This window comes from Lissotriton helveticus, chromosome 10, assembly GCF_964261635.1.
Source record: "Lissotriton helveticus chromosome 10, aLisHel1.1, whole genome shotgun sequence".
Classification (NCBI taxonomy): domain Eukaryota; kingdom Metazoa; phylum Chordata; class Amphibia; order Caudata; family Salamandridae; genus Lissotriton; species Lissotriton helveticus.
Window position 1 is genome coordinate 988842627 of NC_136071.1, and position 1153433 is coordinate 989996059.

The 1153433-nt window shown below is 44.8% G+C and overlaps 2 protein-coding genes across 2 annotated transcripts; one reads left to right on the top strand and one right to left on the bottom strand.

The window, feature by feature from the left end:
* Nucleotides 1-91749: 91749 nt before the first annotated feature.
* On the top strand, nucleotides 91750-775410 carry LOC144784705 (putative acyl-CoA dehydrogenase 6). The gene is made up of 9 exons (XM_078663658.1): nucleotides 91750-91985; nucleotides 211116-211236; nucleotides 326767-326896; nucleotides 334280-334386; nucleotides 481735-481902; nucleotides 558522-558695; nucleotides 671410-671571; nucleotides 672068-672218; nucleotides 775218-775410. The coding sequence occupies exons 1-9, from the start codon at nucleotides 91764-91766 to the stop codon at nucleotides 775309-775311; spliced, it is 1329 nt and encodes a 442-aa protein (XP_078519784.1). The 5' UTR covers nucleotides 91750-91763; the 3' UTR covers nucleotides 775312-775410.
* A 155457-nt stretch (nucleotides 775411-930867) lies between these two features.
* On the bottom strand, nucleotides 930868-947173 carry BET1 (Bet1 golgi vesicular membrane trafficking protein). Its single transcript, XM_078663659.1, has 3 exons — nucleotides 946940-947173; nucleotides 936735-936791; nucleotides 930868-931034 (listed from the first exon to the last, which is right to left on the bottom strand). The coding sequence occupies exons 1-3, from the start codon at nucleotides 947060-947062 to the stop codon at nucleotides 930879-930881; spliced, it is 336 nt and encodes a 111-aa protein (XP_078519785.1). The 5' UTR covers nucleotides 947063-947173; the 3' UTR covers nucleotides 930868-930878.
* Between the last annotated feature and the right edge of the window lie 206260 nt (nucleotides 947174-1153433).

Here is a 1153433-nt window from a genome sequence, read left to right on the forward strand (position 1 = left end):
TGCACTGTACTAGGGTCTGACAAGTAAATCAAATAACCCAATCATGGTGTCACTAATCAATACATCAATTTAACATAGGGAGCACTTGCACTGTGGCACTGAATAGCAGTGACCCAGTGCCCAAAGCATATAACCAACAAAACATATCAAAAGCAGAGGAGGCAATCAGTAAAAATAGAAGGGAGACTCACGCCAATGATGCCAGGTCTATCAGGTGTCCCCTCCAGCTGAAATGTGGGGAGGGGAACTCCTCTTGGGAGTTCTCTTCACTAAGGCGAAAAAATCTGGACAGACCATCAGCATTGGTGTGTTCTGTACCAGGGCGGTGTTCGCCCGTAAAGTCCATCCCCTATAGGAAAATGGACCACCTCAACAACATTGGGTTCTCACCCCTCATCTGCATTAGCCATCTGAGGGGCATGTGGTGTGCCTGAACCCAGAAGTGAGTCCCAAACAAGTATGGTCTCAACTTCTTCTGTGCCAAGACCACAGCAAATGCCTCACGCTCAATTGCACTCCATCTCTGTTCCAGTGGAAGTAACCTCATACTGATGAAGGCTATAAGTTGGTCTAGGCCCTCTTCATCAATCTGTGATAGAACAGCCCCCACACCATGCTCTGAAGCGTCTGTTTGAACAATGAATTCCTTTGAGAAGTTGGGCACCTTAAGCACAGGTGCTGTGCACATGGCTGTCTTCAGGGCGTCAAACGCCTTCTGACAGGTTTCACTCCAGTTTGCTGTCTTGGGCTGCTTCCTGGAAGTCAGCTCAGTCAAGGGTGCAACAATGTTGCTGTACCCCTTGACAAACCTCCTGTAGTATCCCGTGAGTCCTAAAAAGGCTCTCACCTGTGTCTGAGTCTTTAGGGGTTCCCATGCCAGGATGGTATCAATCTTGGGTTGCAGGGGCGCCACCTGGCCGCTCCCTACCTGGTGCCCCAAGTACACCACGGAACTCTGTCCGTTCTGGCACTTACTCGCCTTGATCATGAGGCCTGCCTTTCGCAGTGCCATCAACACTTACCAGAGGTGGCACAGATGTTCTTCCCAACTGGCGCTGAACACTGCAATGTCATCCAGGTAGGCAGCGCTGAAATCCTCCAGTCCAGCCAACACCTGGTTGACCAACTTCTGAAAGGTGGCAGGGGCATTCTTCATCCCAAAGGGCATAACCCAGAATTGGTAGTGCCCATCTGGTGTGGAGGATGCTGACCTCTCTTTGGCCCCATCAGTCAAGGCAATCTGCCAGTACCCAGACATCAAATCAACTTGCTGAGGTACCATGCAGCCCCTAACTGATAAATGAGCTCATCAGCTCTGGGGACGGGGTGCGAGTCAGACCTGGTGACTGAATTGAGTCCTCGGTAGTCCACACAGAACCGGAGTTCGGGTGTGGCACCCGGCCCAGCAGCCTTTGGGACCACTGGGCTGCCCCAAGGACTGTTAGAGGACTCAATCACCCCCAAAGCAAACGTCTTGTAGACTTCCTCCTTGATGTAGGCTCTGACCTTGTCAGTCACTCTGTAAGCCTTGTGCTTCACAGAAATAGGTGACATCACTCTTGCGCTCCACCACCTCAAATGGTCCAGTCCACCTGTCCTGGAGCGCACAAGGCTCTACAGGGGCCATGACCCCAACTTTCTGTCCATGCTGAAGCTCAATGAGAGCGGCATTCTGATCGTACCACCGCTTCATGTCCTCCTGGCTGGCTTCCAGATTCGCCTGAGCGAGTTGCCTTAATCGCCGAGTCTGGTTCCTGAAGGCTAGCATGTAACTGTATACATCCTGGGGAGGTTTCCTGGGAGATTTCTCCCAGCCTTCCGTGACCAGACTCAAAGGTCCTCTTACCGTCCATACAACAGCTCAAAGGGACTAAACCCTAGGGACTTTTGTGGCACCTCACAGTAAGCAAACAGAAGGCATGGCAAGAGGACGTCCCACTTACGCATCATTGGTTCCAAAAGACCCATGATCATTCCTTTAAGGGTCCGGTTGAATCTCTCAACCAGCCCATTACCTTGTGGGTGGTAAGGAGTGGTGAACTTGTATGTAACACCACACTCCTTCCACAGAGACTTCATATAACTGGAAATGAAGTTTTTACCTCGGTCAGACACCACCTCTTTGGGGAACCCCACACAGGAGAAAATCCCCATCAGTGCACATCCCACCACGGGGCCGTCACTGTCCTGAGTGGGATGGCTTTCGGGTACCGGGTAGCATGGTCCACCAAGACCAGGATAAACCTGTTGCCCATGCTGTCTTAGGGTCCAGTGGCCCCAAAATGCCAATGCCCACCCGTTCAAAGGGGGTACTGACTACAGGGAAAGGTTGGAGGGAAGCCTTGTGCTTCCTTCCACTTTTCCCACTTACCTGGCAAGTTTGAGAAGTCCTACAATGAGTATCTGAACTCTTCCGCATCTGGGGCCAATAAAAGTGGGTGACAAGCCTTTCAAAGGTCTTGTCCTGCCCCAGATGTCCAGCTAAAGGTATGTCATGAGCCAACCCCAGTAGGAAGGCTCTGAAGCGCTAGGATACCACCAGCACACCAGCTGACCCAGGCTCAGCAACCTTAGGCTCGCTGTACAGAAGGTCGTTCTCCCAGTAGAACCAATGCAATCCAGACTGATCACCTGCTGCCTTGTATGTGGCCTGTTGCCTCAAACCCACAGGAGAAGGGCACTTCTGCTCTGTACAAGATTCCTCCCTGGAGGGCCCTCCTTCTTGCTGCCAATGGGTCAGCTCAGGTAGGTCCCCCAATTCTGTAATTTGCTCCCCTGTAGGTTCAAGGGCATCCCCCTCAAGTTCTGCCTCCTCCTGGACTGTGGGGACAATGGGGGCTGGTTTCCCATGCCCCCTACCTTTTCTCTTTAAGGCAGGTTCCTGGGCCATACTTTCAGGCTCCAGGATCTCTTGAACACCCTTGGCTGCCATAGACTGAGTAGTCACACACGCCCACTCAGGCCGACCCAACATCTCTAAATGAGCCTTCTTCTCCAACTTAGCCCAAGGGGAGCTTTCCAAACCATTGCCCAACAGACAATCAACAGGCATGGCTGGCCTTACAGCTACTTGAAGAGTACCAGAGATCCCCCCCACTCAAAGGGAACCTGAGCTACCTTGCAATGGCTCTCTGTGTTGTCAGCGGCAACAACTGGGAAGAATGCATTAGGGAACACCTGCTCTTCAGACACCAAGTGACACTTGACAGCTGTCACACTGGCTCCGGTGTCTCTAAGAGCCTCCACTCTAAGGCCATTGATGGTCACCCACTGCCTGTATTTTTTTGTGTTATCAGGCAGCTGAGTCTTAAGGACCATCTCAAAGTCTCCTAATGAGACAAGGGACATTTCTGCTGGTCCCCACCCACCTTGGGCAGCAATCTCCTTCCCACCCAGGGCTAGACTGGCCATCTGACAGGGTGGTGCATGGGGTGGCACATACTAACCCTTTTGGGGACACTCGGGATCATACCAACCTCTGGGCTGGTCACCCCCACGCACCACGCACACTCCTCGTGAGTGAGCCCAGGCTGCCCCCCGTTCCCGCCAAGTGCCGCCGCCGCTCGCAGCTGGGTCCTGTGACCCTGTGACACCGCTTATGGCGCTCGTGACCCTGTGACACCGCTGTTGGCACTCTTGCCCCGCCTGCGCTGCGTCTGTATTTACGTATCCAGTTGTTTTTCTTCCCCCGTGTGTTCTCTGCTCCCTGTCACTTTACACTCCCCGTGTTGATGTACTTTGTTCCTCTGTAAACTCCGATTGCTTTTTTCCCCCTGTGTAGTTTCTGCTCCCTGTTTATTTTCTGTTTTCCCCGTATTATATTATTGTACCCCTGTGACTTGTCGCCCCCGGCCCCTGCCGCGCTTCCCGCCACTGCCCCCTGCAGCCCCGCCCCTCCCCTTGGCAGCCCTTCCCATTCGCCGCTCCGCTCCCGCCTCCCAGCTGCCCCTCCCTCGCTCCGCCCCCCCCCCACTCTCCACATATGGCAGAGTGGTCAACGCGCAGCGGGCGCGCCCCAAGTGCGCCGAAGGCGCGCCAAAGGTAAGCCCGTCTGCGCCCGTCCACGCCTGGACCGCGCCCAGTGCCAGGACCCCTGGCTCCCGCAGAGACCAGCCCACCCGCCGGATCTACGACGCCACCGAACTCTACGCACTCAACGCCTGCCGAATCCCAGGATGCTTCCGAGCCACCCCGAGACGCACTCACTGACCCTTCTGCTGCCACTCCTGCAAGTTCGCCTGCACCCGGACCTGCACTACTCCAGCACCAACTAAGACCAAGACGCACAACAGCAGCAACCACCTGAAGTGCATCCTGCTCAACACCCGCTCCGTCCACAGACACGCCATCGAGCTCTGGAACCTGCTCGACACCACAGCCCCAGACGTCGCCTTCCTCACGGAAACCTGGATGAACGCCTCCTCAGCGCCCGACATCGCCATCGCCATCCCAGACGGCTACAAGATCATCCGGAGGGACCGCATCAACCAGACTGGAGGAGGCATCGCCATCATCCACAAGAACACCATCCGCGTCACGACCAACACCGACGACACCCTCGCACCCGCTGAGCACCTGCACTTCCAGGTCCACATCAACCCCAAGACCACCCTCAGAGGCACCCTCATCTACAGACCCCCGGGACCACGCACACAATTCAGCGAAGACATCGCCGACTTCATCAGCCCGCACGCCCTCCCCTCCGCTGACTACATCCTCCTCGGGGACCTCAACTTCCACCTGGAGAACAACAACGACTGCAACACCACCACCCTGCTGGACAACCTTGCAAACCTCGGACTCAAGCAGCTGGTGACCACCCCCACCCACTACGCCGGACACACACTCGACCCAGTCTTCTCATCCAGCAAGGACATCGCCTTCAGCCACGCCACCGGACTCCACTGGACGGACCACAGCTGCATACATTTCAACTTCAGAAGGACCACGACCCACCACCACCAGCAACAGGCTGCACGCAGAAGCTGGAACAAGATCACAACCGACCAACTCGCGACCTCCCTGAGCAAGAACCCACCCACCAGCGCAACGAACCCCAGCCAAGCGGCCACCAACCTCACGAAGTGGATCAGCGACTGCGCAGATGACCTCGCCCCCCTGAGGACCCCGCCTAGCAAACCCTGCAGCAAGAGAGCCCCATGGTTCACCGACGAACTCAAGAGCTCCAAAAAGAACTGCCGAGCCCTCGAGAGAGCCTGGCGCAGAGACCCAACACCAGACAACATGACTGCACTCAAGCTCGCCACCCGAAAACACCACCAACTGATCCACGCCACCAAGAAAACTGCATTCAAGGAACGACTAGACAACAACGCACACAACAGCAAGGAACTCTTCAACATCGTTAAAGAGCTCTCCAACCCCAACGCCGGAAACAACGACATCACCCCATCGCAAGACCTCTGCAACTCCCTCGCCACCCACTTCCACAACAAGATCGAGGACATACACAACAGCTTCATCTCTCAACCGACGCACGCCACGACCGAACCACCGCCCCCCACCACCACCCTTCGCGCCTGGACCCCGATCAGCACCGAAGACACCGCCCGCACGATGAACTCCATCCACTCCGGATACCCGACCGACCCTTGCCCCCACCACGTCTTCAACAAGGCCGCCGCTGTCATCGCACCCCACCTGCGGGACATCATCAACACCTCCTTCGACACCGCCACCTTCCCGGAGAGCTGGAAGCACGCCGAACTCAGCGCTCTACTAAAGAAGCCTTCAGCCGACCCCACCGACCTCAAGAACTACCGCCCCATCTCGCTGCTCCCGTTCCCTGCAAAAGTCATCGAGAAGACCGTCAACAAGCAGCTGGCTGCCTTCCTCGAGACGAACGGATCCCTCGACCTCTCGCAGTCCGGCTTCCGGGCCAACCACAGCACCGAGACCACCCTGATCGCAGCCACCGATGACATCCGAGCCCTGCTCGACAACGGAGAAACGGCGGCCCTCATCCTCCTGGACCTCTCCGCGGCCTTCGACACTGTCTGCCACCGCACACTAGTGCAGCGCCTCAGCAACGTCGGAATCCAGGAGAAGGCACTGGAGTGGATCACCTCCTTCCTTGCCGGAAGGACACAGAGAGTCCGCCTCCCCCCGTTCAGATCAGAAGCCACCGAAGTCATCTGCGGCGTCCCTCAAGGCTCCTTGCTCAGTCCGACCCTCTTCAACGTCTACATGAGCCCCCTCGCCAACATCGCACGCCAGCACAACCTCAACATCATCTCCTACGCCGACGACACCCAGCTGATCCTCTCCCTCACCAACGACCCCACCACCGCCAGAGCCAACCTTCACGAAGGGATGAAAGAGGTAGCCGAATGGATGAAGAACAGCCGCCTGAAACTGAACTCGGACAAGACAGAAGTCCTCATCCTGGGATCCTCACCCTCCACCTGGGACGACTCCTGGTGGCCCCCCGCCCTAGGCAGCGCACCCAAACCAACAGACCACGCACGCAACCTGGGCTTCATCCTGGACTCCTCCCTCTCCATGACCAGACAAGTCAACGCCGTCTCCTCGTCGTTCTTCAACATCCTGCGCATGCTACGTAAGATCTTCCGTTGGATCCCCACCGAAACCAGGAAGACGGTCACCCAGGCCCTCGTCACCAGCCGTCTGGACTACGGCAACTCCCTCTATGCTGGAACCACCGCCAAACTCCAGAAAAGACTCCAGCGGATCCAGAACGCCTCAGCACGACTCATCCTGGACATCCCCCGTCACAGCCACATCTCCGGACACCTGAGAGACCTGCACTGGCTCCCGGTCAACAAGAGAATCACCTTCCGTCTCCTCACCCACGCACACAAAGCCCTACACAACCAAGGCCCAGGATACCTCAACAGCCGCCTCAACTTCTACGCTCCCAAACGCCAGCTTCGATCGACCAGCCACGCCCTCGCCGCCGTCCCCCGCATCCGAAGAGCCACCACAGGAGGACGGTCCTTCTCCTACCTTGCCGCCAAGACTTGGAACTCCCTCCCGACCCACCTCCGCCTGACCCAGGACACCTCGCCTTCAGGAAGCAACTCAAGACCTGGATGTTCGAGCAGTAGCGGACCCCCCTCCCCTAGCGCCTTGAGACCCTCCGGGTGAGTAGTGCGCTATATAAATGCCATGATTGATTGATTGATTGATTGATTGACAGTGTCCCACCTGCTTACACAGAAAGCAGGTAGCTGGCCCCCTGTGAACAGGTTTACCTGTAGGGGGCTCTGACTTCTTCTCAGAGGGAGGCTGAGAACCCTTCCCTTGGGAATTACTTTGGGGCCCTTTCTGGAACTCCCTCTGTTAACCCTTGTCCCCCCACTCTTCTGCTGGGGACCCTGCCCACCTTTGGCTGAGTCTGCCACATGAACCTTGTGGACCCTGGTACTGACCCAGCGGTCCGCCTCCTCAGCAAGCTTCCTAGGGTTAGTCAGCTTGCTAACAATGAAGTTCTTGGGGTAGCTCTGGAAAACAATTAGCAGACAAGTGCTCCCTTGCGATCAAATCATAGAGCACTTCAAAAGTATCCGCTTTGCTACCCTTCACCCAACCATTCATAACTCTGCAAAAGAAAGATACATATTCTACCTAAGTGGTTCCCTCCAGCTTCTTACAATTCTTAACCCTCTGTCTATAGAGTTCTGGGATCAAACCATATCTTGTCATCAGTACTTCCTTCATGTGGGCATAAGACATCCTATTCTCACTGGGTAGGTCTAACAAAGTATCCTTCCCCTCACTCACAAAGCGGCGCCACAAACCCACTCCCCAATCCTTCTCAGGGACCCGGTGGGCCAACATTGCTATTTCATAGACTGCAAACCACTGCCCAATATCTTCATGCTTATGGAACTCTTTGATGACATCCTTGGGGATATATACCCTGCCTTCGGAAGGCACAGATGGTGCGCTGTCACCAGAGGAATTGATCTCTAAGCCCTTTGCCTTGATCTATAACTCCTTCAACATCCTCTCATGTTCCATTATCATTCTCTCTCTCTCTAAGAACAATCTGCTATTCTCTACTTCCATCTGACCCTCCATCTTCAGCTTAGCAATCTCCAGCGTGTGTGCCCTATTTATCTCCCTGTCTTCTAGCTCTCTGGGGGACAGGTCTTTGGAAGACATACTACTGCCAGGTGGGGACGGTACCCCTCCCCTGGCTGGAAAAACTAGCCTATCCAGTTGCCCATCTGCATCCCCAGCTGGCTCCAACCCCAACTGTGGGGCATTTCTTGCTTCTACCCAGGCCCTCAGTGCCTTTTAGTTGTCATCCTTTTTAGAAATGCCTGGCGTAGCAACTTTCAATTTCTTGCAGAGATGCTTGAGCTGTTTCAAGGTGTAGGTTTCCAACCTCTCTTCCTCAAAATCTAGATCCATAGATGCAACAGATGCTGGTCTACTCATGGTTGTAAGAATTGGCAGTTCTCAGGAAAAATAACAGTCCAAGGAAAAAGAAAATTCTACCAAAAAGTATGTGGTCACTAGTAGTGTACACCAATTACTGTATATGAGTCACAAATGCAGGTCCAAATCCTCACCGCTGACCACCAATGTTAGAACTGGAAGTCTCTAGTTGGCAATGGTATACACCTTTGTCCAAATAGGGACCCTTGCTTCTGAGTCAGGATAAGGGGATTACACTCCTAGATAACCCCTGCTCACCCCCATGGTACCTTGGCATGAGCAGACAGGCTTATCTCAGAGGCAGTGTGTTAAGCATTTGTGAATACACACAGTAATACAGTGAAAACACTGCAGATGGACACAACACAGGTTTTTATAAAAAAGAGTATTCTTTATATAGACTTAACACAAGACCACAAATGACAAAAATCCACAATAATGTACTCAAAATTGACTTAAAGATGGTAGAAGTTACTTAGTTCAAGTTGGTGATAAACGCGCCACCGTTCTCACAAAAGTACCTGGATGCGTAACACAAAAAAAACAAAAGGCTTGCAACGTTGGAGATGTGTCAGTTCCGGGCTTCGGGGGAGATGATGCGTTGTGCCTCAATGCTTGTGCAGAGTAGGGGATGTGTCGTGATCCTTACCGGAGCGGAGGTGATGCGTAGGATTCTCGTTCTGCAGCCCGGTTGCGATGCGCAAGATGGCGCCTCAATGTGATGCGACAATCCTGATGCGATAAGATGGCGCCCTTGATGCGACGATGCGAAGACGATGCATACACGCCCTGGCAGCCGTGCGACAACTCTGTACTTTGGAGCCGCAACAGGCACTGTGACACGCTTCTCCAATGATGCGATGGCGACCCTCTCAGTGGCGTCATGCTTCCCCAGTGATGCGAACGCAGACAGCTGCAATGAAGACACACTTCTGGGGCGATGCGGCGGCGGCACACTTCTCCAGCAATGTGACGACTACAGCTGCGGCGGTGACACACTTCTTCTTGTTGCATGGCGCATCCAGCTCCCAGCGACACGCAGGCTTCTGCAGATAGAATTCCCAGCAAGGAAATTCAGAGGGGAGCTGGTGATGAAGTCTTTTGTCACCGAGACTTCAGCAGGAGGCAAGCACATGTTCAACTCCTCCCACCCATCTAGATGCAGATCTCTCTATTCAGCACTGTGCTGACTCACCCTGTCTCCTGGAATCCCCCAGCCCCTGTCACTCAAACTCCAGGCAAGGAATACACAACCTAGCAGAGGTAGGCTTGGATAGTTAGGCAAGAAAATACCTATTTTATTCTGGTATTTTCAAATACAGAATGTTAAAACCAATTTTACTAAAATATGTATTTTATCATTCTGAGTTCAGGCATACTAAATTCGAATTTCTACCACGTTCCCTGAGTCAGTTAGGATTATAAGATGTAATAATCAAACTGCCCATTCTGGCCTATGGAGAACAGTAAGCCTTGCAATAGTGAAAAACGAAAATGGCTGTAATTTACTATTGGGACATGCCACACACCCCAGGGCATGTCCTACCTTATCCGTACAATGCACCCTGCCCATGGGCCTACCATAGGGGTGTCTGATATGAAGAAAAGGGAAGGTTTAGGGACTGGCAAGTGGGTGCACTTGCCAAGTCAGCATGGCAGTACTAGACCGCACATAGGCCCTACAATGGCAGGCCTGAGACACATTTTACAAGCTGCTTCTGTGGGTGGCACAATCAGTGCTGCAAGCCCACCAGCAGCATTTGATTTACAAGCCCTGGGCACACATGGTGCACGGAACTAGGGACTGACAAGTAAATCAAATAACCCAATCATGGTGTCACTAATTAATACATCAATTTAACATAGGGAGCACTTGCACTGTGGCACTGAATAGCTAGTTTTGTCGAATTTTGGAAAGGAAAGGTTCAAGGGCTAAATTAAAGAGAAAAGGGGAAAGGGGACAACCCTGACGTACACCTCTGCCGAGATTAAAAAGGGCCGACATAAGACCATTGGCAAAGACAGCAGCTCGAGGATTAGAATATAAAAGGGAAACTAAAAAAAAAAATTGGGACCAAAGCCGAACCATTTAAGGTTATAAAATAGATAGCTAGTTTTGTCGAATTTTGGAAAGGAAAGGTTCAAGGGCTAAATTAAAGAGAAAAGGAGAAAGGGGACAACCCTGACGTACACCTCTGCCGAGATTAAAAAGGGCCGACATAAGACCATTGGCAAAGACAGCAGCTCGAGGATTAGAATATAAAAGGGAAACTAAAAAAAAAAAAATTGGGACCAAAGCCGAACCATTTAAGGTTATAAAATAGATAGCACCATTCCACTCTATCAAATGCCTTTACAGCATCCAAGGTTATGGCTGCTAAAGAGTGAGTAAGAAGAGTCTAGTATTATCCTGTATGACTCGTCCTTTCACAAAGCCAGATTGTTCTTTGCCTAGTACTCGCGGAAGATAGGGATCTAAGCGTAGAGCTAGTGCTTTTGAAAAGATTTTATAATTGATATTGACAAGTGAAATAGGTTGAAAATTCTTGCAATATTGAAGATCCTTCCCCTCCTTGGGGATAAGGCAAATGTGAGCATCTGAAAAAGAACCCCCAGATTTCCCCAGAGAGTGGAAGGAATCAATTAGAAGGTGTATTTTAGGCATTAAGAAAACGGAGAAATGAAGAAAAAATTCAACTGTGAACCCATCAGGTCCAGGTGCTTTGTCTTTTTTGAGATGATGTAATGCATTTAAAAGCTCTGATTGCGTAATTTCGCTTTCTAGATTTGATAGTTCAGCTGTTAGGTGTTGGGGAGGTTGTAAGGTTGAAAGAAAGTGTGAGAGTGTATCCTCCGAGGGATTAGTTTTAGACGAGTACAATTTCTCATAAAAGGCAGCAAATTCATTCAAAATGTCTTTATCTTTAAACTTTAAAACAGAGGTATCGTCATAAATTGAGTCAATATTTAATTTGTTGTGTTTGGTTTTTAAATAGTTGGCTAAAAGTTTGCCTGCTTTATTTCTACCACCATAAAATTTAGCGCTAGATTTTAGAAGGTACAGTGAAGCGTTATCAGTAGATTATTTATTAAATTGCAATTTCGTTTTTATAAGTTCATCAAAAACCTCTTTTGAGTTGGATGCATAAAAAGAATGCTCCAGTCTCTTAATGTCTTGAAATAGCAAATTAGTACGTTTACGGGCAATGTTGCGCTTTTTGGACACATATATTATAATAAAATTCCTTGCTGAGGCTTTAAATACATCCCAAATAACAGAGAACGACAATAACTCCGTGTGATTAATAAGAAAATATTCGTCACAGAAGGTTTTGAAGGCATTGGAAAATGCCGAATCAAGAAGAAGGGCATTATTAAAACGCCATCTTCTTGGAGTGTTGGTTTTGGGCAGGAAATCTAAATCCATGGAAATAGCGGCATGATCTGATAAGAGTATGTGTCCTATGTCAGGAGTTAGGAGCGATTGTGAAATGTTATGCGAAATGAAAAAAATAGTCAAACCGCGATTGAGAGTGGTGAACTGTGAAGTAAAAGGTGTATTCCCTGGTAGTCGGGTTACAGAGCCTCCATGCATCAAGAAGTTTGTGTTGTGTTATCATATGGATGAAAGATTTATGGGTCTTATTGGGGATAAATGAGACTTTAGAATTGCGATCTATAAAGGGATCAGAAACTTGATTACAATCCCCCGCCAATATAAAGTTATCCTCCATGTGAAGAGTAACCTGCTTAGCCAGTGTAACCCAGAATGATGAGTCACCTCCAGTAGGGGCATTGACATTAAAAAAGGGGACTGGAACATCCTTCAACATCAATTTAACATTGAGCCATCGGCCCTCCATATCTGAGTCCTGAGAAATCAATTGGTAACGCAAGGATTTACGACATAACATCATGACTCCATTACGTTTACCATCACCACTGATATAGAAGACTTCGCCCACCCAACCTTTTTGTAACTTGAGAGATTCATTCTCTGTAAGGTGCGTTTCCTGCAAGAAAACTATATCAGCATTAAGTTTAGCTAAATGAGAGAGAACTCTCTGCCTTTTAATTGGAGAGTTCAACCCTCTAACATTCCAAGAGAATAATCTCAGCGGCATAATGAAATAGGGAGAGCAAGACAATAAGGTATAGTGAACAATGATAACATAAGTGAAACAAAACAACTCAGGGAAATATAAAGAAAAGAAAAATAAGAGATGGCATATGTACAATAATCAGGAGATGAAAAAAAAGGAAAGTAGGAAAATGACCCGTTAAGGAGGGGAACTGAAGAAAGCACTTGACAATCAAAAGCAATAGCAAAAACAAAAAAGAATAAAAGATAGGCTATAGAAGTGGAAGAGAAGTGGGAAAGTGAAAATGATGTGAAGAAGTCAAGAATAAAAATTGGGAAATAGCAATAACAAGAGTGCAATGGAGTAGAAAAATGAAAAGTTTGCATGAAAAAGAAATATAAAGAAAAGAAGTAGCAATGACATCTAAAAAGTATAGATAAGAAATACCTGGGGAAGGAAAAAAGAAGGGAATGATGACGAAAGACAGGTAAATATACAATAGAAAAACATACTTACATGGGGAAGAAAACATAAAGAGACGGAGGAGGGGGTGGAACCACATGGGACAGACGGCAGATCCGCGTCAGCTGAACGGAAGCCAGGAAGACAACAAAGAACTTGGATTGGAAACCTGTGAAGAGGTGGGAAAGAAAACAAATTAGGGCAAGAAATCGGAACAAACAAAGACAATAACCATAACAAGCAGAGAATAGAAGTAACAAATAACGAATAAAAGAAGGTACATAACTGCAAGCATAAACAATGCAAACTAAAGAAACCAACTGCTAGGATAATTGGAATCAAGAAGCAGAAATAACAAACAGCATCAAAGTTAAAGTTGCGACTCTAGTTCAACCATGGAACGAAGATGAGGAACCTGAGGTATCTATAGTAGGTGCGTGACATGAGTTAATGAAACTCTGCAAACAAATTGGATCCTCATATGTTGTCGTCTTTTTATTGTAAGTAACCTTGAATAAGCAAGGATGAAAAAGGCAATATCTGGCACCCAGCTGGCGTAGGTCGGCTCTCATGTTGGGGAAGGCTTTACCGCGGGCTGCAGTAGCTTTAGAATAATCTTGGGCAAAAAATAAGGAGGAACCTGACCAAGTGATCTTTGGAGAAGACTTAACTGCCGCCAACACCTTCAGTAAATCCGTGTACTCTAGGAAATACAAAATGACTCCCCTAGGCCTCTGTGATGATGACGCTGGAGAGGATAGATGACCAAGTCTGTGCGCTCGTTAGATGTTCAGAAGCGTTCCTTCCGGCATATGGAGAAGCTTTGGAATAAAGGATTTGAAGAAAGCGAGAGAATCAGATCCCTCAATCCCTTCCATCAGTCCGTAAATACGAAGGTAATTCCGTCTATTACGATTTTCCAAATCTTCAACCTGTTGCTGAAGCACTGAAACTTGTGAACGAAGAGTGGAAACATGAGCACAAGTCTCTTTGAAAGAAGTGATGTTCTGTTCAACTGAGGAGACCCGCGTTTCCAGCTGGGACCAATTGTCTGTCAAAATTTGTAACTTAGCGTTAGTCTCTTCCATGAAGGGTCGAAGGGCCCTAATCTCCTCCAGTATTAAGTCCATAGAGGCCAGCGACGATGACTTAGGGGGTGATGGTGGGTCTTTTTTCAGCCGCTTGGTGTTTGATGTTCCAGAGGGAGCCCGAGAGGACTCCATCATTGCGTCGGAGCTGTGCGAGGAAGAGGTGAGGGAGTCCTCAAGTTTAGAGTATTCAGAAAATTTTTGGGAGTTTTTTATAAAAGTACGCTTTGGTGTTGTAGTGGGAGGAGATGATGACTTTAATCTTCCCATAGAACTTCACTTAGCAACCTCCGTCTCAATAAAACAAGCATTTGCAATGCAATAGGTCTCGCTTTTTTTTAAGAGTTGGAGCTACTGGCTTTGTCATGGAACTGTTTGTTACTTATGAAGATGTTTGCTTTTGTAACAACTTTAAGGGTCCGTAAGTAATGTCTTAAGGACAAGGCAGAAAGTGAGAACTTAATCTTACTGCACAGAAAACTTTGTTTAGAAACCAGGGGCGGTGGGTGACATTTCAAAGTGGTGCGGCGCAAAATGATTTGCATACAGCACCGTTGCGAGCGAGCCCGAACCCCAAAAGCGGGGTTTTGTGGGGTTACCCCCCAAGAAAATTTTGAAAAAAAAGAAGAAAAATCTTGCATTTTCAAGCAAATTTGAGAAAGCAGGAAGGTTAATAAAGCAATTGTGAAAGTGCAGTTATTACATTAATAGATGGCATAACATAGGTAACTGCTTATTCAGTATAACCACAGAATGACCATGCAAGGTTCTACAGCATATTCTAAAGCAGAACAAAACAAGTGGAACAACCCCTCCCTTAAACCATACAAAAGAGGATGAATGAACTAGTCAAATAACAAAAAACAGGGGAGGAATAGGAAACATACATGGGCAAAAACGCGAAATGACAGAGCAAAATTTACAGCGTGATACTGGTTTACATTTTGCATTTTCTTAGTTACATTGAAAATGGTTCCAGCAAGACTTAATGTTTCAGGTTGGTTTTGCTGCCAACTCTATTTTTGTGGAGTTTCTTTTTAAGTTTTGGCTTTTAGCTGGCTGAAGGCAGACCTATTGTTTTCAATACATAAAAGAGTTTGCGCTTTGCTTCTTATTGTATGGCTTTGTTGACTATTTCAGTTGTCTCTGCCTGATTTAATGGCTTTCCTCGTTATTCATGCATTTGTCCTGCCCAGAAACAATACTCACACTGGTTGGGTTGTATCCCTCCACTGCTGAATTTGCTTGAATTCGGGAAAATACTTCTTTTAGTTTTGACACACCACAGGAATGTGTGTGTTCTCTTGCTCTCTCCTCTGTGTGCTGCTTCCCCTTTAGTTTCCCCCACCTCGTCACGTTCATTGTTGCTTCCCTCTACTCGTCCATAGCTTCCTCCGCTCATCCCCATCCCGCTCAACTTATTATAAAATATTTCACCCTTTCCCCATTAGCCCCTAGCCATTTGTTGCCTGGCACACCTTCCCATGCCTTCTAACCCTTTCCCAACACTCCTCTTCCACTTTTTTCAAACCTTTCTGTGCCTCCTGCACTATCTCTGAGTGTTTTTTTTGTTTTTGTTGCCATTTCGAGGTTGCTGTGTGCGGGTGTGCTTACACAACCAGGAGCCGGGGGCACTTAGGAATACTTTGGTAATACTTTAGCATATCCTATTAAAAGCGTACATCCATCCATCCCATTAAAAACCACATCCACTTTGGGAACTGATGCTTGTCACATAAGTCCTTTCAGCCAGTGAGAGATCAGTGGTCGTTCAATACTCAAGAGGCAAACTAAGACAGTAGGCACGACTACCAAGTCAACATTTAGGCCACCAACAAATCACTATGCAATACAACAATTCAGAAAGAGGTAAAGGGCTGCTTGAAAAACCCTTCAGTGGAAAAGTGCCATGCACTTACAATCAGCGACAGCTTAATGCTGTGAAAAATAACTAAACAACTGTTTCAATAGGCTCCTAATTGCAAAACCATGTACTAAGTGGAGCGGTCAATGGTGCTTTGATTAGCCAAGGCGATTTATGTCTGCCCTCCGCTCACACACACAGAAACACACAGTTGCCTTCATACACAGCAAGCATGGTAACTAGAGACATTTCTAAATATTTCAGGTTTGAAACTGCTCAGCAGCTCTATTCAAGCAATGATTTCATTAGGAAGGAATGATTCATGTCACAGCACAGATAACACCACCCCACCTATAAAGCCAGACAGCATGTTGCTATAACATGTATAGGAAGCCAATGTGCCCGTCTCCCCCATGCTTTAATGACCCCGGTCCGCATCCATTGTACTGAACAGTGCCCATATACTCTTACTTTATACCACGCGTCTTTCTGTACCTCTCAATCCCGGCGTGCTTCACCACTCACGCTGTGACCCTCGCCAGCCGACGGACTCACCATATTCCAGGGAGCTCTTCGTCTCCTTCCACTCTGTGCCGCGGCCCTTCAGACTAGCTTTCCTCAGCATCTTAAGGCCGAAGCACGTGACGTCTCGACTCGGCGCTGAATGCAATAAAAAAGAATCTGGAAAAAACGGCTGAGCTGCCTTTTGTGTGCATTCAAAAGAAAAGAAATGTCCAATGTGTTGTCCGTGAACTGGCTAAATCTGAGACGCCGACCCCGGGCCGCCGCGACAGAGCTCTTCCTTGACAGGATGTCCCACCCCCACCACGTGCGGCATCCAATGATGAATGCTGCGCGGTGGACCAGCCAATCCTGGCGCTGCATGCAGCGCCAGGATTGGCTAGGGGGGCACATTTGCTGCTCGCCCTGTCGTCCTTTGTAAACCCGGGCTGTGGCAGGCGAACATGGTCCCGCTGGGGAACTTACAGTGCGGTGAGTGCACATGCTTGGGCAAGTTGCAAACCAATTTGCACTTGCGCAGTACGGTCTGCTGCAGCCTGAGTGTGTGGACTGTCTGTCACTCAAGCTGCAGCAGGCCACCCCCCCTGGCCCCTGCGCAATTCCCGGCGGCTGATTATTGAATGTTGCAACTTGCAATGTATTATGTTTATCATGTACTACAGTCACAGTAATTTTATTTACATAGGATTGCGGCTGGCGGCCGCGATGCCGGTCCATGTGGCTGGTGGGGCTACGCCCCTACGCCCTATTGGACGCACTGCGGCTGTTAGAAACACTGCTGTGTAACTTGCTTCAGGGAGAAAGGAGGGCAGGGGTGGTCATGGTAGGGGGGTCTTTGTAAATGTATTTCTCCCAACAACTGAAGACTATGCTGTTTCCTCCTGAACGCTGGTATTTACTAAAGCGTTTTTTATTTTTATGTGATATTTTCATTTTAAGGCAACAGAAAATTTGGGCAAGCGTTGATTATAAAGTAATTTGGAACCGGGTGCATTTTCTTTTTCTTAGAAATATACAACTTGGCATTTGATTACTGCACACACAATTTTGCTTATTTAGGATTCTTCAGCTTTGGACGAATATTTTTAAACTGTAAAAAAAAAAAAAGTACTGAAGAGAAAGCTCACTGGTTACGGTCCTTAGAGATGGTTAGTCCAGGCCTCTTCTTCTCCCCTGTTATACAATCTAATTTATTGCTTCTAGTATTTTCAACTCTTTTAAGCTTGGTAAGAAAAGAGAAACCACAGTCATAGGGAGCCTGTGGAGGGGCTACTAGGAAACAGTGCCTGGTGTATACATGGAGACTGAGCATGGGAAAAGCACTTGATAATTTGCTACTGCCTCCTGAAAAATTTGCGCAGCCAGATCTTCCATTCCATCCTAGAGTACGCTGTAGTGTGTAAGAAAGGCTTGCATGCAACATTCACCATTTTCAAGTATACTTGGAGACAATGAGACAAAGAATTGCCTGTTATAAAAATAAAAACTTCACCTATGTGACGTCTGGTCTCTGATTTTGTCACACAACATAAAATACCAGAGCCAGCTGCTATGATAGATATATATATATATATATATATATATATATATATATATATATATATATATATATATATATACAAGGAACTTCTGCTGATTAAAATGCCTGCATTTGTGTGCACAGTATCGAGGGGTGACCTCTTGTAGACTATGAAATGCAGAGTGCATCATTAAAACAGTATTTCTCCTGTGGTCCCTTCACAGCTTAGCAGGATTCAAATACTTGTTCTCTGCAGCGCGAAGCTTAAACAGCTTCAAGTGATGAATGAGAAATTTAATTTCCATTCGCACGATGCCATCAGCCTTTGTAATGTATTATTGTTGGTGGCCCAGTGCATTAGGCGCTTGAATCCTAATCGGCGCTGCTGCTCTCAATTTTACTGGGAACAGGGGGCTCAGTTCCAGGGCCCCAGAGCAAGCGTTTGGAGCCAGTGCAGTAGGACATTTATAGATCTCTGGAAATGTAAAAATCGCTTGTGATTGCAGTACAATGCACCAGTAACACATCTTTAATCAGACCCCCCAGGATATAGCGGCATGGATTAGCAAATTTAGCGGCACAAAAATGGAAATTTAGCGGCACAAATATGGAAATTTAGCTGCAATTTTGCAGCATTTTATTTGGCCATTTTTCCTACAACAAACACAGATATCTTCGTTTTTTTAGTTATTTAACAACATGAAGCTATGTATGTATACTAATGTAAGCATTCCTCCATAGAAACACTCTTGATTGTGGGTTTAAGTAATTTCCTTTTCCTACAGCTTGAGGCCCGCATAAGGCTCGAGTGCCCCCTTCTACATGGGCATGCCATCAATATTTATATATAGGTACCCACCCTCACGTGCCCGCGCTCGTCAAACCGGGCGCCTTGGAGTACAGTACTCGAGGTGCTACAAAGCAAAAATACTTTATGGCCGCGACACGTCGCACATCTTTACAGGCAAATATAGCACTTCTCGGAGTCAGACAGAAACGGACTTACCTGTAGTCCCAACCCTGCTGCACCAACCTCTCACTAACCCAATCGCCCTTTCTTTCAACCCTCGGCTCCAGGGGAGAGGGCGGGGCCTCACCCCAGTCACCAGGAGGGTCTCCAGCTGGGTAGTATTTTAAAAAAAGGAGGGAACCAGAGGATCAGAGACTGAATGAAAGGGATGCCATTAATGAAACACTCCCCAGTGGTGGCAGCAATGGTGCCATAGTCGCTAAGGCATGGGGGAAACCTACTTCCTTCAACCCTTCTGTCCTCTGGTTTGGTAGTTAAGAACTGTCACTGATTGAGGTGCAGTAGGCCCCTCATACCTGTGAGCCCCTGGGCACTGCACTATTGATAATGAAATCCGTGCCACTCCCCATCTCAAACTCTAGTAAATCCTTGACTTATTCTTCATGCTAAAATGCTTTGATTGTGAGCGGAACAACCACAACCAAATAAATAGTTTCAAATCCAAAACCAAGGAGGGAGAACTGTGTAGCCTTTATGTTAAAATTCTAAAAGCTGAAAGTTTGTTAACACTGCAGTGCTCAGACTAGAAAACCTGTATGTGTTGCGAGTTTTGCTATGTTCCTAACCTGTATGGATGAACTACGCCTGTAATAGAAACGTCCACAAAAAAGTTTATTTTGGCCAAGTAGACTTCTATTTGCAGAGCTCTTACAGGATACCATTAAGCTCACACCATGAAATTATTAGCAACGCTGAATCTTTTCAGAGCTGAGCTTTTCTCTGTGTCGAAAGAAGGGGCGATGCAGTGAAAAAGGACTCGCACACTAGCCCCGGATGCAAGTGGTAGCATTGTTGTCCCCAACGCTAGCCAAAACTATAATACCAAACAGAGATTTCAGAGAGGCACGTAAATTATTGAATTTACTGACAAAACTGATAGTTTTCACCTAAGCCTAATGATACTTGAATTATTTACTTGCTGCATCTATTTTGAATAAAAATGTGCTCTTCATAAAAGTGCCCTGCTGCACCAACCTCTCACTAGCCCAATCGCCCTTTCTTTCGACCCTCGGCTCCAGGGGAGAGGGCGGGGCCTCACCCCAGTCACTGGGAGGGTCTCCAGCGGGGAGCCAGACGCGGGATGGGCACTTCAAAGCCCGTCGCAGTGAGCTGCTAATGCCCCATTAAGCCCTGAAAGTTATTCTTTCGTGCTTCTGTGTCCTTCCCGCCCGCCCCAATAAACAACGTAAATAGGCGGCTTTTGTAAAAATGCCGCGATTCCTACAAAAGTGCCGATTTCGCGGGCACTTCGGTAAAAATCGCGGGATTTTTACTAAAGTGCCGATTTCGCGGCAAATCGCGAAATCGCGATATCCTGGAGGGTCTGTTTAATGTGAGTCCATCTTGTTGCTGAAGAGAGAATATAAACACGCAGTGTACCCCGATAGATTACATTAACGCCCACGGCCTCCTGTATGCCGTCCTTTGATCCTGCCATGAAGTGACTCTGCAGACATCGGCATGAGGAGAGATTGCATGGAATATGAGCGCGGTGAGTCTGCTCGCTGTAGCGAAGTGGTGACTAGACAAACACTGTGACTCATCGGGAATCTAAGAAAACCCGTAAAACACCTACTAATTGGGCATGAAATATTTGGCGCCGTTGCTTTTGTGATAATGAATAGCAGTGTTTTCCATTTTCGCTGTAGTGTTTTTTCCCAGAAGGAAGTTAATCCCATTCCCATAGTTGCCTCGGCTCTTTAACACCTAAGGCATGCTCCTGCCTCGTTTTAAAAGTTAAGTTGAGTAGTGGGAATATGGCAAGCTTTTGATTTGTAGCATTAAGACAACTATTTCCTCTCCACATATGTCGTTGCGCAAGAACCACTCCACGCCATTAGCTTAGCGTAAAAGGCCATTTATTAGGACAGGTATGACAACCAAATTCAACCTAACCTCCATAACATTTAACAATCCCCTCAACATCATGACTTCCAAACATCATCCATTCACATACTCCAATACTCACTCCCAATTCACACCACGACCTCTTCACGTATACCATTCACTTCCCCTTTCACTTTCATACTCCTCCAGCATCTCCATCCATCGCACTCCCGTCTACCACACCCCCATCCTGCACCTGTAACCCCCTCCCCGGAAGGGTGATTCTGCCCGTAATGGACTCCCCACCCCTCCCAAGTCCTGCCACCCAGGGAATCCCCGGAGGGCGGTTACCTGCCCCACCAATCGTGCACCTTTCGTACTCAATCTCGCCTACACCAGATAGACTCATTCCACAACAGGCTGATGGTATCCCGCATTTCCATTAGATAATAAGCATTTCCCAGGTACGAAAGGTGCACTCCATCGTCCCGAAAGAGAAGGGGCTCCTCCAGCCGAAGACCTACATGAGCAAGCACTTTGATCCCATGGTCAGCACAAAAGAGTCTCATAGCCCTATTTAACTTCCGCCTTGCCCTTTCGATGGCTGCAGGCTTAAGTGCCTCCCTCCAGATCCTTCGAGGTATGAACTCAGTCCAAACAATACAGGCGCCAGCCAGATTGCTCCTCATTTGCCTCCAAGTCCCGCTGCATCAGATGTAACAAAGACACTCCTGACTGCTTTACTAAGTCATTTTCCCCCAGGTGGATAACAATCATGTCCGGGCAGCCCAGCTGAGACACCTTCTTCGTCAGCCACGACAACAAATCGCCCCATCGGATCCCGCTCTTACCCCACCAATGGACCTCATGGTGACTGCCCTGCAGGCCCAGGCTACGACCTGTCTGTCCGCATACTTTGAGGCCCAATGCACAAAGGAGTGTCCAACAATCCAGGTAACCATCTTGGTCCCCGGCCCCCGAACGCAACCTACGAAGAGAAAGAGATTAATACCCAACAAAACAAAATTCTGCCAAACAACCGCAGCAGCCCCGCCTAAACCCCCACGCTGTCTCCCACACCTTTGCGCACATAGCGTTCACAGCAGCGAGACCTCCAACGCCCAATCCTTCGAATCTCCTCCCATGACCATCCCAAACCCGCTGCCGCCGTAGCCGCCCCAATCCGAAATGAGTGAGTGCCAAATCGCGCCGGGTCCCTGCCAACCCTCCGCAAGGCCATGCGCAACACCGCCAACAACTGAAAGGCCGTCAAACGCCTCTGAGAAGCATGCACGAAAATCTCCCCCACTGACCTCTTCACCCGGCCACCAAACCTCATCCATTCACGCACCGGGCACACATCCGCACATCCACTCTCCTTCAGCCACACCCACTTGCCCCGACCAGATTGGTCTGTCTTTGACCGCCCCAACCATATACCCAAACGGGCCCCATCCACCCGCACATCCTCAAACAATCGTCCTGGAGCCCTACGTACTCCCAACAATTCCGACACCCGAAACGCTCCAAAAAACATCCAAACCATGCACAAACGGAACAACGCCACCTCACCACCATCATGACAACAATGCGGTAGCTCCCCCAGCAAACCCACCACCAGTTCGAACGTGATCGCCTCACGATGCAACTCCCCCCTCCCCCCTCCGCTCTCACGCGTCCCAACCTTTCAACATCCGACTCAACAGATCCGCCCTGGCCGGATCAAAACCCAAGTAAACCATGCTGTAAAAAGAGATGCCAGATAGCTTGCCAGCTATTGTAGTCTGCGACAGTCCCCTGTCCATACACTCCAGCACAAAACGCACCACCCCCTGCTCACAGGCACTCTTGGGCATTTTCCACTCATCCCTGCTCCATCCCAAAAAGGTGCCAAACTCAGACCATGGCAACCTGTACGAGCGTCTCGTGGATTCCGCTATAGATTTTTCCACCAAACCCACTACTCTCACTTCCCCCAGGCCCAGATACCCTCCGGCACATTGGTCTTGCAAGCCTCTGCTCCCGGCGCCAGCCTCCTGAAACGCTGCCACTGCGAATAAGATAACGCATCCGCAATTTCATTACTCGCCCCAGGCACATGTTGCGCGCGGAACAGCACATTAAAACACAAGCACAGCAGCATGAAACTTCGTAGCAAGCATAACACTCGCAGGTCCTTCGCTTTTTGATAGTTCACATGGTCCACCACTGACATGTTGTCAACGTGGAACAAAACAGACCTGTTCTGAAACTCAGGCCCCCACACCAGCAACACCACCAACAAGGGGAAAAACTCAAGAAAAGCAATGCTCTTGCCCTGCCGCAGCCAAGGAGCCGGCCACTGTTCCGCACACCAACGCCCGTAACTCCGAAACCTGCTGCACCCGCCGCATCGGAATAAAGCTGTACTTGCCAAACCATCTTGTCCTGTGCAAAATCCAAGGACACACCGTTGAATTCTTCCAAGAACACCAGCCAAACCCGCAAATCCGACCGGACTCCCATCGTGACCCTGACCCTGTGGTGAGGGAGTACCGCCCCCGACATGGCCATGCCGAGGCACCTGCAAAACGTCCTTTCTGCCCTCACCACCCGGCAAGCAAAGTTCAGCAAACCAAGAAGGAGCTGAACAGACCTCAAATCAATCTTGCGGGCACCGAGCACCTGATTCAGAACCACCTGCATCTCTGCCACCTTTTGCACCGGCAACCGCGCCTGCCATGCCACTGAATCCAACTTGATTCCCAAAAACGTCAAACAACAACAAGGACCCGCCGTCTTCTCAGGTGCCAACGGCACCCCAAACTCCTGTGCCAACAACTGGAACTGCCCCAGAGCCACGCCGCACTCTCCCGTCAGACCCTACCCGACAAACAGAAAGTCATCCAGGTAGTGTGACACCAGCCGGTGCCCACTCCTTTCCACGAAGGCCTACAGCAAAAAGGAACTGAAGGTTTCAAACAATGCACATGAAATCGCACAACCCATCGACAGCACCATGTCCACCAAAATGGCCCCATCAAACTGCATGCCCAACAAGGAGAAATCCGACGGGTGAATGGATAGGAGGCGAAAGGCCGACTTGATATCACATTTAGCCAATTACGCCCCCTTCCCACAGGCCCTCACCAAACCAATGGCATCATCCACCGACGCATACAACACCCTGGAATCTTCTTCCGCAATGTAATCATTCACCGAACTCCCCTCCGGCCAAGACAAATGTTGAATCAGTCTGAACTCCCCTTGCTCCTTCTTGGGAACCACCCCCAAAGGCGAGATGATAACGTCCGACATCTGCCACGCATCAAACGGGCCAGCAATCCTGCCTTCCAACACTTCCTTCTGCAATTTGCATGCCACCACCCCCGACAATTCCTTAGCGGAGCGCAAGTTCTCAGCCCAACGCCTCTCCCGAGGACCCTGATAACCAATCCGAAATCCTTCAACAAAACCCCAGTGCAGCTTCAGCGCAGCCTCTCTATCAGGGTACCGAGAGAGCCATGGACCCATGGCCTCTACCTTAACCGGAGTAGGGGCCCTTTGGCCCAGCTTGTCCCCTGCCTTTAGTAATCTTCCACTGCTCAGAGGGAGTGGCAAGTGTAAGGCATTGCGTGACCGGGTGACGTCCCCCACACTTGGAGCACTCGTGTTTAAACTTACAGGGATGTTGCCTGCAGAAACCTTTGTTAAAGTTCCAGCATGCCCCAGTTCATGCCCCCTGACTCCCTGCTCCCCCGAAGTTCTCTGACCACCCGCCCCATACTGGGCGGGATGCGACTGAAACGGCCGATATGCTACAGGGAGACCACTGGCAGTATGTGTAGATGCCGCCGCCTGTGTAGAGGACATCCATTGCACCCAAAGCTCCTGATCAATGTACCCCCACGGCTTGTCCGGATTGACACTAATTCTTGCCCTAAACTCCTCGTCATAGCTCAACCAAGCAAATCCCCCAAAATGCAACTGCGCCTTCCTGATCACATCCATATATTGAAACAATGCTATTGCCCTGTCCGCATGTTTCTCACAATAGATACTCGCATAGATAAAGAACGCCGAAGTCCAATTCTCCGTAGTAACAGGTACCCTTGGCCGCCTGGTCAACTCCCATTCCTCCTCCTTCGAACCCTCCTTCGCTGAATCTCCCTGTGTAACAGTTTGAAAATGTCCACATACTCATGTTTCCAAATCCTGGCCCTTGTCTTCTCTGACAAATGTGACCCCAGTGGCATCGCCAAACCCATATACGGCAATTTTTTCCGCAATTTGTCCACTCCGTCCTCCTTCCCCCCCTGCTCTTCCATCTTGTCTGTCTGCGCACCGGCCGTCACGACCTGCTTCTTACCATCCTTCGGCGCGGGTACCGGTCCCCCCCAAAGGCCCCACATCCCGCACAGAGACCTCCCCCCACACCCACCGACCGGCAGGCCTTCTTGCGCCCCCCTCTAGGACCTTTGTCCCATGCGTCCCACCAGGGTCCCTCACCTGTTAAAGTCGCTGGAGCTCCCCGCTCCATCCTCCGACTGTCCGCCGGCTTTTGACTCCCCTTGGCAGCCCAACCAGCGCCGTCCTGTACCTCCTGGAAAACACCAAATTTGCCTGTTGCCGCTCTGCCCCTCGCCCAACTCTCATCGTCACGCACCTCACCCTCTTCCAACTCCTCATCCTCATTCTCATAATCCAACTGTTCCTAATCCACTTCAACTGCCACAGCTCTCCGCACCTCACTCACCACTCTTTTTGCACCTTTCCCTTTCACTCCCGGCACAAACTCACACTCCAACATCGCTGCTGCCTGCTCCCTTGATGGAGGGCAGGCCGCCGCGGACCCCCCTGCTGCTTCGTCCCAGCGTTTGGAGGCCATTTTGCACCCCGCCGGCCCACCCCTGCCTCTGCCAGCACTCACAGCCGGCCTGTCCCCACCCCCGAGCCGTCTGCGCCCGGAAGGGCCCCAGTGCCACCAGGTTTCTGCGCCGTCAAAGCAGTCCCTGCCCCTTCTACCCAGACCCACTCGCCCTTGGCCCCAGGAGTTCCCCAGCCTCGTCCCCTACTGACACTCGCCCCACGCGCAGGTGCCAGGGCCCCTTTGCCCCCTTGCACCCCACCCGGCTTCGCCTCCCTGGCCGCACATAAGTGCTGCCACGTATGCTCCGACTCCTCGATGATGCAACGTTGGTCGCGAAACCTCTCCTCCTCTGTCATGAGTTCCCACCTCTCATACCATAAACTCTGCCCAGTGTACTCCCCCAGCGACCCTCTCCCCCGCGGGGGTCTGCGAGGTCCCCTTTTGAGAGCTCCCCACCCTGCTGGTGGTGCACCAACTTCAACGGGCCCTTCCCCTTGGACTCCTGTGCCCTCACTATGCCTTTCCTCCCAGTGGAGAGGTCAACTGGCTGCTCAGCTGGCGGGGGCCCCCTTTCATCCCCACACTCCCCCTCCAACAGCAATAGGGTGAACTCATCCCCCGCCTCCACTTCAGAACCACCCTCACCCTCCCCCCCACTGGCCTCACTGCTCTCCTCCAGCTCCTCGTACCCCTTGCCCAGTCCACCAATCACTGACTCCCCATGTGCCGGGCTGCCTATATGCATCACCGGTGGCCCATGGGTCAAGATGTTTGCCCCCCCTCCACAACGTCTAATCCCCCCCCGGGCCCACAGACACCTCAACAAACCGCGCGGGGAGGCTCTGACGCTGCCCTCCGCGCTTAGGGGCCTCATGTTGTTTTTTGCCCCGCTCCCGCCCCGACATACCAGCGCAAGCCAATGGTGGCTCATCTTTGCACGCCGCCACCGCTGCTGCCACCCCTGCAGAAGTGGACCGAGGCGTTCGGGTCATTCCGACCCACACCTGGTCCAAAACTCCGGGCTGGAGGAGGTCAGCCCTCCCTGCCCGCCCCAGCACAAGCAATGCTGCGCGGACAGCCTCCGCGTCGGGCGCTGCCATGACACCGCCTACCAGCGTGCGTTGCTCACTGCGGGCGAAGGTTCGTGTCCTCACTCGCTCCCCTGTTCCCAGGACCGCTCACTGAGGCACCAGCGGTGTCCTGCTCCCAACTTCAAAAAGCGCTAACTATCCCTAACTGCCCCGCTAATCCACACACAAAAAACTAACCTATTCCCTGCGGCACTGGGGACAGGAAGAGGAAGGACTTCCTCCCTGTCCCCTTAAGTAACCTCCCCATCCCACCCCCCCTTAAACCCACCCCCTAGCCTAAATCCCGCCTGCCTGTTTCTGTCTCGTGCGAACACCCCGGGGAAGACTGGTCTGTCGACCTCACTTCCCCCAGGGGCCGCATACTGTGAATAGTCTGCACCGCATCCTCAGCTGCAAAGCCACATCGGCAGTGCATAGTCCGTGGTGGGTGCCCCAGGGGCACCGGAGTGTTTGGCATGGAAAGCGTCTCTCGTGAGTTCCCAGCAAGTAACGTGGAAGTGCAGGGAGCATGTTTATCCTCATGAAGGACTCATGAGCGCTGTAAGGATCCTTTAATTGAACACGCACGCAGATCTTGGTGTTCTTAGGGGGTTATAGCACTACATGCCTACACCCGCAGATAAGCCGCCTGACATGTAATCGAGCAGGAAACAAATAAAAGTCTTTAAAAAGCCCAATCCCCCTTAAAAAGAAGCCTAAAAACGAAATAAATATGCTACCAAAAAATGCCCAACTGCCGTACACATCGAAAAGTCCAAAAAAAGGCTGAATAAGTACAATCAATAGCGCAGAAGGATCAGAGAGGGAGGCAGTACTGACACAATTGTGGCACTAAGAGGAGATGGGAGGGGGAATTATATATTTACGTGTAAGCAGCTTTCACTCCGAAGCTGAACACAAGCAAACTAACAGGCCAGGAAACAAAGAAAAAAAGTAGCCCCCTACAGAACACATCAAGAGCCATTGCCTAATGAAACTGTACTTAGTCCATGCTGCATGGGAGGATCAGAAAGGAATAAGGAGGAACAAAGAGGCCGGGCTGACCACTAGCAAGAAAGGATTTTTAGAGGACACTGAAACAATCAAATCAAAAGCAGGGTGATGGCCTTCAGCCAACATGAGGAATTAGAACAGGTCTCGAATGCTCGACCTAAAAAGGATATCTTGCAACGTAATCTTGCAGGAGACAAAGAAACCAATGAGAGGAGATGCAGTAGAGATGAAGTGAAGGGAAATGTGAGAAAAGTCAAGCGGCCTAAAACGGTTGTCTTTAAAAAGATCAAAACACCACCAAAAGGAGTTAGGCACAGCATATAGTAGAATGCAGCAAAAAAGAAGTATCAGTATAGTCTGAATGCAAAGAAAGGCTCCGTGTGGCTTGTATAGTAACAGTAAATGCCACTTTAACAGGCGAACAGAAATGTCACTAAAGTAGAATGTCCATAAGGAGATAGCGTCTGTGAGCTGAGGAAGAAACAATCTTCTGAGGAGAGAGAGGAACTCCGAAAATGGCTGTGAAGGAGTTTCAGAACCAGTGTTTAAAAGGGAGAGCCTGGTGCTTACATGTAGCGTTATATCGTAGCAGTCATGCTAATGGGGAAAAATTGTGCAAGATAAAAGAAAAAAAAAGACTTGCTAAAGTGTAGAAAGGCGCTCCGACATGAATGCGCCATGAAATGGGGGCGTTGAAGAAATGCACGTCATCGCGCTGAACACACAAAATGGCGGTCGCGGTGCGAGCCGAAACCGCTTCAAACTTACGGCGGTGAAAGGAGAGGGTGCGCTCGCACTCGGGTGGCCGCCGTACGTTTTAATGATGTCCCGGCATCTTCCGACGTCATAATATGCCCTCCGCACAAGGCAGCGAGTGCAGGAAACGGTAGGTCTTCAAGGCGGTCCGCGGAGCTTCAGTCATCCGCCGCCATTACCGCTGGGCACCAAGCCACGCCCCCCTAAGTGCTACATTTAAAAAAACAGTTGCATTGTAGTAGAAGGCGTTCTGAACTAATAATCCAACTCTACATGAAAGCAAAGAAGCATCACTGAAGGTTATAAAGGAACATAAAGGTGCTGCAGCAAAGAAAACTCTTGTTGCTGACTGAAAAAGTGAGTTATCTTTCTTCACTTGGTCACTTGGTACGCTAATAGCCACTATGGTTAAGATAGAGAATGCCATTAGTTTATATAATAGCCTAATCCGTAACACAGTCTTCTGTTTACGTTAACAGTATGAGCACACTTGGCAAAGCAAATGTGGGTTTAAAGACTGGAGACAAAACACTTGCGAAATTCATAGATTTTATTTAACCTGGATCCTTGAGAAATTAGGCCAATTGCATGCAGTTTACACACGAAAATAAAGTATTCACGGTATTGTCTGTTGATATTTTTATTTCACTTGCCAGAAGGCAGGAAATAGTAACTAACTTGTGTCAACATAGGCTGCCGGGGCAGAGGCCTTCACTAGTAGGCAAGCCACTGAGCACGTACACCCTACTATTTATTGTATATCTTAGGGCATCCACAGGTGCATTATTGTTGGATAAATATTCGTCTATATATAAATGTGCATAGTTTTAAAGAATCGTTAGAAGTACAACCGCACTTTTGTCTGCTCACAAAAATTCTGTGGAGCAAATATTTTGTTATCATTCTCATCAGTAGAATTTCCATTGCTCAAATATACTGTTATCCTGTGGATTATGTCCTTCTGGAAATAGCCAAATATCTCCATGCATTCCAAAAATAAATCTGGTCCTTGTTTAATCTGGCCCTTGCATCACCGTAAAATAGTGATGAACTGGAAGGCGACGAACGTCCGTCCACCCAGTCCTGGAAACTCATGCTCCTGGAATTGCCAATGATCGAAGATAAAGTCAATAGGAGGTTGATCTTCAGGATGGAGCGGGACCCATTGACTTCTGGGTGGGACACAATACTTTTGGCTCTGGAGCCAGGCTCTGACCTAAAGCCTTCATAGACGAGGATACAGATCACACAGCCTGCGTGACACAGGACCCAACATGGGCATGACCCCACACCACCACTTCATTAATTTCATGTTCCCCCAGTGGTGGCTCCTCCATTTGAGCGGAGGAGTGTCACACCACACGCCCCAGAGCTGAAAAATAAAATGGTAATAAAGTTTATTTATTAACATTTTATTTTTCAGCAGCTCGTCCTGAAGTGAGTGTCAGGACAGGGCAAGGCCATTGCTGCCGAGTGGCAGCACGGAGCTGTGCACCAATGTTTGAAATGTGCATGTCTTTTTGGTCGGCTGTCTTGCGACGGCCAGACAGACATGCACATTTTAAAACTCCCTAACTCAGCTGCCTTACACAGCTGGTTTAGAGAAAGCTAGGCCTCTAGTGCTCTGGAGAGCGCTGAGTGAGGCCGCTCCCTCCAATCCCGGCGCTTATCTCATGCTAGTGAGAGCAGCGCCAGGATTGGTTAGGGGAACTGGCTGGGTCTTGCGTTAGAGCCTGCCTCAAGGAGAGAAGACCCAAGCAAGGAGGACGTCGTGCAGCAAGCCAGGAAGGTAAAGTAAGTCTTTTTTTTATGCCCTCACCCTCTGTACATGCCATCCACCACTGTGTTCCCCCACACAAAAGGGGTATCCACACAGTGACTAACTTATGAATGCCCAGAGCCTCCCCTTCCCTGGTGGATGGGAAATTGCCTACACACATCACACACACACCCTCGTTGACAGCCGTTTTGGATCTAAGAAGAAAGTTTGGATGTCACGCTGTTGAGAACTGCTGTTGTGTCCCACATGATCTTTATGGGCCGCCTGCAAAAATACATATGTGTTTTCACAATATAATAGAAATTGTTCTCTAGAATCTTTGACAAATGCGTATAACAACCCGGCGATACGGTGAGCTCAAGGTAAGTGGTTTTATTTTTTTTCTTATTTTATTTTCAATATTCCGTTGTCTGTCAACTCCCCCTCATCCCCTGGCCCTGCTTTGCCCCACCTCTCCTACCTACACTGGCTGCGCCTCCTGATAACACTAGAGTTATAGACTAAACATATTAGCAGAAGAGGATGGTTCACCTCTTTCCTACAGAACCTTACCCAACGAATAAAAATCTAAATCTTCCTATCAGACCTAATACCCGTTAACAGGGGTGTCCCCCAAGGATCAGTACTCTCCCCACAACTCTTCAACATCTATATGGAACCCATTGCCGCCATACACAAAAGAACCAACATTCCCTTCCCCCTCTATGCAGACGATACCCAAATCTATCTGGAAACCTCCTCTATTGAAGACATTCAGAAGCCCAACACTGGTTATCGCCCAACCACTTAAAACTAAACCAAGACAAAACGGAAATCCTCTTCATCTCCAACAAGGAGAAGAACCCCCAAATCACTGAATGGCTAAAAACTGTTGACGCTCTAAACTACCACCCCACTCTAGTTGACTCTGTAAAATCTCTGGCAATAACCCTGGATCCTAAATGAGCCATGAGCAAACACATCAAGAACACTGCAAAGTGCGCCTTCATCAACCTTAAACTACTTAACAGAATAAAAGCTTTCATCCCTCCAAACGACCTCAAACAAGCCACTCAATCCCTGGTGTTGTCCAGACTAGACTACGGAAATGCAACCCTCACTGGAGCAGCAAAATTGCACCTATCTCCCCTCAGATCAACTCTAACGCAGCAGTCAGAATGGTCACTGGAGTAAAGAAATATGAACATATTTCGCCTGCACTCAGAGCTAAAATGGCTCCCAATCGAAATGCATGCTAACTTCAGAACTGGTTGCCTCACGCACAAAGCGCTACACACAGGGAAACCCACCTACCTGGCCTCCAAACTCCAGAAGGCCGGTCAGACTAGAAGCCTAGGGAGTACCAACACTCTACTCCTCAGCCCTCCGAAAACTCGCAAACAAAAAATTGCATCAAGATTCTTCGCAGGAAATGCACCCAAAATATGGAACTCCATTCCGGTCCATATCAGAACCAACCCCTTTTACCTAGAATTCAAAAGTCAGCTCAAAGACCTCCTCCTCAACCGATCTCTCCCAAATGGATAGCCTTAGCCTTACCGCTGAAGTCTGTCCACAGTAGCACACAGACACCTTTGATATTAAGACATCTACCTCATTTTCCTCTTGACTACCTCCTCTTTTCCCCCTCTCTGGTCTCATCCCGTCATGAGTCATTGTGCTCTCTACGACAACAGTATATGAAAAAACATGAGTCATTGTACATACTAGTGTGATAACATATCTTACAAGTGACATTATGTTTTTTACAACGGTATTGTTTGAAGCTTCTTGAGTCTTTGTACATACTAAAGTATTAATGTACCCTACAACTGACAATATTGTAAAGCGCTCTGATACCTTCGGGTCTGGCTAGCGCTATATAAAACTCTTAAAATAAATAAAATAAAAATTAGTTTTTAACAATTTGCAAAAGGCAGTCTTACTGCCATGTTTCCGAGTTGAAAAGGCAGGTTATTCCAAATCTCCGCAACACGGACTGAAAAGAAAAATTCTCCTCGTAATCTTTTAAAACTGAAACTACTATCAGCCATTTAACAAACAGAAAATAGGTAGTAGTGTTCCCTAACAGGGAAAAACCGCACATCAAATAAGAACAAATATTGCAAACACTGTAGAAAATTAGCGTGAATAGTAATTAGAATTGCTGTAAGTACAGCGGGGTGTTCAGCTAGCTTTAGACACCCACTACCTAAGGGTGCTAGTCGCACATTAACAAGATAACTTGCATTTTAACATCCAAACGAAAAAGCTAATACAGCACACCATTATTAATTTAAATTGATCCACAATAATGTGTCTGGGACATATATTCATCCCAGTCCAAATCCTAAAGTTTAGAAGACAAGTTTAATGTTGAACAAGGCACTATAGGTAGTCCACGAACACCTTCCATTGAAAAATTATTTTATTGCTTTCAAAGAAATTCCCAGCAAACAATTCAGCCAACATGTGTTTCGTCTATACTCATCTGTACTCAGACTTTCGCAAGGTAGAAAATATCAATGTTATCAGCAAAGGATCCACGCTACGACGGACAACTGCTTAAAACGAATTGAAAGCAACAAAAGATATTCAGCTTGGCGTTCCCAATAGGAGTAACTATGAAGGATTTTCTACTCATTACCGAGATGGAATGTAATTCATGGCTTGCGACATAGAAATCCCCTAACTATAACCACAGATTTTTTTAGGGAAAATATGTAATTAGCAGTGTTGTCCCTCTGTAGAAGTGAATCAGTGGGGTGTCTAGCAAGCATGCCACGTATGATTGCAAAAAATGTAGGGGTGGGCGGACATCTCCGTTCCGCCCACAGAATATGCAGAGATTTGCACTTTCCCCCTTTCGCAAAGAAGGCGGAGAAACGGGGCAAATCTCCGCACACTCGGGGGCGGAACGGATGTTGGCCGCCCGCCTTCCGCCCGCAATATTAAACAACATTAAAGCCTAAAATAAGAATTAAATAACACTTACCTTATCGCGGGGTCATCTTCCTTGTCTAGCTAGCCTTCTTCTTGAAACCTCCATGCGTGGGAGCCTGCGAATGCGCATTCCTGGCGAGGAATGCTCATGCGTAGGCTCCCGCGCCTGCGTAGTTCCAAGAAGAAGGCTGGATGGACAAGGAAGATGACCCCGCAATACGGTAAGTTTTTTAAATCTTATTTTAGGCTTTAATGTTGTTTAATATGTCGGGCGGGCGGGCGGTGGGCGGGCGTCGCGTTGAGGTTCCGTGAATTCTGAACCTGGGCCATAAAGGTTGTGGTTCTGTTACGATTTTGGTAACAGCGAACCGTAAACAGTGAGCTCAGCAAGTATGAGTGTTTTTGTCATGTTACACCGATGGATTCACTGTGTATTTGAAGATTTCGTTCTGAACCTTTGGGTTCCATTTTGTGCATGGCAGCCATTTTGTGGTTGCCCTCACATAGGCCGATGACTTTAGCTGACTCCTGTTTTACCTGAAGTGAACTGACCCTGCCGCCTGAAGCTGACCTTGCCAAACCAGTTTTTTCCCTTTAGCTGATCAAGATAGAGATCAAAGAGCAGGACATTGCTGAGTTTATGGTACATGCACACACCCTTCTATCTTGTTTCTCATCTGTTTCTGTTCCTTCTCTTTATGACCTGTTTACGATATGGGTTGTGGTCTTTTATTATGGGTTTGTTCAGCTTGTGTAAGAAGGAATGTTGGATTTTTTGCATGCTTGCAAAAGCAAGGACTGCCCCTTACTTTTGTGCTGAGTCATGTAACCCTAAAACATATAAAAGGCCTCTGTCCTCTGTATTCCTCAGACTACCTCATTCAGTTGCTACGGCTTCTGTGTGACGTGGCCTCACTTATTAAATTTAATAAAGATGTCTTTTCATATTTTCAGCTTCTGTGCCAAGTTCTCTTTTTATTAGTAAGTATTCCCTGAGAATGAAGATTACAGTTCTTCAAATGGCGCCAACGTGGGGCTCATAAGAGAAGTGGCTTTCTGTGGGAGTGATCTTGTCAGGAGACTGAAATCTACTGAGGAGGACAGAACAGGATTCTACTAAGAAGGTACCCTGTGCACAGGGATTCTGGAGATTCTTTGATTCTGCAGCCCAGTATCTTTCTGATCTTCCTGATTTTGATCCTCCACATGATGTCACTCCTGACTGAGAACCTTTTTGGCGTGAGTATACTAAAAAGACCGTTAGGTCATGTAGAACTTGACAGTTATAATTTGGATAACCTTTTGATTAGTAAAAGTAAGAGTTAAGTATAAGTGGGTCGCTCCCAGTCCTTTGTTCTTTGGTTCTTTGGTTTTGATTGGTTCTTAGTTTTGCTTGGTCCTTAGTTTGGTTCTTAGTTTGTTTGGTCCTTAGTTTTATTTGAAGATTGCAATTTTCAAAAACCGAGGGTCTTGTATATTTACGAGTGTATCGATAGAGATAGCCCCTTGAAGTTTGAAGCTAGATTAGTGAGCTATAAGATGCCTGATCTTAGCAAATTTGGAGCTTTGTGTTGGCCAACTTTGTATACGTTTGGATTAGCCGGCTTCCCCTAAAGGGAATATCTAAATAGGTTTAGATTTAAAAACATATTTCTTCCTTGGTGATTTTGTATCCCCAGGGAATTAAAATATGACATAATACAAAACAAGGATCCTTTGTTCTGCGCAGTTTAATGAACAAAGATATGCAGAACGATTTTGTGTGGTCTTCTGCTAGCCAAAGCTAGTGAATTGAGTGTATTTTCGCTTCTTGGACATACATCAGTCTGTTGGGCAGTTTTTGCAGTCTTTTGAAACACAATTGAGAAGCGTTTCTTGTAAATATGACTTACAACTAGTATTTACAAATGGTTTGGTTTAAGTACAGTCTGTGGGCTGTGCTTGGTTTCTGTCCTGAGTATTGATTTGTGGGTTAAATGTGTGTTTAAAATGTCTATGTGGGTTTCCCATTAGTGCAACTTCTGTAAGTACATAGCGTTGGCGCTATTCATGAAATGCATGGCTAAAAGCGCGCCGTATTGTGTGTGCTCAGTGTTTCACCCCTTTCTGTTTATGTCTGAAATGAACTCAATGTCTGTTCGTGGTTTTGCTTGATGTTTTCAGTCTAATAAGCAACATTTTGTAAGCATATTCTTGGGTCTGTTGCTAAATAAAATTGTCCTTTTTAGAAAGAAAAAAATGGCGCAAACATTTTGTCATGTTTCAAGTTAGGCGTCTGTGCTTGGGCTTATAAATGAATGCGTCTAAAAATGATAGGCAAGGGATGCAGCTTGCTCTTATATGTGGAATTATCAAAAATAATTGGGTTTACATTTTTTTTTTAATTATTAATTATGAAAAATAATTATTAAGAATAAGTGCTACAAAATTCGTTTTTTACTATTCATGAAGCTTAATGCTCATACTATGACATCCTAGCATTAAAATGTAATTTAAGTTGAGCTATACCGCATGATGAGAACATTAGCATATAGAATTTCACTTAGCGCAGGCGTAAAAAACTCATTTTTCTAAACAATTTACATGGGATATGTCTGATTAAAAATCTCTGTAATTTGTAAAAAACATTCTTAGGATGATTAATATGTAACATAATTATAGGATATTTATTTTCAAGTGCCCCTAATATCAAAGTCGAATTTGGGTAAAATAGACCATTTAAAACAGCATTCTTGCCATTTTTAATAGCTTTAAAGTGCTTTATGCTTCAGTAAATGCATACATTTAGGTATAATACAAATTTGCAGGTTGTCCCCATTTGGGTTTACTTTTAAATGGCCCAGTGAAATCCAATTAAGGTTGCTGAAATGAGTACCATTGCAACAAGCATTTGTTCTAAAAACTGGTAAGTGTGTTATTAGGTTCTGTGAATCATTCACAGTAAATGTAGTAGACCTTCTGTCTTTGTCAGCCTCACAATGAGCAGAAGCTGTGGGCTAGGAGAACAGGCTGCTCAAGTTGCGCTAAGATGCTATCTTTGGTTTCCCTGTAAACAATGGAAGGAGGCTGTTATGTTGACATTTGTGACCTTTTAAATTAGGACTTGTCTCTGTGAAATGCAGAATGACCTTGCTAAACAGGCCTCTAAAAGGAAGGGTTTCTGGTTTCTCCACAAAATTAAAGAACTTAATTCCAAAGGGAAAAATATGAAAAAGGTTTCTTTAAAAGTCCCAACACATGCTAAATGCTCTGCAGAAATGATACATTTGTATTTCTGCTCTAAAAAATGATGTCCGCTAGTTGCTTTTATTTTTGACAGAAAATGAGGCATTGCATTAAGTTTTAGACAGAAAATAAGAGGAAGCTCTTTATTCAAATGTTGAAGGCTACATGCCCAAGTGAGAACGAATTGTGGGGCAAGGCTAACATGGAGTGTCAGTGAAAGAATTTTACTTTTGGAAAGTTAAAAGGGCTTCATGTTGCAAGGTGACTGACTAGATGGTAACAGTTAAGTAATGGAAATTTATTTTTGTGTCTGTTAATGTGTATTATGTTTTGTCTTCTGATTAAAAGTTATAATTGATCCTTCAACAGATTCACGACATATTTCTTGATATCAGTACCTTCCGATCCTTCCGGAATATTAAGGATGCGGATGTTCCCCCTGCTGGCATTGTTTTCCAACACTTCCATCCTATCTGACAGGGCCGAGTCCTCCTTCTTAAGGCTATTAATGTCCTCCTCTGCTTTATCTAAATGAAGGGACATAGCAGCCAATGATTCTTCCAGAACCCCCGTCCTAGATGACAACCCATCGATCTTACTATCAAGGGATTCGCAGTAACTCCTAATTTCCAACTGGATAGCAGTGGATTCCTCAAAACCCCTCTTGATATCTTGAGATAGGGTTGTAAACATTGCCAGTAGGGAGGCTGCTGAGATGCTAGCCCTTGGCTCACTCAACAAATTTGAAGATACATCCACGGATGTTGCTGACACTGCGGCTGGGGCCAAGGCAAAGGGTAAAGCAGGCACGATGATCTGCTGCAGTGAGTGGGGTACTTGATCTAATTTTTCAACTTCCGACCCCCCCTGCCCTGGATAACTGGATCCCACAGTGTCAGAAGCCTTGGGGAGACTCCTGCCATCCCGCACTGAATCCTGTGCTAAGTCATGAGTGGTACAAGCATTACCGTCACCCTCTTGCAGCCTAACACTACTAATGGCCTGTTTAGAAGTAGAAAGGTCAACAATACGCGTAGCTACAGGATTAGTAGCTAAATTAGATGCAATTAAGTTCTTTGAAATAGAGGCATCAACCGCCTGCCCGACTGTCAAAGCACCATCTAAGAGCCCATCGACGCCTTCCTCATAGTTCTCAAAGTCTGTAGGTGGTAAAGGTAAAGGTAAAGGTAAACCAGTGTCTAATGAAGTTAAGTCAATAGCTGATAAAGACAGCACACCCTCAAGGGTACCAACTTCTAAGACTGGAGGAACTGATGTAGCTGCCGGGGGCGGAAGCCTGGTGCGTTAAAGTGCTTTGGGTCTGTATATGGGAATTAGCATTTGGGGGGACTAATGGTTCCTGCTCTAGCTCCATCTCCAAAGATATAGTTGTGGGCCCCCCTATAAAGGTAGTCTGACTCTCAGCTAGGTGAAGCACCTGTGGTACCACTTTAAAATAAGCTCGTAAGGATGGTGTAACTTTTGACCCTACATCAGCCGCAGCGGTAGGATTGCGTTTAGTGTTAGGTTTCCCTCTAGCACTTTTAGATTTCACCTCAGTCAATAGGTAAGAAGAAACTCTCTCACCTGAGAGTGGTGATAAATGGGAGCCACTTGCTAATTTTGCAGTCGGGCAGGGATCTCTCAGCCGTGCTTTAGCCAGCACTTTGCCCTTGCCCCTTTTACGACTGCCTCTCCCCTTACCTTTGGGATGCTGGAACTGCTGGGTATACAAACCTTCCCCTTCCGAGGCTGCTGAATCCTCAGAGTTTAAGCAGGACGCATTTCCTTCTTTTACCTTTTTCTCTTCTCCGGTGCTACAGAGCGCCACCACGTCCACGTTAGAGTCTTCACCCCCCTCCACAATGCCTGGAAGATTAGACTCGCAAGACCGAGCCTTCGTGGCAGCAATTGAAGTTTTATGCAGCAAGCTGCGAGCTTTTCTCCCACGCCGCAGCTCCAGGGCGGCCGTCAACCACCGCCAAAGTATTAACCGGGCAGCAGCTACTGTAATCAAAACTTCAGAACACGAAGGGGCACACACAGCTTTAGCAGCGGTAACTGAGGGATCTACAGCAGCCCTCTCTTCCCCAGAACCGGAGCAGGAAACTCCGAGCAAAAAGCCCGTCATAGACAGCATAGACAGACTTCCGCCTGGGTAGGTGAATCAACGCTGGTCGGAGTTTTTTTTTTTTTCAGCGGCAAAAATGCCCAAAAAGAGAAAACACAAGGGCAGTTTAAGCTAACAGTTCATCATACAATTAGCAGTACGATAGCACCAGGGAAACTCCACTCCATAGCGTTATTAAAGGCTCAGGTGAGGTAAACAGGAGCCTAACTCACGGAGCACCACGGCAGCTCAGCCGTCTGCCGCCATGTTCTCCAAAGTTATAATTGATATTTGTTTGCTATGAAAAATGTCTCTCTTTTGTGTGTTGTGTTTTTTCCTTTCCCGCTTCTGCTCACAGATCATCCATGGATTGCTCTGGGGGATCTTAAGGCTGACAAGACACGTGAGTTTGGTTGGTTGAAATGAGATGTGTTTTTTGCGTAACTCCTTTGGAAAGAAATGTCCATGCGTTTTTCATATTTGTGTATTTGGTTCTATCATGAATTGTTCTTGCTGGTTCTGTGTGTCTGAAAGTTGTATTTGACAGCAGATATCCACTAATTGGTGATCTACTGTCAAAAAGGAGGGTAAGGATTTTAAACCTGACACGGTATTATGCGTCACCGATCATTTATATATGCTATTGTTTTACAGCGAGTATATCTGATGGCTTGACGTCCGTTTTGTGCATTTTTTTTTGCATGTTTTATGTTGCTGCTTATGATACTATTACAAGTGTACCTGTGTTGTGAAGGGATATACATGATGATGTGTATCCTGCAAACAGTTGGGAAGATTTGCTTTTACACTAAATTTCACAGAAAGACAGACAACACTTCATCAGTGTATGTCAAATTTGGCTTTAATGGTATTTGAAGGAAAATAAAAAAGATATACAGGAAACAAGGTTTCACCTACAGTCACATTACTGCCCCCTTTCCTGTAAGGAACAGGCAGCCCTAAAATTATGTATCCTGATTGGACGTAAGGATAAATTATTGATTTGTGACTCTTGTACATGGTGACCTAATTTCTATATTACATTAGTCAGTTTTATTCTGCTTCCTAAGTAGTATATGGCTTTGTACCGTAAAGGAAACCAGGTTTCATTTTTCCCTGAAGAAGGAACTGGAACATTAGCTGAGATTACCGTATATGGTGTAGCGGCCAGCGGTAGAGTTAAATTTGTAAACTATTGTGATTTTTTTTGTGTATCATCCATACTCTTGGTATTGTGTCACATGCCTGACTATCACCCAAGCGCATCGTGCCTAGTTATTGGGGATTTTAGCTGTGTCCTAGTCCCATTTCTCTTTTCCGTATTCCTTTCACCAGTCAGCTTTTATTATTATTAGTGTATTGTTCAGGTTCACACTTTCAGATTGCAGTAATGTACCATGGACCCCCATCTTATGTATAATTCCCTTTTGCATAACCAGACTGTTTTCCCTGATAATCTGCATTATGCGATTTTTCTTTTGAGATGTTCTAGATGAGGAATTTAGGAACACCTATATGTAATCATTGAGATAAAATGTGTTTGCCCCAGTAGACGATGCCACTATGTGTGAGGACATCCATTCAGATAGAACTCCCATGTCGCTATCTACCCTTAGATGGTGAAGGATATGCTCTCACACGGAAACCCAATTGAAGAGCCTAGAGGCACTGTTTTGCCTACTGCCTTTGTTTTTGTATTGCCTTTGAGAATGACAGTGTATTTCAACGCAGAATTGTCCCATGGCGTGTGGCCACTCCTTTGAAGATCGCAGGCCACCTGTTTGCAGTCCCCTTGTTATACAATGAACTGTTTAAAGCATCGCACTTGCTTCATCAGAAGGCGTTCAACATCAGAAAAGAAGGAGGAGCTGGTTTTGCCACAGAACCAGAATTTCAGTGCAAAAGAGGGCCTGTCATGTGCTGGTTAACCTCTGACAGTATGCAGTCCCTTGAGCCCCTTGGCCTGAGTTTTGGCCACGCACCCCCCTTTTTCCTTTGATTCAACGGAAGTGCAGTGCACCGGAGGATCCAAGATTGGCAAAAGGCACTCCATTCTGGTGCCCATGAAAGAGCAGCCTGAGCGTCCTCTGACACTGAATGATGAGTGTTGGAGTCTGAGAATGGTCTCGGGTCTGCACGAGATGATTTGTGCCCATGATCAATGAAGATCATGCTATCTGTAGTGTCTGCCGAAGAGGAGAGACACTGGTGCACTGCATTGAGACATTGAGACTTTTAAGTGAGCATTGAGTGTTTGCCAGGAGGGCACTCCAACTGATACTGAGAAGCACCATTTACATGAAAGGCTTGAATGAAGAGGCCCATGCGGAAGAAAACAACAAAAGAAGATTTGATGGACAATAGAAGCCTGCCAGAGAGGCCTTTTGAACGGACTCTGGGCATAGTTGGTTTCACAAGTGGTTTCCGTGCGATTGCATATAATAGGTGTTAAGAGACTAATTTTTGCTGTTTTGCTGGCATTGTTTTAAAGTAGTATTCTGTTTAGTAAAAGCAGAATAAAGTCCATTCTCTGTGGAAGAGTATCCCTTTTCATCTGAGAGCATTAATAAGGATCACCACTGTCTCACCTGAACATATGATAAATTACTGAAATGCATAGGAGCCCTAAAAATGTTACTAGATGATTTTAGGATTTACTTTTTGCTTAGGGTTGTGAAAAATTATGATTTCGTTTGTAATAGTGGTCACTACTTTCTCCTGTTGTCTATATGTTCTTAACAACATGTTTTCTAGTGTTTTTAAACATGACATTGTCTTTTATGGGTGGGATTGTTTTTGCTACCCAATTGACATCTGTACCCACCTCCCAACCTATGTCTCTTCCTACTACTACTTCTTTGCATTCTTTCCATACTTTACCTGAACATGAACTGGTTAGGAGGTCAGAGTTTATTAATAATTCCTTTGTACAGCTTTTGCATCAACACCAGTTAGTAGTGAACATCACTAATTGTTGGGTGTGTGGTCTTATGCCACATACTACAGATAGATGTATTCCCTATTGTGTCCTGCCATATGCAGCCTTTGTGCTACTACGTGTGTAAGGAGACCTGTCCCGAAGAGAGTTGCTAAGTAATAGGATTATGCTCCAGCAACATCTTGATGATCTGATGAATATAGACCTGGATTCAGATTGACGTGAGTTTAGGTTATTGCCTATGTAAGGGCAAAAGGAGGGTCTGAGGTTCCGTGAATTCTGAACCTGGGCCATAAAGGTTGTGGTTCTGTTACGATTTTGGTAACAGCGAACCGTAAACAGTGAGCTCAGCAAGTATGAGTGTTTTTGTCATGTTACACCGATGGATTCACTGTGTATTTGAAGATTTCGTTCTGAACCCTTGGGTTCCATTTTGTGCATGGCAGCCATTTTGTGGTTGCCCTCACATAGGCCGATGACTTTAGCTGACTCCTGTTTGACCTGAAGTGAACTGACCCTGCCGCCTGAAGCTGACCTTGCCAAACCAGTTTTTGCCCTTTAGCTGATCAAGATAGAGATCAAAGAGCAGGACATTGCTGAGTTTATGGTACATGTACACACCCTTCTATCTTGTTTCTCATCTGTTTCTGTTCCTTCTCTTTATGACCTGTTTACGATATGGGTTGTGGTCTTTTATTATGGGTTTGTTCAGCTTGTGTAAGAAGGAATGTTGGATTGTTTGCATGCTTGCAAAAGCTAGGACTGCCCCTTACTTTTGTGCTGAGTCATGTAACCCTAAAACATATAAAAGGCCTCTGTCCTCTGTATTCTTCAGACTACCTCATTCAGTTGCTACGGCTTCTGTGTGACGTGGCCTCACTTATTAAATTTAATAAAGATGTCTTTTCATATTTTCAGCTTCTGTGCCAAGTTCTCTTTTTATTAGTAAGTATTCCCTGAGAATGAAGATTACAGTTCTTCAGCGTAACGGAAATATGCGGAGAGGCACGGAGATTGGTTCAATCTCTGTGCCTCTCCGCGAAAGACCCTTACGTGACTTCCGCCCACCCCTGAAAAAAATTAACAAGAGCGGCCAGACCCTAGTATATCAGTCGCCTTTTGTATCAAGACAAAAACTCACCCCTCGCACGTTCTGTGTAATAAACAGCAATGTAGTAAAATGAATAAAGAATACTGGCAGCAGCCAGACTGTGATACATCAGTAACCTTGTGTATCCAAGAAACATCCACAACAACCGTGCATTATGTATGGTGTGCAGAAATAGGGGGCCGGACCATCACACTTCAAACAGCCAAGTATGTCCATGTACCCTACAACTGACAATGTTGTAAAGTGCTCCGATACCTTTGGGTCAGGCTAGCGCTAAATAAAACTATTAAAATAAATAAAATAAAAATGAGTTTTTAACAATTTGCAAAAGGCAGTCTTACTGTCATGTTTCTGAGAGGAAAAGGGAGGTGATTCCAGATCTCCGCAACACGGCTGAAAAGAAAAATCCTCCTCCTTGTAATCTTTTAAAACAGGAAACTACTATCAGCCATTTAAACAGTTTTCGGATAACATTTTTCATAATGTATATTTTTAATCCAATTCTTACTCTGAAATATGAGCAGCTGCTGAAACTCGGTAATACACAGATTTTCCTCAGCTATAATTTCAGAGAGAACATCTTATTAGCAAAATATCTCACTCGATTTGCTAGTACTGGACTTAAGGCTAGGCCATGGGCCAGTTGGGCTAACACATTATACCGCTCAAAGGTTCTAATTAAATACAATTGTAAGAAAGCACTTACTGGGTATAGACTTTAAGTTGATTCCAAACATTTGAGTGATTACTATATATTCAAATGATTATTTCTATGTTACCTATAGTAAACATTCACGCTACAAAATGAGGAACTCTACATTAGTCATTGTTTACGCATTGGAAGAGACTATTATTTTTAGCCATGACTGCCTAACCCCCACAATATAAAATGTTGCAAAAAATAGATGTCAAGATATCTTACTGTTTTTATGTCGGTCACTCTATAGCATTATAGCCACTTATAGAAGGGTGAAGGTTCTAAATTAAATAGGGAGAGGCAGAAAGATAAACATTGGAATGTTGGAGCAAAAGGTGTGCACCAGACATTATTGAGCCTCAGCCCCTCTGTTACCTTCACTGGAGATACTAATATTCCAATATGCCGATAGAAACATAATAGCAGCTTTGAAAAGAGATATGCCTCATACATTAACGTTCTAAGTAAGAAGCAACCAAAAATAATAGAATCAACTATTTACCCTGGATAAAGACAGGGCTATCTAAAACTATATGGTTTACTATGTACATTTAACAGAAAGAACAATTGAAAAGATCCGCATTTCAATACTAATATGCTACTTGCATATCTGTAGGCATTCTGAAGTAAGACATGCAATACTTTACTAACACTCAAATAAATGACAATGAGTCTAAAATTACAATTAGACCACAGTGGACTTTGGAGTCACAGATCGACAGTCCTCCTAAAAACTCACAGAGATGGGCCTGGCATGTGGAAATTAGTGAACCAATCCAGCGCCTAAAACTCGGAGCATGGTTAAAGGTCAGAAACCAATTGATGAGGTTGGTTTTCTTCGGAGTATCCAGAGTTAGCGAGGAAGTCACTAATCTCTTTAGCTGCTTGGCAGCTAAGGGAGTTCTAGACATGTACTCACACCTCACTGAAATTCTAAGAATGTGTCCAGTCCATCCTAGCATTCACCCTCAGGGGAAACACTGGTGCTCCTCCCTCGGGGCTCCCACATTTGTCCCACTGGAGATGACAGCAGAAGGGCTTTCACTGCCACCCAAAACTTCCCTTGGCAAGATCATGACCTCACTGTGCCATTTTGCTTCCAGCACATCTCTAACCAGGACCTCAATTTGATAAGATCCGCTTGAGGGGGCGGTATCAGGAGGGAAAAGTCACAATGGGGGAAGGTAAGTGTTTCTTCTTTCCCTTAGTGATTCTCATTTCTGCATTCCTGTGCAGCTTTGGCACCTCGATTCCGCAGCAGATGTGCCCCACTGGACCACCAGGGCACTTTTGTAGATGGTGGAAAGGCCAAGTGGCTAAAAGTCACTCATATGATTGATAAACTATTTATTTTTGGTATGTGCCCCCAGGGGCAGATAGGCCATTTTTATAATATACTGACTTGCCCTAGTGGGGGGGAGGTGAAAACCTACTAGACACCAGGGATTTAGTTCATTGTGTGGGGGGAGCTGCCGTGCGGCTGAGGGTCCCTCCAGAGAAAGGGCAACTATTTCATTTGTATTTACACCCTGTAGCCATTGCTGTTTTTTTAGGTCAATTTGCCCCAAAGGGGTGGTGGAAAATCCACTTTAGACTAGAAATTGTTTTGTTTTGGGTGGAACACCCCTGGCTAAGGGTCGCTGTCCCTGTGCTGGCAACAATGTTTCTTTTTGCCCCCGGAGACAATCAGACATTTTTAGGCCTATCTGCCCCAGGGGAGGAGGAAAGCCCACTAGACACCAAGGTTACATTTCTTTGTGTTGGGGAGCGCCCCTGGCTAAGGGTCGCTTCCCCCATGGAGGCACATATTTCTTTTCACTTTAAACCAGCAGCTCCCCCTCTGGGTGCAGACCTGCTGTTTTTTAGGACCATCTGCCCCGAGGGCCAATAGACCACCAGGTTGTACTTCAAGGACATGAAGTGCAGTCTCCAGCATAGGTTTTCTCCATGCTAAAAATGTTGGGCATGGGTTCTAGCATCACCAGATCACCAGACAGGGGTGAATACTGCTAGTAATTCACTAGGTATTGTGTTGTTTATTCTGTTTCTGCAGCTGTTTCTCAGAGCTGAATTTATAATCTGCTTATTTTTGGAATGAGGTAGTTTTGAAGGGGAGCCCAGAACAACATTTTCCAGATTACAACGGGATCAATGTAGATTAGGGGGATCACGTTTGACAAGGGGCAAAGGCTGGAGTCAGGTAATGTGTAATCTAAGCTTAGCCGATCAGAGCTGTACTGTGGTTTTTCAAAAAGTGGAAAGAACCATTTGTAGTTTCCTGGAACATTTTCAACATACTTTTATTTTTTTACAGTTTTATATAGCATGAACTTGACCCGATTCAGATATCAGATTGCTTTACATAGCACCAGTTGCATAACATGAGGACACATTCATTTTTGTTAGGCACCAGGAGATTACGTGATTTTCCCAGAATCACAGGATGTTCAGCACCATTGCCGAGACTCAAACCCAATTCACCAGATTCGAGGTCGACCGCCCTAGCCGTTAGGACAACTCCTCTCCCCATCATGAGAGATAGTTATTTGTCTCTCTTCTCTCTCATTCTCCCTGAAGCTAGGTGTACGAAGCAATTTTTTTTCCGTGGTTTTGTATGTTTGGACTTCACTTTGTTTGGATTGTGCCCAGGGCCGGACTGGCTACAGGGCGTTTTGGCATGCTGCCGAGCTCGGGGCTGATGTCACTGCAGTGGGGGCTAATTTCGTTGATGGGGACCTGCGTCTGCTTTGAAAGTAACAAAGTAAAACAAATTTCGTTCAGCACACGCAGCATAGCTGCCAAGGTTTCTGATTGCTATTTGTGACACTTTCTTAAAATCTGTGTAATTATGAGTGACATTTCAACCACTATGAGTGACACTTTTTCGCAAGCAAAATCAAGCAGTAAAGACGAGGAAAACATAAATATCAGAAATGACACCCATTTGAGCAACAGGAAACTTTAAGAAAATCTTAAACCTGCCGCACATCACCAGAAATCCAAGAGAACTAACCTAGTGCCCTTGTAAACGAATGGTAGTTTTGGGAATATGCGTTGCATCATTGGTACAGTCAAGTACTTTTAACAGGGATATTTAACCCCTCCTCAGTGTGACATTATTGTGGTAGCCTTAATTTAATAATACCTTGTGTCCAGTAGTCACAACACTACACTGGTGCGACTAGGAGGGGAAAAAATAATGCAGCTGCCGATGTCCTTCAGAAGTTAGTGTCTCTGTGTCTGTTACACTCACTGGCTCAGCCGGCTGCATACACTCAGCTTCTTACAGTAGCCAAGTCAGTCTGTCTGTCTCTATTCACGACGCTGGAGGTCAGGAGCTCTCAATGCAGAACGGGTCCCTAGTGTTACTGCTCGGCTAATGTAAGAGGTGAGACCTGGGCCTGCCCTAAACACGACCTGCTCAGCCTCTCCCGGACTCAGAGCACGTGTTGAAGGAGAGCTCTAGTGCTGTCAGGCGACAACAATTATTACTGGGGTCCCAGACTCAGACACAGGCTGAGGGTTGCGGATGTACTGCTATAATGCACTTTCGTCAAGGTCCAGAGTGCCTTTCGAGTTTAACAGCAAATGGTGTCTGTTTAGAGGGGTGTACAACTAAAGTTTGTATTATATTCATTAATGCAAACATACATTTTTTAAATTTGTTACCACTTATTTATGGTAATTTGTACAACACTGTTTGTCTCCATGAGCAGAATGGCTTAAAAACATGTTTTTTAGGTTTCGCCTTGGCCGTAGCAACTGCGTAGCAGTTGCTCTACACACGGCGAAATCTTATGATCCTACAGTGTGGGGCTTTGTCCTGCCTTCTCTTCCATTGGCTAGCTCCATAAACGGAGGCTAGCCATTGGAAGAGATTGGCTGTCAATCACTCTTTCCCGTCAGAACGCGATTCGGGGGCGTTTCCGTGTGTTTTTTTAAGTCCCGCCCCTTGATGCCTGGGCCGCGCTGTGATTGGCTGCCGGCCCGGGACACCCCCGTGACGTCATTCCCCAGGCCACTGTGATTGGCTGCCGGCCGGGACCTGAAATAAAACAGAATGAATTGCCTTTCACAAATTGCCCCGTCACAATGGACAGAAACTGTCGTAATTGCATCTGTTTCTGGTTAATTAGGGGCAGGAGAGGGAAGAGAGGTAGCGCGTCTCCTGTCCCAGGGTTTGAGACCCCACTGAAAGAGACCCGAAGGTGTGCTCTTTGTTCTGTTTCATTGTCACGGACCCGAGTGGTGCCATTTAAATGTGTAATGTTGTCAACAAGGGGCTTTTGTGTGTCGTTGAACCCGCTAATATGAATGGGGGCGAGAAGCAGTTCATTGCCCATTACCTGACGCCTCGTTTTCAAGAGGCTGAGCACCTGGCTGACCCGCGGCATGTCCCGGCCCCGTGAGGGACAAAGGCCTGGGGCCGGCTCCCTTCCTCTCCCCTCCCCTCTGTGTGGCCGCCCGAGGTGCGAGGCCCGGTGATAAGAAGAGCTCACGGCGGTGCCCTTCAGAGAGGGTGTTTACCTGCCAGGAACAGGAAGCCGGGCTGGGCCGCCCCAGTGCCCCGCAGAGCTCGCCCCTGCAGGTGTGCGCGCACATACCTTTTTCAGGCATTTTGGCAGTTTTAGCACCCTGCATAAATGTGAAAAGACGCCTCGCGCCGTCCCGAGGAGATATGAACAGGCTGCTGCTGAACGAGCTTTCGCAGTCTGGGCTCTACCGGAGGAGGCGGGACCGTCCCGACAGCCAGGGACTCAACGGCTTCTCGGAGGACCGGCTGAGGTGAGTGCGCTCCAGGTGACCCGGACGCCATTTTACTGGTCCGGGGCGTCCATTTGTAGAAAGTGCATTCTGGGCGTTGTAGTTTCTTTTACTTCGGCCAAACCTGTGGAGGAAAGGAACATAACTCATATTTGTAAAATGAAAGGCAGAGACTGGAAAAAAAGGTATTGTGTCGTGCTAAGATGGTTCGAGCTGGTGACCTGAGCCATCTCGTGAACCAAAAAGTAGCCCCACGGCAGATGTGAGTAGGGAGTCCACGTCTGGTTTTGTTGCCACTCAGGTGTCTGCAACTCTGCTTTTATAATGGATAAGAGAAGCAGGCAGGTAAAGCCAGGGCTTGGATAATGGTGGTCAGGTGGCTCCATGTCACAGGGTCACCACCATTCCAGCTCTGACGCACGTTTTAATTAAGGAAATTGTGTTTTGGGTACGTTAGTCCTGTCGTTAAGTTTTAGGAGTTGTAAGCTGCTGTGACTGTTATATGGACACCCAGGGCTGAAAATGTTGAACTGCAGCCATCGCAAGCTAACCATGAATGGAAAATGACCCCCTAGATTCGGGTTTCAAGCCGCTACGAGACCGCTTGAGATGGTTGAACTGCTCTCTTTTACGGTACTCGAGGCTGAGGGGGCGTTTTTGACTGTTCTTGGAGCTGTTGATGAGTGCACGTTAATTGTAGAGCTGAGGAACCGGAAACAGAAGGGCTTCACAGCCGGCATCAGCCATAGGCAGGCACCGGCAGGCAGTGAGGGTAACTAACCTCCATCATGAACCCTCTGGAGGAAGAGTCCACCTTTCCTGTGCGCTCTTTGAACCCCCAGCAGTGACTATTTTGCAGTGATTTTTGAGTCCCCCCGTTGATGCAGCTGTAATAATTGCAAATTGCTGCTATGTTACGCTTGGAGAGATGACAACTATTACCATACACACGTGTTGATCCCTGGCGCTGTTAATAGCTGTTATATGATCTACTCATCTTTCATACTTACCTAATCAGCTTTAGAAGGATGACAGGCTGCGTTTCTCCACCGGCATTCAACCCTGCTGTTTTTAAACAGAACTTCCCCGCAGATGCATTAACCAGCTGAGCTGTCTTAACCACTACCAGATACGTGGAACGCATATTTTGCGAGTATGTTGGCTATAATTGTGGGGCACTTGTAACTGCCACCTGGTTTCGGAGGGGTGTGCATGTGTGTCGATCTCTGCGCGGCCTGTTAGATCTTGCTTTTCCTTTTTCCATTGAGGGAATTCTTGGCGATTGAAATGGCTTTCGGCAAAAGAATGCCGCTAAAGCACTTTTGACCTCTACAACAGCCCAGCCAAGAAACACAGTGCTCTCTGAAAAGTTTTCTGTCAGAGGCTTATTGGATCTTGTCAATGCTCCTTAAATCAAGCAAAGACATGCACACGTCAACTTTGTCAGGTAGTACTTACTATCCGACACTCTTTCATCCTCCGTCTCCGAGAGGGCAGCCAGGAATCTGTTGCAAATCTGAGCGCTTTGCAGCCTCTTCAGGTATTCAAAGCGCTTTACAAATTCTAGAGCACACTACTACTGTGGGTTAGCCTTTTTTCTAGGCTTTTATATGGACTTTCTATATGTTGCTTGGGAAAAGGCGAGGTCTGCAGTGATCACGGCGGATTTTGTCTACTCCACCCACCTTTAAAGGTGACTCCTCCCCCCACCCTTAAAGGTGACTCCTCCGGGTCCTGCATAGGGAAGAAGTGCAGCATTGATGCCTAAGAAGGGATCCCGTTTCAGTGTTGACAGCAAGAACAATGCAGTGAGGGGCGATTCCCACCCCCCAGGGGAGGCTAGTTTATTTCTAGCCAGCCTCACTCTGTGCTTTACTCGGCCAAGCACTTTGACGCAGGCGCGGTGCGTCCATTGGGGCGTGGGGGCGTAGCCCCCCCACCCGCAGCCGCCCGCAGCTCCGACGTTTCTAAGTTCACTCCACTCCTTGATTCACTCCACAGTCCGCCCCCACTCCTTGATTGGGCGCTAGCACAGTAGCCGGGCGACTGGTTGGCTGAGCTGCTCTGTCCGTTAGTGCGTCTCCATAGGACAGGGTGAGAGTGTAAGGTGAGTCTTTGCTGCTGGGGACTCATGTGTGCTGCTATTTAAAGACATGTAAAGTGCGTGCGCTGTTGCATGGTTTCCCTAGGACAATGGGCGAGGTTTGGAGGGGTCTGTCGTGGGGCGATGCGAGCAGGGGCCTCACATACCAGGGCAAATATGTCAGGTTGCATTCCAGTGGGGGCATAGTTGGTCTTAGGGGTCTCTTATGGTGCTTTACAGGGGCTCTGCAGGTTAGTCCTTTGGAATTTTGGGGTGGGGTGAGCCGCCAGAGAAGACTTGTGAGCAGAGGCTGGGCCTTATGCAACAACATTGTGGTATCTGTTTGTAAGCCTGTGGGCCAAACTGGACATTATAAGGTTCCTATACAGTTCTGAGCTGTAGAAGGGGCTTGTGGTGAGCGGCGTGGGAACACGCAGCATGACAGTTATGGCTGTTTGCAAATCAGACTATAGCTTTCACCTCATGAGTCTTCCCTGGACCCATATCTGATTTCAACAGGAAAGGATTATCTTGAGAGGTTGAATGTGAGTACTATGAGCTCAGGCAGCGTTCTTGTCATGGCCTTTTCCATTACTCATGGCCAGAGTGTAGCACTGTGGATTTAAGAAAAGAGCTGCGGATTGTCTGTTTTATGGTCTCTAGAGAAGTTATAATCTGGGAGGGGGATAGAGGTGCATGCCTATGCGAGGACGTTGCCTTGGCATGTAGAGTTTTAAAGTGGGCACATCAATGCATGACTGTTTTGATAAGCTGCATTTCTGGAGAGGGGCCTCGTGGAGGCAAAGGGGGCTTCAGGCTGCTTTTTAGGCAAGGAACTGATGAGGGCTTTGAGAATATTGTTGTAGCCCAAAGGGAGGAACAAACTATATAGAGTCTCGTGTAGCATGGCAGTGTTTTCTAACTAAACACAAGGACTGGTAGGGGCTTAAAAGTATTCGGGAGAGGAAATGCATGGTGGGCTGGGTTTGGGATGGTGGTCACTATGCACTACCACATCCACCACCACATCCACCACCACCACATCCACCACCACCACATCCACCACCACCTCCACCACCACCACCTCCACCACCACATCTACCACCACATCTACCACCACATCTACCACCACCACATCCACCACCACACACACCACCACCACATCCACCACCACCACATCCACCACCACCACATCTAGAACAACCAGATCCATGTGTGTGTGTGGCTCTGTGTGTGTGCGTGTGTGGCTCTCTGTGTGGGTGCAAATGCAATAGGTCTTGCATTTGCGAGAGATTAAGCTATTGGCAATGTAAATGACAATGCCATTTATTTATCTGCTTTCAAAACCAACACATAAATAAAAAATGTGTCATTTACAATGCCAATGGCTCTAACTTTTGCAAAGGCGAGACCGTTGCATTGTAAATGCTTGTTAATAAAGACATGCTTGCAAAACATTAACATCTTATGCAGGAAAGCTGGGAATTTTTTTTATTACGAAACACGCTATCATGTGGGAAGAGAACAGCTGCTTCATCATAGCCGGAAAGCGCACTACAACACTGACCTTTGTAAACAGATCTCCAAAAAGCACACTGACACATTCATTTACATTGATGCACAGTGTCGATAAACCTCACTCTAACGGACTTCGAAATACAAAGTTTTCCAAAAACGCACGCCTAAAGCTAAGAAACGACCCATCAACATTCATTTACATAATACCTTTCGGCCGCGCGGCGCCGCACCAACACAAATTACAGTGTGAACGGCTCTCTAGGTTGAATCTCGCTGTCTGTCTACTTTACCGTTGGGTACTGACTGTGACGTCAGTTTAAGTTAGGCTCCACGTGTGTCGGCCAGGGGCGTGTGTCTCTACAACACTTGCATACATTTTAGCACTGCAGTACTCGCAGACCTTGGAGCACCTCTTAGTCTCTGCATGCTGGGAGAAGTGCCTCCATGCTCACAGCTTGCTTTGTCGATCATGCACATTTTAGCAGCACTCAGTGTGGCAGTTGAGGAGGCACTATATAATGCATGACAATGCATTTTAGTGCGGTGGTGCGGACCACCACACTGAAATGCGCTAATGTCACGCCTGATGCGTGATACTTGGCAGGGCTGACGCAGGTCCCCATCAACGAAATCAGCCCCCAGCTTGGCAGCGTGTCAAAACGCCCAGTAGCCAGTCCGGCTCAGATTGTGCCTCAGTAGACTTTGATATGTTGCATTTCTTTTCCTCTGATACCCAGTGCTTTAAATGGGCCGGTACTCACCGGTACTGAGTACCGGCACTTCTAAATTTTCTACCCGTCAGTACCGGCACTTTTCTGTAGTCAGGGAGAGTACCGGTACCCTGATTGATGGCACGGCACGTTCGAGTTCGGTATCTCCTCCTACACAGGACAGATGCCGCTCTACTTCTGGGTCTCACAATTGCACTGAGCCTCCTCTGAAGTAGACTTTTGAGGGGACGCTACTAAAGTCCAGAGGCGCCCATTTGAATTTCCCCACATTGCAGGGGTTTGAGCGGGCTTGGATCACAATGTGATTAACAGTGCAGGGTCTAGGCAGACCCTGCACTGTTAATTAGGAGTTCAACGACCATTCAGGTGCAAGTGCTTTAACCCCTTCCCCTCCTCCACCCGCCCCAGCCCCCTCCTGCATGAAATGGCCTGGGCTGGGGCTGTGGTCAGTAATCTTGTCCTATTTAGGTCATCGCACTGGCCTTACTAAAGCGAGCGGCAGTGCAGCACAATCCTACACCGTCCCCAAAGCCGGTTTTCTTTTCATTTTTGTTTTCTTCAGCGCAGGAGCTGCTTCTCTCTGTGTGCCCCTCCAGCACTAATGGCTGCATTTACATCACAGCGATGGATCCATGGGTGTGAAGGTAGCCCTGCCCAAGGAGCAATGAATGGGAGGGAACGCTGCAGCTTCCCAGGAACGAGCTCCTGTGACAACTGGTAGGGGGTCTGGTTGGGGGGAAAACGAGATGAGCAGTGGGTCTGGTTTTGGGAAAAACTAGGTGAGCATAGAAGGAAGGGGGAGGGGGAATGCACAAAAGTGAGGTGACAGGTGAAGTTAGGATCGACACTTTTTCAGATTAAAAATACCAGATATTTGTTCAGTTCTGAAATCGGGGCTTAGAAATGGCATTTTTACACAAATGTGTGTAAAATTGAAACTCTGCTGTACTTCTTGTTAACGTACATATTTATATACAAGGAAATGTTAACATATCATCCTGTTTGGCTTTCATTTTGTGTAATGAGTTAACCTGTTTTTTTTACTTAAACACATTTCCGTGTTTTAATATGTGCTGCAACTGGTATAGAAGTCATTATATACATCATGTCTTGCCCTTAGCCCTGCCCTTAGCCCCGCCCCTAGCCCCGCTCACTTACCACACCTCTAGCTAATTTTAATGAGTACCTGGACTTATTTTTTCCCATGTAAAGCACTGCTGATACCTTTGTGGATTTCGGTAATGTGCTTATTGGTCATGCTTGCCTCTGTTTTTGGGTTGCCTGTCTCGTTTATTTCCTGCAACCGTGTTCTTTTCAATGAGCAAAAAGCCTTTGCGATACTTGCAGAAAGGATCAAAACGCCGTTGTGGTCTTTTGTCCAGTTCACGCAATAGTTGTTTTGTTGTCCGTGTTGCAACGTGAGTCAGGTGATATGCCACGCCTCGCCGTAATCCGTCAGAGGAAACAGAAGGCATAGAGGAAAACTCTTTGCGTTACTCGTGCTGACGAAACGCTGCAGACCTGAATAATGGCCGTACCACGTGACTCTCCTTGTGCTCACAATACACTTCTCATCAGAACCAAGGCGGCTCCTCGCGCTCACAGCTCACGCGACTCCCTTCCAAATAATGTCAGTTCCCGTAACCGCAAAAACAAACAAGCATTTACAATGCAACGGTTTCGCCTTTGTAAAAGTTAGAGCTATTGGCATTGTAAATGACAAATTTTTTATTTATGTGTTGGTTTTGAAAACCGATAAATAAATGGCATTGTCATTTACAATGCCAATAGCTTAATCTCTCGCAAATGCGAGACCTATTTCGTTTGCACCCACACGCACACAAATAGAAAACAACACACACACAAAGCCACACACACAGAGCCACCCACACACAGAGCCACCCACACATAGAGATAAATGTAACTCTACAAAGCAGAACCACGCTTTTTTGTAGCGCAAAGTTCAGGAAACGACTGTTCAAATTTACATTAACCCAATAATAAGGACCTGCAATTTTAGTGTAGTTCCATTCGGCCTTTTTTTGCTATAGTGGTGAACACAAATTTGTATAAGACTTCCGGTGTGAAATGTCCTTCCCAGTCTCCCCAAATAACGTTGCCACACTTTAACTAATCTGCAAATATGTTTAAATAATGATGAAACTTTAAATTAATTAACCTTAACTGAAGAGTGTAGGTTCAGGCAAACACCATAGCATCAGTCTGGGTTTTCCCAAAGAACCATAGCTGCAGTCACTGTCACCCACTCTGGGAAAGATTGAGAAGTGTAGATAGAAATATACAGATCTTGCTGTAAAATGAACTTTCCAGGGTGTTCTAGTACGTGTAACTCCCTGCCTAAATAAATAGTGCCCGTCCCCGTGGTCCTGGGTCTGCTTTTGCCCTTACACTAAGATCTCCTCAGGCTTTCTCGGAATTGTCTCACAATCTGCCTTTAATGCGCTAGCGGCGCTTTTGTTGTTCACGAGGTGGTTGTTCATTGTTGTTACGTCTTTGCTTTCACCCCGGGCTCGGAATACTGAACCAAGCGTTCCCTTTAACCGCTGCCTCTCGCAGCCCGTGTGGGCTGGTGGTGGCTTTAACTTGCAAATCAGTCAGCCGGTCTCCAGGGAGGAAACAGTGAAACAGGCGGCAGAGGATCACCAAGGAGCGAGAGGGGAGGGCTCAGAGTATGAGGCAGAGGCATAGAGAAGTGATGCCCAAACTCTCAGAGGCTTAACTGGGACAGAGAGTCTAAAGAGCGGACAGGTGAGTGCAGGGACCGGTGCAAACAGAGTGGAGAAACTGATAGAGAAAGAGAGGCGTAAAGAGGCAGAGAGAGCGAAAAGAGACAGGGAAAGAAACAGGCAACTGTTTGAGAAAGAGCGACGGAAACTTCGAGGCTGAGAAAGAGGAAACATAAGATATAGGGAGAGTAAAGATACTTCCACAAATTTATAGTACAGAACGAGAGACAAGGAACACCTAAGAAAGGTGAATGAGACTACGGGAACCATGAGAGGAGACAAACCTAAAAACGAGACTGAAATGCCTCACACCGCGAGTTAGTTAGCACAAGGAAAGACCATCACTATAAAAGTATTAATGTCATCAGTACAGTTCAACAATGTACATTTACACGCTTGTTTTTAAAAGATCCTTAACGAATTCTTAACAGGGTTTTCCCTATATGTACGAGAGAAACCGAAAAGATATCAGATGCCTGTGGGGAGGAGGAAACCTTTTCATGATTTGGTAATTCAGCATAAAGAGTTACGGCCAGCCTCCGATGTTGACTCGCTCCCTGCCCTGTTTGCGAGTTTTTAACCATCAGGCTTGGTAATTCAGGTGCTGAGTATGGGAAGGCAGGCGGGGTCCAGCCTCCAGTAGCCGTTGTGTTGACGAATAAACAATACACTTTGTTTGGTGTGCGGTAAAAGCCGGGGAGCCCGTGGCATCGGATTGCACGGTCGAACGTGCCTCACCTGAGGTATCGCTTCCTGCCCTGCTTTCCACGGGCGCTTTTGAAAGTCCGGCCTTTGTCACCCGAGAAGAGAGCTTCTTGTTTCTGCCGGTAGGAAGGAGAGTGAGAGTGCTCACCTCTGCTCCCCGTCCGACGGCCTCTTTGAAGCCATGGAAAATGCGGTGGGCACAGCGGAAATGCCGAGTCAGTGCACACTCCGAGCCGCAAAAAGACCAGGAAGAACAGCAGTGGATAACTAAAGCTGCCACTCTTTTCTTATCAGGTGAGGGAGGGCGGGCGGGGGGTGTTGGGGTCACCTTAGCGTTTTCTCCTCAGCAAGGGGCCGGACTACGACAACAGATGAGACTGACAAGAGAGAGACAAGCAGCGTGAAGGGGAGACAAAAAAACACGTACATATGCACCAAAGCCGTATGGAGCCAACGATAGCTGGGCACAGAAAGAACGTGCGTGAGGTTTCCACCGGCCGGAGACACGGACAGCGGGGGGTGGGGGGACGGAACGGGCACACGGACAGCGGGAGGGGGGCGGGATAGGTTTAAGAAAAGCGCTTAGCGGCTCCCGCGAGCTGAGGAGCACTTGTTTGTGTTGAAGCAGGGGCTGAAATCACTCTCCACCGGGCGCCATCTTCAAAGAAATGCCCAAACAAACCTAAACAAAAAAAAAAAAACACCGCCCACCACCGTAATGACGTTGTCAAAGGGGCAGGATGAGAAAAAATAGCCGGGAACGCCCACCAATCGCCTCGCTGAAAGACGGACGCCTCTCTCTTCCAATGGCTAGCCTCCATTTATGGAGCTAGCTAATGGAACAGAGAGGTGGGACTTTTGTCCATACTGGTAAACAAAAGTTTTCGCCTTGCGCGAAAGTCTGCTGCGCACCTTTCGGCTAGGCGAAACCTAAAAAGGTACAGTTTATGTTTAATAAACGGCTGTCAGCTACTTTATAGTCTCCAGGCTCAATCTTGCTAAATGTAGCTAAACGCAAATCCTTAAGCACATAAAAAAAGTCACAAATGCACAAAAAACTTAGGTAAAACTGTGCTGTGATAAATTGCTTGCACGCAGGGTACATGGATGAGTGGGTGCTTTCTTCACTTCTCGCCAGTATTGTAAATATACAGGGATATCGGGTGGAGGTTTAAACAACCATTTATTAGCATCTACCGGAGGAGACGTCAAAAGCCATCCAGCCACTTGCCATGACTCCCGAGAACACCCCAACCTCAGAGTTCTGATAATGCACTCACATTCTATATGTGCCTCACCAGTTAAAGGAGAAATTACAACAGCATGCTTTCATATTTGTGAATTGGTTGTAAAATTGAGTTACATTCAGCATAAAGAGTTACGGCCAGCCTCCGATGTTGACTCGCTCCCTGCCCTGTTTGCGAGTTTTTAACCATCAGGCTTGGTAATTCAGGTGCTGAGTATGGGAAGGCAGGCGGGGTCCAGCCTCCAGTAGCCGTTGTGTTGACGAATAAACAATACACTTTGTTTGGTGTGCGGTAAAAGCCGGGGAGCCCGTGGCATCGGATTGCACGGTCGAACGTGCCTCACTTGAGGTATCGCTTCCTGCCCTGCTTTCCACGGGCGCTTTTGAAAGTCCGGCCTTTGTCACCCGAGAAGAGAGCTTCTTGTTTCTGCCGGTAGGAAGGAGAGTGAGAGTGCTCACCTCTGCTCCCCGTCCGGCGGCCTCTTTGAAGCCATGGAAAATGTGGCGGGCACAGCGGAAATGCCGAGTCAGTGCACACTCCGAGCCGCAAAAAGACCAGGAAGAACAGCAGTGGATAACTAAAGCTGCCACTCTTTTCCTATCAGGTGAGGGAGGGCGGGCGGGGGGTGTTGGGGTGACCTTAGCGTTTTCTCCTCAGCAAGGGGCCGGACTACGACAACAGATGAGACTGACAAGAGAGAGACAAGCAGCGTGAAGGGGAGACAAAAAAACACGTACATATGCACCAAAGCCGTATGGAGCCAACGATAGCTGGGCACAGAAAGAACGTGCGTGAGGTTTCCACCGGCCGGAGACACGGACAGCGGGGGGTGGGGGGACGGAACGGGCACATGGACAGCGGGAGGGGGGGCGGGATAGGTTTAAGAAAAGCGCTTAGCGGCTCCCGCGAGCTGAGGAGCACTTGTTTGTGTTGCAGCAGGGGCTGAAATCACTCTCCACCGGGCGCCATCTTCAAAGAAATGCCCAAACAAACCTAAACAAAAAAAAAAAAACACCGCCCACCACCGCAATGACGTTGTCAAAGGGGCAGGATGAGAAAAAATAGCCGGGAACGCCCACCAATCGCCTCGCTGAAAGACGGACGCCTCTCTCTTCCAATGGCTAGCCTCCATTTATGGAGCTAGCTAATGGAACAGAGAGGTGGGACTTTTGTCCATACTGGTAAACAAAAGTTTTCGCCTTGCGCGAAAGTCTGCTGCGCACCTTTCGGCGAGGCGAAACCTAAAAAGGTACAGTTTATGTTTAATAAACGGCTGTCAGCTACTTTATAGTCTCCAGGCTCAATCTTGCTAAATGTAGCTAAACGCAAATCCTTAAGCACATAAAAAAAAGTCACAAATGCACAAAAAACTTAGGTAAAACTGTGCTGTGATAAATTGCTTAGCACGCAGGGTACATGGATGAGTGGGTGCTTTCTTCACTTCTCGCCAGTATTGTAAATATACAGGGATATCGGGTGGAGGTTTAAACAACCATTTATTAGCATCTACCGGAGGAGACGTCAAAAGCCATCCAGCCACTTGCCATGACTCCCGAGAACACCCCAACCTCAGAGTTCTGATAATGCACTCACATTCTATATGTGCCTCACCAGTTAAAGGAGAAATTACAACAGCATGCTTTCATATTTGTGAATTGGTTGTAAAATTGAGTTACATTCAGCATAAAGAGTTACGGCCAGCCTCCGATGTTGACTCGCTCCCTGCCCTGTTTGCGAGTTTTTAACCATCAGGCTTGGTAATTCAGGTGCTGAGTATGGGAAGGCAGGCGGGGTCCGGCCTCCAGTAGCCGTTGTGTTGACGAATAAACAATACACTTTGTTTGGTGTGCGGTAAAAGCCGGGGAGCCCGTGGCATCGGATTGCACGGTCGAACGTGCCTCACTTGAGGTATCGCTTCCTGCCCTGCTTTCAACGGGCGCTTTTGAAAGTCCGGCCTTTGTCACCCGAGAAGAGAGCTTCTTGTTTCTGCCGGTAGGAAGGAGAGTGAGAGTGCTCACCTCTGCTCCCCGTCCGACGGCCTCTTTGAAGCCATGGAAAATGTGGCGGGCACAGCGGAAATGCCGAGTCAGTGCACACTCCGAGCCGCAAAAAGACCAGGAAGAACAGCAGTGGATAACTAAAGCTGCCACTCTTTTCCTATCAGGTGAGGGAGGGCGGGCGGGGGGTGTTGGGGTGTTGGGGTCACCTTAGCGTTTTCTCCTCAGCAAGGGGCCGGACTACGACAACAGATGAGACTGACAAGAGAGAGACAAGCAGAGTGAAGGGGAGACAAAAAAACACGTACATATGCACCAAAGCCGTATGGAGCCAACGATAGCTGGGCACAGAAAGAACGTGCGTGAGGTTTCCACCGGCCGGAGACACGGACAGCGGGGGGTGGGGGGACGGAACGGGCACATGGACAGCGGGAGGGGGGGCGGGATAGGTTTAAGAAAAGCGCTTAGCGGCTCCCGCGAGCTGAGGAGCACTTGTTTGTGTTGCAGCAGGGGCTGAAATCACTCTCCACCGGGCGCCATCTTCAAAGAAATGCCCAAACAAACCTAAAAAAAAAAATAAAACACCGCCCACCACCGCAATGACGTTGTCAAAGGGGCAGGATGAGAAAAAATAGCCGGGAACGCCCACCAATCGCCTCGCTGAAAGACGGACGCCTCTCTCTTCCAATGGCTAGCCTCCATTTATGGAGCTAGCTAATGGACCAGAGAGGCGGGACTTTTGTCCATACTGGTAAACAAAAGTTTTCGCCTTGCGCGAAAGTCTGCTGCGCACCTTTCGGCGAGGCTAAACCTAAAAAGGTACAGTTTATGTTTAATAAACGGCTGTCAGCTACTTTATAGTCTCCAGGCTCAATCTTGCTAAATGTAGCTAAACGCAAATCCTTAAGCACATAAAACAAAGTCACAAATGCACAAAAAACTTAGGTAAAACTGTGCTGCGATAAATTGCTTAGCACGCAGGGTACATGGATGAGTGGGTGCTTTCTTCACTTGTCGCCAGTATTGTAAATATACAGGGATATCGGTTGGAGGTTTAAACAACCATTTATTAGCATCCACCGGAGGAGACGTCAAAAGCCATCCAGCCACTTGCCATGACTCTCGAGAACACCCCAACCTCAGAGTTCTGATAATGCACTCACATTCTATATGTGCCTCACCAGTTAAAGAAGAAATTACAACAGCATGCTTTCATATTTGTGAATTGGTTGTAAAATTAAGTTACATTTGTTTCAGAATCTGTTGGAGCGTGTTTTGTTTTGAAAATTTTTCTTTCTGTTCTGTCCCATCATTTGAATGTCTTTGAGAAATTAAAATTCTTTTCCTTTTTGTTGTAGTGCAAAGCATTTAATTTCCCTGGTGGCGAATACTGCCCTTCGTTTTTGCATTGGTAGATCTGAATGATGTCTGTGTAGTTGCATGTGTTTGGTAAGGAGTTGTTTTTGTAATGTTTACTTCAAATGAATATCATAGATAAATTAGATCAAAGAATGGAGTATTCAACTGCTAGTCAAAATCATACATCTGATACAAGAAAATGACTGCTTATTTGTTTCATTTATAATCCCTCAATGATTATGTTGTTTTTAAAGGATGTTCTCCAGATACCAAGATGTCTTTTGTACAGTTTCAGCAGTCTGTAATAGTCAGCATTGTTGCAGCTATATGTTGTTTTTGAATAACCTTCTTCAGGTACCAAAATGTCTTTTGTACAGTTTCAGAAGTCTGTTATAGGCAGCTTTTTGCAGTGAAGAATTTAGCTGTTCCAAGAATCGGAGCAATTGAGGATGTAGCTAGAATGATCCTCCCAGCCACCGTGCAAAAGAGAAGACATTTTGCAAATGCCCTCTGAATGACATGATACTATGGGTAATCACAATTCCAATGGTATGCAAATAACCATTAATCTTATACTCAGTATCTTTTGAATATTTCATAAAAATATAGGTTTGCTTCATAGACATTTTTCTTTAAATATATTTTGCCATATGAATTGTGTTATGGTCAGTACATACTCAAAAATCATTATAAGCTGCAGTTCATTTGGGGGGCATGGCCAAGTAGGTGGCCAGCGCAGGCACGTTTGACTGAGCTCTGCGCCGAGCCTCATTGCATCCTGCCATAATTCTGTGCCTGGTGACCGGGGAGCCCAGCCCAATGCCATGAGCTTGGACTCGACCCAGATTGATGTTGAGGTGCTGACCTGGCGATTTGGCATCTGCGGGCCGTGTAAGACTGGCGGCAGCTTGCTGCACCTTCGGGCCTTGTGGGTGTGGTGCCAGCTCTGGGCACAGCCTTGCCCTGCGAGCCATGGCCGGCCTAGACGGTATGCTGACGGGCCTGGAGAACTATGGCGGGGGTAAAGGTCATCGCCCCCTGCCTGGAGCCCATGATTCCCCTTGGAAGTGGGGGCCTGAAGCAGAGATGAGAGGCTGCGGACGTGCGGCTGCAGCACAACTAGGGGTTGCCAGCCGTGCCCAGATTTTGCAGCGCCAGAGGGGCCCCTGCTGCAGAGTGATAGGCTCAGGAATGGACACAGATGTACGCCTCCTAACTCAGGGCCCTGATGCTTGACTGGGCCATTTGACAGAGCCACATTTGCTCCACTGACTGTGCCTTCTACATCTGGGAGCAGAACACCCTGTGGTCTGAATGTGGAGGGGGGTCTGGTTTAGCTTTGTACTCTATGCTTCCTCCATAGGCCTATCTGACTTCTCGGGCTGCCCACGGGCAGCACAACCACTTGTAGCGCAAGTGGGTCACTGGAGCCTGGTCATTTCGGACACATATTATTTATTTATTTATTTGTGCATTTTTATATAGCGCGGACTTTACCCGAAGGTGTCAGAGCGCTTCACAATAGGAACAGAACTGATACATGAGAACATTACAAGTGAACCAAATAAAAAGGCAAACGTTACATTAAATGAAGCAAACATGACAATCGTGAGCCAACAAAATACAAGAGGTAGCAAACGGTGCATTACAAAAGTGACAATCGTGAACCAACAAAATAAAAGAGGTAGCAAACGGTGCATTACAGGAGGAAAAAGTGACGTGTGCAAGTTACAAAAGCATAAAAGGTAAACATAAAGGTATAATACTGCAATATATGGAGGGCACTCAAGCACAAGAACAAGCGTTACGTAGGGAATGGTGGCACTTGTGCAGGTATCGAAAATAAACAAATGTAGGAGGTAGAAAACAGTGTGTTACAAGAGAAAGTGACGGGTGCAAGTTACACATGAGTACCAAACACAGGTAGAAAGATAATACTGCACAAAATGGCAGACTCTCAGACCACAAGAACACACTGGGAAGACACTTCTATAGTCATGTAAAGTAGATTTTTCTATAATGGAAGGGCTTCCTTCGGATAATAGAGAGGGCATGAGTTACATTTGGAAGTGTCTTTGAAGGAGGAGAGCTTTGAGGTCAGTTTTGAAGGCCTGGGAGGAGGTGGTGGTCCGGAGCTGCGGTGGAAGGGAGTTCCAGATTCTCACCGCGTTGCCCGAAAAGGATTGTGCCATCGTTCTTTCCTTCTTGAAAGTGGAAGGTTCAAGCAGAAGATTTTCCGCATTACGTGATGGTCTAGAGCCTCCAGAGAGTTTCAGTTTATTCACCAGGTAGCGAGGAGAGGAGGAGTGCAAGGCTTTGTGGGTGATACAAGCAGTCTTGTAGATGGCTCTAGCCTCGATTGGAAGCCAGCAGAGGGTGGATAACATTGGTGTGATGTGGTCGCTTCTTTTGGCCCCATAAATGAAACGAGCTGCTGAATGGAGAACAGATTTAAGGGGGGACAGGTGGGATTTGGGGAGGCTAGTAAGAAGAGAATTGCAGTAATCAAGTCTGGAGAGGACAAGCGATTGCACCAGAGTTATAAGGTCCTGCTCCGGGAAGAAGCGACGGATTCCCCAAAGAAGGCGCAGATGGTAACGAGCAGACTTTGCAATGGAATTGATGTGGGGGGTTAGATTGAGTTTTTTGTCGAGGATGACACCCAGGGATTTTGCGCTGTCGGCAATGATAGGTTTAGTGTTCAGTAGATTCAGCTGATCCATCCAAGATTGCACCAGGGGAGGAGAGATTGAAGAGGAGAAGAGGAGGAATTCGGTTTTGGAGGGGTTCAGAATCAGTTGATGAGTAAACATCCAGTTATGAATGGAGTCGAGAGTAGAGCTTAGGATCGAGAGATCGTGAGTAGAGGCAACCTTGAGGTAGATTTGAGTATCAACAGCATAGAGATGATAGTGGATCCCGGATTTACTTAGGAGATTTCCTAGTGGTTCTAAATAGAGGTTGAACAATGTGGGTGCAAGTATAGAGCCTTGAGGAACACCTTGACCTACCGCCACAGGAGATGAAAGACTGTTCGCTATTTTGATCATTTGTGATCTGTCAGAGAGGAAGGAGGCAAACCATTTAAGTACAGTGCCCTCCATGCCCATTCTCTGTTTAAGAATGTTGAGGAGGGTGTTGTGATTGACAGTGTCAAAGGCTGCAGAAAGGTCAAGGAGAATTAAAAGACAGGACCCCCCCCCCGAGTCGAGGATCCTCAGAGCGTCATCAACCACTTGCAGTAGGGCTGTTTCAGTGCTGCAGTTTTGAATGAAGCCAGACTGGAAATTGTCAAGAAGATCATTGTCCTTGATATGACGAGAGAGTTGTTTTGCTACAATCTTTCTGTAACCTTCGCAAGAAAGCGTAAGTTAGTGATGGGGCGGAAGTTGTTGAGGTCAGACGCATCAGCAGTTGGTTTTTTAAGCAGCGGGGTGACCTGCCCAGTTTTGAAGGAGACAGGAAGGGAGCCTTGATAGAGGGAGAGGTTGACCAGAGTGGACCAGTAGGAGAGGGAAAGGGTATAAAAGTCAATGGCAATGGCACTGGGGATGGGGTCCAGATGATGGTTGGAGGGCTTTGTTTCACGGATGCACTTGAGAAGGGCATCTTCAGATATGGGGTCAAAGTTATGCCAAACGGCTAAGGACTTGCACTCCTCTGGAGGGGTAGGATGAGCGACCTGATCCACAAGAGATTTCACTTTTTCGTCGAAGAATAAAGCGAAATCCGCTGCTCTCTTTGCAGAGTCCTCCAACTTGGAGGAAGGGGGAGAGCGGTCAGGACACTTGATGAGATCGAATAGTTTTTGGGTCTATTTTTGGCTGAGTCAAGGAGGGTTTTGAAGGGTGCCGCCTTCCCAAGGAAGATGTGTTTGTGGTACTTGGATCTTGCGGAGCGAAACGTGGACAAGTTATCGGTGGAGGGCACTTGCCTCCATTGTTTCTCCAGGAACCTTAGCTGCTTCCTTTCTTCATAGAGGGATTTGTTGAACCAAGGTGCTGAGGGGGTGGGCCTTAACCTTTTGCTTTTGAGTGGAGCGATGTTGTGATTTCATCTGCAAGAACTGTGAGACATTGGGAGGTGAGATTGTCAACATCTAGGTTCGGGTCTAGCCTTGGAAGTGATAACAAAGTTGATTCACAGAGGGGACTGACATCAATATTTTTAACATCACGGAACCAGGAGATAGCCCTCTTGGGTTGGCCAAGTGTAATAGCGTGTGATAGTTGAATAGAGAATGGGATGAGGAGGTGGTCAGACCAGTCTACGTGAATAGGGGTAGAGATGGAAAGCATGCCTGCTTTAGAAATAACAAGGTCCAGGATTGAGCCCTTAGAGTGTGTTGTATCTGTGCAGTGTTGGATGAGATCGTTAACAGAGAGGAAGGTGGCCAGGGAGTTTGCGGAAGAGTCTTGGGGTGAGCCCCAGTGGAGATTGAAATCACCTACGAAAGTCTGATTGTCACTTTGCGAGTATTGGTCACTGATGAAGTCAGCGAGTTCCTCCAAAAACGCAGGGCCGCTACGAGGCGGACGGTAAATGACATGGAAACTAAGGGGTGAACGGTGATGCACTTGTAACTCAAAAGAAAGGCATTCAAAGGTGAGGAAGGAGCTGATAGGAGAGGCCTTAAGTTGAAGGGAGTTTCTAAAGATGACTGCAACACCCCCCCCCGTGTTTTCAGTTCTGTCATTCTTAAGTATAGAATAGCCTGTAGGTAATAGGAGATCAAACATAGCATGCGAGGTATCTTTGAACCAGGTCTCTGTGAGGAAGAGCATGTCAATATTGTGGTGGGTGATGGTATCTGAGATTTCAAGTTTGTGTTTTACTGCAGATCTGCAGTTGTGGAGCAGACAACGCAGCTCTGTCAGGACTGTTTTGGTGATGGGGCACTTGGGCTCTGAAGGGTGATCGGGTTGTTGTGTTTATGTGGGGGTGCTCGGGAAGGTTTAGGTGGTTGCTTGGTTCTGACAGAGGAGATGGTTGGAATAGTGTAGATAGTAGGGTTGCTATGGTATGCAGGTTGAGGAAGGGCGGCGTTCAAAGGCTTGTGCGAATTAACAGAGTTTGCTGATGACTGATTGAGCTTGGCTAAATTGAGGTGAGGGGGCGAGGTGCATCTCGTAGGAAGTTGGGACGGAGAGGGGGTGCACGGAAAGGTGGAAATCTTAGAGCTTTGCAGTGAAATTGCATCTGTAAGTTGTGAGATGTAGGTGATAAGGGAACCTAGCTTATTTTCCAGCGAGAGTAATGCAGAGCACGGAAGGTTGGGTGGATCGATGGACACAGGTGGGGGTGGAATTGTTGGTGGAAGGCAGGGAGAGGTGGGGGGATAGGAGGTGAGTAGGGGTGTAAGGTTCAAACGTGGGGAAAGGTGGAGGTTGAGATCGGGAGTTAACAAATCGGAGGTTAAGGGAGAGTTGCCTTTGTTGGTGTTGCAAGGAGAGGAATTAGGGATAACTTTAGGGGGAGAAGGGTGCGGAACACAGCGGAAGGGAAGAAAGAGAGGGGAGGGCTGTGTGGAGTCATGGGAATGAAGGAGGTTTGGGAGGAAAAGAGGTGAGGTAGTTGTGGAGGGCATGTCAGGTAGGCGAGGAGGCAGTGAGGGAACGGGCAGCTGGCAGAGTGGGGGGGGTTGAGAGTAAGGGAAGTTGAGGAAAGGAAGAGGTACTGTTGGACCCGAGGGAGTGAAATGGACAGGGTTACCAGGGGGGAAAAGGGAGTAGCATAGCATTGCTGGAGGAGTGTGAGGGAGGAGAGAGATGCAGTGGGATTGAGGCGAAATCCGGGTGAATAGCGAGGGGAGGGGGAGGTGGACAGGAAGTATGGAAGAAGGGATAAGGGGAGCATAGGGAAAGTTCACTGGGGGAGAAGGTTGGAGGAGAGGTGGAATAAAAAGGGGGGTGACAGGATGGAAAATGGGGGGGGAGAAAAGATTGGTGTACCGGGATGAAGCAGATTGGACGAGGAGCGCATTAGCTAGCGGTGAGGCTGGAGTGAAGTGGGAGGGGGCATATTGTGAGGGGGAGGGATAGGAGAGGAGGTCACAGGGGAGGGGGCGGGAGGAGGGCCGACCTGTGATTCTTGAGAGTGCAGCCAATTGGAGTTTAGGGGGGACAAGGGAGGCGAGAGGGAGTAATGGGTGGAGCTAGAAGAAGAGTCGGGTGAGAACCCGGTCGCAGCGGAGGGGAGTAGAGAGGGGAAGAGGTGGTCAAAGAGCGAGAGACAGGTATCATTGCTTGGATCATGACAGTACCGTTGTTATAGAGTGAGATAGTGAGGTAGCCGTTGAAACGTGTGGAGGGGGAGATTGTTAGCTGTTTCCCATGAGGGATAGAGGAGGAGGAGGTGACTTTAAGGGAATGGTATAAGCTGGTGGACCAAGAGGAGGTGTCGTGAGTGAAGAAAATGAAATCATTTTTTAGCCTCCCAAAACGACTATTGTGATATTGATCAACAAAAAGGGAATCCGGGAAACGTTCAATAGTGTTATGCTTCAATCGTTTTGTTTCAGCTTTAGTCAGGCTGGGAGGATAAATGATTTTGAAGCAATTAGCTCCAACCTTAACTCGAGTGGTGGCCATGATGGGAAGATGTGACGGAGAAGGGTGGGGGGGATAGGAGGAAGGTGTTATTGGGAGGGCGGTGGAGAAGAGAAATAAAAGGGGATATAGGGGGCACATAATCCAGATGTTAAGGTGAGAATAACAGAGCTAATGTGCCGTCCGGGACTAGCAAAGCCTAAGTATGCACAACAGCATCATCATCTTCAGACAATCTGTAGCGGTGCTCAGAACAGGGTGCGGAGAACATACTACATGAAAAGCACTTTCTAGCACCAACATATAAGTACTGGCCTGGCGACCCTACAAACCTTGCAGACTCCCTGGCCAACTGGCCATCTCAGGGGGGGACTGAAATGCCCTGAAACCATAGTGTCAGTGGTGCTGTTACTGCAGCAGGACTCCAACTTAATCAGACCTGTCCCCACGGAAAAGTAACTTAGAAGGTGCAGCTGGCACTAATAGCCGCGCAGCTGAAAAAGGTCTAAGCAATGCAGCTGGAAACTGTTCTACTTGCTGCCTATCAGTAAAAAGGCCTCAACGATGCAGCTGGCACTACTTGCTGCGCAGCTGTAAAAGGCCTAAACGTTGCAGCTGGCACTACTTGCTACGCAGCTGTAAAAGGCCTAAACGGTGCAGCTGGCACTACTTGCTGCGCAGCTGTAAAAGGCCAACAAAGTGCAGCTTGCACTGCTTGTTGTGCAGCTGTAAAAGGCCTAAACGCAGGTATGCGCAGGCCCGCAGGTTAGAACCTCAGTACAGCCGCAACCTGTGAAGCAAGCTTCTGCAACAGTCTACAGCGTTACAGAGAGTGGGGAGATAAAAAGCAGCACTTTCTGCATACGTGCGTTTTTATAGAAGTACACATGTACTTATGGGAGTGGAACCCCGGGCGGAGCTGCATCATTAGGAGTGATCACCCATTGTGGGTCCCCATGAGAGACGGGACGCCAGCAGCAGACCTGAGGAGCTGACTTCCTAGTTAGCTGATCGGCCTGCACGTCAAGGGCTCCCAGGTACGGATGACTTGAGCCCCTTGCTGCAGAGGTGTGCGGCAACATGAGTGAAGGCCTGATGTGAGAGATGCAGTTACACCTGGGGGAGGGTCCTGTCCCGGCCCGCCCCAAGGATTGGACTCTGTGGACTGACATTGTCTGCTCCCTTTTTTCGTGTGGGGGTCTGCCCCCATCCCCGCATCCCCCCCGGGATGTCTCCTTGTTGAGACGTGAGACCCCGGCAATCCTGTGATCACTGGTGTCGGGGTTAATTGGGCACACTTGGAATGCACCCATGTTGGCCCAGTCTGTTGGCGGGTTGGCATTTCTGTGCAGAGCGGGGGGCTCCACCCCCTCTGCCACTCTCAGGATGGTGAAGCCCAAGGGGAGCAGGCCGTTGCCCTCTGGAGAGGGACCAAGCACTGTCACTGAGGGTACAGGGATAATGAGCCAGTTGGAGGTCAAGCTCGGAAAGCTTTAGATTTTACAAGCTATCCTGGGCACTAAGACCATTTTGCAGGTGAAAATATACTCAGTATCTCTAGAAGTGTCCCTGTTGAGAGCGGGCCAGTGAAAGTTGGCCTCTCGTATGGATGACACAGAGTCTGCTCTAACCACCATGCGCCCCTCTCTGAAGGAGGTCCACTCACAGGTGCATCTGCTGAAGGCTGACGTTAATCACCTCTAGCTATGAGTGGAGGAGGCAGAGGATAGGTCCCGCCGCAATAATGTTGGCTTTCTGGGTCTGTTGGAAATCGCAGAGTGGCCAACATAGGAACAGTTTCTTCAACATTGGCTGATGAACTCAGTTTTGGTGGGTAGGGTCCCAAAATTCTTCTCCATTGAGCATGCTCATCAGGGTCCAGGGCACCACCCACAAGCAGGTACTTAATTTTGCTGGCCTGTCGCTCCAAGTGTTCTTGGCACTCTGAGGGTGCAGCAGTGACTGCATACCCAGATTACATGGCAAAGGTACAGTGACATCGCAGCTCGTCTATGGGGATCAAGCATCAACTGAGCCAGATGGGCCTTAAGTACACTCTGCTCTTCCCTGTCCAGTTGCGTGTAGTGGTTTGAGACGCAAGCCATTTCTTTCAGATACCTGAGGAGGTGGGGGTCTGGATCCTTGAGAGAGGGTGCCAGAGTTGGCTGAGGAAGTTCTACCTGGCGGCCGCTCTTAGGTGAGGGGCACAAATAAGCACCACAGTTATAGGCCCAGGCACCACTCCCCTATAGAGCAAGCAGCCCAGGAGAAGGAACAAGTGGTTGCGGATGTCGTGCTGCACAGCCAAAAATCCTATGCTGTCCCATCATCTGAGCGTGGCTGAGTTGTCGAATCTGGCACCAATTGCTGTAAGAAGTCGGTGGACAGGGCGATCTAGGGGTTGGTCCTTACCAGCCTTACAGGCTGATGATTTTATCTGAGCAACAATAGTTTTGTGCAATTATGGGTTGTTGGAGTGCTAAAGGGTGGGGGAGGGATGCCTCCTTGTGGCCGGAGAGGGGTAACTACCGGCAGCGCTGGCTGCTGGGGATACCGGGGAATTTTTTTTCCGGATGGGGCTGGGCTGAGTGGAGTACATAAGGGGCACAGCTATGACCCCCCTTGTTTTCGATTCGAAAAATGTCCAAATGATTTTGGATGTATACTTGATTGGTTACTGTTTCTTCTTTGTAGGTAGATTGTGCAATAGGCATTTAGCCTTGGGGTGGGTGTGCTGGGTTTTCTTTTGGGAGATGTTGATAAGTTGGAGTTCACCAGTTGGCGGGTGGGGCATATTGTGGATTGCAGGGCACATGGATAAGCTTGGTGGGGTGAGCCGCAGGTATTTTTGGCAGGCACACGTACACTTTCATAGATGGGTAATGCTGATGGGACCCATCATATTGCATCATGATGCGGAATGTTTGTGGCATGGCCTCACTAAGGCGGCAACAGTCTGTATACTCTTACCTCGTACACCATTCAGTTCACAATGCTCTCTTGCAGGGGTACCGCCACCCCACACCCACAGCGTCACTCAGACGCCACTTAGTAGCAGGCTGGCACGGGTGCGCCAACGGCAAGCTCGTCTGCGCCCATCCGCGCTCCGTCCATGCTCAGCGCCAGCCAAGCTGTCGTTTTTGGCACTACCCAACAGGAAAGACTTTGCTGTATGCATGATGAACTAATGATCATTGGTAAGCAAACCATTTTAAGGTTGGAAGCTACTAATGAGAACTGTAATGGCAAGACATCTTCAAAGGATAGAATAACCTGTGGTATGCTGAATGCTAGATCTCGCCCTAAACATGCGGAGGAAATTAACATATTGCTTGATACTGGGAAGTTTGATGTATTGTTCATTACAGGAACTTGGTCTACAGGGGACTCTGTCTCTGACCTCGAAAAGGAATGTCAGGATGGGTTTAAAGGGTTCCACAAGCCCCCAGGTGGTAAAAGGGGGGGGGGCTTAGGCATTCTCCATAGAGACAGTTGGGACTTCACTATTTTTCCCATAGATGAAGTAGAAGGGATAGAAATGATATGATTTCAGTTAAAGGCTCAAAAGGAAAACATAGCCACAGGGATTCTCTGTTATAGGCCACCTACCACTGTAAGTTCTTCCCCTCCCTCTTTCTTAGATAATATCTCCAACCTGTGGATCATGCACAATACATTTTTTCTATTGAGAGATTTTAATTTCAGGGCAGAAGAAGGCCTATCGGCAGCATATAAGGGGCTGCTTAGTACCTGCGAAACAATTGGCCTTAAGCAGCAGGTCCACGGCCTCACACATATAGTGGGCCATACCTTGGACCTCATTTTCTCCCCAGAAAACCTGACTTTGGTAGAGGAAATAACCCCCTCTGCTGGACTGATCACTCATTGATTACCTTTTACCTGCAGCTGGTTGAGAGTTGTTCCTCTGCAGAGTCAGTAGCATATGCAGTAGAAGGCAGAGCATGGAATAAGCTCCCTAAAGTTAAATCCAAACCTTTCATCAATAACATATATATCTCTCCAGCAGATTCTGCACAAGTGAATTACAATAGATTTGAAAGGGAAATTTCCAAAACTTTAGATGAAACTATACCCCTGACTACCCTAAGGGATCGGAAAAAGGTGTCAGCTCCTTGGTACAACTCCATGTTGAGAAATGCCAAACTAAAATGTAGGAAACTGGAGAGGAAATGGAGGTGCCTTTATCTTGTCCAATTTAAAAAACGTGTTAAGTGAATACAAAAACAAGTTAAGGAAAGTGAGAGGCAGCTACTATTACAAGCAGATCATTGCAGCCCCTAACAAAGTGAGGAAATATTTTGAAATTCTTACAAAATTTACCAGTCCATCTCGCTGTAAGCAAGAGATCATACCATCACAGATATTATGTGACAATTTGTCGGAATATTTTAACAGTAAGATCAAAACAATTATGGAAGGGACTGACAAATCTACCACAGTTAAACACTCTATTGCACACTCTCACAACCCTGCTCAAAGGGACTGCCTCTCCCGTCAGATCTCTCCCCTTTTCCCCGTGACACTGACTAGACTGGATCCTATCTCTGGCGGGGTTTTTAAAACCTTGTACAGGGCCAAAAAATCAGGATCGCTGCTGGACCCTATGCCACCAAAGCAATGGCTAATATGGGAAGAAGAGCTTGCAGGCCCTCTCCGACAACTTTGTAATCATTCTCTTGAAACCGAGAGGTGCCTGACTATTGGAAGAAAGCCATAGTTAAGCCATAGCTAAAAAAAGCTCTGTCTGACCCCGCCAACCTGGCCAACTTTAGACATATTTCCCTCCTCCCTTTTCCGATAAAGTTTTTAGAGGGCCACATAAGTTTGTTATTGTCGCATTATCTAGAGGACTCCACATGGCCTGAGGAAGTGCAATTTGGTTCCGCCCTGGCCATGGAACTGAGACCTTCCCTATTTGCGCTACTGATGAATTGCAGAGGACTATTGAGAATGGACAATCAGTTGTACTTGTCTTCTTAGATTTATAGGCCGCGTTTGACACAGTGGACCACCACACTCTTCTGTCCAGGCTTATGGCAGTAGGTGTGGGGGGGCCCATGTTAAACTGGCTAAAATTCTACATGTCCAGTCGCTGTCAGGACGTATCTCTCCCCACTTTTCTATCCAAATTTAGAAAGACAACAAATGGTGTCCCCCAGGGCTCTTCCCTTAGTGCTATCTTATTCAATATTTACATCAAACCCCTTATTTCACTTATAAAAACGAACAATATTAAGTTAATTAACTATGCAGATGACAATCAATTAATTCTGAACAATAACCAGGAGGACACCATAGTAACTTCCAAGCATGCATTCTTGACATCTTTGACTGGATGAATGCAAATTCACTCAAGATGAATGGAAATAATACTGAACTCCTCTGATGCTCTTCCAACAAAATTCCGGTATCCTAATAACTTAACTTCTGGCCGCTACCCACGGAAAACCATTGGGCAACCCAGCGGCGGTACGAAATTTAGATGTGATCATTGACAAAGGTTTGTCCCTCGAAAATCAAGTGAACGGACTTACCAGGACCTGTTTCGAACTGATCTGGGCCCTTAGGAAGTTATATCCTCTGCTTGACCTACCAGGCAGATCACTGATTTCCAGAGGTGTAATACTAAATAGGCTGGACCACTGCAATGCACTGTTGCTAGGAGCCCCCAACTACTTGTTAAAAAAGATAGAAGGCATCCAGATAATCACAGCTAAATTAACACTGAACAGACCTCGATATTCATCTGCTAGAGGCCTTGAAGGAGCTCCACTGGCTGCCTATCAAGCAGAGAATAATCTTGAAATTTCTCTGTATTGTCCATAAGGCACTACACAAAAAAGACCAAAACCCCTGCAAAACAAACTAAAACAATATACTCCTGGCAGAAAGCTCTGATCTACTACAGGCAACTATGTCCAAGAACTCAGATTTCAAAAAGTCAGACATGGAGGACGCACCTTTACTGTCAATGCAGCTCGGATATGGAATAAATTACCAGCTCCCTTGCAATCTCATTCTGACCTACTAAAATTCAGGAAAGCACTGAAAACCTGGTTATTTCCTCACTAGCAACTCGCTTTTCAGTTTTTTGATCTGCTGTTTCTTTTCATAGTGGTTTTAGAGCCAGGATATCATGTTTGGTCACAGTGCGCTCTATAAATAACCCTTACAATTACAATTACAGGAGACATACTTGGTGGCTGAGGAGCTGCGCAAAGTGCAGGCACGCTGGAGGTGAAACGTATATGGGTGCACCCTAGTTGCGGTCATCTCATTGACTCTTGTTTTCAGTGTTTTTATCTCCGCCTGTAAGGTGACACCAATTCCTCTGTTTCTTTGACTCAAGTTCTTAAGTTTCCTAGATCCTCTGTCATCAGAGTGACTTCCGTAGACACAGCATCTATCTTCCCTTGCAAGGCAATGTGAATTCCTTGTATTGCAGCCATGATATCCGTTAGGGAGAGTGTCTCCACTGCCTCCGAGTTATGTGCCATAGTTGCCTGCTGGTCCCCCGGCGGTAATTTAGAAGCAGCGTCTTTAGGTAAAATGAGTTTATCTGACTTGATTTGGTGCACAGTTTTCTGCCCCCTCCCACCTGTCATTGTGGAAGTTGATGCCGCCACCACTCATACATAGGACCCACTTAGGTACGAGGGAGAGGGGGGCAATCAACGCCACCAGCCAAGGGAGAACAGAAAGGGCCCAAGTGGCCTGTGGGATTTACACCCTCTACTCCCAAGTCCCAAATAGAATCTGCGGTGCTGCGCCCACAGTGCAGGGTTCCACCTCCAGTGTATGCTCCCACTTTTAGAACAGACCGCTCGATCCTCCTGGTCCTGAGAGCCCTCCTCAATAGCCCCTCACCACCAGGGAGTGCAAAGGCTGAGGCAGTCAATTACAGGCCAAGTTAGGGGGATCTCAGGAGGCATCACCTCACTAATAAGTCTCCATCCACTGCTTCTGCCAAAACTGACCGGGGGAATCACAGCAGTGAAGTGGCCTTTAGGGCCCCAGCAGCACAACATATAATTAACAGCAGTCCACAATGTGTCTCTGCTGCAACGACCGATGAACCAGAATGGAGATCTCCTTTTGCTGGATCCCAGCAACCCCCCGCATCCACAAGAGATTACAGCACACTGAGGTGGCACCGCACCTCCCGGTTGTCACCCAGTGCTCCTCCGACAAGCCTCCTCAGGGGCCGAGGGTGGGGCGCCACACCACCCCTGGTCGCACTGCACAACAGGCCCAGTTAGAGTGATGCTGTCCCAGTGGCCCAATGCGGTCAACTGCGGCAGCCCAAGGAGGCTCCCTCACTCCATTTCAAGCCTCAAAGCTGGCGGGCGAGATCCTCTGTGCACCGATCCGGGCTCCTCACCTTGGCAGAACGCCAAACCACGCCAGGCCTTTAGATCGCGACTCCCTCTCCGGCACTTGGAGCTCAGAGGTCGTCACACGAAGTGCAGGTGAGGCCACCTGCAGCCCATTAGTCGATCCACCACTCCAGAGCCGCATACCTCTCCAGGACGTTGTCAGCCCAGGTGGGTATGCCCCTTCACTCCTCTTATCGATCAGGGTCCAAGGAGGCTACGAGACACCGCTGAGTCGTCCCCACTGACCACCGGACACAGTCAAGCCACTTAATCTCTGTCAGACAGATAATGTTGCAGATATTAGGGGATTAGTGTGGCTGGCCACAGGACCCGCTTTGGAAAGCGGCCATCTTCCCAGCAGTTGGGCACGCCGCCCCAACACTTTGCACTTTGGGGTTTTTCAGACCCAACTCACAATGTAAAAAATGACATGAAGCATTCTGGTGAATAGACAGCCAGGAAGCCCCCAGGCTGAAGATTCAAGACAATTCCACCGAGCGCTCTCTTTATTCCCCCACAGCCACCGGGTTCCGTGAACAGTGAGGAGCCGGTGCAAGCCTACAGCTGGCCCTTTAATGAAACACCTGAGGAGTCAAGACACACCCCTTGGAGGGAGGGCGAGCCCCAGGACGAGAGCGATATCTGCCTGGAGGATGCAGGAGGGAGTGTCCAATACCGGAAGGGAGAAGCCGCTTCCAGTCAAGCCTGTGAAGACGCCGAAGGACCCTTGGCTTATCGAAGGAGCAGGACGGAAGACGCTTGCCTACCGAAGAAGGCCAACATTTGTGAGGAGGAGGACGCAGCACCCTGCCACGGGTTCAGCAGGTGCGTAGCCGCTTGTGTAGACCCAGGTGTGGGGTGGGTGCGCCGACATCGGCGGTAGCTGGGATACATCGCACCACGCCGCGTCCGTGAATTCTTTAGGCCGGTGGGCGTCTATTCCGCTGTTTTTTCCCTGCCCCCCCCCCTCCCCCGATGACGGATTGTCCCATTCCACACTGTTTGCCAATGGTGGTGTATTGTCCCTGACACCTTTCCCCAATTTACGCTAGACCACGAGTATTGCACTAACAGTAGTGCTTGTTTTTCTTTGTTTGAGCTACCAGGAGACGTACACGCCAGGAGCGGACGGAGTCCATTGGGAGCCGAAAATGAAAAATTTAATACAACACATGGTCGAGGGCCAAAAGAAACTCGAGTGGGTAGTGGAAAGACAATTCACCTCGGCCAAGGCAGATCCAACAATGTTCAAAGACCTCATGAAGGGACAGATGGACGCTATATTACGTGTCGGTGAGGAAGCAGCCCATTCTACTACTCACCCGTGAGGATCTCAAGGCGCTGGGGGGAAGGGTGTGCTGCTACTGTTTGAATAGCCAGGTGGTTGAGGTGTTTCCTGAAGGTGAGATGGTCCTGGGTCAGTCGTAGGTGTGCGGGGAGGGAGTTCCATGTTTTGGCTGCCAGGTGGGAGACCGATCTTCCTCCGGTGGTGGTTCTGCGAATCCGTGGGACTGTGGCGAGGGCGAGGCTGGCGGAGCGGAGCTGGCGGGTGGGGGTGTGGAACGAGAGGCAGCTGTTAATGTATTCGGGGCCCATGTCGTGGAGCGCTTTGTGTGCGTGGGTGAGGAGCCTGAACGTGATCCTCTTGTTGACGGGGAGCCAGTAGGCGTTCTGTATGCGTTGAAGTTGTTTCTGAAGTTTGGCAGTTGTTCCGGAGTATAGGGCGTTTCCGTAGTCCAGTCAGCTGGTGACGAGGACCTGGGTAACGGTCTTTCTGGTTTCGGTGGGAATCCACCTGAAGATTTTTCAGAGCATGCGCAGGGTGCTGAAGCAGGCGGATGAGACGGCGTTGACTTGCTTGGCCATTGTGAGGGAGGAAGTTCTTGAGGTCCTTGGGGTCCACTGTGGGTTTCTTCAGAAGGGCGTTGATTTCTGCGTGCTTCCAGCTCTCAGGGAAGGTGGCTGACGTGAAGGAGTTGTTAATGACGTTCCGGAGGTGGGGTGCGATGATGATGTCGGCTTTGTTGAAGATATGGTGGGGGCATGGGTCCGCGGGGGAGCCAGAGCGGATGGTGTTCATGACGTGGGTGGTGTCTTCAGTGCTGATGGGGGTCCAGGCGCTGAGGGTGGTGGTGGGGGTCGTTGGTTCGGTGACTGGAGGCGAGGTCTGGGGTCCGAAGCTGTCGTGTATGTCTGCGATCTTGCGGTGGAAGTACGAGGCGAGGGAGTTGCAGAGGTCTTGTGATGGTGTGATGTCGTTGTTGCTGGCGCTGGGGTTGGAGAGCTCTTTGACGATGCTGAAGAGTTCCTTGCTGTTGTGGGTGTTGCTGTCGAGTTGTTCTTTGAACAATAACCTTTTGGTGGTGCGGCTCAGCTGGTGGTGTTCGCGAGTGGCGTTCTTGAGGGCTGTCATGTTTTCTGTTGTCCGTTCTAGCGTCAGGTTTTTTCGAGGATTCGGCAGGATTTCTTTGATTCTTTGAGGGCGTCTGTGAACCATGAGGTCTTCCTGTTGCCGGTCATGCCTGGGGGGTTCTTCAGTGGGGCGAGGTCGTCGGCGCAGTTGGTTGATCCACTGTGCGAGGTTGTGGGCTGCGTCGTTGGTGTCGGTGGTGTAGGCTGGGGGGTTCTGGGTCAGTGATGAGAGGAGCTGGTCTGTGGTAATTTTGCTCCAGCATCTGCGGGGGGTTTGTTGCGTACAGTGGTGGGATGTGTTCTTTCTGTAGGAGAAGTGGATGCCTCTGTGGTCGGTCCAGTGTAGTACGGTGGAGTGGCTGAAGGAGACGTGGTTGCTGGCGGAGAAGATGGGGTTGAGCGTGTGGCCAGCGAGGTGGGTGGGGGTGTTCACCAGTTGCTTGAGTCCGAGGTTGTCGAGCAGGGTGTTGTTGTTGTTGTTTTTCTCCAGGTGGAAGTTCAGGTCCCATAGGAGGATGTATTATGTTGAGGCTAGGGCATGCGGGATGACGAAATCGGCGTTGGTTTCGTTGACTTGAGTGCGCGGGCCCGGGGGTCTGTAGATGAGCGTTCCTCTAAGGGTGGTCTTGGGGTCGGTGTGGATCTGGGAGTGTAGGTGTTCGGCGGTGGAGAGTGTGTCTTCGGCGTTGGTCGTGATGTTAATGGTGTTCCTGTGGATGATGGCGATTCCTCCTCCGGTTTGGTTGACGCGGTCCTTCTGGGTGATCATGTAGCCGTCCGGGATGGCTATGGCGATGTCGGGGGCCGAGGAGGCGTTCATCCAGGTTTCCGTGAGGAAGGCGACGTCTGGTGTTGTTGTGTTGAGGAGGTCCCAGAGTTCGATGGCGTGCTTGTGGACGGAGCAGGTGTTGAGGAGCATGCACTTGAGGTGGTTGTTGTTGTTGCGAGGTTCCGAGGGTGGGGGGCAGGGCCGGAGGCAGATGAATTTGCAGGCTTGACAGGTGAAGGGTCCGTGGGTGCGTTTCGGGGTGGCTCGATAGCAGGCGGGTGGTCGTCCGGTGTTGAGTGCGTTGAGGGCGGCGCTGTCGTATCTCAATCGGGTGGCATGGCTCCGGCGAGGGCCAGGGGTTCTGGCGCTGGGCGCGGACGGGCGAGATGGGCTTGCCTTAAGCGCGCCAGCGGCGCGCCCGCTGCGCGGCCTCCATATGAGGAGCAGAGGGAGGGAGGAGCAGCTGGGAGGCGGGAGCAGGGCGGCGAGTGGGAGACAGGGGGGCGGGGCCGCAGGGTCGCAGCGGCGGGAAAACGGAGGCAGGGGACACGAGGGAAGGGGGCACAAAGTACAGAAAACCACGGGCAGAAGGAGGAATCCATAACAGGCGACATTACCAGCAGAGCCAGGAGGGCAAACACGGGAAGGGTGCAAAGAAGGACAAGGCAGAGGCCAACAAAGTAAAGCAACACAGTAATACAAGTAATACAATGCAGAGTGCGATGGCACTAGAGACGCAGGTGTGGTGGGCAGAGCCCGGGCGGCAGAGGCAGCGAGATACCGGTCACACAGGGGGCTGTGCGGCGGTGAGGGGAGCGACCTGCCTGGTGACAGTGTCAGTGGTCGCTCTCTCTACCGCTGCGCGGCCTCCTTATGAGGAGCAGAGGGGGGAGGAGCAGCTGGGAGGCGGGAGCGGGGCGGCGAGTGGGAGACAGGGGGGCGGGGTCGCAGCGACAGGAAAACGGAGGCAGGGTACACGACGGAAGGGGGCACAAAGTACAGAAAACCACGGGCAGAAGGAGGAATCAATAACAGGCGAGAGTACCAGCAGAGGCAGGAGGCCAAACACGGGAAGGGTACAGAAGCAAAGATGGACAAGGCAGAGGCCAACAAAGTAAAGCAACACAGTAATACAAGTAATACAATGCAGAGTGCGATGCCACTAGAGACGCAGGTGAGGCGGGCAGAGCCCGGGCGGCAGAGGCAGCGAGATACCGGTCACACAGGGGGCTGTGCGGTGGTGAGGGGAGCGACCTGCCTGGTTACAGGGTCAGAGGTCGCTCACTAAATGCATTCTCACACTGTGGCAGTGAAAATAAAATACAAATGTAAGGAAAAGGCAGAGGGGGACCCAGGGGGTACTGGAATGAGTGCAAAAACAAACAAAGCCTTGTTAACCAATGTATGTTTTTTTTAAAGACCTGTGAAAATCTAAGGTGTTGCAGAGATAAGACTCCAAATACTGCCCAGCCGAGCCCAAAGCAGCTGAAGCTGCAGCAGCCCTGGCGGAGACACACCACAGGAGGGAGAGGGGGTGGCTGAAGCCCTTTTAGCCCTATGGGCATTGCGCGCCTGCATGCAAACTTCCATTTCCCGCAGAACAGATCCAGCAGGTCAGACTTGTCCCAGCATTCATTGCCACAGAATATGTACAGTTAAGGGATGCCTGGTTACTCACCGGTAATATTCATAGCTCTGGGGAGCAGCTAGTCTGCTCCCCAGAGCCCTATACCTAACAGAAATTTTTAGCACTTCCCCCCCAATATGGCGCCACCAATCATGTGAGCATATAGGGGGAAGTGCGTCGCACAACTTCCTGAGAATACCAAAGAAACTCAGAAAACAAAGAAACAATCACCCCACAACAAAAACCCAGGGAGGGACGGAAGGGCTCAGGAAGGGGACGGGAATACCAGGACTCGGAATAATGACTATTACTGGTGAATAACCGGGCATTACCTCCTCGTCCATTCTTCCCGTCTCATTCCTTATCAGTGAGCCCATACTCAAGCACACAGTGATTGCAAGAATAAATACCAGAAATTGAAGCAAAACAGGTCAATTTAATCAAATGAAAGCAGTACAACTTAAACATCATGTACAGCAGACAAAACATGAGAGCCAAAGGCAGCCGAGGCCGCCATCCCCAACTGAAGACGGTCATGAGAAACAAACGTATGGGGAGAGGCCGAAGTGGCAGCATTACAAATGTCACACCAGGAGGCACCCTTGAACATGGCCCATGAGGAGGATACACCCTGGGTAGAACGACTCTGTACCGAAGAAGGGAGAGGACAGTGAGCGGATACATAAGCAGAAACCACAGCACATTCCACTCAACGTGACAAGGTGGACAAGGAAGGACGAAGCCCTTTTCTCAAGTTCCCGTAGGTAACAAAGAATCAACAGTACAAAAGGAACTGGAGTGATCCAAATCGATGCGGAGAGCCCTTAAAACATCCAAAGTATGCAGAACCACCTCCTCAGGGGAGGAGGGGTCCGGAAAAAAGACAGGGAGGACGATATCCTCCTGACAGTGGAAAGTAGACAAAACCTTGGGCAGAAAGAACTGACAAGGACAAAGAATCACCTTGTCCAAGCAGAAACGCAAAAAAGGGGGAGAGGCCATCAAGGCACCAATCTCACCAACCCACCGACCAGAAGAAACAGCCACCAAAAAAACAATCTTAGCAGTAAGGAACTTAAGGTCCACCGAAAGCAAAGGTTCAAATGGGGGCCCAGTCAAGGCCTGCAGAACAAGAGGAAGATCCCAGGCCGGGACAGGAGAGCGAGATACAGGGCACTTGAATAAAACAAGCATTTGCAATGCAATAGGTCTCGCATTTACGCAAGTTTGAGCTATTGACATAGCAAGTGACAATGCCTTTTACTTTTGTTTTCATTTTTAAAATCTAAATAAAATGCATTGTCATTTACTATGCCAACAGCTCAAACTCGTAGAAATGCGAGACCTATTGCATTGCAAATGCTTGTTTAGGTTATTTATGTTGTTGTCGTAAAAAAAAAAAATATATATATATATATATATTTTTGTCACGTTAGGACAGTCTTTGAAGTTTTCCATTTTCTTTTGTTCCTTTTAGGCGTTGACCACTGCCTATGACCCTGCGCAATGTGACACTTCCTTTTGGCCACCAGCATCCGTACTTAGCACAGTCTAATAACGAGCCGTACTGCCTACCACCTGATGGTTAAAAGAAGCACACGTATGTTACGTATAACAACTAGCAAATAATGCAGTTGTTATACGGGTTAGCAGTTGACAGACTTATTGCTCACTTCAGTGGGCAACGCAGTTCATCGAATACCCCCTGGCAGACTCTTTAACGCAGATATCAGTGAGATCAGATGAAATAGCACAATCTTTCAATTTCCAATACGAGAATCGTAGAAAAGTACAGAACACTGAGGTGAATAACGTCCTCTGACGATGCCCATGTGGAAGGGTCCTGGTTTCGAACGCTTTGGCAATTATGCCTCTTTCCCCTGGAGGCATTAACACTTTCATTGCCCTTGCCACACCCCCTTGAGCTGTCAATTACTGGTCCCACCAGCTTACCTGCGTCCATCATTCCCAGCTGTTTGACTGGTCTTCCACCTCCGACTTCTAGAAGACCACTTAGATAACAGGATAGGGCTTCAGCCTATCCAGAAAACCGCATAGTACGTCCAATAATTGACGAATCGAATCATTGGATAAGTGTGCTTCCTGGTAGACAAATCCAATCAGAACACACGTTTGTGTGAAGACAACAAGGAGGCGGTGGGATCAGGTCATTTAAGATCTGTAATACCGGAAGTAGGGCAGACGCACGTATCTGTAACAGCAATTAGCTTGCCTTTGAGTGGAAAGAATGGGTACATTCATCGATCGAGCGAACAGGACCTATTCGTCAGAGCAGAGTGAAATTAGCACAAGCCGCTCTACGCGCAGTCCGTCTCAATTTTGATACTGTACATATTCCGGAAAGCTAGAATCGTTTTTACACACAACACACACGTAACATGTTTAGCACAGAGCGGCGTAACTTTGAATAAGCTTATGCTCAACATACAAGTCACTGGGTTATTCGAATAATTTTGTATTCGATGTTGCTGGAGATGATAAAGGCTATATTTTGCATCATTATGCCGCTATCTACGTATGAGCAGGATGCCATGTTGTACGGAATGTTATAACTACTTCCGGATTAAACAGCTGCAAAGTGAAAAAGCGCCGCCATCTTGATGTACGGAAAACCGAACCTGCTGCTCCCACCCAGCTGTTGTCCCTTTTTAGTGTCTAACCGGTAATCTTGCACAAGCTTCACGGAGATGGGGATCTGTTGCGCGGCCGTCAACTGCTCCAACCGACAGGGGCATGGCATTCGGGGATCTGTCTCGTTTCACAGGTACACATTCTATAAAAACCGATACGCCCTTAAAATTGGACAGCCTAAGCTAGTAACCTCGAGGGAAGTGGGCAAATGTAGCTTGACTAGATACCGGTGGTAGCATGATGGGTAGCATGATGGGCTCTGCAATCATAGACAAGTTCAACACTGACATACACGTATTCTGCAACATCTAAAAGCCAGTGGCCACCATACCTGGCTCTGCAACAAGCAAACAAATTCCCCCGGCCCTCACTTACCTACCTCCGGCCACAGAAACGCTGGAACACGCACACGCAAGTCGGCCTGGAGCGCGCCTCGGCAGAGACGCGGGAGGACAGGAGCGTGACGCGCGTGAACGTGCACGTTGACGTTCCCGCGCGTTCACGGACCTGAGTCGGCTCGTGCCCAGGTTTGGAGCTGCGCGTTCACAGCTCTGACTCCCTTGGCAGGGAGCAAGGCGGCTATAAGTCTCGTTGGCGGCAGCGCTTCGCGCTGCAACGCCAGTGAGACCTAAAAACTCAGCAGAGGCCACCAAAGGGGATGTGGTGGTGAGCCTCAGCAAGGCCTACCAGTGCAAGGGATTCACCCTTCTCTGCACAGAGTCCTCAGACCAATAGGAAGAAGTTCGCACAGAAACTGGAATAGAAAATACAAGATTTATTAAACCTCACGAGGTGGAACTGCATTCACACAACACCCTTCAGTAGTGTATGAAGTAGCACACCGAATGGAAGGAGCTGGGTCCTTTTATACCCACACAGGGGCTCAAATGAAGGCGGTACAAGTACAAAATGCTGTTTTTTAGGTACATATAAGGTCATACAGAAAATGCACAGTCAACAATTACTAATTCTGGTGAACACATCCTGACAGTTACAGACTACAAGCTCAACTGAGCATGTGCGAAGGTCGAAGATGCTAAATATAGTTTGTCTCTAGGCAGATTTCAAGAGCAGTTAACAGAAAGGTAGGACAGACCACATGGCGAGCACATGGTAGCACATGGCAAACAAAATGGCTGACAAATACAAAATGGAATCCACAAAACGGACAAGATAGTCTCTAAATACAGGATGACTTTTGCTAATGCTAACCTAATCGCTGACAAATTACAACAGGGATACAGAAGACACATCAGAACCCTGAAAAGCAAGAATGGCAGCCCATTGCGCACGGAGCGTCGAAACAGCGAGCCCCAGGACAAACCCATCACACAAGAAGCCCAGCACCCATGCAGCCGCACAGGAGGAGGACAGCAAACCCTTCCCAAGGCACCAGGAGGAGAAGTTATTCCAATGACGGTCGTAGGATTTCAAGGTGGAAGTACGTCTAGACAACTGGATACTCTGGGCTACTTCGTCAGAACAACCCTGGATCAACAAATTCAACCTTTCAAGTGCCAGACCCCCAGCCGGAGGCAGCGCAGAGAGGACATCCAGAGAAGAGGAGTCCGCAGAGGGGACGGCCACAGAGGAAACTGCCAATGGGGGCAAACCGACAAGGACAACAGAAGGGGAAACCAAGGCCGCCGGGGCCACTCCGGCACCACCAGAAGAATCTCCGCCCGATCCAACCGAAGTTTCCGGAGGACCTGGGGGATCAAAGCAAAAGGCGGGAAGGCAAACAGAAGACCCAGGGACCAAAGAACAGTGAAGGCGTTGTTCGCCCAGGCAAGCCGAGAAGGAACCAGGCGGCAAAAATGGGGAGGAAGGGCCAACTCCTCCGAGGCAAACAGATCCAGCCAGGGAAGGCCGAACCGGAGGACAATCTGACAGAACAGAAGAGGGGACAGACACATCGCCCCAGAGAAAGGGGACATCCTGCTCAGAGTCCGCAGGCCCATTCTCCGTCCACGGAAGATACACCGCCGTCAGAGACAACAGATTGCGCTTGGCCCAAAGACCAATCATCCTGGAGAGGAGAAACAGAGACGAGCACATGCCCCCTTGGCGACTAACATAAGCTAGGACAACTGGGTTGTCGGTCTGCACCGAGACAGCGCGGACCAGAAGAACAGGAGCAAACCACAGGAGAGACAACCAAACCGCCCTCAACTCCTTCCAGATCGACGGCTGGTGAGACTCGAACAGGGACCACCGACCCTGAGCCTTGGAAGGACCCATGACCGCCCCCCAACCGATGGCACTGGCCTCCGTAGACAAAACAACCACAGCCGGAGGCGGAAGAAGGTCGAAGCCCCAGGAAATAGGCGGAGGGGACAACCACCACTGGAGGGCAGCTTGAATCCCCGGGGTGACAGAATAACAGCCTCGTAGTCCTGAGAGGCAGAATCCCAGTGGGCCAGAACGTGATGCAAAAGGGGATACAAATGCAGCCGGGCCCAAGGGAGGAGATGCAGAGTGGGAACCATCTTCCCGACTCCGCAACCAGAGCCGGGCAGACACCTGAGTTTGGGACAGAACCCAAGAAAGGTGACGGTACAAAGTCAACTGACGCGCCTTGGAAAGGAACACCATCCCCAGATCCATGCGGAACAGAGCCCCCAGGAACTTCAGAGACTGGGTGGGCATGAGGGAGGACTTCCGGTGGTTGATGAGGAACCCAAAGGACCCGAGAAGATGACACACCTGGTCCACATCCGACAGAGCCTGAGAAAATGAAGGAGAAACAATCAACCAATCGTCAAGCTAGGGAAAAACCTGAAGACCTCTGGAATGGAGAATACCCACCAGAGGGGCCAAGAGCTTCGTGAAAACCCACTGCCTATGACCCTGCGCAATGTTACACTTCCTTTTGGCCACCAGCATCCGTACTTAGCACAGTCTAATAACAAGCCGTACTGCCTACCACCTGATGGTTAAAAGAAGCACACGTATGTTATGTATAACAACTAGCAAATAATGCAGTTGTTATACGGGTTAGCAGTTGACAGACTTATTGCTCACTTCAGTGGGCAACGCCGTTCATCGAATACCCCCTGGCAGACTCTTTAACGCAGATATCCGTGAGATCAGATGAAATAGCACAATCTTTCAATTTCCAATACGAGAATCGTAGAAAAGTACAGAACACTGAGGTGAATAACGTCCTCTGACGATGCCCATGTGGAAGGGTCCTGGTTTCGAACGCTTTGGCAATTATGCCTCTTTCCCCTGGAGGCATTAACACTTTCATTGCCCTTGCCACACCCTCTTGAGCTGTCAATTACTGGTCCCACCAGCTTACCTGCGTCCATCATTCCCAGCTGTTTGACTGGTCTTCCACCTCCGACTTCTAGAAGACCACTTAGATAACAGGATAGGGCTTCAGCCTATCCAGAAAGCCGCATAGTACGTCCAATAATTGACGAATCGAATCATTGGATAAGTGTGCTTCCTGGTAGACAAATCCAATCAGAACACACGTTTGTGTGAAGACAACAAGGAGGCGGTGGGGTCAGGTCATTTAAGATCTGTAATACCGGAAGTAGGGCAGACGCACGTATCTGTAACAGCAATTAGCTTGCCTTTGAGTGGAAAGAATGGGTACATTCATCGATCGAGCGAACAGGACCTATTCGTCAGAGCAGAGTGAAATTAGCACAAGCCGCTCTACGCGCAGTCCGTCTCAATTTTGATACTGTACATATTCCGGAAAGCTGGAATCGTTTTTACGCACAACACACACGTAACATGTTTAGCACAGAGCGGCGTAACTTTGAATAAGCTTATGCTCAACATACAAGTCACAGGGTTATTCGAATAATTTTGTATTCGATGTTGCTGGAGATGATAAAGGCTATTTTTTGCATCATTATGCCGCTATCTACGTATGAGCAGGATGCCATGGTGTACGGAATGTTATAACTACTTCCGGATTAAACAGCTGCAAAGTGAAAAAGCGCCGCCATCTTGATGTATGGAAAACCGAACCAGCTGCTCCCACCCAGCTGTTGTCCCTTTTTAGGGTTTCACCGGTAATCTTGCACAAGCTTCACGGAGATGGTGATCTGTTGCGCGGCCGTCAACTGCTCCAACCGACAGGGGCATGGCATTCGGGGATCTGTCTCGTTTCACAGGTACACATTCTATAAAAACCGATACGCCCTTAAAATTGGACAGCCTAAGCTAGTAACCTCGAGGGAAGTGGGCAAATGTAGCTTGACTAGATACCGGTGGTAGCATGATGGGTAGCATGATGGGCTCTGAAATCATAGACAAGTTCAACACTGACATACACGTATTCTGCAACATCTAAAAGCCAGTGGCCACCATACCTGGCTCTGCAACAAGCAAACAAATTCCCCCGGCCCTCACTTACCTACCTCCGGCCACAGAAACGCTGGAACACGCACACGCAAGTCGGCCTGGAGCGCGCCTCGGCAGAGACGCGGGAAGACAGGAGCATGACGCGCGTGAACGTTGACGTTCCCGCGTGTTCACGGACCTGAGTCGGCTCGTGCCCAGGTTTGGAGCTGCTCGTTCACAGCTCTGACTCCCTTGGCAGGGAGCAAGGCGGCTATAAGTCTCGTTGGCGGCAGCGCTTCGCGCTGCAACGCCAGCGAGACCTAAAAACTCAGCAGAAGGTGGGCCACCAAAGGGGATGTGGTGGTGAGCCTCAGCAAGGCCTACCAGTGCAAGGGATTCACCCTTCTCTGCACAGAGTCCTCAGACCAATAGGAAGAAGTTCGCACAGAAACTGGAATAGAAAATACAAGATTTATTAAACCTCATGAGGTGGAACTGCATTCACACAACACCCTTCAGTAGTGTATGAAGTAGCACACCGAATGGAAGGAGCTGGGTCCTTTTATACCCACACAGGGGCTCAAATGAAGGCGGTACAAGTACAAAATGCTGTTTTTTAGGTACATATAAGGTCATACAGAAAATGCACAGTCAACAATTGCTAATTCTGGTGAACACATCCTGACAGTTACAGACTACAAGCTCAACTGAGCATGTGCGAAGGTCGAAGATGCTAAATATAGTTTGTCTCTAGGCAGATTTCAAGAGCAGTTAACAGAAAGGTAGGACAGACCACATGGCGAGCACATGGTAGCACATGGCAAACAAAATGGCTGACAAATACAAAATGGATTCCACAAAACGGACAAGATAGTCTCTAAATACAGGATGACTTTTGCTAATGCTAACCTAATCGCTGCCAAATTACAACAGGGAGACAGAAGACACATCAGAACCCTGAAAAGCAAGAATGGCAGCCCATTGCGCACGGAGCGTCGAAACAGCGAGCCCCAGGACAAACCCATCACACAAGAAGCCCAGCACCCATGCAGCCGCACAGGAGGAGGACAGCAAACCCTTCCCAAGGCACCAGGAGGAGAAGTTATTCCAATGACGGTCGTAGGACTTCAAGGTGGAAGTACGTCTAGACAACTGGATACTCTGGGCTACTTCGTCAGAACATCCCTGGATCAACAAATTCAACCTTTCAAGTGCCAGACCCCCAGCCGGAGGCAGCGCAGAGAGGACATCCAGAGAAGAGGAGTCCGCAGAGGGGACGGCCACAGAGGAAACTGCCAATGGGGGCAAACCGACAAGGACAACAGAAGGGGAAACCAAGGCCGCCGGGGCCACTCCGGCACCACCAGAAGAATCTCCGCCCGATCCAACCGAAGTTTCCGGAGGACCTGGGGGATCAAAGCTAAAGGCGGGAAGGCAAACAGAAGACCCAGGGACCACAGAACAGTGAAGGCGTTGTTCGCCCAGGCAAGCCGAGAAGGAACCAGGCGGCAAAAATGGGGAGGAAGGGCCAACTCCTCCGAGGCAAACAGATCCAGCCAGGGAAGGCCGAACCGGAGGACAATCTGACAGAACAGAAGAGGGGACAGACACATCGCCCCAGAGAAAGGGGACATCCTGCTCAGAGTCCGCAGGCCCATTCTCCGTCCACGGAAGATACACCGCCGTCAGAGACAACAGATTGCGCTTGGCCCAAAGACCAATCATCCTGGAGAGGAGAAACAGAGACAAGCACATGCCCCCTTGGCGACTAACATAAGCTAGGACAACTGGGTTGTCGGTCTGCACCGAGACAGCGCGGCCCAGAAGAACAGGAGCAAACCACAGGAGAGACAACCAAACCGCCGTCAACTCCTTCCAGATCGACGGCTGGTGAGACTCGAACAGGGACCACCGACCCTGAGCCTTGGAAGGACCCATGACAGCCCCCCAACCGATGGCACTGGCCTCCGTAGTCAAAACAACCACAGCCGGAGGCGGAAGAAGGTGAAGCCCCAGGAAATAGGCGGAGGGGACAACCACCACTGGAGGGCAGCTTGAATCCCCGGGGTGACAGAATAACAGCCTCGTAGTCCTGAGAGGCAGAATCCCAGTGGGCCAGAACGTGATGCAAAAGGGGATACAAATGCAGCCGGGCCCAAGGGAGGAGATGCCATCTTCCCGACTCCGCAACCAGAGCCGGGCAGACACCTGAGTTTGGGACAGAACCCAAGAAAGGTGACGGTACAAAGTCAACTGACGCGCCTTGGAAAGGAACACCATCCCCAGATCCATGCGGAACAGAGCCCCCAGGAACTTCAGAGACTGGGTGGGCATGAGGGAGGACTTCCGGTGGTTGATGAGGAACCCAAAGGACCCGAGAAGATGACACACCTGGTCCACATCCGACAGAGCCTGAGAAAATGAAGGAGAAACAATCAACCAATCGTCAAGCTAGGGAAAAACCTGAAGACCTCTGGAATGGAGAATACCGACCAGAGGGGCCAAGAGCTTCGTGAAAACCCTTGGTGCCGAAGAAAGGCCAAAAGGAAGTACCCGGAACAGGAAGTGCCGGGAACCAAGAGCAAATCGGAGATACTTCTGATCCACAGGATGGGTAGGGACGTGCAGGTAAGCATCCATCAGGTCCAGGGACGCCAGGAAGTTCTCAGGAAGCACCAGATGCAGGATGGACATCAAAGTCACCATCTTGAACGTACGTCGGGGGATGAAAAGATTGACCCTCTTGAGAGCCAAGACAGGGCGAAGATCCGATGTATCCTTCTTGGAAACCAGGAAGAGGATTGAATAACAGCCCTCGGCCCACTCCAGAGGAGGAACTTCCACAATAGCCGCCGTCTCCAATAAAAGGCGCACACCTTCCAGCAAAGCCTCCCGTCGTCGAGGATGACGGGGAAGGGAGGGTCACCCGGAAGACCAGGGGGGGAGGAGAAGAGAACTCGATCCGATAACCCTTGGACACAGTCTGCACCGTCCAGGCATCCGGAACCCTCAACCACTGGTACAGGATAAAACTAAGGCGACCCACAACCGGAAAATGCAGACAGTCATTGCGCAGAGGAAAGAGCGGGGACAGCACCACCGGCGGGGGACTTGGTACCTCCAGGGGCCCCCCAGCCACGACTCCTGCCATGAAAGGGCTGTGAAGCACCCCAAGCAGCAGGCCCAAAGGTATGGCGAAAGCCAATCCACGTCCCCAAGAAGGACGGACAGGAGCCACAAGCTTGCGGTTCTCCGCTGACTGCTTGATCATGTCCTCCAGCCGAGGCCCAAACACATTGGACCCCACAAAGGGCAATTTAAGCAGGACCTCCTTCTGAGAAGACTCAGCCTTCCAGGAACACATCCAGATATGACGCCTTGCAGCAATTGAAGCACCGGAAGCAGCCGTAGCGGCACTCAAATTGTCAAATGAAATATAGGACAAGTAGTGCACCTGCAACTCCATGAGGGCCAAAAGAGAGGAGGCATCCTCCCCATCCTGCAAAAGAACAGCCAGGGACTGGTAATCCTTCAGCAGGGACTGGACCATGTAATTGGAATAGGCCGTCGCCCTGACAGAAAAGTTGGAAGTAGCGTAGGAACACTTCACCGCCCCCTCAACACTTTTATCCACAGCGTCGGAAGGAAGGGCCTCATCAGACAGAACCAAACCCTGCGAGGAAAGACCAGCCATCAAATTTTCCACCTTGACGGCCTGCGGAAACTCCACCGCAAACCCCTCCAAAGGATAACGTCTGGACCAATAGCGAGGGAAGGCGGACTTATCAACCTCCTTTCCGTTCATGATCCAGCACCTTGCGCACAGCACCATGCAAGGGGAAGGATTCCAGAGCCGGCTGGTGATAATGGGTAAAGAAGTCATCCTCCAGGGCATCAGATGCAGGAGGCGCGAACCCCAAATTATCACACACATGGGAGAACAAATCGGAGAGCTCCACACCCTGAACAAAAAGCCCCCACTCCTCCTCCGTCAGATCGTCGGCAGGAGGATCAACAGACCCACGAGGCACCTTGGCAGGAGGGCCAGCCGCCTCCCGAGCCCGAAAAGCAGCAGAGAGAGCCTCATTATTAATAAGGCGCAGGGCAGCCAAAGTTGGAACAGCAGAGCCCGAGGCACCCTGGTCCATGGCAGCGAGGAGGCAAAAAGCAACACTAGGCACTCCAACAACCAGCAAAAGGTCGGGGACCAACAGAAAAAAGTTCCCTTTTGAAAGGAACGAAGTCCCGAGGCCCCCGACCTCTCGCGCAACTAACAGAGAGGGCGGAAGTTGCAAGGGAGAGCCCCGCCGCCGGAAATCCCATAATAAGGCGGGAACCCAGGAGGACGCTCCGCGCCGCAAGGAATCACCACAGACCTGTGCCCGCTAAAGCAGTGAGGAAATAGACACAGGCAGCCGCTAGAGCGAGCCGCGTAAACAGTACAATCCCTCACAAAGTAAAAAGCTAAAAAAGCACAGAAGAAGGCAGCCGCTACAGCAGGTCGCCGGAAAAAAAAACACAAAAAGAAAGGAACGATATACTCACCGGACCCATGTCCTGCTAGGCAGAGAGACTGCGAAGGCAGAAAAAAACAAACAGGAAGTTGTGTGACGCACTTCCCCCTATATGCTCGATTGGTGGCGCCATATTGGGGGAAGTGGTAAAAAGTTTTTCTAGGTATAGGGTTCTGGGGAGCAGACTAGCTGCTCGCTGATAAGGAATGGGATGGGAAGACTGGACGAGGAGGTAATGATCTGGGATACTTAGGGCACTAAGGTGAAGGTATAGATGGATGAGTTACTGAATATACGAGTTCTGACACTGTTCTTGCTTAGGTTATATCTACTGAAAGCCCTGCTGCTGCTGTTATTTGGCGACCTGCTGTTTGAGTGTCTTTGGTGTTCCACGTAGTAGCCGTCACCTAGTAGGTCATTGTTATTTTGAGCAGCCTCGCCACATCTTTCATAACTATGATCTCGACAGGCTCCAACTTCTAAGACAAGGTTTGGCCTGCACGCACACTCGGCACTGTGCTTTCCCAGTTTAGATGCTACACCTGTTCAAAGTACAGAGGGCCGCCAGACTTGCCAAGCCGCACGAGGTAAACGGGAAATCACGCCCAGTGACGACAAAGCCCGTGAGGAAATAAACGAGGCCTGGATATTCTCAAGCGCAACTGAACCGGAAAATAATTCTAGCGTCCGCTTTTTCCGCTCTCCAAGCTATTTTCCTCTTCTATTCTCTGCTCCTCCGTGTCTTTATTTTACCCCGTTTTAATTCTCTCATGTTAAGGGCTTAGTTTCTTTTCTTCCGGCTTTTTATGTTAAGATTTCTTGATTTTCCCTTTCCTCTTCCAGGTAGCAACGGGCAAATTTGAAGCGATTTACCAGCCTCGGAGGACAACGTGTGGTTTCAAGAGTTATGCAGCAGGGAATAAAAATCCAAACTGTCCAGCACATTAGAGAGGGACTTTAGCATGGGGCCCTGCCATTGCCTGCTGCAGCCAATGGGGAATAGCAGGCTGGCTGTCAGCCAATCCGCTGCCCCCAGGATGCAAATCAAACAAAATGTTCACAAGTCACGTGGGCAGGAAGTTGTTGGACATACGCATGCGTACAGGACTCGCAAAGTTACAGGCTGCAGAGCGGAATATGAGTTGGAAGCGTTTAGTGGAGTTCGGCGCTGTACCCCCTCGGATGATTTGCTGGCGGCTGCCCCCGCGCAGGCATGTCTCGGGACAAACGTCTGTCTCAGGAAACCGAGCTGTCTCCAGCACAGATCACATCATATACAGCCAAGAGCACAACGTCTTGAGGGAGTCTCTCAGAAAGGTACCATGTTCCGTCGGATTCCTGCACCCATGTGTTTTATTTGGCTTTGGCATTGAGAGTATTGTTTGCTGCTTTAGAGCTGAAAGCCAAACAAGCACACAAAAAGACGTATTGTTGGCCAGGTTGGGCGTCTGTCGGAGTTCGAAGTCTGCCGCCTGCTCCTCCTCCTTCCATGTCGTTTATCAGCTGACCGCTGCACCTGATGTTTGGGCATTCCTGTACACAAGCACTGTGGACTCCTCCCAAGGTCTAGATTGAAAAAAACTCAATATTTCACACACAGTCAGTTATTGGCACAATGGCCACTGGAATTATGCGCAGTTGACTATTATAAGGCAGGAAAAGTCAAAATATGCAGCATATTTTGTCATTTTTACATAGTTTAACAATGTTTGGAGAAGGACAAGGTTTTCCATTCAGTAGTACCAGTTGAGCACCCAAATATAGCTTTAAGCAAGGGAAATTGGCACAGTCCTCCTTTGCAGTGTGTTAGTATTATTTCCTTATTTTGTCATTTTTACATAATTTAACACTGACTGGAAAAGGTTTTTAATTCATTACTACCAGCTGAGTACCCAAATATAGCAATAAGAAAGTGAAAGTGGTCCAGTCATCCTTTGCAAAAGCCTTTCCACTCCACAGCTATACATGTCGCCTCATTTTTAGTAACTTTTGATCAGTTTGATGTAGAATTAAAAAAAAAATGGTGGGAAAAACGGCTGATTATGCAGCGGTTGATGGTTTATGTGGCAACTCCTTCATTGTGTGGAAAACGCTGCAGCCCTATCGCATAATTTCAGCGCCCCTGGTTATTGCATAATACACATGCATGCATACGACATATCAAAAAGTATTTATGGAAATACCTTAATGTTTATTATTTTCAAGGATATATGTCAGCTATTCTAGCCATTGTGAAGCGTATTCTGCTGATTGAAAAATGTGTTCAATGCTATGGGGTACCCCGCTGATGTACTTTGAGTATTCATGGGCGTTAGTTTCATGGATTAAATGGTCACTCATTCAACCTGCCACTTACTAAGATTAATAAAATATTTATTTTTCGCTTTAGAAATGGCCAATGTTGTGTCTTAAGTATGCTGCTGCTCTTATATATTTCTTCATAAAGCACAAACATACAGTTGCGATATTAGTTTGTAACGGCAATCCTTTGTTTCTGCATATGCAGCCATGTACAAAGTAAGAATTATTTAGTTTATGGAAAGTATTTCTTGTTTAACCTGTGTATTTTTTGTGGACCTCCGTGGGAGTTCCATATCAAAATAAACTAAAACTCAACTTGCATATTCACAACAGTAAATCTTCACGTACAAATAACCAGACAAACCACCCTCCTATATTAGCGTGTGCGTGAAATTAGTGTTACTTGCTTTAGTGTATTTATATGCACTTCCTCCAAAATTACATAGGATGTAATACTGACTTTTCGCGCTACATTCTAGTGTAAAATGCATCCTTGCTATCATGTTGGGCGCAAGGACACATTTCACACTAAAAATTAGCACAAAAAACAGAAGTGCTATGCACAACAGCCACTCTTGTTCTCGTCATCTCCATTGTTCCATGCCTCCTGTACTAAAATTATGCAGCGTGCCACATTACATAATGGTGCAATTTGGGGAATTTCGCATAACATGTGTTAACACAAAATTATGTGATTTTACCCCAGCATAAGAGATTTTTCCTGTACCTAATATAACACTTTTAAAAATAGCAACTGTTGTGATGTAAGACAAGTAGCCGAGGAGTATCTTTGAAGATTATGTATTAGTCTTCGTTGCAGGTTGGTAATTATGTACATCAACCCCACCAGAAGCAGCCTGCCTGCTGCTCAGTTCATACTCCAACTCTCACATCTCACCACACAGGTATCCAAACATTTCAATCATCTACATCACACCAACATTCCATTCAGAGCACTCACACTGGCTGAGCAGCTAGGAGCCCACGTAACATTGGAGATGCATTAATACCCAAGCAGGATATAACATATCCTCCCCCTTTTAAAGAAAAACTAAAATTAAGATGCTAAGTAGAAACAACTATTCACAAAAATGTACACATGAAGGAAAATAGTTCAACCAGGGATGCAAGGTAACACAAAACAGATAGGGAGTAACTGAACAGTAAAGAAAGCAAGAGGATGAATAAATAGATACACAAGAAATATCGCCCATCCTCCCCCATTATAAAAACATATTAAAATGTAGAAACCATGTTATCTAAAACATCACAAGAAACTAGCCAGCTGATTAGGAAAAACTCAAATGCACTGAACGATAAACTGATACAAACAAAGACACATGAAAACACAATACATCCCAAAACCGGCCTTAAAATTGTAACAAGAAGCCATGGGTGACATGCACCCCCAGAACTCTATACCTAATGTAAGGGAAACCAGAGAAAAATGTAGACATGGGTGAACTGAACCCCATCCAGAGATCCCTCATGTAAAGAACTGAAATGTAAACAGTGACAATGGGACTAGAACCCACCTTGTCACCCCTCATGTAAGGGGCAATAAATTGCAGAAATGGGTCTATAACCCATAAACGCATCCCTTGTGTAAGGGTTTGTAGTGTGCATCGGAAAAGTGGAACTTGCACCCATTTACACATCCCTCATATAAGGGTCAGTGAAGTAACCTGTAGAAATGGGTCTAGAACCCATTTAACCTTCATGTAAAGGTGTATAATCTATAAGCTGGGAATGGGTGAAAACCACCCATTCAGACCCTAGGACTACCCTAATGTAAGGGTTCCCAGAAAACATGAGAAAATCGGCAAACACCCATGAAACAATCCCATGTATATGTGATATAATATGTAGCCATGTAGCACCAGAAATGATGTATGATGTAAAGATAACAACCTTGCACAAATTATGAAAATGGAGCAGTATACGTGTAGCAAAATGACCAACCAATGAAACGTAGCAACAGCCACTATCTGGTCATTTTGATTGTTGAAGGACTGAAATTCAGACCTTAAATATGTTTTCCATAAATATCGCCTGGAGCACTGTGTTCCTTTAAAAAAAACAAAAAAAAAAAAAGACCAATACGCAGCAGTGAAGTTACCAACACTAACTAATTTATTATTGTCATCAAACTTCTGCTTTGATGCAAATGCAGAATGTGTACTTTTATGAAAGTAGGAGAGTAACAATTGCATTAACACACAGGGCATGAGATTTATGCAAACTTACCGTCGGCAACAACAAATTGTGGATGGGCAAGATGTTACTGAAGGATGTTGAGAAGACTGGTGGATCATCAGTTTACCTTGTCTTTAAGTTGTTAGCAAAAGGTGAAACAGAGGGCTTCTACTCAAGGTAAGTAGGAAGCGCATATTTTCAATGCTAATGAGTAGCTTAGTGTTGCAGAAAAAGTTGTTTGCGAGACACCGCTATTTTGACCGATTTGCCTTTTATTGAACAGACAGCAAATGACCTCTTGGTGAGGATCAAAACATAAACTGTCTCTACCGGTTCTGAAGTTGATACACAATTGTATTTTCAATATGTTAGTATTTCAGAGGGGTAAAACCTTTTGTTTGTAAATGTGACAGTCTGAGCCACCACTGAAAGTCTCACCACAAAACATAAGAGTTATTGTTGGAGCTGCTTAGACTTTGACCTGTTGCAAATGCAGTGTCTCTGACTCCTTATAGGTGCCACATCCTCTTATGGTTCCCCATCCTCTTATGGCAAGAATTTGCTCATTAAGAATCTTCTGGCTTCAACTTTGAAGGCTGTCGTCGAGGAGAGTATACGTACATCCGGAGGAAGAGAGTTCCATATTTGAGGGCCAGCACCAGAAAATGGCTTGTGACACGTCCTCTTTTTGCTGAGGATGATAGGTTTCAGGAGGAAAGTGGAGGCGCTTCTAGATGCCCTCCCCCCACATGATAATTCAAGTTTTTGCACTAGGTACATGGGAGTATTGTAGTGGAGGGCTTTGTGCGCCAGGATTGCAATCTTTAGCTGAATTCGTGCTTCACAGTGTAGCCAGTTGAGAGATTTAAGGACTGGGGATATGTGCTCATTTCGTTTGGAACCTGTAATCAGTCTTGCTGCAGAGTTCAGCGAGGCCCTAAGTGGAGCCAGGGCAAATTTAGGAAGGCCACAGAGAGTTGCACTGCCATTGTCTACCTTGGTAAGACAAGAGCTTGTACAACCTGGTTGAAATCCTTTAGTGGCATGAAGGGTTTGATCATTCTGAGAGTCCTCATCAAGTGGTTTGCTCCCTTACAAATGTTGCTGATATGAGTCTTCATATTCAGGTGTCTGTCCACTGTGACTCCGAGCGATTTAGCTGAGTCTATGATGATCGGAGTACAGTTGAGAGCCGTGAGGTGAGGCATCCAGAGGTCGATCTTGGGGGTGTGGTTCTGCGGGGAGATGAGCAAGAATTCAGTTTTGGAGGCGTTGAGCAGGAAAGGTTCTCCATTAACCAATTTTGAGTCGACATGAGGATAGAATTTAGCGCGATGATGTTATCCGGGGATGGCATTTTCAAATAGAGTTGAGTGTCATCAGCATACATGTGGAAGAGGATGTTCATTGAGTTAAGTAAATTAGTGAGCGGTTCCAAGAAAAGGTTGAAGAGGATAGGTGAAAGGGCAAGTACTGGGAAGGGCTGAGAGAGAGTGTGGTGGACTTGAATCTTTGAGATCTTTTAAAAGGAAGGATGAGAACCAGAGGAGCACCTGATCCGAGAAATCCATTCTGTTTTGTAAGATGGATAGGAGGATGTCATGATTGACTATCGAATGCAGAAGAAAGGTAAAGGAGGATCAGGAGGCAGGATTCGTTTTTATCAAGCATTTTCAGAATGTCATCAAAAATGTGTACCAGGGCCGATTTAGTGCTGTGACCCCTCCGGAAACCTGATTGATGATGGTCTAAAACAGGGTTCTCCAAACCGGTCCTAGAGGGCCGGATCCATGCCAGATTTTAAAATAACTACATGTATCTAAATGGGGATATGCAAAAAATCTGTCATGGATCCGGCCCTCCAGGACCGGTTTGGAGAACCCTGGTCTAAAAGTTGGTAATTCTCAATGTGAGCAGAGAGCTGGGATTGGACACATTTTTCAAGAAGTTTCGCAAGGGTAGAGATGTTGGAGATAGGTCGGAAGTTATTGAGATCCGATTTTTTAGAATAGGTGAGACCTGGGCTGCTTTTAGGCAGTCGGGATCAAGTCTTGAGATAAGGAGGCGTTTACAATCCTGGTCCAGGTGGGGATGAGAGCGCTCTTGATTTCCTTGTAGATGACCGGATGCAGCGGGTTCCCGAAGTGGTTAGACTGGTTGATAGTCTTGTCTTTTTTCCTAAAAGGAGCCCCAAGAGGCATTATTCTTAGCATCGACGATGGTCGGGAAACGCTTCTCAAGGAAGTCTGAGGGCAAGGCAGCTAATGAAGGGGGCAAAAGAGCCTTCTTAGAGGCGAGGTCAATGGAGATCAGTCGTGATTTCTCTGAGAAAAACACATCAAATTCATTGCAAGAGGGTAAGATGACATTCGAATCGGAGAGGCTTGGAGCAGTAACAGATTTCTGTTTGACCAGTTTGAATAGTTTCTTGGGGCGATTTGCCGCTTGGTCTAGTTGTAATCTGAAGTAGTCAACCTTAGCTTTCTTGATCTGTTTGTTGTAAAGGCCTTTGACATCTCTCAGAAGTTTTAGTTGATCAGATGAAGGATTGGAACGCTATGATCTTTCAGCTGCTCTAAGATTGCGACGTTCAGAGTTTAAGTTTTCGTTGTACCATGGTTCGTAAATTTTTGATGAGGTATTTTTAAGCTTGAGTGGGGCAATGTTGTCCAATATCTCGGCGATGCTCGAATTGTAGTGTTCTGTGAGAGATTGAACCTCAACCAGATCAGCTTGGGAGGCAAGGACGGATTTACAATGAGTAGCAAGTTTGTCATGGTTAATTGATCTGAGATCTCTTCAGAATCTTTGATTTACCAGATTGAGCCTTCCTCAATATCCTCTATCTGTTAATATAGAAAAGGATGCTGTGATGGTCCGACCAATCCCAAGGAGTTATGAAATCTAAGGAGATGGTCTGATCCTTGGAGATGATAAGGTCAAGGATTTCCCTTTTCGTGTGTGTTGGTTGGTCACAAAGCTGTGATAAATCGTTATCATGTAGAAATGATTTGAGGCAGGATAACGCTGGGTCATTGTGATTGGACCAGTGCAGGTTGAAATTCCCTAGGAAGATTTGTGATACTGCAGAGTCGACATTGCTCGAGATGATATCCATTAAGTGCTCAATGAAAGGCAGATTATCTCCCGGTGGGTGGTAAAAGGTGTGAAGTTTACAGATTGATAGGTTCTTACTTGAAATGTTGACCGAGATATTCGCAGGAGGAGGGGGAAGAGGACTTCACCTGAGAGATCTAGAGAGTATTCCTATAAATACAGGCTCGAATACCACCCATTTTCAGAATTCTGTCAAGCCTGACTATATCATGAGTGGGAGGTACTAGGTCTAAAATAGGAGTAGAAGCAGGATTTAGCCAAGTTTCTGTGAGGATGATAATATCTAAATCGTTGTGCTGGATGAGGTCAAAGATATCAGAGGTGTGTTTACTAGCCGATCTGAAATTTAATAGTACACACTTGAGACTAGGCAGATTCGGTGGGGGGGAAGTCTGGTTGATGGTCACCCTAGTGAGGTTGTCAGAATTGCTACATCTCAGGTTGCGGCAAGGGTCTCTATTCGGGTTAGGAATGATGGAGTGTATTTGCCTCGTCGGGATCAGGTTAGCATTGGACCTAGGGGAGCAGGAAGAGAGATGGTTTTGAAGATCAGTAGCCACTAAGTCGGGCTTAGGGCTTCTCGTGCGGGGTGGTACATTTGGGGCGGGAATAGATTTCGAGATGGTGGGGGCTAAAAATTGTTCAATGTGATCACCATGACCTGTAGAGACTCTGGGCCAATTAGTACTACTGAGCATGGTGAGAAGATCTTTCGAGAGGGCCTTCACGTCCTGTAGCTCTGCGGAGAGATTTAACAGTTGTAGAGATATATCATCAAGGCGAGCCGCCAGAACTGAGTAAAGGTCGGGGGGAGGAAAAGAGTGCAGGAGAGACTGAGTGTGTCAGCGAGTCATGGAGAAGAACTGTGGGGTCCACTGTGGCGGATGGAGATTCTTGACACAGTGTTTGGTCGGAGAGTACTTGAGGGCCATTCAGAGGTGAGATATTAAATATTGCAGATGGGGGAAGGTCATTGATCGGAGGGTTGGCTTGAAAAGAGACCAAAGAGGAACGTTGCCCAGAAACAGGACTAGCTGGGGGCAGTGTTATAGGGAAGGAAGAAAGGCTATCAACTGAAGAGCGCGGAGATAAAATGGGTTGAAGAATCAACCCCTCACGATAGTCACCCAGATTTGGGCAGACAGTCAATGGGGCGAAAGAGACCACATGATCGTCAGATAGCGGAGGTGGTGAACTGGGAGGATGTCGCCGGTCAACCGAGGGTGATGCGTTTCTAAAGTTGCCAGACAGGGAGGGATTTAGTGAGGGAGAGGGACTCGCAATTACTAATGGTGGGGGGGGGGGGGGCTAGCTAATCCTAACGGAGAGGTGGTGGTTGTGTAGGGGTCAGTGGAGTTACAGTATACCAGTTTCTTAAGGGCGGGGTAGATCATGGACAACTTAGGCAGGTTGTCATTGGAGGCTTGAATAAGAATGATCCCAGTATTGTAGAGGGTGATAGTGGTGGTGGCCTTGAGAAAGGGCGAGGGAGAGGTTGTAAGCTTGAGACCGTGGGGAGTTTTTTTAGATCCTGATATTCGCAGCTTAGAGCAGAGCACTGTGCGCCAGCAGGCCCTTTTCCTAGTATAGAATATAAGGTCGTACACCAGGTATCCCTTGTTAGTATAGAAATAGGGGTCGGAAACTAGAGTTTCAGAGCTAGCCTTGAGGATTCGATGTTTGAATTTGTTTGCAGCGTTCTTGCGAAGGTTGGCTGGGTAGTTGATGAAGGTGTTATTACCATTAGGATCGGGACATATCTCCATTTTAAGCAGGGTACCTTGTGAGGAGGGAGCTCGAATAAGCGAGAAAGAAAGAGGAAGAACGTGACGACTATCCTCGAGTTCTCAAATGAAATAGGTGAAGGAGCGTAAAAGATCACACGTAAGTTGAAGAAGACCTTGCTGAAAGCCAACCAAAGGGACCAAGGGGAAAGTCCAAGAATCTGAGTGGGTTCCAGGGCGTCAGCAAATGGGATTGGCATGACATGAGTCGATTAAAATAAAAGGACAATGTCACAGTAGAAACCACACTATTAACAGGGCAGAAAGGACAACAAAAAATGTATATTTGCTGTCATTTTAAAGTCAGGCACTGCAGGCGAATCACATTGTCTTCACTGTTCCACCATTTTAGGGTCAGGCAAAGTATTGAAACCATAGCTGATCAGTAGACATATAGCACCAATTGGCTGAGATTAGGGCACAGGTGAGAGAGAAATACCTTCAAAAGAAGTTGCTTAAAACCGTGTAGTGCCAAGGCATATGTGCGCCCTTAGAGAGAGCACTCTGGTTATTTGAAGCCAGCCATTTTGTTCCCGGGCCGCCATTTGCCAACAGTTTCAAAACAGAGAGTGGCTTGATGACAAAGAACAACAGGACTGTGACTGCAGACAATTCGCAAAACAAGGTACTCAGCAATGGACCGCGGGCACAGGACTCCGACACTCCTGAGCAATTCACTCAAGATAGCTGATACACGTCCGATCGCTTAGTCCCAACGAACATGGGGTCGAGCTGAGAGAGCAGACGGGACTTCAGAGAGCAAGTTACCTCGTAGCTCAAAGGACACTGACTCACCACCTCAATAAAAACAGAGGGCCCGGGCGGGAGCTGAAAATCACTCACAGAGCTGATGGCAGCAGGCATGCAGAGACTAGTATCCAATCCACAGCAGGATGGTTCCAACAGCGAGGGGCATGGATCACACTCCAAGAGAATCAGCGCCAGCCAGGCTGGACCGCAGGCAAGAACAGCCGATCAGACCAAAGCAGACGCAAACTGCAATAAGTGCGGGCCAGCAGCGACCGCTCACATAGGCTCATCCGAGTGCCGCCTCAAATAACCCCATAGCTCACCAGAAAACAGAGTCCAATACCCCGATCACAGCAGCATGGCTCCATCGGCGAAGGTCATGGAGCTCGCACAGCGTAATCGGCGTCGACCAGGGGGTTCCGCAGGCAGGAAAAGATGATCAGGCCAAAGCAGGAGCAGACTGCACGAATGCGGGCCGGCAGCGATGGTTCATCAAGGGCACTGAAAGTGCAGTATCCAAAAACCCAATAGCCGCAGAGTGACTCCAATAGAGGAGGGCACGTCGCGGTGCTGGAACCCACGTAGTGTACCATGCAAGGAAAGCACAGCACCGAGCATAGAGTCTCCGCCACTATCGCTCCATCCTGCGATAGGTGAGTAAGATCTGAACTTGTTTCGTAATAGCAGCAGTTGGGAAGGTCGTAGGCCAGTTTAAACGAGGATATCTACCATAAAGGCAATCCTCAAACCGGGAGCTCCGACGGGAGAAATATCTTGCTGACACAACTTAAAAACTGCATTTCCTTGATCACGGAATGTTTTCCCTTACGCCAATAGGTCTTTCTTTTGGGGCCTTCTTAGTATTTAGTTATGCAGCACAAAACCTTGGTGCAACATCAACTGTTGCGTGACCAAACACTTATAAGGTCTCAAAGGCGAGACCTATTGGCTATGCCAATTATTGGTGTGGTTGTGTGTGTGTGTGTGTGTGGTTGTGTGTGTAAGTGTGGTTGTATATGTGGCTGTGGTGTGTGTGTGTGTGTGTGGATGTATGTTTGGGTGTGGTTGTATGTTTGGGTGTGGTTGTTTGTGTGGTGGTGGGTGTGGGTGTGGCTGTGGGTGTGTGTGGTTGTGGATTTGGATGTATGTTTGCGTGTGGAGGCTCCCCTCTGACACCCCGGCAGCTTTTACGCATAAATCAAATAAGGGAAAATCTATAATTGATTATGTTATGGCAGATTATGCTTTATTTTCCCAGTTGAAAAATATGAAAGTAATAGAGTCCAATCTTAGTGACCATAATGCGTTGATGCTTTTAGTCTCTGTCAGTCTTCCGAAAGTGGATTCTTGGAGTATGAATACGGATCTGGTGAATTTTGACTTCAATTCAGGGAAATGTTTCTGGAATTTTCACTCCTTTGAAAGTTTGGTGCCCCTTTTGAATCAAACTGTTAAGAGTTTACCTCTCTGGGAAGGGAGAGAGCTGTTGGGATATGCTAACTTTTTAGAATTGGTAATTTCCATAGCGAAAAAGAAACCCTGTGTGAAAAAATCTTCTGCAGTCCCTCATCCACTGCGGGCTATAAATATAGAAATAAATAAAGTAATAAGGGGGCAATATTTATCATTTACCCAAGAAGCCAAGCATAAGTTGTCAATTTTAAAAAGAAGGAGAGTTAGGCTTAAGGCCCGTTTAAAACGCAATAAGGAAGACTCTCTTTGGATACAACTGAGGGAAGCTTCTTATAACGGCCAAGCCAAGACTTTCTGGTCTTTAATCGGCAAGGGTTGTGGGACCAGAGCCAGTGCCACTCCTATTGCCATTGAGGAACAGATTTGGGTCCAATATATCGAGAATTTGTACAGTAACAATAATCCACAATTATTCATGGAGGAATCTAATTATGTTTCACGTGTATTTGATTGTCCGTCGGAAAAGGAAATTGAATTTGCTATTATGAACATGCGTTCCTCTGGTGCGATGGGTCCAGATAAGGTCCCCATCTCTGTATTAAAACAACAGAGTGAACTTTGGAGCAAAATCCTCTTTCCAGTGTTTAAATTTTGCTTCTCTAGTGGAACAGTCCCCCCCTCCTGGAAAGGAAGTATCATTGTTCCTTTATATAAAAAAGGGGCAAGAGATCTTCCCCAAAATTATCGTCAAATCGCTTTGCTTGACGCCATCGGTAAGGTTTTCGCAAAATGTATTCTTACCTTAATGAACCAATGGGTAACTGAGTTTAATATCCTGCCTATTGAACAAACAGGTTTCAGACAAAATCACGGAACTCTAGATAACTTGACGGCACTACATGTTATCACGGAAAAATATGTGAAAGTCCGTGGTGGGCAGGTATATGGCGCTTTTATCGACTTCTCTACCGCTTTTGATAAAGTGGATAGAATACTGCTGTGGAGAAAGTTATTTGATTTAGGTATGCCCCCCTTTCTTATTAAATTAACTCGCGCACTCTACTCAGATACCTGGTGCAGAGTTCTACTGGGAGGTGAACGTGGTTTATCTAAAATAATTTTTACCTCTAATGGGTTAAAGCAAGGTTGCCTTTTGGCTCCTTTGCTGTTTTCCCTTTATACAGTTGATTTACCTGTTGCCCTCTCAGCATGCGCTGGGATTGCCCCGTCTTTGGGTGGAGTTCCAATTGCATGCCTTATGTATGCAGATGATATCTTGATTTTGGATCTTACCCCGAAGGGGTTGAATAATCGCTTGCAAGCGCTTTCTGAATACGCTGAAAACCATTACCTACTGATAAACACGGCAAAAAGCAAAGTGATGTGTTTCTCCGGTAGGAAGAAACCTAAATTCCTTAACTTTCCTTGGGTTGTGGGGGATCAAAAATTGGAAATTGTAAAATCCTACATCTTCCTTGGCAAAATTGTCACAAATAATCTAAGTGACAAAGAACATATAGACAATAACTCCCGGAAGGCTATCTCACAGGGAAAGAGTTTAGTATCCTTGTATAAAGCCACAGGTAGAAGGCATTTTTCTATTCTTTTAGAAGTATTTAGAGCGAAATTTCCAGCCTCCCTGTTATACGGAATAGAGTTAATAGATCTAAAAAAGTGGAGTTTTTTAAACTCCGCAGAAGGGAAAATTCTGCGTAGTTTATTATCTGTTAGTACAGCAAATTCGACTGCTTCCCTGAGACAGGAACTTGGTATACGCAGTAGCTGGGTTCAAGGTCTGGCTAGTATCATACGTTGGGTAGCAGGTATAGCAAAAAGTGAGTCTAACACCTTAAGACATCTTATAAAAAATGAATTGCTGGGAAACTTCAATGACTATTCCTTAATTGTAAAAAACTTCAGATTTGCCGTGGCCCAATTGAAACTGGATAAAGAGACTTTATTTTCTTTATCCTCTTACCAATTAAAAGCCATCTTGAAATCTACCACATGGGAACTGGGGTTTTGTAAGGACAGAGATTCCCGGCTGATAAAAAAAGGTTGTACTCCTATTATTGAGTCCTGTATTTTGCGGAAAGCTCAACCTTATATGTACTGGAACATCTCTCATGGCGTTCGACGCTTAGTGTACTTAATAAGACACAATCTGCTTCCGTTGAAAGTTCTTTGTGCCAGATGGTATGGCCATTCAGCACTTTGTGATCTTTGTCAGATGTATGACCAGGACTTAAATCATGTTATTTTTGTTTGCCCTGCCCTGATGCCTTTCAGGCGTAGATGGTTACGACCAATTTGCCAACAACTCCACATTCTCTCAGCTTCGTCATTTCAGGCGGCCTTGATTAATCCACCTAATGAAATGTTTTGTTTTAAACTGTACGGTTTCTTTAAATGTTTTTTGGACCTGTATTAAGATGTTTACTTTATTTGTTTTTAGTGTTGAAATGACATTTTATGTGCCTCTTGCTTTGTATGTATATTCTGGCTTTTATGTGGACCTCATAAAGAGTTCCTTTATCATAATAAAGAAAACTTGAAACTTGTGTGTGGTTGTGTGTGTGTGGTTGTTTTATTGTGTGTGTGGTCTCGCCTTTGGTACCTTTTAGTGCTTAGCCAAGCAGTTCGTGTGTATATATATATATATATATATATAACGCGCAACAAATCCTTCAGGATTCCCCCTGTCACAGATTGGCAGCACTCTCGGGGGATGGTTTCTCAAGAATATTTATTTGATGAAGGCTAACGCCGAAACGCGTCTTTGTGTGCCGGAGTTTTTCGAATAAATATTCTTGAGAAACCATCCCCCGAGAGTGCTGCCAATCTGTGACAGGAGGAATCCTGAAGGATTTGTTGAGCGTTATATTTGTGACGGGCACACCCCCGTCAAGCAGGCACCCGCTTAGCAGTGCGGAAGGTTGGTGTTGTTGGAGCAGTGATATATATATATATATATATATATATATATATATATATATATATATATATATATATCCAACACACCGCCTCTCCTCTCACGCTCTGGATCCACTCCAGCCAAGAAGGGAAATAACGGACACGGACCAAGTAACGTGCTCCAAGTTATTTAATAGAGGTGCAGGTTCAGTCTCATGACGTTTCGGCTCGCAAGAGCCTTGTTCACATGACAATGTCGTAATGAGTGATGCATCATTATATACTGCCAGTGATTGGATGATAGTCGTCACATGAGAGGGTAGTGTAAAGACATAGTAGACAAAAAGAAATACTTGTAAGTCATACTTGATCAAATACAGACCCATCTTGTTAAAATCTCGGTAAAATACCAAAATGTTGTCTGATTCAAATCAAAATAATAACATGGAACAGATAAAGTCTAAATAATACATATCACATCAAAACATCAGGATGAATGCAATGGGAACCATGTTGTCTAATCTCGGTAAAATACAATATATATATATATATATATATATATATATATATATATATATATATATATATATATATATATATATATATATATATATATCTATCTATCTATCTCGTGGCCAAACGCAGACCAAAGAAAGGCCAGGCTTCCACTCTAATGGATGGTGAATTGTACGTTTATATTATAAAGTTATGAAAAGTGTTGGAGTCACAGAGGCGCTGAAGACAAACGAGTATTGTTTAACTGTAAAGGTTACAAAGCTTGCAAAAAATACTCTGACAGCACAGATAGGTTTCCTGTTTTTCCTACCTCTGTGACTCATTTGTAAATCTTCCTGTAGTAAGAGGACTTAACAAAATTAATTTTTTGTTGCGGCAAATAGTAGAGACCCTCCCTGCACTAGCTAAACAAGAGGTGGAGCGCAGTCCATCGACCTAAGAAGGATCAAATGCTCAGTTAGCCCCCACAGCATTGCAAACCCTGAGCTTTACGTTGCATGCGGAGCCCTGCAGTATGTGCATTAACCTAGTGGTCTGCATTATTGGATTCAGAAGGATTGAAGTCAGAGTGAGACAGTCTTTTAGTCTTTGAGACCGCATCCGTCACGCGAATTCTTTCTCTGATCTCTGCAGCAGGCACTGATAACGGTGATGAAAAATAGTATTTCCCGTTCCTTGATTTATCTCCAAACTGCCCCCAATACCCCACATTCTACCTGCAAACAATTTAGTTAATTTATGGCGCTGCTCCCCTTTGACTTCAGAGACACAAACACGTACTGGCAATGGTCACAATGGTAGAGAGAGATGGGCCAGGCTTAAGCCACTTTGCAGCAGTGAAAAACAAGCCTCCATTGTGAAGGCACTCGATCTTATGACCGCACAAAACACAAGAAAGGCGTGAACTGTATTAATTTCTTCACTTCTTTTGAATGTACATCACTGGTGGCATGAATGCTTGTTTCTCTGATAAGACACTGCTGCCTTCCACTGCTATTAACTAGTCACAACTGCTGTAGGGGGCAATTCAAGGCCAGTAGCCTAAGGGATATGATAAACAAACATTTCCAGAAAACGCAGTACTAAGGATGTACATCTTTCCAAAGTGGGAAAAGGGAACTACTCGTAAAATAAAATATTCGAAACATGAAAAATCCGCTGGTAAACAAGCCCATGTTTTTTAAGTCTCGTGACCTATCAATGCGCGCAAGCGCATTGAGGGAGCGAGAATTCAAGTGCTGAAAACAATCGTGAAACCAAGGGTTTCGTTCGTGCGGTTTTCTTTAAGTTCACGTGAATCACGTGAGCAAACAAGCACGCGCATTCACGGCTGCACAGCACATCAAAGGGCTTCGCCCAGCGTGCGCTCTGCGGCTTCTCCTCCCCTAACACGCTGGCATTCACGGCCGCACAGCACATCAAAGGGCTTCGCCCAGCGTGCGCTCTGCGGCTTCTCCTCCCCTAACACGCTATCTCAGCTCTCCTGCCCCCATCCGGCTTCCCTCCGGCCACTCTCTAATTACCAACAGCCACCCAATCGCCCTACTACAGCAAGAAGGATGCACTGCATTCTACGAGACCTACTGGCAACGCCAGTGCTTGTTTCCATAGTAAGGGTTGGGAGGTAAGCATAGCCGGGAGGTAAGCATAGCCGGTAGGAGTGGGAAAGAAAACCAGCACTGGCGTTGCCAGTAGGTCTCGTAGAATGCAGTGCATCCTTCTTGCTGTAGTAGGGAAATTGGGTGGCTGTTGGTAATTAGAGAGTGGCCGGAGGGAAGCCGGATGGGGGCAGGAGAGCTGAGATAGCGTGTTAGGGGAGGAGAAGCCGCAGAGCGCACGCTGGGCGAAGCCCTTTGATGTGCTGTGCGGCCGTGAATGCCAGCGTGTTAGGGGAGGAGAAGCCGCAGAGCGCACGCTGGGCGAAGCCCTTTGATGTGCTGTGCGGCCGTGAATGCGCGTGCTTGTTTGCTCACGTGATTCACGTGAACTTAAAGAAAACCGCACGAACGAAACCCTTGGTTTCACGACTGTTTTCAGCACTTGAATTCTCGCTCCCTCAATGCGCTTGCGCGCATTGATAGGTCACGAGACCTAAAGATGGGGAAAACGAGCAAATCACACAGTGACTGGTGTATGCTTAATAATCGCACAAACGTCTCATCCAAATGTAAAATTACATAATGGGATGGAGCCGGTCACAGAAAAACATATCCGCCCTTGTGAATCTGCTATCGGAGCCCGGAGTGCAGCAGGGGTTCAATAAATATCTAAAAAACAAAAACTGTTTTCTGTGCAATACTTACGCCAAAGCCACCAGTGATTATACGAGCACTGACGACCGGCAGTCACGGCGCAAAGTAAACATTAAAAACAAGTCTGCAAGAAATTTGTAAGGACCCCAGACCAAACCTGCGCTCATTAGGGCGGAAAGCAAAGGGGCCACTGTGTGGTGCAGGGACTGGCAAAAGAGGATTTTTACTGCAATAAACTGCAGATGGAACATACTTCAAATAATTTATATTCTACGCTGAAAATAACTCCGCTGGGTGAGAACACGGTGCATCTGCGGGTAATCAGAAGATCAAAGGTTCGAATCCCTGCAGGAAAAGCTCAGCCTTTTATCCTTCCAACTTGGACGGAATATGCATACACCGTAAAACACAGCCCAGTTTGTGGTGAGCGCTCTAAACACAGTCCTTTTACTGGTGTTTTTTCCGGGATTTCAAATGGGTGCTTTTAAGTGTAGTAATTGAGCAAACACTTACAGTGCGGTCAGTTTGCGGCGCTTAACAAATGCTTCACGTGACTTCCTCAACGGGTGCGGGCATGCGTTGAACCCCCAAGCGCGGTTGTCACGAGATCCCTTTCTCTCTACAGAAGCGATGTGCCCAGCAAGAGGATTTCCCACAGACCTCGACAAAGTGATGCTGTCGTCAAAGCACATTTCAAAGAGCGGGAGTGATCAACGCGCCAATTCCATAGCTGCCAAGGTTTCAGATTCCTATGTGTGACACTTTCATAATTTTACTGTAATTATGAGTGACATTTCAAAATCTATGAGTGACACTTTGTCGCAAGCAAAATCAAGTGATGAGACTAAACATAAATATCAGGAAATACACCCATTTGAGCAACGAGAAACTCTAGGATCTTAAATTGCTGGAAAGCACCAGAAATAAGGAGTGTGAGGCACACATTACAGCCAACAAGGACACTGTATTAGCCTTGACTATACTACTGATTGTTCAACCCTAATAAAAGTGATCACCAGCACTGCTAGTGGTGTCCGCCCCAGTTGGAGCACACTGCCTGCCGCCCAGGACCACAGCACCAGATCTACTTATACTAGTAGGCTGAGAGTGCTGCAGTCCCAGAGCTACTAATATACACCAGGCTCTTGACTTAAACTAAGTGACGCCGGTCATGCTGAAACTTGACAGGCACCAGTGTGGTCACTTCACACTGGCGCTGTCTGCACTGATTAGAGCTGCCTGGGCCTCCGGTGCTATCTTGGTCCTGGGAGGAGATATCTCTGCCCAATTCATTAGGAATCTATGTGCTGCCCACAGTGTCTCGGGAGATGGTGACGACTTTTTTTTGCCTGGCAGGATGTGTTGGCCTATATGGGGAGTGCATGCAGCATCACTGCCTGCTGCCCAGCCCCGCGGTGACTGATCACGCTGGCGGGCTGCGGGTCACACTCACAAGGTCGTTCTAAGCTGAACGCCGGGCTCTTGGCTATCTCCGCAACGGGCCCTGCGGTGAGTTAATACCAGCGTTAGGAAAGCTGCGCGCTGGTCGTCGAATGATACAAACTTGGCACAAAAACTCCTCACGCGATACAAGTTTTCAAGGCATTACTGTCTGCTTACTGCCATTGATGCAACAGAACGAAATCTGGTTTTACAGATTAATGCATGAGCACTTTCAGTCACATAAAAAAGAAAAGAAGAACATGATTGACAGATAAAGAGACGCTTCTTCAACCCCAACTCCCCTTCAAGAAAACCCAATGATTATCCCACAAAACAAGCCCTCGCGAGTTGAACGCTACTGCCCACTTCCTCCGGACGTGACGCGGCAGTGACTCTACTGGCACATCCGGATCCCAGCCCCCCTGGTGTGCTGTGGCACAGTGATTGACAGCAGTTAACGACTGCTGAGAGAGGGCAGCCTCCCTCCTGTGTGTCAGTACAATGTGTGATGAAAGCCGCGTGCTCGGCAGCCACTATTTGCCGCATTGTTAAATGTTTCCAGGCAAGAACAGGCAGCTGTGAGTGATACATTGCAGCGGCTATCGCTCTCAGCCACTCCACAGAGCTGAGATGATCGTTTTAACTATTTAGGAAATCTCAGCAAGCAAGCAGCATGTCTCTCGGAGCACCAGAGCCCGGGCACAGGCGCCGCTGGTGACGCGCTCTGGCAGGCTGTGCACGATGGCAGCTGTGCACATCACACGCTCTCTTGTGCGCGTGATAGTAAGCTGGTCGCCGGGAAAGTAGCACTTTTCAAAGCAGCTGCTAAATGTATGTACCTTCTGTGGGTAATTTGTTAATGATTTCATAGTTGTATATGATGGATTTTATTTTTGTTGGATGGTTTGACTGTTATTTTCTTGCTTTTATTATTCCTGACTATATTGTGTATTCTAATGTAGCGTTTAGTGTTTTATGTGCATTACTCTTGAAATAAACTATTTGGCTGGGCAGTAGGAATACCACAATCCCAGGGTGCGAGTAGAAGAACTACTGCATTTGCTGGGAGCTGGCAACAATTCTAGTCCGCATTATACAAAGTTTCTGTACAAATACTATGTTGGTGTTTATACAGTATAAATACTTCCACGGTGGCATATTCACAAGATAAAACTGAATTTTACGTTTTCTAATTCATTTAAACGCCGTAGCAACTGTACTACAGCACATATACCTTTAGCAAACTCGAGCGCGAGCAAAAAATAAACCCAGTAACAGGTTCTGTTGTATAAAGTGGTTCCGGTAGCTATTTTTAGGTCGAGCCTAGGCAGCGCATGTGCTGTCTGCTAGACCTGCTGTAATCAATAATATTAATCTATTCCCACCCGCTGCTTACCTTGGGCTCAGTGCAGCGTCCCTCTCTGCTGCCTCCTAACTTGTTCCTGCAGCTGATACCTCACTTCTATTTAAGGGTGAGGAGCACCCGCCAATTACAGTTTCCTTATGCTACCATTCTTTATGTGCTGCTTGGCAGAACTCTTTTTATACATTTCGCTTTCTGACACTCACTGCTTGTTTATTTTGGCTTCTTTCTTCGGCTTTGCTTTGCTCGGTTGTGCCGTTGAAGTGACTTACTTTAAAGCTGAGCATGGCGCCGCGATTTGTTTCAACATAGTTTTTTTAACTTTAAACCGGAGCACTGCGCCCGCTTCAGGGATGTCCGTTTCATGTTTCCTAATTTTCAAAACTTTAAACCGGAGCGCAGCTCCCACTTCAGGGACGCTGTGCTCTATGTTTTAGCATTCTCTTGCCCATTCCTACACTGATAAAGCATGCACTTTGCAGTGACCCCGAGACACAAGCAGGTAACGACTAGAGTGCTCCCGTAGAAGCACGCACTGTATGGATCCCCGGGGCACAAGCAGGCATCCACTCCGGTGGCCTTTTTTAAAATGTATTTTTTGTGTGTGTATGCTGTATAGTAAGCAGCCTGCAACATGAGGGAAAGCTGTGCCTGGCTGCTGGTGCTTAACCATGCTCTGCAACCTTTTAAAAATGTTGCTCTTCTCTTTTGGTAAGTAAAATCAGATGGGGAGCTACTATGCCAAAGTCTTATGGTGCTTGCACGCCCACTTACGGTTGCAACGCCCAGTCCTCTCACATTGGTTCATCCTTCTTCCTCCTTTTTGTTGCCCAAAGCACCTAAACCAGCAAAAACTAATTCCAGCACAGTGTCAAAAATATAAGAGGTAAACGCAAAAAGTCTGGGGAAACCACGCCAAGAATGCCCGATCTAAAACATGTCCCCTCCAGCTGAAAAGTAGGGAGAGCAACCCACCCTCTTGGGAGTTCTCATCACTAAGGCGGAAAAACCTGGACAGACCATCAGCATTGGCGTGTTCTGTACCAGGGCGGTGTTCCACCGTAAAGTCCATTCCCTGTAGGGAGATGGACCATTTCAACAGTTTTGGGTTCTCACCCCTCATTTGCATTAACCATGTGAGGGGCCTGTGGTCTGCCTGAACCCGGAAGTGAGTCCCAAACAAGTAGGGCCTTAGCTTCTTCAGTGCCCAGACCACAGCCAAAGCCTCCCTTTCAATTGCACTCCACCTCTGTTCCCTGGGAAGTAGCCTCCTATTAATGAAAGCTATGGGTTGGTCCAAGCCCTCGTCGTTCACCTGGGAGAGTATTGTTCCCACTCCATGCTCTGAAGCATCTGTCTACACCACAAACTTTAAGGAGAAATGAGGCGCCTCGAGCACGGGTGCCGTGCACATGATAGCTTTCAGGGCATCAAACGCCGTCTGGCAGGCATCGGTCCAGGTCACCTTCTTGGGCTGCTTCCTTGAAGTCAGCTCTGTCAAGGGGCAACATTGGTGCCATACCCTCTGACAAATTCGGTGGTAATACCCGGTGGGGTCCTAAAAAGGCTCTAACCTCTGTCTGGGTCTTGGGGTGACTCCCAAGCCAGAATGGTATCAAGCTTCTCTTGGAGGGACACCACCTGGCCGCTCCCTACCTGGTGTCCCAAGTACACCACAGAACCCTGCCCTATCTGGCACTTACTGGCCTTGATAGTGAGGCCTGCCCTTTGCAGAGCCTTCAACACTTCGCAGATGTGTTGCAAATGTTCTTCCCAACTGGAGCTGAACACAGCAGTGTCATCCAGGTATGCAGCGCTAAATTTCTGAAGCCCGGACAGTACCCGTTGACCAGTCTCTGAAAGGTGGCAGGGGCGTTCTTCAACCCAGAGGGCATGACACGGAACTGGAAGTGCCCCTTTGGCGTTGAAAACGCTGACCTCTCCTTGGCCCCCTCAGTTAAGGCAATCTGCCAGTACCAAGACGTTAAATCAAACGTACTGAGGTACTGGGCAGCGCCCACCGATCGACGAGCTCATCAGCACTGTGGATGGGGTGTGCGTCAGTTTAGGAGACCGAGTTGAGCCCACGGTAGTCCACACAAAACCTGAATTCTGGAGTGGCACAGGGTGCAGCAGCTTTTGGTACGAAGACCACTGGGCTAGCCCAAGGACTGCTGGAGGGCTCAATTACCCCTAGCGCCAACACTTTGGAAACTTCTTCCTTGATGCTGGCCCTGACCTTGTCAGCTACTCTTTAAAATTTCTGTTTCAAAGGTAGACTGTCCCCAGTCTCCACATCATGGATGCACCAATTGGTGACTCCTGGTGTCAGGGAGAACAGGGAGGCAAACTGACCCAACGCATTGCGACAGTCCCTCTGCTGTACTGGGGTCAGTGTGAGAGAGAGGTTTACCCCATCCACTGACCCATCCTTCTCCTTTGCTGACAGGAGGTCAGGAAGAGGGTCACTTTCCTCCTCCATTCCATCATCTGTAGCAAGGAGCATGGTCATATCAGACCTCTCAAAGTGTGGCTTGAGGCGGTTCACATGTAGGACCCTCAAAGGGTTCCTGGGAGACTGCAAGTCGACCATATAGGTTACATCGCTCTTTTACTCCACCACCTCATATGGCCCAGTCCATTTGTCTTGGAGTGTACAAGGCCCCACTGGCACCATCACCCACACCTTCTGCCCAGGTTGAAATTCGACCAGAGTGGCATTCTGGTCATACCATCTTTTTATTTCTTCCTGGCTAGCTTCCAGGTTCGCCTGAGCGAGTTTCCTGAAGCGCGGAGTCTGGTTGCGGAAGGCCAGCGCACAGCGGGGGGGGGGGGTCTTACCAGGGGATTTCTCCCAACCCTCCTTCACCAGACTGAGAGGTCCTCTAACAGGGTGGCCATGCAGGAGGTCAAAGGGACTGAACCCTAAGGACTTCTGAAGCAGCTCCCTGTAGGCAAACAGGCATGATAAGAAGACATCCCAATTCCGTCTCATGGGCTCTGCAAGGCCCATTTATCATGCCTTTCAGGGTTCGGTTGAATCTCTCAACCAACCCATTCCCTTGAGGATGGTAATGAGTGGTAAACTTGTAAGTTACTCTACACTCCTCTCACAAAGACTTCATGTACTTAGAGATGAAGTTGGTGCCCGGGTCGGAGACCACCTCTCTGGGGATCCCCACACGGGAAAAGATCCCCGTCAATGCACTGTAGTGTAGTTCCTATATCCCTGATAGGCTCTGTGCATTGGAATAATATACACTATAGTTTTGATATAGAACGGAGGTCAGTATGTCTCATCGAGTACATTAAACTTAATTACTTGTGTGTGCCAGCTAACTCAGAGGTCACTAGAAACTTTCTTGAATGAACAAGAAGGGATTTGTTTGACAACAGCATAAACATGACAACTTTATTTCCCTTAGTCAGACCAATATCGTCAGAGTCTTGGTAACAATAGATAACCATTTCACTCAGTCAATTGTGCATGCTTTGTTTCTACAGAGTTGCACAGAAATAGAGGGTTTATTGAACAGTCTTATTTCTCATGCAAAAGATATGAACTGCTACAATCGTAAGACAGAATGCGAAGTGTAAAATGTACAGCGTTCGCAGTAAGAAAAAATAATACTGTAATAGCATGTCTTGTAGCTATGACATATATTCATTAAAATACATACATAAATAACACAGGCTAAAATACTCATCTGGTGCTTCTAAAATAATCCTACCCCAGTGTACCTAACCAAAGTGCAGTACGAGGGAAGAAGTAGGTGCTGTCTTAGTCTGGTTTAGTTATGCCAAGAGTTTCTCCAGGTTCTAATCAGCTCTATACCTTAGAATGAGAGAGGTTGGTATCTCTTTCCCTGGACTCGATCTCTAACACCCCGCAAGGGGAGTCCGAAACACTGGAGCTGGATTCTCTGCAAGGAGGATTACAGCGTCTGGTCAGTGCGCCAGTTGGGGACTTGACTTTCTTCGGGACTTGCTGTGGCGAGCCGCGTCGTGCAAGTAGGTAGCCGACCCGCACCGTGCCTTGCCATAGCAAGTAAAGACATATTTATACCTTGAAGGTGTTTAGGAATGCCAGTATTGACGTAAATCATGACGTTCTTACGCCAGACTTTTAACACTTAAGGAGTAGATGTTCATGCATAATAAATTAGTTCTTGGAGAAATCAATATCCAGGCAAGGGGAAGTCTTAGAGGCTTAAGAGTCTGGTTTTCCAAGAACTCATTGTGACGAAGAGAATCGGATGTAGTTGACCATGCCTGTAGTGGTTAGCATGAGCAATCATATAACATCCGGGGTAAAAGGGTCTCAGGGAAGTTTAAAGACTCAATCAGGCTACGTCCCCTCCTAACTATCATGAAATACTGAAAAAACCTGGGAGTCTAGAAAGAACTAAAATGTGTTCTAACAAGTGAAAAAACCCAGTGCCCAGCACTAGGTAGCAAAGGAAGAATCCTTGTAAACTATTAGCAGAGAATCCATCTTTAAATTTTGGGATACACCTACAGTTGCTGGTGACTATGTGCGTTGGCGTATGCACTCTCTGCTAATAGTTTACAAGGATTCTTTCTTTGCTACCTAGTGCTGGGCACTGGTTTTTTCACTTGTTAGAACACATTTTAGTTCTTTCTAGACTCCCAGGTTTTTTCAGTATTTCATGATAGTTAGCAGGGGACGTAGCCTGATTGAGTCTTTAAACTTCCCTGAGACCCTTTTACCCCGGATGTTATATGATTGTTAGAGCAGCTGATGGCTGCGGGTCTATGATTGTGACTATACTAGATAGATAGTCCTGTCTAATTACTGTTTCAGAATTAGCATTGCACACTTTTCTGTTCCTGATAGCTCCTTCACTAAGCCCCACCTTTTTCTTTGAAGGTAGGTGTTACCACATTTAATATGGCAGAACGTCAGGGCCTGTCTTATGATGAGGCCACTCTTCAGAATATACTTGAGAACATGCCGTGCGTATTAGAATCTTTACCGGGTCCTTCCATGAGTACTGTTGATGAATGGACCAAGGTACTTACACTCAAGAAATCCTATTCCCGTACTGCGATACATGGGATAGCTAGGGCCGAGTACTTACGGGCGAGCTGTGCGCCACCGGGCCTAATTGTCACTAATGCCCCACGCTTGTTCCTTACTGACAAGACTTTTCTAATGGATTGGTCCCTGATTGCATGGCGATGCACCAGGGACTGGTTGATTCTTATAATCAGTACCGCAAAAAAGACAGCAGACTCCATTCTGATTGAAATTCAACTCCTGGAAGGGCAAATTAAAGCTACAATCACTCCTGCTTTATATAAAAAACAACATGATGAGTCAGACAAAAACAACCAAGAGTTCCACGATCCAACTCTGCAGTCAAAAATTGACAAGTTCAAGAAGGATCTGGCCAAGTTCCAACTTGAGAGAGTGTAACCTTATACTAGCGATACATACACTCCACCTGCGTTTCGAAAAAATGGGAGATCTTTTGGCTCGAATTACCCAGGGTCCAGCACTGATTCGGTCAGCGATTCTGATCAAGCTGGCCCGTCATCAGTAATGAATAGAGGACAAGGGCGTCCCTACCCCGTGGGGACATCCTGGTAATTTCCAATACCCTTTTCAACCACTAATGGGCCCTTTCACTGGTTACCCTAACTTTAACAATCAACCTTTTTTAGGGTTTGGCCAGCGACGGAACAGAGGCAAACGAAGAAACGCGCAACCGCAGGTTCATTGGGAGGAACCAACAGGTCCATATACAGGGACGCGCAGCCAGACGAGAGGGAACCCCCGGTAGAAGAGACATGCACCGAACCTAGTTTGGTAGTAAACCTTAGCAGCAAAATTCTTTCAACCCTAGAAGAGGTGGTTCTCAATAAAGGTCTAGGATTTGTCATCACTGACAATGGAGATCCTTTCAAACTCCAGGTAGAACTTGCCCAGTTTTTTCGCAAACTGCGCCTACATTACTTTTTCAGAGACAAAGTGAGTGATGAGAACTCTATGACTGTTGGACCTGGCCCTTTTTGGCAGGTTCACCCCGAAACTTTTTGCTTTTTCCTAGCCTGTTTCTAGAACCTGGTGTTGGTGATTTTAGGCCTCTGTGCACTTTTTAACTGTGGTACAGTGTAAAGTGCGTGAGCTCTCTGTGTATGTGTGGTGAGTGAACTGCCCTCCCATAGGAATGAATGGGGAATATGTATGCCCATGGTAGTTCCTGATGTGTGGGGAGTGCAGGGTCGAGTTTGATATGTGCGAACTCGTGAGATTGAATGTTGCGTAATGGTGTATGCGGCATGGTTGTGTCTAGTCTAGAAGTGCCACTTTGAGAAGTTGGCATATTTGTGTAATTTGTGCCTGGCGTGTGATTGGCTGGTGAGCCTGGCCCAGGAGTGCCTGGGCCTGCTTGTGGATTGACTGTCTGGCCTGAGTGTGACAGGGGCTGCAGGGCCCCCAGGAGGTTGTCTGAGTCAGCCCGTGGATGAAAGGCAGCATCTGCTACCAGGGAAGTGGGAGGAGATCGCACCTGATAGTGAATGAGGCTGTGCCTGCCTGCCACAATGCTGGCTCCACCCCCCCGCTGGGCGACTGTCACCTCTGTTCCTGATACTGAAAGGAAGTCCCTATAACCAGTTCTAGCTGGTTCTCACACTGCCTGCACAAAGACTTCAAAAGACTTTTCTCTGGATAAGAAGGGGCTGTGTCCCCTTCCAAAATTTTTCTTGTTTTTGGACTTTAATCTGCCAGGGGCGTGCTGCAGCTTGGGCCCAGGGGAATCCCTGGGCCCTGCCCAGCCCCTGGACACCTGATGGACTTTCCTGGACTCCTGGGGGACCCCTCTGCCTTGCTTGGGATGATGGGGGGGACTTGGCTTTGCCCCCCTGGGAGTCTCTGGGACCTTTGCAGCATGGAGAAGCTGCATTTTCCTGCAGAGAGCGCTTGATTTGTGTTTCTAGCGCCTGGAAGCGCTGTGCTTCCCCCTGAGCGCCTGGGAGCGCTCTGCCTGCTTTCCTAGCTTTGGGAGTGCTTTTTGCTTTATGGGAGCGTTTCCCCGCCCCGCATTTTGCGTGGGGAATTGCAGGTGCCACCCTGCTTTGTGCCCGATATCGCATTATTTTTATTCATTGGTGCCACCTCATTTATGTAATTGCCTAACGGGTGCTCACCCCGTTTCTATTCTTATTTTGCCAACCGAGGGTGCCCACCCCTCGTTTTGCCACTTTTCATCACCACCGCGGCCCTCGCGCCGCGACCAGGAAGTCAGGCACAGTAGTGCCTGATGTGGGGCAGGACTTCCGGTTCCCGGAGGAAGTCCCGGCGGCGGCCGCTGCGGGGCTCCCGTGACCGAGAGGGAGCCCCGAGAGAAGAAGAGCTGAGGTGGCAGAAGGCGCAGGAGGGGCTCCGTTGTGAGAAGTAGAACCCCGCGCTGCCCAGAGGAGCCCTGCGCCGCCTGAGGAGACCCGGTGAGTGGGGCAGAGGAGAAGGGAGGGGCGCCGGGACACATTGTCGGTGTCCGCCCCCCCCCCAGTAGCGCGAGCTCGCGCTTATTGTCCGTAAGAAGCCACGAGGGCTTCAAGGGCGTCCCCGGTTGGCAGTGTGTCGCCGCACCGCTGTAGAGCCACGGAGGCTCAGAGGGGGCATATCTGTTTTCGCTCCCCGTGGGGGCAGAAGAAGCCTAGGGGTGCCGGTTGAGAGGCACAGAGTCTGGGCGGCCCCGATTGGCAGCGGGTCGCCCCAACGTTGTAGAGCCCTGAGAAGGCTCTGAGGGGGCATTTCTTTGTGTAGAGCCCCGAGACTCCCTGCCCACATTATTGTTTCACGAGCCCAGCGAGGCTCAAGGGGGCACAGTTGTTTTCAGAGCCTGTGTGGCTCCAACGTTTGACCAGTGCTTTTAGAGCCTATGTGGCTCCAACGGTTGGGGCACGTGACATGCCCAGAGCCTATGTGGCTCCAGCAGTGGGTGCAGTTTGCGCCTAAGGGTCAGTGAGGGCCCTGTCGCAGTTTTCTGATGATTCCCAGCTGCCCAGCAATTAGTGGGAAGCTGCACCGTTTAGGTCTTGGAGTGTTCCCAGGTGCCCAGCAAGTAGTGGGCACCTGCCACGTTTAGGCCCCTGACATTGAGACACAGGGCGTCCTAGCCCCAACAAGGCCAGTTGGCCTAGGGACTGCCACAAGTGGTGGCTTATGTAGGTTTTGCGCAATTGTGTGGTTTTTCCTTGCACCTCTGAATGTTTTAGGCATCATGTGTCTTTGCGCTATTGAGTTGTTTTTTCTTTCCTGGCACCTCTGAATGTTTTTAATGCATCATGTGTCTTCTTTGTTCTTAACACCGCTGAATGTGTAGGTTTATGCATCATGTGTTTCCCTTTACTACTCCTCTGAATGTATATTTATGCATCATGGGTAATGTGTTCTTTTCTAGACCCCTAAACGCTGTGTGATACTTAGGTGGTTGTCCGTACACCTCTGAATGTTGTATGCTTCATGTGTTTCCCTTTACTACACCGCTGAATGTGTTTTCATGCATCATGTGGAATGTGTTGTGCTTATACCCCTAAATGCTGTGTGATACTTAGGTGGTTGTTCTTTTTAGTACAGGTGGTCCTAGTGAGGTCCTGGTCCCCTGCGTGACATTCTCCTAAGGTGGTTACTGTTGCGTAGGTGGTACTTACCTGTTCCCAGTAGTTACTGGATGTGATCTATAATTGTTACTTTGTGCTACAGTGATTTTATATTCTTTTATTCTAATTTCTGACAGTATTTCTATTTCTAAAAGTGTTGATGCTGACAGTGGCCTATGTGGCCCTGTCCTGTAAATAATCCCTTATGAATGTTGCCCGTGACAGTTGGCACAATGTACATGTGTGATTTCTATCTGATGTGTGTTTACAATACAAAAGTTATTTTAATATAACCTTGTGTGGAGTTCCTTTTGTGGTGTGCCTAGGATGTTGTTGCTGTTGTGCGCTGGCGCAAATGCTTTACTCATTGCCTCCGAGTTTAGCCTCACTGCTCATGCCAAGCTACCAAGGGGGTGAGCAGGGGTTATCTTGGCGTGTGACTCCCTCGCCCTGACTAGAATGGTGGTTTCTGCCTGGCTTTGGCGTCAGCCTTAGCCTACCAGAAATAGCCAGTTCTAACATTGTTGGTCAGCGGTGCGGATTTGGACTTGTGTTTGCGCAGTGCCACAGCGACAACTGGCTACATTACAAAACTCTGCATTTTTTCAGATAGTCACATGTTTGGGATTATTGTTTTTGATTTTGTTTTTCCTCAAGTGTCATTTTCAGATGGTGTTCCTGTGCTTTATGTTTAGTGGCAGATGAGAGAAAATGACAGGGCGGGACGCCAGTAGAGGGGGAGGTTCCCATAGATTAGGAATCCCTTGCTGGGTCCAGTGGCCAATCCTGTTCCTGTCCCTGTGTGGGTAGATGGAAAGAGGGAGTGTGGAGGAGAAATGGCTTGCTTGGGAGGGTGGTTATCCCCTGAGTGTAGTGTGTGTGTCTGGATTCCCCAGTATGGTAGGATCCAGTGGTAGCAGCTTAAATGTGTCCAGTGCGTGAAGTCCCATTCCCAGTTCCCAGAGTATGGTGCCTGGTGCTCAGTAAGAGGGGTACAGGTTGAGTCAGTGGCAGTGAGGAACTGTTTCGCCAGTCTGGAGGGGGAGTTTGTGGATGAGTGGTGTGTTGAACTGGAGGAGTTGGTGAGTTGTTTTTTAAAGGAGCTTGCACAGGAGGTGTACCTCTGGTGGTGTGCAGGAGGTCCTGCAGAGGCACTGGATAAAAAGGTGGATTTCTGGCGGTGTGCTAGATGTCTTGCAGAGACATTAGGGAGTGATTCTAAAAGTAGTGGCTTGTGTATCATCTGATCCTGTGTAGGTGAAGAGGTTCATGTGTAGCCCAGCTAGGTCCCATTAGGATGGTAGGGGTGTAGGGGCTCACGTGCTGTCTCAGTGGAGGCGGAGTGAGTGTGGGACGGTTTGTCCCACGTTGGCCCGAAACCCTATCTCAGGGCCTGGAGGGTTCCCTAAGGGAGCGCCAGGTCAGGGGCCTAGGCTGTACTTACAGGTCATTTGAGAAGGATCTTCCTGTGTCTAGAGGACGGGGAGTGTCTGTAACCAGAACTCCGGCGGTCCTGGTGTTGGGCAGTACCGCTCCTAAGTGGAGGGTGCCGAAGTCCTGGTTCGCTGGGCATTTGACCGTCTAGAGTGCTTGACCATTTGTGGGGTCTCTGGAGGTCGTTCCCCGAGGAGGGGGAGGCCAGGTTCAGGTTCAGCCTGACCTGGAGGGAAGGGCATCTGCAATCAGTGTCCTGACCGGTTTTAGCTTCCATGGGTACCGCTCCAAGGTGGGAGGGTGCAGAACTCTGGAAGGGGGTGCAGAGGGACGGTGTCCTTACTTCTGACCCCGGTGCAACCTGAGGGTTTAGATTTTAGGTTGGGAGATTAGGAAGCTTCCAGGTCAAGAGGAATCTCTACCAAAGTGGATCAGCTGAAGAGACTGAGGGGGCTGCCCTTGCTGTGTGATCTGGGGCCCACCTGCAGTTTGTTGTTTCCACTAAGGTAGAGGAAAGGGTGCTTTGCTGTGTGCTGTGTCCCCTCCACATGCTTGAAGAGGAACTGTGCTGTGTGCTTTGTACCTCAGGAGTGAAATAGTTTCCAGGTGGTAGACCAGTGACGGAGTGAGGTCCTGATCTGGTAGGAGAATTGTGTTCTGGTGAGTGCTTCCCTGTGAGGGTGCGGAAACCCAGAAGTAGAGGTAGGGTGGGGCATTCTTGCCCGTGACCTCTGGTCAGCCTGAGGGTGTGGTCCCTAGGTTGAAGGATCAGTGGTAGTTGTAGCTACCCTGAGAGGGAGAGTGGAGAATGGCTATTGTGTGCCAGGGGTTACTGCCCCCCACTCTGTGATTGGTCAGGACCTGTGACATTTGGATGGCCTAGGGCCTGGTCCTGGCTGTGGATGACTAGAGAGTACCAGTGGGGGTATCCTAGTTGTGCCAGAGAGCTCAGTTTGGAGGAAACCATGTAGGTTCAGAGTGGCGAAAAACTGGAAGGTGTCCCTGCCTTGCGGGCCCGTGTCCGTGTTTTGTCGCCCAAAGCAAGGAAGCCCATCAGTGGAGTGATTGGTCTACCCTGCGTTTTGGCTGGAAGGGGGTTGTGTTGGACCTGGCCCTTTTTGGCAGGTTCACCCCAAAACTTTTTGCTTTTTCCTAGCCTGTTGCTAGAACCTGGTGTTGGTGATTTTACGCCTCTGCGCACTTTTTAACTGTGGTACAGTGTAAAGTGCGTGAGCTCTCTGTGTATGTGTGGTGAGTGAACTGCCCTCCCATAGGAATGAATGGGGAATATGTATGCCCATGGTAGTTCCTGATGTGTGGGGAGTGCAGGGTCGAGTTTGATATGTGCGAACTCGTGAGATTGAATGCTGCGTAATGGTGTATGCGGCATGGTTGTGTCTAGTCTAGAAGTTCCACTTTGAGAAGTTGGCATATTTGTGTAATTTGTGCCTGGCGTGTGATTGGCTGGTGAGCCTGGCCCAGGAGTGCCTGGGCCTGCTTGTGGATTGACTGGCTGGCCTGAGTGTGACAGGGGCTGCAGGGCCCCCAGGAGGTTGTCTGAGTCAGCCCGTGGATGAAAGGCAGCATCTGCTGCCAGGGAAGTGGGAGGAGATCTCACCTGATAGTTAATGAGGCTGTGCCTGCCTGCCACAATGCTGGCTCCACCCCCCGCTGGGTGACTGTCACCTCTGTTCCTGATACTGAAAGGAAGTCCCTATAACCAGTTCTAGCTGGTTCTCACACTGCCTGCACAAAGACTTCAAAGACCTTTCTCTGGATAAGAAGGGGATGTGTCCCCTTCCAAAATTGTTCTTGTTTTTGGACTTGTATCTGCCAGGGGCGTGCTGCTGCTTGGGCCCAGGGGAATCCCTGGGCCCTGCCCAGCCCCTGGACACCTGATGGACTTTTCTGGACTCCTGGGGGACCCCTCTGCCTTTCTTGGGCTGATGGGGGGACTTAGCTTTGCCCCCCCTGGGAATCTCTGGGACCTTTGCAGCATGGAGAAGCTGCATTTTCCTGCAGAGAGCGCTTGATTTGTGTTTCTAGCGCCTGGAAGCGCTGTGCTTCCCCCTGAGTGCCTGGGAGCGCTCTGCCTGCTTTCCTAGCGCTTAGGAGCGCTTTTTGCTTTATGGGAGCGTTTCCCCGCCCCGCATTTTGCGTGGGGAATGGCAGGTGCCACCCTGCTTTGTGCCCGATATCGCATTTTTATTCATGGGTGCCACCCCATTTATGTAATTGCCTAACGGGTGCTCACCCCGTTTCTATTCTTATTTTGCCAACCGAGGGTGCCCACCCCTCGTTTTGCCACTTTTCATCACCGCCGCGGCCCTCGCGCCGCGACCAGGAAGTCAGGCACCGTAGTGCCTGATGTGAGGCGGGACTTCCGGTTCCCGGAGGAAGTCCCGCCTGCTGCCGTGCTCTGATTGGCCAGTCTGGCCGGGAGAGGAAGATGGCGGCGGCCGCTGCGGGGCTCCCGTGACCGAGAGGGAGCCCCGAGAGAAGAAGAGCTGAGGCGGCAGAAGGCGCAGGAGGGGCTCCGTTGTGAGAAGTAGAACCCCGCGCTGCCCAGAGGAGCCCTGCGCCGCCTGAGGAGACCCGGTGAGTGGGGCAGAGGAGAAGGGAGGGGCGCCGGGACACATTGTCGGTGTCCGCCCCCCCCGCCCCCCGCCAGTAGCGCGAGCTCACGCTTATTGTCAGTATGAAGCCACGAGGGCTTCAAGGGCGGCCCCGGTTGGCAGAGTGTCGCCGCACCGTTGTAGAGCCCCGGAGGCTCAGAGGGGGCATATCTGTTTTCGCTCCCCGTGGGAGCAGAAGAAGCCTAGGGGTGCCGGTTGAGAGGCACAGAGTCTGGGCGGCCCCGATTGGCAGCGGGTCGCCCCAACGTTGTAGAGCCCTGAGAAGGCTCTGAGGGGGCATTTCTTTGTGTAGAGCCCCAAGGCTCCCTGCCCACATTATTGTTTCACGAGCCCAGCGAGGCTCAAGGGGGCATAGTTGTTTTCAGACCCTGTGTGGCTCCAACGTTTGACCAGTGTTTTTAGAGCCTATGTGGCTCCAACGGTTGGGGCACGTGACATGCCCAGAGCCTATGTGGCTCCAGCAGTGGGTGCAGTTTGCGCCTAAGGGTCAGTGAGGGCCCTGTCGCAGTTTTCTGATGATTCCCAGCTGCCCAGCAATTAGTGGGCAGCTGCACCGTTTAGGTCTTGGAGTGTTCCCAGGTGCCCAGCAAGTAGTGGGCACCTGCCACGTTTAGGCCCCTGACATTGAGACACAGGGCGTCCTAGCCCCAACAAGGCCAGTTGGCCTAGGGACTGCCACAAGTGGTGGCTTATGTAGGTTTTGCGCAATTGTGTGGTTTTTCCTTGCACCCCTGAATGTTTTAGGCATCATGTGTCTTTGCGCTATTGAGTTGTGTTTTCTTTCCTGGCACCTCTGAATCTTTTTAATGCATCATGTGTCTTCTTTGTTCTTAACACCGCTGAATGTGTAGGTTTATGCATCATGTGTTTCCCTTTACTACTCCTCTGAATGTATATTTATGCATCATGGGTAATGTGTTCTTTTCTAGACTCCTAAACGCTGTGTGATACTTAGGTGGTTGTCCGTACACCTCTGAATGTTTTATGCATCATGTGTTTCCCTTTACTACACCGCTGAATGTGTTTTCATGCATCATGTGTAATGTGTTGTGCTTATACCCCTAAATGCTGTGTGATACTTAGGTGGTTGTTCTTTTTAGTACAGGTGGTCCTAGTGAGGTCCTGGTCCCCTGCGTGACATTCTCCTAAGGTGGTTAGGGTTGCATAGGTGGTACTTACCTGTTCCCAGTAGTTACTGGATGTGATCTATAATTGTTACTTTGTGATACTGTGATTTTATATTCTTTTATTCTAATTTCTGACAGTATTTCTATTTCTAAAAGTGTTGATGCTGACATTGGCCTATGTGGCCCTGTCCTGTAAATCACTTATGAATGTTGCCCGTGCCAGTTGGCACAATGTACATGTGTGGTTTCTATCTGATGTGTGTTTACAATACAAAAGTTATTTTAATATAACCTTGTGTGGAGTTCCTTTTGTGGTGTGCCTAGGATGTTGTTGCTGTTGTGCGCTGGCGCAAATGCTTTACACATTGCCTCCGAGTTTAGCCTCACTGCTCGTGCCAAGCTACCAAGGGGGTGAGCAGGGGTTATCTTGGCGTGTGACTCCCTCGCCCTGACTAGAATGGTGGTTCCTGCCTGGCTTTGGCGTCAGCCTTAGCCTACCAGAAATAGCCAGTTCTAACAATGACTGATAAGAATACGGGACTGAGGATTAAATCTTCCTTTTTCCCTCCAGCACATTGTGTACCACCACAAGTGGCGACCTTTGAAAAGGCCGTTAAGGACGAGGTGGAGAAACTCTGGCACAAGAGAAATGATACCTTCAGAAACCTTTCAAAACTTGAGGAAAAGGCTCTACAAGATCTAGCGAGAGATCCTCTGATTACTATCAAACCCGCTGATAAAGGGGGCTCGATTGTTATCCAGGACACTGATGTGTATAGGAATGAATGCCTGCGACAGCTGAGCAATACCAACTCTTATGTTCCTCTCACGGAGGATCCCACAGACAGATTGACATCTGAAATTGAATACCTGGTCGATGAAGCCCTGAGTGAAGGATGGATCACTAACCAAGAGGCCCAGTTTCTGCAGACACAGAATCCCACTGTACCTTATTTCTCCACTCTACCCAAGGTCCATAAAGTCCAGAGACCACCTCCTGGCAGACCTATAATATCTGGGCAGGGTTCCCTTTTGGAGCCTTTGTCGGCATTTGTGGATTTCTTCCTTAGACCCCTGGTTCAAACAATGCCCACATATCTCAAGGATACTAAGGACGTGTTACGAGTAATCCCAGAGATCGATTTCAATGAAGCAACAGACCACCTTGTTTCATTTGACGTCGAATCTCTCTATACCTCCATCCCTCAGGATGAGACTCTTGACACAATCACATTATCTTAGAGAGTACTGATCTGGACTCCATCACGCCTGTTCCTTTCATCATGGCATTAGCTAGAATTGCCATGAAAGAGAACTTTTTTATGTTTGAGAACACCATCTATTTACAGACATCAGGTACCAGTATGGGGAGCGTTTTCGCACCCAGCCTGGCGAACCTATATGTTCATTCTTTTGAACAAGAGCATGTCCTGACTTCCACCAACTCATTCTTTTCTAACATCCGGTGGTGGAAACGGTACATAGATGATATCCTCGTGATATGGCGGGGGGATCTGAGATCCATTCAGACTTTCCATCAATGGCTGAACTCCCAGAATGAGTTCTTGAAATTCACCGTGGAGAGTAGTAAAGAAAGAATCTCTTTTCTTGACTTATCAATTTAAGTGACCCCGTCGGGTTTACAAACAGAATTGTTTAAGAAATCTATGGCAAGAAATTCTCTGCTTTTGTATGACAGCCAACATCCCAGATCCTTGAAGGATAACTTGCCCTACGGGCAATTCCTTCGGTTTCGGAGGAATTGTCCACATTGGAAACTTTCAATAAACATGCTGAGGGTCTTTCTCAACAATTAAGAGCCAGACATTATCCGAAACGACTAATAAAACGCTCATTATAAAGGGCGACCAATAATCACCGGGATGCCTTATTGGAAGAGGCCCTACCTAAGGCTCCCCTAGAACGTCTCACTTTTGTAAGTACGTTTAACACTAAATCGAATCAGGTGCAACGTATTGTAAGACACCATTGGCGTGTGCTGAATTGTACCAATGATAAAATAGAACCACCTCTGTTTGCCTTCAAAAGGTCGAGCAACCTTCGCGATCGTCTGATACATACCCGCCCCAAGATAAATCAAAGCAGGCTGTAGGCACTTTATGGGACTTGGCGGCAGTGACAGGCCATCATCCATGTGGTAATTGTTCCATGTGTCCACAGACTTCAAAATCCACACAGATAGACATAGGGACGAATCGCCCATGGATTCAGAAGAATTTTTCTAACTGTAACAGCTCGGAAGTCATCTACCTACTAACATGCCCGTGTGCGACGAAAAACATAGGCATGACAATTAGGAAAGTCCGCCCCAGGATGCTGGAGCACAAGAGTTCCTTTAGGTGCAAAAGAAGTGTTTCTAAATTAACTAAACACTTTATAGAACTGAACCATTTTGAGACATATTTCACATGGACTGTACTAGAGAAACCGTTTGTACCCTCACATATCAGGGACGTGACCAGATATCTTTTTGCCAAAGAGCAAAGATGGATCTATAAACTATCTACTGACACTGGTGGGCTTAATGATGATATTCCGTGGACCACGCTTTGAGAATATGACTTATTATCAGTATAAGTGCAAAGCCCATCATCTACCTGTACACGACAAATGTCTATAACTGACCGGGATCTTATCCCCCTGTCAAGACTATATACCTCCATGTTTGGTGACTCTATACCATGATAATTATGCAGTTACCTTTGGGGACTATGTAGGGCGAGCTTAGTTATTGTGAGAGCTTAAGAGTCATGGTGAAAGGCCAGGTCCCTATAGATTTGTGTAGAGTTGGGCGTCTATGCATACCCCTGATCGATTTTCTACACCACCTTAAGGAACAGAATAGGACATCAGCGCAGTATTAGATATCATTTTAGTGCGCTTCTGGACATAATAACATTACATTATTTAGTCCTGATGTCCCGTAGACATAAGCCATAGCACTATACTTGTTTCTCGGCATGTATTTAACACCATATAACACAACATGACAAAGTTACTTGTTGATACCCTTTACTCTCGTGTCTCTTGACTAGAGTGTACCATACCAATCCATTTGATCGCCTTGATCTTCATTATGCGAGCACGGCTACATGCATATGTATACACAAGCAGCACTGTAAAGAGTAGTTCAAGCAATCCTTAACACTCGATGGAGTATTATCAATTTAATTTTCATAGCGGTATATACGAATTGTAAAACTACTGTGGCGTCCCGTATGGCGTCACGTTGTAGTTTGACAGGTCCTGATCGGCATTACGCGAGCACGGCCATATGTATATCTATATACAAACAGCACTGTAAAAATTATTTTTGGCTTTTCTTAACACTCTCCCGAGAATACGCCCGTTGGAGCTCTATCAATTCAACTTTTATAGCTAGACACATGAACTAAAAAACGACTGCGATGCCGTGGATGACGTCATTTTGTAGTTTGACGCCATTCTCTGTCTAAGCCTCGCAACTTTCATAGCTAGACACATGAACTAAAAAACTACTGCGACGCCGTGGATGACGTCATTCTGTAGTTCGAAGGCATTCTCTGTCTAAGTCTCGCAGTCTATCGCGAGAACTCGCTAAAAACAGGGAATCAGGCTGAATAGAAGGAAGGACATCGCCGGTTAGTTAACCTCTCTCTCGAAGTAAGTCTCCTCTTGGAGTTTATTTGGTTCTGACCTGTTTTAAACAGCTAACGCTGGGGTTTTCATTTTGGGCAACGCCCCGATTGGTTAAGGGTTAGTCCCTTATTGTTATAAATCCCTTCCCCTTCCTTTCCCCGTTGCCTCCCCCAGACTCAGATCCAGTTCCGAGGCAACAACGGAGAGGTAAGGAGCAAAATGTCTGTTACTCTTGTTAGACACAAGTGGTATATCTGGAGTGGTTACAATTATTATTGTGAGACTGCCTCTGAGTGAGGGGTGGATGAGTTTTTTTGATAGTGAGCTGTCATGATATATGGAAAGTTTGGCAAAGGAATAGGTAGCAGAGTTCTGTGTACAACTAGGAAGGTCAATCCTCTTGTTGCTGGATCTAGCTCCCTTTTTTCCTTGCCTTTTAGCGCGTGGCCTCCTCTACCCTGCGCATGGTCCAGGTGAGGTGAGGTCCTATCCCCTGTTACTATAGGTGAGTTAAATATAATTTCAAACATTTTCTTTTATGCTGCTATGTCCAACGCACTGATGTTACCATTTATTTTTGTAGGTGAACAACACACCAAGTAACATGGAGGAATAGTTGTGTATATCCTTTATGGTTTTTCCCTTCTCTTTCACTTATAAGTTGTGTTTGTCAATTCAAATGTATTACATTCTGCAGTCGTAAGATTTATTTAGAACAGAGGCCCTGAAGAAAGCCTTAGGAGTTTATTCCCGTTTGGCAGAAACATGTCAGCCCCCCAGCAGCTATTTGTTTGAACTGCTATAATTGCGCTGTTCTTGGTTTTATTCTGAAAGACACTGGCAGCTATTAAAGTTTACTTCGCTGCCTTTTTCTATTCATTTTATTTTCACTCATTTCTTTTTGCACTGCACTAGTTCCCACTTTATGATCAAACATATGGTCTACGAGCAACTTTGGAGGGATATACCTCATGGAGGGTTTGGATTGTGTCTCAATGATCTAGAGACTTACCACCCCTACCATCGGATGACCAAATGATAATATTGATCATTTACAAGACTTTGATGGGAATCTTAAAATTTTGGGATACACCTACAGTTGCTGGTGACTATGTGCGTTGGCGTATGCACTCTCTGCTAATAGTTTACAAGGATTCTTCCTTTGCTACCTAGTGCTGGGCACTGGTTTTTTCACTTGTTAGAACACATTTTAGTTCTAGCATGAGCAATGCCTTCATAAGGGCTGGATTTCTATGCCTAAATAAGGGCTATGTGAATTGTACCTATATGAGGGCATGAATCTGGAAATCTAGATACGGTATCTCAACACACATCAGCATAGCCCACCACAGGGGCTGTGATTGTCCGCAGAGGGACAGCGTCCGGGTACCTGGTGGCATGGTCCACCAGGACCAAGATTAACTTGTTGCCTAAGGCTGTCTTGGGTTCCAGAGGTCCCACATTGTCGATGCCCACCCGCTTGAAAGGGGTGCTCACCACGGTAAAGGGTTGGAGGGGAGCCTTGCACTTCCCTCCACTCTTGCCACTTGCCCGGCAAGTCCTACAATGTGTACCGACATGTGTCTTCATCTGGGGCCAGTAAAAGTGGGTGACAAGCCTTTGGTAGGTCGTGTCATGCCCCAGATGACCCGCGACAGGCAGGTCATGAGCCACACCCAGTGGGAAGGTCCTGAAGCGCTCGGGTACCACCAGCACATGGGCTGCACCGGGCTCAGCGACCTTAGGCTCACTATAGAGTAACCCAACCTCCCAGTAAATGAGAAGATTCTTGGACTCGCCACCTGCTGCCTAGTCTGTGGCCTGTTTCCACATACCAATGAGAGAAGGGCATTGTCTCTGCGCCTTGAGGAACTCTTCCCTGGAGGGACCTCCTTCTTGCTGCCAATGAATCAGCGCAGGCAGGTCTCCCAGTTCAGCTATCTGTTCCCCTGTAGGTTCCAGTGCATCCCCCTCAGGTTCTGCCTCCTCCTGGATCATGGGATTTGTGGAGGCTGGTTTCCCACGCCCCCTGCCCTTCCTGGCAAGTACTTTGGCCACTGTTTCAGGCTCTAGGTTCGCTTGGTTAACCCTACTGGCTGCCATTGACCGAGTGGTCACACTAAACCACTCCGGCAGACCCAACATCTCCAAATGAGCCTGGCGTTCCACCTCCCCTCTTGGGGAACTCTCCAGGTCACTTCCTAGCAAAGTCTACAGGCATGGATGGACTAACAACAACCTTCAAGGAACCTGACACCCCCACCCCCCTTCAAAGGGGACTTGTGCCACTTTGCAGAGGCGCACAGATTTGTCTGCTGCAACTACAGGGTGAAGTGCATTGGGAATTACCTGCTCTTTAGACACCCACTGACATCTCACGGATGTCATGCTGGCTCCCGTGTCTGAGCCTCTGCCCTCCTCCCATTGATGGTCACGCACTGCCTGTATTTTTTTAGTGTTCTCAGGCAGGTAGGTCTCCTGGACCATCTCTGTCTCTAAAAGAGACCAGGGTCATCACTGCTTGCTCCTCCTCCCCACTGGAAACGTATTCCTCTCCCAAAGCTACACTCACTAAACCCAGTGTCTGAGCACCAGTGGGAGCTTGGGATTTCTTGGGGCACCTAGGGGCAATGTGGCCCTTCTCACCACAGTGGTAACACCTGGGGAAACCCTGAGGGTGACACCTGCCCTTAGGGGGCTGCGACGTCTTAGACTGGGGGTGCTGGGACTCCTTTCCCTCTGAACTGTATTGGGGCCCTTTCGAGAATTCCTTTTGATTACCTTTGTCCCACCCACTCTTCAGCTGTGGACCCTGCCCACCTTTGGCTGTGGCACCCACTATCCCCTTGTAGACCCTGGCGCTAGTCCAGCGGTCCGCCTCCTTAGCAAGCTCACTGGGATCAGTTAACTTACTGTCCAAAAGGTGCCGGCGCAGCTCTGGAACACATAGACTTCTCAAGTGCTCCCAACTAATTAGATGGTACAACCCCTCATAATCTGTTACATTGCTGCCCTTCACCCAACCTTCCAGCGCGCGGGTGTACACTCACACATTCAACCCAAGTGTCTGAATCAAGCTTGTTGTAGTTCCTGAACCTCACTCTGTACTGTTCTGGGGTGAGACCATACTTGAGGTGTAAAGCCTCCTTCATCTAGGCAGAAGTCAGGGAACCCTCCTTCTCTAAAGGTGGTTTCCACAGGCCTGCCCCCACCCTACCCCCCCCCCCCCAGTTCTTTTCTGGCACCTCATTCATTCTACAAGCAAGCTCATATGATTCAAACCATGCATAAATATCCTCTCCCGTCTGGAAATTTGGCACTAAATCCTTGGGTGTGTATACCTTACCCCCTTGCACTGGCTGTGCGCTGCCACCATTTGAACTGGACTCCAGCTGCTTGGCCTTAATATCCAGCTCCCTCATGCTCAATTAATCTGACAAAAGCAATTTCTTTTCTTCCAGGGCTAGAGCGTGCTTGCTCTCTTCTGCCCTCTTCTCATTCTTCTAAAGCTATTACTTTTACTCCATGGCCGCTTTTTGGTTCTGTAGTTTTCAAAACTTCTTACTCATGTTCCTTGATCCTCTGGTTCTCTTCCCGGGTGAGACTCCCTGCGGAATGGATGCTGGCAGCTCTGCCGGTTGCTCTTTATTAGATCTGGGGGTCTCTAGTTGGCAGAGGTAGGTGTCGAAGGCCAAGCCCTAGGTTGGATCCAAAGCTATCTTGCAAGGCGAAGCTCCAGGGTCAAATCAGGACCTTTTTCATCAATGGCGATCGATAACGATAAGGGAGTGCCCCAGGGCTCAATTCTGAGCCTGACTCTATTTAATATTTACGTATCACCATTGGCCAAAATAATCAGGGACTTCGGCTTCGACACAGTGTCGTACGCCGACGACACTCAAATCCTCATAACCCTTGGCCCTGACCCATCAGAGACAAGAGTGAGATTCAGGAATTGCATGTTAGAGATAAAGGCCTGGATAACCAATAATTTCCTGATGCTGAATTTAGGCAAATGCGAAATAATGCTTTTCGGCGCTGCTAAATCCATCTGGTCTCACGAGTGGTGGCCACAGGAACTCGGACCTTGCCCATCCCCGAAAAGCACCGTTCGGAATTTGGGCATCACCCTAGACGACAAACTGACCATGGCACCCCACATAGACAAAGTAGTCCACACCTGCATAGGCCTTATGAGAAGCCTAAGGAAAATATTCAAATGGTTACCCCTGCCTTACCGTAAACCACTGATACAAGGCCTAATCACCAGCCGCCTTGATTATGGCAATGCACTTTTGGCAGATGCGAATGAAGGTATACTAACTAAACTGCAGACACTCCAAAATGCAGCAGCTAGACTGACTCTCGACCTGCCCCCACGCACTCCCTCTGCCCCATGCCTGAAGAAACTGCACTGGCTCCCAGTCAGAAAACGCATACGGTTCAAGATCTGCTGCTTAGTGCAGAAATCAATAAATGGACAGGGCCCCAAATATCTAAAAAAACAAACTTCTGGGATACTGCCCGGAAAGAACACTGTGCTCTTCAAACAAAAATCTCCTAAAAATACCAAGAGTTCGAACTGTTAGAAATGGAGATAGGAGCTTCTCGAAGGTTGGCCCTACGGCATGGAACTCCCTGCCTATGGCCTTAAGATCTAACCAGAATCATAAAATCTTCCGGAGAGAACTCAAAACACTACTATTTAAGGCAATGGCGTAATACCCCTTTTTTCTGCATCTCCCAAACCCTCTGTCAGCGCTGTGAGACCGAATGGTGATATGTGGGCTTTACAAAAATAAATACATACATACATACAAATAGGGATCCTTGCTTCTAGTCAGGGTAAGGGGTATACACTCTTTAGATAACCCCTGCTCACCCCCTTGGTAGCTTGGCACGAGCAAACAGGCTTATCAAAGGCAATGTGTAAAGTATTTGTACCAGCACTCACCGTAACACAGTGAAAACACTACAAATAGACTCCACACTAGTTTAGAAAAATAATGTTATTTAATCTAAACTACACAAGACCAAAACGACAAAAATCCAACACACACCGTTCAAGAATATGATTTTCAAAGAGCTGTAGGGTTTGTGTCAAAATAATCCAAAGTTGCGTCACGTTTAGCCAAAAGTACCTTTTAGATGCGACAAAAGTTCCAAATGGAAGCTGCAGCGTTGAAAAACAAGCGATGCGTCACTCCTGAGACCCTGGGGAGGCGATGCGACAGCCCCGCTGGATGCAGCGGGCGTGTTGCGACGAATCCGGTCTGTATGGGGAGGGAGGCGATACTTTGTATGGATTCCTGTGCGCAGGTTTGGCAGGATGCGTCTCGCAAAGGCACGATGCGACGATCTTCGGGACGGCGACGATCTCATGTGCGGCGGTTATGCGCAGCTTCGATCTTCTCCTCTCGCGGCCCCTCGATGCGATGGCTCTGTGAAGTCGTTCACAGCGACGTGATGCGGTCCACAAGCAAGCGGTTTGGCGATTTCACCCAGTGACGACAGGCTCTGCGACGATGTTCGCAGCAACAGGAATCTTCCCGCACCATGCCGATGCGTTCCGCAAGCGAAGGATACGTCTGCTCTTGCAGCGGCAACAGGCGCTGCGACGATTTCTATCTTCGCGGCGGTGGGAATTTCCTCGCACTGTCACAGATGCGCTCCGCAAGCGAGCGATGCGTGGAAATTGCCGATTTTCTTCTTTTCTCCTTGTCCAGCTTCCCAAACAGCAGGCAACAACTTCCAGATGCACCACAATTGGATCAAGCACTCTAGGAAGGGCAGAACCCAAACAGCAGAGTTCAGGGGGAAGCTGGGGGTGAAGATCTTTTGTTCCTAGGACTTCTTAACAGGAGGCCAGCTCTACTCAGGTTCTTGGAGATCTCTTCAAGCAAGGGGACACAGCGCACAGCAAAGTCCTTCCCCTCTCCTTGGCAGCAAAGCAACTGCAGGTCAGTCCACAAGCACACTGCAGGACAGTCCTTCCTCTTCAGTCTTCCAGCTTTCTCCCTGGCAGAGGTTCCTTCTTGAGTGCAGGATGATCTAAAGTTCAGTGGTCCTGTACTCATACCCCCAAAAGTCTGTGTTCCCTTTGTGCAGGAGGGCTCTGAGCCTGGTCCAAACCAGTTCCGGAGCACTCTGTTTACATGACTCTTTCTTTACTTTCACAGTGCAGGGCAGAGACATCAGATGTACCACAGGATGTGGATCCAGCGCTGTGGGGGGCAGGCACAGTCCTATTCAGGTCCCAGGTGCAACTCCTCTCTCCCATCTAGATGCAGATCTCTCACCACTGGGCGGGCTCATTCTGTCTCCTGGAATTCCCCAGCCCTGTCACTCACAAACCAGACAGTCAATTCACAAACAGCCAAAGGCACCCAGAAAGGTCTGACAAAAAAGCAGCCACTTTCTAAAAGTGCCGCTTTCAAACACAGGATTTAAAAAACATCCTTCCTAAAAGATGTCTTAGATGTGTTATTAAATTCTGAGTTCAGGGATACTATACCTCAATTTTCTATCTTGCTCCTATGGGTAGATATGCAGGTAACATACACCGCATTCCCCATTATAGCCTATGGGCAAGATAGCCTTTCAATTGTGAAAAACGAAAATGGCTGCAATTCACTACCAGAGCATGTCGCCCACACTAGTGCATGCTCTACCTTTCACATACGCTGCACCCTGCCCAGGGGGGTACCTTGGGCCTTCCGTAGGGGTGTCTAATGTGTACAGAAAGGGAAGGGTTAGGCCTGGCCAGTGTGGACACTGGTCAGGTCAGCATGGCAGTTAGCAACTGCACACAGGCACTGCAGTGGCAGTCCTGAGACACCATTTTAGGCTACTAATGTGGTTGGCACAATCAGTGCTGCAGGCCCACTAGTAGCATTTGAATCACCAGCCCTGGCACACTCAGTGCACATTACTAGGGACCTACTGGTGAAACAAATATGCCAATCATGGAGAACCAATCACAATAATAATTTAACCAGGGTGCACTTGCACTTTGGCACTGATCAGCAGTGGCAAAGTGCCCAAAGCACCTAAACCAGCAAAAACGAATTCCAGCACAGTGTCAAAAATATAGGAAGTAGAGGCAAAAAGTCAGTGGAAACCACGCCAAGGATGCCAGGCCTAACAGGGTCTCATTGCATTAGAGGGCTTAGAACAATCTGGCATTGATGCTGAAGCTTTCAAATGGCATAGTAACAAATGCGTTTTGTTAAGTGAATTTAACTGAAGGGTAGGGACGCCAATATTAAGTAGTATATTATGGGTAAGGAAGTGAATGCATTTGGTTGTAGAGTACAGTGGAATTAGGTGTCATTATTAATCTGTGTGGCAAAAGGCAAATATTGTTGCAATGCAAACCTACTTGGAGTGAGTGAGTGGGTGTGCAAACTGTTCACTGAGAAATCCCAAAAAATGTCACTTACAGCACCAAGGGAATGCAAATGGTTGGGGCAATAAGGCAAAAGCTAAGAGCAGTACCCACACGTGTGATGAGGGTGGAGTTGAAGGAAATGTTAGACAAGTTGGTAAAAAAAGAAATTATAGAAGATGTGGCGCCCTCTGTGGGTGGCTCCCATAGTGCTAGATACGAAGGCAGATAAGTCTTTGACTATAAGTGGAGTTGAAGGCACTTTGTGGCAAAATTGTAACACACAGTGTGCAAAACATGAATGAACTTGTGGCTTCCTTGTACCTGGTTGAAATATTTTCTATGTTGGATCTACCATTCGTATATCCTTAGATTGTTCTGTTCCCAGAATCTGAACCACTCACAGCCTTCACTCCTCAAGGACTGTTCCATTTTAATACAAATGACATTCAGGTTAGCCTTCAACATATATATATTTATGTGTGTGTGTGTATATATGTGTGTATATATATATATATATATATATATATATATATATATATGTGTGTGTATGTATGTATGTATATATATGTATGTATATATATATATGTATATGTGTGTATATGTATATATATATATATGTATATATATGTATATGTATATATATGTATATGTATATATATATATATGTGTGTATATATATATATATGTATATGTATATATATATATATATATATATATATATGAATTTGTATTGTATTTTTTATATCTCTGACTTGTGCAATTTCCAATAAATCATTTACAGCATCCTAGACGGTCTTTTTCTGCACCTGTATGCGCACTGAAGAAACTGAATGGTTGTGATAAAATATATATATATTTTTTTCTTCTTCAAGGAATAAGCATGAGGAACATATTAAAGTAGTCTGCATGACTGGCTATTTGGACCACACAGTGCCAGGAAGTGGTGGCGTACCAAAATCATTAGTGGAGGTCAACCAGAAGGCCCCTCTGCCAAATATGAAAACAAATGCTCTTGTCCTTTGCAGACAAATGTGATGATTATAACAAATGTCTGAATTGTTATACTGAAAATTTGGAACATTCCAAGAAATTGATAATGTGGACTTTGAATGGTTGGGTGAACAGCAGAAAGTGTTCCACAGGATCCTATATGATATTGATTTTGCTCTCGCATTGAAAACTTTTTGTTTGGGAAAGTTGTGTTGTGACTGTTAATGTGAGTATCTATGTGGGATTAAGGGATGTACTATTCCAAAAGGCGGGGAAGGAAGTGTCTAATGCAGTTTGCCTCGCATACTTTGTCGTAGAAAGAAAATATGCTGTCATAGATAAAGAGTCGCTGGCTAGTGTGCGGGCAGTTGACTTCTTCAGGAATTCTGTTTGGGTTGTCAGTTTGTGCTAAATTTAGATCCGAAGCAACTTGTTGGTGGTTCGTCTCCTGGCAGGGGATAGGGTTCAAGGGCATGTAGAGACCATTTGTGTTCCAGACTGAAGAATACTGTGTACTGACAGAGTATGCTCCCTGGAAGAATTTGTTTGGGGATGAAACGGACTAGTTAGAATTCCACGTAATTCAGGACATTGTATATGAAATAGAGAGTGCAATGACTTCGAGGTAGTGGACACCATAGGAGAGGTAATTTCTGAATAATGTATTGACATTAGTGCAGATATATGGATTTAAAGGGACGGCAGAGATGACATGCTCAAGGATGTGAAGAAGTGGGTCATGCAGGAGTGGCCAGATTTGTAACTCTATTTTCCAAAGACTATTTTATTTATGATGGCTGTAGGCTACTGATAGTTATGGGAAACAGCCTTTACAACGAAGGCTGAACAAGATGCCTTTACAAACAAGTATTTGCAATGCAATAGGTCTCGCATTTACTAGAGTTTGAGGTATTGACATTGTAAATGACAATGCATTTTATTTACTTGAAGCAGAATCCATTTTTGTGGGAAATGAAGCTAAAGAGAAGAGAGGAGAGGATGTGAGGTGTAAAACTGCCCTGGTACAGGAGAGGAAAGGCTAGAGAGGGGTGTTGGACTTGGAGGTGCAGGATGAAGGGCGAGGAGGGACATCGTCTGGGAAATATATGGGGGTGGGTGGGGTAAATACTGTTCGAGAAGAGAAAGGCTGCTCTTTCTGGAAGACATGAGAGGCATAGCTTTCCTGATAGTAGCCTTTCACTTTACAATGTCTAGCTATAGTGTGTAATCAGATATTCTATATAAATATTTCATAATTCCACATACTTACCCAGAATGCCTTGCGCACAGGATGCAAGAGCTCAAAGTCCCAAAGACAGAGGCTGTATGGATGTAGCGCGGTGAATAAACATTATCGCAATACATATCATTTTCGTTGGCTTGGATGAGCCTTTTCCCTAGTGATGCCTTTTTAAGTAACACTGTGTTTAATTTGGGTTTATTGTGCTAATGAAATTAGATCAATTAAAAGTACTGCAGTGAGACGTCTTACAGGGTGGCCTCCCCCGAGACCGTCCCTTTACAGTGAGAACACAGAGAGCTGCAGTGCTGGCATCGTCCATACACACAGGCAAGGAAAAAGTCCAAGCAACCTCAGTGCAGGTGTTCCTTGTGCCTAACTGGTACAGCAAAGACAGCAGCAATTTCACTCCCCAGCAACCCTCGCAGAGCACCAGTAGCAATAGTGCAAGCTTCCTCTGATAGGTGACACTATTTTTTTTATTTAATTTGGTGGGGTTATTTGTCTTGCTGACATATGCTGGTTACCTTATTCCATCTTACTTAGTAATCATATGGATATGGGCTTGTTCCCGTTAGAGTATGACTTGACTTGGACATGAGGATATCTTTTGTTCTGTTTATACAGGATAGTGAAGCACGACTTAAAGTTTGGCAATCTATAGGAGGGAGAGTGGATCATTTTCCTTAGTTGGTGTTGGATACACATAAAATTGGATGTACCTTTACAAAAACTATAAGACTCATCAGTAAGTATCCATTATGCTATGGGTCTGGTTCAATAGTGGATTTTGAAGACTTGATAATTTGGCCTATTTGTATAAATGTTTCATGTTATGTTTTTTTGTCTATTCACGTGTCATTGGTGGTGGTATATGTACAGATTGGGTATTGTATAACTCATTATCAGCCCTGAGTAGGTAGGGGCTTAATGAGTTGGTATATGTGGGATTAATGCAGTACAATAGATATATTTCACAATACCTGAATGTCAAAGCAATGGTAATTAGTAGAGGTCTGGTGGTCCAAACCTTGTACAAAATATTGTAATTTATAGATTTTTTCTGTGTGGGCCTGTTTTTCTTATTGTCCTTATATTTTTCTAGGTTTTATCCTTTCCCCGGGTTGAGCGGCCCTTTTTAAGGCTCTATATCTGGCAGGTCCTGAGGAAGGTGGCATGTCATCATTGTTGTAGCCACCGAAACGCTTCGACCGTAGCCTTGTTAAGATACTGCTATATGCAGTTGCTGGATTGTATTAAACTACAACATCATTCGGTAGCTGAGCTTCCCAGATATATATAATGTTTGTGAAGGCTGGTCTGGGTTGGTGAGATTGTGGTATGAATGATGGTGTGTGAATTCGGTGTCTCTCTCTCTACCTGGGGATGATATATTTTTTCTTGCATATAATGCTTTATGATTCTTACTATTGAAATATGTGTATTTCTATTTGGAATAATTTGTGTATTGTTGCTTAATGTATGTTGTAAAAAATCTTTACCAAAAAAAGAACAAGACGATGAAAACATTTTTGATAAAATAAATGAATTAAAAGAATATATTTTTGCTAATTGATTGTGTTTTTGGTGCTCACACTTTGTAATTGAATTAATGTTATTGTAATAAGATCGTAGGTCGTGAGGGAGACTTTCCTCTTGATGAGCTTCCTTCATATGCATAGAAATAGTATAGCACAAGCAGCAGTAATAAAAACATCTTCGGTACCCACAGATCAAGTATAACACAAGGAGCAGTAGTGCAAGCTTCCTTCGTAGCCACAGATCAAGAATAATGCACGGAGCAGTAGTGCAAGCTTCTTTCATACCCACAGGTCATGTATAATGCAAGGAGCAGTAGTGCAAGCGTCCTTCGTAGCTACAGATCAAGTATATCGCAGGGAGCAGTAGTGCAAGCTTCCTTTGTAGCCACAGATCAAGTATAACGCACGGAGCAGTAGTGCAAGCTTCTTCCATACCCACAGGTCGAATATAACGCAAGGAGCAGTAGTGCAAGCTTCGTCGATACGAAAAGAACCATTACAGCACAAGTGCAAGCTTCACCTGTTCACACAGAACCCCTAATTCACAAACAGGAACAGCCCAAGATTCAATGTACACACAACAACTATAGCACAAGCAGCAAAAATGCAAGGTTCCCCAGCAGCAGTCTAAGCATCTTCTGTATATATATAATCCACATTTGTATAGCGCACAATCACCCGTTAGGGTCTCTAGGCGCTGGGGGGCCGTCGGGAAGAATAAGCAAGCTATTGCCCAGAGTCGCATGGTGCTGGGCTAACCTGCCGCCGGAGCCGGGGATCGAACCCTGATCCCCAGATTCCAGCGTCAGTCGCCCTGGCCGCGGCGCCACACCTCTCCCAGATATATATATATGTATAGAGAGAACCAGTATAGCAAAATGAGCAGCAGTGCAATCTTCCTCTTTACACACAGAACAAGTATAGCACAAGCAGCAGCAGTGCAAGCTTCTCTTGTATATAATAGGAACAGCATAAGCTGGTAGCAGCAAGGCACACATCAAACTCATATAGTGCTGTCAGCAGTGGTATGGTATTACTTACACATAACAAGCATCACAGGCAATACCAGCAAAATCTTTCCTCTGCCACAGAAGATGTAAAACACAAGCAGCAGCCGTGCAAGCTTCAGTCACTCAGAATAAATATAGCATGAACAAAGCAGTGCATGCTTCCTCATATAAACAATGCTATTAGCCATGTAAGCTTCGCTACCCATAGAATAGATGTGGTATTGATTTCAACAGTATATGCCTCTGTCCCAAACTCAATAGTTGTAATGCATCTGCTTAAGTGAAGCTTGACAAAACACTGACATATCCACCTACGATTCCTTATATTAAGTGTACCAATGGTAGGGGGAGTGACCGGGAGCAACCACATGGCGTTTGCTTAAAGTGGAGCTCCATTGCGGCTCAGCAAAACTCCTGAAATTCTCTGGGAGTTGTCTCACTCTGCTGCTCCCTAAGGGGGATAGAATTCCGCAGTGATCTCATGGAGGGGTATAAACTGAAGCAGAGCGCTTCCCGCATCGAGGCACTCTTGCGTGGAGCGAAAGTGGATGTGGCACGAGCCGCTAGCCTGGGAAAAGAGAGAGCGAATGGCGGAAAGAATTCCGCTCAGAGTTCCCTGGCGTCTACCCAAAAGGGTACATGGGGACACACCTGCGGCTGTGGCAAGGCCTGAGTGAACCTGAGGAGTGGAATCCGGCTGACAGTTAGAGTAGATCTCCCGATTGGGAGGAGCAGCTGGAGAAGAGATACGACCGATACAAATTGCCCACCGCCCTGCACGGCACATTTGAGCTGGGGAGGTGAGGACCGCAGGTAGCAGCTAGGTGAGCCGGGGAAGTGGACCCTGGCCCACAGAGACTTCAAAGATGGACTGCGGGGGATCTAAAAAGTGAATTTCGTCTGAGAGCGCTTGATGACACCCGCATCGGGGCTCATCTACAGTGCTGAAGTAAGCAGCCCCAGAAAGGAAGGGCGGCGCCCCGGGAGCTGTTGACCATCATATACGGCGGGGCGCCGCATGTAGAAGTAGTTGTGCAGGGAGGCCCTCGCAGAACGGGCCCGGTCTCTGGTGGCCCCAGGATGACCTACCTCACATACGAGAGCCTAGGATATCAGAGGCGAGATTCAGCCTGCATGTAGTGGCGCAGGTTCGGACCTGCTGACATCGCGCCAGTGCTTCGCGGAGTCTTCTCAGAGGAGTGGCGGGCCTTGGCTGGCTGGGTGCAGGGAAGATATCCGATCCACGTGGACCCCGGACCTGCCTAGAAGATGAGTGGGACTGGAATGGAAGAGCAGACCTGGCCCAGGATACAACTGAGATGGCCCCCCAGATACATGTAACAAGCCCGCGAATGGGGTGCGCGAGATGCTGGAGCTGCTGGTGTGCGCACGAGGTTGCGAGGAGCAGCATATGTTTCCAATTATCGTGCCTGTGTCTGGGCACGATAATTGGAAACCTATGCGGCTGCTGCGCCTAACAGACACCAATAGGCCATGGGCAGAGCCATGTGCCCGCCTTTGGCCAATTGCGTGCTGTCTTTGTAAAAAAGACACAGGCAAAGACCAATAGCGTGGCCCAAAAGGAAAAGCACTCACACGAGCGTCTGCGATTCTTAGATCAGTTTTCAAACCCCCTACAAGTGGTCTCTTGCTGTGCGAGCAGTGCTGCACACTGCAACGCTAGGCACGAGACCTAAAAAGTAGCCTGGGAAGTTCCGTCTTCGACAAATACTCCCTCTGTAACATGCACACTTTGTGAAGCATTGTTTCTAAGTTGTTAACACCACATTTATGCTATATCCCAATGGGAAGGCCTCTGCCCATTTCCTCCACTTCCGTATTTCGGTCTCTTGAGATATGTCTGAGCTCCTTCTAATTACTTCTTGGCCCAGGGTACTTCTGCATCAGTAGGCAGTGTCATATCTCTGGTCCTACAAACGAGGCTTTGTGATCTGGGCGTGCATGGTGGGGTAAGATTTAATAGCTTTGGACTTTCATATGACGGCTGTGTGAGATTCTCATTGTGCTTGCCATTGGGACGCAAACGTGCACATCCAATCCTTGGCCATTCAGCAAAGTGCACAGTGCAATAGTTCCATATTTGCCTGTTGGACTTGGCCCTTCTGGCAGGTTCACCCCTGAACTTTTTACCTTTTAAGGTTACATCATTATAGTGATTTCTAGTCTTTGCGCACTTTAGCACTGTGGCGCAGTGTAAAGTGCGTGTGCTCTCTTGAGTGCGTGTGTGAGAATGGCCTGCCCTCCCATAGGAATGCATGGGGAATGTGTGTGTGTCCATGGTAATTCCTGATGCGTGGGGAGTGCAAGGTCGAGTTTGGTATGTGCGGACTCGTGTGATTAAATGCTGCGCGATGATGTGTGTGGCGTTCATGTGTCTAGTGTGGAAGTGCCACTTCTAAAAGTTGGCATGTCTGTGTAATTTATGTGAATTGGCTGTTTGGCTTGTGATTGGCTGGTGTGCCTGGCTCCAGATCTGCATGTTGATGGCAGGGAGGGGCTGCACCTGGGACCTGAATAGGGCTGGGCTTTCCCTCCACAATGCTAGCTCCGCCCCCTGTGGTGCGACTGATGACCCTAGCCTGTCCTGTGAAAAGGGAGAGGGGCTGAGCAAAACAAAGTGCTCCAGAACAAGCTGCGTCTGGTTTCCCTGCTCCCTAGAGACAAAGGGTTTTTGTGTATAAAATGAGGCTGTGACCTCATGTTCAATGTTCTTGTTTTCCTGACTAGAATCTACCAGGGGCATGCTGCTGCTGGGGCCCAGGGGAAGGCTTGCCTCCCTGGGCCCTGCCCACCCCCTGGATGGCTGATGGACTTCTTGTGGACCCTTGTTCCTGGCCTTGGAAGCCTTGTCCTGTGATGTCCTGCTTGTTGCTGGGACCCTCCTTGCTGTGGGGGTCATTTCTGGGGCCATGTATGATTTCTGGGCCCCCAGCGCCTCATGTGCGCTTTATCCTGGTTGCTGGGCAGAGCGCTGTCGTTTTCCCTGGGGGGGAAGCGCTCCTGCCCTTTTATTGCCGATCGGGTGCCCACCCCGCTTATTACTTTAATTATTGCAGGTGCCCACCCTGCATTATGGCCTTAATTGTTTTATAATCGCGGGTGCCACCCCGCTGCCCATTTTAAATTATAGAGGGAGCCTACCCCTCAGTGATTGAGTTCTGCCGCCGTGGCCCGCCTGGTTTTGGGCGGGGACGGAAGCGGGAGCAAGAATGCGGCCGGGGAGAGAAACAGGCCGAGTGATGGCCGCCCGGGGCTCCCATGAGCTGTGGAGAGCCCCGGGGCCGCCAAGAGACTACCGTCGAATGCTGCGGGGCTCCCATTACCAGGAGGGAGCCCCGGAAAAGGAGTTGACCCGGAGCCTTGCGGCTCCACACTGAGTCCCGGTCCCGAGATGGGGGACCGGGTGAAGAACGGGCAAAGAGGGCGCCTGGTGAAGGCGGGGCTCCCATGAGGAGAGAGAGCCCCGCCGAGCGCTACCGCCCCCCAAAGAGAAGGAGTCCTCGCCAGGAGCCAGCCGTCTGGTGAGTGGGGCCCCGGTGCTACTTTGAAGAGAGGGGGGCATCGGGGCACATCGCCGGTGCCCCCCCTCCCCCCCAGTGGTGCTAACTTGTCTTGGGGGCAGTGTCGGTAAGGATAGAGCAGCCCCGGTTGACAATGAGCCGCTCCCCCGTTGCCCCGCACCATTATTTCCGAGTCCCCAGAGCGGGACTCCAACGATTCCAGTGGCCATTGTCTTCCGAGTCCCCAGAGGGAGGACTCCAACGTGTGGGGCATTTTGTATTTAGAGCCCAAAAGGCTCCACGGGGGCATTTGTTTTGAGCCTGAAAGGCTCCACCTGCACGGGGGCATATTTGTATTTCAGAGCCCACGAGGCTCCCACGATCCCGGGCATTTCTGGTGTTAGAGCAGCCCCGGTTGGCAGCGAGCCGCTCCCCCAGTGGGCACACAGTTATTTCGAGCCCACGAGGCTCCAGGGGGCATCTTGTTTCTCGAGCCAGAGGGCTCCAACGTGGCGCAATTCATTCCCGGGGCTACTGAGAGCCCAGGCCACATTCCTATCCCCAGCTGCCCAGCACTTAGTGGGCAGCTGCTCCGTTTTAGGTCTGTTCCTTTGCGCAATTTGTGATTACCTGCCTAATGTGATTTATGCGCTAATGCTTTGGGTGTTAGGAAATGCACTGTGTGTAGTATGTTTTGCGCACCCTGTGTTCTGGCATATACCTCTGAATGTGTCTTCATGCATCATGTTTAATGCTTCTGGCCTATACCTCGGAAGGCGGTTTTATGCTTAGGAGGTTGTGTTACCTAGTATAGGTTTTACTACTGAGTTCATGGTTCCCTGCGTGATATTTTCCTAAGGTGGTTAGGGTTGCGTAGGTGGTACTTAACTTTTCCCACTGATTACTGGTTGTGTGCTACATTTGTTATTTGGTTCTACAGTTATTATATGTGCTATGTGCTAAGCGTTATTCCTACAAAGTGGTATTTCTACCAAGTGCTAGTTCTAAAAGTGCTTATTCCTGACAGTGGCCCATGTGGCCTTGTCCCATGTACATAATCCCCTGTAAATTCTGCTCGTGCCTATGGCACATTGTAAAGTGTGAGTTTATTGGTCATAATTGTATACAGTATCATAATTCTACATTTTGTTCGTACCATTTGTGCACAGGCAATCTGCACATATGTCAAATATTAAAGGTATGCTTTTATATATGCAAGGACAACAAGAATACGCGAAAGATAATAGAAATGTCTTTATACGTAGCAAGAAAATCTGGATCCTATTAAATGTTTGCCATCTAACTCCACCCCCAAGCCACACACCCTGGTCCGCCCCGCCCCTCCCACAGCCTAACTTCCACTTGTGTGTTTTTTTTTACCTTTAATGCACTGATTTTTGTAGTTTGTTGTGTGCAAACAATCCGTCAAAATACAGATTTTCTGTTGCCTCTTTCGGGATTATTCTGCACAGAATGGAAAAAAATGATCCCAAAAGTGATAAAATAGTACTCTGCAAAGCCTGTGAGGTAAATAAATGGCGATATTAATACTTAAGGTACAGTCCACTAAAGAGAGGGGCAACTAATGAAAATGGCACCTTCTAAACTTAAAAAATTGAAAATTGTGTGCCCTAAACCATACAATGTTGTTCCAGACTCTGGCACTGAATTATTTTCCTGATTGGGGGGATTTCCTCCAAGGGGCGCCCGAGGGCTGCTCATCGCCTTGGTCAGCTCAGCTCCTGCCCAGTCAGCCTCCGGACCCCAGGTGACCAGGCATGGGGGTCGCTCAGGTCGCTTTGCTCTCAGAGAGCCAGACAGGAGATTAGCGTCCAGTGCTGTGGTTGAACAGGCCCGGCCCTGGCCTGCAGATAAGAGTTTGGCTTTCAAGGATTAGATACCTGTGGGAGAGGCGGCCAGCCCAGGGAAGGGGCAGGAATCAGAGGAAGTCACCGAGAACTTTGCTGCGTGACCTGCCAAGGGATGTGAGCTCCAGAAGACGGTGAATAGCGAGCGGCAGTCAGCAGGTTTGAAGTGAAAACAATAGATTTCCTAAGTAATCCATAGGGAGCTGACAGGTGCCTCCCTTAATGAGCTATCCTGTTCAGCTTTGTACTGCCGAAGAAGGCGAGAGTCCGGCTCATCTTTTAAAACCGATTATTTATTTATAACTTTTTCGTTAGTAGAGTAAACATTGTTGAAAGTGTGGGTGTGGTCGGTGTACAAAAAAACTAGTGTAGATGGGTATACACACAACATTTATAAAATGCCCTCAATCGATAACATTAACCGTCACAAAAAAAGTACACGGAATGCACGTAGGACAAGGTGAAGCTGCTCAGTGTGACTTGGTTTAAGGTTTCACTGTACGCTGGTGGTTACCTCTCCAGTTCACTCAGCCAAACAATGTACAGTTCGGTAAATTTCGATTGGACAGCAAATTTATTTGTTTTATCGTCGCTTCTGTAACCGGGTGGAGTCCGAGGAGTCGCCCTTCTTTTGTATGTATGTAAAGCTCTTTCTCTGAATAGCTGCGGATTGTCAGGGGCCTACCAACAAGCACGAGGAGCAGCAGCAAGCCACGCTGAGACTTTTGAAAGTTCTCCAGGGCTGGACAGAGTCCGCCACATTTCATATAAGTATATTTGAAAAGCGAGTAGGTGTAAGGCAGAGTCTGTTACATGACAGACGTGCCTATGTACGCCACTCTGTTCTGTGAGGGTGTCAGGCCGGGTACTATAGAGTGGGTCATTTCAAGGACACAGTTCTCGGAAGTGAGAGGAGCCTCGGGGTATCTAGCAATCCAGTCCCAATACTTAATACGTTCAAAACAAGTGGAGATTGTAATTTCCCTGTATTACTTTGCATTTTTTTCTTTATTGCAAATGCGCTCCAACATCAGAATGTGTTATACGAAAAGGATGCACTCATTAGTTTGTAGTAAGTTATTATGGGCAACTCGAGCCATCACAGCGCCCCAGGGAAATTAAGGGGAATGAAGTTGTTGTGCAGGAGCAATTTGTAAAACAATCTATCTCGGCACATAGACTGTACTTGGGCCCCACATTTCAACGCCCCTAGCTAGCTCTTAAATCTTAAACACAACCTTAGCCGTCTGCAGGAATGAGCAGCGCACGACTCTGCAAGAAACAAAACACAGAGGAGCGGGGGCAAGGGAGCACGGCAGCGAGGCGAACGCGCGCTGCTGTGCGTGCTAGCCACCAGTGGGAATGGGAGGAACAAAGGCGGGGCATGCGCCCGCCTTTGCTCAATAGCATTCCGGTAATTAGTATTAAAAAAAAAAAAGGTAAAGCCAATGGCGGGCAGCGAAAGCCTGCTCACACGCACAAACGTGTGAGCAGCTTTCAGAACCCCAGACAAATTGGCTCTCGCTGTGCGAACAGTGCTGCGCACTGCAACACAGGCACGACCCCTAGAAAGGCATTATAACCACAACGTTTTAACAATGCAAGTTTGTACGAGTTTTTTTACCACGAACATGCCTTTACCATGGATGCCTTTACAACGAATTTCGTTGTAAGAACATGAATGGTAAAAGAATATTTGTAGTAAAAAAAAAAAATCACATGTAAATGTAAGTATTTTGGTAAGTATTAAAGGTAAGTATTGTGTACTTTATGTATATAAAGGGTGTCAAGGGTATTTAAAAAAAATAAAGGGTGGGTATTTGGGTGGCAAGGGCATTTTTAGGGTTTAGGGAGGGTTTGGGTTTTTGGTTGACAAGGGTATGTTTAGAGTGTGGGTTGGGTCTTTGGGTTGGAAGGTTATTTTTAGGATTTATGCTGGATATGAGTAGTTTGGTGGCAGGTGTATTTTTTTAATTTAGGGTGGGTGTGGGTTTCTGGGTAGCAAGGGAATTTTTAGGATGGATATGGGTATTTTGGATAACACGGGTCATTTTAGGGTTTAGAGTAGGTATGGGATTTTGGGAGGCAAAGGGAAATTTCGGGGGTTAGGGTAGGTATGGGTTTTTTGTGTGGGAAGGGAAATCTTAAGGTTTAGGGTGTGTGTGTGTGTGTACTTACCAATAATGTCTTTACCATGCATGTCTTAAACATGAAAATGTAAGTATTTTACAGGTAAGTACAACCCCATATAGGTTTATAGTTCCCTGTAAAACACATACATCTTCGTGGTAAAGGCATATTCATAAAAATTGTTGTTCTAAAAACTTTCATGGTTCAGACTAATTCGTTGTTGAATCGTCATTGTAAAGACTATTCTTTGTTCTGGCAGTTGTTGTTACATCATATATCCGGTAGATCTTAGCGAGACATGGATAGTAAGAATTGCCCACAAGGGGCATCCTTTGTTGTCCTCCATGATAATATTTTTCGGGCATGGATTTTTGGTGGTCAGATTTAGATTCTTTGGCAGGTAGATGGGTGCGAGAGTTCATTGAGTGCAGTAGCAGTAAGAGGATGTTGAAACGTAGATCTGTGCCCCATACTGCTCTGTTTTGGCCTAGTCAACCTTTTTTTTTTTTTTAAACAAAGTTTTATTAGCAATTTTTCCATTTTACATAATTCGACGTACACAATTTCTGAGACAGTTATGATGGTACAGTCTGCGTCATTGATATAGTATTCGTAATATTTATAATAGGACTGTCGTGCAACATAATAGAAAGCTAGTATTGTCGGTACATACCTCCTGCTCATCCCATATATAATTTGCACAAGCATTGACAAATGTACTCATAACAGTACCCAGTTATTCACAACTTCCCAGTCTGGTATGTGCATCTCATCCCAGCATGTCATTGTTTGCTATAATAAACATAACTTCCCCCAACTCGATTCTCCTCCCCCCTCCCTCCAATCCTTTGTCTCCATGAAGTAGTATCTTAGAGCCTCTGGATGCTCATTGCCTGGCAGGCATTCTCATGAACAAACTAACAGTCTGGTGCGAAGTATGGCGCTAACCATCACTAGCCAGTGATTTTCAGTCTTGCTAGCACAAGAAACATGTTCGGGATGGGTTCTGGGACCCACACTCGTTATTGTGAACCACTTTGAGATTCCACAATGTCCACTTCCTGCGTTTTAAGAATTTCTAACTGTGCATCTCACTCTAGTGATATCGGGGTTTTACGTAATCCCTTGGCCTCTTCCTGTTTAGGGCCGCACTTTCTGCACTACCCCACCTAAACATTTCGCTATGCCACATGTGTGAGGGGGTGGTTTCTTGGATTTCCACCGTATGGTGATGGCCCGTATTGCCAGGATTAGCGTCAGGTTCCCAAACCTATATTGTACCTTGTGTTTCGAAGAGGACTTATGAAGGCCTAGGATGCATTCCTCCTTAGTGTTGGTTATGTCCCTTTGTAGGGCTGCAGATACATGTCGTCTGACCGTGTCCCAAAATCCCCCTAGATGTGGACAGAACCACACTATATGAGCTAAATCGGCACCCACTGCCTAGCATCTAGGACAATGGTGCTGTTTGCGGAAACATTTTGTCTAACCTATGAGGGGTAAGGTAGGCCCTATGAAGTACCATGGATTGGATACATTTAAATTTAGCGTTTCTTGTAAGTTTTCTAGGGTGTTCTATAATTTTCTCCCATTCCTTATCTTCTATGACCCACCCTATGTCTTTTGGCCTAGTCAACCTTGGCAAAAAGTGGCGTTTGAAATTTCTTGGCCTTTTAACAAATTACTTTTTATTCCAGGTTTGCTTTAGTAATTATTGTTTATCGTTAAGTGTCCAGCGATTACTTTTGTTACCCTCATCACCCTTGAAGTTTTCATTGAAGTCTTTAAACAAGTTATTGCCAGAGTTTAGTACCCCAGACTGCTTGTGAATGACAGTGGCACCCAGTTTAAATCAACTGGGAAGAAGGAGATTTTGCAAGTGTCTTGCATTAGGCACATTACGTCCACCTTGTATGAGCACTCAAACTGGTGGGCAAGTTGTGAAACTGTTTGATTGCGTGATCAAGGACAAGATTGGGCTTTCTCCAGTGGACTAATTTGGAAGAAATGTATATGGGATGCTGTGGTTGTTCACATCACACCCCAGAGCACCAAAGATAAGTACCCAATTACGTTGCCCAAGTTAGGGATTGTACTTTGAAAATGTGTCCATGGTGGTGTGAGGGAAGTGGGCCATCCTTTAAGAAGCATTGTACCAAATTGTTTAGAGAAGGAAAAAAGGCGTTGAAATCTAGGCATGATTTTGAGAAAAGAGTTGGTCTATCGAATTTCAGAGAGGGCGTGGTGGTTAAATGCTGAGACTGGACTGTTTTTTTAACCTAAGGATGTTCAAAATATGGCAGACCAGTGACAATCATGAAAGTTAACGCTTGCAGTGTTGTGACCCAAGATGGACGAGTGTGGAATGTTAGATGTGTAGTGCAGTGCACGGGTTATCAGAATGCCTACCGTGATGCATATTTTAAGGGTTTTGTGATTAAAAAGGAGTGAGTGCTCTGACTCGGAGTAGCTTTGCTTAGTAGTAGCCGATCCATGGAAGCACCGATGTGGATTGTGTTCAGGGCAGTGGAACGTGTGGGGAAGTGTGGACTTTTTTGCTAGAAGCAAGGTCCAAAACGCTCTCATTGTAATGCAGAGATTTTGCATGCTTGTAGTATTGCTCCATTCCTTTTAAAGTGTATTTTACAGCCATGTTATATTTGACTACTATTCCTATTAAGTTTGTTTAATTAAGAGAAGGGAGTGTTGCATCCACCTATGGTTCCACTTCTATTAACCTTCCTTCTAATCTTATCTTGCTATTCTGTGTTTCTACCAGCTGCTTCATACAACTGTCATTTTAGGGTCTACACTGAAAAATCATTTTGAATGTTTAGTTTCATGCTATCATTTCTCTGCTGCACTGTACAACTGGTAGAAGATTTGACCTTTATTCTCATATCTGCTTTCTTTTTAAAATAGAGCATTTGAAGAACAGATATAAAACAAAGTGTAGTTTTAGACGTACACTGTATATTGAAACTAATGCTCGTGATTAGTATCTTTGTACATCTAAAATGAGCATTGGCAAATTCAACAGGTCTGGTGTTGGCTGCAAGCCTTTTGGCTTTGGCAACGCCTGTTTTGTGTTGTCTTTGTTTTGGCACAAATATTTTTGGGAAAGCTGCAGGGTGCTTGTAAATTTAAAAAAGAAAAAAAAATTACTAAATGTAAAATATTTTTTGTCTCAAAAAGCACACATCGTGGAAATAGTCATCGGTACTGACCAATTTTGTGTAGATTTGCTCCTTCTGAAAGGACAGAATGCTGTCACTCACAGTGAAGTTAGCCAAGTGGGTTGATCCAGTGCTTCCTGCTGTGTGCTGCAATGTGAATGCCAACATAAGAAACTCGTGGAAGAAGAATCTCCTGTGAGCAAATATATTACACATCAAATTAGTGTGTGTATAAATATATGCCTCTTTAAAGCGACATTGTATGCACTTCGTATGAAACAATGACAGGTCAGAAATTATTTATATATGACGGGGCTCAGATCTCAAATAAGAAACTTTAATTACATTTGCTTCATCCTCATGGGGAAGCTTACATCTCAGGCTTACATTTTGACACGCCTAAGCCTATATGAGCTGGCTATATTTTGATTTCATTTTCTTGCTCTGTATTTTAAGACAGTTACTCTGGAGCAAAAATGTATTTGGTTGCTGCACTATGCAGATCTTGATCTGAAGATATTGCCCTACTTTGTTGAGCTGAGCAGAATATTTTTCTTTGACTTCAGTTACCGGGTACTTCTTCCATTGGGGACATGTGGCTCGCATCATTCTGGAAGACGGTTTTCGGCAGATGGGCAGAATTGTTAACTTCCTGAAACTTGGTAATTAAAATCTCAGGGAACGCTCTGAAGTCTGTCCTTTTTTAACTCTGTAATAATTGTAGCTACTATTTAAAAACATTTTTTTTTTGAGTTTTTATTTCCCTTGTAAAGTTTTGCAATTTATTCAATCTGCTCTACGGTCACTAAACATGTTTTTTAGGTTCTGCAATATTATAGACTGCTGCCGAATAATTTTAATGTTTGACTTGTTATATAGATACATATTAACATGTTGTAATGAATGTCATTCACACAATAAAAATATTCAGACTACTTTCCGAGTGATATGCTTGACTCCTTCGGATTTGTTTCTGAGTTACCGCTGGGTATGGAAGCAGTACTTCATTTAAGAAGTTTTGAATGATCTGGATAAGGTTCTAATGGAATCATGCTTTGTCATTTTTTTTTAAGTTCAGAAACATTTTATTGATAGAAATAAGGGTGTCAACTGTCAATACATATTCACGATATTAGATGCATGTCAAGAATTTGCTGCAGTAAAGTTACATGAATCGGACTCAAGAATAAAAATAGAAAGAATAAAACTGTGAAAGTAACTCATGAGAAGCATTGGAATATCAAATATTTTAGGAACATTTGGGGATTCAAGGGGGATGCTTTGTCATGATAATGTAAGTGTTTCAGCTACCGTTACTTAATACGTTGCAGCGAAAGGGGCCTTCATCCTTGTTTTAAGTTTCAGAGTCCGTGCAATTGGGAAATCATTCTCGACTCTGATGGTCCCCTTTAACCCTTACCATGCTTTAATTGCCCCAAGGCCAAGCACTTGGAAGATGTTTATTCATGTATTGATTGTCTTTTCTAGACACTGATGTCTTTGTTCTTTTTTTCAATGGTCTGTTGTTTTTAATTAGTTGACAAACACTGCACTTTACCCCTTCAAGCACTGTCCTTTTAAGTACTAATTACTTTATTTGTTAGCTTAAAAATGGCTCGTAAATAACCACACTTTGTTTCCTTCTCTTTTTTCAAAATGTGTTTGAAGTGTTGTCTCTAAACACACGCTTTTCATCTTCCTCTTGTTCTAATGAGCCCTTCCAGCCATTCATTTATTTTGCATACCAATTATTGCCTTCGCTATCTGTTAAGTAGCACAGAAACCCAAACTTTTGCAGTGAACTTTTATGCATACTCAGTGAGGGGTTATTTCCGTTGCTACTCAAGTTTTCTGAATGCATACATTTATCTCCTAGATTTCAACTTAATTTTTTTCAATAAAAAAACAGTGTAGTTCATACATAAGTATTACATCTGTTGAGTGGTATAATGTTAGCCAGTGTCTCTACTTAACAAAATTAATAATGTTGCAATTGGCACTTTAGAGTTTATTTATTTATTTATTAATGATATTTCTAGAGCGCGAACAATGGCCCATGGGCGTCTCGGCGCTAAGCTATCTGCAGTATTTAACCAAAGAGGAGAGGTCTGAAATTATTGGTTGAAGAGCCAGGTCTTGGGTTGTTTGCGAAATGACCAGAGTGAAGGGCTTGTTTTTATCGAGTGAGGCAAAGTATTCCATAGTTTAGGGGCTGACACCAGGAATCTTCTGTCTCCCCACGAAACAGATTTGGTACGGGGAACCATTCGGTCATTTAAAGTGGAAGAGCGTAATGTTCTGGAGGGACAGTAAGGAGTCAGATTTTGAGTGAGAAAAGCTGGTCCCAAATTGTGCAGAGCCTTATACACAATGCAGAGGGTTTTGAACTTTATCCTGTTTCTAATGGGTAGCCAATGTAGATCTCTGATGGTTTCCGTAGCAGATAGATGTTTGGGAATTCTGCCCAGGAGCCTGGCGGCTGAATTTTGGATAACTTGCATTTTATTTATGACTCTTTCTTGTTCATTTATGAACAAGGCATTGCAGTAGTCCAGAGTGGACAGTACCAGGGAAGTTACCAAGGTTTTGCCAGCTGTATCGGGGAGAAAGGGAAGGATTTTCTTTAGGAGTCTCAGTTTGTGAAAAGCGGAAGAAGTGATTTGATTGGCATGTGGGAGAAAGTTAAGGCGGTCATCGAAAATAACTCCCAAGTTCCTCACCTTGCTGACAGGCTCAGGGGGAGGACCAAGGGACAAGGGCCACCAGAGAAAAGACCATTCCGGGGTCAGGTGTCCGAAGATAACTACTACCGTCTTGTCGGAATTTAGTTTTAGGCAATTGGAGGCCATCCAGTCCCCAATTGCCAACATGCCCAATTTAAAATCCTCGGCTATTTTGTGGCCAATATTTTTAATGGCCAGGACCAACTGAGTGTCGTCTGCATAGGAAGTAAGGCTCATCCCGTGAGCTCGAATGACGTTAGCTAGGTCCGACACATAGATGTTGAAAAGTGTCGGACTTGGGGATGAGCCTTGGGGTACCCCACATGGCAGCGACAGATTGGAGGAGTGGAAGGATCCCAGTGTGACCACCTGAGTCCTGTCAGCCAGAAAGGAGGCCAAAAGTTTCTTGGCAGTTTGTTGAACACCCATGTTTTTGACACGGTCGATCAGAATAGCATGATCGACCGTGTCGAAAGCAGCCGATAAATCTAGCAGTAATAATACTGCTGTACCCCCTACGTCACGGATGAATCTGTCATCCGCGGCTTTAATCAAAGCCGTTTCCGTCCCATGGAATCGGCAGAAACCAAACTGGGACTCGTCGAGTAGATGGTGTTCCTCTATAAAGGCAGACAGTTGTAGATTCAGTGCTTTTTCGGCAATTTTTGCCAGAACTGGGAGGCTAGCAATTGGGCGGTAGCTCTTTAGTTCATCCATGTCGAGATGTGGCTTCTTTAATAACGGTTTGATGAGTTTTCTTGAGAGTGACTGGGTAGATACCTGTTCTGAACATGGAATTACATATTAAAGTAATAGCAGGAAGAAGCACATCAACAGGTAGTAAGACTTTAAAAGGGCAGGGGTCAAGTGCAGAGCCTGATCTAATCTTGGAAATGATGTCCGCTGTCTGGGTACTGGAGATATCTGCAAACTGAGTGAGCATAGGACCAGTGCGGGTAGAGGTAGATGTTATAGAGGGGGTGTTGGTGTTGTTTGAGAAGGCCGAATAAATGTCATTGACCTTACTAAAAAAGAAATTGGCCAAGGCGTCGCAGAGAGATTGGGAGGGAGGTGGGGTCAAGTTGGAAGAATAGCCAGCTAACTGCTTAGTGGTTTCATACAGTGCCTCAGTGGAGTTTTTGGCTAACTCAATCCTGTCGCTAAAGAACTTTCTCTTGGCCTCGCTAATCATGGTTTTATATTTGGCCACCGTTTCCTTATACCGAATTTTGGCTTCTTCAGAGTAGTCCTTTCGCCAGTGCCTCTCCTTGTTCCTGCACTGTTGTTTCTGTGTTCTTAGGACCTCCGTAAACCAGGGAGCCGAGGGGGCAAGTCTGTTACGGGACCGCTGTTTGACAGGGGCCAATGAGGTGGCAGCAGAACCCAACCACTCGTGAAATTGTGTAGTGGCAATATTAGGGTCAGCCGAAAAAGAGGGATTGGAGTTAATCAAGAGCGTTTTCAGGCTGGAACTGTCGATATCGTTCCAAGCCAGAAACGGCTGACGGGGATTAGAGGATGACGTGGGGGCACCAGAGTCCTGAATGGTCAATGAGGCCAGGATTGCATGGTGGTCTGACCAAGTTAGGGGAAGGATTTGAGATCTGTGTAAATCCTCTAAGTTAGAAAAAATGCCGTCCAATATATGGCCTCCGTCATGTGTAGACGAGTTGACCAACAGTGGGAGACCGAAAATTGTCATATCCGCTATAAGGGATGCAGTGTCTTTATCCTCTGTTTTACGAAATGAAAATTGAAGTCATCGAGGACTGTTAGAGAGCTGTCGAGGGCCGACGATTCCAGGATGGACCTAAAGTCAGAAATAAAGCCTGCCCTTGATCCCGGTGGTCGATACAAGAGGATCCCTCTAAAGTTGTAGGAGGGAGTCAACTTGATGGAAAATTGTAGGGCTTCGCAGGAAGGTGACGAAATCATATTAGTTCTGATGGTAAATAATCACGAGCAATGACTGCAATACCGCCGCCTTTCTTACGCTGTCTATCCAGTCTATAGATAGAGAAGCCTTTAGGAACTGCAATCACTAAGTCCGGATCGGATGAGTTGTCCATCCAGGTTTCGGTCATGAATAGAATATCTAGATTTTTATCCTCTATAAGATCAGCTATGTCGTGTCGGTGTTTGCCGAGCGAACTGACATTGGTAAGGGCCATAGAATAAGACTTAAATGATTTGTTATTGGTACTGGAAGAAGAATTAAGGTGGAGGGGTATCGGTGTTTTACAGTGGGGACAGAGTTGGGCGGAGTTTCCAGCAAGGAGCAATGGGTCAAGTATTAGACATGCCTGAGGATGATGGGGACGCAGCTGCAAGAGCTTTATTGATGAATAAGTTACTCGTGGGGCCAAGAGGACGGGACCAGGGGGAGTGGCCCTTGGCACTGTAGTGTAGCTCCTATTTTCCCAATAGGCTCTGCGCATTGGAATAGTACCTACAGCAGTAAAGGCCTAGGCCAGACGTTAACTAGGTCTACTACTGTCGATACTAGACTTAATTTTTGGGTTTGCCAGCTAAGCTCAGAGTTCGCTAGAAACTTTCTCGAATGTTCAAGGAAGGATTAACTCCCCTGATTAGACAAGAAGGGATTTAGTTTCTGACAACCATAGAACATGACAACTTTGCTCTCCCCTAATCAAGAGTCAATCTCGAGAGTCGTGTGAGCACAAGGCAATTATTTTACTCAGTCAGTACGTGCATTCTTAGTCTCATCAGAATGTAGAGAAAAGGAAGAGACGGGCGTGTTCAATAAAAGATGTTATTTATTGATCAGTCTCTTTTCTCGTACAAGAGAAATGGATCGATATTATTGCAATACTTATAGTTAAGTAAAGTGCATACATTAGAAGCAATAGTATAAAATAATACTGTAAAAACATTGATATGGTTTCTGAGCCATATGATGTTTAAAATGATTAAAATATATTTACATACACATATACATTTTGACTAAACGTACTCAACTGGTGTTTCTAAATACGCCTACCCCGTGTACCTGACCTAAGTCTAATGCGTGGGCGGGAATAGAAAGTTACAGTTTAAGTTAAGTTTGTTTTTGCCAAGTGAATAACTAAAGAATTCTCTAGGAGGGGTTATTCAGTTCTGTACCTGGAATTTAGGATGAATGAGGAATGGTATCTCTTTCTCTGCTCTCGATATTCCAGGCTGCCTGCGAGGGCTGCCCAGAAGCGCCGGTGCTGGGTCTCTCGGCTTGAGATAGCAGCGCGTCTCTCAGCGCGTCAGGAAGGCGGGGCTGCTGCCTGCGGGGTCTGCTTCTGCTCTCGGCTTCGGCAAGTATGGCTGCTCCGTCTTGTCACCACGCGTGTGTTTGCATAGGGCAAGGTCGGCAATATTTATACCTTAAAGGTGCCGGGATTGACGTAAGGATGGACATAGGTACGTCAATAAAGATGTCATACGACTTGCTCGTTAGCACATTCTTTACTAAAGTTCTCTGTGAAATCAAAACAATGGCCGCACGGATTATCCAGGTTGTCATAGGTTTGATTTGTTATGAGAACGTCGTATGCCTTATCAGGGGCTGGAGGAATGTCGCTTGTCTAATTAGATCTCAAGCGTTATGACCTAATCAGATAACACGTTCCTGTGCCGTAGTGTGACTGCGTCAGATAACGGTATCTGCATCATGGGGGATTTCTTGCCTCATGGGCTGACTGTTAGTTAACTAGCTAGTAAGTTTAACCAGAATAGGGTCAGGAATAGGGGGATCGAATCAGAACCTATAGAAATACACGACACCCACTCCACGCTAACTATGGTCATATCTACTAATCTATGCATAGTATAACATAGTACAACATACTATAGAGTATAGTGTATACCTTACCACCCCAAAATACATAAATGCATTTCGAAATTTTCAAATATACTGAAAAATTGCAGTCATATATATTGTATGCACTTAAGCTATGAATTAAATGCAAAAGTAAACACGCATTGTTATGCATTATTGCTTGTTGGTATATGAGAAATACACATGAAATGGCTCTTAATATGGCTATACAGAAAAAAAGTCGAAACCATTTCATCACATAAAATCTATTGCGAACATACCAGCGGGCAGCTAAAGTCTATAAAGTCTATAAAGTATCTAAAATAGAAATCTTAGTTCTCTAGGAATAGTCTCTTACTTTAAGCAGAAAATCAGTGTCCCGGGAAAAAATATATAGAAAAATATTTTAGGGGCTTGCTGAAAAAAGTTGCTGTCCGTGAACTGGATTGTAATTGTTCATGTGACTTTATTTTTAAAGTTGAAGGCCGAATTCAGGGAACGCCGTGTGCGAGTTTACTCAAAAGTCTCTATTTCTGTTCCGGAGAGAACATCATATCATTCAGGCTTTCGAAAAAACTGTCAACAGCTTCATGGGAAAGTTCCTCTAAGTCGGAAATAGGGGTAACCATGCATTCATGCGCATGATTGTCTCCATTGACATTCTGATTTGCATTGCTGACAGAAGGTCGTACCTGTTCGATGCTGCTTTCATCTTGAACTTCACTACTCTTCAATCGCAGTGATGAAGATTCCAGGAATGCCGTCATCAGAATTGGCAGCCTTTGAGGGCAGCACAGTGCGTGAACCTTGGTAGGAACCAACAGTGTATCTGCATCCACCGGCGCATCCGATTGTAGTGTCAGACAGGTGTCTAACACGCATTCTTCTCCGCATAGCAGACACCTTAGTACAGGTAAAACACACCTTTGCCACATTGGTCGAAATGATAGAAACCAAGTCATGTTTAGGTCTCTAAGCCGGGATAGTCCCAGGATTTTTGATATCCGGTCCCGGCATCCAATGGCTAGGATCGTATCTTCCATTGTCGTGAGATTTTGATCTGTGACATGGGTTGCCATAACGAAAAATAAGGACTAGGAATAGGATTCCTGCAATTAGTCCCAGGATCAAGGGAAGTCCGCCAAAAATCGAATGGACGAAGTCTGGAAAAATACCCAGTATGGCTTTGAATGGTGTTAATGCCATCGAAAATACTGTCTTAAATACCTTTGAGACCCCAGTGGTATCAGAAATATTTAAGATTTCACTCAGAATTTCCGCGAAATGTACGGGGGAATTAGTTGATAATAATGTATGTATCTCTGCAGTCGTCCTTGCGACTTGTAGATCATACGTTTCTTTAGATGACGTGAGCCTTGTAGGCGTCTGAAGAAGCACTGTTTTCATTCTGCTTAAAGTGTCTATTCGAATAGAAGTAATTTTCAGACCGGGCCATGCCCTTGCCTCCCTGTCTGGAAAGGAGCTGGGAAACAAAGAACGTCCACAGCACTTGACCTTCGCCGTCGTAGTGACGAGATAAGGAGTCCCGGGCATAAGACTACAGCATCTGCGGTCTACAATAAGAATGTAACTCCCATTATAGAGTCTTTGAAAGAATGGTTCTATTTCAGTTGCAGGTGCGCCTTGCTGGTGACATGAAAGGTTGTATGAATTCCCTTCACAGGCTCCGTGCAAACTAATACCGTTACACAGAAGCGTGCCGCTTAGTGACATAGCACAATTGTTGCCACTAAGAAACACTTTCTGTCCTTTGTTACTGACACATGCATGTGAATAGGGCAGGTTCCATGTTGTTTTAAGGTACCCCTTTCCCAATTTCTCGTACATGCCAGCCTGTATATATTTTTGGCAGTATTGAAACCTGAAGGTTGAGATTGGAATATTTATGATTCCGTGGATTATCCATTCACTGACAGGTCGTTCTGACATTGTCAACGGTAATCTTTCTAGTTTTTCAATGCTCAAGATTGTATAATCAGCACCCTTCTGCGCCATACCGATCTGTCTATCAGTAAGGTTAAAGATTTGAAATAGTGACGTTGTGTTGATTAAACGCCAAGGCACATAGCCTGAACGCAGATTTTGTAACGTCCAGCCAAGCTGTACAATAGAACGCAATTGTGACTGACCATGTTGTAATAACAGTAAGTCTTGCGATAATATATCGATTGCTGAAGACACAATGCTGTCCAATGAAAAAATTCTGGAGGACAGAGTCATTAACCCATTGTCCACTACAGAAAGTGATTTTTCCAAATTAATACGGTCAATTTCCCGTATTCTCTCTGCTGTCTCAATTTGAGTAACCTTCCAGGCCTCATTGTATGCTGCATATACAGAGGCTGCTATGAAACGCTTTTGACGCTGTTTGCGTGGTCCCATTATGAAATCACGCAAGTCAGCACCATCAGTAAGTAAAGTTAGGTGTTGCTTAATTTCAGGCAGTGTGGAAGTTTGTAGCCATTGAAGGCATAATTTGCCCACACTGTAGGTTGTTATTATCCCTGGGTGATGTCTTTGAGGATATCTAGGGTCTGGCCTGGTCATTTTGAAACCCTGTGTTTTATTCAGGAATCTATCTTGACAGTTATTTGTATCTGCGGGCCAGATCAACCATTGTTTCCAATCAGGATGTGTTCTGTTTTGGTTAAGTATATGGTTTATGTCTATTTCTTCATCTGTTTCAGAGTTATTGCTAAACATTATTGGCTTTGGAATAGACAGGTTATTTAAATCTTTGATTTTGGCTAAGCCAAGACAGGTGGTTTGTTGAACGGTGTCATTTAAAAATATCATTTGTTCTGGGATCATGCAGGCTCTAAACAAAGCTTCTATACCCTGTACTTGCCATTCTTTTGTACCCCAAACACTTTTCAAATCAACATGTTTGTCCCAATAATCAAATCCAAAAGTATTCATTTTTTCAAAGAAAGAATCTGAATATATCAATTTTGTGTTGGTTATCATGGTTTTCATCCCTGTCTTGTTTGACAATTTGTAATAAAATGTTTCAGCATTAGTTATGTTAAAACCTGAAAAATATGAATATTTGCCATACACGGTTCTAGAGCTCCCTTTTGGAGGTGTAGCACAATGTTCCCATTGATTAAAATTTAAAACATTTCTAGGTTGTGCAGATTTATGCAAGAAATGGTTACCATAATGGTTATAGCAGTACATGCTGTCATAATTTGTAGAACCCTGCAAATAATCATGTTTTGTAAATTTAGCAGACATTACTAAGTCAGACATCATATTGTTTATACTTTCAAAGTCCCAATCATCAGCAAATGAGTTTGGTTTTGCAAAGTCACTCAAGGAGATCTTGATTTGGTGTGGATATTTCAGGATCTCGACCGGACCATAAATTTCATAGTCAGTGTTGTCCCAGGCTACCCCACCAGATATTGGAATTGCTGTGAAGTTGGCTGAAGAAAGTTCTGAAGAAAGTTCTCTTTTCTCGACGTGTGAAGATGTGTGTGGTTTGAGGACCAAGTTGGTGTTCTGACTTGCTGTGTCCATTTTAGCATATTTTCCCTCAATGAAGCGTCCCAAGGTAAATACCATGATGAGCCAAAGTATGAGGATAAATGCACCAAAACCCACCCAAAATTCAATCCATGGAGAAACTAGATATGTTTCTTTCAGTTGTTTCAAAAGTTCCTTCGCTTTGTCTTTAAAGGATTTTGATGATGGCTGTGTCTTTTGTTCGCTGAAGCCTTCAGAGGAATCATCGAAGTTGATGAAGTAACCGGATGCAGTTCTGTCAATTGTTCCAATTGGTTCAGGATTTTTGTTTCTCGCATTTTCACTTGGTACTTCTGTATAGATTGGTGTGTCTCTGCTAAATGTCTTTATTTGGGTTTTCAGAGGTCTAAGTTCTATTGCATTGTTGCATAGTCCTTGTTGTTCTTCTGTAGGCGTTTCGAATGTGATGAGCCTCTTTGATAGGACCTCTGTACTGGTAGCAAACCTTGGTGTTCTGCTACTTATTGGGAGTCCACTTGGCCTACTGTTGGTTATCGGCCACATGTTGTGGTTTTACCAGGTCGATGGATACAACTCGGTTCTCCTTTTTTCCAGCAAGTGGCGGTAGTACAACTGATCTTGTCCCGTTGACAGACAATACAGGAACTGCTTTTCTGTAAGAAGGCCCAAATTCCTTCTTTACCCCGATCTTCTCCCTGACTAGATCCCCGACTTTTGGAATCCAGACAGGTCTTGCTGGGACAGGTGGTGATTCTTCAGTGGTCGTTGGCTGTTCTTTCAACTGTATGTTGCTCAGGTCTTTTCTTGTTTTGTTTAAGTCCTGCAAAATAGCCAAACGGTCTTTGACATCAAAGCTTTTTTCTGTTACCACTGAAGTCTGACTATCAAGGTCAGAGATCAACATCCTAGTTCCGAATAATAATTCGTACGGACTGAATCCCTTCAGAGAATTTCTTGGCAAGTTATTTAGACTACGTTGGACACTTATTAGATGTTTGACCCACCCAGCTCCCGAACCTAATATCCTTTCTATTATAGATTGCTTTCTGTCTTGGTTTTTTCTTTACACCATCCCATACCCTCAGGAAGGAAGTGAGAAGATTCCCGCTGGGCTGTGCTCATTTGGCCATTCTTTCCCCCCCCAGGCTGGATTGCCTGAGAAAAGGAAAAAAAAAAAAAATGGTCGAACGTAGCATGCTCTTAGCGTATATGCCAATTAGACTCGCAAATCTTGTATAACAGTCCGGACGTCAGCCGAGTGCTGTGGATCTACATTATAAGTGGGAACTAGCCTGTATATGTTAATCGCAAGCCATTCTTTTTAGTGGTGATGTTATCTGCCTTGATACGACGAGGTATTAAACTGCTTCTCTCCCCACTGCGATCTCTGTTGCAGTTTGGGCAGTTTTTTACAAACATGGTGTAGTGCAGGCTCATGCCTGGCCACCAGTACCGTGATTGTAATTCTTCCAGAGAATCTTTTAATTTAAGGTGTCTGAGACCCTCGCCCATGTGTGCGTCTGCGATTAACAAGTTTCTCCTGTCCATGTTTGGAATCACTCTATCCCCCACTCCAGGGATTCGAGCAAAAGGAATGGAGTTTGCATCTATGATGTATGTGTAATTGAGTGGATAGTTGATCGGTAACGCCGAGCAGTCGCCTTTTGATGACGTTTTTACTGCCAGCAATGTTTCGCCGTCAATGTATTTTAATGTACGCTTTTTTCGATCTACGGGAGCCGGTTTACTGGCTGCCGCTGCGGCTGTTTCAGCCAATGAATTCCCTACAACGTGAACGCCATCACGCTGATAACTCAGTAAGTGTGTCACTTGAGTCTTTGGTAGTTCTTTTTTCAAAAGAGCTACCTGTTCCCAGAGCAATCTCTGCTTTATTGGTGCATCTGTGTCATCTTTGTAACCGTTCTGAATCCATGTCTGCAAATCCTTGTTATATGCTTTGACGCAGAAATATGAATCTGACACTATAAGTGTCGGGAATTCGCGATCCGCATTATCTAGCGCCATTTTCAAAGCTATTATTTCAGTTTGTAGTTCTGAATTAGTTTCTACTGAGTGTGATTTTGTTAATAGAGGTCTTAGTTTACCTCCGTGCCACACTTCTTTTGTAATCTCACATGTGGGATTGTATGCATGTTCTCCCCCAAACGGAGGGTTGAGCATGTCCGTCTGTATAGATTACACAGGCGTAATGTCGTAGAGGCAGAATGTCGATTGGCAAAGGATACGTTTTTTCATATTTTAGATTTTTTAATTCTTCTAGTTCTGGATCAAAGAAGTAATATACTTTGTCCGTTGTGATTGAATTTACCCATTGTAACCATTCTGGATCCAATGTTGTTGTTGGTAAATTACACGGTGTTGTTAATGCCTCAAAGGCTGATTCTGCTGTTCTGACTGCGATATGTCTACCGTCAGCTATGTCTTTTTCTCTAGCTATTGCGGTTTGAACTGCTTGAACAATTTTTCCTTTGTTGTTGAATCTCTGTTCAGCTTTTGTGTACAAATGTGATTTGAATGCAATTGGTACCTTATCTCCCTCATTAGAGGTTAGGTATGTGAATCCGTATCTCCCTGGGATGACTCGGATCACAAGGTTGCGTGTATTATCACGGGTTTCTAATTTTGTTTTAATTAGCATGTCTGTTTGTAAGGATCTCAAAATTTCTGTGTGTGCTTGAGTCCAACTGGATCTTTTAAAGTCTGGTTTAATTAGATCGTAAAGGGGTTTGACCCTTTCTGCGTAATTTGCAATGTAAGTTCTTCCGAAATTTAGGAAGCCTAGAATTGACTGTAGGTTTTTTAGTGTTTTAGGAGCTTGGATTACGGCACATTTCTCTAGGAAATTGTCTGCCAGGCTTTTGCCTTCACTTGATAACTCATATCCTAAGAATAGGACCGTCAGATGGGCAATTCTGGACTTTTTGAAGTTGAATTTGTAACCCTCTGCAGCGAAACCAAGTATTATGGTGTTCACTCTTTTCAAGTGAGTCTCCAAGTCATCATCTGTTAAGTAAATGTCATCGACATAAGATAATGCTTCATCATCATATTGTTGTAGTAATTCTGTTACTCTCGCTGAGAATACCCCCGGGCTGTTCTTGTACCCCTGGGCTAACCGACAGAATTGTTTTTGAGTGCCATTTACTGAGAAAGCTGTTAAATATCTGCTCTCTGGTGCTATGTTTTGACAAAAGAATCCGTTGGAGATGTCCAAGGTAGTTTTGTATTTTTTGCGCACTATGTTATTCATTAGTGCAGCACTGTGTGAATTTTGCACTGCAAAAGTTTTGCAACATGTGTTAAGGTGTCGGTAATCCAAAACTAGACGATATGAATTGTCTGGTTTGGAGACCGGAAACAAAGGATTGTTCATTTGTGAGGTGCAAGTTTCAATCACCCCTTGGTATTCTAGCTGATCTAGTATTTCATTTACTTGTTTTTTAGCTTCTTGCTTAATTGGGTACTGCCTTTGTGCAGTAGGTTGTGATTTTAACTGGACTTTGTGAGGAGGAGAATCCTCATCCCATCCTACATGATTTTTATATAAAGCAGGTGCTAAGGCCACTGCCCACTTTCTAGCAAGTGTATATTTTTTATGAATCGGTATTTGATTCGAGAAGGCAGGCATAATTACTTCTTCGCCATGAGGGCACTCCCTGACAAACTCCGGTGGCCAGTCTTTTTCAGCTAGAAGGATGTCATAGCCCTTGGATAGGTTATCCCAAAATAGTCCCCTTATTTTCCTAGTCTTATCTCCCTCTATACGTAATGTTATCTCGTATATTTTGTGGGGCTTGCTAACTCTGGTGTCTGCAGTTTCCACTTGAAGGTATTCATTCGTGTCCACTGTCTCCAGATGATTCATAAGGACTTTGCGAGCTATGCTCACCTCTGCTGCGCTGTCTAGCATTGTCTGAGCCCATTCTCCGTTTTTCAGTTGTGTCCTCAGTATTCTCGGCATTGTTAACTACCTTGATACTGGCTACCTTCTTTTTTGGAAATTGTGATTTCTTTTTCAGTTGAGCAGGTTCCTTGTCTTTGGACTTGGCGTGCTCTTCTGATCGTCCTCTTCTTTCCGATTTCTGCGAGGAATTCTGAAAAGATTGAGAGGGACGTGTATCAATGTCTTGATATCTATCAGGTTTTTTAATATTATCCCTATTTCTAAGGTTATATCTATTCCCAGAGGGTTCACTCTGAGGTGACCTTTGTCTCGGGTTTGGAGATTTCTCTCTTCGCCTAGGAGACCTTCCTCTGGACTGGAATTTCTTTTCTTTAGGATTGGATTGTTTATTTCCATCCCAGTTCTTTTTTGGTGAATTACTATTAAAAAATATTTTTTCTGGACTTGTAGTCAGTTGCGGTTTTACTGGTATTCCACCTAGACTATCTCTGCCTAGTTCTTCATAGGATTTTTCTATGATTCTGGCAATTTCAGCTGGTTGGTCTGCTATATCTGTCTCTTTTAACCTCTGGCGGATCGCCACGTTTGCTGCTTCACCTTTTATGTTGGCTAGTAATATAGCCGAGACTTGCTTGAAGTCTTTCAGTAATTTCATACCAAGAGTTAAAGCAGGTTCTGGACCGTATTCATCTTGAATTTGTTTTAGCACATCTGGTATTACCGAAATGGATGGAACACCGTGCGTTTTTGTATAGATGGAAGCAAAGACTGTACCCCAAGTGTCACAGTCCTCAATGTGTGGTGCGATTCCCATTGGGAGACATATAGTCAGAATCCTGTGTTTTTCCAGCGGGGTGGTGTCAGGAAACACCGCCTCTATTTGGGTAATTTTCTGTGCCAACCAGAATGGTATTTGTTCCCGTTTAGCTGGAACTTTACCTAGGCAGGATTGGATGTTCTGTGGTGTAATTTTATTTGTGTTCCCCTGGTGAGGGGTCAGCTGTGGAAGTTTAATCGCTGGCTGAATTGTTGAAGTCCGCATTACATACTGAACTAATTGTCTGTGAATTTTTAGTAGTTGTTTTAGCTGTATTAACAGCTCTGCTGCAGGCATTCTTTCGATGTCTGGATGTGGTGTGTATCCGGCTAGGACCGGCCACGTTGCTCCTGGTCTTCCTAAAGGACCGAGCCTTGTAATGTGATTGTTATGTATTAGGGCGCCATCAAATAAGAGCAAATGCTCTTGGAATTTGAGTGGTACTTCCACCTCCTCGAAAGGAGTGTACTCATTAGGAGGTTCCTCTACTTTGTAATAGTGGAAGTACTTTGTTACAGCATTTGCTGCTGGAAAATGTATCCATGTATAGTATACCTCTGTCTGCCGATATTCGTGTGCCTCGATTACGAATATGACTGTACCACCTCTAGGTGTCAGTCCATTTTCTATAAGTTTTAGAGTTATAGCTCTCCTTTTGGCGACCTGGATGAGTATTATATCCGGGTCTGCATCGAGTGCTGTAGTATCAGCTGCTGCTATTTCAGTAGCTAATCTAATTGCCTCTCTTTCTCCATCACTGTCTCCCATTTTACAGACAGGATGGTATTATGTCTATTTGCAGATCAGGTTTCTTTATGGAAACAGAGATTAGATGCACAATATTTTGGAACTGTTTTATCCTTCAACGTTGACTAGACCAAGAACCATACATAGGAGTTCCCTCCTGCGAGGTTTTGGAGGATATAATAACCTTTCACCCACTCCAGACGTCTTTGGAGTATTTGGGAGAAGGGGTCTGAGTGAGAAAGCACGACTGAGTTACTCTAAATGTCTTACGTTAGTTTTATCGCCCTTTCCAAACACGTTGGGCGCCATGTAGTGTAGCTCCTATTTTCCCAATAGGCTCTGCGCATTGGAATAGTACCTACAGCAGTAAAGGCCTAGGCCAGACGTTAACTAGGTCTACTACTGTCGATACTAGACTTAATTTTTGGGTTTGCCAGCTAAGCTCAGAGTTCGCTAGAAACTTTCTCGAATGTTCAAGGAAGGATTAACTCCCCTGATTAGACAAGAAGGGATTTAGTTTCTGACAACCATAGAACATGACAACTTTGCTCTCCCCTAATCAAGAGTCACTCTCGAGAGTCGTGTGAGCACAAGGCAATTATTTTACTCAGTCAGTACGTGCATTCTTAGTCTCATCAGAATGTAGAGAAAAGGAAGAGACGGGCGTGTTCAATAAAAGATGTTATTTATTGATCAGTCTCTTTTCTCGTACAAGAGAAATGGATCGATATTATTGCAATACTTATAGTTAAGTAAAGTGCATACATTAGAAGCAATAGTATAAAATAATACTGTAAAAACATTGATATGGTTTCTGAGCCATATGATGTTTAAAATGATTAAAATATATTTACATACACATATACATTTTGACTAAACGTACTCAACTGGTGTTTCTAAATACGCCTACCCCGTGTACCTGACCTAAGTCTAATGCGTGGGCGGGAATAGAAAGTTACAGTTTAAGTTAAGTTTGTTTTTGCCAAGTGAATAACTAAAGAATTCTCTAGGAGGGGTTATTCAGTTCTGTACCTGGAATTTAGGATGAATGAGGAATGGTATCTCTTTCTCTGCTCTCGATATTCCAGGCTGCCTGCGAGGGCTGCCCAGAAGCGCCGGTGCTGGGTCTCTCGGCTTGAGATAGCAGCGCGTCTCTCAGCGCGTCAGGAAGGCGGGGCTGCTGCCTGCGGGGTCTGCTTCTGCTCTCGGCTTCGGCAAGTATGGCTGCTCCGTCTTGTCACCACGCGTGTGTTTGCATAGGGCAAGGTCGGCAATATTTATACCTTAAAGGTGCCGGGATTGACGTAAGGATGGACATAGGTACGTCAATAAAGATGTCATACGACTTGCTCGTTAGCACATTCTTTACTAAAGTTCTCTGTGAAATCAAAACAATGGCCGCACGGATTATCCAGGTTGTCATAGGTTTGATTTGTTATGAGAACGTCGTATGCCTTATCAGGGGCTGGAGGAATGTCGCTTGTCTAATTAGATCTCAAGCGTTATGACCTAATCAGATAACACGTTCCTGTGCCGTAGTGTGACTGCGTCAGATAACAGTATCTGCATCATGGGGGATTTCTTGCCTCATGGGCTGACTGTTAGTTAACTAGCTAGTAAGTTTAACCAGAATAGGGTCAGGAATAGGGGGATCGAATCAGAACCTATAGAAATACACGACAGCACGGTCCCGGCGCGGACGGGCGCAGACGGGCTTGCCTTTGGCGCGCCGCCGGCGCGCCCGCTGCGCCCGCCCGCTCGCTGCGCGGACGAGAGGGTCTGTTGTTTTTATCCATGGTTGGGGTGGGTGGGAGGAGGGTGGGAGGAACGATCAGCTAGACCGCCAGCCTTCCCCTGAGCAAGATGGCGGCTAAAGTGGCTCGAATGAGTTGCCAGCGCCTAGTAACAGCGGCGCTGTGCCAGGGCAGGTCGAAAAGCAGCCTCGGGCGACGAAAGTCTCGCACCAAGGTGGGGACTGATATTAAAAATTGCCTGCTAAAATATTTACAGTTTTTAAAAGCGTTATCATTATTTCAATAACGAATGAGCAATCAATATAAAGTTGCACAAGAGAGCGCAGAGATCCCCCGGCTTCCGCCTCAGGGGTGAAATAAGCAAATACCACGGGGAAGTGTGAGCACGCCCTTAAGTATCCTGGGAGGGCGGGAGGAACGATCAGCTAGACCGCCAGCCTTCCCCTGAGCAAGATGGCGGCTAAAGTGGCTCGAATGAGTTGCCAGCGCCTAGTAACGGCGGCGCTGTGCCAGGGCAGGTCTAAAAGCAGCCTCGGGCGACGCAAGTCTCGCACCAAGGTGGGGACTGAGTTGAAAGGTTATAGTGAGATCTCTAGATGAAAATAGTCAATACCCAATCAAGCATCTGAGTGTAATACCACCACTGTCCAATGATATATAATGGTATGTCGGGTGCCAGTGCTAATTTATTTTCTAGGGACCAGAGGCTGCCGGAGTCTATTACAATAAGAAACTGTAACCAGTTGCTGAGGCATAAAAAATTCTAATGAAGGTAGTTTTATGGTGTTCTAAAATAAAATGTGGGTGGCCAAGATGGCGGCGTGAGGGGAGGGACTTTCCAACCACTCCGTCCTCCCCTTGTTATTAGCATTTATGAAGAGCCCCCATCCACCAAGATCTTCGCCTGGTGAAGCTGCTGGGAATGTGCCCGCTTTACTGGAGGTACAAGGAGACCAAGGAGTCCGCGCCGAGGCAGCCCAGTGGAGCGTGCTTCGTGCTCCCAACTTCGCTGTGGCCGACAAAGCATGCACCTTCCCGGGCCTGTGATCTCGCTTTGATGGACCCTAGCTTCCCGGATCCCGAGCTGTGACGTGGAGGGGTGACTACTGAGCCTGCTGAGAAAGCCGGACTGCTCGGACCTGGGACTCGCGGACAGCAGGACCCTCGCAGGCGAGCTGGGAGATTCCGGCTGCATTGGGACTATTCAGGTCCTGTTCTCCCGGACAGGATCCATGCCTCCTGCTGACAGTCTGAGTGGGACGGTCCCTGGAACCGGGGTCTGGCGGCCCCAGCCCTTGATGCTATTGGGGTTGCAATTGAGCGAGGCCTGAAGTGAGAGGTCCGGAGTCCGATTGCTAGACGAAGCCTAACAGGCTGGTTGGGCCGCCTCACTGCACACTGGAGCTGAAAGTGAGCTGCACCACGAATGGCTGGAACCTTTGGCTAAGAGGCTGAACCCCGGGAGGCGGATGGATGGTGTTGCATACCTGAGTGACAATGGGAGGATGGAGGGATCCCTCAGGTAGGTGTGGGTGAGGTCTTTCCCCCCCCGGCCCCCTCCCCTTTTTTTTCTTTTTACTCCTGCAGGACATCACTAGCCTCAGTGCTTCCTTCTATGTCCCTCTTCGATTAATACACCAGGGGACTGCCTGACCGAGGAGACTGCAACATACAACGTCTCAAAAGGGTGTTATTTGGAGGTCAATTACATGTAGCACAATTAGTTGCTGAGAGTTAAATCAAAGAAGGAGAAATCCAGGGAGACATTTATTTTGTGATAAAAATTGTTTTTAGTGAATAAACCTATTTGACATATTATGCTTCATATCATGAATTTTGGAAGTGCGTCCTCTTGCCACTGCCATATAAATAACTATAACCTTGTCTTGATGATGGCCTAATACCTCTACAAGCTGAAATGCCGTCTACTTCTACAGCGGAATTCTTGGAATCCCCCATCAAGGATACCCCACTTGATTTCTGTATTCATTACCATTTACTTTTAGGGTATCCTAAATATGGAATTTTAACTCCACTTGTTTCGTGTTGCGCCTGTCACTACCACTGCACATACTTCCTCATGTGGCACTCGCGCCGTCACAATTGTGCATAGTATCTGGCAGGTTACATGCCATTCAATGTAACGCAGTGATACCTTTCCATATACTTGTACATATGAAGCTTAATATGTCAAATATGTTTATTCACTTCAATTTTTATCACAAAATAAATGGCTCTGCATACATGACTTTGAAACCAAGGAAGCCATCTTTCATAGGTCACAGAACGCTCTGCAACTACAATTTTGAGGTAATTCACTCCAGCTATACCAAGACCTAGCAGCGATTTTCCCCTACAGAAAAAAGATTTTTGTTTGGTCACGTCTCACTTGGGAAAGATTGGCACATCGTAGTCTTGGTGCCATCCCTTTTGCCTCATATTTCACATTGAAGGCAATCCCTTTCAGATACGATCTCTGTCAGTAGCTTTGAAAAAAACGTAAACCTCGACCTTGCAGAGCAGGACTCTCAACGCATGATCGCCTTGCTGGAAGGCACCGGCGCAGGGCGTGCCACAAGTCCACTCCAGAGGGCCACCACCCTGACCCGGACACCATCGCAAAGGAAAGTTCGGCTGTCCTTCATTCCCTGTCTGGAGACGGAATGGATAATTCTGGCACTTTTCTTTGAGAGAACAATGGGTTTTGCTAATATGGTGGATGGCATGTAGCGGGCGGGGGCAGGGGAGGAGGCAAAAACATAACTAGGTGATTTACTCGCCCAATGCAGACTCTCCTACTTTCATGTTTCCAATCTTAATGGACTCCATTTTACTGCACTCCGTTTATTCTTTATTGTTGGACTTTGTTTTGGGGAACTTCCTTCCAACACGCTTTTTCATTTACATGAGGGACTTCTGAGTGTCTGGAAGACGTCCTACGCAACATGTTGGCTTTTGAGATCCCCTTCGCTGCCCTGGCGGATGGTAGGGACCGATCTCCGCAAACTCTTCTTTCGCTTATGCAGGAGATTACATTGGTGAGCCTTAATGTTAGAGGCCTCGATAACCCAATAAAGAGGTCTGCCATCCTCTCCTTGCTTGAAAACAGGAACGTAGATATGTCTTTTACAAGTAACCCACCAGCTCCCTAGTGACGTACAAAGGATGCAAATCAAACGATTCCCACAGCTATACTGGTCTTCAGGAACTGTGAATAAAGGTGGGGGGTGGCCATTTTCTTCTCAAGACTCTGTTTGGGACAGTGCTGGGTGTGGTGGTGGTGATCAAGGGGCGACTCCTGGCTCCTCACTTAAAGATAGTTTCATTTCACTTTACACTAGTGGTAGTCTATGCCCCAAACAAACGCCATGAACCCTTCCCGACTGATTCCTTGGCCAGGGTACTCCAATCCCTGGATTCGGCTGAAATCATAGGGGGTGACTTTAACATCGTGCTGGACGCAGAACTGGACCGCTTTGGCATAAATCCGATCAAACTGGGGCCTTCTCTTCTGAAGGCCTAGCCTGCTTTGCTGTTTGCGTCTTAAGCAACTTGTGGTACGCTCATCACCCTGGGGTAGAGATTACACCTTCTATTCTGCGGCCATAAGACATACACTTGATCATTTACTGGTTTCCCCCTTCTGTTTGCGAACGAGTGGCTGATACTACCATTGAACCTCGAACACTTTCCGATCATACACTAATCACCCTAACCCTGCGCACACCCATCTACCCCTCGCTGCAGCCTGGCTGGCTGCCCCGGGATACTATGCTTCATTCTCCCACAACAGTGAGTGCATTCTGAAAAACCTTTCAAGAATATCTGGCCTTTAGCAACATGTGGCTGACTGCTTTACCATCGGTCTTGAAAGCTCTGAAGCTGGTAGCACGGGAGAATTCATTGCACATGCGGAGGACAAAAATCCCAAGCGACTGGATAAGAGAAGGACTCTTGAAAAGAGCGTTTCGGAATTACAGGCCATTCCCAAACACACTGGTGCACCCCGGATATGAAAGGAATTGGAAAAGGAGCATCTACAACGGAGACTCCTAGATTTGGACATACGCTATGCTATGCCTCAAGCATAAATTATATTTATGGAGAAATCAGGAATTGGGGGGGGGGGGGCGTATGCTGGCACACCGATTGCACATCAAATAACACGCTGGATCAGTAAAGTGGATTTTGACAGAATCTGTGTCAGAAGGGAAGGCTATGGAAAGTATTGCAAGGGCTTTCCAGACGTATTATGCAAAGCTTTATTCTGTCGAGGAAGGCCCTCCGTTGACTATCCAGCCTACCTCAGTGGTTCTGCTCTCATCCCTCTTCCACCAGCAGAAGCTGAGGCTTTAGATAAGCCCATTCGCATGGAAGAAGTGATTTCAGCGTTTTGCCTGATTGAAACCCCTGAAGTTCCCAGGGCTAGATGGGTTCAGTGCAGCATTTTAGAAGACCTTCTTCTCTGAATTGGCACCCTTACTCACCGGACTTTTTCATTCTTTTTCAGATTCGGGCTTCCTCTGGTAGTCTGTCCTGGAGGTGTCCATTACGGTAATTCCTAAGCATTAGAAAGACCTAAAGCAATGTTGATTCTACCAACCTATATCGTTAAAATAGACTCAAAGCTCTTTGTGAGCGTCCTGGCCTATCGCCTTAAACCCCTTATGCCAGAGCTTATTGACCCAGACCAAGCGGGTTTTATTGCCTCTTGTCAATGCGGTGATAACACAAAACACATTTGTCATCTCAAAGAGAAGGCACACCGGTCTAGCACAGAGGCTTTTCTGCTCTCCATTGATTCAGAGAAAGCGTTTGATTGGGTTCACTGGCCTTACCTGTTTGAATCTTTGATGCAATTTGGCATTGATGAGTGTTTTGGACAATGAGGTCAGGGTGTCCGTAGTACTCCCCTCATGGAGGTTAGATTCAACGGACTCCAGTCCAGCGGCTTTTCCATACACTGAGGTACCAGTCAGTGTTGCCTGCTCTCTCCCCCCGCTTCTTTTTGCACTTTACATGGAGCCTGTAGCGCAGAGACTACAGGACAACCCAACGGCATTGGGCATCCCATTTGGTGCTGAAAACTATTTGATCAGTTTGTATGCGGACCATGTCATTTTCCCAGTAATGCAACCCAGGACCACTTTCCAGCTATTACGGAACTGCAGACTTTTGGGACGATCTCAGGCTTTTGAGTGAACATGCAAAAATCCCAAATTTGAAACCTCACAGTGGCACATGAAACTAAACACTCTAAAGATCCAGTTTGATTTCCAATGGGTTACCGAAGGCCTTCCATATCTCGGCCTAGCCTTGGCTCATAGTCTCTCCAAGACTATACGGCAAACTATGTATCTCTGATTGTCCAAACCCGCAAGGATGTGGCGTGGCTCAAGCTGTACTTGGCTCGCATATATGGAGTGCGGCATGACTACCTCGTCAACACAGGGCTGGGAGCCTGTACTCCTCCCCCTTGACATGTCTGACTTTTAAAGTATGAGATACAGTGGCAGTTACTGTAGGTTAGACTACCGTTCCATCGCCCATGACTCTCCTAATTGCTAACCTGGACTTCCTGCTTGGCCTGACACAAAGCAGTTTCTGACGTTGGACAGAAGGAAGCTGTAAACGTATGGGTTGTCTCTTTGATCTAGATGAAATGATTACGTTTGACCAACTCATTACTGACTACCCCCTACTAGAGGCAGACCAGTTCTCATGTTCACAATTGCGCCACTGGGTATTGAGGCCTGATGTAGACACCGGTACATGCCGACCAATTACCCCGTTTGAAAAATGGCTGTTCCTCAAGACGAATGACAAAAGGCCTGTCTCGGAGAGTTATGCTTACTTGACTAAGGTGGGAATACGTCGCAAACCTCCTGGCCAGAAGTGATGGGAGGCTGAAATAGGTAGATACTTTACGGATAAAGAATGGGAATACATTTGTTTTAGAACCCATCACACTGCACACACAGGGGTACACACCGAAACAGCATATAAGATAATCTCTTATTGGTACTGTAGCCAGACCACATCCGGAAGTGGAATGAGAAGTGCTCAGGGGACTGATGGCGAGGATGTGGAAACCCTGGGATTTTGTTTCATCCCATTGTCACTGTCCAAAGCTAACTAGATACTGGGGATCAGATACTAAATGACATTGAAACTGCCTTTAGCACCACCCCCCCTCCCAATTGCCTGCCAATACAGTCTTGGGGCTTCCAAATGCACTGACATTCCCACTGCGCTTGATTTGGGGGAGGCAGATAGCTCTTGCACTCAACGCAGCTCACCGGGTTATACTATCATCCTGGGGCACAGACCAATCACTTGACAAACAAAACAGATCATGGTTGTACCAGCTATGGCTCCTTCTAGACATGGAACGACTGTCTATAGCGGTTACAACCGAAAGCTCCTCCTATGGGAAGCTATGGGCCCCATTTATCTCAATTCTCTCTAAAGAATTCAGAGAGCTCTCATGCCCATCATATCTGCGTATCCTAAGACTGATCCTGGAACCCCAAATGCTCCGAGGAATAAGGGGCAAATTACTCTCCACCAAATACTATGAGAGCTGGAGGTGTATAGGATGTCCAAAAAACCTTGCCAGATAAGTCATTTAGGAACTGGGCTGGTAGTTTGACGTGTCCATTGATTGGTCTGTGTGTTTTTTTAAATAATGGAAGGACCGGGACCTTCTTCAATGTATCCAGAAATGTAGCTGTTTCCAGGGATACCTTAAACCAGTGGTCTCAGTCCTCATCTGATTACGCAATCATTCCCACCATGCCACCAGGAATGTAGGTAATGTGTAAGCTTCCAGTGTTAACTGTCATGCATGTGTCAGCAAGCAGGAGTAGGTCTAGTTTGACAGAAACCAATCATAGGTGGTAGTTGCAGGCAAAGGGAGAAGATCTAGGCCAGAGGTCTTCAATCTGTGGGGCGCGACCCCCAGGGGGGTCGTGGAGTCCTGGGAAGGGGGTCGCAGATTCTGTCAGAGCAGTTTCTTGAAAGGCATGGCCTCGGGCTGATTGAGGGTGCTCACGGCGGAGGCCTAATTCACACCGAGGGGTGAAAAACATCAAAGCCTCATTAACAAGTAAAAGGTCTTTTAAAGACCTGTGAAGTACTCAGGTGTGCCTTTGTGTGTGTCCCTGAAGCTGTTTCAGCCGGCTAACCTACACGAACTGGGGGGTGGGGGGGGCCTGGGGGTCTGTTCCCTGGACCGGAAACAAGCTTCCGAGGACCGGTTTCTGGCATTCCAGCCGTCTTCAGCCTGGCTTGCTTGAATCCAGTGGCAAAGTGAGCAAGGGACTCACGTCTGAGCATACCCTGCCACACTTATGGCGGCCAAAAGCGGTACAAAAGGGAGTGGTATCGGCTTGCTTGAATCCAGTGGCAAAGTGAGCAACTGGATTCAAGATAGCCTGGCTGATGAGGATTATGAATCCGAAACCGGTCCCAGGATGTTTGTTTCCGGTTCATGGAAGAAATGGCTTGGCAGTTCGGGCTGGACTGTTCCCATGAGGCACAGGGCCAGACTGATTTGTATATGGCCATGTCTGAAATGGGGTGGCTGAGTGGGCTAAAGAATGGTGATGGATTAAACCCAGATCAGTTGACTGGGGGTGAGTGTTTGATTTGCTCAAACGCTCCGTCTATCATCCCCTTTTGTATCGCTTTGTTCGCCCTAAGTGTGGCAGGGTATGCTCAGACGTGAGTCCCTTGCTCACTTGGCCACTGGATTCAAGATAGCCTGGCTGATGAGGATTATGAATCCGAAACCGGTCCCAGGATGCTTGTTTCCTGTCCATGGAAGAAATGGCTTGGCAGTTCGGGCTGGACTGTTCCCATGAGGCACAGGGTCAGACTGATTTGCATATGGCCATGTCTGAAATGGGGTGGCTGAGTGAGCTAAAGAATGGTGATGGATTAAACCCAGATCAGTTGACTGGGGGTGAGTGTTTGATTTGCTCAAACGCTCCGTCCATCATCCCCTTTTGTATCCCCTTTTGTATCCCCTTTTGTATCCCCTTTTGTATCCCCTTTTGTATCCCCTTTTGTATCCCCTTTTGTATCCCCTTTTGTATCGCTTTATTCGCCCTAAGTGTGGCAGGGTATGCTCAGACGTGAGTGCCTTGCTCACTTGGCCACTGGATTCAAGATAGCCTGGCTGATGAGGATTATGAATCCGAAACCGGTCCCAGGATGCTTGTTTCCTGTCCATGGAAGAAATGGCTTGGCAGTTTGTGCTTGACTTTTCCCATGAGGCACAGGGCCAGACTGATTTGCATATGGCCATGTCTGAAATGGGGTGGCTGAGTGGGCTAAAGAATGGTGATGGATTAAACCCAGATCAGTTGACTGGGGGTGAGTGTTTGATTTGCCCAAACGCTCCGTCCATCATCCCCTTTTGTATCGCTTAGAAATTTATTACGGCATACTTCTTACCCTTCTATTTCTCGCTTTTAGAAAATACAGTGCTACTTTACATTGAGAGAACTTTTGACACCTTAAAATTGGGAGAAGGAACTTTTCCCTTTCGATACAATAAAATGGACAAAACAACACCTTCTCTCAACCTTCAGTTTTCTGCCCCCTCCCTGAAAAAAAGGTGCTGTTATCAGATTCTTTTTCCATGCACATAAATCCATTGGTCTTTGTGTCGATGAACTTCTCTCTTTTTCATTTTGTTGTAAAATATTAACAGTTTAATTTTCTTCAGGCCCCTTTCAGCTAATCTGTTATCCAATCATGGATGCATGAGGACTTCCATGCTTGCTTTCCCCATCTCATATTCTAGATCCCCCTTCTCTTGTTCTCTAGTGCTCTGCCTGTAACTTATGAGATCTTTGTCTTCTCACTCTCCTTGTCCCACATTTGTTAAGTTGCTCAAGTCGTTTGTTTCCAATTATTCAATAGTGCCAAAATCTGCCACTTCCTCACTTTTGAAACCATTGTGGTTACTCTGTCCCCTTCTCACTTATATACTCATCCTTCCTTATCTCCCAACTTGTGCTTCATCTTTATATTGTATATTTTTTTTACAAAAATATTGCAGCAATTCGACTGACTTTTAAGCTCAATCCTGCTGCTCTCACTTTTCCTTCACATCCCTTTGTTGGGTTCCCTTGCCTTATAACCTTATGTAAGTTAAGGTAATCATCTGTTCTCTATGTATAGTATTTGAGTTTGGTCTTGGATTAACTCTTCATTTAACCAGCCCTCCTTGGTCTTAAACTCCGGAATGTCCTCCATTTTCACAACAAATCCACAGGTTTTTTTCTGTACTTTTATTAGGGACTCTGAGATTATTGCATATTTTTACCATCAATTATGCTACCAATATTTGATATTCATATATTTGTTACATTGTACTTTTGACAATTTTGCCTTAACATCCACGACTGGAAAGGGCTCAAAACCCAACGTGAACACACCACATTTTCACAATGAAAATTTACCCTTTTTCTAGCGAAGTTTGCAGCTGTCATTTTTTTAACCCTAGCTCTGCCGGCACCTAGGGAAACCTAGCAAACCCATATATTTTTGAAAACTAGACACCCAAGGGAATCCAGGATGGGGTGATTTGTCTGCCTGCCACCAGGTTCTGTTACCCAGAATCCCTTGCAAACCTAAAAAATTGTCAAAACCACAGTTCTGTGGTGGAAAGATTTGGAATCTGCATGGATTTACACATTTCTACCCACCCTGCCTCCCCAAAGTCTTACAAGAAAAACGGTACCTCACTTGTGTGGATCGGCCAAGTGCCCGCGACAGGAAATGGCATAAAACGCTACGTGGTCACACCTCAATCTCGCAGTAAAAAATGACCCTTTTGTGGCAAATGCCTAGCAAACCTATATATTTTTAAAAACTGGACACCCAGGGGAATCCAGGATGGGGGGTGACTTGACTGCCTCCCACCAGGTTCTGGTACCCAGAAACCCTTGCTAACCTAAAAAATTGTCAAAAAAACCCCACATTTTCGCAACGTTTCTGTGGTGGAAAGTTCAGGAATCGCCGTGTATCCACAAATTTCCTTCCACCCCATGTTCCCCAAAGTCTTCGGAGAAAAATGGTACCCCACTTGTGTGGGTCGGCCTAGTACCTGCGACAGGAAACGGCGCAAAATGCAACGTGGTCACACCTCAATTTCGCAGTGAAAAATGACCCTTTTTAGCAAAGTGCCTAGCTGTAGTTTTTTAACCCTAGCTCTGCCGGCACCTAGGGAAACCTAGCAAACCCACACATTTCTGGAAAGTTGACACCCGGGGGCTTACAAGGAGGTATGGCTTGCGTGGATCCCCCAACGTTTCCTTATCCAGAGTCCCTTGCAAACCTCAATTGTAGCTGAAAAAAATCACATTTTTCACACATTTACGTGTGGGAAAGTGTGGCATCACCGGGCTCACACCAATTTCCTACCACCCAGCATTCTCCCAGGTCTCCTGATCAAAATGGTGCCTCACTTGTGTGGGAGGCCCAAATACCCGCGACAGGTAAGGGCCCCAAACGTAGTGAGGCGACATCAAAATTGCCTATCTCAAAACCACCTGCTTTTGCAAGGGGGGGTCACCTGGGTTTTTGGCCCAATGCTAGACAGCCAAGGAACTGCACTGACCCCTCTGAAGTTTTTTGCAAACAAGCTCTTTCGGATAACCTTTGCGGTTAGAGCGGATTGTGCCACATGCAACAGTGTTCACTATAAACTATTCCTTAAACAATTGCACAGCAGTGTAGAAGTTAGAAATTAGAAGTACAAATGGTGGCTTCTGTTGAACAGTCTTCTAGCAAGATCCCACACAGTTTTCTCTGAAACTCCAAAAGTGGACGGACAACCAGGGGGCTCAATAGTGGTATCTCTACCAGTGTACACACAAAAATTAAAAACATATCCTGTCCTACTCTCAGACAACATATACAGCTTAATTCCATAGCGTGCCCTCTTGCTAGGGATGTACTGCCTAAAAACTGAACGACCCTTGAACAAAACCAAAGACTCATCAATAGATATTTCTTTCCCTGGAATGTAGATCTCTGAAAATCGATCAACAAAGTGATCGAGAACAGGCCGGATCTTAAAAAGACGGTCACAGTCAGGATGACTACGTGGCAACGCCAAAGAATTATCCACAAAATGCAGCATGCGTAGCAAAAGTAAATACCGATCACGAGTCATAACTGCAGGAAATATGGCTGTTGCCATCAAGGGGCTGGAAGACCAATATGAATCCAGGTTCGGCTTCCTTAGCAAACCCATCAATAAAGTCAAACCCCAAAACTTCTTTAGCTCTTCCAGATTTGTGACAGTCCACCGGGTAGGTCTGGAGTGGGGTCTAAGTTTGTCACTGTTCAGCATACAAATTAGTCTGTTCAACAATTTCACCCAAAAATAAATCATCCATAAATAACTGAAAATACTGTATAGGCAAAAGAAATTCACAATCCACTGTACACCCTGCATCACCGCTAAAGGCAGGCAACACCGGCTGCACCATGTTTGGATCAACCCAGAGTCCAGCACTTACAGTAGGAAGCCTAGCAGCCTCAGCCTGCAATACAGATGTCTCTTCCACCATTGGTGCATCAGTATCCTCCCCTAAAACAGGCACTTCATCTGGACTGAGAGAGCCTTCATCATCCGATGATTCCATGTGGAGAGAAAACTCACTGCCAGAATCTTCCCCTCCCTCCTCTCCCTCATGCACTGTCAGTCTCATAATCCAGCTCAGAGGAAGATTCAGGAAGCATACCAACCACCTTCTGAGCAGTCATTCTACAGCTAGCCATAATTATTACTAATAAAGGTATCTTGTCAAACAAGTCAACAACAACAAACCCTATGTAAAATAAGCCATGAACAAAATTCACCTTTATCAAAAATACCTATACAATCCAAAACAATACCACTCACTTGCCAGAAGCAGCTAAACTCACCACCACGTACTCTGCACAGATCAACAATATCCCACTAAAAAAGAAAGAGAAAAGAAAATGACACATAAGACAAAGCAAAACACATCACAAAGATTTTCTTGCTCAAAACACTAACTAAATATGCTGCCACTAAGAGACCACTTACAAAAAAAATTAATTCCTACATTACAATATTACTCACTTGGAGCAAATACAACACTAATGTTTTACTTGCCAAAAAACTGCAAGTACACAAAGCTGCAGAACAACCACTGTCGAAACCACAAACGGGAATCAAAAGCTTTACACTAGAATAAAAAGGAGAAAAAAATTACAATCACAATGCACCAAACCACCATCCAAGCTAAGGGGTCGATGGGCCCAAGAGTATAAATTAAATATGCACCCCTGTAAAAGGGGAGCAACCCTTGCCCTTGAGGCCACCCCCAAACAACAATTTAAAAAACTCTAGTGCCCATGTGCCTTGGGGGCAGATGGGCCTAAAAACATACTGCTACTCTGCCACCCAAAGAGGGCAAAAATGGTCACAATCATCCTCCCATAAAGGGGGGGTAACCCATGTTCAAGGGGCGGCTCCCCACCATTAAAAAAAAACGTGGAGGGCTACTGGCCCTATAACAAAAAAAAAAATATGCCGAACTGCCCCTCAGGGTGATATCAAAAGGGATGATGGATGGAGCGCTTCAGCAAATCTAACTCTCACCCCCCGTCAACTGAGCTGAATTTAATCCATCATCATTCTTTAGCTCACTCCACCACCCCAGTACATACATGGCCATATGCAAATCAGTCTGACCCGGTACACTTTGATTGCTCTAAGTTGGTAGGATATGCCACTGGACTCAAGCTAGCCTGGCTGATGACTGCTGATTAGCCAGAAACCGGTCCAGGATGGTTGTTTCCGGGCCTGGGAAAACATGGCTTTGCAGGACTGTTCCCATGGCACAGGGCCACACTCATTTGCATATGGCCATGTCAAAACTGGGGTGGTGGAGTAAGCTAAAGCATGCTGATGGAAGAATAATTTAATCTGCCCCCACCCCAGGGGACAGACAAAGCCAAAATGTATGCCTCCTAAAGGGGAGTGACCCTTGCCCAAGGGGCCACTCCCGACTACATTTATTCAGTTGGCCCAGTGGGCCGAATACATCTATTAAAATTTAAATCAGCCCCCCCCGCAGAGGGGCAAACAAAGAAAAAATTATAGGCCCCCAAAAGGGTAGCGACCCTTGCATAAGGGGTCGCTCCCCAAGACTACATTTTATAAAATGGCCCCCATGGGAGTGACCCTTGCCCAAGGGGCCACACCCCAGCACATTGGCCCAATTTAAAAAAAAAAAAAGAAATTCTCTCCCCCCCCCCCCCCCCTCAGGGGGCAGACCAAGCAATTCATATTGCCCCAAAAGGGGAGAGACCCTTGCTTACGGGGTCCCTCCCCAAGACTAAATTTTTAAATATGGGCTCCCTAAAATGGCCCACATGGGAGTCATCCTTGCCCAAGGGGCCACTCCCCTGCACATTGGCACAATAATTTTTTTTTTTTTAATTCTGCCCCCTTCCCCCCCCCCTTCCAGGAGGACAGACAAAGCGATCTAACATTGCCCCCAAAAGGGGAGCGACCCTAGCCTAAGGGGTCGTTCCCCAAGACTAAAGATTTTAATATGCCTCCCTAAAATGACCCCCATGGGAGTGGCCCTTGCCCATGGGGCCACTCCCCAGAACAATGGCCCAGTATGCTGATGTTTTTTTAAATATATATTTAAATTCAGCCCCCCCCCGGGGGGCAGACAACACGATTTCTATTGCCCCACAATGGGGCGCGACCCTTGCCCAAGGTGCCGCTCCCCCAAGAAGCAAACAGTGGCACCAGTAAAAAAAAAAACCCACAAAAAACCCTGGTGTCTAGTGGACATTCCTGCTGCACGATCACACGATCGGACAGCAGGAATGCTCAAAAGAGGCAATGAGGGAAAGGAAAACCCTTTCCTTTTCCCCGATGTTTCTTTCGTTCACATCCCCCTCTCCCCAGCCCCAAAACTTACCTCTTTCTCTACTGACGCACAGGAAGCAAATGGCTTCCCTGCGTGTCGGGAGAGAAAGGAAACCTCCAATGACGTCAGCGCGCCTCGCGGGCTGACTTCATTGGAGGTTTCAATGAGCACAGCGCGACTGTATGCCATGACTGAGCTCGTCATGAGCATACAAGGGGTTAATAATGCATAACATTAATCATTCTTAATGATGCATACAACTCCATTGACAGTCTTAAATGATTCAAGAACGTAGTTATTCAACTCTTCATCTGTATTTAGCGTACGGCCCGATGCATTTCGGGACAAAAGAGTCCCTTCCTCAGGGGCAAACCTAAAACAAATATTCCAAAATTACTCCTGGTATCAGTTAATTGATGGTGGAAAATATTGACTCAACAGCGATAGCTTAACTAACCTATGGTCATGGAAAAAAGTGTGATCGACATTAAATTTCTATACCAGTAGATCAAAGAAGAAGTCCGAAAATCACCGCTAAAGTGCTCTCGTGAAGTACAAGTAAAGAAGATGGATGGGGTCATGTGAGTGGAGAACTAAACTGGAAAGGTACCAGTGATGAAGAACAGATAAATGTGCTCATCTTGAGAAAAGAACACCATGCGGTGAAAATACTGCTGGAAAAAACTCACCATGGCATGAAATACAACAGATCTAATCTAAGGGGTATTGAAGAGTAAAACAGAAACGCTGGGAAAAACAAAATGTATGATGCACAAATGTCAAGAAATATCGAAATATATTGAAATTTATGCTATGCAAACTAAAGTACTTGGTGTTCAGTGAGGTTCACCTTGAGTTCAAATGTGTGTGACGCGTTGCTTAAAGTACTCTGAATCGATGGCTTGTGTAGATGGTCACGTGAACCTCCTAAATGAAGTAAAACATAGTATGAATGCACTCGATACTACACCCGTCTGGGAAACACTAAAAGAAGACTAGGGTCTTACCGGAGAAAGGCTCAGTGTATATATACCATATACTAGGGACTGATAAGGGTACCCCGGTATCCAACCTGGGATGTACCTCAGTACTTACCATAACAATTTATGGGAGGAAGCAGAGAGACTGGGGTCCTGATTAGCAGGATTCCAGTCAGAGTAGTCAGAAACAGCAAAAAGTGGGGCTAACCATTCAGATGGATCCTACCTTCCTACCGTTGCTTGGAAAGGGCTGAAGCCAGATTGAATGCGACCAGTTAAAGGCACGGTTTTCAAGAAAAGAGGACAGTTGCATAGCGATACTTTTCTTCCCTCACCTCCGCCCCACTCCTCCCCCCCCCCACGCCCCCCCCCCCCGAAATATAAGTATATAGCAGCAGCATTGAAATCCGAGCCTGGTAGCAGCATACTCTCATCTCCCTTCCCCCCCCTCTCTCACTCATGCCCTTATATTCATTTGCCGTTTCTGACCCTTTGTTTCCACTTCTTGGCTATATGTTACATGAACTCTCCTCACTCTCCTAGCCTCTTACTCACATATTATGCCCCGCTTACGCCCACTTCTCCGTTCCATGCCCTACTCTTCAATTCTCTGCTGTCCCCAGCCTCTTACCTTTTCAAGTTTGATTCTGCTTCTCTTACACCCACCTCTTTCTTTCTATCTTCTCAATTCTCTTAACCTTCTTTTGCTGGTCCTGCCCCTCTTCTGTCCACCGCTACCCTCGATGCGCCCCAATTATCTTCTCATCTCTCCACCAGCCCTTTACCTCCTCTTGTTTATTATGCCCTCTTACATCCACCTCTGTCCTTCCACTATCGCTCACAGACTTCTACAATCTCACTGCTCATCCCCTGCCACTCCCCTTATCTTTGCTCTCCCAGCCTCTTACCTTCTCTCTCTATTTCAGCACCTTTCCTTCTATCTCTCCCCGCTATACTCTTCTCACATCTCCACAGACTGTTTTTTTTTCTCACTAGTTATGTCCCACTTACACCTAGCTCTTCCCTTCTTGTTGTACTCCTGTAAGGTTGGCAACTGGCCACTGTCCTACCAGCAGGGCCAGTACTTTTAGAAAATGGCAGTAGAAAAATACTGACTAAGCCAAAACGTATATTTTTCCCAGTTTTAATATGAGATTAGAAAGCTAAATACAAGCATATGGATTTTTGAACTATACATCTAATTTATAAATATGATTAAAGCTAACAAAGGCAGAATTGTAAAGAGGATTATGTTGGATTTGATCAAGATAAAACTATTCAGGCCCAAGCTCCATACCAGTCAAGAATTTCAAGACTGAAACAAATGTCTACTATTCCAATTTACAAAACGTAGCAACTCCCTATTTACCCATCATCTGTTTACTTTACATTCAACTGTCGCCTCCATTCCACGCTTTCTTTTCGTTTTCTCAACCAATGGATGAATTGGCCATCATGATGGAAACTCATTCCCTTTCTTTTGATAAGAGTTTTGCAAAGTGCATTTTGGGTTAATTCCTTGATGAGGATGATTTGAGTATCCCTCTTTGCTGTATCTTGCAAATGTAGTAATTAGGCAGAGAAAGGGCCTGCCGGATGAACCAGCTAGAACAAGTATTTGCAAATGCATTAGGTTTAACCTACGTGAGTAATAATAAACGTTATTTTTGTTGTAAGTTGTAGCTTGCTGAGTATATAAGTTACAGAAAGTCTGTTATAGTGTTATGACTTGTTTATGTACAAAAAGGCAATATGTTGTGCTCTTACTAGTGGTATAGTGCGTGTAAGTAATAGCAACATTTTGAAAAATGAAAGCGGGAAATAATAGAATTAATTGATGTAATAGCAATATTATGTGTATAGAGTTCTGACAATTTTTGGGCCTGGTGCTGCTGCACCAATGAAATCATGACCCTTGTGCCTGCAAAGTAACTGCACTTGTGCCTGCTTAATTAGTAGTTGAATACAGCAATATTTGGTGTTAAGGAGTACTGACAACGTTTAGCCCCAGTGCCACTGCACCTGCAGCACCACTGAAATCATGGCCCTAGTGCCTGCTAGATAACTGCACTTGTGACTGCCTGCTTAGTAGTAAAATATAGCAATATTCTGCATTTAGTGGGGTCCCTAAAGATTTTGGCCCTGGTGCCAGTACACCTCCTGCACCATTCAAATAGTGACCCTGTTGCCTGAAAGATAACTGCAATTGTGACTTCCTGTTTCGTAGTAAAATGTAGCAACAATAGGTGTTTAGTTGGGTGCCTGGTGTCACTGCACCTGTTGCACCATTGAAATCCTGACCCTGTTGTCTGCAAGGTAACTGAACTTGTGACTGCTCGTTTAATTTTACATTTTAGCAATAGTCTGGGTTTAGTTGGGTTCCTTGAGCTTTTTGCCCCAGTGACTGCACCATTCAAATCAAGTCCCTTTCAACTGCAAGGTAACCACAATTGGCACTGCCTGTTTAGTTGTAAAATATAGCAATATTAGGTGTTTAGAGGAGTTCTGACAACTTTTGGGCCTGGTGCTACTGCACCTGCTGCACCATTCAAATCGAGGCCCTGTTGTCTGCAGGGTAACTGCACTTGTTGCTGCCTGTTTAGTAGTAAAATATAGCATAGCTCTTGTATAGTAAATTTATTTTTAACGTGCAATGTTTATTACAACATTTAGAATGTGATCATAATGACCTAGGCTAAAGCATCTGCTTTATGCAACTAAGTAATAAAAAGTAAGCATTGCTGCATACTGTTAGAAGCTTTCTGCCTTTTCCGTGAGAAATGATCTTATTTTGACAGTGAATGGGGTGTAAACAGTGATAACCGCTTAAGCAGGAGTATCGTTAACCAGGGGAAGTTAACAAAAAAAGTTCCACACAAAAGCGAATGGACATAGTAATTCAGCACTCGAACTTATAAGCGCCCCCTTTTAACATGTTTTTAATGCAATATATTTCACAAGCACAGCCCAAGCGCCATGCAGGCTTTCAGGAGATATTGTGAGTACCACAGTACATTGGATAGAACTAGCTTACTGGCCTACAGCTCACGTTCTGACCATGGCACCTGGTTGGGAGGTGAGTGGGGCTGAAGCCCTTTCAGCCCAATAATCCTTGCGTGCCGGCTGATAACACCTGGGTACTGCTGGGGATCTCAACATCCTATGAAGGCTCACAAAGCAATGCATTGTTGGCTGCTTCCCTTTGAAGGGAGGCTGTATACAGTATCGCCTGCATCACTCACAAGACCCCTAACACTCCTCCATACCTTGCGTCCAGCGTAAGGCATCCGGCGGGAGTAGACCTTTATGGAATGCTAAATCACTGTTTTTAGAACCCTATACTGGTAAAAAAAAAAAAAAAAGATGATTTATGTTACAATCCTTTGCAGGAAGTACTACCAAAGTATGGGGCTCCTTACCTCCAGCTTAATGCACCACTACCTCAACGACTGTGTTTGAATCCGAACTGAAAGCCCTCATATTTCAAAGCCATTTCAGTTACTTGCTTGGCTCCCACAAACCTCTCTGACTTAACCTTATGTCCCGATCACTCCTCTACGTAAACATTGTGTGATAATCTCATAGCCTTGTCCCTGTTCATATCTTGTACTGTATATTTATTATTGCTGTAACTTTTGATGCTTCTGTAATGTTCTATTTCCTGTGGTAAAGCGCTGCAAAAACTCTGGGGAATGTGTGCGCTATATACAACTGCATAATTAAATAACAAAACTTCACTGCCCTTCTTCTGGCCTGTATCTAAATCATGTAGGTGGCAGTCATTGGGCAACGGCTACTGTGATGGTTGGGGCCCTTCTAGAGTGAAGACATGATTATTAACAACAAATGTAAAAAAAAAAAATTTGAACATTTGACACAATTGAAAATGTTTTACAGTTTACCTTTAATATTCACACTTCAAATGTAAAAAAATATTTGCAAATCTATATATAAATACCAATACCTTGTACACAGATCAATCATTTTTACATTTCGATTAGTAAGCGATTTAGACTACATATGCATTATATGCCTTATGAGTGTCACAAAAGGCTAATGACCAAAAGCCAAGGCCACTAAAATGTGTTAGTGCGGCCGAAACATTTTTTTGCATTATAATTAATTTGATGCATTTGCCACATATTCCATCATTTGCCGATTATACAACAAAAAGTTTCTAGCTCAAACGGTTAAAAAAAAAAAGCAGCGACACTTACTGCTGCACAGCATCAGTCCATTTGCAAAGGCTGAGTGATCACCTTTATGTTGCTTGTTAGTATATTTGTGTGATAAACTGGTACTAATAAAGTGCAACCATACCTAGACCTTTTTAACCAGTGTAACAAGCATTAGCAAAGCCAATAGGCCTCACCTGTGTGACCTATTGGCTTTGCCCAAGGTTTTTAGCCACTCTGCATTGTATCTAACTTGACTTCGATGTCAATGTGAAACAAAGTATGACACCATAACATGAGAGAGGATCATCTAGAACCCATACAATCACAGGCATGGTAAGTTGAGGTGAACAAGCTTACCAACCATTTCAGTTATTGTTCTATGAGCTTGGAAAGCAAAACGCTTGCCCAACCCCAGTTCTCCACGGAACCGATCCAAATAGAAACTCGAGCCCACTTTAAATATAATTTCTCGACATTGCACCCAGGTGAAACAACATCGTGATATAGGCATTCCCTATTTCATGCGTTTTAACCATAAAGGCTGCCAAGTAATGATCAAAATGCAATGGACTCGTTTTCTAAGCCTAATCACACAAACATTCAGGCATGCCAATTTCATTTTTTAGGATATTAAACATGCTTGATTGTATCCTAATGTTAAAACACGTTTTGGTTGCACAGGCCCATGCAACAGCTGCAGAAAGGGGTGCAATGTTATTTCTGCCATTTATCCCCTCTCCCCCCCCCACCCCTCCGTGCCGCATTCCCCCCCCCCTCCCCCCCAATCCCCAGGTTCGAGCCGTAGCCTAACCAGGAGCCATGTGTGGTGATAATCATCTGAAGTGCCCCAAGCGAGCGACTTTCAGTTGTGCCAAACACAGAGATAAAATGGGTGTGCCGACTCAATATCATGCGGAGTATTGTAAGAATGTGCTGTGGCAACAAATGATGGACTGAATGCTGAATAAATCAAGCAGTCACGAAATCTGGTTTAAATCCAACTTACTTGTGCTCAATACGCCACCCCAGTTTGGACCCAGCCACATGCAAATCAGTCTTGACCCTGCTCCTCATGGGAACAGTCCTGCCCAAACTGCCAAGTGTGAGTGTCTGTGTGGGTCTGTAAGTGGGTGTCTGAGTGGATGTATCCGCGACTACGGGTATGTGAGTGGCTGTATGGATATGTGACGGGGTTTGCTATTGGCTATATGAATATGTAAATGTGTGAGTGGTTTTCTAGGTCTCTGACTGGGTTTGTGAGCACCTGTGATGGGGTGTATAAGTGGTTCTCAGTCTCTGAGGGGATGTATCAGTGACTGTATGTATGTGTGAACATTTGTCAGTGGCTGTATAAATGTGTGTGTGTGTGGTTTTCTCGGTCTCAGAGTGGCTGTGTAGGTGTATAAGTGGGAGCACGAGTGTGTGATGGGTGGGTGTGTAAGTAGGTGTGTGGGTCTGGGAGGGGTGTGCTAGTGGTTTTTCTGTATGGGTGTGTGAGTGGCTGTGTGGGTCTCTGGGTGCATGTGTAAGCTGTATGGGTGGCTGAGTTCGTAGGTGAATGTGTGGGTCTGTGAGTACTTCTCTGGGTCTGAGTAGATGTGTGAATGACTGTGTAGGTGTGTGAGTGGTTGTGTGGGGGTGTGTGTGATGGAGTCTGTGAGTGGGTGTATTTTTTTTTAATTGAGCGCTGGATCCGTGAAAGTGTTGCAGATTCACACGGGCCGTGCTGAGCACCGCAGTGGAGCCACAGATCCTAATGCGAAAAATAAGAAAACCCTTCCCATAATTCTTTGTCCTTTTAGGGGTCCCTCACAGACCCCTCAATAAGTTCCAAGTGGTCAAGATATCTCTATCCTGACCCCTTATATCCTATTGTTACTTTATAAACTCCCCACCCATTCCGATTCACAAAATGATGGCCCCAACTTTTCTCTCCAGTAGTGACCAGCCAATCACGGCATTGCTGGTGACGTGTGGTGGATCCACGTTTTAGATATACATTCATTTTATTTCTTTAATAAATACTTAATAGAGTTACACCATATTACAAACAGCACTCTCTGTACGAAGATCTAGCTTTATGCCAAATTTGGTGTAATTGCGTTCCAGCGGTTTGGGCTGTAGTCCTGTCTGAAATCTCTATGGGAAATTTTATGGGGAAAAAGCGTTTGGGGACCCCCCCTTCTTTTCAGCTCCCACTTCACAGATCACTGCAAAATTTTTCAGACAGCAGCTGATATGAGTGGCCAACAAGTTTTGAAACTTTCGTGAAGATTCGTCAGACAGCGCCAAAGTTATTAGCAATACCAACAAGCATTGGAAATGCAATAGGTCTCGGATTTATTTGAGTTAGAACATATGGCATTGTAAATGGCGCCATGTGTTATGTGTATGCATATGGTGTGTAGTGGGATTATGTGGGTTGGATTGGAATTGTAGCAATGGTGGCATGCTGGGCTTTAGATGACTATGCTTAAATGTAAAGTGCGCAATACTGTGATTGCTACAATACTTAATTGTGGATGCGTTAACAATTGATGTGTGTACTGATGGCTGGTGGTGTGTGTGCATGGTGGAAGTGTGCACTGCCAGCTGGTGGTGTGTGTCTGCCTGGTGGAAGCGTGCACTGCCAGCTGGTGGTGTGCGCCTGGTGAAAGCATGCACTGAGGGCTGGTGGTGTGTGTATGCCTGGTGAAAGCGTGCACTGATGGTTGCTGGTGTGTGTGTGTGTGTGCCAGGTGAAAGCGTGCAGTGACGGCTGGTGGTGTGTGTGTGTGCCTGGTGAAAACATGCTCGCCCTGCACACTCTCACACTGCTGGCCCTGGACACCCACATACTGCTCACCCTGGACACTCGCATACTGCTCACCCTGCATACTCACATACTGCTCACCCTGCATACTCACATACTGCTCACCCTGCATACTCACATACTGCTCACCCTGCATACTCACATACTGCTCACCCTGCATACTCACATACTGCTCACCCTGCATATTCACATACTGCTCACCCTTCATACTCACATACTGCTCACCCTTCATACTCACATACTGCTCACCCTGCATACTCACACACTGCTCACCCTGCATACTCAGACTCTGCTTGCCCTGCACACCCACACACTGCTGGCCCTGGACACCCACATACTGATCACCCTGCATACTCACATACTGCTCACCCTGGACACTTGCATACTGCTCACCCTGCATACTCACATAATGCTCACCCTGCATACTCACATACTGCTCACCCTGCATACTCACATACTGCTCACCCTGCATACTCACATACTGCTCACCCTGCATACTCACATACTGCTCACCCTGCACACTCACACACTGCTCACCCTGCATACTCACACTCTGCTCGCCCTGCACACCCACACACTGCTGGCCCTGGACACCCACATACTGATCACCCTGCATACTCACATACTGATCACCCTGCATACTCACATACTGATCACCCTGCATACTCGCATACTGATCACCCTGCATACTGATCACCCTGCATACTCGCATACTGATCACCCTGCATACTCGCATACTGATCACCCTGCATACTCGCATACTGATCACCCTGCATACTCGCATACTGATCACCCTGCATACTCGCATACTGATCACCCTGCATACTCGCATACTGATCACCCTGCATACTCGCATACTGATCACCCTGCATACTCGCATACTGATCACCCTGCATACTCGCATACTGATCACCCTGCATACTCGCATACTGATCACCCTGCATACTCGCATACTGATCACCCTGCATACTCGCATACTGATCACCCTGCATACTCGCATACTGATCACCCTGCATACTCTCATACTGATCACCCTGCATACTCGCATACTGATCACCCTGCATACTCGCATACTGATCACCCTGCATACTCGCATACTGATCACCCTGCATACTCGCATACTGATCACCCTGCATACTCGCATACTGATCACCCTGCATACTCGCATACTGATCACCCTGCATACTCGCATACTGATCACCCTGCATACTCGCATACTGATCACCCTGCATACTCGCATACTGATCACCCTGCATACTCGCATACTGATCACCCTGCATACTCGCATACTGATCACCCTGCATACTCGCATACTGATCACCCTGCATACTCGCATACTGATCACCCTGCATACTCGCATACTGATCACCCTGCATACTCGCATACTGATCACCCTGCATACTCGCATACTGATCACCCTGCATACTCGCATACTGATCACCCTGCATACTCGCATACTGATCACCCTGCATACTCCCATACTGATCACCCTGCATACTCAAACACTGTGCTCACCCTGCATATTCATTAATTGAAGACATATGGCCTCTGGTGCGTGTAACAGACACCAATAGGCCATGGGCGGAGCTACGCGACCGCCCATGGCCTTTTGCGTGTTCTGTTGTACAAGTACACGCACGCAAAGGCCAATGAAAATGGACCTAGGAAATAACACGCACGAGCTGCGTGGAATTTCCAGGTTCATTTTCAAAACCCCAGGAAAAGGACTCTGGCTGCACGACACTGATTGCGCAGTGTACGCTAGGCCCGAGACCTAAAAAAGGATGGTGGTGGCCCATTATGCACGGAGTCATGTCCCTATCATAAAATGGGGACATTACAGTGTTTCTGACTCCTCACTGGGAAGATTGAGGGTGTGTGTCCCCAATATGCTCCTCGTGTGGGCAGAATGCCCACTAGGCACAGGGATAATTGAAAAAAGAAAAAAACCAGAAACAGCATTACAGAAGGTAACTAGCTTGCTCTACTGAAGGATAATTCTAATCACAGATTGCTCACCTTTAAAATAGAAACAAAGCAGTACCTGCCAAAGGTGGAGGTTCTGGGGATTGGATTCAGGCCAAAATGTCCAACAGGACCCAGCGAGAGAAGTGACCCAGTCATCAGACCTGGCTGTAAAGGCAGTTGTGCCTCATTAGCATATGGACCGACTCCTGCATCACAGCCTGGGCGGCCTCCCACAGTCCAGATCAGTATCTAACAGCCACCGCCACAGATCAAGAGCCGTCTCCCTTGGTATCTGAATGGAGTCCGAGAGGCAGGCCTGATTTTAAGTCCACTATGGACCCTCATGTGCCAGCTGGCATTGTGGACAAGGAGGATGCATGAGCTTAAGAGTCCTACAAACCTCAGCGCTGTCCTCACGGGAATCCAGGACTGATCCTGAATCATTGGGAACATATCCTAAATGTCTCTGGCTCACTGTAGCGGAGGAAACTACTTCACAGCCACTATGCCGTAAATTGCCCAATGAATGGAAGTCTTTATACAGGGCACAGGTGGAACTTGAGCTTGTTGATGGTGAACCCTAACAATGCCAGGAGTTCGTCAGTTGACGAGAGGATGGATTAAACCCAGATCTGTGACTGGGGTTGAATGATTTGCCAATGTGCAACATTCCGTCCATCATCTTGTGTGTTTTGCTGTTTGCCCTATGTGGGAAGGGTACGCCCAGACGTGGGACGTGTTCTCACTAAGCCACTGGAGTCGAGCTATCCTGGCTGATGACGGCTGATGGGCAAGAAACCGGTCCTAGGATGCTTGATTCCGGTCCAGGGAAGACATGGCTTGGCAGTTCGGGCTGGACTGTTCCCATGAGGCACAGGGTCAAGACTGATTTGCATATGGCCATGTCTGATCTGGGGTGGCGTGGTGAGCAAAATAACAATGGATTAAACGCAGATCTGTGACTGGGGGTGAATGTTTTGCCAATGTGCAACATTCCGTGCATGATCTTGTGTGTTTTGAGAGTTGGCCTAGAACACACTTCTTTGAGTCGACCTTTAGTGGCCACCCATTGTGACAATGCAGGACGTGTACTCTCACCCGCCGAAGATAGGACACAACAACCACCATCACTTTTGGGGTCACCCAAGGGGTCAAGTTATGGTCTAAGACAAGTACAGCAAATTGAGTGTCCCTGGCCGGCCTTGATCCACATGTAACACTTGTGCAACTGTGGGACAGGTACGAGGAAAACGTGTTGTATAAGGTCAAAGGCGCTAACCAGTCCCCTAGGTCCAGAACAGACAAGATCTGATCCAACCGGAGCATTCCGATTTTGTCATTCTGCAGAAGCATTCAACAAGCGGCGTTCCAAAACATGTCGGAGGCCACATTCATTTCGAGAATGTAGTGTTAATAACACCCCTCTCCTTTCTCAGACTCTGGTACCATTTAATAGCAACCAAGTAAAATATTTATCTCCTGCATCAGGATTGTCAAGTGCTCCTCAACATTTTTCTGGCGCGGGAGAAAGATGTAGTGGGGAGGAAAATGTAGAGGGAGTATAAGAATGAAGAGTAGGGTACAGCCTCGTTGAAGGATCTGAATGACATTTGTCAAGGAGGAAATACTGCAGCCTTCCTCCCACCGGCCTGACATGAGCCGTTGAGAACAAATAAAAGCTGCTTGGTAGTCATTGCAGTTGGAGGTAGAGGAATCATGTGACTATTTACCCTGCTTCCCTGTTTCGTGTCTGCCGGTGTCACGTCTGCGACCCAGAAATAACTGGACAGTGTGCTGCACCACTGGCTGGGAAGGCTGATATAGCCTATAGTCTAGCCCCATGGGATGGCTTCTGAACTGGGGGGAGGGGAGGCCTGGTTCGCTGGGAGACACCAACCCAAAAGAGCATACAGTGCATTGGCTGTCTTTATACCTCTCAAGCACCAAGTCCAGTCCTCTTTCCCGCCCAAAGTTTCTGAACTCCTCGAAGGGCATATCATCAGGGAATCCTGCACATCACCAGAAAATGTGCTCAAAAAACGCCACTGTGCGAACAGCCCTTGCAAGGCCATCAGTATTTTCAAAGCCTGCACGGATGACAGGCGTTGATGCATCCTGTCCATCATATCTTGTCAGAGCCAGAGGAATTCCAAGTTAATCTGAAACTGCCAACTAGATCTCACTGACGTGTCAGGGAGCATGTGTATACGTGCACAGCAGACACACCACCTAGAAAAAATGGCCCACACACTGGCCTGTCAGACCAGTCCATCAGGCACTTTGTGATTGCCCTGTAAGCTACCCCGACACTGACCAGACCATATAGTAAATCATCCCGGATAATGTGGTCCTCGATAACCACTTTATTCCAGTGGCCCTTTAGGTAAACAGGTTTCAAGTTTGTAAAAAAAAAAAAAATGGGTAATGGGCCATAATAAGCAGTCAATCAAATTAATCTAAAACTGGCAAAAGCAGATGATCAAAAGCCCATGCATTGCAAATGGATCTGGTTAAAAACATTTGCAGCTGGTTAGCTAGAATAAAACACAGGATCATAAGCAGGGTTTTGTACAAGCGCTTCACTTGCCTTGGTTACTCTCATACAGTAACTCTGTTCTTCACTCATATTATGATGGGAAATGTATTCGAATTTGGACTTTTTTTTACATTTGACCTGTTTATTTTCATGACTGCGGTTTTTGCAATCTGTACAGTTTACATTGAGTTCGGCTGGGCCTGCCTGCGGTTCTTAGTAGAACTGTGACACATCTGCTTTATGGTGATTTTGCCTTTACAGTCAACTTGATCATCAATTATACACGGTGCCTAGAATGAGCTGCTTTAAAGGGCTGCAGAACTCTGGCATCCTGGCAGAACATACACACTTTATAGAAATTCAGCAAGCTTCAAGAGGCACTAGCATAGTTTTATTTAAAGAGCTTTAGCCCAAAACAAAACTTCAATTAGCATTGAACTGTTTTTTTTTATGTGAAGAAAATGCAAATTAATCCACATATCATATAACAAATTACGGGATCGTGGGTGCAGCGTAAGCAGCTGCAGGGTCTTAAGTGAAGGTTGTACTTTTTCAGATCATTGTTTTCATGTCTCTGGTTGTGCTCTGTAACTTTACGGGTTCTGCTTGAGCCCTCGTGCATACACACATGTCAAAACATGGCCATGCGCTTCACTTTTTAAATAGCTGTTGTCTTGTTTAAAGTGTCTAGCACTGGAATTCAGATAAGAGCAATGTGGGTCAGTCTAGCTGGTGGCACACGCAATACAAATGTTTGCCGTTTACACGAAAAACCTCAAGTTGAGATGCGTGCTTTTGAATTAGCGTGTCTTTTTTTAAATACCATGTCTCCTACCTCTAAACTGGTCCCTCTGTTAAGAAAAAGATATCCGTCTACAGTGTCGTACAAAACAATAGATTAAACCTAATTTATAAGTGCTTCATCAAGTGCAAAAGTGAAGTTAAGTTCCCTTTAGGTTTTCCACATCCCTTTGTACTCTACTGCGGGCTGTGGGCAACTGTGGGTACCTTTGTTATGGCCACAGCAGCTTGTCTGCAAGGTCTGGCCTCTGATGCGGCACTGGCTGCTGTTGGTTCTCGAGTTGTTCGCAAACAAATGGAGCACTAGAGTGTGTCTCTGTTTCAGCCCTGGGGGACTGGTGAGGGCACATTGTGATAGAAGCGTTTGCTTCCTACAAAGCACATGCAGATCTGGGATCACAAGGTCTCCATTGAGGCCAGCACAGTGCGCTGAGCCCACGGCACTTGAGCAGTGCTGTAGCTTCAAAGCAAGGATGTAGATCTTGCAGTGATAGCAAGGGTACTGACATGCTGATAAGAAGTTACACCAAAGGGGATGAAAACAGTACTTGGGCCTTTCGACACTGATGAGAGCAAACACGCGAGGAACAGGATAAAGTATGCAATGGCCAATAGAAATGGAGGAAAAGTATAATAAAAGATTTTTATAAAATATATTAGATTTCACAAGCACAGTCCAAGCGAAACTTAAAAAGGACTGGTCTACTAGATTTCTGGATTTTGAGATTCAGTTGGAAGAGTAGTTAGGGACCATCTACCAGAGATAGTTATGTTATGTTATATTATATTATGTTATGTTATGTTAGCAGAAACTTCTAAAGCGCACGGTCAGCAGGAGGTTTCATGGCCCTGATCTTGGGCAGTGTCAAGACGGAGGCGGATTACGCGTGGGCTTGCTCAAACAGCCAGGTCTTACGCGCCTTTCTAAACCCCAACAGGTTGTCACACATCCGGATCGCTAGTGGTAGGGAATTCCAGAATTTAGGGGCAGGTTAGGAAAACCTACATCCTCCCTGGCGTTTCAGCTTAAAGACAGGGGTAGTCAGAAGCTGAAGATGGGCTGACCGCAAATTGCGGACTGGAGCATGCCTTACAATCATACAGCTGATGAATTTGGGGCTCCTGCTGTCCAAGGCTTTAAAGATTACGCACCCTGTCTTGAAAGCTGCGCGTTGCGCAATAGGTAGCCAGTGAAGTTTGCATAGCAGGGGTCTGGCAGATTACCACCTAGGTTGTTTGTGGATTAGTCTTGCAGCCTATTTCTGTACCATTTGTAGGCGATTGGGTCAGTTCTCTAGTTTAAAGATGGTAGAGTGAATTGTGAACTTTATTCCCTGCTAACAACAATCATTTTGTTTCTTTCAGGACTGGTATGATTGTTTCTTTTGATTGAAACAGAGTCTACCTGCATTGTTTTTCCATCTTTGCAATGTCTCTTTGTACTGGATCAACAATGAAAAACACTACAGTAGTTCACTTGCAATACTACAGAGGCCCTGGTCAGTTCAATACGATTAGACCGCCGAAGCAGAGTAGTGATCTTTCTCAACAGCATGGCAAGAACATTTGTTTTAGTTATCAGTGCGAAATGTTGAATAAACTAAAGGTCTGAGCAGATTTTTTTTTCTTTTTTAATCTTGCTCAGACTGGGTCGCCGAAGTGCCTACTTCCAGGTGATGAAGTGGCTGTCATGAGAGGTGTTTCAATCTGCAAGGTTTTTTCTTTTTTGACACATTCAAGGAGAGAACTCTTTACTCTAAAAATAAACTCAGCTGGTAATGTTATGGCACACTTCATTGTGGTTACGAACACAAATATGAAGCATATATGTGAAACTGTCGGTAGATTTGGAGTTCAGCTTTGCTAATGGTCTTATCTGTAGGTTTAGGAAAATATGTGAGGTCTATGAGGGGCTCTGCATAAGATGGATTAAAAAAAAGCAATTCTGATTTGATAATTAGTCCGTCAAATAGTGGAGAGCTTTTCCAGTGACTGTAAAGTAGTGTTAGTGTTAGTGATGGTAAATGGGATCAGCCTCAAAAGGAGCATCACATTTTCTTCTTCTGTGTTGTTTGACAAGCACTCAATCTCCTCTTGGAAAGGTGACATTTTTACGTTACATCTGTCTGCATATATTTTCATCTTCTGTTTGTGAACAAAGTCTGTAGCATGAATATCTTCCTCATTCTTTGATCTAAAGTTAGTCCACTGGGGTAGCTCGGTCATCAGGGCTCTTCCAAACATAAGAGTTGCAGGCTTTTACCCTGTCGTTGAGTGAGGGGTTGAATGGTAAGCTTGAAGTGTAGTGTTTAAAACAACTTTGTGGCCAAGTTTTTCCAGTGCAGCACACTGAACAGCTTTCTCTAAAGTACTCATGAACTGTTCTACCAGACCTAGGCCTGGAGTGCTTTTTTGATGCTTTATATCAAGGTGATTTAGAAAATCTGTGAAATTTCGACTATTAAAAGATGGGCAGCTGTCAGATTGTAAGATTTTAGGTACACCCCATATCTCCAAGATGCCATCGAACTTTTTAATCCTTTTCATGAGAGTGGATTAAAGTTCTTCTACCAATGGAAAATGTGAGTATACGTCAACAATAACTAAAGATTATGTCCATTCTCATGAGGACAAATAAATCCATAGCAATTTTCTCCTAAGCATGGTGTGGCAATGCTTACATGTTCAAATGATGTTCAATAACTTGAGACGAAAGGTGGTTGCATATGTGACAAGTTTTCAACTCTTTTTCACCCTTTCGTCGAGAAACGGAAACAAGACTCGATCACGGAGAGCTCTCTTATTGGCAACTATTCCTCAATGTCCCTCATGAGCAACGCCAATTAGTTGTTGGAGACTATCGGGAATAACAATTTGTGTACCTCGCAGAATGAGGCCTCGAGTCACAAAGTTCAACTCTCACATTCTTGAACTTCCCATACTCACTGGCATTATTGAGGTTTAGAGTACTGGTTCTACGACTGATATACAATAATGTCTTTCAACTTTAACATGTCACTAACTTGGTTTGTGACAGTGACAACTTGTTGTAAAGACATGGTAGCTGGTGTGCTCGATTTCACAGTAAAATTGATGTAAGTCTCTGCAGTCTTAGATCGGGTACCAGGGCTTTGTAATGGCACTCCTGAAAAATAATCCACAGGATTCTGATCTTTCCCTGGGTGATGACGAATCGTATAGTTGTATTCTTGTAACATCAAACCCCAATGTTTAATTCTAGGAGGCATTTTGGCTTTGAATTGCCAAATATCTTCAACAATGCCTGATGATCAGTCACTACTGTGATGAGCTTTCCGTACAAAAACACATGGAAATAGTCACAAGCCCAGTCCATTGCCAAACTTTCAGGCTGCGAGTAAGCCTGTTCCTTTTGTGACCAGCTTTTACTGGCATATGCCACGATATGTCTCCGGACATTAGGCTGTCCATTGTGCTGTGCAAGGATTACACCTAACCCGAGTCCACTACAACCTCTGTGTCAAGTTTGGGATCGAAGTAGGCGATTTCAGTGGCACTCGCAATAGCTTGTTTGATACTTTGAAAGATCTTCTCACATTCTTGTGACCAAGGAAAAGACACATTCTTTTTCATTAGTTCTCGCAACGGTGCACTGACCGTAGCAAAGTCTTGCATGTATCTAGAACAGTAGCTGGCCATTACAAGAAATTGTCGTAACAGAGAAACATATTGTGGGGGAATTGAAGTAGACAATGCTTGTACTTTAGCTGGATCGGGTTTCATACCCCATCAGAAAAGACATGTGTTAGAACTGGGGGTCTCTAGTTGGCAGGGGTAGGTACCACTGTCCAAATAGGGACCCTTGCTTCTAGTCAGGGCAAGGAGATAACCCTCTGAGATAACCCCTGCTCACCCTCTAGGTAGCTTGGCACGAGCAGTCTAGGCTAACCAGAGGCAATGTGTAACGTATTTGTACCAACACTCACAGTAACACAGTGAAAACACCACAAACTGACTCCACAACAGTTTAGAAAAATAAAGGTATTTTAATCTAAACTACACAAGACCAAAACAACAAAAATCCAACATACACAGTTTAAGAATATGGTTTCAAAAAGAGTTCTTAAGGTTGCGTTAAAATTCTTTAGGTTGCGATAGAATTCTGTACGTTGCGATAGAATTCTCTACAGATGCGTGAAAGTTCACAGTTGCGTCATGTTTACTCACAGTACCTTTTAGTTGCAACAAAGTTCCAAACGCAGAAGCTGGTGCGGTGGAAAACAAGCGATGCGTTGCTACTGAGACCCTGGGGAGGCGATGCGACAACCCCGCTGCAGCAGCGGGCGTGTTGCGATGAATCCGGTCTGTATGGGGAGGAAGGCCACTTGTATGGATTCCGGTGCGTAGGTTCCGTAGGAAGTCTGTTCTCGCAAAGGCACGATGCGACGATCTCGTAGGGGCTGCGACGATCTCCGTGGCGACGATGCGCGGGCCAGCGGGGATCCTCTCTCTCGCAGCTCCTCGGTGCGATGGTTCTGCGACGATGCTCGCAGCGACGTGATGCGGTCCGCAAGCAAGCGGTGCGGCGATCTCACCCAGCGACGGCAGGCTCTGCGACGACACTCGCAGCGATGTTCGATTTTCCCGCACCGGTCTGTTGCGTCCCGCAAACGAAGGATGCGACGTCTCTGGCAGCGGCATCAGGTGCTGCAACGATCTCGACCTCCGTAGCGGCGGGAAACTTCTCGCACTGTCGGGGATGCGCTCCGCAAGCGAGCGAGGCGACACTTTTCAGTTTCAAAAGTCTCTCAAGCTTAGTTTCAAGCTTCCCAGCCCAGGTACAACTTCCAGAGGCCCCACAACTGGATCAAGCACTCTAGGAAGGACAGAACTCTCTCAGCAGAGTTCAGGGAAGCTGGGGGTGAAGTCCTTTTGTTCCTGGGACTTCAAAACAGGGAGCCAGCTCTACTCAGGCCCTTGGAGATTCCTTCAAGACAGGGAACACAGCTCAGCAGCAAAGTCCTTCCCCTCTCCTTGGCAGCAAAGCAACCGGTCAGTCCAGCAGAGCAACAGCAGGACAGTCTTCCTTCTTCAGTTCAACTTTCTCCTTGGCAGAGGTTCCTTCTTGATTCCAGGATGATCTAATTTTCTGTTGTCAGGGGTCCTGTACTTATACCCCTAAAGTCTTTGTTCTCTTGGTGCATGTGGGCCCTGAGCCCGGTCTGAACCAAATCTGGGTGGGTCCTGAGTACTTTGTTTTGCTGGCTGCATCTTTCCTTTCAGAGTGAGGGGCAGGGTCCTCAGCCGCCCAGCAGGAGGTGGAGCCAGCATTGTGGAAGGCAGGCACAGCCCTATTCAGGCCCAGGTGCTTACTCCTCCCACCACTCCAGTTGCAATTGCAGTCATTCAGACTAGTGCTGACTCATCCAGCCTCTTGGGGAATCCCCCAGCCCCTGTCACTCTCAAACCAGACAGTCAATACACAAACAGGCCCAGGCACACACAAGGGTCAGACGAGAGAACAGCAACTTTCTAAAAGTGCTGTTCTCAAACACAGGATTTAAAAACAACCTTTCCTAAAAGATGTGTTATTAAATTCTGAGTTCAGGGATACTAGATACTTATGTCCTATCCTGTTCCTATGGGAAGAAATGCTGTTAACCACTGTAGCCAGCATCCCCCATGTTAACCTATGGAGCAAGATAGCCTTACAGTAGTGAAAAACGAAAATGGCTGCCATTCACTACCAGAGCATGTTACCTGCACTAGTACATGCTCTACCTTTTGTATACACTGCACCCTGCCCAGGGGTGTACCTTGGGCCTTCCATAGGGGTGACTGATGTGCACAAAAAGGGAAGGGTTAGGCCTGGTCAGTGGGGACACTGACCAGGAGGACATGGCAGTTCTAAACTGCACACAGGCACTGCAGTGTCAGGCCTGAGACATCATTTTAGGGCTACTCCTGTGGGTGGCACAATCAGTGCTGCAGGCCCACTAGTAGCATTTGTCATCACCAGCCCTGGCACACCCAGTGCACTTTACTAGGGACTTCATGGTGATACAAATGTGCCAAACATGTATATTCAATCAGAATAACAATTTACACAGGGAGCACTTACACTCTGGCACTGATCAGCAGTGGCAGAGTGTCCAAAGCATCTAAACCAGCAAAAACGAAATCCAGCACAGCATCAAAAATACAGGAGGTAGAGGCAAAAAGATAGGAGAAACCACGCCAAAGATGCCAGGTCTAACAACATGGCCAAAGAATTTCAAGCTTTTCTTGTGGAATTCACATTTGTCAGCATTTAGTGTTAAACCTGTATCATTTAGCAGCCAACATACTTGCATGAGAGCTTAGTCATGCTCTTTCTGTGTGGCTCTGAAAAACAATGTCATCCACTATAGTTAAATGCATTTATTGCAGACTGTATAATAATTCAAAAGATGTCTTGGAAACGTTTGGCAGCACAGGATATACCAAATTTCATTAGCTTATAGTGAAACAAACTAATATGTGTAAAAAAGGTTGTAACATACCTGGATTTTTCTTTCAAGCTCCAATCGGTGATTTATTTAATTTAGGTTGAGCCAAGACAAATTACAGTTCAGGATGTCTGTCTCGCTCAGTTGCCTTGTTGGCCTGACATGTCAAAGCTTATGCGTACAGCTCCTTCACTGGATCTATTGTAATTAGCAAAACCCATAGTGTCAGATCAGTGGAGCGTACAATAATGTTATGTTTGAGCAACAAATGAAGTTCTTTTTTGACAGCCTCTTTGTAACTGAAACACAACTAGTCTGTGTCTTTGAGCAAAAGGATGAACATCCTTATGTATGTGCAAGTTTACTTTCAATGTGTTGAGTTTTCCTAACACAGGAAATAATGAGGGAAATCGACTTCGTTTTATGATGAACATTCATATTATAGTTCACTGGTATCAGTCCCATATCAGGACCTGGGTTGAAACTTGGCAAATAGCACTTGAAGCTATTCCTTGAAGTACATGAATAGGTGCTTCTACCACAGTTTTCATGTTTCGACGTGGCTACAAATATACCTGGACTCTTTAAGGGCGTTGAGGCAGCCCACGTGTATACTTTAGTCTTTGACTTCATAAGTTGGGGTAACGGAAAAAAATCTTGATACTTTTCCCCAGGTGTATATATATCGATCAACATCCATTTATCTTTAGAGTGATCTTCGGACAGTGTTTAAATGTTTGTGATGCTTTTTCATGGCGACTTTTCTTCACTTTGGATTTTTCCTCATATTTGACTAGTCTCACATATGCATGCCTTTTTGAAGTAAATCTCAACATTGAACAATGGTCATTGTCACTTTCACTGGAAACTGATACTGAGGAAATCTGTCGATGATTTAGACAAGTCAAACTTGTTTGGTGTCTGCCTCATGTGTTGTGACCGCTTGGACTTGTGGGAGCACGTCTAACTCCTGAAGTAGCGTTCTGTTGGCCATTTTGTCTTTAGGCTGTGGCATACTTACTTTTTTCATTGCCTTGCAAGTAGTCATGAAATGGTGTGCTTTACCACAGCCAATGCATATCTGTCCAATGGCAGGGCATTTACCTTTGTGTGGAAATGGCAGTCCACATCTTTAAGACGTCTTCTTTTTTTGTGAAGACATCGCCTTGTGTCCCTTGGCTTTGTACTTTGGCTTCCGGCCTCCATGTTAGTTGCTTATCAGCACGCACTACGGCGCGGGCAGCCTTGATGACTTGTTCTAGGCTCAGAAGTTCTTTCACCATTCAACATCTAAAGGAATCTGACAGACATCCTTCAATTACTCTGAGGCGGGTAGCGTCCTCATCACTAAATTAATTAATCTTAGTGTTTCACCAGAACGTTCAGTCTCTCATCAGTCATTGATGGTTTCACCTGGTCTCTGGCGTTCTTGGCTGAATATATACCTTTCATAATCCACAATTGGCATTGGATTAAGTATGACATTTAAGCCCGTTTTGATTTGATCGAACTTCACTTCACCGTCTTGTGGTTTCTTTGTCATGGCTTTCACTCCATCTTTCATATTCTTCAAATATGCTATAATCTTTTAATTATGTTTTTCATCTATTGCATCTATGAAATCTTCAATTCTCTATCCATGCAGTCCATCTATTGCCAAACTCATCTCTTCAACCCTTACGTCACAGGACTACGTTGGAGTGTGAGAATCAAAATGGGTTCCAGCAATATGATTGAAACATTAATACAAGAGTGTCTGCATTTTTCATGGCTCCGTGCTTCTGGCATTGAAAGTTGTGAATGGAAACAGACATCCATGTGCTGGAGTGGTGCCTATGTAGGCACCATGCACGTCACTTCCGGCGTTGACTGTGCCGAGGCGGAGCCGTTCAGCACCACCCAAGTGTGCAGGGGTACTGCTTAATAATTACCAGATCCAGTCTGATGCCTGTGGATTTTTTTTAAGGTAAGGAATCTGTGACTAGATAGTCACCTTCCATAAGGTTTTATCTGGTAGTAAGTTACTTGTTCATTATTACTTTCATAACTTTAGTGCATAAAATATTAGTCTGAAATATTCAAAAATATTCCAGATTCAAATTATCTGTTAAAATGTCAGCTCTTAGATAATGGACATTCTTCACTGTTGTTTGTCGGCACATCATCCATAGCGCCACTATACCCCAGGGTAACCGCTGTGCTCTACTAATCCAATTCCCATAACATAACATTACTTGTATTTCACATTTTTAGGTCTTGTTAAGCAGCGCTTGCGCAGTCTATACGAAAGATGCTCTGGTCAGGATGTAGGCATTAAGCAACACCCATCTTTCTAATTGACTCCTTTAACTGTCCTTTGTAAATGGCTGCTTTTCATTGGGTAATATAGTCACTAGTACTGCCTTTTTTCTTTTGTAACCTCCCATGAGGACTGCCCCTCTTACATGTGATGTTACTACTCATGTTATTTATTACTGTCTGAGCACTCTTTCCTTTAGGGTCAGGAACTCCCTACTACCCATGCTTTCTCACTCTCCTCCTAATTATAAACAGCTGCTCTTGATATTTGCTAATTCTTGCTTCCCCTCCTTGGCTACAGCTCCACTCCCTCACCCCTCCCTGCGTGCCTGCCCCAAGCTCCTCTCTGAGGTCTATTTTTTAGGTCTCGCGCTGAGCCAGCGCATGCACTGCTCCGAGACATTTAGTATCTGGGTTTTCAAAGTGCTGCCTGGTGGCCTAGCACTTGCGTTCACGCAAGCGTGAAAGGGCGCAGCCGCCATCTGCCTACCTTCCAGCGCGATCACTAACTTTTTCGGGCTCATTAAGCCTTGCATGCCTCAATGAGCTTTCACTTTTGTGCTAGTCACTTTCATGTTCCACTACTTTCATGCTTGTGTTCATTTTCCTCTACTTTTGTGCTTGTCACTTTCATTTTCCTCTTGTATCCCAGTGGATTGTAGTGATGTGTTCCTGTTTTGTTTACTTCACGCGCAACGTTTATGTCCCGTTTCATCATTCTTCACCGCCGCCAAGCTCTCTTGTTAACTTTGAGCCCCGTGGTGGTGTTTGTGTTCGTTTACTTTGATTCAATGTATTTTATTAATTAACAATAAATACAAGGGAGAGCCGATTCAAAGAACTCCGCTCACGGCCTCCACTTGACTGCATAATAAGGCTCAATTTACAGAGCCTCAGAGCAGATGACCCAAGTGCAAGAAGCAGGAGCACGCCATACATTCTTATTAAGGGCAGCAGTGGTATTTCTGAGCTTCCCTCTGAGGTCGGGGAGGCACAGACAGGGATGTGCAGACGGAATTGTGCAGTCTTGCTCTCCTGTTACCCACATTATCACATGACCTGATGATGTTAACCAATTCAGCAGATATTGGTGTTCCTTTTACCCGCTGGAGTTGCCGAGGCGCTGCTCTTTTTCCATTCTCTCTAACTTTCACTTCTGCAGTACTATGCCACTCACTTGCAGCGCTACGGTTCCCCTTCTTGTCCCTTGAGTCTAGTCTCTGATCCTCGCTGCAGTAGGGTAGTGTCTGTCTTTTAGAGACGCCTGCCCTAGCTCACTATTGCGGTGGACGACCCTGCCTACTGCTGCAGGGCGGTGCTTGCCCCCTCCTGCAGCAGTTTCACGTGTTTCCTAATTTACCGTCTCTTTCTAGTCTCCCATCTGCTGCTTTCGATATCCTTCTCTCCTGCATTCCGCCAGCACCCTCTGACCCAATATTTCCTTCTCTATCCCGACGTCTGCTCTGTTCGCACCCCTTTGACTCTCACTACACACATGGGCAGTGCACATACGGGGTGTAACGTGCTAGTTAAAGGCAGGGGTCCTCGGCTTTCCCCTTTCATTGCTCTGAGGCTTGGGCTGTGAATACCGATGCAAGCAACACGGTTTGTCAGTGAGGGGTAAAAAGTAACGGAGGGTGGGGGGAAAGTGCATTTAGAGGTGATCACTGGAAGCCTTCATTCCATGGAGGTCCGGGCTATGAGGGAGAATACGAAATCACATATAGATCATCTCCGCATCCCTCAACTCGTGATTTACTTCAGTGTACGCCACTAGGAGATTAAGCTCATTGTCAAGCCTATCAGTTTCCGCTACACCTTTTTTAACGATACCAGCTTGTGACTAATAAATAGATTTTTGCTTTCACAAAGCCAGGTATCATTTTAGATTCACTTTTCTAAACACCCCTGAGCCTACCTACACTCACTCCAACTCACATAGCACTCACAAATATTTAAGGTGCTCCAGCGTAGTCGCTAGTCGTAGCACGCCCCGTCCCGCAGCGGAACGGGAAGACCCCGATGATGAAGCATGACACCAAGGGCTCTTTTGGTGTTTGAGGGGTATTTTAACAAACACTGTGTATGCCAACAATATCTGGACTCACAGTTAACTACTTGAGGTTGGACCTTTTTGATTATCTGAACCATTTACTGGAGGAGGGTGCGTCCACCTTGGTGCTGATCAGCACCATCTCTTCAATCCCTAATTTTGATTTTTGTTGGTTACTTCAGTGTACACCTTGCCATCTCTCTGTATTGCTGCCCATCACACCAGGCAAGTGGTTTTAACTGTCAGCAAAATACATTAATTTAAGTGCTGTGACAGTGTTCTGTGTCGTACCTAATTCTCAATTCACTTAAAACAGCTCAATAAATCAAGCCACGAGCTTCACTGATCAATGTGTGACCTGCTCGTTACAGTAATATAAGCCACCATAATTGAGTGACTAATTAACATTGGACCTTCGACTAAAGTTTAAAGCCGCCACGCTCTGACCTCCTGAGCGGGTGCTTATCCCACGGAGCTAGCACAAGTATTTTGTCTTTGCCTCCAGAAAACAAACACTTGCTGGTCTTTCCTCGTATCGTATTTCCTTTCTTGAACGTTGCATCATTTCATTTTCAGTCCAACATGAATCTGCCAGCTCCCTGTGAAGAGCTACAAGCAGGAACTGATGTGACCTTGCAACCCGTTTAGTAAAACATTGACCTGTACAGCTGCAAACTCCAAAGGTCCAACTTCTTACATGTTTGAGGGTTCCTTGAACTTCGAATCAACTCAGAATTTGGGCAAGCAAAGATTTCACATGGGCTGCTGCGTCACGGTTACCACCTCTGTGTAGATATTAAAAGCGAATTGTGTCCGTTTAATAGTTCTGGTAGCCTTTATGCATGTCTGGTGGCAGTGATTATATTTCGAAGTAACAAAAAAGGTCGTGGAGTGAGGCAAGCTGGTAAGTAAGCTCTTCCCCTGGAAATTATGAAGTGTCCGCTTTTGTGTCTAGACGCTGCCAGTCACAGTGGCTGGTGGCGGCAAAGGTGGGGTTGGAGTGTTCTTGGATAATCATATATTCATATGATTATCATTATAAAAATGGTTGCCTATCGTTTAGTGGGTTTTTTCCGGACTTATGCCACCATTTACCTCTTTTTCCATCTAATACTACGTTTCTCGTTCCAATACACACGCAAAATACAACACTCAGAAGTAACCTTGGAATACCAAGGAACTAAAAAGGGAGAGGCTGATTGTGGGAAAGACAGAAAGTGGTCCAAGTCAATGGGATGTCTGGAGCACCTCGGCATTTGTACTGGCCGCCTGAAAGCAGTGAGGCATACCATATGGATCTGAAGCTGGTTCTAGTCCAAGTTCAGGGAGCCAATGGATGTTATGGAATGTCATATCGTAGTATACTTTCATGGCTGTTTATAACTTTTAAATGCACATGTATTGTGAATAACCAATTGCTGTCAAGCGCCTCGTGAGAAGTGTCCTATCCTGAGTGCAGTACAGGGCACCATCAACCATGTTGTTTCGAGCCTGCAAGGCCACCTGAAGCCCATACTTAGCCCCCACTTCCAAAGTATTTTGGCTGCAAGTATTGCAGCCCCATGCTTGTGCTGAGGCCAGGCTTTACCGCGCTCTGTTACTGCACTTCCTGTTGCCAAGTCCCATTCCTGCAACCTGGTGCCTGTCTCAAAACCAGTCACATCGCAGGGTCAGACATGTCAGCTACATGCCTTTTATTTCTCAAGCGATGGGCTGAGAAAAATCTTCTTCCTTGAGTTGTGGTAGACTCATACACAACTGGCAATCTCTGCATAACTTATGCAGCACTAAGTCCCTCACACCAGTGTAGAGCACAACTGGATCTCAGACTCTGCTGGTGCATGGCAGATTTTGAGTGCTCGAGGTAGTCTACCTCTATCTGCAACACAAGTTCAATGGCATAGACATTGTCTCAAGTTCTAGGATTATAGTCCTTATTTCGTCAAAGGAAGAAAGCTGAGTATTCTGCCTCTGGACTTCACCTTCCTCTACACCACTTTGCAGACCGGAGTGGGATTGAACTCCTTAGGCCTCTACCCCACTATTAAATTCAACTGCTGCCCACCAGTAATCGTGGCCTGGTCATGAGGGCAGAAGCCACAATTGTCAAAGGAGTACCACCTTGGCATGACCCCCTATTGCCCAAGAGAGCCTGTCACTCTGTTGCTGAATAACGTACTAGAGTGATTAAGAGCGGAGCCAGGAGCCTTGTGAGACAGGCCTGCTGCACTAGCAAACAAACCCCAGCTTTCTGAGCAATACACCGCACTATGGACATTGGACACTACGCTGTCAGCTCTATTATGTACTCTTCTACCTTGCTCCACTGGCCACCAAGGGGAGATATTGCGTTTTATAATAGCTAGTGATTAATCGAAGCATGCCAGCAGCTTCTCTGTCCTAGAGTGATTAACTATATCCAGCACATAAGGATGCTTAGTAACCCTTTCTAGTGATAACAACACTATCCATTTACGTGATAACCCAGCAGCTTCACTTGGCCAATAATCTTAACATACTTGCTTAACCTTTTCATTAGGCAACAGCATCATGGGGACGAAGTCCACCTTCATAAATCACTGATGCACCTCTTGCTTATGTCGATAACTGTGAGTAGGTGCACCTAGTGTCACCAATAGCACTTCTTACTGTTTCAAAGCCCAAAGTGCCAAGGCTAATCAGAAATATGCCACAAAGCATACCGGAGCAAAAATACATTGTCATATGAATGCACAGAAACTAGATACCATAGATGATCAGCGAATTGCATTTTAAATGAAAATGCCTTATTACAACTCACATTTTAAATGGCCAGTATGAGACCATCCTATCATTTCTTCTGGGCCCTATCTACATTAATGGCGAAGATGAATTCAAAGGAAGTACTTTGAAGGGATACACCCACAGCATGATCACGTGTTTATATGCAGAAGTATCAAAATCGCATCACAGATGGGCACTAATCTAAAGTCTAAAGAGAAGGAAATATCCCCATAAATATCAGCTGAAAAAATGTTAATGGTCGGGTGATGGGTTTAGAATTAAGACAGGAAGAAATGGCGCTCAAGCAGGTATGCAAAGGAGTACAAGATGTGAACAATAAATATGGTGCTGCCAGGTCAGGGGAAAACAAACCCAAACAAAGAAATTCGCTCCCTGGTGTGGCGGGCAAGACAGACCCAATTCTCGCCCGCCACACCAGGGAGCTAGGGTCTCCCCACCACTCTGACGTACACGTCCGCCCATTGTGTTTTCTGATGACCCCGAAAACACTGGGGAAGAGTGACACTCCACCTTCTCCTTCTGAAGTTACAGTTGCGGAACCCGTTCAAATACCCGGATGGAATTATTACCGGTACTGCGATTATCGCACTAGAGATTGTTTTTTCTACAGCCCTGAAGAGTCACAAGTTTATTACTTTGTGACTAAACACTTGTAGGCTGTTTTTTTCTTTCTGTATTCAACCTAAGAAAATTGATATAAAAAAATATTCATAAAAATACTCCTGATGTCGACCATAATGATTTCTGCACATAAAGCACTTTGAATAGTGGTTTTGACACTATAACCAATACTCCAAACTTGTGCACAGGACTTGGTTCTAATAAGCTGAAAACATTTTTTTATTTTATTTACAGTGGTAATTATATGATGTTAACTAACCTCCAGAGGAAATTAAAATAATGCACTAGTTAATGATGTATGATTGGTATTGAGAAATATCAGCATTTAGAAAAACCATTATAGCTTTATCATCAGCAGAGTAGTCCTACAAGTGGCAGCTTGGGAGGGGATTTGGGCCATTAAGGGACTGATTCATCCTTTTACCTACTTACTGCTCCAAAAGAAGCAATGTCTGGCAAACACTCATTGATTTCTGAATAATAAGTGTTAAAACGTTAAGATAACCATGTTGCTCCTGCTTACATTTCACATGCTTTACTTAATCTTGCATTCTCTATGAGTGTTTTTTCCAGGATGTTACCTTTTTTTTCTTTTAATCAGGCCGCATATTACTCTTGCCTGCCTCATATCCTAATTCCCATTTTCTGGTTCTCCAGCTCCGCCAGGTTCTACAAATGGCAATAGCACTATGCAAATATGATCAATTCACTGCAAGTAAAAAAACAAAAGTAAAAAGCATTGTCATTTTCTATGCCAAGAGCTCTAACTTTCATAGATGCGAGACTGATTGCATTGAACATGCTTGTTTAATTTAGGCACTGATATGATATTTCTGGGTATTGTGAGTTTCATACCCAGAGATCTCAGGTTTCCGATTTAATGTATGAGAAGGTCATCCGTGCAGTTATTTTCTTTTCATTCTGGTACGTTTATCTCTGAACGTATAAGGAAATAAAATGGACTAGGAGTAAAAGAAGGTCTAGTAAAAACATAGATTGGATAAGCTACACGTTCTTGGAACTGTGAGCTTTTCATTTTTCCTGTTTTATCTCACCCTTAGCCCATGTTTGTTACTAGAAACAAGCGTTTCGAATTCCCCAGAACATTTTGGCTCAGTAAAAGGCGTGATGTGCATCAGTCAATGTATGACCACTACTGTAGACAATAACGCAGATAACCTGGTGCACAATTATGCATAGGGAAATTTCTAAATAGAATGTTGGTCTCCCAATCTGAAGATAAACCGTTTTATTAAAGACACATTTATTTTTCTCATTTTACCAAAAGTATGTTTTAATATCATGGAGTAACATTTTAATGTTTAACTTTTTGTTTTCAATCAGATTATTGACAAGGAAATTAACCCTTTCGTTGAAGCATGGGAAGAACAGGGACAGTTCCCAGCACACTCTTTATTCAAAATCCTTGGCAAGGCTGGTTTCCTTGGAGTCAGCAAGCCAACAGGTAGGAAAACCTTCATTCTTAATGTGTTTAACCAATTACTTAACACTGCATTTGAACACAAATCGATCTGTCTTTGGGAAGCTAGTTTATGGGGTTCATAGTGTGTGAGGATACTGATTTTGGACAGATAAGAATGACTAGTTAAGTTTACATGCCTGAGTTTATGCTGCTTTAAATCTGAGTTAAAGATTTTATAAACAAAAAACTTAACTAATTTGACGCAAACAATCATTTATGGCATCTGTCTAAAGCTATTTGCAAAACCATCTGCAAACCTCTTAAGTTAACACAAAATAAAATAATTCTTTGGCCCGTAGAATCCTCTGGGCATTTGAAAATATCCCTTTAAGCCCCATGTATATAGCTGATTATGCTTGCGTGAAATAAGCACACCTACATAAGAAAATGAGTTATTAATTACGAAGGATGTGGGTTATTCGCAAGCAATGAGTCCACAACCTTTCCTCAGCTGAGAATCAGGTACCCAGTTTTACAACTTGACTCTCTCAGGGGAGTGAGGAAGAGCAGTCTATGGCTGATTCTGGGATGTGGTGTGGGCTAGTATCGCAGTCTATAGGCATGCAACAACACCCAAAAAATCATTGTCCAGTATGTGCTGTTACTTATAACAAGGAAAAAGTATTTTATTTGACACACACTAGTAAATACTTCTTTTGCACCCTTGCACAACCGTCTCCCTCGGGCACATTAACATCGAGACAGCTTTCTGGTGGCTATAACATTTGCCTGGAGGGTCAATTAGCTTCAGGCCTGATCATCCAAGTCTGCATACCCAAACATTTACCCAAACAAGCTTGTACTGCAAATTAGATCTTCCTTTCTGCCGAAAATAATCACTCCCTTTCATGTAGACCAGTCCATCACCCTGCCTACTTTTTACGCTGTGCCTCATCCCTCTAAAGAAGATTAGCGACAACACTGTCTGGACTCAAAAAGAACATTGTTGTTGTATCTTGACTGCACAAAAGAGTTCCGGGTGGACAACCAACTCTTCGTTGTTTGTCTGAGTGAAGAAAGCAAATGCAGTGCAGAAACTGGCTATCTTCCGATAGATTTTGCTCTGCATTAAAACCTGCTACTCACTGGCCAAGTAGAAACCCCCTGAGGGTTTGCGTGCTCATTCCACCAGAGCCAAGGCTGCGACATCTGCATTATCACAAGGAGTCCCAGTCTTGGATATCTGTGAGTGAGCAACATGGGCTTCCTTGCACATGTTCACAAAACACTACTGCCTAGAAAGGTTTGTCGGGATGGGCACTTGGCCCATTTGGCCCTGTTGGATTTTTGGGTGTAAAATTGTTTCGCAGACACACAGTCAGGGAGGTACTGCTTGCGTATCTATTCTAAGGTAAGGAATCTGTGTCTAGAAGTTTGTCAGATGGACAAGTTACTTACCTTTGATGAGACTTTATCGAGCTGCAGATTCCATGTTAACCCACCCATCCCCCTTGCACTGCGAACGGATTTCTAGATACAGGGATTTCCCCTTTCTGTGCCTTAGTTTTCCACACCTGTTGACAGTGCTCTTCATGGCTCCGCCCTCCTGGCGTAGAAAGCGTGAATAGTAACTGAAGTCAGCGTGCTGGGATGGCACCTATATAGTTACTACATACGTCCCATTCGACGCGGACCACGCCACGCAGAGCCTATGGACGCCACTTTCCGGCATGTAGTAGTACTGCTCACTAAAAATCTCCTGGATCCAGTCTGATGCTTGGGGATAATTCTAAGGTAAGGAATCTGTGGCTAGTTAATATGAATAAGATAAGGTGTTCGTGAAGGTAAGTAACTTGTCCTTTAAGAGGGGATGGAAAGTTCCAGAAAGTAGACACTTCTTTCCAGACCTGTATTGACACATCACTCCACCCCATCCCAACCCTCCTGCACCACATCTTAGGACATTTTTCAAATGGTGGCTTGAAGTGGTCTGTTGAAAGTCCTCACAGAAAGCCTATAACCATGCCCATAACTGCCTGGTCCCGTTCCTCAAAAACATCAAATCCTGTGGTTGGCCCCAGAGGTCCGTTTGCCCTCCGTGGCTTGACTTTGCATGAGCCCTCACAGGCCTGGTGCAGTGAGACTCCTCAGCACATTCCAGTTTTACCCTCAGTCCTGCCTGTACCAGTGCCAGGCCTAATCCTAATGTCATCAGTGATGTCACTGACCGTGTCATGAATGATATAATATATGGCGTCATCAGCAGTGCATTGTGGGCGTGCGAGTTCCAGTTAGCTCATCTAACTTTAGCAGCCGAATTTCTCTGCTTTTTTACGAGTGAAATGTCCAACTAACTGTAACACCCCTGACACCTGTAGTTTTTTCCGTGAATTTCTGAGGTTTTTTTTAAATGCTAGTTTCTAACCATAACGTCCCTGAAACCTATAGTTTTTTTTCAGTGGATTTCTAAGGTTTTTTAAATGCTAATTTCTAACTATAACGTCCCTGAAACCTATCATTTCCAAGGTTTTTTTAAGGGCACTCTTCCTTTCTCCACCACTATGCAAACTCGCCTCTTGGTGTGTTCTAAGTTGGGGAATTAAGTTCCCTTGAATACTGAGGGTCCCTGGGGGCCAAATAGCCCACCAGGTACCTCCAGTAAGCCCCACACAGCTGGATTGCTGAGTGGTACGAGGCCATGCCCCCTTTTTACACCGCTCTGCAAACGGGCCTCCTGGGGCACTGCTACTTGGGGGATGAAGTCCACTTCAGTCCTGAGGTCCTCAGGACACAAGGGAACTTCATCACTCCACCAGCAGTGCGCCAAGAGGTGCGTTTGCAGAGTGGTGTAAAAAGGGGCGTGGCCTCGTACCACCTCTCAGCAATCCCACTGTGTGGGGCTTACTGGAGGTTCCTGGTGGCCTAGTTGGCACCCAGGGACCCTCACTAGCAACAGGGAATTAATCCCCCAACGCACCAGGAGGCATGTTTGTAGAGTCATGCAGGGAGGGGGTGGGGCCTCCGGAGAATTGCCAGTTTCTTTTTTTTTTTTTTAAGTAATTTTTTTATTTTATGGAAGGTGGGGCGAGTAACCTTAACTTTGTCTTGACATTCCTCATGTGTATGCCTTTCAAGCATATGCGTAACTGCTCGCTGTGTCTTTCTTGTGATTGTCAGCTCATTGTGTGAGTGAACTGTAGATGCTTTCAGTGTATCTGCCCTACACCAACTTTTTTCCTGACAAAATGGAGGAATTTGACGGTTTTGTTGCACGACTCTTTTCCACACTTGGTAATCAATCACTTTACCAGTGTTCTTTGATCCCCCTTGAACAAGAACGAGAGGCTTCATTGCTTTGAACTCAAAGGGGCCTTAAGGTTTACACAGATCATACCAAGGACCATTTAGTTACCGATGATTTTTTTTTGGGGGGTGGTGTTTTCCAGTACAAATTAAGACCTGCAGAAGACCCTTTTGAGTTCTCTGCATTAAGATCTACTCTCACTGGCCAAAAAGCATCCCCCAAACACCTCGAAGAGTCACGGCACTACAGACAAGGCCACTACCACTGAGCTGGAGCAATGGGTGCCTGTGCTTGATATCTGCCAGACTGCGATGTGGGCATTGGTGCATTTGTCTGTAAAGCCAAATCCTGCTGGAAGGATGCTTTGCCCGTACAGTTCTGCAGAACTTTTGTCTGAGCCCACTCCATAGACCCTCCACCATTGGGAGGTATTGGTCTGATATCAATGCGAAGGTGATGAATCTGGTTAGAAGTAGCCATCAGAAGAACAAGTTACTTATCTTTAGTAAAGCTCTTTCTGCTGGATACTCTACCGGCAGCACTACCCTCCCATCTGCCCATTTTGTGCAGAGTCCTCTTAGTTCCAAGTTAGTATTTAGCACAGTGATACCCACAATTGTTCACGCTTCACATCTGAGTGTGCTGGAAAGGAAAAGGCAAGAAACGGACATCAGAGTATGGGTGCCACACACATGTGGCTCCCTTGAGTCCCTTCTGAGGCGGTATGGAGTCAATGTGGAGGTGAACCCTTCCATCTCCCGGTGCGCAGAACACTGCTACATATTTGCCAGTATCCATTCTGCTGCTTGGGTGTTATTGTAAGATGAGGAATCTGCGGTTACATAGAGTATCCCCTAGAAAGAGTGTTTTACACCTACTAAAATCTTTGAGGTTACTAGGGTCATGAACAGATATGGTTTTACCTTGTGAGTGATTACAGAAAAAATATAGGGATGAACAACACAATCTTTTCTTTCTCAGTTTTACAAAGTATCTTGAGGTTAAAAATTCTTTCTTGCCATCACTATGAAAGTTACATTCTGAAATACCTAAAAGGTTATACAGACAAGAAATGAAGTTCTTCAAATTCAAATCTTCGATCACTATGCTGGTTTCCATCTTCCTTGAATGACTGCTATCACCCCCACTGCACGGATGTGCTACGGTCTAGTACTTAGCCAGCCCATAGAGTGTCCGCCACAGACTTTTCATCACCGTGGGAGAGAGTATGTAGATAATGATCACTTTAATTTGTAGCAGCAACTTTTTTTTTTATACAATGAATATTCTGCCTCGCAGTGTTATTTTTTTTTACTGATGTTTTTATTTTTTACTTTACCATCTTCCAGCCTCTTTAGTTTGCTTGACAGGTCTGGACCATCGACACAACACTTTTTCCATTGCAACTTGTTATGTATACCCTGCAGCGTTTTGTTAGTGGTGCCCATTTGATACAGTATTTTATTCAACGAGGGATTGGTTAAGATTCAGTTGGAGAAAGATTTAGTTTATATACTTTTGGACTTGGCCTCGCTAGGATTAGCACAATCTTTAGATGGGGGATACTTTCTGGAGAAATTGAGAGCAGCCAATGTCCTCTCCTTCCCAATGATGAAGAATTATACTATTATCAGTGTAATAGAAACAGGGTAGGCAGGAAAGAATATGAGATATGTTGGAAGAGGCAGCCTCATATTAAACCTGAACATCACATCAGTTCTAAGTGACTTTCCTTAATACATTTTTATATATAACATTGTATGAAAATGACAGTAGAGCTCACACTTCATATGAATGTAATACTTCAGTCACAAAACAGCAGAAATGCCGATCCACAAAGTAACATTAGACAGAAATGCTTCAAAAACTCCTACCATGTAGAACTTGGAGAAAGGCTGCTCAACAGCAAGTGCAGTTGTAAATATGCGCCCTGTAAGTATCTACCTTACCAAAGCGAAATGAGTCCCAGCAGCAATCTTCCAAGGACTCTAAGCAACACCGCCCAGAAGCTGTTAAATTGTAATGCCTTGAACAGGCATCGACAGTTGTGTTTCTCTGATATGTGTACATGATCGAGAGAGAACATTTGAGAATTATTAGAATGAAAATCCTCATGTTAATTACAGCTTTTAAAGGATTCTGAATGCTCAAAATGTTCATACTATTTAAATGCGACGAGGAGTGAGTGGTAAGCTTAAAGAATAAAAACATAAGTTTTACATAGCGCTTCAAACCACACTTGTGTTTATAATCCTTGTAAACAGCACGTTGCTGTTCCAAGTGTAAAGGTCCTTCTTTCATGACCTTGGCAGGATTATGAAAGTTTGAATCCCAGCAGTGCTGACGCAAAGTCCTCACCTGAAGACCAGGGCACGTTTCACCGACGCGCATTCCACTCACGGTCCATTCGACCAGCTGTGCTCGGCGTTTTTCAGCCTATGAAATTGATCGTTGCATGTGTTGATGGAGCGAGATAGAGAATAACTTTTTATTCCAACTCGTGAAGTTATACTTCCATAAAATAATCCTATTAATGATTTGTGATGTATTTGTACTAAATCAACTTAGATTAAACTTTTACACGTGGGAAAACTAACACATGTGCTCATAAATGTGCAAATCTGTTGCATCTTTTTGTTCGTGAAAAATAATAAATTAATTTTGTCGTTCTGTCATGTCATAACTAACTGCAGCTGAATTTAAAAAGTGGCATGTGCTTATTTTGCTTTCCTTGTCTATGTGATGTCATTCTACTCTCTAAAGGTGCATAAAGAATTTTGTGGAAAAATGAAGACTGGTAGATATAAAATGCTGCTTTATTTGTTTGCTTTGTGCTAGGTAATATTATACTAACGGGTGGGTTAAATAATTAGCAAACAAAGGGTGGAAACAGAATGAATAATATTTCTTTCATTAATTATTTTCTTGTGTTTGTTTTATACATTAGAAATTAAGTTGACTGCTTTGGGCCTAGTTCACTCGAGTTTACTAAAAAGATGAATTTAATTTCTGCACGAAGCCTGAGATGTCCTTTCTAAAGTTTTCCATCGAAGTAACATTTGTTGAACTGCGATGAGGCTCTGACATTATTCTGGTCGGACGTGGCCAAGGCCAGGAACCGGCAGGAAGAACATTTGAAAACTTGGCATCCGAGGAAGTGAAATGAAACTAGTGAAAAACTATGGCAAAATTGTTGCAAGCAAAGGAAGCCTCGGATCACGTACAGTAGAGACAATGGAGTCTAAGAAAGTGACGGAACTGATGTTTTGAAATTATGGGGTGACATGTCACTTGTCACTCATGAGCCAATGGGACATCGACTTTTGCGGAAAGTTTTACTTTTACTTAGATTAGCTTAGCGCAGAAAGGTATAAAGATCCATGCCCCGTGGATGGGTCATGCTGTTGCTTTCTAACCTTTGGATGAGGGTGTCGTGCTGTCGGACTTTGCTTGGAGCACGTAAGAAACCCAAAAGACTTTACTTTATTTCCATTTATTTAGCTTATTTAGGGACTTGGGTTCTAGAAAATGCTTAACTTATAATTCTTTGCAAATAATCTGAATTCTATATGATGCTTACAAATATGCTTATGACAATTCTAATAAAATGTTTAAATAAAACTATATTCTTATAATTCAAATAAATAGCTAATAAAATCTTACTTTTGAAAACAAGCTGGTCTTGTCATTTCGGGAGTGCAGGTTATCATTAGTTAGATGCCATCGCCAATGGTGGCCAATTAAATAGTTAGGATTTGTTTAAGTAGTGTTGTTTATTTACCGCATATATATATAAATGTATATAAGTTGTATATTAGTTTAATTAGGCCACATGATTCAGTTGGTCAAAATATGTCAGGTTTTGTTAATGGGTCCGTGTTTTTAAGTAGTGATTTTTAGAGTGTGTGGTGAAGTTAGGTAGCGTAATTTATGACATATTTCCTATAGGCCGCTGGATCAATTCTTCTGGTAGCAGATTTTGATGGTTACTAAGATAATCAATGTATTATGGTATGAAAATAGGATCAATGTTTAAAACATGTTGAGTTTGTTTCTCGTGCTATATGTGAGTTGTACCGGTACAGATAGTGTGATGAGAAGGTAGTCACACAGTACATTTGATCTGTTTCAGTGTAGTGTATCGCCGTGTATCACTAGTGTTGTGGCCGTGCAACACATGTTAGGGCTAGGTGTGAATGTTGTATAGTGAGGATTATCTAAGAAATTTAAACAGCATGAGTATAGGGACAATGTGCCCGTTCTAAAACTCACTGTGATAAGAGTAATAGTATATATTCGAGCTTGAATGAAGGATAGGATAATGTCGGTACAGGATTATCTATAAACAGGTGAAAGTCCTGTACGGATAACGTCGTTTATTTTATTAACGGTGCATGATATCTATAAACAGGTGAGAGCCCTGTACGGATTTCATGTGTGTTTGATTTTAGGGTCTTTCCGTTTGAAAGTGCGTGAATGTTTTGTAATTGTGTTTGTGTCGAACTTTCGAATTAAGTCACTTAATTGTGCATTCTAGAGGGAAAACGAGTTCATTAATTACTTGCTTGAAGGGTAGAGTAAGAGTTGCTCTACTGGCAATTGAAAATTATTCTATGAGAATAGGGCTGACTATTCCAAGCTGAGAATACTTGTATGAATGTAATTCTATCACTTATTAGAGAAACAGACAGATGAGTCTTTCTTGTCGTTGTTAAAATTTAATTTTCACCGAAAAAGCGTTCCTAAAATGGCGCTGTGAAAAGATTTTGTGAAGGAGGGGTGAGCGCTGGGAGTGAGACGCTAGAAACCGCAGCTGCTGTGTACGTCACAGAGCCGCGCTGTGATTGGGTGACATACGTTACGAGCTGTGTTCTGATTGGCTCTTGAATCTCAGACGAGCTAATAGCTGATTGGCTCTTCAGTAAAATTCATATTCTGTTGGGTGAGCAAAATAGTGACGTAGCTCAATCCTAATTGGCTTGTTGGTGTGTTTCGTGCACAGATTGGCTGACTTTGCGGAACATCCCGGAAATATTTTACGAACAATTTTATTAATTAAATTTGACTTTTAAAAATGAGTTATCATTTTAAACATGTTGAGAAAAAGCCTACGTTATTTCAGAAACTTAAAAATTTTATTTCACCGGACAAGAAAATAGAAACGCGAGGTGGTAAATTACTTCATAAATATAAAACACCTGCAGCGTATATGGAAGGTGAATATGGTTATCATACTGTTTTGTGGTTTGATATTTGGAAACACTACACAAAAGATGATGGTGTTTTAACTTGGCCGGACGATGGTTCTTTTAATGTAAAGGTTTTAAGAAATTTAAGAGAAAAGATGAATGCTCTTGTACCAAAGCCGAGACCTACTCAATTTGAAGCTTTAGTTGAATGGGAGGATGAAATGTTTCATCTACAAAGAGAAGCGAGTGGTATTAAAAGACCTCCTAAAATACCAAGCTATAGAAGAGAAACTCATGAAGATAGAATGCGAATGTGGAGACAGGGAAGCATGAGCGATGGACTTTATTTAATTAGAGAAATGGTTTTAGGATCTCCTAGTGAAAAAAGAACTGAAAAGAAAAATAATGCTCTATTAGAAAGTGAGACTGAAGATGCAGTTTTAGAAGAAATTTTCACTTCTAATAAAAGAAATGAGCCTTTGAGACCTCCGCAATCATGGTCTACTCCGATGATTTCTACAGAAACTACACCGAGTGCACCTCCGATTAGTGAATCTTCTAAATTATATCCAAATAATTCTGAATCTTTTGAAACCCCAGAGAAATTAGGACAAATGCTGATGTCTGTATTGGAGGTAAACATTTTTCGCTAATTCCAAGAGAAAGGGAAGCTCCAAAAAACTATATGAGGGAAGTTAAAAATGAAGAAGTTGAAAATTCTTCTGAATATTTCCGATCAAAAGAAGAATTAATTCGACAAATGACAAAAAGCATGGAAGCTGTGACAGTTCCAGTAACGATTGGTCCTGTTCAGCCTGTTTTTGAACGAAATGAAATTAACAAAACAGGTTTAACTATTTCTCTAAATGCTGAAATTCAAAGGGTTGCTGAAAAACTTTACTCAGATATATCTGAAGTTAATTCGGGAAAAACAAGAATGCCTGAACTGACTTTTAATGAAGGTTCTTTTTCCAAAACACCGATGGGTGCAGAATCTGATGCTGAATCTTCTGATGCTAGAAAACAAAATTCTAAACTTGATGTTGCAAAATTAAAAGCTAATCTGGAGGAATTAATTATTGGTACAATTGGTCCTGACAGTTTAAAATGTTATCGTGATGATGAACTCCTGTTCATCTGCAAGAGTATTCAGTGGAAAACAAAAAATAAATACGATCAATTGGAAGAACTGGCAGCAGAACTTGAAATTGATTTGAACAGGCAAAAGAATTTTGGAAAACATTATAGATTAGATTTTTCAGAAAAGGATATTGAACACTTGAATTCTATGGGAAGAATAATGCATATAAAAGAATTGTTTACATCAAAAAATTGGGAGAGTTGAGTAAGTGGAGAGTTAAATGGACAAGAAACAAGGAAGATGAGAAATTAGAAAAATTGTCAAAACAGTTTCCAATGAGAGAGATTGCAGGTGGAGGGTATGTCCATGTCCCTTGGTCAAGACAAGACATTCTGTTGTTTACAAATGACTTTCCTAGATTAAGAGAGAAACCTGTCGAGTGGTATCGTCAGGTAGACAGATTTATAAAAGTCTCAAAAGTTCTGTGGATTGATCTGGATGGATTCTTTGACATTGTTGTTCCATCAGATCTTTGGACAGAATGTAAAATTTCTATAAGTTGGCCAAAAGAGGAACCTGAACGAATTAAAGAAACAGGTGCTCCAGCTCCAATAGTAATGGATTTTTATGAAAGAGTGATTTTATGGTTAAAACAAAAAATTCCACCAAAAGAGGTTGATTGGGTCAAAATAGATAGAACTAATCAAGAACCGAAAGAATCAGTTCATTCATTTTATGAGAGGTTACAGTTAGTTTTTAAACAATACAGTGGCTATGAGAAGCTGGATGAAAAGGATATGAGTCATTTCATCTATAGATTTGTTTATGGTCTCAGACCAGAGGTTGGAGAAATGATCAGAAATAACATTGTAGGTTGGCAATCACTTTCAGTTGATGACATTTTAAGAAAAGCTAAATACTGCAGTGATGAGTTAGAAGTGAAACAGAAAAAGCTTAAGGAGAAAGCAATGTGGGCTCAAGTGAAAGTGGTCGAGCAACAAATTGCTAGTCTTGGAAATAAAAATACTAATTTTGTTCAAACTCAAAATTCAAATCAGGGTCAAGGAAAATTTAAATGTAATATTAACAGAAAATGTAATCCTAAAGTTGAAGAATTAAAACAGAAATTACCTTGTTTTAATTGTGGAGAAATTGGACATTGGAGAGACGAGTGTAAGAAACCACCTAGAAATTTAAAGAGTCCATTGTTAAATCCACAGATGCAGAGTGATGTTGATCTGCAGCGACCGCTACAGTCGCAACAAAATCTAAATGATTTGAGTCTTCAGCGACAGCTGCAAAACCAATTGAATCACCAGCAAAATCAAATACCGTAACCTCCTTTCCCTAATTGTGGGGGAAGCCAAAAATATAATCCAAATGTGGGATTTCAAGGAGATGATCAGGTAATAAGAAACCATAGGCAAATTGTGCAAAATGCTTCTGGACAGTTTTTGTTAACTGAACAACAAGAAAGTGATTCTGATGATTATTTCTGACGGTGCCCGAGAGAGGGGGAAGAGTGTGTTATTGGAGCCACTCTTGAGGTTGACCAGTCCGGTCCATTTGTAAATGGGAAAGTTAATGATGTAGACATCACTTTCTTAGTGGACACTGGTGCTACCCGTTCTACTGTTAGATCAGTGGAAATTGAAAACCTACCTCTCTCTGGGGAAACCATCCAAGTAGTCGGTGTAAGTAATCAGCAAATCAGAACGGATCTAACTGATCCAGTACCAGTTGAAATTGGAAATTTCAAAGACAAACACAGATTTGTGGTTTGTAACAGCAGTCCTGTGAATTTGTTGGGGAGGGATATATTGTGCAAAATGAATTGCAGAATATCTTGTTCTCCTGAGGGAGTTGAGCTACAAACAATGGAGGAAGATGGTTTGTATCGAATGACTATGATGTTGGTAGAAACAGAAGAATCAAAATTGTTTCCTGCTTTTGAAAAAGATAATTTACCAGAAGAGCTTAAAGAAACAGTAAAAGCTGAAATTTGGGATTTGACTGGAAATGAGATGGGTCTGGTGAAACATGTCGATCCAGTCAAAATATCTTTAAAGCAGGGAATAGAATTTCCAAATATCCCTCAGTATAAGATGAAAGCAGAGACAGTTGAAGGAGTTATTCCTGTGATTGAAAAATTCATTAAACAAGGTGTTTTAAAAGAAATTGAGAGTAGTCCTTGTAATTCACCGATTATGGGAATCAAGAAATCAAATGGAACATATAGGATTGTTCAGGATTTGAGGAAAATTAATCAGATTGTTATTCCATGCTGTCCTGTGGTTCCAAATCCTGCAGTTATTTTGTACCAGATTCCACATGATGCAGAATGGTATACTGTTATTGATCTCTGCAATGCGTTCTTTACTGTACCATTACATCCTGAGAGTCAAGAAATTTTCGCTTTCAGATTCCAGAGTAGGACCCTCGCATGGTGTAGAATTCCTCAAGGGTATACAGAGAGTCCTTCTATCTTTAATGAGCTGTTAAAAAGATCTTTGGAAAATCTAGATTTACCTGGCAGATCAACGTTGGTGCAGTATATTGACGATTTGTTGATAGCTGCTAAAACGAGAGAAAATTGTGTGACAGACACAATTATACTGTTAAATCATCTAGCAGATGAGGGACACAAGGTGTCTCCAGCTAAGTTGCAGTTTTGTAAATAGGAGGTAAAATATCTGGGTCACAGAATTGCAAAGGGAAAGAGACAAGTGACAGTTGAGAGAATTAAAATGATTCAAGCAATGCAACCTCCAAGAACACAAAGACAAGTCAGAATGTTTCTGGGAATGGTTGGTTACTGTCGACAATGGATAAGTGGATTTTCTGTAATTGCGAAACCGCTACAGAGATTGACAAAATCGGATGTAAAAGACCCAATTGTTTTAAATGAAGCTGAATTTGAGTCTTTTGAAAATCTAAAAAGAAGCTTGTGTGAAGCTCCAGCTTTAGGCATGCCAAATTATGAAAAAGGATTTGAATTATATTGCAGTGAGAGAGAGGGATGTGCTTTGTCTGTGTTAATACAAAGACATGGGAATTTAAAGAAGCCCATTGCATATTTCTCTGCAGTTCTTGATCCAGTTGCTAAAGCTTTACCAGGTTGTTTAAAAGCAGTTGCTGCGACAAGTATCCGTCTTGAACAAAGTGAAGGAATCATAATGGGATTTCCTGTGAAAGTTTTCGTTCCTCATTCAGTTGAAATATTACTGACAAGAGGTAAAGCTCAGCATTTAACTAGCAGTAGGTTGACTAAATATGAGAAAATTATTCTGGGAGCAGATAATGTTTCTATTGCAAGATGCGTGAATCTTGATCCTTCCACATTGTTACCTGATTCTGAAATTATTGACGAAAATGATGTGGAACATGAGTGCTTGGATGTTATGGAATATTGCACCAAGCCTAGGCAGGACATTAAAGATGTTCCTTTGCCTGAATCAGATTTTGTTTACTTTGTAGATGGTTCTTGTTTGAGGTCAGAAGGAGGTATTTTAAAAGCAGCCTATTCAGTTTGTACAGTTGCTGATGTTGAAGAAGCATCATGTCTTGAAGGAATTCGTTCAGCACAGGTGGCTGAATTAATTGCTTTCATTCGTGCCTGCGAAATTTCAAACGATTTGAGAGTTACCATAATAACTGACAGCCAGTATGGGTACGGAGTTGTGCATGATTATGGACAGCTTTGGTCTCAGAGGGGCTATTTAACTTCAGCAGGGTCCCCAATTAAAAATGCAGTGTTTATTAAAAGATTAATTGACGCAATACAGTTACCTAAAGAAATTGCTGTAGTTAAGTGTGCAGCACATACTAAAGGTGTAGATTTTATCTCTAAAGGCAATGCTTATGCAGACGAAACTGCAAAGTATTGTGCCAAAAATTGTCGTGCATACAATCTGGGAAAAAAGCAAAGAATGTGATTCAAATTCATTGATGCTAACATCAGTAGTGGAAACATGGCAGGAAATCAGGGATTTGCAAAATGAAGCAGATGATGAGGAAAAAGATTCGTGGTTAAGAGCAGAATGTAGACCACGTGATGAGGATGGAGTATGGACTTATAAAGATGGCAGAGTAGTTTTACCAAATTGTTTGATTGCTGACATGGCCAGATTATATCATGGTCCTGGCCATATTGGAAGAGATTCCATGATCAGACTTTTTAAAGAAACTTGGTTTAATACCAAATTTAGAACTATTGCTGAATCTTTTTGTCAGAGGTGTTTATCTTGCCAGCAAATGAACCCAAACAGAAAGTCAATAGTGGGTACAGGAATTATAGGTCGAGAAGGTGGTCCTTTCACCAGATTGCAAATGGATTTCATTGAGATGCCCTTACACAACTGTTTGAAATATGTTCTTGTGATTGTTTGTTTATTTTCAAGATGGGTAGAAGCTTTTCCTACTCGACATTGTGATTCAATTACAGTTGCAAAACTGTTACTTAGAGAAATCATTCCAAGTTACGGTTTTCCTGTCACTATTGAAAGTGATGGAGGGAGCCATTTTGATAACAAACTTATGAAGTTAATTTGTGAAGCATTAAATATTGAGCAGAAAATATACTGTGCATACAGACCAGAGGCATCTGGAGTTGTTGAGCAAATTAATGGAACAATTAAGAACAGGATTGGAAAAATGTGTCTAGATACAGGTGTAAAGTGGACTGATGCTCTTCCACTAGTTCTAATGTCATTAAGGAGTACACCTGATAAGAAGACAGGTCTGAGTCCTCATGAGATTTTAATGGGCAGGGTCATGAGGCAAGCTTTTGTTCCAGTTGGCAAATTGTTGAGCATTAATGACAGTGCTATTTTGGAATATTGCAAGAGACTGTCTGACGTAGTGACTTCTGTGTCTAATCAGGTGGGAACTGAAGCACAATCTGATGAAAAAGTACAGACTCATGATTTGAAACCTGGAGATTGGGTCAGGACAAAAGTTCATCGAAGAAGAAATTGTTTGGTCCCTAGGTGGCAGAAGCCTAGGCAGATAATTCTAGTCACTACAAATGCAGTAAAATGTAAAGGATTGAAGAGGTGGATACATCCAAGCCACACTATTCCAATTCCTACTCCTGAAAACTCTGATGAAGAGAGTGTTTCTACAGATGATTCTGATTCCGAAATAGAAGGTGAAAGAAATCCAGATTCTGAAGATCGACAGAGAGGTCGACATCTGGAAGATCTGCAAGTGAATAAAGACTTGAATAAAGAAGATTTGGGAATCATCGAAATAGACTCTGAAAGTGATGAAGATCTGATTAAAAGAAATTCAGCAGAAGAGTCTGTCAAGAAAGTGAATGGAGTAGAGACTATTGAAAAATTTGAAGAAAGAGAAGCTGAATCAATTGAAATTTCTGACCAGGAGAATATTGAAAAGCAGAGGATAAGCTCTGGAAGAAGGAACAAGAAACCAGAAACTGGGAAGTTGAAGGTAATTGAAGAGGAAGGAGAACGAATTACCAAGTACCAGTGATGGAAGACAGAGTATAGTTCCTAACGGAGTGAAACTGCCGAGTAGAAAAGGTCCTGTGTCAAGAATCGAAATTTCTGACAGTGATTCTGGAGAAAGTGATGTGAATGATGAAGATGGAAAAGTAAAGAAAAGATCTTGGAAGTCAGAAACAAATGTTTCAGAACCGAAAAGAAAGATCTTGAAAAAAGGTGATTTGTGGCCAAGCTGAAGTGGAAAATTGAGAGTCAGGCTAATTAAAAATTCTAAGGAGCAAGTGGATGAAATCACTAGTCAAAAGGAGCCTGAAAAGAAAGCTGAGAAAGGGAGGAAAATAGAAGTAGTTTCTAGAAAAACTAAAAGAGTTGTGAAGCCAAATCAGAAATATAGGTCTCCTGAATGGACTTATCTGATAATTCCTCCTGTTATTGAGATTAATAGTAGCAGCCAGGAAGATGAAATTGAAGAAATTAGTGACAATGATTGAAGTACTGATTTATTAAATTGGGTTTTTTTTCTTTTTATTATTTGGCAAAAGGCCGAAGAAATTTTGTTAGGTGACACAAGGTCGAAGAAAACTTGTTTAGCTGTGTAATTGTTTGTGACATAAGGTTGAAGATACATTGTTAGGGCTAAGTTTAAAAAAAAAAAAAAAAAAAATATTTAAAAGGGGGGTGTACAATTTAGAAAATTAATATTTTAAAATAATTTTGTTTTTTATCTTCTAAAAAAAAAAAAAAATGCCTTACGTTATGGAACGGAGTACTTCAAAGTGTTCTATATTCAAGAGATGTTGTAAGATGACTCTGGTATGTGTGCTCGTGTTAATTCTGCTCTGGTTAGTACTAGCTGTTATTCCTTTTGAAATCAACAAAAATTTACACAAGGTCAATATGACAAGCAAAGCTTCAATTAGTCAAAACAAACATAGTGCAACAAGCAAAGTTATTGATCACAAACCTGAAATTCATCAGGACAAATCTATTAGTGATTTTTCAAGCAATACATTTGCAAGGCTTTTAGGAGAATATGTAAAAGTAATGGATGCTAAAGATTGCTATGTTTGTGTAAAATTACCTGCTTCTGTTTCTGAGGGAGTAACATATAATATGCTTCCTCTTACATATGGTATAACATGTAGTGTGTTAGCTAGTTTGTTCTATCAAACTGGACGTTTAGAATACTATTATTCAAATTTTGACGAAATTTTTGCGAATTTAAAAAATTGAGTGTTTTGAATAAACATAAGAATGCTAAACAGATGAGGGAATTTTTCTTAGTAACTAACGAACTCACTTATGAGTATGCTTACAAGAATAATCTAACCTGTAAACTAAGTACTGAAGGCAAGAATTTCCTGAACCTTGTTGAGGAGAGAAGAGCAATTTATAAAAGAAACGAATTAGTTAAGCAGACTAAATCTAGGTTCTGGCAAAAAGAAGATGAGAAGCTTAATGGTAAAACTTTTGATAATGTTGCAATTCACATAGATAAACCAGTTAGTGGTAAGCTTTGTATTAGAAGAGATAATACACTTTTTGATAATTATTTTGTGGGTGCTAGTAATTGTGAAGACACTTATCAGATTATGGGTGGTTGGGGATTCAAAGGTGGCAAGGATCCAATTTTTCCTGGAATTTATTTTATTTGTGGTGACAAAGCTTATTATAATCTCCCAGACCACTGGTATGGGACTTGTTTTGTTGGAATTGTTTTTCCAAAAATATTTCATGTTGACAGAAATTCAGAAGGATTGTTCAAAATTAATAATCATGTAAATAGATATAGAAGAGAAAGTTTCACAGAAATTTTAGGAGATATTTTTGAAGCAGTGATACCCATAGTGGGTATAACATTGAATGCAGGGAAAATTAGAAAATTATCTACAATTGTTGATAGATTGTCCACTGATACAGCAGATGGTTTCCAATTAGTGAATGTTGAAGTTATTGCAATTAGAACTATAGAGATGCAAGATCGCCTTGCTTTGGATATACTACTAGCAAAAGAGGGAGGAGTTTGTGGCATTCTACATGTACAACATTGTTGTACCTACATACCAGACGAAAGTAAGAATATTGATATGTACATTAAGAATATTACAGAAATACATTCAGAGATAGTTCCATTAGAAGAGGATGATTTCTCAGAGCGACTTTCAAAAAGGTTTCAAGCTATAAAAACATGGTTTCAAGAAATAGGTGGTTCAGTTCTTGGCAAGATTTTAACACCTTTGATTGTGATAATATTTATAATAGTTCTATCGAAAATTGGTTGTTTATTACACAAGAGAAAGAAACAAATGAAGGAAAAGAAGAGAATTTATAAAATAAAAAAGGAAGAAGAAAATGAAATAGAATTACAAGAATTACATAGGGCTCGTTATGATAATTGCAGAGATTTTGCAGAAACAAATTTTTAGAATACTAATCCAAGTGAATTTGAATCATTTTCTATTTTAGTTAAAATTTTCTAAATTTTGGGTGTGGTGTGGTGATTTGTTAATCACCAGATGAGGGAGTTGATGGAGCGAGATAGAGAATAACTTTTTATTCCAACTCGTGAAGTTATACTTCCATAAAATAAAATAATCCTATTAATGATTTGTGATGTATTTGTACTAAATCAACTTAGATTAAACTTTTACACGTGGGAAAACTAACACATGTGCTCATAAATGTGCAAATCTGTTGCATCTTTTTGTTCGTGAAAAATAATATATTAATTTTGTCCTGTCATGTCATAACTAACTGCAGCTGAATTTAAAAAGTGGCATGTGCTTATTTTGCTTTCCTTGTCTATGTGATGTCATTCTACTCTCTAAAGGTGCATAAAGAATTTTGTGGAAAAATGAAGACTGGTAGATATAAAATGCTGCTTTATTTGTTTGCTTTGTGCTAGGTAATATTATACTAACGGGTGGGTTAAATAATTAGCAAACAAAGGGTGGAAACAGAATGAATAATATTTCTTTCATTAATTATTTTCTTGTGTTTGTTTATACATTAGAGAAATTAAATTGACTGCTTTGGGCCTAGTTCACTCGAGTTTACTAAAAAGATGAATTTAATTTCTGCACGAAGCCTGAGATGTCCTTTCTAAAGTTTTCCATCGAAGTAACATTTGTTGAACTGCGATGAGGCTCTGACATTATTCTGGTCGGACGTGGCCAAGGCCAGGAACCGGCAGAAAGAACATTTGAAAACTTGGCATCCGAGGAAGTGAAATGAAACTAGTGAAAAACTATGGCAAAATTGTTGCAAGCAAAGGAAGCCTCGGATCACGTACAGTAGAGACAATGGAGTCTAAGAAAGTGACGGAACTGATGTTTTGAAATTATGGGGTGACATGTCACTTGTCACTCATGAGCCAATGGGACATCGACTTTTGCGGAAAGTTTTACTTTTACTTAGATTAGCTTAGCGCAGAAAGGTATAAAGATCCATGCCCCGTGGATGGGTCATGCTGTTGCTTTCTAACCTTTGGATGAGGGTGTCGTGCTGTCGGACTTTGCTTGGAGCACGTAAGAAACCCAAAAGACTTTACTTTATTTCCATTTATTTAGCTTATTTAGGGACTTAGGTTCTAGAAAATGCTAAACTTATAATTCTTTGCAAATAATCTGAATTCTTTATGATGCTTACAAATATGCTTATGACAATTCTAATAAAATGTTTAAATAAAACTATATTCTTATAATTCAAATAAATAGCTAATAAAATCTTACTTTTGAAAACAAGCTGGTCTTGTCATTTCGGGAGTGCAGGTTATCATTAGTTAGATGCCATCGCCAATGGTGGCCAATTAAATAGTTAGGATTTGTTTAAGTAATGTTGTTTATTTACCGCGGATATATATAAATGTATATAAGTTGTATATTAGTTTAATTAGGCCACATGATTCAGTTGGTCAAAATATGTCAGGTTTTGTTAATGGGTCCATGTTTTTAAGTAGTGATTTTTAGAGTGTGTGGTGAAGTTAGGTAGCGTAGTTTATGACATATTTCCTATAGGCCGCTGGATCAGTGTAATACAAACGGCTTTCACCCATGAATGGGAGTCCGCTACAGTGTGTAGCCGCAGCAGAAATCTCTTAACGCGTGCCATTAAACGTAACAAAACAGCCAAGTACAGCCGCCCGTATTCTAAAGGGTTACTTATAAATCTTCAGTTCCTGTATCCTGAAAAGGACCTCAGCGGGAGGAAGGACTGTTCCTTTCAAGGCAGGACAAAATCACAAAAAAATCGTTGTTTGAGTAGTGTTTGACGGATGGAAAGTCAGCTGATAACCAATGAAAAAATATTTGTTTTGCCACGCACGCCCCAGGCCTGCTGAAAGAACACTGCAGGACTACATGCTGGCGGTCTTATTGTAACTTTAATGGAAGCAAGCATTTTTCTTGCTTTGCTGCCCCCCCCCGCCACACAAAACCAGTTTTGGCTTCTGCCTTAAGCCGTTGGCACCGGAAGTGATATTACAAGAGGGCCACCTCTTCTGATCTCTTATAGCTGCAATGGTGCAAAATGAAGTTTTTATTTATTTTAATTTAATTCCATTTCCACTCGCAAGAGTCATTTTTATTAGGTCTTGCTAGATCCCAGCGCATGTGCTGGACTAGCGAGACATTTAGTAAGCTGCTTTTGGAAGTGCTTCCAAAGCAGCGACCAGCTTACCCTCACGCGCACAAGCACGCGTGCGATGTGCACAGCACTTTTTTTAGTCGCGTGCGCACAGCTTGCGTTTTATTTTTATTATTACTTCATTTCGCGGTCCGGCTGCGCGGCCAATGCTTGTCAAAATGCAGGAATGCAACAAACAACTGAGGACACCAGAAGAGCAAAGAAAGAGACACAGCCCCACCATCAGCAGTGCACTCTTGGTAATTCTCATCAGGACGGTGACATGGTTTCCTGTGTCATTTCATCTTCTTTTCAGGTGAAGTTCACCCTATCAGGCCTGTCTTGCTTTGTCCTGATGCTACTCCCAAGGCACAGGTTTTTGCCTTCTCTGCTCCGTTCTTCGCATACTCTGAATGAATAGCAGATGTTATTCATTTGTGGCATTGCATTCTTCAGCTTCCTTAATGCTTTTCTTTTCAATCACTATGAGCGGTGATGGGAAGTGGCATGAAAAGGCTCCATTCTATTACCGACGAATACATCTGGCAGTGCTTCCATTGTGAGTGAGTCTGTCGGGCAGGCTTCAATTTTGCGTTGGCTGCTACCAACGACTGTTTTTTTTCTGTTTTCTGTCTTCTGATAAGTACCTCCATGGCTCTGAGTGACTGACAATGAGTAGCAGCGGCCTTCAAAACAGAAACTTTCACTTCGGTTTTTAACTGGATTTAATTCAAAGCAATTTATCGCATCACTTTTAATTTCTATTATTTCCAATCCCTTCCACTTTCTAGCCCGTTGTATTATTAATGACATTATCTGTCTTTGTGCATTCACTGGCAACATGAGCTCCTTCACGCCAGACCTCTACTTAGTGTTCCTGTTTTCTTGTAGACGGAGGTCAAAGAAATGTGTATGTAGGTATACGTGTCTACCTAAAAAGCAAATTATTTCTATTTATTTAATTACATCCACATTATCATATTACGTCACTACAGTATTTGTTATAAATAATGAAGTAACTTTTAATATCCCTCTATAACATTACAATACATATCTCGCCCCTGAAGTAATTCCTAAAGTCATAAAAAACACGTTGCAATTTAGTACATTCACATGCTTCCTTCTGATGTCTGTATATCTGAACAGAAAAGTCAGATGACTCATTCAAAGAGAGACCTCGCCTAGGAGTTAGATGACTATACCAACTACTTAGCATCATCATTTGGGCCCAACTTAAATGAACAAAACCACAGTATAAGAAACGCAGCACTGGACAAAGCATATATTTCAGTCATTCATGTATTTCATCCATTCATATACAATAACGGTGTGAGAAACTTGAATATAATGAGATGATGCAGGGCTCCCATGATGATCATATTTACAAGACATAACACAAAAAGGCACTCTACAGTCCTCAATGGTTATATAATTGCTTTTGACCAAAGAAACACAGGGAAGTTCCAGCAAATCCACAATACCTTGTTGCTAGTTGCAAATGTCAACCAATTGGGGGAGGGGGGTTTGTCGAAGTTTCAACCCCAAATTATTTAAGAGGTCTCCTCAGGACATAGTCATCTGACTACCACACTTCCACATTTAACAAAGAGCAGAAAAAACCTAAGTATAATAGCACTGGGACACATTTCGTACGTTTTGCACTGTGACACATTTTGCTAACAACAAGTAGTTAGCACCACCTCTCAGGTTACTCACCACCTTCATGTGGGTGTTGATAATAACTGTCTGTCTCCATTAATTAGGCACACTCAAAACATCTTGAATTACTTTTTAAAGGTTCATGCACTCCACCCCTTTATTATGCACCTGTGGTAACCAGTGGTCTGAGAAATTGTGTGCACTTTTCTCCAATTCACAAGGCTCCAAAATAAGTGATCATGCTCCCAATGCATCAATTATTCACCTGATAGTGTGAACAGTCTCACCTACAAGTGTCTCCTGTGAGCCAAGTAGTTATCTGCACAGTGAACACTTCGTGTTAGTGCCACCACGATTCATCAAATATGTAGCCAATTACTGCTAATTACTAGTGCTACTACTAGTAAGTGAGTAGTCAACACGCGCATCCATCCTATATCATCCTTGGTTCCTGTCCCAAGAGTAGCCAGTGATGTGTATATATCAGATGTCTGGCCTTTTCTTTCAAAGTCCTTGCCATATAATGCGACGAACCATATGCTAAGGTCATTCACCAGGCATAGGTTTTCTATTATGTCTTCTACCCTCTTACGCCCTTTGCTCTTAAATTGAAAGATGAGCTATACTGTCCATAGAATCTGTGGCCAAAGCAAAACTAAATGAGTAAACATTTCCTTACTGCTCCGCTTGCATGGACTCTTAGCAAGATTATAATTATTGTAATTGCCATTCGCTGCTCCTATTTAAAACCACTAGGAACTGGTTCTAAGCACTTCACATTAATATGATGGCAAAAATCACAATATGGTTCCATCAGTTCGAATCTCCAGGCACCTCTTTGCTTCTAGCTCTTTACTATTGGATGGCGTGCAATAACAAAATTGAGGACACCGGCAAGTAGTATAATTAATTTCTTAGAATTTTAAAATTAAATTTATGTCTCTTCCTTTGCTGGTGTTAGGATGTAAAGATTAGTTTGCCTTTATACTATGTTGTGTTCCTTAGTCCATTTTTGATCTTACATCTGTAAACACTCAAGAACAGTCGAAGAGATGTTTGCAAATGGCTTCTTTAAATTATGGATAGCTTAGGTTAAGTGACAGTAAGGAGTTAGTAGGAGTATGATTGCGATGGGGGTGGGATGAATCAAGTCATTAAAACACAGTCAGGTTTTGGATATGTGTCCAAGTTAGTTTACCCAAATTTGGTTGATGGGCCCAACTAAAAAACAGGACATGTACTGGATTGGCTCTTTGTCAAAAATGCTTGTGTAATGACTCTAAAGTCACCAGTTTAGATTGGAAAGGTGACTGTAGGGTCACTTGAAGTCTACCAATCATTCATAACAAAAACAAAACAGATGTTTCTCATACCAGATGGTAACTGGCCTTAATTCTAGTTGGAAAAATTAGCTCCGTGCCACAGCAGAAAATAAGCCTTTTAAGAGCATTTTATGACATTTAGCAAAATTATATGCTGAGTTTAACTATGTCAGTGCTACAGAGGTAAAGAGAGATACCAGGGGAAAGTATAGACAACAGGTTGTGAAACAAAAAGGCAAGTCACCTGTCACTGTCAATTGAGAAGTCTAATTATTCACAAAAGAATCATGTAACATCCTGAGCCAAGGAGAAAAGCAAATAAGTACCTTTGTGTAAGCTGCACCGTGGCTTCAATCAAGGCTTGCATTACAATCCAAGAGGATCAGAAAACAAAATAATGAAAAATCTAGTTTAAAATTGTCTCAAGCCAAGTATCAAACCCAAGCTTTGGTTAATACTGGGGGGAAAAGAGGATGCTCTAATAGGTTTAGAAAAACATTGAATTGCTGACTTTGGAAGCTAGGGTTAAAGTAAGACCTGGGCAATATATAAATTATCCCAAAGTAATTAATGTACTTTCAGGAATTTTGCACTAGGCTCGTTATGTGAAATTCCTGAAATTACTCCATGCTCCATATTCATGCCGCGTTTGGCACTCTGAGTGGACACGTAGTTGGCCTGTGAAAGCATTGCTTGAAGGGCCGGACTGGGAACCGAAACCTGCACTGGCAAAGAGCTCAGCTGGCCCAGGGGTGTGTGGGGGTGGGGGGGGTCCTAATGGAAAGTTTTGTGGCTCTTATCTTGCTAGAGTCTGATAGCAAGGAAACACGGCCCCCGTAACATAAGCATTGGCATAGCCAATAGGTCTCGCCTTCGTGCTTAGCCATGCAACAGTTGATGTTGTTGCACTAAGAATATTGTGCTGCATAACTAAATACTTATAAGGTCCCAAAAGCGAGACCTATTGGCTATGCCAATGCTAGTTTACTATGCGTGCTTGCTAGGCTTCTGTAATGAATCTATAGATGGAATCCTTTCTGCTCCTTTCTCTAACTTTGTTTCAGCGTTGGAGCAAAATAGGATAACTAAAGTAAGAAACGAGCGCAGAAAAAGTTACAATAAAAAGAACATTGAACGAATTTTTGAATTGGGAAACGCTGCACAATTTAAGACCCTATTAGAAAGGTACAACATTTTTATTTTCGAAATGTCTCATTTGAAAGTTGGACTAACATTTAAGAACTTTATTGATATGTACATGGAAGTACACCGTCTTGGCATGAGACTTTTTGAAATAGTTTCAAACTTAATATGTTAGCTGATACAAGAACTATATCTTTTTTATTATGTTTGGCTCCGAAAACACACTTCTCTTTACGGTGACCTTAAGATGATCAGTTGTGTATATATACGTGCAGTAGATGGCACAGCATATTACTAATTGTTGCATAATACATTTTAGGTCATATTTTAAGCCTTGCAACAGCCTGCATGGATTAGTTCAGTTCAGTTCAGTTAGCTTTATTCGATTTTAAGTTTAAGTTTTGGAATTTGTATAGCGCACTACTCACCCAGAGGGTCTCAAGGCGCTTGAGGGATGGTGGGAGCATTATTTATCGAATAGCCAGGTTTTTAGCTGCTTTCTGAAGGAGGGGTGGTTTTGAGTAAGGCGAATGTGAGTGGGGAGAGAATTCCAGGTTTTGGCCGCTAAATAGGAGAAGGATCTTCCTCCCATGGTGGATCTGTGGATGCGCGGAATTGCAGCGAGGGCTTGACTGGAAGATCTTAATTGGCGGGTGGGTTTGTAGAAGGACAGTCGTGTGTTGAGGCATTCGGGTCCTAGGTCGTAGAGGGCCTTGTGTGCGTGGGTGAGGAGGCGGAACGTTATTCTCTTATTGACGGGGAGCCAGTGGAGTTCCTTCAGGTGACCGGAAATGTGAGCTTGACGGGGGATGTCCAGTATGAGTCTGGCTGAGGCGTTTTGGATGCGTTGGAGTTTTTTCTGAAGTTTGGCTGTGGTTCTGGCATAGAGGGTATTTCCATTATCCAGTCGGCTGGTGACCAGTTAGTGGGTGACTGTCTTTCTTGTTTCGGTGGGGATCCAACGGAAGATTTTTTTGAGCATGCGTAGGATGTTGAAGCATGAAGATGAGACTGCATTGACTTGTCTGGTCATTGAGAGGGAGGAGTCTAGGATGAAGCCCAGGTTACGTGCGTGATCTGTGGGTATGGGTGCTGTACCCAGGGCCGGTGGCCACCATGAGTCGTCCCAGGCAGAGGGGGAAGATCCTAAGATGAGGACTTCCGTTTTGTCGGAGTTTAGTTTTAAACGGCTGTTCTTCATCCATTCGGCTACTTCTTTCATTCCTTCGTGTAGATTGGTTTTGGCGGTGTTTGGGTCTTTGGTGAGGGAGAGGATCAGCTGGGTGTCGTCTGCGTAGGAGATGATGTTGAGGTTGTGTTGTCGCGCGATGGATGCGAGGGGGCTCATGTAAACGTTGAAGAGGGTGGGACTGAGAGATGATCCTTGTGGTACGCCGCAGATGACTTCGGTGGCCTTTGATTTGAATGGGGGGAGGCGGACTCTCTGGGTTCTTCCGGCGAGGAACGAGATGATCCAGTCCAAAGCTTTTCCTTGCATTCCGACGTTGCTGAGGCGTTGTATGAGGGTGCTATGACAGACTGTGTCGAAGGCGGCGGAGAGGTCAAGTAGGATAAGGGCAGCTGTTTCTCCGTGGTCCAGTAGCGTTCGGATGGCATCTGTAGCTGCGATGAGGGCGGTTTCGGTGCTGTGTTTGGCTCGGAAGCCGGACTGTGAGGAGTCGAGGGAAATGTTGGATTCGAGGAAGGCAGCGAGCTGATTATTGACAGCTTTCTCAATGACTTTGGCGGGGAATGGGAGGAGTGAGATGGGGCGATAGTTCTTAAGTTCAGAGGGGTCTGCTGTGGGTTTCTTCAGAAGGGCGCTGAGTTTGGCATGTTTCCAGCTTTCCGGTAAGGTACCGGAGTTGAAGGAACAGTTGATGACATCGCGGAGATGGGGTGCGATGATGGAGTCTGCTTTGTTGAAGATGTGGTGGGGACATGGGTCGTTTGGGGAACCTGAGTGGGTGGAGTTCATCAGGCGGATGGTGTCTTCAGTAGTGATTGGGTTCCAGGCGCAAAGGTTGTGAGAGTGTTGTTTTGGTTCGGATGTGGGTGGAGTGGACTATTCTTCGGACAGGTTTTCAAAGCTGTTATGTATGTCGGCGATTTTGTTGTGGAAGAAAGAGGATAGAGAGTCGCATAGGTCTTGGGAGGGAGTAATGTCGTTGGTGCCGGCGGTGGGGTTGGTAAATTCTTTGACGATGTTGAATAGTTTCTTGCTGTTGTGGGCGTTGTTGTCGAGTCGATCCTTGAATGCTGATTTCTTGGTGGATCGGATCAATTGGTGGTGTTTGCGGGTGGAGTCCTTGAAGGTGGTCAGGTTGTCAGTGGTTGGGTTTTTTCTCCAGGCTTTCTCGAGGGTACGACAGAGCTTCTTGGATTTTTTAAGGTCCTCGTTGAACCATGGGGCCTTTTTGCTACCTTGTTTGATTTGGTGGTTTTTCGAGGGTGCTAGTTCGTCAGCGCTGTGGGTGATCCATTGTGTGAGTTTTGTGGCGGCTTGGTTTGGGTTCGATGAAATGGCAGGAGGGTTTTGGTTAAGCGATGTGGTGAGTTGGTCGGTGGTTATTTTATTCCAGTTTCTTCGAAGGAATAGGTTGTGGGGGGTTGTGGGTCGTGGTCTTTTTGTAGCTGAAGTGGACGCAGCTGTGGTCTGTCCAATGAAGAGTTAAGGTGTGATCGAAGGAGATGTATTTGCTGGAGGTGAAGATAGGGTCGAGCGTGTGTCCGGCTAAGTGGGTCGGGGAGTCAACAAGTTGTTTGAGTCCGAGATTGGCCAGGTTGTCCAGAAGGGTGGTGGTGTTGCTGTCATTTTTTTTTTCCAGGTGGAAGTTGAGGTCTCCCAGTAGGATGTAGTTCTCGGAAGTGAGGGCATGTGGGCTGACGAAGTCAGTGATGTCTTCGTTGAATTGTGTGCGGGTTCCTGGTGGTCTGTAGATGAGGGTGCCTCTCAGTGTGGTCCTGGGGTCTGTGTGGATCTGGAAGTGAAGGTGTTTGGCGCCGCGAGGTTGTCGTCGGAGCTGGTCGTGATTCGGATGGTGTTCTTGTGGACGATGGCTATGCCTCCTCCTGTTTGGACGGTGCGGTCTTTTCGGATGATCTTGTAATTGTCCGGGATGGCTATGGCGATGTCGGGTGCTGATGAGGCGTTCATCCATGTTTCAGTAAGGAAGGCGACGTCCGGCGATGTAGTGTCGAGTAGATCCCAGAGTTCAGTGGCGTGTCTGTGCACCGAGCGGGTGTTCAGCAGGATGTATTTCAGGTGGTTAGAGTCGGAGCTGTGTTTGGGGGAAGTGGGTTTGGTGTGGGTTCTGATGCAGTCGAATTTGCAGGAGTGGCAGGTGAAGGGTCCATGGGTGTGTCCTGGGGCGGCTTGGTAGCAGTTTGGTGGGCGGCCGGGGTTAAGGGTTGAGAGGGTTGCAGCGTCGTATGTTATGCGGGCGGAGTGGTTTTTGCGGGGGTCTGGCGCTGGGCGCGGTCCAGGCGCGGCCGGGCGTAGACGGGCTTACCTTTGGCGCACCTTCGGCGCGACCGCTGCGCGTGAACGCTGCACGCAGGTGTATCTGTCATATGTGGATAGTGGAAGGGGAGGGGCGAGGGGGGATCAGCTGGGAGGCGGGAGCGGGGCAGAGACCCGGGCAGAGGGGCACACAACAACAACAACAACAAAACAAAATGGCAGGCAGCCTAAAACGAAATAGTGAGCCAATGCGAAGCAAATGGCAGTGGCACCGGTATAGTCAGGCGCACCTTCAAATCTACAGGCAGGCAAATGAAGTTGTACTAACAGCGCACTTTGACAATCTAGCCACACGATGGCTGAATGAATAAAAAAATAAAACAGGCAGTCAAGGCAGTCTAGCGCTACGATGTTACCATGAATTAAATGAAAGGCAATTAAGGCAGTCTGGCGCTACGATATCACTGTGAATCAAATGAAAGACAATTAAGGCAGTCTAGCGCAACAATATGACTATGAATCAAATGAGAGGCAATTAAGGCAGTCTAGCGCTACTGTGTCCAGCAAATCAAATGAGCAGATTAATACAGCAAGAGCCGCAGCAATGCGCTACGATACCAGGCTGCAAGACAGGCAGGGCGGGGAGCAGCGTGGGGAGCGACCGCGTCTGCAGGATACAGGACGGTCACAGCGCTAATGCGTGAGAGCGGGCCTAATAGTATCAGTGGGAGGGGGATCAGCTGGGAGGCGGGAGAGGGCGGAGACCCGGGCAGGGAGGCACGCAACAACAACAACAACAAAACAAAATGGCAGGCAGCCTAAAACGAAATAGTGAGCCAATGCGAAGCAAATGGCAGTGGCACCGGTATAGTCAGGCGCACCTTCAAATCTACAGGCAGGCAAATGAAGTTGTACTAACAGCGCACTTTGACAATCTAGCCACACGATGTCTGAATGAATAAAAAAATAAAACAGGCAGTCAAGGCAGTCTAGCGCTACGATGTTACCATGAATGAAATGAAAGGCAATTAAGGCAGTCTAGTGCTACTGTGTCCAGCAAATCAAATGAGCAGATTAATACAGCAAGAGCCGCAGCGATGCGCTACGATACCAGGCTGCAAGGCAGGCAGGGCGGGGAGCAGCGTGGGGAGCGACCGCGTCTGCAGGATGATTTTCACAATATAAAAAATCATAAAAGCAGGTGCATACAAAAATACATCTATACAATACAACAATAATAAATAACATTTAGATTAAGAAAGGTATCAAATCATTACAATAAATCTATCGAATATTTAGCTAATCAAGTAAATTCCATAGCCTTAAAACACTTTTTAAAAACTCTGTCATAGTCATTATACATACAGTGTTCCCCAACTGCTGCAAACTGAGGTACGCTGGCCTACATTGCAGCCATGCACCACATCTCAAATATTGTTTAATCCATCTACAACGTTCCTTTTTATACAGTTTGCAAAACAAAACCAAGTGGAAAGTTGTTTGAGATGACATGTTATCACATGGACATAAGGCAAGGGTTCTGTTCCAATCATTTTTAACTGGGAACGTCACTAGTCGGTGGAATAGGTTAAACCTAAATCTGGTCAGGATAAAGCGTTCAAACCCCAAAGTCACAAGGTTTAAATACGGTTGTATTTTATGGGTAGTCAGTGACAGTTGATGTTCAGTCACCGTTTTTTGGGCGACCTCCCCTACACACCTTATCAGGCCAAAGTGCTCCATGCATAGTTTTTTCAAGACTTTTTTGGGGATTTCCCCAATTAACTCAGGGTTGCTATACCACTCAGACCTTTGTAGGTCGGTTAAGACCTTCCTGACATACTCAAGCCATTTAATGCGTTTTACATTATCCAGGCCCATAACATCTCTGATTATACCCCGATTTAGGCCAAGTTCTTGTGTCGCCCATACTCTGTGCCACAACAAGATTGGTTGGATTCTAATCAAATCAGTTATATGGTCCATACCTAGTTCAGTGTGGCAATTATAGACAGATATGCCCTTAGGGAGGGCAAGGAGGTATCTGAAAAAATTATTTTCTGCAATTTGCAGTGATGTTACATCCTGGTACCCCCAAATCCCTGCACCGTACATCGCAATACTTCTGCATTTTGCCACATAGATACTAAGCATAGTTGCCGGGTGTTTTTTACCTAATTTGATTGAAAAAGTTATCAAGGCCGCAATTGATCGCTTGAAGGATAGAGTCCTATTCTTCACCTCAGGACCCCAGGTACCTGATCCATCAATTACAACCCCCAAATATGGGAATGTTTTAGTATGTTCTACTTGGAGGCCTGCCACTTTTAGATGTTTACACCTGGCACGACCTTTGCCACAACACATCACAAAAGACTTCTTGGCGTTAACTCAAAGACCTCTAGCCTCCATGAATTCTACATACTTTGATAGGGCCCTTTGTGCGCCCACCTTCGTTCTGGCCATTAATACCGCGCCATCCGCATAGAGAAGGGAAACAATCTGCCTATTACCATACCTCGGGGAATCGATGTTACTGGCCCCCAATTCCTTCTCTAAACTGTTCGTATATAATGAGAAATGGAATGGGGCCAGCATGCAGCCTTGTCTCACCCCCTTCTCTATGAGGAAAGACCCCGTACATTCCCCCCTAGCCCATGCCTTACTTAGCTGTTGCACTTGAGTAGAATTGTCTCAGAAAGAGTACTATAGCAGGGTCGACATTCATCTCCTCTAATGTTTCCCATAGTTTTGAGTGCACCACGCAATCAAAGGCAGAGGAGAGGTCACAAATATTGCATACAAGCAACCATCTTTGGCCCTGGTGTACTTCCCTTGTAACATTACAAAGTTTAACACCTGCTCCACCGTACCCATCCCTTCCCGAAACCCATATTGTACAGGACTTAAAATATCATGTTCCTCAGCCCACGTTTGTATTTTGTTCAAGACCACTCTCCCTGCAATTTTCATTAATGAATCTAGGAGAGATATAGGTCTATAATTGGACGGGCTCTCCGTGTCCCCCTTTTTGTATATGGGAATTATCACTGATTCCGACCATGTCTTAATAAAACCTTTGGCACAACAAGCACCTAAGACCCGTGTGCACAGTGGGGCCCATAGATCAATATTCATCTTATAGAGATCACTCGGGATCCCATCTGGTCCTGGGGCTTTGTTATTCTGAGTAGACTTTATAGCTATTTGTACTTCTTTAAGGGTAAACTCAATCGGGATAGGGAGAAAGTCACTCTCTATTAGCGGTTCCTCTCGAGTGCTTCTATAGACATCAGAGAAAAAGTCTATCCAGGACTTTTCGTCTATGGCTATTTCTATCCTGGCCACCTCTTTATTATTAAGAAAAGGTGTGTTGAATACCTGCCAGAATAGTTTTGGATCTTTACTCTGTGCGGCCTTCAGTAGGTCCTGCCATGCTTTATCTTTAATTATTTTCTTCCGTTGGCGCCTAGCTAAATTATAGGCCTTCCTATGTACCCTTACTGCCTCATAATCCCTAGGTTTATTATTTAAGGCTAACTTAAGGGCAGTATGCGCTTTGGTGCAATGAGAGTCAAACCAGCCCTTAATTTTATTGCTTTTGCTGGGACGAGTCCTGGTTAGCACCCCCTGGATAATATTAGTGATATAGCTGAAAGCCTCCAAGATTTCACCATTTGAGGACTTCTCCTCTAAGCATACCATAATGGATGGTAGGGCGTTTTCCACTATTACCTTAAAAGTTTTTATTGGATCTACCGTACTCCATTTCAACGCGATACCATTTTGACGTGCTACTACAAGGTCTTGCGTCCAAGCCAGGGACTCAATAGTGGAAGTATTATTACTTCCTGGGGCGCTAATAAACATTTTTAATGGTAAATGGTCGCTCAGTCCGATGGTAGGGATCTCATACTTAACCACCCGGTTGGCGAACCTATTAGGCATTATGATAAACTCAATGACAGAATAAAGCCCCCTTTCTAAGAAGGTAGAGGTAAACTCCACCTTAGGGGAGCATAACCTGTTAGCAAAGCCAAGATCGAAATTTGCCATAATACTATTTATTATTTCCCCTTTCTCATTTTGTTGGAAATGACTCCTTCCCGCAGTTTCCCCCTCCCCATATTCCTGGAACCCACATGTTTCACGATCGCATAAATTTAAGTTAAAATCACTTACCCAGATCCATATTATGGGGCCGATTAGGATGGCGGACGGACTTGCGTCCGTCCGCCACCCCTGAGTAGGAGGGACCGTCCGCATGGGCAGCGGCGGTCCCTCCATGGCAATTAGGATGTGACCGCCAGGGTGGCGGTCACATCCTCTATTTTTAACATTGCGGCGGGTGCAGCTTCAAGCTGCACCCGCCGCAATGTTAAAAATGCATGTGTTGCATTTACATGCACAAAGCGGCAGGCACCGCACGGTGCCTGCTGCTTTGTGTACGCAAATGCAGGGGGGTACCATAGGTACCCCCCATGTGCACCCCCACCCCCCATTCACCCAGGGGGCCCGCAACGGGCCCCCAAAGTGAATGTCCGTATGCTTTTCCATGGCGGAAAAGCCGCCGTGGAAAAGCATATTTGCACCAACATCATAATATGGCGGACGGTGTCTCATAGACACCGCCTGCCATGTTATAGCTTTTCCGCCGCGGTCGGAAGCCGACCGCGGCGGAAAAGCGGCGGACGGAATTCCAGACCCACCAGCCATCCTAATTTGGCGGTGGGTCTTTGGAGTCTCCGCCGCGGTTTTTCCGCATCCTCCAGGCCGGCGGACACTTCCGCCGGCCCGGAGGATGCGGAAAAACCGCCATCCTAATCGGCCCCTAAATCTTTCCCTTTCACATTTTTTATGCCCCTTATCTCCTCTGTCAGCTTTGCTAATACTTCCACAAAATCGGAGTTCTTAATATTATTGTAGAAGTTAACCACAATCAACGCAGCAAAGGGATTTAGGGAGATAGTGACCAATTGAAAATAATGTGAACTCATTCTTCCAGGGGTGATACTAGCATTCAAAAGGTTAGAAACGTAGACACATAGCCCCCCCTTATGCCTGCCGTGGCTGGAGCGGACCGCTGGGATATGGAAGGTCTTAAATCCATTTAGATGTTTTTCAGTTAATACCCAGGTTTCCTGTACGCATAAAATATCAATATTATTAACAAACTCCCCCCATGCAGTTTCATGTACTTTATTTGCCAGCCCGCAAACATTCCACGACACAACACTTACTTGTCGGCCGGATGTCGTAGTACATTTATGTTTAGATGAAATTTTATCTTTATTTATTTTACACTGCATCTTATCTAGAGATATCAATCCTCCTTGCTGCAATATTGTTCGACTTATCCTCTAAAGTTTCAATTTCCTTTGCTAAAATATAATTTCCTAAGCTTTCATTAATCATGGTCCCAGATATTTTGTCCCTGATTATATTTACTTTAATTTTAGAGAACAACTGTTTGCAACCATACGGGGTGCGTGGTCCTCTGATTCGCTGAATATATTTGCCTCATCTTAGTGTATCCCCATCCCTGTCTTTCTACGGGTTGTGGTGACCTATTATACCGCCATTCATTCCCTCTTATAGGTCTCATAGGTCCCGATCTATTTAGATCCCTATAAAAGTATTGTAATGGCAGGATCTCAATACCTTGGGATCGTGTCACTCCTTTAAACATGACCTCACTCAGTATCCTCCTCACTGGTTCTGGTTTGTTAAAGTTTATCACAATGCAATCCCCTGTTTTATTTTTCCTTGTCCTGCCTAGCCATGCTACTCTCCTAACCATGCTACTCTCCTAACCATTATAATGTTATGCCATACCTTATGACCCTCCTGTGTATTAGACGCTATCCAATGTGCCACCTTATTTTTGAGCTGGGTGTAATTTTCGCTGGATCACTTGTTTAATTCAGGGACATTTCCCAGTACTAGTACCAGTGGTGACGCTTCTGGTGGCAAATTAATGGTAGGTAAAGAAACCCTATCGTCCACATGTTTTGGTCTAAGGCCAGCGACATTACTTATGTTCGGTACCAATGGTTGTGGGGTCTCTGGGCTTACCTCCAAGATATTACCTCCTGTTTGGGCACAGTTCTTATCTGCTGTACTCTTAGGGTATAGCTTCCCGTTAGTGACTGCAGGTTTAGGCTTTTGGGTCGCATTTTGTGATGAAATTTCAACTGCAATTTTGTCCTGCTGTTTCGGTGGTTCGCTATTTCTCACTGTGGGTGTTAAGGTAGTCAGTTTGTGTGCATTATCCAGGATTGTTTCGCTTAAGGCGTCCAATTTTGCATCAATGCCCCTTAGTCTTTCGATTAGGGGAAGTATAAAAGACCTCAGTAGATTGATCACATTACTAATGGACATCTCAAACTCGTTACTTGATCTTTGTTCCCTGGATTGGAACTGGTCATCCTGTTTATCGGGTATTAACAGACTAGTTAATTGTTTGTTGGATTTAGTAGGGGTAATTTTAGTCCCAACAACAGGTGAAGAGGTAGACATACCTGAATATTTCGACATTTTTGGTTTCCTACCCCCATTTCCTCCCCTACCCCTCTTTCTTTTCCCCACCTGTTTATCACACCTGGATATCCCTGTTTGTAAATCAGCTGCCTGGACACTCTTTCTAGCCAGAATAGGGTGGAAATCCTCAGAAGATATACTATTACATGAGGATTTACTCGGAGATGATATATCCTCACCCCATTCTATTGAATTATCCCTATTCTCCTGTCCTTCCTGGATGCTTATAATGGGCTGAACTAGTATTTTGGGCTCGACATGCTCAGGGCTAACAGCATTTTTCAGTGCTCCCAGTGATGAACGTTTGGCTTCCAATAGTTCTAGAGATAGGCGTGTTTCAGTTAGAGCGATCTCTCTCTCAACAACCCCAGCTGCTCTTATGAAGATATCATCCAAAGTCTCGGTTAGGCCTTCCCCCGTTGTGCTTGACCCACATTTCCCCTTCACTCCAGTATTTCGTACCATTGTCCCTCACAATTTCAATCTTACGTCCACAATAGCAGCCTTTGACGCGCCAAAATGTCTCACCCGTATTAAGGAATGCAAGGGGGGTGACCCAGCCCAGTCTTGTCCGGCCGTAGACGGCCCGCCCTTTGCCCGGGCTTCGCCCGGCTCGTCCCGCGCAGCGGTAGTCTAACCCGGATATAAAGGGGTTATTACAGCCTGGGGGTGGGGCTTACAGGGGGCACGGACCAGATGACTGCGGTCGGGGCAGGGACTCCTGGGAGAGTGAGTCCCTGCTATACAGCGCTCCACCCCTGCAACACTGCTAGCTCTCAGTCTCTCTCCCTCTGCTGATGGGGCACTTGCAGGCAGGCCCTCCACAAAACCTGGATCACGAAGCGGCATCTGCGTAGCGGGTGCGTCGAGGTGCGATGTAAGCTCCAGGCAAGGCAGAACAAGGAGCAAGGTAAAGGTCCCAGCACGGTTTCCGCTCCCACTCTCAAATTGGCCAAAGGTTTCCCATGGATTAATAAAACAAGTGTTTGCTTTTCTGAGAACCTGCTAGTGATCTGGCCATAGCACCTCCCATCTGTTCGCTGATAAGTTAGATAGTCTGTGCTTTGTATTTAAAAAATATAATGAATAAGCCCTCCCTCCCTCCAGTAATGTCATGGTAATTTTTTTTTTTTTTTTATTTATTTTATTTCCACATTTGGATCAAGTAGACAATATCAGTAATAATCATACAATTAATGCAAATAATACTTTTACAAATTTGTTAATATTTATACAAGATGAGAGGATGCGCTAATCACGTCTCTAAATAATCTTTAATCGCCCCCCCATATTAACATACAAAGTCTTCGCTTCCTGATCCCCTTTAACGCATACAAGCTCCATTCCATTTCATATAAATTGTATAGCTTAGCTCTCCAAAATTCAAATGATGGCGACTCAGATTGTAACCATTCTGTAGCAATGCATAAGCGTGCTGCGGTCATTGCAATAAACAAAAAATATTTGTGCTTATATAAAACAGTATCCTTTCCCACTTTGTCCCCCACCCAATAGCAAAAGTGCAGGGGAAATTTTTATCGAGGTATGAATAACCATTGTGATAAAAGTTTCTATGCTGCTAAAAAAGTGTACTAGCTTAGAACAGCTAAAAAAGATATGTATAATATCAGCATCTTCCCCACCACAGCGAAAACATTTTCCATCATATTGAGGGCCCCAGGTAGCCATCCGTATATAAAACACTGTTTTATATACTTGCGCTTTTAAATTGGCTGAAAGGCATAAATCTTTAGCCATCAGTAGGGTATCTTCAATTTCAAGTGTTGGTTCCCCTAATTGATTCTGCCAGTACACATTGTATTTATGCATATCATCAGGTCTTTACTCCATCATAATCTGATATATAGTACTTATTTTTTTCCCAAGACGGATTGCCTCCACTAGCTTATTAGGGGCAGGTCTAATATGTTTTCTTAAACAAAAATCGCGAATTTGGAGATATTTAAAAAAAGAAGATTGAGGTAACTTATATTTAGCAGCTAACCTTTCATAAGTACAGAAAATCCCATTCATTTCAAATAGATCCCCAATTCTAAAAATCCCTTTATATGACCATTCCCTGGCAACTCTATCGCAGAATACAGAAGAAAGCAATTTATCCGCATCAAAAGGAGTATAAAATGTGATTTTCCAAAATTTAATTAGTCTAGATACCTTTCTCCACACTTTAAAGGCCGAGTCCAATACTTTGAAGCGAGTGTGCTTAAAATAATTTCCCTCCAATTCCTTCATTGAGCACCCCTTTGCATGCTCCCAAAATAACAAATAAAATATAGAAGGAGCTTCTGCTAGTTCTTCAATTTTGTTAGTCATGGTAAATTCTTAATGAATGGTGTTACCACCGTTGAACATACTTGCAAAACAAAATGCTAGAAGCACTTGGGTGGCCAGGCTTCTTGTGTTCACAAGCATTGGCAAAGCAGCAAAGGCTGACGGCAGAAGAAACACGGAGGGTTCAGAAATACACAAGGGAGAAAGCTGAAAAACACGCACTTTGGTAGGGGCTTAAAATACTAAGAATGAAGAGGCGCCTAAAAAAATGAGAAGTGGAAGTACACAAAAATGCACTCATGCTCCAGGGGAGGGACAAACAAACACACAGAGGATGTAAACCTACGCCAGCTCACCTAAAAGAAGCAAGCAAACGAGTGTCTATGATGCCAAGTAATGGTAATGGAGCCCACTGTGGGGGAAAATAAACATGTCTTGAAAGAGACGGTGCATGTGCTTTTTTAGCTGAGACCTACAAATCAGCAAGGTTGACCTTTTTACGAGAATAGAACGATGCTTATTTGATTGGGAAATGTGCGGCATTTAAACTTTATTGCTAATAAACAGCATGTTTAATATTTTCAGTAATGCACAATGGCGTCGTGTAAACGGTACCAGCGCCTGATTTATTTTACTCGCTTGTTCTGGTATCCGAAGTGAACGTGCCCAAAGATTTCAGTGTGGATGAAGTCTGCTGCTAATTGTATTCCCTGCAATCGGGCACTGAAGTAGTTAATTCTTGACAAATTATGAACGGCGCTTCATTATTTAGTTCACTGAAATGTTAAACCTGGATTGCTTGACAAATCCAATTAGCGGTTATCGACCTGCTGTCTCATGCTTGCAAAATGCTGACTGAGCAAGACAAATGCGCAGGATCTTTAAAGGGCAGAGGAGATTTCAGCGACCGGAGGTTGTAGGTGAAGTTCTGCAAGCCACAGTTTGTGCCAAAACAAATGGCCAAATAGAGAACTCATCAACACTCATTGTTCAGTCATGTTGAGAATCCAGAGACTGTTTGTGTAACTTAACTTTCCCCTTCCACCTTCAGCCATGTAAGAATTGTACGACCTGCCACATTAATCACTCTCGATATGGGAGTGACGTTTGAAAAAGTTGTGAAACGGTTGCCTGCAGTTGATGATCACTTTCAAAGATGGAATTAGGATTTAATGTTGGCATTTCAACATAACAGATGTATTTTGTTTAAATGTTTGCAAAAGTAGCTACATTTTAAAACGTGCACTTTTATTTTACTGTTATTTTCTGTTTTATGCTTTGAAAATGGAGGATCGGGAGTCCTGGTCGTTATTTATCAACAACTGATTCCCCGTACAGCTTGACGGCTTACCCCTTTCTGTGTCTGCGGGGTGGGGTCAGCTAAAAACCTTAATTGTTAAATAAACTGGCTTTGCATCCGTTTAGCCTTCCTTGTGTACAGTCTAAATGTTCCTAGTGAAGACATTTCATATTTAGTTTGTTGGTTGTACAACACGCTAAGCATGTTGAAACACGAAAGCGGTACACTATTGGTGGCCGCAACTGTGATGTAACATTGGATTCCTGGATGGGCTTTAAGATTATGCTCAAGGCCATTTCAAAGCATTCGTGCATGGCAAGGACTATAGATGTACTGAAAGTTTGGGCAGTGTGGCAGAGGGTGTCAACTGCTTAGTGGTGCACCCAAGCCAGTGCTTTTCCCCCAGGTATGGCTTGGTAGGTAAGCATGGGTGGATGGAAGTGAATGTCGAGGGAGGGAGGGAGGGAGGGAGAGATGGAAGGATGGAGGGATGGAAGGATGGAGGGATGGAAGGATGGAGGGATGGAAGGATGGAAGGATGGATGGGGTGATGGATGGATGGATGGATGGATGTGGAGATGGATGGATGGATGTGGAGATGGATGGATGTGGAGATGGATGGATGTGGAGATGGATGGATGTGGATGGATGGATGGATGGATGGATGGATGGATGGATGGATGGATGGATGGATGGATGGATGGATGGATGGATGGATGGATGGATGGATGGATGGATGTGGATGGATGGATGTGGATGGATGGATGTGGATGGATGGATGGATGGATGGATGGATGTGGATGGATGGATGTGGATGGATGGATGTGGATGGATGGATGTGGATGGATGGATGGATGTGGATGGATGGATGTGGATGGATGGATGTGGATGGATGGATGTGGATGGATGGATGTGGATGGATGGATGTGGATGGATGGATGTGGATGGATGGATGTGGATGGATGGATGGATGGATGGGGATGGATGGATATGGATGGATGGATGGATGGATGGATGGATGGATGGGGATGGATGGATGGATGGATGGGGATGGATGTGGATGGATGGATGTGGATGGATGGATGTGGATGGATGGATGGATGGATGGATGTGGATGGATGTGGATGGATGTGGATGGATGGATGTGGATGGATGGATGTGGATGGATGGATGGATGGATGGATGGATGGATGGATGGATGGATGGATATGGATGGATATGGATGGATGGATGGATGGATGGATATGGATATGGATGGATATGGATATGGATGGATATGGATGGATGGATATGTGGATGGATGGATGGATATGTGGATGGATGGATGGATGTGGATGGATGTGGATGTGGATGGATGGATGGATGGATGGATGGATGGATGGATGTGGATGGATGGATGGATGGATGGATGTGGATGGATGGATGGATGGATGGATGGATGTGGATGGATGGATGGATGTGGATGGATGGATGGATGGATGGATGGATGGATGGATGGATGGATGGATGGATGGATGGATGTGGATGGATGGATGTGGATGGATGGATGTGGATGGATGGATGTGGATGGATGGATGGATGGATGGATGTGGATGGATGGATGGATGTGGATGGATGGATGGATGGATGGATGGATGTGGATGGATGGATGGATGTGGATGGATGGATGGATGGATGGATGGATGGATGGATGGATGGATGGATGGATGGATGGATGTGGATGGATGGATGTGGATGGATGGATGTGGATGGATGGATGTGGATGGATGGATGGATGGATGTGGATGGATGGATGGATGGATGGATGTGGATGGATGGATGGATGGATGGATGTGGATGGATGGATGGATGGATGTGGATGGATGGATGTGGATGGATGGATGTGGATGGATGGATGTGGATGGATGGATGTGGATGGATGTGGATGGATGTGGATGGATGTGGATGGATGTGGATGGATGATGGATGGATGGATGTGGATGGATGTGGATGGATGGATGGATGTGGATGGATGGATGTGGATGGATGTGGATGGATGTGGATGGATGTGGATGGATGTGGATGGATGGATGGATGGATGGATGGATGTGGATGGATGGATGTGGATGGATGGATGTGGATGGATGGATGTGGATGGATGGATGTGGATGGATGGATGGATGGATGGATGGATGGATGTGGATGGATGTGGATGGATGGATGGATGGATGTGGATGGATGGATGTGGATGGATGGATGTGGATGGATGTGGATGGATGTGGATGGATGTGGATGGATGTGGATGGATGTGGATGGATGTGGATGGATGTGGATGGATGTGGATGGATGGATGTGGATGGATGTGGATGGATGTGGATGGATGTGGATGGATATGGATGTGGATGGATGTGGATGGATGTGGATGGATGGATGTGGATGGATGTGGATGGATGGATGGATGGATGGATGTGGATGGATGTGGATGGATGGATGGATGTGGATGGATGTGGATGGATGGATGGATGTGGATGGATGGATGGATGGATGGATGTGGATGGATGGATGGATGGATGGATATGGATGGATGTGGATGGATGGATGTGGATGGATGGATGTGGATGGATGGATGTGGATGGATGGATGTGGATGGATGGATGTGGATGGATGGATGTGGATGGATGTGGATGGATGGATGGATGTGGATGGATGGATGGATGTGGATGGATGGATGTGGATGGATGGATGTGGATGGATGGATGTGGATGGATGTGGATGGATGATGGATGGATGGATGGATGGATGGATGGATGGATGTGGATGGATGATGGATGGATGGATGTGGATGGATGTGGATGGATGGATGGATGGATGGATGGATGTGGATGGATGGATGTGGATGGATGGATGGATGGATGTGGATGGAGGGATGGATGGATGTGGATGGATGGATGGATGGATGGATGGATGGATGTGGATGGATGGATGGATGGATGGATGGATGGATGGATGGATGTGGATGGAGGGATGGATGGATGTGGATGGAGGGATGGATGGATGTGGATGGATGTGGATGGAGGGATGGATGGATGGATGTGGATGGATGTGGGTGGAGGGATGGATGGATGGATGTGGATGGATGTGGGTGGATGGATATGGGTGGGCGGGTTTGGGTGGATGGATAGAGTGGCTGGATATGGGTGGGTGGATGGATGGATGGATGGATGTGGGTGGGTGGATGGATGGATGGATGGGATGGGTGGATGGAAGGTAATGGGTGGATTGAAGGCAATGGGTGGATGAATGGATGGATGGGTGCGTGGATAAGTGGGTGGGTGTATGAATGAGGTGGGTGGGTGGATGGGGATGGGTATGGATGGACGGGTGTGGGTGGATGGGTATGGATGGGGGATGGATGGGTGGATGGATGGGTGTGGGTGGGTATGGGGGATGGATAGGAGTGGATGGATGGATATGAGTGGATGGATGGATATGAGTGGATGGATACGGGTGGGTGGGTAGATGAGTGGGTAGATGGATGGATATGAGTGGGTGGGTGTGGGCGGATGGATGGATATTAGTGGGTGGATGGATGGATATGAGTAGGTGGATGGATGGATATGAGTGGATGGATGGATGGATGTGGGTGGATGGAAGGATGAATGTGGGTGGATGGAAGGATGAATGTGGGTGGATGGAAGGATGAATGTGGGTGGGTGGATGGATGTGGGTGGATGGATGGATGTGGGTGGATGGATGGATGTGGGTGGATGGATGTGGGTGGATGGATGGATGGATGGATGTGGGTGGATGGATGTGGGTGGATGGATGTGGGTGGATGGATGAATGGGTATAGTTGAATGGGTATGGGTGGATGGATGAATGGGTATGGGTGGGTGGATGGATGAATCGGTATGGGTGGATGGATGGATGGATGAATGGGTATGGGTGGATGGATGAAAGGGTATGGGTGGATGGATGAATGGGTATGGGTGGATGGATGGGTATGGGTGGATGGATGGGTATGGGTGGATGGATGGGTATGGGTGGATGGATGGGTATGGGTGGATGGATGGGTATGGGTGGATGGATGGGTATGGGTGGATGGATGGGTATGGGTGGATGGATGGGTATGGGTGGATGGATGGGTATGGGTAGGTGGATGGGTATGGGTAGGTGGATGGGTATGCCTGCCTGGATGGATGGATGAGTATGGGTGGATGAGTGGATGGATGGATGGATGTATGGATGGATGAGTGGATGGGTGTATGGATGGATAGATAGATGGATAGATGGTATGGGTGGGGGATGGATGGGGATGTATATGGATGGACGGGTGTGGATGGATGGGGATGGATGGATGGATGGATGGGTGAATAGATGGGTGTGGGTGGATCTATCGGTAATGAAGGGATTTTTAGACTTGTGAAAGAAAGGGCGGACAGGTGGATGTTGCGATGGACTAATGGATGTGCGGGTAGACATGTGGGCTGGACCTATTACAAGTTGCTTTGTGATGGTGAAGTTAGTTAGATCCCATCTTAAAACAGCCATGATGCTCATATCCCTGAGGTAGAACTTTATTACTTTAGAGAAAGTGTGCATGGCTGCAATGAGGGAGGATCAAAGCAAACAGCCAAAATATCATAAAAAGAGGTGAATTTGCATTTCATAGATGTTGGCCATTGAAATAAACCCCATCTACAAACTGGATGCCTAAATATACCAATTACTATTCTGTTTCTCAGGCATTGGAAGATAAGCATGAGTCATCCCAGTCAAGGTACTGCCAGTTAACCACCAAGCAAACACACCTACACACACGTCCATAAGCAAACCCCTACACTAACACCCCTACACACACACACGCACTGTTTCTATATGTCTTCCTGGTGTGACTGCGGAGTGGCATTTCTTGTGTGATGTATCATAAGCTCTGTGGCGAGTCTCCTGTTTCAATCATGGGTTGATCCGTGATCATCACCAATATAATGGTAGCTGGAAGAGTCGCTAGTGACAATACCATTTGAGCAAACACTAGGAGCTGTACCTTTCCCATTTGGAACTAGTTTATTGGCTTTCATGTCAGTCAACTGGTTACATTTGCCTGTTATGACGTTGAATAACGTTTGAAGGTGTAGGCATAGGCTGAGCGCCTCTTCCTGGCAAAAGGTATTGTAGCCTGGTGTTTTGTAAATAACTGACACCACTATGAACAAGCATTATTTGACCAACAAACCACTATTGTGTCAAATGGGGTGCTCCTGATGACCGGAATCTCTGTGCAGGTTATAGTTCTGTGATACATTCTTGATTCTTTTTTGGTAAGTACAATGAATGTTTGGAGATCAAGCCTCATTCCGTTCTCCTTTTCCCTGAGATTAAGGAACCTTTTGGAACTATTGGCCTTGCCGATGTAATCCACTTTGGCCAAAAAGAGAAAAAGGCACTGCTGTCTGACTTGCATTTTCACTTAAATGCGAGACCTGTTGCTTTTGATAATGTTTTTAGAAAGGCTGTCAATTAAATGTGTTAATGAAAGGATGCATGCGCCTCCACAGTATAGTATTTTTATTGGCAATATATAATTGGAACAATAAACAACCACATTAAGAATAGTATGTGCAAAAATACAGTGTTTTTCCTAAGCTCTGCATTGCCGGCTACTTCCACTCACTTATTACAGGGCTTTCGCGCAGCCACTGTCTTACAACTCTGACAGGGTTTTCTTTTGCATATCTGACATGACGAATTTCTCTTACAGGATAGATTTGTGTACACCATTCCTCACTTGACAGGTAAAACTGCACAGATGGCAATAACTGAGCATCCTCCCTCATACGAAAAACATGCGACAGTGGCAGCAGTAATGCAAGCCTCTATTGGGCACAAAACAAACGCACAAAAGGAAGAAGTAAAACATGCTTCTCATACAGAAGTGTAAAAAAAACAGCTCAGAAAGCCTTCATCACAAAATATGTAGAGCATGGGAAGCAGCCTTTCCACAATTGTTTGTGCAAAACATACAATATGGGTGGCAGCTGTAAAGCCTCATTTCAAACAAAAGTGGGGAAGCATGGGTAGCAGCTGGCCGAAGCTTCCATGCGTAGTCGGTATATTTGCATTGCGTGTTATGCCTTCAGCAAGTCCAGGCTTTTTTTATGATAATCCACGCAGTTTCAAGATTTAACATTCACTGAGGGGGTGGATCAGCTGCTATTCAGAGAAGCTGACAATCGAGACAGCTGGGATAAAACTTGCAGTCTCATAGAACACTCATGGAAGAACACAAGGAGCCAATCACAAGGTTATTAAATAGGCTATGCTCCACAGGAGGGACAAAGACATGCTACAATAAATTGAGTCAGTGAATAGAAAGCAGGGCGCTGTCAGTAACCAAGCCAATGGTAAGTAATAGATGGAATGCCTTCCTGTTATATTTGGGAGTCTCTAGTTGGAACAGGTAGGTACGTGTGACAAATAGGGACCCTCTCCTCTAGTCAGGATTTATTTATTTTATTTTGAAAGTTTTATATAGCGCGAACAAGATCTTTGCAGATATCAGAGCGCTTTACATAGAAAGGGGGAGCATGAGGGAACATAGTCAAACAGGTAAGTCAGTAATGCTAATAGTACAAATACGTGGGAGCATAGAAAATCACGTAAGTCATTAATACAGTTAAAACAAATAAGCAAAGGGGTCGAACAAGTAGTACAGATCGGTGCAGAGTCTTAAAAGAGTTCAAAATAGTACTTCAAGTGTATTTAGCCACGAGGATAGCTTACATCTTTCTTAAACAGTGTAGTGGAGGAGATAAGCCTCGTTTCAGGGGGGAGTGAGTTCCAGATCCTGGGTGCCATTCCTGAGAAGGAGCGTTTATAAGTTTTTTCCTTCCGGAATCTTCGAGGCTTCAGCAGAAGATTGTTTGTGCCTCTGGTGTTTCTAGAGCCGCCAGAAATTGTCAACTTCTGAGTGAGATTGCTTGGTGCGCTCATGTGGACAGCCTTGTGCGTCATGCAGGCGATTTTCAGATGTATTCTGGCTTCGAAAGGCAGCCAGTTCAGGTATTTTAAGTCAGGGGAGATATGTGAGTGTTTTTTTGACCCCGTGATGAGTCTCGCTGCAGCGTTTAGAGAAGCTCTTAGGGGTGCGGTAGTAGTTAGGGGGAGTCCGCCGAGGGCGATGCTGCCATATTCTATTCGAGGGATGACTAGTGCTTGTACTGCAGTTTGGAAGTCATTGGCAGGGAGGAAGGGTTTAAGTTTCCTCAGGGTATTGATTTGGTAGTTCGCTCCCTTAGTTGCCTTGCTGATATGTTGCTGCATGTTGAGATTGGTGTCAAGTGTAATGCCTAAGGATTTTGCTGAGTCTACGATGGTGGGTTGGACATTGAGTGCAGTTAGGTGTTTAAGCCAGATTTGTGTGGTAGAGATCTTAGCGGGAGGTGAGATAAGAAGGAACTCTGTTTTCAGAGCATTGAGTTTGAGATGATTATCGGCAAGCCAGGATTGGGTGCTTCTGATCGTTGAGTTCAGGAGCAAAATGTCTTTGGGGGATTGTAATTTGAGATATAGTTGGGTATCATCGGCGTACATGTGAAAGTGTACATTGGACGCTTGTAACAAGGTGGTGAGAGGTTCCATAACTAGGTTGAACAAAGTTGGGGATAGGCAGGATCCTTGGGGGACACCTAACGATACAGGTATTGGCGAAGACATCAGGTTGTTGCTCTTGAATTTCTGCGACATGTTGTGCAGAAAGGAAGTGAACCACTTGAGGACAGTCCCAGAAAGACCCATTCTTGTGTTTAATAGTTCGAGTAAATTCTCATGTTTAACGGTGTCGAATGCTGAAGAGAGATCAAGAAGGATGAGGAGGCAGGTATCGTTTTGATCTAGGATTTGAAGGGCGTCGTCAATTATGTGGGTCATAGCAGTTTCTGTACTGTGTCCTGCTCGGAAGCCTGATTGATGAGGATTGAGGAGACCAAACTGATCAATGTGTTTAGTCAGTTGTAGTTGTGCGCATTTTTCCAACAATTTGGCGAGAGTGGGGATATTGGTAATGGGACGGTAGTTGTTTAAATCAGAGGGGTCGGCTGTAGGTTTCTTTAGTAAAGGTGTGACTTGTCCAACTTTGAGGGAGTCAGGGATGGTTCCTTGTTGAAGTGAGCTGTTGATAATTTTAGTCCAGAGTGGGAGGAGCAAAGGGATAAAGTCTTTTACAGCGTTAGCAGGAAGGGGGTCCGTGAGGTGATTGGATGGTTTCACGGTGCTGAGCAGTTTGCCAATTTCTTCTTCAGAGTAGGTGACAAAGGATGACCATGTGGCATTGTTTTTTGGTTCAGTGGGTGCTATGCAATGAGGTTTGGAGTAGAGGCTTGCGTCAATGATGAGATCGCTCTTTATGTTGTCAGTTTTTTGGATAAAGAAAGCGGAGAAGTCTTCACAGGAGGGGGCCTCGTGCAAATCTTCTCAGAGATTCTTGGTAAATATGTGTTCGATGCCTGGGAGGGAGTGGGTTGAGTTTCCTTAAACCATGCTGAGTATGCAGGTGCAGTGCATGAACTCCTGTGTGAGTGAGTCATGCTGCCTGGGGCTCACTCACTCCACACTTGTAAATTGCGCCTGCACTGGACTTTTTCTCATTTGCAAAGTTCGGCAAATGCGCACAGCCAGGCAGCCCCACACCCCCGGGAATGACTGCTTCCTAAAACCAGAATGGAAACAACATTCAGAGCAATGAAAACAAGTTCATTTGATGCAATGAACTTTAAAAAACCATGTCCAGCTACTGTAGATCTGGCAACTTAAACAAAACAGCAACAAAAAACAAACACGCATTGGCATAGCCAATAGGTCTCGCCTTTTGGACCCTACAATTATTCAGTCATGCAGCAGAATATCCTTGGTGCAACAACACCAACTGTTGCATGGCTTAACACTTATAAGGTCCCAAATGCGAGACCTATTGGCTATGCCAATGCTTGTTATAATGGCAATCCTTCCAGCCACTGATAATGGTAGTGATAACCAATGCTCTATATTACGTCCCTATTGTTCCATAACCGGGCCATAGTTGAGTTGTAGAATGCGATCCTTTGGATTACACTCCTAAAATAACCCCTGCTCGCCCCCTTGGTAGCTTGTCACGAGCAGAAGAGCTCAACTTCAGAGGCGTTTTAAGTTAAGCAGTTTTGACCACATACAGTAACCCAGTGACAACACTACAAATGGACACCACTCAGGTTTATATCAACGATAAGTAGACTTTATATAGAGTTACCACAAGACCCATAAACAACAAAAATACACACTATGATTACTTTAAGATGGTAGATTTAAGCTTAGTTCAGTTCTTAAATGCGACACTCTGCGTCAATGTACCTTAGGTTGCGTTGCGCTTCCACAACAAGCAATGTCGAAGCGATGGGAAATGCGGCAAAGTTCAGATACAAAGAAATAAAGACGTGAAGATGTTCCAGATGCGGCACACTTTTCGGGGATGCGAGAAGTTCTCGATTCGATGCGTGGACTGTAGCGGCGACACCCTTACGATGAGACGACAACAGCTCCAGCGGCGACGCTCTTCTCCCACAATGTGTGAAGCTTCCGCTCGATGCGACAACTACAGCGGCGACATCAAAGATGCGACGGCAGCAGCTCCGATGGTGGCGCGCTTCTCGGGGATGCGAGGTGCTCTTGGTTAATGCGGTGCAATGCGACAGTTCCAGCGGCGACACCCTCCTTCGAAGTTGCAACGGCAGGCACAGCGACGGCGACACGCTCCGACCTTGTTGCGAGATACTTCTCCTGATGCGGTGCAGTGCGACAACTACAGCGGCGACATCCTCCTTCGGAGTTGCGACGGCAGCAGCAGCGACGGCGACACGCTTCCTCTTCGTTGCGGCACGCTTCTCTCCGATGCGGTGCAGTGCGACCGTTCCAGCAGCGACACCCTTCTTTGAAGTTGCGACGGCAAGCACAGCGACAGCGACACGCTTCTTCTCGTTGAGTCACGCTTCCAGCTCCTTGCGACACACAGTTCCTCAGAAGGCCCAAAACAGCAGCAGGCACTTTCAAATAACTCTGGGGAGCTGGGGGGTGAAGTCTGTTGTCTCTGAGACTTCAGCAGGAGACGAGCTCTTTTCCAAGCCCTTGGAGATCCTTCACAAGTTGAAAGCAAAGTACACAAAGTTCCTTTCTCCTTCCTTTGGCAGTAAGGCAACCACTGCAGGCCAATCCCCCAAGCAGCACTTCAGCTTGGGAATAGTCTCTCCTCAGTTTCTTCAGGTTCCTCTCCTCAGTAAAGGTTTCTTCTTGTAGTCCAAAGTGATATAATTTCATGGGATCAGGGTCCCAAAATTTATACCCCAAAATCCTTTGTTCTCTGAGGGGAGAGGGGCCTTTGCCCAGTCCAAACCAGTTCTGAAGCACTCTATTTAACAGACTTCTCCTTTCCTTTTACAGTGCAGGGCAGGCACATCAGACGCCCCACAGGAGGTGGAGCCAGCATTGTGGAAGGCAAGTTCAGTCCTGGAGCACTTTGTTGACAGGACTCCTTCTCTTCTTTCAGTGTGCAGGGCAGAGACATCAGCCGCTCCCCAGGGGTAGGAGCCAGCATTGTGGAAGGCAGGCACAGCCCTATTCAAGGTTCAGGTGCAACTCTTCCCTCCCATCTAGATGCAGATCTCTCTGTTCACCACTGGGTGACTCAGCCTGTCTCTTGGAATTCCCCAGCCCTGTCGCTCACAAAACCAGACATAGGAATACACAACCTAGCAGAGGCAGGTTTGAATGGTTAGACAAGCAAATACCTACTTTCTAAAAGTGGTATTTGCAAACACAGAATATTAAAACCAACTTTATTATCCAGGCATACTAAACTCGAATTTCTACCATGTTCTCTGAGACAGTTAAGATTATAAAATGTAATAACTAACAGCCCATTCTGGCCTATGGAGAACAGGTAGCCTTGCAATAGTGAAAAACGAAAATGGGTGTAATTCACTATTAGGATATGCCACACACACACCAGGGCTTGTCCTACCTTATCCTTACAATGCACCCTGCCATTGGGCCTACCATAGGGGTGACTGATATGAAGAAAAGGGAAGGTTTAGGGACTGGGAAGTGGGTGCACTTTCCCAGTCAGCATGACAGTACCAGACTGCACGCAGGCTCTGCAATGGCAGACCTTAGACACATTTTACAAGGCTGCTTCTGTAGGTGGCACAACCAGTGCTGCAGCCCCACCAGCAGCATTTAGATTTACATGCCCTGGGCACACTCGGTGCACTAGACTAGGGGCTGACAAGTAAACCAAATAGCCAAACATGGAACCACTGATTAATACATCAATTCACAATAGGGAGTACTTGCACTGTGGCATTGAATAGCAGTGGCACAGTGCCCAAAGCATCTAATAGCAATAGGTCTCTGGTATGATAGCTTTTGATCTTAAAAGCTACCCTGTCAAAGATGGTGGTGCGGTATGTTTGCAGATTTATGACGTTATGACTCTGGACTTCCAGATGAGTTGGATTTAACAAATCCAGAAAGCAGAAGCAAATATAATTCTGGTCAGTGCATCGATGATGTTGGAAAAGGAGGCTGTCGGCAGGTAAAAGTGAATAGGCAAGTGGTACCACTTATGGAGAGAACATGTAGCGAGGAATGACAGCAGAATTACTATGGCGGAAAATCAAAAGGGGGAAGAGAGAGTGCTTGAACCCATGTGGAGATGTTGGAATATGCAGGGCCACAATGAAAATGGGTGAAGGGAAAGGGGAGCTGACGGAAGTCCAAAGAAAATAAGATTGTCTTCACGATAAGAAAGAAGGGGTTGCCTGTCAGTAAGTTCTAGGAGAATAATAAGAAACCAGATAGGTTTCTTCTTGTCTAGCTCAAGTTCTTCATTGTTTGACTCAGTTCTTGGTTTTGTCAGGACTAACGTTCAGCTATTTTGAAAATCTGATTTTCTGACTTTGTTCTGCTTGCACTGATTTTCCCCAATAAAAATAACAGTACAGTAAAATAAAACCTCACAGAATGTACTTATTAAAAAGAATCGTAGGCTAAAAGAATACATATATTAGCAAGGCTGTATTACTTACATTTGTTCTCAGATGCATTCCGATCGTAAGGGGCTTACTACTGTTTGATTCGCTTTACCTGCACACAGATTGAAATTATCTAGTATCAAAATTGTCAGGTTCGTGGTTTGCAAATGTAGTGCTTCCTCTACATTCACAAATGAAGCGCTGTTGTGCAATAGACCACTATTACATCAGATGAGGTATTGTGGTTTGTGGAGCAATGCTTGCAAATGCATTAAAAAGATGTTTACGTTTCAGATTTCGCGGTATTTAGACATCTGACTCTACTACTGACTTGGGATACTCCGTCTGCTCTGTTTCTATAGGTGAACAAAGCGATACAAAAGGGGATGATGGACGGAGCGTTTGAGCAAATCAAACACTCACCCCCAGTCAACTGATCTGGGTTTAATCCATCACCATTCTTTAGCCCACTCAGCCACCCCATTTCAGACATGGCTATATGCAAATCAGTCTGACCCTGTGCCTCATGGGAACAGTCCAGCCCGAACCGCCAAGCCATGTCTTCCATGGACCGGAAACAAGCATCCTGGGACCGGTTTCGGATTCCTAATCCTCATCAGCCAGGCTATCTTGAATCCAGTGGCCAAGTGAGCAAGGGACTCACGTCTGAGCATCCACTTTTGTATCGCTCTGTTTCTATAGGTGACCTTTCTGCTTCGTTGGAGTCTTATTGCCATTCCGACAAGGTGGTATTTATGATAATTATTATTGTTATGAATTTCAGGGTTATCTGTAGCCTGAAATGGCGTGAATTAGCCCCACATTTTCAATTATGGCCTTTCACCTCTCAGGGGCTATTTGTGTGTTTTAGGTGAATCCAATAGATAACTCCTTTGGTTTGCAGTGGGGATGTAATGCTGTGGATGGCCTGCACAGTAGAGTGCATGTTTTTGAGAGGCTAGCTTACAAAATATTACTTCAAAAACATATCGAGAACACTTGCCCGATGTGTTCTAATATAGTGATACTACTGCTCTGGCATTAACTGGGACTGGGATGACATTTGGTTAATGCGACAAATGAGGACACCTTTGGTAATGGGAACTAATTTACCCCCTCGAAGGATTGAATGCTGCATGTGACCTGCAGATCTTTCCCGATGTATGCAGTGAAAGCTTAACCTGCTGAGCCATAATGCTGCTTTTTAGTTCTCGCCTGAGCAAGTACGCATGCGCTGCAGGCGAGGCTTCTAGTAAGGGCTTTTCAATTCTCACCAGACGCTCGTGCGTGTGCTTTTTTTCCCAACACACCTATTGGCCTTTGCGTGCATCTTTCTACGAAAGACAGCTCGCAATTGGCCAAAGGCGGGTGCATGGCCCGCCTTCTCTCTGCCTTGGCCTAGTCACCACTCCCAGGCTTGTTTATCTTTAATCACAGCCAGACCTGCTCTGCCTCTTGCTTTTTCTTTCACCCTCCGCATACAGCCTCACCCTTGGCTACACACTGGCGGTGTGCGCAGTCATGAGAGGGAGTGCTTTGTTTTGGTGTGACAGGCGCTGTGCCGTCTCACTGATAATGGTTCCTCTCCAAGGGGCTGATTTGTTTGGCATGGATAGACGGTCACAAAGAGCACATCACTTGTGCTTCTTCCGGCTTCAGCAGGGGTCCTCCTAGGCCAGTATACCTATTTGAAATGCTTCTAAAATTAATCACACTGCTGTTCCACAAATTTAAATTGCCTTCCTTCCATCCAATAGCTGTCATTGAAAAATATGCCCCTTTGAAGAGAGATAGCTTCATCTCCCCTACAGTTTTTGTCAAAATGTCGAGCGTCCATGTTTGAGTCGAAAAGCCCATGTCAGACCTTTGCAATGCTTTTGGCATGCATAGATCTGAAATGTACAGTTGCCATTGCAGAAACTCGCTAGTCATTGGTCCCCAGCGTCGCCGCATGGACAGGCTCTGTACATTGCTGGATAAACGCATACAGCAAACAAGAAACACTGGCCCCCTGGACTTTCACTGAGTCAAATGGAGTACCGGTTCCGTATTTTGTTTTGTGGTGTTTTTTCCTTTCACTGACTGCATTTTCTTTTGTAGAAATCTTTATAGTGCCTTTGACCTAAAATCAAAAAAATGTCAGTGGACACGCATTAATGAAACGTAGGACTGGTTAGTTGGAATACCATTGGAACAGGTGAAAAAAGGCATTGTCTGAATTATCTGTTATTTTTCAAAAGCCTTTAGACGTTTATCGTGCCAATGTAGGCTCCTGTGACGTCATTGCTCGTCTACAATAAGAGCATAGTGGGAAATTATGTATTTTGTACAGTTTAGGACAAAACAATGATAGATACTATTTACTATTAATTGCTGAATTGTGCTTGGGGACAATATATCTTCTTTCAATGATAGATATCGTTGGCTAGTTAGTGGACTGTGCCTTTCTCGCACTCCTTCCTACTTGCTAAGCATCCATCACTCCTAAACACTGCCAGAGAGATGAACATCGCCAAAAGATGTGCTTCAAATCGGATGTAGTTTCTTTCTACGCAAGATAACAAAGCTGACAACTCAACACACAGATCCCTCTAGAGGCCCCCACTGCTGCCACCCGGGCTACAGAAGGAATCTATGCTAATTTTCAAGCGAATCAAATGCGAAAATCAATTGCAGGCAGATTGTTAGAGAAAAATTGTCTTCACTCCGTATTCCCTTCAACAGCAGAGGTTTTCCCTTAATTTGCTGTGTTGCTTCGCACTATCTTACTGATGAGTTTCTTCATGGGTGTGTTAATTACTTTCTCAGCTGATGCGGTCGGATTATTGTTCTGTTGAAGTCAAATGTATATACTTGCAGGACTGGCTTTAGGGTGGTGCAACCTGTACGGCCGCGCTGGGCGCTGACCTGGAGGGGAGAGGGGCAGGGCACTGACCTCAGGGGGCTCTGTGTTTAGCAATAATTTTCGATTTAATAGCACTTGCTGCAGAGTTCCTTTTGCATCCAGCTTTCAGGCAGCAATAAAAATGTCAAGATAGCTCTTGTGATTAGTGTTCCTGCTAGAGAGAGAGAGAGAGAGAGAGAGAGAGAGAGAGGTCAGAGTTTTGTCTAGGGGCAGCTTTGACTCACCACACAGTAGCACAGATGGTTAATGTACCTGCTGCAAATAACAGATCTGTGTTTCATGTGAATAAGTGCTTCACATTAGTGAAGTCAGCCTTTACCAGCTCTTTAAAATAAATGAAATGTTATGTGAGAGAGGGGCTATGGAGAGATGAGGGGCACTTTTGCGGGTGGTAGTGAGGGAATCTGAGGAAGATGTCATGGGGTGGAGGGGCGTGAGTGCCAAAACAGATTGTCACACCAGAAGCCAGCAGCTCTACGGTATGCCCTGTTTACAAGTGTATATGATGCCTCCGGTTAGCCATGCGCTATAAAAGAGTTATTTTCATTTCATTTCATTTCAATTACCTTCCAGCTCGTGGTGCCCAGCTCCGCACACCTGCCCTGCATGTTCTGCGGTTCAGTTTGCCCATTGCTCCATCCATTAGAATATTTTGCAATTGTTTTTTGAAACTGTTTTTTCCTGTCCTTTTTGCTGATCTTCTCTTGGTGTGTGAGGAGTTCTCAAACCACTGCTGCTAACTTACCTTTCCTGTTCATATTGCCTTAAGTTTTCCTTCAGTTCTTTCTTGTGATCTCTTGTACAAGGAAGGAGATCACTAGGTACTCTTCTGAGGATCCCTTAGGTTCAGGAGCCCTTTTTAGCATGCTGCAGACTTCTGTACAGCCCAGCTTAAAGACATAGGCAAAGTCAATATCTCTGGCTAAACACTTATAAGGTCCCAAAGGCGAGACCTAGTGGCTATGCCAATGCTTGTTTAACTTGTCTTCTGGACCTCGATGAGGTTGTACTATTTTGTTTTCACTGCACTCAATTCTGAACAAATCGATTTTCTTGATCTTAATCTACCCATATTTCCTAACTCTTCCAATGTATGTTATCGGAAAACGGGTTCATAAACGATTTTAAATAATCAGTAGTGACCATTCTTAACTTGACCTCCAAGCTTGGAACTTGAAAATCTGAGTTGAATTTAAAGGAACATGACACTGCTGACTCGTGAATAGAAAAGACCACTGCCGATGTTCACATTTGTAACCTTGATGGGCTTGTAATATGCAACAAAGCAAGCTGGAATCAAGGTCAAACTGTGTTGGAGGGAAAAGGTTTTTTAAATAAAATTACTCATGAAACAGTTTTGATAAGAGTCCGCCGTTAAGGTGCTACTTTAGTACTCTACCGTTAACAGAAACTCCAGCAGGTTAGTGGTTCGTTGGCATGTCGGCACACAGTGATATTTTCTCTTTATATAATAGGAAACATCTGGTCCAGTGGAAATGTTCAACCTTCCAAAGCCTTGCTTCCTGTAAAAACAGGCTGCAGAATTTTTTAACAATGACTTTTGTAGACACTGTATGGATATGGGTTGTTGGACTGCATTCAAAGAATGTTATTTCCTTAAAGTGATTGATGCTTATGGTTAGTTTACATTTTCTTGATGCCAAATTGCATCACCTCTGAATAAAAAAAATCCTTCATATTTGCTTGGGTCTGTCGTTTTGGTAATCTTTAAAATATTCTCACTGAGGGCGCAATTATCGCACCCATCTACGCATAAAAGTTGAATGACGTTTCACCAGTGACTTGCTTTGCAGAGTTAAATGAACCTTTTGTATTCTAATAAAGGATGCAAAGTTATTTATTCCGCACACAATTTTACCAGTAGGATCTTCATTATGAGTGTCTGGTTAATATTCCCCAGTAACAGGAGGGCCGGATTTACAGGGGTATTCAAGTGGGAACCTGACAGTCTCCTTTAAAATATGGAATTACTAGAGGAATCTGTTATTCCACTTCAAATTCCCAAAGTATTCTTCATTTCTATGATTTTCCCATGGAGCAGCTGAAATCTTTGTGTAAATATAAGCAGATCTGCGGTTTTCCCACTGGTCTGATAATCCCAATGTAATTTAAAGGCCCATTGAAATTAAGAGAACACTTTTAATGAGCGCTGAAATGTCACAAAATGTCCTTTAAGGGGCGAAAAGCAAGAGTTCACGCATGGAGTTACCCTGAAAAGTAGACAGACTCCACCAGAAATACTCAAGTTGTGGCTTGTCACAAACATTTTCACCATGTCCTTTCATATAGACGGCCAGAGACTTGGGTCACTTCAGTTATGCCATTTAACATGTCATAAGGTAAATAATATGTGATCTCATAAGTTGTGCATGATGGGGGCGCAAGTTATAGTTAGGTCAGTAAAGTATAGCTGAATATCGTTTAAAAAAAACATTTGTTTTCATATTCTTTACAGCACCCAACTATAAATTCACTTTAACCTTTTTTCACTGTGAAGCAGTTTTTAGGTCTCGCCTAGGGATGCAGCACGAATGTGTTGCCATCGCTTTGCGAGGCATGCAGTATACACTATAGTGTGGAAGCTCCGCCCACTCTCTGGCCCATCTTTTTCATTGGCTTAGGTCGTAAATGCTGCCTTCTGATTGATTTTGGGCATTGTTAGTCCCTCCTCCTGAGGAGCATAACGTCATTTGTATCCTTCCACAGCTATGCCCCCTCGCCATCAGTACTCTAGCCTAGGGAGAGAGGTGCCCAGGAGCAACATTGCACCTTTGCCAAGGCTTGTTATTTTCTGCGAACCGTGCGCGCATTCACTTTCATTGTCGTTTCACAATGGCGGCCGCTAGCACTCTGCCTGTCTCTGAGCTCTCGCATAGCCCAGCCCGTAACATCAATGAACCCACTTTATTTTCACTTCCGCCTGCCTGCAATGATGTTGCTGTGGTCAGACAAATATTCAGAGGGACTGAAAATTGCAGTGAGTGGCTCAGCTTTGACGTTATTGCTGCTATATCAAGTCGGTGCGAGATAAGTTATTACCTACGTGCGGCGCTGACTGTAGGTATAACGCCTCCGTGAGGACCCCCGACCTGTAGACAGTGACAGTGCACGCGAGGGCAGTAGCTCGAGCCCGTGGACCTGGGCTCTGCTCACTATCGGTACCATACATGCGAGTCCCACGCAGGTTAACACCGGTCTGTATTCGTTTCTGCTGCGCACACACGTTCAGAACCTGTCACATAGGGCGAGGAGCACAGACTGCTGCTCACTCTTGCTTTCGAAAGACGCTCATCAAAGCAACACTTATCGGAGAGATACATGAGAAACAGACTCTGTTCTTGCCACACTGCCTTGCAGGCAGCATAGACACGGTAGGCTGAGCTCTAATATCCGGTGTGCGGTGCTAAACTCTGGTGTGTGGGCAGCTCGCACGCACACTGCAGACTGCTACACGTGAAACACTGCTGCCTCCGTGAGTGCAGCATGTTAAGTGACAAGAGAGGGCGCCATGGGGGACTGTTATGTATCACAGAGGAGAAGAAATTGAGAAGCTCCATGGCTAGGAATCAGTTCTGGAGTATTTGGCTGGAACTAGTGATGTCAGGGACAGTTTAGGACACTCGGCCGTTGCAAACTAGCCAGGCTTATTGCTTTAGAGGGGATACCGGGGTTCTGGAAAAACGGTGCCTGGACTCCGATCTCTCCACCAGTGTCCGTTAAGGAAACTGTCACTCACCTTTTCCTATAATATAGTTATGTACTCATTTACTCCAAAGCTAAGAGCTGGAATGGAGCCAGCTCTTTCTTCACCTCTGCCCCACCGCCAGTTTTCAGTCCTGACTCGTCATGTGCCGGACTGCTCTCTTTGATCAGCCTTGGGCTGTCACCAGACATGGCGGAGCCACTGAAAGCTTCGAGCAAGAGGCCTGGCCCCACTCGAGTCCTCTTGGAAACAAGTCTGAAATGAGTCGAACTTTCACATGGCTTCTGTCTGCCGCACACGCTCTAACCTCATGCACAACGAATTAAAACAAAGCAATGGCTTTTTATTTATTTTTTTCAAAAAATGGTGGGGAGAGGGGGCGTAATATACCCATCTGGTGGCTGAATTGCACAATGTGAAACCGGAAAACTTAGTGAAAATCCCGGATTTACCACTCTGTGTAATCTTAGGCAAATATTGTATTTCACCAGCTTTCTTTTTCTTCACAATAACATATAGCAGCACTTTCAAATACATGAATTCAGGGCGTATTGTGTTTTTGATTTACTAAACTATAGTGTGGCTCCATGCATAGGTCCTATAAGGTACACATGCCAATTGACAAGTTAATTAGTGGCATTGTTCTCAGGGTAGGGTACTTTAATGTTTCTAAGTTCATGTGTCAAAATCATCACTCTCACTTTTAACAAATGCCTTTGGATGCAGTGATATAATGAAAAGCCCAACGTCACCAATGACCATAATTCGAGACTAGGTGGCACGAGTTTGTATAGTGCCACGCAGCCCAAGCATAAGAAGATCAGTACAGGAGACAAAGAAACTACTCTGGCCTTGCAAGTGAGAAGACAGGAAATATGTAATTTGAAATACTTTATTCTGTTACCCCCAGCCAACAGCACCAGGGTGCCCAGAACCACCAAAGCTTGGTAGATAACGCAGCAACGTAAGATCAGTGAAATAAATATGGACTAGAAATGCCTTTTTCAATGTTTTGTTGACTTCTTTTTCGAGTTTATAGACTCCTGGTGCGCAAGAAATGTCCCAACGCCAGTCCGGGTTTATTCCTTGTGACCCGTGTCACAAGCTGATGTCTGTGACAGATCCGCACCTCGTGTGTCTTTGGTGTCTGGAGCGCGACCACGACCCAGAGTCGCGCTCCGACTGCCGGGCCATGAATCCAGAGTCTTGGTGGGAGCGGTCCCAAAATTTATTGGTGCCCTGGCTGTTTGCTCTGCATCATTCCTGGTCTCTTTCGATGGGAAGGTCTCGAGGCCATTCTCGGAGACCCCACACCTCATCTCACTCCAAGCCTTCGAGGTCTTCTGGTAAATCGAAGAAGCAGCACCGTCACTCTTTGCCTTACTCTTGTCTGTCGACTGATGCGATGCTGGACTCGGAGCGTCGTCACTCTAATGCTCCGTCTCCGGTGCCTACTTCAGGGACGACTCCGCACCTCCCCCTGTTTCTGAGAGCCGGAGCGTTGCATACTAAACTCCGCAAGTTCTACAAGGCCCTCAACCTCGTCTTTGGGCAGCCCGACTCTGCCGGCGCTCTTTCAGGCCCCTTGGAGCCAGTCGGGGCCCTGGCCTTAGATTCCGGTGGCTCCGGAGGGCCCTCAGGGGTCCAGGCCTGAATCCGGATCGATGCCGGTTGATCTCACTCGACCTTCCCCGGTGCCGATCACAAAGATGATGCCCCTGGCACTGTCCGTGTCTCCGGCCCCATCTGACGCCTGATCCGATGCTGAAGAGTACTTTTGTACACATGTTCATACCTGGTGTTCCCTACTGCCCAGAAGGTGGTGATGAGGACTGGGAGAAGTTGCTGGAACCTTTGGCAGACCAGCTGGAAGAACCGTACTGGGGAGGACCTGGGTGACGCCAGTGGTCTGAACACTTCTCCAGACCTTGGCAGGATTTCTCCCCCTACCGTGGCTACGCAGGAGGAATTGTCCTACGCTGTGGTGGTGCAAAGGTTGGTTGAGGTCTTAAGCCTTGAGCTCCCTTAAGTATCAGTCAGGACTAACCTCCTGACAGAGGTGATTCGGCCTGCGGCATCCTCCTCTGAACCCCTTCTGCCCTTAAACAAAGTCCTCACTGACCTCCTCCTGGGCACCTGGTCCAAGCCCAGCACAGGAGCCCCTGTGGAAAGGATGATTGACCGATGCCATCATCCGTCCCCGGGAGACCCAGTTTTCCTCACCCAGCATCCTTCCCCCGAGAGCTTGGTGATCCAAGACTCTTTTTCAAAGGGCACATTCCCTTTAGCTCCTCCAGATAGAGAATCCAAGAAGCTGGATCACATGGGGAAGCGCATGTTCTCTTCAACCTCGGCTGGCATGTCTCATGGGGGTGGGGAACGGTCGCACGCAGGGGGTTTAATGTAATAATAAAAAAATAGACTTACCTTTCAGCCCGCTGGGTCCCGTGTCTTCTCAGCTCCTACTCCTGCCGGAACAGGAAGCAGGCAGTCAGGCTCCCTCCCCTGACAGTCCAGCCAGGGGCTTGCGGGGAGGCCATGTTCTGGATGCAATAGAGAAGATCAGAGTGTGCATGACTGATTTGGGTGGCCCAATAGGGCCGACCAAACAGTCATTGCGCCCTCGGCGCAAACTGTTCCTTTCTGCCCTTCCAGGATTGAGTCAGTGGCCCATTTTCTGTTCGAATGCCCTGCTTATAAAGCGCCTCGAAACAGATGGTTAAAACCATTGTGTAAAGAGTTGGGTACCAGACACTACAGTGTGGCTCTGCGAATTTTAAAATCTGACACGCGGCCCCTGCTTGTTTGTGGTATAGCGAAGTTTTTAAGCTGGGCATGGTTAATTAGGTCAAAAAGGCTTTTGTACATTGTTTAATCTAGGTCATTTTGTCTGACCGTTTTAGATAATTTATTGCCGCCATTTTAATTGTATCTTATTTTTTTTCTGCTTATATGTATTGTATGGCTAGGCTTTTATTTTTATTATTATTCCAATATGTATGCACTGCTTTTTAAGATATTTTGCATATCGAAATAAAGCCAATTTGACTGACTGACAGTCATTGCGCCCTCAGGAGTGGGCACACCACTCCCCCCCCCCCGCCTGCTCGCAGAGCAGCCTTGCCCACCCACCCTCCCGCAAAACAAACATAAAATGGTAATACCTGAAAATGATTACCATTTTATGTATCTGGTTCTCGCACTGTGGGAAAGCAGTACGGCCACGCTCCTCCGCCCTGGTGGGGGAGCCGCACTTGGTTCTCTTCCATCAGCTTTGCTCTGCTGTCCGTGAATACCGCCTGCCTCTTGGGCCGATACTCCCACACCATATGGGATACGGTTGCACAGGTGCTGGCTTGGAGGCCTGTGCCATTCTCTCCCATGCAATGGCAGATGGGAGAGACGCAGCTAAATTCACAATCAGATGTGGGCTGGATACCACAGACTCACTGGGCAGAACAATTGCCATGTCGGTAGCCCTTCGATGCTACATCTGGTTGAGGACATCTGGCTTTTCGGGGGATGTCCAGTCAACCTTGCTGCACATGCCCTTTGATGGCCATCAAAGCAGACTCAGTGCTGGAGCGCTTTAACAATTCTTGGGCTATGGCCAGATCTTTGGGCTTCATGACTACTCCGGTCTGCTTTTCGCCCCTTTTGTGGCTACGGAAGAGGCACCCGACTACGGAAGGGGCGCCCAGCCACGTCCGGCCCAGCCTAGCCACCGGTTCACGCAATCTGCCCAGCCTCTGCTTGGCCACAGATGTGGGACCTTGCGGGTCTGGGAGCCAGCGGGCAGGCTGATCCACCCTACCCCCCCACCCCACTGCAGAGTCCAAACCCTCCTAGTCTGACATTTCAGGCCATCAACAGCCAGTGGGCGGCTGGATTAGCCATCACCTCCCCCACTGGCAATCCATCACGTCAGACAGGTGGGTTTTGCAAATAGTCCAAGGAGCTACTCCCTCCCCTTCGAGGCTACCCCTCCCTCCATGCCACCATCCTTCGATCGCATGTCGGAGGATCATTTGGCTCTTCTCTGCCAGAAAGTCGCTGCTCTCCTGGCCAAGGGAGCTATAGAGAGGGTCCATGTGCCAGAAGTAGGGTGTGGGTGCTATTCCTGCTACTTTCTGGTGCCAAAGAAGGACAAAGTCCTGCGTCCTATTGTAGACCTCCGGGCCCTCAACTGCTTTTTCCGTAAGGAGAAGATCAAAATGATCGGGTCCTGTCTGCCCTCGACCCTGGAGACTGGATGGTGGCACTGGACTTGCAGGACGTCTTTTTTCCTTATTCCCGTTCTGCCAGCCTCCAGATGCTACATGCGGTTCACGGTAGGCCACAAGCATTTTCAGTTCAGCGTGCTCCCCTTTGGCCTTACCAGTGCCCCTTGGGTGTTCACAAAAGTGATGGCGGTGGTTGCAGCTCATCTGCGCAGATTAGGGGTTCCAGTCTTCCCCTATCTCTTCGACTAGCTGTTGAAGCCAGGCTCGTCCCAGGCTGTTGTCTCCCACCTCCAGACTACAGCGGACCGCCTGCACTGTCTAGGATTCACTATCCACAAGCTGACGTCACACCAGACTCCCTCTTAGATGCTCCCTTTCATTGGAGCTGTTCTGGACACTTTCAGGCCTATCCTCCTGAGCAGCAGATATTCGGGCTATGATACCGATTGGTGGAAATGGCCCTTTATGCAGGGTTATCCCCAAACTTTTTGCTTCTTCCTCCTTTATTTTTCCTGACCTGTGTTTGTTGGCAATAGGACTCTGGGCACTTTACCACTGCTGATCAGTGCTAAAGTGCATATGCTCTCTGTGTAAATTTTTGTTGTGATTGGTTATCCATGATTGGCATATTCGTATTTCCAAGAAATCCCTAGTAAAGTGCACTGAGTGTGCCAGGGCTGGTCATTCAAATGCTAATAGTGGGCCTGCAGCACTGATTGTGCCACCCACATGAGTAGCCCTAAAATGGTGTCTCAGGCCTGCCACCGCAGTGCCTGTGATCAGTTGCACTGGTCAGGCCTAACCCTGCCCTTTCTGTCCACATTGGACACCCCTATAGAAGGCTCTAGGTACCCCCCTGGGCAGGGTGCAGTGTATATGAAAGGTAGAACATGTACTGGTGTGTGAGACATGCTCTAGTAGTGAATTACAGCCATTTTCGTTTTTCACTATTGAGAGGGCGATCTTGCCCATAGGCTTTAATGGGGAATGCTGAGTATAATGTTTACCTGCATATCTTGAGCACAACCTCTGAGAAACGGAATTCGTCTCTGTATTGAATGTATATTATATCAAAATAAGGTTTGAACCAAAGTTGCATCAAGTTCATTCATGTTTAATTCACATGATTTCAGTGTAGTTCATTGCATGGTTTCATTCCAATGCTCTATACTTCAAATCCACTTTAGTGTATGCATAACATCATCATTTCCCAATGCATTTCGGACACAACGGTCCTTCATCAGGGGAATCCTGAAAAACAATAATCCAATCTAAGTATGGTCCACCGAGGTCAAATCAAAACATATAAATACATGCAAGTACATCCATTGATAAGTTAACTAGAAAATAGTAGAACGTTAAAGAAAAGCCAAGATGTGTGATCCTCAAATACATGTGCTCCTGTTAATACATGAATGCCTTAATGACTTGCAAATTATCCGACAGATCTAACGAACCCAGTGCCATTATAAAAAACGCTCTAACAAATCACCGATGTTCAGCCAAATTAAAGCCCTGTGCGCAGTGTTACCAAAATTAATGCCCAAGATCTATTGCAATCATACAAGCCTCGTGAGTATGAAAACTTACGGAAAGAGTGGAGCAAGAACCCGCGTCTCACTCGTGTGCCCTTCGCCGGTGAGTACAAACAGTGTGTTGCGTGAAAGCGGAAGTGTATCAAGTGAAACCAAAAACATAACAAGCATTGGCATAGCCAATAGGTCTCGCTTTTGGGACCTTATAAGTATTTAGTTATGCAGCACAATATCCTTGGTGTAACAACATCAACTGTTGCATGGCTAAACACTTATAAGGTCCCAAAGGCGAGACCTATTGACTATGCCAATGCTTGTTTACAATTTCCTTCTATCGCTGCAAATAACAGAACTCACTCCTGAGGGAGAGCCAACTCTCTGACTCTGAACCAATGCACAAGGAACAGTCGCACAACCAATTGTTTATTTCAACAATCACTACAAGAAGCCTTCAATCCAATTCTAAAAAAAACACGAAAGACCCAAAACGGAAGCAAATGCCGACATACGGAATCTGTGTGCTAAAAAACAACGCCATGCGTAGAAAATAATACACAACACTACTCAAGGATTAAAGAAAAAATGTAATCCACACCAACACTAATTCTGACAACTCGAATAATAATAACTAAATGTGTGATACGGGTTATAGTAGTGAATAGTGAAGTAAATGCAGAAAAAATAAAGTCTACACTTAAAGCATAAAAACAATACCATGAAAACAACTTAATTCGCGTTACATATGCCACTTAAACTGAGCTGCTATTAACGTACTCCAAATTTTATGCACCGCAGAAACATGAAAGGCTGAGTCGGCACTAAGGGGCTCCAGCATGTCAACTGCATGTCGTAGGTAGATCGGTCGTCAGAGCTTTAACCCTCTGAGCTATCTACTAGTAAAACACAAAAGGCTGGCACGCAATCCAGGCTGCAACTTCACATTACTGTTAACTCGTGAAAGTGATGTTTGAAGACAGGTGTTACACGAAAGAAAGAGAAACTATTTACAGAGTAAACAAACGGGCCTGGACGTGGCATTACAGGTGTAGGAGACGTTAAATCCTTGAACGTCCAGCGCTAGCGCGCCGAGCAGATATAACCGAGGACCGGAGGCCGAGGCTGCCTGGGATAGATCCCTCATTGTTCCATCCGAGAGGGCGGGGAGTGGGACAGGTGGGAAGAGGAAGCGTGGCTTTCCTGAATCTGAGGAGGCGGGCTCTGCCAATCACTCCGGGCGATGAACATGCCCCAACGGCAGGAAGGAGAGCCGAGGACATGGCAGAGCTGGGCGCTGCTGCTGTGGCCTTTGGGCCCGGTCTGCACCCACTCTCCCAAGTCTGGCAGCTGCGGGCATTACTGTATCTGCGGAAGAGATGTGCAACCGGCTGCACCCCGGTACCTGCAGAGTGCGAGGAACATGCAAACATCGGGTTCTACTATCTCCATTCTCTAGTGCACACTGTGGAGATACAAGGTAATCGGGAAGATACAGATGAGTTCAAAGTGAATTTGCCATGCACTGAGAAGTAAGAGATAAATGAGACACAGCTCCATAAAAAAATCGGACACTCAAAAGACAAATGTCTATTAAGCGATAGGAAGATCATATGGAGACTCATATGTTTAAAGACAGGTTAAAAAAAGAGGCAAGGCGAGGGTGTCAACTTTCAGAGCAGAGACATAAATAAGGAAGTGAACTGGTCGTTCATAAAGCAGGCGAGGAGGCACTGGAGCAATTAATGGTCATAGGAAGCAAATCATTATTATTAGTGGTAATATTATTGCCAGCAGGCAAGATAATTCAGTAAGTTAAACGCCCACCATTGACATTTAAAATGAATGGAAAATAGTGTTATCTACAGGTCACAAGCTTAAATCGGGTAAGGTCAATTGAGCCTTCCATCCTTCTGAGTTCGGTAAATGGACTACTGTTACTTTGGATAACGGTAACACCTGTTGTTGTTGATTCTCGGATTGGCAGACGAGTGGCAGGGACGCTACATAAAATTATTACATTAACATTACTGTTTACAGTTCTGCCCTACGGAAATGCACAGGCATGTATTCGTTTTCCATTAATGAACGTGAACATGCGTCGCTCCGAAGAATCGGAACATGAGTCACTTTCTTCTGCAGCTGCTGGGCCTCCCCGAGCATACGAATGATACGCAGGACAGCCGTGACAAGTAACCATTTGTTTTTCCCAGCCTGTAAACACGCCACTCGTACCCAACTCAATGTGACACCACCACCTGCGCAGAGAAAGGCAGCCCCAATACAACCCAAGGACCCCACATACGGCATCTCTTACCCTGCATCAGCTGTGCTTGTGACCTCTTATCCACAACAATAACAGAGCACTCGAAACAGGCCTGGGCGGGGCGTGCAGGGGATTGTAGTTCTAGCACCGCGTCTGGAATAACGAGAAGTCAAAAGAAGACTACATTAACCGTGGGGTGCAGTAAAAAGAGGGCGGGATCTAGAGTTGATGAGAACATAGAGCGCTGGGGACGCACCGTGCAGTTAAAATGATGGCGGACCAGAGAGGGAACATATCTTCAAGGAGTTCTGCCTCCTGATTGGCTGTTCAAATAAACACTGAATAGAAACCTGTGGTGCGCGCGCACCACAGAGGAGCCGACGCGGGAATTGAAACCAGTGGTGCGCATGCACCGAAGACGCCGAGACAAGGTAGGGGATGTGTGTGTAAGGGGGGGGTTCTCTGTGTATGTGTGTGCGTGCGTGTGTGTATGCGGGGGGTTCTGTATGTATGTGTGTGTGTATGCGTGGGGGGGGGGGGGCTGTATGTGTGTTGTGCATGTGTTGTGAAGAGCCTGCCGGAATCGGAGCGCGTGTTGACGCGCGCGACCTGATCCCGGCAGGCTGCTGCTGCGTGCGCGTGACAGTCTGTTGTCCTCTCTGGCTCCCTTTGAGTCCTTGAAAGCCGGAATGATAACAATAGTCTCGCTCTGCGACAGCAGGCCTTTGGCCTGCAATCGCAGGGCGAGACCTAAAAAGCGGACTACCCAAGTGGCGGCCATCTTGTAAAGGTGTCGAAAATAAGTGTAACAGAGCCTGAAAAGTTAATGAAACATATAGTGTGTCGATATTGTAAAGAACCAATCCTAAAACATAAAGTGGCAATTATATCCATGATGTGAAAGTGCCTTAGGCATAAAACAACATGTGATAGTTCTTTACTAGAATTAATGAAATCAATATGTCAGAAAATATCATTATCCACAAGGTGCTCTACAGATAACATGTAAATTCCATCCGGTCATTGAGACCGGACGGTTTCATGGATTGAAGAAATTTTATCCAGTGATTTTCACGCTGCAATAGAAAGTCATTATTGTCTCTGCCATCCCGTTTAATGACCACTTCCACAGCAGCGAACCTGAGTTGACTGATGTTATGTCTGCTGTCTTTAAAGTGCACAGCGAGGTTAGATTTTAAGTTCACAGTTCTTATGTTGCTCTTATGTTCATTAATTCTCAGTTTCAGTTTTCGAGAGGTCTTTCCAGTATATACCAGTCCACAGGGACATTTGATGATATATATCACATTCTCAGTGTCGCATGTTGCGTTTAGTCTCAATTTAATGTCGGTACCCTTCAGGGGATGCTTGATCACAGGACCTTTGATCATGTTGTTGCAGTTTTTGCAGTTTAAACAAGGTTGATTGCCTTTGTACGTAGTATCAGGAGGACAGCACGTTGATACGTTACCATCGGGCCCAACGTATTCCTAGGGGTCTCCGTATCCCGCTAAAGCCACTACTGTGCAGGAACAGTTCGAAATTTGTGGAAAGATGGTACGCCATCTTAAATAAATGCTCTTTAGATTTAATTTTATTGATTGTTGATGAACTATCACGAGCTCTGGAAGAACTGAATAAAGAAATACAGCAATGTAAACAGGAACTAACGGACATGCTATCCACAGAGGAATGGTCCAAAATATTGGAGGACATTACTATTCAAATGGACAAGCATACAAGAGAGATAAACGAACGCAAAATACGGAAGTACCGCAGGGATACTATAGACTACAAATTGGGGGAAGTGTATTCCTGGGCTGAGGTCTATGCCAGGAGACGGCAGAACAAACCTCAAAGAGACCATACTAATACCACAACAGAGACCTCATCCTCGGAGGAAGAATCACGTGGTGAACAAAGACGGGCAAACGCACAAAAACCTTCAACCAGTGCAGAATCTTCTACCCTCTCTGCGGTTCCTTTTTTAGAGGAAGGACCAGGAGAAAGAGACGACCCAGGAGGAGCCAGGCAAAAAGAAAAGGAAAAAGAGACAGAAAGGGACATGAGGAGTACAACATTGAACAAGAGGGTAGAGAAATCAAAGAAGAAGATAACCTAGTGATAAATATTTCCTCATACACCCTATCTCAACAAGAAACTATGGTATTACAAAAAGGCACTTCATTTATCCCTACCAGTCATACCAACGAATTGGAATAGGATGTCAGTCTATTTAAATTTATGCGCAACCTGCGTTTGAGACACTTTTTTGAGAATGTTTTGCCCCCACAAGACAGTGATCAAATTGATCAACTTAGAGGATTAAGAGGGAGGAGCACATTCATGGCACCTGTCAGTCACAAATCCTTTGACATCTTTGAAAATTTGGTTAAAAGTGATATCAGTGGCATCAATTACACCAGAAAGAAGAAACATTTGAATTTGACCAATAAGGAATATTCTATATTAAACAATCTGGCAAGGAAAGAAGAGATTACCTATCAAACTGCTGACAAGGGGGGCGCTTTAGTCCTCATGGATACAACGTTTTACAGGGAACGAGTTCAAGAACATCTTTCAGACACCAACACCTACAGTCTCATACATTTCAACCCCACTAATCAATACAATGAAGTATTGACGAATATACTGTCAATGGCTGAGGAAAATGGGACCATAAACCATAAAACAAAAAAATTTCTGACTACCATCAACCCACGCGTTCCAAGCATGTATATGCTCCCGAAAGTTCACAAAAGTCTAACTCTACCTCCATTCAGACCGATTGTTTCAACTCGTGGCAGCATACATGAAAACACTGGCAAATTCATTGACAGATATTTACAGCCGTTAATCCAACAGTCTTGTACATATGTAAGAGACACTACAGATTTTTTACAAAAGGTCAACGAAATCAAATTTGAGGAAGACGAAAGCATCTGGCTTTGTTCCGTAGATGTTAAATCACTTTATACCAGCATCCCCCATGACCTGGGAATGGAAGCAGTAGAAAACATCTTACTACACTCTGACCTTACCAATGATTTCCAAATTTTTATTATGCAGCTGATGCATTTCACCTTGTACCAGAGTTATTTTTCCTGGGATGATCAACTTTATGCACAGTTGTCCGGGACATCTATGGGCAATTGTGCAGCGCCTGTCTATGCCAATGCATTCATGCAATATTTCGAAAAAAACCATATCTTGAACCAGACTCCATGGATCATGCATGCCAAGATGTTCCTGAGATACATAGACGATATTTTTGTTTTATGGCAAGGAGACCATGAGTCTTTAACAATGGCACTAACAAATCTCAACAACATCAATGATCGTATTCAATTTACCTATGAAATTGATCAACAAACCATCACATTCTTGGATGTCAGATTAACAAGAGCCGGCGATCATCTAGAAACTAATCTGTACAGAAAAAGAACAGATAAGAATAACATCCTTCATTATAGTTCTTATCACCAGAGACCATTGAAGAATCATCTTCCTTTCTCACAACTCCTCCGTGTCAAACGGATTGTATCCGACAATTCTGAATATGAAATACAAGCAGATAACATGTTAGAACGCTTTGAAAAAAGAGGGTATCCCAAAATCATCTTGACCAAAGCCAAAGAACGATGTGACAGTTTAAAACGACAGGATGCATTAGCAACCAAACAAAAGAGCAATGCTAAAAGACCTGTGGTCGTATCCAAATATTCAGAGGCATCAAGGGCATACAAGACTTCAATACTGAAACATTGGCCAATTATCAGCAGAGAACAGGATTTCAATGGTATCTTTCGTGAACAACCATTATTCGCATACAAAAGAGGCAATAATCTTAAGGAAATCATCAAAAAACCCAAATATCCTCCTGATACTACGTACAAAGGCAATCAACCTTGTTTAAACTGCAAAAACTGCAACAACATGATCAAAGGTCCTGTGATCAAGCATCCCCTGAAGGGTACCGACATTAAATTGAGACTAAACGCAACATGCGACACTGAGAATGTGATATATATCATCAAATGTCCCTGTGGACTGGTATATACTGGAAAGACCTCTCGAAAACTGAAACTGAGAATTAATGAACATAAGAGCAACATAAGAACTGTGAACTTAAAATCTAACCTCGCTGTGCACTTTAAAGACAGCAGACATAACATCAGTCAACTCAGGTTCGCTGCTGTGGAAGTGGTCATTAAACGGGATGGCAGAGACAATAATGACTTTCTATTGCAGCGTGAAAATCACTGGATAAAATTTCTTCAATCCATGAAACCGTCCGGTCTCAATGACCGGATGGAATTTACATGTTATCTGTAGAGCACCTTGTGGATAATGATATTTTCTGACATATTGATTTCATTAATTCTAGTAAAGAACTATCACATGTTGTTTTATGCCTAAGGCACTTTCACATCATGGATATAATTGCCACTTTATGTTTTAGGATTGGTTCTTTACAATATCGACACACTATATGTTTCATTAACTTTTCAGGCTCTGTTACACTTATTTTCGACACCTTTACAAGATGGCCGCCACTTGGGTAGTCCGCTTTTTATGTTTTTGGTTTCACTTGATACACTTCCGCTTTCACGCAACACACTGTTTGTACTCACCGGCGAAGGGCACACGAGTGAGACGCGGGTTCTTGCTCCACTCTTTCCGTAAGTTTTCATACTCACGAGGCTTGTATGATTGCAATAGATCTTGGGCATTAATTTTGGTAACACTGCGCACAGGGCTTTAATTTGGCTGAACATCGGTGATTTGTTAGAGCGTTTTTTATAATGGCACTGGGTTCGTTAGATCTGTCGGATAATTTGCAAGTCATTAAGGCATTCATGTATTAACAGGAGCACATGTATTTGAGGATCACACATCTTGGCTTTTCTTTAACGTTCTACTATTTTCTAGTTAACTTATCAATGGATGTACTTGCATGTATTTATATGTTTTGATTTGACCTCGGTGGACCATACTTAGATTGGATTATTGTTTTTCAGGATTCCCCTGATGAAGGACCGTTGTGTCCGAAATGCATTGGGAAATGATGATGTTATGCATACACTAAAGTGGATTTGAAGTATAGAGCATTGGAATGAAACCATGCAATGAACTACACTGAAATCATGTGAATTAAACATGAATGAACTTGATGCAACTTTGGTTCAAACCTTATTTTGATATAATATACATTCAATACAGAGACGAATTCCGTTTCTCAGAGGTTGTGCTCAAGGAGTTGGCACTTACCCTAAGTGCCACTGACCACGTATTGATTACAACACCTTCTCGTCAGGGGGTGATATCTTTGAGGCACACCACAGGTTATCCAACAAAGAGGAGTGCGTGACCCACACCGCAATTACCTGCATATCTTCCCATAGGAGCAAGAGAGAAAATTAAAGTCTGGTATCCCTGAACTCAGAATTTAATAACACATCTTTTAGGAAGGATGTTTTTTAAATCCTGTGTTTGAGAACAGCACTTTTAGAAAGTGGCTGTTCTCTTGTCTAACCTTTCTGTGTACCTTGGCCTGTTTGTGAATTGACTGTCTGATTTGTGAGTGACAGGGGCTGGGGAGCCCCCAGGAGGGTGGATGAGTCAGCCCTAGGCTGAATGACGGCATCTGCATCTTGAGTGGTGGGAAGGGATATCACCTGGGCCTGAATAGGGCTGTGCCTGCCTTCCACAATGCTGGTCCACCTCCTGCTGGGGGGCGGCTGACGACCCTGCCCCTCCCTCCCTCTGAAAGGAGAGGAGAAGACAGAAAAACAAAGTGCTCAGAAACTGACTTGAACTGGTTCTGACCAAGCCAAGGCCTCTCTGCCTCTAGAGAACAAAGGAAAAACGGGTATAAAAAGGGCTACCCAGACTACAGAAAATTAGATCATCCTGGAATCAAGAAGGAACCTCGGTCAAGGAGAAAGCTGGAAGACTGAAGAGGAAGGACTGTCCTGCTGTGTGTTTGTGGGCTGACCTGCAGTTGCTTTGCTGCCAAGGAGAGGGGAAGAACTTTGCTGTTGCTGTGCCCCCTTGCTTGAAGAGATTTCCAAGGGCCTGAGGAGAGCTGGCCTCCTGTTAAGAAGTCCCAGGAACAAAAGGACTTCACCCCCAGCTTCCCCCTGAACGCTGCTGTATGAGTTCTGCCCTTCCTAGAGTGCTTGATCCAGTTGTGGTGCCTCTGGAACTTGTGCCTGCTGTTTGGGAAGCTAGACGAGGACAAACTAAGACCATCTGCAAATGTTCACGCATCGCTCACTTGCAGAGCGCATCCACGAAAGTGCGAGGAAATTCCCGCCGAGCGAAGATCGAGATCGCCGCAGCGCCTGTTGCCGACGCATCCTTCGCTTACGGTGCGGTACGATTACTGTTGCTGCGAACATCGTCGCAGAGCCTGTCGTCGCTGGGTAAGATCACCGCACCGCTTGCTTGCGGACCGCATCACGTCGCTGCAAACATCGTAGCAGAGTCATCGCATCGAGGGGCCGCAAGAGGAGAAGATCGACGCTGCGCATCTCCGCCGCACCCGAGATCATCGCCGTCCCGAAGATCGTCGCATCGTGACTTTGCGAGACGCTTCCTACCGAACCTTCGCACCAGAATCCATACAAGATATCGCCTCCCTCCCCATACAGACCGGATTCGTCGCAACACGCCCGCTGCGTCCAGCAGTGCTGTCTCATCGCCTCCCCAGGGTCTCAGGAGCGACGCATCGCTTGTTTTTCAACACTGCAGCTTCCATTTGGAACTTTTGTCGCATCTAAAGGTACTTTTGGCTAAACGTGACGCAACTGTGGATTATTTTGACACAAACCCTAGAACTCTTTTAAAATCATATTCTTGAAGTGTGTATGTTGGATTTTTGTCGTTTTGGTCTTGTGTAGTTTAGATAAAGATACTTTATTTTTCTAAACTGTTGTGGAGTCCATTTGTGGTGTTTTCACTGTGTTACTGTGAGTGTTGGTACAAATACTTTACACATTGCCTTTGATAAGCCTGTCTGCTTCTGCCAAGCTACCAAGGGGGTGAGCAGAGGTTATCTAAAGAGTGTATCCCTCTTACCCGGACTAGAAGCAAGGGTCCCTATTTGGACATTGGTACCTACCTCTGCCAACTAGAGGCCCCCAGTTCTGGATTTCGGTGAGCAGGACCCTGAGGCTGATGGGCCTCCTGGCCTCCTGCATCCTGCTGGTGGATCAGGCCAGATGGCATATGCTGGCTCTGTAGTGGGACCTGACGTTCCAGTGTGCGCAGCATCAGGGGAATCTTTCCAACTGGGCCCAGATCGTGGAGGGAACTGCACAACAATTGCCTTGATGGCTAACAAACCAAGCATGGGTCAGAGACAGATCCCTCCCCCTTCCCCAACCAGATCTAACAGTGATGAAATATGCGTCACTCATGATATAGGGCAGCTATCTGGGAGAGGCGGAGATCAGAGGCGTCTAGTCCCTGGCAGAGTCCAGGCTCCATGTCAACCTGTTGGAGCTCCGGGCGATCCGCTCTGCACAGAAAGCATTCCTTCCCTTTCTCAAAGGGAAAGTGGTGCAGATGTTCACCGACCACACCACCGCCTTGTGGTACTGCAACAAACTGGGCGGGGTGGGGTTGTGGACCCTGTGTCAAGAGGCTCTTTGCCTCTGGACATGGCTGTAACATCAGGCTTGACCCTGGTGGTTCAACACCTGTCGGGTTCTCTGAAAACCAGGGCGGACAAAGTCAGTCGTCAGTGCCTGGTAGATAACGAATGGCGTCTTCACTCTGAGGTATGCAAGGTCTCTTTCAGCGGTGGGGAATGTGCAATGTCAGCAGTTCTGTGCGTTGGAGTTTCCAAGCCTGCACTCGCTCAGCGATGCTTTTCGTTGGGAGTGGAGTTGCGGCCTCCTGTACGCCTTTCCGTCTGTACAACTTCTGCCCAGAGTGCTGAAGAAGATCAAGTGCGACCTGGCCCAAGTTATACTTGTGGCTCCAGACTGGACACAAAGACTATTGTACCCTGAGCTCCTGTGCATGGCCATCAATCCTCCAATCAGACTGTCCCTCCGGGAGGATGTTCTGTTGCAACCGCAGGGGAGGGATCTTCACCCAAACCTGTCGAGCCTCCACCTCCTTGCATGGGCATTGAGTGGGGACAGTTGACTGCTTTTGACCTTCTATCCGAAGTCTGTAATGCCATCTTGGCAGCCAGGCCTCCCTCCGCTAAAAACTGTGCATGCCTGCAGATGGAACAAGTTTGTGGCATGGTGCACAACAAAGGCTGTGGATCCCCTATCTGCCCCTCTTTTAGAGGTTCTTTTGTATATACTTTCTTTGGCCCAGCAGGGCTCTGCTGTGGGCCCCTTAAAGGTTATCTTACGGCTATCTCTGCTTTCCTTCGGTTGCCAGATTAACTCTCTTTATTCAAGTCCCTTATTGTAAATAGATTATTTAAGGGTATTACTCATCTCTTTCCTCCATCTCCTTTCATAATGCCCCAGTGTGACTTGAATCTTGTTCTAAACTATCTTATGTGTGCCTCCTTGGAGCCTCTTCACAACTGTCCTCTCAGGCTCCTCACTCTGAAAACTGCCTTCCTTGTTGCCATCATCTCTGCTCGCAGGGTGAGTGAGCTTCAGGCTCGATCTTCCAAGCCCCATTTCTTCTCTGTGCATCCGAACAAAGTGGTGCTTAGGACGAGGCCCTCGTTTCTTCCTAAAGTGATTACACCATTTTACATAGGACAAACGATCACTTTGCCCACCTTTTTCCCACCTTTTTCCCACCTTTGCACCCTTCCAAGGAGGAGGAGGAGGAGGAGGAGAGACTCCACCGTCTGGACCCTAAACTTGCGCTGTCCTTCTACCTTGACCACACAAAAGATTTCCGGGTGGATGATCAACTCTTTGTTGGCCATGTAGGTGCCAAGAAAGGTTGGACTGTTCAAAAGCGTACCATCTCTCGGTGGGTTGTCCTTTGTATTAAAGTCTGTTACGCTTTAGCGAAAAAGGAACCTCCACTGGGGCTGCGTGCTAATTCCACTAGGGCTACGGCAGCAACCACTGCATTGACACGTGGAGCCTCACTTCTTGACATCTGCCAGGTGGCCACGTGGGGATCCTTGCACATGTTCACCAGACATTACTGCCTGGTCAGCCAAGTCCGAAGGGAAGGCTGTTTTGCCCTTTCGGTCCTTCAGGACTTCTCGGTGTGAATTTAGTTCATAGACCCTCTACTGGGGATGGTATTGCTAGGGTATCTATGCTAAGGTAAGGAATTTCCAACTGTCTCTTTCAGATGAAAAAGTTACTTACCTTCAGTAACGATGTATCTGTAAGAGACATAGGTAACGCCCCACCCATCCCTCCCGCTCTGCGAACTGACTTCTAGGGACAGGGCCCTAGTTGTGGCGCACCAGTGGTCAGTTTCTTTCATACCGCTGCGCTTCTGGCGTGGAAAGTAGTGTCAGAACTGACGTCCGCGTAGTCACTGTGACTACATCCCGGCGACCACAACGCCAACGACGGATGCAGACCCGACCGTCGCTACCTACTAACGTGCATTGCTACTACGAAGGAAAAATTCACTGTATCCAGTCTGATGCCTGGGGGTAATTCTAAGGTAAGGAATCTATAACCAACCTAGGTCTCTTACAGATACATCGTTACTGAAGGTTAAGTAACTTGTTCTTTGCAGTTGAATAGCTAAAATGCTTAAAAAAACAGCATAACAGGTTTGGAGACATTTAAGAAAGTGACACCCCTCCACAACCCACTCCCTCCAAACGTTTAGGAAATCACTCAAAAACGGCAAGCTCAGTTAATACAATTGGAACTTCTGTTTATTTCAGACAAAACTGCCCACCTTGTAGGGTCAATGATTTAAAAAAAAAAAAAAAAATCTTGTAACAAAACTGCGATCCTTTAGACACTTTTAGACCAGAAGAAAATAATGTACTGATCAAAGAAACTTCCAACAAATTTTGCAGTGGCAATTGCAGTCCTTATATGTTGGGCTGCGTAGCTCGGTCATTTAGCAAATAGGCCTACAAAACACGTATATTTTCCTTACTGTGTGTGGGTCTTAGGGAAAGCTTTCATATTTGTGCTAATCATGAACGGTTGCCTCTTCAACATAGTCTGCTTTACTCCTGCAACCCTGTTTGTTAGAGTATGGTTACATACCACTTTAACTGTCTGGTGTGAGTGCTAATGGGATAAGTACAGGGCCTTGGCATGTTGCAGATGTTTCCACGTACCACTGACTTTACATTATGTTGTTGGTGTTATGGATGGATAATGTACAGTCGTTTTCTGCTTTACAATTTCAAGGGACTGGAATAATTAATGGCAGTGCACTGTGCCTACTTACTGTGTGTAATGCAGATACACATTTCTTTTCAATTAATGTGACACCTTATGCAGTGCAAGACGGAATACATTTGTTGACCCCTTTACACCCGATTTCATCACTCCCAGAGCTGGACTGCTAATCTTAAGTAAGCTAAACGGCATACTATTTAAGAAAGAAGTGAGGTCAGTCTAAAGATACAGTGCAATGCAGATTGCATTTTCTAGTAGTAGTAGTAGTAGTAGTAGAAGTTTTAGTTCCTATTTGGATAATGGCAGCTTGCTAGATCTTGATGCATAACATGCCACAACGATATTCTGTACTGGACAACATGCATTGATCAGCTGTATTTCACAGAATAGTGTTTCTTAGTTTGAAGGAACTACAATACAAATAAATTACAACAAACATTTGTTAGGAGAGTTGAATGGGTTGGTTTGTTGCTGAGGCTCCCAGTCTCATTGGAATAATTGGGCTGTTATAACATCTGCAAAATACTGCAGCAGTGCGTCCGTCCTGGAAACGCTTGTCCATTTAATTCATTAAATATGTATGCACACTTGTACACCAAAGCCGATGTGTAATAGGGCACAAAGAAACGGCACTCGTCTTAATAATACATTTATAGCTGAGGAAAGGCTTCACGTCATCGTTTAAAGGCTATTCGGGTTTTCTACAATGTAAATTGCATAATCACTTGTGCCATTGCGCATATAGATTGTTTCTAGGAATGTTGGCCTTTTACCCTCACTTCCGTCTGCTTGTGGCACAGGCCAAATGCAGTTGCAGTCTCCTGTGTATTTATCGCAGTTTTGCATTCCTATAGGTGTTTAATCATTAAACATGTTAGCACATAATTCCACTGCTTTATACCACGAAAAATACCCTCAGGAATGTATGCTGACAAAGTCACAACAATTTGCTTTTTAGCATCAGACTTTCAATGCATGTATTTAATAAACTCGTTTTCAGCGAGCGACCTTATTTCAATTTTCATCACTTCCTGCTTCTTCTTTAAGCATCTTGCTTTCAGGCTATTCGTTGATTTTCAGTGCTAGTCTCAAAAGTATGGTGAACTCCGGCACATGCATTTTCTCCTCTTTTCTTTTAAATTTAGCTGTTCAGATATCCATGACTTTGTCAAAGCACCCAAACTCTTCTTAAGTATTTTTGTAAAGGGTTTTCTTAAGTTTACACTTAGTAACTGATAAAAGCCACGATAAAAAACGAATAGCAAAACAAATGTAACCATACAATTGAGTGCGAATTTTGTGTATTTTGTTCTATAATGAGGTTGAACAAGAAAAAACAATATTTGATTTTCGTTGGCTTCAGCTCTGGTAGAGTGGTATGCCCACATGTGATTAGAAATACCCACACTTGCATTTTAGCTTTATTTTTCCCAATACAGCTAAATAATCCTGTACTCAAATCTGAAGTCATTTGAGCCAGAATACTTTAAATTGCTCTTCCATTAAAACCGCTGCTACGTTAGAAGACCCAGGGTCTTAAACAGTTTTAGAACAAGCCTAACTCAGAGCCAGCAAGCTCTTAAAATGTACAATCAATTACGAGCACCAAAAGATGACTTGGTGTTCCCCTTTAGGAATCCTCTTACTCAGTCCCATTGTGCTCCTTTAAAGTCCAAACAGCTTAAATGCTTGAAATGCCTTAAAAGAGGCCTAGCAAGAGGTTACTAGGGGTTGGACGGCAGAAGATGGTTGTTATATTTTATAAAGAAGGCAGTAGAGGTTATGTCCTTGAAAACTCATGTTAATGAACAAAGATAACTATACCTTTATAGTGTCAGCATGTGGATGCATTAGTTACAGCCATTAAAGTGAAAAGCAGGGGGGCGTGGCCAAGACTGCAATGTGATCGGACGTGCCACGGGCGAGCTCTGTCGCCCCGTTGCCTGCATAAGCCTTTAACAGCGACATTTGGGGGCCACCGAACGGAGTACCTGCACAGCTGCTGGCGCCTGGAGCGCGGGACAGTCACTGGCGAAACGGACCCGGCGAGGGAGACCGGAGAGCACAGGCCGGAGGGCTCGGAAGTTTTGCCGCCGCCGGGCCCGCCCGCCATCTTGGTCCTGTGACGGGGGACCGGCGCCTGGGTGACTGCGCCTCAGCGGATGCCCTAACCCCTGGCAGCGGCTGGGGATCGCGGACTGTGCTGTCCCACCCCGCGGAGTGCCCTCCGGTTACCGGGCTTGAGCCCATGCATGCCTGGGAGCCGACCTGCAGTCTCCTCGCGCTCCGGCAGCACATGAGGCCAAGATGGCGCCGCCCCGTAGCTGAAGACTAGCCTGACGCCGAGGGCTGGACTGGACCCCCCAGGCCAGCGGGAGGCCCCTGCGGGACTGCGGGGAGGAGAGGAGCGTCCGGCCACCACCTTCACCCGTCCCTGAGGTGAGGGTCCCTGGGGTGAGCTGCAGCGGAGGGCCGGAGCCGGCTGGCCTTGCCTGACCCTAAGATGGCGGCGGTTCCCGAGGCCCGCGGTGACCTGCAGCGCTGCATCTAGCGCCTCCAACCCAGTGCTCGAGACGCCCCTCTGGCCCATCCTGCGCGAGGAGGGGAGCCCTTCGGACCTGCCCTGGCGACCCGACTGGGGGTGACGGGGGACTGCTGCCCGGCGCTGCTGGACTGCGGCGGGGGCCACTGCTCACGCCGCCTGCCGACTTGAGGCTCCTGAGTACACAACATCTGATAACTCATTAAAGGAGGTACAAATACCTTACTGTGAGGCTCCTGGACTGGGCACTGCTTGGCATCCTGACCCCTCCGGCCGCTGCGACCACAGACATCTGTGCCCCCCGGGGCTGGCCCGACCGGGCTGGAGCGAGGGACCAGGGCTGCGACATACCAGTGAGTACCCCCGCGCTGACTGTGGGCCCCGGGGTGATCAGAGCTACTCCCCGAAGGCGACGCCATTCCCCGAGGGACGGAAGGAGTGACACCCGGAGCCCGAGGGGGGGGCTGACCTGTGAGGCGTGCTGGTGGCGACAAGGGGACCCGGGCCTGCACCCTGTCTTGCGGACAGAGCGAGCTTGCACACCGGGGAGTGCTTGGGTGGGGAGTGAAGGTCTGGTGGCGCTCTGCACTATCTCCACACCCCGGCGACGCTATCGAGGAACCGCGCCCACGACGAGGGACACTGCGCTCCGGGTGGACGATGACCCGAGGCAGAGGAGGGGGCAAGGCGGACCCGGCGACGGCGTCTAAGGGCACGTCGGTGGTGGCCATGTGGGGCAAAGCGGGGGCGTCGGCCCCAAACGAAGACACGCCGCCACCTGTCACCGACTCTCCCCCGGTGACCCAGGCCTTCATGTCCTCCTTCATGGCAGACTTAAAATCCGAGATAGGATCCCTGCGGGCGGAGGTGCACACCTGCGTCAAGGAAATGCGCAAAGACGTCACAGAACTGGGAGACAGGGTCGATGGACTTGAAAAAATTGTCGACACACGCACTGAAGATGTCGAGCAGTTGTGGCAGAGGGTGGCGGCCCTAGAGGAGCAAAACATCGAGCTCCAGGTCAAGCAGGAGGACCTTGAGAATAGGGGGCGCCGCAACAACCTCCGAATCCGTGGCGTACCACTCGGAAAGGAAGGGACTGACATCATGGCCTACACTGCTCAGCTCCTGCACGAGGTGCGAGGCGGAGAGGGGGCCTCCCTGCCAATTCTGGACCGCGCACATCGAGTCTTTAGCGCGGGAGGCAGGACGGGCCTTCTCCCAGATATAATTACCCGAGTACACTATTTCACGGAGAAGGAGGCTATAATGAAAGCGGCAAGGGACAAACAGGACCTGCAATTCGGAGGGCATAAGATCCAAATCTACCAAGATCTGGCACCTAACACGCTACATAGAAGGAGGGTCTTCCGTCCTGTGACAGAAAAACTACGGGCTCTCGACATCCCCTATCAGTGGGGGCACCACTTCGCCCTGATCTTTCGCTGGGGTGACAAGCGCAGGGCACTCCGCTCCTACAATGAGGCGGCGCAACTGATTGGGCTCTCGGAATCCCCCGAACATAGTCCACCTCACCCCAAGCGACAGGAGAGACCCCCGGCTCGACCGGATTGGACCACAGTGACCCGGCGTCGCCGGACGACCCCGAAGGACGACCTCTCCACATCCCAGGCCAAGCAAGACATCATTGACCACATTCGCTCCCTTGAGAGCGACCGCGAGGAGCACCCCGCGAAACCTCATACACCGTGACCCCTGATGGGCCAGTCTCCACGTCTAGATGACCACCGATCGCCGAGGGAACTGCCACTGCAATCACCTGTGCGGGAATGGGGACTTCTGCGTCTGCACGCTCACTGATGGACATTCTGGCACCACCTGCATTCCTGCGGCTTGCGCGTACTCCCACACCCCGGCGACAAGGGGGAAGCGCATGCTTGGCCCTACACCCTGCCGAATCTCTACAGGGGGTCAACTGAACAATAGAGGTGGCTCGGAGGGGCTGTCGAGGCCATGGCCAGCGGTTGGGCCCCTTGGGGTGATCGAGAGGATACGCCCTGGCGGACCTTTGCTGCAGGACTTTGCCTCCGTCACTGGATCCAGGTACTCCTGTAAAAGTTATTCAACCTTCCCCGTTTTTGAGATACATTAGACTCACTTCCCCTGAACCCGCCCTGAGGCAACGGGGCAGACGGGCTCCGTGGCTACCGGGACCTTCATTTTCAACAGAACCCCCCCCCCCCCCCACTCTGTCCCGTAGGAAGTGACATTCCTGAGATCATCCAAACCTTCGGGTAGAGGATGTCCGGAACATGGGACATTGTGCTAGGGCCCTGTTGGCCCGTCGTGATTCCTATCTCTCTCTGTTCTCTTTGTTTTCCCACTCTGCCTACTTATCCTACTTTTCTCCTGAACTGTCCCTATGCTGTCCCCTCTTCTGCCCTCGGGTGGGGTGGCAGTCCCGAGACCCTTGCAGATGCATATCTGGAGCTGCAGCAGTGGTGGCGGAGGGGGGTGATTCTTCCCACCCATGCGGGGTGGAGGGTGCTGGGTGATAAGGCGGCAGTATCCCCCCTAGTGTTATGGCGGTGAATGTACCCAGGCCCCTAAAGATCCTATCGCTCAATGTCAAGGGGCTGAACTCCCCCAACAAAAGGAACCAGGTATGGCGCTACCTTCTCCATCACTCCCCAGACATTATATTTCTGCAGGAGACGCATCTCCTACGGGGGGACACTAAGCGCATGGCACACCCTAGATACCCCACACAGTTCTGGGCATCGGCTGACACCAAGACGGCAGGGGTGGCGATCCTGTGTAGAGCGGGCTGTAGGCAGGGGCCCACCAAACCATACAAGAGCAGTGATGGGCGCTTCATCCGGGCTGCGGTGCAGTTGGGGGGGTTACAATACACCCTGGGTAATGTATACGCACCCAACCAGTCGCAGGACAAATATCTCCAGTCACTCCTGAGGGCCCACTTCAAGTCTGACGAACCGCGTACAATCCTGGGTGGCGACTTTAACCTAGTGTGGGACCCTGATATAGATCGCGGGGAAAACGCGGGTGGCGGCGCGGGAGCGATGTCCTCTGCGCTCAGGTCACAGTTCGCGGACTTGGGACTGGTCGACGCGTGGCGCTACCACAACCCGGGGGTCCGAGACTATACTTTTTACTCCCACTCACACCGGACATACTCGCGCATTGACTACATTTTCACCTCCCTAGACCTTGCTCGGGACACGCTGCAAGCTGCCATTTCGGATATCTCGCTGTCGGACCACGCACATGTGGAGCTTACGTTGCAGGACCCCCTGGCGTGCGGCCCTCGGGAGCGACGCTGGACTCTCCCACCGGGTGTCCTCCGAGATCCGGACGATGTGAATAGCATCCGCGAAGCCATAGACTCGTACTTCACCGTCAATGATCTGCCTGAGACACCCCTCCCGGTAGTATGGGACGCCTTTAAGGCCACCATACGGGGGCACATCACGTCCCTAGCGATCGCAAGACGACGGGAGACCCACAAGCTGGAGTCTCAGCTTAAGGGCGAAATCAAGCAGGCGGAGACACGGGACAGGACTAGATCTTCCCTAGCGTCCAGAAGGGAGCTAGCTAACCTCAGGGGACAATTGCGTCTCCTACGCACTAACAAGGCAGAGTACTCCTTATTAGCGTTGAAACAAAAATATTATGAGGGCGGAGACAAGGTAGGGCATATGTTGGCCAGACGGCTGAGAGCGAGAACAGCCAGAGCCCATATCGCTAAACTCCACTGTCAGGATGGCTCCACGGCCGTCACGGAGAAGACAAAACAGGACGCCTTCGTGGCTTACTACACCTCACTGTACGCGGGGGCACCCACATCGCAGGAGGCGCGAGCGGCGGTCCTTGACGATTACGAGGGGACTCCGTTACCGCCGGCTTGTGCTGCGGAACTGGAGGAGCCCATATTGGAAGAGGAGATTTCGGCGGCCATTAAGAAACTCCCCATCGGGAAAACCCCAGGCCCGGATGGCCTCCCGCTGATCTTTTATCAAGTGTTCCTAACCCAGCTCCGTCCCTATCTGCTCAGGCTTTACCACTCCTTCTCTGACACGTCCGGCCCGTCCTCCGACATGGGAATGGCGGAGATTGCGTTGATCCCGAAACCCGGAAAAGATCCTGCGCTCTGTGCTTCCTACAGACCTATCGCCCTCTTAAATAAGGATCTGAAGATCTATACCAAGATCCTGGCCAAGCGATTAGACCCCTACATGCCGGGGCTTGTGGACCCGGACCAGGTGGGTTTCATTAGGGACCGACAAGGGGCGGACAATGTACGCCGACTGGCACACCTGGTGGGCAAGACACGACACTGGGACATTCCGGCTTGCCTTCTCTCGCTTGACGCGGAGAAGGCCTTCGACCGGGTGGACTGGATCTTCTTGAGAGCGGTGCTCCGGAGGCTCGGTCTAGGTCCTAGAATGATAACTAGCATTATGGCCCCGTACCTTGGGCCGCAAGCCAGGGTCAGAGTGAACGGCCAACTAACACTGCCGCTGCAGATACATAGGGGCACGAGGCAGGGATGCCCGCTCTCGCTGCTCTTGTTCGCCCTCGCGGTGGAACCACTGGCGGCACTGATACGACGCGACCACAGAATACATGGAATAGCCCACGGGAGGAGGGACAACAAAGTGGCGCTATTTGCCGACGACTTGATCCTCACTCTCACACACCCCAGTGAATCCTTGCCTGCGCTTCACGAGGTACTGTGTTTATATGAACAGGCATCGGGCCTCAAAATAAACCACGACAAGTCCTGGGCGCTCAACCTCACTATACCCGCTGATGAGCTTCAACCGCTGAAGGCGGCGGTGCCCTACCAATGGGCGGAGGGCCAAATTAAATACCTGGGCCTCACGCTGACCCCCTATCTGGACTCCTGGTCTTCGGTAAACTGGACGGAGTGTCGTAAAGCGGTTCTGGAGGACCTCCGGAGGTGGAGGCCTCTGATGATTTCCTGGCTGGGGCGCCTAAACGCGGTCAAAATGTCGATTCTGCCAAAAATTTTGTACGTTTTTCAGTGTCTGCCCACCCCGATTCCGCTTCACTGCATCCGGAGCCTCCAGCGAGAGATCACTTCCTTCATCTGGGGCGGGAAACGCCCCCGGTTCTCGCAGAAAATCCTTATGGAACCGAGGGACAGGGGCGGCCTGGCATGCCCCAACTTGGTTCACTACTACTGGGCAGCACACCTGCGCTTCGTAGTAGAGTGGGGTGCTCGTGCAAGTGACAAGCACTGGTTCCACATGGACCGGGCGGTCACGGGACGCACTATATGGGACCTGCCGTGGCTTCCGCGGGTGGCGCGCTCCAGGAGCGCCTACATAGCAGTCCCTACAAAAACGGTCCTGGATATATGGGACAAGATTGCCGTGCCCAGGGGTCTCACAACGTTCCCATCCCCGCACACTCCGATAGTGGGTCACTCGCAATTCCCTCCGGCCCACAAAACACGTGCGTTTGAAGAGTGGACGCAGGGAGAATGCAGAGTCATTGGGGACCTTTTCCTCGGGGGGCCTGCCCAAGACCTGGGAGGACTGCAGGGAAGAGTTCAGACTCCCCCCGTCAGCTGGTTTTCAGCACACCCAGCTACGTCATTGGACCGCGGGTGATGAAGTATATCAGGCGGCCACCAGGGCTTTCACACCCTTCGAAAAGCTGGCGCGCTCTCTCGGGGGGCTGAAGAGACTAATCTCGCAAATATACCACATACTGCAGCACCCTAAGTCAACCCCCGCACACCAGTATCAGAAGCAATGGCAACTGACGGCGGGAGCGGACATCGAGCCCTCCCAGTGGAGCAGGCTGTGGTGCGATATCCCCAAAATCTACCGCAGCGTCCCGCAGCAGGAAAATGCCTATAAATTGCTCACCCAGTGGTACTACACTCCTCTGCGCCTTAGCAAAATGTTCCCTAAAACCTCGCCGATGTGCTGGAGATGTAGCTCTGCGACTGGTGACTTTGTGCATATATGGTGGGCGTGTCCAACCTTGACAATCTTTTGGAAGGAGGTACTTAGCCATATCAGAGGGGTGCTGGGGTTCCCCATACCTGAAGAAGTGTCCACAATACTACTCGGCATTTTCCCTAGCACACTCAAGGCACTTACCCGCAGCGACTGGGTACTTGCACTCCACATGCTAGGTGCGGCTAAGCAGCTCATAGCCCTGAATTGGAAACGCACTGAAGCGCCGCCCATAGCATCCTGGTTTGTACGCCTTTGGCAGGTACTCGCGCTGGAACTGCTCACGGCTAGGCTACAGCTGAGAGACACACGCTTTACAGCAGTTTGGAAACCCCTAGTGCGATACCTCTGTTCGATACAACATGCACGACACATGCCCCCTAGACTCCGCACGCTACGCCTCTTTGAGGACGCCATTGCACCTGCGGACCCTGCCAGGCTGTGTCCTTGAGTGTTAGACACACTACGATGTCCCGCGCTGCAGAGCAAGCCCCCCCCACCTTGCCCCCAGACACGCCACCCACAGCCACTATCCCTTCCCCTCTCTCTACTCTCTGACCTCAGATTCTCTTGCTCCCTATACTTTCTTTCCTCCTACTTGCCGCTCTGGCCTTCGTCTCGCTCGGAGACAGATGTGCCCTGTTGGGCTGTTTACTACGGTTGGGCTCGTTTCCCGCTATATACCTCCTATGACTAGTGGGCGTATGCCCGCGTGTGAAGAGCCTCTGTCTACTCCTCCATAAGCCTCGCGGCCGGCTCTCCTGAGAGAGTTGTAGGCACGGCGCTGTGTTAAGGCTTTGAGCCGGCTCCAGTTGCTCCGCAAGCATAAGAACTATTGCAAACGCGGCCGGCCTCTACAAGAGGTTGTAGGCTTAACGCTGTGTTTCAGATAAATAAATGTGGCCTGTATGGGCCTGAACATAAAGTGAAAAGCATGGACTACCTTTTGTAACGAAGAGTATGGGACTCTGCTGACATGGAGTGTTATTGCGACAGAAGGTAGGTCGTATTGTGGACATGGATGTGTGTCTGTCACGAATGGAAAGGCAGTAATAAGGCTTGTAGGATTGGAGCTGCGGTAATGAAAAATGAAAACCCAACACGGATCAGACCATGTGAGTACCTTTATATAAGCCAACTTCTCAATAAAAAAACTCCCAAGTTTTTTTGACTGCTAGAATGTGCAGTGACTTGGATTGTGCACTGTGCACTGCAAAGGTACTAATATAATGTTGCAAACCATTTGCCCCCTTTTTTTTGAGAACACTAAGTTGATTGCTGTGATTCTCTTAATAATTGAAGCCCCACCTCTTCGCATTTCCATATCGCATGAAGAATACCCTGGTAGGCACCTCCTCAAATCTAGCAATAAACCCTCCTGGTCCATTTTCCAGACATTTGACGAAAATTACATCCTAAAACTAATGACTTCTATAAAATAATTCAACCACTTCAATTACCATATTCCTTCCAAACTCCTTAATCAAGCAATCAATCAAAGGCTTGTAAAGAGTGACTACTCACCCGTAAGGGTCTCAAGGCGCTACAGGGGCAGGGGTTGCTGATGGAGCTGAAAGTCAATTGAGGTGCTGTGGTTCAGTTGAAGAGCCAGATCATGAGGTCCTTCCTGAATTGAGGCAGTGACGGTGATTGCCTGAGGTGGAGATGCAGGGTGTTCCAGGTCTTCGCTGCGAGGTAGGAGAAGGATCTTCCAACGGCTGTGGTCTTGCTGATACATGGGACAGTAGCCAGAGCCAGTTGGGCGGAGCGGAGGTCTCTGGTGGGTACGTGGAATGCGAGGCAGTGGTGGAGGTACGCAGGTCCTGGGTCGTGTAGGGCTTTGTAGGCATGTGTGCAAAGCTTGAAGGTGATTCTTTTGTTGACTTGGAGCCAGTGGAGTTCTCTTAGGGGGCTGTTGATGTGGTGTGGCTGGGAATGTTGAGGATGAGCCTGGCGTAGGCGTTCTGGATGTTCTGCAGTTTCTTGGGGAGTTTCTGGGTGATGCCGGCATATAGTGCATTGCCGTAGTCAATTCTGTTGCTGACAAGTCCCTGACTCAGTTGGGATCCGTTTGAAGATCTTTGGAAGCAGGCGTAACGTGTGGAATCAGGATGAAGAGAGGGCATTGACCTGGATTGTCCAGGATGATGCTGAGGTTATGTGCATGGTCGGTGAGTGTGGTGGAGGTTCCAAGTGCTGCTGGCCACCAGGAGTCATCCCAGGCGGGGAATGTGGAGCCCATGATGAGGACTTCGGTCTTCTTTGAGTTGATCTTGAGGCAGCTGTTCCTCCAGGGGTGACAGCCTTCATTCATCCTGTCGTGAAACTTGTTGTTGGTGACTGTTGGTTTCTGTTGGTTTATTGGTGAGAAAGTGAATCAGCTGGGTGTATTCAGCGTAGGAAACTATGTTCAGTCCGTGGTTACCGACGATGGCTGCGTTCGTGCACCTGTATTTGTTGAAAAGTGTGGGGCTCAGGGAGGAGCCTTGAGGTACTCCGCAGCTGATCGGTGAGGGTTCTGAGAGGAACGCAGGTTGTCTACTACTAGTCTATGAACCTATACCCCTTCTGCTTCCTTTATGGACCAGGATTATCAACACCTCTAATACACAAAGATCCATGCTGGACTGACTAAAATGTGGCCAAGTCACCCCTATCTTAAAAAGCCTAACTTCGACCTTTCCGATCCCAACAACTCAGGTTCAATCTCCAGCATCCCAACCCTAGCCAAGCTCTTGGGAAATGGAGTCCACTAGCAACTCTGCTATCACATTACCCAATTCCAGCTCCTTGACCAATACTAATCTAGCTTCAGACTGGGTCACAGTGCTGAAACTGCCATGGTTCACATCTCACCACAGGAGAGCCATCAGGGGTCAGGTCACTGGAAGGAAAGCCTTTTGGTTTTAGGCAGGAAAGCAATTATTGTGTAAAAGTGAAAATTCTAAAATAGTAATAGAAAATCAGAGTTTACGACCAAGTTGGATTTAAAACTTGCATTAAAATGAAGGCTTGAATCATTAGTTTATCTAGTCCTAAACTAAATTTAGCATTTAACCCTGGGAGAGCCAGCCTTGCTGCAGTGAAAATAAAGTTTGGAGGCTTTTCACAGTCCGAGCAAGTAAAATTTTGAATATACATGGCCTATTTTTAACTGCCAGTCACCATGCCCTATAGGGGTCACCTGTAAGTATTAAGTATGAAGGTTTTAGGCTTTTATTATGCCAGGTCGAAACAGCAGTTTTAAAACTACACACCCAAGCTGCAGTGACAGGCTTGGGGACCTATTGTACAGGGCTACTACAGTGGGTGGCACAATGAGAGCTGCAGCTCATTAGTAGTATTTTATTTACTGGCCCTGGGTAACGGAGTACTATATACTATGGACTTGCAAGTAAATTAAATGTGCCAATTAGGTGTATGCCAGTTTTGCCATATTTGAAGAGGAGAGGACAAGCACTTTACTTCTAGTTCGCAGAGGTAAAGTGCACAGAGTTGTAAAGCCAACAATAGGATTCAGTAAAAAGCCTAAAAATTAGGGGTGACACTGCAGAAAGGACACATTTCCAACGCAGGGTATTTTATTTTACTTATTGTATTTAGAACGTTTTTTATAGTGCAAAAATTACCACCGAGAGTATCAGAACACTTTACAGATTAGGCCACACGAAGGGTACAAGCAAACAAAACAGAATAAACAAAGCCAAAAATTCACAGGCAGCTGGGCTGCAAATCACCAGTTATGTCCCCGGAATCAAATGGAGAAGCCAGACTGAGGCAAAAATGTCTTCATCAGGAGTCCTTTGACTTCTTTTTTGAAGAGGACCATGAAAGGGTACACCTTGACTTCGGGGGGGGAAGGGAGTTCCAGATCCTCGGAGCCATACCTGAGAAGGCTCGATTGTAAGTCTTTTTTTTTTCTTGAATTTTTGTGGTTCGAGCAATCGGGTGCTTGCGCTTCTGGAGATTCTCGAACCACATGAGCGCTCCAGTTTCTGTGCAAGGTACAGCGGGGTCTTGAAGTGGATGACTTTGTGTGCCATGCATGCAATTTTTAATTGTATCAGAGCTTCATATGAAAGCCATTTCAGGGCCAGCAAGTCCGGAGAAATATGGTTGAATTCTTTTGTGCCAGTTATGAGCCTAGCAGCAGAATCAAGGGCAACCTTAACAGTCTTATCTCTGGGCAAGCCGCAGAGCGTTGCACTACCATAGTCCAACTTTGAGATCACTAATGCTTGCACTTCAACCTTTAGGTCATGAGCAGGTAGAGGGGGGTTGAGTTTTCTTAGGATACTGAGTTGGAAGTTCGCTCCTTTGGTGAGGGAACTGATGTGCTTCTGCATGTTAAGACAGTTGTCTAATATAATACCCAGAGAGGATGCTGAATCCACAAGGTGAGGTCTACAGTTAGGAGCAGTGAGCTGATTCAACCATTGTTCCAAGACCAGAGATTGTTTGTGGAGTGAGATTAGGAGACATTCAGTTTTTAGAGCATTATGCTTCAGGTGGTTATGTGTCAGCCAGCTTTGTTTCCAGCAGAACTGAGTTGACGGATTGAATGTACTCGGGGGAGGCGATCTTCAGGTATTGTTGGGTTTCGTTTGCATACATGTGATAATGAATGCTGGATCATTTCAGAATTTTTGTCAGAGGCCTCATGAGCAGGTTAAAGAACCTGGGAGAAAGTGCTGAACCTTGGGGAACCCCCAGAGTAAGGCTGGTGATGAAAATCTAAATATACATTGTATATAAAGGCAGTCCGTGACCTACTACCAACAGTTTGTAAAACATAAGTCATTTCAACTCTATCATTGAGCTTCCTTAGTTGAATGCTATCCTGGTTTTTCATCCAGATCTACTTTTGTAATAGTATTTTTTTTTAAATTATGCTCCTTACTTGTTTGTGTAATTTCCAGTATTTGACATTTTAATTTGCTAATGATGCATTTAATTTCCAGTAATCTCCCTGCTCCTATTCCCAGCGAAGGTACTGGAAAATATCATCAACTCGTGACACACCTGGAGCAGAACCAGCTACTCAACGCCTCCCACTCCTGCTTCCACATCAATCACATTATTTACAACAAGGGGTGGTGAGGGACAGAGTCTCTGAATTATGCAGAATACTCTCACCCAGTCAAGAGATCAGCGCTAGATCCAACACCGTTTTTTAGCTCATTGCACCATCCCAGTTTCAGAACCTGGCTGTATGCAAATTAGTCTGTTCCTGTCCCAGTGCATGATGGGAACAGGGCAAACCAAACTACAAAAGCCAATTCTTACACTGGGAAGGAAACAAGCTTCCGGGGACCGGTTTCTGGCATTACAGCCGTCTTCGGCCCGGCTTGCTTGAATCCTGATGGTGCAATGAGCAAGGGACTCATGTCTGAGTATACCCTTCCACGCTTAGGGTGGACAAAATTATTTACAACAAGGGGTGGTGAGGGACAGAGTCTCTGAATTAAGCAGAATACTCTCACCCAGTCAAGAGATCAGGGCTAGATCCAACACCGTTTTTTAGCTCATTGCACCATCCCAGTTTCAGAACCTGGCTGTATGCAAATTAGTCTGTTCCTGTCCCAGTGCATGATGGGAACAGGGCAAACCAAACTACAAAAGCCAATTCTTACACTGGGAAGGCAACAAGCTTCCGGGGACCGGTTTCTGGCATTACAGCCGTCTTCGGCCCGGCTTGCTTGAATCCTGATGGTGCAATGAGCAAGGGACTCATGTCTGAGTATACCCTTCCACGCTTAGGGTGGACAAAATTATTTACAACAAGGGGTGGTGAGGGACAGAGTCTCTGAATTAAGCAGAATACTCTCACCCAGTCAAGAGATCAGGGCTAGATCCAACACCGTTTTTTAGCTCATTGCACCATCCCAGTTTCAGAACCTGGCTGTATGCAAATTAGTCTGTTCCTGTCCCAGTGCATGATGGGAACAGGGCAAACCAAACTACAAAAGCCAATTCTTACACTGGGAAGGAAACAAGCTTCCGGGGACCGGTTTCTGGCATTACAGCCGTCTTCGGCCCGGCTTGCTTGAATCCTGATGGTGCAATGAGCTCGGGACTCATGTCTGAGTATACCCTTCCACGCTTAGGGTGGACAAAATTATTTACAACAAGGGGTGGTGAGGGACAGAGTCTCTGAATTAAGCAGAATACTCTCACCCAGTCAAGAGATCAGGGCTAGATCCAACACCGTTTTTTAGCTCATTGCACCATCCCAGTTTCAGAACCTGGCTGTATGCAAATTAGTCTGTTCCTGTCCCAGTGCATGATGGGAACAGGGCAAACCAAACTACAAAAGCCAATTCTTACACTTGGAAGGAAACAAGCTTCCGGGGACCGGTTTCTGGCATTACAGCCGTCTTCGGCCCGGCTTGCTTGAATCCTGATGGTGCAATGAGCAAGGGACTCATGTCTGAGTATACCCTTCCATGCTTAGGGTGGACAAAATTATTTACAACAAGGGGTGGTGAGGGACAGAGAAATGCCAGAAACCGGTCCCCGGAAGCTTGTTTCCTTCCCAGTGTAAGAATTGGCTTTTGTAGTCTGGTTTGCCCTGTTCCCATGATGCACTGGGCCAGGGACAGACTAATTTGCATACAGCCAGGTTCTGAAACTGGGATGGTGCAATGAGCTAAAAAACGGTGTTGGATCTAGCCCTGATCTCTTGACTGGGTGAGAGTATTCTGCTTAATTCAGAGACTCTGTCCATCACCACCCCTTGTTGTAAATATCCACATCAATCACAGCACCAAAACAGCCCTGATGGCAGCCACCAATGACATCCAAACCCTTCTCGACTAAGTAGAAACATCAGGTTTGATCCTCTTCGACCTCTCAACACCGTATCCCACCACACACTGATCGAAAGACTCCACCCATCGGCATCCAATGGGTTGTGCTCAAATAGATCACTCCTTCCTTATCAGAGGAACCCAAAGGATGCACCTCCCGCCTTTCACTTATGAACCCAATGAGATCATCTGCAGTGTCCCCCAGTGCTCATCCCTCAGCCCCGTTCTCTTCAACTCATATCTGACCCCGCTGGACAACATAGTCAGATCCCATGGTCTCAATATAATTTCCTACGCAGATGACACCCAGCTTGTAATCTCACTCACCGACAGCCCCACCACCACTAGAACCAACTTCCACAGATGCATGGCAAACGTTGCAGACTGGATGAAGAACTGCCTGCTGCTGAACACATACGCGACGGAAGTCCCGATCTTTGGTAACAACAGCAACACATGGAATGGCTCCTGGTGACCATCAGACCTAGGACCCGTACCCACTCCCTCCAACTATGCCAGAAACTTCAGAATCATCATTGTTACAAGCTCATCATAAAATTACAGATCAAAGCAGTCTCCGCCACCTGCTTCCTCACTCTGCGCATGCTACGTAAGATCTTCAGGTGGCTACCCCTACATGAGATGCACTGTACCACAAGCCCTCATCACCATACGACTGGATTATGGCAATGCCCTCTACGTAGGAATCGCCGCGCATCTCCTACAGTGACTTCAGACCGTACAGAATGCCACAGCCAGCCTCATCCTCTGCCTTCCCCAATGAACCCATATCACACCCCACCTAAGGCAACTCCACTGGATTCCCGTATAGGGGATATGCCTATCCAAGTTGCTGACCCACGCACACATGGTTCTACCAACCAAGGACCCACCTACATTAACCACTACCTGAACTTCCACCAACTGTCAGATTACGCTCTGCCTCCCTTTCACTTGCCCATACTCCCCTCATCTACCAAAGCAGAAGTGGAGGACACTCCTTTTCCACATCGCAGCAAAGATCTGGAAAGCCTCCCTACACACCTCTGGACTATCCCCTCACTTCTGGAATTCCGAATGGCCCTTAAGACCTGGCTGTTGGAATAAGCCTCCGGACCTGCAAGTGCCTGAATACCCTGTCTGTTGATTAGCTGCGGTTTATACATCCTGATTGATTGATTAAATGTATTTCAACAGTATTGCAACAGTGGATTATTAGTTCTGATATTACTTTTGTGTTCTGGCCCTCTTAATTTTATTGAAGTGCCATTTTTCCTACATATAAATGCCTGCATGGCCACTTTATCCAATTAGTAGTTTCACAAGTGGCGTATTCCTTTTATTTATGTTCCTCTGTCTGGCTGAGTGAATTATTCTCCACACTGTTGCAGTGATCCAGATTCACTCACGGATGTGTGCTCTTTGGTTGACATTTGTTCAATGTATTTACCGTGGTTTCTTTTTTTGTTTTGTTTAACTATTTCTTCAAAATGTCTTGACTGATGGTATGAAAACAGTGGTGTTCTGTTACAAATTTCTTGAAATTCAGCTCTACTTGCAACAAGTTTCAATGTTCATGCAAAATGTGTCCTATATTTCTTTTTCATATTCTTAGATTTCTTTGTAATTGTTGCCTTCTGTTGTTAACCTCTTTAACCTCAGTATCCGGGAGTATTGAAGATGTTTGAGGAAAACTCTGATAGTGTAACAAATTGCGCTTTTCTGTGTATTTTTGATGTGCACCGGCAGTGAATACGATGTTAATTTGTAGGAGTACATACAGAAAGGAAATCTTGCTATACTATGGCTGAATTTAATGTGGTAATGTTTACCATTTAATTCCATGATTTTCTTCAGTTGTGTTTTTTCATTTCCCTGTTAGAAGATTATTGTTGTCAATTACACCTAATGTATATGATTAATCCATTTTCCCACCAGCTGTCTCTTAATATTACTTCTGACTACCTCTGTATAGTGTTCTTAAGGTTCAGTATAGAGGTCTAGATGTCCTTTAATCTATTCAGATGCATACATTGGAAATGAAGTCCTTCAGTACCTTGGTTGTGAAGTTAGCCTGAAGTCACATAATTTCATAAATAGCTCTTTGTGAGTAGATCAAAGAGAGGAACTCTGCATGCATATGGTAACAACAATCTATCAATAGTTTAGATGCCGGCAAAGGGCATCTGAGAAGGGCGAAAAGTCTATTTTGCAGCTTTCTTCAGTTCTTTGTAGTTCTTTGCAGCAGGAAAACCTCCAAGGGGCCAGCACTGGATGTGGCACCACAAGGCAGGTCACAGCTCCTAGCAGTGGAGCTCAAGGATGCTGCAGATTACATCTTTTTGTCCCCAAGACATCTGAACAGGAAGCAAGCTCTACTTCAAGCTCTTGGAGAATCTTCTTAAGCAGGATACCACAGCAAGGCAAAAGTCCAGTCCTTTTCACTGCCCACAAACAGAAGCAGCAACTGCAGGCCAGCCCAAAAAAAGAAACACACAACAGAGGGGCAGTACTACGCCTGGCAGCTTTTTATCTCTTCTTGGCAGAGTTCTCTTAATCTTGAAGTACTCTAAAAGTCTGGGATTTTAGGTCTCATACTTATACCTCTTTTTAGGTTTCGCTTGTGAAATCTATTGTTTTTAATATAAACTTAAAAGGGACTTGCATCCCGCCTCCTCTGTTTCCTGCCTTTTCATTGGTTCCTGTGCTGGCCTTCATTTCTATTGACTCTAGCATATTTTCCTACATTTACCAATGCTTGTTCCTGGTCTACTTCTCTTTTCAGTTTCCCATAGCCGAAATGCTGTTAACATCCGCCTTGGTGGAACAATTGTTTCGTAACGTTTTGCCTCTTTCTTCTTGCGTGATACTTTAACTTAAATTAGCAGATTTATATTGTGCACTTTATCACCCAGAGAGATTGTCATTTGCACTGAATCACAGGAATCCCCAGCTCTCGAGTCAGCAGCTCTGGCTGCTGCACCACGTCCTCTCCACTCCCGTTACGCTTGTCCTGCAATGTTGTGTTCCTTTTGAAGCAAACTGCCACCACCTCCTAGTCACTGGTCGGTGGGTGTTCCCTGCGGGGGCAGAGAAGACAGCCTTCTTTCTGTTTTGTTGCAAAGGTTACTCCAGACATTTATTGACATTTTGGAAAGGCAACTTAACACTTCACATCGGCTGAGAAATTAGTTTAATGAAAAGTATGCTTTCCTTCTAGAAATACAGTGGGTTGGGTTTCTGAAAATGATTTCAATAAAATCTTTACGATCCACTTTCGAATCTTTCTCAGTGTGTTCGTCTTTATCGGTTACCCAGCTTTCATATAAGGTATGTCAAGCAGAGGTCTGAGTGTGTGGCATGCAGAAAACCAGTTAACAATAGTCACTCTTGGGTACATAAAGGTGTGATCCCCGGGGCCGTACCAATTTCACAAAATGGGCCTGTGACCTATTTCAGTTGATTTCCTACTCCTCCTTTATACCGCCTCATTTGCCTTTGAGGCTTTTCTCTTCATGTTTTGTGGAGTAGGAGAGTGTAGGTGAAACCTAATGCATCTTCAATTCTTTTTCCCATTGAAGTCTTTTAAGAAAGTTTATCTTGCTAAGACCAGTTCTGTCCTCCCTGGTCCAGCCACACTACAGGGGGTGGTGTCAGCATTGTGAAAGGCAGCCACAGCTTATTGCGGTGTTAGTGACAACTCCTCCCACCACTCTAGCCCAGGATGACTCACCGGCATATGAAGGACACAGCTCCACTCCCTTTGAGTTAGTGCCTACAGTGAATGCACAAAAAGTCCCTGTCAGCCTAAACTAGACATTGATTCCACAGGCAGGCAGAGGCACAGGATGGTTAAATAAGAAAATGCCCACTTTCTAATAGTGGCATTTTCAAAAACACAATTTAAAAAAGACCTTTACTAAAAGATGTTATTAAATTCTGAGCTCAGAGAGCAGAAACTCAAAATCTGTAGCTGTTGCCAATTGAAAGTTACATTTGTAAAATGTTACAAGGCAGTTCCAATGATAGCCTATTTGAGAACTAGTCCTGTCATTGGTAAATAATGAAATACACAGTATTTCACTATCGGGACATATAAAACGCACCAGTAGATGTCCTACCATTCACATACGCTGCACCCTGCCATTGGAGTACCTTGGGCCTACCTTAGGGGTGCCTTACATGTATGAAAAGGGAAGGTTAGGGTCTGGCAAGTGGGTGCCCTTTCCAGGTTTACATGGCAGTTGAAATCTGCTCGTGTAGACACTGCAGTGGTATGTCTGAGACGCATTTGAAAGGCTACTTGTGTGGGTGGCACAATCAGTGATACAGGTCCACTAGTAGCATTTGATTTACAGGCCTTGTGCACACACAGTACACTTTACTAGGGACTTACCATTAAATAAGATATGCCAATTATGAAGAACCAATCAGAATTACAATTCACACAGGGAGCACTTGCACTTTGACACTGATCAACAGTGGCAAAGTGCCCAGGGTACCTAATCCAGCAAAACCGAAATCCAGCACACAGTCATAAATGCAGGAGGCAGAGACAAAAAGACGGGGGAAACCACGCCAAGGGTGCCAGGTCTAGCAATGACTGTGTGACATGTATACCTCACTCCTCATTAACCACCTTCTTTCCTTAGGTGACCGACAAGCATATGTAGCCTTTGTGGCCTAACTTTAGTGCACTGCATTTTTCTGCAAGTGGCTGACAACCATGCATGGACTCTGTGCTGTGACCTTTGTGCACAGTTTGGTCATAACCTTAGGTCACTCAACAGCTGCAACAGTTTACTTGTGCATTGCATTGAAAGTTACATTTGTTGGAATCAGTCAATATGTGGTCAATGAATGTCATGTTATGTGCAGGCCAGACAGTGGCAATATCAGTAAATGCAGTGTGAATGTATTCCACAGCTTGTACCTGCATAATGCTTATCTCTGCAATGTAAATGTATACCGTAATTTGTGTCCTCACAGCAGCGCAGACATCCGCAATAATGATACCAATGTATGCCATGATCCATGCTCATATGATATTGTTGTGAATAAGACAATGACAATGTATGTTCAGACCTGAGCAAACATAACCTCGTTAATGACAGTAGGAACGGTATCCATATACAAAATGACAACTGTGTGCATAATGTTGATAATGTCGATAAAAATTATCGCAGTGTCTTCTATATTATTTTTAGGAGTTCTGACAAATTCGCATCATTGCTGTCGGAGTCACCAATGGTCACCTCTCAGACAACCCAGAGTCAGAGATATGGGTCAGGCAGGTCCTGTGACCCATGCCCACGCCTGTCGAGTAACCGGTCTCTGGTGGGGTACCTTAAAAACCAAAGACAAACACTCACACAGGGAAAATCCTGATTAATTCCACAGACAGATAAAACACGTCAAGATAATTGGCCCCAATAAACTAGATACCACATCTAGATGGACACACGCAACCAATCAGGACATGTCCGGGACACACCACACGTAATGATCATGCGCTCCTCAAGTCTGACAGCTGGACACACACACACACACACACACTAAACTGGCGCACTCTAGCTCTCCCCAAGGTCAAGAGCCAGTTGCCCACATTTGTTCATGTTCAACTAAAATGCTTTTTGGGAATGTAGAAAATGGTTTTATTGTACCTCATAAGCTGTATAAATCGACGGCCAAAACCTTGTACATCGAGAGATTTTAAGCAGACGCATTCTGTTGGGGGTTTTCTGGCCACATTGCTTAATTAAACCACCTTGTTCCCCCTTTGCCAAATGCCTCTTGTCTTTACATTTATTTAAGGTAAATTCCTGTCCTAGCACCATATTAATCCTTTATATATATATATATATATATATATATATATATATATATATATATATATATATATATATATATATATCTTTTGATCCTTATTGAGATCATACATTGAAGGAGCAATATAGCAGTTTTCCAGTTTTTTTTTTTTATATAAAAAAGGATCATGCATGACATATACTCTTTCATTTGTGCGGAATTGTAGGTTAGCCCTGCTTCCACCCAATTTGAATCTTCTATCATCTGTGAAGAATTAAGTGCATCAATATACACATACTATCACCAAAGACTAATGTACACTCAAATGTAAAATGAAAAACCTTGCATTTGAACTCCTAACAAGCAAATTACAGATAGAGGTATATAGAATATGCTCAGCCAGGGATTGTGTTAAGCATGAGATCCTTGCCTTCAGCAGGTTGCACACACTGAGTATTTTTATGTTAGAAACACTATTCAGCCAGATTTGTGCAGTCACTGGTGTGCAGCTCTAAGCCGGCATGCTTCAAAGTAGGGCTTGTGTGCCTGAATTGCAGCTTCACCAGTGACTAAGGTGCCTGCACCCAGCATCACATCTTCACCAGCACTCAGTGGATGATTATATTGGGAATAGTGGCTGCAAGAGAAGCCATTAGGTTAGTTAGGGAAGCAGCACCAGATAAAAAAGAAGGGGATGTTGACCTTGGAAAGGACTGAATGGAAATGGCAGTAATTTCCACAAAGTCGAAGCTAGTACTGTACGCACTGTTTTGAAAGATTGCTTGAGTGATTGGACACATCAGTTTGGGGCATTCCCATCATTATTTGTGTATGTCATTGTAAATTAAGTGCTTTTAAAGCCATAATGAGGTGCTCATGGTAGCTGAGGAACACTGAATTAGAGCTTTTATGAATAAAGTGTCTTTAAATGATTTAAAACCCTTTTAAAGATGAATGCCACTAAGTGACAAGTGTATGGGCACATTAACAGACTTGGGTGACAATGGAGAATGTCCCCATTATACGCTGACAACTTAGTTCTTTCCCTTTTTAGGTCGAGCCTGGGCAGCACATGTGTTGCTGTGAGCCATGCTGTATTTAGGTATAGAATACAAGCTCCGCCCATTTCCAGCCCATCTTTTCAATTGGCTCCTGTTACTGTCCTTGCGAATTTGTTGCATTTCATTTATAAATAGGCTTATTAGACCCTCGTTGGTACCGCTTGTCTGCATTTGTAACCTCCCATAATGACTGGATTTTTGCTTGTGACGTTACATGGTCTGCTTTATAAGTCTGTGAGCACTATTTTCATTAATGATGTACCCAAGACGTTGCAGCAGATCGCAAGCAGTAGCGTGCGGTCCGCTTTAACTATAGTGGCCACGCTGATATACATTTTTTATTTACGGCACGGTCTACTTTGACTTTAGCGGCCGCACTGACTACTACTGCCTTTGCCCCCCACCTCCCCTCCACCAGCCACCCATCAGTCAAGGTCTGGTGTTGCGACTATTGCTGCTGCCTTTCCCCCTCTACGGCCATATCCTTGAGCACTGCTTTGCTCTTTGCCACCAGTACAGCTGTCGGGCGGTGGTAGGAGAGTTGTTTGTGACTTGCGTAACATTGCAGTCACAATCTGTGGGGGCTTTGCTCTTCCCTCTGCTTCCCCGCAGCGTGGGCTGTGTCAAGAGGCTTGGTTGGCATCTCTGGGTGCACTTCCGCTGTGTCCATGAGTGCGCGTGATCTCGGACAGTGGGGGGGGGCAAGGGGTTCGAGTTGGGCTCTCGTGGCTTGCTATTGTGCGGAATGAGCTCTACTGTTAAGCCCACTGTACAAGTTAACCATTACCTCTCCTCTCCCTAAAGTGCCCAGAATGCCTCACGCTTAGGCAGGATTACTTCAAAAGTAAAGAAAGAGAAAAAAGGGTTTTTTCTTTTTCTTTACTTTTGAAGCAATCGTGGCACCCGCGATTTTGCTTAAAATGTGTAAAGCTAAAGCACGAGTGGCAAGACATTGCAAATGCCTGGTTCCAGTTGAGTCCTAGCTGGTCAGCGGTGTTGAATGTCACAGAAAGCCCATCGGTGTAATCACACCATGCAGTCAGTCTTGGTCATTCATTATTGAAAAAAGACAGTCTCCTTTTTTGCTTCAAAAGCTGCCGAAGAGCTAGGCTTAGAGACAGGAGCTTACTTACTGCAGGTCCTTTTGTACAACTGCTATGCTAATTTATTGGGTGTGATTACAATAATAATCATTTACATCACAAACCTAACAAGGTTTATTGGAACTGAATTTGTTTATTTCTACTCCCTAACTCAATACCACAGATGTGATCAATTATAGGAGAAGGAGATATTGAGTTGAAACATGCAAAGATTTATATTTAGGTATAAGTGGAACCATGCATTGTATGTCATCACAAGGAAACATTTTTACTAGGGAGACTATAATCCAACCACTTTTCCTGCTGGTCAGTATTTTTGAGGAGCAAGAGTTGGCATGGATCACCACAGTAAAACTGCAGCAGCCAGCAAAGTATTGACAGTCCATCCCATCCAATTCAATCCCATGGAGGTTCTTTCCTGGTTGTTCTCCCCTTCTGAGGTTGGACACTCCATGGCAGAGAATCATTTTCAGCCTTTCTACAAGGAGATTCTAGATCAGGAGTTACCCCTTATATTGAATGGCAGGTTTTGCCTGCTTACTGTCATAAATTATCTTTCTTGGATGCTCTGAGTGCAAAGTTGAAGGTTTGGTTGACTATCATACAGTCCCAGTTTGGCAACCACTCACTTTAATGCAGCTTCTGCCACCTGCGGTGCAGCTCACTAAGCCAAAGCACCAGTTCCTCTGTCCCAAAAGATATTGCCTGTCTGGGTCCAGCTACAAATCCGGTTACTCAGTCTGGGTTGTCAGAGATGGACTTGGAATGCAATTTTGTGTTTTCTCTCTTATGCTGTACATATCATTTTTGTAATGCTATTTATGCTGATATACCAAACACAGACTAATGTAGTTGTGTTAAAGATTGCAGCGATCTGTTAGCATGAGCTGAACGCCTTTTTGTACTTGGCAGCCATCTTAGTTAGCCATGTGCTTGCCATGTGCTTTCTCCCTCTTCCAGAGCCTTGCACATGCTCAGAGGGCCTTAGCTAGTAGAATGCACCTGCTCTTATGTTATAACTGTCAGGCTATTCTTGCTGATGTAAGGAGAAAAATCTCTCCTCCCACTTCGTTGAGCAAGCAAATCTGGTATACCCATATTAGTCCTTTTGCATGCAGGTACATGCCAGGACCTCCCCTTGGTTTTATGCTGTCTAATGTAACCTAAGCATATATAAGGTCCCTGTTTTCTGTACTCTTTAGAATGCCTCCTACAGTTGCCTGAGGGTACTGTGTGATGCGGTCTCCCTCATCTGAGGTCAATAAATATGTTTTCTTTATATTACAGCTTTGGTGCCAATCTCTTCTTTGTTGGTTTAAAAGAACCAGGTGTATCAGTGAACCCCTTAGGAGCTTTATATTTCTACAGTTGCATATAGGACATCTGAAAGATGTATTTTTTTCTCTAATGTAAGAAGTTAAAGAAATACTTGGAAGGTTACATTGTGTAGCAAAATATTTAATTTTACACCTACACCAGATAAATTCTAGAAAAGTTATTCAAAGTTCATTCTGAAATCAATACTTTGATAATTTTAGTTTAAAGGTAACTTGAAAAAAACATGTACTTGAGGCTTCATGAAGCAGAACCTTCTTGAAACCAGTCCTGCTACTCATCCTGCTACTCATCACGTCCTGGCCTGTATTATACATCCTTGTCTGAGAGCGTCTATAGCCCAGACTCTGGAGACAATGGTCTGCCTCAGAGACAAAGAAGAATGGTAGGTGTTAACTACTGGCCACTTGGCAGGGATTAGACATCTGGGAGGTTTGCTGGGTATCTAGCAAAACAAAGAACACCCTTACCGTTCTTCTTTTCCATAAGAAATACCAGATAGGGCTACACCTAGTCATCCCCTGGACCCTGCCAACTAGCCTCACTCCAGTGACAGTGGGTAAAGGAACATATGTGGACCATGTCAGCTAGAAAGAGATCTCTTCCAAATATGGGCGTGGCTAGAGAGCGGAAGTGAAGCCTGCCTATCAGTTGAAGATTTCTGTCATTTCAAAAAAGGGCCACCTAGGTAATGTTACAATAAGATGAAGAGAATCTGCTGCATCAGGAGGAGGGGCATATGGTGGGACAGACGTGACTGAGTAAGGACAATGCTCCAGTTCATCACTGTTGCACAGTATAAGACTAACAAATCACCACCATCTTCTAGGATAATTTCTGGACCTGGGAAGACTACAACTGAAGAAAAAAGTCCTGCTGAAAGAAAGAAGACTCCTGACTCTTGTTGGAAGAAGAGGCATCGCTCAAGTACCCCTGACTCCTGCTGACACAGAGGGACTGTTATGTCGATCTGTATGGTGCAGCTTATCACCCGTGAGCAGATCTAGGTCCTGGAGCACTAGCAGGATGAGCTCCTAGTTGAACAGCCAGCTCTTCAGTTTCTTGAAGAAGTTGACAAGTGAAGGAGCTGGTCGATTTGTTGAGAAAGTTCTTTACAGTTCTTGGTGGAGATGAAGAAAGTGCATCCTCCTGACTTCTGTAGATGCGGGGGGCCCCTGCGAGGGTGAGAGATGTTATTTTTAGCTGTCTGGATAGCTGGTAGAGTTTAAGTCGATCGTTGAGTTATACTGGTCTGTTGTTGGGGAGGGCTTTGTAGGCGTAGATGAGTAGTTTGAATCACCTATGTTTCTGGATGGGTAGCAAGTGTATTTCAGTGAGGTAAGGAGTGTTGTGAGCACTACTGAGGACATCTCTGATGAGTCTGGCAACAGTGTTTTAGATGGTCTGGAGTCTTTGCGTGAGCAGTTGGAGATGTTGATGTAGAGTGTGTTTCCATAGGCAAGTCTTCTGATTGCGAGTGCCTGGGTGGACATGCTTCTTGTGTGAGTGGGGAACCAGTTGATCATCTTGCATAGCATTCTGTGGATGAGGCAGCAGGATGCAGTGATAGCGTTAAGTTGTTTATTCATCGTGAGTTTGTCTAGTGTGATGCCAAGGTTCCTGACATTGTCTGTGGGAGTGTGTGTGGGACATAGTTCGGATGGACTCCATAAGAAGTCCCATGGAGAGCTCTTGTTTCTGAATAGCAGGATCTCTGTTTTGTCTAAGGTGTAAATTTCTCTCTCCTCAAGTTGGACCATGTTGGTAATGCAGGAGGTGAAGTTTGTTGTTTTGGTGGTGGTGTTTTGTCTCTTGAGAAAAAGATGAGTTGTGGAAATTCTCTCCAAGTGTGAAGTAATTGGCCTCTTGTTTGCCTGCTTTCATGGACACAAAACAGGATAACTCCAGGAGTAGCCCATTGATCACAGAGGCTAGACCCTGCCGGAGAACTGTCTGGAGAAAGACCCTGGGGCATAGTAGTCTGCCCTGAGAAGGTAAGGGCTAAACGACTGACAGGAAGGAACTTTGTCAACAGCTGAAGAAAAGCAAGACTTGACATTTTTTCCCACTCTGAAGGTAAAATCTTTGACTGAATGACACACTTGGTATGTCTGACCTCCACTCCATTGCGGATGGACTAAAATCGTGCCCAGGTCCCGGTAAACCACACATAGTTTTTTTTTTCCAATAGCTCCTTACATTTTTCAAGGCACTCTTTCACTTGCACTTTAAAAATTAATATTACCCATTCCCTTACCCAGTTTTAATCATCTTTGTGCTCATCAAATGTTGTCTATTTTTCTAAATTGATTTTTAAATTTAATTATGTTTTTTCCCTGACTTTAATTTTTTTAATATTGCTTTTACTTAGCACACCCTTCTCTGGGGAATAAAAACTGTCCTAGCTATTGTTACAGAAAGTTTCAATTCTGTTAAGAAGACGGAGGTGAAGATTATGCTGTACCTTTGTCTCTTTATTTAAAGCAGCCATATCAAAATAGGTAAACAGGACTTCATTTCCCATGAACTATTGGGGAAAAAGTCAAACAAAACAGCTCATATAATCCATAGCTGTAGGAAGATGGCTCTGTATATACTATACCAAAGTAAGTTATAGTGTACACAGAGTGCAGGGGATCCCCAGAGGTATAGCAGAGGCTAAATTAGATGTTCAGTAACAGCTCTCTTTTTGGTAGTGTGGTCGGGCGTAGGCTTATCAGAAGGGTGTGTTAAGCATTTATTGTATTCACTCAATCAAGGCTGATGGGGCACACTCAGAATCCAGCCATATTACGTAAGTATAAGTAGGTATATTCATATTTTATTTTATTGAACCAAGCAGGACTTTACACAGCCAGATAGGAAATACTTTCAAATGCAAGGCTGTACACAGAAATGCAATTGTGGATTCTATTGGTATTGTTTACAGGTTTGTATTACTTTTTAAACAGTTCAAAATACAGTAAGATTACGTTTGATTACTCTTGGATTACTTTTCATTTATTTTGAGTACAGGAGGTGATATGGCGATATATCATACACTAGAGTTTGTCATTTACAGGTAAGTACGCCAATCCTTAAGGTAATAGGTCAACACAGACAATTTTTAGGAACAAAAACCCATAATATTGGTTCCTGTGGGGAAAGAGTTTTAACAATTTACCAGTAAGTAAATGACTTTGAAGTATTATTTTTGGGGGTTAGGGTCAAGTTTCCCATAGGTCCAGTTAGGCACTCAAATTGCATCACCAGTGGACCTTGGGCGGCCAGTGCAGAGTGTAGGGGCCCAATGTTAGCCAACGGAGGCCAGGCACTGCTTACGAGCAGGCCATTCGGTTGTAAGAGCAAGGCTACTGGGGTTAGGATCAGCACTGCACCGGCCAACAATCAGCACAGGAGCTGCACCACCAATGGCATGGGGGCCGCCGGATGCAGAGTGCCAAGGAGACGTTGGGAGCCATATGGATTTTAATAGAGATCTTTGGTTTGGAAAAGATACCACAGGTTTGGTCAGGGAGGCTTCCTGAAGGCGACCACCGGCTGGAGAGGTAAGTTGGGTTCTTGGGGGATGCCTAGACACCGTCGGTTGGGCCACTCAAGGCCGTGGGGCTTTAGGTGCAGGGGTGTCTTTTGGCGTCTGGTCTTCTTACCTGCTCCTTCTGCGATCACCCTTCATTTTGAGGCTGCAGGCATCTGCTAAAAGCTTGAGTCGTCGAGGTCGGGGATCACCAGGTAGACCCCCTCGAGGTGTTGGGCCACTCGAACTTGGGCCGTGTGCATCGGGTGCAGAACCATGGAGTCGCCTGGATCTGAATCCTGTTCTTGGAGTGTTTGTTAAGAAAATCCGGTGCTCATGGGAGACAGTCTTATAGATGAGTGCAGGGCAGGTCCTTTAGGCTCTGGGGGATGCTGGACACGCCGGGGTTTCCGCTGTATTCGGGACAGGCTGGTAGGGCTGAGGCCAGAGCAATTGGTGTCCTCTTCTTCCTCGGTCAGCATCGCTCTTCAGTCCTTCTTCTTTCTTCCTTGAATCTGAGAAGGCAAGGTTTAGGGTCGCCCCTAAATACTGAATTTAGTGGCATTTACAGGAGTGTGTATATCGGGTCCAATGGGCCCCTTCCTTGGGGTGGGTACACCCCCATTATGCCGCCCGCCAGAGCCTCTAATTGGCTAGGTCCCCTCATCTTCAAGATGGGGGGACTGAGGTATGTGCTTCACCTTCACCTGAGGGGTGGGGTGGGCAAAGGTGGGCACACCTCTCTTCCTAACTCTGTTTTCCCGTTGATTCTCATGCCCATGGTGTGGGCCAGAACCGGTGGGAGCCAGTTGCTAGGGGCAGCAAAAGGCAGAGACCGCTTACAAAGGTGGCAGGCCTTTGAAGCTTCCCATTCGTGCACCCAGCCCATCCTGGGAGAGGAGGCAAGACACCTCTGCCCAGGATGGGCTTTGTTTCTGAACCCAGAGAGCGGAGGTTCTCTACCCAGGGGTCGAGATACCTGTCTGACGGTGGCGGGCAGCCATTCAGGAACCACACCAGGGCTGGTAGTTTTTCTGAGGGCATCTCTAAGATGCCCTCTGTGTGTATTTTACATTAAATCCCACCCTGGCATCGGTGTTGGGTTAATGGGCTGAGAAATTTGCTACCGAACTTCCCAGATTTCAGTAAAGCCATTATGGAGCTATGAAGTTTGTAATGACTAACTCCCACACCATATACGCTTCATGGCTTTTACTGCACTTGCAATGTCTAAGAATGGATTTCAACACTGTAAGGTACAGTGCTCATGCAACTGTGCCCTCACCTGGGGGCTAGTGCACCCTGCTAGAAGGCTGACTAGGCCGTAGGCAGTGAGTTGCAGGCTTGGTGCACAGGGATGTGTCATGTTGACTCTTCGCTTTTCTCTGCACCAAAACATGCAAGCCTGCAATGGCAGTGTGTGCGTTAGGGTGCAGCATCCCTAAGGGTGGCACAATAGGTGCTACAGCCTTAGAGGCCTTCCCCAGCCAGTGTGCCCTTGGTACCCATGGTACCTTTTACAAGGGGCTTACATGTGGCCAGAGATGCACCAATTGTGGGTACAAAGGTACAGTTTTGGGACCGAACACAGGACCTGGGAACCTGATTGGCATGGACCCAGGGCACATCAAGTCAAAATGCATCATATGTCAGGCCCAAAGTCGGGGGTAACCATGCAAAACGGGCACTTTGCTACAATAGCCCAGAATCCTCTGACTAGTCCCTTGTCTCCTTTTTCTTCCTACGAGAGGAGCAGACTAGCGTCATCAATTAATCTTGTTTAGATGAGTCTGATCCTAAAGAAACATGCAAAAATACCTGTTAGGCATTCTGTATATGTATTAATAAGTCAATTAGACAATGCCAAGTCAGAGGACATAGAATTCTCAAATCAAACCATATAAACAGAGAAATCTGCACCATACAATAACATAACATAACACTTTAGATTTCAAAGTATACCCACCCATAAGGAGGAAACTCTGTATTCGGTCGGAAAAACATTTGCGAAAGCACTGGGTGGGTTAATCGTCTTCTGTGTCGTTGATAGAATTGAAACATTCCGTTACAATAGTTTGGACATTTTTCATTCTATGTAAGGACCCGAGGCGAGGATTATGTTAGTTTAAAGCTTAACCACCACCAACGATGCAATGCTGGGGACTGTTTTAAAGTAAAACCTTTTAGGTTTAAATCTGTTTTTGTTACAGCTTCACCCCAGCACAACAATAAACTTGCAATCATGGGAGGTTCAACCCCCCCTAAAATCACCAGCATAGAGTGTAACTTTGCAACAATAATACCCACCCTCCCAATATCCCTCCCCCTTCCTTCCCGCGTACCACTAACAATGTGAATAAACAGAGAAGAGAATCCCAGGGCAGTGTCACTCAAGGAGGACCCTCCACATCTTCAGTGGATGCGGGTCTGTGAATCGTAATAACCGTAAGTAGCGGGGGAATGTCAGTTCCCTAAATTCTTTCGACAGCAGGGCTATAAATGGTTGCCAGAGAGTTCTGTACGTGTTGCCCTGGGTGGAGAGAGTAAGGGTGAGCTTCTCCATTCCCAGAACGAAGTAGAGGCGCTGAAGCCACCCTAGGTGTGTCAGTGGTTCCCCCGAGCACTTTAATGGTTTAGTGTGCAGCCCCAAGGGCTATGCTCATCTGACACCCCCTGCGTGATCTGAGTGGATAAGTAAGAGCGTTTGGAAGTCCTAGTACTGTGTAGGATGGGAACCTGAGGAGCTGGGTGCAGAAGTGGGTGTCAATATCCAAGATGACAGAATCCTAGAACGGGGTTACCTTTGGGCCGTCCCTGAGGATGTGAGTGAGGGTGCCCTTTGCCTGTATTGCCGCCAACAGAACTCGCTACGAGTCTGGTTACCCTTGTGGAGCCCAACTGGTTGTTAAAAACCAGTGGGTGGCAATCTTCACTGCCGTTTCAGTGCTAGATACATTATAAGCAGTGTCTCCGGTGGGGGGAGCCAGCTCCTTTCCCTACTCATCCGGGGCCACTTGCTGGCCCAGAAAAAGTGATGTACAACATGCCCGTTAGAGGCAGGGCCTGAAAGAGGAAGGGTATCTTGGAAAGGATGGCCATCTTCAGGGCTGCAATGCGGCCCAATATAGGCAACGGGAAATGCTGCCAGCGGTCCAGCTCGACCCGTGCTCGCGATGTTAGCTCCCGTTTGTTGTGGGTGTTTGTTTTTTCTGGGGTCAAGGCCGGCTGTACTCCCAAATATGGGATGGAGTCCTTGCCCAGTGTAGCAGGTAGGTCTGCTTTAAAGAGGTCAGTGCAGCAGGTGGGACTGGGATATTGAGGGCTTGTGAATTGTGGAGGTTCTTACAGAACCCTATCGCCTCCCCGAACTCCCCCAGCTCCTCTAATAAATGGGGTAGAGTCCCTCGGGGATGCTCTAGCATTACCAAGACATCATCTACATATAAACTGATCACATGTTCTTCCCTGCTCCATATATAGCGCATAGAGGAGGGGCAACTCTGCTGTGTGCCCCAGCGTATCGGAAAATGCTTAGAGCCCCGCCCGTCCACTGCACAGAGGCGACCGAAGTCCTGTAGTTGCTGAGGACCCAAGAGCGGAATTGCTCCCCTATGCCAAAGTGAGTCAGTGTCGCCTCCAAGTAGGGGCAAGTGAATGTGGTCGAATGCCTTCTTAGCATCGACTGACAGCAGCATATTTGTGCCCTTCATGGAAATGGCTTTATGGATGACGTGGAGGAGTTGCTTGGTTTATCAGCTCACTGTCTCAGCGTGATAAAGCACGCCTGATCGTGGGCTACAAGGCCCTGTATGAAGGGGTTGAGACGAGCTGCCAGAATCCCTGTAAATAATTTCGGTGCCACATTCAAAAGCGAAATGGGGTGAAATTTACGCATAATCATAAACATTTTATGGTCTTGATGACAACAATGGTCGTCTCCTGCATCGAGGGAGGAAGGGTGGCTGCATTCAAGATGGTGTTGAAGAGCCTCGTGATGACAGGGGCTTGTTGAGGGCAGAAGGCTTTATAAAAGCTTGATGAGAAGCTGTCATTGCCCGAGGACTTAGGAGGTTTCTGTCTAGGAGGTTACCTCTTCTATGCAGATCGGACTGTAGCTGCCTGGGCATCAGTCAGTCGGGTTGTAGTCACGGTGCCCAGGTAGTGAGTCCGATTCCAGGGGGAAGGTACTGCTCCAAATATAGAGTTGCGTAGAAGTCCCTGAAGCTGGGATGCTATCGGAGCGTCCCCTTCAATCAGCTCCCCTCCTCCGGACAGGAGAGGGTCTACTCTGCTAGACTGTGTCTGGGCTTGTAGTTTGCTGGCCAGGAGCCTCACGCATTTGTTCCTGTTCACATAGAAGGAATGTTTGTCACAGGAGGGAATACTCGGCCCTGTCTAGGTCCAAGCCTGCCAGCTGCTTCTTGGCGACTTCCAGCTAACGCCAGATCCTCTGCCCCTCTGTGCAGTGATGGATATGTTCAGTTTGCGTACTTGTCCCTGGAGTTATATCCTCTTGGCCCTTCACATCTTGTTCTCTGCCACAGGGAGCGCTATCAACTCCCCCCTGATGACTTGCTTCAGGCGTCCCAAAAAAGTGACATGGGAGAGTTGTTAAGGTTAAGATAATCATTGATAGATCTTTTGATCTGCCTCACTACCTCTTGCCTCTAAAGCAGCGTCTCTCTAAGTCCCATTGCTGGTGTAGGTCCCTCAGTAGGGGTGTGTGTAGCGCGATAAGGAGCACTGAATGGTCAGAAAGGGATCTTGGTTTGATCTCCACTGACTGGGGAGCCACCCTAGTTCATAGAACCCCAAGCAAGCAGTAATCCAAACGGGCACAAGATGTGTGGGCGTATGAGTATAAAGTTTAGTCGCGGGTATGGGGATGTAGTACCCTCTGCAAGTCTGACAGACCCATCTCTGGCAACTAGGCTAAGCCCTCTTTGAGAATGCACATGCACCTCCCTCCCTGTGGGCTGAGCGTTCCATATCATTATTTAGCACCTAGTTAAAGTCGCCCCCAATTAAAACTAATCAGTCCTGTGAGGTGAAGATGTCTTCTATGGCTGCCGGATTAAGTGTTCCTTACCTCGTTAGGGGCATAAAGGGAGAGTAAGGTGAGTGTCTGGGTGGCCAGACATATTCTATATACCAGTAGGCGTCCCTTGAGTTCCAACAGTTTAGTGCCAATCTACCCTTGAAACCTGAAACCAAGAGAGCCACCCCTGTCGCCTTTCGGGCCATCGAGGAAAAATATTGGTGCAGGAGTGCCCTGGATTTTAACCCATGCCAGTCCTCTGCAAGCAGGTAGGTCTTCTGGAGGAGACAGATGTCTGCCCCGGGACACTTCAGATACGAGGGGACGGCTTGCCTACTGACAGGGTTACTCAGTTTCTTCACATTCAGGGAGATCCCTTTCAAGGAGTCTCCTATCAAGTAAAACCTATTAAAGGTAGAATCTGAAGACCAATTTTGAGAATACCTTCCAAGCTAGCTCTCAGAGCAAATGCTTTTCAGAGCAAATGCTTTTGAGGCCATGTCCCCCTAGCCAAATGTGCACCAAACACCTTTATATCAATGCCAGCTTCCTGCATGACCCACCTAACCCATAGGCCAATAGTGGGAGAAGAGACTGCCTTGTGCAGCTTCTTAAGGGCAATCAGAAGTTGACGCTCTCCATGGGGACAGATGTCTGCCGTCATTGCCTCATATGCTTTAATACACTGGACTACACATAATTTGGGGGAATCTGCAAAGAAGGGTAGGAAATATGTGAATGATATTTTGTCCTCCTTGAAATATGGAAGTGACCCCCTCAGGTGTAAATTCTCTACCTGTTAGATCCAGGGCTCAAACATCTGAAATCCATCTACGGGATACCAAACATAGTAAGGTAGCCAATTGGGCAGACATCTCCTTCCTGGATAGTTAGTTGTTGGATTGCCAGGAGAGAAAAAGATTTAGGACCTTGTTGACATCCTACAGGGGAGAATACCTGGGCTCTTGAGGAAGAAACGGTCAAATACCCCTAAGAAGTTAGCAGACAAGAGGGTGCTCCCCCAAGGATGGCCACCAATGGTTTGAATGACCTGTCGAAATCGCCGATCTGAAGGTATTGATTGACCTGTACGATTGACCTGTAAGCCATACCATCTGAGGCCAAAGAAGTGAGTAGTTCATTATATGGACAGCATCTGTCCTCAAGGAATCAAAGTGTCTCTGGCAACACCAGCCCATCCATCGAGACCAAGCTGATCTATAGAGTTTAATTGTGCTGTCGGTCCAGATTTTGCAGAGTAGGGATGCAGCCTGTTGCGAAAGTCCTGAAAGTTTCCTGTGTTCCCTGTAATTCTCCATGTCATGAGTTGTGGAGATCCATCTAGGACTAGACGATGAGGGCTCCCCTCTGGATCTCGAAGGAGATCCATAAACCGGGGTAGGCGGAGAGAGATGCATGATCACTGCGAATGATGGAAATGCATACCCCATCTCTGTTGGCCAGTACCAAATAAAAGCATCAGTCGCTGCCGAGTTGGAGTCTTGGCTTCCACTGAAGTATTTTTGGGACTAATGGTCCAGGCAATATGCGAAAAGGTCCACTGAGAATGGATGCGCTCGGCCTGTAATGTCTGGAAGACCAGCAGGTGTTGCTTCCAAACGCTCACATCCTGTGGATTGAGGGTCTGCTGCTTGGTTGTACTTCCCCGGGAGATGTTCCGCCTTCACTGACATGTGGTTCTCGAGATGATATGGTCCCAGAAGTTTCTGACCTTGACCTAAAAGGGTTTGGATCCCATACCCTCCAAGTAATTGATGTACCGCACAGGAAGCAGAATTGCACCTTGGCCCAACATTTCACTGTGAATGAGCCCGCCATCAATTTGAGACAGTTGATGAGGAGGAAATTTTTGAGTGTTGATCATTTTCTGCCTGTGTAGAATTCCCCACACCTTTTGCCCCATCCTCTATCACCGGCATTGGATTCTATTACTATATCTGGGAGAGAACGGAATATCATGCCCCCATTCCATGCTTCCATATGGGAGAGCCACCATTGTAACTCCTCTCGAGACTTTTCTGACATCCAAACTATCTGGGAGTATGTGAGTCCCCACTGAATGTGGAAGGCTGTTAGACATTGCAGTGCCTGATAATGGAAAGGCCCTGGGAATATGGCCGTTATTGAGGAAAACAGAAGGCCCACTATCCTATCTATTTGCCATAGGGAGGTGGACGGCATGGCCGCCATCTGACGCAACTCGTGCCTGATCTTATTTACCTTCCTAGAAAGGACAATGCAATGATGTCGACCTGGACACTTATGCAAGACTGAAACGGGCCTTTATCAACCATGCTCAGCCTCTGGGGCCTAACCCCTTACCTGTAGCCATGTCTGTATCCTCAGGCAGCCAACCCGCTGATGCAGAGCCTTTTTTTCCCCTCCCCGGCACCCCTGGATGGGGTGGACTCCCCCTCTTTGCTCAGATGCAGTGCACCACATGGATAGCAGTCCACAGCGAATTTGGCCTACCCTTAAGATGCCCGACTTCGATGCTCCTTCAGGGAACACGTCCCATGCAAATCCCTCTGACATGCTCGACCCCTAAGAGCTGTTGCACCCCCGTTCAATGAAATGATCCCCGGCCGATAAGGTAGCCACATATGCGCCTGGGAGGCTTCGCTTTTCCATAGGGGTCTGCGGCAGAAAATCATAGATGACGTCGCAATCTGTCTACATGAACTTTTTGACTGCTTTTCTATATTTTTTGAAGCCTTCAAAAAGTCAAGTTGTGAAGAAACATTATAGCTATTTCCGAAAAAAGAATCTTTAACAGTGGAATGTACAGAAGAACCCCAGATCTCTTAATTTGTCAATAAAATGTACATTTATTGAATCAAAATCCTTACTGCTTGGACCTTGTACTATCATTTGATACTGAGTGCTTTGGTTTTCTTCTATATAAACATATATTTTGGCATGGCTACTGCAAATAAAAGTGAAGAAAGTGCAGCATTGTCCTCGCCTCCAGCCCTGCCATAGAATTGTTTGCTGTGTGTGCCAAATTTATAGGGTTTCAGCAGAGATTCTGTTTTGGCCTATCCGGATTGTGCTTCTGTAGTTGGTAGTCACTGCCTCTCAAATTAATGACCCAGTTTCCGACTGTAGTTGCCATTTTTAGTGAACATTTCAAAGTTGTAATGACACAACCATGTGAAATTGTGTCAGGATATTTATTGTCTGATTAATGATTTTCGATATACTATAGAAAGCAGTGTGTTAGTGTCACATAGCATATCTGTGAAGAAAACAAGGAGTGGATTTTGACCTATGGGTTTTCTTGTTCTTTACCATAAAACAAATATATGTTTTGCTAAGTAAGTCTCTTCAAGTTATTCCTTATAACAAACGTTAGTTTGGAATTCTGAAGACGAACTTAAGTACCTAAAAAGGTTTTATTTACATTAGGATAAATGGGTCAAAAGCCTAGAGACATAACTTGGTGAAAGGCATGAAGGTTTTGTTTTCTTAGAACAATGACCAGCACAACTGTGATCTTGTTGATTGTTAATCTGATTTGTAAATGAAATGGTTTTCATTGTTACGAAGACAGCGACACTGTTTAATATTAAATTATAAATGTTAATTAGTCTTTGATAGCGCGGTACTAAGGTTCGTTTTATTTTGACCTTACTGTTTCACCTAAATAGTCAGAAAACAGATATTCACATTTCCACAGTCACTTCAATGCTCCTACTAAGACCAGTGGGACTACATTTCTATTGCACTTGTTTTTTTATTATTATTTATTTTTACCATACAGGAGGCATGTCATGACAGTAGCTGTCCAAAGACTCCGCACAGGCTTTCTTAAATCCCTCATCAATAAACACTAATGCGGCATAGATAACTCAAGGCACATCTTGTGCCTTGGGTAATCACGCATAATACCACCGTATACGCTAAAAAATAAATGACTGATTCTCTTGAATTAATAAGGCAGCATTTTTTACATGTTTACATCATTGAGAGTGTGACAAGACATTAATTCATTTGCGTAGATTTATCTCCTTCAAAGTGTCTACTTATCTTTTCCAAACTTTGTAAGTTCTGGTAGATAAAAAAAGGATAAAAAGAACTCCAGTATCAGCTAAGTACGAGGACAAAGCGCGCCGAGAGGAGCGAAGGCATATATATATGTTGAGGTTTGTAGCTGTCTGCGGTGTTGTGAGCGGGATGTGTATTAAGTTTGCTAGTCTATGTCAGCAAATGCAAAAGTGTTTGAAACTTTGGCGATTGTTCATTTTTTTTTTAGAACAGGGAGTGCGGGCACTGGTGATAGAGGGTTGGGTAAGAGGTAGTGTTTATTTTGAGGAAGCAGTAGTTGCATCATTATTTTGTCAGGAGCAGAATCGATACTGTAGATATTTTTTCTCCAAGTAGTTGATTCAGCAGCAAAGAGATATGTACTTATTTTCAGAAAGCATAGTTGGCTAATTAGAAACGTTACTCCTAGTTTTACAAGAAAGAATGGCCAGTTCATTAGTATAGGTAATGAAGAGCATTTTCAGATAGCAGTGTTTGACACATTAACATAGTTGAGTCAGTTTACTTTCATAAGGCAATACTTTCCACAATATCATAGTAAACTATTATTATTATTTTAAATCTTCTTTTTATTAAACTTAAGCGCAATCCATCAGTACAGATACTAAATAGTAGACAAAACCATTTTGGGCATACATAAAAGTGGTATTTATATGTTTGTCAACACATTGTTTCGCACCATGGTTACATTACTTAGACCCACCCAGTGGCCCACCGCCCCGATCACACCCTCCCTCCTTTACCTCAAGCCTGATATGCTTCCCAAGAACTCCAAATCTTTTCCCATTTCTTGGGGGCACCCCCTGCTTTCATATATTGTTTTCTCTGCCTGGCAGCACTAGTCTAGATCCTGTTCCCAGTCAGTCAGCCTTAGTGCTCTTTTCGACCCCCATAGTCTTGCAATATTTCTTTTAGCAATCACAGCTGGCAGTAATAGCCAGGTTTTGGTGTGCGAGGGCCATCTGTCCTCCCCTGAAACCACAACCAAGCAAATGCCACCTTGGATCGAGTTGTACCTGCCCTCCCAGTACCTCGGACATTACTCCAGTTACTCCAGACCAATATTGTTGAATTGTCGGGCATGCCCAGATAATGTGAAAAAAACGTGCCCATCTCTACACACCCTCTGACACACAGACCCGTCTTGCATCTACCCAGCTTGTGTTGGAGCGTCCTGGGAGTGCAGGACTCTGATCTGAATTAGCCTGGACCTAGCTCGTATTTGGCTCCTCCCTAAGACATTGGATCAGTAAACTATTATTTTATTTTCATGAAGTCGTACTCATCTCGAGTAGCACAGTTAGCTCTGCAGAACTTCTATAGGCTATACATTTCATCACAACATACCCCAGGAGGTTTTCTGACCAGGTTCTTCATTATATGAGCACAGATAGCACTCAGAATAGATTAATCTTTAAAACATACTGATAGTCAGCACCCACTTAAGCCATGCGAATTGAGAAAGCATCACACTAATGTGTTGTGGCATTCTAATGACAAATCTACAGCTTACAGGCTTCGGGATATCCTTGAATGTCTGGCATCATATTGCGTTGGCCATGCCAATCCTGGAGTCACCTTTGTCCTGAACATTGTATTGTACCGTATTGTAATTACCTTTCAACAGTTCTTAGTATGCCAGGTAGGATGCTACTTCAGAACGAATATATGATTATACCACGATTTCAATTACCACGCATGGCTTTACCACGCGAATTTTACATCGCAAGTGGCTTTACCACGCTGGTATTTACAACGTAGGATTTTACTACGCCTAGAAACGTCTTACCTGCACGTCTTTCTCTACGAGCCCTTACTTCCATCCTCCATTGAAACAAGCGTCAAAACACGTATACCAAAATAAAAAAGGACTGGTTTTTTGACGTACACAGCACGTCTTTGGGGGAGGCTCTTTCCTTTTTCTTTTAAATTTATGTTCGTTTTTTTTTTTAAAGTAACCTGCATGTTATTTTTTGGGGGGGAGACCCCCCCCAGCCCCCCTCCGAGCCCCCCCCCCTCTGCCCCCCAAGCCCACGCAGAACGACTTGAAGGAATACCACGTCTCCCCCCAGCCCGTGGTAAAGACGTCGTGGAAGGCACCCTGCGTGGAAGGCACCCTGCGTGGTAAGTGTCACGTGGTAAACGTTAGTAGTGGTAATGCCTTCGTGGTAAATGATGTTTCCCCTTCAGAACACAAGGGTATTAATCTAGTAAATGTTAACCATTCAGATTAATCTTGTACTCTCAGGAAAGTATTGCATGCATCTAATTCATTAGAGATATCATTATTATTGGGAGTTTATACAAAAAAGAATACATGATAAATGGAGGGGGTTATATATTGTTTGATTGCAAAAAGAATAGGTATACAGAAGTAGAGTTTGACATTTGAGGTGAGGTATGGCCTGAATTATAATAGATCATAAGGCAGATAGACATGCAACAGAGCAACCTGCACTCTAGGAGAGTAAGGCATGAAGGGTATGTAGATAAGGAGCGGGTTATGCAATAGATAGGGAGAGACAGAGTAATTACTAGATTTCATTCAAGCGTAGTTGTCGTGGTGGGTTATAAGAATGTAGTGGGAGCGGCTTTTTAAGAGTGCCTGCACTCTGAGGTTGTATAAACTGTAGAAAGAAAGGTTGATATCATGGGAACAGGTGCTATATGTTATCGCATCTTTGGTTTTGTTTGGTTGGCGAGTTTATCTTTTGATAGGTTACATACATAAGGAAGATGCTATCCATAAATTTACCCTTGTACTTGGGTCTTTTTAATGTATGCGGTATATCCTGATAGGCGGATATTAAGGTTTGTCGAGTGAGATTTGGAGAAGAGGTCCATTTCTGTAATTCTCCTCTTTCTTTCTGTTTTGTATTTGTGTGAAACTTGTGGTGTTGGTAGGGAGATCTGAATCTCCCCTGATATTCGTACGGTAGTTGTTTGAAAAGGGATTGTGCTTCTTTGGACCGCTGTTGATCTTGGAGGGTCCCCCAGGGCATCTGTCTGTGACAGTGACAAGACTCGTTTTTGTGAACAAGACCATTTAAGTCTATGATAGCGAACACTGTTTTTTTTTGTTTAACTTTCTTTTATTGGGATTTTTGAATTTCATGTTACTTTGGCATACATTTTGTGGTAATGCATATATGAGAAAAACAAACAAGAACACATCTTGATGATAGCGAACACTGATAATAACCAGGTTTTAACCGTCCTTCTGAACCCCAAATGACTCATTTGCTCGAATTTTGTTAAGATAGGGAATTCCATAGTTTGATAGCTTGAACAGAGAAGGTATTGTCACAAGTAGTTTTTTTCCTGTGGCATATTTTGGTTTTCTCATCTTGCTCTTAGCCTCTTTCCTAACAACAATTTTTTTTCTGATTTTTTTCCTTTTTTGCTGTCCACATTTGTGAGTCTTACTAGTCTTAAATCACTATTAAAAAAATATATATACAATTAGTTGTTTTCGGAGATATGGTTGCCATAAAACATAAAATGTTGCATCACACGTGCAACTCCATAATATTAAGCTCAGATAAACCACAATCATTGTTGGTTCAATGATTGCTACACTTCGTACACAAATCTTGGGGCCTGATGTACTAAAGTCTTTTGCTTTCTCACACCTTGTGATTTTCAAAATCACTGGTTTTGTGTCCACAAAGTTACATTTTAATATATGCTGAGCACATTTGTTATTTGAAAAAAGGTATTCTGAATCTTAGAATGTTTTTTGTGGCTTATTCCGAATTGCCAATAGGGCGGGGCAGGAAAGAGCGCCAAATAGAGATGTGGCAATGGCAACCACACGGCCTATTTTAAAATCGAATGTTCAGTGCTCCTATTATGCAACCAGAATGCCATCTTTCCACGTTTTCTGCAGTCCCCTGTTGCAGGAGATTCATTTTACATTTTTTTTCATTAGAGTACGGTGGAATGGGCTTGGACTTTACCTACTCCATAGCAGTGGCAGAGGAACTGGGAAATATTCGCTGTGGAGGTGTGCCCATGGCTATTGGAGTCCAGTCTGATATGGCAACACCCGCTCTTGCAAGGTAATTCTTTTATACTCCTTTTGCTTCTTTTACCTATTTGATACACATTTACTCTATTCCTTGAAAATTTCACCATACCCAAAATGATAAAGTATCTGTTAGTCACTGAAATTTGATCAATTTGGCTCTTTTAACAGTAAATCTGGAACTATTTGGACTTCAGTTTTTTCTATCTTTGAGGATTATTTTGGCTATCGGAGTGAGGCAGGGGTGTGGAATTGAATAAAATATCTACTTGTCCATGTGGCAGGTTGCTACATAAATCCACTTGTCCTTTTTGTGCCATGTAATTCGGTGGCAAATTATGGCAGCAATCTCATTATATAAGAGCTCTGAAATAGCTTCTCTGAATATGCCATGGCTCATACCATTGTAGGGGTTGAATACTAACAATTCCCTTATGCTGACATGTTTCTGCAGATCTACATACTGGGGCTGAAGAAAATAGTAAACAACATTTCCAGAATTGGAATGCCCTTTTGAGTTTGTGCAAACCTACTAACTTGCATGTTTTAAGGGTTTTCACCAACTCTTCTCTAAACTTAGAGAACCATACTGAGAAAGGATGGCAGATATAAAACTTCTTCCATGGTTGGAAAAAAATGTTTGGAGGGAAACTGAACTTGCAAACACTCACATTTTTGCATGAGCAAATCTACACCAGCATATTTACACATGCTAAGACGCAGTTCCCAAATATTTTCAAGGAGTACTATTTCTTGGCCTACTTATGAAAAGTCTTGTGAACTCAACGAAAGCTGTATATCTGCACTTAATACAAGGACATGGGTACACTTTTGAGACTTTACTTAATAATTGGGCCCCTAATTAGGTGTGGCGATAACCATGACCTTTTGTGTTTAATAAAGTTCTTTCTCTCTCAATCGGCTAGCTTCACTGTATGTGACAGCATTCTGTTCTTTCACAAGGAGCCTATCAATACACAGTTGTTTTGTTCAGTGCTAGGAACTACTGTGGCAATGTGTGATTTTTGAGACCAAAACAATTTTTGCTTTTGCCCATGTTTGTTGTAATAGTCCGGGCCCGGAATCCCACACCAATAAGGTTTTACAAAAACCATGCCAAAACAAGTTGCGCATTGACAAAACCAAAAGGCGGACCAACAATTTCTGAGCTACTGGCTTCACCAATGCTTGTTTATTTTTGTTTCCCATAATCTTATTAAAACTGGTTACACTGATTTTCCATTATTAATATTTTTGGGAAATACTAGCATCCATCATCACATTTTACTAAATGATTCTGTTAAGAAATGTTACCTAAAGGTTTAAAGAATCATCAATCTTGTTTTCAAGCTTCTGCAAATATTTGCATCTAATCAGAGAGCATTCTGGGAGCATTACACATTGCCTTGTATTGCTAAACATTTAAAACTTATGTACACATTTTTATACTGGAACCACTGTTAGTAGTACAGTCTGAGTTTATAACATTTACATAGAGCACTCACCCTAATAATAAAGGCTTTGCATTAATGAAACATAAATACAAGTTTGAATAGCATTACCACATTGACACAAATATTATCTTAACTGCAGGCAGTGCCTTGCCCTGATACATAATGTAGTTTAATATCCAATGGGGTTAACCCAGTATCCCTATGAACCTGGGCAGTTAATTATTCGAGACTGATGCTAGATATCTTCCTGCTCGGCGTGGCTCCTAGTCAGTTTTGCAAAACTGACTAGGAGCCACGCCGAGTGGAAATAGTATCGACTTCATTTCGAATCGGATAACCCGGAACTAGCATCAGTCTCGAACAATTGTTGCAGGGATCCGTCTGGGTAGATTTACAACACCCTTATCAAGCTAGGAGAGAGGATTGGCTTTTAACGCTTGTGAGCCATTTTGTAGAACAATCGTCAGGGGCACAAGTAACTGCTACACTGATAGATTTACACAGTTCAACCTCCACCTTAAACCCGGCTGGGTTTGTAAGAAGGCTGTCCCCCATCCCACGCAGTCCTGAAGAAGACCCGCTTTGACGCCCCATGTGCGCTTCCAGAGGGCCGAAACGTCGTCGAATTAGATAGTGGATCTGCTGCATCAAAATTCTGTATTCAGTACTGACAATTGCAGTGTACAGTTGTATATTTGAAATAGCATAGGCCACGTTAAACCTTTTTGGTGTCCCCCTTGTAAATAATGCGTATATACTTTGTATGTCACCCTTGCGCCGTAAGCACTGAGCACTATAAGTCACCACTTGCACTGTTTGTTCACTTCTGTACAGCCTATTTTGCAATTGATATATGTTGGATGTATTTATGAATGACTACAATTTTCCCATGTTGCAAAATTCTTTATTTAGATATAAAAACATATCTTTAAAAGATTCTTCCAGCACATTAATACAATCTTACAGCTTAAAAGAGATTAAAAATTAGAAAAATAAAAGCAGAATAAAACGTGACTTTCTTATCAGTGCTTACTGCAACATTTCGATTTAGAAATAGCACTCCCGGACAATGCAGATGGGGTTAGATGCACATTATGCTACACGGTAGTCTAATTTTTCTAGAAGCCTGTAGGCATGTAGAACGAATTTGGCCAATTTTATGTTTAAGTCAGTGTTCTCTAAGGACAGAGCAGCGGTAATGGCGTGTCTGCATTCCCATACTTTTATAAGAAACCAACTTAGTAAATATTCTGCATCAAGGTGCATAAATCTGAATGACAGCATCATCCTAGCTATTACCTATAGCCCTTCTGATTGGATTGGTCATGGATTTTCACAACGATACATCCCCACACTCCTATGCAAATTACTAAAAGGTTTCTATCTGTGAATATACGAAGAGGCAATGCAGGCATGATGACTAATGTGTGTGTGTGTATGTATATATATATATATATATATATATATATATATATATATATATATATATATATATATAATGTCTACTAGCAACTACAAAAGTAATATATCCATATAAAACAATTACATATATATATATAGGATTTCACACTAGAAGAACTACTGCTGGTGGTAAATTATGCTGCCACAAAGGTTACTACTTTACCAAATGGTAACATCAATTTGATTGGGGTTGTATATTACTGCCGGTGGCATGGCCTAAACCGACCTGTTAAATACTTCTGGTCGAAATACAGATAAGAGTCAAATTTACCAACAGCAGAACTGTCATTCTGTCATTCTCAAGTTAATGGTTTCTAAGATTGGTATCTGGTTTAACTCTCAAGATGGATGCTGGAAATTTTGCATTCCTAAATATAGTGGAACTACCTCTATTGTAACTTAATTCCCCATTATTAATTACCGATAGAGAGACTGCTTTTATGCTCCAAGTAACAACACTACTAGTCTAATGAAGTGAGGGGAAATTGCCGCTCAAGTCAGTGACAGAATTGGCATCATCCTGTTGCCAGAATAAGTTCTAGTCTGATGCTGGCGGCAGATATGTAGTTTCTCAAATGATCTTTCCTTCAAAGAACAAATCCCAGCTAAAGGTGGATGGACACTTCACATATTCAACTCACAACATAAAGTTTAATACTTAAGTAAGGGATTACTAAAACAAAATGTGTTTAAAAAGATATCCTATTTTGATTTTATTGCCAAGACTGCATGGATGAAACACCTCACATCAAGTTCGACTAACACAAACCTGCCACTAAGCTGTGATGAATTATGAGAATTCTGCATGAAAAGACTAGTCGGAAACTAATTATGAATGGAAAATAATGCCATAATATTATTTTGCTTGGAACTTGGACATAACAAGTGACAGAATCCTAAAAAGTATGTCTTTAAATGTACTAGTTCAATAAACACTGAGAACAAGCCATTATAAAGACTACTGGTTTGTTTGCCCGGAAGAGCTTTGAAGTACATAATGAAACATATTGACTGTGAATAATAATTTAGTCTGTAATATTGAATGAAGAATAAACAAAGGGGGGGGCGTGGCCACGGCGGAGAGCGGAATGGCCGCTCTTTGGTGAAGCTCCTCCAGGCGGGCTCCCGGCGGAGAAGAACACGGCATGATCCGCCCACCTATCCTGCTGCAACTTACCTGCGGAGCCTCCTGATGCCGCCTGGTACCTTTGGAGCCTTACACCCTCGTCGGGAGCGATCTCGGCGGTGAGTGGGGCGAAGGGGAAACGAGGCCTCCGGACCTCGGCGCCATCTTCCCCTCGGGGCCGGTACTCTGGGTCTCGTGATCTCTGCTGCATCCGCGGGGCCTCCTGCCGAGCTCCCCTACCTCCGTGCCCTCTCCCCGGTTGGGGCGCCTGCTTCCTGTCGCGCTCCGGAGCCCTGGGCCTGTGAGCGCGCTGTGACCGGGGCCTCGATTGGTGGCCTGGTGCGGGGGTTCTTTGGGCGGCCGGCGGGAGCGCTTGACTGGGGGCGGTGGGACTCGGGGCTCAAGGCGGCCGTGATTACCGGCGGCGCCCGCCGGTAGCTTCCGGCGATCCTGCCCCACTCGCGCCTGGCGGAACGGCTGTCCCCCCCCCCCCCCCCCTTCCTCCTGACCTCACTTCAGGAGAGGGTCGCTCCCTGCCCTGCAGGCCGCTGAGTTTGACATGCGACGCCGCTGATTCCTGACTTTCGCTGCAATCCTCCTGCTCCCTGCACGCTGCTGTTGACTGCTGCCAGGCTCCACGGCGCCATCTTTGAGGACAGACCCTCTGTAGCCCTCACTTGCCGCTCTCAACCATTACACTCTCCTCTGGGGCTCACCGAGGCTCGAACCTGCCACCCTCCTGTTACCGCCTGCCCTGTGTGTTGGCACTGCAGTCGATTTCTGCTACCACCTCATCTCCCTCTCGGTCTTGAAGATGGTGAAGAAAGACCCAAACCAACGGAAGCTCACTTTTGACAAGACCCCTCTTCCCGACACAGACCCCCCGCCGGGACCGGCCTCTGGGGCCGCTGGCACAGCGGAGGCGGGGGACGCGACAGCGATGATGGCCGCCATGATGGGAGAGATGCGCGCTGGATTCAAGGCACTGGACAATCGCTTTGACGCACTGGACCAGCGACTTTCAGACATGAACACTGCAGTACAGGCCCATGACCGTAGGCTTGATTTGGCGGAGTCCAGAATTTCGGACATTGAGGATGGGGCTGCGAAGTCTCTGAAGCGGCTGGAGAGGGTCGAAACCATCCTTAAAAACGTGGCCATCAAAAATGAGGACTTGGAAGCGCGTAGCCGGCACAATAATATTCGCATCTTGGGCGTTGCGGAGACGACTGCTACTGGCCGGTTTGACACTTTTGTGGAACACCTACTCATAGAGCTCTTTGGAAAGGACACCTTCACTGCTGGCTTTGTCATTGAGCGAGCCCACAGATCCCTGGGGCCCAGGCCCCGCACAGGTGTTCCACCCAGGCCCATAATAGCTCGCATCATGAACTTTCGCGATCGTGACGCCGCACTCCGCGCTGCACGTGAGGCGGGAGACGTGCAGTGGCAGGGCAGCAAGTTGTCTTTTTTCCCGGATCACACGCTCATGGTGCAGGAGGCACGTCGCAAGTACACTAGCGTCAAGTCTGCTCTCCGTAACCTTGGCCTAAAGTACGCCATGCTCTATCCAGCGAGATTGAAGGTGGAGGCAGACGGCAGATTCCGCATTTTTGACTCCCCGGCTGAGTTTTGTTTCGTGCAAATCCATTCAGCCGTTCGATTATTATTTATTTATTTTTTTTTGCCCCGAGGGGCCCTTTTAAAACCTCCACATCAAACCTAGGGGGTCAGGGAGGATCTACTATGCCCCCTTATGGTCATTTGCCCCTTCGCTTTGGCCTTCTCTCGATCCTACCGAGAGACAAGATGGCGGCCGCTACGGACTGTTTGGAATGTTTACAGACGCCGGAGAACCAATCAGCTTCGCTTCACAAAGCTCCGTAACGCGAAAAGTACGCGAACTGGAGCGCTGCCCGGTCCGCTGTTACAGATATATATCTTTTTTTGAACGTTAATTTCTCAAAATCCACTGGAGTACATATATTGAGACCTAGCAAAGGCACATCGGGCTACCAGTCCCTACAATTTTGCCAAGTTTCGTGCAAATCCATTCAGCCGTTCGGGCTAAAAGTGAGGCCAACCGCCCTATGGAAAACTCAATGTTAAAAACACGTTTTGGGACCCCCCTTTTTTCTCGGCCCCCCCTTGACGAACCCCCCCCCAAATTTTCAGGGGCTGCTCAGAAACAAAATGTTCCATTTTCCTGACAATTTCAGCCAATTCCGTCCACAAACGCCAAAGTTATTAGACATAGAATTTTCAAAAATCCCATAGAGAAAAAATCCTAACTATATATACCTACTGGCGACCGCCAGTAGGTAATATTGTGTCGAAACGCGTAGCGTTATTTGGGAATAAATAATAATTCTCAGCAAACCTGCCTCTGAGTGCGTATTTGCTGTAACAGCACTTTGGAATTGTATATATATATATATATATATATATATATATATATATATATTGGATTGCAGGCTATAAACTGTGGTTGGGCTTATCACTATGAGGCCTGATTGCAAATTATGTTTTATTCTGCAGTTTTTAAACTTGTATTTATTTTTATGATTTTATATATTCCTTCTTGTGTAATTGTGGTCAAACCAAGACCTTACACTTTGAAAGATCTTTTTTATCCCTGGCTTTTTTTTACATTTATCGATTCATTTTAATATATTTGTTACTGCTCATCGTTTTACACAATGTATTAGTACATGAATTATGCTGTATTTTTAGCAGTAATTAATTTACCCAAGTCTATTTTCACTTTTTATCATTCATTTAGTCTATTTTTTACAGCCGATTGTGCACATTGTCATGTTTTTTAGGGGCATCCGTCATGCGGAGAGTCATGTGATCAAGATCGCGAGTAGCGATCGAAATGCGTCGTGGCTGGCTCTATGCCTGGAACACTTGTGTGTTTTATTTTGGACAATAAATCAGTGCTTTGAGAACTTACACTCTGGAGTTTGCTGCATGTCTTTGTGTGCTGTTGTCCGTACCTGGACAGTCCCGTCGCAGGCATTGACTGGCCAGGACTTTGTTGATATATATATATATTTAGTGTATTGATCTAAAATGCTATCTAGTTATTATATATAGAATATTTCTGATAGGAATTCTTTGTTTTCTCCTATTATTTCTCACCACCATATTTGTCACAATCTACTTTTTCTGTATGCTCCCTTGTTGTACTACTTTCATATTATCAAGAATCGATACCTGTCCTCTATGGTTTTGGTTCAGTTTGTCAAGTATTTCTACTGTTCAAAGTAACTCTCATGGTTATCTCTGCAGCATTTTCATACCATCTTGGTTATACTGCACTACCAATGAATACATTACAAACTACATGATTGTTATTTTTTTTTTATTTCAGGTTTGGCTCTGATGAATTGAAACGCCAATTTCTTGCTCCTACTATCGCTGGAGATGTGGTAGCTTGTTTGGGCGTCAGTGAAGCTGACGCAGGTTCTGATGTTTCAAGTAAGTGAACGGTCTGGTTTCCATTGATTAGAAATCCTCTGGACCTCGGGTTATAATCTTTACCTTTAAAAAGGTTGATTCAAAATAATGCAATGTAAAAGTAAGTCACTGTACAACATTTATTCTAATTTGAATGTTGGTTACTTGTACAGAACACCAATGAACAATAACATGGTATTTCTATTGCGCAAACCTAGTCAAAAGACAGCAGAGTGCTATGCTGGGGTTGAATACCAGCATTAAGTCAATAAGTTATAATAGGAGAGATAGATGGGTTGTGGTCTGTTACTGCATTGTGGTGTAGTGTTCTTTAAAGTCTTTCCTAAATTGGAGCAGCATTGGGGGAAGGGGGTGGTTCCTGATGGTGATCTATGACAAGTGGGACGGAGGCGCCAAATTTTGATTTGCTCAGGGCACTATGTGAACATTGAATTGCTCTGATACTATCACTCAAAACCAACTTGTACCTCAGCAGTGGCGGCTCCTCCACTAAGGCAGAGGAGCGTTGCATTACTGCTTGTCAGCAGTGGAAGGAAAAATAAAATGATTATACCTGAAACATATTATTTTATTATAGCAGGCGCCGCATCTTTGCCAGGCGGGGCAAGGGAGGAGTGGTTTGCACTCCCTAAAGTGCATATGAATGTTTGGTCAGCCCTCTAGGGCCAGCCAGACATTCATGCGCACTTACCGTGTTCTCTATCTAGGCTGCAATACAGCCTGGGTGGAGAACATACCTAGGCTCCCTATCCTCATCTGAGTGCCGTGGTTTGGCGCTCAGATCAATCACAGCGCTGCAATGCAACATTGTGATTGGCTATGGAGAGCTTCAGCCTGGGTGCTTCTGGTGCCCATTCCGGCCAGCAGAGGGGAGACATGGCGAAGGAGGTAAGTTGAATCTAATTTTTTTCTTGTTTTTAATTTACACCTCCTCCCCCCCAACCCCCTCCACTGACTCTCCACCACCGATCTGTTCCGGCCACCACTGTACCCCAGAACCAAATAAATGTATACATGATGCTTTTGCGTTAAAGCCTACTCGATTCATTTAGCCACCAATCAAAAACATTTCTTCTAGTCCGCTATACGGGAGGCAATCCAGCAGCCTGTCTTCAGGCAGCCTTTGAAGTGTTGGGTGAGTGTCCTGCCAGTCAACCACGGCAACCTCGCATGCATGTATTCGGCCAAATGGCCAAGTCATTAAAAAAAAATCTTGTGCTCTATACTTAGCTGTTGCCAAAGATATTGCTGCTATGCTGCAAAGTGAAAGAGATATATTAAGTTGCAAATACATCCAATCTCTGCTCTGAGCCTAGCGTTCAAAATGATCTTTAACCAAACACTTTGTTATTTTGGGCCCTTCAGTACCAGAGGTCAATGGAAAGTACAAATGCGTTTATGGGACTTTTTAATTTCTATTGTTTATAAGGTGTGCAACACCAGCACATTTCTTTTATGTGATTGTAGGAACAGGGCCTCTATATAACAACACAAATGGAGTGGAATTGAAAGATTAACCAAGTAAGATAAAGAAAACTGAGATACATTATTTTAAAAATAATGCTTTTACTTAATTTCAGGTAGTGATCTAGTGTGTTAAGGAAGTGCGTTCCAACATTATCGTTCTATAACTGAAAACCTCTGATGCTACTTGCATATAAATTAAAATGTTGCATTCTGAATGAGGAGCTGGTTGTTAGATGTCTGCCAACAATTAGGGTTGGGGACCTCAATTGTTACAGTGTGTGCCTATCTGATGCAGGCATTTAAAGGTCAGTCAGGGTAAGGTAATAGTCACTCTTTGCTAGAGGAACCCAACAAAACTGATGGGTGACCTGGAACATGTGACTCAAGCTATTTATCGTCAGTCTCTTCCTCGTCTCAGCCTTTTCGTACTTATTTTAGTCATTTGAGTTTAATGATGGACGTTGTGCAGAAACAGCACGAATAAAATAGTTTATCGTTATCTATTGAACCACCATCCCTGTTGGTGGCCTTGTCAGTGAACAAAAACATTTTTTTGCTATTGTTTAAGGCAATAAAATGACGCTTCCACTACTGATTAATGTGGGCACCAAAGCCTAACATCCCAAATAATTGCTATGTTTCAGAACATTTCTGCATATAATATAATGCATTCAAATAGCAAAAAAAATGTGGGAAATATCAGACTACCTATCAAGCTGTTTTTGTACCACGCCTGCGAGAATGCGGCACATCTCAGGGTAATACACTTAGTGACGGTTTCTTATTTGTGTTTAGTACAATTACAAGCTGTCAGCAGATGCATTTGCACCAACATATGCTACCTGCGTGCCTAATGGATACTATATACATCTCATGCACGTACAATGTTCCGTTTTATCGACTTGCAGAACACTCCTGCCATGACAAAAGTGCTAAACCCCAACAGTATATCTACATGTACAACTATCTAAATGCGAATCCAACCTTTTAATATGTAACTATTGTATTGGAAATGTATGGCCCCATATGGGAGTTTTTGGTTTCTCTGGAACATCCCCATGATGATTAGGGGGTCCTGTTTCGCTGGATTTCTCAGGAATCAAACAGACTATTTCTTGGAAATTCATCATGTTTACAGGTATATTATCACTTCATGACTTCAACTGCTGTAATTCGAGCCAACATTCTAAAACAATGCAGAAACCTTGCACCTAAGATGTGTCATTCTGGAAGTTGCCCATTCTTCCTCATGACATCTCATCATTCCGTATTTCTCCACAACAGTGTAAACGCCAAATAAAATCTGATCCTTGACTATAAGGTGTAGGGGTTTAGGGAATTCATCAATGTCAAATTTCTAGCAGCTACTTTCCTTCAAGTTATTTTTCACTAAGTAATCCAATGATTTCCTCAATATTATTGATCGGCTAGAATTGGATGTTGATGATGATCATCGCTGTTCTCTTATTATTGAAGGTACAGTTTAGTGACCTCTCACAAGTGGAATCTTGATCATTTTTCCTACTGATATTGCTTGTTGTGTGAAGTCTTAGCAGAAGGAAGCTCTGTAGTTGAGTTTTGGTTGACCATGAAAGATCCCATCTAGAAACGTTTGAAATCAACTTTTCTCTGAGCAGCTATTTCCAGATTTAGATTACTGATGGCTGTGCAACAAGAATACATCAAATTGACTCTTAAACCTTAAGTCACACACGTTCATCCAGGTGATTATATCTTCAGCAGTCTTGTGATACTTACGAAAAATAATAATCTGAGAATCTGAGCTGCAAATGTGAGATTCACATAGGACTGAAACTGTAATCCTTTACACTTGAAAATTAGCACCGTTGATTAATATGTTTATAAAAGTGATTAGAGGAGGGACCCCCACAATCAACATGTAAATATGAAGTTTAATTTCCTAGTTTAATACATTACTTTATTTCAATACGTTTACTTGGCCACGTTTGCCAATGTTGATTTGCGATTGACACATTTACACTTGTTTTTAGTAACTTACCTACAAGTAACACATCGCCAACATAACCTATTTCTGTTACGTACACACTCGCAACATGGTTGGAAAATTTCTACCATTTTTACTTTTTACCAGCAGTAAGTAATCTAGATTTTAGTATGCAAATGCCCAAGAATGCCAAATCTTGTTTCTAAACCGGTTTCAGCAACAGAGATCTTTTCATCACAGCCCCGCATACACAAAAGAAGCATTTTTACAATGGGTGTCCAGTTACGTTGACGTGGTAGTGGCATCTAGAATATCCGGGGTCATTGTCACATTAATTTGATGCAAATGCACAAGTGCATCAAAAGTGAAACCTTTTAGTGCTTGGGGTCTAGAAATCAGGTGTAGTAGTCTGAGAGATGATCACTTCAGTGTACTGAATCTGAACATTCAAATATCTTGTAAATAGATTTTATGAAACCTTATATTCTCAACTCAAGGCGGAATACTGGAAATTAAGAGTGTGTTCCAGGGGAGTTGAGATAGGGGCTTAGAGACTTCAAGACAATAAGAAGGTTGGTATAATGTTAATCCTCACAAACAAAATAAATGTATACATAAATGGACTGTACGAAATGGTGTTATTAGTTTGGGAGGGAGCACCCCTTCTACCTCAATAAATCCACTTAGGTTAGGTTGAAGCACAGTTCTCAGATAATCTCTTTCCAACTCCCGGTAGTTACAGCATAAGCAGCAAGTAGTCTACAGAAAAGTGTGTGCTCAGGTGAAGCATTCCTAAGAGTTCCTCAGTAAAGAACACAACACAATAAAAATACCAAAGTGATTTAGGAACATTTTGAAAATATTGGGAGCAATTTCAGGCCGACTAATGTGGAGCAGAGGTTGAATGCACCAAGCAAGTTGTCCAAGTCAGAGGTTTTACCTTCAGTCTTAGTTTCCAACTGTTGGGAAAGCTTCTTCTGGTCAGTCTCTCAGTCCCTAGCTCCTCAGGCTTCTGGGCACCAGGTCTCTCTTCAGCCAGGCCTCCTGCAGAGTCCAGTCCTCTTTAGACATCTGATCCCTCTCGGAGTCAGGGATCAGTCAGGTTTTTGTATCCCTGATGTAGGTAAACAAAAGATCAACTATTTGTTACAGTTCCGGTCCATGGGTTCCAGCAGGATTCAGGTGTCCTTGAGACCTTGCGGGAGCCCTTGTCTTCCAGCAAAAGTTAGGATCTTTCTACCAGCAGGTCGGCCGTCTTCAGATGGAGTCTCTCCAGGTCCAGAAATGTTTTGAGCAGTGGTGGCTGAGGTGCCAGATTTATCCCGTGCACGATCTAGTGACTGAAGAATATCAACCACCCAATCCTATTTTCTCACCATACGCCCCCCCCCACCTTCTTTTGAGAAAGTCTTTTTCTTTCTATCATGTTGACCAGGATCCCCATTTTCAGCATGGCATCACCCAGCTGCCACCAGCCAGGACAGCTTTCAGCTTCTTGGCCACTCCCCTACCCGACATTATGAAAACAGTTTCTCCTTCCGAATGATGCTGGAGCATGAAGCCTAGCCCTCCCTGGCATCTCCAGCCAAAAAAGGTAGTGCAAAAGTTGCACTATGGTCTGTCAACTGTTCCGTCCATTCCCTGCTAAATGATTAACAGTAAACATATATTGTCCTGCCTTGGATCCAGAGTTAAGCTGTTCTCATCTGTTGCAAAGTTGGAAACTCTTCCAGCCAAGGATGTGTATTCCTCTTCTGGTGGTGGGAAGAGTGGCAGAACTGGTTTTAAGGCAGTTCATGCTTAGACAGCTTCAAGTGCATTTTTGCAAAGTTACTTTTCTGCTTGTTATCAGAAATCTGTATATGTAGGGAGAAGCTTAGCAAGATCTAATATGTAGTCTGTCCTATTTATTTAAATGAGCAGCCTGGCCAGTGGGGTTGGGGTGCACAATTTAGGGTTGATTTATTAATATATAGAAATAGGCTGTTCCTACATGACCAGGCATTTCTCCCCACTAAGTGTCACTGAATTGCCTTTAAACCATAGCCCAGCCAGAGCACAATGGTGTTCCTGGCAGACATATATTTTTGTCAAAATGTGGGTGGTTCGAGTACACCCTGCAGCCCTCTTATGACAAATATCTTTGCATGCCACAAGTACACTTAAGGCATCATGTACAATGGGCTTATTGGGAACTCAAATAGGGAATTCCAATATACAGCACATGTTTAGAGGGAAAACACAGACACGTTACTACTGTTTGGAAGTGGTAATGTGCTTAGAGTCCTAACACCTGCAAAAATAAGTCTCAGAAAAAAGGAGGAACGTTTTGGTGATAATGCAGAAGATGTGGATTTGCTACTGGGGTAAGATGTAGATTGTACATGTTAAAAAAGGTAAATACCAGTTAAGCACATAGGCAACCAAAAAGAAACAAAGACACTAAAGAGAAACAAAGATACTTTCGGAAAGTGTCCTGCCACTGCATTGTAAAATACAAAGACAGAAAGTCCTTTCCCAGTGTGCACCATACTATGCTGTAAGAGGATGCTCGATCTTCCCACAACCTAGGGTGAAGTGGTTCTTGATGTACTAGTAAATAAAAGGTGTTCACTCTAGTTCACTTGTGGTGACACTTCTATGAATAGTCTTTAGTTTCCCTTCAGACAAATCCATTCACCTCTCCAGCTCCCTGTCTGATTGGCATGTGACCTATTTCGTCAATGAGATGGATTGGTGCTGTCAACACCGCTGGCAGGATAGACTATGCATGAGCACATTTCCTTGATTGTGTCAAAACATAATTTTGTTTCTTTTTTGTCTATTTCTTAGAATGAGAAAAGTGGTGGGGGATGTGTGGAGGTTTAACTGGGGGAGCTATAAGACCTGCTGCTGTAGGTGTGTTCAGTCCCGTCAAGATCTGGGTGCACCCAGGCAGTGGTCTAGACCGGCCACAGTCTGTGCATTTTCCCTATGATATGAGGCTCAGAGTGACTACACTTTTGAAGGCATGCCGGACTCGGGAGAGCCAGAAAGCAGGGCTCGAGCTAATAGTGATTAGGAATGTGATCCCATGTCCACTCACTTGCATATTCCCAAAGGTGGTGTGGAAGCTGATTATTGAAAACCCACTAGTGCAGGGTCCACCGTAGTCCACAGGTTCTTAACAAGTAAGGAGGAATCAACACTGGAGAGAAGTACAAACCAAGGTTCATTTATTAGCATTCATGAATGGGGGCTCATTCGACAAGCACCATAGAGATACTCTAGGAGGAAGCACACCGAACAATGGTTACATGGGTTTTTATAGCAAAAGATCGCAAACAAGGGACACCCAAAGGTAAATAGAGCTTTGGGAAGAACACACAAATGAGGTAACAGTAAGACTCGAAAGCCTTGGTGTCTTGTGCAATTGTCGCGTCCTAAGGCTGCACAACAAGATATGCTATCTGAGTAAACTTTACTTGAGGCTTTACCATTGTCTGAAAAACCCTAAGCAGACACCAGCTGTTCTTTTACGCTGACTGCATGTATCCACAGCCTACAATGGCCCAATCTTGATTCTTTACTCATGTTTATACAGATGCAGTGTCAAGGATAGAGCCGGGGTGGAAGTAGGGCAGGGGTGAAACATGGATGAGGCATAGCTTAATCAAAGAACGAGAGAATCAGCTTTCACATTTTAACAGTCCTTCCTTTTCAGCCTATGCTGAATCCATTTTAAAAGTACATATATTAATCTCGTAAATCGATGTTCGTAAATTTCAGTTTGCATCATCATTTCTCGATTCATGAACATTAATTGGGGGAGGTTTAATATTATTACAAGTAGCTATACAAGCTGTACATACCGTAGGGGCACATTGAATGCAACAGCAGCATGTGAGAAAGATGATTCCTATGGTTGCTATTCCCATTAACAATTTCCAGCCCCAAATAGAAATGATTCCCCATAACCACTCAGACCAAGTCCGTTTTCCTTGGTCTTGGTGTATTTCCGCAGCTATTTTATGCAATTTGGAAATGGCGTCATAAACCGATGGAGCATGGTCAGGTATAAATACGCAACAGCTACTACCGATAATGCAACATGCTCCACCACGATCAGCTAGTATCACGTCTATTAAAATTCTATTTTGTAATGTTAAAATTCTGTAATATTTCCAAGATCCATTGCTGTTTGATTAGTTGCTGCTTCTACCACTCGGGTCAGGCGTCTAATCTTTCTACTATTTAAAGCTGCACCAACAAAGAAAAAGAATCCCAGGTTAAAATCAACGTATTGCTGTATCAGTTTGATCCACTTCATCATTATTTATAGTTCTTTTAAATTTATTCAGGGAAATGTCATTAAATAGTTTTTGGTCTCTGTGATAAGATGCAGATGCTAAGAACACAGGAGGAAGCAAAAAGGACACGTAACATATTCTGGACCATCCAACTGGTAGATGATGATAACCTTTGCTTCCACAAATGAAGTAAGTGTTATGGGAAGATAGAAAACTACTGTTTGTTCCAGTGATATTCAATACTGTAGTACAGTCACTTTTTTCCCACAGGAATACTACCAATACTGTTCACACAAAGATCTGCTCAGGCTCTAGTTACAGCGATAACCGGAGGTCCATTACCTTTGGCTGTTCGAGTGTTAGGAAAAACGTATATTGTAGAGGAATTTCCTCTGCAATACTCCTCCAAAACCAATAACAAACCTTATTTAGCTGGGCATTGAGTCTTCCTACATCAGCTAGAGTAATATTACTAATTTCAGAGGCCCACAAAAGTGTGAACCAGGCTCCACAAGAGCCATTATGTGAAAATGGAAGGGGAATGAGAGGTGTTCCCATCTTCTGATGGGCTGGCAACATTCCACATACCCAGCAGTTGGTAGTATTCGTAGCATTATTTATTTATTTTGAAAGATTTATATAGCGCGAACAAGATCTTTGCAGATATCAGAGTGCTTTACAAGTACAAGGGGGTGATAGAGTAGTAATTGAGGTAATTAAGGTACAAGGTGCATAGTTACATAGGTAGTACAAAATACAAGGGGTAGGTCACAGGTGAGGTAGTGTCGGTCCAATGACCATAGTCAAACAGTTGCGCCAATAGTATCACAGTACAAAAATAAGGAGCATATACTTGTTTAAGCGTGCTTAAAATGCTTTTGGAGATAGCATGAAGGAATAGTTGAGGTAGGTGTGTGCAGGGTGTATAGTCACACAGGTGCATCAGTAGTACGAGAGTAGGGTTAAGGTGGTGTAGGTAGAGTGTGCAAAGTCAAACCGGTGCGTCAAACAATATAAAATATACAAAGTGGGAACGTATACAATCAAGTAAGTCGATAATACAAGTAATACAAATAGACCAAGGGGTCAGGCAGGTAGTACAGAGCGGAATCATGAGAAATACAGAATAATAGATCATGTGTATTTAGCCATGAGGATCGCTTTTACTTCTTTCTTAAAAAGTTTGTTGGAGGAGATGAGCCGGGTTTCACTAGGGAGTGAGTTCCAGATCCTGGGTGCCATTCCTGAAAAGGAGCGTTTATAGGTTTTTTTCCTTCCGAAATCTTCGATGCTTCAGCAAAAGATTGTTTGAGCTTCTAGTATTTCTAGAGCCCCCAGACATTGTCAGCTTTTGAGTGAGGTAGGCGGGTGAATTCATGTGTACAGCCTTGTGCGTCAAGCAGGCGATTTTCAGATGTATTCTGGCTTCAAAAGGTAGCCAGTTCAGAGTTTTAAAGTCAGGGGAAATATGCGAGTGTTTTTTTGAGCCAGTGATGAGTCTCGCTGCAGTGTTAAGAGACGCTCTTAGGGGTGCCGTTGTAGTTGGGGGGAGCCTGCAAAGTGCGGTGCTACCATATTCTATGTGCGGGATGACTAAAGATTGTACTGCAGTTTGGAAGTCTTTGGCAGGAAGGAAGGGTTTAAGTTTTCTCAAGGTATTGATTTGGAAGTTCGCTCCTTTGGTTGCCTTGCTGATGTGCTGCTGCATGTTGAGATTGGCGTCAAGTGTTATGCCTAAAGATTTTGCTGAGTCTACTATGGTAGGTTGTACATTTAGAGCTGTTAAGTGCTTAAGCCATGTTTGAGCCGTAGAAATTTTTCCGGGAGGTGAGATCAGGAGGAACTCAGTTTTCAGCGCATTGAGTTTGAGGTGATTCTCGGCAAGCCAGGATTGGGTGTTTCTGATCGTGGTGTTCAGAAGCATGATGTCCTTAGGAGTTTGTATTTTGAGATAAAGTTGGGTGTCGTCGGCATACATGTGAAAGTGAACATTGGATGTTTGTAGCAAAGTAGTGAGAGGTTCCATAACTAGGTTGAACAGTGTTGGGGAGAGGGAGGAACCTTGAGGGACGCCTAGCGGTACAGGTACCGGAGAGGACATCAGGTTGTTGCTTTTGAATCTTTGTGAGCGGTTGTGTAGAAAGGAGGTGAACCACTTGAGAACAGTCCCAGATATGCCCATTCTTGTGTTTAATAGATCGATTAGGTTCTCATGTTTAACTGTGTCGAATGCTGAGGAAAGATCAAGAAGGATGAGGAGGCAGGTATTGTTTTGGTCTAGCATTTGGAGGGCGTCGTCAACTATGTGAGTCATGGCCGTTTCGGTACTGTGCCCTGCTCGGAAGCCTGATTGATGCGCGTTGAGGAGATCAAACTTATCTATGTGTTTAGTCAGTTGTAGCTGTACACATTTTTCCAACAGTTTAGCGAGAGTGGGAATATTTGTAATAGGGCGGTAATTGTTTAGATCAGAGGGATCTGCTGTTGGTTTTTTCAGTAGAGGTGTGACTTGTCCGACTTTGAGGGCGTTAGGGATGGATCCTTGTTGAAGAGAGCTATTGATAATCTTAGTCCAGAGTGGGAGGAGAAAACGGGTAAAGTCCTTAACAGCGTTAGCAGGAAGGGGGTCAGTGAGGTGATTGGATGGTTTCAGCGTGCTGAGCAATCTGCCAATTTCTTCTTCAGAGTAGGTGCCAAAGGAAGACCATGTAGCATTGTTCTTTGGTTCAGGTGCTGCTGTGTGTTGGGGGTTGGAGTAAAGGATTGCGTCATTAAGGAGATCGCTTCTTATGTTGTCGGTTTTTTGGTTAAAGAAAGCAGAGAAGTCTTCACATGAAGGTGAAATGCTCAAGGTGCTGAGTGTCTGGGGTTGTTCTTTGGATTGTGTCCTGATTAGCTCAAACAATTTTTTTGGGCGGTTTTTTGCTTGGGCGAGCTGGAGGCTGAAGAAATCTCTTTTTGAGCGTTTTATTTTCCTGAAGTAGGCGTTTCTCTGTTTCTTCAGGGTTTTTAGGTGCAGTGCAGAGGGGGCAGACCTCCAGGTGCGCTCTGCCATTCGCATGGCCCGTCTATCATCATTGAGGCTCCCGTCATACCATGGGTTGGAGATCTTGGACGAAACTCTTTTCAATTGCAGGGGTGCAGCCTCATTGATTATTGTGGACATAGCATTGAGATAGTGGTCAGTCAGGAGATGAACGTCCGTGGCGCCGGGAGGGGGAAGTAGGAGGTTGCAGCTGTTAGGCGGTAAGGAGTTTGGGTTGAGTTTCTTCATGTCTCTTTTCCAAACTTTGGGCTTAGAGGCTTGAATTGGGTTAAGTTTAATTTTTTCATTGATAAGGAAGGAGACAATATGATGATCTGACCAGTCGCAAGGTTGGATTGACTCAAGTTGAATAGCGTCCTCTTTGGAGATGATGAGGTCTAGGATAGAACCTTTCTCATGGGTCGGGCTATTGCAAATTTGGGTGAGATCAAGGGCGTTGAGGAAGCTTTTGAGGCTATTTACCACTGTGTCACTGCTGTCATTCCAATGGAGATTGTAGTCGCCAAGGAAAATTTGGGTGTTTTGCCGTCCTGAGTTGGTTGAAATTGTGTCCATGAGTTGTTGGGAGAAGGAGAGCTTGTCCCCAGGTGGGTGGTATATGATGTGTAGTGAACATACCGGTTTGCTTTCACTGATGATATCAAGGCAGAGGTATTCACAGGAAGTAAGAGAGGGGGCGGACGCTTTAATAACTGAGATGTTGCTTCTATAGATACAATTAATTCCACCGCCTGTCTTTTTGATCCTGTCAAGTCTAATGATACAGTAGTTGGGTGGGACTAGGATATCCATGATAGGTGTAGACAAATCAGATAACCATGTTTCAGTCAGAATGGTTAGATCCGGTTCCAGAGAAGTGATGAGATCGGCGACCTCCGCGGAATGTCTTTGGGCCGATCTGTAATTGAGTAGTATGCATTTGAGGCTAGGGGTGTAGAGGGAGGAGGAAGGTTCTATAGTAAGGGGTACATTTGTGAGGTTGTTGGGGACGGCGCCTCTGTTGTTATCCTTTTGGTGTCTGAGGGGGTTAGAGATAATCGTTGGGATGGGCAGATAGTTGGTGGCTAGGCGATTATGGGGAGCCGGGACGTAGGAGTGGAGAAGATTATGAGTATGATGTAACATTTGTATGAAAGTGGTATTGAGGTTTGACATTCGATGCTCCTTTTCATGATAGGGAAGAGTGAAGTAACAATGTTCCGTGGGGACAGAAGTAGTAGGGGGCAATAAGGTTCGAGCCGGAATCACTTTCTCCATTGTCCAAAAAAGTGCTGCCAATATTATCAATAATATGATAAGTCACCATACACCGAGTCTTGTCATTGCTTCGCAACTTGGATCCCAATTTTTGCATTTCTCCTTCTTGGTATCGATACAACCACAGGTCGGAGAGAGACCCAGGTACCACTGAACACGTATCACAACCCACTCTGAACCTAGTTTAGCCGATTCTATGATCCTACTGTATCACAGCCGAACCGTTCCACTAATTGGACCAGATCCTCCGGTATCTCTATCTGCTCCTTCCCTTCCTTGGTTCTAAGTCGTACCTTGTTGCTGAAGGCACAGTTTGATCAGGAAACAAAGTATCTTCATTCAGAGGAGCAACACTTTTCTGAGTTTGTAGGATGTCTTTCAGATCATTTCTGCCTTATGGTTGGAGAACAGTTGCTGGGATTTGTTTACAGTGTGCAGCGTTGATCCAATTGTGTCTGTTGGTGACACGGACAGCTGTTCGGGTTGCCAGCAATACTTGCTTGGCGTTCTTCCAACAAGGTTCCAGATTCTTAAAGCATTGAAAATTCATTATCAGGACAAATTCACTGGGTTGGAGAATTGTCTCTGATTTGTCTGGTATAGCTTCATGCACCTGCTGGTAAATCAGAGACAACTTTTCAGTCACATTTTTCAGTTAATCACTCAAAATAGGGTACTGTATTTCCTTTATCATATCTGGCCTTGGGGCCCCCATACATTCATAGGCCTGCCAAAAACTATTTCGTAGGGAGAAAGTCCAATCTTACTATGTGGGATGGAACGAACAGATAACAACGCTAGGGGCAAAGTATCTGGCCAATTAAGGCCCGTTGTTGCCTGTATCTTCGCTAGTTTCAACTTCAATGTGGCATTCTACCCCTCTACTAGACCCGCTGCCTGGGGCTAATTAGCAGCATGAAACTTTTGTGTTACCCCTAAACCCTTCATTAGGTACTCTATTATCTGGCCAGTAAAGTGAGGGCCATTGTCACTCCATAGGACTCCACAAACCCCAAAACGGGGGAAGAACTCCTTTAACAGAATTTTAGCTGTTGTCAAGGCTGTGTTGTCTTTGGTTGGATAAGCTTCTACCCACTGACAAAAGGAACAAACCACTACTAATACATACTTCAAACTATTACAGCGCTCTAACTGAATATAATCCATTTGAAGTGCTTCGAAAGGAGCCTGGGGTGGAGAAAATCCACCGTAAAGGTTGTTACTCCCTTCCCGGGATTGTGCCGTAGACATATCATGCAATGTTTAACCAAATGCTCAGCTGTTTTCCAAATGTGCTGATTATCCCAAACCTGTTCTAGATGGGAGATAGTGTTTTTGGCACTAACAAGAGCAGGTCCATGATCCATGGTTACAAAGGGCAGTAAATAAGCATAAGGCAACTTCCATTTCACTATATATTTGGACCTCCAACATCCCTCATCATCCAATTCTCCTTCCTTTTTCCATTCTGCCTTTTATTGTTCCGTAGCTAATTTCTGTATTTCTTGGATCTCTGTATACATATTTTCCCATCTTTCAGCTTGGGATCGTAATACATACATCCTACTTGCAGTATTTCTTGCGACTTCATCTGTGAAGGCATTTCCTTGTCCCACTTTGTCTGTGATTCTCTTGTGGGCGCTACATTTGATAATGGCTACACTCTTTGGCAATGTCAAGGCTGTAAGAAGACTATTTACCAATTCACTGTGCTGTGTTTTTGAACCATGGGAGGTTAGGAATCCCCTTTCCTTCCAAAGTTTGCCAAAATGGTGTGCCACTCCAAATGCATACTGACTGTGTAAATGTTCACTGATAATCCTTCACTAAGTTCACAGGTCCTTGAAAGTGCAAAGAGTTGAGCTTGGGCAGATTTTTGCAGAATACGGACTGTTTATACCACAGTTTGTAATGTGGTTATGGCATAGGATGCAGAGGTGGTGATGTCTGGTAATTTCAAGCAGGAACCATCCACCCATAATTCCCCCTCAGGATCTAACAAAGGTGTATCTTTAAGATCTATTCTTCCCTTAGTTTGTGCTTCTGTCAGAAAAATACAGTTATGTTATGTTATTTATTGTCTTTTATAGCGCACGGCTACTCAAAAAGAGTGTCCCGGCGCTTTTATTAAACCTGTAGCAGAGTAACACAACGCAGTGATAAAAAACAGATCAGCGGAAACAAAGAAACAGGAAAAGCAGCCTAGAGGGCAAAGAGGCAAGTTTTAAGGCCCTTCCTTAAGGTAAGCAGATTAGTGGCACCACGTAAAGCCAGAGGCAAAGTATTCCACAACTGTGGCGCTAGCAGCCCAAAGGAGCGGCCTCCAATACGAGCCCTTTTTACTCGCGGGACCACCGCAAGAAACAGAGATTCAGATCTTAGGGATCGAACCGGATGGTAAAAGGCAAGTCTTCTTTGGAGATACTTTGCTCCCACAGCATGAAGAGCCTTGTAGGCCAAGGTCAAGGCCTTGAAAGCTATCCGCTTCCGGATAGGCAGCCCATGGAGTGACTGCAGAAGGCCAGCAGCACTGGCTCGCCTATTCAGGCCGTAAATGGCCCTCGCGGCTGTTGTGCAAATCATGAGTTTGTTCAGCTGGCAAAGGTAACAATGTAGCTGGGTTCAATGTCTAACATCTCTTGAGTGTGATATGAGGTGCCAAGAGCAAAAGTTGATATCCTATGAGTCTAGCGCTAGTCAGGTGTTGTGACTTGGTCTGATTAAGGAATGCATCTACGGAATGTGGTACCATAACCATAAGCTTGTTACTCAACACTATCCCCTCAGATTGTCGTTTAAAGATGGTTGTGGCGGCAACTGCTCTAAGACAGCCTGGAAGTCCTCTGGCCTCTGGGTCTCAAACAGCTGAAAAATAAGCACATGGACGAGGATTACTACCATATGGTTCTGTCAAAACTGACAATTCACATCCTTCTCTCTCGTGTACATATAATATGAAAGGCTTAGCATAGTCTGGAGTGCCTAACACTGGAGCAGAACAAAGGGATGCACAAAGCTGCTGATATGCTTGTTGACATTCAGATGTCCATGGTAGAGGAAAGGGAGTGTCTTTAGTAGCAAGGGACAAAAAAGTTTTGATGATAAGTGAAAAGTTGGGGATCCACTGTCTGCAGTAGGAAGTAATACCAATAAGTGCCCTGGCATCTTTTTGAGTACTTGGAATGGGAATTTTTAGGATGGTTTGAATCCTGTCTTTAGTCGGTGCGGCCTTCCTTAGACAAGAGGTGACCCAAATAAGTGACCTTGGACTGACAATATTGCAACTTATTCCTAGAGACTTTATGTCCCTTAACAGCAAGATGATGCAATAGGAAAAGAGTGGCCTCTTTACAATGCTCAACTCTGTCTGCTGCCAGCATAATATATTTTGAAAAGCAGGGGACCCCTACGCGAAAATAGATTTGCTATAGGTAGGGCAAAAGCAGTTTTGAAAAAGGAATTATAGCAAACAATATTTGAAAAAATGCCAAGACCTCTCATGCACATACTCGTGTGTATAGCTACGACATTCACACATTCTTATATATCTATGATCACAAAGAGATGTATATATTTTTTGTTTTTTAAGAATATTTTATTTTTATTTTATAACAATAGTTGTCTGAGTATTTTTAGTGTCCTATATAGGCTCTTTGGATAGATAATTTCAGTATAAAAATTAATATTATATTTGATCAAGGTATACACAATTACAAAAAACTTGAAAAATATAGAAACACATATCACATAAACCAACAAAGACAAATCGGTCAGTAGTCTATTATAGTGGGCAAAAGCGGTGAGTATTGGCACTACGCGCGTTTCGGCATTCTGCCTTCATCAGGTGACCGTCATTCACGTGTATACTGTACAGGACAACAAAAACTTATATTTGATAATGCGATATCGCTATGTGGATAGTAGAAAGATTCGTTTGGAGATCCTCATAGAATAATGCGTCGTTTTAAAAGGTGGTTGTACTGGGAATATAAAATTATGGGACCCAGTCTGTGGTCCAGATGCTTATTCCAATGTATTTTATTACCCCTTTCTGTATTCTCTTTCCCAGACGACCTATGCTCAGAGGTCCCTGAGTTGGAACATTATCTTATCTTAGATGTACTGAAAATCTTGAAAACGTCATGATTGGGAGACCGGCAAATCTAGTTTGTTGTTTCTTCTGTTTCTTATTAGAGATGAAAAAGGATAGTTTCGCCGTATTTTAGATAGAGGATGACGTGCATCACTTAATTATGATGAATTCCCCGTGCTTCGTATTGCCGGGTAGTAAGCTTTGGCCAGATCTCCCCTCGACGTGCCGGTGGTTCAAGCACATGGACGAGGATTACTACCATATGGTTCTGTCAAAAATGACAATTCACATCCTTCTCTCTCGTGTACATATAATATGAAAGGCTTAGCATAGTCTGGAGTGCCTAACACTGGAGCAGAACAAAGGGATGCACAAAGCTGCTGATATGCTTGTTGACATTCAGATGTCCATGGTAGAGGAAAGGGAGTGTCTTTAGTAGCAAGGGACAAAAAAGTTTTGATGATAAGTGAAAAGTTGGGGATCCACTGTCTGCAGTAGGAAGTAATACCAATAAGTGCCCTGGCATCTTTTTGAGTACTTGGAATGGGAATTTTTAGGATGGTTTGAATCCTGTCTTTAGTCGGTGCGGCCTTCCTTAGACAAGAGGTGACCCAAATAAGTGACCTTGGACTGACAATATTGCAACTTATTCCTAGAGACTTTATGTCCCTTAACAGCAAGATGATGCAATAGGAAAAGAGTGGCCTCTTTACAATGCTCAACTCTGTCTGCTGCCAGCATAATGTCATTGACATATTGCACAAGTGTAACTCCCGGTGGCAAAAGAAGTTCGTCCAACTGTCGTTTAAGTGCCTGACTGTAAATGCTAGGACTTTCTGTATTACCTTGTGGAGCTCTACAAAATCTAAATGAGCGACCCCTTAATGAGAATCCAAACCAATATCTACTATCCTCATGTATAGGAATAGAGAAAAAAGCGTTCTTGAGGTTGATAACAGAAAATACAGTGGCTGTAGGTGGGATTAATGTCAACAAGGTTGTAATATCAGAGACGATAAGATATTGAGGAATCACGATTTTGTTTACTTCTCTTAAATCGATCACAAATCGGTAAATCTTGTCCCCTGTTCCATCACCCCGTTTTAGGATGGGGAGAATGGAGCTATTGCATACATTAGAGGAAACTGAATCAACAACTCCTGTACGTATCATGTCGTCAATGATCGATATTAGCGCATCCTCACCTTCTTTCGATATCTTATATTGCGGGACACTTGGTAAGGAAGCACCCTCCCGAACCTGTACGTGTAATGGGGAAATGTCCATTCTTCCCACATCTGTGTCAGCAGTAGCCCAAACACATGGAGGAACAAAATCAAGATCCAAACATAAAGAGAAATTATATTGTTTAGGCAATGTCTTTTTCCCAAATAGTACACGTACTCCAGACGGGGAACAATGTATAGTAGCATGGAAATATTTCAAGAGATCAAGTCCCATCGAATTACCAGGAGCTTGTGGGGGAAGTAAAAAGGGGGCTTAAGCAATACAATTCTCAACTTACAAAGGCAATTTTTGGGACACATGGCTAGGAGTTGGTGTTCCATCAAACCCTATCGATGTAATTACTTGGCCAGACAAGGGTGTCCCAGGGACCAGTTTTTGAGATATCACACTGCATCTCGCCCATGTATCCACTAAAAACTTCTGATCCTGCCCAAGTATGGTGGCTGTTATATAGGGTGCTGACTAGTCTAAAGGTATCTCAAGTCGTCGTCCTTGTCCTACGCTGTCCTAGGCAAAGTGCGTTCCCACAGTTTCCTCTGATTCCCAATCCTCCATAGAATATTGAATATTTTGTTGATCAAAATAATTTTCTGACCTATTTTTCTCTGGAGCTTGAGCTTGTTGTAGCTGCTGTCGAGGAACTATAATCCCCCCAGCTACCATTCACTTGTCCCCTTCCTCTCCCACCAGCAGCTAAAACAGGACATTCGCAACACCAATGTCCTTTCTCCTTCCGCATTGATCCGGCCCTAATGGAGTTGGTATATGCGCTAGCCCTACTTGAGGTGTTTGTCTGAAATTCTGACCATAGGTTTGACCTCGACCTTGGGGTCCATAGGCCTGGACCATCATTACCTTAGTTTTCAATTCTTTTAGTTTTCCTTCTTGCTCAGTGGTCACCTGATTCTGATAATACTGAGCCATATCCAATATAGCTTTTGGAGTTACCAAAGCCCAGGTACTCTCAGAATGTTTTAAGAAGCGAACTGATACCTCAGGAAGTACGTTTCCCACAAATTGAGATACAAATAAATGCACACCTGTAGGTGTAGAAGTATCTTGAAAACTAAAATCGTGGAACACTTTCTCAAAGCGAGTACAGAAAACAGGGACGGCCTCTCCCTGTTTTTGTTTACAAGCTGTGAGAAGTGCCCAATCTATTTTCCTTGCCGGAAACATTGTTTTTATATCAGTAAGTATGTTACCAAGAAGATCGAGGGGTCGAGACAGATGCAGAAAGTACGGGATCATCAGTCATTTCAGTTGCAATGGCCTGGGATGGGGGCGCAGTGGCCTGGGATAGAGGGGGCTAGGGGTGTACCGGTACTGGTTGGAAAATCGGGAGCTGGACAACCGTGGGCAAAGGAGGTGGAACTGGAGGTACAGGGGAAGGACATTTGGTGGTCCAGGGGGAAGAGGTGTTAAAGGTACATATGGGGTGGGGTCGTTCAATCTATAATCCATCAATATCTGAATCCACATCTTGGTGGATTTGTGCTGTTACTGTCGGTCTGACTATATATTCTTTAGATATTGGCAATCTATGTTCTTATTCTAATCATTCCTTCTTCTCCTGAACTTCCTTATCCTTCTGTTAGTCTGCCTTCCTTTCTTATTTCCTTTGTACTTTCTCTGCCTTGAGCTGCCGCTCCTTTACTTCTTTCCTCCACATACGCAAACTGTCAAACATAGCTGGCCTAACTTTCTTTAAAAACAATTGTTTCTCTAAATACTCGAGTTTGTGAGGGTCCATTGTTCCCTCTAATGGCCATTGCAACTGGGGATCCACTTTTGTATATTTGTTCCACAATGCATTGTACATGATAGGACAAATAACATATTTAATGTACATCTCAAAATTCAGCATACCTTCTGATGGCGCCGGCTGACTTGCTTCCAAAATGCTCTGCTTATCGCAGCAGCAGCAACAATACTTCCAAAGTGTGCTAAATACAGCATGGTATTTACGATATAAAAAATTTATAAACAGAGAGAAATGAAAAAATATTCTCACATTACCTGTTGTCAATGTTAATCAGTATTAAATAGCAAGTTCCAAAGTATGTTCAAAACAAATTCCAAACAAAATTCCAAACAAATTCCAAGTAACTAAAAGAACCGGTTCAATACAAATCTACCTTATTCATAGTCTTCAACTCCCACCTGTCGATCCTCCCTGATTCAAAAGAATGACCGTCCGAGGGCCCCAGTCAAGGTTAGCAGCCGCCAGGAAGATCAGAGTTGGAGAGCTGAAAAATCACCTTGGACACAAGAACTAGTCTCTTCAGGTGGTGCGCTCCTCAGTGAAGTTCGTCTTACCGACACTATCTCCTTCCCCGGTCTGACTGCAAGCCTTTGATGGGGCCCCACGTTTGGCACCAATTTGTGGAAGCCTATTATTGAAAACCCACTGGTGCAGGGTCACCCTTAGTCCATGGGTTCTTAACAAGTAAGGAGGAATTGACACTGGAGTGAAGTGCAAACCAAGGGTCATTTATTAGCATTCATGAATGGGGGATCATCCGACAAACACCATAGAGATACTCTAGGAGGAAGCACACCGAACGATGATTACATGGCTGTTTATAGCAAATGATCACAAACAAGGGACGCCCAGAGGTAAATTGAGCTTTGGGAAGAAGAACACAAATGAGGTAACGGTAAGAAACGACAGCCTTGGTGTCTTGGGCAGGGGTAAAAATGTATGAGGCATAGCTTAATCAAAAAAGTAGAGAATCAGATTTTACATTTTAACAGTGGCTATGCTAAATGTTTGATTTTTGCTCTTTGTGCTTCTGGAATCTAAGAGCATTGTTTATTTTGTTTCTTGATGATTTTCTCCCTTTTTCTTTCTGTATGTGCTCTGAAGTTATTGAACGGTGACACCTAATGGAAAATAAAATCTGTGTGTAGAGTTTGTTGCTATATGTCCTAATGTCAAGGCAGCAGTGAGGCTGTTGCCCTTAGAATATAGTTTTTCTGTTCTTAATTCTCTTATCATTTAGTGCCTTAGTATACTTGTTTGATTAGAACAGGCCTAGTCTGAAGCGGGCTCCTGGCTCATTACTTGGAATGTCTGCAATGATTTGGACAGCCCTCCACAGATAAGAGAGGGTGCATCGTCTGGGTACAGGACTATCTGCATAGTACAGAATTTTTAAACATTGGTGGGGAAGTGGCTTTCTGTGAGTGGCTTTTTTACTACTGGAGTACAGGAGTTATCTAAAGGTAATATAGCCTCTTCAGCGGAAGAAGATGACACCCTTCTTGTGTCACTTAAGAATGACGCCTACCTTTTTTTGGTTTGCAAAAGTGTGAATGTAGGACATGAGATTTTTTTTCTTGATGACAGGCAGTGTAAGTTTAGGGATTTCAGTGATGCCAATGATGTTGGTGGTATGATGACCTTGCTGTTAATTTTGTCAAGAGGTTGTTTCCTTGTTTTGGTGGCACAACTGTGTTTGCTGAAACTAAGGTGAGCTCGCTGGAATCCATATAGAAAAAGGCTACTGTACGTAAAAACATTAGAGACCACAGGGTTCTGAATCAACCTGACCTAAAGTCACATCACAATATATATTGTAGGACAGTGGTTCTTTGACTTTTGACTTCTCTGTACCCGCACTTAATCCTTACTGGAGTCAGGAGACCACCACTGAGTCACTATTTGAAACAGAGGACCCCAGCCTAAGCAATTTCTATGATTTGAATTACAAAACAATACACAAATATGGAAACCAGCATTCATCAATGAAATATAAATGTTTCAATATTTTATTTAATCACCTTCAAATTAAAAATATATATATATTTTAATAGGAGCCCTTCTAAATTTGATGGAGCCACATATCATCCATGTATTGCTTTCTGTTTTATATATTTGCAACACTGCCATAAATCAATCTGATGATACCAGCTTAGTTTTAGCATTCATTTTTAATTCCTTTACATTTACAGAATGTTTTAAAATTTCAATTTTACTTTTTGCTTCACTATTTATGTACACTTTATTAGTCTGTTAATATTATTGAATTTACTAAGAAGTCTTGGACCACAGATTAAGAACCTCTGTTGTAGGGCATCACTGTTGGAGAGACTGCGTACATATTGTTTGTTGGAGGGATGTGCAGTGCCTTGTGGTAGTTAGCAGATAGAGTTGCGTAGATGGTAATCCATGAAATGGGCATAGTTTCATAAAAAATGGAGCATAAATGGAACTTTCACCATTAGGAAGTAAGTAAGAATTTATTGTTTTTGAGTAAGTAAAGCCATTACTAAATTGCATTCTAATAAAACATTTTAGTCAATTGACTTTTTTAACAGAGCACTGTTAAAATTGATATATATTAAAACATATGTGAATTATTTGAAAGTGCAAAGTGTCCTTAATTCATTTCAATCAAAGCCTCTGGAGTCTATACATAGGTTACAGTACAGCTGGTCTTTGCTTAGATGCTGCTAGAAGCAGGAACTTAACAAGCTTCCCGTTTAAATGTGGGTCCATTGGGTTAAAGCATGCAAGTACTGCTGGTCTCCGGGTACGTATACCTCGTTTCTTTCCTTGTTTAGCTTAGTGCAGGAGCATATTATATGTTCAATATCCTTGTTTTCCAGCTCTGCATAGCCGGCATAAGTTCCCATAGTTCTTTCTCAGCCATGGTGTAAGATGAGGTAGGGCTAGCAGGATTCCTAACCTGTATTTTAAAAAAAGCTTCTTTAGACTACCCCAGTTCAGAGTATACCTGTGACCCAAATGATTTGTAGCTGCACAGTCACCCATGCATGGCTCCTGTGTACAAAGATGGCTTTGTCTTCTGTGCGAGAAAGTTTCTTAATAACCTTATTTATGATGTGCCTAAAGTGCAAGTGCGTTGTTGGAATTTCCCATAGGTCGTCTAGTCCAGTAATGGCCAGTGATTCCTCCAGGTGTGCTTTGGCCGGCGAGGTTGATGTGCTGCACTGTTCCTGCCAGGGCGGGTGGTTCAGTGTATTCCTTGCGGAGTTCTTAATTTTGTGCCAGTACTTGATATGCGAACCTCGCTTTGCGAGGAATTGCTTTGTTAGACCAAATTTGTGCCGAATCTGTGCTGGTGAGGTGTAAGGCAGGAGATTTAGGATTACAGTTTTAAGTGACTAAGAAAATAGATTCACTCATCTGCAATTGAGAGTTGTTTCTTCTTATGAATTCAATTGAAATACCACTCTTGTAAAGATGACTGTTCTCTGTGCTCCTAAGCCCTGCTTGAGGTGTTTTCCACCCGCTACTGACCCTTTTTTTGTGTGTTTGGGACACCTTGCTCTTAAGCGTTTATCATTTTTTTTTTCTTAAAACTGAATTGGTGTACTTTTTCCCCACATCTTGGCGACTCGATAAATGGGAAAATAAAGTGCTGGGCAAGAAAGTGTATTTTTTTCTTTAAATGGCATTACCATCTTCAATGAACAAGCAGAGCTTTAAAAAGAAATCCCATCTTTTATCCCGGTTTTTGCATTTTCTTTTAATCATAGTTGATTTTTCCTATTTTTGTAGTATCAGCCTACTTTCAGTTTGTAGTGGAAATTGATCTTAAACCATTGGTGAACCCAGATAACTATACATTTCTGCAAACTAGACAAAACTCCAAATACAGCAAGGGGACATTAGTGTAAATTGAATAGGGTGTCCAAAACTGTTTTTGAAATATAAATAAAGCAAATAAGTAGAAAGAAATAGCAACTGATGACTTGGTTTTCAACTTATAGTTATTTTACAGTTATGTTGAACAACACGAAACTAGCAATGTTTCTTTTATTTTATAAATTAATATTTTAGAAACCAATATCTCAACATTCCTCTAAGTGGAATTCAAGATAGAGCAGCCCTGAAACCATAGTTTTCAACAGTGATCAATCTGTTTTCTATCACACAAAAAAGCCAAAGCTGCCAATTCGATGAGACTGATGGAGGATAATGTGATCAACGTATTGTTGGCAAACCTTTAATCTATGTACTTGTTTACTTATGTACTTATTTGAATTTATGGAGTGTTTTCATCTAAAATGCTCATATAAAGAAAGACAATTATGTTACTAATGCATTGTTAGTCATTATAAATCCGAACTATGCAGCAAAAAAGCAACAAAGCCGGATAAATGTTAGTTTTTATCATTGGGAAGGCCAATCCAGGTAGATAGTACTTAAGATGATTTTCTGAATACAGACAATGGAGATGCTATACTAAGAAAAGTGATTGACTCATTCCAAAGCCTAAGACCAATTCAAGAGTGAGCACAGGGTAGGCATAGACAGGTGAAAAGACCTAGAGCACTTGAGTGTAGGTTACCTGCTGGTTAATAAGAAGTGAGGAAGTCAGAGATAGTTTGGTACTAGAGTCTTTTTGAAAATAGTGAATAGGTTATTAAATTAAAATGGATAGTTCGATCCCTGTGTAAACAACACAGATAACACTTCATATGAGCTCAGTTGTTGATACGAAAGATGTGAGCAGAAGAGTAAAGAAAATATTGGAGTGAAAGAAGAGAATTTTGTGAAAAACTAAAACAACAATTATAAACCAGGTATGATAATGCAAGTGATTGATTTAGACGCTTCCTTGCAGGGAATGAAAGCAGCGAGCACTTCAGGTCGACATGTTGAGGTTGTGTAACTAAAATGGACTTGTGTGAGACACAGGGAAATTTGTTTTTAAAACAAAAAAGTAATAACAGAGTTGCATCCTCAAGTAAATGTAATAAGAGAACATGGAATGCTGCAAAGAGGAGAAATAAGTTATTCACATGCAGGGAAAACTATCTCTAGTTGGAGGGGTGAAACTGTAACATTGGGAAGCCACCCTAGAATCAACAGCATACAAACAAGTAGAAAGGGCGAATATAAATTGTATACAACCAAAAATTGAATTAAATGTGGGTATCAGCAAAAAAATGTGCATGCAATAACAAAATAAAAGAAGAAAACAGGAGAATGTAAACAGTGAAAAAAAATGGCTGAGCAATAAAACCCAAAAACCTCCATATATGTGTTCTATACTTCTTGGCTCTTTTCTGATGCTCCTAATATCTCTTCTAAATCCCATCACAATAAACATGGATGCCAGTTTGCACAATAAAGGAGAATCAGTGCTCCCCTTTGGTGCCTTTGAATAATTGTATTGGCTTTCATACAGTGGCATTGGTAAAATTCTATGCCATTGGCCTATTGATAAGTTTGGCTAAGCTTCACATTACCAAGGTTCCATCCCCCGTGAACCTCATGCAGATGTTTCCTTTGGATTTCATCAAATGCCTACTTTGCGGCAAGGCTCTGTAAAATATTTCACCTATTTCTAGATATTGCTGGCTTATCCAATTAGTAGGTGGTGGAAGGTATTTTAACCTTGCATTGTCTTAATAAAGCTGTTCCTTTGAAACTATAGATTTGATTCAATTCTTATGATGTATATATTCATATCTTTCTGGTTCTGGCACATTGTGTTTACCTTTCATTTTGGATCAGCACAGTATGTGAATTATTTATACATTGAGGGGAAAAATCTGTTGTATTGTTTAACATACTTTTTTCAAAGATCTTTCAATCGTAATTAACTTACAGAAGCAATTTTGATTACTGTAATCTCTTTATCCAATTCATGATGGAGATTTCCAATGAGCCCAGGAATGCAGATCCTTAGATGACTCTGGTTCTTTCTACAGTTGTTTGAAGAAATGAACACATTCATCGCTGAGCATTCTTTTTTGTCCGATTTCCATTCCATTGGCAATTACCATGAATACTTTTCTTGTGTCTACTTTCAACAGATGGAGTATGAATGGTGCAAATTATGCTTTTTGATTGGAATATAAATCTAGTTTGTAACTTTCTAGGAAGCTGCAGAGAATTTGCGAGTTTTATGAGAATCTTCAACTACACTGGCGTCTGTTATTCTTATAAGGGATTAAACTCCTTTGTTTTAGTTTTCTGTAGTACTTTAATGTGCAATTGAAAGCATTCCGCTAAGGACTTTGAAGGTTCACCATGATAGCACATCTTTTATACTATTTTTCAGGAAGTTGGTTATTCTTCCACTTATTGTTTTTTTTAATATAATTTAGCTTTAACGGGTGAAATCTTCCTGGCAGGTTTTTTGTTTCATCAGACTTTTGGAAGAAACCTATTTTGATTGGAAAGGGGTCTGTCCTGTATTTTGTTTGTTTGAATTAAGCAAGGCACTGCTATCAGCTAATTGTTTTCAGAGAACAGTATTGTGTATTTACTGTTGACTTACATGTCCCCATAGTGTTGACTAGATCTTATCCAGCTCTTGTCCTACACGTACCCAGACAGTGCCGCCCTTTGTGACTGGTATCAGATGTAAAGAAAGCAGCAGCTAGCCAATTGATACTTGTTAAATTTGGGGGTCTCTGGTTGGCACAGGTAGGTACTTGTGACAAATAGGGACCCTTCCTTCTAGTCAGGATAAGGGGATTACACTCCGAAAATAACCCCTGCTCACCCCCTTGGTAGCTTGGCACGAGCAGACAGGCTGATCTCAGAGGCAGTGTGTAAAGCATTTGTGACCACAAACAGTAACCCAGTGACAACACTATAAATGGACACCACACAAGGTTTTATATAAAAAATAAGTATACTTTATATAGTTACCACAAGACCATAAATGACAAAAATACACAATACTGTTACTTTAAGATGGTAGATTTTGCTTAGTTAAGTTTAGTTCTTAAGATGCAACACTTTGTGTCAATGTACCTTAGGTTGTGTTGCGCTTCCACGACAAGTAATGTCGCAGCGAGGGAAATGCGGCAAAGTAAAAGTACAAAGAAATAAAGACGTGAAGATCTTCCAGATGCGGCATGCTTCTCCGGGGATGCGAGCAGTTCTCGGTTCGATGCGTGGACTGCAGCGGCGACACCCTTGTTCAGAAGTGCGACTGCTTCAGCTGCGACGCTCTTCTCCCACGATGCGTGAAGCTTCCACGCAATGCGACATCCTTGTTCAGAAATGCGACGGCAGCAACTCCAACGGCGGCGCGTTTCTCGGGGATGTGAGGCGCTTTCCTCGATGCGGTGCAATGCGACAGTTCCAGTGGCGACACCCTTGTTCAGAAGTGTGACGGCAGGCCCAGCGACGGCGACGCGCTTCTATCACGTTGCGAGACTCTTCTCTCTATGCGGTGCAGCGCGACAACTCCAGCGGCGACACCCTTGTTCAGAAGTGCGACGGCAGGCAGGAGCGACACGCTTCCTCTTCGTTGCGGCACACTTCTCTCGATGCGGTGCAGTGCGACAACTCCAGCGGCAACACCCTTGTTCAGATGTGCGACGGCAGCTGCGGCGACACACTTTGATTTTGTTGCATCGTGCTTCCAGATCCTTGTGACACGCAGTTCCTCAGAAGGCCCAAAACAGCAGCAGGCACTTTCACAAGAACTCTGGGGAGCTGGGGGGGGGGGGGGGGGTGAAGTCTCTTGTCCCTGAGACTTAAGCAGGAGGCAAGCTCTTTTCCAAGCCCTTGGAGATCCTTCACAAGTTGAAAGCAAAGTACGCAAAGTTCCTTTCTCCTTCCTTTGGCAGTAAGGCAACCACTACAGGCCAACCCCTCAAGCAGCACTTCAGCTTGGGAATAGTCTCTCCTCAGTTTCTTCAGGTTCCTCGCCTCAGTAAAGGTTTCTTCTTGTAGTCCAAAGTGATCTAATTTTATGGGATCAGGGTCCCAATATTTATACCCCAAAATCCTTTGTTCTCTTAGGGGAGAGGGGCCTTTGCCCAGTCCAAACCAGTTCTGCAGCACTCTGTTTATCAGACTTCTCCTTTCCTTTCACAGTGCAGGGCAAGAAACATCAGACGCCCCACAGGAGGTGGAGGCAGCATTGTGGAAGGCAAGTACAGTCCTGGAGCACTTTGTTGACAAGACTCCTTCTCTTCTTTCAGTGTGCAGGGCAGAGACAACAGCCGCTCCCCAGGAGGTGGAGCCAGCATTGCGGAAGGCAGGCACAGCCCTATTCAAGGTTCAGGTGCAACTCGTCCCTCCCATCTAGATGCAGATCTCTCTATTCACCACTGGGCTGACTCATCCTGCCTCTTGGAATCCTCCAGCCCTGTCACTCACAAAACCAGACAAAGGAACACACAACCTAGCAGAAGCAGGCTTGAAAGGTTAGACAAGCAAATACCTACTTTCTAAAAGTGGTATTTGCAAACACAGAATGTTAAAACCAACTTTACTAAAATATGTATTTTTCATCATTCTGAATTCAGGCATACTAAACTCGAATTTCTACCATGTTCTCTGAGACAGTTAGGATTATAAACATGTAATAATCTAACAGCCCATTCTGGCCCTTGGAGAACAGGTAGTCTTGCAATAGTGAATTACATCCATTTTTGTTTTTCACTATTAGGACATGCCACACACATCAGGGCTTGTCCTACCTTATACTTACAATACACCCTGCCCTTGGGTCTACCATAGGGGTGACTGATATGAAGAAAGGGGAAGGTTTAGGGACTGGCAAGTGGGTGCACTTGCCCAGTCAGTGTGACAGTACCAGACTGCACACAGGCTCTGCAATGGCAGACCGTAGACACATTTTACAAGGCTGCTTCTGTGGGTGGCACAACCAGTGCTGCAAGCCCACCAGCAGCATTTGGATTTACAGACCCTGGGCACAGTCAGTGCACTAGACTAGGGTCTGACAAGTAAACCAAATAGCCAAACATGGAACCACTGATTAATACATCAATTTACAACAGGGAGCACTTGCACTGTGGCCCCGAATAACCGTGGCACAGTGCCCAAAGCATCTAATACCAGCAAAAAACACATGAGGCAACAGCAAAAATGGAAGGGAGACCCACGCCAATGGTGCCAGGTCTAACAATACTGAATAGCAGTTTTCATTTTAATCTCCCAATGTGACATTTTCAATCCAACCATGATTATCTTTAGCAACTTTTTGAAGCTCTTCATCTACTCCTTAAGCTCCCTCTGTGGAACATAGCTTTAAATATTAACATCTACTTAAAAATGTAACATACTTACATTGTATGTAACTTTTCCGTAAGAGATTTAGTATAGAGAACAAATATACTGATCCCCTCGAATCTAGCGACAAACCAGTTGTCGCTCTCTAGACCATATACGTCTCTCTTAAGTATCTGTGATTCAGAGAGGTGAATATTTGTTTTTTGTTTTTAAGAAAAGTTTACACATTTTGTTTTCTCAAAGTTTCACTGGTTAGGCCCGGTCTTTTCCAAAATGTGATTCTGAACACTTAACCCATCTTATAGTACATGTATCTCGCTATTATTAATGCTTGTGCTAGATAAATAATATAGCCCAGGTCGGAGTCTATTGCCTTGAAGGGTTGAATTATGAGAACAGTCAAATTAAATACCACAGGTAGCTTACACTTGCACAATCCTTTGAGAGTGTTATTCAAATGGAAGGTAAGACTTATGTGAGCTTTGAATTAAATGAGCTGTGACACAGGTAAAGGATGAAACGTGAGGAAATGTACATGACCTAAATGCTAGAAGGAACCAATAAATGCAGTTTCTGAATTAGCAATTTGATCAATATTACTTCATTTCTGTACTTACGGAGCTCAAATGCACTGTTTTGGAATTCATGATACGTCCTAACGTTGTAGACTGCACAATTTCCCCAGATTAGTCAAGAAAAGGCTCTCTGTAATATTTTGGACCTTCAAACTGTGAATGCCTTTCGTACTAGGAGAAATTAAAAATGCTTGTGCACCTAGCGATTGTAGGATGCATATTTTCGTATACTTATCCTTTCATCCTCAAAACCACCCTTCTCAAAAAGGATAGCAGTGGTTGCAGCCCATCTTCCGAAGTTGGGGATATCAGTCTTCCACTACCTTGACAACTAGCTGTTGAAGGTGAGCTTGCCACAGTCTGTTGTAGACCACCTCCAGGCACTTACGAACTTCCTAACATTGCTTGGTTTTAACTATCAACGATTAGAAGTCGCAACTGACTCCTTCACTGAGACTGTGTTGTCCGGGCATTCCCTCTGCCATGACGAGTTCAGGACATTCAGGCTATAATGCTGATGTTTCAGCCTCGGACATGGATAATGGTGAGGGCAGCTATGAGACTTCTCTGCCTCTTAGCCTCCTGCATTCTCCTGGTTAGCTATGCCAGGTGGGATATGCTGGTCCTGAACTAAGGTCTAAAGTTCCCGTGGGCATAGTATCATTAAAATATGATTGGTGTGTAGTAAAGACGCACTACACATAAGTAAATTCCAACACGTTTATTGGGTTCCATAAACACAGGTGCTCCCAGCTTGACGGCTTTGTCTCACTCCAACATTCTATCGCTGCCTTCAGGTGACAGCACGGGCCATACCAAGGGTGAGGGAAGCGGAGGTGGAGATGGAGGGGTGGGTGCAACCATGGGACAAGTTACAACACATCATCCTCCCTAGGGAGACCACAGAGGGGTGAGTGAGCGGGGTGGAGAACCGAAGGGAAGGAATGGGCCAAGAGGAGAGGACGTGAGACCAGTGAGGAATGGAAATGGAGAGAGAGAGAGAGAAAGAAAGAAAGAGTTGGGGTAGAACGGGTGAGAGAAGCATGGGGTGAAAGGAACAAAAGTGAAAGGTATAAAAAACCATAACATTGAGTCTTGCGCAGAAGACTCCATCCTAGGTCTAGGCCTAGATTAACCTGAACCAAGTTCACATGAGCCCCCTATCTGGGTGACAGCAGGTGCCTTTACCTCATGCTATACTGCCTGTGCCAGGACGGGGTGGTTCTTTTCCTGTGACTTTCCCTTATCTGCACCCTTTCCTGCCATCTGTCCCCTGACTCTGCAATCCCATCACCTTTCTGATCTCTCTTAATGGCAACGGGGACTACTTGGTCTTGACTCCACATTTTCCCGTCCTCCATGATTAACACATTGCTCTTTACTTCTTTTATTTTCCCTGGGGCGTAGAATCTGTCCTCTCTTTTCCCCATTCTGTCCGGCTTTCTGATGTACACCATCTGTCCTTCCTGGAGGTTCTTCTCCTTTGCACCCCACTTTCTGTCGTACCAATCTTTGTATTTGCTTTGCTTGTCTTCAATTCTCCTTCTCATAACCTCCTGATCCACCTCTAGATGACCCCCTTTCCCCATCCAAAACGGGGACAGCTTTGATCCAGCCTTTCTTCCTCTCATCAGCTCGAACAATGTGTGCCTCGTAATGGAGTTGGGGGTGGTATGATAGGCCCACAGAGTTTTCATTATGGCGTCCTCCACGTTTTTCCCCGACTTGTTGGCAAGATTGATACATTCCTTCAACAAGCGGTTTGCCCTTTACCCTTTGTAGTTCGCCTTAGAACAATACAACGGAGTGCAGATATGAGTTATCGAGCAGTCTTTTAGAAACTCTTTCATTTCATCAGAGATTAGTTGGACCCCATTGTCTGTTATCAACGTTGAGGGAATACCCTCTTTAGTGAACACTTCTCTGAGGAATCGTATCAATGACTTTGTGTTGATATTGACTACAACCTTGTGAGTTATCCAGTTTGAGTAATAGTCAATCATTACCAAAAGGTACCAATCTTGTGAGCCCCTTCCATGAATGGGTCCCGTAATGTCGAAGCCCAGTTTTTTCCAAGGTGCCATAGGTACTTCCACTGGAATCAAAGGAGAATGCTTAGATACTTTCGATTTGTCGCTTTTGCTACAGGCGTAACAATCTCCTACCTTCTCCTCCATCTCTCGATCCATCTCTGGGAACCAGTAGTCTGCTCTTAACCTTGACTTGCATAGGCTCCTGCCCAAATGACGTTCATGGGCCAAGGTGATCACCTGCTGCCTCATTCCCTCTGGTGGAACAAGTTTTCCAGACTTCATGATGAAATTCGCATCCACCGAGAGGTCATCTTTTACATTCCAATACGGTTGAATTTCAGTACTCAGCTCCTTGCACTTCTGGGGCCACCCTGACACTATGTACTTCTTTACCTTCTTCAATGTCTCATCCTTATCCATTTGCTTTTCCCATTCTTCTTTTGCCACTGCTGCTACACTTATTTCCAAAATGGTGTCCTCCACCTTTTCTTCCTCAGCATCACAGCAGATGGGAGACCTTGAAAGAAAATCCGCTACTCTGTTTTGTTGTCCCGGTATGTATATAGCTCTGAAACTATATCCTTGCAGGCCCAACACCCACTTTGCTATGCGCTGGGTCATTTCCTCCATGTTTTTCTTGGTGAACAAAGGCACCAGCGGCTTGTGGTCCGTATGCACCTCGAATTGTACACCCCATACGTAGAACTTGAAATGTTTGATTGCCCAATAAACAGCTAGAGCCTCCTTCTCCACCGTGGAATAGTTTGCTTCCGGAGAGGTGAGGGTTCTGGAAGCGAAAGCCACCACCTTTAACTGCTTCTCCCCTCGTTGACATAAGGTTGCGCCAATTCCACGGTTACTTGCATCTGTAGTAATTACTATGTCTCTTTCAGGATCAAATTTTCCTATGAAGAGTGCCTGTATGATTGCATTTTTTATATCTCTGAACGCCGTCTCTTGTTTTTCTCCCCAGTTGAAAATGCTGTCTTTCTTTACCAATTCCCTCAAAGAATAGGATCTGGTGGCAAAATCCTTAATGAATTTCGCCATGTACTCCGCCAAACCCTGAAACGACACCACCTCCTCTCTGCTTGTTGGTGTTGAAGCATCTCTAACGGCGTTGACCAGGTCACATTTAGGTTTGATACCTTCTTCTGAAATTGTGTGGCCCAAGTAATCCACTGAGCTCCCCCCAACTTTCACTTGCTCACTCTGGTGGTGAACCCTACCTCCTTCAATCTCCTTAGCACTCCTTTTATGTTCTCACTGTGTTCCTCTTCATTTGAGCCATAAATCAGGATGTCATCCTGGAAGCACATTGTTTTTCTGCAGTCTTTGAGAATGTGCTGCATTACACGTTGGAAGGCAGCAGCCGCAGACGCCAACCCAAAAGGCATCCGGAGAAATTTGAAGTTTCCAAAAGGAGTTGTGAATGCTGTCAGAGACTGTGACTCCGGATGTAGCTCTATCTGATAGTAGGCCGAGGACAAGTCCAACACACTAAATAATCTGGCCCCTTGTATAGTGCACAACATCTCTCCGATTCTCGGGAGGGGGTATAGGTCTATCTGAATGTTTGCATTCAGGTCTCTCAGGTCTACACACAGCCTAACGTTCTTTCCTCCATCCTTGGTCGTGATAACAACCGGAGCCAACCATGCTGAAGTCTCTATCTCCTTGATAACCCCTTGGCTGACCAGTTTGTCCAACTCATTTTTCAATGGCTCCTTCATACGCAGAGGAATGGAGCGCGTTTATGTACTACCGGTACTGCTCATTCCTTAAGCGTAATTTTGTGCATATAGTTCTTTAACACACCAAGTTTTTCATTAAATACCTCCTTAAATTCTTGGGTCAGGTTTTCAGCAATACTGGGTGGTTCCACTAAAAGCACTTGCTCTCTGTTGTTGGGATCTATCTTAATCCCTAGTTCCTTCTGATGCTTCCACCCCAGGAGGTTAGAACCCCTCGTGGTGACATACACTTTCCCCACCGTGTGCCTATCCTTAAAGGTTATCCTCATTTTAGCCATACCCTCTAATGGTATTCGTTCCTTGTAGTAGCCTACTGGATTTATGTCAGCCTTCTCTAGTTCCACCCAATGTTTAGCAAACTTTTCTATAAACACCCTTTTGTCTATTAGCGTATAAGGGGAGCAAGAATCCGCAAAAACTTCAACTCTCTCTCCATCCAAGGTAATTTCACATTTGGGATATTCATTACATTCATTTCCTTCATCATCTCCCACCTGAAATATAAAGGTTTTCTCTCCCCCATCCTCAATTTCAACATTTTCCACCATGTGTACTTTAGGATTGAAATTCTTGCATACTTTTGAAAAATGCCCCCTTTTGTTGCATTTCCTACATAACACATCTCTTGCAGGACATTTCCAGTTGTTTGCCAGGTGATTGGGACTACCACATTTGTAACATATTAACCCTTGAGGATTGCTGCGCTGACTGCTGCTTGCCTTCTCCCCCACTTTACAAACGGTCTCCCCTTCTTGGGCCCCTTTGCTCTCATTTTTCTCTCTTGTTGCCCCATCATGTATTTTCATCTCCTTCATGCACAAGGCAGTGTGCTCTAAACCTTTAGCTATACTCAGAGCCTCCTCTAGGTCAGTATTCCTTGTAAGGAGTTCCTCCTGTATCCTTGGGTCATTAGTGCACCTAACAATCTGGTCTCTTATCATTGAGTCAGTCAAAGCCCCAAATTCACACGTGGCAGATAGGCCCCTCAAGACAGCCACGTAGTTAGTGACCCTTTCATCTTTCTTCTGCGCCCTTTTGTAAAATTTGTGCCTCTCCATTACCACATTCAGTTTAATTTTAAAATGTTCCTCCAATTTCATTAACGTATACTCATACACATTGGTCCCTTCTACCTCTTCTTGTTCATCATCTACCTGCCTGCCAGTAATGTCCTCAAACACTTTCCGTCCATGAATGCCTAAATTATGCAGTAAAATATGTTGCTTCCTCACGTTGTTGTAATTACCTCCCCCAATTGCTATGAGGTAGGACTTGAATATACCTTCCCATCTTTTCCATGGAATATCCGGCTCACCAAGATCATTTAAAAAGGGTGGAGGCTGGCTCATTCCTGCCCCTGCCATGGCCATAAACTGGGATTCCCTCTAGACTGCTCTGGTAACAATCCCTAAATGCTTCTCCAGTGGCAGGGCGAGTTATAAGCTATATTAAACTTTCCTATTTAATTTTCCCTTCCTGAGAAATGTGACATAAATGTACCTGTATATTTTTTTTTTTCAACAGTAAAGCGGAATTAACTTTCTTTTAATCACTTTTCAACTAACATTTCATTAATAGAACTAAGGCTGGAGAGACTAATGGAGTCCTCTTTCTTTTTCCTTAGATTTCCCTTAGTCAATTACTCTGGGCGGGAGCTTCCTGTGGAGAGCGTCGACGCTTAGTCAGGAACTCTCTGACTTCGTTGACTTCCACACGCGAGTCCGACGCCTCACACGCCGTGCACACCAGTCCGCCGAAACGAAGAAAGGAACAAAGCAAATTCTTCTCTCAGTTCACGCTCGACGACAAGAACGAAGCAGTGTCACCAGAAAACCAACGCCGAGTCGCGTTCACCAGGCACTTCACACGAACGCTCCCTCGCTCCTCGTCAGCATTCAAATCGGCTCCCCTGCTCCCCGAAATCTGCTGCAAACTCAAGTGTGGAGCACGCCTCAGGAGTTACCGATGAGAAGAAACTCCAAAACAGCTCACCACAAGTCGCCAGGCACCTCGGGTCTTCTCCCCCACACAGCGCCAGCTCACCTTCCACAAAGCGGCACAACACGCTGATTGCTGCCCCGAAGGAGGTCACTGCGATAAGCTGCTCCCACTTCACCCCCGTAGATACAGCAGGGAGTTGGCCAGCAGGGAGGGTGAGTCAATAGATAATTGTTTTTTCCTCCGTCCAAGCACCAACAACTCCAGGAGAGATGCACCACGCTGACCCTGGCTCAGCTCCTTGTCCAACGTCGCCAAAAGTGTAGTAAAGACGCACTACACATAAGTAAATTCCAACACGTTTATTGGGTTCCATAAACACAGGTGCTCCCAGCTTGACGGCTTTGTCTCACTCCAACATTCTATCGCTGCCTTCAGGTGACAGCACGGGCCATACCAAGGGTGAGGGAAGTGGAGGGGGAGATGGAGGGGTGGGTCCAACCATGGGACAAGTTACAACAGGGTGCTATCCAGATTTCGGAGGTGATGGCTGAAAATCTGCATGGTGGCTGCTAGAGTGAAATCACTCCAGTTGCAAGCCTCTTCCCTTCCTCTCCCAGAGCTAACAGTGATGAGGGTCTTGGGTTGCTTGTGTTCCAGGTCAGGCAAGGCAGGGGGTGCAGGGAAAAAGGAAATAATTATTTTTTAAAATGATTTCTGGTGTGCACTTAAGAGACACCTATGGCACGCAAGGGGTGCAGGAGAAAATGAAATAATCTTTAAAAACGTATTGCTGGTGTGTGCTTGTGGGTCATGAGTGGAATAATCCTTAAAAAAACTATCTCTGGTGTGCACTTAGGTGACACCTATGGCACGCATGGGGTGCATATGAAAATGGGATAAGCTTAAATGTTCTGCTGGGATGTGCCAATGAGACAACTATGGCAGGCAGGTGCACCCCCACACACACCGCACCCCCCCCACACACAGGAAACACAAGGAACACACACAATACCTCCCACACACACCGCACACACACACTGCACCCCACCACCCCCACACACACTGCACACACACTACACAAACACTCACCCCCTACACACACCACCCCCCAGACACACCACCCCCAGACACACCACCCCCAGACAACACACCACCCGCCCACACACCACCCACAAGCACACACCACCACCACCACACACACCACCCCCTACGCACACCACCACTCACACCACTCCACACACCACCACTCCACACACCACCCTCCTGCACACACCACTCCCCCGCACACACCACTCCCCCGCACACACCACCACCCCCGCACACACCACCACCCCCGCAGTCACCACCACCCCCGCACACACCACCACCCCCGCACACACCACCACCCCCCCGCACACACCACCACTCCCCCGCACACACCACCACTCCCCAACACACACCACCACTCCCCCACACACACCACCACTCTCCCACACACACCACTACTCTCCCCACACACACCACTACTCTCCCCACACACACCACCACTCTCCCCACACACACCACCACTCTCCCCACACACACCACCACTCTCCCCACACACACCACCACTCTCCCCACACACACCACCACTCTCCCCACACACACCACCACTCTCCCCACACACACCACCACTCTCCCCACACACTCCACCACTCTCCCCACACACACCACCACTCTCCCCACACACACCACCACTCTCCCCACACACACCACCACTCTCCCCACACACACCACCACTCTCCCCACACACACCACCACTCTCCCACACACAGCACCACTACTCTCCCACACACAGCACCACTCTCCCACATCCCCACACACACCACCACACCCCCCACACACACCACCACCCCCCACACACACCACACACACACCACCACTCTCCAAACACACACCACCACTCCCCCAGACACACCACCACTCCCCCAGACACACCACCACTCCCCCAGACACACCACCTCTCCACACACACTACCACCACCCACACACCACCATCACCCACACACACCCTCATGCACACACAAACCCCCACACACACCACCACTACACACTACCCACACACACACAACCACCCCACCACACACACACACACACACACACACACACACACACAACCACCCCACCACACACACACACACACACACACACACACACACACACACACACCCCACCCCTGTGGCCAGCAAAGTAAGGAGACATGGGAAAAAAATAAGTAATCTACCATTAATTCAGGAATACCAAAAATTAAGTCAACTTTAAAAGTTCCCCAACCTTGCCGAGTCAGCAAACATTACCCAGCCAAAATGCACTTTAACACTGCAGAAAAAAGTAAAATACAAAAATGACATATTGCGTTTAATCCTAGGCCATCCGTAAATCAATAAAACAAAAAAGAGATATTGCACAGGAATATTTTTTTAATATGCACCCAATGCCTAGTGCTGGCTGGCAGTGGTCCGTGGGATTAGTAGGCCCCTGACAGAAAATAAGCGAAATGGTGCAACATTAAAAAAATAAGGCACAAGAAAACGGAGAAAAAGTACTTTAAATCTAGGCCCCAGCCCTCCAAAAAATTTGAAAATATTTCCCCTTAGAAAAAAAGTGGATGCAAAGGATGCCCCTAATGCAAATCCAGGCCACCCAAGATCAATTTTAAAAACAAAAGAAAAAGGTAAAAAAAATACTGGTGCATGCCCTCCATCAAACAGACTTATGCAAAATACTTTAACTTACTTGATTTCTCACAGAGAAAAATTCTTAAGATCTAATAGTATATGGAGCAAGGGTTGCAGATAGAGAGTGATCCTTTATACTCCAAATGAAAATTCACCGAAGCATGGATAATGCAACACAAAAAGATGATGGAGAAAATGCTAAACATTGTCAAACATTCACCCCCAGTCGTAGATCTCTGTTTAGTCCATTCTTATTTTGCTAGCCACGCTATTCCAGTTTAGACCCAGCCATATGCAAAGCAGTCTTGAACTTGCTCCCAATGGGACAAATCCAAACTGCCAGGCCAGGTCCTCCCAGGACCGGAAAACAAGCATCCTGAGACCGGAATGAAAAATTCTCTCCGTGCCTAGCTGCTTGAATGGGAAAATTGTAGAAACATCATATTTGGTCAGTGAGGTCCTGTTTTATCCCACCCTCCCTGGCTAGTGTTAATTATACAAACTGTGCTGGATTTGTGGCTCTGCATTTTTTCCCCATAGAGCTGTTTGAGATAATTGCATTATGACAGAATAGTGGTTTTCAAGACTGGTAATGGTCACTGGTTGCAACTGGTCGATTAAGGAAGAGCAAGCGGCGAGGTCCTTATGATGCACTGCAATATGTTGTTATGATGTGCCTCTAGAAAATATTTTTTAGCACTACCAAAAGAGCCCTTCTGAAAATTGACCGGCTCCTTGAGATAGTGATCTCCAAATCGAACATGATCTTCCTATGGAATACCCCTAAAATTAGATTCCAAGGCACACCAGTCTTTTGGCCACACTGGGCCTCTAAGGGCATTCATTTCTTGAAAGATCTTGGGTCTCCACAATCCCCACTATCTTTTAAGGGGTATACACTCAAAATATCGAGTTTTTAATATCGATTAACATTAATATCGAATTAAAAATATAGAATGGACACAATATCGAATGGACAGAATATGGACTACAAAAATATCGAATAGAATAGCAGTATTATCTAATTCAAAATATAGAATGGACAAAATATCGAATTGACAGAATATAGACAACAAAAATATCGAATGGACAGAATAGACAACAAAAATATAGAATGGACAGAATATAGACAACAAAAATATCGAATTTGAGGTAAGTTAATTTCAATTTTTTAATAATATCCAATTTGTTATAGTGATTTGTTATGTTAGTATATGTGTGAAAAGTGTATATTTATTTTAGAATTTATTTTAATTAATTAATTTTATGGTATTTAATTTTTGTGTAATATAATTCAGTAGCGGGTTGTGGGTTTATAGGGGAATAGGGTGGGAAGTAATTTAATTAGCACTAATTAATTATTTTTATTTATTGGTATTTATTTTGAATTAATTGTTAATTAATTGTTAATTGGTAATAATTAAAATATAATTGGTGCCTAATTTTAATTGATTGATTAATTGATAATTATGTTAATGTTATCAATTTATTTTCTGTAGCGGGTTGTGGGTTTATAGGAGAATAGGGTGGGAAGTAATGTAATTATAATTAATTACATTTTTTAATTTATTTATTGGTATTTATTTTGAATTAATTATTTAAAGTTTTAATTGGTAATTAATTAAAATATAATTGGTAATTAATTTTAAGTAATTGATTAATTGATAATTGTTAATTTTATTAATGTATTTTCTGTTGTGGGTTGTGTTTATAGGGGAATAAGGTGGGAAGTAATTTAATTGTAATTAATTAAATATTTCAATTTATTTATTGGTTTTTTGTTCTAATTTTTAATTGTTATAATAATTAATTGTTAATTGGTAAATAATTTGTATTAATAGGTAATAATTTTTAATTAATTTGTATTTTTATTTTTAATTGATTAATTATTATATTATATACAATTGTTAATTACTTTTAATTAATTTGTAATTGGTATTAATATTTAATTTATTTTTATTTATATATGAAGTATTTACTTTCCCTACTGTTGCACTCTCTGGAGTGGGAATAGTAAGTTTTACCCCTACGCTATCCAACACTTTCCCTACAGTTGCACTCTCTGGAGTTGGAATAGTAATTTTTACCCTCCCGCTATCCAATGCTTTCCCTACAGTTGCACTCTCTGGAGTGGGAATAGTAATTTTTACACCTACACTATCCAACGCTTTCCCTACTGTTGCACTCTCTGGAGTGGGAATAGTAATTTTTACCCCTATGCTATCCAACGCTTTCCCTACTGTTGCACTCTCTGGAGTGGGAATAGTAATTTTTACCCCTACGCTATCCAACGCTTTCCTTACAGTTGCACTCACTGTAGTGGTAATAGTAAATGTTACCCTTTCCGCTATCCTACCGTAAAGATATTGTAATTTTTGTATTAATATTACGTATATATATATATATATATATATATATATATATATATATATATATATATGTATGTATTAACAAATCAATTTGTATGTTTTTTACTTACATTAATTATTTATTATTTTTAAGGTTATTTAAGTATTTTAAGGATGTTTAAGTCAATTATATATATTAGTTCATTAATTTTTAATTAATTTAAAGCATTTTTAAAAATGTGATATTTTGACTAACTATATTTTTTAAATCGATATTTTTGATTCGATATTTTTGTACTTACCGGTTTGGAGATAAGAGGTCGATATTTTGGTATTCTATATTTTTTCCTCGATATTTTTGTAAATCGATATTCTTCACATCGATATTGTTTCAGTGATCCCTTTTAAGGAACTAGGAATTTATTTCAACCTACTGGAATTAGACCTATAGAACTTCCTCACGCTTAAAGCCCGACTAGCCTAAATTAATCTCTCACCCTGTGAGCCCTCTCTTCCCAAAGCCATCCTGACCTTCAAGAAGTCTGGCCACCAAGCCTTCACGTTCTATCACCTCTTAAAACCGAAATCATATAACCTGTCATCAAGTGTACAGGCAAAATGGGACCCTCTGAGTCTGTCACAATGGAGTCCTGGTTCATTATATGGAACTTAGTGGTATCATACAAAATCTCCCCCTCGCAGATGAAATTATGGCTATTGCACAGGACTTTCTAGTATCCGGCCTGATTCCACAAGCTCTCCCTCAGGGATAACCCATCTTGCTGGAATTTTAACAAATCGCCTGGTGAACACCCACCTCCTTTCCCCCTTCATAGTTACTGCAGTGCAGTATCTCCGTTTTGGGATGCTGTATTCAGTTTCATAAACTTCCTTTGTGGGGTCCGGCTAGAAACAAATTTCCTATCCCTGATAAAAGAATTACTCAACCGAAAAATCAATTCCCGTAGGGATAGCCTAGCCTCTTGATTAACATCCTAACCACTGCCTATAAAACAGTCCTGCCAAATGAAAAAACACAGCAGCCACCTCTTTTCGCTCTTGGTTAAAATGGGTCTACTTTCTGAGAGGTGCGGACAGCGCTTCCCTCCAAAGCTCCCCATGCATAGTGCGTAACACCTCTGTCTGTAAATCCCTTGACAACTTCTTTGCTACCACCAAATCCTGTGAAGCCCTAATGTAGGAGTCATTCGTTCTACACACTGATGCTCACAGTCTCATGTCAGTAATTACCCAGAAAAAGCTACTCGATACTGGCTGACACGACTCTCTGATCTCTGCTCCATCTACCTGACCTGTAATATAATGTATTTTGCAATATATATATATCTCTAACCATGTACTTTTTACTCTAACTGAGCTGCTCTTCTCTATATATCTTATCTCGCTCACCCACCTACTGGTTCTTATTTTTCTTTACTTTATTATTGTCTCACTGCTTCATTATCTGTATATTTATAGAGTGCTGTGTGTTATACAGTCCTCATTTGAACTGCCAGCCCGACTCCTCTATATCAGTCCTTGGCTCTTAAATATGTCATTTTTATATTGTTTTGCTGCCCTTTCCTCCCTTGCTTATTTGTTTTTGAAACTGTTCATTAAACACTGAAATTAAAAAGAATGTAAGACTTTCGAATTCCTTTTGCTGTCCGACACATAACAGACTTTAAATCAAAGTAGGACTGTCAGGTTGTTCTATTTGTTATTGAACAACCTTTGTTTGGTTAAAAAGAGGATCATTTAATTAAAACTGTTTCTGGGCTCTAGTATGATGCATACATCGTTGTGTATTAAAGAGCATCTAAGTGTTACTGTAAACAGGGAGTTTTGCATTTTAATTGAAAACTGGAGAATAAAATGGAGATTGCTTCCGTTAATATGTACTAAGTATCCCACTAAATTGCCTTAAAATGAAAATTAAATTACCTGTTTTATTTCTAACCGTTATGCAAAGGTACATTCATTAACTACTTTAGGTTCCATTTTATAAAACAAAGGGCATCATTACGAGGTCTCTATTAACTCCGTGCAGAGAAACCGGAGCTAGAAGTGTATCTGCCTGTAATAACGGAGATTCCAAGTTTAGCGTTCCCATTTCCTAATTTGAGCAAATGGGCGTGGAGGCACGCCGAATTGCTGTGCATAAGTACAGAGGGGACTCGAGTGGGTGCAACGTGGCAACTCGTAGCACCCCCAATGAAAATGCATTGAATAAGCTGAACATCTGGAAAAGGGCTTTCCCACATGATCCAATGTAAATGGAAGAACCCTCCACTTGACCTGTATGTCTCACCTATTACATTTCATTAACATTATCTATGGTCTAGCAGGAAGCAATATTCCTTTCCTGCTTTGATATCAAAAAAAGAAAAACTTTATGTTCATAACTTCAAGGCTTCCTAATAATCTGAACACATATTTCACCACAAAATGACATATCATACAGTAGTGTGGCAGATGCCTAATTCAGTACACTTCTAAAATATAATGCAGAGCATAATATTTTATAGTTAATCAAACAAAGTGAATAAATGACCCCTTTACCTCTCACTACACTCATTCAGACATTGATACCTTCAGACTCGTACTTAACATCATATAAAAAAAAGTTGTGATTCCGGTTTTGTAACATTATCCAAAATCGTTTAATGCATATTGCTTTTGATATCTTATTTCTGCACTTTTGGCTAACGTCCATTTGGTCTTAATAAACTATTGATTCTTGTTTCGGTGACTCCTTTATTTTTGCTGCCACCTTCTTCAGCATCAAAATTCTATGATCTCCACATCAAAGCTGGGGGATTGAGGCCATGTAATTCACCTGAAACCATAGCTACTGGGAGACCATAGATCAGCAGCTATAGAAATATTTTTACAGATTAAGGTGTCTCACAATCATGAAACTGTACTTCTTAAACCCTTTGTAAGTGCCATACAATAAAGTGTCTGATAGGGAATAGCCAAAAAGGTCCACACCCAATAAGATGCTTTATTGCTCACTGAGGCAAATTATTTCTTCTTTTCAGGGGAATGCCACACATCAAGTCCACCTATGTGTAATGGAACCATCTCTGTGTTCCACATGCTCCTATAATAGTCAGGTTATATGGCATAGGGACTGAAGGACTGGGGTAAGGGAAACCCATGCAATACCCTTTCCTCAATGAATCCAACTAGAACATCACCTTGAGAGGTTAACAGTGGGCAAAAGTCTTGTTTGAGTAATACAATATTTTAATGTTTAAATAATATAATTCTCACTAAAAGTACACATCCCTGATCCCTTAAAACTCCTGGTCACCGCCTAAATGCTACTTATCCCTGAACTAAAAAAACAAAAAAGCTTACTACCGTTTAAAGCTACCCATCTCTAAACCCTGAAGACTCCTTACCACTGCAAAAAATGGAAAATCACTTTTACCTGAACCCTACATACCCATACTCCCTAAATACTACCCAACTCTAAACCCTAAACAACCTTTACTACCCCTAAAAATGACCCACTCATGAACCATAAAATCTCCTTGAAACTCCTAAGAACTACCTGATCTTTAACCCTAAAAACTCCTTGCCTGCTACATTTTGTTTTCTTTTTTGACAAATGACATAAAAAAATATATTTAACTATATATGTATTGTAATCATTATTAGTTTATATTTTCTAAAGTACAATATTATATTACTATAGTTTTAATTTAATCAATTTTCTAGAATGTTATTTATTTCAAACATACAATTTCTTTAGCTCATACATTAGGACTGAAACCTAGTCATCAGCAAACCTACATACAAACACCCATCAAGCAAACCACTACACACATACCGCCAGCCAACAGCCACACACAAAAACCCCTACACACATACTACCTGCACATTTGAGTCGTTGATGCTATCAACTGTCACTCCTACCATGCCCATCTGCCTTCTCCCTACATCTACACAGGATCCCTATGAAAAGACACCTCACAGAAGTTTTGACTATCTTTTCATGTCTTACTGGGAGTCCTAATACTGTGCAGATTCTGGGTGCACCTTTACTAATGTCTCTTTGTCAGCCTATTTAGGCTCAGTTAAACTGGTCGTATATGCCCCCCTCATTGCCCTGACTGTAGAAAATCCAACTCCTTCCAGTGTGTGGCAGTAAGTTGAGGTTTAAGAAGATGCCTTGCTTGACCCATATATGAGACTGGGTACGTAACTACATTTGAAAACTGTGGCAGACTATGCTAAGTTCCCTAAAGATTACGTCCAGAAAGACTAAGGGCTTAAAGGGTTGGCAGGCAGGGCACTCCTTCAAAACATGGCACGTTTGTCCATCATTATGTGCAGTGCATTGACTGTAATGCATTTATAATACAGAAAACAGAGTATCCACCCTGTCCTGACAAAGGATTATGGTAGGAAACAAACCACAAGTATGGCCTATGGGATTAGTGGTGGATGCTGTGTTCTGTGTCTCACTCCTGGCTTGACCATCTTCCCTCTACCTACATGAGAAAACTATGGAAACATGACAAGGCTAAGGTTTGACTACCTCTTCATGCCTTCTCATTCAAAATCCTGACTTATATTGTGTGCTTGTAATTTGAATCTTTATTAACACTTGTTTGTGATGGCCTTCTTATTTATTTATTTATAAAGTTTGCTAAGAAATCGTCCATACTCTTTTAGCGCACTCACTGCGCTAAATCCAACTTCTCCTAGTGAGTGGAAGTAAGTTGGGGGTGTCTATTGATGCATTTGCTCACATATTCCTCAGACAGTGGGAGCATAACTACATTCGAAACTGGGGTAAACATGCTGGGGCAGATTCTCTTAAGCTCTCTATAGAGTACTTCTAGAAAGGGGGTAAGCAGCCATAAGGAAGACCAATGTGCATCTGTTTCCTGGAGTCAGTAAAGACACCGTGGCTAAAATCTAATTTAGCAAAAAAAAGTCTTGGATTACGGTACTTCTTTCGATATTTCATTAAACAATTTGAAAAATAGCACAACTTTTTAAGTCATGGGCCAGGGGAGGTATGTTTCCATGTTCATCCTTTTGGGTCAGATGATAACTCATAATCTGTCTGCTCCACTTCGGTCAATTTCCCAGAATGCTTGTTAGGTATATAGTACAGCAAGTTGGAATACATAATCTAGTCTGAGACTAGCACTGGAGACGCTAATACCTACTCTGTTGCCTCTTTCCTAGCCACGTGCAAACTCTGCATCATCTAAATTGACGAATCTTTTGCTTTGTTGCAGCAGTGCAATCACAAAGTGCTGATACTGCAGCTTTGCATTGTTCTCCACCTCAGATGAAGTAGAGGATACAGCTTCTACAGCAGTAAGACTTTCTATAACAGCAAACTGAAAGTCAAGGAAAGATATTGGTCATCCCGTAGTCGTCTGCCAATAGACAATATATGCATTGTATGTCATCCGCTGGATTCGGTGGGTAGCATAATTCTTATACCATGTGCGGGTTTTAGGAATCAGATTATATGGTTTAAGTGACTGGTCATTTTTGTCTACTTCCCCCACGTACGTGTTGTAATCAACTGTTGAGGTGTGCTTATACACTACTGCCATCTCATCCCAAACCATGACCAGAGAGTTGCTCTTCGTAAAGTGTAGAAGTTATAACTTTTAATAAGGAGTGATTGTGCAAGCTCCCATCAATCTTTTCACTAATACCCAACATTGAATGTCAAACTGCAGAATTTACTGTGGAGTCTTTCCCTGTATATACTCTTAAGCTCTATACATAACTAGTGGATCTATCATACAACATGTACATCTTGATACCGTAATGAGCTCTTTGGCGTTGTATATTCTGCCTGAACAGCAGCTGTCCTGTATATGAGATCAACTACTCGGCAAGTGCTATAATCTTCCCAGGAGTGTAAACCTCGGGTAACTTGGCAAACAAATGCTCCATGACAGATTACATTTTGTCACGTTTTTATGGTGTGAATGAGCCTGGAGCAGTGATCCCGAATCATCACTGAAATACAGCATATGCTGCAATAGCATAAACTTTTCTCTGCTTATGACTGGTGCAAAGCTGCTTGTTGCCCAGACTGTTCGAGTAAACTAATAGGAATGTACGGTAGGTCTGTGCACTCTTCTCATGCTGAAGGTAAGGCGCAGAAAGGTAAAGTTGGAGTCCACTTTTTTGTCCCAGACAGAGGCCCCAGAGTTCCAGCATGCTCCCCCAAAAACAATTAGACAAGCAAATTAGTTTGGACTACGATTTCTTCAAGGAAGTTCTCATCTAGAAAAAGATGGATGAAATCCGTATTCAGAATATTTGCAGAATTAGCTCTACATCAATCACCTGCAGTGAATGTTGGTAATTTGTGGTGGACATAAATTGGGGGTTCTCAAATTGAACACTCTCACTGTGCTCAGAGTGGTACCTACCTACTGTCCCTCACCTGTGCAGATTGTGCTTGGGAAGGGATATCAGAACTGCCAGGGGCATGTTCCTCTGAATCATTGGAACACAAGCCCTCTGATGGAACTCTGACTTAAAAAATCACTTCCAGATTTAGCTCCAACGTCCTTTCTCTCAGTTGCTGTCTCAATATCAGAACCTGCCTCAAAGCTCTCGTCCAATATTTAAGTAAGGACCTGGGCAGCAGTCATGCACTTAGACACCATATCTGGTTACCTGTCCAAAACCTTCCTTCTCAAATACTATGACCTAGGTAGAATGTGTGATCTGTGCTGATAGTGTGAATGTAATACTCTACATGTGAGATTGTAGTACTGACAATTGGGCCAGAAAAAGGACTTATCTGTCTCCATGATGTGATACAAAGTAGTTCTCCCTAGAAGCTAAAAGAGGAAAATCTTTCAATTTGCCAAACACACAAAAAAGACCTTATTTTGAAATTTTTGTTCCTCACACAGAAAGGAGCTAATTTGTGGGAGCAAGGGTACCTTGTGAAATAGCAGAATGTGGGTGATTCGCAATACCTTTAGCCATGTGCACGACATGCCCCAGTGCTTCCACCCACCAATGCATATAGCAATCGGTTAACCCAATTCAACTATTGATCAATTAGTCTGCCATTCACATTTTACTTCCACATACAACAGCATACGTCATGGGGCACTGAGTAAGACTAATTCAGCTGTTGATTTATTATTAAGCCATTCACATTTTGCATTCGCCCACCACTGCATAGGGCAATGTGTCCGCCAACTTCAGTCATTCTTTATATTACCATTCACATTTTGCTTCCAGTCACCACCGCATACATCGGGGCAAAAGATGAGCTTACTTCAACCGCGGTTCTGCTACTGTACCCTTCACATTTTGCCCCGATCTGTCACAGCTCCCTTTACATTGCTGTTCTGGGTTGCCATAAATGTCCCCTGGGTAGCAGCAGTAGGAAGAAAAAAAAGAAAAAAGAACTACCAAATTTTCACTTTCCTCTGGGGGCTGATCTGAAAACTGCTCAAATTTCTACAGCACTACGTAGCATGCACTATCTTCCAGGTCTGTCCGCATACAATTTATGGTTTGTATTGGTCCCCCAAAAATTTGCGTTCTGCTCCGTAGGATTGATCCTTACTTAGGCGGACGGAGCGTTTGCCCGTTCAGTGTTTCACTTGACCCGTGGGCCTACGGGATATCGGTTGCCTGCCGGATATCCCATTACAGAGCACTGACGTGCCGTAACGAAGGCTGGTTGCCTAATGAGGCCTTTCCCCTGCCTATAACTGGGAGGTACGTTATGCCATTACGATTCCTTGCACGAGTTGTGGACATTCTTTCCATTTTAGTAGTCCCACAACGGAGTTTTTATGTTATGTTTTACATTTTACAGTGATGCATTAAAAGATCCTGGGCCCTAAATCCCCATAGGTCACCGAGTTATGGAAGTAATTGTGCTTTGTGTTTTCTCAGACAACTACTAGTGGCCTTTTGCTGTTGTTGTCCTTGATGCAACGTAAGCCTGTTTAGCCTCTTATGTGATTTAAGGCATAGCGCAAGCCACAACTCAGTGTAGATTAAGCATTTGTACATAGACCATTAAGTTTCTTCCAAATCTGATTTTTGAATCCTCTTTTGACCCCAGACACCGTCACGCGGCAAATGACTACTGGGTGACAACACTAAACTCACCATTCGGCTGAATGGTTGAAGGTTTTTGTAAGTCTTGCTCCTTGTTTTTAATCAAGTAGCTCACGTTCAATGATAAATAACCACTCAATTGGTTGTATTTCTTTTCCTCTGTAGTTCGCGAATTAATATCGCTGAGACGGATCACGACGTACTGCGTGGTTGCCTCATATTCCAACGTCTAGAGCTTAGCTGAGCCTTGACTCCATGGTAATAACTATAATTAATGTATCACTGTCTAATAAGATGGATGCAATTTATTTTCGCCACTTAGAATTCTGACTCCCTCCCTTGTTTTAACTTTTCAGATAGGATTGCCCCTTTTCCTCCTCTTTCCCGCTCACGTCCTGATGAAGACCCTGCCTAATGATTTAACGTAGCCTACAGATAGGGGTCGAAACGTCGACGGCTTTTTTCTTTAAGACTTCCGGCACATGCCCCCAATATTTCTTATCGCACTATGTGACCGTTGAATGTCATTAGCTAACAGTTTATCAATTAATGCCTTGATCTTTGGCCTATGCATTTGAATTGTAAAAATTCTGTTTGAGTATTTGTACATATCACATGATTCTTTGACTGTGCCTATTCTTTTTGACATTACACTCCTCTGAGCACCACCCCTCCCTTTCCTTTCCTTTCCCTGTTTGGGGCTATTTATTATATATGAACTAATCACGTAGAGTTTAATACCTGGTGTTGAAAAATAAAATACAATACCTGTGAATTTCTTTGTATTCTTGGTTGTTAGTTTTAAATAGTGTCTGTGTGTGTAGTACACAACACGCTTCCCTTGCGGGGACCCTTCCCTTATATGTACCTGCTCCTTAGCTCGGCTCAGAGAAGCATTTTGTCACAACATAATGAGTTTTTAGCGCTGTATACATTCTTATGCATTGGATTTGACTGGATCACTTTTAAGGAAAGAATGATCAAGCCATGAACTTCATTATATATAATATATATATATGAAGATTTCTAGCGGTTTGTTAACATTGACCGTACCCTGTGCTGTCCTCAAGTCAGAAGTAAGTTATTGGTCTTATAATTAGAAACAAGTTATTTATCAAGCATAGGGTTCATCCGCAGAAAAAGCTGTTGCTTGTGTGTCGTTCCGATGAAATCTGTTGTCAGTATTTCTGGGATTTTTGTGTCTATTTCGGTTTACCTACATTTCAATATCACTTCTTCCTCAACAATGTCCAATTGGAAATGTCATCATTTCACAAGTCTTTCTGTTTGAAATATTAGTACCATGCAACATAACAAAGGTAATATTTCTTTAAGTCCAAGTATTTAGGTTGAACCAAAATTATTCCACTATGTTGCAGTATAATGTAGCATTGCTAAGTGATAATATTCACTGGTGACATATTTTGAACTCGATTGGGCATCTGTGATCCAATTCACAATAATAATTTGTATTTATTCGTTCTGATAGAGCTTAAAAGAAGGTTAATTTTCACTCTATCATAGCTAGGCTGGTTGTTGTTCTTGAGTTCCCTGATATTAAAACAAGCGTTTCCAGTAGCAACCTCAAATCATGCAGTCTTCCATACCTTAAACGAAGTAATGTCCCCCTAAGCAGAATGAGTAAGGAGACTCAATTTCCGAAAAACTTGATGCATAACCAGTGAGATTGTAAAAGGGTCCTCACTTACGAGATTTTCATAGGATGCTTCATCATTGAACCCTCACCCTAAGAATCATAGTGCATTAGTGTGGACTCAACCAGGGATCTGGGAGCTCTTTAATATTGTAGGAATGAAGGAAGATACAATTATATAGGATGTAGCCATGTATACATTATTTAATAATGGTAATACTGATAAGATTTTTTTTTTTAAAGAGTTATGCAGTAGTACCATTATGGTCGTCTGAGGGGTAATAATGGTCTCTGCCCCCTAACATGAACTACAGGTTACGGCCATTGTTAACCTCTTCGGTGCTTGTGACGAAACCAGTTCATCATGAGTCACGGTGGAGCTGTGCTCATGACGATCTGGTCTCGTCATAACGACTGCGCTCCACCCACTCGCGATTAATTCCCTGCCTGTGCAGGAGAATTAATCAGTTGGCGGGGTTGCGTCATGACCACAGCTCCACCGTGACTCATGACGAGCTGGTCTCGTCACGAGCACCTCGGCGCCGCGCTCCACCCCTGCCCCACTGCCCCGAGGGGGAATTACCCCCGCAGGGAAAGGTTAAGTTCCCGGACGGTCATGCAGCATTGTCAGGACCAAGTTATCCCTAGAGAATATAGGCGGGATCCGCAAATGATTCCCTTTATTGTGGGTGGTTGTTCAGAGGGTCACAAAAAAATGCACACTCTCATGCAAACCTACGATTGCGGAAGGACATATTGGTCATCTGTATCAATAGGGTAGAAGAACACACAATTTATAGAAAATGATCATTGCGTGTAGGTGAAAAAATACACAGGTGAAACACTGCAAATGTGTGGTGACTGCACAAGTTAATGAATGTGATAGTCATAAAATAAAACACTTATTCTAAGCTGGCACTCTTTTCCGACTCATACCAGCTTGTGATATGTACTAGGCCTATAGGGCCTAATGGCTCTGAAATCACCCTCTGTTAACATGTTAAAATGGACCGAGGATCCATTATAATCAATATTTTGAGCTTTTAGCATTCCAGCTGTCTGGGATGAGGTGAGAAGACAAAGGTTTCTGCTGTGCCTATTTTGTCTGGAGTTACGGTCAGTAGCTGTCACCTATATTATCATCCACCCTTAGAGTGTGGCCACTGGTTTCCCTTTTAAAACGCTCACAAGACTTCAGTGTACACCTGAACCTATGGGGTTATGTCGCTTGGCGTGTGACACCACACAACCTGATCAATGGCTGTGGGAGCCTGAATGTGTACAATCGTCAGCTACTTTCAGAAAAGACTTAAATTGGAAACTGTTCAAGTTGGGAACAATATTGAACATTGTGATAGGTACAACAATGGACATGAGTCTATGTATAGTCAATGCTTAACTAGGAGTACATTGACTAATATTACATCTATAAAAGGGTTCGGGGCCAATGTTTGATGATGCATTTTGTTAAGAATGACTTTCATGGAATAGTATCCACTGGGAATTGTATTGAATCTCAAAATGAGGTAAAATATAAAATGCATTTTAAAATAAGGGGTTCACAAAGGCACTAATAAGGAGGTTTAATTTTCTAATGTTATGGTCTGGGGAGGAAAGAGGAGAAAAGTATGGGTTTCTGGATGTTCCTATAAGTAAATATTTTACTATTTGTGAGTTCTAACCAAGGATTGTCATATTTCTTTTTATAACCAACTTTATTGAAAGTTTTGCAACAACCAATGGCATAGCATGGTACAGTGACTGATTTACATAAAGCACGGCATAGTAACCAACACCAAAATTAGGTAACACCACTTCATCATATGGATATGCCATAATAGTCCCACCATTTCCCCCAGTTCTTGAGATGCATCTGCGGGCAACCACGAGACTCAAAAATCAGCTTCTCCTAGTGCACACACCAGCCCACTCCTGCAAGCCAACCTCAAAATGTTGGTGCCTGTTTTTGCTTCCAGAATCGGGCCATATCCCGCTGAACAACCAAACATGCCATCCCTAGGAAGGCGCGCTTCACCCTCGGTCCCCCCTTCACCTCCATCAGCCCTAGTAGTCCAAGACGGTGCGTCGGTTCCAGCATGAATGACTAAGGAATGATAAATCACTGATGGGGCCCCTCTGCCCAACGTCCCCAAGAAGATTCTCGCCTCTAGCGAACTATATTCCGGGAGAGCTTCTCCTGGAAGCTTCTGAGTCAGCAGGGCGTAACGCAACTGAAGATACCAGAAGAACTGCGAATTAGATAGTGAGTAGTCAGCTTTTAGGTCCTGAAACGTCACAATGGCTCCTCCTCTTAAAACATCTCCCAGGTACGTGATCCCAATGCGATCCTAAGGCAAGAAACCCTCTAATATCAACAGCCAACCAAGCCATGTCCCATTCCACAGGGGGCTCATCACAGTCAGACGGTGATGCCAACCTGTGAGACAAAGAGCTGCCCTTCAGCAGCTAAGGGAAACTGTTGAGCAGGGAGGCAACACATTTGGTATTTGTGCCCCATAAAGAATGTCAAGCACCCCATCTAAGCCCAATGAGCATATTTCCAGCCGATATGCCGGATCCCCCCACCCCCATGAACCAACCATTAATCGGCACCATGTGTTATGTGAGATATTACATGTCCGATAAGCCCAGGCCACCATCGAAGGGAGATTTATGCAGCAAATGGGAGGCCACCATGTTCCGATCCCCAGCCCATACAAAGCCCATACACCTACAGATAACGTTGGAAACATGACATTTTAAACAGGTCTGTGCGCCTCATGGGATTCAGTGGCAGCTTGGCCCATTAGCTAAGGTCCTGCTCCAGCCGATGTACAGGGATCCGCCTTGAGTCCTACCCTGTTTAACCTGTATCTTCGTGCCTTGGCAGACGTAATTGAACACCAGGGTGTGAGGATTGTGTTGTATACTGACTACTCTTGGCTGATCAGCACCTTGGCACAAAATGACGGCAGTGCAGCAGTGAACTTCAAATCATGTTTGGTAGATCTTGTGGCATGGATGGATACTAGTTGCATGAAATGAAATGCGGACAAGACCGAGGTCCTGGTGATCGGGAAACAGCCCTCAATTTGGTCCTCTGCAGAGTGGGCGAGTGAACTGGGCCCCACCCCGATCCCTAAACCGAAAGTAAAAAATCTGGGCATCCTTTTTGATTCTCAGTTATCTTTTGAGAGCCAGATCAAGGCCACAACTGCCACCTGTCTTGGAGTGTTAAAGTTGCTAAGGAAGATTCTAGGACTCCTACCAGACTCGACAAGAAAGACGGTAATTCAGACGCTTTTAATGTCCTGGCTTGATTATTGTAAAATGCTCTGGGGGTCTCAAATGGCAGGCTGGGAATGCTTCAGATAGTACAGAATTCAGCAGCCTGAATGCTGTTGAAAATTCCTAAACGGCTGGCCATTAACCCGGGTCTTGCAGAACAACACTGGCTCCCCATTAAGCACAGTCTTTTAAAGCACTCAGTTTTATGTATAGGATACTGAATCATAGGGGTCCAAATTATCTGTATCCTCTGATTCAAGCCTATACCCACTCTAGACATCTTGGGTCTTGTGAAGCGCCTTTGACCGCAATCCCTAGAGGGCACAATGTGCCGGGGGGCAGGTCCTTTGGATTTCTGGCAGCTTAACTCTGGAACTCAGTGCCATTGGATCCGAGACTTGAACCCTTAGAACAAAGTTTCCACAAACATCTCAAGACCTTGCTGTTTAGGCAAAGTAAGTAGAACTGCCTGGTTCTTCAGACGACACCTACTCTACCTGACTGCGGACTGGTACTTCTTCTATAGAGGAGGTACACTCTTTGGAGTAACCAGGTGCTTTATAAATCCTTTAACATTAACATGTACCAGATGAGATAAAGCCCGACCCAGCCGCCCAGGCAACACTTTTGCATAAATCTTAATGTCAGTGTTGATCAAATAGATCGGTCGATAAGTGGAAAACATTGGTCTCTCAGGAGGCCTTCCTTGGGCAAGACAACAATTGTGGCACAGTCTAATTCTGGCAGAAAGGACCCTTGCCGCATGGCGGCCATATAGAGATTCAAGAGGTGGGGACATGGGATCTCACAAAAGCTCTTGTAATATTCAATAGGATACCCATTTGGGCCTGCCCTCTTCCTGGCCTGCAGCCCTAATATCGCAGCACTCACCTCCTCAAGCGTCAAAGCTTGGTCCAGCTCCTGGACCAAGGCACTGGGTATAGTCAGCAGTGGTATGGTATCTAGGAGGCAGTTGGGTGACCAGCCAGTAGAGTAGCTTATCAGCCTTGTCCCCAGCGGCATAAACCTTCTGGGCGTAGACTCTCCAACACTGCCATGCTTACTGCAAGGAAACCTGCCACAGTTTTGTTGCATGGGCAGTGGCCATGAGATGATGAGAATGCTCGGTTTCACTGCAGCGAAGTGTTGCTTCAATGCGCAGTATCCTAGTCTGAAGGTCGGTTAGGAATGACAAGCGCAGCGCCTTTGCCTTCCAAATATAACATTTAAAGCGGCCTCTTATGGATGGCTTGCTAGTCGCCCGACGACACTGAGTAAACATTCAACTCGAAGAACTGGTATAATTCCTTCTTGATAAAGGTCTTGCTTCAGGACTCGGGCTCTGTAAATACCATGCATTGAATCTCTAAGTCGGTCACAAGACAATAGTTTGTGATCCCCATGACCACAACGGGGCGGGGTCTGAAATGCTGCACAGAAGTGTATGCACTGATTGTACGAAGAGGCGATCCTCAGCCGGTAAGCACTTCAGGTCTATACAGGATTTTCCAGCCTGCGCAGCAGACTGATAGGTGTAAGCCCTCTGGGTATGATGCCAAGAGCGCCAGCCGTTACATAGGCCCATTGAGTCAGCCCAAGAGGTCAAGCAAGCCGTACTGGAGCGCCTAGTTGGGTACGGGGCAGAGGAGACGTCCAGGACCTGGTCCAGAATCGCATTAAAGTCCTCCCCGATCACCATAACGACCTGTGGGAGAGACAAAATGAAGGTTCTCATCAACTGCAGAGAAGGCTGCCGTAGAGGTGTCCGGATATAACAGGAGATAAAGTTGTAGTGCTGTGCTTCCAACCGACTCTCAATGCTCACATAGCCTGTGCATCGGTATTGTGTGCCGTAACAGCTAAAGAGAATGATTTGTGTAGCAATATGGCGACTCCTCTAGAGCCACATGTAAAACCGGAATGATACACCCTGTCATAACCAAACAGGCCTAAGAAAAGGCAGTTTGTTCTTAAGGGATGAGTCTCCTGCAGGAGAACAACCGCTGACCTGTGGCACTTAATGTATCTTAAAACCCCAAGCTGCTTAATGCAATCGAGGAGGTTGTTCACATTCCAGGAGAGTACTGTTCATGTAAGGACGACCATGACCTGAGTTGAGTAGCCCAGCCCAACCCTCTCCCAGTAGGTTTGGGCAGAGAGTGCCTGGGACCCTTGGTGCCGTATTGATGTGCACTAGCCGTTGTTATGCACCATGGTGCCGCTGTAAACCTAGAAAAACAAAACACCAACAAAACAGGACATTCACAGACGTAAACTAGGCTCAAGAGCCTAAATGAACTGCCCACCCCCTAACATCCCCCCTTCCCACACTTCACCCCAGGAAGCATCTGTTGCCCTAACTAACAATCCCCAACCATTAACTAATGTAGGAACAGTAACCACTGTGGCCCATAGGTGCCCATAAAGCAGGACCAACGCCTTACAGTTCAATAGATCGCAATGAAAGGATTTGCACCTAGTGAGATAATGCCCAAAAGAATTGGCGGGGGATGTGCGAGCCAAGGGCCCTCACAGGAGGAGGTAGAGAACCAAACACACCCCATCCCCACAGCACACAGTCCTAGCCCACTCCCCCCCTCCATCGAAAACCGCATTGAAGTCTGAGTAAAAGCATTCTGTTCAGGGCAGACCGTGAGTTGAGATGATGAGTCTAGATTCATCCCAGCAGGTTGGAAGACCAGTGGAGTTTCAGAGAGGTTCTCGTCATCCCTCAATGAAGCCAGATTCATGGCAGGGGCAAAGCACTCCTCATCAACCCCACACTCTGTCTGAGGCCGCCGAGAGTGGGATTGCTCCGCCGCTGGTAAGAAAGAGAACCAGAGCACTCCTTCGTAGGACCCAGGTGGGTGCACTCGTGTAGGGCCCCCGGCAGCAACCATCCCTCGGTCACCCATTCCTATGCATGGTCTGGCGCGTCAAAGAAAAAACTACAAGACTGAAAAAAGATCTTGAGGCGGGCAGGGAATACCAGCTTATAGCACAGATGTAAAGCTCGAAGCTTCAAGCTTTACTTGGGTTAAGAGTGCAGTTGATGCTGCACTGGCTTTGTGTAGTCTGGGAATAGAAGGATCTGTGCATTGTCAAACCGTAGGTCATGGTGGTTACAGGCCTTTTGTAGTATTCTGTTGCGATCTGTGAAATTCAGCAGCCGCAGGATTACCAGCCTCGTAGAATCCCCAGTCGGGGGTTTTGGCACCAAGGGGCAGTGGGTCCGTTAGATGACAGAAAAGGGTGATAGCCTGTTGTCCGGGCGGCCATGCTCTAAACCAGTCCTCGAGCACCATGGCTAGATCCCATTGTTCTCCCGAATCTGGCAGGCCAATGAGTCGAATGTTATTACACCGAGATCGGCGTCTTCTGCCCGCTCCATCAGGGAGGACACCGAGGCGGATAGTCCTGACATCTGGCTTTTGAGAGACAAGATCTCATCCTCTGTTGTGGAGACCCATCGCTTAACCTATGTGGTTCTGTCTACCGGGTTGCGCAGATTTTGGCGCATCAAGGAGAGGTCAACTTGCAAGCCATCTACCTTAGATTCTGTGGCGTCCCGAGAGTCCTGTATGGCCTTGAGGATTACAGCCAAATCCACCACCCCTTGCCACCCTGAGCCCTGTATCTGAACAGGCGGACTCTCTTCCTGCTCGTGGGCGGCGGTAGGTGGGATCGTATACCGGTCCATCTTCATTGGGGGGGGGGGGGTGACGGTTTGTGGTGGTACCATCCTTCTGTGAATAAAAACAAGAAGGAGGTACCCTTTTGCAACTGGAAAAGTGAGGGGGTGTATAATGAAGAGCTCCCTTTCCCTGCGTGTTCCTTTTGTTCCTTTTCAATCTGATTGAAAAGGAACACGCTGCAGGACGGTCCACACCAGGGATTTCTCTACCAATTGAAGGCTCCCAGACCAGGAGAGACAATTTATAAGAGGGAGAGTGAATAAATACCTTGTCCATCTTTTAAAGAAGAATTTGAGGTCAAAAAGACCAGAAGGAAAAGATTGTTTACAGACCCGTCCTGCGCCCAAGTCTTATCTTAAGTGGAAAGGTATTGACTCAATAAGATTGAAACTGACACATTGGATTATATGAGACTCTGAAGCCCATTGATAAAGGCAGGAGAATTCAGTTATCCAGTTTTTCTTCTAATTTATATGAACGAAGAACCCAAGCGAATATTCAAGAACCCAATTGAAGCAGTTTCTACACCCAGTCTAATAAGATGTTTTAATTTGAAAGTATAGTCCTGAAGAAGGTGACTATCTTCTTCTGAACACCGAAATGCCGCGTCGACTGAACTTTTTTAACAATTTTGTATTTTATTGTAATTGATTTATTTTTATTATATGAAAATTGACATGTTTGTAGTGATGTGTTATGTGAAATGAATTCATGCTTTTATAAATAAAATAGATAACGAATAGACTCTAAATGTCCGGGTTTTTCCTGTTTTAATTGTTATTAATGTTGTTTTGAAATGCAGAACAAATTCCTTTTTAATTACCTACTTTAGACCGACTAAATAAAAAATAGAATGGTAAATATCTCACATTAAGAACTGTAAGAGGCACTTAGCCTCATTTTGTACAAAAGCAGGGAAAGGGAGCTCTTTAATTTTTGTGGGACCATTCTTCTACCCATCATCCAAGCCAGGGGCCCGAGGTGCAAGACAGGATCAGCCAAGAGCGGGAGCCGATCAGTAGGTACAGCAGGAATCAGTAAGGGTGTGGCCCTCCGGCAACGGGGCTCCAAAAGGCAAAGCAGCAGATGGCAGAAGCACCGGAGACGGAAGGCTAGAGTATACACTTGTATAAGCTTCTAAAGATGCTATCAAGACTTAAGCCATTGCGTTTAGCGCCATCCATGGCATACGTAGGTGATTTTACTTTGGAATATACTGTTGGGTGTTATATCTTTGATAAATACAGATCTTAGGAGATTGTAAATTTTGTTAGTGTTTATTCTGGATGGGGACATTCTTTGCAATCTCCGGATGTGTGACATAATGAGACACTATTTCTCCCACCTACATATGCCATGTGAGGTGCTATACGCAATGACTTAAGTCTTGATAACATCTTTAGAAGCTTATACAAGTGTATACTCCAGTGCTGTGACTTGTACCATCAGGTGGTTGTTTCTTAGGCTTGTTAGGTTGCAATATTACTGACCTAGTCGTGACTGTTATAATTATTCCTTACATAAGGATTGGGAGGCTAAGATGGGGTCTGTGGATAAATATTGTGCCCGCTTGGACTTTTTACCAGCAAGCTTAGACATCGCAAGATGGTGCCAGTTGTCCTTATGTTACATGTCTGGCGCATATGGCAACTACTTCTTATCTGTTCCCACAAGACAACCTTGTAGCCATTGTGGTGCTTACGTGATATATATTTGCCAATGTGCCTGTTTGGATATATAAATCGGCAGGGTCTATTTGCTAGTGCCGATAAAGACCGCTGCCGGCAACTACTCTGCTTTTTGTTAACCCACCTTTGGGTTCATTTAAAGATGGCGCCTCTGGACCAAATGGAATAGGGATTTTCAGTGTCTGGTTGTGACGTCACCACACTAGGATGCCACGCGGCCGCAGTGGTTCAAATGGCGCCCAGACTACACTACTGCCGGGCGTACCTGCCACTCTTGAGAAGGAGATTTTCCAGGCAAGTGCTGGGGGTTTGGTCACTGCGCCGCATTTCTACTAGAACGTAACCAGACTGATGTATGTATTACTACGCCCAGTACCCCTCGCTGGTATAATGGGGCTTATCAATCTAGTTCACAAGTAGCGTGCTAGGTGTTAGCAACCCTTTCGGTCTACATAGTGGAAATATGCATGTGAGTGGGGGTTTTGTTATCACAGAGTTTTGTTTTTGTTATTAATGCACAGTGTGATTATGATTTTTGGTTTTACCCTGGGGATGTGGAATGCAACACGCAACCAGCAGTTATATGGTATTTCATTTCTGCCTAATATGGACCATCTTGGCAAAGAGTCTCCATGTTGTACAGAGCTTTCAACCATGTTAGGTATTCACTGCCTCAATTGGGATATTCCAACTTCATGTTACCTCTGTATTTTTGTTTACCTTATTGACTGACACAGGATTACTACTATATTTTTCTGCATTCCTTACTAACTTCAACATGGGACTACCTTATTACATAGCTCCTCCCGTGTTGGTCCCCTTGCTCGTTGCAAGCCTTTTTGACTAAGGTTCGTTAGGGGAGCATATTCACATGGGAGATGATTGTTTACAAACTGCGCTTTCTGGTCTGAACTATGTGATTATGATTGGATCATGCGATATCTTTCAGATCGTCGTGGCTGGATTTGGTATATTTGAACCGTTATTAAGGGGCTGCTTTTTGTAGTAATTTGGAATTTTATTGTGAACACACTAGAAATCTTGGATTATTTCACCTCGCATATATAGGAGAGATTATTTGTTTATATCCTTTGCCTTGTGTCTGCAGGCCTCACTTTTGTACCCCTGCTCTTCCTCCTACCTTTCTTAGTTTAATTAATTTTTGATTAATTTTTGTCTGCCTTATGATTCTTTCCCAGTATCTTCTTTTCACTCTTCAATTTGATCGACTTTTGCAATTTGAAAATAGAATGTATTGCACTCCACTTTTAATGATATATGTATGTTTCTAGGTATATATGTTTGTCATTGTATTTTTATTGTGGGCTATTGTACAATGTGATGTTTTGTGGATATACATCTAGTAATATGTCTTGGGTTATATGTTTTTATTTGTTAGTATGATACAAGAATATTACCTTTGATTAATATGATGTTTGTAATATGTGTATGTATGTATTTAATTTTTATGTTTAACTGTTGTACATGTATGTGTTGTCTTATGTCAATTGTTTCAACCCTGATGAAGTTCCTTTGATAGGAACGAAACGCGTTGGCTGATGCCTAATCGCTTGTTTTACAAAGAAGAATAAATGAAACTTAAAGGACTTACTTAAAAGATTGTGACTTCTTTCCCGGTGCACCTTCCATGATCTAAAACCTCCTATAAGAAATGTACAGGATCTGCGCATTTAGACAACATACCATACACTGTGGGATTGGTGTTGGACTGATTCAGGATCTGGAGTGTCTTCATGCAGGAACCTCAGCGTCTCTGGTCAGTGTGTCGGCCGGAAGTCTCCGTCTCCTTTGCCTATCTTAGCAAGATGTGATGAATATATACCCTTAAGTCTCCCCAGGGGTTCTACCATGCTGTTTTACTGTGTCGGCCTAAGGATGACGTCGGGCATGAACTTTATAAATAGATATTATACAGGAGATGGTAGTCCTGCTGTGCTTCCAACAATCATCATGCATAATGTATGAGATTTCGAACTAGGGAAAACCTGCGTTCTGAATGCAGTGTCGTATCTAGGTAAAAGGCCAGTCACTGTAAACCGTGACAAGTGTAATGTAGGGAAGAATATAGGGAAAAGTTAATGAAATTACTGAGGCCTATATTATGGTACTTATATGCAATATAACCTACCCACTGCCAATCGGGGAGGGGGGACGGTCGCCAGCCCCTCTGCGGTCACTGGGCCTCCTCTTGCTGTCATCAACATAGCCGTTGTGGCCGCTGCCTCACCACCCGCCTGGGCAGCCCAGAACAGCCAGGGCACCGCGCCTCCTGCTCCCCAACAATCCGGGCGACTTCTAGATGCAGGTCTCCCACAGGGGCACTGCAGCCCCTTGAGCCATCTTCTGGATGTTGGGGATTAGTGATCCTCAGCTCCACTCCTCCTCCAGTAGTCCTGCTTCTGGTTGTGCCTGCGCTGCAGCCCTGCATTGGGGCAGCCTCCATCACTCCACAACTGTCTCCTGGCCACCAACAGAGCCAGGAGTGAACTGAGGGGAACTGCCTGAACCCCACAGAGCTCCTGCACCGTAAGGCTCAGAAGGGATGCCACTGTCAGGCAGGATGACTAAGGATTCCTTACGGGTGCCATGGAGCTCCACTAGAGCACAACCGCCATCTTGGCCACTCAGGCCACTCCCTAGGATTGTCATTATTTAAGCCACTTTTGTCTCTCTGAAGTCTGTACACCCATCTCTGTTCTTTTTCAAAAAGAGGTCTTTTCTTTTGAGGTGGTGCCATTGATTTGTTTTAACACCACAAGTTACCTCATTTACAGCATGGCCTGCATATATAAAGTGGTGTATCATTTCATTTATCTTCTTGCTCTTGTGTTAACTAATACTGCTCTTCATCTTCCTACTTGTCATCCCAATGTATCTCCATCTGCATGGCCATGTTATCATATATTTTACCTGCACAGAGTTGCAAGTTGTTTGTCGCCTAAGAAACCAAGTAAAGTTGGGCCCAAAACTAATCTTTTTTGTAACACTGGTAAGATGGCTGTTACAAGATCCACAGGAGAAGAAGACCGACACTGGTGGCAGATCCTGCAATGCATGTGGAATGAATCTTTTGGTCTTCTGTGTACCAGAATTTTTTTTATATTTATGTGTCTCTTATAGGAGAACATTGGGTTTTCATAGTTCAGATTGCCCGAATTCGAAATACACAAGTTCTTGTTGGATGTCTTACTGACTTGGTTTGATACCGTCTATTTATGTTGAGACGCAAATCAATGTATCTGGTTCTGAATTTGGATGTGTGGTCAGTAGTATTTTCCTGTTATTCCTGGGCCTTTTCATCAGGATATTTTTTAGAACAAGTTTTTTACTTAGTTGATCTGCTTGTATTTTGAGATCAGATACCATACCAAATATCCTGCCTAGGCCGCAAAATTGGCCGATTGGTAGGTTTCCTCTAAGATATCATAGATGGAAACTGTTAATTCTTAGTAAGCTGTTTCGGTCTTTAGGTTTGTGAAAAGTATCCGTGGTTTGATGCGCATTGTCATGGAAGGCTTTAACGTCCAAGAATATCAAATTGTGGTCACTGATGGTGTACGTGAAGATAAGGTATGGATTCTGTGTATTAATGCAAGTCATGAAATCTTTTCCTTCACAGATTGTGCTAAGCCATATGATAGACATAATCTGTGTACTCTCTTCCATGTATGTTTCTGTATTTTGAGTTGATTGCTAATATTGGACACGTTTTTGCTCAAAATTGTGAATGCACAATCCGCCTAGATACAGAGCAAAAGTGCTCCCGATCATTGTTCCATGCACCTAGAGACATAGGGTGCCATCCAACTCAAAGGCAATTTCTGTGAGTGCTAGCCTAGCACACACTATGATGAAATGGCGTTCTGTCATAAAATGTTGTGATGTCATATTCACAGTGTTGTTTATAAGAATCTCCTCTAGGACTGCCAATGTTTCTTTTTGTTGCATTCTGTTATATGGAACAGTTATGTCTGTCCCAATAACAGAGTTATCAAATGGATTTAATTTAAAGATCACTGAGTGTACAGCTAACTCTGACATGTCAGTGCTTCTAGCAGACCTTGCTTTTTTAGACTTTAAGATCGACGGCCTGACACTCACAGCTGGTCACACACTAGATATTATTTTTACCAACTCGCCCAGTATTTCGTTGGAATCCCCCCGGCCGCTAACTTGGTTTGACCACGCATTAATTGACTTCCATATAGGGAGCTCGTTGGGAATTTGCCGCCACCGCAGAGAGTCACTCTTACCTTGATCTTACCTGCTGGGGCACCGTTGTTGCAGGAGCCGCCACTGCCGAGAGTCATCGGGCCATTTTCGTGAGGACGGACGCCAGAGGGGAGGCAAACTACACCTCCCAGCGTCCCCAGCGACGTGCACGCCGCTGACACCAGCAAACAGCGCTAGAAGGCACCCAAAAGGACGGTTGGGCTCCTGCGGCACGGGAGCTCGTTGGGAATTTGCCGCCACCTCCGAGAGTCACTCTTACCTTGATCTTACCTGCTGGGGCACCGTTGTTGCAGGAGCCGCCAACGCCGAGAGTCATCGGGCCCATTTTCGTGAGGACGGACGCCGGAGGGCAGGTAAACTACACCTCCCAGCGTCCCCTGAGGCGTGCACGCCGCTGACGCCAGCAGACAGCGCCAGAGGCGCCCAAAAGGACGGTCGGCTCCCACGGCGCGGGACAAGCACGGGCGCTGCCTGGGCAAAGCCCAGGCCCGTCCTGCGCCCGTCAGAAGCCGGGAGAGGCTGGGCTGGGCCACCCCCCTAACCTCTTTGGTGTTTGGAACTCTCCCATGAACACCCGAGCATTGGCCCCACCGCCTGGACATTCATTGTCATACATCTGATGAGGTGAGGTGAGGACATCTTCATTGTGCCCCGCTGTGACTGTTTATAACTTAAAAGTCTTATCACAGTAGGGGAAGAGTAAAAATTAGCATCGTGGACATTTATCCCATGGGGAAACACAGAGAAGTGGAGTAGAAGCCCTATAGTGCTTCTTAGACTTTGGACTCTGCGGTCTGGGTGGATGGACATTGAGTTATCTGGGGTCATTTGTGATCTGTTTATTTAGTAAGATGAGTAGGAGAAAGGCGCGGGATTCCATGGCGGGGGGAGTGCAAAAGGGACATTGGACGCATTTCTAGTGAGGGCGGAGTCAGTGTTGGTGCACAAGATCCAATTGACAGAGAAGACTCTCACTTGACTCATTCGCACTACAGAAGAGGTCATCTATGGAGGCCATAGCATTGGCCAGGTCACCTAAAGCACACAACCCAGTAGTTAAATATACTGTAAATGGCGATCATATTGTCATTAGCCCAGATGTCGCGGTAATAGACCCACAAGGGACAGGATCGTTAATTCAGACAACTGAGGTATTACAGGAGGCGTTGTGCACAATAACACCAACAGGAGAGGAGTGCGAGGGGGGTTGTGACCCACAAATGGTTTCATCTTGCGAGCCAGGCCGGACGGAGGGAAGTCCCGTCTGGGCTGCAACTTCAATTAGAAATGGAAACACTTTAAGAGAAGGTGGGGAGGTGTTCACTCGATCAAAAAGGGCACGATTAGATAAAAGTGAGACTGGTCGGGTCACTACCCCATTAGTGGACCCACTGGCAAAAACCAAGCGAAATCAAGGGGTGGGGAGCCAAAATGAGAATATTGAATCCAAGAGGAAAGGAGCTCTAATCCAGGGCAGGGCTACAACCATAGAAGGGCAACTGGAGAATTTTCAGTGCACAAAAAGCAGAAAGGCAGGTAATGTGGGGGGGGGCAGAAATGTGGACCAGGCTGGAAACAATGTTGAGTACCCATCTTGGGCCCCTACATGAGAAAATCACCCTAATGGAAGAGAAAGTGACCCTGTTGCTTGCACAGATTAGTAACCACATCAATGTTGTAATGGCACACACAGCAGATAGTTTCGGGCTTTCAGAGTTTTCTGCCCTTCAAGCGGCCGCTTTGCACCCAGAGAGACACAGCGATACAACACATGGTGGTGAACAACAGCAGCGAATAACGGAGCTTGTTAACAAAGATTTACCGGTAGGGTCCAGGGTGGGAAACGTCCCAAGCATAAGACGCGATATGCGAGATACTAGCCGCACAAGAGAGGGAACTGTGGATCAGAATTTGAAATCATTGGGGGGCTTGGAAAATAGAGGGGACCTAGCAGAAAAAGCATCAGCAAGACAGGATAGTCGGTCTGTACAAGACGATTGGGTTAGAGGCTCCATGGCTTTGCCGGTTATAGATCTTTTACCGGCAGCTTGCCCTTACACACTAGTTTTGATAGGGGTTCCCGCGTTTGTTGGAACTAAAGAGGAAACTCCACAAATGTTAATCAATAAGTCTGCCCATTGGCTGAATAGGAACCTGCAATTTAATATCGCCAATCACAGGCACATTCTAATGGCGAGACGGGTGTCCTGGATTGGCTGCACTAGGAAGTGCTTTCCAGGAAACACAGTGATTTTAAACTTCAGGTTCCCTGGACTGGTACAAGATCTCCTCACACAGGGCAAGGGGCTCTTTCGAGCAGAGGACGACTCGACTATCAAGATGTTACCATTGGGGTTCTTTTACAGAGATAGGAAGGGAATAAATTCAAGTGACAACCAGAGGATTGCTCAGACAGGTTATGCCTGAGGGGCTACCCCGGTTCACTTATCTAATCGTTATGGCCTGCTCACAAAAGTCCCCGCCTTAGATGAGATCGATTGACGCAAAAAGAGTAGATTACCCGAGGAGGAGGGAGCTTTGTATGCTGCACCCCTGAATTTAGGCGGGCTAGGGATACTACGACCACAGGCCGGGGGGCCTATGCTACAGATCACCAATGGAGATTCTCGGGGATTCACTAGGAAGGGGAACACTACAGCAAATAGTATCTCCCCTAGGCTCGCAACCTGGCCAATAGCAGAACGCCCAGACGTTCATAGTTATGGCTCCATTGAGATTATCTCATGGAATATAGCTGGGCTTTCATCCAAAATATGTAACCCGGAGTGGTTACTTTATATAAAGTGCTTCCAGGTCATCTGCCTCCAGGAAACATGGGAGACGGACAGTAGCTCATCCGGCCTGGAGGGTTACAAAATGTATTTTGTCCCGGCGTTTAAGGGAACTGTAAGTAGAGCAAAGCGAGGTTTAATCACATATGTGGATTTAAGCCTTAGGGGGAGGTGGGATGACCTAGGATGGGAATTTGTGCAGGGGTCAGACTGTGCATGAGGGGTCTTAAGCTAATTTTTATAGATTTTTATAATGCTGTATTATTGGGACAGTTGTTAATAAGATTGAAGGAATTGGAGAGTAGGGTAAGCGGGATATATGAGCAGGGGGGCCAGGTACCCCAGTTGGCATTATTAGGTGATTTTAATTGTCACATATGCCCAAACGTGGAACCTAGAACAGGGGATTGGTCTTCATGGCCATTGGAAGAGGGACCGCATTTAGAGCACACAACGGAGAGAAAGGAATTAAATAAGTTCTTAAGGATCCTTTGCCCTCACAAATACCATGGACCTGATCAAAATAGGGAAGAATGGCCTGGTTCATCCAACTTTCAAAGGAAGAGGCTGTGCCTCTTTTATTGATTATATCTTTGTTTCTACTACGCTAAAGACCAGGATTCTGGGTTTGAGATACAGTCAAATATATTTAATGACCACAACCCTGTGGTTATTTCACTCAGGGACCCAAACTTATCTAAGCCCCCTCCCTGTATGGGGAAGAGCGGTGTTTTATCAGCCACTGACCAAGGCAGGAGACTCAGATGGTCTCAGGAAGATGGCGACGCCCTCTATAGAGCTTTACTGGCGGACATGCAACAATGTGTGTGGAAATGTCTAAACCCACTGGTGGATGGGGCCAAGTTGGTTACAGCATATCAAGACGTCACTAAGTACATTGACAGTTTACTCAGGACCAAATCCAATAGGATGAGAAAAGAGGAACCTAGGTGGTTCGATCATGATTGCTCTAGGGCTGCAAAAGAATTGAAGCGGGCCCTAAAAATAGTCCCTAGGGAAAAGAGCAGGGTGTCCACTTGTCGGGCACTCTATAAGCAGGCAGTTAAACGCCGTGAAATCTCTCTGCAATACCAGGCTTGGGAGAATATGAGGAAAGCGGTAGAGTCAAAGAACATGACTGCCTTTTGGAGGGTTATTAATGACCCTTGTTTTGAAGAGGCTAATAACCCGAAGATAACAATTCACATCCGGCCAGAATCCTGGCATGCGCATTTTAGTGGGCTATTCAATTATGGTATGATAGAGGAACATATAGTGGGTGAGGAAGGGGGCGGGAATGTTGGACATAGAAAATTCTCCCTGGGTGAAATACAGGCAGGCATAGAGGGGCTGACGAGGAACAAAGCTCCTGGGCTTGACCGGGTTCCCCCTGATCTTTTCCTGAGTGAGGTACAGTCATGGGCACCAATCCTGACCAGAGTTATCAATGCTGCTTTAGAATCAGGCATGCCTGCGTCCTGGTCTACAGCCATCATTGTACCCGTATTCAAAAAGGGAGACCGGGATAGCCCATTTTGTTATCGTCCCATCTCCCTAATTGGTGTCTCAGTGAAAGTTTTAGGTAGGGCAATGCTAAATCGTTAACTAGAATGGGCGGAAGAAAACCACATACTTACTGATACCCAGTATGGGTTTAGATCAGGACGTTCAACGGCCGACCAATGCCTCAATTTATATCTATTGACAGCCAAGTACACCGTGGCCAGCCAGGAGACGGTGTACTTGGCTTTCATGGATTTGACAGCGGCTTTTGACCGCCTGAACCGAAAGAACCTATGGGCAAATATGGGGGCTCTTGGCGTGGACCCTGTCTTAGTGCATATTTTAAGAGCTATGCATAGGGATACCGCTGCACGGGTCAGATACAATGAGGAGGGGAGACTGACTGACCATTTTTTATGCACAAGGGGGGTAAGGCAGGGATGTATATTGGCCCCGTTCTTATATACACTTTACATAAATGGTCTAGAGCGGGCGCTGGTTGCTTTGGTTGGGGGTGGATTCGCCAAGGATTGGAACCAGGGGTCCCCCGTCCTGCTTTACGCAGACGATGCGGTTCTTCTTGCACTGACCCCCTGAGGCTTACAATGCCTCATAGATAGATGGCTTTGTTCGGTTCATGGAGAGTCTTGATTTGGCTGCTAATCTGTCTAAATTGTATATTATGGAGGCAGGAAAGACGCCAAAAAGGAAATACCAATATATGATTGGCGAACACTCCCTGGAAAAAGTGCGGACATTTTCTTACTTGGGGATTTTATTTGAGAACCGCCTTAATTTTTAACCCCTTTTAGATGAGAAATGTCGGTCCTAAGTGAGTTGTACCGGCGCCATCATGAATTTTGCACGCAGGGTGGGTCGCTGGTCACCGGAACAAATTTTAACATTGTATAATTCAAAGTGCTGTGCCAAAATACTTTATGGTAGTGAGGTTCGGAGTTTTATTAACTCACAAAGTGTCCAAACCAAAGAGAACAAATACCTAAGACAAGTGCTGAGAGTTCCGCAAAGTACATCGTCATTTGTCATCCATGAAGAATTGGGTGTAACCTATGTGAGAGATAGGTTAGAATTAAAACCCATCAAGTGTTGGATTAAGATTTGGACCAACCTCGAAGCAGCATTAACTAAGGAGATTATAAGGGATTGTTTGGCACGAGACCAGGGAAGGGATATCCCATGGTTGAAGTATGTGAGGGATTCCCTGTCAGCCCTGGGGTGTGCAGACTTTTTTATTAATCCAACAAAATTATTACCGCGGGATAAGGCCTATGTTACTTCGGTAATTCACAAAACCGGAGGGAGGGTAGTGAATTAAATAAACCCTCTGTAAGAGCGCACATCTTGACCAGATCTTGCCTGGGCATGGAACAGTATCTGTCTTTAGTACATAATGCTCAAGACAGATTTTTAATGACACGCTTCAGGCCAGACCTATTACATCACAGTCTAGCGGTGCCGGCAGGCTATACCAAGTCCACAGAGTTGAAGGGTCCATGCGGCTGGGACCTACGGTCTCTGCAGGATACCCTTCACTTTGTGCTACTGTGCCCCTACTACGAGAATCCCAGGAAGCTTTTTTTTAAAAGCATTTTAAAAAAGGGGTGTTTTAAGCAGGCCAAGGTGGCTTTACTGTTCCTGAAACTGTCTTCAGAGGTGTTAACACTTTTTTCTACTATTAATTTCCTACGGTCGGCATTGCGTTCAAGAAATACTAGAGGAGAGGAGTGATTACACTAATTTTATTACCGTTAGGGCAACAGCCCTTTAAATAAATGGTGTGGGCAAGGGCACCTTTTAAAGAAATGTAAATGAATTAAGCCAACCTGTCAGAAAAATGAAATTTTGCAAGAGTCTAAAAATTTTATCTAATGATGCCAATTCCTTTTTATGGATTGTGTGGTATATGTATTTTTAGCTGAGATTGGTTTTATTGTGTGATTTATACTACTCAATGTTTTTTTTAATTGGTACTTTTATGGTATTGTATTGATGCCGAATAAAGTGTATATGATGATGATGACCATATCCAGGGCCCCATGGTGTACGATGCACCCCGCCCTGCTTCTCACTGTGCTGGTAGACTGTGGCTTACAATCTCCCCAGACTTATTTCAAGCTGCTTTTCATGCACCTTGGAATGCAGAACCTAATAACATAGAGGAAGGTTTAGCCCATTCTAACTCCGCTGTTAAATTTGCCATTGATCATCTTGCGCCTCTGCAACCACTCCCCAGTTCGGCTAGGCACCCGCAGACAGCTTGGTTTTCCCCTGAGCTCCGTGCCGAAAAAGGACAGTGTAAAAATCTGGAGAGACTGTGGCGCCGAACCCATGATGAGATTGATAAAGACAGATTTAAGACCGCCTTCTCCCATTACCATAAAAATATAAAGGCTACACGGAAAGCCTTTATCGCGTTACAGTTGGCTCGGGGGGGAAGCACCTAAAGCCCTATTCCAGATCCTCAAGTCCTTTACCAACCCCAAGGCCTGTGACCCTTCCCAAGTCCTCTGCAATGACATTGCTCAGTACTTTACACAAAAAATTTAGCTTATTTACAATAAGACTACTTCTGCAGGGAGCCAGCAGCAGGATGCTACGTTTTATACCCAACCCACATCAGCAACGACACAGTTGTTGGAGAGTTTTCCCCTCTGACCTGCGAAGATGTGGAATCATTACTACAGACGGTTACATCTGGCTCTCTCCTTGACATTATCCCGGCCAAAATGTCTTCTTCTCTATCTAAACAACTGTCCTCGCCCATGGGTATGCTTTTCAATCTCTCTATGTAATGGAAGGCGGTACAGGTCATCACTATTCGTCAGAATACTAAGGTCCCTATGGAAGACCTTTCTAATCTCCGACCCATCTCTTTACTACCTCCCCTGAGCAGATTACTGGAAAAGCACATGAATAAACATCTGTCTGACCATGTAGAATCTACTGGTAGTCCTCTCAATCTGGTTTCAGGCCCAAATATAGCACAGAGTCGGCCCTGGTGGATGTCACAGATAATATCAGGATGACCTTAGATAGTGGCCAATCCACGATTCTTGTGCTGTTGGACCTCTCTGCCGCATTTAACACGGTCTCTCTCCAGATCCTGATCAGGAGATTGGACGAAATTGGACTCAGAGGACCAGCCCTTCAGTGGATGATAAGCTTCCTTTATTCCCGCTCTCAGACTTTTAATTTGGGTACATTTCGGTCAAAGACAATGGATTGACCAAGGGACTACCTCAGGGCTCATGTCTGAGCCCTACCTTGTTCAACATATATGTTGATCCCATGGCTAACCTCCTTAGGACTTGTGACTTTACTCCCATTTCATACGCTGACAACACTCAGCTCCTCTTCTCATTTAATAAATCTACTTTCTTTATTCAGTCTACTTTCTATTCTGGAATGCAATCTCCAATTGGATGAGTAGTAATTTTCTTCAATTCAACGTAGGGAAGACCGAGATTATGCGCTTTGGAAAGGCACCTTTGTTGTGGAGACCAGGTTGGTGGCCGGAAGACCTTGGTGTTCCTGCTGCTCCCAAGACCCTTGTTAAGAATCTGGGCATCCGCCTAGATCAGGCACTGACAATGAAGGAGCATGCAGATTATACTGCTGGCTCCTGCTTCCATGTGCTGGGTCTACTAATGCGAATTTTCCTTTTCTCCCAGAATCCACACGTAAAACCCATATCCAGACAATGGTATTAAGCTGCTAAGACTACTGCATCACTCTCCTGGTCTCAGCCAATGAGTCCTCGTTATGCAGACTGCAAGTGGTTCAGAACACCGCTGCGTGCCTTGTCTTGAATGCCGCCCCCTAAAACTGCCTCCCTTCCTCTCCTCCAATAGCTTAATTGGCTTCCGGTGCGTAAGCGGATTAAGTTTAAAACCTGCTGCACCGTTCACAAGGCCTTGTATAACAATGGCGCCTCCTATCTCGCAGAGAACTTCAATCACTTTGTCCCTTCCAGGACTCTTCACTCTGGAACCAAATCTCTCTCCTGGTACCCCGAGCGGGGCAATCAAGGTTGGGCGGGAAAGCTTTTTCCTACCTTACTCCCCTTTATTGGAACCAGCTCCCCATCCATCTGAGACAATGTTCTGATTATCTCCAATTCAGAAAGCTTCTCAAGACCGATCTGTTCTAAAATTGTTCCGTCATCCTTTCCGTAGTAGTGCCACAGTGCAAAGATACCCCTTCGGGGATGATTCAGGCGCTTTACAAAACCATTAAATAAATAGGTGTTTGTTTTTGTCAATTTGAGGGAGGATATAGAAGTAAATGAACCTTGGTTGAGATGCCCTCAAAAAAGCCCCTTCATTGTTGGTGAACCAACCGCATGCTTAGGCTTCTTCAATGGTGTGTTCAATTCCTTTTGCCAAGGATTCCGTGGGGTCGTCCGTCAGGCGTGAGTGATTAGTATTATTGGAGCTGTTGAAAGCACTCCGCATCATAGTCCTGTTTGTTCATGGGCTTTATCACTGTGTCTTTCTTCAACTGCAGTTCTTATTGTGCCCTCCATTAATTCTGATTTAGATTGTGAAAGATCTTTGAAGGTTTTGTATTGATCATTTCAACTTCTTTCTTAACTGCTGGTTCTCATGGGGGTTAGAGTATATAGGGGATAGGAAGGTATGTTGATATCCTATTTCTTATGGTGGGATTTTGCAATAAACTCTTTGAGTTTCATCTTATGAAAGAACATGGTCCATTCACATCCGAGTCTGAAAATGTCAAGATTGGGTATGGGTACAAAACTGAGTCCTTTATTTAGCACTTCCCGGTGGGACTTTGTGACAGTGGTCGGATGAATTCACTACTGGCTCTTGTTCAGGGGCTGAATTCGGTATGTTATGTCTTGGAGTCTGGTCATGCTCCTTGACAGCTTCTGTCGTGGGATCTCTTCCCACTGGATGGGTGCACATTTTTTCACTCTGCCTCTATTTGTGCCCCAACCTTGTCCTAAAAAGGAGGACCTGTAGGAATCCCAATTGTTGGGGTGAAAGTGGCCCAGATTAGAAATGATGGAGGTGTTATTTGTGATGGACAAAAACGGGGGAGCTGTATAACTCATAGGACCTGAATATGGTTTACAAGCTGTTATAAATCTCCTTCTACCTTTTTGTTGGTTGTCATCTGCTGCTCCAACCATAGGAGTCAGAAGAACATTTATCTTTTTGATTTGATACCCTTGTCTGATCTTCCCACATTATCCTCATTCTTCGTGTAATAATCTTGTGCAAAGGACGGATACGCCGCCATTGTGTGAGCAATTCCTTCAGTTCTGTTAGTCGGTTGTTCATTTCTCCAGCTCTTTATTTAATTGTGATAATAATGGATGTCCTTTGCTGGTTTTCACTGGTTTTGATTTTAATGGTCATAGCACCTAACCGCTTTAAGCTGTTTTTATGAGTCAGTCTCTTGTGCAGTGCCAGGCTATATGGAGCAATCTTTTCGAAAGGTTGTGTCAGTCAGTCAGTCAGTCAAAATACTTTATTGCGATAACTTAATATCATATAAAGACAATGGCAAAATACAGATTGTTTAAAATACATATACAAACAGTACATAATGTCATCTAGGAAGTTCCTTTGATCAGTGTCATTTATGAAAATCCATTGGGCCTGCATTTGCCCGTTGGCTATACATGGGTTCACAATGAAAGAAAGTTATCCTAATCTGGGTGCATTTTAATTCCATTATGGAGACCCATTTGTTTACTTTTGCCAACATTTGAGGCATATTGAGGTCACTAAGCAGGAGTGGACACAAAATTATTGGATTCACTTCTTTGTCTGTATTTGATAAACCTCTTATGTAGAAAAATCACTGTTATCCTAATAGCACTAGATAAGATCGAGGATGTTTCCAATATTATCAATAACAAAGGTCCCCACAGCTGTGCTCTGTCAATCCCTACTTCATTTAAGAAGGGGAGGAGGAGACGATATTGTGGAGCCTTACCATCCCCCTGTTGCAGTCATAAGTTAAACAAGGTACAATTCCCAGCAGTGCCAACTTTTTACATTTTGATCAGTATACCTCATTCATGTTTTTTCCTTCATCTTTGTCTGCAGAGTAGGTGTTTACTATCACATTAACGGAAATATGCAGTTAACCCATTTTTACAGTGTTTTACGTCTATTTTTTCACATACATGCAATGAAAATGTTCTACAAATTAATTTTGTGGTCTTCTACCCTGCTGCTACAGATAACCAATGTGTACTTCTGCCATTGTAAGTTTTCCCAAGTGTGTGCTTGGGTTTTTGTGAATCTCTTAAAAACTAACCACAACAAAGGGAATCATTAGTGGATTCCACCTCCTATTGTTTAGGGAGATATTGATCCTGAGGAAGGCCTTATACCCCATTCATGCAATTAGCAATGGCCATATCATGTAGGGGAGGTAATGTCCATTATTACCCTCAGACGTCCATATTAGTACTACTACTAACTGACCATCATTAAATAATGTAAACATGGTTACATCCTAGATACTTTTAAATTCTGTCATCCATTCAATAGCAAAGAGTCCATATTGAAGGATTCAAAATTAATTCTAACAGGCTATACTTACCAATAGCCCATATGCATTTACTCTGTAATAATAAATCAGTCGGCAATGGAGAAAGTTCAATTGTTTATTCAGCAAATACAAGCCCTGACAGGGGAGCCTCAGTCTACACGACCCTCGAAGGTGCGCAGAGGAGACTGATTACATGTTCGAAATACAAAGCATATATACGTTTCATGCGTTCAAGATGACACCCTACACGGAATCATACAACTTGTCTGAATGCCAAGAGGAATACCCATATAAGGCACAATTGATTGCTAGTGGCCTAGACCTAAGCTATTCCGGGGGCAGGTCGGCAAGGTGCCTCCCGTCTATCTATAGCCCGGGGAGTACAGGAACGGGACCTACTAGAATGTGCGCATCCCACAAGAAAGGCAGAGGTGACCTTGGGTTTCCTTGAGCTACCGTCTAACAACTATAGTAAGCGGCCTGACTGTCGTCATAGTTTCGAGCAGCAAACGTGATCACGTGATTTCAGGGAAGCGATGCGAGCACATAGGGAAACAAAACAAAATGGTTCTGGTTATATCAATAGGAACAAGCGAGTCAAAAGTGAATCACCAATTACTTCAAAGTTCATAGTGTATTCTAACTATGCGGTTATATAATCACAAGGTTACATTGGATATATTAGGCCAATAATGCATGGTATCGAAAATTCGATCCCAACAGACGGCCCTTTTGGCCTACTATAGCCAATACAAATGTATTCTACAAAAACCCCTTCATCGATCTGCATGAGATCCGACACTTCCTTCTGGATCATTTGCTTCTCGACCTTTACTTGTCGAGAAAAATTCACTGCGGATGTTATTCTGGTTGCGCAATATGAACAGCAGGCCGGGCCACACTGGAGACACAAGCAACATGTAAATATCACTCCAAAAGCACCGGCCAGCACTATGAATATTTTCCAACCCCAGGTTGCTAAAAGACCCCAGAACCAACTACTAAGGGACCAGGTACCATTATCCACATGGGCTTCACTAGCTAATCGATGTAGTTTCTGTATAGCAAGATGAATGGTAGGGGCTGAATCTGGAATAAACATGCAGCAAGAGCTGTCGATCACACGACAGGCTCCTCCCCTATCTGCGAGGATGACGTCAAGAACCATTCGGTTCTGGAGCGAAACAAGCCTCGTCGCTGCAAGCTCTACAGTGATATTAGTTAAAATCCCAGTAGTGGTCTGGACCACGTTTTCAACTATTCGAGACAGATGTCGTATGCTGCGGCTATTAAATATGGGTCCCCAGAAGGGGAGAAGACCCTTACCAAAATCTTCGAATTGTTGTAAGGAAGTATCTGTTTGATCTGTACTATCAGTGTCATAGCTTCTACCGTTTCTGCTGACCCCTGCCTCTTTCTGGACCAACTGATGAGTTTGATGATAATCGGGTGGAGCAATATACACAGGAGGGTAGAGAAATGAGAGATAGCAACTTCCGGCCCATCCCCGGGGAAGCCATGTATATGCATTCTCACCACAGACGAAATAAACATCTGGTGGGGTGATCATAGATGGGGTACTATATATCTGTAAAGTGTAAGTATAATTACATCTGCTTTTCCCAACCTTAATATGACCCCGTCCCTGTATGCAAAAGGGAGAGGTAGTATTAATGATGGGAATCGGCAAGGCCTTGTCATTCGTAACATTTCTTTCCTTAAAATGCTGGAAATAAGTAGTGTCGTTAAGAGTTCAAAATCCTGCATTTCCTCCATTAGCCATGTAACATTCGTATAATCTGTATACACGTTCATGCAAGCATTAGGGTCTAAAGAACCCTCTCCCCCATTTCCTGCTGCATCAAATCCTTGATGTTTTTCTATTTATTTCAAAATAGCTTCATAATCCTTTTCAGTATAAATTTTTGGTTTGGCTACATAATGTGAATACATTAAAGATAACAACTTGGAACCAGGCTTCACAACTAGCTAAATATGACATCAGCAATGAGATAAACAGTTCATGCTGGTGCATGACTGAAGGAAGTAACCCACATACCCAACAGTTCATCTTGTTCGTGGTGCTGTGTGTCTGGTGCAACATTTCAATAAAAGCATTTTTCATATATGTTTCTCTGTCTGGCCTTGTGAGGGGGCAAAGAATAGAAGAGATGTTCTTCTGGGGCAACAGTAGCTCCTAACAGCTTCTGTACTGGGTGTTGAAATTCTAAATATACGAATACACACATCATAATTATTGCAATGATAACAACGAAAGCAACGAATGCCACCTTCACTCTGGTGGGCCATCTGGAAAATAATTGCATATTATCCACATATCGGCGAGGGGCTAGTGGCCGTTCATCCTCCATCGCAAATCGAGCAAAAGGAAACATACTCTCTATAAGTCCAATTCTAACTTGGTCCCTCTCTATAAGTCCAAGAACTATCTTTGTATCCACAAAGCACGCACGCCACCAGAGGGGATCTTCTTGTGTCCGCTCTAGAGCCTCACAGGCAGGCTACCATCATCCTTCAAGTGAGAAGAACAAACGATCTCCTTTGTCTGGGAAAACAACCGCAGCCCCCAACTCAATCTTTCTTTCTGAACAGAGCTGCTTAACACAGTGTTCCAAGCTCTCAACGAGTTCAGTCCAGTGCCTCGCTCAGTACCCTAGTATACCTATCTGATATTTTTCAAATAAAGTATTTCCCTATTTCTTCCACGAAAAACTGGGGTACCGCGTTGTTTTCGGGGCCGCAAGTCGTAGTTACAGCGAACAGGTCGCTCCTGGACAGAAAACAACTCAGTTGCAGGGGCATCAGATACATTTGATCCCTGTGATATACCAGAAACAACGGCCTCCGCTATTTGAGCCACCGCCTTGTCACCGGAGGGCAACGCTTCACTTGGCTGCCACTCCTCTCGGGCTTCAGAAAAAGGCACAAAGCTCTGTGGCGACTCTCCTTCCTTGCTAGGAATTCCTTCACGGTTTTGTAAATCAAAGGGTAAAGGAAGCGGAAGGCGCTTCAAATGACTCGCATGGATCCAGTGTTTACGTCCATGCACCTTTACTGCCGTTCTTGTAGCAAGTATGATCTGGTAGGGGTCAGACCATTTCGGTTCCAAACTCGATTTCTGTTGGTAGTTCCTCACCAGGACCCACTGGCCTGGTTCCAACCGATGTCCTGGACCCTCTGGTAGCGGCCGCAATGTCTTGGATACCGGTTGATGAATAGAACGCAGATCTTTAGTCAATGCATACAAGTAGTCTGTCATCAAAGGATAATCAATATCTCTAAAAGATCTGGGTCTAGGGACTTCCCACACATTGGTGGGGCGGCCAAAGACAACTTCATAGGGAGATAAACCTGTTCTTGTGTGCGCGGTGGTTCTCAAAGACAGTAAGGCTAAAGGGAGGGCATCGGACCATTTCAATCCTGTACTAGCACAGATCTTGGCCATTTTTAACTTCAATATGCCATTGTATTTTTCGCCCAGGCCCGCTGACTGAGGATGTCTGGCTGCATGAACTTTTGCCTGATTTGGAGTCCATCACAAACACTCTGAACTAGGGAGGCATTAAAGTGTGAGCCATTATCAGACCAGATAATTCGGGGCAAACAAAAGCGGGGAAAATTATTCTTTAATCAAAGCTTTAGCAGTGGCAACTGCAGTGGCTTCCTTAGTGGGGTAGGCTTCAACCCATTTACTGAACGCACAAACCACCACTAGCACATATTTCAAATTATTCACTCTCTCCATTTGTATGTAATCAATCTGAAGAACTTCGAAGGGCAGGGATGGCTGTGCAAAATTTCCACTCAGGACCGCCTCTCTGCCCCCTGAATTATAACATAAACATACTGCACAATATTTAACCACATGTACTGCGGTTTTGGGAATATTTGGGTTATTCCAAACTGGGTCCAACACTGCACAGATACCTTTTGCCCCTATGTGTGCTGGACCATGGGCCATGGTCACTACAGCATATACCAATGCATTAGGGAGTAACCAACGCTGTTTCTCAGTTCGATCTATCCAACATTCATTTTTGTCCAACTGTCCCACTTCTTGTTCCCATTTCTGTGCCTCATCTATGGTAGCTTCCTTCTGTAATTCTTTTACGCTCTCAATGGTATTATCGAACACAGATGTCTCCCCCACCCACCGGGCTGAAGCACTAGGGAACATGGGGGTCATCTTAGTTTGCGCTGTTTCTTTAGCTACTGAGTCAGCGTAAGCATTTCCCTTTCCCGTGGAATCAATGATTTGCTGATGAGCACTGCATTTAATAATGGCAACTATATCTGGCAGTGTCAAAGCATGCAATAAACGATCAATTAGAGGACCGTGTTGAATTTTCTGACCATGCGTGGTAAAGAAACCCCTTTCCCTCCACAGCCTCCCAAAACTATGGGCAACGCCGAAGGCGTACTGGCTGTCTGTGTAAATATTTACTCTCAGGCCTTTACTGATTTCTCATGCTCGTAACAAAGCTATTAGTTCAGCTGCCTGGGCTGAGTGATGTGAAATCCTGGCGGTTTCCACCACCGTTTTTAAGGTCGTAATAACATATGCAGCGGTGGCAGTACCATCTGGCAATTTAAAACAAGAACCATCAACATACAACTCTCCTTGGGGCTCTGGTAAAGGGGTGTCGGTAAGATCTACACGCCCTTTTGTTTCTTCTTCAGTTCTAAATATACAATCATGGATATCATCCGTTTTATCATTGGAAGGGAGAGGCAATAATGTTGCTGGATTCAATGTAGCACATCTTTTGATTGTAATGTGGGGTACAAACAATGTTATTTCATATCCTGTCAAGCGAGCACTCGTAAGGTACTGGGTCTTAGTTCTATTTAACAGAATATCTACTGCATGTAGTACCAATACTGTAAGTTCCGTATTCAAAACGATACCTTCCGGATGGCCACCGCTACCGCCGCTGTGGCCCTCAGACAACCGGGAAGGGCTTGAGCTACCATGTCTAACACTGATGAAAAGAAGGCACAGGGTCTCTGCTTCCCACCAAAATCCTGTGTTAATACTGAAAGGGAACAACCGTCCACCTCGTGCACATAAAGTGAAAAAGGCTTCCGGTAGTCCGGGGTACCTAAAACAGGTACAGAACACAAAGCAGATTTCAAAGAGTCAAAGGCTTCTTGACATTCATCCGTCCAGGGTAGGGGTTCATGCACATCTTTAATAGTCAGATACAACAAGGGTTTAGAGAGAAGTGAATAGTTAGGAATCCATTGGCGACAGTAAGAGGTTATGCCAAGAAAAGCACGGACATCACGTTGAGTACGAGGTACAGACATATTAGTAATTACAGATATTCGTTCTGGTGTTAGTTGTCTCCCCGCTTTCGATAGTAAGTGGCCAAGGTAGGTCACTTCCTGTCGACAATATTGAAATTTATAGAGGGAGACTTTATTTCCGTTATCAGCCAAATGATGTAACAATTTCACTGTTGTCTCCTTGCAACCTTCCTCTGTATCAGAGGCCACTAAAATGTCATCCACATATTGGATGACTGTATTGCCCGCAGGTAAAATTAATTCATCCAGAACTGCCTTCAGAGCCTGGCTACAGATACTAGGACTTTCGGTATAGCCTTGGGGTGCACGCGTAAATCTAAAGCTTCGACCTCCTAATGAGAATCCGAAGATATGTCTGCTATCAGGGTGAATTGGAATACTAAAGAAGGCATTCTTCAAATCTATCACAGAAAAATATTGGGCCGTAGGGGGAATCATTGTAAGAATTGCTGTAATGTCTGGCACCACGGGGTATTGAGGGACCACTATCTTATTGACCGCTCGAAGGTCAATCACAAAACGATAGGCAGTTCTATAATCAGGGGTATCATCAATTGGGGTCTTTTTCAAAATCGGCAAAATGGGACTGTTACAAATATTAGCAGCTGTTTCTTCCACCACTCCCTTGTCAATGAGGTCACGAATGATATGTAACAGGCCCTGTTCACCTTCTGGTGAAATCTTGTACTGGGGAATGCGTGGCATCTGTGCATTTGGTTTCAGGGTTATTGACCCAGGAGCTATTCTTAACAGACCGACATCAGTGTCTCCTGTTGCCCACAATGTCCGAGGAATGGTAGAGAATTCAGGAGGTAAAGTCTCATGTTTAGCAAAGTATTGGGCTTCTGTCACAGATGGTTTCTGCATTGTCAGAAAAACACCATCCGGAGAACAATAAATGCGAGCATGTAATCTTTTTAGAATGTTTAATCCTAAAAGGTTTTCACCACAATTAGAAGTCAGAAGGAAGGGGGTGTGCATAGATGTGGGACCTATGGTAAAAGGCAGAGGTTTGGAAACGGGGCTCACTACCGGTATTCCAGAAAATCCCACTGATACATTATTTTGGCCAGACAGAGCTGCCCCTGGGACCAGTGTACGAGCGACTGAGCTACTCATCACCCCAGTATCGACTAAATACTTTCCCGATGTACCCAACAGTTCTCCTTGTACATAAGGTCCCTCTTGGTCAACCGGTACTGTAATATGGCCCCTGCTCTGTCCATGGCTGTCTCATGCATAATTCCGTTCATCGTATCGGCCATCCTGATAAGTCTCATTATAGTATTGTCTGTTCTGAGGGTCATCGAAAAAAAAATTCCGAGAACCCTCATGCTGTGACTCCTCTCTTCTCATGCTACTCCGATCTTCTCATGCTACTCCAATCTATGTTCCCTCGGCCTCTTCCACGTCCTCTACTAGATCCATTCCTTGTCAATAACGGAGGACAATCTACACTCCAATGGCCTTCCTCCCTGCAATAAGAACATTGATTTATTCCGATATTCGGTGGGCCTCCCCTTCCTCTTCCTCTTCCCTTGGCCTCTCTGAAATGAGCCTCGCACTCCTCGTCCTGAATTATTTCCTCTACTGACTTGCTGCAGTAGCACCCTAGTTTTTAGATCCTTAGTCTTTTTCTCTGATTTCTCCTTACTTTCATTTTCTCGATGTTCATAGTATTGAGCCATACTAAGAATAACAGAGGGTGCAGCCGTAGTCCATGTACTTTCTGCTGATTGAAGACGAGTCATAACCTCAGGAAGCAAATTTGTGACATCTATTTACAAATAACCGAATTCCACCCTCCGTAGAGAGGTCCTGTCCACTGAAATCTATGAACACCTTCTCGAACCTTGTAAAGAAATCGGACACACTTTCGTCCATTTTCTGTTTACACGCAGTCAATTTATCCCAATCTACCTTCCTTGGAGGAAGAAGAGTCTGCATATATGTAACAATTTTTTCTGGTACTGCTAATATTTCATCCCGGGGTTTCTCACCCGGCTTCCGTTCCTTATCCCAATCTTTCAACTGATTCCACGTTCCTCCCAGCTCAGGAATGTGGTCCGTATCATGTATCCACCGGAATCAGGAGACCAAACAACAGCTCAATATCAGCTATGGTCATAATGGCCGAATTGGCGGCTTCCGTCAATTCTTTATAATAGGCTGTAGGATATTTACGGGGATCAGGGAGCTGGGCTTTTAACGTAAGGACCTCACTTCGTTTCCAAGGGGTGTAAACCCATTGTTTCTGAAGTCTGGCGTCCTCCCATGCTCTAGTAATATTGCCAGCATTATCCTTTATTTCAGGTAATTCTGGAAAGAAAAGAGGATGCACCTCTCTCATGGGGTGTTGCGCTCCCCATTCAGCACTCTTTCTGTGCATCCTTTCCCTATAATGCAAAAGGATGTTTACATTCTGATAGACTTCCTCGATTTGGAGATGGAATTTATGAGCATGATCCCTGATATCACGCAGTATCTGAGGAGGTAAGCCTTCCTCAAAACACTGTTCCCATAGTGAGATCAATCGGATTGCCATGCTTTCTAGAGCCAGTTGTTGTGCAACGGGTTCAAAATCCTTCATAGTACTCCAAATATCTTCCAAAGTATAAATAGGATTCCGCATCCACTGGGACACCTGAATTATAATAGCTCTCCTTTCCTCCTGTCCCAACAGCGACCGAGTAAAAGCTCGTTGATCACTCGAGCCAGACATCGGTCGCTTGGGCGTGGCCCCAGGGCCAACTATATTTCGGAGGTCTAAAGTGGTCTGAGTTGGAGGGGAAAGGAATACAGGGTGCAAGGGAGAAGGGACAGCCGCGTCCGGCTGAAGGGATATTAAGGGTGAGGTAGTTGGTCGAAGAGAAGGAGGGGAAACCGGAATATCGGATCCCGATCTACCAACGGGGGCCGTGGCGATCATTCCTGATGGTGGTCGGGGGGGCCGAAACGGCACCCGTTCGATCAACTCGTACCACAGGCACGGCCGGATACAAGCCTTGCGGAGCATAAGGGGGAGGTGGCTGGGTTTCCAGCAATTCCTCTAATTCATCTCCTATCTCTGGTCTAGCCACATAGCTTTTATCGGTTTCCAACCGAAACTGCCTATCCATCCATTCAATATTCTTTTCCACCTTTTCCTTATCATATGCTATGGCTTTCTGTGTGATCGTTTGACCCGACTTCATCTTTCCCAGCTTCTCTTCCCTGATTAGTCGTCTTTTTGCCTCCTTCAACCATAAGTTCAAGGAATCAAACATTGACTGATGACTTTTCTTCATAATCAATTTATTTTGTATATAATTGATCTTTTTCTCATCAAAAGACCCCGTGAGAGGCCACTGTAAATCCGAATTATCCTTTGTGTATTTGTTCCAAAGGGTATTAAACAGAATTGGCTGTAAACCATGTTTGGTATACATATCAAAACTGGGGCTGCCTTCGGGAGGAGCAGGCTGTCTTTCTTCCAGCCGTGTACCTCTCTGACAACAACACCCAAAACATATTTTGCTAAAACACGACATTATAAGAATACTTGCGCGTAACTTCAGTCACAAAATTTGAACACACACGCATACTTGGACGCGTCCTCTACATCATCCCCTCATACACTTCTTCATTCAATGATCTCAATAAAGTGCTGTAAAACAGTACAAGGCCAACCTTTCCGAACCTAGTCTATGCAAATGACGTCTTCAAATACGAACAGAGCCCGTCGACTCCTGTTCGGGGAATCGATTCAAAAGAATTCCAGACCAACAAAGTTTCACCAAAGGGAACAGTCGTTAGACTGTTCTGAGAGCATCTGATAGGCGAACCACAAACTCTCTCACAGGCCATCCCATGGTCCTGTTCTGGTTGGGCCGGGCATCTGGGCACGCAGCTCCAGAACCCTAGCTTACCCAGTTGCTCCCAGGGCTTTCCCGGAGAGAATTCGGCCGAGCGAGCAACGCAGTACTACTCCGCTAAGGCATCAGATGTATTCTCAATTATTCACCAAACAAGTCCGTGGGGCCTCTACTCGTGCAGCCCCTTCGCCGCAACGATCGATCCCCAGATTCCCTCGTGGTCCGGCTTCACCGGCCACCTTCAAACAAAAACAGTTAACTGTTATCCAAAAAGAAACACTTCTTCTAAGTGATTCTTATCCAATTCAATTTCAAATATCACTCACCTGGTGCACTCAGGTCGATTGCGAATTCTCCACTGCCGACACCTAGACAGACCGACACAGTCTGTTCTTCTCTCGGGTTAGGCCCGTAGGACTCCGGCGTAGGGTCTTCAAAAGCTGGGAGGGAGACTGGGCTCAAGAGTGGAACAAGCTTGTTTTCGTACCGCAAACGGGTGTCTCAAATCAGGATCCTCTTTCCGTCCACCCACTCGGCCAGAACTCCTCCCTGTCCCAACACCCCTGTTTACAGGAAGGGACGACCCTATCGCGGAGTCCCGGCGGAGTCGCCAACTGAAGGATTCAAAATTAATTCTAACAGGCTATACTTACCAATAGCCCATATGCATTTACTCTGTAATAATAAATCAGTCGGCAGTGGAGAAAGTTCAATCGTTTATTCAGCAAATACAAGCCCTGACAGGGGAGCCTCAGTCTACATGACCCTCGAAGGTGTGCAGAGGAGACTGATTACATGTTCGAAATATAAAGCATATATACGTTTCATGCGTTCAAGATGACACCCTACAAGGAAAGATACAACTTGTCTGAATGCCAAGAGGAATACCCATATAAGGCACAATTGATTGCTAGTGGCCTAGGCCTAAGCTATTCCGGGGGCAGGTCGGCAAGGTGCCTCCCGTCTATCTATAGCCCGGGGAGTACAGGAACGGGCTCTACTAGAATGTGCGCATCCCACAAGAAAGGCAGATGTGACCTTGGGTTTCCTTGGGCTACCGGCTAACAATTGTAGTAAGCGGCTTGACTGTCGTCATAGTTTCGAGCGGCAAACGTGATCACGTGATTTCAGGGAAGCGATGCGAGCACATAGGGAAACGAAACAAAATGGTTCTGGTTATATCAATAGGAACAAGCGAGTCAAAAGTGAATCAACAATTACTTCAAAGTTCATAGTGTATTCTAACTATGCGGTTATATAATCACAAGGTTACATTGGATATATTAGGCCAATAATGCATGGTATCGAAAATTCGATCCCAACAATATCCCTGGTTGAGCCAACCCTAATACAAAGATGTTGGACTTGGCCCTTTCTTCAGTGTCATCCCCAGACATTTTGCATTCTCTCCTCCACTTTTTGTTGCTGAATTAGTTTGTGTTTGAATTTGGACTATGTGCACTTTAACACTGATAACCAGTGCTAAAGTGCTCTCGCCTTAAAACATGGTAGAATTGGCTTATACAAAATTGGCATATTTAATTTACTTTTAAGTCCTTAGTAAGGTGGCACTACATGTGCCCAGTGCGGTCTGCAGCACCGATTGTGCCACCCACTTAAGTAGACTTTTAAACATCCCCAGGCCAGCCATTGCAGGCTATATGTGAAGTTTGTAAACTGCCATTTTGACCTATCAAAGTGCACCTTTTGCCAGGCCCAACCCGTTGTTTTTAATACATACAAATCACTACTTTGGTAGGCTCTGTACAGCCTATTGGGCAGGGTGCAGTCTATTTAAAATGTTGAACATGTACTTCAAAGTTTTATATGTCCTGTTGGTGAAAACGCTTGTTTTTCACTACTGCAAGGCCTACCTTTCCCGTAGGATAACATTGGAATTACCTTATTACATTTTGTAAGTGTCATTTTCAAATGGGAATAGGTAATCCCTTCATGTTTAGTGTCTCTGGAATCACCAATCACCAGTTAAAAACTTACAGTAAATAAATACTTGACCTCAGACACCACTACTTGGTACACTTTTGAACCTATGAATACTCTTCAAGGAAGGAGGACTGCTGTGCTACAACAAGGACTGCCACTTTGCTGGACTGCTCTTCTGAAGGAACTGCTGTGCTGACCTGCTGCCCGCTTGCCTGGGGATAGAGAACTGGACTTGCAGCTTCATCTGCAACCTAGTACCCCAGAGTGACTCCAAGGGCTACTCTGGTACCCTCCTGAACTGAGCCTCAGTGACACAAAAGGCTACCCAACATCTTAATCCAACCCTTGGATCCAGCTGCAGTGAGTTCCTGACCCCCAAATGATGCCTATTAGGTCCTGGACCCCTGCTGTGGCTCACTGGTACTGAAATCAAGCTTTTGGGCTTTTCGCAACCGCGGGCCCGTTCGCACCAATACCTTGTCGCTTGCACTGCTAATCAGTGTGAAGCTCCGTCAGCCTGGCTCTTTCCGCTGCAGCAGCGACCGCTCGCAGGGACAGGCACTGCAAAGCTCCAGCAATAACCGCACGCTGCCCCAGATACCTCTTTGCACTGCGCTTACAGACTCCCACAACGGTCTCCCTGCTCCTTGTGCCCCTCTGCAATGCAAACAGAACTCTTGGCGCAAACTTTAGAAGGTAAAATTTCAGCGGTTCTGTCCTGGGACTGTATCTGACCAGCATTCAATCTTGGTCGGCTTGAACATTTGACTTTGGCCTGTCCCAGTGAGACCAGATAGCGGCATTTGGCGATTCATGCCTTTAAGCAGTATGTTACACTTTATTCTCTGAGAATTCATAACTCTGGTTCTAATGATTTGATTTTTGACATTTTGTCCTGTTTTATTTATTAAATTCGGCTCTATTCTAACCTGGTGTGGGATCTTTTTGTGTAGTGTTTTCACTGTATTACTTTTAAAGTGTTGCACAAATACTCTACACATTGCCTCTTAAACCTGAATGCTCTGTGCCAAGATCCTGGGGGGTGCCTTACCCAGACAAGGATTGTAGTTGCTGCTTGACCAGGACTCCCAACCCAGTCAACCAGTAACCCACTTTCTTACAACAGTCATTCTTAGGGTGAGGGTCCATTGATGAACCATGCTATGAAGTTTCTTGGGTGAGGACCCTTTTACAACCTCACTGGATATGCATGCAGACTTTACGAAATGGTCACTTGCCTCATTCTGCTTAGGGGGACCTTACCTTGTTTCACTTATGACTGAGAATGGGAGGTGGTAAGGTTCCTCAGAATTGTCGTCTCCCCTCCTCTGACGAAGTATATCTTTCATACCTTGCAAAACACTTATGCGCTGCTTCCTACAAAGTTTAAAACTGTCCCAATTTACTAACTAATATAGGGAACATTTTTTAGCAGTCTTATTCACTAATGAGAGCCACTTTTATTTTGGTGCCAGGTCTATTTTCTGCCTCAGGCCGACCCTCGAAATAAAACACTTACCCTCCTCCAACCGCATTAGCAGGCGTCGTTTTAAAATAGCGGAACTGACGAGGAACTAAACAGAAAGTTATTCACTATAAAGGGGCGTAATAAGAAACTTAGTTGGGAATAAAGGGCAACGACCTTTATCAACGTTCTGGGGACTATGATTTTGTAAGGCAGGCCATGCATCAACAAATGTCAGTTTCTTGAGAAAATAAAATTAGGTTTCTGTTGAAGCACAAATGTTCCAGTACATGGTTTTATTTCGAAGATGAGAAAGTACTCCCTGCTGGGAATTCCCTTCCGGTGATGCATTGCATATCATACCTTGTCTCATTCTTGCAAAAGATCCGTAGTTGCGTGACTGACTGATACGTTACTAAAGAGTGGTTTTGGCTGTAAAGAGGACTATAACTCGAATTCCTCTGCCCTATTGCCACATCTGTTATGAAGGCGTGCTGATTGTTTAATCAGTAATGTTTCGTTTAGCTTTAAGATGTGGTAACATTTCGTTTAGCTTTAAGAAGTGAAAGTGCATTTTCTTTGAGCGTGATGGCTCCTTTTCTCAATAATGTAAATTAAAAGCTCTTTTAAGGGCAGGTGTTGATCTCCCAAGGGTTTGTTACTGCTCAACTGGATCTTGACAACAAATTATCATGCAAGCTGTAAAGCACATTAGGCTTTACAGTGAAAACGAGACACATTTTACAATGAAACCATGAAAGCTTATTGAAGTTTAAAATCATTACAGAAGGCAAAATAAATTGTCAAAATCAATACATTTGTCAAATCAAGAGATGGCACGAAACTTTGATTACACATTCATCAATAATCAAACAAAACCAGGTCTAGTTACGTTCTAGTAAATATATCAGTCATGTATCAGAGTTTCGACCGATGGAGTCCTGCCTCCTGAAAGTCCAGGAGAATGAGCCAAACACCCCCCAAGAGGCTTATTTTTTAATATGTTTTACAATGGAAGGCATGCATTCAGTACAGTAGTGCAAGAGTCACACTGTTTGAACCAATCACATTGGAGAACGAACAATACATTTTCTGAGCTCACCGTCTCAACATTATTTCCCAGATTTTCAGAATAGTTTCCATCCCTGGTGCCTTACAGACACCTAAGTTGTTAATACTCATGTTGTTAATATACAGTGACAAGTTCTCTTGAAGAATGACACTGTGGTTCCAATTAGCACGACCTGTAAAATATTCCCTCCCAGCAACAGCGTGCTACAGGACTAAATGAAGAAACATTCTGTACCTGGGAGAGTGACAACACTTCCCAAAATATTGTTTACAAAGTTGCGTGTGCATTAATCGTCTGCGTCGAGAGGGTGAGCACAAATTGAAAAGATGGCTGGCAGCAGTTCCAGCCAAGGCATACTTTTATAGCTTTTCCTTAGCAATTTCCTTAACATAATGTCGGTTTCTATTACATGTTAATCATGTGTTAATTAATTTCTATTGTGCATCTAATTAAAACTGTTTAAATCTGAAGCATACAGCTGCTATTTAAGAGGAGAGGATTTTGAATATCTAGTTGTACTTTTTATGTGAAAAATAGGCCGTGACTTGGCAGACTTTTATTGCAGTTCCAGGTCTCATCACACACTTTCCACAACAAATTACATAAATAGATAACTGAGTATATACTAAACCCAGACAAAATATTGAGTTCACTGCCTAAGAAAGGGAATATTCCACCCATCACTGGAAAAATTAAAAGGACTGCATGATGTTGGGATTTTGTTTCATGGGTCATTCCGTGCCCAAAAACGTGTTGTGTGGAGCTTCCATTTGAACAGATTGCTATCAAGACCGCACAGGTTTACAACAAATGATTACCACACTTTCATATCTCCTGGGCTCTGGGCAAGCATACTTATTAATAACACCCTGAGCCCTGGTGTTACCTGCAAATCTACAGCTCATTGCTAATATACCCACTTAACATAGACATAATATCACACGCACTACTTACCTCACATCTACACAGACTGAATCAGGCTCAATTCTGCTGTTGAAATGGGAGAACCATTTGGAAAAGTCTTGGCACTTTTGATACTTTGACAACATTTGGGACTGGCTAGACCGCGGGACAAAGGCCATTGAAACAGACAATCTGTTGGGAGGTAGGCCTCTGGGCTACAAGCATAAACCTCATTCCCCCTCAGCCTCTCCCCATGCCATACCCCTCATAGAGAGGTCATCGAAATAGGTGGACTGGCAGATATGGAATCGGCAAAACTTCCCAGTAGCTTACAAATCTTAAACATAAATGAACGAAAAACAATTCCTCCACTCCGTCAGTTAATGCAGCATGCCTTAATGACAGACCTCAGAAACTGTTAAAAATGACCATCTCAAAGTAATAGCTCATCTCTTTTTAGACTCAAAGAACAAGGGAGGGAGAAATAGGTTAGGGATGCTGTGGACACGGCCTCCTTAGGAAATTATGGAAAAACAAAGAAAGTCCACCCTTCATTGCTACCAATGCTCCCAAGAAAAAATTGATTTCTTCAGGGAAAATGATACGTTTTCTGAAAATAACCCTCACCCACCAATAAGTCCTTAGGTGGCATGCTTCATCATCGGGTTCTTCTCACCCTGCTGCAGGACGGGACGTACTACGACCAAAGGAGACGTGGGAGCACGTTTCGTGAGATGATACTATGTGATATTGTGAGAGTGGAAGGGTAAAAAAGAGTAGTGAGACAAAAAAATATCTGGCTACATGGAACCGACACTTTATTAATTCCTATAGCTGGTATCGTTAAAATGGGAATTGGAGAATTATGCGCTATGAGTGAATTTCTCCCTGGTCTACATGTTTAAAGCCTTCCCCTAGGCTTTTCTTCAGGGCCAGCATAGATGATCCCTCTAACCACTCTTGGTTATCCTAATAGGTGTCCCTGTATAATTTCCAGGTATAATGTGCCTTTAGGCATGCATAAATTCAATACCCAATCGGTGGACTTTTCTATGCAATATGCTTGTAGCCTAAATAAAACCCCATGAGCTCTTCACGAGAGGGGAGAGGCGCTTGTAGTCAAACATTTGTCAAAGCTGCTCTTTCACCCATGACCTGCCTACCCGTGGCTTCGATGAACCTTCTGTGAAAAAATTGGGCACCATGTTGAGGGAGAGGAAGAGAGGGACGAGAGTCAATGCAGGTGGAGAGGCCCTAGGATACCTATGGTCGCAGATGATTGGAAATAAAACGGAAATTAGAGGGAAAGAGATGGGGGGCAGACTGTGGGCAGCTCAAGGACAGTAAAGGGCCCAGGGGGTGCAAGGTACTATGAGACCTTGATGCAGTCGCACAACCTCACGAACTAACAGGGGGAGGGGAGGGAAGGAGGGGTTTGGGGGTTGTGCTGAGCCAATCGGGCACATCTAAGCTGCCTAGGACCGCACAAGAAGTAGGGGTATGTGTGGTAAAGGTACAAGGGTTGCGTATGTTATGGTGTGAGAGGGAGTCAGCGTACTACCTCACACCATGGAATATCATCGTTGAGTCCTGTGAGGTGTGTGGATAGGCGGGATACCCAACGTTGTTCTCTGCAGAAGAGAGCTTGCTGGGTAATATTGGGGTGGGATTCAAATATTGTCCATTGTAGGTAGTCAGGTGTGTGGTTCATCTCAACATAGTTTAGAACATTCTCGATGAGGACCTGCCGCAACTTATGTTGCTACGGTATTCTGTTGTTCTTATCTTGGCATCTCTGGTCGTCATACCCACGTACCTTTTCTGACAAGGGCATGTGATCATGTAAACAAAGTTGCGGGTATTGCAGTTAGTGTGGCTTTTTTGGGTCCATGTGTCAGAAGGGCCCAGTTTGATCTCTTTGGAAGGACGAGTTTGCAGGCACTCACTGCATGACCCGCAAGGGTAGTGGCCTGTGATCGGTGGGAGCCCCCCGAGGAGCTGTTGGTGTGGTGTATGTTTAGGGGGTGGTCTGGTGTGTATGATTATGTCTATGATGCATGCGGTGCGTTTGAACGAGAAACGTGGGGTAGCAGGTATCAGTTCTCCAGTATGGAGTATGGGCCAATGCTTCTTGATGATCTTTTTAATCAGGTTGGACTGGAGGGTGAAAGATGCGGTGTAAGTGATCGCGTCACATGGAGCCCGCTCATGGTGTTCAAGGAGGCCTTCCGTGTTGTTATTTTGTGCTGTCTTGTAGGCTCCCTGCACCACAGCCTGGGGATAGTGTCTGGCCACTAAGTCTGTGCTCGGGGCTGAGGAGTCCTTACTTAGGGCACAGAATCTCTTAGTCCACCTTCTGACCGGCCCCTTTAGAGTAGAGGAGGATTCCCCGGTCCTGATGAAATTCCATTGATCCTACTGGATATCTTGGGCATGAAACATGTCGACCATTTGACCATTTCCACCATTCTCAGATCACTTTGAGCTGTAGCAGGTTTAATTTTCCTCGCCAGCCACAACTTTTATAGTCTGTTGTTTTTAACAATAGCATCGGTATCCAACAAATAAAGTTATTTTTGGACACCCATAGCTATTTCTAGATGCACCATTTTCTCTCACTCCTACTCATCTTACACACGCCCCCGCCCCCCTGCATTTTGGGCTCCATGGCGGCAAACTGAGAAGACCTCTGGCAAAGAGACCCCCAGCTGGGTACGTTGGGCATTGCAGCACCGGCCCAACGAGGAGCTGCCCTATGATGAAGCATGACACCTCTTGGGGTGTGTAAGGCCCCCTGCTCCTTATAGGAGCTATCCCACTTCGTCTTGCAATAATCCAATCTTGAGGATATCAGCACAGATACCACCTTTTTCCTTAAATTCGTAGGTACAACGGGATTCGTAGGTATAACGGGAAGAATCTTGCTTAACATTTTTAGGCTAAAAAAGCAAGCTGAGGTGACCGAATTGGTTTGCCCTTCAAACGGCAACTTAGTATCAAATTTCATTTTGGGCACTGGTTTGGGTAAAGGACCAAGTTGTGCCGGCCACCAGCTATCTGTCCAAATGGAGGGATTGTTTCCTAACACCAAAACCTCAGTCTTGGATGAATTCAGCTCCAAGCAGCAATCTTGTCATTCAATTGGCTATATGACTCATACAGTCGTGAAAGCTAATGGTTGTAGAGCTGGATGGACTGCTCACAGAGACAATAATCTGTGTATCGTTTGCGTAAGACAAAAGAGCAAAACCATAGCTTTTTACTACTACGGCAAGAGGTGTGACATAAAGATTGAAAAGTGTTGGGCTCATGGATGAACTGTGAGGAACTCTGCAATGCAGCGAAAAGGAAGGTGAAACATAGTTCCCCAACGCAACCTCCTGAGACTGCTCAGACCGGAAGGAGCAAAGCAGGGAGAGCGCCGGACCAACAGCAGCTCATGATTGATTGCTGGTAGTTCCAAAAGGATCAGGGCAGCGCACCCCTCATCGTCTAAAGTCTGCCTGAGATCCTCAGTTGCTGCAATAAGGGCCAGTTCTGTGCTATGGTAAGCACGAAATCCAAATTGGGAGGAATCCAGAATATCTTTATCATTGATGAAGGAGGACAGTTTGATATTCATGGCTTTCTCGTTCATTTTTGCAGGAAAAGGGAGTCTCGATATAGGTCTATAATTGAGAGGCTCCTTAGCATCCAGATTAGATTTCTTTAGTAGCGGAAGTTTAGAGGCTTTCTTCCGCTCCATTTCATTTTATTATAAAATGCAACATTTTAAGAGTATCCTCTCACTTATTGACTTGAAAACTCTCAGTTGAGGCCACATTAGTCTTGCAGCATGGTTATGGGGGTGCTTTCCCTACCAAATCCACCCCCCTTTTTCAACTGCCAGGTGTCTCTAAACACTAGGAAGCAAGACTACATCACCCCTGCTCTTACCTACATCCAGTGATGGTACCTAGTTGAGGCCCACTGTTTCAAGGTACAGAACTTTGAATATCCAAACTCCCAACTATTGGTTCCCCGAGATGTCTATATCTGGAAACCTTATACTCTTGTTTTGCTGCAGACATTGCCATATTTGTCACTTAGTCTTGAAGGTGCTCTATATTTTCTATTAAGCTATATGCCTTTCTCGATCTAGTTTACTTACTGCACTTGTACATCTCATTTTCTTTTTTTTAGTTTACATTTGTATTTATAAATTATATGCCGATGCATGTTTCTATTGATAAAGTCTTGCATAGCTGATCTTCTATCAAGTGGTCAGAATTACTACAAATATGTTGTCTACATGTCCTTAACTATTCACATATAATCCACAGTTTTATTTTGAATGTAATGAGGAGTACTATTCTATTTTGAAATCTGACAGACAATTTACCTATTATCTTTTTTTGATTAAATGCTGTGGTAATCGATACATTCATAAAAATTCATCTTTAATAGATATTAAGTTTAAAGTGTAACGGAGGACACCACTCTCAAAATTGAATACATATGTGTATGATCTAAGACATCTTAGCCCTACTGCCATCACTTTAGTCTTCCCTTTGTGAAATAGCTGTCTTCACCATGCGTTTAAAACTATTGTAAATTTAGCAGTTTGGTCTTTAGTCTTCATATGTTATGACAATAGTATTTCCAGCCCCACACACCCTAAAATGTCTAATTTCAAAGTATGCCTTTTCCCATGTACCTAATTCGATCTGCATCTTATGGTCCAACTTTTGAATAGTTTGGCATCCATCCTGTTCATGTCTGAGATGTTTTTGAATAACTGGAAATATGTGTCCCTATATTTTTAGTACTAAACATTAGCAATGGCAAAGCCAATAGGTCTGGCTTGTTATCGCGAATGCATGCCACACCTGTTGCCTTTGGTAATGCTCAGCAGCAGAGAGACACAAGGATTCTCTGGAAAAAATGTGCAGGTAAGTGGTCAATATATGTACGAATGAAGGAGCAATGTACTAATGTGTTAAGTCGTTTATGCATATTTTATAGATTCGTGTGCATTTCTATCACCTGCCAGACATCCTGGTTTGCTTTACATCACATTCTTTGATTTTCTTGTGATTGTAAATAGAGTATGAGCCATATGACCGTATTCTACATATTCATATATGGACCCAGTGACTCATGCCTTTACAAATGTGTGCATAGACCTTTAAACTTTTTTGTCGCCCTTAATGATTCCGAATATGTTGGTGACATAAGAATCAATGCAGTGTCTTATGAACTACTCGATAAGCTGTAATAACTAATTTTTTAATAATAGTTGTACCTGTTCCCTTGAGTCACATCTTGCTCCTTAACAAAGACTATTTTTAGAAAATGTTATAGCTTTCCTCTCTCTAATTCCCACAGGTTCAAAAGAGGCCTCTCCCATTTCTTCCACTAAAAGAATATAATCCATCATGCATTTTTACCCTCACACATAATTTAATTTTTTTGCCAAACTGCCTCATGGCGAGAGAGAGCCCAGCTCGGACTCGTACTTAGCTACTTTTTATTACAAGGTAACAACACACAAATAATATATATGCCTGTTAGCTCCGGGATAGACGAATCCCCGACTGTGCCTGGATGTACATGGGTTTAAGACGATCATGAAGGGGTGAGGAGAAACGGGATGTAAGAGGGCATGATGACTGCAGGGAGGGAAGAAGTTACCACAGCTGGGTTGGGTAGATGACTGCAGTGAGTAGTGAAAGAATGGTCTAGGAAGGAGATTAAAATGTGTCTGTGGTTGCACGTGGATTTGTTATAGACAAGGTACCAGGGGGCTCTTATCTGGATATAATACAAGCTAATAAACTGAGGTAAAAGAGTGTGCAACAGGCACGTTTTAGTGCCTGTTGCACACTCATTTACCTCAGTTTGGCTGGAACGTCAGAAATGGATGTACAAAAACAAGTTGCACACCGGCTATGCAAAAGAGTGAAAGCTAAGCTGAAAGGATCAAACGGAGCATGGGTGTTGTAAACTAATGTCCCCTTACCATTTGAAATGGTTCACTCCTTGAGGGGCAAAAAAGGAATCAGGAATCACTGTCTCGAGATAAGTATAAATATTCTATTACAAATCTATTTAGTCGTACAATGTAAAACTATTGTGGCTTTTAGTTGGTTGCTTTATGCTGTAATGCATGACAAATGATTTTAAATGGTATTTTAATACTCCGTTCACAATAGAGACAAATGTATTAAAACTAAAATATATTAAAAAGCAATTTAGCTTCGCTTAATCACGGCGAAAGCATTTGCAGTTAAGATTTTCTAAAGCAGTATAATGTCTTTGGCAACCCGTTCTGCCATAACTCTGCCAAAATAATTATCTTCCAGCTTCTCGAAGTGTTATTGCTGATATATTACGTTTGAATTCTCAGTACATTATTAGTTTGAATGTGCAAGTCTTGTATAAACATTAGATAGCATTGTTTTCGCAAAGATATGCGGTTGCCCCTATACCCCAACTGCCTTCTGCAAAGCCGTAACGTTCGCTCTAGAGTTACCCACCTGGTCGTCCCCCTCCATCAACTTCAAGTAATGCTGTTTTTTCAATTCTTTTATTCCCTAAAGTTCTCTTATTTCAGCCATTGTCGCACACAGGTACCACGTAACCCCCAAAAATACAAAGAATGGCCTAAAGCCAGGCTGCCCATTGGTCCGATTACTTTTTTCTCTCTACCTCTGTGATTTACCAGTCCAATTTGCAAATGTACGTAATTTCCCTCCAAATGTAGCATGTTGTTACTGCACCAGGTCACAGCGCAATTCGGAAGTTTGAAACGAGTACAAAGGAACGAATATCAATCATTTTTAGATACCATCACTAATCTAACATTAGCACACTCTAGAACGATCATTCTGGGAAAATGGGAATTTGAGCGACCATTTGAGAGATTTGAATCACACCTGCGTGAATCTTAGCCTTCAAAAATTGGTTAAACACTCCACCCATCAGGGAGGACACACTCTTGACTTGTTGTTCGCCAGTCCACTCGAAACTGAAGTATTAAATATAATACCACAAAATTGAACGGATCATTATCTAATTCATTTTAATATTGTGCTATCTTGTCCAGTGGATAAATCTAAATGCACAGCGACCTACCGGAGAGGAAGGGAGTGGGCGAAATTAGGAAAGAATAGTGCCCATCCAACCCTCCCTAAAGTAAATCTTTTTGCCCCTTCCGCCACACTAGAGGAGGATTATAACACTTACTATAAATATATAACTGACGCTTTGGATCAGTTAATTCCGGTAAAAAAGCTAAAAAATAGAAACAAAATCACAGCACCCTCTTATAACGATGAACTGACACAGCTACGCCTAATATGCAAGAAGGCAGAGAGGAAATGAAGGAAGTACCTAGAGCTGGATAATCAAGAACTGAGATTAGCACAGATTAAATATAAGACGCTTATTCTGGAGTGCAGGCCTAACTTTTACGCTAACTCTATTTCACAAGCATCTAATGCTACTAAAGCACTCTTAAAGATCGTTAGGGACCTTTCTGCTCCAACTTGCTTGAGTAATAAAGTGGTGGCTTCGCAGAAATTGTGCGATGAGATTGTCTTCCATTTAACTGACAAAGTGGCTAAAATTGTTGGTGCTTTCCAAACCAACGATCGCGTTGACCATGACAATTCTACACAGGCGGCGGAAGAGGATCTGGGGCAGCTAACCACTCTGGATAGCTTTCAGATTTTTACCGACCTCTCTTTTAACATCCTGGCCATACTGTGTCCTCAGGCTCTCCCCTTGACTCCTTGCCCCATAAAGTCTGGAAGACCTTCGGCCAAATTACCTTTCCCTGGCTGCAGCAGATATGTAATCAGTCCCTAGAAGGAATGTATCGTTCCGGAGGGAAGGAAGCAGGTGTTGGTGACACCCCTGATTAAGAAGCCCTCTTTGGATCCGACAATTCCAGCAAGTTTCAGACCGATTTCTCTCCTTCCTTTTCCAATTAAAATCTTGGAAAAGGCTGTAAGCAAGATCTTATCTTGTTTTTTGGAGGATAATCAACTACTGGATAAGGACCAATTTGGGTTCCGGCCGGGTCACGGGACTGAGTCAGCTTTAGCCACCATGCTGGACAACCTACGTATGCGTGCCGACAACGGGAATGTCACTGTTTTAGTGCTTCTCGATATGTCAGCCGCATTCGACACGGTGAGCCACTCAATCCTAGTGGAAAGACTGGAGAAGATTGGTGTGAAGGGACGGGCTCTGCAGTGGTTGCGGTCCTATCTGGCAGGGAGACAGAGGTTGGTAACTTTGGCATCGTCCTCATCCTGCAAATCCCCGGTAGCCTATGGGGTACCGCGGGGCTCTGCAATCAGCCCTATTCGCTTCAATATCTATTTGCAGCCTTTGTTTCCCATCATTAAATCGTTTGGAGTTGACCTGGTCAACTATGTGGACGATACGCAACTGGCGTTCTCCATGGAAGGCAAACATGCAGTTTCCATGGATACGTTTCAGGAGTGTATGCGTCATGCCAACAGGATGGCTACGGAGAAACTACTTGCAGTTTAATGGGGGAAAACTGAGGTGCTGTACTGTTCTTCTGCGAAGTTGCTTACACACATACCTCTGGAGTTTAGGCTCACCCCTGAGGAGGATCCTTTGGTTCCTGTCAGCACGGTGCGTGATCTGGGGGTTCTGATAGATGAGAATCTCGAAATGGAATCGCAGGCAAACAAGACAGTGTGTGCTTCGCTCTGATGCGTATGCTGCGTCAGATACTTCCAATACTACCTAAGGACTCGCTCTCCCTTGTAGTGAGAAGCACATTGCTAAGCAGACTGGACCACTGCAACTCCCTGTATTTGGGGGCTCCACAGTATATCTTTCATTAGTTGCAGAGAGTCCAGTCGGCAGCAGCAAAATTGGTTCTAAATGGGCAACGCAGATCCTTCACTACTCTTGCTCTGAGAGACCTCCATTGGATGCCTATCAAGGAAAGGGCTCACTTTAAATCACTCTGTCTGGTGCACAGAGCGGTACACGATCTGGACCAAGTCCCATTACAGGAAAAGTTTACCTGGTACCTCCCTAAGAGGCAGCTCCGCTCCTCCAGCGCAAGTCTGCTGGCAATTTCTAGATTCAAGCGTTCTGGGGTGGGGGGGAGGGCTTTTAGCGTGGCTGCTGCTCATCTTTGGAATGAGCTACCTCAAAGTATTAGGCAAATCAACTCTAATTGAGTACAGAAAGAGCCTGAAAACGTGGCTCTTCCCCGAGGAGTGATCCCTCCTCCTTCAGTTTCTCTGGACCCTCAGCATGACGGTTGCTTCTTCTAGTCTGAGCGCCAGGATACCTGTAGGGTGGCAGTTTGCGCTATATAAGAACTTTTTACATTACATCACATTACTTAAAATTAACATCTCAAAGACTAAAATAATGCCTTTCACAGGCAGAAAACAGCCACACATTCAGTTGGCATATTGGCGGGACACCATTGGAAATGGTAACATTTTATACCTATTTAGATAATGTTCAGCCAAAATCTCGATAGCAAACTCCATTATACACATTTAGGCAAAAAGGGCATGGGGAACGCAGCTGTCTTAAATTGATTTTATAAGTCCTCGGACTAAAGATATTTTAAACTACTATTAGAAATATGTACTGCAAATATCCCTCTAACCCTCATTTATGCTCTAGAATATACACCTATAAGGCAATGGTCATTTTTGGACCTCTATGAAGGGAAGATTCTCCGCAAATTGGCCTCAGTATGCAGATCAGTCCATTTTCAGGCACTGTAACTTGAATTTGACCTTACAAGTTCATTTTCCTCTGCAATGTCAAATATAGTGTACTGGGGTTATAGCCTATGTCACGCAACAGAAGGCACACTCCGAGACATCGTTTGGCAGGAAACCCTTTTAATACTGGAAAAAGACAACACTGCCTATGAAAATGTAAAATTAGTCTTAATCTGGAATGTAAAGTGCAATATCTATCCTCCTGGATGCCTGCTCAAAGTAAGGTCTTTATTAAACTCTATCCAGAGATTGTCACTTAGGCAACATTAATGTATGAAGTAAAAACTACGTTAACCCTTGCTGATTGCTTGGGAGGATACCTACTTTTTATTTTTTAAACTTCATTTTTCAGTTTCAATAAACAGACAGCAGCAGTATATTTACAACATATTGGAGTACAGGTTTAGTACACGCTCCAACAACTTCTTATGATAGAAATCTTACAAGCATTCCATTTGCAGGAGGCACGATAACATACATTCTCATGTATCCACTACTTTATGCATTTGATCTTTCTCTAGTGAAAGGCAACACCTCAAACGCACCGTCCTATTAGGAGGATACCTACTTCTATAAGTATCTATTGTTCGATTTTGATCATGGAGCTAGGTGGTTTATTTAGTTATTTAGGTTAGGGGTACTTCCACTAAAAGCCTATAAGTGCATCTGGTACAATTTGTCTGGATTGTGTGATATATGCCAGTGAGGGATCCAGGCCCTAAGATATCTACTCAGTATTTGTCCTGCAGTCTCCGCTGCCCACCACTGATCTATAATTCGGTTATATTTTAAGTTCAGTATAACAAGTGCAGAAGAAATGTTACATTTTATAAGGTCTCCTCCAAATGAATTTGTGTGTTATAATGGTTTCATTTAAAAAAAATCTTCTGAATTTTTTAAAAATAATATATGTATTTGTATAATTAGTTTTAGAGTATGATTCCGGAAATGTCATCTTATATTGTAGATCTCTGCTTGGGTCATAATCGATAAAACCTTTTGACTAGGGGTACCATGTATGTCTACTAGTTAACTGAACAGCAAGTTCTGCTCTAATTGTTGACTAGCAGCACTTTGTTAAAACTCTTATGCAATGTATGATCTAAGTATCCATGCGGAATGGTTTTGTCAGGACTTCAGTGTTGTGTGAGTTAGCAATGACAGAACCCTTTTGAGTCCTGCTGGACTTCTTAGTACTGTGATGTAAATTTTAAAGCATAGTGAAGTGTTTAGCTCATGCTTACACGCGAACGAATAAAGACACGTTATACCAAGCTCTGTGTGTGTTGTAGTTATTGGTGGGTATACAGGCTGGGAAGGATGCTACAACTGGCGACAAGGATGGGATAAGTAAATTGAAGATTGGCAGTGCTCTCCCAGTGAGTTTGTCATGGTCCAGTAAACTGCTTGTGCGTGCCACATGTGCCTCAGTCGAAGTGCAGAATCAACGTTTGGCTATGTGAAGTCAAAGCGCAACTCCAGTGTGAAGTATTTGAAGATAACGAAGCCTTCAATGAGAAGTCTGCACATCGCTGGCCAAGAACCTACTGGAAAGGCCTTAAAAAGAGTTAGCATGCTACTATGCAAACTAAAGCTATACATCATGGGGAGCAATAACGTTAAAGGCAAATACAAACAGGGTTTGAAAGAGCAACAAATAGTGACAGCAAATTGCAATATAACGCTACGATCAGAAGCGCTGCGAGGCAGAAATAAACCAGATGTCATACAGTACAAAGAGACGCCTAAAAGCAAAGTAATTCAAAGACATCTGATTAGCAGAACCAGTTAAAGATAGTCATCATACCACAGCATTGGGTGAAGTGGCCTAGGAAGCAGTGCCAGGGTATGTGCTTATCCATATACAAAGCGGCACACCACCAAAGCTGCCGGGTGGCAGCTCAGAACAACTACAAAGGTCTCCAGGTCCTTTGGGACCAAGAGAGAGGTCAAGGTTCCACAGACTTTCCAAAGTGTCCCAGGGGCCAGAAGGGCCTTAGAGATGGCATGGATGAAGCAGGTCCTAGCGGACAGCAGATGGTGTGGGAAAGAAATCCACTCTGTCAGCCAATCCAATAAATGGTTACAATGCCGCCGCCTTCTTAAACCACCACCATTCGAATCCGGCAAAAAGGAAAATATTGGCGACAGATGGACTGCTTGGATAGACATTTGATATCATTGATGTGCTAGAATGACCAAATAACAAGAAGATTATCAAATACCTTAAGAATCTTGATGGTGAAGGTGTAAAAAGTCCTATAGAAAATGCCAGGAGCGGATACAATTAAATACTGTCAAATCAAAGAAGCCTTGAATCTCCTGTTTAATCCAATGCCAAATATAAATAACGAAAGGTACATTTTCAGTCAAGAATGACAAAAAGTTGATGAAATCATCACCATATTAGTTGTCTATATACGCTCATCAAACACTAAGTTCAATTAATTTAATGATTGATGAGGAAGCTATACAGTTCGCAGTTATGGGCGGATGGCTGTCTGATCCATTTCGACAATGAATGTGAAGAGAAAAAAGTAGTCTGGAGCGAGTTCTCGTGGATGCCCGAGCTGAAAACTGTCCTGATCGACAAGCTGCTGACATGGAGGCTGAAGGTGCCCAAAGTGGGTGTCTCATGAACATGAAAATAATGCAAAAGCACAACACAGAAGGACACATAGTGATTTCTCCACTGAAAAAGTTGTGTTCAGGTGTCGTTGTTAGTTCTCACACAAGGGTAAATTTCCCACCACTGGACCGGTTTGTATAGGCTGTGGGAAGAACCATTTCATTACAGTTTGCAAGGCGAAGAACAAAGTATGTGCGTCATGGCATGAAGACAAAACGGTTGCCCAAAAGTTACAGAAGCGACCCCATACGCACGCCCACAAGGCCAAACAACACGACCAGCTGAGGCCAATCAGCACCAAACTAAGTCGATCGTCATCTAACTCATGATCAAAAAGTTCTTTAGTATCAATGTCGTGTCATTGTGAAATATCAATGTTTACCTCAGAAAAATGTGCACATGTTGTGTTGGCCGAATTGTGAAGAAAACTACAGGTCAAAGAAAGGTCAACATAAAAAATTACCAAAGTCATTCAAACATTGTCTGAAGATTACACTAAAAGTAAACGGTTGCTCAATACCTTTGATTGACAGTGGTGCGTTGATAAACATCAGGCTTGAGGAGAAATACACTGAACTATCGCCACTGCCCTGACTTAAGCCATTGAAAACTAAAGTGCTTGCATGGGCTTCCTCAACACCATTAAAAAGTCAGGGTTAAATTGTTGCAACTATAACGCACAAGAAAATAAAAGTATAAGAACCCATTTATATACTTCAAGGTAGGGCGTCAAGTGCCTGTTTACTCAGCTTTAGCACAGCTTCTGATATGGGACTGATATCAGTGAACTATAACATGAATGCTCATCACTAAATAGTGAGGTAGTTCCCTTTGTTGTTTCATGGGCTAGAAAAAGACAAGACTATGAAAGTACAATTGCACATAAATGAGGATGTCCGTCCCGTTTCTCAGAGACACAGAAGAATTGCATTACATTTACAGAAAGCACTTGAAAAAGAACTCTAATCATTACTTAAAAATGATATCATTGAGCAATCCACTTGCCCACCGCCATGGGTTTCTACCATAGTGGTAGTACCCAAAAAGGGCAGTGAATGACCTCTGTGTTGACATACGTCAAGCGAACAAGGCAATTCAAAGAGAACGACATCTAGGTCCACACATCGCTAACATGATAAAACAATTGAATGGTGCGAAGGTCTTCTCTCTTTTTGATTTGAATGAAGAATATCATCAGTTGCAACCCGAGCTGAATTGCAGATTCATTACAACCTTTTCTATACATATTGTTCTTTTTCAATATAAAAGACTACGTTTCGGTGTGTCATCAGCTGCAGAGCTTTTTCAAGATGTCATTTAATGTATTATACAGCCTGTCATGAATGCTTTCACTTATTGTGATGACATATTGGCTTTCAGAGCTACACAGAAAGAGCACGATAAAGCTCTTATGAAAGTGTCGTTTACATGTTGATGCAGGTTTTACTTTGAATGCTGAGAAATGTGAGTTCCATAAGACAAAGCTAAAATTCTTGCCCATATCTGTTCTAATGGGTCATTGAAACCCAAAGCAGCTAAAGTGTAAGCTTTGTCAACTGCCAGTCCCCCACAAGATGTTTCCATGTTACGTTCATTCCTTGGCATGGCCAGCTGCTGTTCTAGATACATACAAGACTTGGCCACCGTAAGTACTCCATTTAGACACATGACCAAAAAGAATGTTTCATTTCATTGGTCACATGAATGCAAGCAAAGCTTTAAGAAAATCAAACAAGCTGTTGAAAATGCTACTGAAATGGCATACTTTGATCCAAAGCTTCATACTGAGGTTGTTGTTGATGCTAGCCCAGTCTGGTTAGGCGCAATCCTTGAACAGCACAGTGGACATCCAAATGCTTGAATACCTATTGTGGCATATGCAAGCATATGTTTGTCCCAAACTGAACTTGCTTTTTCACAACCTGAGAAAGAAAGTTTCGCAGTGGTGTAGACTTGTGAACGTTTCCACGTATTCTTACATGGATAGCCTTTTACATTATAACAGACTAGCAGCCCGTCCCGACGTTGTCCGGGTATGAAATGGAATGTGTGTAATGTGTGTATTTGGCAAGGGCAATTTATTTAAAAATCTCGCGGTAGACAACATTTTTTGTTTCATTAGAATAGGGACGGAGAAGGCCCAGCTGCAGCCCTGGTTGATGTTAGCAGGCGCGTGTAATTGGTGGGGTGATCCGCCGCCTGAGCTACAGCCCTAGTTGATGTTAGCAGGCGCGTGCAATGTCGTTGAATAAGAGAGTTATCAGCCGCGGGTAAATCCGTTTAATGAGAGAGTTGAATGACAGCGAGTAGGAGAGGCTGCAGTAATTGTCCCCGCAGACACGCTCATTTGCATGCTCCCCCGCTTGAGGCCCAGATGCTGGCCTGTTTGATGTTAGCAGGCACGTGTTCCCCCGCTTGAGGCCCAGCTGCAGCCCTGGTTGATGTTAGCAGGCGCGTGTAATTAGTGTACTGATCCGCCGCCTGAGCCCGGCTAGAGCCCTGGTTGACGGTAGCAGGCAAGTGTAATTTCGTTGAATGAGAGAGTTCAGTAACAGCGCGCAGGAGAGGCTGCAGTAACGTTACTTACCAGGCCTCCAGGTGAACGCGTTTGTTACGGCCACAGCAGAGGATCTTCTGATTAATGTACGACCCACATGGATGAAGGGCGGAACGTAGCACACGCCCCCAGCGTTTCTCACACCCCCAGAGTGCCCCTTGATGCGGCGCAATTGCGTTCACATGGCATGAAGGCCGGACACATGCCCCCAGCGTTTCACACGCCCCCAGCGTGCCACTTGAGGCTGCGCAGCAACGTAATTGGCGCTTGTATGTACGACTCACGTTGCATGAAGGGCGGACACACGCCCCCAGCGTTTGTCACGCCCCCAGCATTTGTCACGCCCCCAGCACACGCCCACAGCCCACGATGTGATGGCTGTACCACATGCCCCCAGCGTTAGTCACGCCCACAGCACAACGCAGACACGCCCACAAGGGACTACTTTGCTGGCACGGTTCTTTTACCTTTTAAATGTATGGAGGAGTTGGCCTAACGGCTAAGGCGCTCGACCTCGGACCTGGGGATCTGGGTTCGAGTCTTGGTAGCGACGCCAAACATCCTGTGATTCTGGGCAAATCACTTAATCTCCCCGTGCCTAACAAAAATGAATGTGTGTCCTCATGTAACGTAACTGGTGCTATGTAAAGCGCTCTGATACCTGACTCAGTGCGGGTCAAATTCGCGCTATATAAAACTCTGCAAAAAAAAAATATATATATATATGGTGGCCGTCTGCATAGCCTATGTCCTTCTGCTGCAACTGCCCTTTCCAACACTGTATTGGGTGTTGTGATTGGTGCTGTGGTTACTGAGATTACCCGCCTCAAAGGTTCAGGCTCTCTCTTTATAATATTAGTATGGCTCATCAAGCATTATTGATTATCTTTGGCAACCCAAAGACAAAGATACCTCCTTGCATTGAACGTTGGGGTTTACGATTACAAGAATACAACTATACAATCGTGCACTGTCCAGGGAAAGATCAATACCCTGCAGACTAATACTTAAGAGTGCCTCTGCAGTGCCCTTGTACCCTTTCTAATAAAGCTGAACCCTACATAAATTTCATTGTGAAATCGAGCACAACAGCTGCCATTTTGTTGGAACAAATTTGCACTGCCTCTAGTCAAGCTAGTGACATGTTAAAACTAAATGACATTATTACACATCAGTCTTGGTACCAGCCCCCCCAACCTCTTACCATTGACAGTGAATACCTGAAGTTTAAAATGTCAAAGATGAACTGTACGTTACTCAAGAAGGCATTACCCAGACAGGTTCGACAATTGTTCTTCCGGAGATTCCACAACACCAGATAATTAAAGCGGCCAATGAAGGATATTGTGGCATCATTGCCACAAAACAAGCTCTCTGAGACCGAGTCTTGTTTCCTCATCTCGATGAGAGAGTTGAAAGAGGATTGAAGGCCTGTGTCTATGTAACTACTTATCATCGAAAACCACTCAACACACCTTAAGCATGTCAGAGTTGCCAAAGCATATATGGGAAAGAATTGCCTTTGACTTGTTTGTTCCTCTTGACAATGAACATCACCTGATGGTGATTGTTGATGAATAATCCCATTTTCCATTGATGGAAGATCTCTCATTGATCACTCAAGGAATAGTCATCGAGCGATTAGATGGCATCTTTGCAACATGGGATGTTCCTGTGATATTAAAATCTAAAAGCCCACCTTCAAACACTCGAGAATATAGACACTTTTTCAGTCCTCTTAATGTGAAGCATCAGAAGAGTGCACTCCGTTGTCAACAGGCCACTGGCCTGGTCAAACGTTTCAAGAGTACTCTTTAGAAAGCGGTTCAGAGTGCTGTATTTCAAAAGATCAACCTTAAAACTGTCTGGAATTCTACTCTTACGGTTTACCGTTTAACCCTTCGCTCAACCACAGGTGAAAACCCTGCAGTCTTGATGTTGGGGAGAGCCATGACGACCAAGTTACCTCAATGGACCAACAGAAGGTCAAGCACCTAGAAAGACACCTGTATAAAAGACTTGTATTGTAAAAGGAAAATGGAGGACTATGCTAACAAGCGCTGATAAGCAAGACGTTACTTTCACTATAAGAGATAGAGGGCTTGTCTGTCAGTCTAGAAAACAAAAAACTGAGGCTCCATTGGATGCTGAGCCATTTCATGTTGTGACCAGCAAAGGACACATGGTGACTGCCCAGTGTCCCAAGTCCATTATATGAGTTGCCTTGCATTTCCGACATGTGACTCTTTGCTGGTCTGGTCAGGCACTGATGCCAATGTTGAGACTGGATCTGAAAGGAAAATTGAAAACCCCGGACTGCTGTTGCTCCTACATCGCCAACACAGATCACCAACACTATTACTGCCTGTCCCCAGTTTCTGAAGACATTATAGGGACATGCAATCAGGGCACAGCGAAGACTAATCTAAGAGCTATGACTGTATATGTATTTATAATTTGTTTTTCTAGACCGGTAGCCATTGCACGAGAGTCGTCCACCATCGAGGAACGTTCTGTATTTTTGAGCGAAATCTCCAATGAGTTCCCTTTTCTAGTGGGAGGGGACCTCAATTCACATTTTGAGCCCTTACGAGGCCTTCTCGATGGACCCTCCCTGAAGGAGGATGCAAGATGGCTGGTACCCGCGACGGAGGCCCCCCCCCCCCGCCTAGAGCTTGGACCCCCCTAGCTCTTCAGATCACAGCTCTTTCTTTAAAACATGGCCTTAGGGCGTGTAATGGGCGTATCCGATCGGACATCCCAAGCAAGCACACTTTTAACAAGCTGGGGAAGGAATCAAGACTGGATTACGTCCTAGTCCAACTGTCATCTTGGTCATGCATTATTGACTTCAGGGTGATAGATAGACTAGACAGTGACCATAACGCCCTTGAACTGGATTACGACCTCCCTTGTAAGGTGGGCAAAGGGCTGAGGCAGTCAAAGCCCAAGTCAGGGCTCCTCCTCGAGAATAACAGAAGGAGAGTCAGATGGGAAAAACTGCCCACAAGTCGAGAAAGCTTCCCAGGCTTTATGCCAGAATTGTTCCAGTATTGGAAAAAGTTAATATACTTAGGGAGAAACCTAGCAACAAAAAAACTCGAAACCAGTTATGGCTGACACATGAGGAGCTAATAGTAACAATGGATCTAGATCTTTTCGCTAAGGGCACTGGCAGAGGTGGTGGAACACATCACAAGACCTGGTATAACGCCACATGCCGGGTTGCCAAAAGAGAACTCCTACTCGCCATTAAGGTGGGGAAAAGTAGAGAGGAGATACAGGCCAGAAGACGGGCATACAAGAAATTGCTCGCTAACGCTAAGATCGAATGGGATCAACACCACTGGGAGGAACTCGCTGGTGCACTTGCTACCAGGGATTTGCGTAAATTTTGGCGGGTAGTCAATACTGGATCAGATGAGCTTCCGTCGGCCATAGAACCAAATATTGCCCCGAGTGTATGGCAAGAACATTATCAGTCCCTATATGCAGCAGAGGAGGAGGATCCGAGTTCCAACCCCCGTATTTTAAATAATGAGGCAGAGTGTGAGCCCTTTACAGAAAAAGAAGTACGGGCAGCTATTGCAGGGCTGTGAACAGGCAAAGCCCCGGGGTTGGATGGGCTCCCGGGTGACTTATTCAAACAAGAGCCAGGAGTGTGGGCACCCTACCTTTTGATAATTTTCAATGCTGTCCTCAAGGGCATGGAGATTCCCGGTACTTGGCTGGGCGCAGAGGTGGTCCCCATATTCAAAAAGGGCTCGGCTCTGCTCCCAGCCAACTACCGACCAATTAGTCTCATTGACGTGTCACAGAAGCTTTTTGGTAGACTAATATTAGATCGGCTACAGAACTGGCTCGAGGAAACGGCTACCCTGAGCCCATACCAGGCGGGATTTAGAAGGGGGTGTCCACAACCGACCAGATATTCCGCTTAAATCTCATTTATTGGAGGACTGCACGGATCGAGGGCGGCACCTTGTACACGGTTTTCGTGGACTTGCGTGCCGCTTTCGATTTGGTGCCAAGATGAAATGAAATGAAAAATTATATTTGTATAGCGCCGGAACTACCCGGAGGCCTCGCAGCGCAGATCTAAGCTGTGGAGTGTATTGGCTGAGTTAGGTGTTCCTCGAGACATCCTTTCCATCCTGATAAAATTACATCAGAACAATTTTGCTCGTGTCAGATGTGGGAGGAGTGGTAACTTAACGGAAAGATTCCCCGTTCGCAGAGGGGTGAGACAGGGTTGTGTGCTCGCACCGACCCTGTTCTGTGAACGGGGTAATCGCTCACCCGACCAGGATCGCCAATATTGACGCTCCTAAACTGAACGGCAGCAGGGTGCCCGCTATAATGTTTGCGGACGACACCCTGCTGCTGTCCAAATCCCCTATGGGAATACAGCGGGTCCTGGACGGGTTTCTTGAATTCTGCACCGAAAGGGGTCTAGAGATCAATCCACAGAAAACCAAATTTATGATCCTAAACCCCACACCTTCTAAACGCCCCAATCCCTTGCTAGGTTCTGTGCAGCTTGAGAGGGTCTTCACATTTGAGTATTTGGGGGTAACCCTAAACCAAAACATGACGTGGGGAGCACACCGGACTAAAGCCAATATGAAATTAGCCCAGATAGCGGGTGGCATTTCCAGGATTGCGAGTAAATCACCTTATCGACCACTTGGCCCTGCCATCCAAATATACAAATCCCAGGCGCGGGGTGCAGTCACCTACGGGGGGAGCTGTGGGGGCACATTTCATCTCAGAACCTGATGATAACAGAAAACAAATTTATCAGGCAGATGGTAGCTCTCCCTTCTAGCACCCCGCTCCTGCCCCTGAGACTGGACCTAGGTTTGAGGCCAATAGCAGAAGAACTCGGCCTCAAACCATTAACTTTTTGGCGAAGACTCTGGAGTAGCCAAGATCTGATTACCTACAGATCTGAGCTACAGGAATTTATGTCCCTACCAAACGCCACCAACGTGCCCTGGTTAAGTTATATAAAGAGAACCTGTGAGAGCCTGGGACTACCCGAATTATGGACTGACCCGGAAGGAGCAAGTCGTAGGATCCCACGAAAAGTGTTGTCCAAAGTTTATTATGACTATATGCTTTTTCTTGCCCTGGACACCACCCGTGATGGATCCCTAACAAATCTTTTCATCAAAAACAAAGACTCTTATAACCTGGAATGCGTATTGGATGGCATGACTCCTGCTTTAACAAGGAAGTTATTTTTACAGTGGAGGTATGGGTCACTTCCTCTCAGGTCATTCACTAAATCATGGTCCCGCAGTTCTTCTACAGAAGAATGCCTAGCTTGCGCCTATCACAAGGAGAACGATCTGCATGTGGTTTTTTTTCTGTGAAGTCTATCGGAACATTAGAAAATATTGGCTTGTCCCCCTCCTTAAAAACTTGGGATTTAGACGGTTTTCTCCTGCGTACAGACTTTTAAAGACTGAATTATCTCCGCCGATTGTTTTTGCCATGGCAAAATACCTAACAGCAATGTGGCGCGTTCGCACTCGCCTGTTGCAGGGGGATGGAGATACTTGATAACTATTTACTTTACTGTTGGCTAGAACTATGTTAGAAATTAATCTTTTTTAATAATAATGTAACCTTTTAGATTAATGTTGCAGTGTTACTTCAATCTTTTTTAACTGGATTATTAATTTTTGTATATCTTTTATGATCGTGTAGATCGAAATAAAGATTGATGAATGGCATTTGTTTTTCATTTCTAATTTTACATAGTTAGATGTAATGGCTTTTAAGATAGCAATGAGGGAACCCTTGTGGCTCCTCATGGACGCTATAGAAGTGTGACCCAAGTGTTGGAGCATAGTGAAGGAAATGCAGGTTTAAAATGTTGAGTTCATGGTCACACGCAGACAAATAATGATGTCAAATACCAAGCTCTCTGTGTGGGGTAGTCATTGGTGGGTGCCCATGCTGGGGAGAACGCCACAAGGACCAGTTCTATTTATTTTGGGGCTCAGGGCAGAAAAGGAATAATTCTAATTAGCAAATGAGATGACGTCACGGAAAGTCACATAAATTGACTGTTAGTCCTCTGGCATAAGTGAAGTGACTTTGCAAGAAGCAAATTCCCTGGTTCTGTTAACATTACAATAGGTAGAATTGAAAATGATAACCCTTCTAAAATAAGTATATATTAAAACTCTTATTTCAAAATACATTACATTAGTCATTCTGGATTAAAGTGGCCCTGGTTTCTCCTAAACTGATATAATTACTCCAATGTTTACTAAACATTCAGATGAGTGCATGATCAAAATTCCAAGATGAATTGTTTCAGATAATCTTGGATAATACAAAGGAAATAAGTAAACACTCAAAGCCTCACTCAGTTCTCATTAAAGTTAAGCAATTGGATCTACTGAGATAAAACATTGCTGTAACTTGTACCTTTTTTATTTGAAAGTGTCATAAAGGACAGATCCGACTTAGGAGACGGATAACCAAAGGCAGTGCAAACAAAGCATTATTTCTGTTAGTGGCATCTAATTGCAGATTCCTCACCTTGTGAATTTGCCCCAGGTGCCTGACTGGGTACCGAAATTTGAATAGCAATGTCCTTGCATGTCGACAGCTGGAGTTGTGCAGCTCAGCGTCTTTTCCGGATGTGACGTTGGGGAAACTATAAGAACACCTACGCACGCTGATGCCATTTTCTTTCTTTCTGCAACTTCCGATGGGGATCCGGAGCTAGCAGTCCTGTCTCTTGACGGAACGTTCCCTCAGGAAAACCAGGTTTATTCCACAAGAACTCCTTGTAGTGTGCAGGGATCAAACCGTGTTGTGATTGCCAACAACAGATGTCTGTGACAGACATATACAGCGCTACGCATGACACAGTCATGTTCGTGTTGTGCCAAAATAAACTACAAAGGCTGATGCGAACTACACAAACACTTCTGCTCAACCTTGTTTCTCCTCAGCAGACTGTCCTGGCCGACGAAATGTATTGTCGTTGCAATTCTCTTCAGTACCCCAACGGGTCCATCTGGTGTGCCCTCTGGCCCCAAGGATTCAAGGTGGCTACCTGACAGATGCTAGTCAGGTGATCCTTCTCTACATCAACCATGCCACTCGAACACTACCTTCGAGCATGGCAAGCGGGCTCCAGCTGTGGCGCAACAGCCTATGCTATCCCCGGTGCTGAGACAGATACCTCATGCTAGACCCTTGACATCACTGACACCAGATCAGGATCCGATCATTCTATCGGGTTCAGAAGCTGCACCCTCCACGATTCCCCCAACCTGTACTTTTTTGCCTTCTTGGATGAGGATCAGCAGTGTTATGAGAAGGATGCTGAAGGGGAGACATTTTATGATGAGGGCAATGTGTTCAAGAACCTACAAGATGCCTTTGGATTAGATGCCTCCTCTAACATTATGAGCATTTAAAAACCTTCCTCCTATGCAACAGTATTTAACCTACGGATGCAAGCAGTAAGGACCAATTTCTGAAAGGGGTTTTTAACCCAGCAGTTACCAATCAGGAACCTCGGCTTCCTTTCAATGAGGTCTGTTAGCTGTAAGGGTTGTCACCTGGGCAAAACCGGGATCTTGCCAACCAGTTAACAGACAGGTTGCAAGATGGCACAGACCTGCTCCTAGGGACCCAGACTTCCTCACTTAACATCTCATCCCAGAGAGCTTGGTGGTTGAGGCATCATCTTTCCACCAAAAACCCCCAACTCTTTCCTCACAACTCCACTTGACTGTGAATCCAAACACGGAGAATTTTGCATAACATGTTTTTTCAAGTGCAGTTCTTGCCCTGCAATCCTTCCTGGGACGGTATTCGCACAGTGGCAGATGCTTTACTGGCTGCCCTTGAGGAGGTCAGACTCACCTTGAAATGACTGATCTATGATGGCCAAGAAGCAGCAAAATATAAGATTCTTTCTACCCTGGACTCAACCGACTGCCTGGGTATGGCAGTCTGTACCAGCGTGATGCTTAATTGCCATTCCTGGTTTCGCTACATGGGCTTTCCTTCGGACGTTCAACAGTCCATAATGGACATGCTGTTCGATGGCTCATAACGTTGTGAGGCAAAGGCGGATTCCACCCTCGAGAAAGTTAGAGAGGACAGCCGCAGCTTGCTTATTGGGCCAGCTTTGTCAACTTGGCAGTTACCTAACAACGCCCCCTATGAGACTTCAACAGAGAACCTATGCAGTGGCATTATGGGCCTCTGCAACAACGTGGTTCCCAGCCCTTTCGAGGGCAAGACGGGGAGATGGCACACAACATTCAGGCTTACAGGGACAATGATCTATCAAGACCGCTTCTCCTGCAGCCACGGCAGCAAAACAAGTGTGATTTGCCCTTGTTGGCACACAATCACCCAGCAGGAATTCAGGCCACCTTTCACCTTTCTGGATGGAGAAGCTTAATGTCAGATTAATGGGTGCTCTAGATCGTGGATTGCTGCTATGCCCTACCCTTTCTGTCCTATCCACTGGATATGCCTCCTTCACTGCGTTACCTCTTGGATGACCACTTGTCCATACTTCACGAAAAAGTTCAAACTCTCTTGGCCAAGAAAGCAACAGAGACGGTAATGGCATAAGAGAACGGGACTGGCTCTTATTGCATCTACTTTCTGGTGCCGAAAAAGGACGAGGGCCTTCGTCCCATCCTATGTATTTGCCCTCTGACCTCTTCCTCCCTAAGGACAAGTTTAAAAGGCTCACCGCTACCCAAGTTCTGTCTTCCCTGTGCCCAGGAGAATGGATGTTGGCGTTGGACTTCCAGGACACCTATTTCCACAAACCTATCTTTAACCCCAGAGGTGTTACCTGCGGTTACACTTAGACCAAAAGCACTTTCAGGTAATTCCTTTTTGACCCTACTAGTATATCTCAGGTGTACACAAAGGTGATAACTGAAGGCTGAATGCAGGCTCGACTCAAACTGTCAACCACCTCCAAAGGACAGCCAGCATGTTAACATTATTGGGTTTCTCCATAATTGTCCTACAATCTCATCCGACTCCTTGATAGCGGCACCCCTTAATTGGAGCCATCTTGGATACAGTGCTTTTTAAAGCTATCCCTCCCCCCTCAGCTGGGTCAGAATATTCGGGCTATGATCCCTATGTTTCAACCCTTGACCAGGGTCTCAGTGAGAGCGACTCAGAGTTTTTTGGGTCTCTTGAACTTCTGCATCCTGCTTGTGGACCGTGCCAGGTGGCACATGCGGGCCTTGCAGTGGGATCGAAAGTGGGCTCAATATCAAGGCGACTTATAGGACAATATCTGGGTGTTAAAGAAGACAGCAAAATCTGAAGTGGTGGCTGCTCGATTGCAGTTATAGCAGCTGCAAACCCCTCTCCTTACTCTCCCAGAGCTATCATTTGAGACAGAGACATCGTTGTTGTGTTATAGAGTCCATCTGGTTTCCAGTGGAGGCTTGCCTCCACATTAACTTGCTCGAGTTGCTAAAGATTCGCTTGGCACTAAAGACATTTCTTCTCACTATTAAGTGGGTTCGGGTGCAGGTTCTAGCAAAAAAACACAACTGCCTTGTAGTATTGCAACAGACGGGACATTGTAGGGTTGTGGATCCTGTGCTATGAGGCTCTGTGTTGGCTAGACACACAGGACATCCTCTGATCGCCTAACACCTGGCAGTATTTCTGTACTCCAGAGCAGATGAACTCAGCCGCTGTGCCTAGCAGATCAAGAATGGCAGTTACACCCGAAGTTGCACAGGACATCATCCAATATTGTTGGGAAGAACCCTGGAATGATCCAATCAACCCTGCAGAGAACGTTCATTGTCCAAACTTTTTCACTTTGCCGTACCCAAGGCAGTTCTCCCTGGGAGATACCTTCAGTCTGCTTTGAGGATCAGGACACCTGTATGCTTTTCAGTCCTTCCCTCTCCTGCTCAGAGTGCTGGAAAAGATAGAAAAGAATGGGTCATAGTCATTCTAGTGGCTCTGAACTAGGCAAGTAGAATGTAGTACCTGAAGCTTCTAGCCATGGGCATTTGTTCTCCAATCCAGTTGCCCCTTAGTAAGAATCTTCTGTTGCACCAGCATTTCGGGTTTCTGCAACCAAGTTTGCACAACCTACACCTTCATGCGTGGAGATTGAGCGGCAACAGTTGATGGCTTTTTATCTTCATCCTGAAGTAGTTGGTGTTATTCTGGCAGCCTTAACACCCTTACAATAAGTCAGTATATTCAGGACGCTGAGAGAAATTTGTTGATTGATGTTTTCCCAGTTATGTTCCACACTGGCAAGCAGGTTTGTCATACATCCTTCTGTTTTGTTTTTCATTAGCCCAGCAAGACTTTGCTGTGGCCACTGTTAAAAATTATTTGTCTGCCCTTTTGGCCTTCTTACAGTTAGACAGTTAGAGAATCCCCTTCCTCTTTAAGTCACCTGCTAAGATGTTTTTTGTAAGAGGGACTGACCCACATGCTGCCACTAACACCTTTTATAAGGCCTCAGTGGGACCTTATTTTCATGCTTATGTGATGTGCCTTTTGAACCTGTGCTTAACTGCCCCTTATGCCTCTTTATTATCAAGATGATCTTTGTCACAGTCTCATCCGATAGGTGAGTGAGGGAGCTCTAGGTATATGTCCAACAGCCATACACTTGGTTCGTTCCGGACAAACTAGCCGTCCCGACTAAACAGGCTTTTCTGAGAAAGGTGGTTACAGATTTTAACATGTGGCAATTCATTACTCTACCTCATCTTCTAAAGAGGAAAATGACTTCTCAAGTATTAGATCTTTCATAGATTCACATGCTTGAGTCTTCTCCATCATCATAGTGGGAGTCCCACTGTAACTAATACCAAAGCAATGCAAGTAGATAGGTCTTTAAAAACCCTATTGAAATCAATAGACATTGTTTACCTATTGACATTGTTTTAAAATATTTAAACTTCAGCCAATCAGAGCAGAAACCCAGAAGCACTCTTCCCAGCAGAGCCACCATACATCCAATTTCTTCAGTGGCTAGAGGTGACGATGTGGGAGCGTAGCGAGACCTACTGCATGATGAAGGTAACATCAAGAGCTACACTTCCTGAGCCCATTTTGCATAGTCTGGAAACGTCCTGGGTAATTCAATGGATAGTGAGGAAGCGTGATCGACAACTACATGGCACGTTTTTGGGTGTAGTTGTGCCATTCGTCGAGGGAGCATTAACCGCATTTGTGCGGCAGGAATTCCAGCCCTGTGCTGGACATTCCAATCGCGGGCGTGGTCGTGACGGAACCATTCCGTCGTCAGCACAGCCTGGGTTGGGTAAAAAGAGTACCAGTTATGCTTATGAAGCGACTCGCACAAAACAGCAAGATAAACAGTGTACTAGGTGTGGAAGTAGTTTTCATGCGGCCTCAGGTTGGCTGCCAGTCTAGCGGCAGCTAGTGTTCGGGGGGGGGGGGGCTCCTTCGCGAGAGGGGGGAGGGGTTGGAGGGCTGGGGGGGTTGGGAGGGGTTGGTTGGGGGAGCAGTACACTATGGGAAAAGCAACTCAGACAGCGAAATTATGGTTTCACTTCAAAAACATTTTATTACACACTTCAGCCTTGCGGAATGACAAGATTTATTTGATCTTTTTTTTTTAAATGGCGCGCATAAAATGTCTTGCATGGAATGTTGCAGGTTTAAACAGCAGAAATAAGAGAAGACTTGTCCGGGAAGAATTAGACCTCCATGACCCAAATTTTGTTCTTCTGTCTGAGACACACATAGCCTACAAAGACAGGAAGTTACTTGGTCAATTGGGCTATGATGTGATTATTTATTCCACTTTTAATGCTTCAATAAGAGGGGTCACTATCCTAAAAGATAAACGCTTTAAGATTGAGATATGCAGAACCGCTTGTGATAAGAATGGCAGATGGGCTTTAGCGCAAAATGCAAACTGGTTCTCTGTGTGGTTTATGGTTCAAACTCCGATGAGCCATTTATTTTCAATCAATTAAATTTGGAATTACTACAGTGGGAAGGGGAATTAGTCATCATGGGTGATTTTAACTGTATAATGAACTATCAGATTGACACTACTAAGCACAACTCATTCCAACGAATGCGGAGAACCCGTGCCGCCATATTAGAGCTTGGCCACATTCATAACATCAAGGATGCTTGGCGCAGTGCTTTTCCCAATGTTCCCGGTTATACATATTATTCCGCTCCCCATAGGCTTTGTACACGGATTGATATGGTTTGGACAACAGATAATCTGCTGAAAGACAGTACTATAGAACTATGTCCACGAATAAATTCTGACCACAACCCCATCTTATTCTCTTGCGATATTAAAGAGAAACGTGCAGCGCCTCGAGCATTTTCCTTCCCCAGGCATTTATGTTCAAATACTTTATTTATCTGCCAACTTAAACTCCACATTCTAGACTTCATTGAGCTTAATATTAATTCTTGTCTCATCGTGTGGGACGCCTGTAAGGCTAGTATTCGTGGGTTCACGCAGAAGTTTCTATATCAACAAAACACTGAGCGCCGAAGGAGAGACAAAATAATGGTTAACGATATTATGAATGTAGAACTTCAACTAGCCGATGCGATCCGCTCGTGCCCCGAAAATGTGATTACATTAGGGCTACAATTAGGGTGTTTGAAGGCAAGACTTAAAACGATTTTCTGGGAAAAGAGCTGTTTAAAACTACATAAAACATGTCTCACGCAGTATGAAAGCGGAGACAAGGTAGGGAAACTGCTGGCCTATAAAATAGCGGACGAAAAGGCTAGCACTCGGATAAAATACATTAGCGGGCCTAACAATACAATATGTGACCAACCATCTCAAATTCTAGAGCAATTCTCGCTGTTTTATGAAAAGCTGTACACACCAGAAGTATGTCCCACCTCGGCAGCTATTCAAAAATATCTGGATTATGTAGGAACATTTGAACCCCTTGAATTGGAACACCTGTCTAATAATATTAGCCAACAGGAGATCAGACTAGCGATCTCCTCTTTACCATCCGGAAAAGCCTCTGGTGAAGACACAATACCAATTGAGATTTACAAATTATGCTCGGACGAATTGACTCCCTTACTCCAACAAGTTAGCAATTACATCGGGACCACGGGAAAGCACCCTGCTCCTGGAATAGGGTTAATCTTGTGGGGTTTTTTAAAAAAGGGAAACCACCTGATAATTGCGGCTCTTACCGCCCTATTTCATTAGTTAATGCTGACGCTAAAATATTTGCTAAGGTACTGGCCACTCGGCTGGCCCAGTATATACCAAAAATTGTCAGCCCGCATCAACACGTTTTTTAATGGGCAGAGATACTACGGCACATATTAACATGACAATAACTGCCTTTGATATTGCAGACAAGGAATCCACCCCCCTCGACATGATTTTGCTGGACGCAGAAAAAGCTTTTGACAGAGTGGGGTGGGGATATCTTTGGACATTCCAATCGCGGGCGTGGTCGTGACGGAACTATTCGGTCATCAGCACAGCCTGGGTTGGGTAAAAAGAGTACCAGTTATGCTTATGAAGCGACTCGCACAAAACAGCAAGATAAACAGTGTACTAGATGTGGAAGTAGTTTTCATGCGGCAGATTTCAAGAATGGTTATTTCATTGGGAAGGAGTGTAGACTATGTGGGTGGAGGGGGCACTTTGCACGCATGTACAAAGCAGGCAAAAAAGGCAAGGTGGCGGCTATGGTGGGTAGAAGGTATGAGGATGAGGACGATAACGATTCAGTTGTTGAGTTTTCTTTGTGGATGAAGAATGAAGGAGGTTTAGGCCCAAGGCGTCTTTTGTAATAGGAGCTCAGGGTGGATTCAGGATCGTTGTATACCATTGTGCCCAAAAGTATGTTTCTTGCTCAATGGCCAAAAGTTAGTTTGTTGTCTAAGGACATGATCCTCTGGAGAGTGCCATGGTCAGAAAGTAGACTTGGTGGGTTACTTGGTCAAGGACATTCGTTTTCAAAAATGCATTGTGAGGGGAAAGATTTATGTGGATGAGTGTCCCCTACCCTCTTGATTTAGGCCTGGCAACACCTATATGACTTGGGTATAATTATTAACCCCTGAGCACCCAATCAGGTAATGGTAATCGATGAGGTAACTGTAGAGGAGAAAGTGGAGGGTGTAAACAAAGTATTTTCAGAAAATATTGGTGAGCTGAAGAATTATGTTTACAAGATGATGGTTTAACAACAAGCTGTGCCAGTACAGTACAAGGTAGGCAAGTTCCTTTCATTGTCAAACAAATGCTGACGGAGATGGTAGGCCAAGGAATTATTGAACCTATAGAAACTTCCAGTTGGGTTTCTCTGGTGGTCATCACAAGCAAATTGGATGGAAGTTTTCGGTTTTGTGTAGACTTGCGTACTCTTAATCAAAAGATTGTGGTGGACAATTATTCTCTCCACAATATTGGTGAGTTAGTTTTGTCATTAAAAGGGTCAAGGTTTTTTTCGAAACTGGATTTGAAGAGCACGAACCATCAGGTCAATCTACACCAGGAGTCCTAATATATTACAGCATTTTTATTATCACAGAGGGGCTTTTTCAACGGGATGCCATTTGGTCTCTCATCGCCAGCTAGCGTTTTTCAGAGGATGATGGGTCAAGTCTTGAAGGATGTAGAGGGAGTGGTATATTTTCAAGATGCTATATTGGTGTATGCGGGAACTTTCGAAAGCCATAACATGGTGCTGAAGAGAATTTTGGACAAGATTGCGGAGGCTTGTTGATGTTCAGAAAAGATCAAATAAGTTTTGTGTTGAAGAGGTGGAAGTATTTAGGACACATATTGTCAGTCTCTGGAGTCAGACCAAAAAGGGATGTGTTGGAGGCCATAAGGAAAGCTCCTGTACCAAAGGAACAAGGACCAGTTGAGATCCTTTCTGGGTCTGGTCGAATATGCAAAATTCATTAAGAACTTTACTGAAAAGACTGAGCACATAAAAAAAATTGTTGAGGAAGAGGTCCAAGTTTATGTGGTCTGATGAGCAACAAGGTGCGTTTGAGGGTTTCAAGCGTGAAATCTGTTAAAACCAAAGTATTAACTCCTTTTGACACGAAGCTCATGTCCATATGGAGAAGGCTAGCATGGTGGGTGTGGGGGCTGTTTCTTCACAGGTGCATAAAGATGGTGAACGTACACTAGCTTTTGCTTCCCACTCATTGACTGATACAGAGAGGAATTATTCAGCCATAGAGAGGGAGACATTTGCTGCTGTGAGGGCAGCTGAATATTTCAAAAGGTACTTGTGGGGATTCTGTCTGATACTACGCACCAACCCCAAACCTTTGTTGAGAATATTGTTGCCTGGTGGCGCTGGGAAAAGGTCAGCGATATTAGCCCGGTTGGCAGCCCGTGTGCAAGAATTTCAGTACAAGTTAGAATACATACCTGGGTGGAGGAATACACAAGCTGACAGTTTGTCGAGATTGCCGTTACCTTGGCAGGGACTGGACAGGGTGAGTGTGGAAGCATATAGCAATGAGGGGGCTGTGGCGAGGGTAAAAGATTTGGTCAAGGTTAGTTGAGGAGCCATTGGGAGAGAGCAATGGTGTCAGAGTATAAAGGAGCATAATATGTTAAAAGGTTGTGAAAATGATTTTGAGGGGTTTTACATGAGAAACTGCTGTATCCCTGGCGGTTCGACCATTCGTGAAGATCATGGATGAGTTATCAGTGTTGGAGGGGAATCTTATTTCATGGGGTGACAAATTTGTCCCTCCACAAAATTTCAGGGTTGAGCTCTTAAAGGTTGGCTCAGGAGGGTCATTTAGGCAGATTCTTACCAGGAAGAGATTACAAGCAAACTTTTGGTGGCCAGAGATGGATTAGAAAGTTGCAGAATGGGTGGTTCAGTGTGTGGATTGTAAGGAAGGAGAAAAGAGAATAAAGGTGGGCAGTCAATCAGTGATGAGGGTATAGTGGATCCTGGTGAGCCATGGCATACGGTTTGTTTAGACTTTAAGTAGTTGGTAGCGAAATGTAAGCGCCAATTTGCAACCAGAAATACCATTAGAGTGTTGGATGATGTTTTCCTGGAAGAAGGTTACCCTGTTAAACTTATTACTGATATTGGAGCACAGTTGATGTCGGGTGAGATGCAAGTTATTTAGAGGGCTGTTGAATGGTTCATGCCCGTACGTCGTTATATAATCCTCAGGCCAATGGAATTGTTGAGAGGGCCAACCGAATGGTTAAAGGAGTGATTGATTCAGGTGGCTTGTGAGAGAAGTGGTTATGTCATGAGGAAATGCTTGCCACCTGGCATGGACAGGGATGTTCGCTTATGCCTTCTTGCTTTTTCCGCTTATTCCCAAGATCATCTGGAAAATGGAACTGTAACAGTGCTCATCCTCTGGTTTCTTGTAGGGATAATGTTCTTGCGACTGGTATTTTTTAGGTCTCGGCCTGATCCAGCGCATGCACTTATCTCGGCAGAGATATTTAGAAGCCGCTTTTGGAAGTGCTTCCAAAGTGGCGATCAGCTCAACCTCACGCGCACAAGCACGCGCGCGACGTGCACAGCACTTTTTTTTGTCACGCGCATGCGCACAACTCGCGTTAAAAAAAAAATTATTTATTTTATTTTGCGGGCGCAACTCTCTTGAATTTCGTACGTTTTATCCAAACTGCCAGCTTTCCTTACCCTGCATGCCCTGCGTGCGTTTTTCTCATACTTGTTTTCACTTACACTACCCTTTCACGATTTCTCAGCCCCTCGGCCATTCCTTCAGCAAAATACGAGAGCACTGCCATAGTTTCCTTCTCTCTGGTACCTTCACTTTGCTAACGTTTGGATTTCAAATACGGTGCTTGCAGCATGTTGACCTTCGGCACTCCCTCCTGTTGCTTGTACATGCATTTCATGCTGCTTAATTGTACGCGCTTTTGTCTCTTGTTATTTAGATGCGCCCGTTATGCATTCTAGGCGGAAGGCTTCTCTCCCCTACTACTAAACCACCCCTTATCTGTCGACGATTAGTGCCGCTTCGTATACCAGCAGCCTGAGACTCCATCTTATGGGTAAAGCTGCATTACATTTCCAGCACCCTAACCCCCCCCCCACCCCCCCCCCCCGTCCTTCCTTTCTTTTCAGTTCCCCAGGGAATACATATATACCGAGACCCGACGCCCAATAGATGATTCTTCGACTCACATTCCGATGTAGTAATTATCTGAAGAACATTGAATTATTTTCAGTCGAGACCCGTTTCCTTTTCGGTCACCCTCACCTGCCCCCTAAAACGGCCCTCGGTGAATTGAATTGTGTGTAGGTATATGAAATGGAATCATGCTCATTCTTTTATTCAGTGTAGGTAGCAGATTAACCCCTCCCATGCTGGTGACGGAACCGCTCCGTCACCAGCCACGGACGCGCTGTGCTGATGACGTAGCAGTTCCGTCACGGCCCGCTCGGCGCGCTGGACGTTCTGTTGAGCGGGCGGGGCCGTGACGGAACCGCTCTGTCATCAGCACAGCGCACCCGAGGCTCGTGATGGAGCGGTTCCATCACGAGCATGGGAGCGCTGCGTGGCCCCCCTATCCCTCTAGCGCTGCGGCGGAATTGCCACCGCAGCGAAGGGGTTAAAGATATAATCGAATTGGTTAATGTTATTGCACATATGTAAATATTATTTATGTTTACATTTGTGGAAATGTAAGTTTATTATATTATTTCTTCTTTTCGTTTCCCGTGAAGCACTGTCTTTTTTCATTTTAATACAAAAATACACAAATTGTGCAATATGGTGTAAAGGGCTGGCGTAGACTAGACTGTGTCAGAAACCTGCACGACGGGTTGGTTGCGAAATGTGAACGCACAATCTTGTATTGGAGTTTAAAGGTCTTTGTGGAAGTATCTGTGTGGCTTCTCTACAGAGGCGACATAGTGACCCTGTCAGTTTAAAAGAGAGAGACCCACGCATTCCTCTATTGCGTCTTTGAACTGCCGACCGATATTATCTGCATTTTTCTCGCCGTGTTTGGCGCACACGTTGTTCATATTTGCACAGATTCATTTGCTCAAGCACTTTCAGTGGCTGTCATAAAATGTTTCCTTTACGGTATGTGAGCTATGGCACCAGGTTGTTCATTTTAAATTATTCAGGAATTTGTTATAACAAGCTGCATTTGCTGCCTGCAAGTTGCTGATCAGGTAACTTAGCCTTTTAACGACCGTGGCATACTTTGATAATTCACAGTAAACCACACCAGTATGAGCTGTGCTCCTTCGTCTTCTCGGTAAGGCCGCTTTTCCATGATTGAACACAAACAGGGGCCCTGGCCAACTTTTGATCTGCTCCTAAGCCTATTCTGACTGGGGTCCCACAGGGCTCGGTTCAGAGTCTTACTCTCTTTAATCTGTGTATGGCACCCTCTGCGTACCTATAGAGTTCTTCTGACGACACTCAGTGGGTTGTTAGACTGAACAGCAATCCAAAACCGACTGCACTGAATCTCAATCACTGCCTGTAAGGAGAATCAATGTGGATGAGTTTTAACTCACTGCTCTTTAAAAACAGTAAACCTGAAATTGAGGTTTTTGGTCCAGTCAGCCTCTTGTCGAAGGACTGGTAGCCGAAGATGATAAGGAAATAACCCTCCCCTGTAAAGCAGACACCAAATCTAGGAGTGATTGTGGCCTTTGATCTGTATTTTGTGAAACATATTAAAACCGTGTGCTCCTCGGGGTTCTGTCTTTCGAGCATAATTAGAAAAATTCTCACTTTCCTTCCTACTACGGCTACAAAAGTTACGATTCGAACCCTTGTCCTCATCAGGAAGAACTGCTGGTGGTATTGCTGAAATATCCTTTATGTAAAATTAAGATGCTTCAATATTATGCAGTCAGAATGATCTTGTGCTTGAAGAAATCTTTCCCAATTTCCAATAAGCTACATTGGCTCTCTGTCCAGAAAAAGATGTTTGTTTAAAGCTCTTTGCCAATGCCACTAATACAATCGTGGGCAGGATTCTTACGTGGGCTCATTATTCTCTTGGTAAAAGCCTCCTTGCACACTCTGATCCCAGTCTGCTTCTCTGGTAAAGACCTCGAAGTAACAAAAAAATCATAATTGGGATGTACTCTCAAACACTGGTTATGACTAAAGCCTCAATGCATTACTGCCACTCTTATGAGCTCAAGGTAACCGGATCTTATTTAAACTACAATTAAAGATCTTCAGCATCCTGCTGCTTCTACACACGGAGCCCACTTTTGATGATAATCTTGAACTAGAAGTGCTGTCATTTGCAGAGTTGAAGATTTTATGGATTGCAATTATCAGCCTTGAAAAGGAAGCGGTTCAAGCAAACAGTAAACACCTTCAGTGAGGCGCACACTGAGTGCAAGTCTTGTAGTCAAAGGATTACAAATTTTCAAGGAAACCCCATGATAATATGGGGCAGATCGTCGCAACATGGGAAAACGTCCCTTTTTGGAAAATCGTAACTGGCTGTTTGCAAAAAACCCAGGACTGGAAAAAAAAGTAGCAAGTGTAACAAGGGGGTTCTCAGCTCAAACTTGACTGCACTTTTAATTTTGCCCGTTTGAGGCACTTTGTGTGTTTGGGTTTTAGGCACTATTTGCAGTACATCTATGCAGCGTAGGGGGCTTATGTCACTTTTGAATAATATGGGTACTGTAGAACAACCGCTTTGTTTGCATGCAGCAGTACCCTTATAACCAGGAGTCTGTGACATTTTGACGGGGGAGAGTTTGCCACATTGTGAAAGAGTTTTGTGGCTTTTTCAGGGTCTTTACCTCTTGTGCTGGTTGCTTGCACCAGCTTGAGTGCTTTTCATCCAGTTTGCCGATGATATTGTTCTTTTAAGCGGAACCCCAATTGGACTGCAAAGGCTGATAAATGCGCTATATCTCTATTTGAATGAAGAACATCTAGAATTAAATAGAGAAAAGACAAAAGTAATACGTCTTATAGAGCGAAAGCCCATTAAATTTAGCTGGACATTTAACCATCTAGCCATTGGGGTACAGCCACAATATCGGTATTTGGGGGTGACCATAGCCAACGACAACTCAAAAAAAGATCACTCTGCAGTGTTAAAAGCTAAATCCCAGACGCTAATTTTCGGTTATAGGCGACTCCTTCAAAAACTGGGCGATCCAAACTACACATCTTTTAAAAGTAATGGCCGCTCAGATTTTACCTACATTATCGTATGGTCTTGTTACATGGCTTGGAGGGGAGGCCGGTTTATTAAACACTTTACAAACTAAAATCTATAAAGTTGTATTTAAAGTACCGAAATGTGCCTCGCCAGCCCAGGTGCGATTAGAATTTGGCCTTCAAAATCAAATTTTTAGGTCCAAGTCAAGGTTTGTTAAATTCTGCCACAAACTCCGTGCTGCTGTACCAGGCTCATTAAACCACCTGTGTTGGCAGGAAATCAATCTTGACTCCACCCAGCCCTGGGCCACTCATCTGCAGACTTGCCTTTCAGACCTTGGATTGCTCGAAGCTTGGTGTAAAAAAAGCGATCAGGTTACTTTCTGCAAAATTGCAAATTCAAATGCCAAAATAAAGTCACTATTGGAAGACAAACAAACATTGACCCATCGACGTCATGCCTGGACAGTCATTTCTTCCTATTCACGTCAACAACCCCAGGCTTACTTGGCAACACATTTTAGTCAACACCTAAAAAAGATTCTTATTGATTTCCATATGGGCCTTCACGAGTCCAAGGATCTAAGACCCTCTTGGAAACCCCATGATGCTTGCCCAAAATGCAGACTCTGTGGTTACCAGAACAAATCTTTAATCCATTTGTTTTGTGTGTGCCCGGCCCTCATGGTGGCTAGAAGAAAATTTTTGCGGGATATCCTAATCAAACTGAACATAAGAACATGTCGCCAAGCGGTCATAATCTGGCTGGGAGGTTCATCGCCAATTCTGACTTGCAGGGGTCTCAAATTTATGATAGAGACTGGGAAGCAGCTGCAGCTCTGTGTATGATCCTTTAAAACATTGCCTGAGGCTCACTCTTTATGTAGTATCCCCCATGCTCATTCCATAAACCTCTACGCAGTCAGTGGGGGGGTCTGACGTACAGTTTAAGTTTTAATTGTTTTTAACTTTGATATCAACCGTTGCTTCGATTTTTAATGCAAATTGTATTGCGGACATCCGCTAATTGTACTTTTTCTAATTGTAAGGATTTTTATTAATTCAACAATAAAATATTCTGATTCTGATTCTGAGTGCTTTTATCGTTTTGAATGTAGTTGCAGACTTTTGCTTCAGAATAAACCAATTTGCGTTTGTCTGCACCACCTGTTGCATAAATGACCACCCTGTCTAAAATCTGTCTACAGCACCTGCCCGACAGATAACATGTGCTATTAGTAGCTGGCTTTCAGTCACAAACCACTACGAGCCTTCTTCGTTGTATTCTGGTACTTGTAGTTAAATTTAATAAGGCAAAAATAAAACCACAAGTAACAGAGCGCGAAATATCACGAGCAAGAGAGACAGTGTTGGCAGAACTCTTATATCTAGACAAGTTGTAATAGCTGCGAGCACTGTGCGCAGTTTTGCTAGCATGAGAAGCATGATGGGCTGAGTGGGTCCGCGCATGAGACAAAGAAACTGCCGGCAGGCCCCCACAGCAGGTGCTTAACCCTCGGAGATATCTAAGGAGCTGGATTCTTCTTACACCTTGCAACATCCTATCGCACAAAGACTGGTATAGAGATTTAATGGTTGTTACTTGCTCGTCTAATCTTTCTGCCACTCTATTGCATTTTGAGCATCATAAGAGGACGTTAGTTGTTAATTTTTACAATTATTTTAACAAACACAATTCTGGCGTTATTGACTCGTAGAGATCTTTTCTGCTGGCTTTTAAGTGTGCCACCAATGTTTACTTTTCTATCATTCTCATGGCTGATTTTAATATGCAATTCTGTGAGAAAGATCCTTAACTTTATGACACACCTCGGATTTATGACACACCTCGGAATTCTATGACTGATAGTAGGCTGCATTTTTTAACCACCTCTCCAAGGTGGGACTCGTGTACGTTTTATTAAATACATTTCATTTATATTTTTCATTAAATGGTGGCTAAATATGTCAATAATTTATTGGAAGGGGTCGTCCATTAATTACTAATTACATTTTATTTCTGCCCACTTTGTTCATTTGTTCAGTAATTTAAAGTAAGGACTAGTGTTTTTACTGACCATAAATCTCTGACCCTTCACCATAATGCCTCTTCTGTGCTTAAAGGCTTCTGTGTTTGTTGCACAAGTAAGGCCACACACATTCCACCTCCTGACAATAGCCTGGCTGCTGCTTATTACTTGCGGTTCTTATGTCCTAAATCTTCTGTAACTGCTTGCAAACTCATATGCTGCAGTAAGGGTCCTAAACTGTTCCACTTGCAAGCCTGTCACTCCTCTTATGCTGCCAGTAGGAACTTGTGTCCCAAACACATGTTGCTGATGTCCCCTCCTCTAACAGCCAACAACAAGAAGCCCATTCCCAACACAAGTGTGAGTCAGAGAGCACTGCTAGGCCCTTGTTGTACTGATCTCATCTTTATACAGCTAATGGAGCTCCCTCTCATTAACAGGAGATGCAATCTCATCTGGACAGTCTCTCCCCACATCTCCACCACATGTGAGTATGCAACCCAACACAATACATAATCCAACCACCCACCCACTTCCAGGGCATTAAGTAGATATCTTCCGGTGTAGTAGCCGGAGTGGGTTTATTTGATGGTTAGTGTGTCGACTATTTTGGGGCGGATTATTATCTTTTAACCAATCTCAGGGTTTATGGAAAGTGAAGTCACCGAAAGCTCTCATATTGCCCCACTCAATTTAGATCAAAACCTTTCTATTGCTTTCACAGTCTGAAGCAAACTAGAGGGAGTAACCATCTCACAACAGACTGCATGACCGAGTGTGTAGTAATTATATGCTCTTTAAACCCTGGTGGCACAGCAACCAGGATAATATACTGCATGACGAAACACTGAAAAGGTCCCAAAGGCGAGACCTATTGGCTATGCCAATGCTTGTTGCATTTGGGATGCATCATCCCAAATGCAAAAATCGCAATGTGAGTACCAAATAGGTACTCGCAAATTGCACATGCAATTTCAAGGGAGCCAAAAGGACAACCTGTTGCACCCCTGAAATTGCCATGTGACAACATGTTGCACACACACATGCCCCAAGGGCATATGTGTCTGTAACATGTAACTTTGAAAAATGCACTTTAGTGGATTTTTCAAAGTATTCGCAAATTACTGTTCAGTTTCATTTTACGGTAATTTGCGACCCCTAATTGCGAAATCTCTATTTCAATTTGATTTATGCATTGCATTTAAGGAATCGCAATTTGCGATTCCTTACATGCAATCGCAATTGAAGTAATCGCAATTTTTACGATTACTTTCATTGTGATTTTTGCATTTGGGATGATGCATCCCAAATGCAAAAATACCGGTCGCAAAGGGGCAGATTCACGACTGGTTTTTGCCTTCATGCATCTGGCCCCAAGTCTTTTTGTTGTGTAAAGATCAGGCCTGAAGTGGTGGAGGCAACCAACGAGATTCACGTTCACTGTAACAAATCAGTTCTTCCCTGTGACTCGTCGCTGTTAAATGACCAATAGAAAAATATCTGCGACTATGTATTGAATGTCATTTCTAGGTGACGAACACCCTACCCTGCACACACTTACTCGATCTTATTCATAACTTGGACTGGCATAAACTCTACAGTGAGCTCAATACATATTCCAAGGAAACGTGGCATCCATTTATGTCGTCTAATCTTTCCCACTACCAGTCTAGAGAACATTTCTTCAGGTGGTGTTTAAGGGCATTGCATATACACTCAACCGGAAGATCAACATTTGGGCCTTTTGGGAATCAAATCTATTGTACTTCAGTTGTTGGCCTCGCAGTGGTTGCACTCAATCACAATGTGATTTTTTTTTTGGCTACAGTATTTTATTAATGTGACATAAGATGTGTATTTATAAAGCACAATTTCACCGAATAACAGATGTCTATTGCTGTTCATCTTGTTTGCTCTCAATCAGTTGTCCTTAAACGATGGAAGGCTGAGTGGGATTTGAGCCTGTGAACATGAGGGAAAGCACTGATTCCTAGAGTGGATGCTTTTGCCCACTGAGCCACTGGACCCTCTTTAATAAGATGTACTGCTAGTAGTCATGTGGTACCGTTCTGGAAAATGTGTCCTTGTGGTCTGTGTACCTTCAAATTAAAAAAGCTGGATTTAGAAGACTGATACAGTCTATCTTTATATTAGGGTCAATTATAAAAAATAAAGGGCTGCCTTTCAATGAGCGGCAAAAGGTATTCATATTTTCTGTATTATAATTATAGCATTGTTTACAAGCTTGTATAGTATTTTTTCTGATCTATTAGTTACATTTATGTGGAAACCTTCTACTTTTCTTTACAAGATGTAATGATGTTAACTTATATACCCTTATTCTGGCAAGACTATGGAACTAATTTGTCTTTTCCTTAAATGTACAGATAGTTGCATGCAGTATATTTAATGGAGGTTCTTTGGCAGAAAAAGTTTTAAAATAGTTCCACCAAGAGTGCATGTTAGTATGTGTGCTGGATGGTCTACTAAAGTGTGATGTATGGCTTCCACTGGAAGTCTCTGTCGAAACTCGAAAAAACTCCAAGATAGCACATGAGCTGCAGACAGCAGAGCTTGGAAACACAGGCTAGTAATTGCCTCTTTGTGTTTCTCAGCACTTCTGTCCGCAAAGAAAATATACGAAGTCAGAGAATTTTCAAGTTATTGTATATGTTAAAGATGTGACACCAACAAAAATCAACAGTGAGTCTACACACACTAACAAAGTACCCAGAAACCCAAATCTAAGGAAAAGGTTATCAAAAACGAGTTCCCATCAGTCCACCATCGAGACCGCCCTTCATCATCTGGGATCTCTTTAGACACATATGACTATTGCTGTTAAAGGTGAAAAAACCTGCACTGGCTGATAACAAACCATGTACCAGGAAAAACCACAGCAAATATGTAGGATGTGAGAAAAGGCGTGTCTGGTGGAGTACTGAATAGCAGTGCAGAGAAAAAGTGTATGTGAAAAGAATAAGAAAAGGGGTTCTAAAATTAGGTCGTGTTCAGGGACAACAATTTTAATAAACACCGTCACACGCCTAAATCAATAAAAACAGTGCAATTAAGTGGCGTAAGATGGATGCACCGCACTATCCGTCGGTACACCGGTCGTCCCTCTAAGCTCAATCTTGGGGAGGACTCCTCCCCAAGATTGAGCTTAGAGGGACGACCGGTGTACCGACGGATAGTGCGGTGCATCCATCTACCTGAGCTCGTGCCAGGTGAGGTGGGGCTTTTCCTTCTCATCGAGTGGGATGGGAAGATGATTATACAGTAACCTACACTATTCAGGTGATATGGTTTATTTATTTTTTTGATCCTTTGATCTTATTTAGCAGTTGCACCATGGTCCTGAGGAAGCAGCAGGAGATCTCGAGACTCTATTAGACTGCAGAAACATGTCGACCTTATACATCTACTAAGTGGTTATTTGTTACGCCACTTAATTGCACTGTTTTTATTGATTTAGGCGTGTGACGGTGTTTATTAAAATTGTTGTCCCTGAACATGACCTAATTTTAGAACCCCTTTTCTTATTCTTTTCACATACACTTTTTCTCTGCACTGCTATTCAGTACTCCACCAGACACGCCTTTTCTCACATCCTACATATTTGCTGTGGTTTTTCCTGGTACATGGTTTGTTATCAGCCAGTGCAGGTTTTTTCACCTTTAACAGCAATAGTCATATGTGTCTAAAGAGATCCCAGATGATGAAGGGCGGTCTCGATGGTGGACTGATGGGAACTCGTTTTTGATAACCTTTTCCTTAGATTTGGGTTTCTGGGTACTTTGTTAGTGTGTGTAGACTCACTGTTGATTTTTGTTGGTGTCAATTCTGTTCAGGGGATTCAACAGGTAGAGTCTATAATATACCCCTGGGACCTTCCTTCTGTGATTAGTATGTTAAAGATGTGCAAATAAATGCTCCCCCCCCGCACCATGGCAGCGCAGAAAACTTGATCAAGAACCAGCCCTAGATGTTTCATTTTTATATATATTTAATTGGGAGGAAACAGTTGATACTGAGATTGGATGGAGAGTGTCTGGATACCAGGTGTAGATTTCTATTTATTGGGGTGGGGGTTGGGAATCAGTGGGGGAATAGTGTGGGCGGTAGGATGATGGATAGAGTGGTCAGGATGCCTGGTAAGGGTTTATTTTTTGTACAGGATTGGGTGGGAGGATTCCTTGTTCTGTATGACTTCTCCATTACATGCACACCTGAGTAGGGTAAGAAGTGGAGGGCTGGATCATACAACGTAATATTACAGTTAGTTAACGAAGAATAGCAGATGTTTTTCACCTAAAGGTTCTGAGTGACATAGACAACTCAAGCATCAGTCTCATTGTCTATCTGATGTCACTCACAACCCTTTGGTGAAAAACATTAGTTATTCATAGTTACCCATTTATAGTTATATATATATATATATATATATATATATATATATATATATATATATATATGTTCAAATCGGGTAAATAATCTTCAGGATGCCTGATTGTTCTTACTTTCATGTACAAGAAATACAAAGGTTTTTACAGATTGATTTGCAACAACGTTTGAAGGATGTAAGTCATTAGCACGCATGCTTTACCACACATTCCTTTACCACGCATAACTTATTGAATCGGTTAGTTGTGTTTCCCATGTGTTCCAACTATACTTCATATTGTCTGTATGATTTATTGCAACACACTCTCTTGTACCAAAGGGCTGAAGTATGAAGCCGTATGTTTCCTAATGGGCGATATGACTGTACTTGGATATTCAATCAATCAATCATTTGTAAAGCGCACTACATACCCGCGAGCGTCTCAAGGCGCTGGGGAAGGGGGGCCGCCACTGATCGAACAGCCAGGTCTTAAGTATCCTCCTGAAGGGCAGCCGGTCTTGGGTCTGTCGTAGGCTCAGTGGAAGGGTGTTCCATGTCTTGGCGGCGAGGTGGGAGAAGGATCTCCCACCTGTGGTGGTTGTTCGGATGTGCGGGACGGTGGCGAGTAAAAGGTCGGCGGAGTGTAGCTGGCGGTTGGGGATGTAGAAGGAGAGCCTACTGTTGAGGTAGGCTGAGCCAGTCTTGTGGAGTGCCTTGTGTGCGTGCGTGAGGAGCTTGAAGGATATCCTCTTGTTGACAGGGAGCCAGTGCAGGTTTCTCAGGTGGGGGGTGATGTGGCTGTGGCGTGGTACGTCGAGGATCAGTCGTGCCGAGGCGTTTTGGATGCGTTGTAGTAGTTTGATGAGCTTGGTCGGGGCTCCCGCGTAGAGGACGTTTCCGTAGTCTAGTCTGCTGCTGACGAGGGCGTGGGTGACTGTCTTTCTTGTATCTGTCGGGATCCATCTGTAGATCTTGCGGAGGGTGTTGAAGCAGGAGGAGGAGACGGCGTTGACTTTCTTGGTCATTGAGAGCTTTGAGTCGAGGATGATTCCCAGGTTGCGTGCGTGGTCGGTGGGTGTCGGGGCTGCCCCCAGTGCCGTCGGCCACCAGGAGTCATCCCAGGCTGAAGGGTTGGAGCCGAGGATGAGGACCTCTGTCTTTTCCGAGTTCAGCTTCAGACGACCAGTCTTCATCCAGTCGGCGACGGCCTTCATTCCTTCGTGGAGGTTGACTTTGGCTGTGATGGGGTCCTTGGTGAGGGAGAGGATCAGCTGAGTGTCGTCGGCGTAGGAGATTATGTTGAGGTTGTGCTGTCTGGCTACGAGTGCCAGCGGGGCCATGTAAATGTTGAATAGCGTCGGGCTGAGGGAGGATCCCTGGGGTACGCACCACCTGATCTCTGAGGCTTTGGAACGGAATGGGGGAGGCGGACGCTGTGGGTTCTGCCGGAGAGGAAGGAGGTGGTCCAATCCAGAGCCTTGTCTAGGATCCCTGCGGCATGGAGACGTGCGCGTAGTGTGCGGTGGCAGACAGTGTCGAAGGCGGCAGAGAGGTCTAGGAGGTTGAGTACTGCGGTCTCGCCGTTGTCCGGTAAGTTCCTGATGTCGGTGGCGGCAATGAGGGCAGTCTCGGTGCTGTGGTTGCTGCGGCTCGTGACTGAGAAGGGTCCAGGATTCTGTTTTCTTCGAGGTATCGCGCTAGCTGTCTGTTGACGGTTTTCTCGATGACCTTGGCTGGGAAGGGGAGCAGAGAGATGGGCCGGAAGTTCTTGAGGTCTCTTGGGTCTGCCTTAGGTTTTTTGAGTAGGGCGTTAATCTTGGCGTGTTTCCAGATATCTGGGAAGGGCGCGGTCTCGAGGGAGAGATTGATGACGTTGCGCAGGTGGGGTGCAATGGTGCTGCTTGCTCTGTTGAAGACATGGTGCGGGAATGGGTCCGAAGGAGAGCCGGAGTGGATCGAGCGCATGGTCTTGATGGTGTCATCGATGCTCATGCTGGCCCAGGCTAGTAGGGGGTTGTGGTCGATGTTGTACGGAGGGTCTGTTGTGTTGCTGTCTGTTGGGGCTGTCTGGGTGTTGCAGCTGTTGTGAATGTATGCTATCTTGTGGTGGAAGAAGGTAGCGAGGGAGTCGCACAGGGCTTGCGACGGCGGGATGTCGTAGGTGTTGGAACTGGGGTTGGAGAGTTCCTTCACGATGTTGAAGAGCTCCTTGCTATTGTGTGCGTTGTTGTCGAGGCGGTCTTTGAAGGAGGCCCTCTTGGCCGCCATGATGAAGGGGTGGTGGTTGCGGATGGTGTCCTTGTGTGCTGCGTGGCTGTCCGGAGATTGTTCACTGTGCCATTTCTTCTCTAGTTTCCAGCAGGCTTGCTTGGAGGCTAAGAGTTCTTGGGTGAACCAGCTGGCCCTCTTGCTGGTGTCTCTGTGGGGGGGGTTTCTTCAGCGGGGCGAGGGTGTTGGCGCAGTCCTCCATCCAGCGTCTGAGGCTGTGGGCAGCATCGACTGTGTTGGAGGGTTCGGTGGGTGGGTTGAGAGCGAGGTTTGCGTGTAGTTGGTCTTCGGTGATTTTGCTCCAGCAGCAGCGGGGGATCTGTTGGGTGCGGTGGTGGGTTTCTGGAAGGCGAAGTGGATGCAGCGGTGGTCGGTCCAGAGGAGTTCAGAGGTGTGGCTGATGGAGACGTACGGGCTTGAGGAGAAGACTGGGTCGAGCGTGTGGCCGGCAGAATGGGTGGGCGTTGTGACAAGTTGCTTCAGTCCGAGGTTGGCGAGGTTATCGATCAGGGTTGTTGAGTTGTTGTTGTTCTCAAGGTGAAAGTTCAGGTCTCCAAGGAGGATGTAGTCGGTGGAGGTCAGGGCGTGTGTGCTGATCAAGTCGGCGATGGAGTCGCTGAACTGGGTGCGGGGTCTGCGGGGTTGATAGACAAGGGTGCCTCTGAAAGTGGAATTAGGGTCTGTGTAAATCTGTAAATGCGTGTGTTCGGCGGTGGCGAGCGCGTCGTCGGTGCTAGTCGAGATCATGATGCTGTTCTTGTGGACGATGGCGATTCCTCCTCCGACTCCGTTGGTGCGGTCTCTGCGGGTGATCTTGTAGCCGTCAGGGATGGCTATGGCGATGTCTCGTGCGGAGGACTCGTTAAACCAGGTCTCTGTCAGGAAGGCGACGTCTGGGGATGTTGTTTGTGTGAGCAGGTCCCAGAGCTCGACGGCATGCTTGCATGCGGAGCGGGTGTTCAGCAGTATGCATCGGAGGTGGTTGGGGTCTTTCTTGGCGGGTGGTTCGTCGGCTCTGAGGCTGGTGTAGCTGCAGTTCCGGCAGGTGAAGGGGCCGTGTGTGCGTTTCGGGGCGGCCTTGAAGCAGGTGTGGCTCCGTCCGGAGTTGAGAGCGTGCAGAGTGCTGGCGTCGTAGTTGCGGCGGTCGTCGTGGCGGGTGCGGGGCCAGGGGGTTTTATTTATATTCGATACTAATGACATTAAAGGTATTGTGGGCTATTACTCCAATGTTTTCCCCATAATTGTTCATCTAAATAATTCCTACTGCATTGAAATAGTGTTTTATAAAGTCAGCAGGGTTCATTCAGACAGACAATTTAAACTTCATACATGACATAGATTGTTCTTCTAAAGATCCAGAGTCATCATAAAATTATTTTACCACATTATCGTCTAATTCATAGATATTACATTAATCTGTTAGTGACTACTGAGTTCCTCTTCAGTATTTAATCCTTTCAGATGTTTCGTCACTAGTGAGAAGATGTGTTTATATTTTAGCTGTCTGTCTGGTGGGTCTGTCTCCTCCTCCTCCTACACCCTGGATTTACAGTGCCAATGCCTAAATAAACCATTCGTTTTGCATTGCTCTGATGTTGGAATACAAATTGTATATGACTGAATTAGTGAAGTCTTTGATAGTGACCGCCTTTTGTGATGTAATATTCTGCCTTTTACTGCAGATATGGGGCTTCCCACATATCTTAATGTACATGGGCATTCCATGGCATATACTATGTAATTTGTTTTGCAATTCATGTATGATTTAACAGAATGGTTTGTCTTTGGTAGGGCACCTTATATTCCTTTACTGTTGTGCAGTTATTGCAAGCTTTACATTTATTACAGGTAAAAATCCATTCGCTCTGTGTAACCAGTTTATTCCCGTATTGACGTAGAAGTTAATCTGCACCAGGTTGTCTCTTAAGGAACATGATCTTTTGACTGTTAAACTTGACCTGCTCCCCGCAACCATTACATCATCATCATCTCATGCCCCGGGTCAGCGGTCTAGTTGTTGGACCCCGCTTCACCACGGTCACACATAAAAGCGCCGGAAGATGCGGTAGCCAGAGGGGTCTTGCCTTCGTAACTACCGAGCTGAAGGCCACTTCCTGCTTTTATCGTTTTAAAAACCATTTTAACTACTGCTGCTATGTGTTTAACAGTGAAACTGTCATTTTACTGCCACGTGTTTTACATTGGATTTGCCACCTTGCACAGAGGTGAGCTGTGTTAAAGCTCAGGGGAGGGGCTCTAGTGCGCATGCGCTGGGTCAGCGCTCTAGTTGTTTGACCACGCTGCACCACGGACGTACATAAAAAATGCCTGAAGACACGCCCGCACAGCGGACGTGCACAGCAGGCGTGCCAAAGGCAAGTTCGTCTGTCCGCGACCAGGCCCTGGGGCCATCACCCCTGCCTCTCCACCCCCAGATCACGTCTGCTACACCATTGCAGAGCTAAAATAGTTAAATAGAACCTCAGAGCTTATATGTGCCCATTCCATCTCACTTGAGTCTCAGGACAGGTACCTACACTGCCAGTATTGACTCTCCCTACTTGCTTCCACATTATCCCCTGCGGAGAAACCTTTCAAACTATACTTGCTCAATTGTAGATCCTTGCCAAAACACACAACGGAAATCTCAATGTTACCAAAAGATTCAGAACCTGTCAGGTCCTCAAATCCTCAGATGTACGATGCTCTAGGGGGTCCACCTCCTGATAGCTCTACGGTCTGATTATTTCCACAGACTCCACAGAGTGATCAGGTGAAGGAAGGAAGGGATCAGCAGGGAAGGAGATCTGAAACGAGAAGCACACAACAATAAATACACCTAGCTGTGAACTCTACTATGACAGTCAACCATATGCTATAAATAGTAATGGGTCCCCTTCCCAAATACCTCTAACGAAAAATAACGTATAATTTCTGAAATGCCACTGCCTCTACTTTGATCTACAGATAGAAGAATGATATTACTATATACATGTTAGCATTGCCAAGTATGAGGTCAGTATATCATTTATAAACATCACATACCTAGAGACGCTTAGTGGCATGGAACGGGATTTGGAGCTGTCATCTTAGGAGCGCAACAAGCCCCTGCTATAAAAGATAATAAGCAAACAGTGGCACAATTATCCTTGGTCTGATAATGGATACAATACTTAGATAGAATCAAGCAGTCTATACCAATATGGGAGAGGTGTGGCGCCGCGGCCAGGGCGACTGACGCTGGAATCTGGGGATCAGGGTTCGATCCCCGGCTCCGGCGGCAGGTTAGCCCAGCACCATGTGACTCTGGGCAATAGCTTGCTTAATCTTCCCGACGGCCCCCAGCGCCTAGAGACCCTTACGGGTGATTGTGCGCTTTACAAATGTGGATTATTATTATATTCATTTATAGATAATGTCTCTCATATCGGAATCAGCAAATTAGTAATTTGCCTTCATAAAGATGAACTACAAACAAAAAGGTACCAAAGCTATTAGGATGACATCCAAGTTCCACGGGAAAACCAGAGTGTTTTTTCATAGTTATATCTCCAATGTCCTGGCTGTATTACCATCATACAGGCCATGGAACAATGACTCAACCACAGCAGAACAAATGATAAAGTCGATGCAGCTGCGCGGCCGCACAACTGCTACTACTAGCAAGTCCCCTCTGTATTTGAGGGTTATAAAAAATGTATCTGAAAGGTCTTAGCAACCCAGCAAGAGCCAAGCCTGGCTCATCCAACGGGGTTACAACGCCCAAATCCTCACTGTGAATACAAGGCACGCTAATCCTAGAGCTTGCAGGAAACAGAACGCCTGATAAAGTAATCCTTAGCGATTGCAGGAAAAAGAACACCAGGGAAAGCAACCCCGCATGAACCAAAAACCAGGCTCTTCCAACGGGCCCGTTCACAGTTTGCTTACGCTGGGTAACGGAGCGAAGCACAAAGGAAATACTCGATACAAGCAAGGGAAAGTGGTGCTAGAGCACCCCAACCAGATTATTGATGCTGTCTCCACCACAGAGTTTGATTCAGGAATTAACGGCACCAGTCTGCAAAACACTGAAGCACTTAACCCGGCTTCCAGCGTGCGTCACGACGTCATCAACAGCACGTCCCCCGTGGTATCATGGGATGTGCAGTTCCGTACCTAATGCTTCTGGCTACATGGAGCTGCTCTTCTCGTCCTGCGGCACCTGGAGTGCGCCGTGACAGTTCATCCCTCTCTTGAAGAACACTGACAGAGACAAGGTTTTGTGGGGAACCTCTTGTGAAAGAGAGTTGTGTACCGGTGAGCATGAACACTAGATGCTGGTTCCTACGAATTTTCCGCATTATCATAACCCTTCCATGCGACCAAGTACCACATCCTACCCCTGTAAATCTTGGAGTCCACAATGCCTCTCACTTCATGTTCCAATTCATTGTTTATCAAAACAGGTTCAAGTCCCTTCTTGGCCGAGGCATAAGAGGGTTTAATGAGCGACACATGAAAAGCAGGGTTTATGCGCAAGGAGGATGGCAATGCCAATTTGACCACTACTGGATTCACCAGCTTAACTACCCTGTAGGGACCTATGTATTTGGGGTTAAACATGCTGTAACGCTTAAACCTGATATGTCTAGTAGACAACCAGACATAATCATCTTTTTTATATACCGGACCAGGGCGTCTATGCTTGTCCGAATATGCTTTGTATCTGCGCTTTGCCGCTCCTAGCTCTTTCTGCACACCCCTCAATGCTTTCTGTATGTTGGATATCCTCTCTTGTACCTCGGGCACCTGTGCAGTGTGTGACTGCAGTAACAGGGGGGTAAACGTAGGGTGGAAACCATAAGTGCAATAAAAGTGGGAACACCTGGTGGAACTGTGTACTGCACTGTTATAAGCTACCTCAGCCAACCATAACTTATCCATCCAAGCCTCTGTGGTGACGTCTACATAGCATCTAAGGTACTGTTTAAGGGTTTGGTTTACCCTTTCGGTCTGTCCGTCAGTTTGAGGGTGGTAACTGGTTGAAGTATTGGAAACTATACCCAAGGCCGAACACCACACCGTCCAAAAGTTTGCAGTGAATTGAGAATCACAGTCTGAGACAATGTTTCTAGGTAATCTGTGTAACCTTACTATGTGTGTCAGCATTAAATGTGCTAACATACTAACTGATGGGATTTGGTTGCAAGCGATGAAATGAGCCAATTTAGTGAGGTAGTCTACAACCACCATTATGATGGTATGCCCCTTGTCAGCAGGCATCCCTACCACCAAATCCACAGAGATGATAGCCCAGGGTTGTTCAGGTGTAGGGAGGGGGCGTAAGAGCTGTGCTTGTCTTGCATGCACAGCTTTCATTTGGCTGCAGGTTGCACATTCTTTTATCCATGCAGAGACGCCAGATTTTAAGGTAGGCCACCAAAACTGCCGTAAGATTCTTTCTGCAGTTTTTTCTAGACCATTGTGTCCTGCACAGGGTAAAGAATGACACCATTTAAAGGCACGTTTGCGTAGACACAAAATAGGTAACAATACTGTTTTCCTCGCATGGGAAATCCCTTAGTAATCTTCCAATCCTTGTTTTTTCTTAATCATTCATGCCACCTAACCGTGCGAATGTTTTTCGCCACACTCCTGAGAAATGCTTCTGTGAAGGTAACCCCGATCAGATTCTGTGGATTTATGATGGCTTGTTTAACGCCTGCTACCGGCGTTATGGAAGATGTTTGACGGGTTAAGGCATCTGCTTTCTTGTTGTCTTACCCAGGTCTGTAGGTTACCAGAAAATTGAACCCAGCAAAAAACAACATCCATCGCAACTGTCATGGGGTAAGATTAAGATGTCTTGCTGCTGTCATAAATTGGAGGTTGCGATGGTCCATGTACACGGTCACGATGTGTCTGGCCCCTTTCAAGAGATGTCTCCAATCCATGAATGCTTCTTTGATGGCAAGCAGTTCTTTCCCCGCAATCGTATAAGTTTCCTGGACATGTACGCCACCGGGTGGAGTTGACCAGTATCATTGTGACATTGAGAGAGCACCGCTCCTACTGCCATGTCAGAGGCATCTGCTTCCACTATGTGTGGTCAGTCTGGGTCTGCCTGCAACAGGACAGGAGCCGATACAAATGCATGTTTCAAAGCCTCAAACCCCTCTTGGGCCTTCTCCGTCCACTGGAAGATCGTCTTAATTCATAGTAAACGAGTGAGGGGGCAGCTAAATCTGAGAAGTGATTGATAAACCGACGATAAAAGTTGGCAAATCCTAAAAAACTCTGGATGTCGCGGACGTTCAAAGGTTGAGGCCAATCTTTTACGGCGGTTAGCTTCCGATCAGACATTTCTTGTCCCACAGGTGTCAGCATCACTCCCAGGAATTCAAAAGAAGTTACCCCGAACTCACATTTGCTGATCTTTCAGTACAACCTGTGCTCCTGTAAGGTCCTCAAGATGGTCTTTACATGTTGTGAGTGTTTCCCTACTCTGGATTAATAGATCAAAATATCATCTATGTATACCACCACGAATTTGTCCAGGTACTCCTGCAGAACGTCACTAAGGATAAATTCGAATGCTGCAGGAGCATTGCACAAACCGAAGGGCATTAACATGTATTCATACAACCCAGAACGCGTTTTAAACGCCGTCTTCCATTCGTCTACGCTTCGCATGCGTACTACGTGATACACCCCTTTTAAATCCAAACGTGTGTATATCACTGCCTCTTTGACCTGCTCCAACAATAAGTTGATAAGGGGCAACGGGTATCTGTTCTTGATGGTGATGCTGTTTAACGATCTATAATACACACAAGCACGGAGCTCCCCATTAGCCTTCGGGATAAAAAACAAAGGAGATGCCGCGGGTGACTTGGAGTCCCGTATGAATCCTAGTTCCAGGTACTTATCCAAGTACTCTCGGAGATGTGCTGTTTCAGGTTCCATAAGCGCATACACTCTACCAGCTGGAACGATGGCCGCAGGTTCTAGGTCAATCTGGCAATCGTATGGCCGATGCAGGGGAAGGATTTCTGCCTTTCTTTCATTGAATACTTCGGCATATTCCTGATACTCCTCAGGGAACATTACATCATGTTCCACTGCCGTGGGGATGTGATGACACATAGCCAAGGCTGCCGCTTAACTGGTTTGGTGTTGGATACAATGCGTTCTGCAGTATTCCGAGGAAAACAGAAGCGTTTCGCCTCCCAATCTACTTGGGGGTTGTGAGTTCTCAGCCACGGTAATCCGAGTATCGTTCTATACTGGGGTGCCTGTATGATGTTAAAGGACAGCTGTTCTAAATGGTCAGTTCCAATCAACATTCTTATTTCCCTTGTATGGAAACGGATGGGACCAGAATCCAAAAGGTATATATAAAGGAGATGCCGTTCATGGCCTTTGCCTTAGTGAGAATGGATTTGAATGTTGTCAAAGGACGCGTAGCCCCCTCCCGAACTCGTGGTGTGAGGGCCCAGTGTAATAGCTGATTGTAGTGGTATCTCTCTGAATTCTGTATATTATACTCCCTTTTGCAGCTATCAAAAGTGAGGGGATCAAAATTATGAAAAAAGTGTGTTAGGGCCAAGCATCCCCCCTCCCGCCAAGCATCGAATGGGCCTGACTGTAGTCCCAGCGAGAATGCAGGATTGAAATGCAGGGGAGTAAAGGGGAGGGAAAGGAGGTCCATCTCTCGTCGCCTGACACAGAATCCCAGACTTTAAGTGTTGTGCGTGTAGGAGAATTTAGGCATTTTTAGGACTATCGCACTTGGGGCGCCATATCAAGGCCCATATGGTTCGACCGGTCACACTCCGATCCATGTGCAGCCAATGTTTATCGGACTCATATTTTGTCCATTCTGTAAGCACACGTAGTTGGGCAGCCTTATAATACTAGTAAATATCTGGGAGTCCCACTCCACCCTCCTCTCTAGGATGACGGAGTATCGTGTAAGAGAAGCGTGCCCGTCTTCCCTGCCATATAAAATCCAAGATCATAGTCTTGACACGTTGAAAGAATTCCCTCTCCATTTCGATAGGTACCGCCTGAAATAGGTAAAGGAGTTTAGGAAGGAGGGTCATTTTTATGGCATGGATACGACCCAACCACGATAAGAAGAGGGGTTTCCATTTGTTGAGCTCTGCTTGGATACGCCACAGTATAGGAGGGAAATTGGCAGCGTAGAGACCCCCCACTTTGGGTGTAATCTGGACGCCTAGATACTGAATGGAAGAAGTGGTCCACTGGAGAGGTGTGAGGGGCTGGAGAGCCTGCATCACTGCTGGCGAGAGTGTGAGGTTGAGAATAAAGGATTTACCCATGTTTACTTTGAAGCCTGCTACATCTTCGAATTTTGCCAATTCGGTTTGTAAAGATGGGAGCGATGTCGCCGGATCAGCAAGAGATAGTAAAATGTCGTCAGCAAATAGGGAAATTTTATGTTGTTCCCCGTGAAAGGAATCCCCTGAATTATAGGGTTTGCTCTAATGGCCGCAGCTAGGGGCTCAATGCTAAGGGCAAAAAGTAGGGGGGAAAGGGGGCATCCCTGTCTGGTACCTCTAGAGTGGAGAAATGAGGTGGATTGTGTACCATTGACCAGAACTCTGGATCGAGGCTGAAGATAGTTAGCCCGGATCATAGTGAGGAACCTGGGAGCGAGCCGAAAGCTGACATGGTATGGAACAGGAACCGTTAATCCACCCTGTCGAAAGCCTTCTCTGCGCCAAGCCCCACGAGGACCGCGGGAATCCGGTATCTATTGGCCTTCTCGACAAGGTGGACATTGTGGCGTGTGTTGTCGTGAGTTTGGTGCCCTTTAATGAAGCTGGATTGATCCGGATGTATAAGATCGGGCATCAGATCATTTAATCGTTTAGCTATGATGGATGAATACAGCTTTGCGTCAGGGTTGAGGAGGGCGATAGGTCTGTAGGAGGGGCAAGTCTCAGGATCTTTTCCCGGTTTGGGAATAACAGTAATTACTGCTTCCGATAATGAGTCAGGAGCAGAACCTCCTCCGCCATCCTATTGAAGAGAAGCGTAAGGTGAGGGATGATATCTGGGGCAAAGATCTTATAAAATAGGGCTGTAAACCCATCTGGGCCAGGAGCTTTGAGATTTGAGTGCTTTAATCGCCAAGGTAACATCTTCACATGTGATAGGTGCCGTTAGGAGTTCATCCACTCCGGGGAGACCTGTGGAAGCTGAAGGGATTGTAAATATGCACGTTGGGCTTCAGGATCTAAAAAATCGCCAGAGTATAAGGCTTTATGAAAGGACCCAAAAAGTTCCGCTTTTGTCCCGTCGCAATGGGTAAGATCGCCCTGTGGACCCCGGATTCCCCCAATATATTCCCGTACTCGTTTATCCTTGAGTTGCCGAGTGAGGTGTTTGCTAATCTTATTGCCCTGGCAGTAAGACACTTGACGCAATTTCAAAAGTGTAAGTTCTGCCCTATTATTGTAGATGGCTTGAAGTTTACCCCTCAATGCTGTGAGATTGCGAAGGGTCTGCCTTGTGGGGTATAGTTTGAGTTTGTTCCACTGAAGCCAATTCCGACTCTAGCGTTTCCCTTTCCTTGGCACATTGTAAATTTAATGCGGAGTTAAGGGAGATGCACTTCCCCTGGAAGACCGCTTTAAAAGCGTCCCAGGTGATAAAGTCCGACGTGCCGTCGGGGTTATTGGTATCAAAGGATTCGGTGATGGCCCCCCCTTAGTTTAGTACAGGTGTCCCTATCACGGCCAAGAGCAGCTGGGAAGTACCACCTGGGAGACGTAGAGTTGTTGACCCTCAAGACAAGGATATGGCTAGGAGGCTGTAGTCAGAAATGGAGAGAGGGAATATTTTGGCTTCTTGAAGATCGCCCAATAGGGATTGGCTTATAAAAATGTAATCTAGTCGTGAGTAAGTTGGGTGCACATGGGAATAGAATGTGAAGTCACAGGAGGTGGGGTAGAGAGTGCGCCAAGCGTCTAAAAGACCCATATCGTGGAGTCGTGCTGCGTGCCTGTTGAGAAGGAACTGGTGCTCGCGCGTTGTGAATGGGTGCAGTCCAAGTCCTTACACCAAGTTAAATTAAAGTCTCCCATGAGAATTAGTTGCCCTTCTGTAAAATCCAGTAACTTCCCCAGAAGGGTGTGTAAGAAAGCTGTCTGGCCTGTGTTGGGGGCATATACTGCTACAAAAGTACTAAGTATTCCCCGCAGCTGACCTTTAACCATAACCCATCGCCCATCCCTGCCCTGTCGCACATCCAGGTGTTGAAATTTGGTGGATGAGTGGAACAATAATGCAACCCCCCTGTGTTTCGTTAAGGCGGAAGACCTGTAAATCAATGGGTACTGTTTGTGGCGCAGCCTTGTGTCCTCAGATCTAACGAGGTGGGTTTCTTGAAGGGCTACTACATCAAGATGGTGATCCGTAATGTATTTCTAGATCTTCTGGCGCTTCTGAGGGGAGTTAAGACCCTTGACATTCCATGTACCTATGGTAATTGTCATCATGTTAGTGGGGAAAGGTAACATTTCAATAGGAGCCTAACCAAACCCACTAAACCCTCCGTAGGCCCGGGATCCAGAAGGTACATCCCGCCATCTGCAAATGCAACGATAAGATGTTGTCGACCACAGTAAGCCTAATTTACAGAACCTTAAAAAACCACCACCATGACCCACCCAACCCCTCCCCCCCTTCCCCCAACAAAAGTAAAAACCAGAATCCGAACCATTGTAGAAATAACATGAAACACATCATGAACATCCCACTAGGGGTGGTATGAGCCCCTCAGGAGAGTGGGGGGGCCGAAGGACCGAGGTCTCCGTCCGCGCCCACTCTGGAGCAGAGCCTAGGGAATGCACAGCCAAACATCTGAAAAGCATCAGTTTCACATTACTAAGGGTGGCCCCCAATTAAGAGGAGCCTAGTCGTGTGCCCCCGGGCTGAGACTAACTGACTGCTACATAAACGGGGTACCTGGAATAAACCTATTGGACCCAGCAAAATGCTGCCCCTCCAGCGTGAGCAGAACCAACCACAATGTCCTGTCATCGGTGGGAAAGCGGAGGTGGGGCAGTCAAGTCGAGGTAGCTGATGAGTTCCAGGAGGCCTAAACATTGGGTACGGGCAGGAGTCCTCTCCCTCACAAACCATACCAGACAGCCGTTCAGAACCGCAGCCCAGAGCCAAAAAGGATGTGGATGTAGAGCCCATGGGTTGGAGGGCAACATCAGTCCTGTGGGAGGCGTGTAGACTTCATCTACGTCCCCTGCGAGGGCCTTCCGACCAGGCCTATGCAGGAGATGACATCTTACCATTGCCATTGGGCTCGTCCTGTCCAGAAACACTGTCTGCATTGGAGAGACCAAGGAGGGTCAGGCCCTCTTGTAACTCAGATATGTAGCGCTGCCGATTACGAAGCTCAATCCAAAAGGGAAGGTCCACCGGTACTTATTCTTATTGTCTCTTAGTTTGGTGGTAATGGGTCAAAATTGCTGCCTCCTCGCTAGGGTGGCCGGTGACAGGTCTTGGTAGATCGTACAAGAATGGTTTTGAAAGGAGATGGAATCTTTCAACCTGACAAACCTAAGGACTGCCTCCTTCACCTTAAAAGAATGGAATTTTGCCAGTATATCTCGAGGTCTTCTCTTGTCACCATGCTTGAGAGCCCCCACTCTATGTACTCGTTCAAGTTTTATCTTGAGGGTTTGAGGGCTCAGGATTTCTGCGAAAAGACCCTCCAGGGAGGACCCCAGGTCCTGCCCCCCCCCCGCTCCTTCCTCCAGGTCCTTGACGCGTATGTTGTCTCTACGGGCCCTATTTTCAAGGTCCTCTGTCTTGAGCTGCGACTGGAGTACCTGGTCCCGGAGTGATCGCACTTCTTCCAGTTCCGACGTGAGTTTGTCTTGGTCTTGAGAGTGCGCCTCTAAGTCCACCACCCGGGTGCCCACCGAGTTGACATCCCGCTGGAGGGAGGTTAGCTCTTTGTTCAGGTCGGCCCGCAGCTGCTCAATAGAAGATTTATTGTCTTGTCCCAAGTCTTTGCGCAGCTCAGATTTGAAGTCCTTAAACATGGCTAGGAGGTCAGCCTTCGAGAGAGCCATGGCGGTCACTGCGTCGTCCGCATGTAGCGATGGACGCTTGTCCGAGGCCGGGAAGAAGTCAGAGACCTTGGTGGTTGTTCTAGCCGTCTCCTTCTTGGGCGGCATACGGGCTGTCCCTAGGAGGTCCGCCTTGGCTGCGGTTGCGGCGATCTCCAGCTACACAAAGTAGGTAAGGAGGCCGGGCCGTGGTTGTGAGGACAGGAGCGAAGGTCCCAGACGAGCCGCAGGGGGGGGCACATGCGAGGTGGCGGCAAGTAATCAGGAACTCGGATGCTTGTTCCATGGGCCGTGAGAAGGCCATGCAGGTGAGTGTATCCACTAACCCCCCCGTAAGCGTGGTGGTGAGCTGTCCGAGTCTTACCAGGAAGCGTTCTCAGAAGCGAGTGCCTGATCTAGCACGGGGCAGAGAGGAGCATGATGCGCAGGACGTCTACCAAATTCAGGGTGAATGCTGCAGCACAGGACCCACCAGATGATGCAGAGGGTCAGCAGCTTGCAAGGTGATCAGGCAGAGTCAGTGGTACCGGTGTTCTGCAGGCGCCGCGATCTTAGAGCCAAGCAGTCGGACCACGTGGCAGCGCCGGCGGGTGAATTCTTCAAAAAATTACGGAGGCTGCAGAGGGATGATCGCGCTGCCCCTCCCGGGACAATCCAAACACCGCCAGAGCCCGGGAGTTCGCAGAGTAGTCGGCGGGAATCAGCGGCGCCAATGTCACAGTGGGGGCCGCCATCTTAGGGTCAGGTGTCGGCCCCCAAGCTGTCATTGCTGAGTGCACGGCTCGTCAAAGAGCAGGGAGCGCTTCCGAACATTAGCGCTGAAGACCGGCTCACCTTGGGTGCGGGAGAAGATGAGGGGAAACCCAGGGCCCAGGAGTGTTGCCCTCCACTGCTCCGGTGCTCAGGATCGATCAGTGGCCGCCATTTTAGCCCGCGGCCCGAGAGCCTCACAAAGCCGGAATGAGGACACTCCTGCGAGTTGAAAGGCAGGTGAGCGCCACCAGAACGCGCGCTACATGTTCCGCTGTGGAATGTTATAAGTTCAGCCCCCTGGGAACCGGCACTATGAGCTCCTGAAGTGCACGCGGACTGGAAGCCGAGACGGGTCACAACCGTTCGGCCATCTTGCCCGGCCACGCCTCTCCATAGTTATGTTTTTGATTCCTTATAGATGTGTCATTTGTGTTCCTATATGCAACATGATTGTGGTTTTTATGATATTGCTTTACTGTTTACTGACTTTAAATGGAAAAATATAGTACGCTTTATCGTCTGTTTGTGTGATAAACTATTGTTTTCATCATAGATATTAAGACGACAGCAGTTAAAAAAGGTGATGACTATGTTATTAATGGTGGGAAAATGTGGATTACTAATGGCTGCCAAGCGGACTGGATGTACCTCCTGGCAAATACAAGTGATGGACCTCCATAGAGGAACAAATCACTCATCTGCTTACCAATGAATCTATCAGTAATTCAGTTGACACCATCAAAATGTATAATTTGTTGCATCTCCAGCTTCCAAAGTTCCTTTTGTTATTTTTTATTTCTTGACATTCACATTTTTTGTCTGGTAGCCGTGTGCGTTGTTTAGCTAGTATTTTTCCTTGAGTATTTGAATATAGTAATCTCTTGTGTCCTCTTAGTCAATTATTTTTCTTGTCTTTGGGCAGTAGGGTAGTCCCAGTTTCAATGTTCCTCTTCTCAGGTGTCAGAGGGTGGTTTGCAAAACACGCACACGTTCTCCCTCTACTTTCAAAGTTTCGTAGTGATCAGTCGTGCAGCGGCCAAGAAAGAGTGGAGGCCCCAAGATGCGATTTCTCCATGCATTTTCTATAGGGAGTTTTAGAAACTTCTACAGCAAAGTGGCTGGACGGATTCTCAGCACATTTAGCAGAAAGCAAGGACTTTACCCAGAAAGTGAGTTTTTTTTTTTTAATACAGTGTTCAGTGGTTTTTGAGGAAAAATTAAGGTGCAAACTTCTTAGATACGGGACAGTTGGGTTTGGAAGTCTCTTGCAGGAGTCACATATACACACCACTTCAAATATTAGAGTGATCTGATAAGCTGTGTGGGCTTTTTTCTCTTCGACTGCCTCATTCCGCAGAACCTCGAGTTCTGATTGGCAAACTCCAGCATGAAGAGAGGTTGCGGTAGCCATTAGAGGACATGGGAGCTCTGTCCCAGTATCCTGAATATTGGAAAAAAGTATAAAGGTACAGGTTAGGGATAACCTGATTCCCTGGATCTTGTTGGAGGGAAGAGGGACCAGGCTAACTTAATTTTATTTTTTTGCTGGTGAAGCGATCCTTCTGCATTATTGGAGGAGCAAGTGTGGCTCAGTGTGCCCCCGAGAGAGTCTTGTGCGACCAAGAGGGATGCACTGGCTCCCAGGAGAGCCTTGCAGGATTGGAAAACAATAGAAAAGAGGTGTGGGTGTCTATGGTGGGATGGCCTCGCATGCTTGTGGATCCTCACACCATGCGCAGCAGGGGGGTGACTGCCCCTTGGGAGGTTCGGTAGAGGCTGTGCAGCCAACCCCACAGTGTGCACGGCTGAAGACCATGTGCATGAGGTTGACGTAGTTGCATATGGTAATACAATTGCACTTTGATTAAAAAAAAGAAAATAGAAACCACTGGAGGAAAACAAAAGTTAAAGTGATAAAGTTAGTTATGCCATTAGCATCTTAATTTACATTTTTTTTAAACTTAGAAATTCACTTACAAAACCAAAGGTTAAAGTAACGTTAGAGTTAGGTGGAAATATCAGTTTAAATGTAACATTTTAAACTCCGAAAACCTCCGAAATTCACCAGGTATAGTTTACTGATGTAATTATAACTCACGCCCTCGCCCTGCACTTCTTCTGACATCACATATTGCATCACTCATGACATGTACTATATCATTGATAACATCACTGATGACACCTTGCATGGTATCATTGATGACATCACTGAGCAGACATTTGCTTTACCAATGCTTGTTAAGATCCTACTTTGGAAAATATATTTTTCACAATCACCTGGTCGTTCCAAGATAATAGACCAATATCCTCCTGGGTATACAGGATTTTATTTTTCTTGCTACTTCATTGACGCTATCTTTGATTACAAATGGGAAGTCCTGTGCTGTTTTAATCCTGTCAAATTGGAAGAATATATTGCATAGTATAGACTTGGGAGGTAATATTTTAGGCGCATCATAGATTCCAACATTATTTTTAGGGATATTGCCCATACTCTGCTTATTCATTGAAACACTGTGATTAGGTAATTTAAAATATTTTTGCACTGATACTTAATGTGGTGCACTTCGCATTGAATTGCGGATGTTATTTTTTCATCCTCACTTTTCGCATGTTTGGGTAGTACAGTTTGCTCTCACATGGGGTGAAAAAAGATAAAAACTTGTAGATTTCCCTGGAAACCTTAATGAAGGAGATGACTGCACGTTTTGTGATTTTGTAGCGATCTAGTACCATAGTTATGTTTTTGATTCCTTATGTATGTTTGTCATTTGTGTTCCTATATGCAACATGATTGTGGTTTTTATGATATTGTTTTACTGTTTACTGACGTTAAATGGAAAAATGTAGTACGCTTTATGGTCTCTATATTTGTGTGATAAACTATTGTTTTCATCATAGATATTAAGACGACAGCAGTTAAAAAAGGTGACGACTATGTTATTAATGGTGGGAAAATGTGGATTACTAATGGCTGCCAAGCGGACTGGATGTGCCTCCTGGCAAATACAAGTGATGGGCCTCCACATAAGAACAAATCACTCATCTGCTTACCAATGAATCTATCAGGTAAAATATTTAGATGACTTAAAATATGTGTCTGATACTTTTCTTTATTCATATTATGCAATGAAAACTGACTTGTGTTTACTTTCATTGACCCATAATAGTCCTTGACCAATCTTTGCCAAGAAACAAATGCTCCTCAATGTAAGTGCCTGTCTTTGGAAAACAATATGTATTGCATTAATGCTTGAATGGAGGATCCATAACCCCTAACCGCCTGTGGCCTCTTTAGATTAGTTACTACACATTTAGGATGTATTTGGAAATGGACGAGACAGCAAGAGAGCTTGGTGGGGGGGAGTTCTCGTATGTCTGCGGCTGCGTTGCATATTTAGATGGCCAAAGTTTGGGTTCTCAGTGGTAGAAAAAGGAGGATTAAAAAGAATGAGGAGCAGGTAAGACTGTTATTAGAAAGTTGGAGTAAAGAGTCTTTCAAACCCTTTGTAGGCTCCCTTTTTGCTCATGGTAGCACCTTCAGCAGCAGATTCCCTGGAAGGTGATTTAGCTTTCAGAGGCATTTGCAAACACCTCTGTCTTCTCTGTATATAAGCACACATGAGGAAACGTGAACCTCATGTTCACAGGCAAAACTGAAGTGCCGAACCTATTAATTACAATGCACCCTGACCTATGGGCTACCTAGGGCTTAGCTAAGGGGTGACTTATATGTAACAAAACGGGAGTTTAAGGCTTGGCACATGAGTTATTTTGCCAAGTCAAATTAGCAGTTTAAAACTGCATTAAGGCTGCAGAGGCAGAGCTACGACATATTTTAAGGGGCGACTTACCTGGGTGGCACAATAAGTGCTGCAGGCACACTAGTAGCACTTAATTTACAGAACCTGGGGATATGGTATACCACTTTATTAGGGACTTACAAGTAAATTAAATATGCTAATCAGATGTAAGCCAATTTAACCATGTTTTAGGGAGTGAGCACAAGCACTGGCTAGCACTGGTTAAGTGTGCCGGATCCTAAAACAAATTCAGCAAAAAAAGTAGGGTGAAAGACAAAATGTTTTGGAATGACCTGCAGAGTGGGACAAGTTCAACAAAAATGGTATTTGTAGCCTTTCCATTTGGTATGTAGGGGGAGCCGTGCACAGCGCGTTACTGTAGTCAAGCCACAATTTGACGAGCCCAGTCTATACCGTGGCATGGTGCGCCTGGGTGATCATGAATGGCAAAGTTATTTTATCGCTTTATCTGATGGATGGTGCTTTCTACTAACAGTTCTAGTTTGTTGCTTAGCCAGCGGTAGCCATCCTATACGATTGTTGGGTTTTTTCCTTTAGTTTTGATGGGGTCTGTTTCTCCAAAGATGTTTTCCCCCTGTACATAGATTTATGTTGTCTCCGTAAGAGCAGAAACGATATGTGTAGCGAAGACCCATGATGGGTGTGATGTATATTTTGTAAATCAGAGGGAATTAATAGGAACCTTGTGCTACTTAAATGGGACAGGCCCGAAAGTGTCCATCTTTACCCAACCACAAGCATTAAAGTGATAACATTATGTTCGAGGCATGTGAGCTGCTGAATTCATATCTTGTGCATAGATCGCCCCCTAGTGTTGGGTCCGGATGATTGCACATTGTTGTCCTGGAAGAGTCTTCGAAGTATCACGAGATAGGTGGCTCCTCCCCCTGACTACAGTGCGCATGGGCATCCTCTCCATCCTCAGATTGTTTTTTTCCACCATTGGGTTCGGAAACTTTTCTACAAGGCCAAAAGGCCTTCAGGGTCGTCGGTATTGTTATTTTGGTCTGTGCCGAGTTCTTGTTCCAGTTCTTTTCAAGCAGGACGTCGATGAGAGCCGCGTGGCCTTTTCGACACCAGAGGCCCGATCGTCGATGGAAAGGAGCCCGTTCAAACGATGCCCCCTTTGTAACTCAAAATACCCGCACATCGATGTGCACCCGGTGTGCAACAAGTGCTTATCACCCGACCACAATGAGGACAACTGTCTAGCTTGTGCTCGATTCCGGTCAAAGAAGACGCTCAGGCTCCGACGTGCAGCGAGACAAACAATGACGAAGCCAGCGCCCGACCCGGTGAATATCTTCGATGAAGACGACTATGAGGTCGTCGAGACTGAGGATCCAGACCAGCCGTCGGATCCGGGTTCGGAGCACGACTCCAACTATTATGAAGACGACGAAGAACACGTCGATGAGGAACACGTTGACGAGGTAAGGGACGACGCGTCCCCCATTGGAGCCGTCGATGAAGACTCGAGCGATGAACCAGGCCCAGCAGTGGGTACTGGGCCCGAAAAAGACACTATAAAACTTCCAAAGGCTCAGGTCGAGGCATCGCAAAAAGGCCTCAGCCAAGATCATGACAAACATTCTATAGCCCCGCGTCTCGGCCCGGCCAAGAACATATCACACGAGCCATCGGTCGCACTACTGAAAGCGAAACCGAAAGCCACCGAGTCGAAACCAAAACTGCTGAAAACAGTCTTCGGATCGAAGAGTTCGAACACGTCGGAGTCGACGAAGAAAACAAGTGTTGACGGCCCGCGGGGTCGAACATAAAGGGTGTTGAGCCGAAGATTGGTGCAATAAAGTCCATCGCTAAAGCCAAGCACGTCGAACCGACGAGGTCGACGTCGACGGACAGCGACACAAACAAGGGACTACAGGCTCGAAAGGTTCTCGATCCGAAGCACCGAGTCGACAGACCACAGCTCGTCAAAGCCCTCGAGCCAAACCACAAAGGCGCCTCAAAGGAGCACGTCGAATCGAGGCAAAAGAGCGTACCTCCGACGCCACAAGCACTGAAGTCTGCGCAAGTTCAGAGGCAAAACGACGGGGCAAAGTCGGTCGGTCCTATATCGACGCCGGCACCGAAAAAGGTCAGTCTGTCTAAAGACGCTATGCCACCAATAAAATTCGGGCTGCCCCCAACTGCACGCCCTAAGACGATCGATCCGAAAACTGGGGTCGAAACACCCAAAACGGTGTCACTTGGAAAAAGGAGTCATCCTCTGGAAGAGGACGTTCTGTACCAGGAGCCCTCCTATAATAATCAGTCGAAGCTACTTATCAACTCCGAAACCGGCAGACTTACTGTTCATCAAAGAAAGATCAGGTCGGAAAATCCTATGGAATCATATAAAATTCCACTCAAAAAGAAAAGGGATTCTTCTACATCACCTTTCCTTTTCGAGGCTGTAGGGTACCATGGCCAGGACACTTCTGCATACTCGCCCACACGCTCTAATGAGGATATAGGGTATGACTATGATGAGCAATATTCTTGCCCTGCGGAAAATGATCAGGATGACCAGACTCAAGCCTGGACAGACCCTAATGACCAGGGGGAGTCACTAACTATTCCTGATACTCCTTCTTATCCTGTCAAAACTTCGCCAACAGAAGATACAGCAGCGTTTAACGCATTAATAGAAAGGGCAGCTCAAAATCACGATGTGGACATGCATGCTGACCCAATTGAAGAGGACTTCTTGTTTGACACTTTCTCCACTTCAGAGAAATCAGTTAAAACATTGCCAATGTTAAAAGGTGTCCTTAAACACGCAGGAGACATTTTCAAGGAAACCACAAGAGCAAGGGTTGTTAACCCCAGAATTGAAAGAAAATACAGACCGGCGCCTGTGGACCCTACATACATTAAGGGACAGCTGCCGTTGGACTCGTTGGTGGTATCCAATGCTCGTAAACGTGCCAACTCACAAACTACTGGTGATGCTCCTCCTCCAGACAAGGAGTCTAAAGTATTAGAGGCTTCTGGGAAAAGGGTAGCTGCTCAAGCAGCTAATATCTGGAGAATTTCCAACACACAGGCCCTATTAGCCAGACACGATAGGGCGCATTATGACACATTAGAGCAACTGCTACAACATTTGCCTGATGCCTACAAGGAGGGAGCAGAAACACTGATATAAGAAGCGAAACTAAAATCCAACACATCCATTAAATTTGCGCTGGACGCAGCAGACACCGCAGCCAGGGCCATCAACACAAGTGTCATGCTCAGAAGGCATGCTTGGTTGCGCATCTCTGGGTTCAAACCTGAGATTCAAACAACATTATTAAATCAGCCTGTGAACTCAGATTTTTTTATTTGGTCCTGATGTGGACACAATCTTAGAGAAGATTAAAAAAGACACTGAGACAGCCAAATCTATGGGTGCCTTGCAGTCACAACAATTCAGAGGAGGCTCCTTTCGTCGCTCCAATAACAGAGGAGCTACTAAAGGCCAGGCTTCCCAGCAGACTCAATACAATAAAGGGAGCACGCAAACCACCTATAATAAAACGAGCAGAGGTGAATACCGTGGCAACAGCAGTAAAGGCAGAGGACGAGGGAATAACAACACCAGATCCTCCGCAAATAATAAACAGTGACGCCTGGTCACTGCCCCCGGACCATGTAACACCGGTTGGGGGCAGGTTACAACAGTTCCTGCCAGTCTGGGAAAGCATTACCACAGACAGGTGGGTGAGACAACTTATTCAGTACGGCTATTGTCTAGAGCTAACCTCCACTCCACCCAACATATCCCCAAGACACCGTCCTATGTCCGCAGAGCACATACACTTATTTCAGCAAGAAGTCCTCAGCATGCTGCAAAAAGGGGCTATAGAACTCGTCCCTATACAGCAACAGGGTACAGGGGTGTACTCGCTGTACTTCTTAATCCCCAAAAAGGACGGCTCTCTCAGGCCAATACTGGACCTCAGGCCCCTAAACCAATACATCTTGTCAGAACACTTTCACATGCTCACTTTACTGCAAGTTCTACCATTACTCAGTCAGTGAGACTTCCTCGCAACACTAGACCTAAAGGATGCGTATTTCCACATACCAATACATCCAGCACACAGGAAGTATCTCAGGTTTACCATCCAAAATCAGCACTACCAGTTCAAAGTACTGCCTTTCGGGGTGACAACAGCCTCCAGGGTGTTTACCAAGTGCCTAGCGACAGTGGCGGCGCACCTACGAAGAAACCATATTCACGTCTACCCCTATCTGGACGACTGGCTCATCCAAGCAAAGTCAGCCCAGCAATGTGCCAGCCACATGTCCCGTACTATTCACCTCCTACACAGCCTCGGATTCTCATTAAATTACCCAAAGTCTCATCTTCAGCCCGCCCACGTACAACAGTACCTGGGGGCAACAATAGACACTCTGGCGGCAAAGGCGCAGCCAAACTCAGCAAGAATCAACAGCATTCTACTACTGATTCAGAAATTCAAACCCCAACACTGGCTCACAGCAAGGGTGTTTATGCATCTTCATAGTCCCTCACGCGAGACTACACATGCGTCCGCTTCAGGAGTGCTTAGCACGGCAGTGGAACCAGGCTCAGGGACAATTAACAGACCTAGTGTTGGTGACAGGTCACGCATACAGCTCTCTGCATTAGTGGAACCCACAAAACCTGTGCAGGGGACGACCGTTCCAAGAGCCTGTACCACAAATAGTGCTAACAACGGACGCATCTCTCCTAGGATGGGGAGCGCATGTCCTCCATTACACAGTGCAGGGACTATGGACGACACAGCAAAAAAGGATGCACATCAACCTGCTGGAACTGATGGCAATCTTTATGGCAATGAAGGCGTTCAAGGTACATTTGTGCAACAAAGTCGTGTTAATCCGGACGGACAACATGACTGCCATGTACTACATACAAAAGCAGGGAGGGACACAATCTCCACAGTTGTCCCATCTAGCGCAAAGCATGTGGAAGTGGGCCATTCAGAGGAACATCTTCCTCATGGCAAACACCTCCCAGGCAAGGACAACCAGATGGCGGATCTGCTCAGCAGACACAGCCACCAAATGCACGAGTGGGAGATACATCCCTCAGTGCTGCAACCGTACTTCCAGCGGTGGGGTCACCCAGAAATAGACCTGTTCGCCACAAGGGAAAACGCAAAATGCCAAAGCTTCGCCGCCAGGTTTCCACATCCGCAGTCTCAGGGCAATGCGATATGGATGAACTGGGCGCGGCAACCATGGTACACCACGTTCCTAGAACTTTCCGTGGTTCCTCATCAAAGGCTGCGATTAACATCCAGTCTTTTAACGCAGAGCCATGGCGACATTCAGCACCCAGATCCGCAACAGTTGAACCTTGCGATCTGGCTCCTGAAGTCATAGTTTGGTTACCTGAACTTGCCTCCTGACTGTATGAATATTATCAAAGAGGCAAGAAGACCTACAACCAGAGCATGCTATGCGGCGAAGTGGAAACGATTTGTCATCTATTGTAACAATAATGACATAAATCCGCTAGATGCATCTACTCACAACATCATATGTTACCTGTTACATTTACACAGATGCAATCTGGCTTACAGTTCCATACGTATACATTTAGCTGCGGTGGCAGCTTATCTTCAGAACAGGCAGCACCTTTCACTCTTCAGGGTACCCGCTATTAAAGCTTTCCTAGAGGGACTCAAACAAATCATTCCTCCAAGACACCCACCTTCACCTGTCTGGAACCTAAACGTGGTTCTAACCAGACTAATGGGACCTCCTTTTGAACCTCTACACTCCTGTGAGGTACAATTCCTAAGGTGGAAAGTGGCTTTTCTAGTGGCGATTACATCACTTCGAAGACTTAGTGAGCTGCAAGCCCTAACTATTCAGGAGCTATTCATACAAATTCTCGCAAATAGAGTAGTACTGCGAACAAACCCTAAATTTATGCCAAAGGTGGTATCCCAGTTTCACATCAATCCAGCTATAGAACTGCCAGTATTCTTCCCAAATCCAGAATCCGTGGCAGAAAGGGCTCTACATACCCTAGACGTTAAAAGAGCTCTCCTGTACTGTATAGACAGAACAAAACTTTTCAGAAAGACTAAGCAACTGTTTGTTTCCTTTTCACCACAGCACAAAGGCAACCCCATTTCCAAATCAGGTATAGCCAGATGGATTGTTAAGTGCATACAAATTTGTTATCAAAAAGCTAAACGCACATTAACAGTTCCCCCAAGAGCGCATTCAACACGCAAGTTAGGGGCATCCATGGCTTTCCTAGGAAACATTCCTCTAGAAGACATATGTAAGGCAGCCACATGGACTACCATACATACATTTACCAAACACTACTGCGTAGATGTACACTCCAAACCGCAGGCAGCTGTAGGGCAGGCTGTACTCAAGACTCTTTTTCAGACTGCTGCAGCTGGCACGGGCAACCGCCGCTAGGGGGAGACATTCTATGCACAAGATATGAATTCAGCAGCCCACATGCCTCGAACGGAATATGCTACTTACCAGTATGCATCTGTTCTTGGCATGTAGGGCTGCTGATGTTCATATCACCCTTCCACCTCCCCAGTGCCTGTCGCAACTGTAGCACTCAGGATGAATCTCTAGCATGGACATCACTTACTGTATCATACTCCATCCCTGCCACCATGGCAAAAAGCAATCTGAGGATGGAGAGGATGCCCATGCGCACTGTAGTCCTGGGGAGGAGCCACCTATCTCGTGATACTTCCAAGACAACAATATGCAATCATCTGGGCCCAACACTAGGCGGCGATCTATGCACAAGATATGAATATCAGCAGCCCTACATGCCAAGAACAGATGCATACTGGTAAGTAGCATATTCCCTTCTCCCTTCCTATAAGATTCCAGCTGGAGTACCAAAAAGCTAGCAACAAGAGCTCTGATAGTGTGAAATATTTGTAGTGCCTAAAATAAAAAACAAATCTTAAGTTAAATAGTTTACAAATGCACACTGAGCCACTGTTCAAGCTACTTATGAATATGAGGTTCACATTTTTCCTCGTGTGCTTATATGCAGAGAAGACAGAGGTGTTTGCAAATCCCTCTGAAAGCTAAAGCACCTTCCAGGGACTCTGCTGTTAAAGGTGCTGCCATGAGCAAAAAGGGAGCCTACAAAGGTTTTGAAAGAAAGCGGCACACAAAGGGAGTTAACCCTCCCCCTTGTTCAAGGTATGTACAGCTTGCTTAATAATACAATACCATTTCTTGATGCCTGCTATACATGTACGCAGATGAGCGGCCATCTTGAAACTGGAAAAGGGAAGGCTGTAGAACATAGCAGGTCCACATAGGAAGTAACACAAAGAGGAAGTGGGTGGCGTTAAAGTGAAGAGGTAAGCAGTACAAGGATGAGAGATCAGGAATACACATGCACCCCCATTGAATGCTTAAAGGCAAGCAAGAAAGTAGTTCTCTGAATCCAAACAGCGCCAGCAGTATAAGGTTACAAGTCAGCCAGTCAGAACACGGAGACCTAAATGCTCCTGGGAGGGACAAAGAAAAGGGAAGAAAGCCACTGAATCAAGAAGAGACAACTGTGATAGAAAACACAGCCACCCAACCATGCGTAAAGGGCTGCCCCAAAACGCACTCTGTTTATATTGGAAACAAGAGGTCTGACCAACAGACCTCTAAAGCTGTAGCAGAAACCGAAACATCGGAGCACAATATGTATTGTGTTCATTAGAATATATTAGAGTTAATATTTATTTGTATTTGTAGTAATTATTCGTTAAGGAGTTTGGTGTGTAGGAGCCTATGTAAACTGAGAGGCATATCATGCTCTAGGCCAGTATGTGCTGTCCTAATGCTTTGACCTTCTGTTGCATGTTGATACTCTTACACCCCTTGCTTTGGTTTGTCTTTACTAGTGTTGGGATGAAAGAATCTAGCTTTAAGTACACATTGCAGATCTCGCTATATCTCTGCCCTGTCGAGTTTGACAACAGTACTTGTAGTAAGGATTGTGGAGACTTCCTGGGCAGCAGGAACTAAATAAATGCAAATTTTGCATCTTATTGACCTTTCATTTTTATTTTCCATTTGTGTTTGTTAACTTGATAAAGTGAAACTAAATTCAGTGAGTGGTGTATAGCACAAGACACCTTAGTGCGTAGTCTTCGGAGCCAAATGTATTGGGGGCACTGTACTCTTTCTTCTCTGTTATACTCATATTCAGAGCATCCATTTCCCAGAAGCACAACTAAGCAGTAGCCATATTAACTCTATCCAGGTATCAAATTACCCCACGGACAGTAGGTGACCGGGGTTAAGAGTCATTTCAGTCTCGTTCTCCCATCTCTTTAAGGAGAAGAATGTAAAAGTAAATAAAGTGACTTACACAACGAGACCAATACTACTCTGAAAGAGCCAGCATTAGTTTGGTCGTTCATATTGAGATGTCAAGGAAAGCATGCTTCTGAATTTACTTTGATGATGTGTATAGGTCTGCTCTACGTCTATTTAATGTATAGTACTTTACTCCCATTTAATATGTTATGTAGACTTGTGGATAGCTGCAAAAAGTTAAGAATAAAACATTAACACCTAAACCTTTCTAGTTGGTGCATGAGGAATTATGCCTCGATTTAGACTTGTATAGTTAGGCCTTGCTGCCATAGACTAAGTTTGTTTGAACACATTCAAAAGTTTCCATAATAGGATTGTTTTTCTTCTGATTCACTTTAACTTCATACACTATCCCTTTACCTGAGCCTATTAGCATACTGATTATTTCAAACTCAGGTCAGAACTTCATGGGAAATTACAGATATTAGAAGATGAAATTACTGTCTAGTGTTTTATCTACTATACATATAAACAATAATTGTGTACTTTGTCTTCCGGGAGTTAATATTTGCAGGCAGTTCAACTTTTTCTCAAATAGACCTCTGTTATTTTAATTTGTTTTCTTTTTGTGTAATTATGTTGACTTATGCACTTGAATTCTTCCAAGAAAGTGCCCAACTGTGAGGTTTGAGAGCGTGTTTTGAATACTATTTTTAAAGGAGCAACCGGGTTAATGCCTTTTCGCTGCTAAAAGAAAATTGGAAACCGTATTATGCACTGTGAGGAAATATGATATACAGTAGATAATGTGTGAAGAGTTCATTCGTGCTGTGTAGGTGTATTTAAGATTATTTACTTAAATGTCTAATGATCCTATAGTCTTATAGAAGAAAACAGCAATAATCACAGAGAACCGGATTCATAAAGGTTTTTGAAAATCAAAGTGGACCTTCGGGTGCATGCAGGCTCGTAGTCAGGAGCAGTGGCAGCTGGTGACATTTGAAAGTGGTGAGCCATAAACGTTGGGTATGATTTTTATATAGCAAGCGATGTGAACAAGTTCTATGGACAACCCTGGGGTTTAGGGGGAGTCCCTTTCCTGAGAAAGAAATGAAAAAAGATTTGCAAACGGTGCATTTTAAAGCAAATTAATGTAGTGGTAAAGCAAAGCTTGAAATATTAAACATATTAAAAACTGCCCCATATCTTCTTGCATTAATTTGTCCGACAGTTACTGTAGTGTTTGAATTGTTATGCATTACCACTTTAGCCCTTTAAAATATATGCTTGCCAAGTGTCTTGCACTCCATGCAGCATTAACTTTGGAAAAATATGCTCTACCAGACTTTGAGAAGCACCCACAAATGCTAGCTGTAACCAGTCATATAGAAATATGTGCAGGCAGGTCTTTAAGTGAGATGAAAAAAGTTGGTGCTCTCTATAAAGGAACATGCCGAATACATTTCTGTGAGTCCCATAGTGTGCCATCAGACCAGTGTTTTGGTTTCTCTCTGAGATGTAATTTTATCCAGATAAATGGCACAGAAACTGACATATGCCTAAATCCTGTCAGTATTTATTTATTTATTTGAAAGTTTTATAGAGCGCGAACAAGACCCTTGCAGGTATCAGAGCGCTTTACAGTAGAGAAGTGTATAGGCATACAAACAATAAAAATAAGCAGGAACGTAAGTATAGCATCAAAAGCAAGGGACAAATCAAACATTTAAGGATAATCAGGACCAAAAGGGTGGAAGCAGAGAACAATCAATGGTTAGAAGGGAAAGTCAGGTAAGGTGCAACACCGTACCGATTGGGTTTGATGGATGATGAAAATACATTCAAGGTAAAAACGACAAAAATAAGTGGAGCAAAGCTGTACATGTAAGATCCAAGCATTAAATGGGTAGGAAAGAAGAATGGATGGATGATGATAATACATTGATGGTAAAAACAACAACAATACGTGGAGCAAGGCTGTACATGTAAGATCCACAGTTATGTGAGGCAATGTTTATGTGAATTTAGCCATAAGGATGCTTTTTACTTCCAGTTTGAAGGAAGAGGAGGAGAGGGGTTCAGTCTTATTTCTGGTGGTAAGGCATTCCAGATCCTAGGTGCAATTCCTGAGAAGGAGCGATTATAGGTTTTTTCTTTTTGAATTTTTGTGGTTTCAGAAGGAGGTTGTCCGCACGTCTTGTTGATCTTGAACCTCCAGATATTGTGAGTTTTTGTTTGAGATAGCTGGGCGCATTGTGATGTAGAGCCCTGTGCGTCATGCACGCTATTTTCAGGTGGATTCTGGCTTCAAATGGTAATTTAAAGATTTTAGATCCGATGAGATGTGGGCCCTTTTTTTTGAGCCAGTGATTAGTCTTGCTGCCGCGTTGGTAGAGGCTCTTAGAGGAGCTGTAGTGGCCTTGGAGAGACCGCATAAAGAGACGCTTCCATAGTCCAGCCGAGGTAAAACTAGAGCCTTAACCGCTAGCTTGAAGTTATTGGGAGGTAGGAAGGGCTTCAGCTTCCTTAGAGTATTGATCTGAAAGTTTGCTCCCCTCGTTGCATTGCTAATATGCTTCTGCATGTTGAGGTTACTATCCAAAGTTATACCGAGTGATTTCGCTGAGTCCCCGAGGGTTGGTTGAACTTCAAGTGCTGTGAGGTGTTTTATCAAATTGTGCATAGTGGGGACTTTGGTGGGTGGGGCAATAAGGAGGAATTCAGTTTTTAAGGCATTCAGTTTGAGGTGATTCATTGCCAATTTGGTGGTCTTAAGAGTATTGTTGAGTAAATCAATGTCGTCCAAGGTGTTGATTTTGAGGTAGAGTTGAGTGTCGTCTGCATACATGTGGAATTGCACGTTGGATGTTTGTAGCAGATCGGTGAGTGGTTCCATGAAGAGGTTGAAGAGTGTGGGGGATAACGAGGAGCCTTGTGGGACACCTAGCGTAACAGGAACTGGTTTGGACAGTGTGTTGTTGACCTTGAATTTTTGAGTCCGGTTATGCAGAAAATAAGTAAACCAGAGCACTGGTCCTGAGAGACCCATTCTGAGTTTCAACAGATCTGTCAGGTGAACGTGTTTGACCGTGTCGAACGCTGAGGAGAGGTCTAATAGGATGAGGAGACATGCTTCGTTCTGATTGAGAAGTTGTAGTGCATCATCTATGATGTGTGTCATGGCTGATTCCGTTCTGTGATTTGCCCGGAAGCCGGATTGGTGTTTATTTAGGAGGTTGAAGTGGTCGATATGTTTTGTCAGTTGGTGATAACACATTTTTCCAGAAGTTTGGCCAGGGTGGGAATATTGGAGATTGGGCGGTAGTTGTTAAGGTCCGTAGGGTCAGCTGTGGGTTTCTTAAGGATGGGAGACACTTGTCCTACCTTTAATGCGTCTGGGATGCATCCTTGTTGAAGTGAGCTGTTGATGATCTTGGTCCATATGGGTAGTATCAAAGGTGTAAGATCTTTGACCGCATTTGCGGGGAGAGTGTCCGTGAGGTGAGTGGAAGGCTTCTGGGCACTGAAAAAAATTTCTATAGCTTCCTCAGTGTAGGAGTAAAAGTAAAACCATGTTGCGTTGTTTTTCAAGGTAAGCTTTGATGGGATTTGTTGAGAAGCGATAGGGGGTATGGGGGGATTTGGTGAGGGGGCCAGAGTGAGAGATTAAGTCCTTGAGGAGATCTTTCTTGATGATCTGTCTTTAGGTTAAAGTGGTTAGAAAAGTCATCACATGATGGTTGTGGGAGAGTTAATTCAAGTGGCCTTTGCGGTTGGTCTTTAGATTGCGTTTAGGTCAATTCAAAAAGTTTTTTGGGGCGATTTTTTGCCTGGTCAAGTTGTTGGCTAAAGAAGACTGCTTTGGTGCGTTTGACCTTATGAAAGTAAGCATTTCTCTTTCTTTTTAGCGTCAGGAGGAGATTGGCGGATGGTACTGATCTCCAGTTGCGTGCGACAGTTCTGAGAGAGCGTCTGTCCTCGTTAAGGTACCCGTTGAATCAGGGTTTAGAGTCTTTCGTGGAGACTCTCTTTAGTTGCAGGGGGGCCAATTAGTTAATTATCGAGGTCATGGAGTTTAGGTAGTGGTTGGTGAGGTCCGTTACGTTGGAAGTTCCAGCGGGGGGTAGAAGTAGCTTCTTGCTAGAGGCAGGTAAAGAGTTTGTGTTTAACTTTTTCCAGTCCCTTTTCCATACCGTAGGTTTTGTAACTTGTGCAGATGTCAGCTTGATTGTTTCATTGATTAAGAAGGTGATGATGTGATGGTCAGACCAGTCACAAGGGAGGATAGATTCCAGTTGGGTGGCCTCAGTCTTGGCAATTATTAAATCCAAGATTGCGCCCTTATTTTGAGTTGAACTGTTGCACAGTTGGATGAGGTCTAAGGCGTAGAGGAAGTTTTTAAGGCTGTTGACTACCGTGTCGTTCCAGTGGAGGTTAAAGTCACCCAGGAAAATGTGTGTTACTTGGACCGGTGAGTGATGTGATCAGGTCCATGAAGTGTTCTGTGAAAAGGAGGATTTCGCCAGGTGGGTGATAGATGATGTGGAGCGAGCGGACAGGTTTACCATTGTTGTTGATGTCGAGACTGATGTATTCACAAGAAGGGAGTAGCGCTGGTATGGCTCTGTTAATGGTAATGTTGCTGCGTTGTATGCACGCAATGCCACCTCCAATCTTGCCTCCCAGCCTGTAGAGTCTGATGATGTCATAGTTAGGGGGAACCAAAATGTCGATAAGTGGCGAGAAAGAGTCTGTAAGCCATTGTTTAGTGAGTATGATGAGGTCACGGTTAGTAGAGATAATGAGGTCGGCTATGTCAGTGGCGTGTTTCGATGCCGATCTACAATTCAAGAGTGAGCATTTAAGATGTGGGGAGACGGTGGAGGAGGTGGGTTCCTGGATGAGTGGGTCTTTACAGAGATTATTGATGATGATTCCTCTGTTGTGAGACGAGGGCCTGTGAGGCTTAGCGAGGATAGAGGGTATGGGCATGTGTGTAGGAGGAACAGAGGTAGTAGAGGACGGTTCGTAGGAGAGCAGGAGAGAAAGGAGATCGTTCTCGGAGAGATGTTTGTTGGTACGCATAGGGCGGGAGGGTAAGTTAAGTGAGGGTACTGAAATCCACCTGGGAGCAATGTGTTTTGTGCGGAGGGAGTGTGTGGGGGACTTGTTAGGAGCGTTGGATCTTGGGAGCCATGGATGATACGATAGCATGGTATTAAGAGCGTGAAGGTCTTCTTTGATTAGATGAAGTGTGGACATGATCTCATCCAGTTTAGTGTCTGCTGGGGTTGAGGAGGGGTGGGGAGGTGCGCTAAATGTGTGTGCAAGGGGTGTCAGTTTGTTAGATGAATGTGGTAGTATCGGGGTGCGTGCATTCGATTGTGCGTATGTGTGTGTGTGTGTGGTAGAAGAAGTGATGTAGATGGTTGGATAGAGGGTATACCATTTCGCTGGGCATGAGTGGGAGCAGAAGAGGGAGGCAAATGTTGTTTAGAGGTTGAGCTGGTGTTAAGGAAGTCGAGGGATGGACCGGGTTGTGCAGGGGACTGGGTTGTGGTAGGCTGGATGGCGTGAGTATTGTACATAAAAGGTGAGATATTGTGAGTGGAGGAAGGAGGGTGAGGAGTGATGGTTCCCGTAGTGGGTTCCGTTGTTAATTTGGGTACCTGATTAGATTGGGATCAGTAGGAGGGGGATAGGTTGAATTGTATGGAAAAAGCTTTTGTATCGCTGTTAGCTGTATAGGGGTGGCGGAAGAATCAGAGGAGTCAGAAGGAGGAGGGATAGGGTGGAAAGGGGGTGGTGAGCTATGGTCCGGCCTATAGTGGTATCCGTGGGAGTGTGAGGAGCAAGAGTGGTCTCAGCCATGATGGGTAGGGGGAGCGTGCGCTGTATCAGTGTGGTGCTGCTAGTTGTATAGGTGGGGGTGCACGTCCGGGGGCCAGGTGTAACAGTTGGAGATGGATCAGGAGCCAGAAATGACCGGGAGGGAGGGGGAGGAGGGTGGGAAAGGGCTGTATCATACCTAGTACTGTTGGAGCGTTTGTAGGTGGGTGGTGGAAACATTTGCAGTTTGTAGAAATCTTTGGCCTTGTCACTGGGTGTTATCTGTTTAAGATAAATGAGTAACAACCATGGTTTCTTATAAATAATTAACATCGGAAATGTTTAAATTCTGAAATAGTTAATCTGTGAATTAAATAGCATTGAGGCCTGTGGGAGGAGTATTGCCGTTAATTATGTGTGCCTTGTGTTAGATATGTATCCTCTTTTTCATTGCATATCTTGTTCATCTGCACATTTTCAACCCCCTCTCTTTCCTCTTCAGCATCCTCTTTTCACTCTTCCCCAATGCCCATCCTCACATCTGTCACTTCACCGCCCCCAACATGCACTGCACTCCCTCAAATTTAGGCACTATAATTTCTCTTACTTATGGCTTGCAAATATTTTGACATCACTCTATCCCCTTCACACACTTATCCACAGAATATTAGTTGCAAATGGAAAACAGTGTTATATGTGCTCTGCAGAGAGGCCAACCCATTGCCAGGCACTTAGTTTGGCTTTAGCCTTAGCGCTCAATCAAAGCCCCTCATAAACACTTGGCATGACTTAAGCTTCAAATTATGCACAGAGCAAAATACAGATAAACAACAACATTATAAAATAGCTAACTCACGGGGAATGCAAAATTAAGAAAAGCATGAAAAATAGGAGAGGAACTGAATTGCTGACATGCCTTCCCTTGACGTTTTTAACATTTATTGTTTCCAAGTCAATCCATATTTTTAGCATCTGTGTTAACTTGGGGGCATGTACAGTTTTAATACCATACATCAAAGAACTGGCCACTGTAAGCACATCTTCCACAGTAAGCACATATCTCTCACTTTGAGCCTGACTCAGATATTTGGATCCATTTCTCAAGAGAACAAGAGGGAACCCTGCTCTTTATTTGGATCCATTTCACAAGGGAGTAAATGCCGCAGCTCCACTTCTAAAGGAGCTAGCAGTGTGCAGTGCTGGCCTGGGGTGTCACAGTGGGGGAGGTTAGAGTAATGAGGGGTCTCGGCACAATATACAGAACACAGCATTAGCTTGCAAACACCATTACCAAGAACAAGGCACCGGATCAGAAATGCTTGCATCCCCTCTCACATATGACAAAATGGTGGGATCTATGTCTTTGAATGACTGAGGTCTGAAATCACGCAGGGATGAAGTCTCCTACGCCTAAAACCGTGATGCCTATTGCGTCACTGGCCTACAGTGTGCATAAAACCGGAGACCCCAATGGCGATGAAGGGCTTTAAAACAGAAAGCCCTGCGTTGTGCGTCACATTGTTGATTTACTGCCTGTCTTCCGTCTCCTGCTTCAGAGCAAGGCGGGGCAGGCCGCCTGAAACAGACACTGCACTTCTTCTTGGAGAAAGTGCAGAAAATATATCGAGGATTTGACCCGTGCCGACCGGATCCAGAGCCAGTTGACCCTAATTCTTTGGGGTACGAGATGTTGACTTTTTTACCTGATCTGTCTGCTGAGGCTTTTGACAAACTTAGCCTTAGCGTTAAATCAGGCTCTCCCCTGGATCCGCTAAAGCCAGCTCTTATTAGTACGCTTTCCCCACTGTGTCGAGCACCGATTCTTACTTTAATTACCATGTCGCTGTCCACTGGAACGGTCCCTTCTGCGTGGAAGCTGGCGGTAGTTACCCCTATCTTGAAAAAGGCAAATTCTGATCCCCTATTGCCTGAGAACTACCGCCCCATATCTCTTCTGCCATGGACTGCCAAAGTCACCGAAGCCCATGTTAATTCAATCTTATCTGCTCACCTGGCCCGCAACCAGATATTGGACTCCAGCCAAAATGGCTTCCGGCCAGGACACAGTACCGAGACCGCCTTGCTCTATATTATCGAGCATCTACGCCTGGTACTTGACTCCGGACGTACGGCAGCGCTCCTGCTATTAGATCTGAGCGCTGCTTTCGATACTGTGTCCCACCATGCACTGATCCAACGCCTAGAGGGAGCTGGAGTAGCAGGCACCGCTCTTCAGTGGTTTCGATCTTTCCTTTCAGATCGAACCTTTAAAGTGGCAATACCACCCTGCCAATCTACCATCCATCCCCTGGGCCTGGGGGTCCCACAGGGCTCCTCGTTGAGCCCTACCTTGTTCAACCTATATGTGAAACCGCTAGCTGCAGTCGTCAAACAGTGGGGTTTGACGATGACCTCATATGCTGACGATACGCAGCTGGCGGTGACACTAAGTGGAGACCCTGAAGTGGAGGCCCCCAGATTCCGAGCCGGACTTGTGGCAGTAGCGAGTTGGCTTCGTACCAACTGCTTACAGTTGAATGCCACCAAAACTGAAGTGCTGGTCTTGGGGAAACATGCTGAGTTATGAGGAGACCAGTGGTGGCCTCCAGAGCTGGGCATCACTCCTATCCCAGCCTTAGAAGTGAAAAATCTAGGAATTTGGCTGGACCCCGCGCTCACCTTCATAGGCCACACGAAGAAGGTTGCAGCCACCTGTTATGGTATCTTGCGTGGCATAAGGCCAGTCCTGAAATACTTCGATCCTCCCACTCGGCAGCTCGTGGTCCAAGCTTCAGTTTTATCCCGGCTGGACTACGGAAGTGCGCTGATGCTAGGGGTGAATCAAGCTGAGGCATCCAGACTTCAAAGGGTACAAAATGCCGCGGCGCGAGCCATTGTTGGTCTTCCCAGACACTGTTCCGCCTCGGGCACCATCTCGGCCCTACATTGGCTACCGGTCAGGCAGAGGATCAAGTTTAAAGCGCTCTGTCTGGCCTTTAAAATCATGAAACTTTCGTCGCCGCCGGCTCTGACTAACTTGCTTATTCCCTACATCCCTTTGAGATCCTTAAGATCAGAGGCTCTTCATCTGGCAGTTTGCCCTCGCTTTAAACTTTGCCGAATGGGTGGCCGCTCTTACCGGGTGCTGCCTGCGGAGCTGTGGAATTCGCTCCCGGTGCACATCCGAGCTTTGAATGATCTGCTCACCTTCAGGCGTGCCATCAAAACTTTCTTGTTTTCTGCTTCTGAGTAGTTGTCCCTTTTTTTCTTTCCTATTCCTTTTCTGTGTTATGTTATAGTACCTGGCTAAAGCGCCAGGACGCCCCTTTGCTGGGGCAGCTGCGCGCTATAAAAATAATATTAACATAACATTCTTGGGAGTTTATTCAGAGCGCTATATAAGCCTATAAATAAATAAATAAATAACATAACAAACCATACTTAAATGCATTAATTTATTTAGAGATGCGATCGTATCTCTAAATAAATCGATCTATTTTATATATTTCAATGTAAATGTGTAGGAATATTCAGAAGTTCGCAGCCCCACAGCCCTTATGGAGAAACCACCCCTGGCCAGGAGTGTATATTTTGGGGGTTCTGGCTCCCAGTAATGACAAGACAAAAAAGAAGGCATCCTGTGGGTGGATTCAATCACTTATGTTTGTGGAGAAAATGGAGCAATAAGTATAAGCCTTAAAGCATATTATGAATTATTGGTGTTACACTCCTTAAATAAATAGGGGGCCTCATTTACAAGAGGCCCGCGTCACCAGAGCATCAATTTTAATGACGCTGTGGTTGCGCTAGCTTTTCAATCATATGTACGAGGTCACGCAAAGCCACCCTTTATGGCTTCTCATGGCCTTGTAGAGATGTGCCTACATCACCTTCCACCTCTATGCAAACGACACCCAGATCTATCTGGAAACCTCCTCCTTTGAAGATATTCAGAGACTAAATAACACTCTCAAAGAAGTCCAACATTGGCTGTCCAGAAACCACCTGAAACTCAACCAAGACAAAACCGAAATCCTCCTCATCCCCAACAAAGAAGAAAACCCCCAAATCATGGAATGGCTTAAAGCAATCGATGCTCAACGATAATCTCACTCCGGCCAACTCCATAAAATCATTAGGAATCACCCTAAACCCCAAACTTGACATGGCCAGACACATCAAGAACTCTGCGAAGAGGGCCTTCCTCAATCTGAAGAATCTCAACAAAATAAAACCCTTCATCCCGCCCAAAGACCTCAAACAAACCACCCTATCCACGGCGATATCTAGACTCGACTATGGAAATGCTTTCCATACCGGTACAGCAAAATCCTACCTAGCCCCCCCTCAAAACAACTGTAAATGCAGCAGCCAGAATGGTCACTGAAGTCAGGAAATTTGAGCACATTGCACCCGCACTCAAAGAACTAAAATGGCTCCCAGTAGAGATGCATGCCTGCTTCAAAACGGCCTCCCTCACGCACAAAGCCCTCCAAACAGGGAAACTTGAATACCTGGCCTCCAAACTCAAAAAGGCCGGCCAGACAAGGAACCTCAGGAGCTCCAACTCGCTACTGCTCATCCCTATGAAAACACGCAAACAAAAAACCGCTGCACGATCCTTCTCTGGAAACGCACCCAAAATCCGGAACTCCATCCCAGCAGACATTAGAACGTTATCCTTTGTAAAATTTAAAAAAACTCCTAAAAGACCTCTTCCTGAACAGTTAACTATGCCTTCCTGAACAGTTAACCATTACTTAAGGGTACATGCTGACATTCCGCAGCACCATGGCACTTTTTCACCAAAATCTACCTCCTCCAAGCGCCCCAAAGCCCCTCCCTGCTCCCCCACCCTGAAAATGGTTTCCGCCCAAGACAACGTGCGCTCTGCGAGGCTCTCAGGACTGCCATGCCTCCATGTTGCACCCCACGCCGGGACTTCCGAACCAACATTTATACCTATGCCTTATTTTGGGATTCCTGCATTATAACTGTTGTAGAGAGCTCCGATACCCTCGGGTCTGGCCAGCGCTATATAAAACTCCTTAATAAATAATGAGTAAATAATAAATGTGCGTTGCCTCGCACTGCATCAGGAAGGCATGCCATGGGTGTTGCAGTGGACGATCCCATGCAGCGCCCTTGGATTTAGACAAATTCCCAGATTTACAACAAAGCTTAAATCTGAGAGTGCTCAAAATCAATGCACTTCCCCAGAGGTTGTGTAACCAAGAGATGTTTTTTTATTTTTCCTTGTTTTTTCTCTTTTAATGTATGCTGCACTTTGCAGCACTCGTAGAAAGAGGAAAACGCCTCCAGTGATTGTTTTTGTGCAGGAAAGTGCCCCTGTATCTCATAGATATGGCACATTTCTACCTTTTTCTTTTGACGCAGGGAGGTGCAGCAAAATGACTCGCTGCTCTGCCCTATGTCAAAATCTTTTAAATGAGGCCCAGAGTACCTTATGAAGTAGAGTTGATCAGTGATTGAAATTATAGGTGTGTGGAGTTGGCTCACTTGCTGGTTTTTTTTAGACCAGTGGTAGGTTTCTTGTATTTCTTATTTTAAGCAATTCTCACTATAGCTGCCCTATTCGGATGGGTATTTCTGCAGCAGTAAATCCTCATTGGCTCAGGGCCTAAGCTTCGCCTTTGGCAAAAGTCTGGGAAACTCCTTCTACATTGGAGAAGAGTGAAGTTTGGCATACTACATGTCAGTTTAAAAAAAAAAGAGTACTTTGCAATAAGACCAACAGGATATCCATCACGTTTGTGACAGAGTACCCATCCACCAAGCCCAAATTAGGGTATTTGTCTATTACGCGCACCAAACGCGTAATAGACACCAATAGGCCGTGGGCGAGGCAATGCGCCCGTCTTTGGCCAATAGCGTGCAGTCTTTCATTAAAACACGCACAAGCTTGTGCGATTCCTAGGTCAGCTCAGATTCCCTGTTTTTCCCTTACAAAATGTCTTGCGCTGCGCAAGGACTGCTGCGCAGTGCAACGCTAGGCGCAAGACCTAAAAATGGGCAGGATGTGCACATCATTGTGTCTTCTACCTGACAGAGTTCATGTGTTTCTTCTTCAACTCATTTAGCTGACCGTGTACATTTTAGACCTCACAGAGTTTCTTTAGCTCGTATAACTTTGTGTGTATATTCATTTGCTATAGGTGCAGTTAAGGGGAGTAATGTATACTTCCGAAATCACCTCCTCTTTCTCAAGTGCTAGTGTTCTGTATTTGTATATTTTTGGTCACTCACATACATAGCTCTCTATGTATATATTTTCAGTCCGAGTTTGTGTGTCTGTCTATGCATCCACACCCCGTGTGTGGTGTCCCTGGCCGACATTTTTATATTTTACGCTTCACAGTTCATATATTCTACAGCAGATCTCGCCCATAAACCCAGACCTGCCTGTCCCTCTATCCACGCTTCAAGTGGGAAGCCTCATATTACTGCTGCTATCCCTGTCTCAAAGCACCAGCCTGACACATTTTCTTATGGAGTAGCCTGGTAATACCGTTACAGGAAATTACTTTTCATATCATTCACTTAGGAACAGAACATTCTTTGGATATGGGATTAATTAATTCTGTGTTGCTCACTTCCACGCTTCTCCATTGTGTTGAGATAATCTGATTACTTTTTAATGTGTAGGCGTTCACCCCTGGATAAACTCTTAGGTCCAGGATTTTGCATCAGAGGATTGCATTCTGCGTTATGTTTAAAGACGTACTTACCGCAGCAAGTTATTGATACCACAGACTTTGAGTTGGAAGGATGCACAGCTGTACATAGGTTATGGCGAATCGCAGTACCTGAGCTTAAAATCACTGATTTATCAAGATCTGAAAACAAAATAGTCTTTTTAAAGGAGCCAGCCAATGGTTGATGTCACAATATGTGACATCATCAAACAGAAAGTTCTAAAATGCTTATTGTTGGCGACTGTTAGTTTTCAGGATCGGGCAGGGATAACGGATCCTGTTATCAATAGAGGACCCCTCTCAAAATTGGATTTGTCTTCTTTTTGCAGCGAGTTTTTAATTTGAATGTCTGAAAATGAAGTGTCGCTGCTCTGAAAATGGATTTATGTTACTGTCTTTTCAGAAAAGATCATTAATTTATAGTGTGTCCCCAGGTGAGCCGTAATTAAGGCAATGCCCTTCACTTGTCTGATATAAGCATTCTGGCTATATTTGGTTTACACTTGAAATCGAGGTTGTTATGTATGTGTTTCTCAGTATAGGATGTTTTTCAACTGTTCAAAAAGTAGCATTTGACATAACGACAGAAAAGAGCAGAAAGTGACTACGAACCTACACCAACATCACGAGGGTGCCAAGATAGTTCAGTTGGTTTAGTAGCACTGAGTTGTGGGTAACCTACAGAACAAGTATTCCATCCCCAGTGTGGCCGACTCATCAACACTGAAGTACACATAGCACTGATTTTTCAAAGGCCGAGACTCTGTGCTATATAAATAGTCAGTATTGCCGTTCACTGACAACGGTGCTGCTTTCCTAATGACGCCATCCACAACGGAGTAATGCATCTGAAAGGTGCTAGCCAGCCGTGCCTCACCCTGCATGCACTGCTGAAGGGAACACTACAGTCACAGTGCATACTCGCCTGTTTCTGCTGTCTCTTAATCTGGACTCTGGCCCAGCATAGGTGGACAGAATCCGCTTTGAAAACATGTTTCTTAAGACTGTCCCTTCCACTTCAAAAGCAACATAGGATGTGAGCTGGCCCTGTACAGAAGGATGGTGGGTCCTGCACCTACCGGGCATGGAGGCTAGAATATCAAATGCACTTGCAAGGGAGAAACCTTATAAACAGCTAATATTGAAAACGTTTGCACAGGCTATCAATGTGCCAAATTGCCGTGAAGGGGTTCAGATTAGTTTAGTTTTTTTAAATTACCTGTGCAGGACAATAAATACCAAGAAGCAAATGGAAGGGGAAAAAAAAGACGTCAGCGGTTCTTTTATTTTGTTGCTTCCGTGTGAAATGGATCCAAAAAATAAGAAGCTCGCGAGTGGCGCGCGCGGCCACAGCGAGCCATGTGGTTTCACTTATCGCGCCCATGTCTGGGCACGATAATTGAAACCAATGTGATGGCCTATTGGTGTCTATTACGCGCACCAAGCGCGCAATAGACCCCAATAGGCCGTGGGCGGAGCAATGCTTTCGCCTTTGACCAATAGCGTGCTGTCTTTCATTAAAGGACGCATGCTAAGGCCAATGGGGTAGCTGAAAAGGAAACACACGCACAAGCGTGTGCGATTTCTAGGTCAGCTTGATTTCCCCGTTTTTCACCTACTAAAGGTCTCGAGACCAGCGCATGCACTGCTGCTCAGTGCAACGCAGGTCGCGAGGCCTAAAAAGGCTGGCCTGTTCCTCAGAGGCCCCCCTTAGCTACGCCCCTGAGAGCATGTGCTTCCATTTATGAATGTAAGCTGAAGTTTTGTATGAAATGTGATTTTGCACATGTAAACGTTTCTTTTTCTCATGTAGTATTACAACAGCATGGTGTGATCTGCATTAAATGAGGAAATATGCTCCAGTGGGTGGGTCGAGAACCATTACAGGGTAGAGATCCTTAGCGGAGGAGGTAGACAGTCACAAGGCAACAGGTTTGAGGGTATTTTCAAACTTCAGACATATCCCAGTTCTGGATTTGATCAGAGGTGTATATCTGTTAGGGGTTTTATTGAATCCTAACAGAAGTGTTGAGGTAAATGCCTCCCTTCTCCGTAGTGGCATTTACTGTGTGTAGAATTACCACCCAGAATATCGAAGAATAATCAAACCGTGTTTGTTAAGCGCAACTAATCACCTGAAAGGGTCTCAAGGAGTTCACCGCCACCGCGTCATAGTTGTGCCAAAACGGAACATCGAATGGAAGAAAGGGAAAGTCTCTAGTTAGACGGGGGACAACCTAGCGGCGCTATACCTACCCAGAACCTGGAGGAAGAATGCACAGATAAAGACAATTCGGAACTACTTGTACAGGAATACAATACAGTAGGCAATTAGAATAACTTATATGATAACCTGGGATATAGACGCAGACTGAAATTATATAGAAATATTTAATCTCGATGTCAAGTACTAGCCTTCTTGTACCACACCATTGTACATATTTTTAGGATATATACCTTATAGACGTATACCTAACCTACCTCATATCAGTGTGAAACGTTTACTATATAGCTCTATACTTAACTACCTCATTCACTATATGGTTATTTTATGCGAGTTGTATCTATCTCTAACCTACCTCATGTATATGTATTGTTATTGTTATTGTTAATGGGATTTTATAGCGCGCCTAATCACCTACAGGCCTCTAAGCGCCAGGAAAGATGGTAGTAACAATAACTTAGCAAGATGGGAGCTGGATTATACTGTGCTCATGCTTTTTCTGAACAAGAGTGTTTTTAGGTTCTTCCTGAATCGTAGTAAGTTCCCTTCCCGACGCAGTGCCTCCGGCAGCCTGTTCCATAACTGAGGGACTAGCACTGAGAAGGCTCTCCCTCCCTTGGTCACTAGCCTGTAGCGGGGGCAGACCAGTAGTTGGGAGTCTGAGGATCGAAGTGTTCTCGTGGGGCAATAAAGTTGCAGACGATCTTTGATGTAAGTTGGGGCTTTCCCATAGATTGCCCTATGGGCCGTGCATAAGTTCTTAAATTCCACTCTTTCTTTGATGGGGAGCCAGTGCAAGCTTTGTAGTAGGGGAGTAGCTTTAGATCTCCTCTGTAATCTGAAAATCAACCGGGCAGCGTCATTCATTATGACCTGGAGTCTACTGGTCAGAGTTTTCGGTAGGCCAAGGTACAGGGCATTCCCGTAATCAATTCTGGAGATGATGGTGGCCGTTACTATTGATCGCATCATGGATTGTGAGAGGACAGGGATTAACTTCCGCAGTTGCCTAATGATGTTCGTGCAGCTTCCCACAACCACAGAGATCTGAGGGGCCATTGACAGATCGTCATCCAGTTTGATCCCCAAGCTCTTTACAGACGAGCTTGGTTTTGGAGCCGGGCCCAACTCTGTAGGCCAATAGAGATCACCCCAAGGTGAGGCAGTAGATGGAATCACTAGTACCTCGGTCTTGTCAGGGTTGATTTTTAACAGATTATCTGTCATCCATTGCACTGTGAACCGCAAGATGTTCTGAGTTTGGAGTTGCGCGGCCGTGGTGTCATCGACACTTAGCAGCAGTTGCGTGTCGTCCGCGTAGTTATAGACTTTACAGCCCATAGTGGCCAGAGAAGCAATCAATGGTTGCAGGTAGAGGTTAAATAGAAGCGGGGACAGGGCGGACCCCTGTGGCACCCCGCACTCTAAGATCCCCACCTCAGATGTTTCGTCCCCCAGTTGTATCTTTTGGGTCCTTCCTGTAAGGAATGATTGCAACCATTGAAAGGCCTGGCCCTTAATCCCAAAGTCCCTCAGTCTGTCCAAAAGCAAGGCATGGCTGACAGTATCGAACGCCGCTGATAGGTCCAGCAAAATCAGGGCGCTCGGTTTCTTGCAGTCAGCCATGCCTCTTAGCTCATCCAACACCGATAGCATCACCAACTCGGTACTGTGATGAGCACGAAAACCTGCCTGTCGCTCGTGGAGTAGATGGTGAGTTTCCAAATAGAGGGACAGGGACTTTAGTATATGCTGCTCAAGAACTTTAGAAAGGAAGGGCAACTGGGAAATAGGTCTGTAGTTCTTTAACACCGCCGGATCAGATCCAGGCTTTTTTAATAAAGGTCTTACACGCGCCTCCTTCAGTTCAGCCGGTAAGTACCCCGTATCTAAAGATCTATTGAGGAGGGAGATGATACGCTCCTCCAGCAAGGGGCGCGCCACACGGAAGATCTCAGGTGGGCACGGGTCAGCTGGGGAACCAGATTTGATTTTCCTCATCAGTTGTTCTAGGATCAATGCATCCATCTCTGGGAATATTTCAAGGGAGCAGTCGGTCACGATCTCAGATGCTGATGTTATAGCAGTCCCTGATCCCACCCCACTCTTTATCTCCTGGATGATGAGCTTCACCTTCTCTAAAAAGTAGGCCTGAAAGGTGTTGCAATCCATAGGAGCCCTAGAATTGTCGGTTTTTTTGCTCAACTCTGCCAATATTTTAAAGGTCTCTTTCTGAATATTCGCTGCCTGACTTAGGCGGGACTCGAAGTGGTCCGCTTTAGCTTGGGTCATCAAGTTTTTATATTGTTGAAGGGAAGCTTTATAGCATTTCTTGTCAGAGTCCTGTTTGGTTTTCCTCCATACTCTTTCTAGAGCTCTGAGCTTTCTTTTTGTTTCCCTTAAGGCTGGCGTAAACCAAGGAGCTCCTTTACCGGATCGCTTTATTTGCTGTAGTCTCACCGGCGCTATTTGATCAATGGCCCGGGTCATGCTCCCGGTAAGATCAGAGTATTCACAATCCAAGCTGCATTCCAGATCAGTGGCCTGGGATATTGCCGGGAGCGCTTTAGTCAGGGATGCTAGATCAACCTCGGCCCATTTCCGGGTTTTCCTGATACCAGGCGGACAGCTGGTGATACAGCCTTTAATGCGGGCCTCACAGGATATCAGGTGGTGGTCAGACCAGACGCAAGGGGCTACGTCTATAAGGGTTAGACTGGCATCTGTGGTCCACACGAGGTCAAGAGTGTGACCTTTTTCGTGTGTGGGAACATCTACAATTTGTTTAAAACCCACCGCAGACATTAAAGTGTCCAGCTGGCGTGTGGGTAAGTCCCAGTTGGGTTTATCCCAATGTAAATTGAAATCTCCAGTTACCAGGATTTTCATATATCTGGAACATAAATCGGATATAATAGGGCAGAATAGATCATTGAAGAGTGGAGTTGAATTGGGCGGACGGTAGACTGACAGGATCACCCAGCACACATCGTGCACAGTGACCTTTACCCCAATCACATCCGTCAGATCAATTGTCTCAGATAGTAACTTTTCAACTAACAGGGTCTTCCTATAGAAGATAGCTACCCCGCCTCCCCGGGCGCCACCTGGGCGGTTGTGCCACATCACATCATATCCGCTTGGGAGAGCAGCGATTATATCCGGCATTGAGTTCTCGCCCGTCCAGGTCTCTGAAAGAGTCAGGATATCGATGTCACTATCCTGAAGCATACTGTAGATCTCTAAGTGATGGCAATGGAGCGAGCGAGTATTAAGGCTCCCTATCTTTAATGTAGGAAACCGAACCGGCGGGGGCATGGCCTTATCGGGATGCAGTATAGCGTGTTTCTTAAGCGTCAACAGGACTGCCTGATCTACAAGCTGCTCACCTCTATTAAGGGTGTATAGTTCCTCCCTGGAGTAGAGAAGCCGTTGGCCAGGAGTCCCCGCCCCCGGGCGGGCGCAGACGGGCTGGACTCTGGCGTGACTCCGGCGGTGCTCCGGCAAGCCCGCCGCGCGTGCCCGCTGCGCGTCAGCATGGCTGCATTATATACCGGTCTAGCGTCCTTGTGACGACTAGACCGCTCCAATCCCCAGCCCCCACCCAAGATGTCCGCTGCTTCTGATGGTACACAAGAGCCCTGGAGGTATCTGTGAAGCGCTCTGATACCCAAAGGTCACGTTTGCGCTATATAAAACTCCCTAAATAAATAAATAAGACGCTGTTGGAAGCGTTGGGAGGGGTTCACAGCTCCTGGATGTTCATGGTGATGCGTCAAAGAGCCAGGTCTTGAGGTCCTTCATGAATTTGGAGAGTGTTGGTGTCTGTAGGAGGTGGAGAGGAAGGGTGTTCCATGCCTTGGCCGCGAGTAAGGAGAAGGAGCGACCTCCTGCTCTGGTCTTCTTGATGCGTTGCACCGTTGCTGGGGAGAGCTGGGCTGAGCTGGATCTTTGGGGTGCGTGGAACGAGAGGCAGTGGTTCATGTAGGCGGTCCGATTTGTGAAGAGCGTTGTGGGTGAGAAACTTGAAGGCGACTTTCTACCAGTAGCCAGTGTAGTGTCCGCAGGTGCAGGGTGATAGTGCTTTGCCGTAGTCCAGTCTGCTGCTGATGAGGGTGCGGGTGGCGGTTTTCCTATGTTTGAGGGAAGTCCAGTTGAAGGTCTTTCGTAGGAGACGGAGGGTGTGGTAAAAGGAGGAGGTGACAGCGTTGATTTGGCGGTCCATTTTGAGTTCGTAGTCCAGGATGATTCGAGGTTGCTTGCGTGTTCGTGGGGGAGGGTGTGTTCACGAGGGCGGGGGCCACCAGGTGCTGTTCCAGGTGTCGGGGTGTGGGCCCATGATGAGTACTTCGGTTTTGTCCGTGTTGAGTTGTGGGCAGCTGTTCTTCATCCACCTGGCGACTGCTTCCATTCCTTCCTGAAAATTGTGTCTGGGGATGTTGGATTTGTTGGATAGGGAGAGGATGAGTTGGGTGTCGTCTGTGTACGATACGATAATGAGTCTGTGGGATCCGACGATGGTTGCGAGCGGGTCCATGTAGACGTTGAACAGGGTGGGGCTGATGGAGGATCTTTGGGGGGACTCCCAGGTGGTCGGTGTGGGATCCGAGAGGAAGTGTGGAAAATGACCCTCTGCATTCTGCCGTGGAGGAATGAGCAGTTCCAGTCGAGGACCTTGTTTCGGATTCCTGCGTCATGGAGTCTGTGGGCTAGGGTGTGGTGTGAGACTTTCAAAGGCTGCAGAGAGGTCCAGGAGGATGAGGGCCAAAGTCTCTCCTCTATCGAGGAGGGAGCGGATGTCCCTTGTTGTGGCGAGAAGGGTGGTTTCAGTACTGTGGTTCTTCCTGAGGCCTGATTGGGAGGAGTAGAGTATGTTGTTTTCTTATTTATCTATGAAGGAGGCAAGCTGACTGTTGACAGCTTTTTCATTTACTTTTACCGGGTACAGGAGTAAGGAGATTGGTCTGAAGTTCTGGAGGTCGGTGGGGTCTGCCGAGGGTTTTTTAAGGAGAGGGTTGATCTTGGTGTGCTTTTTAGTCATCGGGGCAGGAGGCGGTCTCAAAGGAGCAGTTGATGATTAGTCAAAGCTCAGGGGCGATGTCTCTGTGGCTGATGTGATGGGGGTCATAGTCTTTAGAGTGTCTTCAATGGTGAGGGCGGTCCAGCTGTCAATTGTCGGCTGCATGGTGTAGGTAACAGTGGGTGTAGGTTATGCATGTAGTTTGTCATTGTCGAATTTGGCATAGATGGTCTGGATTTTGTGATGGAAGAAGTCCCGGGGGTCTGTTGCAGAGGTCCTGGGCGGGTGGGATGTCGATTGTCATACTGCTGGGTTGGGCGAACTCTTTGGTGACGCCGAAGAGTTCCTTGCTGTTGTGTGCATAGGTGAATATTCTGTCCTGGAGTGTTTTCCTCCTTGAGTATCTGATGAGCTTGTGGTGGGCGGCAGTGGCTGTTTTGAAGTTGTGTAGGTCTACTGTGATTTTGGAGTTTCTCAATAACTTTTCGAGGCATCTGCAGGTTTTTCTGGATTCTCGGAGTTCCGTGGAGAGCCAGCTGACTCTCTTGGCATGTAGGTTGGAAGTTTTCTTGAGGGGGGAGATGGTTTTGTCACAGTTGAGGATCCAGTTGTGAAGGGTACGGGCGGATGTGGTTGGGTCATCGTCCGAGGTGGTGGGAGTGGAGCTGCTGAGGGGGACAGTGAGCTGGTCCTCAGTGATTTTATTCCAATTCCTGCGCTTGAGTGGATGTTTGAGGGTGATGTCTGTTTTGAAGGTAAAATGGACGCAGCAATGGTCTGTCCATGGGAGTTCGGAGGTGTGGCTGAAGGTGAGGGAGTTTCCTGCTGTGAAGATGGGGTCGAGGGTGTGTACTACAGAGTGAGAGGATTCTGGTGTGATCTTTTTGAGTCCGATGTTGAGGAGGTTGTCCAAGAGGGAGGTGGGGTTGGGGTCTTGGAGGTTGTTGAGGTGGAAGTTGTGGTCTTTCAGCCAGGTGTAGACAATGGAGGTGATGGCTTGCAGGGTGCTGATGTTGGAGATTGAGTCGTAGAAAGGTGCAGGGGGTCTGCAGATGAGGGTACCTCGATGGGTGGTGGTTGGGTTGGTTTGTATTTTGAAGTGGAGGTATTCCATCAGGTCTGTGCACCCGTCGGTGTAGATGCTCAGTCGGAGGTTAGACTTGTGAGCGATGGCGTTGCCTCCTTCGGGCGGTTGGGTCATTCCTTCTGGGTGATATTGTAGCCTTCTGTGATATCGCGATGTCAGGTCCTGAGGCGGCATTTGTCCATGTTTCGGTAAGGAAGGTGACATCAGGGTGGTGCTGTCAAGGAGGTCCCAGACATACGGGGTGTGTATGTGGAGGGAGTAGACATTGAGGAGGATGCATTACAGGGTTTGGGGTGCGATGGAATTATTGCTGGAGGGTGGAGGTGGGTTCTATGTCTCTGCGAAGGAGGAGTGTCAGCAGTGTCGGCAGGTGGAGGTGTCAATAGGTGAGGAGAGCTTGAAGTTGTTGTTCTTGTCAGTGCTGAGTTCATAGAGAGCTGAGGGGCTGTAGCGCTGGCAGGTCGGAGGACCAGGGTCCCTGATGCTGGTCGCGGTCAGATCGTGGACGGACGTAGACTGGCTTGCAGCTGCCATTAAGTAAGGGTCGAGGGAGGGCAGAACAGCTGGGAGGTGGGAATGGGAGTAAACGGGAGGGGGAGGAGCCACCGGGATAGCAGCAGGGGTAAAAAAACTGCAAAAAAAGGAAAAATTAAGAGGCTAAAAAAGAAAGGGAGATAAGACAGGTACAGGAAACAGGCAAAACCGAGGAAAAATAAAGGGAAACAGGCAAACCGAGGATGCAGGCTAAAAAGAAGAGACAGAAGCTGAGCCAGGCACAGGGGCCTCGAACAGCGGTCAGTGGCAGGGCTAGGGGCAGAGGCACTCAGGGTGGAGCTGCGGCCTGGGAGGGTCTTGCTCCCTTAATATTGTTTGAAGCAAACACAATGAGGTAATGGAAGGAGCGCTGAAACTTTTCAGACATTCACCCTCAGTCACAGATCTGGGTTGAATCCATCATTCTTTAGCTCACTTCGCCACCCCAGTTCAGACTCCACGATATGCAAATCATTTGTGACCCTGCCTCATGGGAACAGTCCAGACCAAACAGCCAAGCCAGGTCTTCCCTGGACTGGTAACAAGCATCCTGGGACCGATTTCGGGGTCAACCAGGCTAGCTTGAATGAGCCCCTGATTTAAAGACCACATAAAAGCATCTCTTGGCTTCAATGATTGCTGGTAAATGTGTGGACCTCGATGAGTTACCTTCTGGTGAAATAATAAATTGGTGAATGCTGCAGTTTATTAAACTGTGTAGTAATTCATTCTTGGACCCACTGTCCATATTACTTCAAGTATTTTAAAATTGAATCGTCAGTCTTAAGTCATTTAATTGCTTGGATCTGTGTTAGTCAAAGATTTCTTTTTTAAACACAGGTGCTCCATGAGAAGAAAATTCAGCCCTATGATGTGAGAGACCGGTTTGGACGAAGTGCTGGAAAATGTTGAGAAATTTGAGATACTTGTGTTAGATGCTGATAGATCATACCAGGAGCAGTGATATGTTAAAACTGCTTCAAGGAAGATCAAATGTGGCCATATAGCATGGAAATAGGTGCTTCTGATGGATACTTCCAACAGCAGATTTCTCACCTTTAGAATATCACCAGACTGGATCTAGAAGGTTTTTCAGCGTAGTCTTTACATGCCGCTAGGTGACATGTTGCAGTACCATGTGAACTGAGCTCTGCCCCAGAAGTTTTGACCGAAGCCTATATAGGCACCACTCAGACAAATTGACAACAGTTCCTTTCATTCTGCGCCTTCCTAAGTGGATCCAAAGCTAGCTTCTCTTTTTTCTTGTCACTTGATTAACCCTTTTTCCTCTCAAACGACATTATCCAGAATGCAAGGGTGTGAGAAATTGGATTATTGTTTGGGGTGGGTGACAGCCTGCCTTCTTAAAAAAGGAATTATGATTCTTGTAGGGGGTCACTAAATTAACCTGAGTTCAACCCCCTGGTAGCTATGGCACAGAGAAGACTAGCTTAACGTAGGGTAATGTATAGAGTGTTTATGCACTATGTGTGTAATTAACATACTTATGATGGCTACTTCTACTTGTAGAGTCCTATTTTTTTTTTTTTATATATCTCTGGCGTCTGCCAATCTTGAGAATTTTCAATAGCTCTCCTCGTCGGTAGGTGATGCGGACTCCACTTCGTCACCAAAAGTGATGCAATTGTGTTGTAATTGGAGCCATAAAGTATGCCTTTTTCGTGCACTGAAGTAGGTTCCCTTTTTTCGACTCCATTCAACTTGATCCTGGAGCTCAGTTCTCCTCAGATTCTTTATGGGTTGATGGAATTTTGGTCAACATTTTTTTTTTTATAGTACAGGAAGTCCCCAAGCATTCAGGGTTTAAACCTTGCAGGGACTGTGATATACAGATACCATCACAAACCCTAACAACATGTCTCTGGTGCTGGACCACAACACCAAGCCCTGCAGCTCCTGCTAGAGCATGTACCCCTTGTCTATCAATGAGCAGGAGACTACACTGTCTATGAACGGGGCTCGGGATAAACATCAGACCAAGACTGAGTTCAGACATAAGTTGATGATCCCGGACAAAGTCACTGCCCTCATCTAAGCCCTCCAATCAAAAACATAAGAAGCAACTCTACAACTCCAAGCAACACCATTCATCCAAAAGTAAGTCTTAGGGACACTCCCCCGCTACACAGGCCTCTTTGTCCAAACCACAGCTTATGGAATTACCCACTAAGGATCCTACAGCTGTGGCTCCCTTGGACTCTGCACCAATCCTGTACCCGCTTCCACTTTCAGGGCCATCACCAAGGCTCCAGACTGTTCAGCTATACCCGGAATTACTTCCCCCAGGAATGAATCATGCACTCTTCCTCAATGACATGTTTGTCTTCCATAGGACCATGGTCCTTCAGGTCCTATTGGTGGATCCTTTCAGGACACTGCCAACTCCATATCCCGAGGCACCCTTTGCCCCATCCCTTCCTTTGCTGCCTATGATGCTGACCCCTAATCCGACACCACCACTCGCCATACCGGCGAGCTGTTCAACTTCTGCGCAAGACCAGCCTTCACCGCTCAGACTATCAGCACGACAGTCAATGTCACCGGCGCTACAACCTTCTCCACCTAATTTATTACCCCTGTTGGAATTTCCTCCTCCTAGGTCAAGGCGAAAGGTTCAAAGGCAGCTAAAGGAAGGACACCCCTTCTTTGGTTTCTTACACCCATGCCAAGATCCCTTCCCAGACACAAATGACTGTGATTGGCAGTCAGAGCCTATGAACACTTCTCCTGGTTCGGAGCGCCACTCCTCAACGATGTTACCTCCTCCACTTGTCAGCTTGTACTATGTCGTAGTAAAGAAAGAAACTGGCTGACAGAGGTCTTGCCTTCCTCTGTCAATGCAGAGGAGGCTCGGTTGCCCTTCCATGAGACCTTGAACGAACTCATCCTGCTGATGTGGCAGAAGCCAGTGTCGTTTAATGCTGTGAACAGAAGGTATAGAAAAGAGCAAGGGGACCCAGCCTTTTTATCTTCACATCCCCCACTGGAGAGTCTTGCGGTACAAGTGTCCTCTTCCGCCAAGCTTTTTCCTATCACTCCCTTGGACAGAATTAAAAAAGGTTTTGCCAAGAACTTATTTTTGACTGCGAGCATAACATTGAAGTCCCTACACACCACTAGCTTCATGGGTTGTGATATACATGCTCTCCAAGACAAGGCCCAGTTGGTGGTACCTTACCTACTGGAACACCTCCAGCTCCATTTCACATAGCTGGTAAAAGATGCAAGGCAGGTACAAACCAGGTTATTAATTTCACTTCCTCTCCATGCTTGCTTTAGGAACTCTGAGGTTCTCCCAGGATGTTCAAGTTAACCATCTGTATCTTTCTTTCGATGGAGCATGTCTCTTCAGGGAAGGCAGCCTCTGCTCTCAAGATATTCAAAGAAGGCACAGTGACGGCTCGATCACTCTACCTACCAACAAATCAGAGGGACGATTTCTAGTTTAAGAAATTTGAAGGCTACTCGCTAGGTTTCCCCTTTTGTGGAAGACAAAAACCCCAAAGCTCTCAATACCAACAATAGGCCAATTCACTCTACAAACAATACCAGGGTCATGGCAAGATAGAAGGTTGCGCGCTCTCCTTCTCCTCAGCCACTGCAGGGAAGCAGCCTAGTTCCCCGTTGTTAGAACATACGGCACCAGTTGGTGAACTGGTACCGACACTTTCCACTACACTATGCATTTTATCCTATACCTTTGATTCCTTAAGTTCCAGGAAAATTTGCCTTGGCCAGGCCGAAATCATTCTGATAGCCCCATATTGGCTGAGAAAGATGTGGTATGCATGTGTCCTTGTGCAACCCCCCCCCCCCCCCCCCCCCCCAGTCTCCCTTACAAGTTTGATATCCCCTGGTTGGGGTAGGTATAGCACCCCATCCTTCATACCTAGAGATTGAGTGGGGTAACCTGAATGCCTTCTTTTTAACTCCTGAAGTGGTGGATGTTTTCATATGTGCCCACAAACACACCAGAAACCCTACTCTGAAATATGAGATAGGTTTGCGAACTGGTGTGTGTACAGCTCAGCATATCATCTTCAAGCCCACTTAACTGATATCATACGTTTTGCCCTGTCATTAGCTTGACAAGTGTGCACAGTGACCACAGTTAAGTTATCCGCTTTGTTGGCCATTCTGTCACTCTCAGATCAACCCTACTGCTTCAAGTCTCCAACTGTTTTGAGGTTTTTGCGTTTTACCTTCTCCATTCATAATGCCACAATGGGGCTCAATTCTGGTTCTCATGTTTTTAATATATTCCCCAATCAAACCCTTACCTAGGTGCCAGTTATGATTGCATGCATTCAAAACAATTTTTCCAGTTGTCTACTTGTCTGCAAGACGCATCAGTGATTTGCATGCACTGAGTGTGAAGCCTCCCCTCACAAGTGCCTTTCTTGGCTAGTCGGTTCTTAGAACCAGGGCTGCTCTCCTGCTTAATGTGGGTACACCCTCTCTTCTAGGTCACCATTTGGCCCTCCCAGCAGAGGAGACAGATACGACTCTAAGATAGCAGTTTAGTTTCACAGTGAAAGAACCAAAGACTTCTGAGTTGATACTCAACTGTTCATCGGTTATGTAGGCAAGATAAAAGATAAGGCAGTCCACAAGAGGATGCTATCAAGATGGATCATCTGTTGTATCAAAATGAACTATTCCTCGGTCCACAAGAAGCTACAGGAAGGCATCAGGGCTCATTCCAATAGGGGGAGGTCTTCTACCTCTATCTTAGGAAGTGGAGTACTGTTGTGTCCTGTGTTTGAGTATGAGGCTTCTAGTGGTCCTCGGCAGACTCCTTACAAATATTACATATCCTGGTATGTGTGGTTAATAATAATTTCTAATACAAGTAAAGGAGGCCCCCTACTGTTTAAGGTCTGGGACCAGGGGGAGTACTTGAAAGAAATGTAACAATGTCCCTACAAGAGTCACGGAGTGATCTCTGCTGAACCTGAAAGCCCTGTTTTTAGAGAATACCAATCTCACAATTATTGTTACCTACACTATTTCACATAACCATTGAGGTTTCAAGAGGATAAAAACACAGTCACATATGATGTAGTACTTAAATTAACAACCAGCAGTGTACACAGTATACATAAAAAAGCACAGTAAATAAAGGATAATAAAAGGAAAAAGGAGATAGTTTGTGCAAGGTAGTGCAAATATATATTTATTTAGTAATGTTATCGTCTTTTGTTTTAACTGGCAAAATCAATACTTATTATGAATACATTCAATAACAAAAACAATGATTAAAATGTTCGTCAGAACAGGGGTCGACGCAGCGTTTCGTTAGGATTCTCAATAAAAAACCTTCTTCAGGACCAGTTCTAAGAAGAAACAGACAATTACTATTTTATATGTACACAATGTGTTTTTCTGCACAAACTCACTCCAGACTACTCTCTATAAAAATAGTTACAATATACATCTATCTTGAAAACTCGCTTGATATCTCTTTAAACATGTCCTAGTTCTTGCCACAAATCAAACATCATGATTTTAGTACGTTACGGTATTGGTATTATCAAAAAAACACAATTTAAGGGCACACTTAAATAAAGATCAAAGTTTTATAACTCTCGTTGCTTGTGGGGGTCGTCTCTATACTAGATATACAGAACCACATGACTGATTACCTGAGGTATATTTAATTCCTCGGACTTGGATCAGTCTAGAAGCCCATTAGATGATCAGAGAAATATATTCGGTCTACGAGCGTTATGTGCTCATTATTCTGAAATGAAAGGTTTACTTATATTAAAAGGTGTTTAGTATTAACACCTGAAGGCCTTCAAAATTAATAAATGAAGTACGCTAAAATAAATACCTTCACATAGTGTAACTCGGGTTCAAGCTTGTATGATAGGAGCCACCAATATCCTTATATATGTTTGATGTATTTTAGCTGTGAAGAGAGCAAAAAGTGAATGGAATTTATAACCTGTTCTCTCTAGAGGGTGTAAATGGGGCTGTCTCATATTGTCACTTACCCAATTTTAATCAATGGCAAAACCGGTGTAGCCGCAGCTTTATTAATTAGCTATTCTTGTTGACAACGTCGTTTTGGGGGTTGACCTCCCGCTGTAAGGGATAGAATAAGAATTTCAGGTCGCGTCGCGATCTCTCTATATCCGCACTTGGTTACAGGGCATCAAAGCGGAATATAATATGTATGCCCTTATCACTAATGCAACTGTTACTGCTATGAATAACATGCATATGGCACTGATGTACTCCATCAAGATTATCTAACAATTCCATCGTTAGAATTTATACTGGTTAAGGAAAGTTACTAGATTATCGCGTTATCTATGGCCAGCTCGGGATTTAAATTACCGCTCCCGGAATATACACGTTTTGCTATTCAAGTGGAGCGGGTCGTCAGCAATTCTAGGAAAGTGTCTTACCTTATCATACAGGGTCGGCCTCCCTGCTCCTATCGATACAGCGTTCCTGGGGTTCTTTTGTCATCAAATATTTTGAAGCATACTGCTAGGTCTCTTATATACAAGCCGAAGTCTAATTGGGTATTAAGAGCTGTATCCCTATTGGATCATGCCGGGTCACGTGATCTGATGTTTTTAGAAAAAGAACTTTGAGTCCCGTAATTGACAGCGCGTTATTGCTGTCAGTGCTGATGTTACGTTATATTATCTTACTCTTAACTGATCGGACTCAAGGCATGATGCCCAGACACGCAGGTTTATTCCTACGTCCATGAGACAAAAGGAGTCGATTTTTGCAGCAGTATCAGAAAGACACAGCTTCACACAGTCCGGTAACGTGGAGCCGCGTTGCGTGTAAATTTGACATTTCAGAGCTGACTATAATAACAATCATCTCGTGTTTCGTGACGCTATCTAAAATGTTATAAATCCTGCCTCAGTTTAAAACAAGGTGATATTACGTGATGACAGTGTCATGTTCAATGATGCTACCTATTTTAAACTATACGTTCCCAGTCTTCTCTCGTATTGAGGCCTGACCGGACGCTGTTGAATGTGGACATATAGTATTGTTCACGTCTTTTTCTTTTTTGTGTCAAGTCACCACCCTGGCATTGATGGTGACTGTTTCTAAGCAACACCATCGCAGGTCTTTTACGTCATGTTTTGCTGCTTTCCAATGATCCGTCAATGGAGCCCCTCTTTTTTCTGTGCGTAAAGCAGATTTGTGTTCGTTGATCCTGATTCGGATCTCTCTTGACGTTTCGCCAATATAGATCAGATCACACAGACACTTAATGAGGTACACTACGTTTTTGGTCCGGCAGTTCATGAATTTATTGGGTCTAACTACAGCATCCTTTATTCTAATGGTATTACCACGGATGATGTCATTACAATTACCGCATGCTGAACAAGGGAAAGTCCCAGTCGGTAGCGGGGCATTATCTATGCATGGCTGGTTATTGGTTTGCACTTCTCTATATGTATGTACAAGGCTATTGCGAATCGTGCGATTTCTCCGAAAGGAGAAAATGGGTTTGGGTAGTCTATTTTGTTGCTTGTCGATTATCAGGTGCCAGTTTCTATTTATTATATTTTTAAGTTTATTGTTCACCGAATTGAAATTGGTCACGAAGATGATTGGTTGCGAGATACTATCCTTTTTGTCTTTAGGAGTAAGCAAACTATCTCTATTATAGTACTTCGCACGTTTATATGCATGCCGTACTAACCTCTTAGGATAACCTCGCTCAATGAGTTTTAATTTTAAAACCTCCGCATGCTTCTCGAAATCTTGAGGTATCGTACAGTTTCTTTTCAATCTCAGAAACTGTCCGAAGGGAATGTTATTGACCTGACTAGGAGGATGGTTACTCTCATACCAGAGCATCGTATTCCTGTCAGTAGGTTTTGTATAGAGCTCTACATTGAGGTGGCCATTTGTGTGTTTAATAATTAGATCTAGGAACTCGCAGCATTGTGTGTCTATGTGTGTCTATGTGAGAGGTAAATTTCAAATTGTCGTCACCTAGATTTAACCACATTAAGTGTCCGTGTGATCTGATCTATATTGGCGAAACATCAAGAGAGATCAGGATCAACGAACACAAATCTGCTTTACGCACAGAAAAAATAGGGGCACCATTGACGGATCATTGGAAAAGCAGCAAAACATGACGTAAAAGACCTGCGATGGTGTTGCTTAGAAACAGTTACCATCAATGCCAGAGGTGGTGACTTGACACAAAAAAGAAAAAGATGTGAACAATACTATATGTCCACAGCGTCCGGTCAGGCCTCAATACGAGAGAAGACTGGGAACGTATAGTTTAAAATAGGTAGCATCATTGAACATGACACTGTCATCACGTAATATCACCTTGTTTTAAACTGAGGCAGGATTTATAAAATTTTAGATAGCGTCACGAAACACGAGATGATTGTTATTATAGTCAGCTCTGAAATGTCAAATTTACAAGCAACGCGGCTCCACGTTACCGGATCGTGTGAAGCTGTGTCTTTCTGACAATGCTGCAAAAATCGACTCCTTTTGTCTCATGGACGTAGGAATAAACCTACGTGTCTGGGCATCATGCCTTGAGTCCGATCAGTTAAGAGTAACATAATATAACGTAACATCAGCACTGACAGCAATAACGCGCTGTCAATTACGGGACTCAATAAAGTTCTTTTTCTAAAAACATCAGATCACGTGACCCGGCATGATCCAATAGGGATACAGCTCTTAATACCCAATTAGACTTCGGCTTGTATATAAGAGACCTAGCAGTATGCTTCCCAATATTTGATGACAAAAGAACCCCAGGAACGCTGTATCGATAGGAGCAGGGAGGCCGACCCTGTATGATAAGGTAAGACACTTTCCTAGAATTGCTGACGACCCGCTCCACTTGAATAGCAAAACGTGTATATTCCGGGAGCGGTAATTTAAATCCCGAGCTGGCCATAAATAACGCGATAATCTAGTAACTTTCCTTAACCAGTATAAATTCTAACAATGGAATTGTTAGATAATCTTGATGGAGTACATCAGTGCCATATGCATGTTATTCATAGCAGTAACAGTTGCATTAGTGATAAGGGCATACATATTATATACCGCTTTGATGCCCTGTAACCAAGTGCGGATATAGAGAGATCGCGACGCGACCTGAAATTCTTATTCTATCCCTTACAGCGGGAGGTCAACCCCCAAAACGACGCTGTCAACAAGAGTAGCTAATTAATAAAGCTGTGGCTACACCGGTTTTGCCATTGATTAAAATTGGGTAAGTGACAATATGAGACAGCCCCATTTACACCCTCTAGAGAGAACAGGTTATAAATTCCATTCACTTTTTGCTCTCTTCACAGCTAAAATACATCAATCATATATAAGGATATTGGTGGCTCCTATCATACGAGCTTGAACCCGAGTTAAACTATGTGAAGGTATTAATTTTAGCGTACTTCATTTATTAATTTTGAAGGCCTTCAGGTGTTAATACTAAACACCTTTTAATATAAGTAAACCTTTCATTTCAGATTAATGAGCACATAACGCTCGTAAACCAAATATATTTCTCTGATCTAATGGGCTTCTAGACTGATCCAAGTCCGAGGAATTAAATATACCTCAGGTAATCAGTCATGTGGTTCTGTATATCTAGTATAGAGACGACCCCCACAAGCAACGAGAGTTATAAAACTTTGATCTTTATTTAAGTGTGCCCTTAAATTGTGTTTTTTTGATAATACCAATACCGTAACGTACTAAAATCATGATGTTTGATTTGTGGCAAGAACAATACATGTTTAAAGAGATATTGAGCGAGTTTTCAAGATAGATGTATATTGTAACTATTTTTATAGAGAGTAGTCTGGAGTGAGTTTGTGCAGAAAAACACATTGTGTACATATAAAATAGTAATTGTCTGTTTCTTCTTAGAACTGGTCCTGAAGAAGGTTTTTTATTGAGAATCCTAACCGAAACGCAGCGTCGACCCCTGTTCTGACGAACATTTTAATCATTGTTTTTTATGTTTTTTATAATTGTTATTGAATGTATTCATAATAAGTATTGATTTTGCCAGTTAAAACAAAAGACGATAACATTGCTAAATAAATATATATTTGCACTACCTTGCACAAACTATCTCCTTTTTCCTTTTATTATCCTTTATTTACTGTGCTTTTTTATGTATACTGTGTACACTGCTGGTTGTTAATTTAAGTACTACATCATATGTGACTGTGTTTTTATCCTCTTGAAACCTCAATGGTTATGTGAAATAGTGTAGGTAACAATAATTGTGAGATTGGTATTATCTAAAAACAGGGCTTTCAGGTTCAGCAGAGATCACTCCGTGACTCTTGTAGGGACATTGTTACATTTTTTTCAAGTACTCCCCCTGGTCCCAGACCTTAAACAGTAGGGGGCCTCCTTTACTTTTATTTGATTTGTACCCAGCTTGTTAGCTGAGGAGGTTTTTTCCACGCAATTGTGCATACATCTATTGATAGCCCAATAGACAGCGTCTCTGTTCCATTATTTTTAGGGCCATGGAGGGCATTAAAACACTAAGTTATACAGAAGATCAATTTAATAGAATCATAAATGGTCCCTCCGTCAAAAACATCTCAACTGTTCGCCTGGACAAATCAGATGAAGAACAGTGACGGACTCTGTGGAACCTTAAGAAGAAGGTTGTCAGAGCCGAATTACATGCTGAATTCTTGGTTGAATATTGTAAAAATGGGATAATACCCAAAGGTCTGCAAATCATAAATGAGCCGGGAATTTTTATTAATAACAGGAAGTTTATTTGGAATTGGACATTAGTGGCAAACCGATGTAGCCGTTACTGGATACTCCTAATTATTGAGACAGCCCATGAGGTTCTAGTGATTGAACGAAAAGAAATAGAAGACTTAGAAGCTCAACTCAATAGTAATACAGCACTTCTGGAAGCTAAACAAAAACTAGAAGAAATAGAAAAGGATATCACAGGTTATACTGAATATTTAATAAATAAAAAAAGCAATAAACTTCGTAAAGACATAGTGAATTATAACCCAGAATATGTGTATCCATATCTGCAGAAAGATTTTTATGATAGACCTAAGGAGAACTATCCCCAGCGGAAACAATGGCACAACCAACCTCGGAACTTTCCTAAGAAAAAAGTAAGGTTCTTTGATACCTCTTATACCAGCTCTGACTCGGATGGGGAACAACACAATGAGAGTAGAAATCCAAAAGAGAGAGAAACAGCAACAAGTTCTAATCAAGAGGGGCTCTCTTTTTTGGAACAGCGCCAATAAAATTTTGGACCCCCGAGAGGAAAAGGGAGGGGTCGAGGGAATTACAATGCTACACCCCAATTCCTTCGACGTCCTCACACAAGGAGTCAGAAACACTGGGACTAAATAGCCCTAAGAAAGTACCAATCATTAATCTCTCTCAACATACACTTGCTAAACCTGAAATCACACTCTTAGAAAAAGGTTTAGGGTTTGCAATGTCCTCAAATATAGATAGATATTCATTAGAAAGAGACCTTCAAAGCTTCTTTAGGAAGATCCGATTAGCTAACTTTTTCGAAGGCAAAGAGAGGCAGGAGAGACAGAACAAGTCTGGCCTTAAGAAAAAATCCTCCTGGACCCCCAACATCAACACTGTTTCTAAAGACATAGAAGCTTTTGAACGTAGCGTAGACAGGAGTGTGGACAACCTATTAAAACACAAACACTGGACTAATCATAATTTATCCAAGGATGAGGTGACCGCGCTACGGACATTACAAAAAAATGCTGAGTTAACAATCAAACCGGCAGACAAAGGGGGCGGGGTTGTCGTCATGGACACCCCTGATTATAACAACAGGATGCAATGTCTGTTACAAAATCAAGACCATTACAGATCAGCGCACGTAAATGAATGGGCAGCTCTCAAAACCCATATAGACACCCTCTTGAAACATGCCAAAGATGACGAAGTCATCTGTGAAGAAGAATATCTCTTTCTCAATAACCAGAATCCTACCATTCCTGCTCTATATGGGCTTCCTAAAGTCCACAAGGACATTGGTAATCCCCCAATGAGGCCTATTGGGTCAAGCATTGGCTCATTGACTGAACCACTTAGTAAGTATGCCGATGTCTTCCTGCAACCTATAGTAGTCACCCAAAAGGCGTATATTAAAGACACCGCAGCAATCATTCACAAATTAGAAGGCCTTGAATTTAATCCAGACACCCAGATACGAGTTACACTAGATATTGAGGCGTTGTACACTAATATACCGCAAAATGCCACAATAGAAATGATCAAATCCATTATCAATATGGAAGACCGAGATCACACTGCTCATGAACAATTTATTATTGATTGTGTCACTGTAGTGCTAAAGAACAATCTGTTCCTCTTCAACAAGGAGTTATATAGGCAGACCAAAGGCACCAGCATGGGGGCTACCTGTGCTCCGAGCCTGGCATGCCTTTATGTAGCACAATTTGAGGAACAACATATATACAACCCTATATCACCTTTTTTTGAGAACATCTCGATGTGGTCGCGTTACATCGATGATGTTTTTTTTATTTGGAGCGGCCCCAGTGATACACTCAGGGAGTTCATCGCCTGGTTAAATCTAGGTGACGACAATTTGAAATTTACCTCTCACATAGACACACAATGCTGCGAGTTCCTAGATCTAATTATTAAACACACAAATGGCAACCTCAATGTAGAGCTCTATACAAAACCTACTGACAGGAATACGATGCTCCGGTATGAGAGTAACCATCCTCCTAGTCAGGTCAATAACATTCCCTTCGGACAGTTTCTGAGATTGAAAAGAAACTGTACGATACCTCAAGATTTCGAGAAGCATGCGGAGGTTTTAAAATTAAAACTCATTGAGCGAGGTTATCCTAAGAGGTTAGTACGGCATGCTTATAAACGTGCGAAGTACTATAATAGAGAAAGTTTGCTTACGCCTAAAGACAAAAAGGATAGTATCTCGCAACCAATCATCTTCCTGACCAATTTCAATTCGGTGAGCAATAAACTTAAAAATATAATAAATAGAAACTGGCCCCTGATAATCGACAAGCAACAAAATAGACTACCCAAACCCATGTTCTCCTTTCGGAGAAATCGCACAATTCGCAATAGCCTTGTACATACCTATAGAGAAGTGCAAACCAATAACCAGCCATGCATAGATAATGCCCCGCTACCGACTGGGACTTTCCCTTGTTCAGCATGCGGTAATTGTAATGACATCATCCGTGGTAATACCATTAGAATAAAGGATGCTGTAGTTAGACCCAATAAATTCATGAACTGCCGGACCAAAAAGTAGTGTACCTCATTTAGTGTCCGTGTGATCTGATCTATATTGGCGAAACGTCAAGAGAGGTCCGAATCAGGATCAACGAACACAAATCTGCTTTACGCACAGAAAAAAGAGGGGCACCATTGACGGATCATTGGAAAGCAGCAAAACATGACGTAAAAGACCTGCAATGGTGTTGCTTAGAAACAGTTACCATCAATGCCAGAGGTGGTGACTTGACACAAAAAAGAAAAAGATGTGAACAATACTATATGTCCACATTCAACAGCGTCCGGTCAGGCCTCAATACGAGAGAAGACTGGGAACGTATAGTTTAAAATAGGTAGCATCATTGAACATGACACTGTCATCACGTAATATCACCTTGTTTTAAACTGAGGCAGGATTTATAAAATTTTAGATAGCGTCACGAAACACGAGATGATTGTTATTATAGTCAGCTCTGAAATGTCAAATTTACACGCAACACGGCTCCACGTTACCGGATCGTGTGAAGCTGTGTCTTTCTGACACTGCTGCAAAAATCGACTCCTTTTGTCTCATGGACGTAGGAATAAACCTACGTGTCTGGGCATCATGCCTTGAGTCCGATAGAGTAAGATAATATAACGTAACATCAGCACTGACAGCAATAACGCGCTGTCAATTACGGGACTCAAAGTTCTTTTTCTAAAAACATCAGATCACGTGACCCGGCATGATCCAATAGGGATACAGCTCTTAATACCCAATTAGACTTCGGCTTGTATATAAGAGACCTAGCAGTATGCTTCCCAATATTTGATGACAAAAGAACCCCAGGAACGCTGTATCGATAGGAGCAGGGAGGCCGACCCTGTATGATAAGGTAAGACACTTTCCTAGAATTGCTGACGACCCGCTCCACTTGAATAGCAAAACGTGTTTATTCCGGGAGCGGTAATTTAAATCTCGAGCTGGCCATAGATAACGCGATAATCTAGTAACTTTCCTTAACCAGTATAAATTCTAACGATGGAATTGTTAGATAATCTTGATGGAGTACATCAGTGCCATATGCATGTTATTCATAGCAGTAACAGTTGCATTAGTGATAAGGGCATACATATTATATACCGCTTTGATGCCCTGTAACCAAGTGCGGATATAGAGAGATCGCGACGCGACCTGAAATTCTTATTCTATCCCTTACAGCGGGAGGTCAACCCCCAAAACGACGCTGTCAACAAGAGTAGCTAATTAATAAAGCTGTGGCTACACCGGTTTTGCCATTGATTAAAATTGGGTAAGTGACAATATGAGACAGCCCCATTTACACCCTCTAGAGAGAACAGGTTATAAATTCCATTCACTTTTTGCTCTCTTCACAGCTAAAATACATCAATCATATATAAGGATATTGGTGGCTCCTATCATACAAGCTTGAACCCGAGTTAAACTATGTGAAGGTATTTATTTTAGCGTACTTCATTTATTAATTTTGAAGGCCTTCAGGTGTTAATACTAAACACCTTTTAATATAAGTAAACCTTTCATTTCAGATTAACGAGCACATAACGCTCGTAGACCGAATATATTTCTCTGATCATCTAATGGGCTTCTAGACTGATCCAAGTCCGAGGAATTAAATATACCTCAGGTAATCAGTCATGTCGTTCTGTATATCTAGTATAGAGACGACCCCCACAAGCAACGAGAGCTATAAAACTTTGATCTTTATTTAAGTGTGCCCTTAAATTGTGTTTTTTTGATAATACCAATACCGTAACCTACTAAAATCATGATGTTTGATTTGTGGCAAGAACTAGGACATGTTTAAAAAGATATCGAGCGAGTTTTCAAGATAAATGTATATTGTAACTATTTTTATAGAGAGTAGTCTGGAGTGAGTTTTTGCAGAAAAACACATTGTGTACATATAAAATAGTAATTGTCTGTTTCTTCTTAGAACTGGTCCTGAAGAAGGTTTTTTATTGAGAATCCTAACCGAAACGCTGCGTCGACCCCTGTTCTGACGAACATTTTAATCATTGTTTTTTTATGTTTTTTATAATTGTTATTGAATGTATTCATAATAAGTATTGATTTTGCCAGTTAAAACAAAAGACGATAACATTGCTAAATAAATATATATTTCCACTACCTTGCACAAACTATCTCCTTTTTCCTTTTATTATCCTTAATTTACTGTGCTTTTTTATGTATACTGTGTACACTGCTGGTTGTTAATTTAAGTACTACATCATATGTGACTGTGTTTTTATCCTCTTGAAACCTCAATGGTTATGTGAAATAGTGTAGGTAACAATAATTGTGAGATTGGTATTATCTAAAAACAGGGCTTTCAGGTTCAGCAGAGATCACTCCGTGACTCTTGTAGGGACATTGTTACATTTTTTTCTAATAATAATTTCTGACACAGTACGTTCAGTTAAGGGTTGTGTGCTGAAAAATAAATACGTGCAATCCAGAGCTCTGTGTGTGACATTGTCTGTTACATGCTCCCAGGCTGGGGAAGACGCTACAACTGGCGATGAGATAGGGTATATGCGCCCCATCAACAATATGAGACTGCTCTCCCTGACAGTTTGCCGTGGTCTAGCAAACTGCTAGTGCGTGCCATGTGCTCCTCAAACAGCAGTATACGGTTGGTGTATATGAAATGAAAGCGTAACTCCAGCTTTTGAGAGGCCCTCGAAGAAGATGAATGCCCTATGAAGGAGTACAGTCCGTAAGCTTGCTGAAAGCCTAGCGGTTAGGCGGAAAAGAGAGATACTGTGCCACAATATAACAGTCAGCACTTATACAAAGCAGAAATGCTAAAGAAACTGACAGCCAGGTATGAAGAAGTGCTAAAGGCAGCGACAGCCAGGTTCAAGAAAGTGCTAGAGGTAGAGACAATCAGGTGCCAAGAAACGCGAAAGGCCGTGTCAACCTGGTACGAGAAAGCACTAAAGGCAGTGACAACCCGGTATATTAAGTACAAACGTACTTATCCACATGAGCTACAGTAGTGCCACACAACTTCAAATAGGGTGTGACGACCCAGCCCAGTTGAACCGCTGATGCGTGCAAAGTGGCAAGTACCATCCAATACACCGAAAGGCCTTTGCAATCGTGAAATGTTTCAATGGCTGCCAAAAAGAAAGCCAAATATCGCACAGCCACGTTCCTGAAGCCACCACCTCCATTCGATACAGCAAAAAAGCAGAATATTGGCGTAAGATAAACTTCCTCGATTGAAACGTTCAATGAATTCATAGATGTTATAGTAGAAGCAGATAATAAAAAGATCATCAGATACTTAAAGAACCTGGCAGATGGCGGAGTTAGAGGTGATAAAGAAGATGTCACAAGCTGATGTAGTATCATGCAATCAAATCAAGAACTATGAAAGGTACACTTCCAGCCAAGTCTGAAAAGTATCGCCTCTTGAAGCCACAAAGCTTATTTGGACAAAGTCCTAAATTCATCCTCTAAGTGAATGGTGCAGTCACCAGGCACATGCACACTGCCACTACAGCCTGCATGTCTTGATGCAGACAAAACTAGTCGACATGGCACACAACCCTGTGTGCCATGCCCAAAGACTCTGCATGAGAAGTAGGTAAGACACCCTTCTGACAGGCCTTAGCCCTAAGGCAGGGTGCACTATAGCACCTGTGGGGGCATATCTGCAGGAGCAGGTATATCCCTGCAATATCCTTGTTGATTCCTGGATATTTTGTAAGTGACCAGGGAAGCCATACTAAGTACATGGGCTGGACACTTGTCGTTAAGAATTCTCCAGCTCCATGATGGCTTCATTGAAATATGAGATGTTTCATAACAAGCATCTCTGCTTAGTAAACCTGCATTGATTCCAATGTCATATTTATAAAAATAAATAAAGTGCACCCAGAGGAGCCCTTAGAGAGGTCCCCTGAAGCCTACCAATCCTTAGTGCGTTCACCGACTGGTCTGAGCCAGCCTGCTCCTACCAGACAGTTGTCTGACCTCATTGGGAGATCACAAATGTGGGGGGACACGCACAACCGGGTGCTCCTATAAGGTTCATGTTGTAAAGGTGTCGCGTGCAACTGGGGCTTCACTTTCTGTTCCAAAAAGTGTTGTCAAAAGGATGCAGCCTCTAGATAGGGGTTGTCCCCCAGTGCACAGCGAAAAAGAGAAAAGTATAACACGTTTGAATCCAAGTTCAAAAAATATAAGTCCATAAACTGATGTTTTAATGACCACTTATTCTCAATGATCATTCCATACTGCAATTCAGCATTTTTCAAGAGGAATCAGATATACATCTCATGATTTCCATTTAAAGTTCATCAACAATCCCAATGCATTTCGGGCACGAGATCTGCCCTTCGTCAGGGGACATCCTAGAAAGGAAGAAATAATGTAGGTGGTCTTAATGGGGAGATGCGTCGCAAAGTCTCCAACATTGTAAATAAAGTCATGCATCCGATCAATAACTAAACAAGGAGTGTGAAACAAACAAAATCGCAAAAGGTTTCAGGGAAAGATGACAATCGAAGACGTAGATTAAAGTGCAAGCACGGTGCTGTCAGATAGAAAAAAACATGGTGAAGAGTGATGAAATTGTTCAGGGTGATCAATGGAGAGTGCCAACAAAGTAACGGTGAACATGCTGTCACCTCTCAAAGTCAAACGAGACCCTGAGCGTCCAAAGTCGGTAAATCAACTAAATAAATGTGTGCAGTCCGGTGAAAATCCCGAATGGCTGTGGTGTGATATCAAGAAAACGGGAACGCGTGTGGCATGCATGTGAAAGCTGGTAAAGACTCGTAATGGCTCATGTAGTTCGTAGTGTATCAACAACAGTGGTCACTGAAAATTCAAAAGAGTTCAGCGAGGTTACAAACGGAAGCTGTCGAAATAACAATAAATACGTGCAGTGTAACGAACGTCCTCGCAAAGAGGTACTTACAAAAATATGAAGTTGGTGTCACGAGAAACGTGTTCCTGAAGGTTGCGAATGCTGGGGAGTGAGAGTGAGTGAGTGCAGTCGCCGTGCCGGTTAACCGCACTTAATATGTTATGTTATGTTATTTATGAATTTCTATAGCGCACGGCTACTCCGATGGAGTGTCCCAGCGCTTTTTATTGGCAGCTCGTAAGCGTACAAACATAACCCAGTAGAATAAAAGGAAAAATCAGGAGATCCAAGGAGGGAGCATACTAGAGGGCAAAGAGCCAAATTTTAAGGCCCTTCCTAAAGGCCAGCAAATTAGAGATGCTGCGTAGAGTCAGTGGCAAGGCATTCCAAAGCTGCGATACCTTCAGCTTAAAGGAGCGACCCCCTATGCGGGCCCTTTTTACTCGAGGGACCACCGCAAGGAAGAGAGATTCAGATCGCAGGGATCGGGCCAGGCGATAGAAGGTAAGCGTCCGTTGCAAATATTTCGCGCCGAGGCGTAAAGAGCCTTATGAGCCAGTGTCAACACCTTGAAAACTATCCGCTTCCGGATAGGCAGCCAATGAAGCGACTGCAAAAGGCTGGACACTCTGGCTCGCCTATGAAGGCCGAAAATAGCCAGAGCAGCCGAGTTCTGCACCACCTGAAGGCGCTGTAAAAGATACTCCGGTAGGCCCAGATATAGGACGTTGGAATAATCCAATCTGGAGCAAATTAGGCCTGCACGGTGATCCTCCTATGCTCTTCTGAAAGCAAATGAAGAAACTTCCTGAGCATCTTGAGGAGGCCAAAACATGTTCCCGTAAGACCGAGGATCTGAGATTTCATCGTCAGACCATTGTCGATCTTGATTCCCAGATTTTTTGCCTGCTGGGAGGAATGTGCAGGAGGAAACATTAATTGGCCACCATGCCTGCCAATCAGGGTCAGAAGTAAGGCCGAAGAAGAGTACCTCGGACTTGCCTGAGTTACATTTGAGGCTGTTCAGCTGGAACCATTTGAAAACAGCCCCAAGGCACTCACGAATACTCTCTCCGTCAAAATCCTCTCCTTTCCCACACGTAAAGAGGAGCTGGGTATCGTCGGCATAGGATACGATCTGGGCCCCCAGAGACTCCGCCAGTGCCGCCAATGGAGTCATAAAGATGTTAAAGAGAGTCGGGCTCAGCACAGAGCCCTGCGGAACTCCGACTCCCAAAGGCGGCATCACGGCAGAGCTTGGCGAGGCCCAGACCGTTTGTCGACGGCCCGCTAAGAAAGATCTAAACCAGCTGAGCACCGCCCCCCTCAGACCGATCTCATGAAGTCTGACGAGGAGACCCTCGTGGGGGACGGTGTCAAAGGCCGCTGACAGATCAAGCATGACAAGCATAGCTTTGCCTCCAGAATCCAGTACCTCCTTAATGGCTTCAGACACCTCCAAAAGCGCCGTCTCGGTGCTTAGATTGGGGTGGAAGCCCGATTGAGTGGGATGAAGCAGATCGTTGGTCTCTAGAAAGCCAGAGAGCACGGTATGCACGTGCTTCTCCACGATTTTGGCCAGCGCAGGCAGTAGAAAAATAGGCCTATAATTGGCCAACGCCTCCGGGTCTAGGCCAGGCTTCTTGAGGAGGGGGGTCACCATCGCCTGCTTCCAGGCCAACGGAACCACCCCCTCACACAAAGAGAGATTCAGGAGTGGATTAGCCAAAGGATTTACAACCGCCGCCATTTTCGCCAAAAATTTGGCAGGGCATGGGTCCAGAGGCGACCCAGATTTAAGATTAGACATAAGTGCCAATGACGATGCAGCTGAAATAGGCGGGAAAACGGCCAAGATAGACTCCAAGGGAGCCGATGGAACTGGCCCATCCACGAAGCTGGGGCACGCTTCAACCATCCTTGAGGGGAAGGAGTCCTGAATCAACTTTATCTTAGCCGTGAAAAAGTTGGCCAGAGCAGAAACCCACGACTCGGTGGGCGCGGCCTGGGTTAAATTAGACCGAGGGGTCGTAAACTCCCTCACAATGGTGAAGATCTCCTTGCAGGAATTGGAGGCAGCCTCTATCCTCCTGGCAAAATAACCCTTTTTCTCAAGGAGGATATCACGATGGTATGTTTTAATCGTGGACCTATAAGCAAGCTTAGCCGCCGGATCGTAATGTGAGCGCCACGCCCTCTCAGCCACCTTGCACTGCCGGCGAGAAGCTGACAGTGCTTCCGTAAACCAAGGGGCAGAAACCCGCTTCGATGTTGCTCGGGGTGTCCTCACAGGGGCTAGATCATTTTAGCCTGTCCGTCAGCCACACCTGCAGAGACTCTAGGTCCCGATCCAAGTCGCCCGAAAGGGGGCAAGGATGATCAAGAGAAGCCTGAGCTAGCATCTCTGGGGTCACCCGATAGAATGCCCTCGATCCTAATAAAGTTCAAAAGTGACGAGTTAGTAAACTAAAGCTAAAGAGAGGACTACCGTGTGTTTGAAAGTGGACGCCAACTTGGAAAAGGGTGTGACGTGGGAGGAACAACAGAAAGTTGGACTCACAACGGTGACTAAAAGGATAAGGTTGGAAGATAAAAGTGCGAAAAAACATAATACAGATAGGAATACATTGGATCACACATAATCAGAAATATAAACAAATGAAAGGCATAAACAATCATCAATAAAGGCCAAAACAATTGTTTTCAAGTATAGAATGGACAAGGAAGAGTAATCAAAGATAACATAGAAATTCCATTCTGTCATTTAGCCCATTAGGCTGCATCGTCCAGAGATACCGAATCCAGTGGTTCTCTCTCTGTAATAGTCTGTTTTTTTGTTAACCCCTTCTGTCTGTTTGATTATCTCCAAAACAAGGAATTTCAATTGCGATATGTTGTGTCTTTGTTGCGTGAAATGAGCGGCCACAGTAGATTTCAGGTTCTTGGTACCGATGTTACTCTTATGTTCTAATATGCGGGTGCGAATTTTCCGTTCAGTGTGGCCCACATAGCATAATCCACAAGGACATTTGAGCATGTAAATGACGTTCGGGGTGTTACATGTGGCATTCACCTTTCATTTTATTTTTGTCCCTTTCATAGGGTGGTGAATGAAGTTGCCGGGTATCGAGTTGTGACAATTGTAGCATGGTATCAGGCCTTTGTATTCAATGCATTGTGTATCGGCCACGGCTTTATTCAATAAATCCTTCAAGTTGGGTCCCCTGGTGTATGCGAAAATCTGTTTATTCTCGAATAGACCCCTGAAGTCAGGTTCTCTGCTCAAGAGTGTCCAATGTTTCAGTATGATGTTCCGAAACCTTGTGCTCGTTGTGGAATATTTAGAAACAACCACCATTCGATTTTTGATTCATTTTCTTTTGACTGACAATAAGTCTTGTCTGCTGAATGTCTCACATCTGGTTTTAGCGGATTCTAATATCTCTCGAGGATATCCACGGTTACTGAATCTGGTGATCATTTTGTCAATCTGTTGGTCACACTCGAGGGGTGATGATACAATGTGTTTTACCCTGAGTAGTTGTGAGAATGGTAGATTGTTTTTTAGGCCCGGTCTATGAAAACTGCTGTAGTGTAAAATGCTGTTGCGATCAGTTTCTTTGCGAAACGGATTAGTATAAATTTTATCATCAATCAGGTCAATTTGTCATCCAAAAAGTTGATTTGCCGTTGATTGAATTCCCATGTAAATTGTATGTGTGCGTTTATGTCATTCAGTTGATATAAAAAGTGTTCAAGTGTGCTTGCGGTTCCAGACCACAAAATGAAAATGTCATCAATAAATCAGAGGAAAATCCACCCATGTTCCAACGAAGCCTGTGTGTTAACGATGTGTCGTTCTTCAAAATATCGCATGAACAAATTCGCATAAGCTGGAGCTGGCACAGTTGCCCATGGAAGTGCCATTTAATTGTAGATACCAATTATCGTTCCATTTAAAATAGCTGTGATAGAGCGAAAACATTAGCAGTTCCATTATGAATACTTGTAATTTTGGTTCAATGGTGGAGTCCAACAGCGCTTGCTCAATTGCTTCTATACCTAGGCTGTGGGGAATTGACGTGTATAGTGATTTGACGTCCACTATACAGAGCCATAGTTCCTCTTCTGGACAAATTTGGATGGAGTTGATCTTAGTTAAAAAATCTGTAGTGTCTCGGATGTAAGATTTGGTATTAATCACTAGAGGTTGTAGATGTTTGTCTATGAACTTCCCAGATGCTTCATGGATACTGCCTTTGGTCGAGACTATAGGCCTGAATTGTGGTTTCTGTATGTTCTTATGTATTTTGGGCCGCATATGTAATGATGGTGACCTCGGGTTATCCTGAATCAAATAACGTTTGACTCTTTCAGTGATGGTGCCCATCTCTAGTGCTTGCTGGATTATGTTCAAAAGCATGGTAGCAAATTCCTGAGTAGGATTGTAGTTGAGTTGAGCGTAAGTATTGGAATCGGAAACGTGAATCATCACTTGTTCACAATAGTATTTACTGTCCATAATAACTAAAGCACCACCTTTATCAGCGTTCTGACAGGTTATGGACGGATTTTTGGCTAGGCTGCTCAGTATGCTTCTGTCTTTAGCTGTAAGGTTGCAATGTTTCGAAGTCTGTTGAAATTTCAGTGAAGTGATTTCTTGTTTGATGAGGTTTTCAAAAGTGTCAATTATTTTGTGGCTCACAGGTGCCAGAAAATTGCTGTGTGGTCGTAATCCTTGGAGGATGTCGTCTTCTTGGGTAGTGGTCTGCACCAAGTCTCCAAAATAATGTCTTAATCTGATGTTTCTCACCAATTTGAAGAGACTTACTTCTAGATCTAGAGTATTAGTCGTGGTGGTGGGTACAAAGGTTTGTCCCTTCTGAAGGGTTTTTATCTCATGTTGTGATAATTTATGTGAGGAGATATTAATGACCAGATTGTTAAAATCCATTATTTTCTCCTGCTGCCCTTCTTGTTCTTGATTTCCGTGGGGACTTTCGGTGCATCTTCGGTTTTTGCTCCACCTGGGTCGTCCTGCGCGCTTAGGCCTTCCTCTAAACAATGAAGCGAGGTCACGGTGGTTGATGATGATGTTGCGGTGGTTTGTGATCATGATTCTCCTTCGGATGAAGAAGTGTCAGTTGCAGAATACGGGTTATAAAGGGCGGTTCTGGCATCGGCAGGCATATACTTCAGCCCACGTATATACCTCCCCGAGCTTATAGTCAATGGTATCACGCTTAAATTTGCGAATCTTCCGGTCTTGTATGTCCTGTGTGTATTTGTTTAGTTGTATGGTGATGTCTTCCAAGGTATTGGTGAAATCCTAGGACAACACAGACCTAACGGTGGTCCCTACTTCTTGGCAGCACCTAACAGACAATAACCCCATATTTATTTGCTCCCCTAAACATCAGATAAGGGGTTGTGTGCACACTGAATGGCACCCACCGAAATCGTGCCTCTTCCCTAGGGAATTCAATTGAACTTTTACAACAACACAGGTGCACCACAATATAATTAACAATATCAATTCTACAATGAGACTCGTGCGATGATATTTCTTGATTTTCAGATCTTTATTTCATGCGTGTAAATAGAACACCATACAGCCAACGGGTTTCGTCCCACGCATGGGACTTCTTAAGGGCTGTTAAACCAAAACCAAACATAAACAATATATAAGAAAAAACTCCTTTGATTTAGCAAATATATACATTTACAAAAACAAACAGTGCAACTTCTACAAAAGTTAAAGTTATATCTGTCATTAAAAGGACTGAGTAATAATGTAAATATTGACTCAGTCAACTTAAAGTTTCTAAGAAACACAGTTCCATACAAAGATAGGAATTTTAAGACAGACAGCTTAAAATCAAGGATTGAACAGGTGTAACATACATAATCTTTCCAATCTTACAAATTCATAAAGGTATATCAGTGCAAACGGTTTCTTTGAATACAGACGGTGATGGAACTAATATTTGCTAGAATTCGGCATATGAGATTAAGGGTGAGTATTCGAGAGCAGGACCAGAGAGCAATGGCAGGAGAGCACGAGGCCAGGAACACCCACAGAACAGTCAGAACTGAATACATTTCAGCTTAAGTAGAGCTACTAGATGGGTAAGAAAAGCGGAGTGCCAAAATCTGGCTCCCACGAGAGAGAGAAGGGGGGGAGATGTTGGGTGGGAGGGGGACAGGGGGGCGGGGAAGGGGGGAAAGAGGGTGGGAAGGAAGGGGGGGTGTAGAAGACTACCCGGGAAAAGTACACGGGGACCATGCATGCATTCATAGGTCATGAGGAGCTTTAGATTCTAGGGATATATATCTTGAGTTATATATGGCAACTTCAAGTATTGGTGAGTGCTAAGCAGACCTCAAAGTAATGAGCATTCAAGAACTGAATTGTGACTGAGCTGGTTTTTCTCTAATACATGAAAGAAGACCAGAAATAAAGGGTAAGTTAAGGAATGTTTATCAGTAACCATATAATATATAGAAGTGCCTATCGACCCCAAGGACATGAAGAGGGTTGAGGCTAAGCATATCTACGTTTGGTATCTTTGTGAAGCTCAACCAATGCGTAGTTCTTTAATCTTTGAAAGATTACATGAGTATTCAAGTATTGTGTTATGGCTGAGCTGGGTTTTCTCTGAAACATAGAGGAAACACAGAAATAATCGATAGAATAGAGAATGTTTGTCAATATCCGAAACAAAAAAATATAGAAATGCGTGTCGACCCTAAGGATATAAAGAGGGATGAAGATAAGCATATCTACCTTTAATATCTTTGAGGCTCAACCAATGCGTAGTACTTCAATCTTTAAAGTGCATAATAACGATGTCTAGGGCCAACAGCAGGGTGGACTTCAATGTCTAAGAACATCTGAAAGAATAAAAGCTCAAGATGTAAGAGTATCTCATACTAACACTTCAATAAATCTACTTGGTCCTCATCAACCCCCCCATTTCAAGGCTCAAGGGAGGGATAAGTAACCACAGGGAGATATGCCCCTCTAGGTACTTATATGGGATGCCTGATGAGAATAATATAAGCAAGCAACTTAAGTTGAAATAACACATTTCAGGTCTAGAAATAAGTCACTTGTAGCCCCCAGGGCCTATCAATGCAAGTGGGGGGTGCTTGGAGAGTTGAGAGAAAAGTCCTTATCTCTGACATCACAATCAAGCCATCGCCATATTGAATGATCTATTAAATCCCAAGCAGACCATGAGACTATCAATCTGTCCATATACGCCTAGGGTTTCACCAAAATGCATAGGCGATTTTACAAATTTAACCAGAATTGTAATTTATTGAAGGCTTACCCATCCATATTTCAAGCAGCCCAGAAGCACTAGTTCTGTCCAGAATCAGGATATGTACAAATGAGGAAGCGAGTTGCAGGTCTGTAGGAAGGTGAGAAATATATGACCCTCTAGGTACTTATGTGGGGTGCATGATAAGAATAATATAAGCAAGCAACTTAAGTTGAAATAACAAATTTCAGGTCTAGAAATAAGTCACTTGTAGCCCCCAGGGCCTATCAATGCAAGTGGGGGGTGCTTGGAGCAATAACCTAAGCGCAAGGTGTTAAGGCTAAGTTCTAGTCCCCATTATGTTGAGGGAGAAGTATTTAGAGAAGGGGTAAGTTGAAGTGGTCCCATGAGTGGTTAAATTCAACTCTCTAGCCACTAAAGAATAAAAGTAAGAGACCATTAAGCAGCTTACCTGTCTTGATAGGACAGTCCTGTGAAGAATCATAGGGAGCCCCCAGTGCTAACCTCTGGCAGCCCGTGTTCATATCTACAATTCGGACTCCTTGTATACTAATTAAGATTGGGCCAGATGTAAAACACCTGAGTGCCCCTTCGTAGAACCGAGGCTCGAACACGTCACGTGATGAAAAGGTCAAAACCCGGCGGCCATCTTATAACAGGTTTTTAAGACCGTAAATCGGAAGGAGAGTGGCCAAGACGGTAAAGTGCCCCCAATTCGAGTGCCCCATAATATCTCCCTAATGTTTGTAGACTTAAATTAAACATATGGGGGGGATGAAAAAGTAAAAAGTTCACACGTTCGATCATGAAATCAAAGTCCATAATTTGTGTGCATAATACACTTTTAATCCAGCTGCCGACATATCCTGGATGCCCAAAAATATTCTTGGACTTCATACTTGTAAAACCGAACATGTGAAAGCAAGAAATCTATGGTATCAACGTGCAATATGCATGGACACCTAGTGTCACGTGCTAACAAAATGTATGGGGGGGCGGCCATTTTAAAGTGGTTAAACTGGACCTATGTGGACTGACTTATGAAAAGACTAGACATAGCAGTAAGAGAACCTGACACTTGATATGCTGCCTATTATGTGTAATAGTCCATATACGGAAAAAGCGCTCAAAGATATCCCCGCCCGAAGGCATATTTACACTTATGCGAAAGACGCCTTATATCACGTGCTATCAATATGCAAAGGCGGCGGCCATTTTAAAGTGGTTAGAGCAGACCTATGTAAATGGACTTGTGTAAAATAGACCTAGCAGTAAGGGAACCGGATACTTGACATGCTGCATAATGTGTGCTAGTCCATGTACAAGTGAAGCGCTCAAAGGTACCACCCCCGATGGCATTCTTGCACTTCAGATTGGTTAATACAGACCATGGAGAGGCAAACACTATGTGGTAACACCGGCCGACAAGCGGGCACACTTTGTGTCTCGTGCTAAAAATATGCAAAGGTAGCCGCCATTCTACAGTGGTGATTTGTGGACCTATATAATATGAGTTATGATTAATATAGACCTAGAAGTAAACGAAGCTAGGCCCTACCATATACTTTACCCAAGAAATGTTAATGGGTCAAAGTATAATAGTCACTTAGCATACTACAACCTATATATAAAGTCAATGGGAAAGAGAAAACGCAAAACGCTCTAGGATATCACCGGCTGGAGGTCAGGAAGCCCTATGTCACTTAATAATGGGCTTGATTGCGACGGCCAACTTGAAGTATGCTAACAAGCACCTCATGTTTTAAGGGTACCAGTGAAAAGGCAGATCATACAAGGCTATGGTTACCTTCAAGTGTATGAACCATAATGGGAAGGATAGAGGAGGGATACGATAATGAGAAAGATAGAATGGAGTCAGGAGAAATTAGTGGGAAAAATATGGACAGCATAAACTAACATTCATGAACATATAGTGCACTTCTTCGAGTATTTGCAACAGTCTGTTATCATTTAATTGGTTACAATTCTTGTTTTTTGTCTTTGCAAGTCAAGAACCTGATATATATATTTTGGGGTTATTGAACAGATATCCATAAGACAAGTAACTTTAAGTATGACAAGTCTGCACGTCCAATGCAGATGGTAACCATGTGGTAGTGGGAGTGCTTTCCAGCCAAAAAAATCTGTGGGCTAGTCCCCATACCTCCATGCAAGCTTAGTTCCAGGACCATTCATACAGACTAGACCAGTCTGAGCAGGCTGTGGATGATACAGAGTAGTTATTCAAGGAAATAATGTAATTTGTCTTCCGTGTTATAACCTAGTTCAATAGTACGTAGTCTGCATATCCAGCCTGCCTCCCTTTGTCTTAGGTCCAGCTCCCTGTTTCCACCTCTAGGGTGAGCTGGCTCATGATCAATGCCGAAGAACCAGAAATCCTCTTCAGTTCTATGGTTCTCCTGCATCTGGTACGTCAATGGGTATCCAAGGTCCCCATTGCGTCTTGCTCGGACATGTTCCTGTAAGCGCACTTTCAGGGCTCTTTTAGTACTTTCCCCGTAAATCTTGTTACATGCGCAGCCCAAAACATATGTTACATATTTGGTGTTACAATTAAATAGATAATCAATTTTGTATTTCTTTTTGCTGTTAAAACAGGAATCTTTTGTTCTGTTTCTGCCCAATTTGCACATGTTGCAGTCATTGCATGTATAGAATCCTTTTATAGTTGTTGTTAGCCAACTAGATTGTCTGAGAGACACCACATAGCTGGGGCATAAGATATTTCTAAGATTTTTGCCCCTTCTATAGCATACTTTAGGTTTGGCTGTTACTGTGCCTTGTAGGCTAGGTATATCTGAGAGCAGGTGCCAATGCTTTCTCAAAATATTGTAAACTTTACTGCTTCGATCAGTGAACTGAGTACTGAAGCCTAATGATCTGTTTGTAGGGTCATGTGTTACAGTGGGAGCTAATGTATTTTTTCTTTTTACTTGCATCACCTTTTTTTAGCTTTTGTTAGTGTGGTAATGGGATATCCTCTTTCGAGGAAGCGCCTTTCTGTTTCCTTGATATTCGCTTGGAAAACCTCCTCTGTGCTACAGTTGCGGCGCATACGAACCATCTCCCCATAGGGGATGTTGTCAAAAACATGTTGAGGGTGGGAGCTGTCGTAGTGGAGTGTGCTGTTACATGAAGTAGCCTTTCGGTGTGTACAAGTATGGATGCTGTTATCCTGAATGAAGAACGTGACATCTAGGAAGTTGTTCGATTGTTGATTATGCTCGATTGTAAATCGAACCTTATATGGATTATCATTCAGGAAGTCAAATTATGCCATCAAGTCTGGGGCAGGTCCATCCCAAATCATGATTATATCGTCGATGTACCTGCCCCAGAATATCACACGATCCATCCATTTGGCCGCATGGCGTCCCCAGGCATGCTCCCGCTCAAACCAGCCCATGAATAGGCCGGCATAAGCGGGAGCCCATTGCTGTTCCCTGCGTTTGGTGGTACCACTTGGAGTCATGGAGAAAGAAATTTTTGGACAGTATTAACTCCGTCATTACCAATAGAACACCATTGTGTAATAGGTGGTCAGCTGTCCTTTTGTCCCCCAAAAATTCCAGTGCCCTTATACCAAATTCCTTTTTAATACAAGTGTAAAGGCTGACCACGTCCAAGGTAACAAAGATTAGAGTGTCAGACCAAGTGAAGCCTTCAAACTTTTCCAAAATATCTTTAGTGTCTCTTATGTAGGCAGGGAGGTTTTGCACCATAGGTTGTATAAAGGTGTCTACATATTCACACAGTTTTTCAGTAGGTGAGTTGATCCCCGAGATAATAGGGCGGCCAGGTGGAAATTGGCCGCCCTTATGGATCTTTGGTAGAATGTAAATGCAAGGGAAGGAAGGAGTTGAAACCGTGAGATATCTACATTCTTCCTCACTAAGGAGACCAACCTCCCTCCATTCTACTAGTGGCATATTGATGTGTTTGGCCAATGCCTCAGTCGGATTGCCTGATAATCTTATATAACAGGAAAAGTCCGACAACTGCCGATTGTTTTCACCCATGTAATCATTTCTATCCATCAGGACAACATTCCCACCTTTGTCTGCCTCACGGATGACAATCGAGACATCAGATTGTAGGTTTTTAAGGGCTTCGGCTTCTTTGATAGAAAGGTTATATTTGCGGGAGCCTGATCGTATGGGGCTCTCTAGCAATTGATGAAATCCATGTGTAACCTTTTCCTTGAAAATATCTATGTTTGGATGGGTACCGGTGGGGATAAATTTAGATTTTGGTTTTAGGCCACTTTCAACTGTTACATTTTCCACAATATTCAATTCATCTCTAACACATTCAATATTAACAGACGTTTCCAGTTCCACTGTCATCATTGCTTGAATTGTATTTATTTCATGCACAGTATGTTCAATAGAAAGGTTTACATTCTTAGAATTTACATAGCCAGGAGGAATACGTGAGAAATGGTCCTTGAGTTTTAACACTCTTGTGAATTTCATTAGATCAACAAATAAATCCACATCCCCTCCCAATTGATTAGGGCAAAAACCTAGTCCCTTGCAAAGGACCTATATCATCATTCTTCAGGATTCTCTTGGATAGATTGACTACCATGGGCATTTCTAGTCTCCCCCCTCCTCTGATCTTATTATAGTTGTTGATTCCCTGTCTTCTTGGATCTCGTCTGTCTGCCCACTGGTTCTAGAGTCGGTTTTTTGTTGTTGTTTCTGTTTGCGTTCCTGCCATTTCCGCCCTCCCCTTCTGGTTTTTTATGTTCTTTGTGTGTCAAATGAGCCCCTAATCTTAGTCTCTCCATTTCTAATAAAAAATTGTTTGGCCTTGTTTCTGTTTCAGGCATGCCCATGGGCTCGACTGAGGAGATGGAGCTGGCAGCTGATGATATTGAGGTTATACTACTAGCTGTACTCAGTTCTAATATTTCTTCCCGCTGTCTTTTACCCTCTCATGGGATTTTCACATTTCAAACTTATTTGAAAAAGTGTATATCCTACCATCCCTGTAGTCTTTATCATCCCTTTTGATTTTTTCAGCTTTTTATCTCTTAGATAGATTTGGTGATTTTCCAAGACCCCATCTAGAATGGCATAGTTCTTTTTTACTGTGTCCTTAAGCTCAGAGAGTGCTATTTCTTTTTCTAATTCATCTATTTCTTGTTGGGCCTTGGCACCCTTTTTTCAGCGTTTTTAATCAGGATGCGCATCATAATGAAGGAAGCATTTCGAAGATTGCTCTCCCAATCCTCTAATTGCTCTTTGTCCACATCTTCAAATGTTTTTATCTCATGTTGTGATAATTCATGTGAGGAGATATTAATGACCAGATTGTTAAAATCCATTATTTTCTCCTGCTGCCCTTCTTGTTCTTGATTTCCGTGGGGACTTTCGATGCATCTGCGGTATTTGCTCTGCCTGGGTCGTCCTGCGGGCTTAGGTCTTCCTCTAAACAATGAAGCGAGGTCAAGGTGGTTGATGATGATTTTGCAGTGGCTCCTTCTGACTGCTTGGTGGTTTATGATTGTGATTCTCCTTCGGATGAAGAAGTGTCAGTTGCAGAATACGGGTTATAAAGGGCGGTTCTGGCGTCGGCGGGCATATACTTCAGCCCACGTATATACCTCCCAGATGGTATCCCGCTTAAATTTGCGAATCTTCTGGTCTTGTATTTCCTGTGTGTATTTGTTTAGTTGTATGGTGATGTCTTCCAAGGTCTTGGTGAAATCCATTGCTTCCATGGTGTTGGTCAATTCAGTTTTGATAATGTTGATCTCTATGGTTAATTCTTCCAGGGCTTTCGACAGTTCCTCTATTATTAATAGGATAAGATCAAGAGAGCATTTGTTGAGAATGGCGTACCATTTCTCAACAAAGCGGGAGTTGTTCTTACAGAGTAAGGGTTTTAGAGGGACTCTGAGGCCCCTCGGTATCCGTTGCGCACGATGGTATCTAATGAGCATGCTTGCATGTAATCTTGTATCAACTGAATGACATAGACGCATGCATACAATTTACATGGGAATTCAATCAACGGCAAATCAACTTTTTGGATGTCCAAATTCACCTCACTGATGGTAACATTTCTACTAATCTGTTTCGCAAAGAAACTGATCGCAACAGCATTTTACACTACAGCAGTTTTCATAGACCGGGCCTAAAAAACAATCTACCATTCTCACAACTACTCAGGGTAAAACGCATTGTATCATCACCCCTCGAGTGTGACCAACAGATTGACGAAATGATAACTAGATTCAGTAACCGCGGATATCCGCGAGAGATATTAGAATCAGCTAAAACCAGATGTGAGACATTCAGCAGACAAGACTTATTGTCAGTCAAAAGAAAAGAAATCAAAAACTGAATGGTGGTTGTTTCTAAATATTCCACAACGAGCACTAGGTTTCGGAACATCATACTGAAACATTGGACACTCTTGAGCAGAGAACCTGACTTCAGGAGTCTATTCGAGAATAAACCGATTTTCGCATACACCAGGGGACCCAACTTGAAGGATTTATTGAATAAACCCGTGACTGATACACAATACATAGAATACAAAGGCCTGATACCATGCTACAATTGTAGCAATTGTCACAACTCGATACACGGCAACTTCATTCACCACCCTATGAAAGGGACAAAAATTAAATTAAATTAAAGGTGGACGCCACATGTAACACCCCGAACGTCATTTACATGCTCAAATGTCCTTGTGGATTATGCTATGTGGGCCACGCTGAACGGAAAATTTGCACCCGCATATTAGGACATAAGAGTAACATCCGTACCAAGAATCTGAAATCTACTGTGGCCGCACATTTCACGCAACAAAGACAGAACATATCGCAATTGAAATTCCTTGTTTTGGAGATAATCAAACAGACAGAAGGGGTTAACCATTGGATTCGGTATCTCTGCACGATGCAGCCTAATGGGCTAAATGACAGAATGGAATTTCTATGTTATCTTTGATCACTCTTCCTTGTCCATTCTATACTAGAAAACAATCATTTTGGCCTTTATTGATGATTGTTTATGCCTTTCATTTGTTTATATTTATGATTATGTATGATCCAATGTATTCCTATCTGTATTATGTTTTTTCGCACTTTTATCTTCCAACCTTATCCTTTTAGTCACCGTTGTGAGTCCAACTTTCTGTTGTTCCTCCCACGTTACACCCTTTTCCAAGATGGTGTCCACTTTCAAACACACGGTAGTCCTCTCTTTAGGTTTAGTTTACTAACTCGTCACTTTTGAACTTTATTAAGTGCGATTAACCGGCACGGTGACTGCACTCACTCACTCACTCACTCTCACTCCCCAGCATTCGCAACCTTCAGGAACACGTTTCTCGTGAAACCAACTTCATATTTTTGTAAGTACCTCTTTGCGAGGACGTTCGTTACACTGCACGTATTTATTGTTATTCTGACAGCTTCCGTTTGTAACCTCGCTGAACTCTTTTGAATTTTCAGTGATCACTGTTGTTGGTACGCTACGAACTACGTGAGCCATTACGAGTCTTCACCAGCTTTCACATGCATGCCACACGTGTTCCCGTTTTCTTGATATCACTCGCATAGCCATTCGGGATTTTCACCGGACTGCACACATTTACTTAGTTGATTTACCGACTTTGGACGCTCAGGGTCTCGTTTGACTTTGAGAGGTGACAGCATGTTCACCGTTACTTTGTTGGCACTCTCCATTGATCACCCTGTATAATTTCATCACTCTTCACCATGTTTTTTTTCTATCTGACGGCACCGTGCTTGCACTCTAATCTACGTCTTCGATTGTCATCTTTCCCTGAAACCTTTTGCGATTTTGTTTGTTTCACACTTCTTGTTTAGTTATTGATCGGATGCATGACTTTATTTACAATGTTGGAGACTTTGCGAGGCATCTCCCCATTAATACCACCTACATTATTTCTTCCTTTCTAGGATGTCCCCTGACGAAGGGCAGATCTCGTGCCCGAAATGAATTGGGATTGTTTATGAACTTTAAATGAAAATCATGAGATGTATATCTGATTCCTCTTGAAAAATGCTGAATTGCGTTATGGAATGATCATTGAGAATAAGTGGTCATTAAAACATCAGGGTTAGGTCTATGTCCCCCTCACACAGGAGGTGGGCCTCACCCCAGGTAAGGGTCCCATTGTCCACTACCTGTCATTCCTTTGTAACACCCGTGAATCTATAATTTAGGTGGCATCCCTAGACCCAGACATCAGTCTCTGATGATCCAGACACTAGAGTTGCACCAGTAGAGTAGACTGCAGACACCAAGAGACTTTGCCCCAGCCCTACTGGCCTGTCTGCAGCCCTCAACAATCCTGCGTCAGAAAACGACCTGTCCTGCATCCCAGCAACCTCCAAATCCTTGAGACGACTGGCTGCCTTCGGCAAAGATCAAGACTCCAGAGAACAGCGGACCTGTCCACCAAGCAACCATCTTCCATGTAAAGGCTGTGACCTGACAAACCGCAAAGCCTGCCTCCGGTTCCAACTGTGCACCCAATGCCTCTGGCCTTCGACATTGCCTGCAGCCTCTGCACGGAGATTCCCCCACCCCAAACACGACCTCCACCCGTCTTTGCTGGGCCTCAATATAGAGGACCAAAGGTGTCCCTACGTCCCGGAGCATCACAGCTTACCTGTCCAGCTGTTAGTTTCCTTTGACCGACCTCCTGGCCAGAGCCTGCAGCCTGTTTCCGATTTTGGCTGTATCCATTGCTTTGATGCTTTGTTGACACCCAGCCGCCCTGTGCCGCTGGTGGTGGTGGTGTGTTGATGCTGCTTTGGGCCCCATCCAGTGCTTGCTTCAATTCCTGGAGACTGATCCACCCAAGCCACTGCTACTTACCTGTCTGCAGCCACTGACCAATTGCCCCAATCCCCATTGATTTGCATGGTGCACCCAACCATGAATTTGCACCCTGCACCAGGCCACCCTTGCCACCTAGTGGTGCACTGTTGGTGCTGAACTGAACTTGCCCAATACTGACCTTCACTGTGTCCAATTTTGAAACTGAAACGTATTTCTATTTGAAAAACATATTTGCTGATCATGAAGTTCTGTGGTTTTACAAAATAAATATAACCAAGTTCCTTTTTTTTTTTTTATTGGGCTTGGATTTATTCATTGAATGTGTGCCTCATTTATTACCACAGTGTGTACAACAAATGCTTAACACTACCCTCGATTAAGCTTAAATGTTTGCCCACACTACCACAAAAAAAACATTCGTATTATCTACTTTAGTCTCTGTAAATCTTTTGGGGAGCCACTGGACTGCCTGCACACTATACCTCTTTTTAGTGTAGTATATAGATAGCCAGCTTCCTATAGTGACCAAAATTTGACATTGTTTCACGGACTTGAGAACCTTAAGACAATGAAGGTCCAGCTTCACATTAAAGGGGTTACAAAAAAGTAACATGAAAAAGCAATCACACACGTATGCCATCTTCTTACTGATGCAAGTGTGAATTTCACAAAAATAGACTTAAATTCTTTGGCCATATCTTCTATGAAAAGGAAATGACACCTTACCCAGATAAGGTACAAGCATTGTCATCTACTTGCCCTTCAGTAGATGTGAGCCTGCTGAGATCCTTCATAGGCATGGCAAGCTACTGCTCTAGGTACATTCGTGATTTGGCCAATGTGAGTGCCCCCTGTGAGAACTCACAAAGCAAGGTGTTCCATTCAAATGATCTGAATGTGATCAAAATTTCAAGAAAATTAAATGTGCAATTGAAAATGCAACTGACATGGCTTACTTTGATTTGAAATTGCATGCAGAAATTGTGATGGATGCAAGCCCGGTGGGGCTGGGAGTGAACATTGTCCAACACAATGGACAGTCCGATGCTCAGAGACACATTGTGGCCTATGCTAGCAATGCTAGCATAGGCCACATGCTAGCATGAGAACCAGAGAAAGAAAGCTTAGCTTTAGTGTGGGTGTGAGAACACTTCCATGTGTTCCTATATGGAAAACATTTCACCCTTGTCACAGATCATCAGGTATTGCTCACCAGCTTCAGACAGCCATGGCGCCCCCTGGGATTGAGAGGTGGGGGTTGCATCTGCAGGAGTATGATAACACTATCGTTCACAAACCGGAGAAAAATCAAAAGGCCGCAGACTGCTTTTCACGAGTGCCTTGCAAGGGTGGTTTAGTGTGCTGTACCGGAAGGCATAAACCTCAAGTCTGCTTTATGCTCAGCCCTTCGTGCCTACCTTTCCAATCCTCATTCCACGACCGGAAAAGTCCTGCCACCTTGCTGTACGGGGGAGCTCTTGAAATGAAGATAGCACAAAGTACCACCAGCCTATTAATAGACCCTGAGATTAGTGTCAGTGACACCTCTAGCTAATGCAAATCGAATGCTTAGGCCAAGAAGCAATGACGCACTCGAACCAAGGTTTTCGAGAAAAGAGATAGAGTTCTTGTCAAGCAAAAGTGGACAAGCAAGATGGATGCTCCGTTTGAAGCTGAACCCCTAAGCGTTGTGGTGAGCAAATGACATATGGTAAATGCCCAATGACCTGGAAAATCTATAACCAGAAACTCATCACACTTTAAGCTTTTTCAGCAGTGTTAGTCCGCTCCAGACCTCCTGAATGAGTCAAAACCATGAGAGTGCCCAAGTCAAGCATACAACTCTTCTCCAGAGAAGCCAGATGAAATTTCCCCTGTTCTTTCTTGTACAACTAGATCTGAAAGACTCGTGCGAGCACCTCGATGACTCATCAAGGAGTTAGAATGTTTATATGTATATAAAAGGGAAAGAAACCATGTCCTATGTTTGTGTATGAGCCCTCTAGTGGTCCTCAGCAGACTCGTTACAAATATTATAAAATCTGGTGGGTGTGACTGGGTGTGGTCAATAAAGTTTGTGTTGCAGTGCGTTTAGTTTACGGTTGCATGCTGAAGAATAAAGATGTCCAATCAAAGCTCCGTGTGTGACGTTGTTTGTTACATGCTCCCCGGGATGGGGAGGAAGCTTACAAGTACCAGAAACCTGCAAGGCGGAAACTTAGGATTCCCTGCACACTTCTGCAAAGCATTACTGCTTGGATTTGGAAGTATGAAGAAAAAGTCACTTCACACTTTCACTCCTCCAGGGTTTCCTAATCTAACTAGCCATGCACCCACCTCCTTTTCGGGTACTGCTTGAGGATCCTATCCTAAAGGGGAGGCATCTGCAGGTAAAAGAATTCATCAGGAGAAAAAAGTCTTACCTTCGGTAACTATTTCTCACTGGCACACCTTACTTAATGTTAATGGCTAGATACTAAGTAAAGTCCTTTAATAAGGTCTCATTTCTGCAAATTATAATGCACCTAATCTGCTGATGACTTTCTCATCTTGTTTGCTTTGGAGGCTCTTAAAAAATGGACAGGATACTGAACTCAGTACGCTGGCAGGCTTCTTATGGCTCTAGTGATATCACAGTGACTTAGCTTTTTGGTGCCATTGAACTCGCACTACACACAGTAAGCCTGTATAAGGAGGGTGCTCCTCTATAGGTCTAGAGTCTGCGACATGTACCCACACCATAAATTAGAATTAACGGGTAGGCTCGCTTCTTGCATTATAGGAGAGGATTGGGACCTTCAGGAAACTCTTGTGCTTGTTATGGATAAGGCAGATTTCACATAAAGGAGGCCACATTGAGTCATTCTTTTTGCAATAATTTTTCCCACCATTGGCATAAGCCAAAAATCACTGGAATGGTAGGGCAGGTCAGTACCCAGAAGTTAATGGTGCCCCTTGGGGCTCAGATTAGCAACATGGGGTGGTCTCCAAGAATTTTTTCAAGAGCGGGGCGCAAGAAAAGGTTGGGTTTACTTTGTGTACCAGTTTTGGGATGATGTCTTTGTGTTGGAGGTCGGTGTGCTGTAGTGGCAGTGTCAGGTAGTGCATACTAGAGGGAGGAGAGACTAAGCATCAGTCTGCCCCAACCAAATAGGACATCATGTTATACTCACAACCGCATACTAGGAGGACAATGAGATATCCAGTTTCTCAAAAAATATTTGTGTTGGACACATCTTTGTTGAAAAAAGTATTATGTGGATATCCATTTTAGACACTTATCTTTGACATCGATACAAATGATCACATGAAAATGTAATTGTACATGTTGGAAGGTCATGTCACTCATTTCATTGTTTAGTCAGTGTCATTATGTTTTGTAATAAATGTGAATACACGCTGTGGACAGACCACATGTCCACAAGAAGGAACACTTATTGTCTGCAATGCTTTGTGCGTTGATCAGCTCAATCTTTATTAGTATGTCTTGATTTAAATGTATGCCATGCAAGTTTGCAGATATAGATATCTGAGCACGTAAAAGAAATTGTTCAAATAATAACTAACACTGGTTGGTAAGAGCAGGCATAGAATAATCATGCAGCCGACGTAACTCTAACAAATTCATGGTATGTGGGGGGGTCGCACTTCGTATACTGACTTTTAGAAAGCTGGCATTTTCTTGCCCTAACTATTTGGTGCCTGCGACGTGTCCTAGATCACATGACTGTGACTAGAGTGGCAGATGGCCTTTGTGTATTTCTGAGACAAAGGGTAACTAGATGTTAGCAGGATGGGCCTCCTGCCGGGATGGAAGGGGAGTGGAGCTGTTCCCTGCCCCACTTAAATTCCAAATGGCCTGCCTCCTGCTCACTCACAAAGAAACCGGACACCAGACTTTTATCACCCCAGACCTTTTGGTGCCTGGGCAATGGAGAGAGGAACATTCCAGAACCAAGTGTGTGTGGGGTAAGGAGGGGTTCATCTAAACATTTCTCCCACTTCAAAAGCTAGCACAATGTATAAATATTGGGTCCTAAGACCACCTCTTCAATTCAATCCTGGACAGAAGGACGCCCAGAATGCCTACTTGTACTTCAGAGGACTTCCCTGCTGCTTGGAGCTCTCTGAGGGTAGCGCTGCTGCTTGAGACCTGGCTTTCTGCTTGATCCCAGGACTACCAGAGTGACTCCAAGGGCTAGTTAACTGGCCTCCTGTCCTGAGCTGCAAGAACCCACAAAACTCCAATACTTTTGAAGCAGCACCTAGACCATTCCTAAAGGGAGTCTTGCCCTCTTAGTGGATTCCTGCCAGTCCTGGACCATTGGAAGTGGCGTTAAAAATGCCCAAACAGCCAAAAACAGAAACATTGAAAAATCTTTACCTAAAAGTGGCCCCGAAATGACAGGAGACTCTCTTGTCAATCCTCTCAAGGTACATCACTGGTCAGCCTGACTAAGCTGTAGATCCCATTGGATTCCTCTCTGCAATAGCAATTCCTGTTTAGCGGCCCCTCTTCGGAAGAGGCCTTATGGAGCCCTCGTCTGCTACAGCCTGCAGGTACGTCCCGTTGGGGATTTTGGACTTCTAAAAATGCGTTGAAGTCCAAACAGAAATGCTCACAGCAACTTCATCCTGCGCTGTCTGATGACGAGACCTCTGCCTCGGGCACAGCCAGCTGCCTCACCCCACTGAACTTTACTTTCTCAGACATTTTTCCTCTAAGACCGAAAGTGAGCTGAGACGGGGCCCAATCCACTGATTGTCTGAAATACGCTCCATCGCAGTCGGCCATAACTTTTATGTTTTGCCCAGCCTTGCACGACTAGATGTCTGCCGTTAGCGCTTTGATCTTTCAAGTGCTATTTTACACTAAAATCTTTTAAAATTCATGACTCTGATTCTGCTGGTTAGGTTTAATTAGTTTTGGTGTAATTTTACTTATTAACATGTTTTCTATTTTTCTAAAGTGGTCTGGGATTTTCCTTGTGTTGTGTTTTGACGTTATTACTTTTCGAGTGCTGCATAAATACTTTACACATTGCCTCTAAGTTAAGCTCGACTGCTTTTGTGCAAAGCTACCAGAAGGTTAAACACAGGTTAATTTAGTGACTTTTGTGGTTTACCTTGATAGGGATTATGGTTGTTGCTTGAGAGGAGCATTCCCCCCTCCCCTCAATAAAAAAAAATGTATTTCCTACAGTTGGTTTTGGGGGATTACCTGAGAGTGGGAAAGTGGGAATTTCGTGCCTAGGGAAGTCCTCTTGCCAGTGGGATGCTTTTGGTGCCTTCTCCCTCAAGATGTTTACCTTCTGACTTAGTCTCTTTCTCGGATCTTGAATCCACCAGCAGGGCCTGACTTGCGGACTGTTTCCGAAGAGGGTTGCACAAGCCCAAATACCTTCTCCGCAAGGTCTCACTAAAACAGATTTGTTGATGTAGAGAACAGAGTTCTGGGTTTTCCTTTTTAGGATTTGCCCTTGGGTAGGAGCACCACTGGCCCGGCCCCTCCAAAGGACTACAGGAGGTCTCAATTACCCCGAGGGACAACTTTTTGGAAACTTGTTCCTGAATGTTGGCTTTTACTCTGTCTTTTTGACAGGTAAACTGTCACCAGTGTCAATGTTATGGACTCACCACTAGGTCTCACTGCAGGTGTATGTGAGAACAGTCCAGTAAATTGGCCCAACAATTCTCTCTGCTGCTTGGCCAGTGCACGGGAGAGCACTACTCTTAACTGAACCATCCTTGGTATTGTGGGATGGATCATCTGGAAGAGGTTCACTCTCCTCTCTCTTCCATCAGTGACCATTAGCATGATCATGTTGGCCCAGTTTAAGTGGGATTTTAAAAGGCTCACATGGACCACCCTGTGGGAATGTCTAGGGGGTACCAAGGTCCACCGCGTAAGTGACTTCCCACATCTTCTTGAGCACAATGTGGGGCCTAGTTTATTTATCCCTGAAGGGCTCTGGGAGCCAAGTGCTCTACAACCCACACTTTTGGCCTGGCTGGTATTTCACCAAGGTTGCCTGTTCTTAATACCAGTACTTGATCACCTCCTGACTGTCCTACAGGTTTTTGTTAGTTTTCTTCACATACGGAGCCATGTGGAAGTCCAATATATAGTAAACAATGTCCAGTTTTTTTTTTTTTTAGAGCTTTCTCCCATCCTTCTTTTACTAGACGTAGGGGATCACTGACATGGTGCCCATACAAAGGCTCAATGAGGCGAAGCTCCCTTTTGTGGGTCCTCCCTATAGGCAGATAAAATGGATAAATAGTAGGACATCTCACTTCCTACGGAGTTTCTCAGACAACCACACAATCATGCCTTTTAGAGTCTTGTTGAATCTCTCTGCAAGCCCTTTGGTTTGGGGACAGTAAGAGGTGGCAAACTCATAAGTCACCCCACACTCGTCCCCATGACGCTTGTCCCTGTACCTGACATTTCCTTCTTGAGGACCCCTATTCTGGTAAAGTTATCAAGCAGGGCCCTGATCAATACGGAAGCAGTCACTGTCATTAAAGGTATGGCAACAGGGTACCTAGTGGCATGGTCCACTACCACCAAGATTAGTCTGTCCTCTGAGGCTGATTTAGGGTCTATTGCCCCAACAGTGTCACCCCCCCCCCCACCCTCTCAAAAGGTGTCCCCAACACAGGTAGTGATATCAAGGGAGCCTTGTGTAGCTTGGCTGTCTTTCCCATGGCTTGACAGGTGGTACAGGGGTGATTTTACCCCTTATCCTTTTCAGACATGTTGGGTCAGTAGAAGTGCTTGAGCGAATTATACCGGGTTTTGTTCTGCACCAAAACTCATCTTAGGTCATATCATGGACTAGGTACAAGAGGAATCCTTTGTAATGCCTTTGGACTACCAGTCATCTCGTTGCCCCAAGTTTTGCGTTCCTAGCTTTACTGTATAGGACACGCTCCTACCAGTGGATTCCATTGGTATCCTAATCTTGGACTTCATTCTGGCGCCATAGTCTTTCAAGAGTTGGGCACTACCTTTGAGCTTGGCAGAATGTCTTCCTGAAGGATCTTCCTGCTCCATGTAACTCAGTTCTGACAGGTCTCTTGCAACAGGATCACCTTGGGGTTCAGATTTCTTTCTGGCTGTGGGAACTTTTGGGGATGGTTTCCGGCGCTCTTGGCCTTCCTCTTGGGTATGGAACGCTGGTCATTGTTCCACAATCCAGGCTCTCTTGACTTTCCTGATGGGCTGTTTGGGCCCTTGTGGTTAGTCACATATAGCTACATGGCTCCTTTCCACCTCCACCCAAGCAAATATTTCTAAGTAGTTTTCCAAAGGCTAGTCCACTGGTAAGGCAGAGCTTACAGCCATCTTTTTTGGGACAGTAACCCCTCCTACTCCAAGGTGACATTGGTCTGGGATGAAATTTTACCTTGGTCAGTGGTGTCTACCTTATGAGGAACCTCCTGTATGAATTGCTCTGGGGACAGCAGCCATTCCACATGGTTAGTCTGGGTCCTGCATTGCTTAGAGCCTCTACCATGGTCCTGTTGATGGTTTGCCATTACCTGTATGTTACCATGCTGGGTCCAACTCCTGGTTTCCCCCGGGCAAACGTATTCCTAACACTTGCAATCACTTAGTGTTATGTATCATTTTAGGACCCTATTGTAAGTTTCCCGATTCATGCCCTTATATAGGTATAAATCACCATATCCGTATATAGGCATAGAAATCATAACCATATTTAAGCATAGCTCATGCAGTCTAAATATGGCAGGGCTACTTCCACTATTTCCAAAAATCCACAACGATTTCTTGGAAAACTCAGCAGCCGGGGACTTCCCCTTGCTTGAATTTTGATTTGTCCAAGAACTCATGGAGTTTTCAAAGAACTGAGACTCTTTGATGACGTTATTATGTCCAACTGTACGTCAAAGTCTGCACCTTCAAGGTATAAATATGCCCACCCTCGCCCAAGCAAACACACTGTGGTTTGTAGCAGTTCGACTATCTACTTGCCCGACGCGCCCTGCTACAGCAAGTGCCGAAGGAAGCTGACCCTCCAGCAGACGCACTGAGAGAGAGACGCTGTCTTTTCTCCTGCCGAGAAATCCAGCTCCAGTGTTTCCAAGCTACCCTTGCGGGTTGTTGGGAAATCGAACCCCGAGACTGACCTCCATTCCAAAGAAAGGTACAGGCTTATTAGACCCTTAATGAAATCTTGAGCAGATTCTTGGCAAAAGAATACTACCTTTATGCCACACCTCACTTACTTCTTCCCTCGTACTAAGCTTAGGTTAGGGGCACCGGGGTAGGCGAATTTTAGAAGCACCATTTGAGTACTTTTCGCCTCTGTTACTCATGTATGTATTTACATATGGTTTAGAAACCATACAATACTCTTACAGTATTATTTTATTCTACTATTTATACTGTACGCATTATATTTTACAGTTTTACTATTGTAGCAGTTCATTTTTTATGCTTGAGAAAGAAGACTGTTCAATAAATCCTTTTATTAAAAACGCCCGTCTTTCTATTTTCTCTGCACCTCTAGTGAAACGAAGCATGCACGATTGACTGAGTGAAATATCTATCTATTGTTTCCACGACACTGAAGATACGTTTTATCTTGGGGAAACAAAGTTGTCAAGTTTACGCAGTTGTCAGAGACTAATCCCTTCTTGTGAATTCGAGAAAGTTTCTAGTGACCTCTGAGCTAGCTGGCACACACAATTAAGTCTAGTATATTCGTTAAAGACCTAGTAACCTCAGTCCTACGTCTAATCTATAGGATATATTATTCCAATGCGCAGACGCTATTGGGAATATAGTAAGTACACTACATTAGTACTGCACACTTGCGGATGCTTCTTGGCACAGACAGTCTCCCTTCTTCTGTTCTGGCTTGTGCGGTTTCTTCCCCTTATACTAACCCCACTTAGATTTGAGAAAGGCATAGGACTCACCCTTCTGATTAGATGTTTGGGTCATTGTGAAAACTTGGATCATCACCACCTGGGACTTTCTAGGCTGTTTAGGATCAGTCAGCCTGGAATCCATTAAGTGTTGGAATGTTATAACTCTGAATTACAGTTACTGAAGATATGCTGCTTCATGATAAGATTGTGTAGCCGATCGTAAGTAGTGACTATATTGCCTTTCACCCAGTTCTCCAGTACTTTTACTTAGACATCTACAATATCAACCCAGGATTGTTGTGAATATTTGTGTCCACTGAACTTCTTCCAGTACTCCTCAGGTATAAGCCAACCTTCTGCTTAAGGGCATCCTTCATGTGACTGTGTGAATAGGCTACTCTCTGTTCTATAGTCAGGAGTGTACTTGTCCCCAGTGCAGGTACTACATTCCATAGTAAGGCCATCCAATGCTGTTGGCTACCCTGTGATTTTTTTCAATGCTCTTTTCGTATGAGGCAAACGATTTATCACTGTCATCGCCCACCACAAAGCTAGGCGTATAACCCTTGGGCAAGCAAAGGGTGTGCGACCCCTGCCACTCCCATTCCTCCGCCAGTCAATGATAGGAGGAGATGGTATCTTTCAAATAGCCTTACCTCACAAATCTGCCAACAATCTCCAAGCCTTTCTCCATTGTTTGTTTGAATGTTGCGTGTGTGTGTATCGATGTATGTGCATGTGTGCTGTGGAAGGGTGCGTGTCCGTGCTTTTGATCGGTGGGTACATGTACGTGCGCATGTTAATGGATGGGGTGTGTGTGTGCTCGTGGATGGGTGGCTGCGAGTATGTGTGTGCACTTGTAATTGGGTGGGTGAGTGTGCACGTGTGCCCACCCCACTGCTAATCCATATTAATCTTATTTTATTTTTCACAACTTGAAAAAGAAAGCTTAGTGTGAGTTTGTGAGCATTTTTTGTGTTCTTAAATGAAAAGCATTTCACATTTGTCACCGACCCCCAAGCAAGCATTGCTAATCATTTTCATCACTCCTAAACCAAGATGCCCCCTCGCATTGAGAGGTGGAGGTTGTGTTTGCAGAAGTATGATTAAACGATAGTGCATCGTCCAGGAATACCTCCCAAGTGTACCTAAACAGTATCCTGGCCCTACTTCCAAAGCTGCTGATGGTTATGTTAACTTCATTTTGAAAATCCAGTACCGCTGCTACTAGATCAGTGGAACAAATCATTGCTGCCATGAGCACTGACAGAGATTTTCTAAAATGTAGAGATATTATAGCAGATCATGTTGTGGCGAAAACATACTCTACCACTAACTGAAATTCGAAAATGTGCAGGACGAACTTTCAGTTACTCCACATATCTTATGAGGGTTGAGAATTGTCCTACCCAAAGGTCTGAGACAAGTTATTGAACTGGCTCATGAGGGACATTGTGGAGTTGTTGCTACTAAACAAGCTCTATTGGACCGAGTATGGTTCCCTCGTCTTAATGAAAGGGTTAAAAAGAGTTAAGGGCATGCCATTTGTTAAACTGCTCATCATTCAAAACAACCCCACATCCGTTAAACATGTCTGATTTTCCAAAGCATGCATGAGAAAACATTGGAATTGATTTATTTGGACCCCTTGACATTGGACATCTACTAGTAATTGTTGATGAATATTCCTGTTTTCGTCTTGTGAAAGATGTCAAATACTCATGACTCAGTGAGACTATTAAGTATTTTTACAACATGGGGTGTTCCTTTGATTTTTAAATCTGACAACGGTCCACCTTTCAATTGTCAAAAATGTAAAGATGTTCTCACTCATCTAAATGTTAAGCATCAGAAAAGCACACTTCTCTGGCCACAGGCGAATGGTGTTGTCGATAGATTTATGAGCACCCTCAAGAAAGAATGTTCAGCGCGCTGCACTGGAAAAGCTTGAACTCAAATCAGTTCTTTAGTCTACTCTTCATGCATACAGGTTAACGCCCCATTTTACTACAGGTGAAAGCCCTGCCACCTTAATATTTGGGAGAGATATAGGAATATAGGAACCAAATTGCCACAATGGACCACTGAGAGATCTATTGATTGATGAACTCTGCACCTCTGATTCTTCTCACAAATGCAAAATGAAGACCTATGCAGTCAGACATGACTGTGCTTGGAGCACTGTGTTCAAAAGAGGAGATCAGGTTATTGTCAGGCGGAAACGGAAAGGCAAGTTTGATGCTCCTTTTGAAGCTGACCCTCTGAGGGTTGTGACTAGTAAACTACACATGGCGACTGTTCACTGTCCTGGAAAGTCCATTACACAAGATTCTTCACTTTTCAAGCACCTGCCTTAACATTCACCAGCTCCAGATTCCAGAATTCAGACTTGTCCACCTGAGAATCCAGAGAGCCTAACGACTACCAATGTCTCTGTCAGCCGTGCCAGTCATGGACACTTCTCCGGTATCTCCGCAGCCTCATGTGACCAATTCTGGGTGATTGTTTCGAGCAACATAATGCCTCAGGAATCTTTTGCTTCCCGACGGACTGAACAGTGATATACAGTGGAACAGTGGAATTCATGATGTAGAATATTCAGTTAACGGTTACATACTAAGGAATAGTTACTTGTAATACCAATTTCCGTGTGTGGAGTAATCATTTGCCTGTACTTCGACTGGGGAGGAAGCTACAGGTGGAATTCTTATTAACATGTTGTGGTGAAAAAAAATCTCATTGTGGGCGTAAACATGCAAAAAAGTGACACCCCTTAAACGGTGCAGTTAAAAAGACGCCATTTTAAAATGTGCTTATTCTTCGTTGTTTGGCAACTGTTTAATTACAAATGTGATGCTTTTTCTTACCATAGGTGTTCACATTGCTAAGAAAATAGACAAGATGGGAATGAAATCATCAGACACTGCTCAGATCTTTTTTGACAACGTCAGGGTTCCCTGCAAGTACATTATTGGGGAAGAGGGCATGGGCTTCACTTACCAGATGTTGCAATTCCAAGAGGAGCGCATGTGGGGAGCTGCTGGTGGTAAGTCACTGACTTGTTATTACTTTGCTCAAAGAACCACTTGCATTTCCTACTATAAACACTGATTCACTGTCAACTTTTCCGTGAATGAGTGTTTTTTTAAAATTAAATTAATAGGCAAAGTTCATATGAATGTAGAGTAGAAAATAACTCAGTGATACTAACATTACCTAACAACACTAAAGCAACAGGGGTATAGGGCAAAGAATGACTGCACTTTATCCAATATTTTGTGGTCTAATTGTTTTCAAAGAATTCTGGGTGCCAAGAACCTGAAGTCACATACCCCTAGACTCCCAAGGGCAATGCCCAAAAAGCTTTACAATAAAACACAATGGTTCAGCACTCCCACATAGTACACAATAACAATGATAATCAAAAATAATGATTTAAGAGATCAGTTCAGTAGGACTTAAAGCTTTCTTTTTCTTTTATTCAAAATCTTCATACAAGGCGTAGCCAACGCGTTTCGTCCAGAGGACTTCTTCAGGGCGAAAGATATGGAGATTATGTCAGATGTGTTTCAGGGATATAATATTCAGAACTTCCAGTATGCGTGACAATAATAGCCTTATTTTAAATAGAGCAGGTCAATCCTTCAATTAGACTATTCTTCTTTATTGACAGTCAGGAAGGATAGTTTAGAATCAGCTCAACCCCGGTAACGGCTTCGAGTTTGTAGATGCCATAAGGATTGGTTGCGTATATTGGCACCATTCTAAACTATCCTTCCTGACTGTCAATAAAGAAGAATACTTTAATCGAAGGATTGACCTGCTCTATTTAAAATAAGGCTATTATTGTCACGCATACTGGAAGTTCCGAATATTATATCCCTGAAACACATCTGACATAATCTCCATATCTTTCGCCCTGAAGAAGTCCTCTGGACGAAACGCGTTGGCTACGCTTTGTATGAAGATATTGAATAAAAGAAAAAGAAAACTTTAAGTCCTACTGAACTGATCTCTTAAATCATACTAACATTACCTGCATTAACGAACTTCGGGAATGACTTTTAGGCGAATTGTTATTATGCGTGGAAATAAGAGTGCAATGTGGAAAGAAAGGCAAAGCATGACATTACACGTACAATCAATCCTACATGCATGTCACCATTTATCTGTTAATAAATATGCTGATTCATTTGTGTTATAAGAAAAAAGGTAAATTAGATGGTATATGAAAGATTACAAGAATGATGTGGTTCAAGATGCTCAGTACCCCCCCCTGGGTGCTTTCAATAGCCTAATTAACCAATTCTGGCTGCTGTGCTCATGATGTTTACATTTCTGTGCTCATTCTCACTTTGTTAGCTACTATGTAATTGAATAACTGCCATGTAGCCTTTTTGGCATGTTGCAGCCACCCATGCGTATAGGAGACCAGCACACACACTTCACAAATCCCTACTGGCTTGTATAGTGGTATCACTTGTTCAAGCACTTCAGTAGCTGATCAGATTGGTTGCAGTACAGTTCTCTAGTGTTTCATTATAGGTAGGGCGCACCGTCCCTTTTTGTGGAGCACTTTAACAGTATACAACTGGTTCAAACCGGGAGAGTGCCTCCCTATTGCAGATAAGGCGCTGCCCCTAGGGCAGACACCAGCTTGCTCCTGTGTGAGTAAATTAGAGAAGGGGGGAGTGGCAGTTGGAAGCAGCCACTCTATCTTTGATAGTGCAGGCTACACCTGGCCTGCACTTTAAAGTGACTGCACCCACCTATAGGGTGATGATTGTATCAGGAAAATGGATGGGACTCGACAACAGGTGACTTGTAGGTATCACTACTTTTAGTTAGAAAATGTTTGGTGAGGATCCAGTAGTGTTGAACTGCCACGCGTCGGGTTCTCTTCCTTGTCTCTTTCCCTGTGCTTCCTGACTTCTCCTCGGTTTATAATGGCTTAGTATACCCTCAGGGATAAAAAGACAAAGGCCTTAGTACTGAGTCTAACATCTACTAGTTTTAGGGAGGATATTGAAACAGCGGTCTCGAACCTCAATAAGCGCATCACTCTTGCGCTGGACCAGACCGCCCCACTCTGTCGAACATCTGCATCCGGCCGTAAAGAAAGATCTGCCCCATGGTTTAGTGGAGAGCTGAGGCAAACAAAGGCGGAATGCAGGCGAGCCGAAAGAGTGTGGAGGGTCTCATATGATACCCAGGCGAGGGAACTGTTCCTAGTAAAAAGGCGGCAGCATCATAGGCTGATTAAAAAATCCAAGGCAGCCTTCTATGCAGGACAAATTTTAGGGGCAAAAAACTCGGCCAAAGAACTTTTTAGTATCTATAAGTCTTTGACTACTCTTGACTCATCGGCAGACCCAGAGAGTTGTTCGCCCGAAATGTGCGATCGAATCGCCGAATATTTTTCCACCAAAGTCGAGAAAATGTATTCGACTTTTCCTAATCCTCCCCCTGTAGGGGTTGAGTTTGTGGCAACAACGGAGGGCATGGAGACAGAGGGGTCCCTCACGAACTTTAACACCCCCTCTCCTGAAGAGCTAGTCAGGGTATGTCTCTCTGTCAAATCGGGCTCTCCCTTGGACCCGGTGTCCCCTAATCGTTTGGGGGACAGCCTGGAAGTGTTGGAGCCTTACATAAGGCATGTCCTGGATACCTCCTTCAAATCGGGTATGTTACCTGAAGGGTGGAAACAGGCTGTGGTACTCCCTCTCCGGAAGAAATCCCACATTGGTTTTGAGGTGTTGGAAAATCTGAGGCCCATTTCTCTCCTGCCTTTTCTGTCCAAAGTGGCGGAAAAGGTGGTTAACACCCAAATCGTGAAACATGTGGAGGAGATGGGATTGCTGCATGCCACACAGTTTGGCTTTAGACCACGCCATTCTACTGAGTCCGACCTTCTCATGGCAACGGAACATCTGAGACAGGGCGTAGATAAGGGGCAAACGATGGCCTTGATCCTATTAGACCTCAGCGCGGCGTTCGACACTGTAGCACATACCACCTTGCTACAGTGTCTGAACAGAGGTGGTATCACCAATACCGCGCTGAGGTGGATCCAGGCCTTCCTAACGGGAAGAAGCTTTCAAGTGAGGCAAGGCGACTGCTATTCAAGGGGGTTACCGTTGGGCCAGGGCGTGCCTCAGGGCTCGTCCCTGAGTCCTACCCTTTTTAATTTATATGTAGCGCCGGTGGCCTCCATTGTGGAGAACTATGGTCTCCAATTGGTATCATATGCCGATGATACGCAGCTGGTCATCTCCCTATCGCACGCACCCTGTCTTGCTGCAGATGGCTTCCGGTCGTGCATGAAAGAACTTGCCGACTGGATGGCTATCAACTGTTTAAAACTCAATGGCAACAAGACAGAGGTGCTAGTGGTAGGGAGAACCCAGTCTGCCTGGTCATCGGCATGGTGGCCACCCTGTTTAGGACCAACCCCCACCCCTTGCCTGGAGGCAAAAAATCTAGGGGTGTGGTTTGATGCAGGTCTTACTTTCGGGCCCCAGATCAACAGTGTGGTAGGCGTATGTTTTGGGGTACTGAAAAGACTGAGGAAAGTCCTGGACTTATTGCCGATGGAAGCGCGCCAAGCCCTGGTACATGCTTTGGTAACCGCCAGGATGGATTATGGGAATTTGCTTTACTTGGGGGTGCCAGATAAGAGCATGGCTCGCCTCCAAGTGCTGCAAAATGCGGCAGCTCGTCTCATCCTCAGGCTGCCCAAAAGGGCGCCTTCGAAGGCGGCACTGCAGAAGCTGCATTGGCTTCCGGTGAGGCGCAGAGTTGAATATAAAGCCCTCTGCACGTGTCACCGTATCCTGTATGATAGGGCTCCTCGACCACTTAGGAAACTGGTTGAAGCTTATATACCCGCTCGAGCGCTCAGATCTGCCGATGGGGGTCTGCTTAGGGTCCCCAGGGTGAAGAAAGCGCGCATGGGAGGCAGATCTTTCAGGTGTCTAGCGGCAAACTACTGGAATAAACTCCCAGTGGACTTGCATCTGGAACCTGAAGAAGCGAGGTTTCGAGCGAAACTAAAAACCCACCTCTATACGAAGTAAATGACTAGTAAGTTACTCTGCTCCCTGTTGTTCTGCCTCTCTCACTTTCAGCGCGTGGACACGCCGGTGTGCGTAACGCAGCGCTTTACAAATGTCCCAATAATAATAATAATAATAATAATAATAATTAGGTCCCAACACCACACCGTAGTTTGCCAATTTTTTCTCTCAGATCAAAAGCAGTCTTTACTGCCACAAGCGTGTAAGCACCCAGTGAATTATGTTTCAGACAGTAGCATTACCCATATGGTGAAAACCCATATAGAAATACTGCAATATCCTGTGAGGCCCCATTTCTCTGTGAGGTATTTGTCAATACTGTAAGCCAAACACCAGCTCCTGTGCTGCAACCCACCTGTTACAGCCCCAGAGCCCTTTGTCTGTACTTGCCTGAGGCCATGTCTCTGGTCCAGAGCCGCCGCTGCTTCCTTGTTCAGAACACCTCTCCCCAGGGAAGCTGAATGTTGTTCTACAGTGAGCAGTCCACATCTTCCTCCTTCTGTGGTTTTGCCGGCATCTCCTGGCCAAGCCATATGGGTGTCTCCTTCGGCTGCCTCCGCCTCCCTCCACGCCCGAGAAAATTCCTGCCCGGTCCTGCCGTGGTCCTTCAGGGCCTTCTTCCCCCTTTCGTCGACTGCCTTATCCTCCATGCACCACACTCTTGATCTGTGGAACTCTAGCTCATCTCCTTTGCCCGGTTCTTCACTCCCATGACTGCTGTTTCTACACCTTTTAGCCGGATTGGTGCATATGGTGTCAGCCACTAGAATGCTGACCTAACACATCACGTTACCCACAGGGTCCTGGCTGCCTTGTGTCTCACTTGGTTTCGCAGGAATCTCATTACAGGTTCATAGGATCCTCTCACCCAACCCCCCGCAGGGATAGCACTGACTGTGGGCCGCCTCTCCATGCACAGTCAGTGCACGTCCTGTCCCTCTTTACTTCTGTGCCCGGTTCTGTGCTTGTGTCTATAATAGAGTGAGGGTGCAGATGCAGTGATTCTGTTATTTGCTTGGGGCTGTGCCCTCATTTGCTCATGCTATGTGTGTGCTAGTGCTATCTGTATTACAGAAGGGCCTGTGAAAGCGTCTGCAGCCCCCTTCTGTAAAAGTCAAATTCCCCTGGGAATGCAGAAAAAAGGGTACACACACCTGTTGAATTCCTGGGGTATTTTTTTTAGTAATACAACAGCTCATAGGTTACAATATGCTTTGAGTTTTGCCATCTGTTGTGGGCTAAGCACAGGCAGAAAAGCCAGATTAGGTAGCAGCATATGGGAACCCACAACAGTGCACGATGCATCTGTCTTCGAAATGAGTAGGAAAACTGGCAATCGAGTCTAACCTTGCATTTGCAGCAGGTAGTACCTACACCACTGAGAGAATGGCTTTAAAGTTTCCCCATTATATTTTACTTTTACCATCCAGTGACGTATTTCCATGTATATTTAAATGCCAGTTTGATGAGAAGCGAGAAATGACTGCACAAATCTTTAATTCCTCATCCGATTCCCATGGTAATTCTTCATTACCCTATTTTCACAAAGAAATGCCAGTTGTTTAGGGTAGCCAAAACCTCAACGTGACAGTAGAGAGATCAATGGTGTTCCACAGAGCTCAGTATTCCTTAATTGCTGTTAACTGGCCACAACAGAATTAAAAGTCCACTTCTACAGTGGCTTAAATGCCATGTCCACGTGAAATGCAAATGGGAATGGAAGCCATATTTTATTGCAAAGCAGGGCTTTATTTGGGAATGCATAGTTCTTCGAAAATTACATTTTGAAGGAAATTTCCCCATTTTAGAGTCGCACACCACATCAACTTGAATCGCCTTTCTCTTTCTAGCAAGGTATGCTGGGTGAGATGTAACACTCATTAGATGTGGAGCAGGGAGTACCTGTCACTGCAACAACAGCAGGCATTGGCAAAGCCAGCCAGTCTTGCTGTTTCTTTGCCAATGCAGACCTATCTAGTATGCCTATGATTTTTAGGTCTAGCCTAGCAGCAACGCGCATGTGCTGCTCACTCTGCAAGGCATGCTGTAATAGAGTAAGCAGTGGAAGCCCCGCCCACTCGCCACCATATTTTTAATTGTCTGGTGTCATTGTCCTTCTTAAAAGCTGAATTCCGATTCATTAAGAGGCTTGTTAGCCCCTCCTGGGTACCGCCTAATCTCTATTTACCTCCCATCACTACTTGACCTTTTACTTGGCTCGTTACAGGGTCTTTGTTATTTAGTGGGTGAGCACTTTTTTCTTTAATGGTCTATCCCTTTTCCGACGTGGTCCGCTTTCACTTTAGTTGCCACGCTGCTTTATTTAATTAATTTGCAGCGCGGCCGCATCAGTTCATTGAAGCACAGGCAAACAAGTATTTGCAATGCAACCGGTCTGGTCTCACATTTATGCTAGTTTGAGCTATTGGCATTGTAAATGACAATACCTTTTATTTATGTTTTCGTTTTTGAAACATAAATCAAACGCATTGCCAATTACAATGCCAATAGATTCATAACTTTGCTTTATGTGCTAGCTGTCTGCCAAATTTGAGGAATCTTTATAAAACAGTGCAAAAATTATTAGCAGTAGAAAAACCCTTTGACCTCCGGTGTTGAACTTTGCCTTAGACCGGGCCAGGCACCCAGAGGCTACTGTGTCTAGCTAAAGAACTTGTATCCCCAGGACAGGTGCTACACTTGGAGCCTGGTTGTGAAAGGGCAGTAACCATACGTCAGTTCCCAGCACCTGCTGCACACAGATAAAGCCCATGAACTGCTTTTTTGGGTGCAGTGATAGCTGGATGCTGACCCTCCACCCACTGAAGGTTGCACAGAGCTTATCTGATAAGAGACTTCTAGCGACAGATTCCTTCCCTTAGAATATTCCTTAGGAGACAACCTGGATACAGAATATTTTCGAGCAGTACTGCTGCGCACTAGAAGTTCTCTAGGTGTCGTACATGCCAGAAGTGGCATGTGCAGTGCCCATTTAGGCACCATCCCTGTGCACTGACATCAGTTCTTTTCTTTGCCAGTCACCATGGATCCAAAGAGAGCAACCTCCAGTCACTTTTTGACTGGCCTTTTTTAGACATTTTGTCAAAGCTCCTTTTGAGGCCTCGTATTCCGGTATGTCCCTCAAGAAACCAGTGGGGTTTAAGCCTTGTGGCTCCTGTTAGACAAATGTCTGTGACGGACCCCATCTGGTATGTCTCTGGTGCTTTGAGATGACCCAGGACTCCCAAGAATTGTGAAGACTGCTACACCATGAATCAAAGTGCTGAGGGAGTGCTACTTTAAGCTCCTCCTCGCCCAACTACAACTCTCCAGGTACCAGTCACGCAGAAGTTCCCAGGCCCATTTTCTGTCTCATTGCAGGCCCTTTCGCAGAGTTGTTCCAGGCACATCTGCGGAGTCGTTCCAAGCGCTTGTCTTAGCGTTGAATGTCATCCGGTAAGTTCCACAAGAAATCAAAGCAGTCGAAGTGCTATTTAACGTAATCGCTCCAGTCCAAGTCATTGGACACCGTGTGGGAACTGTCATTCTAGGCCCTCTCTCACATGGAATCTGCCTCTGTTTGGCATCGCACCAACTCAAGTATTGTGGAGCCAGAGCAACCTCCACCCAACCCTGAGTTTTATGAGGTCATGCACCTAATGTTTGGGTGGGCTGATCCCTCTGGAGCACATTTGAGCCCCTTGGGTTCAGCAGGTGCCTCCATTGGCTTCTCTCCGGTGGGGTCCACCCTCTGCACCAATTAGGCCCCTTGGAGCTGAAGCTGGATTTAGAATGTATCTGAACCCATTCCAGTTAAGTCGTTCCTGGCACCGCCTACACCTAGGGGCGGCCCAACCTCATCATTATACCTGACCCAATATGGACCCGGTACAGCGTCGCCCAACTTGGGCACTGGCTGGAACTAGACCACCCATATTGGAACCTCCTTTCTTTGCCAAGCCTGGTGAGGAGTATGATGGGTCTGAGAGATCCCTAGGGCTGCAGTCCCCTTGAAGAGGCAGACAACAACTGGTATGAGGAACTGGCAGATGCCAGTGGTCTGGACACATCACAAAAAACTGGCTTGATTTCTCCTCCTAGTGTGGCTATGGAGGAAGGGCTCTCTTTTGCTGTGAAGGTGCGCCGGGTGGCTGAAGTCTTCACCGTCACCTGCCCTTGGTGGCAGTCAAAACACATTTTTTAATAGAGGTGCTTAAGGCGGGGGTCATTCCCTGAAACCCCCTTCTCTCCTTAAATGAAGCCCTCACTGATGTCCTGCTCAGGGCCTGGTCTAAGCCCTGCATAGTGACCCCTGTGCACGGGACCGTAGCCGCCTCCATTGCCCTGCTCCCAGGTACCCAGCTTTCCCCACGCAGGCCTCCATGTGTAAGGTTAACACTTCCCCTACCACTCCACCGGATTGGGAATCCAAGAGTCTGGACACCTTTGGCAAGAGGATGTTCTCTCATTCCAGCATAACTCTGCGATCAGCAAACTCTGTGTGCCTTTTGGGCAGGTACACCCACACAGTTTGTGATTTGGCTGTGCAAGTGCTGCCTGTGGTCTTATAGGAAGCCCAAGCCATACAGTAACAGGCTATTTTAGATGGTAGAGATGCGCAAAGTTCATTATTTGCTATGGTCTAGACACGACCCACTCCCGAGGAAGAATGATTGTCATCAGTGTCACTCCGACACCACTCCTGGTTCTGATCCACTGACTTCGGGGAATGTCCAGGCATCCCTTATTGACATGCCCTTCAAAGGTACTCCCCTCTATGGCGATAAATAAGGTTAGGCCCTTGAGCACTTTAAGGGCAGCTAGGCTTCTGCCAGGTCCTTGGGCCATCCATGGCACCCTTGCTAACCCCATTCTGCCTTTTAACCCTTCTGTGGCTACAGTAGGGGCTACCAGCCACATCCATTCCCACCCAACCACCAGGGCCATCATGCTCCCCAGTCCTTTCGTGATCATGGTTCCCACAAATCCTGTGGGACAACCAGCCATTAGGTGAGTGGATACATTAGATCATTTAGCGAATTGCTGCATACCCATTTCAATCTCTCCCTGCTACAACAGCAAATGCAGGCTCTTTTGCCCAAAGAAGCCATTTAGAGGGTGGTGGCATCAGCAATATATTGTGATAGCTATTCCATCTACTTTCTAGTGCCCAAAAAGGATGGAGGCGTCCACCATATTCTTTCTTGACCTGTGTTTTCTCAACTTCTTCCTGAAGAAGTTATTTAAGATGCTCACGTTGATTCAGGTTCTTGCTGCCCTTGACCTTGGAGACGGGATCGTAATGCTAGACTTGCAGGACACCTAATTTCATATCCCCAACCTGCTTTGCCCACGGGTGTTGCCTCCAGTTCATAGTGGGCTAAGAGCATTATCAGTTTGCTTTATTCTTCTTTGGCCTTACCAGCACCTCCCTGATGTTAACCAGAGTGATGTCGGTGGTTGCAGCACACCAGGGGAGATTGGGGATCCCAGTCTTCCCCACTTCGACAACTGGCTGTTGAAGATGGGCTTGCCCCAGGTAGTTGTCTTCCACCTCCAGGTTATGGTATCTCCAACATGTGCTGGAGTTTAATAGTAATGTGCCAATGTCACACCTGACTCACTCTCAGGCACTCTCCTTCATTTGAGCTGTCCTTGATATAGTGACATTTTGGGTCTATCCTCCAGAAGGGCCAGTCCAGGATGTTTGGTCTATAAAGGACTCCCGGATTTTGTTGAGACTGACTTTGACATGGCCCCCTGCATCCTGCTGGTGGCACATGTGTGTTGGCCTCTGCAGTAGAACTGCAGTAGAACTTGAAGTTCCAGTGGGCATAGTATCAGACCGTATCAGTGGGCACAGTATTTGACCTGGGGCAGATAATTGAGGGAACTGCAAGAGAACTGCAGTGGTGGATGATGAACCAAAATTGGGTCAGCGGCAGACCCCTCTGAGAGTGATCCGACTGGTACTGAAGCCTTTCTTCCTTGTATCAAGGGTAAGCTGGTTCCGGTGTTCATGGACAACACCATCACCACAAAACTTTTCTCTTTCCTTCAGTTTAGCTCTGGTGGCTGTCTGTCGGCGTTATTTAGGTGTTGTGTTTGTTCTGCCTCATGGATGCTGAAAGTACCGGGACGCCCCTTTGCTGGGACAGCTACGTGCTATACAAGCCCCGATAACATAACAACATACTGCAACAAACCGGGTAGGGTGGGGTCGTGGACCCTGAGTCAAGATGCCTTGCGTCTCTAGAGATGGCTGAAGTGTCAGGGCATTTCCCTTGTGGTTCAACATCTGGTGGACTCGCTGAACGCCAGAGCGTGCAAACTCAACCATTGATGCCTACTGGAATACAAAAAAGTGATCAATGGAATGGTTCAATTAATCTCAGCTACTTCCAGTTACTTGGAACACATCCCAGTCCATCATTATTTTGTACACCCATGTCACCTCAGTTTGGACCGAGCACTATGCAAATCAGTCTTGACTCTGCTCCAATCGGTCCAGCCCGAACTGCCAAACCAGTTTTCCTTGAACCAGAACACAAGCAACCTTGGACCGTTTTTGTCTTAGTTATGGGCTCATCAGCTGGTTACAACTGGGTTACAGTGGTAGTGTGCGCAGGACCCACGTCTGAGCATACGCATCCCAATTAGGGGGGCACAGTAAAGTATACAAAAAAGTGATAGATGGAATGCTTGAATTTATCTCAGTCACTGGTAATCAGTCAGGCTGCATACCAATCCATTGAGATTTTGCGCACCATGTCACCTCAGTTTGGATCCAGCTATATTATATGCAAATCAGTCTTGGCCCTGCTCCAATCAGAACAGTCTAGACCGAGTAGCCAAGCCAGGTTCTTCCTTAACCAAAACAGAAGCAGGCTAAAATATTACAAATTACGGCTCCATCTGGTGGTGGTGCAATACCTTTTTAGAGCTATGGGAGACCCTTAGTTATATCTGTTTGCCTCGGCTAAGAATGTGCAGTGTCAGCATCTCTGTCCCTGGAGTTTGGAGACTGCATACTCCTGCCATTGGGACGAATTTGTGGCTTGGTGTGCCTTCAAATATGTTGACTGCCCCCCCAACCCCTTACTGCGCCCTTGTCTCAAGTTTTATAATTTGTTCGCTCACTGGCCCAGCAATGCTTTGCTCTGGGCACTGTTATTGGTCACCTTTTATTCTTATCTGCTTTCTTATGATTGCCAGACCAAGCATCTCTGTTCATGTCACCTGTTATGACTCTTTTTCTGAAAGGACTATCAACACCGGTTCCCTCCAAAACCCTTTGTCATGGTCCAATGGAACATGAATCTGGTTCTCACCCTTCTAATGTGTGCGCCCTGCGAGTGCGTACACAATTACCCTGTTTGTTTATTAATCACTAAAATGTCTTTCTGGTGGTCTTTACATCTGCCAGGAGGGTTACTGAAATACAAGCACTTTCTGTGCACCCTCCTTACATAGCATTCTACCCAGATAAACTGTTGTTGAGAGCAGGTTCCTTTTCCCCAGAAAGTGGTGACACCTTTTCATGTAGGCCAGAACATTACACTGCCTACCCTCTTTGCTCCGCCTCAACTTTCCAAAGAAGAGAAGAGACTCCAAACAGAGACTTGTCATTCTTCATTGATCATACCAGAGAGTCCTGGGTGGACGATCAACTCTTCATTGGCTATCTTTGGGCAACAAAAGGCAAGGCCGTGCAGAAACAGACCAACTCACGATGGATGGTGCTCTGTGTTAAAATCTGCTACGCACTGGCCAAAAAGTAACTCCTTGACAGTTTGCACTCTTAATCCACCAGAGCCAAGGCAGTGACCACTGTGTTGGCTTGTAGAGTCCCTGCCCTGGACATCTGTCAGGCTGCAACATGGGCGTCTGCACACTTTTACTAAGCACTACTGCCTGGCCAGTCCGGTCCTTTGTGATGTGCCCTTTGTTTGCTCTGTCCTACAGGACTTTTTGTTATAAAATCTTTTTGCAGACCCACCTCCAAGGCGGTATTGCTTGGGCACCTATGCTCAGGTAAAGCCTTATCTGGTAAAGACTTTATCTAGCTGCAGATTCTTTACTGGCCTGCCCATCCTCCCCGCAAACAGATGTATCCTTATAGGGCAACCCTTATTAGGTAGTCAATGTCTGCACACTGGTATATCAGCAAACGTTGTGGCTCTGTGCTTTTGGCCTGCAAAGGTTTTGAAAAGTAATTGATGTCAACACACTGGGATGGCTCCTATAAAGGCACCGCGTACAACACTTCCAGCGCAGACACCGCTGCGGACCTGGACTGCACCACCGACCGTTGCGCAGATGTACTGCTCGAAATTTTCAGGATCCAGTCTGACACCTTGGGAACTGTGTAAGGTAAGGAATCTGCGGCTAGATAGCCCCTAACACATAAGGCGTTTGCTTGGGAGAGATTGGGTTGGGTGTTACATAGATGATTAAAAAAAAAAAGTCCAACATTTTAATAAATGAGAGTTATGGTTAACTACTCAACAGGTAAAACCATGCATAGACCTTAACCCCCCCCCCCAAAAAAAACTTTAGACGAAGGGATGTTACTAAAAAATGTAAATCTAAAAACGCCTTTCATTCTCCAGTTTATGGATAGTGACGCAACGGTAACTCTATCAGTGCACTTCTCTTGACCTTACCCATGACTTCACAGACTGGTAGTTTGTAGATAAAAATTGAAAAAATTTCCCTTCTGCGGAGTGTTTAATGGCAAGAATATATGATTATTGAGGAGTCTTTCTATAAATATCAGAACTGGTCATGCAATTTAGAAGGGAACATAAGACCCAACTTCAGAAAACATCTCTTCACAGGAGAAACCAACCACTGCCAGCTTATCTGCCTCTTACTGAGTGCTCATGAATTGTTGTTCTGAGCTCCATTGCTCTCTAGCTATGTTTGGGCTTTACATACATACATAAACTCAAAGGTTAGATCCGTGCAGGTAACGTCTTTAAATAGTTTTTGTGGGAATGGGACCAGTTCTCTTCTATGACGTGATTGCATCATGGGATCTGTCAAGCAGTGAATAGTGATTGATCTTGTAACTGTATTAGGGTAATAACATCCAATTGTACCCGTGCACTGTACATTGTACAGTTTAATTAAACCTGGTATAACGTGTTTCTTTGCCTCATTAAAAAAAAAAATTGGCACGACCTGAGTATTTTTTATCTGTACTTTTCCTCTTGCTGTACTTAAATTTTGAGATGTAGGCATCACAGCTTTTGCAAGTTGCTTGTCGAACGCGCAGTGGGTATAGGTTTGCATATGAAGATGGTGTCGCAGTGAGATACCTGCTTGTGCCTGTTGTATGTGTGCCTGTTGGCCTGCAGAGGCCTGCTGCAGGAGGGAAGTTCAGTATAATGCACGCACTGGTAAAAATCCAATCCCCACAGCAGTCCTCGTATAGCACATACGAGAGAAAAGCTCACGCTTACGTTAGTTTCAGGGGCGTAACACAGGCCCACTAGGGTGATCAACTGGCATTGGTGCAAATTCAGGACAGTGAATGTAAAAATTCAGGACAAAGGGTCAAAATTCAGGACACAAATTCAGGACAGGAGGTCAAAATTCAGGACAAAACTTCACGACAATAGGTAAGTTTTACAGACACATCAGAGGTCGCGCAATAGTATATAAGTAAGCCCAGCCATTTCCAAACATATTCAACCATTTGTAAACATATCCATCATGTATCCTTCCATCTATCATTTCACTCATCCATCCCTTCATCCATCCATCCTTTCACTCATCCTCCATTATCCATTCATCCATCCACCCTTTCACCCTATCCATCTGTACACTTATCCATCCACTCTTCATCCCATCCATCCATTCACTCATCCATCCAGCCATTTACCCTTTCACCAATCCAGCCATCCTTTCACTTACTAATCCTTCCACCCATCCACTCTTTTAGTCATCCATCCATCCTCCCTTTCGCTCTCCATCGACCCTTTCACTTAGCCATCCTTCCTTCCATCCATCCATCCAACCACCCACCCATCCATCCATCTACTCATCCACTCATGAATCCATTCATTGACCCTATCACTCATCCATCTATCATTTCACTCCTTCACACATCTATTCATCCTTTTGTCCATCTACCCTCCCTTTCACTCACTCATCCATCCTTATATCCACCCTTTCACTCATACGTCCATTCATTCACCCTTGCACTTATCAATCCATCCATCATTTCACTCATCCACCCACCCATCATCCACCCATCCATCCATCCACCTACCCACTCATCCATCCTTTCACCCACCCTCCAATCCACTCATCCATCCTTTTACCCACCCACCATCCACCCACCCACTCATCATCCATCCATCGATCCACCCACCCATCATCCATCCATCCTTCCCCTCATCATCCATCCTTCCTTCCCCTCATCATCCATCCTTCCTTCCCCTCATCATCCATCCTTCCTTCCCCTCATCATCCATCCTTCCTTCCCCTCATCATCCATCCTTCCCCTCATCATCCATCCTTCCTTCCCCTCATCATCCATCCTTTCCCTCATCATCCATCCATCCTTTCACCCATCCCCTCATCATCCATCCATTCCCTCATCATCCATCCATCCATCCCCTCATCATCCATCCATCCTTTCACCCATCCATCCATCCATCCATCCCCTCATCCATCATTCCCCTCATCCATCCATCCTTCCCCTCATCCATCCTTCCCCTCATCCATCCTTCCCCTCATCCATCCATCCTTCCCCTCGTCCATCCATCCTCCCCCTCGTCCATCCATCCATCCTCCCCCTCATCCATCCATCCTCCCCCTCATCCATCCTTCCCCTCATCCATCCATCCTTCCCCTCATCCATCCATCCTTCCCCTCATCCATCCATCCCCTCATCCATCCATCCATCCCCTCATCCATCCATCCCCTCATCATCCATCCATCTATCTATCTATCCTTCCCCTCATCATCCATCCATCCATCCATTAATTCTTTCACCCACCCATCCCCTCATCATCCTTCCCCTCATCATCCTTCCCCTCATCCATCCTTCCCCTCATCCATCCTTCCCCTCATCCATCCTTCCCCTCATTCATCCTTCCCCTCATTCATCCTTCCCCTCATTCATCCTTCCCCTCATTCATCCTTCCCCTCATTCATCCTTCCCCTCATTCATCCTTCCCCTCATTCATCCTTCCCCTCATTCATCCTTCCATCCATTCATTCATCCATCCATCCATCCTTCCATCCATTCATTCATCCATCCATCCATCCTTCCCCTCATCCATCCATGCATCCTTCCCCTCATCCATCCATCCATCCATCCACTCACTCATCCATCCACCCATCCTTCCCCTCATCCACCCATCCTTCCCCTCATCCATCCATCCTTCCCCTCATCCATCCATCCTTCCCCTCATCCATCCATCCTTCCCCTCATCCATCCATCCTTCCCCTCATCCATCCATCCTTCCCCTCATCCATCCATCCATCCTTCCCCTCATCCATCCATCCATCCTTCCCCTCACCCATCCATCCCCTCACCCATCCATCCCCTCATCCATCCATCCCCTCATCCATCCATCCCCTCATCCATCATCCAGGTACCCTTCCACCCATACATCCAGCTATTTACATTTTCTCTCATCCATCCTTCCCCTCACTCAGCAATCCATCCATCCATCCATCCTCTCTCATTATCCATTTATTCAATCTGTCATTCATCCATTCACCCTTTCACTAATTCATCCAGCCATTCACCCATCCCTTCACTTACTCACTCGCCCACCTTTTCATATTAATTTTGAGCTGAGCCCTTTTGAGAAGAGCTTGCTGCAGGAGCCGTTCCAGGACTGGGACAGAAGCCACCCAGGGCGGAGACAGGATCCACCACAAGGGGGGAATGGGGGGGGGGACAAGAGTCATCACAGGCGGGGGGTGGACTGGAGCCAACACATGGGGGACAGGAGCCATCACTGAGGGGAGAGCAGGAGCCATCACAGGAGAAGGAACAGGATCCACCAGGGTGGGCACAGGGGTGGGCATGCAGTATTCTAGTATCATCTTGGGCTCCTCGCCCCCTCCTGCACAAGACAACGAGAAGACAGGGTCTCTGTCCAAAATGCCACCCCCCACTGTGATGTACAGTACTTACAGGAGATACTCCCAGAGAACTGATTTAACTGATTGTCCTCCACACTTTCTTAATCAGTGTGGGTGCGATTGTGCCATTTCTTTATTTTATTACATTATAGACTGCATGTTTGAAGAACCAAGGTTTGCTTACAATTTAGTGACAGTATTTAAGCTCTGTGACCAGAGTAATCAGGGCCGATTCTAGGATGTTTGGGGCCCTGGGTAGAAATGGAATGTGTGAGCCCCCCTCTAAATTGCAGAGACCGACGCATTCAGGGCTGTCTGCATCTGAATAGATGCCCCTGCTCCTGAAACTGCAGCCCCTCCCTCTCCGTCACCTTCGAAGCACCTCTTAACAGCTCATCAAGGGCTGGAGGTGTGAGGGTTGCCATCCCGCTGTGCCTCTCCAATGCTGCGGGGTATCTGAGGAGCTTTGGTACAGCATCGTAGTCCAGAAGGGAGGTGCAAGCTGTGCTGGCGTTAGGGTGGTGGGACCTATGCCCGGTTAAAATTACGGACAAATGGCGTCCGTTAAAGAATCCTTCACGGACAACGGACAGACGGCCGAAATTACGGACTGTCCGTGAAATTTACGGACGGTTGGTCACCCTAAGGCCCACGCAGCCCCCGCGTTGCGGGGGGGCCGTCGCGCTCCATGGGCCCCCGGCCCTCACTTACTTCATCATGAATTGGCAGTGAATGGTGCGCAGTAGGGTGACCAGAATTTTAAAGCAAAAAACAGGGACATTTCACAAAAATAGAAGGACTACAATTTTACTTCAAGCAATGAGAGCGCTCCTCAGCAGATAATTACAGAACAGGCAGTAAGAACCTAATTAAAATGCAATGTTTAAACCCAGTAGCTTGCCTGTTAATTAAATTGCTTTCTTGAAACAACTGCTAACTATCCCTGCTTTGTAAAATATAGAAAACACCTCCCACCGTTTTTAGTCGACCCTCTCTAAAAACAGGGACATGAGCTACATTTCTTGAAATCTGCTGGGACAGCTGGTTAAAAACAGGGACCGTCCTGGGAAAACGGGGACACCTGGTCACCCTATGCGCAGTGCGCACAGCACCTTTAATAAATAACTGCACACGAGAGCCACAGCGGGCCCCAGCCGGGGCCCCTAAGGCTCTTAATAAATGGTGCCCGGCCGGGGCCCCTGAAGCTCTTTATAGTAAATGGTGGGTGGGTGCGCGCAGTTGCTTACGCCTCGCGTGTGCGCATTCTTTAGGGTGGGGCAGGGCTGTTGACCAATCATGCCCTGATCTGAATATGTCCTCACAATCATGCGCATTGAGCACGCTCAATTAAAAGTGCGCGGAGGCATCCCAAGAAGACCGAGCCAAGCAGCCCTGTCAAAGTCTTTCACCGGCACCCATAATTTAAATTAATTTATTAGCTCCCCGGCCCCTGCCTGGCTAACCTTTCCCTGCCCTGCTGCCTGCACGTGCCTAACTGAAGAAGCTGCAGCCTAGTCCCAGTCCCAGCCCCAGCTCGCAGGTGAGTCAGAGTCTGCGCTGCGTCCGAGGCCGAGCCTAGAAGCAGGAGTGTCGGACTGAATCTCGGTGGGTGGCGGGGGCTGTTAATACCCCCTGAGACTGTCCTTGTGAGCTGGTGGCTCGAGAATTGCGGTACAGAATATGTCAAGAAGCAACTGAAGTCATATTTCCTGCACCCAAAAGAATGTTGCAGCAGTTATATTAGTGTCTGAGCGTACACGGGTGCAACAGCAATTTCATTTCACACCCTGGAACAACACTACATCACAATCCGGAGAGGAGAGACATAGGTAAGATAAATGAATTCTCTTGACAGTCTCAAAATGTTGCATAAGGAAACGACAAGGAGAAACAGCAGTCCGCAGACAGGGCAGCTGCCTATCGCAGTAGTTGTGAAGAGTGGCTATCATAAAGAGGGGGACTCGGGTATGCCAGGTAGGCAATGAGTCTATGGAGATAAGAAAGTTAAAAGTGCCGCATGTTCAATCACTTCTTTGCTATGGCACCAGGGTGTAGCCTTGGGTGGCATTGTAGTCTCGGTACTCCACTGCAAATTCACACTGCAGGTACCGGCTGTCACACACGCAGAATGTCTGGGTCTATTGTAGGTCCAGATGTTAAACAATGACACAGTGCATTGTTGTGATGATCAACTGATGCCAAAGAGCCAATAACAAAACAATGATCCCCTAGGATCGATTTGCTAAACACATGGTTGCATGCTAATTCAGAATATTTCATATTTAGATTCTGAGAATTCAGGGTCAAATATTCCATGCCTTAATACGGTGATTCATTATGAACGTTTTATTACATATGTATGCCTTAACACGCACTGACATGTTACATGGCCAAATTTCAATGTAATTTTTAAGTAAATCTAAAGCACCCATTAACCTTAACATGTCTACGAGGTTGCATGCCTCTCTGTGGCTTAGATGCCATTGTATTCAGTGTTGTGCACTTGCACATTGCATTGTGTAGTGAAGTCAGTGAAGTCAGTGTTTTCTTTGTTTCGCTGTTTTTTTCCAAGGTTTGTGTGCTTTTCTTCGAGTGATACGATCCTGTATCCTGCTCATTAGTTTCTTTGCAGTAACAAGTTTCGATCGCATGTTCAAGTTTCTATTGACATGTATTGAATGACAATGTTTATAAATGTGTCAGAAATATATTAATTTTAGCAATAAATGCTCGAATTGAATTTTTTGTGGATGATCTGGTCTGTTGAAATTACAACTTTCCCTTACTATGTGCATACATATTGGCTATATTTACATTGAACGTATGTTAGACTTGTGGGCTCCCCCGAAGAGCTATGTTTAATTTTTCACATGTCCCTATATTCTGGATGCATAACAGCATCTTTTACAAGGCATATGTACTCCTTGTTATTAAAACGCTGACACTGAGGGGAGAGGCCTGATTGACAGGTGCAGAATGCACCTCACAGCATCCCCTGCTCATAAACCTGCCATACGTGTTTTTTTCTTATTCGCAGATGGAATCAACTGCATATAGAGTCACCCACTGATAAAATATGAGCACATGTGCAAATCGAAACAGAATGTATGTATTCAAACTGATGATTAGGCTTGCAAAAACACAGAACGGCGACTGGCTGGGTGCTTAAAGGATGTGTATATTCCCATTTTTGTGAGGGTGTTAGATGTGTATGAAACGGTCCATGCATGTCTTACAAACACCAGGCACTACACTCAGGAGGAGATAGACAGACAGAATAGCTGGGCAGTTTGGGAAGAATCGAGTCATATGGTGGAGGCACACTCTGCTTTGGAACAAGGGAGACTGCTTTATGTACCTCAAGAACATCACAAAACCCCTATAAAGATAAAGTGTATGCCAGTGCATTGCACTGAGCACTCTGCTAAACCTGGGCCACTGAAATTATGCGATCTTGTGGCTGCTGCATTTTCTGTATAGTTATGCATTTGCCACATTTGCAACACAATCCACCATCTACTGCATAATCCACAGAGTTTAACTGAAAAGGTTTGGTTCTATCTCAAACGGGTCAAAAGTTGCTAAAAATGCAGCAACCCGTGTTGCAGCGCAGGGGAAGGCCTTTCACAAAGTTTGACTGGTCATCTTTCTGTTGCTGAATGCTGTATTTGAGTGTCAGCACACAGTAGTAGCAGGCCCCAGTGTTGCGGGCCTCTGAATGAGAGACTGACTGAGAGGGCGCATGAAGTCTTATTATTCCAGGTGTTAAAAGTGTCGCAGATGGGACCAGGGTCCAGGCCATGGCAAACAGCTTTTTATCCAAGATAAATGTTCATTCTGGAACTAGTAGTTTTGAGTTTAGCTTTTAAACCTGAACAGAAATCCTTGTTTGCACCGTGCTTTTGGATAAAAGGCCAGGAATGACTGACGGTGTCACATGTGGCATCACTTTTCACTTCATCACTTTTTGTCACATACGCTTGCTCTGCTACTGCGGTGTTCTACCTGTTTGGGTGAGAGATCCTTGCACCGCTGCTGTCACTAAAGTACCTCTCTGATGAAGGTGACTGTCAATGCTTGGAGCTTCCCAGGGTGTACCACTCTAGTGAGGGATATATCCAGAACTCATGTTTCCTGGGATGTATCTCTTTCTAGGGGGAGACCTCTACAGCTGCTGCACATATTTTTCATGTTTAGTGTGTGAGAAGCTTTCTCATCTGCTTCCCATGCTGGACCTATCTTGCTAGAGAAGCTTGCACTGATGCTCACAGTAACTCACTGACGTGATAGCAATTTGAATGCTGATGTCCATGCTGTACCTTTTCTGTGCAAGGAAAGTTTGCAGTGCTGTTGCTCGTGATGTGCCTCTTCTTTGTGTGAAGGAAGCTTGCACAGAAGTTTCCTCTGCTATGCCTATTTTGCATCAGGAACGCTATCATTACATTGCTGTGCTATTTCTCTTTTGTGTGAAGAAAACTTAAACCGGTACTGCTTGTGCATAACCTGTATGAGGACATTTTTCTCTCCTTTGCAATGCTGCCGCCTGCATAGTACCCGCTGTGGGTGTGTGAATGAAGATTACACTGCACAAGTGTAAAATATGGAAATAAAGAGGTTAAGGAGTAAGGGAAGCTGTAGTTGAGTGAGCTGAAAGGAAAATTCTGAGTAATAAAAGACAGAAACAAGAAGTAAGTAGGTGCATGGGAATGAGGGAGGTATCTGTGAAGGAAACAAGTGTGATAGAGGTTTGGAAATAAACAAAAGGGTAAAGATGAAGATAGTTTGGAAACAGGTTGCAGAAGCAAGAAGATCCGAGACAGTGCTGACAGTAGCATTGAGAGGTGATAGTGAGACGATGAGAATAAAGTGGAAAGTAAGAGATGACCTGAAGAGAGATAGTGGGCAAAGGTAAAATCAAATGTAAGAGGGAGGGGTGGTATAGATATGGGAGAATGTGATGTGTGCAAGTTGAAGGTAAATATGAGGAGGGAGAGGAAAATGAGCTCAGAAAAAGCAGGAGAGATAGGGGTGAGTGTGAAACGTTAGAGGTATAGTTTAGAGAATAAGAGAATCAGAGTTGAAGGTAAGCAGCAAATTGGAAGAGATAGAGTGTACTAATGAGAGACAGAGGTGCAAAGAAACCCAGGAGAAATTGAGCAGAGGGAGAAATTGTCAGAACATGTACTGTAAGTGTGAGGGATCATGACAGCAGCATGAGAATGAGGAAAATAATATTGTGTTTGAAGAGGAAACTCCAAACAATTTATGAAACCGGAGGAAAGAAGTGAAATTAAGAGAGCTGGGAAAGAGAAGAGAACCGGAAGCATGGAGTAGGGTAACTGGGAATGCTAGGGATAAGAACGACAAAGGTAAATGACATCAGTGCTAGTGGGAGGGAGGCCTAAATATGCTGGAAAAGGGTAAAAGTGCTTGAAGAATAAGAGATCAGGTGAACTGTTCAAAGCAGAAATGGTTATCAAAGAAGGAGGGCTAAAGATGAGTGGCTGACAGGAAAAGATTGATCAAGAAATGTGAGACATTAAAATGACCGGTAACCTGGTCCATTTGTGCACTGCAAATGGAATTTTCAGTAGCACAAAGGCACCACTTTTGCTCACTACTATCTTTGAAATGCTCTTAGCCCTATGACTGTGCCCTGGAATCCCTTCATGTCACCAAGCATGTCCCCTTTTTCACCTATAGCTTAATTTTGTAAATCAATAACACCAAAAACAGATTTTATATACCCTAATGTCTCCCTGACTACAGAACTTGTTGATTTCCTTTAAGCCATTTGTATCAGTGAAAACCCTTCTGCTAGCTTTGTGGTAGGTTATGAGGGTCAGGTGCTTTAAACCAGCGGGTGGTAGAGTGATCGAATAAGGGGGCCCCCTTGCAGTACATTGCAGGGGGGCCCCCTAAGGTTTCGTTACGCCACTGGTTAGTTTGATGATCTGAGCGGCAGCCATTGCAAAGAGTATGACTGTGCAGTCATTGTTGGCCTTATACAAGTCTGGCTTTGCAGTACATTTGGAGAAGATATTTTAGGAATGAGGATCCATCTAGATAATGCTTACAGCACTGACAGGGTCTGTGTGTCACGTCACAGTGAATATGCTGCACCTCCGTGGCTTCGGACTTACGTGAGTTTCTCACCTTTATCCTCAGTGGTCTTTATTGCGAGGCCAAAATACAATGGACATTTTTCTTGCACTAAAAGCTGAAAAAGGAGTCTTTGCTCTGGCTTCAGTTCCCTTTGTTGAACAATGCTCGCTTTAATCTGTTATTTCAGAAGCGGTTGGGCTTCTGTTGGATCAATATTATTATTTTGGTAGAACACTTAATCTTTTTTTGTAGCACGACCTCTGTACTACTTACTACTGTCCTGAATGATGTAATAACCGCACACATTTTTCCTTGATAAAATAAAGAAAATCAGATGCGAGTTAAACACAACCGACCTGTCTGCTTCACTCCAGTGTCTGTGACACAATGTGAAAAATAGTATTACCCCGTTGTTTGTTGTTCAAGTTGGAAATTTACTGATGTGACGAATGGCGATTCTCCAAATGAAATGCAAAGAGAATCAAGATTTTATTAAAGGCACAGAGGCTAACATTATGCGTGTAACCTTTAATGCCACTCTTCTGCAGCACCTTTAAAGAACATTCAACATAAACAATCTAGACTTAATCTAAAAAGTGCCCTCCTATGAATCTTTGACTTCTACTTAGCTGGGCTCTACTCATTCTCTGGCTATCCTAAATGCATTGCCCTTTCGCAGCTAGACGACTGTGCGCCCTTGGCAATTTCATAATAACGCATCCAATACTGATCCGATTAGCTGTCGATGCATCTCCATTGACTAAAATACGCATACGGTACTCCACGCCCGTAGACCTCTAATAAGTGATCTTAAAGTTTTGTTATTGTTTATTGACCTGCCTTCTCCAGATTCACTCATGGTAGAAGGGCAATTCCCTGCCCTTCAGTGGAACTAAAACGCATATTCTTAAGCTTGTTCCTTAAGTTACTGATATTGTTATATCTATCTATCTATCTATCTATCTATTAATCTATCTATCTATCTATCTATCTATCTATCTATCTATCTATCTATCCATGTTGATCAGTGTCACCAAATAAAGAAGATATTACCTGCACTTAATCTGTGTCCGTGTCCCGCTATTCAGCCAGCTGCTGTAGGGAAATTGATGAACTGTGTGTGTGTATATATATATATATATATATATATATATATATATATATATATATATATATATATATATATATATATATATATATATATATATATATATATAGTTTACCAGTCCAAACACGCTCCAATTAAGGAAGGCACTGACACCGTGAATTTCTTCTCAAGTAAGATTTATTCCATATGTTGCTGCTCAGACGCGTTTCGGAGGAAGCCTCCGCCTTGCTCTATCTATCTATATATATATCTATATATATATATATATATATATATATATCCTACTGGCTGTCGCCAGTAGGTAGTTATAGTTAGGATCGTTTTCCATAGGAAATCCGCAACATTCTATTGGGAATAACTTTGGTGCCGAATGAGGGATCTGCCTGTTATTTTCCTTTACTTTGCCGCGCTCCGCTCCTTCCCTGAAAGTTTCGGGGGGATCCGTCAAGCGGGGGCCGAGATAAAAGGGGGTCCCAAAACGTGTTTTCCCCATGTTAATTTCCATAGGGCGGTTGGACTCACTTTTAGCCCGAACGGCTGAATGGATTTCCACCAAACTTGGCAAAATTGTAGGGACTGGTACCCCGATGTGCCTTTGCTATGTCTCAAGATATATGCTCCAGTGGTTTTTACGAAAATTAACTTTGAAAAAATATATATTGGGCTATATATATGTTAGAGCCCAAATGTAGCCCAATGTAGCCCAAAGATGGCCACCACAGACAAAAAAAACAAATGTAGCCCAAATATCAGCCAGATGTAGCCCAACTATAGCCCAATGACAGAATGTCCCAGAGTGTTCTAAAGAACAACTAGAGCGCTAACAGTCTTACTTATGACAAAAGTATGGCACACCTGAAGTCATCTTGATTGGAATAAAGTGTTCACTTAAAATATTTGATTTGCAAAGGAACAAAATGAGGGGGTTCATTTTGCCATAGAAATTATGATTAGTGCTGAAGAAAGAAAAATTAGGGCACATTTTGAGTGACTTCTCAAATCCTCTTATATTTCATTAAAAAAATTCTGATATGCAGTCTCCCAAGATGGCCACCAGAGACAAAAGAGCCCAAATGTAGCCCAAATATCAGCCAGATGTAGCCCAACTATAGCCCAATGACAGAACGTCCCAGAGTGTTCTAAAGAACAACTAGAACACTAACAGTCTTACTTATGACAAAAGTATGGCACACCTGAAGTCATCTTGATTGGAATAAAGTGGTAACACTTAATACATTTAATTTGAAAAGGAACAAGATGAGGGGTTTCATTTTGCCATAGAAATTTTATATATATATATATATATATATATATATATATATATATATATATATATATATATATATATTCACTGAAAAAACCATAGGTTATAGACCATATATAGTTAGGAATTAGCATTTAGAAAACCTTATTTCACTCACACAAAACCATTGAAATTCCATATATAGTTAGTTGCACTAACTATATATCGCGCACCCGCAATCCACTGCTGATGATGTCACATATTACATCATTCATGACATGGTCAGTGACATCACTGATGACATCACTGATGACATCTCAAATGACATCACTGATGATATCTCTTTTGACATCAATGGTCACATCAATGATGATATCATTAATGTGACAATACAATGCATCTCCTCAACTTTAATATAACCTCTGTTACACCCAGTGTTAAATACAGAGTATAATTTTTGAAACCATTGACACACCAATACTAGTTACTACATACGCATTCACTGATTCCTACGTCTACACACACATTCACTCATTCACCCATACAATCATTCATACATACAATCACTCATCTTTACAACACTATCATATGCACTCATACACCTATACAGACACTCACACTCTGCCACTCATCCATGGAGTTACTCACACACCTAGTCAGTCCTGTAAAGAATCAATCACACTTCCATTTTCTAATCTACACAGTTAAACATAGAGTACCTTACATTTTCAAACATATACTAACACATACTTACTCTCTTATAGAATCACTGATACAAGTACACATTGATCTGCACAGAGTCACACACCTCCCAGCCAGCCATACACACACTCAGTCTCCCATACAAATACTTGTGCAACCAATCAATAACCCATATAGCTACTTATATAGCTACTGATCAACACATGCAGCAGCTTGCACAACAACAGACATACTGATGCACACTTTCAGACAGTTTAGTCACTAACCCGTGCATTTAGTAAGACGCATTTAATCACTCACTCATACAGTCAATCACGCACCTACTAAAACCTTCATTCAGACACTTATACATCCACTCATTCTTCAATATGTAAAACATATTTAAACTTTACAGAAACACATAATCACTGGATGTTGTCATCAGTGATGTCATCAGTGATGTCACTGACCATGTCATGAATGATGTAATATGTGACATCATCAGCAGTGGATTGCGGGTGCGCGATATATAGTTAGTGCAACTAACTATATATGGAATTTCAATGGTTTTGTGTGAGTGAAATAAGGTTTTCTAAATGCTAATTCCTAACTATATATGGTCTATAACCTATGGTTTTTTCAGTGAATTTTCAAGGTTTTGTAAATGCTAATTCCTAACTATATATGGTCTATAACCTATGGTTTTTTCTGTGAATTTCATTGTTTTTTTAACAGCTAATATCTGTAGCTGTAAAATGTATTCTTCTTTAAATCCAAAAATATATTTTATATGTTTATGAATAATTTTTTTTTAAAATATTTTTTTTTCTTCGTTCCCGCTTCGCGAATCGGGAAGCTTCCCGTTAGCTGACCTTGATGCCGCGAAATAGACCGCGAGCCGGTAAACGTTTCTTTACCGCAAGTGCCGCGTTAGAAAACAACATCGTGACGCCTCCCGTCCGCATGACGTTCCACGTTGTCGCGTGATACGTCATATGACGTGCTACGTTAGCGAACTGGTACGCGAAGCGAGTGCCAAAGCGCAGGTTTCTGGAAGCAAACCGGGAGGCCCTGCAAAGCGCTTAACGTAAACACAGCAAGTCATGTGACTTGGTAATAACACTTTTCATTGGTTCATTTCACTTTTGGTTTCCTAATGATGTAAGACTAGGTCATATAATCTAAAATGAACACTTTTGATTGGTTGAGAACTCTTGTTTTTCCCAAATGATGAAAATCCCTCCTTCTTTCCTCACTCTGACTTTCATCATTGTGAGAGAAAGACCCTTTGTGATCACTGAGCAATGGCTTCTTTAGTAGCTTCAGCTGGTGCTTCCCCACCACCTCCACCACATCCAAGGAAGAGTGGACCACCTGCTCAAGTTGTAATTCAACAAGAAGAAGAAGAAGAGGAACAGGAGGACGAGCACGAAGAGAGGCAGTTTTTGCCTGAGCAGCCCAAGACGTCTCACCGGAAAGAAAACTTCATTTGGCAATTTTTTAAAATTCCCAAAGGTCAGAAAAAAGTAAATGCAAGATACGTAACTTGCCTTATATGTCAAGATAGACTGTCCAGAGGGACCGACAAAAAATACAGTTTCGGAAACTACACAATGCATCGCCATATGACTAGGTGGCATCCTAACAACTACAGTGCTGCACAGTTTCGGAACGACCTAGATAATCTCCCTATTATGGCCAGAAGATCTGTTGTACCGGAAGTAACGGGACCAGAGGGCAGGGAGATGGTGCCAAATATACAAATGAGATTTGGTGAAGTAAAACACACCTGCGTATTTTGCGATGGATTCATTTCCTACGGAGAAAGAAGCATCACTCTGATCAACAGAGCTATTGACTATCATATGCAAGTTTGTCCGAAACGCCCAAAATAATAAATACTTCTTTTTTTTGTTTTGTTGCTCCTGTTGAGCCCTTTACAATGAATCGTTTTCATTGCCCCCTCCAAGAAAAACCCAAAAAAATATAAAACTGTTCCGAAAAATTCAAAAACATTAAAAAAATGTTCAGAAAAATAAAAAAAAAAGTTCTTTTCAGAACTACCTCCCCGTTATTAAAAAATTGGTACAATATTTGGAACTGTGCCAACCTCTATTTCTCTTAGTTCGCTTCCTAGTTCGCTCGCTGGTACGCGAACTGGAAGCGAACCAAAAACAGTAAGTATAAGGGAAGGAAACACACACTTATGTTAAAAGAAAGACAGCTATAGGGGAGTAAACTAGAGATACTATTACCCATAATCCACTACTGATGATGTCACATATTACATCATTCATGACATGCTCAGTGACATCATCAGCAGAGGATTGCGGGTTTTTTGGCAACATGCCTTATCCACGGTTTAATAACGCTGCCTTTTGCTTTATATAAGTTTTCAAATTGTATGAAATATATACCAATAGGTCTTTATGAACCTTTAGGTAGTGCTTTTGTTCATGAGGTCTGGTCGCTTCCATACACATACAGATGTTTCAAAGATGATCAAGAAGTTTATCTGAATGGAGAGGAATGCACTGAGACGCCAGATCATTCACTAATGTGTAGGCACATACAGTTACACGATTCATGCAACAAACACCGACCAAATATGGCTTGCGTGTTGCAAGGCACGCCAGTTCCTGCTATCATCCCCACGTTCAAGTTGTTGGAAAATGGTAGTTATTTGATGCTCAATAATGAAGATTGTTCTGAGTTAATTAAAAGTATTCCTTTTATCGTAACAGTAAGTGAACGGGTTATTTGCTGCAGAAATGTTCTATTTCCTCCCACACATGAACATAGGGAGTTTTCAATCTGGCCACAAATACCAACCTTGGGACACGTTTCAACGGCATGACAAGAATAAGAGCTCTTTTGTCTCAGAGAGAGGTGGCCTTGAGTTCGGCCCGTGAAACTTTCGTACTTCACATAGCGAACACCCGTACACAGGTTTGCCTTTCAATTTCAGCAACATGTTTCCGACTATCTTTAACGCATCCTCCACAAAATCCCTGGCACACTTTTTTAAAGTTGTTACCAGTGGTCTCGTGACTTCATTTGAGAAAATCTTTGGAGTCATCCCTGCTCCCTTTCATTCCATTTTCTCCACTCTGGTTCGTGGATTGCATTTTTACTTGCATTACCAGCGGACGCTCTTGTGCTTTTTTACATTTTTAAATATGGATGTCCCTCCTATGCAACCTCCGACCCTGCAGCTGCTGACACTGTTCCGCAATCGCATGCTAGAATATTATGGCACAATGCCGTTGGCGATATTAAGCACGGCATATGGATTATCTTTTCGGTTCTCCTACTTCACCTGTGTCCAGCCTGTATTTCACTGCCTGACCTGTGATTTCGATTGGGCCATTGATTTGTGTCTCTGCGGACCGGTTTCTCCTGACGTCGACTTTAATCAGCTGATGACTCCTATCATTACTCACGAGTTGATTTGTCCTGGCGAAAGGATTATGGCTGTGGCATTGATGCATGGACTACTTGGTCCCTGGAATTTACTGGCGGCAGCACAGTCTTTCTTGGAACACAGCTTTCTTGAAAACCCACCGAGCTGTCCTCTGATGGTGATAGAGGATCCGGTGCTGGGAGAGCACGTATGTTCTTTTCCGCTTTTAAATTGGATGGCTGAACTGTTTTCGGATGAAGACGGTGACTTCCTGTTGGAGGCTGTTGCAGCTTATTTTGCATACACAGTTATGTCATAGACCTTTTTCATGTTTCATATGCTGAGTACTAGCATTTCATTGACAATTCATTGACTTAATTGTCAAGTTTTTATTATTTACCTTGCCTATTGGCTTAAGACTCGATAAAGTACTTGGCTGTTTTATTTTTCTTTAGCATTGAATTTTCCTAGTTTTTAATGCTTTACCTTGCGGACCGTCCACATATAAACTTGCAATCTGCTCTCATGAGATGGCACTTCTATTATCTTATTCAGTTCGTTTCCGGATCATGAGGAGGTGTCATCTAGGTCCTGGATATCTTTACACCGTGTTAAGTTAGCATGGGCTCATTACCGGTTTAAACGCCATTTTTCCTTTTTTGCAACTTCTGCACACGACATTTAGTTGTTGCTTTAGCTTTCCACCTAGTAGTTCATCGTGGTTTACATGAGAATAATATGTTATTGGTCTACTATCTGCTTTACTTGTTAAACTATATCTGTACAGCGAGTGCTAAAGTTTCAAGAACAACACGATACAGAATTGTTATGAGGTCTGATCTCCACGACTTCATACTCATAACATAAGTGCAACTTCTGCCAATTCTGGGCATGAGGCGGGTTTTATATTGCTTTGCCGAACACACATACACAACAGTTGATGCGGTTCACATGAAGAGAGAGCTGGTGTATGCTGATGTGATTCCTTCAAATCTAAGACACTAAAGTATGGGCACGCCCTAAACCAACACAAAGAGACCTTCTTAGCAAATAATATAATATGTGTATTAGGGAGGGTGAGATATAAGCAGCCGCGGGCCGTGGAGGGAGTTACGGTGAGGCAGGGAGGCGGGGAGGGGGAGAAGCAGGGTGGAGCCCTCTCTACCTTGCCCCTCCCCCTCCCCGCCTCCCTGCCCCACCGTAACTCCCTCCACGGCCCGCGGCTGCTTATAAGTGTTGCTAACTCTTATTCATTTACAGCATGTTAACATACTGTCACCATTCGCTTTTTATGTACTAGTAACTATGCTGGTAATTTTGCTACTGATAATATGTGTACTTGTATTCTCCACCCTGCTTCTCCCCCTCCCCGCCTCCCTGCCTCACCGTAACTCCCTCCACGGCCCGCGGCTGCTTATAAGTGTTGCTAACTCTTATTCATTTACAGCATGTTAACATACTATCACCATTCACTTTTTATGTACTAGTAACTATGCTGGTAATTTTGCTACTGATAATATGTGTACTTTTATTATCTAAGGTACTACGCCTGAGAAGACGGCATTAGTAAATAAACATTTCAAATACACATGTGTTCTTCTTAACTCCATGTTCTGGTTTCTAAGAAATATATAACGACCGACTGTTCATGAGTTCCACGTATCCTGAGGTACTATAAGTTCATATTATGGATTGTCTAAACATTGAGAGTTTGTTATATCCAATGTGACACTGTACCTAGCTTGCTAAATAGTTTTTGATTACTAACGTGAGTTTTGGGACACCCTAATTCGCCGAGGTTCCAATCCTCTGTCCACAGTTCTGTGTGAGAACAGAAACCCTGCGACAGGGGCACCCCCGACCCTTGCTGGAGCTTCATCACACTTGCGATACAACTCCAGCAATGCGCCACCTTTACGGCACAGATACATCACGCATCTGTGCTGTTTTTGCCCCGTGATGCGCCGCATTGTAAATGCAGCACACCATAGGTGACGGAACAGCGGCACAGAATGACTAACACATCCCTGGTGATGCGCCAGTCATCATAAATCTATCCCTATGCTTCTTATCTTGTTAGAGATGAACCGCCATATGTATCATCAAAGTTATTTGCATTTCCTAAATAGCGAACTTTAAGGAATAAATAGCGATTCTTTACCATTCCTAGTTTGCGATGAGCTATTTGCTAATTAGCCGAATGTAGCCCAATGAAGCCCAATGTAGCCCAATGTAGCCCAAAGATGGCCGCCAGACACACAAAAAAACAAATGTAGCCCAAATATCAGCCAGATGTAGCCCAACTATAGCCCAGTGACAGAATGACCAATCAGCTTCGCAAACCTCCGTTACGCGAAGCGGAGCGCTGTTACAGATATATATCTTTTTTTGAACGTTAATTTCTCAAAATCCACTGGAGCACATATATTAAGACCTAGCAAAGGCACATCGGGCTACCAGTCCCTAATATTTTGCCAAGTTTCGTGCAAATCCATTCAGCCGTTCAATTATTATTTTTTATTATTTTTTTTTGCCCCGCGGGGCCCTTTTAAAACCTCCACATCAAACCTAGGGGGTCAGCGAGGATCTACTATGCCCCCTTATAGTTATTTCCCCCTTTGTTTTGACCTCCTCTTGTCTCTCGATCCTACCGAGAGACAAGATGGCGGCCGCTACGGACTGTTTGGAATGTTGACAGACGCCGGAGAACCAATCAGCTTCGCTTCACAAAGCTCCGTTGCGCGAAAAGTCCGCGAACCAGAGCGCTAACCGGTCCGCTGTTACAGATATATATCTTTTTTTAAACGTTAATTTCTCAAAATCCACTGGAGCACATATATTGAGACCTACAAAAGGCACATCGGGCTACCAGTCCCTACAATTTTGCCAAGTTTCGTGCAAATCCATTCAGCCGTTCGGGCTAAAAGTGAGGCCAACCGCCCTATGGAAAACTCAATGTTAAAAACACGTTTTGGGACCCCCCTTTTTTCTCGGCCCCCACTGGACGAACCCCCCCCCAATTTTCAGGGGCTGCTCAGAAACAAAATGTGGCATTTTCCTGAAAATTTCAGCCAATTCCGTCCACAAACGCCAAAGTTATTAGACATAGAATTTTCAAAAAACCCATAGAGAAAAAATCCTAACTATATATACCTACTGGCGACCGCCAGTAGGTAATATATATATATATTACCTACTGGCGACCGCCAGTAGGTAATATATATTTCGTAAATCCAGGAATATTTGTACGCAAAATAAGTTCCTGGGGCCGGTGATCACTGTCAGCTTTGTCTCCCATACTAAATGAAAGAATTTCTTTGAAGAGAGTTAGGGACACAAAGATGTAATCCAGCGTTGAATTTTTTGTTAGGGAATGATGAGTAAATGCAGGGGTGTATCGCCTGCGATTCTTCCATTTGCTGCACGCAGCATAAGATGTTCAAGATTCTCTATAAGAAGCTGACCAATTATGGAGCGAGCTGCCGCTAAATTACTTCACTGATGCGGTATGTTCCATAACTGGTTGTGTAAAGAGACTTTCTCTGCTTTTGATGAGCCAAGTAGATGTAAATTAAAGTCTCCTGTCAGTAACATGTCCGATGTATTGATTTCGCTCAAACAAGACTCTACGAAGTTGACCAATTGCTTTGCGTCATCAGATTTCCTCTTAGGATGTATGTATGTATTTATTATTATTATCTCTTTGTGCCTATTCCATAATGGCCATTTTACGGATGAGATTTTAATAGCGATCGTTTCCAGTGTTAGAGCAACTTGATGGACTGAATTTGTACAGATGTTGCTTACGTAAGTCACCAGACCTCCCTGCAGATGACCGAATCTTGCTCTTCCATGAGTTGGGGCAAAGAACCGTAAATATCCTTGTAGGTGTGGTGGATCCGTCAACCATGTCTCCTGGATAGCAATGATGTGGAATGACTTTAGATAATTCATGGTTGCGCAATCTGGCAACTTGCTGTTTAACTCATTGATATTCCAGAAGCATATCCGTAATAAATTTAGTTCACCTTCTAAGAGATTATGCCTGCTGTCCTGTCATTTACTTATTTCATGCTTGGAGACTACCACTCTCATGGGCCATCCTGAGTCTTCGTAGCGGGGGTCTCGATAGGAATGATTCTGATGATGGCTCCCGTTGTCCTGAGATTGCCTCAAGTTGACCGGTGAGGGACCCCTTACCCCTCTCAATATTGATTTAGAGGTGTTTGGTCGTTCAGGCACCCGACAATCCCCTTGGCTTTGTAGTAAAGGTACTGGATAACCAGAAGAGGTGAAGGGTTTTAGTTCTATGCCCCAGTTTTCAAATATCGATGTTTCCAGTAAATATTTTTGGGCAATGAGTTCCGACCCCCATGTTGTCCGTGTGGACTCATCCCTACTTAGGCCTCCATGATTGAAAAACTCAACTGAGTCCAAATCTTTTGAGTTTACTTCCCTTAGTGAGGGTATATGTGAAAATAAGCTAAGAATATTACCGCGATTTAATTTGTCATGGGCCCCTCTAAATCTGTATACTGGGGCAAATTCTATTGTTTTCACATTCCTGATGGAATTCTTTACTAGATTATCACTTTGTGGTCTGTTAATGCACTCATGGGTGTTTGTGCTTAATTTAAGTGACTTTACAATAGTTTCTGGCCTGCTCTGGGTATCTGGTGATGTATTTATGGCAGCCCCAACCCAGAGCTGCCTCGTAGATTCCGCGCAGGCGGACTCGGTTCGTAAAATCCTGTGTTTAGGTTCTATATGTTCATCTCCTCCAATATCGGGAGCAGAGATCGGCAGATAGGTTGACGTCCTTCCCATTTGCTGGTCAGGGTGGTTTCCAGAGATGGTAATTATGGAAACTTTGTTATCTTTAACTGTACTTCCTGTAAATGATCGGTGGAGAATAAGACCCTGTGCAATAGAATCTTTTGTTTTCGTTTCATGTGGCAATGATTGATGTTCAGCTTCTTCCCTGGGTAAATCGCAATCCTTAGGAGTTCGGGTTCTTCCTATTTCCCCTGATGGATTTTGTTGTGGGCAGCCCGCTAGAGCCGGCTCTTGTTTAAAGTTTAAGACCAACCCTGCCCAGTGCTTGCTGAACTCAGATGTATATTGCCCTTCTCCTCTAGGGGTTCCACATTTGTGTGGGGTTCCACAAATCTCACAATCTCACAATTTGTCTATAACTGCTGGTATGCGCCTCGTTGATTATATTCAAGTTGATTATATTCATCTTAGCAGCTGTTCTGTGGAATTCCCTCCCTACCTCACTCAGGAAATGTGACAGTCTTTTGGTCTTCAGAAAATCCCTAAAAATGTGGTTATTCAAACAGGCCTATGATTAGGGACTATCTCAGGACCTCAGACACTAGCGCCATGAAACCCATGGGTGTACGTGCGCTCTACAAATAATAATATAACATAACATCCTAATTACACAGTCCAAGTGGGCGTTACCCAGCTTCACGACATCCCAATCGCTGTTATTTAGCCCCAGTGGGCATTACCATTATGTCCAATTGTGTAAACGATGTAGATCAGCTCAAAAAGTGAATAAAACAAAGTGCACTACCTAAAGTCTAATCTAATAACAAAACAACAAAGTAATATATAAAACACAGTTTAAAAGCGGAAATGTCAGGACAGATACAGGTTAATTACTAATAATTCATGTCTTCTGAGTTACAGATGTGTATACAGGTCTTCCTCCTTATTAAGGCCCATAGGTGCCTTAGTGTTAAGTTCCACAATATATCTTGATTCTAGCTTTCTTAAACTTTTCTGTCTATCCCCCCTCTTACGTTAGAGGCAATCGCATCAATGACAAAGTACGTGAGGCCAGTTACATCACTACCATGAAATGTTGCGAAGTGGCGAGCCACAGGGTAGGCTCTGTCTACATGTTTAATGGCCCTCAAATGTTGAAGCACTCTCTTCAACATCGGAAGAATTGTGCTGCCCACATACTGTAATTTGCACAGCCAACACAATACGTACACCGCAAACTCTGTTTTGCAATCATACTGCCTTTTGATGTTTTTCACAATTTGCAAGCAACCGGTCATATATTTGGTGGTATTCTTACCATGTTGGCATGCCTTGCTTTTCGAACATTTAATAAACCCATTCTTACGTTGTAACCATGATTTTTTTGTGGGTTGATCAAGGGATCTAGACGCCATATTACTCACCAACATTTGCTTGAGTGATTTAACTCTGCGGAAGGTTACCATCGGTTTCTTGGATACCATTTTACCCAACACTGGATCATTTTTAATCAGGTGCCAGTGTTTCATTAAAATACTTGGAACCTGATTGCTTGTTATATGTGGTTACCATTCTGCACTCGCTTGAACCCTGTGCATTATTCTGCACTCGTTTGCTCGTTTCTGATGGTGAAAATAGAATCTCCTCTCATTTTTTGTCTAACTTTGTGCAACGCACTTTGGATACATTCCTCCCCATATCCTCTTGTTTTAAAATGAGAGCACACGTTCTGTAATTCTATCTCACTTGTGGCAGCGGAGCGATACACAGCGGCATACGGCGCGGAGGCTGCGGAGCTGTGCTGAACCGCTGCCACACCGCTTCCACAAACCGCAAGTGGCAAGCCAACGCCAGGCGCTAAGAAGCGCTAAGAAGAAAAGGAAAGAGACTCGCGGGCGGGAACGGCGGTTTGGCGGACTGGCTGAGCCGTGTCGCTGCTGTGTGCTGTGTGGCAAGAAAAGGAAGGAGACTAACTGGTGGGAACTGCGGGAGCGGCGGTGCGGCGGACTGCGCTGAGCCGCGTCGCTGCCGAGCCACGGGTCAAAGAGGAGAAATGTGCGGTAGAGCGGCAGGTATTTAGATCTGCGACAAAAGTTAACGCTAAGGAACCAAGGAAATAGGGTGAAAGGAGTAAGGAAAGGGGGTCTTGCTCCAACTAACCAGTCCTGCCCCAACACCAGTCCTGAAATCCACGGTTTTGGTGGCTGGTGAGGCGGATGAATTGAGGTGCCGCAGCGTCAGGTGTTGCTTGCTGCCTGTCGAAGTGAAAGTCTTTTCCTTGCCTTATGGGTCTGAACCAGCACTGTGAGGAACTTGCCTGCCATCACGGAGGGGACCGGGAGCTAGCGCGAGTGAGACGCGCACAAAACATCCCCAGGCCTTTATCTCCCAGGAGTCACCCTGAGCCCACATCTGCCGCGGGGCTTGAGCACCACCCCCCTGTTGACGGTATATATTGTGTGTCATCACCCGCTGCGCGGGAGCGCCCCGGGAGAAGCCCGGGCCAAGGGTGGGCCCGTCCTAGCCCGAAGCAGGCCGGGCTGGGCCACCCCATTTCCATCTGCGACCTGGACTCTAGCATAATACTTTACTTCCTTCATTGCCCTATTTAAATGCTTGCGTCTACTTTGTGACATTTGATTTAGACACGTAGTTAACCCTAGATTGTATTGAAAGTTTCTGCTAGCTGAAAACGGGGTTAAAATGTCACGAAAAGGGGGGGAACGTTACTGGTACCCTGGACCAGTTCATAACCAGGGCCAGATCTGCGCTGGAAAAAGAAATCGCCATTGCTGAGCATAGTCTTTCTTCGGAACCTCTTTTTAATAAACGTTCTTCCTTGGGCCTCATAGCAACAGCCACCTCCCCAATGATACATGGGAGTCAAACATCGAATGCCGGGACCAGCGGGGTAATTTAAACAGATCGTTCAATCGAGGTGTCTCCAAACTTAAATATCATCAGGGAGAATAGCAATACTGACTCAAGCCTGGATTTAGTCCTAGATATTACATCCAATGAGTCACTAATGCTTCTTCCAACAAAACCCAAAGCAAATGCAAAATTAGTGGTAACAGCCCAAGGGCAGGGCTCTGTAAATAAAAGGAAACGCGGTGGGACCAGACAGAGGGGAAGATGCCCAAAAACCGCAAAAATAGATAAAACCCCCAAAATACCCAAAAATGGTCTCAAACAGCCAGAAGATCCTTTACCCTCGATCCACACACCGACTAGTACCCCCTCACTTAATGATTTAACAGTAGAAAAACCTGTTCCCCCTTTATTATTTTCCTTATAAAATGAGGGGCTCATAGACAAAGTCGAACTCCTCATGAAATTCCTAATGGCCCCACTTTTTGAAAGGGTAAAGCGGATTTGTGAAAAGATCGATAACTTAGAGCAAGTAACGATATCTAGCTCTAATACCCTAAGGCAACTTGCGGATGGTTTACAAAACAAGGCCCTGGAACCCCAAACGCGTCCCAGAGCCCAAAATAGGGTTTCCAATAATATAACCCAATCACTAACTGCTCCCAGACCCATAGCTGTCCAACGAACGAATCACACTGAGAAGACTGGTAGGATACCTCTGAGGGACTCGAGGGAGGCTGAAGGCGAGGATGTGCAAATAAGTGAGGGTGGTTCGCTTAAGGCCACAGAACATGTAGGACAGGAGAATAAAAACATCTATCTAGGCAGAGACTTACCCATAGCTCCCAAAGCAAAGAGGATATTCCCTCACATTGACCTACCTCCACAATCAGCTCCATACACTGTTGTGTTAGCTGGTGTCCCGGAGCTAGGTCAAGAAAAATCAGAAACCTACCCCGAGCTAAGAAACAAAGTTGCCTACTGGCTAAATAACAACAGGCCACTTCCGTTAAACGTCAGTGGGGAAATCTTATTTGCAGGAGATTAAGCTGGGTGGGTCACAGAAGAAAAGAACTCCCGGGGGACTGCATTGTCATCAATTTTAGGGACAGACGGGTGGTCCACCATATACGTAACTGGCCCATTCACTTTGTTGAAAGTTGAATTCACACTAAAGACTTGAGTTTTTTCTATCCCCAATGCCCCCCCCCCCCCCCACCATCAACAGCTGTGTCATAGGGGTGTATTGAATATGGAACTGCTGGAGGGGACTAGACCTAGATATAACATTCCGACTTTCAACTACTTCGACAAGCTCTCTGACTGACTGACTTGAGTCTGCGGGCTCAATTACAAATGCAAAGTCTAATACCTATGCCCCTACCGAACATCTAGTCAACTTGGAGCAAGGCTTCACTCACAGTGAAGAGGCTTTGCCCACTATGACCCAGTCTTGTCACCATGAAGAAAGTATGGGCCTAGACTCTGAAAATGTAATCAACCAGGAATAACCCTCCCTGAAAATATTATATTGGAACGTTGCTGGCTTGCGCGCTAAGGTGGTGAATGACATCTGGCTTGATTTTGTCAATCATTTCAGTATTTTGTGCCTGCAAGAAACATGGGCGACATCTGAAATACATATAGAGGGTTATAAAACGTACCTTTCCCCCGCCCGACCATCACCCTCTGGTAGAGCAAAAGGTGGACTGACCATCTTTGTGTCCAACACTTTGCAGATCACGAAAATAATTCCCATTAAAATGGAAATAAATTTCCAAATACTCATTCTACACCAGAGTAAAACTAACGCTCTTCTAATGGTGAATTACTACAATAATCTTCCCACAGACGATTTAATAAAAACCATAAAAGACATATCTTTCATCCTCCATGATCTATTAAACAAAGCCACTAAGGAAGTGGTAATAATCTGGGGAGGGGATTTCAATCAAATCCTATGTAAACATAGTGTAAATACACTTTGTGGCGTCGTGGATGAACACGACAATCCAGTAACCCATTTCCCTCACACTAGTTGGGGACTGCTTGAACAAAACTTCTTGTGGATTAGACCTTGCCCTCGTAAACGATATGGTTAATCCACCGTACCTCTAATGGCAGAGGAAGGCTAAGTATAACTGATTTTATTTTTATGTCCTCCAAATGCGGATCCCAAATATTGAACTGTAAGACCCACGACATCACCATTAGTGACCATTATCCCAATAGTTTCACATTAAACATTCCACAGAAATGTCCCAGATATGATATCATGAGGATTCTTGGTCAAAACAACCTGATACTAGATAAAACAAATGGTTACTCACTCAAGTGGGAAAAAGTGGACCCGTTGGATGTCACTGTGAGATTGGTCAGAAATTCAAGATCAATGATCGACAAATGTCTCGATCCTGCTACCACCAATGAGGGGGTTATGTCTAATTTTGCAACACTATTAAAATCAATAAAGGAAATTCTATCTGTTAAACTGAAAACTAGTAAGTTCAGATCTAACGGATGGTTTTATAGTACTTGCACAAATGCCTATCAGAATCTGAAAGTTGCCTTACACAAAAAGGATAGAGACTCAAAGGAAATTGTCACTCTCTGGAAGACTTATAACCAGGCCTTAAAATGTAGAAGGAGAACTTGAAAAAGGATCTCTGGGATCAATTGCACAAGTCTTGTACCCTGAGGGGTAGCGCCTCCTTCTGGAAGGTTGTTAAGTCGCCATTCCTATCAGATTCAAAGGCTAACCCCAGTCTTGACGTTGCGATTGATGAGCATCTGTGGGTGGAATATTTTGAGCGGATATTCGCCCTCCCACTAATCGCAACGCAAACTACCCCAGTTTTGACTATCTCCAGCCCAAAGTTGAATCCCTTCCCGTTAGCCATACATATATCACATGAGGAGGTCGAGCTCGCAATGTTGGCTAGCAGGAATGGAAAGGCACCAGGCCCAGACGGGGTTCCAATTGATCTTTTTAAATTTATAATGGACCTTTTGTCCCCAATTTTAACTAGGGTTCTTCAAGCATCATGTGCCTTGGGGCTTGTTGACTCTTGGTCCCAATCAATTCTTGTCCCCATTTTTAAAAAAGGGGACCGCCAATTACCCTCGTGTTACCGGCCTATTTCACTGCTGGACTCGCTCGGGAAAGTGACTGGTTGTGTTATCCTAGAGCGCCTTCAGCAGTGGGCGTCCGACAATAAAGTTTTATCCGATCTGCAATTTGGGTTCCGAGATGGTCTGGGTACCACAGAGCAAGCCCTTAATTTGTCTCTTTTAATTGGCAAATACGTAAATGCGAAAGGGGGGGGCTCTATATATGGCGTATGTCGATCTTTCGGCAGCTTTCGACTGCGTCAGCCACACTAAGCTGTGGGCTATATTAGCGGACATGGGAGTAGAGGAGTCCCTCGTAATTTTCCTACGCGAGCTATACTCAGACGCTACAGCTAGAGTCAGGTATGGCGTGGGAGGGGAACTAACAAAATCATTCAGAGTAGAGACGGGAGTAAGGCAGGGCTGCGTCCTGGCCCCGTTTCTATTCAACCTCTACACAAACGGCCTGTGTTAGAAGCGGCTGTCTCTAGTTGGCAGAGGTATACACTTCTGACAAATAGGGACACACCTTTTTTAGTCAGGGCAAGGGGATCACACACTTAGATAACCCCTGCTCACCCCCTTGGTAGCTTGGCAAAGCAGACAGGCTTATATCAGAGGCAGTGCGTTAAGCATTTATGACCACATACAGTAATAAAGTGAATACACTACAAATGGACACGACACCGTAGTATTATAAAAATAAGGATTTTTATATAAGGCTTAGCACAAGACCAAATAACGACAAAAATATACCACAATCTTAATAAATACTCTTGGAAGGAAAAATAATAGTTCAAGCGTAGTTTCTTCTTAGCACAAAGTCTTTAGTATCAAAAGCAACTCTTCTCCTTTAAAACACAGTTCTTGGCAACAATATAACCCACACGGGAGTCACACGACGTCGAGGCAAAGTTAGTCCAAAGGTTCGGCGTCGACCGCGAGGAGCGCTACGTCGAGCCCGGAGTCGCACAGACCCCCACAACACAGTACCTTGGAAAAGTGAAGCACTCGATGATCAGCGGCGTCGAGATGACCGAAGTCAGGCGGGAGCAGCGCTCACGAGATGAAGCAGGATACGGCGTCGTCGATGTTGCAAGAGTAAGCAGCGCTCACGGCGTCGAGAGGGCTCGAAGTCGATGCGATCAGCAGCGGTGCAGACACGAGGTCACTTGGAGCTGGAGCCGAACTCACTACTCACTGGCGTTGTTGCTGGCGTCGATCGGGCCCGGCGGCCGGCGTCGAGGAAGCGGGACACTGGAGCCGTTACTCACGATGTCGAGCTGGATTCGGCGGCGTCCGTCGGCGTCGAGATTGCTGGATTCTTTCAGAGGGGCTGTATTCACAAGTTCCAGCAAACAGCACTTTAAGCAGATGAAGTCCTTTAGCCCTGTGACTTCAACAGGAGACTGGCACTCTTCCAGCCCTTGGAGATTTTCTTAGCAAAGATTGAGAGTACACACACAGTTTCTCTCTCCTGGTTCCTTGGCAAAAATAAAGAAGCAATGCAGGATTCCCCCAACAAACAGCACTCTGGCAGAAGGGGTAGGCAGTCCTTAGATCAGCAGGCTTCTTGTCCTTGGTTCAGGTTTCCTTGTCAGAAGTGATCTAAATTCTTGGTTCAGGGGTCCTTCTCTTATACCCCTTTTTGGCTTTGATCCCTTTGTCCATGCAGGGGAATTTCCCCCCATCTTGGGTTTGTTGTGGGTGTTGCCAGGCCGAAGCACCTGGCCTATTCAATGTGCAGGGCAGAGTCTTCAGCCGCCCAGCAGGAGCGGAGCCAGCATTGTCACTGGCAGGGGCAGGGCCATCAAGTGCCCGGCAGGAGGTGGGCCAGGAAAGTCCCAGGCAGGCACAGAGTCATCAGCCGCCCGGCAGGGGGGCGGAGCCAGCATTGTCTCAGGCAGGGCAGGCTATCAGGAGCTACTCTTCCCCTACTCTCAATGCAAATGCCCCACTCATCCCACACTGACTCATTCAGACCTCTGGAGCCACCCAGCTCCTGCCACACGCACACCAGAACCAGCAGAGACCGGTAGACAGTTAGACAAGAAAATAGCTACTTTCTAAAAGTGCTATTTTCAAACACAGAGTCCAAAAACCATCCACACAAACGGATGCGTTATTAAACCCTGAGTTCAGGGATACCAAACTCCACATTGCACCATGCTCCCCGAGCCCGCTAGGATTATAGCATTAATAATCCTGGCAGCCCATTCTAACTTATGGAGAGCAGGTTACCTTACAATAGTGAAAAACGAATATGGCTGTAATTCACTATTAGGACATGCCAACCTTGTCAGGCTTGTCCTACCTTATGCTTACAATGCACCCTGCCCTTGGGCCTACCATAGGAGTGACTAACATGAAGTTAAGGGAAGGTTTAGGGACTGGCAAGTAGGTGTACTTGCACAGTCTGCGTGACAGTACCAGACTGCACGTGGTCTAGCAATGGTAGACCTTCAGACATACTTTTACTAGGCCGCTCTTGTGGGTGGCACAACACGTGCTGCAGGCCCACTAGCAGCATTTGTATTTACAAGCCCTGGCACTCCTGGTGCACTCTACTAGGGACTGACAGTAAACCAAATAAGCCAAACATGGAATTCAATCAATACAGCAATTTCACATAGGGAGCACTTGCACTGTGGCACTGATCAGCCGTGGCACAGTGCCCAAAGCAATATACCAGCAAAAACATCGTAACAGAGGAGGCAAACAGAAAAAATGGAGGAGAGACCATGCCAATGATGCCAGGTCTAACACGTGTCCCCTCCAGCTGAAATGTGGGGAGAACTACCCTTACCCTAGGGAGTCCTCATCACTAAGGCGGAAAAATCTGGACAGACCATCAGCATTGGCGTGATGTGTGCCAGGGCGGTGTTCCACCGTGAAGTCCATCCCCTGTAGGGAAATGGACCACCTCAACAGCTTTGGATTCTCACCCCATATCTGCATCAACCATCTGAGGGGCCTGTGGTCTGTCTGAACCCGGAAGTGAGTCCCAAACAGGTAGGGTCTTAGCTTCTTCAGCGCCCAGACCACAGCAAATGCTTCTCTCTCTATCGCACTCCACCTCTGTTCCCTGGGAAGTAACCTCCTACTGATGAAGGCTACAGGTAAGTCTCGGCCCTCTTCATTCACCTGAGCTAGAACAGCCCCCACGCCATGCTCTGAAGCGTCCATCTGGACAACAAATTCTTTAGAAAAGTCGGGTGCCTGGAGTATGGGTGCTGTGCACATTGCAGTTTTCAGGGTGTCAAAGGCCGTCTGACAGGCGTCAGTCCAGATCACAAGTCGTGGCTGCTTCCTGGAAGTCAGCGAAGTCAAGGGGTGCACAATGTTACCATAATCCTTGACGAACCTCCTGTAATAACCCGTGAGACCCAAGAAGGCTCTCACCTGAGTCTGGGTTTTGGGCGGTGCCCATGCCAGGATGGTATCAATCTTGGGTTGCAGGGGGGCCACCTTGCCGCTCCCTACTTGGTGCCCCAAGTACACCACTGAACCCTGCCCAATCTGGCACTTACTGGCTTTGATTGTGAGGCCTGCTCTGCGCAGGGCCAACAACACTTCCTGGAGGTGGTGCAAGTGTTCCTCCCAGCTGGCGCTGAACACTGCGATGTCGTCCAGGTAGGCGGCACTGAAATCCTCCAGTCCAGCCAAGACCTGGTTGACCAACCTCTGGAAGGTGGCTGGGGCATTCTTCATCCCAAAGGGCATAACCCGGAACTGGTAGTGCCCATCTGGTGTGGAGAATGCTGACCTCTCTTTTGCCCCATCAGTCAAGGCGATCTGCCAGTACCCAGACGTTAAATCAAACGTACTAAGGTACCGGGCAGCCCCTAACCGATCTATGAGCTCATCAGCTCTGGGGATGGGGTGCGCGTCAGTCTTGGTGACTGAATTGAGTCCTTGGTAATCTACACAGAACCGAAGTTCCGGTGAAGCACCAGGCGCTGCAGCCTTTGGGACCAAGACCACTGGGCTGGCCCAAGGACTGCTAGAGGACTCAACCACCCCTAAGGCAAACATTTTGGAGACCTCCTCCTTGATGTATGCTCTGACCTTGTCAGTCACTCTGTACGCCTTGTGCTTCACAGGAGTGCTGTCCCCGGTGTCCACATCATGGACACACCACTGAGTGACACCAGGAATCAAGGAAAACAGATCAGGGAATTGTCCCAACAATTGGCGACAATCCTGCTGCTGCTCAGGGGTCAGTGTGTCAGAGAGGACAACACCATCCACTGACCCATCTTGCTCTTTTGCATACAGGAGGTCAGGAAGAGGCTCACTCTCCTCCTCCATTCCAGCATCTGTAGCTAGGAGCATGCCCACTTCGGACCTTTCTAAGTGGGGCTTTAAACGGTTGACATGCAGGACCCGCAAGGGGTTCCTGGGAGATTCCAAGTCCACCATGTAGGTGACATCGCTCTTTTTCTCCACAACCTTAAATGGTCCAGTCCACCTGTCCTTGAGCGCACAAGGTTCCACAGGGGACATAACCCAAACTTTCTGTCCAGGCTGAAGCTCTACCAGAGTGGCCTTCTGGTCGTACCACCGCTTCATCTCCTCCTGGCTGGCCTCCAGATTTGCCTGAGCAAGATCTCTGAAGCGCCTGGTCTGGTTCCTAAAGGCCAGCATGTAACTGTATACATCCTGGGGAGGTTTCCTGGGAGATTGCTCCCAGCCTTCTTTGACCAGACTCAAAGGTCCTCTTACCGGGTGTCCATACAAAAGCTCAAAGGGGCTGAACCCTAGAGACTTCTGCGGCACCTCACGGTAAGCAAACAGGCATGGCAAGAGGACGTCCCATTTACGCCTCATTGGTTCTTCAAGACCCATAATCATGCCTTTAAGAGTACGGTTGAATCTTTGAACCAACCCATTACCTTGAGGGTGGTAAGGAGTGGTGAACTTGTAAGTTACCCCACACTCCTTCCACAAAGACTTCATATAGTTGGAAATGAAGTTGGTGCCCCGGTCTGACACCCCCTCTCTGGGGAACCCCATTCGGGAAAAAACACCCATCAGTGCCCGTCCCACCACGGGGGCCGTCACTGTTCTGAGAGGGATGGCTTCCGGGTACCGTGTGGCATGGTCCACCAAGACCAGGATGAACCTGTTGCCCAGGGCTGTCTTGGGGTCCAGGGGCCCAACAATGTCAATCCCCACCCGGTCAAAGGGGGTACTGACCACGGGAAAAGGTTGGAGAGGAGCCTTCTGCTTCCGCCCGCTTTTCCCACTTGCCTGGCAAGTTTGACAGGTCTTGCAATGGATATCTGTATCCCTTCTCATCTGAGGCCAATAAAAATGGGTGACAAGCCTGTCATAGGTCTTGTCCTGCCCCAGATGTCCAGCTAAAGGAACGTCATGAGCCAAACCCAGTAGGAAGGCTCTGAAGCGCTGGGGTACCACCAGCACACGGGCTGACCCAGGCTCAGCAGCCTTAGGCTCGCTATACAGGAGGTCGTTCTCCCAGTAAACAAAATGTGACCCTGACTGATCACCTGAGGTTTGGGCTGAGGCCTGCTGCCTCATACCCACAAGAGAAGGGCACACTTTCTGTTCTGCACAGAATTCCTCCCTGGAGGGACCACCATCCTGCTGCCAATGGGTCAGCTCGGGCAGGTCTCCTAGTTCAGCCACTTGTTCACCTGTGGGTTCCAGGGCATGCCCCTCAAGGCCTGCCTCCTCCTGGACCACGGGAACTACGGGGGACGGTTTCCCGCGCCCCCTGCCTCTTCTCTTCACAGCTGGGTCCTGGGCCATACTTTCAGGCTCCAGAACCCCATCAACACCCTTACTTGCTGTCATGGATCGAGTGGTTGCACACACCCACTCTGGCACACCCAACATTTTCAAATGTGTCTCCCTCGGGGGCGTGGCTTGGCGCCGACAGTGATGGCCGCTTGATCCCGCGGCTCCGCCGACCCTATCCCCTTGCCTTGCTACAGCCGACCATTATCCGTTGTCCCACGGATCTCTTGGTGTTCGCGGGCTCCCCTGCCTGCGCGGCGCACAGCGGTCCGGCTCCGGCCCCTCTACGACCTCCGGTTGCCGAGATACGCTGCCTCCCGGAGCGGTCCGAGGGAAGGCCCTGAAGGTGCGAGTCTCGCGGCCGGCGTGCCGCACAACTTTAGTCCCCGGCTTGGGGCCTGGACTTGGGCCGATCGCGGCAGATGTAGCCCGGCCTCCGCCCCACGGAGTGTGCTGGGAAAGGGCCGTGCGGACCGGAGACCCTGGCCTGGAGCTGGTGTGGGCGCGCCGGCGACTGCTGTGGATGGCGGCTGCTTCTTGACAAGTCTGAGAGCGCCCATCGCTGCAGACGCGAGGTCTGGCCTGTGGAGGGTGCATTGGCCGAGGGCTCGCGTGGGGGCACCGGCGGACGTTTGGACACAGTGGCGCAGGAATCTGGTTGGGGACGGTGACCCCCTGGAGTGCCTGAAAGGTGAGGCGTGACCATCCGAGCCTGAGGCGGTGCTCAGGCCTCGTGGTGCCTGGGTGATTGCCCGGTTACTTCTGCTGCCTGCTCGCCTGGGCCTACGACCTCGCTCGGCGGGAGGGTGTTGCCCTGGGATCTGGGCTGGGCCGGTCGCCTCACACTGCCCGACCCTGGGAGCACTCTCTCGGGCACTGCGCTACGCCCTACATCCTGGCGCCTCTTCTGTCTACGCCGGCCTAGGTGAACACCGACTTGCCCCCTCGAATCGGACTTCACCATGAGACCTAAGCAGGGCCAGGCCTCGCAAGCGAACAGTCTTGACAAATATACGGTGCAGAGGGGTGCGCCGCGTGCGGAGCCGCCCGCGAACGGCCAGCAAGCTCCGCAAGAACCTTCTCTAGCTAGTATCATGACGGCGATTCAGGGACTGGGCACCACCCTTGAAACTAAAATCGACAAGATGGCCATAGAGGTTAATCTCCTCCGGACGGATCTCAACAAAACGTCGGAACAGGCCAGGGCCAACGAAACCGACATAGTGGAACTGCGGGCATCCACCAAACGTCTTGAGAAAAGGGTGGACGACCTGGTCCATCAACATCGCCAGATGGCGCTACGGCTGGACGATCAGGAAGGGAGGGCCAGACGGAGTAACATACGCCTCGTTGGCGTTCCGGAGGATCTTGAGGGGCCCAGCGTGGAGCTGTTCGTGGAGGAACTCATTCTTCACCACCTCAAACCAAAGCGTCTGTCCACCATCTTTACAGTCGAACGCGCGCACCGGGCGCCCATCCCAAAACCTAAACCGGGGGCGCCACCACGGACAATTATAGCAAAAATATTGAATTACAGAGACAGGGACGCCGTCCTTCAGGCAGCCAGACAATCTGGGGATCTGCTATATGAGAACGCTGTGATACGTTTCTTTCCAGATTTCACCCTCCAGGTTCAGCGTGAACGGAGGTCTTTTTCGGGCGTGAAAGCGGCACTCCGAGAGAGGGGTCTCAGGTACATGATGTTCTTCCCTGCGAAGCTCAAGGTCCTCCGAGGAGGAAAGTCCTTCTTCTTCACGTCGCCGGCGGAGGTGCAGGACTGGCTTGACAGGGAGGTGGCCTCGTCTGGAGAGGGAGCGGAGGCCCAGAACTGGAGAGACACGCAAACTGCATCTCCGGGCTCCGCGACCGGGAGATCTGATCGAGAGGACCGAAGTCAACGCGCCTGGAGGTCCCGCTCAGCGAGTCCGAACTGAAGGTCGAGAGAAAGGATGCATGAGGACGGCTTCCGAGAACTCGAGGAATTGATAAGTGTCCCTGTATTGTATGATTCTGTTGCCCTACCTATTAGACTTTGCTTGCTTATAGGGGTTCGTTATTAATGGGACATCACTCTTGACTGTGGACGCCACACTTCTGGGACACAGGACTTCGGTATTGTTGGCGGGGGGAGGGGGTGGCGGGGGGGGGTGACGGGGCCTGCACACGCTTCCCGTGACAGGTCCTCCTCAAAAGGGGGTGGATTGTTCACTGTTGTAGTTCCTCTTCGGAGGGGTTTTGGGGCGAAAGGCACTCTGCTAATTGGGGATGTGGGTAGTTTTGAACCCGCGGAGCAGGGCGGCAGGGAGGGGGGGGAGTTGGGGGGATGAGTGGAGAGGGGCGGGGGGGCTTGGGACAGTTGGGTGCCAGAGGGATGCACTCAAGCTGTACTGATCAGAAATCGTATTGACACGGAATGTTGGGGGGGGCGGCTGGGGATGTTGGGGATGTTTTACAGTCATGTGTAGTCAGCAATGTCAGGTTGGTTCTCAGCGCCAGTATGCAGAATAGCTTCATGTCACACAGCAATGGTTATGGCTAGCAAATGGGAGAAGAGCCTCAGGGTTTTGAGCTGGAACGTGAACGGGTTGGGGGACAAATTGAAGCGCACCATAGTCCTACGATTTATAAAGCGGCACCAGCCAGACGCAGTCCTGCTGCAGGAAACACACCTTATGGGGAACACTTGCCAGGCCCTCAATAGGTGGGGATACACCCTTGCAGCTCACTCCGGCTTCACTTCCGGATCCAGGGGCGTTGGGGTCCTGCTGCGCCGCGCACTACCCTTCCACATAGATCACACAGAATCGGACCCGCAGGGTCGCTTTGCAGTGGTGTCCGGTAGGTGGGAAGGCTACCGCCTCAACCTACTCTCCATATACATCCCCCCTGGCTTGCAGACTCAAGCGTACACTGATTTGGGTACCTTACTTCTCTCCCTCCCTGAGGGTCAACTGGTAATGGGAGGGGACTACAACGCGGTGGTGTCAGGGACCCTAGATAGACAACCCCCACGGGTCACACCACAGGGGCAAAAGTGGCTGACTGACTTCCTGGACGCCTTTGGGCTCACGGACGTATGGCGACTAATGCACCCCGCTGACACTCACTTCACCTTTTTTTCTGGCCCGCACAAATCATTCTCCCGCCTCGATTATATCCTCACAGTGCTGCACCATGATATGGTGATACGAGAAGCTGTACACCTTCCACGCGGCATATCTGACCACTCGCCGGTTAGTACCCACATAACGTTCGGGACTAGACGTGAGGGATGCATTGCACCAATCAGCGCCTGGCATTTGAAAAATGAGGAGCTTAGTGCAAAGTTATCTAAGTCAATAGCCAACTACTTTGAGGATAACGTGGGATCGGTTGACTCCCCTGTAACCCTGTGGGAGGCCTTCAAAACCGTGATCAGGGGGGAGGCGTTGTCGGCCATAGCGGGTGGGAGAAGGGATAGAGAACGGCAGGTTGCGACAGTGGAGGCGGATCTGGCAGAGTTGGAGAGGGAGGCGCGAGAGGAGGGGGCGGTTAATGTACAGCATCGCTTACAGATGAAGACTCAGGAGTACAGAGATTTAGTCACGCAGGAGGCCAGGACGGCGGCCATGCACACGATGGGAAGGATATATGACCAGGGAGACAAAGCTGGGAAACTTATAGCGTGGCTCGGGAAAAAACAACAGGCCAGTAGAGTGGTGCCGGAAATACGAACGTCTGCGGGGATAGTAGTGACTGAACCCTGGGAGATAGTGGCAGAATTCGCCAGGCACTATACACAAGTATACAGCCGTGAGTCTGACCGGCCGGAGGAGGACTCGGTGGCCCTCCTGGCGGATATCAGACTGCCTTGTCTGTCGGAGGAAGACCGGACTGCCCTTGAGAGCCCGCTCGAAGCCTCTGAGCTTCAACGCGCTATAGCTGACCTCCGCCCGGGGAAGGCCATGGGACCTAACGGCCTCCCAATAGAGCTCTACAAGCTTAAACCCGATGCCCTTGGCACGCACCTAAAACGCATGTTCGATGTAAGTAGGGAGGCAGGGAAGCTGCCCAGAGACCAACGCATAGCAACTATAGTGGCGATACCAAAGGAGGGTAGACCTCAAGACATCTGCACCTCGTACAGGCCAATTTCGTTGCTCAACGCGGAGCCAAAGATTCTGGCTAAAACACTGGCCAATCGACTCCAGCCGGTCCTCTCTGCACTGGTCCACCCGGACCAGTCTGGTTTCATGCCCCGCCGCAACACCGCACTAAACATCAGGCGCCTCAACGGCGTACTCGGGCAGCGGCATAGGCTGCGGGAGGATGCAGTGGTGCTCTCCCTTGATGCCACTATGGCGTTTGACACCCTTGAGTGGCCATATATGATCGCGGTACTTCGTAAATTGGGCTTTGGGCCTAATTTTATATCCTGGATCCGTCTCCTCTACGCCGAACCGCTGGCCCAAGTGGTAGTCAATGGTAAGGCGTCTGAGGTCTTTACTCTGGGGAGGGGAACAAGACAGGGTTGCCCTCTCTCTCCCCTCCTGTTCGCGCTTTCCCTGGAGCCGCTAGCGGCCTGGATACGGCAAGACGTCTACCTTAAAGGGATAGCGTGGACGGAGGGTTGGGAGGACAAGATCTCCCTATACGCCGACGATATCCTCCTCTACCTCACTCGACCGAATAGATCTATAGTGGCGGCACTTGACATCTTTGCGAGCTTCGGGCGGAACTCTGGGTTCCGGATAAATTGGAGCAAATCCCACCTCTACGTGCTCCGAGGGGACCCTCCAAGGCTCCCCGCCACCTGTCCTATTACAGTGACGGCGGACGGATTTAGATACCTGGGAGTCTTCGTCTCCACGGACAAGACTCTACTATACGAAAAGAACCTTCTACCGCCTCTGCAGAGATTCCAGCGGGATGTTGGGTCCTGGCGACAACTCCCGCTCTCATTGTTGGGCAGGGCAGCCCTCTTTAAAATGATGGCTCTGCCCAGATTTCTCTATGCAGTACAAAACTACCCGGATCTAATACCAAACTCGTACTTTGCTGCGATCGAAGCGGCGCAACGTGACCTCCTATGGGCGGGGGTGCCCAGGATAGCACTGCGCAAACTAACGTTGGGATGGTATGACGGTGGAATAGCCCTCCCCGACATCCACAAATACTACTGGGCTGCCCACCTCTCAGCCATAAACCATGGTACATATGGTGATGGGAATGACCCCGGGTACGGGATGGACAGATGGCTACTTCCTGGGGGAAACTATGAAATCGCGCTCTATTCTAGGCCAGGTAAACACCACCTCACGGGTCCGACCAAACACTCGGTGCAAGTATGGCATGCTGCGCAGCGGAAAATGGGATGGTCCGGTGTCCTGACTATGTTCACCCCACTCTGGGCGTCAGAAAAACTGTGTAACTTGGGACACACTAAGGGGTTCCGTAACTGGGACCTGATAGGGATCTCGCCGATTGGGGACATGTGGGGGCCCAAAGGGATCCACACATTCGCACACATGCAAGACACGTATGCCTTGGCCCCCACAGAACACTTTAGATACTTACAAGTGAGACATTCCCTGCAAACCAACATCCAGCCGGACACCACACCGCCGCAGGCCTCACCACTTGAGGACAGACTACTTGATGGGTATATCCCAGATCACGCCATCTCTCTAACCTATAAAAAACTAATCAACAACCCCCCCGACATGCTCCTCTCCCTAAAAGAGAAATGGGTTGCAGATGGGCTTGAGATGGACGAGGAGGAGTGGACTTGAGCTCTTGCCTCCCCTAGGGAAGTGGCGATATCGGCCAGATTGCGTTTGATACAATTAAAAATTGTGCATAGAGTATATATTTCCTGCACTAGGCTGCAAGCTATGGGGAGGGGAGGGGAAGGTCTTTGCAGAAGAGGATGTGGCGGGCAAGGCACCTTCTTCCACATACTGTGGGATTGTCCGAAGGTACAAAGACACTGGAGGAGGGTGGTGCAATGTATGGGGGAGGTATGGGAGACGGAGATCCGTTTGGAGGCCAAGAGATGTCTCCTGAACATTTGGGAACCCACTGACCTGCCTTCTAAGGGGAAGATATGGGTGACACTTGGGCAGATTGTGGCAAAAAGGAACATCGCCAGGCTTTGGGGGGCCCCTGAGCCACCGAAATTTGTGGACTGGCAAAGCGACATGGACTGGTGTATGCTGCAGGAAAAAACTGTGTATATAGCGAGAGGTTGCCCCCGCAAATGGGGAGAGGTCTGGTCTGGCTGGAACGTTTTTAGAGGCAACCTCTGTGAACCACCCCTTGTATCGCGGCCTGGCTCAGAAGACCTGGACTAAATTGTTGGTCTATTGTTGTGAATGCGGAACTGTCTTGAACTGCTTCAAATTGTATTTCTGCTGGGGTAACGGACATGAGCTGACTGTAATTGATTGCTATGTTTGATTTCTTTCCTGAATAATAAAAAGAATTAAAAAAAAAAAATGTGTCTCCCTCTCCACCTTAGCCCAAGGGGAGTCTTCTAAATCATTGCCCAGGAGACAATCAACAGGCATGGCGGGCCTTACAGCAACTTGAAGAGTACCTGAAACTCCCCCCCATTCAAAGGAAACTTGAGCTACCTCACACTCTCTCTGGGAGTTGTCAGCAGCTATCACAGGGTAGAATGCGTGGGGAACAACCTGCTCTCTGGACACCAAGTGACACTTGACAGCTGTCACACTTGCTCCGGTGTCTCTGAGAGCTTCCACTCTATGGCCATTAATGGTCACCCACTGCCTATATTTCTTAGTGTAACTAGGCAGAGGGGGTGGAGGGACCAATTCCATGTCTCCTAGAGAGACCAGGGACATCTCTGCGGGACCCTCCCCACCATGGGCAACCATCTCCTCCCCTCCCAGGGCTACACTCGCCAACTGACGGGGGGCGGCACGGGGTGGTGCGCTAGAGTTCTTCAAGGGACAATGGGGATCATAAAACCGGTGTCCCACCTGCTTGCAAGCGAAGCAGGTCATTGGGCCCCTACGAACAGGTTTACCTGTCGGGGCCTCTGATTTCTTATCTGGGGGAGGCTGGGAACCCTTCCCTTGGTTCCCTTGGGGATTACTTTGGGACCCTTTCTGGAACTCCCTCTGTTTACCCTTGTCCCCCCACTCTTCTGCTGGGGACCCTGCCCACCTTTGGCTGAGTCTCCCACTGGACCCTTGTGGACCCTGGTACTGACCCAGCGGTCCGCCTCCTCAGCAAGTTTTCTAGGGTTAGATATCTTGCTATCAATAAGGTGCTGGCGCAGCTCTGGAAAACAGTTAGTAGACAAGTGCTCCCAAGCAAACAAATCATAAAGAGCATCATAACTTTCCACTTTGCTGCCCTTTACCCAACCATCCATGGCTCTGCAAAAATATGATACATATTCCACCCACGTTGTACCAGGCAATTTCTTACATTCTCTAAAGGCCTGTCTGTACTTTTCTGGGGTTAGGCCATACCTTAACATTAAAGCATCTTTCATATGAGTATAAGACATCCTATCCTCAACAGGCATGTCTAACAGGGTATCTCTTCCCTCATTCACAAAGCGACCCCACAACCCCGCTCCCCAATCCTTCTCAGGGGCCCGGTGGGCCAACAATGCTAACTCATATGCTTTAAACCATTGACCAATATCTTCATTCTTCTGAAAATCTTTGATCACATCTTTGGGAAAATAAAACCTACTTTCTGCAGGCACAGATGGGATGCTGCCACCAGAGGGATTCAATTCTAACTCTTTAGCTTTGAGCTCCAACTCCCTCATCCTGGTATCACGCTCAAAAGCTAACTTCTCTCTTTCAAACTCTAACCTTTTGATCTCCATATCAGCTTCTCTCCTGCCTCTTGCATTCTCTATTTCCAACTGCCCATTTATCTTAAGTGTTGCCATTTCCATGTTGTAAGCTCGCTCTTTCTCCCTTTCTTCTCTTTCTTCAGGAGAGAGACCCTTGGAGGAAACACTGCTGCCAGGAGAGGACACATGACCATTCACTGGTACTTCCTCTTCCCCTGGCGGTACCACCACCGCATCAGAGGGATCTCTGGCCTCTAACCAGGCCTCCAATGCTTTGAGATAATTTTCTTTAACTTTGAGGCCTGTTGTAGGAACTTTAAATTGCTTACAAAAGGATTTCAGATCCTGTAACTTGTAATCCTTTATCTTGCTCCTATCAAACTCCTCCACAACAGCAACAGGGGCAGTGACTCCGGCATCACTCATGGTCAAAACTGGCAGTTTCAAAAATCAAGTTCCAGGAAAGCGGAGAACAAAAATAGAATATCCAACCAAGTAGATTGTGAATGCGCTATGGTCTGCTTTCACTATGTAGCGTACACTAATCACTGCACATGGGTCATAAATGCAAAGTTCAAATCCTCACCGCTGACCCACCAATGTTAGAAGCGGCTGTCTCTAGTTGGCAGAGGTATACACTTCTGACAAATAGGGACACACCTTTTCTAGTCAGGGCAAGGGGATCACACACTTAGATAACCCCTGCTCACCCCCTTGGTAGCTTGGCAAAGCAGACAGGCTTATCTCAGAGGCAGTGCGTTAAGCATTTATGACCACATACAGTAATAAAGTGAATACACTACAAATGGACACGACACCGTAGTATTATAAAAATAAGGATTTTTATATAAGGCTTAGCACAAGACCAAATAACGACAAAAATATACCACAATCTTAATAAATACTCTTGGAAGGAAAAATAATAGTTCAAGCGTAGTTTCTTCTTAGCACAAAGTCTTTAGTATCAAAAGCAACTCTTCTCCTTTAAAACACAGTTCTTGGCAACAATGTAACCCACACGGGAGTCACACGACGTCGAGGCAAAGTTAGTCCAAAGGTTCGGCGTCGACCGCGAGGAGCGCTACACTGACTCATTCAGACCTCTGGAGCCACCCAGCTCCTGTCACACGCACACCAGAACCAGCAGAGACCGGTAGACAGTGAGACAAGAAAATAGCTACTTTCTAAAAGTGCTATTTTCAAACACAGAGTCCAAAAACCATCCACACAAACGGATGCGTTATTAAACCCTGAGTTCAGGGATACCAAACTCGACATTGCGCCATGCTCCCCGAGCCCGCTAGGATTATAGCATTAATAATCCTGGCAGCCCATTCTAACTTATGGAGAGCAGGTTACCTTACAATAGTGAAAAACGAATATGGCTGTAATTCACTATTAGAACATGCCAACCTTGTCAGGCTTGTCCTACCTTATGCTTACAATGCACCCTGCCCTTGGGCCTACCATAGGGGTGACTAACATGAAGTTAAGGGAAGGTTTAGGGACTGGCAAGTAGGTGTACTTGCACAGTCTGCGTGACAGTACCAGACTGCACGTGGTCTAGCAATGGTAGACCTTCAGACATACTTTTACTAGGCCGCTCTTGTGGGTGGCACAACACGTGCTGCAGGCCCACTAGCAGCATTTGTATTTACAAGCCCTGGCACTCCTGGTGCACTCTACTAGGGACTGACAGTAAACCAAATAAGCCAAACATGGAATTCAATAAATACAGCAATTTCACATAGGGAGCACTTGCACTGTGGCACTGATCAGCCGTGGCACAGTGCCCAAAGCAATATACCAGCAAAAACATCGTAACAGAGGAGGCAAACAGAAAAAATGGAGGAGAGACTCATGCCAATGATGCCAGGTCTAACAGCCTGGAACAAGCAATGGTTACAGGGTGCCAGGACCTCCCCACCATTAACAAACTCCCAATACCGATGTTACTCTATGCGGATGACGCCATGATCCTAGCCCGTACCTCTCGCAAGATACTGTACCTTTATGGCCAACCTGGACTTGAAGATTAATATTAAAAAAACTTTCGTTATGTCCGCTGGTTCTAAGATTAAAAACATAAAGGCAATTTACATTGATAAGCAAAAACTCGAGAGCACTACTACTTATCCGTACTTGGGTATTGTTTTTGATCATAAATCCACCTGGAAGTACGCTATTGAGTCTAGGAAGCTGTCCTTTATGAGGGCGACAGTTGCTTTAGTCAGTTTTGCAAATAAATCGAGTAGACGGCCTACGGCCGAGCTTATAGAGATCTACAGGGCAAAATGCTTAGCTACTGTAATTTACGGGGCTGGCGTGTGGGGATATGGAAAGATTGAAGCGGTCCAAAGAGTAGAAAACAGTTTTGTAAGATTTCTACTCGCAGTCCCGCGGGGCACATATACATGTGCATGCCATTTGGAAGTGGGCCTGTCCTATTTAACAGATATAATCAAAATCCAACCCCTTCTTTTATGGCACCGCATTTGATCTAGTAGTGAAACTACTCTCTGTCAAAGGTTCATACAGGATTGCATCTCCTTAGACAATGCCCATAAGATTGGATGGATCGCATATATTAGGAAATTCTTCAATGACATGGGCATGCTACAATACTATCACTCCCCCGCTTCAATTGCTGTTTTGCAGAGAAAACTGTTCAAAAAAGCTTGTTTATCAAAGATTCTTATTAACTAGGTTCAGGCTAGATATTTTTCATCACTTGGTCAGTTTTCCTACAACCAATAACTGGGCAAAGTTCTTACAACCCTGTCCCTGGGATGATACCTCCCCTCAATCAACGATTCATACAATATTGTTTTGTAAATTCTACTATGAATCAAGGAGACGCTGGCTCACACCGATTTTAAAAATCATGGGCCTAAGAAAATGTCGTCCCGCCTTTCTCGCTCTGCAATTTTTGGACGCAGAGTGTTTCGCTAAATCGATAGCAAAATTCCTGAGCTTAGTCGTTAGGCATAGACAAGACTTGGATTGACATGGGGTGCTTATATTTATCACGACCTGTTTTTACTGTTAAAGCTTGATATGATTTTATTCGATTTTATTAGTATTTAACATGTTGCAGCGATGTGTAATTGCTGATTTTAAAATCAACATAATTTTTTCACCTAGGCACCACGCACTTTATATACAGCCGTGTTGAAGTGTTGTTCTCCGGAGCCTTAACCAAAAAACTACTTTAATTACTTTTTTCCTGCTATTAAGAGAATTGCCGAAATTGCATGACGCCACAATGAACTTGTTATCCTTACGACACTTTACCCTGAAGATCACATTTTTAACCTGTGTTTTTATGTATTTGCTAGTATACTATGCTTTTATGGCTGTTTGATACAAACGAATAAAGTTTAATTGAACTGAACACTTGTGGCAGTTTCACAGCAATTTCTTACTGTTAAACACTCCCCATAGGGGATGCTTCTAATCAAATTGGTGGGGAGGAAACTTGTTGCGTGAAGCAACGTATTCCCTCCTGTAGGTTTACGATACATTTTAGTATGCAATTTCCCATTCTTCACATACACAGTAAGATCCAAAAAAATCACTTCACTGTTACTGACAGTACAAGTGAATTTTAAATTAAGATCATTCGTCTGCAGTTTTTTAACACAATTAGTGACTGCTGTCTCAGTCCCGCTCCACACGATGAACAAGTCCTCTATAAACCTGCTCCAATGGAGGATGTTGTTGTGCCCCTCCTCCTGGTACTGCTTCCGGACCACCTGCTCCTCCCACCAGCCCATATGCAAATTAGCATAGCTGGAGGCAAAGCAGGTGTCCATCGCAGTACCACAGTTGGAACTATTCCAACTGATGGAATTGTTTGTTATTGAAAAGAAAAAAAATATTTTTCAAGCAACTTTCCACCATTGTACATAAGATTTGTGTATGCTACCATAGGGAGATTGTTCTTGTTCCCAAATAATGCTTTACAGCGTTAAGCCCATCCTCATGCCTAATGCTCGTACAGAGCGTGGTTACATCAGTGGTCATGAGGAACATGTCATCTTCCCAAGGTAGATCATAGATACCTTTCAGGAAGTCCCCGTGTCTTGGATAAATGAGAGTAGTAACTTCACTATCAGATTTAAGAATGAATCCATGAATCTAGTGGTATTTTCTAAAGCACTCCCAATGCTGAAATAATTGGCCTCCCTGGCGGATTATTTAAATCTGTATGGATCTCTCGGTAGTAGGTAAAAAGCTGGTGTCACAGGATTTTTGATCTCTAAATACCGAAGTTCATCATGTGATATCAAATTTTGGTCATACCAATACTGTAATTTGGTATTGAACAAATGATTGCTGGTTGTCATCACCTCAGGTGGGACCCTAACATAGTTGCTCCTATTGTTTAGTTGTTTATATGCTTCATCCAGATATTTCTGTCTGCCCCATAAAACTATGTTCCCACCTTTATCAGCATTCTGAACAATACAATCACTGTTGGACGGCAAATTCTTAATAAGATCCATGCAGTCCTTTTGTTGCTGTGACCATTTTTTATATTTACACCCAGTGCATTTTTCTAGGTTCTTAAGATCATCACCGATTCATTAAAGATGTCTACTGAATCTTTTACAGTATTGTGGGTGAATCTAGAGCGCGGTCTAAAACTAGTCGAAACAAAATTGCAACACCATGTTCTGATGCGGCTTCCTCAACAATATGTTCTGCGTCTTGTGAATCCCAAGTTTGATCATCCTCTTGTTCAATGCCAATTTGACCCAGTTCCAACATTAAGTCCATATCTTGAACCTGTAGATTTCTCAGGTTTGCCTGTATCACAGTTCCCTTTTGTGTAGATGGCACTTTATACCTTCCAGGATTTAACGCAAAATGTTTTTTTAGTTTCAACATTCTGGTGTATTTAAATGTATCATTTCTATGTCAGGACAGGAGGCGAGGATTATGCCTTCTTTCTTCACTTTATTGACATAGCAGCAAGAAGGATAACACAAAACTACATTTCCCATGATCCAATGGGAAAGGGTAGTCAAAACAAAACAGTGTTCTTAACCAATCAAACCCAAGAACAGTGTCCAATCACTGTCGTCCAGCAGCTCTATAGCCTCTTGCCAGTGTCCTTTCCTCCTCTTTAGTGCCCTTCAGTTTTTCTCTGCTGTGTACTTTGTCTGGTTATTGTTTCATGCTTTGCTTTAATGCTATAATGCTTTGTTGGTAATGTGGGTGCTTGCTGCGCTTTATTGAAGTGAGTTTCTGCTCGTATGTATGGTGATCAGCGGGGTTGTGCGCGCAACAAGTATCGGGCAGTCGTTCCCTCAGGGCCGGCTGCCTTTGTTGTCAGGCTTTCTGTGCGCGTTACTCGCGGTCCGTTTTGGTCTTTTGTGCGAGGGCAGACGCATTTGTCTGTGAGAGCGCCGCCTCGCTGGGTATTGGTTTAGCGCCTCCCGGCGCTTGTCTTGTTAGGTTTTCTCCTTCGCCGTGGAGACGGTTTCCCCGTCTCTACACAACGTACTGCTGGCGTTGCTGTGACGACCTCCCGCCGTGGGGCGTCGCCTTTGAAGTCGCGTTGCGCCGCCCAAGCCTCTATGGAAACAGGCTCACGGCGCGCGCGACTACTGACAGGAGCTCGTCCGAGGACAACGCCTGATTTGGTCCGTAGCCGGCAGCGTCTATATTTTCAGCGCTGCTGAGTATCTTTTTGACACGCATGGTTCTCTGGGCGCCCCCTTTGAGCACCGAGTCTGTACTCCGCCACAGAACGCCTCTTGGAGGTCTTGTACCGGCCCTCTGTCCACATACAAAGGGAACTTCCCAGACCAGTTTGTTCCCTGTGGGGACACAGTGTGCATTGGATTCTGGTTGGCCAGCAGTGGTCCTCTTGGGGCTAGAACCCCGCAAATTGCGGTATCCAACCGCCCAAACTTAGCACTGACACCCAGAGGCATATATTGATATATATATATATATATATATATATATATATATATATATATATATATATATATATATATATATATATATATATATTCTCTCCCTAGAACAGGGGGCATTTTGAAAGTCTGCTACAGGTTTTCTATTGTCCACATTTATGATGGAGTATTACGATGATGAGTACCAGGTGGAGCAAGACCCCTTGGCAGACATGCCCTGGGGGGACTCCTTTTATGAGGCGGTTGACACCTCTATGTATAAGGCAGAAGATTTGGCTATTTCGCCCCTTGAGAATAGGTTCTCACACCAGATTGAACAGGCATTTGAACGCCTTGAGCGTAGGGTGGCGGCCCCTTCCCAAGCGCCATCCACTTCCACCCAAGATCCCGGGTCTTCCCCTCCTGCCAAACGTCCTAGAGAACCGGGTGTGGATGTGGATGCCTTTTGAACGTTTAAAGAAAGCGTTCTTGGATAGTCAACCTTCCGGTTCTGCTGCAGTTCCTCAACCTCCTACTCCGGCACTCCCTCCGGCTCAGCCCAATCTCTCGAGAGATCCTGATCCCGCTTCCAGACCGGCCAGGACATGGCTCCCATCCCGCATGCCCAAAGACGCTCAGACTGCCACGCCACCATCTGATATGCTAGACCCCAACGAAATTGTTATTCCCCGATCCTCTGAATGGTTCGAATCGGAAAAGGTGGCCTCACATGTCGCAGAGCACATACGCCGCCCTCTCGAAAAAGAGGCCTTCAATTGCCTTCGAGCGGAGTGTCCCCGTCCCTCCTTGGAGGGAAAGGTGGCTCTCACTCCCGACATTGACCCTCGGATTTCAACATTTCTACAGAAATTCATACGAGACCCTAAAAAGGGAATAGATAGATCCAGGAGGGCGTGCCAGGATAAGCTCCTGGACGCCCTCGGGCCGGCCACCAAGATTTTAGACATGGCCGAAGAGGCCAAGGCTTCTGGCTCACTTATCTCCCCTGAGACCTTATCTGGTTTGGCGCAACGAGTAATAATCTTTCTAGGTAACACTAACTGCACCCTCTCCAATGAGCGCCGCCGGTCCCTCCTGATAAAGATCGATCCGAAACTAGGAGACCTAGCAGATTCGGAGGCCGGCACCGTCGCTCAAGGTGGATTGTTTGGGTAGCCATTCATAAAAGAATTAGGTACATTTGTAAATACATTTACTTCCCTAGACAGGGCCCAATCTACCATTAAAAAAGTATTCCCTCGTGTTTTTTGGGGGGGGGCGGTCGAGGCAGGGGCCGCTCGACCGATCGTCAGAATCAGCAGACCAACCAAAGAGGCTCCGGAACCTACCAGGACCATCCAAGTTTGACAATTTTTACCCCACGCGTGGTCGAAGTGGAAAAGGCAGAGGCTTCAGAACAGGAGCATCTAACCCTAACTCTGGTGAGTGTTCTCCCTTCTTCCCCTCAAGGTACCGGGGGCGGTTGGCAAGTTGTTACCTGGCCTGGTTGGCCATTACCCGGGATGTGTGGGTTCTACAAACTGTGAGGGGTTTCCATATAGAGTTTGTCCGGCCCCCGTGCAAAAGATGGCACCACGTCCTATTCACTTTTCCGCCCAAGATGCGTCCCTGGTGGACGAGGAAGTTTCCTCTGTCCTCCAGAAGGGAGACATTCTTCCCGCGTTGCGACACCCACAGGGGTTTCTCAGCAATATCTTCTTGGTCGACAAGACCGATGGCGGCAAGAGACCGGTGATCAACCTAAGCCAATTCAACGAATGGTTGGTATACCGCCATTTCAAAACGGAGGGCATTCACCTCCTGCGGGACGTTCTTCGCCCCTCGGATTGGATGGTCCGCTTGGACCTCAGAAACGCTTACCTGGTGATTCCGATCTTTCCGCCCCACCGCCGTTTCCTCCAGTTCCTTTGGCGGCAACAGATTTTCGAGTTCACGGCTCTCCCTTTTGGTCTTTCTTAAGCGCCCTGGTGCTTCACCAAGGTGCTCAAGTCAGCGGTGGAATTCTTGAGAGCTCGGGGGGTCAGGATGATTGTTCATCTAGACGACATTCTTCTGATTTCCTCTTGCCTCTGTCAATTGTTGGAACAGCTTCAGATGGCTGTGTCCCTCCTTCAGGAGCTGGGCTTTGTGATCAACAAGAAGAAATCGTTGTTACTCCCAACCGAATCGATTACATTCTTGGGGTTCGTCATCTACTCTGTGTCCTCCACTCTCAACCTCCCAACCAGGAAAGTGACAAAAATTTGTCACGAGATGCGGCGCGTCCTGGCCAAGCAACAGGTTTCCCTGCGGCAGTTGGCGCGGGTGGTTGGCCTTCTGTCGGCCTCAATTCAGGCCATCTTCCCGGGCCCTCTGCACTACAGGGCCCTCCAACGCCGCAAGGCTTTCTTTCTCCGGAAAGGTTACCCTTACTCGCACAAGGTGGACTTATCTGCAGAGGCCAAGGCAGAAATCCTGTGGTGGTTGGAACATATAGAGGCCTGGAACGGCAAGGCGATCTATGGGTCGGCTGCCAGACCTTGTCATAGTGTCAGACGCCAGCAGGCTTGGTTGGGGCGCCCGCTGCGGCGGCCTCTCTACAGGAGGATTGTGGTCTCCCGAAGAACAGAAATTACATATAAACTGTTTGGAACTTGTAGCGGGTTCCTTCGTTGTTCGGTGTTGGACGAAAGATTCGGTGCAGTCTTGCGTCCTTTTAAAAATGGACAACGTATCAGCAGTCCGTTACATAAATCACCAGGTTGACTGCTATTTCAGACCTCGCAGCGAGCTTCTGGCAGTATTGCCTGGACAGTCAGGTCTCGGTGACGCCGGAGTATCTGCCAGGTCGGGACAATTTGACGTCTGATTATCATTCCCGTCATTTCAGGGACTCCAGTCTGTGGAAACTGGACCAGGAGGTCTTTGCGGCCCTCCACGACATGTGGGGACCTTGCACGATCGACCTCTTTGCCTCTAGGCTGGATCATCAGCTCCCGAGGTTTTGCAGTTTTCCTCTCCTCCTAGTCCTTAATAGAATTGAAACTTTCCGTTACGTTAGCTAGGACATTTTTCATTCTTGTAGACACATAATCAAATTCAGCAGGAGGACAATATGATAGTCCTAATTGTAGGCCCTATTCTTCATTGTCTGATAACGGAATTGATGTCAGATTGATAACTGCTGTTGGAATCTCAGACCTTATTGACCCATTGGCTTTTTCTTGTTCTTCCCATTTCCAGTGCCATTATTTGGCCCCTTTGTGACTCTGTTTCCTCTGCCTCTTCCCCTTCCGGTTCCTGCATAATTTTTTATTGTTCTCGGACGGAGGTTGAACCTCCTTTCCTCCTGTAAAAAAAACAAATTCATCCAGGACTGTGGGTATTTGGTTTCCTGTGAGGCTACTGGAACCTTCATCTGCAGAAGTTTCAACCTCAGAGCTTTGCACACCACTGAGGCCTGATTGCGCCTCCCCTGTTCTCATCGCGGGGTTCATTTTTTGTCTGTGCACATTTTCTTGGCGAATGTATACATTTGTCCTCTTTCATAGTCGCCTTTATCCCTCATACATTTTTCCGCTTTCCTCTCTTTAATTGAGACTTCCAGTTTGCGTAGGCGCTCCATCATGTCTTTCATGAATTTAGTTATCAGTTCTTGATCTGCCTCTTTATTCAACATCTCCGTTATCTGACCAATTTCTTCCATTATTTCCACTCTATCAATATCTGCATATTTGATCAAAATTGCAAGCATTCTGCGTGAGGACTCTTGGTTGTTGTCAGCCCATTCAAGAGGAGCGTTGTGGTTTGTTAGCGGACCGAGCTTAAAGTTACACCAAATTTGGTAGAAAAGTATATGTTGGATCAGAAAGCGGCCTTTTTGTAAATTGGCGTAAATCTGCTCAGTTGGTTTCGAAATATTAAGGAAAATCCCAATTTGTATGTCTAGGGATGTGGAACCGAAAGTCCGCATTCTCAAATCTGATTTTCTGCCAACACTTCAAACCAGAAAGTTAGTGGCCATGTTGGGACTACCAACAAAAAAATGCAAAAAAATAAATAAAGAAAAGAGAAGGGTTCACGGTAGGAATACTCTGACCTCCTAGGCCTCTTGAGAAGGGGGAGCGGAAGGATCCCAGACCAGGGCAAAATAAAGTTTTACAAAGTTGTCGCGAGCCCCGACTAATAGAAAACAAATGGAGGGGCCTCACGGAACCGATCACCTCCCCGGGGCAAAATGTAGCTTTAAAATAGGAAGGGGACTGAGCGGCGCCCCTCCTAGATCGTTCTCGTTCCTGGGAACTGCCCCATTGCTGAAACAGGCCCTACTGAGTGGAAGGCCCCTTATAGCCAATAATGGCCCTGGGGGCTGCCACCCCCCAGAAGCTAACTCCTGCTGTGTCCCGGGAGCCCAGCCCCGGGACATAACTGTTTGCTGTGGCTTGGCGGGAGCTTTAACTAACTCTTCCCGCCAAGCCACAACAAACACTCTGCTTCCAGCAAGCAAGAGTGGAGAAGTGATCTCCCCTGCTGAAAGAGGAGCATTCTTCTGTTTTCTTGCCTGATGTCAAGCAAGCAGGGAAACCGACTAATTGCTTTCAGGCTCGGAGAGCTGCATGTTTAGCAGCTCCTTGTGTCTGAAAGCAATGCTGGATCCCGCTGTTTGCGGGGAGGCGGCAGGGACCTTGAGGCTCCCCCGCAGTCCCAATGCAAACTGGGTGACTGGGTGACCTGGGGGAAATCAAAACTAATGGCTAGGCACTGGTCGATTGGGTCACCTGGGCCAAAATCGGTCCGGGGAGGAGGGCCCCTTCCTCCCCTAATTTAAAAAAAACACCGGCCCGGAGGGAAGTTGCTGGATGCCTGACCTCTTTCCCAATAACTATGCAAAGGGGCCTTCTGGCGCACAACTTGTTAGGGGATGACCTCCCCATCGCTGGTGCAGATCCGTTAGGACCAACAACCCCTCCTGTTACCTCCAGTAAGTCCCACACAGTGGTATGGCTGAGAGATGATCCTAGGTCCACCACCTTTCTCCACCAATATGCACATGCTCCTCCTGGTGCATTGCTGTTTGGGTGATTAAGTCCCCTTAGATGCTGCGGGTCCTTGGGGGCCAACAACCCCTCCTGTAAGTCCCTCACAGTGGGATTGCTGAGACCTTGTGGGAGACCCACCCCTTTTTCCACCACTGTGCAAACGTACCTCCTGGTGCACTACTGGTTGAGGAATGAAGTCCCCTCGTCTCCTGAGTGTCCTTGTGGGCCAACAGCTCCTCCTGTTACCTTCAGTAAGTCCAACACAGCGGGATTGCAGAGTGGTCAGCAGATGCGCTCCCCCCCCTCCTTTCTCTTCTACTCGGCAAACATGCCTCCTGGCATGCTACTGGTTGGGGAATAGAGTCTCGTTGGATGCTGAGGGTCCTTGGGGGCCAAGAAGCCCTCCTGTTACCAGCAGTAAGTCCCACATAGCTGGATTGCTGATAGCTGGTCGGAAGCCCCGTCCCCTTTCTCCACCACTCTAACGCGCCTAGTAAATAAGAAACACCTAAATGCACAGAAAAAACAAAGGTTACAGGGACGTTATAGTTGGGCTCGGATTTCACTCGTACAAAACCATAGAAATTCAGCAGTCATAGTTGTGTGAGCTAACTATAACTTATGTCCCTTCAATGCACTGCTTTTTACCTCACATGTTATATCACTCATGACATGTTTAGTGACATCACTGATGTCATCACAAATGACATCACTGACGACCTCATCCACAGAACCAAAAGGAACAAATGGTGGACGGAATGCTGAACAATGCAAACATTCATCCCCATTCACAAAGATCTTTTTTTTTTTTTTTGCATTGTTCTTTTGCTCACCACGCCACCCCAGTTTGGACCCAGCCATATGCAAATCAGTCTTCGCCCTACTCCTCATGGGGACAGTTCAGCCTGAACTGCTAAGCCATGTCCTGCCTGGACCGGAAACCAGCATCCTGGGACTGGTTGTGGGGCATCACCGCTCATTAGCCAGGCAAGCTTGAATCCAGTGGTGCAGTGAGCACGGGACTCACGTCTAGGCATACCCTTCCCACTTATGGCGACAAAAGCAAAAGGAAACAAGCATTTGCAATGCAATAGGTCTCGTATTAGGAAATTTTGAGCTATTGGTATTGTAAATTACACATTTTTTATTTTTGTGTTGGTTTTGAAAATAGCGAAATTAATAGCTTTGTCATTTACAATGCCAGAAGTTATAACGTTTGCAAATGTGACACCTGTAGCATTTGTAATGCAATATGTGTTGTATTTACGTGACTTAGATGTATTGATATTACAAATAACAATGGCTTTTAATTTTTTTAAATAATTAATACTTAAAAGTTATTGTAATTTATAATGGCAATAGCTTAAATTTTTATAAATAACTTTTGTAAAGATTATGTTCAGTGTATTTTATTGTGACGAAAATCCAAGAACAGAAGTGAAATATTAACATCTTTTTGTGACATTTGTAATAAAGCTTGAAACATTGAGAGGACATATTTGAACCAGTTGTTGTTGAATGGTTGCACAGATTGATGCTGTGGTGGCGCTGAGTGATGTTGTGGTGGTGACGAGTGATAATGTGGCGTTCAGTGATGCTGTGGTAGCGCATCGTGATGTTGTGGTGCCCCTGAGTGTTGATGCTGTGGTGGGGCTGAGTGATGCTGTGGTGATGCAATAGATTGACGTAGTGAGTGCGATAGATAGATAGAGTGAGGACGATAGAGTGAGGACGATAGAGTGAGGGCGATAGAGTGAGGGCGATAGAGTGAGGGCGATAGATAGACAGATGGAGTAAGGGCGATCGATAGATAGACAGATAGATAGAGTGAGGGCGATCGATAGATAGCTAGAGTGAGTGCGATAGATAGAGTGAGGGCGATAGAGTGAGGGCGATAGATAGACAGATAGAGTGAGGGCGAGCGATAGACAGATAGAGTGAGGGCGAGCGATAGACAGAGTGAGGGCGAGCGATAGACAGAGTGAGGGCGATAGAGTGAGGGCGATAGAGTGAGGGCGATAGAGTGAGGGCGATAGAGTGAGGGCGATAGAGTGAGGGCGATAGAGTGAGGGCGATAGAGTGAGGGCGATAGAGTGAGGGCGATAGAGTGAGGGCGATAGAGTGAGGGCGATAGAGTGAGGGCGATAGAGTGAGGGCGATAGAGTGAGGGCGATAGAGTGAGGGCGATAGAGTGAGGGCGATAGAGTGAGGGCGATAGAGTGAGGGCGATAGAGTGAGGGCGATAGAGTGAGGGCGATAGAGTGAGGGCGATAGAGTGAGGGCGATAGAGTGAGGGCGATAGAGTGAGGGCGATAGAGTGAGGGCGATAGAGTGAGGGCGATAGAGTGAGGGCGATAGAGTGAGGGCGATAGAGTGAGGGCGATAGAGTGAGGGCGATAGAGTGAGGGCGATAGAGTGAGGGCGATAGAGTGAGGGCGATAGAGTGAGGGCGATAGAGTGAGGGCGATAGAGTGAGGGCGATAGATAGAGGGCGATAGATAGATTGAGTATGGGCGATATATAGATAGAAAGATAGAGTGAGGAGGTAGATAGATAGTTGATAGAGTGAGGGCAATAGATAGATAGAGTGAGGGCAATAGATAGATAGAGTGAGGGCGATAGAGTGGGGGCGATAGAGTGGGGGCGATAGAGTGGGGGCGATAGAGTGGGGGCGATAGAGTGGGGGCGATAGAGTGGGGGCGATAGAGTGGGGGCGATAGAGTGGGGGCGATAGAGTGGGGGCGATAGAGTGGGGGCGATAGAGTGAGGGCGATAGAGTGAGGGCGATAGATAGAGGGCGATAGATAGATTGAGTATGGGCGATATATAGATAGAAAGATAGAGTGAGGAGGTAGATAGATAGTTGATAGAGTGAGGGCAATAGATAGATAGAGTGAGGGCAATAGATAGATAGAGTGAGGGCAATAGATAGATAGAGTGGGGGCGATAGAGTGGGGGCGATAGAGTGGGGGGCGATAGAGTGGGGGCGATAGAGTGGGGGGCGATAGAGTGGGGGCGATAGAGTGGGGGCGATAGAGTGGGGGCGATAGAGTGGGGGCGATAGAGAGAGTGGGGGCGATAGAGAGAGAGATAGAGGGCGACAGTAAACATCCCGTATTCAAGGAATTTAATGTGTGCAATTTTAATTTTGATTCAACGTTTCAATGCGTCCCCTCGAGCACCTGTGTTATGCTACTAATATAAATGAATTCGCAGATGTTAATCACTGTAACCAAACAAAAGGAGGCGGACATGTGGCCTCTACCTTCAAAGGCACTAAACCTGAGTACAGATCTTAGTTCCTGCACATAGGCAAAGCGTCTTATCTGACAGTTTTGCGCTTTCTGAGCGGGCGGGCATAGTGAGTGCTGAGAAGCCGGACTACCAGTGTGCTCATTGTTTTAAAAAATAATTTTTCTGAGAACAAATTTTTTTATTGAGAGATTGCACAGATAAAGCAGCCCCTTGCACACCGAGGTCAACTGCACAATAAAATGGCTCATTTCAAATCGGCAATCTACACAGTCTTTTAAACTCAGATGTTACAGCAAATTGAACACACCCCTTCCTCCCCAGCCTTCCCCCCGAACCCTTTCCCAACACCCCCCCCGGATCCCGCCCAGCCCAAGTGCACGACAGCAAGCTCCAGATTCTCCAATTATAACTACAAACCAGTAGCGTGTGTGTACCTCCGCCTCAGTATCTCTTATCACAACTCCTGATCCATCTCCCGTTCCACTGGGGATTCCAACCAAAGACCCCGATATTCCGCCCACCTCTTCCATATCTTGTAATGCTTTCGCGGACACCCACGGGCCACAAATATCGGCTGTTCCAGCCCCATACAGCAGTCAAGGCCCTTCTTCCACACCAAAACTGAGGGAGGGCGGGGGTCCTTCCATGCCTGTGCTATGTCCCTTTTGGCGAGGGTAAGACCCAACAGCAGTAGATGTCTCTTATAAATGTTACCCCCCACCCCTTCTAAGACGTGCAGTAGCCCAAGTTGTGGTGTACGAGGGAGTTCCCATCCCAATACCTCAGCCAGACAGTTCCTCACTCCCGTCCAGAATCTAATCAGCGAGCTACAGCTCCACACCGTATGGATCATCGTCCCCACCTCCACCCCGCACCTGAGACAATCCGGTGATGCTATGAGGCCAGCCCGCCACAGTCTTTCTTTTGTGAAATAGACCCTAGGCATGTATTTAAATTGAATCAGTCGCAGCCTTATTGCTATGGCTGTGCCCCTCGGGGCCTCCAGCGCCTCTCTCCAATCCTCCTCCTCCAGTGCCCGCACATCTCGCTCCCAGGACTCCCGAAGTTTCTGAAGAGGCGGCGAGCAATGTATGACTAATGTGTGGTATATGCGGGATATCTTTTTTTCTCCTATATCTCCCATAAAGACCTTGGCCTCCAGTGGGTAATGAATCTAGATCCGCGATACTCGGCGAGATGGCATGGCGGAACTGCAGATACCGAAAAAACTGGGAGTTAGGCATACCATACTCCCCTCGCAGATCATGAAAGGATTTGAGCGTCGTACCGGACATCACATCTCCTAGGGACGAGATGCCTATGGCATCCCAACCTCCAAACCCTTGGAGGGACGCAAGAGCTGGTAAACGGCCGTTGCTCCACAGTGGGGTCTCTCGCGTCAGTCTGCCCACCAACCCATACGGCGCAGAGCCTGCCTCAAGACCTGAAACACCACCTGGGTCCTCTCCGCAACCGTGCCGCATAGAGGATTGTGTGCAGCGTGTTGGAGCCCATGAGATGTCTCTCCAGGGCATATGCCGGATCTCCCCTATCTCCATACCACCATTCATGGAGGACTAACAGATGGGGAGGCCTGATAGTAAGACAGTACGTCAGAAGTCACCAATCCCCAATCGTAGGTGGACAAACATCAGGTGTGCAGCGCTACCCGCACCATCCTCCCAGCCCACAAATACCGCCCTAGCGTAGAATCCACTTGGCGGAACCACTGAGGCAAAACCGGGTATGGATGGTTTTGCAGTTGATAAAGAAGGCGGGGAGAGCAACCATTTTGAAGATGGCTGACTGGCCATATATGGTGAGGGGCATCCGGGACCACGTCTTCATCTCCGAGCGGACCCTATCCCAAACCGGCAGCATGTTACGCTCCCAGGACAACTCAGGACTCGCGGAGATAAACACCCTTAAGTACTTGATACCTCCCTCAGCCATTTGCAGCCTGGAAGCCCAATCCCCGACACCTGGACCATGCCCCAGGACCCACAAAGTAGATTTACGCGGATTTAAATATAGACCCGATGTTTCGCCAAAGATCTGCATGATTTCTAATAGGTGCGGTCCCGATCTGTCCAGTCGTGTGAGAAAGAACAAGACCTCATCGGCATATAGGGCGATTTTGTCCGTCAGACCCCGACCCCAATTGAAGCCGTGTAGCTGTGCATCGATTTGCACCCAAGCCGCCAGCGGCTCCATTGCCAGGGCAAATAGGTATGGGGAGAGGGGGCACCCCTGACGCGTACCACGCGCAATGGAAAACTTAGAAGATATCGCCCCTGCTACCCTAACCGACGCCGTCAGATCCGTGTATAAGAGTATCAGGTAAGACAAAAAGTGGGGCCCCAGGTTAAGTCGGGGCAGCAACGCAAATAGATAAGTCCAGCTCAGGGAGTCGAAGGCTCTGTCTATGTCTACAAGAAGAAGTGCCGCCTGAACTCCAGTATTCTGAATAGCCGCCACAGCTACATGCGCCCTACGTATATTATGTCTAGTGGCCCTACCCGGCATAAATCCGGCCTGGTCTGGATGTACAAGCTCCATGATATGGGGCAGGAGACGGTTAGCCAATGCTTTGGCTAGGATTTTAGCCTCAATGTTTAATAGCGATATAGGGCGGTACGACTCGTGTCGTTCCGGGGGTCTGCCAGGTTTCTGAAAGACCACAATCTCCGCATGCCGCCGGGAGCGTGCCCTTCTCCCTCGCCTCCTGTGCTCATTGTTTTGACTGCCTCCTTACCGTTTTTCTTCTATCCAGCTATGAAGTGCAGGCACCTCAGCAAGTTAACTACACCACATGTTTCTGCGTGCAACAAGAAGTATCTGGGGTCTGATTCCAGTCGGGGCGAGTTAGACGTTTATCCTTTTTTGACCAACAAAGTCAGTTTGAAATGGACAGTAAAATAAATAAAACACACTGCACGCCTTCTGCTGTGGGCTCAGAGACGAGAATGGACAGGGAAGGAAGCCCCGCCAGAAGAGCGGTTATGTCTGATGCTTGTGGATGTCTGATGCCTGATGTTTGTGGATGGCTGACGCTTGTGGATGGCGGACGCTTGTGGATGGCGGACGCTTGTGGATGGCGGACGCTTGTGGATGGCGGACGCTTGTGGATGGCTGACGCTTGTGGATGGCTGACGCTTGTGGATGGCGGACGCTTGTGGATGGCTGACGCTTGTGGATGGCTGACGCTTGTGGATGGCTGACGCTTGTGGATGGCTGACGCTTGTGCATGCCAGACCCTTTTTGGATGCCTGACGCTTGTGCATGCCAGACCCTTTTTGGATGCCTGACGCTTATGGATGGCTGATGGGTGATGCTTGTGGATGCCTGATGCTTGTGGATGTCTGATGCGTGATGCTTGTGGATGCCTGATGCTTGTGGATGCCTGATGCTTGTGGATGCCTGATGCTTGTGGATGCCTGATGCTTGTGGATGCCTGATGCTTGTGGATGCCTGATGCTTGTGGATGTCTGATGCTTGTGGATGTCTGATGCTTGTGGATGTTTGACGCTTGTGGATGCCTGACGCTTGTGGATGCCTGACGCTTGTGGATGCCTGACGCTTGTGGGTGCCTGACGCTTGTGGGTGCCTGACGCTTGTGGGTGCCTGACGCTTGTGGGTGCCTGACGCTTGTGGGTGCCTGACGCTTGTGGGTGCCTGACGCTTGTGGGTGCCTGACGCTTGTGGGTGCCTGACGCTTGTGGGTGCCTGACGCTTGTGGGTGCCTGACGCTTGTGGGTGCCTGACGCTTGGTGGCCTGACGCTTGTGGATGCCTGACGCTTGTGGATGCCTGACGCTTGTGGATGCCTGACGCTTGTGGATGCCTGACGCTTGTGGATGCCTGACGCTTGTGGATGCCTGACGCTTGTGGATGCCTGACGCTTGTGGATGCCTGACGCTTGTGGATGCCTGACGCTTGTGGATGCCTGACACTTGTGGATGCCTGACACTTGTGGATGCCTGACACTTGTGGATGTCTGACACTTGTGGATGTCTGACGTTTGTGAATGCTTGTGCATGCCTGGCGCTTGAGGATGCCTGATGCCTTTGGATGTCTGATGCGTGTGGATGCCTGACGTTTGTGGATGCCTGACGTTTGTGGATGCCTGACGTTTGTGGATGTCTGATGCCTGACGTTTGTGGATGTCTGATGCCTGATGTTTGTGGATGTCTGATGCCTGACGCTTGTGGGTGCCTGACGCTTGTGGATGCCTGACGCTTGTGGATGCCTGACGCTTGTGGATGCCTGACGCTTGTGGATGCCTGACGCTTGTGGATGCCTGACGCTTGTGGATGCCTGACGCTTGTGGATGCCTGACGCTTGTGGATGCCTGACGCTTGTGGATGCCTGACGCTTGTGGATGCCTGACGCTTGTGGATGCCTGACGCTTGTGGATGCCTGACACTTGTGGATGCCTGACACTTGTGGATGCCTGACACTTGTGGATGCCTGACACTTGTGGATGTCTGACACTTGTGGATGTCTGACGTTTGTGAATGCTTGTGCATGCCTGGCGCTTGAGGATGCCTGATGCCTTTGGATGTCTGATGCGTGTGGATGCCTGACGTTTGTGGATGCCTGACGTTTGTGGATGCCTGACGTTTGTGGATGTCTGATGCCTGACGTTTGTGGATGTCTGATGCCTGACGCTTGTGGATGCCTACCTTGTGGATGTACGCTTGTGGATGTCTGACGCTTGTGGATGTCTGACGCTTGTGGATGCCTGACGCTTGTGGATGCCTGACGCTTGTGGATGCCTGACGCTTGTGGATGCCTGACGCTTGTGGATGCCTGACGCTTGTGGATGGCTGACGCTTGTGGATGGCTGACGCTTGTGGATGGCTGACGCTTGTGGATGGCTGACGCTTGTGGATGGCTGACGCTTGTGGATGCCTGGCGCTTGTGGATGCCCGACGCTTGTGGATGCCCGACGCTTGTGGATGCCCGACGCTTGTGGATGTCTGATGCTTGTGGATGTCTGATGTTTGTGGATGTCTGATGTTTGTGGATGTCTGATGTTTGTGGATGTCTGATGCTTGTGGATGTCTGATGCTTGTGGATGTCTGATGCTTGTGGATGTCTGATGCTTGTGGATGCCTGATGCTTGTGGGTGCTTGTGGATGTCTGATGCTTGTGGATGCCTGACGCTTGGGATGCCTGACGCTTGTGGATGCCTGACGCTTGTGGATGCCTGACGCTTGTGGGTGCCTGACGCTTGTGGGTGCCTGACGCTTGTGGGTGCCTGACGCTTGTGGGTGCCTGACGCTTGTGGGTGCCTGACGCTTGTGGGTGCCTGACGCTTGTGGGTGCCTGACGCTTGTGGGTGCCTGACGCTTGTGGGTGCCTGACGCTTGTGGATGGCTGACGCTTGTGGATGGCTGACGCTTGTGGATGGCTGACGCTTGTGGATGGCTGACGCTTGTGCATGCCAGACCCTTTTTGGATGCCTGACGCTTGTGCATGCCAGACCCTTTTTGGATGCCTGACGCTTATGGATGGCTGATGGGTGATGCTTGTGGATGCCTGATGCTTGTGGATGTCTGATGCGTGATGCTTGTGGATGCCTGATGCTTGTGGATGCCTGATGCTTGTGGATGCCTGATGCTTGTGGATGCCTGATGCTTGTGGATGCCTGATGCTTGTGGATGCCTGATGCTTGTGGATGCCTGATGCTTGTGGATGTCTGATGCTTGTGGATGTCTGACGCTTGTGGATGCCTGACGCTTGTGGATGCCTGACGCTTGTGGATGCCTGACGCTTATGGATGCCTGACGCTTGTGGATGCCTGACGCTTGTGGATGCCTGACGCTTGTGGATGCCTGACGCTTGTGGATGCCTGGCGCTTGTGGATGCCCAAAGCTTGTGGATGCCCGATGCTTGTGGATGTCTGATGCTTGTGGATGTCTGATGTTTGTGGATGTCTGATGTTTGTGGATGTCTGATGTTTGTGGATGTCTGATGCTTGTGGATGTCTGATGCTTGTGGATGTCTGATGCTTGTGGATGTCTGATGCTTGTGGATGCCTGATGCTTGTGGGTGCTTGTGGATGTCTGATGCTTGTGGATGCCTGACGCTTGTGGATGCCTGACGCTTGTGGATGCCTGACGCTTGTGGATGCCTGACGCTTGTGGATGCCTGACGCTTGTGGGTGCCTGACGCTTGTGGGTGCCTGACGCTTATGGGTGCCTGACGCTTGTGGGTGCCTGACGCTTGTGGGTGCCTGACGCTTGTGGGTGCCTGACGCTTGTGGGTGCCTGACGCTTGTGGGTGCCTGACGCTTGTGGGTGCCTGACGCTTGTGGGTGCCTGACGCTTGTGGGTGCCTGACGCTTGTGGGTGCCTGACGCTTGTGGGTGCCTGACGCTTGTGGGTGCCTGACGCTTGTGGGTGCCTGACGCTTGTGGGTGCCCGACGCTTGTGGGTGCCCGACGCTTGTGGATGTCTGATGCCTGATGCTTGTGGATGTCTGATGCTTGTGGATGTCTGATGCTTGTGGATGTCTGATGCTTGTGGATGCCTGATGCTTGTGGATGCCTGATGCTTGTGGATGCCTAGCTTGATTCCAGTGGTGTGGAGTGCCTGGGACTCACGTCTGAGCATCCCCAGTACACTTAGAGCGGTAATTGCAAACACAACAATGATGGACAGAATGTGGATCAATGTCACACATTCACCCCAGTCCAAAGATCTGGGCCCAAATCCATCGTTTTTCCACTCCACACCACCCTGGGTTAGACAATGGCGATATGCAATTCAGCGCTGACCCTGTGCCCCATGGGAACAGTCCAGTCCGAACTACAAAAGCCATGTCCTTCCCAGAACGGAAACAAGCATCCGAGGACCGGCCCGGTTTCGAGGTAACACCTCTCATCAGCCCGGCTAGCTTGATTCCAGTGGTGTGTAGTGCCTGGGACTCACGTCTGAGCATCCCCAGTACACTTAGAGCGGTAATTGCAAACACAACAATGATGGACAGAATGTGGATCAATGTCACACATTCACCCCAGTCCAAAGATCTGGGCCCAAATCCATCGTTTTTCCACTCCACACCACCCTGGGTTAGACAATGACGATATGCAAATCAGCGCTGCCCCTTGCCCCATGGGAACAGTCCAGTCCGAACTACAAAAGCCATGTCCTTCCCAGAACGGAAGCAAGCATCCGAGGACCGGCCCGGTTTCGAGGTAACACCTCATCAGCCCGGCTAGCTTGATTCCAGTGGTGTGGAGTGCCTGGGACTCACGTCTGAGCATCCCCAGTACACTTAGAGCGGTAATTGCAAACACAACAATGATGGACAGAATGTGGATCAATGTCACACATTCACCCCAGTCCAAAGATCTGGGCCCAAATCCATCGTTCTTCCACTCCACACCACCCTGGGTTAGACAATGGCGATATGCAAATCAGCGCTGACCCTGTGCCCCATGGGAACAGTCCAGTCCGAACTACAAAAGCCATGTCCTTCCCAGAACGGAAACAAGCATCCGAGGACCGGCCCGGTTTCGAGGTAACACCTCTCATCAGCCCGGCTAGCTTGATTCCAGTGGAGTGGAGTGCCTGGGACTCGCGTCTGAGCATCCCCAGTACACTTAGAGCGGTAATTGCAAACACAACAATGATGGACAGAATGTGGATCAATGTCACACATTCACCCCAGTCCAAAGATCTGGGCCCAAATCCATCGTTTTTCCACTCCACACCACCCTGGGTTAGACAATGGCGATATGCAAATCAGCGCTGACCCTGTGCCCCATGGGAACAGTCCAGTCCGAACTACAAAAGCCATGTCCTTCCCAGAACGGAAACAAGCATCCGAGGACCGGCCCGGTTTCGAGGTAACACCTCTCATCAGCCCGGCTAGCTTGATTCCAGTGGTGTGGAGTGCCTGGGACTCACGTCTGAGCATCCCCAGTACACTTAGAGCGGTAATTGCAAACACAACAATGATGGACAGAATGTGGATCAATGTCACACATTCACCCCAGTCCAAAGATCTGGGCCCAAATCCATCGTTTTTCCACTCCACACCACCCTGGGTTAGACAATGGCGATATGCAAATCAGCGCTGACCCTGTGCCCCATGGGAACAGTCCAGTCCGAACTACAAAAGCCATGTCCTTCCCAGAACGGAAACAAGCATCCGAGGACCGGCCCGGTTTTGAGGTAACACCTCTCATCAGCCCGGCTAGCTTGATTCCAGTGGTGTGGAGTGCCTGGGACTCACGTCTGAGCATCCCCAGTACACTTAGAGCGGTAATTGCAAACACAACAATGATGGACAGATCTTTTGACTGGGGTGAATGTGTGACATTGATCCACATTCTGTCCATCATTGTTGTGTTTGCAGTTACCGCTCTAAGTGTACTGGGGATGCTCAGACGTGAGTCCCAGACACTCCACACCATTGGAAGCAAGCTAGCCGGGCTGATGAGAGGTGTTACCTCGAAACCGGGCCGGTCCTCGGATGCTTGTTTCCGTTCTGGGAAGGACATGGCTTTTGTAGTTCAGACTGGACTGTTCCCATGGGGCACAGGGTCAGCGCTGATTTGCATATCGCCATTGTCTAACCCAGGGTGGTGTGGAGTGGAAAAACGATGGATTTGGGCCCAGATCTTTTGACTGGGGTGAATGTGTGACATTGATCCACATTCTGTCCAACATTGTTGTGTTTGCAGTTACCGCTCTAAGTGTACTGGGGATGCTCAGACGTGATTCCCAGACACTCCACACCACTGGAAGCAAGCTAGCCGGGCTGATGAGAGGTGTTACCTCGAAACCGGGCCGGTCCTCGGATGCTTGTTTCCGTTCTGGGAAGGACATGGCTTTTGTAGTTCGGACTGGACTGTTCCCATGGGGCACAGGGTCAGCGCTGATTTGCATATCGCCATTGTCTAACCCAGGGTGGTGTGGAGTGGAAAAACGATGGATTTGGGCCCAGATCTTTTGACTGGGGTGAATGTGTGACATTGATCCACATTCTGTCCATCATTGTTGTGTTTGCAGTTACCGCTCTAAGTGTACTGGGGATGCTCAGACGTGAGTCCCAGACACTCCACACCACTGGAAGCAAGCTAGCCGGGCTGATGAGAGGTGTTACCTCGAAACCGGGCCGGTCCTCGGATGCTTGTTTCCGTTCTGGGAAGGACATGGCTTTTGTAGTTCGGACTGGACTGTTCCCATGGGGCACAGGGTCAGCGCTGATTTGCATATCGCCATTGTCTAACCCAGGGTGGTGTGGAGTGGAAAAACGATGGATTTGGGCCCAGATCTTTTGACTGGGGTGAATGTGTGACATTGATCCACATTCTGTCCATCATTGTTGTGTTTGCAGTTACTGCTTAGTAACATAGCATGAAAGACCGTGTCGAACGCGGCCGACATGTCGAGCAGCACTAAAAACGCTGCTCGTCCCATGCCGACCCGCGAACGCAGATCGTCCAGAACGGTCACCAGCGCAGACTCCGTGCCATGCGCCGGCCTGAAGCCGAATTGGGCCACGTCCAGGCAGGCATTGGTTTCAAGAAAGCTGGAAAGAGCCCTTGTGACCAATTTCTCCAGAATCTTTACAGGGAAAGGCAACAGCGAGATAGGTCGATAATTCGCCGGGCACAGGGGGTCCAAAGAGGCCTTCTTAATCAAAGGAGAAACCACTGCCAGCTTCCAGCAGTCTGGAACCATAGCCGTAGTAAGGGACTGGCAACAGATGGAGTAAAGGGGGAAAAACAATTCCTCCTGACATAACTTCCAGAACCTATGGGGTAACGGATCCAAAGGGGACCCCGAAGACACGCTGTTCGCCAACAGACAAAAGTCTTCATAGGAAGGGGGAGGGAAGCAGTTCAGCTGAGACTGTGCCAGTTCCTCCTCGGAGCCATCAAGAACGGCCGTCCGAACGGATCCTGGGACAGATGACATACCAGACTGACACGAGACCGAGAGGCCGTTCAGGATATTCGTGATTTTATCTTCAAAGGCGGTAGCCAGGGAGTCGCAAAGCACCTGAGAGGCTGGGATGGTATTCATGGCACAGACAGGATTAGAGAGATTATTGACAATCTTAAACAAGGTCTGAGATTTGTTCACTGCCTGGGCCAGTGTGACCTCCAGATACTTAGCTTTAGCACACTCAATCTGTGCCTTGTAGTCTAAAAGAGACTTTTTAAAGGCCAGTTTGTCCAGTTCAAGGTAGTGCTTTCTCCAGTCTCTCTCTGCCTGTTTGCAGCATAATTTCTGTTGAAGAAGGTCACTAGAGAACCAGGGAGTAGCCCTCTTAGGTCTATCCTTCGTCTTTCGTAACGGAGCCACCTTGTCCAGGGACTCCAGAATCTGCTAACAAAGGGCTGAGTAGCTTTCCTCCGCGTTCTTTCCCAGAGAAAAACCCCTCGGAATTAGAGAGGGAAGGCTGGGACTCTTCAAGAGCCTCGACCACTGCCTACTAAACTTGGTGTTACCAGGACCGCTACTACTCAAAGAGCCATCTGGCAAGCAAATAGAGAAGTGAATGAGAGCGTGGTCGGTCCAGCATTGCGTCACAATCTCCCTGATCGAGACCAGCGAGTCTTCTGCGAAGACCAGATCTAAGATGTGGCCTTTCCGATGTGTTTGGGAGAGTACCAGCTGTGTGAGATAAATATTACTACATGCCTGGCACAGCTCTCTAAAGGCAGTGTCTGAGGGGCCATTATGCCAAAGGTTGAAGTCACCCAGGACTAAAAACCTTGCATGAGAGTTGAACAGGTCATAAATAAGACCAATTAGTTCCTGGGAGCCAAGCAAGGCACTACCAGGAGGCCTGTAGCAAAGTAGGCCCGCAACCAATACTCCACTCTGACCCTTTAAAGAAAAACCCAGTAGTTCAAAACCTTGAATCGCGTTGACCTCGAGCAGAGAGAGGGCGAGTGATTCCCTAAAGATGAACCCAACTCCACCTCCTCTCCCGCTTGCCCGCAGATTATGCCTGATCATAAAGCCCGGGGGACAAGCCCAACCGAGTTCGACACCACTGTCCGCCCTCGTCCAGGTCTCAGTTAAAAAGAGCACATCCAGATTCTGAGAGTCAATAAGAAGGGCAATCTCGGCATGGTGTTTACAGAGGGAGCGGACATTAAGCAATCCGCAGGAAAGAACCACTGATGAGACGGTATTACAGCCAAGTCGACTGCCCATACTAGGACAATGGCCCAGCTGACATAGCTCGTCCCTGAAATAAACCAGGCGAGTAGAGGCAGCGTGGCTAGCGCTGGTAGCATCCAGAGCGCGAACGGGCGCAAACGCGGGAGTCCGGCGAGGAAAGCCTCTGGACCCGCAACAAAGATGGCGCCTGTTAATCGGCCCCGTCCAAAAGAACACCAACCCAAGATGGCGGCCAAACGCCACAAAGCGCTACCAACTAGCCCAGCAATCGGCCTAGGTCCCGCAAAGTGCGGGTGAGTCAACGATTACAATGCGGGCAAGAACTAAGCCTAAATATTAACCCTAAATTGTCCCAAGGCTTAAAGAAGCGCCTGCGTGCTGTGTGACAGCGCGATTGTGCCCAGTGCAGAGTGAAGGTTAAAAAGGTTAAAAGACTAGCAGCTAGACAATTACTGTCAGGATAAGCATGCGCGCGAGTAAGTATTGGATGCCTGACGCTTGTGTATGCCTGACGCTTGTGGATGCCGGATGCCTTTGGATGCCTGACGCTTGTGGATGCCTGACGCTTGTGGATGCCTGACGCTTGTGGATGCCTGACGCTTGTGGATGGCTGACGCTTGTGCATTGCAGACCCTTTGTTGATGCCTGACGCTTGTGTATGTCTGATGCTTGTGGATGCCTAGTCCTTGGACACTACTATGCTGTGTTCCAGTAGCCCATGTTTAGTGAACTCTGTCATTATGCCACCTTTTACCCTTCCTTTAGCTGAAAATAATGCAAAATCTTTGAAAGCTCGAAATTCATTAAGTTGTAAAGGTTTCCTGCAAACAAATTAAATTGCAAAAGCTAAGAAGTGAGACATCTACCACCTTTGCCTCTGCTTCCCAGCAATGTTCCACAAGAGCAATTTCTACCACAGTAGTTTTAGGTCTGTAAACCGCAGTACAAGTACAAGTGCTGATCCTGGAACCTTACTCTTAGGGTAGTCTTTTCACTGTTCAGTTTGTCAATAAAATACAGTGCAGATAATGTTACTGCCAAATATGGCGCAATTGGTTTTACGGTCATCTTAGACTACTGCCGAGCACAGGCTAGGGGGTACAGGAGAGTAAAATGAATTGCCCAAACGTGGGACGTCAGTTAATTTAATGATCCAGAAAAATACAATGAACTTGTTAAAGCTGCAGAATATATTAAGTGTTCAGCAAAAAATGCCTCATCCCAGGCCCAATCAGAAAGGCAGACACTGCTAACAAGGACTGGCAAAGACAATAGGTCTGCCTGTTTTAATTTACGCATATGTTTTGGTTATGTGATACGTCTAGATACAACAGACCGCTCAAAGGAGAAATACAATGAACTTGTTAAAGCTGCAGAATATCTTAAGTGTTCAGCAAAATTGCCTCATCCCAGGCCCAATCAGAAAGGCAGACACTGCTAACAAGGACTGGCAAAGACAATAGGTCTGCCTGTTTTAATTTACGCATATGTTTTAGTTATGTGATATGTCTAGATATAACAGACAGCTCAAAGCAGCATTCAAATACAGCGCAAGTGGCACGTTTGATGCACAAGATTTTAGTTAACAGGTTTAAAGCTAGGCCCCAAATTACATGGCAGCAGCCTGTGGTGTGAAAGACAAATGTTGGGGTGAGGAGGAGAGAGGGGAGAGAGAGTGCACTGCAGCGGAAGAGGCTGAAGGTGGGAGGGCGGGGGAGATAGCGAAAGGGTGAGAGAAGAGGCATTGCACAGAGGGGGGCAGGGGAGAGCATTCCTTTGAAGTGTGAAGCTCTCTGCATTGCTGTGGCGACAAACGGCAAGCGCGTGCATGGGCACATGCACTCGGCGTAATCCGCCTGATTCAGCTTTCCTGTTTCACCTCTATATGTCTCGACATCTGCAATGCCAGAGGCATTGGCAGAGGTCGAGACCTAAAAATGATGGATGGAATGCTGAACAATACAAACATTTACCCCCAGTCCCAAAGATCGAGGTTTAATCCCCTGTTCTTTTGCTCCCCACCCCAACCTAGTTTAGATGACAATCAGATGTGAGGCAACTCGAATATAAATCACAAATAACTGTTTATGAAAGAACACATTCGACAAAATAGGGGAGCACAAAAAGAACATACATAGAACGTGTATCAAAAAACATACAATGTATTATTTAATTTCTAATCTTTGTTAAGAAGTGTAATGAAGACATTGAAAGCATTGTTGTACCAAGACGTTCAACATGAAACCTAATGATTTACTACACTCATTTGTTACTTTCGTATCTTAATTCATTCACACAAACACACCCACCGCTAAGACAAGGTACATCTAATATATACATCAGTGGTTTTGTCATAGATGACGAAGGATGATCTGATAATAAGAAGACAGTAAAATTAAAGAATTTAATTTATAGTCAGTCTTCATGTGGCTTTCAATCAATGTCTCTACGTGCATTTCGGCACTGTGCCTTACTTATTTATTTATTTTTAAAATTTATAAAGCGCATCATATGCCCTTGGGTGTCTTGGCGCTAGAGACTCGTAGCTCAATTTCAGTTTTAATCATGGAATATAGTAAGGGGGAGGTAAAACGTATTGGTCAAACAACCAAGTCTTTACCAGTTTTCTAAATTGTAACAATCCACTCCTTAATTGCCAACATGCCTTCCTGAAACCGAGCTGCAACCTCTTCTCCATCTTTATTGATGGCTAGCACCAGCTGCGTATCGTCAGCGTAAGTGGTTAGACTCATCCGGTAGATCTTGATAACCCTAGCTAAGTCCGACACATAAATGTTGAAAAGTGTCGGACTTAGGGATGAGCCTTGCGGTACTCCACATGGCAGCGCTAGGTCGGCCGATCTAAAAGGCCCCAAAGTAACTGCCTGTGTTCTCGCTGCCAAAAAGGAAATAAGCAAGGCTCTAGCCGTAGAATGGATACCCAGCTCACCGACACGGTCAATCAAGATGGAATGATTGACCGTGTCGAAAGCCGCGGACAGATCTAACATAACCAGCACCGCTGTACCACCCTGATCTCTAATGGCCCTGATATCATCAGCTGCCTTGATGAGCGCCGTCTCGGTTCCATGCATCTTCCGAAAACCAAACTGTGACTCATCGAGCAAATCATTCTGTTCGATGTATTCTGAAAGCTGAACATTCATTACTTTTTCAACCACTTTGGCTAAGAACGGCAAGCTAGCAATTGGCCTGTAATTCTTTAGTAACTCTTTATCCAAGCCTGGTTTCTTTAGAAGACGTTTTAGTAGCGTGTTCTTTAATCTATCAGGAAAAACACCTGATATGAACATCGCATTACAGATTTGCATGGTAAAATCACTTATCAAGTCAATTATAGGGGGAAAAATTTTGGGAGGACAAGGATCTAGGGCCGAGCCAGATTTAATTGACCTAATAATATCTGTTATTTGATCCTTCTTTACCTCCTTAAATTGGGTGAATGAACACTCAGTTTGTTTGTCAGATAAAATGGAGACCAAATCAACTGGTTTATTAATAATGACAAAGTCGGCATAAATGTCATTCACTTTTGAAAAGAAGAAATTTGCCAAGGCGTTGCAAAAAGCCTTAGAGGGTGGTGGTGCCAGATCATGTGAAATACCAGCTAATGACTTCACCACCTCAAACAGTTGTCTGCTGGAGTTTTTTGCGCTTTCAATTTGTTCCTCATAGAAGTTCTTTTTGGCCTCAAAAATCATTTTTTTATAGACAGCTAATGTCTGTTTATATATCATTTTACTTTCACTGTCGTAGGCTCTTCGCCATGTTCTCTCATGACTCCTGCAGATCTGTTTTTGCCTTCTTAGTGTTTCCGTTAACCAAGGTGCTGAAGGCGTCTTTCTGTTTTTAGAGAATGTTTTTAGTGGGACAGCTATCTCTAGCGCTGAACTTAACCAATCTGAAAATTGTTGCACAGCTACATTAGAGTCTCCCGAGATGGCCGGCCAGGTGTCAGTTAAGGCGGTTCTTAATATAACCGTATCAATATGCTTCCAAACTCTAAAAGGTTCTTGCGTTGGGAGGTATTGGTTGGATTTATTGGTCTGGCTAATACTGATGCTACTCATGATGGCAAAATGATCGGACCAGATAAGGGGCAGTATTTCCTTTAGTGTTATCTCGTGTATATTAGTAAAAATGCCATCCAGTGTGTGACCTGCCTCGTGTGGGTGCTATCACCAACTGGGTTAAGCCTAGGGTAGCAAAATCAGCCATAAGAGATAAGGTTTCAGAGTCATTAAAATTTTCCAAATGGAAATTTAGATCCCCCAAGACCATAAAGGTATCTTCGATTGCCAGAGGTTCCATAAGAGACAGGAAAGAGGACAAAAATTTGGCGCGTGCCCCTGGAGGTCTGTATATAAGTACTCCTTTCAGGTTGTATGAAGGAGTAAGCTTAATGGAGAAATGCAATGCTTCGCATGTTTTAGAGGATAAGGACAAAGTTCTAACTGAAAAATTGCTCCGGGTGATAATAGCCAAGCCCCCACCTCTTTTCCCCTGTCTATCTTGTCGATATACAGAAAAACCTTTAGGAACGGCCACCACTAGATCTGGGCCAGATGTATCATCCATCCAGGTTTCTGTAATAAAGAGCACATCTATTTTCTTATCCTGAATCAAATCGGTAATTTCCTGTCTATGTCTTCCCAAAGAGCGCGCGTTTATAAGTGAGAAAATAATATCGTTACGCTTGTTTTTATGTAATTGAGGTGATGTGGCTTTCTGATCAACAAGCGGTAAATAGTTTTTACAAATAGGGCAAGAGGTACTCACTCCGTCGATGTTATTCGGGTCATATTGGGAGCATCAGGAAGCCATCTGATAATAACCAACTTAAGTACCTGTAGTAGTGATCCAGCGGGCTATAGAAAATATATCATAAACTACGCTACCCAATTTCATAACCTATAAACAAATTTCTAAACTATACATGGACCCATTTATGAACCTGATATATTTTGGGCCTACTGAATCAGGTGGTCAGAATAAATCTATATACACATTATCTACACACTATATACATATTTATACATTTGCAAAAAGAATATTGTCATTAGAATAAAACTCAACCATTTAAACGACCACCATAGGCGACGTGATCTAGCTAATGATAACCTATACTTCTAAATAATCAAGACCAGCTTGTTTGTCAAAAGTAAGATTTTATTTTCTAGATTATTGGTATATAAGTTTTATAAATGAAATTTATTTGCAATAAAGCAAGCATGATGGTAAGAAATAAGAAAAATACAATTTAAGCAATTGAATTAACTTCAAAGAATTATATAAAGTTTAGCATTTCTAAAACATATTTTCCTAACTGAGCTAAATAGACAGAAATTAAAGTAAAGATCTTTGAGGATTCTTACGTGCTCCACGCAAAGTCCAGCAGCACATCACCCTCATCGGAAAGTCAGAAAGCAGCAGCCAGCCCAACCCTAAGGGCATGACTTTTTATACCTTTCTACGCTAACTAAACTAGCAAAGGAAAGTTTTCAGAAATACTCGACGTCCCATTGGCTGAAAGTGACAAGTGACATGTCACCCGATTCTTAAAAAGTTCCACAAAATCATGTCTTACAAAGACCATTGTCTCTTCCACGTGAAGCCAGAGGCTTCCTGCGATTGCAACTTTGTTTTAAGTCATCCTCGCAGCTTCCATAGTCTTACGGTGCAACTTCCGCGGATGCCAAGTTAAGGACTGACAAAAAGTTCACTTTCGACCTTGGCCATGTCCGACAGAATGATGTCAGCTCATCAGTTTTTGCTTTGTGAATGCAGCTTCAGTAAACGTTTTAATTCAGAATGGGCGTCTCGTGACTTTCTGCAGAAATATGGATTAGCTCTTTTTGTGCGGCTCAAATAGTTAGGCCTCAAAAGCAGGCAACTTATGATTTCTAGTATAAAACAAACACAAGAAAAGTATTAATGTAAGAAATAAAGTATATTCTGTATCCACCCCATGGTTTACTAAATAATTAACCCACCCGATTAATCAAAATGTTACCTAGCCATAGCAAACAAATAAAGCAGCGTTTATATTTACCAGTCTCCGTTTTCAATGAGACTCATATGCACCTAGAATAGTAGAAATGACATTACACAGACAAGAAAAAGCAAAACAAGCACATGCTTATTTTAAATATGCAGCAGTTAGTAATGACAAAAACGAAAACAATAAATTATTTTATTATTTTGCACGAACAAAAAGATGCAACATTTATGCACGTTTATGAGCACACATGTTAGTCCCCCCACGTGTAAAGTTTAATCTAGGTTGTATTAGCACAACATATCACACATCATTAATAATTTTATTCATGTTATGGAAATGTGACTTTGCGAGTTTAAACAAAATTTTGTTTTCTATCTCGCTCCATCAACTCCCTCATCTGGTGATTAACAAATCACCACACCAGCACTCAAAAATTTGGTAAATTTAATTTATAAGAAATCGATTCAAATTCATTGTATTAGTAAACCTAAAAGTCTGTTTCAGCATAATCTTTACAATTAACATGACGCTCTCTATGTAACTCCTGCAACTCAATCTCCCTTTCCTCTTCTTTTCTGAGTTTATAAATTCTCTTCTTTTCTCTCAAATGCTTCTTTCTTTTATGCAACAAACAACCTACTTTAGTCAAAATAAAAATGAATATAATTATAATCAAAGGTGCCAGAATCTTGCCAAGAATTGAACTTCCGATATTATGAAACCAGTTTTTAATTGCTTGAAACCTATTTGAAAGTTTCCCAGTAAAATCTTCTTCTTCTAAAGGAATTATTTCAGAATGCATTTGTGTAATATTCTTAATATACATTTCAATATTTTTACTTTCATCCGGTATATATGTACAGCAATGTTGGACATGTAAAATGCCACAGACTCCTCCCTCTTTTGCTAGGAGTATGTCTAAAGCAAGACGGTCTTGAATTACCATGGATCTAATTGCAATAACTTCAACATTCACTAATTGAAACCCATCAGCAGTGTCAGTTGATAATCTATCAACTATAGTGGACAATTTTCTGATTCTCCCTGCATTTAGGGTTATACCAACAAAAGGTATTACAGCTTGGAAAATATCTCCCAGAACTTCAGTAAAAGTTTCTCTTTTAGCTCTATTTACATAATTATGAATTTTAAATAATCCTTCTGAATCTCTGTCAACATGAAACACTTTAGGAAAAACAATTCCCACATAACAAGTTCCATACCAATGGTCTGGAAGGTTGTAGTAGGCTTTGTCACCACAAACAAAATAAATTCCAGGAAAGATAGGATCTTTTCCACCTTTAAATCCCCAACCTCCCATAATCTGATAAGTATCTTCACAGTTGCTTGCACCTACAAAATAATTATCAAAAAGTGTGTTATCTCTTCTAATGCAAAGCTTTCCACTAACAGGTTTGTCTATGTGAATTGCAATATTTTCAAGCATTTTGCCATTTAGTTTCTCATCCTCTTTTTGCCAGAATGATGACTTAGTCTGCTTGACTAATTCATTTCTCTTATAAATTGCTCTTCTCTCCTCAACCATATTCAGAAATTTCTTCCCTTCAGCACTTAATTTACATGTTAGATTATTCTTGTAAGCATACTCATAAGTGAGTTCATTAGTAACAAGGAAATATTCTCTCAATTGTTTAGCTTTCTTATGCTTATTTAAAGCATTATCAATCTTGATATTAGCAAAAATCTCATCATAATTTGAATAGTAATATTCTAAACGACCAGTTTGATAAAATAAACTAGTTAATACACTACATGTAACAGCATAAGTGAGAGGAAGCATATTATATGTTACTCCCTCAGAAACAGAAGCAGGTAACTTAACGCACACATAACAATCCTTTGCATCCATTACCTTTACATATTCACTCAAAAGCTTTGTGAATGTATTGCTTGAAAAATCACCTATTGATTTATCTTGATGAATGTTAGGTTGATGATCAATTACTTTAGCAGATGCACTATGTTTAGTTTGGCTAACTAGAGCTTTGCTTGTTAAGTTAACTTTGTGTAATTCTCTATTCATTTCTAAAGGTATAATCACAGCTAGTATCAACCAGAGCAGAACTAAAATGAGCAGACACACCAGAGTCATCTTACAGCATCTTTTAAAAACAGAGCATTTTGAAGTGCTCTCCTTAATGTAAGGCATTTTTAGGTTAGTTTTAGCCTCAAAAATAAAATTAAAAATAAAAATAAATTTTAAAATTTATATACACCCCTTTTAAAATATTTTTCTTTTTATAACCCTAAACAAGATTTCTTCGACCTTATGTCATACATAAGTTTTTCTTCTACTAGACAGTTTTTCTTCGACCTTGTGTCAACTAACAGGATTTCTTCAGCCTTATGCCAATTTAATAATTTTGTACTTCAATCATTGTCACTAATTTCTTGGATTTCGTTTTCTTCTTCACTACTATCATATATGTCAATAACGGGTGGAATTACTAAGTAAGTCCACTCAGGAGACTTGTATTTCTGGTTTGGTCTAATTATTCTCTTCCCTTTTCTTGATATCACTTCTATTTTCCTTCCAACTCCAACCTCTTTTCCAGGACTCTTTTGACTACTGATTTCTTCAACTTGTTCTATTGGCTTTTTAATCAATCTGACTCTCAATCTTCCACCAGGCCAGTAGTCTGCTTTTCTCACGTACTTTTTCTTTGGTTCAGAATTATTCGATTCAGATTTCCAAGTCCTTTTCTTTCTGCTTTCACTTCCACCTTCCACGTCACTTTCCTCAGTTTCGTAGTCTGAAATTTCAATTGACTCAGGAACTTCTCTATACGGCAATTTCACTCCTTCAGGAACTTCACTTTGTCTTCCATCACTGGTACTCGGTAATTCGTTCTCCTCCTCTTCCTCAATTACCTCTAGCTTCCCAGATTTCGGATTTTTGTTCCTTACTTCAGAGCTTGTTCTCTGCCTTTCGATACTCTCCTGGTCTGAAACTTCTTTTGGTTCAGCTTCTTTGTCTTCAATATAGACAACCGAATCCTCAGTTATCTTTCCTTTTAACAGATTCTCTTCACCTTCAGAATCTATTTCAATTATTTCTAAGTCTTTTCTTGTCAGATTTCCATTCACCGGCACAGTTTCCAGATGTCGACTTTCTTGTCGATCTTCAGAATCTGGAATTACTTCACCTTCTGTTCTGTCTTCTGCTTCAGAATCAGAGTCATCTGTGGTATCACTTTCAACATCAGAATTCTCAGGAGTTGGTATTGGAATAGTATGACTTGGATGAATCCAACGCTTCAATCCTCTGCACTTTACAGCATTAGTAGTGATCAAGATTACCTGCCTAGGCTTCTGCCATCTAGGAGATAGACAATTCCTCCTCCGATGTACTTTCGTTCTGACCCAGTCTCCAGGTCTCAGATCATGTGTCAAAACTTTGTCATTTGATTGTGCTTCAGTTCCCACCTGATTAGATACAGAAGTTACCATATCAGATAACCTTTTACAGTAATCCAAAATTGCACTGTCATTTATGCTCAACAGTTTACCTACAGGTACAAAAGCTTGCCTCATAACTCTTCCCATCAAAATTTCATGAGGACTCAAACCTGTCTTTTTATCTGGTGTACTTCTTATTGACATCAAAACAAGTGGAAGAGCATCAGTCCACTTAACTCCTGTCTCTAGACACATTTTTCCAATTCTGTTTTTAATAGTTCCATTTATTTGTTCAACTACACCTGATGCCTCTGGTCTGTATGCACAGTGTATTTTCTGCTCAATACTCATAGCTTCGCAAATTAACTTCAACAGTTTATTATCAAAATGGCTTCCTCCATCACTCTCAATAGTGACTGGAAAACCGTACCTTGGGATGATTTCTCTGAGCATTAGTTTTGCTACTGTAATTGAATCACAATGTCTTGTAGGAAAAGCCTCTACCCACCTTGAGAACAAGCATACAATTACAAGTACATATTTCAAACAGTTGTGTAAGGGCATTTCAATGAAATCTATTTGTAACCTGGTAAAGGGACCACCCTCTCGACCAATTATTCCTGTCCCCACCACTGATTTTCTGTTTGGATTCATTTGTTGGCATGACAAACACCTTTGACAAAAAGATTCTGCAATGGTTCTGAATTTGGTATTGAACCATGTTTCTCTAAAAAGTCTGACCATGGAATCTCTTCCTAAATGTGCAGGACCATGATATAATCTGGCCATGTCAGAAATCATGCAATTTGGTAAAACTACTCTCCCATCTTTGTAAACCCACACTCCATCTTCATCACGTTGTCTACAATCTGATCTTAACCACTGGTCTTTTTCTTCATCATCTGCTTCGTTTTGTAAATCTCTAATCTCATTCCATGTTTCTACAATAGTTGTTAGCATTAATGAATTTGAATCAGTTTCTGTACTTCTATTCCGATTGTAAGAATAATTTTTCCTTGCGCAGTACTTTGCTGTTTCATCTGCGAAGGCATTTCCTTTGGAAATATAATCAGTCCCTCTAGTGTGTGCTGCACACTTGACTATGGCAATTTCTTTTGGCAATTGTATTGCTTCAATTAATCTTCTAATGAAAACTGCATTTTTAATTGGTGACCCTGTTGATGTCATGTATCCTCTCTGTGACCAGAGTTGTCCATAATCATGCACAACTCCGTATCCATACTGACTATCAGTAATGATGGTAACTCTTATATCTTTTGATATTTCACATGCACGAATTAAAGCAATCAATTCAGCCACTTGTGCTGAACGAACTCCTTCAAGACATGATGCCTCTTCAACATCTTCGACTGTACAAACTGAGTATGAAGCTTTCAAGACACCACCTTCGGATCTTAAGCATGAGCCATCTACAAAGTAGACAAAATCCGATTCAGGCAAAGGTCTGTCTTTGATGTCTTTTCTTGGTTTTGTGCAGAATTCCATGACATCTAAACATTCATGTTCCGTCTCGATGTCATCAACAATTTCAGAATCAGGCAGTAATGTAGAAGGATTCAGATTCAAACATCTTGAAATCGAAACATTATCTGCTCCTAGTATGATTTTCTCATACTTTGTCAATCTGCTACTTGTTAAATGTTGAGTCTTACCTCTTGTCAGTAATATTTCAACTGAATGAGGCACAAAAACTTTTACAGGAAATCCCATAATGATTCCTTCACTTTGTTCAAGACTGATACTTGTAGCTGCAACTGCTTTTAAACAACCTGGTAATGCTTTTGCAATTGGATCAAGAACTGCAGAAAAATATGCAATAGGTTTCTTTAGGTTTCCATGTCTCTGAATTAACACAGATAATGCACATCCTTCTCTCTCACTGCAATACAGTTCAAAATCTTTCTCATAATTTGGCATACCCAAAGCAGGAGCTTGGCATAAGCTCTTTTTCAAGTTTTCAAAAGATTCCATCTCAACATCATTGAGAATAATTGGATCTTTTACATCTGATTTGGTCAGTCTTTGTAGTGGTTTCGCAATTACTGAAAATCCACTTATCCATTGTCGACAGTAACCTACCATTCCCAGGAACATTCTGACCTGTCTTTGTGTTCTTGGCGGTAACATTGCTTGAATCATTTTTATTCTCTCTATTGTTACTTGTCTTTTTCCTTTTGCAATTCTGTGACCAAGATATTTTACTTCTTGTTTGCAAAACTGTAGTTTTGCTGGGGACACTTTATGTCCTTCTTCTGCAAGGCGATTTAACAGAATCATTGTGTCTGTTACACAATTTTCTCTTGTCTTAGCAGCTATTAACAAATCATCAATATACTGCACCAACGTAGACCTACCTGGTAAGTCTAAATCTTCTAATGATCTTTTTAACAGTTCGTTAAAGATTGAAGGACTCTCTGTATAGCCCTGAGGGATTCTTGTCCATCCAAGGGTCTTACCTTGGAATCTGAAAGCAAAGATTTCATAACTGTCTGGGTGTAGAGGAACAGTAAAGAATGCATTGCAAAGGTCAATGACTGTGTACCATTCAGCATCATATGGAATCTGAAATAGAATTACTGCTGGATTTGGAACCACAGGACAACATGGAATAACAATTTGATTAACCTTTCTCAAATCTTGTACGATCCTAAATGTTCCGTTAGCCTTTTTAACTCCCATAATTGGTGAATTACAAGAGCTACTCTTCATTTCTTTCAATACACCTTGCTTGATTAATTTTTCAATTACAGGTGTAATACCTTCAATTGTCTCAGTTTTCATTTTATACTGTGGAGTGTTTGGAAATTCTATTCCCTGCTTCAATGCAATTTTAACAGGATCTACGTTTTTCATCAGACCCATCTCATTCCCAGTAAAATCCCATATTTCAGATTTCACTGTTTCTTTTAGCTCTTCAGGTAAATCTTTTTCTTCAAATGCAGGAAACAATTTTGTTTCTTCTGCTTCCATCATCATCATTGTCATTCTGTACAAACCATCTTCCTCCATTGTTTGTAATTCAACTCCTTCAGGAGAACAATATATTCTGCAATTCATTTTACATAGGATGTCTCTGCCTAATAGATTTACTGGACTACTATTACAAACCACAAATCTGTGTTTGTCTCTGTAATTTCCAATTTCAACTGGTACTGGATCAGTTAAATCTGTTTTAATTTGCTGATTACTTACTCCGACAACTTGGATGGTATCCCCAGAGAGAGGTAGGTTTTCAATTTCCACTGATCTAACAGTAGAACGGGTAGCACCAGTGTCCACTAGAAAAGTGATGTCTACATCATTAACTTTCCCGTTTACATAAGGACCAGACTGGTCAACCTCAAGAGTGGCTCCAACAACACACTCTTCCTCCTCTCTCGGGCACCGTCAGCAATAATCATCAGAATCACTGTCTTGGCTTTCTGTCAATAAAAACTGTTGTGAAGCATTTTGCATTTGAACCCTTTGCTGCTTTTGCTGTTTTTGTGGTTTTATTACCTGTTCACATCCCTGAAATCCCACTTTTGGATTATATTTTTGAACTCCCCCACAATTCGGAAAAGGTGGTTGTGGCAACTGGTCCTGACGATTATTCACCTGTTGTTGTTGCTGTTGTTGTAATTGTCGCTGAATATTAAATTCATTTAACCCCTGTTGCATCTGTAGCTGTTGCTGCACGTTAACACCATTCTGCATCTGTGGATTCAATAAGGGATTCTTTAAGTTTCTAGGAGGATGAGGACACTCGTCCCTCCAATGTCCAATTTCGCCACAATTAAAACAAGGTAATCTTTGTTTCAGCTCTTCTATCTTTGGGCTAAATTTCTTTTGGAAATTATTACCTTTAAACTTTCCTTGTATCTGGTTCGTATTTCCAGTTTGAACAAAATTAGTGTTCTTGTTTCCCATGCTGGCAATCTGTTGCTCAGCCACTTTTACCTGAGCCCACATGGCTTTCTCCTTCAGCTTCTTCTGTTTTACTTCTAATTCATCGCTACAATATTTTGCCTTTCTCAGAATATCATCAATAGATAGTGCTTGCCATCCGACAATACTAGTTCTGATCATTTCTCCAATTTCAGGCTTTAGTCCATAAACAAATCTATAGATAAAATGACTCATGTCTTTCTCATCTAATTTTTCATAACCACTGTATTGTTTAAAGATTAACAGTAGCCTTTCATAAAAAGAATGAACTGATTCTTTTGTTTCCTGCTCTGTTCTTTCTATTTTAACCCAATCAACTTCTTTGGGTGGAATTTTGTTTTTCATCCAAACAATTACTTTCTCATAAAAATCCATTACAAGTGGATTTGGGGCACCTGTTTCTTTGATTCGTTCAGGTTCTGTTTTTGGCCAACTAATAGATATTTTACATTCTGTCCAAAGATCAGATGGAACAACAATGTCAAAAAATCCATCCAAATCAATCCACAGAACTTTTGACACTTTGATAAATCTATCGACTTGCCTGTACCACTCAACAGGTTTCTCTCTTAATTTTGGAAAGTCATTTGTGAATAACAGAATGTCTTGTCTCGACCATGGGACATGAACATATCCTCCACCTGCTACTTCTCTCATTGGAAATTGTTTTGACAATTTTTCTAATCTTTCATCTTCCTTCCTTTTAGTCCATTTCACTCTCCATTTGTTCAGTTCTCCTAGCTTTTTGATATAGACAATCAAATCTTTAATGTGAACTATTCTTCCCATTGAGTTCAAACTCTCAATGTCACTTTCTGAAAAATCTAATCTGTAATGTTTTGCAAAATTCTTTTGTTTACTCACATCGATTTCAAGTTCGGCAGCTAGATCCTCTAATTGATCATATTTATTTTTCGTTTTCCATTGAATACTTTTGCAAATGAATAATAGTTCATCATCCCGATAGTAATTTAAACTATCTGGGCCAATTGTTCCAATTATTAATTCTTCAATATTTGCTTTTAATTTGGCCACATCAAGCTTTGGTGTAGTTACCCTGACTTCAGGACTTCCTACATCTGACATAGCACCCATTGGTGTTTTTGGAGATAAATCCTCATTAAAGGTTAAATCAGGCATTCTCGATCTAGAAGTGTTTAATTCAGTCAAATCTGAATAAAATTTTTCAGCAGGCTTTTGAATTTCTGTATTTAAAGGAATAGTTAATCCAGTTTTGTTTGTATTTCTTTGATCAAATACAGGCTGAACAGGACCTATTGTTACTGGAACTGTGACAGCTTCCATGCCTTTTGTCATTCTTTTGATTAATTCTTCTTTAGACCTTAAGTATTCATTATAATCATCATCCTCAACATTTCTTGTTTCTCTTGTATAATCTTTTGGAGGTTCCCTTGCTCTTGGAGTCATTGAAAAATGTCTACCCTCATTTCGAGCATTCTCAAATTCTGGTCTTCTAGGAGTTTCAGTGATTTCACAATTATTTGGATAAAGTTTAGGAGCTTCATTAATTGGAGGTGCACTCGGTGAAGTTTCAGTAGAAACCACCGGAGTAGACCATGATCTAGGAGGTCTCAAAGGCTGATTAGGCTGTTTATTTCTAGCAGTTGTATATATTTCTTCCATAATTGCATCCTCAGATTCACTTTCCATAGATTTTCCTGTAGGAGAACCCATTACCATTTCATGAATTAAATACAATCCTTCACTCATGTTTCCCTGTCTCCACATTCGTAATCTATCTTCATGAGTTTCTCTTTTCCATGATGGATTTTTAGAAGGTCTTTTAATTCCACTAGCTTCTCTTTGTAACTGATACATCTCATCTTCCCACTCAACTAAAGCTTCAAATTGAGTTGGTCTCGGTTTTGGAACAAGAGCATTCATTTTCTCTCGTAAGTTTCTTAAAACTCTTACATTAAATGAACCATCATCAGGCCAAGCCAAAACACCATCGTTTTTAGTATAACGTTTCCAACTGTCGAACCATAAGACAGTATGATATCCGTATTCACCTTCCATGTACGCTGCAGGTGTTTTATACTTATGAAGTAGTTTACCACCTCGCGTTTCGATTTTCTTGTCAGGTGAAAATAAATTCTTAAATTTCTGAAATAATGTTGTCTTTTTCTCAACATGTTTAAAATGATAACTCATTTTTAAAAGTTAAATTTAATTCACAAAATCGTTCGTAAAATATTTCCGGGATGTTCCGCAAACAACCAATCCGTGCGCGAAACACACCAACAAGCCAATGGCAGTTGAGCTGCGTCACTTTTCAGCTCGACCAATAATTTTGGAGATTTTCCTAAAGACCAATCAGCTCACAGGCCGTCAGAGACTCAGGAGCCAATCAGAATACAGCTTGTGACGTAGGTCACCCAATCCCAGCGCGGCTCTGTGACGTACACAGCAGCTGCGGTTTCTCGCTTCTCACTCCTGGCGCTTACCCCTCCTTCACAAAATCTTTTCACAGCGCCATTTTAAGAACACTTTTCAGTGTAAATTAATTCTTAACAATGACTTATAAAGACAACATCTGTTCGTTTCACTATTTAGGATAGTTTACATACATTCAAGTATCCACACTTCGGAATAGACGGCGCTATTCACACTAAGGATAATATTCAATTGTTAGTAGAGTAACCTTACCCCACCCTTCTAACACGTATAATTATGAACTCGCTTTGCTCTGAACCCACCGCGAAGTGAAAGTTCTAAGAGTTCCACTTGAACATAAAATACAACTCAAACTCGCACTTTTACACGGAAAATTCCCTAAATCCAAACACACACGAAATCCGTACAGGACTCTCACCTGTTTATAGAAATCATGCACCGTTAGCAAAATAACGACGTTATCCGTACAGGGCTCTCACCTGTTTATAGATATGAAACATGTACCCGTACAGGACTCTAACCTGTTTATAGATAATCATGCACCGACGTTAAATTTTACCCTTCACTCAAGCTCGGATATAACTAATACTCTCATCACAGTGAGTTTTATGGAAGGCGCTTTGTCCCTATTCTCATGCTGCTTTGATTTCTTAGAAAATCCTCACTATACAAGAATCAGACCTAGCCCTAAAACTGTGCTGCTCGGCGACAACACTATGGTACACGGCGATACCTCTTGTGATACTCGGCGATATCACTACAAACGAACAGATGGCTTGCGTGACTAATTTCTCGCCACACAATCTATACCGGTATAGCTTACAGATAGGCACGAAAAACGAACTTAACAAGTGTTAAAACATTAATCCTATTTGCATACCATGACGCAATCCTTAGCAACCAACATGTTACCTTGGTTACTCCTTAGCAACCATCAATTTCTGCTACCAGATAATTGATCCAGCGGGCTATAGAAAATATATCATAAACTACGCTACCCAATTTCATAACCTATAAACAAATTTCTAAACTATACATGGACCCATTTATGAACCTGATATATTTTGGGCCTACTGAATCAGGTGGTCAGAATAAATCTATATACACATTATCTACACACTATATACATATTTATACATTTGCAAAAAGAATATTGTCATTAGAATAAAACTCAACCATTTAAACGACCACCATAGGCGACGTGATCTAGCTAATGGTAACCTATACTTCTAAATAATCAAGACCAGCTTGTTTGTCAAAAGTAAGATTTTATTTTCTAGATTATTGGTATATAAGTTTTATAAATGAAATTTATTTGCAATAAAGCAAGCATGATGGTAAGAAATAAGAAAAATACAATTTAAGCAATTGAATTAACTTCAAAGAATTATATAAAGTTTAGCATTTCTAAAACATATTTTCCTAACTGAGCTAAATAGACAGAAATTAAAGTAAAGATCTTTGAGGATTCTTACGTGCTCCACGCAAAGTCCAGCAGCACATCACCCTCATCGGAAAGTCAGAAAGCAGCAGCCAGCCCAACCCTAAGGGCATGACTTTTTATACCTTTCTACGCTAACTAAACTAGCAAAGGAAAGTTTTCAGAAATACTCGACGTCCCATTGGCTGAAAGTGACAAGTGACATGTCACCCGATTCTTAAAAAGTTCCACAAAATCATGTCTTACAAAGACCATTGTCTCTTCCACGTGAAGCCAGAGGCTTCCTGCGATTGCAACTTTGTTTTAAGTCATCCTCGCAGCTTCCATAGTCTTACGGTGCAACTTCCGCGGATGCCAAGTTAAGGACTGACAAAAAGTTCACTTTCGACCTTGGCCATGTCCGACAGAATGATGTCAGCTCATCAGTTTTTGCTTTGTGAATGCAGCTTCAGTAAACGTTTTAATTCAGAATGGGCGTCTCGTGACTTTCTGCAGAAATATGGATTAGCTCTTTTTGTGCGGCTCAAATAGTTAGGCCTCAAAAGCAGGCAACTTATGATTTCTAGTATAAAACAAACACAAGAAAAGTATTAATGTAAGAAATAAAGTATATTCTGTATCCACCCCATGGTTTACTAAATAATTAACCCACCCGATTAATCAAAATGTTACCTAGCCATAGCAAACAAATAAAGCAGCGTTTATATTTACCAGTCTCCGTTTTCAATGAGACTCATATGCACCTAGAATAGTAGAAATGACATTACACAGACAAGAAAAAGCAAAACAAGCACATGCTTATTTTAAATATGCAGCAGTTAGTAATGACAAAAACGAAAACAATAAATTATTTTATTATTTTGCACGAACAAAAAGATGCAACATTTATGCACGTTTATGAGCACACATGTTAGTCCCCCCACGTGTAAAGTTTAATCTAGGTTGTATTAGCACAACATATCACACATCATTAATAATTTTATTCATGTTATGGAAATGTGACTTTGCGAGTTTAAACAAAATTTTGTTTTCTATCTCGCTCCATCAGTAGGACACTATTTTGATTTTGAAAGTAATGCACAATGCTGATACCAAATGTTAGGATGTGCTTCACGTGGAAGGAATAGACTGGAGGTATTGGAAGAATTTCAGAAATGCCTCCCAAATGAGTCCAGCTGTGAGGAAACCTTGAAATCTTCAACTAATGCCCACAACACTAGAGTATGATTCTGCTTCAGTACACAGAATACGGGTGCTTGAATAAATAGCTGCAATTACGAAGAACGGACAGGCAACTGAATATAAATATGTGGCCAGAACATATGCCTGCTAGAATCGAAGATAATGCGACATACTGAGGGTCTGGCAATGTCGCATTTAAGAAGGGTAAAATGCGGAGCGGACTGCAGGGCACCAGTTCAATGACAGCAATCAATAAGGGGCCTTCTCATTATGGAATAGAATGGCACCTGCAACTCAAGGGATCACGTTGCCTGCAGTTTGGTTGTCCTATGTGTATGCTGGATGGATACGGCATGGCGTCCATTATGGCAGTCCGTTGGACAAAGTTCTTAATCGTCAATTCAGGCTTCTCTATAGTTGTGCATCACACATAATTAAGTGGTCGCATGCTGATTCACTTGTGACTTTGAGGGCAATGTCAGCCACATGAAGGCTACATTGTCAGGCAACAGGTAGTCAACCATGTTCATGTCACAGGGTCCTGTACTGACTTAGAGATGCTAGTAGGCAACCTCAAGACACACAGGTGGCTGTCTCATAGTGCCAGTCAAAATAATTGAGTCACAGATTCTCGGTGACTCAGGATTTAACATGTCCAGCCTACCTTTATTGTACGAAAGCACCAGCTTACTTAGCAGAACCTTGACCACATCACTTTTCCTGCAAAATCTGGTCAATGTTTAACAGTTCTTCAAAGATGCACCCTGAAGTGTACATTGGCATCACCTGAAAGACAAATTAAAGCTTCAGGAGCAGAATCATCTTTGATAAGGATATCTCACTGATCAATGGCAATGGGGAATTCACTCCAGGCATCCATTTATTTTGAGGGGTTCTGTGCAAATCAGCATTTGTCGTAAAGTTCTCCCTCTTCAGAGCTCCTCTAGATTCATTGATTACAAAATGGTCCATTGGACGCCGTATTGGGCAGTCCTGCTAATAGTCGTTGGTCACAGAGAGGCAATACAGTGAGCACTGACTTCTCTCATGTAACATAAAAGAGCATCTCAAATTTCTCAATGAACTCAGTTGTCACTGAAAATGATATAGCCAGTTTTCTGTAAGTAAATCAACACATTATCAACGTACTGCTAGCTGAATTGTGGGACCCCATAAAATATTATGTGAATGTATTATGGGCCTAGCAATACCAACGGGTCTGCCACCAGTTCCTATTTCAATCAAGTGAGGGAGCAGCCAATGCAAATATTCAACATATATTTCACAGTGGAAATAATCGTGTTGATCTCAGCTCGGGCCACCGAGGAAGAAGATTATTGGGGGACCTGTTTGAGAGTTAAAATTCCCAAACCATACTGTCTAATGCCAGTAATGTACATCTACAGTCAGTATATCAAATGCCTTTTATATATCCAGGCTCATAATGGTTCAGGGCGGATGTTAGTGGGTACATGTAACCAAGGAAATAACCTCCTGAGATTGGCCATTGTACTCCCTCTCTTTATTAAACCTGATTCGTCATGGTTGACAAGTCTATTCAACTATGGATTCATGAGACAGGAGACCCTTTACCAAGATCTTTGCATCAGCATTAAGTGAAAGGGTTTATACTAACCATATACTTAGAACTCTTCTCTGGCTTGTACAGAAGTACTGTTATTGCCTAGTGCATTGTATCCGGAAAAATGTCAGACATTAACACTTCACAAAATCAGCAATAGTTTGGGAGCATACTACATGGTGTAGTCTGCATAAAATTCTGCCAGGAGACTGTTGGAAATGAGATCCCCGGCTGGCCAGGGCTTTCGCCAAAGTCAGTCAGAGACCACCACTCCCAAGTCAGGGCAAGGGAGTTACACGCCAAGATAACCCCTGCTCACCCTCTAGGTAACGTGGCGCGAGCAGCAAGGCTAAACTTGGAGGCGATGTAAGTTAAGTATTTGCGCATGCACCCCAGGAACAACACCCAAAGGCCCACCACAAAGGAAACTCCACACAAGGTTATATAAAAATAGCCTTTGTATTACACCAAAACACATTAGATAAAACACACACTTTACAATGTGCCAGAGGCACGGGCAGAATTTACAAGGGATTATTTACAAGACAGGGCCACCTGGACCACTGTCAGGAATAGCACTTTCTGGACGTAGACTACAATACTTATAGGCCTAGAACTTAGAACATAGCCTATCAGACAGTACCTTCCGTCCTGGTTGCACGGGATAATGCGAGTGATCTCCTCAGTAAACTTGAGCGGGCGGCCCAGCGAAGCGGCGCGGCTCGAGGCTTGAGCGGGCGGCCGGCAAGGTACAAGCGTTTCTCTGGGGCGACCAATGTGTGCGGCTCAGAAGAGGAGGGGAAGGCAGGATGCGGGCGACCCAGCGAAGTGGCGCGGCTCAGGGGAGAGCGGCGCTGCTCGAGGCTTGGACGGGCTGCCGGCACGAGCTGCCGAGGGGAACGAGCGAGGCACACTTCAGCGAGGCCCCAGGGGCCCAGGGAGATCAGACAAGTCCCAGCAATTTGGCAGGGAAGGCACCATAGAGTCCACTGGTCCTGGGACTCTGGTCAGGGGGCAAGCTTAGTATCAAGCCCTTGGGATCACTTATAACAGAAGATCACTGTAACACAAAATAGGACATAAAGCACACAACCAGTACCCACTGGTAACTGGTAAGTACCCCCTACGCAATCCTAACCACCCTAGGAACAGGTCACGCAGGGAACCAGGACCTTACTAGCACCACCTGCACTAGCAAGAACAACCACCTCAGTATCACAATACAAGTAGGGGCATAGACCTGGGGACAAAACACATGATGCAGAACCTACATTCAGCGGTGTAAGGAACACATGACGCATCAGCACACGTTCAGCGGTGTAAGGAACAGGGCACACAATGTATCAACAACACATTCAGAGGTGCAGCAAAGAGCACTTTGCAGAAATCACAGTAACATGAACTTACATCAAAGTCCAGGGTCCAGGTTGCGCCACTGCGCCAAGACCTAAACGTAGCAGCTGCCCACAAAGTGCTGGGCAGCTGAGGGACAGAACAGGGGGCCTAAACGCTGCAGCTGGCACTAAGTGCTGCGCAGCTGGGGAAAGGCCAGGGATGAAGGAGTGCGCCTCACTCCTAAAGTCCAGAGTACATGTCCCTAAAAGAGAGAGACCTAAACGGTGCAGCTGCCCACTAATTGCTGGGCAGCTGAAAACAGAATTGCGACAGGGCTCTTACTAGCCCTCTGGAACCCAAAGCTGCGCAAACTGGGAGCCCTCTAGGCTCTCAAACTAAGCAATGCCCCTGAGCCTCTCTGGGCTCGAGCAAATGTGGTGCCAACGTTGGGGTCCCCCCTCCGGGGACTCGAAATCAATAAAATGCCCTCTAGAGCCTCTGTGGCTCTGCAAAACATCTGTGGCGCCTTCTTGAGCCTCTCTGGGCTCGGAAACAAATACGGGCGGTGAGCCTCTCAGCACTCGAGCCTCTGTGGGCTCATGAAGCAAGGAAAGGCCCCCAGCGAGCCCTCTAGGCTCGAAGAACAACTACTGGGGGCCGTGGGAGCGGCCCTCTGTCAAGCGGGGCCGCTCAGCGTTGCGGGGGAATCCTTTGCGCCCTCTCACCACCCCCCCGGGGCAGCTCTACTCACTGGCTGCTCTCCGGAGGCGGCGGGGGACACAGTCTCCTTGCAGCAGTCTGCCGGGGCTCTCCCTTGCTCAAGGGAGCCTCGGCGGGTGTCAGCAGGGCAGCGGGCGGGGCTCTCTCACCTCATGAGAGCCCCGCTTTCTCGACACAAGGGTCTTCACCCGGTCCCCCATCTCGGGACCGGGACTCAGCTCCAGGCTCAGTCTCCCTGACGGCGCTGGCCAATCCCAGCGCGGCAGCGGGCGGGACTTCCTCCGGGAAACCGGAAGTCCCGCCCCGCGTCAGGCACTGTAGTGCCTGACTTCCTGTTTGGCGGCGCTCAGGCCGCGGCGGTGAATCTCGGGGGCATTTCAGAGGGGTGGCACCCTCGAGATACAACGCAAACAGCGGGGTGAGCACCCGCTAGGGCTCCGACAAGCGGGGTGGCACCCGTGAATGACCATAATGAAAATCGGGCACCATGCAGGGTAGGCTCCTGCGAATCTCGGCTCACGAGCCAATTAAGATACAGCGCTCCCCAGGTGCTGTGGGCATAAAAAGCGCTCTCAAGCGTTAGGGGTCAAGGGACAGCGCTCCCAGCGCTATCAGCAGGATAAAAGCGCTCCCCAGCGCTAGGAAAGAAATACAGCGCTTCCAGGCGCTAGTAAGCAGGATAAAGCGCTCCCCAGCGCTAGAGCAACAGAAAGCAACAAAGTCCTTCAGCAATTCAGCATCCCAGCAGTCCAGGGGCTGGGCAGGGCTCAGGGAGGCAAGCCTTCCCCTGAGCCCAAGCAGCAGCACGCCCCTGGCAAGATTCAAGTTGAGAACAAGAACATTTTCCAAGAGGTCACAGCCTCTTTTTATACAGACAAATCCTTTGTCTAAGGGTGCAGGGTGGGGGAGAAACCAGTCGCAGCTGGTTCTGGAGCACTCTTGATGGCCCAACCACCCATTTCATTCACTGGGGAGGCTAGGGTCATCAGTCACACCACAGGGGGGCAGAGCCAGCATTGTGTGGGGAAAACCCAGCCCATCCAGGACACAGGTACACTCCTCCCACACATCACTCATGCTAATCTCATACTCACCACCGGGCAGACCCATCCAGACTTTCTGGAGCCTGGCATGCCAGCCAGCTCCAGCCAATCACGCTCCAGCACCCTCTCTGCACACACACATCAATGTCCAGAAGTAGCACTTCCCTTCTAGACACACAAATGCTCCATACACCATCTCGCAGCATTCACTCTCACGAGTTCACACATACTAAACTCGAGCCTGCACTCCCCACGCATCAGGAACTACCAGGGACACATACATTCCCCATGCATTCCTATGGGAGGGCAGCCCTATCTCACACACGCACTCCAAGTGCGCACGCACTTTACACTGCGCCACAGTGTCAAAGTGCGCAAAGACCAGAAATCACTATAATTTCAAGGCAAAAAGTTCAGGGGTGAACCTGCCAAACGGGCCAAGTCCAACACAACCCCCTTCCAGCCAAAACGCAGGGTAGACCAATCACCACTGTGATGGACTTCCCTGCTTGGGGCGATAGAACACGGACGCGGGCCCGCACTGCAGGGACACCCTCCTGTTCTACGCCACGTTGATCCATAAGACAAGCACATCCTTAAAAAAAACAGGCCCAACTAGGCTACCCCACTGGTACTCCTTAGTTGTCCACGGCTTGGACCAGGCCCTAGGCCACCCAGATACCACTGGTCCTTGCCAATCCACAGAGTGGGGGGTGGTAACCCCTGGCCTACAATAGCCATTCTCCACTTCCTTTCTCAGTGTAGTTCCAAACTACCATCGATCCTTCAACCTAGGGTCCGCACCCTCAGGCTGACCAGAGGTCACGGGCACGATTGCCCCACCCTACCTCTACTTCTGAAGCACCCTCCAGAACACAACTCTCCCACCAGTTTAGGACCTGACTTCCTCAGCAGCAGTGACCACAGTCAGACCAGCACAAGAACGGTGTAGTAAGGCGTTGCACTTTGCGGGTTGCCAGATGCGGCGCAGGCGGCGGCTCGCGGACCGCGTCGAGACGGGGACGGTGAGCGGCATAGGCTGCGCGGCCGAAGGCAGACGCGGCTCAGTGCGGTGCCTACAGGACACCAGGCTGGTCATGACAGAGTCACAGCTCCCTTAACTGGTTTACCACCTGGGATTCAAATTCACCGGATGCACAGGGGTCAGACTCCATCTGACCCCCTTCCAGAGTTCTGCACCCTCCCACTGTAGAACAGGGTCCCTCCACTTAAGGTAGGCCCCACCTGCTCTCAGGGTAGTACCACAACACCGCCAAGAACCCTAAAGATCCCTGCTAGGCCTGTACCACCCCTTCTGGGAAACACAGGGTCTCTTCACTTAAGATGAGCCCCACCTGTGTTCACAGGGGTACCCCTAGAAGACAAACCGGCCAGGACACTGGCTACAGTCGCCCTGCCGTCCAGGACAGGCAACACCTGACCCTGGCTCCCCAACCAAGGGACGTACCTCTTTGGTCAGATGCCTGGCGCACCAGGACTTCCTTGAGGGTGACACAACTAATGTGTCGTGTACAAGTCTGCCTGACACTCAGGACAGAAGTGGCATCACCATGGTCACTCCCTGGCGACACAACCCTTCTGGTTGGCCCCTGACCCACTGGTTCTTCCACTGGGGAACTTATCCCCCTCGCACCCCTCCATCTGGACTTCTGCACCCTCCCAAATGGAGCGGTACGGCCAGACACCAGAGCTACTGGAACCCTGGTTACAGAGGTTCCACGTTCTCCAGATACTCTGGAAGATCCTCCTCAAATGACCTATTGGTACAGCCTAGGCCCCGACCTGATGTTCCCTTCAGAAACATTCCAGGCCCTGACACTGGGTTTCGGGCACCTGGAGACATGCAGTCCCACCCACTCCTTCTCCTCTTGAGACAGGACGTGAGCCCCTACACCGAGACCTAGCTGGGCTACACTGAACCTCTTCCACCACGCTGGGCTGGAAGACACCTCAGACACTCCTTTTGGAATCACTCCATCCCCTATGCCTCTCTCCTCCCAGAACATTACCAACTCCAAAATTCTGTCTCTCAACAGACCACAGAAATCAAAAAGCAGGCTCCACTATCTGCAGACGTTCTTGGGAAAAGTTCAACACACAGGACTTGGGTATCTGAGCAAAACAAGAGTACACAAGCATTCAGCAAGCTCCCCATCCAGAGAACTCACAAACACGTCCAGTGCCACACATCATTCATCCACACACACCCCTCCCCAGACTGGTAAGGCAGTTTCTACCACCCCTGACTTCTCAACCTGACCACACTTGACACAGGTACCATTACTCCAGGACAGGGACGGGGGACACATGCACTGGACACACTTATGCTGCCACCACTGGATCCCACCCTTCTGGTGAATCCAGAAAACACACTGCACTTAGGGGGATGATCTATCCTCCCGAGCTAGGGACACCTAACTCAAAGTGCACAAGAAACACATTTCCACAGAAATGACATTTTCAGCAAACTTCAACAATAATCCCCAAAATGTTTTTATCTAAAACGCAGAGTTTTGTGGTGCAGCCAGCTTCTACTGTGGTACAACGCAAACACAAATCCTTATCCCACCGCTTGCCGCCAATGTTGGAAATGGGATCCCCGGCTGGCCAGGGCTTTCGCCAAAGTCAGTCAGAGACCACCACTCCCAAGTCAGGGCAAGGGAGTTACACGCCAAGATAACCCCTGCTCACCCTCTAGGTAACGTGGCGCGAGCAGCAAGGCTAAACTTGGAGGCGATGTAAGTTAAGTATTTGCGCATGCACCCCAGCAACAACACCCAAAGGCCCACCACAAAGGAAACTCCACACAAGGTTATATAAAAATAGCCTTTGTATTACACCAAAACACATTAGATAAAACACACACTTTACAATGTGCCAGAGGCACGGGCAGAATTTACAAGGGATTATTTACAAGACAGGGCCACCTGGACCACTGTCAGGAATAGCACTTTCTGGACGTAGAATACAATACTTATAGGCCTAGAACTTAGAACATAGCCTATCAGACAGTTCCTTCCGTCCTGGTTGCACGGGATAATGCGAGTGATCTCCTCAGTAAACTTGAGCGGGCGGCCCAGCGAAGCGGCGCGGCTCAGGGGAGAGCGGCGCGGCTCGAGGCTTGAGCGGGCGGCCGGCAAGGTACAAGCGTTTCTCTGGGGTGACCAATGTGTGCGGCTCAGAAGAGGAGGGGAAGGCAGGATGCGGGCGACCCAGCGAAGCGGCGCGGCTCAGGGCAGAGCGTCGCTGCTCGAGGCTTGGACGGACTGCCGGCACGAGCTGCCGAGGGGAACGAGCGAGGCACACTTCAGCGAGGGCCCAGGGAGATCAGACAAGTCCCAGCAATTTGGCAGGGAAGGCACCATAGAGTCCACTGGTCCTGGGACTCTGGTCAGGGGGCAAGCTTAGTATCAAGCCCTTGGGATCACTTATAACAGAAGATCACTGTAACACAAAATAGGACATAAAGCACACAACCAGTACCCACTGGTAACTGGTAAGTACCCCCTACGCAATCCTAACCACCCTAGGAACAGGTCACGCAGGGAACCAGGACCTTACTAGCACCACCTGCACTAGCAAGAACAACCACCTCAGTATCACAATACAAGTAGGGGCATAGACCTGGGGACAAAACACATGATGCAGAACCTACATTCAGCGGTGTAAGGAACACATGACGCATCAACACACGTTCAGCGGTGTAAGGAACAGGGCACACAATGTATCAACAACACATTCAGAGGTGCAGCAAAGAGCACTTTGCAGAAATCACAGTAACATGAACTTACATCAAAGTCCAGGGTCCAGGTTGCGCCACTGCGCCAAGACCTAAACATAGCAGCTGCCCACAAAGTGCTGGGCAGCTGAGGGACAGAACAGGGGGCCTAAACGCTGCAGCTGGCACTAAGTGCTGCGCAGCTGGGGAAAGGCCAGGGATGAAGGAGTGCGCCTCACTCCTAAAGTCCAGAGTACATGTCCCTAAAAGAGAGAGACCTAAACGGTGCAGCTACCCACTAATTGCTGGGCAGCTGAAAACAGAATTGCGACAGGGCTCTTACTAGCCCTCTGGAACCCAAAGCTGCGCAAACTGGGAGCCCTCTAGGCTCTCAAACTAAGCAATGCCCCTGAGCCTCTCTGGGCTCGAGCAAATGTGGTGCCAACGTTGGGGTCCCCCCTCCGGGGACTCAAAATCAATAAAATGCCCTCTAGAGCCTCTGTGGCTCTGCAAAACATCTGTGGCGCCTTCTTGAGCCTCTCTGGGCTCGGAAACAAATACGGGCGGTGAGCCTCTCAGCACTCGAGCCTCTGTGGGCTCATGAAGCAAGGAAATGCCCCCAGCGAGCCCTCTAGGCTCGAAGAACAACTACTGGGGGCCGTGGGAGCGGCCCTCTGTCAAGCGGGGCCGCTCAGCGTTGCGGGGGAATCCTTCGCGCCCTCTCACCACCCCCCCGGGGCAGCTCTACTCACCGGCTGCTCTCCGGAGGCGGCGGGGGACACAGTCTCCTTGCAGCAGTCTGCCGGGGCTCTCCCTTGCTCAAGGGAGCCTCGGCGGGTGTCAGCAGGGCAGCGGGCGGGGCTCTCTCACCTCATGAGAGCCCCGCTTTCTCGACACAAGGGTCTTCACCCGGTCCCTCATCTCGGGACCGGGACTCAGCTCCAGGCTCAGTCTCCCTGACGGCGCTGGCCAATCCCAGCGCGGCGGCGGGCGGGACTTCCTCCGGGAAACCGGAAGTCCCGCCCCGCGTCAGGCACTGTAGTGCCTGACTTCCTGTTTGGCGGCGCTCGGGCCGCGGCGGTGAATCTCAGGGGCATTTCAGAGGGGTGGCACCCTCGAGATACAACGCAAACAGCGGGGTGAGCACCCGCTAGGGCTCCGACAAGCGGGGTGGCACCCGTGAATGACCATAATGAAAATCGGGCACCATGCAGGGTAGGCTCCTGCGAATCTCGGCTCACGAGCCAATTAAGATACAGCGCTCCCCAGGCGCTGTGGGCATAAAAAGCGCTCTCAAGCGCTAGGGGTCAAGGGACAGCGCTCCCTGCGCTATCAGCAGGATAAAAGCGCTCCCAAGCGCTAGGAAAGAAATACAGCGCTTCCAGGCGCTAGTAAGCAGGATAAAGCGCTCCCCAGCGCTAGAGCAACAGAAAGCAACAAAGTACTTCAGCAATTCAGCATCTCAGCAGTCCAGGGGCTGGGCAGGGCTCAGGGAGGCAAGCCTTCCCCTGAGCCCAAGCAGCAGCACGCCCCTGGCAAGATTCAAGTTGAGAACAAGAACATTTTCCAAGAGGTCACAGCCTCTTTTTATACAGACAAATCCTTTGTCTAAGGGTGCAGGGTGGGGGAGAACCCAGTCGCAGCTGGTTCTGGAGCACTCTTGATGGCCCAACCACCCATTTCATTCACTGGGGAGGCTAGGGTCATCAGTCACACCACAGGGGGGCAGAGCCAGCATTGTGTGGGGAATACCCAGCCCATCCAGGACACAGGTACACTCCTCCCACACATCACTCATGCTAATCTCACACTCACCACCGGGCAGACCCATCCAGACTTTCTGGAGCCTGGCATGCCAGCCAGCTCCAGCCAATCACGCTCCAGCACCCTCTCTGCACACACACATCAATGTCCAGAAGTAGCACTTACCTTCTAGACACATACATGCCCCATACACCATCTCGCAGCATTCACTCTCACGAGTTCACACATACTAAACTCGAGCCTGCACTCCCCACGCATCAGGAACTACCAGGGACACATACATTCCCCATGCATTCCTATGGGAGGCCAGGCCTATCTCACACACGCACTCCAAGTGCGCACGCACTTTACACTGCGCCACAGTGTCAAAGTGCGCAAAGACCAGAAATCACTATAATTTCAAGGCAAAAAGTTCAGGGGTGAACCTGCCAAACGGGCCAAGTCCAACAGAGACCATCTGCACTGAGAAATTTCACACTACCCATTGACATAACGGCTATCACAACATGTGCCTGGATCAGTGGAGCTTCAAGCTTTTGTCTGTCCTCTTTATTGGGGTCCAAGATCCTCTGTAGACAATTTAAATTGTAACATTTCTTTCCAGTCCTGTTTCTGGCTTTGCAGGTTTAACTTCCTAATCAAACTGAAAAAGTGACACATTTATTAATTCAGTGGTGTTGCTGTATATCTCACAAGATCAGCACTCAGCCACCCAGTGAAATTACTTCATCATAAAATAAAACACCAAGTGAATCTGGAAACCCGTTCACAGTATAGATTTACAACTTGTGCATGAAGGAAGTGCATGCTGTCTTTTGTGTTGTTGGGGATGGTAGGTAGGTATTCTCATTTGTGCCAGTAAGCCAGAGCCCTGCCCCCTCCTAGACCTCTCTTCCATGACCCTCATTGCATCATGCAATACAAATGTTTAAAAGACTGGCAGGTCTGTATTGTTATAGCTTTCTTCAGCTTGGCCGCCAGCCTTGTGTTCAACAAGTAGAGCTGAAACTTTGGAGTGTGTTCACTTTTTTGAAAGTGAGTTTTAAAAGGTTAAGCAGTGTTACCTTTTCGTAGCTCCTGTCAAAAAGCATTACTTTATAAACATGTTGACCTAGGTGTACATGGGTTTATCCGGGTACTTCACAGCTGTTGCCTCACTTGAACAACGAGTAATAACTGTGCTAATAATGAATGGTAGTGGTCTCTGTTCTAAGGGGCACCAACAACAGAAACCTTACACCACCACAGTGTGGTGTTCTAGTGCCTTACTCATCACTTTGGTGGCCCAGAGTTTGGAGCCAAGATGGGGTTTATAAGTCATTTGGCTGGTCCAAAACCATATCTCCTATGATTACAGTAGGAAATTATCATATTTTGCTCAGTGTACCCCCACACCCCTAAGAGGTTTGTGTTGCCTGTTTTTTCTGGCTGTAGAACTCTGTGCACTTTACCCCTGCTTACCAATGGTTAAGTGTCTGTGCTCCCTCTTTTAACATGATGACATTAGAATACCTATAGTTGGCATATTTAACTTACCTATACGTCCCTAGTATATGGTACAAAGTGTACCCAGGGCCTGTAAGTTAAATGCCACTATTGGACTGAAGCACCCATTGTGCCATCCACTACAGTGACAGAAGAAACATGAATGCAGGCCTACCATTTGTAGCCTGGCTATTAAAGTTTTAAACTGCAAATATAACCTTTTCAACGTAATCAGTTTTGAAAGGTCAAAACTTTCCTTTTAGACCAAAGGCCACCTTTATTCTGCTACAAGCTATACATTTCTGAGATAATTAAATTACATTGGTCAGTTCTGTCATCTCTCTGTCCTTGTCCCAAAGGTTGATTAATCTAGGTGACTTTCTCCAATTGTGGCAAACCTTTCTCTGAAACAGGAGCTCTTCGGCTACTCTGGTTAGACCACAGTTACAAGTCTGCTGCTTTTGTAGCTTTCGACATATGAAGAGATCCTTCCCTTACTCGCTGAAGCTCACAAGCTGTCCCTGTCCTAAACCCAGACACTTCACTCAAGATAGTGTCTGAGACCAGCTTCGGTGAAATTCAGTATACCTTACATTCCTCGCCTAAGCAGGTACACGTGTCAGATGCTGCTAGTCTGCTTGCATTGCAGTACAGCAAAAGCCCTCGATGTGGGAGCTCTTTGTGACTGTGAAAACCCGGTCCTTAATCGAAACTGCCACACAGTGGTTCAGTGAAAAACTGCCAAATGAAAGAGAACCAACCAGAACCTAGAGTGTCTCTAAGGCTGAAATACAAAGGACCTGCTGTGTGATCGACACTCAAGGCTCCTGAAGACCCTAAGAGATCAGCCTGCCAACGTTGGTGAAAAAACTTGTTTTTACAGTGGTTATATCATATGTAACATTATATTATAATAATGCTCATAGCATGGGATTGCTGTGATTTAAAAACAAATATTCTGGGAATAACTGATATGTCATTAGTTTGATTCACCAGAAGCCTGTCTTCGGTTGCTGACACTGCTCTAAATGAAGTAGCTTCCTTCCATAACGTTGGGTCAAAAAATACGATGCAGAGCCTTATCTGTTCTGCTCCTTTGGCAGTCATCTTGAATAGTTTGCAAGACTCGGCAGTGTCTTTTTTTTTTATATATATTTGCCTCCACCCTGCTATATTTAATCCAATTGCTTCTTCTAGATTATATAAACATCTGTGCCACATAAATCCTTCTCCATCTGAGCAAGATATCTTGGAAAATGTCCTCCACTCGCAAACTTACCTCATGAGGTATATGCCTTAATTCAGGTACACAAGGTTAATGTTAACAGATGACTCAATGTTACCAGGGACACATATCTAGGATTTTCTCTTATAGATCAATGTTTTCAGGTACGTTAGTTCAGTTGGATCAACTGAAGTGAACCATGACTGCAATCCAGCACAAAACACATTGGTGTGTTCGAGGAAGAGATTTTTTTTTTTTTTTTAAGTTTTGTATAGCGCGGACATGACCCCTGAGGTTATCAAATCGCTTTACGTGGGTATAGGTAGACAAAGGAGAATAGGTAGGAAAGAGAAATCATGGAAACAGTCGATATACAACCTGGGCAAGCAGAGATTGGTCGGGAATGGAAGCAGGAGGGTGATAGCGAAAAAGGAGGGCAATATACATAAAGAACCAATCAGACAAAAAGTTAAAATAAACAATCACTTAGAAGCAATATGAGCCCAACAGCAAGTTCAGTTCAGTGCATAGTTCATTAGAGCAGTTTGTTCAAAAGTGGCTTTTTGACTTCCCTTTTGAAGGCAAGAGTAGAGGGAATTAGTCCTGTATCCACTGGGAGGGAGTTCCAGATACTCGGTGCGATGCCAGAGAATGAACGTTTGTGAGTTTTAAGCTTCTTAAATGTCTTGGGCTTGAGCAGCAGAGTGCCGGTACTCCTTGTGGATCTGGAGCCACCCGAAAGTTCCAGTTTGTTTGTCGGGTAGATATGGGTGTTGAAGTGTAATGCTCTATGGGTCATACAAGCGATCTTAAGTTGTATCCTAGCTTCAAAGGGAAGCCAATTGAGCGATGTGAGCTGTGATTGATCTTCTTAGAGCCCGTGATAAGTCTAGTGGTAGCATTTAGAGATGCTCTGATAGGTGCTAAACTGAGTTTAGGCAGACTGCAAAGAGTTGCATTGCCGTATTCTAGTGCTTGCACTGCCGATTTAAAGTCATCCTGGGGAAGGTAGGGTTTGAGTTTCCTTAGGATGCAGCATTGAAAGTTCGCTCCTTTGGTTGATGATCTGATGTGATCTTGCATGTTTTAGTTTTTATCTAGCACAACTTCCAGTGATTTATTGGAGTCAACGATGTGCTTAGTGCAGTTGAGGGCGGTGAGGTTACCGAGAAATTTAAAAACAGTGGGGGTTAGCTTAGTGGGTGAAATGAGGAGGAATTCAGTCTTGAGGGCGTTTAATTTGAGATGGTTGGAGGTAAGCCAGTTAAGGGTTTTGAGAATGGTTCCATGAGAGATTTGATTTCATCAGGGGAGGAGATTTTCTTGTAGAGTTGGGTGTCGTCCGCATACATGTGATATTGGATGTTGGAGTCTTTAAGGATTACAGTCAGTGGTTCAAGGAAGAGGTTGAAGAGAGTGGGGGAGAGGGAGGAGCCTTGGTGAACACCCAGAGTGCAGTGACCCGGGTTGGAGAGAGACTGGTTGGATTTGACCCTTTGTGTTCGGTTGTTGAGGAAAGAGGCAAACCATTTAAGGACCGTGCCAGAGAGCCCCATTCTGCGTTCCAAAAGGAAGAGTAGATGGTCATGTTTGACAGTGTCAAAAGCCGATGATAGGATTAAAAAACAGGTTTTATTTTGGTCAAGTGATGTGAGAGCATCGTCCACAATGTGAGTGATGGTCGTTTCAGTGCTGTGCCCAGTGCCGAAACCCGATTAGAATTGGTCAAGAAGCTGGAATTGCTCAATGTGTTTGCGTAGTTGTTCGTGAACGCATTTCTCCAGAAGTTTCGCTAGGGTCGGTATGTTTGTGATTGCGCGGTAGTTGTTCAGGTCAGTAGGGTCAGTGAAGGGTATTTTTTTTAGAAACGGGAGCACTAGGCCTGCCTTTAGGCAGATCTGGATCTCACCTTGTAGAAGTGAGGCGTTAATGATTTTCGACCAGAGAGGTGCTAGTGAGCCTATCATTTCTTTAAAGAAGTTAGCGTGGAGCGGGTCATTGAAGTGATTTGAGAATTTAAGGGTAGAGAGAATGTTGAGGATGGTACTGTCATTGAGGGGAGTGAAATGACACCTAGAGGCATTGTTTTTGAGTAGAGACCCAGAGGCGAGGGCAATGGTGTGGAGACCGCGGGATCAGGAGAGGGAGAGAGGGTGAGTGCAGCAGACCTAAGGTCTGATTCGATTTTATTCATCTTTACGAGGAAGAATTCAGCCACCGCATCAGTTTGGTTGCGGGAGAGTGGTGTGCTGAGATTGGGTGGAGGTGTTGTTGGCTTGTGATTTAATGAGCTCAAAAAAAGACGTTTGGATTTACGAGGCTTTGGTGACATGGAGTCATCTGTTAACATTAAACTCCATGTGTCCTTGGCGGTTGAATGTGAACAAGTCTAAGGCTGACTTCATCTCCCCTCTCCACAAGAAATGCCTCTGGCTCTCTCATGGAAAGGAATAGTACCCAGTGGAATTACTACGAATTAAGATCATTGAAGCATTTTCAACCATGTTTTTGGCTGTTTTTTTCCTCAAAGATGGTCAGTCAAAAGCCAGCCTTATAAGATGCACAGAATATGTGGTTCCCAAATTCTGACTCCTCAATCAAAGACAGACCTTATAAAGCCAGTATCTTGCGTTCCTAAAAGTGCATAAAGGCCTCCAGGTGCGACAGAACATTCTATTTTCTCTGAGAAAATAATTGCAAATCTGTCACTCACACAACATCACAAACAAATGAGTTAAGGCTGGAGACCAGCCCCTTCCAGCAGTAGATCATTAAAGTTCAATCCTCTGGCCTCATACCTCCTCCTTGCCAACCTGTTCTTCGTGTTTATCCCTAATGGTGTTTTCATGCTTTGAGTTTTGGGCAAGTTCTAGACTTGATGAAACGTATAAATTAATTAAACATTTCAAGTTATGAATTTCTCGATGTTCATCCGTATCTTTGAACATAAAAAGTGAATGTGGGATTTGACATCATGCTGTGCGTTCTCAACAGTGCTTTGGCTCTTTTAGTTCTGAAGCCGATGGAAACTGTGATTGAGGAAACCATTGAATACACTCGGCAGAGAAAAGTCTACAACAAACCTGTGCTGCACAATCAAGTAGTGCATTTTCGCTTAGCAGAATTGCAGACAGAGGTGGAACTTCTGCGCTCTCTGGTCTATCGTGCTGTTGGTAAGTACACTCCATCCTTTATAGCTCTTTCTAGAACCTGCTGTGTGCCTTGTGGAGTTCTCCAGGCAATCGGAATGGCTAGAAAGTGGGCACCTGCTGGGAATACCTGTATAGTTTGCACTCTAGCCTAGCCTGAAGAAATCCCTTCTGACATTCCTCTCCCTTCTCTGTTATTTTCACTAACCGATTGACAGTGCTGAAGAGGCCGCCTTCACCTGGCTCTTGCGAAGGATGTCACAACATACACCCGTGTGAGACAGGGAAGTGCAGAAGAGTGGGCACTGTATTGCTTTGTGCTTCTATGGCCTCCGGCAGAAGCAGCCAAGTCCAGTCTTAAGTGTTCTGATCTAGTAGAATGTGCAGTGGTAAAACAGCCATCGAAATGGCCAGGCTGTGTGGGGTTAAATAAATCCTATTACAAATGATGCACTTTAATACCAGTCGTTGTCAATGTTATAATTATTGAATTAATCAAAATCCGTGTTTTATTTCTTAGATTTGTATGCTAAAGGCAACGATGTGACAAAACTTGCTTCAATGGCCAAGTTAAAAGCTGGTCGACTAGCGCGCGAGCTAGCAGACAGCTGCCTTCAGTTCTGGGGAGGAATGGGCTTTTCCAATGAGGTGCTTGTGAGTCGCTTTTACAGGTGAGCCTATTAAATTATTATATTCACCATGGTATTTTGAGTTCCAGTAGATAGGATGTTTGTGGGTGTAATTAATAGCTGGCATTTTGCAAGTCTAAATGCAACTTTAGGTTGACTAGTTTATTGGCTAACTTGTATTCATGATGGTTACTTGTAACCATAGATATTTCACCTTTAGAATATTCCCAGGCTAAAGACGGATCTGGATTTTTATTTTTCAAAAGTGCTCCCTGTATTCCAGTTTGTGGCACCATATGGCTCTCCTCGGTGGATGACTTTATACTGTATTTGGAAGTTGAACCAGGGCTGCATACAAGCACTACCCCCCACCCCGGCATGCTAATGTCAGTACCTTTTTTGTGTCCCCTTCAATGTGGAGTGGAGCTCTAGTCTCAATTTGGTCTTTTTTCCGGCAACTCTGAATTTCTTTTCAGTGCCAGTGTGCCACAGACGATGCCTCTCTGCGAACAAGAGGATGCAAGTGGTGTTGTGACTGCTGAAAATTGATGTTGATCACAGATCCGCACTCTGGTCACGACTTGTACACCCTCTTGCATCTGAAGGCGGTTAGGTAGCAGGAGTCAAAGCTTTGCATAACGTAACATGGGGACGAGTGGCACTTGAAATAAATGTCCACTGCAAGTTGTGTGCCGTTCTCAATGATCGTCATGACATTAGTCCTGGGAGGAGTCCTGTTCCCGCTCAAAGTTTTCCAGTAAGTCAAAGTAAAAAATGTGCCATAAATGCAAAAAAGCCAAATGGGACTTGTCCCCGTCCTACCACTCAGACTAGGTAAGAAGTTGCTAGGGTCGTCGCTTAAAGGGCCTAATGTCTTCTGACTCTGAGCTGATCCCACATTTAGTCCTTGCGTTCTCAAATTCCAGTGCCGTTGTCATTCACGCAGACACTACTGGCCTTTGTGGAGGCCATACTGCAATTTTTCCAGAAGCAGCATCCTCCCTTTGGTTTACTTTTTTCAGAGTTTTATTCAGCGCAAACTTGACCCGAAGGTATCCGTTATCAGAACGCTTTACATGAGCGCCAGTTGTGTTGCACAAGGACACATTCATTTTTGCTAGGCACGGGGAGATTAACTGATTTGCACAGAATCACAGGATGTTGAGCGTCATTGCCGAGACTCAAGCATGGTTCCCCAGATTTGACATCGACCGCCCTAGCCATTAGGACACATCTTCTCACTTTGGACCCCATGGAGCCGAACAGGCCCCCAGTTGGACCTTCGCCTGCAGTCCTTCTTTTGATGCTCACTGCCCCTTTGGAATCTGTTACTGGGCATATCAAAACCTGTCCAGGCTTCTGTGCGGCCCTGCGATCCACACCAGTTCCTTTCATTTCAGCGATGAATCCACTCGCAACACCGGTTTTTGACCCTGAGCTTGATATGTGCTTGTGCCATGCCTGTGACATAACCTTAAGCCTTGTCCTCAGCCCCAGTATCATCAAATAGTAGGAGTAGGAGTAGGAGCCAAAGAGGCCCTCTTTGGCTCCTACTCCGATGCTGTCTAGAGCACACTCACAATACAGGATGGAAAAGAGGTGGATAATTATGCCCCCCTCCCCCCCCAACCAATGAAAGGTTGTTTTTAGGCTTAAAAAATGCCAACGGAGTAGATATCTCACTGGAGACAAAGCTGAAGTGCATCTTTGACTGTGGTAGTGCAAAGAACAGTAAAAGTGGTAGATTGGCAATTGCCTACTCTGTAACCCAAAGCCAGTTTATTGACTGAAATTTGCAACCACATTTAACTTCATCTGAGCCATCAATATGCAATAAGGCCCTAATGGACACTGTCATGGCCACTTGGTTTAGGCAGTTTTCATCTCCTCTGGTCAGCTAACCTGTGGGTAATACAGCCCAAATCAGCTTCTGGTAATCCTGATTTTTTGATGAAACGTCCAACACCTGATAGTTTTGTGGTGTTGATGTTCACATGTAAAATCAATCCAAATGCTTTTCATTTGAACACACCCACCACCCCCAAGATAGGGAGTTGAATTATACAGTGTCTTTGGGCAAAAACATGTTTCCCTCATCTAGCCTGGCTTTACACTGTATGATCACAGTGTGTTTCTGGGCAGGTACACCCAGGCCTTATCGGATACATCCAGCAAGATTTTGCCAGCTGTTCTTCAAGCGGCAAGATACATTATTTCCTCCCTGGCTTAAGAGCCATCCCCTCAAACAGATGTGTTGTATAGCTCCTATATATCCATATTTCGTGTTAAGTTAGCATAGGTACATTTCAGATTTAAACGCCATTTTTCCTTTCTTGCAACTTCTGCACACGACCCTTAATTGTTGACTTAGCTTTCAACCTAGTAGTTTGCCGTGGTGAATGTGAGAATAATATGTTATTGCTCTGATATCTGCTTTGTTTAATAAAACATGTCTGCACGGAGAGTGCTGAAGTTTCAGGAGCAACACGATATGGAATTGTTATGAGGTCTGATCTCCACGCCTTCATAGTCATAACACAAGTGCAGCCTTTGCCAACTTGGGCTTGAGGCGGGATTGATATTGCTTTGCACGAGAATTGTTAACACACTTGATGCGGTGCACATGCAGAGAGAGCTGGTGTATGCTGATGTGATTCCTTCATGCTAGGACACTAAGGTATGGGCCCGCCCTAAAACAACCCAAAGAGACCTTCTTAGATAATAATATAATATATGTGTTAGGGAGGGTGAGATATAAGTGTTGTTAACTCTTATTCATTACAGCATGTTAACATGCTGTCACCATTCGCTTTTTATGTCTTAGTAACTATGCTGATAATTTTGCTACTGATAATAAGTATACTTGTATTATCAAAGATACTGCGCCTGAGAAGACGGCATTAGTAAATAAACATTTCAAATGCACATGTGTCTTCTTTACTCCATGTTCTGGTTTGTAATGATAATATAACGAAAGAGTGTTCATGAGTCCCACGTACCCTGAGGTACTGTAAGTTCATGTTCTGGTTTGTCTAAACATTGGGTGTTTGATATGTCCAATGAGACACTGTAGCTAGCTCGGTAAGGGGTGAGTTGGTTGCTAAGGTAAGTTTTGGGACATCCTAATTTGCCGAGGTTCCACTCCTCTGTGCACAGTTCTGTGTGAGTACAGAAACCCTGCAACATGGCGCCCAACGGTTTCGGTGGTCTTATATCATGACACTCGAGTAGTTTATCATTCATGCCTTAACCCCTTCACATCCGTTTCCGGAAAACGGGGTGTTGGTGAAACCTACCTATTTTTTGAAATAGGTCTTTATTCAAGCTTGATTCTTCCTTAAACGGTTTCTTTGAATTACTACCCAGTTGTGCTACAAAGTATTCTTTGTGTTTTCTTGTTTCCAATTCTGTGATGGCGGCAGCGGTGGCTATTGCGCAGCATAGTCGCGTAGCGATACGCAACCATCTTCAGACGTACCAGGTCCCAGTAGATGGGATGGCTGTGATTTTCGTGGTGAGTGCGGATCCGGCGTTTCCTTACGAGTTGTTTTACTCTTGGGTTACGTTTCCGGCTGTGGACGCTAATTCTGGTTTGTACCACTCCTACACCGCCTCGGATGTCCCGGCTGAATATACGCCATACAGGGCATTGGAAATACCTATTGATCATTGGCAGCATCGAGTTTGGTTTGATGGCGCCCTCCCCCACTCTTTGTCCCGTGCGAGGTTAGGTCCACTCTCAATTCCAGGTACTAATTGGCCTGCGTTGGGTGGCTTTACCCCGCACCCGAATCACGGGGCTTGTACCCTGGCAGAAATTCGCCGGCTACATGTAGTTTCCATTTCCGTGATTCGTGCATTAGTGCAATACATCGGTCGACATCTTCCTGGTGGTCCCCAGGGGGGTGCGGCCGCTCCCTTGGAACGAGGCGGAATGCGTCTCAATCCAGTGATGGTAAATTCGGTTTTTGGTGCGCGTCCTGTTGACAACGATGACTTCCCATTCTGGCTAGCAGAGAAGTTTGATCAACTGGAAGCGGTTTTTCCGAATTCCACTCCTGCTGATAAACATAGAATGTTGACGATTACTCTCCCGAAGGATATTACTCCTGAACTTGCTGACTGTGACAGCTGGGGAAAAACATTTGCGGCAGTTTATACAAGGTGCTTCGGCACCCCGTCTATGACTGCCCTGCCTGAAATCGTTCGACGTGTTCAGAATGATCACGGTCCAGAGGCAGCGGTTGAATTGGGTATGCGCCTGTGTGGTTCTTTTGAGATTGTAAGTGATCTCATTCTCTCCAATGTTAAAGGAGATGCAGTTAACTTTCAGGTGGCGAATGCTTTGGCTGCTCTGCCCGATGCCGACAAACCCCGCCAGTTAGCAAAGATTGTGGTGGCCGCTTATAAAACGATTGGCCGCACGAGTAGAGGTCTGAAATATTTTCCAGTGAAGGAGAAAAAACAACCACAGGGGCAGTCTGCAGTGACAGATGCCCAGCCAAAGTCCAAGAAACAAAATTGGCCTAAAAAACAGACACAGGGGAAGCAGACAATGCAGACTCAGGGTTCTTTTCCTGCAATAGAAGCTCCTGCGCCATCCGAAAAAGTTTATGATTTGCGCGACCGCGCGATGATTAAATCACCTGATCGTTTTCAGGTTTCTGATCAACGCTCTCCTCGTTCCTTTCAGGACGCATCGGCACAGAAAACCGGTGGAGGAGGAGGGGGTGGACGTGGACGTGGTGGCCAACAAGGACGTGGTCAGTCCCGCCAGACGGACGGCGCAGTGAAGCAGGAGGATTCTACGCCTAGGCGTCCGCAGTTTGCGAAAAAGAAAGTCGCAGCCTTAACAGCGCATCGATATGCCACAGATAGTGAGAACGCGGCTTCGGAATCTGACGTGGGCTCTGACCTTGCTGGACAGCGCGGCGGAGATAACAATAGTCAGAGAGGCGCTGCGTCCACTACTGAGGGTGACAGCGACTGATGTCTACGTTGTGATAGAAACAGCGGATACGAGACTTGCTCCCCCTGAAAGACTATATGAAATCGTCTTGTTAATTGAAGGTGACATACAGCGTACCGTTAAAGGTGTATTTTGGGAGAATCTGTCTTCCACATATGATATTTTACTTTCGGAGGCTGACTGGCCCCCACCTTTTGTGCTCGCGGCGCCGCGAGGGGAGGAGGTAATCCTACCCAGTTTCGCGAACACTGTCTCGAAAGAGCATGCGCAGCATTTTGCAGAAGAGTGGGCTCGGGCTCTCGCGCCGGCTCTGTACCGTAACCAATGTGGTTGGGATAAATTGTCGCCTTGCCACGAAATTCCGTTGCGGTCTCAGCCGCAGCCTCAACCTCAATATCCCATTCGACGTGAAGCAAAATCTTCCGTCGCAGTAATCCTTGAACAATTGGAATATCAGGGAGTTATTGAAACGTGTGTGTCACCGATGAATAATCCCCTTTTTACTGTGAATAAACCTGACGGATCATATCGTTTGGTTTTGGATTACCGGCATTTGAACTCGCATTGCCGTAACTGTGCAGTACAGAATACCCACGGCTCTGCCCTAGTGGATAGTCTCGTGCGTAAGCGTTTCAAGACAACGCTTGACATATCCAATGGTTTTTATGCCCACAGATTGGACAGCTTTAGCTCCCAATGGACCAGTTTTACAAGCGCTGGAGTCCAAAAGCAATTCCGGCGTCTTCCAATGGGCTACAAGAATAGTCCTGGTGTATTTACCGCTCGAATTGTCTCTATTCTGGAGGCACTCGACCCTGATGCTTTTTCGTATGTGGATGATATATATCTCACAGACGACGATATTTGGGAGCATCTGTGTCGTGTGAATTCTCTTGTTTGCAACTTCGCAGACATGGGTTACAAATTCAACTTTGCAAAATCGCACATTGCTGAACATACAGTGTTGTTTTTGGGCTATGAGCTCAACAATGAAGGTAGAGGTTTGGCTCCTCACTTCTTGGAGAAGTGCGCACAATTGCGCGCACCAACAACACTGAAGAAATTACAATCCTTACTGGGCTTTTTGAATTTCGGCAGAACTTACATTCCGGAATATGCCCAACGTGTCAAGCCTCTGTATGCTTTGATACAACCAACTTTCTCAAAATCATGCTGGCTGCCTGAGCATTCAGCCATTTTGCAATCCTTGCAGGCTGATCTGCTCGCTTCTAAATATTTACTGACTCGTGATAACCACACCAACCTGGTAATAAGAATAATTCCTGGGACGGTGGGTTTCACCTACCTCACTTTTAATGAAGGTGACACAGTACCTATTGCTTACAAGTCACACTTGTACACCTCGGCTGAGATGCGGTTTCCCACCATAGAAAAGGTTTTAACTGCTGTACAGATGGCAATTCTAAAAGAACGTGCTCTGTCACAGGGGAAACGCATGCTAGTGGTAACACCCTGTCCTCATTTGGAGGCAGTCACGAAAGCCAGTGTACCAAATTCAAAGGCTTTGCACCCTCGGTGGATTCAGTGGGCTGCGTCATTGTCCTCCGCAGATGTCATGTTTATTTTTGACGCCTCCTTACGGTCACAGGAGTACTTGCAGTATGAATTCGTTCATCCTGCTCCTCTAGCGATGCGACCTTTGGAGGACTTCCATTGCATCATTTACACTGATGGGTCGGCGCAGGTTGCGCATGGCTCTAAACATGCCTACGTTTCCGCATGCGCCATTGTGGTCGGTGCTATGTTGAATGACGAGTTCATTTCCAGGGAGGTACACACGTTGCCCCTGGGCGATTGCACTGCACAATTAGCACTGATTTGTCCATGCCTGACCTGCAAGCTCGTTTAGCCACGGAATCCAGATTTTCATTTGACTCTGCTTCCCTTGCCTCGAAAAAACCCTCTAAAATTGCAGTATATGCCAGCCTGTTTAAAAAACATTTTTTGATACCTCCTTGGATATACATTTGGCTGGTCCTTTTTTCAGTTTACCTTTTTATGTCAATTGGTTTTGTGTTTTATTTTTTTCGGATTATGAATGGACACTATGTCGAGGAGAGAACTTGCATTACTCATTTAAATGGAACTTTGGCCCCACTTTCCTCTTCACATTCTACACACAGATTTAAAAGAGACTTGCCTTTGGTTAACATCACAGCATGGCCTGTTCTGGATGGAATCGCGTGGGATGCAGTTCGTTTTCAGATTCATGGCCCAACGGAAGTCGTTAATGTTCCTAATGTACTAAGAGTTAATATGGGGGATGTGGTGAAACAAAACATTCGTTCTGATGATTGGGATGTTAATGCTGTGGAAAGTTTGTTTTCTGATTTGAAATATTATGCTGCTTTTGATGCTGAGGATTTATATTTAGAATCTGCTAATTATGGTGAATTGTTCTGTTACCAACATTATGGCAATCACTTCTTACACAAGACATCTTCCCGTAGGGATGCGGTTAATTTTACTCAGTGGGAACATTGCCCAGCACCAAAACAAGGGAGTTCAGAAACGTTTCTTAAAAAGTATACTTATTTCACTGACTTTAATCAGTCCAATCCCGAGTCATTTTATTTTAAATTTAACAAACAGCCACTGTCCAAGGTTCGACTTACAAATACAAAATTGTTGTATTCAAAGGCCTTCCTGGATAAATTAGTTGCTGGAGGGTATGAGTTATGGAAGGATACCATAGACCTTAAATCAGTTTGGGGCTCAAGGGCCTGGCAGGTACAAGGCACTGAGGCTTTGCACCGTGCATGTCTCATCCCAAATCATATGTGGTTTTTAAATGAAACCATTTCCCAGACCACGTGCTTTGGATTGGCTACATCTAAAAGGTTAAACACCCCGTCTTTCCCGGAGTTGGAGGAATATGAGAATTGGAGTAATTTTACTAAATTGTCCATTAGAGAAATACAAGCTCTGCTTCTGAATTCCTCCTTTAACATTTCCAGTATGAATCCCAAGGGTTGGCTGCTTTGGCACCGTAGTGCTGATGCTTGCCAAAAAAGATTTTTAAATATAACTGACGGTTTTAAGACTGTTAGATCTGATCCCCGTTTTGATTTGAGTCATACTGTCACCTCTTACTCTGTTGGCAAGTTGTGTCAAGCTTGGCTGAAACATTCAACTTTACCTGCGGTTAAGTATCACCTTTCCAAACTGAATGCAGACGTGGATTTGAATGATTTCATTAAGGGCCCAGCTAGTGGCAGGTCGAAACGCTGGTTATATGGTGTTTACAATGAAATTTGGAAACTCTCACAAATTGAGGCTGCTTCACGCCTTAGGGCTATTGATCAGGCAAATCTTGAGAAAGTTCTTGCAGTTGTTGACAATAGCATTAACGTGCTTTCCTCAAGAATTTACACATTGGATAATATTGTGTCGTCTGTTGTTGATATTGTACATGATGAAGTATCTGTATTATACCATGGTCAAAATCAATTACGTTCAATCATGCAGTTTGCGTGGACACTTCAGACTCTGAAAATGGGTAAAGTTCCCTGGGGATACATGAACGTTTCTTCTTTATTTGCACCGTTTAATTTGACAGACAAACAACGCTTGCTTTCAATGCGTGATGCTTCCTTTTCCATGCTACATATTGAAAGGTTGGAATCTTTACCTTTTTCTGTGGCAGAATCCACCGCTGCTACGTGGCTTATCCACGGTTCAATAACACTGCCTTTTGCTTTATATAAGTTTTCAAATTGTATGAAATATGTGCCAATAGGTCGTTTTGAACCCTTAGGTAGCGGTTTTCTTCATGAGGTCTGGTCACTCCCATACACATACAGATGTTTCAAGGATGACCAAGAGGTTTATCTAACAGGGGATGAGTGCACTGAGACGCCAGATCATTCTTTAATGTGCAGACACATACAGTTACACGGTTCATGTAATAAGGACCGCCCGAATATGGCTTGCGTTTTACAGGGCACGCCAGTTCCTGCTATCATCCCCACGTTTAAGTTGTTAGAGAATGGTAGTTATTTAATGCTCAATAATGAAAACTGTTGTGGTTTAATTAAAGGTATAGCTTTCATAGTAACAGTTAGTGAGCGAGTTATTTGCTGCAGAAATGTTCTTTATCCTCCCACACGTGAACATAGGGAGTCTTCCATTTGGCCACAGATACCGACCTTGGGAGCAGAATTCAGCGGCATGGCTAGAATAAGAGCTCTATTGTCCCAGAAAGAGGTGGCCTTGAGCTCGGCCCGTGAAACTTTCGTGCTTCACATTGCTAACACCCGCACGGAGGTTCAGGCTCTTTTAAACACTGATTTGCCCTTGCATTTCGGAGCCATGGTCCGTTCTATCTTTAACGCATCCTCCACAACGGGCCTAGCACATTTTTTTAAAGTTGTTAGCGGTGGTCTCGTGACTTCCTTTGAGAAGATTTTTGGAGTCATCCCTGCTTTCTTCCATTCTATTTTTTCTTCCTTATTTGGAGGGTTCCCGTTTTTACTTGCTTTAGCGGCAGGCGCATTGGTGGTTTTCGGCCTTTTTAAATATGGATGCCCTTCCTGTGCAAGACCACGCACAGCTACTACTGACGCGGTTTCGCAACCGCATGCTTGATTATTATGGCACACTGCCGTTGGCGACTCTAAGCACGGCGTTTGGATTATCTTTTCGGTTCTCCTATTTCACCTGTGTCCAGCCTGTATTTCGCTGCCTGACCTGTGATTTCCTTTGGGCCATTGATTTGTGTCTCTGCGGACCAGCATCTTCTGACGTCGATTTTGATCAACTGATGAGTCCTATCATTGCTCACGAGTTGGTTTGTTCTGACGAAAGGATTATGGCCTTGGCGGTGGCACATGGACTAATGGGTCCCTGGGATGTGTTGTCGGCAGCGCGAAATTTCTTGGAACAAAGTTTTCTTGAAAACCCACCGAGCTGTCCTCTGATGGTTATAGAGGATCCGGTGCTGGAAGATCACGTATGTTCCTTTCATCTTTTAAACTGGATGGCTGAACTGTTTTCGGATGAGGACAGTGACTTCCTCCTTGAGGCTGTTGCAGCTTACTTTTCATATACGGTCTTATCATAGACACTGCCTCAGATTGGCATGCTGATTGATAGCATTTCCTTGATTTTATTGACTTTTGGTCAAGACATTTTATTTTTGCTTGCCTATTGGCTTGAGCCACATTATATTTGTGGGCTATTTTTTAGCATTAGTTTTTATAATTGAATTTTTATTCATGCTCGTTTTTAAATGGATTCTGCTCTCATGTGATGGCACTTCTGTTACCTTATTTAGTCCGTTCTCGGATCATGGGGGGGTGTTGTATAGCTCCTATATATCCATATTTCGTGTTAAGTTAGCATAGGTACATTTCAGATTTAAACGCCATTTTTCCTTTCTTGCAACTTCTGCACACGACCCTTAATTGTTGACTTAGCTTTCAACCTAGTAGTTTGCCGTGGTGAATGTGAGAATAATATGTTATTGCTCTGATATCTGCTTTGTTTAATAAAACATGTCTGCACGGAGAGTGCTGAAGTTTCAGGAGCAACACGATATGGAATTGTTATGAGGTCTGATCTCCACGCCTTCATAGTCATAACACAAGTGCAGCCTTTGCCAACTTGGGCTTGAGGCGGGATTGATATTGCTTTGCACGAGAATTGTTAACACACTTGATGCGGTGCACATGCAGAGAGAGCTGGTGTATGCTGATGTGATTCCTTCATGCTAGGACACTAAGGTATGGGCCCGCCCTAAAACAACCCAAAGAGACCTTCTTAGATAATAATATAATATATGTGTTAGGGAGGGTGAGATATAAGTGTTGTTAACTCTTATTCATTACAGCATGTTAACATGCTGTCACCATTCGCTTTTTATGTCTTAGTAACTATGCTGATAATTTTGCTACTGATAATAAGTATACTTGTATTATCAAAGATACTGCGCCTGAGAAGACGGCATTAGTAAATAAACATTTCAAATGCACATGTGTCTTCTTTACTCCATGTTCTGGTTTGTAATGATAATATAACGAAAGAGTGTTCATGAGTCCCACGTACCCTGAGGTACTGTAAGTTCATGTTCTGGTTTGTCTAAACATTGGGTGTTTGATATGTCCAATGAGACACTGTAGCTAGCTCGGTAAGGGGTGAGTTGGTTGCTAAGGTAAGTTTTGGGACATCCTAATTTGCCGAGGTTCCACTCCTCTGTGCACAGTTCTGTGTGAGTACAGAAACCCTGCAACAGATGGGTATAACAAATTGTTCAAAAGGGATACGGCCTGTGTTTCATTTTGGTCCCAATTCCTTTTCCTCAAACCCAGAGCAATATTTAGCAGGCCATGCTCCTGTCTTTTGATCTCCTGCTGGCCAAAGGTGCTATAGAGTGGGTGCCAGGCTTGAAAACTGGTGACAGATGCTATTTGTGCTACTTCTTTGTCCATATGAAGGACGGAACCCTCAGGTCTTTACTGGACCTAAAGGTATTGAGTGCATTTCTGAAGGAAAAATTCAAAATGCTCAATCTGGCCCTTATATTCTCTTCTGTGGATCCCGGGGACTGAATGGCGTACATATTTTCATATACCCAGCCTGCAGACTCTCAGGTGTTACCTTTTTTTTAACAGTAGGGTCAGAATATTTTCAGTTTGTTGTGTTGCCTTCATAAATTATGGTGGTGGTCAGGAATGCATGTATTTCTGTAACTCGATGATTTGTTGCTGAAGGCAGGCTTGCCGCAGTCAGTCTTGGGCACCCCCGGACAAAAATGGGCTCTGAATCTCTCTGGGGTTTTCAATTGGTGAATGGAAGTCACACCTAAGCCCTGCACAGAGGATTCCCTTCATAGGGGCTATCATAGACACAGTGGCGTTTAATGCCTTTCCACCACTGCAGCAAGATCGGTACATTCAAGAAATGATTTCTATGTTTTGGGCTCATTCCTCGGTCTTGCTGAGGCTCCTTAGGCTCCTGGCATTGTGCATCCTCCTCATCTCGAACCTCAGATGACGTGTGTGGACTACCAACAAAAATTACAGTGCCAGCACCAAGGTTGTGTCTCCTGCGCTGTCTAGATCTCACAAGGGATGGACCTCATGTTGTGGCGGACAAGCTCTAGCGTGACCTGCGAAGACCACTGTTCCTCCTCCTTATCACCCCAAGACATCACAGTTGCCACAGACATGTTGGGCAGTCCTCTGGGGAATGTGGATATCAGAGGCCGCGATCTACAGCAGACAGCCAGCACCACATCAGTGTTTTGGATCTTTGGGTGATCCATTTTGTACCAGCTATCAAGGAGTAGACTGGTACACATCCTAACAGCCAACTCAACTGCCAGGATGGAATCCTGTGTCAGGAGGCTTAACATCGCTGGAGGTGGCTGGTCCTGCAGAATATTTGTTTGGTAGTCAACAACATAGCGGAGTCCCTCAACACCAAAGTAGAAGAGTTGAGCAGATGTCAGCAAGTGGACTACAAGTGGCATCTCCATCCTGAGGTGACATAGGGCATCTTCAGTCTGTGGTCTGTGCTCAGTTCAGATCTGTTTGCCATCCTTATCAAACACAGCGCCAAAAATTCTGCTCATAGGAGTTTCCTCCAAAAAGGTAATTGAGAAACACGAGTTTCACCTGTACACGTTTCCTCTATTGCCTATCCTTGAGTTCTGAGGAAAGGCAGGGCAGATTAGGCCTGAGTCATCTTAATAGCCTCAGACTGGGCCAGGATAGAGTGGTATCCAGACCTCAATAGCATGAGCACTAACATGCCGATCTGGCTACTTCATCAGGAGGGCAGTTTGTCTCACCAAAAGGGCAGAGTCCTACACCTGAATCTCCACAACTTACACCTCTGTGCATGGAGATTGAGCTGAGGCATCTAATTATTTTGACTTGCCACACCTGAAGTCGAAGAGGTCTTTCTTGTAGCAAGATGCCTATCCATAGTGTCCATCTATACCAGGTACTAAGAAAGGTTTATGGCCTGCTGTGTGGTACATCAGCTCGACCCTTTGAGGGTCGAACTCTCCGATGTATTGTTTGCCATTTTGTTGACCCAGCACAGCCTTATATTGGGCACAGTAAAGGGACGCTTGTCTTCGCTTTTGACATTTATGCTTGCCTGACCAACCCATTTTATTTAGATCACTGGTTGTGTTTTTTTGTCAAGAACTCATTGTCAAGACAGTCTTTCTTCTCACCATCACTTCGGTGTGCAGAGTGAACAAAATACAGGAACTGTGCCCGCAGACTTCGGCTGCCTTCCCACTTCCATGTTAGTTAATCGACAACCTTGCTGCCATTTTTAACTCTCCCATAACCCTCAAAAGTGGCTCCACTCGCTTGTTCCTAAGAGAGGTTTGAGTTTGTACATTGACCGTACAAGACCACAATGTAGATAATCAGCTCTTTGTGGGGTTCACTAGGACGAAAAATGACATGGCGTTGCAAAAGGGGACTCTACCCATGTGGGTAGTATTCTACCTTAAAATCTGCTGTGCGCTGGTGAAGGGACCCCCAGAAGGCCTGTGGGCTCATTCAGACAGGGCCTAGGCCACTGCGTCGGCATTGGTGAAGGGATGTATTGGTTCTGGATGTCTGTCAGGCAGCTACGTGGGCATCAGTGCACACGTTAACAAATCACTAATGCCTTAATAGCCTGGTCTGTCTGTAGGGCTATTTTTTCTACTTGGTCTTACAAAATTTCCTAACCTAAGTCGTCTCCTCACACCCTATACGTTCAAGAAATACTGCTTTGGTATCTTTTATTAAGATGAGAAATCTGCGGTTAGAAGTATGCACCAAAAGAAATAGTTTCTTACCTTTTGGAAACACTCGTCTCACCTTTCCTTCTGTGAAGTGGACACCTGTATATCATATCAAGGTCCCAAGTTGGATTTTGGCACACTGTCACTGACAGTTTGTTTGAGGTGCTCCTCATCTGATGGCACCAAAGGAGAAAGATTAAGAAGCTGAAATCATTGTGCAGAGGTGATAATTTTATGTGGCTTCAATCCATCATAACTAGGGCGGCTTGAAGTCCTGATGGAGCCATATGCTGCCACCTATTGGCACATGTGAGCATTGCTAAAATAAAATCTCTGGATCCAGTCTGGCATATGGGAATAGTCAAAAGGCATGGACATTACAGTTAGAGTTCTCACCAGAAAGAGTGTTACTCAAGGTAAGTAACTTGTTTTACTTGATCAAGGGAGCACAAGATTTTATTTCCGGGTTATGATTAGTAACTTGTTTTGCAGTTTCTGCCACAAAAAAGTAGAGTTTGTAAGCCTGTAAATCCTCCTGTATGTTGTACAATGTGTTTCTCTCACACACCCAAACTTGTGTATGGCAATGGAGCCAACCTCTAAAGGAAAGGACAAGAAATTTGAAATCCGTGTAGTCAATAAAAGTTTGAGAGTACTTCCAACCCCAAACACTGCAACTTGCCTAGTGCCTCTCTTTGTTCAATGACTCACAAAATATTACTCAGTGTTTTATTAATGGAAGGAGGTTTCATACATATGCGGCTGTGCACACTGTTCAAATTCTTTATTAATAACAAATTGCACTCTTGATATTGAAGGTTCTTGCAAAAACTGTCTTGCAGGCTACAAAGGGGAAAGCATTAAACCCAATGTAAGTGAAGCCAAAAAATCAGATTCTGTTGTGACAATGTTATCCTTCACTCACTATAGTCAGATGTACACATGTACGCTGTAGTACTTCCTATTTAGGACTACTTTGGATTCTTTCCTCCAAAGTGGATTTTTCTGGTGTCAGATTTCACCTCACCTTATAATTGCCCTGTTGGTGAGGTGAGAGGTCCTCATAAAGAAGTAGCTAGATCGTAGTGTAAATGCTCATGCTCTTGAGGTCTGGGTACCATATTATCTTGTCCCAGTCCGAGGCTGTTAGAATGACTTGGGCCTAATCTGTCCTGCCTTTACTCAGAACTCAAAGGCAGGCAGTGGTGGGAATGCATACATGAGAAACTTGCCGCATCGCAAGTGGAATGTGTTTTTGAATGACTTTTTGGAGGAAACTCCAATGTGCAGACGTTTTGACACTGCATGTGCGTAATTCAGAAACAGAATGAAGAACACTATAGTAGAATCACATTTCGCAGATTGGATTGAAGTATGCATATTCAGAATGGAAACAGCAGGTAAAGGCACATGGACAGATGCCCATGTGTACAGACCGTCGGGGCCAAAGCAAGATTTCCTTAACAAACTGACAGAAAACATTACCCCACATATCTTGGCAGCAGACAACTTCCTATTGGTTGGGGACCTTAACTATCATGCCGAATTAACATCCGATCCTGACAAAACGTGTCTAATGACGGACCTAAAGGCACTAGGTCTTTAGCAAAAGGTGATAGGACCCACACACACTGCAGGGCACACCCTAGACCTTATGTTCACTAATGAATCAAACATTATGGTAAATTCGCCCTCCCCACTGGTTTGGTGAGACCACTGTGCTGGACTGTTCCCATGAGGCACAGGGTCAAGACTGATTTGCATATGGCCAGGTCTAAACTGGGGGGGGGCATGGTGAGAGAAAGAATGATGGGTTTAACCCATATCTCTTGACTGGGGATGAATGTTTTGATTTGTTCTGCATTCCGTCCAGCAATTATCTGTCTTTTGCTTAATACATTTTACATACAGTAAAAAATCCCCCTAGAAGGTCAGGTCACAGTCCAAAAACCAAGTAGGACTTGTAGAAAAATCAACTTAGCCTCATTTGCCTCACATTTCTGTGTCCCTCCCCCCAAACACACTCACCAAGGGGTTATAATAGTCTGGACTCCTCCTTGGATGCCTTTGAAAAGTAAATTTCATAAACTTTGGACAGAATAGCTCAGGTCTCAAAAGTCAATAATAAAACAAAAGTACAAGAGTAAGATTGCCCCTTGGTTCACAGATTCCCTAAAAATAGCAAAGGCAGCATGCAGGAAAATAGAGCGTAAATTTAGTTCTGTATTAGGTGATCTCTGTGATAGTCATAATCTGTGAATAGTTCCGCCCATGTGCGGGGACCCCGGAGCAATCAAAATAATCTCTTAAGTTGTCTTCTTCTGCAGTCCTGCATAGACAGTTAAGAGAAAATGAAAGACAAATAATGCAGCCTGACATTAACAAGGCTACATTGGCCAACACTTCATCTTGGAGTGAAAAAGGATAGCCAAATAATATTATAAATTTACACATAGAGAAACTCCCCTTCACCAAAATCCTTTGTAATGATAGAGAGGAAGGGTTGGACAGACAAGCCTCATAGGCTGCCATTATGTGTCTGGAAAAGGGACCCTCCAGAGACCCTCGGTATCCCATGATGCACAGCCAAAGGCAAGTTACTTTCAGTTTTTTTTCCGGCTCCTGCTAGCAGGACCCTGGAGCATTGAGCTCTACCTTTATTGGTATAACTTCAATTTTTTTAGCTTTTTTGTGATATTTGGTGTTTCACTCGACGTCTGGGGCCTTTCTCTTCCTTTTGCTGTCCTTTTTGGGCAGCTAAACCACTCCTTTCTTGTCAAAATGCCAGCTGTATTTGACAAGTGCCCGGAGTGTGGTAGGAAGAAGGCCAAGTCAGACCCTCACAGAGTATGTATACTCTGTCTTCCATCTACACATGTACCTGACTCCTGTGAAATTTGCCATTCTTTCTCCAGGAGGACCCTGCGTGACAGGGAGAAGATTTGTCTTCAAGGCCTGGAGCAGAGAAGACATCAGGATGCAGGTGGGACCTCTGGGCATGGAGGAACTCTTTCTTCGTCCTCTTCCTGTGTATCGGCCTCTGGGGGACTCCCCAGTCAAGAGAAGGCCCAGAAACGGTCCCGGTCGACGTCGATGGCTATGACTTCGGCATCGAGAGGTATTACTACGATATGCTCCCCGTCGACTCAGGGCTCTGGGTCGAAGCGACGTCGACGTTCAGCGTTGAGGAAAAGGACGTCGAGACCTTGGACGAGGTAGACGTCGAGGACTTCACAGACGACGTCGACACACCATCGTCGTCGTGCTGAGTTCTGGAGACATCGGCGCTCGCCATCGAGGCGACACCGCCGTTCGTCGTCAACGTCGATACGAAGGTCGGCATCTTGGAGAAGGTCGGCATCTTGGAGAAGGTCAGCGTCTAGGAGAAGATCCGCGTCTAGGGGAAGGTCAGCGTCTAGGGGAAGGTCAGCGTCTAGGGGAAGGTCAGCGTCTAGGGGAAGGTCAGCGTCTAGGGGAAGGTCGGCGTCTAGGAGAAGGTCGACGTCTCAGAAGGAGTCCACGTCGTGGCGAAAGCCCACGTCAAAGAGAAAGTCACGCCCAGAACAGTGTCTAGTGGAAGTTCATCCTCTGTGGTTAGCGTTTCCAAATAAGAGACCCCGGTCGCGGTGGCGCCGACGCTCTTCATTGTGAATTTGACCTCCAGAGCACCCTCCTCTAGGCCTGCTCATAAGAAGAGGAGAGTAATTCGGTCTCTGGATTCGGAATACTCCAGGACCTACTCACCCTCACGGCCTAGGACACCTACACCTCCTCCTCTTCCTCAACATCCTCCACCGCTTCCACAGCCGAGGCCTTTGATTCCGGCTCAGCCGCCACCTCTTTCGCAACCGCCTGTGCCAGTGGTTCCGGCGGGGCCCAGAAGACCGAGGTCCCGATCCTGGGTGAGACACCGCTCTTGCAGTGGGCGCAGATCTTCGACCAGATCATGACATCGTCGTCGTAGAGAGAGGTCGCAGTCCAGGTATACAAGGGACACTGACTCTTCTAGTGACAGGAGGTAATCACCTACATTGTTGGACTCTCCGCCTACGAGAGTTTCGCCAGTTGATGACATGTTACGTTTCAGGACGTGCTGTTGAGGGATGCAGCGAAACTGGCGATAGCACTGACGGTGCCTACCCCTTCCACCTCTGTGTTCTTCGAAACACTGCAACGGAAGCACCTCTCTCCGTTGCTGCCAGGTTTGGAGGAACCGGCCATGGAGCTGTTCCTGACGCCTGCCTCGGTGAGGTCTGCTCCATCCCGACTTCAGAAGAAGTACAGGCCTCCAGATTCAGATCCTGCATTCCTGAGAACGGATCCTGCCCCGGATTCGGTCATTGTGACAGCGGCCAAGGAGTAACATTCTACTGCCCCTTCGTCCATGGTCCCTCCGGACAAGGAGAGCCGTAAAATGGATTCAGCGGGAAGGAAGGTCTGCAGTACAGCAGCCACTTCCATGAAAGCAGCAAGTTCAACTGCGCGTTTGGGTCGATATGACCGTTCGTTATGAGAGTCTCTCCAACAGTTCATTGAACTCCTCCCAAGGGACAGAATGAAGATTTTCAAGAGATCTTGAATGAAGGCATGATGGTTTCCAATCAAATCATCAGCGCGGCTGCAGACACCTCTCTCCTGGCTGCTCATGGGTACTGTCACGGGGTGAATTTGAGACACCATTCCTGGTTGCGACTTACCTCCCTGAAACCGGAGGTGCAACAGCGGATTGCCAACTTGCTCTTTTCGGGTTCCACTCTCTTCGGGACCCATGCGGATGAGGAAATGGCCTGCATGAAGGCGGAAGTAGAAACGCTGAAGGCTGTGGGCTTGGAGAAGCCAAAGGAACAGCGGAAGTCTTTCTGTCTCTACCAACGGCGCTACTCCTCCCAGCGATTCCAGCACGGGCAGTCCTTCCAGAAGCTTCAGAGGGGCAGAGGCAACCAGCAGTCCACATCGGGGAATAAGGGCGCGGCTGGTTCTAATCCCTGAGGGGTTACTTCCCCCTCTTCTGTTACCCTCTCCGGTGGGGGGAAGCATTCAGAATTACCTGGCTAAGTGGAGAAAAATTACTCAGGACAAGTGGGTGCTGAATATTATTTGCGATGGATACAGTCTACGTTTTCTGAGCCCTCCTCCAGCTATCCCACCGGTTCGCTCACAATACCTGCTGCGCGAACTTCAAGTGGAGGCTGATACCTTGTTACGAAAAAGGGCGATAGAAAACATCCCTCTGTCTCAAAGGGGAAAGGGTCTATACTCAAGGTTCTTTCCCGTGCGCAAAAAGGACAAAAACAAGTTCAGGCCCATTCTGGATTTGCGACAAGCAAACAAATGGATTCACAGGGAGAAATTTTGCATGCTGTCCTAGCACCAGATTTATCCTCGGCTGCATCGAGGAGACTGGCTTGGCGCAATAGATCTGCGGATGCGCACTTCCATGTGCCCATTGCACAGAAACATCGGAAGTTCCTGCGCTTCCTAGTCAGTACCAACCACTATCAGTACACCTTACTTCCGTTTGGTCTGAAGTCTGCACCCATGACGTTTTCGAAGTGCATGGCAGTGGTGGCAGCGCACCTGGGAAGAAGAAGGTGTCTGTCTACCCGTACCTGGATGACTGGTTGATCAAAGCCTACACCTTCCAGGAAGCGTAGTTGCATTTCAACAGGACTGCTGTTCTGTTGAACCAACTGGGTCTGCACATCAACATGTCCAAGTCTGTCCTGACTCCTGTTCAGTGTCTGCAGTACTTGGGAGCCTCCATCGATACTCTCGGAGCAAGCGTGTGTCCTGCGGAGGAGCGACGCTTCTCGATCATTCGGAAGGCTCAGACTCCCTTGTCCGTTCCATCAACAACAGTGAGACACTGTCTTCTCTCCGGGGCTCGATGTCTTCTTGCATCGTCCTCACACCACAAGCGCGCCTCCACATGAGACAGCTGCAGGAATGTCTGGAGGATCAAGGGGACCAGAAACAAGGGAGCTGACAGGACAGGAACAGACTGTCTCAGCACGTTCGGCAGTCCCTGAAGTGGTGGTGTTCAGCAGAGAATCTCCTCAAGGACATTCCAATACAGACCATTGTGACGGATGCTTCTCTCCAGGCCTGGGGAGCGCATTCAGACCATCTACAGATCCAAGGAACGTGGTCCGATGCAGAGTCCACGTATCACATCAATTGTCTGGAACTCTGAGCTGTTCATTTGGCGCTGAAAGCCTTTCATCCGTCCTTCCGGACCAGCTCCCTGCTTGTACAAACGGACAACACAACCACAATGTATTACCTCAACAAGCAGGAAGCACAAGCAATCCGGCACTGGCTGCTAGCCAGGGGTATAACAGCTACCCATCTACCATGTGTGCAGAATGCTCAGGCAGATGCACGCAGCAGGCTCGTTCAGGAAAACCACAAGTGGGTCTTAAACAACGAGGTGCTAGGAAATATCTTCGCAAGATGGTGCACTCCAGAAATAGATCTGTTCGCCACCGCCGACAACAGCAAATGCCGGGACTTCGCCTCCAGGTTTTACCAACCGGGGACTCTGGGGAATGCACTCGGGATCAACTGGTCGAACAGCTTTCTGTACGCTTTTCCGCCCATTCCCCTGATTCCAGCAGTGCTAATCAAGCTGTCTAAATCCAGAGCGGGGATGATCCTCATTGCTCCAGAGTGGCCTCGACAGTGGTGGTTCACAGACCTGCTCCACCGGTCTCTCCAACCCCATTTGCAGCTTCCATGTCGGCCGGACTGTGGTGATCTGGCTGGATTGCATCACCACTCATGTCATCTGAATCTAGAATGTGTAATGTTTTGCCTGCTTGTGACATTCTATGTGATACAGTTACTTGGGACCTGCAACAGCTGTGACCAATAAACTAATCTCTTGAAGTATCATCTTTTGGTGTTAATTATACTTCTACAAGTTGGCGACGATTTGGTCACAGAGAAGAATCCACGCAAAGAGAATACTTGTTGATGCAAGAAAGAATTTTCTCCCAGGTCTGAGTGTCATGCCAAACAAGCCGGGATGGTATCACCAGGGCTTGTTTGGCATGACACTCAGACCTGAGAGAAAAGTCCAAGTATCTTTGGTGACTGACGAACTCGAAAATGGAGATAACAGTGAAACATGAGAACAGTGATACAATTAGTAAATAGGGTACTGATAGTAAATGGTTCAAGAAATTTCCAAAGGTTTTTGAGGACAAACTTGGTAAGATAAAGGGATTTAAGCATAAAATAAAAGTACATGATAGGATGACTCCAATCAAACACAAGTTAAGAAATGTACCTTTCAGTGTACGTAAAGATTTAGGAGATATTCTTAAAAAAATGTGTGATAATGGAGTAATAGAACCAATTGAATCGTTATTATGGTTAAGTTCATTGGTTATCGCAAGAAAAAAATGGCAAGTTGAGAATATGCATTGACTTTAGGAGCTTAAACAAAGTAATTTGGGTTGATTCACACCCATTACCTAGAATTGATGACATCATCAGCACATTCTCAGGCTCTTGTATTTTCTCAAAAATCGACCTAGCATCAGCTTACCATCAAGTTGTGCTTGAGGAATCTTCAAGACATCTCACGGCATTTGTGTCTCCAATGGATTCTTATCAATTTAAAAGGATGCCTTTTGGGCTGTCATCAGCGGCATCTGTATTTCAACGTGTATTAGAAAATGTTTTGGAAGGAATTGACGGGGTGGTAACCTATCAGGATGATATTTTGGTTGCAGGAGAAAATGAATTGATTCATGACAAACATATGCTTATGGTTCTAGAAAGATTACAAAAATATGGTGGTGTTGCAAATCGAGAAAAATGTGAATTTGCAAAAGATTCTATAGAATATTTGGGACACGTGATATCTAAACAAGGTGTGGAACCTAGACCAGGTTTGATTGACGCTATATCTAAAGCCCCCACGCCAAAAACAAAAGAAAATGTGGGTTCATTTTTAGGACTTTGTGAGTTTTACTCTAAGTTCCTAAAACAAATTTCAGCAAAAACAGCAACACTAAGAGAATTGTTAAAGAAAAACAAAATATTTGTGTGGGGTGAAAATTGTCAAAAAGAGTTTGATAGGTTAAAAAGTGACATTGTGTCTGCTGGGGTTCTTGCACCGTTTGATCCATCTCAGGAATGTATTATTACGGTAGACGCAAGCAATGATGGTCTTGGTGCCACTATTACCCAGTTGAAAGGGGGAAAAGAAGTGACTATTGGTTTTGCCTCGAGATCTTTAAAACCTAATGAAAAAATATTTTCAGTAATTGAAAAGGAACTTTTGAGTTGCTGCTGGGCGGTGGAGAGATTTAAGTGTTTCATCTGGGGGCGGAAGTTCGTGCTTAAAACAGACCATAAACCTTTGGTGAGTATTTTAAGTGGTGTCAACATAAAAGATCACACCCCAAGAATTGCAAGGTTGAGCTCGAAGTTGTTACAATACAATTTCACCATAGAATACATCCCTGGTGGTAGGAATATAAGGGCCGATTATTTGTCACGTTCACCTATAAATCACGCAGATTATCGAGATAATAATGATGACTATGACGAAGACTGCTTGATTGCGAGTATCGATTTGTGTCACGATACCACTTTCAGTGAAAAGGAGTGGTTTTCTGAATCTCTAAAAGACATTGAATTGGAAAGTGTGAGGGAGTATGTCATGTCGGGGTGGCCAAAAGAAAGGACGCTCCCACAAAACTTACAACCTTATTTCAAGGTTGCAGATGAATTGTCCATTCAAGATAAAGGGATGTTAGTACGTGGAGATAAGTTTATCCCTCCAGTCTCATTAAGAGATAAGATTATTATGTATGGGCATGAGGGACATTTAGGTCAAACCATAACTAAGAGGAAGATAAGAGATAATTATTGGTGGCCCAAAATGGACTCTGATATCATTGCCAGTGTCCGTAGTTGTGTTGTTTGTGCAACAAGTGATAAAAGTTTAAAAACAGAAGCAGTTCCACTACAACCTGTGGATCTGCCAAGCACGATTTGGTCAAAATTAGCAATAGATTTCACTGGCCCATTTAGTACACTTCCTAGGAAATTGAAGTTCGCCATAGTAGTGGTTGATTATTATAGCAAATGGTGGGAGGTGAAGTTTGTAGAGGAACCCAATACCCTCAATGTAATTACCTTTTTGAAAAATGTATTTATTAGAGAAGGTTTTCCCAAAGAAATCATTTCGAACAATGGTGTCCAATTTGTTTCTAAAGAAATGCAAGATTTTTTAGATAATAATGCTATCAAACATAGATGTGTGGCACTATATCATCCACAGGCCAATGGCCTGGTAGAAAAAATGAATCGCACATTAGTAGAATGCATTCAATGGGGAATCCAGAACAGGTTTGATATTTGTAGAGCTGTAGAAGAAATGTTGTGGGTCCCACAGATGCACCCCTAATGTTGTCTCTGGCATTTCTCCATTTGAGATCTTACGAGGACGCCCACCTGCCTCAAGACTGTCCTGCTTGGCTGAGAGAATTTCAAAATAAAAATGATCACATGATAAATATAGATAGGGTTGTGAGACCTAAAGTTAAAGAATATCAAGAGAAAATGAAAACTCATTATGATGCCACCCATAGGGTGAAACATATACAAGAAAAATTTAAGGTGGGTGACTGGGTCCGCATTAAGGATCCTAATCACGTTTTGAAAGGATTGTCAAAGTTCAAACCTCCAGTTAGGGTTGAGCTAGTGACAAAAAAAGCAGTAAGAACTAGCAGGAATGAATGGTGGAACAAGGGAAGAGTCGTCAAAGTGAATAATAATGATGATATTTCTCAGGATCATGATGTTCCATCCGATGATCAGGATCATGACGTTTCATCCCATGATTTAAATGTTTCATCTAAGACCTCTTTCCTTTCTGTTCCTCCAACTGTTGTCTCTCCTGATATTCAAGTTATCGAACAGATGTCTAATTCCTATCCTTTATCTGTACGTAGAACTGGTAGGAGGAATATTGTCAAACCCACGAGGTTTTATGATTGATGTTTTATGTACTTGGTTATTTACATGATTTAGTATTTCTTTCATTAATTATTTTATCATTAATCATTTTCTTTACTATTATTGTGTTTTATCCCATTATTTATTTGTAAAGAAGGGAGATGTTGTGGTGATCTGGCTGGATTGCATCACCACTCATGTCATTCGAATCTAGAATGTGTAATGTTTTGCCTGCTTGTGATATTCTATGTCATACAGTTACTTGGGACCTGCAACAGCTGTGACCAATAAACTAATCTCTTGAAGTATCATATTTTGGTGTTAATTATACTTCTACACGGACCTTCTAACGAAGTTCGGGGGGCAGATGGTGCACCCCAACCTCTCATTGTTGAGTTTGGTGGCATGGCACTTGAGCCTGCCTGACAACTGTATGGAAATACTCAAGGAGGCTAAGAGACCATCCACCAGGACCTCCTATGCCTACAAGTGGAAGAGGTTCTGCATTTGGTGCACGTCCAGGAATGCTGACCCTACCTCCTACAAGGAGAATGTCATCCTTCCTTACCTAATGCATTTAGCAAAATTTGGCCTTAATTTCCATTCTATTAATGTTCACCTCGCAGCATTAACTGCGTATAGGAAATGCCCTTCACAAACATCCTTTTTCCAGATACCTGTATTTAAAGATTTTTTGGAGGGTTGGAAGAAGGTGTTTCCCTCAGTTAGGCGTCCTTCGCCTTCGTGGGAGCTGAATGTGGTGCTGTCAAGGTTGATGAAGGAGCCTTTTGAGCCTCTTCATAAGGCTTCTCTACAGCATTTATCCTGGAAGGCGGCTTTCCTTGTGGCTATAACATCGGCTCGCAGGGTGAGTAAGATTCAGGATCTGTGTTGTCAGGAGCCCTATACTGTATTTCATGCTTCCAAGGTTGTCATGAGGACTCGCCCTAAGTTTCTCCCTAAAGTGATATCTGATTTCCATGTCAACCAGACGATCACGTTACCTACGTTTTTTCAACTTCCTTCCTCTCCGGCGGAGAAGTCCCTTCATTCACTTGATGTGAAACGGGTGCTGAAATTCTACTTAGATAAGACCAAAGACATTCGTAGGTCAGATCAGTTGTTTGTTAATTACGGTTCAGTCAGGACTGGTCTTGCCACCTCCAAACAGTCCATATCTAGGTGGATTGTGTCCTGTATACTACTATGTTACCAGAAAGCTAACAAGACTCTAGGGGATAAGCCTAAGGCAAATTCAACTAGAGGCAAATCGGCTACAGTGGCTTTGCTACGTAACGTTCCCATTGCAGACATCTGTAGGGCGGCTACGTGGAAGTCTGTCCACACCTTTGCTAAACATTACTACCTGGATTCTGTTGCCAGGACAGATACGCAAGTTGGGCAGGCTTCGCTGAGGAATTTATTTGCTCAGTAATGATTTTTCTTCTAGTTTTCTTCTACCGCTGGGTTTGGTTGTTAGGGATGGGCTTGCCATTCTATTCACTGATTATGACTATACACAGAGATCCCCTACTACAGAAGGAGTAGTTTCTTACCTGTAACTCCAGTTCTGTAGTAGGGGTATCTCTGTGATAGTCATAAGCAACCCACCCTCCTCCCCGTTGGAAGAAATGTTTATCCTGGATGCTACAGGCCTGGCTTTAAGAGACCTACAAAAAGATCTGAAAGTAACTTGCCTTTGGCTGTGCATCATGGGATACCGAGGGTCTCTGGAGGGTTCCTTAAAGGCATGGTATCCCTTTTCCAGACACATAATGGCAGCCTATGAGGCTTGTCTGTCCAACCCTTCCTCTCTATCATGACAAAGGATTTTTGTGAAGGGGAGTTTCTCTATGTGTGAAGCTCTGTAAAATGTGTACATTTATAATGTTCGTTGGCTATCCTTTTTCATTTCAGGATGAAGTGCTGGCCAATGTAACCTTGTTAATGTCAGGCTGCGTTATTTGTCTTTCATTTTCTCTTAAGTGTCTATGCAGGACTGCAGAAGAAGACAACTTAAGAGACTATTTTGATTGCTCCGGGGTCCTCGCACATGGGCAGGACTATTCACAGATTATGACTTATCACAGAAATACCCCTACTACAGAACTGGAGTTACATGTCGAAAACAAATGATGACAAACTATCCTACAAAAGTGCTCACAGACAATATCTAGATGACAATGTGAGCTTTCCTAGCGTACTTAATGTTAACAGAATTGACAAAGCAGCCCATTCACATAAGGAACTATATAGAATCCTAAAGGAAATCACTAATCCCAAATCCTGTGAGGCATCAATTCCAGCATCACAGGACTTGGTAGAAAAGCGGGCTATCTTTTTCGAGGATAAAATAATTAAAATCTACAACACCTTTAATAAGTATATTGCAGACGAATTGAAGGTGGAGCGCAGAAGGACCGAAACTGCCCAAACAGTATTATTGAAGGAGTTTACCATGATAACTCAATAAGATGTCAGTATCATAGTAAACAGGGTGAGATCAGGGTCTCCCTATATTATGTCCACCCTGGTCCTCGCATTTGTACAGTCTTACCGACCTACTCAGTATATCACTAAATATGGAAGTAGTTCCAGCAAAATAGAAATCAGCAAGGGTCAAACCTATTCTTAAAAAACCTAGGCAGACCTTAATGAATTAGGACATTTTAGACCAATCTCCTTACTCCCTTATTTTGGGAAGGTCATGGAAACATTGGTGAATATACAACTTACAAAAAGTAAAAAGCAAATCTTCCTTTGGTTGCTGCAAAATTAACACCACTCGTATTCAGTCACCCAATACACAAATATCACCACCCGTCACACTTTGTGGGATTATACTGTAGGCCCAAACAGTAAATCAAAAATACGTAAGTAGTAGAAAATGTACAGAATTTATTGAATTTAAAGTTGTTGTTTTTTAAAACAGAAAGGAAATTTCTTCCTACTAGCATAAAAAAGTTAAAAAAACACAAGGAATTACAAGAAAAACATTTCATATACATTGTAATATTATCATATTATCATAATAACAGAAACCAATAAATAAAGTGTATTATTGATGTTAACACAAAAAAAGAGAGAACAGTACACTTTGCCATTAAAAAACACATTTGTGTTAAACAGTATATTGACTGAAGCCCGAAACTTAGACACTTGTCTTGGTATCTAAAGTTTCAGCCAACTACACGAATTGTGTGACAGATGCGTCGACGCGTTTCAATGGTGTTGTCCAACTTTATAACATCTTTATGAACACATTAATAAAACTCTAGTGGTTATACATTTGGTTGATCCTATTTGTAATCCTGTCCACTTGTACACTATTGCTTATCTAGCGGGGAGGCAGATACGCTCCTGATAGGTACACTCGTCTGGTTTCTTCTATCCAGATGACACGGTTTATTAGCCTATATCATAAGCGGTGGGTCCAAAGCTTACAATAACACATCTTCAAGAATGCCACGGTATCAGTTGGCAATTAAAAAATCGTTTTCTACTGCTCTGAAGGAATATGCTTGATATTGAATATGGGTTAACGCTGATTGCGATTGTTCAAATATCCATAGATAGCTTGTTGCACTATTACATATATGCCCTTCATCAATTGGGCCTGCAACCGGACTGTGAAGTTCCTTCTCGCGCTTCCTATGTTCTTCAATACCGGACCAATCAATCAATTGGTCCGATATTGGTTGCAGAAGCAGGTTGGATTCAGACATTTAGAAGCTCAATGAGAGGTGAAAGGGTTTAGCATGCATAAAACAGCACGTCTTGACAGTAGCAACACACTCCACAAGGCGTTTGGAAGGCTGGGTGGGTAGGGGTCCAGATTTGTGGTGAAGATTAAGGGACTTAAGGCAGTGCTGTTGTGGGTGCTGTGGGGGAAACGACCTAGCAACCCAGTTATGTAAAAGGGTACTTCTGTGGATCGTCCGTTTGTGAAAGAACCTCACCCAATGAATCTCTTGGAACATTTGTGCACAAACCACTCACAGGCACACCAAAGCAAGTGCACAGCCAATCTGACAACAGCATGCACTGTTACTCACCAGTATCATTACACGTATACTGTGTACAGCAACACCAGGCTAAGCTACTGTGATCTGGCTCTCATCCAACCTAAATTTGCAACATGGGACTTAGTCTCTACTCACTCCACATTTATTAATGGAGGTGGCGTACCTCTACTACTGTACCTCTGTGGGTAGCTATCCAAAGAGGGATTTCACGTGAAATTAAAAAACAAGAGGCAAATTTGGGGTTTCTATATTGCAACTTGATGTTCTAAGGTAGAAACTCTCCATAATAGATATCTGACAATCAGACCTTTTATGTTATAGATGTTTCCTACATATCAACACCCCCTGTAAAGAAAAAACGACGTAGTTATACGTGCTAGGGCACATCTTTATTCAAGTGTATTGACCTCCTTTTGGACCATCTCCATAGTAAATGGGCTGAATGAGGGAACGTAGGATTAACACGTAAAACAATATTGAAACCCATTGCAGTCTTAGGAAACAAGAAGCAATAATCTCTTTTGGGCATGGTTTTGATGTATATATTTTTTTTATTAGCTCGTTAGTGAAGAGCTTATATTCTTGGAATGGGATGATTGTGTTTTTTTTGTCAATTGTTTTTCTTTTGTTTGTGCTGGTGAGCACTAGGTTACGAAGTGTATCACCATGCAAAGCCACAAGAAAGATTATTCTGCACTGGGCACTATACAAGTTCAGACGTTCACATTAACAGTGGTGCTAGCGTAAAGAAAAAGTGCTGTTACAAATGTAATGCAGTATAGTATCTTTATTTATTTATTTTTAAAGGTGCTAGTGCACAGATTTCCATTTTTACTGAGTTGCACACATAGATAACGTAGAGAAAAGTATATGTTTTCCATGTCTATATTCATTTCTGAAAACCTAAACTATAGAAAGCACGTCTCCGCTTTGACTAATTCTCCTTGCTGTTAGTCATGAGTGCCAGGCCAATAGCTATCTAACTTGATAGCATAGGGAATTATAACATATTTGTTAGTAGTGTTTAAATAGCTGCACATTTTTTAACATGCTTCTATGCAAACATTTTCATAAAAGTATATTACTGCATGTAATTTTAGCTCTGAGAATCTGCAGTTATCCAGACCAAGTTCAATATATCTGGAAAATACTTGCAAAAAAAAATGTTTTATAAAGCAAAATTATATGAGGATAAGGAGGAGTGAAGCGCATAAATAAATAGGGCTAAATGCAATACTGTAAAAACTAACCCTAGTTTTAATTGGTGTAGTGATGTCATGGGGGCTGCATGCCACACAGGCTGCTTCAGGGCACTGAGAGGCAATTAGGGAAGGTATATAGGAGGAGACTGACAATATTAACATTAATAAGACAACTCTTCTTTGGACACTGAATATATAATGAAGATGCATTCTACGGTGTCTTCCTTACTTCAAAATTCATATTGTATTCCTCAGTGTACACAGAAAAAATGATCTATATAGGGTCTTCATTTCAACATAATTCCACAGCACACCATGCCACATATTACCCCTACGCAACTCCACACCACACAATATCACAAACCACAACATCTCACACCACACAAATCCACAACAAACAATTCCAACACAACCTATCTTTACATCACACTTCAACAAACCCTGCCATCTCTCCCCCACACTACCCACTCTCATCTTGCAATTCCACCGCACCCTCTCATCCTCCCCTCACACTCCCTATTTCCTCTCTGTACTGCCTGCCCACGCATGCTACCTTCCTGTACCTCCTCGCACAGTGCACTGCTCCACCTCTCATCTTCCCCCGTACGGGTGGCCCTCCCACTCTTCCCTCTCTCTCATGCACTTTTCCTTTGTTTTATATTGGCTCACTTCAGTTCTTCAAAACCAGTTCCTTTATCTTGCCCTTTCAAGATTTCCTTACCTCAAACCCACGCTCTCCTCCTCTTCTTATGGTGTCTTCTGTGTATGTCTGTGGCCTGCCCTCCCATTCTTTCTCTCACTTTTTCTGCTCCTCTTTCTGGAGTTCATTCCCCACTTTGTGCAAGAACTACCTATCCCTCTCTATCTTCCTTTCTATTTATTCTGTACAGCTCTCACCCCTATTTATTAAGCATGCCACATAATTCCACTATACAATTACACTCCATATCACACAGTTCCACCCACAGAATTCCTCAACTAACAATTCCAATTCAACCCACATAATTCCATTTCAAACCACATACAATCCACTTCACTCCATACCAAAACACATGGGTAAAAGACATTGATATTTACAGCACCAATAGCTCTAACTCTCTCAAATGGGAGACCGATTGCATTGCAAATGCTTGTTTTTTTACCCTTCCAAATGTCCATGAACTCGGTTAAGCTCTAATCTGTTGCTTAAACACTAACACGACACCCATATAAAATACTGTTACTTAGACTTTTTTTGCACTGTAAAATCTTGCCAGGCACATATATCAGAAACATTTTAAGGGAACGAATGTCAAATAGGATATGGCTTTTCAGTTTAGGAAAAGCATTTGTAATATTTCTCATTAGTTGAGCTCGCACCATTTCTCAATGCAATCATTACTGCTCATGGACCTTTACTTCCTTATGCAGTCTAATCCAACGACCTTACTTTCCCTGTTACACTGTCCTGGTAACCGTTTACGTCACGTGATACTTGAAGCAAGTGCGTGTTTTTCAGTAACACAGCGGCCTGTTTGGACATTCCCGCAGGGAGGAAGATTTTGCAGCGTAAGCCCTTTCACGGTCTCCAGGCAACGACCATCGCTCGTCACAGGCATCTCTGCATCTGGCCTCCTTTGCCAGGCGTGATTAAATTCATTCTTAACATGTTTTCCTATTACGGCTTTTACGATGTTCAATTTGCAAATAGATGTCCAACTTTCATAATGTATAGGCTGTTCCAAAAAGATGTATTCTGCAGATGGGATGTACTTTGCGGGTACTGAAACCTAATACTCCCAGAACTGGTGATTTGCTTTTAGGAAAAAACGTTTACTGTTCAGCATTGCCCTGTCCTCTTTTTCTTGTTTTGTGTGTTTTGTCCATGTATGCCTGTGCTCCGGAGAAGTACCGCCCGTGGTTTGCCAAGAAAGTTTCTTAAGCAGCTGATGCGTTTTTCACAAGCAGCAACCAGATCTTTGCTAGCTCCCATTATCTGCATTAAAGAAGTTGTTTCTGTCAGACTCACTCCTGGCTGTGGCATGGGCATTGTCAGTGTAAGTTCACTCACCCGGTGTGCTTCCTGCCTAGCTTTTGCAGACTGCAATGGAAGCCATCCCACCAGTCGGAAAGAAAAAGTAAAATGTTTGTCATGTTCCATTGTCTCATCTCAGTGAAATGTAACTCAAAGGATGAAGACATTCCTCAAGTTCAAATGTGTTTCATTTTAAGATGTATTGGTGTAATGTGGTGGTGAGATGTAATTGAATTCAACTCGGCATGCTTTGACTACATTTTACTGATTAAATATCACACCTTTCTGGTAATTAGCGAGCAGTCAGCATTGTAAACCACTTCCACTGGTGAAGAAAACGCACAAGTATTCAATAACAGCTGGAAACGTATTCTTATTAGACATCTGAAGTATTTATAAGAGCCTTGCATCTAGCGGGTGTGTTGTTTTCGGGCAGGACGGTGTTCCACTATAGCTCCGCGACACTGGCCTTTCCACTTGGAGACATGGTGCTACAGCTTGAGGAATTTCCTTTGGATCAGTGTAGTCCTGAAATGCACTCCTGTACGTTAAGTGTGAGCGGTGTATTTATTGAAGTTCAACATGTACATCTTCTAGGATACATCAGGGCCCAAGGGAACCCATCAATTGACTTTACATTCAAATACAAGCTCACAAATTCCACAGTACAACGAACACACAACCAATCATATGACTGGAACCTATACATCCTAGTAGTGCATCATGCACGCACAGAAAGTAAAGACCGGGAGAGCCCGCAGGATGACAACATGCAGAATGCCACAATCCGTTTGATAGCAAAATTCATGCGCTTCCGTTTAGCTCCTGATGTTTTATTTTATAATTATCTGCCAAAGATAGGTCTCCTCGTGTGCAATTTTTTTACCGCGATCGAACAAAGTGCATAATTGTATCAGATCTGCATAGACCGAATTCACACTTATCAGTTCTGTTTACCTGCTTGTTCCAAACTGTGATAAATGAAAGAACTTGGAGAGTTCCTAGTCTGAATTTTTTGTACATGTATCTTTTAAATTTTCAAGGGACGCCTTTTATGCGAGAAATTGTTTTATTAATCTGAACTGTCTGAGCTGGACCCTCCTTTCATTGAGTCGCGCCTTCTCATGAATGCACGGCATTGGGTCTTTATTACCGTCCTATTTCCAGATGTTAAGCTCTCAGGGTGGGTCCATATCTCCTGGCAGTATATGTATTTTAGCAACATCTGAACAAATGAACAGATTCATAGGCGTATTCCTGGGTAAATCATGCAAAGCTTTCAAATGGACTGAAAGGGCTGGTTTCGATCAAAGGCGTGATGGAGGGCGATATGATCCTCTATTTTATGACAAGGTTAAGTAGACGTTGGAAGAAATTATTTTCAGTCATTTGAATCGTTGATGTACTATTATAATCCAAAATCTCGGCTCTATAAAAGCAATCAGATTTGGCTTTTTTTTAGAAGCAGTAATCGCAGGGCTGATAGATTCGTCTCTGTATTTGTTAGAAAAGTGTATATCGGCTCTGACATGTTGGCTTAAAGTAATATTGCTTTGGAGAGCTGATCCGTGCAGTTGAGCTTTGCATCAAGACATAGCCTCAGGTAATCAAACATGTACCCACTCAATATCTTTGTGGTCGATTTTAAAACATGCTTCTAGTTTGGACTTTTGCTTGAGAATAAGAAATGTTGTCTTTTAGGTGTTAATTGCCGAGTGCTTTTTATGTTCGCAGAATAACTCTAAGCCTTGTAGGAGATGATGCGTAGCAATTACAGTACAAACCAGTAATATTGCATCATCTGCAAATAAAAGAATAGGAATTGGTTCCCCTCCTAATTTCAGAACGTCTAGGTTTAATGCAGAGAGGGTAATACACACATTGTTTAGGTGCAAGTTAAACAACGTGGTTACCAAAATGCATCCTTGTATTGATTCCAAAGGCCTGTGTACATTTATCTTTGGAGCTGTAGTTCATCCTAGCTGAGTTGTTGCTTTGTAATTTGACCAGAATATTCAAAAGTTTGTCCTGGATGACCTGTTACTTAGGATTGTTCATAAGGTTGGTCTTTCCACGCATTGAAAATCCGTTTTTAAATCAATAAAGACCCTATTCAAAGATAATATTTCTTAACACATACTTGCAGTAGATTAAGTACAGTTGCATAACTCGATCAATGGTACTTTGCTCCTTTTAAAAGTCTACATGAAGATGCGTAATGAAGTACCCTTCACCCGTCCATGTTTCCAGCCCTGACAACATTATATTCCCAAAGATTTTACCTACTACATTTAAAAGGGAAATTGGACGGTGATTAGTCTGATCCTCTCTAGGCCCTTTCTTATGGATGGGAACTATAAAAGGGGTGCTCCATGAAGCGGGTAAATTCTTGTGTAGTCAGATAGAGTTAAATACTGATGTCAGGACAAATACTTTGGCGGGTACTTTACCAGGGCTGGGAGCTTTCATTGTGTTTTTGACTCGGAATCGCCTCCTAGACCTTTTGCTTATCAAGCTTATGGTGCCCAGGCTCTGAGAGACTTTCCTGGCTGTAGGCAATAGATGACGATTGATCTACACTTAAATATCTCTGGAGCCATTTTGTCGAAAATGGCAATTAAATCAGACTATCGAAGGCTTGTGTTAGTATGGGGCTGGTACAGTGTGTAGAAATGATAGATCCATGCCTCCATGTATGAATCCAAGTTGTTGGGAGGGCTCCAACAACCCCTATCTTACCAACTTCCAGAATTATTTTAGTGTTATTCTCTGAAACAGGCCTGGAGTGCATCTCAAGCTTTAAATAGATGTTGGCCTTTCATGAATTTGATCAACGTTTATAGTTCTTTTTTTAGTTTCATGTAGCAGAATTTGCCATGTGGGATCATGTCTGTTTTTCATTGCGCTAGCAAGGGCACTCTCGTACTGATGGCATTCTTTGTCAAAACATTTCAACATAAGTTATTACGAGCATTATTTGGATCATGCCATGAATGGGCTGTTTCAGCCAGAATGTGCTTGAATTGACAAATCTTTGCAACTCCTTGGGAACCTGTACTGCTGGCTATAGAACAAATAAGGTAGTCTCGCTTTCTAAGTGCAAGTGTACTTGCAAGTATTTGCAGCATGAATCTCCAAGAACTTTTTTTCCTATTAGGATTAAGGATAACATTGCATGATGGACATAGTCTACCGCTTTGCCGAACACTCAAACCTGCTAATGGCATGGATAATGAAAGTTGCTTCCACTGACATTTTGGAAACCAGAGGCTAGGTCTCGTTCGTTCGTTATATTTTTATTTGGCATATATAGCCATAAAAAGAAAGAACTACAATACATACTATTAAAATCTGCTTTGTACAAGCCCTATAACGTTAAAAAGTATAAAACACAATAAAATCCAGATAAAATTGAACAAAGAATCTCATGCAAACCGTAGGTGGTACCTAATTCCTCATCGGCGAGGGGATCACTTATATTGGGTATAAGTTTGTGCATCCGCCATAGGAAACAGGGTCCCGGAATATCCCCTATCATAGGTAACGTCACGTTTCAACCCCACTCCTTATAAATTATATAACCAGGTCCTTCAGTGACTCCTGTATGGCAATTAAAAATCTTCCCATTGCACCGGTTACATTTACAAATCTCATATTTATCAACAAGCTAAGCGCTTGATCCCTACTAAAGATTTCATAAACAATAAAAAGGGGTTTCAAAAATGTTTTCCGTTCGTCTAAGAACCACAAGCAGTCCAACAAAATATGTGGGCCATTGCATTTTACTTGCAATCCACATGTACACAGACCTTGCTCATTCGTCATTGCAGATTTTATCATCCGATCCGTGTTGCATGGGTTTAGGCCCACTCTAAATCTCAAGATTGTATTTCTAAGTTTTGGATTGGGCATGGCCTCGATATAGGGGAATGTTTGGTCATTGGTCCACCCGTTTATCAAAAACAAGGAGGACGATTTGCTCCTCAAATAACCCAAATCTTCTTCTCGGGTCTTCAAGTTAATGATAGCACGCAATGCCGACTTAGGGATCTGCTGCCCCGACCTCCATTGGTCTGAATCTAAGCTTAGTGTGACACACAACTTATCTAGCCTGGTTCTAGCTTGGGACGCCAATTTAGTTCACTAGCCTCTATTTCTTTTTTGCAGAGTTTTGCTATTTTGGCAGGCCCCTCCCCATTCATTCTCTGCCAAAAATTCAATACTGCTTGCATCCCCCAGAAGTTCCAGGATGTAAGGTGACATTCCACTCGTACAGCCTGGATCATTGTTGCCGCGGGGAGTGCTAGCAGCTGTTTGACACATTTACCCTCTTCTAAGTTCCAATCCAATTTACCTCCCATATAGAACACCTCTACACCATATTGGAACTGCGGGCGTGCCAATGCATTAAAAGCCAATAAAATTGGCTGCAGAGAAGGACCTCCATATTTTTGCTTAAATTGTTTAAGGCCCCATACAGAAGCAAGCGCCTTTGTTTTGAGTGCCTGTATGTGATCCTTCCAATTTAACTTATTGTCGAACCACATGCCCAAATATTTATATCTATCCACTTCTTCCACTCTAACCTCTCCCAATTTCCAATACAGGGAGGACTTTTTTTTCCCAGTACCATTATTTTGTTTTTTTCTAAGTTACCCGTGAGGCATTTTTTTAGGCAATATTCGTGAAAAGTATCCAGTTTTTTTTTTTTGCAAGCCCCGCTCTGTCATGTCCATTATCACCAAGTCATCTGCATATAACAGACAAGATATATGAGATCTGCCCATCTTAGGGCTTACCCCACCTGCTCTACTCAATATGTTGGGTAGATCTGATAAAAATAAGGAAAATAACAGTGGGGCTAGGACACAGCCCTGCTGCAAACCATTCATTGTTTGGATTTTGTTAGATAGTGTTCCCTGGGTGTCCAAGATGACCCTAGCCCAATTAATTGAGTGCATTTCCTGTATTAGAGCTAGTACTGCCTTGTTGATTCCGAGCTCTGTTAACATTCTCCACAGTAGGCTACGATCCACTGAATCGAAAGCAGCTCGGAAATCTACAAAGCAACAAAACAGGTTACCTCGCACCTCAATTGCCTCTTTGCCATTGCCCAAAGACCAAAACAATGGTCAATGGTTGAATGGCCCTCCTGGAACCCACCCTGCTCTATTGGTATTAGGTTATACTGCTCTGCCCAGGATTTCACTACACCTAGTAGTATTTTAGGAAAAACTTTTTCCCCACATCCAGCAAGCTTATTAGGTGGTAGTTCTGGGGTAGTGTTGCATCCTCTTTTTTTTATAAATTGGCCTCACAATCGCCCCCTTCCAACTTTCTGGAAAAAACCCCGAAGTTATAATATGTTGAAAGGTCGTATTTAGAAACCTTGCCCACCAATCTGTACTATTTTTTAAAATAATTGCAGGTAGGTTATCTGGCCCAGCTGCTTTAGTTAGTTTTAAGGACTGGATAGTTTATTTTCTATTTTGAATGGAGAAGTTCAACCCTTGCAGTTCTAACTCCTCGTACCTTATTTCCAGGGTCTTCTCCCTATTTGAATCATTATACAGTTTACTCAAATGGCTGGTCCAGTCATCTTCACCCACTAAACACCGCATTTCCTCCTGTATGCGTCCCTCTTTTACCAGGCGCCAGAATGATCTTATATTATTTGTGTTAATCACATCTAACATTGTATTCCATTTTTTGGCAATATATTCTAATTTACTGTCCCTCAACTTATTTTTGTATTCCTGTTTTGCCCCTCGAAGGCTCTCTAGCGTTCCTTTATCTGGCCTTTTCCTTAACGGTCTTTCCCATTTTTGTACCCTCAACTTTAGCTTCCTACACTCGTTATTGAACCACCCATTTGTTCTTGCAATCTTCTTAAAGACTGTCCCTGCCTTTATCTGTATCCTTAGGCAGTTTACGATCTGCTCTATTGTGTGCTCGTACTTGGTTAAAATTGTATCGTCTTGCACTGCTTCCCCCACAGCCTTATAATCAATCATTACATTATTAACCAATTCCAGGCTGTCCTCTGTTATGTGTGTAGTTATACCTCTTAGGTATTCAATCTGTAGAGGAATCACTTTCTCTCTTCCCAACTCTTGTTCCATCTTTATTATTAACTGTAAAGGCCAGTGGTCACTACCTTCGTACTGCAGTACTTCAAATCGTTCTATTTCCTTGAAGTACTATGCATTGATAAAAGCGTAATTGTTAGACCTGGCACCTTGGCGAGAGTCTCCCTTCCACTTCTTGCTGATATGCCTCAGATGTTTTGCTGATTCGATGTTCAGGGCACTGCGCCACGGCCAATCCGTGCCGCAGTGCAAGTGCTCCCAATGTAAAGTGTATATGTAATTGATTTCCACGATTGGCTTATTTGGTTTACTATCAGTCCCCAGTAACGTGCACGAGGAGTGCCGGGGCTTGTAGATACAAACGCTGCTACTGGGCCTGCAGCGCTGGTTGCACCACCCACAGAAGCGGCCTCGTAAGATGTCTCGGTTCCGCCATTGCAGACCCTGCGTACAGTCTCGTACGGTCACGCTGACTGCGCAAGTGCCCACACTTGCCAGTCCCTAAACCTTCCCTAACCTTCATATCAGTCACCCCTATGGTAGGCCTACGGGCAGGGTGCATTGTAAGCGTAAGGTAGGACAAGCCTAGTGTGTGGCTTGTCCTAGTAGTGAATTACCGCCCTTTTCGTTCTTCACTATTGAAGGGCTACCTGTTCTCTTAGGCCAAGGTGAGCTGCCGGAATTATTACACGCTATAGTCCCGGCAGGCTCAGGGAACACGGTAGCACAATCTAGTTTAGTATGCCTGAACTCAGAATAATAAAATACTTCCTTTAGCGAGGTTTATTTTAATATCCTGTGTTTGCAAATGCTACTTTTAGAAAGTTAGCATTTGCTGTCCTAACTGTTTGAGCCCGCCTCTGCCAGGATGTGTATCTGCTGTCTGGGTTTGTGTGAGTGACAGGGCTGGGAGATTCCCGGGGACAGGCAGGGTTACCAGGTGGTGAATAGGATGCTTATTCCAGGATGGGTGGGCGGAGTAGTCCTTGACTCTGAATAGGGTTGTGCTCCACCACCACAATGCTGGCTCCACCTCCTGCGGAGCGTCTGATGTCCCTGCCCTCCACCCTGAAAGAAGACGGCAGCTTCCTGTAAACAAAGTACTCCAAAACTGGGTTGAACTAGGCTCGGGCCCCGTGGCCTGCAAAGACAAAAGAAACGCAGTATAAATATAGGAGCTCCGCTCCTTACAAATCAGATCCAGTTTTGACCACGACGAACCTCTGCCTGACTAGAAGGACCAAGAGAAGCTGAAGGAAGGAAACCGGTCGCTGCCCTGAAGGACTGGCCTGCAGTGGTGCCTTGCTGAGAACGGAGAGGAAAAGACTAGATAGGACTTTGTAGACTTGTGCCTAAGACGATCTCCAAGGGGTTGATTGGGAGCTTGTCCCCTGAACGGAACCCCAGGACCATTGGGTTCTATTCTGCTTGTGCCCGTCTGCTGTTGGGCCTTAGTTCTTATTCCCTCGCCGGAGTTGTGACTCGGGTGCCTTCGCCCCTCCCAAGGTCGTGACAGCTCGGAGCCTGGTCGCCCCGCTCATCCCTGAGTCGCTCTTCGCTTCAGTGCCGGGCCGCCCGCTCTCCTGTCTCCTCACCTGCTAACGGAGTGCATTGTGCGCCTCTCATCTTCTCCAGCCGGAATCTGCACGGAGCGCATTCCATAGCCTCGGACGGTCCGTATGTCGTAATGTACCCGACTGCCTCGCTTTGCCCTCCTGCATACTAAGGCTCGTGCCGCACCTCAAGAAAGGCCTCCCCGTACAGTGGTACCGGGAGCCTGGTGCTGCACCTGTCTGCCCGAGAACGCGACGCCCCTCACAGATCCACGAGTACGACCTGGCGTGCTAAGAAGTAGTACGCCCCACAGGCCTGAACTGCGCCTCGCCCCGTGAGCTGCCTCGACCCCGGATCGCCACAACCCTCCACAGTCCTGCTCACCCACCTCGCATCTCGAGGGGGGCCCGAGCCGGAGAGATCCTCTGGAGAACCGTTGGCCTCGTCCCGGCTCCGCCCTCACAGAGTAGCCGCGCCTGAAACGCCTCGGACTTCCACAAGCAAGGTACACTTGAACTCCGGCTCGAGTTCATATCGGATCCAGGGTCCGCAACGTTCTGTTTTCCCTGTCATCGTACCTTGCTGAACAACGAACATTTAAAGACTAATTGCCTATTTAAATCTGGTGGCCACAAATCGCTAAACGTTATATGGTCTTGTGTTAATCCTGCATATGAATATACCTTTTATATAAAGTCTACGTATTTTTGATACAACCTTACGGCTGGTGTCCATTTGTGGTGGGTCAGTGGGTTTACTGTGCGTGATCATAAATGCTTAACTATCGCCCTGAGGATTAGCCTTGTCTGCTCGCGCCACACTACCTTGAGGGTGAGCAGGGGTTATTCGAAGGAGTAGTTCCCTTGCCCTGTTTAGAGGAGAGGGTCCCTGTTTGTCACAAGTTCATACCTGTGCCAACCAGAGATCCCCGATTCTAACAGTAATCAATTGGACAGTTCTCATTTCCTATACGGAAAGTCTTCCTTGCAGGGCGGTCGGTATTATACCGTCCATTAACACTGAATAGACCTATGGATCCTAGAAATGTTACTAAATGTTTGTCTCGTACGGAATTACCTACGCCATCGAACCTTGCTGCAGGTATTTGCGCGGTAGTTAAAGATCTTTAAAGACTTTATCCCCATGGGAGGGAACTAATTTATGATTGAAATCACCTAAGATCATTATCAGATGTGCTGCTTTTGTTGTGCCAATTGCCTCTAGATCCTTCTCTAACAGATCCAGTTGATTTTGATAGTCTATTAATGCGCCTGGCTGAATATATACATTGATCACGACTATTAGTTCCCTTCTTTGCATACCCCTATACAATTCTACCTGGCAGGCTAATAGCCACCTACATTTCACTTTTAAATTGGCTATTTTATTTGCCCTTTTTGATGATACCAACGTTATCAACCCCCCTGAGGGTCGCCCTAGATTAATTCGTACTGCCTCTTTAGTGAGCATAAAAAATCCATCAATGGGTTTGGGTATTTCACACAGCCAGGACTCTTGAAGACACAAAATATCATAACCACCCAGCATTTCTCTTAAGGTTTCTTGGGTTAGCTGCCTTCTATACCCCCCTATATTCCATGAAAGTGACCGTAGGCTATGTGAAAACCCCAATTCCTAATCCAGCTCACTCAACCCTTCGTCCATACTATTCCCCCAACTTATTGCAGATTAACACAAAAGATCAAATCGATTTCTCAGGGCGGGTCCCTGTGTGCTATGCTAGGTCTCATTACAATATGATGTAATCAATTATATTTTCTCGGTTCTCTGCTCTAATGGTGATGTATGCTAGAGTGTCAGAAAGCATCCAACCATTTAGGGGGCATATTGTAGCTAAAATTAGTAAAATGCTCAAAAGGTTTCGCTTGCCTGGTCAGCCAGAATAGTTTGGTGGTGAGATGCCCCAAGTCCGTCCTTCTTCCAAAACGGTCCACTCAAGACGCATCTGATGCAGTTTAGTATTTAGGTCTCCTCAAATGCTTATCATGTTGGTGCATATATTGTTTTCGTTATGCTCCCTTAGAGACCTGGAGGTTTAGTGATCTCTTTTAAAATCATGCCTTATGTTGCCAAGAAGTCTCTTGAAAGTGCTAAACACTGATAAGGTTTCCTATGCTGTGCCAGGTGGGAGATATACATTCACTATGTCCACAGTCCCATTAACTTAGTTACCTTTAAATGTGTGATATTGTTGCTTATTGTGGAATAGGAATTGCCAGTGTGTCCTGGAAACAGCAGATGTCTTGTTTTAGTATGATATGAGACCAGTCCTTGTCCTCCAGCTTTTCACCAGGCAGGTCGCTCCCCTCACCGCCACACAGCCCCCTGTGTGACCTGATCCCCCTTGTGCTGCTGCCACTCGTGTTGGTTGTCAACTGCCCGCATTGTTCTGTAATTGTACCACAGTGCTCTCTCGATTTTTCTCTTCCTACTTACAGCCTTGTGCCCCCTTGTGTTGCCACTCGTTTTTGGTTTGTGTGCCTACTGCCTGCTTTTGCTGTAACTGTTTTACTGTGCCCCTCTCTGTATTTCTCTTCTGGTTTTTTTCCACCCTTGTGCCTCTTTTTCTCGTGCCTCCATTTTTTCCCTTGTGTCCCCTTGCCTTCTGTGACCCCCGCTTGCTCCCCCCTTCAGGATTCCCGCCGCTGCGTCCCCTGCGGCCCCACCCCCCTGCAAGCCCATTCGCCACCCTGCTCCCAGCTGCTCCTCCCTCCCACATCCCCTCATATGGAGCCCGCGCAGCGGTAGAGAGAGTGACCCTTGACCCTTTCACCAGGCAGATCGCTCCCCTCACCGTCACGCAGCCCCCTGTGTGACCTGAGCCCCCTTGTGCTGCTGCCACTCGTTTTGGTTGTGTCTACTGCCCGTATTGTTCTGTAATTGTACCACAGTGCGCCCTCGATTTTTCTCTTCCTGCTTCCAGCCTTGTGTCCCCTTGCCCCCTTTTGTTGCTGCCACTCGTTTTTGGGTTTTGTGCCTACTGCCTGCTTTTGCTGTAACTGTTTTACTGTGCCCCTCTCTGTATTTCTCTTCTTGTTTATTTCCACCCTTGTGCCTCTTTTTCTCGTGCCTCCATTTTTTCCCTTGTGTCCCCTTGCCTTCTGTGACCCCCGCTTGCTGCCCCCTTCAGGATTCCCACCGCTGCATCCCCTGCGGCCCCACCCCCCCTGCAAGCCCATTCGCGACCCCGCTCCCAACTGCTCCTCCCTGCCACATCCCCTCATATGGAGGCCGCGCAGCGGTAGAGAGAGTGACCCTTGACCCTTTCACCAGGCAGGTCGCTCCCCTCACCGCCACGCAGCCCCCTGTGTGACCATAGCCCCCTTGTGCTGTTGCCACTCGTTTTGGTTGTGTCTACTGCTCGCATTGTTCTGTAATTGTACCACAGTGCGCCCTCGATTTTTCTCTTCCTACTTCCAGCCTTGTGTCCCCTTGCCCCCTTTTGTTGCTGCCACTCGTTTTTGGGTTTTGTGCCTACTGCCTGCTTTTGCTCTAGCTGTTTTACTGTGCCCCCTCTGTCTTTCTCTCCCTGTTTTTTTCCACCCTTGTGCCCCTTTTTTTGTGCCTCCAGTTTTTCCCTTGTGTCCCCTTGCCTTCTGTGACCCCTGCCGCTCCCCACTTCAGGATTCCCATACTGCGTCCCCTGCGGCCCCGCCCCCCTGCAAGCCCATTCGCCACCCGCTCCCCCCTCCCAGCTGCTCCTCACTCCTACATCCCCTCATATGGAGGCATCCCCTCATATGGAGGCCGCGCAGCAGATGCGCGCCAAAGGCAAGCCCGACTGCGCCTGGACCGCGCCCAGTACCAGGATCCCTGGCCCCCGCGCGAACGACACGACGCCCGCCTCCACTACAACTCCAGCACCCTTCGCGAACTCCACACCGGACGATCACGCACATGCTGCCTGGCCACCCCGAAGTGCACCCAAGGACCCTTCTTCTGCCGGAACTGCAGCTTCAACAGCATCCGGCCCACCAAGCCACCCACTGAGGAACCCAACTTTCTCAGATGCATTCTGCTCAACACCCGCTCCGCCCGCAAACACGCTGTCGAACTCTGGGAACTACTCGACACCAACACCCCAGACGTCGCCTTCCTGATGGAGTCCTGGCTGACCCCCTCCTCGACACCGCCATAGCCATCCCGGAATGCTTCAAGATCACCCACAAGGACCGCACCAACAGAGCAGGAGGATACACTAAATACGATGGTACTATATAAAAAAATATAAAGCGTGACAAATTTAGTACAGTTTACAATGTATAGGAAACGGGTGTTAAATCCTCCCCAAACACCTACTACCTCAAGGTGCTATAGGCACAAATCAATGTGCATATCAAAAGTAGAATTGACTAGAATCAGAGTAAACAAACAACCATCACTCATCACAGAGTGAAATTGAGATAAGTGGTAGAAATAAAGTGAAAAGAAGTGAGGAAGACGAAAAAGGGGAATGAAAATATATATTAAAAAAAACGACCCACCATAAGCACTGGTGGTAAATATCCAAATGTCAGCTTGAAAGAAATGGTCATGAATCTATCCATGCGTGAACCAAATTCAAAAGTCGCTGTGGATTCCCAACATAATTTCTAGGGAACACATGGGTATAGTAGATATTAGCACATATATAGGCTATGTGAAGAAATGACAACAGACAGAATTTAACAGTCTGGATAATCACAAGGAAGGCAAAAAAGGGCGATACATTTTTTTTGTATATATATATGTGAAATCCTCTTATAACGATATTGGCACATGACGTATCCATTATTTTTCCATCTGTCACTATTCCTGGAAACCACTCACAATTAGGGAAAAACAAGCCCTCATTATAACTGAGGGTTGTGGGACAGGTACACAGAATCTTTTGTGATAATGATGTGAAAACTCAGTGTAACACAGCATATATATAGCAATAGCACCATTACCCTCCTCAAGAAAACAATCTCGTTCAATACCACCAATACTACGTTAAGATAAATAGCGGCAACGTGTACTCGCCTAGATATAAACAATTTTTATGTAAATACTATCCCCACACGGTCCCAGTGTAGGACAATCAGAATATCAAAGTGTTTACGCACGGCATCAGCCCAATTAAGTCATATCAGCTGGCCTAAAGAAAACATCCAGGAGATATCGAGGACAAAGAGGCAGTGGGCATGTTAAGACAACCTGTCAAAGTACTCACCAAAGGTTAACTGTAAAAGCCTCTGTTGGGTGAGAAATTGTAAAGTAGTCTTTTATATATGGCAATTGGAAATGTCTAAAAACATAAAGTGAACGAAGAGCATATTATCCCTGCTCCTATAAGAGTAGAGACCTGGGAACAATGAGAAAAAGAGGATATAAGGAAATTGTGGGCGCCATAGTACATCACATGGGTACTTTTTCACAACCAGAATGGACATAAGAGCCAAAAGTCCTTACACTCACCTCTGACCCGAGTAAGCTATGTAATGTCACCAGGTGCTGACAGTTGAATATGTAATGAGTGGCAAGGTCGCTAGGTATTCAGCATATAGTAAAAGCATCTAGGATAACACAACCGTAATACGTTGCAACCTAGAAAGAAACCAGAAAGGGAAAACAGTAAGTCAATGTCACAATGGAGGGGAGTAAACGTAAGGTCTAAACCTCTGAAAACGTGTCCCTATCAACCTCCCACTCTTTCCCCTTTGCCTTACACAGCGAGAGTGGCTTACCTGGACAATCGAAGATCGTGGCAGCAGAGCGCTCCGTCACCTCCATATGCGAGGGAGAAGCGTGTATGGCCAGTCTATTAAATAGACCGATCGTCACGGTCTCCATGACGGGTCATGTGACCCTGAAGCACCGTACCAACAGCGAAAGCGAAAAGGGACTGCACTGAGATGCAGTGAAGCCTACACAAAGTAGCGGCCATCTTTGCATGACGTCAGTAAAAAAGGGCCCAAGAGACATAATACAGGGAAACATTTTGGAAACGGAAGAAGAAAAACCATATATTAGATAGCTAGTAGAAACACATTCAGTTCGCGATCTGCGTTGAGTCCCTTATCTACTGCTCTTAATTTATTGAGCCATTTTGTTTCCAGTTTCCTTAGAGCTGTCCTTCTAACCACCTCCATCCCCCCCCCCCCCCGCGGGGGGTTAGCTTCAATCTGAGCAATGCCATGAAATTTGTTTGACAGTATTTCAGAATCGGCATGTGCCATATTGTAGTGTATCGCTAGGGGATAGTTTTCATTTTGATAGCGAAAAGCCCTGATATGCTCTTGTATTCTCTCCTTCAATGGTATTATAGTACTACCAATATATATCTGATCACATTGACATATTATACAGTAGACCAGTGGTTCCCAAACTTTTGACTCCTGAGGACACCCATTGAGTCACCACTGGAAGCCGGGGACCCCCAAGCAATTTGTATGAGTTAAATTTTAAACATTAAAACAGTAATTCGAAAAAAATACACACGTGTGCACACAAAACAAATACTCAAAGTGCTAAGAATTTTGGGGCCAGATGGACGACCGTTTCATTTAGCGCCTCGCAATTGCGACACATTGCGAGTGGCAAATTGCGAGTCGCTAAATGAAATATACAACAGTGTGTTTAACACTGTTTGGGATTCCCAATTGGGTCGCCAATTGCGAGGTTCATTAATATTAATGAGCCTCTTGCAATTTGCGAGTCCATTGGGAATGCCAGCCCTCCCAGCGATGGTGGCCTGCTGGGCTCTGCAGGCCACCATGTCTTGGACTGCTTTTAAATAAAGCAGTTAAAAAAAAAAAAATACAGCCTGTTTACTATGCATTTAAAAAAAAAAGAAAATGAAACGTTTTCGTTTCATTTTCTAAGGGCAGGCAGAGGTCCCTGGGACCACTGCCTGCCCTTAAAAAATGTTTTGCATGCATTTGCAAAGGGGAATGGGTCCCCTGAGGACCCCTTCCCATTTGCGAATGCATTACCATCTACTTGAAGTAGGTGGTAATTGTGACTGTTTTGCGACCGCAAAACATTTGTACATGGTTTTGAGACTCGCTATTTGGAAATAGCAAGTTGCAAAACCTATTTAGAGAGTCTCAAACAAATTGCGACTCGCTAAATAGGCTATGTACATGGCCCAATAGGTTTTTTCATGCGCAAACGGGTTCGCAAACCCGTTCGCGCATATAAAAACAGATCGTACATCTGGCCCTTAGTATTTTATATTGAAGTAATAGCCCCTCTGTCACATGTATTTCATTTGTTTTATAGCATCTCTCATACCTTTGTAGGATGTCAGAGCACTTTACATCACACACATATAGAGACATTGAATCATACATGTAAATCAGTGTGTATATAAAATGTTTAAAGAGTGCTTGGTCTGGAAAAGTACAAACTCAGGATTCAGAACATAACACAGTGGCTAGCATTGACTTTAACATTAAAAATGTATTTCCAACCAAGTATATCTTTTTAGCAGCATCAGGATAATGAATAACTGGGACAAAATATAAGTTACTAAATGGTACCATGCAGTTTGCAAGCAGCTCTTTGATGACAGTTTATAGGTCCCTCTGCTAGATTACGATTGTCACTTATGAAGTGCACAATAACAAAAGAAACTCTGTGACAAAAGCAGTAACCACGAACCTAGGCACATAAAAAACTGCTTTTTAAGATGCATGTTACACATTCTTTACCAGTAGGCACATTAACCCTCTGTGCTACATTAGTTAAATCAAAGCTGCCACTGAACAAAACTCTCCTGCTCTCCAGCAGGTACATTAATCACTGGCATTCTCTTGACACTTTTAATGTTGCTGGAAAGCTGCTAATTATACTACCAATGTTTCTGTGTTTTTAAAACTGCTGCCTACGGACCCCCTGGGAATGTATCACGGACCCCTGGGGGTCCGCGGACCACTGTTTGGGAAACACTGCAGTAGACCGTATATTTCGTGTTACAGTTAATAAATTGTTCTATGCGGTGAGTTTGCTTGGTGTTGTAACAGAATGTTTTCTTTTTGTCACAACACATGGTACGTTTATAAAAACCCTTTGGTTTGCTAGGAAGCCATGTATTACTGATACTATTTATAGAATCATTTCTTATCACAGAGGGACCCAAAATATTTCTAAGAGATCTACCCCTTTTGTACACGATTCTAGATTTCTTAGCTACATATGTATTCAAGTCATGGTCAAGCTTGAGAAGCTTCCAATGTTTATTTAGGGTTCTAAAGATTTGGTTGCTATGTGAGTTATACTGAGTAATGAATGCAATTTTCTCTCCATTATTTCTCTTCCTCTTGTTAAGCTTGCGTTTAAGAACCTCTGTTTTTGTTATCCTGTCAATCCGGTTGTGTGCTTGATCCAGTAAGGAGCAGGAGGAGGAATTGCCATCGTCCACAGAAACACTCTCAAAATCTCGACAGACGCCGACGACACCCTCAGCACCGCAGAACACCTGCACTTTCAGATCCACACCGACCCCAACACCACCCTCAGAGGCACCCTCATCTGGCAGCAGTTCAGCGATTCCATCGCCGACTTTATCAGCACACACGCCCTCGCCTCCACGAACTACATCCTCCTCGGGGACCTGAACTTCCACCTCGAGAAGAACAACGACCCCAACACCTCCACCCTGATCGACAACCTCGGAAACTTCGGACTCAGGCAACTCGTCACAACCCCCACCCCACTCCGCCGGTAACACGCTCGATCCCATCTTCTCAGCAAGCACCCACATCTTCTTCAACCACACCAACTAACTCCACTGGACCGACCACTGCTGCATCCACTTCAACTTCCAGTAAACCCACCACACACCACCGCACCCAGCAGATGCCTCGCCGAAGCTGGAGCAAGGTCACCAAGGGACAGTTAACCACCGCCCTTGCCGACAGCCCACCTGCAGACCCGACCGACGCCGCAAACTGCAGCCTAAGACTATGGATCGACAACTGCGACAACACCCTCGCCCCGCTCAAGAAAGCCCCCAACACCCACATCAGCAAGAGAGCCAGCTGGTTCACCGATGGCCTCCCTGCTGAAAACTAGAAAAAAACTGGACCCGCGAAAGAACACCGGAAAGCTCCACAGCCCACAGGAACGCCACCCGCTGATACCACCACATCATCACATCCGCCAAAAGGACCACATTCAAAGACCGCCTAGAGAACAACGCACACAACAGCAAAGAGCTCTTCAGTATCGTGAAGGAACTCTCCAACCCCAGCTTCAACAGCAACGACATCCCACAGTCACAAGACCTGTGCGACTCACTGGCCACCTTCTTCTATCGCAAGATCACAGACATCCATGAAAGCTTTGACGTTGTCACCACCCCGGCAACTGGCGACTACCCCGCTCCCACGACCACCACCCGCAACAACCGCCTGCTCGCCTGGACCAACATCGACGACGACACCATCCAGATCATGAACACAATCCACTCAGGATCCCCGGAAGACCCCTGCCCACACCACATCTTCAACAAAGCCAGCAGCACCAACGCCCCCCACCTCTGGAAAACCATCAACATCTCCTTCGAGACAGCGACCTTCCCGGAGAGCTGGAAGCACGCAGAGATCAATGCCTTACTCAAGAAACCCAAGGCAGACCCCAAGGACCTCAAAAACTTCCGACCCATCGTCCTGCTCCCGTTCCCGGCAAAGGTCATCGAAAAGGCCGTCAACATACAACTGACCAGCTTCCTCAAAGAGGAAAAACATCCTGGAACCGTCCCAGTCCGGGTTCCGCAGCAACCACAGCACCGAAACTGCCCTCATCGCCGCCACCGACGACATCAGGACCCTGCTCGACAACGGAGAAACCGCGGCCCTCATCCTCCTGGACCTATCAGCCGCCTTCGACACGGTCTGCCACCGCACACTAAGAGCACGCATCCACGGCGCTGGAATCCAAGAAAAGGCACTGGACTGAACCACCAACGCCTTCCACTCTGGCAGAACTCAGAGTGTCCGCCTCCCCCCCTTCCGCTCCGAAGCCACCAAAATCATCTGCGACGTACCCCATGGCTCATCCTTCAACCCCACGTTGTTCAATGTTTAAATGGCTCTGCTCGCCCACGTCACCCGTCGGCACGACCTCAACATCATCACCTATGCCGACAAAACTCAGCTGATCATCTCCCTTACCAACGACCCCCTCACCTCCAAAACCAACCTCCACTAAGGAATGAAGGCCGCCGCCGACTGAATGAGAAACGGCCGACTGAAGCTGAACTCAGACAAGACAGAGGTCCTCATCCTCGGTCCCACCCCCTCGGCTTGGTACGACTCCTGGTGGCCGACAGCACTAGGAGCACCTCCTACACCCACCAACCACGCATGCAACCTAGGGGTCATCCTCGACTCAACCCTCTCCATGACGAAACCGGTCAAAGCCGTCTCCTCCTCCTGCTTCAATACCCTCCGCATTATTCGCAGGATCTTCAAGTGGATCTCCACTGAAACTAGAAGGTCGGTCACCCAGGCCCTCGTCAGCAGCAGACTGGACTACGGCAACTCACTCTACGCAGGAGCCCCGGCCAAACTCTTGAAACGACTCCCAACACATCCAGAACGCCTCCGCATGCCTAATCATCGACATCCCCAGCCACAGCCACATTGCACCCCACCTGAGAGACCTGCACTGGCTCCCTATCAACAAGAGGATAACCTTCAAGCTCCTCACCCACGCACACAAGGCACTCCACGACACCGGGCCAGCATACCTCAACAGCCGACTGAGCCTCTACACCCCCACCCGCCAGCTCCGCTCCGCAGACCGCGCACCTCGCCACCATCCCCGTATCCGAAGAGCGACTGCCGGTGGCAGATCTTTCTCCCACCTCGCCGCCAAGACGTGGAAAACCCTCCCCTATCAGCCTTTGCAGACCGAAGATCTCCTAACCTTCAGGAAACTCCTCAAGACCTGGCTCTTCGAACAGCAGCAGCGCTCCTCCCCACCCCCTAGTGCCTTGAGACCCTCATGGGTATGTAGTGCGCTGTACAAATGCTATGATTGATTGATTATTGAAGCCTGTGATATTCCAACATAGATTTCAGAGATTTTTCTCTTTGAATTTGGAAGAGTCTTTGAGGGAGTGGCTAAATACTAGGGGTTACATCTAAAGAGCCCCTGGTTAGATGGTGAGCGCTGCCATGTCTGTGGTTGAAGCCATTTACTGTTACATGCCTGTGGAGGGAGAAGGACTTTTGCTTTGATTTCATACTACTTGTAAATTGAAATCTGATATTATAAAGTGTTTTTTGGTTTTGTTTGGGAGCTCCATTGAAGGGCCTCATGCAGCTTTCAGGGCCATTTTAAGGTGCAACATGGGCTTGCCATGATTTGTGATCTGTTGCTTCAGTGTGATAGTGGGTAAGGCTTCAGTCTGGCTTCCATCACCACTCTGCTCCATGCTGCTAGGTTGTTAGTGAAGCCCAATGTTAGACCTGGCATCATTGGCGTAAGTCTACCTTGTATTTTTGATGGATTGCCTCCTCTGTTTTGATATGTTTTTGCTGGTTATATGGTTTGGGCACTGTGCCACTGCTATTCAGTGCCACAGTGCAAGTGCTCCCTATGTTAAATTGATGTACTAATTGGTGATTCCATGATTGGGTTATTTGACTTACCTGTCAGCCCCTAGTAATGTGCACCATGTGTGCCCAGGGCTTGTAAATCAAATGCTGCTGGTGGGCTTGCAGCACTGGTTGTGCCACCCACAGAAGCAGTTTATAAAGTGTGTCTCAGGCCTGCCATTGCAAGGCCTGTGTGCAGTCTAGTACTATCATGTCTACTGGGCAAGTGCACCCACTTGCCAGTCCCTAAATATTCCCGTTGCTTCATGTTAGACACCCTATGGTAGGCCCAAGGGCAGGGTGCATTATAAGTTTAAGGTAGGACATGCTTTGGTGTGTGTAGCATGTCCTAATAGGGAATTAAAGCCATTTGGTTTTTCACTATTGCAAGGCTGTTCTCCATAGGCTAGAATGGGCAGTTAGATTGTTACTTTCGTATAATCCTAACTGACTCAGGGAACATGGTAGAAATCCAAATTTAGTATGCCTGAACTCAGAATAATAACATACATCTTTTAGTAAAGTGGGTTTTAATGTTCTGTGTTTGAAAATACCACTTTTAGAAAGTAGGTATTTTCTTGCCTAACTGTCCAGGCCTGTCTCTGCTAGGTTGTGTATTCCTTGTCTGGGTTTGTGAGTGACAGGGCTGGGGGTTTCAGTAGACAGGCTGGGGCAGCCCAGTGGTGAATCGAGAAATCTGCATCTAGATGGGAGGGAGAAGTTGCACCTGGGACCTGAATAGGGCTGGGCCTTCTCTCTACAATTCTGGCTCCACCTCCTGTGGCTTGTCTGATGTCTCTGCCCTCCAGTGTGAAAGGAGAGAAGGAATCTTGTCAACAAAGTGCTCCAAAGCTGTGCCTTCCCTCCCCTGTGCTGGCTCCACCTCCTGTGGGGCGGCTGATATCTCTGCCCTGCACAGTACAAGGAAGAAGAGAGTCATATAAACAAAGTGCTCAGGAACTGGTTTGGACTAGGCAGAGGCCTCTCTGCCTTCAGAGAACAAAGGATTTTGGGGTATAAATATTGGGACCCTGATCCCAAGAAATTAGATCACTTCTGGAACAAGAAACCTTTTGTCAAGGAGAAGAACCAAGGAAGCTGCAGGATTTTTACTGCCCCCCTGCCAATGTGCTGTTTGCTGGGTTGGCCTGCAGTGTTTGCTTCATTGCATAGGAAAGGAGAAGGAACTTTTTAAGGACTTTCGTTATCTACAGAATATTCTCCAAGGGCTTGAACGGTGCTTGCCTCCTGCTGAAGTCTAAGGGACAAATGACTTAATCTCCAGCTCCCTCTGTGAATTTCCTTGCTGAGAATTCTGACTCCAGACATTTGCGTGTCGCTGGGAGCTGGAAGCGCGACACATCGAGAGGAAGCGTGTTGCCGCCGCAGCTGAAATCGTCGCATCGCCGTAGAAGCAAGCCTTCGCCGCATCTCCCTGGAAGCGTGTGATCATCGAAGCTGCCTGCTGTCGCATCACCGGAGAAGCATGACGCCATCGAGAGAGTTGCCATTGCATCACCAGAGAAGTGTGTTGCAGGGCCCGTCGCGGCTCCAAAGTACAGAGTCGTTGCAAGGCTGCCAGGGCATCTACGCATAGTCATCGCATCGCAACCGGATCATCGCATCGCATCAAGGCACCATCTTGCGCACCACAACGGGCTCGCAGGCCGAGAATCTACGCATCACCTCCACACCGGTAAGGGTTACGACGCATCTCCTACTCTGCGCAAGCATTGAGGCACGATGCATCATTTTCCCCCGGATCACGGAACCAACGCATCTCCCCTTTTGCGAGCCTTTTGTTTACTTTGCGTTATGCATCCAGGTACTTTGTTGAGAACTTAGTCGCATTTATCATCAACTTGAACTAAGTAACTTTTACCATCTTTAAGTAAATCTTAAGTATCGTATTGTGGATTTTTGTCGTTTGTGGTCTTGTGTTAAGTCTATATAAAGAATACTTATTTTTATAAAATCTGTGTTGTCCATCTGTAGTGTTTTCACTGTATTACTGTGTATATTCACAAATGCTTAACACACTGCTTCTGAGATAAGCCTGTCTGCTCGTGCCAAGCTACCAAGGGGGATGACCAGGGGTTATTTAGGAGTGTAATCCCCTTATCCTGACTTAGAAGTAAGGGTTCCTATTTGGAAAAAGGTGAATACCATTGCCAACTAGAGACCCCCAGATCTAACACCCAACAGTTGGAGTATGAGTTGCTTATGCTGCCAGGAGGTTAGTGTAGCTTCTTCCCTGTGTGGCGGGGTTGAAGGCATGAAGCTTACACAGTATATAGATAACTTGAACATGTAAGATGGAGACCGAGAAGTTTCCTAATTATTTTGAGTAAGTTACCTCTATTTAGGTCGTCATGACTGCCTCTATATTGGCACATGTGTGTACAGAACAGTGTGAATTCCTCAGGCTCTGGGATCAGACAATGTTGCAGAAAATTAGCAAACCAGCTTCCCCTATCAGTCATTAAGGCAGATTCTTTAGTCGGGTGCTCAGTATTTTTGTGTTGTCCGATCATATCAATTGATTGGTAAAATTCAGAGAGCTGCATTGGTCTTTGTTTAGTTTTGGACTCATTGAAAATTGCAGGAAGAGCTTTGTTCCAGGGATTTCCTAGGTGTGGAGATGAGTCATGCTAGTTGCTTGGAGAATATTTACCTGGGGGTATAGTGACTTTGTCAATACAAGGTGCTGAGTAACATGACTTCCAAGTATCCGCTGGCTGGTGTTGTTCATGACTCTTTGGGGACAATTGGTTTCTCATTTGAATCGGGATACACTCTGGATCAAAGTGGATACTTTGTTTTATTCAGTATAATTACTCTGCAGTAATAATGGTGGAGATGCTGTTCTTTCTTTGTTTCCTGATTATATCCACAAATACCTGTCTTGATGTAAGTAGATTTGATGACTGATCATTAGAGTAATAATCTGATTGCATGCTAGACAAAATAGTATTTGCTTTGCTCATGGCAGTGGGATTTGTAGTAGAAAGCCTTCTAGGGCTGTTTGGTAATCTTTTCTTGTGTGTGTAAAGGATATACATTTTGTTAAACCTCACAGCAGCATTGTCATTAATGATGGTATTATTTCTGTGACATTTTAACTGAATCAGACTCACCTTGATACTAGCCTCATGTTCTTCATGATAATAAATAATTGGTTGGTGCTGACAATGGTATCAGTAAGCCAACTCTGGTCCCCTTCAATTTGTACTGATGGACCTTGCGAGTCAATTGGCTAAATAGTACTCCCAACCATGGCCCTGTCACTGAAAAACTGCTGTACTTACATTTTTGTTTTCTTTTTATGTTTCCAATGTATCATAGTACGTCTCAAAAATTCATTTTTGGCTCTGCCTTTTCCTGGTAAGTGCTTTGTATTAAGGTAAGTGAGGCTTCACATCTCTTCTCAGTTACACAGCCTACTAGGTGGGCTATGAGTCTACTAGGTCCACCATCCAACAGTGCACCTGGCTCCAAGTTGAGCAGCCCATTCAATTTTATTTGATTTTTGCAATTAGCAGTTATTGTTTTTATAACATTTGGAATTTCATTTAATGTTTCTAGGATGGTTGTTCAGGCGCACTTTTTAGAACTAGAGTAGGCTTTTAAGTTGGCTTTTAAGTTGGCTTTTACTGCTGCTTTGATGGCGTGCATCCTGGTGTCAATGCTACTAAGGTCGGCTGATTCATGCGAGTCTACGGTTTGATCATCCAATTTTGCTGACTGACTGTTGTTTCAAAAGTTATGCATATGTCTTCGTAATTGCAGGTATTTGTTGTGCCAGTGCTGTTTCAAACGCCTTTGATGGATTTCTGAGAGAACGTTTCTCTAGGAACAAGTTTCTGCAGATGGAACTAGTCACCAAGATGTCTTTGGGATCTTATGACTATCTGCAATGGTTATAAGTCTTCTTGACAGGTGACGTCAGGCTTCCTGAATTAGGAGGAGGAAGAACTAGGCCAGCAGGGGTGTTTGTGGAAAAAATTATTTTTAATAAGATTAACAGTGCTATGAGTGATTTAAATTGGCTAATAAGAGGGCATGAAAGTGACAGGTTTTTTTTGGTTATTTGATAAGCTGTATGGATTGTTGCGCTTTTGTTAACATTTGTTATTATATCACTTGAAAAGTTTAATAGGCTGCAGCTTTGAGGTGGGATTGTCACTTTAAAAAAGATAAACCTATGTTTCTTTTTGGTCTCTGAAGACGTTTTTCGGGAATTACTAGGACATAGTGAAGTTGAAAAAGGGCTTCCTCTTGAATGACTAGCCTCAGACAATTTGTCAATGGGGGAGTTCTAAGACACTATGCAGGTACAAAGCCTCCTAATTAGGGTTGATTAGACAAGTTGCTATGTTGTGGTTTATGCTGTTTTTTGTTGTTGTTGCAGTTTTAGCTTTTATGGCATATATTGGCCCGGTCTTTGATTTACCTCTTGCCCTGGTGTCCCTTATATTTGTGCAAGGCTTAGACCTTCTGGTCTTAACTTATTCAAGGGATAACTAAAAGACAAATCGAAAGAAAACTGTTGGTGATGGACAATTAAGCGAGGGGTGGCTGGGTGGTATAAATGAAACAATTGCGTCAAAGAGGAAGCTAAAACATTCCCCTTCCTTCAATAATTGATGAAAGCAGTGGAGTAAATCATGAAATGTATTGTTATGAAGGAGGACGAGCAGCAGCACAGCAGCAACTGCCACTTTGATTCTCCTCACTACATTCTAATCTTCTTCTCCTTTTCATTGCTGGGTGGTTACATAATGAATACTGAAATACAACACACACAGCTTCCTATATAAACTCTTAACATACATTATTTACAAATGTAGTTCCATTTTCAAATTCCAGTAAAAATGCAATGTATATTAACCTACTGATAATGCTTATTGACAAATGGATGAACTTGTACTTGTGAAGTTTCAAATAACTGAATGCAACATTTAACAAACCACCACCACAATAAAGATCTCTTTGAGCCTTTTATATACAGCCACTACATTTCAGTGGTGATTTATATGACGATTAATTCTGCGTAGAGGTAACTGATCAGTAATCCTTTCCTCTCTTCTCCTTTCTGTTTTTTTTTATTCAGTCTTTCCACAACTTGCTGCATTTCTCAAATTTAATTCCCTACCATCTTCCAGTATGACAGAATATTTTTTCACTCCTTGAACCCATTTTAGCTCAGACCATTTAGACTCTCCTCCTTTAACCTCTTTGAACTGTCTCACTCATACAAAATCACTCAACATCAAATTCACCACACCCGATACATTGTCTTCTTCACCAAATCCATATTTCTTCTGTTTATCATGCAATTTTCCTTACATAACTATCATCCGCTTTCCGTTCCCTTCCTCTATTCATTCACGCTGGCACTGCAATTGCATACGGATTCCGAACTTTTAAATACACCATTTTCTTGATCTCTTCCTTCCAATACAGTCTGGTATTGCACTGAAAGTTGAGTATTCTCTCCCAGCCTCATGTTCAATATCTCAACAAGACTATTTTCATGTGGATGATAAACAGATTTTCTTTTATGACACACGTCACATTGCTCCATTTGTCGACCATTATCTGTTATCAACTCCTCTGGATATCTCTGGATATATCCGGAGAAGTGTGGCTCACTGGTTAGAGGAGGCAGACCTGGAAGCAGAGGTCAGCCCGGGACCAGGGTTCAATTCCCGGCTCGGCGGGGTCTTGAGTCCTAAAATGTCCATGGACTCGACAATTCTCGCTCCGGTGCCTACTCGATTCACGGGTTCACACTCTGCGACTCTGGGCAATAGCTTGCTTAATCTCCACAACGGCCCCTCGCGGCGGGATGCCTGGCTTTCACCTTGCGGATACCCTGCCGGGGTTATCTCACAGGGGAATACCAGGACGGGTTCCCTAAGCAAGCGCTTAGAAACCGCTTGGTGATTTGCGCTATATAAATTCCTGTACATTTACATTTACATTTACATCTCTCTTTTCTAAAGACTTCTCTTAACAAAATTAATTCTCTGCATTCTTTTTACTTCATTAACAAAAGCATTCTCCAGCCACATGGAATAATCCATTAATGCAATACATATTTTTTATTTGAACCTAACACTTCATAAAGCCCATACACATCGAGTCTTAGTTTCTGCCAGGCTTGTTCAGGAAAATGCATCGTTGTAACAGGAGTTTCTTTCACAATGTGATTTATCACTGCACGCACAGGCTACATATCCTCTGACATACCTTTCTACCTCCCGATTTAACCCTGGCCACCAAAAGTCTAGCTGTACCTTGCATTTCATGGAAGACATCCTCCCTCCATGACCCTCATGTACAGCAGATAGTACTTTTGCCAGTAAACCAGACGGTACCAACAATCTATCTCCTCTCCTTAGAATCTCATTCATGTATGAAATCTCTGACCAAACATATTTATAATTAGATATTGTGCAGATTTTGTTAAAATCTGTAGTCCACAGGTCTGACAATCCTCATTTCTTTTTAGTTCAGATTTACATTCTTGCTCTGATATTGCTTTCAAATTGTCTTGTTCTACATCTTGAATCAACCAATCATCCTCAATTTCTCCTTCATCATATTGCAATGGTAAACGTGATAGACAGTCAGCATTTAGTATTCTTACACCAGGAGCATATTCCATGGTAAATGTGTATCCTTGCAGCCTGGGCAACCACTTAGCAATGTGAGATGTGGTCTTTCCTGGATCTTTTTGTAAATAAATTAAAGGTTTATGATCAGTCCCTAATTCAAATTCAGTGTCCTAAATTAAAGGTTTATGATCAGTCCCTAATTCAAATTCAGTGTCCCACTCTAAATTTCTAAAACGAACCCGTTGCTTTTCTCGATGGTGGAATAATTCATATCAGTACTCTTTAATATCCTAAAAGCAAACGTAAACACAATCACTCTGCCATTGCCGCCTTTAATCTGCATGAGTTCAGCACCCAGCCCATGCATGCTCGTATCCGTCACAGTAAGTGAGCTATCTGTAATATCAAGCAGTTTTAACTCTACAGCATTAATCATACATACATTGATTTTCTTAAAAGCTTTCTGGCGTTCTTGTGACCATTCATACATTTGACCTTTTTTAATCAGATACCTCATAGGTTATACTCTATCTGTGAAAGGGTCTACAAATTTAGCATTGTATTCTGCCAATCCCAATAACTGTTGGAGTTGGTCTTTTTCCTTGGGGCATGGAGCATTTTCTATGGCTTCCATTAACTTCAATTTGGATTTAATACCCTGGCCTAAGTTTATGCCCTTAGTATTCCACATATTGTAAAGAAAGCGTGCACTTTTTTAACTCCAAAGTAAAACCATTTTATTCCAGTATTTCAAGTTCATTCCTTAATATCTCATTATGTTTGTTAATTTCCCAAACCAAGCCATCATCTTGAAAAAAAAACTTGTTTTAACTCCCCCAAGACTACCTCCTGGAAAACAGCTGTTGCGGAGGCGAACCCAAAAGGGATCCTAATAAGACTAACCCCTTTCCCTAGTAGCAAACAATGTCAAATGTCTGGAACTAGAGTGTAATAAGATCTGGTGGCACTCACTAAATACATCTATAGTAGAACAATATTGACCCTTAGTTACACCAGATAGTAACTATTCAATATTCGGCAAGGGTTGGTGATCCACCCAAATATTGTTTAGATCTCTCAAATAAACACACAGCCTTATCTTTCCACTGGGATTGCGCACTATGACTAAAGGACTCAACAATTCTGATGACTTTATGGGTCCTATTATGTAATGCAGTGGGAACACTCTGCACCATGTGTACTATTGGTTTAGCATCTTTGTTCATAACTATTTTATGGACAAATATTTCCAAACATCTGAGCTTTTGCCCACTTAACCTAGGAAATTCTTGAACTCCATTTGATGTACCCACTTCTGCCGTCACCAAAACTTGTTCCTTCTTATTGGGATCTAATATCGTACCTAATGCACTCTGTTCTCTCCATCCCAACAGTTTCCCCCCTTTTTCTACAACAAGCACTTTGGGTAATATACTCCTGTTCATAAAAGATATCTTGGTCTAAAAATAGCCTGTACTAGGTAATTTACAGCCACAGTAACCTTCTGGTTAAATATGGGTCTCACTTAAATTCTCACTACAAAAACTCACTCATGTTTCCTTGTCAATGCATGTGTGAGGTGAGCATGAAACTGCCTTCATCCAAACATTCTTGTCATATATATTCTCTTGACGTTTAGGAGGACGATATGGCTCATCGTTACCATTATCTCCTTTTTTATTGTGTTAAAAACTTCACACACCATCAGTGCTTCACTATCAACTTCAGTATCTACACTGTCAACCGTACCTCTTCCTTTCCCATCATCATGATATAATGTATTTACAGAATTTCTGATTTTCCACTCTCACTAATGCAGACCCTTGCCAAGTGTCCACATTTTTGACACTTAAAAAACTTTTATGTGAGGACAATTACTCTATGGCGCTATATCCTTTACACTTCCAAACTCATAACATACGTTCTTGTACTTATTATCGAAAGACTTTGTTCTTTTCCCTTGCTTGAATTTTCACACCTACTCCATTGTAATTTTACAAATGCTCACATGCATTTGAATCTTCCATATAACATGTCTCCTCTATACCTTTGGCTGCTATATTAGCTTTTCCTAAGGAAGATTCTTTGATTCCTAGCAATTTCTCTTGGGTTTTCAAATTATTTGTCCAATTAATCACAAATAATTTTCTCTTGTAAATCTTTCAATTTACATGTGGCAGCTAAATTGAGAAACACTAGCACATATTGATTCACAGAATGATGTTTGTGCTCTGGAGCCAAATGTATATCTTTCCACACTGCACTTACCTTTCTCCCAAAGTTTTCCTCTTAACGCGTTCTTTGCACACACGGACTCCTCATCAGACTCTTGCTCCATATCAGAATTGTCTTCTTCTCATTCACAGCTAATGACAGGCAGTGTTTTTGCCCTCCACACCTAAACTGTTCAGCATAGCTAATGGCACTATAAGGTAATCTGAACTAGTCAGGAATGCAAGTGGTGCTGGAACAGACTTCATGTTTAACTACAAAATCTTGAATGTGGTTACGAAATGTCAAATTCTTCTTTTAATGTAACTTCTCATAGGCATAAACGGTGTACCATACACACATGAAAACAATGCAAAATGTCAAAACAAACAAATAAAAAATGTAGTCACCATTGTCATGCTGTTTCTCAAGCTTCTAGATTAACAATTAGCATCTCTTCCATTGACCATGCAAAATTCCCTATCCAAAATATTTCAACATCTCTACACAATCCAGTCAGTCTGGTGTAGCCAATACAAGATGGCAGCCGGCGAAATGTTGGTGAGCCCAAACCAAAATGGCGTATTAGAAAGGGTATGTTTGAAAAACAAATACAGTCCACTTATTTTCACAAAGGCACCCACTCTACAGCAGAAATCCAATTATCTTTGAGGAAGGAGCAGAAGAGACCAAACTCTCCTAGGTGTGCATGTGTTTGGACATGCACCGGCCTCATAAGTTTCATTGAGACCAGGAAATTAATTTCCCAAATTGTGCCATGTTAGTAACACGGGCGCTGTGGAAAACACGTCGCAATCCCTAAGCGAGCCTTCTCCTGATGTGGCCATGGTGACCTTCACAATCAGGGTGCTCACACTAGGCACTGCGACACCCTGTTACTGCAGTTCCTTACTTCCTTATGTGCTGCAACAGGCCGGATCCCCATAGAAAGTTTGCGAAGGATCCAACTGCTCGGATCCTGTAACCTGATCAGCACAACAAATTTCAATATAATTCATGGCTAGTGATGTGCCGAAATCAAAACCGAGCACTCGCCACCACCTGCCAGCAGATAATCTTCCTTCTTCCCAAACTTCAGTCCACAAAACAATGTCCAATTTCATCAGCTGCCTCACAGTTTGGGTGTCCACCTGTAATCGGCGGATTGGGCTGGTCCTAGTAATTGTTGATGAATGCCATCCTCATAGCCATTAAAACATTCCTCTTCCTTCAATAAATGATGAAAGGAATATATTAAATGAAGTAATCTTTTGATATAAAGGAACACGACCTGCCAAGGGTCAGCACAGTGGCAACTGATTGATTATTCTCAATCAATCCCTTTCTTTTATGAAAAATCTTAAGTCCGGTTCAACCTCAGACCCTTGTCCGGCTAAAGTTTTGTCGTACATAGCGGAAGTGATTAATCTTGCTGTCAATTCAATTCTAAACACCATATTGTGGGAGGGCCTTATGCCTCAAATTTTGGAAAAACGCCAAAATACTTCCTCTTTTTAAAAAACCTACGGCAGACGCTGAGGTGATTAGTAATTATAGGCCCATCTCCCTCTTGCCCTTTTTCTCCAAGGTATTGGAGAAATATGTGAATGATGTCATTATGAATTTTGCAGAGGCCAATAATCTTTCACCCCAGTCAATCGGGCTTTAGAGCCAACTTCAGCACTGAAACTGCCCTGCTGGAGGTTGCTGAGATGATAAAGCCACGTTAGATAGAGGCAGGAGCGCGGTTCTGGTGCTACTCGACCTTTCCGCGGCCTTCGATACCGTCCCTCACAAGTGACTTTTGCAAAGACGTGAGGAGGGTGGGTTTGGAGGCTCGGTATTGAAATGGTTGACATCCTTTCTCAGTAACCGCTCCCAAACAGTCTGGGCACCACCTTTTTCAGCAGACATTCCGCCTTTGAATGTGGGGTCCCGCAGGGATCAACTCTCAGTACCACACTGTTTAATTTGTACATGGCCTCTCTTGCCCTTCTCGCCGAGAAGCATGGCACTACAATAGTGTCATACGCGGACGACACTCAATTGTTGTTCTCGTGCGAGAAGGGTTCTGATTTTGATGGGACCTGTATAAAGAACTGCCTCTCTGAGATCTTCTCGTGGTTTAAATGTAATCAATTAAAATGTAACTCTGATAAATCAGAGATCATTTTTTTGGGCTCCCATCCACATAAAGCCTGGCACACCTGGTGGCCACAAGACATGTCCCCCCCCCCCCCCCCCCCCATTGTCTGAGGTCACTATTGTCAAAAATCTGGGGGTCAAATTGGATTCTGCACTCTCTATGAAGGTGCAAGTCCAATCAGTGGCAGGTTCATGCTTTGGGACTTTGAAAATGCTGAAAAACTTCCTCCCACTTTTACCAGTCTCTCACCGTAAAACAGTTGTCCAGGCCTTATTGATATTGAGACTGGATTATGTCAATTCGTTATATTTAGGACTCCCTGAGCATTTACTGGGTCGTTTGTAGATCATTCAGAATATGGCAGCCAGGGCCATTTTTCTAACTAGGCCCAGAACACATACCTTTCATCTCTTGTCCTCACTTCACTGGCTTCCAGTGCAAAAAAGAATTTATTTCAAAACCTTAGTTCTGGTTTTCAAGACTTTCCATGGGATCTGGGCCCCATATCTAAGGGAAAGATTTCAGCCTTATATGCCTCGGCGCTCTTTAAGATCTTCTACCCAGTGCCTGATCTTGACTCCAAGGATCAGGCTCTCACGGATAGGAGAAAGATCTTTCCAGGTAGGAGCATCCCGACTCTGGAATAACCTCCCTCCCTTGCTGCAACAGATCCCGGACCTTCTGACTTTTAGGCGGAATCTGAAGACGTGGCTTTTCCAGCAATAGGATTTTCTTGCACTGTGATTCGGGGTATTTGTTTGTTAGTTGTTATGGTGGTCTCTTCATAGCGCCGGGGCACTCTTTGGAGTAGCCGTGCGCTCTACAAATTCCAGATAACATAACATAACATAACAGCCGCTTAGATTCTCCTCACCATATTCTAATCACATTTTACATTCCATTGCTTGCTGTTCACATCATGAATGCTGAAGTACAAAACATACTTGGTTCAGTTGAAAGGCAGAAAGCTGTAACCTCTGGTACACCAGCAAAGGACCATCAGTATTAGACAGCCTGAGTTTGAGGCCTACTTTAAGCCGTAGACGTAAATTGGAAACACCACTGGAGCACTTTACGGTGTCTTCAGTGACTTTAGATTTATTTTTGGTTCCTAGTACAACTGTGCCTTTTTATTTTCTTGCTCAGGGAGTCGCTGACAAATCGCTAGCCTTGGGTCTCAAGGTGCACTAATGCTGCCATAGTGGGCGACGTGCCGCCTCACCTCCCATTTTCACCCCCAAGCTCCACCCACCCCTCCAGGCCGGGAAATGCAGAGGAGGAGTCTCCCAGTAAAAGCCTGGTGACTTTTCAAACCTGCTCTCTCTTTCTGTTTCCACTCTGTCTGCTTCATCTACTTTTGTCGACTTCAAACTCAGGGTCAAGACTGATTTGAATATGGCTGGGTTTAAACTGGGGTTGGGTGGTGAGCAAAAGAACGATGTATCGAACACAGATCCTTGTAATGGGGTTAATGTTTGCATTGTTAAGCATTCCGTCCATTAATTGTTCCTTTTGCAGTTTGCTACTTCAAACTCAGCTAAGCATCCAGCAGTAGTCGGCCTAAACCTTTCAAGTATTTAGAAAACAAAAGCTCCGCAACATTAAAACACATTGGGTCTTATTAAGTGACCTGCTCTATATGAGGAGGTAATAACACATCCCATAAGCATAGCTTCAGTGTCATATTTACCAAATGTAGTCTTACCTACCCATTTCGATTTCTATACCTCAAAATGAGGTATAACATGATAATAGCACATTATGCCCTGTGCCAAGCTGCACATCTCAGTATATTGATCTATTGCCCCCTGCAAATTCTGCCTCGCTTTACCTGATCATTTTACCTGACAAAATTTGAGCTGGGAAAAATGTGCAATATATTCTCACCAGTTGCAATCCTGATCAAAAGGGAAGTTTCTGAACAATAATGCACACTTAACATTTTAGTCAAGTATTTGTTACTGTTCGCACCAAATGCAGTATAGGACCTTGTACAAATCTCCCCAGTGCTCCCCCAGTAAAATGACATCCCTCACTATGGTCATTTGCTTATGGATTTTCAAAACTCTGTCTTTAGTGAGTTGACTCCAACAAGGTGATGGATGGATTGTTTGAATTAATCTCAACCCTTGGCAATCGCGCAGGCAGCTTTCTAGCCAATTTCTTTGCCCACCATGCCACTCTAAGTAAAGGCCCGCCTTTATGCAAATCTGTGTCAACCATGCTTCTTATAGGAGCATTTCCCACCCGAACTGCCAGATGTGGTCTCTCCAGAAGGGACCACAAGCAAACCCAGACAGGTGTGGCCCTACTTAGTGCTAGTCAGTAGGTTGTAACTTGAGTCCAGCGGTACAGTGAGCACAAGACCCACGTCTGCACATACACGTCGCAGTGCAACAAAAACAAGGTGATGGATGCAATGCTGAATTATTCTGAGCCACTGGGCTCAAGCTGCACTTTAGTGGCAAGCCCCAACTAAGGTGAAACCGGTCTTTGGTTGCTTGTGCTCCAGTTCAGGCTAGACTGTTCCTGTTGGAGCAGGATCAAGGCTGATTTGCATATGGCTAGCTAATCTGAGGTAGTATTATCAGGAAAAAAACGGATGACTGGGGATGCAGCCCTGACTAATTGCCAGTGGCTGAGATTAATTCAAGCATTCCACCAGTGACTCTTCTGTGTACTTCAGTGCAATACCATAAGTGTGACGGGTATGCTGATATATGGGACCCCTGCTCACTTTATCACTGGAACCAAGCTTCACCCAACTGACGATCCCTTAACTAGGACAAAACCTGTGTTGGGTTACCTGTGTATTTGTTCAGAGAGGACCTGGCTTAGCGGTTCTGGCTGGAATGCTCTTATTGGAGAAAAAGAAAAGCTGATTTGCATATAGCTTGTACTAATCTGAGGTGGCATTGTAGGTAAAAAACGATTATGGCTGTAATGCAGCTCCAATAAATTTCCAGTGGCTGAGATTAATCCTAGCATCTCACCCATTACGTTTTTATATACTTTAATGAGTCGAAATAACTTGCCAGCACCCCACCTTCAAAATAATTCATGCACCTTAAGCTGGAACAACCGTACTTTGGAGAGATATGTAGGTGGGATTTATGATTTTTTGTGATGTTATTCAGAGTGGCAGTATTGAAATGGGTATTGAGGTTAGCACTTGTGGACCCGTGCTAACATCAGCTTTTGGATAAAAGTCACCATAAAGTAGGAAACTAATGACAGGATAATACAATTACCAAGTTTTACTCTTTTATGAAAGATCAGCAGCGATTGTCCCTGTAAGTATTGCGTTATTTCGAATCTTCCCTTTCTGTGTAGGAGGACTTTCTTGGAGGAAGGACTCTAGACTAAGTGTAAAACGAGTGCAGTCAAGGGGACTCTACAATGTTACTTGACGCCTGTAAAGTATGTTTCAGAGATTGTGGGAAAAACTATTTGCAGACTTTCATTTTGCTGCATTTACCAAGAAAAATGAAATGCATTGTTTTAAAATGTTTAACCAACAGTTGAAGCTAAATATTCAGCATATTCATACCAGTTATTGAAAGACCCTTAAACCCTTGTGCAATTGACTGAACTCCAAATCCTGCAGAACACGGTGGCTAGATTGGTTCTGAACCTTCCGCCTAGATCCTCGTCTGCCCCCTGTCTGAGATCTTTACATTGGCTTTCTGTTAGACAGAGAGTCCAGTTTAAGACCCTCTGTCCGACTCATAAAAACATGTACGGAAAAGGCCCTTGTTATTGGTCCAAAAAACTACGATGGTATCAGCCTGGCAGGTGGCTCAGATCAAGAAATGAGTCCCTCCTAACGCCCCTCAGAATTCGCACGGCAAGATGTGGAGAAAGGTCCTTTTCCCATCTTGCCCCTGTGTTCTGGAATAAACTCCCTCTTAACCTACGCACTATTTCAGATCATAACTGTTTTAAAAAAAATTGAGCCATGAGACTTCAGAGTGATATCTGCGCCATATAAATGTACTTGATTTGATTGCAACGTTTATTTCACACGATTTCATTCACATAGAAGCCACTGTTTTTCAAGTGTGATGCTGTTGTAGAACAGCAAAACACAGGGCAGCCTAAGGAAGACTGACATTTCTGAATTTTGCTCTAGGAAAAAAAAACTCCTGCTGTTACAGTTGAAACGTTCTGCCATTAACCAGCAATTTTTTTCGTATCCAAGTCCTGTCTGTAAATTATATCTACGTGTAAAGAAAAAGCGACTTCAGAACAGCAAACCACAGTTTTGGGAATGTAATCACCATCAGATCAGGTGTATTAGCCAGGAACTATTTTATAAACACTGCACCTCGCACTGAAGCAAAATAATTGTTAAGGGATTGTAAAAGTGCAGAAGCAGATGCCGGTGTTAATGATGTTTCCTATCTGGAAACATCAAACCTTTAGAAACGGAATAGAGCATAATAAAGACAAGCTGTTCAATGACTTGTACAATACAATTCTTTTACATCAGCACAGATTTCGAAGACTATGGGCTGGATCACATGTACTTGACTGGTGATATTTGTTATGTGGACTTGTATGGCGCAGATTATCACCCATGTGGGTATCCGGGCATTGGAGCAGGAGCTTGGGCCTAGCTGGGCACATGCTTGAACAGCCAGGGCTTCTGCTTTTTGCAGAAGTTCAGAAGTGGTGTGACAGTTCTAATGTGTTGAGGCAGTTTGTTCCAATTTTTGGAGTCTATGAATGAGAAGGTGTGCCCTCCTGCCTTGCTTCTGCAAATACGACAGATTCGTGCGAGGTGGAGTGTCGTTGGTGTGGAGGGTTTATAGAGTTGGAGTCGGCCGTTGAGATAAGTTGGTCCTGTGTTGTGGAGTGCTCTATAGGAGTGGATGACCAGCTTGAATTTGCAGGGTTTCTGGATAGGTTGTCAGTGTAGTTTAGTGACGTAATGAGTGATATGGGCGCTTCTGGGGGCGTCTAGGATGAGTGTGGCAGCCATGTTTTTGGATGGTCTGATTTCTTCGTGTGAGTTGGTTGAAGATGCTGAAAGAGTGCGTTGCCATAGTGGAGTCTGCTGGTCATGAACCCATGGGTGACTGCATCTCTTGGAGATGTGGCAGCAGGATTCAGTCATGGCGTTAACCTATTTGATCATCGCAAGTGTGTCATCAAGGATGATGCAGAGGTTTCTGGCATGATCTGTGGAGATGGAAGTGGGACCCGGTTGGGTGGTTATCAAGAGGAGTCCCAGAAGGAGCTCTTATTTCATGTCCTTGGTAGTAAGATAATTCATTGCTTGCTGCAAATGTCTCTTACCAAAGTAGGCTGTAAACAGGATTCTGGAGGTGGCACTTTTTAAAAAGAACGTTTGCTCATGTTTGTTGTGTGGTATTTATCTGTGGTGATGATGCGTTCTGTTCTTTGTGCTGCTTTGTTTAACTGTTGAATGTTTTCAATGTGATGTTGTACTGCAATTTGTGTTTGCATTCTGCTTTGTTGTGAACCTTTAGTTTTAATTGTGTTACGTTTGCTTTTTCTGTGTTATGTGCTGTTGGCTTTGGGTAAGTAAACCAGCGTCACTGCATTTCCAGTCAAAAGCACCACATGCTCTGTGAGAAACAACCATTTACCCCTATCCAAGGTGGTAAAATAGTGCTGCTTTAACTCTACAACTACACCAGTCAAGCAAGAACTGTGACAGAGTCTTAAATTTACTCTCCCTGTGGCAGCTTTATGTGATACAGCCCATGATCTCCTCGATGTGCTGTGTCTCAGCAGCAATATAATGACAAATAGTAGTTAAAAAAAAAAAGGTTGGCAGCATCACACACCCGAGACTGGCATAAAGTGTAGGATATTAACCTGCAATGTTTTAACTTTTGTATTGCCTTTATACTGCAATTGATAAACATTTTGGAAGTGATCAGGTAAGAGAAAGGTGATTAAGGAATGTGTAGGAGGCACATTCAAAGCTTCCAAGTTTTCTCATTGCCTGTGTGTCACACTTTGACTAACACTCAGTGGTTGGAGAAGTAATTGTGATTATATCACCAGACAGATTTCATATATTTACCTCTCGTTTAGAAAGTGCCTTAAAACATCCCCAACGCTTATTAGGTGCACAAACTATTTCCATGTTCCAACAGAGTAGCACTCTAAACGTTTATGGTGTAATAACAAATGTAATCCAATTATTATCTTATAATGCAAAAAGTTAGGAATGAAATGCCGCAAACCTGGGCAGTTTGTAAGCATTTCAGGCCTGAGTGGCAACCAGAGGAGGGTGAGGAGGAATGGGAGGGGTTTGTGGACCCTTTGGCTGACCACCTTGAAGAGCCGGACTGGCAAGAGGAACTGGGTGATGCCAGTTGTTTGGATACCTCCCCAGACCTTGGCATGCTCTCCCTCCCTTCCGTGGCTATGGAGGAGGGTGCTTCATACCCAGTGCTGTTGCGTAGGGCAGCTGAGGCCTTGGGCCTGGAGATTCCTACGGTGGCAGTCAAGACTAACCTTCTGACAGAGGGGCATCAGCCAGCAGCGGCCTCTTCGGAGCCCCTTATGCCTTTTAATGAAGCCCTCACCGACGTCCTTCTGGGCACTTGGTCCAAGCCCATCAGAGGGGCTCCTGTGGCCAGGATGATTGCCTGATGCCATCTCCCGGCCCAGGCGACCCATTTTCCCTCTCCCAACACCCGACCCCCTAGAGCTTGGTGGTCGAATCCTCGTCATCTAAGGGCGCATTCCCTACTGCTCCCCCAGATAGGGAATCCAAGGTGTTGGACCACCTTGGGAAGAAGATGTTTCCTTCTGCCAGCTTAGCGCTGCTGTTGGTGAACACCACATGCCACTTGGGCCATTATACCCATACTGTGTGGGATACGGTTGCCCAAGTGCTGCCACAGTACCCGGAGGAGGCCCAGGCAGTTCTCACCCGCGCAGTTGCAGAAGGTTGAGACGCAGCTAAGTTCACCATCAGATGTGGCATGGACACCGCCGACTCTCTGGGCAGAACAGTTTCCACATCAGTAGCCTAGTTTCTCTGGGGATGTCCAATCCAACTTACTGGACTTGCCCTATGATGGTCGTCGCCTTTTCGGTGACAAGGCGACGAGCTTTCTACGAAACACTTCATGGCATCTTTGGGCAGCCCGACTCCGCCAGCGTGCCTTTGGGCTGCGGACTCGGTTGGGAGCCCTGGGCCTATGATGCCGGCAGCTTCAGCCACAGTTCCAGAGGGCACCCGAATAACCAGGCCTGGATCCGGATGGTATCTTCCCTGGCGCCGATTCTAGTGGCGAAGCCCCCGGCGCTATATGTGACCCCCAACTGACGCCGACCGCACCCTCATCCCCGACTTGGACACGGCGTCGGACTGGTATCGATCGACATCTATACCGGCACTAGCAATCTTCCGTAGTGTGGTGGAGTATCCTCCCATTGTTGGGAATGTCACCTCAATAGGTGTGCCGCGGTTCTATTTGACACCTGTAGCATGGTGTTCATTCCGTTGAGGAACTTGGTTGATTCACCTACCCTCCACGCCGGCACCAAAATTGTTCCAAAACATTTTGGGTGGCGCACAAGTGTGGTGTATTTACTATGGGTACTGTATCGATCCCCCTATTTCTGACCCTTGTCTGGTTAATAATTAACTAGCAGCCATTCAACTGCACAGAAACCCGTTATCTGATTAGCCACACAACGGCACAGAAGCCCGTTATCTGATTAGGTCATAGCGCATGCCATCTCATTAGGCAAGCACTATTTCTCCAGCCCCCTAATAGGCATACGGTGTTCTCAAAACAAATCAACCCTACCACGACCTGGGAAATCCCCACAGCCATTGTTTTGATTTAGCCGAGAACTTCAGTAAAGAATGTGCGAACGACCAGTTCGTATGACATCCTTATTGACGTATTTATGTCCATCCTTACGTCAATCCCGGCACCTTTCAGGTATAAATAATACCGACATTGCCTTAAGCAAACACACGAGGTGGTGACAAGATTGGAGCAGCGAGACTTGCCGAGGAGCCCAGCTGACAGCGAAGCCCACAGACGCTGCCCCTCCTTTCTGACGCGCTGAGAGAGAGACGCTGCCTTTTCTCCTGCCGAGAAATCCAGCTCCGGTGCTTCCAAGCAGCCCTCGCAGGCAGCTGGAATATCAAGACCTGAGATAGAGATACCAGCCCTCCAGCCTTCTAAATCCCAGGTACTGAACTGAATAACCCTTTGTAGAGAATTCTTGAAGCAGACTCTTGGCAAAGCAAACTTAACTTAAACTGATACTTATCTACTCCCGCCCACGTATTAGGCTTAGGTCAGGTACATTGGGGTAGGCGTAGTTAGAAGCACCAGTTGAGTACGATTAGTCAATGTATATATGTATGTATCTATTTTATCCATTTTAAGTATCATATGGCTAAGAAACCATATCAATGCTTTTACAGTATTATTTTATAATTCTGTTATTACTGTATGCACTTTACTTAACTATAAGTATTGCAATAATAGCGATTCATTTCTCTTGTATGAGAAAAGAGACTGATCAATAAATAACATCTTTTTATTGAACACGCCCGTCTCTTCCTTTTCTCTATAATCTGGTGAAACTAAGAATGCACTGAACTGACTGAGTAAAATAAGTTGTCTTTTGTTTTCACACAACTCTAGAGATACACTCTTGATTAGGGGAGAGCAAAGTTGTCATGTTCTATGGTTGTCAGAAACTACATCCCTTGTCTATCCAGGGAGGTTAAACTCCTCCTTGTCTATTCGAGAAAGTTTCTAGTGAACTCTGAGCTAGCTGGCACACACATAACTTTAAGTCTAATATCGACAGTAGAAGACCTAGTTAACCTCTGTCCTACGTCTATACTATTGAAGATATTATTCCAATGCGCAGAGCCTATTGGGATAATAGGAACTACACTACATGGCGCCCAACTGTTTGGATAGGCGATAAATCTAACGTAAGACATTAGAGTAACTCAGTCGTGCTTTTTCACACAGACCCCTTTTTTCCCATAATACTCCAAAGACGTCTGGAGTGGGTGAAAGGTTATATCCGCCAAACTTAGTAGGAGGAGACTCCTATGTATGGTTCTTGGTTTAATCAACGTTGAAGGATACACTGTTCCAAAATATTGTGCATCTAATCTTTGTTTCCATAGAAACCTGATCTGCAAATAAACAAAATAACTTTCTTGACAGTAGAATGTCAGAAGCTGAAGAAGAAAGGGAGACAGCTAGAATAGCAGCTCAACTCCTAGCGGCTGACAATAGTCTCCTACAGCAAGACCCGGATGCAATACTCATCCCGGTCAACATAAGGAAATCTATAACTTTAAAACTTATAGAAAATGGGCTGACACCGAGAGGTGGTACAGTCATATTCGTAATTGAGGCACACGAATATCGGCAGACAGAGGTATTCTATTCATGGATAAACGTTCCAGCAACAAACGCTGTAACAAAGGACTTCCACTATTACAAAATAGAGGAACCTCCTAATGAGTACACTCCTTTCAAGGAGGTGGAAATACCACTCAAATACCAAGAGCACCTGCTCTGGTTTAATGGCGCCCTAAAACATAATAATCACATCACCAGGCTCGGTCCACTAGGTAGACCAGGAGCAAAGTGGCCGGTCCTAGCCGGATACACACCACATCCAGACATTGAAGAAATGTCTGCACCAGATCTTTTAGCACAGCTAAAACAACTAATTAAAATACACAGACAATTAGTCCAATATGTAATGCGGACTTCAACAGTCCAACCAGCTATTAAAGTTCCACAGCTGATCCCTCACCAGGGGAACACAAATAAAATTACACCACAGAACATACAGTCCTGTCTAGGTAAAGTACCCGCAAAACGGGAACAAATTCCATTCTGGTTAGCACAAAAAATCACTCAAATAGAGGCGGTATTTCCAGATACCACCCCGGTTGAGAAACACAGGATTCTGACTATCTGTCTTCCAATGGGAATCGCACCACATGTGGAGGACTGTGACACTTGGGGTACAGTCTTTGCTTCCATTTACACAAAAACACATGGTGTTCCATCCATGTCAGTAATACCAGATGTGCTAAAACAAATTCAAGATGAATACGGTCCAGAACCTGCTTTAACTCTTGGTATGAAATTACTAAAAGACTTCAAGCAGGTCTCGGCAATATTATTAGCCAATATAAAAGGAGAAGCAGCAAATGTGGCGATCCGCCAGAGGTTGAAAGAGACAGATATAGCAGACCAACCATTTGAAATTGCCAGAATCATAGAAAAATCCTATGAAGAACTAGGAAGAGATAGTTTGGGTGGAAAACCGGTGAAACCCCAACTCATTGAAAAACCTGAAAAAATATTTATTAAAAATAATCTAAACACTCAAAAAAAGAGCTGGGATGGAAATAAACAATCCACTCCTAAAGAAAAAAGATTCCAGTCCAGAGGAAGGTCTCCTCGGCGGAGAGAAAGATCTCCGGACCAAGGACACAAGTCTCCCCAAGGGGAGCCCTCTGAGAAAAAATACAACCTTAGAAATAGGGATAATCTGAAGAAACCTGATAGATATCAAGATATTGATACACGTCCCTCTCAATCTTTTCAGACTTCCTCGCAGAAATCGGAAAGAAGAGGACGATCAGAGCACAGGGAAGAGCACGTCAAGTCGAAAGACAAGGAACCTGCTCATCAAAATAAAAAATTACAGTTTCCAAAAAAGAAGGTAGCCAGTATTAAAGTAATCAACCATGCCGAGAATACGGAGGACACAGCTGAAAAACGGAGAATGGGCTCAGACAATGCTAGACAGCGCAGCAGAAGTGAGCATAGCTCGCAAGATCCTTATGAATCATCTGGAGACAGTGGACACGAATGAATACATTCAGGTGGAAACTGCAGATACCAGAGTTAGCAAACCTCATAAAATATATGAAATAACATTGCGTATAGAAGGGGATAAGACTAGGAAAATAAGGGGTCTGTTTTGGGATAATCTCTCCAAGGGCTATGATATCCTTCTAGCTGAAAGAGACTGGCCACCAGAGTTTGTCAGGGAGTGCCCTCATGGCGAAGAAATAATTATGCCTGCCTTCTCAAATCATATTCCAATTCATAAAAAATATACACTTGCAAGAAAGTGGGCAGTAGCCCAAGCTCCTGCATTATATAAAAACCATGTGGGATGGGATGAGGACTCTCCTCCTCACAAAATCCAGTTAAAATCACAACCTACTGCACAGAGGCAGTACCCAATTAAGCAAGAAGCTAGGAAACGGGTAAAAGAGATCCTAGATCAACTTGAATACCAGGGGGTGATTGAAACCTGCACCTCACAAATGAATAATCCTTTGTTTCCTGTCTCCAAACCAGACAATTCATATCGTCTTGTTTTGGACTACAGACACCTTAACTCATGTTGCAAAACCTTTGCAGTACAAAACTCGCATAGTGCTGCACTAATGAATAACATAGTGCGCAAAAAATACAAAACAACATTAGACATCTCTAATGGATTCTTCTGTCAAAATATAGCACCAGAGAGCAGATATTTGACCGCGTTCTCAATAAATGGCACGCAAAAAATTTTCTGTCGTTTGCCCCAGTGGTTTAAAAACATCCCAGGATTATTCTCAGCAAGAGTAACAGAGTTACTACAAATATATGATGATGAGGCATTATCTTATGTCGATGACATCTATCTAACAGATGATGACTTGGATACTCACTTGAAGAGAGTGAACATCATAATACTTGGGTTCGCAGCAGAGGGTTACAAATTCAACTTTAAAAAGTCAAGAATTGCCCATCTAACTGTCCTGTTTTTAGGATATGAACTATCAAGTGAAGGCAAAAGCCTGGCTGACAATTTCCTAGAGAAATGTGCTGTAATGCAAGAACCTAGAACACTAAAAAAAACTTACAATAAATTCTAGGTTTCCTAAATTTCGGAAGAACTTACATTATAAATTATGCAGAGAGAGTTAAACCTCTCTATGATCTTATAAAACCAGATTTTAAAAGAATCAATTGGACTCAAAAACACACAGAAATTTTGAGATCTTTACAAACAGATATGTTAGTTAAAACAAAACTACAAACACGTGACAACACACGCAACCTTGTGATTCGAGTCATCCCAGGAAGATGCGGATTCACATACCTGACCTCTAATGAGGGAGAGAAGGTACCAATAGCATACAAATCACACTTGTACACAAAAGCTGAAATGAAATTTAGCCCAACGGAAAAAATTCTAACCGCGGTACAGACTGCTGTAGCAAAAGAACGAGCCCTAGCACAAGGTAAACGAATAATCATCGTGACACCGATACAAGCCCTGGAGGCGGTAACAAAGGCAAGCATTCCGAATGCTAAAGCACTCCATCCAAGATGGATACAATGGGCTAATTCCCTTGCTGCAACAGACGTGGCATACGAATTTGATCCCAACTTAAAAACACAAGAGTTTCTCCAATATGAATTCGAATGTCCTCCGCCGACCGAAATTCTGCCTCTAGAACATTACGGCTGTATAATATATACAGACGGATCAGCACAACCCGCAGTGGGGGGTAAGCAAGCTTACAGTGCTGTGTGCGCGATTGTTAAAGGTCGCTGGCACGAAGGTAAATTTAAACCAGTGGTCACTAAAACGCAATCTCTAGGAGACTGTACAGCTCAAAGAGCAGAACTACTGGCATTCAAGATGGCGCTTGAAAATACCGATCGAGAATTCCCCACACTCATAGTGTGCGATTCATATTACTGCGTCCAATCTTACAATGAATACTTGCAGATCTGGGTTCAGAATGGTTTTAAAGACGCAAAAGGTAACACAATCAAGCATAAAATGCTTTGGGAACAAGTAGTTCTTTTGCAAAAGGAACTACAAAAGACTCAAATGATACATACACTGAGTCATCAACGTGATGGCGTTCACGTTGAAGGGAATTCATTGGCTGATGAGGCCGCGAAGGCAGCTGTGCAAACGGCTTCCTTAGCTGCCATCACTCGGTCAAAAACAAAAATAGACAGCGAAATATTACAGGCTGTCAGTGCTACAGTAAAAGATGCGATAGAAACACTCCCGAAAGGCTTTCCAGTAAAGTACTCATACATAACTGATGCAAATAATGTTCCGTTTGCTCGAATCCCTGGAGTGGGGGATAGGGCAATTCCAAACATGGAACATAGGTTAGGACTCATCATAGCGGCACACGAAGGGCTTGCTTCTGTACATACTGGCGTTTCAGCCACAGTATCATTATTAAAACAGAGATACTGGTGGCCACAAATGAGACGACAAACAAGGAACTATGTTCTAGAATGTGAAATATGTCAAAGAATGAAAGTATCAACAGTGAAACGACCAGCACAGACGCCCCTTCTAATCTCAGATAAACCATTAGCCTGTGTTTACCTGGACCACTGTGGTCCCTTACAAAGGGATGGTAACTATAAATATATCTTGGTCGCAGTGGATTCATGCACGAAATTCATATGATGTGGCCCCAGCGATCGGCTGACGCCAGAACTGTTATAAAAGATTTGCGAGTCTTTATCGGCACATACGCAATTGGCATGCTACATTCTGACCAAGGTCCTGCTTTTAGCTCTCGGGCTTATAAGGAGGCCATGACCAGCATGGGCATTGCATTGCGGTACTCTTGTCCATTTCATCCCGAGGGAAACGGAATCGTAGAAAGAAAAAAACGTGACATAAAGCAATCTATAACAGCAAAGGTATTAGGTTCAGGAGCTGGGTGGGTCAAACATTTAATAAGTGTCCAACGTAGTCTAAATAACCTGCCAAGAAATTCTCTGAAAGGACTCAGTCCGTACGAACTATTGTTTGGGACTAGAATGTTAATCCAGGACTTAGATAGTCAGACTTCAGTGGTTAAAGAAAAATGCTTTGATATCAAAGATCGCTTGGCTATTTTACAGGACTTAAATGAAACAAGAAAAGACCTGAACAACATAAAGTTGAAACAGCAGCCAACAACCACTGAAGAAAAACCACCTGTCCCAACAAGGCCTGTCTGGATTCCAAAAGTCGGGGATCTGGTCAGAGAGAAGATCGCGGTAAAGAAGGAATTTGGGCCTTCTTACAGAAAAGCAGTTCCTGTCTTGTCTGTCAACGGGACAAGATCAGTAGTGCTACCGCCCCTTGCTGGTAAAAAGGAGAACCGAGTCATATCCATCGACCTGGTTAAACCACAATCATGTGGCCGATAACAAATAGTAGGCCAAGTGGACTCCCAAGAAGTAGCAGAACACCAAAGTTTGCTACATCCACAGAGGTTCAAACTGAAAGACTGATCACATTTGGAAAATCGACAGTGAAACAACAAGGACTATGCAACAAAGCAATGGAACTTGAACCTCTTAACACCCAAATCAAAGCTTTTCATCAAGAAACAACAACCTACGATGATGTAACTACAGAGTTTTCTAATGAAACAAAGCAAAAGCAAAAAGTAATCCAGAAGCATTTGGAACAATTGACAGAACAGCATCCGGCTACTTCATCAACTTCGATGATTCTTCAGAAGGACAAAGCGAACCAGAAGTACAGCCATCAACAAAAACTTTTAAAGACAAAGCAAAGGAACTTTTTCATCAACTAAAGAGAACCTATCTGACTTCTCCATGGATTGAACTTTGGGTGACATTAGGTGCTTTTATCCTCATACTTTGGCTCATCATGGTACTATGCTTGGGACATTTCATTGAGGGAAAATATGCTACAATGGACACAGCAAGCCAGAAAATCAACTTGGTCCTTAAACCACACACATCTTCACACGTCAAGAAAAGAGAACTTTCTTCAGTGAACTTCACAGCCAATCCTATACCAGGCGGTGTAGCATGGGACAATACTGATTATGAAATCTATGGCCCGGTTGAAATCCTGAAGTATCCACACCAATTTAAGATCTCGTTAAGTGACTTTGTAAAACCTAGCACATTTGCTGATGATTGGGACTTTGAAAGTATTAATGATATGATGTCTGACCTAGTAATGTCTGCTAAATTTACAGAACATGATTATTTGCAGAGTTCGTCTAATTATGATCAAATGTTCTGCTATAACCACTATGGTAACCATTATCTCCATAAATCTGCACAACCTAGAAATGTTTTAAATTATAACCAATGGGAACATTGTGCTACTCCTCCAAAGGGTAGTTCTAAAACAATTTATGATAAATATTCATACTTTTCAGGGTTTAACACAAGTAATGCAGAAACATTTTATTTCAAATTGTCTAATAAGACAGGTATGAAGACCATGCTTACAAACACAAAATTGATATATTCAGATTCATTTTTTGAACAAATGAATACATTTGGTTTTGATTTCTGGAACAATAACATTGAAACAAAAACAGTTTGGGGTACAAAAGATTGGCAGGTACAAGGTATAGAATCATTGTTCAGAGCCTGCATGATCCCAGAACAAATTATATTTTTGAATGACACTATTCAACAAACTACCTGTCTTGGCTTAGCCAAAATCAAAGACTTAAACAAACCGTCTATTCCAAAGCCAACAACGAACAGTAATAGCTCTATAGATGTTGAGATAGACGTGAACCATATTTTAAACCAAAACAGAACACATCCTGATTGGAAACAATGGTTGATCTGGCCCACAGACACTAATAACTGTCGAGACAGATTCCTGAACAAAATACAGGGGTTCAAATTGACCAGGCCAGACCCTAGATATTCCCAAAGACAACATCCAGGGATAGTAACTACTTACAGTGTGGGCAAGCTCTGCCTTCAATGGCTACAAACATCCACACTGGCAGAAATTAAGCAACACCTAACTTTACTTCAAGAGGGTGCTGACTTGCGTGATTTCATTATGGGACCACGCAAACAGCGTCAAAAACGTTTCATAGCGGCCTCTATATATGCAGCTTACAATGAAGTTTGGAAAGTAACTCAAATTGAGACAGCAGAAAAAATACGGGAAATTGACCGTATTAATTTGAAAAAATCACTTTCTGTTGTGGACAATGGGTTAATGACTCTGTCCTCCAGAATATATTCACTGGACAGTATTGTGTCTTCAGCAATCGATATAATATCGCAAGACTTACTGATGTTACAACACGGTCAGTCCCAATTGCGTTCTATTGTAAAAATTGATACTTTAAGCAGAATGAAGACAGTGCTCCTACAGACGCCAACCGTGTTAACGTCATCAAAAGAAATGTATGATCTCCAAGTTGCAAGGACAACTGCTGAGATTCATTCACTGTTATCAACCAATTCCCCCATACATTTCGCAGAAATACTGAGCGAAATCTTTAACATTTCTGATACAAGTGGTATCGCGAGTGTATTTAAGACAGTGTTTTCGGGAGCCTTAACCCCATTCAAAGCCATCCTGGGTATTTTTCCTGATTTTGTCCATTCCATCTTTGGCGGACTTCCTCTCCTTTTGGGACTAGTGGCAGGAATCCTATTTTTGATCCTGTTACTTCGCTATGGCAAACCACGTCACAGACAAGACACCAGCGACAATGGAAGAAACAATCCGAGCTATTGGCTACCGGGACCGCATAACTAAAGTCCTTGGACTAGCACTGCTACGAGATTTAAACATGACTTGGTTTCTTTCATTCAGACCGATGTGGCAAAGTTGTGTTATGCCTGTATTAAGGTGCTTGCTATGCGGCGAAGAATGCGTGTTGGACACCTGTCTGACACTACAATCGGATGTGCCAATGGACGCAGAGACTCTGTTGGGTCCGGTAACGGCTCATGCATTGTACTGTCCCCAGCGGCTACCAATCCTGATGACGGCATTCGTGGAGACTTCACCACTACGATTGAAGAGTAGTGAAGTACAAGATGAAAGCAGCATCAATCGGGTATAACCTTCTGTCAGCTATGCTGATTGAAACATCAATGAAGGCAATCATGCTCATGAATGCATGGTAACAACTTTTTCCGAGTTAGTGGAACTTTCGCAAGAAGCTGTTGATAGTTTTTTCGACAGTCTCAATAATATGATGTTTTCACCAGAGCAGAAAGAATGACTTTGAGCAAACTAGCACACGGCGTTCCCTACACCCTGAATGTGGCCTTCAACTTTGAAAATAAAGCAATAAGAAATTTTCTCATCAGTTTTTACAGAGAGCGAGACATTTTTTTTCCCCTTCCATTCCAAAAATATTTGATTTTTTTGGGACACTTATCTTCTGCTTAAAGTAAGACTATGCTTAGAGAACAACATTTCTATATTTAGCTACTCTAGAGACATTAGCTACCCTCTAGCATGTTGTGATGAGATGGTCTCGACCTTTTTTTTTGTATTAAGAGCCATTTCATGTGTAATTTCATACTGCTTTAAAAATGTGCATATTGGATTTAGCAATATTATACTGCTTGACGTGCATATAGTAACTATATTTGCATTTCCAATTTTCTGAATGCATTTGATTGTATTTTGGGGTGGTTCGGTATACACATGCACTACTAGTATGTTTACTATGCCTAGACTTGTAAATATGGACATAGATTACGTGGAGTGGGTGTGGTGTATTTACTATGGGTACTGTATCGATCCTCCTATTTCTGACCCTTGTCTGGTTAATAATTAACTAGCAGCCATTCAACTGCACAGAAACCCGTTATCTGATTAGCCACACAACGGCACAGAAGCCCGTTATCTGATTAGGTCATAGCGCATGCCATCTCATTAGGCAAGCACTATTTCTCCAGCCCCCTAATAGGCATACGGTGTTCTCAAAACAAATCAACCCTACCACGACCTGGGAAATCCCCACAGCCATTGTTTTGATTTAGCCGAGAACTTCAGTAAAGAATGTGCGAACGACCAGTTCGTATGACATCCTTATTGACGTATTTATGTCCATCCTTACGTCAATCCCGGCACCTTTCAGGTATAAATAATACCGACATTGCCTTAAGCAAACACACAAGGTGGTGACAAGATTGGAGCAGCGAGACTTACCTGACAGCGAAGCCCACAGACGCTGCCCCTCCTTTCTGACGCGCTGAGAGAGAGAGAGACGCTGCCTTTTCTCCTGCCGAGAAATCCAGCTCCGGTGCTTCCAAGCAGCCCTCGCAGGCAGCTGGAATATCAAGACCTGAGATAGAGATACCAGCCCTCCAGCCTTCTAAATCCCAGGTACTGAACTGAATAACCCTTTGTAGAGAATTCTTGAAGCAGACTCTTGGCAAAGCAAACTTAACTTAAACTGCTACTTATCTACTCCCGCCCACGTATTAGGCTTAGGTCAGGTACATTGGGGTAGGCGTAGTTAGAAGCACCAGTTGAGTACGATTAGTCAATGTATATATGTATGTATCTATTTTATCCATTTTAAGTATCATATGGCTAAGAAACCATATCAATGCTTTTACAGTATTATTTTATAATTCTGTTATTACTGTATGCACTTTACTTAACTATAAGTATTGCAATAATAGCGATTCATTTCTCTTGTATGAGAAAAGAGACTGATCAATAAATAACATCTTTTTATTGAACACGCCCGTCTCTTCCTTTTCTCTACAATCTGGTGAAACTAAGAATGCACTGAACTGACTGAGTAAAATAAGTTGTCTTTTGTTTTCACACGTCTCTAGAGATACACTCTTGATTAGGGGAGAGCAAAGTTGTCATGTTCTATGGTTGTCAGAAACTACATCCCTTGTCTATCCAGGGAGGTTAAACTCCTCCTTGTCTATTCGAGAAAGTTTCTAGTGAACTCTGAGCTAGCTGGCACACACATAACTTTAAGTCTAATATCGACAGTAGAAGACCTAGTTAACCTCTGTCCTACGTCTATACTATTGAAGATATTATTCCAATGCGCAGAGCCTATTGGGATGATAGGAACTACACTACACAAGGATCTGTGGCTCCATTGCAGTGCTCAGCACCGTCCCCATGTGAGTCCACAGCAGATCTGCGGGTCCAGACCCCAATTTTAAAAAAAAACACTCCGACCACTCACACACCCACTCACCCATTCACACATACAGTCACTCACACATCTGCCTAGAGAACCACTCACACCCACTCACAGACCCATACAGCCACGTACACACTCACTTACAGACCCACAGAGCCACTTACCCATTCATACACCTACTGCACACAACCACTCACACACTCACTCAAACACATTATAGTTAGGAAATAGCATTAAAAAAACGTAGGTTACATGGGAGTCATAGTTATGAAATAGAATTTTAAAAACCTTATAAACTCGCTGAAAAGACCACAGGTTACAGTGACATTATAGTTAGGTTCAGATATTAGACACACAACTATAGAAATTCCGCAGTTATAGCTATCTTAGTTAACTATAACTCGCACCCTCGCCATGCACTGCTAATTGCCCCCCATATTACATCAGTCATGACATCATTGATAATATCACTGCAACATTTGTTGTGAAATTATTGATGAGAAAGCAGTGCATGGCGCGAGTTATAGTTTCTTGAGATAGGAGGAGTGTGGCTCAATGGTTAGAGCTGCAGACCCTGATGCAGAGTTCTGGCCCGGGACCAGGGTTCAATTCCCGCCTCGGCGGGTCTTGGGCTCAATTTCCTCAGACCTGACAATTCTCGCCTCGGTGCCTATTCTAATCACGGGCCCCACGCTGCAACTCTGGGCAATAGCTAGCTTAACCTCCACACCGGCCCCAACAGCGCTAGGATGCCTGGCTTCACCCTGGGGGTGCCCAGGAGTGGACACTTCACAGGGAAAGCCAGGAAGGGTTCCACAGCGGTATGAGTAATAGCGCCAGGAAACCGCTTGGTGGCAGTGCGCTCTACAAATACCTTGACATTTACATTTACATTTACATTTACAACTATAAATGCTGAATTTCTAGTGTTTTACGTTTGTAAAATCTGAGCCTAACCATAACATCCCTGTAACCTTTGATTTTTTTCAGTGAATTTCTAAGGTGTTTTTCATACTATTTCCTAACTATATCGTCCCTGTAACCATTAGGATTCTCAGTGAAGATATTTGTATATATTTATTTATATTCCTGATTGTGGGCCCTGCCCAGAGTCATACTTACCAGGAGTCATAGTGATACTGGGAATCCTCTGTCTCGGAGAGGCCCTTTCACTCAGAGCTTACCTGTAAATGAGGGTTCACAGACTCCATAGGTTCTGTCTGCTCTAGAGCAGACAGAACAAACAGGAAGTATAAGGGGTTTCGCCTTTCTTATTACCATATTGGTGGAAGGTTCAGCGAAGTAGAGAGGTGGTGTCTCTTCAATTTTTATTAGGACAGCAAGGTCACCAGTTGCCTGGGTGGAGGTTAGACACCTCATATAGTAAATAGTAATATGAGAAAATGGGTTGAAGAGGTAATGGTGTGAGTGTGTGTTTTCCATTGTTAAAGAAAACAGGAGTAATTTAAATTCACAAGTAAAGCTGTCTAGGAGCCAATCATGGCTACCCTGAAACTAGGATGAAGAGAAATTAGAAGGTGCGGGGAGGGTTGGGCTCTGCCCGAGTTGGGTCTATAGGAGAAAAAAAAAACGAACCCCCTTAGCATGGCAATTTCCTTATTCCCCGTACCTTTTAACAAACTACTGGGGAAGAGAAGGATGGGTCAGGCTTCAGAGGAGCATCTTTAAATGAATAACACGCACTATCTTAAAATACCCAGACAGTGAAAAAAAAATTCTATCACTCATGTACAATGCCAGCACAATCATCCCCAGGGCTAGTGAGGGAGCCGCCATGGACAACACAGCACCTCATGCAAACCTGGATGCCAAAGGGATACGCAATAGAACTATAGTATGCGAAGTAGTATAAGTAAAACTAGTCTAGTCAGATACAGATCAACAATATGAAACAGTAGGCTGCAGTACAGTGTCCTCAAGCTGTTATGAATAACCTTTCATACGTTTTCCACTAGGTGTGCCTCCTTTTCAGTTTTCGTGGGAGGAAAGGAGATGGTGCCTTGGCTGGGTCGGTAAATGCAGTGCAAAGCATTAGAAAGTACTGAAGCAGAAAAAAGTTATCTGGTAGAGACTTCTAGCAGCAGATTCCTTACCTCAGAATATTCCCCAGGTGTTAAATTGGATCTGGACATTTTTCATGAGCAGTACTCCTGCATGCCGCTAGGTGGCATAGTTAGGCTCTGCGCTGGGAGTTGCCTTCCCAGTGCCTGTATAGGCGCCACCCAGGTGAGCTGACATCAGTTCTTTTCTTTCAACGCCAACCAGCACAGATCTACGAAGAGCTACCCCAGAGTCACTTTTTTACTTGGTATTTTCAATGTCTTGTTGAAGTCTTTTTTGAGGTATTCCTCCTGGTATGGCAAGGATGTCATAGAAGAATGCTGGCTTCAAGCCATGTGGGGCCTGTCACCAACAGATGTCAGTGACTGACATCTGTTGGGACTGACCCCCCACCTTGTAAGCTTTTGGTGCCTTGAGCGGGACTATAGCCCGAAGGCCTGCCCCGACTTCTGCATCATACAATCCCTCAAGCTTATGGTAGCTTGACGTGCACCGCTGCGGCATTCATGATTCCGGTCGAGGGAATGGTCCCAGGAGTGGTAGTGGGGCCCAAGGTCATGGTCTCATTCGAAGTCGTCAAGCTATTCGGATAAGTCAAGGTCCCACAAAAACAAGTCAAAGCGTGCTTTGACTTCTCCTCATCCGTTGGCCGACAATATGATGGAGAGTTACCACTCAAAACCTGGCTCTGCGGTTGAGCCAGTGCCTGACTCTGCTATGCGCCTCTCTCAGCTTTTGGGAGCCAAAGTAATCCCCGTTCAATTGCGAGAATTTTATGAGGTCATGCACCTCTTTTTTTGGCAGCTAATTCCCTCTCGCATGCCTTCGGCCCTGCAGGTTCAGGAGGGGTCCATACTGGATCCACACCAGCAGCTCCGGTGCCAGTTGGGCCCCTAGGATTCATGGATGGATCAGGGCCGGACATGCCACTTCTACCTTCCCTAATTCTGATAACTATCCCGAGGCAGACGCTCCCAGCTCCATCCCAATTCTCAAACACTGAGCTGGATGGGTACCGTCCGATGCTGCCTGTGGCGCTGACTGAAGCCATGTCTTCCGGGCCAGATCCTGAAGCCCATTCCTATGGGCTAGTACTCGGGAAGGATTGGGAGGAGTTGCTAGACTCTGAAGAATACCAGCCTTATGATGAACAACTGGACTGGGTTGAGGATCTGGGTGAATCTAGTGGAATGGATACTTCTCTAGATACTAACATGCATTCTCCCCCCTACTATGGCAACAGAGAAGGGAGCTTCCTTCGCCGTGGTGTCCAGGAGTGCAGCTAAAGTCCTTGACATCAGCTTGCCATCGGTGGCAGTCAAGAGTAATGCTTTGACTGAAGTGTTTCATCCAAGAGTGTCCCCTTCAAAACCAATTCTCTCTTTCACTGAGGCCTGATCACCTTTTTTGGGACTTGGTCCAAGCCCAACATAGGGGCTCCTGCGAACAGGAGGATTGCTCACCGCCCATCCTACCCAGGAGAGCTTGGTGGTCCAAGCCTCCACTTCCCACTTAAATCCGGATGCATTGCCTACTGCTCCCCGGGAGAGGGAATCCAAGAGGCTGGACAATCCTGGAAAGATGTTTTTTCCACCAGCCTGACATTGCGGTCTGTGAACACCATGTGTCTTTTGGGCCGCTATTCCCATGTGCTATGGGATACAGTTGCTGGGGAGCTGCCAATGGTCCCGGAGGAGACCCTGGTCCTGCTCTTGCATGCTAATGCAGTTTGGAGAGAAACAGCGAAGTTCACCATCTATTGTGGCCTTGACACCGCTGACTCACTTGGCAGAGCAGTTTCATCAACAGTGGCACTGGGACACCACACCTGGTTGGGAACGACTGGCTTTTCTGGTCCTTGCTCGTGTTCATGCACTTTGATGGCTCCAGTTTCGACGAGGCAGATTCGGCGCTGGAGTGCTCCAAGGACAACAGGGCTACGGCCGGGTCCTTGGGCCTTTCTATGGCCCCTCATCACCCTCAATCAGGCTTTCACTCCTTTCATGGCCACGGAAGGGCCGTGCAACCACATCCTTACCTGCCCAGCCACAATAGCATGCAAGCTCTGCAGGCTGTGCGTGGCCACAGTTCACTGTGAAGCATTTTTAGTTATCTGTGTTCCCTTTTGGCCTCACCAGCGGTTGCAACTCATCTGCAGAGATCAGGGATGCTAGTTTTTCCCTATATCGACAACTTGCTGTTGAAGGTGGACTCAACCCAGGGTGCCTTCCACTTCCGGACTACAGTGGACCTCTTGCATTCGCTGGGTTTCACTATCAACGTGCTGAAGTCGCACCTGACTCCCTATCAGCCACTGTTTCATTAGAGCTGTTTTGGAAACTGTGTTTTCAAGCCTGTCCTCCTAGACAGCGAGTCCAGGATATTCGGACTATAATACCAATGTTTAATCCTGGATTTCGGTGAGACCGACTGTGAGGCTTCTAAGCCTCATGACCTCCTGCATCTTGCTTGTGACACATGCCTGTTGGCATATGCAGGCTCTGCAGTAGGACCTGAAGTTCCAGTGGGTGCAGCATCAGGGGAGTCTTTCCAACATGGTCCAGCTCAGGGGGCGAGCAGAACCGTCTCATCCGAGCCGCTTTATTTGAGGCGGTGCTGACCCGGAGCCAGGGGCCACTGACCGGGGCGGCCGAGCACCGACATCCTTAGGAGAAATATCCAGCAGGACCCCCCAGAGGCCTCTCCAGTACCCGGCACCAGTCTGTTCATTCTTCCCACTCATCTCCATAGTGTGTCTGCTCGGGTTCTGCCCCCGGCCCCTCCCGGATGCTGACAGCCCCCTGCAGGTTAGAAGAAACCAGAAATGCTTGAACCAAGGGAGCTTTTGAAAGTGTCAAAGGTGACTTATGAACAGCAAGCAGAAAACAAGCCTTGAATGTATGAAATGACCATCAATAATGAAGCAAATGCTGTAAATCTTCAATAATAGCAGAAATAATGAGCTACAGTATTCAGGAAAACATCAGCGCAGTCGGTGACAAAGGAACCTGCACACAAACTGACAGATCCCGGATGAAGCATCAAGGGCACTTCAGTGATTTTAAGAGTCTGAGCTGTGCACCTCCATGCCACAAGACGAAGAAATGACCTTAGGAAAATTAAGGCAACAACAATAACAAATCACCTCCTACGATGGTTCAGGGTGGTGACAGCGCCTTGAACATTGTTTATGTGGCGAGCAGATTGCGAAGGACTCTCCTCTGCTTTTGACCCTTGCTGTACTCTTTTACAATTTTTTTAACTACTGTGCTGTGCATTTACCTTCATTTTATTGCATCGTTTTGTATCCGCTCTTTGCTTGCACTGACGCCTTCTGCCCCGTTCCACCGCGGCTTCTCTGTGCCGTTTGTTGTGGAGGGCAGGGTCGGGCGCCATCTTCCCTGAGTCCCGGTTCCCTGCGTGACCGTAGGCAGCGGTCTAGTCTGGGGAGGGGCTTGGGCTATAAATAGATTTCAAGTTCGGGGGTTGGTGCGTTAGTTCAGGGTGGTGGCAGCGCCTTGAACATTGTTTATGTCGCGAGCAGATTGCGAGGGACTCTCCTCTGCTTTTTACCCTTGCTGTACTCTTTTAGAATTTTTTAAACTCTGATTTATTACTGGGCTGTGCATTTACCTTCATTTTATTGCATCGTTTTGTATCCGCTCTTTGCGTGCACTGACGCCTTCTGACCCGTTCCACCGCGGCTTCTCTGTGCCGTTTGTTGTGGAGGGAAGGGTCGGGCGCCATCTTCCCTGAGTCCCGGTTCCCCGCGTGACCGTAGGCAGCGGTCTAGTCGGGGGAGGGGCTTGGGCTATAAATAGCAATGCTCCCTCGGACGCGCAGCGGTCGTGCGCAGCGGGCGCGCCATCTGTGCGCCGAAGGAGCGCCAAAGGAGGGCCTGTCTGTGCCCGGACGTGCCTAGTGCAAGACTCCCTGCCCCTCCGTCCCGGGTGCACCAGCCCACTAGAATAAGGTATTCGCGCAAGGATCTTATAGCGCTCAATGCCCCAAGCTGTGGAGTTGGAAATCCTTGGGGGGTCGCTGATAGCGTTTCTCGAGCATGCCCTGTGTGCAATTTTCGCTTCCATCCCACGCTCAGCTGTTTCGGTAGAGTAAGTACTGACTCTGCGCAGATAAGAGCGGGGCTAATTAATGCTAGGCCTTTGGTTAAGCACGCCGCCGATGTTTTTGAGATTTTGGCGGAGAACCAGCTGGACCTTTTTTTATTACTGAGACTTGGCTCAATGATACTTGCGCCCCAGTGGTGGAGCTAGCTATCCCCAGGGGTTTTAAGATCACGAGGACGGACCGCCCGCTGGGCAGAGGGGGCGGGGTTGCCGTGATATATAGGGATAAATGGGTCTTTTCCTGTGAACCCCAGGGAGATCAGGGGGACGCGGAGATGCTCCATTTTTCTCTTTTGCTTAACCCGCACTTTACTTTGGGAGGCCCATTGGTGTACCGGCCTCCGGGATATGTCGGGCATTTTATTGAGACCTTGGAGGAGGTCATTGTACCGCGGGCCCTGAGATTTTCGAAGTTTCTTCTCTTAGGGGACTTCAACATCCATGTTGATGTTTTAGACTCCATAGGGACTAGACGCCTAGGTGAGGCCTTGACCTTAGCTCAACTCACACAACGGGTTGAATCTTCAACCCATGTGGGTGGTCACTGTTTAGACTTGGTATGTTCCAATTTTGATATTATAATGGCCTACCCTGAGAGGGTGACGTGGTCGGACCATGAGTTGATTAGGTTCTCCTGGTCTTTGGAAAAATCCATAGGGGCGCCCTTTCATCCACCCATCCCCAGAGGATTAACTTAGTCACTTTGGCTGACTCCTTATCCCGAGACCGTCCTTTCTTGGCCTCAGAGGTAGGTGAGGCTGTTAACACTTTTAACACATGGGTGGAACAGGGGTCAGCAGCCTCTGTTAACCAGGACTGCATCCGCAGGATGCGTTTTTCTCCCTCGAAACCATGGTTTTCCCACACCCTACAGGAACTAAAATTAGGTTGTAAGAAGCTCGAACGGGTGTGGAGGCAAGCGTATCTGCCTGAGGCGAAGGTTGCTCTGCGAGCTGCCCAGAAGGACTACTATGCTGCGATTAGTACAGCAAAGAGTCGCTATTATACAGGGAGGATTGAAAAGGCGAACAACAACAGCAAAGAAATTTTTTCCATCGTCCAGAGCTTTCTTTCTTCATGTGCTGTGCAACCTTTGTTGCCGTCATCTGACCAATGGTGTGAAGAGCTCTCCTCTTTTTTAATAGAGAAAATTGCTAAGATTCAGGAGGATTTGCGTGTTGTCAGTGATAGCCATAAGACTTCACCAGCACTTCCTTCCCTACCTGTGTCTAAACCTGCTGATCAGTTCGCCGTCTTCTCTCCCTCTGCTGAGTCTGATATCCTTGCAGTACTCGAGTCCCTGAAGTCGGGGTCTCCTGTGGATCCGTGTCCAGCGAGGGTGCTTGGGGGGGTAGCTGCTACAGTATGTAGAGAGGTCACCCAGATTGTGAACCTCTCTTTTTCTTCTGCGACCGTCCCGACATGCTGGAAGCAGGCTAAACTCTTGCCGCTTCTCAAAAAGGCCAGGTTGGATCCTGCTGCTCTATCCAGCTACCGGCCTATATCTTTGTTGCCTGCACTGGCTAAAGTCTGCGAACAAATTGCATTTCGCCAATTGGACCATTTTGTTGAGTCATCTCAGGCACTGCACCCCGCTTAATCAGGGTTCCGGGCTGCCTATAGCACCGAAACTGCTCTGGTGGAGATGTCCGAGGCGATTCGGGAGTGCCTGGATGAAGGTGGCAGAGCGGTTCTGATTTTACAAGACCTCTCTGCCGCCTTCGATACGGTGCCCCATGGGCTTCTCCTCACCAGATTGGCTGAGATTGGCATTGCCGGCTCTGCTCTTGACTGGATGACGTCATTCTTGAATAACAGGACGCAACAGGTCTGGATGCCACCGTATGCCTCTTTGCCTAGGAAACTCATCACTGGAGTCCTGCAGGGGTCTACTCTCAGCCCCTTGCTTTTTAATGTTTATCTGACTCCCCTGATTTACGTGGCGGAACATTTGGGGGCAAAAATAATGGCCTACGCCGATGATACCCAACTTCTGTTCACTTGGCCAGGGGACAACTTGGATACCTCGGCGGTTCAGCATTGCCTTTCATCAGTTTTTCGCTGGTTAGCACTTGCACAGCTTAAATGCAATGAAGATAAGTCCGAGGTCCTTTTTTATGGATCTTTCCCTGACAACTGAGACCTTCTTTGGCCACCGGACCTGCCTTGCCCCAAATCTATGGGGGGCCCAGCTAAGAACCTGGGGGTCTGGTTTGACAGTGACCTGAAGTTTGAAGACCATATCAAAAGACTCACTGGGGTCTGTTTTGGCACGCTAAAAGCCTTACGTAGATTCTTTCCTCTTCTCCCGAAAAAGGCCAAAGAGTCTGTTGCGTGCCTTCATTCTCTCTAGGCTCGATTACGCAAATGCTCTGTTCAGTGGCTTACCATCCTACCTGATTCAACGGCTGCAGGTGATTCAGAACGCGGTTGCGAGACTCCTGTTCAATGTGCCCAGGAGAGTCAGCGTCCGCCCCCACCTGCATAGCCTCCACTGGCTTCCGGTGGCTCAGTGGATCATGTTCAAAGCACTGGTTCTCTCTTTCCGAGCTATCCATCAGCTCGGGCCCTTGTACTTGAGGAAACGGTTCTCTCTCAATGTCCCCAATCGCTGCCTGCGATCTGCCAATCAGTGCAGGATGGTTATGCCCAGATTTAAGTTCTCCAGGTTGGGGGGCCAGTCCATCTCTGTGAGGGCTGCCAGAGCCTGGAATGCACTCCCGCTCCACCTCCGTGCAGCCCAGACTATCACCGGCTTTAAGAAAGGGTTAAAAACGTATCTGTTTAATATGGTCATGTAACTGCCTCTCTTCCTTCCCCGCTACCTCTCTTCCTTCCCCGCTGTCCGCCCCACTCTCTCTGCCGCGCCAGGATACTAGTCAGTAACAGAGCGCGTTATAAAACCTTTTATAACATAACATAACATAACGGAGGGAACTGTAAAGGACCTGCCGTGGTGGTTTACGTGATTGGGTCAGGTGCAGATCCCTCTCTCTTCCCCAACCCTATTTGACAGTAGTAAAAGATGCATCGCTCCTGGAATGAGGTGGCCATCTGTGAGAGGTGGAAATCAGAGGACTCTGATCTCCAGCGGAAAATGGACTCCACATGAACCTGTTCAGGCTCCTAGCGATCCGATTGGCAATGAAGGCCTTCCTACCTTCCATCCAGGGAAGGCTAGTGTAGTTGTTCATGGATAATACCTCCTCCATGTGGTACTGCAACAAGGAGGGTAAGGTGGGGTCGTGGAACCTTTATCAAGAGGAATTCTATTTCTGGACATGGCTGGAACAGCAAGGCATATCCCTAGTGGGTCAGCATCTGGCAGGCTCTCTGAACACCAGATCGTATGAACTCAGCCAAAGGTGCCCAGCAGACCATGAATAGCATCTCTTTCAGCAGTCTTAAGCTGTTGAACATGGCAATCGGTCCTCCGATAAGGCTTCCCCTTCGAGTGGATCTTCTGTTGCAGCATCAGGGAAAGGGTTCTCCATCTTAACCTGTCAGTGCTCCACCTTCTTGCATGGACATTGAGGAGTGATAGTTAATAGCATTCGACCTTCCCCCGAAGCCTGTAATGTTATCTTGGCAGCCAGGCGTCCCTCTACCAAGACGCTTTACTCCTACTGTTGGGCTAAATTTATGGCATGGTTTTTAGAAAGACAGTTTATTCCTCGTTCTGCCCCCCTTTGTCAGGTCCTCGTGTTTGTTCTTTCCCTTGCCCTTCAGGGCCCTGCTCTGGGCACTGTTAAGGGATACCTATCGGCAATTTGATTTTCCTTGGTTGCCTGATAAACTTTCCCAATCCCCTGATGTGCATAGGTTTTTGAAAGGTTTGCATCCTATATTTCCTCCCACTCTTTTCATTATGCCCAGTGGGATCTCAATCTTGTCCTTACCTTCCTTATGTACGCACCCTTTGATCCTCTGCACAATTTTCCACTCAGGCTCCTTACCATCAAGTTGGCCTTTCTTGTGGCAATCGCATCTGCCCGGAGGGTCTGTGAGCTTCAGGTCTTGTCATCCAAACCTCCTTATCTTAACATCATAACATCTACCCAGACAAACTGGTGCTTTGTACAAGAGCTTCCTTTCTTCCAAAAGTAGTCACTCCATTTCACTTAAGTCATGCTATCAGTCTGCCTACTTTTTAGGCTCTGCCTCATCCCTCTAAGGAAGAGGAGGAACTTCCCTTCTAGACCCAAAAAGAGATTTATCGCTCTACCTTGACCGCATGAAAGAGTTATGGGTGGACAACCAACTCTTCGTAGGGTATGTTGGAGCGAAGAAAGGACGGGCCGTGCAAAAGTGGACCATCTGCAGATGGATCGTTTTATGCATCAAAATCTGCTCTTCAGTGGTCAAAATGCAACCCCCTGAGGGTTTTCCATGTTCACTTCACCAGAGAGGGAGTTCCGGTCCTGGATATCTGCCAGGCAGCCACGTGAGCCTCATTGCACATGTTCACCAAACATTACTGTGTGGACAGTCGGGTCTGTAGAGAGTGGCTTTTTGCCCATTAGGTCCTGCAATCAATTAATCAATCGGGCATTTGTTGAGCGCATCTACTCACCCGTAAGGGTCTCAAGGCGCTAGGGGCAGGTAGTTGCAGACTCCAGTCCATCAAGGAGGGGGTCTGTCGAAGTGCCAGGTTTTGAGGTTTCTTGCCTAGATGGGGAGCGGTGTTGTCTGTCTGAGGTGGAGCGGAAGGTCATTCCAGACTTTGGCCGCGAGGAAGATGAAGGGGCGGCCTCCCGATCCGGTCTTTCTGGTGCGGGGGACCATGGCATAGGAGGGCTGGGCTGATCGTAGGGTCCTATGGGGTGTGTGGAATTTGAGTCAGCTGTTCAGGTATGCTCGTCCAGTGTCGTGGAGGGCCTTGTGTGCGTGGGTGGGTATCTTGAAGGTGATTATAGCCTCGATGGGGAGCCAATGGAGTGTGCGCAGGTGCTGCGAGATGTGGCAGTGTTTTGGCAGGTTGAGTACCAGTCTTGCGGCGGCCTTCTGGATGTTCTGTGGCTTGCGGGTGAGGTTTTTGTTTATTCCGGCGCAGAGTGCGTTGCCGTAGTCTAGTCTGCTGGTGACCAGGGCGTGAGTGCCGGTCTTTCTGTGTTCGAGGGGGATCCATTTGAAGGTCTTACGAAGGAGGCAGAGAGTGGGGAAGCAGGAAGACGAGACGGAGTTGATCTGGAGGTCCATTTTGAACTCTGAGTCCAGGATGATTCCCAGGTTGCGTGCGTATTCTGTGGGTGTTGGCGGGTTTCCAAGGACAGGGGGCCACTAGGTGTCTCTCCAGGCATCGGGGTTTGGGCCCATGATGAATAAATCAGTTTTGTTGGTGTTTTGTTGTAGGCAGCTGTTTTTCATCCATTTGGCGACGGCTTCCATACTGTCTCGAAAGTTGTGTCTGGCGGTGTTGGGTTCGTTGGATAGGGAGAGGAGGAGTTTGGTGTCGTCTGCGTATGACACAATGTTGAGCCCGTTGGTTCTGACGATGGGGGCGAGTGGAGCTATGTAGACGTTGAACAGCGTCGGGCTGAGTGAGGAGCCCTGGGGGACTCTACAGGTGGTAGATGTATGGTCCGAGAGGAAAGTGGGAGTCTGACCCGCTGCGTTCTACTGGAGAGGAAGTTGCAGATCCAGTCGAGGGCCTTGTCCTGGATTCCTGCATTGTGGAGTCTACGTATTAGGGTGCTGTGAGAGACTATGTCGAACGCCGCTGAGAGGTCGAGGAAATTGAGGGCTACTGTTCTCCTTTGTCCAGTAGGGCGCAGATGGCATCTGTTGCGGCAAGGAGGGTGGTTTCCGTACTGTGGTTTTTTCTAAATCTCGAGGATGTTGTGCTCTTTGATGAATGTGGCGAGTTGACTGTTGATAGCTTTCCTCGATAACTTTCACTGGGAACGGGAGCAGGGAGATGGGTCTGTAGTTTTTGAGGTCGGTGGGGTCTGCCGAGGGTGTCTTCAGGAGGGGGTTGACCTCAGCGTGTTTCCAGTAGTCGGGGAACGAGGCAGTCGCCAGGGAGCGGTTGATGGTGTGGCAGAGCATGGGTGCGATGGTGTCAGCTGCACTGTTGAAGATATGGTGGGGGCAGGGGTCCGTTGGGGCCCCTGAGTGGATTGACTTCATTGTCTTCAGTGTGTCTTCGGTGGGAGGGCTGTCCAGGTGTCAATCGCTGGTTTCCGGATGTCGGAGGTAGTTGGTGAGGGTTCAGTGTGTGCGTTGTCTACGTCAAAGTTGTCGTAGATGCTCTTGATTTTGTGTGGAAGAAGGTGCTGAGTTTGTCGCAGAGGTCTTGTGAGGGAGGGCTGTCAATAGACTCGCTGGTGGGCTGGGTGAACTCCTTGATGTTAAAGAGTTCTTTGCTGTTGTGCGCGTGTGTGGAGATTCTGTCTTCAATCTCTTTTTTCCTCGTTCCTCTGATGAGTTGGAGGTGGGCGTTGGTGGCGGCTCTGAAGTTGTTGTGGGCTTCTGTGGATTTGGTGTTCCTCCAGGTCTTTTTGAGGCAGTGGCAAGTGCGTCTGGACTCTTGAAGTATGGTGGTAAACCATCTGGCTTTCTTGGCGCGGGTATTGTTGTTTTTCTTGAGGGGGGCTATGGTGTTGGCGCTGTCCAAGATCCATCAATGCAGGGTTCGGGCTGCGGTGTTGGGGTCGTTGTTTTCCGCGATTGTTGGGGTGGAATAGTTGAGTGAGGAGGTCAGCTAGTAGTCAGTTATTTTGTCCAGTTTCTTCGTTGGAGCAAGTGCTGGTGTCTGCGGATGGTGGGTGTTCTGACGGTGAAGTGGACGCAACAATGGTCAGTCCATGGGAGTTCGGTGGTGTGACTCAAGGTGATGGAGTTTCCTGTAGTGAAGAGGGGGTCTAGGGTGTGTCCTGCTGAGTGCGTGGGCTCGGTCACGATCTGGCGGAGTCCAATGTTGTGGAGGTTGTCCAGGAGGGATGTGGTGTTGGGGTCCAATTGGTTGTGGAGTTGGAAGTTGAGGTGTCCCAGCAGGGTGTATTTGATGGATGCGATAGCCTGCTGGGAGATGATGTCCGTGATGGAGTTGGCGAAGGGTCCGCGGGGTCCATGGGGTCGGTAGATGTGGGTTCCTCGGAGGGTGGCGGTGGGGCCAGGTATCTTGAAATGAAGGTGTTCCATCAGGTCTGTGAGCTAGTTGGGGAGTGTGCTCAGGCGGAGGGTGGATTTCTGGACGATGGTGATTCCCCATCCCGGGCAGGTGGGGCGCTCCTTCTTGAAGATCTTGTATCCTTGGGGGATGGCGATGTCCGGTCCCGAGGTGGTGTTGGTCCAGGTTTCGGAGTCTGCAAGACTCCCTGTGGGAAATTGGTCTGCAGAACCACCTCCGGGGAGGTAGTGCTTGGGTATTTATTCTAATGTAAGGAATCCTCATCTTGAAGCCTCTATCAGATGAACAAGATACTTATCTTTGGTAACACCTTATCTAGTAGAGACTCTTATCTAGCCGCAGATTCCTTACTGACCCGCCCATCCTCCCTTCTCTGCGAACGAATTTCTAGGGACTCGATACTTCCCTTCAAGGCCCTAGTTTTCCACGTCCGTGGTCAGTACTTCGTGGCTGCGTGCTTCTGGTAGGAAAGTCGCAAAAAGTAACTGACTTAAGCGTGCCTGTGTGGGGCCTATATTGGCACCGCGAACATCCCTTCTGGGGCAGACGATACCAATGACGCTACACGGAGCAGAACGATGCAACATACCGGCGTGCAGAGGTCCTGCTCCTGAAAAATGTCCAGATCCAGTCTAACGACAATAAAATATTCTAAGTTCAGGAATCTGCTACTAGATAGTCTCTACCAGATAAGGCATTACTGAAGGTAAGTAACTTGTTTTTTCAACATAAAGATTGGTTGTAGTAGTTTCCATGGGCAGCTCATGTACTTTGAAAGCAGTAGAGAATAATTCTTGCCACAACCTTGAGAGAACAAACCACGGGGGCTGAGGGGGTTTCTTCTCATCATCTTCTTGAGTTGAATACAAGACAGATGAGGATTTTGGAGCGTGGTGGGGCGCACTCCTGTAAAGAAGTGCAACCGGCGAACCAGACTGTTGCAAGGTTTGTATGAAGATGTAGGAGCAGGGCCGGACTGGCCATAGCGGGCACCGGGCAATTGCGCTGGGCGCCGCACGGGTGGGGGCTGGTTTTGGGGCCCCTGGGGGCCGTTTTTGTTACAGGGCCGTTTTTGTAGCATAGCTGCAAAATAGGACCTGTACCAAAGTCGGCCGAAAACCGGCCCCGGCAAAGAGCTCCGCGGCACCTCCAGCTCCCCCCACCCCCTGGGTAGGAGATATGGAGTACTACCCTATGAGCACTTAGATAAATGGGCATTTTAGTGTACATCATCCACATACTTTTGCTAAGAAGCAATATTTAATTGCAATATTCCTATCCCTTCATGGTGTGTCAGCTAAGGCTGACTCTCCTGCAGACTGTTGCATAATGCTCAACTTAGTCATTTGGAGAAAATGATGGCAAAATAATGGAATTTTAAGAAACATTTCCCTACGAAAATTATGCAAAGACTTTTGTGATTCACATAGTTCAAAAAATGCAAACACAATATTGATCATATTGCCCCCAAACACAGCTTGTCTGTTTATGAAAGTATAGATATTTTGTTATCCAATGTGGTTCCTGCACATAAAAGCTTTTCATTTTCAAGAAGAAAAAAAATTTTCGTGTCCCGAAATACCCCATTTAAGTTTTTAGTAAATACATGTTTGCGGTTCAGTATCATGTTACCATTTTCATCAAGTAATCATTTGGTCTACAGTCGCACATGAATCGATTCTGCTTGGCATTAATTTGTGTTGCCATCTCACACCACGGATGGGGTAAATACAGCAACATTTACCACTATTGTGCTAGAGTCAGAACCATACCAAGTGTGAAAAAGCAAGTCATTACTACCATTTTGCCTGGGTTAGCATTATACCAGGGGTGGGGGCACAGATACGTTATTGGTGCCAGGAAATACCACCATTTGTCCTGAGCTAGTGATGTACCAGGGTGGTCAGTTAGCATGAATTCTCACTATGAGCCAAGCATTACCTCGATGGCATGGCGTGGAATACTAGGGGTGGCACATTTATAGAATAGAAGCTCTCAGTATGCCAAGAATTATCACCAATGTGACAAGCCCAGAATCTTGCTAGTGGTGGGCATCATCACCACCATGGATGTCCACACCATGCCATGGATTACTGCCAATATGCCAGAGCCAGAACTTAATGTAGCTTTTGTTCCACAGTTTTTGATCTCCCAGGACCAGCACTTTATTCAAGTAACTAGTCAATACATGAAGAACCGTCCCACTGGTGTCTGGAATTCATCCCTAACCTTCTGGGAGGTCTTGTGTTTACACAGTCATACAAATTTCCTATCAACAGGACTCCAAACCTGACATTTCAGCCACTTTTTAAAATTCTGGTTGCCCTTACAGGAGGGTACTTTACAAGTAGGGAACAGCGTTAACAACTCTGTATAAACTTCTTTCTTAATGGCATTGGCTGTGGCCAACACAAAGTGCAGTGGAGGAATACAACCAGTGGAATAAAACCTGTGCAATGAAACACTGCCATCTGCTACTACTTTGATCAGTTATTACCAAACAGAAGACCTACCCGGGAGCTGTCCTCAGACAACAATTGAGTAATAGTTCTTTTACTGGATCGATTAGCTCCAGACCAGAAAGCCAAAGGCTTCTCTGATCCAGATGATTCAGTAACTTAGTTGGAGCCACTCTCCTTCTACATGCAACTCAGACATACCCCCTATAGTAGATTTGTCTGATGCCTGAAGAAAGACTTCCACTTTATGATCAGGAATAGTATCAGAACTACTAACACTTTGGTTAAGAGTACTCTTTCCATTACAACGACCAAGAGATTCCTCCAGAAACCCACAGAGCTTCATAGTGTCACCATTGCCCTGCTGAGATCATCCATTTTCACTTGGTCATAATTCCATTACCCACTTGTCTATCCATATACCGGTATGTGTAAGGATTGGAGGGATCAATTGATTATTCGTGCGCCCTGACAAGTGGATGAAGTTGAAACAAGCGTGACTTGACACTCCCAAGTCTTGAAACCGACCCAAATCTCAAAACCAACCCAAATCTCAGCACTTGGAAGGAATCGGACAGACATCTTCCTATAATTTTACTGTTGCAAAGTTTAATAAACCTGGATCAATATCTTTCCGCTGCTGCTGGATAACTTTATTTCGCTCAAATAGACCATAAAAGTGTGCATAAAATCAAGACATTTCAATGAAGGTTAAAACAATAAATTACGTATACAGTAAAACCTTATGGTTAAAAATAGATTAAACCAAACGTTATCAACGGTACAGTATAATAAATATATAGACAATTATAAAAAACTCCTCCTTCTATGCCACATACTCAACAAGTATCGTGATACAGCAAAGACAATGGGAGGATGTGTATCAAAACGAAGGACCCTACAGGCATGGGCACATTGAGTAAAACCAAGGTTCCTAAAAAGTGGGATCAGCCAACGCTTCCTTATCTCCTGATAGGCAGTGCAGAAAAACAGTACATGGGGAGTATCTTCTCGCTTGTAATTACAAGCTGGGCAAACAATGGTCTCGTTATTGGCCCATTTACCTGTGAAAACCCTAAGTGGGAGGCTGCCGAACCTTAGCTGTATATAGAGTTTCCTTGCAAGAGCGGGATAGATTAAATCCAAGAGGTTCTCTAAACTCGGTTCTAACTTCACTTGAAGGAACTCCAATGTCAGTCTGCCCAAAGATGGACACCTCTGTAAAGATGCAGAGTTATAATTTCTAACATAACCCAGCAATTTAGCCTTCGATATCTTCTGGCAGCTATCTGCAGGATTCCCCCACAACTCGGGTAAACCAATTTGTTCGCTTAGTGCCCTCACATGTGCAAGCCAATGGAAATTCCTAGTTTTTAAAGTAGCCCATACCTCAGTAAACTCCGCTTTATAGGATATTAGTTCAGGGACGGACCACAGCCTCTTCCAATACATTAGTGGCCGAGCAGCTGCTGCCTCCTCTATCGGTTCTAGCCCCAAATCCATACGCAACGGAGTTAATGGTGTACTGATTGGTAGGTCGTATAGGTTCCTCATGAAACTATGTTCTGCTCTCACAAGGTTCGGTATTCGTTTATGGCCCCAGAGTTCTGCACCATACGTAGAGGCTGCTCTAGCCTGAAGTTTGTAAATTTCTACGACTGGCGCAGCGGGCTTGAAGACCTAAGTCTTGTGGACTTTCCCGATTCCCCCCACCACCTGGGAGAGCCTGAGGGCCGCCTTTGCTGTCTGAACCCCCCAGTCAAAGTTTTCCGTCAAGGTAATGCCCAAGTAATCGAAGGTCTTAACTCTTTCTAGGCGTATACCATTTAGCAGAGGGTTCGGGCGGGTTTTCTTCGGGGGGTTAAAAATCATATACTTGGCCTTGTCCAAGTTGATCTCTAACCCACGCAGTTTACAAAAAACAGCTAAGCCTTCCAAGGTAAGCTGAATCCCCGTTGATGTTTTAGATAACAGCAGAGTGTCATCTGCAAACATCAACGCAGGGACACGCCCAGTCACCAGCCCAGGGGCATCATTATCTTTCACCTGCAAGAGATGGTCAACTAGGCCATTCAGGTAAAGGCAAAATAGAGTTGGGGCCAGTACACACCCCTGACGTTCCCCTTTCTTCACAGGGAAGCGATCCGACAGTTCTCCATATCGTCCACACCTAACTTGCGCATAATTATTGGTATGGAGTCTAATCAAGATGTCTAACAGTTCAGGCGAAAGACCCATACCCAGCAATACAGCCCACAGTTTTTCTCTCGGGACTAGATCAAATGTGGCCCGCAGGTCCACGAATATGATATAGAGGCTGCCACCCTCCACACATATCGTTTTCCAGAATAATACCTGGAGCCTACAAATGTGTTCGATTGTTGAAACGCCCGTCCGGAACCCAGCTTGGAATATAGACAGAGTCCCATTTACCTCTATCCACCCCTGGATTCTATCTAAAATGATCCTGCCCATCAGCTTTTTAGTGGGGTCTATCAGGCTGATGGGGCGATAGTTAGACGGGGTTAATGGACAGCCTTTTTTGTAAATTGGGACAATTTCCGCTCCAAGCCATGTATCCGGCGGGGGGCTACCCTTGAGTATTGCATTAAATAGCACAACCAAATATGGTGCCCAAATTTTGGGTTGTGTGCGAAATAGATCACCGGGGAGCTTATCCAGACCGGCGGCCTTGTTTGGTAGGAGTTTAACTATAGCTGTCTCAACCTCCACAAGTGAGATATCTTCAGCCCCACCCGTGTGGTGGGCACTGGAAAGGGGCCCCACCAAGGATTGCTTGTTTAGTGATCTTAAAATAGGGGGCTGGGGAGTTTCAGCTGCGACAACCGTCGTCTGCACCAACAGGTCCTCCAAATTTTGTTCATTGGAGTTCCCATTGGTGGCGTGCGGTGGTGACTGTGCGTCCATGTCGGTGTATAAGGCCCCAAAGTGGGCTTCCCATGCTGCCGGTGCAATATTCGCTATAGTTGGGACTCTACCCCCAAAGTTCACAATAGACCAAAATGATTTAGAATCTTTGATCAAGAGGGCTACTCTTAGATCCTCCCACCTATTCTCCTCCCAGTTCTTCTTCTCAAGGTTAACTACCTGTTTGTACCTATACTGGCACTGCTTGATGCCAGCCCTGTCCTCATTTTTTATAGCAGCTAAGATGCCACTTTTAGCCTTCCGGCAGGATGTGTCATACCAAGGGTGCTTTTAGAGGGGGTGTCGGGGCACATTGCCGGTGCCCGCCCCCTCCTGCCAACGAGATATTTGTTCAGAGCCCACGTGGGGCTCGAGGTACTATATCTGTTCTACGAGCCCCGAGAGGCTCCTAAGTGCCGCATCTGTCTCGAGCCCTGAGAGGCTCCACCGTTAAGGGGGCATATTTGTTTACAGGCCCCTGCTACACAGCTGCCCAGCACTTTGTGGGCAGCTGCCACGTTTAGGCCCCTGACATTGGGACACAGGGCGTCCTAGCCCCAACAAGGCCGGTTGGCCTAGGGACTGCCACTGGTGGTGGCTTATGTAGTTTTGCAAAAACAAGAAAAGAGAGGTCAGATCAAACACTTGATCAATCTAAGCGTAATCTCTACAGACCACAATTCAAGGAGTCAACACAAGATTATCACATCCGATTTGGGTGATAAAGAAAGCCCTCACACACTGACCTAGTCAGTGTCATGCTTCATCATCGGGCCCCACCGAAAGAGGCCGAATGCCTCTTCGGTGTGCTACGACGCCAGAAAGACTGCAGAGCTGGTTTTGTGTGTGGAGGGCGTGCTCTTGTTTACAGTGAAATATTAAAAGTGCCTAAAAAAAGGGTATCAAAACCAAATTTTAATAAATGATCCCTGAGGCACAAAGTAAAGAGTATTACGTGTCTGTATTTACATGCCAAGGTTCAAGATTGGTAAAATACAGAATATACTCAGTTTCTTTTAGTCAACATGTTTCAGCCATAAGGGTGGTATATTACCGTGGCATTCTTCAGGACTATACCCCGGCGGTATGGGCTCTCTAATCACCCACCCTGACCTGGGGACGTGAAAGTGAAAATAAAGAGTGAAAAAAGTGCATAAAAATGATGGAAGAGTAAAATACTCGAATCCAAAAAAATACTCCGTAAATTTGGAGTGTCACTGCACCTGAAAAGTGAAAAACAAAGACAAACAGAAGACAAACATGAACATTGTTAATATGAGCCTTCCTGAGTAGTCATAGTGCTCCATGATGTGTGGCTCAAGTGGTGTTCCCAAAGTAAACATAGATTTTATGCACCATCCAAATAGCCCCTAGAGGATGATAGCAAATAGCTCTGGGAAGTGATGTGCTAGAGGTGTACTATTTACAAGACAAACGATTAAGAATGGGGGATTAAAAACGCGAATGCGTGTACTCCTTATGAAGGGATCAATGGACCTAAAGGTCTGTGCCCCTCAAGTTGGTAATAGAAGGTATAACTCTCACTTTCAAAAGGGGCGCTACTAGCACCATGGGTCTCGGGAGGGGGTCGGAGCGACCTGGCACATCCTAAAAATAGAGAAATGGTACAATTGCAAAAGCCTGTACACGAGCAGATACTTAGCTCTATTGGCAGAAGGAGCAGCGATCTTGGTTTCGTAGTTTTGCGCAATTGTGTGGTTTTTCCTGCGACTCTGAATGTTTTTAGGCATCATGTGTTTTTGCGCTATTGAGTTGTGTTCTGGCACCTCTGAATGTTTTTAGGCATCATGTGTCTTCCTTGTTCTTACACCTCTGAATGTTTTGGGCATCATGTGTTTCCTTTCCTTACACCTCTGAATGTGTTTTTATGCATCATGTGTTTTCCTTCCCTACACCTCTGAATGTTGTGATGCATCATGTGTAATGTGTTCTTGCTTATACCCATAAAGGTATTTTATTCTTAGGTGGTTGTGTTTTGCCTAGTAGAGTTATACTAGAGAGGTTATGTGTCCATGCGTGATCTAGGCCTATGGTTATTAGTATTGCGTAGTGTGTACCTACCTTTACCAGTAGTTACTGGTTGTGACCTATAATTGTTCTTTTGTGCTACACTTATTCTAAGTTCTAAAAGTGCTATTTCTAAAAGTGTTGATTCTGACAGTGGCCCATGTGGCCCTGTCCTGTACATAATCCCTTGTGAATATTGCCCGTGCCAGTTGGCACAATGTATATTGTGTGATTACTATCTGATGTGTTTTGACAATACAGAAGTTATTCTTATTATAACCTTGTGTGGAGTTCCTTTTGTGGTGTGCCTAGGATGATGTTGCTGTTGTGTGCTGGCGCAAATGCTGTACACATTGCCTCCGGGATAAGCCTGTCTGCTCGTGCCAAGCTACCAAGGGGGTGAGCAGGGGTTATCTTGGCGTGTGATTCCCTTGCCCTGACTAGAATGGTGGTTTCTGCCTGGCTTTGGCGTCAGCCTTAGCCTACCAGAAATCCCAGTTCTAACAGGGGTTGTAAGTTCCGAATTTGACAATTAAATCAGCATTCCAAAATAACACTCCAAAATAGATTTGTTTGAAAATGTTATCCAAAAATTCACTCTGTTCAGCAGAACATTTGGTTTAATATAAACACCGGTTTGAGAGTTTGAGATTGAAATAAATAAGTTTGTTGGGAGTAAAACCCTTATCCAGGCCCTAGCTCACACACTGACCAACCCAGAACTATTCTTTTATATTTTTCAAACTTTTGTCTTTTAAGAATTTAGGGGCCAATGTACTAACATACTGGTCACAAATATATACTAATCAGTCACATCGTAAAGTGTCCATTTGCAGGGGGTCACAGAACAACCTGCCTAATGTAGATTTATTGGGCCCATTTTCTCACTGGTATGCTTTTCATTCCTACAAAAGTTAATAAACTGTCATGGCCTGGCACTTTCAATAGAAGGCAACATGTAAGCTGGGATGGCAATTGTCCTTTTTATAATGTGATAAATATGATTTCTGCTATGACAATGTGTAAAGTGTCATTTCAATAGTAGCTTACATACTGAGTGTAGGTAGAGACAGGCTTGGCAATGGCCCTTCACATACTGGAGCAACGTCAAACTTGCAAGGTCTTAGCACGAAGGGAATTGATTGCATGCAGTGTGCTTGAACACGGAGATCACGACTGAACGCACTTTAAAGTACTAGGGAAGATGGTTGGGAGTTTTATGGAAAATAATATTATTTAACATATGTCGTACATTTAAGATTCATTTAAAAATGTTAAATATGTAGTAAATGTTTTTTTTTCTTCTTTGACAATGAGCCTGTCTTCGCTGCAAAACACCTTGTACTCCGCAAGTAGAGATTGCAGCATCATTTGATTTAATCAATATAGACCTGTTTTCAAAGGCAAACAAAAAAAGGTGTACAATTGTTTCCATTGAATTACTTCCGTATTACGAGTTCATACATATGGCCCAATGAGGTTATCACAAAGGGTCTCTCTTGTGCACTCAACGAAATTTGCAAATTGTTGGTCTCCTCTAAAACTGAATGTGTAAATTGTATGCAACCAAATATTTCACTCTAGAGCAAATATTTTTCCGGGGAGAAATCTCGTATTCTGTGCTCCCATTAAATGTGGGTGGGTGTCTGATTCTTGAAACACACTGCTTTTGATAGGAGCAAATATGAGTCTCTTCAATGTAGGAAACTAGCTGCCAAGGGTATTTCACAATCTAGAAAATTAACCAGTGTGTTAAATTACTTTAAATTGCAAGACCCACCGAGCAGTACCCAGAAACCTGCCTCTAAGCCTACATTTGTAATTGAAAATCAACTATATTGGCAGTTCGGCAACCGTAAATGCACTTTGCGATTATAACGTTCCACCACTGCCGGTCCTCGAAATCTGTTGGGCCTCAGTGGCACCCAGGATTTGTTATGGTACTCTCTACATTATTTTCAAAAAATCATATGGTTCTGGACCTGTGAACTAGACCCCCTGTCTGGATCTAAAAAACCCTTGTATGTACTTGTCTGAGTGCTTTTGAAATAAATGAATATTGTGAGAACAAAAAGAAAATTAAGTGCTGTTGTCATATCATTTTATATTTCTGTTCTCAATGTTTCTTTTTTCTTCTTTTTCGTTCCTGCAGAGACCTAAGATTACTATCGATAGGAGCTGGAGCAGATGAAGTTATGCTTTCGATTATTTGCAAATATATGGAAACCCTTCCGAGCAGAAAATAATGATGTTTTGAAGTCGATGTGAAAATGTGTCCTGTAAGGATAGCCTGTTAAAATACAAATCATGTTAATAAAAACAAAAAAAGATAAAAAAGAAACAAACAATAATGTCTATTTTATATTACAAAGACAGAAAATATGTTAATATTAAAATATTAGAAGACTTGTATGCGCCATATTAGCACAGTAATTAAAGAACAGAAAAGCAGACAATTTGTAGGAAGAGTATATTCTTTCAGTTTCTATCCAACCAGCGCCGATATAGTTGCTAATCATTGTAATAAGCAATCCAGCTCAAGAAAAAGCAGTGAAGTCACGGGCAACATATTTATGTATTTTTAACGCAGTTATAACTGTAATACCATAGATGTGGCCTTGCAAAGGAACATTTCTGCATGTGAAATATTATTGACATCAAGAATGTTCATGCCTTCCCAACAACAGTAGTCAGTCGCTCATTAATATCAGTAAGTACTTCATTTACAGAAAAAGCATAGTTTGAATGCTATGTGGTTGGTAATAGCCTACCAAAATAGTGTGTTATAACAATATTTCCTCAAAGGTATCCCAGACATGTACACTAAATAAAAGCTTAGTTTGGAACCTGAGGAAAACCTCTGACTTCTTACATGGCATGAAGGCAGTAGATAGATATCATACACGAGTGAGAAATTCCTCCTAGATTTAGAGATCGGAATATTTAACTGGAAGAGTATGCTTTAAAGTAAAAGATAACACAAGGAGATGATGGGCGGAGTAAGCATTATGTTGCACAGGAAGTGCAGTGTATTTTTTCAGCAGGCCTCAACATAAGGTACAAATGGACACACAAATTGCATTTTAAAAAGCCATGGTATAGACGCAGGGCAACCACAATATTAAGTAACCAAGGCAAAAAAGTTGGACTATGGGCTTCAATTAGAATTTGGATGGAACGAAATCCTCCAATTTCTGGATAAAACTCTAAATATGAAGTAGATTAAACCGGTTAAATGTATTGCTTTCTCTATGAAGGAGAATATTCAGCCACTGGATTCTAATCTCAGTTCAGTGTTTCTTCCAGAAATTAGAGGATGTTTAATCTGTACTCTCAATGAAGCCCTGTGTCACAGCAGTAGGCTGTATGATGAGCCTACTTTTACTTAACTACTGTCAAATGCAATGTTTGATATTTTAGAGCAAAAAGATACAAAAAAATGTAAGAATTAACTCTGGCTATCGGACCAAAAATACATCATCCATTTTGACCTAGCAAAGAACAAATTAGCCTCACACAAGACATTTCATTAAGAACGAGAGGATGAAAAACGCTGTTGAATGACCTTCTTGAATGCCCAAAAAAAGGAAAACTCCTCTCAGTAGCCACGGTGCCGCCCTGTACTTTTTAGGAAACTTAAAGGGTGTTGAGTGTCTTAAATTGGGTGGAGAAAACAAGAAATGGTATAAAGCCTCCTTTGTAATCTTGAAGCTCTTGATTTTAAATTAAGGCTGATGCGTAGGTTCCCTTCCACCTCGTCATCAGGTTGGAGGAAGAGCTAGTTAAGAGTAGAAATCCATCAGAAACTATGGCTACAAAGGATTAAAAAATTAGGGTAAAAAATGGTAGAAACTGGGCGATTAACACAAGCTAAGGAAATGAAACCATTGCAAAATATCCATCAGTTTTAAATTCCTCGTTGTATTTGAATTAAACAGGAGCTGGCATCTCAGGAAAAACCTTTTTCCATCTTGGATTGGGAATGTTGGATATGATTTCCTGTAGAGACCACCATCTCGGAAAGGGGATATTATAATGCTTGTCCATGCTTTCGTCCTGGAACCCATGGCTTTAGTTAGGAAAGCGAACACGCCCAAATTTGACATACTTCGTCCAGTGTTTTTTACTGTGCTGCCGCTCTTCCACCTGATGCTTCTCACTGCTAGTGGAACATGACCCCCTACATGATCCTGAGCTCAGAAACACTCTTGTAGTCTGTGTAAATGGAGCACCCACGTATGTGCTGAGCACACCACCAAACTCCTGCATGTTCTGTAATTTCTGAGAAGCTCTTCTCTCTTACAGACTTAACTGTCATTCCTCTCGCCATTCTCGGTACAAATGTAACAGTATGCTCTACTCCTGAAACTTTGAGGTTACCAGGATATAGCTGAAAGAAATTACATATTAACAAAGGAGAATGCTCCAAAGAATCGTCTTCCCAAGAAATCCCACTAAGAGGATGACCTTTCAAATGATTCAGAAATTAAAGACTACCTCTAAAAATTTGAGAATCATGAACTTCTTCTTTGAGAAAATTCCTGTTGGCATTGTACCATAGTTGGCAGACTGTTAAATGGAAATCTCTGATAACATTCTAGAATATATGACTTCATCTGATATGAAAGAATTGATCTTTAAAGAACAAGGCAGTCTCAGTCAAAATATCACAAGATTGATCTTTTGAGTAATAAGTGTAACCCTCGCAGTGACTGAACAGGTAGTAAATGAGAACACAGACCAGAATTGTTACTAGGAGCAAATATAGATAATTTATCAGCATGTCCCTTCGTCCTGATTTTGAAATGTTGCAAACTTTGCTAAACAATTTGTTCTTCTCCAACTGATCCAATGTATCTGATCCTTTATTGTTTTCGGCTGTAGCTAAGACAATGAACTTTAAAATGACAAATATACACATTAACTCCCAGCTTCCCATGCACCTAATTTTGTTTTACCTCAGTGTTGGCATTTTTGAAAGAGGTAGCCCATTTTTCCTATTGTTTTGTGCTCTCAACCTACTTCCAGTTTGTGGTACAAAACAGTGTAAAACCAAGGGGAGATCCAGGAAAGATATACATTTCTGAAAAGTAGGCAACATTCCTAATTCAACAAGGGGTTATATGTGTAGATCCTTCAATGTTTTCCCAAAGAAACGAACTATTGGAATACATAAATATTGAAAACTAGTAGGGAAAAACAGCCATTTGTGACAATGTTTTCAACTGTAATTTGTCCCAATGGCCGATTTACAAAAGGAACGTAGCATTACGTTTGCTAGATCTTTTTTGTAGTGGGGATGTCTATAGTTCGTAGGTTCTCCAATATCCTGAGGTACCCGAGTCAAAAACTGAGCTGCACCGTACAATACTTTCCATTGTGTACTGAGTATAGACCATTTCATATGGTGAAGTATGTAGAGTGAAAAATAGATATCAAGGTAACCTATGTAATTTTGCCATGGCACAGGATATGGAGATTAGAAGCAGTGGTTATTTGTACATATCTGAATTTGTGGGTACCCATACGAGCATATGATGTAAAGAGTATTTTCATCACGTCTAATGCCTTACATGCTGGCTTAATTTTGGAAGGCACATATGCAGTTGGTAATAATAAATATCCTACTATTCTATGCTCTCACATATCTTCTGATACAAAATGGTACCTCACTTGTGCGGGTAGGCCGAGTACCCTTGACAAGAAATGGTCCAATAAGCAACATGGATCCTTCACCTTTTCCCACTCAAAACTGACCCTTTTTTTGCAAAGTGGGTAGCTGTGGGTTTTGGGCCCTAGCTCAGCGAAACTACTTTTTTTTAAAACACTGTACATGTAAGAAAATCCAGGATGGGGTGACTTGCGTGGCTCTTACAAGGTTGTTTTACCCAGAATTCCGTGCAAACCTCAAACTTTCACAAAAAAAATGTTTTCCTCATATTTCTGTGATGGAAAGTTCTGGAATCTGTGAAGAGCAAGCTACAAACTTCCTTCCACCCAGCTAGTCTTCTGATAAAAATGGTACCTCACTTGTGTGGCTAGCCTTAGTGCCTGCAACAGGAAAGTAGTATAAGAAAAAAGTGGGAAGCCCAATATACCCTTGGAGGCTTGGGTGACCAGTAAATAGCCAGTGAAGGTGCCTACAAGGGATTTTCTAAAGCACACATAGTTTAAGCACTTGCTATACAAATAATGATGACAAGCTTTATGCAGTTGCTTGCCTGGTTATTTTGCAACATCAATTTAAAGTAATTTATACATGAACTAATCCGTTAGAAAGCGATCTTACAAGGGTTTAAATGTGTTTAAAGAATTGAGTTTGTCATAGAAAATATTTCAAAGGGTACAAAATACTAATACAAATTTCTACATGAAACTGCACACATAAAGTGAGGTTTCCAATTCTTAAAATGTTACAAACACCTCTAGTCACTAGTGTGGACACCTCTTTACAAAAATATAACAGGAAAATGTGACTGGCTCCACAGACCACAGATACTTACCTGGGGTGTCCTGCCCTTTTTGCTGGGACAGAAAAGCAGACGGTAGGGGGGTTTATGAACATTTACACCTGTGTAAGATCTCTTTCTAACTGATTAGTTCAAGTATAAATAAGTTTAAATTGATTTTGCAAAATAACTTCATGCAAGTAACTGCATAAAGCTTGTCATCATTATTTGTATATCAAGTGCTTAAACTATGTGTGTTTCAGAAAATCCCTTGTAGGCACCTTCACCCAATATATGCAACAGGAAAGGGCCTAAAATACAATGTGGAGCTATCAACCTTTCCTGTCACAAAAATGATCTGATTTGTAATTGGGGGGGTACCAGCATTTTTTTGGGCCAGGGATAGACCGTCACCCAGAGAAACCTGTCCAACCCAGAAATTTCTGAAAACTCAAAAATGCCTTGTATCTGAAGCAATGCATCTTCTCTGTTGAGTGATGCATCTCCGAGCAGAACCAATGCATCTCCTCGGCTGATCAACACATCCCTAAGCAGAACAGATGAATTGCAGCTGCTGCATGGATTGGACCAGTCGCACATGACTTGCATCTCTGCCTCTTGGAATTAATGCATCACCTGCTGAACAACCCCTGTGCAACGGTATTCCCAGCTCAAGCTACTTGTATCCCTCGTCTACAGCTGATCTGATGATCCTGGAACTCCGCATCACAGCTTTACCGCTCATCGGAACCAACGCATCACCTCTGCTGCACCTCACATGCTCAACACCGGACTTCACATCTAAAGCCCCGCTGACAGGATCCCCAACGTCTACCTAACAAGACCTCACATTGCAGCCTCAGCGCATCTCAGAACCAACTCATTGCATCAGCTACACAACGCATCTTCAACGTGGATCAACGCAATGCTCCCCAACCAGTCTATAAGGTACGCTGTTCAGCGGGCCTGACTGGGTCCCTGTATCTGGCTGCGCTCTGTCACGGACGGCCTGAACTTGTGACTTTGTCCCGGTTCAGCGTGACCAGATAACCTGTGTGGTTTTTGCCGCTATGTTCTCTGTAAACTTTCAAATTCAACAACTCCAGTTCTACTTATTGGATTTGTGTTGTTTTGATCTTACTTTATTTAATAAAATCAGAGATATTTTTCTGGAACTGGTGTGGAATAGTTTTATGTGGTGTTGTCACTGCATTACTGTACCATACTTCACACAATGCCTCTAAGTTAAGTCTGCTGCTCTGTGCGAAGCTACCAGAGGGTGAGCACAGGTTACTTTCAGGTTTGCTTATACCTTATCCTGACAAGGATTCTGATTTTTGTTTCTTGACCAGTGCTTTTTAGTTTTCCAAATCGTGTCTATTTGATCTGAAACAACACCTGCAATTATGCGATTTGAACTGGCTAACATGGAGCTCTACACTGTAGCCCAGCTCAAGGACTTCTGTAAGGAGTTTGGGCTTCCTGCCACGAACACCACTAGGAAGGTGGAGTTGCAAATGGCGATCGGCCTGGACAGAATCACAATAAATACTGTGTGAGACCACAGGAGAGGATTAAGAGGAACCACCTGCAGCAGAAGGGCAAGATTTGACCCCTAGAATGGAACTCCCTTCCAGGGCATTAAGCAGCATCTCCTTTCATGACCTGTCTCCAGAAGAGCTGGTGGAAAAGGAGGCAGCATAGGCAATTCAAGCTGTAAATATCTATATTGAAAATGAAGGAGAAAAAGGCCAAAAAAACCTGGCTCATGAACGGAGTCTGAAAGAACTTGTCAAGCCAGGCAGGCAGATTTCAGCAGTGATGGTGGCAGCATACCTGCAGTGTCTGAGGAAGACAAGAGTTCTCATTCCCATGGATTTGGTGCCCACTTATGTTGTGGAAGATGACAGACAAATGTTTTTCTGCCTAAGAGGTAGCCCTTAGGGTCCACAAAGGGTGGTCTGTGCAAACACATGCCTACTATGGGGCAGGACACACCTCTAACACAAGATGTTGGAGACCAAACCAAGTACACTCCAATGAAAACCATTTTAATTGCAAAGTTTGGGCTGACCCCTGAAAAGTACTGTCAAAGGCTCAGGGGCAGTCAGAAGCTCCCCAACCAGGCCTGGGTAGATTGTGTGGATTACGCCAGCAAGGCACTGAATGGTTGGGAGTGGGGCAGCAGAATGTATGATTACAATGGTTTTTTCAATCTGTTTATGAAAGAGCACATGCTCCATTTTTGTTTTGCAGAGTTGCGCCAGCACCTAGTTGACAGTAAATGGACTGACCCCGGGAAGCTTGCTGAGGAGGCGTAGCTTTAAGCTAGCATCAGAGGTCCAAAAAGGTATTGAGGAGGGGAGGGGGGCGAGACTCCCATTAAGGGGATCAGGGTTCCAACCTGAACAATGAGAGGGGGAAGTAAAACTTAAAAACGAGGAGTTCTCTAAAGGCCCCCCGAAATAATTTTCAAATGAGTAATGGTAACCAGTCCAATCCTAAGAAGAAAGGGTTCTTTGATAAGACAGTGAGATTTGAACCCCAATGTACTGAGTGCTGCAAGTATGGAACTTCCAAGGGTGACTCCAAATGCGCAGTCTCCCACCAATGGGTAGACACCTGTGATGGCGAGTGTAGGGCTCAGGGAGGAGATGGTCCCAGTTAACTTTGGGGAACAGATAAAGGTATACCTAGTAACCTGGGGGATAAAGAAATGGTGCCTAAAGCCCATACGCCTACCAATACTTCAATTCACAGGCAGTGGGCCACCATCAATGGGCAACAGGTGGAGGCTCTGAGAGACACAGGAGCCAGCATGAATACTGTACAGTGTCAGCTTATGTCCTCGGAGCAGATTCTCCCCAACACCTTCCACCAAGTCATAGTCGCCGACAATCATGAGAGCTTTCTACCAGGGATCTGGTTTCCTTTGAGTGTGGGGAGGTCTTAGGCTCTCTGAAAGTAGTTATGAGCCCTGCCATATCTGTAGATTGTCTGTTAAGCAATGACCTGGAGCAAGCTATCTGCATAAACTCGCTCTTTGGCTGCCCAAGAAGGGAGTCCTGGGTGTCCGAAGCCTGGAACAATGGCCCAGACAGCTGCCAAGAAAGAGAGGGACTAAGGGCTTGCAAAACCAAATTCCTGAAGTTCCCATGGTCGAGATTGATGGACCAACTGAAGAGGGGCATCCAAGCCAACCGGGTAAGACATTGTCACTCTGGGTGATCTGCCTGAGCTTGCTGGTTGGCAAGTTGAGTGTGGGCCCACCAGGCAGGAATTCTGCAGGGGTCAGAGCGTTCCCCACTCTAGAGGGCTTGAGGGGCAAACTGAAGCCCAGGCAGCAGGTGACACCTTTGGGTATTGCTTGATCTATTAGGAGAATGATCTCCTATATAGTGAGTCTCAGGCTCCCAGTTTTACAGGACCTTCCTACTGGGTTTGGTTCATGACATACTTCTGGCAGGTCATTTAGGGCAAGATAAGACATTTGCCAGGCTTGTTGTCAACTTTTATTGTCCCCGGATGAAGACTGTCTTAGATGCATTCTGTGGGTCCTGTCCTACCTACCAGGCCAGTGGCAAGTCACGGAAAAAGCCTAAGCTTCCCTGATCCCAGTACCTGTTGCTGGCATTCCCCTTGAAAGGGAAGGCATCAACATCATTGGACCCTTGGACCTCAAGATGGTCTTAGGCATCATGTTTGTCCTGGTGTTGGTGGTCCATGCCAACCAGAGCCCATCCCTCTGAGGTTAATGATTGTACCTGTGGTGGCCAGAGCTCTGATTGGGATTTTAACCCATGTGGGTTCCTCGATGAGTTAGTGTCTGACCAAGGCACCAACTTCATGTCAGCATATATAAAGTCCATGTGGGATCAGTGTGGGGTAACCTACAAGTTCAACACACCCTATCACCCCCAAACCAATGGTCTTGTGGAGAGATTCAACAAGACCTTGAAATACATGATAATGGGCCTACCTGAGACATAAGTGGAACGTCCTCCTTCCATGTCTTCTCCTTGCCTATAGTGAGTTGCCACAGAAAGGAGTTGGCTTTAGCCCTTTTGAACTCCTCTATTGCCACCCTGTTAGGGTACCTCTGAGCTGTAAGAGGGAGGGGTGTGAGCAAGCTCCCAGGATGTGATCAGTTCCATTCTGGCCCTCCGCAACCAGATGCACAGCTCTTGAAAGAAGGCAAAAAGCAACCTTGAGGCTAGCCGAGGTTATGAATTTCTGGTACCACCAGAAGGCTACTCTGTTGGAGATTCAGCCTAGCCAGAAAGTATGGGCCATGGAGCCTGTTGAGCCCAGAGCTCGCAGAATCACTGGACAGGCCTATTTGAGGTGAAAGAACAAAACGGGGAGTTCAACTGCCTGGTGGAACTCCAGACCCATAGAAACTCCTTAAGGGTGCTACACATAAATCCCCTCAGGCCTCACTTTGAGAGGTCCTAAGTGAGCATGCTCCTTGTGACAGATAAGGGAGTGGAAGAGGAGAATGAGCCTCTCCCTGGCCTCCTATCTTACCAGAAACACAATGGGTCAGTGGAAGTTGTCAACCTCTCTTCCACCTTGACCCCAGTGTAACTGTTACCAGATATTGGGGCAGTGTGCCTCTCTGTTCTCCCCCACCTGGAATCACACACAAGTGCATCCATGACATGGACACTGGAGACAGCCTACCTATGAATAAGGTTTTTTACAGATTGTCAGACAAGCTGAGGGCCAGTATCAAGAAGGCTGGTGTTAGGGGTGATAGAGCCCTCCAACAGTCCCTGTACCAGCCCACTGGTGCCAAAGCCATCTCCACTGGGCGTCCCTCCAGAAAATGAGGTAATTTTTGATCTGCAACAACCACCAGTGAGTCTTTGCTCTTGAAATGTTTATGTTCTCAAGGCTTTTTGGGGATCCAGGGGCCATTTCATTCCTGCAAGGATTTGACATTTTGATGTTTCAAGAAACATGGAGGGAACAGAGTTCAACGATTATTGGCTATCAGGAGATCCCTATTGAAGCTACATGTTTTCACCTAAAGGTCAGGCAAAATGTTGGTTAGACATTTATATATCAACAGAAATTGATGTTGAATTAAAATCGCTCTATGGACCTAGCATGGCTGCAGTGTATAAAATTGCAATGTTTACCTCCGCTACTCTTATTTAAGTCACATGAGGAAGAGGCTGGTTAATAAGAGAACTCCATTAACCATCTTAATAGTTAGATCACTTTTTTCTCATTATCCTAACGCTAACATCTATATTTCTGGTGATTTTAATATACAAATTAACGTTGCCAGTTCAATAACAACCACAATGCACTTCAAGTCCACCAGCTCCCTAGTTCAAGCTGCTATGATCAGGTTCAAAGATTTGGATTCTTGTTGCTTAGTAAATGTCCTTTTAACACCTGCTTCATGGTTTCAACATTTAGGTCTTTTTGGCATAGTTCTGTAACAGATCACACTATTTTTTCAAAGGGCTTTTTAACACGTCCTTGGATTTTCCATAATACCAAGAATTGAAAGTGATCATAAGACACAGGTTTTATCTTTGAATATTTTCTTCTGTGGTAAGCTAAAATCGAACCTCCTACTCCTCCAAGCTGTTTTTTTATACAACTTAAAACATTTGATCTGGCGATCTAACACCCAAGACGAGAACGTTCATTAATAAGAGTTAGATGTTCTCATTCTGCTGAAAAAACATCCATAGTGGTTAAGTGTAATAGCATCATACATTGCTTAGTTTCAAAGTTTGTGTCAGAGAAAAAAAAGGCTAACCTTGTTAAATCTACTATGAAGTGGTACACGCCAACCATGTATCAACATAGGAAGGCTCTGAATAGTGTGACCAGGTCATTTTTTGCCATAAGATTTTGTGTTCCTCAATCAAATGCTAAACAGCTTAACAATCTCCTTTAAGCAAGATCCATGGAACACAAGGAATAACAATTTTCAGGAGCTATGGACCTATTTCTGCAAGTAAGCTCAAAAATAGCGGGGACTTTTGGTGCATCATTAATGATATTGAAAATTATGGAAAAAGGGCCCATGGTGCTAAAATTACGGAGGCCATTTGGGTTGATTATATATCTGACCTGTATGGCTCACGATCAGTAGTTGCTATTGAACCAAGGGCATCGAGGAGATAATTGATGATAAATTCAGAGGCTAGCCCCATGAAAATCATCACAGCCCGATCACGGTATACGGAAGGTTCCCTACACTGTCTTGCTCTACAATGGAGTTGCTAAAAAAAGAAGAAACATTAGCACTCCTCAAACTTATTAGGATTAAGGGGCGCCATGTCCAAACAACCTGCCATCTTTATTGCAGACCCTGAATGTGGTCATTTGGGGGAATTCCCCTTTAGAATGAAGTCATTTTGACTGAGTCTGTTCCAGAGTCATGGCAAGGATGCATTATGCAACCTATCTATAGGATCACCCACACATTTTCACTTAATTTTTCTAACCGACGCGGAAGCAAAAGTTTTTACCTCTCGCCTATTAGAGCTGGAAGCTTGGGCAATGGCAGCACCGCTTATCCCATTGAATCAGACTAGATTTTGTAAGGGTCTGCTGACCTCTGCAAATCTGCTTGCCCTGCCGTTTAATTGATTTAAAGGCAGCTCTTAACACCATTCCCTTGGGTTTTGCTCTGGCAAAAGTTAGCCTCATGGGGTGCCCCAACGAAACTTCTGGACGGCATGATACGACTTTATATGAACACTTGGGTCCAGGTCAACTAGGGGGATGGAACATCTCCCAACCGGAGATTTGAAACATCAAATGGTACAAAACAGTGGTGCATTCTCGCCCAATTTATTTAATCTCATTATGGCAGATCACAACCCAAATTTGCCCAAAAAAACAAAATTCTTACCCATTACAATATCTTCAATATGCCGAGGACGCTGTTTTACTTAGCTGAACACTTATAGGTCTGCACCATTTAATCAACTCTTTTGATGGATATATATTAGGCAACCATCTTGAGCTTAACATTAAAAAAACAAAGTGCATGTCAATTGGAGCATCTCCATTTAAACCATGGTCCTGGTATTCAAGAGGGAAACTAATTGAAACAGTTTTAGGCTATAAGTACCCCAACATTTTATTTGACAAACTCTCATCCAGAAGCCATTTTGACTTACTCAGAGCTAAAGCGGTTATTAACATATTTGCCTTTAAGACTCTTTGTAATGAATTGGCATGTCCATCTTGTGAATATAATGTCAGCAAAATTAATTCCAGCTTTAACATATGGTTCATTTATTTTTCAAGGAAAAGATGGCAAACTATTAGATCGGTTACAGGTCAAGGCTGTAAAATCTGTTTTTAGTATTCTGATGAATATTGGCCAGACTGAAATTCAATTCCTTCAAAACAGGCCTTAGCGCCAAGCAGCTTCTCTGAAATATTTGTATCCCTTGGCTTCTTCGGAACCTGGCTCTTTTGCCAACATGTGCTGGTAGACAATCAACTCTGCCCATACCGGCCCAGGGCTGGTTTACATTACGGATCCCCTCCAATTCTTTGGCCTGCAGGTTCAGTGGCCTGTTCATATGACTGCAGCATGCTTCAAGCCCTCCCTGAATCAATCAACATTTCTTTTGCTCCATTTGGACAAAGGAGTCACTTCAACTAAAAGGCATGCTTGGTAAATAATTACCTCTCATAAAACTGGCCATTTCGTCTTACCTGACCACACATTTCTCACCACGTATATACGAGATTCATTCCTGAAGTTCAGACTTGCTGCTTATCCAACTAAAGATGGGACTCCAAAATGGTTACACGATTGGCCAAATAATAAATGCAGGCTTTGTGGCAACGCGGAGGAAACGTGATTACATTTAATACATATTTGTCCAAGATTATTAAACTGCCTCCAAAATTTGCTACGGTCTTTATTTTTAAAAGCTCGGGTAGGAGTGTGCCGTCAAGCCCTTATTTTATGTTTATCAGGCAATTCTACTCCATTTATTTGTGGATTTGTTACGTTTTTGTCTGAGGACGAAAAATAACTTTCAATTTAATTGAGATTATTGCTGTTTGGTGATAGCTGATTAACTGAACCAGTTATCTTCTCGGCTCTTTAAGACACTATTTCTTCTGAGCTTCGAATAGGGAAAATCATCCAGCAGTTTGCATTTTAGCATGTTTGCATATGTTTTGTGAATGTTTTTCCCATGCCTTGCTGTTAAGTAATGCTTGACTATAATTTTAGTTGACGTAGAGTTTTGGACTTATGAAATTATTTGGCTATATGTATTGCAGCAAATTGGTACAATTTATTAACTGGTTTTAACTCTGTTGCTCAGTAATGCCTAGATCAATTGCTTATTTATGGCACTTTGCACATTCATGACTTCAATCTGTACATTTTATCCTCAATGTCGAAACTTTGGAAAAATGTATTTTGCATTTCAACACTGTTTAGAGTAATGATGTTTATATGTGTGAATTAGTTTTGTTTCCTGGTTGATCAAGTCAAACTAATTTTGTCGGGCTTTTGAGTTACTTAAGTATTGAATAGGAAAACTATTTGACAGTATGCACTTTAGCTCTTATGGGTCCAGATGCATCAAAGGGTTTTGCCCATTCTGTGCCAATGGGAAAATGTGTTCATGCATATGGCCCATGATTTGTTTATGTTCTTGTCACTCCTCTTGGCACCCAGGGTTAGAAATCTTCTCCAAAGTTCCAGTGCTTGGGCCCCATGTATGTGCCTCAGGGACTCTCCAAGCAGAAAGGCTCCCGACTCTGAGGGCCAAGGAAATCAAAGAGCACAAGAACCTGCTTGAGGCCAGGCTCAAGAGAGACCTGGTTGCTATATGCCTGCCCTCAGGAGAGGAGCTAGGAGCTGAATGTTCAGAAAGAACTCTTCCAATAGTTGTAAAAACAAGTAGGTCATTTGTCCCACCTCCAGCGGACTGGAACAAGATTCTGAGGATTGCCCAGGCACGTCATACCCAAAGTGGGCAGGGAAATGTCATGCTCTTGGACCAGTAGAGGGTTGAGCATTGCTACAGGAACCAGCCGGGCAGGAGGGGGGTCTCTTGCAGACCAAGGAAGGGAGATTATTGCTTTTATATGCAGCCGAGTCCTTAGCTTGCTGGAGGCAGCAGGAGCATCTCTTCACACCAGTTGTACAGTGGCTCTGGCAGCAGAAGGAGGTGACTCAGGTCTGGGGCATCGTCTCCCATCCATAGCAGTCCTCTTGGCTTTCCTGGGTTGCGGCGGTGATGGCCTAAAAGACAGGCCAATTACTTATAGGTCATTTGTAGACATCCCCTATTTCATGCTAGCATGTTCTTTTCTCCTTTCAGATCTAAGATGGCAACTGGATAATGCTTCCTTTTATCTTTGGTCCAATGCAATATGGAGGAAACTAAACTCTTCCTGTGTGATGTCACCTCCTGTCCTTCTGCTCCATAAGGCAGATTCCTGCATTGCATCACAACGCTTTAGAAATCCAGTATTCAAAATGTTCTTTGTCTCAAAATGAATTTCTCACTCATTTTTTCACTCTTTATGCTTGACCTTAGTGTGCATCTTTAGTGCTACTCTTGTTATATAGTTCTGCAAGTACCAGTACCTCTCTTGCACTAGCCTCCAGAAAATTACAATGTTCCTGGTCTTCGATGGACATCATCGTTTATCTTGGAGGTTTTTCTGCATGTGGACTTTATCCTCCATTCGGGGCAACTTCTCTCAGATGCATAGTTTCCACGTGTTTACTAATATGAGGAGCGCCGTTGCTCCTGTAGGGCTTTACCTTATCCTTTCAGTAAAGGTATGTGACCTCGTGGAGACTTGCTTGGCTACAGCTTCCAACTTTGCCACGCTGGAAGATTTTGAGACGCAAAAAGAAACTAAGGCAAAACTTTACTGTAGGGCGAGGATGAAAATCTATGAGACCCGCGTAGTGACCTCAGCTGCTACAAATTCCAGCTTTATCCCACTATGAGCTTTTGGGGCCCAAATAAATGGCTTAAATGGGAGCTGGACAATGGCATATCTGACCTTAGAGGGACCCTCGCTGGCTTCAGCCTTGAACCTTGCCCCGCTGTAAGAATTTTACCTCCATTTCAGAGAGTAAGTGTCAAGATAATATATTTTACTAGGACAACTTGCTTAATGTATCCATGCTCAGCCCTATTTCAGTCAGCCAGAAGCTGCACATATATACCGGTCAACGGCAGACTGTTTTTATGCAATGGTGCTTTACTTTTATATCAGATCTTTGATTCCCCTTATCCCATTTCAATGAACTTGGTGTTTATTTGCTCAGTACTCTTTTCTCTTAAATTAGATTGGGAATTCATTGTGGTGGTGTTTTCTTTGACGTTGCTTGTAATGCTTACTCTTAACATGCACCTCTGTGGGAATTGCCTGCTGCTTATGCATTAGCTAATAGGGGTTGAGCAGAGGTTCTCTCTGAACTGTGTTTTGGTTTACCCAAATTGTACTTATTTTGGTAGACAATCACCTCCTCCCAAATTAATAACACAATATCTGACACCCTTTTAGCTTGACTACTATTCTTGCTTTGTAGATTCACACTAAATTTCGATGATCGTTTCAAATGTCCCATGGTTCTCTAGCTGGCTAAAAGTTCCCCTTCTAGAACTGAGTAGTTTTCCTCAGATTCTGAAAAAACTTGAGAAAAATAAAAGACTGGGGTTCTATTCCACCCTCATCATCATCTTTTGTAACAACAGTGATCAAACTGCTCCTGCTGAAGGCTTTCTCCACACTTAACTTTCTTAAGGTGTCAGGATGATAACATTGGAGCTTGATTAAACCTTGTAGAAGAAGCCTTTTCTGCTTAGTCCTCCCAATGAAAAGCTCTCTTCATGTTTTTCTTCTTTAACACTTGAGTTATCACCACAAAGTTCTTAATACATTTTTAGATCCCATTATTTTTTCAGCCTTTTTAACATTCGTAGGTGAAGGCCAGCCGAAAATAGCTGCAGCCTTCAATGGAAATAAAAGAAGTATTTAATCAAAATCCAAGATATTCATCTTCTTCCTTCTTGAACTTGCACTTCTCAGGTTGATGATGTTTCTGACTAATTCACATCAAATAAATAAAGATGCCAGGAGGATCTCACTACCCAAATAGAATTACACAATACTCAAAATGTCCAAGTGGGGTGTGAAAGGCCATTTTTCCAATCTTTGCCGTCCTTTATTCGTAACAAATGGTAATCTGCTTGTTCATCAAGTTTTGCAAAAACTTGTGCTCCAATAACTAATTCCAAAATATCCTTTAAAAGAGATAAAGGATACCTTTCCTTGATCGTGACTGATCTGATGGTAAAGGCAATTGTATTAAAGGTGTATGAGTGGTAATGACACAAGCGTTACAGTGACTGCGCGGATAAGTGATATGCGTAGCAAACACTGCATGGTAGAGGCTGTTTCCTGTTATGATGGATTGGAGTGCTGTCCATCACGGTCCATCTTTATAAAATAAGGTCTGCTGCTGTGCAGCTAAAGTAAGAGGCTCTGGGCTAGTTGCACATGAACATGTGCACACTTGTGGGCTGAATGTGTGGGACTACTGACTAACTCACCCTGGTATCTGTGCACAGGTAACCTGTCGCAAAGGGACTCTTAATGGATTGGTGCTGATCTTGACAGGCCTTAAATTATATGAGTGGGTAATGATAGTGTGAGTATGAATATCTGTGGTGGTTCAATGAAGTATGTAGAGTGCCTTACTGTATTATTCATTCGATGTTAAATCTGCACTAAAATACAGTTTTGCCAATGCCTAACATCTTGGTGCCTCAATATTATGATAACTGAGGAACCCAAATGCCGATCTGGCATTAATTTCCTCATATCTGCACTCAGTCTAGCACTTCAAGATTCCTCTGTTTTCGATCACAGCCCCTAATGAGATTGCAGCCTGTGAATCAATCTGCTGGGCTAAATTCATTACTCTGCTGGCCAGCCAGGGAACCAAAGCCCCCCCCCCCCCCATATGCCAATGGCCATTTGCCAGTAGTTAGGCCTACTACATGGAGTGGAAAAGATGGAAAACAGAATTGAGTGAGCTAATTACTTATCACTCTGTACCTGGCATGGGTAGGATCAACCCCACAAAAAGAAAGGAGGGCAACCAGACCTATGGTACCAGTCACAGAAGGGGCTGCCCTATGAACTATTGGAGGGAAGGCACCAGGCAGCTCTGGTAGTTGAGTGCAGGGATTAGGCTCTCAGAGAAAGTCTTACAACAGACCACTTGGCGTAGCCATTTTGGAAAGTCCCACAATGCTGTGTAGGAAGGTTAGGTCAAGGGTGGAGTGATTGGACAGAGCTGTCAAATGTTTGCAACTTTCCGCCTCCCACTTAAAAACTCCTGCTCAAGGAGTGACTTTTAAGAACAGTCTGGGCCTAAAGGAATGTGGTTCTGAAGTAATGCCCACCTGGAGGAAAAATGATATCCGACTCCCCCACACACACTTCAAATATGGCCATAAGGACTTCTGATTCCATTTGGCAAACAAGGGCTAGGATTTGTTTCTCCTGGGCCAGTGGCTCTGGCCCCTATATCCTCTATGGAGACAGTAGATAGATTGAGCTGGTGGGGAGGGGGGCCTTGGGGCCCCAGAGGGTCCCCTGGTCTATCTTCTGAGGGACTGGTCCTGCAGGTGTGTGAAGGAAAATGGCCCCGTCCCCTAGTGACGCATGAGCCTTGCAAGTGGCATGGAAGCTGTAGGACCTGGGGAGTGCTCAGTGTCTAATTTGTTGAAGACTATGGGCCGGTGCGCAAAGCTTCACCCAGAAGCTTGCAGCCAGGTGCTGTGAAAACCAAAATTGCGTTGTCATACACCTCATGCCAATTTAATTGAATACCAGGCAATTCCTGCCCCCTTATCTCACTCCTGCAGGATCCTGCTTTCTCCCTTTTTGACTGTTTTTCCGGCCTTCTTTTTCTTTCTTCTTTGTGCGTTTTTCTCTTTTTTCTCTCAGAGCTGGCCACCAGGAGCAAAACACACTTTACACCCACAAAAAGGGCCCAATAGGCCCTGAGAAAACAGAAGAAGGGCAGTCCACCTGAGGGTAGATTTTGGCATGGCTGGGGCACAAGGAGCATCCCCCTTTCGGATTAGCATGAACTGAACCAGTGAGGACCAAGGGCCCTGGTTTTGTTGCAGGAGTGAATGGAGTGGAGGGGCATGCTGGGTTGATGTCTCCGGGAACCCCATTGAATTAGGGATATTTATTTTTATTCATTTATTTATTTAATGCGATTTTATATAGCGCGAACATTACCTGAAGGTGCAGAGCGCTTTACAAAATAACTAGTTGCGTTACATAAGGACTTTGGATTACATGAGTTACATAAGAGATACAAACAGAAAAAAATTGCAAATGTACAAGTTGTAAAGTCACTCAAGGAAGAGATACATACAGAAAAAATGGCAAATGTACAAGTTATAAACTCTAAATCCACATAGGAATAGTAGTAAGTACAAAGGTCTACTACATATACTAGTGGTTAGAGTTATATATAGAAATAGTAAGTTCACTCAGGATTACATTTTAACAGCAATTAGACTTGGACAATTATATATTACATATTTACAGAGTCCTAGTCCAGTCATGGCCCATTGATGGCGTAGAGAACTTCTGTGGAGACAAAAAAAATAGAAAAAGTTTGAGAAAGTAAGTCAAAACAGTCCGGAGGTGGTTAAGAAAGGTGTGAATGGTCAATCTGGTGAAAAAGGGCGCTGACCTGTGACAAGGATCTGTAAGATGGTGAACGAGAACAAAGACCCCAAAAACAAGATGGCGGGAATGCTGGTAGAACAACAAAACCGAGTAAACAACCAGCAATGAAAAACCTACCCCAAAAGCGGAGCTGAATGGGGAAGGCGGCAGTCGATTCGGGAGGGAGGAAATGTTAGAGGGTGGCAGATCGCTCTCGGGGTCCTACCAGTCTGGGGAAGTTGGCACTGGGATTAGGACAGCTGTCCTGGAAAAGGAAGACAGTGGCTGAGTCTGGAGGGTGAGCAACTCGGAGAAAAGAAAAGCGGGCTCAATGGAGCAGCACAGCAGCGTTGTGCAGTGGTCCATCACTGCTTTCAAATCGATTCCACACTCCTGTGCAGCAGGGCGCTAAGAGACTGTGTCCCAGGTCTGGAAGAGTCAGGTGGCAGCCAGAGGAGAGGGGGAACCTTCGCCACATCCCCATCGGCCAACCGGGAAGAAAGAGGTTCCATCAACCCTGGTGTCACCCCAGTGCTGCAGGGGGAAGAAAGAGACACCGCAGAGACACGAGGAGAGCCGTGTCCGAAGTCCCCTATAGCCGATCCAGTAGCTCCACCGGGCATCGGTGACCTGTTCGCTCTGGCAATGCTTATTTGCATGGGCGTGACCTGTTGGCTTTGCCACTGCTGGAACGGAGTACTGTTTTGGATGCCCCTCCCATCCAGTGTTTATGTCTGAGGAAGCAGGATCAGGCAGAAGAATGCACAGTTCCTCCTCCCACCCACGCTGCTTAGGGCAGGCAGGAGGAGCGAGAAATGAAGGCTACTCCTGCTATACCAGAGTAGTGCCATGTGCTAGCAGGGGCCATGGGTATTGCATGGCTTTACTGTGGCACCCAATAAGGCTGCATTTAGAAGATGAAAAAGCTTTTTTTGTAGCACAAGACTGCTCAACAGGAAAGGAATAGTCTGGGGTGGTTGGGGGGGGGGAGGGGGGAGGGCCCCATAAGCCTCTAGGGCACTCGTAAAATTGGCATATCTTTCTCTTTCGTGTCCCAGAAATGGCAGGGGCACCATCCAAAAGCTAAAGTGGGATTTGTGGACTGCCTGTAGGCCAACTAACCCCTGCCCCGTCCCAGGGAGCCTTTTATACATTTCTCATGATTCATGACTTGGGGATGCTTTTTCCTCAGTGTTAAATACTTCTGGAACATGGTCTTTGGCCGTAAGGCTCTGGAGTGTGGGGACAGTGTTGATGGGCCCTAAAGCAGCTTGGCAACATGTATAAAAGTAAAAGAAGGAATCCTGCACATAGATTTTAGAAAACTGAAATGCTTTATTGACAATGGCACAGTTTACAGTGAATCACGGACATATTTTAATTGAGTTAATTGGAAAGCTTTATTAACAATCGTAAACTTAACAGTGAGTCATTATAGGCCCAAATGAATGTCAATGTAAGATGGTAGTATCCATAGTGATTTTAATGGTGCTGCATTGTTTTATTGTGACATTTTTGCTAGTATTAATGTGGTGACACACTGACAAAGCCAGTAGGCGACCCTCTTGATAAATACACCCATTACATTGTGTCTGGTACGTGTGGGAGCTATTGTAGTTTTAAGGTTTATGGCTTGCTAGGGGTGTTAATGTTTAGGAGGGTGTCGCTATTGGTATTTCCACCAGCCGTTGTGTATATATTTGCAAGTGACTGGACAGTGATCTATTGGCCAGTGTTTATGTACCTTTGGGCTCGGGTACTAGCTGACACCACACACCCTTAGCAGGCCTTGGTATGCTGTGCTAACCCTGAGAGAGTGAAGTGCTACAAGAGGTACTTGCCTGCCATTAAGCGGAAGGTTGATGACTTATTACTTAAAAAGGATCCACAACCTTACCAACTAATTACCCACTTTCTTAAACACCTTTACACTTTCATGTCCTAACTCACCGCTTTATACTTCAGATTTTTTCTTACCTTCCCCCTACATCAGAACCTTTTTCCAACCTTACAGGGAGTGCAATTCCACCAACACACATCCAACAATTAACCTCAGCCCTGCCCAGCTATCCATAGTGCATGCTAATCAACGCAAGATCCCTAAGCAAACGTTTAAATCATAGCTATGACCTACTAGTGGAAATGAAACTTAAAACCTTTTTCAGCATTGAGACTTGGCTTAACAAAGATGTGCATTTTATGCTACAAGAAACAATAGCTGACCGATATTTGACCATCCTAAGAAATTGGCCTCATTTGAAGATTGGTGGGGAACTTGCACTAGTCCACAAAAATCCTGTTTTCATCGGACAACAAGACCTTCACTGTCTCAGAATGAAAATGAATCCTAGTTGGCTGATCTACTTTTGCAATATGTGCGGCCTCATTCCTTAACCGTCGACCTCCTCCACACTACCAACTTTCAGTTTTCACCCATCATCAGTTTAGTCAATGTTCCCTAGGGCTCAACTGTCATACATATATTCTTCAGTTGTTTACATAGCCCCCTTCCTGAAACTGAATTCTTTTTTTTTGTTTTTTTTGTTAAAGAAATTTTTATTAATCATTTTTGAAAAAGAAAACAATACATATGTCATAATCTTGGGAAAAAATACAGATTAACAAGGAGCATATAACATATGTAATAAGGGAGAAGTAAACATAGAGAAGGAGAAAGGAAACAGGAATAGGGAGAAACAGAGGGAAGAGAAAGGATAGAAGAACAAAGAAAAGAAAGAAGAAAAGGAAAAGAAAGAGAAAAAGAAAAGATTGTACAAGTGGGAAAAATACAAAGGAATCAACTAGGAGAGTTGGAAGAAAGATATGTAGTAAAGGGGAGCCATAGGAATCAGATTTGATTTTTAGGGGAACAGAAGAGGATGAAGCAATAGCGATCCTGTGTTCATCACAAATAAAGTTCCACCATGTATGAACAGAAAGCTTAGAATTAACCTTCCAACACGATAAAATAACTTTAAAGGCAAGAGCAATAAACAGGTCCAACAATATAGCAGAAGAAGATACACTATCAATATCAGTTGATAAAGAACCTAGAAAAACATTCAATAGTGATAATGAGGCGGAACAGCAAAACATTGGCATGCAAATATTCCAAACATCAGTCCAAAAGCACTCATATAACTGATGTTTAAGCGTACGTATTTCTTTAGAGCATGACCAACATAATGGAGAGGAAGATTGGGAAAACTTATGGATACTAACAGGGGTAATAATAACTCTATGATAATTGAAAAATAAAGATTGAGTAATACGAGCAGCAATAGATACTTTAAACAGTTTGGACCATAAACGTTCCCACAACGAGACGGGAAGGGAAACATCGAGGTCAGTTTCCCAAGCAGTCTCTATATTTGATTTAGGGCGATCCTTAACATTTGACAACAAGATTGTATAAACAAGAGCAGCCTTAGGCTGTTGAGTAGAAAATAAAGGATAGAGTGGAGTGGTAGGAGAGAAGGAGGGAAATACATCAGGTAATGAGAGAGAAGATAAGTGTGTTTGAATGGCTGATGGTACATCCATCAAGAAACGAAGAAGGCAAGTGAAATAAGTTTTGCAGTACATGAAAAGGAATGATTGAGTTATGATCAAAAAACTGATGGACAAACAAAATATCCTTTTCTTTCCAGTATTTGAAGTAAAACGATTTGCCTTTGTATTTAAGAAATTTATTGTACCACACAACAGAGGATAAAAAACATTGTAGAGGGGAAAGGTTGGAGGAGAAAACATTGTGTAACAGTGTTTGGGAGTATCTTAAAATAGGGTATTTAGTCAAAAAAGAACAATTTGACATAAAGACAGTATGTTGGAATGAAAAATCATTTAAGAGGGAGCATTCAAGGAGAACCCATTTAGGCACAGGATTATCTGTAAAATCATAGGCTAATGAAAAGGATTGATTGATCAAGAAGGCGAAGTGGTATGTTTTAAAGTTGGGGAAACTAACACCACCTTCATTTTTAGGATGAATCAGTTTATGTAAGGCTATTCGAGGGTGTTTGTCATTCCATAAGAATTTAGTACAAATAGAGTTTATGTGGGAAAAATATGAATTAGGAATTTTAAAAGGGAGCATAGAGACAGTGTAAAGTACATGGGGAGTAATCATCATTTTAATCGTATCTAATCTACCCCACCAAGAAAGAAATAAGGGGGACCAAATTTGAAGGAGGGATTGGATTTTTTTTAAGAAGGAGTCAAAAGTAAATTTAAGGGTATCAGCTAAGGACGACGAGAACCATATACCAAGGTATTTAATTTTGGAAGGACACCACGCAAATTCAGTATTACTAAACATGTATTGATAACAAACCGAATTTAGGGGCAGAACTTCCGTTTTGGATAGATTGATCTTATATCCCGATATAGAGGAATACAGCCGAACCTCATCCAAAAAGTGTGGAAGGGAAGAGGTAGGGTCAGCCATGTATACCAGTAGATCATCCGTATAAGCAGACAATTTAGTTTCAGTAGATGAGAGTTTAAAGCCAGCAATCCTAGGATTGGAATGAATCCGTTCTAAAAAAGGTTCAAGACATAGAATAAATAATAAAGGGGAAAGAGGGCATCCTTGTCGCGTGCCTCTAGATAAAGAAAAGAACTTGGAGAATTGATTATTAACAAAAATACTGGCCCAGGGAGAAGAGTAAAGGAGTTTAACCAAGGAGAGAAAAGAGGGACCAAATCCAAACCAATGTAGGGTGCGGAACATGAACTGCCAATTAATGCGGTCAAAAGCTTTTTCAGCATCTAAGGACAAAGCTGCCATCGGGACTTTGAGATTTTTACTATGTGCAATAACATTGGAAAACATGCGAGCATTATCAGCAGCAAGTCTACCTTTCACAAAACCCACTTGGTCCGTTTTAATTAGACGGGGAATAATGGAATCAAGATGCGAAGCCAGAATTTTAGCAAAAACTTTGCAGTCATAATTAATTAATGATATGGGGGGAAGTTTTTACAATGCGAATGATCTTTGTCTGGTTTGGGAATTATGATAATAAGCGCATCCAAAAAGGATCCAGAAGCCTTAGCATCTGAAATAAAGGAATTAAACAGTTGTAGAAGTTTTGGCGCAAAAAAGGTATGAAAAGAAGACTAAAATTCAACAGGTAGCCCATCAGGGCCAGGTGCCTTTGATTTTTTAAGGGAATTAATGGCCCGAGTGACTTCCTGGAGAGTAATGTCCTTCTCCAATTGAGCAAAATCATCTGCAAGGGAAGGGGGTGAGGGAAGGCGTCAAAAAAGGATGTTAAGTTTACATCAGAGGGGTGCGTGTCATCAGTGTACAAGGACTGGTAGTAATTATGAAACACTTCAGCAATGTCTTCATCAGACGAGACTAGTTTATTAATAGAGTCGTTAAAAATGGGGCCTACAATTTTACGTTCTGATTTGATTTTTAAATAATTTGCCAACATTTTCCCCGCTTTATTCTGACCACCATGGAATTTGGATTTGATATTAAGAAGGGTGTTACAAGCTTCATTAGTGATTGTTTAGGTCCGTTTTAGCTAAGATTAATTCCTGAAGGGCAGAGGTGGACTTAGAGGAAAAATAAGAGTGTTCAAGCCGTTTAATTTTCTGAAGTTGGTCTTCATATTTCCTTCTGTTGAGTTTCTTTTTCTTAGAGACATAAGATATAGTAAAGGCTCTAAAAGCAGCCTTAAAAGCATCCCAATTATTAGGAATGGAGGTGTCAGAAGGGTTATTAAAGGAGAAAAATTCAATTAAAAAAAAATCAATTTCTTTCATGAAAACAGTATCAGACAATAGAAAGGAATTAAATTTCCAACGACTAAATTTAGAGGAAATGAAGGAGAGGTCAAGGGTAGAATAAACAGGAGCATGATCAGAAATAAATATGGAGCCAATTACAGATTTTTGAATGGATGGGAGTAAAGATTTACTAATCAAAATGTAATCAATCCTCGAGCGGGTGTGGTGAACATTAGAAAAAAAAGTATATTCTAACAAATCAGGATTACACATTTTCAGGGAATCATATAAAGGGCGAGAGGCAATGGCAGAATGAAAACTCCTATGAGATTTGTGAGGTTGAAATTTACTAGAGGATAATCTATGTGAAAAAGGATCTAACCATTGGTTAAAATCACCAGCAATTATAAAATCTGGACAGTCAATGGATGAAATTAGGACTTTGATATCTTACAAAAATGTGGTATCAGGACGAACTGGGCCGTATATATTTAGCAATACCAGTGTCTTATTCTGAATGACAACCTTAGCCAATGCCCATCGTCCTTCATCGTCATTCTGAGAGGAAATAATTTGAACATTTAAAGCTTTATGAAATAAAAATAGCAAACCCTCCCTTTTTACTAACAGCAGGGGAAAACACAAACTGGCCCACCCAGTGCCTTTTCAACTTAATAGATTCAACATTAGAACAATGCGTTTCTTGAAGAAAAACAACCTATGAATTAAGTTTAGATAGGTGAGACAATACCTTTTGACATTTGACCGGGTGACCAAGACCTCGTACGTTCCACGAGACAAAGTTACACATGGTGGTAGGTAGGGAGGACGGGCGACACATGGAGTAGACACACTTCAAGGAGATAACTACAATATTGGATACAGCAAACAAATAAGTTACGAGAGGAGAGAACTCCCAACACACTCATAATACTTAAGTATAATGCGCCTAGAATCATATAAAATAACAACATGAAGGACGAATACAGAAGGAGAAACCGTTCGGGAATAGAATAACACGAAAGAAAGGAAAACAAGCAAGAAAGTCAGAAGGAGAAAGAGAAAAAGATAGAAAAGGTAGAATGGATACCAGGAAAGAAAAAAAATAAGAGTAGACAGATCAAGGCATAAAAGCCTGATCGGAGAGGAGGAGAATAACAACATTCCCAGAATAGGAACAGAAAGTGAGGGAAAGAGTCGAACCACAAAAAGACATTGCTGAGCAAAAAAACATGACCCAAAGATAGCTACATGAAAAAGACAACAAAGAGAAGAAGAGTATAGGGGGGAAGATAGAGAGAGATAAAAGAGAGAAAAGAACAAGAAGCAGAAAGTGAACAGATCAAGGCATGAGAGCCAGGTCTGAGAAGAAGGGAAAAACCGAAACACCAGGAGCGTGGGGAAATCGAAGAGGCGGCGGCCCCCAGCGAGCTCCGCAGATAAGAAAATAAAATCAGGACCTTAATTTAGAAAAAAGAGAACTGCAAGAAGAAAGCACAGAGGAGAAATACACAGCGGCAAAGTCAGAACATTCCAGACCAGAAGGGCAAGTGAACAGAGATAAAAACATCAAACATTAGTATCCATGCTAGAGGGAGTGACACTCTGCAAAAACGAATGAAGTTTCTGAGGATCATCAAATGAACGAGTGCGACCATTATGGGTGATTTTACAGAAACAGGGATGGAGAATGCCATATTGTATATTCAACTGTCTCATTTGAGGCCGGAGATTCAAAAATTCTTTACGTCGAGCATTGGTTGCATTGGAAAGATCCTGAGATATAAAAATATTGTGACCAGACCAAGCCAAACGACGTTTGAGTTTAGCAGCCTTCAACACAGTCATCAGTTCTGTAAATTCAAGAAAAAGCATAATGATACCACGAGGCTTAGAAGCATTAGGATGCAGGCGACCTAAGCGATGTGCTCTTTGAATATTAAGAGGTTGCGACGTAGGAGAGAGATCTAGGAGATCCTTTAGGAATTTCTGCAGGAAGGACACCACCTCAGGACCCTCAATATTTTCTGGAAGACCATAAAGGCGTAGGTTGTTCCTACGATTGCGATTTTCAAGGTCCTCGATGTGAAGCTTAGGCCTATGTATCTCTTGTTCCAGAAGAGGGATCTTGGAAGCAGCGTCTTGCACATCACTGACACAACAACTTTGCCTTCCATAACACCTAACTTTTCTTCAATTTGAGTGAGCTTAGAGTTAGTAGCAGACATAAACAGTTGTAGTCCACGAACCTCCTCTAAAATGGATTCTAGCACCGGATTCGAAGATGAAAAAGGAGAAGGTGGGTCATTTTTAGGCCTCTTTACCTTAGCTCCAGTTGAAGAGTGCTTTGGGTTACCCGACTCATGAGCCATGCTGAAAAGCGTGGACGTAAAGACCAAAAAGAACAGGCAATATACTTAATATGAAAACACAACGCACCAAAGCACTGAGACCAGAAATAAAAATAAACACCAGCAGTCAAAAAATGTATAAAGCAACAGTGTCGCTCAAAATTGAAATAGGAAAGAGGAATAATATCCTTGGCATCCCCAGAAGAATTTAAGCAGGAGTAGGCAGACAGTCATTCATAGGGCTGAGCAGTAGATTCAATTGTCTAATAGCCAAAGGTTATTTGTGCAAAGAAACATATCCTCCAAGGTAGCTGGGGCCAATATGCAGGAAGAAAAACTCCATAAGCACAAAGGGGTAGAGCATTATATATGAGGGAGCCAGCAACATATTAGAGAGCATCAAATGTGGGCATTCGCGGCAAAAATACAAAATGGCGGCCGGAATCACCTCATCTCGAGTAAATCATTGGTGACTGAGTGAGAAACAGCCCGCCAGTAAAGCCAGTCACTTGTGCGCTTCCATCACATATTAATGGTGTAAAAACAGGCTCAATGCGTGATTCGCGAGAGAGCCATTTATGTACATTGAGGGCTTTTGTAGTAAGAAGAGGACGCGGGCACGGCGGCACAAAATGGCGGCCGCCCGTGTCCAAGATCGGCGAAAGTTACCGGCAGTGAAAAGCAGGGAAATGAAGACAGCAGGCATCAGCCGTTCATAGCGCCGTAATCCGGCAAAATTCCGATGTCCAAACAGCAATTTAAATCCTCCAGAGTGCAGGCTGAGGTCCTCAATCGTCCTCATTAGCTCGCAACTTCATGGAGCTCAAAGCGGAGACGCCATCCTACGACGGCGTGCAAGCCACGCCCCCGAAACTGAATTCTTTTAATCTCACCTGCTACAACTACACTGATGACACTCGAATAATCTCAGAACAGATACAACCCTCAAAGGTCAAAACCTCAAGTTTAGCGAATGCCGATTGGCTGTGGAACAATGGATGGTAGAGAATCATCTCAAACTGAAATCCTTAAAAACAGAAATATGTGTGAATTGTGGCAAGACCATAACTCCAGATACAACTGACCCCAGGATATAGGGAAGACAATTAGCACTGAATTAGACAACCTCCCTTCAATTGCAAGCCAGAAAAGTGACATCAGATTCATGTTAAACAATGAGAATCCTATGGCAAGTTTACAGATACCCTGGCCTGATGAATAGCACTAGCCCCAGAGATGCCTATATTGTATCAGGACGGGAGTATGCAAATAGACTTTACATTGATCTCAAAATTAATTTTTAAACAATGGAGAACACTGTAGCTAGGCAAGCCGTAATCCTAACCAGTTATATACATTTTACTCCTGCCCTCATAGCACGCCTCCAGCTTCCTGTGACCAGAAGAATATCATTTTATGCCCTCTGCTTTGCACATCAGGCAATCCATAGGCTGGGACCTACCTTTTTACAAACAAAATTTAAATTTCCCAACCAAAGAAATAATCTAAGAACAAGATAACCCTACTGCTGATATTACTTACTTATCATAAATCCTACATTGGAGGTACTTTCTTTGCAATATAGACCTGCAAACTATGGAACAAACTGCCAAATAACATCCGATTTATCAGCAATAATTTACAATTCAGAATAGCCATGAAGTTCTGGTTTTCTGATGACCTTTGGAGTACACTTCAGGCATCACACACATCACCAATATGAAATAATAATAGATGACACCATTACAAACACTTTCTTTCATCCATGCACCCCAGAATGACAAGCATTCTTTGTGATGGCAAAGGTGGCAAAATACCTGACTCTTGGAAGTGTGCAGAAGTGGTACCAATCTACAAGAAGGGAGACAAAGGAGACCCAACACAATTTAAGCTTATCAGTTTGATTGAAATTTCCCAGAAGCTATTTTGCCGACAGCTGCTAGTGAGGATCCAAACATGGATGGGGGAGGAATAGGACTCGTCCCCACCTCAGGCAGAGGAGCAATGTTGACCAATTTTTTTGTTTTTTTTATTAATATTGTGGAACTATGTGGTCATGCAGAAAAAGCATATATATGTAATGTCCGTAGACCTATGTGCAGCTTTCGATCTTGTCCTCAGGGAAAAATGTGGGTAGCACTCAAAGAGATGGGGATGCCGAGCAATTTACTGCAAATCCTAATGTGGCTCCATAGTATCAACTATGCCCAAGTGAGATGGGGAAGGAATGATGAGCTAACGGAGCGTATTAGTGTAAACAGAGGAGTTCACCAAGGATGTGTACTAGCTCTTCCTCTGTTTACCCTGTACATTAATGGGTTGATCAAGACAGTGTCTGTCATTGGAATTCACCGGAACTTGCAGATCATATAGTGCCAGCTCTGCTATTTGCAGATGATACCCTATTGGCAACAAAGACTCCTTTGGGGCTCCAAAATGTACTTAACCGATTTACATCTACATTTAAATGATATGGCCTAAATGCATGACTTTCAACCCACACAAGACATTTAGAGGCAGGGTAAAGTCAGGGGAAGCACACGTGGAACAATGTAATAATTTTGATTATCTAGGAGTCAGAACACCAAACATGCTCATGTTGGTATCTCAGTTAACCAAAAGCCAGCTGACTTTACCACATGCAGGCTCCACTATACTTAAAAGGTTAAAGAAACCCAAGCTGTAAGTCAGTTACTCCGGCCTTAGAAATCTATTGTGCAAGAGTGCATGGGGCTATGGAGCAGAGATCAGGGGTCTAAGCCATACAAAGTGTCTTGAGAAAGTGGAAATAATGTTATGAGATCAGTACTTGCACTGCCTATGCAACTAGATCTCGGCCTAAAGAACATAGTGCACGTGGCAGCTTTTAAACCATTGGTCTACTGGTTAAGGGTTTGGACCAGAGATTCACCTCTTCCTTTGAGACAATCATTCAGTAAAGTAAGAATGCTAGACGCAATGGGGCGAATAACTTGGTTCACGCATATCAAAACATGCTCATTTAGGCTAAGTATGCCTGAGTACTGGGCCAATCCTGAGCGAATTAAGAAATACTCTACCGTGTTTAAAACCGAGGTTTTGGAATTCTATTAATGAAAAATAGTTGTGCAATACTAATGCTGGTGTGTTAACAATGAGGTTTTTAGATTTTAAGGATAACATGCTGTTTCAACCATCCCTGAATCCTATAGAAATTCCACAAGCCAAAACTATCTTTTTAGAATTGAGGTACGGAATTTGGCTGTAAACAATTTTTGTAGCAGATGGAGTGGTTGTCCTATTGAAGCAACTTGCCCTTCTTGTGAGGCCAGTGTTGAAACACAGAAACATTTTATTTTCTTCTGCCCTCCTTATTCTACACTTAGGAAGGCATGGATAATACCGATCGGTCGCAATTTATCTATGCCACACATGAAGGAAGCGGTTGGGATACTAAAATGTGATAACACGGAAGGGCTAGTTGTTACACTGTCTAGATATTTACTGTATAAGCTTGGCGACTAAGATGCATTACAAATAAACATTATACCAGAACTAGATTATAATTTTAGTATGTTTCCCAATCACACTTTTTAAATTATGTTTTTACTTGAATTTTAAACTATGAATGTTATGACCTAGATGTTCTATATTTATTCAATCTGGGTAGTCCAAGAAATGTAGTAATTAAAGCACTTTTTAGTTTTTGCCTCAATTCGCCAGAGTACTATTTTTAATGATATTGGTATCAAATTGTGCTGCACTTTCAAATATGATAAGGCTGGCACTTTAATGCACCAGCACTTACTAGATTCCGCCCATATTGCCTCTATTTGCTATGAGATTGTTGCTATTTTAATGCACAAGCACTTTAAATATTCTGCCTCCATTGCCAGTTTACTGTACCAATCTCCGCTAAGTACTTACACCTGTAGCGACACTGGTTCTAACGTGTTCTCAAGCAAATCCCAAATTAAGCAAATGTGTACAGGGTTGGGATGTCTGCACGGCACTGTTACCGGTTATTGAATTAGCTGGTTTCCTGTATTTTGTACAATGGTGAAACATATGCTCGAACCGAGATGAACTGTGATATGTTCGACTGGGAGGTGAATGCAATGTGCCTATGATTTTATTGTTTTAAATACATATGTATGCTTTTATGGTTTCTTTTGAAACCAAATAAAGCATTGGCCACCATTAACCCCTAATCTGTAGGGTGCTATTGCTGAGTAAACTGAAATAATCTGTTTGATATACACGCACACTGCCTCAAGCCAGGGAGTGCTTGTCAATAAACATAATCTCCCGTCACAAATACTGCAGAGGCCACTGTTCTATGCTAATTGAATAGTACATCAATCATCCCCATGCCAGTTTGTCTCCTGCCAAGCAAGAGCACATCTGCTTGCTGGAATAGCGCTCTTCTCGTTCTAGGAGCATGGATGCATTCATTTCACGGTCATCTCCACAATGTGCCAGTTTAACCCCAAATAGCAGCTAAATAAATCTAAGCATTTACGATGGCAGCATCTCTATCCAAGACACCTGTATAGGAACAGTGGTCTCTACATTAGAATAAGAAGACATGCGATAACCGCAATGTCGACATTAACACAGATTGGATATAAAATATAGTCGACTCTCACTGCCTTGATAACAGCTCTTTACCCCACGACACACTGGCACAGAACACATTGGACAGATACGCTACAGAGCTAGCCTTCAAAATATTCAATAACACTTGCAACCAGCATAGCTCCATTTGCCAGCAATGGGCATATTTGTCCACCCACAAGAGCCATAAGCAATTTGTAAAGGTCTCCAGACTTTACCCTCGAGCACCAAAATCGTAACTTGCAGCTCAATGAATTTGAAATAGTCACCTAACCAATACAATAATCGGAGCTCAAGCTGAATCAGACTCTGGGTCTGCGACGGTGACATCAGAGCCAGGAGTAAAGATGCTAGACAATTAAAACTGGTATAGGGTCATGTAAATAGAATGTGAAAAAACAAGAATGTGATGGATGGTAGTACTTGATTTAATCTCAACCATTCATAATTATTCGGGCCACATTCCATTCCATTAATTTTGCCATTGCAGACACAAATCTGCCATGTGGAAATCAGACTTGACCCTTGCCCAATAACAAAACCTCAGCCCGAACAGAGATGTTGGGTCTATTCCAAGCACACCTCGTCTCAAATCATTTAATTTATAAGTCCACCAATTCTGTACTCTTCACTGAACTGAACCCTAAGTAAAGGGGACATGCAAACAGACTCCTTTAAAAGCTACATTACATATGATCTAATGTTAAAAATTGAGGAAACAATGGCACTCTGGCTAATTAGGCCTAGTTGGTGCCATCATCAAGAATCACTCAAATGCAGGCATAGACATTGAGAGAACTTAGAAGTAGATAAGGGTCCACCACTGCCTGGACAAGTTATACAAGATCTAGGCAAATATTTAGCTACATGTTTAATCAGTAATAGAGTCCTAGCTGCCACCGCTTGGAGCCTTAGGTCGCAGTTCAGTTCTGAATTACCACTTTGTGAACTTTGCTTAATCATGGCATTCCTCAAAAGCTAACCTGCACTATCCTGTTCATACCCATGTACTTGAATAGTGATATGCTTCCCCCCTGTGATCTTCTCACAGTGCACACTTCCAAACATCAGGACTGCCAAGGGACAATGTTCATGTGAACTCTTGCCCTGACCAACTCTCCTTTCCCTTACTTGGATCATTATTGACATTGTTTCTCTGTGTAATAATGAAAAATGTACATAAACACATCAACCCATAATGTTGTGTTCGTTTTATGCATCGTGCGCTTTTTGCAGGTTAGTGATACCTATATACCGAACCTTACTGTCCTTACCTTTTACTTCAAACTCTCCTATCACTTTTTGCCATGTCTCCATCCTTGTCCTGTTTTTGCTTCTATTCCACTGGTATCACTATAATCGCAGATTTCTACATTTAAAATATTCCTAGGTGCCAGACTCGATCTGGAGAATTTTGCAGCAGTGCTCTTATGCGCCGTAGGTAGCACCATGGGACTTTGTGGTGACTCTGTGCTGCCTCAGAGGTGACAGAGCAGGCCTTATTTTCTTTCTGTACACACCCTACGATGCATATCTGGAGCTCCTCCCCCAACTCATTTTTCCAGTGACTCCAAATAGCGTGCCCTGGATGATTGCTCCTAAAAAAACAAAAGGATTCAGGCTGTGTCGCGATTGCATGTAGCAGATCTGAGGCACAGATCTGCATGTAGCAGATCTGAGGCACAGATCTGCATGATGCATTTCTTTGGTGCTTGGACTCCTGTCAATACTCAAAATTGTGCAATAAATGTGCCTTCATGCACTCATCGGCAATGCGGGAGGTGAAACTACATTGCCGAGGAGGCCGCAGTTGCAATATAAAAGGCCTGCTCTGAGTTGTGGGGTCACTCGTGAAATAATTCAAGAAGCTGGTCCCACATCAAGTCCTGTTTTCGCTCAAAGCCTTCTGACAAATAGGTGTTGCACCAGATCCAAACCTGGTTTACATACAGTCTTAAAAAGCTGTGGCAGGCTTGTCATAAACTGGAACGGAAATGGCAACTGTATTGCAACCCTACTGATAAAATAAGTCACAGAGTTCTTATACATTAATAAAAAACAATCTATTGTCTCTGCTTTAGAGTTGTCAAAGATCTGTCTCAGCCTTCTATCTCTGGCCTAACTGGCCCTTTGCAAGATTTTTGCAATAGTGTTACTATCTACTTCGGAGACAAATTCTTTAAGATCTACTTTGAATTACCCCCACCGGTTGAACTCTGTTTTTTGATGCAATCATTGGCCATTTCTACTGAGTCCTCTATGCTTTCTGTTTCTCTCCTATTTCCGAGCAAAACACCAAGAAGCTTCTCTTGAGCCTTAAATCACGAAAACGTTATAGGATGTATTCAATCATACCGTTGAGCCAGGGATTTTTTTCCTTAACCTTGGAAGGAAGCTACTGTAATTCCTCTTAAATAAAGCCCAATGTTGACCCTGATGATATGGAAAACATTTGTCCTATCTCAATTCTGCCTACTCCAGACAAAATCTTGGTGAAATTCCTTAATCAGGAATTAGGGAAGCTCATCGATACATACAACATTCTTGACCCCTCACAGAACGGCTTCAGAAGTTGCCATAGTACAGAAATAGCACTGGTGGCTGCCACGGCTACCATCAGGTGCTATGTGGATTAAGGTGGGGCAGCTGTCCTGGTGCTGCTGGATCTTTCAGCAGCCCTTGACAGTCTCACCCGTGCGCCCAGTGCAGTGTCTTCTTCAGGCAGGTGTAAGTGGGAAAGCCCTCAATCTCTGTCATTCCTTCTTCACCAACAGGGTGCAGGTTGTCAGCTGTGGTAGCTTTAAAGCCAAGGCTTTTAATCGTACTTGCGGAGTCCCTCAGGGGTCCTCCTTGAGCCCCACTCTTTTCAATCTGTATTCGCCCTTTTCGCTGAATTGTAACGCTCCTGCAGTTTTCCAGCACTTTCATATGCTGACAATACTCAGATTATCGTATCCATCACTGACAACTGGTCCTCAGTTGCTAAAAGTTATTTTTTGCATGACCAAGATTAACATCTGGATGAAAGAAATTTTTCTTAAGATGAATATTGAAAAAAAATCAGTTGCAGGTGTTTGATGCACAATAATCCATTTGGTCTTGCAGATGGTAGCTGGAGGAATGTTCCCTTCTACCCACTCCTGTCAAAGTGGCTAAAAATCTTGCTTTGGGTATTCTTTGATACCGTCCGTTGTACCATGAATACCTGCTTCTACATAATTAGGACTCTTAGGAAAATATTTCCATTTATTCCTGCTGAACAAAGTCATTCGGTGGCCATTGCTTTAGTCTCCTACTGACATGGTCATTGCAATGCGTTTTATTTGAATATTAACGCCTCTTCATTGAATATGTTGCAAGTGGTGTAAAATGCGTCTATACGCCTTATTCTTAACACCCTTAAACAAGTGTCTGTCAGCGACATTATTGGAGCGCTGCATTTGCTAATGATTAGGAAGCACATTGTCTCTAGCGCTATTTGCCTAGTCTCTCTAGCCCTCCATCACAATGGGTTAAAACATCTTTCGGCCCTCTTCAACTGGTACATTCAAGGCAGGCCAATCAGAACTTTGTCAGCTAGGAAAGTCGCCATTCCCAGGTTTCGGAAAGTTAGATTGGGTGGCCGGTCCATTTTTGGGTCTGCTGCTAAGTTATGGAATTCTTTACCCGCCCAAATTGCTAGACTTGACTCATTTGCCTTGTTTAGGAAATATTTGAAAACCAAATGTGCTCTATAACTTCAATTTTCATTTCATAGGCTGAAGTAAAAAATGCACCATAAGCACAAGAAAGCTAAGCAGGTAGCACCACTTCAAATTAGGCATTAAGGCACAAGGGTTGTAATTGAAAGATCATACCTCAAAAGCATCTTCTGTTCCCAGAGTGTCTACGAATTTGTTGGGCCATTGTTGACTCGGCAGCAAATAGCAGCCTTCAAGGATGCCATGTTACAGCTCTTTCAGATGCTTCGGTCTTCCTCTGGAGTGCATTTAGGTTCCACAGAGATGCAAGGGTCTCCAGGTGGACTTTCTCAGGCAGGCTCTCACTTGACGCTGACCTTCGGTCTCATTCCCCAGTCCCATACTGAAGCCGGTTCAAACTTCCACCTCAGCCTCTGGGGCCACACCAGTTCCTTCCATGCAAGGGCTGCTACAGACTCCACCAGCATTAGCCCCAGAACCAACTCTGATGCCATCTCCGACAGTGACAATCATCATCTTACTCCAGTCTTATCTTTCCAGCACACTATGCCTTCTGGGCAGATACCCAGAAGACCTTGGAGCCTCAATGGGTCAAATGATACTTGATGCCCAGGATGCAGTGAAGTATGTTTGGCATGTTTGTGTGCACAACACAGAATGTGTTTGTAGAGCTATAGGAACCAGTGTACTGCTTAGACAGCACACCTTGATAAGGTCAACTGGGTTTTTTGGAGATGTCCAAGTGACCTTGATGTACTTAAAAAAGATCTGGAGCACACCTCCAAGTGAAGCCCATGGGTAAAGTATCAAGAATTACGATTACGTTGGGTTAGGAAGCATATATTTTTTTATAACCTAGTGTTTTGATTTTATAAAAGCCAACAAGAAAACAATACCAGCTGTTCGTACATTTGGCCATCTGCAGTTAACAGTGGGGTCGGAAAACTTCCAATTTGCTGGGTTACCCTTTAGCCTAACCTCAGCACCTTGGGTTTTCATGAAAGTGATGCACGTGGTCACTGCCCACCTTTGGGGCTTGGGGATTCATTTGTTCTCGTACATTAACAACTGCTTCTCATGGCGGGCTCACCACAGTCAGTCACAGACCACCTTCATGAAACTGCTAGGCTCTTGATCACCTTTGGTGTTTCCCACAGTGCTTTATTTGTTACAAGTAAGTGCCAGGGTCCTGCTTAGTAGGCCACTGCAGCCTGCAACATCCATTGCCACGGCCAGCACTGCAAGTGACAGTACCAACACAAGTACTAACCTCTGCACTCCTACAAGTTTGAAAATTCAGACTATTCCAGGCCACCCACAGCTATAATAATGGTATGAACTGAAGGTATTATCAATTTTAATGTATATTGACTTATTAAACACTGTGTTGTGCTCATCTCGAAATTAAACAGACAGTGAAACCATTTTGTGGACCGTCACTAGAGCCGGGCACCAAAAACCACAGCTCAAATTAAGTACTGTTTTTCCATGACGGAGTCAATGTCTCTCCTGAGCACTGCACAATGGATTTACTTCATTGGGGCTATCGTGGACACAGTGGTGTTCAAGGCCTTTCCATTGTCGCAGCAAGACAGAGACCTTCAGGATATGATCCAGATATTTGTTGTCAGTCCTGGGTATCAGTGAGGACTGTTCTGAGGATTCTTGGACTTCTAGCCTCATGCAGCCTATTCACCCCGAACACCAGATGGCTTATGCGGGCCCTACAGTGGAACCTCAGATTTCAGTGGGCCCAACATTGCTGCCTCACTAACTCCATCCAGATCTTGCAGGAGACAACCTGGGATCTTTTGTGGCAACGGGCAAATGACAACCTGCGCCTGGCCATTCTCCCAGCCCAAACTTCAGGTTTGTTATGTATGCATCAATGCTGAGTTTGGGGGTGGTCACCTTGGGTAGGTGGAGATCCGAGGTCACTGGCATACAGTGGAGAGCTGGCCCCACATGAGTCTTCTGGAGCTTCGAACAATCTGCCTCGCTCTGCAAGTCTTGCTGCCATCCATCGGGGTAGGCTGGTCAAGGTCCTCCTGGATAATAAAACAGCCATGTGGTATTGCAGCAAGCAGGGCAGGTTGGGCTCCTGGATCCTGGATCCCAAGCAAATAGGCAGTAGGTTTGTCTCTGGAGGGGGTTAACTATCCAAACGTCTTTCTGATAGCCAACCATTCTGCAGGATTTCTGAATGCCAGTGCACACAAGCTGAGCAGTCTTTGCTGCAGGATCTCCACCAAGAGGTTTTAGGGGTATCTTCGATCAGTGGAGCATTCCATGGTTAGATCTGTTCACCACTGTAGAAAGCGCACTTGTTCAAACTACTGTACTAGAGTTGCCTTCAGGAAAGTCACTGGAGGACGTATTACAACGGCAAAGGGAAACGGGTTTTCTGTTTGCCTCTTTGAGTGCTCCACGTCTGAGGGCACAGGAGGAAAAAGATTAAGAAACTGATGTCAGTGTGCACGGGTGGCACTTATATGTGACTCCACTCCATCACTTCTGTGATGGTTCAGTCGTTGTGAAGCTACCCTTCCCCACCTATCAGAGAGTAGGGGCATTGCTGGCAATTTTGTCGGTTCTAGTCTGGCACATGGGAATATTCTAAAAGTAAGGAAGCTACATTTAGATACAGTATCCTCCTGAAAGAGTTTTACCGATGTTAAATAATTTGTTTGATTTAGCTTTGGCTTTTTTGCCCCTCCTTTATCTTCTTTCCTTCCTGGGGTGCCCTATATATCACAGATCCCCGGGTCCTCAACTCTCCAGTTATTATTTGATTTTGTTTCCTTCCATCATACCTTTGTCGTCCTTTTCTCGGTATGTATCCATTGTTTTGCTTCAAACAGATCTATTATGTGCCATTCTCCTCCCTTGTCAGGGCTCTCTCCTCCTTGCCATCCCCATCCTTTACCTTCCCAATTCCAACCTGCACCCTTAGTACTCACACTGTAGCGACTCCTCTCGCCTGGAATCTCGAACACTCTGTGAGCTTATCTCTCCTAGAGACACTTCTACCCCCTGTATATGGCCAAAGTTGATTGGCCACTTTTTTCTTGTTTCTCAAGCCATGCTTTCTCCCTTCCCTTCTCTCCTAAATTTGCACCATTCAGATCTCTCTTAATGCACCATGGGGCACTAGAGGTTCTCAGCCATCCCTCATGCCACCTTTCCTGGCCCCCCTCCTCCAGAATCTCCATCCCTGCTCAAGCTGGTCTCCCTCAATTCCAATACTGCAGCGTCATGAAATGTTTGTATGAGATTTTGGATGAATTGTGTCTTAATTATAAAGTCTCCTAGGCATAAAGAACTCTTAAGAAGCACGAATACGCTTTATACATTAAGTTATCAATGATTATGATTGGACACAATACATGACTGCTCTTTGTATTGTGGTTCTGAAAATCTGGACCCTGTTGTCATCCCGATATCGAGGTCCAATACCCGTGTCACAAAATATCAACGTACCATGACGAATTTGGTGTCAGCGAACCGATAATGATTAGGGCATCATTCCCATGCATTTGCGTCATAATCGAGGGTCGCCAACACCCCCAAATCGTAGTTTCCGTCCCAACCCCTTAGACTCCATTTTGTGAACGGCATCCATCTTACGTCTTGCCCTCATGATAAGTCAATTAAAGGTCGAGCTTGATCTAAAAGGACACGTCCACCTTCCCTGACTCCCCCCTGACCTGTCCCAACTGACTCCATCGCCTTTATTCAAACCTGTCTGGGCAGCCCCTCGCCCAGTGGCCAAATGCGATAGCATCGATACATAACATTCCTCAAACCATTCACTACATACAAACCATGCTTTCTACAAACACCCACCTGTCCTGTTCCCGGTTTATGGCCAGTTTTATGACTAGGAGGTGCCTTCCTTTATTGGGGCTTCACCGATATCTGATGGGAGTTCCGGGCTTGGCTAAGTAATCTATCACGCATTGGACATCTAAAATACGGGCTTGCCTACATGACTTCGCTCTTTTGTATTATTGTAGAAATATGTGTATAGCCATATCATAAACTCAAGAATTCTCGCTCGCAGCTATTATTTCTGTATATAAGGAGAAGGCTGGTTCTGTAAAAACGAACAGTCTCCTGAGAACACATGACCCGTGTTTGTCGTGCTTCTAGGACACCTGTTACTTGGTAGCTATCAATAAAACTCGATCTCTGACTCGACTAGAAGACTCCGTGTTTCTGTGGTCCGGAACAGGGAGAACTCAGAGGTCTTCGGGTGTTATCCCCTGGCACCAAACGGGTTCTTAAAAACCCGTTACCTCAGTATGACTTCTTTAAAGGGACTACACAAAGACACTTTAATTATTGGGCTGAGAGAGGCTCTGAAGGTATGGATGGTTTTATCGATATACAGAGACATGGTGATCAATAATGAAATTAAGTGTTCTTAGGATATGAATGAAATACTGATTTATGATATTTTATGCAATTTCAATGGTTTAATATGGTATGTTATTTCTAACACAATACTTTTAATGTACGTATGTAATAGCTCTGTTTTATGAGATCTGTTGTTTTGATTGGAATCATTTTTATTAATTGGACAATAAAGAATTGTATTTTTTTCACTCTAAAAGTCTCATTGTTTAAACATGGTTGAAAACACGTTTGGATTTCAAAATTTAGCAGTGACTATTTACCCTAGTGTATTATTATACAGATTCCTTCAATAGGTTGGTGACACACACGTGGTTGAAGTCGAGTCTGACGATATTGCTTCAAAAAAAAAAGAAAAAATGTGATTGTCCTCAAATATGGAGTTGGAACAATGGCTGTCCACTCCAGGTGCTAAGCCGGTGTTTGAAAAAAGACCTAGCATGAAAACTCATTTGAACTGTCCACGTATGTGGTGAGATCTCATCTGCCTTTTTTGCGTCGTCAGATTAATCAAAAACTTGCGAGAATCCATTGTAAAACTGCGAAATGGTTCAAAGTGGAAAAAGGTGTTATAAACAGGAAATTAAGAAGATTACTATGGCCCCCAATGGAGCAGTTTGCAAAGATATAGATGTGTGAGACAAACAAAGGCTGATTAATAGATGGCAAAGAAGATTCCTTGCCTTGTGCCTATGTCGCAGAATTGCTCAGACTAGGGTGACCAACTGGCATGGGTGCAAATTCAGGACGGTCAGTGTAAAAATTCAATAAAAAATTCAGGACAGAAGGTAAAAATTCAGGCCAAACATTTGGGACTAAACATACGTTTTACAGACATATCAGAGGAGGTCGCACAATAGTATATAAGTAAAAAGATAACTAAAATAAATACAAGTCAAAATAAGTTTATATAAGGTTGAGGCAATCGTGCACTTCACAGTTTTTAAGTATGCGCGCAGCTTTGCAAAGTGACATCAGGCCCTTTCTGCAATCAAGAATTGTGCAGGAAAATGCACACCAATGCTGTCACTGTAATAGGGCCCATTGTCATTCTTGTGATAATCATCTGCAGCCTCAGAATGACAATGGCCAATCCACAGTCTTTGTAAGGTCCGGGAGGGTCTGCTGAAGGCAGCCTCAGTCTAAGATAAAAAGATAAGTGCGAGAGGCCCAAGTGGAAACTTTTAAACTCATGGGGCCTCTTGCAGGGGAACAGCATACCTTCCTGAAATTCCCCAATTTTATTTTAGTATGATTTCTGTAAGGTGTCCATAATTTGGGGACCCAAAATTACGGACGCCTTACAGAATCAGAATCAGAATATCTTTATTATTTAAGTTAATTAGAACCATAACAATTTCATAATACAAATATAAGGTCAATATAAAACATTTAAATGAATGATATGAAAAAAGCATGAACCCACTGATAAATTAAACATTATCTTAGTAAACAACAGCAATGTCTTTCTCATTATGTCAATTTAACATTTGTCAGTCGTTGGTCAGTCGTGCCGAGTCCTTTAATTATTGCCCCTCTATATGTTCGAATACCCCTGTCATTAAATGCCTTTTTCAGTAATCGCATACGTTGCATATGGTTGGTCACCCTAGCTCAGACACGTTTTATGTATATGCAGGCTGAAAAGAGGAAGTATTTACTCAGGTACTGACTGGGAAAGGAATTTGCAGTCTTACAGGGAAGCAACTGTGCAGTCCTTGGGTGGTGAGGATTTGCAGCAAACGGCACAGTTGCAGAGTTCTTGGAACAGTTAATAAAGCGACCATATACGTTTATAATTAACTGTATTAATGAACATTAATAATCTGGAACTGTGATGATTAATGGCGGCATTGGCTCATGTTGATAGTGGTAATATACTTATGTTTTATATTATTGTATCTTTTTTCGTGCAGGGCCGGCATTCCCATACCTTAATTACATTTTGTGCATTACTGACTGATATTTTAATCATGTTTTATTAATTATACAGTATTTCCGACTTACCTACAGGGGTTTGAGCATGTACATGGAGGAATATTATTGTGCCTCGAAACACAAGCCTTTACCCTGATGCAATATTGGTGTGCTCTGAACAAAAGTGCTAATTTATGAGAAAGTCATGCAGTGCAGAGCAGCAATCACCTTGCTGCATGACAGGTAAAGGCAGGTGCGACCGGCTTAGGTATGAGCGGTGGGGCGGAAGTCGACAGACGCCGAGATAGGTAAAATAAAATAAAAAAATAAATAAAACCATTTACCTTGCGCTTGCTTGGTTTTATTTATTTAGTTTGATTGTACCTATCCTGTCGTCTGTTGCCTTCCCTCCCCACCACTCTTACGTGTACCGGCCGCACCTGGGTTAAGGGAAGGAATGCGCCGTATTTAGAGCAGAACTGCACATTTCCGTCCTTTCTGCAAGGGTGCCTGTGTTGCATACTTGATTGTTTTTGTGCTGGAAGGTGCACCTTTGCTCTGCTCACTGCGCACTCACAGATGTACACTGCTTCTCTTGCCTACACTCACTCAAGCATACCACTCACCCTGCATTCACAAAGGCACATCACTCACCCAGTGAAGTCACACAACTCACTCCTCACTCATTAAGTTATTCACATCTCAGATCATGCAAACCAGTGTCAATTTCAAAGAATATCGCCCCTCGTTATAGACATCCAGAGCATGCACACTTATACTCATTCTAGCATTTCCCCCCTCATTATATGCTTCCTGGGCAGCACCATGCACACTAGTCCTCAGATTCCAGAAACCTCACCTCGTGATTTAGCCCTACAGCATGCACAGCAGTCTAAAATTTTCAGAATATCGTACGTTGGTAAACACCGCCAGAGCTTGTACAAATTGCGATCATTCTAGAATTCATTCTAGAATGTCCCTCATTCTACATTTCCAGGGAAGCACCATGCATACTGGTCTTCAGTATCAATCAATCAATCAGGGTATTATAAGCGTGCTACTCACCAGTGAGGGTCTCATGGCGCTGGGGGTGGAGGGAGAAGAGCCAGGTCTTGAGGGCCTCCTTGAAAATGTGCAGGGTGGGGGGCTCATCTGATGTTGGTTGGTTGCGCGTTCCAGGTCTTGGCTGCGATGTAGGAGAAGGTTCTTCCACTCGTTCTTGCTCTGCGAATGCGTGGGGGCTCATTGAGGGCGGCAGATCGGAAGTTCCTTTTGGGTACACGAAGGAGATTCTTTCATGGAGGTATTGGGGTCTGGTGTTTTGGAGGCATTTGTAGGTGTGGGTGAGTAACTTGAATGTTACTCTTTTCTCAACGGGAAGCCAGTGGAGGTTACACAGGTATTGGGAGATGTGCTCATGTTGAGGGATGCCGAGGACAAGTCTGGCTGCAGTGTTCTGTATGGTTTGGAGATGGCAGAGTAGAGACTTGTTGATCACGGCGTAAAGGGCGTTTCAGTAGTCCAGTCTGCTGGTTACGAGTGATGGTCTTCCTTGATTTGGTGGGGATCCATTTGAAGGTCTTTCTGAGGATGCAGAGGGTGTTTAAGCAGGTGGAGGTGACGGCGTTGACTTGTCGGGTCATCGAGAGTTAGGAGTCGAGTACAAAGCTGAGGTTTCAGGTGTGGACCCTGGGGGTGGGGGGCTGCTGAGTGCGGTGGTCTACCAGGAGTTGTCCCATGCAGAGGGGGAGGGTCCGATGACGAGGAGTTCTGTCTTCTCCGAGTTGAGCTTCAGGCAGCTGCTGCTCATCCAGGATGCAACGTCTTTCATTCCTTCATGGAAGTTTGGTCTGGTGAGGAAGAGGATGAGCTGTGTGTTGTTGGTGTAGGATACTATGCTGAATATGTGTTGTCTGACGATAGCGGAGAGGGGGGCCATATAGATGTTGAAGCATGTGGGGCTGAGCAACGATCCTTGGGGTACTCCGCAGTTGATTTCCGTGGGTTTGGAGAGGCCACTCAACAGCATAAACACTGATCTTTCGTTTGTAATATCTCACCACATGACACTGATCAACTTTACAACATGCAATCTGGTCCTCAGTTTGCAATATCTCATGCGATGACTCTGACTCTACAGCATGCACTCCGGCCCGCGGTTCCAATATCTCCATGCGTGATGCTGATACAACTGCACAGCATTCACAAAGCACACGTTTAAAAAAAATATTTGCCAGCATATTATTTTTCCAATTTATAACTGTGCCATGCAAGCTTGTTTCATGGTATCTTTTTGCTATTTCCGGCGTTGGGCTTTCACGTTATTGATGTTTTGTTTTCATTTTTCAAGAGATTCTCTGAATCAAAGTTGCACTGACGGCAAAGATATGTCAGCCTTTTTTTTACTATTATGTCAGCCTCTATTAATCAGGGTGGTTAGATTTCAAAAGATGCTCAACAAACTTGTTTCCGTTTATTACATCGCACTTCACTTACAACCGTCATAGTATTTAATCGAACATTTTACTGAGGTAAGCCCAACAGAGTGCAGGAACATCCGGAGTAACAGCTTACAATGACCACGGGATGTTTGTCTATCTTTTTATGTTGCTGCATTTAGTGGTCTGCTGTCATCCTACTATTTGAACACTTCAGCAAGCCTCTCATAATAGCATCACAAAGCGCGGATACACCAGTTTCCCTCTCCGAGTCACAGCTAAAATATATCATCACGCCCTATGTTTATCCTCACATCTTGGTTTACTCAGTGTGGAACTGATATTATACTTTAACCAGTGGCAGCGTCCTCATTAAATCCTCACTAATCACAGGAATACAAGTTCCATACCCGAGGTAGTAATAGAAATTTTAAATGCGCTAATTTCTTACCTTTGCTAGAATTCTATTCAACTGGTGTTAGCTGCAGAGGATAGAGTCAAGATCCAAGGAAGAACAGGAAGCAAATGCCTCCAGCAATGATTAGGAAGTGATATGCGAAAAACCCGCCTTCTATTCTCATAGGCTCAGAGTATCAAGGGTCAGCCAGTCAGGGGAAGAGGCAGGATCCTAGAATGATGTTCTTAACTACGTAACTGATGTTGGCGAGCTGAGTACTCAACTGAAGACCTGGAAAATCTGCTACTTTAGGCAGCGCTTGATTGCCCTTACCTATGCCTCACAGACTCACACTGCGCATGCAGGATTTGGGCGATACTGAAGTCATCCACCTCACATGCGTAGCATGTTTGTAAACGGCTGTGAGGCACTGCTCATTCTAGACTGGACAGTATATGTGCCCCTGACTAGTCTTTCAAGCACTTCCGCCTTCCTCCAAGATTGGTGGGGCTTTGCCCCTTACTCCCTCATGCAGGAACTCCCCCTGGTTACACCTCCCATGGGAAGGTGTAAGATTTGGGCGTATTCCCAGGTTTAGATGTTCTTGAAAATCTGGGAATGCATCCAAAACCATAGCAGTTGCATGGGAAACCCACACAATGCCCACTGAACGCCTTCCCAGAGCAGACTAACTCAACGCAGCAATTTGCGTTTTGCGTTGCATTACTCCAGGTTTTTAGAGCCATGCAAAGTGGCTTTGGGTGGATTCAAAAATCTGACTTAGAGGTTCGCGATATGCATATACCACGTTGTGTGGTAAAGGCACAATGCAAGCCTCTCATAAATATGCCCCCAAGTCTTCAAAGTCCCCTCACATTATTGTATACGTTTCCTTTCGAGATTTGGAAACCGCCTGAATGCACAGCATATATATTGTTAATAAAAAGCCTGACTTAATGGATAACATCCAAAGATAGGCAAGGGTTAAAAGTGCACGTACTATACCAACAACGCTGTCTGTTGTTTATCTGGACCTTGTAAACAGGAAATGGTTAACCATTAAAAGAGACAATATTTGTTGGAAATGTGATCAGAGCAATACAAATTAAATTGACCTCTGGCAAACCTGCCCTTTGAGAGAACCTTGTGTTATAAAGTAGACAGGAACCAAAGTTGAGGCAAGGTGTTTATTCATAAGTGGCACAGCAACAGATGGAGACAGCTACAGAGCAGGAAGACACAGGCAACTGACTATGATGCCTTGCGGCTCCCTAGAGTTCCAAATGGAACAGTAAGCATGCAAATCAAAACGTGGCAATTTAAAGATACAGAGTTAAATAAACAAGTCAATGAAGAATGTAACACATCTCCCTTCATAAAGAAAACTAATGTGAATATATACAAATTTAAAATACAAAGAAAAACTGAGGAAAGAAGATGGTTATAATATAGTAAGGGGAAATGCATTACGAAACAAAATCAGCAAATTTCCTTGGCACAGATTTTGGTCGGGAAAAAGACTTAAGCCTAGATGCAATAGATTCCGTAGATTTTTGTTGTGGATCAGGAAACTTAGTGTTATGAACATCAGGACACTTAGCAACACGTTTGATGTTCCACAACTTACCATCTTGTGTGATGACACTGTTAGTGAAAACTTTAACCAGTTTCATAGGTTTACCAAATTTAACTGAGCATTTGGTAAGGAAACCTGGCCTCTTAATTCTAACCCAATCACCTACAGACAAATTAGAATTTTTAGTATTCCACTTACAATCATACCACGCTTTTGATTTAGCTTGTTTATTTTCAACTTTATGAGCAACATCCTTAATAAGAACCTTAGAAAAAGAGTTATTAGAACATTTTTCCCTAATCCACCAAGGACAAATATTAGAAGCAGGATCACGCCCTTTAAGAAGACGAAAAGGACTAACCTCAGTAGTTGAGTGTGGTGTTATTCGATAAAGCCAAAGTTTTTCCCTCAAGAGATTTTTCCAATCAGATCCTGACTTGACAACATCAGATATGAACCCCTTCAAAACCCTGTTGAAACGCTCAACTAAACTATTTTCATGGGGTTCATAAACAGAAACAGGATGATGTATAATGTTCTGTCGTTTGAGGAACTCCTCCATTGCTAAAGAAGTCAACTGAACCCCATTGTCAGTGACAAGAGTCGAAGGACAACCTTCTCTTGAAAAGACTTCCTTAAAAAATTCAATTACATTATTGGTTGAAGCAGAAGAAACAAATTTGACTTCAGGCCATTTAGAGTGGTAATCAATGAGAACAAAAGCATAACGAGAATCATTGGGTAGACACATAAATGGACCTGATATATCGAATGCTATTTTTTTCCAGGGATCAGTGGGCCAGGGTGTACTCTTCAACGGAGGAATATTAACTTTTAACATCTTCTCACTACCCATACAAACCACACACTCTCTTACCTTGCGATCGACCATGCGATCTAAACCTGGCCACCAAAAATAATTCCTTATTAAACGTTTCATCGCAGACATACCCGGATGCGTTTTGTGAGCAAGTTCTAAAATAACACTTTGCATGGCAAATGGTTTCCTGACTTGAACACAAAATTATTTTCTAATTCCAATTCATCATATACTTTAAACATAGGCATGAAATCTTCTGTTAAGTTTTTCTTGTCAGGCCAACTATCCAAAATATATTTTTTTATAGTCTGTAAAGAAAGATCTTGATTATCTGCCAGAGTCCAAGATTCCTTAGAAATATCTTCAAACGTACCAAACAAAACATCTTGTAAACATGTGACAACATCAGTGTCATCAGAAATATTATTGGAAGAGATTTGGCAAGGAAGGCGAGACATGAAATCAGCAACCACATTTTTTTTTCCAGGAACAAATTCGGGTGTGAAACAATACTCCTGTAATCTAGAAGTCAATCTGGCAATACGTGCAGTTGAATTCCAGCCACCTCCTGGAGAAAGAATGTTGACCAGCGGTTTGTGATCTGTTTTCAAAACAAATTTTCTGCCCCAAATATAGTTCCTGAAATGTTCAATCGCCCAAACACAGGCCAACAGCTCCTTTTCTATCACAGCATATATGCGTTCACTTTCATTTAAAGTTTGTGATGCAAAGCAGACATTCCATTCTTCTTTGCCAGATCTCTGAGACAAAACTGAACCAATGTCATACATGCTTGCATCCACAGTAATAATGCATATCTTATTTAAACAAAAAGGTTTAAGTGTGGGAGCATGTAAAATCTCTGATTTAATATTTTCAAAAGCATACTGCTGTTCATTTCCCCATTCAAAAACATTACCTTGTCTGAGAAGTTTCCTAAGTGGTTCCATTTTTGCTGCAAAATTGTTAACAAATTTACTATAATACTCGCACATACCTGCGAAACAAAGCAACTGTTCTTTGTTGCAGGGAGGGAGAGCATTGCTAATACCTTCTACATTGGATTTTTTTGATACTACCCCATTTCCAGATAATGTGTGACCAAGATACTCAACGGAGTCTTGAAAAAGTTTACACTTACTTGACTTTAAAGTCAAACCACTTTTCCTCAATTTCTCACAAACACAACGCAAATGTACAAAATGTTCCTCAGTGGTAGTAGAATAAATCAGAATATCATCCTGAAAACACTTTACGAAATGGTCTACGTCACTAAAAATGTTAAACATAACCCTTTGAAGAACAGAGGCTGCAGATGCCAACCCGAATGGCATTCTTGTATATTGATACAGCCCTTGAGGAGTGATAAATGCCATAAGACACTTAGAATCATCAGTTAGGGGAATTTTGTGATAGGCAGATCTTAAGTCGAGGGTGGAGAAAACTTTAGCTCCCTTCAACATAGAGACAACTTCATTTATGTTGGGAAGAGGATGACAATCCACAATAATTGTGGCATTTAAAGCCCTGAGGTCGACACACATCCTCAAACTTTTATCGGGTTTCCTCACCAAAACAGTGGGAGAAACCCACTCTGCCGAATCAATGGGTTCAATGATCCCTTCTAAAACTAACTCATTCAAATTAAGTTCTTCTCTAACATTAATTGATACCCCCTTAACCTCTGTTTGACAGGAGAAACACCCAATTTAAGTTTTATTTGGTGTGAAAAATTTTGTATCATTCCCAACCTATCATAAAAAACATCCTCAAATTCCGATTTTACGATATCAGTATTTTTTTCAGATACAATTGAAGAAATATTATCAAAAACAAGTGTTTGATCTAACGATACTGGATCTTTTTCCCGGGGATTAAGTGTAATCCCAAATTTCCACTGATCTTTCCAACCTACGACATTTACACCCTTGACAGCCACATATAGTTTTACCTTAACACACCTAGATCTGAAGGTGAGATCAACAAGAAAGAAAACCATCATGTCAATTCTTGAACCATTAAAACTCAAAGGATAAACATCAGGCGGTAAAATATTATTCAAATCCAAACCTAAACGCTCATCAAAGTAGTCCTTAGTAATTATAGTCCACGGGGAACCTGAATCCGCCATGAGATCAATTTTAAGTCCCAACACAAACATCTCACATATGGGATTTTTAATAGACTCATCTTCAAAAGAACCATTAAGGCTAGAAACATCTTCAGAAAGATAAACAACAAATCCTTTTTTCTCCTCAGTACAAGAAGACCCACTAGCAAAAGAGCATTTGCATATTTTGGGTGTATCTTCAGAAACATAAGCTATCTTGTTCCTGGTATTTTGAACAAACTTTCTGACATCTCTACATACAGTAGAAAAATGTCCTAATCTTCCACATTTCCTGCATTCTTTGTTAATGGCAGGACACCCAGCATACGAAGCAACATGTCCCCTACTACCACGCTTATAACATGTAATATTTTTGTCAAATCTTTTTAATTGCCCTGAATTATTAAATCTGGAATAATTTTGCAAAGAATGTGAATTTTCAGCAGCTTGACCATCTGTTTGCTTAACCAAACAAACTTCATCAACCGAGTCAGATTTATGCTCACTATGTTTTTTAACAGTTAACATCCATTTTTCAGATTGTTCTAACGATTTAGCTATAGCAATGGCTTCTGATAATTTTGGATCCCCCAACTCCCACAACCGTTCCTGCGTTTTCTTATTCTTAACATGAACAATAATTTGGTCTCTCAACATTTCATCACACATACTACCAAAATTGCAATGTATGGATAATGACCTTAAAGCAGTAATGAAATCATCAAATGATTCTAAATCATGTTGTGCACGTGTTATGTTATGTTATGTTATTAAAAATTTATAAAGCGCGCATACGCCCGAAGGCTTCTTGGCGCTGGAAAGAAAAATAAAAAACATAACACGGGGTGAGTCTGCAAGGATCTTTATTTCAAGTAAGCCTGTGTGAAGAGATGAGTCTTGAAAGCCTTCCTAAAGGCAAGGAGGTCCTTACTCTGTCTAAGGGCTAGTGGCAAAGAATTCCATAGGGTAGCTGCTAAGAAGTGGAAGCTGCTGCCGCCTTGTCGTTTTTTCTTGAAGCGAGGTACTTCAAGTAGGTCTTTGTAGGCTGATCTCAGGTTACGTGAGGGAAAATATCTTCCAATCAGCTGCCTAATGAATAGAGGTCCCTTGCCTTGCAAAGCCTTAAAGATGATGCACCCGGCTTTAAATTCGGCTCTTTGAGCCACTGGTAGCCAGTGCAGGGACTCTAGGCCTGATTTAATAGATTCCCATTTGGGTACGTTGTAGATCAGCCTGGCGGCCTGATTCTGCAAGTACTGCAATCTTCTAAGTTGTCCTACAGGAAAGCCAAGGTATAGGCTGTTTGAGAAGTCGATATGGGAGAGGACTAGGGCAATGACCACCTGGATTAAGGCGGAAGGAGTAAGGAAATGGGCAATCTTCCTAATTTTCCTCAACTGGAAAAATCCAGATGAAACCACGGTTCCAATTTGGGATTTTAGGGAGAGGTCCTCGTTGATGGTTATCCCCAGACTCTTTACAGTCAAAGATTTCTTAGGGGGAAGGCCCATATCGGCAGGCCAAAAATTAGGGCTCCAACTGATTTCGCTCTTGCCGGGCAGGATCAGCTCAGTTTTCCCTGGGTTTAATTTAAGATGATTTGAGGACATCCAACTCTGAATTAAGGTCATAGTGGCTTGGAAGTCCTCCACAGCATTTGGGGAATTAAGAACGAAAACTAGCTGCAAGTCATCTGCATAATTGTATACAGTGACTTTATGCTTTCTCAGGGCAAAAAGAAGGGGCCGCAAGTACAGATTGAACAATAGGGGAGATAACGAAGAGCCTTGGGGCACCCCGCAGAAAGACTTGACCTTGGGAGCAGAAAAAGAGCCTAAACGGACAGACTGAGTACGTTCAGAAATGAACGATTTCAACCAGGCTAGGGCAGAGTCTCTAAGGCCCGCCTGTTCGACACGGTTGACCAGGATAGAATAGTCAACCGTGTCGAATGCGGCGGACAAGTCAAGAAGTACCAGGGCTTGGTGAAGATTTTTGTCAGCGTTGGACCTCAAGGTGTTCTGAACGGCCAATATTACTGCCTCAGTGGAGTGACCAGGCCGAAATCCTGCTTGGTTGGGTTGGAGATAGTCCGATTCCTCCACGAAATTAGAGAGACAGTTGGTGACATGCGCCTCCAACATTTTGGATAGAAAGGGCAGCAAGGATATGGGCCGGTAATTCGTGAGGTCCAGCGGGTCAATACCAGGTTTCTTGGTGAGGGGGATCAGTAAGGCCTGCTTGAAGCTACTAGGCACTATCCCTGAAGTGAGAGAGGCATTGAGCAGGGGTATCATGCTGTTGGGCATGGCTCGACCGATTTCTTTCATGATTTGGGGGGGGCAGGCATCCATAGGCGAGCCTGATTTGACTCTAGACAATAATTCCAAGAAAGTTTTCAGATCAATGAGGGGGAAGGAATGTAAAGTTGAGGGATTAGAATAGATGTCGTCCACTGGGGCGCAAGCTGGAAGTGTAAAGATGTTCTGCTTAATCAGTAAAATCTTATCGCGGAAAAAGTCATTCAGGGAATCGCATAACGCTTGTGTGGGAACTACCGGAGGGGAAGTTCTATCGTTATTGCAAAGGTCGTTTACTATCCTGAAGATTTCTTTTGACTTATTAGTGGAGTTAAGAATTTTGGATGAGTAATAGGTAGTTTTATGGTTTAGTAGAGATTTTTGGTATGTCTTCCTAGCTAAGCAGTATGCAGCCCTGGCTATGGGGCAGTACTGGGAGCGCCATGTTCTTTCCTTTTGCCTCACTTCCAATTTCAGTTGTTTTAGCTCAAGTGCAAACCATTTATGTGCGTCCGGGCTCCTAGAGCTGCGGAGACGCGTGGGAGGAGCATAGATGTTAGTCCCTGCAGTAAGCCATTCATTGAACCGAGCATCGGCCTCCTCCACGTTAGTGCTGTCAAGGGGAAGGGAGTCACCCAGAAAGTTGAGAAAGGCAGGCAAGTCCATAGAAGTCCATTTCCTAGTGGTTTTGCTGGTTTGTAACTTGAAATGGGTAGACTGGTCTAACTGGAAGGAGAAACTTATGCTGTGGTGATCAGACCAACAGCAGGGTTTTATGTCTATTGAGGATAGTGGCAAGTTCAGAGACCAGATTTGGTCAAGACTGTGGCCCTTTTGGTGAGTCTCAGTGTGGATGTGTTGTGTCAGGTTGAGATCACAGAAAAGTTCACTCATCTCTGCAGCTTGGGGATCCAGTAATGTATTGTCAAACCAAAAGTTTAAATCCCCAACCAAAAGTAGTTTAGGGTGATTTGTGACCAACGGTGCCAGTAGCTGAGCTAGAGTGGAAGGAAACATGGCCATGGTTTGGGGAGGGCGGTATAATAGCACCAATACAAGTGAGCCATTGGGAGTATCTATTTTGGCGACTATGTTTTCAGTGTTAGGTAGAGACAGGGATGGGAGCTGTCTAAGTTGGAATTTCTTATTGACGATTATAGCTGCTCCTCCCCCGATTTTTCCACCTGAGCGTAGTGCTGATAGGATATAGTAATCTGCAGATAGGGCAGCTAAAATATCCGGTAATGAGTCCGGGGTGAGCCAGGTCTCTGTCAATAGCAGCATGTCAGGTTGTTTATCCATAAGTAGCAGAAAAATATCTGACTGATGTTTAATCATGGAGCGGGTGTTAAGGTATATACACCTGAACATGTAGGTGGAGCTGGGAGTGGTCGTGAGCATAGAATACTCAGGAGCAGGAGCGTTAGTAAGGGTGGCAGGATTGCCTATGCCCAAGTAAGATATACGTTTCGCCGCGTTGTAGGGAACAGGTGGACACATCGTGGTAGTTGGGCGCAGCGCTAATAGTTCAGCAGATGTATAAGTGTGATAACATACAGAGTCCTTAGCCCCTAGTCCCGGACGCTCGCGGACGAGCGCAGACGAGCTTGCCTTAAGCGCGCCTTCGGCGCGCAATCGGCGCGCCCGCTGCGCTCGTCCGCTGCGCTTCCTTGGGAGGCACATACTTATAGGTTGATGAGTAGATCGACGGTGGGCGTGGCCTCCGATGGGGGCGTGGCCTGTCGATCAGCCGAGGCTCTGTCAGCGTTTGACACGCCGGTTTCTGGACTGCGGAGGGGCCGCTTGCAGTGAGAGAAGCTTGGGTGTGTAAGTGGAATTTTAAAAGCACAAAAGAATCACAAATCCAATTTTAAAATAGACAGTGCGCTCTCCCGGCTTCGCCTCAGGAGCAGCGTTTGTAGGTGGAGAGGCTGGTGAGTAGCGTCACGTGTATAAAACTTGTACCTATTTAAAGCAATATTTGAAACAGGTTTGAATCTTTTCTCTATTCAAAGTAGCGCTTCCTTATACACATTTGAACCTTCACCCTCACCTACTGCAGGTGGAATGGGTGGCAAAGCTCTCAAAACCATTTGCCCCTCTGAACCTAAGCAATGCAACAAGATACTTTTCTTCCTCTCCACCCCCATACGTTCCCCATCGATGGCCTTCATGTAATTGAAGAATTCCTCCTTCCATCGTGTCCAAGGAATTGGAGGATCACCTTTATTTTGTAGAAATTTTTCTGGTGGATCGAATTGCATTTTCCAAAGATGGTAAAAATAAAAAAAAATAAAAAAATGTGTTCAAGAATACAAATAAACCCTAAAAGAAACTGTGGTTGGAATCCTTTGTTGTTAAAACAATAAAGAAAACAAGTAAATAAATAAATAAAACTTTCACAAATGTAAACAAGTCTTCCAAAAGTATGTATATTGTGCCACAAAGAATATCGATGTTCTTCCAAAGTAATATTGCCAGTTACTTTCCAAATGTATATAAACTGTGCCAAAATAAATACAATTCTCCTCCAACAAGCAGATGGCACTTACTTCAGTGTTCCGTTGCTCAAATTTAAAATAAATATCACTTCAATCCTTTAGAAACTCATCTTTTACGGTATAGTCACTTTATTAGACCAGCAATCATGCATTTGCGATCGGTACCGTAACCATGGAAACCGAAGCTAACCAAAATGGCCGTCGCGTAACATAAACGCAATGATGTAATGCACGTTCCTCCCTTCTGCCTTCACTTTTGCTTCGCGTCTAATGCGTAATGATGCAATGCGCATTCCTCCCCTCTGCCTTCACTCCTGCTTCGCGTCACTGCAGTCATCGGGATGCAGCTTGTTCATGCTCCAAATACAGAACGTCGACGGCACTTCTCCCGTTTGAGCAGCCGGTAACTAAAAGTTGAATATAAACAAAGTCTTGATCCTGTACAAATGTTTAAAAATGCGGCACTCACTGTTGGTTAGGATTAATTTTCCGGGAACTTCAATGCAGAAGGTAAACAAAGGTCATCCTTTCGATTTTACAGTCCGTTTTCGTCCTTTTCCTTTATCAAAAGATCCGATTTCCAAAATATATTAAAAATTAAAATATTAATCCCACACCTGTGCCGCTTAACTGGTTCTTCTCCCTCGTCGCCAAATTTTGTTATAAAGTAGACAGGAACCAAAGTTGAGGCAAGGTGTTTATTCATAAGCGGCACAGCAACAGATGGAGACAGCTACAAAGCAGGAAGACACAGGCAACTGACTATGATGCCTTACAGCTCCCTAGAGTTCCAAATAGAACAGTAAGCATACAAATCAAAACATGGCAATTTAAAGATACAGAGTTAAATAAACAAGTCAATGAAGAATGTAACACCTTGGCAGGAAGAACTTAGAATACACTTCAGTCTAGGCTCTTCCTGGTACTAAATATGAATACTACACAGTTGTACATCTTTAACAAAGGATTGTTAAAGGCTTATCCTAAAAAAGTGGATTTGAGAAATGTCTGCATTAGCAGGCTGCGATTAAGTCCCTTTCACTAATCTGAAGAAAAAAGAATGCTTTAAAGCAGAGGATGACAAGAATAGGGCACAACGAGCGAATGTCTGCAGCTGCTAGGGAATTGCAGATGCACTTATCTGACTTAACTTACAATTGTACTCACTATTCTATACCGGTTGGGATGCCCCTGAGCGCCGTCCTTTATCTGTCCCTTCCTCTGCAGTGCTCCTTGTAAATATCTACTAACAATACAGGGGATTCTGCAATCCCTGCATTTAAAAGCAGTGTTTAATATCGTTATAATCGGCGACTCTGAGCACCTAGTCGCCTTCACTGGGCATAATTTAAGCAGCTGTTCCAAGCAAGGAAAACCAAACATTGTTTTTCTTTCTTCTGCTTTGTGTTTTTTTAACTCTACCGTACCAAGTAGTAAGTAGGTATTTATGGCAACATGTTTATTTTTTGCACTGAAATGAAAGAAATGTTAGACTATTTCTGCATGTTTCTGCTGCACCTGTTTTTAAACAGACTTCTATTCAACTGCTTCTAACATATTTTTTCCAACAACTAGCTAAGAATGGCTTCTTTGTGTTTCATTTTCCACTAGTGATTCTATTTTTATTTTTCATATATGCAAACATGCTCTGTCTATCATATGAAAGACCTATATGCACCAAGGATTTCAGTAGCTTGTGGGGATGATGATGGTGTGACCGGTAAACGGTCTAAATATCGAATCCAAAATATCGAGTCACCTAAATATCGAGTCCAAAATATAGAATGGACAAAATATCGACTGGACAGAATATAGACATCCAAAATATCGTTTTGAAGGTAAGTACTTTAATATCGAATTTAAAAATATAGACAGTCAAAATATCGAAGTACATAATATAGTTAATTAAAAATATCGACTTTTTAATATCTAATTTTTTTAAGTGTTTTATATGTTAGTTTATGTGTGAAAAGTGTATATTTATTTGTAATTTATTGTAAGTAATTAATTTTATGTTATTTAATTTTTGCGTAATTTAATTCTGTAGCGGGTTGTGGGTTTATAGGGGAATAGGGTGGGAAGTAATTTAATTATAATTAAATAAATATGTTAATTAATTAATTGGTATTTATTTTGAATTAATTGTTAATTAATTTTTAATTGATAAATAATTATTTGTTAATTGATAATTCATTTTTATTAATTGTTTAATTGACAATTATGTGAATAATATTATTTTATTTTCTGTAGCGGGTTGTGGCTTTATAGGGGAATAGGGTGGGAAGTAATTTAATTATAATTAATTAAATATGTTAATTCATTAATTGGTATTTATTTTGAATATATTGTCAATTAATTGTTAATTGGTAATTAATTAATTGTTAATTGTTAATTAATTTTTATTAATTGATAGATAATTATGTGAATAATATCATTTTATTTTTAGTAGCGGGTTGTGTGTTTGTAGGGGAATAGGGTGGGAAGTAATTTAATTATAATTAATTAAAAATGTTAATTAATTAATTGGTATTTATTTTGAATAAATTGTCAATTATTTTGGAATTGGTAATTAATTAATTGTTAATTGATAATTAATTTTTATTAATTGATTAATTGATAATTATGTGAATAATATTATTTTATTTTTAGTAGCGGGTTGTGTGTTTATAGGGTGGGAAGTAATTTAATATAATTAATTAAACATGTTAATTAAAATTGGTATTTAAAATAAATTGTTAATTAATTTTTAATTGGTAATTAATTAATTCCTAATTGGTAACTAAATTTTATTAATTGATTAATTTATAATTATGTGATTTATATAATTTTTTTTTAACTAGAGTGGGGATATTAAAATGTACTCCTATGCTATCCAACGCTTTCCCTACTGTTGCACTCTCTGGAGTGGGAATAGTAATTTTTACCCTTAGGCTATCCAATGCTTTCCCTACTGTTGCACTCTCTGGAGTGGGAATAGTAATTTTTACCCCTACGCTATCCAACGCTTTCCCTACTGTTGCACTCTCTGGAGTGGGAATAGTAATTTTTACCCCTACGCTATCCAACGCTTTCCCTACTGTTGCACTCTCTGGAGTGGGAATAGTAATTTTTACCCCTACGCTACCCAACGCTTTTCCTACTGTTGCACTCTCTGGAGTGGGAATAGTAATTTTTACCCCTACTCTATCCAACGCTTTCCCTACTGTTGCACTTACTGGAGTGGGAATAGTAATTTGTACCCCTACGATATCCAACGCCTTTCCTACTGTTGCACTCTCTGGAGTGGGAATAGTAATTTTTACCCCTACACTTTCCAACGCTTTCCCTACTGTTGCACTCGCTGGAGTGGGAACAGTAATTTTTACCCCTATGCTATCCAATGCTTTCCCTACTGTTGCACTCACTGGAGTTAGAATAGTAATTTTTACCCCTACGCTATCCAACGCTTTCCCTACTGTTGCACTCGCTGGAGTGGGAATAGTAATTTTTACCCCTACGATATCCAACGCCTTTCCTACTGTTGCACTCTCTGGAGTGGGAATAGTAATTTTTACCCCTACACTTTCCAACGCTTTCCCTACTGCTGCACTCTCTGGAGTTGGAATAGTAATTTTAGCCCCTACGCTATCCAACGCTTTCCCTACTGTTGCACTTCCAGGAGTGGGAATAGTAATTTTTACCCCTACGCTATCCTACGGTAATAATATTGTGTATTTTTTATTAATATTATGTGTATGTATATATATATATGTTTTACCAGATATGATTGTATTTATTTTTTTTATAAGTCGAATTAATTATTTAATAATTTTAAGGTAATTTAAGTATTTTTAAGTATATTTTAGCTATTTATTTTCATTATTTTTTTAATTAACATTATTTTTTACAAATTCGATATTTTTACAATGTATATATATATAAACAATATTTTGGATTCGATATTTTAGTACTTACCTGTTTGTAGATAGGAATTCGATATTTTGTCCCTCGATATTTTGGCCTCGATATTTTGGGTAGTCTATATTGTGTCCGTCGATATTTAGTCAGTGATCCTTGGGTTATCTACCCTTGCCTGTTGTCCCTAAATTATAAAACAATCCACTGCCTACTTATCCCCAATTCCAGCTTGGTCACTTTAATATTAATGATTGTAGTATGCACTTTATTCGATAAACTTTTATCATAAAAGTATACACATCCTTTACAGTATAAAAAGAACCACCAATCCATACTTACATACAACTATACATAAAATTACATAAATATTACTTTAAAATAGTATATACAGTAAAAACAGAAGTACATGTCACATAAAAACAGCGTACCATAAATCCATATAAAATCATCTATAGGGGGGTATGCTTTATCCTTGGCAAGCGAGTCTGCCAGGCACTGCCCAGGAATTTTGCTACCCCACAGACCATAACTAGGGAAGACGTATCAGTGGTAAAAACCCACAAGGCCATCTTATGACACCTAAGGCCCAGCTCCTTACATATTGGCTTTATCCATGTCTTTCTTGCGCCCCTGTATGCCGGACATGCAAAAAGGAGATGAGCCACAGACTCCTTAGGGGCTGCGCACCCAGGGCAAGGTTTTACTGGAGAACTTTACTTTTTCCACCCCGAAGTAATTTCGTTCACCGGGAGGGTCTCAAACCTTAGTTTTAAATAGAGTGATCTATCCAGGGTTTTTTGTATAAAGTCAAGGAATGGTTCGAGTTTCCTTACGGGTTTGAACTCAAGGAACCGCTCCGTAAGGATACCCCCTGTGCCTCTACACATGTCCTCCTCCTGTACCCAATCCCAATATAGTTTCCTCATTACTTGCCTTGGGGGTGGTGTTTGGCTAGCCCATATTTCATTCAAACCTAATTTTGAAACCAGCTGTCTAAGGTTACTCAGCCACTTAATCTTGTTGCCCAAGTTGAGTGAGATTAATTCATCCAGCACATCCGCATAGTTTAAAAGTTCTGGGGTCCTTCTAAGACGTACCCCGAAGAGTAGCGGGCGCAGACAAACTATGTCTTTCAATGAACGCCTACCCATGTCTTGTCGTAATGGTTTTACCGGCGTAGAGATGGGGAGTGACACCAGTTCTCTCAGGAACTTATTTTCTGATCTCACTAAGTTGGTTGTGTTCTCGAACCCCCATAACTCGGATCCATAGACTGCCGAGAGCAGTGCTTGACCTTCATACACAGCGAGAGCCGTGGCTACAGGTTTGCTCATTGACTCTCACTGTTCCCGTAGGGTCGCTCCTGAAACTCGTTTGTGATTTAAAAGCATTTTGGCCGGATGTATGACATTACTTTTACCACGCATGCCTTTACAACGCGGTATTTACAACGAATACCTTTTCAACGCATAGTGCTTTGGGGCGCTGGATAGTGAATAGTTTAATTTACTATTCCAACTCCAGTCCCCGTGGATAGTAGGGAAGGTGTTGGATAGTAAATCAAATCTATTCCCTATTCTAGAGCGCCCCCCAGCGCAATGCGTTGTAATGGTTTGCGTTGTAAAAGTTGCGTCATAAAGGCACTGCATGGTAAAAGTTGCGTTGTAAAGGATGTTTCCCATTTTGGCCATATGGTCCTTCCAATTCGTCCGACTACTAACCCTTACCCCCAAATAGTCGAATGAGTCTACCAACTCCAATGGGGTACCATTAAGGGAGACATTATTCTTAAATATTTTTGAAGGCGAGATGGCCATAAGCTTTGTCTTAGTAGTGTTGATTGTAAGACCCCTATCCTCACAGAACGAGCTAAAGCTATCCAACAGCTTTTGAAGGCCAGAGGGGGTTTTAGAAATCAGGAGGGTGTCATCCGCAAAGAGCAGGGTAGGTGTTTTTTCCCCCGCCAGGGATGGGGCGTCGGCTGCTTTGATGTTCTCAGTGGCCGCGCGGCTCACTGAGAACATCAAAGCGACCGCGAAAGGGCTCCCAAAGGCTGCAGGCTGACAAATGGTGCACGCGCCCGGCGCACATGCACTGTACCCGATCCGCCTGCAGTCTTTGGGAGCATTTTTAAAAGCCCCTTACTTAATTCTCCTGAGAAAATGTAGAAGGTGGCCATCTCCAGGGGTGTTCATTCTCATAGATAAGGATTGTGATAAGGAAAAAAGAGGTAATGAAGGTTTTTCCTGCAGGCCTCAAACATGATGGCGCCACAAGTCACATTAAATTACATCTGGGTAGATGTTGCAAATATACCATATGTATATTTAATACTAATAAATGTTTATTGAAAATTTCACTTTTCATATTCATTTAAATATTATGTTATAATGTTTTATAAAGCTCTACCTGTTAACCGATAAAGGTTTCCTGGTGCTACAACTTTTGGTAGTATTTTGCTCACTTCGTACTGGGCTTTTCAAATACAGTGGTTTCAAAAGCCTTTCTGTTGGTTAGATATGACTGTATCCCCTTCACGAAGAAGATTGTTCCAAGCTTTAGTGGCAAGATAACTGAAAGAGCAGACTCCAAAACTGGCAGGTTTGAAGTGAGGAATACTCTAGTTATTGTTGGATGCAGGCTGAACATAGCAAGTCAGGATATTGTTTTACAGAAGATTTCAGGTCCATAACAGTTGTAGATGGGAGCAAGCTTTATTGAGTGCGGCACAGTACTATTCCAGCCAGTAATGACAGCCTAAGCATTACATACACACGCTCCACATTCTAAATTCCAGAACTTTAAAGGAAAACTTGTCTAAGCATTAATAACACATAATAAAATGTTAATGAGATATAACCGTGCACTCTATTCTGGTGAAACAATGGGCATCATGTGTTCTCAGTTGCCTGATAAACCAAGCCTAGCACTTGAAACTGAATTGTTTTATCCACCGGGGGCCAAAGAACTGCCTTCCAGTGGGAGGAGACATGCGCCTGTTTTGGTAACCTGAAAATCGTCCATACTGCTGAATTCTGTTTTACTTGCAACCTCTTAATCTTGGTCTTGTTGAATCCCAAGTAGATACTGCTCCAAAAATATATCCTTGGTAGTATAATATCCTATACTGCCATCTTCCTCCCTGTGGAAGAAAGAAAAGGGGCATTTTTCTTCAACAGCCTAAAATGAAACCGTAAAATGGATATTGCCTTGTTTATTTAATTTTAAAATGAAAGTTTATTCATCAAGGTAAACCTCCAGGTCATGGATCACTGTTTTTGGGATGAGATGTGGGTCCAAATTTAATGGCCAGCATGTGTGTGACCGAATTTGTTTGTCTGGTTCCAAGACCCTAACCACCGTTTTGTCTGAGTTGAGATTAAGTGTTTTCTCTCTTATCAATTTGGCTGTCTCCTGAATGCACATTTTGATGTTGGGTAGATTGGAGTGGAGTGGGTTGAGTGGCTTGACATGTCGTACGTGTCTTAGAGTGAAGTGTCATACATGGAGTGGCATGGCGTAGAGTGGAAGGGCATAGGGTAGAGTTAAAGTGTTGTAAAGTAAAATGGAGTGGCGTAGTGTGGAGTATGCATGGTGTGGTAGCTCACTGCCATTACAGACAACACAATTCCAGTTGAAATGGCCATTATGTTTTCACAGACATACAGTTTGTGGAAACGTCATCACCTCGTGTATTGATGTATTTTGATCATATTAAAATATTTGTTTCCACCACCCTTCACAATTACAAAAATTGTGCTTCATTTCTACTTTCCTAATTCTGATGTATACTGAAATATCAGCAGTTCATTTTGTTGGGTGCTAGAAAAGATACAGTCCTACAGCCTGTCTTCTCACATGGGTACTCTGCAGGATGGATTGTCACATAAATTCTCTCACTTTGAAATCAGCAAAGGAAAAGTCAACACCAAGCTCCCTCACAATAAACAGCCTGACAGTTGACCGCCGTCTTTGAATGCACAGCAAATATGACAAGATAAAAAAATGGCTTAAAGGCCTGTTTACAGAAAACGAGTAATCAGAATTATACAGTAAATAAGGGATGCTTATGGGAGGGAGGAACCCATGAAAGCCTAAAACAAATTAAGCGAGCAAATTGAAAGCAAGTACATTTGAGTTACAAACCAAAAAGCCAATAGTAATCAAAGAGCGAAATGCTTTCCATGGGAAGCTTTCAGAATCCCCACAAGAAGTCGTAAGGAAAACTGGCAGCTGCGCTGTCTGGTAGTCTTCAATCTAAAAAAGGCTCAGCCTCACTTGCCACGAAGAGGGACACCCAATTCCTACTGAATGTCCAGAAATCTATATTATATTTGTTGGTTGAAAGTCTAGCATTACATAAGGTAATGGCAGCACTCCATTTGCCAAGTGCTCCTCCAGTTGTGGAGACAACCACTTCGATGTAAAACCATCAGCTGTGAGAAACAGTGAACCCTATATATGGTAGATTTCCAATTCCAATGTGGTAGAGGATCTACCTTACATTTGCAGATATGACATCAGCCAGCATCCTGTAACATGGGTCCTAGGTTTGCTCAATGCTGCATGAGCATTCTTGGCACTTAAGCCCTCATTTAATAATTCTGGTAAATGTCGGATTATGATATTGCAACGTAGCAATCCATAACATGAAAACTAAAGATCAATTAAAAAATAGTAATTGAGTAAGGATAGAAAAGAAACATCTACCTATTAACAATGTGCAAATTTCACATATATCTCAAATGAAACAGACTTTATTCATGTACAGGCAAAAATATTTTTCAGAAACATTGGTATGTGAAACAGCACAAACTGCATTTATGAAAAAAGATGTCAATGCAAAAACTATTATGTGGGTATGACAGAAAGACCTGTAAACCTAAGATTAAATGAACACCGATCCAACATCTGTCTGAATAACTAAATATCATCAGTCACTAGAAACTTAGTAGAAGGAAATAACTTTCATCGAATTTGAGTCATTTTCCTACAAATTTATGCTACCACCTTTGAGGGGTATGTAATTTACGAAATAGCATGCAATGAGCTCATTTGAGATGTTTCAAAATCTTGTAATTGATTGGCCCACCAGGCCTTCATGGAGATCAGAATCTTATATGCTTTGCATGATTTTTTACATTTCAGATAGTTCAAACATGATTTTAATTGAACAGACTGTATTTGCCAGGAAGATTATAGTTCTCAAATAATAAGCTTTGTTTTTATGGAAATCACAGGTACAATATTTTTTTATGCTATATTTCTTTACAAGATCTGCAATATGATCCCTCAAGTATATGTCTTTATACTTTAATTTTCATAAAAGTGACTGTCAGGGATAGCAAATTACAACTAGGCAGTGTGTACGGGGTAGGTGACAACCTTAAGCCAGACCCATTCTAGTGAGATCGCATGTGCTTTCCTTAGTTCTGTTGACACACAGAGGAATGCCTTACAAGTTATAGAAGACAGGATAATTTTGCATCAAAGAACTACTTTAATTTGGTAAAATGGTTTATCTGTAGTCACAATAAATATAGGACATAATGAGTCTGTTACGTCATTATATGTGTGGTGCTGTTACATCACTTACATTTGGAAGAGACACCAAAAGAAATTCAGATTTATTTGGTAGGTGTGTTTTCTTTCATAGTAAAGAGGACACAACTTAACTAGATGTTAGGAGAATGGAGTTTGATTGTCTCCCCATGAATAGTTCAGTGATTGTAGTATCAGAGGAAAAATAATAAGTCCAGATTATGGTTGTTTTTCTCAAACATGAACATTAATGTTTTTGTTTTACTTTTATATTTAGGGGAGGGCGGTAAACTGTGCTCCACCAGCAGAGTTCGCAGAGTTTTGTCCACTTCTCTTGGAGAACGGAGCTGGGAAAAACTCCACCGACCCCCGTGTGGTGGAGTTTTTCTGGCACGTGGCTCACTAACGTTATGTTGGCAAGTGCAAGCGAGAAAAAGAGCGCTATATTGCCTCCCGGCGAGAATCATCAATGCGCACATTCGCAGCAGGTCTGAAGCAAAAAAAGCTACCATGGTGCACACAGTCTTCAAAGTTTTGTAGAAAATGTTATGCTGTGACGATTCTGTCTAATAACTCAAGCTTACCATACTTAGGGCCTGATGTAGGTAGCCAAATACCGGTCGGTAACGGCCGAATTCGGCCGTTACCGACTGGTATTTGGCTTTTGAGATTTAGGTGGGTCGGTATTTACAGAATCGGTATGTTTACCGATTCGGTAAATTTACCACTTCGGTATTTTACCGAATCGGTAAATATACCGATTCTGTAAATCCATATGTAGGTGGCACAGTTTGCAGTGCCACAAGCCCTTAGGAATTCTTATTTTACCACCCAATCCTATTGGGTGGTAAAATACCGAATTCCAGTGTACATGCACATCTGTGCATGTACACCTATGCCATGTGACACACAGACATGCCCTTAGTGCATGTATGTGTGCCACATGGCACACAAGCCTGCAATTGGGGTGCTACAGGGTGTCAAAGTGACACCCCGTTCCCCCTGCCAGGATTCAAGGCCCAAGGCCCATAGGAATCAATGTGAAATACCGATTCGGTATTTACGGAATCGGTAAATACCGACTGTTACAGAATCGGTAAATGAAAAATAAGATTTACCTACATATGCCTCCTTCCTATTTACCTACTCTTAAATACCGAATCGGTATGATTCGGTATTTCAGAGTCGGTAAATAGGAATTACCTACATCTGGCCCTTAGACCCATTAGCTGATCACAGGCTGTACAAAATTAGGTAGAAATGTAATACGGTAGCTACTCGTCACTATGTAAACAATTAAAAAAAACTAACATACTCGGTGATGTCATCAATGTTGTAATCTGAGATGTCATCAGTGAATTCATAAATGATGTCATGATTGGCGTAATATGTGAGGTTCTAAGCAGTGCATGGCAGGGGTGTAAGATATAGTTAGTATGCTAACTATAACTGGTGAGTTTCTATGTTCTGTCCTGTTCACCTAACTATAACATTGCTTTAACCTTTTGTTTTTCCAGTGAATATATGTATATATATATATATATTGGTGGGAGAAAATGGTAGCTTGGAGAGAAGGAAATGACCAATACGCAGCCAGAGTGATTCTCTGGCTGCGTTTTATAGACGATCTTTTCATAATTTGGAACGGATCAAATAAAGAATTCCTGGAGTACTTGAAAATCCTAAATGAGAATGAAGAAGGATTAAAATTCACTCATAACATCAGCACGAGTGAAATAATATTCCTGGACACTAAAATCTATGTTGAAAATGGTCAATTGGAGACAACAGTCCACAGAAAAACAACTGCTACGAACAGTGTGTTGCATGGCCAAAGCTTTCATCCGGCAACTTTAAAAAGGAATATACCTTATGGTGAATTCATAAGGATGAGGAGAAATTGTTCTAATCAAGAAGAAATAAACAAAAAATTCAAAGAAACTGCTATCAGATTCAGGCAAAGAGGATATAAACAGCATGACATTGACCAAGGTGAGAGAAGAGCAAGAGAAAAAAGTAGACTTGAAACATTGATTCCAAAAAAAGAAAAAGAAAAAGAATCAGATGAGACAACCAGGGAACCAATCAGAATGATTTTGACCTATACCAAAGAAAGTCACAAAATACGCAAAGTATTACAAAAGTACTGGCATGTTTTAGAAAAGGATCCAGATATAGGGAAGGAGATTGGGAAGTTCCCACAGTTAACATTCAGGAAAGCTCCATCTTTATCTGATAAATTGGGCAACAGCCATTTTGAAAGAATGAAGAAATCAAGAAATTGTCTAGAGGGAAGACGAAATGGCTTTACTAAATGCAGCCAATGCAAGGCCTGTCAAGTGGGACGCAATCTTACCAAATTAAAGGATCCAAATGGAAAGATCTTCAGAATAGAAAGTACAATCACCTGTAAAACAACTCATGTGGTTTATCTGTTGCAATACTTTTGTGGCCAAAGGTATATTGGAAGTACCATTTGCCCTCTCCATAAAAGGATACTAGAACATATCCGAGCCATAGAGAATCGTGACCAAAGTTATGCAATGGCAAAACACATGTTGACCCATGAAAAAGACAAAAAGACTTGGAAAGACATTACATATAGTGGTTTGGTAACAGTGCCAATAAAGGAGAGAGGGGGAAATAGACTGATGACCCTACGGCGCATGGAATCAAGGTTAATCATTCGTTTCAAAACCAAGATCCCTGGGGGTCTCAATGGAGACGAGGAACTTTATGTGCACCTTTAAGAGGCTAAAGACTGGCGATTGATATATATATAAAAAAATACTTAACATTGAAGAGTGCGAATAGTGTGTGAGAATCACAGGGCACTGAGTCCCAAAATACGAGTGAGAACAAAATGCTTAAAAGTGATCATAAATTCACCGCAAATAATATTGTTTGTAAATATCATACAAGCCGCATAAAATGGGTGGGCACTAAGTCCCTATCTATTACTAACAAATAGTAGTAGTAAATAGCGGTAATTGCTGAGCTGCAGGCAATATGGTGTTTAAACAAATCGCATTTGTATGTTTCACTGTGAACATTCCCCAAACTATCGCACACGAAAAATAGTATTTCGATGTGAAAATCAATGCCAGCAATGCGTGACATTTATGATTGAATGTAGGCAAGCGAAGTACGTCATTGTTTTGTGGAAAATGTATAAAAAGTTATAAGTAACTACAAGTACCACAATGCCTCATAACAGGGCAAATGTGAATTACTAGTATAAAAGCAAAAACAGACAAAGGACTAATGTTTGTAACCGTGATCAAGCAGCGGATGCTGTGAAACGCGTTGGTAAAGCTGTTGCTGTAATGGCATAGTAATAAACCTGCAAGAAACTATATTCCTGGTGGAGTGCGAGTAATCATTCTTTTGGTGAGAAATTGACGAGCAGGGAAAGCCCGTCCCTGGAACTCGCACCGGCTGTTAAATGGTGTGCCTTCAGTAGCGGAGCAACTTGGTGAATAAAATATATATATATATAAATACAAATACCCACATTTCCATAGGAAAAGCATTTTTTCGTTTGCTTATAACTTTGGCTGCGTTTGATGAATCTTCACACAACCTTCCAACAAAAAAAAAGGTCTCATCCACCCCAGTTTCTTCTTGGAAAGTTTCAGTGTGATTCGTCATGTTGGGGCTGAGAAAAAGGTGTTTTCCTCATTCCTTTTACAATAATAAATTTAGATACAGATAAAGCTAAAAATGCTGAACGGAATTACACCAAATTTGGCAGAAAGGTAAATCTTGGTCCAGAAAGTGTGCTTTTAATCATTTGTTGTAATTCCATCCAATAGTTTTTTGAGAAATTAATGCTCAAAAACGTTGTGTATTTCACACCGCTGAGGATCTGTGGGGCAGACAGAAATCTGAATGGTTACTACCATATCAAAAAAGATGTGGCGGCAGCCATGTTAGGATTTGGAACCCAGCCTACATTCCTCAAACAAAGTATAGAAAACATATAAAGGAGCAGATTACCAATACCCTGCCCTCTAGGCCTGCTGGGGGAGCAGCCAAAGACCCATCCTCCTCTCCCCCTCTCCCACCAGCCAGCCCTGATGCCAATTTTAAAGAACATTTTTACCATGAATTTGCAGTAGCTCAGTGAATCTGCGGTAACAATAAAAAAAACTGTTTGAGCATGCCTCCCTCTCCAAGCCTCCTTCAGACCACGGGGTTCCTTTCCCTGGGCATATGTATAATTAAAGGGGATGGGGTGCATGCCTCCCTCCCTGAGCCTTCTTCAGGCCCTGAGAACCCCATCCCCCAGGGTTGCATTACAAACTGAGGAGATGGGGACCCACTATGTCCCTGGGGACGACATCCCCCAAGGACGGCTCTGTTGCCATGTCTCTGGGATCCTAACTCCTGGGATACAGTAGTTTCCCTGTCCATGAGATTTGGCCAGGGAAGCGTAATATTGTTTTAACCGGCGAGAGGACAAAAGTTTCTTCCTGCCCTTGTGGGCAGGGAAACTTAGAATTGCCCCCACCTGGCGGGAGCAAAAGAGAAGCTGCTCCTGCCAGTTGGGAGCAAAGTCCACTTCTCCACACTCAGGATGGGTGCTGGCAGGGTAGATGGCAGGGCTGCGGCGACCTTGGGCCTCCCACCTCAGGCCCCATCCTTAACAATGCAGAGTAGCAGTCTGTGTACCAGGGTTTGGTGATGCTGAGAACCTGTACCTAAGCCAGCCCTGGGGTCCCCAAGGCCTTTTTAGGCTCTGAGAGGAGGCCGCTCACCCACCTCCACTCAATTTGTTTACAGCCCGGCCCTTTTTAGGCATAGGGAGGAGGGTCGAGTAGGGTTGCGGTCCCCAGAACCTTTTAGAGGCTTGGGAAGGGGAGGCCATGCATGCCCCTCCTCCCAGGGCCGATCAGGCCGTAGCGGTATCGGGCATTTGCCTGGGAGGCTGGAGGAGTGTGGGCCGGTTTTGGAGCGGTGGGGGCCGGTTTGGTTACTGGGGACCAGTTTTGCAGCAATGCTGCAATATTGGCCCCCCAGTAACAAAAGCAGCAGTGGTGCAGGCGGTATTGTTATGTAGCAGTGCTTCATGTTTTCCAAACCCCCGGGGGTGGCTCCCGGTCCACCAAAATTGCCTGGGCTACCTTGGATTTCCAGTTCGGCCCTGCCCTCCCCCAACATATGCACGGCCCCCAGGCTCTGGTCCATCCCTGGGGAGATGTCATTGAATCGATCCGGAGCCTGTGCTTTTTTAAAAGAAAAATGTTAGTGGACCCAAGCAGGGTCCTTCTGGGACCACCCTAACAGGCCTAGGGTCAGGGAATCCCTACCCTACACCCTTATGCTTTGTTTTAAAAACAAAATGTTTTTCTTAGGACTCAGACTGTGTCTCAAGTTGTTACAATGCTGGTGATGTGGTGGCAGCCAATCAGAACTCTTGAGATCTGTTGGGTCTGCAGATCAGTGTAGGCTGTAGCTGTTCCCATGAAAAACGTAATGGGGAATATATGTTTTGGGACCCTCGCGATCTTGTGCGCGAGATCTGATTGGGACCAACACTTCAAACCAAAAAGTGTTGGCAGCCATCTTGTTGAACTGAGTCATGAGAAAAAAAGAGTAAAAAAACAAGAAAAGGGGGCTGGTAGAAACATCCTGACCCCTAGGGCCCAAAAAGCATTTTTTTTTCTGCTGGATCCGCGAATCCCACCAAAACATTTTCAAAATTGAAAGGCGGTCTCCTGCGCTTCGTTTAATGAGGCCCACTGGGGGAAATTTGAATTAATAATGCGGGGTCTGCCACCTCCCCGGGGATATATACATATTAGAATGTGTGGGGGGGCTCCAGCCCCCCATGCAGCCCCAGGGACCGCTACCTCCCAGGGCTACTATATTAAAATGTGGGGGGCCGTGCACCCTGCGGCTGCCCCGGGACCTCCACCTCCCTAGGGCTACATTAGAATATAATGCATGGGAGGCTCTAGCCCCCCCCATTCAGCCCCAGGGACCGCCACCTCCCCAGGGCTAATGTACTGAAATGCAGGGGGTCCACATGCCCCCCTGCAGCCTCTGAAACCGTCAACTCCCCAGGGCACAAATTAAGTAAAGACGGGGGTCTGTGCGGCCCCAGGGACCACTACCTCCCTGGGGCTACAGAGTAGATGGGAGGGGCATCTCGTAAAACCCCTCCAGGAACCCTACATGGCCCTGGGGACCGCCACCCCCCAGGGCCGGCTCCAGCAATGTCCTGGGGTGCCCACCAGACATTTGAGATGTCATCAGTAATGTCACTGAACATGTCATGAGTGATGTAATATGTGAAGTCATAAGCAGTGCATTGCGGGGGCGCAAGTTAAAGTTAACTCGGGTAACTATAACAGCTTGAATTTTTCCAGCTTTGTATGAGTGAATTGTCAGCCAAACTATAACGTTCCTGTAACCTTTGTTTTTCTTGGTGAATTTCTAAGATTTTTTAAATCCTATTTGATAACTATGACGTCCCTATAACCTTTGTTTTTTTCAGTGAATATATAGTTTTATGTAGGTATACCTTAGGGTTTTGATTATCCCAAATATTAAACACTTTATGATTAAAATGAAAGCCATTGGTGAAAGACATCTTAAAGCACGCATGCTTTTCAAATAACTGAGAGAACAGTAAATAGGTACACATGTAGAATTTTCTCACAGTATAAAGGCTTTGCAGGAAGGCACTTCGTTCTCATGCTCTGCTGACCCCTGCTGTTCAATTTAAACCCTGAAGGACAATAAATTCACTGCCTTGGAAAATAAATCCCCGAACTTCCATCTTAATTATAACGCTTCACAAAACAAAGCTACAGTACGTGTTTTGCTCTAAATGTAGATAATTCCACACGAGGCAAAACTTAAAAGTACATAGTTCTTTCAATGTGAGAATATTAAATTTAACTGGCAAATCGGTAAATTAATGCCTCTCCACTACCAAGGAGCTCTCTCTCTTCTTTCTTAAAAGTGAAGGCTCCAGACGCGCAACACCCATTTCTGTTCCGTTGTTAAATCCGCTGGAAAAATCTGAGTTTTCAGAATGTGAGCCATTAATTTATCTCCAGAGTCCAGTTTCGCTTTAGTTTTCGAAATGTTTATACTCTCTTGCCAGGATTTCAGGGGAAAGTGCATGGGATTAGCAATTGATCAATCCCGACTAATAGAGGGTACATTTAGGATAAAATCACTATGAAGCCAAATACTATTTGTCGAAAACCAATTGGCCTCATTTACAAGACAAAATAGCAGATCTGCAATTGCCTTTCATCCTTTTAGATGTGGGAGGCACAGGGGGTTGTAAAACTTAAAATATTCCAGCGAAACTACTAGAAACTGCACCCAAAAAAGCCCTCTTCCACCGGTGACCTCCAGCTGTATGGTAGTGTAGCATCCTGCTACAATAACCACAGACACTATTACTTCTTAATACTGGAGCTTTATTATCGCACATCCAGCCTGTCTCCTGTCCCTACTCTAACTGCCTCTCCCTCGTCGGTCCCCTCCTCTTCCTGTCCGCCCCCTAAGCTCCACCCACAACCACTAGCCTGCTAACTTCACAACATCTCCCCCCTTTGTAACAAAACAAATAAACACACTGACTTCTTAGTCCATTTCTTCAATAAGTCTTTTGGGTGGACGTATGTCACGATGAGGTCGTGGTGATCTGGTTCTCGGATTAGTGTCACTCCGTGTCTCATTGATTGGACCAGTGTTCTCACAACTGACTGACGGTGGTTCTTCCGAACCGGGAGTGTCCATTTCACTCGGTGAGTTCCCTGTGGTATCGCGTGGCAATTTCTTGAAGTGCGAGATATTTCTCGTGATTCGTCTCTGCTCTGATTCTGCAGTCAACATAGTTCCTTTCCTTTTCGTGACCAGCAACGGTTCATCCTTGAACAGGCAGTCGGTCTTTTTCTGCTGTTCTTGCTTGACAAGCACCCGGTCTCCTTCATGTAACGAGAGTGACCTCGCTCTTCTCCTGTGATCTGCATATAACTTCATTTTGTCTTTTCTGCGCTGCTCTGTCTTCATCATTTCTTGATGATCTTGAGTGGGTGACAACGATGGTCGTAAGGCACCTTCCCACGTTGGAATACGATTCCTCATGGAACGTCCCAGCATGAGTGTTGCCGGGCATTGCCCCGTGGTTGCGTGAGGGGTTGTCCGGTAAGCTCGGAGGACCTCATTGAGGGCAACTTGTAGATCCTTTCCTTCCGCTGTCGCATGTTGAAAAGTCTTTTTGAGCGTGGCCATGAATCTCTCAATTGTTCCATTAGCCTGTGGCCAGAGGGGTGTAATCTTACGATGATGGAAATCTAGGTGTTTTGCAAATGCTGCAAAGTCTTTTCCATTGAATGGGGGTCCGTTGTCCGTCTTTACCTTTGAGGGAACGCCCCAAAGCCGCAAAGACTTCATCCAGTACCCTGAGAGTACTTGCGGCATTTGTAGACGGCACAAAGCGTGCCATGGGGTATCGAGAGTGTTCATCAATGATGGCCAGCACGTACTTGCCCGATGCCAGGGGTCCATAGAAATCAATAGCAATTTCTTGCCACACTCCAGGTGGTAGGGGGGTCATGTTCAGTGGTGCTGGAGGGTCACTTTTGCTCGTAAGCTGACAAAGATGACAGTCCTTCAAGGTAGCTTCTACCATTTGGTCGAGATACGGAAACTACACTCGCTCTCTTAATGCGCGTTTGGTTGACACAATACCCCGATGTCCTTCATGGGCAAGGGCAACCACTCCTTGTCTTAGTTGAGTGGGAATCACGATTCTCTGGTCTCGCAGTATTATGCCATCAGTGGTGGCTGACAGCTCACTGCACACATGCCGGAAGGCCTGCATTTCTTGTTTAAGGATAGGATCAGTCTCTTCATCCTGAGAATCATGCCTCCACCTGTTGTGTCGAATCCTGCGCAGGACCTTCTGCAGGATAACATCTTGTGCTGTGCTTTCTCGGATGGTGTCCATTGGGATAGCGGGAGGAAGAGCTTGATCAGTCACGAAATGTATGTACTCTTCCGCAATGGACGACTTAGAGACTGACGATGTAGCTGGGTGTCTGGACATATAGTCAGCCGGGTTTTCTGACTTCCCCGGCTTGTGGATGATGGTGAACGTGTACTCCTGTAGCCTTAGGCCCCACCTTTCAATTCTTGGGGGCATCTTGGATCGTGGGTTTCCGTAAATGGTGACAAGAGCTTGGTGATCTGTGATTAAAGTGAAGTGTTTTCCGTATATGAAGACATGAAAATGTTCACAGGCCCACACTACGGCAAGACTTTCTTTTTCGGGCTGCGAGTATGCCCGCTCCGGGTCGGTCAAGCTACGACTCGCATATGCAATGATTCGACGTGGATCTGAGTCGTTGTCATATTGTGCCAAGATGGCACCAAGCCCGACAGGGCTGGCATCCACAGTTATTTCAGTCTTTCTCTGTGGGTTGAAATATGACAGGTGATCCGCAGATGCTACCGCCTTCTTGATCTCCTAGAATGATTTCTCACATTGGGGAGTCCACTCAAACGGCTGGCCTTGTTTGGTCAATAGGCGAAGGGGATTGTTGAGGAGTCCTGCGAGACTCTTCTGACGTTTCCTCTCGAGCTGCGAACTCCCAACTCCCTCAAGGATCAACCAAACCAATCAGGACCTTGACTCTGACTGAATTGACTTTTCCCTCAGGGAAAGGGGAAGTGGACAGAGAGACTCACAACAAATTATACAAGATTAAATCTTCGGTTGAGTCTCTCTTTAGGAAGTGCTCCAGGCCAAGGATCTTCTGTTAGGAATGTTCAGCGCTGCCTTTGCGTTAAACTGCAGTGCAATATTAACAACAATTACTAACTGTCAACTTCTCAATCAACCTTAAATAAGAACTAAACATTGAGCTTACTGACCATTTGACCGTCTGACCCTTGTTCGCACTTCTACTGAAATCTTAACTTTGGTTCTGGATCTTGACACCTTCAAGTAAACATGACATGTCAAAAAATGAACTTGCACTTTACTAAGAAGACAGGCTAAAGGGTTAATTAGGTTAGTTCTAAATTGAACGCAAAACTTCATGCAGGGCCATACCTGAGTCTTTACATATATCTTCTGTTAGAAGGTCCTGCAGTAGGAAGACAGGAAATAGCAGAGCAGCCTCTCTAAATTCACTTTACTATCTAAGATAACATTTCCTGATCAACCTTGTACATATGTTACTTTCCTTCCTTCATACTGTAATTGAGTCTACATTACACTGAAATGCTCTCATAGATTTGAATTGACTATTTTACAATGTTGTCTCTACCAAGGCTTGTTTAATTCCACTGTCGAGCACTTTAGTTAGTTCAAGATTGGCTCACTTTTTATGCAGACATAAGTGTCCTTCAAGTCCTTGCCTTTTGAGTCTCTCAGCACAGCAAGCGCTAAGCCATCTAATCAATTCACAGTTCACTATTCAAAAAGCCTTGCCTTTGACAAGGCTTGTTTTCTCAGTAACCAGCTCTACTCTGTGCGCTTAGATTCTCAAGCGTTTCAAGCGTTTCACAGTTAATTGTCCTTGCCTTTTGAGTCTCTCAGCACAGCAAGCGCTAAGCTATCTAATCAATTCACAGTTCACTATTCAAAAGCCTTGCCCTTGACAAAGCTTGTTTTCTCAGTAACCAGCTCTACTCTGTGCGCTTAGATTCTCAAGCGTTCAAGCTTTTCACAGTTAATTGTCCTTGCCACTTCAAATCACCAGTAACTTGTTCGTGGCAAATTCAAATGAAATTAAAACTTCTTACTGTCCTTTTTTCATCTCAGGCGGCAGCGCGATGACAGGAGACTCGAACCGGCAGCCTGCAGAGGAGAGCGGATAAACAAACCCTCCGGCTGCTTCGGGGAAATGCCGGAGTACATCCGCGTCGTCTTCAGGGCATAAATCTGTCACACTGACAGTCAGGATACACATGGAACAGTTTTTGAAGGAAAGGGAAATACGGGGCTAAGAAGAATCTAACTGGATATTTTAGATCAGGAGGTTAAGGAATTCACACGCGAGGGCAGAAGCTGTCGACAGGGACAACGAGAGACGAAGCATTTGACAGTTGGCTGAAGCTAGTATTTATAGCTTCAGCCACGAGACCTGCGCGAGGCTCTTACTCAATGACACCTAGCGCGAGGGAGCCCCGAGCCTGTCTCTCAGAGCGCACAATCTATGTAACTGCACAGATCACAAACAAGCATTGCTAAAAGCAATTGCTAACGATTATGTTTCTAAACAGAATTCTAATTAAACTTAACATTCAAATAATACTTTAAATGAAATCACAAACCAAAATAAACCCTTTTGATTATCAATATTTACACTGAATCAATTCTGGGCCAGAATCTATTTAAGACGACCTGTAATACCCCTAACAGGGATGGCTGATCGTTGCGTAGTCCCTGATATAGCGGGCGCAATAACTGGCCATTCCAAGAAATGACCTGAGCTCACTGACGTCCTGGGGACTCTTGGTGTTGTTCAGAGTCCCAATCTTGTCGGGGTCAGGTTTCATGCCAGCGCCTGAGAAGATATGACCAAATAATTTCAGTGTGTCCTGATGAAATTCGCACTTCTCTTTGTTAAGAGTCAGGCTTGCTTCTAGTAGTGCGTGGCAGACACGATTGAGTGCGATATCATGCTCTCGTAGATCAGAACCATAGACAAGGATGTCATCACTATAGTTGAATGTGTTGGGAATGTTCTGAATGACCTGCCGAATGGCTTCTTGGAATATTTCGGCTGCTGAGGAAACCCCAAAACTGAGTCTCTTATATCTGAACAACCCCAGATGGGTTGCGAACGTGGTGATGTAGCTTGACTTTGCCTCTAGTTCCAACTGGTGGTAACCCTTATTTAAGTCCAACTTGGAAAATATCTTTGCCCCGTTTAGAGCCGAGATCATATCACTCAGGTGTGGCCCCGGATGTTGTTCTCTTTCGATTGCAGTGTTGGGCAGGCGCATGTCCACACAGAGTCTGACTTTGTTGGCCGTGCCCTTTTTGGGAACGATAACTACTGGGGACACCCACGGTGTTGGACCCTCAGTGCGCTCGATGATATCAGCAGCTAGCAAGTCCTGGAGTTCTTTCTCCACAGCTGTTTGGAGATGAAATGGTACCCGTCGAGGGTGTTGAGCGACGGGTCTTATTTGTTCATTAATATGCAATCGTACTTGGCAGTCTTTTAGCTTGCCTAGTCCTTGAAATAGTCTGGGTAACTGGCGGGTCACATCTTGATTTCCGCTGACCTTGAAAAGGATTTCCACTAGGTGAAGACGTTCAGCTGTCGGAAGGCTCAGTAGACAGTCCGCTTCTGGGCCTTTAATGACATGGATGACCGCTGGGATGGTTGTGTCCTCATGTTGGAGGGTCGTCGAGAACTTCCCAAGGCAAGGAAGTGGCTTCTTAGCCATCCATGTGAAGACTCTGACTGGTGCAAAGGTCAGCGGAGGACGCGGCCTCATCCTTTCATATTCGGTGACTGGAATATAGTTCAAGGATGCACCTGAGTCTAGTACAAATTTTGTATCATGATTGCCAACTTTGATGTCCAGCCGGGGATATGTCTTAAGCTGATCTGGATCTGCGGCTAAGTTCAGATATTCAATGGTATATGTTGAGTCTCTGGATGACGGCCTAGATTCCTGGGATGGTGACCTCCGTTCCCACCTGGACCGACGTGACTCTCGGCTGGAATGTGACGACCCAGAAGACTGTTCAGTTTGTTCTTGGACAGCTCGTGCATGGTGTCTTCGGGTGCCGGATCGGGACGTTCTCGGGGTACCTCTTCGTGAGTCAGGCTGAGCTGTCTTTGTGGCACCACTTCGTCTCTCCTTATTGTATTCCCCACACATTACTTCAAAATGATTCGTTCGACCACACTTCCGACATCTTTGACCCATGGCAGGGCAGCTGTCTACATGGGGGTAATCATACCCACAACAGTAACATTTCCTCACGTTCTCTGATCTCCTTTCCTTCTTCCACGGCTCCCGCCGCTGATGTCTTGATCGCTCTCGACGTGATGACGGGCGTGACCTCCAGTGTCTGTCTCTCGAGCACCTTCGATTCTCATTCTTGGCGTGCACGCGTCGCACTTGTTCGCGACTTCCTTTGTGTCCCGTTTCGATGTCGGCTGCGTACTCTTCTGCTTGATCAAATATTCGTGTCATCTCCTCTATATCGTCGAGGCTATGTTCCTTTCTCAATAATCGTCTCCTCAAATGGTCGGAGTGACACCCATCAATTATTTGTGACTTAATTGCAGCATCTGTTGAGAAATTATCAAATGCACAATGCTTGGCTAGTCTCCTCAGGCGCATCATGAAAGCGTTCATTGGTTCCTCCTTCCCTTGACGAGCCGAGTGGAATGTATGACGTTCATAGTCGACGTTCTTTTTGTGAAGAAATATTTTGTTTAGTGCGTCACGCACTTTGTCATAGGTGTCCGCCTCTGCGGCAGGAAGGTCTTTGATTATTTTGACTATCTCCCGCCCCGCCAAGTTGCGCAGGGCAATCAACTTCTTTTTATCTTCGACCACTTCTGATCCTTCGATGTAATCTTCAAATTCTTCGAACCATTCTTGCCATTTGGGACCCATGGTTCCCCCAGTGGACACTTTGAGGGGTTCGGGCGCTCGCAGGTGCGACCCACCTGGACCTTGGGCTTGACATCAGCCAGTGGCGGTGGATTTCTATCATCGTCGGACATCTTTGCAGTTCTTGTTTATTTTCGGGTATCAATGCTTGTTTGTTTGCCAGTGCTTGTTCGTTTTCAGGTACCAATGCTTGTTTCTTTGCCAATGCTTGATTATTTTCGGGTACCAATGCTTGTTTATTTGCCAATGCTTGTTTATTTCCGGATACCAATGCTTGTTTCTTTGCCAATGCTTGTTTATTTCCTGGCGCCAATGCTTGTTTCCTTGCCATTGCTTGTTTCTTTCCCCAGTGCCTGACTTCAAAATGGCCGCTCTTTGAAAGCTAAGGGGTCTGTCCTGACGAGCGCCTGACTCCAAGATGGCCGCCGTCACTGAAGTCATACGAGGCTTCCTCTCTGGATTCAATCACTCCAGACTCACCGGCCAGCAGCTTCAGGGCAGCACAGGGGCAGCACGCTCCAGGAATCACTCTTCCTTGACCACCACAGCAACCAGGTGAGGTTGGGGTGGGCTCCCGCCTTGCTCTGCACGTTCCCGCACTTTTCGCGGCGGCCTGCCAATTTGCACGCATCAAGCGTGAGGTTTTCACCGTCGGCGGGGTTTCAGGCCCAGACCTCCCGGCGCTCAGTCGCTCTTGCTGGACGGTCTTTGCGGACGTCGTCCTCGACACTGGGGCACTTCTCCCTCAATCTGGGGGTGCGCAGCAGGGTCGGAGTAGGCTCCCGATCTCTGCACTGCCAAAACTCACGCTTCTGGCGGGGTCGCGTGTCGGCGCGCTCTGCTTCTTCCTGTTCGAGTCGTTCAGCGCTCGAATTCACAGCCCCTCTCAGCTCCCTCACAGTCCTCAAGGGGGGGCAGGGTTACCTGCTGCTGGCTTCTTCTCCTGGGGCAGCAGCAGCTCGCAATGCTCTGCAGCGTTTTCCTTTCTGCGCCGCCGGGGACAGGGTGTCTCAGTCTGGTTCTGCAGGCAGTGGGCTTGGTCATCCCACCCTCGTCGCCAGTTGTAGCATCCTGCTACAATAACCACAGACACTATTACTTCTTAATACTGGAGCTTTATTATCGCACATCCAGCCTGTCTCCTGTCCCTACTCTAACTGCCTCTCCCTCGTCGGTCCCCTCCTCTTCCTGTCCACCCCCTAAGCTCCACCCACAACCACTAGCCTGCTAACTTCACAACAGGTAGTTTATTTGTAAATATGCACCAACGCTAAATGTGAATTATTTTAAGGTTTTTATAGCGAGAACTGGCCTGAGGACATTAGAGCAAATTGCATCAGCATCAGAATGTGCGAAATATCTTAAAATAAATTTTTAAAAAATCGAAAAAGGAGCTTACAGCCCGCCCAATACTTACTTTTTGAGTCCAACGTCGCTCTAATGTACATGCTTCTGATTGGTCAGCATGTCTTCCTGCTCTGCTTTTCCTGTCCATGCTGTGGCGTTTGGCCCAAACACAGATTCAGGTCAATGGCTAATGGCTAGTGTCCTTCCAATGGCTATGCACTCTGAAGTTAATTTTTAAAAAAAAAATGTTTAATTGAGCACTACAAGCCATCTTCTCTCCACACTGGCGTGTTGACCCCATTGTTGTTTTGAACAAATGCCCCCCCCCCTTAACCCACCATGTCCCACTCTCTCTGTTGCTTTACCCATCCTCCTGCTTCAACCACCTCTCGTGCTCTCACTCGTGTCCCCAAGGTATTGGAGTGTTTTTATATGAGCACCACCATTTACATTTTTGCTATTACGCACAGGAGAATTGAGTGAATTGCCGGGGATCACAACATGTTGAGCTGATGCCGAACTCAAACCAGCTTCCCCAGTTCCAAGGAGGAGGCATAAATGAGAAATACCCAAAAATGAAGAGGGTCAACTTTCTTAAATAACATTTCCATGTGTATTATGTCCGTTCACGTCCCATATTCATGACAGTGACTGCACATGAGAACACCCTATTCCAAAAATGTTTCATGTCTACTTACCGCTCAGGCCTGCAATAAAGCTTCCACTTTTAGAACGGTACACCGCACTTGTGTGAGGATTAAGTTATTTGCTCAGGATCACAGGATATTTCACTTTTGATTGATTAACCACGCTTGTGAGGCTTCAGTGATTTACCCAGCCATTGCAAAGACTCAAATGTGCTTCCACCCAGTTCCAAGGAGGCGGCAGAAATGAAAACCACCCAAGAATGAAGGAGGTCAGCTTTCTTCTAATAACTTTTCCATGTGTATTATGTCTGTTCCCGTCTCACATGCATAACTCTCACCACACCTGCAAACACTCTATAACACCCCATACTAATGTTTATTTGTCGCTCAAGCCTGCAATATAGCTTCCACTTTAAGATTGGTTCATTGCGCTGGTTTCAGGATTAAGTGATTTGCCAAGGATCACAGGAAGTTGCACTTTTAGATTGGTTCACAGCACTCATGTGAGGATTGTGCTCCACCAGCAGAGTTCGCAGAGTTTTGTCCACTTCTCTTGGAGAAAGGAGCTGGGAAAAACTCCACCAACCGCCATGTGATGGAGTTTTTCTGGCACGTGGCTCAACAACGGTACTTGTCTGAGCATTAAGTGATTTTTCCAGGATCACAGGATGGTGCACTTTTAAATCGAATCACTGCGCTTGTATGAAGATTAAGGGATTTGCCCAGGATCACAAGTTTTTGAGCTGACACCGAGACTCGAACCCACTGCCCAGTTCTAACGAGGAAGCACAAATGAAACCACCCAAAAGTGAAATGGGTTCAGCTCTCTTTCAATAACTTTTCCTTGTGTATTTCCGTTCCTGTCCCACACGCCTAATGCTCACCACACCTGCAAATACTCTATTCCACCCATTATTCATATTTACTTGTTGCTCAGACCTGCAATAAAGCTTTCATTTTTAGATTAGTTCACCACACCTTGCCACATTTATATTTCAGCATTAAAGTACTTGCTGTTTTTTACCAGCCCAATCCACGGTTTGTACTCGTGTTCAGGCAACAGTCCATAAAGAAATCCTATATCCAAACTCTTCTCAAAATTAGCCATGGCAGTTCGTATATGTAAATGTTTACACAATAACAGCTAAGCCATCAGCACAAGCGGACAGTGTGCATATGTTTAAAGTATGTATGTAGCTTAGTCCCTGCTCCCAAGCAGCAGCACGTTTTTGTTTGCAGGCAACACTCACCTCTTTGCTTCAGTCACCTCCCGCGCCCTCGCATGTGTCCCGGAAGGATTCGGAGTGCTTTCCATGAGCACCATTTACATTAGACAATTTCATTTTTTTTCTTTGATTACACACAGGGACATTAAGTGATTTGCTCAGGATCACAGGATGTTGAGCTGACGCTGAAACTTAAACCTAGGGCCATATTATCAAGAAAGGGCGATACATTATCGCCGCTTTTATCGGCAGGAAACTGCCGCTAAAGCGGCGATAATGGGCTTGATAATATGCCCTTGTGAATTCCCATAGAAGCCCATGTTCTGGTGTTAACATAGGCTAAAACTTTGATGGCAAAAATCTGATACTGGTTGGACATATAAGTCACATAATATGGAGCCACTTTGGCGCTATCAAGCCCCTGTCCATATATTTTTTGGGTCTCACACACACACACACACACACACACACACATCCTTCATATAGCCCAATGACCATAATTTGGGCTTTTTATGGTGAATAAGGAATCCTTTCAGGATACTGCTTTGGGCATAGGCTCTATTCCTTCATCTAGGCTGGCAGTGAATCCTTCTATATCTTGGAATCTGTTTAGATAATGGAAGAGATCCATATTGGAAGAGTATGCATCCTCCACATTATAGGCCTGTTTGATGCCTGAAGTGGAAATATTATGCAGGAGGTGGTTAATGCACTTGGTGGAAAGATCTGAGTCCATGCTAATCAAAGGTTCAACTCACCATGAAATTGCCTTGAGGGTCAATGTGCTTGTTGAAAAGACCAACATGCAACAGATTTGTTTTTATGGAGATAGCTCAGATGGCTATGTTTTTTGTTTCAGAGATCCCTGCATTACAGTTAAAATCCTTGTCATAAAGTTTAGTAAGTTATGACCAAGCATCTAGGAGCTGTATTCAAAGGGCAAGATATACATTTGGAATCTTACAGTTTTCCTCCTCAATCTTTTATTATTTTAAGGTTGCTATAAAAGAGGGTGTGGGAGAGAGCCAGACATTGGCTCTATGAGAGACCACCACTTACCTGAAGTAGATCCGCCGAACCTACCACCAAAGTCCCAAAGAGTGTCCCGGACTTGGAGAGGGGACGAAATAGGTAACGTATTCCCATCCTTTCCCATGCAGTAGGAAGGAGTCCCTCCAGGAGAGAACCATTCAGAGTGCTAGCAAGGAGGAGAAGGCGGCCTCGCTCTGGAACAGGAAGCTTCGGAGCTCGAAGTCGAGAGGTGGAGCCAAGGAGCACCAGAGGACGCTGAGTAAGAAGATTTTCTCGGGGCACGCCGGCGAGCACAGGAGACGAGCAGGAAAGCGACCCCGGAATCGAAGAGTCGTCGTCTGAAGAGTGGAGCAAGGACTGGTGGGTCCCTCCCAGGAGGAGCGTGCCAGTTGCCGCAACTCCAGAGAGTTGCAGCAAGGGTGGTGAGTGACCAGAATTCTTTTTTTTTAAAAAGCTGGAAGGAAGAGTACAGAAGGGGGCAAGTCGGGTAAGAAACCCTGAGCAGATTAGGAGCTCACACAACCCTCCCCCACTTCCTTATGTCGCCCGACTGAAACGGGCAGGGAGACACAAAGAAAAGAACAAACGGACAAAGCAGCACCAATAAAGCATACAATGGACAGAGTGGCACAAATAACGTATAAACTGGCAGAGTGTTACAAATAAAGCACAAATGGGCAGAGTTACGTGTAAAGCACACAAGCGGGCACCTTAAGACTTGATGCCTAGTGTAAGCCGACTCCCTCACTGGGCCTGGTCATAGCAGCAAACTCTCGGATCCCACAGAGGGTGGAAAGAAGGACCATAGAGAAGGATCCTAGAGAACCCAACAAAATTTTACTAAGAAAACTGTTTTTTCCCATGTTTTTTATATTCCTTTGGGTTTTATTTGGACCTGTGTATGGAGTTACCCACTGCTACTTTTGCTGCCTACTTATCATCATCACGGTGCGAGTGAGTGGGAGTTGAAGACCACAAGACTATTCTCCTTTGACCCTACCCACCTATCACTTATCCCTCCAGAGAGTGTGCATTTCACTCATGACACCTTTGGGTGTGGTGAAGGGCCCTTTCATAAGCTTAAACAACCCCAAGGCACTCTGTGTCCTTCTGTCTTCTTCTCCCGACCCTCCTGGGGTTCCCCGCCTGGAAACCTGTAAAAGAGAAGAAGGAAAGAGTGAACGGGATGAAACCTTCGGGACTCAAGAGAAAAGGAAACATCACACAGTACCTGTATTACCTCGGTTCAGTGAATAAAACGCACAATTGTGGAACATATAAAGCCTCCTAGCTTCTATTCTCGCCCATCTCTCCCACAGAGGGTTATCTTGGGTAGTAATAAAAACTTGTTAGTAAAGGCTGTGTAAATGGTTATTAGTGTCATAACTATTGGACAGATACTTCTGACTTTCTGACGATGCATACAGATTTCTTGCAAACAAAGCTTGGAGAGGTCGAAAATCTAGCCCCACCCATTGCAATGCCCTCAGCCCCACCCTTATGCCTGGCCCAGACTGCACCCCAGTTCACCGCTCTTTTTGGTGAACACCTACACTTATTTGTTTTCCATTTGAAGCACCGACTACAGCGTATTTGTAACACAACTCAACAGTACAACCCAGAGAAAACTATAGAACAGCTGAGCATGGTAAACTCTCTCAAAAGCTTGTACAGATGAAAATGAGCTGATTTCGTCTCTACAGTTAATTGAGTATCAAAACATCAGGAATAGTAAAAAAAAAAAACCCTCAGACCAAACTTTGCTATCTAATTAGCAAGGGGGATCATAAAAGTGTTAAATAAGAAGTGGAAGAATTCATAACACTGGTACCCTCCACAGGGGATAATCTTAGGATCAGATATAAATTCAACCAACTGAACACAATATACTCTACGAGTAAAAAATAAAATAGTGGATCCTATCCAGTGCCCTGTCTCTCACACTCAGTTCTTGATTTAACCTCTCACGCACAGCCCATGGTCCATGATATTAATGCCACTGATGGATCCAAGAGGAATAAAAACACTGAGTGGTTGTTGTCCTGTATTTGCAAAATTTGCTCTCTGATGGAGTGAACTGTAGGGACTGGGGTTTGAGGTTTGGGCCGTGGTTGTCTGCCAAGAATTTGCACCATGGTGAGGCTTCACAGAGACTGGTGAGGATTGATGTTTTTTTTTTTTCGATCCTGGTATTAGGAGTAAAATAAACATGCACTGTGATTTTTCTGCAATTACTGGAACAGATGGAGAAAATGCTGGTCTGAAGGGCTGGTATTAATCTTCTCTTGAACTAACTTGTCTGGTTTTGGTGTCCATCCACTGCAACATTAATTCCAGTGGTGGGGTGCTGAGTCTTGTTATAGTTGAGCTTTAGTGTCTTACAAATTCTGCAGTAGTTTGACATGTGCCTGGAAATACAATTCCATCCACCTGGGGACTTAAGAACATATACTTTAATTCAAAACAGGATAGAATATTGTGTGCATTTCTTTAGTACAGTTCGCAGTAGGTTATTCCTTTTTTTTATTTTTTTTTTATTTTATTTTCTGGCAGAGGTAATACATACAAGGATATAACAAAAATAAGAGATCCAACAAAATTCTTTACAAAGAACAACCATTGTGCATTTTAGATCCAATTATCAATTGGTAACCATAACTTCCGACCAAAAGTTTTCTTTTTTAGTCCTTTCAATTTATAAACTGCTTTATCCATTCTATAAACATTTAGCAGCTTTCCCAGCCATAACTCAAAGGTTGGTGGATCTGCATCCAGCCATCTAGAAGTAATACAGGCTCGATAAATAGACATTCCCATAAACAAAAAATGTTCTTGATCTATAATTAAATTCCGAGAGGGAAAATAAACACCAAAGATAATAATAGTAGGATGGAGCGTAATCCGTACATGTAACAAATTAGATAGAAACTTTTCAATCTTCTCAATATATACAGCAAGTTTAGAGCAACTATAAAACATGTGAATTGCATCAGCTGCTAAATTTCCACAACGACTGCAGTTAATACCTTTTAGAGCTTTCCATTTTACCAGTTTTGCAGGTGTGTAATAGAGATCTAGGGTAGACATAAAATGTTGACTCTTAAGAGAGCTATTAATTAGTGTCTTATTGCTCATCTCAAACACTTTTACCAGATCAATCCCTGTAATACAGAGCTTTCTCTCCCATTTCAGAGTGTGATGATCAAGATCATTCTGCCTCCTATTATTCATTAACTGGTAAATAGTACCAATACGACTGTTCTTCCTAGAGCTTTCTAGAATATCGACAGTTTCCATGGTATCGGTTAGTAAAACATTTTTTTTTTCCAGGAAGCTACGAATCTGTAGGTATTTAAAGAAATCGTTCCTAGATAAACCAAATGTCTCTTGTAGTTTAGAAAAGGACATAAAGGACCCATTTTGGTACAATTGACCAAGTAAATAAATCTGTCTCATGTGCCATCGGTAAATTACCATATCTTGGAATATTACGGGTAATAATTTATTATCAGTCAGAGGTGTGTAATAATTCAGTTTTGGGATTATACGTAAAACTTTATTCATTTGCCTCCAGATTAAACATGCAGCAAGAATCACCTTGAACTTTGTTTTTTTATAATAACTGGGTTCAATGACTTTCAGCAGGCATTGTCGCGCATGAGTACTCAAGAGCATTTCGAAAATAGAAGGTGAAATGGCTGGGTCTGATACATAATCATAAAAAAGCAAAACTCGAAAAGTTTTCAGAGCTATAGCCCAGTAATACAATTTAAAATTCGGAAGCCCCAAACCGGCACACTCTAATGGAAGGGTACACCATTTTAAAGATCTTCTAGCACGGTGGTACCCCCACAAAAACCTAGACACCATTCTATCTATTCTATTAAAGAGAGACATTGAAAAAAATAGGGGAATAGTACGAAAAAAATACAAAAATTTTGGAAAAATCATCATCTTAATAACATTAGTTCGACCATATAATGACAGGTGCAAATTATTGAATCTTTCTAACGTTCTGTTGGTAGATATGAGTAAGGGGTCTAAGTTTAATGAAACAATATCCTCAACCTTGGAAGATAAAATAACACCAAGATATGAACCAGTAGTATTTAGTGGGATGTCAGTAGGTTTACCCGCTTCCGAATGTATGATCTGGGTTTTTGTGATGTTTAACTTATAACCAGAGACCTTCCCGAACTCATTGGCCAGATTAATTATTGTGGGTAGTGCAGAGGAGACATCAGAAGTGACAATTGCAACGTCATCCGCGTACGCTAGAACTTTATGGTCAACTTCAAAAAGACGAACTGGTGGAATATTAGGTTCCAAAATAAGTCTGCTCAAATAAGGTTCTAAGTATAATGCAAATAAAAGCGGGGAGCAAGGGCACCCTTGTCTAGTCCCTCTCGTGATTGGAAAAGATCTCGAATAGTCAGTTCCTAATCTTATTATACCCTTAGGGCTAGAATAAAGTGAGCGCACCGCCTGAGTAAATTGTGGGGGGAACCCCTTCCCTTCTAGCACAGTCCAAAGGAATCCCCAGTCTACTCTATCAAACGCTTTTTCAGCATCGAGTAAGATCACCCCGACTGGGGATTCCTTTGCCTGTGCCCAATCTAAAAGTGTAATAACACGTTTAACGTGATCGGTAGTATCTCTACTTCTAATAAAACCGTGTTGGATATTAGACACTAAACCGGACATTACTTGGTTAAGTCTATTAGCAAGAATTTTAGAATATATCTTGCTGTCTGCCGTAATAAGAGATATGGGTCGATATGAGCCTAATTCTTTTGAGTCCTTGTTCTTCTTTAAAAACACCACTATAATAGCGGTGGACCAGGAGTCAGGTGGTTTCCCTTGAAATGCTGAATTAAAGATCTTTACAAATTCCGATTTCAGCATATGTCTGAATGTCCGATAAAATTCAAGGGGTATCTGATCAAATCCCATGGCTTTACCTGCCGCAAGACTCAGAATGGCTTGCTCAATCTCATCCCAGCTTATTGGGCGTCCAAATAAATCAGTCTCTCCATGCCCCAATAATAATTGGTTAGTACTGTGAAAATAATGTAATGGATTCAGAGTCTTATCTACTTCATTGTTAAAGTCATTATACAATATTTTATAAAACTCCAGGAATGACTCTAAAATTCCTTCCCTACATTCATGATAGTCACCATTCATGTCATTGACACCCTGAATTTCATTAATGGAAGATTTCTGACGGAGACGTTGTGCTAGAATTTTACCGGTGCGCTCACTATACTCATAGCGTTCGGTTTTGTATTGCTTAAAATCTAATGCTACTTTATCAGCAATATGGGTCCGTAGACCAGAACGTTCAATTACTAAACGTAATTGTGTATCTTCTATACCTATGTTATTTTTGCATGCCGTCGCAAGATCCATCTCGGTTAGCCTAATCTTATTTAACCTCTCCTTAAATTCTGTTTGTATTTTTTTCCTCTTAAAATTTGCGAAACTAATTGTCTCTCCACGTACGATTGATTTAAAAGCGTCCCATACCACTGGTGGGGAGGCCGTATCGTTATTTATTAAAAAATAATCATTAATAATAGTCGCCATAAATTGCAAATAATCTTCATCACATAACAAATTTCTCTGAAATGACCAAGATCTACTTGAGTTCTGGCATTCTGTAGAGACCTCGATCTCAGCTATGATGGGATTATGGTCTGAAATGACTTGGGGTAGAATTTCGACACTAATTTTCTCCAAAAACTGCGAGGACGTAAAAAAATAATCTAATCGGGCAAACTTTCGATGCGGACTAGAGTAGAAAGTATATCCAGGATCTTTAGAAAACATTTTATACCACACATCCGTTAGTCCATTATTCAAAACCAACTCCCTAAGGGCGCTGTAAGTTCTAGGTTTATAACCCATATATCTCCTTCCTGATTTAATATTCCAGTCAGCCGGCAAATGAATATTTAGATCCCCGCATATTATAATGGGTTGCGTCCACATAGCTAGTTCTTCATTAATCGTATTAAATACTTCCGCATCATCTAAGTTTGGCCCATACAAGCAACATAAAGTGAATTTGGACCCACCAATAATTAACTCAGCAAGTCCCCATCTACCCCATTTATCAGCTAAAGTTTTCAAACACTTCCCAACACCCTTTCGCATACATATAGCAATACCTCTTTTTATACCCATCTGCTTAGAAACAAGTAACACGTCCAATCCCAGCCTATCCAAAAGTGAACGCTTATCCCATGCAATATGAGTTTCCTGTATACATAATATGTCAATAAACAGTGCCTGAATCATAGAACGAAACATTCCAATCTTTTTAAAGTCATTAAGACCATTGATATTAATTGTACATATTTTCACCTTTTTCACTTTTTTCTCCATATTAAATTGATGATTAAGAAAAAAAGTGAGGGAGGCAAGATGGCTGCCGTGAGGAAGGCTGTGTGAGCAGCTCGTTCCCTGGCTCCAGGCGTCCGGGAGAAAAGGAGAGAGGATAGATCCATTTTTTTACGAGGAAAAGCCTGTGATGAATGCGCTTCTGTGACACAGTTGGTTTGAACTGCTTTGCCACACATGGTCACTTACCCGTTATATCGGCGTTTCTTCTACTGCTGGACGCCGCAAGACGGGGACCGCCTGAGGCGTTGACCGCTTCCGGCTGATTTACCCGTGTGTACGCTGTACAAAACAGGTTCCTACTGCGGCGCGGAGAAAAGTACTGCGGAGAAAGTGTTCCTGTCTGTCAACGTACTGCCGTGCTGAACTCGATACAAAGTATCCCTCTGAATGTTGCTGAACTTTTCCGAGCTAAGTCGGCGGTCTCCGCTGTGGCGTGCTACACTCTGTCTGTTCTGGGCGCAGAGCAGCGTCTTTCCCGGTAGAGGCGGAGGCGGAGGCGGCACACGAAAGGGGAAAAAAAAAGACACCGCTACCCCCCTCTGTCAGTACCCGTAGCAACAGGAGAGACGGCGAAGATCGAACGCAGAGAAGAGCGGAACTGTGCGGCGAGGGATTCGTGATGGCTGAGGCTTCAGAGGCTGCATCCCCAACCCCTGCTAACACTACAACAAAACAGGGTAAGAACACTAGCAGGCCCCCTGTCAAACATAATGAGGCCGTAAGTGTTAAGGATTCCACATTACAAACTTTGCCTGCCTTATTTGAGAAGCAAGTTGCCAGGAAAAAAATAACAACTGATGTTAACGCGCAAAGCATAGCTGTGATGGAATTGCCGCCTGAACAAACCACTATTGCAGATGAAATGGATAATAATCCGTTAAATAATCCTCCAAATCTGTTGCTGACTAATCCTCTAAAGAAGGGTATTATGGGAGTTGTAGTCTCTGGGGGTGCTGGTATCAGTCGCTCCTGTTCTCTTCCCACGCTATCAGCATCAGTATTAGTAGAAAATGACCAACAGAAAACAACGGGAGACCCCATACAGCATACTAATCAGGAAACTTCCGAAAAGTTCTTTTCTTTGTCGGAACTTTCTTCGGATGAGGCGACAGGAGTTCACAAAGACTGGGCCGAGATCAGCTGTGAGAGCTTATCTTCAGATGGCGAATTCAGTATGAGCCCGGACGCTAATACAGCTACTACCATAAAAAAAAAACTCTGGAAAAAGCGGTCATTACGTGTGGGGAGTAAAGAAGTTGTCTCTAATTCACCTAGAGGGGGTAATATTTTACCATCTAACTCTGTATCTGCTCCCACCTCTGACGTCACTGATACTGTGGGAACTAACCTTAATTCCGCTTCTGGCTCGGCTATAGTACAGGACAGTAGTGAAGGCTGTGAGGAAATTACTCTGAAAATGATCTTTGACACTATGATGAGCCACAGGGCTGAAAGCAAGGCCGAAAATTTACGTACACAGGTGACCTGTGCTAAGGTTAAAAATTCAGTTCGCCGTGCAATCAAGATGTGTTCAGAGACCACAGATAGAGTTGTCGAAGCTGAGACCAGAATTGCAGTTTTGGAAGAAGAAAGTATGGCACAGAGACAGGAAGTCGGCGACTTTACAGCCCTGAAAGAGGATCTGTCCGATAAGATTGCCAATTTGGAGAATCAGGCCCGTAGAAGTAATCTACGTTTTTTGGGAATTCCCGAAAATAAAGAAGGATCTGATCCACGGAGGTTCATTATCAATCTACTGAAGGAGGCCTTTCCTGATATGGTAGACTGGGATTGGACACGGGAGGTACAACGCGCACACAGGTTCCCCTTCACTGTGCGGAGTCCACGACAAGGTCAAGCAAATTATCCTAGGGCTATTCTGGTCTCATTCAATAACTTTCTTGCCCGTGAAGCCATTTATGTGTCTGCGAGACCAGACAAGAAAGCAGATGGTCTCGGCTGTCAGTTCTTCGTACGACCGGACTATTGTCAAGCCACAGTGGCCCAACGGTGGAGGCTGAGACAACTGATTCCTGATTTTCAAAAGAAAGAGGTTGCCGTTTTTCTTCAAGGCCCAGCAAAGCTAAAGACTGTATACAAGGGCACAGTTAAATATTTCATTTCAGCGGTCAAAGCCAAAGAATACTTGGACTCTATCTGAATGATAACCAGATGCTAAGGACTCTTGGAACATAAGGCTATTATTTTGTAGGACTATAAGGGCTATAACGGCTGTTAGTTTAAGTATTCCTGTCGAAGTCTCAATCTTCTCTTTCTTTTAAGTAGGACTGACAAGCTTCTTTTTTTCTCTTTTCGTTTTCCTCTAATCCTCTTCTCTCTTTTTCTAATAGTTTTTCTCTCATCCCTTTTTTCCTGTATGGACGCTATGGCCCAGGGACACGGCACCCATACGTTTTAGGAACTGGTAGTTCCTATGCCTCCTATAACGGGGAGGGTGGGGGGAGGGGTTCTGGGGCAATGGGTGGGGGTGGGAAGGGGTAAGGGTCGGTGGTGGGGGTGTAAGGCAGAGGTATTCGTTGCAAGGATGTTCAATTGGAATTTAAGTTGGAATTTAAGTGGTAGTAGTGAGGGTTATACATTGTTGATGTTCGCAGTAGGTTATTCCTTACTTGTGTGTTAGATAAGTTAGAATACTATATTCATATGCTAAATAAATTGGCAATCAAGCCTTACTTAAATGTGATATTTGCCCTGTTTATTATGTTATTACTCTGGAGTTAGATAATGATTTAAGATTTAGAGCTGGACTCCCACTGAAGAGACATTGGAGTTTTCTGATGTACCAGAGATGGGTGTGTTTGGAAAAAAATGACCAGTCCCTTCCTCCTTGGGACCGGCTGCCACTCCTACAGGGCTGCTTCCAAGCTGGGTACAGTTAGCCCAGGAAAATAAAAACTATTTGCCAGTCTCCCTTTACACTTCACTAATAATGAGGAGGCCTCACCATGGTACTTTCAAGTTAATGAAGCTCCTGTATCCTTCCCACTCCCTTTCCTGAACTGAAAGTCACATACCTCAAACCGAGGGTTTCTTGCTAAAAGATCTAAGTCATTATTTCTGCTCTGGGAGCTGTTTTCACATCTCATAAATGGGAAGGGCGGTCAGGGGTCAGCTGCCGGCAGACTAATACTAATTAGCATTACTGGAGTTCCTTTTCCTAAATGTTTATTATGAATCTGAATTCCACAGTGAATTTGATTTTAATGAATATTAACATAGTGGTTTAATCATTCTTGTAGCTTTTTCCCAAATGCCACAATGCAGTAATAGTATTGTATTCTGAACTTTTCTGACAGGCACATATATAGCCCTTCATAGTGAAAATAGCTATGGGGTGGGGGTAAATTTAGGTACATTTGTACACTCATTTCTTGCATGTACTACTTTAAAATACTATACTATAGGGGTGGATTATTTCATATTTAAAAGTAGGGTTCATTTCGGTTCATTTTTTTTTACAGATTCACCAACTAGTTTAAGCACTGAAGCAGTCAGGCTACACAGGTTTCAAGGTGAGACTAGTGCTTTTTGCTGGTTCATGCTCCTGCCTCTGTGCTCTCTCACCCTCCTCAGCCTGACGATTGGCAGTAGTATCGACATTGGATGCGGTGGCTGTAACTGCTGCTGCTGTAACTGTTGGGCACCAAAAATGGATACGCCCCGTCAATGCCCCGACTTTTCAATGACGGGAGTAAAGGGGGTTTGAAGCCAATGCAATTTATTTTTGACGACTCCTGAGGAAGTAAAGCAATGAAGGGAAATGCTGTGAAGCACCCTTGCAACACAAGTTTTGGAGAGTATCTCCTTCTCAACAAGGGACAAACTACCCCCAACCCCTGATATGTCAGACCATCTCTTACCATTCTTCCCATTCAGGGCCTCCCCAAGGTGCAGTGAACTGATACTATTTGTTATCAACAATAGCAAAAGGCTCTGCCTGGGGAACTTCTAGTGATGAGCATTAAGAAGAATAGGGGTGCCCTTGAGGGGAAATTGAAATGATAGCATCTGCATAGTCGGTAGACAAAAGGGTCCCTACATTCTGGGAAAAGTAAATGGACACTATATTAAGTTTCTCATAGACACTGGTGTCACTAACTTCACAGTATCAATTCGCACTGCTTCCCACATACCTCTCTTGGGATGGAAAGTTCTCCTGTGGGTATTTTAAATGTACTCTTCTCAAATCCTATAAATCAGCCAGTAATGCTTAGTATTGCCCTAATACAGAAAAGCACGGTTTTGTGGTTTCTAACAAAAGTGTGCTTACTTTATTGGGCTTTGATTTATTGAAAAAACTGATGCTGTCATAAAATGTACACTAGGCAGTGTTTTCTTTAGGATATTAAAGGGTACTCATCACTGCAATTCAAATGTGTGCATCTTATACCAAAATGTATTCTGACATTTGAGTTAATGTGTGCAATAATTTTAACAGTTGATATTTGGGTTCTGAACAAATGTGATGTGGGAAGAATGTTGATTGTCAAGTATAATCATGTTGTTTTGAACAACAATGCTGTGCTGCCACCTGTTAAACAGTATTATATTTCAAGGGAAGGGGAGATAGGATAACCGGCAATAATATCAGCACTGGTGAAAGAGGGCGTCCTGGTAGAAATAAAGGGTAGAGTATGTAATTTGGCAATCCTCCCGGTGTGTAAACAAAGTAAGGGCCCTACTAAACCGGATGATGGCATCTGGTGCAATATCTACAGGAGGATAACAAGATAGTATAACCCAGGTTCTCAGTAGGACCAAACCCCAAAACCATTCTCCAAATCCCTACATCCAGATGGTCAACATTTTTTCTCCTTTATTTTACAAGGCTGTTTCTTTTTGTATTTAACAACAAGGGGTGGTGATGGACAGAGTTTCTGAATTAAGCAGAATACTCTCACCCAGTCAAGAGATCAGGGCTAGATCCAACACCGTTTATTAGCTCACTGCACCATCCCAGTTCAGAACCTGGCTATATGCAACTTAGTCTGTTCCTGTCCCAGTGCATGATGGGAACAGGGCAAACCAAACTACCAAGCCAATTATTACACTGGGAAGGAAACAAGCTTCCGGGGACCGGTTTCTGGCATTTCAGCCGTCGTCGGCCCAGCTTGCTTGAATCCTGATGGTGCAATGAGCAAGGGACTCACATCTGAGTATACCCTTCCACGCTTAGGGTGGACAAAATATTTAACAACAAGGGGTGGTGATGGACAGAGTTTCTGAATTAAGCAGAATACTCTCACCCAGTCAAGAGATCAGGGCTAGATCCAACACCGTTTTTTAGCTCACTGCACCATCCCAGTTCAGAACCTGGCTATATGCAAATTAGTCTGTTCCTGTCCCAGTGCATGATGGGAACAGGGCAAACCAAACTACCAAGCCAATTCTTACACTGGGAAGAAAACAAGCTTCCGGGGACCGGTTTCTGGCATTTCAGCCGTCGTCGGCCCAGCTTGCTTGAATCCTGATGGTGCAATGAGCAAGGGACTCACATCTGAGTATACCCTTCCACGCTTAGGGTGGACAAAATATTTAACAACAAGGGGTGGTGATGGACAGAGTTTCTGAATTAAGCAGAATACTCTCACCCAGTCAAGAGATCAGGGCTAGATCCAACACCGTTTTTTAGCTCACTGCACCATCCCAGTTCAGAACCTGGCTATATGCAAATTAGTCTGTTCCTGTCCCAGTGCATGATGGGAACAGGGCAAACCAAACTACCAAGCCAATTCTTACACTGGGAAGGAAACAAGCTTCCGGGGACCGGTTTCTGGCATTTCAGCCGTCGTCGGCCCGGCTTGCTTGAATCCTGATGGTGCAATGAGCAAGGGACTCACATCTGAGTATACCCTTCCACGCTTAGGGTGGACAAAATATTTAACAAGGGGTGGTGATGGACAGAGTTTCTGAATAAAGCAGAATACTCTCACCCAGTCAAGAGATCAGGGCTAGATCCAACACCGTTTTTTAGCTCACTGCACCATCCCAGTTCAGAACCTGGCTATATGCAAATTAGTCTGTTCCTGTCCCAGTGCATGATGGGAACAGGGCAAACCAAACTACCAAGCCAATTCTTACACTGGAAAGGAAACAAGCTTCCGGGGACCGGTTTCTGGCATTTCAGCCGTCGTCGGCCCGGCTTGCTTGAATCCTGATGGTGCAATGAGCAAGGGACTCACATCTGAGTATACCCTTCCACGCTTAGGGTGGACAAAATATTTAACAACAAGGGGTGGTGATGGACAGAGTTTCTGAATTAAGCAGAATACTCTCACCCAGTCAAGAGATCAGGGCTAGATCCAACACCGTTTTTTAGCTCACTGCGCCATCCCAGTTCAGAACCTGGCTATATGCAAATTAGTCTGTTCCTGTCCCAGTGCATGATGGGAACAGGGCAAACCAAACTACCAAGCCAATTCTTACACTGGGAAGGAAACAAGCTTCCGGGGACCGGTTTCTGGTATTTCAGCCGTCGTCGGCCCGGCTTGCTTGAATCCTGATGGTGCAATGAGCAAGGGACTCACATCTGAGTATACCCTTCCACGCTTAGGGTGGACAAAATATTTAACAACAAGGGTGGTGATGGACAGAGTTTCTGAATTAAGCAGAATACTCTCACCCAGTCAAGAGATCAGGGCTAGATCCAACACCGTTTTTTAGCTCACTGCACCATCCCAGTTCAGAACCTGGCTATATGCAAATTAGTCTGTTCCTGTCCCAGTGCATGATGGGAACAGGGCAAACCAAACTACCAAGCCAATTCTTACACTGGGAAGGAAACAAGCTTCCGGGGACCGGTTTCTGGCATTTCAGCCGTCGTCGGCCCGGCTTGCTTGAATCCTGATGGTGCAATGAGCAAGGGACTCACATCTGAGTATACCCTTCCACGCTTAGGGTGGACAAAGTATTTAACAACAAGGGGTGGTGATGGACAGAGTTTCTTTTTGTAGACATGAACTCCTCCGGGGTAAACATAATCTCCCTCTATATATTCACAAATACTAAAGGCAGATATTGATCAACATATGGTGGAACTAGTTGTATCACTGATACAATTTGTAGATCATAGCAGCTGACATGAAGGAAAAGTGCACAAGGCACCATAAATTTGGTTAATTTTTTTGCATCACAGAGACACATGGCATCACCTAAGAAATTGCAATTTTGGAGACAACCGGTGTCCTATTCAGGTCAGCTGATTTCTGAAGGAGAGATAATATCACCTGAACAAATTTGTGCTATTTTGCAACATTCTACTCCCATGACACAACATGCAATATATTAATTTCTGGGAATGTAAGAGCATTGCAGACAGTGGATTCCAAATGTCTTGCTCATTTCCAAACCTTTGCAAGATTTGACACATAAGCATGCTACCAAGCCTTTCCCCTGAATGGAGATACACCAGGATAGTTTTCAAACCATTAAGAAAGCTCTTTGTGAGGCTCAAGCACTAGGAATTCCAGATTACACTAAAGATTTTCACCTATTTACATATTAGCAAAAAGAATGCGCTCTTGCAGTACTTACCCAGATACATGGAGGTCTTAAAAAACTCAGTGCATATCTGTCTGCCATACTACAACACATAGCAAGGAAACTCCCTAAATGCCTGAAAGCAGCAGTATCGGTAGAAGAGAGTTAAAGCCTGGTTCTAAGGAATACATTAAATTATATTTTCCCCTTTCAGTTGATGCACTGTTAAAACTTGTAGACCACATCTTTCCAATGCCAGATTGAATAGGTATGTACTGACCCTACTGTCAACTGAAAATAGTACTTTATTTTGTCAGAAAAAGCCTATACCGAAAGAGATGCAGACTTATGGTAGATGGGTCATATTTTGGATTGCCAACAGGAGAAACTAGAGTGGCTTATGCTATAACTACAATGCAAATTGTAGTGGAAAATGAGACAAATATCACAATTGTTAGGGCAGGCAGCTGAAATAATAGCCCTCACACAAGCATGTGAATTGATTGCAGATTTGACAGTGAATATCTACACTGATAGCCAGTATGCCCTTGGAGTTGTGCACGATTGTGGTAGACTATGGATAGAAAGATTATTTTTGACTACTAGCGGTGCTAGAATAAAACATGGCACCTTGATCATTGGCTTTGGACAAGGGTTTAGTGATTATTAAATGTGCAGCCCATCAGAAAGTAACAGATGATGTTAGTAAGGAACATTATTTTGCTGATCAAACTGCAAAAAGCGACTGCTTAAGAAAAACAAATACTATGTATGTAGCTCAGTCTGAACAAATGTCAGAGAGATCATGTAATGTTGACATAGATTTTCATATGTTGCAACAGAGTGCAACTGAAGAAGAAAAGATTGAATGGCAGAAGGAGAGAAACAATATTGATGGGATCTAGGTGGGACTGAATGGAATGATCAAGTTGCTCAATGCTTTGATATATAATTTAGCCCTTACCATTCATGGACCTGCACATTTGGGATGGGATGCCATGCACAGGTATTTTTCCCAATTCAGGTACACTAACAACTTTCGAAAGATGCAGAGACTGTGTCTGAATACAAGTATCATTGCAATTTATCACACCTGATAAATAACGTGACCCTGGGCTATGTTATTTATTGGGTGCAATAAATAAGACCTACTTTGAGTTTCTTGGGGTTAACATGCAGATTTTGGTGTTTATAACACCATTAGCTGCATGATACGGTAATTACTGTATGTTTTCACCAAGTCAAACTTTCAGAAAGTTAACAAATGTTAGGTTATTTAACGCATCCAATAAATAATAAATGCGTTAAATAACAATTAGGATGTAATTCTGACCCTTGTGCAAACAGGGGTTTACGCAGGGGTCGTAAAATAAAGACCCACTCATAATATAGGCCTTATATGTCAGATTTGCATCACTTGTGGACTATTCAATAGCAGTATGGGCACACTTATATCATTGTGACATTTTACAACCCTTAGGTGACTTTCGAACATTTGCAGATGGACTTTGTGGAGTTTCCCCCTGACGATTAAGTGTAGGTCTGCACTGGTAGTTTCTGTATGTTCTCTGGATGGTTAGAGGCTTATGCTACAAAGAAGACAGATGCCCAAACAGTGGCTAAATGTTTGTTGAAGGAGTTTATCCCAAGATTTGGGGTCTCATGAATGATATTATTAGATAATGGATCACTTTGTGAATAAGATGGTAGAGTGAAAATGTAGGGATCTGGTTGTCAAACTGAAATTTCACTGTGTGTACCATTTACAGGCAGCAGGTGATGTAGAAAAGAGAAACAGCATTCTTAAAGTGAAGAGTGCAAAAATATGTGTAGAGCCTGAACTGAATTGGGTAGGTGTATTGCTTATAGTACTTCTAAGTCTGAACAGTACTCTGAATGCCATCACTAAACTGAGCCCTCATGAAATGATGACTGGCATATTGATGGTGATATGGGGGGGGGCACCCCAAGGAAGACCTACTGCTCACATTGATGATGCAACAATGAGAAACTATTGCACTGCCTTGAGTAAAAGAGTGAGGGCCTCATTTACTATATTTTGACACACAGCAGCGCAGTAAGCCTTCCTGCTGTGCTGCAGTGCATCAAAATAAAAAGGTAGGAATGTGCTGTATCTACATTATATAGCCCATTCCTGTCCTCCTGCTCTGTGCCTGCACAAAAATAGCAGACATGCACCAACACAGAAACCCTTGCCCTAAGGGCAAGGATGTCTGTGTTGCAGGGATGATTATTTATGTGCAGGAAGAGACACCTTCCTGCACATAAACAATCATTAAAGGCGATTTACTCCTTCTATGAGTGCTGCAGAATGCAGGACACATAGAAAGAGTCACCAAACGAGTAGAAATAAAAGTATTTCTCCTTGTTGCCCCACTCCTATGCCAGCCCTGGGGAGCCGTAGGATTCGGATGCATTCCCAGGTTTAAGACACTTTGTTAATGTGGGAATGTGTCAGGTTCTATGGATGTTGCGTGGGAACACCCACAGCAACACCCGTGAAATGTCTTTCATTCAGAGTAATGCAAATGGGCCCTTATTTACACAAGGCCATGAAAAGTCACACAGGGTGACTTTAAATGGCCTTGGAAGCATGGGAATGCACACTGCGCCACCAGTGCGTCTAAAAAAGTGATGCACCAGTGGCGCAATGGGCTTGTAAATGAGACGCAGCACGTTTTGTGCAAATCAGGTATTGGACGCTCTGTCTGTATCATCTACAGTTGTGGCACATGATCTGCAACCTGGAGAATCGGTATACACTAATAACTTCAAACGAGGAAATTTCCTCCAGCAGCAGTGGAGGGCCCCCCACATGGGTACTTACAGCTATCAAATGCTATGGACATAAAAACTAGATTCATCCACGCCCTGTGAAAAGAGCACTTGCACTGACATGTCAAGAACATACAAAGCATGTGCTAATATTGCAAGCAGTGCATACCGATAAACCTCAATATAATTTGTGACCTAGACAGTCTTCTGGGCTCAACCAATGTTGTTGACAAGCCAAAATCGAGCTCAGAGTGCATTAAGTACTGCTAACCTCTGAGGCACCTAGATACACTGAAGATGTGGCTCCGGAAGAATGGATTTCTTTCCATTATACCTTTTATCATCATTCCTGTGCATGGCAATGCAACTTCGTGAGAACACAGGAACGACTGTTTGAAAAGGGCATTGCTTCGTATGCAGTTTATTCTACAGTGGCACTAGACAGCTTACCCCACATCTGTTGTTGATGTAATACACCTCCTAATTTCCATCAAGCAACCAGACACATTGGGTTGGCCTATGATGGACCAGGTATATTCAATGGACTCACACCAGGATAGGATATCCTGGTCGTAACAAAAATATATTTTGTTAAATTATGTATTTTGACCAAGAAAATGTAACTTCGACAGGATTCTCTGATAAGCAAATAATAGTTGCTAAAGAAAATGGTTACTATCCTGTCTGTTGTGACATATACAAATCTAACAATACTCATTTGAGATTGAATGGCTCTTGCCACTGGAAGGAGAAACACATAGTAGGTGATGTTCAAAGGTATAGTACAGTAATGTATGAGAGGCCAATGTATGCTCATCTGGCATTCTTTTCCTCATGAATTGGACCCATTCAAAATGTTATAATGGAACAGGGAACATAGCTTAATGTATGGTCCTACTGTTGGGAGTCCCGTTTACAGATCTGAAACCTAGAGTGTGCTGGGCTAGAACATTGAAAAGAGAATTCTGCGATGGGGTAACAGACCTGGAAAAAGACAACGGCCAACCTGAAGCCACAGTGAACTTGACTCTTTGTGCTACAGCGACGACCAGCGATGTAACTCTTTGCGGTACAGCGATGACAGACCATGCCATCTGGATTGCTCTCCCCACTACAGCAATAACAATCTACAACACTCTCCCTGCTCCTCGTGGAATTCTCCCCCCAAGAGTTTAACTCTTCATGCCAGACTGAGAAGATAACATTTTCAGCTGGACTAACCTGGTCACTGTATTTGGCCCGCAATAGATTGCGGTTGACCTGTGCTTGTGACTTTCTCCCGGTCCAGCATGACCAGATGACTGACATTGGCACTTTGTGTTTTTAGGCGCTATATACTCCAAAAATGTTTAGGTTAAGTACTTTATTCCAAGCTGCCAGAAGGTTAAGCACAGGTTAATTTAGTGACTTTTGTGGTTCACCCTGACAACGACATTGGTTGTTTCCTGAGTGGAGGTTCCACAGCCCACAACCAATATTCCAATTTCTTACAAACATATACAGTTACAGAAATATTGATGGGAACTGTTTCTCCTCAGAACCTTGTGTACTGTAGAGCCTAGGGAGCTACTTTACTGCTGTAAAGACACTTTCTCCACTAAACCGTGTTTGTTTTGTACAAAGGGCTTTGGCAACTCTTTTGGACCAGAGATGAAAGGATTGTTGTTAGACATGGCATACTTAGTGTGGTTTCCCCCTGTCTTTTTGTCTTCAAACCTCCTGTTTTGTTGACTTTGTTTTGATAGCCTTGACTGTGCACACTTGACCACTGCTAATCAGTCCTAGAGTGCTTGTGCGCTCTCCTTAAAACATGGTAGAATTGGCTTATACTCAATGGGCATATTCAATTTATTTGTAAGTCCCCAATTAAATGGTACTACTTGTGCCCAGGGCCAGTAAATTAAATGCTACTAGTGGCCCTGCAACACTGATTGTTCCACCCACTTAAGTAGCCTTTTAAACATGCCTCAGGTCTGCAATTGCAACCTGTGTGCCCAGTTTTAAACTGTCATTTCGACCTGGTAAAGTAATCTTTTGTCAGAAGTAATCCCCTTGGGAACCGTTTAAACTATTGAATCAGACAAACCACATTCAAACCATATGGTTATATTCACACTCAAGCATCCACAATGTGAACCAAGGAAACAAATCAGTCCAAAATCATTAAAAACACACAATACATTATAGTACTAAAATTAAAAATACATTTATAAAAAAGTGGGGCAAAAAACAGCATGGAAAAATAATTCCAAGTCAGGAAACAACATGGTAATTCGACAAATAGACAATGTTTTTCGCAAACCAAATTTTTTTTTGCTATATAGTAGAAAAGCAAATTTGTGCCTAGGTCTGATATCCGTGATAGTCCCCGAACAACTAGAGCATCAACGCGTTTCATTGGGTCCAACAAAAATAGCTCCTCACCTTCTTTAGGAAAGAAAACTTCTTTCCACTCCGAATATAAAATTTCTTGTGAATTCAATTCAACAAATATTGTCAAATAAATGTCCTCACTCTTAACTTAAGATCTCACGAAGGACCCAGAGTGTAAAGCCAACGATGTACTCTTCCACGTACATAAAAGTCACCCCTAAGGTGGGCCCTGGACAGCCCAGAGGGCAGGGTGCAATGCATTGGACATCTACTTTTAAGTTTTACATGCACGGTTAGTGAAAAAACTCTTCGATTCATTTTTCATTACTGCAAGGTCTACCTCTCCCATAGGATAACATTGAAGCTACCTTACCATATTTAATATGCTGTAACTTCCAAATGAGAACATGTAACCAGTTCATGTTTTGTGTCTTTGGAATTGTAATAAAAAATTAGTTCTTATGTTAGTCAGATTTTAAATTACAATTTAAAAAATACCACGTTTAGAAAGTTGGCATTTTCCTGCCTCAGCCTGTTAGTGCCTACAGACTGTCTCTGGGTCACAAGACTGGGTGCAGCTGGGCTTTTGTATTCCTGCTAGACAGTCACACACAATAGAGAGCGAAGGTGTGCCTGTATAGGCCATCACTGACAGGATGGGAGGTTGGAGTTGGGCACAGCACTTCGTACTCTTGAATAGGCTGTGTCCTGCCTCCACACAAAGGGCTGCATACATCCTGGAGCTAGGGGAGGCAGGAAACCTGACATTTCAAATAGAAACCTCTAGAAGCTTTTCCCACTTCAAAGGAGGTACTTGGAATAAGAGGCGCTAGGGGGCGCACAGCGGAATGGCTGCCTGAACTGCAGCTCCGCCGGGCGATCCCGAATGATGTGATCCATTGGCGCCAGGCCCTACCGACCCACGCTGCGCGACCATGTACTGGTGTGGGAGGGTGTGGAGCAGCGTCGGACCTGCGCAACAAAGGATTTTGCCCCCGCTGTGCTGACAAATACCGAGAACATTGCAGCGAGCGTCGGACTGCCTGACAATATGGCCGCCGCTTAGAGACAGAAACGCTATGGGCGAAAGCGTTAACAACAGCGGACTATCCAGGCATCCAAGAGAACGTCGCCGGAGGTGAGCGCATGCGGCCAGGACCTACTGAGCTGAATTGCGCTGTCCCTGTCCCCAGCATTTGCCGGCGGTGCTTGACGGTGCTCCGACTGGATGCCTGACAAGATGGCGGCGACCGTTGCTGGAAAGGCGGGCTCGGCAGTCTAACTTCGGCGGTCAGACGCTCGGCTTGCTGGACTCACAGCCGGGGGACACTCAGGTCATAAGACATATCACGGACGGTCTGCTACCAACTACACTGACCGGCGGGAGAGAGCGCGCCCACGTGACGGGCGGTTCACGAGGTGAATTCTTCCATGCGGGGCTGATTGGAAAAGGATGCCCCCCCCAAGCCAAGAGCGAGCCCATCCACCACACTTCGAGGCAAAGCTGGGGTGACCAGTCCACGCCCATGTACCTACCCCCTACACGCTGGTGGGAGTCAACGGCGAGTGGCCCTCTTTGAAGCGGACTAGCCCCTCGAGCAGCTGCAGGCCACCACTAACGAGGAAAAACGGCGGCGACGGCCAGGGTAACAAGGGCGTCTGGACCCACGGTTCGGAAGGTGCATTCACCTTCGACCGCAATGGGCAAACCTGATAGACAGCAACCGAAACTTACCTTCGACAACCGAAAAGCGACTAAACCTACAGACGACATGGCGGAGGCCGGAGGATCTTCAGACTCACCGCCAACTACCAACATGGAGAAGATTTTACTGGCGATTCAATCGAATCTGCAGGACATAAATGGTAAGCTGGACAATCTGACGTGCAGGATGGATGGCATGGCTGCCCGCCAAGAAAAACATGGCGAACGGTTGGACGAGGCCGAAACGAGGATATCAGCAGTTGAGGATGAAGCGCGAACATCCACCACTAAATGCGCGGGCATGGAACGCATTCTGGAGGTCATAAAGGCGAAGGAGGAGGATTTGGAAGCGCGCTCGAGGCGCAACAACGTGCGTATCGCAGGCCTGCCGGAATCGACCAACACGGGGCGCATGGAGCAATACATAGAAGGTCTGTGTAGGGATATTTTTGGAGCGGAGGCCCTGTCGCAGATCTTCATTGTGGAACGAGCCCATAGGTCGTTGGGGCCCAAGCCACCACCCGGCGCTAAGCCCAGACCGATTGTGGCGAGGATCTTAAACTACCGTGACAGGGACGCGATCCTCCGGCTGGCAAGGGAGAAGGGCACAATCAATCATCAAGGAAACACGCTGGAGTTTTATCCTGATCACACAGTCGCCGTACAGCAAGCACGTAAGGAGTACACCGCAGTGAAGGCTAAACTACGTGAGTCAAACGTTGCATATTCTATGTTATATCCTGCGCGACTTCGAGTGGTGTGGAAGGAACAGACGATCGTTCTGGCGACACCAAAAGCAGCTCTTGAATTTGTCAAGAGGATACAGCGTGAGGCGAGGTCCGAATCCCGGAACGATCAGAACAGAGACTCGGACTGATGCAGCCGGTAATGTCCATCGTCGAACAATGGTAAGACTAACTGCGCGAATGTGTGCAAAGGCCGGGTGCGGAATCGTCCTCGGCTGGATTGAGCAGGCCTGGCTGTCATGAGTCTATTGAAGGTGAGATGGTGGTGTTGCATTTGACATTGTCCAGCGACAGGGTGGTGATCGGCAGAGGGGCAGTGAATATAACGCAATACTGTATTGCACTGTTTGGAGGCAGTTGGCTGAACACTGATACTGCGCTTCCCCGCTGGATAACTGGCTACGAGGCCGATTGAAACTGACAATAATGCCGCCACTGTTAAGCCGGATCAGGGCCGGTACTATGTAGTATGCTCGCAGATGCTTTAGACTGCAGTGGGACAGCGAAGGTGGTGGTAAACCATTGAACACTAAGACGCGTTTCACGTTGCAGGGTATGGACAAATGTAGATGCATAGCCTCTGCGAGTTGGGGATTGCCGTACTATATGTGACCAGACCATGGCGATGTGGGGGGGGTGTTGTACGTTGGCGTTACTGGGTCTCATCCCTTCCACTGGCGTCTGTTCTTTGCACAGAATGGCTGCATCTCGTTAATGTCAGCTCCACTACCTGCATCTGGGTGTGGGGTGTGGGTGGGTCGGGGGGCCAATGGTTTAATGGACACATACATTGCGACTATTTCAATTCTTATTAGTATCGCCCGCGCCTGTACACCGGGTGTAGAGGTGTGCCACTGGCGGTCCTCCACGAGGGTACCACCCGACACCAGTTTTGTTATGAGCACCAAGTTGTTGTTTAAATGGTTGAGGGGAATGTGCTCTGAAGGGGTATGGCTTCGGCAGGTTGGGGATGCTGGAGTGGGCGGGACGAGGGAGGGGGGGGTGTTTGACTGTTTAAGAAGACCGAGAGTATCACGCATGTACACATTATTTGGATTTACACTGAGAAGTGTTGTGAATGCAACTTACGATCGCTTTGATGGGTGGGGCCGGGATCCGGGTGTGTTATTGGGGAGTGCAGGTATGAGTGGTAATGTCTCATTTGAGGACCACAGGTTCTAGAAGTAAAGGCTGTAACGGTTTGAACGTTCTTACTTGGAATGTGCGCGGACTCTCGCGCCCTCAGAAAATCAGACAGGTATTTGCTAGCCTCACTAGATGGAATATTGATATAGCTTTCCTGCAAGAATCACATCTAGCGCCGAACACTCACGCTACATTGGGGGCGAGGTGGGCAAGTTCATCCTACAGAGCCTCATACTCATCTTACTCAAGGGGGGTGATAATATTGATCAAGAAAGGGGTCGACTTTGAGGAGAAGCAAGTACTACAGGACCCCACTGGCAGATATGTGCTGGTGACGGGTACACTGCGTGGCCAACACATAACACTCCTTAATGTGTACGGCCCAAATATTGACGCACCGGAATTCTACCGTGAAGTTTGGGGTCACTTACAGACACATGCTTGCACGCACATATTATGCGGGGGGGACTGGAATGTGACACTACAGGATGGTCTGGACCGCTCTTTACAATCAGTGGAACAGCACAAACAGTCGAGGCAAATGGTGGGCCACATGTTGGAGGACTTGGCGCTAGCGGATATCTGGAGACTGCACCACACGGACGACCCAGGCGCTACACACATCACCGCATCTCACAATAGTTGGTCCAGACTGGACTATTGGTTGGGCTCTAAGGACGTAGCTCTGTGGGCGAGTAAGGTGCAGGTGTTACCACGCACATTGTCAGACCACAACCCGGTGCTGTTGCAGCTGGAAATCCCACATTACACACCCCCCCCCTTTCAATGGCGATTCAACTCCCAAGCCCTCACAGACCCAATATATGTTGACGCAGTGACTACGGCAATCAAAGACTACTTTGCTAATAATGCTCAAACTACTGATGACCCATGTCTCCTCTGGGAAGCCTTTAAGGCCACGTTGAGAGGCTTCTGCATCAGCACTACCATAGGAGTACTCAAAGACATCAGGGGCCAAATTCGCCGCTGCGAACGTCACATGAGAGACCTAGAACTGCAGTACGAAAAAACACAGGACGTATTGCTATTACCCAAGCTGCGCGACTTACACACCGAACATGCTGACTTCCTAGCGTCAGAACTTAAATACCTAGATCGCAAACATGTAGCCAGGGCTTTTGGCGAAGGGGGCAGACCGGGAAGTGTGCTAGCGCGTAAAATTTGTGAGGGGAGAGGACAAACGGCGATACTCCGCGTCAAATCGAGGGATGGCATGCTCCGAACACATTCAACAGACATAGTGAACTGTTTTGTGGACTCCTATAGTGCACTGTACCAATCTCAACCCACAGCTACGACAGAGGAAACGTACGACTATCTACATGATGTGGCAATTGGCTGGCTGTCGGACGCCCAAAGGGAATATCTAGCTCGGCCAATCACAGTAGAGGAAGTCACTGAGGTGATTGCCTCGCTCCCCAATGGAAAGGCGCCAGGTCCCGACGGGTACACGTCCGAATTCTATAAAAAATTTGTGGATATAATTGCCCCATACTTGGTGGATATGTATGGTGCTTCCTTTGACAATGGGTTACTCCCTCCCACGTTACGAGAGGCAATGGTGATAGCACTTCTCAAACCATCTAAAGATCCTGAAAACTGCGATTCCTACAGGCCCCTATCCCTCATAAACGTGGACTCGAAAGTACTAGCGAAACTACTAGCTGTTAGGTTAACCCCTCTGATGACACGACTGGTGCTACCGGACCAGGCGGGATTTGTTCCCACTAGATCCACCTCACACAATACCAGATCCCTGTTTGCTCTAGCGCACTACCTGAAGCCCTCGGTTAGGGCGGTGGCGGTAATGCTCGACGCTGCAAAAGCGTTCGATTCCATTGAATGGCGCTATATGCTGCTGGTCCTCAACAGAATGGGCTTCCCAAAACGATTTGTCCAATGGATCTCCTTATTGTATACTAAGCCGAGTGCGAGGGTCCGAATCAATGGCTATGTATCAGATCCTTTCGATATTGGACGAGGAACGAGGCAGGGCTGCCCCCTGTCGCCTCTGCTCTTCGCTTTGGCGTTAGAACCACTAGCGTGCATAGTGCGTCAAAATTACAAGGAATCGGCTTTGCAATTTGTGTCCAGGCCGCTGCATATATCGCTATACGCAGACGATATGCTGCTGTACGTACGAGACCCGGTAGTACATCTGAACCCGCTACTTCGGGAGTACATCCGATTTGGGGGCCACTCGGGGTTAGCGATTAATTGGTCCAAGTCCTCACTCATTCCTCTCACTGACGCCACCGATTCATTTGAAGTGGACTATCCACTAGAATGGCAGCGAGACCCGATCCGCTACCTGGGGATCATGTTCCACAGGGACCCTGACGAAGTCATGCGCGCGAACTACGGTGTGGCACTCTCCAGACTGGAAGACAAGGTCCGTCGCTGGATCCACCTACCATTATCTATAGCTGATCGAATAGCGATCGTCAAAATGAACATTTTGCCCAAGCTATTATATCTCTTTAATAACGTACCTATTACACCTCCACAAGAGATCTTCCGGCGCATAAAGTCCTTGGTTCTAACATTGATATGGGCGGGTAAACAAGCCCGTATTGATCTACAGACACTAACACTCCCGATTGCGCAGGGCGGATTCGGGGTGCCTGATTTTCTACTATATTATCTCTGTGCTCAGGCGCAGTACGCAGCTTATTGGTACCACGAGGTCCCCTATATCACTCACGTGGCCATTGAGGAGGGGGATGCCCATCCTGTCCCCCTAGCTGCGATTTTGTCGCACAAAAGACCGCCGCTTCACATGAAAGATATCAATACTGTAGACACGACAATCAAAGCATGGCACAAACTAGGGCAATTGGCTCACAAAACTCCTTTATATGCATCGGACATGCCGCTACGGAACCACCAGGCTTTATCAGTCACTAACGAAAAAGTGGGGATGTCTCTGCTGCACAGAGTTGGGATCGACAAATTGGGTGATGTGTTTCGAGACGGCAAGTTCGTGGACCTTGACGACTTGGCTTATATCCAAAACCAAACCCCCATGTTTAGATTTACATACTACAGACTGACGAGGGCATTACGAGAACACTACCCATCATTCCCAGCAGAGCCAGAAACCCTTGCCCCTTTGCAAATGCTGATCACTACAAAGGACCTCTCTCACTTGGTGTCCCGGCTGTACACTGCTGCACAATCCGAAATAGCGGGACACACACTCAAGGCTAAGGGAAGATGGGATGAGCTTTTAGATAATCCACTTACAGACACAGAATGGTACAGCTCATGCGCGCTAACGCAGATACTGACACCAAATGGAAATCTGCGGATTATTCATTTCAAATTCTTGCACCAGGCTTACTACACTCCAGTGAAAATGCGTAAATTTGGGCTGCAAGAGGGGGACAGATGTAAGCGTTGTAATAGGGAAGGAGCAGACTTTGCACACCTGGCATGGAAGTGTGCGGAGGTGGCTGATTACTGGGCGGAGGTCACTGCCGCACTCACGATTATGTTGGAGGATGAGGTGGAGTGCACTCCGCAGATTTGTCTACTAGGTATTTTGCCCCAATTCAGGGCGCTGAAACGGAAATTTTGTGCTGTCGCCTTGCTGTTAGCCAAAAGGCAGGTGGCGCAATGTTGGCACAGCCGCAGGGTACCAACCACGAAAGTATGGCTGCATGACATGTCCATATGTCGAGATAAACTCCTAACGTATGAGGAGGAATTACCAGCACAATCAAGACCCAAAGACATATGGGGTTTTTTGACAGACTATCTGAATTCCTTGCAGGACACTGAGGAAGACTAGCTGATACACGGGCTGAGCTGGAATGAATGTTGTCTGGGTTGAGAGTTGGAGACGTCTGTGGGCTACAACAGAGATACCAAGACGCGATCGCACTCATTGTATAGGGTGTATATGAGGGTACAGTAAGGTCTTAAGTTGGGGAATGTTGTCTTTTACTGTTTATCACATGCAAAATGTAAGACTCATATTGAAAGTTTGCTATGAGACCTACGTGGAACATGCGTGGGGGATACACTGAAGATACAAACACAGTTTTTTTCAGGACTAACATATGATGTACTGAACACACAACGTGAAGTGGCGGGCCGGCCTCCGGGTTGTAGGCTCATGCTGTGTCAATTGCATTGTGTGAATAAAGGTCTTACACAAAAAAAAAAAAAAAAAAAAAAAAAAAAAAAGGAGGTACTTGGAATAAATACCTAACCTCAGACACCAACTCTTCAGTTCACTTCTGGACCTGTGGAGACTCTGCCGGGAAAAAGGACTGCTTTGCTGCTGAATGGACTGCGACTTTACTAGACTGCTGCCTTGATGGATCGCTGCCCTGCTGTCTGAGTTTTGGAGGTACGCCTGAACGAGGACTCCAAGGGCTAGTCTGCAGGCCACCTGTTTAGATCCCCAGGAAATCAACAGGCTCCAAACTACCTGACCCAGCATCCAGATCCAGCTGAAGTCATCTCCTGATCCACAAGTGGTGCACCTCATGTCCTGAATCCTTGGTGTGGCCTCAGTGGAGCTGCATTGAAGTTTGAGGGCTCTTTGTGACCGTGAACCAGCCCGTAGGTCCAAAACCTTGTCATTTGCACTGCGTGCCAACATGAAGTTCCATCAACCCGACTCAGTGCTACAGCATTGAGCACTCACAAGGAGCGCCACCGCAAAGCTCCAGCCTGACTGGCTGCAATGCCAGGCCTGCTCTTCGTGCTACATTGACTACCGTCTGGGATGCTTCCCTGCTTCTTGTAGCTCCCTCCACTGAGAACGTAACTCTTCATGCTGGACTGAGAAGGTAGCTTTTCAGCAGGACGCATCTGGTCTATGTATTTGACCTGCACTCAATTGCGATCTGCTTGAACTTGGGACTTTCGCCCTGTTTGCATCACCAGAGCGGATTGGCTGTGTAGTCTATGCAAGTCCCATTTAGTGCTAGGTGATGCAGAGAGGGGTATGCAGGACAGTAATATACACTGTAATTAAGGGTATTGTTGCCAAATAGCAACTGAGCACAACGGTGCTTTTGGGGAATATATAATAAACACTTGCTTTAGCACTTTTATCTACAGTGTGCCTCTGTTTCTGAAAGGTTAAGATACATTGGAATCTTGACAGCTTGAATTAGCTTAAAATGGGCAATAAATGTAAAGTTGGGCTGAACGGGGATCCTAAAATCTGCCTTTACTGGAGCCCAAAAAAGTCCTTAAGATGTCACTTATTTCTTCACGTTAGTCTGCGGCTTTATTCATTAACACCACCCTGTCTAAAGGTCTGTGATAGCACACGCTGTCGGTGCAGGGGCAGTATGTGTTGAACTGCTCCATATTCTGAATACTTCATTCAATGAAGCTCACAACACTTCCCAGAAATATTGTTTCCATGTCAGGTTTCTGCATTGTTTGTTCAAACATACCTTTTAAATTGGTCTACGAGACCAAAACTAAGATACAAAGTTTTTGCCTGATGTTGGGTTATTTCGAGTGGCTTATGAGAGTGGTTCCCAACTATCCCCATCCTTCTGCTGGTATAGCTCCAGTGTACTATTTTAAATTGGTGTATTTATGGTTCATGCTGCGCCAAAAATAAAACCTTTTTGTTTTACCATTTAAATACAGCTACAGCATAGGTGCTGATATCTCAAAACATGTGTATGCGTTGTCTGTGGAATGCAAATGCAAATACGCACTGGCAAAGCCAATAGGTCGGCTTTTGTCTTTTAAAGGCAAGACATATTGGCTTTATCAATGCTTATTTTTGGTTTGAGTACAGTGTTCTAAGATCCTCCAACAAGGAAATATGTTTCTTCACTTGCGAATCAAAAAAAAAGTAAGACACCGCAAAAACTCTTTATTGGATTATACATTTTAAAAGTACAAATAGAAGTAGCTTCAATTGATTAAAGTAGTAATATAGACAGGAGAAGGTGTCAATTCAAATTACAGAATGGGCAGTTAACTTTACAATAAAATATTCATAACCAGGTCACTTCTAGATTACTTCAGAAAACTTGTACCCAGTTAGAATTCATAAAAAAATAATACCAGAACAACACCTTAAAACCTAAGAAAAACACAAGCTAACAAAAAAAAAACAATTGGCAGGCACATGCAGCGGTTGTATATGCTGTAGAAGAAAATCAGATTGGATCAAGTTATTTTATCATAGTCGGAAGGTTTTTCACTTATAGGTAAGGAACATGAAATATTCATGTAAAAACAAAAAGGTCCAATTTTCAAAAACACTGATATGCACACGTTCAACTTGCTTGTCAGACGGCTTGACGTAGGTAGGAGTATAAGTTTGTGGTTTGTATTCACAGAATGTGAATTTATGCCCATAAATACAGATATGCCACAGGTAGGAGTACGGGTTCTTACAGGGTATCTGCCCTGATTAGTGTTTGCATATTCACAAACCTATGAGTTTAGGGCATGCAGAAATGTTTTCTTGGCCCATTCCCACTCTGGCTTTTTCCAGAGATCTACTCATATCAAGGGAAAGAATGAATCCAGGATGGTAATCAGCCAAACACCCATGAATATGGCAGGGGTTTACGCCAAGGGGTTTCTACACAGTCAAAATATTTTTCTCATGGAGAAACCAGAAAATAAAAGACAGACAGTACATGCAGACGTGTGAAAAAAAAAGTGAAAAGAATTTTTGGGGAAAACTGCTTCCCAGTAGACATCCAAAAACATTCCCAAAGTTTCATTCAAACGTAAGGAAAAAATTTGCAGGCTTTTGACAATTTTTGAGAGTTAACTCCAAAGAATGCTAATCATTTACAATTATCTTGTAAGAATTAACCAAAGTAAGAGTATATGTAGTCGAAATTGCAGACTAGGGCCAGATGTAGGTCGCCAATTACCGGTCGGTAACGGCCGATTTGGTAATTGGTTTTTGAGATGTAGGGGGCCCGAATTTTACCGAATCAGTAAATTTACTGATTCTGTAAATTTATCGATTCGGTAAAATACCGAATCGGTATATGTACCGATTCGGTAAATCCAGATGTAGCTGGCACCTCAAAGAGTGCCACAGGCCCTTTAGGAGTCGGTATTTACCACCCAATCCTATTGGGTGGTAAAATACCGAATTCCAGTGTACATGCACATCTGTGCATGTACACCTATGCCATGTGACACACAGACATGCCCTTAGGGCATGTCTGTGTGCCACATGGCACACAAGCCTGCAATTGGGGGGCTACAGGGTGTCAAAGTGACACCCTGTTCCCCTTGCCAGGATTCGGTATTTACTGATTCGGTAAATACCGAATCGGTATTTCCGTTTGATTCCTATGGGTTTCAAGGCCCATAGGAATCAATGGGAAATACCGATTCGGTATTTACCGAACCGGTAAATACCGAATCTTACCGAATCGGTAATTGCAAAAGAAAAATTACCTACATCTGCCTACTTCCAATTTACCGGTATGATTCGGTATTTAAGAGTAGGTAAATCGGAATTACCTACATCTGGCCCTCAAATTGTACTTGCTCAAAACGTACGTTCTTTGCCCTTCCCACAAAGATCCTTGTATTGTTTAATCAGAAAATCAAAAATAAATGGAAAATGGGATTGACTTCTAAAAAAGGCAAATTTGACAATCATACATTTGAACTGAGAAACAGTATTTTCCTGGGAGTAACATTTCCAAGGCATTGTCATTTTAAATACATCGGGTAAGTAAGTTTGAAATTAAAATATATTTTTTTTGGGGGGGGAACAGATCTAGTCCCATTATCATGTATGTCATCTCAGGTAAACCCAGAATATTAGAGAAAGCATTTTGAACCAATAAGATAAAAAACCAGACCTTGCAGCGCCTGACACTTTACATGAAATAGTAACACTCACAAATATAGCCAGTCTTAAGTCCAGCACGTTTTGGTGCTCTAGCAACCAAAGGTGAAAATGTAGCATGAACGAATGCAATATTGGCTAGGACAACTTATTTAGCACAATGTAGACAAAGAAAACAAATCATGGTCAGAAATAGCAATATTAGAACTTTGCAAAAAAGATGAAATTGTACGTCTCTCAGAAAATACAAATCCATACTAGAAATATGGAAAGTAATTAAGAAAAATGACGAGAAGCAATCTGGGATGAAGAAAACAGATGGTACATGTCACAAGCGATAAATACACACCACAAAGAAGACAAGTGGAAGAGTCAAGGTACATTCCTCTGTCAGAAGATAGGGAATTCCTAAACATAATATAGTTTTGTTGCCATGAATGAACGTATCAATAGTGGTGTCATGCTACAAGTTTCCAAGGAAGGAAACGAGTGTCCAACACAAATTAACTGAAATGGTTCCCTGCAATGAAGCAAAAATAATGATTTAGCAGTAATGAGATCGGTTAACCACTACGTTTAATGTCAGGAAAAGAGAAGACCCTCAGTTCTGTCAAATATTCTGCATGTAATTTACAAGTGACGGGACATTCTGAAAGTAGCAGTAAATCTAATTTCTAAAGACCAGGTCCAGACAATACGAAAACGTTCAATGGAAAAGTCCCATGGGAAACACTTCATAATAAGGTTAGCACTACAAAGCTGAGAGATATTGACATAACAAAAGCATTACAAATTTAATTTAATCCACAGATAATTTATAGTATCAAGATGGAGAAAACTGCAGCCAAGATTTAGAACAAATAATGTATAAATGAAAGCCAGAACTCGATTTCCAAGTGAAAAATAGAACACAAAAATCAGAGAAAATGTTTTGCAAAAGCAAGAAACAGTCAGCCAAATATGTAACCTGATGAAAAGGGAAAACAATGAAGTCTGGTGTTCAGGTAAAGTCACAATAGAAGTTTATACAACTATATCAATGTAACGAAGAAAATTAAACAAACATGTTAGAATATTCTGATGTGTAGCTGAATTCAATTACTACCTTCTTTTTTTTTTTCTTTCTTTTTTTTTGTCAAGTTTAGAGAGACTACCATGAGCACCAGAGTGGAAGGTGTATTGCGGCTGTCCCGGATGCAGTAGCCTCCAGCAATCTACCAGTCCCAGCGTCTCCAGAAACCCACTCAGCCAAGACTGTGATCCCGTAAGGTCCCTGGGGGGGTAGCGGTCCTCCCTGCCAGAGACGACAGAATTGAAATCTCCACCCATCACCAGAACGCCATCTGGAAGTCCCAGAACTACTCTCCCCAAATCAGCAAAAGTCGTAGTCTGCAGACCAGGAGGGACGTATACAGAAAGCAGTGAAACAGTCTTCCCCTCCCACCTACCAGTGAGAGCGGCATAGCGCCCCCCTGTCATCGAGGATTATGTCATCTACCTCAAGGGGGAGGGCGTTCTTAACTAGAATACCCACCCCTCTAGAACCAGTAGTGAATCCGGAGTGTGCAGCAAGACGATATCCTCGCCGATTCATAGCATGGCATGTGTTTCCGATCAGATGTGTCTCTTGCAGTAACACTACACCAGGGGAGAGGCGTCTCAGTAGTTGCAACACTACCCCATGTTTTATCCTATCCCCCAACCCGTTAACATTCCAACACAGTATCTTCAACCCCCTACCCCCATCCCAGAAGAGAATGCAGAACCGCCCCCACAGCCAACACAAAACCCAGATCCATAAGTAAAATAATACGTTGCCTTGAGAAAAAATAAAACATACCCAAACACAACCCCCGCCCCCGATAAACACCCGATGTAACACCCCCACCCTGCACCCCTGCGTTAGACTCAAAAGCCACCCCAACTTGCAGTGTGCCTGTCACCCTAACATTAACTAGTCTACAAAAAGAAACCGGGAGGAGAGAGTCCCATTCTCCCCGCCACCCCTGGGTCTCCCACCATAAGTGACGTAAATGTATAAGTCATCGAACCACAGCAGCAAGTTATGTACAATGTCCGGAAACTAGGAACCACTGCTCATTCTTGCTCCAACGGGCCACCTTCGGCTCCTCCAGAATGTTCCGAGCGATCACGCTGCGTAGGCAATGTGTCAAGCCAGTCACTCACTCTCTCAGGGCGGTCAAAGAAAAACGTCCAATCCTCGTATTCAACACGTAGCCGAGTTGGGAAGAGCATCGCGTATTTCATACCCATGTCCCTCAGTCGTCGCTTCACCTCCTCAAATTCCATCCTTTGCTTCTGAACGAACTGGGTGAAGTCTGGGTAGAAGCTCACAGTAGTGTTTTCGAACTTCGTGGGGCCGCCCACCCGCGACGCCTGCAGGATAGCGTCTCTTTCCCTGAACTTGAAAATTCTGGCAATAATAGGCCGTGGAGGGGCACCCTGCTTCGGCTTCCCACTCGGCACTCGATGTGCACGTTCCACCGCAAAAAAGTTGCTCAGGCCTTTGGGGGCGAGATGATTTAGGATGAGGTCCTCCACAATGAGGTCTGCAGTTGGTTCTTCCGATTTTTCCGGGACCCCAATAATACGTATATTATTACGTCTGGCCCGACTTTCAAAATCCTCCAGCCGACGAGCAAAGAGATCATTGGAGGATCGTAGATTGCGAATCTCCGTCTGTAAATCGGACACATCCGTCGTAAGGCTGGAGGTCTTCAAATCTAGGGATTTGACCTTTTCGTTAGTCTTTGATAAGTCCACCCTGATCAAATTGACGTCGATTGCCACAGTGTCAAGCTTGAGGGCCAGAGCCTCGTATTGCTGGCCAATGGAGGTCTTCATACTGGCAATGGCGCCCATGACGTCTTGTAGAGTCAAATCATCCGACTCGGCTGAGCCGTCACCTGCCTCCACCAGAGTCTTACTCGCACCACCGGGGGACCCTTTAGGATGGGTATAGCGATTCATAACATTCGATTGAATAGTACCCCCCCCCCAGTGAATGATCTTGGTCTTTCGCCTCTTGCCATCGGGTTTGCCCGCCATAGTGGGTGTTGCGCCCCAGAGGGCCCTTTGAGACCTGGTAAAAATGGCTCCACACGATGCACCCAACGAGATTTCCAAAAGCGAATTTCAGCAGGATATCACCACGACCATAAACACTCTGCCGTTGGCATACAATAAAGTTGTGGGGCCCGGCTGCACCCCGGGGCTAGAGCGGTCCTGAGATAGGAGGAGGCTGAGGGACCAAAAACGAAACCGAAAGTCAACTCCAAGGTGGTGAACAGAGCCCCACAGGCCGTTGTTGTTCAACTACTGCCTGGGCACCATAATGACTCGAGCCCGGGGTAGCTCCATGGAGTGGGCCACAAAAGTTCAGATTATCGTAGTTGCGGTTCCCGGAGTCCAAATCGATTTCTGAAAGCAGCTATTATATCAGCTGGGTTGCGTCTTCAATAACCCGTCTTCGTAATCAGGATAAAGTTCAGGATAGATGCGGGAGGTGGCAAGGGTCCCGGGAGCCCTGTGCTCACGCGGCCATCTCGGATGCGCGCGAAGCTCCTCCTCTTCAACTACTACCTTCTTAACTACATGTTCAAATACAAAATGACCCACACTAGGCTAGTAAGTGCGCAATAAAAATGTCAGAAACTAAAACTGGCGAGAAAGTAATGTTTCAATGTATTTTACAAAATGACAACTCGACCCACTTTCACCTCATAAATTTTGAATCAAAGGAATGTAAGGCATTGAAGTGGCAGTTTGTTGAGAAATGGTGTAAAGTCTTTAAAGCATTCAAACATACAAAGCACTTTGTCCAAACAAGATACACCACAGGAAACAAGAACTATTAAAGAGTTCTAGGGACTAAATAATGACATATTTAGCACAATTTCCAAAACATGTAAAGAAAACGACATTGGAAATTACAGTCCACCAAGAAGGATGTCATAAGTGCTTTAAACAGGGCCAACTAATAAACAAGAAACAAATATGTTTGTGAAAGACAGGGTATATCAGGATTCAGAAACCTGTCGAAAAAGACAGGTAATGCCTATAAAACGTATAACTGCAGAAATCAGGGAAAACTGGATTGGTGCATGGATTACAGCAATAGACTTTGCTAAATGCAAAGTATTGCACCTAGACATAAATTCAAGATAAAAAATACAACATAGCCAATGGAGGATATCTTTTTACAGTCCAGCAATAGCTTCTTGTACGTGATACCAGTATGAATTAAAAGCAACCAAAGTAAGCACACAATACGAGTCAATATCAAAAGAAAAGTGCAGCATTATGTCGTGGGGAGTACACCTAAGTAAATAATAATTTGCCACATTAGTATATTGGTAAAACATTCTTTAGAATAGTGTGTCAATCAATCAAATATAACTTTATTTGATTGTTAGAAAGCAATCATAAAAGTATACATAAAAACAGTTCATTAAAATCTTTGGCGTACAAAAAATTCATCAATTGCAGGGGATTCAAAGTCCATAATATCATAAATTTTAAAGTGCATTTAGATAATCATATTTTTCCTACTGCGCATCACATATTTCAAATATAATGTTGTTGCGACACACAGATGATTATCAAGACATTGAATATTAAGCACGACCACACGACATTGACGGTGACCCATTTCTCTCAAGAATGGTAGTAAAACATTACGTCTTATCACATCATAGAATTTACAAAAGAGAGAAACATGAATAGTACTCTGAGGTGAGATGTCATCCCAGGTAAATCGTGCATCCAGTTATTTGCTGAGGGAAACTAACCAATCTATGGAAGGTACCAGATCTAAAGCGAGACAAAAATCTTTCGTAATTATCTAGCACATAGATTAAATAGGGCTGAATATGAAAAGTCGTTAATATCATTTGATGTTGCAGAACAGAGGGTTTTAAGACCTCAGTTGCGACTCTTAGAGAATGCAGGAAAGCTAAACCCTCCTTCTTCAAGTCTTTATGCGAGATAGCTGAGATATTAGTAGGGTTTATAAAATAATCCACTTTTCCAATGTCTTATAAAAAATTACGGACATAGCTCAGCCACGGTATCCTCATGGCTCCCTCTAATTTTAGGATATCTGTCAAAATATCTCTATTAAGCTGTGTTGCTTCTTGTGTCCACAGCCTGTGCCATAATAGTACAGGCTCCAGCTTAATTAGATCAGATATGAAAGCAAGACCCAATTCTGCATGACAATTGTAATTAGGGGTGCTCTTGGAAACCGCAAGGATAAACTTCAAGAAGGAATTTTCCACCACCTGGATAGGTGTGGGGTCAGCAGAACCCCCATACCCCGCTGCCATAAGTAGCACCAGCCACACATTTAGCTTTATAGATCTTAATTAGCTCCACAGGTGGTCTGGTGCCTAATTTCGGCCTAAGAGCGGCCGTCGATTGAATCATCGCAAGTTTTTTAGCTGACACAGCCTGCGACCACGACTCACTCTGAGTGAAGAGTATCCCAAGATAGGAAAACTGCTTGGTAGATTCAAGCTTCTGTCCTGCTATAAATATGGCCCTCTTAGATTTACAGTGCCTGCCGCAATACATAGTAAAAGTTTTAGTTGTATTAACTTTTAAACCCAGCTTATTCATGAAGGGGAAAAAGCTATCTACCACACGCTGTAATCCCACTTGAGTACGTAACATAAGAACAGCGTCGTCAGCGTACAAAAGCGCTGGGATTGGGTGGCCGGCTAAGTATGGAGGATCTAAACTATTATTGCACAGAGCTTTATCCTATCCATTTATGTACAAGTTAAAAAGGAAAGGGGCCAGGACACAGCCCTGTCTGACCCCACTCCTGATTGGAATTTTGTCGGTGCGTTCCTCCTTTAGGCCAAAGCGAACGCGGGCTGAAGCGTCGCTATAAAAGCGTTTAAGATAATAAATAATATTTTCTACAACCCCAAGTTGTCCCAGTAAGATCCATAGTTTGGAATGGATCACGCAGTCAAATGCGTCCGAGAGGTCAACGAAGGCCAAGAACAGGTTACCCTTCTTGGCCCTAGTGTACTTTCCGACCAGCATTAGTAGGTCTAGACCCTGTTCCACTGTCCCTAAACCAGAGCGGAAGCCATACTGGAGATCAGATAAAATGAAATTTTCTTCTGCCCACACCAAAAGCCGGGCCAGAATTATTCGACCCGCTATTTTGGTAAAGGAATCTAAGAGGGAAATGGGCCTGTAACAACCCGGATCTTGTCTGTCCCCCTTTTTGTAGATAGGAACTATTACAGATTCCACCCAAGTGGGCAGAAAGTCTGCAACACAGCTGGCGTTAAGCACCTGGACCAGAAGAGGGCCCCACAAAGAAGGGGTAGTCTTAAAAATATCTATGGGGACACTATCTGGGCCTTACACACAGGGCTTTTTCAACTTCCTCCAGGGTAAAACACACATTTCTAGAGGTGAGATATTCAGAGGGAGATATCACAGATCCCACTTGTCCCTCACCCTCATACACTCTAGAAAAGTGCCTAATCCAATCAGATTCAGGAATTGCTATTTCCAATTTCGGACCAGCCTCTTCCCTAAGAAAGGTAGTTCTAATGAGTTTCCAGAAGCCCACACTATCATTCCTAGTAGAAGCAAGATGCAGAGCTTCCCAGGCTTCGGTTCTCAGCATATTCTTCCTATCTTTGATTGCTATTTTATATTCCTTCCTAAGTCTACCAACCTCCCTGACACACCTAGGTTTCTTATGCAATTCCTTCTTTAGGAGAGCGTAAGCCCTAGCACACTTAGAATCGAACCAACCTCCCTCCTGCTTATGGTTTTTAAATTGTCTCACAAGGGAGGTCTTAATTTCATTCGAAATTATCGAGAAGGAAGCAAGAAGCATTTCAGGGGGAGAATCTACCCTTAAGCAAGTCATTATTTCATGTAGGTATTTACCAACCAGTAATTTAATGATTTCTGCCTGATTCACCATGGCCCATTTTAACGTGTATCAATTAACGCTACCAATAGCTAGATTCACGTCCACGCTGTCCCTTTCTTTATGATTAATCAGAGTGGACGTTGTTGGAAGCTGGATGGCTACACAGAGCAGAAAGTGGTCACTTAATGCAATGTCAGAGACATTAAAGGAGTCGATTTTACCACTGCATTTATTAGAAACAATAGCACAATCGATGGTTGTAATGCAACCCCTTCCATTAAAGGTTGAGGATGGGACAGATGGCAAGGAACAAAATTCATTTGCAAAGCCTAAGTCAAATTTAGCTAACAAGCTATTAAATTGTTCCCCTAAGGAGGAGTGATTAAAATGTAAATGGCCCAGACCGACTTCCTGTATCATACCACACCTATTATCCTTCACCATACTACACAGAGTGCAATTAAAATCCCCAAACAAGAGTATCATCAATTTATGTCTGTAGATATTTTCCTGTAAAAACAGTGCTTTAGTCAGTTTACTTAAAACAATAGGCACATCACCAGAAGGAATATTGTTATATAGGTTAACTAGAGCAATTGGAGTATCAAAAGCCAGGACAAGTACTACAAATTGAAAATAAATGTCTGTAATAGGCTCAATTACTCTTACAAGGTCCAATTTGTTAGACAAATAGATACTCAGACCACCCTTTGCTCTTCCATGTAAAACGGCGACAGCTGGAGTGTGAAAGGTCCTAAAACCATTTAAATGGACCGGATCAAGACTCCAGGTTTCTTGAAAACAGAGCATATCTTGTGTCTGAATGAAATCCCACCAGATTGGATTAACGATTTTAGATCTAATACCGGCAATATTCCAAGAGGAAATTTTACACACCAATGGGACTAACGGGGGGATAACCGAGACAGCAGAGGCGGAACCAGTTGGTAGAGAAGAGACCGTGTGGTCACCTCCCACCTCTGATCCCCCGTCTATAGTCACGGCACCCCCTGTATGTCCAAAAGTCCCAGACATGGTCGGGACTATACTGAACACTTTCCCCCCATTTGCCCTTATATTTTCCCTGTTACCAGAATAGGGGATAGGGTCAACTTCTACATCTAGAGGAATGAGGGTAATGGTATCTACCTGTAGTCAGTCGGTGTGTTCTAAGCCACTAAGAGTGTCAAACGGATTAAATGTTGGGACGCCATATCTACTACCCAATATTCCATCAAGGTTTAAAGGTGGACAGGGGGGAGCCAAACACCTAGTTGGTCGGGGTGGACAGTAAAAATAACCGAGGGGAAGAATGTTAAAGTCTGGGTCAAGTATCCCAGTACAACCTCTCCAGATTAGAGTACGTACCAAATGTGGTGACTGGAATGAAAGAATTACACAGTCACCCCTCAGTGTTTTATCTGAGGTGCCCAACCAGCTCACTCTTCTGGCCATCTTAAATTCTGAGAACAAGTAGTTTTTAAGCCCAAACTTGATGGATAGAAAGTGAAGAGATGTATTCCTTAAAGTGGACCAATGTTCAAAGGCATTAGGGGGTGATGGAGGAACATTTGCTAACACCACAGTATATGGTGTCGCTTCTGGGGGCAAATTTAGAATAGGTAAGCTTATGATTGCAGTTGTCTCAACTTTCTCCTCAGCTCTTCGAGTTTGATTAGATGGTACATTGAAGATTGCTGGGGTTGAGACAGATAACCCAGGAGTATTAGTTCCAGTATCCCCCCTTGGTTTTTTATGCTCTAATCGTCCATTAACCTTGGCATTTTTGGTTTGATCTAAAATGTGGGTTACTGGGACCGGTAAAATAGTATTGGGATTTACATTCGAGCAAATAACAGTAGGTTGGGGTAGTATAGAAATTGATTTATCCTGGGATGGCTTCTGATTCATATCAAGCTGTCCCTCAATGTTGGTCAACCTTGTTTCAATATTCCTAACCTTTAAGCAAATTGGTTCTAAAAGCGTTGTTAAAAGGGTCTCCATTCTTTCCCAGAAGGAGTCCTCTGCTATAGGGACCCTAGCACTAGTTGATGGAAATACAATTTCTGGCTGGTTATTCACCTTATTTCCTCTTTTCCCATTAGGCTTTTCAACAACCTTTCTTTGTTTGTTGCTAGTGTTCCCTTTACCATTTTTTACAGCTTGACCTTCCTTAATGATGTGCTTTGATTTACGTCTTGCCTTCTGCCCTCTAGTCCTGACATACGGACTGTCACGGTTATCGGTTAAAATAGAGACAGAAATTGGGCTTGCCACATCCCACCATTTCTGGAGAATCCTCATTCAAAGGAAGAGGATCGAGAATTACATCACTAGTGAATATTGTGGGGGTCACAGATAGCCTTGTTAAAGAGGGCAAGGGTTCAGTGGAAGCAGGGGCCACCCCAAGAGATATCTCATTAGTTGGTAAAGTGGGATGTACCCGAGGTAAAGCAACAAAAGATGGGGCTAACATCGAATCCTGAGAGTTAGTAGTAAACATCGAAATGTTTGTAACAGGTAAGGTAGGAAGGGTACCAGCTGGGAGTGAAAAACACCTTTCTGTGCTTTCTTTTTTTAAATTTTTTTTTTTATTGTAAGACATTTATTATAGAACAAAAGTCACAAGATTACACTGCGTCACGCCAACAACCCGGAGGCAGGCCGCTATGGAGTGTACACATCGCCAATTGTAATAAAAAAGTCAGTTGTAACGTAACTTCGCGGACCTCAGAGCCCCCCGAAAGATGTACAGTACAGTAATGAGTCATTTGTGAGCAATGCAACCTTAGCTCGGAAAACGGTCTTACTTTTATCAGTGCAGAAGACAGATAACCAAGGCATAAGGTAATGTGGCTGTCCCGGGGCGACCAGCAGACCCCAGCGTGTGGAACAGCCTATGAAAAAGATGCATCTAGCAACACTGTTTTGCGCCCGACCCTCCCCAACAAACAGAAAAGAAACGTAAACAACCTAACATTGGTGCAATTACAAAAGAATCAACCACGCAGCGTCCCACACATTCACGGGGCTGCGTGCTCCTGCGCTTGGTGATTATCAGTGGATTGTAATCTGTGGCTGAGGTGGAGGTGTGACAGGAATTGCGCTTCCTTTGTGAAGATGGAGGGGGGGGAAGAGAAGGGGGGGGAATATAATGTCGGAGCAGGGCAATCCGCTGGGTCCCGTGGTCTCAGGGAAGGCAGACGGGATAGGGCACGCAGCGTGTGTTAAGTCAAAAGGGACGGCAGGGTTAGTGCTCTCTATTGCAGGGCGGGCCAGCTTTGGAGCATAACAACAGAGCCACCGTAGCTCGATCCCACGCTCAAATCATTCAGCCCATATCATCCGAAACACTCACATCAGATGATCCTCCAGAGGCGACCGAACACTCACGCTCCCTGGTCCATTGTAGAAATGGCTCCCAGATGTCATTCGGTCTAGAGGCAGTGGGCATAGTTTCCCAGTAGTGTGTTAGTTGTGTATGCCCATAAGCGACATCACCTAGCCATTTTGTGAACAATGGAAGTGCTTTCCTGCCCCAATGTAGTGAAATCTGTCGTTTTGCATATAGGAGGAGGAGTGCATGCAATTTCCTGTCACAAGGTTCAGTGTTTTTTACATAGCCCAACAAGCCTAGAAGTGGTGAAGGTGTGTTAGTTCTGTGCAAGATTTGGTTGATAGCTGTGAATACATCCGCCCAGTATTCGTTCAGTTTGGGGCAGCTCCATGCCACGTGTATGAAGGACGCATCCTCCCTCCCGCACTTCCAGCAGGACGTATCTGTGCGGATGCCCATGCGGTGTAGCAGCATCGGTGTGCGGTAGTATCGATGTAAGAATTTGAAGTGTATGAGCCGAAGTCGATAGTTTGGGGATAGTGCCGTCAATTGTTTACAGCAGAACTCCCACATTTCGTCGGTGAACGTGACTTCCAGGTCAGCAGCCCAAGCCATCTTGGCTGTGGCTACAGTGACTGGGGCCTGTTCCTGCATGTTGTTGTACAGTCTCGATACTAGCTTTTTGGGAGAAGGTCTCGAAAGCAGGTCTTGGAGGGCATCCAGAGTTCGCGGCTCTTCCGGGAACTGGGCCCCCATCTGTTTGCAAGATTCCCTAAGGGAGTGGTACAGCAGCGCGTCTGCAAAAGATTCAGACTGGTCGTCATCTCTTGCGCACAGCTCCACAAAGGTGCCGTCTGGATATAAATCGGCAAAGGTTTGTAGCCTCTTCCCGCGGAGCACGAGGACGTCACCTCTCGCAGTTAAACAGGGTAATATCGGGTTTCCCCGTAGGGGGATAGCAGGCGCGTAAAGTAAGGGGAGTCCTGCTCTCCTTTGTAGTTCTCGCCAGGTCCAGCGTACCATCTCCACGGTGTCGACCTCTCCGGAAGGGCGTGAGACTTTCCCGTATAGTGCCACTCGCAGAGGCAATGGGGCAACTGCGGCCAGCTCCACCGCCACGTGCGGCTGGTAGGGAGTGGGGAAGGCCCAGAAATGTAGAAATTGTGCCTGCGCACATAAAGAGTACAGCCGCATGTCTGGAGCCCCAAGGCCCCCTTGCCGAAGCGGGAGTGTAAGTAGGTCCCAGGAGATCCTCGCCTGTCCTCCAGCCCAAACCAGTTTCAACAACAGAGAGCGAACGCGCTCGTGAAAGTGTGATGTCATGGGCAGAGGAATGTTCACAAACAGATACAAGAATTTGGGGTGGACCACCATTTTCGCCAATGCTATTCTTGCAACCAGGGATAAAGGCAGTTTATTCCAAACCTCAACCTTCCCTTCCAGCCAGTCTACCGCTCTCCCAAAGTTAAGTGACCATAGCTCCTGCACATCTCGACTGACCCATATCCCCAGATATTTAACAGCCTCAGTCTCCCAACGCAGAGGATAGTCTGTATCCGGCCGACTAGTCTTATCCGTCAGAGGGAAGGCCACAGACTTAGACCAGTTTATGGATACGCCCGCCAGGCCCTCAAATCTAACGAATTCACGGAGCAACGGGTTCATGTTGTCTTTGGGGTTGACGATGTACAGAGTCACATCGTCGGCATATAATGAGATCAATAAGCTTCGGGAGCTGAACCCGATGCCTCTCGCGGTGTGGTGTTGACGTATCCTAGCCGCAAGCGGCTCCATTGCGATGGCAAATAGGAGGGGGGACAGTGGGCACCCCTGTCTGGTTCCTCTAGTGATATCGAACGGTCTAGAGACAAGGCCGTTTACCCTCACTCTTGCTCTGGGTCCAGTGTATAATAGTTTTATCAGAGTTATGAAATTACGACTGAACCCCATTCTGCCCAAAATTTTAAATAAATACGGCCATTCCAAAGAGTCAAACGCTTTAGTAGCGTCTAGGAACACCACTGCTGCCTGCACAGATGGATGTAAGTAATGAAGTATCGAGAAAAGAGTTCTGAGGTTGTGCGACGTGGCCCGACCTGGGATGAATCCAGACTGGTCAGGTAGTGCAATGATCGGCAACATCGGTTGTAGTTTGTCCGCAAGTATTTTAGCATAAATTTTAGCATCCACATTAATTAGGGACAGGGGCCTATAGGAGTCCAGGAGCATCTCATCTTTGTCAGGCTTCAAGAGCGTAATTATCAAGGCTTCGCGCATGGAATCTGGTAGGGAGTCTAATTCAAGGGCCTCCACGAACACTGAGTGTAGTTTCGGCGCCAGCTCATCTGCGCAAGTCTTGTAAAAGGACGTTGTCAGGCCGTCAGGCCCAGGGGCCCTATTAGCAGACATGCTTTTGATTACCTGGACAATGTCCTGGACAGTAACAGGTAGGTCCATGTATTGCCTGTGGTTGTCATTAAACCAAACTAGGGCAATAGAGTCCAGAAAGCTGTCTAAAGAGGCCGGGACAGTGGGTTGTTTAGAGGTGTACAGGGACGCATAGAAGTCAGTAAAAGCGCGTAACACAGCTTCTTGGCCAACGGCTAAAGATCCTTCCTTGTCATAAATGGTGTGGATATGGTGTGATTGTGTGCGGGGAGCTATCAACCTGGCAAGTGTCCTGCTGGGCCTATCCCCCTCTCCGTACCTGCGGGCCTCAGCCTGTCTCCCCAGAAACCGCACCTCGCGTTCCGCCTCCTCCTGAAAGGCAAGCAGTTTAGTTTTTATGTCGCCAGCAGTCGCTAAGGTCGGGTCAAGGCTAAAGGCCGCATCCAGACCTCTCAGCTCCCCCTCTAGTTTGGCTAGTGTGTCACGAATCGTTCGCAGCACTCCCGCCTGTCTCGCTATGCACTGGCCCCTGATTACCGCCTTGAAGGCATCCCATACAATGGCCTCTGATGTAACGGAGCCCGCATTTTCAGCAAAGTATTTAATTATGTCATCTCTTATCTCCTCAACAAACACTGGGTCCGTGAGTGCGTGTGGGGGCAGTCGCCAAGTGAATGCCCTGTTAATAGTGTCGGGTAGGCGCAGCTCAAGCACACATGGGGCGTGGTCTGATAGTGATCTAGCTTGTATTTCGACTTTTGTCACCCATGTTGCAACTTCAGGAGACACCAACCAAAAGTCCAATCTGGACCAAGCAGCTTTATGACATGTGTAACAGGTTCCTATTCTCGCATTCGGATGTCGAACTCTCCACACATCAGACAACAACCCCTCACCCATCACATCAAGGACGGCATGGCGCGCTCTGGCATGCGTTGGTCTACCTACACCCCGTCTGTCCATGTCATCATCCAACACAACATTAAAATCACCTCCAATCACAACCGACGGACAGTCAAGTAGCGCAATCTGCGCCCAAACCTCTCTAAAGAAGTCGGGGTCATCGATATTTGGACCATAAATGGCAGCCAGCACTATTGGTCGCCCCTGTAGGGAGCCATGTAAGATCACGTATCTACCATCCACATCCTGCGCGTGTGCATGTTCCCGCCAGTCCAGCCCCCTGCGCACAAGTATAGCCACCCCTCTTGCATAATTAGAGTAAATGGCTGAATATACGTTCGACCACCTGGAATGTTTCAACCTGGGTGAAGGAGTTGTATTAATATGAGTCTCTTGCAGGTAGCAAATGTCCACGTTATGTCTGGCAAGCGTGCCATGCATCAGTCGGGCTTTTTTGTAGTCCCCAAGGCCTCTGATGTTCCAGGTCCATAGCTTAATCTCCCCCATGTCTGAGGTATTGTAGAGGTAGGATCGTCCCCATCCCTCCCCGCCCTCCAGTGCCCCAGGGTTCTCCACATCTCGCTTCCACTAATCTCGCGCACAAAAATGACATCTTAGTAAAAGGTACAGTGCACCGTATCTGAACAAAAAAGAACAAGTCAATAAACTTCCCCCAATTCCCTCCACCCTCAGCAACCTCCCTATTAGGTCGTGATATACCCCATAGTAAGGCACGCAAGGCGTGACGTAAAACCAACATAGAAAACAATGGGAGGCACCCCATGGGGCGTGGTGTGCCCAGCGATCACCCCCGTGTGAACGGGGTGGCTACAATTAGGTATAAGGTTCCATGGACTCTGCGGGCCTCCCGCCCCAGGGCCCTTCGGGTGCATCATGTCTAATATTCACTTAGGCATTAGGGCACCATTAATCCCAGCTACGTGTCCAGGGATGTGTCATGTTCTAACCCCACTCTGTCCCAGGTGTGGTGTAACAGCAGTGATCATAAGGAGTCTTCGTGTATTCACGTAGGACAGGAGGGGGCAAACCTATAATATCTCAAATAATACCACATCAGATCATTTAGTCATTGTCACTTAGCTGGTCCGCAGTGTCCTCGTGCCTGGGCGACCTCCTTCTGGCCCCCGCACCGCCGATGTGCTTGGTGAACTTTAGTGCTGATTTCGCATCAGTGAAAAAGTGCGTAGAGTTGTCATGGAGTACTTTTAATTTTGCTGGGTATAGGAGGGAGTACGGTACTCCAGCCTGCAGTAACAGCTTCTTTGCCGGTAAGAATTCTTTGCGGGCCGCTTGCACCAGGGGGGTAAAGTCTGGATAAAAGGAAATGTTTCCTTTATGGATGATTTTGCCTTTTTCTCTCGCCAGTCGTAATATCAAGTCTCTGTCCTGGTAATTGAGCAACTTAGCGAGGATAGGACAAGGTGTAGCCCCTGGCGGCGGTTTCTTCCCCAGCGATCTGTGTGCTCTTTCGACCGTGAATACTGAGGATAAGTGTGGATCGAATAGTTCATGTAGTAGGCCTGTCACATACGTCTCCATCTTGTCGATGTTTGTCGTCTCCGGAATTCCCGTGATGCGTATATTGGATCTACGGGAGCACGCCTCCAAATCATCGGACTTGGCTCGCAGAACGCCTAGTTCTCGTTCCAGCGATGTGATATGCTGCTTGGCCTGCTGTTGGAATTCACAGCATTCGGTTTGCCTGTTCTCTAAGCAGTCCAGCCGAGTTTCATGTACGTCAACTTTGGTTTTCACAGATTCAAGTTGCGCAGCCATGGCGTCCAGCTTGGTATCAATACTTTTTAGGCTGGATCTCACCTCCATAATGAGTGCTCCAAAGTCTATATCCGTTGGTGTCCCTTGCGACGTCGCCATGTCATCTTCCGCTTCTGTAGCCGTGTTCTTCGGAGGACGTTTATTATCAAAGCTGATTTTGGGCTGCCGGGCTTCGTTTTTCCCCATCGCGGCGGTGAGAGCACCTCAACAGGCGGCACGGAGTAGCAGTGGCCCCCCGCAGGGTTTATGTATGCCGACCGGTGGAGCATTAGTGCCGCACAGGCATGCCCGGGGATCTCTGGACGTGTAATCTGCGTTCCCAGGGTACAGCGGCGTTTCAGTACAGTGTTCGCGCCAACAGCAATTCCGGCCTATCGCAAGTCACAAAATGGCGGGCTCTTTATGTATTTCACTGTAGCGGCGCGGCGCGGCGCGGCGCCTAGCAAGGCAGCAGAATAGGGGGCCGGTGTATAATGTTAGGGCTCCAGTCCTCAGGTGTCACAGCAGTGCATGTATTACAAAAGATTCGTTAATTAAGGGCATCAGCACCTCTCAGGCCGAGCGGTGTGGGCGGGGGGTTGGCAGCAGGTCCCCCACCACACTTACCGCTGCTCTCCGTATCTCGTTCGCTTTGTCCGGTGTCTGTAGAGGCGCAGGGTCAGGCTCCGATCCGGTTGCAGCAGCCCCGGTTACCATGCGCCAGCTCCGCAGCAATGGCGGGTCTCACCCCCGCGTCCCCGACAGAGCAGGGGATCCGGCTGCCCTCCGCGCGTCGCCTGTCTGCAGTGATCAGGGCCGCTCTCGGGGCTCAGCAGGGGTGCATCTAGGATCGTTTTCAGCGTCGGCGCCGCCGCCAGCAATATTGCACGTCTCCGGTTGCCGGACCCCCAGAGGCCTTCAAAGCCGCGGGCTGTGGTGCTTCTCGTCGCCCAGGGCACAGCACTTCCGCTCAGGAGCCGCGCGGGCTATCGGGGCACCGGTTCCGCAAATGGTGCTAGTTTCCCAGCCACAGTAGCTGCGCGCCCCAAACTTCCGTGCAGGGATCCTTCAGATGTCCGCTGCCAAACCCTGAGGTATCAGGGCCTCGCAAGTGCCAGGATCAGGATAATAACAGGATTACAAATCGTAGCCGGCGGAGCTCACTCACAGAGCGGCCATTTCGCAGCTCGGCTAGCCACGCCCCCCCCACCTTTCTGTGCTTTCGATAGCAGAGGCAACCACCCCATAGTCTTCTGTAGCATTCTGTCGATAGCTGTCAGACTAGGTAGAGGTGGATTAGAAACTACCCTTTGTTTTGCTATTGGGGCAGGTTGAATAGGGATATTCTTCCCCATTATTTAGCACGGAGTGTGAATAAAATATAGATAAAATAGTAAATGTATAAATATCCAAGACAAGATATCAGTATAACCATATGCCAGAAAAATTAACACTTTAAAAAACAAGTAAAAAGAGCACTTAAAACGAGCTCTTGATAAAACACAAATTAAACCCCAGTAGAGTGATTGCTTTTTAAACTAAAATGACACTATTTACTGCCATACAACGTAAAAAATATTAAGAACCTGTAGACAAAGTCAAAGAGGGGTGGCCCAGCCCAGCCTCTTACGGCCCCGGACGGACACAGACGGTCCCGCCCTTGTCCCGGGCTACTCCCGGCGAGTCCCGCGCGCGTCCTCGCTGGACGAGGGACCAGGCGGGGCTTTATGCGCCTCCTAGCGCGCACTGATGGTCTTCGCGCCCCGTGGAATCCTGGGGGTTGTAGGTAGGAGCGGCCTGACCGCGGAGCCAAGCCCGGCCGGTCAGTATCCTCGATAGTCCCCGGTAAACGAAACAGCAAGGGGCAGGAGAGGCGCAGCCAAGCCCGGCCATGGGGAGAACAAGGAAAGTTTCTGCCTTTCATAGCCACCCACGACGATTAAACAGCAACAGGGGACTCGGCCCCAGGCGGGGCTTTATGCGCCTCCTGGCGCGCACTGATGGTCTTCGTGCCCCGTGGAATCCTGGGGGTTGTAGGCAGGAGCGGCCTGACCGGCGGAGCCAAGCCCGGCCGGTCAGTATCCTCGAAAGTCCAGGGTAAAAGAAACAGCAAGGGGCAGGGGAGGCGGAGCCAAGCCTGGCCACGGGGAGAACAAGGAATGTTTCTGGCTTTCACAGCCACCCACGACGATTCAACGGCAAACAGCGTGTCAAACTCTCTTGCCTATGCTATTTGAAAATATATAGTATGGTGACAAAATTAAATAAGGATTGTTGGTCTCTGCATATGTAGAAGACCAGAGGTACTTTTTATAGGCTAAAGTGGGAGCTCTATAAATGAGTAAATACATTGCATTATTAGTCGTTCCTTAAGGTAAGGCTAGTCATCAATGTGGCTCCTCCCAGTTACACATTTCAATGCGGGTGAAGAAGCCCATGAAAACCTACGACTTTCTCATCAATTTTTCATGACGTACATGAAGTCTATTTCAGCAACATTAATGCTATAAGCATAAGCGTGTTTAAACTAACAGCTTCATATGAGGAACTATTTTTAAATGTCAATGTATTATTTAAATGCAACGTGAGGTCTTGCTAAGTGGTACAACAAAGAATGTCAGTTTACGGTTAAATATAATAAAGTGAGTTGGCTGTATTTTTGTTCGGCAAATCCTCATTTTACATAGCTTGTTAGCTAAATGTAAGTGTGAATATTCTTAAAATATTTTTAAAAAGCACAATAGACTTGTATACACGTTAGTGTTTTCTAATCATAAGTAATATAGGCGTTTGTCTTGCTCTATATTTGCAAGATTTTGTAACAACTTTTCAAGGATCTGCTGTGTAGGACGTTCAAAAGCGGTAATAACTTATTTGTACAAATGCGACGTATCAAGCAAAACTTCGTGATAATTTGTCATCTGTCTATTTCTAGTGTGAGCTTCATATTAAATCTAATATGTATGACGTATGAAAATTGATCATGTCTGGCTTATGAATAGCCTCCCCTATACAATTCACACTATAGTTTAAACAACAGTTTGGTGGATATATACCTGAAATCAGTTTGTAGTGATGATGCTTTTTTCTTACCACTCTGTACTTGGATGTGATCACTGACCCATCACACAAGGTCCTGGTTACCTACGGGTATTCTTCAATACTTCGAGTCTCGGCTTCCTTGTCATAGTACTTACCCGTAATGTTAAGTTTGACCTCGAATCAGGATACTCACACAATTACCCTGGTCACCATTAAGTAATCAGGGCAGCCATCTGGTCTATCTGCCATGTCCCACTGCTTACCTGTGAGATCAAACCAAATAGCATGAACCTCACAAAAGGACATACACCACTACTGCTCTTCCTAGAGCTATGCCCATGCTGCTGCCAGAATTGCTACAGAAGCAAAGTCAGACCACAGTAAATTCTTTATAAACTACCTTTACCGTCTCTCCCTCGGTGAAGGGCGGCTTCAAAATCGCCCCAAAATCACCACAAAACAACCCACAATGGCTCACCCTACCACTCAAGAGGCAAACTACAACTTACATATAGATAATGTACTACAAGATAAATAAATAAATACACTAATTCTCAAAATTCCATAAGGGAAAACATTGAAGCAGGCCTTTATATACTTCCAAGACTATGGAGCCCTAGCCCTGAACCCATCTGGGTAAATCTGAATCTATGGGTTATTTACAAAAGGCTAATAGCACACCCAGGATTACACGTTAAGAGAAAGCAAGGCACAACCAGTGGTTCAAGATTATCACAGAAATGTTACCTCGTTTGCTCAAAGGACCAAACGTCATAAAGACCACCGCAGAGGAGCAAAAAGCAGAACTGTGTTCCAAATGAGTAAAGCCACGTGGACATCCAAACAGTATAACAAATATTAATCAGCAGAAACAGGATTGGGTCCGAGCACATGCAGCACCAAGTCATGGGAACGATGGAGCACAGAGAAAAGCTTGAGATGAAAAGAAGCCCCCGGTTGCAAGTTCCCTTTTATGGGGCAAAAAAGCTGGCATCGCTCATGACAGAAGAGAGCTCCCAATTCCTCAACCTGCCTGGCTGAGGTGACCGCAACAAAGTCTGCAAAACCAAGCCGTCACCAGCCGTCTGGACTACGGGAACACCCTCTACGCAGGAACCACAGCCAAACTCCAGAAAAGACTCCAGCGCATTCCGAACGCCTCAGCACGACTCATCCTGGACATCCCTCGCCGCAGCCACATCTCTGCCCACCTGAAAGACCTGCACTGGCTCCCCGTCAACAAGAGGATCACGTTCAGACTCCTCACCCACGCACACAAAGTTCTCCACGACATGGGCCCAAAGTACCTCAACAGCCGCCTCTCTTTCTACACACCCACCCGCCAGCTCCGATCCGCCAGCCTCGCCCTCGCCTCCGTCCCACGAATCCGGAAGTCCACCGTCGGAGGAAGATCCTTCTCCTACCTGGCAGCCATGACATGGAACTCCCTCCCCACTCACCTACGGCTGACCCTGGATCACCTCTCCTTCAGGAAACAACTCAAGACCTGGCTATTCGAGCAATAGCGTTCTCCCCCTGCCCCCCCCCCCCCCCCCCCCTCAGCGCCTTGAGACACTCACGGGTGAGTAGCGCGCTATACAAATTTTGTGATTTGATTTGATTTGAAGGACAAATCGCTCAGTGGAACTGGAGAGTATACCAACTGCCTGCAATTAAAAACACTACTCAAATGGCAAGGACTATGTAAACACAAATTAGTCTTTGAATAAAGAAGAATCAAATTGCCTTTCACTTAACCTAGAGAGGGGTAATGGCTAGCTAGACCGACTAAAAACCTGTCCTTTGAAAAATTCCACAGTGGATCACAATTCCATGGAAGCAATGTAGGTGCTGAAGCCTGATCCACTCGATCTCCAAACCTGGAGTCGAAGATGTAGAATGGTCTGAATATGGAGACGAGACAGGCGAACACACGAGGGGCACATTGGTAAAACACAACGGAGGGTGATGCCAGTTTGAGGAGAAACAAATATCAAGTTGCCAAGACACACCTGAGCCGCCAGAACTAGATCGGCCTACTCCAAGTAAAGTTCATAAATACTCGAGACAGAAATGGAATGAATGGAAATGTGTAGACAAGCACCCTTGGCTAAGGAAGAGAGGGTATCCACACCAATGCCTGGCCACAAGGAGATAATATGCAGAAAAGAGGAAGGGCATCCCTTGGTGAAGCAAGCAGGTCCATCAGAGAGTTTCTCCTGCTTGGCACAAATTAGAAATATTTTGCTGAAGATGGATATGGACTAAAGGCTGATGACATAAGTGGTCGGAAAGTCTATTCTCCATCCCAGGAGCCAACTGATCCAGAGACACCTAATCTTCAACCACCCTACAGTAGTTAGTGTACGCCATGAAAAACTGGTTGTTTATCCTCACAAGCACTACCTGCAGAGAGAAAAACTGAAGGTACCATACGACTGAACTCCACTCCGCAGAGTCCCTGAAGGGGACCATCATACCAAGCCCTCCCCATGACCGACATCTGACATCAGCACTAAAGGGCCCAGGGGAAAAAAAAAAGACACCCACTCAACAGATGGTCCTTGTGCAACCAACAAGTGAGGGACTCCCAAAGAGCGTCTGCAGTCTTTAGACCTGTAGTCCTGTGCAGCTGGAGATCCTTCCATCTGGAAATCATTTTCCAGGGACTTCAGACAGAAGCAGGCCACAGGAACAACATGAGTTGTAGTGGTTAGGAAGTTCTGAAGGCACAAACTGTCTCTCTCAGACACCTGGCCATTCTGACACAAAGGGGTCAGATGAGAGGAACTGAATAACCCAGTTCTTGGGCAGAACACAATAGCCAAATATGTACAGGGATCCAACTAATGTCAAATACTATAAAAGGACAAGATGGGAATTTGTGAAGTGGACCAGGAAACTATGATGCTGCAGCACTGGCACAACAAACCACCTTCCTTGTGAGCCTTGGAAAAAGAGACAGCATTTAATAAATCACCTGAATAAGAAAACACCTGTGAAACGCAAAAGGGATGCGACAGGAACCAACACTTCAGCAAAAACATGGGCCAGCACCTCTGTAGCAAAGACTGGTAGTAAAATTACCCAATGGCAAATCCTAGGAAACCTTGATAACTGGAATGAGAAGGCAGGTCAAATTAAGCAACTCTCAAATCCAGGACCACCGGGAATTCCCCAAGATGTTTTAAGAGCGGGATGAACTGCAAGATCCTCATCTTGAATGGTTGATGAAACATTTAGTTGCAGGATTTGACACCCAAACTTGCCCGAAAATCTCAGCTGAGTTTGCCTGCCAAAAACAAGATGCAATACATGTCCTACTTCTTCTTGCCCAGCAGGACCAAGAGGAAAGCACCAGAATCAAACAAAAACAGAATACCTATCACAAGCATTTTTTGCTGCTACGAAAAAGCATCCATGGAGAGGTCAGCAGAAAACAGTATCAAAGTCACATTTTGAATTCCAGACAGTACCCTAACTCCACCACTTGCAGAGCCTACTGTTATGTTATGTTAATATCTATTTCTAGAGCGCACGTACACCCGTAGGTTTCATGGCGCTATTCATATGAAACACTAGACACAGTTCTAAGCGTAAGCCTGTTGGTAAAGCCACGATTTTAAAGACTTTCGAAATGCCAGGAGATCATTGCTCGGTCTGATAGATGGCGGCAGGGAATTCCAGAAAGCGGCGGCCAGATAGTAAAAGCAGCTGCCACCCTAGCGTTTCTTCTTAAATAGGGGGACAGTTGCAAGGGCTAAATATGTAGAGCGTAGATTGCGCTGTGGCCTGTACTTAGTGATCAGCTTCCTGACAAATATGGGGCCATTATCATGTAGTGCCCTAAAGGTAGTACATCCTGCTTTAAAGGCGATTCGCTGGGCCACTGGCAGCCAGTGGAGTTTTCCCAGCCCTGCCCTAGCTGATTGCCACCTGGGCTGTTTCCAGATGAGCCTTGCCGCCTGGTTTTGGACCATCTGAAGACGTTTTAAGAGGCCAGTTGGAAGGCCCAAATAACGACTGTTTGAGAAATCTAGGCGGGAGAGTACAAGGGCTATCACTACTTAAATAAGTGCTGAGTGTATTAGTAGGTGGGCTATTTTCCTAATCTTTTTAAGTTGGAAAAACTGGAGGAAACCACCGTTCCTACCTGTCCTTTAAGAGATAGATCTGCATTAAGTGTGATCCCTAGACTTTTGACCGAGTGGAACTTTGTGGGAGGAGCTCCCATATCGGCTGGCCAAAAGTGCCGACCCCAGCTCAATTCTCTTTCCCTGGGCAAGATTAATTCCGTCTTGCCCGGGTTAAGTTTAAGATGATTAAGGGTCATCCATCTCTGTATATGTGACATGACGGCCAGACATTTGGCGGATGAGTCTGGGGTATTTAAAGGAATAATTAACTGAAGATCATCCGCGTAATTGAAAATGGTAATGTTATAGTCCTTTAAAGAGTGTATCAATGGGCAGAGATATAGATTAAATAATAATGGAGAAAGTGACGAACCTTGTGGCACCCCACAGGTAGATGACATCCTGGGGGCTGTGAAAGTCCCTAATCTCACTGACTGTGTGCGATTTGTAATGAAAGAAGCAATCCAGTTCAGAGCGGGGCCCCTGAGGCCGGCCTGTTCGACACGGTTAATCAGAATGTTATAGTCAACCGTGTCGAACGCGGCCGACAAATCAAGGAGCACCAGGGCCTGGTGGACGCCCTTATCTGCATTAGATCTTAATGTGTCCTGGACAGCCAAAATAACAGTTTCTGTTGAGTGAGATGGTCGAAATCCTGCTTGATTTGGTGCTAAATATTCGGAGTTTTCGATAAAATTGGACATACATCTAGATACATGAGCCTCAAGGAGTTTAGAAAAAAAAGGAAGAAGGGAAATGGGCCTATAATTGGCTGGGTCCAGGGGGTCTGCTCCAGGTTTTTTCAATAGTGGGATCACCGTGGCATTTTTAAATTTTTCGGGGACCTTGCCTTGTAAGAGTGATTCATTTAAAAGGGAAAGGATTCCCGAAGGGATGGCTGAACACACCTCTTTTAGAATATGAGGTGGGCAGTTATCATTGGGCGAGCCAGATTTGACGCGAAAAAGAAGTTCTGAAAAGGTTTTAGCGTCAATAGGTAAGAATGTGTCTAAAGTAGGTGGGTTGTGATAGATATCTTCAATGGGATCCCAGCAGGATAAGCTTTGAATACTCTTTTTTTATAGTGACAATTTTGTCTATAAAAAATCGTTTAGTGAGTTGCAGAGCTCCTGCGTGGGGGCCAGGGAGAGGGCAGTTCTTTCGCTGTTACACATGTCATTCACTATATTGAAAATGTCTTTGGATTTATTTTGGGAATTTAACATTTTTCCGGAGAAATAATCAGTTTTGCTTTTAAAATAGTCTTTTGATAATTTCTGCGAGCAACAATATATTCATCCGTATCTTGAGGCTTATATTTTGCTCTCCATTTTCTTTCTTTCTGGGGCACCTCGAGTTTCAAGTTCTTAAGATTTGAGGTGAACCACTTATGGGCGTCCATATTGCTTGCACGAGTAAATTTTACTAGGGGCACGTGAGTGTCAGTAGCCTTTAGGAGTCACTGTGAGATCCCCTCCTCCATAAGATCTACATCCTTACAAGGTGCTGGCAATGTAGATGCCAGTGTATTTATGAAGGCTGGTGCGTTACTAGCTTTCCATTTCCTGGTTACTCCACCCACCAGGGGCGGTGGTTTGGTGTACCCACTAATTGTTATTGTAAACTGAATTAAACAGTGGTCAGACCAGATGCAGGGTGTAATTGAAAGTGATGAAAGTGAGAGATTGTGGGACCAAATTTTGTCCAAACTATGACCTCTTACATGGGTGGGGGAATGTATGTGCTGAGTCAAATTAATATTTGAGAGTAGTTCTGAAAGTTCCATTGCCTGGGGATCACCAGTGGGTTTATCAACCCAGTAATTTAGATCACCGACCAACAGTATTTTCGGATAATTAGTCACAAGAGAGGCTATCTCTTCTGCCAGAGATATGGGAAAAGTAGTCATGGTTTGAGGGGGTCAGTAAAGCAGGGCGAGTACTAACGCCCCACTAACTGTGTCGATTTTAATGACTATATTCTCCGTATTGTTCAACTTCAGAGACGGGAGTAACACAAATTTGTAGTCTTTATTGATAATGGCTGCTACCCCCCCCCCCCCCCCCCCCCCGGCCCCTTTTTGCCCATAGGACAATTCTCAGCTAAGATGTAATACTCAGATGGAAGTGCCGCAAGAATGTCTGGTAGTGAGTCTTGGGTAAGCCAAGTCTCTGTGATCAGAAGAATATCAGGTTTTTTGGTGGTAAGCAATAGAAATATATCCGTTTGGTGCTTAACCATAGATCTGGTGTTAAGATATAAGCACCGAAGTTTTAGTTGGGAATCAATCAGAGACGGAATATTGCTATGTTTAATATTTGAATGAGGTAGTGTATCCTGAGAGATGCCACAAGTTGCGGTACGTCTCAGTATATGAGGGGCAAGAGGAGGGCAAAGGTGGGAAGGAGGTCTAAGAAAAAGTAGCTTACCAGCCGAATATGTGTATTTTTGGCCATAATCCAGGGCCCCAGGTCCCAGTCGGGCGCAGACGGGTGCAGACGGGCTTGCCTTAGGCGCGCCCTCTGCGCTCGTCCGCTGCGCGTAGGCATCAGAGTTTATGTACGTATGAGGCTGGTCGACCACTAGAGCGCCACCCTGCCACAATGGCCGCCCTGCGCGGCTCCACCAGGAAGTTAGTGCCTCCCTCCACACAAACAGCACGGGATTGCTGCTGTGGACCGGGGAGAGCAGTCTGATCAAAATACACGCAAGCTCAAAGTATGCAGGTAATTCCAGAAAGGTATTTTAAAAGTTAGCATTTAACATTCAGCAATTTAAAAAGTCACAAGTTGTTTTAAGATCGTGGGGCTAGCGCGAGGAGTTGTGCTTTGTCCAATATTGACTCTCGCCAACAACCCAGAGTGGGACAACCTGCCCCTCCCTACCCCCCGAAAGCACCAAGGGCCCAAGAGGTTTCTCCACATAGTCATGTTTTGGGGTGGGGAGGATGGGTGAAAGGAAGCTGCAGACTGGAATCTGTCATAGGAAAAGGGCTCTGGGAGCCACTAAAAGCCCCATGACAGGGCGCCCTAAACTGCTGAAATAGTGGATAGTGCAGAACAGTGGGGAGGGCCCTGCCAAAAAAGCAACAGCCTCTTACGATCTTCCATAGATCTTTTGATCAAAGTCTCAAACAGAGACCCAAAAACACATCACACCAAGACAAGAAAGGTGGAGGAGCAAGATGCACCGGACTGAGTCAAATTTCAAGGTATTCAGCTAAAGGTGGTGGTGGCACCTAGAGAATGTAGCCACCCGGGTAACTAAAGTGGCACACAGTACATCAAGGGTCACATCTGACAATCTGACAACAATTTAACTTTCCTACTTTAAAGTTAAGAGGGGAACTGGGACTTAAGAATTCTGCAGACCCCTCAAAAAACCTGACACAGGCCCCCTACAAGCACTACAAAATAAATAACAGAATAAGAAACTTTAAAGGCAACATGAAAGAGGGAACCTTGGAATCAATCCCCTTCAATTGCTATATTTTTTGCCAAAACGGAAACTCAAGCCTAATATCCCACAACTTTTTCCCAAGTTCTTAACACCAACATGAACAGACTGTGAAGCAGGTGCAGAATAACAGAGGATCAACAAAAAAAGTAATCCAACAACCGCAGGAGGCAGCAACCCCATGAATCTCAGGTTACAGAGAAACGTGTTGCATAAGGGCTACTAATTCAGAGCACTGCACATATCTATCCATGGGCGCATCCTCTCACTATCCAGACTAAGATGGCGTTTAAGAGCATAAACCATTGTCCCATCAATAACAACCTGAAGCTTGCCCACAGCCAAAAAAGATGGAAAGAGCAGGCACATCAACATCGTCCACCGGCTCAACATATCTAGCCTGTGAGAAGTAGATTGTTAGTTGGGGTGGATGATGGGGACAACGGAACAAAGCATAAACCTATATCTTATTATTAGTAAATATATTCTCTCTAAAGTTGGTCACCTTCCCCTATACTTTGTAGATTTAACAAATGCTTTTAATTTGGTTAACCACGGAAAATTATGGGAGATGCTGGATAAAATGTGTTCCCCAGAGAGTTCATCATTTACCGGTGGCAAAAGGCAAATAGATACACGTTTGTCTGCCTGGTGTGTTATGGGATAAGAGGTGAGTGTACAACACATTTTAGGGTCACAAGGGGTTTTCAACAAAGTTGTCCCCTTTTGCTTTCCCTTTACATTATTGGGGATCATGAGTCACTGCAGAAGTTGAACGCTGATGTTCCTTTTGACTGGGTGTGAGTGTTTGATTGGTTCAGATGCTCCGTCCATCACCACCCCCTTTTGTACCGCGATGTTCCTAAGGTTGGCAAGTGACTAACCCCCAGTTCTACTGCACGGAGCTGATGCAGTTCTGTTGTCTCAAACCACAAAAGGCCTTTAATGCCCAATAGAAAACTTCTCTGTTTACATTGAAGAAGATTTTAAGTTAAATTTTAAGAAAACAAAATACAATTACTTGCGGGAAAGGGAAATCTAAAAAACAGAACTCATTGTATTAAGAGGGAGCCAATAGCCGAAACCCACCCCTTCATGTATCTGGGCATACCATTTTTATCTAGTGGACATTGGGGTCAGCAGTAAGAAATTAGTCAATTTAAATTTCTATGCTCAATTGAGGTCATTTTTAGTTTTCGACCAAAATGGGAAACAAGCCAATTTGAGTAATACTGACAAGCCAACAAGATGGCAGCTGAATAGGAGCTCTTCCCTAGAGCTCCAGGTTGGGGATTACCTTAATCGGTAGATATCCCCTCGATCATCAGTCATCAGACCTCATGTAACAATTAATTACTGCATTCGACATTCAACACATCGAAACTGAGTTTTTTACGCCACTTACTTGCTGCTGAATCGCTCTTCAAGGATTAATTAAGCCTCTACTCGTCTGCCCCGATGCTCTCGGTAGGATTGTGCCCACCAGGATGGACTACACTTGTCCGTTTGCTGGTCTCGACAGAAAGGCTCTCCCGCGACGGACGTGCCCTGCTTGCATGATCCACGCCACCGATCTGCAACAGATGCCAATGTGCCCTCCTTCCGCACATCCCTAAGCCACAGTTTGAGAGGGCCACAGTTGGGACAGTGACATGAGGAGAGACGGCCCCAGTGGGCACGGAGCTGATTCGCCCTCCACGGATTCTTCCTATCTTGCCCGATTCTCGCCATCGAGACAAGTCGGACTCCCTTGAGGCTAAGACCCACTGCCTTCTTGGCACTCGTCGTGGATCGGGGGACTGGATATCGGGTGTGCCCTCCCGCCACTCATCATCACTAGGCCACGATTGTTATCACCAACTGGGCTGTTCTCTTGACCCCGATGGTCATCTGAGCCCATTCACCAGAGTATCGTCCCGATGCGACTTTGGCAGGGCGGCCCTGCTTCCCGGTTTGACTGCTTCGAGCTAGGCCCGCTGGTGAGCAGTGATAGTCTTGCGCTCATTGCATCCCTGCTGGTTTTTGCGGCCCCAGGGATGGCTGCAGCCAACATCTGCTTCCACCCCTGTCCGTTGTCCTGTGTCTTGGATTGCATCGGCTCCCCCACCTGGTCGCTGACCCCCTTGCCCACCACGTTGCTGCTGCCGACAATCTCCATGCGATTGAGGACTGCTTCCTGACCTCCCACTGCGCATCAGCTACCACGTTTGGTATGTGCCTTCTGTCTTGCTTTGGCTCTTGGCCCCTCTCCCACCGACCACGAGAAGGACTTGGATGCTACTATATCCATCAACAACAATCGGACTATGCTACTTCAGGGCACCGATTGCAGCCTGGCCATCTTTGATGACAGATTCGCCTTCATAAAAAAAAATTAAGAATAATAATTTTAAAAAAAAATCATTTCTGGACCAAAGTGACACCCCTATTCACTGTAGTATTGCCCTTCCCTAACTCCGACTCAAAACCACCTTAATCCCTCTCTAGTGTGCCACAACCACCTGATGATTGCCCCACAAACCTCGAACACTCACAGGGCCCTAGCTCCGCCAAACTTAGGCACCTCAGACTTACCCACCGTGCCCGACCACCCAGACCTGATCAACTCCTGGCCCGTAATGCTGGAGCAATTGTTATCCCTAGCTCCGACCACCTCTCTTACCCCTCCCCCACTTGCTCTCTCCTACACAATTCCCTCTCCCCACAGCTGGTTCACCAACTCTCCACCAAGAAAACAGTTCCCCCTAACCTCCCTTCTAGCGCCTACTCACCTTGCTCTCCCGTACATCAGAGACGGAATTCTTCCCCTGCGTCCCCCTGCCTTGAACTCGCCTACGACCACCCGAATGAACAACCCTACACCTCCCCTCCCCTCTACATTCGGATCCTGCTGTTAAGCTCAAGGAAATAAACCAGGGACTTCTAATTCTCAAAACTGTCATTCAAAATCTCATTGACACCACCGCAGAGCTGTCCCTTGATCACTCTTCCAACAAGACCTCGCAGCAGATCCTGCATATGATCCAACACCCCCATAATCTTCCACCTCCTTCTACTATGTCACTGAGTGTCCCTGGGCTGAAAACCACAGACCAGAACTGGAATACCACTCCCTACACTAACGCCCCATCTAGACCCGCCAGATCCAAAAATTAATTATCAGAACCAGATATTCTCTCCCCTTACAACACCCCTCATACGTCCATCCAGAACTTCACTAACCACCCCTTTAAATGTCCCTGGATCGACCTATCATTTCACAGAAGCTATCCAAAGCATCACATCTAACCCACATTGAGCTCCCAGACTCAACGCCAATGCCTTAAACATTAATAACCTCGTGCAGATCCCCATTACGCAGCCCTCGCTCAAAGACTACAAATCACACCTGAAATGCATGTTACTCAACTGTAGATCAGCGGTGAAACATGCCACGGACCTTGCAGACCTCATCCTTGTTCAGGAACTTGACCTCCTTACCCTCACCGAAACTTGGCTCACCAACTCCTCAGGCCCCATCCTTGACACGTTAGTCTCTCCCAGCCACAACATTATCATACTCAATCGAGTTAAGAAAATGGAAGGTGGCATAGTCTGTATCTACCACAATTGTCTCTCAGCAAAAAAGTCCCCTTCCGCTAATCTCTTTTCCTGTGAATATTTATACATAGACATCACTAGCGAACATAGGCCCAGATGTAGGTAATAGCACATTACCGAATGGTAAATACCGAATTTTACCGATTCGGTATTTACAATTCGGTAATTGCTATGTAGCTAAATAATTCGGTAAAAATACCGAATCGGTAATATTCGGTAATTACCGATTCGGTATTTGCCATTGATTCCTATGGGCCTTGAAGCCCATAGGATTCAATAGCAAATACCGATTCGGTAAAATTACCGAATTTACAAGGGGGACAGGGTGTCACTTTGACACCCTGTTGCACCCCTGTTTCTGGCTTGTGTGCCATGTGACACACATACATGCCCTTAGGGGATGTCTGTGTGCCACATGGCACAGGCGTACATGCACAGATGTGCTTGTACACTGGAATTCGTTATTTACCATGGAATAGTATTCCATGGTAAATAACGATTCGGTAAGGGCCTGTGGCACTGATTACAGTGCCACCTACATCTTGATTTACAGATTCGGTATATTTACCGTTTCGGTATTTTACCGATTCTGTAAATAAAATGCCCCCTACATGCCAATTCCCAAATACCGGTCGGTAACGGCCGAAATCGGCCGTTACCGACCGGTAATTGGCGACCTACATCTGGGCCATAGACCCTTATGCAGCCTGCACATCTTCTACCACCCCCCAAGAGACCTCTATCTAATTGAATAAACTATGGAAACCATCTCTTCCAACCTGGGCCGACACTGCCCCCAGATCTTCCTTGGTGACTTCAATCTCCATCAGAATGACCCACCTGATCAGGTGGTTAACATTCTCAAAAACGTCCTAACTGACCTCTGCGTGACTCAATTCTGTGACAGTCCCACGCACATCTTAGGCTCAACCCTTGATCTAATCATTTCCAATCCCAACTCCATTCATCTCAAATCTATTTTCCCTTGTGACTGGTCGGACCATCACTAATACTTGTAAGTTGAAACTCCAAAAGAACAGAACCACTAAAACAATAACAGTGGAAAAGATCGCTCCATAATACAAACGTAGTGAGCTCATATCTCGCTACAATCTCTCCTTACCGCCGCCTACAAAAATGGCCGACATTCACGACCTCACTGAGCACTATAACAAAGCCATGTTGTCTGCCCTGAATGCAACTGCCCACTTCAACTAAAAAGAAAACCAATCAAAGACTCTAAACCATGGTTCAATGCCTAAATGCTGACAGACGCAGCCTGAGATTAGCAGAAAGCGCCTGGAGAGCCACTCCATCCACTGGTCTACTAAAAACTATAAGACTAAAGGAAGTAGATACAACAAACTCATCAGAACGGCGAAAGCAACCTTCTTCAAATCCCAACTTGACAAAGCCAAAAATTGCCTGAAACGGCTATATGAGCTGATTAAGTTACAATCCAATAACACTTCTATCCAATCTCTGCACATCTCCTGCCCTAGTGAACATGAAAATATCCTCCCCTGAAGATATTAAGTCACTCAATGGAACCCTGCTCAAAACCCTAAATTGGCTAACCTCCAACCACCTCAAACTAAACACCATTAAAACAGAATTCCTCCCCATGTCACCCACTAGGCAAACCCCCGCTGTTGTGAAATATCTAAGTAACCTCACCGCTCTCAACTGCACACCACACATTGATTCCACGAAACTACAGGGTGTTGTGCTAGATAAGAATCTAAACATGCAAGATCACATCAGAGCATATACCAGAGGAGCGAACTTCCAACTGAGCATCCTAAGAAAACTCAAACCTTCCCTTCCCCAAGATGACTTCAAATCGGTGGTGCAAGCATTAGTCATCTCTAGACTAGAAAACGGCAGTGCTACTCTATGCAGACTTCCAAAACTCAGCTTAGCCCCCCTCAGAGCATCCTGAATGCTGCGACTAGACTCATCACTGGTTCCAAGAAAGCCAACCACATCTCGCCGGACCTGAAATAGCTCAACTGGCTTCCATTTGAGGCAAGGATCCATTTAAAATTGCTTGTATGACCCATAAAGCACTACACTTCAATACTCCTCTCTACCTGACAAATAAGCTTGAACTATAGGGTGGCACCCGGCCCTCAAGGAGCACCAGCACACTGCTGCTTAAGCCGAAAAAAAACCTGAAAACCTACAATCGTACATTCTCTGGCATTTCCTGTGGAAACAAGAGTGAATCCCTCAACATTTGCTTTCAAAAGGGAAGTTAATGCTCTACTAATGAACACTGCGCTGAATTAGAAGCTTTTCTCCTCTTGTCTCCTATCTTGTTTAGCTGTTTTAGCTACTACCTGACATTTGTTACAGCCCAATGTAACCCCTGTTATGTCATTTTTGTTCCTGATGTATATTACCATACTTTTCTCCCGCAGATATCTTCCTAGGTCTTCCACAATCCGTATGGAGAGTGCTCCGATACCCGCTTGGGTCAGGTTCGAGCTATATAAAACTTTAAATAAATAAGTAAGTAATGTAAGAGCAAGTGCTTAACTGGTGCTTGTTATGGCGCTGCACTGTGGGGAACTGAACTTTACTTCGGACTCAAGAGAATGGTTTTATGCAAAGACTACTGCCCGTTTCAATTTCAACTCCATCCTACATTGTACACAAAGAGCTTGTGGTTCCCTATATTGAGCACGGCATTAGTGTGAGCCCAGTTATCGCATGGTATATGGAGCAAAACTGTAACTAAATTAACCAAAGAAAAAAAATTCCATGGTTGGTATTGGTCAATAGTCTCTTATAGGAGCTTGATGAGAACATTGATATTAGTGATCCTACTAATGTCCTGTGTTATAGCAAAAAAAATATAAGTGAAGACAGGTTTTATAGAAGCCAGAGAGTCTGTAAGAGAAGATTGTGAATGTTTGAAGACTACTATAAAGATTTACTGTGACGGGCCAACTGAGCAAGGAACTCAAAAGGTATCTGTTGCTGGTACCAAATCTACAACATTGATTTTATTTTTCCAGATTACGAATGGGTACGCTGCACCTTATGGTAGCCTTGCCGGATATGGGTAAATGGTATCAAAAGTTACCAAAAATGCCAGTGTAAGGGCAAATCGCACCAGTCAACCTTACATTTTATACTGTCATTTTCATAGGGATATTTGGAAGCAAATTTTATGTCCCTTTTTTTATTATGAGGAAATATATTTTCATAAAGACGCATTTAATTTTATCTGTGGTATTGAAAATGAGGAATTGTGTCATGCTGTGGCTGCTTATGTCCAATTAGCTATTAAAAGGAGGAATGGCAATTCACATCTCGAGTCCCTAGCTTATAAAATGGATTAAAACTTATACGGCTGGGGTAACTCCTATGACTCAAAGTATGTGTTGGATCCCTTCTTATTAGATTTATGTTAAGCACTTTTGCACATTAGATTTTATAATTTGCAATTGGTTATAAGTGGCTCAGAAGCAAAATAAAATGCAAGATGATTTTCTGCTGAAATCCATAGAAATTGTTCCTTCCTACATAGCGTCTGTGAAACGCAGCCTAGGGGAATGTATTTCAATGTACTGTTATGTGATATTACTGCATATATTTTGTAAATCACTTTCACGAATTTTGCTAAAAAAAAACGATTTTTGAATTTGACCTGAAGCTTGCCTGCAGCCAAGGAAATAAAAGAGCAGGCACACCAACATCATTCACCAGCACCTCAACACATCTCCACTGTGAGAGAGTGGATTTTTAGGTGGGGTGGATAGTAGTCCACCACAAGTTACAATGTCACTATGCTTGTTAAGTCCAGTAAGGGTTTCAATAATTTAAACCAGAACTCAATCTCTTGTAGCTAACGCACAGAGCAGGCAGGCTTAACTTGGGGAAATAGTGATGCATTTAGTGCTACCAAAACAGTTAAAAGTAAAAAAGAACAAAAATAATAAAAGTCTCACTCCAAATTATAACAATGGAGAATAACGTATTGAACACAATGACATCAAAACAACAACAAATCCACTAGGTGTAACCGGAGCTATACATTTTCAAAATTTTAAATAAAAATGTTGCCAAAAAAGCATCAAGCACCAACCAAGGTCATATGGGTGCGATTGACCGGTAACTATGAGTGAGCGGAGGGTGACTGCGATGGAGCCCAGGTCAGATACAGAAACCCCATGTGTCCCAGTCAGAGGATTTATTTTCTGACCGGGTCCAATTTAGAGTTTCAGTAGGAGATCATCCCGATAGCCAAACAGAGAAATGACTGTCTGAGGTTTTACCATGCGTCTGCCCACCATATTTAGATTGGGCTAACAAATGTCAAGTTTTCACTGTCTGTCACTGCAAGGTAAAAGGGTGGGGTGGGGGTCATTGCTTTTTCTATTTTCATAAGCAAATTCCAGTTAAGGATTTTGTTTTTGTAAATAAAATAAAAGTTGAACATTTGACGACCAGCTCCGTAATGTTGATGGAGTTGTCCATTAAACATTCAATGCATTTCCAAGAAACGTTGTGATGGAGCTTCCTGCAAATGAAAGGTGTCTGCTGGGCCAGGGCACTTTTCTAAACTTAGCAGCTGGAGTACCCTCGCTGAAATGAATGTACCATAGCAATGGTGCATACTCCCACCGCCAAACTCGAAATCGGGACCGTAGTCTTTAAAACGGAAGTCAAAAATTCTCAGCAAGGCAAAGAAGAAGGCTGTGCCTGAGAAGACGTTTCCTATATCTAAAAGCAATATGGGGTTGGCGGTTTGGTATTGCGATTTGTATGTGGTTCCCCTGTTCAGCAACCCTTGTTTGTGATTCCAGGGCCACTAAGTAACACTTGTGTGTCCATTTCAGGCCTTGCTTAGCCAACAGCTAAAGGAACGGAGGGGCAAGATAATAGACCCTCCTCTCTCCCACATCGGGCCACAATAGGCTTCCCACAGTTGTGGCCTGGCTTCAATTCGGTAATTTTAGGGGAAGACAATTTTCCAAGTACACTGACCGGATCATTTTTGCATTGTAAGGAAAATAAAGTTGGAAGCAGAAATTCAGGTCCTTGTTGAAGGGCGCACAGATAACAAAAATGTATGTCCAGCAGTGGTACTTATACGCAGCTCTGCTCAGTCACTTTCGATGTACTAGAAAAGCCCTAGGAAGGCATCATAGAGCGATATTGTACCGTCTACCAGTGTGCGGGAGCACTGAGGAAAACATAACCAGATCCAGTCTGACGCCTAGGAAGATGTTAAAGGTGAGGAGTATATAGTTAAAAGTAATCCTATACTTTCCCCAGCACCAAATATGGACCACCATGGTGTTGATATTCAACTATTTTCCTAGCATGGCACAGAGGATGCTGTTTTGGTCTGTACGAGTAATCCTACTCTCTCATTGAGATTCAGCTGCTGCTATTGGGGAGATTATCACAAAGTGTAGCACCTCATGAGTTCTTACTGAGAACCCGGATTGGACACCCACGCCTTGGCGGGATCACCTATCTTGAATAATTAGAGACAGAAGAGACAATGTTGGAGATATACCTGCAAATAGTACTTTGAGGCGCGTTACTGTGATGGATGGATGGATGGATGGAGGTCTCTTATTGTAATGATTGTGAGAAGTTGGCCTGGTATATGATGTTCACTATTCTAGTGAGCACCTTGCACCAGTCCAAACAACCCTTATGGTGATGGTTGTAAAGTCAACCTTATAGACCAGCTATCCTAGTGGTAGCATGGACAAAGCAGTCTTAGGCTAAAACTTCAGAGAGCATGTGAAGCCAGCTGTTTTACCATATGTAACTCCTTGAATACCAAATGAAAGGACACCACACAGGTTATATATAAAATATATATGTATTTATTAACAACACAACCCCTCTGAACTCTTTATGAGGTCAGAGGCTAAAGCACATAACAAGTTACTCAATTATCATACAATAAGTTGCACAAAATACAGTCGAGCCCTAGGGGCGCTGAAGACCATATACTAAAATAGTGGTATAAGAACCACATCACGAGTAGGCCTAGGGCATAGGGAATCGCTGGGGCTACACGGAGCTAACAACAGTTAGGAAGCAGGAGGCCCACGGGATGCGTGTGCAGTGTCTAAACACACACGCGAGTTACCATAGGGGTACAATGGGAACGTAAGAGTCAGAAACTAGTTGATTTAGGACACTTCCGGATGAACTATGAGAAAGCTACTAAAAACAAGGACACTTGGATAGTCAATACCCACAGGAGCACCAGAGTACTCACGTTACCTCACCCACAGGAGCCGGGTGCATAGGTGTCAAGATGTGTCGGGTTTCGTCACTGAATCCAATGGAGACCTGTAAAAAGATGCTGCAGGCGACCTGGAGAGAAGTGTCCGTTGGATCCATGGGTGGATCAAGGTTGAAGAGTACATGAAAGCAGAGGGGACAGAGTCTGGGTCACTAGCCAGTGACCGGGAAGGAACCAGGCAGGAACTAGGCGATGTCAGGTATAGTAAGGTAAAGATGCAAAGCTTGTCTCTGCAGCCACGTGGACCAGGAGGCGTCGACGACGACCAGGAGCTGGAGGCAGACAGTCCCACGAAGGCTCTCGCTGTCGGTGGTGTCGGCTTCCGGATTGGAGTCAACGGGCCTTGGCAAATGCAACCCACGCAGGAATCAAAGATGGGCTTCTGTTCAGACCAGCAAGGTCTGGGAGGCTTCTCCTTTTCGGGGAAGCAGGGGCCAACCTGGAGCAACCAGGCAGGCGGTTCAAATTCAAAGGTTCGTCGTCACAGAGGCCACTAGCCAACGGGCAAGTGACCGGATAGACGCGTCGAGCACACAAGTACTAGCAGGCCCCATGCGGCACTCGGTGAGTGTGGGGGGCTGTGCGTCGGTGCAAAAGGTGCTCGGGGCGGGGGCTTCTCAATCCCCAATGCACAACTTCGAGGGTGCCTCATAAGCTGCACAAGTAGCAGGTTTTTCAAGATGTCCAGTCCCACGTCTCTCGTCGCCTCCATGGGTCTCAGCTTTGCTGTGGCTGTGGATCGGGCTCAAGGAAGTCTGTAAGTCCAGTTCTTGTCAGGCTCTGTGCTCGGGCTCTGGCGGGAGCGTCGACAAAGCAAACCGCAGATAGCTGGATGGTGCCTGTTTGCACAGGGTGGTCACTCCTTGACCACAAGGGAGATTCTTCAGTCGTCTTCTGTGAAGTAGATCGTCGAAGGTCCAGAGTTTCGATTCAAGTTTCAGTTCAGGATTAATCTAAAGTCTCTAGACTCAGCTCCTACATTTATACCAATTAAAGGGGCTGGATTACCTATCTTTCATCTTTATTTCGGCCAATTTGACCATCAAAGATATACAGTAAGACACAAAAAAATGCAGTCTAAAACCATCAAGGGTATGCAGTAAAACACATAATTCGATAGTAAACCTTTCCACCATAAAAGATAGGTACCTCTTAAGTAAAAGGCCATACATTAAAATTCATATTCTTGTAGTTAGGTGGTCAACTGCGACTTTAAAATACGGGTGCGAGTATGCCAGACATTTGTAAGGAATTTGGCTAGTGCAAACACAGTTGGTCCCGAAACATCAGTTTTTAAAATTCTATACATCGGGAAATATTCCCTACAACCAGAGTTTCTAATAAGGGGTAAAAGCCAATATTTCCTAGCGGCCTTGTAAGTTGGACAAAACAAGACCACGTGTAGGTCGCTTTCCTCAGCACAGGTACATGCCGGGCATTGCTTGGTAGAGGGCGGTGTAGACCAGGAGCTGGTATATGACCGCAGAGGCAATGTGCCATATCTCCATTGGAGAAATAGCTTCCTGGCCAACACGGGAGTCATCCCATCCAGGACCCTCTCCAGCCTGTAAGAATCCTTGCATTGTGTAAATACAGATGTTAATGACCCCTCGCGCTGGCAATCTAAGACCATAGCCAGTTTCTGTTCATAATAAGCATTGGCCAGGACTCTTCGTGGGATCCTAAGTGACGCATTAGCTGGATCGGACCATAGATCTGGGAACCCCATTCTCACACAGGACTTTTCTATATATTTTATCCAGGGAATCTGTAGGGCTTTGGGGTGGGTTAGAAACTCCCTCAGTTCAGCCCTGTAGGGAAAAAGTTACTCACTGCTCCATAACCTTCGCCAGAAGGCTATGGGTCTGAGGCCCAATTCGTCTGCTATGGGTCTCAGGCCCAAGTCCATCCCCAAAGGGAGGAGCGGTGTACTAGACGGGAGTGCAACTATCTGTCTAATAAATTTGTTCTCAGTTATAGACAAATTGTGGGCAGGTGTATGACCCCACAATTCCGCCCCATATGTGGTGGCACCCCTAGCCTGTGCCTTGTAGATCTGGATGACCGGCCCCAGTGGTCGATATGTTGAACTATTCATCATCCGTAGGATGCCACCTGTGGTCTGCACTAATTTGAGGTTAGCCCTAGTCTGGTGTGGGCCCCAGGACATGGTTTCATTCAGCGTTACACCCAGATATTCAAAGGTGGAGACTCTCTCTAAACGTGATGATCCTAGCAAGGGGTTCGGGCGTGATCTTTGGGTTGGGTTCAAGACCATGAACTTAGTTTTTATAGCATTGATCTCTAACCCCCTTTCTGTGCAGAAAACCACAAAAGAATCAAGGATCCTCTGTATCCCCATGGGGGTTTTGGACAGCAGCAGGGTATCATCTGCACACATAATTGCAGGTACCCTGCTGCCGTTCAGTTTGGGAGCATCGGTGTATTCAATGCCATTGAGATGGGCGATTAGCCCGTTGACAAAGAGGCAGAACAGGGTTGGTGCCAGTACACAACCCTGCCTCACCCCTCTGTCAACGGGGAATCTGTCCGTTAATTCCCCAAACTTCCCACACCTAACCCGGGCATAGTTGTTTTGATGCAGTCTCTCTAAAATTACCAGAATGTCCGGGGGACCCCCATCTCGGCCAGAACACTCCAGAGTTTCCCTCTAGGTACCAGGTCGAAGGCGGCCCGCAAGTCCACAAAAATAGTGTACAAGCTGCCGCCTTCGAATATCGCCGTCCTCCAATAAATAATGTTCAAATGAAAAACCTGGTCCACTGTGGACACTCCCTTCCTGAAGCCCGCCTGGTATGGACTAAGGGCGTCGGTTTCCTCTGCCCAGTCCTGGAGGCGATTCAACAGTATCCTACCAAAAAGCTTCTGGGGCACGTCAATTAGGCTGATTGGTCTGTAGTTGGCTGGGAGCAGAGGTGAGCCCTTCTTGAATATAGGAACCACCTCTGCCCCCAGCCAAGTACTCGGGATTTCCATGCCATGCAGGACTGCATTAAATACAGTAACAAGGTAGGGGGCCCACAAATCGGGCTCCTGCTTGAACAGGTCCCCGGGGAGACTGTCCAATCCTGGCGCCTTTCCCGAAGCCAGCCCTGCAATTGCTGCCTTGACCTCCCCTACTGTGATCAAGTCCCCGCCATACTCAGCCAGTCCATTACCTTTTGCAATCGTGGTTTCTCCCAGCTCTGGACTATAAAGTGACTGGAAATGTGCCTGCCACACCCCTGCCGCAATATTTGGCTCTATAGCCGAGTGGAGGCTCCCCGACCCCCCACTTACTACTCGCCAAAACGTTCGGTAGTCTAGTTGCGAGGGAGCTAGTAAGCTCCTCCCATTGGCCCTCCTCCCATTCAGTTTTAGCATGGGCAACTAACTTTTTATATGCCCGTCTGTTTTCACGTAGCTTCTCTCCGCCTATTCCCTCCTTGATGCTTCTGAGGAGTTCTCCCTTTGCCTTCCTGCAGGCCGGATTATACCAAGAGAGTTTGTGTTGTTGCCCCCTCCTAAAATTCTGTACCTTACTAAAGAGCTCACATGCCGCTCCCTTTGTAAGGTCCTCATGGGCCTGATATAATTTGTTATGGGAATCTATGTTGCCCAAATCATTAGCTAAATCTCCCACTTTTTCCAAAATTGGAATTAATCCTGCGTATAGCCTCGGGAGTTTCACTTGGCTCGAGACTAATTTTTCCCACCTGATTCTTCTCCTGTTATTAGCCAGTAGAAGTTCAGGTTTGTTCTCCTCCTTAGATGTAATAGGGGCTTCCATACCAGGGTGGATAAAATCTAGTTCTCTGGCATTGTGGTCACTATCTAGTCTTTCGGTAACCCTGAAGTCCAGAATAGATGACCAATTCGCTAGCTGTACAAGGGCGTAGTCCAAGCGGGACTCTCTTCCCACTCTATTATACGTGGGTTTGCTTGGTATATCAGACTTAATACGCCCATTGCAAGTTCTGATTCCATGCTTTAAGGTTAGGGCAGTAATCTGGAGTGCTATGGGTGTCCAGGCCTTCGGGGAAGGTGCTACTACAGAGGGTACAGACCACCTAAGCTCTTCTTCCATGGAAGATCCCTCTAGAAGACCAGCCAGTGGCTCAAAATGTGAATTTAGATCCCCTCCAACTAATGTAATTTAATTGTGGGTTTATATAGCGCTAGGAATCGACTCCCGGAGGAGTATCTCCACGCTTCGACCGCTGGGGAACCCGTCCTGGCTCACCCTGAGAGATGGTCCCTGATGGGTATCTCTAAGGTGCGACCAAGCATCCCCGGCGGTCTGGGGGGGCCGTTGTGAAGATGAGGCAAGCTGATGCCCAGAGTTGCCGAGTGTGGTTTCTGACTAGAGTAGGCACCGAGGCGAGAATTATCGAGTCCGCTGACCCTGGTCCACGACCCTGCCGCGTCGGGAATCGAACCCTGGTCCCGGGCCGTTCTCTGCTTACGGGTCTGCCGCCTCTAACCAGTGAGCCACACTTCTCCTGCATAGGGGGTGCCCCTTGGGATTTCACATAAATAAGCTGAAAGCTCATCTATGGTGGGAGATTCTCTCGAAACTCCAACTGGCCTAAAGTAGATGTTTATCAAGGCAAGTTTCGCTAGATTTGGCCAAGCCAATAGGACCACTAAAATGTCATCCGATGGCACCTGTACGCGTGAAGCCTGGCACCCAAGGTGGGATGCCACCCAAGTTGTAAGTCCACCTGAGGGGCGGCCCTTACCCTCCCACCTGGCCGGGATAGCAAATGACAGGTAGCCCTGCTGAATATATTCTTCCCTTGCCCAGGTCTCCTGGAACATACAAACATCCCCAGTCTCGATATAGGTGACCCAGTCTTGTGTTTCCAGCTTATTAGCTAGGCCGGCCACATTCCACCAGATTAGCCTCAGGTGCGCCGGAGCAACAGTGGAGGGGGTTACAATAGTGGAAATAAGAGGAGAACTGCTACCAGATGTAACACCAGGACCATTGTCAAGAGTAGATGGATTTGGATCAGATGGTTCACAGAAACCGTTATCAGAATTCACAGGGTTTAAATCAGGGGCTGAAGACAGTCAGTCAACCCCATCCAATCCATTAAGACAAGTAAATCGATTATAGTCATAGAAGGGTGTCTCCGGAGGTCGATAAACCGGACGTGCAGCATACCCCAGATGTCTAGATCTCCGTTCAACCCTCGACCAATTGCCTTGTGATAGATCATGAAGCATACAGGTGGGAGGAAAGAAAAAAGACACTGGCAAAGTCTGTATGGTAGAATCAGGAGATCTGTTTGACCCAGCACTTATGTGTAATACTGTCCTAGGATCTCGGAAGGAAACCATGATACAATCCCCTATTATTGATTTTCTAGTATTCCCCAGCCAAGGTACCCTTCTCACCATGATAATTTCGTTGTTCAGATGGGCCGTGAGGGGTCTGTTCCAGTTCAACCATTTGATGATTCTTGTTTTGAGTGAGTGAAAGTTCTCACCTTCACCCACTTCAAGAGGGGAGCGCCCGCCAAAACCACCATAAGGCTATTAGCCTCGGGCGGCAAGTCGGGCCTCTGTGGTCTGGGAGCAGGCTTCTCAGGGAATAGGGGGACAATACTATCATTAGGTATATCCCCAGGGGTTATGCCAGGGGGAACTAGGCCTACTGATTGTAGAGATGGAATATTAGATTTACTACATGGTAATGGGGCTAGGTTGGCCATGAGTGGCTGCGGGGGGGGCATCAGCTGTTACCGTAGAAGGTCCCGCATTAATTAGAAGGTTTTGGGTGTTAAGGGAATTTTTAGTTGGAGGATTCGAATCAAGGGGTCTGCTCTGTTTATTAGCCGAGGTTTTCAGGCTGCTTATAGTTGCCTCCAAGATAGTGAGTCTGATCTCTACTTTCTTCAGGCTCTCGCTAATAGGCAGAAGCAGTGATCTAAGTAGAAATTCTATATTCCCCATAAAAGTAACAGGGGATGATATATTAGATGGATTATCCCCTTGGACGCTAACAGAGTCAGCGATATTAGTTTTAATACCCTTAACCGGAGTAGCATTATGCACATTCAGTATTAACTGATCAGAAGTAGGAGGGGGCTTGGGTGCTTTTCCGAAGTCGGAATGGGGGATTTTGGACTTGCCCTGCCCTCCCCTCATCTTCCTTCTACGCTTATTTGGTGGTGGGCCATGCACCTCTGCCAGAACTATTTGCTTTGGCTTGGCTTTCCTTGTTTTAACTACAGGGGGCGTTTGAGAGACTAAATCAACAGCCATAATGCTGGGACTGGGGGGGGGATGGCATCAGAGGTCTGCTCCGTGGATAAGCAAAGGTTGGAAATACTATCCTGCAGTAGTAGAGGGACGCCATCTTGGGATAGTAGATCCTGGCTAACGTTAAAGGAGCCTCCCTCTTGGGAGATAGGATAAGGGATGATATCACTAAAAGGCCTATTTTTCATATTCTCAATAGAGCGGCGGCGCTCCGCCCTACGCTTCTCCAAAGAGGTTTCCTTATCCCCGTCACCCTGCGCCCGAGTAAAGTAATTATCCAAAGTTCCATTTTTACCTCCTCCCACCTTCGCTGGTGTTCCCTTCAGAGACGGTGATGGCATGTCCAAAACCTGTGTCAAGGTCCATACGGAATCAAAGGAATACAGACAAAAGAGAGTGGGCCCAGCCCTGCCCCCTACGGCCCCGGACGGCCACAGACGGCCACAGACGGCCACAGACGGCCACAGACGGCCACAGACGGCCACAGACGGCCACAGACGGCCACAGACGGCCACAGACGGCCACAGACGGCCACAGACGGCCACAGACGGCCACAGACGGCCACAGACGGCCACAGACGGCCACAGACGGCCACAGACGGCCACAGACGGTCCCGCCCTTGTCCCGGACGCTCCCGCGCAGTGGGGCTAAACCATTAAACTTATATGATCTAAATGAGGGGGAGGAGCCTGCAGGGAGAGCTGCCCAGGTGTAAGCAGTGAGGGCGGGCGCTCCTGGGACTCGTAGTCCTGCGCCTCCGCCTGCTCGCAGCCCTGCAAGAACGAAAGTCAATCAGCCCCTCTTGTTACAAGTAGGATTTCAGTAGCTGCCCTCACGACGCGGGACCCGCGAAGCGGGTACCGCTAGTTGCTGGTGAAAAACGGAGGGCAAGGGAGTCAATTCTGCTGCCGCCGAGAAGCTGCTGCCAAACAAACAAACCGCGAGGTAATTAAAGGGGCTGGATTACCTGCTAGGTCCTTCCTATGGGTGGGACCAGGGAAGGGGGTGGTTACACTCCTTTCCCTTTGTCCAGTTTGGCGCCAGAGCTGTGGCTGGAGTGCCCCAGCAACTGGTTTCAACCGGACTATGCATGGAGCACATTGTGTGCCCCAGGCAGTGTTTCATTTCATTCAGCCCTCCCTGCCCCAATACACTAAGGCCTGTCTGGGGTGGGGCTAGCACCTCCCAAGGCAGGAAATCTATTGTCCAAGCCTCCCTTGCTGGAAGGACTCCAGCAGCAGGAGGTCAGACTTGTGTCTGTAGCAGCAGCATCCATTTTGTGATGCTGAGGCTCTGGTTAACTTTAACCGGGATTAACAGGAACAACATGTCTTCTCCCTCTAGAAGGGTGGAATGCTAACCCAGTCGCCAGAACTGGCGAGGGGGGTAGTATTCCAAAGCGTAGGATGCCTTACACGACATGTTTCGATAAAGCCAAACCAAAGTTAGCAATAACCGCGAGGATTATAATGCACTTAAGCGTATATGGTATGGCTATATCATAGAACAGCTATAAGGACATGGTTCCGAAAGCTGCAGACAGGCTCAGTTCATGCTAGATCCTCATCTCACATAAAATCAAGCACTCTGCCTTCAGGATTGTTAAGGCCTGCCATAGGAGTGACTTATAGGTATCTATGGGTCTAATATATAATGGTAGGTATGGGAATACTATACCTAAGCAAGGGGTGATTACACGACCTTGCCCCAGCTGAGTGATCAGCCAGTTGTGTCAATTTGGATGGCCTGCCAGGGGTGGCATAAGATATGCTGCAGCCCCTGGTAGGCCTTGGATACACCTATGCCCTGTGTACCTATGGTACGCTATACAGGAGCTCACAAAGGTGACCCATTTCCCAATTGGTTATGTACCTAAAGTACATGGTATGAATTTAGAGAGAGAACAGCTGGGCTGTGGGTCTGGTTAGCAGGCCCACAGCCACATTAAAGTCGAAAACCAGTAAAGCAAAATGCAAAAAATGGGGTGACCATAGGAAAGCAGACCCTACTCTCCTACAATGATTGGTCCAGGTATGTGGAGCGATATATACTTTTCTTCACTGTGTTTCTGTAGTCAATATTCTGGCTACAATATATGTGTACTAAATTATTAAAAACTCGATATCCAGGTAGTACGCCTCTTCTAAAGCTATACATCAGCCTGATTTTCAAGAAATGTACGTATAAAATCCGTGCACACCACTTATCAGGAAAAAAATGTGTAGCCCTTTCCATCTAAACCTATGTATCCATGAAATAGGGACTCTGAAACAGGAGGGTAATCTGTTGGTGCATGTGGGACTGTCTTCAAATAAATGAGATGTAGACTTTCCTGGTCATAAAATATATATTTTTAAAACTTTAAAAGATCAGGAGAAAATATTTGATACCAAACTACTGTTTATGGGTCAATATATGAAAACTTAGACTTCTTGAAATGGATACATGGGTCAAAGTCACATGCTGCAGAACGCAGAGTACCTAGCGAATCATAAGTACCAACCTTTAACAGAGGGACCAAGACTTTAAAAATTAAGAACATTCAAATATATTATATAGTGCAACTTTTATATCATAAAAATCACAGACGATGGAATGTAGATCTAAAATTAGTGGTTTTGTTGAGGTTAGCAGCACACCATTATTTTTAACACTCCAAAAATTCTGCAAAATCGACGAGTGTTAGCCCGGTTATGTGAAAGATGCTTCTGTAATACGTTAAAATTCAATTTTAAACATATATTTTTACAATTTAAATGTTATGAAATTATGTTTAAAGATGTTAAACGTATCAAAATAGCAACAAAAACAAAGATCTCATACTTTCATCACCTTAATTTAATAATCCAGTAAATTATAAAAAAGACAAACAACACAAACAGCAACATATAGCACAGCAGCTTTGATTGGCTTCCTCTGGATAGTATTTTGAGCCTCCCCATTGTTGCACCCAGCAAGCCACCTGTACTGTCAAAGTCCGAATCCTATTAAAAAGGATATATATGAACAAGCATTAGATTAGGATTAGATCAAAAACAGGAACTAGGACAGTAAGCATTATTTAAAGACAGTAGGATTATTTTTGCTCAAACGCTGCCTTATTTAACCTCGTCTGAACAAACTGAATTAAAACAGAAAACTATACATGCAATTTATTAAGTTTCCTTTTGCTGGAAGAGTTTTACTTGCTGTGAATAGATTTAATGGATACACAATTAAATGGTCAGGAGTGGATCCAAGACACTTTTAACGTGCTGTGAATCCTATTTTGCAGTCTACCTCGATGATACAACTGATATTTTTAACTCTTTTCATAAAATATCACTGGCAATGAAGAACTTCTGAGCAGAACATAAAAAGCCCCCCCCCCCCCCCCCATCATCATGACAAGCTGATTTGATGCCAACTGCACCAAAGCCCATGCAGTCTTAAAACGTGCCCAACGTAAGTCAGTTAGAGACCAGGCTGAAATTAAAATGGCAAGAACGGCGTATAAAATTTTGCTAAGAGACCGCAAGGAGGCTATAAGAACTGAAGCATTGCGGGCCCTCCAATTAGCGTCCGAATTAAAAGATACAAAAAGGTTTCTGGAAGGCCGTGAATGCCCTGTTCCTGGCTCCTAAAAATAAACCCACTATTGAGATAAGCATCGGTGAGGACCAATCGGTGACTCACTTTCCTAAGGTATATAATGATAGTGTTAATGAAAATCATCGTCATGACTTGAGTCCAGCCTGTGAATTATCTTCCCATCGATATCAATTTTACTGTGGAGGAAGTTATACTTGCTTTTGATACAAGCATGGGAGGCAAAGCCCCTGGCCCTGACAGTATACCAGTGGACCTATACAAATCCAATCCAATCCTCTCATCTGGGGCCCACTGCTAACGTCGGTTTTAAAGGTTTGCTGTAAGCAAGGATTTATCCCAACTTGGGCAGAATCTATACTTGTTCCTATCTTTAAAAAAGGAGACCGTAACGACCCGGCTTGCTATAGACCAATTTCACTTCTGGATTAATTTGTGGAAGTGATTGGGCAAATTATTTTATACAGATTGCAGACGTGGGCCGAGGATACGGGTGTAATTACTGAATTGCAGTATGGATTCCGTCAAGGACTAGGTACTGTGGAACAAGGCCTAAATCTAAACTTGATTTGGGGAAAATACATACAAGCCAAATCAGGAAATCTTTTGTGTTTTGTCGCCCTGAGCTTGGCTTTTGATTGGGTTAGTCACCACAAACTTTGGAGCATCTTACAATCCCTGGTTGTGGAAACGCAACTTATTAACTTTTTAAGATACTTGTACCAAGATGCACAGGCGAGTGTCGGCTATGGAAGTGCAGGCGAGTGTAGTTTTAAATTCCGTCAGGAAGTGGGTAAAGCAGGGGTGTGTGTTAGCTCCCTTCCTTTAAAAGCTGTACATAAACGGTCTAGGCGCAACACTGTCCAGGGAATGTCAGGACTTACCTTGCATTGGCAATTGCCCAATTGGAGCATTACTGTATGCAGTTTTATTATCCCGCTCACAAATAGGACTGCAAAGAGCTGTATTGAGCTTTGTAACCTATATGTCTAGCTTAGATCTTAACGTAAACATCACCAAAACAATTGTTATAACATGTTGTAAATCTAGTGCAAAGTGCCGGGATATATGTTTATGAACAACAAAAAACTTGATTACGCCAGTTATTTTTCATATCTGGGAATTGTCTTTGAAAAAAGGGGCTTGTGGGTAAATGCCATTACGTCGAGAAAATTGTCATTTGCTACAGCCATGGGAGCACTGGTGAACTTTGCAAGAAAACTAGAAAAGCAGCCTATTGGCGAACTGTTAAAAATTGACAACGTTAAATGTATTACAACAGCCAGGTACGGAGCCGGAATTTGGGGCCCTGCAAATGTAGAGCCGCTGCAGTTAGTTGAGAATGAGTTTTTAAGATACCTATTAGCAGTTCGAGTAGCACGGCCACATATATTTGCCATGCGGAATTGGGAATGCCATACCTATCTGACTTAATTAAAATAGAGCTGGTTTTATTTTGGCACAAGATATGGGTGAGTACGACCACCTGCCTCAATCGTGATGTGTTAACAATTGTTTTAAACTGCAGTGGGTGTCCCGCATCCCATGGCTCAACTACGTTAAAAACTTTGTGACTGAGCTGGGGTGTCCAGAATATTTTTCCAACCCGTTTAGCATCACTACAATCCCAAGGAAAGTTTTAAAGACTGCTTGTATGAACTTCTTGGAGACTAGCAGACTTTCCCATAACATTATTAAACCATCTGTTAGAGAGAATGAAATGTTACTGATACAATCGGGGACACAACCATATCTACTAAATGTGATGGGGAGTTATGACAAAACGTTATTGACCCGCTTGAGTCTAGGCAACTTTTCTAGAATGATCACATTCCCAAACATGAATGATTGTCACGTTCTTTAGGCCCCTGCCCATGCGATGACACATCCACCCAGTCCACCATTCACATTATGTTTTTCTGTAAAGTTGATATATTATTACAGAAAGGGTGATCTTACCTATTTTAAAAGAGTTAGGTTTGAGACAATGCCGCCCGCCTTTTTTAAATTGCAACTTTTAGATGATGACATTTTTGATTGGTTAACCAAATACATGAAAGGGGTGGTTAGAAGCAGAAAAACAATGTAACGCTTCAATATTTTTTACTGGGATGTATACACTTTTGTGTGCTACTCGATGCGTATGATATAATGTTGCAGCTTTTTAACCAATATGTATGTTATTTTGAATGATTTGCTAATGCACACAAGATATGATGCATATTTTTTATGTACTATGCTTTTATGATTTAATAATTGAAATTGAATAAAAGCTTATTTTGATTTGATCTAAAACTAGGTCTGGCTACACAGGGCTCTCAAAGAGGCAGGATGGTGCACATGGTACACCCCAGCTTATAGCAAAACCAAATTTTCAAATGTTGTGGCATCTCCGCAAACTAATAACTGCCCCATCAGTAAACATTTCGACCCTTGACTGTGGCTCCTATATATACACCCATGCATCAAAATTAAATTAATAGGTCATCATATACAAGCAAATATTTCACAGTCTGCTCAGTTATCATTTCAACATTTTTAACAAGCATTTGCAATGCAATAGGTCTCGCATTAGTAAAGTGTGAGCTATTGGTATTGTAAATGACACATTTTTTTAATATGTGTTGGCTTTGAAAATATATAAATTAATAGAATCGTTATTCACAAAGCCAATAGCTTACACTTTCCTAATGCGAGTCCTATTGGCTATGGCAATGCTCGTTGGTGGTGTCCCCGAGTGATGTGGTGGTGTCCCCGAGTGATTGAGGGTGGAGATGGAGTCAGAGGGCGGAGTCGGAGTTGGAGTCCGGAGTCGGAGGGCGGAGTTGGAGTCGGAGGGCGGAGTTGGAGTCGGAGGGCGGAGTTGGAGTGCGGAGTCCGGAGATGGAGTCGGAGGGCGGAGATGGAGTCGGAGGGCGGAGATGGAGTCGGAGGGCGGAGATGGAGTCGGAGGGCGGAGATGGAGTCGGAGGGCGGAGATGGAGTCGGAGGGCGGAGATGGAGTCGGAGGGCGGAGATGGAGTCGGAGGGCGGAGATGGAGTCGGAGGGCGGAGATGGAGTCGGAGGGCGGAGATGGAGTCGGAGGGCGGAGATGGAGTCGGAGGGTGGAGATGGAGTCGGAGGGCGGAGTCGGAGTTGGAGTCGGAGGGTGGAGTGTTTCCATCAAAATGCAACTACCAGGATGTGCGCATTTGACATTGGTCTGCTTCTGTGGAGTATTTAGTTGCAGTGGGGCAGTTTGCTTCTATTACAGCAGACTTACTTAGCAGCCCGCCCCCCCCCCCCCCGAGCGCCATCGTGAGAGAGGGGGCTGTGATTTGAGAATGTCAGCTGGGTTAAAGAACGCACTGCACATAGCTTGCATTTTTGTGTGAAATGAATTGAACACCGACTTTCTGTACTTGCGTATCGGACCTGCTTAACTTGGCCTTTTTAGAAGTTTTAGTTACCTGGCTATTGTTCTGGGCAAGGTAGGGCTTCCCCAACAAAAAGCATCTGCGGGCTTGCAGAGAGGCAGCTCGGAACTAGTATGAGGACGCCATGCTACAGTTTTGGAGCTCGGAGGCAGTAAGCAGAAAACGGAAGAAAGGAAGTGGACAGAAACGGAGGCAAAATTCACGGCAGAACTGTTGACAAACAGGCTCACTCCGTGTGTGCTGAGAGTTCAGCGTCTCACAACACAGCATTTGTGTCGGGGCCTATCTAATAAGTGAAACGCTGTGTTTATGTAGGAGGGTGGTGGCCGGGCGAAAGCAGCAACGGTGGAAAGCAACCAGGGAAATGCTGCTATTGTGTGGGAGGGCAATATTAAACAAGGAAGCGAGAGAGGAAACAGGGAGCTAGGAAGACATTTTAGGGAGGGAAGTGGGCAGGGTGGACAGAGGAGGTGGGTGGGGAAGGACAGGGCAGAGGAAGGGGTGAGGTGAAGCTCAGCTAAGGATGTGACAGAGTGTGAAGGAAAGAGATGTAGCACGTAAGAACATCTGATGGGAAAAGCGGGGGAGCGGCAGCCTCTGAAGTCTGATGCGAGGCACAGGCAAATGCTGATGGGGGGGGGAGCGGCAGCCTTTGAAGTCTGATGCGAGGCACAGACAAATGGTGGGTTGTGACGTGGCTGGTTTGTGCACGCGCATAGATCAAATGAACTGTGGCTAATCCGCCGTTTTTTCTGTGTTGTGAAGGGATGCACACCAATTTTAAACCCATCTTATTCTTTCATCAAATTTATCCTCCTTCGGCATGATTGCGTGCAGATCGGAATTTTGAGGCTTGCCCTGCTGCCACTCGTTAAGAAACATAAGGAGAGGGACTATACAGCCCCTATGCCAAATGCACAGCTCTGTGCCGCTTTTTAGCGTGCACAAAAATTCACACTTCTTTATCAATTCTTTTAAGTTTTTCAACGATTTCTTTACTCATTATTTTGAACTTGAATTCATTATTTTGTAGTCTTCAATCCACAACTCGGGCTCAGGTGCCAATTGTCAACTTTCTTACATTCATACTGTGCCCATCCAGGCCTCTAAGAAGAATGCGATTGAAGCAAGAAGTCCTTCACAAGCAGTCATTTATTTTTCATCTAAAAAATCCAATGCATTTCGGGCCTCAATGTGCCCTTCGTTTTGGCAGATTTTTTGGTCCACTTCCTAGAAATCTCGACAAACAAGCATTGCTAAAGCAATGTTTTAGGTCGAGACCTAAAAAAGACTGTCACGCCACTTTTGAGGTTCAAATGAGTCATAATCAGTATCAACCAAAAGGATAAGTTCTCTACTTAGACCCACGAGAAAATGCCAGTCATGTTTGCATCACATTTGATACAATCGCCTAGTTAAGACACAACCTTGAATACAGTTGTCAGTAGAGAAAGCTTAATATGTTTCTAAATAATGTTTTCATCATCATTCAAACTATCATCTGATATGAATGACCGGCCTTTGTAACTTAAATATTGTTAAACCAAGTATTTGGATACACTCTAGTTCTAAAAAAAGAGAAGCTGGTTGCGCCGCGTTTCTATGTTCAATATAGTTCTCTATTGGGTGGAGTGCCGGCATGCTTCTTTAGAACGCTGCATTGAAAACAAGTGCCTTACCATTTCAGACAACATTTTATTTTGATTTTTAACTTCTGTTCCCATGTCAATAGAAATCTGTAAAAAAAAAAATAGATATTACAATTTTAGTTTCAGATCATTTAAGTGCCACTTTCATATGAAGTGTCGGATAACAGAATTGCGCATAGAGGGCAGTTTAACAAATAAAATATGAAGGAGATTTTGAAGCACGTCTTATTAAGCATTATAGTTCTCAGTTGTGGGAGGTCACAACTTTAAACCCAAACATATGGCTGCTAACTCAAAGTAAGGGTGTATGTTGAGCGGGATGGTTAATTAATAGCACATGTGCAATATGGATTTTAACATCAACTCTCCCCTGTCCCAGACATGCAACCACTGTCCCAGTGTGCTTCATATTCCTGTCCCAATCTTACACTCCGCTCATGAAGTCTTACTTCAACAGTAATTAAGATTGAGTAGATAAATTAATTTTTGCACTCCACGAGATACTAAGTTACACTGATCAAATCAAAAAGGTACATGGGTTGAGGCAATGATCCCTTGCTACTAGGTTTACAGTTGCAAAAGAGATAAGCTTGCGAATAGACTTTTCAATAAATGCCAATGAAACAGAAGCATTTGGGAGTCTTGCCAGCTTTTTGTATATCGTTATATTATCAATGTGCTCATCAACAAGCAAAAAATGCTGCTTGGCATATGGTGATAAATATACATCTGTAGCACATTATCAAAGGGGGTAGTGCAATGTGTACATACAGTATTACTTAGGTCCTTGAAATGGCATAATACGTTCCCGCACCTAAAGCTTACAATATATAGGGACATGATTAATGACTTCTGGATAATTTTAGCAGGCACTAACATCCATCCATTTTGGAGTATCAAACTTGCAAGCAGTGGTTCAAAATTCCTTACTTTTTCATGTTTTGAGGTATCAGATAATTACACAATGGGCTACAAATATCCTGGGGTCTTACGGCGGTATGTTTAAACAATGTTTCTACTTTGGTCCCACCATGCAATAAACCATATCCTGTAGCTCTCCTACTTTGTTTGGAAGAGGGCCATACAACCAACCCAAAGTCGTTCTCCTTTAGTGCCTAACAAAACAATAACTTTAGTGAAACTCTACAGACATGGAAAGTTTGGAAAACTGCAAAGTACTTTCAGTTGCTCTTTACCATGCTGCCCCAGCCTGGATTATGAGAGCTAGTCTACCGAACACACGACGTCACAAGACAGAAAACCATTTGGTTTTAAGGGGAACAGTTTAGGTGGCATGGCTGGAGGCTCCCATTGAGCTTTCAGTGTTGTTAAAAATGTAACAGTGACTCATTTTACATTAAATTAATTAAGGTGTTTCCTAGAAACACAAGGAAACGAAAACTAACATGAAACAACTAAAACAAATCCACAATCAGAACTCACCCATGTTCTTAAGTGCCTCGACTAATGCTAGCAATCCTCTTTATCTTGCTGCTTTCAGACAGTTAAGTACGGATTACAGTTTGTTTCCCCCTTATTTGAACAGGTATGTTATTTAATGACCAGTTATGTTCATTATGGTGCACCTTTTATTTCTGCATTATTGTCTTTAGGAGATGAAACAGTCCTACATTGTGCCGCCTTACTTCCTCCTCTTTTGCATCTCTCTCATTTTTTGAGCAATCTGGCGATCTGGTAGCAGCATCTGTAAGGTATCTCCATTACGCCTACTCATGGGTAGATTTGCATGCGCAGTTCTCCCTCTGGATAACAACTTCAGATATTGGCTTGCACTTCTTCTCCTTTCTGCTGCCAGGTAGGTCTCTACTTTAGAGCCATAGTGTCACGAATGCCATTTCACAACGGGCCTCTTAAGATATTTCTAACACATTGATTGAATGATGATTACTTCGGGCCCATCCTCTCCATTTTCCTATACAAAAAAAGTTCAATAACTTTATCAAAACAGATTAAAATTAGCAAACGAACATTCTGAAGCAACTGTGTTCCTACCACCTGCTAGCACCCATATTTTACATGAAGCATTCAACGAGGACAGCTACACTCTGCTCTTAATAATACAGTGGCTTCCCTGGTGCAGAAAGAAGTGTTATAGTATAAGAAATATGGCTAAAGAAACACAGGAACTCAGATAAATTCAGTGCAACAGACAATTCGTCCATTCTGATTTCTTGAACCTGGTATAGGCGTCGAACCACTACAGAATGAGGGGAGTTGTTGGAATCAAAACAACCCCTTCACTATTTGGTAGATAAATAGATAATAAAGAGACCAAGTCTCGCTGAAGATGGTATTGGTACAGACAAATATTCTGTTGCTGGAATAAAGACTGCTACTACTCTCTAAGATTCAAAAGATGAAACAGCCCTTCATGGTTTCATCTTCCCAAGAGAAAAACACCAGCTTCTAGAACTGCCACAGTAAACTTCATAAACCAATTTTGAGCCTCCATTAATTTAACATCCAAACTCTAGAGAACGGGTCCTTAACGGAAATGCTTCTGTTTATGTGAGGAGGCACATATGGTCTCCTTTAGATAAACAGGTAAGAAATACAATGAAGACACTATCCTCACCTGTCAATCCTAATAATAAAGCTGCCACACTAACCAGTAATCTAATTTTTGTGGGGCTAAATTTGGCAAGAACCCTAAAAAGACTACTGCCAAGACAAACTAATCAAAGTCATATGTTCCCTTAGTAAGATCTGTAATCTGATTGAAGAGGTAAAGATGACTAAATTGCCTAACACAATGCACAATTTCTTTTACTGGGGAATGCCACTTCCACTATTTTACAAAACTAAGATCTGGTTATGTGAGGCACGCACTTCAGCCCAAAGACAGCTACTCGGAGATTAATTAACCAAATGTCTTAATAGTGAATAAGCTTACCATCCACTGATAGAGTATACTCAGCCCTAGAAGTGTTCATGTTTTAAATGTGTCATAGTTGTCAAAAATAGGATAGTCACTATTTCCAAGAAAGTCGGTCGCAGTTTCCCACCAGAAGACAGTGAGTTAGTTTCCAAACAAAAGGACCTAGATTTGTCATTCCCATAAGATACAGATCTTCCAGATACTAGAACGTTGAAACTTCTTCCAGAAAATTAGCAAATTGTTTCAAAAGATGCCAGGCTCCTTCAAAATGGTGTAAGACTTTCACAATTTTATCAATTCAAACTGCGTTAACATTACTATACCCCAAAGGTTTCGCAAGCAATATCTAGAACGGTTTCATTAAGTTAGAAAAAAAAGGGACTAAAAAAAAAAAGAGAATATTCTCTAGTCTTACCATAAAATGTGGATGTGCATAGCCAATAGTAAAGAAAGTACTCCATTCACTAAAACCAAACGGACATATACTACTCCAGCTTTATCTTTTTACTACTTGCGCTTGTGAAAAAAATTCCTTTGTTTTCACAGTACAACAAGAATAATGAGCTCAGTCTCTCTATTTAAGTTACAATGTCAAATCCTTGAACAACTTGACCACAGAGCGGATCGTGGACCTGTAGATTTACAGCTGAGAAAAGCATTACTGATGGTAGTACTTTCTTTCCTACACTGTAACTTGTAAATTGCTTTTGATGAGAATAGAGGACCTGCATGCTCCAGTCAAAACACTTAAGGACAGGGTAGAGTCCATATCTGAGGACTTTTTACACTTGTTTCAATTGTAGTTTTCCTCCACTCAGAGAGGCTATACACATGCATGTCCTTTTTTGTGTAAAATCAGTTACTTTCAAACCTCCAGTAGGATTAGAAGCATAATACTCACCATTTTAATAAAATCTACACCCTTTCACCACTAGCAAGAGAAATCTGCATTATGTTGATAAAGTCTGGTCTAGGTTGCTGCAAAGAAGTGTTTTGAGAATTGAAAGAAATCTAGGTTAAGAGTTAAAGGGTTGCTGCAGGAAGTCCTTTCAGTCCAGAGCAAGAAACCTGCAAAACACGTGAAAGTGTGGAGGGTGGTGGATAAGTTACACGACACAGAATAATTAAACCCTGTGGGTTCATATTTCAGGTGGATCACACTCCTAACGTTGCATTGAAATTGATGTGTTTTGAGAATCTAAATAACTATTTGATCAATAAAATTCCATCTATGCTCTGCAAAAAATACATAAACATACTTCTAAAGTACTGCAGCATTTAGATTAGCTTATCCATACCAAACTGAAATAAAACTTTAACAACTCGTACATATGGTTCAGTCTCCTTGACACTCAGTGGAGCATAGCACAGTCCAGTGACAAAAAGTACACTCAGTGCAAATAAAAGTAAACTGGCAAAAAGCCTTAGCTGATACATAAAGGATGCAAACTAAAGAAACAATTTGAGAGGAGGGGCTCAAATTCTGGCATTATTCTATGTAGCCAAGATTCTTTGGACTTTTTTTTACTAGTTTGCCCTCACCAATTGGTACAATTGTGTCTTCTCCAAGGACAAGGCCCAATTTGATGCAGTTGAACATTTTGGATGACCAGGCAGAGATCTTTTATAACATTGCAAAGCAGTGTGGCCCACTGAGCACTGCAGGTTTCTAAAGTCAAATCTTACAGGTGCACAAGGTTCTAGGTGAGAGGAGAGACACAGTCTCAGTGTGTGTGTCGCTCTCACTCTCACCATTATAAGATGAGATATAGTAGTACTACCAGTGATGCCATAGCGTAATACATTAGTTACCAGAGATCACCCAGGATAGTAGGTTTGTCTTGTGCTGCGGGGTAAATACAAATGGGGTCAATTGTGAGGAGACCATGGTTTTTGTGAGCAGATAGTTAATTTAAGGTCATGTTTTCAGCAAGTGTAGCAAAGCAGGAAGATGCCAGAGGCAAGACTGTGTCAAGCTGGATGCAGCTGTAACGAAAGGGATTGCCAATTTGATATGAAATGGTGAAAGAAAGAATAGTTGCTCATTTCAGGGTTTATAACAAGTCACCTTTAGCTGCCAATCAACTGGAAAGGTGGTGAACATTTTTCTATTTTTCCAGGAGACACATGTGGGCCAACAAGGAGGAAAATGACTTACGTATTGAATAAGGCTAAGACTTAGGCTTGTGTCACTACACTGTACATCACAATAATGGCCTTATGAAATGTGAGTCAATGATTGGTCTTTTTGAAGCTTTGTGGAATTAGTGAATGTATTTTTTTCAAAGTGTGCCAAACTCAGCAAATCTCAGAGGAAGTTGTTTTTGGTGAAAGTGCACAGTGAAAACGGCTCAAAAAGTTGAACATGTTGTTGGGTACATTGTAGTGGCTAGAATCTGAACTTATGCTTCATATCCATTTTACATTATACCTACCTAATGAGTAAATTATTAAAATATTAAGAACTGCATGAAACATGCGAACATTTTCAAGAAAGATAGCCTGCTCTAAACCATTAAGAGAGAAACGTTAATGCAAGATTATCTTGAGTCCTAAGTGTGAATAATTCTCTAGTATGCAATGTATGAAAACAAGAATCAAACTGAACACAAATCAACCAACCAAATCTTCAAATGATCTTCAATAATTGATTTTTTTGGTATCCCTCCGTGGTATTGTCTCTTGTTCATAGCACTTGAATATTTTTTCTATACAAAACACACACAAACAACCTTGTTTTTTGTTTTTAAATGAACCAGCGAGTTTTCTATTGCCCTAGTCACTAAAATTATTTGGTTTCATCCACTTCATATTCATGATCTTCTCCTTTACACATATTCCAATAGACATACAGAGGGGAGCAATGAGTGTAGTTTAAGTGAAAATGAAAAGTCAGCAAAAGTAAGAAATAATTCAATGGTCCAAGGTCCATGGCTTTAATAGAACAAGCGAGTCTTTTGTGATCTTCCTAACATAATGTAAACCTATTTCAAGGCCATCGGTGGCAGGATTGAAAGAGTGTTGTAGAGCACTGAAAATTAAGGAAACACGTCCTAGCCCATTTGTATTTCAGATGGCAAGTCGCTTTTGAGATGCCCATGGAAAGTGGTCAGCTGGTGACAGAGGCTAAAACCACCAAACAAAACTGTCATCCCATTAGAAACAAACTGGTTGAAAAGGAAACGTCTTTCACTATGTACTTTTTTCCCCCAGCCGTAACACAATTGTAAAACATAAAATGATACACATTATCCCGGAGCTCCCTTCACAGTTCTCCAAGGCACTGAGTTAGTGTAGGTATCCAACTTACTCAATGTGCATAAAATCAAAAAATTCCTAGCTCATATGCGATTTCAGTGAACAGTCCAGGCCCAAATGTTGTCACACATCAATAAGGGCTAAGCCTACTTACTGGACTTTTACAATCTTCACTGGCACGAATCACAGACATTCTTCACAGTGGAAATGCTAATGACAAACCAAAATAAATGGCCCCTACCCTGATAGAACTACGGGGGGTTCCATCTCCCTACCAGCATTCACTTATATGGATAAGCTGTGTGACTAAAAGTACCCCACTTGAGTAAACCTGGCCACACTGCCCATAAATTTGTGTCCAGAAGCACCAGCAATATAAGTAATGCATACCTGGCAAGGCTATGGAATTACTTACCCCTGCACCTTAGATTTTCACCATCCTTCGTAAAATTCCTGAAGTGTATTAAGACCCATCTCGTGACAATCATCCTACCATGTGAGACTGCGTTGCTTCCACCCCTCACCTCTACCCACTAAAATGTTGTGTTTCTAATGACTTCTGCATAATGTTACTGCCCTTTGTTCTCACTGTAAATGAACGTGTATGTCCTGTAACCATACATTTTTACCACGTATCTTGTTACTATGTAAAGTATGTCACTGTATTTTGGGACTTGTTTCTGATTCTATGAATGCAACCATTGGCAAAAAGTTTAAAAAAAAGTTAAAAAAAGTATGCACATGCATTGCGCTGTATGCGCATGAATGTGTCACCACTCATACAATATGGAACTGCTAGGTTGGAGGGGGCATATTATTTTTTTACAATAATCAGGGGGGGGGGGGAGAGGGAGCAACAATGGGTGGATAGAGCAACCCAGGAGGAGAAGCATACGAGAGAGAGCAGAACAACGGGCTACAGGGAGAAGCACACAAGGGAGAGAACGTAGAGGAGGGGTAGAAAGACACGAGGGAGAAAGCTGGAAACACATGCATTCCCATGAAGTGTTTAACAAAAAAATGTAGCTGCCTAAAAGGGAGTAGTGGAACGGCACATGTCAGCCAATCAAAAGGATGGTACAAGGGATATGCTCCATGGGAAGGCAACACACAAGAGGACGGAAAGACAAGGTAAGCCAATGAATAATAAGCAAGCTAATGAGTGTGTGACAATAAAGCCAACCAATGGTACGCAATGGGCGGATAGTAAGCCCACTGTAAAGTCATGATAATTCTACAATAGGTTATTCGCAAGCAGGCATCTTTTGCTGGCAGGTAGGTAAAACCTAAAATGGCTATGAGTGTGCCACAGTTGTGACTATTTAACAACTCAGAATATAGCATGGCTCACATAAGTGACCCCACCCTCCCCCCGACACCAGGGTTCCGAGAACAACAAAAAACTGAGTACATCAGTCATGGCATAATGCTTATTTTATTCAAGGCTTGAGTTATGCTAGGATTCTCTTTATGCCACAGTTAGAACTCTAGAATGGTTCAGATTAGATGACACAAGAACACAGCGAGCAAAGGCCCTATCTCTGGACATACAATGAGCCACTTGGGGCATTACATCAAACATACAAAAGGTGATGGTTTTGAATGCTATCCTGTGGTTAGACTTACTGCAAGCATTCCTTCCATAACTGTTTGTGTGTCTGATGTAACGCCTATGTGGCCCAGAGTATGCCCAGGCATGGGTTCCTTGCTCCCTGCACCAGTGGTACCAAGCTACACAAGGCTGATGAGCCCCAATAATTACGAAACTAGACTTCGGTTGCTTGTGTTCCAGTTCAGGGAGGACCTGGCTTGCAATTTGGGCTAGAGTGTTTTACTAGCCAGCGCCTTGAGACCCTTACAGGTGACTAGTTGCGCTTTACAAGCCACTTGATTGATTACTGGAGCATGACCAAAACCGATTTGCATATGGCTGGGTCTAACCCGAGATGCCATGGTGGGCAAAAGGACTCTGAGTTGGAATGCTACCCTGAGCGATTGCCAGTGCTTAGAATTATTGCAAGCATTCCTACCATCACCTTTTATGTGTTTCATGTAACGCCCTAAGTGACTATGAGTATGCCCAGATACAGGTCCCTTGATCACTGACCAAGCAGCAATGGATTGAGAAGTCCCAATCAGGTCAAAACTAATATTGGGTTGCTTGGTTTTGGTTCAGACATAACTTAGCTTCACAGTTCAGGCTGGATTGTTCCATAGCGGGCAAAATAACAATGGGTTGAAATGCTACCTTGAATGATTGCCAGTGGTTGGCTGTATTGCAAGTATTCCTCCCATTACCTTTTGTGTTTTTGACTAAGGGTAGCTGCCTGACTCCAGTCCCAGGTGGGTGGACTCGGCAGGCAAAAGAAGCTCTGTCACACGATGCACAGGAAGCTATTAATAGAAGAGAGTGGAGTGGGAAAGGCAGAAGCCAAAGCAATGTCCTGGGTTTGCCAATACCGTTTTACATACTGGGGCAGTGCATTGCAGATATTGGGTCGGAGAATGGATTGTGCATACATCTATTTGAGTGCCTAACTGAGCTTTTTAATTAGAAATCTTGGAATGTTTCTTCTTTCCTCCCTGTATGCCCGACCCCCACCTTCCTCCAACAGCAATCCCAAGTCAGTGCTTGTAGCTGTGCCAAATCCACCTTCTACATCTGGCTTTGTGGGGGACTAGGATTCCTTCTGCCTGGGCTTCTATCCCAGGCATCCAGGTAAAGGCAGAGCTTTAAGTTGGCCAGGTCTCACAGGGTCTGAGCACCGGCAGTTTTTTAAAGGGGGCCTTGAAACGGGTCTCTGTCGAGCTCTGTTTTGTGCCCTGACACAAGCGGTCCGCTGTTTTCCCGGCTGCAGTGAAGCAGGCACATGGATGTGTGCTGTTCACACTGCTCACTAGCGGAGAAGTTACTGCAGGACGTCATGCCGGGTGAGCGTTGTAGGGGGGGAATCCTTGCTTCTTACATCTCCCATGTGTCTGTTTTTTATAACACATGACTCTGAACGCTGTTGCGAGTGAGGGGGCCCTATTGAATTGCGCACACTGCAAATTGCCACTTCTCTTTTTGAAACTCAGGAGCAGCAACATTGTCGTGGTGTCACCAGGGCTGTAAGTGAAGCTTTTTCAATATTATATACAAGCCATAGTTGCTGCATATTTATCTTATGCAACTAACAACCATTGGCGAAGTCAATAGTTCAGACATGTTGTAAGTATGATGTTACTTGTTGTGTAATATTTCTGGATGCAATGACAAAAACAGCAAGTTGGGCGGCACACTATGCTAAGCACAGATTTTTAGCTTATGTGTTTTAAGCCACGCACTGGGTAAAGGGTTCTTCATTTTGTGTTCACCCAACTTAAAAAAGTTGGGATCTTGAGCCACAATGTCTGCTCCTTGATATTCATGATGCCCCTCCCCCATTCCTTCTCCCCTCCAAATTAACGGTCCTACCAAGTATGCCCCTTCTCCAGCATCAGCCTGCTACTATGCTATTAGTATTGTACAGCAGCATTTGATATCATCAATTACTCTCTATATTGCTGTCACCAAGTTGTTCTGGACTCTCGCCACAGAGTACCAAATCTGGCTCCATGTAACCACTACATATTATAGCTGATCCTCTGTTGTCCGCAAAGGAAGTCGTGACATGACATTTATCTTTGCTACCTGTAACCAGTACATGGGCTACTAACTCTTTCCCTTCTGGAAGACCTTGTAGGGCATTCGTCCTCGCTGCCTTACCAAGTGTGCCATTAAGTTGCGTCTTTGCCGGATGTTTAATTTCATTTCTGATGGTATAAGGTTAAAAGTGGATTGACTTCGCTGCCTCTCTCATGGTCAAAGTTCGTATAGCAGCATTCCTCAGTGGGTCTTATAACCCGATCGTCATTTCTGCGGAGAACAAATAAAATGCCCTAATTCCACGGGACTCTTGGCGAAAAGTTTTATTATTTACTATGATCCTCACACCATTGAAACAAACTAGTGAAAGACACTGTCGGATTATGGATTCCGGAAAGCACAGACACCAATTGGCTACCGCCAAAGCAAGGTTTCCAGGCTGCCACTTACTGTCTTAAGTGCTTTCGCTTTCAGCCGCAGGCTCTCGGTCAGCCTCTCGTTCTCCTCCTCGTACATGCTACCACCGATAAGGTGCTGGTGCTCATTTTCTCGACTCTTCCCCCTCCTCTCCATGTTAGAGAATCTGAAGCTGTTTCCAGACTGAGAGCGCTGATCCACGTAAAAGCAACGTCGAGCAGCGTGCTGCTGTCACTGATGACGTGGCCAGTGCGTGCGTTTGTGTAACGTGTTCCCTGTGCGTTTTACCCATGCGCTACAAGATGTTGCAGGATTTGGCGCCTCCCCGTGCAACAGTCGCACCCGGAAGTAGATCTGATAAGTTTAGAACATTAGTTTGGCACCATGGTGATTGTGTACAGCAAGCAAGCGTATATCAGAGTAATGCACGGATTGACTGGCAGAGTGAGAGGTCATGAAAGCAAGGGTGGAGTCCCATTTAGAAAACACACACCGTTCCTGGTGCCCACCTTTAACATGGTGAAAATCAGCCTACGCTTGATCGCTCACTGTACTCGTCATACGTATTGACACCCCCCTCTCAGGATATCGCAGGTTTATTTCTCGCAGCACTGCCCTCTCTTTCCTGCTCTTTCACAACCCATCTCGGCCACTCTTGCATCTTTCCCACGCGAGACTCACAATTCTATTACAAGACCGGAGGCTTCGCATTATGCTTTCTCTTTCTTTTACTGTCAACACAGCAGCCAAAGAAAAACGTTTATACAAAACCCAAACTACATTTCCCATGATGCTTTTGCACCAATCATGCCCTGTCAGCCCCTAAAAGAACCAGCAGCACCATCCCACGAGCCTCTTTCTTTGCTGCTCACAGCAGAGATAAGTGCTCTTTATCTATACATGGTTGATTATTCCGACTATATTGTCAATTTGATTTATGCAGAGCTCGCGCGCTGTGTTATTGAGTGCTTTTGCCTCTTTGCGTATGTTACATGTGTAGGCTTTCACAGGTTTATCCTTTAATGAGAGTGCGCTGCGCAGATAATACACGCGCTTCACAACGTGAGGTATTTGGCCCATGCGAGCTTGGTAAATCTGTTATCGGAGTACCTCACCGTGTTAGCGATGTCTTCTGGCCGTTCTACGGTCGCACGCTCCTTGCGCAGGGTGTCGAGGCTTCCCTTGTACGTCCCAACTCCATTAATTGAGCCTAAGGCGGCCGCCGTGCGGAGCCCAATTGGGCTGTGCACGTTAAGCTCATTCGAAGTCGGAAAACTTCACAGAGCTGCGGTTTTGGTGACGCCTGATCGGCTGGAAGAGAAATTGTCCAGGGGTGAGCACACGCTCCTTATAATTACTTTGGCTCCTACGCCTGGAGTGAGGCTGCAATACTGGTTTACCACAGCTTTGCTGAGGGGGCTTGGTACTCATAACATTGAATCAGGAAGAATAAGTCTGCCCTATGTTTTTTACTTAAAGGCTCAATTAGAGTCCAGACATATTTTTTAAGTCAACACAACTTTGAGCTCACTGTCAATAAGTACCGCTTTCTGTGACTCAGACACGAGATGAAAAAAGATATCATTTTATTTTTAGTAGATATTTTTCACAAGGTATATAAAAACGTAATTATCAAGAATGAAAACAAAAAGAGTGCTTATATTAGCATCACCCCTAAAAAAGATTCAAGGAGATAGTAAAGCATTCCCGGGTGTGAGACTTACTTGTATGCATAAGATGATATATGCAAAACACTGCTTCGTGAGTGCAGTCTCCAGGCGAAGATAAACACTCTTTTTGTTTTCAGAAGAGCCTCATTTCTTTCGGGTTTGTTTATGATTCTATCTGTTTAAAGGAGTACCCCCATTAAGAAGAAGCGCTTCTTCCTACAACTCCGTACTACTAAGTGTGCTAGATAATCTCGTGCGACTCTCCTATATGAGGTAAATGCGTAGAGGAAGTTCAGTGGTGAGCATGGATATCTAGTCAGCTTGATATCTCCGCCTGGAAATCTAAAACTGCCCTTGTGACCCTTTAGAAAAAAGCAGCTGTGCTAGGTTCATTTGTGTTAATTCTTTAAAGAAAAGTGATGAAGAAATAATTATTTTTCTTTCTCTCTGACTACTATATATATGTGTTTCTCTCTGACCCTATGGATATGTGAATGAATGGATGTGGTATCTTACCTCTAGGGATTCCTGTGCTCTTGAGCCCTATCGGGCCTTTGTTGATATTACCTGATATTGAAATAAATTTGTCCACAACCTTTGAGCTCACCGCACATACATTTATGAATTATGCATTATCAAATTTTGAAATTAAGAAACTGAACTCTATGCAATTTTGTTAAATGTTTTTGTGTAATTGAATGGATCTTTCGCTAAACAACTGTTGTCAGAAATCATGAGCTATGTGTGACTCTTAAAATTACTTTTTTCTGTTTATCACAGAGTGGCCACCGTTCTGAGGTCTCATTGCCCATGTTTGTTTCCCATCGTATACATGCCCTGATGAAGGTGCGGCCGTAGATCGGGCCTAGCACTGAAACGCGCGTTGGCGTGGTTACGTTCGGTCCTGCTATTGCCATCTTTGTTCCCCAGCAAGTCGCTGAGAGGACGCCGCAGGATAACTTCAGTGTATCTGTGTACAATGTGTACTGAAGTGTGTTGGAGTGCATGAAATGAATATGAATGTACGAATGTGTGATGAGAGACTAGTAGAATGTCTGTGATGATGAATGGAAGACGAATGGGAGACTTGGGCGCTCTATTTAAGTCCATGTGATTGAATTTTTGTTATTTGTGTACATTCTTGATAATTACGTTTTTATATACCTTGTGAAAAATATCTACCAAAAATAAAATGATATATTTTTTCATCTCGTGTCTGAGTCACAGTAAGCGGTACTTATTGACAGTGAGCTCAAAGTTGTGTTGACTTAAAAAATATTTCTGAACTCTATTTGAGCCTTTAAGTAAAAAACATAGGGAAGACTTATTCTTCATGATTCTTGGTATTTCCTCCCCTGCTGGTCTGCCCTGCATCGGATTCAGGGGGCCCCTACTTGTATTAGTTACTCATAACATTGGTCAGTGTGTGCAAGTGGGGTAGCCCCCCCTTTTACTTCTCCATTTCTCACCTCATCTTTACTAAAGCATATTGTACAAATATTTCATCATGGATGAGTGGCTCAGATATGAGAATGATGATGACCTCCACTATGATGTACAGCAAGAGACTGTCCTGCAGGATAACATTGTTGACGCACTGAACGCCTCCGTTCAGCAGTCAGTCAACAGTTCCAGGCACTGTGCAACAAGCTTCGGCGACTGCTTTAAAACCCATAACAAAACAGCTTGAGAAGTTTGCCACGGGTTCGGCCCGACCGACCCCAAGCTCGATACCCCTACAGATAAGGGTAAGTGAAGAAAGGGCAATGGCCCCACTCAGATTGTCATATAGTTACTGCTTAGCTATATATTGTGTTAAGTTGGTGTGGGCTTATTAAATGTTTAAACGCCATTTTTCCTTTTGCTACTTATGCACACGACATTTACTTGTTGATTTAGCTTTCAACCTACAAGAGCGTTGTGATTTACATGAGAATAATATGTTATTGCTCTGATATCAGCTTTGCTTAGTAAACTATGTCTGTACAGAGAGTGCTGAAGCTTCAAGGATAACTCAACACAGAATTGTTGTAAAGTCTGATCTCCGCACCTTCATAGACATAACATAAGTGCAGCTCCTGCCAAGTTCTGGCTTTAGGCGCGTTTTATATTGCTTACTTAAGGAACACACACACACTTGATGCGGTTCGCATGCAGAGAGAGCTGGTGGAAGTTGATGTGATCCTTCATACTAGGATCTTGAGGTATGGGCCCGCCCTGCTAAAACCCAAAGAGACCTCCTTAGATATTAATGTAATATGCTAGTTAGGGAGGGTGAGAAATAGGTGTTGTTAACCCTTATTCATTAAAGCATCTTAGAATGCTATCACCTTTTGCTTTCTATGGACTAGTAACTATGCTGATAACTTTGCTTGTGATAATATGTTTCCTTGTATTATCTAAGATACTGCATTTGAGAAAACGGCATTAGTAAATAAATATTTCAAATGTGCACGTGTCCTCATTTACTACCCGTTCTGGTTTGAAATGATAGTATAACAAAAGAGTGTTCATGTGTTCCACGTAACCTGAGGTATCGTAAGTTCATGTTCTGGTTTGTCTAATCATTGGAAGTTTGTGATGACCAATGAGACACTGTAGCTAGCCTGGTAAGGGAATTTTGCGTACTGAGGTGAGTTTTGGGTCGCCCTAATTCGCCGAGGTTCCAAATCTCTATGCACAGTTCTGTGGGAGAACGGAAACCCTGCTACAAGATGTGTTGGCTTCTCTACCTCAGGAGGATGCGGACAATCATGTCTACTCAACCCAGACTAGTTCAACAGGAAAGGCGAAAAGAAACAAAAGATATATATATAGATACCGAGATTGGAGGCAAGATGTCGCCTGCAGTGGCGTTTGTGTGAGAGACTCCGCTCGGCCGCCCCGGTGTTTCTTGTTGTGGAGGCCACGGAGGTCGGATACGTGTATGTGTCGTGATTTCAAATAGGTTACCACTAACCTGTTCAGCCGGGTACAGCGGGAGCGATGATTGTAGCTAGTTCTCCCTATCCTCTAGTGATGTCAGTACCTGTGAGAATATATATATATAAACTCTACCAAGTGTAACAACACCAGGGAAGGGGAATAAAAGGGACAAAGGAAACAATAAAGTCGCAGCAGCCAAAATAATCTGATAGGTGCCTCTGGATACGTGTATGAAGAAGGAACCTCAATGGTATCAGACTGGATTTTCTGTAGTAGGAGAGAGAAAGGGGAAATCACACACACATACAGAACCACTTAACAAGATCAATATTCTATGTGTGTACAGTAACTTACAACATTAAGCTGCCACGTGTTCTCCATGGAAAACAGAAAAAAAAAATCATAAAAGAAAACATGTCTATTCCTTCAAGCAGCAGCACTTTGCGTTATCCTGAAGTATGTGCCACTCAATAATTCATAGAGCATAAATCGTCACAAAAATTCCTCTTCTTCTGGCATCCAATATGGCTACATGTAGACCATATTAATATCATCACACGGTAGCACCTACTGCAGTTCTGTGCTAACGTTTGTCAAGTTTATAATGGTATGCCAGAATAATATCTTATTTCTCCTGTTACACGGTTTGTATTGTATTCATACAGCTGACTCCGAAGTAACTAACACATTCACAATGTTCAGAAAGAATGGAACTTGATACAGGGTTTTGAATCCACCCTTCAAAAACAACTTGCCATTCCTTGCTTCACTCGAGCTTTCAATATTCACAGCGCTGTTCCAAAGTCACAGAGCAGCTGCTCTTTCCCAATGTTCGAGAACTAGGTCGCGCCACAGGCGCCTTACCTCCTCTTGCAACGAACAAATTTCTCAGCTGATAATTATAACCCGTGCCGCGCTCCTTCCCAATCCCAGCGCGTTAAATGCGCGATCGGGGAAAGCGCCGCACGAACCTCCACAAACCGATATAAACAATCCTGACTTGCTGGCAACAGGGAAACAGTAAAAAACGGGTAGAAAATCACCGCGGCGGCTTCTCTGGACTTGCGATGATTCCTGCTGAAACTGACTCCATAGTTCAGGTGACAAGCACCGGATGAAGAAACAGGAAGAGTACAAAAAGGAAATTAGGAAACAGAGAGGAAAGACATCGCCCCTAAGCATTCTGGGCAATGTAGTGCAACTCACTTCACAGCCATTCCTCACATACAGAACCTTCACGAGTGAAATGTGACAGTATGTCTACACTATTGGGAACTTACCAACTGTCAGCGGTGTAGTTCGGTGGATCAAGATTGCCGCGAGCTGTCTTGTGTGGAGGCTCCGTGGCTCTCACGGACGTGCTGGGCGGGTGTGCGGCGGCCACGGCCGTTGGACGCTGGATGGCGAGACTGTGGGAGCTGCGCTTCGCACGCCGGAGAATGGGGAGCTGCTGAAAAGCTCAAATGCTGGAATGCTCAAAGCACTGTTGGTCTTTAGCTGCGGAGACGCTGTGCGGCTGATATTTTTCGGAGAAGGAAAAACTCGACAGCTCTGTGAGTAACCTGCTTTCCTGCTACTTTAAGACGCTAGAAACAATACAAGTATAATAAATATAACGCAGGAGGCTGGAAGGTTTCCTTTTTGGCTAAACTGGAGCTAAATTAGAGCTATACTGGCACTGCTATCGTATTATTGAACTATTGAACTATTCCTTGAAACTGTGTATTAACTATGGCACCAACAATTGTGCGTGGCGGAAAAACTAGATCCACTGGCGAAAGTTTGGTAGGCACTCGGGCTGCACTTGCTGCTAAACTGTCCCAAGACCAAGCTAGTAAGGAGCCCGCAGCAAGGACTTTGAAAATGGAGGGCAGGTTACTCCTAAAATTCCGCAAATGTTCCAGCCTAGTACTGGGAAGAAAGTTAGGACTCCTGCGGCTATTTCTATTGACCTTGGCAGTAATGAGGATGATAATACAGAGGCCGAAATACCTGACGCCCTTTCCATGAATGCACAGACTCTCCCTGTAGTACTGGTAGCAGCAATCGACAAAGGCAATCAGGATAATGTGGCTAATGTGGCTACGCTGGAAGACGTATCTGATGTAATTGACCCAGCAAGCAGTAAAGATAGTGAGTTCTACTTAATGTCTGAACATTCTGCAGGCTCTCTTCTGGATGGTGATTTAGATGACGACCCTCTATTTTGAAGAAGAGGGATTGGATGGTAATATCTCTAGTGCCATGGCCACAGTGAGTGCCAAAGTGGAAATATCTCTGGTGATATATCGGTTGCATTAGACACAGTCAGGACGAAAGATGTTGTAAGGGATGTGGTGCCAGCTACAAGATTACCTGATTGGGACTCTTCCAGTGAGGGTATATCGTTGGAGAGATTGAACTTATCCGATCAGGCAAGTGGGGGCTCAAGTTTGGAGCAGCCAAGTGTCACTTGAGGAAATTTATAGGTCCATTGCCGAGCATGGGCTCGAGGCTCGTGCAGAGCATTTAAAAACATACTGCCTGCCGGAAGTTGCAAAATACAGTCCGCCGTTTGGCTAAATCTTGTAATGAATTTACTGATCGTATAACGGAAGCTGAAGGGCGCATATCCATACTTGAAGATCAAATGGCAATCCAGAAGGAGGAAGTGGCAGATATCAAGGCACATAAGGAGGATGTGCATAACAAGCTTGCTGATTTAGAAAATAGACTGCAACGTAATAATTTGCGCATTCTTGGGATCCCAGAAGGCCGTGAAGGACAAGATACCTGTAAATTTGTAACCGAGCTATTTGAGGAAGCATTTCCTGAAGTGAAAGAATGGAATTGGGCACAGGAAATCCAACGTGCGCATCGATTTCCATTCCGGCAACGACCTGCGAGGAATGGACAAGTGGCACATCCAAGTGCTATATTGATTTCATTGAATAATTTCTTGGCAAGACAGGTTTTGTATGATCTTGCCAGACCGGAGAAAGAGAGATCGGGCAAAGGGGTCCAATTTTGTGTGCACCCAGATTACTGCCATTCTACGGTTGAGAAGCGCTGGCAGGTGCGTCAGCTAATCGCTCCATTTCAATCTTAGGGTTTACAAGTCTTCCTTTTGCAACTTGCAACTCTAAAGACAGTCTATAATGGACAAACTCGCTTCTTTACTTCGGAGGCCTCTGCTAAAGAATATCTTCATTCTTTGGGTTAATGGCATGGTGCATTGTCATTTGTTTGATTATTGATGACGATTAGTATATATATGTTTGTTTTAGTACAATGTATCGGGAGAATTCCCTTTTTTTTCCCTTCGGTTTGAATATTTGAATACGGGTTTGACCGAGCATCTAGAGCATAGCTTTCCAAACTTTTCATGTTGGTGACACACCCTTTTGTGAAAACATTTTCAGGGACACGGTAACGCGAGGAAGCGCAGCGAGCGAGCCCAACCCACCTATGGTGGGTTCGGGCCCCACACCCCACACACACACACCCCACCCATAACCCCAGACACACCACCCCCCACACACACACAAACCCCCACACACACAGCCCCACACACCCAACACAGACCCCACACACACTCCCCCACACACTCCCCCACACCCCCCACACACACATCCCACACACACATCCCACACACCCATCCCACACACACACCCCCCCCACACCCATCCCACACACACACACCCCCCACACACCCAACACACACGCCACACACAGGGACTTGAGGGGCACTGATAAAGGGTACTAGTGAGGTAATCAGTGGCGGAGGTGGCCTTTCCCTTCACCTGTCTCCCTCCATCTGTCTCCCTCCGACTGTCTCCCTCCCTCCCTCCCTCTCTGTCTCAATCCCTCTCTGTCTCACTCCTTCTCTGTCTCCCTCCCTCTCTGTCTTCCTCCCTCTGTCTCACTCCCTCTCCCTCCGACTGTTTCCCTCCCTCTGTCTCCCTCCCTCTCTCTCTGTCTCACTCCCTCTCTGTCTCACTCCCTCTCTGCCTCACTCCCTCTCCCTCTCACTCCCTCTCCCTCTGTCTGTCTCCCTCTGTCTCCCTCCGTCTCACTCTCTCTCTCTCCCTCCCCCTCTGTCTCACTCTCTCTGTTTCACTCTGTCTCCCTCCCTGTCTGTCTCCCTCCCTGTCTGTCTCAATCCCTCTCTGTCTCAATCCCTCTCTGTCTCACTCCTTCTCTGTCTCCCTCCCTCTCTGTCTCACTCCCTCTCTGTCTCACTCCCTCTCCCTCTGACTGTCTCCCTCTGTCTCCCTCCGTCTCACTCTCTCTCTCTCCCTCCGTCTCCCTCTGTCTCACTCTCTCTGTTTCATTCTGTCGCCCTCCCTGTCTGTCTCCCTCCCTGTCTGTCTCAATCCCTCTCTGTCTCAATCCCTCTCTGTCTCACTCCTTCTCTGTCTCACTCCCTCTCTGTCTCACTCCCTCTCCCTCTGACTGTCTCCCTCTGTCTCACTCTCTCTCTCCCTCCGTCTCCCTCTGTCTCACTCTCTGTTTCACTCTGTCTCCCTTCCTGTCTGTCTCCCTCTGTCTCCCTCTCTGTCTGTCTCCCTCCCTCTGTATCCCTCCCTCTCTGTCTCACTCCCTCTCTGTCTCACTCCCTTTCCCTCTGACTGTCTCCCTCTGTCTCACTCTCTCTCTCTCCCTCCGTCTCCCTCTGTCTCACTCTCTCTGTCTGTCTCCCTCTGTCTCACACTCTCTCTCTGTCTTCCTCCCTCTCTGTCTCACTCCCTCCCTCTCTGTCTCCCTCCCTGTCTTTCTGTCTCTGTCTCACTCCCTCTGTCTCCCTCCCTCTCTGTCTCCCTCCCTCTCTGTCTCCCTCCCTCTCTGTCTCACTCCCTTTCCCTCTGACTGTCTCCCTCTGTCTCCCTCCGTCTCACTCTCTCTCCCTCCGTCTCCCTCTGTCTCACTCTCTCTGTCTCCCTCCCTGTCTGTCTCCCTCTGTCTCACACTCTCTCTCTGTCTTCCTCCCTCTCTGTCTCACTCCCTCTCTCTCTGTCTCACTCCCGCCCTCTCTGTCTCACTCCCTCCCTCTCTGTCTCACGACCTCCCTCTCCCCCGACCAACATATTCTGTGGGTTCCATAAGGGTCTGTGACAAAGAGGAAAATATGTTGGTTTCATTCTTAAATCGTTTTAATATTTTCCTGTATTGGTGGTGCCCAGGTGCGCAGCGCCCCTCCCCACTCCCTCCCCCGCACTCGTCCATGCCCATGGCTCACACGGGCATTCTCCATTGAACTGAATTGTTTTTGTTTTCAGGTTACAAGCTGCAGCGTGCAGAATGATGTAAATGTGAAAGCTTCTACATAGCTGCCAAGGTTTCAGATTGCTTATGTGTGACATGTTCAAAATGTCATTGTACTTATGAGTGACATTCAGCAACCATGAGTGACACTTTCTCGCAAGCAAAATCAAGTAATGAAAACAAAGGAAACATATATATGTCAGAAATTACATCCATTTGAGGACTGAGAAAGTCTTTAAGAACATCTTAAAACTGTTGCAAAACACCAGAAATGCCAGTGCATTAACTTCGCAGGAGGTCCTCGTTGTGATAAATGGATGCCAAATTGCCAGTTTAAGAAAAACAGCTTGCGAAGAGGTGCACCACAGCTGCAGACTCTGGAACCAAACTCTCCTCATCAGCTCTGTGTAAAAGAAACAGTGCTAGGTGCTTGGCTAGGAGGGGAAATCAAAAACACCACACACACAGGCTGCACATGTGCTGAGACGAGTAAAATATTGATGTCTTGTCAGCAAATTAATCTGACCGGTGTAATCTGGGGAGAGGCTGGGGACCGGGTGTAGTAAGTGGAGAGAGCCATATGATTTCTCTCCCCCATGCTGGTAAACGTCCTGCTCTAGTCTCTGCCTGCCGGCGTCCGATCTAATGAGTAAGCCTGTATCCACCCTGGGGCCATCAGTTTGCCTGGCAGCGCCTGAGCTTCTGGAACCAACTATCCTTGACCTCAAAATCAGCGCACGTTAACAGTGACCAACCTGCTTAAGTGCCATTACCTTCAGATACAGTGTTGTGCGGAGGACAAGGGGAGGGGGGAGGCATGAAGTTGTTTAGTAAAATGTATTTTGCAGGCTAAGATGCGGTGCTGTTAGGACTGTGAACCTTCCGCCCTCCCAGAACCACTTTATTAATCTCTTAACCCACACGGGGAATCTGGGGAACTGATTTTTCACGGTGCACAATAAACCTAAATGGTGTCAAGCTGCTTAACTGTCACAAAGCCGGCTCAAGTGTACGAGGTACGTCAGTCTTTATTGTATACTGCGGCAACGCGTCTTTGCAGTCTTACCTGTATACACTGTAGTTGTAAGCTGGAGACTGCAGGCTACCAATTGTATATTGATCGCTGTAAACAGTTATTTGGCAGCAATTTGGCTTTTTGGCCGTTGTTCATAATCAGTAGGAATCCATAGCCTTTAGTTTGGCAGCAGTAGTGTGAGCTGAAATCACCTTTTGCTCCTTACAATTCCAAAGCTGTTTTTTGCGCACACCAATGCTCCATTGGGCCTCTGCTAGTTTCTAGACACTCAGCAGAAAGCAGGTAAAAGCGGCAATGGGGCTAAACTGGCGGTGACTGCTGCATGTGCTGCCTGTTACCTTCTGCCTCCACATCGCAGCCGATCGCCTGCAAGGCAGCAGCCAGGCTCTTCAGGTCACGAGCCACTGACCCCCAAGGGCGGCAATCATTTTGGTGTGCCACCCTAAGTTCAGGCTGCCCAGTCTAATCAGGACACGAACATAGTGCATACTAGCGGACGCTGAACAAGAGGGTCAGTCACTGACTCTGTGACTGCCACTCTCCCAGGCTCGGCAAGAATTCAATTTGCCTCGGGCAGAAGCCATAATTGCAGGCATAGCGCTGGCGAGCCGGTTCGAGCAGCAGGCAGCGCTGCGAGGCCACCGCACGAGTCCCTTAAATCAGGAGCCTCCTGCCTTTTTCACAAACTTCCCGCTCTGTCAGCAAGACCCCCCCCTGTCGTGTGTGGCAGCCCGGGACCGCTCATAGCCGCACCCGAGCACTTCACAGGTCGTTAAAGACCTTGTGCATGTTAATGGGGCTTTGTTGTTGCTTCGCCCCTTCTAAGAGCCCCTGCAGCTCGACTCTGCCGATGCGACACACCTACATATGGGTCGCGACACAGTAATGTGCAAAGGTGGACAATTTTGGGCGGTGGGCAATCGTAGAGTGTATTATTGGGGGTATTAAAATTACAGTCTGTACAGTGTATGGCTCTAACTTAGACGAAGTAGAGACTTTGGAATTATTGAATGTTGAGCTTGCCTTGTGGGATACCCCTGTTTTATTGCTAGGTGATTTTAATATTCATGGGGAATCCTATACATGGGCTCCTTAACATACCAGCTATAAGGGCCGTAAGCCAAAAGTGTTCAATGCGCTACGTCAATTATTGGCCCAGCATGGCTTGGTTGATGGTTGGCCACTGCTCAATCCAGGCGATTCTGGATATACTTTTTTTTCCACACAATAAATTTGTTCGGTTAGACTATATTTTTGTACCTACATTTTTAACTTGTGGTGCGAAAATGCAGGTTACATCGCGGATCACGTCGGACCACGGTCCTGTAATTATGGATATCCCCCCTCTTAAGATTACGCGGACACAACGCTCATTCTCTTTTTGTAAAAAGTTGATAACTGATGAGGAATATATATGCCATATTCAGTTATGGGCTAAACAGTTCCTTGAGTATAATAGAGGAACAGCTCCCCAAGCAATGGTCTGGGACTGTTTTAAGGCCGGGATAAGGGGCAAAACTTCTAGTTATGGCTGGGCTCAACAGCCGAAACTAAAAGTATTAATTGAGAATCTGCTACTGGGCTTGAAAGAGGCTGAACAAGAACTTATTTTGGCAATAAGTGTACAGAGAGACAGTCAAACCGCTCAGACGAAGGTGGCGTGCTGTAAGGCAAAGATTAATGGGGTTTGAAGTCTGGAAATAGCAATACAGTATAAAATTAATAAAACTGAGAGATACGAGTTTGGCGAAGCAACTGTTAGATGTTTAGCCCAAAGACTTCGGGGCCGACAAGTCTCTCAACGAATAGAGGGGCTGTTGAATGACCGGGGCTGTTTGGTCGAAACTCTGGAGGGTATAATGGAGATTTTCCAACAGTATTATAGAGAATTATATACCCAGGATTCTGTATCCCGAGACCAGGTTGAGAAATATTTGTCAAGATTTGATTTTACCTAGGTGGGGGATACTGTAAGAGAAGAATTAGAGGCACCAATCTCTATGTTAGAATTACAGACTGCATTTGAGGATTTGGCACTTGGGAAAGCGGCTGGTCCTGACAAACTACCCTTAGAGGTTTATCGTATTCTTTTACAGTTATAAAGGAAGATATGCTGGCCACTTTTATTGCTGCCCAGACGGGAAATTCACCGCTATCTTGGGATGATGCAAATATTGTTGTGTTCAGGAAAAAAGATAAGCCCCCCTGAACTTCCTGGGTCTTATAGACCTATTTCATTAATAAATGCAGACACTAAGCTATATTCGAAAATTTCGGCAACTCGATTACTAAAAATTGTCCCTTTTCTGATATCCTGTCATCAACATGGGTTTCTTCCTGGTAGAAGTACTGTTAACCATCTTCATAGGGTTATAGCTGTGCTAGACTATGCTTCGGCTTTTCATAAAAACATCGGTCTAATATTTTTAGACGCTGAAAAAGAGATTGATCGTGTGGCATGGATATTCCTTTGGTCTGCAATGCGTAAAATGGGGTTTGGGCCCCATTTCCTGCTTGCTCTACAGACTATGTATAAACGACCGAAGGCCAAGATTTGCTCGATGGGGCAAGAATCTGCATTCGTGTATATTACACATGGTACAAGGCAAGGATGCCCATGTTCACCTCTACTATTTGCGATTTATATTGAACCACTGTTGCGAACTCTCGAAACTACGCCGGGTATACAATCAATGGCTGTGGGGAACCATTATGTACGAGTTTTAGCCTATGCTGATGACATAGCGGTATCACATCTGATCCGAAACAAGCACTATGTGAAATTGAACATGTGACTCAAGAGTTTGGGAAGCCTTCAGGGTATAAACTAAATATATCTAAAACACAGTTTGTTTGTACTGCTGGGCTATGCCCTGACGAGCCGCGAGTGACACAGGAGGCTCGATTCTGTGGACTAAGATCAGGATGTCGCTCCAAGAGATAGTAGTAATTAACTGGGCGGATATACTAGGATCTGTCAAAAGGCAGTTAGAAAAGGTTGAGTGTCCACATCTATCGCTGGTTGGGCGACAGAATGTCCTAAAGATGTGCATATTACCTATGGTGCTTTATTATTTTCGGACGGTACCTCTGGAGTTGTCCCGCATACAATTAATGCAGCTCCAATCTATTACTGATCGGTTTATTTGGGGTTGTAAGAAGGCTCGGAGGGCCTCAAAATATATGATGTTACCACTCCTTAGTGGAGGATGGGGGGTGCCAAATTTTGCTTTTTATTATTTAGCTTGTCTTCTCCAAAATATGGAATGTTGATCATCGGGGGAGATACAAGGCTGTTTGAAGTTCCTAATATTGTAGTGTAGCTCCTATTTTCCCAATAGGCTCTGCGCATTGGAATAGTACCTACAGCAGTAAAGGACTAGGCCAGACGTTAACTAGGTCTACTACTGTCGTTACTAGACTTAATTTTTGGGTTTGCCAGCTAAGCTCAGAGTTCGCTAGAAACTTTCTCGAATGTTCAAGGAAGGGATTAACTCCCCTGATTAGACAAGAAGGGATTTAGTTTCTGACAACCATAGAACATGACAACTTTGCTCTCCCCTAATCAAGAGTCAATCTCAAGAGTCGTGTGAGCACAAGGCAATTATTTTACTCAGTCAGTACGTGCATTCTTAGTCTCATCAGAATGTAGAGAAAAGGAAGAGACGGGCGTGTTCAATAAAAGATGTTATTTATTGATCAGTCTCTTTTCTCATACATGAGAAATGGATCGATATTAGTGCAATACTTATAGTTAAGTAAAGTGCATACATTAGAAGCAATAGTATAAAATAATACTGTAAAAACATTGATATGGTTTCTGAGCCATATGATGTTTAAAATGATTAAAATATATTTACATACACATATACATTTGACTAAACGTACTCAACTGGTGTTTCTAAATACGCCTACCCCGTGTACCTGACCTAAGTCTAATGCGTGGGCGGGAATAGAAAGTTACAGTTTAAGTTAAGTTTGTTTTTGCCAAGTGAATAACTAAAGAATTCTCTGTGAGTGGTTATTCAGTTCTGTACCTGGAAGTTTAGGATGAATGAGGAATGGTATCTCTTTCTCTGCTCTCGATATTCCAGGCTGCCTGCGAGGGCTACCCGGAAGCGCCGGTGCTGGGTCTCTCGGCTTGAGATAGCAGCGCGTCTCTCAGCGCGTCAGGAAGGCGGGGCTGCTGCCAGCGGGGTCTGCTTCTGCTCTCGGCTTCGGCAAGTATGGCTGCTCCGTCTTGTCACCACGCGTGTGTTTGCATAGGGCAAGGTCGGCAATATTTATACCTTAAAGGTGCCGAGATTGACGTAAGGATGGACATAGGTACGTCAATAAAGATGTCATACGACTTGCTCGTTAGCACATTCTTTTGCAAAAGTTCTCTGTGAAATCAAAACAATGGCCGCACGGATTATCCAGGTTGTCATAGGTTTGATTTGTTATGAGAACGTCGTATGCCTTATCAGGGGCTGGAGGAATGTCGCTTGTCTAATTAGATCTCAAGCGTTATGACCTAATCAGATAACACGTTCCTGTGCCTTAGTGTGACTGCGTCAGATAACGGTATCTGCATCATGGGGGATTTCTTGCCTCATGGGCTGACTGTTAGTTAACTTGATAGTTAGTTTAACCAGAATAGGGTCAGGAATAGGGGGATCGATTCAGAACCTATAGAAATACACGACACCCACTCCACGCTAACTATGGTCATATCTACTAATCTATGCATAGTATAACATAGTACAACATACTATAGAGTATAGTGTATACCTTACCACCCCAAAATACATAAATGTATTTCGAAATTTTCAAATATACTGAAAAATTGCAGTCATATATATTGTATGCACTTAAGCTATGAATTAAATGCAAAAGTAAACACGCATTTTTATGCATTATTGCTTATCGGTATATGAGAAATACACATGAAATGGCTCTTAATATGGCTATACAGAAAGGAAGTCCGAGACCATTTCATCACATAATAAAATATTTGTGAACATACCAGCTGGCAGCTAAAGTCTATAAAGTATCTAAAAATAGAAATTTTAATTCTCTAGGAATAGTTTCTTACTTTAAGCAGAAGATCAGTGTCCCGGGAAAAAAATATATAGAAAAATATTTTAGGGGCTTGCTGAAAAATTTGCTGTCCGTGAACTGGATGGTAATTGTTCATGTGACTTTATTTTTAAAGTTGAAGGCCGAATTCAGGGAACGCCGTGTGCGAGTTTACTCAAAAGTCTCTATTTCTGTTCCGGAGAGAACATCATATCATTCAGGCTTTCGAAAAAACTATCAACAGCTTCATGGGAAAGTTCCACTAAGTCGGAAATAGGGGTAACCATGCATTCATGCGCATGATTGTCTCCATTGACATTCTGATTTGCATTGCTGACAGAAGGTCGTACCTGTTCGATGTTGCTTTCATCTTGAACTTCACTACTCTTCAATCGTAGTGGTGAAGATTCCAGGAATGCCGTCATCAGGATTGGCAGCCTTTGAGGGCAGCACAAAGCGTGAACCTTGGTAGGAACCAACAGTGTATCTGCATCCACCGGCGCATCCGATTGTAGCGTCAGACAGGTGTCTAACACGCATTCTTCTCCGCATAGCAGACACCTTAGTACAGGTAAAACACACCTTTGCCACATTGGTCGAAATGATAGAAACCAAGTCATATTTAGGTCTCTAAGCCGGGAGAGTCCCAGGATTTTTGATATCCGGTCCCGGTATCCAATGGCTAGGATCGTATCTTCCATTGTCGCGAGAGTTTGATCTGTGACATGGGTTGCCATAACGAAAAATAAGGACTAGGAATAGGATTCCCGCAATTAGTCCTAGGATCAGGGGAAGTCCGCCAAAAATCGAATGGACGAAATCTGGAAAAATACCCAGTATGGCTTTGAATGGTGTTAATGCCATCGAAAATACTGTCTTAAATACCTTTGAGACCCCAGTGGTATCAGAAATATTTAAGATTTCGCTTAGGATTTCCGCGAAATGTACGGGGGAATTAGTTGATAATAATGTATGTATCTCTGCAGTCGTCCTTGCGACTTGTAGATCATATGTTTCTTTTGATGACGTGAGCCTTGTAGGCGTCTGTAGAAGCACTGTTTTCATTCTGCTTAAAGTATCTATTCGAATAGAAGTAATTTTCAAACCGGGCCATGCCCTTGCCTCCCTGTCTGGAAAGGAGCTGGGGAATAAAGAACGTCCACAGCACTTGACCTTCGCCGTTGTAGTTACTAGATAAGGAGTCCCGGGCATAAGACTGCAACATCTGCGGTCTACAATAAGAATGTAACTCCCATTATAGAGTCTTTGAAAGAATGGTTCTATTTCAGTTGCAGGTGCGCCTTGCTGGTGACATGAAAGGTTGTATGAATTCCCTTCACAGGCTCCATGCAAACTAATTCCGTTACACAGAAGCGTGCCGCTTAGTGACATAGCACAATTGTTGCCACTAAGAAACACTTTCTGTCCTTTATTACTGACACATGCATGTGAATAGGGCAGGTTCCAAGTTGTTTTAAGGTACCCCTTTCCCAATTTCTCGTACATGCCAGCCTGTATATATTTTTGGCAGTATTGAAACCTGAAGGTTGAGATTGGAATATTTATGATTCCGTGGATTATCCATTCACTGACAGGTCGTTCTGACATTGTCATTGGTAATCTTTCTAGTTTTTCAATGCTCAAGATTGTATAATCAGCACCCTTTTGCGCCATACCGATTTGTCTATCAGTAAGGTTAAAGATTTGGAATAGTGACGTTGTGTTGATTAAACGCCAAGGCACATAGCCTGAACGCAGATTTTGTAACGTCCAGCCAAGCTGTACAATGGAACGCAATTGTGACTGACCATGTTGTAATAACAGTAAGTCTTGCGATAATATATCGATTGCTGAAGACACAATGCTGTCCAATGAAAAAATTCTGGAGGACAGAGTCATTAACCCATTGTCCACTACAGAAAGTGATTTTTCCAAATTAATACGGTCAATTTCCCGTATTCTTTCTGCTGTCTCAATTTGAGTAACCTTCCAGGCCTCATTGTATGCTGCATATACAGAGGCTGCTATGAAACGCTTTTGACGCTGTTTGCGTGGTCCCAGTATGAAATCACGCAAGTCAGCACCATCATTAAGTAAAGTTAGGTGTTGCTTAATTTCAGGCAGTGTGGAAGTCTGTAGCCATTGAAGGCATAATTTGCCCACACTGTAGGTTCTTATTATCCCTGGGTGATGTCTTTGGGGATATCTAGGGTCTGGCCTGGTCATTTTGAAACCCTGTGTTTTATTCAGGAATCTATCTTGACAGTTATTTGTATCTGTGGGCCAGATCAACCATTGTTTCCAATCAGGATGTGTTCTGTTTTGGTTAAGTATATGGTTTACGTCTATTTCTTCATCTGTATCAGAGCTGTTGCTAAACATTGTTGGCTTTGGAATAGACGGGTTATTTAAATCTTTGATTTTGGCTAAACCAAGACAGGTGGTTTGTTGAACAGTGTCATTTAAAAATATCATTTGTTCTGGGATCATGCAGGCTCTAAACAAAGCTTCTAAACCCTGTACTTGCCATTCTTTTGTACCCCAAACACTTTTCAAATCAACATTTTTGTCCCAATAATCAAATCCAAAAGTATTCATTTTTTCAAAGAATGAATCTGAATATATCAATTTTGTGTTGGTTATCATGGTTTTCATCCCTGTCTTGTTTGACAATTTGTAATAAAATGTTTCAGCATTAGTTATGTTAAAACCTGAAAAATATGAATATTTGTCATACACGGTTCTAGAGCTCCCTTTTGGAGGTGTAGCACAATGTTCCCATTGATTATAATTTAAAACATTTCTAGGTTGTGCAGATTTATGCAAAAAATGGTTACCATAATGGTTATAGCAATACATACTATCATAATTTGTAGAACCTTGCAAATAATCATGTTTTGTAAATTTAGCAGACATTACTAAGTCAGACATCATATTGTTAATACTTTCAAAGTCCCAATCATCAGCAAATGAGTTTGGTTTTGCAAAGTCACTCAAGGAGATCTTGATTTGGTGTGGATATTTCAGGATCTCGACCGGACCATAAATTTCATAGTCAGTGTTGTCCCAGGCTACCCCACCAGGTATCGGATTGGCTGTGAAGTTGGCTGAAGAAAGTTCTGGAGAAAGTTCTCTTTTCTCGACGTGTGAAGATGTGTGTGGTTTGAGGACCAAGTTGATGTTCTGACTTGCTGTGTCCATTTTAGCATATTTTCCCTCAATGAAGCGTCCCAAAGTAAATACCATGATGAGCCAAAGTATGAGGATAAATGCACCAAAACCCACCCAAAATTCAATCCATGGAGAAACCAGATACGTTTCTTTCAGTTGTTTCAAAAGTTCCTTAGCTTTGTCTTTAAAGGATTTTGATGATGGCTGTGTCTTTGGTTCACTGAAGCCTTCAGAGGAATCATCGAAGTTGATGAAGTAACCAGATGCAGTTCTGTCAATTGTTCCAATTGGTTCAGGATTTTTGTTTTTTGCATTGTCACTTGGTACTTCAGTATAGATTGGTGTGTCTCTGCTAAATGTTTTTATTTGGGTTTTCAGAGGTCTGAGTTCTATTGCATTGTTGCATAGTCCTTGTTGTTCTTCTGTAGGCGTTTCGAATGTGATGAGCCTCCTTGATAGGACCTCTGTACTGGTAGCAAACCTTGGTGTTCTGCTACTTATTGGGAGTCCACTTGGCCTACCGTTTGTTATCGGCCACATGTTGTGGTTTTACCAGGTCGATGGATACAACTCGGTTCTCCTTTTTTCCAGCAAGTGGCGGTAGTACAACTGATCTTGTCCCGTTGACAGACAAGACAGGAACTGCTTTTCTGTAAGAAGGCCCAAATTCCTTCTTTACCGCGATCTTCTCCCTGACCAGATCCCCGACTTTTGGAATCCAGACAGGTCTTGCTGGGACAGGTGGTGATTCTTCAGTGGTCGTTGGCTGTTGTTTCAACTGTATGTTGCTCAGGTCTTTTCTTGTTTTGTTTAAGTCCTGTAAAATAGCCAAACGGTCTTTGACATCAAAGGTTTTTTCTATTACCACTGAAGTCTGACTATCAAGGTCAGAGATCAACATCCTAGTTCCGAATAATAATTCGTACGGACTGAATCCCTTCAGAGAATTTCTTGGCAAGTTATTTAGACTACGTTGGACACTTATTAGATGTTTGACCCACCCAGCTCCCGAACCTAATATCCTTTCTATTATAGATTGCTTTCTGCCTTGGTTTTTTCTTTACACCATCCCGTACCCTCAGGAAGGAAGTGAGAAGATTCCCGCTGGGCTGTGCTCATTTGGCCATGTTTCCCCCCCAGACTGGATTGCCTGAGTGAAAACAATGGTCGAACGTAGCATGCTCTTAGCGTATATGCCATTTAGACTCGCAAATCTTGTATAATAGTCCGGACGTCAGCCGAGTGCTGAGGATCTACATTATAAGTGGAAGCTAGCCTGTATATGTTAATCGCAAGCCATTCTTTTTGCTGGTAATATTATCTGCCTTGATACAACGAGGTATTAAACTGCTTCTCTCCCCACTGCGATCTCTGTTGCAGTTTGGGCAGTTTTTTACAAACATGGTGTAGTGCAGGCTCATGCCTGGCCACCAGTACCGTGATTGTAACTCTTCCAGAGAATCTTTTAATTTAAGGTGTCTGAGACCCTCGCCCATGTGTGCGTCTGCGATTAACAAGTTTCTCCTGTCCATGTTTGGAATCACTCTATCCCCCACTCCAGGGATTCGAGCAAAAGGGACGGAGTTTGCATCGATTATGTATGTGTAATTGAGTGGATAGTTGATCGGTAACGCTGAGCAGTCGCCTTTTGATGACGTTTTCACCGCCAGCAATGTTTCACCGTCAATGTATTTTAATGTACGCTTTTTTCGATCTACGGGAGCCGGTTTAGTGGCTGCCGCTGCGGCTGCTTCAGCCAATGAATTCCCTACAACGTGAACGCCATCACGTTGATGACTCAGTGAGTGAGTCACGTGAGTCTTTGGTAGTTCTTTTTTCAAAAGAGCTACTTGTTCCCAGAGCAGTCTCTGCTTTATTGGTGCATCTGTGTCATCTTTGTAACCGTTCTGAATCCATGTCTGCAAATCCTTGTTATATGCTTTGACGCAGTAATATGAATCTGACACTATAAGCGTCGGGAATTCGCGATCCGCATTATCTAGCGCCATTTTCAAAGCTATTATTTCAGTTTGTAGTTCTGAATTAGTTTCTACTGAGTGTGATTTTGTTAATAGAGGTTTTAATATACCTCCGCGCCACACTTCTTTTGTAATCTCACATGTGGGGTTGTATGCATGTTCTCCCCAAACGGAGGGTTGAGCATGTCCGTCTGTATAGATTACACAGGCGTAATGTCGTAGAGGAAGAATGTCGATTGGCAGAGGATACGTCTTTTCATATTTTAGATTTTTTAATTCTTTTTGTTCTCAAAAAATTGTCAACCAGGCTATACTTGATAATTCATATCCTTCGTATAGAACTTTTAGATGTGCAATTCTGGATTTTTTGAAGTTGAATTTGTAACCCTCTGCAGCGAAACCAAGTATTATGGTGTTCACCCTTTTCAAGTGAGTCTCCAAGTCATCATCTGTTAAGTAAATGTCATCAACATAAGATAATGCTTCATCATCATATAGTTGTAGTAATTCTGTTACTCTCGCTGAGAATACCCCTGGGCTGTTCTTGTACCCCTGGGCTAACCGACAGAATTGTTTTTGAGTGCCATTTACTGAGAATGCAGTTAAATATCTGCTCTCTGGTGCTATATTTTGACAAAAGAATCCATTGGAGATGTCCAAGGTTGTTTTGTATTTTTTGCGCACTATGTTATTCATTAGTGCAGCACTGTGTGAGTTTTGCACTGCAAAAGTTTTGCAACATGTGTTAAGGTGTCGGTAATCCAAAACTAGACGATATGAATTGTCTGGTTTGGAGACCGGAAACAAAGGGTTGTTCATTTGTGAGGTGCAAGTTTCAATCCCCCCCTGGTATTCTAGCTGATCTAGTATTTCATTTACTTGTTTTTTAGCTTCTTGCTTGATTGGGTACTGCCTTTGTGCAGTTGGTTGTGATTTTAACTGGATTTTGTGAGGAGGAGAATCCTCATCCCATCCTACATGATTTTTATATAAAGCAGGTGCTAAGGCCACTGCCCACTTTCTAGCAAGTGTGTATTTTTTATGAATCGGGATATGATTCGAGAAGGCAGGCATAATTACTTCTTCGCCATGAGGGCACTCCCTGACAAACTCTGGTGGCCAGTCTTTTTCAGCTAGAAGGATGTCATAGCCTTTGGAGAGGTTATCCCAAAATAGTCCCCTTATTTTCCTAGTCTTATCTCCCTCTATACGTAATGTTATCTCGTATATCTTGTGGGGCTTGCTAACTCTGGTATCTGCAGTTTCCACTTGAAGGTATTCATTCGTGTCCACTGTCTCCAGATGATTCATAAGGACTTTGCGAGCTATGCTCACCTCTGCTGCGCTGTCTAGCATTGTCTGAGCCCACTCTCCTTTTTTCAGTTGTGTCCTCAGTATTCTCGGCATTGTTAACTACCTTGATACTGGCTACCTTCTTTTTTGGAAATTGTAATTTCTTTTTCAGTTGAGCAGGTTCCTTGTCTTTGGACTTGGCGTGCTCTTCTGATCGTCCTCTTCTTTCCGATTTCTGCGAGGAATTCTGAAAAGATTGAGAGGGACGTGTATCAATGTCTTGATATCTATCAGGTTTTTTAATATTATCCCTATTTCTAAGGTTATATCTATTCCCAGAGGGGTCACTCTGCGGTGACCTCTGTCTTAGGTTTGGAGATTTCTCTCTTCGCCTCGGAGACCTTCCTCTGGACTGGAATTTCTTTTCTTTAGGATTGGATTGTTTGTTTCCATCCCAGTTCTTTTTTGGTGAATTATTATTATTAAAAAATATTTTTTCAGGACTTGTAGTCAGTTGCGGTTTTACTGGTATTCCACCTAGACTATCTCTGCCTAGTTCCTCATAGGATTTTTCTATGATTCTGGCAATTTCAGCTGGTTGGTCTGCTATATCTGTCTCTTTTAACCTCTGGCGGATCGCCACGTTTGCTGCTTCACCTTTTATGTTGGCTAATAATATAGCCGAGACCTGCTTGAAGTCTTTTAGTAATTTCATACCAAGAGTTAAAGCAGGTTCTGGACCGTATTCATCTTGAATTTGTTTTAGCACATCTGGTATTACCGAAATGGATGGAACACCGTGCATTTTTGTGTAGATGGAAGCAAAGACTGTACCCCAAGTGTCACAGTCCTCAATGTGTGGTGCGATTCCCATTGGGAGACATATAGTCAGAATCCTGTGTTTTTCTAATGGGGTGGTGTCAGGAAACACCGCCTCTATTTGGGTAATTTTCTGTGCCAACCAGAATGGTATCTGTTCCCGTTTAGCTGGAACTTTACCTAGGCAGGATTGGATGTTCTGTGGTGTAATTTTATTTGTGTTCCCCTGGTGAGGGGTCAGCTGTGGAAGTTTAATCGCTGGCTGAATTGTTGAAGTCCGCATTACATACTGAACTAATTGTCTATGAATTTTTAGTAGTTGTTTTAGCTGTATTAATAGCTCTGCTGCAGGCATTCTTTCGATGTCTGGATGTGGTGTGTATCCGGCTAAGACCGGCCACGTTGCTCCTGGTCTACCTAAAGGACCGAGCCTTGTAATGTGATTGTTATGTATTAGGGCGCCATCAAATAAGAGCAAATGCTCTTGGAATTTGAGTGGTACTTCCACCTCCTCGAAAGGAGTGTAAATGTCAGGTGGTACCTCTATTTTGTAGTAGTGGAAGTACTTTGTTACAGCATTTGCTGCTGGAAAATGTATCCATGTATAGTATACCTCTGTCTGCCGATATTCGTGTGCCTCAATTACGAATATAACTGTGCCACCTCTAGGTGTCAGTCCATTTTCTATAAGTTTTAAGGTTATAGATCTCCTTTTGCTGACCGGAATGAGTATTATATCCGCGTCTGCATCCTTTAGTGCAGTATCTGCTGCTGCTATTTCAGCTGCTAATCTAACTGCCTCTCTTTCTTCATCACTGTCTCCCATTTTACAGACAGGATGGTATTATGTCTATTTGCAGATCAGGTTTCTTTATGGAACAAAGATTAGATGCACAATATTATGGAACTGTTTTTATCCTTCAACGTTGACTAGACCAAGAACCATACATAGGAGTTCCCTCCTGCGAGGTTTTGGAGGATATAACCTTTCACCCACTCCAGACGTCTTTGGAGTATTCGGGAAAAGGGGTCTGAGTGAGAAAGCACGACTGAGTTACTCTAAATGTCTTACGTTAGTTTTATCGCCCTTTCCAAACGCGTTGGGGGCCATGTAGTGTAGCTCCTATTTTCCCAATAGGCTCTGCGCATTGGAATAGTACCTACAGCAGTAAAGGCCTAGGCCAGACGTTAACTAGATCTACTACTGTCGTTACTAGACTTAATTTTTGGGTTTGCCAGCTAAGCTCAGAGTTCGCTAGAAACTTTCTCGAATGTTCAAGGAAGGGATTAACTCCCCTGATTAGACAAGAAGGGATTTAGTTTCTGACAACCATAGAACATGACAACTTTGCTCTCCCCTAATCAAGAGTCAATCTCAAGAGTCGTGTGAACACAAGGCAATTATTTTACTCAGTCAGTACGTGCATTCTTAGTCTCATCAGAATGTAGAGAAAAGGAAGAGACGGGCGTGTTCAATAAAAGATGTTATTTATTGATCAGTCTCTTTTCTCATACATGAGAAATGGATCGATATTAGTGCAATACTTATAGTTAAGTAAAGTGCATACATTAGAAGCAATAGTATAAAATAATACTGTAAAAACATTGATATGGTTTCTGAGCCATATGATGTTTAAAATGATTAAAATATATTTACATACACATATACATTTGACTAAACGTACTCAACTGGTGTTTCTAAATACGCCTACCCCGTGTACCTGACCTAAGTCTAATGCGTGGGCGGGAATAGAAAGTTACAGTTTAAGTTAAGTTTGTTTTTGCCAAGTGAATAACTAAAGAATTCTCTGTGAGGGGTTATTCAGTTCTGTACCTGGAAGTTTAGGATGAATGAGGAATGGTATCTCTTTCTCTGCTCTCGATATTCCAGGCTGCCTGCGAGGGCTACCCGGAAGCGCCGGTGCTGGGTCTCTCGGCTTGAGATAGCAGCGCGTCTCTCAGCGCGTCAGGAAGGCGGGGCTGCTGCCAGCGGGGTCTGCTTCTGCTCTCGGCTTCGGCAAGTATGGCTGCTCCGTCTTGTCACCACGCGTGTGTTTGCATAGGGCAAGGTCGGCAATATTTATACCTTAAAGGTGCCGAGATTGACGTAAGGATGGACATAGGTACGTCAATAAAGATGTCATACGACTTGCTCGTTAGCACATTCTTTTGCAAAAGTTCTCTGTGAAATCAAAACAATGGCCGCACGGATTATCCAGGTTGTCATAGGTTTGATTTGTTATGAGAACGTCGTATGCCTTATCAGGGGCTGGAGGAATGTCGCTTGTCTAATTAGATCTCAAGCGTTATGACCTAATCAGATAACACGTTCCTGTGCCGTAGTGTGACTGCGTCAGATAACGGTATCTGCATCATGGGGGATTTCTTGCCTCATGGGCTGACTGTTAGTTAACTTGATAGTTAGTTTAACCAGAATAGGGTCAGGAATAGGGGGATCGATTCAGAACCTATAGAAATACACGACAATATCTACTTGATGCTGTTAGGGGACCAATCTCGACATGTGTTACTTAGATTTTTGGAGCAAAGCTATTATAAAAAAAACAGATTTAAAATTATATCCGCTGCATTTAAAGGGTGGAGATGGGTACGTAAGATTATCTCCCTTAATAGAATTAATTACAATACCCCGTGTGATTTTATAGAACTACACCCTTTAATATTCTGGGATACTAAGATGAAGACATGGCGCGATTAAGGGATTTGTCGGGTAGGGGATGTTTTTAACAGTAGTGTTATGGCCTCATTTATAGAGTTAAGCAGTAAATATGCAATTCCAAAGAATTACTTCTTTAAGTATTTACAGTTACTGGATTTTATCTTCAAACACCACAGTACAATTTCCATTGGATGTAATGATTTACTCGAGGCCATGATAAAGCACGCTAAGATCGGGACACTGTATGATATTATGCTCGCCACGCAACAAGATGATATTGCTGCTCAGGATGTGAAATGGAGTACTAGATTTGGCATTCCTGGCTTATTTGTTCAAGAATCCATCGAAATGGCTGATAAAGTTATCTTGACTGCTAATTTACGGGCGCAACATTATAAAACTTTGTTTAATATGTACTACACACCGGCACAAATGATTAAGTGGGGCGGTAGTCATGACGGGCAATGTTACAGGTGCCAAACTGCGGCTGCTGACATAGTATACATATTTTACGATTGCAGTGTGCTAGCGCCCTTTTCTTTTATCTATTGAACAATTTTTGTTTCATATAATGAATGTCAAGGTCATGATATCTAGAGAGATGTTGCTACTTGGGCAATGTAAAGATGGAAGTACTCGACAGCAATACTATCCATATAGATTTTTCCTTTTTATGGCTATGTCAGTAGCCCGTTTATGTATTGCTTCTATGTGGCTGAAACCTGAGGCACCTTTGTATGAAATGTGGCGAGCAAAGTTTTATAATGTCTTTCATATAGAATTCAATCTCTATCGTATCAAGTCATTTAAGAAAAAGCAATTAGGGATTCAGATTTGGCAGCCTATGATACAGCATATGGAAAGTGTGTGTCCTGATTAATGTCCTTGATTTTGGTTTAGTTATCATTTCAAGTTATGTTTAGACATTTTATCTGGTATTGCATTGGTTTTATTCTTCTTTATTTTTTCCTTTTTGTTTTATTGTTTTCTTACAGCATATTGAATTTCGAATGAACTATCTATGATTTTCATATGTTGTATACGCTATGAACTGAACAATAAAAAAAAGATATAAAAAATAAAAAAGGAAAGGCGAAAAGAAACAAAAGATATATATATAGATACCGATACCACGGACACTAATACTAACGACGAGGAGGCCCCTCCCAAGAGAAATTCCAGTAAGACAGATTCTAGAGCACTTGATGTGACGCCAGTTAATACTCCTTTCACGTTCAACCCATCTGATATTGTGCACCCTCCTTCCTCGGACTGGGCTCCTGCCCCCGAGGTGACTGATTATTTCCATGAAAACCTTAGGAATGGGTTTAATAAAGAAGTTCGCAATAGACTTCGTTCTGAGTGTCCTTGCCTGGATCTCGCAGATAAGGTAGCGGAGACTCCGGAAATTGACGTGAGTCTTCTCACTTTCCTAAATAAATAAGCAAAAGATCCAAAAATAGGGATTGACTGCGCCTGGCGCGGCTGGTAGGATAAGCTCCTAGATGTAGCAGGGCCTTTGGCCAAGATCTTAGAAATGGCAGAATGGACTCAGAGGCCTTCTCGGCAACGCAAACTGCACCATATCCACCGAATGGCGCAAATCCTTTCTCATGCATATGGATTCCAACCTTACAGAGTTAGCTGCTGCGGAACCCGGCTCCCTTGCTGAGGGCAATCTCTTTGGCAAGCGTTTCGTAAAGGATGTTTCAAAGTATGTGGGGACATTCACGTCCTTGGACAAAGCACAGTCAGGGATTAAGCGTGTTTTCCAACAAGGCCTTTTTGATAGGGCCGGACGAGGCAGGGGACATTCGTCAGGCCGTTACTACTACCAGGGTCCCCAGAGAGGTGACTTCGGCCTTGGTAGAGGAGAATGGGATTCGTCCAGAGGAGGTACATTCTATCCCACACGCAGACGCTTCAACAGACATCGCTTTCAGAGAGGCAGAAACAGAGCAGGTTTCCAGGCACAGAATTCAGCAGGTAAGAGTAACTGAGATCACCCCCTTACCATTGGGGGTCGAGCTCAGTTTTTCGTACACAATTGGAGAATGTTGACACAAGATGCATGGGTAATACAGACTATTCAGGGTTTTCATCTAGAGTTCTTTCGTACAACTCTTGAAGACACGCTCCCTCGACAGCTCAGTTTTTCTGAACACAAGTGTGTTTTTGTAGATGCAGAAATAAGCGAATTGCTTCAGAAACACGCGATTGCTCATTGCAACAGCGGTCCTCACGGTTTCAGCAGCAATGTTTTCTTAGTTCAGAAGAAGGGTGGTGGTCACCGGTTAGTTTTGAACCTGAGGGAGTTGAAACACTTCATGATTTACAAACATTTCAAGATGGAAGGTATCCATCTGTTAGCGGACTTACTGAAAAAAGGGATTGGATGGTCAGGCTAGATTTGAAGGAAACTTACCTGTCCATTGCCATTTTTCCTCCCCATCAATGCTTCCTGCAGTTCCAATGGAGGAATCAATGGTTAGAGTATTTGCCCCTTCCTTTTGGGCTTTCTTCAGCTACTTGGTGTTTCACCAAAGTAAAAAAACTAGTGATAGCACATCTACGAGAACAGGGTATTCGCATGATAATTTATCTAGACGATATCCTCATCATGGCTCAGACTCCCGAGATAGCACAACGGCATTTACAAATGACAATCTCTCTGTTGCAGAGCTTGGGTTTTGTGATCAACAAACCCAAGTCAGCACTTTGTCCGTCACAGACGATGGACTTACCGGGGTTTGTGATAGATTCACAGACCACCCAATTAAGGGTTCCCAAGGCAAAATTGAGAGATCTCAAGAAAGGGATATTAGCGATTCTCAGCAAGCAATTGGTTTCTCTCAGGACAATTGCTAGAGTAGTGGGGTTACTGGCTTCATCCATCCAAGCAATTTTTCCAAGCCCACTTCATTACCAGGCTCTTAAACGTCTAAAAATCCAACATCTCCTGAAAGGTCTGTCCTACAAGGATCTACTTCCGTTGTCTCAGGAAGTAAGAGAGGAGATGCAATGGTGGCTAGGCCACGTGGCTATTCGGCTCACAGCCCGAAGTTATCATAGAATCAGACGCCAGACATTGGGGAGCACGTTGTGGGGATAACTCCACAGGAGGAAGATGGTCTCCTCAAGAGTTATTGCTCCACATCATCTGCCTGGAACTACTAGCAGGCTCCTTCGCAATCCGAACGTTGTCTCCCAAGCAAGCCTCATGTTGCATCCTTCTCAGGATGGACAACATTTCAGCGGTGAGGTATATCAGCAAGTTGGGAGGTACGAGGTTGTCTCTACTTGTAGAGATAGCCATGAACGTTTGGCACTATTGCCTGAGTCGGTAGATATCGGTATTAGCACAATACATTCCAGGTCAGACCAACTTTGTAGCGGACTGGAATTCCAGGTACCTCATGGAGAACCGGGCCTTATTGGCCGAGCGGCGCAGGGCACGCCTGATATCTCTGGGTTCACCTGCCTTACCAAACAGAGACACGAGACACTCTGTTAGGCGTAGAAAATCAGGGTTTATTAGCTGCAGCTAAGCACAGTTGTCCTAGAAGTTACAGAAGGTAGATTCTTAGGAGACTGCCACTTCAATCCGTGGCGCACAGTCTTTTATACAATACATATTTACAATGCCCACTCCCAAAACATACGAAACTGACAAATGAGAAAAGTTTGAAAACAAGCTATCAAGTGTCTTGTATACGCCCTTCTTTCAGACCCCGTGTTCTCCCCTCCCTCAAGTTAATCAATGCTAGTGCATGTAATTCAATTTGCAGGTGGCAGGACATGATTGCGAGCCTCAAAGGACGGTTTGTGTAATAGGAGAATACACGGAGAGAATAGTGAAGGCCAGTCAAGCAAGATAAAGTAAAGGAAGAATGGTGGGACTCAAACAATCAACTGAGACAAGGATCAATCAGTCTAGACATGGATTAACTAACTCGGCCGGACCCTGACATCGTTTTCACAGACAAGGACAAAGAGTTACTTTTTAACAGGAGAGACGAGCAGCTGGAAAGGCAAAAACACTATGTTCGCCACGTCGCCTGAGTGAGGGCAACACAAAATGGCGTCTGTCACAAAATGGCGGCTGACTACGAAGTGAAGTCGAAAATCACAGAACCTCCTTTTCCATTACTCAGGCAAAATACAAAGGACTCAAGTTAATCTGAGTCGATGTCAATGGTCATGAGGTCATTGAGCTGTTGCTGCAACATCATTCTAATGTTCTCTGTTTTCTGTGACACAGGTTTTGGAACACACAAAGTGGCACAAAGACCACAAATGGTGGGACCACACTGCAAACAGAGATAACAAGAGAAAATGATGGCTAAAATCATTCCAAGGAACGTTAACACTTTCCATCCCCATGTGGACAGTAGTCCCCAAACCATCCCATCACAGACCAATCTCCTGTGTCCTGATGAATAGACTCGGAAATCACATGTAACTTAGAAAGGGCTTGGTATACTGTAGGAGCATTATCGGGAATGTAAATGCAGCAACTAGACCCAATCAATTTACAAACTCCTCCTCTATCAGCAAGGGCAATATCTAAAACCATTCCGTTTTGTAAGGTCATAAGACGATCCGCCTGAAGTTCGGCCGTCAAGTTACTCAAGGCTCCAGAGTCACATTTATGGTAGCCTCAACAACACAAACTAGTTGTCTGATGTTTCTGCTATTGGCCATTGGGCCCCAAAAGGGAAGAAACCCTTTAACAAAGTCTCCTACCTCTTGTCCAGCTGTGTCTCCAGAATCAATAACTCCTCTACCATATCTTTCTCTGTGATATCCTGAAGGAGCAGTGTATGTAGGGGGAAGAAGAAAAGCTATATAACATGTTCCCGAAAAATAAGCGGGAAGCCATGTATAGGCCCTATCGTGACAGACAAAATATGTACCTTGAGATGGTACAAACGAGAAGAAATCAAGGGGGAATAGACATAGGTATGGGAACAAACACTCTTTTCCTGTCTATTCTTGTTATTCTGACCATTTATCTGTAAACATAGGTTACCTTTATGGGGTACTGTCCAAATTAGTAAGGATCTTCTTTGTCTGGTTTTGTCAGTAAGACTAGTAATGTAATGAGTCACATTCCAACCATCATATGCTCCTTTTCTCATCAACGGGAATTTTACTAATATCGGCAATTTTAGCCATAGTCACTATTCCCTTTATTAAAGGACTGTGACTATAATCTGATCCACCAGTATATATATCACCAGGAGGATATCGAAGCTGGTTCTGATATGCGTTAGAAAACATAGCCAAATAAGCCCAAGCAGATCCTTCATATGAAAACGGGAGAACTAAATATGGCATTCCTTTCTCAGCGTTATGAGGCATGAGCCCACAAACCCAGCAGTCAGTGGTATTAACTACTAGTTGATGCTGGTGTAACAACTGGATGAATGAATTATTGACGTATTCTGTTCTCCTAACTTGTTCATGGTCTGGGAGTGTATAGAACTTATGCGGAGAGTTAGTAGAGGAAAGCAAAGGAACAGAAGTCGGAGCAGGGGCTTGCTGCATAATGTGGACAATCCATCCCACACAAGCTAATAAACTACATAAACACACTAGAATACATAATACTACGCCACATCGACTAAACAACAATTTCATGTACTTATTTCTTTTTATAATCTTAACATCATTCTCTTCCACATTGGTATCCATTACTCTAAAGGCGTTGCTCACGATAATCTTCCTAGATCACTTAGCTGTGATTATTAGCCGTCCTATGACACTGCAAGTCCTGTTGACCTAGTCACTATTCAGGTCACAGCCTAAGACTCATACCGTGACCCTGCAACTTGATGGATAGTGAAAGGAAAGTGTCTTTCAACAAAAAGGTGATCAAAGAAAAGAAAACAAAGTTCAATTGTCTTTCGATGACCTGGGTCTTAGGTTGTACCGCGTCTTGCCAGGTATCGTTTGGTCCTGGAACAAAATCTCTGGGTTACTCGTGTCGAGTCTCAATTGTGGTGGTACAGCTTCTTGTAACACGTCGTCATCTTCTTTCTCAGAACTTGTCCAGTCCAGGCGTGCACTACTAAAAGGTACAAATCGGGGTACTTTCTCACATTCGCTATCACCAATGCCTTCTTGAACCCACTGATCATAAGGTAAAGGCAAGGGTACCCTCTTACAGTGCACGCCGTGGACCCAGTTTTTTTCCCCAACGACTTTTACAGCTGTACGTGTTGTCAAAAGCACTTGTCGCGGCGGCCCCCAACGAGGTTTCAGATTCTTCGTCCTCTGGAAGTTTTTGAGACAGACGTAGTCACCAGGTCGGATGGAATGACCTGGATCTGAGGAAGCCTCCGGCAAAGCGTTTTGGACCTGTTGCTGAATAACACGTAATTTAGTGGTGAGGTCATGCAAGTAATCAACCAACAACCAACAACAATGGATATGGAATGTCTGAATACTTTTTAGGTCGCGGGACTCCCCAAACATTGGCTGGTCGTCCAAAAACAACCTCATAGGGACTAAGTCCTAAACGAGAATGTACAGTTGTTCTCGTAGAGAGAAGTGCCAAAAGTAAGGCGTCGGGCCAGGCAAGGCCCGTGCTGGCCTGGATCTTTGCTAACTTGAGCTTCAGAGTGCCATTATAGCACTATACCAAACCCGCTGACTGAGGATGGTTTGCCGCATGGAATTTCTGCCTAATCCCAAGACCAGCACACACCTTCTTCATAGTTTGACCCACAAATTCACTTCCTTTGTCTCTCCAGACAATGCGTGGCAAACCAAACCTCGGGAAAAATTCCTTCAAGAGGACTTTGGCAGTGGACACGGCAGTATTATCCTTTAGGGGGTAGGCCTCTATCCATCTGGAAATGCACAGACCACCACAAGGACATACTTGAGGTTATGTGAATGTAATCTATTTGTAAAACCTCAAAAGGATACATAGGGGGAGCAAAATGACCTGCCGGAGTTGGTGTTCCCTTTACAGGATTATGCATCAAACAAATAATGCAATGCTTTACCACATTCTCCGCACATTTAGGAATACCTTCATTCTGCCATACTGAAGCCAGAAGCTTACATATTCCTTTCGCACTGATATGAGCCGGACCATGGGCCATAGTAACTACAGGCAGTACATAGGCATTCCATCCAACACCCTGTCGTGTCCAACATTCCCGTACCCTCTCTCCACTTACTCAATTCCTTCTCAGTTGCTTCTCCTTGAATCATCTTTACACTTTCTACTGTGTCTTCACACATACCTGCTTCTCCAACCCATCTTGCAGGACCTGCAACATACATACGACTCTTAACATCTTTCGCTGTTTCTTTTGCTACCTCGTCTGCAAACGCATTCCCACGACCCACATCATCAGTAATCTTTTTACGTGCACTGCACCTCACAATCGCTATTTGGATAGGTAAGACAAGAGATTCGAGAAGGTCAGTAACCAACTGACCATGCTGTATTTTAGTCCCATGGGAAGTAAAGAATCCTCTTTCCTTCCACAAGCGACCGAAACTATGAGCCACGCCAAAGGCGTACTGGCTATCGGTGTAAACAGTCACTCTTTTTCCTTTTGCCAACACACACGCTCTCGTCAATGCAATCAACTCAGCTGCTTGTGCTGAATTATGTGAAATGCGTGAAGTTTCCACTACTGTATGCAAAGTAGTAACAGCATAGGCTGCAGTCGTATCACCATTAGGAAGCTTAAAACACGACCTGTCTACCCATAGGATCCCATCCGGATTCACAAGTGGTGTGTCTTTTAGATCTATTCTGCCTTTCGTTTCCTCCTCTGTACGAAGAAAACAATCATGCTGTTCTTGTATACCTTTCTCTTCTGTAATAGGTAACAATGTTGCTGGATTTAAGACATTACATCGCTTAATATATATATGTGACTAGCCAAAAGCGTTAACTCATACACAGATAAGCGAGCACTTGTAAGATGTTGTGTCATTGTTCTATTCAAGAGAGTATCCACTGCATGTGGTACCATAACAACAAGAGTGTGATCCAATACCAATCCAGCAGATTGACGAATAGAAATCGCCGCTGCTGCTGTAGCTCTGAGACAACTAGGCAATGCCTTGGCTACTGGATCCAATGTAGCCGAAAAATAGGCACATGGCCTTTGCTTGTCTCCAAATTGTTGTGTTAAAACTGACAATGCACAACCTTCTCGTTCATGCACATAGAGTGTGAAAGGCTTACTATAATCTGGAGTACCCAACACAGGAGCAGAACACAAAGCAGTACGTAAATCAGAAAAACTCTTCTGACATTCGTCAGTCCAGGGAAGAGGCTGGGGTGTGTCTTTCAGAGTAAGTGCCAACAGAGGTTTAGCTAATAAAGAAAAATTCGGAATCCACTGTCTACAATAAGAGGTAATGCCCAAAAAGGCACAAACCTCCTTTTGTGTGGATGGTACAGACATTCGTGAAATTGCATGGATACGTTCTGGGGTCAATCGTCTTCCCTCCTTCGATAAGAGATGACCTAAATAGGTAACCTCCTGGCGGCAATATTGTAACTTAGAAGGTGACACCTTATGATGTAAATCAGACAAATGGCGCAAAAGCGAAACAGTCACATTTTTACAAACATCCTCTGAATCCGCAGCCACTAACAAATCATCCACATACTGAATAAGAGTAGCTCCTGGAGGCAAGGAAAAGGTATCCAGTTGGGACTTCAAAGCTTGGCTATAAATAGAGGGACTCTCACAGTAGCCTTGAGGTGCACGTTGAAATCTAAAACTTCGTCCTCCTAGAGAGAAACCAAAGAGATCTCTACTTTCCTCAGCAATAGGAATGCTAAAGAAAGTATTCTTGAGATCGATAACTGAGAACCAAACAGCCGAAGCAGGGATCATTGTGAGCAGAGCAGTAATATCCGGAAAAAACAGGAAACTGAGGGACAAAAATGTTGTTGACCTCTCGAAGATCAATCACAAAACGGTACACTGGAGGCTTAGAAGGATCAGTACGTTTAAGAACAGGCAGAACAGGACTGTTGCAAATATTTCCTCTTGTTTCTTCAACAACACCCTTCTGAACTAAATCATGAACAATGGCCAGCAAAGCTCTTTCGCCATCGTTAGAGATCCTATACTGAGGAATATATGGAAATTGAACATCAGGTTTGATAGTAATTACGTAAGATGGAATCTTAAGTAAACCAACATCATTCGGACCCGTTGCCCAAAGCGTAGCAGGAAGTGAACGCAATTCAAGTGGTAGTTGATCTTTAGGCAAATACATAGGGGAAATCAATTTATCACCCAAAGTAAGATGTACACCAGAAGGGGAACAATACAATGTTGCACGTAGATGTTTCAATAAATCCAAACCCAACAAATTCTCACCACAACCAGTCGTTAAAATAAGCGGGGCTTCCAGATCATAAGGACCAATAGAGATGGGCCAAGGACACGAAACTGGGTTGCTAACTGGGGTGCCAGAGAATCCTACAGAAACATTTGTTAAGCCAGACAAAGGTGCCCCAGGGAGTTTGGAGTGAATAATAGAGCTTCTCATTGCACCAGTAACCAAAAGAAATGGCTCTGAAACACCCAATGCAACAACGTTAACATAAGGCTCATCCTGATCCACTGGAACTGATACCACTCCCTTGCTTTGTCGATGGCTGTCCTAGCTGGTGTGAGAATCAGAATTGTCGTCCTCAATACAATAATCATCATTGTAATATTGTGCAGACTAAGAATTCTGCTGATCGAAATAATTCATAGTATTCTGAGGGGGTAAGGAACGCTGTCCTTGAGACGGTGCACCTCGCCCTCTACCCCTAGGTGTTGACCGGAAACCACCACGGCCTTGTGGTCCTGATTGTCCACCAGTACGTTGCAGTAGAACCAGACAATTAATTTTAAAATGACCTTCCTCTTTACAATAGGCACATTGATTAGGACCTAACAAAGCTCCAGGAACAAACGATGCAGGCTTCTGTAACAATCTCTGAAACTGTGGAGGCTGTTGCGATTAATTCTGAGCAGAATGAGGGGGATAAGCTTGTTGGAAAAGAACCTTTGTTTTCAGCTCTTTAGTCTTTTTCTCTGCTTTATCCTTTTCTTCCCTATCCCTATTCTCGTAATACTGAGCAGTAGCTAGTATCTGGGCAGACGAAGAAACGGCCCACGAACTCTCGGAATTTTTCAATTTATGCGATAACTCGGGAAGCAAATTAAATACAAATGTATCCACAAATAATCGCTGTCCACCCTCTGTACTCATATCTTGACCACTGTGGTCGATGAACGTCTCTTCGAAACAAGTGAAGAAATCAGAAACACTCTCATCTTTCTTTTGTTTACACGCAGCTAACTTATCCCAATTAACTCGGAGGGCAGGCATCATCGTTTTCATTAGAGCTATTCTGCCAGGCAACTCCGTAATCAAATCATCGGGCTTAGCACCACCCACTTGTGCTGCATCTGCGGCAAGCAAAGCAGCCCAATTACCACCTAAAGCTTGATCATGGTCCGCCTTACGAATCCGAGCCCATAATGCTTGAGGGACTACATTTCCCATCAGCAAATCGACATCGGCCAAATTCATAACACACGCGTCAACAGTCTGGGACAACTCCTTGTAATATCCAGCAGGATTTTTACGAGGGTCCGGTAGAGACTGTTTAAGCGCCAGAACTTCAGATCTTTTCCAAGGAACATGTACCGATATACGCTGAAAATGAGCAGGGACACCTGGAACATTGCCTGCCTGTGGAACCGCATCTCTCCATAATGGAGGTACTTCTCGCATAGTATAGTGTTTCACTTTATGCCTTACTGCAGGATCAGGTTCAAGAGAAGCTTGAGAGAAAAAGGAAGACCTAAAAGTGATGTGTTCGAACAGCATTCTCGACATCAGAACCCACAACAAGTCCCTAATCAAACTTAGCCTGTATATCAAACAAACCTTGAGGAGGTAAATCCAAATCCATATCACCCCATCCTTTAACAAGAATATCACACATAACATTGAAAACATATCTCTGTGTAGGTGCATTCCATTGGAGAAAAGTATCCAAAATATTGTGCACATTATACAGTGAACCACTCATGATCCAATTGTGAGCGAGAGAGTCTAACCTAATTCGTTCGTCTGTATCTGGAATTTGACTACGAGATTGTCTTCGGGACGAAACAGGAGTCAAATTAAGAGACCCGAAGAAAGGTAACAAGATACCGGAAACAGTATCAACTAATCATTGACGAGCTGTAGGAGAATCTGACAATAAAACCGGAGACAATGTATTAAGTACAGCAGGAGAAGAACTATCAGTAAAAGAAACTGACTAGGATGGAGACTGAGGTACAGAAGTCGGTGGCAAAGGAGGTGGAGGTGGAATTACCGGAAGAGGCAATTGTGGAAGAACCGGAACAACTGGTTGAAGAACAAGGTGCTGAACAATAGGAGGTAATGGGGGTGCATTAGCACCTAATACATAAGGTGGAGGTAATCTCAATAAATGAGACATCAAGGGATCTTCGTCGAGATCTTTACTTTTTACGGAAGGCGGTAATACAGGATAGCATCTATCTATTGCCATACGATGCTGTCGTTCTGAGATTTCAATCACCTGATCAGTTTCATTATTTCTAAACTGTTGGGCAGCTTGTAAAATCGTCATATCCTGCGCTTTCTTATCTTTTTTCGCTTGTTTAATTTCTTTCTGTTTGGCTTCCTTACGCCATAGGCAGAAAGAGTCAGACATGACCGCTTGTTACCGCCATTCACCTACTTAATGCTCGCTTGGAGCGCAGCGGTCCAGCGCAGCGGTCGCGCCTTCGCTACGCCTGAGTCTCGCCAGAGTCCTGCCCGTCTGCGCCCGTCAGCGCTAAGGCAGGGCTAGGGCAGGGGACTCTGGCTTTCTCAGGATGATATCCTCTGAGAACCTGCGATTATTGCAACACCAGGTATGTGACTGCTGCCATGGTTTTATGGATCCTCTCAGTGGACCTTTTCAGTGCCCCACATGCTCTTTTAAACTTCCTATGCCCCTGCTTGTGAAGAGTCTCCAGTCGAGGCCCTCATCGGACAATCGATCAGCTGATATTGTAGGCACAGTTAATCAATCGACTCTTAAAGTTATGCATTTGAATGTGAGATCATTGTCATGTCACTCCCAAGAAGTTCATTCTCTGATTATTGATGATAATCCGGATATTTTTTTCTTTACGGAAACGTGGCTACATGATCAGTCTATGGCGGTCATTAACCTAGCCCTCCCTGTGGGCTACACTTTGCACTCTCTTCCCCGCAAGGCTAGAGGTGGAGGCATTGCAGTTGCGGTAAAAACTTGTTACCCCTGCATTTGGAAACCTATCACCATAGCTGGTTGCGAGAGTGCTCTTTTTAACATCTCAGTGAATCCCCATTTTACCTTTTCGGGATTATTAATTTATAGGCCTCCTGGCCCTGACGCTGCTTTTCGTCAAAACCTTCCGGAGGTGATTTCCTCCTTAGCTTTAAAAACTGCCAACTTTACTATTATTGGCGATCTTAACATGCATATGGATATCCCACTCTCTAACTCGGTCCATAGCTTGTTAGCTGATCTTGAAGCGTTCCAACTGATTCAAATGGTCCAATCACCAACTCATATTGGCGGCCATTTACTAGATCCTGTTTTGACGAATCTTGCTACGAATATCTCAGTGCTCCATCCCAGACCTATGGCATGGACTGACCACCATCTGATTGAGTTTAGTATCATAATTACCTTTTTTCCTCCTAAAAACAACTCCCCAGCCAGTTTCAGACGCCCTTGGAGAAACCTAAATTTAGAGCATTTCCATCAGTTACTGATGAAATTTCATCCTCTACCTCCTATTGAAATTTCTCGTGGCTACGACAGCTTCTGTGAGTGGTTAAATCACTCATTAGATTTGCTTATTCCGGCTAAGTGGAGTAAGACAAGATCTAGTCCTTCCAGCCCCTGGTACGATGAATCCCTAAAGAAACTTAAAGTTTCTTGTAAAAAAGCTCAGCGCGCGTGGCGCAAAACGTATGATACTGACCTCAAGGCAGCCTATAGGGCTTGCACTAGAGTGTATCACCGGGAAATATGCGCGGCTAGGGCTGCTTTTTATTCTCAAGAGATAAAGAACAGCACAAACCCTACTAAGGTCATCTTCAGGGTGTGTAAGGACCTCACTAGTAAAAGGATTGATACTGCTGCTCTTCAACCTTCCATGACACACTGTGAGGATTTAGCCTCGTTTTTTGTCGAAAAGGTGGAGGCTATCTATAGGTCATTCTCTCAACTCCACATTGTGGAGGAAAGTTCTACATCATTGGTTCATAAACCATTATTGATCATTCCAAATCCGACTCTAGATGAGTTTCTAGCCTTAACGACAAAAGTTAAATCTGGCTCCCCGGACGACCCCATGAGACCCATTCAATTCAGGGAATCTGCTGAATGCTGTTATCCTGTTTTGCATGACCTTATTAATTTGTCCTTCAGTACGGGCAGTGTTCCTAAGGCGTGGAAACAGGCGACGGTTATTCCAATTCTTAAAAAACCCGCCCTTGATCCTACCAAGCCTGAACACTATCGCCCCATTTCTCTTCTTCCTTGGCCAGCCAAATTAGCAGAAGCACATGCTAACGCTATTTTATCATCTCACCTGCAGGAAGTGAATATATTGGATAAATCCCAAAATGGGTTTCGTGCAGGTCATAGCACCGAAACTGCCCTTTTGGCTGTGGTGGAGCACATCAGGAATCTGTTGGACCTGGGTCAGACGGCGGCACTGATCCTTTTGGATCTCAGTGCCGCGTTCGATACGGTGTCTCACCAGATTCTTTTACATCGCCTGATGGAGGCAGGAGTTGGAGAGGTGGCACTCGAGTGGTTTCGTTCCTTTCTTAAGGATCGAGCCTTCAAGGTTTCCACACCTCCTTTTGTTTCTGCTTCTCGTTCCATACTTCAGGGTGTTCCCCAAGGGTCGGCCCTTAGCCCTACCTTGTTTAACTTATATGTTCAGCCACTAGCGGAGGTAGCCCATAATTTCGGTCTCTCCTTGGTGTCATACGCCGATGACACGCAGCTGGCGGTGGCACTTAATGGCGACTCCAACATGGATGCCCCCACTTTCCAGTCAGCTTTAAAAGCTGTGGCAGGCTGGATGGCGAACAATCGGCTCCAACTGAATGCCTCTAAGACTGAGGTCATTATCTTTGGTAGGGAAAGTGGATTATGGGGAGATCAGTGGTGGCCTTCTGATCTTGGCCCCGTTCCTTCCCCCGTGACTGAGGTTAGAAATCTCGGGGTGTGGGTCGACAATAAGCTCTCTTTTACCTCCCACACAAAACGTGTGGCTGGCACTTGCTTTGGTACCCTGCAGTGTCTCCGACCAATTTTTAAGTTCTTCGATGCGGAGACCAGACAGATTATTGTCCAAGCTCTGGTTCTTACCAGGCTGGACTATGCCAGCTCCTTGTTTCTGGGCCTAAACCAGGCAGAGCTATCTCGTCTTCAGAGAGTCCAGAACGCGGCAGCTAGGATGCTTGTCGGCCTCCCGCAGTTTGTTTCGGCTCGTCGGACTATCCAAGATCTTCATTGGTTGCCGATGGGGCAGAGAATTAAGTTTAAAGCTCTTTGCTTAACTTTCAAAATTCTCAAATTAGCTTCTCCTCCTATTCTTGCACAGACTATTCAGCACTATGTCCCAGCCAGAGCTCTTCGCTCTGCCGGATCCAATCTTGCCATTGTGCCACGTTTCAAAAAATCCAGAATGGGCGGACGCTCCTTCTCAGTGTTGGCAGCAGCACTTTGGAATTCTCTGCCAGCCTCTCTTCGCTCCATTCCTGACTTGCTCCCTTTCAGGAAGGCACTTAAAACTTTTCTTTTTTCCACAATTTAGGCCCATTTCTTTTGCCTTCTCTGATGCGTTGTGTTATTAAGTCTCCAAAGCGCCGGGACGCCTCTTTGCTGTGGCATCCGTGCGCTATATAAAAAATAAATAACATAACATAACATAACATAACATTGCCGGCCGGGCTTTTCTCTTAAACAAAATTACTTCTAAATTGTCTAATATGTCAGGCTCAAAGCTACCATTTTGTGGCCACTGCAAAACACCATCTTTCTTAGTATATCGAATCCATGTTTCATTAAAAATAATAGGGCCAAGACCATGTTTTGAATAGAGCTCATAAGTGGGAGTTCCAACCGGAGGAATTGGACAAGAGTCCTCTAGCCGGGAATCCCTAGTACAATTAAAACAACAACATTTCTTAAACTTACTAAGTCCAAGCATTTCGTAACGAACTGGACTTTTTCACAAACTTCAAGGAGTTTAAGGCAATTAGCACAGCACAAACGTACTTACCCCTCGGCTTCGACTAATGCATGAGTCGAATAACAAAAACCAAACAAAGGAGTGGGCGCTACCCACGAATACTTAACTAAATATTTTCTCACGCCAACAGGTGTCCGTCGTACGTCTCGCGATACCAATCATCACCAGAGGGCCAAGGCAGGGCGACAGTCAGGGCAGCAGTCGTCCGCAGCCGTCGGAAAGGAGTAGCCGCGCTGCAAAAGACCTTCGGTCCACTTTCGACATACAGGGGTCGCTTGACGTGGTTCGCGAATCCTCCAGAATTTTCTTGCGAGGCTCCTCACGATCTTCGGGCTGAACCGCTACCGCTGAAGTCGCCCCACGTTGGGACGCCAATTGGAGAACCGGGCCTTATGGGCCGAGCGGCTCAGGGCATGCCTGATATCTCCGGGTTCACCTGCCTTACCAAACAGAGACACAAGACACTCCTTTAGGCGTAGAAAATCAGGGTTTATTAGCTGCAGCTAAGCACAGTTGTCCTAGAAGTTACAGAAGGTAGATTCTTAGGAGACTGCCACTTCAATCCTTGGCGCACAGTCTTTTATACAATACATATTTACAATGCCCACTCCCAAAACATACGAAACTGACAAATGAGAAAAGTTTGAAAACAAGCTATCAAGTGTCTTGTATACGCCCTTCTTTCAGACCCCGTGTTCTCCCCTCCCTCAAGTTAATCAATGCTAGTGCATGTAATTCAATTTGCAGGTGGCAGGACATGATTGCGAGCCTCAAAGGACGGTTTGTGTAATAGGAGAATACACTGAGAGAATAGTGAAGGCCAGTCAAACAAGATAAAGTAAAGGAAGAATGGTGGGACTCAAACAATCAACTAAGACCAGGATCAATCAGTCTAGACACGGATTAACTAACTCGGCCGGACCCTGACATGGTTTTCACAGACAAGGACAAAGAGTTTCTTTTTAACAGGAGAGACGAGCAGCTGGAAAGGCAAAAACACTATGTTCGCCACGTCGCCTGAGTGAGGGCAACACAAAATGGCGGCTGTCACAAAATGGCGGCTGACTACGAAGTGAAGTCGAAAATCACAGAACCTCACTCAAAGATTACAGCGAGTGGTGACTCCAACCGCCATTATTCCAGTGGTTACATGAGATATGGTGTCCATGTCAAATAGATCTCTTCGCATCCAGACTGACTCGCCAGTTAGAAACATCCTTCAGCTGGAGACCGTACCCATTGGCAAAGGCGACGGACGCCTTCCTTTAGAACTGGTCAGGGGGTCTGAACTATGCGTCCCCCCTCTATTCTAATTCCCAGAGTGACATTCCAGATTCTCAAACAACAGGCGGAGGTGATACTAGTTACCCCCCTGTGGAAGTCGCAACCCTGGTTCCCGATATTATTGTAGATGAGTTACAACCTCCCCAGGATGCTTCCATGGTCGGTGGACGCTACTCATGAGCCCTCACAGCGAGTACCATCTGATGGTGCTCTTGTGGCAGTTGTCCCTGGTGGCATGGAGGCTGTCAGGCAACCGTAGGAAATGCCTGGATTTTCGGATAGGGCTTCAGCATTCATTAAGCAAGCCTGGGCACCTTCCACGAGGAAACTATATTTTTCAGCCTGGAAAGGCTGGGTTTGTTGATGCCTGGAACGGCACGTGGATCCCGTGGTGGCAGAGTTACCCCATTTTGTGAATTTCCTCCCTGATAAAGCCACAGAAGGTTTAGCCTACCGTTCAGTTAATAATTTCAGAACAGCTTTTTCAGCAGGTCACTCTCAGGTTGATGGTAAACCGGTTGGCATGCACCCAGTGGTATGTAAATTACTAAAGGGTATTAGAGTGGCGAACCCTCCCAGACCTAAGTACGCATGTTTATGGGATGTGTAGTTGGTGATATCTTTGTTTGACAAATGGCCAACAAATTACTTGTTGTTCAGGAAACAGTTGTCAGTTAAGTTAGCGATGCTTATATGCCTATCGGCTTGTAGACGTTCTTCTGATATACATGCACTGGATATTACAGGTATTTACTCCGGGAGGTGTTTCATTTCCCATTACAGGAAGGACGAAGACTTTATCAAGATCTATTGAGTATAATGCATTTCCAGATAATGTCAAATTGTGTGTAGTACAATGCTTGAAGGCTTATGAAGAATGTACTCGGTCTTTGAGACCGGAAGGTTCCACACAGTTATTATTTGCTTTGCAAAAACCCTTTAAGCTAGTGTCAGTGGCTATGATTGCCAGATGGCTAAGATCTGTCATGCAAGAAGCTGGCATTGATATTCAAATGTTTGGAGCGCATTCTGTACATGGTGCCATGGCATCTAAAACATTTATGTTGGATTCAACTATTCAAGATATTATGCGATGTGCCGATTGGTCTTCTGAATCGACGTTAGAGCAATTTTATTATAAACTGGTGGGTGATATAAAATTGCATAATCCGAAGCCTCCGGTCCTGTAATAGAATAAAAAAATTGCTAGCATTTGCGCCAAGAATTTTCAATTCTATTAAGGACACGGAGTCGAGGAGGATCACACCTGGTTACATTTCAATGGGATTGTAATAACTACCGACGCGTATGTGATCTGATTTTCTAGTATATGGAAATTACGGGTTGTTTATTTAGTTTCTTTCAGGTTCTGAAAAGAAATCCGAATAAGGAACTCTTCGAGTTGAAGACCTTGGAGGACCTTATGGTTCTTGGTTAATTCTTCCACTTTGCAGGACAATGTTTAAAAAATACAAGTTAAATGGTGCACACTTGGACTTGCAGATCGAGCAAAGAAAGAGGCTCATGGGATGGTGCTGATGGATCTTAAAGGGGCTGATGGGACATGATTGGTGCAAGAACATCATGGGAAATGTAGTTTGTGTTTTGCATAAACGTTTTTCATTGGCTGCTGTGTTGACAGTAAAGGAAAGAGAAACCATAATCCTGTCGTCCGTGTCCTTAATAGAATTGAATTTTTTTGCGTGAATGCTAGCAAATTGTTTACGCACTAGAAGACATTCTTTGCTGAGTTTTTAATTTAGGTCGGCACTCCCACCCCACTTGGTCGCTTTCCTGAATTCCACAAAGGCAGACTACACCGGATTATCTTTATGGAAGACTTGAGTTAACTCTTTATTTACAACTTACCAGCCATCCTTTCACCACTATTTCCTTACTTACTCAGTGTGTATACAAAGGATTATCCTCACGCTGGAATGATCTCCTGAACCACATAAGTGTTGAACATGAGCCAACTTTATTCACATAGGACGACAACTCCAAACAAGTCCATGCTAACAATTGAATGCTGTAACCATCCACCCCATACATACACAACCCCTACATTTGAAACCTCACAGTCTGCGAGTCTCCCTGCAGTTGAGTCCTACATTCAAATAATAAGTTGACACAAGCATTCACAGACATACAAGCTTGTGTCTAGTGTACATGAAAGCACAGCATTATTCAATATGACAAAGGCACATGTAGATGCCACGAGCGTAACAATCCTGTCACTTTTGCGCACACTACTTGCGCACATTATGCACACTAGCTCATGTAACACCTTCCCCCTTTTGCAAAGAAGAGATTTTTTTTTCCATCCCTCCCTTTTTCCCCCTATAACAACATGCAATCTCTGAACCACACGGGAAGTTTGTGTGTCCTCATGCCTATAGTCACACTCATACCATCCACCCCTTCACTGGACTGCATCTCTCTGTAGAAACCAGTGTCTCTCACACAATCTGCTTCACCTCCATCCCAAAAACATTATCCAGACCTACACCTGGGCCGACATTCATCCCTTTTAACAAAGACACCCAACAGAGGCTCCAGAAACTTCCACCCTCAACTCGCCCAGCACTTTTAAAAACTTAATTGACCCTCGGGGGATCCGGCCAACAGGCCTATCCCTTCCCACTCGTCCTTCCTTTCTTGAGATTCACCCTATCCCTAACATTGATCTCTTGTTTGTTGCTAGCTCCCTTCCTTTTCCCTAGGCATCTCTCATTTTAAGTTTATTCACCTCCACCCTGCGTCGTATCGCCTTAAAATCCACGTCAGCTACATCATTCTCATTCTTTTTCTGACTTTTCAATCATCACCAGGAAACAAGTTTAGTACTATATTTCCATCCCCTTTTCAGCTTAAAAGGACTCACTGATGCCACAGAGTTGGGAGAAGTTCTGTATTCCAGCAACATGGACTGTAACAGCTTCCTCTAGTTCAAACCCCCCTTTTACTGATAACTGAATAGCTTCCTTAACCACTTGGTTAAACCTTTTCACTTGACCATTGACCTCAGGGTGGAACACCGCAATCAGTATATGCCCCACACCACACTTCTCCAGATACTTTCCATTTAATCACTTATAAAGTACGGGCCAATGTCAGTCACTACCTTCTGAGGAATACCCTCTCTGTAGAAAACTTCATCCAATAACTACCACGTTTTTGTTGTTTGCCCTCATTAAGATTTGATCCAGCAAAACGTGCTCATACATAATGTGCTCTAAATCGCATGTCACAGTGAAAGACCGTAACAGATATATACTCCTCAATAGATTCATCAGACGGTTGCTTCCTAGAGTAGAAAGTAAATCTCTACATCACAATATTGCTTTTCCTTGCATCCCGCATACTTAATTGTTTTGAGACATATGAGTACACATCAGTGTTCCTTGGATTGACTAGAGCCACAAATTTCTTAAACTGTTTCAACCCTATGCCCCCCAAACAATGCTTAAGCAGAGCTAATTTCCTCTCAGGCTCACACTCCTCCCCTTCCAAGATTTCCACATATGCCTGGAAAAACCCCTCCCATTCCATAGGAGGTTCACCAGGCACACTTAGAAACAAGGTAGGTGGCACAATACTCGACATTTTCCTCCCCAAAATGTACAATAACCCCCAAATATAAGCAAAATGCAGAAAATATCCAGAAAATCTTAAAAAAACAAAAAACTAAAGTAGTCACTGTCGTCTTGCAGGATTACAAATCAGGCAGTCACAGCACTGTAGAAAATGTGCCCTACACAACATACCAATAAACCTAGAAACCTCTTGGGCTTAACAATTAAGAAACGCGGAAAATGGTGTGCACATCACCGTATGCATCCACGCCGCATCTCCCCCTGTAACTCCTTACCAATTGTCAAACCTTCGGGTACAAAAAAAAAGCACTCATATCCAACCAATTGTCATCTCCGTGCGAAACTCCTCAAGTTGTTGTTGCACACAGAGAAAAATATTTTCCCAAATAGTGACACCAACCAATTCAGATGTATGGCACCAACCTAACAGGGTTCACATGCAACCGTCACTTCCCCAGTGCAGGGGAAACAAGGCTCCAGCAATGGTTTCCCTTGTAAACGCCACGGGGGTTCACCAGCCACTCAGGTACAACCTGTAGGCTCCAATGAAATGCAGCACACAATCAGGCAACTTCCAATGAAATACTGCAATAAGTGTAACCAATAACATCCACAGTTGTTTTTCTTTCTTTTAAAAAAAAAAACCAAAAACTTTTTGTTGAACAGGTCCCGCCCATCGCCAGTGTTACAAAGAATTATCCTCACACGCTGGAGTGATCTACTGAGCCACATAAGTGTTGAACATGAGACAACTTCATTCACATAGGATGGCAACTCCAAAGAAGCCCATCCTAACTAAGCATGAGCGCAAAATCCGCTCCGATCGCGGATTTTGCGGATTTTCGGTGAATCCGCGATCCGCGAACTCTCGCGGATTTACCGAAAATCCGCAATCCGCGATCGGAGCGGATTTTGCGGTCAAAAGTTCAAGCGAGCCTAATTAACGATGGCGCCGGCAAGCTGCCAGCGCCATCCTGCAATAGTTACTTAATTAGCTTCAACAGGAAGCTCTAATAGATAAGATACAGCAGGGGCTCGAGCGCCTGCTTTATTTTAACAGTTGGAGCTTCCTGTTGAAGCTAATTAAGTAACTATTGCAGGATGGCGCTGGCAGCTTGCCGGCGCCATCGTAAATTATTTCAACGGTGGTGTCTTCTTGAATAAATATGAAGGGCAGGGTTCATTCGGGCACGACGGTCCTGGCACAAAAAAATAAACCTCAACAGGAAACACTTGCAGATATCAATAAAGCATGTGCCCTAGTTGAAGCTTAAATTCAGTGACTCATTCATCAGCCCAAAATTTAATCTGCTGCTCTGATCGGTCTCTGCCCTTTTATACACACAAGAGGCATGCTCGCATGGACGCCCCGTCCGTTTGGCCCCGCCCACACACTCGAGGTGTGCACCGTCTTCCCGCCATTTACCCACTATGATGGACATTTCACTCAAGGGACCCCTGCGCACTTCGGCGCGATTGCATAGTAACACACACTTGGTCGCTGGAACTAGTTGAAGCGCAAATGCAGTGACTCATTCATCAGCCCAAAAAAAATCGTGAGCGTTGGGAGGCTGGGCAGATGTGCCTTCTTCCCAAATATACCATCGATAATCCGCTGTGATGCTGCTCTGATCGGTCTCTGACCTTTTAGACACACAAGAGGCATGTGCGCTCGCGTGGAAGCCCCGTCCGTTTGGCCCCGCCCACACACTCGATGAAGCCCCGCCCCCAAATCCGCAAATCCGCTAAATCCGCGGATTTTGCGGATCCACGATCCGTGGATCCGCTTAATCCGCGAATCGTGGATCCGCAAAATCCGCCCATGCTTAATCCTAACTACTGAATGTCGTAACTGCCCACCCCCAGCACTTATATACCCCACCTCTTATATTTGAAACATGACAGTCCACGAGGTTTCCCCCAGTTCAGTCTCACATGCAAACAATAAGTAGACACAAGCACACATAGACATACACGCTCGTGCCTAGTGTGCATGAAAGCACAGCATTATTCAAAATGACAAAGGCACGAGTGTAGCAATCCTATCACCCTTATGCACACTGCTCGTGCACACAAGCACATGTAACACTGTGCCCTCAGAATACTTATGAGAACTATGCCCTGCATGTATTGCTTTATAGTTCCTTGCCCCTTGTGCCACAGTGAAAAGTGTCATCTGTGTCTCTCCAGGCCAGGGGACTCTTCCGTAATAACCTTTTACATTCTACTTCTGGTAAAGTGTCTGCTTTCAGACCTCTGTGTGAAAACTCACCTCCATTATATATTTTACTTGCATGCAAGCGTATGTTTACAGTCCACCTGGTGACCTTCACTTCCATTGTATTGTTTTACCGTCTAGCTCTATACAAGCATCTGCTTCCAGCCTGCCGGGTGACCATTCCCTTCCAGAGTTCCCCTTTTACACTCTGCTTCTGGGTAAGGGTTTGCTTTCAGCACACCAGGGTGACCTTTCACTTCCAGCATAACCTTTTAACCTCTAGCTGCGAGCAAGCAGCTGCTTCAAACACGTTTGGGAGACCTTTCACATCCAGTGTCACATTTTACCTTCTACTTCCAGGCAGATATTTACTTCCAGCCCTGAAAAGGGTATCAGTATAGTGTGTTAACCTTTTCACCCTTTCCTTTTCCAGATGATCCAGTCACCTATGCACCACATTTTTCTGCACCACAGGCTTGGACCTGGAGTCTTTCCTTCTGGTTCAACTCTATAGCAGTTCTTAACCTTTTGACTTCTGTGGAACCCCACTTAATTATTACTGGAACCTGGATGTAGTGTCGGGTGAGTTTACAATTATGGAACCCTTGTGGCTCCTGATGGACTCCGTAGAACTGTGATGTAAGCATTAGAGTGTAGAGAACTGAATACAGATTTCGAATTTTGAGTTTGTAGTTCCACACAGAAGAATTAGGACATGCTATACTAAGCTCCGTGTGTGATGTAGTCGTTGATGACTACCCGGACTGGGAAAGACACTACAATTGGCGATGAGATAGGGGCTAAGTAACCTGAAGATCAACAGTGTTATCCCAGAGAGTTAGCCATGGCCCAGCAAACTGCTTGTGTGTGCCTCTGTTGAAGGGTGCAATCAACGTTTGCTGTATGTGGAGTCAAAGCGCAGCCCCAGTCCTTATAAAACAGTTGAAGATAACAAAAGCTTCACTAAGAAGACTACAGATTGATGGCCGAAAACCTGCCGGGACAGCCACAGAGAGCGGTACTGCACTACTGCGCAACCTAAAGCCACACGTTATGTGGTGTGATAACGCTGTGAGCAAAAGTGCTATGAGGCAGAGATCAACCAGCTGTCAGATGGCACAAAGAGACGCTACAAGCAACAACATTCAAATACATGAAATGTTCATCTGCTTAACCAGAACTGAGTAAAGAGAGTCATTGTGCCACAGCGCTGGGGGAAGTGACCCAAGAGGAAGAACCCCGGGGTTGTACTTCCAGAGCTGTCCGTACTCGAGGCGGTACACCACCAAAGCTACCAGGTGGTGCCTCATAACAACTCTAAAGGTCTCCTGAAAGCAAATGGCTCCCATCGAGACCGAGAGAGAGGTTGAGATTCCGCAGACTGTCCAAGATGGCCCAGAAGCAGCACAGTACAGGGCCTTAGAGAAGCTATGGATGAAGCAAGTCCTAGGGGACCGCAAACAGTGTAGGAAACAGTGTAGGAGAAAATTCCACCCCCAGTGTCAGCCAATCTCGTAAATGGTTACACTGCAGCCCCCTTCTTGAAACCACCACCGCCATTCGATATCCTCAAAAAGCAGAATATTGACAGATGAGCTGTCTGGACGGAGACCTTTGCAGATTTCATTGATGCAATATAAGTAGCAGATATCAAGAATATTATCAAGTACCTTAAGAATCTTCCTAGTATATTCATAAACAATATGCAGTGAGCTGACAAAATAGAATATAGTCAAATCAGAGCAGCCTTGAATCTCAACTTCAATCCAATGCCGAATGTAATTTACAAAGGGTACATTTTCAGTCAAAAACGACAGAAAGCTGGTGAGAGCATCGACATATTTGCTGAGAGAGTGTGATGGAGCAAGGATTCACACGTAAAGCGCCTTGCTTGTATTCAAGAACCTCAAATAATCCTAATTAATTAATCAATCTGTTTGTTTTATTAATTTACCCCTTATTCTGACATTTTGGGTGTCCGAGAGACGCTTGCTTATGTGTTTTCTAATCCTAATACGCTTGCTACCTAAGATGGCTGCTGCTACGCGGGAATTTCTAGTGCGCATGCGTCGGTCATACCCATGTGACGTGACATACTCGCAGTTCTGGAGGGAACTTGTTTGCACTTGCGCATTGGAGCTAAAATGGCTGCTTTGTGTTCTCACATGCCTGAAGCTTACATTGCTGCTTTTGCTACGCTGTTCGTTCTGCATTAATTCTAAGGCTATAGTTATTAGAAAATAATGGGAGTAGTATAGAGATTCATGGTATAAAGTGCATTCATTTTTTCTGTGTTCTAAAACTTTCTTTTTCATTTCATGGTACATTACGAAATATGGCCTGCTATCCTTTGCCTCCCTCAATCTTGGGTGAAACTGAGTCTGCGCGAGATCTGCGAGTCTCCCGAAGCAGATGACCTTTGAAATACTGCCAAGGAGCTGACTGACTGAGAAGATGCTCATGAGAACTTCACCTTACGAACTCTAGTCGAATACATTGTATTTGTGAATAGAACATGTATTGTTGAACATCATGAGAACCTGAAGTTCGATGGGCGTATTCGCAAAATGCAAATTATGAGCTTGAGAAAATCAAATCCTAGGTGGTGTGATGACCTGTCCTTTCTATTGACCAATCGAAATTGGGGATCCTTACACTTGCAACATTTGGGGGGTGGTACACTGACCTGAAAACAGTATAACTAGCCTAGGTTAGTTAGAGAAATCGTCCGACTTGTCCGAATAGCTGACCTGTCACTGACCCAACGCACTCAATAGCTGATCGAAACAGAGTTGCTGCGGAGCACTCTGTCAGACAGATTCACAGACCCAATCGGGGTTTTGGGAACCTTAAAGTGCTGGCGAAGCACTTTGATGGGGAATTCGAGAACCCAATCGGGGTTTTGACTAAATAGCTGCAGAGAAGGTGTAGCGCAGGCGTTGCAACTGAACTGCTGGTGCTGGTCTCAACTTTGGTGGTCCTGTCCTGATCCTAATCTGGTTTTCCTGTCCTGGGTTTCTATTCTGCACCTGCTGGCCTACTGGCGACTGCATTCCTTGGGGTTCCTACTGTCCTTAACTGACCCGTGGCCAGGGTTGGTCTCCACACCGTTCTAGGTAAATATAAATCTGTGAGGGAAACACATTTGCGTCCTTTCCTTGCCTTTCTTGAAATAGCTAAAGTCTTAATTTCACATTGTTCCTTTTCTTTGCTCCTTATTCTGACAATTAATAAAGTCATACATCTGAACTGTTCTTTTAGCATGTTCCATTTTTTCCCATCCTTTGAGCAAATTGTGAAATACCATTCATGAAATATAGATGTTCCCTTTCTTTACCTTTCCTTTAGCTGAATTAAAGTGGTTTCTCTCAATTATTAGCGTGTTCTAAATGTTCTTACCTTCCCTACAGCTACATGGTTATTGCAAAATTTCGTCATTGTAAATCAAATTCCTTCTCCTTATTCACCTTTTTAGGGGTACTCAAACTGTGACATTCTAGCATGTTCCTTATTTTTCCCCGTCCTTTAGACACACTATACCAAGTCTAATTTCTAAAGTTTCTTACTAGCATGTTCCCTGTTCTTACCTTCCCTTTAGAGTTTTAAATGGTTGGCATATCTATTTTTTGCATGGTTATACGATTTTCATGATTTTGGTAATTGATAGCTTGCTTGCTGTAAACGTCATGCTCTCTAATATTGATGAAGACTAGATAAAGGTTTTCAAAACTTCCTGAGTCTGTGGTTATTATAAAGAGTGAAAATGTTTTAAATGGTTATTTTAGACTGCTTATCTTTGCAGCTAGCTCCCTGATCCGTTGTGGTCATAGGTGCCAAAAGACAAGGATTGGTAAGTCCAGGCATAGGAATTAGTTAGTATTCTGGATTACTGGTAGTAGAGTGTAGGTTACCCGATTAATAAATATGGTAAATTGAATTTATGGGCCCAAGTGTGCATATGATAAAAAAAATCATAGTCGGGTGACCTGCGCGCTCTATCAGTAATTTTCTGGTAGCAGAGGCATGGTTAGGGACTAGTTAAGATAGGTAGGTAGGTAAAGTGCTGCTAACTGTGAAAACTAAAACTTGCTGCTGAATAAAGAATCGATCGTTCAAATGAAAAATTGTTTTTACATTTTTGAAATGTTATAAAATGTTTAAAAATTTTCTCTGATATGCTGCTATATTGATCTATGTATTAACAAAACTCGTCTGTGATTGTTATATGTTTGTCTGGAATCCCCGGGGGCAGAATAGCGAGTGGTAGAATAGAAGCCACGTCGCAGTGAGGTCAGTGGCTCGAGGAAAATTAGTGCATGGTTGGGCAGAACTGGAAGCGCTAATTAGGGTTTTCTGTATAAATGTATGAATAAATGATAGCAAAGAGTTCGCTGGCAAAACTTCTATTGTGATATAACCTAGTAAGGCTCACACAGAAGGAGTAGCAGGTTCGTCTGAGCTTGATTGTTAGCAAAGGGGTTCGCTGGTGAAACTTTTGACTTAGTATATATCCCAGAGTGGATGAGTCTGAAGGAGTAGCAGGTTCTCTAATGCTTGTATGAAGAGTAGGCGGAAGGGATCTACTCGCAGTATATGAAAAGTAAACGGAAGGGATTTAATTGCAGTGAAACAAATCTTTTCTTTCTAGACACTCGAGTACAGTGGCGAATGTTTTTGCGTTGTGAAATAAACAGAGCACTTGCACTTTAAACAAAGAATTAAATTTTACGATACCTTGTGAAGGAGGGAGTCAGTTGCGGAGCTTCGCTGACGTCACTCAGTGCCGCGCTGGTATTGGTCGAGACAGCGGGCGTGTAGCTGAGATAGCATTGTAAAGGAGGGGTGAGCACAGGAGCGTGGGAACTCGCTTTACGAGGAAAGCCGCACACCTATTGGTTGAAATTATTTGAAACCGCACATTTGGTTGGTTGCAGAAAAATAAAATACGCGCTAGTATTGGAAGTGATTTTGTAAACAAAGTGATTTGTGAAAATATATGTGGTATCCAACTCATCCCGAAACTCGACCTGATCCAAGATATCATGGTTTTGTGAGGGATCAGTGGAAAACAGGTAGACCTAGCATTATGTACGGAGGCAAGAGGAAAATGACATTTGTTGCCAAAGTAAAAAATTATTTCAAGAAAGACAAGCCTATCAAAACTAGAGAAGGAGTTATTATTCCACCACCTAATACTCCCGCATCATTTATGTTATTCGACAGAGGCTACCATGCTTGCGTATGGTTGGAAAATTGGGTGGAATATACTAAAGATGACGACATTTTAGCATTTCCTTTGGAAGGTACATTTAATGGGAGAATTTTGTTTAATCTGAGGACCCGAATGAATGATTTGCATCCCAGACCTAGACTAACGCAATATGAGGCCTTAGAAGAATGGGAAATAGAGGCTTTTGAGCGAGACAGACCCAGAATTGACAAAGGGTTAGCTAAATTTTATCCGAAGGTAAAGAAAGAAACCCGAGAAAAAAGAATGAAAGAATGGAGACAGAACATGATGGTAGAAGGACTGTACCCTGTATTAACAGTAGAAGAGCCCATGGGAGGGAAAAGGACAGAGAAAACAAAACATTTAAAGACCACGGGTGATTCAGACGATTATTATCTGGAGGATTTGTTAATAAAGAATCCACCACCTTATAATGAGGAACCAAGATCCCTAAGCACGAGAAACCCATTCCTGAAACCTAATTATGGCGAGGGACCGAGTATGACAAATCCAAGTGCCCCGAGTTATGGCCCTCCTTTAATTCCGCAAATAGAACATGAAACCTCCATGGATAAGGTACTGCAGGATAGAGAACGAGAGGCTTTAGTTAAACAAAGAACAGAACTAATTCAGAAAACTTCCCAATTAAATACCAGTCCTGAAGCTCTGACAATTCCAGTAACTATTGGCCCAGTTGTTCCTTTGTATGGGGATAAGCAAGCTAGTCAGAAAACTCCAACTGTAACCCCATCTGTAGTACAGCCGAGAAAAGAGCCCTTGATAATAGCCGATCAGGCAAGTGAATATGAATCTGTGATTTCCTTGATGGATTTACCAATAAGGGAACCAGACAGGAGTTCACAGGGAAAGAACACTCCTTTTACTTCGAGAGAAGTTCAAATTGAGTCATCTTCCGCTACCAGAAGTGGTACGGTAGTGACTCCTGAAGAAATCGACAGATGGACTTGAGAATTAGAGAAACCAATTTCCCAGCCAAAACTATTAGATATATACAAACTGAGAATAGAATTGGAGGAATTGATGGCTGGGAATGTGGGTTTGGATAGATTTAACACCCTTAGTGAAGAAGAATTGTTATTTATTTGTAAAAGTATCACCCGTAATACCAGAGTGTTCCATAAGAAGTTAATGGACACTGCAGCTAGCATGGGAATTGACATTGGTAAGTCTAAAGTCTTACAAAAACCCTACAGAGCAGAATTCTCAGACAAAGATTTGGAAAAAATGAACGTGTCAGGGAAAAAGGTGCAGATAAGGGAGTTACTAAATTTGTTACAAAAATGGGGAGATTTAGAAAAATGGAAAGCCAGGTGGGCAAAGAAAAGAGAGGACATTAGATCAAAACAAATGACTTCTGAGTATGTCTTAGAAGAAGCAGAAAAGGTGGAAAAGTTGTTTCCTATGAGAGAAGTACCAGGTGGAGGATATGTACATGTTCCATGGTCCCGACAGGATATTGTGTCTTTTACAAATGACTTCCCAAAATTGCGAGAAAAACCTGTGGAATGGTATAGACAGGTCGAGAGATTTGTGAAAGTTCAAAAATGCCTCCTGAAAGATTTAGATGGTTTCTTTGACATTGTAGTTCCCGTAGATTTATGGACAGAATGTAAAATTGCTGTAGATTGGCCTAGTGAAGAATTCCCGAGAGACCCAAAGACAGGGGCTCCTTCAGGGGATGTTATGAGAAAGTACAATCAGGTAATGTTGTATCTGAAAGGAAAGGTGCCTGCAAAGGAAACTGATTGGACCCGAATAGATAAAACCACCCAGATTCGATATGAAACTGTACATTCTTACTATGAACGACTGTTACAGGTGTTCAAGACTTACAGTGGCCTGGATAATATAGAAATGAAGGACATGACCCACTTCATATATCGATTTGTGTTAGGGTTAAGGCCTGAGATCTCACAGTGGATCAAAGACAATAAAATCTGCTGGCAAGCTAAACCAATTGGCGAAGTCCTTAAATATGCTAAGTACTGTGAGGATGAGCTAGAAAACAAATGAAAAGAATTGAAAGAAAAGGTAATGTGGGCACAAGTAAAATTAGCAGAACACCAGGATAATCAGCTAAGCAAAATGACTAATAATCAGAGTCAGGGCCCCGGGGGTGGGGAAAAGCCTTGAATAAAAATGAGCCGAGAAGAGGCACGAAAGAAATTTCCCTGCCACGGTTGCGGAAAGATAGGACACTCGAGGGACGAGTGTAAGGCTGTGCAGAATGGTAATGTGCAAATTAATGATTTAAATCCACAGACGCAGAATGAGACACCACGGAAGACCCAGCAGCAGGTAAAACAGAATCAGTTGCCTCGTGCACCTAGGCCAAATTACAGGAGCACGGCACAACACAGTGAAGACACTGAAGTTTGGGAAGGAAGGGAGGATAGAAATGTAGCAACTTCACAATTTCTGTTAAATGACACATTCCTCTGTGACGATACCTACTGACGGTGCCTGAGGGGGGAGGACGATGAGTGCGTGCTTGGCGCCTCCTTGCCGGTGGACCAGTCAGGGCCATACATTGAAGGAAAGGTTGAAGGAAATGACGTCACCTTTCTGTTGGACACTGGTGCTACCCGTTCTACTGTGAGAACAGCAGACGTTCCAAACCTACTCCTCTCGGGAGAAGCGATCCAAGTAGTGGGCATTTCTAATAAACTAATTAGTACCCCAGTTACCGAACCCATGGAAATTAAAATAGGGAATTTTAAAGAGATGCATACATTTGTTGTTTGTGATTCCAGTCCCGTGAATTTATTAGGACGAGATTTGTTGTGCAAAATGAACTGTACCATCTTTTGTACACCAAATGGTGTTGAGATTCAGACCCCAGATGAAGACGGAATATACAAATTAATGTTAGCAAGACCGACTCAGAAATTAAAAGACTGACAATACAAGACTTACCTGAAGAACTTCAACAGACAGTGAAACTGGAGATATGGGATTTTACTGGAAAAGATGTAGGATTAATGGCAAATGTTGACCCAATTAAAATAGCCATAAAAGAAGATGCAGTCTACCCAAATACCAAACAGTATAAAATGAGTGCAGAAGTAAAAGCAGGGGTTGCTATTGAAATCAAACGGTTGCTAGAAGCAGGCATTTTGCAAGAAGTAGTGAGTGGTCCTTGTAATTCACCGATAATTGGCATAAAGAGACCTAGTGGTAAGTACAGAGTCGTACAGGACCTGCGCAAGGTTAATAAAATTGTTGTTCCTTGCTGTCCTGTCGTGCCAAACCCTGCAGTGATTCTATACCAAATACCATGGAATGCTGGATGGTTTACCGTAAATGTAAATGTATAGTATTTATATAGCGCACTTCTACCCGGAGGCCTCGTAGCGCTGTATTCATACCGCTGTGGAACCCATTCTGGCTTTTCTGTGAAATGTCCACTCCTGGACACCCCCAAGGTGAAGCCAGGCATCCAAGCGCTGCTGGGGCCGTTGTGGAGATTAAGCAAGCTATTGCCCAGAGTCACAGAGTGGGACCCATGATTAGACTAGGCACCGAGGCGAGAATTATCAGGTCCGGGAAATTGAGTCCAAGAGGCGGGAATTGAACCCAGGTCCCGGGCCAGACCTCTGCATCAGGGTCTGCAGCTCTAACCATTGAGCCACACTTCTCCACCGTCATTGACTTATGTCATGCATTCTTTTCAATTCCATTACATCCAGACAGCAAATTTCTTTTCTCATTTGAATTCGACAGCCATATCTACGTCTGGAATCGTGTTCCTAAGGGGTACACAGAAAGCCCTTCGATCTTTAATCAAATACTGAAAAAATGCCTTGAAACTTTGATATTGCCCGGAAAATCAGTCCTGGTGCAATATATAGACGACCTCTTGGTGGCGTCTAAGAGCAGGAAAGACTGTGTTGTTGACACCATTGCCTTACTGAACCATTTAGGTGAAGGCGGACATAAAGTGTCGCCAGAAAAACTACAGTTCTGTACTTCATCAGTAAAATATTTGGGACACCAGATAGAGAGAGGTATCAGGAAAGTTAACACAGAAAGAATTAGAATAATTCGAAACATGGAATTGCCAAACACCCAGAAAGAAATCAGAATGTTTCGGAGTTGTAGGATACTGTAGGCAGTGGATTGTGGGATTTGCAGTCCTAGCAAGACCATTGATAAAAATGACAAAGAAAGGATCAAAAGATCCTGTAGAATGGGATGACTAAAGCATGCCTGCTTTTGTAAAATTGCGAGAATGTCTGTGTACAGCTCCTGCATTAGGAGTGCCTGACTATTCAAAAGATTTTGCACTTTTCTGTGACACACAAGACAATTGTGCACTTTCAGTCCTGACCCAAATTCATGGTTTAACTCGACGTCCAGTGGCATATTTTTCTTCCACATTGGACCCAGTAGCCGCTGGATTACCCAGATGTCTGAAAGCCGTAGCTGCAACGTGCATGAGTCTTGAACAGAGTGAGTCCATTGTGATGGGACATCCAGTAACTGTGTATGTTCCACATTCTGTTGTGATTTTGTTGACAAGAACTAAAACTCAGTATCTCACACCAAGTCGGCTGACTAAGTATGAGAGAATCCTTGTAGGTGCAGGAAACGTAACCATTGCTAGATGTGATATTCTGAATCCAGCAACCTTACTGCCTAATTCATTCTCAGCAGAAGTGAGGGAAGAAATTGAACATGACTGCATTGATCTAACCGAGTTTAGTACAAAACCACGCCCAGACATAAAAGAAGAGCCTTTGAATAATGAAGACTATGAGCTGTTTGTAGACGGCTCATGCATGAGACATGAAGAAGGAGGCTTAAGTGCTGCCTACTCAGTGTGTACTTTAGGAGGTTCAGTGGAAGCATCTTATTTACACGGAGTCAAGTCTGCACAATTAGCTGAATTGGTTGCATTGACAAAAGCTTGTAAATTTGGGAAGAACTCGAAGATAACCATATATACTGATAGCCAGTATGGTTATGGGGTTGTGCACGATGTTGGCCAATTATGGATGCAAAGGGAGTTCCTGACTTCTTCAGGCACCCCTATCAGAAATGGAAATTATGTGCAGGATTTACTGGAAGCAATCCAGTTACCAAAAGAATTGGCTGTAGTCAAGTGTGCTGCTCACAAATCTGGCAATGACAAAGTGACAGCAGGTAATCGATATGCTGACCAGTTAGCCCAGCATTGTGCGAAATACAAAATGGCTATTAATAAAAGGGTTGGAGGAAACGGAAATAGCTGCCAACTTATGATTCTAGAAGGAATAAACACATGGGAGGAAGTGAGACACTTACAGGATGCAGCAGAGGCAAAGGAAAAGGAGAACTGGAGAAAATTTGGTTGTCAGAGAAGGGATGAAGATGGTGTCATTGTTTACCTTGATGGTATGCCTGTGTTGCCAGACTGTCTGCTTGCTCCTATGGCTAGGTTGATACATGGAGACACACATTTGGGAAGAGATGCGATGATTCGCATATTCCGACAGACATGGTTCAATTAGAAATTCAGAAACATAGCAAAGACACTCTGCCAAAGGTGTCTGATTTGTCAGCAATTTAATCCAGGAAAGAAAACTGTAGTGTTACCAGGAAGGATTGGAAAGGCAGAGGGCCCTTTTATCAACTTGACTTTATTCAGTTACCCCCTTGTCGAGGAATGAAATACCTACTTGTCATTGTCTGCCTATTTTCAAAATGGGTAGAAGCTTACCCTGCACGCAGGAATGATAGCCTCACTGTAGCCAAGTTGTTACTAAGGGAACTTATACCTCGGTACGGTTTTCCAGTCACAATTGAATCTGACAGAGGAAGGCATTTCCATAATTAAATAATAAAGCAGATTTGTGCAGCATTCAAAATCACGCAAAAACTGCACTGTGCATATCGCCCAGAGGCTTCTGGAGTGGTAGAACAGCTGAATGGCACTATTAAATCAAGATTGGGAAAAATGTGTGAATTCACTCAAATAGAATGACCAGATGCTTTGCCCCTTGTTTTGATGGGACTTAGAAGTATTCCAGACCGGAACACGGGCTTGAGTCCCCATGAGATACTGATGGGAAGAGCAATGCGGCAAGCATGGGTGCCAGGATACAAACTGATAAGCATATCTGATGATTTGGTACTAGAATACTGCAAAGAACTGGCTGACCAAGTGCGTTCTATCTCTCACCAGGTTGGGGAAGACGCTGTCGCCAGACCAACTACTCCAGCACATGACCTGAATCCAGGTGACTGGGTCGTAATAAAGAAACATCCTCGGAAAAGTTGCCTTTCACCAAGGTGGGGAAAGCCACGACAAGTGATTCTGGTTACCACCACAGCTGTGAAGTGTGCAGGAGTAAATCGCTGTATCCATGCAAGCCATACGAAGAAAGTGACTGAACCTGAAGAAACTGAAGCTGAAGGTTGTGCAGCTGAAGGGTCCCAAGATATCGGTCCTGAAGTAGCTGAAGAAGAACAACCGAGCTCCAGTCAAGATGATTGGATCCCAATAGTCGACCTGACTATCGATCCTGTGAGAACAAGAAGACAAACCTATTTAGATAGACAGTGGGATAGTGAGGACGAGACAGGTGTAGAGGAAGATACTAAGATCATAGAAATCCAAATCAAATCTGATTCTGAGGAGGACCAGATAGGGAAAAGAACAGGTAATTGACACTCCTCCAAGAACTCATGAACCAGAAGAGGGACAGATAGAAATTAGGGCGGAGGTTCAAGCGGAAGAAAATTAAAAGTTCGAAGTGCTTGAACAGGACCAGACAGGAATAGACAATTGTGTTCAGGAAGAAGAAAACGATACAGAACAAAGCCAAATCCAGCATACACCTGAACAAGGCCAGTTTAGGGACCAGGCAGAAGAAACCGATATAAGACCTGGACCTAGTCAGTTAGGGAGAAATACTGAAGACGAACTTGAAACAAATGTGCCACAACTGAACGAAAATAAAAGAGTGTTTGAAGAAAGTCAAGACACAGTGCCAGTTAAAAGACTCAGAAAAGGAGATGCAGTACCTAGATTTGTAAAAAGACTGAGATTGCGACTAAAGACAATAAACGAAGAACCTGAGCAGATAAATGAAGTCTCAAGTCAAACTGACCCAGCTGCGATAAAAACAAAGAGAAGAAGTGCCCGTATAAAGAAACGGAATAACAAGTATCAGAGTCCTGAATGGACTTACTTTGTATTGGAAGAATTTGAAAATCTGGAAATAAGTGACGAAAGTGATGAAGAATTGATTATTGACCAGACCGAAGAAGAAGCGAAACCAACCTGAAAAGTTGCCCTGAGTAAGCAAGCTGTACCGAGTTACAAAGAGGGGTTGAAGCTTCTTTTGAGTCAAAATGTCTGATTCCTCTGTGAATGGGAGACCGAGACGAGGTTGTTTTAAAACATGCTGTAAAGTATGTTTATGTAGTGTAGCAATAGTACTGATACTTTGGATAGGACTAACAATAGCTATTCCTTCTATGATGAGTAAAGACCCAAACCTGTACCCTACTAACCAATTGCCAAAAGACACTGAACAATTACAGACTAGAAATACACCACAAAGAGTAGATGCGCCAGAAAAGGAACTTAGCCTTAAGCAAACAAAATTAGATTTAGAAGCACCAGATGAGGAAGGATTACATTATAATAAGATCAAGATCAAAACCCATTTAAATGTATTCGCAAACATGTTAGTACATTATGTAGAAGCTATGGAAATAGACGTCTGTTATGTCTGTATGAAGCTGCCCACGTCGGTTGCTGAAGGTGTGACGTACCACCACTTGCCCTTAACATATGGAATCTCCTGTAGTATACTAACTATTTTATTTTATAGAAGAGGACCTTTACAGTATTATTACTCAAACTTTCATGTGATATTTTCTGAACTTCCTGTGCGAAGAAACCTAAACCCTGTACATACGACAAAAGATGTAGCAAAGTACATGAGTGAATATTTTCTAACTGTAGGTAAAATAAATATAGATGACGCACACAAAGATAACTTGACCAGTTCATTACACGAAAAAGAGAAATTGTTTCTAAATATGGTAGAGAAAAGAAGAGAAAGTATCCATAAGAAAGCAAAAGACAAAAATCAGAAAACCCCTAAATGGGCTGAAAGCATAGAGATCACCTCAAATGGTGGGGCTAATGCTGCTATGTTGCTGGATTTCGAAAAGAAGGGGAAACTTTGCCTTCAAAGAGAAAGAACTAGTTACTATAACAATATATTCATTGGTTCCAGTGAATACGAACACAATTACAAGGTAATTGGGGGTTGGGGTTTCAAAGATGGGTCAGAGCCTGTGTTTCCTGGAATGTATTATATATGTGGGAACAAGGCCTATTTCAAATTGCCCGACCATTGGTACGGGAGCTGTTACTTTGGTATTGTCTTCCCAAAGATATACCATGTGGGAAAAATCACTGGAAGCACTGAAAGAACTAATGAATTAGTACGTAGTAAAAGAGAAAGTGTTGGTGAAATAGTAGGTGATATTTTTAGTGCATTGATACCTACAGTGGGAGTGGCTCTGAATACACACATAATTTGCAAATTGTAAACAATGGTAGATCGGTTATTGACTGACACTGCTGGAGGGTTCCTGATGGTCAATACCGAATTGGTTGCGGTCAGATCTATGGTTTTACAAAATCGTCTTGCCCGTGACACATTATTGGCAAAAGAGGGCGGAGTCTGCAGAATGTTGAAAGCGCAACAATGTTGCACTTACATTCAAGACAAAAGTGTGGAAATTAAAGAGTATGTAAGAAACATTACAAATTTGGAAAAATAGCTTAAACCACTAGAGGTTGATAGTGCATGGAAGAGACTCACTGATGGTCTCTCCGCTGTAGGTAGTTGGTTTTCTAACCTAGGTAAGAGTCTTGTGAGTAAAATACTGATGCCAATAGCGGGAATAGGTCTAATAGTGTTTATAATAATAATTTGCTGCAAATGTCGAAAACACAAAAAGAAATATACAGTGAATAGGTGAGGAGTGAAAAGAAATGTTGATGAGCTCGAATTAGAAGAATTGAATAATCAGATTTACAAAAGGGTGAAAACTTCTCACCCTAATAAAGATACTGAGAAAAAGTTAAACAGAAAGTTTGAAGAGATTGAACTGGATGAGATGTGAGAAGTTGGCATCTGGTTCCATTAATTGTGATGATATAAAATATCATCAAAGAGGGGATTGATGGAGCAAGGATTCACACGTAAAGCGCCTTGCTTGTATTCAAGAACCTCAATTAACCCTAATTAATTCATCAATCTGTTTGTCTTATTAATTTACCCCTTAGTCTGACATTTTGGGTGTCCGAGAGATGCTTGCTTATGTGTTTACTAATCCTAATACGCTTGCTACCTAAGATGGCTGCTGCTACGCGGGAATTTCTAGTGCGCATGCGTCGGTCATACCCATGTGACGTGACATACTCGCAGTTCTGGAGGGAACTTGTTTGCACTTGCGCATTGGAGCTAAAATGGCTGCTTTGTGTTCTCACATGCCTGAAGCTTGCATTGCTGCTTTTGCTACGCTGTTCGTTCTGCATTAATTCTAAGGCTATAGTTATTAGAAAATATTGGGAGTAGTATAGAGATTCATGGTATACAGTGCATTGATTTTTTCTGTGTTCTAAAACTGATTCTTTTTCATTTCATGGTACATTACGAAATATGGCCTGCTATCCTTTGCCGCCCTCAATCTTGGGTGTAACTGAGTCTGCGTGAGATCTGCGAGTCTCCCGAAGCAGATGACCTTTGAAATACTGCCAAGGAGCTGACTGACTGAGAAGATGCTCATGAGAACTTCACCTTACGAACTCTAGTCGAATACATTGTATTTGTGAATAGGACATGTATTGTTGTACATCATGAGAACCTGAAGTTCGATGGGCGTATTCGCAAAATGCAAATTATGAGCTTGAGAAAGTCAAATCCTAGGTGGTGTGATGATGACCTGTCCTTTCTATTGACCATCAAAAAATGAGGGAAGAGGATTTTATGTCCATTCAGTTCCCCTGGTGAGATCCGGAGGTAATCAAAAATAGGGAATGGACACTAGTGTCTACTGAACCATTGGTCCAAAATTGACATCCCTCATAGACAACCTGATCGGTGCGATGCGGTATATCTTTTATCCGCCCCCTCAGGTGTCATGGCATATTCATAGGGAAGTCAAAAAGGGTTTTTGTATGCCTGCCTCACCCGAGGCTACCTCTGGTTCTGGTAGAAGTGTCCAGAAATAATAGGGAGGGTGAAAATGGTAAAAGCAGTGTATCTCCAAGAAAAATGTTAATAAAGGAGGGGATACCACTGTCGATTAAAAAAGATCGATATATATGTAATCGAGTTACTAGATTACCATATAGCTATGTATATATGGGCGCGTCAACATGTTTCAGCTCCTTGGGCCCAGCTGGGTCTATAGAGCTTTCGTCAGGACATAAAACAAACAAACATATACATGAGGTACTCACACCATTAGTGTAGTTTCCTTTCGCTATATGTAGCGTTTCTTATTTTTGTCACCTGAAATATAGGAGCACAAACACATACAATCCAAGGCAATGTGGCATTGTATTTACGGTGATTAGACATACAATAGTTTTCAGCAAAACATATATGCTGGTATTACTAGTCGCTTTTTATGTAGCTAATTCTCAGTCACATAAAAATTTCTGTAGCGTAGGAAAGTAGCAGGGGAACATGTGGTGACATAGTTTGCACAGGGCGTACAGTGGATGCATGTGTTCAATGTTGCGCATTCTCAGAGAAATACCGTATCGGCACAGTAGTGAGTCAATACATTAAAAGGTTTCGTTTTTAAAGTACCAAAAGGTGAGTGTGCAATTGCTAATTGAAGGTCTGCAAAAGCGGGTTCATTTCAGCATTGGTATATTATGTACCCAACGTTTTGTTTTCAAAAAACGAAAAACGAAGAATTGTTTTTTTAAGTGCATAATGGCGGTAAAGCGCGTCTAGCTCAGGTCGCGAGGAAATGCATTAGCGCATTATGGGAGGAGGTTATTAGTACCTTGGTAGGTTGTTTTCTGTACTTCAGCAGGGGTGGCAGGGTCGCTTAGCGTGATCGCTGCTGGGGAGATACAGTAAGAGATTAGAGGGGGGGATATAAAGGTTAACAATCTTACCCGCATCACGGCGTCTCTTGTCACTGAATCTTACCGTGTAGACCGCGTTCTGGGTCTAGTGCTGACTCTGCCCCTGGTTACGGGCGGGGCTCTGGTCATGGCCTTTTCTTAGTTAGACCAAAGAGACTAAAAACGGACTATAGTCACTACTCTCAAGATGGAACTCGCCTTCAAGTGTGAGACTTGAGATATTGGATATTAAAAATTGTTGTGAAGTAGTTGAAAAAGTAAACCAAGGAATTCGTTTTTTGTTTTTCGTTTTAAGATAGAGCTTGCCTTTAAGTGTGACCTATTGCACATTTATAATTAGGGGTTCATTGTTTTGGGGGAGCATTGTCCATCTGTGTAATTCTCATGCTGGTCATGATTGGTTATTAACCACTTTTATAGTTCAATTGAAAGAAAGGTTTAGAAGTGCATTTTATCAAAGGTGTATCTGCATGTAGAGTTGGATTATCAATCATGCTTGGAATCTGTAGTTGGTTCTGTGCTATGTTATGCACTGCATCGTTTTTAATTAAACTGACTCCATGGGATATTGTCGTTCATTCCGGAGATGTGGGTACCCAGACGGTCCACCCACCTTTGCTCCTTCTCAAAGAGCACTCGTTCCGCATTGTTGTGTTTGTCATACAAGGTCTCCAGAACAGTCCAAATCAGGTCGTCACAGGTGTGTCCAGCTTCCACAAAATGTGTGCAAAGTTTTGTGTTATTCTTCTTCATTCTCACATTGCTCCTGTGTTCCCCGATTCTAAGTTTCACTTTTCTACATGTCATGCCTATATATTGGCGTTTGCAGGGACATGTGATCATGTAGATGAGATGGGACGAGTTACAATTTGTATGGTGTTTTTGAGTCCATTTAAATGTGTCTGTGAGTTGTAAGGTTTTGGTTGGTCTTGTGAATTTACACACGCCGCAGGTACCACATGGGTAATGTCCAGTGACAGGTTGCATCCTGACATCTCTTATGGTTATGGGTGTGAATTTTGTCCTAGGTCTCGTGTGGACAAGGACGTCTTTTATGTTCTTTGTTCTTTTATTTGCAAAACGTGGTTTTGGCCATTCAAGTTGTCCAGAATTAATGATCTGCCAGTTCTTTCTGATCAGTTTTTGCACTTCATAAGTGGCGGGACAAAAGGTGGTCACACATGTTGTTAAATCTTTTACTGGTTCCTTCACGTTAGTTTGTAATAGGCAATCGCGTGGCTGGTATTTTGCCCTTTTCATGCACTTTTTGATTACTGCTGGTGTGTAGTTCCTTTGTAGCAATTTTTCGCTTAGTTCCATGGCTTGTGATTGGTAATCACTGTCCTTACTGCAGTTTCTTTTATGACGTAAATATTGACTGAACGGGAGATTATCCCTCAGGGGCCTTGGGTGGTAACTGTAGTATGACAGCAAACTGTTTTTTGCCGTGGGTTTTGTAAAAGTCTTTGTCTCGAGTTTACCACTCTCATGGAAGATTGTCAGGTCCAGGAAGGCTATGCTCTGATTGCTAGCGGTAAATGTGAAGTTAAGCCACCGGTCTCTTGCATTAAGCCATTCGATGAATTGGATCAGGTCTTTACTAATGTCCCAAATTAAAAGAACATCATCGATGTAACGTTTCCAGTATAAAATACTGGAAACGTAAGGATTGGTTGTGTTGAGTACACAATTTTCTTCCAGTTGGCTTACATAGAGTCCAGCCACTGAGGGAGCACAGGCACTTCCCATGGAGGTCCCATGGCATTGTAAGAAAAGCTGTCCGTCGTACTCGAAATAGTTTTCTCTTAAAACTAGACGGCAGCACTCCATAATGAAGTGACGTGGGGTTCTGTGTGGCCAGTCTTGATTAAACAGGAGGTCTTCCAGCATTTGTAGGGTGTCCTCTTGGGGCAGGCTTGTATATAATGCCTCGACATCTAGGCCCACCAGCAACATCCCTAACACGATGTTGTGTACTCAACACAACCAATCCTTACGTTTCCAGTATTTTATACTGGAAACGTTACATCGATGATGTTCTTTTAATTTGGGACATTAGTAAAGACCTGATCCAATTCATCGAATGGCTTAATGCAAGAGACCGGTGGCTTAACTTCACATTTACCGCTAGCAATCAGAGCATAGCCTTCCTGGACCTGACAATCTTCCATGAGAGTGGTAAACTCGAGACAAAGACTTTTACAAAACCCACGGCAAAAAACAGTTTGCTGTCATACTACAGTTACCACCCAAGGCCCCTGAGGGATAATCTCCCGTTCAGTCAATATTTACGTCATAAAAGAAACTGCAGTAAGGACAGTGATTACCAATCACAAGCCATGGAACTAAGCGAAAAATTGCTACAAAGGAACTACACACCAGCAGTAATCAAAAAGTGCATGAAAAGGGCAAAATACCAGCCACGCGATTGCCTATTACAAACTAACGTGAAGGAACCAGTAAAAGATTTAACAACATGTGTGACCACCTTTTGTCCCGCCACTTATGAAGTGCAAAAACTGATCAGAAAGAACTGGCAGATCATTAATTCTGGACAACTTGAATGGCCAAAACCACGTTTTGCAAATAAAAGAACAAAGAACATAAAAGACGTCCTTGTCCACACGAGACCTAGGACAAAATTCACACCCATAACCATAAGAGATGTCAGGATGCAACCTGTCACTGGACATTACCCGTGTGGTACCTGCGGCGTGTGTAAATTCACAAGACCAACCAAAACCTTACAACTCACAGACACATTTAAATGGACTCAAAAACACCATACAAATTGTAACTCGTCCCATCTCATCTACATGATCACATGTCCCTGCAAACGCCAATATGTAGGCATGACATGTAGAAAAGTGAAACTTAGAATCGGGGAACACAGGAGCAATGTGAGAATGAAGAAGAATAACACAAAACTTTGCACACATTTTGTGGAAGCTGGACACACCTGTGACGACCTGATTTGGACTGTTCTGGAGACCTTGTATGACAAACACAACAATGCGGAACGAGTGCTCTTTGAGAAGGAGCAAAGGTGGGTGGACCGTCTGGGTACCCACATCTCCGGAATGAACGACAATATCCCATGGAGTCAGTTTAATTAAAAACGATGCAGTGCATAACATAGCACAGAACCAACTACAGATTCCAAGCATGATTGATAATCCAACTCTACATGCAGATACACCTTTGATAAAATGCACTTCTAAACCTTTCTTTCAATTGAACTATAAAAGTGGTTAATAACCAATCATGACCAGCATGAGAATTACACAGATGGACAATGCTCCCCCAAAACAATGAACCCCTAATTATAAATGTGCAATAGGTCACACTTAAAGGCAAGCTCTATCTTAAAACGAAAAACAAAAAACGAATTCCTTGGTTTACTTTTTCAACTACTTCACAACAATTTTTAATATTCAATATCTCAAGTCTCACACTTGAAGGCGAGTTCCATCTTGAGAGTAGTGACTATAGTCCGTTTTTAGTCTCTTTGGTCTAACTAAGAAAAGGCCATGACCAGAGCCCCGCCCGTAACCAGGGGCAGAGTCAGCACTAGACCCAGAACGCGGTCTACACGGTAAGATTCAGTGACAAGAGACGCCGTGATGCGGGTAAGATTGTTAACCTTTATATCCCCCCCTCTAATCTCTTACTGTATCTCCCCAGCAGCGATCACGCTAAGCGACCCTGCCACCCCTGCTGAAGTACAGAAAACAACCTACCAAGGTACTAATAACCTCCTCCCATAATGCGCTAATGCATTTCCTCGCGACCTGAGCTAGACGCGCTTTACCGCCATTATGCACTTAAAAAAACAATTCTTCGTTTTTCGTTTTTTGAAAACAAAACGTTGGGTACATAATATACCAATGCTGAAATGAACCCGCTTTTGCAGACCTTCAATTAGCAATTGCACACTCACCTTTTGGTACTTTAAAAACGAAACCTTTTAATGTATTGACTCACTACTGTGCCGATACGGTATTTCTCTGAGAATGCGCAACATTGAACACATGCATCCACTGTACGCCCTGTGCAAACTATGTCACCACATGTTCCCCTGCTACTTTCCTACGCTACAGAAATTTTTATGTGACTGAGAATTAGCTACATAAAAAGCGACTAGTAATACTAGCATATATGTTTTGCTGAAAACTATTGTATGTCTAATCACCGTAAATACAATGCCACATTGCCTTGGATTGTATGTGTTTGTGCTCCTATATTTCAGGTGACAAAAATAAGAAACGCTACATATAGCGAAAGGAAACTACACTAATGGTGTGAGTACCTCATGTATATGTTTGTTTGTTTTATGTCCTGACGAAAGCTCTATAGACCCAGCTGGGCCCAAGGAGCTGAAACATGTTGACGCGCCCATATATACATAGCTATATGGTAATCTAGTAACTCGATTACATATATATCGATCTTTTTTAATCGACAGTGGTATCCCCTCCTTTATTAAAATTTTTCTTGGAGATATACTGCTTTTACCATTTTCACCCTCCCTATTATTTCTGGACACTTCTACCAGAACCAGAGGTAGCCTCGGGTGAGGCAGGCATACAAAAACCCTTTTTGACTTCCCTATGAATATGCCATGACACCTGAGGGGGCGGATAAAAGATATACCGCATCGCACCGATCAGGTTGTCTATGAGGGATGTCAATTTTGGACCAATGGTTCAGTAGACACTAGTGTCCATTCCCTATTTTTGATTACCTCCTGTCCTTTCTATTGACCAATCGAAATTGGGGATCCTTACACTTGCAACATTTGGGGGGTGGTACACTGACCTGAAAACAGTATAACTAGCCTAGGTTAGCTAGAGAAATCGTCCGACTTGTCCGAATAGCTGACCTGTCACTGACCCAACGCACTCAATAGCTGATCGAAACAGAGGTGCTGCGGAGCACGCTGTCAGACAGATTCACAGACCCAATCGGGGTTTTGGGAACCTTAAAGTGCTGGCGAAGCACTTTGCTGGGGAATTCGAGAACCCAATCGGGGTTTTGACTAAATAGCTGCAGAAAAGGTGCAGCGCAGGCGTTGCAACTGAACTGCGGGTGCTGGTCTCAACTTTGGTGGTCCTGTCCTGATCCTAATCTGGTTTGCCTGTCCTGGGTTTCTATTCTGCACCTGCTGGCCTACTGGCGACTGCATTCCTTGGGGTTCCTACTGTCCTTAACTGACCCGTGGCCAGGGTTGGTCTCCACACCGTTCTAGGTAAATATAAATCTGTGAGGGAAACACATTTGCGTCCTTTCCTTGCCTTTCTTGAAATAGCTAAAGTCTTAATTTCACATTGTTCCTTTTCTTACCTCCTTATTCTGAAAAATAATAAAGTCATACATCTGAACTGTTCTTTTAGCATGTTCCATTTTTTCCCATCCTTTGAGCAAATTGTGAAATACCGTTCATGAAATATAGATGTTCCCTTTCTTTACCTTTCCTTTAGCTGAATTAAAGTGGTTGCTCTGAATTATTAGCGTGTTCCAAATTTTCTTACCTTCCCTATAGCTACATGGTTATTGCAAAATTCCGTCATTATAAATCAAGTTCCTCCTCCTTATTCACCTTTTTAGGGGTATTCAAACTGTGACATTCTAGCATGTTCCTTATTTTTCTCCGTCCTTTAGACACACTATACCAAGTCTAATTTCGAAAATGTTTTTCTAGCATGTTCCCTGTTCTCACCTTCCCTTTAGAGTTTTAAATGGTTGGCATAATCTATTTTCTGCATGGTTATACGATTTTCATGATTTTGGTAATTGATAGCTTGCTTGCTGTAAACGTCATGCTCTCTAATATTGATGAAGACTAGTTAAAGGTTTTAAAAAAATTCCTGAGTCTGTGGTTATTATAAAGAGTGCAAATGTTATAAATGGTTATTTTAGACTGCTTATCTTTGCAGCTAGCTCCCTGATCCGTTGTGGTCATAGGTGCCAAAGGACAAGGATTGGTAAGTCCAGGTATAGGAATTAGTTAGTATTCTGGATTACTGGTAGTAGAGTGTAGGTTACCCGATTCATAAATATGGTAAATTGAATTTATGGGCCCAAGTGTGCATATGATTAAAAAAATCATAGTCGGGTGACCTGCGCGCTCTATCAACTGGATACACTTATCAAACACTTTTATTTCAATTAATTTATTGATGAGTAAGCTATATGTCTCAGAGTGATTGACAATGCTTGTCACATTCGTTCAGACGACGAATGCTGTGAGGAACTCTCAGTGTGGAGCAAGTTCTCATGGCTGCCAAAGCTGAAAAGCGTGCTGATTGACAAGCTGCTAACTTGGAGACCAGAGGTGTCCAAAGTGAGTCAGTCATAAACGTGAAAAATAAGCCACAGCACAAAGCCGAGGGACACTGAGATTAATTTCTCCTCAGAAGAATAAGTTGTGCTTAAGGTGTGGATTTTCATTTCCTCACGAAGGTACATGTCCTGCAATTGGGCAGATCTGCAAAGGCTGGGGAAATGAGAAATATTTTGTAATGGTCTGCAAGACAAAGGAAAAAGTAAGTGCTTCACTGTGTGAAGACAAAAGGGTCGCCCGAATGTTCCAGAGGTGACGTTCGACGCAGGCCTATTAAACTAATTTACCACATCAGCGGAGGCGAATTGAAATCAAATGAAATCAATCGTCATCTATTTCTTCGTCAAACAGTTCTGTATCATTGTCAAGTGAAAGTAAAGAAGATGATTGTGCCTTGTCAATATGTAACTCAGAGAAAGTGTTCAAGTGGACTGGCTGCCTGCAAGGAAACATACAGGTCCAAGAAAAGTCGACATGACAAAGTCATTAAAACATTGTCCAAAAATTACACTAAAAGTCAATGCTTGTTAAATACCTCTCATTATTGATATTGGTGCATCAATTAATATTATGCCTGAGGAGAAGTATAATGAACTGTCTCCATTGCTCAAACGTACGCCATCCAAAATTAAAGTGTAAAGGTGGGCTATATCGAAGCCACTAAACATCAAGAGTCATTTTCAGCTGCTGATGAGGGATTGATAGCCGTGAACTATAACATGAATGCTCATCACAAAATAGTAAGTCAATTCACTTTGTTGTTTTATGAGTAGGGAAAACTCAAGACTATGAAAGTCCAATTACACATTAATGAGGACATCCGTCCTATTGCTCAAAGATAAAGACAAATTGGCTTTCACTTACAGGAAGCTGTTTAAAAAAACTTGAATCCTTCCTCAAACATCATATCACTGAGCATTCTACAGGTCTAGCTCCATGGGTTTCTCCCAACGTGGTAGTACCCAAAAAGGACAGCGAAGGAGCTGTACGCATCTGCATGGCTATGTGTCAAGCAAACAAGGCAACTGAAACAGAATGACATCCAGGTCTGCACATTGCCAACATAACACAATTGGATGGTGCAAAGGTATTCATCTCCTTGATCTGAATAAAGGGTATCATCAGTTGGAACTCGAGGAGAATTGCAGGTACATTACAACCCAATCGGGGTTTTGACTAAATAGCTGCAGAGAAGGTGTAGCGCAGGCGTTGCAACTGAACTGCGGGTGCTGGTCTCAACTTTGGTGGTCCTGTCCTGATCCTAATCTGGTTTGCCTGTCCCGGGATTCTATTCTGCACCTGCTGGCCTACTGGCGACTGCATTCCTTGGGGTTCCTACTGTCCTTAACTGACCCGTGGCCAGGGTTGGTCTCCACACCGTTCTAGGTAAATATAAATCTGTGAGGAAAACACATTTGCGTCCTTTCCTTGCCTTTCTTGAAATAGCTAAAGTCTTAATTTCACATTGTTCCTTTTCTTACCTCCTTATTCTGACAAATAATAAAGTCATACATCTGAACTGTTCTTTTAGCATGTTCCATTTTTTTCCCATCCTTTGAGCAAATTGTGAAATACCATTCATGAAATATAGATGTTCCCTTTCTTTACCTTTCCTTTAGCTGAATTAAAGTGGTTGCTCGGAATTATTAGCGTGTTCCAAATTTTCTTACCTTCCCTATAGCTACATGGTTATTGCAAAATTTCGTCATTATAAATCAAGTTCCTCCTCCTTATTCACCTTTTTAGGGGTATTCAAACTGTGACATTCTAGCATGTTCCTTATTTTTCCCCGTTCTTTAGACACACTATACCAAGTCTAATTTCGAAAATGTCTTACTAGCATGTTCCCTGTTCTTACCTTCCCTTTAGAGTTTTAAATGGTTGGCATAATCTATTTTCTGCATGGTTATACGATTTTCATGATTTTGTAATTGATAGCTTGCTTGCTGTAAACGTCATGCTCTCTAATATTGATGAAGACTAGATAAAGGTTTTAAAAACTTCCTGAGTCTGTGGTTATTATAAAGAGTGCAAATGTTATAAATGGTTATTTTAGACTGCTTATCTTTGCAGCTAGCTCCCTGATCCGTTGTGGTCATAGGTGCCAAAGGACAAGGATTGGTAAGTCCAGGTATAGGAATTAGTTAGTATTCTGGAATACTGGTAGTAGAGTGTAGGTTACCCGATTAATAAATATGGTAAATTGAATTTAGGGGCCCAAGTGTGCATATGATTAAAAAAAATCATAGTCGGGTGACCTGCGCGCTCTATCAACTGGATACACTTATCAAACACTTTTATTTCAATTAATTTATTGATGAGTAAGCTATATGTCTCAGAGTGATTGACAATGCTTGTCAGATTCGTTCAGACGACGAATGCTGTGAGGAACTCTCAGTGTGGAGCAAGTTCTCATGGCTGCCAAAGCTGAAAAGCGTGCTGATTGACAAGCTGCTAACTTGGAGACCAGAGGTGTCCAAAGTGAGTCAGTCATAAACGTGAAAAGTAAGCCACAGCACAAAGCCAAGGGACACCGAGATTAATTTCTCCTAAGAAGAATAAGTTGTGCTTAAGGTGTGGATTTTCATTTCCTCACGAAGGTACATGTCCTGCAATTGGGCAGATCTGCAAAGGCTGGGGAAATGAGAAATATTTTGTAATGGTCTGCAAGACAAAGGAAAAAGTAAGTGCTTCACTGTGTGAAGACAAAAGGGTCGCCCGAATGTTCCAGAGGTGACGTTCAACGCAGGCCTATTAAACTAATTTACCACATCAGCGGAGGCGAATTGAAATCAAATGAAATCAATCGTCATCTATTTCTTCGTCAAACAGTTCTGTATCATTGTCAAGTGAAAGTAAAGAAGATGATTGTGCCTTGTCAATATGTAACTCAGAGAAAGTGTTCAAGTGGACTGGCTGCCTGCAAGGAAACATACAGGTCCAAGAAAAGTCGACATGACAAAGTCATTAAAACATTGTCCAAAAATTACACTAAAAGTCAATGCTTGTTAAATACCTCTCATTATTGATATTGGTGCATCAATTAATATTATGCCTGAGGAGAAGTATAATGAACTGTCTCCATTGCTCAAACGTACGCCATCCAAAATTAAAGTGTAAAGGTGGGCTATATCGAAGCCACTAAACATCAAGAGTCATTTTCAGCTGCTGATGAGGGATTGATAGCCGTGAACTATAACATGAATGCTCATCACAAAATAGTAAGTCAATTCACTTTGTTGTTTTATGAGTAGGGAAAACTCAAGACTATGAAAGTCCAATTACACATTAATGAGGACATCCGTCCTATTGCTCAAAGATAAAGACAAATTGGCTTTCACTTACAGGAAGCTGTTTAAAAAAACTTGAATCCTTCCTCAAACATCATATCACTGAGCATTCTACAGGTCCAGCTCCATGGGTTTCTCCCAACGTGGTAGTACCCAAAAAGGACAGCGAAGGAGCTGTACGCATCTGCATGGCTGTGTGTCAAGCAAACAAGGCAACTGAAAGAGAATGACATCCAGGTCTGCACATTGCCAACATAACACAATTGGATGGTGCAAAGGTATTCATCTCCTTGATCTGAATAAAGGGTATCATCAGTTGGAACTCAAGGAGAATTGCAGGTACATTACAACCCAATCGGGGTTTTGACTAAATAGCTGCAGAGAAGGTGTAGCGCAGGCGTTGCAACTGAACTGCGGGTGCTGGTCTCAACTTTGGTGGTCCTGTCCTGATCCTAATCTGGTTTGCCTGTCCTGGGTTTCTATTCTGCACCTGCTGGCCTACTGGCGACTGCATTCCTTGGGGTTCCTACTGTCCTTAACTGACCCGTGGCCAGGGTTGGTCTCCACACCGTTCTAGGTAAATATAAATCTGTGAGGAAAACACATTTGCGTCCTTTCCTTGCCTTTCTTGAAATAGCTTAAGTCTTAATTTCACATTGTTCCTTTTCTTACCTCCTTATTCTGACAAATAATAAAGTCATACATCTGAACTGTTCTTTTAGCATGTTCCATTTTTTTCCCATCCTCTGAGCAAATTGTGAAATACCATTCATGAAATATAGATGTTCCCTTTCTTTACCTTTCCTTTAGCTGCATTAAAGTGGTTGCTCTGAATTATTAGCGTGTTCCAAATTTTCTTACCTTCCCTATAGCTACATGGTTATTGCAAAATTTCGTCATTATAAATCAAGTTCCTCCTCCTTATTCACCTTTTTAGGGGTATTCAAACTGTGACATTCTAGCATGTTCCTTATTTTTCCCCGTCCTTTAGACACACTATACCAAGTCTAATTTCGAAAATGTCTTACTAGCATGTTCCCTGTTCTTACCTTCCCTTTAGAGTTTTAAATGGTTGGCATAATCTATTTTCTGCATGGTTATACGATTTTCATGATTTTGTAATTGATAGCTTGCTTGCTGTAAACGTCATGCTCTCTAATATTGATGAAGACTAGATAAAGGTTTTAAAAACTTCCTGAGTCTGTGGTTATTATAAAGAGTGCAAATGTTATAAATGGTTATTTTAGACTGCTTATCTTTGCAGCTAGCTCCCTGATCCATTGTGGTCATAGGTGCCAAAGGACAAGAATTGGTAAGTCCAGGTATAGGAATTAGTTAGTATTCTGGAATACTGGTAGTAGAGTGTAGGTTACCCGATTAATAAATATGGTAAATTGAATTTAGGGGCCCAAGTGTGCATATGATTAAAAAAAATCATAGTCGGGTGACCTGCGCGCTCTATCAACTGGATACACTTATCAAACACTTTTATTTCAATTAATTTATTGATGAGTAAGCTATATGTCTCAGAGTGATTGACAATGCTTGTCAGATTCGTTCAGACGACGAATGCTGTGAGGAACTCTTAGTGTGGAGCAAGTTCTCATGGCTGCCAAAGCTGAAAAGCGTGCTGATTGACAAGCTGCAAACTTGGAGACCAGAGGTGTCCAAAGTGAGTCAGTCATAAACGTGAAAAGTAAGCCACAGCACAAAGCCAAGGGACACCGAGATTAATTTCTCCTAAGAAGAATAAGTTGTGCTTAAGGTGTGGATTTTCATTTCCTCACGAAGGTACATGTCCTGCAATTGGGCAGATCTGCAAAGGCTGGGGAAATGAGAAATATTTTGTAATGGTCTGCAAGACAAAGGAAAAAGTAAGTGCTTCACTGTGTGAAGACAAAAGGGTCGCCCGAATGTTCCAGAGGTGACGTTCGATGCAGGCCTATTAAACTAATTTACCACATCAGCAGAGGTGAATTGAAATCAAATGAAGTCAATTGTCATCTATTTCTTCGTCAAACAGTTCTGTATCATTGTCAAGTGAAAGTAAAGAAGATGATTGTGCCTTGTCAATATGTAACTCAGAGAAAGTGTTCAAGTTGGACTGGCTGCCTGCAAGGAAACATACAGGTCCAAGAAAAGTCGACATGACAAAGTCATTAAAACATTGTCCAAAAATTACACTAAAAGTCAATGCTTGTTAAATACCTCTCATTATTGATATTGGTGCATCAATTAATAATATGCCTGAGGAGAAGTATAATGAACTGTCTCCATTGCTCAAACGTACGCCATCCAAAATTAAAGTGTAAAGGTGGGCTATATCCAAGCCACTAAACATCAAGAGTCATTTTCAGCTGCTGATGTGGGATTGATAGCCGTGAACTATAACATGAATGCTCATCACAAAATAGTAAGTCAATTCACTTTGTTGTTTTATGAGTAGGGAAAACTCAAGACTATGAAAGACCAATTACACATTAATGAGGACATCCGTCCTATTGCTCTAAGATAAAGACAAATTGGCTTTCACTTACAGGAAGCTGTTTAAAAAAACTTGAATCCTTCCTCAAACATGATATCACTGAGCATTCTACAGGTCCAGCTCCATGTGTTTCTCCAAACGTGGTAGTACCCAAAAAGGACAGCGAAGGAGCTGTACGCATCTGCATGGCTATGTGTCAAGCAAACAAGGCAACTGAAAGAGAATGACATCCAGGTCTGCACATTGCCAACATAACACAATTGAATGGTGCAAAGGTATTTATCTCCTTGATCCGAATAAAGGGTATCATCAGTTGGAACTCGAGGAGAAATGCAGGTACATTACAACCTTGTCTACACATGTTGGTCTGTTCTGTTACAAAAGACTAGGTTTTGGTGTGTCATCAGAAGCAGAGCTATTTCAAGATATCATCCACGTATCATACAGCCTGTCATGAATGCTTTAAATGATAGTGATTACATATTGGTTTTCGGAGCTACACAGAAGGAGCATGATAGAGCTATCACGCAAGTGTGTCATTTGCACAGTGATATTGGTTTAACTTTGAATGCTAAGAAATGTGAGTTCCATAAGACAAAGTTAAAATTCTAAAGTGTAAGCGCTGTCAATTGCCTGTTCCCTACAAGAAGTTTCCATGTTGCGTTCATTACTTGGCATGGCCAGCTATTGTTCTAGATACATACAAGACTTTGCCACTGTCAGTGATCCATTAAGAGACTTGATGAAAACAAATGTTTCTTTTCTTTGTCACATAAATGCAAGCAAAGCTTAGAGAAAATCAAAGAAGCTATTGAGAACTTTATTAAAATAGCATGCTTTAATGCAAAGCTTCGCACTGAGGTTGTTGATAGTTGCCCTGTCTGGTTAGACATCGTTGTTGCACAGTACAGTGTATATGCAAATGCTCAAAGACGTATTGTGGCATATGCAAATTGAAGTTTGTTCCAAACTTGAATGTGCTTATTCACAACCTGAGAAAACAAGCTTAGCAGTGGTGTGGGCTTATGAACTTTGCCTTGTATTCTTGTATTGGAAGCCCTTCATGCTTGTTACAGATCATCAAGCATTGTTGACCATCTTTGGCAATCTAAAGTCAAAAGAATGATTCCTTGCATTAATCGTTGGGGTCTGCGATTGTAGGAATACAACTACACCATCGTGCTCCGTCCAGGGATAAATGAGAACCCTGCCGACTACTTCTCACAAGTGCCTCTACAGTGCCCTGGGAACCATTCTAAGATGGCAGAAGCATACATAAATTGGATCGTGAAATAAAGCACCCTAGCTGCCATTTCATTGGAACAAATTGTCACTGCCATGAGCCATGATAGCGACATGCTAAATCTGAAAGACAATATCACACATCAGTCTTGCTACCAGCACTCTCGACCTCTTACCATTGGCAACAGATAACAGAAGTTTAAAAATGTCAAAGTTGAACTGTCCATTACTCAGGGAGACTTTACCCTAAGAGGTTTGAAAATGTTCATTCCGGAGAGTCTGCAAAAACAGATAATTGAAGTGGCCCAGGAAAGGCATCGTGGAATTGTTGACTCCAAAAAAGCTCTTCGAGACAGAGTCTGGTTTCCACATCTGTGCAAGAGAGTTGAAAGCAAATTAAAGGCCTGTCATCTATGCAACTGCCTGTCATCAAAAACCACTCAACACACATTAAACATGTCAGAGTTGCCAACGCATGCCTGAGAAAGAATTTTTGTTGACTTCTTCGGTCCTCATGAAAACGAACGTCACCTGATGGTGATTTTTGATGAAGACTCCTGTTTTCCATTGATAGATCTCTCATCTGTCACTGAAGAAAGAGTCATCGAGGGATTAGATGGCCTCTTCGCGATATGAGGTGTTCCTGTGATCTTCAAGTCTGACAACGGCCCACCTTTCAACATTCGAGAATTCATAGTCTTTCTCAGTCATCATAATGTGAAGCATCAGAAGAGCACACCTCTTTGGCCACAGGCTAATAGCCTTGTCGAACGTTTCATGAGTACTCTTAAGAAAGCTGCCAAGCATGCTGCACTAGAAAAGCTCAACCTTAAAACTGTCTTAAATTCGACTCTTCAAGCTTATCGTTTGAACCCTCACTGGACCGCATGTGAAAGTCCTGCAACCCTAATGTTCTGGAGACCCATGATGACCAAGGTACCTCAATGGACCAACAGAAGGTCAAATACAGAGGAAGAAACCTGCATGAAAGACTTGGATCGTAAACTTAAAATGATGGCCTATGCAAACAAGCTTCAGCATGCAAAAAACGTTATGTTCACTAGAGGAGATCGAGGGCTTGTTAGCATAAAAAGCTATAGCCTGATGCTCCTTTCGATGCTGAACCATTTCATGTTGTAACTAGCAAAGGACACATGGTGACTGCCCAATGTCCTCGGAAGTCTATTACCCAAGACTCCTTATGTTTCCGACATGTGGCTTATTGCTCATCAGGAATTGATATCAATGTAGAGACTGGGTCTGAAAGGAAAACTGCTACTGCCTGTCCTCAGTTTCCAAAGACACTGTCGGGACGTGTGATCAAAGCTCCACAAAGACTCATTGAAAAGCTATGATTGTGTATATATTTGTAAAAAAAATGAGGATACCTACTTTAATTTTACCCTCTAATTTCACATTTTTCAATTTACATTTATCTCCTTTATTTATATACACTTTAAATCCTTTTTAATATTAAGTAATTGTCTAACGAGTCACAGACCCCCTGAGTAGGTGCTGCAGACCCCCAAGGTCCCTGAACCACAGGTTAAGAACCGTTGCTCTAGGCAATTACAGTATACTGCCTGTGCACCATTGGCTCTGACCTTTACCTGCTGCGGGCCCACCCCTTTCCTGGTTCATAGTAGGCCAGTGGGAGCAGTAGCACCGGAATCCTTTCTTATCACCACTCCACTCTGGGCTCACCTACCCTGACAGATTCAGTGGCGGTGTAGAAGACTGCCGAGCAGGGTAAAAAAGGATGTTGAGGACTCCAGCTGCGCGTATTCATCCTCAACACCAACTGTGATCCTATCGGTAGACAAGCACAGGACACCACCACTCCTTTTTCCCCCAGGGTGTAATCTGTTGCGTTGCAGGACACAAGTGTACATATGTGTTGTGTGCACACACTGGGATGGAGAATTATGTAGACTATTGGTGCATTATTTTGCTCTCTTGATGTCAAACATATATCGCTAATTACAAGGTGCACAATTTGTACCCTCAAAATTCAGGCCCATTGTGAGGGGCTGTTTGGGAGCAAGGTAGCTCTCCAACATTAGACACCAGGGTTTTAATCATCTTCCTGTGGGCACCCATTCTTCTCAGCGAGGTGTTTTCCAGTAACCACCCCCCTCAACCTGCATCCACTCTTCCTCCCTGTTTATGGCTTCTCTGCAATTGCTCTCTCCTACGATTCAGACCTGCCCTTGGAGCCTGAAACCTACACATTTCTTCCTTTGTCTATAGTCTGGTTTCAGTCACTAATTCCAACCAGTGCATTCCAGAGGGCTCTGGACGGACGGAGAGTGAAACTTACCAGATATTGAGGCTCATGGAAGACAAAAGTAGCGGCAAGGGAACAGACCCAAATAATGAGACTAATGGGCACTTTTCAGCCACCCAAACCAAGGCCTCATGGAAGAGCACCTTAAGATCAAGTGGACAGGGAAGAAACCTGAAAATATTAGAACGAGCCTGCAGTGGAAACAGAATGCTTAAACAACCAGAGGCCCTGAATCTGTAGTACTCACTTGTCCTTTATTTAACCATACTTCACCTGAACTCAACCAAAACCCTTCCAAAGTTAGGCAGCCATCTCTCTAATTGCACAAATCATCTGCCAAGAGTTTTTCATTATTTCAAAACAATAACATTCCTCACTGTACACATTTTGCGAAGATGGGCAGCTCGTTTGAATACCCCACTACAGGCACATTTCTCAGCCGGGCTATAGTGAGCGGCTCTTGCTACACCCCAAGCTAAGAGCAGCAATGGGATTGCAGCCTGCACCCACCCTCACCCCAGTAATGTGATCCGTGCCTCTCCTGGAGCTCAATCTCATTCAACCTGCAGCTAAGACATGAAGTTTGCTGTGAAAGAAGTGTTCTCGGCAAAGCTTAAGAACGAGGGGACAGGTGGGCTATGGCTAGGCCTGGGCAGAGGTCACAAAGTTTCACTCCGCGGAGTTGCCGAAAAATCCTGCCAAATTCTATGGAGTTCTGTGAGCTCATCCACCCCTAATGATGTGCCCTTGGTTGCTGAGGGTCATTGGGTGCCAAGAGCCCCAATTGTTGCGACAAGTAAGTCCCCCACAGTGAGATTGCTGTGATGTGGTCGGAGTCCCCACCCCCTTTCTCAAGCACTCTGCACAGGGCCTCCTGGCCCACTACTGGCTGGGCTGAAGTCCCGTTGGCTGCGGAGGGTCATTGGAGGCCACAAACCACTATTGTTGTGACATGTAAGTCCCCCACAAATGGATTGCTGAGACGTGGTCAGAGGATTGCCCCTTTTCTCAATCACTCTGCACAGGGGCCTCTTGGCTCACTACTGGTTGGCAGATGAAGTCTCTTTGGCTGCTGAAGGTTGATGGGGGCCAAGAACCCCAATTTTTGTGACAAGTAAGTCACCCACAGCAAGATTAATGAGACGTGGTTGGAGGCCCCTCTCCCTTTCTCATCCACTCTGCACAGGGGCCTCCTGGCCCACTACTGGTTGGGGGACGAAGTCCTCTTGGCTGTTGAGAGTCGTTGGGAGCCAAGAATCCCTATTGTTGAAACAACACTGTACTCATCCAAATCGAGCTAGCCAAGGCCTGTGTAAAAAGAGATCTTACACCAACAGACAACACTGACTGCTGTGTCTAGTGCACCAGCAAGAAAAGAACTGGTGCAGTGCCACTGTCAGGGCAAATTCGGCTAGCCCTCATTGGGAAGATTCCAGATCGCTGCGCTTCTAGGTAGGTGAATAGCACAGCCCACCCCTAATACTTTAGGCTCCCCATGCACCTCCATTGTACTGTTGCACTTTAGCAGCATGTCATGTCACTGCACAATTTGCTCCTCAATACAACTGGTCTCGCTCACCTATGGGTGTCCCTCTGCACTTTTTGAGGAGTGCTAAGGAAGGGAGAATAAGGAGATGGGAGAGCTCAACCTCACCCATCCTGCGAGTTGCCGGACAGGCTCTACCCAGAGGTAAACCTAACTCTACATTTAGTGCCCCTGCTCTGAGCCAGCGTAAGCAGGGCAGGTATCCTACACTGTGGGTCGACGACAACCACTCCTCCCCATCTTATACCTATCATCTTTTTTATTGAGTTTTACATGCATTTACATAGGAAGGAAATTAACTAAAAGAAAATGGGCAGTAGAATAGTATACCATGTCAGGGTTAACCATGCGTATGATCACATTACTAGGCAGGTCCAGTGGTCCATAACCATCTACAGTTTGTCATTACTGGTCAGTGCTGGCTGTCTGCAGCAGATAGCAGGTGAAGGGGCCCATATGCCTCTAGGACAAGAGGCTAAACGAAGGAGTGCATGATAGAGTTCATGTTGTTTATTGCAATATGTCATCTTCAACAGTCACTGTTTAATTGACAGCACTCTCCCTCTGCCCCAATGCTGCAATATCAGTCTGTTAGCCGGCAGTAAGGCAAGAAATATGAATCTGTGAGTGGAATGGGGGACCCTTTCTCTCCACCAAAGGTGTCCCATAAACGCGAGGGGGGAAAAGAGCTTCTGTAATTGATTTTTGGTGTATCAAACACCCCACACCAGACCCAGTAGGCCAGTGTGCAACTCCAGGCCAAGTGGAGGAACGCCGCACCCTCCGCACCGCATCAGGCTTATCTGGAATCTTCTCGTACCCCTCACCTGTGTAGCTCTGATGGTGAATAGTAAAGCCTATTAAAATATTGAAAATGGATTAGACGCAGTCTGCTACTAGATAATGGTTCTTCTGTTTGTGCACAGCAGTGTTCCCATATTTCATCCATCAGTGGGCCTAGGTCCGTTTTCCATTCTGCCATAGCAGTGTTATCTCTTACAGCCAGATCAGACTACGCTTCTCGGTTGAGCAGAATGATTTGTTTTTTAGGATTTGAGGTGATGGTTGTAATTCTTGGGAAGTTAGGGGTCAGTTTTTTGCTTGTGCCTATTATCTAAAGTAAAGGAGTATGTCGAAAGGGGTGATGGCAGAGTGTTTCAGTAGGCGGGCAGCATTGATAAATGTACCTTGAAGAAACATATTTCCCCATGTTCTAATGTGAAGTCTCTTCAGTTTATATTGAGCCATCTGTTCATATGTTGCAGGAAACAGCATGTGTGCATACAGGGGGGTTGGGCGAGTGGGATGTATAGTACGTTGAGGTTGGCCTTTTTCCTTAGACCATTTCTGGAATATGTATGGGTCAGAGTGAAGGGAGAGAGGTGTCTCTTGAAGAAACCCAATGTCTACATTCTGTTGGTGCAGGTATGCCGGCATCATCCTCGCTTTTCTAGGGTTATGTAACCCATGTACATTCCAGGTGCAAAGTTTGCAGGTTCTGCCCCACGGGAGGTTAGATATAGGGTGTGGGAGCACCAAAATTGTCTGCATGAGTACCTACATGCTTGATAATAATTTTGTGACTATAGAAGGAACATATCCTGCCCTGATAATATAATCAATTCAACTTTCAACACTGATGCTTTAAAAATGCCCCCACCCCCACCCATACCAGCCTCTCTAACCAGACAGCGAATTAGAAAGAGCCCACCCTAACTCGCGTGGTGAATGAAGCCACAGTGCCCATGTGGCCTTCAACTTAGTAAAGTCATTTACCACAGGGGTTACCATGTGCGGGGTGGGCATCAGCCCATAAGTGTTCGTTTTCACTTAGCATTACCTGTAGGTGGCCCGTGGGATAGATAGATTATTGTGTCACCAACGACTTATCCTACTGTGTGCACAGACTAGTGCGCCAATGTACGTAACATTGCCAAGTGTTAAAGTGTGTGAGGAGGTGCCGGACTCCTTTTTATTGAGAAGGGGATTTTCATAATATTATTCTGACTCAGTTCCCAGGCGTTCAGTGTCCTGTCAATAGGTGCTGGTACAGGGAGGCTTTAGTCCTTTCAGAAAGTTATTTTCCTGTTGTGGGTTATGGAATGGAAGCTTGTGTGCCTGCCCTGGTGCATTGTTTTCGGGCAGGACAGGTACAGCATTCCATATTGTATACTTAGTTGCTGTCCTTTTTAGGTCTCGCCTAGCGATGCAGCGCAAAGCGCTGCTCGCAATCGGTGAGATCTATTGTTGCTGACTTAGCTCCGATGCAGGACAGGACCTGTGTACGCGTACGGCAAGTCCCAGACAGGAGATGTGCACGTGTATGGTGCGAGCAGGAGTTGTAATAACGCCACAAGCTGTACGCTTGCACATCGACTGTTTATGCTGAACCTTAACAGACAGGAGATGTGCACGCGTACGGCTCGAGTCTTTATCACAACTCCTGCATGCACCATACACGTGCACATTTCCTGTCCAGGCACGGCGCCCAGCATGCCTCCTGCTCAACCCCACTCACCGGCTCACACGGGGCTCCATCTTGCTCACAGGAGCCCGCCTGAAATCTTGCTCTGGCCGCAACATGCGGCATTCACGAAGGCGGGGTGAGATCCTGCCGGACTTCCCTCTGTGGGGTGGGCTCCCGCCTCGCTTCTCCAACACAGGGGGCTCCCTCAGCTCACGGGACACCAGACTCTTCTGGCCACGCGCTCCATGCCCCGCCCATGCCCCCACGTAACTGACGTTGTCGCAAGCATTAAGCACTTTTGCTTTCTTAATGCGCACGCTCAGCTTGGGATGTCCTCAGTAGGTAAGAACTTTCCCTGTGCGTCTCGTGCTTGTTTTTCAATCTGATAGCTTGTTTTGTTTACAACAGAAGGCCTGCCAAAAACTGCACTGTTGATAACGGGGTCTTATTCCCCTATAATGTGTTTAGAAGTGATGTCTACTCTTGAACACTTAGCTACGAAAGTAAGTTTTCGGTAGCGCTGTGACTGGAAAATAATTGTTGGGACGAACTCTAATCTGACGAACTGCATGTAACATATGAATGTGTTCTATTTTTCCAGTGTTGCTAGGCAACCAGTCCCGTCACAACAGTGCAGTTGTAAAGCCCCCACCATGCATCATCTTCTGATGTCACAGCACTGGCACTATGTCTCTTGAATGTGTCGCTAACAGACAGAACATTAGTGAAACAAGGGTAAACCACGCGTGTCAGTCTGGTTAAGGGGAGTGCCCACATTTTCTAGGCATATATTACTGTGAAAGTCCTCAATTGATTTAATGTTGTGTGTTGCGCTACCTTTGGACTAGATACAAAATATACTCCATGTCCATTAAACTGGCGTTTCAATGTACACATGGTCTAAAAGCTCTTAACTGTACTTGGTTAATTGTTGTGTGAGTGGTTATATTTTAAAGCGTAATCTGTATAGCTTTCAATGTGTGAACATACTTGTAGTTGTAAATATATTTGAATACTGGCACTGTCACGAAATTAGGTCATTGCTTTGTGTAAGTATTGCAGCGGTGCGTTACATCGGAGTAGGAGAACATTGTAAAGTCACTGAATGCCATGCATAGAAAGGGGACTGAACCTGAAATGGTACAGCCTTCATTTTTGCCTCAGTCCTTTTAGGTGAGCTCCATTCAGAGTATTTCAGCGCTTGATGTTCACATAGCCCAACAACACCATGCATTAAAATAATTGATAATAAAAACGAGCAAATTAAAATGTCACGCTCTCTTGTTCATAACTATATTGATATTGGGTCATCAACTGTTACCAAAAAAAAACCCACAACCCGCCAGCCAGTCTGGTACTGGAATACAGTGCCTTCTAAAACAGTTTCAGTGGTGAGCTTATTAAATGTAAATTATTTGCATGTATTTTACTTATTTGCTTTATTTAGGCTGTCTTTTAAGGTATGCACTGTTGTTTACATTTAGCTTGGTATGTTTTCATTCTTTGAGATGATGAAGCGGGCCTTTTTAAAAATGCTTTAATGAGGATAGCGTAACTATAGTGCATTTATATACAAATGCATGTCGATACATTGCATCACAACCGCATCAACAAAGGGGCTCCAAATCTGCAGAAGAAACTTTGGGCTAAGTAGCCAGTGTTATGAAGTTACTTGCTGTCACACTCGTGCTGGAAATTAAAGGCCGAGTAGTAAGATTTGAACTTGAGCCCACATATTGTAGCAACATCCCAGCAGCGAGTGGATTAGCGAACTATCGGCCACATGCATCAAGTGATTTAGGAATCGCAAACGGTGCAAATTGCAAAATTCGGCCGTTTGCGATTCCTAAATCACTATTTGGGATGCATTAACAAAAAACACAAGAAATCGCTATTTTAGTGATTTCTAAAAATGCGATTGCATTTAAGGAATCGTAATTTGCGATTCCTTAAATGCAATGCATGACACTTAAAAAAAATTGCGGATTCGCAATTAGGAGGAAAAAATTACCATGAGGTTGGACCTCATGGTAATTTGCGAAAATTTAGAAAAATGCAATTTTGGGCATTTTTCAAACTGTCATGTTGTGCATACACATGCCCTTAGGGCATGTGTGTGCACAACATATGTGCAAAGATTGATTTCAGGTGTGCAACAGGGTGTCCTTTGGACACCCCTGCACCCTTGAAATCGCAATCTCAAATTGCAATTAGCAAATTGCGAATCGCAAATTGAGATTGACTTCCCATTCATTCCTATGGGCCTTTTGGCCCATAGGAATCAATGGGAAGGGATTCCTTAATTGCGATTCGCAAATTGTGAATCGCAATTAAGAAAAATGAAGAAATCACAAATAAAATTGAGATTTCTTAATGCATACCGATTTGCGATTTCTTAATTGCGATTCCTTAATTTTCGCAATTAAGAAATCGCAAATGGGCACTTTGATGCATGTGGCCGTAAATTACTAGATTAGGACCCAAGGGGTTACAGCAGTGCTGGAATCCATTTATGTTTACTTATGTAATTTAGAGAGAATTTGTTGTTGGTGGGAGAGAACAAATGTTCAGTACACGTTGCTCCAAAGTGTGGCGTTTATGTCTTAAGTTCTTTATAATGATATTATCAGGTTGGGCCTTCTGTGAGCACTTCGGTAGATTGAGGGTAGGCAGGGCAGCTACAGCACGTGTTGTACAGTGACAGCTGTGTTGTACAGTGACAGCAAGTTTGATTGGTCCTGCCAGAAGAAACCCATGGTTGTTGCTCTGCTTAGAATGGGAACTTAGACTGGTCGTGCCCATGCTTCTTTATCAATGTGGTGCTTTAATAAAAATTGGCAAAAGGTTTTTATCAATTCAGAGAAGTCAAAACCTGTTGCATTGGCAGGATTTGTTTCCTAGTTATAGGCCACAATCTAAGAATAGCCTCAAAGGAGGAAGAAAGTAAAATAAACAACTCCTAAGATGTTTACACATATTACTGTATAACTGCTTTCGATAGAAAGAGCTTTTTTTGGTTTACTAATAACTTTGGCCCCGTTTGAGAAATCTTCACAAGACTTCTCAAAATGTTTTCATCCATCTCAGCTCCTTCCTCGAAATTGATTTGTCAAGTGTCAGCTGAGAAAAAGGGAGGGGGGGGGGGCGTCCCAAAATGTGAAATCCCCATGCATTTTCTGTAGCTCTCTTTAGGCAGGGCTACAGAAACAAGCATTTGCAATGCAATAGGTCTCGCAGTTACGCAAGTTTAAGTTATTGGCATTGTAAATTACAATGCCTTTTATTTATGTTTTGAGAAAAAAAGAAAACAAAAATAAAAGGCATTGCTATTTGCAATGCCAATAACTCAAACTCACGTAAATGCGAGCCCTAATGCATTGTAAATGCTTGTTTCTTTACTGGCTGGAAAGCATGGTGAAATCAGGTTAGAATGAAGCTCAGCAACTCTTGCAGTTCTTTTTCGTTCTCTGGCTAGTTGCAGGACCACGTCTAAAGTCTCTAAAATTAAGTAGCTAGCTGTGATAGGGCTTGGAGGTGCAGCCGTAGGTGGATAGAGCTCATGGGCACGATGGGCTAGTTCCACTATCAACAGCTTGAGAAAGCTTTCTGCGCCAAACAGGTACACCAGCATGTCTTTTACAAAGGGTTTTGAACTTTGTCCATTTCAAATAATTTTAATTACAGGTTTGCTGGTAATCCTCCATGTTGCAAATCCATTGTACGACTTCTGAGATGCGGCTGCCATGTTTTAGTATTTTGTAGGTAATGTTATCAATGCACGTGGTTACAGTGGCGTAACGAAAGTTGAGGGCCCCCCCCTGCAAAGTACACGGAGGCCCCCCCCCCCAGCCACCACCTACTACTTTTGCAGAGGTGGCCCCCTGGAGCTTGAGGACCCAGCCTGCAACGAGGGGGATGCAGAGGCTTATCTTACGCCACTGTGAAGATGCCAGAAATGCCTCTTATTTCAGTTATGAAGCTATCTCAGTAGAAAAACAACAGACCTACAACTTCGGGGCATAAGACATCCACTTTTACACTAGGTAAAACACAGAACACATTCATTTTGCACTGACATAGCAACAATAATTAGTCCATAGGAAGCTTACTTTATTTTGGCCACATCACAGCACAAAAATAGAAAAAACTTCCTCATGTTCTCATTAGTTAGACTTCAGTAACTGAAGTTTTTTGTTTGAGGTGAAATGGATTTAACCCACATCAAGTTTTCACCCTTGAGATGATCAACCCCATAGTAGGTCGGTGCCGGGGCATCAGGAGTAAGGCGTGGGAGGTGGCATCATAGTGGCAAACTCCTGGAGCATGGCTTGCTGAGGTTGCATCAGCTCTTTCTGGGGAAGCCAGGTGGAAGCGGTGCCAGGACAAATTTGGGAGCCCCCTTTGAAGACAGTAAAAAGAGTGAGGCACTTAAGATCCCACAAAATGCTCTGTTTTTCTATCGTTTGGAGGAAAATCGCTTATATGTGGTTTCAGCACTCTGAGAAACTACTGCTTAGGTTAAGCAGAAGCTGGGTTTTGTGCAAACCTCATATGCATCATATTCTCATCCTTTTATTCTTGCAGCCACCTAACCAACATCAGGGTCAAAGATAATATAAATGCGTGTGCTGTGATGTCACTTGATAACCAAAGGGCATATGATGTCACTTCTGCTACCGTTGTAGTTTGGTTAAGTCCAGTGCCCGAGGTCCAATAGGAACCTCAATCAAGTGTAATAGAGGAGCATGCCTCTACCCCTTAAATCCTTATTGACTCCCACTAACCATCAGGCTCCCCATAGACTGGTTTGAGGGGACACTTTTCACCCTCTGCTCATGTTATCAATTTTAGGGGAAAGGTTTAATACTCACCGGGACAACTCTTTGCACTGGGAGAGGTGAATCAATCAAGTGTGGCACAAATAGACTTTGGACAATGATATGCAGGAATCATGTCTTATGTCTGGATTACTTGGGGTAATCCTCATTAAACCTTGTCTCCTCTTTCTTGTTCTCTTTCTTACGAAAAGAGGAATGCTACCTCCTTGACAGAACTATCGAAGACCCAGGGAAAGATAAAAAGAAGTGTTTTTCTGGTTTACCTCTCCTCTTCGCTTCTCCAGCCTTCCAATCACTGAGCGAGTCTCCACTTTCATTGCATTTTGGAACATCTAAGGAGATATTCAAAGGCACATTCCAACTAATTGCCTACCTGCCCTGTAGATAGGATGGGAAGCCAGGAATGGAACAATGAAGAAGGCAACAGGCTTACTCCAGTAAATTAGTCATTACTGCCATGATGTCAACTAATCCGTATTGTGGACATCAACAGGAAAACCATTAGCCACCACTGGGTAGAATGAGGAAAACATTTTCCCATTTGCCAGACAGCAACATCATACATCAAGAAAATTGACAAGCCATCTAGGCTTAACCGATGTCATAGAAGTGTGACAGATCCAAAGATTATTCCCAGATGCCAGCTAAACAGAGGTCAGAACCGCTTCATGAGCCATACAAGACACCAGCAGCAAATTGGAAAGCACACTGACCCACTGGAGCATAGAAAAAGGACAAGGGTATTCACACCACAAAAATGATCGAAACATAAAACAGCTGTGCATCAACCTTAGGGAACTTACTACCACAGGCAGGCCAAAAAGTTGCAAAGTTAAGACCAAGACAACCCCTAAGGTATACAGATATAGGCCATATGAAGTTGACAGCTACACCAGACTGCACATTAGAATAGGCCCCTGGAAGAAGCACATGAATGAGCCCAGAGAAACAGATGGCCCAAAGCCACCTAGCAACGTTTTACCTATGAACGAAATCTGTCCAAGAACAAACAAATAAAATTAAGCCCCCCGCACCCCTGTTATGGGGTTCAAGGGGTGCTCAAATGACCGCAGGCAAGTGGAGTGAAGAGGAAAGTAAATGAAAAAAGGTTGTGTGAACAGAGACGGGGGTCTTAATAGGTCGTTCAGGAAGACAACAAGGTCTTCTTTGTAAGGACAAGAACAGGAGACACGGTTATAATATTCATGAGGCAGTATTCCTCTGCAAATGTTTGCTATGCGCTATAAATACAGAGACAGTGCAAATGACAGCAGACCTCTGTCCCTGAACTCTCTCTCACAATCTGGTGGAATTTCAACCCTGTGACTAAAAGAGGCAGAAGTCGCAATATCCACAATGAGTGTTGCATTTTGATATTTGTGGGAGCATGAGGCTGTCTTTGGGGCTTCGCTCTACTCACCCAGCTGCCCACAGCTGCGACTAATACAGAGACAGCTGTCCTCCAAGGAAGCTTCCACTCTGATTTCTTACTCAGTGACTGAGAAGTGGTCGATAACCTGTCAATTCCACTTCTCTCCAGTTGAAAGGTATGGGGGACCGCTCGGTGCTTCATTATGTTTCCCGCTTATGGAGAGGGAGATGTGAGCGTGGTCTGAGACTGCTATGGGTCCTATCTCTGTTGTGTCAGTCAGGTGTGTGTGTGTGTTTGACATGAGTATATAGTCTATTCTACTATACGAGTTATGAGGGTTTGAGTAGAATGTGTATTCTCTGGCGCTTGGGTGCTGTAATCTCCATGGGTCTGATAATGCCAGTTTGGTGCATAGGTTCTTAAGTGTATTCTGTTCTTGTGTGGCGTGGCTAGGCCTGAGCGGGTGCCTGTCTATGGCGTTGTCCATCGCCTGGTTCATGTCGCCCGCCGTGATTAGTAGTTCTCCCAGTGGGATCTTGCTGAGCTCGCTTTCTACCTCCTCCCAGAATTTTTTGTCTGTTGCGTTCGGTCCGTAGATGTTTGCTATGTGCATGGTTTCCTCGCCTCTTTTGATGCATGTGACTAGCCTTCTACCTTTTGCGTCTGCTACGTTGTCGTGGACCCTGAACTTCCCTTTCTTGCTGATGATGGTGATCACCCCTCCCTTTTTGTTGACTGCTGGTGAGCATACGACCTCACTTATCCAGTTTGCCTTAAGCTTGTTTGCGTCCTCTATGGACACTCTGGTTTCTTGGAGGACGTATACATCCGCTTTGAGTTTGTTCAGGTAGTCTAATGTCTTCCGTCTCTTGACGGGGTGGTTGAGGCCTTTGACGTTTAGTGATACGATCTTGATGTCTGCGGCTATCTGCGCTAGGCCCTGAGTGTCGGGTGTAGTCATGGCGTCTTAGTTAGGTCGCTGCTCACTGTGGTGGGTCCTATGTACAGCCTCCATAGTTGGTGTGTGCCTACTGCTCGCCACCCATCTTGGGGCCTCCCCCGGGGTGTGGATAGGGATGGGGATGTGTGTATAGGGAGAAGAAAGAGAGAAAAAAAGAATAGATAGCTCCACCAAGTTGCGAATGGCCTTGCTGTATGGCCCCCCCGCCTTCTCCCCCCCTGCCCCTGTCAACGTACTGTAAACGTGCGACAGCAACGGTTCTCCGCCCTCCGCCCCCCCGGGTACATTAAAAGTTCCACTGCTCCCTTCCGTGCTGTGCATAATAAAAGGATATTTGCCGATCATTGGGCCCGCCCAACAATGATCACGTTCTAGGAGTTCTGTAATACTTTTCTGGCAGTCTTTTTGTTCTTCTTACCGATTTCCCTGAGGTAGGTGTCGTTCAGTAGTCTCTTAGTTCTCCACTCCATTTATCGTGAGGTAGGTCTCTTTTTTCCTTCCATTGAGGTAGATGTTGTTCTTTCGAGGTAGTTGTCCATCCGTTCCTCTGTGGTCCCATGACGTTACAGAGTCTTTTATCGGCCACCTGCTGTTCTTTTTTCTCCTGTCTCCGAGCCGTCTGATGAGGCTCTTCTTTTTGCCGTTCCCGGGCTTTTTTGTTCCATCTCCTCCTGATCTGGCTCCTGAAGGTACTTACGTAGCTCTGCCGGGTCATCGAACAAACGTGTACCCTTCCTGTCTGTTATCTTCATTTTTGCTGGGCCTACAAAGCTACACGTTATCTTGGCTCTCTTCATAGTGTCCCTTAGCGCTAGGAATCCCTTCCTTGCTTCTACCGTGCCCTTTGAGAAGTCTTGGGTGATGATTATCTTTTTGCCCTTCCAGTTGAGAGTTTGGCCTTCACGCGCGAAGGCGAAAATGGCATCGGTGTGATTCGCTCTCAGGGGTTTGCAGATGATCGTTCTTGGGCCTTTCATGTGCAGTTGTCTTGTGGCTGGGACTCTGTATGCTTTGTCGATCTCGAAGGTTCTCTCAAAGTTTAGGCCAGTCAGCTTGGGTATCAGTGTTTCAAGTAGTGCCGCGCATGAGCCCGCCGTTTCCTCCTCATCTTCCGGTACACCTAGGATCCTGATGTTCCCTTTCCTGTTTTTATCTTCTTGTTCTGCGAGCAATCTCTGCATGTCGCTAGAAATCTTGGAGATGTAGCGTATATCTTTGTCCATGATGCCTGATTTGTCTTCTATTTCACTGATTCTTCTTTCTGCCTCCCCTACTCTGCTTGCTATTTTGTTCTGGTCCGCATGTATGGCTGTAAGTTCTAGCTGGACATTGTCCATGGAGATCTTTGTGGCTTTGGCCAGGTTGTTGGCTTCGGTTATTTTTTTGACGAGCAGGTCCATCGCAGTCTCTGTGTTTTGCAAGTTCTTCAGTTTGATTGGTGATTCCAGGTCTTTTCTAATTTTTTTGTTGTCACTGGTCGTCATCCTTCCTAAACCTCTTCTTTCTTGGTATATGGACAGCCTCTCCTTTTGCTGGTCTGACTCTTGTGCACCTTGTGGTGGGCTGTTTTTTATGTTGATCGTGTCCTTATCAGCCTTTGTGGAGCTTCCGAAGGTGAACCTGCTAGGCCACCTTATCGACCTTGTTCTGGTTTTCCCGGACGCCAGGGCTTCTGTCCCTGAGCGGGGTGTTCTACCTGGGTGTGCTCGGTGCCCTCCCTTCTGCTTCCTGTATCGTTACGTTTGGACAGGCTCTTTGGGCTTCCGTATTGCTGTCCCTTTTCTTCTGCTGACCCACTTTATGTGCTGCAGGCTCCTACCTTTGCCGCCTCACTTTGGCGTCACCCTTTCTTCTTAGTGCCGGTAACTCATCGCTCTTGGCCAGCCTTTTTTTAACGTGTCTGCCACCTTCCGTTTATGTGGGGCTGTTGCCGGTCTCTGGTACTCTGGTGGGTGCTGTTGGAGGTGGTTGGAGGCAGTTCCCTCTCTCAGGACCTTCCAGATGCTCGTTTTGTTCTGTTTTTTGCGCACTTTGCCGTTTTCCCGTGATGCCGGTGGCGCTCGGTCATTTCCTACGCAGGAGTGTCCGACTATTCCAGGATGGCTGCCGTGCTGTTTGTCCAGGAGGCTGCTGCTGCTGTGCGCTCGGGCGCTTGGTCGGGCTGCGCTTGACTCCCACAAAAACCAGTTTTTGCCTCTTGCACCTCGTTGCTAGCCCCCTTATTTGGGATGTCTCTCTTTGTTATCTTGACCCGCTGTTGGGGGCCGTCGCTTGAGTCTAGTAGGGCTCTGGTTGGAGAGGTTGATCGCTTTCGCTTTCTCTACTAGCCAGCCGGTGGGTTGCCTCCTCTATGATGGCCGCCGCCGGCTGCTCCCCTCTAAGATGGCCGCCACTGCTTGTTTGCGCTTTTGCCTCACCTTGCACCGCACCTTGCGCCGCACCTCAGTTCTCAGCGTGTGGCTGCTGGTACCGTCGGGCGAGTGCTACTCTTTATTGCACTGTGCTTCTGTTGGTGTGATAATCATGTGCTGCGATATGATACTATATGATTTGCCCCCTTCTAAGATGGCCACCACTGTTTTGTTCGCACCGTTCCAAGATGGACGCCGCCTCTCTGTTTGCTGGCAGCTTCCTTGGTGCCTTTTCGAGTGGTGGACGGCGCTTGCGAAAGAGACGAACAGTGCTTCGTTTTTGCCCAGCCTACCTTGCACACGGCTTGGCCTCCCTTTTTATCGGCACCGCTCTCGCACTCCGCTTCAGGTGCGTGTACCGCTGTTCTGCTTGCACCTTGCTTTTGCCTCACTCGTGCTCCTCAGCACCGCATCTCCGTCCTCCGTGTGTGGCCGCTTGTTTCTTGGTTTCCCGGGTGTTAGTCCTTCAGGCGAGTGCTTCGCTGGACTGATTCCCGTGTGTTTCCCCTCCTGGTTGCACTTCTGCTTGTGTTATTCGTACAGTAAGGTGATTAAGATGGCCGCCTTTGTTTAGCTTCGGTTCATGCCCCTTTTCCTTTTGTATGCGAGGCCTGACCTTTCGTTCACTTTGGGCTTTCCGCAACCTCTGCAGACTCTGTCCTACTTTCGCTCGTAGCCTCCGCGTTTAACCTGGTTCCGGAGGATAGCTTTTATTGCCCCGCCATCTTGGGCTGCTCACTTCGTTTTCCCGATCTTGGCTTTTTTTGCCGTCTATCTGTTGTTCCGCTCACCCAGGCTTCCTTCTTCTGCTGCCCTGTGTGTTCCCCCACACTTCTTTCCATTTTGCGTGGGAGACCGAGGACTTTCGCCGGTTATCTCGCCGTTCTTTTCCCCGGGGTCACGGAGCTCTCGAACTTAGGCAACCGCCTGCGTTGCCATTAAAGTTTAGGTTGCCTGGAGCCAGTTGTTCTCCCCATCTTAGCAGTCTAAATGGCTTGGCAAATGAAGGGGGTCTTTGCACGGATCCACAAGAGGCTATGCTGCTTCACCCATGTGAGACCTTGGGTTCAGAGTTGGCAGCTCTGAGGTCAGAGACCCTCCTCACCCTGCAGCTACACAGGGAGCAACCTTAGGTCTTTACACATTGAGGAGTGCCGGGGTCTGATCCATTGTCGCCTACCACAGTGCGTCCTGAGAGCATAGGGGTCTGCTCACCAATGTTACCATTCACTCTCCCTCACCAGTTATTCCTCACTGCTGGTCTCTACAGTCCTGGCATGTAAAGGTGAACTTTGTCAGGATATCAGAGGCTACATCGTGAGTTTACCCTGTGGGCATTCCCCCAATTTCAATTTACCTCCACGTCTGCAGAGGCAGCCTGGTGTCCCAGTATGCAGATACTTGGCCCAAATGTGCCCCTGGGTCTGTGCATTGCATGGTTCGCTGGTGCTAAAGAAGGGGAGAGGCAATCCACCTCCTGCAACGGTGTCTCCCGCAGTCTGCTGCTCCTTCCTTGGTAGTAGTCGCAGTGTTCCAGAAGGAGGGGGCGCAACACTGCCCCCTGCCCCTGTCAGGGCAAGAAAGAAGTAGCAGGAGCGGGGTACACAGCAGACACCCTCCTTTCCTGGAGTCTCATTCAGGAAGGGGCGATCTGGTTCAGCGCAGGGCGGCATACTTTATTTCACAGACCTGGGATCTGCCACGCCCATCCCCAATACTGCCATCTCGTCGCAAATGTGACTCCTCCACCAAAGGTGCACGTCATGCCCAAAGGCAGCGAACACTGCGATCTGCAGTGTCAAATTGCCCCTTTGGTTTCTCCAAATACCCTACACTGAATCGGGGTGCCTGGGCTGTTGGTGTCTGTGGATTTTCCAGCCATGTGGGGCAAGGGCAGGCAGAGCTCAGTGCTTTGGTGTCCATCTTTATTACAGTCCAAACCATGACCCTCACCCACCATCCTTAAATCGAGGACATCTCAACATACTGCTGAGCTGCCCAACTGTCCTCTAACAAGCACCTTCTTCCCATCCTCTTTTAGTCCTGCATCCCCTGCGCCTATGCACTCCAAAGCTCTCTCCTTATCCCTAGCCTACAGGGCTCACCCAGACCTCCCTCACCCAACCCTCTTCCCTTCACTTCAAGCTATGTAGCAGCACCAACATATTCCTGTGTTGAATCCCAGAAGAATGAGAGGGTCTGTGCATGCATGCTGGGGTTAAATAATACATTTATGACTGGGCCAGCTAAGAATCAAGCCTGTCAAATCATGTAGACTCTGTGCATTGTTTCACCTACCCTCCTTTATCTGTCCGTGCTCTATCACCGGGCGGTGGCCTCCACTAAGGCCCTCCATCCAGCCAGCTGTTCAGTAAAGGTTACCCTTTTATCCGTGGTTGATAGTCAATTTAAACTAGGCTACCCATAATTGTATGGCATAGAGTAAATCTTGCAAATAACACAAGCTTGCTTGGGGGATGTATGTATGAAAGAAGTAATGATGCTTCATATTATTCTGTGCTAATTTGCACTTACTATCCTAGTTCTAATGCCATCACCATTTATTGAATAATGCACACAAAAGAAGTGTGGATTATGACCTCAATGATGCCATTTGAGATGTCACCAGTGATATTATAAATGATGACATAGAACAAGGCATGAGTGATGTAATATGTGAGGTCATAAGCAGTGCATGGTGGGGCACAAGTTATATTTAGCTCTGCTAATTATAACTGGTGATTTTCTCCGTTTTTTTAGTTTAAAACGTCACTGATGTATTCACTTAACTACATTGTTATTAACCTTTTTTTCAGTGAATTTCTAGGGTTTTTGTGCACTGCGGGTTGTTGTCTGCAGGGCTGGACCAGGCCCTGTGATAAACACTCCGCAGGCAGCCAACCTCACACTGCACACGGCCTTCGACTGTGCCCAGCGGGGGGTTAGCACTGGTTAGCACTGTAGCCAACCCAACCCAGAGGTAGACCTCCCCCCACAGGCAGACAACCTGATGCTTCGTATGGCCTTACGTTGGGCGCTGCGTGGTGTTGGCTGCAGGGACTCACTGGCAGCCAAGCACTGTGTCCAACTCCCTGCAGGCAGCCACTAGGAGGCAGCCAACCCCACGCTGTGCACAGAGGGACTAGGTCACATGCATAGCCTGCCGCCAGGCCCTTGGCTAAGACACCAGCAGGCTGCCATGTGGGGACACCATGCTCAGCCTTTGGCCTGCCCACCGTAGGGTTGGCCCTCAGGCCTCAGCGACCACATTCCTTGGGCCCAAACCAGAGATTATAATTGGCCCCAGGGACACCATCTGCAGGGCCAAATACAATTAAACAGGGGAAGAGGGGGTGCAGCTCCCCTCCCGAGCCTTGTTAGACCCCGGGCACCCAATTCCCCAGGGTCATATATAATAAAAAAGGGGAGGAGGCCATGTGGCCCCCTTCCTCTAGCCTTATCAGACCCTGGGACTCAATCCCCTGGGACCAAACACAACGAAAAATCGGAGGAGGGCATGTACCCTCCCTCCCTAGCATTTTTTGCCCCTGCAGATCCCCTCACCTGGGGCCAAATTTAATAAAAAAGGGCAGGGGGCATGTGGCCTTTCCGCCACATGCCTTATTTGGCCTTAGGGCCCACACCTCCCAGGGCCAAGTAATTAATAAAGGGAGGGAGGCACACAGCCCCCCTCACTGAACCTAATTAGGCCCTGGAGACCTCATCCTCCGGTGTCAAAATAAAAATAAAAGATAAGGGGGCTGCATGGTCATATTTTATTTAAAAGGGGGGCATAGCCTCCCACCCCAAGACTTATTAGGCACTGGGGACCCCATCCCTAGGGTCAAATATTATAAAAAAGCGGAGGGGCCTAACAGCCCTCCTCGTCGAGCCTTATTAGGCCCTGGAGACCCCATCCCCCAGGCCATTTGTTCTTTTTAAAGGGGAGGATGACCATGTAGCTATTTTAAATAGGTGGATGCCTGATGCCCTCCTGGGGCACAATCCATGCACATGTTGGACCCTGGGGCTCCCCTGCGGCTCCAGATGGCTCACTGTATCCTGAGGGAGCCGGCATTGCACCCGCCTGGAGGGAGCAGCTATATGTGTTGCTCCCTATTGGTGGGAGAAATCTGTTGTTCTTTTTCCCTGTCTGCATCAGAGCGGGCCAGGAAACAAATCTCAAGTCTGCTTCGGTATCTGGTGTTATGCTGGAATTTGCTGAAGATTAAAACTTTGAAAAACGGAAGATCCTGGGAGTGCGTATTCATTCCTGCAAAGGAGGTGTGTGCATATATATATATATATATATATATATATATATATATATATATATATATATATATATTAGCAGCCCGCCCCAGCGTTGCCTGGGGGCAATGAGGCTTCAGGGCCAACCGCCCGCCCAGGCCCCCACCCGCCCCGACATTGTCCGTGCATGCCCATGCACGGACACGGACCAGGTCCCCCTCCCGCCCCCCTCCCGCCCCGACTCACTCCCGCTCATCACTCCCGCTCATGTAATAGTAATAGTAGTATAGTAGTAAGAGTAGTATGGATTACACCAGCGCGGGACTATTTTTCCTTCGTGTGCCAAAATCACCATAAAATCATGTTTATCGGCATATCCATTCTCATTATCTCCTCTCTGAAGGTATTGCCCAATTTGTATGTTACTACCCTCTTCACAGCATAAACCGCGGATAGAGGAATCGTGGCGTCTTTATACACTAAACAAATCACAGAACTACAGAATGACGTTATGCCGTCATCTTCTGTAGTCCCGATACCTGGCCATGTGTTCAAAATGCAGCGTTGTTACTAAACTCATACTCCAAGCACATCTTGAGGGAGAGTATATTTCAGAACTCGTTATTGCTCATTGCCCTGTGTATGTATCGCCTCCTAAAACGCCACATAAATCGCGGGAGGAAGAAACATTGCCAGTTAAAAGATATCGTTGTGTTGGAGGCGTGCTTACCATTCAAGGCTCCTTGTGTGCAGCTGAGGTCCGGGTGCTCCTTTGTACGTTGGGTACTTCGGAGGTGGAATATTTACGCGGCGACCCATGCCGCGGAAGGAGCACCACCCTGAAAGAACCGGGGGCCATGCGGTCTTGTCTATGGGCCGAGAACATGGGACAACAGCCTCTGGATTTTGCACGAATTCCACACAGTGAGGCCCATCTGTGGGCTTGAAAAGTTACCAACTGAACATTAGCGCAACGTGAGGCACCGCAAGTCCCATAAGTCCCATCCAGGGCGTGCATCTAAGCAAGAAGGGGGGTGGTGCCTCAAGTGCTCCTTCATAACTGCCAAAGCCTCTGAAGAGAAGTGGGGACACTTCAAAACGCGTCAGGCATCCAGGGCAGTTTGAACAGTTAAAGGATATAGTTGTGTTAGAGGCGTGCTTACCATTCAAGGCTCCTTGTGTACTGCTGAGGTCCGGGTGCTCCTTTGTACGTTGGGTACTTCGGAGCTGGAATATATATATATATATTCACTGAAAAAACCATAGGTTATAGACCATATATAGTTAGGAATTAGCATTTACAAAACCTTGAAAATCCACTGAAAAAACCATAGGTTATAGACCATATATAGTTAGGAATTAGCATTTAAAAAACCTTATTTTACTCACACAAAACCATTGAAATTCCATATATAGTTAGTTGCACTAACTATATATCGCGCACCCGCAATCCACTGCTGATGATGTCACATATTACATCATTCATGACATGGTCAGTGACATCACTGATGACATCACTGATGACATCTCAAATGACATCACTGATGACATCACTGATGACATCTCAAATGACATCACTGATGACATCTCAAATGACATCACTGATGACATCTCATTTGACATTACTGATCACATCACTGATGACATCATTCATGTGATAATACGATGAACCTCTTCAGACTCTAATATAACCTTAGATACACTCAGTGTAAACAGACACTCACAGACTGTCACTCATCCATGGAGTTACTCACACACCTAGTCAGTCATGCAAAGAATCAATCACACCTCCATTTCCTCAACTATACAGTTATACACACCTTACTTATTCAAACATATAGTAACCCATATTTACTCTCTTATACAATCCCTGATACAAGTTCACAATGATCCATACAGCCACTCACACATTCACTAGCTCTTATGCACAGTTATTTGTATATGTCAACTCTCACATGTACTGTGTTTTACATATGTACTTACTTTGACATGTAGCACTGAGATATCCATTCACTCACCAATACACTCATGCACACAGTCAACCGCCCATACAGCTGTTTCCACATGCACTTTTGAACCCATACATCTAGTGAATCAACTGCTCACACATCTATGCACAGAGTCATACACCTTCCAGCCACCCACACACACACTCAGTCTCCCACACACACTCAGTCTCCCATACAAATACTTGGGCAACCAATCAATAACCCATATAGTTAGTCATATAGCTAATGATCAACACATGCAGCAGATTACAGAACAACAGACACAATGATGCACAAATTAAAACAGTTCAGTCACTAACCCATGCACTCAGTGAGACACATTTAATCATTCACTCATACAGTCAGTCATGCACCTACTAAATCCTTCATCCAGACACTTATACATCCACTCATTCTTCAATATGTAAGACATATTTTAACTTTACAGAAACATACAGTCACTGGATGTTGTCATCAGTGATGTCATCAGTGATGTCATTTGAGATGTCATCAGTGATGTTATCAGTGATGTCACTGACCATGTCATGAATGATGTAATATGTGACATCATCAGCAGTGGATTGCGGGTGCGCGATATATAGTTAGTGCAACTAACTATATATGGAATCTCAATGGTTTTGTGTGAGTAAAATAAGGTTTTTTAAATGCTAATTCCTAACTATATATGGTCTATAACCTATGGTTTTTTCAGTGAATTTTCAAGGTTTTGTAAATACTAATTCCTAACTATATATGGTCTATAACCTATGGTTTTTTCAGTGAATTTCAATGGTTTTTTAATAGCAAATATCAAAAGCTTTAAAATGTATTCTTCTTTAAATCGAAAAATAAATTTTATATGTTTTTAATACAATTTTTTTATGTATTTTTTTTTAATAATTTTTTTTGATTCGCTCACGGTCCGCGAACCGGGCAGCTTCCCGTTAGCTCAGTTTGGTGCCGCGACCCGGTCCGCGAACCGGTAAACGTTCCGTTAGCGCAACTGCCGCGTTAGAAAACAACATCGTGATGCGTCGCGTCAGCGTGACGTATCGCGTTGTCGCGTGATACGTCATATGATGCGCCGCGTTAGCGTACCCGGAAGTGAACCGGTACGCGAAGCGAGGCACGAAGCGCAGCTTCCCGGAAGCGATCCGGGGCGCGGCGCGGAGCGCGTAACGTAAGCGTAACAGGTCATGTGACTTGTTAATAACACTTTTCATTGGTTCATTTCACTTTTGGTTTCCTAATGATGTAAGACTAGGTCATGTGACCTAAAAGTAACACTTTTCAATGGTTTAGAACTTTTGTTTTTCCCAAATGATGAAAACCCCTCCTTGTTTCCTCACTCTGACTTTCATCTTTGTGAGAGGAAGACCTTTTGTCATCACTGAGCAATGGCTTCATTAGTAGCTTCATCTGGTGCATCCCCACCACCACCACCACCTCCTAGGAAGAGAGGACCACCTGCTGAAGTTATCATTCAGCAAGAGGAGGAAGAAGAGGAAGAAGAGGAAGAGCACCAACAGAGGAAGTTTTTGCCTGAGGAGCCCAGGAGGTCTCATGTCAAAGAAAACTTTATTTGGCAATTTTTTAAATATCCCCGGGGCCAAAAAAAAGTCAATGCCCGGTACGTAACTTGCCTTATCTGTAAGAAAGATTTGTCCAGAGGGACAGATAAAAAATATAGTTATGGCAATTATACAATGCATCGCCATATGGAGAGGTGGCACCCTATCAACTACAGTGCTGCGCAGTTACGTGACCAGCAAGATAATCCTCCTTCTGTGGCCAGAAGATCAGTTGTAGAGGTAGTGACGGGACCAGAGGCAAGGGAGACGGTCCCAAATATACAGATGAGGTTCGGGGAAGTCAAACAAGTGTGCGTGTGTTGCAATGAGTTGATTTGCTACAGAGAAAGTAGCATCACTCTAATCAACAGAGCTATCGACAATCATACTTGTCGAAAACGCCCCAGAAAATAAATTATCTTTTTTTTTTTGTTGCTCCTGTTGAGCCCTTTACAATGAATCGTTTTCGTTTCCCCCCCCAAAAAAAACAAAAAAATATAAAACCGTTCAAAAAATACAAAAAAAGTAAAAAATTGTTCAGAAAAATAATAAAAAAAATATAAAACAACAAAAATAATTAAAAAAAAGTTCTTTTCAGAACTACCTCCCCTTTATAGAAAAATTGCTAGAATGTTTAGCACTCTGGCAACCTCTATTTCTTTTGGTTCGCTTCCCGGTTCGCTCGCCGGTACGCGAACCGGGAGCGAACCAAAAAAAAAAGAAGAGTAAGTATAAGGTAAGGAAACAGAGAGTAATGTTAAAAGAAAGACAGCTATAGGGAGATACTGTTTAATAGATCTATTTACCGAAGAAAAGATGGAAGAGGGTATAATTGTGAAAAACAAAATGGATAAGGAAGTGGAAGAAAAAAAGGAGAGTAGAAGAATAATAAACAAGAGTTTCTTAGAGAATGTGAGTGAATGTTCAAAATAAGATTAAAACATGTGGAATAACAGAGAGAAAAAACAGAAAGCAGAAAAGAAGAAGTAACAGAAAAGGAATGATTGAAACAGCAAAGAAATGTAAATAACATAGGGGCATATTATCAACATAGGTGATAAAATTATCGCTGCTTTTATCGGCAGAAATCTGCCACTAAAGCCGCTTTTGCGGCAGTTTTCTGCCGATAATGACTGCTTTTATCGGCAGAAAACTGCCGCTAAAGCCGCTTTTGCGGAAGAAAACTGCCGCTAAAGCCACTTTTGCGGCAGTTTTCTGCCGATAAAAGCAGCGATAATTTTATTGCCTGTATTGATAATATGCCCCTTAGTGTGCTTGAACTACAGAGAGAAAGCATAATGAACAAGTAGTGAAAGAGTGATCAGTCAGAGACAGTGAGAGTAATAGAGACGGAGTGAGTGAACAAGAGTGAGGAAGTATGAGAAGAGAGGGACTGAGAAAAAGAGTGGAAGGAGTAGAGTAAGTAAGTAATAGAGAAATGAATGAGGGAAGTAGCAAAGGCAGGAAAGTGAGGGTTAAAGAAATGAAGTAGTGAAACTAATAGAAGTTAAATGTGATAGAAATATAACGAAAAGAGTACAAAACATTTACCTTTAAATTGTCGTTAACTTAGTCACTTGTTATTTTTATACTTTCAATCTGTGAAAGAGAGAACAAACATTTGAAAAATATTAAAACATGTATTTAAAAATTAGAAAAGACAAGGGAAAAGATTGAAGGACAAACAGTTTTTCAACAATTTTGACACTTAGAGAAGCCTCTGCTTCTCCATGCCCCTACACAGTCCTAAAAATATACATTTTAAACTAACAGTATCTTGATGTAGATGAAGTGAGGCCTATCTTGCAACATGGTGCATCTTTTGCACTGCTGCTGTCTCACAAAAGTGACGCAACGGTAGCGCAAAAGATGTGCACAGCCATCATAAAACTGTCCCTAACATTTTAAATGATTGTTTCAGGATGCCAATAAGGTGTGTCCTATCCAGAGGTTTGTTTGAGGTGAGGCCTACTCAGGGTTGCAGATGAAATTTAGAGTTGTTGAAGAGTACAGAGGAGATAATACATGTCCATGCCTACCAATGAAGTGAGTCATGTCCACTTTACTCTTGAACAAAGGCCAGACCTCCTCTGTTTCCCTGGACAGGCCTAAACTTGATCTGCACAATGTGATTCATAATATTAGGAAACACAGGTGATGTAATTGAAAAACGTGCAATTTCTTTTGCTCATTTCACAATCACATCACTTGTGTTTCCTTTGCTTAGGTATCTCATTGTGCAGTTGTAGTCCAGCATATGAAAGAGTACGCAGAAGTGCAGCACTGCATGCAACAACTTTGACACTTACTGAAGCCTCAGCTTCTGCATGCCCCCTACACAGTCCTAATTATATACATTTTAAACTGACGGTATCTTGCTGGAGATGAACTGAGGCCTATCTTGCAACATGGTGCATCTTTTGCACCGCTGCTGCGTCACAAAAGTGACGGAACAGCGGCGCAAAAGAGGCGCACGGCCATCATAAATCTGCCCTTAACATTTTAAATGATTGTTTGTAGATGCTGATAAGGTGTGGCCTATCCACAGATTTGTTTCAGGTAAGTCCTACTCAGGGTTGCAGATGAAATTTAGGCTTGTTGAAGAGTACAGAGGAGATAATACATGTGCAGGCCTACCAACGAAGTGAGTCATGTCCACTGCACTCTTGAACAAATGTCAGACCTCCTTTGTCTCCTGGAACAGGCCTAAACCTCATCTACACAATGTGATGTGTAATGTTAGGAAACACAGGTAATTTAATTGAAAAACGTGCAATTTTTTTTGCTCATTCCACAATCACATCACCTGTGTTTCCTTTGCTTAGGTATCTCATTGTGCAGATGTAGTCTATCATATGAAAGACTACGTAGAATGTGAGCACTGTATGCAACAACTTTGACACTTACAGAAGCCTCAGCTTCTCCATGCCTACTACACAGTTCTAAATGTATATCATAAATACAAAAAGTACAGAATTAATTATACATGTTAAATGGTTTATTTTTGCTGTTCTCAGAATTTATCAAATTTCACTAAAAACAGTGACTTGAAGGTATTCATCATATAACAGCGGGGAAAAAAAACCACAATCAAAATGATTGTGTTTAAAAAACCCATATAACATAACCAATCAGAAATCAGAACTCCTGAAAAGTAACTTACTTTCCATGACGTCGAAGGATATCCTATGAACAGTTTACACTCTGTTGTGCTGTTATTATTTTCAGCCCGCCACTTTCTGAAAGAAAAGCTCCATCGTTTTGACAAATATGTTACATACAATAAATGACTTCTTGCTCTCTACCGCACTTTTCCACAAGGCCAAATCGTGTAAGAGCCATTTATAACTCTTGTAATTCTTCTTAGCAATTCCCGTCATTTTGTATTTCCGCAACTTTCAGAAAGAAAACGTTCAAGATCACTTTCACAATCCTGTACTAGTAATATCTCACCCTTCTTGCTCACTCATGTTCCACATTTCCTATGACACTGATACTGCTTACTATGAAGCAGACTTACACTACCTCTATGACTACTACAATTATTTAATTCTCTACATCACTTTTAATCACAAAGCAGTTTAAAACAGTAGATACAATTATATCAACCTCTAGAATCATTATAGGCCAGTTACCTACCCTAAATTCTCTTTTCTGAAAACAGAAAGTAAGAATATTTTTAAGTAAAAAGGCAACATTGTATCGTAGTCAAATAGGAATCATTTACGAAACAGCAGTTTTTTTTTGCATTTTCAATAAGCTGTGTAATAAGCGGATCTTGTCAAAGGACCATCATGTCATATAATAGCTGCAGTTAAAAATGTTCTTCCTAAAATAAACGACTGTGTAGCCACAACATTTGTAATTAAAGTTGAAGACTTACTTTCATCAGGTTTATATAGTTGGAATTTTAAAATGACATTATAACCAAAAGTTTGGTCAAATAATCTAGACAGCATTGCAGACTTACATTACCTCTACTCCATGTTTTGATTGGCTGCTTGAATTAGCTTATAAAAAGAAACAGTTTTTCTGAACTCATTCAAAGTGCAGTTATTTTTTCATGACGTTAAGTGTTATGGTAAGAACACCGTTTGCTTTGGGAAATACTCTGTTGTCCTTTAACTAATCCGTGCCCACCACTTTCTGTAAGAAAACCTTCTTTTTTTCCAGAAACTATTTAAAACTTAAAAATTAACTTTTGACTCTGTACTACACTTATCCTCAAGGCCAAATAGTGTAGGAGCCATTAGAACCTCTTGAAATTCCTCAGAGCAAATCCCGAGATTCCTTCCCTAAAATTTGGGTTTTAAAAACACCAGGTAAGAATTTTTAAGGTCAAAAGGCAATTTTTTTTTTAAGTTAAAACAGAATCATTGCAGAATGACCAGCCGTTTCTAGACTTTAAATAAGCTGTGTAATGTCCTGATGTTGTTGAAGGACCATCATGATATATAATTGCTGTAGTTACAAAAGTCCTTCCTGATATTGACAACAGCGAAGCTACAAAATTTTTAATTAAAGTTGTCAATTTTGTTCCATCAGGCCTACATCGTTGGAACATTAAAATGACATACTGGCCATATGTTCGTATAAATAATGTTGACAACATTTCAGACGTACATTGGCTACACTCCATGTTGTGATCAGCTGCTTTTACTAGCTTATTAAAGGACACTGATTTACTGTCTGGCAAAGTTAAATATATAAATTTTTCTGAGTCTACACTAGTAGTACTTGATACCCTACAGTTCTCGCAGTCATGCTGCCATTGATAAGAAAGCCCAAACAGGTGATCTACATCTACAACTTCATCATGCAATACATCAAGCATATACATTAAAAACTCCTGACAATCTTGCTGAATATTTTGAGAGAATTGTGTTTCACCTGAACATCTGTCTAACAGATTTCGAATTTCAGACACACTTTCTATTTTTGTTCTATCTGTGCTACATTTCTCTAACACAGAATTCAACAAACTGCAAAATCTTTGATCCGAATTGACCACAATCTCTTCTTTTACATTTTCTAGAGAAAACAAAACATTAACCACTACATTAGCATAGCAGTTGACACCAGAACTGTTTTCAAATTGAAAACCAACAACATCTTCAACAAAATCCTTTTTCTTTCTGCTTATAATTTCTGGTTCATCGACTTTTCGTCTTTTTGCTACAACCTCCCTACTATTGGTCACATTTCTTCGTTTCCGACCTACCACACGTTTCTCAAACAAAGGATATTGAGGCAAATGTGGCGCATACTCTCTTCTTAACCTATTGTATTCCTTAACACAATCTAGATCCGCACAAATGTTTGTGACATCACACTCAATCAAGTACAATCCCGATAAAGTTCTAACTCGTGACAATGCCACATATGCCATACCCTCCTTGAACACAGAACTGCCAATATTCACCAATGCACTGTCTACACTTAAACCTTGCGATTTATGGATTGTCACCGCATCTGCCAAGCAAACAGGAAACTGCTTACGGCGAACATATAAGTCTTTTACAAGCAAAAACCTAGCAGAGCAACGACCAATTAGCTGTACTTCCTCAATGCCATCAAATTTAATTTTTAAAAATTCAATTCCATCTCTATTTCTGTATTTCACAAAATCAACAACATTACCCATTGATCCATTTACCAGACCTCTTTCAACATGTAAATTCCTTCTTAAAATTATACGGCAATTTAAGCACACATTCAGAGTCTTTTCAAAACCTGCAGTTTTAGATATAGTCTTCTCTAATGAATCCAATTTTGATTTCAAATTCTCAGACAAAATAATTGTTGATCCCATATGCTCTACTCTCTCAATAGCTTCCAGTTTCACAATCTCTTGGTTTTCTAAATACAACATTTTGTTGTTGAAGATGGCACATTCTGCAAGAGTTGGCATCAAACATATTCCAGATTTCTTCTTAGTAATTTTCTGAAAAATATTCTCAGGCACAACGTCTTGTTCTGGATACAAATTTGACAGTAATCGTGCATGTAAAGCTTCTTTCCCATGCTCGGTCACTTTTCCGATTCTAACATCTTGTAGAATATTCTTGTAATCTTCATCCTTCGCCTGACGCATATTTTCACGCAGTTCAGCATAATTGAAGTTTAACCATATATTAACGTTGCCAATGCTCCCTAGGCACTTCCTGGTATCTTCATGCGTGAGTATTTTGAACACAGGTTGTCCTTTCACTGGTGTCAGCTGCAGAAGATCACCGAAAACAATGATGTGTTTGCCACCAAATAACACATCATACTCTGTTTTGAGAACTTCTTGCATTCTCAAATGCACAAAGGCAAGCATGACATTGGAAACCATGCTTACTTCGTCAATGATAAGAAGTTTCATTTTCTTCAAGACTCTTGAAACTTCACAACAAGCATCTCCAGATAACTTGTGGTATTGTAATTTGTTATCATGCTCCACTGGCAGCATCAGTAGACGATGCAAAGTAATACCTTTAATGTTATGTGCTGCCAGTCCAGTTGGAGCGGTGACAACACAAGACAGCGATGACTCAGTCCTTTTCTGCAAATAACATGAAATTGCTTTAATGAGGAAACTTTTTCCAGTTCCCGCTTCTCCACTCACGTACAGTCGGACAGGCTTCAACGACGTACATGAGCACTCTTTCTTCTCATGACTTAATCCATGATCAATTTGGTTGGTAACTTCGTCATATATTTTCCTCTGCTCAACGTTGAGTTGTCTTTCCAAGTCTTCTAAGTTAACCGCATCCTCCTGAGCATGTGCCATGGCTCTTTCCACTTCAATCATGGCAGTGGCAGCTTCATTTTCGATAACTGGTCCTCCTAGTGGATCCTGACTCAATGAAACAGAACTCTGACTGTCCTGAGAACTGTCTCTCGCAATCTCGGCTGCAATCGTTGCTTCCTGCTCGATTTCCGCATTCAACATTTCTAGATATTTGGGAAAAACAGGACATTCTATGGTCTCCTTGGCGGCATTGAAAGAGTCTTCGTAACAGAGGAAATCTCCAAGCAGTTCCTCTTCTGCACGCCAAGGCTTGAAAAGTTGCAAAAGTGCTAAATAGAAAAACTCTTTTTTTTCAGGAGATTCGCCACTCAATTTTCGATGGTTTACCAAGTGGCATTTTCTTTGCTTGACCAGACATCCCTCACTTCCAATTACAGCATACACTCCTTTATCAATATCTTCTTTGATGTTCCTCTTGAATATGTAATTTTGTAGAACCTCATACAGACAAACATTCTCGAGGTGACTGCTTCTATTTGGATAATATGTATCCAACATGTTGGTCTTCAAAATATCGGTACTGTTTGGCTCCTTTTCCGCCAAATACTCAATTTCCCGCACAGGTTTCAGAACTCGATTACGCGTTGCAGCAAGACCAAGACTCGCCCAAACGATACTCCTGGATTTGGCATAGAGACTTGCTGAAGACAACCGGTCAGAACATTCGTAAGCTCCGATTTCTCGATGTGACAACATCTTCAGACTGAAACTGTACAACTTCTTACTGAGGCTCTTTTCATGGGAAATGTCCTCCCACATATCCTTCAATTCTGTCTTTTCTTTTTTGGTGATTTAAGATGTCACATACCGAGCCACAGCCATACAGTTATCAGCCACAAACTGTATATCCATGTTAGCATTCCACATGGACAAAATCACTGGGTTGTAGTCGTTGATGTACTTGGACTCTTCGTTCCTTTTCAAATTGTATGTGTTTTTAGGTGATTTCTTCATCACATTATGTCGCAGCGAAGACATCAAACTGTTCACTCTTCCTTTAGAAATCACCGGTCGTGGAAAGGCGAAACGACATTTGGTGTAGAACTTGTCCTTGTTTCTGAATTTACGACGACAGTACTTTCCACAACGATGGCTTTGGAAGCGTAAAACTTGTTCTCTTAGGCTTTTCTCTTCCCTTGCGTTTGGAACAGCACATGTAGAATACTGTTCTATGAAACTCATCACTAAGTCTTCTGGATCTGTTCCAAATTTAGGTGCATCCTTGATCCACAGCCGCATATGTATATGAGGAGCACCTCTTGCTTGGTACTCCTTTCTCCAGAAGAAATCCAACACCTCTCCAAGAGGTGGATTTTTCTTGTTCATGATGAAAGACATCATAGCTTCAAATCTATGATTGAAGTACCTGCATACATTCACTGGATCCAAAGAGCACAGTTCTCCGGGTGTCTTGAATTCGATATTTTCAATGTTTCCATTTGCCTCTCGTAGAAATTCAAGTAAGTCTTCCCAGCCATACTCGGCACAGCTGAGAGTGAGGAACCATGTGGGAGTTCCTAAGTTCCTCAGCATACATTTTAAATCACCATGACGACGGTACCAGTACTCATTAGTACCACGCTGACACGCCATGAGATTAATCAGGTGAGAATCCAAAATACTGTCTTGCACATTGACTTTATCCATAAAGTCACTTGCCGAGATGTTTTGCATCTGTATACCACTTTTCAAGATGTGGTTCACTGCATATGACAGTCCAGACAGATCGCTTTCAAACAGGAGATGAAACAAATACGGAATGCATTGTCGAAACCTAGGATCTTCTGCATACAATCGTAAAGTCCGGTATTCAGAAGCAGGAATTTGATGAGGCCGCTCATCATATCTTCCTCCTTGACCTGTTGGAAATAGCTGTGGGAAACACCGAGCTTCCAAACTTTCCTCCCAAACACTAATGGGACTCCCTTTGGCTTGTTTCATTTGAAACAACTCAATAGCATTCCCCATGACTTCCTTGGAATGCAAAGGATGAACACTATAATGTTCATATATTTCTTCACTTTTAGAGGGTTCTACTTTCTCAATTTGACCAGCACACAAATCACTATCCTCTTCTCCACTTACTTCCTCTTCTGCAACATATACATTCTTATAGTACTTATTGCTTTTTTTCAAATACAATGTTGCCTTTTTGACTTTCCTAACATCCACTAAATCTTGCCATATTTTCTTACTCTTTGTCGGAACCCCATTAACTAAGATAACCAGAGGTTCCTCTTCCACTTTTTCTACTCCAATTGTATTAATGTTTTTCTTCAAATCTAGAGGCAAATAAACAACTCTTCCCTTTAATCCTCTCTGTAAATCTGATGGAGGCAATTTCCCTGTCTTTGGCTCCATTCTTACAATAGCCTGAAAGGGATGGATACTTTGAATCAAAATAGATTCATAAGTATTTAAATCCTTCAATTCAGAAGGAATCTCAACTAATTCCAGATTATTATGAACCGCTCTAGCAGGCATCCGGTTTTGATTTAATTTGTTACAACAATAAGTACACACACGTTGATCCTATCCCAAATCAAAACAATTTTCTACCATCAAGTATGTTGCGAAATCCTTCCATTCACTATTATTTTCCCTTTCACTTTTCGCATATAAATCCACTAACTTAGTCTGATTCTTATAATAAGTGCGTCGACAACACACACAAGTGAAATTAGGCCTCTCACTTGATTTCACCTGAAACGTGGCAATTTCCTTCTGAAAATTATCTGTACTGGAAACCTGTACACTATCTTCCACATTACCCTCTTCTTCTGGGTCAATTTCAACATTCTCCTCTTTACTTCCAAAGTAACAAAACTCAATTTCTTCACAAATATTCTTCACATCTATTTCAGAACCATGCAAAAGAGCAGTGCATAATTGTTTAAGCATAACTGCTGGACTCTTAGCATAATACAACATTCTAACTAATTTCCTCACTTTATTATGATGCACTGCTAGCATCCTGAAATGATGAAAAACACTCTGGCATACTCTCCTGGAAAGACAAGCCAGTGAATGACCATGCAAACCTGTCACTTCTCTCACTCTGCAAGGATCTAATTCTTGCAACAACATCATTTTCTGCTTCAAACTTTTCTTATTAAATGTCCGTACAAAATCACAAAGCAAATTGATGGAATCCTGTCGCACACTGCAAATACTACTACACTTCCAGGTGTACACAGGTCCCTTAGGACGTCTTCCTAAAACCTCATTACCTAACACCTCTTCTGCCTCTGTTGTCACAAGTTTTTCTTTTTCAACTGGACAACCATCTTTCACCTCATAAGCTCGACCACTGGTGTCAACTGCATGCACCAAATCATTATCCTGGAAATAACTCTCCTCATTAAAAAATGCCTCACAACTTGAACTATGCATCCATTTCCTGAAAAAACTTCACAAAAATTACTACGATTAACTGTTCTCTTCCATCTACTATTTCTTTTGAAATCATAAATTGCCTTGTTTAGCTTCCTAATTCTATTGATTATCAAAATAAATAACTTTCGCTTAATTTCAAATGCCTGATCAATAACTTTCTCAACTTTTTTTTTTCTCTTATAAAAAACCACTTTCTGTTGACCTTTCTTAATATTTTTTAACAAATTGCCAATTATCCTGTTGCGGAACATTCGTCTACGAATGTCCCTAAACTGATTTTTTTCCTTCTACTACCATGCACAGAGTTATCTCCTGCTCTAGCAGTAACATTTTTGATTGGCCTTTCCTTTCCGTTTAAATTGGTTCTCTTTTTCTGGACTAAAACATTTTCTGTAGTACTACTTTTTTTTCTACAAATGTTTCTTATGAATGATTTCGTTGTCTTACCCGGAGCTTTCTTGGTGACTTGACGAGTTTTTATTGTAGAGGACTGCTGCAACAATTTATTAAGCTGCTGTCTTTGACGTTTTGTAGCCTTTCGGATTCTACCCTTAGACTGCATTCTCTAATTTCGAAATGATCTGCAGTTGAATCTGTGGTAAAATATAATAAAAAATGTTATTAACCACTATTACCAAACAGTAAATCAATAACAGTCGTCAAAAATTTAACACACTACTTGTCATTTTTACTTAGAATAATTTTTAGTGCATTGGCAAATTTAGTAGTCACAAATAGTAGCAAAGAAATGGAATGCTTCTACATTTTACCTGTGCTGTTTTATATGTGAATCTGAACTAATTTTATGAGCATATTTGACTATTTTATTAAAGACACTACACACAAGCTGTTTTTGAAGTTGTGTTTCATTTTAAATGAAACGGTTTACATGTTTACTTTTCATTTCCAGTAACTTTTAAAAATAAATGTATATAGTTCCATAGGCTCGAGCAGGTCAGCTTCCCACCCTATGTCATACAATTCTGACAAATCGGCATCCTCATCATGTTCTTCATCATCCTCAGGATTTAAATCATCCAAGGGATCTACTTCCACTGACGTCTCAATGACAAGTTCAATGATAAGATCGAGATCAACTGATTGCTCATTATCACTCATGGTTGATGTTGTCGTTATCTTTAAAGAAAGAGAACAACAATGAGATGTTGCAGAGTAAGAGACACATCTCAGAGACTATAAGAGTAAAATTGTTTAACAAGAGTAACATTTTGCAGCTATTATTTAGCCATGTCCAGCGATGCTGAGGAGGTGAGGCCTATGTCCAGGTTTTCAGTGAACAGGACTCATTTCTTCCTAACCTTGGATAAGCCTCACCGACTCTGTGTCCCCTGCTCATACTTAAATGTAAAGGGGCAGATTTATGTTAACTGGCGCATCCCCACGGATGCACCAGCTAATGTGCACCGCTGCTCTGCCACCAATGGTGTTCCGCATTTACAATGTGGAGCACCATTGAGTAAAAACAGCACAGATGCGTCACGCATCTGTGCCGCAAAAGCAGCACATTGTAGGAATCACGTCGTAAGCGCGACATGTCTACTGCAATGCACAGAAGCAAGCCACACATTGCATGGTGCATCACTCCTTATGCCTGTTTCAAACAGGCGTAAGGATTTGATTCAGCAATGCTATAAAGCTGACTCAGTGAAATCTTCTAAATTTCACTGTGTTAGTTTTACAGGGCTTTCATGCAAATGAATGCCCACCCTGCAACAAAACGCCTATATGAACCCTGACGCAGGTTTCATGTGGCACAGGACTTTACAGCATGACACATCTGCCTAGATGCATCAAGTTGTAAATATGTCGCAATATAGCGCATCTTTTGCGCCGCCGCTACGTCACAAAAGTGACGCACAGCGGCGCAAAAGAGTAACACGGCTATCATAAATCTGTCCCTAACATTTTAAATGATTGATTCAGGATGACGATAAGGTGTGGCCTATCCAGATGTTTGTTTGAGGTGAGGCCTACTCAGGGTTGCAGATGAAATTTAGGCTTGTTGAAGAATACAGAGGAGATAATAAATGTGCAGGCCTACCAATGAAGTGAGTCATGTCCACTGCACTCTTGAACAAAGGCCAGACCTCTTCTGTGTCCGTGGACAGGCCTAAACCTCATCTGCACAATGTCATTCGTAAAGTTAGGAAACACAGGTGATGTAATTGAAAAATGTGGAGTTTCTTTTCCTCATTTCACAATCACATCACCTGTGTTTCCTTTGCTTAGGTATCTCATAGTGCAGATGGAGTCTAGCATATCAAAGAGTACACAGAAGTTGAGCACTGTATACAACAATTTTGACATTTACAGAAGATTCAGCTTCTTATCTTGTTGGAGATGAAGTGAGGCCTGTCTTGCAACATGGTGCATCTTTTGCATCACTGCTGCATCGGCTTCATGTGGCACGGGACTTTACAGCATGACACATCTGCCTAGATGCATCAAGTTGTAAATATGTTGCCACATAGCAAATCTTTTGCACCGCCGCTGCGTCAAAAAAGTGACGCACAGTGGCGCAAAAGAGGCACACACCTATCATAAATCTGTCCTTAACTTTTTAAATGATTGATTCAGGATAACGATAAGGTGTGCCCTATCCAGAGGTTTCTTTGAGGTGAGGCCTACTCAGGGTTGCAGATGAAATTTACGCTTGTTGAAGAGTACAGAGGAGATAATACATGTGCAGGTTTACCAATGAAGTGAGTCATGTCCACTTCACTCTTGAACAAAGGCCAGACCTCTTCTGTGTCCGTGGACAGGCCTAAACCTCATCTGCACAATGTCATTCATAAAGTTAGGAAACACAGGTGATGTAAATGAAAAATGTGGAATTTCTTTTCCTCATTTCACAATCACATCACCTGTGTTTCCTTTGCTTAGGTATCTCATAGTGCAGATGGAGTCTAGCATATCAAAGAGTACACAGAAGTTGAGCACTGTATACAACAATTTTGACATTTACAGAAGATTCAGCTTCTTATCTTGTTGGAGATGAAGTGAGGCCTGTCTTGCAACATGGTGCATCTTTTGCATCACTGCTGCATCGGTTTCATGTGGCACAGGACTTTACAGCATGACACATCTGCCTAGATGCATCAAGTTGTAAATATGTTGCCACATAGCAAATCTTTTGCACCGCCGCTGCGTCACAAAAGTGACGCACAGTGGCGCAAAAGAGTCACACACCTATCATAAATCTGTCCCTAACATTTTAAATGATTGATTCAGGATGACGATAAGGTGTGCCCTATCCAGAGGTTTGTTTGAGGTGAGGCCTACTCAGGGTTGCAGATGAAATGTACGCTTGTTGAAGAGTACAGAGGAGATAATACATGTGCAGGCCTACCAATGAAGTGAGTCATGTCCACTTCACTCTTGAACAAAGGCCAGACCTCTTCTGTGTCTGTGGACAGGCCTAAACCTCATCTGCACAATGTGATTCGTAAAGTTAGGAAACACAGGTGATGTAATTGAAAAATGTGGAATTTCTTTTCCTCATTTCAGAATCACATAACCTGTGTTTCCTCAGCTTAGTTATCTCATTGAGCAGATTTAGTCTAGCATATCCAAGAGTACGCAGAGGATGAGGACTGTATCCAACAGAGCAATGTACATTACTCACCTCCTTTGACACTTACAGAAGCCTCAGTTTAATATTTCTCAGTTCAATATTTATTTACAGAAGCACACAAAATATGACCTTCTCATAAATGTGAAAAGCGTTTAAAAAAAAAAAGATTTTCTGGTCATAATTTGAAAACACAACACAGGTCCTATGTAGAAGCACATCCTATCAGTACTTAAATTAGCCAAGCACACATGGGGGCGTATTTACAAGGACCTTACACCACAGGGAAAGGTCTTAAATTAAAATGGGAAAAATAACATCAGAGAGACTCAAAGGCCTTATAAATATGCCCCAAGCAACCTATGAAACTCTAGCACTACATATCAAGAAACCTAATTGATTTCAAAAATCGTTTTTAAACACATCATCTAAATCAATTATATACCTACATTCAAGGGGAAATGACTTAAAATGCCCTAAGACACATGAAAGCGTTTTTTTAAGGCCCTTGCACCTTTTTTGGGTCACTTTTAACATGGCTATGTGACTCAAAGAATCAAAATCTAAATTTGCCAAGCACAGATATGGGGGGGAATTTACAAGGACCTTGCACCACAGGGAAAGGTCTAAAATTAAAATGGGAAAAATAACATCAGAGAGACGCAAAGGCCTTATAAATATGCCCCAAGCAACCTATGAAACTCTAGCACTACATATCAAGAAACCTAATTGATTTCAAAAATCGTTTTTAAACACATCATCTAAATCAATTATATACCTACATTCAAGGGGAAATGACTTAAAATGCCCTAAGACACATGAAAGCGTTTTTCTAAGGCCCTTGCACCATTTTTGGATCACTTTTAACATGGCTATGTGACTCAAAGATTCAAAATCTAAATTTGCCAAGCACACATGAGGGCGTATTTACAAGGACCTTGCACCACAAGGAAATGTCTTAAAATAAAATGGGAAAAATTACATCAAATGAACTCAAAAGCCTTGTAAAAAATAACATCAGAGAGACTCAAAGGCCTTTAAATATGCCCCAAGCAACCTATAAAACTCTAGCACTACATATCAAGAAACCTAATTGATTTCAAAAATCGTTTTAAACACATCATCTAAATCAATTATATACCTACATTCAAGGGGAAATGACTTAAAATGCCCTAAGACACATGAAAGCGTTTTTTTAAGGCTCTTGCACCTTTTTTGGGTCACTTTTAACATGGCTATGTGACTCAAAGAATCAAAATCTAAATTTGCCAAGCACACATGGCGGCGTATTTACAAGGACATTGCACCACAAGGAAATGTCTTAAAATAAAATGGGAAAAATTACATCAAATGAACTCAAAAGCCTTGTAAAAAATAACATCAGAGAGACTCAAAGGCCTTATAAATATGCCCCAAGCAACCTATAAAACTCTAGCACTACATATCAAGAAACCTAATTGATTTCAAAAATCGTTTTTAAACACATCATCTAAATCAATTATATACCTACATTCAAGGGGAAATGACTTAAAATGCCCTAAGACACATGAAAGCGTTTTTTTAAGGCCCTTGCACCTTTTTTGGGTCACTTTTAACATGGCTATGTGACTCAAAGAATCAAAATCTAAATTTGCCAAGCACAGATATGGGGGGGAATTTACAAGGACCTTGCACCACAGGGAAAGGTCTAAAATTAAAATGGGAAAAATAACATCAGAGAGACTCAAAGGCCTTATAAATATGCCCCAAGCAACCTATGAAACTCTAGCACTACATATCAAGAAACCTAATTGATTTCAAAAATCGTTTTTAAACACATCATCTAAATCAATTATATACCTACATTCAAGGGGAAATGACTTAAAATGCCGTAAGACACATGAAAGCGTTTTTTTAAGGCCCTTGCACCATTTTTGGGTCACTTTTAACATGGCTATGTGACTCAAAGAATCAAAATCTAAATTAGCCAAGCACACATGGGGGCGTATTTACAAGGACCTTGCACCACAAGGAAATGTCTTAAAATAAAATGGGAAAAATTACATCAAATGAACTCAAAAGCCTTGTAAAAAATAACATCAGAGAGACTCAAAGGCCTTATAAATATGCCCCAAGCAACCTATAAAACTCTAGCACTACATATCAAGAAACCTAATTGATTTCAAAAATCGTTTTTAAACACATCATCTAAATCAATTATATACCTACATTCAAGGGGAAATGACTTAAAATGCCCTAAGACACATGAAAGCGTTTTTTAAGGCCCTTGCACCTTTTTTGGGTCACTTTTAACATGGCTATGTGACTCAAAGAATCAAAATCTAAATTTGCCAAGCACACATAGGGGCGTATTTACAAGGACCTTGCACCACAAGGAAATGTCTTAAAATAAAATGGGAAAAATTACATCAAATGAACTCAAAAGCCTTGTAAAAAATAACATCAGAGAGACTCAAAGGCCTTTAAATATGCCCCAAGCAACCTATAAAACTCTAGCACTACATATCAAGAAACCTAATTGATTTCAAAAATCGTTTTAAACACATCATCTAAATCAATTATATACCTACATTCAAGGGGAAATGACTTAAAATGCCCTAAGACACATGAAAGCGTTTTTTTAAGGCCCTTGCACCATTTTTGGGTCACTTTTAACATGGCTATGTGACTCAAAGAATCAAAATCTAAATTAGCCAAGCACACATGGGGGCGTATTTACAAGGACCTTGCACCACAAGGAAATGTCTTAAAATAAAATGGGAAAAATTACATCAAATGAACTCAAAAGCCTTGTAAAAAATAACATCAGAGAGACTCAAAGGCCTTATAAATATGCCCCAAGCAAACTATAAAACTCTAGCACTACATATCAAGAAACCTAATTGATTTCAAAAATCGTTTTTAAACACATCATCTAAATCAATTATATACCTACATTCAAGGGGAAATGACTTAAAATGCCCTAAGACACATGAAAGCGTTTTTTAAGGCCCTTGCACCTTTTTTGGGTCACTTTTAACATGGCTATGTGACTCAAAGAATCAAAATCTAAATTTGCCAAGCACAGATATGGGGGGGAATTTACAAGGACCTTGCACCACAGGGAAAGGTCTAAAATTAAAATGGGAAAAATAACATCAGAGAGACTCAAAGGCCTTATAAATATGCCCCAAGCAACCTATGAAACTCTAGCACTACATATCAAGAAACCTAATTGATTTCAAAAATCGTTTTTAAACACATCATCTAAATCAATTATATACCTACATTCAAGGGGAAATGACTTAAAATGCCGTAAGACACATGAAAGCGTTTTTTTAAGGCCCTTGCACCATTTTTGGGTCACTTTTAACATGGCTATGTGACTCAAAGAATCAAAATCTAAATTAGCCAAGCACACATGGGGGCGTATTTACAAGGACCTTGCACCACAAGGAAATGTCTTAAAATAAAATGGGAAAAATTACATCAAATGAACTCAAAAGCCTTGTAAAAAATAACATCAGAGAGACTCAAAGGCCTTATAAATATGCCCCAAGCAACCTATAAAACTCTAGCACTACATATCAAGAAACCTAATTGATTTCAAAAATCGTTTTTAAACACATCATCTAAATCAATTATATACCTACATTCAAGGGGAAATGACTTAAAATGCCCTAAGACACATGAAAGCGTTTTTTTAAGGCCCTTGCACCTTTTTTGGGTCACTTTTAACATGGCTATGTGACTCAAAGAATCAAAATCTAAATTTGCCAAGCACACATAGGGGCGTATTTACAAGGACCTTGCACCACAAGGAAATGTCTTAAAATAAAATGGGAAAAATTACATCAAATGAACTCAAAAGCCTTGTAAAAAATAACATCAGAGAGACTCAAAGGCCTTTAAATATGCCCCAAGCAACCTATAAAACTCTAGCACTACATATCAAGAAACCTAATTGATTTCAAAAATCGTTTTAAACACATCATCTAAATCAATTATATACCTACATTCAAGGGGAAATGACTTAAAATACCCTAAGACACATGAAAGCGTTTTTTTAAGGCCCTTGCACCATTTTTGGGTCACTTTTAACATGGCTATGTGACTCAAAGAATCAAAATCTAAATTAGCCAAGCACACATGGGGGCGTATTTACAAGGACCTTGCACCACAAGGAAATGTCTTAAAATAAAATGGGAAAAATTACATCAAATGAACTCAAAAGCCTTGTAAAAAATAACATCAGAGAGACTCAAAGGCCTTATAAATATGCCCCAAGCAAACTATAAAACTCTAGCACTACATATCAAGAAACCTAATTGATTTCAAAAATCGTTTTTAAACACATCATCTAAATCAATTATATACCTACATTCAAGGGGAAATGACTTAAAATGCCCTAAGACACATGAAAGCGTTTTTTTAAGGCCCTTGCACCTTTTTTGGGTCACTTTTAACATGGCTATGTGACTCAAAGAATCAAAATCTAAATTAGCCAAGCACACATGGGGGCGTATTTACAAGGACCTTGCACCACAAGGAAATGTCTTAAAATAAAATGGGAAAAATTACATCAAATGAACTCAAAAGCCTTGTAAAAAATAACATCAGAGAGACTCAAAGGCCTTATAAATATGCCCCAAGCAAACTATAAAACTCTAGCACTACATATCAAGAAACCTAATTGATTTCAAAAATCGTTTTTAAACACATCATCTAAATCAATTATATACCTACATTCAAGGGGAAATGACTTAAAATGCCCTAAGACACATGAAAGCGTTTTTTTAAGGCCCTTGCACCTTTTTTGGGTCACTTTTAACATGGCTATGTGACTCAAAGAATCAAAATCTAAATTTGCCAAGCACACATGGGGGCGTATTTACAAGGACATTGCACCACAAGGAAATGTCTTAAAATAAAATGGGAAAAATTACATTAAATGAACTCAAAAGCCTTGTAAAAAATAACATCAGAGAGACTCAAAGGCCTTATAAATATGCCCCAAGCAACCTATAAAACTCTAGCACTACATATCAAGAAACCTAATTGATTTCAAAAATCATTTTTAAACACATCATCTAAATCAATTATATACCTACATTCAAGGGGAAATGACTTAAAATGCCCTAAGACACATGAAAGCGTTTTTTAAGGCCCTTGCACCTTTTTTGGGTCACTTTTAACATGGCTATGTGACTCAAAGAATCAAAATCTAAATTTGCCAAGCACACATAGGGGCGTATTTACAAGGACCTTGCACCACAAGGAAATGTCTTAAAATAAAATGGGAAAAATTACATCAAATGAACTCAAAAGCCTTGTAAATATGCCCCAATTAACCTATGAAACTCTACCAGTACATATCAAGAAACCTAATTGATTTCAAAAAATGTTTTTAAACACATATTGTAAAGCAATTATATTCCTACATTCATGGAGAAGTGAGTTAAAATGCCCTAAGACACATGAAAGCATTTTTGTAAGACCCTTGCACTATTTTTGCGTCACTTTTAACATGGCTATGTAACTCAAAGAAACAAAATCTATTTCTAAAACACTTGACACAAAGCAACATTTTAAATACACAACTTTCTTCATAATTTTCTCCTTAAAGCATACTATTCTCTATTTAAATTAAATGAATCTTATCTCATCTTAGCAAATACTTTATGAGTTTCAAAACAGTCTCAGACACACACCAATGTGTCTTTAGCAGAGCAAAAGGTATGCACTCCAGAGTCTGCAAGCAACAATGCCACAGAAATGCTGTAATTCATCACACATATCTCTCATGTCACACAATCAAAACTCTTCCCTCACTTTTTTCAAATCAACACCCTTCCCCCCTCTGCCCTTTCTGCCTTTTTTGCATAGCAACCACCTCCTGAAAGACCTCTCATGTTTGCAAGTTCACACAACAATGTTTCAATTGAACTCTGAACTCTCAGTACACCTGCGTATCCAGTGCAATCTTTCATAAAATGATTTTTTCTTGACCATTCAAATTACATCTTTCAAAGAACTCATCCATGCACCCTAACTTTCTGTTTTCAGCAATCAAAATCCACCAATCACTGCTACTGATTAATTACCACAGAAACTCCACCGTTTTTTTCATTATACACTCTTATTTTTTCAACTGCCATTTCATTGCCACACTTCATCTGACTGCAGCAGAACCTTCTCTCACCATGTTTTCTGTCTGGATTGTTGGACATAGTTATATCCACTGGGCTCAAAGGTTTGCTGATAACAGAAATTTACACAACCTCAATTTACAAAATGTGGAAATCAAGTGGATTGGCCAAAGAGGATTAAAATATCACCAATTGATACCATTGGTGAAAACCTTTTTGCATTTGCCAAAACCTGACCTGTTAATTGTGCACTGTGGAGGAAATGACTTGGGCACTGTGACTGGGGTAGGTCTGGAAATGCTTTTAAAGGACACCTTTGAGCAATTGATGACACTATTTCCTCAAACTGCCTTGGTATATTCAAATATATGCCAAAGACAGAAATGGAAGTGGTCCAACCAATTTTGTCCACAAATTGAGAAATCGAGGAAGCATGTAAATAAGTCTGTTTCAGCTTACATGAGAGACCATGGAATGGGCTCCATCTACAACAATAACTTGCGTTACTACATGCAAGATATCTACAGAGCAGATGGAGTTCACTTCTCAGATGAGGGGAACAGAATTTTCATCCTCAATTTAAGACTGTGCATTGGTACCTACTTGTAGGTACCTACATCAGCCACAGGACCCAAAAGCTCTTTTCAGAGCTACCCTACATCTTATGACTCACAATTATTTTACTCTAACTTTTTCACTAATTTTCACCAAAGTACGCTCCCCGGAGCGCTACCCGGTACGTGCACCGGACGCTAACTGCGCGAAAATTAGAAAAAAAAATGGTTTTTGTTCGCACATATGGTCCTTCTCAGCCACCCTCAGAAAACCTAGGGGGTCAGGATACGTCTATCATGCCCCCTTCTACCCATTCTGAACATTATTTGCCCTCCATCTTATATCTCAATTCTACCGAAACACAAAATGGAGGACTCCCGTAACGCTGCCGGTTTGCGTACCGGGGCGCGCACCGGGAAGCGCTCGCTCAAAAAAAGGTGGGAAAGTAATTCACAGAAAAACCACTGGAGACACTTTCACCAAATATAGATTAGCTCATACTACATACCAATCCCTACCATTTTCACAAATTTGATTGGAATTCCATTTAGCCATTTAGCCTGTAGACCTCTCTAAATACCCTGAGGTAAATTACTTCACAAAACACATCTGAAGTGTTGGAATTGACAACCAATTAAAATGTTACTTTCATTTTCTACTTTTTTTACCTGACATTTGATTGGTTATGTACCTGAATATATATAAAGAAAGAGAAAGAAACACAGCCATTTTGACTACTACCTCCTGAAGTAGATTTCAAGAAAATTTTCACTGAGAACTTAAACTGCTTTTTGAAAGGTAAGTTGTTATTTTGAAAACTGAAGTATATTGTGCACTTAAAGTTAATTTGGAAAACTTTTTCTGATAGTTTTATACTATCACTCTGTAATAGTTATAGATTTAGATAGACTTCTCTGTTATAGTTATAGATGGATTTAGGCTTCTCTTGTATATTTATGAATTTACTTAGGCTTCATCACATACACTTTTTTATATTTCTACTTCCAGTCTGATACCATACACTACCCAAAGATAAATTCACTGTTAAAAAATCCAAACTACCTGTCTGAACTTAAACCCAACAGTGCCCTAACTCTTCTGATATAGTTATTTGTTATGCAATTTACAGCAAAAAAATGGAAGGGGAGCAAGAAAATATCAATGTTTCCTTCGACATTACATCTGAGGAGATTTTAAATGAAGAATTTTTAGATGAAAATTTTATGGATCAGTCTTTGGATGAACAATTTATTGAATGCTTACAAGACATTGAAACATGCATGTTTGAGGAGATTCCAGATGATGTAATGCTGGAAGTTTAATTGAACTATGAAAATTCTGACCAATAAATTTTTATTTAATAATTAAAAATTTTTGAGACAATATTCATTTTTATATCTAATTCATGAAGTACAACCAAAATAAATAAATAAAAAAAAAACCAACAAAAAACACAACAAAAAGAACAATCAATAAACATACAATATTTCAAAATATCGATTGATTGAAAAAGCTTTATTCGAGTTACAAACTCATAAAAGCACAACATACATTTTAAAATTCATACATTTTAAAATACATTGCAATTAAAATCATATTTCATATATAAAAATACATTTTGAGCAGTTGTGCAAGCTTTAGCAAAGAAAATATTTAAAATTACTATAAAATTTCAATTCATATTGAGAGATAGAGCCTTCCGCCTAATGGACCATGCCCACCCCAAGTACTTTGCTGTTCCCAGCACAATGGGCATGTCAGTGGAGGTACAAATAATTCTCAACCCCTCAACACCACTGGATACCCCAAGGTTTCTACAGACTGGAGCCAACCATACTCTCCTTGGGTTTGCATAGGCCTCACACAGAAATAGGAAGTGGGCTATACTTTTGTTGGGGGCACCACACACCGGGCAACATGGGGTGTTAGTACTCCTCCACCTACCCGTCAATGACCTCAGGGGGAGAGAACCTGACTTTAGCTGAAAAAATAACTTCCTGTCTATCCGGACAGTAATACTGTCCCAATACTTTTCTAATACAGGTCTCGTTTTGATTTCCAGGAATCTACCCCCCATTGTTTCTGATTGAGTACTCCTCCAGAGCCTTTCCTCTACATAATCCCAATAGATGTCCTTGATGGTATTTTTACTTGGGAAAACTTCCCCGGAGGGATTTTCCCAAAGGTTAGAAAGACCAAGCTCACCAAGAACAACCCTGAGTGTCTTCAACCATGATATTTTGTGGAACGTGTCTGATTCAATTAAGGCTAAAAACCCATCAGCATAGTGTCGGATCTCTGGGGTCGTCCAAAGCCGTCTCCAATAAAGGATATGCCTTAATCGAGCACGGTCACTAACCGATCTCCTCCCTAGATCAAGGCCAAGCGGGATTAATGGCGCACTCTGGGGGAGACCCGTAATTCCCCTCAGAAACTTATTCTCTGATATTTGTAGGGTAGGAAGCCTCTCAAAACCCCATACTTCTGCCCCATATAGGGCTGCCCCTAAAGCTTTGGCATCATAAACCATAAGGACCGGTTTTATAGGCCTAGTTTTTGATTTAGCTTGCTCTACCCGAAGCGCCCCTGCAATCTGCTGGTGGCTAAGAACCGCTTTTTCTATGTGGCGTGACCAACCTGGCTTACTCGATATCTCTACCCCAAGATAAGTAAAAACATTTACTACCTCGAGCTTGATGTTATTCAGAGATACCCTTGGTTGGGGTCGGCGCCTTTGGGAGAAAACCATCAGCTTTGTTTTGCCAGCATTGACTTCAAGGCCATGCTCCCTGCAAAAAGTGTCAAATATATTTAGGGCACGCTGCAGTCCAGCTGGGGTTTTGGACACAATTAGGGTGTCGTCAGCGAACATCAGGATCGGAACCCTGATGCCCGCTAGCGAAGGTGCATCCACACCTGCGTCCAACATCCTATCCACAATACCATTAATGAATAAGGAGAAGAGCAGGGGTGCCATTGCACATCCCTGCCGTACACCCCGCTCGACGGGAAAGTTAACAGTAGATTCCCCGTTCCTCCCCCATTGAACTTTGGCAAAATTACACTCATGGAGTCGCATTATTAAGGTAAGCAACTCAGGTGGGACCCCTATCCCTTTCAGAACTGCCCAAAGCTTGCTCCTTGGGACCAGGTCGAAGGCAGCCCTCAAGTCTACAAACGCGACATATAGACTGCCTTCGCCAAGAAGTACCGTCCCCCATCGCAACATGGTAAATCGAAATATTTGATCTACCGTGCTGGTAGCCCGCCTAAAGCCTGCCTGGTAGGGGGAAAGAGCATTATTCTCTTCTACCCAGTCCATAAGTTTATTAGTCACCATCCTCCCCACCACTTTTTGGACAGTGGCGATCAGACTTATCGGCCTATAATTGGCCGGGAATGACCGATCACCTTTCTTATAGATCGGTATGATTATTGCCCCCTTCCATATTTCTGGGATTACAGCCCCTTTAGCTAATGCGTTTGCCAGTAAGGTCACATACCTAGCCCACCGTACCTTGTCATTCTTAAATATATCAGACGGTATCCCGTCCAAACCCGGTGCCTTTCCCCCTTGTAAAGATGAGATTACCAATTCTAATTCTTTGCTTGAAAACAAGTTTTCTTTACAAAATACAACTGGAATTGGTTCTATGGCCACCATCTCCCTGTTCTCTGCGTATTGGGGTTTAAAATACTCGACCCTAATGCCTCATTGACATTATTATCTGGGTTATTAGGGGTACCACCTCGGCCCCACTTCACGATTTTCCAGAAAAATCTGGAATCCCTTGCCCCAGAGGCTTCCAGCAACTCATCCCAATATTCTTCATCCCACTTTTTCTTGGCCTGGCGAATACTAACATTATAGTGTTTCCTGGCTACGCTGATCAGAACCTTATCCCTGCTTCTGATTGCCCTACCCAGTTCCAACCTAGCTAACCTGCACTGCTTATTAAACCACCTAGCCATTTTAAGTGGGGCTTTTCTATTTGCATTATTCAATCTTATAAAATGTGGTTTTAAAAGAGAGAAGAACTTATCGTGTATGGCTGTCGTTGAAGCGGACCCAGGTATTACAGGATTTACTATCTCCATGGCGGCAATTGCATTGTCCACCTCCGAACTTATGTAGTCCATGGTCGCTACGTTTGCCAGCACGTTTGGCCATTTAACTCTACGCATATCATTGGCCATAACAAGTACTGCTTCACTACTTGACTCTCGATTAACCGGCGTGGCCGTCCACCAAGTGTGGGTGACACAAAGGGGATTATGATCGCTTTCTAATCTACCCTTTATTTCCATATCGCCTATCTCATACCATAAATTAAGGCTACAAATGACATAGTCTATTCTACTTTTACTATGACCATTGTCGAATGTACAGTTGCCTCCCTGGTCACTCTTTGTCCTTCCATTAAGGGACCTCAACCCATATTCCAAACATAGCGCATTTAATAGCAATATGTCTTTTGTCCACCGTTTGACTGGTGCAAGATTTAGGATCGGGACACCCCATTGGACATCTTCCTCTTGACCTATCGTATTTTCCGTATTTTCCAACGGTTCGAAAGTCCTATTGAGATCACCAGCCACAATCACTCTATTTCCTAGGGTATGTGATTCAAGGAAGGTGGATAGGGCCTCTATGGTGGGGGAATTCCCAACATTGGTACCCCTAGCATAAATATTATATATGTCTATCACCCCCCCTTATCAGATGATATTCTTAGCAATTGTATATCCTTGCAACCCAGGTCCAGCACTTTTATTTTAGCTTGTAGACTTTGCTTGATCCAAACTGTCAAGCCTCCCATGGGTCTACCCCTAGGGCCTCTAATCGCTGGGATACACAAGTTTAAGTAGCCTGGGAGGAAGATCGGGTCGCAAGCCCATGTCTCCTGAAATAGACACATTTCAAACCTGTTGACAAAGTCTATCCAATTTTGTGACAATAGTCTAGTACCTAGCCCCGCGATATTCCACGAGAACAGCCTCCCCGGGCTAGTGTCATTACAGATCCCCACATCGATGACTGACATAGGCGGGAGGGTGGCCAGACTCTCACAATGACCTTCCTCATCTATGACAATATCCACACAGTTAACATCAGTTCCCTGTATAACACCAGTATTTAATATGGGTCTTGTTTCACCACCCAAAATTTCCATACACACCCCACTGTCCACCCTCCAATTCTCATTCTTCCTATTAATAATCACTTCTTTTGGACTTATTACATCCATAATTGATGCCACAGATTTCTCGGTTTTGTCTTCCCTACACATCTTGTCCCCAATTTCATTGAAAACAGCCAATTTTCGTCACCATCCCCACCTCGAATTTTCCTGCCCATCATGAGAGTTATAAACTTGATCATAACAGGCATTTGGTCGTGGGAAAGGAACGTTGAAAGGGATGGTCTCTACCTGTGGAGGGAAGCTAAATCTCCCTAGCTCATTATTCCCACCAAGACGGACATCAACTGGTCTAGGATAGAAAAAAGTGAGATCCACAATACCAATCCCACCACTACTAGTGGTCCAGCCTGGCCTCGTGATCAATCCTACCACCCTTGGATCTTGGAAATTAATTATAATACATTCACCCCCCAGGTTTTTCGGGGTACAATACATCCTATCCAGTTGACCCTTCTTACCCCGATAATCAAACCATCCACTTCCCCGGACAATTGTCTATTAACCCTTAACCAGTACATAACCTTGTTTTTTAACATCTGGTAGGTTTCTCTTTGCCCTACCAAAAGAGGTGGGGCATTGGTAAGAATAGCCACATAGGGATAGGAATCCGGAGTAAGATTTATTGGAGGTATCCTGGTTGGAGGTTTTATCACACAGGGTGTAGGTCGACTTTGTTCTGGGGCAACAAGGCGTGATAGGGGAGCATTCTTTGATACCAAGGAGGCCTTATTTTTCTCAGAATTATCATTACCACCACTTACAGAACCATCCCTGATTTGGACTTGTGGAACATGGGACTTATTTGTTCCAACACTATTTTTGCAGGAATTTCTGTCATTGCTAGCCAAAGGACCCTGGGAAGTTATCAGGGTGCTTGGTAGAAGTTGGATAGCATTACTAACAGGGATGACATTTTTTGGGCATTCCTTACTACCTTTGGCCACCATACTATGTTGCTTGGTTTTCCCGCAATTACTTTTCGTTAGGATTGTTGGCAATTCGGTAGTAGTCTTACTACTTTGTCCCTTCCCCCGGTTATCAGTTGCAATACTAGCAACGGGAGGATGTAATTCAACCGAGGGGGCACCTAGATCTCGCTCAGCTATTTGCTGTTGGTTCCTATTCTCGCCCGTTTTAAGACAAGACTTGATTAAAGATGTAGTTGAGAAAAAATTATCTAGACTAGCCTGCTCTAGATGGTCCAGCTGGTCAGCTAGTTTTTTTAGTCTGTCTTCAAAGGGGTTCAAAAGGGACCGTATTAATTTTTCCAACTCCAAGAATAGTTGCGACTTAGGTGGTGGTGTCCCAGGAGATGCTATAGATATAGGGTCTATAACTATGGGATCTGAGCCTGGTGGTAATGGTTTCCCAGGGGATGCTATTATTATGGGATCTAAGCCTGGCAAAACAGCTTCTCCCTCGCCCATTATTTGCACAAAGTTATTCCCAGTAGTGTCACATGGTCGTGTACATGTCCCTAATTTCCTATATTTTTTGGGAGGTTTTGGAGCATGACATTTCTTTATAACTACACTCCTTTTCCTTTTGGAGCAGGGTTTAGTCTTTACAGATTGTTTTAAAACAGTAGATTGTGGTGTAGACTGTTGCCCAGTGGACGGGTTAGTAGGAACACTAGGAGGGATTGCAGGCAAAGTAGAGGTTACTAGTTCCAAAGGGACGGTAGCCAATGGCTCAATTGTTGGGGGAGAGAGGGGTGGGATTTCCTGTGCAACAGGCAACGTAATGGATGATAAAGGAGTGACCAATGATGGAAAACTTGGACTTGTACGTTTGTCAACAGGGGTTTTTAGAAGCTCGATGGACAACCTGCGTCCCGCACGTCTTTCTGCCAGGGCGATTTCCCTATCAATATCCTGTGGCAACCGTTTAAAATAGGTATCTAGGGGGCCCATAACAGCAGCCCCTGACTCATTCAAAGAGGGCAGCAAGATAGAAGTGTTAGTGGAGCAAGCCATACGAGCGAACTTTTTTTTTTTCACCTCAATAAATTCAAAGCAGGTTAGATCACAAGCACTCCCACAAGTGACAGAAATAAAATACCAGGACAGTAAATGTCAGTGGGGTGGCCCAGCCCAGCCTCCTTTGGCCCCTGACGGCCACAGACGGTCCCGCCCTTGTCCCGGGCTTCTCCCGGGACGCTCCCGCGCAGCGGGGTCTTAATCCACTTAAATGGTGATTGGGACAAATAGAGGTGAGGCTTTCAATCCCCCGGTGCTCAGGGGGGCGGGGCTAGCAGGGAGAGCGGGCCAGGTGTGTTCTATTGGCCGGCAGGGACTCCTGGAACATCGAGTCCCTGCGCGCTCGCAGCCCTGCTCGGCCCTTTCTACACCCTGGTGAGTCCTTTCCAAGCCTCGGGATCCTTATGGCGAAGCGGGTCCCGCGGAGCGTGAGCCGCGAGGTGGTGGTTTTAATCCGGGCTTGGGTGGAATCCGGGGTTGGTGCAGCAAAACACACAGAGCAGCCCAAGGATGGCAAACCAGCACGAAGAGCAGAGAGTCCCGTAGAGCAAGGAATGAAGTGAGGCTTTCAATCCCCCGGTGCTCAGGGGGGCGGGGCTAGCAGGGAGAGCGGGCCTGGTGTGTTCTATTGGCCGGCAGGGACTCCTGGCACATCGAGTCCCTGCGCGCTCGCAGCCCTGCTTGGCCCTTTCTACACCCTGGTGAGTCTTTTCCAAGCCTCGGGATCCTTATGGCGAAGCGGGTCCCGCGGAGCGGGAGCCGCGAGGTGTTGGTTTTAATCCGGGCTTGGGTGGAATCCGGGGTTGGTGCAGCAAAACACACAGAGCAGCCCAAGGACGGCAAACCAGCACGAAGAGCAGAGAGTCCCGTAGAGCAAGGAATGAAGTGAGGCTTTCAATCCCCCGGTGCTCAGGGCGGCGGGGCTAGCAGGGAGAGCGGGCCAGGTGTGTTCTATTGGCCGGCAGGGACTCCTGGAACATCGAGTCCCTGCGCGCTCGCAGCCCTGCTCGGCCCTTTCTACACCCTGGTGAGTCCTTTCCAAGCCTCGGGATCCTTATGGCGAAGCGGGTCCCGCGGAGCGGGAGCCGCGAGGTGTTGGTTTTAATCCGGGCTTGGGTGGAATCCGGGGTTGGTGCAGCAAAACACACAGAGCAGCCCAAGGACGGCAAACCAGCACGAAGAGCAGAGAGTCCCGTAGAGCAAGGAATGAAGTGAGGCTTTCAATCCCCCGGTGCTCAGGGGGGCGGGGCTAGCAGGGAGAGCGGGCCTGGTGTGTTCTATTGGCCGGCAGGGACTCCTGGAACATCGAGTCCCTGCGCGCTCGCAGCCCTGCTTGGCCCTTTCTACACCCTGGTGAGTCTTTTCCAAGCCTCGGGATCCTTATGGCGAAGCGGGTCCCGCGGAGCGGGAGCCGCGAGGTGTTGGTTTTAATCCGGGCTTGGGTGGAATCCGGGGTTGGTGCAGCAAAAAACACAGAGCAGCCCAAGGACGGCAAACCAGCACGAAGAGCAGAGAGTCCCGTAGAGCAAGGAATGAAGTGAGGCTTTCAATCCCCCAGTGCTCAGGGCGGCGGGGCTAGCAGGGAGAGCGGGCCAGGTGTGTTCTATTGGCCGGCAGGGACTCCTGGAACATCGAGTCCCTGCGCGCTCGCAGCCCTGCTCGGCCCTTTCTACACCCTGGTGAGTCCTTTCCAAGCCTCGGGATCCTTATGGCGAAGCGGGTCCCGCGGAGCGGGAGCCGCGAGGTGTTGGTTTTAATCCGGGCTTGGGTGGAATCCGGGGTTGGTGCAGCAAAACACACAGAGCAGCCCAAGGACGGCAAACCAGCACGAAGAGCAGAGAGTCCCGTAGAGCAAGGAATGAAGTGAGGCTTTCAATCCCCCGGTGCTCAGGGGGGCGGGGCTAGCAGGGAGAGCGGGCCAGGTGTGTTCTATTGGCCGGCAGGGACTCCTGGAACATCGAGTCCCTGCGCGCTCGCAGCCCTGCTCGGCCCTTTCTACACCCTGGTGAGTCTTTTCCAAGCCTCGGGATCCTTATGGCGAAGCGGGTCCCGCGGAGCGGGAGCCGCGAGGTGTTGGTTTTAATCCGGGCTTGGGTGGAGTCCGGGGTTGGTGCAGCAAAACAGACAGAGCAGCCCAAGGACGGCAAACCAGCACGAAGAGCAGAGAGTCCCGTTTCAAAATATCATAGTCTATCATTCTTTTTTCCTTATAGTACGCTCCCCAGACCGCTTCCCGGTGCGCGTACCGAGCGCTCCCCCCCAAAAAAAAACAAAAAATATATTATTTTTTTTTGCCCCGCGGGGCCCTTTTAAAGCTTCCACATCAAACCTAGAGGGTCAGGGAGGATCTTCTATGCCCCCTTATGGTCACTTCCCCCTTTGTTTTGGCCTCCTATTGTCTCTCGATCCTACCAAGAGACAAGATGGCGGCCGCTCCGGACTGTTTAGAATGTTGACAGACACCGAAGAGCCAATCAGCTTCGCTTCGCGAAGTTCCGTTACGCGTCAGGTACGCGAACCGGGGCGCTGCCCGGAGCGCGCTTACAGATATATATATTTTTTTGAACGTTAATTTCTCAAAATCCACTGGAGCACATATATTGAGACCTAGCAAAGGCACATCGGGCTACCAGTCCCTACAATTTTGCCAAGTTTCGTGGAAATCCATTCAGCCGTTCGAGCTAAAAGTGAGGCCAACCGCCCTATGGAAATTAACATGGGAAAAATGCGTTTTGGGACCCCCCTTTTTTCTCGGCCCCCCCTTGACGAACCCCAACGAATGTTCCATTTTCCTGAAAATTTCAGCCAATTCCGTCCACAAACGCCAAAGTTATTAGACATAGAATTTTCAAAAATCCCATAGAGAAAAAATCCTAACTATATATACCTACTGGCGACCGCCAGTAGGTAATATATATATATATATATATATATATACAGCATACAAGTTGTCCTGTCGCAGCGGGAGCACAGTTCAGTCGGTGCCAGCGATGGGACCAGGGCAGTGTCCCATGATCATGAAATACCAAAAACTCGCTGCACACGCCTTGAAGTAAGTTGCAGTTTCTTTATTTTTCAAACGTGACAAACACCCTACGCGTTTCGAACCGTAGTTCAGGAATCAGGAACTACGGTTCGAAACGCGTAGGGTGTTTGTCACGTTTGAAAAATAAAGAAACTGCAACTTACTTCAAGGCGTGTGCAGCGAGTTTTTGGTATTTCATATATATATATATATACAACAACGCTCCCAAGAGTGCCACAGACCGCAGCACCCTCTCAGAGAAAAACGGACACCAAGTCAGGTAGCGAGTGCAGCAGTGTCTTCTTTATTTTATTTTTTCATGTGTAGCAGGAGTGCCACGATCCGGACGCGTTTCGGTGACCCTGTCGCCTTGCTCACCAGATACAAAGTGTTTGCCATCACACACATTTTTTTTTATTTATATATATATATTACCTACTGGCGGTCGCCAATATATATATAATTTATATATATATATATTACCTACTGGCGGTCGCCAGTAGGTAGTTATAGTTAAGACCTACTTTCCATAGGAAATCCACAACATTCTATTTGGAATAACTTTGGCGTCGGTGGGTGAATCATCGTGAATTTCTCCAGGAAAATGGCCTGCTTGGTTCCGCTCCTTCCCTGAAAGTTTGGGGTTGATTTGTCAAGTGGGGGCTGAGAAAAAAGGGGGTCCCAAAACGTGTTTTCCCCATGCAATTTTCCTTAGGGACCTTTAGCCAGGGCTACAGCCCGAACGGTTGAACGGAATTACACCAAATTTGGCAGAGAGGTAGAGTTCGGTTCGCAGATTGTGCTTTTTGTTAAATGGTGTAAATCCGTTCAGTAGTTTCTGAGAAAATTACAAGTAAAATCATAGCGATATCTAGAGACAGAGTTCTACACGCGGGCGGAGATCCGTTCAATTACGAGCGCGAGCTGCATGCTGATTGGCTGTGAACTGTCTGTCAACACTCGAAACCAGGAAGTGTTGTGCCTAGGTAGAACCGAGTCACAAGAAAACAGTAAAACAAAGCTGAGAAATAATGGAAGGGGGCAGGCTAGAAACAGTCTGACCCTTTACGCTTGCTTAGGGGGTCGCACATGGATGTTTAGGCTCTTTTTAAATGTAAAAAAAAAAAGAAATATCTCGGCGTACGCGTACGGAAATACATACAATTACGAGCAGGAGCTGCATGCTGATTGGTTGTCAATACTCCAAAACAGGAAATGTTGGCAGCCATCTTGTTTGTCGCGAGAGCCGAGTCACAAGAAAACAGTAAAACAAAGTTGAGAAATAAGGAAAGGGGGCATGGTAGGAACATTGTGACCCTATAGTCTTGGTCAGGGGGGTGGTACATGGATCTTTAGCCTCAATTTTTATTTTTTTTAAAATAAAAAATGGCGGGGTACTCATGCAGTACTTGTACTCGGTGGAAAAGGTGAAAAAAAAACTAGAAGTCCGTTTTATTCATTAGGTCCCGGGGGGGGCAAATTACGGGGGCAATTTTTAGATCTATATTTCTATGACAGTATGTAAAACTTTCCGTTTTTTTTCCTGCATCAGTTCTACTCGGCTGTACGTTGTTACAACGCATGCTTTTAGCACGCATGCTGTAACAACGCTGTTTTTATAACGCATTCTTTTACAACGCATAACAGAAAGGGGTGTTGGATAGTGAATATTTTAATTTACTATTCCAACACCAGTCCCCGTTGACACTAGGGAAGGTGTTGGATAGTAAATTAAAAGTATTCCCTATCCTTGACCGCCCCCAGAGTCATGCGTTATAATAGAATGCGATTTAAAAACCGCGTTGTAATAGCACTGCGTGCTAAAAGTTGCGTCGTAAACGACGTTCCTGTTCTACTCTCTACGCATGCGCAGCCTTGTTTGCAAGTGCACTTTTTCTTCAAGTTCGCCAAGCAAACCTCTACTGATATTAGGTATTACATTTGCCTCTTTCTTTTCCCGGGTGGTGTGTGTCAACCGGTGCTATACTTTTGTAATATATTAATAAACATATTGTATATTACGAGCACGAGCTGCATGCTGATTGGATGTCAACTGTCTGCAAACCAGGAAGTGCTGGCAGCCATTTTGTTCATCGCTAGAAGCGAGTCACAAGAAAAGTGTAAAACAAAGTTGAGAAATAAGGAAAGGGGGCAGGGTAGAATTATCCTGACTCTCTAGGCTTGCTCAGGGGGTCGTACATGGATTTTTAGGGTCAATTTTAATTTAAAAAAAAATAAAAAATGACGGCGTACGCGTATGGTACTCGTACGCGGTGGAAAAGGAGAAAAAAAACTAGAAGTCCGTTTTATTCATTAGGTCCCGGGGGGGGGGGGCAAATTACGGGGGCAATTTTTAGATCTATATTTCTATGACAGTATGTAAAACTTTCCGTTTTTTTTCCTGCATCAGTTCTACTCGGATGTACGTAGACCCGTTTATTCTCCTGAGGGGGAAGCCGGGAGACACACACTGCCCCTGCACAAGCTAAACTCTATTTCAGCATCATTTTAAAATATTGTTAAAAATTTGTGTTATACTATTTCTTTGGCCTTGGTGGCATTTTTAATCACTTATTCCTCACTCGAGTGACTGTGCCGATTTAGGGCTCAGTCCGGCCTCGATCTTGGGAGGCGAAGTGGAAGGAACGCGGCGGCCATCTTAGGGAGGTATCTCCCAGGTTGGGTGCAGTCTAGCTGCTCAGGCGCAAGGCACTCGGCGCTAGTATTTAACCAGGGAAACTAATCTGCTCGCGAGACCCGTTTATTCTCCTGAGGCGGAAGCCGGGAGACACACACTGCCCCTGCACAAGGTAAACTCTATTTCAGCATCATTTTAAAATATTGTTAAAAATTTGTGTTATACTATTTCTTTGGCCTTGGTGGCATTTTTAATCACTTATTCCTCACTCGAGTGACTGTGCCGATTTAGGGCTCAGTCCGGCCTCGCTCTTGGGAGGCGAAGTGGAAGGAAAGCGGCGGCCATCTTAGGGAGGTATCTCCCAGGTTGGGTGCAGTCTAGCTGCTCAGGCGCAAGGCACTCGGCGCTAGTATTTAACCGGGGAAACTAATCTGCTTGCGAGATCCGTTTATTCTCCTGAGGCGGCAGCCGTGAGACACACACTGCCCCAGCACAAGCTAAACTCTATTTCAGCATCATTTTAAAATATTGTTAAAAATTTGTGTTATACTATTTCTTTGGCCTTGGTGGCATTTTTAATCACTTATTCCTCACTCGGTGACTGTGCCGATTTAGGGCTCAGTCCGGCCTCGATCTTGGGAGGCGAAGTGGAAGGAACGTGGCGGCCATCTTAGGGAGGTATCTCCCAGGTTGGGTGCAGTCTAGCTGCTCAGGCGCAAGGCACTCGGCGCTAGTATTTAACCATACGTCCATTCCTCCGTGCAGTGGACGCGCTATGCGGATGCGCCAACATCGCGCCAAAGGAGCGCCTAAGGAAAGCCCGTCTGTGCCCGTCCGGGCCAGACCGGGACCAGGGGCCACGGAGCTAACCTCTGCGTCACAAGTGGGACCCGCTCTCATGTACAGCCGTAATGACCTGTTTAATCTAAACAAGGGTGTAACTCCTAACTGTATCACATTGGGTGCTCCCACTTGCGCCCCAAAATCCTGTACTGGAAGTAGATACAATCTCTTTCTCGATAAACCATGTCGCATGGGGGATGGTGCTGATAAATACCGACTGGCGTTACTTAATTGTCGCTCCTTACCAAAACATGCGACTGAGCTCGCGTTGCTTCTGGAGGAACGAGATTTAGATGTACTTTTCCTTACGGAAACTTGGACAAATGAGGGCTCTCAGCCGGACATTGTACGTGCTTTACCCTCCAATTATGCCATACTTAGAAAAGCCCGACCTGATGGTCGGGGAGGAGGGATTGCCATCATATTTAGAAATACCCTAGGATGTCGAACAGAAAACTTCTCTATCTCTGGAGCTGAAAGCCTTAGATTTGCTATCTCATTTTCTCCCATCTGCACCTTCTCTGGAGTTTTGTTCTATAGACCCCCGGGTCCGTACGCCCAATTTTGCAAAGACCTCTCCTGTACAGCAATACATTACTCTAGCATTATCTCCAACTATACCATTTTAGGAGATTTTAACATCCATGCAGATGAATCTGATTCGCCGGCCTGCATTAATTTGACTACCGGTCTGGAAACTCTTCATTTGAAGCAGCTAGTTACAGATTTTACACACATTGCAGGACATATTCTGGATCATTGCTACACCAATGTAAACACCCTTAGTTATGACAACGCTATTAGGATCCCCTGGTCTGATCACTCACTACTACTGTTTTCTATGCCCTTACAGAAGCAAGCTGAACATGCTACTTTCGCGGAAAAAAAATTGTCGCGTCTGGTCCAAACTTCCAATAGAAACCTGGGACACTAATCTCAAAAATACCTCACCTAAAATTACCAATGACCCACTGCAAGCCGATATGTCTTTCACTCAGTGGGTAGAGGCCTCTTTGGACCTCACTCTTCCTAAGACTGAACTATCTCATAGAAGTGGGGACAATAAGAAAGCCTGGTACGGATGTATGACACTACAACGCATGCTTTTACCACGCATGCTGTTACAACGCAGTTTTTACAACGCATGCTGTTACAACGCATAGCGCTTTTGGGTGCTGGATAGTGAATAGTTTAATTTACTATTCCAACTCCAGTCCCCGTGGATAGTAGGGAAGGTGTTGGATAGTAAATTAAATCTATTCCCTATCCTAGAGCGCCCCCCAGTGCAATGCGTTGTAATGGTTTTCGTTGTTAAACCTGCGTTGTAATAGCACTGCGTTGTAAAAGTTTTGTTGTAAAGGATGTTTCCCCCTGGTACACGCCCGATTTGAAACTATTGAAGCTAGTATGTAAACAACAGGAAAGACAGTGGAGAAAACATTATTCTGAAACTGATAAGGCCAGCTATAAACTTGCCTTAAAAAAGTATAAAAAGGAGATCAAAATCACTCAATCCAATTACTTTCAGACTACAATTAGTACAGCCGCTAACTCTCCTAGAGAAATTTTTAAAATTTTTAAATCCTTGGTCACCCCTCCTTCCCCTATTGATGATCCAGGACGCGCACAGGTGCGATGTGAGGAATTGGCAAAATTCTTTTCCACTAAAGTGGCCAATATATACTCATCCTTTCAAAATACACCTATTGAATTTCCTTCCTCATCCCACATGGCTCTGACCCAACTGAAGGAATTTGATCCAGTAGAGCTTCCTACTACTCAGCGTCTTCTAAGCAATTTAAAGTCAGGCTCGCCGAATGATCCTGCACCCCCTACCATATTAAACCTGGTATCAGACACTGTTGCCCCAGTTATTCAGGAGGTGATTAATGCTTCTCTGGCCTCAGGCCTGGTTCCGCCTACTTGGAAGCAAGCTAAAGTTAAGGCTCTGTTGAAGAAACCTAACCTTAACCCTGAAGACTGGGCAAATTACCGCCCTATCTCCCTTCTGCCCACTATCAGCAAACTCACGGAGAAATATGTTAATTCTCTATTGGCCACTTTTCTGGAGGATAACAACTCCTTCCATACCACACAGACAGGGTTTAGGAGAAACCAGGGCACTGAAACAGCTCTCATATCAGTGGTTGAGGAAGCAAGGAAGATCTTAGACAACAGAAACCATGCGGCCATATTACTATTAGATCTTAGCGCGGCCTTCGACACCGTGAACCACTCCATCCTGTTACACAGGCTGGAGGAAGTTGGTGTCTCGGGCCGCGCGCTACAGTGGCTGCACTCTTTCCTGTCTGATAGGACCTTTGTGGTCATTGAAAACGAGGCTTCCTCCCCCCAAATGTGTCTTAATTGCGGTGTCCCCCAGGGATCGGCCCTCAGCCCTACCTTGTTTAACATTTACATGAGGCCTTTGGCTTAGGTGGTGCTTCCCTGGGGAGTACAACTCGTAACATACGCAGATGACACACAACTGATTATTTCATTAACCACACATGATGCCCCTTTTGAAAACCTCTCCATCTGCCTTAATAGAGTTCGGGAAAGGATGGATGAATCCTTCCTAGAACTTAATGGGGCAAAAACAGAGGTGATGATGCTGGGACACAAGGCACCTACCACAGTGGAGGAATGGTGGCCGGATAGCCTGGGCCAACCACCCAAGTCCAAGACTCAAATCAAGAGCCTTGGGGTGTGGATGGACCCAGCCCTTAACTTTTCAGTACAGGCCCGGAAGGTAGCTGCTACATGCTATGCACTCATGAGGCTTCTGAGGAAAATTATCATCCTTCTCCCCTTCGAAGCTAGAAGGATTCTAGTTCAGGCGTTGATATTATCACGCCTAGACTATTCAAATGCACTATACTTAGGGGCCCCTCATGGGACAATTAAGATACTGCAGACTGCGCAGAACTGCGCCGCACGTATGTTGATGAACGTCCCACGGAGAACATCTGCCACAGAGGATCGAATTTAAAGCTCTGGTCACGGTCCACAAAGTAGTTCATAAAACAGGACCTGCATTGATGCAATCATTATTTTGCCCGTATTCCCCTGGTCGGGAATTAAGATCCCATAACAAAAATCTCTTGACAGTCCCTAAAATAAGGAGAGTGCGTATGGGTGGTCGACGCTTCTCCCTACAGGCCTCAAAACTCTGGAACAATCTTCCACTCTCCATCAGAATGGAAAGTAACCATCTTAGTTTCAGGAAAATGATAAAAACCCTCCTGTTTGTTTAGTCTTGGTGAATGAACGTTGGTCTAAAGTGCTGGGATGCCTTTGGGTAGCCATGCGCGATACAAATACGTAATCATTCATTCATCATTCAAAAGGGAAAAGAAACTAGAAGTCCGTTTTATTCATTAGGTCTCGGGGGGCAAATTCCGGGGGCAATTTTTAGAGCTACATTTCCATGACAGTATGTAAAACTTTCAGTTTTTTCCTGCATCAGTTGTACTCTCTACGCATGCGCAGCCTTGTTTGCAAGTGCACTTTTTTTTCTTTTTCTTCAAGTTCACCAAGCAAACCTCTCCTGATTTTAGGTATTAAATTTGCCGCTTTCTTTTCCCGGGTCATGTGTGTCATCCGGTGGTATACTTTTGTAATATATTAATAAACATATTGTATGTATATTTATTTGAAATGTAGTGTCGAGGCGCCAAACGTTGATTACATACTCCGTCCAACTGCCATTTTAGTACTTTTCCTGTTATTTTTATTATACCTGTTACTTTCATTTTACCCTCCGCATATTTTCTCTGTGATCAATGAGATTTTGTGCCACAGATACCACGGTGTTTGTCATTGGCTTCCGATCTTATCAGACTTGGTCACACGTATACCTAGAAACTAATTTGAAGGACGTAAGGCACAGCCATTACAACAAGTGTTGGTCAACAAAAAACATTATTAAGATCGTGTGTTTATCATGTGTGGTAAATGCATACTAGTTGTAAAAGCATGTGTGGAAAAGCGATATGCATGCTAATGGTTTTGTGGTGATGATCACACGTGCTTATGAACCGGGTCTGGGCGTGGTGGAGTCTAGGGTACCAGGCGGAGGGGCACGAAGCTGCACTCATACAATATAGAAGTAATATAGGATTTTTAAAACTTAAAAAAAATTATTCCATAATTATCCTGGATTAAGTCTTCTGTTAGTATGTTTATTAAATACATGAATATATGTTTTTAAACAATTAAAAACATTCGCGTCTTTTTTGTACGGGGCGCCGTACATGACGTCACATGGAAGCTTTGATGCGACGTGTAACGTCAAAGGGTATTCGTAGCGTATGCTGAGAATGATTAGCAGTACAAACTATGGCGCAATCACATTCTCACTGTCAAATCAGAGCACAGGGCGCGCTAAGAGAATAGTTAGAAGTGGTCACTCATTGGAGATCCAATTCAGGTGTGTGGCTTATCCACAGTATCATAACGTTATTTTTTAACCTGGTTAAGTTTGAGGTTTGCATGAAATACTATGCTATAGGCAGATATGGATGTTTAGGGAGCGCTTATCTGCATGAAGCTTGGTTATTACCATTTACATATAGGTGTCTGAGGGAGGGAAAAGAAGTCTATATGAATGGCGAGGATTGCACAATAGTACTAGATCACTCCTTAATTTGTAGACACATACAATTGCATGACTCTTGTATACAAGATGCGCCTAATTTGGACTGACTTTTGAAAGGTAGTCTGACACCTGCTATCATAACAACGTTCAGTTTACTGGAAACGGGAGTTATTTTCTTTGAAATAATGGAGACTGTTAGCAGGCATCGCTTACATGATTACGGTAACTGAGCGTGTGGTTTGATTAAAAAAAAGTTGTGTTAACTCCTCTGCATGGGAAGCTGGATGTTTCCATCTGGCTGTCGATTTCGACCTTGAAAGCAGAGTCAACCAAATGAGTCGTATAAGAGCGCTATTGTCTCAAAAAGAGGTCGCTCTTATATCTGGTACAGAAACATTTGTCCTTCATGTAGCAAACAGCCGCACAAAGTGCATGATTTTTTAAATACAGACGTGCTCTTGAATTTTGGGGAGTTAATTTAGAGTATTGTTAATGTGTCCTTGACTATGGGGTTACCTTACTTTTTTAAAGTTAGAATCAGTGGCCTTGTGACTTCTGTAGAAAGTATATTTGGTGTCTTTTTGGGATTTTTTCCAGCATATTTGGTGTATTGCGCTTAATACTCAAATTAGTTGTCGGTGTGCTTTTATTAATTTGTTTACATAAATATGGATACACATCCTGCAGCAGACGACAATATGTCCCGGCTGTTGATGGTTTGCAACCGAATGATTAGTTATTACGGAGCGCTGCCTTTGGCTACATTGAGTGCAGCTTATGGATTATCGTTTCTATTTTCCTTTTTCACAGGCGTTCAACCTGTGTTCCATTGCCTGAGCTGCGATTTCGACTGGGCCCTGGATTTGTGTCTCTGCAGTACGGTGTCTCCCAACGCCGATTATGACTAGCTGATGAGCCCCTTAGTGGTTCATGACGTGCTCTGTTTTGGTGGCGGGATTATGGCCTTAGCAGCGACACATGGAATAATGGGACGTTGGAATGTTTTTGCAGTGGCGCTTGAGTTCTTAGAATGCAGTTACATTGAAGATGACCCGAGTTTTCCTCCGATGGTGATAGAGTCTCCGGTCATTGAGGAACATGTATGTTCATTCCCACTATTGAATTGGATGGCTAAAATGTTTTAAGATGAGAACAATGACTTACTGTTGGAGGCTGTTGCTACATACTGTGCTTACACGCTGTTGGACTAAGACTCTTTGATTTTTCTTCGTATTCTTTATTATTTAGCTCCTGCTTTCTATCAAAGAGCGAATAACTTTTTTTGGGAAATGTGAACTTGACTCTGCTTTTTAGGCTTGGACTCTGCGTTCCTAATTCACCCACGTTTATATCACATGCTTTGATCAAGAAAGGATGCCATGGGGCTGAGCCTTGCACTCACACCCTGTTAATTTAGCAAGGGGTTTATTAGAAGCTTACACGCTATTTTTGCTTTCCTGCTCTGCTTTGCACATGACGCGTACTTGTGATATTGTTTAGAGAAGGTTGAGTATTTTGCTTTATATGAGAATAATTTGGTATGCTAAATTTGTAAACTGCCTTGCTAGTTTTGTGTGTATAGTGAGAGTATGGAACATCAAGGTTATCTTGAATACTGTGTCTGTTATTCAGAATGATCCTCGCATGTTCGAGCCATAATACATATGCAGCTGTGGCCACCTCTGATACTTGCGCGTTTCATAATGTATTGTGGAGGCAAAGTTACACACAGTTGGAGAACATTCGTATCTTGACAGCTTGTGGAGCACTGAATGTGATCCACTACTGCTGAGTACCAGAGGTATGGGCCTGCCCATGTAATCCTATGAGACTTTCTGTAGTTATAAACTAATCTGCTAGGTAGGGAGGGTGAAATGTAAGTATATTTTAAATCTGTTTACCTTTAGCAATATAGGATGCTTTTTCCGTTTGTATTTCATAGAATAGTAACAATGCTGACAACCTTGTTTCTGATAATATGTTTGGTTGTATTTTCTAAGGTACTGTGCATGAGATTATGGCGTTAGAAATAAACATTTCAAAGTTGCACGTGTCTTTATTTACATCTTGTTTTGGACTGGTGTAAGACTATATTGAAAGAATGTTCTTGTTATCCACTTTACTTCATGTAATCTAAGTCACATGTTCTGGGTTGACTAGTCATTGGTGTTTTTGCTCTAGGGCGAAGAAGCAATGAGTCACTGATTGCTAGTCTGGTAGGGGGTTTGTGTAGTAACGTGGGTTTTGGTACACCGTAATTAACTGAGGTCCTAAGTCTTTATGCACAGTTCTGTGTATGAGCAGAATTCCTGGAACAGTAGTTACAACAAAAAGGCTCGATAAAGGGCTTGCACTTTGAATATGAATATAAAATAGAAGAATAGTTGATAATCACAGCTAAGGAATGCAGCAATTAGATGTGTGTATGTGTGGATGATGTGTAGATTGAGTGGAAGATGAAAAACGTGAAAAATAAGAAAGGTTGGAGAGACGCAGACTACCCACTGCATTGTCAGTGAAGTGGATCTTTGGATTTCCAGGTCATTACACAGATAGGGTGTTGGATTCCGCAGTAGGAGCAAGAGAAACTAGTACCACATCTAAGGAAGAAGCTAGTGCATAAAGTACACACAGTTGGGCAGATTTACAAGGTCGTGGGAAAAATGATGCAAAAGTGGTGCAAGGGGCTTGTAAACCTGCCGCAGTGTGTGGTAGAAAAGACGCAAGAAAGGACGGAAGTGTGCAAATTACCCACTGCTATTCACGGGTAGAAGTTACCAAGAAGGTGAATAAAGGGCCTGCACTTTGAATTTGAATTAAAGAAGAATAATTGATAAGCTCAGGCAAGAATGGTAGCAAGTAGGTGTGTGTATTTGTGGTTGTTGTGTTGATTGAGTGGATGATGACTAAGGTGAAAAATTAGAGAGGTTGCAGATATTTATTTGTAAAGGAAGTGGGTGTTTAGTTTTCCAGTGCATATATATATTCACTGAAAAAAACCATAGGTTTCAGGCACATTGTAGTTAGGAATTAGCATTTAAAAAACCTTACAAATTCACTGAAAAAACCATAGGTTTCAGCCACGTTATAGTTAGGAATTAGCATTTAAAAAACCTTAGAAATTCACTGAAAAAACAATAGGTTTCACCCATGTTATAGTTAACTGGACATTTCTCTCATACAAAACCATTGAAATTCCCCTGTTATAGTTAGTTCAGCTGACTATAACTCGCGCGCCCGCAATGCACTGCTGATGACGTCACATATTACATCACTCATCACATGGTCAGTGACATCACTGATGACATCACTGATGACATCTCAAATAACATCACTGATGACGTCACTGATGACATCTCAAATGACATCACTGATGACATCATCCTTGTGAAAGAGTGGCAGACCTCCTCTCACCCTAATATAACCTTTGATACACACATTCAAAAATAGATACTAACATTTTCAAAAAAATGGAGATACCAATACCAGTTACAACAACCTAATCAGTAATTTTAACATCTACATACACATCCACTCATCCACCAACAGTTCTATATAGTCACTTAAACATGTACTCACTCATCATATGTACTCATATACCTATACATCCTGTTACACACCGATACTCATCCATACAGTTACTCACACACATAGTCACACATGCAAATAAACTATCAAACATCCATTTGTTTGCGTATACAGCTATACACACACCACTACACTTACTTTTACAGAAACGTACACATACTTACTCTCTTAAACAATCAGTTATAGAAACACATACTTATTTATACAGGAACTTTTTCAATCTGTCACTGTCATATATCCTTACTTATATACATCAATACTCACATATACTAGTTTAAAACATATGTACTTACTCATAAAGGCACTATTGAGGCAGTCATTCACTCACAAGCACACGATCACACAGCAGTAGTAAACAATCTGAGGAAATTATTGAATGACTTTGAGAAACTGCGTCGGCAGGAAGTGGCAAAATGGTGGGAGTGCATGTCACTGAAAAGATACCTAGAAGTGGGCCGTGTGCCCAGAGGTCTTCGAATCCTAGTGGCCCAGACTTATGAAAAATAATTACCCTAGAAGTTTCCCTTCGAAATACTCTTATCATTTAAGTCCTGATAAAGTTCCCTAAGTGAGAATTAACGTTGTTGGTGACAGTTAAATCAAACCACGGACCGCAGACTATCCTTGATTACTGCCGCTCACAAGGGCATGGCCTCGGCACATGCAGGCATTTCAGTGACTGTCGCTATCTTGCAGCAACGTTACTGGTGGCGCAGATTGTACAAACAAACTCGTAATTATGTCCTCTCTTGTGACATGTGCCAGCAGATTAAACCTTCAACTGCTGCGCGTCCACCACAAACACAGTAGTGCATATCTAATAAACCACTTGGGTGTGTTTATTTAGATCACTGCGGTCCTTTCTCCTCTGATACTGTGTGTAGGTTCTTCTTAGTTGCAGTGGATTCGTGCACACGCTTTCTATGGGTTTGGCCACAACGCAGCGCTGATACTTGTACTGTCATCAGGGATTTGCTTGACTTTGTAGGGATTTTTGCATGTGGCACCTTCCATTCTGACCAAGGTCTAGCGTTTGCCTCTAAGGCGTAAAAAGAAGCCATGAGGTCTTTGGGGGTGCAGGTTAAATTTTCATCTACATATCGGCCTGAGGGCAATTCTGTTGTGGAGCAAATGAACCGTAACCTAAAGCAATTCTTGACAGCTAGGGTTTTAGGTACTGGCAGAAATTGGTTCACGCATTTGTATAGTATACAACGTGCACTTAATAATCTCCCTAGAAGGTCTCTGGGTGGGCGGACCCCATACGAAATGCTCTTTGGCATTAAAATGTTTATCCCGGACTTCGATGGTCTAGACATGGCGGCCTCAGTCATAACCTTTGACGTAGATAATCATTCTACTGTGTTACAGAACCTACAAGAGACTCGAGGCAGTCTTGCAAAGGAACATTTGCCCTCCACAACTGATGATGCACTGCAGATTCCGGTAATTGGCTGGCTACCTCGAGTCGTGACCTGGTCCATGAGAAAGTGGAGAATAAGAAGGAGTTTGGCCCCTCTTATCGTGCACCAGTTCCAGTGCTTGGAGTGCAGGGTACAAGTACAGTCATTTTAGCTCCACTTCCTGGTCGCAAGGATTACAGGTACATCTCCATTGACAATGTCAAACTACAACGAGTGGCTGATTCTTCTTAGTATGACTCCAGCGGTCTCTTGTCCAGCAATGCTGAGAATTTATGTTTTGGCCTCAGCAAATACGGACAGGCCTGACATTGCCATTGAGATGCATACGGTTACTAATCCATTATTGAATCCATCAGCTGTTGATCTCAATGAAGATACTGAGTATACCTATCCCACTGATGTGTCGTTGCCTGGTGCGCAAACAATGGCAGTTAACCAGTCACGTTTTTCATTTGACCCTAACTCTACAACATCAAGAGCCCCATTGAAAATTTCTATTTTTGCAGTTTAGTTTAAAAGACATTTTTTGATCCCCCCTTGGACTGACATCTGGTTGGTGCTCATCTCTATTTTTTTGTTCATGTTGATTGGATTTGTGGTTGTCTTTTTTCATTTAGTTAATGGACATTACCTCACTGAAAGATCTACAATTAGGTAAATTGATGGAACTTTGGCACCCCACTCCTCATCACACATCATGAAGAGGGACCAGACTTTTGTTGACATCACTGCCTGGCCTGTTTTAGATGGGATTGTATGGGATGCTGTAAAATTTCAAATTCATGGCCCGACAGAGGTGATAAATGTCCCCAATGTACATTGTATTTCTATGGGGGAAGTCATGAAAGAGAACATACGCTCTGACGATTGGGATGTCCAGGCCGTTAAGGCTCTTTTTTCTGGTTTGAAACATTATGCTGCATTTGATGCTGAAGATTTGTACTTGGGCTCCGCAAATTCGGCAGAGTTATTTTGTTATCAGCACTAACGCAATCATTTCCTGCATAAAGCAAATACATTTAGAAATGTGGTAAATTATACACAATGGGAACATTGCCCAGCTCCCATTGAAGGCAGTTTATTTCAAAATGGCAACTAAGTCCACTTCCAGGGTTAGACTCACACACACTAAATTACTGTACTAAAAGTCCTTTATGGATCAATTAGCTATAGGTGGCTATGAGCTGTGGATAGATACCATTGATCTTAAATCTCTTTGGAGTTCTAAAACCTGGCAGGTGAAAGGCACAGACGCTTTACATCGCGCGGCACACACAATTTTAATGCAGTGGTCACAAAACCAGTGTCACGTTCCATGCCTAACGAGTTCAATATTGTACATGCAATGCGCCCATATCCATCACTTAACCATTGTAAGAATGCAAAATGCATACATTTATGAAAATAATTGTTGTCAGTTTAGCACACACGTCACTTTAAAAATGAAAGAGTTCTTTCTCCCCTCCAGATACTGCCCCAGTTCAACACGAACACAATTATTACATTCATTGTCCATCTTTTTTGGAGAGTTACAAGTTTCTTAAAGCAATGCAAGGTGGTGCATAAAAGAAGAACTGAAACACTCTAAATACAAAAAGCCGCATGGATTCAATTCCTCAGGGTTACAGTTGTCCTCGTTTATCATGCTTGTCCCAGTAATTCCCAGTGCCAAAGTAAATGTCGAGTTTGATTAAAAACTCCTAGTTGTGACTGTTTACACCCCATGATACCAGACTTGAAAATCCCATTCCTCCAAATTGTTCCAGAAAGATTTGGGCAGTACTTACTGTATGAGCAATGAAATTCAGGCAGTGTGTGACTTTCATAACTCCTTTCGCGGCACAGTATAAAAAGCATCTGTCTAATATTACAAATCCTTCCATTCATTCGAAATCGGCAGGCAAAATATGGGAAAGATTTTCAGTGGTGGTGGTAATCCAGTCTTTTCAGCTACATGCTGCAAGCCCTCCTCCCAATTGCTCTAATTACCACAGCACTTGTCACCTGCTGTCTCAAACGCCTTCCAACGCTCTGGCCGCAGGTAGTCTGCTGTGTACATTAGTACCATCTCTGGGGCTCCGCGGTGTATGTCCATACAATCCAACCAAAGTGTTAGCCTCCGCTGTGCACCTGAACAAAGGGGCGTCAGAAAACGATGCCCACAAATCGTTTATATATAATCCACCCATGAACTGTCCATGAGTAGAACAGGCTTTGAACACAGCACAGGACACCAATTCCTCTAAACCACTGAATTTGTTCCAACACTACAGCCAATATGACGCGTTTCGGCAGAGGCACCAGCCTTTTTCACATAAATTGGGCGTCAAATTGAGCTCGACTTCAATGGCATTACACATATCCTGTGATACATGGACATAAAAGAAAACTGCCAATGCAGCTGTCCTTTAAATAAAACATTATCAGTTTGTTTAACATTGTCCATGTAGACCCTGCAAAAGTTAAAATATCACAGCTGCTGCATCTAATAAATGCATTACTGGTAATGACTGCATATTTCGGTGTCTTAAACTTAGAAGCCCTTCGGTTATATATATATATATATATATATATATATATATATATATATATATATGACGCTCAAAATCCCTTCGGTCTCTCCCAGAAAGGACAACACAGCACTCGAGGCTGGAGTCATCAAACACGCTAGATTTTATTCAGCGGAGGGGGTGCACACAGACGCGTTTCGGCGGTCTGCCTTCGTCAGTGTGTGATGCACTGTGTTGAAACTCGACATTATTTTAAACATTTCACTTGTGGTTCACTCCCACACCTCTAATGGCATTGACATCGAGAGGGGACTCACACCATACACAGAATAGTGGCGGCCATCTTACAGTGTTGGTTTCTCATGACGCTCCTTAGCATCATACAAAGCAATATTGCAACAAAGTTACTCAAGCCCACAGATGGGCAGCCTCATAATTCTAAGCATGGTATAACGTGCATATTTTAGTCTTCAATTAGACAATATATATATATATATATATATATATATATATATATTGATTCCAATCCCAAATCACAATTTAGAAAACAGGCGCTGACTCGGTGGGTTGTGCTTTTCAAAGAGAAGTATTTATTCCATATGAAGGACTTGACGCGTTTTGGCGGACATGACGGCCTTGCTCACAACATCTGTCCACACTACGGTGAAGTACAATTTATACGTGACTTGCTCAGTGTAAATGAAAGTGAATTGTCATGGTAACCAACTCTACAACCAAGGACATAGAAGAATTGCATACCGTGGAAAAAATCATTAGTCATGGTGAGTCATACAGTATTTCTTCTAAATAATGTTGCAATTATAAATGAATACAGTCTTGGAGGTATTGCTTCAAATTGTAGTTAGACGCAAATTTATACCGGCTGTTTGAAAAATAAAAAACAATGAAATAATGCTATGTACATAAAGAACCAGAAATCATATCTGATTAGCCGGTTTGCATCTTATGTGTGAAAAGGCTGGTTTCAACAGTACATAGTGTGTGAGGTACGGGTGACTGGTTTTATGAGCTTGACCTGCGTCGCAGGATGCCTAGTGCCTCATGAACCTAATGTACAAGTGTACAAAGGTACAACTGACAGCCATTTGCAGGTGCGAAGAGTATTGGCCGAACATGCAGGCATTTCTGCTCTGCAACACAGTGTAGATAAATACTAATTACAATGACATGTGTTATGCCCGAGTGGACGGAATAGCACCTATCACCATTGTTGAAACATATAGTTGACTAAAATGTGGAAAACAGTGAGAATGCATGGATGGTTGGCTATTCAGTGAAAAGGTGCCTTGCAATTGTTGAGAGAGTGTAGTGTGCCATTGTCCAGAGAAAAAGAAAGTGAATTAAGTGAAAAATGTGAGAAGAAATAGTAGGTCTGATGTTAGGGGGAGGGGGTCTGGGAAAAGGAGGGGGCTGCTACAGTGAAGTTCAGTTAATCAAAGGCAGGTTAGAGGTGAACACTCATTGCTTCATCAGCATTCAGACCGTTAGGTGTCTTACAGTCGAGCAGGATTATATATCTGGATTCTAGTCTCCTTAGGGCTAGTTGTAGATTACCTCCCCTGATGTTTTTTTTTTACACTGTCTATGACAAAGTATGTCAGGTCTTCTGCTCTACCCCCATGGTGCGTGTTTATGTGGCGTGCTACAGGGTATGTGGGATCATCATTGCCAATTGCCCGCAGGTGTTGGAGTATCCTCACATGCACGGGATGGATGGTGCTCCCTACGTAGCTTTTATTGCAGGTGCATCGCAGTACATACACAGTGAAATCTGTTTTGCATGTGTAATTTTCCATGATCTCAAGTGGGGTCTTCCTGAGAGGTAGAGAGACTTTATCTGTATTTATGCCGTGTCTGCAGGCTTTGCACTTAGTGCACTTGTGAAAGCCATTCTAGGATTTAAGCCAGGTGGGGCCCTTATCTTGTGTTGGTGCATTAGTCACTAGCTCTTGTTTCATTGATTTTGCTCGCCTGAAGGTTAGTTATGGCAGTTTATTGCAAGCAGGCCTATAGTGGGGTCACTGCGTACAATAGGTCTGTAGAGGATCTTGCGTAGTTTAGAATGGTATGTGTTATACCCTGTAATCAGTCTTGGTATGTCCTCTGTTTGTTTGCTTGATGTTTGTTTACTGGCACTGGGATTGCAAATGAGATCTTCCCTGTTTTTGGTCATACATTTCTGCTCTGCTTTTACAAGGGTTTTGGTCTTATACCCTCAGTCTCGCAATCTGCAAAATAGACCCTCTTTTGATTTCTTGAAGCTTTCTTCAGTGCTGCAATTGCGCTTCATTATTAGGCATTCTGCATAAGGGATACTTGCTATCAGGCTAGTGGGGTGGAAGCTCTCTGCATACAGGATAGCATTTCCTGATGTCGGTTTCCAGTAGGTTCTGGATTGTACCTTATTGTCACAGATGTAGAGTTCCAAATCAAGGAAGACAATGGTATTAGTGCCGGTGGTGCTGGTGAATTTCAAATTGAGTGCATTATTATTGATTTCATTGGCAAAATCAGTTGCGCTCTGTTCACTACCTCTCCATAGGATGAAGATGCCGTAGATGTAGCGGCAGTACAGGGCTACATTGTCAGACATTTGGGTGTTGTATGTCTTCATGAGTACTTGCTCCTCCCACCAGCCCATATGCAAATTAGCATAGCTGGGGACAAAGCAAGTACCCATGGCTGTGCCCTGTGTTTGTTTATACAGGAGTCTGTCAAACATAAAGGTGTTGTTCTCTAGACACCATTCTGTCATTTGTAACAGCATCATGGTATGTTGGTAAAGTCCTATATCGCTGGTGCCCATGTAGTCTTTTAGAGCATTTAAACCATCCCTATGCCTGATGCTCGCGTAAAGACATTGTACATCAAGTGTTACAAATACATAGTCATCATGCCAATTACAATAAAAAAAATTGGCCAGGAAATCTCCAGTGTCCCTTAGATATGCAGGTAGGCTTTGTACAAACGGCTGAAGGAAAAAGTCAATGTACTTGCTTGTATTTTCTAAGAGCCCACCAATCGCTGATATTATTGGTCTACCTGGTGGGCATTGCTCATTCTTGTGGATCTTGGTGATCAGGTAGAGTTGCAGTGTCACTGGGTAATTGTTTTTCAAAAATTCAAACTATTTTTTTTTTAATTAGCCCTGCTGTTCTCCAGTCATACAAACTTCTGTGATATCTTTCTTGGATGTTGGCAATGTTCGTGGCACTGATACGTGTGTAGCAGTTCTTAACCATTAGCTGCATCATTGCTTCTCTATTGTACATGTCCTGGGGCCAGAGGACAACGTTGCCCCCTTTGTCAGACCACCTCGCAACTATGTCTGTACGTTCCTTGATTTTTTTCATGACAGCCGAGTATTCCGTTCTCGGGTTGTGTTTAATTTTGGTGAAGTCATTACTGCTTTCAAATGGCCAGCTCCTTGAGATCTTTGATTATCTTGTCAGAAAAGATGTCAATGTTATCTTTAGGCTTGAGTGGACAGAACACAGACTTTGGTTTGAATGGAGTAAGGATAGTTGTGTGAATATTTACGCCTGCACGGGTAGCTGCTTCACCAGTGCTCATGATCTCAATTTACTCGTTGTTGTCCATTTTGGCCATTTCCCTTACAAATGCCATGTCTGCTACATTCAAATGTCTGTTTTGTTAGATACTGTTTCTCCATTAGGTCTTTCACTTGCTTTGTCTTGTGTGTTAAAAAAATGCTTACGTAGTTTGAATCTGCGCACGAACTGATGCAAGTCTATTCTAGTTTGAATGTAGTCAAAATTGGTTTCTCTGCAATACGATAAGCCTAGTGATAGGGTTTGTTCTTCCTTACATGTTAGAGCCATGTTTGATAAGTTAATAACTGTGTTGTTTTTTCAGTTGTACCGCTCATCTCCGTCTGTTCCGTCTGTATGTTGGTTTTTACTGTTCCTTGCATTGTGCCTGCCCCATCTCCTGTTTTTCCTGCTTCTGCTCCTTGACTGATAGTCCTGTTTGAGATTTGCTCCTACCGTGGGGGTCTTGGCCGAAGGCTCATCAGGGGTTCTACACGTAAAAAAGCAAAAATTCTTGGACGGGTGTTGGGACTCTCCGTGCTTGGTACCCACTTCCCGCTCCTTCAGGGTCTGATTCGATTTCAGTACTGACTTTGGATTCGCTGGGCTCATTGTACTCCTGCTGGCCACTGCCTGTTGCTGATAATTGTTGACGGCGAATATTGTCAAACTTTCTGGAGAAAGTGTAGATCCTGCCACACAGGTAGTCATTCCTATCACGTTGAAATGTATGGGCTTTGCGTTCTTTTATCGTTTGCTCATATTTTGATATTCGACTTTTAATCTCTGTTAGTCCTTTGTGGACATCGTCTTGATTTGATACATTGTCAAGTTCTTTGCGAATATCATCTAGTCTGGCCGGTATTCTTTCTCTGTCAGAAATGGCATATTTGATTAGTATCTGCAGCGTATTCTGAGAAGACTGGGCACTGTTATCAGCCCAGTCTTGCAGCATGGCGGGATCTGGGTTCACCCTTCTCTGTAGCAGCGGTAGCTGCCAAGATGTCATCATCAATCTTACTTTTGGATCCTGTAACTGCTGCAACCAAATGCATTGCTACTGCTGTCTTCGCTGCTTTGTCAGCTAGACTGTTGCCAACAGCGTGTACTCCTACACGCTGGTGACCAAGAGTATGAATTAAACTTACGAGAGGCAGACGCTCTTTAAGTTCTGCGATTCGAACCCATAGCATTTTATGCTTAATTGTGCTACCTTTGGAATCAGAACAGTCATTCTGAGTCCAAAAGAATAAATTGTCGTTGAAAGACTGAACACAGTAGTATGAGTCACTCACAATCAAAGTAGTCACACAAGGGTCAGCAAACTCCGGTGCTAGCACCAGAGCACATAGCTCTATCAACTGGGCAGTACAGTCCCCTAATGTCTGTGTGTGCACAACATCGGACTTGAATTCACCATTGCGCAGGTAGCTGAATAAGAATGTTTAGATCCTGTTGCCGGTTGTGCCAAGTGCAGGATAAGGTGTAATGATCAACATGCGTTTTCCCTGAGACAGCGCTCTCTCTTTCAGAACCGCCATCTGTACAGCTGTCAAAACCTTTTCGACAGAATAAAATCGCATTTCAGCCGAAGTGTACAAGTGTGACTTGTAAGCAATAGGAACTGTGTCTCTTCATTAAACGTCAAGTATGTGAAACCCACGGTGTCCGGAACGATTCTTATCACCAGCTTTGTGTGGTTATCATGTGTCAGTAAGTATTTAGATTCAAGAAGATCAGACTGCAAAGACTGCAGAATAGCAGAATGTTCAGGAAGCCAGCATGACTTGGTGAAAGTTGGTTGTATCAAGGCCTATAGCGGCTTGATATGCTGGGCATATTCGAGAATGTAAGTATGCCCGAAATTTTAAAAAAACAGCAGAGATTGTAATATCTTCAGAGTTGTCGGAGCGCGCAAGCGCGCGCATTTCTCCAAGAAGTGAGGCCCTAAACCTCGACCTTCTTTGTTGAGCTCATAGCCCAGAAACAACACTGTGTACTCTGTAATGTGTGATTTTGCAAGGTTAAATTTATAACGGAAGTCTGCAAACATGACAATGATGCAGTCAACGCGACACAGATGCAACCATAATTCATCGTCCGTGAGATAAATATCATCAATGTACGAGTATGCATCAGGGTTGATGCTGTCTAACGAAGAGACAACATGTGCGGCAAAGATGCCTGGGCTATTTTTATAGCCCATGGCTAATCTTTTGAATTATTTTTGTTTGCCGCCACAAATGAACGCTGTCCGTTGACTACTCAGAGAGGACAGGTTATGACTAAAAAAAGCCATTGGAAACGTGTAGTGGGGTTTTAAACCTTTTATGCACAAGACTATCCATGAGTGCAGAACTGTGGGTGTTTTGTACCGCACATAAACGATAATGAGAGTTTAAACGCTGATAAATCCAAAACCAGACGGTACGACCCATCAGGTTTGTTTACAGTGAAAAGAGGATTATTCATGGGTGACACACATGTCTCAATTACACCTTGATATTCTAATTGGTCAAGGATTTCTGCAACAGGAGCTTTTGCTTCCCGTCTCATGGGATATAGGGGTTGTGGCTGTGGCATAGACTACAATGGAATCTCATGGCTGGGCGAAAGTTTATTCCAGCCTATCTGAGTAAGGTACAACGCAGGTGCAAGCACCAAAGCCCACTCTTCTGCAATGTTCTGCACCTGCTCCTTGGGCACTGTATGTAAAAAACTATGGAGGATCACCTCCTCCCCTCGCGGAGCGGCCAAAATGATCTTTTATTACACGTTGTATGTCACCTTCTATCATAAACACTATATCATATAGTCTGTCATGGGGAGCCACTCCAGTTTCCACTGTAATAAAAGTGTCAGTTACTGTCGCCTTCAGATATGGATGCAGTGCTTGCCGCACAATTGTTACCTCCGCTGCGCTGTCTAGCAGCGTTAGTGCCCATGTCAGGTTCCGAAGCTGTGTCCTCACTATCCGTGGCATACCTTGCGGTTAACACAGCAACCTTCTTTTTCTGAAACTGAGGGCATTGACGTTGAAAGCTGTCCTGCTTGCCTTTACCGGCAACCGGGCGGGGCTGCTCACGTCCTTGTGGGGTAACCTGACCTCTGCCGCATTCTCCACCACCGGTTTTCATGCCCGATGTTTCCTGTGAAGAACGAGGAGAACGTTGATCAGGAACCTGAAATCTATCAGGAGACCTAATTCTCGCACGGTCGCGCAAATCATATGTGCGCTCAGTGGACACTAGTATCGGCGACGCAGGACGCTACTCCTGTTTCTGTTGCTGCTTCCCCTGTTTTTTATTCTTCCAATTCTGTTTTGGAAAATTTGGACGATTGTCTTTAGTAGACTTCACCATCTGTGTTTGCAGTTGAGCTGCTGTTTTAGCAAAAGGCTTAACACCCAAACTATTGCGGACAATGGTCTTATAAGCCTCAGCAATAATTTTTGATAACAATCAGCGACAAGGCGCAATGTGTTAGACACCTGAAAGTTAACCGCATCTCCCTTGACATTCGCAAGGATGAGATCAGCAACTATGTCAAACACTCCGACAAGCCTCATTCCCAACTTGACAGCGGCCTCCGGACCGTGCTGATCCTGAACACGCTTGATCACGGAGGGCAGTACAGTCATAGATGGTGTGCCGAAGCACTTTGCATTTACTGCTGCAAATACTTTACCCCGATTCTCACAATCGGTTACCTCTGGCACTAGGCCTTTCTGCAAACTAATTGTGAGGATCCTGTGTTTTTCCACAGGTGCCTTCAGTTGGTCAAATTTCTCAGCAAGCCAATATGGCATATCGTCCTTATCTTGGGGGCGCTTGCCCATAACTGAATTAACCATGACGGGACTAATAGACATCCCAGCCAGTTAGACTGGTTGCGCTGCAACCCCAGGTGCCCCCACCTGGAGGTTGTGGAGAACGTATTGTACTAAAGCCCTATGCACCCCAACCAAGGAGGTGTAAAGTTGACGCAAATCGTCAACCGGGACATGTAGATAACGTGGATCTGGTGTGAACCCGGCAAAGACTGGCCATGTGGCCCCAGGAATAGATAACCTGATCAGAGCCACGGTGTGGAGGAGGGCACCATTCAACGAAATACTGTGCTGCCATGCTGAAATCGGAATCTCTAGTGTCCTATATGGAGTATAATTTGCAGGTATCGCAGTGTGAGTGTGTGAATGGAATGTATCATCATCATCATTTACTGCAAGAAACGTAACCCAAGAGTAAAAAAGCTCAAATGGGAACGCTGCATTGGCACTCACGACAAAGATTACTGACATACCATCGTCAGGCACTCCAAACTGCGTCAGATGACGCAAGAGCGCTGCGCGACTATGCGGAGCTATATCAATATCACCCATAAGGACTCAGAGAAGAAAAATAATTTATAAAAATTGTTGCACAAAAAGGGTAGTAATTCAAAACATGAACCTTTTTTAAACTTCAAGATTGAATGAACCTATCCATATAGGTAGGTTAAACAGTCACTACTGTCAACCGGAAACAGGAGTGAGGGTGTTGCGGACAAATAAAAGCATGTACTACTAAAGTGTCTCAAATATAAGACCAAACGTTAGGTAAATGTAAATAAATGTAAATGCCAGCATTTGTAAAGCGCACAGCTACCTCCAACGGAAGTGTCCCGGCGCTGTCCGTATAACGCTTAGGAACCCTTCCTGGCTTCTCCCTGTGAAATGTCCACTCCTGGGCACCCCCAAGGTGAAGCCAGGCATCCCAGCGCTGTTGGGGCCGTTGTGGAGATTAAGCAAGCTATGGCCCAGAGTTGCAGAGTGGGACCCATGATCAGAATAGGCACGAGGCGAGAATTATCAGGTCCGAGGAAACGCCATGGTACGCCATGTTGCGGGGATTCTGCTCATGCACAGAACTATGCACAGGAAACCAGGACCTCAGTGAATTGTGGTGTACCAAAAAACTCACCTCAGTACCCAGAACCCCTACCCGACTAGCATCAGTGTCTCATTCGTTCTCCGTACTAAAGCAAAGCTACCAATGATTAGACAACCCAGAACAAGCGACTTAGGATACTCTCAGGAATAGTGGGAATCAAGAACACTCTTTCATGTTTATTCTCATACAAGTTCACAACGTGAGTAATCAGAGACACAGAAAAGTTTAAAATGTTTATTTCAACTACGTGCTCTAAGATGCAGTATTTTAGCTAATATAAGCAGGCATGTGATTAAAAATAAAACAAGCAGCATTGTTATAATTTCATAAAACACAAAGGGAGGAATCATGTTATAATGATAGTGGAAACAGGTCTTATACCGCCTTGTGTATCACCCTCCCCTGGCTAGAAGCTAGTTTTATAATAATATTAAAAGGTTTCTAGGTTTAAACGGGGAACCCCATACCTTCAAGATCAGCTGAGGTGAATCACATCACAGGATCAGCAACGCTCTCTGTAGATGGAAAGGTGTTCTCCAGGTGTTTGAAAACATGCATGCATTGCAATATTAAAGGCACTCGTGTTGCAGCTATTTGCAGGTGTGTGCATGTTGTGTCTAGAGCTTGGGCCGATCAACCTGAATCAACAGCATACATTGTTATTTGACCTTGAAGACTTCTGCACAAAGTGTACAGACTGACGTTGCGGTGTAAGGCTAGGGATGTGAAAAACAGACCGTTCTCATGTGTAGAAAAGCAAGCAGTTTAACTTACAACAACAGATACATGTAGTGACGTGTGCAAAAGAGGCAAAGTGGCAAAATGGCGTTCGAATACGCTTATGCTAACATAGCTATGTGTGCAAGCAGAACCCGGTCTTCACTAAGAGAAGTGCAGAAAGAAGCGACAGAGGTACAAAAAGAGGCAACAGTGGTGCAGAAAGAGGGAAAGAGGTGTAGAAAGAGGCAAGAGAGTTGCACAAAAAGGGAAGAGGGATGCAGAAAGAGACAGGGGGCGCAGAAAGAAGCAACAGAGGTGCCGAAAGAGGCAAGATAGGTGCAGAAAGAAAGAAGTGAAGTGCAGAAAGAGGCAACAGAGGTGCAGAAAGACGAATGAGAGGTGCAGAAACAAGCAAGAGAAGTGCAGAAAGAGGCAAGGGAATTACCGAAAGAAGCAACAGAGGTTTAGAAAGAACCAAGAAAAGTGCAAAAAGAGACAAGTGAGGTGCAGAAAGAAGCAAGAGCAGTGCAGAAAGAACCAACATGGGTGCAAAGTAGTGCAGAAAGAGGTAGGAGAGGTGCACAAAGAAGCAAGAGAGGTGCAGAAAGAGGCAAGAGGGGTGCAGAAAGAAGGAAGAGAAGTGCAGAAAGAGGCAAGATAATTGCTGAAAGAAGCAACAAAGGTGTAGAAAGAAGCAAGAGAAGTGCAGAAAGAGGCAAGTAAGATACAGAAAGAACCAAGAGCTGTGCAGAAAGAACCTACAGAGGTGCAAAAAGAGGCAAGAGGGGTACAGAAAAAGGTAGGAGTGGTGCACAAAGAGGCAAGAGAGGTACAGAAAGAGGCAAGAGATCTGCAGAAAAAGCAGCAGAGGTGCTAAAAGAGGCAAGTGAAATACAGAACGAACCCAGAGAGGTGCAGAAAGAAGGAAGAGAAGTACAGAAAGAAGCAACAGAGGTTCTGAAAGAGGCATGAAGGGTGCAAAAAGAGGCAAGAGAAGTGCAGACAGAAGCTTCAGAGGTACATAAAGAGGCAAGAGTTGTTCAGAAAGAGGGAAGAGAGGTGTAGAAAGAGGTGAGAGGTGCTGAAACAAGCAAGTGAGGTGCAGAAAGAGGCAAGAGAGCTACAGGAAAAAGCAGCAGAGGTGCTTAAAGAGCCAAGTCAGCTACAGAAAGAAGCAAGAGCGGTGCAGAAAGAAGCATTAGAGGTACAGAAAAAGGCAAGAGGGGTACATGAAGAGGAGAGAGAAGTGCAGAAAGAAGCAAAAGAGGTGCTCAAAGAGAAAAGAGGGGTGCAGAAAGAGGCAAGAGAAGTGCAGAAAGAAGCAACAGAGGTTTAGAAAGAACCAAGAGAAGTGCAAAAAGAGGCACGTGAGGACCAGAAAGAAGCAAGAGCAGTGCAGAAAGAACCATTATAGGTGCAAAAAGAGGCAAGGGGGTACAGAAAGAGGTAGGAGAGGTGCACAAAGAGGCAAGAGAGATACAGAAAGAGGCAGGAGGGGTACAGAAAGAAGTAAGCAAACTGTAGAAAGAGGCAAGAAAATAGCTGAAAGAAGCAATAGCAGTGCAGAAATAACTTACAGAGGTGCAAAAAGAGACAAGAGGGGTGGAGAAAAAAGTCAGGGAGGGGTGCACAAAGAGGCAAGAGAGATACAAAAAGAGGCAGGAGGGGTACAGAAAGAAGGAAGAGAAGTGCAGAAAGAAGTAACAGGTTCTGAACAAGGCGCAAAAGGTCCAGAAAGAGCAAGAGAAGTACAGAAAGAGGCAACAGAGGTACAGAAAGAGGCAAGAGAGGTGCAGAAACAGGCAGAAAACATACAGAAAGAGGGAACAGGGGTGCAGATAGAGGCAACATAGGCCCATAAAGAGCAAAGAGGGGTGCCGGAAGAGGCAGGTGATCTGCAGAAAAAAGCAGCAGAGGTACTGGAAGAGGCAAGTGGGATGCAGAAAGAGGCAATAGATCTGCAGAAAAAAGCAAACAGAGGTGCTGAAAGAGGCAAGTGAGGTACAGAAAGAGGCAAGATATCTGCAGAAAAAAGCAACAGAGGCAAGTGAGGTGCAGAAAGAAGTAAGAGAGGTGCAGAAAGAAGGAAGAGAAGTGCAGAAAGAAGTAACAGAGGTGCTGAAAGAGATGCAAAGGGTGCAGAAAGAGCTAGAGAAGTGCAGAAAGAGGCAAGTGAGGTACAGAAAGTGGCAAAAGAGGTGCTGAAACAAGCAAGTGAGGTGCAGAAAGAGGAAAGAGATCTGTAGAAAAAAGCAACAGAGGGGCTGAAAGAGCCAAGTCAGCTGCAGAAAGAAGCAAACAAGGAGTAGCAAGAACCATCAGAGGTGCAGAAAGAGGAAAGAAGGGTACAGAAAGAGGAGAGAGGAGTGCAGAAAGAAGCAAAAGAGGTGCTGAAAGAGGCAAGAGGGATGCAGAAAGAGGCAAGAGCAGTGCAGAAAGAACCAAGAGCAATGCAGTAAAAAGCAACAGAGGTGCTGAAAGAGGCATGAAGAGTCCATAAAGAGGAAAGAGAAGTGCAGAAAGAAGCAACTGAGGTACAAAAAGAGGCAAGAGTGGTACAGAAAGAGGGAAGAGAGGTGTATAAATAGGCAAGAGAGTTGCAAAAAGAGGGAAGACGGGTGCAGAAAGAGGCAAGGGGGTACAGAAAGAGGCAAGAGGGGTGAAGAAAGAGGCAGGAGCAGTGCAGAAAGAGGCAAGAAAATTGCTGAAAAAAGCAACAGAGGTGTGGAAAGAAGCAAGAAAACTGTAGAAAGAGGCAAGTAAGATGCAGAAACAGACAAGAAAGGTACAGAAAGAGGTAAGACGAGTGCAGACAGAGAAAACAGGGTGCCGAAAGAAGTAAGACAGGTGCAGAAAGAAGCAACACGAGTACAGAAAGAGGCAAGAGAAGTGCATAAAGAAGCAACAGATGTGCAGAAGGAGGCAAGAGAACTGCAAAAAGATGCAAGAGAGTTGCAGAAACAGGCAAAAGAGGTACAGAAAGAGGGCACAGAGGTGCAGACAGAAGCAAAAGATGTACAGATAGAGGCAAGAGGGGTGCAGAAATTTGCAAGTGAGGTGCATAAAGAAGGAATAGCAGGGCACAACAACCAATAGAGGTGCAAAAAGAGGCAAGTGAGGTGCAGCAGGAGGCAAGCAAACTTCAGAAAGAGGCAAGAGAGTTGCAGAAACAGCCAAAAGGAGTGCAGAAAGAGGGACTAGGAGGGATGACTGAGGCAAGAGAAGTGCAGAAAGAGGGAAGAGGGGTTCAGAAAAAGGCAAGAGGGATGCAGAAATTTGGAACAGAGGTGCAGGAAGAATCCATAGCAGTGCAGAAAGAACCAACAGAGGTGCAGAAAGAGGCAAGAGGGGTACAGAAAGAAGCAAGTGAAGTGCAGAATGAAGCAAAAGAGGTGCAGAAAGAACCAACAGAGGTGGAAAAAGAGTCAAGGGGGTGCAGGAAGGGGTAGGAGAGGTGCACAAAGAGGCAAGTGGGGTACAGAAAGAAGCAGGAGGGGTGCAGAAAGAGAAAGAGAACTGCAGAAAGAGGCAATAGAGGTACTGTAAGAGGCACGAAGGGTGCAGAAAGAGACAAGACAGGTGAAAAAAGAAGGAACAGTGGTACAGAAAGAGGCAAAAGTGGTGCAGAAAGAGGAAAGAGAGGTATAGAAAGATGCAAGAGAGTTGCACAAAGAGGGAAGGGGTATACAGAAACAGGCAAAAGTGGTGCAGAAAGAAGCAAGTGAGGCGCAGAAAGAGAAAAGAGAGGTGCAGAAAGAAGCACAAGTTACAGAAAGAGGCAAGTGAGGTGCACAAAGAAGCAAGATAAATGCATAAAGAAGCAACAGAAATGCAGAAAGAGGGAAGAGGGGTGGAGAGAGAGGCTAGAGGGGTGCAGAAAGAAACAAGACAGTTGCAGAAAGAAACAAAAGAGTTGATTCAGATTCAGATTCAGAAAATGCTTTATTCTATTTCAGAAATTGATACAATCATAAAAGCAGAGAAATACAAAATAGCAGTTCAGTTAAAAATACATTAAACTATGCAAGAAGCTGACAGTTTATACTTTTTTTTTCCTCAGTAGGCTTTTTAAAAAACTAGACATGATACCAACACAATACACATTACTCAATAGTTGTTGAAATAAAAAGGCCGGACGGCATTGCCGCCATGTACCCTGCTTTAGTAAGGGAATAATCCATTTGGCCTGTTCATCTGCATAAAATTTACAAAAGAAAATCACATGCAAGGTCGTTTGCATTGATAAATTATCGCACGGACAGAGACAAAGCTGTCTGGACCAATTGCGATTCTCCTATTAACATGACTAGAGAATCTGGATTTCATTAAAGACACGGAGGCTAACATTATGCATTAATCCTTTAATGCAACTCACAACAGCCGCTTACATCATAAAGGAATAATAAGAACTAAATGACATCACGCCAACAATATAAGCCATGAGCAGGAGTAAAGCTGCCTCTTTTGAATGCGAAGGAACGATGAGGAATCCAAACAGGTTACAACTTGGTACGAGGATGAAGAAGGGGTTGAAATCCATGGAAGGAAGTGAGGCAAAAACCGTAGAGGTCCGTTAATTCGAATTATCTGAAAACAAAGAGGAGAACATCAAAATTTGAACCGTCAACAAACGGGGAGAATTCAGAAAGTTAGTAATGACATTCGAAGAAATCAAGCTAGAATTGAAAATTGGAAACACATCAAAACTTAAAAAGTTATTAATGTCAAATTGAACAAAATATCCTCCATCCAAGGGAGGGAAAAAAGGGGGGGATAATGTTAGCCTTCGTGTCTTTAATGAAATCCAGATTCTCTGGTCATGTTAATAGGAGAATCGCAATTTCATTACAAGACAGGAGGCTACATTATGCATGTTGGTAGCCCTGAATAACAGCATCAGAAACATGTTCAAGAGGTTTGCAGTAATGATGCGCAAAAGTAGAAGCATTAGACCAGTCTGCACACTTAAGAATAACATCCAACTTACCACCAGACCAAAAGGATTTGCTTGACATAGCACTTCTTAGAGAGTGAGCTTGAAATTTAGAAAGGTCAATACCAGCAAGGTTCATGGCTAACTTAACCCATCTAGCAATAGAGCAGGAAGAAATGGGTTTAAAAGGTTTGACATAAGAGATAAGTAGTTGATTTTCATCAGGTGGACGAAGGTCTTTCATTCTTGAGTCATATTCTTTCATGCAATCAACTACACAAAGTTTTTTGCAAAAATCAAAACGAGGATAGGAAATGAAATCAGACATAGTCTTAGTTCTTCTGTGGATTTCAAATTTAACACCAAACATGTCATAACATCTATAAGAGATATCTAAAGCTTTGACGTCGGAAACCCTGCGGCAAGAAATGAGACATAAGAGAGAGGCAAGTTTAATTGAAAGACATTTCCTGTTAAGAAGGGAGTTAACAGGCCAGGAACAAAAAAGGTCAAGCAATAGTTTAACATCCCAAACAGATTGATATTAAGGTCTAGGGGGCCTTTTAAGTCTGATACTCTTAAGGACTCTACAAATAATAACATTCTTACCTACCGTCTTACCGTTGACAATAGAGTGTCCTGCGGAAATGGCAGACCTATAACAGTTAATAGATCTATAGGAGATACCTCAGTCGAAAAGTTCCACTAGAAAGTTGACTATATTAACGATAGGAGCTTCCACGGGATCCAGGTCCCTTTCCAAGCACCAACTAGATCATTTTTTCCAGATGCTATTATATCTGTAGTGCGTTCCAGGTGCCCAAGATTCTCCGAGGAGTGTGAGAGCAGATGACGAAAGTCCAGACAATTGGTTAGATTGCCTGACACTTTCCAGGCAAGAAGGTTCAGGTTCCCTGAAAGAACCAGGTGATGATCTTCCCCGTCTGCGTTTAGGAGGAGGCCTTGAGAAGCTGGAATCAGGAGGGGAACGTCGCAAGAAAGTTCCAGAGCTGTGGGGAACCATGCTTGAGATGGCCAGAAAGGGGTTAAAAGGATCAGAGAGCACTGTTCCTGTCTCAATTTCTGCAGGACCCTTTGGATCATAGCAAAGGGGGGAAAGGCGTAGGGGCGGAGAGGAGCCCAAGGTTGGAGGAAAGCGTTGACAGCGAGAGCACCCGGGTCTGGCATCCAGCTGAAATACTGTGGAAGTTGGAAAGACAAACGGCTTGCAAAAAGGTCCACATCAAAGGGACCCCAGTAGTGGGCCAGAGAGTTGAAAACGGTGAGATTGAGTTTCCAGTCGCTGAAATCTACTAGGAATCTCGAGTTCCAATCCGCTGAAAAATTGGATTTCCCGGGGAGGTACTCTGCCCTCAGGGAGATCTTGTACTCTAGACAGAACATCCAGAGTTTCTTGGCCAGATCTGAAAGGTCGGGAGATTTCGTACCGCCGAGACGGTTGATATATGAGACCGCGGAAACGTTGTCCATCTTCAGGAGAACGGATCTGCCCTGAAGAGAATGTCTGAAGCTCATCAGTGCATAGAACCCGGCCGTCATTTCCAAGAAATTTATATGGTGGGAAGACTCCGAAGGGGTCCAGAAACCACCAGTGTCCTGGTCGAGGAGACGAGCACCCCAGCCATGAAGACCGGCGTCTGAGTCTAGAACGAAGTCTGGAGTTGAACCAAAGATAGCTATTCCGTTCCAGGCGTCCAAATTGTCCAGCCACCAAGAAAGTTCCAGTCTGGCTTCTTCATCCAGAGAAACTTGGTCTCCGTACCAAAGTCCAGATCTGAGAGCTTTGGCTTTGACTCTCTGAAGAGCACAGTAGTTCAGGGGACCAGGGAAGATAGCTTGGATCGAGGAAGAAAGAAGACCAAGAAGTCTGGCCAACTCTCTGGGAGAGAGACTGATGTTTGAGGACAAATCTGATCTCTTTCCGAATTTTGGCAATCTTTTGGGGAGTAGGAGGAGGCACCTGGAGGTGTCCACAGTGAAGCCAAGGAACTCCAGAGATTTGGAGGGTAAAAGGATGGATTTTTCTCTGTTTATAATGAATCCAAGGCTCTCTATGAGGTTCATGGAGGTTTGTAGATCTTCTAGAATCTGTGAGTGAGATTGGGACATTATCAGAATATCGTCTAGATAGATGAAGAGACGAATACCCCTGGCTCTTAGGATGGAGACTATCGTTCTCTTGATTTTGGTGAAACACCAAGGGGTGGATGAAAGACCGAAAGGGAGGGCTTGAAATTGAAAAAGGCGATTGTCCCAAATGAATTGGAGAAAAGGTTGATGTTCTATTGCCATGGGAATGGTAAAATAGGCATCTTTTAAGTCCAATTTGACTAGCCAATCTCCTTTGAGTAGAGGGTCCCTGAGCAGATGGATGCCTTCCATCTTGAAATGACGGTAGACGAGGTACTTGTTTACTTCTCGAAGGTTTATTACTGGGCGCCAACCCTTGTCTTTCTTTTCGACTAAGAAAAGGGTGCTTACAAAATTCTTTTGAGACCACGGAACCTCTATTATTGCGCCCTTCTTTAACATAGAAGAAACCTCTTCTTTGACAATCTCTAGGTGTTCTGCAGAAAGAACCAGAGGATTGGGAGTGGTAGATTGGAAAGGAATCTCTGTGAAGTCTATTCTGAAACCCTGAACTGTTTCGAGAACCCAAGGGTCTTGAGTCAAAGATTCCCAGACGTGAAAGAAAAGTTTGAGTCTGCCCCTGACTTTTGGAGAGGGAGAAGAAAGAAAAACACTTACTTGAGGTGGTGTTGTTGGAAGCACCACGTGCGGGGAAGCCTCTTCCGCGTGAACCTCTTCCTCTCTGTGGGAAGTACTGTCTGGTGTTGGAGGGGTAGAAGCCTCTACCTCTACCAGATGAACCTCTTCCTCTTCCGTAAGTGAAGGGCCGGAAATTCCCTCGGCCGGAAGAACGGCCTCTTCCACCGGCCTGACCAAAAACACGTTTCATATTGTTTTGGGCTTTGTCCAAAGCTGTAAAAGTTGCCACATATTTGCCAAGAGTTCTGATCATATCCTCTCCGAAGAGGAGGCCATTAGGTTTACATGATGGCTCTTTTTCAGCAAGATCCCCGAGTTTGGGGTTGATTCTAATGAGAACGGATTTTCTCCTTTCAATATTGAGAGAGGAGTTAGCATTTCCAAGCAGAACTATGGCTCTCTGACTCCAGCCTTTTATTAGATTTATATCTAAGGGAGTGTTGGAAATATGAGATTCCTCAGCAAGGTCGAGGATCCTAGTAACGGGGCCTAGAAGGTCAAGAAGACGATCTTGGCAGGCTTTGAGAGCCCTTTCTAGGCCCTTTCTTGGGTCCTTGCCCAATTTAAATAAGAATTTAATTAGGTCAGGGTCTAAGTTAGGAGTTTGACAGACTTTATCCTCTATGAATGGGCGAGGACACTCGGACCTCATGGTATTACGAGATTCTCTTTCTAAAGAGTTCCTCAGCCATTTGGTCATGAATTTAGCTACGTGATCATGTGGAAACCACTTTTTACTGTTCGGGTGGGAGATGTTTTTTGGGGAGAACATTTCCTCACCGAGAGGGTCGAGGATCGCGTCCTTCGACGAGGGGGAGGAATCCGCCTCTGAGAAAGTGTTAAGGTCCCAGTCATCAGTGTCTTGCTCATCGAGATCCAAGACAAATTCATCGTTGGGATCATTGAAGAACTCGTCTTCCTCAGAGCTAGGGTCGACACTAGCACTGACAATAGTTGCTCTGCTGAGGGGGCCCAGTAAATTCGTGCCGTTAGGGGCACTCACACCATGCGTGCCGCGAGGGACAACCTTACCTTTTGGGGCGCTTTGGCCTCCCATGCTTTTTGAGGTGCTTGAACCTCCAATCTGGTTTGAGGTAGCGCGACCTCCGTCAGTGCTTAGGCAATGTTTAGTCTTTTTATTGGCCTTGGAGTGTTCAACTTCCGGATCGGAAGAATTGCCATCGAGTAAAAGGGACCTCTTATTGGAGATAACTTCACGTAATGTATTTATCATACAGGATCTCATTTCCTTTTGGAGAAAGGACTTGAAGGCGTCGCTATTATGATTAGGTGAGCTTGCCATAGCGTCATCTGACTCTAAATCAGACATAGCAGGTAAGTAAAATTATATAAGGTGAGGTTGTTAAGAGTTATTTCTTTTTTTGTTTTTTTTTTAGGTAAATTCAGTAATTATTACAATAAGGAGGGTTAATGATAATTAGTTTATGTAAGTAGTAAAGTTATAAATATCCCCCTTTTTTTTTAATGAAGTATTGGAAAAGGTAGTGATTAGATAATGTTTATAAATTAGAATAAAGGGGGGTGGGTGGTCTTTAAGGCTAAAAACGCTGATCGTTTAGATCCCTGGGTAAAACGAGCAAAGGAACAGCTGATCGAAGTTTAAAGCACTCGGTAAAAGCCTCGAAAGGCAACCGATGCGCTCGATCTAACTGAAGCATAAGAATCGAGGAATGGACCTTAAGAGGCATAGCGCGTAGCGTCGCGGTTGCCTAGGTCCATTCCTCACCCCAAGACGACAATGCGGCTTCGAGGAGACCACGGAGCGGTAAAGTATAGAAATATTGGATATTGAAGTTATGATAGCGGGCCTCGGGAGTTCGAAGTTCCCGAGGTAAAAAATGTCGAGCTAAAGGCGAGGGGAAGACTCTTATGCGAAAGCGGTGTGTAAAATCGGCGAAGATTCCCGAGCGTTAGGGAAGGGGAAACAGAGGGGCAAATGAAATCGACGACCATAGATTGGAAGTCGAGGGAGGGGGGCAAATCCCGAGTCACACTGAGAGTTCAGCTCAGAAGATGTCATACCTAATCATGCTAAAACGATAGTTGAGACATAAAAGCAGTATATGAAACATAAAAGCAGTATATTAAATATATTAAAGCTAGATAATTCGAGCAAATTAACAAGTAATTAGCAGTAAAGTTTAAAGAGTAGGACTTATCTGTTGTGAGCCGCATTCAAAAGAGGCAGCTTTACTCCTGCTCATGGCTTATATTGTTGGCGTGATGTCATTTAGTTCTTATTATTCCTTTATGATGTAAGCGGCTGTTGTGAGTTGCATTAAAGGATTAATGCATAATGTAGCCTCCTGTCTTGTAATGAAATCATTAGTTGTGGGAAATGAGACCAGACGATGGAAATAATCAAACCTTAACCTGGTCAAAATATATCTTTAGTAATCCCCTAAACACCATATTAAGTAGGGTTGAATGGAGGTACAGACTAGGGTAAGTTGATGCTGGATCACAGTTTTTTTGTTAAACTACAACCCCATTCTTAGAGTCTCAAAATGGTTTAGACATACAGCTTTAAGCACTTTTCTAGATATTGAGTGTAAGGAATCAGGGTTAATATAAAACTCAGGTCTCCCCAAATCTTTAGATAATTTACTGATGTAGTTCAACCAGGGAATGTTTCTAGCCTGATCCAAACCCATAGAATCTCTAATAATATCTCGGTTTAGCCCAAGATTGGGTGTGGTCCAGGCTCTATGCCAAAGTAGCATAGGTTTCATTTTGATCATATCAGTGATGTGATGGATCCCCAGTTCACTATGACAGTTAAAAACGGATGCACTCTGTGGAACACCTAATATAAATCTTTAAAAAAGCATATTCTACCACCTGTATTGGTGTGAAATCATAAAATCCCCAAACCCCTGCCCCATATGTGGCAATACTTAGACACTTAGCCTGGTAAATTTTCAGTAGGATCTCCGGCGGTCTTCTACCCATCTTTTTTGAAAATATCATCAAGGCCGAAGTCGACCTTTTGAATAGAAGAGCCCTACTCTTAACCGCAGTACCCCAAGAGCCTGTGTCCTCCAACAAAATGCCAAGGTAAGAGAATGTTTCTGTCGGTTCAATTTTGTCAGTCCCAGCTACAAGAGTACAACGTTTGTTCCTGCCCTTACCACAGGACATAACAAATGTTTTCTTGACGTTGAGCCTCAGTCCCCTGTTATACATGAAATCAATGAATGTGTTGAGGGCCCTCTGGAGGCCAAGCTGGGTTCTGGCCATTAAAACCGCGTCATCCGCATGGAGGAAGGAGACGATCTGCTTGTTGTTACGTGCAGAGAATCACTCACACTGGCCCCCAGTTCCTCCTCCAACGCGTTGGTGTATAATGAGAAGAGGAACGGGGCCAGCACGCAGCCCTGTCTCACTCCCCTCTCCACGCGGAAAGGCCAGGTACACTCCCCCTTTAAACCATACCTCACCTTGGCTGATGCCCCCACATATAGTAGAAATATACTATTAGAAATAATTAGAAATATTACTAATAACTGCTCAACCTTAAGTCCCTCTAATATCTGCCATAACCAACTATGGTTAACGCAGTCAAAGGCAGCGGTGAGATCTATGAATACCGTAAATACATTTCCTGACTTGGCCTGGGTATATTTCCCATGTGATATGGAAAAATTTAGAACCTGCTTGACGGTGCCCCTCCCCTCCCTAAACCCAAGTTGAACGGGGCATAAGATTTTATTATCTTTGGCCCACTGTTGCAATCTGTTCAGAATAACCTTTCCTGAAATTTTCATAAAAGAATCAAGGAGGGATATGGGTCGATAACAAGCGGGTTTTTCCCGATCCCCTTTTTTAAAAATGGGAATTATTATGGACTCCGACCAGTATTTAATAAAACCCTTTGCGCAGCTGGTTTCAAGGACTCGAGTTAGCAGTGGGGACCAGAGCTCAGCCGTGCATTTGTACAAGTCAATTGGGGTCCCATCGGGGCCCAGGGCCTTTCCACCTTTACTCTCATTTATGGCCACTAATACTTCTTCATGTGTAAATTGAATATTTATCAGCGAAAAATGAGTATACTCGCCCAGTAGTACTGGTTTGTTGCCTTTTGTGGTGTTGTTTCCCCCATTGCCATAAACTATGGAAAAGAAATCAACCCAGGAATTTTCGCTAATCGCCACCTCAATCCTTGTTCCCTCATTGTTCGAAAAGAACGGGGCCTTTACTGCCTGCCAGAAGTAAGAACAGTCCCTATGAAGAGATTCCTTGTAGAGGTTGTTCCAGGCCTGATCTTTTATTTCTTCCTTGCGCTTGTATCTAGCAAGATTGTAGGCCTTCCTATACAGTCTGATTTCTTCATAATCCCTCACTGTTTTGTGTAGTGCAGCCTTTAACAGGGAATATACCTTGGTACACATGGTATTGAACCAACCATTTTTCGCATTTCTTGGCTCCCTGCAAGGACGGGTCAGGTTTTTTTGTATCCCTGTTGTAATTTACGAAAAGGCGATCAGTATGTCAGTATGAGAGATTTCTTCTTGCAGACACTTAGTAATGGGAATTATGGCCTGTGACATTATTTTTTAATTCATTGCCTCAGGATCATTCATGGCCCAGCGTAGTGATTAACTGTTCTGGCCATCCAGCACACTACCCTGAGTCCATGCCAAGCTCTCAACTACAGAGGTACTCCTATGAGATATTGAGATGTTAATACTTGGCGGAAGATGATCACTAAGTCCATTTGGATGGATGATGAATTTATTGACCCATGTTGCGTGTCTGTTTGTAAGAATAATGAAGTCTATTGTGGAGCTTAAGCCCCAACCAATAAACGTAGGGCCAAACTCTACGGGTGGATTGCATAACATATTGGCAAAGCCAAGATCATAGGTGGCCATAACATCATTGAAACTTTCACCCCTAATTGAGTGTACAAAATGGGCCACATGGCCATTGTCTACTTCCTCAAGGTCCTCAAGCCCACAAGAATGCTGGGTACAAGCACTGGTATTAAAGTCCCCTCCCCAAATTATAATAATATCCTTCCATTTAGATACAATTAGGTTGCTTAAATCATCATTTAATCTTTTTAACAGGTAACTAAAGTTGCCCCTATCTATGTTGTTATACAAATTAATGATAGCTAACTCTACTTGCATGGAAACAAAAGAAGTGCAGAAAGATGGAACAGAGGTGCAGAAAGAGGCAAGAGGGGTAGAGAAAGAAGCAAATTAGGTGCTGAAAGAGGATACAGACATGCAGAAACAGGGAACAGAGGTGCAGAAACTAGAAGAGATTTGCAGAAAGAGGGAAGAGAAGTGCAGAAAAAGAAAGAAATGTGCAGAAAGAAGCAACAGAAATGCAGAAAGAGGCAAGAGAGGCGCAGAAGGAAGCAAGAGTGGCTTGCACACCATTAGTACGTACCAATTTAATACCCTCATTTAGAAATAAGTAACTGGTGACCATTCTAGGTTTGCAAAGGGCCTTCCACCACGCTGTAACACTTGTCGCATCATTTTTGGTAACGTTTGAGCCATTTGAGCTAGACAACCTTTTTTTGTTCAAATCTGCAGATTAGGAGCAGATGATGAATTATGTGGCGAATGCAGAAAATGTATAATTGTGTGGAAGTCGGTGCAGCCAAACAGTCGCATAATTCCAGTGGCACTTCTCATACCTCTGACTAGATCCACCAGTGTTTCTCAGTGATTCCTTTTTTTGTCTCACTCAGTTCATAGTTTAGCTTTTATGGAAACGAGGAAGATTAAACCTGACGTTACCACTCCACAACACAGACTATCATACTACATAATTACTCTCCATAACACATAATCCCACTCTACATAATTCCTATACACTAAATACCACGTACTTTCTATCAACATTTCACTGCACAACATAACACATAATTTCACTGCACACAATGTACATCCACTCCACTCCAAAAAACATTAGTAAAAAACGTTTACATTTACAACAGCAATAGCTCTAATTCTCGCAAATGTGAAACCGATTACATTGCAAACACTTCTATAACTAGTAGTCGTGTTTGCAGAGTAGTGGAGAAAGGGTGCTGGGCCTCCGAACAGCGCTCAGGAATTCCAATGCGTAGGACTTACAGGAGGTACCAGGAGGGCTTCTTGGCCCCCAAAGTCCCTCAGGAGTAAATTGAACTTCATCCCCCATCCCGTAGTCCGCCAGGAGGTGCGTTTGCAGAGAGGTGGAGAAAGGGCATGGCCTCCGTAGACGTCTTAGCAATCCCACTGTGTAGGACTTACTGGAGGTAACAAGCGGGGCAACAACCCCTCCTATTACCTCCAGTAAGTCCCACACAGCAGGATTGCTCATAGCAGGCCATGCCAACTTTGCCCACCACTCTGCAAACGCGCTTCCTGGAGCGCTCTTGGATGGAAATTTGAAGACCCCTTGGACAAAGGCCACGCCCCCTTTCCCACTACTCTGCAGACTTAAATCCCCTTGAATACTGAGGGTCCCTGGGGGCCAACTAGCCCACCAGGTACCTCCAGTAAGCGTCACACACCTGGATTGCTGAGAGGGGTCTGAGGCCATGCTCCCTTTTTACACCACTCTGCAAACGTGGCTCCTGGCGCACTGCTGCTCGGGGGATGAAGTCCACTTGTGTCCTCAGGACACAAGACGACCTCATTGCCCCACCACCAGTTCGCCAAGGGGTGCATTTGCAGAGTGGTGAAAAAAGGGGTGTGTCCTCGGACTACCTCTCAGCAATCCCACTGTGTGGCACTTACTGGAGGTAGCTGGTGGGCTATTTAGCCCCCAGGGACCCTCAGTATTCAAGGGTACTTAATTCCCCAACTCAGAACTCACCATGAGGCGCATTTGCAGAGTGTTGCAGGGAGGGGGCGGCTCCTTCGAAGAGATGCTGGCTTTTCTTCCCCCAAAAATATTTTTTAAAAGGGGGGCTGTGTGGCACCCCTTCTTTCAGTATTTTTTGGGCCCTGAAGACCCCATCCCCCAGGGCCTGAGCATATTTTTCTATATTCAAAAAAACGTGAAGGGTGCTGCGTGGCCCCCATTTCCTTAGCAACTATTGCCCTCGGGGACTCCATCCCTGGGGCCTGGCCTCATATTCTTTTTTCCAGGAGGGGGACCACATGGCCCCCCTCCATTGGGCCACATCTGGCTCCTGGGACCACATCCCCTGGGGCCTGACCTCAACGTTGGGGCCTGTGGGAGGAGCCCCAATGCCCCCGCGGTCCCTGCCGGCTCCCCGCTTTCTGCGGGAGCCGGCATAGCTTTTGGGCAAGGGGAGCTGCTACCATGCAGCTCCCTTTGCCCAAAAGCAATCTGCTTTGCTTCGTGGAAGCAAGTGCAGGTTTCCTGCTCTTGCTTCCCTAAAGCAAAGCAGAGTTTGCGATGAAAGGGCGGGAGCTGCATGGCTCCCGCCCTTTCATTGCAAACTGCTATGTCCCAGGGGTGGGCACCCCAGGACATTGCTGGAGGGTGGCGGTCCCCATGGCTGCGCGGCCCCCTCCCTGCGACTACAAAGTCCTGGGAAGGTGGTGGTCCCCGGAGCTTGGGGGGCCCATGAGGCCATCCCCCATTATTTAAAGAAGCCCCAGGGAGGTGGTGGTCCCTGGGGATTGGGGGCCGCGAGGACCCCTAATTATTTAAAGAAGCCCCGGGGAGGTGGTGGTCCCCGGGGCTGCGGGGGCCGCGTACCCTCCACATATAATTGAGTAAGCCCATGGAAGGTGGTGGTCCCCGGTGCTGAATGGTCCCCCGCAGTCCCCCCGCATAGATTATAAATATTGGCCGGGGAGCTGGCTCACCCGGGGCCTCAAGTACAACGAAGTGTGGGAACCCACGCTTAGTTTTTTAAAAACATTTCTCTGCCGGATTTGCGCACCCAGCGCAAATCTGGCTGATTTTTAAAAAATGCTTTATTTTGCCCTGGGGGGTCCTTGTGGGACCCCTTGAGCAGGCCTAGGGGGTCAGAGTGTTACTATACTGCCCCCTTTCCTTGTTGTCTTGTGACTCGGTTGACGCATGATCATTACAATTAATTAATTTATATTTAAATAGGGTGTTTGTTTATATTTTTTTGTGCGTGGGTTTTATTGTTATGGTGTTCAGTGCGGGGAGTAAGTTAATTTTACTTACTTTATAATCAGTCGTTAAATACTATTTGTTTTTTAATTGAAAATAAGGTTTATTTGTGTCATTAATGTTTTTACAGTTTAATTTTAGCTGTGGGTGTGGGTTGTGGGGATTATATGGGTAAAGTGTGGGAAGTTAAATAATTTTTCTGAGTTTTAATTTGTTTTCTAATTAATAATATTTCTTTAATTGGTAATTAATTATGTTAGTTGAGGAAGTACTTTTTTAGAAATCTAGATGAGGGTTGTGAATTGTGTGGTGTTATAGGGTAGGAAATAAAAAAGTAAATTTATGTAATATTTAATGTTTTTGTTTCAAAATCATTTTTGATTAAAATATTTATTTGTTTGAGAATTATTTATTATTTTTTTAATGTAATATTTGTAGGTATTTGTTACATGTATTTAACATTATAATATGTTTTAAGATTTTCTTTATTATTAAATGTATTCATATTTGAATTAGTTACATATTTATATATTTATTAATTTCTTTTGTTTTTTAAAATATTTTTATTGTTAAAATTTTGTTTGTTTTTAATGCTGAACTGACTGGAGTGAGAATAGTAATGTTCAACATCCTACGCATGCTACGGAAGATCTTCTGGTGGATCCCCACCGAGACCAGGAAGACCGTCACCCAGGCCCTCGTCACCAGCCGGCTGGACTACGGCAACGCCCTCTTCGCCGGGACCACCGCCAAGCTCCAGAAGAGACTCCAGCGGATCCAGAACGCCTCAGCCAGACTCATCCTCGACCTCCCACGAACCAGCCACATCTCCGGACATCTGAGAGACCTTCACTGGCTCCCCGTCAACAAAAGAATCACGTTCCGCCTCCTCACCCACGCACACAAAGCCCTACACGACCAAGGCCCGAGCTACCTCAACAGCCGAGTCAACTTCTACGCTCCCAAACGCCACCTCCGATCAGCCAACCACGCCCTCGCCGCCGTCCCCCGCATCCGAAGAGCGACATCAGGAGGAAGGTCCTTCTCCTACCTGGCCGCCAAGACCTGGAACTCCCTCCCGACCGACCTGCGCCTGACCCAAGACCACCTCTCCTTCAGGAAGAAGCTGAAGACCTGGCTGTTCGAGCAGTAGCCGCACCCCCCCCCCCCAGCGCCTTGAGACCCTTCGGGTAGGTAGCGCGCTTTATAAGTGTCACTGATTGATTGATAATGTTTACCCCTCCACTATCCAACACTTTCCCTACTGTTGCACTCACTTGAGTGAAAATAGTATTTTTTACCTCTTTGCTATCCAACACTTTCCCTACTGTTGCGCTCACTGGAGCTGGAATAGACATTTTTACCCCTCCGCTATCCAACACTGTCCCTACTGTTGCACTCACTGGAGTGGGAATAGTCATTTCTACCCCTCTGCTATACAACCCTTTCCCTACTGTTACACTCACTGGAGCGGGAATAGTAATTTCTACCCCTCCGCTATCCAACACTTTCCCTACTGTTGCACTCCCTGGAATTTTTTCTATTAGCTTTAATTTTATTGGTGCACATATATATATATGTATATATATATATATTCTCGCTCCAAAGTGCCCACAGGACAAGCAGCACTCCGACACCAGCGTTGAAGGTAAAACCTTTATTAGGTATGGGCAAAGTATTGTTAGCTGCATCCATACAGCCCTTAATCACCATCCGCCTGATGCGTTTCGAAATAAATCTTCTTCCTCAGAGGCGTGGCAAAGGAAGTGCCTCACTCACAGTTCTCTTATCGATATTCTATGCCAAGATGCATTATGGGAACTGTAGTGTCTTCATTGAAGCCCTGGATGGGTGCACAAATCAACTGCTGGATTAAGAGTACTTGAATAGAACTCCGCCGTCAGAACTTGCCCTCAATCCTAAGCTGCTGTCCCGCAGAGTGACTCGGTTGGATACCGAGCCGCACGGCCCCCGAGAATATTAGGGCGGTGCTCGCTTCACGGCTGGGCGGCCGTGTACAGATTCTCGCTCCAAAGTGCCCACAGGACAAGCAGCACTCCGACACCAGCGTTGAAGGTAAAACCTTTATTAGGTATGGGCAAAGTCTTGTTAGCTGCATCCATACAGCCCTTAATCACCATCCGCCTGATGCGTTTCTAAATAAATCTTCTTCCTCAGAGGCGTGGCAAAGGAAGTGCATCACTCACAGTTCTCTTATCGATATTCTGTGCCAAGATGCATTATTGGAACTGTAGTGTCTTCATTGAAACCCTGGATGGGTGCACAAATCAACTGCTGGATTAAGAGTACTTGAATAGAACTCCGCCGTCAGAACTTGCCCTCAATCCTAAGCTGCTGTCCCGCAGAGCGACTCGGTTGGATACCGAGCCGCACGGCCCCCGAGAATATTAGGGCGGTGCTCGCTTCACGGCTGGGCGGCCGTGTACAGATTTGCGCTCCAAAGTGCCCACAGGACAAGCAGCACTCCGACACCAGCGTTGAAGGTAAAACCTTTATTAGGTATGGGCAAAGTCTTGTTAGCTGCATCCATACAGCCCTTAATCACCATCCGCCTGACGTGTTTCGAAATAAATCTTCTTCCTCAGAGGCGTGGCAAAGGAAGTGCATCACTCACAGTTCTCTTATCGATATTCTATGCCAAGATGCATTATGGGAACTGTAGTGTCTTCATTGAAACCCTGGATGGGTGCACAAATCAACTGCTGGATTAAGAGTACTTGAATAGAACTCCGCCGTCAGAACTTGCCCTCAATCCTAAACTGCTGTCACGCAGAGCAACTCGGTTGGATACCGAGCCGCACGGCCCCCGAGAATATTAAGGCTGTTAGAGCCATTGCCTGGTAAAACTTCCCTTGTTGGGGCCCTCACCCTTGCCCTTGACCCCTGTTTGCCAGGACAATTCCCTGGCGGTGGACCTACAGGTTCTGTCCTTAATAGGGATATGCAATGTGAGGAAGAACCTTGTAATAAGCTGCCCAGTGCCCACTACATGCCAGGGGTTAAAACGCCAACTCATGGAAAACAGCCAAATCTGCCACGGACCTGGGAACAACAAAGGCAGAAAGAGTTAATTCTTTGCTCTTGACCTCTCCCGTACTGGCATTACAGAAGCCACCAGGGAGGAGAAAAGGCAGAACAGGAAGGAGAAGCGGCAGGTGGAGCTCAGGTCAAGCGGCGGAGTAAGGAAGAGCTGGAAGATGCTGAAGAAGGAAGACCACGAGTGACGTCAGAAAAGGAAAACGGGGGAACAGAAGAAGGCTCTGATGACAACGACTAAGTGCCCGAGGAGTGGAGTGAAGACTGGTAGATCCCCCTAGGAGTTGTGAAGCTGTCGCTGCAACTCTGGAGAGTTGCGGCACGGATGGTGAGTGACCCTTAACTGGGTGATGCCGAGGGGGTGGGATTGGGTCTCCAGGGAGCATCTACCACAAGATATTCGCCGTCCCTTTACTTCTCTCGAGCTTCCTGGGGGATGTCTGCCTGAAAACAAGGGACCTGAAAAGGAAAAAGAAGAAAAGTGTGAAGAATATTTACACTAAAGAAAACCAGAGGAAGACTGATAAATATAGTCTGTGAATAAAAAAGTAAAAATTGATAAGCATATCAAGCCTCCTAGCTTCTATGTCCACCCTGCCCTCCCACATGCAACAAAGTCTGGATTCAGCCCTGCAAGTTTTTCTCACAGAGGTGCTAATCCACTGAGCTTGTGAAAGTTCCAGATGTTCCTGCCAACCCTACTGCAGTCTCACATGACCATGGCCTGGAGAGGTGGCCAGGAGCATGGGCGCACCTTCCTCTGTCCAACAAAAAGGAAGCTGCTTTGTGTCTTCGCTTAGTTGGTAGGATTGCACGCTGAGGCCTTCACAGTCGGTGATGGTTCTGGATCCATCAGGTGGCTTCTCCTTTGCAGTCCCTGCGGGGAAGGTGATGGGGCAGCAACGATGCTGCAAGGTGTCTTCTAATATTGACTTAAACTTTTACTTGACTTCTCTAAAGTATGTATGATATAGTGTTTCAATTGATAGTAGCTTCAATACAGATGCATCAAAGAGGAAAGGCAGTCGACTAAAGATTTCCACATCTGTCCCGTATTCCAAAAAAGTAATTGTCAACAATTCAATTCCTATCTACGTGCACTCACTAAGGCACCCGCTGCCAAGGTGCAACTATTAAATCAAGGGCAATACAGTAATACAAGGTAGAGATGCACCACTTCAATATTGTCACATGAACAAAATGTCCCAGTCAAAGTTTAGAATGTGTTTAATTCTTCACTCACTTTTCTTTTCTTAAAAACTTCACGTTTACTGTGAAGACAAACAATATGTAAATGCTCATATAATGATACAATCCATATCATAGTGCACAAAACACATGAAAATGTATGAAAAACGCATAAGTGACACACATAATTATACATATACGATAGTGCAAAACAGTGTAATTTCCCAAGGACAAAAACGTCCTTACCAACAAATGACATATGGCAATAAAACCACAAAACATTAAAAACAACATACATTGTTAAAACACTAAGACAGTATTTTAGCATATAACATACATTTGTGAATTTTACAAACTATCATATTTCATTTAGGCACTCCAAATGACCCATCCTGCCAACACCTACCTTCTCTTTATCTCACTGTCTGGGAACAACAGACAAATAACAACTGCTAGCTACAACTGGTCATGTGACCCAGGATCAGGCTTCAGGTACCGAATGGTTAGGGCAAGAATATGCCACCTTTCTAAAAGTGGCATTTTCAGAATTCTGAATAAAAATAGACTTTACCATTAAAGAGGGATTTTAATTACAAATCTTTAATATTGATATGTCTACCTGCCCCCAGTTGGAAGTTATCACTTATTAAATGGAATAAGGTAACCCCTATGTTATCCTACGGGAGAGGTAGGCCTTGCAGTAGTTAAAAGTGAATGTAGTAGTTTTTCACTACCAGGACATGTAAAACGTAAGAATACATGTCCAACATTGTAAACAAACTTCACCCTGACCTTGAGGCTGTTCAGAGCCTACTCTAGGTGTGACGTATATGTATTGAAAACAAAGGTTTAGACCTGGTTGATATAGGCATTTAAAAACTGTAGACACAGGTTGCAATAGCAGACCTGAGGCATGTTTAAAGGGCTACTTATTTGGGTGTTACAATCAGTGCTGCAGGCCCACTAGTAGCATTTAGTTTACAGGTCCTGGGCACATGTAGTATCATTTTATTAGGGACCTACAAGTAAATTAAATAGACCAATTAGGTGTAAGCCAATTCTACCATGTTTAGAGGAGAGAGTGCAAGTACGTTAGACATGGGAAAGTGAGCAGAGCGTCCTAAAAGCCAACAAAAAATGGTTAGAAAACAGGAGGGTAAAGGCAAACAGTTTGGGTATGACCTTTTCAAAAGCCTAAGTCTAAAAGTAGGGTTCTGAGATGAAAGCATAAGGATCCCCCTGTTAGCAAAGCCCACTTGATGTTTGTGGATCAGACTTGGAATAACGGTCTGGAGTCTTTGAGCCTGGATCTTTGCCAAAATCTTAATATCACAGTTAGGAAGTGGAATTGGTCTGCAGTTGGAACAGGAGAGTGGCTTCCTCCTGGATTTTGAAATTCGAGTCAGAAAGCTGCTGCTGAATTCTAGCTGTTTGTTCCAGGAGGCCGACATTTCTTTATAAACCTTCCCAAGGAGGAGGAACATGAGGGGCAATGATCTGAAATACTTTGATCTGGAAACCATCCTCATCTTGAGATTCCTTGAAGGTTACAATTTAAGGGCTGTAGCGAGGTCTGTGAGCTTAACTTCCTAAATGTTTCTTAGTTCTGTGGAAGGCCAGGGGATTTGAAGATCCTGTAAGATCCTGTGACTGTCCTGTTCCAGTGCCCAAGGTCAAAAACCTAGGATTAATCTTTGATGATAAACTGACATTCAATAGTCAGATCAACAGGCTCTCCTCTACCATTTAGTTCATTTTGAAAATGATCAGGAAAATCCGTCATTCATTCCCCCGACGCACTAACAATACTCGTTACAGCATTGGCCATATCCAGATTGGATTATGGTAATGCCCTATACATGGGGATCCACTCTCAATATCTATTAAGACTGCAGCGTCTACAGAATGCGGCAGCCAAATAAGTATTGGATATCCCTAGGTTTGAGCCAGTCTCCCTAGGATTAAGAGCCCTCCACTGGCTTCCAGTGGACAAAAGGATTACGTTTAAATCCCAATGTCTGGCCTTTAAAGCACTATATGGGACTGGGCCTCAATTTTTGAGGACTCACCTGAAATGGTATGTGCCGGCCAGAAGTCTAAGATCCGCTCACACTAAACTTCTGCGACCACCTAAGGTCAAGAAGGCTCGCTGGGGCGGAAGAAGCTTCCTGTTAGGGACAGTCAAAATGTGGAACCTACTCCCAATCACTAAAAACGGATGTATGACGTTACAATGCATACTTTCACAATGCATACCATTACAACAAAACTTTTACAACGCAGGATGCATTACAACGCATGCCATTACAACGCATGCCATTACAACGTAAGTATGGGTAAGTATTTTTTAGGGTAAGTGTTGGATGGTGTAGGGGTTAAAATGTAATTAAATACTTACCCATACTTACGTTGTAATGGCATGCATTGTAATAGCAGCTGCGTTGTAATGGACCCTGCGTTGTAAAAGTTTCGTTGTAATGGAAGTGCGTTGTTTTAATTGCGTTGTAATGGCTCTTTCCCCTATAAACAGCAGCACGTCGCTACTTTCTTTTAGAAAGGCGCTAAAAACTGGTTCTTCTCCAACTGACCCATCCTGTATACTACGCTAGCACCGCTCTGACTTACCGACTCTAGCGACAAGACATCTCGGGCGTTTTACAAATGCACTAATCACATCAAATCAATTCTCTCTCCATAGGTGTTTCCTCAGAGGCTGTGCTTGTGTAGAGGGTTGTGTAGTAGGATGCAAATTCCTTGATTATCACCAGGAGACTGGTTAACAGGGTGCCTCCTGCAGCGTTGTCATTCGGTTTGTGGATTGTGCCTCATGATTGCAGTGGATTATGATAATGATTGCAGGGTTGAATAGACTTATCTGATGCTTTTTCCTATGAGCATTGGGCAGGGAGACAGAATTTGTTTCCAGAAGATAGTGATTTTTTTATAGAAATTGGAAGCAAAAGAGACTTTGTGCCCATTATAGTTGTAAGGACCACGTTTCCAAACTGTCTGACCTATTTGGCGATTATGTTGATGCCTCAGCAAGCAAGCGTTAAGTGAGCTTGGGATATTATGGTTTCACTGGCATCTCTGCCAGAGGTTGTGTTTTGGTATCAAGAAGGTAAGAAATGTGATTATAGTTTTTCCTTGCTTTTACTTTGGAATGCCAAAAGTTCTGAGGTTGTCTCTCTGTGAAGTGTCTTCCAATTCAGTCATCTTTCTTTGAAAGTTCAATATCTCGTTTTCCCAATCTCTGCATCCAGTTTAGTTTCAATATCATCCATTCAGCGCTCTGTTTTAGTAAGTTATGTCTTGATTGCTTCCAGTTAACCATGGAGCAATTTAAGTTCCTTGTTAATGTCCATGGTGGACTTCTCTACAGTGACCGACCAGTGAGGGCTTCATGCTTTTAAGTTCAGTCATTAACAAGTCCAATACAATTTGTGACATGACCTTAGAACTTGAGCCTCCTCCTTTCCATCTCTTCCTCTTATATAAAATCCTTTTCCCCTTGTGTTCGTTCATTTTTCTTGTTATATTCTCTCTACCGATATAGAAAGATTTAAAGTTGTAAACAAATTATCGGGACCCTTAATTTTTTTGTTTGCCTATACAACATTATGGTCTTACATGGCTCCCCTTGAAACACATGTTAAGTTTCTCTTAGAGAACTGGCACCTAAATGTATAATTACTAATTGCAGAATAATTAAACTTCATATGGTTTTTACAAGTTTTTAAAAAAAAACATATTTTATTTGGCAAATTGCATAGTTATCGCAGTGCTCTGCACACCAGAGGCACCTGCAGAATCAAACCTGATGGGACCAAAATAAAGCAATCGACTTTCATATATAGCATAACTAATACATATCAACTAATACAACCCCCCCACTCCCTCCCTCTCTCGCCCCTCCCCCCAAGGTCCCACGATGTCCGCATAGTCCTGTCCAAAGCCTGCATATGGAAAAAGCAATTCCAGCAAAAGAGCATACACCCCCAGGGTACCCCCCCAGCTCCTCCCCAGACCCCCATGCACATAACGTTATCCCAATGCTGGCACCTCCACTTCTGCTGGGGGCTGCAGCCACAGGCCCTGGTAATCCGCCCATCTTTCCCATATTTTGTAGTGTATGTGTGGGCATCCCCTGGCAACAAAAATAGGCTGTTCCAGCCCCATACAAAAGTCCAGGCCGTTCTTCCATGCCGCCACTGAGGGAGCCTGCAGCGCCTTCCACTCCCTGGAAATATCTCGCTTCGCTAACGTGAAGCCCATCGGCAAGAGATGTCGCTTGTGTATATTACCCCCTAATCCCTCCAACATGTGCAGCAGGGCTAGTCACGGCGTACTGGGGAACTCCCAACCCAGAACCTCCAGGAGGCAGGAAAATACCCCTCTCCAAAAGCAATCAAGGAAAAGGCACTGCCAGACAGTTTGCATGAACGTGCCCTCCTCCCGCCTACACCGAATACACTCCGGGGAGGCTATCAACCCCGCCCGCCACAGTCGATATCGGGTAAAGTAGACCTTGTGCAGATACTTAAATTGAATAAGGCGAAGGCACATCTCTATGGCCGCTCCCCGCGGCGCTGCCAGGGCCTCCCTCCAGTCCTCCTCTTCCAGCTCTCCCACATCTTCCTCCCAGTTCCCCGAAGCTTCTGAAGTGTGGTGGAGCTATATGTAACGAGGGATTAGTAGATCCACAAGATCTTCTTTGTCTCTAGATTGCCCATAAACACCTTCGCTTCCAGCGGGCTGAAGTCCGGCAGATTCTACAGCCCCTACAGGCTAGGGGATAGAGCACGGCGATATTGTATATATCGATAGAATTGTGTCTGTGGCTTGCACAATTCCCTCTGCAGATCCTGGAAAGACTTGAGTGCTGTGCCCCTTATCACATCTCCCAGAGTCAAAATCCCAATATCATCCCATCCCCGGAAGCCCTGCAGGGCAGCCAATTAGGGCAAGCATCTGTTGTTCCATAGAGGAGTCTCCAGTGTCAGGGTATTCCACCACCCCATGCGTTGTAGCGCCTGCCTCTAAATCAGAAATATCACCCGTGTGACAGATGGCAATGCATCTCGCAGCAGCGCTGAATACAGAATTATATGTAGCGTATGTGATCCCATCAGCCGCCGTTCCAGTGCATATGCCTGGTCCCCCCTATCACCGTACCACCACTCGTTGAAAACCAATAGGTGCGAGGCTTGGTAGTACGAGTGTATGTCCGGGGACGCGAGTCCTCCTCAGTAGGAGGATAAAAAGCAAGTCTGCAGGGCTACACGTACCTTTCCCCCCTCCCACAGAAATTGCCCAAGCACAGAATTCACCAGCCGGAACCATCTGGGCTGGAACGGGTATGGGTGTTTCTGAAGCTGATAGAGCAATTGAGGAAGTGCCACCATCTTGAATATTGCCAATCTGCCATACAGTGTCAAAGGCATGCGCGCCATGACTTAATATCCGCCCAAACATGGGGACCAGGTTCCTCTCCCAGGCAATGGCCGGTACGTCCGATATAAACACCCCCAAGTATTTCAGGCTTCCCGCCTCCAACTGGACCGAGGATGCCCAAGTGCCAAACCTCATCCGATCACCCATGGCCCAGAGCGTGGACTTGCGGGGTTCATATATAGACCCGATCATTCCCCAAATATCTGCATGATCCGCAGAAGTCGCGGTCCCGTCCTATCCACTGCTGTGAGGAAGAAGAGGACATCATCCACGTACAGTGCTGTCCTGTCGGACAGGCCCGGTGCCCGCTCAAATCCCCGGATCTGTGCATCAATACGCACCCACGGCACCAACGGTTCCATAGCGAGGGCAAATAATTATGGAGACAGAGGGCACCCCTGACAAGTGCCCCTACTGATAGTGAAGGGGGAAGACACTGCCCCGCCACTCGCATCGATGCCGACAGGTCCGTCTATAGGAGTCGCAGATACGAGAGGAAGCGTGGGCCCAAATTAAGGGCCTCATTATGATTGCGGATAATCCGCATACTCCGGGCCGGCGGAAGCCACCGACGGCCCGGAGTATGCGGATTATCCACCGCAGTGAAATAGAAGACCCACCACCAGATCAGGATGGCGGTGGGAGTGCGGTTGGACCAGCGGCAGACGGCAGGTCCGTCCGCCGCTGATCCGCGGTGTGAGGAGGGCTATTTGGTGACGGTGTCTGCAAGACACCGTCAGCCAAATTAGGAATTGCACGAACACATGCTTTTCCGCGGCAGCTTTTCCGCCGTCGAAAAGCATGTGGACTTTGGCTTTTGGGGGCCCGTTGCGGGCCCCCAGGGTGTCGGGGGGTGGGGGGTGCACATGGGGGGTACCTATGGTACCCCCCAACATTTACATGCACAAAGCGGCAGGCACCGCGCGGTGCCTGCCGCTTTGTGCATGTAAATGTAACACATGCAGTTTTAACATTGCGGCGGGTGCTGCTTCAAGCAGCACCCGCCGCAATGTTAAAACATACAGGATGTGACCGCCAGGGTGGCGGTCACATCCTAATTTGCACGGAGGGACCGCCGCTGCCCCTGCGGACGTTCCCTCCACCTCTGGGGTGGCGGACGGACGCAAGTCCGTCCGCCATCCTAATCGGCCCCTAAGTCTGTGTTACAAGGCAAATAAATATACCCAACTCAGGGAATCAAATGCCCTGTCCATACCCGCTAAAAGTAGCGCCGCCGATTCCTCGGTCTGCCGGATGGCCATCACCGCCATTTGGGCCCACCTTATGTTGTGCCTAGTCGCCCTTTGGGGCATGAACCCAGCCTGGTCAGGGTGGATAAGCGAGAGATGTGGGGTAAGAGGCGATTGGCCCACGCTTTGGCCAGGATTTTGGCCTCCACATTCAGGAGAGAGATGGGGTGATATGATGCATGTTGTTCCGGGGGCCGCCCGGGCTCATGAAACTCCACCACTTCGGCATGTCTCCAGTCTGGGGGAGCAAGCCTTTTTCCAGGGTCTCCTTCACTACCTCCCGATAGTATGGGGCCAATTGTAGATTATAGCGTTGGAAAAATTCACTCGGGAACCCGTTGGGTCCCGGCGCCTTCCCAGGGTTAAGCTCTCCTAGGGCCGTACTCAACTCCTCGACAGTCAGAGGTGCCTCCAGCTGATCATGCACTTCATCTGAAACTGTTTTGGGTGGTAGATCAGCTATGAATTTATCCACAGTGGATGCCGGTAGGCATTCGTGGGGGGCATGAAGATCCACGAAATATGTAGCGAAGCTCTCCGCTATAGCAGTTGGATCTGTAATCGGTGTACCCGTTAGGTCCAAGAGGCTCCCCATTGGCATATCCTGCTACGCGTCGCCAGTCAGATTTGGCGAGCCTCCTCCATCAGGAGAGCAGCACAGGATTGCTGTGCTAGAAGCCATTGGCGCACATACTGATCCCCCCTGCCTCCTGACTGCGATGCTCCAATGCCTCTACGCCTGCCTCCGCCCAAACCAAGTCCTCCTTGCTCTTCCTGCGGGCTGCTGCACACCATGATATGACCACCCCTGGCAAAGTAGGCTTTAGTGCTTCCCAGAGAGTCTCGGCACTAGATACAGACCCCTCATTCAAGGCGAGATATTGGGTAATTGCATCACTCATGAGTGTCCCGTAGTCGTCTTTCAATAGGTGCCACACTGAGAGGCACCACAGAAACGGTTGTCGCTCCCTACCCAGATGAAGCTCTAGGATACCAGGGAGTGGTCTGACAGGCTGCAGGGCAAGATCTAAGCTGATGAAACCATATTAGCCACCGCCCAGGGAACAAAGATATAGTCCAGTACTCATGAACCGCCGAAAGATATGTGTACTCCTGGCTATCCCCATGCATGCATCGCTACACAACGATCCAGTCAAGGCCTGTCACCCGCGAGTCTAATTTTTTGGTGTGTCCACTCCCAGGGCCCCCCCAGTCCTGATTCTATCCCTGGCCAAGTCCATAACATCGTTCCAGTCCCCGCCCACCATGGGCAGCACATCAGGCTTCCCGGCCCATAGGAAAAGTAACTTCTCAACCAGTGTCCACTGTAAGGGAAGGGGGCATATACGCAGCCTATTTCCAAGGGATCCTCCCCAATCTTGCCCCGAATAAACACATATCACCCCTGTGTGTCGGTCCACTGTTGTGCATGAGTGTAGGAGAGCATGCGGTGCACCAGAATCGCTACCCACCTGGAACCCCTCGTAAATCCAGCATGGAAGACCTGCTGAAACCCATATCGCTGCAAACATAAGGCTTTTGTGCCCATGATGTGAGTCTCCTGTAGCATAAGGATATCCGCCCTAGCCCTCTTTGCCTGGTGAAGTATGGCCCCGCATTTGATTTTGTCCAGCTCCCCGCGCACATTCCAGGTTATGATGCGGAGAGCACCTGGGCTCACCTTACCTCGATTGGGCATGCTAGCCATATGGGGGTGGAGCGTCTAGTGTAACAGACCACATGTCGTGGCATTGTGTGAGGGTAGTACCTCGGACTCCTAGCGGAAGTGCGACTCGCAACCTTACAAACCCCCGTAACAAACCCCCGTAACAAACCCCACACCCCATACCTCACAAACGCTGAAGTATCTGTCGCGGTAGGGCTAGTTCCAAGTCTCCAACAGGGGGGCGAGGACCGGTGCCACCAATGGATCCCCAACTTACAGCCCATGTCTACCGGGCTTGACCCCAACCAGTACTAGTCTGGCGGAAAACCAGCCCATGTTGCCTTCCCCTAAGCATAACCTTCACAGCAATTACGAGACCAGTAACTCCACAACACCACATGAATAGCAAACATTAAGGTTCCAGTTTCTGTTTTCCAGAAGTAGGGCCCCCCTGAGAGGAGGCCCCGCAGGACAGTGTGCGCCGCCGGGACCGTGATCGTCTATTGCTCCTCTGTTGCTGTCCCCGAGGACCCATTCGGGCTGTCCCACTCACCGAGGAGCCCGACTCCAACCCAGGCAGAGTGTGCGCCCTCACCCTCACTGTTTCTTCCGTCCACATGAATACCTCCTCCAGAGTGTCAAAGAAATGCGTGCTAGAGCGGTATACCACTCACAGGTAGTCCGGAAACAGAAGGGCATACGGGAGCTTAAGGTCTCACAGGTGAGCCTTCGCGGCCATGAATGACTGCCGCTGCTGTTGTACTTGCCGTGTGTAGTCAGGGAAGATTAGTATGCGCACATTGTTGTATAGCAGTGGTTCTTTGGCTCTGGTCTGTTTCAGAATGGCGGAAACAGCTGATAGGGTTTATAGTGGTTACAGATAGATAGGCGCTCTACATAGAATTAACGTTACACTCCGTAGGGAAATGATGTCTGAGGCGTGGTGCGTAAAGAGCGAACGGAGTAACCCTAAACCGTTCCAAGAAAATCTGAAAGACTTTCGCAAACTATAAAAAGCAATGCTCTCGCAACCACAAAGCAGTGTAAAACACACAAAACAGTAATAGCAATAAGGTAGCAAACAACAGCAGATCTTATGTTCTAATTCTGTTCCAAAAGACGTTTTATTGGATCCACATTCAGCCGACACGTGTTTCGTCGTGTTCAAAAAGTGGAGACGACACGACTCTTCAGGGCTGGTAAATAGACCCAGGCATCTATGGGTCGATGCGAAACATGAGTGTGGTCGAGCGAAGAATCCTGTTTGTAAGTTGACGGGTAATCAATATCTTAACAATCCAGAGAACCCTGGTTCCGGGTTAAGAGCTATATGTAAGACTACTCTTCTAACGTAGGCGCTCGATGAGGCGCGTTAGTACAAAATTGAGACTCCACTTTTTTAACACGACGAAACACGTGTCGGCTGAATGTGGATCCAATAAAACGTCTTTTGGAACAGAATTAGAACATAAGATCTGCTGTTGTTTGCTACCTTATTGCTACCTTATTGCTATTACTGTTTTGTGTGTTTTACACTGCTTTGTGGTTGCGAGAGCATTGCTTTTTATTGTTTCAGAATGGCATCGCGGTCAAAATAGTTTAGGAGCCTCGCTATCACTGGCCGTGTGTGGGCCCCAGGTGGGGGCTTCTACATTAGCGCTCCGTGAGCCCGCTCCGCGACAAAGGACCGGGACATGGCCTCAGGAGGAAGCCAGCTTTACAGCCATTGCGTGAGAAAGCGTTCCATGTTTCCCTCCTCGCAGCCCTTCCGAAAGCCGATAAAGCGAAGGTTATTGCGCCGAGCCCTCTCTTCTGCATCCTCGGCTCGAAGCACCAGGTTCTTCTGCACCATCTCCATGGAGGCCATCTTCTACTTCAGGATTGCGATGTCATCTTCTACTCCAGAAACACGAGTCTCAGCTTCAGTGATGCGGGACTCTGCATTGCGCAAGTCCTGCCTCAGCAGCATAACGTCTGACCCTACTGCCCCTATTTTGGCATCTAACATGTCTCTGGATTGAGTAATAGCAGCCATGAGTGCTGCGTTGTCTGGCATGGCTTCCGACTGGCACCCTGTCGCCCCAGCCACCACTCCCGGGCCTGTAAATTTGTCTATGGGCCCATGCTTATTCAGGGCCGGACTGGCCATAGCGGGCACAGGGCAATCCTCCGGTGCGCCGCACTAATGGGGGCCGGTTTTGGGCCCCTGGGGGGCGTTTTTGTTACAGGGCCGTTTTTGCAGCATAGCTGCAAAATCGGCCCTGTAACAAAAACGGCTGAAAACCGGCCCCGGCAAAGAGCCCAGGGGACCTCCAACCCTCCCGAGTGGGGAGGGGGGCCGGTCGAGGACTTTTCTAGGGCCGGTTGTGGTTTCTAGTCCGGCCCTGTGCTTAGTCGATCCTCCACACCTTTATCCCTTGTCATAATTGCCCTCCGGGGTCCTCCCACAGGTCCAGGAAGAGCTGGGCCAGATGCAAAGGCAGTGATCCCTTTGGGTCCAGTCCACTGAACAACCCCACCTGAGTCCCACGCTGGCGATGCACACAAGGTTCGCCTGGCCATCCGTACAATCACACCTTCAATCCACAGGCAGGGTATCTCCCCCGCAGGACCGACCAGCCTCTACTGCGTGCATCCCGGGGGGAGTTTTGTACTCTCCTTTCCCTTTGTTGTTGGGTAGAGCAAGGAGAACAGTCACCAGGTCTATCAACCTGTTCCCCTGCGGCCCAGCAGTGCCGCCGATCCCCCACTGCTGCCTGGGGTATGTGGTGGTGTGCGTCCCGGCAAGTCGTCCAAGCACCCCAATGCGTGTCTCGACGGCAATGGGATGTGAAAGTAGTTCACGGCACCGGCCTCCCAATGCTCCACCTCACCTGTGCAGCCCGGCCGACCGCCGTAACTCCCTTCTGATTGTGTCTCTGGCACTACTTGGCTCCAGGTAGCGGTCTGTCCCCCAGCCACTAATGCCACCAGTGGAGCCCAGACAGTCCACCACCCCCATGTGTGGGCAAGAGTCCGGGTGGCCGCCGACAATGATGATGCCCCCCGGGGGGACGAGGAAAGAAAGTGAAAGAGGTCCCAGCTCTGCGCATATGGGAGAAAAACACAATCAAATGGCGGCTCACGTAGCCCCTCCCCCTGCGGCCCGGCAGGGCCACCGATCCCCGGCCTCAGCTCCATGCAGGGGAGGTTGCCTCTGTACAGTGCAGTCCAAGTGTCCGCCGGTCTCTCCCACCGCGGAACACTCACAAGCAGGTATTGTTGTCTGGGCCTGATTCCGGATGGCCGCCAATGATGATGCCCCCGGGGGGGGAGAGGAAAAGTGGAAGATGATCCCGCTCTGCGCAGATGGAGAGAAGAAGTGAGCAAATGGCAGCTCAAGTAACCCCTCCCCCCGTGGCCCCACAGTGCCGCCGATCTCCGACCTCAGCTCCCCGCAGGGGAGGAATCCACTGTGCCAGGCAAGCCGAATGTCCGCTGATCTCTCCTGCTGGGAAGACACTCACTGCCAAACAAAGCCTCAGTGGTTGTGCAGCTCAAGTCCAGATCGCGACTCCTGCCGCTCCACGTCCCTGGTCACCCACACATTCCAGGTCAGCCGCCGCGCTTCCCTTGTTGATCCCACACTGAGTGCTCTGCCGAGCCAGGGGGCGGCGGATCGTCCCCAGTCGAATTCCCTGCCACTAGATGTCCCCAGAGTGCGTCGGGCCACAGCGGGCAGGGCCAGGATGTTTTTGCCCCTCAAGGCCCCCTCTGAGTGCTGTTAACAACACTCCCTAGCTCCTCCGTCGGCCCTAGGCCCCACTCCACTTACACACGGCCTCGCCGGCACCAGACGCCCCCAGTGCTCCAAAGTCACACCGGACGTCTCCGTAGGTGTAGTGGTGTTGCAGAGTCGCCTCAAGGATCCCCCGGGGGTCAGGAGAGTAAGGATAAGTGCAGTATTTCAAGCGGGCCCAACGGAGCTCGCCTAGCACACGTCCGCCATGCTGGCTTGCTAAGCCATGCCCCCGGTTCTTTCAAGTTTTAAATATGTATTTTTTTAGTACATTATATTTTGAAAGCAAATACATTGCTTATTAATTTAGAAAATTAGATGTTTGCTATGTAAATAAAAACAACAAATATCACATAGCATATGATAACTTTTCTTCAAAATGCAAAAAAGTGTATCTCTACCGTATGGAAGCTTTGACAATAACATGTAATATCATAGCACTGCGAAGTACTTTATGAAAGTGATAGCTTTTAATCATGAACCATTAGTGAGCTATGAGGTAGGACAGTTGTCATGTAAACCTTATAGTGGCCCAGCTTATTATATAGCAATATTATAGTCTGGTAAAACAAACACAGTAGGTTTTTGTAAACTGGTGTTCTGAGCGCATATATTTGAAAGTGCTTTCATAAGCAATAATGAAGAATAATGAGTTTTGGTTAAATAAAATATTTGTCTAAGATCACATAATTTATGTGAGGAAGCTTTAAGTTATCCAGATTTCTGCTTTAATGTTGTACAAATCTGCCAGTAAATTTGTATTTGTATTTGTATCGCGCAACATTCATCCCAGAGGGATATCACAGCGCTGAGGTATAGTGGTTCCGGTGGCCGGTGCTGATTTCAGATATGGCGTTTGTTTTGGGGGAAAAGGTGAGTTTTACGTTTTTTCCTGAAGATGGTGTAGTCTTTGATCAGCCTAAGTTCCGCTGACAGTCTGTTCCAGTGCAGTGCCGCGAGTTACGAGTAGGTGCGTCCCCCTGCCCTGGTCTTTTTTATCCTTTTAGTTTCAGCTACCGCTTGCTGATGTGAGTATCTATTTGTCTTTCCTTAATCCTAACGCTTTGCTGTTACCTCTTTGAGAATTTTTCTGCAGTTTTTATATAGCGCAACCTGGACCTGAAGGTATTGGAGCAATTAGCATGAGCACCAGTTACATTGCACCTGATCACAATCATTATTTATACGCACTGGGAGATTAAATGATTTGCCTAAAATCACAGGATGTTGGACCAAATTCAATACTCAAAGCTAGTTCCCCAGTCACAAAGTCGGCAGCTCTAGCTGTAACATCACATCCTTGACAGGGGGAGGGTGTCAAGCAGATACCACATGAAAGCTCTGCCCATTATGGGCATGAAGTTACAATAGGACCTCTAGCTGAGCCAGAACCAGGCTTCAGAAGTCTGGTAGGACAAAATGTTCTTGGTATCCTGTCCTCTACATTTCAAGTGTTCCCCAAGTGTTACATGTGGCTATAGAGACCTGTCAAGCAAGATTTTGCATGTTTGGTATCAACAGGATGCCCCAAACTCCCACTCTGAATATTCTGTGGACTGGCCCTGGGAGGCCTTTCATGCATCTTGCACCCTTTTCTTGAGCATGAGCACTGGCTTATAGTTGGGAGAGACTAATGCTAATTAGCTTTCTGACTCTTCAGCTAGGTAAAGAGTAGCTTCTAAAAGTTGCCTTTCCTAAATATTTATTATATACATATTTACCATTGAATTGGATTATAATTACTATTAAAAATAGTAGTCTAAATATTTTTTAGCTTGTCCCATTCCCGAGATGGCAATATTAGTATTTTAATCTGCACTTTGGTTTTCTTTATAGGACAGCTAGGCCTGCTGCATTGAAATTTCTTATAGGGCCTTGTCACTGTAGGGACATAGAAACATTAATTTTCTACACGTCCCACTTTTAAATACCCTGCACTCTATCTTCTGGGCTGCAACGCTTATAGCAAGCCGACTTATTAAACGTTAAAAGGGAGGTTGTTACCTGTTAAAAATGGTTATTGTAACATTTTGCACTGAATTTTTTACACTACAGAAGTGAGGCTGCAATGGTAGACTACAGCCATGTTTTCCTTCGTCACACTAGTTGCCATAGGTATATTTTCTGCACCATATTGTGTGACCTTTCTAATAAAGTGTCATCAACCAGTTATGGCTTAGCTAATGTTTGCACGTTTTAGGGATCAGAGCACATGATTTGGGCACTTGACAGCAGTGCCCCAATATGCAGATTCTAAACACCAGAAATAAAATTCAGCAAAAAAAGGGGGTGACCTCTCAAAAAGGGGCATTTTCTAATAGCTCCTGTTAGATCTTCAATTCGAGTCAGTATTTTCTGACCAGCAGCCTATTGCCAGATGGCTTCAAATGGAGCAAGTCTGTTATTTAGAATCCCAGTGAACATTAGTCTGATCATCAGTTAAAATAGGAAAACAATAAGGCACTCCAAGCTCTGCAAGTTCAGATACCACACACATGCATACATTCATATGTACCTACTAAGGACTGCAGAACAACATTTGAAAAGGGAGCTGTGGTTAAGTTTATTATGTACATGCAATATGTTGGAGTAAAACTAACAAAGAAGGACAAATGTAATTCAAAATGAATATCATAGAGAATGGGCTCTGCCCTTAGAATTCACAGTCTACTTTTGAAGTAGAAGTACTACAGTCTGAGTTCTTTATCTTTTGTACTCTCATGACAGAGTATTGTGCAAGTGTATATTTATCACATGCCTCTCCTGACAAGATGCAGAAGCACTTTGCATATGGGTAGCACTGTACTCTATGAGAAGTTGAAGTTGAAGTTGAAGTTGAAAGGATTTATTAAGCGCTCCAACACCCAACGGTTTCTTGGTGCTATGAATTGACAGCAATGAAGGGATGCCGGGAGATTACTGCAATGGAAAAGCTAGGGAAAAGAGATGAGTTTTTAAAGCTTTACGAAAGTCCATGTAAACAGAAATGGACCTGATGGTTAAGGGGAGAGCGTTCCAGAAGCGGGGGGCAAGGGTAGAAAACCGCAAGCCTCCCTGTTTTTTTCTCAGAAAGCGAGGTACATCCAAGAGTACCTGAGTGGAGGAGCGGAGGCTTCTGTTGGGGAGATAGGCACGAATCTTTGAGTTGACGAAGGCTGGAGCAGTGCCGGCTAGGGCCATGAAAGTCAGGCAGCCCATATTAAATAGGGATCGCTGAGAGATGGGCAGCCAGTGAAGAGATTTAAGCAGCGGGGGAGCGCGGTGGGACTTAGGGAGCCTCTAAATAAGGCGTGCTGCTTGATTTTGGATAAGTTGAAGGCGCCGAAGCTCGTAAGCCGGAATGCCTACATAAAGGCCACTGCCATAGTCCAGACGGATAATAATCATGGCCGAGATCATGAGTTTAAGGGCTTCGACAGAAAAGAAGCAAGAGATTTTAGGGATAATTCGGAGGGACAAAAAACAGGCAGAAACAACGGAACTGATCTGGGGACGCATAGTCAGGTCTTGACTGATTTGGATACCCAGGGTTTTGACTTTAGTGGAAGGTGAGGGAGGGGAACCGAGGGCAGGGGGCCAGAAGGCGGGGGACCAGGGACTGGGAAGGCCACCAGTGAGGACCAACTCCGTCTTATCAGGATTTAGTTTTAGGTGATTATGATTCATCCAGTCATAGATGAATGTCAGTGCAGTGTGCAACTCGAGAATAGAGTCGTGGGAGGAGGAAAGGTCGAAAATGAGCTGGAGGTCATCGGCATTGTTGAATACTGATACCTCCATTTTTTGTAGGGCGGCTTTGAGAGGGTGGATATAGAGGTTGAAAAGGAGGGGAGAAAGAGAAGAACCCTGGGGGACCCCAAAGAAACAGAGCAGGAGGGAGCAGAAAAGCCCTCCAGCTGGACGGCCTATGTCCGATCCTGTAAGAAGGAAGTGAGCCAGGCCAGGGCAGTCCCCCGGATGTCGGCGCCCCCGACACGGTCGAGGAGGATGGAGTGGTCGACCGTGTCGAAGGCAGCGGACAGATTGAGGAGAACAAGGGCCTGGGGAGAGTTGATGTCCGCACTCCTCCTGAGCTCATCCAGGACGGAAATAACAAGAGATTCCGTCGAGTGGGCTGGACAAAAGCCAGCCTGCTGGGGGGACAAAAGGTGGTTCTCCTCGATGAATGCAGAGAGACAGGTGGTAACATGGCTCTCCAGGATCTTACCCAGGAACGGGAGCAAAGAAATAGGGCGGAAATTAGAAAGGGAGGAAGGATCAGCCCCGGGTTTTTTTAGGATGGGAATCACTGTGGCTGATTTAAAAGCGGCTGGGACAATTCCCTGGGTGATAGAAGTATTAAGGAGAGTATGCGGGGTTTCAAGGCAACTAGAAAAGACCTCCTTCAGTATGCGAACAGGGCAGCAGTCAGAAGGGGACCCCGATTTCACTTTCTTCAACAAGGTAAGAAAGGTCTCCTTAGAGATCGAGGGAAACTGATCGAGAAAGATAGATGGAGGAGAAAGTGAAGGCGAAGAAAAGGAAAGGGAGGGTAGGGGAATGTTGTGTTTAATAATGGCGATCTTCTCAATGAAATAACCATTAAGGGATTTGCAGAGGGATTGAGAGGGAGCAGGCTTGGGAGAGACTCTGTCAGCAGCTGCTAAGTTGTGAACAATAGTGAAGATCTCCTTGGGTTTGTTAGCCGCAAGGAGAATCTTTGTAGAGAAGTGTTCTGTTTTAGCTAATAAAATAGCGTTCTTGTAGTCACGAAGGAGAGCGAATATTGGTACTTAAGGATGGGGCAGTACCCGCGCCTCCAGTGGCGTTCAGCCTGTCTGAGTGATAGTTTGAGGGCTTTAAGGTCGTTAGTGAACCATCTGTTGGCCTCATGTGAGCGGCACGTCCTGACTAGCTTAGGAGGGGCAGCTAGGTCACAGGAGGCAGAGGGCCAGCTGTTGATGGCGGCCACCTGCGAGTCAGGGGAGGCATCAGCCAAATGAGGGAGTGAGGCCGCAAGGGAGGAACAAAGGGCGGCCGTGTCCACACGGTTCCAATTCCGAGCCCAGGTATTTTTGGGGAGGGAGGACTTGTTGATGGCCCCTAGGTCAAGGGAAAAAGAGATCAAAGAATGATCGGACCAGATACAGGGGGAGATTGTAAGGGAGGAAATAGACAAGTTAGCTGACCAGATCTGATCCAGGGTATGACCGCATATATGGGTGGGGAGGTGAATCTGGGGAGTGAGATTTAAACAGTGAAGAGATTCAGTGAAGTCTTTAGATGTAAGGTCCTCCCGGGGGTCGTTGGGCCAGAAGTTAAAATCGCCCAGGATCAACACAGAGGAATTATTGACCACAAGAGTTGCCAGCAGTTCCTGAATAGCTGAAATAAAGTGAGGCATGGCCTGGGGTGGACAATAGAATAATGCACAAGTAAGGGGGACCGTAAGGTTGACCGAACGGGCGACTAAAAAGTCGACTGAAGCAATTGAGGGATAGGAGAGGAGCTGGCACTGGAGGTTGGAGCGGGCTATCATGGCCACTCCGCCTCCCACCTTCCCACCCGGGCGATCAGCTCGAAGGGCATAGTAAGAGTCTGGAAGAGCCTCTAAGACATCAGGCAGTGACTCAGGTGAGAACCAAGTTTCAGTGAGAAATAAGAGGTCAGGTTTTGTAGAGTCCAAAAGATGAAACAGCTCTAGTTGATGCTTAACCGCCGAGCGGGTATTGAGGAGATAAGCCGTGGCAACGGCAGGAGGGCCGGATAGAAACTGCGGAGAGGACTCTAAAAGCGCAAATGACAGCAAGGGTGTCTGGGCCTGAAACAGTGATGGAGGGTGGATAAACTGAGATATGCCAAGGTTTCCAATACGTGCCTGAATGGAGGTACTAATAGGCCAGTCACCCTGGCAAGCATGAAGTTGGGTAGAAGAGTAGAATAAATCCCGGTATAATGATGGGCCCCGGGTCCCGGCCGGTCACGGACGGGCGCAGACGGGCTTGCCTTTGGCGTGCCTTCGGCGTGCGGCCGGGAGCAAGTAGACATGATATGCTGCAGGGAGGTGGGAGTGGCCGTGCAACTGCACCGCCGACCCAGGGCTTCCTCCAAGATGGCGTGAGACCACAGGTTTAGTGATTTAGTCATGCAGACGGGTGAACGTTTGTTGTGCTGTTTTCATGCAGTGGCATGAATTCTGCGATATTGACCTCATCTAGATTTATTGGGCAATTCCTCATATATAATATGAAAATTGTTTATTATGAGTTAAATGGGACTATTAGAGATTTTAACATGCAGGTGGATGCTATAGTTGTCATGCTGCTTGTCGGCAAGTTGTCATGCTATTTGTGAACAAATCTTCACACCATTAGTTGTGGAAATGCATAAGTTGCATAGTAACATTAAAAGATTTTCAATTTGTCTCTTAACTATGGTTTTTTCAAGCTATAAAACGTTGGACTGCTGAACTTGTCAAAGTAAGAGGAACACTCATTCATGCATCTATTCTACATATATTTCATGCTTAGTTTGAATATCTAGCAGGCCATCTTGTAGATTAATAAACAATGGGATTCTATCCTAAATTAGAATAGAATCCAATTGTTTATTGACTGTCTTACAGGAGGTAGGTTCTATCCGTTACCTCTAAACTCCCTCCCTCTTCTATTATTTTTGCATCTTGGAGATTAGGCTTGTAATGGCTGTAGAAAAGTAGGATCTGCTTCTTATGGTTACTCCCACTTTTTGCTTTATGTTACTGTTTTTGACTAGTCTGACTGGGATCCTGCTAATCAGGATCCCAGTCTATCTGCTTTCTCCCTATACTGTTATGTTATGTACATAGGTACACTCCTGATTGGGTACTGGGGTACCCTTGTCAGTCCCTAGTATATGGTACCTAGGTACCCAGGGCATAAGTACCCCAGAGGCCTCCCATGGGCTGAAGCATGTATTTTGCCACCTATGGGAGGCCATGCAAAATTGAACTACAGGGTTGATATTGCAGCCTGTGTAAGTTGGTCCATGCACCACTTACTTCAGATATAGGTTTACCATATCTAAGTGTCACTAAACTTAAAACCTATAAGTCACCCCCATAGCAGGCCTTAGCAATCCTGATGGCAGGGTGCTTGGTTCTAAGTCAGAGGGTGCTACTGCAAGAGCAGGACACCCCTGCAGCCTACGGAGTCCATTCTCCCTCATTATTAGTGCTACAGCCATTTATGACATATAGAGTGGCATTATGCGACCGTGTAATGGCCAACTCTAAAATGGCTGAAAGTAACCATATCGTGTTTGGTGTCAAATATTGTGAAATCATACCCCTACACCGGTAAATGGTGTGTGAGGTATGATTCCACCCCTCAGAAGCAAGCTTAGTTGGGTCCCTGGTGTTCCTATTACCAGCCTTCTAGTCCTGGGCTGCACAAAATGGTTGCTGCCGACCAGAGACACGTTTCTGCCCTCCTGCTGCTGAGCCAAGCGCGAGCAGACGAATGTGGAACAAAAGGCATCCTATCACAGGGAGGTGTGTCCACCTCCCAGACAGGATTTAGTGTATTAATGTTGGGTGGGTGCGCTTGCCAATAACCAAAAGTCTGCATGAGGGGCACATTTGGTGTCCCTGTGCATAGTCTTGTTCAAAGCAGTCCTGGGAGCAGTTGGCTCCTGCTCTGGCACGGAACTAGACAAAGGACATGGGAGTAACCTCCCCACTGTCCAGACCCACCCCTGAGAGGGTCTCCTGAATCTGTCCAACCCTTCCCCATAGATACAAAGGGCTTACCTGTCTGTAGGACCCTAGATTCGACGTGGACAAGATTCTGAACCAGAAACCACTGAACTTCGACCGTCTGGACACTCTGGACTCCCCTGGACTTCTTTTGGGCCTGACGTCATCTCCTTTTCAGTCTGAAGCATTGTCTGTGCCCTTGCCCCATACAGGCTCCCTGCAGGACCTGTGGAGCATCAAGGACAACCGAAGATATCTCCCTTGGAGTGAAGGAGTCACTCCCCTGCAACCGCAGGCACCAAATCTCGACTGGCCGGTCTGCTGCTCTTGAGCTCCTACAGACTCCAAAGGCTCCAGCAACACAGGAGGTGGGTTTCTACATCCCTCGAGGTTTGAGCTGGTCTCTTACCATGTTTGAGGCCAGAATCCCTCGTGGGGGCTGCAATACCCATACCCTTGTGCACCGCGTTCATTTGCAAGTGCATATGTTTGTTGGCGTTTCCCGAACAAGTGCACTGGGCTTCAAGTAGCCCCAACCGTTGGCATAATTTCCTACAAAGAACTCTGTCCTCCTCGCACCGAGTGCTCCGTGGGCTGCTGCTTTGTGAAATCACTCAAGGTCCCCTCGCGACTCCTGTGCCTCCGGTCTGTGGGTCCACTTGAGGGTCAACTTTGCTTTTCTTGGGCTCTCCTGGTTGCTCCAGGCTTGCCCTGACTCCCCTGTGTTTGGTGAAACTCCTGGACCTTGCTGGTCCGACTTTATCCTTCCATGACCTTCTGCTTGGATTGCCATTTTCAAGGCTTGTTGGTGCTCCTGCCGGACACTGCCCCTCAGCACTCGCCATCCATTGTGGGACAGCTTGTATACAGCTCCTGGTCATTCTCAACATCTCCCGGTCCTCGTGGCTGCAGAATCAAGAACCCCCTCAATGCACCTGAAGCACACGACATAGGTGGGCATCCGTCTATCGAGCCCCTGGTCACACCTGTGTGACCCAGACTCTGTCCCCTCTGCTTTTAGGTACGCTTCAACAAGAATCCACCTTTGTAATCCAACAGACACTTTTCTTCCTTCCAGCAGCGCTCTTCTTCGATTGGGATGAACAGTGGTTTCCGATGCCACTTCAGACCTATGCACCCATCTTCCGTGGGATAGGTAACTCTGGTACTACAGTATGCACGGGTGGGGTGGCTCTCCAAACTCCTAAATGCTGCGGGGTGTCTTCAAAGTCCACTGGGAAGGGTCCTTAAAGTTTAAAACTTCAACCGCTACTCCCCATAGAATTGTGCGGAGCACGCGGTCGTGTTCTCACACTGCCTCCGTCCTCCGTGGGGTCCCTACTTACTCACCTTGGGTGGTTTCTTGGGGTCCCAACCATTCTACGTCCTCTAGACACTATCTTGACTTGAGTCGTGGTTCTTATACCACTATTTTAGTATATGGTCTGGTCTCCCCCTGGAGCCCACTGTGTATTAGTGCTGTTTACTATTGTTTTTTTGCTACAGTATTATTTACTTTGTGAGTATCTTCGTGTAGAAGATACTGTGTTGTACTAGAGAGTGTTATATTAATAAATACATATTTTTATAACTATTGTGAGGTTCTCCTTTCATTTAACCAATACTATAAGGTTACATTTTGGTAAAACAAGCTGCTTAACATTCTTTCAAGACTCTGCCTGAAGGCTGCTCTCCACAGCTACCAGTTGGATAGCTTTCTAAGGTTATCTTTGACCTTTTAAATCACCATAAGGGTTGTTTGGACTGATGCAAGGGGCCTACTTTAATTAGTGGACAGCATATACCAGGCCAACTTCTCACAATGGTTATGTATAGTGAATAGTTAAGTAGTAATGATGTACAATGTATCCAGTTGCATTCCAAATAATATATTAGAGTTAAATAGTAATCTGCACTGGCTCTTCAAAGGTGCCCTTATTTATGGTCATTTAGTTAGTTCTATCATTGGCAGTCATAGCTATGCCAATTTTCTGCTGTGGCTATTATTGCTTTTGAGAAATGTAGGCGTGTAGCCTCTTCTGCGTCTACTCAATGATAACAGAAAACACAATTGGGCTGATGTGTACATACTGGACATTTCTGCTAGTTCTAACTAGGATTCAATGTTTCCCACCCAGCCAGAGTGGTAATAGAGTGTGACTGGTCTATCCATTTCAAATAGATTCAGGTTGTGAAAAGCCTGGTTGTTGCTATCATCCTGAATTCCAGGTGTTTTATCTTTGGTTTGTGTTGTTACTGGAAGTGATGTTCCTTGTTTAGTGGCTTGGGCTGGGAAGGAGAGGCTATCAATGTTTTCTTCTTGTAGGGTGGAAAGAATAGCTGGGATACTAATATGAAATGCAGTGACCTTTTCAGAGAATATCATTTTAGCTTTACCTGTAGGTATATTTGTCTCTTGCCATGTATTACCTTGTGTATAATGCATATTATTTTGAAGGTAGATCTTCCAGCGACAAGGAGCAAGTCAAAGGACTTTAAAACAGGGGCCTTGTGGTTTACTTATATGTTTATAAGTTATTACTGTATTCAGCCTTCTTTGAAGGTGTCTTTGAGTTGAAACTGACGCACCATAATTTACAATGCTTTTGTAATCCAAACATTATATGACAAGGGAAATTATTGCGAGGATCATCTGTGGAATTCTCAGATGCAGGAAATCCGTTGTATCCAGATGTTAAGAAATCTAGAAATTGTTGCTTTTGTTGACTTTATTTTTCATAGAAGGGGCCGAGTCAATGATGACTTCTAAGTTTGTTACTTCTGTTGAAGTTGCTATTGGGTTTCAATTTCATCAAATCAGCTTATTAAAGGATCAGACCTTTTCCTCTCTCTCGACTTGTTAGGATACCAGGTTTGAATGGGTTGAGTTTAAGGTGGTTTAGTACCATCCAGTGTTCATTGGCTCAGACAAAAACCACTTAAACTTTAAGGCTATTATGTGAGTGTAATCAACATAGAAATAAAATAAAGAATTTGATGAGTTCCTGGAGTTGACTTGAGTACACTTTGAAGAGGACTGTGGAGATGTTTGAGCCTTGATGTCCTCCTGTCTTAGTGTTGTACTGTGTAGATGTGAAAAGACATACTGAGACAATTCTTGATCTGTTCTTAAGTTTGGAGGAGATCCAATCAAGGATACATTGTTCAATTCCAATTTCGTTTCGTCTATCTAATACTGATTCCTGTTGCACAGCGCTGAAGGCTGCAGATTGGTCATGCAGTAGTAGTACGGCAACCCCTCTTTCATCTGCAGTGGTCTCCAGGTCGATCCTGATAAAGATCAGGCCAGATTATGTTCTGTCACTGGGTAGAAGCTAGTTTGTTGATGGGATGGCTAGAAATATGGAATCTTGGCCAAATCTACTCTTTATGTTAATTTTCTGAGAAATTGTACATTTGAGATTTGCATTTAATTGTTTTGGTCTGTTAGGTCCGGATTTAGTTTTCCTAATGAGTATGTAGGCTACTGGGTGTCTTGAGCACTTCTAGAAATATGTCTGAGGATAACGAGTTGCTGATTATGTTCGCTGCAGATATTGCAACTGAAATTGATAGTCGGATATAATTGAAGGCCTGTTTGAGGCCTGGGTTCTGAATGGTGAGCTGACAGGTTCACTGGTCTTGCCCAGGTAATGTAGCTCCTAATGGGACATCTCCTTGAAGGAATTTAATGTTGTAGACATTGTAGTGATTCCTCTACACTAGGGTTCGCTTTGAGAGGTGAATGCTTTGTTAAACAGATATGTTACTTTTGAGTGCAAATGATCTCCAATTAAACTACAGGAGTTTTTTAAATCATTGTCAAAGGGGTGCATTACAAAATGTGAGATTCTGATGATATTATGTGGGGTAGCTTGGTTGGGCACTTACCATCTGAAATCCTGTTTGAGTAGCAAGCAACTGTTGCTTTTCTGATTTATAAATCATGTTGTGCCTTTGAAGGCTTATTTTGTCTAGTGGATTGTTTAGTTTGTGCCATCGGTTTGTGCCATCGGTTATTATTTTTCCATCTATTTTATAGTTCATTCATGGTGTATCCTATTTACAATTTGGCTGAATAGATGTTTTGAGGGGGATTATGTCATTGAATTGTTCAGTCAGCCAGTAGGCACAATTGATTTAAACGCTTAGATATGCAGAATGCGCTATGAAAATGAACAGATAATACTTCCCTCTTCCTTATTTGCAGAATTAGGGTCACTAAACATTTTTGCTCACGGACCACCTTTAGTATAGTGGACAAGCTACTCGTTTTGCGCGTTGTCCAGTGTCCACTCAGGTGAAACTTTGAACGGGCGAGGGGAAGGGGACCTCTCACTAATTTCCCAGTAAATTATTGTAGGTTAGCGGTTTCTCGCTTCCTTATTCCCAGTCATAGCTGGTCCTAAAAGTCATATAAAACCACATCTGCCGAAAGCTTTTCTTGAGTTAGATGAAAGGATAGGTGACCCTCATATTCGAAGGGGTTGTAAGTGTACAGGTGTCTCTGGGAGTTAAGCATTCTTCCGCGGGGAAATCAGAGTTAAGAAAAAACTGTGCATTTGCACATTTCCTGCCCACATTCCCTTTCCTTGCGTACACCTACGAGGTCAGAAAAAGAATGCAGAAATGTAAACAGACTGTAGGTGTTGTTTTATGCAGATAGTTGGTAAGACAGAGTGACAGACATGAGGATGCTAATTAAGGTTAATATATAATTAGTATGTGAGCTCTGCAATATAGGTTTGTCATAAATAGACACATAGCAAACTGAGAAAGACTTTTATAAAGTGTTAATGGGGCTTGAGTTTATGCAAATGAGGACCTTTGTCCTGTGCTTGCAGAAAAACTGTTTCCCTCCTTGTGTTGCTATTAGCATGCTCATACGAACTGCAGCATGTCATTATTGCTTTTACGTAAGAATTGCCTTTCTAACCCCAATTATCTGGAGACCAGGAAGCCTGCAATGAATCTTCCACGGAAATGCAGAGTTGTCAACAATGCAAATGTGGATTTAGAGGCTTGAGGAGGAATGGCTTCTGAAAACAGAATTGGTTCACACAAATTAGCCTAAGCCAGAATAAATGAGGCATTAATTATTCTTTCCCTTTCACCCCGGCGAGTCTGGAAGTTATAAAAATGTTGAAAGCGTTGTTAGTTAAAGATGAAAACTGCTAGATATTGAAATGTAAAAATACCTTAGTGTGAATGAACCCTTTACTTTTCAGGGGCTTAATTGACTGGAATCAACATGGCTGTCAGCAGACAACAACAGTCTATTGTCTGCCAACCAATAAAATGGTGAATACTTTAGTTAAACAAATGATATATAAACAACGAAGTGCCCTGTGTAGGTTTAAATGCATGGCACGTGGGAAAGTTTTTTTTAATGACTTCATATAAAAAACTCTAATTTCCTAGTTCACTTTTTATTGTAAAAAAGATAATTTAACATATCTGAAATTTGAACAGCATCTCAACTATGAATAATATTAAGTTGATAAGTAAGTAAGCGGGTTAGTTAAATGAATACTAATCTGATCAAATAAAATCATATAAAACAGTTATATATCATTAAAATGTACTTAGGGCCTGATTACTACTTTGGCGGTCCTACAGCGGGGAGGCAACGCAACTTCTGCTGTAGGACCCCAAAGCTGTGGCGCGTCCGCCCGCAGATTAAGAGTTAAATCCTGGTCTGGCGGGCAGTCCTGCTTTGGTTTGATCAGAGCACCAACTGCACCTTTCTGCACGGTGTGGCATGGATGCCACAACGTGCAGGAACTGGGGATGCAAAGCCAGGGGGTTACTACATGTGCCTCGTCATGCCCCCCCAGACACAGCAGCAGCAGGGGGCCCTGTTACGGCCCCTTTAGTTGCCTCTCCCCCACCCTTTTCATGGCGGGATCACCACCATGAAATGGGCGGAGAACAGGCAACTTGTAATATGCCCAGCAGTGCCGCAGCAGCACTGACTACATATTGCTGCCCCTGTCAGCAGCACCTCTGTCGCACGGGATCCTTGATCCTGGCAGAGTGGTTGGGCTTGTGGCCGTCCGACCGCCACACTCAAAATACTGCCGGCGGAACCCCAGTGTGGCAGTGGTCAGACCACCACCACATGTAGAACTGTCCTGTGGCCCGCCATACTAGTAATCAGGTCCTATGAATGATCAAAGTTAAAAATAAAAACATTTACAAATGTAAAATTATCCCTTCCACAGTCCATATTAACACAAATACATTTGTATGCTCTCCAATTTTTCTAATTTGAAGACAGACTTTAAGTACAAAAAAATTAGAAACATGTTAATCATGTCAGGTCTGACTGCCCAATACCTCTTGCTTGGACTTTCCACTTTTGATGTATATCAATACTAAAACACCCTCTCCAATTTTAAATTGTCTCCTAGTACAATCAGACAACCTTCTTACTCATCATAGTCACAAATTATCTTGACCATTTACTGGGTTGACATTATTACTAACATCCCTAAGCTTAGGTCAAACGAACATTCTTTATCAGCTAAGTCCCCCATAATATTACACTTGAATTACAAACTACATAGGACTTGCTTTTAACAACCAGGCACACATCGGTAAATCATTCTTGAAGCCAGATGTTTCTAAGGGATTTTTCCCTTAAATTTCAGTTGCATTAAATGATTTACAAAGCATCCATTCAACTGTGCATTTCAGGTGTAAAACCTAACTACTACAATTCTCTCAATGGTCATTTTTGCAAGTTTTAACCCCTGCGCTGCTAAGCCTTTTTTTTTTACTATTTTTGCGGTATTTCTCGCTTAGGCCCCCGTAACATCTGTCTGCATAAGGTATTCATGCCAAATTTGCCTCCTTCCAACATCCTAAGGATTCTAAAGGTACCAAGGGTTTGCTGATTCCTTTGGAGGGGACTGAGAAATTAGCCAAAATACAGCTAAATTTGTGGGTCTTTATTTTTACGAAATGGGAAAAAGTGCTGCAGAAGAAAGTGACTGTTTTCCTGCAAATGGTATCAACAAAGGGTTTGTGGTGCTAAAATCACCATCTCCCTAGCTTTCAGGAACATGCAGACTTTTGTCAGAAAATCAACATTTTTTTATACAGTTTTGGCATTTTAGTGGGACATAGCCTATTTTTCCTATTTTTGTGCCTTCAACCTCCTTGAAGTTAGCAGTAGAAATGGGTGTGAAACCAATAATAGATCCTGGAAAACTATACATTTCTGAAAAGTAGACAACATTCTAAATTCAGCAAGAGGTCATTTGTGTAGATCCTTCCAGGTTTTCCTATAGTTGAAATTATAAAATATTGAAATTGAGTTGAAAAAACAGCCATTTTGTGCAAACATTTTCCCCTGTAACTTATTCAAACAATGGCATATTTTTAAAAGCCTTATACCGCTACGTCTGCTGGACCCCTATGGTTGCAGGGTATATAGGACTTCTAGTTTCACCAAGAACCCGAGGTACCCAGAGCCAAGAACTGAGCTGCACCTTACAGTGTTTTTTTTATTGTGTACCGGATATACAGCAATTCATTTGGTAAAATATAAAGAGTGAAAAATAAGTATCAAGGAAACCTATGCATTTGTGAATTGGGAACATGGTATGCAGTTTAGAAGCAGTGGTTATTTGCACATCTCTGAATTTGTGGGTATCCATACTAACATGTGAATTAGAGGGCATATTTTGAAATGTATTCTTTTTTACACACTGTTTTACATTTGTAAAGTAGAATGCATAGGTAATAACGCTTGTTTTACTATTCTGTGTTAGCCTACATCTCCCGATAAACTTGTGTGGGAAGGCCTAGTGGCCGCGACAAGAAACGGGTCAAAACTCAACGTGAACAAATCACATTTTTCCATTGAAAACAGACCCATTTTTTGCAATATACCTATCTGTGGATTTTAAGAACTAGCTCAGCAGGCACCTAAGTAAACCTAGCAAACCTGTGTATTTTTGAAAACTAGACACCCAGTAAAATCCAGGATGGGCTGACTTGTGTGGCTCTCACCAGGTTCTGTTACCCAGAATCCCTTGCAAACCTCAAACTTTGTAAAACAAAACACATTTTGCTCACATCTCTGTGATAGACAGTTATGGAATCTGGGGGGAGCCACAAACTTTCACTCACCCAGCATTACCCAAGTCCCCCTAAAAAAATGGTACCTCGCTTGTGTGGGTAGGCCTAGTGCCTGTGACAGGAAAAGGCCCAAAACGCCACTTGAGCACATCACATTTTTCCAGTGAAAACTGACTCTTTGTTGCTTTTCTTCCTATGGGAGGGAGCGGGACGCCTCCCCTCCCTCATTATATGCCATTATAGTGGCTTAAACCCTAATTTATGGGTCCCCAGCAGCTGATATTGTGCCAGCTCTTGAAGCCCCTTTCGGGGTGGCCTCTGCCATAATTTAGCCTGGTCAAGTGGAATTGGTGGTTCCTGTGAGACTCAGTGTCTATCTTGGGTGCTATTACTTAAAAGGGTACTTAAAGTTTGCCAACTGCTTGACTTCGAGATTTCCATTCCAGGCAATGTAGAAAATCAAAGTTAACTGGGGCTCCAGCGGACTTCAGAAGTCTTATGTTGTTTCCTTACAGATCCTCTCCGTTTCTGGATTCAGATGCCAGCAGCTCCTTTTGGAACACCTAAACCCAAGAGGTTTATTAATAGCTAGCACTGATGTATAAAATTCTTAGCTGTTATATATTAACCAAATCAATACAGCACTTGTATTTCAACCGCAGAAAATGTTTCTTCATAGGAGAGATCAGGAGAAGACATTCCGCTACCACGTCATAGTCTTAAAACGTTTTTGTGCAACCGTGTGCAGTGCAAGCCTTTTACCAGCATCGGTTCTTCCATTTGAGCAGAGGAGCTTTTCCTCACAAGCCCCAGAGCTACAAAATAAACTGGTGATAAAGTTTATTCCCATTTTATTTTTCAGAAACCTGTCCAGAACTGAGTCTCAGGATGAGGTGGGGCCATTGCTGTTGAGTGGTAGCAGAGAGCTGTATGCTAAAGTTTCAAAAGCGCATGTCTCTTTGGCTTAGACAGCTGGGTTAGAGAAAGTGCAGGCCTCCAGTGCACTTGAGAGGGCTGAGTCAGACCGCTCCCTCCAATCTTGGGGTTTCTCTCATGCTGGTGAGAGTAGCGCCAGGATTGGTTAGAGTAGCTGGCTGGGTCCTGCATTGGAGCCTGCCTTGAGGAGTGAAGACCAAGCAAGGAGGACGTTTCTCAACAAGCTAGGAAGGTGAGTCTATTTTTTTTATGCACCCCGCCACATCACCCTTGGTACATGCCAGCCACCACTGCATTGTATAATATTGAACTTGTCTAAAAAAAATATTCAAACACTTTTTCTGAGCCAAGTGACTC

Coding starts and splice junctions, on each gene's coding strand:
- LOC144784705 (XM_078663658.1), top strand. CDS start 91,764: ATGCGTACAGGACTCGCAAAGTTACAGGCTGCAGAGCGGAATATGAGT. Junction 211,237..326,766: donor TGGAGTCAGCAAGCCAACAG/GTAGGAAAACCT, acceptor TTTTTTCATTAG/AGTACGGTGGAATGGGCTTG. Junction 671,572..672,067: donor TCTGGTCTATCGTGCTGTTG/GTAAGTACACTC, acceptor TTTATTTCTTAG/ATTTGTATGCTAAAGGCAAC.
- BET1 (XM_078663659.1), bottom strand. CDS start 947,062: ATGGAGAGGAGGGGGAAGAGTCGAGAAAATGAGCACCAGCACCTTATC. Junction 936,792..946,939: donor AAGCGAAAGCACTTAAGACA/GTAAGTGGCAGC, acceptor TTTTTTTTACAG/ATTTCTATTGACATGGGAAC. Junction 931,035..936,734: donor ATAAAATGTTGTCTGAAATG/GTAAGGCACTTG, acceptor CCTTTTTAATAG/GATTCGGACTTTGACAGTAC.